The 1,074,127-nt window shown below is 41.5% G+C and overlaps 1 protein-coding gene across 3 annotated transcripts; it reads left to right on the top strand.

Annotated features, from left to right (window-relative positions):
* Positions 1–517: 517 nt before the first annotated feature.
* On the top strand, positions 518–558,612 carry GRM7 (glutamate metabotropic receptor 7). Of its 3 annotated transcripts, XM_019499726.2 has the most exons (11): positions 522–1,222; positions 181,701–181,917; positions 287,703–287,844; positions 289,302–289,456; positions 338,230–338,370; positions 374,535–374,735; positions 383,404–383,543; positions 426,397–427,332; positions 488,459–488,705; positions 495,433–495,528; positions 557,413–558,612. In XM_019499726.2, the coding sequence occupies exons 1-10, from the start codon at positions 524–526 to the stop codon at positions 495,504–495,506; spliced, it is 2,952 nt and encodes a 983-aa protein (XP_019355271.2). In that variant the 5' UTR covers positions 522–523; the 3' UTR covers positions 495,507–495,528; positions 557,413–558,612. The 3 variants fall into 3 exon arrangements, with proteins under 3 accessions (XP_059571983.1, XP_019355271.2, XP_014460024.3); XM_059716000.1 differs by lacking the exon at positions 426,397–427,332 and having other exon boundaries at positions 518–1,222; XM_014604538.3 differs by lacking the exon at positions 495,433–495,528 and having other exon boundaries at positions 523–1,222.
* Positions 558,613–1,074,127: the final 515,515 nt, after the last annotated feature.

The following is a 1,074,127-nucleotide window of genomic DNA, read 5'->3' on the forward strand; positions in this document are numbered from 1 at the left end:
ACCACTTGCAGATGCCACCGGCAATCAGGGACCACCTGCAAACACCACTGGCAGTGTCAGCAAGGATGCGGGGGGCGAGTGGTGACCGCCAGCCGCGTTGGCAGCACTTTTTGCAGGGGTGCACGTCGCCAGTGACGGGATGGTTCGCACAGGAGACGTGGGCAGGGTGGCTACAGTTGAGGACAGTGCAGTCCTCTATTGATACGAAACCAGACGTCTCTACGTCCCCTTTTTTTAAAACAGAGGACAGGCAGGCGTCGGGTTCCTTCAAGAGAGATGCAGAGGGCAGAAAGTTGCCCGGTTTCGTGCCTCTGCAGGACAGAGGAGCAGGACACGGGCGGTCCTGTAAACCGACCGCTCTGCACGTGAGCCCCGAGTCGCGGGGCGGCCGGCGCCGGCTGCGCGCGCTCCTGACTCCGCGGCGGGGCGGGGCGGGGCGCGGCCGTGGAGCGCGGGGCTCGCGCCTCACCTGTCCCCACCGCACCCCACCAACCGCCGCCCAACCGCCGCCCCGCCTGCCGTTATGACGTCAGGACGCGCGGGAGGGGGGGGCGGAGAGGAGCCGCACGACCGTTTAAAGCCATCGCCGGCCCCGCGCGCTGCCCCAGTGCGGAGCAGCCGCCGCCGCGGACGGGACCTCCCTTCGCCGCCCCGCCTCCGCCACCCACCTCCGCCTCCCCCTCGCATGAGGCAGCCCGGGACGCGCGGCCGCAGCATGGTGCCGCCGGGCGGGCTGGTGCCGCTGCTGGCGTGGCTGAAGTGGCCGTGCTGCCTGCTGGAGCTGGTGCTGGCGGCGCGCGGGCAGGAGGCGCACGGGGGCCCGCACTCCATCCGCCTGGAGGGGGACATCACGCTGGGGGGGCTGTTCCCCGTGCACGCCAAGGGCCCGAGCGGCACGCCGTGCGGGGACATCAAGCGCGAGAACGGCGTGCACCGCCTGGAGGCCATGCTCTACGCGCTGGACCAGATCAACGCCGACCCCGAGCTGCTGCCCAACGTGACGCTGGGCGCGCGGGTGCTGGACACCTGCTCGCGGGACACCTACGCGCTGGAGCAGTCGCTCACCTTCGTGCAGGCGCTCATCCAGAAGGACACGTCCGACGTGCGCTGCACCAACGGCGACCCGCCCGTCTTCGTCAAGCCCGAGAAGGTGGTCGGCGTGATCGGGGCGTCGGGCAGCTCCGTCTCCATCATGGTGGCCAACATCCTGCGGCTCTTCCAGGTGCCCCCCCCGGGCCGGGGGGGTGGGTGTTTTTTCGGGTTTTTTTATTTATTTTTTTTATTTTTTAACTCTGATTTGCACCTCGCCGTGCACTTCCCCCGTGCGGGCGGGTGTTTCTCGGCGAGCCGCGGGGTAAAGGGAGCGCCACTCTCCGGGGCAGAGACACTTTTCCCAGCTCCGTGCTCGCTGTTGCACCTGGCTCCCATCTGGAGCAGCCCTCGGGTGCGGGCGGGACCCCTCTGCCCTCCCCCTTCCCCTCACTTTGGGCATTAGATTTCCCCCCCCCTTGGGCACTAGGAGATTTCCCCCCCCCCCACCCCCCCACACTTGGACATTAGGAGAATTTCCCTTTTCCCCCCCACTTGGGGGCTGGACTCGATGATCTCCCAGGTCCCTTCCAGCCCTAATGTCCCTGAAATCTGCGACGCTAGGAGAATTTCCCAGGCAGGATTTCTTTTTTTTATATATATATATTTTTTAATTATTCCATGACCCGTGTCTCCCCTCTGGGCTCTGAAAGGCAGCTCGCAACACTTGTTAAACCTAGCACAGTGCTACAGCTGTGACACTGGGAAGGCGCAACAGCCTTACCATTGAAAACGATACCTGTGTCAAACCCAGCGGTGATGCGCTGCCCACGGGCAGGGCAGCCCTCGGCGTGTGCACGCGCCTGGCATAAACTGCAGGAAATATCTCTGTCTTGATTGAAGAGGGCTCACTGAGCGACGGCTCTCCTGAGTAGAAATGCAGCCCAGCTAGAAGTGGGAGAGGTTTTGTGGGACACGCTGCCCATGGGCAGGGTAGCCCTCGGTGCGTGCACGTGCCTGGCATAAACTGCAGAAAATATATCTGTTTTGCTTGAAGAGGTCTCACTGAGTTACGGCTCTCCGAGTAGAAATGCAGCCCAGCTAGAAATGGGAGAGGTTTCGTGGGAGGGATGTATATAAATGCCGGAGTCTGAGTTGAGCAGCGTTTGCTTTAGACTTTCACAGTCGAGCGGTTCAGAATCAACCAGACCCCATTCAAAAGCAGATCTTGGGGGGGGGGGGGGCTGCGCACTTCCCGTGCAGTGAAACCAGACCTGTAAAGCCTTCGGTTGTGTTGCTGTTCATGTAATGGAGTATAACTGCAGAAAATGAGCCGTTGTTGGTAGTTTGTAAGTGTGAAAATATTCAGATCTCTAAGCTTTTTTTCACATATGACTGGGTAATTCAGATTCACCTTTTTACCAAATCCTGATGCAAACAAGAACTGCTGAATATTACTATGTATTTGATTTAATTGCCTAAATGTTTTTGCAGCTTTGCTCTGCCTACCTTAAGCAGATTCGATGCAATTATAACTATTCTTGCTTTCTGAATGCGTTGCGTTTTAGAATATGCTGGCAGAGAGAGAGAGGGAGAGAGAGGGAGGATAGGAAGATATCTTAAAAAGGCCATAGAATTGGCCCCAATAAACAAGTTAGTGATAATGGGAAGGGAGCATGTAATTAGTGAAAAACTTGTATAAATTAAAGGTGCTCCAGGCAGTTTTAACTTGTGCAGCCAGCACATACTTCGCATATCACCGTAGGTTTTACTGACCTTGGCAGTATTACATGGGGTTATATTTTTTACATGGATGGTTGGTGTTGAACATTTTTTTTCTTTGTTTGTTTGTTTTTTTTGTTAATGCTATAGGCACAAACTGGCTTTCCCTCAGCATCATGCAGATCAACACTCTCTCTTTCCATCTGTTGAGGCTATTGCAAACCCTGCTCGTTAATGTTTACATTTCTCCAGCTGTGTCTTAGGAGAGAGTTGAGAATCTCATACTGCACCCGTATCTTAGGGCCATATAAATGTGCATATATCATTAATGACTCCAGTGAGCTAATGGTTCTTTTCCTCCTGGAAGCAGAATATTGCGATTAGTCATCTTTTTCTATGTATAAAGAGGTAGGATGCACACTCAGTGCAGTTAACAGTGCTGCACACTAGCCTTGGATGTAAAGGTTTGGAGTACCACAAGTGCACCATCAGGTGCATCAATATGGATACACTGTACTTTCTGCTTCTCAGTTTCAAATCATCCATGCAGTAACTATGTGATGTCTCCACTTGAGGTTGTCATGTGGTGAAAAGTGAGGGAAGGATTCGGCACTGACAACTAGACTTGTGCAGTTCCCTCATGTAACTTAAAAGAAGGAAACTTTTTTATTTTCCACCTCCTTGAAAATTCTTGAATTATGCCAACATATAAGCATTTTGAATAATTTTTTTTTTCTGAGAATAGCATGGATTTTCTCTAAGCACAGCTCCCACTGAAGTCAAAGGGAGATCAGCTCCTAAGAAAGAACATGCTGGGTGAATAGGCTCATTGTGATACAGAGAAGCTCTTCTGGGAATAGTGAGATTCATGCAGCAGTCAAAATTGGGTCATTAAACTGACTTTGAGTTGCACATGGAGTTGTTTTTCTGAACTCTGTGGGCATAGGCACAGTGAATGAAGACAGCCTACATCCCATAAGGTCATACCCTTCTATGATTTTGTTGGCCAAATTCCCAGTAAGTTTACCAGAGCTACTCACAGCTACTTATAAGAGCTACTCGCACACAAAGATAGGATTATGAAAGAAAGGATGGAATTTATGGTGAGGGCACTGGACCAGGATAGCTGAGTACAATTCCTTAATTTGCCACCAACTTCCTGTGTGACCTTGGGCAAATCATTGAAGGTGATATTTTCAACCTTGCCTGATTAACTTAGGACATTTAAATCCTTGTGTAAGTGATTTAGACACCAAAGAGCCTCAAGCTTGTTGGAAACAAGAATGACTTAAGTTCTCTGGTGCCTCAGTTATTTTTGACAATGGGACAATAGATTTTGTGTGAGGTAATGTGGATTGTGGATTTAAGGTGGGTGGGTTTTCTCTATGTGAAAGCTCTTTTCAGAGTTTAGCTGTATAGTTTAATCCATTTCCTAAGTGGAGTGAGGAAGGTACATTTAATGGGAAATAAGAGTGTCCACGGGGAACTAGTGCAGAATAGCTATTCTGGGGCTATTGGAAACATGTTGTAAATATGCCCTTAGGTATTCTTGGCAAATATTACCCTATGCATCCCTGTGCCTCCAATTCTCCAGCTGTATAGTGAAGGTAATATTGCTTCCTATCTGTCACTTTTTCTTTCTTAACATATTAAGTTTGTAAACTTTTAGGGTGCAGGGATTGTCTCTTACTGTGTGAGCATACAGTGCCAAGAGCAAAGGGTCTCTCTTCTTTGTTAGGGCAGGTAGCCTTTAATATAACATGTCCAAAATTTACTATAATTTTAATCAATAAATGAGTAGGTATACTGGATATGGCTTTGGTTAACATAAATGGAGAAGTGTTTTAATATGTCAAGTGGATTGGTTTTTAGTTTAAGAAAAAATTTGGTTAAGGAATGTCAATAAATGTGGATATTGTAAATTAAACCTCCCGTTTAAAAATCAGATAGAATCAGCTTAGAAGCTGTTTATAAATGCATCATAGACTTCAAAGCTAGACTGCTACTGTTGCATTACAAAATAATTCTGACAATGTAAGGTAACAATAAAAACAACTTATGTTATTCTAGAGTTTGAATCCATGAAGTTCAATAACTGAATAAAAGAAATTACTAAACATTTCAACCATTTTAAACACCTAGTAAAAGGAACTATGCAATATGGGGAAATCAACATGTGTTTTAATGTATTGTAAAAGTAATTTTGGGACTGCCTTAAAACCATGACTTGTACTTAGAAATATTTAAATGAAAAAGTACATTACTGCCTTAGCTTTTCTGCCTTCAGTGAGTATTATCTTTAGGTAGTCAATAAACAGTTATTCTTTCTTTGTTGTTTAAATGGCCTCTTTCTCTTGTCAATATTAGCTCTTTTGGATAGGGCTGTACAATTCTTGTTATTTAAGGGGCGATATTAAAAACCAGTAAGGGTTTTAGAAACACAATGCAAATGGAAGTCACTGTGATTTTTGTCCCTAAATCCTTTGGATGTCTTTGAAAATATTTCTCTTTTTTGTAAACATACCCATAACCTACTGATGTTAGGAATTCAGTAGACCACGACAGTAATTCAAGGCCAAATTGAATTCTTCAGTCAAAAAAAGTATTAACAGGATTATTGAAGAAGAGAACTGAAACAGGGAGAGGGAAGGTTGCTTTGATTTATTGGATTATTTTCTTTCTTGAAATAAAATTATATTGATGCCCCTTCTGTAATTGGGCAGACAGTATTTGATTCAGAGCCTATTGAAGTCAATGCAAATCATTTTTTCTAACTCCCACAGTTTGGATCAGGCCCATGACAACTTCTAAAATGTGACTGTGTCTGTCTCTCTCTCTGTCTCTCTCTCTCTCTCTTTCCTGGCCTTTCTTCTTCACTTAATTATTGATCCATATCTCACTGGCTTCATGACTAGAATGGTGTTACCTATCCCTTCTGAATGAAAACACTGATGGGGTGATGCATGCAAAGATCTGTCAAAACTGTCTGGTCAGCACGCAGGAAACAGAAACATCTAAGCTATTATATCCTTCTCTAAAAACAGTGGCAGCTACTATGTATGTAATGCTGGAGGTGCTGAAGCTTTTGGCAGGGTGTGACTGGATGATGGGCAACAAGGGAAGGACTCTATTCAGCTCCTGGTTTTTCAGAAATCACGATAGCAGCAGGCTCCTTTTATGTTATTTGTAGGCGCTGCCAGGTGAGGAAAGGAAAGGTGTGCGTGGGGGATGAGTTTTGTAGATCATCTTCTTGAAATGGACTTAGTTCACATGTTATAATTCTATTTATCGTGAATTGTACCTTCTTCTCTTTCCTGGGGGGGGCTTTCTTGCATCTTGGCCTCTCTTATTAAACTTCCTATGGCAAACATAATTTTGGCCTGAAGACATTGGCCCTGAAATCATAACCGCACAGGTGAAGCCCTGCATCTGTTTCTTTGTAGTTACCGCTGTCTAAGCAATTGAGGTGATTAGCATATTTTTCCTGTATTATCATTTGAACGTGGACTCTGTTGTGGTAGTTGTGGAACAAGCCCGTGCTGATGGACAGTGCTTTTCTTGAAGTGTTTGCAGTCTTAGAAACCAAATTACAAGCAGAAGAAGTCTACATATGGGTGAGAGGTTGGGAGTAGTAATATGAATGTGTTTGCCGTAGATTAACTGTATGTTATAATCGGGAGATAAAGATTATTTTGTTGTTATTGAAGTCAAAGAACCGAGCAATTGCTGTAGCCACCTTATGATTACTTTCCACTGTAAGAGCTCTGAAGACTTCCAGTAGAAACAAGCCTGAGGAAAAGATTTGGAGGGAAGATAGCAGCTTTTATTATTCTGTCCTGGTGAGGATGATCAATGCATGGAAAAAAGATGATGGTACTTGTTGGGGAAACAAGAACAAGCAGCTAATCAATGATGGCATCCATAGCTTATGTTAGAACCTTACAGCTACACAGTGAAAATATATATTCAGCAAATAAATTTGCATAATTCCTCATTTATTCTCTGACTTAAAAGAAGGTGACCTGTCTGGAATGGCAAGTAGAAGGGTAATTTTAAGACGTTAATTCTTATGTAAGAAATATTGACCAAGTTTTGAATCTCGTAATGCTAATAATGTAAAACTAACTGCACACTGCATTTTGTGCTTTAGTCAGTTTTGCCCAGAGGCATTAAAACCATTCAACACAATGTGTTGCATCATCATATCAGATGCTATTCGTTCTATTTATAGTAATATGTAAATTAATCCTAATAAGTGACAATGCATGGTGTCCCAGGGATAGAATATGATGAATTTTATCACAATATTGGAAGATATGAAGCATGTAATTAAAGCCATTTGAATAGCACTGTATCCAGAGTAATAGTGTGGAGAATGGGAACCCTGACAAAGTAGAGTTCTGTGAGAAAACCAAGTCGTTTTGGAGTCCATACTTTTCCAGTAATGATGGCTAAAGTGCTCCAAAGCATGGCCTGATTCTGCTCTTGATTACTGTGGTGTAAATCCAGAATAATTACTAAAAGCAATAGAGTTGCACTGGTGAAAATCCCGCGCGAGTTAGAACATAGGGCATGATTATAGCAATGTCTGTAAATTGTGAAAGACTTTCTAAAATGCTTGACTAAGAGCATGTGGATTAGCCTCTTTCCATCCAGTGGGCCTACTCACGACATTAAATAAATGATGAGCATCATGCAGTATTTTGAATACGTTGCATTCAAAACTCCATCTTTGCTTTGGCCCCCTTCCGCCAGGTGAAGGTATTAGAACAGCACAAAGGGGCTTTGGAAGCCCTGGTTCTAGCTGAGTGAAAATTCCCCTAGTGCAGAAACTATGGAAGCCTGCCACAGGCTATCCTGGAGAAGCCCACTGCAAGCAAAGGCCTAGGTGTTTCGGGAGGCATGGGCATATTAAGGATGGGACCACAGATCTGTGGAAATTTTGGGCAGCTTTGCTTTTCTTATGGTGCTCTAATGAAACACAATAGATGCAAGTTGTGTGTAATGTTTTAGGACTTGCTAAATTGTACCTGGGCTACCCTAACCCCAAGAACAGCTTCAAATCTAGGATGTACTTTTGGTTCCCCTGGGCTTCAGCTTGTGCTATACACTTTCAAGATGCAGCATCAAATCTAACTTATAAATCTAAGCTTTGTGAAGCAATGCTTCCTATTGTGGTGCCATAATCTTATTCCATACAGTTGTACTTGTATCTTACAGCTGCTTAGTGGGAAGGTGTTTTGTTGTGAATGAGAGAGGGAGAAAAGGTGACTGCATGGCAGAACTTGTGCTGGATTCAAAATGACAGCAATTTCAAGAATAATAAGCTAGGGTTAGAAGTTCCTCTTCCTTGACCCCGCTGTACTCACCAATAGGCTCAGAATTACTGCTGTAGTTCTGAGTCATCGTGAAATAATGCAGAATCTCTGCACAGATGGCACAGCCAAAGTTCACTGAGGCTGCACTGCCGTGACCTATTTTATTTTGCATCTCAGGGGCTGTTGAGCACATTAGAACTTGTACGAGGGTGTGGTGTCAAGTCACTTGTGTGTTGTGCTTTATAACAATTAGACCTTTTAGATGCCAGTGCACATGTAAATATTTTGTGGCACAAGCTGGAAGATATGCATCTTTAGTGTTTGTGTTTGGCTGGAATGTTTCCTGAAACTTGTTTGATATAGGATGATAAAATTGCTAAATTGGGGGGGCCATGCCTTAGCTCTTCAGAGGTTAGTCCTTCAGAATCATATATTTTACTGAATGCTTAATTCATTCTTTTTTAAATAGACCGTATCTGTGGCAGTGCTTCCAGATTCTTTGACTTGAAATCTTTGACTATCAGTGTACTTGGACCATTGATATGTTTTTGTTGTCATTTTTGGATCGCCAAAAAGAAAGAGTTAGTATTACATTACATATTTGGCAAAGGGAGTTGTTGATGACTTTCTGACTGCAATAGTCTTGTGGCTAAAATCCTTACTTTGGAGAATTTTGAAATGAACTTTGTAAGCGTTTTTAAAAAAAGAGAACCTTGTAGTTTTCACAATTTGACCTTGTCTTTCTCTTGGAGTTTTTTTGTTTGTTTGTTTGTTTTTGAGATCATCTATTGTTCTGTTTTTCATTTTAGTGAAATAAATAGGAGTATATAGTACCATATAAAGTACGGTGGTAAAATGGTACTATAGCACCATGATAAGATAACCTTGGTACCGTGCTAGCATAACATACTGTGTTTAAATGCTATATGTTTTAATGGTCTGTTCAAGGGTAGCACAAACGTAACCAATTTAGAGTTAAATCTGAGGAATGAGTGGGGAATCTCTCTTCCATCTGTATGAATGGAGATTTGGATTCCAGGTTTGCGAGGAAGGGTGTGGACTGTGAGCACTGCACCCCCTGACCTCAATAGCAGGGTTGGAATGGACAAGGAGCACAGTTGTACCTTCATGTCTCCTATCGACAACACGATCTGTAGTGTTTCTTTACTTTGCTGCAATTGCTGCTATGTAGACATATGATCTGATGCACTAGGATAGATTTCAGAATCTATCTAAATGTCTTCACTGTAGTCCATTGAAAATGTTGTGGGGAAGATTTTTTTTGTCAGTATGGTAGCTAAATCCCAAAGTCAGCTGCTGGCTAAGTGACTAATGATTCTGGGAGCTAATGACAAAGAACCTGGACATGTATAGAAAATGTCACAGTTATCATGCTGATATTTATTCTTCTTTAAAAACATTACTGCATTGTATCAACAGAGATTGGGCAAGCACGAAGTGGGAAATAAGCTTCAACTTGTCAAAAGACTTCACAACTTGCTTCTGCCTGGTAATACAGAAGTAAGAGGGGAAAATGTGATCCTAACTTAGAGTTCCTTCTCAATACGTCTCCTGGGACTATGAAGTGTGCCTAATAGATGGAGTCCAAAGGCTACTCCATCTATTAGGCACCCAAGCGCAATTCTATTCTATCTTATTTGAGTCTCTGAAAATCTATTAATGCATCCTTTTTTTCTAACACACTGTCACCTTAGCCTAAAAAGTCCCCCAGGAGTGATGAGGAAGAAGAGGAGTGTTCACTTGCCTTTTGTATTAAAAGGTGTTCAGGTGTTTCATCTTCAGAGATAGAATCCAGTTTTGCATCTGGTCTGCAAGCTGGAATCTGCAGTCGTACTATGCCACCTGCCACCACCCTCTAGCAGTTATTCAGTACTGAACCAGTTGATTAAACTATAAAACTGGCATATAGATACAGTATTGGTTCAGAAGTATGCCACCCATTGCAAAACCATCACTAAGTTTGTAATGTCTGAGTGTTCCTTAATGCTTATGTAGTATATTAGAACTATCTAGATAACTATACAAAGGTACATTTGGTTTCTAGATTTAAAATATTTTCACCTTATTATGTTCAGGTTGGTTTCTTTTAGTTAAGACAAGGAAAACAAATCAATCTTAATGGGACAGAACTGTAACACTTTATTGAAAAAAGTAGTTCCTTTTTCCCCCTCCTAAACTGAGGTTTAGGATTGGTATGGTGTAACGTAGAGATCTATGAACTAGTTTTAAACCAGCTTGGGTACCAATGCTAATCTAGCTAAGGTCGCCTGGAGCTCAGCATGGGCTGCAAAGTTCATTCTAAAAGCAGGGCAAATTACCTTTTTGATGAAGTTGGGTAGATTTTTATAATGTCACTAAAACAGCTCCTTTCTAGTTTATTTAAACAAGTCATGACCATCAGGAAGCCATTCAAGTCAATACAGTATCTACATTTGAAAGTCAACGGCTGGCTAATTGGCTTTCTATTTCCTGAGGTTGTAATCTTTCACAGTAGATATTGTGTCAGGCTTCAGATTCAAAATGCAAGAAGTTCAGGAGGGCTGATACCTAGGGTAAAACTGTGTAGATTGAAAGGGGAGCTAATGGTAAACAGCTTAAACATATAGGTTAGGGACAGAAGTTACACATAAATCTGTTTAAGTGATCAGAAATTGGTTTAAACCTGTAACAGAACAGATGTTCAGTGCACTTAACCCAGTTTCAAAATGGCTGAAACTGGTTTAAGGTAAACCTGGTTGAATGTAGTATCAGACTTAACTGTTTTGGGTCAAACCGGGTTATGAACCTTCTGTCTCAGACCCCTTCTTGGTTCAAAGTAAATCACAGAAGTGGGTAGGGTGGGGTGAGGGGGGGAGGCAGGGACTACTCTCCTAGGCAAACCCTGGTTGGGGTCTGGGGCCAGGTAGGGGGGGATTAAACCCCGCCTTCCCCTGAGTACAGAGGTGTTGTGCCCTGCTAAACTTACTGAAACTTACTGCTGGCTGCAACTGTGGACTACAAATCCCAGAGGCACTTGGAAGCAGGAAGATTAAGTGATGAACATCCCTGCAGAGTCCGCCTGCTGAGATTTTTGGGCTGCAAATCCCAGAGACGTCAGGGGCAGCAGGAAGAGGAACCAAACACACAGCCCATGCCGGCTACATGCCAGAGAGCTGTGCTCTAGCACCTCCCGCGTCAGCTTCTGTCTTGAGTCACTGCAGGCATGTGGCTGCAAAAAGTAAATGTCTGTTCACTTGCTAGTCAGTTTAATCTCCACAGCTTAGACTAACCTGCAAAGACTGAATTGATTTGGCCTTGGGCTTTTTGACTGTCTGTTCTTAGACATACAGAAAATCAGGGTTATATTCATGTTTTCCATTCTATACTACTTATCACTAGGAATCTACCCAAATTGCAGCAAGTGAAAGGGATTTTTGTGGGGTGCTTGCAGCCTGTGAAGCTGATTTTGCAGCTGTTTTGATGCGAGCCCACCCCTCGCTGCTGATTGGCTGAGAGGGCTGTTTGTCATGCAGTCCCACCCCTTGCCAGTGATTGGCTAAGAGGGCTAACGATTGTGTGGCCCCACTCCTTGCTGCTGTTTGGTCAGTCAGTGGTGTGGGGCAGGCTGCCATCTTGGCTTCTCTCTTTCACGCTGGCAGCTGGCATGCAGGGGAGGTTGCAAGACTAGGCTGCTGTGGCTATGAGGACCACTGGCTCTCACTAGGAAGCCAGCATTTTTTTAGTAAGTTGTACCCGCCTCTGCTCTGCCAAGTGTTCTTATGTGACCTTAGCTCAGACTATCGATCTAGCCTGTCCTGGGCTTGCGAGCGAACCCCAAAAGCTACCCCGGATGATGTCTGGGGATCCCCTTAACTCACCTGCCATGACTTTGAATGGTACCTCAGTGGAGGAGTTCCCCTTCGAGGCAGCCTCCAGGGTCATCACACCTCTCAGCGGGCACTCACAGGGCTCCGACCCCCCCTTACACCCTGGCCACTCTCCACCTTGGGTTGCAGGTCTTCTGGCCCTTTGGCGTCCCTGGCTCCATTTGGCTTGTTTCTCAGACTCCCGTGGCCCTCTAGCCACGAGTCTCAGTGTCCCCAGGTTGCGGCTTGAATGTGAAGACTTCGAGGCCCTTGGACCTGGATCCGACTAACCCGCATCCCTAGTGCCCTATCCCGACCACTCTGTGACGTACTGTGCGATCCCTACCACCGTGACTGCCGAAGTGAAGCGGCCAGTGGGCCAGGAGGCCACAAAGGAATAAAGAATGCCCTTAACCTATGGGCTACATGGTTTCCCTGTGCCTAGGTGCCCCAGCCCCAGTTGCTTGCCCCACTTGGGTATGGCATCCTGGCTGATTATCCTTGGGACATAGTGGGGCCCGTCCGCTGCTTAATCTGCCCCTGCTTGGGGTCTTCTGCCACAGCCTGTGACGATCCCCCTTGGGGTTCCAGTTGGCCCCACCCTTGTTACCTCCTCTTCGGGGCTTTCCTGCTGGCTCGCCAGTTGGTGCCACCTCCGGCTTGCCCGTTGATGCCTTCGCCGGTTCTGTAACCAGCTTCGCTGCCTCTGCCTCCATTGGCCTCGCTGCTGCTGGCTCCGCTGCCGGCTTCTTTGCCGCTGCTGCTGCTGGCTCCTCTGCTGGCTTCTCTACCAGCTCTGCTGCCAGCTTTGCTGCTGGCACCTCTGCTGGCTCTGCTGCCGGCTTCTCTGTCAGCGCTGCTGTCGGCTCCTCTGCCGGCTTCTCTACCGGCTCCACTGCTGGTGCCTCCGCTGGCTCCACTGCCGGCTTTGCTGTCAGTGCCTCCCCAGGCTCTGCTGCCGGCGCCTCCACCGGCTTTGCTGTTGGCTTCTCTGCCGGCTTCGCTGTTGGCGCTTCTCTAGGCTCCGCCCCCACTGTCCCGGACTACCCGACGCAGCAGCTGCGCCCCTCGGGGTGTGGGCTTCCCCGCCTAGCCTCCGCTCTCCAGCCTCCCTCCTGTGCCCTAAGGGCAGCCTTTTGTCTCCGTCGGGTGGCGTCTCCAGCTGACGTCACCCGGCCTCGGCTGAATATGAGCATGGCCGATGAACCGCGTGGGTGGTTTCGCCGCGCGCGTTTCCCCATGCCTTTCGGACCCTGCAGGAGGTAAGTGGGGGCTTTCTTTTGCTTTGGCCTGGGGTCCTCCTATAACCCTGGCTCCCCTGGTACATAAGTTTTTGTTTTTTTCTTCTTTTTTGATTTTTGCAGACAGTGCCCGATTTTACAGGCCAATGCCCAATTTGTGATTTCTCAGATTTTATGGAAACTGAAAAAGTAGGTAGGTCTGTACTTATTGCACTGTATTGCTAACATTCCTTTTTTGCCCTGGACAGTGGATGCAGATAGCATTAAAAAAAAGTGGTGGAGGGGGAAGAGGCATTCATTACTGAAAGGCTATTAGGATATTTAAGGTAGCAAAAATTAAACAGGTTTGCACAATACTGGTCTGCAGTATTCTTAATTGTTATTTCAGAGTATCACTAGACAACTGGTGCTAACTGAAATAGATAACAGCATTTTTAAAGTGAGTTGTCTTGTTTATAGCCATGTCTGAAAGGATCACGTCTAAGATCTTTTGTGCTTTTATAGTTTAAAAAATACTGTTGCCTTTTCAGCTGTGGGTCGAACACCATCTAGCAGCTCAAAAAACTTAAGCTGTAGTTGTACAGAAAAATGAGTAAATGACTGTGGTCCAAGTTTTGCTATTGGTAATAGTGGCCTGTATGGATTTATACCAGCAACTTTGTTGGAGGAAGTCCATTGGTGTTTCTAACAGCTGAATTTGGCTCGGTTTAAAAAGCAGCATTTAATCATCTGCCACTTTATGGCCTGTATGCTTGGCTAGTATATGCCCATTGGACTGACCCAACAATTTTTATTCTGCAGTGTTGTCATAGTATAAAAACGTTATTCGGTATCCTATCCTATTCTGCCTTGGAAATGCTAAAGTCTGATTTTGGAATCCTTGTCACTGGGGTGGCATTGTGAGACCTGTGAGGGGTTGAAGAAAGTATGCATAAATCCAAAGCCCCAAACACAGGAATGATGTGGTACACTGTTCTTGTGAAAGTGTCTGCATTCTAGCAAGTGAAATCCACCCATGCGTGAAGGACTGGTGCAAGTCATTCTGTCATTTCAGCTCAGAGGCATAGCTGAGCAGTTTTGCGCCCTGGGTGGCAGTGACTCACAGGGTAGTGGCAATGACCAGGTTGCAACCATTATCACCAGTATAGAGCTGACAGTAGTGACAACTGCTATTTCCACCTGTCCTCTTTTTCCATCCCAGTCAGCACCTGGGATGCGTGCTCTGCTCCTGCCCTTCACTTACATTCTGCATAGAGACTATGATGGGACTTAGCCAGGTGATCTTAGAGACCTGTTTCTCAGTGTGGTTTATATAAGGTCAATGTGGAAGGTAATTCTGTAGTGGGATTTGGAGAGGGAACTTAATCCTTTTTATTTGAAAATCTGCTGGAAACAGAGACCCCAGAAACCTATGCAGATGGGCTATGGCTTCTGTTCCAACCAAGAGATTAGGATAGTATGGCAGCACAGAACGTTGACTCTTGGCTGGTGGGTAATTTTCATCTTCTGAATTTTTAGACTCTGTGTGGTACAGTGAATTTTCCACAGGATTAAACTACAGGCATGATAATGGCAGGTGCTGAGCAACTTCTCCAAAGTGATTCTTGCCCTTACTGATCACTTGAAGCCGTACATAAGTCTGTGATGTCAGAGGCAAGATTTCTATGAGAATCCCATCAAAATCATATTTCTTTGAGTGGCTAATATGAATTATTCTGGATTTGGGGAGGAACTAAAATGACCTTGTCATTGAAAAGTTTAGAAATAACTGCTTGCCACTGAAGATAATGGGATGTTTGCCTGCAGAAGGAGTGCAAAATTGATTGCAAGAGGAGTTATGAGACTTTCTACCTCCCTGTGTCTATTCTATAGAGCAGACAATTGGAGGATGCATTATAATGGAGATTTCACTGTTTCAGCACAATTGCTGATTCAAACATGTTGAGGGCCAGTTCTTTAAGACTACCAGAGCTAGGGCTCAAAGGAGATAGCAAGTCTTCTATTTTATGAAAAATGCTGAGATTTCAACATTTTTTGTTCTGCAATGGAATACAAACCTAGATCTTTTGCACTTTTACTTTTTTGCAAGAGGGCAAGTGGAACCCACCCCAGAATAGCCAATATCCTAGAGGTTAAGTCCTCACCTGGGTCATGGGGACTCGGATTCAACTCTGTATTCTAATTTGGGATTGAGACAAACTATTCGGTGCCCCATGTGAACGCCTTAACCCCTTGGCTGTTAGTTATTCTAAGACATCTCTCACTTTACGAGAAGTATCCATCCTGAACTTGACCCACCTTCCCGAGAAAATTTTGCTTGAAAGGGATTCATTTAATGAAGGTGAGGGGGTGGAGGGGTAGGGGCAGAGGTGGGGAAAGGGGAAGGGAGAGAGAACAAAGCAGCATTTTCAGTTAGACTAGAACTTCTGTCAAAAATACTCTGCTTGAATTAGTGAGAAAAGAAGGGACTCAGTGTGTGAGGCACTTGGGTCCAGGATCTCTTAAAGTGTTTAGATGCCTATTTTCCAGTGAGAATATGCACCCTAGTGCCTTACAGATCTGTGCTCTTAAGACTGCACATCTCATTTGGTTCCAGAAGATATTTTTGAGAGTTAATATGTAAAGTGTTGTCTAATAAAACAATTATTTCATGAATATTTTAATAATGCTAATTATTTATTTATTGGAATGGAGAAGCTTTTTCAGTGTCATTAAGCTCAGCTTCATAATTGCATGCTTGATAGTTTGGCACACAATGAAAACTCTTCTATAATGTCTTTTGAAAATGTATTGCAGCTTATAAGTGGCACAGGAGGAATGTAAATGTTGGTGGGATTGGGCCCTTAGCTATTAGTATTCTAAGTATACCAAAAATACTCAGACAATGGGAGAGTTGCTTGGATAAGAGATGTAGGACGTGAGCCTAAAGCTGTGATGGGTAGGCCAATTGCAAATCAGAAGAAATCGCATCAGACCACTGTTAAAAAGAACCAAATAGCATTACACATATAAGTTCAAGCTCTGCTATTAATAACATTTGAACTGACTGCTGTGACCATACTGGAGCATGAGGGACTTCAAAGGGGATCCTGTGTGGTTTAGATGTCAACTGGGAGCCCACATATGAGTACTAAAATTGACTTAGAAAAGTGTTTGCCGAGCTGCAGCCAGGGAGCAGAGAGGAAGGGCCGGCTCTGCTGTGGAGCAGAGAGCCCTACCCAGCTCAGAGAGCGTGCCGGGATGCAGGGGGAGTCTGGTTTAACTTAAACCAGCAAGGAGTCTGGGACAGAGATTGCATAAATTGGTTTGACCCAAATCAGTTAAATCTGATACTACAGTTAACCAGGTTTTATCTCAAACTGATTTCAGTCATTTTCAAACTGGTTTATGTACACTGAATATCTGTTCTGTTACAGGTTTAAACCTGTTTCTGATCACTTAAACATCTTTATGTGTAATGTCTGTCCCTAACCCCTGAGAATATATGCCATACATATTTAAAGGAACAGAGAGAAAGGTAGGCGTTAGAGGGGGAGGACTTCAGTCTAGCACATCCAATATTTTTTAGTTCAGATCTCAGAAGTATTAAAGTTTAACCTTGGTACAATAAGCCTTTATCAAATGATCAGAAATTTCTGTTCATAAACCTTCCTTTACTCCTTTTAAACTAGAAAAATTGTCAGCCTCTGTTTAAATGCAGAAAATACAAGTGTAAGAAGGGATACCCTCCAACTTAAGAAGGGAAAAAAAAAGATCATGGGTTCTTAGGATGGGCAGAATAACTTGCAGAAGGTTACTAAAATATTCATAGATGTTAGGGTCGGAAGGGACCTCAATAGATCATCGAGTCCGACCCCCTGCATAAGCAGGAAAGAGTGCTGGGTCTAGATGACCCCAGCTAGATACTCATCTAACCTCCTCTTGAAGACCCCCAGGGTAGGGGAGAGCACCACCTCCCTTGGGAGCCCGTTCCAGACCTTGGCCACTCGAACTGTGAAGAAGTTCTTCCTAATGTCCAGTCTAAATCTGCTCTCTGCTAGCTTGTGGCCATTGTTTCTTGTAACCCCCGGGGGCGCCTTGGTGTCACCTGTCCATGTCTTCATTTTCTGAGGGGTGAGAGAGAATGTCTTCAACCCCATGAATATTGTGAAGACTGAAGTAGTTCATGTGGGCAAGGTACTTTGAGCTTGTTGGTAGATTTTTATGTGGCAATCCAACAGTAGCTATCAAAAATAAAGTGTTTTTTTTTATAAGGTACACTCTGAAGGACATTAGGTCCATAAAGCAATGAGTGGCACCATAAATACAGTCATTTAGGTTGTGTTAGGTATAATTTTGTTACAGTATAAAATTGTCTATGTTACATAAAGGAACTATATACCCATTTTCTTAAGAGGAGTCCTTTGATATTTCAAAAGAAAATAGTCACCTCAAAGTATGAATGAAAACAGAGGTGATACCATCTGGTAAAAGTTTCTACTTGGGGTAGTTACCACTTTCTTTTAGAAAATCATGTGAAATAGAAATTGCTTATTAAAGAAGTCTGTTGGGTTGCCATATTCAGTGGCATGACAAATGCTACCTTTGAAATAAGACGTGCCTGCACATGCTTTTGTGAGTGTGGTGTGACATTTAGGTTGAATATTTTTCTTTCTTTACTACTTTTCAGTTACCTTAAACCTGCAGTTGTTCCATGGTCAGAGCTTTCATTGATTCCCAATGTGAGTGCCCAGTATAGTTATAGCAAGATCCTCAGACACAGAACTTCTGTTTGAGCTAATTATTTGTGCTTACATGGCAGTCAGAGTGCATACCTGGCAGCAGTAAAATAATGTTCTGTAGACCAGTGTGAGCCAAACTTTGTGGCAGACATGCCACAAATTAGCCCCGCGTCCTCCCTGAGTGCCACTCTGAACCATTTCCCCTGTGGTATCTACTGTTCTGTTTACTGCTCTATTTCCCTTTCTGCTTCATGTTCTCTTCCCAGTATGCCATGTGCCACACACCAAGGCTGCCCGTTCCACTTGTAGAACACGTGCAGCAGGTTGGCCACCCCTGCTTTATATTATGAAAAGTGTTGTAACAACTTTGAGAATGTCTGAGGGCCAAAAGGGAGGCGTACACCTGGTGGAAGAGAGGGGCCATCACCAAGGAGGAATACTCCTCCTTGGCCCATGAGTGTAGGAGGGCCATTAGGAAAGCCGAGGCGGGGGTGGAGCTCAGGCTAGCAACCAGGATTAAGGACAACAAAAAGTCCTTCAAATACATTGGGAGTAAGAAGAGGGCACCGGGTAATGTAGGGCCCCTGTTAGACTCAAATGGTAATCTTGTGGCTACGCCAGGCGAGAAAGCCGAAATTTTTAACAAGTTCTTTGCCTCTGTTTTTTTGGACAGGGACCAGGACAGCTCTCCTACCACAGGTAGGGGCAATCTTGGGGATAGCACTGCCAGGCCTCGGGTCTGTGCAGAAGTAGTTAGGGATCTTCTGGAAGGGCTGGAAGTTTTTAAATCTGTGACCCCTGATGCCCTCCACCCACGGGTGTTGAGAGAGCTGGCGGGGGTCATTGCTCTGCCCTTGGCCCAGGTGTACGAGCGATCGTGATCCATGGGCCAGGTGCCTAGAGATTGGAAACTAGCTAATGTGGTCCCCATTTATAAGAAAGGGAGAAAGGAGGACCCAGGAAACTATAGGCCCATAAGCCTCACATCGGTCTTGGGGAAAATCCTTGAAAAAATTATCAAGGATCACATCTGTGAGGGGCCAGCAGGGGAGATCATGCCCAGGGGAAATCAACATGGGTTCATCAAAGGCAGGTTCTGCCAGACCAACCTGATGGCCTTTTATGACCAGGTAACTAAATTCCTGGGTGATGGTGTTGCCGTGGATGTAGTCTTTCTGGACTTTAAGAAGGCCTTTGACACTGTCTCTCACCCCCTTCTCATTAATAAACTGAGCAACTGTGGCATTGATGCCTACACAGTTGGATGGGTCAGAAATTGGCTGATGGGGCGCACCCAGAGAGTGGTGGTGGAAGGGTCGTACTTGGCCTGGCGGGATGTGAATAGTGGGGTCCCCCAGGGCTTGGTCCTGGGGCCTGCACTGTTCAACATCTTCATCAGCGACTTGGATGAGGGGGCGGAAAACATGTTGTCCAAGTTTGCTGATGACACCAAGATGTGGTGAGAGGTAGACACGCTCGGAGGAAGAGAGAGGCTGCAATTAGATTTAGACAGACTACAGAAGTGGGCGGATGGTAATAGGATGGGCTTCAATGTGGATAAATGCAGGGTGCTGCACTTGGGGAGGAATCCACAGCATACATACAAGCTGGGGAGCTCCCCCCTTGAGAACACAGAGGCTGAAAGGGATCTTGGAGTCATTATTGACTCCAAGATGAACATAAGCCGCCAATGCCAGACCGCAGCCAGCAAAGCCAACTGCACCTTGTCATGCATCCAAAGATGCATTTCAGGCCGGTCCAGAGAGGTGATACTCCCCCTCTACGTGACATTGGTCCGGCCTCAATTGGAGTACTGTGTCCAGTTCTGGGCACCGCACTTTAAGAAGGATGTGGCCTACCTTGAGAGGGTTCAGAGGGGGGCCACTCCCTTGGTGAGAGGGCAACAGGGCAGGCCGTATGAGGAGAGGCTGAGGGACCTGAACCTGTTCAGCCTCAGCAAGCGGAGGCTGAGGGGAGATTTGGTGGCTGCCTGCAAACTTGTTAGGGGAGATCAGCAGCAAATAGGAAGGGTCCTATTTCCCCCAGCAGCACCTGGGGTGACGAGGAACAATGGCCAGAAGCTGCTGGAGAATAGGTTCAGGTTAGAGATTAGGAGGCACTATTTCACTGTTAGGTTGGCTAGGATCTGGAACCAACTTCCTAGGGAAGTGGTCCTCACTCCTACCTTGGGTAAATTCAAGAAGAGGTTGGATGAACACCTGTCTGGGGTCGTGTGATCCCCGCGTGTGCTCCGGCCAGTGGCGGGGGGTCAGACTAGATGATCTATTTAGGTCCCTTCTGACCCCTAACTACTATGAAACTTACCAACAATATGAAACATTTTACAGTTCTACCACTTAATTTTCAATTAAGGATAGGATTTTGAATAGGATTTTGTTTAGGTTTATTTTCCATCTTTCTTCTTTGTTTCATCCAGCTTCAGCCTTCAGTGCTAACTCTTCTCTTTTTATAACTCTTAAGCAGTCTGAGAAATTGATCTGACAGGTAATCCAGATCTCCAGGGTGAATTTTAGATAGGATCCTATGTAGTTTACAGGGTGGGGTAGGGGAAATCTTATGCCACTACACAGTTATCTTGGACATAGATAAGCTGACAAACTACCCTTTTTTTTTTTTTTTTGTATCTCATACTTCACATATCATGCATGTTAAACTATATCACTCAACATAAAAACTAATAAATAAACAAAACAACACAATGTATGCTCAAGGCGCATGGTTAGGAGAAAATGTGTCTTTTTAAATTTGTGGTGAGCTGTACTCACCTTTGTTGAGTAATATTGTGTTAAACTATATCCCAGAAAGGCAAATAAAAATGCCAGTAGCTAATGTTATTGCAAACTGTTAGGGTTGCGCTGAGAAGTATTCTGTTGGGCTCCTTAGTTCACACCTTGCCATGTATTGAATTTATGAATGCTTCCTGGCAGGGCTACAGAGTTTTAGAAACTGAAATGAAAACTTGGACAATCATCATAAATATGTTTGTGGCATTACTGGCCCAGTAGCAGAAACCTACCTTATGCCATTAACCTAGTAGGCAGTTGTGAGTATAAAATTAATCTCTACTCAATTCTCTTCATTTTCCCCCATCCTCAATGTGAAAACTAAATCATAACATTTAATGTGTACTATAAGGTTATTAGGTCACTTGCCCTTAATCAGTCATAATATTTGGAAAGTGCTCACAATGGTACAAGTTAGAGCTGCAGTGAGCTATTCAAAATACATTCAGGCTTGGTTGTAAATGCCCTCCCAAGCTCCGCATACTTCAGTCCAGTTCCTACAAGCCCATACTTGCACACCACTCTTACCCATGTAGGTGGTCATTTTGAAAGCAATACAACTTATATGAGAAGGATTTTCAGGGGGAGTTCTTTGGCCTGCCTGTGAAAAGGAGAGAATGCATGTGAGAAAAGCTAAAATCTGTTTATTTCTGTATTTCATGTTTTACCTATCATGTCTGATACCAATTAGTGAGTGAGAGATAAAGAAAAGGAAGTACTGGGGAAGCCATTCCAGGAAAAAATAAATCAAATAAGAACTTAATACAAGAGGGCTGCTAGAAGACATTCCTCTGTTAATCAGACTCCATGCAAGATCATTTGGGGTAAAAAAGGCACTACAGGCATGGCCGTGAGGATAAAGACTAGGAAGGGGAAGCATTATGTTAGCCCTGAGCTGTTACTGAACTGGGAGAATTTCCCTTCCACCCATAATATTTCCCTTATGCCACCATAATAGTGTATGGGACTATAATTTGCCCCAGCAACTCTATTTGAAATCTCTAGAATATGACTTAAAGTACTGCCTTCCAGCAGCTGAGTGCATGTTTAGTAAATTGCCTTGGATATATATTGCAGGGAAGGCACATATCCTAGCTAAATGATAGCTAGGTCATTGCACAGAGCCATCATATTCTTAAAAACCACCATGATTTAAAAATAGAAATTGAAAAAGAAAATGGACTGATGGTACATAGCACTCAGACAAACAGGAACAGCCTCTTGTACCTCAGCATCTCTTTTATAGATGGAGGGATTGTGATTTGAGTCAGGTAGGATTATGTGCAGGTGAGACGCATACTCACTCCTCTCATCTCTGCTAATATCTCTCTCCATACAAAATTTTTCATTCCTAATGCTGAGAAAAGAAAAAAATATAAGGGTGGGGGGAGCAGGGGAACCCTTTCATGAGTCTGCTTGGCCTTGATCCATTGAGTTACTGTTGACTGCTTAAGCAACCATGCTCCTGAACAGCTTATCTGCCTTCGGAGCTGAGCACTGTGACCTTCTGTGCTATGCTGGGCCACAGATTTTTGAGACTCTGCAGAGCTTAGAGAAGAAAAACCTCAATATTTTTATAAGTTTAACTCTTTGTAAAAGCATAGGTCATGTAAAATAAGAAGTGAGCGTGTTCAGGCCCAGTTAGTGACTACTTTGCAAGGTCCAAGGCTTAATTATTTGATTCAGCAGATGAACACTTTGTGCAAGTCTACAACAGGGGACCCATACTTGCTTATCCTCCAGTCCCGAGATCTAGTCAAAATCTGTCTGCAAGCAGCCATTATAATAGCTAGGCTTAACCAAACCCAGCAACTCCCCAGCTGTTTCTCCCACACAGTGAGATTTCCTCAGTTGCCAGTTAAATTGGTTTTAGGGATGCTTTGTGCTGAGAAAGAAGAACAAAACAGCTCTGTGGTGTCAGTGAACTGGGTCAATGGCATGCATATGTGAACAGAATCTGACTATATGTTTTCAGGCATAAAGAAGCTGCCCCAAGCCTTATAAGCTTGGCAAGTTTTACTTTTATAAAATAAAAAATAAAAGGAGTGTTCTCCAGGTGTGTGTGTTTCTTCTTCTCAAGCTTTCACAGCTCTCATATGAATTAAGTGAAGCATGCTACATTTAGAATCTGTTTTCTTTAACAGTTGGCAAAGTGTGGCACGTACTAATAAACCTGAATTTTGGCAGATGCACTGAAAAGGGAAAGAAAAACCTGCCTGCATTTACTTAAAGGCATACAGTCCATTTTGTTTTCTGGAATTACAGATTAAAAAACAAAACAAAAAACACATACAAATGAATAATCCATTCTTTATTATTGTTGTTGTTGTTTCTGTTGTTGTTATTTACCGTTGAAATTATATATCTTCAAAGAGAACATGCCATAAACTAATATAATTGTGAACTTTTTGGAGCTGGGGCTGTCTTTTATATGTATGCACAGCGATGCCAATTCAAATGTACGTGTAAGATTTTCCAGTAGGGCCTTGGTATTGATTAAGAGCTCCAGGTCGGTCATAGTTTCATAGTTGTAATACAAATAATCATCATAACTTAATATTCATAAGAATCGGGCATCAGATTGTTGTAAATGTTATTGGAGCCAGAATACTTTGCCCTACTTGAAGATCTGGCCTGTTGTCTATCAGAGGTGATGAGGATGCGGGGGAGAAGCACCATGGTTACATATAGTACAAAATAATTTGATTCCCTACCCTGTTGCCACCTCTTTGGAACAAAATAAATTAGCTCTGACAGGAACTCAACACACTGATAAGGCATCAGGACCGCTAGCTTTTTAGTTGTTCTTTTTCCAGTAGCTCATCACTTGAGGACCTTAGCTGACCTGGCTGCCATAGAGGACCATGGGTAGAAGTTTATTTCTGCTGGCATTAAGCATGAATAAATACCTCTCTGTTGTTTTCAATCATTTTGCACACACTGGTATGTCTGACAGGCAGACCCTGACGTATACAACTCTTCATGCTGAAGTTGTTTTCTGCGCACCTCCTTTTCTTTTCACGTTGTGTAAGGTGATTTTCTAACCTGCATGTAGCGTACCTGAAAAGAACTTTCATGCACTGGTTTTATTAAATTTGAAAAAAAAATAAAAAAATTACCATAGGTAGAGGGTGGAGGAATGGTACCTTTTCATGGCTGTCTTTTTGTTGACTGGGTTTTGCTTGTTCATGTTTTACATTATCTTTATGATTAACTTTGCTTAATTGTATTGTATTCAATGGAGAGATAAAATTAGATAGGAGATAATACAGCTGCAAAAATTCAGCAAAATTGAGTATACATAATCTATTTTGCTGCATGTTAAACTTGTCTCTCTATCTTTGATGCAACTTGCAGCCCTCTGAATACATTTAAAAGGCACGCACCGCATTGGTATTCTGAAGTCTGTAAATATGCTGTCAGATCAGGTTTCATTATTCAGGCTGCAAGAGCTGTGCTAGGATTTGGTATTTGCTTTTCTGACTTTTACTAACTGTGCATTTTTACCCACTTTCTACATAAGCATCTTAAAAATACTGCACTTATCTTTCCAGGGCTGAATTCGTCCCTAGAGGAAAAGGACTGCTGCGTGGCCCTCCACACCACACTCCCACATCATGGTGGGGCTGTCCTGGGAGCGCTGCCTGTGCAGCACACACATAATCATTGTGGTTGCCAATTTGAAGATGGTACAGAAAATCAATCTGGAGATGGGACAAGGGCAGACTGATGATAAACACTAGTCCAGTGTTGAATCAACTCTGGTTAGGAGAGGGGCTTTACCATTAGGGATGGATCTAGAATTTTGAAGAGGGGGGTGCAGATGGTGAGATGTATCATCACATATGAAACAACACATATTTTTTTTCCAGTTAAAAATAAACTAGAAGCTTTACTAGAGGGCCCCTTTGCTAGGGGCTGTATAACTTCATTGGAATAAGTTAAAAAAAATCTGAAGGGCTGTGAAATAGGAGCTTCATTACCAGGAGCAGCCAAGAGACAGCAGAATTGCAGAAGAAAAGATAGCTTGATTGGTGGAACGTCAAGACCATTAAAAAGAAGAGAAGGCCATTAACACCCCTGGAATGAAGAGTTTAGAAGGGATCAGGTAGGTTATGAGGCATGAAGTCAATTGATTCCTTCATCAGTTGCCTCACTAGAAATGCTGCTGCCAGTGCCACTGCCAGGCAGTTGTTTTGAAATTTTGGGTGGACCAGGAATCAAAAGGGGATGCAAGTGTGCTGATGAACTCCCCTGCACCACCCTTATCTGCCCTTGGCTGTAAACATCTGCCTGCAAGAGGATTTTTCACTTAGTATTATAAGTGGGATCAATTCTGTCTTGATCTGAAAGAAGTCTCAATCACAGAGTTCCTCTGGACACTCTCTTTTGTTTGCAGCTCCAAAAAAATAGGTCCCTGTTTTTGGAGTTAAAGGATGAGCTCCACCCAGCTCCCACTGAAATTTGGCAGAGGTCCTGGGCATTTGACACTCTGAAAATTAAGCCACTTTCACATGGACTCTAACTTAAGGCCCACATGTTTTAACTTTTGCAGGTTTTTTTTGTATTTTAATTTTATGTTCTGTATTTTTTCCCCATTAATGCAAGATACATTTAAAAAAATGCCTTTGCATTTTAGCATTATATATTCCAAAATGAGCTCGGAAATGTACACTTCATTGACAAAGTGGGGCTCTAGGGAGCAGTGATCACAAGCTTTATATTGTTTAGCTGGAGACATTTTTCTCCAAGGTCCTTGTAAGAGAGAATGGTAAGCTAGAAAATGGAGTCAACACCCTCAAAATTACATAAGGGGCATAAAAATCATGAGACTTTAAAAATGATAAAACACTTTTTTCCCTCTGCTGCTAAGAAAAGTTGGAAAGGTGACTGTTATAGGCATAAGTTTTGTCTATGCAACTATGAGGACCAAACATGTATTATTATTTGGATCCAAGAATTGGGACTCTAAGGAAGACATCAAATATTGTGAAACACAATATTTATTTATCCAGAGTGGTCAGTGTATGTGTGTGGGGGGGAGTGGGGGGAACTATTCTTGGTAATTTTTAAAGGTGTCTTAACTTAATTACCTGAAATATTCTTCTCCTCCAAGGCACAGAGACAGTAGAGTTTGCTGGCAAAGGACAATGAAAAATAGTACTAATAACAGGAAAAACCTAGTAAAGGATTTTTTTTTCTTACCTTCTTATCAGCACACAGGGCAGGTTATATATCTGCCCCTATCATATGTCTACATGGATAAGTAGGAGTATTTTGTGTGAATAATTAAATGGATGCTAAACATCTGCCATGGTCCAACAAGTTCATATTAGATGAAAATAAAAGGGGGGTGGGGTGGAGGTACTTAACAGTATAAAGTCCCCTGCACCACAGGAATCAAATGGGAATGACTACAGGCTGTAGTTGACCTATCTGTCCGTGAATGAAATGGAAATTGAACTAAACAGCTCTGTGAATCCTTTTCAGTTTACCACTTCTTATTGACTCCTGTAATTGTTCTAATGAGGCACTGCATTTAAGTTGTCTAGTCTTTTCAACCCACTCTTATCTGTGGCTGTTCCAAAAGCCTGTATTTGTATGCACGCTGTTTGTATATAAACACAATTCTTTAGATTAATAATTCTGCAAGGGCAATGTTTCTCTAATGTTGTATTAAGTTTTGTAGAGGAATTTCTTTAAAGAGAGAAATTGTACACTTTATTCTCATAAAGGGGTTTTAAAACTTTTTCAGAATCTTCTGGCTACATTTGTCTTGCAGTTTTTGATTAAGTTGGATAATGGAAGGGAAACGTTCTGAAGTCTTTATGTGAGATCTAATCTAGATCAAGTTGCTTCTGCTTCCAAATGCAGTTCTCTTTTTAGATTAATTGCATTAAGCTACAGTAATTGGTGCATTTTTACTACTGTATTTTTGCTACTTTTAATGTATCAAGATATAAATTATTTATATAATTTCAATAAAAGGTTATCAGTGACCTGAGAATTTACAATAAAGCATGTATTTCTGGCAGTTATTTTTTATATACTGTTCACTTTATATGAACAGTTTAATTCCCCGTAAATTTACAGTGTGTGCTCAGATCAGTCCTAAACAGAATGAAGCCTTTACACAGTTGAAAACAAGGAGCTACTGTATTTGACAATGATTAGGGAAAGAGTTAGGAGAGAGATTTCACTTTATAAGCATTTATTTCTGGAAGGAAGGATGCAGCCATGGAGTGAACAAAAAGTTGTCCTCAGTATTTAGCACCTATGAACCAGAACACCATGGACGGTTTTTAAACATACAAAGATGAACGTAAATCATTGGCAACATGGCTAAAGTAGCGATATAATGGTTAAAGAGGTTGGTTGACTTGGGGAATATTGGTAAATCTCCTTCATTGCTTTAGTACCAGAACACCTGTGGGAATGAAGAAACTTCACCTTCCTGAGATCCTTCCCATCAGCTGAATCTGTGGACCAAGTGGTTCAAAGGCCACCAAAGAGAACTGGATGGGCTCTGAAATCTTCATTGTAGTGGAAGTATTTGGCATGAAGATTAGAGGAAGCTGTCTTATCTCAAATATACATAGATATGCTGACTTAACAGTACTACAGTTCTACATATATTTAAATATGTCTCTTGTTAGCATGAAAAATTGGTTATCATGAAGTTACCAAATTGCCAGTACTCAAGACTGACTGCTGCTGATTATTTTACTTAAACTAGATATTTTTTCATATGGCATCAAATATTAGTTCTTGATTTCTGCCACTGCCTGCTGTATTTGAATCGGTGATATGAAGGCGAAAAGTTTGCTCATCGAGTTGAGGAATTTATTTATTTTTTATGTAGTAATCAATTAATCCAATTCTGTTGGGGGACCTGTTCATAAATTCATGTTGAATACAGGCAATAGTTTGGTTTGAAAAAAATGGGAGGAAATCTTAAAAAATGAAATACTTTGAACATTCATTTCTATCTGGCATTTTTATTTCTAACCATGCTCAGTTTTAAAAAGGATTTAGTAACTGGGAGATTAAACAATGTTTTTTGTGACCCGAGTCCAGGCTTTTTCCCCCCAATTTTGTGTAGTTAGATCACAGAACAAAGCAGTTCATTTTTCCTGCCAGCTCTCTTTCTTTTGAAAATTTGCAAATGTACTTTTGGATAGATGGGATAGTGTATTGCCTTGATGAGTTTTAGGAAGTGCGTATTTCAGGAAAGTCATGAACTGTATATAACTTGAAAAAAATGTCACTGTTTAACTATCATCTTCATTACACTTATAAAATCTTCATTATTTTCAACAAATAGTGAAATGGGTTGACGGTTAGAAATGGAAAGGTCCCGTAAGACTGTTTTGGTTTTTTAACATGAAGAACTTTTCCTTTTAATTACGAACAATAATGCAAATTGCAGTAGGCATTTTAAAATAACATGTTTAAATACTGACCTTTTTCAAAAGCATTGAGAATGTGAACAATTGGAATTCATTAAAATATTTTTAATTTGCTGACATTAAAATAGAAAGGAATTTCTCAATCTGCATCTCCTCAAACAGCCATCATCAAATGTCCTAATTTAACAAAGGTCCCTTGACTCTATGCATACCAAGGAACTTGACTATTGAATTTATAAATCACTACTAATATTTCTCTACAAAAGTAAAGGATTTCTTTCAGTATATACATTGATGTCATACAATTCATTACTGTGGTATAAATGCTTGAATGAGCTTCATCTAAAGGTGCACAAATACATTTAAATGGATTTAAAATTAGGACTTTAAAAATGACTAGACAAATCCCCAAAGAGTATTTCTGGGCAAAATTGAATTCTGGACACAGCTGAAAAACCCAAATATACCTACTTGCAATAATATTGCAGTTTATTTTCAGTCTTTGAAAATCCAGCGTGAAAACTTAGACTCTTAGCAATTTAAACCTCCATAACAAAAGGCAAACAAAAGCATTTGAGTTCTGTTGGGTATTGAAAATAATAAAATTCTGCCTTGATCCCAGCTTGTTTCGTTACTGTTTGTGTAGTATGGGAATTCCTGAAGGCCCCAGCCAAGATCCAGGCCCTATTTTATTAGGCTTAGTACAAGTGCATATTAAGAGACAGTTGTTGCTCTAAAGAATATACAGTCTTAGCAGAAAAAAGGCAAAGGGTGGGAAGAAAGATGTGTCACTGCCGTGCACTGCAGCGGGGGGCGGGGTCCGGGGCCTTAGAAGGCCGTCAGGCGGGTACTTGTGACGCTTGGAGTGGAATTAATTAGGCAGACGCTTATCGGTTGTAAAGCAAGATTATTTACTCACGCCATCAAGGTGGTGAACAACGGAGGTCAGAGGTACTTGGTTAGTTACAGCTTAAGAGTTCGTAGGTCGGTCTGCATAAGTGTTTGGAAATGGTTGGGCAGAAATGGTCGGGCTGGCAGTCGTCGTCGATTTACGTCTGAGATAGGGTCGAAGAGGGGGGAACTGACTGGCAAGTGATCAGATTGCCAGTTTACTCTGACACGTATGTTCAGAGGTCTCTAGGTGTATACGGAGTCACTCTCCCCCTTCGCGGAAGTAAAAAATGGGTTTTATTTGTGTAATAGCCAATTGGTTTTCGCCACGTCATAAATTTAATTAGAATCGCCAATTATATAGCGGTTTTCGCTAGGGTGTTATTTCACAGGGCTACTCCCTGTTTTCTCTGACCAGTTATAATGATTTATGTAAAGCACAGAAGGCTAAGTTTCATTTCTAGTTAGTGTCACAGTTATAAATCTCTTTTTGCTGACAAGCACAGCAAAGAAGCTGTTATTATCATTTTGTTAACCCTTAGTTAACCTAGTGCAAAATAAAACTGCTTTAAATAGTATCTCTTGCTTGTGGCATGGGCACTTACTTAATTGGGTTGTGACAAGATGAATTATTTCCATTTTACCAATGGGAAACTCAGAGGCATAAGAAGAGAATTGCTTTGGATCATATGCAAGGTCTGTGAGAGAGCTGGGAATTGAACTTGGATAGCATGGGTCCTATTCATAGCTTTAGCCACAGAACCACCTGTCCTGTTACACATTGGAAAGAAAGAATTTGGCTCTATCTAGTGAAGCTTAGGTCCATAAATCTTTTCTAGGGCTGATTATCCAGCCCTAGATCCCCCCGCATCCTTGTCTTTCTGGTTCACTATCTTTACACTTTTTTTTTCTCTCTTCTAAAGCAAAACTGTCTTAGAGCAGTAGTGGGACTTGACAACTGTGGTATGCTTTTCCAACATACCCAGATTTCACATTGTCTTCTACACGTGTAGGGACAAGGAAAAAAAATCAAATTAGGAATCTCTGCCATTTAATATGACAGCAGGGCAGGAAACAAAGTGCTTAAGGTTAAAATTATCCTCTTAAGTCCATTGGCCGAAATCAAAATGTCAAGAAAGGTGAACATTTACTAGAACTAATGGAACCAATAACCTGTATCCGAAGAGAAAACAGAAGAACACAGATGGAGAGGTGCAAATGAATAAAGGGCCAGTGACATAGTTGAGTAGAGATCAAGCAGGAAAAGTGAGAAATGGGAGAAGAGGTCATTAGGAGAAGAATAGGTGGGGAAAGAAGATGGCGAAAGTAGATTGTCAAAAGAAAAATGAACACATATATTGATGAAACATGCATTTGTTATCAAATGATCAATAACTAAGACAGGAGCAAGGTAATTGCTGTTGTTACAAAGAGAAGATGAATATTCACAAGCAGCCACAGTAAATCTTGTGTACGTGATATATAAATATCTATATTTCTCAAGGCAAATCAGAAGAGAATAATAAAAAGCGCATTAATTTTTCCAGCCCAGAGTTTGTTTTTCCCCCCTCCACTCCTTCCCAAATGTCCTTGAGTGGGAAAGCTTGATAATTCCCAAAGCAATCCTTCTTTAAGAAGGTGTTTCACTTCTGGATAAATGGTAGTGCTGGTATGAAATGAAGTCATTATGCAAGCTGAACTGATTGAAAAGCTGGCAGAAAAAAGCTTCAGAAAAAAATGTACTCATTGCTATGTAGTGTCTGAAAATCTGAGTTTCTTTTAAGTAATTTCCTTCTGTGATTTCCTTTCTGTCATGCACCCAACCAATCCTGTATGCACAATACACTGAATAAACAGAACTAAGTTTTAATTTGATACAACATTACTCTCTGCTTCCTGCCCTCCTAAACTGTTCAGTAATTTTGTTGAAGCCTCATTCTGTGCCTATTTGAAGTGAATGGGGGAATACTGTCATTGATGAGCTAAAGAATGCTGGATCAATATCTTGATTAGTAACTGAATTTCACTTAGAAGTGAGTGCTCATCAATGATGGATGAAGTGATATAACACTCTTTTTATGCCAAAAGGGAATGGGTGGGAAGGAAAGAGCAGTAATCTTAGCACTTTGAAATGTTTTGCAATGGAAAGCTACAAATGATGGTGATAATGATAATAATAATAATAATATGCCCACCATGACATTCTTAACATATTATATATAGTCCATTCCAAGAAAAAGGTCTGTTTGCTTGTTTGTTTATGCCTCTGCATATCTTTTTCAAGATTTACATCTCTTCTCTGTTAAGGACTTGCTGTATATTTTCTAGAAAAAAATGCTTTAACTGAACTGCTTTTTATTCATAATGGGTAACTTTTTTATTTGTAAAACAACCCAAAAAACCAAAAAACAAAAAAAAGAGTACATAATTAAATGTGTCTTTGTCTGAGTAAGCAAATATGAATTGTTTTACTAGCTCAAGTGCCATGAGGACAATTGTCCATAAATAAGATAAAATGGCTTGAATGTACAATTGATCAAAAAATGATTCATTACAGTTTTTTTCTACAAGGCCATTGAATTCAGTGTTCTATCAAGTCATGAATTTCTCACTCATCTACAAAAAGCCTCTCTCCTTCAAAACTGCATTTCCTAATAATATCTCTGCATTTTCCAAATGATGTAATAATTCAAATACATCTGCACTTATTGAGTAAAATAAAAATGAATTGTGTGTGCAGCATAATAAATATCTAACCTATTCAGGGAGCAGAGGTAAACAGGTCTGATTTCAGGCTTACGATCCGTCTGGCTGATGAATAAAGTGGTCTGTCCAGTGGCCTGTAGAGAGTGCACAAAAAGTTGAGCAATCTTTTGCATTCAGAAAGGAATATAACCGTCTCAGCACCCATAGGATTTTAGAACCATAGGTTTGGAAGGGACCTCAGGGGTCATCTAGTCAACCCCCCTGCACAATTAAAGGATGTGCTATTTCTAAATTATCCCTGTTAAGTGCTTATTCAGCCTTTTCTTGACAGTTGTTTTCCTTCTTGGTAGCAGCCTTTCAAATATTTGAAAACTGCTGTCATGTTCCTCATTAATCTCCTTTTTTTCCAAACTAAACATACCTCTTTTTCTCAACCTTTCCTTGGACAGCTTGCACTCTAACTCCTTCAACATAGTTGTCGCTCATCTCTGGATCCTTTCTGTTTTTTTCTGTACGTTCTTCCTAAAATGTAGAGGCTAGAACTGCACACGGCAGTCTGGCTGAGGCCTTTCCGGTTCTGATTAGCGTTATGATTGCTTTCGATGTCTTGTATATAATGCTTTTGCTGATGTTCTGCAAAATGACATTTGTTTTGTTTCGGTTGGTTCTGTTTTGAGCTTCTCCCCCATCGTACTGACACACCAAAGAAGATGCACACTAATTGATCGCATTCTCAGCCTTTATCTTTTAAAGACTCTGTAGGGTAGGCCTAAGATGTAATGCCAGCTCCATTATGTTTCTCGTCTCGTCTCAAGAGATGTGCATGTGTAAGAGAGGGATTGTAGTTGCCTTGTTCAAACTGTGATATCTCTTTTCTACTCCAAGTAAAGAAGCCACATATGGTCATCTCCTCCAGTAGGTGAGGTTACAAAGTCAGCTGCTGGATGGGGGAGCCATTGGCAGTACAAACGACAGGGAGACAGGAAAGAAAACAGAGAAACTTGATTTCCCTGTGTATGCATGTATCTTAGTAGATTTTGAGGACAGTGTGCAGAATTGAAGCCCTGCTGCTTCAGGGGATGAAAAACAACTTTTCTTTACCTCGTGGTAAGTTTGGTTCAAATTTTGACTGAAAAATGTGTTAGACTTAACTTTTGCCTGAACCATAATTCCAGACTTTATTTATTATTTGTAACAGATGGGTTGTATTTCAGAGGACATTTATAGCAGTTAAGAGGCCATGAGCCCTTTTTTTGTATTGGACACATACTCAACTCTCCTTTGACTTGTATGCAACTAAGGCAAAATTGGGGTGCACAAATCAATGTTAGAATGATAATGTGTGTGTGTGGTGGGGGGGAGGAGGACAGATTTAATTCAACAAATAATAAAAATATGGAATAAATGATGCATCTGCCAGAATTTTTTTTCTTTGTAATGTAAGTTGCTAAAGATAAAGTTTTTTTTTCCTAAGCAAACCACTTGGCACATGTTACATTCTGATCTGAGTTTATCAGCAGAGTAGTTATTGCCTGAAGCGTGAACAGACCCAGCCTAAAGGCAGCGTGTTTGGGTTGGATGTCTACATGAAGTGAAGCATTTTTAGGTGGTGTCATGACAGACAGCAACGTGGTTAGAGATATTGTAAGTTGACAGGCTGGCAGAACAGTGAACACACAAGTGCAACATGAAGCTTTTGTGCAGTACCTCATTGCATTATATATCTACTGAGTCACATTTTTCCTTGTTGTTGTACCAGAAATGAAATTTATCTGCTGTATCTTGCATTTTATTGATGCTTTAGATTCACTTATAAACAGTTGGTCAAATTCATCTCTGCTGTAATTCCCCTGAATTACTTGCTATAACCAAAAAACATTGCACTGCTTCGTTTTTCTCCTGAAGATCTCATGTACCACAAGAAAAAAAAAAAAAACAGTTAAAGGAGGATTTACAAACATGAAGAATCCCCATGTTGGAGAGCGAGAGGTTATTTTTAAGTATAGAATTCTGAAAAATATCTTTCTGGGCAGATTTGCATATATTAGAGTCTATATATTGAGGGTTGGCTTTTTTCTTCTGTTATGTAGTAACATACAAGACATACAAGCTGAGTGAAAACTGCATGTTGGGTCACATTTTATTTAATCTTTAGACTGCTAGTATTATAGCCAGCAGAAATATTTGATATAACCTCCTCCAAATATAGATATTAAAGGTTTTATTTTGAAAATCAAGTCTCACTTTACATTAAAAGTGTTGCAGCAGGGAGTGGTTTGAATCCCACCCAGCTCTCAAAGTGCACTCTGATAGTAAATGAGTTGTATTTTCAAGGCCCTCATCACAAGGTAAATTGCTGGGGAACCACTTTCTACAAATGAAAGCTGAGCTTGTATCTTCTATTTCTAATTCCACCTTCCTGGGCTTAAAATTACTGGATGTAGCTCTAGTTATATTCATGGATTCTAGGGTCGGAAGGGACCTCAGTGGGCCATCTAGTCTGACCCCCTGCCCCTGGCAGGCAAGAAAAGGGTCACCAAACCTGGGGTCATGTGATCCCAGCCAGGTGCCTGTCCAGTCCTTTTGAAAACCCCCAAGGATGGGGCGAGTCCCACCTCCCTTGGAAGCCCATTCCAGATCCTGGCAACCCTGACCATGAAGAACTTTTTTCTAATGTCCGGTCTGAACCTTCTCTCCAGTAGCTTATGGCTATTGTTCCTTGTCATTCCAGGGGGTGCCCTGGTAAACAGATAGTTGCCTACTTCATGTTGCTTTCCCCTTATGAATTTGTATGCCACCACAAGGTCCTCTCTCAGCCTTCTCTTGGGCAGGCTGAAGAGGTTAAGGTCCCTTAGCCTTTCCTCATAGGGCCTTCCCTGCAGGCCTCTAATAGGACAAGTGGCTCTTCTTTGGACCCTCTCCAGTTTGTCTGCATCCTGCTTGAACTGTGGCATCCAGACCTGGACACAGTACTTCAGCTGTGGCCTGACCAGTGCCTCATAGAGAGAGAGAATCACCTCCCTGGACTTATTTTGTGAAGCACCTACGGATGCACAACAAGGTGCGATTGGCTCTGCCAACTGCTTCATCACACTGACGACTCATGTTCATCCTGGAGTCAACAGTGACTCTGAGATCTCTTTCTGCCTTAGTGGTGCTTAGAGGGTCACCCCTCCCCCCCCCCCCCCAGCCTATAGATATGATTGCAGTTCTTCCTAGATGCAGCACCTTGCACTTGTCCTTATTGAATTGCATCCTGTTGCTCTCTGCCCACTTCCCCAGCCTGTCTAGGTCAGCCTGGATCTGGTTCCTCCTCTCCAAGATATTAGCTTTACCCCATATTTTTGTGCCATCCATGAATTTGGACAGGGTGCTTCCCACCCCATCATCCAGATCACTGATAAAGATGTTGAAAGAGCCCTGAGGGACTCCACTGCACACATCTTTCCAGATAGACGCTGACCCATCCACCACCACTCTCTGAGTGTGACCCTTGAGCCAGTTTGCTACCCAGTCTACCATATAATCATCCAAGGCAAATCTCCTTAGTTTATTTATAAGGATGGTATGGGATACCGTGTCAAAGGCCTTCTTGAAGTCCAGATAGATAACATCCACCTTGACTTCTGCATCTAAACATTTGGTGGCCCTGTTGTAAAAAGAAACTAGGTTAGTCAGGCAGGACCTACCTGCTATAAACCCATGTTGGTTACCCCTCTGCATCACATTAGCCAACGGGCTCCCACAGATGTGTTCTTTGATAATTTTTTCTAGGATCTTCCCAGGGATAGAGGTAAGGCTGACTGGTCTATAGTTCCCCGGATCCTCCTTCCTGCCATTCTTATGTATGTAACTAACACTTGAATTAGTTTAACCTGGGAGTATATGGAGTAACATATGGGTCAGCCAGGTCTGAGTCCAGGGGCCCCTGGATGACTAAGTTTTCCCCCCAGGTGCCTGTGTTCAGTGTTGCCAGGTATATGATAATTATTCTTCAAGTTTGACCTAGTTCTCTCATTCGGTCACTAGCCAGTTCTGGTGAGCAGTATAAAGCAAATAAGAAGACAACTTATTTGCATACTTACTTGCATATCATATGCAGGAACTATGCAAATAAGTCCTCTTCTTATTTACTTTATATTGCTTACTGTAACTCACCAGTGAGTGAGTGAGAACTGGGTCACACCACAGCGGCAGCACCAGGAGAGGAAGAGGTTCTTCCCCTTGCTGGAGCCCAGCTCCTGTGGGGGTGAGGAGCCTCCCAAGGGGGCTTCAATTCTCTTCTTGTCCAGGGCACCAACACATCTTAATCTGCCTCTGGCATCTGTAACTTTGGTGTTAGCTTAAACTGAGCTAGTTAGTTTAAAGCCAGCTGAGGTGTGCTGACACAAGCTAAAGTCACTGTGTACTGGGATTTTTTTATATACTTAAGGTACATGTATCTGGATGTTCACTTTTAAGTTCTCTATCATGCAAGCATGGGGAAGAGCTGACTTGACCTGGAGGTGAAAGGTTCCGTATCTCATATCATGCCAGGCTCTGAACCAACCAATGTGCAAAAACCTTCAAAGGAGCATTCTAAATGCATAGCCCTGAGAAAGTTAAAGAATGTAATCATTTATCCTTGCAGTATTTGCAACAAAACCATATGTGTTGTGTCATTGTCATTCTCTGTTCATTTTCTGGTTTCACTGCATTAAATGCAATACCTGATATTTGCTTTCTCTTGCATATTTTTTTCTCCATATTTTGTTAACTGGCCTATTGTGAATAGTTCTACTGCTACCTCACTTATTTTCTGTTTTTAAGTTCAATTGACTGGAATTTACTTGAAAGGTTGCAAGCAAACATAAAATCAAATGAAACTCGCTTGGTTTTGTGATTGCATTACACATTTTAAATTTGCCTGATGTTCACTGACTGTTCCATGATCCTGAGGAGAGAACCTATGCCAGATGATAATTTTGTGTAGAAAGAAAAAGTACTTGAAACTTTTGTGGCATGGATTCTTGCATGTAATCAGAAATGTACAGGGTTTTAGTTAATTTTGCTTTGACTTCTGTTTGAAACAGAGAAGAACCAAGCCGAAGGAAGTGTTTGCAGAGAATTCAACAAAGCAAACTTCAGTTTTACTATACTTGGAAGTATAGTAATACTGAATATATTGAATCCAATTAAAAATTCAGTTTTACTGTACATACTGTTCTTAAATCAGAGGAATGTTAGGCTGGATCTGTGTGTACTCAGCAGTTGCACAGTTAACTGTTGTTTGCAATACATCTTATAAATGGGTTGGTGAATTCTTGATGCTGTAGACATTAATATTATAGAATGTTAATGTCATTTTGATTATTTTTTGTAAATATTTTAATCATTCATGGAACTGATGAGATGTATTTTTGAGTGGAAGGGAAAAACACTGATTGCAGCCATTTAAACTTGTAATTGTAGTTGTCTCATGTATTTAATTTCAGAAATTTCCCATTACATAGAAAGTAATGTGTAACTAAGGGAAGGTTTGTGAATGTTTGTATATCAGCAGTTGTGAATAGGGTCGTTGTTGAACTGACAAATTTAATGGACATTAAATGCTAGCCACACTGTTGAAGTGAGTGCAGAATGCTCTAGCTTCTTGTGTAGATCTGCCAACAAAAATTTCATTAGACTATCTTGAGAGAGCACTCATAGATATATTGCCTTTATTAGCGAATTTATTTAAATATTGCTGCAAATCAATGCCAGTAATGGGAAGATGAACTCTAAATTAGCTTGGAATAGCTGTAGTTGCAGTAATGCCAAACTTACTCATTATCTTTTCTTTTTATTTTTATATGACTCTTATTTTCCCTTTCCCTATTATTAATCTTTGTAGTCTCCATCATTTTAAAATCCATGAGATGCAAAATTTTAAATTAGGAGCAACTAGGGGATTCATACAAATTCCTCAAGTACATGGCTATAAATATACCATAGAACAAGTTGCCATAAAATGGATACTTTAAATCAATGAAATGTATCCCTGTGTTAGTGAGGTCAAACAAGTCCAAATCCCATTTTTCCCACATATTAGTAGATTGTGTGTAGGACCTTTTGTGAGTTCTCAGTATTGGGATGGATTTAATCTATAGTGAATTAAAGAGCCAAGATCCCTTTATGGCTAGGGACAGACATTCAAAAAACTTGAACCTGAATTGATTCTATCTTTGCAGGTTAGTCTAACCTGGCTAGGCTGAACTGGTTTGCAAGTGCACAGGCATTCCTTCTGGACTGAGGAAATGCAGGCACATGCCTGCAGTGGCTCAGGCTAGAAGCAAAGGGGTGCTAGAGCAACCCTCCCTTCCCTTCCGTAGTACTGAGCTGAGGCGGGGTGGCCAGACCCTGGCAGGATGCTCTGATTTAAGGAGGGGTTTAAACCCCCACCCTGCCTGCACCATTCCAGGCTTTTCCCTGCTCGCTGCTCAAGGGGAAGGACTGTTGCCAGACCCCAGCCCCAGGTTAGAACTCTGAGACAAAGGCTGTATGTGCAGTGCATGCATCTGTTGATGATACTGAGCTTTTCAGTCTCCCTGTCTCTGCTTCTTCAGCAAACCTGGCAGGCAAGGGAGCCAGCAAGGAGCCAGTTTAGCAGCCCATCAGGAAAGCAAAAGCCACTTTTGCTAGTGCAAGCTCTTCTTAAACACCTTTTTCCAAGAAAGGAACGGAGGGACCTTACCAGTTGACCTGTTGATTAGCTCCAAAAAGCCCTAAGCAGACACTATCCTGTCTGCTTTTGTCAGGTCCCAGTGAAATTGGAGATACGCACGCACGCACGCACGCCTCAGTATTAGCTAGCACACCACATGCCTAGGGTCCGTGGGGCTGGGGTACATGCTGTGGGAGATGGAAGGGAGTGAGAGATCCCTGCTTGAGCAGCAAGTGCTGGGGGGCAGGGGCACAGAGGGAAGCCAGGCAGACCCTGCTGTGCCTGCAGTCTTCACCGGAGCTCTAGCCAGGGAGCAGAGGGGCAGGGCCAGCCCTATTTTCTGGAGCAGTCAGCACAGCCCAGGGGGCGGCAAAGCATTGGGATGGGATTCTGGGGGAATCTGGTTTAACTTAAACCAGGAAAGAGTCTGATCACATAAACCGATGTATGTGTAAATTCTGTCCCTAGCCTATAGGTGACAAATAAAGTGAGAAGTACATGAGAGGAATGACCTAAAATTAACTGAGTCTGTCATGTTTGGTACAGAAGGTTTTTTCCTGTCGTCTTTATAATGTGCAATCCAAGAAACAGTGAAACATCTATTAGTGACCATCCAAGTTTGAACTCAAAAAAAAATTAGTTACCAGGCAATAAAAACAGAAATGACCTTTATATGCAATAGAAGAAAATAAACACTCCAGTAGCATACTTGTCCTTTTGAAGCAAGTGAGAACAACAGGAGGACTTGAAGTGGCAGTTCTACAGGTTGGACAGTTGCATACTTTGCTTTGGACATTTTAACATTTACCCAAACACAGTTGTGAAGGATGTATTTCCATTAACTTTAAAGCTATTATTTTTAAACCGAGGATGAAAGAAATAATTACCAAGGTGATCCAGTGTTCCTAAGAATAGAAAAAAAAATTGGAAGCCTTTTTAAAGTGCAATTTTGGATGTATTTTGTACTTAACATTAATTCCTTTCAAAGCAGGACTGTATTATTCACAGAAATATTTACCAGAAGAAAAAATCTGAAGTGTTTTAGCTATGTTCTGTCCCGGGGTGGGGTTGGACCTATCTACTTGGTATGTCAGACTTTGCCAGTATAACTACCGTGGAAACATTTCTTAGCTTTATTGAGACAGAAATCCTTCCTGAACAGTGCTCTTGTGTTATAAAATAAATACAGGGGTGTTTACCAAGTTATGGAAGATTTACATCCATGGGTAGCTCTTTGAAAAGATACCATTGATGAAAATGGTTGCTATCTTAACAGTAGGTACTGCTTCACTGAGAAACTGAGGAAAAAGGGAGATGGAGATTAAATTAGGCGTAGGCTACTTGTTTAAGGATGAAAGCTTTCTAATGAACCGAAAATTAAAGTGAGGGAATTTATTCAAAGTTGAAGCCGCCCTTTGAATTCCATTTAGATAGGCTGGGATGTTGATAAAGTAAAATGGAGGTATCTGTTGTTGGATGTGAATGTATATGAAATATAGAAACACAGTTCCATGTTATCCTGCTGCCAAATGTTAGAGAACCAAGGAGAAGAAAAATAATCACAGACTGAACTGTAGCAACTTCTGGTTGAATATATCTCTTTTTAGAATAAAGGCACCTTCATTAAGATAATTGGGGCTGAAGGACATAGTTATTGGAGGTCACTAAAAATGATGGTGGGGGCTTGTTTGCTTTCATTTTCCAGTGCTAAAATGCCAGTGTCAGGAGAAATGGAAAGTGGTTGCTGAAAGGAACCCATTCCAGCATTTCTGAGGATATTATTATGTAAGCAAGCTTCCAGGGAAAACACAGAAAGATTAATGAAGCCTTTCAAAAGTTTTTTATCAACAAAGATCAAAACCATGTTCTGAGGAGCAAGCAGCTGAGCACAGGTTTGAGTAAAGAGAGTATCTTGTGTAGGAGATATGGGTAGGATATTTCTTGACATATAGCTGATGGTGGAAGAAATCTTAGGGACAATTAAGCTAATGAATCTAGGGTGGACCTCTGAGGAAAAGGCAATAGTAAGATTCTCATTAAGTACTACAGGACATGGTGAGAAGAGCCTGTCTTTTAGAAAACATTAATTATTCTGTTTAGTTGAATGGTCTCCTTACTCTGCAATGTAGATGACTTAGTGATTTCCTTTGTGCCAAAAGAAGGAAAGGTCTGGAGTTAATAAGCGAACTTCAGCATTTGTAATTCTGATTCAAGATCCTTGTGAAATGCTTTAAACTATTTCTTTAAGTGATGCAAATTAGCATATCTATTGCTTTCAGGAGTTGCATGACATTACTTTGGCAGAGGGTTTGGTCCTTCATGTCCACACACACACACACACACACACACACACCATTCCAAATAGTTAATGAGAGCTCTCAGTTTTATAATTGCATGAATTTCAGCCATGTCTTGCTAAGGCCTTTGGCCCACCAGTTTAATCAAAACACTTTGTGTGCATAGGTGGGAAGAATATGTTTTCCCAGTGATTTGGCTCTGTTGACTCTTGTAGAATAATTCTTCAAGACTTTGGCCTACAGTTTTATGAGTTTTGATCACTTATTTTCTCTGTTCTCTTGCTGCAGGAACTGAGAATACAAAAAAAGCTTAATGAACATCATTTTATTTTGAAGCCTTAAAACTTCCACTAAAGTAGTCTCTCAGATATTCTGTCTTGCAGAGGGTACAGAAGTCTTTCACAATGCAGTGTCTATGCATTTCTGTGATGGCTTAACACTTGCACTTGATGACATATGTGCAGATAAATGGCAAGACTGAGTTACTGGATACAATCAACAGACACTAAATGTGACATTATACAATTTGCACACAAGCTACATGAAGGCTAAGTACAGACAATTAAAAAGCCTGAGCCTGAATCGATTCAATCTTTGCAGGTTAGTCTAAACTGCGTCAATTGAACCAATGGATTTGCAAGTGCATAGACGTTCACTTTTGATTCCGGAAATGCAGCCACATGTCTGCAGTGGCTTAGGCTAGAAGCTGGGGAGGGGGGTGATAGACTGAGCCCTTCCTTCCCTTTGGCAGCAGCTGCAAGGCTAGAGAGAAGCGGGGAGGGGGGAGGGAGGGTGGCCAGGCCCTAGCAGGCCACTGAGTATGATTGGGGAGGGGTTTTTTAAACCCCCACCATGGCCTGCAGGGACCCCAGCTGGGGTGTGCGTGGAGGGGGAAGGAGGAAGTAACCCTTGCCAGGTTTGTCTCTGAGGTGGGGGTGGGGGGGGAGTGGCTAGACACTGGCCAGGGCAGTGCCTCAAGCGAAAGTGGGGCTGGGAGGGGGATTAAACTCCCCTGTCTCCCCTCTCCCTCATGGGCATGGGGACCCCAGTTTGGTTCTGCCTGGCTTTCCATTTGGCCAGCTGCCTGCATGGTGCGGGGCGTGGCCAGAGCCAACCAGCATGGCCCTGCCATCTTCCTTCCTTGGCTGGGGCTGCAGGGCTGAGCCAGGCCAGCCCATGGGAACTCCTGAGGATGGGCACAAAGGGGCCGGCCTGGACTGAGCCACAGGGGCAGGGCCTTTCCCAGCCAGCTCCAGCTTGAACTGGGGCTACAGGAGCTGTGCACCTGGATTGCTTCCAGTTCCCCATGCCCAAGCCAGGCTGGGCTGTCATGGAGCTGCAGCCAACTGGGAAGGGCCCAGCCTGGCCTAGCCTCTTGGTGCCCGCCTTCAGCAGCACTTGCAGATGGCTCGGCTCAGCCTTGGGCGAGGCGAGCGGATAGTGGGGCCAACCCTGGCCAGGCAGGGTTGGCTCCATGACAGCCTGGTCCTGCACAAATGGGTGGCGTCTGGCTGGGCAGTGGTGTAGAGGTGACACTGCTGCAGGTGCAGGTGGGCACCTTGGCAGCTGGATTGGCCATGTGGGATGAGTCCTTCATGCCCATGGCTGCCTGGGCTGGCTTGGAGGCACTGGCTACACCCCCACCCCTGCCCCTGCTGCATGAGCTTGAGGTGGGGGCAGGGCAGCCGCTCCACCCCAGGCAAGAAAACCCCAGGTGTGGTCCCCTGGGGGGGGAGAGAGAAGGGGGGGGTAATCCACTCCCTGCCCCTTCACCCTAGGGGCCATGACAGGCTGGTGTCTGGCCACGCCTCTGCCCTTGCTCCCGCTAGAGAGCAGGGGGGTGGGGCCAGCCCTGCTCTCTGGAGCAGATGGCACAGCCCAGCCCAGGGCTGAAAAGCATGCTGGGATACTGGGGAGGGGGAATGGGACGGGACTCTGATTTAACTTAAACCAGGAAGGGGTCTGGGACAGAAGTTTCATAAACTGGTTTGACCCAAGTCAGTTAAGTCTGATACTACATTCACACAGGTTGATCTTAAACCAGTTTCAGCCATTTTGGAACTGGTTAATATGCACTGAGCTTCTGTTGTGTTACAGGTTTAAACTAGTTTCTGATCACTTAAACTGGTTTATGTGTAACTTTTGTCGCTAGCCTAAAAGAACATTGCCAAGGTTACAAAGTAAAGCGCTTAAAAGTTATGATACGCTTGAATTAATCTTGCCTTTGGGGAAAAATAATATGTAATTATTATATTAAAGACTGTATTGCTATGTATGTAAGGAGGATTAATTAAGGTTGTACAGGCGGATTTAGTGCTCACATTTCTGAACTTTTGGGTGTTTCAACATTAATGTTGTATTCATTTGTATCTTTCATGTGTAACTTCCTAGACTACTGCCAGGCTCTGTTCTTCGGGATTCTCATCCAAGTCCAAAGTCCTTGGGCAAATGTAGTCTTTCTATCTCTGGTCTGTTGTGGTTCAATGGTAAAATCCTTGTGGAAGACCCAGGTTCAATTGCCAGACATGCATATACCTACAGCCATCGAGGTACCAAACCTCCAGGCTTGGTCTGGCCTTTGGATACTGTCTCTATGGTCTAAAAGCGGGGGGAAGGTCTGGGCAGCCTTCATACTTTTGCTTAGGCATATGCCTCAAAGGTTTTGGTCACTTCTCACACTTATACCGTGATCCAGAAGGATTGACAGTTGCCTACTACTTGTCCAAGTCTCAGAACCAATGCATTTGCTCTTGTATCCCTTTTCCATATACCACACCAAGAAGTCTCCTTGCTTGCACTGTCTCAGTTCTCTCCACCATCACTTTCTCATCCAAATCTCAAAAATGTCTACTCCACCCAATGGAAAGATTAATTCCTGCTGCTTCCCTCAGTGTCTCTGTGGTTTCCTCATGCCCACTTGGCTCCCAATGTCAGCGTCTTATTAATTGTGGGCGCTTACAGATGTGGAAAAATAAAAGGTGCTTTACTTTCAGCTTGGCGTGCTCCTGCACCAAGTACAGCACATGCCCAGAAGAGTCATCACATTAGTTTGACCCAGCTCACCCAGTGTCTGTATAAACTGATTGAATTGGCTTTAGATAAAAGTGCCGAAAAGGGCTGCTGAGGCACCAATTTATAGAGATGCTGGGTGAGCTGGGTCAAACAAACATGCTTCCTTTTCTGGTAAAGTGCCCCCTTTTTGTTAAATCTTTCATGTCTGTCAGCTCCCCATATTCTTGCATTTATGTCTGAGCAGAATCTAAGAAGTTAAACATCAGCCAAAAAATGTAAAGCAAATCACGAAGCAAACTGCCTTTTTAAGCCTTAAAGGCTGAGCTTGAATTTCAGGGCAAATGTTTGGTCTCTGTGTTACACTGATTGCTTTACCCATTTTCAGCAATAAAACAGCAGTATTGGATTTGCATAGTATTTTCAGCCAAAGATCTGTGTGTTTGGTGAAAAAAGGGAAGCATTGTTACATGTCCTCTACTCTAAGGATTTGATTTGCCTCAAATCAGCCATAGACCTGGATCCCTGGTTGCTGAACTTGCTCACTGAGATAACAACTAGAACATGATGTCTTCCCAAAATAATGCAGTTTGTGAGCTGGTATAATATTCAGGTCAGGAAAAAATGACTTTCAGCTTCAGGGAAGTGTGGAATGTGTTACTGTAACTGCAAATATTTTTATTAAAAGCTTATACAAAAGTCTCTACAATAATCCTGCACAGCAGTAGAGTATGGCTTGTCACTTGGACAAAACTGACCGTTGTGGTTCTCTTTGTCTCAATCAGTTACTTGCTGAGTGACACAGGGCAAATAACACCTCCTTTCCCTGAATCAATTTCCCCATATTTAGAATGACAACAATATTTCCTTTGCGGAGTGCTTCGAAATCTGACAGAAAGCACTTTTCAAACAGTGGGTGGTGATTTTTGTCTCAAAATCATGTGTAGAAGACACTCCTCACAACAAGAGGTGATGCTGGTAAAGGGAGTTCTGGGTCACTGTTTGATTCAATGCAGTTTGTTTTTTTTGTTGCAACAAGAGTGTAGTAAAATATTAATGTACCTTTGTACTTGAGTTTGTGGACACTTACTTAGTTTGTAAATGTGTTTGCTTAGATGGGCAACTAAACTTTGACTCACCACGCTTCTGGATTCTGGTTGTACTCAAAGAAGCACAACAGTGAATTAATTGCACACTAATTCATTCAAGGCTTTACTTTTTTCTGCGCCTACAGGATCTTTAAGACTGCAGTTTGACCCGTACCTTCTTCAAGCATATAAGGGACTAAAAAGGGAAGCATAATTGGAGCCAAAGTGTGTCTCAGCTCTTTGGAGTCGATAGAACGGCTCTTAATGACTTAATTGCCTGCACAAACACTGGCATTATCTTCACTGAGAGAGATTTTCCCAGAGGGCAATGGAAATGGTTCAGGGGCTGGGGCACATGACTTCTGAGGAGAGGTTGGGAGTACTGGGCTTATTTAGTCTGAAGAAGAGGAGACTGATGGGGGATTTAATAGCAGCCTTCAACTACCTGAAGCGGGATGCGAAAGAGGATGGAGCTGGACTGTTCTCAGTGGTGGCAGATGACAGAACAAGGAGCAATGGGCTCAAGTTGCAGCAAGGGAGGTTTAGGTCAGATATTAGGAAGAACTTTCTCACTAGGAGGGTAGTAAAGTACTGAACATGTTACCCAGAGAAGTGGAATCTGGAGGTTTTTAAAACCCAGCTAGACAAAGCTTTAGCTGGGATGATCTAGTTGGGGACTGTCCTGCTTTGGGCAGGGGGTTGGACTAGATGACCTCCTGAGGTCCCTTCCAACTCTCATTTTCTATGATTCTAAGTCAGATGGTGAAAAGAGGCGCAGATAGACATATCTCTACCAAGGTAGGGGAACCAGGTACAGAAACCAGGTCCCAGCCCTAAACTCTACTCAGTCCCATACTATCTAGAGATCCTAATGCGAAATTTTACAGTAAGGAAAGGTGTGAGGTCAACAGTGTTTTTGCCTGGCAAATGTTATCTCACTTCTTTCTTTCTCTGTTTATCCAGAAACAATCCAGATGCCAAGTTGTGGAGTCTTTTAGCAACATCTGTCACTTTGGCAGGCATCTCAGACAGTTGTGTTGGTGATTTGTGAACAGATTGGGTTTCACAATGGTTGGTTTAATCTGTTGGGCACTATTTTTCTTTCTGACTTGTCTTTGAATAACTTTGCACCAGTTTAATTTGATTGTAAGCTCTCACCCAATCCATATAAACAGATCTGCATTTGCAATGAAATGGGACATCTTCCCATAAAATATGCATATTTTTCCTGCCCTCCACTATAAATTTGTGTAGCTCCTTTTATTATGTTTGCATCCCCGATTAAAAATAATTTATGGGACAAATGTTTGAGTGATGAAAAAATAAGGTTTCTTTTTATTAGCAATGGGTAATTCAGCAGGACTGTGGCTAGAATGTCTAACGTATTTCTATGCTAAGAAGTAACACAAACTAAAACAGCTGGATGCAGTTTTAGACTGAAATAAATTAGTTCTTAGGGTGAGTTACAAAAGGAGTTGCTTGGCCTTTCCTGGACTCAGCTCAGCTGAATTTGAGTGAACTTAACATTCTTGTTCTTTATTTTGTATGCCCATTTACTTTACAGTAACAATGCCTCTAGGGTAATGCTGGCTTGTAAAGGAAACAAAATAGTGAGACATACAGTTCCCTCAGTTTGGATGTCTTTGGGGTTTCTGAGCTCTGTCTTTGTACCCATTTTTATTCATAAACATGCCGTGTGGGAGTCATTGTCCATGTCTAAGTTTAGATGGGCTTATACGTGTCTGAGACCAGTGAGCTTGTAGTCAAATTTAAGGGTCTGATCCAGTTCCCATTGATACCAATGGAACTAAATCACCCATGTTAATTAGGGCTTTGAATCGAGCCCTAATTTGTGACTGTGTAAACTGTTGATCCTTATGGGCGCTAAAGACTGAGACTTGATTAAAAGGGCTGCATTATACTTTTAATTCATGGACTCTTGAACAGGTGTCCTGATTTTGTTGTTTCAAGTCTGCATGTCTATGGATATGCCTGCAGTATTCTGTACTGTGTGCATACTAGAGGACATTGCTTTTGTATCTTCCTTTAGAGCATTTTTTGCCAACTCTTGTAACAACTCCCATTTTGATAGACAATGGGTACAGGAGAGGGAGTGCAGAAGGATAATAGTTTAAACAAATCGGACACTGGCTTCTGAGCAGGGCAAAACAGGGAAAACTTGTTTGTTTGCCCAATTGTTCTCACCCATGTCAGCCCCATATCAAGAGGGAGATAACAGGTATCAGCTTGAGCTAGCCTGAAATTGAGGATAATATTTTCCTACAGCTGCTAACATTTTTCATCATTTGAAATGACTGCTTCCCGAATGTGGTACTTCAAAAACAAATACCATTTTTCCAAGGTAATCACCATGCCTGGTTCAAGGATATAACTAATACTTTGAGAGGTTTGTTGCTGTTTGCATTTTCCCTTTGTTTATATTTCAGGTTTATTTGTGTAGTCAAGTCTTCACATGAATTAAAATAATCCAACTTGCTGTGAAGTGTAGGATCATGGAAATGTTACTATATAGTCATGTTGTGAGACCTTGTGGATTTTTTTGGTGGATTAGCACAAACAGAGAGAGTCCCTGGGAGGATGAACTTAGTAACAGCAGAACATCTATTGATTAATACAAGAGGGTACAGAAGCAAGATCCCAAAAGAGTTTGCTCTTGCTTTTCCTGAACAGGAAGTATCCCTGGTCTCCTGATCTGCTCCTGTTTATTTCCCTATTCAGAGGGCATTCCCCTCTTGGACAAGCCATACTCTTTAGAGGCTTTCTGAGGAAGATCCATATGTTACAGTAGCTTGCCTACAGGATATTCCTCTTCAAGTTAAAGTTAAAATCAAATGTCATTAATTTACATCATTGCATTGCATTTGAACTGTTTATTCACATGCTATAGGAGATGAATGTCAGAAGCTTAATACGGGAATCTCTGAAATTCTGTGAACTGTTATGCAGAAGGTCATACTGGATAGATATGATAGGGTCTCTTCTGGCCTGATGTTTATACATCTTGTAATTCTTACAGTTTTATTATAGTGGCCTATGACACTTGTAAAATAGTTATTCCTTCTCTGGACATTTAAATGTGCCTGATTATTATGGCAAAGGAGCAGTTCTCTGATAACTCATCAGAACATTGCACTAATACAGTTAAACTCCTCATCCAGCCTGCCTCTTTAAAGGTACAGATGAATAGGAGTTCTAGCCTCAACCAGTGCAGAAACATTATCCTAGAGTGTATTCTTTAAGTTTTTTGAGGGGCAAGCCCTATGATGCTTCTCCTTGAGAGATGTTGACTAATTTGCAGTCTATGCTAAGACAGGAGTGTCAAAGATCCATCCCATTGGCTGGATCTGGCCCATGGACCCCATCATTTGGCCCCCAGTGCTTCCCTGGGTCTCAGGGTTCATCCATGTTACAAGAAGTGCATGTCTGACCGACTCTGCACATAGGGCCAGGGGTGTGGACTCGCACTGCATGCAGCACCTATGCGGAGTCTGTCTGGGATGTGTGCTGTATGCTGCAGCATCTGGGCCCCCTATTGCATGTGGTCCCTGCCCCAGGTCAGGCAGGGTAGGTGCTGCATGCAGTGTGGGTCCCAGACTGACTGGAGCAGGTGCCAAGCGAGCTCAGTCTAGCATGACATGGCATGGGTCTGATTTGGCCAGTGGTCCAGCCCAATGCTACTCACCAGGCCTCAGGGCCAGGTAAGTTTGACACCCCTGCTATAACAGAAGACTTAGGCTGAATATGTATTTTGCCAGCAAATGTGAATCTATATTGATTTTTTTTTTTTTGCCTTTTGCTCCCCTATACTTTACCACATTTGTATAGGTGCCTTAAAAAAAAGGAGTGAGGGTTTGAAACTTTACACCATCGATATTGAGAAATCACAGTACAGAGATACTTTCTTTAAAGAAACTCTCTCTGGGTTGGATCTTGGCTCTGATCATAACCATAAAGCTGCTGTATACTGGTACCTGAGGGTTATTTCAAATGAGAGGTTTTCACTAAGAAGCTGTGGGGACAGCATAAGTATTTTTCCTTCATTTTTTCTGGGGTCCTCATAATCAAAGAAAAGGCAGTATTGCATCCTGGTAGTCTTTAGTGCTGGAACAGTCATTTGATGGCTTTTTGAACAGGGTACAAATTAGAACAGACTGCACAGTGGGGGTGATCCTAGACTCCATTTGGCTCTAGGATCAGGGGAACATAAAGGTATCTTAATTTTTTCACTCCTTTCTTGAGGTGGGTCCTACAGACATCCAGATATCTAACCATTTTGTTTAAGACTAATTTTAGGCTCTGTTAAAATTCTGCTAAAATTTGACTGTTTTTGCCTGATCATTGGTCATAACTGGGGAAAATACAGATTTTTTCCTTTTAGTGGATGGGAATCTGATTTTCTGTGATAAAAAAATGAATATATATATCTATATATCGATTGATTGATATCTGTAGTGTAGCATTTAATTTTAATTGTGGAAAAATCTGATTTAAAAACCCCAAATCCACATAATTCAGGAATTTTTATCAGGGAATTTGCAATTTTTAAACTGAGAAAGCCAGGATCCCTGGTCATTTCCACACAGGAGTATATTGTAGCGGTCACAGGAGATTATGCTCTTCTGCCAAGGCATTTTACAATCATGTGACATTTATTCTGGTATCAAGTATTATCTTCTGAGGAGTTATATAATGAATGTTCTGTAAATATGAGTTACATAATGATTAAGTTAGAGATTCCCTTCCTTTTACACAGTGTTCAGCATTAGCATCTGAAAATAAAACAGCAGTTGCTTATGGCTTATTGTTCTCTTCATCCTCACAACTATTGTTTTAGGTCAGCTCTGGATTTCTTAACATCTGAACAATTAAGAAAGTGCTTGGATACCCTTCCCTATGAAACCAGCATTACAGGATTTAAAAACCCTTGTGCAAGGCTAATGTAAATTGTGGACTTCAGCATGAACAAAGTAACTGATTATTATATTATATTATATTATATTATATTATATTATATTATATTATATTATATTATTATTAGGGATCTTTTACCATAGTATCTGAGAACATCAACCACAATTCAGTTTTACTTCTCTGTGACATAGGAGGCACCTGAAAATCCATGAGACACTAGAGCACGTAACCTCAAAGTCATTTGGGTACCTAACTCCCAGTGATCCCATCGGCAAATATTTTTGCACTGGCTTGTGGCTGATGAGACTTTGGGTGAAGTTGCACATTACACGTAGACCATACTAAATCAATGGGCTATTAAGCAGTGTTCAGGTTAGAACATGCTGCGAGTAGTCACACGTTAAGGATTAATACTGTTTCTTCCCTGTGCAGCCCTGACTTGGCTAGGTGTAATATGTTACTTTTAGACCATACTAAGAGCACTAAATGCAAGTGTCCACATGTTAAACCTCATTAACTCATTCAAAGTGACTGCTGAGTGTCTCAAAGTTATGCCACTTCAGGTGAGGTTAAATTCTAGGGCCATGCCACCCAGCTTGTATTAAGGTAACTTCAGTCTGCTCCATAGAGATAAAAGGAGCAATTTGTAGTCCTCCAGCATCCCAAGAGGCACGGTTGCCATCTCCTTCCTTTCCCCCACAGCAGGGGTAGAGCCTAGGTGTCCTGGCTCCTTTAGTGGCAAATCAGAGCTGTTCAGGCAAGAAATGGTAACCTTTAACGTGCAACTGCTCACAGCATGTTCTAACTTTAATACCACTTAACATGCCACAGAGTTAGTATGGTCTAAGCGTAACATGCAACTTCACCCTTAGGAGCTTGAAGATCTGAACCAAAACCATTTGTCCGAGACCACTATAAGAAGTCTTTTGCAGCAAGCCACAAACCTGGGTCTCCTGAATATCAGGTTAGAATTCTAACTGCTAGACTGTCCTTCCGCACTAAGGTCATCCATTATGAACTCACGTCTGATTCAGAGAAACTATGGCTCAGAATTTTCCTGCCTCCCTTTCTCTTGTTCTTCCCTACAGTACTAGAGGAAAGAACTGTAGTAATGTACTGTATGAATGATGATAACCTCATCTCTGTGCTGGTTCAGCTCTTCTGGCCTTTGTATTTGAGAGAAGACAAAGCCAAAGCTCCACTAGCTCTCTGCCCATCTGCTTGGAACCTGGCAGACAAGTGCCCTGTTTTCTGCCCAAGTCCTAGCACCTATAAGGGTGCTTGCAGATATGTGGATACCTGCTATGATGTGCTGTAATTACAGTTCATCAGAGAAAACTTGATTAATGTATTTTATTGGTGTGCTAAGTCTACTGGAGCATGCTCTGAGCCTCCAGAGTCCGGAATAGACTCCCCTGAGAAGTGGTGCAAGCACCTACTCTGGATGCCTTTAAGAAATGCTTAGATGATTATCTTGCTAGTGTCATCTGACCCTAGATGACTTCCTGCCCCTTGGGCAGGGGGCTGGGCCCAATGATCTTGCAAGATCCCTTCTAGCCCTAATGTCTATGAAATTAGCATGCTTCAGCAGGCTTGGCATCTTGTGCATTCAGTGTCTCCATGCTTCAGAATGACAGTAGGGGCTCTTGAATTAGCTTTAGTTAACATGTCCCTGCCTCCATTTTGGAGCTTGGGGAGTTGAATACACAAGATGCTGTAGGCACTTTAATTAGAGCAGCTTTTGAGAGCTGCTCTAATTGAAGTGCCATCCTCCCCCCCCCCACCAAATGGTTAGATGAGTAGTCTAATCAGCACTCCTGTGCTACAGTCCGGATTTGGATGCTGGGCAAGTCAATTAATTTGTTTGTTTTAATTTATCTGTCTGTAATTTAAATATGAAACCCAGCTGTCTGTCTTGTTGTGAGGCATGTTTGGGGGAAAAAGTATTTTAAAAGATACTGTATTATTAAATATTAAGGAGGTTCTAGCTTTTATTCTGATGTTTGTAATCTGAAGCAACTTTATGCTGTAGCTGATAATGTTACTTATGGAGTGAAGGTGTTAGTGAGACGGGTTTGAAATGTGCCTCGGTATCATCAAGTAGGATGTTTCAAAATTAAATTTGTAGCTGAAATCTATTCACAAGTACCCTCTGAATAAATGTATAATTCTACTATTCCTCTCTATGCTTGCAAACCTTTTGTAACTGTAGTGATAAACAGCATGCAGACAAAGCGCCAAGATGCTCAGGTAGAAAATTTGCAGGTAAATGAAGGATGATATTGAGGCACATTTCAAATAAAACAAGTATATGTAAGGGTAATTTTGAACAGATACCCTTAAATGTTAGTCATGTACTGGTTATACTGTGATTGGAATGTACCTGCTGAACTAAAGCAAGAAGAGTCCAACTGAAATTATATGCTTAAATGTTCCTTGCCTACTGTGTTTCTGCCATTCCTAGCAACGGGGCTTTCATGCATCCTTAAATAGACTTACCAGCTTCAGGCTTGTCCTTGTCCTTTTCCTGTTTCATTTGGACTCTTTCATGGAAAATAAAAGTACAAACACATTTTTTTTTGGTTGTGGTTGAGGTTGTATCAGGACACGCACCATAAGCCCTCAAAGCATGGGGATAAGTCCTATTTCTGACAAACTCTATTGACAGATAGTGAAGGGTAATACATACCCAGCCTCATCACTCTCACACTCTAAGACAAAACCTTAATATCAACCTTATGTTCTTTGGGATAAACAGATTAGCACATTTGGTACGTGTCACACAGTCCATTCATTTGGAAGGGTAATCTAGTTTCATGTTGCTGAGTTCATTATATAAAGTTTAGCATTCGAATGGAGGTTTAAAATAGGGATATGTATTGCTAATCTCGGTAAATTTACTTTTAAAATGGGGAGTCTTGGATCCAGTGACTCATACTTGGCTGCCTTCTAGGTTTTTCTCAGCAGTAAGGGTAGTAAATTACATGGAAATAGTAAAGGTGAGATTTGAATTCAAATGCCTGGACTTCCTAACTCAAGTTTCTGGCCTCTGTGTCATTTCCCCTACCTGGATTATTGCTGGCTCAGATGTTTTTAAATGTAAACTGCTAAAGTATTAGATGAATATTGTTTGTACACAACTGATATTGCACCATTTGGAACTAGAGGAGCATTGGGTGCAGCAAACAGAATGTCCAAAATATTTCAGATTGGGCATATCAACATGTGCATTTAAGCACACCTACATTAAATGTGCATTAGCTTAATGAACATTAAGTGGGTTTAGGCAGGTGTGTACACGTGCATGCATTAAAGGACGTTTAATGTTCTGTGTGGGTTGATTTGGGACTGAAGTTAGTCCCAAGTCAGTCCATACGCGTAGTATTAATGAGCTTTAACTTGTCTGTATGTGAGTTAATGTGCTTTAACTATTTGCACCTAAACTTGATACCTGCTATCAAATTTAGGTGCGATTAGCCCAAAATTGCCATTTCTAAAGCGCATTAAGGGCGCGCACGTATAGACACGTGCCCTAATGCCTCTTAAATGTATAGACATTATAGAAATAAAAGCAATGCATTGGAATGATAGCCTGGATTACAGGTATTGAAAGGTATGAGCAGATAGAAAATAGAAATAAAGATAAAGGTGGTGATCTACTATTCTGTATGACTTGTAATGAAATAAATGTGATGGCATAGACAAAATAGAATCTGGGTAAAAATCACACTATAAAGGGACTGTAATAAGGGCTCAGAGAGATTGTGTTGGGGGAGAGGGCAGGGATTGTTATAGACCCCCTAGGTTCTGAGTAGAATATAGATTGAGATCTCTGTGACTGTGGCAGAAATTTAGTAATAGTAAAAGTCTGATTATGGGAAACTCACTTCCCTGTTCTAGATTGGATAATAGATTATACCAATACCAGAAAGACACAGATATTCTTGAAAGAGATCACTGATAAATTTCTGTTTCAGTCACTGAACAAACAAGAGAAAATGCTGCTTCAGATTTGTTTTTACCAAATAATAAGAGAGCTGGTTGTGGAAAACAACCTTGGATTGAGTGATCATGAATTGATAAAATTAAGTAAATTGTCACTAAAATGTTGATTACAGTTAAGGACTACGTTTTGTCCTGGGTAGTGGGCTGCTCTTGGTCCATGGGCCATAATTTGAGAAGGAAAGCAAAATAATACGCTTTAGCATATTACCATATTTACTTGAATACACGGTGAGGTTTTTTTCCCCCAACCAGCACAGGAGAAAAAGCCCCTCATCTTACATTTGCATACAAAGAAACCTCACTAAATATGTTTTCAATCATTAAATGGCTGCCAAAAGCAGCATGTGCTCAGTAATGGAAATCGACTTTGAAGTGACTAAATGCAGTCTACACTGAGCATCTGCACACATGGCCCACATGAGGCAAATATACTGACGGGACACTACCATGAGGTGTTATTTTTTAAGGAAAATGTTTCATGTTCCAAGCTAAATCAATTCCAAATCCATGAGACATTCAAGAACCATATATAGCCCTACTACTGGCAAACATCCTCCACCCCTACCTGGAGCTTCAGATTCTTCCAGATCATTTGGCAGGCATCCTAGGTACAGGCCCAAGCCGAGAGGCTTGGGGCTTGGATGCCCCCGAGTTTTGCTTGTCCTGAGCTGTATGGCCACAAGAGCAAGCTAGGAAGGAGTCTCCCATTTTCATAAATTGGGTGTAAAGCCAAGACCTCACTGGAAGTGAAAGTGGGAGATAAACTATATATTACCTCTGCCTGGGTACTACCTTTTGCCAAAAAAGTTATCCCCAGTGACTAGGAAAACCACCTAAGTGGTGGGACTCTACCACAAGGTCACGCTAACGTAGCCCACTTAAATAAGGCATATATGGTAATGCCGATTGCACACAGTTCCCCTCAGCACCAACTCTTTTCCAAGTCATGGTGAACCACTACATTACATACATATTACTTCCTCTTCACTCCCATAGCTGAACTGTGCTATTCTTTCTCATTTCTAATGACTCTTGTTTTTTAACCAGCCTTAAACATCTGGCAAACATCACCAAATGGGGCCCCAAACAGCTTCCCTAGAATCCTTCTGTCCACCCCCCACCTGTCACATGTTTAGTGTGCCCCCCATCCTCCATGAGGTGGATCTGAACCAGGTTGCCCTGCTCTTTATCTGCATAGAAGTTTTTGGAGGGTCCCAGGACTCACGGCAAAAACACCTGGTTCCAGTCATGAGTAAGTAGACTAATTAGCACATGGCTCCTTTGTGTAGGGGTATCTCGAGTACACACACATACTGAATAGTGCTAAGGTATGGGGTCACCATGACTTGAAACACTGTTGTCTCTGTTGGGCTCAGCCCAAAGAACTGTATGGTAAATCATGAGCCTTTTGACTTTGGACTAATGTCACGCACAGTTTGTACTCTCTAAGTAGGTAAAAAAGTGCTGCTTAAAATTGTGTTTATGGAGTATCTGTGCTAAAACTTGCAGTAGTTTCAAAGGAGGTAAACTGCATCAATTCTGGATGAACTAGGGCTATAAGTGCATATAATAATTTCTGTATATGAAAGCTACTACAGGTATGTTTACTACCAGGTTAGTGTTTTCAAATTTGTTGTACACTTCCATGTGCTCAGGGAGCAGCAGGGTCTGATAGTAAGGGGCAGGGAAGGGACAGCAGAAGGAAGAAGTTGTGGTGCGGGGGGTGAAGGGCAAGGGGGCTACCTGATCCCTCCCAGATTTATTTTCCCTTCTGTAGCAGTGGGAGAGGGGATACATTCTAGACAAGTCTCCAATAATTAGATTCTGTACCTGGAAAATTATACTATTTATAATTTTTTTTACATGTATAATCTAACTATTGTTGGCTGGTCTTCTTATATTCAGGATCATCTTATATTCAATAAAATATGGCAAAAGTTCACCCAGCTGGAGATAGCACGAGACCAGAGTATGAGCTAATGACTTTACAGAAGTGGTGTAATTTCTGCTTTTACCTGGCAAGGGAAAAATCATGAGGGGAACTGCAAACAAATCTTAAATGTACTCTGCGAGCTATTCCATGCAGACAATCCAGTGTCCATGTGAATCTCATGACAGTAATTGGTATTCTACCATAGCATTTGGGTCTATTTTACAGGATAAGGGTCTTTATGGATGTGTCATTTTAATCCATCTGCCTTCCTTAGAAGTGTTTTGTGAATGAAGAACTCCTAAGGGGTATAAGTAGATCTGAATTGTGGAAAGGAAAACAAAGTTGATAGAGTATACGGGATATAGAATAAGGGGTTAATTTATTCCTTTACTGAGAAATTAATTAGGGCCTAGTAAGCATGACAGGTTATTTCCTTCCAGGAAGATGACATTTAGTAGGCTCTTCTATTTGGTAGCTAGAAAATAGAAAAGTAAATAAATTATTGTTATGATGCCAGAACATGATTCTGTCCCAAATAGCATTGGGGGACATTAACATTTTGGGGGAGGAGAAAAAAATCTTTGTTTTACTTTTTTTTAAAACACTTCTATGAATATTTTTGAAAAGATTTTGAAATGATTTTATGTGCTAGTAAGTGATAAAACATTGATATCAAGCCTGACCCAAACACTTTCTCCCTATTAAAAACCTTTTTCTTACTTTTACAGCTGCCTATGTTATATGTGCTGCCTATAAGAAGTATCAGTGATGATAATTCCAATAAGAAAAGGGCTTATACTATAGTTGGAAACCAAATGCTGCAAAGGAAGTTAACAGAAATCATTCTGCTTTTTAATCTGGAGCTGGCAGAAAACAGAGTGAATGATTCAATCTGCTGTTGTGTGGTTGGTCGAGACCTGGTGAAAGTCACATTATGCTCAGCTGGACAAAGTTGTTCAAAATTAGACTTTAGTCTTCTAAATTAGTCGTCTAATTAGTCTTCTTATAGAAGCAAATGGAGACATGAAACTTGTCGAAGAGGGCAAATGCTTGTATATTCCAATCTCAAGCAGATCATCAGCCACATGTAACTGAGGAGTGTAGAATAGTGTGTTTAAAATTTAGTTGGTCATATGAAAACTTAAAGCAAGTCTTGGCCTCCAGTGGTATCAAGGTTGCCTTCATCTTACCATAACAAATTTCAGGATATGTAGGGTAAGAATGACTCTTCCCCATCTTCTGTAATAGGATTTGTTAAAGCCATGGTGACCGTTAGACAGGCCTTGCATCTCCCTTCATGAGTAGCATTCCTGTTATGAGCAAAATCTGATGTGGCACTCAACATTTACACACCTAAAACAGACTTAATGAAAGTACTGAATCCTGCACACATCTGAACATACAAAATTCTCTCTTGGTATAATTAAATTAGTAATGTGCGCTCTTATTTCACCCTCTGTTGCTGTTCATATTCTAAAACTTGTTGTTCTGTAATGTACCTTGTCATCATTGTATCTTTAAATATTAGATTCTTATGCAGATTTGTGGATTCATAATATGTTGATCATGCCTCAGTCTGTGGTAGATCAGCATGTTGGATTGTGTGGTCCTGTGAACTGCTCAGCTGCACCCGGCTGTTTGGCCCACTCGTCATGACTTGTCGGGATTACTTTCTTACCTGCAGAGGAACACCAGACTGGAACGTTAGTAATGAAGAAGTGATATCATTACTACTTACAAATTAAGTCATCTTCTTTTAAAAAGCTGGAGAGCTCTACTGTGCATGGGATTCTCTCCTGATCATTCTAGGGCCTCTTTAAGATGTGTCTAGTACATTCCATCTTATTATTTAATCCATAAAGCACAATGTGACTTGCAGACATTAACTATTTATCTTTCACAGAATGTGGGTGATGTGAGAAGTATTGTGGTTTTGCAGGAAACAGAGGCACAGAGATTAAGTAACTTGTCCCCTTTTCAAACTACCAGATAATATCAACAGCCTTTTATTTATTCTTTTCTTCCAGTGTACGTGCCAGCAAACCTTCACTTATTTGTGTCATTAAAGGTACCTGACTAGAATTGGGTTGAAATTCCATCAAATCCAAACCAGTCACAAGACTTTTGGCCCTGACAGTGAACTCAAGCCATCGCTTTCAGTCAACTGAGCTGCCCTGCCCACCCTAAGTGAACGGAGAAACACCCAGAACATTTACACTCTCGTTTCACATTATAAATTCTTCCTTGGCTCCTAACTTTGAATCTGACTCCTGGGACCTACAGGAACCAGTTTGTGTGTGTGTCATATCCATAACCAGAATAAGTCTATTTTACATGAGAATTTGACCCATGATTCTTGAGACCTTGTGAGATCTGAGGACCCAACTTATTGGGACCAAAATCTGAAAGATTAGTGTCTCTGATTTTAGCACTGCTACACCTGAATCTCAGCTCTTAACATGCAACTCCAAGTATAATAGGGTCTAGGTAGGAAGAATATCATCTTTCTATGTTACATATTATAATGTTAATTTTGATAGAATTTTATAATGTGAGTAAAAAGAATCCTTTTGATTTTGCAGTGCCAGAGAAGTATAAAGCCTGAAGCCATCATTTAAAAAAAATTAAGTCTAATGTTAGGCTTCTAATGTAAGAGGTTCCTTAGTTGCCAAAGCCCCAGTGAAAGTTAAAGAGTTCTTATGTTTGAGAATAAGACAGATTTCTCACTATAGATCTGAGAGCCTTAGGTTCCTGTTGTTAACATCTTTGGCATTGCGAGAGTCTTCAGTTATTCCTTATATTCATGAAGTAAGCTAGGATTGACTAGGAAGAGACAATTTGTCTCCTCTAGGAATATGTCTAAAGAAAATCCTCACTGTTCTCCTGGCATTTATATATTCTGGTCATTTCAATATGTCCCTCAATAATCATATGTCCCTCAATCAATCTTCCTTGCATCATGAGAAGATAAATGAAGAGTCCTTAGAAATACTGCATTTTTAGCAGTTTCATAGAGCTTTCTGTAATATTCCACCCCAAATCCCTCTCTTTATTAAGCTCCCTTTTGTATCAAATTGCTTTTAATAAGACCAAGTGATGTTGTATAGTGAGGGAAATACGGCTTCCCATATCTAAAACCAGCGTCAAGAGTAAAATATTAACTTTATGCAATATATTTTCCCACATTATCTAATTAGTGTACTGCATAGTAAACTTAAGCAAAGCAGTGCACTGTTCTGAAATGAGCCCCAAATCAATGCTTATTTCAGTAGTAAGCATATTTAATATAAATATATTATGGCTTCTGTTGAAGTTTGATGCATGTGTAACCAACCCTGCTGCGTATTTAGGGTTTGAAGCATAAGGCTATAAATTTCTTTTATTTTTATCTATGTTTTGTCATCCATGCCATGAGATTTAAAGATTGGGAAGATGCTTTTATATAAGTATTTAATTTTTGTGAGGGAAGAACTTTATGTTCCTTCTTGCAGATTTCAGAGACTAATTACTCCAGTGGTTTCAATTAATAACAGGCAGATCTGCTCTGATGTCAGTAGCAGTGCAAATAAATTACTTGCACTAGTCCAGTTCCAGAGTAGAATATTTATTCTGGAGAACCCTGGATAATTTTTGTACAGCTCTGGAAAGTGCAATTGTTATTTTATTCTCTAGGATTCAGATTTCAGAAGTGAAGAGGAAGGGAAATAAAATTTCCTTTCACATTTCTATTTGATTTAAAGATGGAAACCTTTGTTGGGAACTGAAATAGCTGCTTAGTAATGTAGGACAGCTGAGGATCCAGTTCAGCAGATTAGCTTTCAATTCTGGGTGAAAATGCAATTATTGTATCCAGTGGTCACTGCTTAGAAATGTTGGTGCTGTTCTTCCAGACTAACGTGTAAATCTTTGGATTATTCCTTAAACTGCCCAAGCACAGTATGTGGGTTTTGGGGTTTTTTTTGTTTGTTTTCTTAAAAGATGTTTTATCTTCCCATTTATTTCAGTTGGGTTTTAATCAAACTTTAAAATGGGCTTGGCTGAAAGAAAAATGATGCCTTCCCTGCTCTGTGGAGGTTACAGTCTGAGTGGAAGAAGCATTTTAAATATTTGGAAAGTATAAGCAATAATCCCATTTCCGTTTGAAGTAGTTTGATGCCTACAAAATGCTGGACTAGTGAGAAGTTTAAAATCCTGGCTCCAAACAATCAGCAGCTCTGCAGCTGTTGCCAGCAATCCAGCAATTACTGTAAACTGAATAAATATATTGGAGTCCCTTTGGGAAATATGGTAAGGTTTAATTGGCAGTAGACACCTGATTTTCCCTGGAGGTTGGGGAGTATAAGCGACCAATGTGGAGAAAGTGCTTTGGGAGGGTGGAAACATCTCTGTGGTCACAGGTCCATTGTGTGCTGCCCATGGACTTCAAACCTTTTAATTCGAAACATTTTGCTTCTAGGAAGCTCCTGAGCTATTTCTCTGTAACTTACCTGTAGGAAAACATAACATACAGTACTGAATGAATTTAGCTGAAGTGGGGAGGTAAGCCATGTGCTATGCCTTACCCCTTTCCTGTCTCATGTCCTTATAAAAAGTATTTAGCACAATTTGCGGATTCATTGGAATCTGATGTGATGGAATCTGAATGAGCACTTCTGGTATGGCCTTGAACTTGTGACTCTGGCCTGTTAACTGTGCCTTAGCAGCCCCAGCCTTTCCCCTGAATTGCTAAAGAAAAATCAGAAACCTGACACCTCTAACTTGTTATCTTTTCTTTGAGATAAAGCATTTTGTTCCTCCTTAAACCCAACCGTAACTGAAAGCCTCCTTTAGGGATATGCTGGGGTGGGTTACTGTTAGTTGGTTGGTGTTATACTTTGTTCTCTTAACACTGGAAACTTGGACAAAATCTAATAAAGCTTGGACAAAGGCTAACAAAGTTTGGACAAAGTCTAAACAACCCGCAGCTCATTAGTCTTCTCTCCCTTCTTGAGCCCATCATTCTTCCAGTTGCATTGCCTCTCCTTCAAAATGTATGTGCAAGTGAAATTCCAGGTTTCCTTAAGGCTAATTCCTGGAGAATGCTGAGTGCCCTGAATTCCCATTGAACTCATTTGGGCTAGAGCACTCAGCACTTCATAAGAGTCCTGAGTTGAGCTACCTTAAAAATCGGAGAGAGGATTGGATGAGAAATGTACTCTACTGCTAACAAATAATTCAGTACACCTGGCTTCCACATGGTTATTAAAAATACATTCCGTGTTACTCCATGTATCTATAGTATAGTAGACTATTATATTCTTATCTCATTCACAGGCATGTGAAAAATGTAGTTACCACATTCCTAAGCCTTTTCTATATATTCATACAGTATGTAGCACATGTTGATTTCTGTCAATATTGGTGTTTAGAATTGGCATGTATATTCTGGGAAATTTTAAAGCCACAACCAAGGTGCTAGTAAAAACAAAAGCATGTGTTTTGTATATAACCTGCTATATCTGACAATGTCAAGAAGCATTTTAGGTAGTGTTAATTCATTGAATTCAGTAGTCACTGATTTTTATTTTTTTTTTAATTTTTATTTTTTTTTACCTGCCAAATATCTGGGCTGTACTTTTCAAGAACAAGGCTGCATTTGTTTTGCAGGTCTAGTACTTTATCCATTGGTCAGTGTTGGAACAATCTGCACGGACCTTGCAAGACCAAAGAGCTTGGAAGAGGCATCAGAAGGGTAGTCTGTTGGCTGGAATGCTAGCTGCACTTGCAACATCTCCGTGAATAGCTTTCTTAATAGAGAGAGAACTTCGTATTCTACCAAAGGAAGGAGTTCTTACGTTATCTAGCCTATGGTACCTAAAAAAATTGCTTTTGAACATTGCAAAAAATAATGTGACTCCAATAATCACTTACATTTATTTCCCCCATTTTCTATTCATTTAAATGAAACGGGTTTTATTTGCACAAAAATAGTACCAGTTTTTTTGAAGATATATAGTTTAAGTGGAGGGGAGAAAAAAAGAACCCAAGTGAGGTGAACCTAGAAGTGGTTAAAATACATTTTCCTGGAGGAAAATTTCATCACAAAGTCATCAATCTGCACAGAACGTTAGGGTTACAATGAAAATTCCTGCAACCCCTTGGCTTTAAGCAAACTATAGTATTAACATTATAATGAAGGAAAATAATTATTTTAAGCATAATTACTTTATCGATCAGATTTAAATTGCTTCCTTGTCTCTTGTTGTTATCAGTCACAGTTTACTTGCAAGGAAGTAAGTTCTGAAGGCTGAATGCAGAGAAAAAGAAATGATTTCTAGAAGGCTGCCAATGGGCACATGTTAAGACAGGTCTTCTCTGCTGCATAACTGATCTTAATAAATAAGATTATAATGACTCTTGACATTCTAGACTGCCCCTTAAGGGATTTCTTTCTTTCTTTCGGTTTTTTTTTTCTTATGCCATGTTTTGTTTTTGTTTTCGAGCAAGCACCCCCAAATTTGGAGATTATTGACATAATTGATGAAGGGCCTGAATCATGAGTAGATTTCTACTCTTGTACTTTTCTGGTAAAATCTGTAGCATTTTTCTTGAAAGGCGCTTCATTGTTCGATTTAGGTTACTGATTGTGTATATATGTATTTAAAAACTAGTCCAATAGCTTGATTTGAAACCTAACATATATTAGCAGCTCTGAACTAAAATTAGTCAAGCTGGTATAGAACTTTCTATTGTGGATGTGAAAGCTCAAGTAAAACCAAGCTTGCAGAGTAGGAAGTATAATTTAGCTGTTGTAAGAAAGGTTATAAAAGGAGAGGCTACAGAAAATTAAGAACATGCAGCAGCATAGGCCAGATTGTATTCCATTGCAGGGAAGAGTAATTTTAGAGGGGAGACTAAAATTCTGACAATATACCTATAGACTTTAATAGGCTATGATTATAATCCCAGTCCATAGTTTGTCATAAAAAGTAAGCCAACATTTACAGTTTTAGTGAAAGCAAACAAAAATAAACTCTACCCTTTCTCCAAACAGAAGTGAAGTCATGGCTCAGAACAGTTGAATTAATATTATTGGAATGTAAAATAATGAGATGAATATAATGCATACTAATATACAAATGTTAAATAAATATCATAGTTTATAAATTAAATGCCATATTTCATGATATTGGACTTGCAGAGAACCAGATTTGTAGCAATTTATGGAGGATTATTCAATATTATGCAGAGTGAGGAGACCTAATTTCTCCTTTCGCCACCTTCTTGCTGAGGCACTGGTTCAGCAAGGTACTTTAAGCAATGAGACTATATATATGCTTAAATACTTTGTTGAAGCAAGGCCTTAAAGCCTGAAGAAGGTTTTCCATTTACTTTGGTAAGTTCTTTCAAATGTGTGAGAGGATTAACAGGCCCCCTGAATTTTTATGGCTCATAAAACCACAGTTTTTGTCAGTGTTATGAATTTAGCTGCTGGAGCTACCAAGACTTATGCAATGCCTTAGCTTTATGCAAGGGACTAGTCCCATGTCTGCAGAATTACAGCCAGAAAGCCTAAATTGTTGCTAGAAAATTGTTTCACAGACCCTTGTAAAGCTGCCCATCATACAATTATATGTATTCCTACTTCCTCATATAAGGCTTAATTATTCTACAGTGATTAGTGGGGAAAGAATGAGAGTGAAAAAAATGTATGACTGGTAGATGAAGAAAAATGAAAAGAGGTCTAATGTAAATTATCTATGTGATATAAGCAGGGAAAATGTAGTTAAATTATCCTTTTTTAAAAAGATGCTCATGAAAGAGTATTTTATTGGATCTTCTTTGAAGATTCCCCCTCCTATTTTGAATAGCTTCTAAATGCATCATTTCAGTGTGAACTGCTCTAGAAAACCCTCAGACCTTTTGTATGCAATGGAGTAAAGAACAGTGGTTGTGCTGAGAATTTTCTCAGCATTTCTTAAGTCCCTTTTGATGGTCATGGAAGCTGAGGCATGATGTCTTAATGTACTTGCAACAAGATGTAGCACAAGGTACAGCAAGACACTGTGTGAACTTCTTCTCTATATGGCCAAAATTCCTATTCTGGAGGGTACCAACAGAACTGTATAACAGCAGTGGAAATGGCCTCTGAGTTTTCTGCTCCAAAACCAGATTTGTGATCTAAAAGAGTACCTTGGGGTACATACAAGTGTTACAGTTAGATACCCCAGAGTTAGAGTGATCTAAATGCCCCCAGTGTGCAATCTTTTGCGAGCTTAGCCCATCCTAAAAACGATGTGGCCGATCTGAAGAGGTGAGCTAACTAACTTTAGATTGGTAAAGGATTAACCCGGCCTAGTGAAGGTCTGCAAGCCTTCACATTACAGTCCTAGGGCTGGGAAAGCCAACCCACTCATCACAGTCTTGGGGCTATGCTGTTTTAACTCCTCACACCCCCAGCCTGATTGGGCTATTCTCCCCCCACCACAACTACCTCCCCCTGCAAACTTGCCAATCCTTCACCTGTGGACCTGCCAGCCCTTCCTCAATCCTGCAGCTGACCCATCTCTTCCGTCCCTCCACCCCAACTGATTTACCTCTAGCTGCCAGCACCTCCTGGCAAGCTGCAGACACTTGCATGCATGAGATCCTAAGTCAAGTTTAGGCAGCTTATACTAAGCCACATAAACCTGAGGTGGGTCCTGTGAGCACTTGATCGCGATCTACTTGAGAAGTTTGAAGGAAAGGTTGGCCAGTTCAGATTCAGTTCACTATCAGGAACTGGTAAAAATCAGCAGATTCAGCACATTATTTTACTGCGATATAATATAATTATTTTCTATGATAGCATCTTGTAGCATAAAATCTTGTAACAGCAAAGATTAGATGTAGTGTTGAAATTACGTGTTTACATGTCAAGTTTGACTAACAACATAAAGAGGTAGTTCAACTGTTTTAGTATGAAGTCAGGCAGAAGGCAGGTGAGGAATAAAGGTGTTTGTGATGGGCTTCCTGGTTGGATGCAGAGATTTCCTCTTAATAAATGGCTGTAATCAAATGGTTCTGTGTGCTGCTGGTTGGTTCTGAAAGTCTAGTGTTGCTCTGTATTTTTGCTGTATAGAACACTGATCCTCCGTTTCTCAGACAGAATGAAGCACAGCTTGTCAGAATGGGCTGTGTATTGTGTAGAATGGAGTGGATTAGTCTTCGGAGTCCCTTGGGTATAATATCCTCCTGCTTGCATAAAGGACAGAAATTCTCACCATTACAAGATGTAGGAAGGTATGGGTAAAGGATTTGTAGGGAATCACCCATGGAAGACAAGGCAAAAGATGTGGATTTTAAGAAGTTTGGAGGAGGAGTTGAAGGATGTTTGGTGCATAGGAACAATCTCTCTCTTTCAGGAGTAGAAGACAAATACAATAAGAACCCTTTTTTTTCTGAAGTATGAAAAGTTGTACGTAAATTGCACTGACACCAAAAATTATCATCTTCTTCTTGGCTGTGCTGATTCTTGAAATACAAGCTGATGAATCAAAGACTTTTCCATTCTGAATTTCTTGCACTGCACACATTCATACTGATGATAAACTATCACATATTTTTCCCACTTGGCAAGTGCTATAGGCAACACTCACAGATTCAACCCATGTATCATCCTCTATAATCTGCAAAGCCAGGAAGTTATATAGGCTGGTATCCAACATGACGAAGGCAAACTGATGATTTTTGTGTCTGACTCCAGATTTTCAGTCCAGCAGCTGTGAGCAAGTCACGCACAGAAATGTAAATTTTGCACAGGCAGTGAATTTCTTGCACAGAAGTGGGTGTATTAAATGAAGAGACCATCTTATGGCTGACGGTCTGAATCAGCTATAGTCTAACTTTCTAATCCCTCTTTCTCTGCTTTTGGCTTAAAATGCTTTTATGTGGGTGTTGCAAGGAAAATCGAATCTGGTCATGTCAAGTTGACCAAACTCCCAGAAGCCTTTTCAAGATGATTCAGAATTGGCAATGATTGTGGCCTAAAGCTAACCTCAGTAAAATGCTGACTGCACTTTTAAAACAGAACGATAGGTCTATAACGTGGTAACCATTGGGACTCATTAATGTGGGAACAGGAAAATAACAGGGAAATAGTCCCAATGTGTAAGGATGTGCTAGTGTACTCTTAGAATCTATAAGCCAAAGTATTATATAACAAGCTTGGCTAGTATTGATAATGGTGATGTCATTAAAGGATTAAATAGCCTAGGTCAAGTGAAGTCGGTGTTCGCTGTTCGTTGTTTGCTGTCTGAATTGCCTGCATGGATTTCTAAGGAAAGACGAAGCCTTTGAATGGGAGCAGTGCAACCCAGGAAGCTTTCCCAGGACAGCCGGCTGAGTAACAGCTCTAGACAGACTGAAGCGGTGAAGAGTCATGTTAACGCGCTCAGTCTTTGGTAACTGTCTGCTTATATTCTGGCAATCCCAGTAAAGTTGACTACTTGTATTCTGGCAACCCCAGTTGATTAATTGCTTTGTGCTTAGTAGAAGTTTTGTAGTCAATAAAGCTTCTGACCATTTGTCGGATGAGTGCTGGTGGTTAATCACAGAGATCTCCTTGCCCGCAGAGAAGTAGGGCTTGAGTGATTTTTTTTCAGCCCAACAATGGGCATTTGAATTTAATAAAGTGAAATCTTTTATTTTTAAAGAGTTAAAGGTTTGCATCCATCTCTTACAGGACAGTGTTGAATATGCTTTAAAATATTCACATCCAAGTACTTTTAGAGTACAGTTGCTTGGGTGAAGGCGGCTTTGATTCAGACTTGTGTGTGGAGTTGACTATATGGAAGCAATACAAGAACTGACAATTCAGCTAAGCGACGTCAGTTCTGTACTTGGAGGGGATATGACCAAAGTACATTGAGGTGCTGAAGGATATGTTTTTTGTGATTTCACCCTCTGAGGTAGAAACAAGCCAGTTCATCAGATTAGCATTATGGACACCATGCTGTAGTGTTATTTTCTTTCATCTGAAATGTAAAACTAAAGCCTTTATCATTGTTGCCATTGAAGATTCAGTGATACTCATCCAAAGAATAAAAGTTTAAATTGGGATGTTTTATGTGAAATCCCATTCAAATAAGTTAATATTGTCCCCTGTTTTCCTTTATTAATGATATGTTTTTCAATAAGAAATGCAAAACTCTAGAGCTCTTGGTTCAGAGATGATACCTTTTTATTAGACCAACATCTGTTGGAAGGCACCTCCCTAAATCGCGGTGGAAGTTTGCGGTGCTGCGGTGTCTTTAATCTCACTCTTTTCATCTTGTACCCCACCCCCCCGCCCCCGCTCCCGCTGCTGAGTGGCCAAGAGGCAAAAACAGTGGCATTAATCACCTCTTGGCCACTCGGTGGCAGGGTGGGGTGGAGGACACATGGTGAAAAGAACAAGATTAAAGGCATCACTGCACTGCACACTTCCGCCGTGATTTAGGTGGGTCTGTCTGTTGGATTTACCCCAGAGATGACTACTTGTTTTAATATGGGACAGTGTGATTAATAACTATCAGCTAAGTGCATGGGGGCTGGGGGTGGTGTGGGTGCTGAGGTACACAGCTGATGTCCAAGAGATTGCAAGTTTGATGCCACAGCATCAAATACCTCATCACCGGGACACAGAGAAGGAAAGGAAGCTATAACTGCCTTAAAGCTGGTATTACAAGGCCAAGTTATTTGCTCAATTATTTAAGTGTTGTAAAGCAGCCTGAACCTGAAGGGGTGATACAGAAAAAAAAGCATTTTATATATTGGTACAAGTTACAGAAATGTAAAGTACCACTTTAATGTTTGAAAATATTCTTTCTACCAGATTTTTTGGAAAATTGGTTCATACTCTATGACAAAGTAAATTTCTTAAGTGAAGCTAGTAGGTCAAATACCATGTATATTATTATTATTAATTATTATTATTATTACAGGCTGAGGATTTTGACTGGATATTAAATTACATCTGCATTTACTGTGTGCATAAAACAAGCTGTAGCTTCTTTCTTTCCCTCTTTCTTTCAAAATGGCTGCCGACAGGTGTGTTCCCTCTGGGCTGTGGGAGCTTGTGCCTGTTCTGGGAGCCTTTCTCCATCTCATGCTTTGTTTTTTCCTCCCCCAGACATTCTGACTCCATTTTCACCATAGTCCCCCACTTTTAATTACTCTTTCTTGTCTTTTTTCACCTTTTCTAAGCCCTTTTTCCTGCAGAACCCTGCTCCTTCTCCCCTTACTCTGTCCCCCCTTCCCCCACCCCCTCACTGAAGCTGCTTTCTTCTTTTCCCTTCTCTCTCTCCTGATATTGCTCACCTTTCTCCTCTCCTTTGGCATTTTTTTTTCCAGGTTCTTTGTCCCCTACTAGACAGAGGGCTCCCCACCCCTCACCCTCTGGTTCCTATTAGTTAACCCTTTTTTGCTGGGATGGCTGAAGGCAGCTCCCAGTGGTCCACTGCTGGGGCTTCTGCCCCTTTGGACTGGAGTTTTGATCTCCAGCTTCATGCCCCTGCTTCCATTGGACTGGAGGAGTGTGCCTCTTCTGTTGGTGCGCTAGTAGGCTGCAAAAATGTCCTTTATGGTGCCTGGGTGAGTTTGGTCCCCATCATTTTCCTCAGCTCCCCTGTTTTGGTGCATGATGTTGTGGTAGCAGGTGTATCTGTTGGGGGTAGTATTTGCCTCGCAAAGCCTTTAGAGGCTACCACCCGAATGGCTTATGTCTAATGTCCCCCCATTTTTCTTGGACAATGGGCTCACCAACCGCCTATGCCCTTATGGTATGGTAACTGGTACTTTACTGCAAGGTTCCTGGGCTCCGGCATGTCCTGTCCTTTAAAAGACAGATGTTCATGCTTCTTGACAGGAAGGATCAGGGTTTGCCCCACTCCATGTCCTTCATGATTGACGGGCAGCATTACGAGGGTCCCCAGCCTGGAGGTGGAACCTGTTCCTGCTTCTGAGGAGCCTCCCTGTGCTGGTTACTCTGTTGAACACTTTATTGAGTTTCTTGACCAGATCAAGCACCGGCGGAAGGTTGCACAGTGAATTTGTAAATGTTCGTGCTTTCTGCCAAGGCCACAGCAGCGGTTCTGTGCTCCAGATGCAGTGTTACAGTAAATCCTCTTCTATCTTTCACCTGTGAACTTTGATGAAAGGGCTGTCCTTGAATATGTTTAGCATTTAGCAGCTAAACAATGCTAAGCATTGCCATAGCAGCCACATGCTTAGACTCTTTAAATTTTACTACAGATTTGTACCTACAAATTAGGTGCTGGATAAAAATTTAAAGTAGATTTAATGAAATTAAGTTCCATTTTGAAAAGTTACTTTCAATAAAACTTGGCATAATAAGTCAGTTAAGGAGTTTGGGAAATGCTGTCCCATCTTTCTCTTTTCCTACCATTGCATATTTAAGCCAGTAGGAGCACTGTATTCTCATATCTCTTGCATTTCAGAAACATTTTACTTCATAAAAGAATAATAAGGATTTCCAGGAAAATGAGCATTTTTCCCTGTGGAAAATACTAAACTATAGGAATATGTTATTAATTTTAAGTATTATTTGTCACGTGTGAATTTATACAGCATGACTGATTTTAGTAATTAATGAAAATGACTTAACAGTTTTTCTGACTTTCTTCCTCTTGATGAGCTTGCAATAATATGCATCTAATGCACCCAAAGATTGTTGAGTAAAATGAAGGAGACAGGATATCAGCACTGATTCTTGAAGAAAGCCGACAGTAGCTATTGTGTAACATGTTCTGATCTCATATAAGTCAAAACTCCATGTGTCATTTCCACTTACTTTCAGGGCACTTGTTTTCACACAGCATTAATGTGCATATTATGCTTTATATTTCATCCCTTTTTTTTTTTGCTTTTTAAAATGGTGTTTTTAAATGAAAGCATATGCTAAGTCAGTTATTTTGGTTTTGAATTTGGTTTTGAACTTTCTCTTTTGCTCCTTTATATTTAGCATAGGAATAGACTGTCTTGCATTGGCCTCAGAAATGTGCACTGTCTGTTGGAAATGTTTAGCACTGAGGGCTAATTTCTAGCGATGGACACATTTTTAAAAGGTTCAGCTCTGGCAGTTTGTTTGGGTAAGTGGCCTCAATTTCCATTGCTTGTCCAAACTCTCAGTACTTTGTGTCAGCTAAAAATCATGCAAGCCTCTCAGATGATTTCTGGTCCTTATAGGCAGATGGGTTGGGAATTTTGAAAAGAATGGCCTTTCTTATGCTATCTTGGCACTTGTGCAAGAACTCAAAGCACAAGAAAAGTCTTGAAGTGAAAATAATGAGGGAAGAAAAAGTATTTGAACCTCAAAAAAGATTCTCTTTGGTTCAGTCTTCTCTACTGTAACAAAACCAGTTTTCTCAGTGCTGCTCCCATCTCTGAAATTATTTGATTTGAATTGGGTCATGACACAAGATGAGACTGCAGTTGGAAGGATGTGAGAGAAAAGAATTTATCTGCAGCCATCTAAACAATAAACACACCCAGATTTTTTTTTTCTTAGAGGAACACCTATACTTAATAAGTTTATAAAATACCAGATATAGACTGAAGTAAATGGAAAATCCATCAACTGAAAGATATGATTACAAATTATACTAAATATTTGGGGAGGGGGGGGTTGCATTACTCTCCTGCAGTAAGATCCATTTTTACATACTGCTCCAATAGATCCTTATTGACTAGGGGGGTTGATATGCTTTTTTTTTTCTATGTTTATCTTTTTGGAAAGATTTCATACAAGATTTACACTAATGGCAATGATAATATGATCAGCCATGTCTTAAGGTGGGCTGCAAAAAAAAGCAGGGAATGGCTCATCCTTTGCAGTGTTGTTAACAACGCTACCTTATTATATGCCAAGTGTTATATATCAGGCCCTAGAAAGTCTGCTGAGAGAACCTCATTCACCCCTGGAATATGCCTTTCCTAAACCATTTAGTTTTCATTCCCTGCTTCCCTGTACAGCTGTGCAAAGTTAAATGTGGAATCAGTGTGAATATACTACTAAATCAAGAGAGCAGCTTGCTGTGTCCTCTTTGCACAGAATTAATTGATTACCTAAGGTGCAAGACGGGAAAATTCAAGCTTCTTATTGTCCCCTTTGTCTGAACTGCTCTAATGTTAGCCAAACTTATTTTCCTCTTAATTTATTTTATTTGATTTGCTTTTTGCACAAGTATGTTCTAACTACTTCAGTTGAAACTTAGGTGCTGTCTTCTTAGGTGGGTCCACCTCAGCATGCACTGCAGCTAAAAATATAAAACCCAATAGTTAATAGGTTAAAAAGGGGAGAGAGACAAAGGCAGAGACAGAAACCTCACTTTCCTTTGAGCCTTCAGCTTTTATTCTCTTTATCTTCCATTTATTGTTTGGAGCAGGTGAAGGCTCAAGCACATGTATAAAAAGATATGGTCGAGGAAAACAAGGAAAGGAGTTCTTTGCCACACTGGGGGTTAGGCACCCGGGGCCCGATAGTCCATTGCCTTGCATCTGTTGTCATCATTTGTCCCTTCACGGATGCTCCAAAGTCAGAATGGGCCTGGAACATGAGTAAAAAAACCACCTTGAATAAATCCTAAAGGACTGGGTTATGGGGCAGGAAGTCTCCCCTGGCAATCCTTTCATGGAGATTCTTTAGTACTAGCTGAAGTAGCTCCTAGCTCTTTTTTTAAGGAGGACTCTATTTAAAACAAAAGCCGTTAAAACTTGGAGGGTTTTTTTTATTCTGAGTTTCTGTTCTTGGTTGGGGAAGGGCATGATGCCCATGTCTTGTGTCCTGGAAAATGCCTTTCAGAAGATTGGGGGTTTAGGAGGGCAGCTCTGTGGATGAAGGTGAGACCTTTTTTTCTCATGGGGAAATTTTTAAATAGTAGAAGATTCTCTCTGTGCAAAGAAGGCAGATGGATAAAGCCAGCAGTAGCATTTTAATGCTGTCTGTTTTCATTTTGCATAGATTTACCAGTGAATGAGTGCACTCTTTGGTTTGAGATGGTCCCTTTGCACCTGGCTGGTGCTATTATAGGGCTGTAAAGCTGCCCTAAATCAGGTGTAGAAGGATGAGTCAGAATAGGTTTTGTGTTATACCATTCCAGCTTCCATCCCATTCCTGGCCAATTTCCTACTCAACTCCAGCTATTTTTGTCTGCAGCAACAGCTCCTTGGAGCCTTCTACCAGCTGAGAGAATTGCCTGAGGCTATTGTAATTTACTCCAGAGGTAGAACGGGCCCTGGCAGCCCCCAGAAATGCCAGAGCCAGATACAAGCACAGGTTGCAAGGACTACACAAGTTGCAGGGCAGTGGAGAATTATGGCATTTGAAAAACTAGTGTGAAGCTAGAATGATTGCCATCTGAATCACTGTAAAGGACGGATGGAGGAATGAAAAAGTGTTTCTAGAAGATGTATTGAATCCTACAGCTTTTAAAGCTATTAGTGGCTTGAACACCAGGGGCTCCAGTACTTCAGTTGGGTTTGTTTCATATATATTTTATAGGTTTTTTTTTTTATCTCACAATAACCACTTATTTTCATGTACTGTCTACACTTTCTGATTATGATGAGCTTGGTTAGGTACAGACATTGCATGTAAACTGGTATAAGTGATCAGAAGCTGGTTTAAACCTGTAACAGAACAGATATTTGGCAAATGGTGGAACCTGGTCTAAGATAGACCTGAATGGTGGATGTAGTATTAGACTTAATTGGTTTAGGTTAGAGCAATATATTGAACTTCTGTCTCAGATCTTGTAGCAAATCATCTTGGTTAGCTGTCCTCCTCCCAGCACCCTTCACAGATGGCATGCTAGTCTTAGCCAGTGCCCGTCTGCTCCAGGAGAGCACTGGGCCAGGCCCACCCTGGGCTGTCACAGACAGGAGCCAGAAAAGCCTGTGTCTCCTGCCTATGTGGCCAGGTGGAGGAGGGTGGGGGGAACAGAGCACCTGTTTCATGGCCTCAGTCCCAAGCTAGCATGGGAGTGGGAAAGGCCCGCTGACTCTCCTGACAGCTGCAGGCAGGCGCCATGGCTCAAAGCTGCACTGCACTGCCAGGAACTAGGGGGTGGGGAGTAAAGCTCCCTGACATGCAGGCTCCCTTTGGCTTGCTAGCTTGGGCCTGGGGGATGCTGGGCTGGGTCTGTGCAGCGGGGGCTCCATCCCCCCACGCCCCCCAGCTGCCGATTCCCAGTGCTGTGGACAGCATTTGGCTCCAAGCTAAGTGCTCACAGCTGTAGCATGAAGACACCAGACTTTAAATCAGCCCTTGGCTGGCAGTAGCAGGTGCTTCAGGTGAACTGCATCGCACTGCTGTCATTGTGCTCAGCAATTCCAGCACAGGGCTGTGCAAGTTTCCTGGGCTCTCACCACCATGTGCAGCTCTGGGCTGCAGCTCCTAGCTGCAGGTGGTAGGAGGGTCAAGCAGGGGGGAGGAATGGGGGAGTGGAGCGCCCCAGCCCTGGCCCTGAGCCAGCACAGCTGTGGGGACCCATGCAGGAGCTGCGGCTTAGAGCCACTCTGTGGTAAGATCCCAGGAAACTCGCGCAGCCTTGCTTAACATACAGCGTAGTGCCTTGTTGCTGCAGCTGTGGGCACTCAGCTTGGAGCTATGTGCTGTCCATGGCCCCAGGAACTGGGGACATAGGGAGAAGCAGAGCCCCCTACTGTGCAGACCTTCCAAGAGCCATGCTAGCTAAAAGTGCCAAAAGCACCACGTGTATCAACATCCCTGTGCTGAAAAATGGTGGCAGGCACTTTGAACTAAAGCTCATTGAATGAGCTTTGGTTTAAAGCACTCTGCTGCCATTTTTCAGTGCATGGAGGCTGATGCACGTGATGCTGGAGTCTGCTGGATTGCGGTAACTTCCACGCTTCAGCAGACTCGATTAATCAAGTCTGCTGAGACATGCTGGAATTACAGCGCATCAGAGCAGCCTTCCTGCATGTGCGTAAGCACCCTTTATGTCTAAAAACCTGTCTTACCAGCTTTCCCAACTGTACAGTTGACCAACTAATGATATCACAAAAAGTCCTTGCCTCTCAACCCAAACTTCTCACTGAATAAATTTCTTTCTGTTGTCCTAGTACCATTCATATTAAGTTAGAAACTAAAGTATATTAAAAGTAGCAAGATAAACATATTAGTCATATCAATGCATAGGTTTTAAGAGAACAAAAGAGACCAAGAATGACAGACTATGGTTAACGTTAGGCCAGACCTCTGTTAGACCAGCAGTTGGAAACTGAGTTTGAATCCACTTCCCACTGCACCCCTGGCCCTGAGCCAGCAAGCTGGGGGGCAGGGGTGGGCCAGTGAAGTGCTGCCCCTCCCGCCCCCTTCTGTGGCCATGGTTTCTACCACACGGCCCCAACCTCAGCTCTAGAAGACACAGGTCAGCATAGATAGGGGGGCCTGTGCAGTGCAGTGGGGGACTCTGTTCCTCCCCTCCCGCTGGCAGGAGGACAGGGCTGGGGCCGAGTTGTCCCCCTCTGCCCCTTCCGGCGAATGTCCATTCGTCTACCAATCTAAGGTGCTTAGAAAGAGCTATGAAAGTTAGTGCGAATCCACCTTGGGCTTTTTGAACCTCTGTATCTAGCTCTTATTCCTCAAGATGTCAGCACTACGCTTTATGGACTAAGAGCAGGGGCACTGTTGAATAACACACACGTCAGTTATCTTCCTACAAGGCATTGTGCATGCCATTTTATCAGTACTCTTTATCCAATGCCAGCGCAGAGAGCAGGAAGGCAAGATCTGGATTCAAACTCAGTTTCCACCTGCTGGTCTAATGGGGATCTGGTCTAACATTAATCATAGTCTACCATTCTTGGTTCATTTTGTTCTCTTAAAAACCTACACATTGATATGGCCAGTATATTTATATTACTATGTTTAACACGCTTTAGTTTCTGTATTAACATGAATGGCACTAGGAATACAGAAATAAATTTATTCAGTGAGCTGTTTTCTTTGATTTGGTTGGAGAGGCAAGGATTTTTTGTGATATTATTTGGCCCGCTGTGCGGTTAGGAAAGCTGTTAAAACAGGCTTTTAGACATAAAGCACGCTTACATACATGCAGGGAGGCTGCTCTGAGGTGCTGTAATTTCAGCATGTCACAGCAGATTTGGTTAATCGAGTCTGCTGGAGCGTGGTAATTACAATGTTCCAGCAGACTCCAGTGTCATGTGTATCAGTGTCTCTGTGCTGAAAAATGGCACCAAGGCACGTTGAACTGAAGTTCATTCAATGCCACCATTTTTCAATGCAGGGACAAGGGCGCTGATGCATGTGACGTTCTGGCATCTTTTAATTAGCTCGGCTCTCTGAGCCATGCTAATTAAAGTGCCCCTGCCTCCCATCTATAAATGCCCCAAATACCTTTCCTCAGGTCATTTGATTTGTAAGTTATTTACTTGCTATTTATTGTATTTTCTTGGCCCTTTGTGTACTCCCCTGATAGCTCTGCTATCTTAAACAAATGTTTGGTTAAAAATAATCTCTCAGCCAGACACAGGACCACCCCAAAAAGTGTCTGATTATATATCATAAAATAATGCTCTTTACCAGCCTACTTTACAGGCTCAGCCTTTAATATGTCTGCAGCTATGATGTAAAGAAGGGTACTGTAGGGCTTGCTCTCTGAGCAGAGTAACTGGAAGAGACAGGATTGGATGAGGACTTGTCTGGCTGCTTCTAGGCCTACAGGGCTGGATCCGGTGCTGTTGAAGTCAGTAAGAGCTTTATCATTGACTGCAATAAGAGCAGAACCAGGCCTTTTACTGTGCATTTGATTCATAATAGCATCTCCCAAGAAAGAGAAAGGCCCCTGATTTGTAACACAGCAACTATTACAAATTATGTCTTGACCTGTGAGAGGTCCCTGTATTGAAACTGTGCTGAAGCAATGAAATAAAATTATCTTTCATGTTTAATCAGACCCTCTCATAATATTGTGTCCCTGCCATAATGAAACTGGTGCTTCATATATATATATATATATATATATATCTATATATCTTGGTCTGCATGCATTTCTTTATGTCTATAGATATCTCTATATCTCTAGATATAGCTATATCTATATGTATGAAGGCAGACTAAGATGTGGCACATCATTTTCTTGTGGAATCCAGCTATTTGTCATGTTGTTTTAGGCAGGGATCCTAGTTTTCCATTCACCATGGGAAAACCACGGAATCCAGATTTTTCCACAACCTACCAAAACCACGGCAGCATCCCATGGCAAGCAGTACCATTTCTGCTCTCTCATTTTCGCCACGGTTTTTGCCTCTCAGCCAGTCAACAGCGGGAAACGGGCAGGTGCTAAAATATGCACTGCTCATTGTGGGATGCCACTGTGTGTGGAAAAATGTGAATTTTTGTGTTTTTAAATGGACATTTTTAGCACTTTTCCCTGTGGAAAACTAGGTTCCCTGGTTATAGGCTACACACTTGAGAAATAGGAATTTGAGCTCTACAGTCAGAAGAGTAGCCTGATGTAAGTGGCTTAGGTTAGTTTCTTTATTCACAAAGCTGCTAGCATTTGGTGCATTAGAAAATCAAAGCATTCAAGGCCTGGAGGAGTTAGCAGTACTTGTCATTGCTCAGCGTCAGCACTGATGACTGGCTGACTGAAACTGGATTCTGAAAAGAACCCCAAAGGAAAGGTGAGCTCTCAGTCAGAGGGTTGGTAACCAGAGAGGCAAGTTCCATTTGGGGACTCGAACATACAAAAATATTTGAAAATAATAAATAAAACAATATGAATGAAGCCCCTAGCTTCATTCAGTTCAAACATATCAAAGCTAGAATAAGTGTAGTTCTTCCATTTGGATCCAAGACAAAAAAGCATCTCCGTCATCCCCAAGTGTTTTATGCTCATTCTTTTAGGGCTCTTTAAAGCAAGAGCAAGTCCTTTGCACCTGACTGAACTGTCTGGCAGCCAGATAATAAAACTGAAGTTTGCTTTGGAAAGGGTCTTAGGATTCCCCTGAATTTGCAGAAGGATAAGAATCCCACTAGCAGATGTCAGAACAGAATTGGGTCTAAAAAATGCATGAACCGCAAAACAAACTGGAAGCAATGGTTGATATGAGCCCTGCCACTTGACTGCACACACTGTCAGCAATGTTGTACATACAGAAGTGAGTATTGCTGGTTTGGCTATCAAAGCAAGATCTCAAGTGGGGAAAAAAAAAAAATTGGAAGTGCCCAATTAACTTAGAAGCCAATATTCCTTTGAAAGCTAATGATTTTTGAAAATGTCACCCTTTATTTTTTTTTAATTGTGTTCTTAAATTCCCCAGGATTATATATTTTCCATATTAAAATACTAAAATATCTCAATAGAACTTAAGTTTCCTAGTGGTGCCTGGAGCACAATGTCTATATTTAAAGCTTTAATTTATAGCCACACTAGTGGTAGATATGTAGACTATTGATGACAAATGATGTGTACAGAGGTAAAAATGGAGAAGTTGTTTGGGAGCTATTTGGTGACAGTGTCATCTTTTTCTTTGGGAGGTGGGGACTCCCATTTGTTTATTTTTACATTGCTATCCTTAGTTCTCCTTTAGTAATTCCAGGTACTGGTGTTTGTCCGGATTAAAACATTTTTTATATGGCTGTTAAAACTGCCTTGCAGAACTAACCTTTACTGTCATTGTTCTCCCAACTAACGGATGAGAAAATTACCTGTGTTACTGATTCTCCAGAACAATAACCCAAACTGTGAGGGGTGGAGTGTGGGGATTAGTATATTTTCTCATATACAACACACCTTTTTCCCAAACCCAGCCCCCCAAATTTGGGGTGCATGTATTAAGCGGGAAGCTGATTTATTTTCTCTCAGGATACCCTACATGAAGCTAGCCAAACACAGGGGAAGTGGAGGAGGGTTGTTATAGCATATAAGGTGCCCCAATGATCGCAGTGGCCTCGGGACTGGCTTGGCTTGACCCTGTTTGATTCCTGCTTCATAGTACAGCAGCTGTTACGTTACTGTTCTTGTAGCTGGGGAAGTCAATTGGTTTAATGGTGTTAATGACTATCCTTCTTTTTAATGAACTTGATGTTACCCTAATCAAGCTAACTTGTCTTAGGGCAATTTTGCCATCTCCTAGCTGCTTCTGGTCTCTCTCTCCTCCTTTTTCACATTCTTGGAGACTCTTTAACTCTTTCCAAAATCCTAGATCCATCCACGGAGACTAATCTTTGGTAACAGCTAGGGTTTCAGCTTTAAGGTGGAAAGGGAAGGTGAATCAGTGGAAGAGTAGGCTGTATCCCTGCTCTATGCAGGCACAACTTGATAAATATCTCCCCCTACCACCCACATCTTGTCTTTTGAAAACAGTGTGCATTATATTCCAGTTTGCATTGTATGAGAGAAAAAGCGGTAGTACTCTAGGAATTATTCTTAATAAAAATAATCACCGGGACAGAGAACTACTGCAAATATTGGTCATTCATTCCTTTGACTTATCTTCTCTAGCAGTTTTTTAACCTTCAGAATAAGAAACAATTACTTGTAGAATGCATATTGTAGAGACACGTAAGCAGCCTACAAGGCTTTGCTTTGGAAAATAGAAACAAAAGTTAGAATTTAAGAATAATATTGCTGCTGTAGAAGCAGCAAAGAATCACATGACCTTCCATTCACCCTTGGGATGGAGATGAAGCTGAGTTGGCAGTCAGCCTGCTCTGTGAATTTATGGTTGGTTGGGTTTTTGGTGGTGGTGGTGGTGGTGTTAGGAGAGGAATGGCCTACCCCAAAAATGTTTCTCTTTTCTTTGGTTGAAATATGTCATCAGCTGTGAAGGTGACCCACAAATTACAGACAAGCACATTTGTCCACTAACGACTTTCTTAAAACCAACCTTCAGTTCAAGTTCACTATTTTTTCTGCTTTCTTTTCCCCTTTAAAATGGCAAATACTAAGTTCTCATGTCTTTCTTTTTGCTGCTGTCCTAGGAAATGGTTGGGGGTGGAGGGAAGAAAACAGGCATCTTTGTTGGCTTGCATTAATGTACCAGTCCTGCATAGGGCTCCTCTAGCACAGACCCCTATCACCCATACAGCATCTTTGTTTAGTTTGACAGGAATGCCTAGGACCTAATATCGGCCTAATGCTTACATAATAAAAACAAATGTGAAGAATTTGTAATCATAAAATAAGCCCTTTTTTGCTCTTGCTCCACTGTTTTACCTTTAAATGCAATTCAAAGGAGTAGGTGCCACATGATGTACTTTCCCAATCTGTCCCAAGAGAGCACACCTGTGCCCCTATTTAGAGAGAAATGGTAGCGAAAATGTTCAGAAGTGTCAATGTGAAAATAGAGTTCGAGTCTCGCTTTCAAATGTGATTTTAGGACCTTAGAGGCATGTCACAGAGCTGCTTTTGAAAACTACTGTTACCTCATGTGAACTATTAATCAAAACTTCCCTTTAATAGATTGTGTTACTTAAAACAGTGGGTACTTAATAGTATCTGAACATGAAAAAGGTGCTATGTTTTCTCTTTTTCATTGGGAGATTGCCATGAATGGCACATTGTCATTGGGACATTGCCATTTATGATGGTTCCCCCTCACCTCCCTCAGAGCTTCAGTCTTGCATCGCATTTCTGCATAGACTTCAGTAGCTCAATTTCACCTGGTTCCTTCTTTAGAAGGGGAAGTCCCATGACTCCTTCAACTCCAAGAGCAGGCCTCAGGGACAGAGCACTCCTGTTGGTATTGGTGGTCCCACCAGCTAGTCCAGATTAATTTGACTGCTGATGGGGACTGATCCATAAATAGAATGAATGTAGTCAGAATGAATTTCAGCAGTTCAGACATCCTTTCCTAAATAAGTCAGCATATGTTAGTCAAGTGAGTTACATTATGCAGAGTCCTTAGGTTATTATGTCCAAGACAAACATTATGCAGAGTTGGTATCAACAGAGACCAACAAGTCATCCTGCAAGATACGAGTTAATGAGTGCTTGTACTGAGTTGCAGAAAACCTTAAAACAGTGTTCTGATACATGATCTCTTTTGCTGTGTCTAAGCTGATAGTTTGAACTGAACTTAAGGTTGTCCTAAAGCTCATCCCTGCTGATCATCTAAGTCTGACCCCTGACAGGAACGTGCAGTCTGACCATAGAAGCTTTGCTAAATCTCCAGGAATTAAACTGAAACTTTAGGCCTCCAAGCCCACCCCTTTTTTGAAGTATGTTTAGAATTTATCTGCACATTGGAGAACCCAAGCACCTCAAATCCACAATCAACGAAGCCCTAATTTCTTCCTTTCTTCTTGAGGTCCCTAAGAGTGACTTCAAGCTCAACCCCAAGAAGAAGTGTAGACATATCCTTTGTTCCCAGGTCTATAGCTTTTGATCATTAACAATTATTGGGATTTTCATTGTCTTTTAGGAAGCAGCTTCTTCCTTAAATGGGTGGAATACGTGCCTATTAGGGGAAATAGAATCTGGCCCAAAGTACCTATCTTTTCCTCTCCATCTCCTCTGTTCAGTTAAAGTGTCCATTCACCAAGCTAATGTTCTTTGGAAATTACACAATAAAAGTTTTCTGAATGTGACCACAGTACCTGTGATTGAGAAACAAATTATCTTCATCCTAGTTGTAATGAATTTAAACAGAAGCTCTGAAAGCGTCCTTAAGTTCCATTTCTTCATAATTGTTTGCTAGTAGAGTCTGCAGTGTGCCCAGATACAAGCTCCTTAGATTTCATTTGTTAAAATTGCACTGCAATGTAATTACTTAGTATCCTGCTGCTCCCAGTAATGGAGGGGATTGGCTCTCTTGCAGGTACTGCTGAATGCATAGCAGCCTGGTCAGTTTTAAGACTGATCGCTTCCCACTGGGGGGGCAACTTTCATTGATTTTATTTAATGACTTTGATTGGAAATTCACCCCAACACAGAAAGTGACCAGGAGGCTTATTTTGTGCACTTAAGCAGTTCACAAACTGATGCTGGTTTTTGCACTGGAGCGACTTTCACTCTTTCCAAGGCCTTCATATGTAATGGTCAAAAAAGCAAAGGTAAAAGCTAGCTGGAGCCAAAATAGAGGCCCAGATGCAACAAAATGCTTTGGCATGTATTCAGCTTGGGGTACTCTACACAATTTTAAGTATGGACTTAACTGCTATTGCTGGATCACGGCTAATGCAAGATAAACATTAAAATATTTGAGTGTGGTCTCCAATGCCAGTCATTGTAGTATCAATGTATTCCATCCAGTGAAAAGTATTTTTGTCTGTTTCCAATATGTGTTACCTATACCAAGGATCAAATTCATACACCCTCCTCCACTCTCTGCTCCTTAACAAAACTTACTTCTTTAAGAATAGAAATGTCATGCAGAATTACCTAACCCATATTAGATGGGTTTGAAAGCTCTTTTAAACAGCCTATTATCTTTCCAGAATTATATATCTTTGGTAATCATAAAGCCAAGAAAAGCTTAATTATAAAGTAAAAGCTTCAGATTATCTTCATGTAAGTTATTTGCCTTCCCTGAAACAACCAGCTGACCAACAAAATCCTCAAATCCTCAATTTTCTAATGCTGTTTAAGTGGGCTTTGTAGGGTATTAGAAACACTTTTTCTTCTTCCATGGCTAATGAAGAATAGTTTATGAATATCTGTCTGTATTTGTTTCGTAAGTTAGCCTAGATCTGAGCTGCCTGTATCTCTTGAGTTAAAACTGTATTGTGTTTAATTACTTGCTATCATGCTGCTTCCCCTGATGAAGGCAGGTTGTAGGTGTTAATAGCTGTATACTAGCCTTAAATGATTAATAGAGGCCTGGAGTGAGGTTCCTGAAAAGGGAGGCTGTTTTTGGTTTTAACTTCTAACTATTTTTGGTTCCATTATTTGAAAAGATAAAATTTGTGATAAAAATGTAGGCAATACAACATTCATCTTAATTTATCTATTGCAAGAGCAGATCCTACGCCTGTATAAGTATCTTGTAGCTGTTATAGGTTGTTTACTTTGACTTACTGAAACATGAAAATGATGTGCTTTACACGCATTGCTCTGACTGCCCAAGTGAGTAAAGCAGTGATGTTGTAACCTTGGTGGTCCAAAAGATATGCAAGAGCAAGGAATATTTGGAGGGCTTATACCTTTTATTGGACCAACCACATGGATGGGACAGATTTAGACAAGCGTTCAGACATACACACTGTCTTTCTTTTCTCTGGTCTTCCTTGGGACCTGAGGAAGGTTACTTTGTGCCAAAAGGTAGTCTAAAATCTCTCCCAGTTTAAAGAAAAAAAAATTCAATAAAAGAGAAATGGTCTAATAAAAGAGATTGGCCCCCTGCAAATCCTTGACTATCAGGAGTGAATCAAACCATTGAAAGAAAATAAAGATCCTGAAGGACAGCCCTGAAGCCTTTTCTTCCACTTAGTTATCCCAACCAAACAATAGTCATTAAAGCTAGAGTGGAGGTATTTTTGACCTACCGTGCGCATTTACATGTGCGCCCGAATACGCAGTTGTTACTGCGCGGTTGTTTAGTACTTGCCTTAGCCGGTAGCAGCGGCACCACAGTTTGTGCATGCTGACACTACGTTGCCATAGCGATGAGCTACATTGCCCTAGCTCATCACTGTGGCGATATAGTGTCTGAATGTAGACGTGCCTACTGAGTCCTAAAATGTGGCCCATGGGTCACACTTTACCTGTAACTTCAAATTAAGCAAAGTTCAAGGGATGATGTTTAGACCTTTGAAGTCTAGTTGTACTTATTATGTCCTTTGAAGATGAAGAGCGGACAACTAAATGAGTCAGTTACATGTCTGAAAGCTACAATCGCATGAGTTTTTGAACTCTCATTCTTCACTTGTTTTTGTCCTCTGAAAAATAGCAAAAATGTATCGTACCATCCACCTACTAAAAAGGAGTCTGACCTGGGAGTCAGAACTGGGAAGATGCCCTACATGTCTTTGTTTAATACCATTGCACATCAGCAATTGCATGATACTTGCAGGAAGGAAACCTTAATTCAATGGCAAGGAAAACCTAAACAATTAGAGGCTTCTGTTCCACTGAAGCCTTCATCTGCCTTTGCATCCGTTGTGAAGTATTCCTTCTTCATCAGCCTGCTTCACCAGTGAGGACTTTTATTTTTGTTTTGTTTTTGGATCGCTATTAGTCTGGAAACCTCATCCATGACCTTGCCACCATAAGTGATCCTACAAAGGGTACAAAACTCCTGACAGAATTCCTTTCAAGGTTATTGGTAGTACACAAGCCTCCACCACGTGAAGGTTGTGATCATCGATAAATACATGTGTTAGACTCCCCCAAAATAATAGGCCATATCCACCCTAAATATAAACTGACTTTGCTCAATTTATATCAGTTTACCATCCACTCCTACACCAACTTATTATCTGATACTATGATTCATTTGATTTTAATCAGTTTTCACAAGAACACATCGCCTGAATTATAGGATTATAAAAATGAATGAGTAATTTATCTCAATCTATTGTTGGTCTGACTGGTAAAAGGTGAATGATTTATTTTCTGTGGATATTTTAGTCTGCCTATAATAGGTTGGTATCCTTTTTATTTATGACCCTGGATTAGAAGAATAGGCTACAGTGAAGTAGCAAAACCCCAAGTGAATGGCGTGCAGATAATTGTAGGAATGAATATTTACTAGGTACCAGAACTTTATCAAGAGATTTTTCTGGAAGTGTATGTAAAGATACCTTGCTGACTTCTTGTGGAAGCTCAAAAATATTTGTGGATAAGAGAGATGACATAAGATGAATCCATGTTATGTCATACTTATGCAGAGGAAACTGTGACTCTAATGCTGTGTAATTTAAATTTAAGAAGAAAAGACACATTCGATATCTCACTATAATTAATATGATACAACACATAACAGTGAGCATTCTATATTGTAAACTCAAGGAAGACTTCTGTCAGTGTAGAGAATCATAAGGGTAGAAAGGACCTTGAAGATTCACATAGTCCAAATCACTGAACAAATCATATTTTTGCTGTTTCCAGACCTTTCCATATAGATGCCTGATTGGTCTCTTAAATTTCCAGCAAAAGAGATTCCACAACCTCCCTAGGAACATTTTTCTGCTGTCCCACTTTTTCACGTAAGTCTTTTCTCCCTGAGATTTGGATGTGTACAGAAGTGCTCCATGCATGTTTTACAGTGGTGTTATTTAGAGCACTATTTATAGCATTATAAAGTTACAGTGCTCTTAAATATGACAGAAGCGCAGAGCCTCTTTGTACTTTCCAGGCTAGGAGGCAGAGGGTGTTCTGCAGCCTCCTGGGGCAGCAGGAGCCTGCAGACAACAGCAGATCAGTGGAGAAGGTGGAGCTGGGATGACAGGCTGTCACTCAGCCTCTTGTCCTACCCCCCACTTCCCCCCACCCTTCCCTTTCACTGGGAGCAGGCAGTACTGCCACAGCCTGGGTCTCAAGGTGTGTGTGTCCCACGTACAGCATGTCCCCTTGTTACTGGGAGTGGGCACTGTGTCTGCCACAAGGCTGGGCAGCAGCTCTCTTGTCTGGCTCTGCTCCAAGCCTCTAGTCCTCGCACGGTTGGGGCGGAGGGGGCACTGTAGGTTGCTAAACTGCTGTAAAATACAGTGCTTCAAGTTTAATACCTCATCTAACATGGATTAATTTAAAGTGCTATACCCATTTTTTTAAGTGTTGTGAAGCCATACACTTCTGTTAAGTCATGGCAATAAAGCGCTTTAAATGGCAAAAAAGTAACTTCTGTACACACCCTATCTGCTTTGCTGAAGTGTAAACCCTTGGCCACATGTGCTGCAAAGGGAAGCAATATGTATTTCCTTATGGTAACTTTTCAAATCATGTTTGCTCCAAACTAGACACAGCTCATTCTTTCAGTTTTTCCTCATACAGCTTGCTTCCCAAGCCCTCTATCTCTATCAGTTGTATCTGGATCCCCTCTAGTTTTTCCACATTCTCCATATCATGAGAATGAATGGCACTCCAGCTGAGGCCTAAATATGGTCAGGTAGAGAGTTACTATGACCATCCATGTCTTGCATTCATTGCTTCTGTTACTGTAACCCAAAAGAAGATTTACTTATTTTGCAGTAGCTGACTCGCAGTGAGTTTGTGCTTCACCAGAAAACCCAGATCTCAGTAGTGCTATTGCCAAACTGGCTATCCCTTGTTCTATATTTGTGCATTTGCTTTTTTTCCCCCCTAAGTTTATCACTTTACTTTTGCCTTTGCTTAAAATTCATTTGGCTATCTGTACCTCACCTGTACAATTTATCAAGATCTCTTGGAATTTCAATTTTCTCTTCCAAGTATTTTGTAACACCTTCCAGCTTTGTGTTGTCTGCAAATTTGGTTGGTTTACTCTATACCAGTAGAGAGTCAAATCAGAAGATGGAAACTGGTGAAAGTTGTCGGGGCCGAGGGGCTGTGGCCAGCAGCCCGGGCACGTGGGCCGGGGAAAAGGTCGGCACGGCGAACTAGAATTAGGCACTGACGCGTAGAGGTTGATTCAAGATTATTTTGCTTACACCGTAGATGGTCGCGGTGCAGGCAGGAAAACTTTTTTGAGTTGCAGTTACAGACAAACACAAGCAGAGTTTGCTAGGCTCCACCGAAGACACACGAGCGGAGTTTGCTAGTCTTTGCTAAACGAACATGAACAGAGCTCTAGATACCACTCACGGAGTTTGCTAGGCTCCGTGGAACGACTGAAATGAGAGGCCGAAAGGTGACTCTCCATGAGCGTGCAGGGTAGGGTACGTTGAGGGATCGTGCGGTGACGGGGAGAGGCTAGAGGTTGATCAGGCCCCTGTATCCTCCTCTAAGGCACACGCGGAGTTTGTTAGACTCCACAGCACGCTTAGAGTTCTTCACGAGATGGATGTGAAGTCCTCCAACTTGGGCGGAAACTGCTTAAGCCTCTTATACGGCTAGCAAGCCAATCGCTAGCCGCCACGTGGGAATAATTTAGAAACAGCCAATAGTGGGAAACAAATTTACATACGGGTGGCGGGAACTCCTTTGCACCGGGGTTTTCTCTATGCAACTGAGAATTGCACCATGCAAAGAAAGCTCCATGTGGCGGGAAATAATTCTGCAGTGCCGAAGCACACACAAAATCATACCCTTTGGGTCATGACAAAAGTAATTACAGTTATTGGTAAGGGAAGAAGGAAGCCTCCCTTTAAGAATTAGAGATCATTAGTGAAAATGCAGACGTACAATTAAAAGCACAGAAAAAAACCATGGAGCTATGAAAATTCTGAGAAGAAAAATAAAACCTCTAAAACAATAGTTGTGAAAAACAAGGCAGGTTAAAGAAAGAAGAAAAACAAGAACAAATTAATCTTTGTCAAACTGATGATATATCTACTAAATATTTTTAAAACACCAAGTATTAGACTGGATCAGATGAAAGCATATGAATGGTACCATGTAAGTTAATAGTACAATAATGAAATGATAACCAGGAAAGAATTTCAATGAGTGACATTAGATCTAGAATGAGATTAAAGATTTATTCTAGATAAGTGAATACACAGCCATAGAAAAGTTCAGAGCCTTAATTTTTTTAAATACCTGCCATCCATAATGAATAAATGCAATCAAATATAAATAAATAAAATAAAGACTACTCCAGTAAATACGAAGAAGATTGAGGGGAAACAATATTATTTCAAAAAAGGCTTGGAATAAAAAGCCACAGTAGAAGTCTTACAAAACCAGCAATCTGTGGTGAAAGGCAGAGTGAGATGCATAATAAATTATTGATGGAAAAACGCAAACTTTGGATGAAGAAAGCTCCATAAATGGCTCAGTAGCCAATAAGGACATAGTCACCTAACCGATGTAAACAGCCCTCTAATTGCTTTTTCCAGGGTAAAGGAAACAATATGTTGGAAATTTGTGTAATATATTCTGTTCTTGAGATCGCTGTTATCTTGTGCAGATTATTGAAAACATCCAGGTAGGTGGACACCTACATTATCTAGAGAAATATAAAGGCTAGTGATAAACTAATTTTGAAACTTTTGAATGGTTTAGATGCGTGTGTTTCTCTGAAGTGCTTCAGGCACATATTCTCTCCATTCCTGCATTCGATGCAAGGATGAATGTTTAATCCTTAGGCTGCTTTTGTGCACTCCACATTCTAGGACAATGCACAGTTCTGCGCCCCTGTCTTCCTTGATAGGTATAACTCTCAGATAACCAGATTTTTTAGATAACTGGCACCCCTGTTACCCCACTCATGCTGGATAACAAAGCTTTTACTGTAGTAAGACTGCGATCAGAAGGGGCATAAAGCAAGCCTGTGTATGAACTCTACCATTTTAATTCTCTTATGGGTATACCCACACTATTAGGTTCCTTTGTCCTACTGGAACAGGAAAAAAGGGTCTTTTGTTTTAACTGCAAATCAGTACCTGAACTTTCTCTCTCTTTTTGTGCTCCCCTCCACCCCCGCCATCTTAGCATTTTTACTTGCATGCATTAGAAGTGATGATCTGAATTTCATGCATCTTTCTTGTCTGCGTGAATGATTTTAATTGACTACAGTATATGTGGGATAGGGTATGATCCTTATATGAATATGAGGCTCTAAGGCAATTAGGGGATTTGCTAATGTCCTGAACTGGAGAAGCACAATTTTCACACTTCTGTGAGTCTGAGAAGAACCTCCAATTAGATTACAGGCACTAGTATTTAATTTGGGACCTTTTGTGTTTAGTTGCAATGCACTCAGCATAATATTGTGGGCTTTCTGCTGTCTCTGATGTACCAAAGGATGTTGTGTGTATGCAGGGCTGGAGGGAGGAATGTAGATTGAGGCTGAAGGGTGGTGTGATGATGAGTGTGCTCTGAAAAAGTTAAGAATGCAAACCCAGGTCTTCAGCTGATGTAAATTAACATATGCTAGTTTAGTCCACCAGCTATTCATAAGTTTATTTTGCATGGGGTGACTGAGGAAAAATCTTACAGCAGAATAACTACAAGTGTTTGTTCTATGACGATGGTGGAGAGGTTAATCATAGTGTGTCTCTCATTTTAAAATGCAACGTAATGCACCTGTCCAGCTATATTTTGATCACGTCTTTTTCTGAAGACACAGATCTAAGCTTGGTTTCATTTCTACATGTTGTGAATTCTGGGTATGTCCAGTATCTTTTGCTCATCTAAAACGCACTTTACATTAAAGGAATTTATTTGTTATTTGTGAACATCCAATTTACACAAGAATAAACACAAATAAATGGCCAAGACATGGAAAGCTTCATCTTGTTGCAAAGGTAGTACAGGGCAAAGTAGATATTTTAAGTCTTATGCTGCATTATGCGGTAGTGATAACTTACTGTGTGAACCCAGGGCACCTTGATATTAAAAGGAAGTATATATTGAAACTCATTAGGTAAAAACTTCCTGATAGGGCCTGATGCTCTACCTCTTAAATTAATGGTGGCTTTAATGTTGAGTTCCAGGGCGCTGCACTGGAGCTTAAGGCATTTGTTGAAATATGTCTCCATATACAGGATCTATAATAAGTAACTTTTAATTGTACAGTATATACAGTATTTGAAAAATACTGTTGAGCCACTCGAAGGAGATTCTAGGTTTATTTGCATTAACTCTCTTATGGAAATTACTGTTTTTTTTAAGTTCAAGTTAAGCCTTGAAAACAGAGGGAAGGATATTTTTGATAAAGAGAAGTTTCTCCGGAGACGTAGGTATCTGTTTAACTCTTTTGCAAAGTGTATTTACATTTAATTAAAGGGGAAAATGTCCCTCAGTCAAAGTGCCTCCCCTGAAATCTCTGTTGTTTGAAAAGCTGTATCTGTGCACGTTAGAAAAATAAAGTCTTTCTCTAACTAAAGATTTATTTAGAGAAATCAGTATCTGAAAGATGATTGTTGTTAAAAAGTAAAGAGTTTGAATTGAAAAGGCGGCACTCTACAAAAATAGAACATTGACGCAAAATGGATTGAAAGTAGTTGTCACCTATGCATTGTGACACGTGCCTAGGGGTGATAATATCCCTGTGCATAGAATTGGTGAATCCACATAAAACACTGTGATCAAGTCCAGGTACTTTTACTGGAAATGGGAAAAAAATGGTGGTGGAAGGCTTGCGGAACTCAACAGCTCTACTTTCACTATGTCACAATTCAAGGACAGTTCTCTTGTCTAATATACTTTAAATATTTTCAGAATAATGTATGTTGGCTCAACTCTAGCTATCACCTATGAGGCCAGCATAGCATTTATTGAGGATTTTAGAGGGATCAAGGTCAAAATCAGACTAAAACTCAGGTGCCACACTAATTATGCAAGGACTGCCATCGCTCCATAACTCACCCTGTATATTCATATACACATCACCATTAGCCTGAGAGTCCTGCATATATGGGCATAAATCCTGGTTTATGTGGTAAACTTTGAAAAATCAGCTTTCTGGGGGACAATTTACATTCAAATTTCTGTTACTCCTCTTTATGAAAAAATAGATACATAAACCTTGGATGGATGCATTCTCTCAGAGAGCAGCAACTTTAAGATGCAGATAAACTGATAGTCTTTGGCAGGAGAAAAGTTGAATCTTGCAGAATGCAACCTACTTTCAAATGCCTACCAGTTAGGGCCTTATCCTTCAACCTTACGGAAGCAGATTGTGTGCAGATGAATAAATATGTTTAACATGCAAGTAGAAGCTGCAGTGCTTACTAGACTCTGATGTAGGATGTGGAGGGGAGCAACCAAGTTTGGTGCCAGTGTACCCTATACTGACTGCTTCTTGATTCCTGTGACATCTTTATGGTGGGCTTGGATACCAGAAGGAAGAGGTGGAACCCTTAGGCACCACTTTATGGTGATATCTTTTGCCATCACCTATGAGACATTACTGGCTGTCTGTTCACTGAATCTGTTTCACTGGTTGGATGCAGGTGTATTGAACCCTGAAGTCACATCGAGACCCACTAGTGAGCCATGGTAGAGATCTTCCTTGAAGTATGGGATTGCTACCACTGATGACACCTATGGCAACCTTCCATCAGGAATGTTGTGAAGTGGATAGGGACTGGTGCTAACAGAGATGTGTTAGTGTCGGGGAAAGGTGTGCAACATCTGTAGGATGATTTATTGAAGGGGATCCTGTGGCGTGAAGCAAAAGTATCTAGAGAGAGTCATCTAGAGTAATATTTTCATACTGTAGAACCATCTTGCCTCAAGAGATGCACATAACTAATGCCTCTGTCAAGGAAAACACTTCAGCATGAACCTACGTGATTCCTTTCCTTTTATAAGCCATCTCAGCCTATCCCAGTATTGGCAACCCCAAGCTTAAGAGATTGATTTAATCATGAAATCTTTAAAATAATCCATTTAATTCTCTTATACTTTTTCTTTCTGGTTATGGTTCACATTTTCATGTTTTTCACCACAACCATGAGGACTAAAAACTTACATTATGGGATCTCACTGAGATTCCCAGGAGCTAGCACTTTAAGAAAAACAAGCATTGTAAGAATCATGATAAAATCAGAAGAGTTGAAAATACTGCTGTGTTCCTACTTCCCAATCGTTTTTTATGGTGGCTCTTGCTTAGTGCAACATGTCTAGTTTGTAAGCTTCTTTGGACAAGGACTTGGAGATGGATCTTGCAGGACTTGTTCCATGTAACTTTTAGTTGAGCTCTTTAACTTAGCCACAGTACGAGGAAACTTTTAACCCATTTGTATATCCTAAGTTGAGAGTGATTAATTTAACATACTTTTTGATGTTCCTTTAATATCTTTGATATGTTATGGAATGTATTTAAATCCTTTCACGGTGTGATTAAAGAGCCTGGGTTCCATTATCATTGAGAGGCACATGCTGACATACTATATTGCCTTTTATGAAAGATAGACACCAGGTTAAAATATTCTGCATATCTTTTGTATTTTACTATGATCTATTGCGAGAACTAAAGGTAATAAAATATGAAAGGTAATTATTGTGTGTAAATTCCCTCTCCATTTTCTGCATAACAGGCAGTATAAAGCAATAATGATTACCCTGTATTTTCCATTTGCAAATATCTTACTAAAGATAATGCCAATGTTCTTCACATTGCAAATTCTATTATCTCCAAAAAGAAACAGTTAATTAATCCCATAAAGTCCTTAGTAGATTATTCTCAAAATTTAAAGGACATCTGGATTCTAAAAGAGATACCTTTACGTTTGCCAATGGAAATCATCAAGCTTCAAAATATTAATAGAAGGGATGCTTATGTGGACAATTGAGAGAAAGCAATGTATTCATAATCAAGTTTGAAAATACAATATAATTTTAAAAGGTTCAATCTTGCACAGGAGTTTTAAAAAAGTATAATATAGTATAAACTCACGTTGCTTGAATAAAATCATGCAATGAACTCATCGTTCACTGTATATTTAGTATATTGTATTGTAAATTAATTTTTCCTTCAGGATAATATGAATTTTCCTGCAGAATAACGTATTTGAGTCAATATAGGTAATAAGGTTATACATATATACTGTATTTTTTCAGTTATATGGAATGGACTGTAAACCATGTACTACACTTTGTATTCATTCAGCAGAAAGACACCTATTATGCTGAATATAACTTTTCATTTAATTCTTAAACAAATATTTTTATGTTAAGGGTAATGGCCCAAAGAAGGAATGCCATACGTATTTTTGGCATGGAATGGAATCTTCCTGGATAATCTGTATGCTAAGTCAAGGAGAGAAAAATGCTGGGCAAGGATTACTTTACAAGGAAAGAAGGAAGGCTCTCAATTCCATTGAATAGAAGTTGATTGCTACTTAGTATTATGCTCAGGATAAAAAACAAGGGAATTGCCCAGGACATTGCTTGTGTAGGCTGAATGCCTTCAATGCATTAGGAGCTCCTTGTATCCCTCATTTTTTCTCCTGCAGATTTGTTTACCATTCCCACATCACCTTTTTTCATGATCTCACTGTACCTTTTCTGTTCCCTTCATCCTGTGTGCACCCATTTTTCACTCTCCCATGTAGCAAGGCCTCTGTGTAGTCCACTTATCTCCTCCATATTCCTCATTTAGCTAGCCCCTTGCATGCATCCCCATTTCCTCCATTTGTCCCTGCCCCTCCTTTTCTTCTTTTCCTAGGAAGAAAATGTCATTTAGGGTAGCAACATGTTAAACTGGGGTAAGGTTGTAATGGAAGGTCCTATTCACTGCTATTAACAGGTTCTTTCATCTATAGACACTTATGGATGTAGTTGAAAATAATGAGTCTGCCAACCAGATACAAAGGGCATTGTGTATCCTGCATTCTGTAGGGTTCTGCCATGGGTGCTTGTTACATTCTAGAAATGTTGGAACTGATCAGACATGGCATTCAAACCTCATAACATTATACTGAAATTAGTAAATGTCACTGAGTTGGCCATCACAAATTGGATCAATGTGTACCAGCTGATTTGACCAAAGTTTTAGCAATAGAAAATGTACTTTTGCCTAGATTTTTTTAGTTTTTTTACTTTATGACTTTAAATATGTATCTAGAAATATTAACCTCTTATAGAAAATTCTCATAACATTGAACAGAAAGTTCTAAACTTTCTATACAAACCTTCCAATTTAGGTAAAATGTTATATCTCTTTTAATGAATTCTCTAATTTTCATTTCTCTAAATCCTTGAGAATTATCCTTTTTTTTTCCCTCGTTGGGATCCTTTGCATTTAATATTGGGTTTTTTTTCCAATCCAATGAGGTCCAAATGTCTGACAATACACTTCTGTTCTTACTTAACACACACTAGCTGCTAACCCTGCCTATTACTTCTCTCTTCCCTTGGCTTCCAAAATTCTTCAGTCTTTCTGTTTCTACCCTGTACCTTAAAAGCATAGCTCGATTAGGAGCTTATGAACCCCTTTTCTCCCATTCCTTGTTTGCCTCACTCAATGTTTTGTCCTTGTTCCCCTTATTTTCTGTTGCTGAAGTTTATTCCTAGGCAGTTTCATCTGGTCATAATTTCAGCTACCAGCCCTTGGTGGATACTTAAAGATCTGCATCACCAAACTTCATCTCTCCTCTTCTTTTCAGTCTGTCATCTTCAACTGCCTTTCCAGCTTTTCTTCATTTATAATCTGACCACAATTTAAATTTAAGAGGGCCAAAAAGAGAACAGCCAAAAAACCGCCGCAGAAATTCACCCATATTCATCTCCTACTCAAACCTTCAACATAGTTTTTATCTATTTTTCTTTTCTTTTTTTTCTTTCTTTTTTTATCTTTAAGGCATTGCATAATCCCTCCCTAATGCTTATTTTACTCATCTCTTTCACTTCCCCTTCATCCATATATGCATACCTTATGATTCCCTCATTTCTCTTGTTACACTTGGCTTTTTTGCTGGCCATGGCTATGGGCTTTTGTATGCTCATGTTAATAAAGATTTTGAAATCTGGTAAACCAATACCTGAAGAGAAATTAGCTTTCTCTGAAGGTCACAGAGGGTGACTGTCAGAGTGGAGCTAGATCTAATCTACCACATGATACAGGGAAGAATGCAGAGAACAGGAAACAATGCTACTGAAGTTCAAAGAAAAATAACAGGTCAAAGAAAATTAGGGTTGGAAGGAACCTTAGAAGGTCATCTAGTCTAACCCCCTGCCCAAAGCAGAACCATCTCTAACTACATCATCCCAGTCAAGGCTTGGTTTAGCCAGGTCTTAGCCTCCAAGGATAGACAAATAAGGCTTTTATTTAGTTACCTCCAACAGTTGTCTGGACACCTCTGAACAGGCCAAAACTAGTAACAGAGCTCAGATTAGAACAGAGACCCCAGTCCCATGCATCTGCTCCAAGTCAGAAAACATTCCCTCAAAGGAAAATGATCAAAATCAATGACGGCACACCGTGTGTGAAGATTGGGGGTTGGCTTCCTAACTTGTTCTTTATCAAAGACAAGTACAATCGTGGTGGTAAAAATAAAGATGCTTTTCTCTTTATTTGATCACATGAAATACACAGTCTTATTTAACAGTTCTTTTCCATTTTGAAAGCAGGGAATCACTTTAAAAACTGACAAGGAAATGGAAAGGACCCCAAAACTTAAAGGCTTAAATGTAAAACAAAGTTATGCTGCAGTGGGACAAGCATATACTAGAGCCTCCTTTATTATAGTTCAAAGTCAGTGCAGAAAAAGTCTGAAACAAAGTAGTTAGTAGTTGCTAGGAAGATTTCTGTGGGCTTCATTGAATGATTGATCAGACCTCACATGCATATGTTTTTCAGTTTTACTGTAAAAAATGGTAACAGAAGACAACTAAATTAATGTTGAAGTCATTACTTATACATCTGTAGTCGAGTGTTTCCAATGGCCTTCCATATATTGGCTTTCCATATATGGAAGGCCAGGTGGAGACACTATATATTTCAGCTTGTGTAGCGTTTTTCTAAATTACTCTGATACGATGGTGCAAGTGAAATAAAGCCCGGTTACTTCATTTGTTTTGTCTTTTAGGTTAGAAACCCTCTAGGTATCATTTTGTTCATGTTTGTGGAGAACCCCATACAGTCCCAATCAATTGAACCCTTAGTAATACCTTGCTAAATATTTTTTAATCTATATTAATAAAAGGGCCTGTGTGTGTGTCAGCGCCATAGCTCCAAGACCATGATACCTAGAGACCCGATACTTTGCATGCATACTAAGGGGACCCTGGGGAGGTGCATCTTGGTGCAATTTTTCTATTTGGCTCAAAAAAATTTTTGCTGATTTTTTTAAAATCTATACTGCATATACTGTGACAGGTCAGCCCCAGGAAGCAGAATAAATTTGCATGTGCAAAATATTCTTTAGCAAAGCTCAAAGCTCCTGGGTAAGGTCAACTGGTGCAGGTGGAGAAGGCTCCACATTTAGGAGTATTACCCTAAGGGCTGTGGTTGGGACTGGTTAACAGGACCTGGGAGCACCCGCAGGCAGAGTGAGGACTTAAGGAAGGTCCAGGGAGAAAACCGTACTGGGCCTTCTCAGGGACTGATTAGGGGGTTCTGAGAGGCATTCTCTGTAAGGCAATCTGCAAGAAGCAAACTTGGCAAAAATTGACTCTGCAAAAGCTGCAGCCAGAGCAGCTGAGACTCCAGAGCAGCAATTTGCAAGACAACAAACAAACAGAGCAGCAATGGCTGCATCCAGAGCAACTGAAACTCCTGCACAGCAAGTTGCAAACAGAGCAGCAATGGCCCTGGAGGGAAAAAGAAAACTCTGCATTCTTCTACAATCCAGTCTTGGATTACAGTTCTGATCCATTAGTTGCAATTGGCTCAATGGCGACTTCTTCCAGCCACTGCCTTGCAACGAGATGGAAAGGAAAAGCTCCAGGGATATGCTGCAACAGTGGCAAGGTTCAACTGCCCTAAATAAATGATCCTCCTGAGCCCCTTTATACATTGTTGACAGGCAACACTCCAGATGCAAGTCATTTCACATGTCTCCTACCAAAAAAAAAAGGGCAATTGACAAGAAGTAAACTTGCCAAAAATTGCCTTGCAAAAGCTGCAGCCAGAGCAGCTGAGACTCTAGAGCAGCAACTTGCAAGATGACAAACAAACAGATCAGCAACGGCTGCATCCAGAGCAACTGGAACTCAAGGATGATACACACTGGAACAGCACATTGGAAGAGGCAGCTGCAACTCAGTCACCAGGGATGCTGCAAAACCTGTTTGCCATCATGCTGCAGACATGTGCCATGTCAAATTCTCAACAACTGTAGGACAACCACAAGGAGAACCTGGCACAGAATATTTTTCAGCAGGCACGAGTGCAAAATCCAAACCTTGAACTGGACTACAGTGATGCCATCTTCAATCAAGCTCTCATTATCATTGAGGACAAGATCAAGGCTTTGGGTGGCTCTGACCTCAAAACTTGTGGCCTTCCTGTCCCACGCAATGATAATGAGCTGATAAATGAAATTTTGAGAGAGACCAAGTACAACATGTATCTTTTTGGTAATGTGGTCAAAGATAATGAGCCAAGTCTGGTCCCAGACCAAAGAGAAGCCTTCAACAAGATTACTCAAGCAGTTTTCAATGGGAGTGGTGGCATCTTCTTTCTGGATGCTCCAGGTGGACCTTGGAAAACTTTTCTCCTCAATCTTCTTTTGGCCAAAATCTGGCAGACAAGCAGGATTGCCCTTGCAGTGACATCATCAGGCAGTGCTGCCATACTGTTGACAGGAGTAAGAACAGCTCACTCAACCTTCAAGTTGCCCTTAAATCTGGTAAGCACCGAGGCACCAACCTGCAACATTGCCAGGGTTACTGGCAAAGCAAAGGTCCTGCAGGAGCCAGCTCATTGTCTAGGATGAGTGCACAATGTCTCACAAAGCTGCCTTAGTGGCTCTTGATAGCACCCTCCAAGATCTTCAACATAATGACAAAACAATGGGAGGAGTGACTAGTGTTGGCTGGGGATTTTTGACAGACACTGTCAGTCATTCCACATGGAACCAAAGCTGATGAACTGCAGGCCTGCCTCAAAGCTTCATACATTTGGAACAACATTCAGCTACTCAGCTGCATGACCAACATCCGAGTGCACCTAACAGGTGATGAGTTTGCTGCAAGCCTGCTAAAACTGGAAAATAGGGCCATGGTACCTGAGAATCAAGATGAAACTATCTCAATGAACAACATTGGGAAAAGAGTTGCAACACTTCAAGAAATGAAAGACGCAGTTTTTCCAAATGTTGCACATCACTTTCATGACTACAAGTGGCTGTGCCAAAGAGCCATCCTGGCACCAAAAAATGATGCAGTTAGTACCATAAACAAAGACCTTCTTTCTCAACTGCATGACACTGTGCAGAAATACAAGTCAGTGGACACTGTCCCAGACACCAACGAGACAGTCAACTATCCAACAGAATTTCTCAACTCTCTCGACCCACCACGTGTGCCCTCACACAATCTGGAGCGCAAGATTGGTGCACCCATCATTCTTCTCAAGAATCTGAACCCACCAGCACTCTGCAGTGGAACACGATTGGCTGTCAAGAAGCTCATGCCACATGTTATTGAAGCCACCATCATGACTTGCCATGCAGGATGTCTGCATTCCACGCATTCCAATCATTCCCTCTGACCTGTCATTTCAATTTGAACGGCTCCAGTTCCTGATCCACCTCAGTTTTGCCATGAGCATCAACAAGGCACAGGGACAATCACTCAAAATTGTTGGCCTTAACCTGCAAAGCCCATGCTTTTCCCATGGCCAACTCTATGTTGATTGTTCCAGAGTTGGCAATGGCAAAAACCTTTTCATCTTGGCACCGGATGGCAAAACATGCAACATTGTCTATCCTGAAGCTCTACACGGATAAAAAAGTGTCAAACACCGTCATAGACTGGGATAGAAACATGTGATGTGAAATCAGTGCTATGCTAACGTCTTACAAAGTAAATAAATAATTCTACCTCACAATTCAGTTGTTTAATACATTTAAATGTTCACCTTTTTATAGGTTTTTGGTATGACCAAAAAGCTCACAGTGTCAAGCTGTATCACATAAGTAAAATAAGGTACAAAACTAAACACATACACACAGCTTATTAGTAGAGGGAAATAAGATAGAATGAAAATATTTTATTTATAAAACATTAACATTTGATTGCTGCAATCCATGTGAAATTGGGTACTTTAGCTAGTTATTAATAATATCTAAAACAATTTGTGTCAGTGTTTGATGAGTCTTTCTGTGTAGCCAGCCAAGCTAGAAATAAGTTAGACTAGCTTAATATAGGAGTTTTTAAGTTATGTTTATAATGGTGATGAATTTATACCGCTGATTCTCAGATGAAAGATCTCTTAAAAGTTGATATAAAAGTGAATATTCTAAAAATGAATCTATGAAGTTAAAATAAACCATTTGAATCTTACCAGCAAGCTCTGACCATATGGACTCTTCTATTGTGCCACCTGAATACACTTTATATGGCACATTCATTAGAGACTTTGTTTTAAATCCCTGTTCAAGATGATGCTTTGGGATTCCTTTGTTTAAACTAGATGCTTATTTTATTGCATGAGTCTTAGAAATAAACTGCAGCTTTAATGCTTATGCTTTAAATGCTGTAGATCTTGTAAATCTTGGGGGGGGAAAAAAATCCCCATATAGAGAGTAAGAAGTTGCATTCAGCACAATTGTAGTCGATAGGATATCAAAGCATATGGGAAGCTAGAAATGTTATTGTTTTCATTAAAATAAAACAAAAAAAACCCCAATCCTCCCCCCACCACCTCTATGCATATTATTTTCCCCCATGATCATATGGTGAAGAGGGAGAATGGAGTGGCTAAAAGCAATACAGCAGAACAAATGAGAAGGAAAGAACTGAAAGAGTTGAAATAATAATAAAAAAGCCAGGAGCATTAGAACAGCAGAAAGTGGGGAGTAGGTTAAACTGGATGGCACAATGTGATATAAGGGCTCAATCTGCTGTGTCATAAGCACAGCAACTTAAAAAGAAATAAAATTACAGTGATCAGCATAAAGCAATTGGAAATTATAGAGAGGGGCTGAACCCGCCTTGTGGCTGGAACAGACTGAATCCTTACTAGTAGAAAGGAGCAACTTAAGGGGGAAGCAGAGAGAAGAGTCTGGGACAGACATTGCATAAATCGGTTTGACCCAAATCAGTTGAGTCTGATACTACATTCAACCAGGTTTATCTCAAACTGGTTTCAGCTATTTTTAGACTGGTTTATGTGCACTGAACATTTGTTCTGTTACAGATTCATAGATGTTAGGTTCAGAAGGGACTTCAGTAGGTCACTGAGTCCAACCCTCTGCCCTGGGCAGGAAAGAGCACTGGGGTCAGATGACCCCAGCTAGATGCTTGTCCAGTCTCCTCTTTAAGACCCCCAAGGGAGGGGAGAGCATTGCCTCCCTTAGAAGCCCATTCCAGATTCTGGCAACCCTTAGTGTGAAGAAGTTCTTTCTAATGTCCAACCTAAATCTGCTCTCTGTCAATTTGTGGCCATTGTTCCTAGTTACTCCAGGGGGTGCCCTAGTAAATTGAGCATCTCCTATTCCCTGCTGCCCTCCCCTGCTGAAGCAGCCATAATATCACCTCTCAGCCTTCTCTTGCAAAGGCTGAAGAGGTCTAGGTCCCTCAGTCTCTCCTCATAGGGCCTTGCCTGCAGGCCTCTGACCATAGGAGTGGCCTCGTCTAAACCCTCTCAACATTCTCTGCATCCCTCTTGAAGTGTGGTGCCCAAAACTGAATGCAGTACTCCAACTGTAGTGACCAGAGCCGCATAGAGGGGAAGCATCACCTTCCTGGATCTGTTCGTTATGCGTCTGCTAATGCGTGATAAAGCGCAGTTAGCCTTGTTGATCACTTTGTCACATTGACGACACATGTTCATCATGAAGTCACCTATGACTCCAAGATCCCTTTCTGCTGCTGTTCTGCTGAGAAGGTCCCCCCCAGCCTGTAAGTGTGTTGGTAGTTCTTTTTCCCAGGTGCAGCAATTGTCTTTGTTGAGCTGCATGCATCCTATTTCATTCTGTCCATTTTTCCAACCAGTCCAGATCCGCCTGGATCTGTTTCCTCCCGTCTCGTGTATTAACTTTGCCCCATAATTTGGTATTATCTGCAAACTTGGACAGGGTGTGCTCCACACCCAGTCCAAATCACTGATGAAGACACTGAATAGCACCGGTCCAAGGACCGAGCCTTCCAGGACTCCGCTGCCCACATCTTCCCAGGTCGATATCAACCCATCCATCACCACTCTCTGGGTGCAACCCCTAAGCCAATTTGCCACCCACCTGACTGTGTAAGCATCTACATCACAGCCTGTCAGTTTATTTATGAGAACAGAATAAGATACTGTATCAAAGGCCTTCTTAAAGTCTAGGTAGATGACATCTACCTTGACTCTTGTGTCTAAGCTTTTTGTGACCTGGTCATAAAAAGAAACAAGGTTAGTCAGGCAGGATCTACCTCCAGTGAATTCATGCTGATTTCCTTTCAGCATTATTTCCCCTGCTAGGCTCCCACAAATGTGATCCTAAATGATTTTTTCCAGAGTTTTCCTAAGGATAGAGGTGACACTAACTGGCCTATAGTTTCCTGGTTCCTCCCTCCTCCTTCTTGAAAATAGGGACCTCATTGTCCTTTTTCCAGTCCTCTGGGACCTGACCAGAGCACCATGAGTGCTTGAACAGCTGTGCCAGTGGCTCTGCTATGACACTGGCCAGTTCCTTCAGCACCCTTGGATGAAGCTCATTCAGGCCTGCTGATCTGAACACATCCAGCTCCTCCAAGTGCTCCTTCACTAAGTCTGTGCTAACAGTTGGTGGGCTGGTGTCCCTCCTGTGTCTTTCTATGATCCAATTGGAAGATTTGTCTTGGTCTGTGTCTAGGAATACAGATGGAAAGAACTCATTGACGAGCTCAGCTTTGCCCCCACCCTCTCTGTCACCAACTGCCCTAGTTTGTCCTATAGGGTTTAAACTAGATTCTGATCACTTAAACTGGTTAATGTGTAATGTCTGTCCCTAGCCGGGGTTGGTTGTACTGGGGGGCAGAGCTCTGTGCACAGTGGCAAGCACAGGAAGCATAGATGGGAACTGGATATAGTCGGGGGGAGGGGTTGCCATTCTTGGTAGTGGTTTTATACTGTAACTTCAGCATGTAGATTTTTTTAATGTTATAACTAGACTTGCTGCTATTGATTCCTGAGAAGGTTAGATTCTGGTAGATATTACTTCATTCTCCAGTACAGCACCACTGAGTCAAGCTATGAACATGTATCTAAATGCTAACATTTTTATATGTACATTTATAACATTGTATATATAGTACAGTATATACAGTACTTGTATATCATGATCTACCAAGGGATAATGTACTGATATAGCTTATTTGCTCAATTCTGATTGGTATGGATTGCTCTCTCTTTCTCTCATTATTTGCCTACTTGCCAGTCTTTCTCTCCAGCCTGATGTTCAGAGCTGCTGGTAACCCAGAGCTTCTATTAAAACCTCTAAAATCAGGTCTATGCCATTCAGCTCTATCAGTATTTTATGTGTGTGATGGTTTAACTGTCTGCTATTTCTCTGTGTCCAGAAAATGACTTAAGCATCAGCTTTTTATTTCTTTATCATCTGTTTCTACTTTTAACAAAAAGAAGCAACTAGGTCATGTCAGAATATTTCATCACATGATACAAGTTGACATAACCTGATGCATTTAGCTGCGTGAGTCACACTGCATCCAAATATATATGGAAGCATTGCAGGTATGCAACAATGAAGCAGGCACCCTTTGGTCAGTGGAACTAGGATTAGTGGCTGATGGTTCAACAGACCTCTAGTGTTTTTCTGAGGAAATGCAGTCGTCATCATCAGTCTTCATAGTCACAGCTTCATGGTGCCTAGAAACAGGAATAAAAACAAAATGTTCATGTCTCAATCATGTTTTCTTCAAGAATCATAAACACTGAAGTTGAGAATCAAAGCATTTTCCATATCTCCAATGTCAGAATCCATAGTGCTATAATTATTAGAAGGCATAATCATTGTTATGTTAAATTATAATTTAGCAAAAGGGCTAGAGTCAACGTATAATCTAGATGCACAACAATTAAGTTTCATCCTGAAAACACTATCATGTTTTCAAATGTTGATGTCCCTGTCCATAGTGAATGAGAACTAGCTCCAGAAACAACTCGTTGATTCGGGTCACTGTCCCCGATTTGATTTGTCCGAATCCAAATCTGAAGATTCCATGTTGATTCAGAGAATAACCGGTTCGGCCATAGACACAGCTTTAAATGTTTTTTCTACATACCTTGAGGTACCAGGTGCAGCATTGCAATGTTCATGAACCAGGGTGGATGGAGCGTCCCACAGGACCACTGGGACCCCCTTCGTGCTTGGTGGCGAACCTGGAAGTGGACCGGAAGTACTTCTGGTCTACTTCCAGCTCAGTGATCAGCTGTGGGGGGATCCCAGGTGGCTCCTCAGGCCCAAAAGGCACCAGTGGCTAAGCCGGGGGGGTGTGGGTCCGCTTCCGCCCCACGTGCTCCCCAGCAGGCCTGGAAGTGGATTGGAAGCGCTTCTGGTCCACTTCCGGGTCTGCTGCTGAGCACACTGGGGAGCCCCCTGTGCTCCTGTGGGATGCTCCATCTGCCCCACCATCACAGCATTCATGAGCTGTCTGGTACCTTGAGATACGTAGAAAAAACATTTGAAGCTGTGTCTATATCCGAATCGTTGAATATTTCCAAATTGATTCTGAGGGTTGTGTTTCAATTTGAAGAGATTAAAGGGTCTCCTGATTCAATACGGATTCAGAGATTTGGCCACCGAATTGGGCCGAATGTCCATTGAATCGAATCAGAGACTGAAGCTTCACATGGTCCTATCATTTACAATTATCTCATTTGCATTTGGTTCTTCCTACACATTTTGCATTGCTGTGTTTTGCATTGCATTCTATATGATAGGAAAATACCTGCTCCCTGACCTAGAGAATTTAATGTCAGTGAGAAACTGACATCAGTGGATTTGGATCAGGCCCTTACGATGTAAAGCAATCAAAAACAGATTTGTTTTCTTTTTTTAGAAAGGAAAGGTGTGGAGAGCATTTCTGTTTTTTTTAAGCAGAGGGAAAGTGTCGGTTTTCAAGTGTCAGGTTTCTGAAGTGAGATTTAATGCAGGGCTAGAAGTCACAGTTGTCCAAAGACAGCTATCTAAATGAGTTGGCTGCCTGCTTCAGTCAATCATGACGTCCAGTAGAGGTTTTAAACTTGTAAATGTGTAGGAACAGGTGTTGGCAGCTAGGTTGTGTCCCTGTCAGAGGGCCCAGAATACTGATAAGCTGTGAGTTGCTATAGCTCATTTGAAATGGAATCACTTCAAGTAAATGGAAATTAATGGAAATGGATAATGGAAAGCATTGACTTCAACAGAGATATGATGTATTTGGTTTACATGCATCTTAATGGAAATTAATGATAATCATTTTGGATTTAATGGAATTCTTGCAGTCTTATTGGAAAGTAATAGAAAATAATATTCTATAATTGAAAATCAATTCAAATTATTCCTATTAATAATTAACACCCCTACCTTAGAATTGTCTAACATCTATAATTTAGAGTAAGTGGGAAGGAGAAACAGCTAGCAGAGAGCAGAATCTCTCATTGTTCTAACAGTCTCATGTTTGTTCTGCCAAGAAAAATACAGACCTTAACAAATTTTTACTAGATTCACAATGTGTGTTTTCCACTGGCATTAATAGGTGTTGGGACAGAAGAGAATGGACTCCATCTTTGGTTCATCCCCATTTAAAAAATAGTGTTTCCCTTCACCACAGTACTGGAAGTGAGTTTTTTGTTATTTACTGGTTACCAAGAACCATGATATTAAGTAGAACTAGTATCAGCCCCTTTAATGTAACTTGAGCACATGCTTAAAGTTAAGAAGGATTGAACAGGATTAATTTTACAGTGCAGTAAAACCTTAAATGCTATGCTGAATGATGTCTGTGTTGTCTTGGTGAGTGCTATCTCTTTGCACTCCCTTATGAATTGTGATGACTTTGTAGATACCACATTTCTGTTTTTTTTCATTGCTCCTAGAATAATCAGCAGATAGCTGCCAGCATAAAAACATGCTTTATATTTATGAACCTTAAAAATGGTGGAAACTGGTCTAAGATTTATGCCTTACCCCCCCCCCCCCCAACCAAAGGGCGAATGTGTGTTCTTTTTGCTACTTATCTAAACTACGCTGCTTGTGGAAAACCATGCAACTTATATCGATTCTTCCTCAGAATTTTTGAATGTCTGTACCTGGCCCAAGAGTGGAATTGTCTGGGTTCTATTCAACAGACCCGAATTTATCAGTTGGGTAGACCTTGTTTTCTGCTTAAATATTTTGCCCATCTCCAGTGTATTACTTTTATTTTTAATGTTGCTGTTTAGAATTGTGGCATGCTACCCTATGGCCTCTCTGGTCAATATATCATGTTGACCCTTGTGATTACTTCCAATGTACTGCCATCCCTTGGGAATAGATGTACACTACTGCACAAAAAACTACCCTAGTAACTGAAAATGTGAACTGGGGAAGTGAATGATAAATTCTTCTTCACCTAAAAGACAAATCCTCTTACCACTTAAGAAGTTGTAAGTATCAGCTGCTCGGCACTTGTTTGTGACCAGATCCAGAAATTGTATGTATTTTAATATAATGCAGGCCATTTAAGACTCCTGTGCATGATACAGACAACTAGGGCTGTGCAAAGCATTGGTCACTGATTCGATTTGGTGGAGATTTGGCCTGATTCAGCAGCCAAATCTTTGAATCTGAATCGAATCAGGAGACCCATTAATCTCTCCAAATTGAATCAGAACACTTTGAATTGATTTGGAGAGAATCGGCGATTCGGCCGTAGACACAGCTTTATATGTTTTTTCTACATATCTCAAGGTACCAGGTGGCTCGTGAACACTGTGGTGGTGGGGAAGATGGAGCGTACCATGGGAGCGTGGGGTCCCCAGCGCATTTGGCGGTAGACCTGGAAGTGGACCCGAAGCACTTCTGGTTTACTTCCGGGTCCACTACAGAGCGTGCAGGAGACCTGCCCCCTGCACCCTGGCTTAGTGACTAGTGACTCCTGGGTCTGGTGGGGCACCCAGGGTCCCCCCATGGCCAATCGCTGAGCCAGGGAGGGTGCAGGGGGGGTCCCCTGCATGTTCCTGTGGGACACTCTATCTGCCCCACCATCTCAGCATTCATGAGCCACACCTGGTACCTCGAGGTATGTAGAAAAAACGTTTAAAGCTGTATCTATGGCCGAATCACTGATTCTCTGAATCAGCATCGTATCTTCAGATTCGAATTCAGCCAAATCGAATTGGGACAGTGATCCAAATCAACTGATCGAATCACTGTCCCCTGAATGGGGCCGAATCCAAATTGAATACGGCCCGCTTCACAAACCCTTATTGACGACTATTTGGATTCTGTAAATTGGCACAAGCAATTTGCTGTGTACTCACTCACTCAGTCACTCTACTGCTGTATTTCCTCTGAACCACAAAACTTCAGTTGTCTCTGAGATTGCCCTCATGAAGTCTTATCTTCATCATGTCAACCCTCTACATTTCCCACTCTTGGCATACTCTTTCTGATTATTCATTGATTGCTTGAACTTGCAGTGTGAGTTTTGCTTGTAAGTAAATGATAAAGAATGTCGTCACAACCCAAAGTTGTGATTTTTTGTTTGTGTGCGCGCTTCGGCACCGCTAAATTATTTCCCGCCAATTTGTCGCTTTCTTTGCACGGTAGAGTTCTCTGTTGCAAGAGAGAACTCTGGTGCAGCGGGGGATTTCCCGCCAAATTGTAGCTTCTTTGCAGGGTGCATCTCTTTTGCATCGTAGTGATACACACTGTAAAGAAGTTCCCGCCATTTGTATTAGGATTCACGCCACTTTATTGGCCCATTCCTAATGTAGGCACACGTGGCGGCTAGCGATTGGCTTGATAGCCGTACATAAGGCTTGGGTAGCTTCCGCCCAAGTCAGAGGGAGAGAGAGAGAGACTTCGTACTGTGTGAAGATCTCCAAGCACTGCGGACCCTCGCGGACCCAACGTGCCTCTCCTAAGTAGGCAATAGAGGCTTAATAACCGAACCCATGGAGCTTTAACTACTCTGGAGGGAAGAACGAACCGTGCCTCTAGCCTCTCCCCGTCACCGAGCGCAATCCTAGATGTATCCCTTTCCTGTAACCGGACCCGCGGAGCCTAGCAAACTCCCTGGAAAACTTATCAGACCCGCGGAGCCTAGCAAACTGCGGGGAAAACTTATCAGCCCCGCGGAGCCTGAAAAACTCCGGGGAAACTTTTCGAACCCAACTTAACCGGACCCGCGGAGCCTAGCAAACTTTGTGGGAGCAATCGATTTGTCGAAACTTGTCCAGCCTACACCATACCATCTTCGGTGTAAGTAAATAATCTTTTCAATCAACCATTACGCCTCCGTCACTAATTTTAACTTGTGTGTGCTAAACCGCCACCGCAGTTCTCTCCAGCCCCGTGTGCCCGGGCTGCTGACCACAGCCCGTGTGCAACGAAGCCGGGTCTGGTTCGACCCCGGTTCACCCCCGGCTCGTCTATGGCGACGCACATGGGATCGGAATCGCCGCCGCACATGGCGAGGAGGGCGGGATCGGGTCCCGGCCTGCACAAATGTCACTAACATGTTAGCAATATATTATTAAAACATTAAGGAGCTAAACTTATGGAGAATAAAATGTGGCTTTCTTTTCATACCACACCTTTGCAGATAAATCATTTTTGTGACATATTATGTGCTCCTAATTCAATAAGAAAAACATCCAGGAAGAGCACACACCAACTGCTGCAGCTTCCTTAGCCTGACGAAGGGTTTTTGAACCCGAAAGCTTGCTTAATAACTATTCTCCAACCATTTAGGTTGGTCTAATAAAAGATATCAAATTCACCCAAGGAACCTTGACTGCCAATAAGAAAAACATGCATTGAGGGCATTGAGTGAGATATGATATTATACTCCATCCCTGTGTTAAAAATTCTTTCTTGAGGGCTGATCGAAAGGCTACTGAAGTTTTGGTGGCCTGATCCTGGGTTGGGATACAAGACTGCTCGTTGCCACATTGAATCAGATTACTGATTGCGCAATTCAATGAGAAATTGCTTTCCTTAGAAGAACTGCAGTGAAAATACAATTCAGCAGATAAGTAATGGCACTATATTGCAAGTATCTTAATTGAGAAGCTTCCCCTTTCAGAAGAGTTGTACATTAGCATCATTTTAATGGCACAAGCACCCATTTTCAATTTCATTTTCAAACTACCATTTCTAAATAATTCAAAAATAATTCCCCTGAATGCAACTTTTGTCAATTTTTACAATGAGATTATTAACCAAAGTGTCACTTTAACAATAGCTCTCTTCCTAATTATAGATTCAATTCCACACAAAGCCTCCTTTCTTTTTAATTACTCTTTGACATTTGATCTGCACAATTTCACGGCTACCAACAGTTGTTTTTCCCTCCCATTAAACTGATCCACTAAATTGCTTTTCTTTTTTCCCTTTGAAACTTTCCAATTTCTTGACTCAGTGTAGCAGCTCAAACAGTAGGACAGTCTTTCCAGTTTTTCAGGGATGGGTATTTCATAAATAACATGAATAGGTTGTGTTAGGCAGCAGCTCTGTTTTGATTTCATTGTATTTTGAGTATCTGTTGCTCTGAAACCATAGCACTTCTGCAAACTGCTTATGCTTATATAGCCCACGGTCCAGTGGACAGAGTATTATCATGCATGCCTATACACGTGCATTGAGGCTGCTCCAGTGTGCTGTAATTATATGATTATTCGAGTCTGCTGGACCATGGTAATTATTATGCTCCTGCAGACTCTAGCATCATGTGTATCAACATCCCCGTGCTGAAAAATGGCAGCAGGGGTGCTTTAACTGAAGCTTGTTCGACAGGCTTTAGTTAAAGTGCCGCCACTGCCATTTTTCAGCGTGGGGTTGCTGATACTTGTAACGCTCTCGGCACTTTAATGTAAAACGGCTCCAAGAGCATGTGTATAAATGCCCATAAACGTTAGGATACCTATGTTCTATTCCTGTCTTTTTTTGTGTCACCACTTTTCATGTATTTCTAAATGTATAGACAATGAAAAAAGATAAATATTATTGTGGTTTCATTTAATGTGTTACTTCTAACTTCTTTGACAGAAAGGACTTCATCCAAAGCTGACTGAAGTCAGCAAGACTCTTAGCACTGCTTTCAATTGGCTCTAATTAAGGAATGATGCTGTTCATTTTGGCCATGATCCACCAAACCACTTATGCTTTGAATGCTTAACTGAGCTTTGTGGGACAGATCCAATAAAGGACTTGGGCACCTAAGTGGATTCCAGGAGCTCAGTCAGCTAGACTTCCTATGTAATGCAAGTTCCCTCCATTCAGTGGGGAGCCATAATCCTGAACCCATGAAGATAGGTTCTTATGCTTATGCAGGGTTTGCTCTTGTTTTAATAAATGCTTGCTGGGGGAAAAGGAGGAAGGTGTGTGTGTGCATGCCCAGCTTTAATATTGGCCTACTGTTTAGTTTCAACCATGGAATTTTTTCCATTGACATAAAATACAGAAACAGTCCTTGGAACAGGAACTGGAACCCAGAAGCACTCTTCCCTGACAGGTGCCTTAATCATGCTGTCTCTTGTGCTGAGTCTCTGGCCTTGTTTTGAATTCTTTCTAGCACAGTGGCCTAGGTTCATCCAGAAGTCGGGCTGATGCTCTCTCCCCTAATAGCCTTCCAGCAAAGTGGCATTCTAGAAGGTGCAAGATGTAGGTTTGAATCATCTCGAGCAAAGGAAGTAATGGAATAATATGGATCTTGTATATCCTGGATGAGCACTCTCAACAGGAGGGCATTGTATAAAAGGCTGGCACTGTTTCCCTTCTCACCAAATCTAGGTGTCTAGGAACTTTAAATTCAGAAAGTAATGTACCTCTGTAATAAAGTGCCGGTGTCTCCAGGTTTAGGCAGTAGCTGAGCAGGACTTTTTTGGATTGAAGTTTTTGACTTACGTGCTTCGTTTCCACCCAAAACCTTGCAAGGAACAATTTTTCCAGCTATTTAGTTGGTTTAATAAAAGATGTCACACTTACCCAAAAAACCTTGTCTGCACATTTCCACCAAGGTTTTTTTTTCTGCATCTGGTTCTGAGTACTTTGCTTTGATCTTGAGACTGAGTCCAGTTAAGTCACAAGACCATTTCAGAGTGTGAAAAGAAGTACCCTTTTAAATGCTTTGCTGGATTAGGACTTTACTAGTATGAAACGGCCTCAAATTCACAGTGCCGTTACTGAGTTTTGAAATAATGGGCAACCTTTAATTGCACCATGAAACATCATATCCAGTAAGCATTTTTCAGAATTTTCCCTGCCCCTTATTTATTAAAAAAACAAATCACTAACTAGCTAACACCAATGAAGGGAATTATTTGTTTTAATAGCATGGACAAGGATATGATTTGAATTGATGAGATAATATATGGTTTCTCATGCCAGCTGACGTGGATTATTTTGTCAAACTGAAATGTGTGCTTCATTTTGCATTGTTTTTTGCCACTTGTTTAATTCAAAGGGGCTCAAAGATTATAGAGTCTGTGTGGTTCGTACTCATTCTGCTTTAGCAACAACACCATGTGGAGGATCCCTAAAATAGGACAATGTCAAAGACTGGAGGAAATTAATAAGCTTGCTGCAGAGAAGCATCCATATAATATCCCTTTAAATAAATGCTTGTATGAGAATGTAAAATGCATAACTTAGAGTAAAATGCTTTGAAATTCACTGAAATGCTGAAGTGGGGCAGAGGTAGGGGTATGGTGGGGGGTGGAGGAGAATAATTGCATTAAAAGCATAATGTCTGTTTTTCATATATTAAACATAATAAAAAGGAAGAGGAGTCATAGAAACCTCCAAAGGGAAACTGTTCAAAGAAGCTTCAGTATTTCCCATTATTAAATGATAAACAGAGAATTTTTAAACAGGTAACTCAGAGGCACAATTTACGTGGAAGGATAAGAGTCTTTTTCTACACTTTCCATCCTCATAAACATGCCAGTTGCCCTAAGAAAAATAATGTATATCCTTGCACTCGCAAGAAGAGGAATCTGCCTGCATGGGGAGGCTGGTGGAGAGAAATGGAATAGGTAGTTTCCACGTGTCCTTCCCTCCCACTAAGTACAGACCTTCAGAAAACACTCGTTGGAAGCAACCTAAGTTACGCGGGTTTCTGTAAATGGTTTAGGTTACATTGGTAGCAAACAGAATACACGTCCGCCTTTTTGGCAGGGAGCAGGGGGCATACAGGCTGCTTGCACTGGCCGAGGCCAGCAGGTTGGGGGCACTCCTACGTGCCTCCCAGTGTGCCTTGCGGGGTCCCTGGGCTGCTGGAGACTGCCAAGTGCAGCTGAGCACCCAGACTGCCGCCGATTGACTGGCAGGCATTCCTCCCTGCCCCTGCCACATTGTCTGTCAGCCACAGGCATCTGTTAACTCCACGCAGGGGGTGGGGGATGGAGGTGTCTATGACCCTGCATGAACCCTGTCACGAAGCACCCCATGATATTCTATACACAGACCTGACACTGAGTCCAGGAGAGCCCACTCAAGTGAGCACAGCCTCTTGAGCCTGACTAGGCGGCTGGGCATAGGTGAGCATTTCCTCCCTTCCCCCGCCCCGCTCTGCCTGCCTGCGGCTGAGAGATGACATGGTATTGGGAGAGGGAACGGTCACCCATGCCCAGCAGCCTGGTTGAGCTCTGTGGGGCTGCACCTGCTTATGGGGGTTCTCCTGGGCTCAGTGTCGGGTCTGTGTATATCGTGGGGTGTTTTGTGACAAAGTTTATGCAAGGACACTAACACGTCCCTCCCCTGCCATGCTGCCTGCCTGTGGCTGGGTGGAGGCAGGAGGCAGAGCTGCATAAAGAGTCTGTGCCAACATAGCTCTGTGACAGCTCAGGAGTGGAGCCTGCTGGGTGCTTGGCCAGAGCAGCCGAGAGCAGGGTGAGTGCTAGTGCTCTTTCCTGTGAGGGGTGGTTTGCGGGGGACCACAAAGGAGCCTAGGATGGCAGAAGCCAGCGACTTAACTTGAATCTATAGGGGAACTGGCACTGACGTTCAATGCACTGGTCTAACATAAATTAATTAAGTTTGAGTGCACATCAATCCAGGTCTATCTTAAAAGATCACTTTTAGACCAGTCTGTGCATGCCAAACTTCTGTTCTGTTATGGATTTAGACTGGTTTCCAATTATTTTAGACCAGTAAAAGTGTAATGTCTATATCTGGCCTCAGTGGCAGTGATTTAATGTATTGGTGGTATAGGCCAGTCAAAAACTATTAATACTCTCTGGCAAAGGTGAATGCAGGGGCAGTTGCCTCAGGCTTGTTACTGAGGTGTTCTTGGGCCACTTCTGTAATATGCAGAGGTGTGGGTTTTCCGGAAAATTTTGAATTGGACAATTTTCCAGAAAATTTTCCAATGCCCCAAGTAGAGCATGATCTGATATAGCATATTTGACTTATATTTGACTTATATTTAGTAAACAAAATTAAAAAAGTACCCCGTGTTAATTTTATGTCCCAATAGCCACAAGTATTTGAATTGAAATATTTGATTAGGAAAAAAAAATACAGCACACTTAATGTGGTTTAAATGTTATATTCAAACAAATTCAAAGCTTTATGTGGAAAGAAATCATTTTCATTGGAATACTTGTAAAAATGTAAAGACAACACACAGTAGCATGTACTTCCCTAACATTGTTTGTTTAAATTTAAGAAACAAATTTAAGGCACTGAAAACTGTTGACACATTGATTTTAGCACACCCGAAGAACTGTGCATGATGTGGCGTAGTTGTCCACTCATCTACTTCAACAGAGTTGAACTCTCTTCTACTTGAGTCATTGCAGCACCTCCAGTTTCACTGTCACTATCTGTAGAATCACTTGCACGACTGATTAGTTCCATTTCAGGATCTGATTCAGAACTTCTTGAACCACATTCTCTTTTGCTAAAGGATGCTTTTACCAATGAGTCTATGGGCAAGGGCAGCTTATCATCACACTGCATCTTCTTCACTAATTGTGCTTCTGACTGATTCTCCAGAAGGAAGAGATTTTGAGAAATAGAAACAAGCTTAGAGGTGTGTTCATTTGGTTTTGATTTGACCTGCACAGCCAGTTCGGTGAATTCATAACTTGATTTTTGGTTGGATTATTATGAGAGTGTATTTACCCTGTTGTTTACAAATCAATAAAACATATATGTACTCTCTCTCACACTTTGAGGGATAATCACTTGAAAAACATTAATTACAACTTTGAAACTGCCAAGCTTGTCTAATATTGTATGGGCATCCATTTGTTGTTACTAATTAATTCTATGAAACAATGAATTTTTAGAAATGGGAAATTTCCCACAGAAAAATAAAGCACTAGAAAATGTTCTGCCCCCTGTCTCTGGTAATATGTGCCTCTTTAACTTCTGCCATAAATAACTGAGGTTTGGCATTTGCATTACCGAATAGTATCTCCTATAGTAAGTATAAGGAAAATAAACTATTGCTGACCCTCATCTGGCTATCTAATTTGTACTTGACAAGTTTACAAGAATGACCTCTGAGCAAATACATGTTTCGCCAGTACTTTCCATCTTGGGTCATCACTTCCATCTGTGCACAGTGCATGCAGGCAGGAAGCATGAATTTGCACTGGAAGAAATGAAACCAGCCAACTGTAGAATCAAGTCCACATATAAAGGAAGTCAATTGACAAGTACCCTGTAGAGGTGATTATCACCCATTCTTATAATTGCTTTTCATGATAGACTGAAATCATTTGAGCAAACAAACAGAAAGAAATCATGCATATAGCTCTTAGAGCTTTACAAACATTAGCTAAATAATCTTTGTAGCAGTCACGTGAAGTATCAATATTCCCATTGTTCAGATAAGGCAGAGAAATTGACTCAGTGAAGATCACAGAGGAAACAAATATTTGAACTAGGATGACAACTGAGGAGATTCTGGCTTCCTGTCGTGTATTGAGATCACACTTTTAGTCCTCATACCTTCATTTATCCTCATGTAACTGGAGAAGCTGTCATTATTTTTCTCTGTTAGCTGAAACTTTAGAAGCACAGCATGTGCCACAAAGCTTACGTTTTGGGGGTGTTTACAAAATAGGGTCCTGAGAAATAGCTACAATAAATAATTTTAGAGGGTTAGATCAGGGCCATCTCTAAAAGAAATGATAAAGAAAGCCGACTCGGGGACAATGAAAATGTAGACCATTTCAGCTGATGTTTCCCTTTTATCCATGGTAGTGATATCATGCTCTGTCACGTTTAAACAAATCAGGGTGCCAGTAGAAAGCAAATTGTTTTAGTTCTAAGCAGATAGGTTTTTATAGTTTGTGTGTATATGTGTATGTATGTGTGTATGTTTACATATATGTGTGTGTGTGTGTATAATAAATAAAAATGTGGCTGTATTATATCTATAGATATCTTTATCGATAGATGTGTGTGTGTGTTCTGACTGGGCACTTTTTGGATGAAAAGCACTATTTATAAGTGTTATTCTTTTAGCAAAGTGAATTCAAGTAAAGAAAAACCTTCATTATCATTGGAATTAATAATAGCTCTAGCTATGCTGTGCTGAAGTGCATAGTATGTGGCAGAGGCAGTTGTGGATCATGCCTCTGGCCCCCCTGTGCGCCCCCCCCCCCCCCAACACCTTAGAGCCTTCCTTCACTCCATGTCTCATCCTTTAGTTTCAGTTCCTTCCCTAGTATGCTCCTAGAATAGTGAAGTTGGGCAGTCCCTGGCCCCCCCCCTCCTCTGAGGACCCAAATCATTTTGTGATTAAAGAAATAACTAAATATGTGCATATGTATAAAGTGGTACTTGACAAGATCCTTAGTATTACACTGTTGAGACATTATTCACTGCTAGGGCCCTATGACAGAAATTAAAAAAATAAGGGAAGGTCCAGAAATTATTCCTCTTTACCTTGTTAAAATTTGAGCCAAGAAAAGTGGGGCTGGCTGAAGCTGGATTGTGTGGAAACTGGTGGAAGCAGCCCAGAGAATAAGAATGCTCTGAAGGTAACCAAAGTTCATGTTACAAAAAGAAATGTGGACTCTTGATGTGGGGCATGGGATCTGAGAAAATATTTGATGTTCTTTTTGTCGACAACTGCCATTTGACAGGCTGTTTCTCTTGCAACCCATGTGGCTATGAGAAGGGAGGCCACTGGTAGCATGTAGCCACAGAACTGAGAAGTTCTTGCTATGCTCCAGAGAGGAAAAACAAAGGCACTCCAGCTAGGTTTTTCTCCCTTTCCTTGCTGACATTTCCCCCATCTGGAGAAGCTCCTGCTTCCAGTGGTCTGGGAGTTTAATTCTGTACAACGTAACGAAGCTTATTGACTAGATCTCTGTTCTTAAGTATATCTACAAATGTTCTTTTGGTGATTATCAAATTATCAAGAAAGCACAGGTTAAATAGAATGGAATTATAGAGGTTTTGCTATTAAGTAACTTCCTGTGCCCTGAAAGCAATTAAACTGCATTTTTTGATCGCATGATGCATTTATCATTACGGAACTAGCAGATCTCCCAAGTTCAGCTTTTGGAGTATTAAAATACTTCACTATAGTTTGATTTCCTAGATTTTTAATTATCTCTTACTAGGAAGGCATTGTCAGGGACTAGAGCTAAATGAAAGGAGACTGACTACACTGTTCTTTTCTTTTCTTTTTCCCCCACCAGACTATTCCCAGTAGAAATCAGATTGCCTAGAACCCAGTAACACAGATCAGAATGGAATCTTATACTTCAGGATTCTTCTTTGATGTCATCCAGCATTTTTTCCTTTTCCTTGATGGCAGAGAAAAATGTACGAGCCAGAATTGTGAGACTGATTTATGTAAGGATAGATAGCACTATCATGTCTTCAGCTCCTCGCCCCAAAAGTCTGTTGCTGCAGATAGACAATTGGGATGACTTTGCCACTTGCATAAAAGGGAGTTTTGCCACTAACACCTATTATTCCGGCAGTGCACATGCAGACGATCTAAAGATTACTATAGTAGCATTTATTTTCATGCCCGTTTTATTGCATCTGCTAGAGACTACAGGGAATGAAAATGCAGATCCCATCGCCACCTCCTCATTCTGCCTACCAGCAGGAGGGCTAGCACAGCCTGTTGCAATGGAGATAGGATATGCACAAGTAAGCATGCTGGAAGAGGTGATGCGGGGAGGAAAGAACAGGGAGCAGCAAGCATTGGCACAGTTCTCAGCAGCACAAACCTAGTCCCTTTGCTGCTAATTTGCAGAGAACAAGAGCTAGAAATATTTGCTCTGCTTAGATTTTTCAGCTCCACATGCAGTAGTGTCACATTAGCTAAGGACCTGATCCCTTGAATCTAAGGGAAATTAATTTCCAGTCCTGCTCTCTCATTGGTTTACATTTGACAGAACTGCATTAGCTTTGGACTGAATATTTTTAAATGTTCTGTTAAGGGTGTCAGGACACTGAGAAATAAGAGTCTGATGAAACCACATCCTGAGTATCTCTTCGAAGGTGCTGAATATCCTTAATTCTCACTAGTTTTGTTTTTCCAGTAAGAGTTGAAGGTGCTTCATGCCTTGAAGATTTTACTTTCTTTGATTTAAAGTAGCCATTGCTGAGCATTCTCAGTAGCTGCTGAAAGAAATTAAGCTAAAAGTGTGTATTGAAAAACAGATTTTTAATGGTTTTTCATCAATACTTTTTCTGGTAAACTTCACTCCTTTCCAAAACATTGAGTTGTTTTAGAGTTTTCAAATAAAAAAGCTATCAAATGGTTACAAACATTCATTTTCCAAGCCTTAGATTTTTTTTGGTAAATAAAATTGTTCATAGCCATTCAAGAAGTTTGTATTTTAATATATTTGGGCAAGGTTTGCATGTCAGAAGGAGGACAAAAATGTATCAGTATCAAACAGTTTGAAGTGAAAATTTTAATTTTCAAACACATATTTAAATGTATTTTTTAAAAAATTTTTGAGCATCTCCAATTAGTAGTTGTCCTGCTCCAAATATTCATAATATTAAAGAGCTCTGTTCACTTGCCTTCCAGTTAAAGAAATACTCCCTTTTAATAAGGACACTTAAGTGCTCTTTGGACACTATGTCAGGAATAGTTACCATTCCAGTCCAGGGAAGACCCTGGAAACAGCTGCTTCACAATATAAGCAGGTCTTCATGACAGACTTTGCCAGTATGCCTGAACTTAGAGCCCTTCTACACTTTAGTTTGGCTTGGATTTTCTTTCCCTGCCATCCTCAGGCACAGTGACAGCACACAGCAACTCTGAAAAGCCAGCACATCATTTTGTTACACTTGGATGGAACCAAAATGTTTGCTTAACCAGCTTTTTGGTTACGATTAACCCCCTCCCCCTCCCCCCCCCCCCCCGGGCCTTAAAACTCAGATTTGGGAACCTTTTAAATATTTATTTCTTCCTTTTGATATTGATTTTAGACTGGAGGATACTTTTAAAAGGGAGTCAATGGGGATAATAAAAACAGGAAAGAACGTTGATGTGATATATCAACCTATAGTCTGTAAATCAATGAAAAACTTTATTTAATGGTTTGAAAACTAAATGGATTCAATCTAATTAACTCTCTGAGCTGTAAAAGATATTTATGGGAATTAATTTTTAATACTTAGTGCCTAGAGCCAAGATAAAGTCTGTTCTCTGAAGCCGAGATTGGATCTCCTTTCTCTTCATCCCGCTTCAAAAAATGAAGTGTGTTTTTGACAGAGTATTTCTTTAGAAAACTATTATTAGATTCAATCTTTTCACTTCTGAAGTTTTATAGTACTCAGCATGTAAGGTTAAACTGCCTTTTGAGGGAAATATGTATTCCCTCTTAGATACTTGTTTGTCTCTGTTATTATTGTGTCAAAGCATCTGACCCTGGGTAAACATGTCCTCTCCACACCCCTGCTAGGTAGGGAAGCGTTATTTCCTATTTTTATTTAGATGGGCAGCCGAGGCAGACAAGCTATGGACCAGAGTTTGAAAGATGTAGCTGTTGCTTTGCTGATGAGAGCTTCTGGGGCCTGCTGCCTAGTAGCATTCCCACTAGGAATGGAGCCTAGTGTTAGATGGCTCTCTGCTGCTCAGGCTCAGTCGAGTCCACAGGTAGTTAAGTGCCTAAGAAAGGGATTCAAGAGCTGGTCAGCTGAGTTAGGAGCTGCTTAAATTAGTCAGAAGTGAATGCTGAAGTGGACAAAGGGACAAGGAAAATTGAAAGACCTAAAAGCCTGAGGAGTAAACTGACTTAGTATTTTTGGTTGATAAAGTAGAGAGGGATCTTCCTCCTCTTGCCATCCTCAGATACAATCTGTTTCCTGCTCCTCTGTGACTAAATGAGGTCGACTGCTTAGGTGGCACGTGTCCTAGCAGTCAAAACACTTTGCTCTTGCGTACCTGTACTTGATACCTCTCTCGCAGTCTCTCGAGCTTCCCCTGTGTCTCTTGACTCTCTTTTTTGTGAATGCTAGATTTTTCCCTACCTTCTCATCAGTGGCCTGCCACTGTCCCTTCTACCAAAGTGTCCGAGAGGTAACAGATTTTAAGATTAAGAGAGAGAGGGGCATCACCCTGTTTAGTTTGAAAAAATTGCTGCTAAGTCTCTAGTGATCCATCTGAAACTGGCTGCTGAGTATTTCTATTTTTACCAGGTTTGAAAACACCAGTCAGCAGAAACATTGGCATTAAGGAGAATAAAGGCACCTAGTGCCTTTGAAATGGTCTGTAGCAACAATATGGTGGATTTAGATATCCATCTGCCTCTTTAATTGTATATAATTTAGTTCTAACCGACTTGCCCTAGGTCATGCAGGGAGTCTGAGTTGAACCCAGGATGTCCTGAGTCCCAGGATATCATAACTGTCCTTTTTTTCGTGGTAGGATTTCCAGATGAAGTTCTATGACCAGTGTGATACAGAAGGCCACACTAGATCATCCTAACGCTCAGTATCCTTGAATTCTTCCTTCTGTATCATTTATTAAAATATATTTTGTTTGTCTTTTCCTGTCTGCCTCCATTCAAAGCAGGCTTTTTTTTCCTTTCTGGGGAAATAATGTAACTGGTGTCTGAAGTGTTTTGAGATCTTTAGATGAAAGGTATAATATTGGAACATTATTATGTTATTACCTAAAGTCTAAGAGAAAATACTACTTATTTAAATAAAATAACCACAAATTGATGGTAGAGATTGATAATGTTGAAATTTAATGTAAAAAACCCAAACATTTGTCAGGATCATCCTACTATCTCTGATTGAGGTTTTCTTATTAGGTACGCAAATATCAGGATAATACAGACTGGGTAGTTATGGCTGCCTAGAACAGGGACAGAGCCTAATTTTCAGGGGACTCACCCTCCCTTTCCTGCTTAACTAAAGCTGACACCCTAACTGCTGCTGAAGACAGGTCCTCATGGACAGATTTAGGATTATAAAACAAGCTAAAAACAGTGTCCAGTTAAAATAGGAGAGAGGCCAGATGCAGAGAGCAAAATTCCCCTAGATTAGTAGAATGTCAAGACCATTAAAAAGGAGAGAGGATTGTTAACACTTGTGCAGTGAAGAACAATGAGCCATTAAGTCACCTGATGTCCCCAGCTGCTTGAATAATAATAATGCCACAGTGGCTGAACTCTGCAGCAAGAATCAAAGCAGGGTCCTTCTATCCCTGGCAGAAAATCAATTCCCCCACTTAATATAAAACCCTGATTTTGGTGGAGGTGGAGGTTCATGGTAGATGCTGACGAGCATCCTCACTCAAAACACAAACACTTTCAGAGAATCAAATAAATGTTCCATCTAAACCACTGGTTCTCAACCTTTTTAGACTCATGACACCCCTGGATAGACTCAAGGCACCCTTCAGAAAATGTCAGCTCTTAGTTTTCACTCTTTTGGATTGCAGAAAAATAACAGAGCAGTTTCTCTGTTGCAAAAAAAACCCAAAAAACTCAAAGGCCACAACTATGAACTTCTATTTGAAATCTCTGAGTTTATCTTGTGAATCATGTTTGCATACCTAACAGTGGTGACACTGCATGGCATCCCACAGCACCCTTGAAAGAATCTCAAAGCACCTAAGGGTGCTGTAACACCCTGGTTGAGAATCGCTGATCTAAGCTCTCTGCATTCCTAAATCATACTGGTTGCCATGGCATCTGAACATATCATATTTCTGGGACCTCAAGATACACTGGAATTCAAAAAGAGATTTGGAAAATTCTGAGATATGATGTTCTTAAAGATTCCTGGTTTCATTTGATATAATCAAGAAGTTCAAACCGACTGGACTGGACATTCATGGAACTATCCAAAATATGGTTGCCAACTGAAGTGAAACCAGAACTCTGCACTTTTTGGGCTTAACCTTGCTTAACAGAAGCAATACTACTACCATTACTACTGCTACTGCTGCTAAGTTATAGCATAAACGCATCCTGTGCAAGTCTGTTATTAGATAATAGAAGTGTATATGTACATTTATGTAACACGTATGCTTGCACTTTTTTCATCTTGTGTATTCAAGCACCTGACAATTTATTCTCAGCTGTGACAAAATTTAGTCTCTGATGGATATTTGCCTGCCTTCATTTTGAATCAATGAGTGAGTACCCAAAATCTCAGCTCCATTATGTGCTGAAGCCTCTTCAACATTTTACCTTTCAGAAATTCAGCTGTCCTTGTAAAACCTAGAAAATAAGCTCTGCTGTCATGGTGTTAGGCTGTGTTATGTATTGTATTTGCCTTACAACAGCTGCAGTCTTGTCAAGCTGCCTTCATAAATGAAATTACATTTCACGTTTTAAAAGCACAGTGTGCAAGTCTTTTGCTAAATGGTTCCTATTGTTTCATTTTTTTTCTAAATACAAATTGCTTCACAATTAGGAAAGGCATACATACATATACTATAGAATCCCCTTTTATTTCCATTTTGTCACTACAGGGTAGCCACTTACCAGGAGATAGTTCAGTACATTGCTTTTGTTTTGAAAACAGCTGGATCGATTTTCTTAATTAAAAAAAAAAAGTCTTTAGCCTTTTAAGATTTTCATTAATGCATAAATGCACTCAGTAGTTTCATTTCTCTTCGGCAGAACATGCTGTATTCTTACAGGATGTCTCAATGATGGTCACTTTAAAAGGGGCATCACTAGACTTGGTAGTATTTGGAAACATGCCACAACCAGGAATCTTTTCACCACCCAATAAATTGAGAAAAGCCAGAGGGAAATCAAAAGGGTAATGTGAAAAGAAATGTGACTCAATGTGGAGATCAAGATCAGTGTTTTAAAATTGGGAGATCAAGCCTGCAAAGGCATATGGAATAGTCAAATGTGAGGCTTGCTCTTGGGAAGTTGGTCGTAGTTCTAGCCGACATAAGAGGCAGTACAGTTCATAGCTTAAGTCACTAACTTGGGATTTGGGAGATGCATGTTCAATTCCCTGATCAGCTAACAACATTTCCTGTGTGACCTTGGACAAGTCTCTCTGTACTTCAGTTCCCCATTTGTAAAATTGGGATGAATTGTGGGTAAAAGTCTAATACCCCTCCCCCCCCCCTCCTTGCAGAGTGCTCCAATTCATGAAAGACAGATAGTTATTGAACAGAGGAGGCAATTTCTTTGGTTTGATTTTTATTTTACTTTTGATTTTCCAGTACTTGTATAAAGTTACCCCTAGATATGCAGCTAGTTCTTTTAAGTTTTCTAAGCCTATTGACTTAAACGTGTTGAATTTGAGCAGAGGTTGCTTTACAACCACCTTTGTCATAGATGGTAAAAATTCTTGTCCAGCCATATCAACGTGAACTTCATTATAAATATAGAACATTTCTGCCTTTTGTCTCTCATAATTTATGATTTTAATATCTGCATCTACCACTTAAAAAAATCTTTAATGTAGTTAATCCTATTGACCAATGGTTTTTCAGTCACACATTTAGCTTTGTATATTAATCTGCTTTTTAGCTTATAATTTATATTCACTGCTATTAACTTCCTTTTCCCCATTGTCTATATATACAGCTTGTTTTGTTTTATCAGCACTATCATGTCTTCTTTAATTGGAATATTGTTTTAACCCATAGCAACTCTCTTGTGTTTGTGGGATTTTGACTTCTTTGTGCTGTCAGGATACTCCTGAATAGTTCTCTTAACACTTCTATTTAAAATATGTATTCTTAGTTATATTGACAATTTAATCAGCATTAGGCTATTGACCCTTTATTAAAGCTCCAAGGTACACATTACTGGTTGGTGCCATAGTCAGCATTAGTACATAGACAAATAAAAGTATTACAAACATCCTCTGTGTGCTTTGTCATATGCAAGTTGCTTGGGATTGGTTTCCGTATTGAGGTGATTGTACTAGGATTGCCATATTATCATCTTCCTGGCTAGTTTAAACATTGCCTTAGCAACCTTGCTAGCCCCTCTCTCCAGAGGGGTACCCCAGCACTCTATAACCACAAACAGAACCTTCCCCCCATAACATTTGCTTAGCCAGCTGTTCACATCCAGCATCTTTCATCTTTTTGTTTGCACTCCATATGGACATGAGCCATTATTATTTGTATTTCACTAGAGCTGTATTGTGCTAGATTGTATATAAACATAGAACAAAAAGGTGCCCCCCCAAAACACTTAAGTAAGGATAAAGCAAATTGCATGTATGTTAAATTAGACACCATGCATAAGGTATTTGTTGGATTAGAACATTAATCCCTCCATTCTGTTTCCCTGTTTGTTAACTGAAGATAATGGTTACAGTGCTGCCTCATAGGAGTGTCGAGAAGAATTTATTATTTAATGTTTATAAAGCACTGCAGTGATATAAAGCACTATGTAAGTGTTGTTTACTATTGCAGCTGCTTAAGATAACATGTCCCCATGCCTCTCCAAACTCACAAATTTAACTCCAGTTAAATTTAATGTAGGTTGGGATGATGAGTATATTGCTCTGGCCAACTAGGTGTCTTGTATACACCATGGGGGTTTAATTTGGTTTAGTTCTTCCTAAATTGAAAAGGTTGGGTTTTTAAAAACACTGCTTCAATTTAGGGAGAATTAAACTGAACTAAACCCCTGTGTCATGTACACAAGGGTGGGGGCCCGATCCTTACCTGCCTCCTCGGTGGCATGGGGAAGTGGGGGTGAGCTGCCAGCAGGCTGAGCGGTCCCTGAGCTGCGTGGGGGCGCCCCGGGTGGCACCTGCTCACTGGCACCTGGCCTGGGTGGTCCCGGGGCCACAGACATGGAGGGAAGCACCGGCTCCCCTGCAGCCCCAGAGGGAAGCACTGGGCCCAAACACAGCTCAGGGAGGCAGACCCCAGGGAGAAAAGAAAAGATCAGGCTCGTTACTTTTTTTTGGTCAGTGGAGGCTGCCTGCATGGACTGCCACTGGGTCCCACAGCCCCTGTGCTGCATGGAGCCTGCCAAGCCCTGAGCACGTTGGCTTCTTGCACCCTGTGCACTGTTGCAGTTTGTTAGGTAGCAAACTAAAATACTTTGGAGGTATTTTCTCTTGCTATGTACCAAAGTAATTTAAAACAGAATATGCTGCTGAATGTGCAAACAGCAATGCCATTAAAGCATTGCAAAAGGGCATTTAAGCCACTTTAAAGGCCAATTTTGTGGTGTGTACAATGGCCCCTAGAGACTATGATTGGCTACCAGTGATTTTTAAGCCACTTAAAATATGCACAAAGGTTATTCTTCCCTGGGTAACAAAATATTGTTCTGTTGAATCGCAAATAAAGCCAAAGAGCACAGAAAGGCTTTCAGATTAGTTAATTCAGTCTGCTTTGCTCATGTCAGAGTTCTGTTAGATTTGCTGCTTAATCCACTATGGAGCTATGATTACAATTTCTCATAAACTGCTCTTCTGTGCCAGTAGGGGAGGGTGGCACTTCATTCATAGCAGTCATAGAATCAGGCATTGGCAGTCCTGTGTGCTAGGCATCACTCCCCACTCCCAAAGTCATCCACCACTTTCTTCTTCCAGCTTTTTTTCAGTGCAGAACACTGGCAATCTGCTTTCCTGTTCTACATAGTAGTGCTGCTAGTGTTCCAGCTTCTTAGACGGGGCATATTTTCGTCCCCTGGAATGGTTAGAGTAACTAGCAGCTTCTACATGACTTCCTATTTGTTATTTTCAGCAACCTATGCTGCCATGCACAGTATACATACCCTCAATCTTGATGCTTCTGTGCTTCTTTTCCCACTTTTGTTTAAGATTTGGGCTTCCTTGCTACAGCTCCCATTTTTTGGCTATAGCTCCATTGCCCTCCGCACTCTCCTCTTAACAAAGTCTCTGTCATCAGTGCTTTTCCTATTACCTCTTCATTTTTACACTGGTATTTCTACCCTCGCAGCTCTTTTTCACAATTTGTCTATTGCCGCAGTTTATCTATTGCGTCTGTTCAACCCCCTTCCTCCCCCCAGGTCCTCATGATCTTGTAAGACTGTTTGGAGTGGGGGTTTAAAGCTGTACTGTTCAAAGGGGTAATTGTGTTATCAGGTTTCCATGCTAGGTAACAGCTAGCTGTTCGGATGCTTATGTGTATGAATTAGATCATTTTGGCTAGGTACAGACAGTCAAAAAGCCCAAGGCTGAATAGATGCAGTCTTTCCAGGTTAGTCTAAACTGCACAAATTAAATTAAGTGCAAGCGAACAGAAATTTACCTTTGATTCAGGAAACACAGCCACCTGCCTGCAGTGGCTCAGGCCAGAAGCCAGGAGGTGCTACAGCATAGCTCTCTGGCTGTGTGTTCACTTCCTCTTCCTGCTGCCCCTGAGTTATCTGGGATTTGCAGTCTAGAATTACAGCAGCAGGACTCTACAGGGTTGTTCTTCACTTCCTCTTTTCTGCTTCCAGGTGCCTCTGGGGTTTGTAGTCCCCTGGGATTTGCAGCCAGCAGTAAATTTGAGTGGGAGAAGGGGTGGTTAACCCCCCTCCCTGGCCCCAGCTGGGGTTTGCCTGGGGGGCAGGCGGGGGGCAGTCCGTCCCCTGTAGACCGGGCTGCATCCCCAGCTGGGCTTGCCCCCCCCCCCCTTATCAGCCAGCCCTCACTGTTCCAGCTAGGGAGTAGAGGGGTAGGGCCAGCCCTGCCCTCTGGAGCAGACAGCCTAGCCCAGCTGAGAGCTTGAAAGGATGCTGAGAGACTGTGATTCAACTTGAACCAGGAAGGGGTCTGGGACAAAAGTTTCGTAAACCGGTTTGACTCAAATCAGTTAAGTCTGATACTGCAGTCAATCAGGCTGATCTTAAACCAGTTTCAAGCATTCTGAAACTAGTTTATGTGCACTGAGCTTCTGTTCTGTTACATATTTAAACCAGTTTCTGATCACTTAAACTGGTGTATGTGTAACTTCTGTCCCTCACCTTTGATACTAGGATTGGAGCATTGCTGTAGCTGTGGTAGTCTAGGAAATGTCTGGGTAGCGAGGATTTTTTGTGATACCTTTTATTGGACCAATAGTATAGTTGGGCTCTAACCTGAAGAAGGCATCTTGTCCAGAAACTTGTCCAACAACTGTCTCAATTATAGCATTGGTCCACTACCAGATATCACAAAGATCACTTTAACAATCATTTGCATCAATGTTATTTTTTACCTTTAAAGAATTCTTAAATTGCACTTAAACCCAGATATAATCAGTGCATTTAGGCTGAAAATTAGAAGCAAATTTCTAACCATGACTAAGGTGCTGAAACAACTTTTTTGAACTTCAGTGAGTGCAAGAAACTGAATGTGTTTTAAGATGGAACTTGATCAGTTCATGAAATTAATTATCTTGATATGGTTGCCCAGAAGGTCCCTTCCAGCCCTATACTTCCAACAGACTTGGGCTGAGATCTCATCTTGAAATCCTCAACATGGATGTGATCTGCTGGGTATTTCAGTGGGGCATTTTTAGAAAGATCCCAGGTAGCTTTGGAAGGTATCATGCAACACTTTTAACTGTAAAGCAGCAACATGTTGTTATAGCATGGGATCATGGGCTATTTTATATTAGAGGTGTCTGCATTTTTAAGGGGTGGACAGTTTGTGCAGCTGAGTGTGGGTGATATATAGATGCATGTATTAATCAGTATTTTTTATAATAGAAGCCACCCTGAATTTCATAAGTTAGAGAAACTAAACATTCTTCTATGTATTAAAAAACACCAAGCAACCCAGGTTCCTTACCAGAATATATCAAGAGGGTGGAGGACACTCACTTTGTGGTTTTTTTTTTATGGCAGAAGGAAAAAAACATGTAATTGTTACTTACTGTACTCTACCACAGAGTTTCCTTTCTCCAGCAAATAATCTTATACTATATTTGACAGTTTTATAGCATCATATTGTCCTCATTTGTGGATGACTAGATCTATGGAGCACATGAGACTGAATGAGATCAATATTTTTGGCAGTTCATCTTCTGAATACTATCAAAACCTTTAGAATCTTCACTTGACTGTGATTCATGTCCTTGTCTACATTTTTGTTTTTACAAGGAACAAGATTTAAGTTTACACATATTTCTTATTTCTTAGTATGAGGATTTAGGATCAGAGGTAGCCCTGGATCCACAGCTCTGATTGGTATTAATGGAATTTGTACATACAGATTTGGAAGAGAGAAAGGTCTCTTAATTGAAAGCAAAGTGGCTATTTTGCATTGAGTAGTTAATAAAAGTAGTGTATTAGACAGTATAGATTATAACCATGGTTTACTTCTGTGGATAGAAAAAAAATTCCTTCAAACTTTTATATTGAAAACATAAAATTTTATGACCAGCTTACTTTCATTTCCATTTCCTGAACAAAAATGAGATGCTAAGCCGGATATTAAGCCATTCTAGGAAGTCTTAAAATTTCAGTCTGGGTTTAACCTGTGACTGCACTAGTTCAGCAATGATATAACTGTGCAATAAGCCAACTTTGGCATCTATCAGGCAAATTAAATTTTTGGCCAATTAGTTCGATATGAATAAAATCTGTGCCTGAATTGACTTCTTTATTTTTATTACTCAACTCACAAACAGAGCAGATTGAATGGATTTTTTTTTCAAATTTGAGTTGAAATATTCAGTGTTCAGTCTCTCTCAGCATGTGACTGGAATAGTACATGTATTTCCCTCCTAAAACTAGTAAAAACTTGCTTCATTTTAGACTATAACAATTATAGACTGGACCTTCTGAGAGAGGTGTTTTTTTTTCTAAACTTCAACAAGTCAGGCTGAAAATATCTAACCTGAGTTTTGATCATCTTTTCTACAAGCCTGTATTTTAAGTGGCTTTTTGGTGTAACAAAAGAGTTTGGGGATGACTAGGCCTTTTTCATCTTCTCTTGATACCGTATATTTTTTGCATTAAACCTCACCCCTGCCCCCCGCTCCCTCCCCCCAAAAAACTTCCTCGTTGATTCACAATTCATTTTGAAATCAGTTCTGAAAACTTCTTTTTCCTTGTCTTAAAACCTTTTATTTTTTTATTACTTTGTTTTTATTAACTGTGTCATTTAATTGTGTGTAGATTGGTTTGGAAAAAAAAGTTTGTGTGAAAGATGTTTCTCAGAATAGCATTGTATGTAATTGCATTGTACTGCAAATGAAATATAATTTTTTTTTACCTCTTAAGACTTAATTGTGCATTGAAGTACACAATGCCTTATTCGCATATCTTGCACAATTAGCTGCTGTGTAAAGTGTCTTATTTTCTAAGATATGCATCCATTTACCTTGGGGCATATTGATGCTATTCACATAATGGAAATTGTTTTCTATTCTTGGATTTTTTTGTTCTACTATATCCAGAGTAGGTGGGATACAGAATTTTATTTTATGTGACAGATTAGCTATGCCTCACTGCTAATGCTCTGAGATGCCAGTGTATTCCTTTCGACACACTGTATCCTCACATGGTTTTGCAAAGTCAGAGCTCATGAGAGTAAATAGATGGCCCTGGAGAGAATATATAAGGCAAATGCTGTAGCAGAGCAAGCTTCTCTAAACTCATGTTCAGAAGTGAGCTTTCCTTCACAATTTCAAAGGTAAGAAAATAACCAACTTTCTGTGGCCTCGGTCCTGCCAATTCAACTGTTAATTGTAAAAAAGCTTTTGTTTGTTTTGTCATCTGGCCATCTAGGTGTGAGGGGCACTTTTTGCTAGCAGGGGACAAACAACGAGGCTACCTTTTAGAGTTACAGATGTGTCATCAGCATCCCATTAAAAATTATACAAGAAAAAGCAACATCTTTTTATTCATTTCACCTATCACACGCTTTACATCATCTAATAGGATCCCTTAACAGAGTGATTTTAAAAAAATTGTTTAATTAAAATCACGGTGCAATCTGAAGACATTTAATACCCTTAGCATGTCTGCTTGAATCTTCCTGTGGGGACTTATTGCTATAGAAAGTCCATACAGAGGGGCATATTTATGAAGAAAGTACTAGGGGATTGTAATTGTCTGTGAAATCTGTTCCCCCATCAGACCTTTTCATAATCTGCAAATTCTAATTTGCACTAATCATTTTAATTCTAAGCAGCCCCAGTCCTGAAGTTATGCTGTTTGGAAGTATATAATTTCTTGCTTTTTAACATTCAAATTGCATTCTGGAGCTAGTTGCAGATCAACTTCAGCTTTCAGGTGCGTTTAAAGTTGAGGGGAGAAGGAAAGAGAGAGATTAATTTCTATATGCATCACCATAATTAGATTTTTTTTAAAAGAATACTGGGCTTTAGATTTAGATCTACATTTAAAAAGGGGAGGAATATTAGTTTTATTTATATTTATTATAGCCCTAAGAGAAGCTAATCTCAGTGCAGCACTATATCCTAATTATAAACAGGAGCAGGTTTTGGAGCTCTGTTCTGAATTATAGATGTAATGTCTTGCTGTTGCTGTATGATAGGCATAAAATGCAATAATCATAAAGATGGAAAAGAAAGAAAAAGGAAAATGGACTTGGTTAAATAAATACGTGAGATGGATACTGAACAGATAGTTATGGATCTGCAGCTGGAAACGCATGTGATCAATATTAGTAAAAAATATAAACATTCATGAACATCTATCTTACGACCAAGTCACCAAGTCCTTGGGTGTGGGCGTTGAGGTGGATGTTGTCTACCTGGACTTCAAGAAGGCTTTTGACACTGTTTCTCACCCCATTCTCATAAAAAAAACTAGGCGACTGTGACATTGATGTCTACAAAGGTCAGATGGGTGGCAAATTGGCTTGATGGTCGCACCCAGAGAGTGGTGGTGGATGGGTTGTTTTCGACATGAAAGGATGTGGGCAATGGAGTTCCCCAGGGCTCAGTCCTTGGGCCTGTGCTATTCAACATGTTAATCAGTGACTTGGAGGTGGGCGTGGAAAGCACACTGTCCAAATTTGCTGATGACAGAAAGATGTAGGGAGAAGTGGGCACACTGGAAGGGAGGGACAAAATCCAACTAGATCTAGACAGGTTACAGAGGTGGGTGGATGAGAATAGGATGGAATTCAACACAGACCAGTGCAAGGTGCTGCCTCTAGGGAGAAGGAACCTGCAACATACCGATAGGCTGGGGAGCACCCTTCTTGTCAGCAGAGTGGCTGAAAGGGATCTTGGAGTCATTGTTGACTCCAGGATGGACATGAGCCGCCAGTGCGAGGAAGCGGTCAATAAGGCTAACCGCACCTTGTTGTGCATCTACAGATGCATCACAAGCAGGTCCAAGGAGGTGATCCTCCCTCTCTATGCAGTGCTGGTCAGGCCATAGTTGAAGTACTGTGTCCAGTTCTGGGCACTGCACTTCAAGAGGGATGTAGCTAGCATTGAGAAGGTCCAGAGCAGGGCCACTTGCATGATCGGGGGCAGCAGGCCAGGCCCTACGAAGATGGACTAAAGGGCCTGAATCTATTCAGCCTCCACAAGAGAAGACTGAGAGGGGATCTGGTGGCCATCTATAAACTCACCAGGGGAGACCAGCGGAAAACAGGTGAGGCTTTGTTCCCCCAGGCACCGCCTGGGATAAAAAGGAATAATGGCCACAAATTGATTGAGAGTAGGTTCAGGCTTGATAACAGGAGGTATTACTTTATGGTTAGGGCTACAAGGCACTGAAATGGGCTCCCAAGGGAGGTGGTGCTCTCCCCTAACTTGGGAGTCTTCAAGAGGAAGTTGGATAGATATCTGGCTGGGGTATTATGATCCCAGCACTCGTTCCTGCCCAGGGCAGGGGGTTGGACTTGATGAGCTGTTCAGGTCCCTTCTAGCTCTAGTAACTATGAAACTATCTCACCCAGTGGTTTTGGTGCAGGTTTGGGTCCAGAAGTCCTGCAGAAGCCTCTATAGGCATAAATTGGGGTGGGAGGGAGAGTTTGGCTCCTGTTTGATTAGCCCGCGAAGATTGCAGCATGGAGTTCCTGAAGATCAGAAGATCATATACAAGGCCAGGGGAAGGTCTCTCATGTCCACTCTTTCTGCTACTAGGGAAGTAGCTAGCAGCACTTCTGAAGCTGCTTGTTTGGCAGTTGTTATCCTGAGGCCTTGATCCTGGCAGGCTGTGGAGCAGATTGCCATGAAAATAACATATAGAGAGAGGCATTTGACAAGTGGCTGCTCTTGCCATCTGCTAATGTCTGTGGTAAGATGGAAGAAAATGTAGATAAAGACACACTTGGAAACATTGATAAGGGGGACAGAAACAACAGGTAATTAAAGGAGAGGAGAAGAGATAAGACAGGTTTTTTGTCAGGGCAATAATGGATTAGAATGAAGGTTTTGAGTGGAGAAAAGGGGGCAGAGTAAACAAGGACACTCGAATCTATGTGTTGTGGAGCTCATTTGAATTTTCATTAGAATTCATCCAAGTATTATTATACCTTTGGCCTTGAACAGTCCTGCCACATTACATTTCAGAGTATGCACAAGATGAAGTACTGTCAAGTATTCCATTGCAGAACAGAAAACCGGTAAGCCTGACAGTTCCCATCTTTTCCATAGGTACAAAAGGTGGAAAAGATATTGTTTAAAGCATCTGTTTCTGTATTTCTGAAGCTGTCACTGGACTCATTCCAGTTGAGTCTAAATTGGAAGGTGTTGCAAACACCAGACGGCACCAGGATACAATTCAAAGAACAACAAAATGATGTGAAATATAGACAGTAGCATTATAGTTCAACCCGGAGAAATAAAAGCTTAACACATCAGGAGATGGGAGGAAATGATCCAAAATAGTGGTGCTTTGGGAAAGACTTGAAAAATAGCAACACTGAAAAGACATGGAACTGAAAAGTAAATTATTGAGCTCCATCAGAACATAGGCTGTTTCACTGAAGGCAAAACATTGTGGAGCAGTATCCGTACTGAGGAAACTTTCATCAGGAAAGAGAGTAAGTGTTAAGAGGTCATCAGGTGTGTCTACATGAGATGTTTGCCATGGAGTTGCCTCATTAGCTCTGCAGTAAATGTTTCAATGTCTACATGTGCAATTCTGTTAGGATGGAGTAAACTAACTCTGCTGTAGGTTAGTACTTGCCAGCTAGTCCCCTCACTGAATCACCCTCATGCCCTGACCAGTCCCACCACAGCATGTTGAGCCGGGTCAGGACAGCACGGCACTGGCAGGCGGGGCCCCTAGGTCCCCTACTACCTGGGGCTACTTTGACCCGGCTCAAATGCTTCGGTCCTGGGCACACATTCAAAGGCGTACCCAGGACCAATAAACTCCAATGCAATATGCACTGGAGTTTGTTGCTGAGCATTAATTGCACGTGTATATGCGCCCATCTAGTCTGATCCCATGTTTAAGCGGGATCATTCCACTTGCCTAGTGTGTACTTAAGAATTTCACAAGGCTGAATTCCACAATCCTTGCATGTAATTCTGTGTCCTATAGCATCTGAGTGAGGTCTACATATGCTACAGGCAGAGGAGGGGTAGGAGATGGGCTCAACTCCCCTCTGAAATTCCTCATAGAGCTTTTGTCAGGTCATGCATGACTGGCTCCTAGGGTTTAGCTTAGGGGTCTTCAGTATGACTAACTGATGCTAATGGCTTGAGGGTCAACCCTACCCAACGGTGTAGAGATATCTGACTGTAATCTGGTTGTTATGCTACTGTTGTGGAGTATAAGACTCAGGTTCTCTGATTCACTGCAGTTTTTGTTCCTAGGAACCGTGAATGCGACAGAGTGGGGACTTGAATGTAGGACTATTACATCCTAGGCCAGTGCCCTAACTATCAGGGAACAAGCGATCCTCTTCCAAACTGAAAAGCTCAGGTTTTCATTTGAAAACTGACATTTGAAGACAATTCCCCTTTCATGAAAACAGTCAAAAGGTTTTGATTTTATTCTGTATCAGAACATTTTCAAAAGTTAAAATGAAATGGCATTGTTGCCCCTGGTCAGCAACAGTAAATTGGACCTGCAAACACACAATGTGACTTTGAACTGAATTTGCAGAAGTATCATATCAAGGTGAAGCTATAGCCATTTCTGTATAGTGCTGATGGAAGTTTGCTTTAGTATCTTGAGTTCAGTTCAGGGTAACTCAATGCTAGAAAAATGTCCATTAATTATAGCTTATCAGAAGAGATGGAACATGGATTTGGTAGCCAGAGCTTTTAAGAAAAAAAAAAATATAAGTAACATTTTCAAAATTTAAAATTTTAATAAGACTTTAGTTGTTAAGTCACCTCATGCTTTTCAAAATGTTGCCCTATATTTATATCAAAGCTTAGCTCTGTAACTATGGGAAGGATATTTCTGTAGCTCCTTTGCCTCATCTTACAAAAATTTCACTGTTTCCATTTGAAATAAAAAGACATGCTGATTAGATAAATACCCACTCTTTTATATAAATCCTATCTAGTACTCAACTGCTTCCTAGCCAGTTGATGTGCTTCATGAAAGTGTAGGTGACTGGGGACAACAAGTGCTTCTGGAAGAGGTTGCAATGCAGCAGACACCATTTTCTCTCTAGGGTAGTATTTAACTGATGGTTTAATACATGCTGCTACTTTATATCTGAGATTATAATATGCTGGTACTCAATAAAGCAACATTCATCTTTCCCATAACATTTAATTATCAGTTTATATTACCCACTTTTTGGCAATATTTTCTTCCTGGAAATTGTGTGTGTATATTCCATTATAATTCATGTTTCCCTTACTGTTGCAATAAGGAGTGTAAGGGGTTGATCCCAAGAAACCAAAAAAGTACTCTTTGCTTAGGAGATGAAGATGCAGTTTTCGGCCACTTAATCCTGAACTAGCCTCTGTGAGAAGAAGCTGCATGAGATCGGTTCTCCTGATCAGGTTCATTGGCATGTAGGAGGATCTTGTCCCATTTCCTCTTTACGTGTGCTAACAATGGAAATGTGATGGTGAAGCCAGTCTAGGAGCATCCCTTATGGCCTCTCTCAAGCATGCTGGATATGGTAGCTCCTGATATCTCCTGTCACATTTCAAGGTTTTGCACGTAAGAGTGTGAGTGGCTGTGCACAGTGGGCCCTGGAGCATTGCCTGTAGATATACCCAAGGTGGCTGAGATTGTCTCCCCCCAGAATGTAAGACTGTGGGCGCATATGCATGTGTGCCCAATTACGCAATTGTAACCGCACTGTCATTTAGTACTTGCTGTAACACTAGTACTAAATGACTGCCGTTACTGCACAGTCCTAGTGGTGCACAGGTCATTTCTGACCCTAGTCCACAGTAGCAATGAGCTATTGCGTATTAGCTCGTTGTCACTGTGCAGTAGCATCAGCATCATGGTTCGTGCCTGCTGACGCTACACCATTGTAGCTCATTGCTATGGCGACATAGCATCTTGTGTATATGCACCATGTTTTATCTTGATGTGTTATGCATCCTGTATAGAATAGTGTATTTGTAATAATGCTATGGATCTATAGTAGTTACATTATAAAAGATCAGGAAACAAATTAAAATTACCCTCTGGGGAGTGCAATATAGCTCTTTTTTGAAGTGTTCCCTTTTTCTCTTTATGTAACATCATTTTTTTGGTTTTAAAATGACCCTTTTGGCAGGCTCTGCTCCTGTTTTGACTTGCCTACACATCTGAAGTGCCATTATTTAATTAAGTCATTGTATACAGGACAAGGAAGGCATATGTGAATAGCAAAATCACATCACTTATTTGTTTTTATGCTTTCTAACCTTTACAGAAACCCATTTGGCAAAAGACCTGTATAAATAGGTCATAACTCTTAATTAAATCATGCACTTAGAGTCGAGTTGTGTGTTGCGTTTTTTGACAGCTAGTTCAAAGCAGACCGAAGTTAAAAGGCAGAAATTGTTGAAGAGGTACTGAAAAGTTCACCTGTAATATAACTCTTGATTTGGGTTTCCCAACAACACATGGGACAGGTGTTTCCTGACCTGTTACAATTAACAAATAGGCACATCTCCATGGAGTGAAAGGCAGATGGCTATTTTGAAGATGATTTGTCTGACTATCAAGAGCTAGAGAGGATTTTTCCATTTTCTGTTATCTGTGCTTAGAAGCATCAGGACTGTTCTGTCCTCAGGATAGCTCCACACATGTATCAGAAAGGGTAGTGCAGAAAGATAGTGACCGGGCATGAGTTACTAACCGGGAGGATTCGTGTTTTTTAACGAGTTGCCTAATCATGACAGCTAGAGATTACCTTCTCTGTGCCTACTGACATAGTGAGATTTGTAGGTACTCAGCATTGCTCATTACTTGCCCAGTTTCTTTTCATAATTTTACAAGGCTCAAAATAGTCAATCGTCTCACCTTTCACTTGATGTAGCCAATGGAGAATATAAGCCCTAATACTACATATGCATGCAAGTTTCTTGAGCTACCATCAGTATATTTGAGCACATACTATACAAGGATCTTAATTTATATCTTCATAATATTGAATTTCACATTTTTGTATGTTTCCTGCCAGTTTTAATGCAAGCTGAATTCAAATTAATTATGTACACTTAAAAAAAGAGGCTTTCTGGAAAGAATTTGGAGGGAAGTAAAGTTGTTTCATTTTTTTTATCATCACATTATCACTTCCTCATTTGTAGTGTGACAACATATTTCGGGTAGTGTTTATTATCACATTGTTTTTCTTTTGACTTGTCATGGTAAAAGAGGATTACACAGCAATTCAAAAGATGAGAAGCATGGGTCTACTTAGTGACAGATAAAACCTGATTTTCATCAGCTGCATGTGGAAAAATGAGGGACTGAATTCTCCCTTGATTTACAATCAACTGATATGCACTTGGATAGCATCACAGTGGAATTTGGTTCTAGTTGACTGGGCCTTGCTAAAGTTATTAATTCTAACTACTTCTATAACAATACTCAGACTGTTTCACGTTTCAGTGACTATCTTTCTGGAAGCCGCTCCTTTTGAAATATACTTGAAATCTTTTCTTTCAGTCATTAATGTAAAATAAATTCCCTCCCATTTGAACAATGCCAAAATCAGTGGATTTGTATTGGGGATTAATCTGGCTTAAATTTTCATTTTCACTTTCTTTCTATGTTACCTGTAATAACGTGGACATGCCTAAGTAAATATATCCTAATTCGTGGTGTTACCGTAATGGATTGCTAAACTGAAAACAAAATGTGAACAATTGCATTGCATCCCAAAAAACAAAGCCACTTTTGTGTGCAAATTTACGAACTTTGAAGGAAATATAAACTACTGATGTTTTCTATTGTGAATTTCAGGTGAACGTCTTGATCATAGTTTGTCACAAACATGGCATATCAGTAATGTCTAAGCAACTGATTTGAACTCCATCTGCAGTTCCCAGCCCAATCCAAAGTTCAATGTAACCATCTGACCAGCAGGTGGAGGCAGAGAAAAAAGCTCTTGCAGACTCCTATGTGTTTGTGTGCTATTTATAAAGATTGTGTTTCCTTTCTAAATTGGAAAAGATTGAGTGATGATGACACATTGCATAATTCTCTCGTTTCCAAATAGTACAACTTTTTTTTTTTAAGTGGCCATTCTTTTTCACTTTTTGTGTAGCATAGACAAACATGTTTTACATTATTTATTACGTGATATTGCTACCCTCCTGCATTGAGTGTGCAGTGGGTCATTTGATTGGATTGCAGTTTCTTTTCATTATGCTGAAAAGAACATAGGAGCAGTAAAACCAAACCCTTCAGTTCACATTTTGTCATATTGATCTAAAGAGGAATTTTAGGATCTACTTGTCTGCAAATAATAATATCTTTATAAATATCTTCCTTCTACTGGCTCCTGCAGGTGCCAAGAGGCATTTAAAACAATCTATGGATCATCAAATTTGTATTAATCTAAATCCAAATATAGCCCAAATGGGAAATGGTGGTTCCCATACATGAAATATGCAAGCAGTCACATACGTCTCTAGTTTCGTCTTTATTGTGGAGGCTACGTCGGTGCTCCGTTACAATGAGCTAATATGATCAAGTGAGGGGTAGAGTCTGGGAATGGTGGCGCAGGGTGATGGTTTGCCTCAGTTTAGTGTTACCTCTCATGCAAAATTATCTTTAAGATTTTGCTGTTCCAGGCAGCTCTAGTCACTGGGTTTGGATTTAATGAACTCTAGAAACAATTGGATAGCAGCAAAGTCAAGGGTTATCATTTTATGTTTTCCTCGTGCTGTGTCTGTCTTGCTTCTTTAAACTGCAAGCTCATTGGGGCAGGGATTGATTTTTCACTGTGTGCCTAGCGCAATTTCCTCCATTTCCAGGTGGGGTATGTAGGGTCTACTATACTACAAATGCCATCTGTTTAGTAGAGGAGTGCTATGCTGGTTAGTCATTGAGGAAACAGAGGGATTCTCCATAAAATACGAATACAAAGTTCTTTTAGATGTCTCAGTATGGTAAGTGATGGTAAATGCTGACTTCTGAATCAGGGCTATGAGGTCCATTCTGTCAGAGCTAGGAAGACAGAATCTTCTGTATATATTTGCTTGATGTAAACTAAAGGTTAACATTAGATTTCTTCATTCTGAGTTATTTTTTTCTTTCTTTGTGATCTTTGTTTCAACAATTTCATGATGGCTTTGAATCCCATGACATAATGAATATGTATAGGTGCTAGTTATTTAATTAATTGTGGAAAGTTGCAAAACTGTGGTCATCCATTGCAAATCTACGGTCATTCAAAGTCTGTGAATAGAAGCAATAATTTACAGCCTACTCAGAATCAGTATAATTTGTTAGTGTTGGTGTTATGGTATTTTTTTTCCCCATAAAATGGTTTAATTTCTCTATACTTTCATTAGATTCCAGCCTTGTAACATGCATTTATTGACAGTGTTTGGAGGGAGGCAAGATAAAATATTATAAAAGGAAATAATGTATAAACATATTGCAATGCCCACGATAAAAGAGCATTTAAGCTTTAATACATTGTTTAATTGATAAACCATTTCATATCTGAAATATCTTTATAAGATGAAATACTTTAAAAGGAAAGTATCAATGTGAAATCTCAACAAAGAACAAAAGATCCCATATTATGAAGTCCTGTTAAACCAGTTAGTTGATTTTTTTTCAATAAATCTTAATTCACAGGACTACAGTTTGGCAAATGGGGATGACACATTTACCTGAATTCACTTTGCAGTACTGGAAGCTCTGTATGGCCTTGCTAACAGAAAGAACATTCTTCCTAAAAAATATTTTGAGTGAAAAATATTATTGCTGTCAGCTCACCAGATGATCCAAAGGGAAAGGTACTGCTCTGAAACCTAGAATAAAATTACAGGCTTGAGTGAGAGAACTTGGTATTATATTTAAAAAAAAAAAAAAGTCACTGAAGCTAAAGTTGCATGGTGGATTTTGTGCCCCTGATCTGTGTGATAAATATTTGATTAAAAAAAATATACTTTCCTAGTATCTTCTTATTTTCTATATTCTTTTAAAATGCTCCTCATACTCTTTCTTGCTCTCAGAGTTGTAATGGAATTCTGTGCCACTAATTTTCACTCTCGTAGCAAAATTGAAGTTCTTATCAATTCTCAGTTTACAAATTGTAGCAGAGCTACAGTAACAGTAGTAATTGGAAAAATTAGTTTGGATGGTTGCATTAATATTCATACATTCCTGCAATAGCATTGCATTAATTAGTATTTCCCCCCTCCTCTTTTATGGTGAGAATAGAATAAGTCCATGAGGATAGTGTCTAGTTTGACTTATTTGGTCATAAGTCTGAGATATCACTCCCATTGGTGCATGTGTAAGTCACATCATTATTGAAGTAGCACATCGTAGAGGTATTTGGTTAAGAAGAAAAGGGGGAGGCATACAAGTTCCACAGCTTTTTAATATCCAGGAATTTTACTCTTGGGAAAGAGTGCAAGGCCTCTTCTGGGGATCTTTTCTTAATCCTAGCCTTTCTGCTGAGTGTTGCCAAACAACAAAAGAGAATAATGTTCATGCATTCCTCCCTGTCTGCAGCTTGGGATTTTATTATCTTTTTCTCTCCTCTCTAGACCTCCCCCAACGATAGGATTCTCTCATAGAAGACCCTGTCCCTTTTACTCATGTTCTTTCCAGGGATATCACAGGAACTGAACTTCTCTTGCTCACGCCTTGTTCCTACCATGTTTGTCCTTTCAGGAGAGAATCATTTTTATCCCCAAAGTATTTTAACTGCCCTGAATTCCCTGGGTGGGTTTAGAAGAGCATGAACACATGTGGTATATGGCACCTCAGACCCATCTGTGTCGCAACTTGTGCCGGCATGCAGATGTTCCCCGCACTGCTAATTTGCAGTGCTGGAGAGTGGGGGAGAGAGGGAAAAGGGGGTTTGACACAGAGAGATCCTGGTGTGAAAAAAACCCACGCCTGAAAAAAGTGGGGTGGCGCACATGGTGGCAGTGTGTGCTGTCTGAAACTGGAGCCTGGCCAGTTGGAACAGTGGTCCGGTTGCTGGCCAAGGTCCCTGCTTCTGGATTACCACTGTTGGAGCCACGGGAAGCCCCCAGGAACCCAGGTAAGGCTGCTGGGACCAGCCTAGATGCTGGCTCCAGCCTCCCTGACCCCACCTGGGGCAACTTGGCGCATGCCAGAGTGCATGTGCACGGGTGTTCCCCAGGGATGTGTAGCAGCGGCACAATATGTGCCACTACTATTTGTCTCCAAGAAGAAGCATGCGTGAAGTCATCTGGACACTCCCCCTTTGACTTCCTGCTTCAGCTAACTGCACCCCTTCCAGATATATCTGGAGGCTCACTAACTTTTTCAATTTTTATTCCTTACTAACCCAACCCCGGGTCTCTTAAACTGGGGAAGTGACAAGATCCCCTTAAATGGTCAATTCACTTGAGAGGAGAGCATGAGCTTGCCCAGTGCTGTCAATAACATCTTGGTTCTCCTTAGTCCATGACTGTCTAAATTCTTGGTGAAATAAAAGACTGACAGTGAATGGCAGCTTTGCATTCTCATCATGAACTGGACCAATGACACAAACTGTATTTAAGATGAAGCATGTTTGATCCCATATGCAGTTCTATTGATTTCAGTGGCCAGAATGCATCCTCTGAAGTTGACCAACTATCGATGTTTTCTGTGCATTCAGTATTACCTTACAAAGTGCATTTTAGTCACCTTTTTCAACTTCACATTTTATGATCAAAACCCCTTAAAAAAAATTTAGTATTCTTTTAGTAAAATGTTTCGAGGAGAGAAAAGGCAATGGCTTACGAGTGATAGCCAAAAAAAGCAAAGTAATTACTCATTATTTTGAAATGAGTCAGAGCATTTGTGTGGCACCTCAACTTCCATTGTAGTTTCAATTAAAATGCTACCTGCATGCCCAGGATCTGATTGCAAAGCATCATTGCTATATTTGTTCAAACAGAGTCAGGTTTATTGACATGACATCTAGAACTGTCTTTACTAACTTTCATTATGTTCTAATCTGTCACGGACTGAAGACTTGAATCGACAGCAAAAAAACAATGAAACTTGAAATGTTATATAGCAGGTATTCAGAATTTAGGAGTCCTGGTTCCTTTTAAAATATCTCTTATTTTATCTCAGTGAACAGTAGTTACGTGACAGGATTTGTAACTTTTTAAAACTTGGCAGAAAGAGTCTGCTGTTCAACATACTGTTCAATATTCAGGAGGGCAGACATCCTGAATTTTTACTTATGTTTTACTCAAACCTTACTCTGGAAAAATTGCCAGGGATTTCAGTGTGAGTTTTGACTAAGTGTCTTGTATTTAGCATGAAAATTGCAGGTTTACATACAAGAAAGTGAATTAACTTATGGGAAAATGCAGTGCTTTGACAATTTGCAAACTCCAAATCTCTTAAAAGTGAACACTTTTTTCACCCCTCTTTTCAATTTCAAATGGGGCAACCTCATTCAGTGTTTGGCTCAAATTGGCAACTAGTGTTTACCTAGATACCTCAATATTTAATTGCCAGTTTGAGAACCATAAGGTTTCATCTCCACATTTGAAAATTAGAACCAGTACCTTTATGATTTGGGTCTGATTTGTTCTGCTTAGAGTGGAATTTAACTTGAGTGTGATCCTGTTTAAAACTAGGACATATACGTAATTAAAGTTATAGGCAAGGAAAGTTGATCATACTGTAATCTTCAAGACCTGTCACCTCTAGAATCACTTCCATCTGGGCTGGCTTCTTAGACCATTAAGAACAAGAAGACATCAGGATCTCAAAAACTTCACTTTGAAGAATTAATGCTACTGAAGTAGCAGTTGTGGAAACACTGACAGCAAGAAGGCTACTAAATGTGATTCTGACCACTGCTGTCTGGTTAGTGAAAAAGGATAGAAAATACTTGAGACCTTCAGTTCTGCTGTTGAGGGGATAAAACACCCTTTCTAAAGGTGTGCAAGAGACAGTAGATAACAATCTACTTCTTAGTGTCTTGTTTCCTTTTTCTAAACCAGCTAATAAAAAACTATCAAACTTGCATCTCCCATGCCTCCTGTTGTGTCCAGATATTTTGGACCACACTGAATTAGTCCAGGACAGGATTACAAGAGATAGTCTTTGTATCTCAGGTTCAAATTGACACCTGGATCCATATTCCTTTTGCTGTACTTTGATACTGATGCCTATTGGATACACCTTCAAGATGAAGGGGTGATGAACAGTATGCTTGGGAAGAAACAGACACCTCCTAACAAGAGTCAAGTCTTTTAATACAAGGCACAAAATGCAGTGATGCAGTTGCCATGACTATCAGGATGCTTTTATTTGAATACAGTCAATTTGAGATCTGCAGCTGGGTATTCAAAATCCTCCAAGGGATGCTGTGCATCTCTGTCCACAGTTGTGCACTTCCTTGATAGTTGCATTCCACTGAAGCAATAAAAATAAATCATTTGTGAGAGTGCGCAGGAGTCGGGACTCTCACTTGACATGGAATATGGCTATGGAGCTCATTCCAAAAGAGATGAGAATGACCACAGATAATGAGCGCGCTCAGAACCAAATGCAATGTTCATTTGACAAAGTAACTTTTTCATGTAAATTCTCACCCAAATAAATACATAAATAAAGCTATAACTGAACTGGGCATTTCTGCTGCTGCCTGGGAAGAAACAAATAAAGAGAAACTTCTCGGTTTTATTTTTAAATACTTGAGAGAGATTTGGATATCGTGGTGATGTGGGCAATGTAGGTATCTAGATATACAGTTCTTGCCTGACTGAAGGAATTTAAATGGACCCAGGACATGGAATAAGTGCTAACTATTTTCTGCTTACGTAGCTTCCCCATAGCTTTCTGTTATTAAACTTTGTGATCTCCAAGCTGCCATTAGGGGTGTTAAAATTTCATAGCGTTTGAATTATGAATATCTATAAAATAGTCTTCAAGAAACAAAAATGTCATATGAAAAAGCTCCCTACGTACTTCCAAGTACTGTAAGCAGTCAGCAATTGTGTAATGCTACCACCTGGTTGGAAGCATTGCAGGAGTGAAATAGAGGAAAAGCACCCTGAGTAGCCAACTGGATGCAGACAGTGTTAATTGTCTGAGGGAGTTTGCATGTCTTCTGTGGCAGTTAGTCTTTTGTCCTGCCTGGTGGCCAAGGGCATGACAGTGAAAATCTTTAAATTATAAAAATTGTGTAAGCAAGGAGCAGCCAACAGTCATTGTCAATAACTGATGGAAACAAACAGCTACTGAATAAAACAGATAAGACCTTGCAAACCTCTTACTAACTAGTTTCTTGGGAAAATTTATTCTGATAACTAAAACTTCCAACATCCTAAGTTGCAATGACTGGCATCCTCCAGAAGTGTTAAAAATGACAAGTACTTAAAAAATTTGAAACAACTGAACACTGTCTGGGAATCCTCATCTGTCGCAGGGTGGCTATACCGAAACGAATAAGAACTGCTACATACCTAACTCCCTCCAGACTGCCAGCTATCTTTGAGTTATTAATAATAATGTCTCTGCCACTTACGCCTGCCAGTAAACTGTCAACAATCTTACTCTAACAGCAATGCATAGCTATCTAAAGATACTCCCAGAGCAGTGTTATTGGGGAAAAAATGACTTGAGTCACTCAGTTGTGACTATATAATGACTGTGTATACAAATTAGATGGATTCACATAGTGCTTATCTAAATTAGGTTGCCATTTTACAATGCTAATTTTCCTGTTGGTTGCTTGTGATATGAGAACAGAGCATTTCAGAAACTCCTGTGCTTCACAACTTTTCAAAACGTGGCTTGATGCGGTGCCTCAGTAAACTGCAGGGCTAGCGTACCCACTGAGCTTCAGTGAGGAAACTGTAGTCTGATCCTTTTGAACTGCTTGTAAGGTTGATAACTGTGACTGCAGTAATTAGTAGCAAGTCTACAGATCTTGATGAAGTATTCACAAAGGGCTTGTTCTTTTGCACTGTTCCTCTACCCTCCTGAGGAATAAATAATGGTAGAGAAGGGAATTGGGGGAAGAAAGCCTATTTTTAAGGCAGCTGGAAATCTGATTGCTGTTTGCAAGATTTAACTGTAATCTAGCAAAAATGCTGCTGATCTGCTGATTCATAGCAAGAGGAGCAAACAGCCAATGCTTTACATTTGATAAAAATCTCTTCTTTTTTGTTACAAACTTTTTTTTTTTTTTTACTGTACAACATGCATGCAAATAGACATCATCCTGACCCTGGTGAGTTTCCATCATATGCACTTGCCCTAACAGGCCCACACTACTTTTCATCCATAGAGCTCCAAGGACTTCCTAATGGACAATAAGAATAATCCTTTCCAGTTTACAGAGGGGGAAACTATTATAGTAAAAGCCTCAACTGCACAAATTATAGAACATGTGCAGATAAAGCTCCTAAAATTTTGGGATTGGTCTGCTGCTCAGAGTTTGTCAGATTGCCATGTGTACATGATGTATACCTGATTATGTTGACTCTGCTGAAGCCAATGGATATGATTTTGTGGTGTTTTTCTTCCCCTTGAGAGGGATGGAGTTTAACATCGGTTGTATCAGATCTGTTGCCCACTTCCCTCTCTGCTGTCCACTGTCCAGGTCCGTTCACAGTTTGATTCTGTCTTCTTGCTGTTGTTACTCCCTCCGGTTTTGGACTGAACCAGAACATTGATCGGTGAAGCCTCTCTGTCAGTCACTATGTCTCAGCACATATAGCAGGATGCAGAGAACTGCTTGTTCTACGATAGTGCTGGCCTGGGCTCCAGCTTGCAGGAAGTGTCAGTCCTTGAACACTGACAGATGCTTCACTGTGCTGACTGAATCAGCTCTGTTGTGTAATTTGACAACTGCTGACGTAAAGGTGAAAGACCATCAACTCCCTGATCATTCTGTAGGCCAGTGCTCCTGACTCTGGAGGAAATAGTCGAATGATGCAGTGGCCTCAGTGATTAGGGGCATGTATTTTTTAATGCACACATACTGTAATCTAGACCATCATTTGTCCTGTGAAGCTGATGGTGTAGATTTAATATAACCAGAAGCAGGTGATTCCTTCCTTAGGAAATATTTCCTATGTGCACTATTGAGTCCGGATTTTTTTTTGTTTTACTTTTACTATTTGTTACAATATAATTATTTGCTTATGATTCAATTCACTGTCATTCTGATTCCCAGCTGGCACCATCTTCCCACTGGCCCCAATTATCAGCTCATCACTACTGGGAGAACTTGCCATTATTTGCATGGCCTTTGGAGTGGTGAATTAACCAGAATTTACAGAATACCACACTGCCACAACTGTTCTAGCATACAGATGCATTCCTTCCATATATATTTTAGCAGAAAATCTTCATTCTGCAAGGTCTGGCATCTAATTCTGATCCAGCAACACAGTTAAACAAGTTCTATACTTGTCTATACATGTGGAGTCCCATTCGCTTTATTTCTTCTTAAAGTTAAGCATGTGCTTATTGCTTTGCTGGCTAGGAACCTGGGTGCTTATGATCTAGGAGGATAAAGTCTGGAATGAACATGTATGTAGCATAGCAGGCTCTTGCAATTTTTTATTTTTTGCATCCGGGTTTACTTGTAATGTAGATCTTGAAATATCTAACACTTTCCAGAATCAGCTTCATCTCTTGTATTATATCCCACATAGTCAGAATGTGCTCTTTCATCTTGACAAAGCTCTCCTGCCCTTAGTACGGAACAGCTCAAAAATATTATGCAAAACTTCAAACCATAACTGGCAGCAAAATCCCCGCAACTGAAGATGAGTCAAAAAGGAAAAAAAAGGTTACAGAAGTACAAGACAGCCCAGTCAGCCCATTAACAGTTTGATCCCTGAAGAGCTTAGAGGCAACTTGTACACACAGCAGTGAACCAGCCAAAAAGCCAATCCAGAAAGCAAGCGAAAAGCCAATGAGAGTCCCAAATGTCACTCGGCTGAAGAAAAATAAATTCCAGAGTTTGTCATATGGGTTCTGCAGTTGCCAGCCTAATCCATGTTGCCTGACTGCTCTGGTCTTTACTGCTAGAGGAAGAAAATTAAAGACACAGAAGGTGTTACTAAGTTCATTTTGAAATCATTTTGTAGCTGATAATAGGGTTTGCATTCACTGCTTTCTAATCTTTTTTGCTTTCATTTGAAAAATACTTAAAGACCCCAAGCTAAAGTAATGTTAAAAGAAACTACTGATAGATGAACTACATCTCTGGTGAAACACTGATCAGTTCAGTAGTTGTATGGTTGGTTAGAATTCGGCCCTGAATGGATTGTATCCCCTGAATGGATATCCAGGAGTCAAAGAAAACTATGGAAAAAAATACGGAGCCGGCGCATGCTCAGGTAGCGTGCCCTTGCAGTATAGAGAACGCCTGACTGCGCGGTATGTGGCACTGCAGGCATGTTTGCAGCACTACATGCTGCATGGCAATGGGCATCTAGATGTGCGCTATGAATTTATTTATAGAAGCTATTTTATGGTACTGTTGCTTTTGGGAACCTGAAAATAGGTTTAGCGTAAGAAAGTCTCTCATATGCAGTATAATTATGTAGGTACTATAGATCTGTAGCGGTAGCAAAGATTATGTAATGCAGACATTTGTCATTTGTATAGCTCAGTAGGAGCTCCAAAACTTGTGGGAAAGACATTTCTGTCTTTGAACATATAACCGTCACTTCACCCAATAGTATAAACTACAGTTAAAGGAGTTGCATAATTAGCAGCACTGAAAAGAAAATTGGTATTTTTTTTTTTTTTTTAAAACAACCCCCCCTCCCCACAAGAATGTAACTAATCTAATACAGGGCAGAGATAACAGCGAGGAAGACATGGGATCATATGTGGTTTGCTTCACTTACCTATTTTTATATTATGGGTTAAACTAGGAATTCAAGGAGCAGTGGGAGCATGCTAGTTAGCAGCGTCTCTACCAAGCCAAACAACTGAGGCCAGTGAGGATAAGAGGATGGCTTCCTTTATGTCTTTAGGTTGGGGTGGGCAATTGGGAGTTTTGGTGAACTGTCACTTGCCAGGTGAGCCACCCCTTTGCGTCCCCTCCCCCCACTCCTTGCCTGTAACAGCTCATCAACATTCCCTAAGTGGATCTTCCCCTTGGCCGAGTGGATGGGATAGGGTCGCAGGTGGGTGGTGAGCAACCCTTGTGTGCAGGATGGGTGCAGGGAGTTGGGGCTAGGGTTGGGATCTCTGTGGGTCCTAGGCTGGTCTCCAAAGAGACCCCTCCGTCTGCTCCATCTACCACCCCTGGCAGTGGGTGTGTGGCAGATAGGCCAGGGTTCCCTGGAAGCGGGGCTAGGTCTGGCAGCACTGGTGGAGACTGGCAGCAGCAGCTGGAAGAAGCTGCCATTGCAGGAGCTGCCGGGAAGTGAGTTCGGCCACCATGCTGCCCTAGCACTGCTGCATGCCTGGGGATGGCAGGACTGGCCATTCCGGGCTGCCCCTCGCACTGGGCTGGGCAGGGCCAAAGAACCTACCACAGGCCAGATAAAACCCTTTGGCAGGCTGGATCTGGCCCCTGGGCTGTATTTTACCCACCCCTGTTCTAGGTCCTTTAGGCAAAAAAAGAAGATCCGTTAAAGGATACTACTTGGCTTAAAGGACTATATGATTTGGCACACAGAGACTATTTTTTAAAGAATGTTACCTGTTATTCCTGTTTCCTGTTGCACAGATTTCACTGTGGGCTAATATCCTTTTGCTGCTTATTATTTTCTAGTCTGGTCTCTTCCCTTTTCTTTCTGGGCCATCAGACTTTAAATGTGTGTAACGTGAATAGTGGAACTTTCGGCATTCAGTGGTTTGACTTTTGGTAGGTTGTAGAATGATGGAGAATGTAAGTGAGCCTATTTAAAAAAAAATGAAATTATTCTGTAGCAAGTTGCTCCTGCATATATCTAATAGCATGCCCCTTAGAAAGCAATTTGGATTAATTAGAATGTTCGGGCACTTTGCGATAAAGACATGTCTAGTAATTATCCAATGTCCAGAATAATCTATTGAGTCTGTGAAGTTAAGTCTGAAAATTATTCTCCCCTAAGTATTTGTCTTTCTAGTTGCATTTCTGTTATTAAATTTGTTTCCCCATCACTTAGATAAGAAGAAATGTAATTATTTAGCTAGCAAATTTAATGGTGAGGTAAAGAAAGCCAGTGAAAGAAACAGTGAGATTGCCTTGCACTTATTCTGTAACTATGCATAAGACAAATTACATCCCTGTGATGCACTGTTTGGAAGACCTTAGATAAAGTATGAAGAAATTAGAGTCATAGATATTCATTAAAACCATGTGTATGTCCTACTTTCCCATGCTTCTTGCATCTCTAATAAGTGTCAAATGTCCTCTGTGCACCTGTCCTATAATGCTAATCTTCCCCCATCATCGTCTCCTGTTAGATCTGCTCATCTTTCTTCATGTCTGAGGGCATGGTCCAGAATCGCAGAATCATAGAAAGTTAGGGTTTGAAGGTAATGGCTAGAAAATGGCATTTAGAGGTTTATTTTTGGGAACTGGCTTATAAGTAAAGTAGGTGTGCATCAGAACAATGGTCCATTGAGCAAAACCGGCACCAGCACCAACCCCTGGGGCACTGCACTTGATACTGGCTGCCAACTAGACAAGCCATTGATTACTACTGTGGAGCCTGTGTCTAGCTCCGCCCGGCCTATCGGGGTGTTGCCCCTCCCCTCAACTCGCCTGCCACGACTTGGATGTAATCAATTACCTTTAGAGGGGTCTACAGTGGAGATCTTTATCCTGGGTGGGGCCTCCTGATAGACGGTGTTACTCACGGTTGAGTGACATGGTGGTCCACGGGGCTCTGCCTCCCCTACACCCCGTCTACACGCCAACCGCTGGGTGATGCGTTCCAGATGTTTCCAGGCCCTGTATGACGGCCTCAGACCGGGTCCCCGGTTCCCGGTCGTTCTCCCTCCTGCTGGGAGTGATTCCTCCTCCCTTCTTACAGAAAATACTCCTCCAAATCAGGAGGAGTTGGTGGGTGCTCCCCCTGGTTCCAGCTCCTTCCTGGAGCCTCTGCTGTCTCCCCTCTCCTACTGGCAGCAGAGCACTCCCCTGCCTCCTGAGCGTCAGCCGCTTCAGGATACTGAGAGAGTGCCTCGGCTTGCACTCTCTGACTGCCTTTCACTCTGCTGTTAGCAAAAGGCGTACAGCTCCTAGATAAGCTGCCTGCTTGAGACCCGCAGGCTGGGTCCTCTCCGTTCTGTGCGAGAGCCCGCAGCATGGGCTGCCCGCCCGTACTCTCTCTCCCTGGCTCTCCTTCTCTCCCTGTCCTGCCGGCGTTTTTAAACCTTCCCGCCGTGGCCGCTACGACTGCGGGGATTGGCTCAACTGTTCACCATGCCGGGAACAGCTGTTGCCAGAACCGGCGTAATGGCGGTTCGCGCGGCTGCAGCCGCGGATGCGGCTCCTCTTCCCGCTGCTCTTCAGCCGGTACGTATGCCCCTCTGGGGGCTTGCTCTTGGGGTCTGGGGTCTGTGGGTCTTCCCTTCTCTCCCTCACTAGCCTGTGGGGGCACTTCGCCGCCACAACTGCCCTCTGAGCCCGATGCTCCAGCCAGTTTTCTATCCACCTTACAGTCCACTCATCTAGCCCGTACTTCCTTAGCTTGCCCGGGAGGATGTTGCGGGAGACTGTATCAAAAGCCTTGCTAAACTCAAGGTACACCACATCCACTTGTTTCCTGGCATCCACAGCCAGTCATGTCAGAAGGCAGTCAGGTTGGTCAGGCATGATTTGCCCCAGGTGAATCCATTCTGACTGTTCCTAATCACCATTTTTTCCTCCAGGTGCTTAGACATGGATTCTTTGAGGGTCTGCTTCATGATTTTTCCAGGGACTGAAGTGAGGCTGACTGGTCTGTAGCTCCCTGGATCCTCCTTTTTCCTTTATGAAATATGGACACTATGAAGATTTTGCTGTTAGGCTTCTCTGACACAGGCACTTTCACTTTTATTTTAGACTATGAAAAACCACTAATGTAGAAGATACATGACCAAATAGTCTCTCTGGAATCCATCCCTTTGCAAAGGGCCAGCACAAGACCAATGCATTATTTGAGTCCCACTTTAGCTCTTAAAAGAGAGGTTAAGCGGTGCACTTGCTTTCTTAAAACCATTCTTCACAGACATGAATTCAACCCTAATGAGAGAAAAGTAGAGTGCTTCTCAGACTCGCCCATGTTGTAAGATCATCCATGTTGAGTTGCCATCCCTACTCACAGCTGTGTTTCCTAGAAGGCAATCAGGCAGGCATCTCGCATTTAAAGCTCTGTCACAAAGCAGTAAGTAGAAGAGTGGATACCATATCCCACAAAACATTTGTAGAACTGATTAGAGTTTTTTGTTTCAATCAGGAATAATTAAAGGTTTCTGAACTATGACCTGATTTTTTTTTTAACTGTCTTCCTTGGCCATTGTCATCAGCTGTATCGTGACAGACTTAATGGCAGAGTTAGATCTGTCTCTCCCAATACAAAATCAATTGTAGAGCTTAATGACGGGGACTACTATATTTGCTTTACTCCAGAGGTGTTACTGGCCAGGACTATGTGGGGGACGGTTCTCTCTTCTTCCCTTTCACCTGTACCTTCTTGGCAAGACTCTCTGGCTTCAGAGACTCCAGTGCACAGGAACAGGAGGTGTCGCTGAATTTTTGTTGTTGTTGCAGATGCCCTTGTTGAGTGGGCAAAAAAACCTCCTGCTTTTGACATCAAAAAATTGAGGTGACATCTCTGCCCAGCACCAGCAGCAGCAAACTCCAGCTGCTGGCACTTGACAGAACTATGTATTCCAGAGTGGGCTGCAATCACTGACACAGGCTCCTGCCCTGATACTACTTGCTGGAGGGAGGAGTTAGGGGACTAGAGTGCTACCTCCTGTACAAACACAGGTCTTGCCCCACAACATTTTACTATCTGAGTATGTACAAGAGACAACATAGGAACGTAAGGAGTGACATATGTCAAACCAACGATCCGTCTAGCCCAGTATCCTGTCTCTGACAGTTGCAAGTTATAGATGCTTTAGAGGGAGACTATATGAACAGGGAATGTTTAGTATAATCCCTGGCATCACTGGTTTAGGGATGTCAGAGGATACATCCCTTTCGCAACCCAAGGGAAAACCACCTGTAGCTGGCAAAGATTTCCCTGCTACAGGGAGGAGGTCAAGTATAAGGGCAGTGGAACTGAGGCTAAGGTGTTATCCCAGAGTAAACCTTGGTTTGTTCCTTGGGACAAGCAGTGGAACAGTGGGGAGAAACCTGAAGCTCCAGGGGTATTCCACGGACAGGTTAGTGACAAGAATAATGAGGATCTTTTTTTTTTTTAGATATTTCCAAGCTTCAAGGACAACATGGAAGAAATCACACAGGTGGTTATCTGAAAAAAAAACAATGGTTAGGTGATGAAGGTTGCCATCATAGGTACATTGAAGGCAGCAAATATCTCAATAGCTAAATATGATGTCTAGGTAGGAGTAGAAGCATGAAAGTGAAGATGAGTTTGTCTGACACGGCAGGAAAAAGGGAACCAACGGAGGGATTCAAAGTGAGGTGACATGGTCAAAGTGATGAACTAGAAAAATAATTCCTGAAGCCACATTTTTGTATGGATGTGAGTGGGACAAGCTTGAATTTGTCAGTCAGACATGAAAAGAGTCTTGAATAATTGAAATATGAGGTGATGAATGCTGGCACTGGATTTATAACCCAGTTTTGATATTTTGCTCTGGGTGAGCGTAACTTTTAGAGTCTCCACAACTTTTTTGGTTCATAATAGGCAAATATTATTGATACAGTGATAGGAAATAAAAGTAATACAGGCAAAGGAAGCAAGATGATTACAAAATAAATTACCTAAAATTTTCAGTGCCCAGAATATATACAAGGTGAGTAATGCATCCAGCTGGGTATGTTAATGCCACCCTGAGGTTTTTTGCTTGAATTTCCGATGTCAGCAACCTTGGAGGGTGGGGGCTGATGACAATTTGTTGTTTTGAAAACTTCTCCTTTTGTAGTTTTTCTCTTTTGATGACTTTTTATTTCTGGGTACCATTGATTGGTTTTCTTGTGGCTGCCATGCTGTCCACATTTTGTTTTGTTAGCCAAAATTCTACTTTTATAAACCCATTACATGCACACATTAATTTGGTTATTTTATGTCAAACCAGCAATCCCAAGGGTTTTTGTACCTAGGCACTGTAACCCTGGAGCCAGGCCTGTTTTTGTTATGAAAATAAAGTTTGGATACTTAAAATTTTTCCAGGATTAGGCCTTTGGTGCCAGGCCTATTTTTATTATAGTTGTACCTGCTTTTAAGGTGTGTAGATAGATAGAAAAGGACATATCTTACTCAGAAAGAATCTCCATGCCCAGGTTGTTGGCCATCAGGTTGTTGTCTTGTCTGAGGAACAGGCAGGGTGGTGGTGGTAGCTGTCGGTAGTGACTGATAAAGGAGGCAGTGGGAAAGGCATATATGGGGAAAGACTGAGAGCTCTATTTTAGCCACGATGAACTTGCTGATGGGTAAACCTCCTGTGAGGCCGAAGAGGTAGGGCTAGATTTTAGTTCAGCAGAAGGATACTGATCTGGAACAAAGAGGCAGAGCTGCAGTTTGTTGGCCTGCAAGTGGTAATAGAATTTCTGCTTGTTGAGGGAAAAAGAGAAGGGGTCCAAAGACAGAGCCCTGTGCAACCCTTGCAGAAAGTTGTAGTGGCAGTTAGGAGGATTGTCTGAAGGGGAACAATTAGAGAGATAGGAGGAAAACCAGGAAAAGTTGGAGTCACAGAAGCTGAAGGAGGACAAGATTTCAGAAAGAAGAGCATGAACTTTATTGTCTAGCTTGACATCCTGCATAACATAGGCCAGAATTCCACAATAATTGCTGCTAGGAACCAGCTCATCTAGAGCGTATCTTGTAGAAAAATATCCAGCTTTTATTTTAAAGGCTCGGAGTGCTGCGATAATATATTACAACCTTTAGTAATCTGTTCCAGTTCTCAGTAAGTACCCTCCTATACATAACATGCCAAAAAAAGATGTCACTGTATCGTATTTTCTAAATAGATCCCTGTCTCAGGACATACTACAGTTAAATGGGTATCACATTAGGGAATTTTGCTGCACATAAGATCAAGAAGGATCTTGATCTCTAACTTGCATTTTTCAGAATTAAGAGTGCTGAAGTTCCTTTGTCTCACATTTTCATTGTTTTGTCTCCAACATGCCCCACTTCCAGTACTGGGGATTTCAGTGCCAATCAAAAATCAATCCAGTTTTACTAAGAACTAAGCATGAGTCTTTTGATGGATATTGGCCAAGCTCTACACTTTTAATGAAGCCTAAAATTCAGGTGAATGATTGTTGGTCACAACTGTCTATTCTCCCATCACCGCTGATGCATTTCTGTCATTAGTCCTAATGAGAGTTAAGTGTGCATATAAAGGTGAAATTAAATCCTTGGTACTTTCTAATTCTATCAGCTCCTCATTTTTTATGAGTACCACAGTCACTCAACACTAGCGTAAATTAAAATGAAAATCAGAGTAGAACAGATTTGCCTACAGTATCATTGACATCTCAAACCTTTGTAGAAAGCTAAACTGATGCAGTATGCCTGAGTATCCTCTCCTTTCCACCGATACAAATCAATAGGAACTCCACAGATTCCTTCCTGACTGAAATTTACCTCTGCTAAGTCCATATGTGACCATGTGCATCATTTTAAAAATCCATTTATGTGTTACGTTGTATATAAATCTTGTTGTATATAACTCCATGCTCCATGTCCATTTGGGATTGGATTTGCCCAATGAGATTATGAACCACCTGCATGTGTAAAGAATGATGGGATCTAGAAGACCATTGCTTCGGAGGAGGAATCTGGGTGGGTTGCAGGCAGGAATGAGGAGGAAAATTTGCTTAATTTTAAGCGTGTGAATAAATCACATTTAAGGAACTACTCCCTTGTTTAAAAATAGGCATATGGTTGCTGAATTGTACCTTGTACTTTCCATACCTTGCTGAATGGGGACCTTAATTTGTAATCTCTTTGTTTAAAACTAACTTTACTTGCATTTTTGAGGTGTTTTTCTATGCTTGGTGAGACAGAGTTGTAGTATATTAATAGCTTATGCATCTTTCTTTTTAGTTTGTGGTTCAAAATTATTCATGGATACACTTTACATAGATCATTTGTTGAGAGTGAAATAATTTTGCAAAATATTTGTTTGATTTTGATTTAATTGTAAAATGTTTATCCTTGTACAATTTGTAATTTCTGTAGCATGTGAAACCTTTAAGTAGAGTGCCCTATATAATGGATTTTGTACCATTCAGTTAAATTTGAGTATCCCAGATTAATGTTTGGAAAATATGACGGCTTAAAGGTACTGTTCTTGACTAGAGATTTGTAGCTCCAAATGTCTGGTATGTTGGGAATACAGATTTAGCGCAACTTCATCAAAACTGTGCTAATAGGCCTGGAAAACCTTAGATACTGTGTTTAGGGATATCCTATTGATCAAATATTAAGGAGGAAAATAAAGGATAATATAAAAAAGGCAGGTTAGTTTTTCTAAGTAATTTTCCATTTTTTTTTCTTTTGATCCTATGAAGCAAAATCATTTAGCATATATAATATTTCACTAAAATGTACACTGTACCACTTTGGCTTGTGCTTGACCTACATATGTGCCCAATGTCTCTTCTCCCACCCCCTGGGATGCTCCAGGCAAGTAAGTTTACTTATTTCCTATTGTTTGCATATGCTGTCAAGCTGCTGCTGTTGCTTTGGTGACTATGTGGTTACAGTTCATGTTCAGGGAAATGGCAATTTCTGATACTTTCACCTTTGATACATTTGATTGGATTTCAGTGTAGGGGGAAACAGGCACTCCTCCACCCTGGGGGCCTTCTCTCTGCCAAATGCTAATGGCCCACTGCAAGCAAAAGGAAGCCCAGAGTTTCTTTTAAAAGTATGCTTGTATCTGTTATAATGAACCAGTTAGGCTGCTTAAGCTGGAACAGGGAATTGCTCTTAGGTCCGTTATCTGATGCTGGCCAGTGCTAGATGCTTTAAAGAAAAGTATAATAACCCCCAAGTAGGCAGATGTAGGACAATTTTTCTCTTACATTGGTTCTCTTCCTGATCTCAGATACTTAAACATTACCATAAATCCTAACACATGACTTCCAAAAGCCATGGCAAAAATGTTCAATAATCATTGACTTTTTACACAGTCTTGTTTTCCAAGGTCCAGTCCCGCCTAGAATATTGCCTCCTGTGTGTGTACGATGCGCTTTTACCCTGAAGTGAATGTCATCGGCTTGACATCGCTTAGACTAGCTGTAGTTTTCAGGATTACTACTGTGCTGTCTTTGAATAATTTGAGGAGGGATTTGTTTGAATTCAGTCAATATTGTGGCTGTTACAATATAGTGGCTACTGTACACAGATATAAACAGTCAAATAATTTAAGTTTTGCTGTGTCCAGTGGCTCAGAGTAAAATAAACCTTTTGCCAAAAGAATGGAATAAAGAAAGGAAAAGGGCCTTCAGTGAAAAGGCATAAATGGCTAAAGATGAAGTTAAAGTGGCCCAAACATGAACATCCTACACCAAAGATTTGTCTGAAGGGAACTCAGTGCATATGCTTTTGCTAATGGCACAGCCCTGTTATAATGAGCACAAGTCTTTTGCATAGGCCAGAATGTGTAGAATCACAATGAGACTGAGGAACTATGCATTTCTAGGTGCTATATCACATCTGTATCTGACCTGCTGCTGCTTAGTGATTTGGCGTCAATAATGTAGTCCTCTACTTTGTGGCTTTGCAAAAGATTGGACCTCATGTATGGGTACGGGGGCACAACATTGTTCATGTATGAGACCTGTCACCCTCCAACTTTCCTCGTGGAGACTTCTTCCAGAGTATATAAAATGCCCCACTATTGCTAACATCTGTTCAGCAACCCTCACGTTTCCCGTTCTGGGAGACCAAGAGTGAATGAAGCGTTGGCTGCTGCCAGTTGTCTTTACCACCATGCTGATTAGATCTGCTAGGAGCCGAATTACATGACACAATGTTAAAAATGCCTAAAGCAGCCTGTTTGCCATAGTGCTTCCTACTTTATTAAACTGGTGAGAGCAACAGTGGGGATTAGAAAATGTTCTTAGTGTACTTCTTAGGCAGTGACCATGGATATGTAAAATCTTTTCAGTGGGATCTCCATTCATTGGACATTCATCATGTCTACCTACGGGTCACCTTTTGCCACACAAATAAAACTTTTAAAGGTATGACGTACAAAATGACTAATACCTATGGCTTCCTTTGAAGGTATGTAATAGATTCCAAGCAAGGGTGAGCTTTGTGAGAACATGGTTTACAAAGCCAAAAAAAGGAGCTTTTAAATGAAGTTCAACTTTGCACTGATGAAATGTTTAAACTCTCTCAGCTTTAATTTTTCTTGAGCAGAAACAAAACTATAGCTATTTACCATAGGAAAATATTCCTGTGTAGTATTCTGACACATTTTAAGTGGAAAAAACATCTGAAAAATCTGAAGGAGGGAAGTGAGGAAGGAAGAGAACACTAGAAACATTATTTTACTGTTAAAAGCACAGCTGATGCCCTTGGGATTAATTTGTAGATAATTGACTAATGCAGCAGGAGATGGGGAGGAGGAAGGCGGATGTCTCATTCCAGGAGAGTTGGCCTCAGCCTGCTTCCACTGAAATTAATGTGAATTTAGGGACTATTTCTGTGAGTTTGGATCCTTAATGTTGTAACCTGTTACTGCTGAAAATTATTGTTTGCAACTTTGGATTTTACAGTGCTGAAATATAGTTGCTGGAAGAAAATATACTTTTGCTATGACACCTGAAAACAAACTTTAGGAATTTTTTTTGTACTAACAGATTTTAAGAGTAATGTTTTCCTGCTATGCAGCTGGCTAGCGATCAGAAAGATATAGGCTTTATATATCTTAATTGTAAAGCACAGTAGTGCATGTACATATTAAAATCAGTATCTGTACTTACCTATTTTCTATAACATACACATTCACCTTTAAATTAAAAGTGTTTGTCAAGAAGATTTTATACTTATTCAAAAGACTGGATTTCTCAATAGCTTATATAGCATTTTTGTGCAATCTGAACTTCATTCATTCAAGGTTGCACAAGCTTGAGGTTTTCAGATTTTAGAAGGTAAATTTTAGTGCATGAGAACTGTATATGTAGAAGGTTGAGCACAGGCTAATAATGATAAATCTTCAGTACTTATTAGCTATATTATTCAGCAACTTCATGAAGGATACTTACTGAGAGTTCCTCTTTTTCTCTGTTCAGCACCTCTGACTGTTTTAAGTCATCTTCTGAGAATGACTTTGCTCCAGTCCACATACTTTATGCAATATGTTTCCCTCCTCAGTTAGGATATTTTAATAAACATATATTCAGGACGTCAAATTAATGAAGATGCCTGAGTGGGTGATACAAATATTACAAGTTTCAGAACTGTCATATCCTTGTATTTCATTATATAGAGCATGGAGATTTGTATTATAATCCTCCTGGTTGGCAGAATTTTCAAAGAGTTTTCTAATTTTTTTTAGATGAAATATTCATTTTATTCCTAGGCTTTTAAAATTGTTATTATTAACTGAATTGCTTCTTTAACAAACACATACATGTGGACCTCTGGTAATCAGTGACAAGGCCGGGCTTTCTTGGGAAGTCCTTGAGCTGGAGACATCTATGTTTTGTTTTTTGCATAGCCCTATTTAGCTTAGGAATTGATTGAAGCCAGCTCAAAAAAAGATGTGTCCCCTGTCTGCTCCCTGTCAATCTTTCCTTTAAAGTCTTTGTCTAATTACATTTTTGTATATGGCCAAATGAAAGTGAAAGAGGACATCCATATTTTTCCTCTCACATGCTTTAATTTTAATCAAAATGGGAAGAGGGGGAAAGGCATCTTCACTGCAATGTATGATTACAAAAAAGCATGTATTAGAAAGGTTCCAGTACATCTATCACCTTATGTGAGCTCAGCTAAAGATTGATTTGAAACATTAGCGCAAAAGAGTGGAGTACTTCTGATATGTTGTTAATATTTCAAATGAGTTCTAGCAGAGCCCTGTCTATCATTTTAATGTTGTTGTCATGCTTTTTTTCTATCAGGGATGGAGTTAAAATAGGGAGAGCTGTGCATGTTCCCAGTGCAGTGGAGGGACAATCACACGTGGTATTTTAACTGATATATCTGACAAGGACTCTCCTCTTTTAATTTAATAAAACTACCTGTGTGTATATATATACACTGATCACGTCTCATGAATTCTACAAATCATTAAAGCTTTATTGTCCTATGAGTGTATTAGTAGTCCTGCTAAAATTCGATGAAATCTTTAAACATGTATATGTTTAAGAACTCCAAAGCATAACATGCTGAAATATCAAAGGGTACCTGTTCTTTTCAGTATCTGATTTATAGGAAGGGCTTTTTTGTTCACACCTAGGAGTCTGTTTGAGGTTTACGTTGAAACAATATCTTCTCTGCTGCCAAGATTCTGTGCTGTGTTTAAGTGGCTTTACACCACATTTGTCCCTCCACATCTTGGATTAGGGGACCAGAATGACTCCTACATAACTCAGCCTAACAGCATCCCTAAATTACTAGCACCTCCTTAGCTTTCTACTGGTTATAGGAAGCTAAGGAGAGTGCTAAGGAGGCTCTAGTAATTTAGGCATGCCTGTTAGGCTCAGTTACAGGTTTCCCTCGTTTTATGTGGGTTCTGTACGTGCGAATTCGCTTGTATGCAGTGACCCTTTTTATACCAAAAATTCATTATATGCGAGGTAAATTCACTCTTATGTGATCAGTGTGGTGGAAGCCCGCAGTCAGCTGCTTTGTGCAGTGCATTCTAGGAGTGACATGCACCAAAATAATCTCCTGTGTGGATCTGTGCTCTTCGCTCGTTGTCTGTGACACATGTTTCTGTAGTTGCCATCCCCACTAACTAAACATTCACCACCTCCCTGTGCTTGTGTGTACTGTCTGTTGTTGGTAAGTGCCAAAATTGTCTTATAAAAGTGGTAGAAATGGGTCTGGGGGTCAGTACAGTTGAGGTCTTGGAACATATCCCTATTTGTTGCATTGTAAAGTAGGTTCCCTTTATGTGAATTCAAGTTATGTGCCATTTTCCAGGAACACATGTACAGCATAAAGTGAGGGAAACCTGTATGTGAGAGTCACTCTGGTCCTCTAATTCAGGATACGGAGGAACAAACATGGTGTAAAGCCACTTTAACGTGCCCTGATGCTGAGCCATGAGACCTTATTGTGCCTCTTGAGGTATGTCTATATTTCAACAGTAGTGTTAGCTCTTTTCAGTGGGGGAAATTATCTTGTCAAGGTGTATCTACCATGCCACAATGAATGGTGTAGTTGTACCCTTAGAGGCACAGCACAAAAATACAGCTGTATGGGCAGGTCCCAACAAGTGCACATGTGCAGGGACGCATAGTAGCAGTGCAAGTATACTGTTGCCACTGCTATTTGTCCTCAGGCACACCCCTGCGTGTGCACTCTGGTGTGCAGCAAATAGCCTCAGATGGGGTAGGGGAGGCTGGAGCCAGCACCTGTGTTAGCCCCATTAGCCTTACCTGGGGTCGTGGGGGCCTCCCAGGGCAGCAGCGGTAGCAATCCAGCTGCTTGGTTCTTGGCCAGCAGCCAGAGCATAGGCCTGATTGGCCAAACTCCCCTTCTGGCAGTGCATGCTGCTGCTGTGCGCCATGCTGCTTTTTTAGCAGTTTATGGTTTCTTTTTTTTAAACCAGGATCTCCTGGTGTAAAAACCAAGCAAACAACCCACCACACTGCTAATTTGAAAACACTGACTTTGAAATCAACATACTTGTAGTGATTGGCATATAGGTAAATTTGTATAGGTACCCATAGACTAATTCAAGCAGAATTGATGCATTTTACCATTTTTGCTGTAAGTTTTTATCACAGGTACTCTATCAACACACTTTAAAGCAGCACTTTTGAACCTCCTTATGCATAGTATAAGATATGCATGCTATTAGTTCAAAGCCAAAAGGCTCATGATTCATCATGAGCCTACACAGTCAGATGGATTGCAAATTGGCTGAAGGATCGTACCCATAGGGTGGTGGTGGACAGGTTATATTCGACCTGGGGGGAAGTAGGCAGCGGAGTTCCCCAGGGCTCGGTCCTTGGGCCCACACTGTTCAATTTCTTTATCAGCGATTTGGACAACGGGATGAAAAGTAACCTGTTTAAAGTTGCTGGTGATACCAAAATTTGGGGTGAGGTGGGCATGCTAGCAGGGAGGGAAAGACTGCAGCAAGTCTTGGATAGGTTGCAGGGGAGGGCTAACAAAAACAGGATGCATTTCAGGGTGCTGCACTTGGGCAGTAGTAACCAGCAGCACACTTATAAGATGGGAAACTCCCTTCTTGAGAGCACAGAGGCAGAAAGGGATCTTGGAGTCATTATTGACTCCAAGATGATCATGGGCCGACAGTGCGAGGTCACGGTCGGCAGGGCTAACCAGACCTTATTGTGCATCCACAGGTGCATCTCAAGTAGGGCCAAGGAGGTGATCCTTCCCCTGTATGTGACACTGGTCAGGCCACTAAAACAATCTTAAAATCAGCCGTTACGTGTCTGTGCCTAATTCTAACTCGGCGCCCGCCCTCTCCGACCCGGCCTGCCCGGGCTGCTGGCCACAGCCCGCGTGCAGAGCGACGAAAGCGACCTGGCACGCACAATTAGTAGTTGAAAATGTTGGGTCTGACGGGGACTGAGCACAATGGACACTGTCTCATTCAGATGGGCTGTACTACTCTATCCTTACAGTCGGTTTCTGTCAACATCTTGGCCTTACCTGGAAGGGAATGCTGATGGTGTTGGTCCAGTTGGTTTTACTGTGTCTGAAAGGGGAGATCTCCTTCTTCTTGACCTTGAATGACCTGGTGTAGTTATGGGTGGAGGCCTGTCCATTGCACCGTGGGCAGGCACCCTTAGGAGAGTCTACTATAGCCTCCCAATGGGAGGATCTTGGCTATACATTGTATGGAAACGGGGGGATTGCTCTCAGGCTTTCTCTCTAGCTTGCTCCTATGGCCTTCTGGCTAGGGGCAAGTGAGACTAGGAGACATCTGAACCCCAAGGCCTCCAGGCTTGGGCCTTGCACACAGGATTGTGCAAGGCCTCCCAGCCCAGGGCCTTGCCATGGATTTGGGAGTATCTGAAACCCAAGACTGAGTCTAGGAGGTAGGATATTTGCTGGTGGTAGCACCACACAGACCTGAATGACTGACCTCTGCTCAGTTGATGGAATTTGGCCCTGATTTGACTAATTTGGCCTGAGACACTAAATTAAAGAAAGCAAACAAACAGCATCTTGACCTTTTGCTAAGATCAAGCATTTTTTGGCACCAACAGGAGGTTGTCAGGGTTGGCTCTGGCCCTCCTGGTGCCCATCTAGTATTACAGTACCTCCAGGCCTGCCAGTTTTTTTAGTTTTTTTTAAAGGCCAATCCCTGCCCCCCTCCCCCCCGCCAAAAAAAAAGTTCCATCTGCATTTTTGGCACCGGGGGAGGGTGTTGGAGCTTGCTCCAGGCTCTCAAAGTGCTGGCTTGGTATTGCAGTACCTCCAGGCCTGGTGCTCATTCCCTCCTGGTAAAACAACTGCCTATATTTTTTTTAAGGGCCACATGAAAAAAATAAAAACGGTTCTCATCAATTTTGTGGCAATGGGGGACTGCTTTCCCATTTTTCCATTAGCTGCCCCATGGCCTTTTGGCTAGGAGGAAGCAAGACTAGGGGGTATCTGAATTTCAAGGCTTGTGGGCCTGGGGCTTTCACGTAGGGTGCCACCCCTCTCCAAAAAAAAAGGTTCCCATCAGTATAGTTGCCCAATATTGGCCATATGTTTTATAGTCATGCTCAGTGTTGGCTGCATTTAATCAACTTCATAGTTGTTTTACTTTGCTAAGTACATACTCCTTCTGGCAGCAGTTTAATGATAGGTTATATATGTAATGGGATTTTCTTGTGTGCAAATATAAGGTGAGGGACTTCCCCCCCCCCCCCCCCCCAAAAAAAATCCTCACCTTATATTCAAGTAAATATGATAAAATATTATTTGTTATGTTACTGTATCAGTTTCCAAGGGCCTAATTTTCTAAAGGTTTTTCAAGTGTATATACAAAGGGAAATTGTGCAAACTGGGTAATTGTGCATTTAACTAGTGATTTATATAATTAAGTGCCCTTTACAAAGGCAAATACTGATTTTGGTTGTGCATATAATTTTGAGAGTGCAATTTTAGAGGCAGCTTTAAAAAAAATTTTCCCCTGACCTTAACATGTTAATGAATAAGCTTAATTATATATTAAAAGAAATCATAGATTCATAATATTTTGTTTGATTTTTATAGACCACAGAGAATGACCACAATTAGGAGGCATTCATTTTATGTCCACTGCATCTGCAATGATATGGTGTAGTAGCTAAGCTTGGGTTGGTAAACCCAGGAGCATGTTTTTACCTCCTAAAGGATTAGTTTGGAGTATGCATGAGTCTTCCATATCTAAACTACAGTATGGATTGGGCCTGATTTATTTTTAAGCAATTCCCTAAAGGACACAAAATAAAAGAACAGTTGAATTCCATTTGGACATCTGTTTTTGTTCTGAAACGGTATACAATATTTACAACAACGTCAAAACTCTGCAGCAGTTTCCTCAAAGGCATTGTGTTTTTGTACATACAGGCTAGGTACAGACATTCAAAAAGCCCGAGGCGGGATCGATCTAAGTTATGTGGTTATCTGCAAGCTAGTTTAGATCAGTAGTGAACAGAACACTTACTTACCCTTTGATGGGGGATGGGGCGGCGGGTATTTGATTTTGCCGTTTTAAATCAGTCTGTGTGTGCTGAATTTCTGTTCTGTTATGTGTATAGATTGGCTTTGTGTGCCAAACTTCTGTTCCGTTATGGGTATAGACCATTTGCTGATCACTTATACCGGTAAAAGTGTAATGCCTATGCCTGGGCACAGTGGAAACAATTTTAGTTCAGAAGTTTGTGTGAAGCTGTTAAATATTAGATTGGCTTAGTGTCTAGATCCTTGTTAAAAAAAAGGCTGATTTTCAGTGAATCTGTTTTTCCTAAGATTTGCGTAAGAAAAGACAATGAAATTGTTATAGCTGCTTCATTTAAAGAGAATAAAACTAAATGAGATGTGAACAAAATAAGTGGCTGTGGATGTAGGGATGTGTTTGAGATGTATACATGTATAATATGCACATACATTTCTTGTATTTTTTCTGATATATGTAGAGACAGGATACTGGACAAGGTAAGCGATTTGTCCAGCGCTGTAAGGAATTTCTTCTGGTCAAGTCTCCTCATAAAGTCAGAGGAAAGATATATGCGCTATTATTCATGGATTCACATGGGATTTGCTTAGTTTTGCTAGTATAGGAAAAGTACACTTGACTTACCCTATGGATAAATCCAATAAATACAGCTTGAACCAAAAATTCATCAGGAACACTAACTGAAAAACCATGTACACGTCTTGATAAAACATATGCTCCCCTAGAACTTCAGCAGATATTCCTTGTTCAAGAAAATTCACTCATGATGCTAGCTGCTTCATACATTTCCATGACACTGGCTACAGAAATTGATTGCCTAAGTCATGCTAGCCTGATGTATCACCTTTGCTAGGGATGGACCTTTCAGTATTGCTGGTGCAGGAATTCACAGGTTAAACTCAAGCCATGTCAGAGCCAAAATACAAGTTACACCTTTCATATTATATATAGAAAATGCTTTTTAAATGGGGGCAAAATGAATCTGACTTTGCATTTCATATTCCTATATCAGATGTAGCTGTTCTTCTATAGTATTTCTGAATCTTCAAGCACTTTCCTAGTAGGTCAGTATTGATATACCCATTTTATAGGCTGGGGACCAGAGGCATGGGAGAGTAAAAATGGCTCGGGCAAGATCTAGCAAGTCAGTGGCAGAAATAGGAATAGAATTCAGTCCTCCTAAGTCCCAGCCCCTTACTTTATGCATTGGGATAGCCTGCCACTTTTAGTAGCCCTTTATTCAAATAAGTAGACAAATTAATTTTAATGGCAGAAGTTTTACAAGTAAGGATTAACTCTGTGAGTAATGACTTCAGATTCTTTCTATTTCAGGACCCATGGTTGTTTCTAGGCAATTAAACATCAACTTTTGTTTGATCTATTCTGTTACTAACTGCTCTGTATATGTTAGGTCTTTGTGCAGTTCTCTCAAGCTGGGTATTTGGTTGAAAGCTTGTAAAAATGGACTTGAGTTAAGAATATGATTTCTGAATTCAGACCTATAACTCATACCGCTCATTTCAGTGTTGCACCAAATCCTACCTGGATAATATATAGCATGTCCAATGCCATTCATAGTTTCTCCAAAAGGAGTAGTAGTTTATTGCTTCAGTACTTTTACTGTGTTTTATGACAGCATTCAAGAGCCATGACTAGCTAATTGGTCAGAGGGGAATAGGTCATAGTGGCTGTCATCTCAATAAATGGAAGGATATTGCTATGGCAGGAAAGCAGCAGGCTGGAGTGTAATGGAAAGCTGTTGCATGGAATTTGAAAACATCTCCTTTTACTTGAGCAAGAATAGATAAAAGCTGACAAACTTCTTATAATTCTGATTCACATAGGATTTGCTAGGTCTTGGCCATCTTGCTGACATATAATAAATATAAGCATCTAATGCGCTTTCACATACATACATACATACATACATACATACATACATACCTGTAAAACATAAGGGTTAATATCTGAAATATGTCTTAACATATAGCTTGTAAGCTCTTTGGCTTGGCTATGTAAAAAAAGACCAAAAAAGAAACAACCCCTCCTCGCCCTCCCTCATATCTGTGATACTACTCTGTTTATTCTAATATAAGATAACCCTAATTATAAGACCATCTCTCAATAATTAGATTTTATAAATGGAAAAATTATAAATTTGATATAATTTTCTAGGTATAGAATCTATTTATTGGAGGTTTGTCTTGTATTTGACAACTGCCGACTGCTACATGTACAGCAAACCCACCTAAACCGATACTGTTTCTACTGTGGTGGTGATCATGGCATCTCCCAGTTTTTGGTTTTTATTTGAAAATATATCTATTTGTGTGTGTGTGTGTGTCTAATTGCATTACTTTAGCCAAAACTATCCTACGGCCACTATTGCTTACTTGACAGTCCAAAACACATCATTGCCATTACATCATACACATTCCCGTCACAACAACTGTACTGTGCACCCATGTGACCATCACCATCACTCTTGCCTGTCACAGATACTCATCCTTTCCCTACACCCTAAGGTTACGCTGTCCCCCTTCCCAACTTCTCCCTCCCTACCCTCCTTTCTTTCCCAGTTCTTTTAGTCATTGCTGTCATCATTGTCACTTTCTTTTCTCTTGTTATATCTGCCCTCGTCATTGTCACCATCATCATTGTTGCTCTCTTCAGAGGGCCTACTTCTGAAAAGTCTGTGCTAGTCCATCCTCTTCCAGATGTTCTTCACCATTTCTTCCCTGATGTCTTCCCCAGCTTTCTTGTAGTACCTTTGCATCTTGTTCAGTCCCATTTTGCTGCAGGCATACATTGACAGGTCTGTGTACCCATATATGAGCTGGGTCCTGCCCTTCCACAAGGCATTTCTAAAGCTGGAAATGAATTGGTTGAATCAGGCTGCTGGGGTCCCCTTCTGCTTGGACAGATGCCCAAACAACAAGGCATCATGGTATCTCCCTTTGCATGAAGTTAGTCCAAAGCCAAAGGCTTGTGATTTACCACATAGTTCAGTGGGGCCTCACCTGAGTCGACAGCATTTCAAGACTGTGCAATCTAACTATGGGTGGTTGAGCCCAATCCACTCGAGTAGGTCAGGGACAAAAGGGTTCGGGCCTTTCCTCCTTCTTCTGTCTCTCCCTCCGTCGACAGAAACACACCGGGGAGGCAGTGAGATAAGAGAATCGCTTTACTCACTATTTCAGGCAACAAACTCGTACAGCTGTATCAGGAATCTAGTTCGCCGATTCCTTGGGAGCTCTTAAGTATGCTCAGATGGTATACCAAATCGTGATCGGGCCATCCAGGTTTTCGCGGACGCAGGACCTCCGGCGAGGGTGATCAGTCCTCTCTGATATTACGCGGGTCCCCCCCGTTGTTTTGGCATGCTCCCCTTTTTAACCGGGCAGCATCTGCCCGCCCCCTGCCAATCAGCACGGGCGGGAACGCTGCTAACCGTGCCCATCACTCCTCCTCCCCATGCTATGAGCACGGCTTGCTCTCACGTTGGTGTTTGGTCATATCTTTCTCATTTCTTTACCACAAAGACAAGGTGATGCCACAGCTCAGCACTGTGCTTCTGCATCTCTTCCCCTTTATTTCTTTACTAACATACAGTGGCATCTTATTTCTTAGTTGTATTTGAAACTGAAAGGTCTTTGGTGGTCTTGTCTTGTGTGTTTATTAGTGATTTTTCTGCCATATCCATTAAAAAAAAATTCCCTATGATACCAGCCAACTAGTATAGACCTATGGGAAGATGCATCAAAGTAGGGACACAGCAATGAATAGATAAAATATGAAAAACTATTAGAGGCAGTTAACTGTATCTTAATACAGCAATGGATATTTCTCTTGCACTTCTCTGTAAGTGCAAATCAAACATATGTCATATTACCATAGATACAGATGTCCTGTAAGGAGAACACTAGAAGTGGTGATGGGTAAACTTTTTGCTTCCTGCTTTGCTGAAATGTGGGTGTTTTTCATTGGTGAGTAGAGAGAAAGTAATATTATTTAGACACCAAGCCTTGACCTGATATCATTTTCACAGCTAGTTATGTGATGATTTACCAAAATGTAGGATCCAAATACACAAGAAACTTGAGGTGATATGAAAGGAGGTCAGTAACCATATTTGAAGTGTCTTGATATGAGACCCTCCCTTGAGAACTGTACATATTAGGTTTGCATTTTCATTAGGTCTCCTTAACTGCTCTGGCAAAATCTGTGTTGTCTGTCTGCCTGGAATGTTTAAAGCACATATTTGCATGGCAAAAATTACTCTCTATACATATAGACAAGACCTATCTTGTGTGCACAACTAGGATGCAGTCAATATATGAGATACAGGAATAACTTATTATAATAAACTAAAAACAGTTTAAAAAATACAAAAATCTTAAGTTAGCCAATATGGGAGAGAAGGGTAAATGGAGCAGTTGTAGTCAGATTGCAAGAAAAAAGCACATTTGAGGTGGCGGGGTTGGGGAGGGGTGGGGGGGAGGAAGCTAGGACCAGCCTGTCAGAAGTACTCAGTAACCTAGAATTCCTTTTGGGTATGAAAGACTTCTGTAGCTCTGGCCACATCCTGTGTTGGTAGCTAGAAGCCAAGGTCATGGACCAGCATATGCAAGGTTGACACTGAAAAATACATAACAATACGATTGCTCTGATTCAGAAAACCTTTCGTGGGAGCTGGGTTCTTTTGACCATTTGTAGGCACTGAGAGGTTCTGAAAATCTGATCCTTAGGCTGCTTGTAAAATTAGGATTTAGATTGTTTACTGTTTAGGCTCTTAACCTTGTATCTTGATCCCTATGACCAAGGTTAGAGGTACCCTGTCACCTGCCCACTCTCAAGTGAAAGGTGAACAGGTAGGTGTCATTTAGAGGAGTGAGATTTACGTTGTCGAGGTAACTAGTATCTAGAAAACATTCATATGTACAATTCATTTATTTGGTGTGTGTTCTTAATGTTTCCTTTGTTGAGGATATTTATGTTTTATTAAAAGCTGCTTTCCTTCTCCCAGCTTAGCTTTTCATTATGTTTGATCTCGTTTGTATGTGTGTTCCTGTACCTTCTAAACCTTTATATCCATTTCCTATGCAGAGGATAGTGTCAGTCTCTAATTCATCATTATGAATTCAGTGCAGGATAAAATAAAAGATAGGCCATGGTATGAGCAAACAGGACATTGTTTGAACACAAATAGCTTTAGTAATTGGTAAACATGGTGAGGAAAAGTAAGGGATAAAACATAGCAACTGTAAATAGATTAATGCTTTTGAAACTTTTCCATTTTATGAAGGTCCTTCTTTCAATGTGCTAGTTTGCTCAATGCTCCTGCGAATTTTATGTCATAGCCGAACTTTCAAAGCCTAGTTAGGCTTCCACGAACTGAAGTGTATATGGTCTGGTAGAACACTGTAAACTAATGAGTCCTCTCTCTCTGAGTGTAGTTTTTTATGCAGATTTATTTCACATATTAGTTTTGTTTGATCATCATCAGGATTTTGTTGTTTCTCTAATTTCTTGGGCTCAAAATCCACTCCTACCTTGAAATACCAAGCATTTGAAGTTATCCAGCAAAACACCACAGGGTTTGAAGTTATCCAGCAAAACACCACTTAAGTGATTTAGGATTAAAAGCCTGATTTAAGATCATTGTAGGCTTGTGCTCTGAAGTTACTTGGGTGCTTTTGGAAATCCATTCTAGTGTCTTTTCTCATGAAATCTCATAAATACAGAACTTGTTCTGTTTAGTCATTTAGACTTGAAAATCCCAACCCAAACTCCTAACTTCAGCGTTTTTTTGTTTTGGCAGAAAAGATATGAGGGAAGAGAGAAAATCATAGTAAAATATATTTAAATTGTTTATTATATGTATGTGCATCTACTCTGATGCATAGAATAGGCCAAGGAATGGCATGCATTTTATGGAGTCAGGGGAATCACTGCTGGATGCTATGGCCAAAATGTCCTTCATTTGGTGAGAGTACAGTGCCAAACTAAAGCATGGATAACTTCAAGGGAGGAGCAGCTGAATCTCCCCACACTATGACTCTTCTAAAACAGAGAAAGGGACACTATAAGTCTGGAATCTCCGTTAGCTTGAGAACTGATCTAAACCCTTTGAAGTCAATGCATAGTCTTCTATTACCATCATTGGGCTTTAGATTATAACCAAATAACTGATTTTTCAGTGCCTGACAACACTATCAACCCTAATTTTAGTCTATTCTTATCTAGGTGAAACTGTTTCCTTTCATTAAGGATGAATAAAACATAAGGAAGATCTTGAGTATTTGGCCCATAGAAAATAGCTAGTTAGCAACTTCAAATAATTTTAATTCATGGAAATTGTTTGTTGGAGTTGTTTGTTATGTAATTAAACATGTAAATGTTGAACAAAGTATTGTTGTACCAATGAAGATTAAGTCTTGACACGAGAAATTTCTACGTGAGTAAAATATGAGATGTAAACTTATTCAAAAAAGTTAGTCATCCATCAACTCACATCAAACGGTTTTGCAGCCAAGTGAAAATTCTTCACTCACCTTCCTTTGGAATGTGAAATTATTGGCAGGACGGTGCAGTTTGGCTAGACTGGCACTGTGTTTCTAAATAAGATAAATTCAAGAGACTTTATCAAAGTTTTTTTCCCCCCCCTATTGTCAGGAAACTGAATCAATAAAATTTAAGAGGAAGTTGAAAGTGAATTTGCAGCAAACTGTGAACTTAATAATACCCCAGTGGGAGCTGATTAATATCTCAACAGGTACACTCGTGCATTATGTTAATTGCACATAATCCTCAGAAAAACTCCTTTTTTTTAAAGTTTTATGGCAACTGTCCTTTGGCCAGTGGGTTTAGGTGCATGTTTTTCATAAACTTTTTGCTAAGCAACTAAAGAAAGCATGACAACTGTCACATTATAGTAACCTTGTACTAAGAATTATTTTATGGCATCATTAATATGCACGATGCAAGAATCAAAAGGGAAAATGGGAAAGAGTGAGTAAAAGTTGTAGACAGATTAGGATTTAAAAGGTTAGGGTATGAGAGAGCTTCCTAATACATAGCTGGAGAGTCCTTAGCTGATAGTTCTCAAAGAACTTGCTTTCTCAGCTGGCACCAGCTCTCTTCCTTGTTTCCAGCGGAGAGCAGCAGAATAAAAGGAAAAAAATGAAGTCAATATGAAATGAAAAACCAGAGCAATGCAGTTTAAATTTTCCTAGATGTTTTCTGTAATTGGTTTGCTATGTGATTTATGGTTTAGTTGTCACATGGAAGCTATGAGATGACAAATATTCAAAGAGACACCTTCAAGAATTTTGCATTATTAAGATATGGACTGCATTGCAAGACCGCTCCCCTATCAATAAAGTGAAGGAGACTAATATGCAACAAAATACTTGAGGTATGAGTATGGAATAGACATCTCCCCTTGTTCACAATTCAGTGGCTATGAGTACGTTTTGGAATTCAAATGATGAGCCTGTCTCTCACAGAGTAATTGAATATGTTGGCCATTAGAGTACAAACTATGCTTCCTGGCCAGACAGCTATTCCAAATGATAGAGCTGGAGTGCACTGTCTAAGGATCAGGACAGTCTGCCTCTTACAGAGAGGCGCAGGGCCAGGGAAGTATATCCTGCATAAGTTTCCTCCTATGGCATACTCACACAGTGCAAACTATAATGGAGTTCCGAATCTGTACTTTGTTTTCCTTTAAGGAAAGCTACGCGTCCCTGCAAGCCGATATTGGCGACCAGGGTGGACGGCTGGAGACCCTCTGGGTTAAAATCCGTGGGGAACACGGCACAGGGGACACAATGGTGGGAGTCTATTACAGACCTCCCACCCAAAGTCCTGAGCTAGACCAGGAGTTTGCCCAGGAACTGGCTGAGGCAGCTTGCTCCAGGACCATGGTTGTCATGGGTGACTTCAATTACCCAGACATCTCGTGGGAGGATCGCTCAGCAAAATCTGAGCGGTCGCAGAGCTTCCTCTCGTGCGTGGATGACCTCTACCTGACTCAAGAAGTCTATGGGCCAACGAGAGGCAAAGCGCTGCTCGACCTGGTCCTGGCTACTGGGGAGGACCTAGTCGGCGACCTAGTGATCGATGGGAAGCTGGGTGTCAGCGACCACGAGCTGATCACCTTCACCATCCGCCGAAAAGCTGGCAAGTCGGTCAGCAACACACAAGTCCTTGACTTCAGGAAAGCCGACTTTGACAAGCTCAGGAGGCTTGTCAGTGAGGCCCTAAGGGACTGTGACCGCAGGGAGAGGGGAGTTCAAGAAGAGTTGTTGCTCCTCAAGGGAGCGATCCTCAATGCACAAACTAAGTCTATTCCATCTCGGAGGAAAGGCAGCAAGAGGGCACAGCAGCCCCCCTGGCTCTCCAGGGACCTAGCAGACCTCCTGAGGCTAAAAAGAAAGGCCTACAAAGGATGGAGGATGGGAGTCACCTCCAAGGAGGATTATTCTGCACTGGTCCGGTCCTGTAGGGAGCAGACCAGGAAAGCCAAGGCTGCAACTGAACTCCAGCTAGCTTTGAGCATCAAGGACAATAAAAAGTCCTTTTTCAGATATGTGGGGAGCCGGAGGAAAAGCAGGGGCAACATTGGACCCCTGCTGAACCAGATGGGGCAACTGACAGCTGACGCCCAGGAAAAAGCCAACCTATTAAATAGGTACTTTGCATCAGTCTTTCATCAGCCCCATGGGACGCCCATCCCCGCTACAGGGCCGGGAAGTCCGGGTGAGGGTGATCCCCTGCCCTCCATTAATGCTGACTTTGTGAAGGAACATCTTGAGAAGCTGGATACCTTCAAGTCAGCCGGCCCTGACAATCTTCACCCTAGGGTACTCAAGGAGCTGGCGAGCATCATAGCCCAGCCTCTAGCGCGGATCTTTGAAAACTCTTGGCGCTCTGGTGAAGTGCCCGAAGACTGGAAGAAGGCCAATGTGGTGCCTATCTTCAAGAAAGGGAGGAAAGTGGATCCGGCTAACTATAGGCCCATCAGCCTGACTTCTATCCCGGGGAAGATCTTAGAAAAGTTTATTAAGGAGGCCATCCTTAATGGACTGGCCGACGCCAACATCTTAAGGGATAGCCAGCATGGGTTTGTTGCGGGTAGGTCTTGCTTGACCAATCTCATTTCCTTCTATGACCAGGTGACCTATCACCTGGACAAGGGAGATGAGATTGATGTCATATATCTTGATTTCAAAAAAGCCTTCGATCTGGTGTCCCATGATCGTCTCTTGGAGAAACTGGCCAATTGTCGCCTTGGGTCCTCCACAATCCACTGGCTGGAAAATTGGCTCCGGGGTTGGACCCAGAGGGTAGTAATTGATGGAAGTCACTCATCGTGGTGTCCTGTGACCAGTGGGGTCCCCCAGGGCTCTGTCCTTGGACCCATACTGTTCAACATCTTCATTAACGATGTGGACACTGGAGTCAGAAGCGGACTGGCCAAGTTCGCCGATGACACCAAACTTTGGGGCAAAGCATCCACGCCAGAAAACAGGCGGGTGATCCAGGCTGACCTGGACAGGCTCAGCAAGCGGGCGGATGAGAATCTGATGGTGTTCAACGCCGATAAATGCAAGGTTCTCCACCTTGGGAAGAAAAACCCGCAGCATCCTTATAGGCTTGGCAGTGCTATGTTGGTTAGCACTATGGAAGAAAGAGACTTGGGGGTCATCATTGACCACAAGATGAACGTGAGCCTGCAGTGCGATGCTGCGGCTAGTAAAGCGACCAAAACGCTGGCTTGCATCCATAGATGCTTCTCAAGCAAATCCCGGGACGTCATTCTCCCCCTGTACTTGGCCTTAGTGAGGCCGCAGCTGGAGTACTGCGTCCAGTTTTGGGCTCCACAATTCAAAAAGGATGTGGAGAAGCTTGAGAGAGTCCAGAGAAGAGCCACGCGCATGATCAGGGGTCAGGGAAGCAGACCCTACGATGACAGGCTGAGAGCCCTGGGGCTCTTTAGCCTGGAAAAGCGCAGGCTCAGGGGTGATCTGATGGCCACCTACAAGTTTATCAGGGGTGACCACCAGTATCTAGGGGAACGTTTGTTCACCAGAGCGCCCCAAGGGATGACGAGGACGAATGGTCACAAACTACTACAAGATCGTTTCAGGCTGGACATAAGGAAGAATTTCTTTACTGTCCGAGCCCCCAAGGTCTGGAACAGCCTGCCGCCGGAGGTTGTTCAAGTGCCTTCATTGAACACCTTCAAGATGAAACTGGATGCTTATCTTGCTGGGATCCTATGACCCCAGCTGACGTCCTGCCCTTTGGGCGGGGGGCTGGACTCGATGATCTTCCGAGGTCCCTTCCAGCCCTAATGTCTATGAAATCTATGAAATCTTTTATTATGAAATATTTCATGTAGATGTGGGTTTAGGATAGATTTTGATATTGCATGTCATGGATTAACAGGTAATGAAAAACATCTGCAGTGTTATCCCTAAAATATTTTCTTCAAAAGCTTTGGTTGTACCTGTTAAGAAAATGATAAGGAACTCAGGGCTCAATGCTGCCTGCTTCTCAAACAAAATAACAAAAGTTGTAAAGGGATTTAGAGACCGTTCTTCATTAACACTAGAAATGAGCTAGATGAACAATAATGTGCAATGTTAAAAATAAATTACAACTTAATTAATCACTGACTAATGCAGCACAATCAATTTCAATTATACTTTTCTTATTTTAAACAGACTATCATCTGTGGGGAGCAGCATGTGAAATGCTTTTGTGTCATGCCTAGAAAAATACCTCAAACATAACAACTGACTTTATAAAAATGTGAGAGTCCATTATGGGCTTGATTAGCATTCCTTGAACTTTGGAAATGTGAGCTTCCTTCAGAGAGCAAAAAATGGAGCCAGTTGCTCTTCCCCCGAAATCCAGTCTTCTGGTGCTGCTAAATCCATGCACATCTTGTTGTGTACATCTCTTGTGCTTCCCAGCTAATCCTCCTGTTCCTTCCCAGCAGGATATTTCCTGCCCATTGGGAAATGCTTGCATTATATTGTGCCTAGCTCCTGCGTGAGTGTCTGTCGTGGTAGGAAAGTGGTAGACAACACGAAGATTTGCCACCCAATCCAGCATGTTTGCAGACTATGCAAAGGTCAGTGAGAATTGTTGTCTCTATGTGTCTCTCTGTTTTCCAGAGCAGAAATCTGTTACCAAGATGCTAGAGTCCTTCAGAAAATGGAATTTTTACCCCATTAGACATCTTGATGTTTCAAAACTAGTTTCTGTTCTTGTGTGGAAAGGAAAATTGAAAGAGTGGAAAATACAATGGAAAAAATATTCTGAGAAGTTACAAGGCAAAAATGATTGAGTGAAATATGTCTACATTTCTTTAATCAGAATACAACAAAATTTGTCAAGTTGAATGTGTTTTATCATAAATGTTATATTACTTGAAAATATACCTTAAAATATACCACATTTATGCTATAATGAAAAAGAAATTGACTTCTTAACTAAGATTTCTGGTTCAACTTTCTTAATTTAAACTAATATTTAGAATGAGCAGATGTGATTAATTTGATAAACGTGCATCACTTGATCCCTTCTTAGAAGAGTGCTGGGTGAGAGTCTTCAACAGTAGCTGAGCTGACATACCATAGAAATGTAAGCTTGGACTGTCATGCTGGGATGATATTACATATACATTATACAGGTCTTAAAATGGATTTATGATTCATAATTTTATAAGCCATATTTTGAAAATTCTCCAAGATACATATGTGCTTACACAAAGTCTGTCTTCTTCAGTTTCTCTTCTTTTGCTAGCTACTTTAATCCTGCAGTGAATTCATTGTAATGCTGAATTTGTTGACATCCCACTCAGACCCATGGCAGCAGGGTATGGTGTTTCAAACATGAGATAACTGCAGGATAAAACAGAGAATGAATATGGATTAGAAGGCAGAAAATACTCACTTTCTAAAAGATGTTTTTAAAAAAGTAAAATATGGGAAACAGTAATGAAGGCTAGGGACAGAAATTACACACAAATTGGGATAAGTGATCGGAAACTAGTCTAAACCTGTAACACAACAGAAGTTCATAGCATGCAGACTGGTGTCAAAATGGCTGAACCTGGTCCTCAGATAGACCTGGATTGATGTAGTATCAGACATAACTGATTTAGGTTAAACTGGTCTATTGACTAACAGATCCCCTCCTAAATCAATTTAGGTTGTAGTCTCCTTGCATCTCAGGATGCTTTATGGGCCCCCACTAACCCACCCTTGCAGGGCGAGTGGATTAGTCTCTGCTCCTACTCTTCTGCTCCATCTGATATGGGCCTGCCCCTGCCCCTGGGCTGTCACAGAGCAGAGGCAGCAAAGCTTCTGCTCCACAGTCTGGCTGGCAACCGCTAGGGGGTGGGTGAGTAGGAGTACTGAGGCCCGCACCCTGGTCCCAGCCCCTAACAGCTGGGGTCTGCACAGTGGAGCCAGGTCCCCATGGCAGGGGATTTCCCCCTCTCTGCCTGGCTCAACGCCCCCCCCCCCAGCCTCCACCTCTCAGCTGTGGGGGAGGGGAAGGCAGGGGGAATGGAGCCCCTGACCCTTCTAGCTGGGGTCTGCATAGCAGGGGCTGGGCTTGTGCAGAGTTGGCATGTGCTCCCCCCAGCCACTGCTTGGCATCACTGACAGGCTCTTGCCTGCAGCTATAATCAGCTGGGGTCAAGCAGCAACAGCAGCTCCCTCTTCCTCCCCTCCCACTTGTGCTGGCTGGCTCGTGCAAGAGGGAGGGGCTGGGCATGTGTCCACACAACATGACATCTGCTTCCCCATCAGTGCACCATGCCCAGTGAGAAACCTCTGAGCCCCAGGGATTGCAGCAGCTGTGATCCTCAAGAAATGGGGGTTTCAAACACCCCTGAGCCCTAGTGATTGTGGCAGACACAATCGCTAGGGCTCGGGGGTGCATGAAACCCTCCAGACCCTGGGGATTGTGGCTGCCATAATCCCTAGGTCTCAGAGGTTTTTCACTGGGCATGGTGCATTGGTTAGGGGGCAGATGCCTGCGCTGTGCGAGATTGGCTGCCCCAAACGAGCCAGCCAGCAATGGTGGGAGGATTGCTGAAACCTGGCCACTGTGGGTGGGGGGAGGCAGGCCTGGGGAGAGGGTTGGGCTGGCCAATCAGGGCTGACCTGGCTGCTGGGAGGTGTTCTTCAGCACCCTCAGCTTGCTGGCCCAGCCAGTGCAGGAACCTCCCACTATGGAAAGAATGTCTGTTTTGTTCTCTCCCGACCTAACCTAGAGTACTTAGAGTAAAACACGAAACTTAGAACGCTTCTGCCTTGGGCTTTTTGAACCTCTATACTTAGCCTAAGAGATCAAAGGGAAGTAGTAGTTTTTGCTTTTCAGAATATTGCTCTTTAGGCATCTGCATGGGGTGAAAGAAGCTTTTCCCTTTGCTTGTAGTTAGAATACAGAGTATCTTAGCTATTACTAACTTTTGGCTGAAAAAGTGAATAACGTCAGCAATCTCCACATCTCAGTGTCCATATCATAAAACGTAATCAAAACTGACACCAGCCGGTTCAATTGTAGACAGTTGCAGTTGGCAGCTTGAGAGCTGATCAGACTCTCCCTAGAAGTCATTCCCTGCCGAGGATTATTAACATGGCATTGCACTGTAGCCTGTACTGCCGCTGCCCAAGTTAGACTGTATCAGACTTGTGCATAAATTGAAGATGTTAGTTTTTTGGGGCTGTCAGTTCAGCATTTTCCTGAGCACCAAGTTTACAATTTGCACTTTGACCACTCTAAATCTCCTTTAATAAGAAGTAAAATGGTCGTTACTGAAACCTCAAATCTGAATTATCTGGATTTTCCTGGTGTTTGTAGATCCATGAGTGAAATGAAAGCTTAACTGACACACGTGAGGTTATGGTTCTCCCCAATATAATTGGTTCTATACAGATTCCAGGACTATGTATATCTTCCAGCTCTGGTGCATGTAGGGCTAAAATCTCAGAAGATCTTGGGTCCAGAGTGTGGAACTTATTAAGTTCGTAAATCTTCTGCTGCAGATTTATGTAGATCTGAAACGTAGGTTTGCGTGGACTTCCTATTGAAATATGAGGCTCATAATAATCTGAAGCCAAATACTATCCCTCTTAACCTATCTCAAAAAATATTTTGAAGTTGTATTAAAATTTCAAAACAATGTGACATGGTTCTGCAAGACTGATATCCAAGAAATAGGTTAATAAAATCTCTAGGGTTAAGTACAGATGCTCAAAAATCCTGAGGCTGAATCAATGTAATCTTTTCAGGTTAGTCTAAATGCATAGATTGAACTAATAAGCAAGTGAACAGACATTCACTTTCGATTCCAGAAATGCAGTCACATGCGTGAAGTGGCCCAGGCCAGAAGATGGGGTGAGGTGCTAGAGCACACCTCCCTGCTTGGCTGGAGCAGACAGCTTGGGCCAAGGTTAGTCGCCCACCCTGTGAGGAGAGATTTGCAGGTGAGTTGCAAAGTATACTGGAATGCTGGGGGACTGCGAGTTGATCTGAATTTGGAGGGGATCTAAAACAGAATTTCAATAAATTGATTTAACTTAAATAAGTTCAGTCTGATATTACATCCATCCAGGTTTATCTAAAACCTGTTTTGGCCATTTTGAAAGCAGTTTATGTGCACTGAACTTCTGGGCTAGGGACAGACATTAACATAAACTGGTTTAAGTGATCAGAAACTGGTTTAAACCTGTAACAGAACAGATGTTCAGTGCATATAAACTAGTTTGAAAATGGCTGAAATGGGTTTGAGATAAACACGGTTGAATGTAGTATGAGACTTAATTGATTTGGGTCAAACCAGTTTATGCAATGTCTGTCCCAGTCCCCTTCCTGGTTTAAGTTAAATCATACTCCCCCAGAATCCCAGATGCTTTGCTGGGTGGGGCTCTGTTCTCTGCTCCAGTCCAGCAGGTCTGGCCCCTCCCCTCTGCTCCCTGGCTGCAGCTCCGGCAGAAACTGCAGGTACAGGGTGTCTGCCTGGCTTCCTCCTGCTCCCTCCCACCCCCACCGCTCCCTGCTCAAGGAGGGATCCCCGCTCCCCTCTGCCTTACACAGACACCTCTCAGCATTAGCTAGCAGGCCACATGCTGGCTACGTCTGTGCTGTGGGAAATGGGACAATGGCAGCTAGAATAGTGGCTTAGGGCTCTTTGGAACTAATCAACAGGTAGCTGGTAATGTCTCTCCATTTCTTCCTTGGAAAAAGTTGTTTAAGACGAGATTGAACTAATGAGAGATTCTTTTGTTTTGCTAATGGGGTGATAAATGGTGTGTAAATCCCTGCTGGTTCCCGCACTGACCAGTGAGGGGTGGGGGGGACCCCTTCCTTATCAGAGCATCATGTGGGGGCCTGGCCACACCCCCACCCCTCAGGTCAGCACTGTGGAACGGAAGAGAGGACTGCTCTAGTGCCCTCCTCCCCTCCCCCCCCGGCTTCTAGCCTGAGCCACTGCAGGCATGTGCCTGCATTTTTTCAGACCAGAGGGGATGTCTGTACAGTTACAAACTGATTCAGCCTAGCCAGGTTAGACTAACCTGCAAAGATTGAATCAGTTTTGACTTGGGCTTTTTGAATATGTCCTTAGCCCTGTTGTGTTACAGATTTGAACCAGCTTCTGGTCGCTTATACTTGTTTATGTGTAATTTCTATCCCTAGCCAAAGAGAAAAATAAAAACCTCTCAGCCCTTCTCCATCTATGAGTGCTCACACGGCATTCCATTTTTACAGTTAAAATCACCCTCCGCTAACCCAGTAACATAACTACAGCCTCATAATGTGGAAAGGGCATTGTGACCAAGTAGTTGCATATCTCTGCTACAACTCCAGAGACATCAAATCCAGGTCTACTCAGAACTGGCACCAAAAACCACTTCCAGATGACGTAGCTGCAGATGGACTTCTGGTCTTTCAGTCTTGGGAGTCAAACTGGCTACGCATGAAGTTTGCTGTATCACTTCCTTGTGTACCATTAGCTATACCAACTGGCATTCTTTAATCATGTTAGCCCTGTGGTCACTGACCTCAGGAGGACCTATGCCCTTTCACTGCTGACCGTATTGTGTGAGTACAGCATGCAGAGTGTTCTAGTTTAATCCAGTGGGAAATGTGTCCACATCTGAGTGGACTCGATCTGAATATTTAAAAACTAACAGAATAAGAAATTACTTATTGTAGATATTTCAGCTGACTTAAGCAGGTGTTCAGTTTATACATCTGGGAGCATCACTGTGAGCTGGGGAAAGAGCAGATGAATGACAAATAACCTTCAGGGGTATCAGTAATAATGGAATGGGAGCTCTGACACTGTGCAAAGTTGAATATGATATTTGCAGTGAATATTGCACTTTTCATATTTTTTCTTTTTGTACTAAAACCCTTTCTAAAGTTGATCATACAATATTACTAGACACTCTGGTGGAAACACTGCACACACCAAAAATGGTTTTAACATTGCAACTGCTAAATGCTGAGTGAAAGCGACAGATGTGGTTAACCTTTTATAAAGGAGGCAAATGAAAGATTTGGAAAGAAAAACATTTCGTTAAGTAGCAAAAGCATTGTATCCATTGTGAGCTTTGCTTCAGATAAGAGTGCTTGTTGTATTTTAATTTTAGTTAAAAAGCATGTTTAAAAGCATGTTTATTGGCAAGTTGGTATATGTTAGGATTTCTTTGCTCCCCAGGTAATAGGAATATTTAGGACCCTCTTTCTGCAATCTATAAAGGCATAACTCACGCTATTGTACAGTGACTCAATACATAGTATTTCATATTGGACCAAATATTAATTTAATTAAAAGTGAGTAAATAACCCTATATGCTGATTCCATAAGGAACTGAGCTGACGCTCAATCATACAAACTCCAAGAGCTGCATTTTACAAAATGTTGTGGTCACCTTTTCAAAAGCCAGTAGTCGCATTCAACGCAAGGCTATAAGTTAGAAATGTTGCTTATGATGGATAAATTATTCTCTTATAGGAACTGTGGTGCTAAAACAGTTTATACCAACAGAAAACTTGCTTCAAAGTTTATTGTGTATTGGGAATTCTACTGAAACGGATGCAACTGATGTATTTATTGAAGGCAAACTGTGCAATTCTTTCTTGGGTGATCACTGTTTTATACAGAAACCCTGAAGCATCCTAGCTTTCAATATGCTTGGCCTCATATTTTTGACACCAACCTTTTAAAATGTGTGACAAACACGTAGAAAGACAGACACAACTGTTCAGGAAGAGACAATGCTACAAATAATGAGGGATTCATGTCTCTGACACACATAATGATATCTCTAACCCTGGCTGAAAGTTGAAGCATTTATTTTGGTTTAATAATTTATAGCAGCGAAGAGTGAGATTACCCTAGGGATCCTGGTCAGCAGGTTCTCTGCACTTGGAATTCTCTTGGACCTCAGTGGGAATGCTGAGTGAAGGGCAGAATCAGTCCCAGTGTTTCTATGGAAGGAAGTTAAATGACTCTTTAAAAAACAACATTCCTTAACATGAGCTAGACTACAGAAATATTTGGGGTATCCCTACATATTTTAGAAAAGAAACATATTTCAATAATTGTAAGTGGTTTTAACCCTTCTCTATAGTTTCAGTAACTAAATATGTGTTGCTCTTGAGCTATTTTGTTTTTCTTTTGTCCTTCCATATCAATACTATAGCATATGTGAGGTCTGGTTGTGTGAGTCTCTTTGAAAAGGTGTTGAATTACTTTCAGTTCTCATTGATTTCAGTGGGAGTTGAAGGCCCTGAGTTTCTTTCAGGCTTGATCCCTGGTGTGTGTGTGTGTGTGTGTGTGTGTGTGTGTGTGTGTGTGTGTGTGCGCGTGCGCGCACGCACGTGTGTGTGTGTGCACTTGTGTGTGAGAGATCACAAATTAGAGATAACTTGGAACTTGATGCGAGTGTTTAATAAGACATACAAAAAACTAGAACTCTTGGTTCCAAAATGATCCCTATTATTAGACCAACTGGGAACTCACAAGAAATCACAAGAAAGCTTGCAGAAAAGGACAGTTTTCTTGCGAGTTCCCAGTTAGTCCAATAAAAGGTATCATTTTGGAACCAAGAGTTCTAGTTTTTTGTATGTCTTCTTATTTCAGACCAACACGGCTGCCAAGCATTTAATAATGTATATATGAATATACATGTAATGTTCTTATACAGTTTTACACCCAAAACCACAAATATGCAGACACAGACGCTCATACATACACATACACGCGCCCATGCCTGCACATGTGTCCACACATTTACAAATATATAACAGGCCAGGGCCTCCAGCTTCATGGTAAAACTGTTGGTTTCCCTTACACTTTCTTAGCCAAAAATGTCATCTGAAGATCATCCCTGCTTTATACTTGTTACTGACAATTTAATTTTGCTGTTAAGTCATTCGGGATTATGAAGTCAAAAGAAGTTTGTGCTCTTTCTGATGCCAATGGGAGCTTTAACACTATGAGAGCAAAAGAAAGCTGATGACTATTAATCCATTATAACTATTATAAACCTGAAACTTAAATAGTATTTGAAAATATGTTCTTTGAACTTGGTTTCATTTTCATGCATTGTGGTAGATGGTGAGGCTGAAATCATACATCTGTAAACCAGTTACACATACCAATCTGACCAATGGTAATGTGACTCAGTCCAACCTGTGTATGAAGACTGTGTTCTGAAAGGCTGTATGCGTATATGAACTTTCACATACACACAGGTATAATAAACCTATGTAAATTATGTTACCCCTTAAACTTCTACCACAAGGGTACAGTAGCTTAAGCATTGGATGTAAATATTTATTGTCTGATTTTTCAGAATATCAGTTGCAAAACGAATACCATGGCATGAACCGCTTCTGTGTAGTAACATGACTTCATGTATAAATGACATACCTTTATGTATAAATTAACAATTGCTTGCACACATTTCTATTTGTATATGCATACTCTTGATCTGCATAGGTAAAATCAGTAATTAGCCCCACAGCACATTTTTCCCCCCCAAATCAGTCCCTTAATCACATACGTGTAAGAAAAATTTCAGAAAATTGACTAATAACTAGTCTTATAAGAAGTGATTTATTGATTTCTTTTAAAAGTTGGCTTCACTGACTTGCACCTTAGGGCTAAGTGCAGAGGTTCAAAAAGCCCAAGGCAGAATCGGTTCACTCTTCATGGGTTTTTCTAAGCTGGGTAGCTTGAACCAATAACAAACTGAATTGATGTGTAGTGTTTGGGTGGCCAAGACAGGCAGAAGCCTGGCTGGTCCAGGCCTGGAGGCTCGGGCCACTCTTGCACACCACTTCTCATGGCCAGCTGCCTACGGCTGCTAAACCCAGCCCAGTGGCAGCCCAGACCTGTTTTGGATGCTTGATCCATGCCCCCATCCCCCCCACCCCCCCTCGCTATCAGCTACAGAGAGGGGAGAGCCAGCAGAAAATTTCTCCCCAGCCCCCACCTCTGAGACAGGGGTGGGGAAGAGAATATACCACCCGGCCCTGGCTCCCCAACTGGGGTCTGCCTGGTATGAGAAGCCCCCAGGTGGGGGGGTGGTTCTCCTACCACAGCCTGGCTAGCTGGGCTACAATTGGCTCAGCTCCCCACTCCCTCCCCAGCCTCCTGCCTGTCAGAGAGGGTGGGGGGAATGCCTCTCAACATTGCCTCCCCAGCCCAATTCTGCTTGGCATGGGGGAAAGACTCCATGGGGGTTTTTCGCTTTCCTACAGCCCAGCTCATGGGGTTGGGATCAGCTCAGCCCTACCCCCTCCAAGCCCTCTCCTGTCAGAGATGGGGGACTGGAGAGCTAAAGCTTAGGGCCAGCTGGACATGGCACTGAGCCCCCCAGCCAAGGTCTGCCCAGTGCAGTAGCAGGGAAGCCCCCACCTGGGGCTTTTCACTCCCCCACAGCCCAGCTTGTAGGGCTCTGATCAGCTCAGCCCCATCCCCTCCTGGCCGCTCAGCCCCACCCCTCAGCCTGGGTCTGCCCATCATGGGGCAGTGAAACCCCCACCTGGGGCTTTTCATAACTCCACAACCTGGTGAGCCAGGCTAGGATCAGCTCAGCCCCACCTGCTCCCTGGGAGGGGATGGAGCTGATCCCCACCTGGCTCACCAGGCTGCAGGGTTAGGAAAAGCTCTCAGTGGGGGCATTTACCGCCCCCTGCCAGGCAGACCCTGGATAGGGGTGGCCAGTGTCCAGCTGGACTGGTGCGTTTGGACCCCCGCTCCCACCCCACACCTCTCATAGGAGGGGCTGGAGAGGGGGCACAGCTTTGCTGATCCCAGCCCAGTGAGCTGGGGTGTGGAGGAGCGAAAAGCTCCCAAGCGGGGCTTCCTTCCCGTACCCCCTGCATCAGGCAGACCCCTGCCAGGGGGGGAGTGGAGCTGGTGGTGGGCCAGACCAGTGTGTTCCTGCTCCTAACCTACCTCCCCTCTCAGAGGTGGGGGGCTGGCCAAGGGATGAGGCCGAGCCAATGTCAGCCCTATGAACTGGGCTGCAGTGGAGCAAAAGGCCCCCAGTGGGGGCTTTCATCCTGTACCAGGCAGACCCCAGATGGGGGAGGGGAGGGCCAGGCCAGATCCAGGTCTGTAAGGTTCCCTTCTAAGCACACTTTGCATCGCTCCCCCCCACAGGCTGGGGGCTGGGTGTGGGGAGGGGCTGAGCTGATGCCAACCCTGCTTCCTTGGCTACTGTAGGGGAAAAAAGCCCACACTGCTGAGGTTTTCCTTCTCCTTGACCTGTACAGATGGAGCTTGGGAGTCCATTCCTTTTCCCCCCGACCCCATTCTGCTGGGCTGACAGGTGCTGGCAGGGAACAGAGGCTTTAGTGTCTCAGCTCTGTGATAGCTGGGGGAAATTATGCTAAGCCAGCCCTGCTCTGCTGAAGCAGATAATGCAGCCCAGGGCTGCAAAGTATCCTGGGATGCTAGGGGAAAGTGAGTTAACTTGAATTGGGAAGGGATCTGGGACAGAAGTCTTGAACTAAATCAGCTAAATTTGATACTACATCCAACCAGGTTTATCTTAAAGCTGTTTCAGCCATTGTGAAAGCAATTTATGCTCACTGAACTTCTGTTCTGTTAGAGGTTCATATCAGTTTTGGATCACTTAAACCAGTTTGTGTGCAACTTCTGTCCCTAGTCTAGGTAGTCGAGGAGAAATAAAATACAGCAGGTGGTTGTAATGAAAGCTCTAACCCAGGTTCAGCTGAAACTAATTGCAAGAAGTGAGATAAGTGTATGAGTAGATGATTAACCAGTAACTTTCTTTTCTCTACAGATCCCACAGATCAGTTATGCCTCAACTGCGCCAGAGTTAAGTGATGACAGACGTTATGATTTCTTCTCACGAGTGGTCCCTCCAGATTCCTTTCAAGCACAAGCGATGGTGGACATCGTAAAAGCTTTGGGGTGGAATTATGTGTCCACTTTGGCATCTGAAGGAAATTATGGAGAAAAAGGAGTGGAATCTTTCATGCAGATTTCCAGAGAGGCAGGTAGGCAAAGAGAGAACCAAACGCAGTGGAGAGAGATTTTACACATTGTACCATTTTTCTCTGAACAAATATTTGATTCTAAAATTGTTCCATTACTTTACAATTCCTCTGTAATGGCCCCCTGATATTCTCATTCTTGCACTGCTCATGGGGTTTCAGAAACCAAACACTTGAGGGTTTGAAACTTGAATGGTTTTCATGCACTGTTAAGAAAATATGAAACACTGAATTCCATCAGGCTTCTGGTATTTCACAGTACACGACATTATATTATGATGACATGGTGCAAGACATATTTTAAAAATATTGAACTTTTATCTATTCACGGTTAGAAATTCTTTGAAGGCTGCAAATTATTAGACACTGACTCATGTCATGCTATTCCAGTCCACCATTCAAAAAAGTCATGAGAATTTGTAACTTTTCTTTCTCCTGGATCATCTTCCTGGATTTTTCTGGATCATTTCATTTGAGGAAATTCAGTCTCCTCTACTTGAAAGGGAAAAGCCTAGTACCTTGGGTAATGAGTCAATTAGATCTAGTCAGGAAGTACTCCATGGCAAAGGAATATTTGATGTTTCAGGGTTTCTTTTGCTGCTCAGACTGCTTATGACTTCAGTGGATGATGAAATAGAATTCCCCAAAAGTTCTGGAATTTAAATGAAAGGACTGACATCACTAACTATACTTAAAAATGACGATCCCAATGGAACAGGCAAATAGAGGGTTAGAGCCTATTCCCCCAGTTACCTAATTGGATTCTACCCCAAATGAGTTCCTGAAAATGGTTTTTGCAAAAGGTGGATTAGTTCTCTCCTGCTTGCAGCTTTTTGTGATTTATCCTTAAGGCTATGATAATGGCATGTTCCTGAAGTAGGTATGCTAATGGGTTTTTAGAGACTTGGGCAAAGTGTAAAAGGATCACATCTGGACACCTAATAGGTGGAATAGGCCTATAGTGTTTTATGCTGTCTCAGGCCAATATCAATTCTCAGACTTGTACTGAAATAATCTGTGTCAGTCAGGGTGTGGAGTGGCCTGATTCCTGATGACAGAGCTGGGCTGACAGAGCCCTTTAATATTGGTTGGTTATACCAGCATAAGCAGCATAGTTTATCATATTCCTGAGAGTAGCTTGGTCAACATAGGTACGTCCCTAGTGGGATTGCTTAGTGTGCGTAGCCAAGCAGTATTGCTATAGTGATTAAGCGGCCCTTTTGTAGATATAAATATAAATTGACTCAGATAGTCTGGGAAGTGAAGGGGATCCTGGAGGATCTGTGGGCGCATCTACATGAGATGCTATGTCACTGTAGCAACAAGCTATTGCGCCGTAGCTTGTTGCTATAGCAATGTAGCATCACTGGGCATGAACCGTGATGTCGATGCTACTGCATAGTGGCAACGAGCTAGTGCACAGTAGCTCTTTGCTACTGCGCAGTAGAAGCTAAAAATAACCATGCAGCAACAGGACTGCCTAGTCATTTAGTACGTGCTTACGCAAGTACTAAGTGACCTCTCAGTAACAACTGCACAGTTGGCTGCTCATGTAGACGCAGCCTGTGAGGAGTTAACCACTCACAGTTGTTGGTATTTCTAGATTGAAATCATGTATAACAGGTAAGGGTAGAAACTCAAAAAATGCCTCCCATTATCAGGAGTTTATATAAAATCCATCTCCGTGGACATATAATTATAGGTTCTGATAAAGATTCACAGATTAAATAGACCTGAATGTTTCATTATGAACATTTCATTATTGTTATGGCAGGTTTTGCTGTTCACAGAAGAGAACCTTGACCTATCATTGTTCAGTGGGTAAAACTTCACTGGGATAATGACTGCAGGAGCCATAATTTACTCACCACTTTGATAAGGAAATATCAGTCTGCAATGAAAGGATTATAGTAGGGTTTATGTGCTCTCAAACCAACATCTCGGGTTTCCATTCTCCATGCTGTTATAATACTGTTTAAGCAGCGTGCCCCATGCTTTTACAGATTGTCTTTATTATCTGCAAGCTGAAGAGTGTCAGCCTGTTCACTGACTCCTCAAACTGTCATTGAGTAATTCACTGCATCTCATTCATCAGAATAATCCAAGTCAGCATTGCAGAGGGAGGGGGTTTTCGAAAGAAGATTCTAGAATTGTTTTATTATGCTGATATTACCGAGGACAGCTGTATTTGCATAAACTTCTCTGTTCATTTGAATGCATATGTCTGTGGTATTAATGAAAATGGTTTTGGATATAATGCCACAGGAAGTGACAAAATGCCAGTATTTATTATAATTTAAACTTTGCAAGCAACCGCTGTGGCAATATAATAGAGGGAATACATCTTCTACATTCAAGAACAAGTTGTAGCTCTTTTATAACATGCTGTCCTGCAGATACTTTATAGAAATATCTGAAATAGATGTTCATGCACTGAATGTGAAAAACAACCTACATTTAAAAAGAAAAATCAAGTGTTACAGATGCCCTGTTAAAAACAGTGTTGTATGCTTGGTAATATAGGTCACTCCTACAACACTAAGAAGCTGAAAAGCAGAGTACATAAACTTATATAAGTAGCCTGTCTTGTCTGGAAAGTCATATCATATAATCTTCACTGTTATCTTACATGTAGTACAGTATCATTTTCCTCTCTGGACTGCATGGAATTTGTTATATGTTGTACCAGTACAGCTTAAGTGGAATTCTAAGTGGATTTAATACCTGACAGAAATTTCCCCAGATCCTTTAAAATCCTAGGAAATCTAAGAATATCCTATTGCCTTAAATATTTTATGGAGCAACAATTGAACTTTAATGTCAGTATTTATTTCTACTAAATATTGCCTGAATCAGGTACAGTGGAAACAGAATTGTTCCATCTCCCTGGAGATTGATTGTAGCTATGTCCTAAACCCTGTTATGAGGCAGTGCTACTGTATATATCTCATATTACTCTATATCCCTATATAATGTAAAGTGCACATGTTTAATCAGATGGTCAGCTGATTACTATGATATTAGGGTTTGAGATGAGTCCTTCGATGAAATGATTAAGGGGCAGTGATTTTGCTAAGATTTCCGTTTGGTTGACTTGCTGGCTTTTGTACCTGTTTGTCTGAGTGCTTCTTATGTAGTTCAAGTGATCATCAATTCATGTATACGCAAAATAATAAGTAATGAAAAACAATAGCAGGAGCAGTAATATGGAGAGAGAAATCTCTTTCCATCGGGGCCATCGAAAGAGATTTGCCTACTGAAGGGTTAAGTACATTTGAATATGTTCAAGTAATGTGACTGCTCAAAGTAGTCAAAGCTGACTCTTCAACATCCTCTCTTGCTTTCCTCTTGACACACATGGGCTTCACAAAGAGTTTATTTTGGGGGAGAAGACAGTCTGTCCCATAGACACCAACGAGTGTATCATCCTCTGTCTCAAATCTGTGGCTAATCCAGAATGTCTGGGTTGGCAGTTTAGCAAGGTTCATAGGCATTGGAACGGCAACCGGATAGTGCTATCCATCTTGGCGTGTTAAACATACTTTCAAAATATAAAGACTTTGCCTCACCCATTCATTTAATAATTCTTCCCAAAGTGACTTTTATTATGAGTACTTGAAGCTAGTTTGAATATGTCATTTTGACAGGAGGAGAAAATTTGAATCGCCCTCTGCAGTCTGTGGGATTAATAAATTAGGGAAGTGCTCTAATTATGGAAAATCTAAAGGACAATTTCAGGTTATTAATGAAAGTAGAGAATACGCAAAATTCAAAGATTACTTTATCTTTGAATTTTTTTTAATGATGAATCTGCACCACAAGGTTAATTGCTGACTATATTAACATATACATGGAAGTCTTCAGTGATAGACCGTATGGCTGTACTGTACTTTACATTGGCCTTCTGACAGGACCCAGTTTTTTATATTTACTTCTTATCTCATTTCCTCCTAGCTTCAGATCTTCTCAAATTCCATAAACAGGGTGTGATTACCTCCTATACTGGGGACATCCCCTGGGGTTCACTGCATAGGTTGGTGGGAAGGAGGTCATAAAACAAGGGCATTACTGCCTCTCGGGCTCATTGCTGTTGGGTATCTGCGCAGCTCCATGTCCACCATGTCCACTTAGGTTTCAGCATTTGCTCCAAGATGACATGATTTGAGCAGAGATTTATGGTCACTGTTTGCACAAATCACTGGTGCTGTTTTAAATCAAGCATTACCTTTCCAGCGGTGTTGTATCTTCTAAGGAGTAATTAGGAGTAAGATTTGTAAGTGGTGTGTGGAGTAGCAAAATCAAAAACTAAATAATCTTCTCTCAGAATGGACTTAACAGCCTTTGTCCTTAAATAGGATTCCCAGCACCCAGCAGTTTCCTCTCTCTAACTCTTTGGATAGATTTTGCCCAAGTTAACTTTTTCAAGTATTTCTTTAGCACATTCTGTTTTCAGGTACTTTAAGCATAGTATGAACAATTAAGTCTCAGTTACCTTCTGTGCAGTAGGAGGTTGGGTAAAAACATAAGTGACCTTTCAAGTGATAATCAAGAGAACCCACAAATCCAGAATTCCTTTTCTCCCTTTAGTCTATTAAAAGGTTTCAAATGAAAGACATCTTTTTGTTAAAAAAAATATATATCTATCTTTTACCCCCGAAAAAAATTGCATTAGAGTTTTGTTTTCAACGTTGTTCTTATATTTACAATACTTATGTGCAGCGAAGGCTCTTCATGCCTAGTGCTTACCAGATTACATATGGTGGCCCACCCAAATTCAGATGCACCAAACAGTTTAATATTTGCAGGTAGATATTCTACATACATTTGACAGCACACTAAAACTGCGGTGGCTTTTGCTCGTTTCAGTACCTTTTTAAACTGTAGTGTTTAAAATGTAAAATGAGCTTACTCTCTAGAAAAGGTATTTTCTGGGGTTGGCTGTTAGGTGGAGAGGTGGGTATGTTTGTTTAACCCAATGTTTCCCAACCAGTGTGCTGCAGCACAAAAGTGCTATCAGAAATGAACAGGTATGCCGCAGAATTTTGCCATGGCAATGACCTGCAATGAGATACAATAGGTATGAGGACGGGGAATGCCTTAACAGGTGTGCCATGAAAAATTTTTTACTAAAATTTCAGCCTTGGGCTGAAAAAGGTTTGGAAATGCTGGTTTAACCTTTCTAGCTCTCTAAAGATGGCCGATGAGGAATCTTTCCTGAGGCATCTTCTTTTACTGTGAAGTAAGTTGGTTACTTGAATTCACTTATCTGAAAATATCTGTTATATAATGATTACAAGATATGATTTGTATCATTTGATGAAATGTTTTGTAAAAAATGCAAAGAATCATGCTGTTAATAAGATATTCTAATTCAGTACTTGAAGCTTTTTTATCAGCTATGAAAGATTCTGCATTAAAAATCTACTACCAGTAACCACCCAGCAAGAAATTACACATCTTGGTACGTTTCTCTAGGTCTAACTGCCTCACATCTTCCAGAATCTAGATTTACCAATGGAAGTTACTTTTTTGCTGTCTGTTAAGAATCACATTAGCACAAGCTATCACTAGACAACATGAAAAATTATTTAATGTTTAGTATGAGGCAAAGTAAAAGAGGCTTCCACTATATTTTTAGTTCATGAAACACTGACTCCACTGTCAAGAAGCAATTCCTGCTTTCACAATGGATAATATCCTTTTTACAGTAGTAACTTTCTTTAATAGGAACAACTGGAACAATTTAATCTGAGTAACATTTAGTCTCATAATGCTTTTGTTTTACTGTGTAACATGATCCACCTCTTTCAGTTTTTATAGTGGAGCTTGCACATGTGTATTTTGCAGTAAAGATAAGCGCACTGTATCGTGCATTATTAAAATTAATTGGTAATTTAAAAAAAATCTCCAGCAACAGTTGTAGAATGAAGAAATAGGAAGGTGATTTGAGTTGGGAGAATTAAAATTAGAAGCTCCTCATTCAAAAGGACTTTATGATGGGAACAAACTAGGTTATTTTTTGAGAGCATGACAGGCCAAACAAAAAAAGTATCGGTTGCTGCATCAGGCACGGTTTTGGAAGCAGCGGTGGAAAGATCTCACATTTATTGCACTGTGCAATTGGCAGGCAGTGTGGATCATAGACAACTAAGGTCAATACAACATAAAATTGCAGTTTCTTGGAATGAGTGGGAAAACCAAAAGCTTGGAGGTTTTGTTGTCTTTTGTTTTCAGGCCAGATAATGTCAGTTAACAATTTACTATAGCTTTATTTCTATGAACTAGCCATCTTAAACATACGGAAATTATTACTGTTCCCTGGAGGGATTTTTCCCCCTATTGGACAATTAAATTGGATTAAATTAATCACTTTAATTATATTAAATAATATTGCATTAATACTTTATTGATATCACATTAACCTGCAAATGAAGAATTTTGTCTAGGTCCAATGATCACATTGATAGAATTTAAATCCTAGCTCCCTGGAATTTAATGGAACCAGTATTTCTCTCTTGTTGGTAAGCAATATGCCTGGTAGGTAATATTTACAGGACTGGGCCAGTTTTCTGTTAATTACTTAGTTAATATATGCTAGTGGAGCTTTCAGCACAGCAGTGCCAATAGATTATATTTAAACATAGCTTGGTTCTAGACAGTGATCAGACACTGATGATGCTGGAGCTAATTGAAAAAAAGACTAATCAGAACTAATCTGTCTCTTTTGGAGAAGTTAGACTATGTGTCCTGGAAACAGTTGGTTACGTAGTTAAAAAAAAATACTGAAAATTACCTTTAATCCTTTTCTGAGAAGAATCAGAGAAAGGAGCAAAAATCAATAGCAGCAGCACAAAGAACCAAGAGGAATGCCTCTACAAAATTCAGCTGAACTTCTATATTTGGTTGACAGATAGATCATACTGTACAACTAGTATCCTAGTTATCTATGGGATTTCATTATTTATTACACAGCCCATACCCTATCTTTAAGGAACCAAAAAATGTTCAAAATATCTTAAGTATGTTTTATCAAGTGTCTGAACATCCTCCGACATATTTATTCTTTAGTTCATCCTACTCTCTTTCTGTTGCTGTAAATTTCTTTCTCTAGTCCAATCTTTTTTTTCCCCTTCTTGCCACTTCCTAAATCTTCTCCTCCTTCCCATTTGTGCAAAAGCATGTGGAAGTAGAGAAAAGTTACTCTTAAATCTGCACATTGTCACCACGCAATTGCTCAGACATCATTAACTTGGAGAAGAGTAGCTTCAAAAGGGTCGGCAGTCCTGTTATCTTATACATTCATAACTTGAAGATCCAAGAGGAGTCCCTTGGTTAATCCCACAAATTTTAGCCCATTTGTATGGAATGATGGACCCCTATTGACTGGCAGATAGCTCATTTGTGATCCAGCCTCATATTGGTGGCCAGTTTGTAGCAGATAAGTCATGGAATTCAAGATAATGCTGTTTTCATTGGCATCAACATTCAGTGGATTTTGCAGTGGAAGTTCTAATATTTGTAAGAAGTGACACATGACTTCTCAGGTGCAAATAGGGTGGACCTGAGCAGACACCATCAGCGAGCCTTCAGGCCTTTATGTATCCTGGAGACTTTCTGAACTGGGGGACTGGATGAACTGATCAGGTTGGGCCTCTTGTTATAAATTCCCAACAGGTCTGTCAGCGTGCCCGTCCTGGGTACCTGCTTCTCCTGTAGCTCCCACAATTCCCGCCTGCCACAACTTGATCTAAATGCAAATTCTTGGGGAGGAAGAATTGTTACACGCTGGTACCACGGTAAGGAACACGCTGGCCAGATCTTAGTCCAGAGTGCTTTATTATCATTAGCCTGTTATGCTCTCTCGGAACGTCAGGCAAAAAAAAGGAGTTCACCAAGTGAGTCCTCGCCGTCTGTCTCAAATGGTAAGGACTACTTGTTATCTTGATGATCAGCTGCTAATTGCCTCGTTAGCGGCTGATTAACGCCAACACCGGGATTCCCCGGCTGCGGTTTGTGCCGGCATGCGAAGCGCGGCTCAGACAGTTTTCCTTTTTACTTTCACTTTCTGTCTCCACGCCTTCCTTCACTCTCCGGTGAGGGATCGGGGTCCCATGCCTTCAGGGCAGGATCGGGTGCTCCCTCGCCCACTTTCTGTCTCTCTCTCTCTCTCGTCTCTCTCTCTCTTTTTCCTTTTTTCTCCCGATCGGGGAATCCCGCCATGCTGTGCCCCAGAGCTGCGGGGTTTTCCGCGCTGCTGCTCCATTTTTATGACTCACCACAGAGGCTGTTTTTCCAGGTAGGAAGCAACCCGTGGGGCGTATCGATCCCTCAAAATCTCGTCGTCGTCTGAGAGTGAGTCCCTGTCTCCTGGACTCTCTCTGTATTCCTTGTCGCAGGGCTCCTCTCCTGCTTCTCTCAATCTGTAAGTGCCCGAAGGCGACTTTGGGAAATTTCCTCCCTCTCTTTATTTCTCTTTCTGGGTCCTCATTGGCTGCCTGGGGTATTACGTTCCCCATTTCCCAGATGTTCTAATCTCCGGCAGCTGCTACCCCATCTTAGTAACAGAGTCACGGCTGCGACGCTGTTACAAGGTCCATGAGCCTGCTTGGCTTCACAAGTTCTACCACTGATGTAGTCATCACTACCACTTGTCTGAAGAGGCTGTACCACCCTGATTACTCCCCCCACCCTACCCCCTAGCTGAATAAGTAAGTCAAGGCCACTTGGAGCCTGGATTATGAGTGTTCCCACAGAATGCCTTCCCTTATCTCAGACAAGGTTCCTTGGGCGAATCTGATATCTTTTATTAGACCAACCCAAATAGTTGGAAAATAATTATTAAGCAAGCTTTCGGGTTCAAAAACGCTTCGTCAGGCTAAGGAAGTTTCAGCAGTTGGTGTGTGCTCTTCCTGGATGGAATGAAAAGTAAAGAAGCCAGTGGCTGAGCTGGTATGCATACAAGACAGGTAGTCAGTGAAAATGTAGATTGTGGAGTCATTTTCACTGACTGCCTGTCTTGTATGCATACCAGCCCAGCCCCTGGCTGCTTTCCTTTTCATTCCATCCAGGAAGAGCACACACCAACTGCTGAAACTTCCTTAGCCTGACGAAGGGTTTTTGAACCCGAAAGCTTGCTTAATAATTATTTTCCAACTATTTGGGTTGGTCTAATAAAAGATATCAGATTCACCCAAGGAATGTTGTCTGCCTATGTCCTTAGACCAACATGGCTACAACCTACAGCCCTGTTCCCTTATCTCAGGAAGAAAATGGGACAAAGTGCAAAGTTGTACACTCTCAGCTCATCCATTCCTTACTCATTATCTGAACCATTGATATTTTTCTTCAGGATAGATGATGTGGCCTCAGGGGTTCAGCAACCATTGATATTCTTCAGGATAGATGATGTGGCCTCAGGAGTTCAGCAACCATTGATATTCATTTCTGATCAGTAACAGAAAGTAATCCAAGGAGATAACACCTATGGGCCAAAAAGTAACCATTTGATTTAAGAGTTTCAAAGCTGCTGCAAAGGCTGAGGCTGGACTATTAAAAAAGAAGCATAACTCATGCATCTGGTGTTTTTTGTTTTTGTTTTTTGTTTTTACTCTGCTTTATGGATAGTATAGACTACCAGTCATTTCTCATGCAACTCTTGTCTTTCACTCATCAGATAAGATTAAAGAAATACTGTAACAGGGAGCCAGAGGGCTTCTGTTACTTTAAGAGGAACCTGTAGCAGGCTAGGCTGAGTCAGGGAAGGGCTGGCAGCTAGGAAGCAAGCTAGCTGCTAATGAGGTGGCTGGTAGCAAGCAGAGGCTGGTAGCAAGCAGAGGCTGCTAGCCACAGGTAGAGGTTAACCCTGGGAGAGTAACTCACCCAGGAGTGGAGGCAGAGCAGCAAACTGCACTAAGGCAGACAAGCAGGCAGCCCAGATGCAAAGGGCTGCAGACAGATCAGCTACCTAACCTTGGCAGGGAAAGCTGGTGGGTCATCACACACAGAAGGGGAACACCTGTGAGTGGCTGCAGAATCACAGGACTGCGTGGAGCAGGACTTAAGAGGCACATAAAAAATCCGGTGCCTGAGACCAGGCAGTTAGTCTGGTCCTGCATGCAAAGGGGGAAGAGCCTGTGACCAGGAAGGCTGCAGAGGAGTATCTGGCTGACATGTAAACCACCCTTGATCTCCCAGTAAGGTGCTGAGTCCTGATGGGAATACAGCCCAGTGACGGGGGAAGACTTATAGTACAGCCAGCAAGCTGGGGTTTCTGTTTGGACCCAGTGTGGGCTTAGTTTGTGTTACAACCAGTTGGTTTCTTGTTTTTGTTACTGATTACACTGGTGACTTGGGTGTGGCTGTTCGGGGTATGTGAGGAGGCCACAGTGGGGTGCATAGTGGGTAACCCACAGTGGGATGCCAGGGGCACAGCAGTGTTTTGTATCTCAGCCAGGGGCCAGGCTCCAGAGAAAGGCAGACAGGAGACCAGATTATTAAAGGCTGTGCGAAGAAAGCCAAGAGAGATGGCCTGGCAGCAAGAAAGCAAAGGCCAAAGCCCAGGAGCGGCAAAATCAAGTTAAGGTCCCAGAGCCACGAGGAGCAGGGCTGGAGCCCCAGCACAGAGAGTGGGGCTGGCTCCAGCCACGAAGGACAGGGGCCCAGGGCCCAAACCAAGGGAGGCAGGCCAGGGGCCAAGAGCCCAGGCTGGTAGTCCACAGTAAGTAGTGATCAGCAGGCTAAAGTTAAGAGGGCTGAAGCCTGAACAAGCTGGTGGATGAATGACTCTGCAGTGTTATCCGCATGGCATGGGCATGGCTACAGGGAAGGTTGGAGGCTACAGATAGCCCAGAATTCAGCACATGTCCTGGGGCATGGATGGGCCAGGAGGATGTACTTAGCAAGAAGCACTAGATTGGGACCAATGGGGTCTGAGAGGTTTCCATTGCATGCAGAAACAAAGAGGGATCGTGGGGCAGCCTCTCTTTTTGTAATCCAGTAACTCCAACAAAGGTATGGCAGGTGGGAGAAGGGGGTGGGGGGTACCCAGGAAGCCAGAGTGGGGCAGGAGCTGCGTGGCCACCAGGAGATATCACAGCCACCCCCAGGGGGGTCAGTCACATTACGCATCTTAATATGGATATAATAATTTAATGCAATTATTCTCTTACTGTTTGACTTTCATGATCATTTATATTAATGCACTTTTTTCCTGTGTTCTGGTGCTAAATTAAGCATGAAAATGTTGTTATTATCATTCAAACATGTCATATTCTCATTTCAAAACTTTACCCAAAATATTCACTTCTCAAAATTGTACTAATTTACATGTCACCTGATGGGGTCCAACTTTTACAGTTATTGCATCACAACACAAGCAGTTTTCATGCTCTTTGTTCTCCATTGGTGCTAAAACTGTGGAAAAATCTTTTACAGTTTAGCAAAACAGATATTGCTAAAGAACAATGGCAGTAATATTTCCTCGATTATTCAGCATTCCCAAATGAAAACTTGTCACTTTCATGTGAAATACTAATGAGGCTATTTGCTTTTGAAACTGGTGAAAATCTGTTTTTATATGTTCTTGACTGATAATGCAGTTTACGTTATGTAGATTCATTTTACACCTTGTCAAAAGAATTATTAAAGTAGTTTAAAACGTTGGGTTTTTGTGTGTGTGTGTGTGCTTTTTTTTAAGCACTATTCTTCTAGCTGAAGTTACATTAGACTTTATCCTCCAGCAGGCTTTGGATCATATTGCCAATTTAACACCAGTAAGTTATGTCTGATAGGGGAAAAGAATAAACTTTTTATAAAACCAAATTATTGCTCTACTAATAATATGATTAATTATCTCCTTTCCACATTTGCTAATGCCTTGGTCTAAAATGCTGTGGCTTCTTGCATTATTTAAGTAAAACCATTGTAATTATTCCATTTATATGGATTATAACCTTGTGATTAAGATGCTGGTTTCAATTCATTGTTTTGCCATGGACTTTTGTGTAATATTAGGTACATCCTGCTTAGGGTCAGAGGAGAGAGCAACAAGGGTGATGTCGTGCTGGGGGTCTGCTATAAGCCACCAGACCAAGAGGAAGTGGTGGATGAGGCTTTCTTCAAACACCTGGTGGAAGTTCTCTGATCACAAGCCCTGGTTCTCATGGGGGACTTCAATCACCCTGACATCTGCTGGGAGGGCATTACAACAGTGCACAGGCAAGAGTATTATTAAAGAGTAAAATTAAAGAGAGTTGGGGACAACTTCCTGTTGCAAGTGCTGAAGCGGCCAACTAGGAGCCGTGCTCTTTTTGACCTGCCGTTCACAAACAGGGAAGAATTGGTGGGGAGTGTACTAGTAGATGGCAACTTGGGCAGCAGCAATCACGAGATGATTGGGTTTAGGATTCTGAGGAAAGGAAGGATGGAGAGCAGCAGAGTAAGAACCCTGGACTTCAGAAAAGCAGACTTTGACTTGCTCAGGGAACTCATGGGCAGGATCCCCTGGGAAGCCAGTCTGAGGAGGAGAGGAGTCCAGGAGAGCTAGCTTAGTGGAGAACTCTTCAGTAAACTAAATCACAAAAAGGAAGCTTATAAGAAGTGGAAACTTGGACAAACAGCGAGTCAGGAGAACAGGAGTATTGCTTAGGAATGCAGGGATGAAGACAAAGCACAATTGGAGTTGCAGCTAGCAAGGGAGGTGAAGGGTTCCTACAAGTAGGTCAGTAACAAGAGGAGGATCTGGGAAAGTGTGGGTCCCTCACTGAATAGGAGAGGGAACCTAGTGACAGAGGATGCAGAAGAGGCTGAAGTGTTCGGTGTCTCTTTTACCTTAGTCTTCACAGGCAAGGTCAGCTCCCAGACTACTGCACTTGGCAGCACAGTTTGGGGACAAGGTGAGCAGTCACCAGTGGTGAAAGAACAGGTTGGGGACTATTTAGAAAGCTGGATGTGTACAAGTCCATGGAGCTGGATGGGATACACCTGAGGGTGCTGAGGGAGTTGGCTAACTTGATTTGCAGAGCCGCTGGCCATCATTGAAAATTCATGGCAGTTGGGAAGAGGTCCTGGATGATTGGAAAAGGGTAAGCACAGTGCCCATCTTTATGAAAAAGGAAAAAAGAGGATCCAGTGAACTACAGACGAGTCAGCCTCACTTCAGTCTCTGGAAAAATCATGGAGCAGATCCTCAAAGAATCCGTTTCTAAGCACTTGAAGGAGAAGGTGGCGATTAGGAATAGTTGGCATGGATTCACCAAGGGCAACTGTAAGGTAGATAGAAAACTGGCCAGAGCATTGGGCTCAGAGGGTAATAATTAGGGCTGTGCAAAGCGTCAGTCACTGATTGAATTCGGTGGAGGTTCGGCCCAGTTTGGTGGCCGAATCTCCGAATCGGAATCGAATCAGGAGGCCCTTTAATTTCTCCGAATCGAATCGGAATCCTCCGAATTGATTCAGAAATAGTCGATGATTCGGACATAAACACAGCTTTAAATGTGTTTTTTTTTCTGCATGCCTCAAGATACCAGGTGGTTCATGAATGCTGAGATGCTGGGGCAGGTGGAGTGTCCCATGGAAGTGGGGGGTGGGGTCCCGGCTCAGGTGTTCTTCTCAGTATCCCTCTTGAAGTGCGGCGCTCAAAACTGGACACAGTACTCCAACTGCAGTCTGACCAGGGCATAGAGTAACCTTTTTATTTTCTTCAATTATGTATTTCTGGGGTGCTCCTGATCTCAGGAGTATACCCAGCATATTTTTCTGAGGATTGTTGGCCAGCTTTCTTGTGAGCTTTAAGGCCTTTGCTCTATAGCTTCCTCAAGGTGTATAAAATAGATTAGCAGCAAGGAATGAAAAAACATGGCCAGCCCCAGTATGAGTTCCTCAGGTTACAGAATCTCAGGGGCTGTTTCATAAATTTGGAGCAGGAAGATGTACACTGTTTTCTCATTTATCAAGAAAGTTCATCTGAAATATCCAGATTTGTCTGCGCAAGTGTATAGCTACATAGGGAAGCTGCAAGGAGAGATGGGAAAGGGATTGATCAATCTGAAGAGTCTCTGTGTAAATGGTCTTTCTTACAGTATCCGCTATCTGCCACTGCATGAGAGAGAGAGAGAGGGAGACGATTTGGGGCCAGATAGACCTGTGGACCCGGTATGGCATCTCTTACATAATTATTTAAAAAGGTTCTCTGCTTCAATCATGCATCACTCATGGAGAGTACAGTTTGGGTGACTTTTACATATTGCCAGAGCCATGCAGAAAGAGAGCACAGAGGCTGGGGAGTGGTGTTATCTGGTTTATTTCCCTTCTGTTTTGTGTTTTTTGACTGATAAATCTTAAAGCAAAAGAGGTCCAGCATATCACCCAGTGTGACTTGTGTAACACCTAGACAATGGGATTCTTTTAATGCCTTACTTAATAGTGTTTTGAATTTTAAAATTTCTTAATTGCATGAAATAATAGGAACGTTTGCTATCCCAGTTGGTTCTACTGCCCCTGCTGAAGAATTCATCTGAATGAGCAAGCTACGGCTTCTACTGGAAATCAGGAAGGAAAAAGAGAGGGCCAGCCAGGGTGCCTTAAATATCCACTGTTAGCATCAAGATTGGTGTTTTACTCCTCAGCTCTACAAATGAGGAACTGTGTCGGGGAGGGGGGCAGGAAAGTTCAGATAAATACTTAAGCCGTTACAGGAACAGAGAGAGAAGTCCTTTGCCATACTGCTCCTACCACAGTGCAACTGTGAGCTGCCCGTCTTGTGGTAGAGCATCAAATCTTAGTCTAGCTCTTTGTTTTATTATTCAAGCTTAATCATAAACAGAAATGATGGGGGCTTGAATGTACAGGACATGGTAACTTCTCTGTACTTTGCAAATGACTTTATGATAGCGGAGCTGGCATCTGTTCGGGCATTCTGTTTTCATTTCAACACCGTCGCTGTACAGGTATTGGATTGTGTGGCTGTGAGAGGTACAGTTCTTGGAGAGCATGATTTTCCACTTTCAAGATTAGCTTGAGATTGAAAATTTGTTGTGTGTCCTATTCTTAGTGTCAGTGTACTACATAAAGCATCGGAGAGATGATTAGTTTGGGCTGAAGCTAGGGTTACAGAAAAGGGATACAAACACTTTAATGCTGGCTTGAACTCCTGAGTCAGTAATTGAATTTTGTCATTGTATAGGGTGTAGAAGAGATGGGTTTCAATAAATACCTCAGTTTTATCACTTTGCAGTGTACTGCCGTGCTATTGATAAATGAAATATACCTTGCTAGATTGCTGATTGCCTGGAGGTTCTGAACTAGTCATTTGCTTTCAAGGGTTTAAATTAAGATGTTCTGCTTTAGGTATATATATTGTGTGTATATGTAATAATTGTATATGTAGATTGCTGTGGTGGTGTGTTACCTGCATATACCTTTATATGTTGTCTCACTGTCCTTCAACAGGTTCATTTCCTTCTAAGGGCCCTACTTCTCCCTCTGCATGGAGACTCCAGAGACATGTTTTTTAGCATATATGGTTTAGCTTGACACTTAAAAGAGCAGGTATTTAGCAGCTTGATGTTCTTCATTTTATTCTGGAGCCCTTGTAAGGCTCAGCAGCTATTTTTCAAACTGGACTATTTCCCTGTATTTCTTAAATGGCAGTAAAACCCTAGTGATGTTCTGCAGAATGAGATATCATGCTGTTATGGAAATGTAGTTCTCAGCACTGTAAGTAAGAAACAGGAGCTGCTATGTAAGACTCATTGTTAGATATGGGAACTGTCAATAAAAAAGTGAATAGGATCAGGATTTTTTCTGCTCTTTTTCAGAAGGCTGAGCAAGACCTTACTACTTCAGGTCTACTGAAATCTACTGGGATGCTTGTGTTGTGTGTGTGCTTCTTTTAACCAGCTATCTAATTATACATTGCTGACAATAGCACCTCACTCAACACTAGCCTGTATTTTAGAAAGTTTTCAGCCCTGACCCTTATAATGCTACAGGAGCATCTCTGTTAGAATCTAAATCCTAGTCCTTGCAGAAGAGCAAAGCAACTGAAGATAAAAGTCTTTTGAACTATCCAGTGGGCAGTTAGCCTCTCCTGGAGCCTTGTCATGGTATATTTCTGTCCAGATGCAAATGGCTTCATTCTGCTACTTCAGGTTACTACCAAGAAAATGCTATCTATGAAACTATTTTATACTTCCCTCTTGACAGTTAATTCCCTAATGTATTTTATTCCTCTCCTTAATTTCACGACTCAGTATGTCTGATTCTCTTTATAATTAACACTCTTTTTACCATATCTATATTTTTTTATTTCCAGCCTAATGTTTCTGACTTGATTATTTTTCGCTTCCTTTAGCTCCTCCTCTGTCTTTCTGAATGCATGTAGATCTTCCCTTTGGGCCCAGTCCCATTCTGTCTGCTTAGGTGTCTTGGTGGAAGTTTTACCCAAGTGACCTCACTCTTTTTCTCTTCTGTAGTGCTCCCTCTCTCAGAATTGAAGCTTTATCCCCTCACTAACCTAGAAAACAGGTAATTCCTCTGAACTTCTTTTCTAGTTTGAAATTTTTTTTAAAAAAGCAGCTTTTTCCAGCAGCTTAACCATGGTAGGTGATAACGGATGCCACGCATGTAGTTTTTTGGTTAGAGGAGACAACAGTGATTGTATTGTATTAATTAAAAAAGATCATTTTAAAGCTAACCGTACAAGAAAACTCCAGTGCACCTTCTCCCAAAACATAGCTGCTCTTGGGGTTTCTTTCTTCATGATGGGCATCCCTATAGGATGCCCATCTGTCTCATTAGGAGCTGGCTCTCTCACCTCTTCTAGCATGTGAAAGAATTGGGACAGGCTTCTTGTGAGGAGATACACAGTTTTACAAGTAAAATTCAGCACGCTCAGGTGTTGATTATAAACATGCATTTCAGTTTTGGCAAAGGTCTCACAGTCAAAGTCGTATTCTCAGTTCGTCTTTTAAATCACTTTCAGTTATGAGGCTTTAGCTTGAATTTTGAAAGAAGAGTATAAACAACATTTGTGAAACTACTGGAAATTTCTTAACAGACTGAGGAAGATGCACTTTTCATTGCTATTCAGATTTTTTCAAAAGACAGTTTTATGTCAAGGCAACCCAAAGTCTAGACAGATCGTCTAAAAACATTTATTGGCTAATTAGGATTATACTACTGGCATATTTCTGCTGGATAATACAAGGACTGTTAAGAGATGGCCTTCACTTTTGCAACATGCACCTTTCATCATAATGTGCTTTTATTATGGCTCAGGTTTGCTTTCTAAAAGTTTGATTACTTGTGTTTAAAAAAAACAGAGTTGAGTGCCTACATTTGGACACCTATGTCCATATACAGGGTTTGTAGAGGGACTGAGCATCTGCGATTTCCATTGAAATGAATTCTGCCTATACATGCTCAGCACCGATTAAAATCAGGATATGTATTAGGGTATCCGTCTAGTTACCTGTGACAAATAAAGCACTCTAATCACACTGTAGAAAAACAGCTGTGGGGCAAGCTAACACACTGTTCTACTGACGCACTTCAGTTGAGAAAGTGTCCAAGGGGAGACACCCTGATTGTTAAGAGGATTGTTCACACCCATAAATAATTAATCTTTCCTCTGAGGCTGCTGGCTTATGGCAGGAGAGTACCTTATGAGATGTGCAGCATCTTTTCTTTAATTAAAGAACTGATATGGGACCACTGTTCTGTTCTCAGTGGTGACCAGTCATTTCAGAGCAATACCTTCCTGGGCTTGGATTTGAACCTGGAACATTAAAAGTTTCTATACCCTGTTAACAATTTTCCTGAGCCATCTAGCCTCCTTTGTTCTTTGCTTTCAAGAAAGCTCAGAACAGTCATTATGAACAGCACTTCATCAAGTCTCCAATTATTTTAATCAAATAGCTTTTATATATTAATATGAAGGGGGATTCAGCCTTTCAGAGGAGGAAATCATCATGTGAGATGCAGCTGAAGAATATAATACACAGACTGTAAGTGAGGCTCTTCCCTGAAATAACATCTTTGAAAAATCTCCACAGAAGCACTCAAAAATGATGGCTCTTTTTTGGGTTCTTCACACTTAGATGCCCTACCCTACCAGCATTCTGTAAGATGCACTAAAAAAGCAATTATCACTTTTGAGTGCTTTGCAAAATTTTATTAGTTTTATGCCTCTTGAGGCTCTTACAAATAATGCTGTTTCACTTAAGATCTCTTTGATGCAGTATTTTTTTTTTTCTGTCTTCTCCAATAATAATAAAAGAAATGAAGTTACAGTGCAGTAAATCCAGCAGTTTGTTTACTATCCCAGTTCTTGCTATTTCCAAACCCATTAAAATGACAATATCTCTCTAAAGTGGCACCGCACCCTTTTTCCTTTCTTTTCTTGCAATATTGTTGTTACCTAAGAGGATATGGATTAAAGACAGCAGAGGTTTTGCTGTCCAAGAAAGAAAGTTTCTACCTTGCAGAAAGAAATGAGCGTTGTTTGTGTTAACCAGCCTTCCATGACGTGAAAAGGCAGTAGCACTCTATCAAAAATGGGAATCAGAAATTGCTTATGTTGGGGTAGATCATACGCTTACTTACAATCCAGAACTGCACCAAGAACAGTATAAGAATTGTTGATTTCCTTCTCTGCCTCTAGAATCTAGTAGTCTGCCAGTATAAATAGATTACTAAAAGTAGATTGCTAATAAATGGATCAAGGACTTGCTCCTCCGCTGTCTGCCCAGTGCCTGCTCACATGAGTAGAGGAAGGTTACAGTGACAGTCGTACATTCTGTGCATCTTTTGAATCAGAAATCAAAGATCATGCAAATTGTATGTGAATGAAGTTGGGGTTTGGTCTCTGTCACATCCCTGCCCTTACTTGAACAGGCCAAGGTACAAGTTGGCTCATAAATACCAATGAAGCATTGAACAAGGGAAACAGATAATGCTTTGGATACTTTGGGCTATCTGCCTGGCTATTGTGCGGAGATGTAATTAAGTACTTGGGAATATGCTGCTACTGTTTATCATTTATGAAGTGCTGACAGTGTCCTTGGCACATAACAGATGAAAAAGATGACACTTTCCTGTGGAGCTTAAAACCGAAGAGCCATATTTATTCCCATTAGGAAAACCTTTGAAATGATTGGGAGCCAGAACAAAGTACTAGTCAAAGCAAGCCACTTGGGACAGAATCTGGTCCTGAGTAATATAATGACCAAGGATCTGGATTTTCTGTTTGACCCGGTAAAACCCAGATTTTCTCCTTTTCAGGAGAAATGCTGGGTCTCCCCTTGCAGGGTGGCAGAGTTCCAGCCTGCAAAGGGCTGCAGAGAGTGGGAGGAGGGCGATCAGGTGTGGGGTGCCACATGCCCCATATATATACATGGCCCCAGGCAGCTTGGAGAATAGCTCCCACAGGTAAGTCTGGTGCTGGGGGGAGTGGGGAGGAGTTGGGCAGGGCTGGGGCTGGGACACAGACTGCTGCCTCATCTGGGCAGTGCATGGGGCTTGGGGCCTGGAGCCAGAATATGCAGCTGCAGGGCCCGGCTGGGGAGTGGGGTAAAGCTGTGGGCAATTCTCCTGTGGGCGGGGGAAGGGGAGGGCTGGCTCCCCACCGATGCACGTGCTCCTGGGGGGGCATGGGAGACCCATGCCCCCTAGATGTGGGAGCAGGGGTGGGCTGCCCTGCTGCCCTCACTTAGGACCTCTGCAGCCTGGCAGGCACGACCCATTGTGGCAGGGCAGGGTGGGAGCCCTGCACTGCCATGGTGAGGTGTTCCCTGCCTGCCCAGCAGCAGCAGGGGATGGCAGTGCAGAAGGCATCTCGCCCTGGCGGCTTAGGACTTGTGGTGCCAGTGCCCAGCCCCACTCTGCTCTGCTGTCCTGGATCCTGTCTGCTGAGCCACGGACGCCACTGGGGGTGGGCAGCAGGGCAGGGAGCCCCACCTGCAGCCTGCACCTGCCCTTTGCACAAATCTGGGGAGCACATGTCCCCACCTGCCCCACCGTGAGAGTGCATGCAGCAGCAGGGAGCTGCCCCTTCCCCCCCACACCTGAACCTGCAGTGGGCAGCCCATGTCCACACTCAGCCCTGCACAGGCTCTGCTCTGGCCATACTGCCCATGGGGGAGGAGAAGCTGGGCTCTGTGCTTTGCTCTGCTGCATTGCAGCAGCTGCCCCCTCCTCCAGGCAGCGGATGGGGCTTGAGTGCTGCTGTGGGAGACAGGGGGCTGCAGACCTAGGTCCCTGGCCCTGTAGCCCTGGCAGCTGAGGGCCCCCTCTGGCAGAGCTGGGGGTCCAGGGGGCTGTTGGGGGTGGGGAGGGGAAGAGGCACTAGCAGGGCCTGGGGAGCTGTGGGTTGGGAGCAAGGGGCAATGGCATGGGCAGAGCACCAGCATGTTAGGGCTGCTCAGTGCCACAAAGCAGGGGGGGCGGGGAAGGGGGAGGGGCAGCCACAGCTGGATCTGTGTCCTGGCGGGCAAATGGGACAGGGGGAGCTCTGACTTTTTCCATGATTACATTTTGGCATTTGATTTTTGGGGGTTTTTTTGAGGTATTTAAAATTTATTTTATTATAGTGATTGAGACACTGGTAGGCTTCCAAATTGCTTTGCAATTGTAAATATAGCAATAAAGCATTGTGCTCAATTGATACCTATGTATATAGTGGTGTTTCATTTTAATTGTGGAAAAATGCAGGTTTGGGGGGTTTTAATCGGGGAGTTTGCAATTTTTTACCCTTTACATCGGAGAATTTGTGGTTTTTAAACAGGGAAAGTCAGGATCCCTGGTAATGACCATATCTCAAGCTGATAATCTCCTTGGCCCATGGCTGAACGATTTGCTATTTCATATTAATACCTGATCTTTGGTCCCTGTGTATTTTCCAGTCTAGGAAATATTACCTGGTAGAGAAGAAACACCCTGCAGCTTCCATATAGGTATATTCAGTTTCAGCATGTATATCTTTTTTGCATGGCTCTGGCTTGCATTGTATGTAAACAAAACAAAATGTTTTGTAGCAGCTGGTGGGCTTTTTTGGATATTTTTAAGTGATGTACTTTACGTTAAAGCTAAAGAGATTATTTTCTCATTGTTCTGATGTGAACTGGTTCTACAGCAAAATGTGTGTGGTGCTTGTCAGCTGTTGAAAGCTCTCCTTTTAAGTAGGGTTCTCTTGATTAATCTCTAGTGACGTCCTCTTTAAAAGTGTGCTATGCATCATTGACGGTGAAGATAGATGGGGAAGGCATAATTTAGATGTCATTAGTATTAAGCTGCTTTTTTCTTTAAGATGTTATTAGGGCTCTGTCTAGTGACATCTTAGCGGTTGGGCTTGCTTTGGAGACTTTGCCTACCCATCTCTGTATCAAAAGTAGTTGGAAAAGGGTAAAGTATTAAATATTTTCACAGAAGTTCTTCACTCATTTCAACTTTTGGTAGAATTGTTGATCTACATTCAAGATATTCCATTCTTTCTTCTACTCCAATTAAACTATACGTTGAACCTTGTTTTATAATTCTCACACTAAAATTCTTCCCAAACTAAGATACTTATTCTACAATTGGCTGATAATAGGCAGCCTGCTGGATGTTAGTTGCAGGGTCAAAATTGTAGAGGTTAATATCTCAGCCTTTCACTATTATAGACATGCCAACAAACATGGAATTGGAAGCCAACATCCCCCCCCCTCCCCCCCCCCCGGCCACCTACCAGATACAACAAAAAAATGACACCCAGTTGATCCCTTCTGCTGGCCCAATGATACTGGGTAAGGTCAGCAAGAGGATGGGCATGCACCTCAAACCCAACTATTTGTTTTTAAATTAGCAGAATATGATTGTGTAAGATCCTAGCTTCCCTTGCTTGCTCTCCGCAGTGGCTTTTCTTGCAGCTTTAGTAATAGATTTATATTGTGCTATATTTTCAAGGAAGGAAATATGGTATTTGAAATTAGCAGAGATATAACATCATGTCTCTCCTCTGCAGTCTGAGTGCCCCATGACAGTTGACTCCATGGGACATGAGGAATAGCTGTGATTGTCAGATGCACAGGCCATTCCTTTGCATAACAAAACAAAATACAGTATATGGAATAGAGGGACCAATGCCATTTTTCTTCCCTGGCTATTTTTATTATGGCAACAAATATAGTTCCTTATATAAAAGAGAAAAGCTAACAAGGTTTCGTTTCATCTCTAGAGTTGTTTGTTGCTGTATTGAATTTCATTATGTGTCGTATTATAGAAAAGAGCATTAATGGGAAATTAATGTAGCAGAATACTGGTTGACAGCTCAAAGTATGCAAATAAAGCAGTTGGATAGAGGAAACTGGATCCAGAAACTGGATCAAGACAGAGCAGAATCTTAAATATTCAAAGGCAGAATATATGACAATGACATGATCAGACAAAGAGTCACATTATTTTAACTAGGGCCCATATTTAGAACAGCCTGAGAGAACATTTTCGCGGTAGCTAAATTTGCATGAGTGAGAAAAACAAATTATCCCTCCAACTTTCACTTTCTATGGACAAATATGTGGGCTTGGGAAAAGCGGTTTTACAATAAAGATCAGTATCATCCGTACATTACTATGAATTACCCTAAGCATCTGATTAACTCTTGGGCACTACAGCTGGAAAGTAAAAGGTTACCAGGTCAAATTGATGGGGGTAGCATTGGAAGTGATGATAGATGTGGATGTGAGCATTCTGGCATTAGAAAGAAAAAAAAGTTTAGCATTGTCAAAGCATATTTCATACCTAAGAACAGCTGTCTGTTGAACCTTAACAAAGATGATCTTTTGACCAAAGGATATAATTTGGTTTTTGAAAGAACACTTTTGACAAATGACAATGACAAGCACCCAGCAAAGGACAATGACTTGATTTCTTGACAGTCACCAAAACGCAGCAAGTAACTTGCTCTTGGCTGCAGGTTATGATGCCTTTGACATCATTCAGTTACACTACTGTCACTCAGCTATTTAATGTCCAGTGGAGAGTCACCAACCCAAATACAAATTCCTGCCTATCTTTCCTGTCCCCTGGTTATTCCTCAGGTTTACAGGATGCTAAATATCACAAGCTAAGTCCCAAGAACTTAAAGGCCCTGACTGATAGGCACTTTTGAAAATGTTATTGCTTTTATTGATATCCATGAAAGAGCAAATCAGAAAAGCTTCTCATTCTGCAGCGTGCCCAGAAACCAAAGGTAAGGTTTCAATACCAAATACTATCTTTGATTCCTGTACAAGTGAAAGAGTCCTAGGACTTCTTGAAGATTCAGTGCCATCCTCCAGGCTTCCGGTCTAGTGGGCTTGTTAAGGCCATAAAAGTGCCTGAGGACAATAAAAGGGAAAGTCTTGAAAGAAAGAAATGGGAGTTACCTGCAAATTAAAAACAAACAGCCAGTTGAGGAAGAAATGCAGAATAGATTTCCCAGTGAGAGTTCTTCATTGAAAAACAGGTGTTGCATTTATTTTGAAACCTGTTTTGCCCCAGGATTGGCATGTACAAACATCACCCTTCCAATCAGGGCTTAGTGAGAGTCTGACTGCACTGTTGCTTTTCTGCCATTGATTCAATGATACAGTCCTCGGCCAGCCATTCAGATGTACTTCCTGATGCTGAGGGCAGACTGTTTAGCACTTCTTTATCCTCCGCACCTTTTTGGGTTTGTCTGAGGATAACAGACATGGACAGCTGAATGATCACGGGATAAAATGGTTTCTTCAAGGACAAATGCAAGTGTTTTAGCCTATATATGAGAATGGACTGGGGTCTTTTGGATGCTAACTCAATTTGTGGTGTATGTGTCTGTTTATATTCAGAGTGGGTCAAGGACTTTGCCTGTTTAAATTCTGTGATTAGACTTTCTTTACTTCTGATTTTTATGTTGTGTACAAAAACCTAATTTAAAAAGGCAAGTGTTTGAGACCTGTTGGGTTAGCCACTCACTCATGAAGAGGGTACACACTTGCAAGCGCTTCTTCAGGTACTTATAAAGTATGTAATGGTGAGAACAGGCAAGAAGAGGCGCTTTATTGTTGCCAAGAAAGCTAACGGCATACTGGGCTGCATTGGTAGGTGTGTTGTCATCAGGTCAAGGGAAGTGATTATTCCACTCTGTTCAGCACTGGTGAGGCCAAATCTGGAGTCCTGTGTTCAGTTTTGGGCCCCACACTACAGAAAGCATGTGGACAAATTGGAGAGAGCCCAGCAGAGGGTGACAAACATGGTGAGGGGGCTGGGCTTATTTAGTCTAAAGAAGAGAAGACTGAGGGGGATTTAATAGCAGCCTTCACTTACCTGAAAGGGGGTTTGAAAGAGGGTGGAGCTGGACTCTTCTCAGTGGTGGCAGATGAGAGAACAAGGATCAATGATCTCAAGTTGCAGCAAGGGAAGCTTTAGGTTGGATATTAGGAAGAATTTTCTCACTGGGTGGGTAGTAAAGCACTGGAACAGGTTACCCAGAGAGGTTGTGGGATTTCCATCCTTAGTGGTTTTTAAGACCCAGCTAGACAAAGCCTTGGTTGGAATGATCAAGTTGGGGATGGTTTTGCTTTGAGCAGGGGTTGGACCAGATGTGATCTCCTGAAGTCCTTTCCATCCCTAATTTTCTATAATTCTATTTTGGAGCCTTTGTGTTGTACCAATATGACATGATGTGAATCATAGCTTTTCCTAGGCAGAAGTACTGAGTCATGAAAACTCTTGATGTGCAAGATGCAAGGAAAGCTAAAAGACCTTGATGTTACTTTTGCTGACAGAATGCAGAGGCTGCAGGTGTGCTTTCACATGGCATACACATTTTTTACAAGGGAATTCCGGATGTTGATCAGATCTGTTGGTAGGTTAATGCCTCTGGTTTTTGCTGTGCTACTGAAAGGAGAGCCAAAAATGTGTCATTTCTATTTAAGACCAGAACTTCATTCATTATGTTTAACTTCAAGATACCCAGATTGGGCTGTTATTTTTTTTCTGTTGTTGATTGGTTTTGGCAACTGTTGATCCTTCCAAGTCATGGTGTGTGTGTGGGAGGTCACCTAGCCCTTTGAGATATATATATCTCACACCTAGGCAGGAGGTTTTGGAGGAGTGGAGGCTGCCCAGACCTTCCATCCCTCCCTTTAGGCCACTGAGACAGAACCCAAAGGCCAGACAGAGTCCAGACATTTAGTGCCTCCAGGGCTGTAGTTGTATGAGCATTTTGGAATTGAACACGGGTCTCCTGTGTGGCAGACAAGGATTCTGTCACTGAACCACAAGGGTCCCCAGTATTAACTACTAATGCTGTCACTATTCCTGTACACATTTGGTGCCACGTAAGTGTTATTATGCTTGTTAGGCCAAATTCTGCTCCTGTTTATACCAGAATAAATCTGGATTAAGTCAATTAATTTAATGGGAGCTGCTGTGCTCTGAACTGGGGTAACTATGAGCAGAATTTGTTACATGGTCTGTGCACCAAAGAGCTTTATAGTCTAAATTTGTCATGAAAAGACACAACATGAAGGGGAATAAAGAAGATGAAGGAAAGAGATAATAAAAGACACAGAAAAAGCCTGTGGGTATAATGGGAGACTCAGTCTTAGAGTGCTGTATTATGTTGTTTCCTGGTTTCTTGCTGTCATTATTTCCAATTGCATATTCTGAGGAATTGTTTAAAGAGAATCAGGATAATTATATAAGGAACTATGAAAGAAGAAATTTGAGGCAGGGAGCTTAGAGAAATAATTCTGACCCTCTTGTATTGTTTCCAGATCGCTTTTTAATAAACATTTGCCACTGTGTGCTTTTCTCTGGCTTCTTGTCCCTGCCTAAACTACAACCCTACAGCATCCTCATTGACTTTATGGTCCTTTTAATTGGGACTGTTTACTGTCAACTTAATTCATTCCCTTATTGTATTGGCTCTCCTTCAGACACTGAGTATATTTTTTCTTAGTTTATATATACTGTACATATTTGAGCCAACCCAGATAGTTCTTGTTATTGATTCAAATGTATGAATCCACTGAGTTTTTTAGAAGAGTTATTAATGAAGTCCAATGCTAGGAGATTTCCTTTGTGCCTCTTAAAGGGATCCTAACAGTTTAAAAATTATAGTTGTAACTGCCCGCAGTGTTGTTGCTCCTGCCAGTTCATAGATTCGTAGATTGTAGAGTTGGAAGGGACCACAATGCATCATCATGTCTGACCCCTTGCCCCTGGCAGGAAAGAGGACCGAGGGCAGATGACCCCAGCCAGGTGACTATCTAGCCTCCTCTTGAAGACCTCCAAGCTAGGTGATAGCACCACCTCTCTTGGAAGCCCATTCCAGATCCTGGCCACCCTTACTGTGAAAAATTTCTTTCTAATATCTGACCTAAATCCACTCTCAACTAGTTTACACCCGTTATTCCTAGTCACTCCCTGGGGCGCCTTAATAAACAGTGCTTCTCCTATTCCCCGTTTACCTCCCCTAACAAATTTATAGGCGGCCACAAGATCTCCCCTCAGCCGTCTCTTGTGAAGGCTGAAGTGCTTCAGCTCTCTCAACCTCCCCCGTAGGGTCTATCACGAAGGCCACTAATCACGTGAGTGGCCCTCCTCTGGACCCTCTCGAGAGTCCCTGCATCCCTCTTGAAGTGCAGCACTCAAAACTGGACACAGCACTCCAACTGCGGCCTGACCAGAACTTCAATTGCAAGTGTGAGAGAGCAATTTGACCCCACTTTTTAGATATGATCCTTTCAAATATTATTAAAAACACATTTGATTAGTTAAACTAAAATAATGTAAGACAGTACCTTGCATTTCACCAGTTAAAGAATATTGTTTCCTTTTTCCACTACCTTTCTGTATAATGAAAATTGCCTAGTCACTTTTTCATTCTCAAACACTAGTTCAAGGGCTTCACTTCCAATAAGGGAGATTTATATTCAGTAATAAGAACTTCCTAACTGTGAGGGTGATTAAGCACTGGAATAGATTACTGGAAGATATTAACTACAGACTAAACTAGCATTTGTCTGAGATAATGCTGCCTTGTTTGGGGTTTGGACTTCATGACCGCTCTTTGATTCTATAATAACACTGTCTACAAAAGATACTTAAATGTGACATACTTATGTGAACATCTCAAAACCATTAACTTGTTTATCCCTGCAACACCCTGTGATGTTGTTCTGTTTTAATGAACAGGGACCTGATGTGCTTAGGAGGTCAGTTGACTTGTCTAAGGTCACAGAATGTCTGTGGCAGAACAAGGTCTTGAACGAGGTCACCAAAAATCTTAGGCCAGTGTCTTTAGCTGGTGTACCATCTTTCCAGTTGCAATGTTATGGAATGTTTAAAAAAACAAAAACCAAAGAAACAAAATAAAAAACCAACCCCCTCCCCCACCAAAAAAAAAAGAGAAATAAACCCCCACACAAGGAAAATTAAACCCAAACCAAATCCTATATCAGTTGAAACTTTAAAAAAAAAAAAAAAAAAAACTTAAAAAAATACATTTGCAAATACGTTTTTGCAATAGTAAAACTTTAATTATCCATTTAACCCTGATAATAAGCAAAAAAGTTTCCAAAAGCTATATCTATATAGCACAAAGCAGTGCCATGCAGAGCAACTCAGACTTTTGAGAGTGCTAGAAGCAGTGCAGCTGCATTAGGACAGCGCTTCACCAAATCTCCTTCTTGCCTTGGGGATAGCTAGAACAGGCAGACTGCCATGTTGATGCAGTTTATATTCGAGCTAAATCCAGTATCTCTATACATCTCTGTACTGTGCCATATAGATATATCCTTGGTATCCTAGGGGCCTAATCATTATGTCTACACTGAAGGCTTCAGTGCAGTGCTGAACTAGATTTTAACAAGCTGGGTGGGGTACAGGAAACAGGCTAGCCACAGAGTTCATCACTGGCAATTTTACCCTCCTGCTTCAATTAGAAACTTTGTGAGTTGGACTTAGATGCCTAAGCCATTTAGGCATGCTTGAAAATTCAACCCACCCGAGTCTCTTTAGCTTGGTCCATGGAAATGCTAGATATGCAGCTGTCTTCTGCTTAGGGTAGGATTTCAGCTTTCCTAGCCTTCCAAGGGATTTCTATTCCAATTACTGTTGAATGGCTTAAGTTTTCTTTTAGAGTCTCTAAACATCCTGATCAAGGTTATGTGTCTCGTTGCTTTGGCAGCTGATGTCTTTCTTGAAAAATTAACTCTTCTATAGAAGTGACATATCTGCAATGAGATAAGCCATTTAGTCCTGTCAGTTTACTTGCCAGGATTCAACCTATCAAGCCCTTAATCAAACACATTTAAGAGGGACCCACTCAGTCAACAACTAACCTACTATGTGTTTTGCATTGCCATGTAATATAAATGAAAAATTTATCATAGAGCTCTCCTTTGCTCAAGCTCAGTGAAATGCTTTCTTTCACTGCTAAATCTCGCACAGTGTAAGTTGTCAAGGCATACTATAAAGAAACAGAAGATGTATTGGAAAAACAAGGGAGCTTGCTGAAAAGAGGCAATGTTTTTAAAAGAAAAAAATGCAGCTTAAATTTCTTGACTAGCTGTGTTAATTTGTTGCTTTTTCTAGCATACGTCTTAATTTTTTGCATATTTCCCTCCATGATTGGACTCTCCTTATCAATTAATCCAAGCCTTTGTATCTATTACAAAATTATCAGCTTGAGGGAGGGGATAAAACCTGGCCCTGGGAAAACTGGAAAATGCTAAGTAGAAGAAGGTATTTTGTTGACTGTTGTTAAATGGTACTGATTTTCTACTTGCATTAGATGCAGAACAACTCTGAGGCCATTTTTAAGCACCCAGACACTGTAATATGGTATAATAAGCTGAACAGAGTTAGACAGGCTAGATATAATGGCTATTTTAAAATGTACATGGGTGTCAGTAAACTAGAGGTTACACTGAAAGTTGCTGTAGATGACAAGCAGAAAAGGAACCTGTAGAGGAGTACCAGCATTAGAAGCAAGGTGGAGCAGGAACAGCCGCTGTATTAGCCACTGCGTATACACGTTTGACTGTATTATATGAGCTACTGAAAGGAACTTGTTCTTAAAAGATTGGTCTAATAGCCAGTCCAGGCATTCATGAGTTTTTGTGGTTGTAGCCAGTGGAAGGATTTACTAGAAAATACCTGCCTCCCAAAAAGCTCCACCCAAAGTAAAAAACAAACAAACAACAAAGCAAAAGTGAATTAATATTTGAATGCCTCGATCTCTTATATGCTGTCTAGGAACTGTTTTAAAGAGCTAACAATAGATAGCCGGAGTGTGCTGAACTGTGTTCAACTTCCTTTTTACTCCAGCGTTTCCCCAAATGAAAGGGCTGTAGGCCCAGTGGGGAGGCCAAGTTGGTTCCCAGCTCTGTCCAGAAGCAGCAGACCAGAGAAATAGATCTGTTTTATCTGGGGTGAGGACTGCTGTGCTGCAACGTGAACATGCAAGTACATAGGCATAAATATGAGTGATCAGAAATAAACTGGTAAAGAGTAAGGATTTACATTGTATAACTGTCAGATATCAGATAGTTTCTGTGTCTGATTAAATTTCAGCCCACAAGCAAAGGAATTGCAAAGCAAGGTATAGGCAACTCTCTGTCCTTTTTCCATTCCTGCTGGGTATATTCAGCTTTAGACCGTGACTGATGTAGGAACACAACAAATGGCTGAGGAAGTTGGCACTCATGAGAGCACAGTGTAAGCTTTAAAATCAATGTATGATTTATTCTTACAACACATCAGACAGGCCATTATTGAAAAACTGGAACTCCAAACAGTATAAGGGATTGAGGAAAGTGGCTAAGCTCAATAAATTGGAAGTGTAGCCTGGGATTGGTATCTATAGATGCTATTTGAGAAAAGTAGCTTTGTCCAGTCGAATAGAATTCTATGTCATGAAGATAAGACAATAGCAAAAAGAAAAAGCACCTCTTGAATATTCTTGAATGTCAGGAGCCAGCAAATTGTTGGTCAGGTAGCCAGGCCCTGGGGATCTCCATGCAAACTAAGATCATAGAACATTAGGGTTTGAAGGGATCCCAGGGTGTCAACTAGTCCAACCCTGTGCCCAAAGCAGGACCTTCCCCAGCCAAGGCTTTGTCTAGCCAGGTTTAAAAAAAAAAAAATCCTAGGAGAGTGGTTCCACAACCTCTCTGGGTAACCTGTTCCAGTGTTTTATTATCCTCTTAGTGAGAGAGTTTTTCCTAATATCTAACTTAAACTTCCCTTGCTGCAACTTGAGACCCTTGTTCCCTATTCTCTCATCTGGTACCGCTGAGAACAGTCTCGCTTCATCCTCTTTCGAACCACCCTGCAGGGACTTGAAGGCTGCTAAAAAATTCTCCCTCAGTCTTCTGTTCTCCAGATCAAACAAGCCCAGTTCCCTCAGCCTCTCGTCAGAAGTCATGTGCTCCAGCCTCTAAACCATTTTTGTTGCCCTCTGGCCTCTCCAATTTGTCCGTATCCTTTTTGTAGCAGGGGGTCCAAAACTGGATACGGTGCTCCAGATGTGGCCTCACCAGTGCTGAATAGAAGAGAGAAATCACTTCCTGGCAATTCCTGATCTGCTGGCAATGCACCTGCTCATGCAGTCCTGTATGCCATTAACCTTTTTGGTAATGGGGCACACTGTTGGCTCATGTTCAGCCCCCAGGTCCTTTTCTGTAGAGCTGTTGCTTAGCTAGTTGGTCCCAAACCTGTAGTGGTTCATGGGATGGATTTGTCCTATATGCAGGGTTTTGCACTTCTCCTAAGTGAACCTCATGAAGTTTCTTTTGGTCCAATCCTCCAATTTGTTGAGGTCTCTCTGAATCTTAGCCCTACCCTCGTATCTACTACCCCAGCAGAGGAAAATGAAAATGGTTCAGGGACTGGGGTACATGACCTATGAGGGGAGACTGAGAAAACTGGGCTTATTTAGTGTAGAGAAAAGAAGACTGAGAGGGGATTTAATAGACTTCAGCTACCTGGAGGGTGGTTCAAAAGAGGATGGAGGTGAACCGTTTTCAGTGGTGGCAGATGACAGAACAAGGAGCAACGGTCTCAAGTTGCAACAAGGGGAGTTTAGGTTAGATATTAAGAAGAACTTCCTCCCTGGAAGGATAGTAAAACCCTTGAACAGCTTATCCCAAGAGGTGGTGGAATCTCTGTCCTAGGATGTTTTTATGACCTGGCTAGACAAAGCCTGGCTGGGATGATATAGTTGGGGATGGTCCTGCTTTGAGCAGGTGGTTGGACTAGACAACCTCCTGAGGTCCCTTCCAACCCTAATTTTCTATGATTCAGCCCTCCCCACACCCAGCTTGGTGGCATCTCCAAACTTGTTAAGAGTACACTCTAGCCCATCTTCCAGGCTGTTGATGAAAAATATTGAACAAAACTGGCCCCAGGACTGAACCCTGGGGCACTCCACTTGATACTGGTGTATTGATAGAAACCCCCTCACAATAGTGACTGAGCATTTTGCATACAATAATGTTCAAAATGTCCATGTAATGTATGAAAACTATGTCTACTGACTATAAAGAATTGAAATACTTACTCAGCAGCAGACTGAGACAGAACATGGGAGCTGATATCTGTAGTCTGCCAGTCTTCTAGATATTTAGAAACCAGAGAGTTTTTTAGGAAGAGCATGTTGTGAAGTAGGGAAGTCCAGGCAATCTTGACACAGAGAGAAGCATGTCTGGCAGAAGCATTAATCAGGTTTATACACAAATAGGTTTTTATACTACATCACTAAGTTAAAATATTTAAATCAATAAGACATGGGTAAATGGATTTGTAAAATTGTAGAGGGGGGCAGAAGTGCTGTCTGTCTCCCTCTACAATCTATTCACCCATGTCTTATTGATTTAAACATTTTTAATAGGAGAAACGTGCCTTTGACATTCATTAAAAGGGCAAATCAAGTTAAATAATGAAATCAATTCAGCAGCGCGCTTAAACAACCAAAGGCTGAAAAAGCTCCATTCGAGCAAGCGTTTCCAACCGGACAGTTTAGTCTTTCCTGTTTTCAGTTACCAGCTTTCTTCTCAATGTCAAAAGGGAGATAGACTTTGAAGCAAAAGATCAACTTAGAAGATTGACCTGTTTAAATGACCAGGGCCATGGGAGCTGCTCCAGCTTTAAAGATGAATGGTATAACCACGAAAGAGATGCACATATGAGCTAAAAATGTAAGATACAGATGAGGGGTAAAAATTGCCCATATATTGTATGTTGGCAATGTTTTTTCTTTCTTTGTGGGTCTTTGTTGATCTGAGAGTACATGAGAGTTGCATACCTGGCAGATGGAGGTATAAACACGATAGATAGATAGGAGTGCAGTCTATGAATATGAACTCTTTAAACCTCTGAATGCTGACGTTTTGGGGGAAAGGAGCAGGGCGTCTGTGTGTGTATATGTGTTGAAAATTCTGGATATGCTGTTTACCAGTGTCCTTAGCCTCTACTCTGCCACTGTAGGAGACAGGAAACTGGGCAAGATGGACCTAAGGTCTTCCCTAAATAGTAGCTCTTATGTACATAGAGACTGTGAAATGAAAATGTTGTCTTGCCCTTTAGCAGCTGTTTAATAGACAGAACGGCTAGAGGGGTAAAACATGGGCCGTTGTTGGATGCCTGTATTTTATGAGGAAACCAACCCCTTGAGACTGAAGCATGAATCATTCATGAAGCAAAAATGCTGAGTTTTGCCAAGCTTGTTCTCTTTGTCGCGTGCAGGTAGATGGAGGCACAGTCTGCGCAGTGGAGATTTGGTGGAGGAGCTGACAGTGGGATTGAAAGTGTCATGTGTTCACTTTTGAAACAAACACAGTAAGATAGGAAGATCGCTGCAGAGAAAACAAGTGCCCGTGGACACGAAGGGGAGTGAGTCAAGTAGATGCTTGCTTTACTGGGCTGCCTTAACCAATTTGTTTGGTGTTTGAAATCTTCAGAAACAAGCTGCTGAGTCAGGATGTACGTGAGCAATGATAATATGTGATTTTTCCATCAAAATTATATGTCCAGTGGCCTGATGTGCAGACCACCCATTTAGTTCAGTCTGCTCCCTGGCAGGCTTCCCAGAACAGATGTTGCCCTTATGTTTAAAATAATAATAATTAAAGTATAAAAATGGCTGCTCCCACACCCCTCCTCCTTACCAGTTTGAAAATAATTCATTACATGTTGTCCAGAATATCTATGGGTGTGATCCAGTTCAGTGTATGGGAGCAAAAATAGTCCTTTGGTACAAATCCTGATGTGTAATAATGCTTGGGTTTCTGTTTCTAACTCTGCTGTGGATTAAATGTGGCATTGACCAAGTGTTTGTGGTATGTTCCTAAGCCAACTAAGACTAATGGGAGTCTTTCAGTGACCTTTAGAATAAAACCTTTTAACCAGTGTATCTCAGCTCTTCTACCAGTAACAGTCTTGCCAGCTGGCTTTGAGATCCTAATCAAAGGCACTTTAAGAGTGCAAAACTGTTTAATCTTTTCCTGTTAGATGCTGTTCCTGCAAACGTTCTGTGCAAGACCCAGTGATTTTTGCCGCATGGTTGCTCTTGTGTAGAACCACAAATGTTTTCTTCAGTGTCCATCCTCGTGGGGTTTTGACCCCAGTTGTCCTACTGAGTTTTTGGGTTTTAATTAACTTTAATAAATTAATCCGTCTAAACTATATAGTTTCATTTGATTTTTGGTGGGGGTATAATTGGAAAGAGCTGTGAACTTCATGTGAATCGCAACTTGGCCCGTGTTGTCTTGATGAAAAAGCCTCCGGGCTTCCTCAAAGTGTTTGTGGACTTCTTTATAAATCCAAAGGAAAGGTAAATGTTACATTGCATTGCTATCTCCTGTGAATACTTTGTGTGTGCTAGAACCAGCCAGCTAGTCAAATTCCTGCCATCACTATACACGTATGCTAACACTGTTCATGTTCATGTTTCAAAATGACACAAAACTAAATGGATTGGCCATGAGCTTAAGCATCAACTTGCATTCCTTTTACTGTATATTACCAAGCTTTTCTTGATAGCCTGGTGATTGGGGTTTGTCTGGGGGTTTTTAGATCTAACTTTTGGAGGCTTTAGAACAAAAAAGGACAAGGAGGTGTTTCATGGCAAGAGAGTTTCAGGACTGCACTGAAAGACTTAATTGCACTGTGCTTTCTGCAGATTCCTTGGAGGGGAATCCTAAATTCCCTTCTTGCATGGCTGAACCAAATGACAAGCATCTTTTCACTTCCTTGATTTTTGTGTAGTGGTTTATCTCTCATGTTCTCTACAAAAAGAGACTGAGAGACACGAGCAGGAGGGGAAAAAAAGGCTCTGGTGCTTAGCTAAAGGTCTGTACTGGCATGATGGTAGTCCTGTGACCTTATTTAAAAGACCTGAAGCGAGAGAGAGAGAGAGAGAGAGAGAGAGAGAGAGAGAGAGAGAGAGAGAGAGAGAGAGAGAGAGAGAGAGTGTGTGTGGTTCATGCAGTGTGTGCATGTGTGTGAGAAAAAGAGTGCGTGAACTAGTCAGCATGCGATTAGGTAATCAGAAGATATACTTCAGTCTGCCAAAGCTTCTTTAAATACTATTTATAATAGAAAAATTAAGACTATTTAAAATGTATTTTCCCTCATTCCTGGAGGCTGTCAGTATACTTTTTGGAAACCAAAGTCAGAGTAAAAACAACATTAGGTAGAGTATTTAAGGCTTGTTCCAACAAAAAAGCTGGGCATTATAACTTGATGTAGCACAAAAAACCTTCAAGCACATGAATATTCCCAGTGACTTAAATGTTCCAGCTTACCTGCTTAAAGTTATGCGCATAGGCAAGTATCTGGCTAAACTGAGGCCTATGTTGGTACTTTTCTCTCTAGCTTTGGCTCCAAGGATGGGTAAAAGAGGGAAAAATTGACTTGAAATAGCAAAGCTGTAATGTTAGCTTTTCCCACTAACACCCACTGGCTTTGATCGTTTATGGAATATAATGCTGCTGACAGCAATGTTCAGAGTTTTTGATTCATGAGAACACAATAATATATATATTATTTTATAAAAAATTTTCCTAATCTTTTATGTAAGATGCAATCTGCTTACTCCGTCTCTCCAACCGTATTCACTAAGGGCTAGGAATAGAAGTTACACATAAATAAATCAGGAAAGCGAAGGCTGTGATGGAACTCCAGCTAGCTACAAATATCAAGGAAAATAAAAAGTCCTTTTTTAGATGTGGGGAGCCGGAGGAAAAGCAAGGGCAACATTGGACCCCTGCTAAACCAGATGGGGCAACTGACAACTGACACCCAGGAAAAAGCGAACTTGCTAAATGGGTACTTTGTGTCCATTTTTCACCAGTCCCATGGGACGGCCCTGCCCGCTATGGGTCAGGGAGGCCCAGGTGAGGGAGATTCCTTGCCCTCCATTGAAGCTGATCTCGTGAAAGAACACCTTGACAGGCTGGATACCTTCAAGCCAGCCGGCCCTGATGGGTTACACCCAAGGGAACTCAGGGAGCTGGCGAGCATCATAGCTCAGCCTCTGGCATGGAACTTTGAGAGCTCTTGGTGCTCTGGTGAAGTGCCAGATGATTGGAAGAGGGCCAACGTGGTACCTATCTTCAAGAAAGGGAGGAAAGTAGATCTGGCAAACTAAAGGCCCATCAGCTTGACCTCTATCCTGGGGAAGGTCTTGGAAAAGATTATCAAGGAGGCCATCCTTAACAGACTAGCTGAAGGCAATATCCTGAGGGATAGCCAGCATGGGTTTGTTGTGGGTAGGTCTTGCTTGACCAATCTCATTTCCTTTTATGACCAGGTGACTTGTCACCTGGACAAGGGCGAAGAGATCGACGTTGTATACCTCAACTTTAAAAACGCCTTCGATCTGGTATCCCATGATCACCTCTTGGCTAAACTGGCTAATTGCAGCCTTGACATCACCACGATCTGCTGGCTGGGGAACTGGCTCCGTGGTAGGACCCAGAGGGTGGTGGTCGAAGGGAGCCAATCGTCTTGGTGCGCTGTGACCAGTGGAGTCCCTCAAGGCTCTGTCCTAGGGCCTGTACTATTTAACATCTTCATCAATGATGTGGACATTGGTGTCAGAAGTGGATTGGCCAAGTTTGCCGACGACACCAAATTCTGGGGTAAAGCATCCACACCTGAGGATAGGAGGGTGATCCAGGTGGATCTGGACAGACTCGGGAGTCATGGTTGTCGACAAGATGAACATGATCCTTCAGTGTGATACTGCGGCTAGTAAAGTGAGCAAAATGCTGGCTTGCATCCATAGATGCTTCTCAAGCAAATTCTGGGATGTCATTCTCCCACTGTACTCGGCTTTGGTGAGGCAGCAGCTGGAGTACTGCGTCCAGTTTTGGGCTCCACAATTCAAAAAGGATGTGGAGAAGCTTGAGAGAGTGCAGAGGAGTCACGCACATGATCAGAGGTCAGGAAAACAGATCTTACGATGAGAGGCTGAGAGCCATGGGGCTCTTCAGCCTGAAAAAGCGCAGGCTCAGGGGTGATTTGGTGGCCACCTATAAGTTTATCAGGGGTGCTCATCAGGATCTGGGGGAAAGTTTGTTCACCAGAGTGCCCCAAGGGCTGACAAGATCAAACAGTCACAAACTCCACTGTGACCGTTTCAGGCTGCGCATAAGAAAGAACTTCTTCACTGTCCGAGCCCCCAAGGTTTGGAATAGACTGCCACCAGAGGCAGTTCAGGCACCCACTTTGAATGCCTTCAAGACTCATTTGGATGCTTATCTTGCTGGGATCCTATGATCCCTGCTGACTTCCTGCCCCTGGGTCAGGGGGCTGGACTTGATGATCCTCTGGGGTCCCTTCCAGCCCAAATGTCTATGAAATCTTAAAACACTTTTGAAATGGCCAAAACCAGGGTTTTAATTTAAACCTGGTTCGATGTAGTATCAAACTGAACTGATTTAAGTCATACTGGTTTATGAAACTTCTGTCACAGACTCCCTCCTGGTTTAAGTTTAACTCACAGTTCCCCAGCATCCCAGGATGTTTTGGAGCCCTAGGTTGTGCCGTTTGCTCCAGCAGAGCATGGCTGGCTCCACCCCTCTGCTCCCTAGCTGGAGCACTATCACTGCTCCAGCTCACTGAGAAGGGGTTGGGGGAGAAAACCTGGCTCTGGACCCCAGCTGGGGTCTGCCTGACCAGGGGAGGCAACCTCTCCCAGTCCTTTCCCCCCCCATTTGAGCGTAGGGTGGGGAGAACATGGCCAGGCCCTGGCCTGGGGCTAGCACAGTGAGGTGGTGGGGGAAAGGAGACTTAAACTGCTCTCCCTGGCCCACATGGGACCACAGCCGGGGTCTGCCTGGGGTGGGGGGGAAGCAGCCTCTCCTAGGACTTCCTTCCTGCTCTCTGTCCCAAGCAGACCCTGTTTAAACTCTTCTCCTGTCCACTTCCCTCAACCTCAGCATGTCAGTATGGGGCCAGATTCTGGCCATGCCTTCCTGCTTACCACTCAAGTGGGGAGTGGGAAAAGCCTAGGAGGGGTTCCCTTCTTCCAGCCAGGCAGACCCTGGTCAGTGCAGGCCAGGGTTGGGGTTTAAACTCCCCTATCATCATATTCAGCAGGCAGGCTGGGCTTGGCCATGTCCCCTCTCTCCATTCAAGGAGGGAGGAGTGGAAAAGCCTGTGTGGGCTTCTCTCCCAGCTTCCATCTGGCAGTGGCCAGCAGACTGGGAGGCATGTCTCCCTTCTGGCCTTAGCCACTGCAGCCATGTGGCTGCATTTCTGAAATCAAAAGTGAATGTCTGTTCACTTGCTTCTCAGTTCAGTCTATGCAGTTTAGATTAACCTGCAAAGATTGAATCAGTTCAGCATTGGGCTTTTTGACTTTCTTTACTTAGCCCTGCAGGTCAGGTCAGAATTTCAGCCCCATTCTATTATAACCTTCGTGGTTCCCTGAAATCTAGAGGATTTTGTTCTTTTTTTCTTTTTTGAGACTTACCTGAAAAATAAATTAATCAACATCAAATTGATGCAGCATCTTTCTATAGAAGTTTCAGTACTTTTATTTTTCTGAAGTTAGTCAAACTCTCACTCTTCTAGTTGTGAACTCTTCTTGCCTTAACATGGTATTTACTATTGTCCATTCTAATGGAAAAAGTTAGTGACATTTTCCAACTCACAAATGGGAAGGAAAGCAAAAGGGATAGAGTTCATAATTATTTTAGCTCTTGCATTTTTTCATACTAAAAATGTTTTCTTTCATCCATCCATGAGGCAAAAGTTTCTTTTTGTATTATACTCTTTCAGTGCCCCTTGTTGAAATCATATTTATAATGTAATTTGTGAGGCAGTAGGTTTGTATCTACCTCTTTAGTATTGATTAGTGCTGAATTGGGCACAACTCCAACCAATGAGATTGTATATGGAAAAGGCTCATATTCTAATGTGCCACATCTGAGTTTGGCGAAAAAACATTAACCTTTTTATAGGTGGATATACATCTTAATAATTCTGTATCATTGTAGGACCGTAAGTATTGACATGCTCTTATTATAACATGCTTGGTAAGTTTCCCTGGGCATCTTTAGTTATAGTAACTAATTAAAATAGGCCAAGCACAACATTTGGCTGTCCCTTTAAAAAATAGCTTTGTAGCTTTTCCTTGTGTTTTGGAGGTATTTGTTGGGACCGAGGGCGGTCTAAGGCTATGGCCAGTAGCCTGGACTGTCAGGTGGGGTTTTTCCACGATGGAGTAGAGTTAGGCACGGAAGCGTATTGGCTATACAAAGAAAGCTTTACTTACACTGCCAATGGTCACAGTGCAGGAAGGAAACTTGCTTGAGTTACAGTTGCACACAAACAAACAGAAGTGAGATCTCTTCTCACACCAAACTGAGATGAGTCGTCGATGTACGACTCTGCACGCTCAACACGGGGGATACGTCAAATTTTCCACTATGACTGGGAGTGGCTAGAAGCTGATCAGGCCCCTATGTCCTCCTCCAAGACACACGCGGAGTTTGCTAGGCTCCACAGCGTGCTTAGAGTTCCCCATGAGATGGTTGTGGAGTCCTCCCCCAACTTGGGCGGAAACTGCTCTAACCTTTTATACGGCTAGTGAGCCAATTGCTAGCCGCCACGTAGGAATAATTTAGATTGACCAATAGTGGGACACTAATTTGCATGTGTGTGGCGGGAACTCTTTTGCACAGGGGTTTTCTCTCTGCAGCTGAGAAATCCACCATGCAAAGAAAGCTCCATGTGGCGGGAAAATTCCAGTGTGCCAAGGCACTAAAAATCATTGGGTTATGACAGTATTAACTGAATTAGTCATGTAGGGAGAATGCCGCCATGGTCACTTACAGGGAATTCCATTCAGTTCTGAGTCCACGTTTACTTTTTGATATATTTGGGTGGAATCATGACTAACACTCCTCAAGGTTTCTCTTAGCTAAGGATTTTTTATTCATTTATAATACACACAATAACTAAGGAAAATAGTTTTGGCACAGAAGTTAAGAGAAAGTGGAATATACAAAAGGTAAGGACACGTCACAGTTTCCCAATTATTTTTATAAGCCAATTTTTTTCTTTTTGTTTTTATATTTGTTCAGGCCTATTGACTCCTACCTCCTCAGCTATTTAAAAAGTTGAACTATTGTAGGCAGTAGTTTTCTACCGTTTGCTTAATTCCTCAGTTCTATTCAGTCAGATTTTAGTATTGGTTTATAGTTTCTACAACCATGGTGATGACAAATGTGCGGGCCGGGAGCGGTCCGAGGCTTTCAGGGGCACGCGGCGCAGGCTGTGGCCAGCAGCCCTGGCACGTGGGTCGGGGAATGCAGGCCGGTGGACTAGAATTAGGCACAGACGCGTAGCGGTTGATTAAAGTTTATTTTACTTACACCGTAGATGGTCGCGGTGCAGGCAGGATTAGCTTCGCTTAAGTTGCAGTTACAAAAATCGCTCGACCAAGACTCGTAGAAAAACTCGAGCCTCTTGTTACCAAGACCCGCAGAAAACTGGAGCCTCTTGTTAATAACCCGGATAGAGCTCTGGATACACACACACGAAGTTTGCTAGGCTCCGTGGAACGAAAGCGCATAGGGAAGGGTTCGTCGAGGGATTAGGCGGTGACGGGGAGAGGATAGAGGTTGATCAGGCCCCTGTATCCTTCTTAAGGCACACGCTGGGTTTGTTAGGCTCCGCGGCGCTTAGAGTTCTTCACAAGATGTGAAGTCCTCCTTGTCCTCCTCCAGATGGTTGTGGAGTCCTTCCTTGCGGGGTTCTCCTTGGAGTTCTCCAACTTGGGCGGAAACCGCTCAAGCCTCTTATACGGCTAGCAAGCCAGTCGCTAGCCGCCACGTGGGAATAATTTAGAAACAGCCAATAGTGGGGAACAAATTTGCATGCGAATAGTGGGAACTCCTTTGCACCGGGGTTTTCTCTTTGCAACTGAGAATTGCACCGTGCAAAGAAAGCTCCTCGTGGCGGGAAATAATTCTGCAGTGCCGAAGCACATACAAAATCATACCCTTGGGTTATGACATCCCCCCTTGGTGAAGGCACAGCTGAATTATGTCATACACTCGTTACTCCGGTTATCGAGAGCTCTTACCACAGGTCATCGAACTAAACGGGTAAACATAAAATTAGCTAACATAAAAAGTTCGTCCTCCACGAATCGAATCAAATAATAACCAACACAAATACATATACACATAATTAGATTCATAACAAAGAACTGCACGATCAGGGCTTCAGTGGGCGTCATGGCGAAGTTGCGTGTCAAGCCCTCACTTCTTTCGATGATGTTATCCTTCTTGGGGCTTCTCTTCGCCACGCACTCTGAATTCCGGATCTGTGAACAAAACTCTTAGAAGATAAGTTAACGTATATCAAAATATTTACAAAATTTCCATGGAACTACACTATCATTTCTAAAACATATAATACAGGTGTTTGCTACTCCGGACAACCGTCTCTTGCACACTCAACTGGATGAAATTGTCGAAGAGCCGTCGTCTAGTTCTTCTAGATAATGGAAACCTAACTCATAGGCCAGTTGCCATTGGCCTGCATCCCCTAAAATCCGAAGTTGCCGCTTATTGAGTCTGGAACGCTGTAGGAGAAATCCAAACATGTATCGCTCCTCTGGTGTTCTCTGTGGCAATGATGGAAGATCGGATTCGTGGTGTCTTGCGCCTTGAGCCTTGGTCGGGTGTCGACGTTCCTGATCACTAGATAATCTTGGCTCCATCAGGATACGCAGTCGTGACAACCGACGAAGGAGGTTACTCACGGGTTGGTTCACCATTGGGTTAAGCAGAATCCGGAAGACAGCGATGTTCTTTTGCCCATAAACCTCAAGACAACTATCTATGCTGTGAACGGTCACTAGAACTGTTCCAGGATTTCGTAGATGACGGTGAGGCCATGGTCTTATTCGCTGGAGTGATGTCAGTCCCAGCGCACATGCTCTGGGATTCCAGGCACAGTACGAGACTCCGATGATCGCTAGCATGAGTTGCTCTGCGCCGGTATGTTCTGGTCGTCCATCATGCCATTCGTGGGCCTTCTGACCGATCAGTCCTGCAACAAGTGCTGGCAGTGGAATAGGCCAGTGAACGTTAAATGCCACCATGTCGATGTCAGTGACATGTCCTTTACTCCACGATGCTTGTCTGACTGAAAAGCTTGCTTCTTCCTGGTTTAGCAGGTCGAATCCAAGTTCCACGACCAAACATCCAAACCATACAGCTAGAGTTTCTTCAGGTTGGATTCTTGATTCTCTGCACAACTCCTGCAGTTCAGTTCTGGTGTGAGCATAGTAGGCAGTAGCAACTTGGCTGGTTGTTGCTACAGGCTGATCTGTTACTTCGGGAGTCATTGCTGCTATTATTGCTTCAGGCAGGAGGGGCGGATGCACTCCTCCGCTCGATTCTCCCTTCCGTCAACAAGAAGGCGTGGTCGCTGGAAGCGACGCTGCGTCGGTGGGCGGGGTCGCCAGCCGAACTCTTGCGGGTTTCTCTGAAACTCCACCCTTCTCTTCTGGTTCTTCCACGCGGTCTCCCTCTTGCTCGGTGCCATCTTGACATGGTGTCTCAGGATTTTCTTTTGCAGCCGCTTCTTTGACCGCTTGAACGGCCATACGCAGCTGGACTTTCAAACTTAAATTCTTCTGCGTTAGATCGGATACAGTGCGAAAAGTTGCAGTTAACTCTCCCCCCTTGTCGTATTTTGGGGCCACCCTCTCATCCACGGCACGTTCCTCCATCTCCAGATCTTTGCGGAGCTCGGATGGAAGCTCTCGACCCCTTAATCTAGACGCTACTATAAAGGGGGCGAACCGGTCGATTGGCACTGGTTCTTCACTCTCCTGAGCACATCTTAGGCAATGGTCACACTCCCAGGTGAGGGTCGGGTTTACTGCGCCTGCCAGGTTGACTCTGGTGAGGGACACAGTGTCAAGGGGCCTGAACAGGACCCGCTCATCACTCATCACACACCCGAATGCCGCGGGGTGAAAATACACTTCCCTCTCTTTTGGGGCTCCGTCTTCGGAAGCTCCCTCTTCTCCCCTCAGCAAAAGGCTGAGTTGATAAACCTCTCACCCGTTCCACCCACCTGGTGGTAAGCGATATGCGCCTCCAGTTCCATAAAGTTCTCTACTTGGTGTTTTCCACTGCGCCAAGGGCAGTTCTTAACTAATTCTAGCTCCAGCGTGCCTTCCTCTGATCCCATCCTTGTCGCCATGTGCGGGCCGGGAGCGGTCTGAGGCTTTCGGGGGCACGTGGCGCGGGCTGTGGCCAGCAGCCCTGGCACGTGGGTCGGGGAATGCAGGCCGGCAGACTAGAATTAGGCACGGACGCGTAGCAGTTGATTAAAGATTATTTTACTTACACCGTAGATGGTCGCGGTGCAGGCAGGATTAGCTTCGCTTAAGTTGCAGTTACAAAAATCGCTCAACCAAGACCCGTAGAAAAACTCGAGCCTCTTGTTACCAAGACCCGCAGAAAACTGGAGCCTCTTGTTAATAACCCAGATAGAGCTCTGGATACACACACACGAAGTTTGCTAGGCTCCGTGGAACGAAAGCGCGCAGGGAAGGGTTCGTCGAGGGATTAGGCGGCGACGGGGAGAGGATAGAGGTTGATCAGGCCCCTGTATCCTTCTTAAGGCACACGCTGGGTTTGTTAGGCTCCGCAGCGCTTAGAGTTCTTCACAAGATGTGAAGTCCTCCTTCTCCTCCTCCAGATGGTTGTGGAGTCCTTCCTTGCGGGGTTCTCCTTGGAGTTCTCCAACTTGGGTGGAAACCGCTCAAGCCTCTTATACGGCTAGCAAGCCAATCGCTAGCCGCCACGTGGGAATAATTTAGAAACAGCCAATAGCGGGGAACAAATTTGCATGCGAATGGCGGGAACTCCTTTGCACCGGGGTTTTCTCTTTGCAACTGAGAATTGCACCGTGCAAAGAAAGCTCCTCATGGCGGGAAATAATTCTGCAGTGCCGAAGCACATACAAAATCATACCCTTGGGTTATGACAACAAATACCTAGCTAGGAAACCTAAGCATGCTAAACAATAAGTATCTGTTTAACTTCACATGCCAACAGCAGTTTTAAAGCCTCTCCAGAGTACTTTTCATGCATCTTTGCGTAGTCATGATTTTGTAATATGCTAGTTTTCATGACGATTGGGTGGATGCTCCATCATTACGGAAAAAATCGGTCGATTTAATTTTTCTGTAGTCACACACGCTCTTACCCAAAAACATACAATTCATCATGCCCTGAACATCTGTATATGCGCACACCGATGGAGTTCCAGTCAGTTTGGCTTTCTGACCTAATCCATTGTCACTTCATAGCATTATTTACATTTTAGTTTTTTCTGACCCCTATTCTTGATGCTCATAGCCAGCAAGTGTTCAGCAGCGTGCTGTGGACCCCTGTGGGACATGTCACTGGGACTACATGGAGTATCCACTTGGAGATGTGAGATGTTTTTTGTCCCCTCAAACTGAGAAGAGATACTTGAGTAGGAGGTGCTGGACAAGCCCTTTAATCCTGAACTCCCTTCCTCTTCACTGTGCAGAGTAAAGTTGATGTCAGATATTTTCCACATTTAAAAAGAGAATTGTTTTCAGATCATTGGGTAGAGGATAATCCTCTTCATATATGGCAGCTACCTTCCTGATGTTCTTGATCCTGCAAAACAAAGTCTAGGCATGTGTAAATAAACTTGAGTGCTAGTCATGTTCTTCTACACTGAGGGATAATATATCTCAGATCTCACTTGCATTGGCGATTACACAAGGAAAAAAAAAAGGACAAATGTGTGCAGTTTTCAAGCTGAAATTATCTACTCCTTATTGGTTCCCTTGTTGGAGTAACTTAATGACAGCACAGTGCTTTATTAGAGCCCTGCCACATGGGATAGTTAGCATGCATTCTAATTAGATCATAGTAAGCAGTATTAAAAATTCAGCATGTTTGGAGCAGTTGCATCCTCTGGACAAGGCTGGAGCCAGCAGAGCCCTATGCTGCCCAGATGGTGACAGTGACGTAGGTACCACATCTTGCACATCCTCTCAGCAGGATGTGCCACTCCTATGCCAAGAGTGTGCCCCCTCTTCACTTTGTGTCAGGCACTGCTCAGCCCAGCCATGCCTGCACATGACACACTGAGATGAGTCAAAGCTCTGCTGACTGTTTCAGGCAGAGGAAGGCATGGGGCGCCAAGCCTGGGAAGGCATGCTGCTCCTGCTGTGGGACCCACGCCTAATGCTGGATCCATGGGGCAAGGTGGGTCTGTACTGCCGGAAGTTTTGAACCAGTTCTGGAGCCGTGCTGGGACTGAGACCGAAAATCATCTGAATCTTAGTCCCAGCTCCTACACTGGAGTCTTGAATGTGTATTATCTCTGCAGAGCAGTCTAATGATAGCTGAACACGTGTTACTTAACACGATCTGGAGATACTCATCCCATAAAAACTCCTAATTTGCCATGTTACAATAGCTCTTAGTATATATTTTACTGCTTAAACATACAGATGCTCCCATTTTAATTGCAGTTAACATGTCCTAAGTGTAATGTGGAGTATGGACTGTAGTGGAGTTTTAGGTTCCCCAAAGCCCTTTTTTCTGCTCTTCACTATAGATTGTGCTTATGTGTACACTTTACAGGTGTGTAGAATAGGATGAAAGATGTTTCCTTATCCACTTGTCTTTTACCAAAGAGAGATCTTCAGCTTGGATTGTTTATGTAATGTGCACAAAATAATTCTCAGCATGGAAACAAGGTTCTGTAACCATAGTGATATGACATAAAGGTATAGTAATATTTGTTGCAATTATCATCTTTATAAGGCTGCCAGCAGAGCTAGCTCAGTCTTTCTACATGTTAGTGTGCCAGAGTAAATCTACCTGTAAGCAATAGGAATTTCCCATATCCTTTATGGGCAAAGATTAAGAGCATGGAAATGAAAGAAAATTCCCTGCTGGTCCCAATGTGCCAGATAAATGAGGCCATCTCTATATCTGCCAAGGTTTATGGAAAGAGCATAAGAGGGAGTGAAACAAGAACAGAGGGACAAGGATATCTGTCACTGTTCAAAACTGTTTTATGATAGTGAAAAGATAATTGATACGGGTAATAAAGCGATAGAAGAACACTTGACGCTATTCCAGTATTGATTAATGCCTTTGTAGTATCAGCTATTTATCTTCAAAATAGCAAGCTCACGTTGGGCTGTGATCTCATCAGTTCAGTATTTTATTTCTTTTTTCTTTTCACGTGACACTGTAAAAAAGATCCCAGAAATTACAGGATATGAGTGGCAGTGGTGATTCACTGCATGGTACACTCCCCTGTAATCAAAGCTGCAGGTAAATGAAATACACTTTCTGTTAATTCCACTGAGTTTTGAACTAGTCCAGGAAGGCTTCAGCCCAGCATTAGAAGCCCCTCAGTGCAGTCATAGGTGTTGTATTCTAGACTTAACACGAGAATCGAGACCAGATCTGGTCATTGCAGATCCCATGATTCATTCACCTAACGTAAAGTTCTATATGCACATTGTAGCTATTCTAATTCCGGTACCTTTGCTCTTCCTCCTTGAATTGCCCCTGCAGGCTGTCTGAGACAGTATTATGATTCACTCCCTGTGCTAAAATAACTAGTGTTGAGCTGGGCTGGTGAGGAGCTACTGTGTGCTAGGGGTGTGCGAAGCAGTCCCTATTCTATTCAGATTCAGCCTGAATTGTGGACAGTGATTCAATTTGTGGATTCAGATTGCTGTCCCTGATTCGATTCGGCTGAATCCGAATCTGAAGATTTGATGCTGATTTGGAGAATCAGCAATTCGGACATAGACACAGCTTTAAAAAAATTTTCCACATCCCTCGAGGTACCAGCGTAGCTTGTGAACGCTGTGATGCTGAGGTGGGTAGAGCATCCCACAGGAGTCCAGGGGGGCCCTCCATGTGTTCGGCGATGAACCCAGAAGTGGACCGGAAGTACTTCAGTTCCACTTAGAGGTCCACTGGGGAGCGAGCTGCCCACCTCCTGATTGGCCACAGGAGGACCCTGGGCACCTCCCCTCCAGACCCAGGAGGCACCAGTTGCTGAGCTAGGAAGACGTGGGGTCGGGGGGGCCCTGCATGCTTTCCGGCGGACCCGGAAGTGGACCAGAACTGCTTCTGGTCTGCTTCCAGGTCTGCTGCTGAGCACTCTGGGGACCTCCCTGCACTTCTGTGGGACACTCTGTGTCCCCCAGCATCGCAGCATTCATAAGCTGCCTGCTACCTAGAGTATGTAGAAAAAACTTTTAAAGCTGTCTATGTCCAGATCTTTGAATCTTTCCAAATCTCTCTGAAATGATTTGGAGGGTTCCGATTCGATTTGTAGAGATTTAAAAGGTCCTCTGATTTGCTTCGGAGATTCAGCCACCAAATTGAGCTGAATCTCTACCGAATCAAATCAGGGAACAAAGCTTCACACAGCCCTACTGTGTGCCCTCCTGTCCACTGTTCAAAGATGGCTGTTGTAAACTGATTTTGTAAGCAACTTTGGGATCATATGGGTGTAACAGAAGAGGAAATATTAAATCCCAAGGCATTGAAGCGGTAGAATAATGTAACACATTTTCTTTTCTGTGCATGTCTCTTGAGTAAAATAGATACGCATTTTAGGAACTAATTGTTGGCTTTACAAATTGCACCGGTTTGCTTGATTAAAATGGCACATTTAGAGCTTCTCAGAGGCATTTGCAGTGATAACCAAACCACTTATATTTACATTCCTATTCGCCAAAAATAACAAAAAAAAATGTGTGCTCTATAGGCTAGAAATGTGATTAGATAAGTCAACTGGAACCCGGACCTCTTATCACGAGTGACTACTTTTCAAGAATAATCAAATGCAATACTAAAAACAAAAGAATTTCAGAATAAAAATATGCTGATGCTACCTTTGTGTTTAATCTAGAAATTCTTCTTTGGACAGCATATTCCTCCTTCCCTTCATTCGAAGATACTCAGATAGCAAACTAAAATGGTGGTGGAGATAATGGAGGAAAATGAAGTCTCTCTCTCTCTCTCTCTCTCTCTCACTGCTTATTACTTGCATGTATTATATAGCTATATATAAAGAGAAATTGCAACATTTTATATGTTCTTATATACCTTTTTATATATATGTATACAACATGATTTTTTTATATATAGTACACCTAATACTACAGTAGATCTATAGTAATAGTATTAGGTCTGTATATAGTAGTAGGTCTACTATTTGTAATGCTTCAGTAGATATATATGATATTGAAGGGGCTAAATGGCCCAAAGCTGTTGGCCTTGCTTTGAGACACCTAGATATGATTTTTACATCTTTCACTTCACTGAGGGGCAGTTTGAAGTTTGAGAGAAGAATGTTTCTTTTTTGTAACTTCTTAAGGATCAAGAAATTCATTGCAAACTGAGCTGCAAAGGGACCTCTTGACTAGCCTCCTTCTTGGGTGCCTATACATGTGCAAGGCATTTCCATTTTACTTAAAGCGCTTTAGGTATGGTGCCATAAAATTTAATAGACGTTCCACAGCTTGGTGCGATTTTTTTGTGCATTGCTGTAGTTCTGTAGAGTAAGAGGCAGGGGGCACTGGACACTGCACAATGCATGCGGATACTGGACTACAGAGATAGCTACACCTGGTGGTAGCAATTAGTAATTACCACTTTTGAAAAGCACTGGTTAAATGCACCTGCAATAAAGGTGAACTAGGTAGGCTGAGATGCACTACCACAATTTGCCTTACATTTAAAACACATACAACAAGATTTAAATAAGGTGACTGTGGCTATCTTAAAAACGTTCTGAAGTTGTCCAAATATATTAAGTGATGGCTTTAGAACACTTTAAATGGTGAAAATCATGGAGATGTTTATGATATACAGTCCTTAGAACAAGGAGCTAATTTAGAGCACTGAGAATCTGCATTCCTTCCTATCAGAAACGTAGAAAACTCTAGCTAAGAAGGAAACACTAAAGTTCCTTGAAGAGACAGATTGCCATATGACACCTAATAAAATGAGGCATTTAAAGAAAAAGGAAGAAAGCAACTAATAGGCCTAAGGAGATCTGGGGGGACTTAAAGAGACATTGTCAAAACTGCTAGACCTGTCAATTGTATTTTGTTTTGATGCAAGTGAATGCCTGTAGGCCTTACCACTGCTTCAATTTGTGTGCCTAATTTATTCTGATAGCACGCAGGATACTGAGATAAAATTATCTTTATCTTCATGCTGTTTTGTGCTATGGGATTCCTGTTAGTGACATTCCTCAATTTGCATTGTGTGGTATGGTCATATCCAGATTGAGAGAGAGGAACAAAAAACACACATTTCATGAAATTGATTTTAGTCCCAAGCGGAGTTGTACTGGCAAATGACAAACATTTTACTTTCTTAGAAAACAAAAATTGCATTAACCACTCACCTTTTTTATTTCTAACTACAGACAATAGAGCTCACTCTACAACAACAATAGATCTGACTGTTCTGTTTATAAACTAGCCTACATAGATGCCATTCCTTTCTATAGAAATGGTTATGTTTTAAATTAGCTTGCAAGCAGAAAATGTTTTCTAGTACTATTAATAAAATAGAAACATGTTCATAAAGGAAATAGCAATTCAAAGTTATGTATATAGTTTCCATTTCTTTGAACGAAGATCAGTATATCTCTAAAACCATGATATTTGGACATTATTTATTCCTTGTGCTTTATTTGAAGAAAATCTATGAAAAAGAAAAATGCTTATGAGGCCCTTCTAAAAGGTCCATTCTCTTTTACTGCTTCATAAGCTGTGCATTAACTAGGTTGGGGGAGGCATTGCCATAGCAGGGGCTGTGCCCTTTGCCCCCTGCCCACAGGTTCCAGCCTCTCTGTAGGGATCCTGACCCTGTGACCCTTGACCATGCCTAGGGGCCCACCTCTCATGGTCAGACCAGGCCCAGGGGCTGTCCATCTCCCGCAGTGGGACCTGGGCCAGGAGGCAGGTCATGGGGAACTGAAAAGCTCCCCCTCCTCCAGACCCTCTGCCTGGGCCATGAGTCTGCTGGGGCAGGCAGTCTCTGTTGCCAACTGTTGTCCCAGTGATAACCTGGCATTATGGGCTGGTGGGCTGCATTCTTCCGTTGGTTCCAAGTGCTCCTACCCCCGATCAGGACTGTCCTGGAACTGCTTGGGCAACTTACATATGCAGGGCAACTGCCAGGGCTGGGGGGGGGGGCATGGATTGAGTCAGGGAAAAGGGCCATGTTATGGGTGGCCCTGACCTCAGGCCCTAGTCATCCTGGTCCCACTCTCCTCCCTAACGCTGGCCCACCAGGGCCTTTCTGCTTCCCCAGACTGTGTGTCACCAGCTCCCTTCCCACACTCCTCCTATCCTGGACCCACGTCCCATTTCTCTTGTTCCCAGTCAGGCCACAGTGGGGACTATTCCCCTCATCCGGCATCCAGGGATAACTCCTATGGGACCCCCATTCCCGTCACCCCTTGGTTGACTTACCTGAGCAGGGCATGGCATGTCATTGGGACTGGGTGGCATCCTCTCCCCCCAGGTGAGGGGGCTGTGGGCTGTCTGCAGGAGGTGTAGCACTGGTGCCAGTCAGAGTTGTCATAGGTGGCTGCAAAGCAGTCCAGGAGCCTGTCTGTAACCTTTTTCTGGTGCTAGGAATCTGCCAGCTCCCCTAAGGTGTGGATTGTCTCCTCAAAACAGTAGGTGGCCATCTCAAGCCCCCATTCCTGCACCTCAGCAACCAAGGCATAGGCATCCCACAGCCTGAGGATGTCCCCACTCCACATGTGGAGTCAGCTGTATATGGCCAGCACTCAGAGGCAGCAACCAAAGCCTGCAGCATCTCCTTCTGGGTTCTTCAGTGCTGCCTACAGATGTCTCTCATTCACCCTGCAGCAGTGCTTGGGCCAGCATTGCATCCATTGCACATAGTCCTCCTTCATACAGGTAGTGTTTCTGTATTTGACAGGGGACACCCAGGGCATGTCCACATGAGCATGGCTGTGTGTTATGTGGGGCCATAAACACATCTGCAGCACCACATACCGCACAGTCAGGTGTTGTCTGCACTGCAAGGATATCCAGGGGTCAAAAATCCCCATGGGGAAAAAAGCTTGAACCAGAGCAGCACACATATGGACATCATGCACTGCTGAAAAGTAGAGCAGGGTCACCCAGAGCTGCGCTGCAGCTGCCAGCCAGGCTCCGCCAGGCAGGATCACTGATGCTGTTGCCCTGGGAGGCCCTAAGGACCCCAGGTAAGGTTGCTGGGGCTAGCACAGTGCTGGCCCAGCCTTCCCTACCGCCCCGGGGGTAACTTTCCATGTGCCAAAGCGTGTATGGCCTGGGCATTCCCTGGGTACAAGTAGCTGTGGTGCAAGGTGCGCTGCTGCTACTTGTGCCTGGGGAACCAGATGTCCGCACTTGTCCTGGACATGACTACAGAGACTTTGTATGAAGTTGCAAGTTGTGCTGATAAAATGAAGTGTAAGGGCAGGCATTTTGGACCCTTCCAGCACTCTTCTGGACGCTCATGCAGAGATGGCAGGGTAGCTATGGTAAGTACTCTGTCTTGGCCATTCACCCCCCCTCCCATGTGGCACAACAGAGACCAGGGTCCCAGCTGTGCTGCGTGTGGGCAACAGGCCCTCAAGCAATGCTGGGATGGGTTGCCAGAGAGGAAAGGGCTGGGTCCTTCTCCAGGAACTGCAGCAGTCACTTATAACACTCCCTCAGAGGGTATGGGGGGGGGACAGGATCCTGGTGGGACTTGGACCACCCTGGAGCAGGCAGGGACTGACCACTTAAGGGAATGCCAGCAGAGCTTTAACACTGCCCCTCCCCTCCTTCCACCCATTGTTTCCTTATAGGAGAGTTGTTTCAGTGCTGTGTCTGCAGGAGTGGTACTTCGCTCCTGACATTTTCCTGGTGAAAGTCGGCCAGGCCTAGAGGGATAAGCTTTACCACTATTCCCGGAGGAATGCCAGCTGGGGATTTGCTTCTGGGCACCTAGGTGTTTTGTCATTCTGGGGCCTTCCTGCTACACCTACTGCAGTGGGAGTCCCTGCTGGCAACTCCTCCTTCCCCCGTGGTGCCGTAGCAATGACCCTGTCCATGGCAAGGAAGTGGGATAGCTCCTCGTAGAAGGGTATGCCGTGTCTTCTGTCCCCGGACTTTTTATTGTCATAATGCACGCACTTGCACTGGATCTTCATCCATTTTGTCTTGGCCTGGCACTGCACTTGTCCCTGTGGTGGCTCCATGCTTGCATCTGTTGGGCCATACCCTTGAACATGTCCCTGTTGTGGTGCCCTCTGTGAAGCTTGCCCTGGGTCTCCTGCTAGCCCCAGATAGCTACAAGATCCATCATCTCCCCTTGACTCCAGTTCTGTGACGGGTTGGGTACTGGAGGAGGATGGGACGGGGTCTTCCATGATACCTGAGGTCTCAGTGTCCACAGGTGGGTGAGGGTTTGGCTGCAAGGAGATGGATGAATGAATGGAACAGTGGGTGCACTGATGACATGTAGGGGGTGCATGCAGGTGCACGTGCACCCCCTGGAAGTGCCAGCTGCAAAACCGGAAGTGCTGGCGGAAGTGCACTTCTGGTTTTGCTGCTGGCTTGACGAGCGGCCACTGGGGGACCCCTGCCCCCAGTCAGCGATCAGGTGCCCCCCTCAGACTCGGGAGGCACCAGTCACCCATGAGTGGGTGTGTGTAGGTGTGGACTCTGGTATGTGGCTCTCTCTCTCTCACTTCAGCTGGGTGTGGTCCCTGCTCCCAAGTGACTGGGGCTCCACTGGCCAGGCCACCCCCACAACTTTGAATTTTTAGGGGTTTCCAGCAGACGCCTACTTGCCCTGGCTCAGTGCCCCTCCCTCCTCGAGCCCTAGTACTCCAGGACCCTGTAGCTGCGGGCCAAAAACCCTCAGACCACCTCAGTTGCACATGCCCCAGGTACCTGCCAGCAGTAGCTGAGCCACAGAGGTCACAGGGTTGCCTCTCTGCAGGCCCAGTCCCAGTGCCACCCTGACCTACCAGAGGTGAGCTGCCCGCACTGGCTCCTTCTCGGGAGAAGTGGTGTCTCTGCTGGGGTTTGGGTTGCAGGGTGCCTGGCTCTGGCCTCCGAGATGTAGTGTATGGATGCCAGGGTCAGGGTCTGGGGGCCTGTGCCTGAATGTGGGGCTCAGTGTTGGAGTTTGTGTAGACATAATGGGGTAGTGCTTCATGATGGGGTTTTGGGTGTCCAGGGGCATGGCCCAGGACTCTGGTGTCCAGGGACTTGTGCAGTGGATGCATTTGTCTTGCTTTCCCCTGCTGCTTGTCTGTGGCTGAGAGGTGGCTGGAGGCAGGGCTGTGGAGAGGGGCTGTGCTTGCTTGGTGCTGAGGCAGCCTGGGGACAGGGCCTGCTGGGCATTTGGCCAGGGCAGCTAAGCACAGGCCAAGTGCTAGCATGCGTCTCTGCAAAGAAAGGAGGGGAGAAGGCTGCAAAGCCTGCTGGGATGCTGAAGGACAGTGATCTAACTTGAATTGATCGGGGAACAGTATACAAGCTTGATGCATCAGTCTAAACTGAATTGATCTCAAATGAATGTACCTTGCACCAGGTCTATCTTAGCTTGCTTGTGCCATGTTTAGATCTGTCTATGTGCATCAAACTTCTGTATGGTTATGGGTTTAGATCGACCTACATTCACTTAGACTGGTCTAAATGTAATGTCTGTATGTGCCCCTAGACACCAGAGTAGTTGCTCCATATATCTATTATTGTAATGTTTCTCCACCAAAAAAAAATGCACCCCCCCCCCAATTTTTTTCATAGTTACCTTATTCTTTCTACTTCTAGTCAGGAGAATTTCAGAACACTAAAGCTGTGATTAAATTAAACAATTCTTGTCTCATAAAAGACACCAAAATCCTTATTGAGACTAGTTGCCACTCACTTTTGTCCTTCTTTTTTAATGTAGATAACCCCCTTTAACAATTACTGACTAGGCAAAACCTTGGTTCTTTCAAAGTCCATGGCACAATTCCCTTTGATGTTTGTAGTACAGAATATAGTGTTTTGAACATGCCAGGCAGTCAAAGTAAAAGCAGCAGGAGAGTCAAGAGGGTGCTCCCACTGCCCTTTTCTATCCTTAGGGAAGCAACAGAAATGATTTTCTTTTCTTGTTTGTTTTGTGCTTTATCTTCTTCTCTCTTGTCATATGAAAAAGAAACAGTGTTCACGCTACTGGAGCAAATTCTCAATAAACAGCTTTTGCAATTATCAACACACTCAGCCTGGATTTGGATTTTAATCACATTCCAAAGCTGACTATTGCCTTCGTCTTGAGCATTATCTCTCAAATTCCCTTCAGACTTGGGAAGAGAAAAGTCTTAAAGTAGAAAGGAGCTTCCATCAAATAGCCATCTGTGTAGCTTACTCTATTCTGCTTATCCTAAAAGCGTTGTGAGTTGGTATTAATTGTTCATACCAAACAGAATCAGTCTTATCTGAAAGGATATTTAGTTCTTGCAGAATTAAATGCTAGAACACATCTTAAAACAATTCTTACTGAATATTTTGTTACATGTCATAATTGCATAATTAAACTTACAGGGGAGCTTCATATGCATGAAATTACTGTGGGCGATGAAAGTTTGGTAAATCCTTTATTTTCTTCTGATGTGAACATCAGTGCCAAAGTTGTGAAGAAAAAGCAGTTGGCACTTCAGCTGTGGGACTCAATGTTATGTAGTGACATGGTTCTTCAAGTGTCATTACTCTGAAGAATATTCTCATACTTGAATGAAAAGGAAAGGAATTCATGTTTTTAGGATGAAAAATATTTGTAATAACTTTAACAACAGAATAAATGCTTTAGGTTTCTTAAAATGTAATTTCATGAATTTTAATGGCTTAGCAGATAGTAAGGAGTCTTCCTCGTCTAAAAGATCCTCTGCACTGTTCTTTCTTAGTGCTTCATAACTAACCAATAACCTTTGCTGGTGTGCAGATTTTTGAAATTGGTTAACTCCACCTATCACATCTCTAAATACTTAATCGCTGCACAAATGTATTGACCAAAGCCAGATTTCTGTAGTCTCATAAATCTTCATGAAATGACCCCTAAGTAAAGAGAGCTTCTGCCAGGGCTGTTAACTGTGCACAAAAAAGTACTTGAAAGTCATCGGAAAGAATGATCTTGGCCTTGATCTGAAAGTTTCTGCTCCTCTCCATTCCTCAATTAAATCTGAAATAATGGATCAAATCCATTTTTACATTGGTCTCACTAAAAGCAGAATTTTAATGTCTGTAAAAAGTTTTCAAGTATGTAAAAGAAAGAAAAGACAAACTTCAAGGCAAAAGTCTCTGTGAGGTTCTTTTTTCACATAGAGTTTTTATTTTCTACAAAAATATTACGATTTTTAACTTTCAAATATGAAAGCTCATCATACTTTTCATAGATACCAATTCCCATAGAACAGGCAAAAGTGTGTATCACATGCCTGAAGTAGACAAAGGGATAACTTATGGAAACTTTCAGGGAAGAGGAAAGCAGGTTATTTTTTTCTGTTGCTTGCAAAATGTCTGTGAATGAAATGACACAGTTAGTGTGATATTTAATTTTTAAAAATCCCATTCCTTTCATACTGCTCTAATCGCATTCTACACTTGCTACAATATCCAACACTCTTTTTGTTGCTAAAGGCCTAGCGTGTCACATTTGTTGAATAGCTTTTTCTTTTCTTAGTACAAAATTCAAAGGAAACCCAATGTTTGTAGAAGTTAGCAGGACGATAACATTTGAATACCAAATATTCTCTTTTTGACCTGAAACAGATACAGCACAGGAAGGAACAGTACAAAATCCTTAACAAGGTCTCATCAAGATGCCTCATCTTTGTTCTGGGGGGAATATCGCTACAGCGCGATGTCTGTGTCCATTAATTTATCTGCTGAATCAGGGGTTTATCTGAATCAGGGGCTGCCAGTTTATTTCCATTATCTGAAATTTTTTAAGTGTTAAAATCAAACTACATTTAAAAAAATCAAACATAAGTATATGAGGCTCATCTAGAAGCTGAGCAGTACATGGTGTAGGAAGAGGAAATCCTCACAGGAATTAGTGCTGATGGCTACTTAAAATAGGCATCAAGTAATAGTCACCTTAACTAATAAAATTATTCTAAATAGCCTGAGGGATCCCTACAGAGTAATTTCTTGGGATATGCAGGCAGGCAGTAACTTAACATATATCAGCTCCAATTGGCAAACTTAAACAAAAGAAATCAACCAGAGCTCTGTAACATATAATCAATATGTCATTAATCTATTTAAACTATACATTTTATAATCTTATATGCCAATAGGGACAGAGGTTTTTGAAGAGCTAAAGAACTAGGCCACCGACCTGTTTTGCGTTTGACTTAAAAAACCTGTTGGATCGTAACTATTCAGTGGCTTGCTTGGTTTGGTTTGGTTTTTTTTCCATTTGCTTGGGGGGTTTTGTGACAAGTTTTTTAAAGGTCTACCTGAGATGACATAAGTGCTTTTTGGGGGGGTTATTTATTTATTTATTTATTTTATTTTTTGTTCGTTGGTTTTCTGGAGAGTTGTTGGAGAAAGAATGCAGAATTCTGTGGCAATGAATTTGAAAGGAATAATACAAGGATTGCTGTCAGCTTTATCTCAGTTCTGATAATAATTGCAATAAGGGTTTAATGCAGATGCTGACAGTCTTCAAGTAAAATTTTTAAACCTGTTATTTGCTTCTTTTACCGTAGCAGTTTACTGCAGTTGCTTCTTCTAAATACACATAGGTGGTACATCTAGTTGAGTTACAACACAGAGAACAAGGATTGATGACGGGCTGGTTTAATGCAGTTCTTACCAACAATTTGCAGAGATTAGGGGGTTGTTGTATTGGACATATATCATGGAGGCTTGGGGATTGCTTTCTGAAGTCATTCTGAATTGGCAACTAACAGATAGCTTTCCTTGATAGCCCTTTTATGTGCAGGTACAGATGAATGAAAATCAGCCACAAAGGGAAATGACTTTGTTTATCATTGTTTTTGAATTTCTTTAGCGCAGTGTTTCCATACATCACTGCTCCCTGACTAATGCAAAACAGACAACATTATAACAATGTAATAGGAAGAATTGGTTAATCCAGAGAAACCTCTTCATCAATGCTTAAACAAGCTCTACTAAGGGGTTCTTTCAGTTCTTTAAACAAATAAGAAGAAAAGCCAGCTTATATGTACAGTCCTGCACAGAATTGCATTGTGTTTGGCTGCTATAGAAGAACTAGAAAAATTCCCTGGAGACTATCCTTGTCAAAAATAACTCTCATTTAAATGGATGATGAGTTGTGAGATGTGGGGGAGATGTGCTGATGATAAGTATAAGACGCAACAAATGTGCTACCACTGCACATACTAATGAGACACATAATCTGTCTCAAATTTATCATTTTGCATATTTTTTGGCTGGTCAAATTTGTGCTGTAATGGCAAAATAACAGGGTATGGCTATACGCATCACTTTCATGTCTGCATGCCTATCTGTATTTTAATTTAAAAAATGGGATGGGGGGGGAAACCACATTAACCAGTCTATTCTTCTGCAGCAGATGAAATAGCTGCCCCTTGGATATCACTATAAAGCTATAGCTAATAGAAAAAAGATCAGCTCATTTGCTTAACAGAGTGCAGGATGGAGTTCATTATACCTGTTTCTGTTGTTGTTGAATGGATATGAATTGTATACAGAGACTCTCTATGCTAGAGCAATCCATTTGTTTTATTACCCTCCTCTATCTTCCTCTCCATCCCTGGTCTCTTGTTTGATTCACCCTCAGTTATGTCTTGTCTCTTGGAACCTGACCCTCTGGCAGGACTCATGGGCAGAACTAGGATTTTGAAAAGGGAGGGTGAAGATGGCCTGGTGCATCATGCCATAACACAATGTATATTTTTTCTCTATAAAAAGAAAACACTCCTCCCCTAATACACTAGGGGCCAAAGGTTATATTATTTAGTTTAAGATCTGAGCAGAAACAAAAATTGACTCCAAGATGAACACGGGCCGACAGTGCGAGGTCACGGTCAGCAGAGCTAACCGGACCTTATCGTGCATCCACAGGTGTATCTCAAGTAGGGCCAAGGAGGTGATCCTCCCCCTCTACGTGACACTGGTCAGGCCACAGCTGGAGTACTGCGTCCAGTTCTGGGCACCCCACTTCAAGAGGGACGTGGACAACATTGAGAGGGTTCAGAGGAGGGCCACCCTCATGATCCGGGGACAGCAGGGCAGACCCTACAGTGAGAGGCTATGGGACCTGAACCTATTCAGCCTTCACAAGAGAAGGCTGAGGGGGGACCTTGTGACCATTTATAAACTCACTAGGGGGGACCAGAAGGGTTGGGGGGAGACCTTGTTTCCCCTAGCGCCCCCCGGGATAACAAGGAATAATGGCCACAAGTTGTTGGAGAGTAGGTTTAAATTAGACATCCGTAAGAACTACTTCACAGTCAGGGCGGCTAGGATCTGGAAGCGACTTCCAAGGGAAGTGGTGCTGGCTCCTACCCTGGGGGTCTTTAAGAAGTGGCTCGATGCCTACCTGGCTGGGGTCATTTGAGCCCAGTTTTCCTCTTGCCCAGGCAGGGGGTCGGACTTGAAGATCTACACGGTCCCTTCTGACCCTGCTTCTATGATTCTATGAAAAATAACTGAGTTGGGGGGGGCACTGGCTGACACCTCCAGCGTGGGACGGACACCTGGTGCCAAGGGAATATGGCTGTTGCCTCCCAGCCTGGATGTGGACAGAACTGCTACCTGCACCACAACATATTGAGTGATCTCCAGCCATGCTACCATGGCCCTGATTTCCCTGAGTGTCCCTCATTGCCCTTTATTTATTGCTTCTACTGCCACAAATGCTCACTGGTTGCACTCTTTCTCCTGTTATCCCACATCCCCCATGCTCAGTTCCAGGCCCCATCAGGCCCCACCATCTCTCTCATACCTCACTGAGTCCTATACTGCTCCTTCACTGTGCCCTTGAGCACCCTGCCCCAGTTTGTTCCCATTGCACCTCAGTACTCTTGATTCCTCATCATCCCCTTCACTCTGCACTGTGTCCTCTCCTGTCCCTCTGACTACCCAAACCACACTGCAGTCGCTTGCACCCCCAGGCCCCTCCCACTCACAGCCCCACAGTTCCTACTGCCCCTCTCATCCCCAAGCCCCATCTGACCCTTATAGCCCCTCACCTAGAGTTACCATATTTCCAAATCCAAAAAAGAGGACACTGGTTGGGGGGGGGGGGGGGCAGTGACATGCTGGTGCCCTGCCCCTGCCCATTCTGTTGTCGCTCACTGAGAAGCCACACCCCCCAGCCCTGCTGCTGCCCCTCACTCCAGACCCACTGACCCTAGCCCTGCTGGCGCCCCTCACTCCCGACCTGTAGCCCCCTGCCCTGCCTCCCAGCCCTGCTGCCCATGTAGCTCCTGCATTGTGCTCACACCCACACTCGCATTCTCTCTCTCTGTTCTACCTGGATGGTAAAGGCTGCGTGGGGAGCGTGTGACACCACAACACGCAGTCCCATTGCCCACTGCTTCCAGCAGGAATTAGCCAGTCTGGGACAGCAGAAAACCTGGACTTTTGCTCTTATTTTAAAAACCCACCCGGACGCAGCACAGGGGGCTAAAAAAGAGGACATGTCTGGGAAAACCTGGATGTATGGTAACCCTACCCTCACCCCATAATGCTCTATCCCCTCTTCAGCTATACTCTACCCCACAGCCCCACAAAGGTCCTTTGGTGTCCATAACCCCTCAATCCAGCCCATCGCAGTCCTTAGGTGCTTCTTCCCCACAGATAGCCTATCAGACAGTTCCTTTTACCCCTTGTTGTCCCTGACCATGGGACAGGTGAGAGCAGGCATGTAACTGCCCCCCTGCAACCTCCATAGCATGCCCATAGCTGGCCTTCACTGCCTTCCACCCCCAACATACAGAAACGAACAACTGGAGTTGAGGAGGACTCATTTCAGCTGCTTGCAGCACTGCTACTCAGGGAAACAAGCCCTACCCAACAAGCCCTATTCATAGCATCTACCCATGAATCCCCTAGGATCAAGCCACCCAGTACCGGTTCCTAGGTAGGGGCACACCTCTATTAGACCTGCTGGGGGTGAGCAGGGAAACATTACCAGGAGTAGATAATGGTAGAAGATAGGAAAAGGGTGGAAGAAAGGACAGCTTGATTAGTGAAGGATGAAAGGTTTTTAACACTTACGGAGTAACAAGATCAGCAGTAAGTAACTTGAAGTCAGAAACAAAGCTACCATTACCTTAATGCTGCAGTATCAGTGTTTTAAGATTTTTTTTTAACTTCAGCTACCTCAGAGTCAGTTTGGTGGTGGTGATAGTAGCAGTAGTAATACACCTGGCACCATAAATTACACAGCCAGTGCAACACAGAAGTTGTTGGGCTTTCTCTTATGTTTGGGAATATTCATTACCATAGATTAGTCCTCCCACTTTAATCACTTAACAGGGATTGAACCTTAAATATTTTAGCCTAATAGCCTTACCTAAAGTCTAAGACCAAACCTTAATCATGTGAGCCTCTACTATGGGTGTTAAAGGAATTACCTTCTTTGGAGGGTAGTTATCACAGAAATTTCACCCCCTTTGTGGACCAACCACTAGAAGGTTTTTATATACTTTTTCCTGGTGTGAGTTTTATAGATATTAATACCAGAATAGTATAATTGAGTCTATTATCATCATTATTCTTGCACTAAGGGGGTCCAAGAGTAGGACCCTAGACAGAATACCACTGTGATTTCACTATACAAACCCAACAAGAAGATTGTCTCTGCCATGGAACATTATAGTTGTTATTGCTAAGCTGCATTTTTCTTGTTTTGCAGTTATTTCCAAATACAACTGGGACAGATGAATTTATTTAAAGGCAATTAAAATAGATCGGGCGCATCTACATGTGCCAATGATAGTTAGTACTGAGCTGTCATTTAGTACTTTTTTTAGGAAGTACTAAATGACAGCATAGTAACAGCTGTTACTGCGCCGTCCTGGCGGTGCACGGTTATTTTTTATCAGCTATGTTGCCTTAGGAATGCGCTATAGCGAAGCAGCTCATCACTATGGCAATGTAGCATTGGCATCAGAGTTTGTGCCTATAGCGATGGGCCATAGCGATTACCATAGCGAAGAGCTTCGTCACCATAGCATCTCATGTAGACACGCCCACTGTAGATTACAACACATAACATTTGGGTTAATTTTATTCTTTTTCATTACACATTTAATATGCAAGTGCAGCTCTTTGCTCTGTTTTAGGTGTTTAGTGATGCCTTCAACTGTTGCAGGGGAAACAGAACTTTGAACTCCGTTTTTGGTAGGTAATAAGTATTTCAGTTACTCTTTAAACATTGGGTGAAATTCAAATATTAGTATTTAAAAAGAAAAGAACAAAAAGTACCCACATAATTTATAAGAATTTTGCATTCCGTTTGATTTAAGTCTTGTAAGCTGTTTGTTGATATTGATACTTGATGGGGTGATTGGTGATTGTAAAAAAAAAAAAAAATAGTACATGTTTTTGATGAAATTGTATATACAAAAAATATTGCAGACATTTCACAGCCCCCATCTTTTTCTTTTCTTTTTCAGAATTTCATGAATTGAAAATTTTCATTTAAATACAACTGTTAACATTTCACATTTAATAAGGAAATAGATTTTTGGTGGAGAAAATTTTTAAGTTACTGTTTCAGAAATTTACATTTTTTTCTTCTGAAGTAGTATACTTTATGAATAGGAATTGGTCTGGTTTCAAGCATGTAAGTGGGAACCATCAAACTTTTTGATGAAATTATACAATTACAGTTTTCACATGCGATGTGAATGCTGCTACTTCTGTGAGTTTTTTCAATTGCAGATGGACTCAGGACCCTTACCCACTAGTGAAGTTTTATTGCTGTGTCAAAACCTGATCAAAGACCTATGAACCATTTTAGCTCAGGAGGGACTTGTTTCATTCAAATCAAGCCACACTTCAGTAGGAAGCCCTGTTGAAGTATACACTCTCCTAGGATAAGATCATTCTTCCTTTTCAAATGCTGAATAAAACTGTTAAGATGAGCATCATGGCCCTCAGGATACTGTGAAACTTGATTTGGCAATCTGTCTTTCCTCATAAAAGTGTGTGTATGTAAAGGGATAGGAAGAGGACTGGTCAGCAGGTCCTTAAACTCATTGGTTTCACTGATCTTGACCTTTAGGTACAATTCTGTAATACACAGCAGGCGCACCCATGGATATTAATAGCAATGTCTGCTTATCTGCACTAATACTCTAGTTTGTGGGCAAAATTCCATTGCTTCCTAGTCCACCCATATTGCTGTACACCAAACCCTTTGGCTGGCTATAATAATTAGGTATAAATTGGGCAATTTGTTATTTTTTCTCAACAAATATGAATACTATCATAAAAGCTGCTTAAAGTTTAGAATGATACCTTCTTACTAAATAGGGTGGTTGAATCATCATTTAGAAATAGTCCTCCAATTTTAGGCTGCTCTCATTACATTTGATATTGTTGGAGGTTCCCTGGAGCATGCAGTGTTTTCAGTACACCCTATCTTTGCTGACATGCATTGTTAGGGATTTTTTTCTTTGCAGAGCGCTATTGATTAATTTAATTTAATGTTATTGTACATGCTGCTTATCTGCAGGGGAGGAGCTTTAGTACTTGTGAAAGGAAGAGGAATACAGCAGGAAAAGAAAAATGAAGATTAGGAGATGTGCATGTACTTGTACATATACGTACACATCTATGCATATCAGAGCAAAATATATGCAATGAGATTAGTCCGGAATGATTACCTAGATTTTTCTTGGACAAAAAGTAGGATTAAAAATCTTGGGGGAATTTTTTTAAACAGAAGAAAAGAGAGTTGTGAATTTAGACTCATTGTATGATGTTGCTATCTGTTGCTCCACCTGATTTCCAAATCTGTCTTGTATTACTTGTTTGTATTTTTCTGATACGGGCTACTGCTTACACAACGATCAGACTGCATTCTCACGTTGTGTGTGCTGTTTCAGCTTTCTGACAGCTATCATCTGACAAGCTGTACTCTCACACTTTTCACCACCTACTGAGCCTTCCATGTGCCTTGGTACATGATCTTTTGACATGGAAAGTAAGAGACATCTCATCACTATCTCATTTTTAGCAGCAGCTTATGCAGTGACCATTGTAGTAAAGGAAACGAGACTTGGATCCAAGTGAGGCCAGAAAAAGATTCTGGTTTATAAGGCAAACCTTTGAGTGCAGAAATTGCTATCTTAGAACAACTTAAGCCCTTTTCTTATGAGGTACCCAGCATGAGTGGAGGACACCTGGCATGGCACAGACACCCCCATAGCACTCAATATAGTGAGGACTAGGGCTGTGTGAAGCTTTGATCCCTGGTTCAATTTGGACCGATTCGGTGGCTGAATCCCTGAATCAAATCAGAGGACCCTTTAATCTCTCCAAATCAATTTGGAGAGATTTGGAAAGATTCAGAGATTTGGACATAGACACAGCTTTAACTGTTTTTTTTTTTAAATACCTCTCAGTAGGAGGGGCTCATATGTGCTGCAAGGCTGGGGCACATGGAGCGCTGTACATGAGCGTGGGGGGCTCCCCAGTGTGCTCAGCAGCAGACCCGGAAGTGGACCAGAAGCACTTCCAGTCCACTTCCAGGTTCCCCGGGGAGCGTGCTGGGACTCCCCCGCATTCTCTGGGCTCGGTGACTGTTGCCTTTTCGGTCTGGGGGTGCCTTCTGGGTCCGAATCAACTAATTGAATCACTGTCCCTGATTCAGGTCGAATCCAAATCGAATAGGGCCTGCTTCACACACCCCTAGTGAGCACCCTGGGATTTCACATAGGTTCAGGGAATTGCTACCACATTGAGTCGTTTGCAGAAACTAAGTCTGTTTCCTGGAAGAAATGAGCTATAATCAGTTCTCATTTACACCTATGTAAATTTGAATGATTTCTCAGAGTCACTGGGCATGTCTACATGTTCATTAATGCACCGTAGTTCCTGCGCATTTAGTTTAGTATTTCCTTAATTAAATACTAATTGAATGCGCAGTAACTATATTTACTGAGCAGTAGCACCGGCACACAGTATTTTTGAGCTGCTTACAGCACAGTAGCCTAATAACACTGCACAGTTTTTACCGCCTCACTACTGTGCATTAAGCGTTTCATCTAGACATGGCTAGTAAGACCCAGATTTGGCCCAGCATTGGGTATTATGTAATTTAGAGGAAGATGCCATAAATTCTTTCCTTTCATAATTTTCACTGTCCAGTGTCATTTTGTGGGGGAACTTCTAAACTTAGCGAATATCTTGTGCCCCGTAGCAGGAGGATTGATAGCTCTTGTAGATCTTGGCTTAGTTAGTATGAAAATATAGCGCTCCATAAAGTGCAGTTCTGTCAAAGCTTCAGTGGTAGAGTGGTATGTTAATAAAGAGTAAAATACAACATGACTGTAGAGACTTTCCCCTGAAAAGAAATTTCCCCTATGCTTATATCCCTCACAGATCAAAGTCTGATGCTTTTAATTGAACTAGTTTGCTTCATTGGCTAATATACATCCTAATTTTCTTTTATATGAGTATTCCCCTGTGAAAGACAGATGATAATGTATACAGGTGCTGGCTCTACTATTAGTGAGTTATTTCCTTCCATTTTAAAATTATTTGTTTCTGAGAGCTTGCAGAAGGTTTTATTTCATTCTTGGGGAGCGCTTCCCCCCCCCCCATTAATTGCTAGTTTACATTGACTTGAAGCTGAATTCAATAGAGAGGTGCTATGTTTCTGAAGGCATGTGCCAAGTTAAGTCTCAAGTTGCAGTGCAGTCAGGATCCAAAGCCTGTTTAATGCTGCGGTACAGTAAGCTTTGTTGTGTTCTGGCTGAATGAGTGTGATTGAATTGTACACTTCCTGGCACAACATTAAAAACATTTTTCTTTAAATTGCATTCATTGTTCATAGCTTTCCTCCCTTTTACTTTCCAATTATTTTTTAACTTATCTTTTTGTTTTCCTACCAGTTTAAATATCCTTTCTAGCAAACCAGCAGAGGGGATAATCTTCAGAGAGCCAGGGAGGAACAGAAAGGAAGTCATTCAAATGATGTTGATTTTTCAGCTTAAAATTACAACTATTTTCCTTTTATCCCTTAAGAACCACTAAATTTATTCCTACTTCTTTTTTTTTATTGACCTCTTAGGGGACTTCCATGAGAGAAATATTCTTCTGTTGATTTATCTGTACACCATCTCTAAAATCGTTATCCCATTTGGAAATTTGTCTTAAGAGAAAGGTTGAGACTATACTACACTTCACCACCTAGAGAGGTGGTAGAATCTCCATCCTTGGAGGTTTTTAAGGCCTGGTTAGACAAATGAAATGATCTAGTTCAGGGGCGGGTAATTATTTCAGGCGGAGGGCCACTAACTGAGTTTTGGCAAGCCATCAAGGGCCACATGACAGGCAGCCAGGGGTAGATAAATATTAATTTTCAAAAATTTTTAGGAGCCCCGCAGGCTGGATAGAGTGGCCTGGTGGGCTGCATCCAGCCCCCGGGCTGCATTTTGCCCACCCCGATCTAGTTGGAGATGGTCCTGCTTTGAGCAGGGGCTTACTCTAGCTGGCCTCCTGAGGTCCTTCCAACCCTAACTTTCTATGATTCTAATGAAGACTCAGGATGCCAAACTGAAGTTAGGAACTTAGTGGTAGGAAGAGACAAATTCTAGGAAGTCCAATAAGAACACTTCTCTGCAGAAGTACTGCCTGATGAAAATGTACAATGGTAGGTGATAATTTCCCTGATAGAGATAATCCCGCAGGGTGACTTTGCAGGATGGTAGGGGAAACAGGGGGAATTAACTCTTTAAATGGCTTAAAGTGATTAATTTTTCCATTGCTATTTCATCCCTCTGGTTTATATGCAGTAACACTTGGATTGAGAGTTTAGAGGAGGGTCGGATGGTATATCTTGTCATCCTCCTTTTCATTTATTCCCCAGCGTGTCAGGTAGATAAGGGAATTACAACCTGCATGGGAAGCTGTCTGAAATGTAAGCTACAATGTAGCAATTTTACACAGTTTAAATTATAAATTCATTTCTGCTTTTCCAATTGCCTTACATATTTTGCAAATGTTGTTATACTTATAACTAGCTGCTCTTCTCTCCTTCTTTCCACGGAGCATTTGGCAGTAGAAGCATGTGCTGGGCTAAAATTTAGCATAGAAGGTCTCATTCTGAGTAATTTTTTAAAGCAATTTTTTCCCATAAATTCTGTTATGCCATTTTTGACAAAGGCACGTACAGTACCATATACTGCCAGTAGTTTCTGCATGAAACTCCCCTTATATCAACATGGATAGTATGAGCCATTTGAGTTAAGTTTTATAATCATACTGAACATGTCTACACATGCACAGTTACTGCGCATTAACCTAAAATTACTGTGCAGTACAGGCATGCATCTACACATGCATGCCCATACTGCGCAGTAATTATGTTGACTTACACTGACCTGGGCATAAATTTGATTCCTGAAATTCAAGCCTATTAGTTACTGTGCAGTAACACATGTGTAGATGCCTTACTGCACAGTAATACTATGTGTGTGGACTGACTTGGGACTAATTTTAGTCTCAAGCCAGACCACACACATGTTAATGCGCTTTAACGTCTGCACATATAGATGCTGGCCTATTTCCACTTACTGCGCAGTAAATTTTATGCGATGTAAATGCATATGTAGATGCACCCACAGACTATAAGTTTGCTTGTTATATCATTTAGAAATAAAAAACAAAGATTTACTCAATATAATATGAAAGCGTTTGCCATTCTTGCTTGATATGTTTTCAGAAATGTGTGTTCACAACTTTTAATCAAAGTTATTATATTGATGGGTGTAGTGGAGATAAGTTTGGGTGCAAAAGACTAGTTAGGCTCTTTTCTGCTCATGGTTTATAGGTAATTGCTGCATTTGTATGCACAAATTCATGCAGATTGCATGTGCATATTATGTGCACAATTCCTTTTTTTTTTAAGTCCAAAACACATAATATATATACTTGCCTGCATAATCTGCATGCATGAATGCACGTGTGTGTACACACATCTTTGTGTTGATGTATAAATATTTTTCAATTCTCTTTTGCCCTTCAAATTTAAGGGGGAAAAGTCCCTTTGCAATCTTTTAGCACATTTCAGCTGAGATTGAGTTTTAATAGCTGAGATTTAAAGGGTTTTATATTTAAAATGCTGACATATGCTACACATAGCAGTGCAAATGGCATCAGTATTATAGATCGTGTATGAACAAGGATATTGTTTATCTTCTTGAAGTGCATTTCCAGTACTGTGGCTGTATATGTAAGAGAGGGTTTAAGCAGCTTGTGTTTTGAATTTGAATGCTATCATGAACTGAAATGTTCTTTTTAATGAACTTGAACAGAGATATTAAGGACACATTTGAAAACTGAGATGTGATGAGGTTTTCAAATATGTTTTTATCAGACGATATTTAAAAAAATATGAGACTAAACATTGCAATATATTTACTTGCTTCTACTACACTGTTTTATTTGCCTAGAGTCATTCATTTGAAGCATCATTTTAAAAATCCCATTTATTTGTCTTAAGAGAAATAACCATTTGAATCAAGTTCCTTCTGCATATTGGTTCTGCAGGGTGTAAGGAAAGTTGACATTCTATTGGAAGATCTCTGTTGAAAACCAGCATAGGGTGCCTTTGTTTTTTCCACATTTAACAGTACACCACATCAAATTCATGAAAACACCATGTTCTTTACAAAGTGGTCAGGGAGGTAATGATGTTCAGCAGTGGTGTAACAAGCAGAGTTTGTACCCCCAGGCAAATCCTGTGGGCTGGGTGCAGAGGCAATTCCAAGCCTGGGGTCTGAGAGTCGGGGAGGAAGGACAGGATTCTTACCCAAAGCCATCCCTGGTTGCTGCTCTCATTGTGCGCTCTGCCTACCCCAGCTTTTGCTTTTAAAACAGCAGCGCAGTGTATGTTTGCATTTTGGAAATATGTTTTTATTTAAGAAATAAAATAATATTTAAGTATATTGTAAACTGTCCTCGATTCCTGGCTGAGGTACCTTAACAATAATACCTTTCTATTTTGAAAGCCTGTGGGAACATTCATTATGGAATTGAAATGTTTCTACAGTACTCACGTGGTGTCCTGAAATGAAGATTACATTAATATTCACCAAACCTAGTCTGATAAACAGACAAGCTTTTGAACTGCGTGCTTTTATACTACAGAAGTATATAGTATAGCATGTTTCTAAACTATCACTTACAGAAAAAAGAGGTAAAAATAAAGGAAAACTAACATTTTTTTTTAGAAAGATGGGGGCAAAAGAAGAAGAGCTGGGATTTTTATGATTATGGGCACATCCAGATGAGCGCACCCATGCAGTATGTGGCGCCGCAAGCACATGGAAGACAAGCAGCTTGGAGTTTTCTACAAATTCAGTCACCACATATCAGGGTTTGTTCACTCTGCCATACAAAACAGCTGTGGGTTAATTGATTCAATTCTACCAGCCCTTCTCCATCTCTGCAGATTTCAAGTAGTCACAGTGACCAGGGTTTACACATTATCCCTGTTTTCTGTTACCTTTTGGCTCAGAATGAGGCTAGAGGCATAGGTCCAAATCCACAGAGGTGGTTGAGTCCCTGACTGCATACTGTCAGTGAGAGTTTGGGGTTTAAATAATTTTTAGATCATTAAACATCTTGGGGTATGTTGGGCTCTGTCTGTGGAAGGAAAAAGTGCCAAATTAATGACAACAGGGTCACTAAAGACATGGAGTTTTTAAGGAACTTGAGTGCCACTGAGTAGCCTTCATTTGATTGCCATGTCTCCTTCATCTTGAGATCCTCAGGTTGAGGGTAGCTTGGAATTATGTCACAGAATGTCATTTCTATCCAGGCTCTGAATGCTTTTCCTCCCCCTCCACCCATGAAATTGTGTGTGTGCATGTGTCAGAGTTGCCAGCTACTCATAAATTTACGGACTCTAAACATGCCTGTCTGTAAGATCTTTAAATAAATTATATAAATAAAACATGAAGCCAAGGGGGCTGATTGAAGCTCTGTGGTGGGAAAGCAGCTGGAGGCAATGTTGAAACACAGAGTATAGCAGCGCCACCAAGCGGGAGTTATTTCTTGTGGAACTCCCTGTAACCCCAGTCCTTAATTCCCAGCCACGTGGTGCTGCTGGCGCTGGTGCTGCCTTCTATCTCCCTATAACACTACTGGGTGGCAGGTAGGCAAACAGTCCTTCTTTGTGCGGTCTTTTCTGGGATGGGGGTAAGGCTGGAGGATGCCCTGGACAGGGTGACATGGTGTGGTGTACGGTCAGGGTGATGTGTAGAGACCTCTGGAGTGGGGGTAGCAGGCTATAAAACCATTGCTGAAAGCAGGGTTGCCAACCCAGGAATTTTTTTTTACTGATATTCTGTAAACTTTTTACTGCCAACCAAACTTTGTTACTATCATTTGGACCTGACCCTTGTCTAGGTTCTGGCAGAAGGGTTCCTTTTACATTCTATAAAACATATGCCAGTAAAAAAATGTGGTTGTCAGTAAAATTTGTCTTGGGCTAGCAATCATGGTGTGTGTGTGTGTGTGTGTGTGCATGCTCAGGAGGGGACAGTGGTGACAATAACGTTTATAATATTTATCCAAACTGATATTATGCTATGGCATTGTGAAGATGCAAGACCTTATAGCTAAGGCACTAGCTTGGGATTTGAGATTCAACTTCTCTTGTGACCTTGGTAAGTGACTTAGTTTCTTCCTGTCTCATTTCTTATCTGTAAAATGATAGCAATGGCAATGTAGGGACACATGTAGATGTACCCACAGATACCTACACTGACCTTGGAATTAACAGCTAAAATCTTAAAAAACAAACAAGCAAACAAAAACCTATGCCATCTTTAACAAAGAGCAGAATTGTAATTTTTTTTAACATTTTGAAAATAATTTTAGATATTTAGTGATTATGAACCTTACCACTAAAGAAAAAATATAGATTAGAGACCCAAATCAATTAGCAGTTAACAAGTGAAGCTTTGTTGCTTACATCCTTGTCAATAGTATTTTAATAACAACAGTAAAACATATCCTACAAGATTATGATTAAATCTAGGAAATTTAAGACTGGAGACACTCTTCCAAGTCTGTTACCAGGACTTATAAAAGAATTATAGGATTTGGGAAAGCACCAAGTAATCAAAATTTCTTATCAAAATGGTTTTCTTTTTTTACATGAATATTTTACTGGCATAACAAATCAGAGTTGTCTTTACAGGTTTATTAAAATATTCACTTGTTTATAGCTTCAAGAATAGCTATTTCAATGTTCAAGCACAGCAACTCAACAATCAGAGAAAGAGCTTGTTCTTATACCCCTCATGACATCCTTTGAAAAATTTATGAGGATACATTCCTTTTTACTTCCTAGCACGTTTTTAAGTAAATGCAGTCTCTTAATGGGTTCCTGGCTGGCAGCAGAGGAGGGCAGAGGATTTTAGTTGATCACAGAAGTGATATAGCAGGGGCAGAAAGGGGAAGATTCCAAACACCCATCCCTCATTCCTAATCAAGACATATGGGCCGTGTCCACACAAGTGCATATGTGTGCTTTGTGGCACCCTCAATGCCCCAGGTGCTGGCCTAAGCCTTCCCTACCCCATTTGGTGTAACTTCTTGCATGCCAGAGCGCACGTGCAGGGGTGTTCCCTGGGGACAACTAGCAGTGGCACAAATACGTGCCACTAGTTGTCCCCAGGAAAACGCCTGTGCATGCTCGTCTGAACATGCCCACAGAGACCATAGCTAAAGCGGAGTCTCCTTGTTCATGCTGTGCTGAGCCACTTGGGGAAGAACAGACATGTGGAAGGTGGATTCCATTCAAGTTACATTTCAGACTTGTATTTCACTGATCTGTGGCAATGAAAAGGAGGTTTACAGTGAGTCCAGATTACTGTTGCATTCATTTAATCACTTTGACTGTCAAAGGAGCTCCAGTGGGCCTTATCATACCAGTACTGTCCACTCAAAGAGGCTGTGATCACCGGTTCCTGAGATCGCCCCAATGACTGACAAGCTGTCTTTATCAGATGGCAATATCGGTCACTATTCGGGGTGCTCAGGGAACTGCCATGCAAATGAATGTTTATTGAAAACAAACCATCAAAAATGATTCAGTGATAAATGTTTTCTGTTCTTTAAGCAGTTTCAGTCCATACCTTCCTGGGCTGGATTTGAATGAGATAAAAGGTGCTGTGTCCTTTTGCACATCTCTCTTACTCTTGTCATTCTCATGAAGATGAAATGAGTAATTGAATGGCTCTTAAAATTCCTTCATCTTCTGAAAGGCCTGCAAACTTAAGGAGCTGAATTTCTGGGTCATTCATGGATGTTTTTCCTGTGAATTCTGGGAAAACAGCTGAGCAGATGCTTTATACTTTAGAGGGGTAAAATAAAGCTGATTCCAGATCTCCTTGATTTGGGTCATGTAGGTTTCTTTCCTTATTCATCTACAGCTAATGCTGGCAAGTTTCAGCCTGCCTTTAATAACCCTGGTTCCTAGCACTTGTGCTACAAGAGTACGAATAGGAAGTTTTTAAAGGCATGTGTGTTCAATTTAAATCACATCTGTATACTGTAGTCACCTGGCTGAGATTCTCCCAGGTTTCAGCCGCCTTATTAATATTTGAAGGATATGATTTTCACATGCTATCAGTGATATCCTAGGAGACAGCAGGAAAGACTGTGTAGGAGGACATTTTAAAAGCTTATCTTTAAACCATGGTGTTTTGTGATTTAGAAATTAAATATGGATTAACGAATTGAGAACTGACACTATCTCGGGAATTGAAACTGCATGTAGAGGGAAAAAGAGCATGACTCAACAAATTGCTTTACCACGATGAACTAAAGCTATTGGTACAGATACAGCATCCGAATGAAGTGGAACTGTTCAAAATATTTAATAGTCAAATATTCATCTAACCCAAGAAGTATGCAGGCAACTCGCTTTGAAAGTGCTCATCTCTGAAAAAGCACAAGTCTTTAGAAGGATTTAAGCAAAAACCTAAATGACAAAGCAAGAGGCTTCTGAATTTATGTATGTATTCCTCCCTTCAGTACCTGTTTCCTGAAGAGCAGAGGAATTGCCTGTGCAGTACATGCAGCACTGCCCCAGTCCAATAAAAGTATAATAAATGTGTGTTCATTGAAATTCTAAAAGCTGCTCATAGCTGTTAATAGAAAAGAATAGCTCTTCTAGATGGAAAGATCTGTGCAGGGACAGCTGCTGCCCGGCTTCATATTTTATAGTATGCATTCCACTGGAGAGCTCCAAAGCACCAGCAGCTGCCTCTGACAACCTAGAAGCATCTGACACAGTGCTCAGGGGCACATCTGTAATTGCCCCACATATGTGAACCTGTGTAGAGCACTTTAAATCAGTTCTGAAACTCACATTGACTTAAGTGGAGCCTGGATTTCACATGCTAGGTTAAAACATCTGCCTTAAAAATCTGACCTAAACCCACCATTTTCCTGCCATTTTAAAGTGCAGCTACCTTGTAAACAACTATTTTAGCCATGCTAACAAATACAGCTAATAAAAGGCCTTGTAGTTTTGATTTCAGTGGCCCAGATGCTGAGTAGAACCTGGCTTTGGATGCAGTGACTTCAGTGGGATTACGTGTGGAGTCGGGTGGTAACCAGTGAGTGTGTGTACACGTTCATTAATGCACTTTTGCTACTGCGCATTAGTGTGCGTAAAATTGGGTGCCTCTGGTCAAGTGTATATTTTTACAATCACAAAAATTTAAGAGAATGGTATACAGAAGGGACTTTGTGGATATTTCAGTTTCCATTGAAAAAGTTCACCGAAGGAGTTTTTGATTAGATGGCCGGTATACATCTTAATGATTTAGAAAAGGATGACCAGATTGTGTTTGTGAAGAAAGGGTTTCAAAGGTGAAAGCAAAATGTTCACTGTTGATGAAACTTTGGAGGAAGGAACATTTCTAATAAGAGCTGCTGGCAGTATTGTTCCATTGTATACCATTGGCTACAAAAGTAGGTAGCCAGTCACAGTAGACTTCTAAGATGCTGGATTTAGGATGACCCTTGACCTTTTATCTGGGAGCAAAATTAAATTTTATTTCCTCTAAGAGTTGATTTAAAAAAAAATGTTTATTTACTCATGATATTACTTAAAATCATACTCCTGCAATGGACATGGGACTTTGAAGAGAAATGCTGCAGCATATCAGTTTTAAAATCATTATGTCTGTGTAATAAAGTAAAAGTGCCAATGTTTTAACAAGTGCCAGCTGGTCACCAAATATTCAGGCCAAAGTGTAAAAGAAAGGAAACTAGATCAAAAAGGGAGATGTGTCTTGTTCCCTCTAGGTTGCCTGAAATGAAGAACAACTCTGGAGATTATGGCTTAATGTGCAGTTTGTAGGGGCTGTTTCAATTTGCATCACATTTTTGGATAATAAAACATACCCGAAAGAAAAGGCTATATAAGACCACATACTTGGAGCTTTATATTTCTTCCCTAGCTGGCAAAACTTCTCACCAGTTTCAAGGTCTGATTCAAGTACTGCTAAAGTTAATGGAAGAAAAATTCCCATTGACTCCATCAGGTACTCAACCGAACTGCTTATGCAGGGAGTCACTTAGCAACAAAATCGAACCGAAGTGGTGGAAAATGAGTCTTTAGACTGCATTAGTAGAACAAGAAATATAAAAGAAGCTCTCTTCTGGCCAGGGACATTTGTTAGGATGTCTAACTGGAGATATTTGGAACTTGTTCCTGAAGGCCGTTGTTTCTCCCACAGCAGGAAAAAAGCACTGATTTTGCTGAGAATTCTGGCTGCTAAAGAGTGGTCCTAGAGCTAGTTGGTTCTGTGAATGGGGAATATTAAAATGAGGCAAAAGTGAGATGACCTCTTTGTTCTTTTTGCAGACCTTCCTTTAATAGTGATTGGTTGTTTCATATTTTGTATCGTCTGTTTTATTGCTAGGTACATGGCTGCAGCCCAGCCCCATAGCAGCAGCGGCATGGCGCTAGCAAAGCTGCTATGGGGCTGGGCTGCAGCAGTGCTGGTTCCATGCCACCACTGCTGTGGGACTGGGCTGGAGCCAGGCTGCAGCAGGGATGGAGCCTGTGGGTGCAGAGCAAAGGTAAGGAGGAGTGCAGCAGAGGGAGAGAGAGGGAGAAGTGGTGTGGGGGGCGAGGGAAGAGTGGCAGGGCATGTGGTGGCAGCAGGGGGACAGGTAGCAGTTGTGGCTCTGGTTCTAGCTCCAGCCCCAACCCCAGGTTGGGGCCAGAGCCGCAGCAGCTGCCTGCCCCCACCCTCCCCTCCCACTGCGTCATGCTTGATTGTAAGGGGGGAAATATCTCATCTTCTAATAAATGACAGCTCAAATGATAAGCCACCTAATAACAGAGCTGTGGGTGCCTATCATAAATTGTCGGTGGGTGATTGTGAAATTTGATCTGAAAATAACATAATAAAATCTAATGAAATGTGGACCAATATGAAAAACGCCCCAGCAACAAGGCTGGAAGGTATATTCAGGATATTAATGTTAAACTTATATTGTCTTCTGAATTCCAGACTTGCTAGCTTTCCCACTCCATGTAATAACTCATTATGCCATATAGTATTGAAGTCACCATAAAAGTTCAGGAGATGTCAGTTCTGCTAAATTTGTGCATGTCATAGAAGTTTCTAATTTTGTGGATATCCTTGTTTCATGCTGGAAGCGTTGTAAAGCATAGACCCCAAATTCTTTCTAGCTCCCCTCTCCCTTCCCCAAAATGTTTGTCCAGGAAAAAAAAGAAAAAAAAATGCCCTTTCATCTTTCCTAGGTTAGCATAGAATTGTCATGCACTTTAATGGTGGGTATCCTTGTACTAATGTGCCACATACTGTCACAATGTAAGAAGCAGGAACTATTGAATGAAGACTGCAAGGGGGCTTAAAGAAAAAAGAGGGAAAGACGCACTTTCCTCTTGCTTACATAAGGAAACATCCATCTACAGGTACAGAATCCCCCTAATATAACCCAGTGTACAAAAGAAGTAAATAGAGTCTTTTAATATTAATAATGTGCTGACTGCCTCTCCCTAGCCTTGTTCTTTGGGGCATTCAGCATGTTAGTTTAAAGCTAATGGTGTTTTCATGCGTCTATTTGCATATCACCTTTAAAACTGACTGGGCAAAGAATGATTCATGAGAAATGGTTGTCCAATATTTTGTTCCCTCAGTCTTCTTTAAGGAAATATGAGCTTTTCAGTGTTATAGCGTTGTTTAAGGACTGTTCTACTAAACCTAAGAAATCAGATGTTTGCATTTTATTTTTTCTTTTATTTTTTTTGGCTGTAATAGCTATATATGTATATATATAATACATCTTTGTTGTCACTCTGACTCATTTTAGCTCATTGACTTACAAATTCTGAGTTATCAAAGTGAACATTTAGCACTGCAGTCCCTTTTTTGTACCCTCTCTCTCAGTAGTGCTCAATTCAGCTCTATAGTTCAAGCATCTCTGAGGATTCCTTAACCTCAGCCTTAGAGAAGCCTGTTTGATTTCTCTAAGTGCTACCACTTGTTTTTGGCTTCTTATCACATGCACTGACGGGAAAACATAACTCTCCTTCCTTCTTCCTTTTAGGAAGGAAAAGGATGATTTCTCATGCTATAACTCTGTCCACTACCAGGACAATGAAGCCTTTATAGATCCTTTATATTTTCATATGCTTCCTTGAGCCACTTGTGTTTCGCTGGAGGAATCACAAAGACACCTCTTCAGTCATCACTCTTTAGTCTGTTAAAGGCAAGCATTCCAGGTTGTCCAAATATTGACAAATCATCTACCTTTTGAGTTCAGTGTGTGCACAAGGAAAAACAGGATTTCAGATGAAGCAATTCAAATTCTTCTTTTCAGACACTACCTTGAACAGCATCCACAGAGAATGACCAGTGAGGACAGATGTTTATTAATTCCCCGCCCCCCCCCCCGGTTTCTTTTTTGCACATGCGTGTACACACGCCCACACATGTACATGCACACGCACAAACAAATCAAGGACAGACGCCTCTAATTCTTGCCTCAAAGAATTATGACAGATATACAGATATAACAAATAGACAGTTGCAAAGACTAGTCAGATGCTTTGCTGTGTGTGGTGGTAGCTGAGTTGGCCACTCTCTGCCGCACTTTTGTTATTGCAGAGGAAAGGTATAATACCAGACATAGGATTGTTACTGCTCTCTGCTGGAGCTGTGCAGTGCTGAGCACTTGAAAACAAGGCTCTCATGGTCACTACCTCGTTCAACAATTGTGTTCTCCCTCTCTGTGTTTGTATTCTATTCAGATGGAGCTCAGAGGAATGTCAAAGATGACTTCAAAGAAGCTTAACAGGCTTCTTTCTATATAGTGGTAGTGATTTTCTTACTTTCTACCAGCCATAGTCTTTTCTAAACCCCACTAAAATAGTCGATGGTCTTTGGTGTATGCACACATGCCCTACATCATTACACAACAATGACAGCTACTCCTAACAGTAACCACCCTGAAGCCATTGTACTGGCTGTGGAGTCTGTGTTGCTGTTCAATCCATAGTCACACTTTGCTCTACCTTGGAGGGAGCTTTACCAGCATAGACAGTCCAGTGTGATCTGGCTCAGTGTAAGTGAGTTTCCCACTTAGCTTGCAGATTCTTCATGAAAGAACCTATCTCATGCTAAGACTGAAAAACATTAGCACAATTTAGGGCTACCCCACACTAGTAATAGAACATGAGTATAATCATGGTAAGTCATTTAGGCTAAGTATGGATAGTCAAAAAGCCCAAAGCTGAATCGATTCAATTTGTGCAGGTTAGTCTAAGCTGCATAGATTAAACTGATAAGCAAGTGAACAGACATTCAGTTTTGGTTCTGGAAATGCAGCCGCATGCCTGCAGTGGCCCAGGCCAGAAGCTGGGGTCTAGAGTCTGCCTCCATGCTCAGATGGAGCAGACAGCTTGAGCCAAGGATAGTCCATCCACCCTGCAAGGGGGAGGTTGTGGGGGAGGTGCAAAGCATCCTGGGATGCTGTGGGAATGTGAGTTAACTTGAATCTGGAGGGGTTTTGGGACAGAACTTCAATAAACCAATTTAACCTAAATCAATTAAGTCTGATAATGCATCCAACCAGGTTTATCTTAAACTAGTTTCAGTCATTTTGAATGTAATGTGCACTAAATTTCTGGGCTAAGTACAGACATTCCAAAAGCCCAAGCCTGAATTGATTCAATCTTTGGAGGTTAAGCTAACCTACATAGGTTGAACCAATTGTCAAGTGAAAAGACATTCACTTTTGATTTTGGAAATGCAGCTACATGCCTGTAGTGGCTCAGGCTAGAAGCCGGGGTGTGCTAAAGTGAGCTCCCCTTCCCTTCAGCAGCAGCTGCAAGGCTGGAGGGAAGCTGACCTGTGGGTGCGGGAGGCATGGCCAGGCCCTGGCAGGCCACTGAGTATGATTGTGGCAGGGTTTAAACTCCCACCCTGGCCTACAGGGACCCTAGCTGGGCTGTGCCTGGAGGAGGAAGGGGGAAGCAGCCCTTGCCAGGTTTGTCTCTGATGGAGTGGGGGAAACATGGCCAGACATTAGCCAAGGAAGCACCTCAGATGAAGGCATGAAGGGAGGCAGGGAAGGGGGTTAAACTCCTCTGTCTCCCCTCTCTCCCATGCGCACGGAGACCCCAGCTGGGGTCTGCCCAGCTTTCAGCCCTGCTGGCCACTTGCGTGGCAGGGACATGGCCAGAGGTGGTCTGTGTAGCAGCCTGAGGTGCTGCCTGGGCTAACTCTGGCCAGGCCCCTCCTTCCCCCACCACTGGAGCAGTGAGCAAGGGGGAAAGCCGGGAAGATGTGGCTGGGGTCCCGTATGGGTGGAAGAGGGGAGGCAGGGGGATTTAATCCTCCTCTCTCCCCCTGAGCATGCTGGCCCATGACTCCTGCCACCTCAACTCCAGCAGGAAAAGTCTGGCTGGGGCTGCTGCACCCCTGCCAGACAAACCGGGCTGTTTCAGCCGGGTTTCCCTCCCCCACACCCTTGTCAGTCAGCCCTCACTGCTCTGGCTAGGGAACAGAGGGGCAGGGCCAGCCCTGAAGGGGTCTTGGACAGAAGTTCCATAAACCGGTTTGGCCTAAATCAGTTATGTCTGGTCCTATGTTCAACCAATTTTATCTTAAACCAGTATTGGCCATTTTGAAACCAGTTTTTGTGCACTGAGCTTCTGTTCTGTTACAGGTTTAAACCAGTTTCTGATCACTTAAATCAGTTTATGTGTAACTTCTGTCCCTAGCCCTGTTGTGTTCCAGATACTGTTTTCCAATCACTTATACTGGTTTATGTGTAATTTCTGTCCCTTGCCTTAAAGTGAGATAAGCTAGGCTAAACTGCAGATTGTCTTCTAGAGCTTGTTCTTGGTGGTATTGGTGTCTCATTCTTTTTAATTTGTTGCAGTCCATTTCCATTTAACTGGAGGGATTGTTCCCAAAGACTGTTTGTTAGGTCTTTTTTGCAGTGCTGCCATAGTGAGTTTATTGCACTCTGTTGCATTTTAAGTAGTCTTTTGAGAGAGGTTATTAAGAGACCCATGGATCTAAAGCCATTGTTTAGATAACCTCCCCCCCCTTCCCATGAGAACAACATTTGCTATTTAGGTAAAATTCAGTTTATAATGAGTTTATGGATGCTCTAAGTACTAGGGATTGATAATCACTGGAGGTATCTCCACAAACCACCTCTATCCCAAGTAAATTGCTTGGGAGAAAATGTCCTGCTGCTAGAAAGGTAAAATTCATAAAGGACCCTTCATGGAAAATACCATGAAGGTCAATTTCCTTTTAGTTCAAGTCTCATTGAGTACAATTGTATTTCCGACAGTGTATTTGATTTTTGTAGGTGTGTATGAATATTACAGTCTTATTAATAGTCACAAAAAAAGAATATGTTCATTCAAGTCGACCTATAGAGAAATAGATCAGGTTCTTGCCCTGACCATGAACTTCAGTTTAAGAAGTTCAGTATAAACCTTGCCTGGGTTAGTACAGCACCAAGGTATCACTGACTCAGCTCTTAGCTCGTGACATGGTTACCTGCTTGTTTAAGAAGGGTGACAACATTTCTTACTTAGTATAATGGTAGCTAATCCTCTGGTTACATCCTGATGTTGTCATTTGTTGTTAGCTCTATCCCAGGAAATCTGGGTTAGACCCTATGTTTCATGCACAGATAAGGTCCATTGGCTTAAGCAGCTAGCATGCTCTCCCTTGTGCCCATTTCAAAGATCTACATTTGGGAGGAGGTTGAAGTATGCAGAAAAGAGATGCTTGTTCTGCTTGAAGTGTATACAAGAATGATAAATATACCCCAAAAGACTTTGGGAATTTGCTTGGCCAAGACAGACAGTTTACGTGTTTGCTAAAATACTATTTAAGCTACACCATATCTTTCTTCCTATTAGTAGCAGGTGCATTTTTCCCTCCCTCTTTACCCTTGTTCTCCAACTGCCCTAGGCTGCTGTGTTGTGTATTTTGCTACCAAAGCACAAGTGTTGATCTCCCTAGCCCAGCAGCGGAGGGCAGTTATTTCAGGCAGAGGTCTGCCTACCAAGTTTTGGCAAGCTGTCGACGGCTGCATGGGTAGCCCCGCCTCTTGACAGGTGCCCCATCTCTAGTCACCATCCTGGGACTGGAAGTCCTGCTCCTGCCTCTGACCCTTGCCATCGGAAGTCCCTCCCCTTGCACCTGGAAGTACTCCTTTGGGGAAGCGGGTTTGCTATCTTAGAACCAGAAACCCTCCCCACATTATGTACTCAAATACTGTAAATTATTGATTACAGTTCTTCAGGGCCCCAGTTCTTCAGGGCCCCTGGGCTCTAATTCCCTGGTTTTGCATTTATGCAAACATCAGGGAAGTGGTTGTTAATTTACAATATTTGAGTACATTTATAATTATTATCAAATAATCAAATACTCATAATATTATATTTTAATTCAATTTTTAAAAAAATATTTTTGTCCTGATATGTGTGTGTTTGTTCTTTATATGTAGAAGTGATTGCATAATAGCTCAAAATGCAGTCTTACTCTTGTATAGTGTGGGGGGTATATGTGGATGAGTGGATGTGGGGTTTGTGGGGAGCTGTGGGTATGTGTGTGCAGGTATGGTATGTGTGAGAAGTGTGATTGTGTGTGGAGGAGGGTGTGGTTGTGGGGTTTGCAGGAAGGATTTGAAGCTATGTGAGGTGTGCATAGGAGTGACCTGCACACTCACCACTAAGCCAGTCAGCACCCACCCCCGCTCTGTAATAGCCAAGAGCCTGAGCGAGCTGGTGCAGCCACTCAGATCCAACTTTGGGGGAGCCTTCCTTGGCTTTCAGTGCCCTGTGATGGGTCCCCACAGGCTTTTGCTAACCCCAGTGGCCTCAGCTGCACCCCTGCCCTGTCCCCCAGGACAGCCAGGCCCTTCCTGGATGGCCCCCCCAGTTCCTGGCAACCGCAGGAGCCTCCAGAATGCAAAAGCATCTGTGGGCCTAATCCTGGTCCTGGCGGAGCCTCCCCACCTATCCCGGGGACAGGGGGAAAACTGCTGGTCAGCCGCTGGGCCCCTGGTGTGCAGGAGGGCCTGGGCCTTCCCCGTCGATGTGGTGCTGTGCCCTGGGGCCGGCTGTGGGGGGAGCCAGCCAGGCCCTTGCTGCCCCAAGGAGACAGCAAGGGCCCCTTGGGGCAGCACTCTGTTGGCTCCTGCCACTGCCAGGAGGCTGGGGGCTGCTGTGGAAGGGTCTGTTGGGTCTGGGGGCAGCAGGGAGAGCTCTCGGAGCCGTTGGGGCTGGCATGAGCTGGCAGGGACACAGAATGGGGCGCAGGGAGGCGGTGTGTACGTTACATCCCACACCTGAAGCTTGGGGCGGCAGTGGCTCAGCTGCCCTCCCCCCACAGGCAGTCCTGTCAGGTGCCACCACCTTGGGGGGGAAGACCTGCCCCCCCCCGACCCACAAGGGCCCAGCAGCCCACTGGCAGCTTGCTCCCCAGCTCCGGGATGGGTGGGGAGGCTGCGCCAGGAGCTGGAGTGGAGCCGCAGCCGCTTTTCTGCTCTGAAACCTCCTGCAGCTTCCAGGGACCCTAGGGAACCTACTGGCCATCCCAGGGGGTAGCACGTGGGGACGCCCGAGGCTGCTGGGGGTGGCACGACCCAGCAGGAACACAGCCTGGGGTGCAGAAAGCTCAGGGAGTTGGTGTGGAAGTTTCATCCTCTGCCTGAGGCTTGGGATGGCAACGACCCAGCTGCCACCCCTACCCCCCCCGCCACGGGTGGCCCTGGCACATGCCACCACCACACCACAGGGGGGAAGCCTGGCCCCCCTTGTCCTGCAGGGGTCCAGCAGCCTGCTGGCAGCTCACCCCCCTCCGTCCCGGGATGAGCGGGGAGGCTGCGCCAGGAGCCGAATCTGACCCACAACCGCTTTTCTGCTCCGGAAGCTCCTGCAGCCTCCCTAGGCTTCCTGTGCCCTGGGCTGGATCCCTGCCAGGTCGTGTCACCCCTAGTGGCCTCATTAGGCAACTCGTGCTGCTCCCGGGGCTGGCAGGGAGCTTCCTCAGGGCCCCCCGGCTCTGATTCCCTGGTTTTGCATTTATGCAAACATCAAGGAAATGGTTGTTAATTTACACCAGGAAAAACGAAAGCAGAATAAGGTCTTGAGTTGTTCCCTTTGGGGAAATGCAAACCTATATTGTTTTCTTTTTAATCTGGGCCACAATGCAGGAAATCACAACTCTAATTTCTCTTCATTTCAGAAATTCAACAAATGGTTGACAAATGGGATGCTAATACATGCTAATAGCAATGAACTAATTTCACTAGAATTAGACTCCAGTTTTGGTTTATGCTGAGTGCCAAAGTTATTCTTTTGTGATATGGGAGAATGGACTGCCCAGAAGCTTTGGAATATAATACATCACCTTTCAACTGTGTGTGAGTGGTTAAAATTGAAGCCAAATTAATAATACATGAAAATCTGCCATTTTATGACTGATGATGTAGAGGCGTGTTGGTGGCTTCACTCCAGTCCCCAGAGAACTTAAAATCCATCATCTAATAGGAAGGAAGCATCTCTAGGGTTCAGAGATATGACGACTGTTAACAAGTTCAAGTGCTTATCCAAAGTAATCTGAACCTTGTTTGTTTGGGAATAGATTAGCAGTCTCCCAAAATCATTCTGACTTTAAATTTTTTTTAGGGGCCCCACGACTCACATAGAATGGGCTGGCGGGGGCTGTATCTGGCCCACATGCCATATTTTGCCCACTTCTGCCCTAGCCTGTGTCTGGGGAGGGAAGTCCCAAACATCGCTAGATACTTCTCTCCATTTCTTTAGGCTTCCTGAGTCATTCTATCTGTCCTGACCCCATACCAGTTGAGCAGTCCAGCTGTATGTTTTTCCATGTACTATTTCCATTGTGGAGTCCTTATCAAGGCAGGCATTTGTCAGTATTTTTATTTATGCAGTATAGTTCAGGTAATACATGACGGTCTGTGCTGTGGGAGGGATGGGAATAGAGAACAGTTTTGCAGGTTTCCTGCCAGCCGTGCACATAAAAGAATCATAACCCCCTATTTGTCATTATGTCTTTGCTGCTCTGTGCATTTTTCATATTTTGCAAAAATGACAAGTCTTTACTTGCCCTGATGGATTTATAACAACCAAAAAAGTATTGTTTACTGAAAAAAAGGCTAAAATACTATGTACCCATCCAAGGAAGAAAGCTATTAGAAAAACTCCAAACCTTAGTTAAGAAGGCCTCATCGTTAGGGATCATTATGTACTTGCAATTTATAATGATTCACTATCCAGAGGTGGCATCATTATTACTGGGAGTGAGGAGAGAGCACAGGAACAGCACAGTACTGAACAATCTCCTAAATTACAGTGTGGCTTTCCAAGAGGCAGCTCAGACAAATAAAACAGTGTTGTAGAGCATAGGATTCTTTAGTGTATGTGAAGGTTGTGGGAAATTGCTTTTTGCAAGGGAGCCAAATCAACCTCAGAAGGTATTGTTTGTGAGCAATGTTGCACCCAGGCATTTTAGGTAGAAAACAAATAACTGAAGATTAGGAATGGGTGAGCATGGATGCCCATTGCCCACATTTGCATCATGCTGGGAGATGACAAGCACCCAGCCAGAAACTTCTGTGACAAATAACAGGTCTGTTATTTTTCAGGCTCCTTCATGTTTCAGGTTGAGTATTTCCATAAGCCAGAGTTTGGATAAAATGTATTTAATATTTATTTAAAAAGGATAAAGATTTGTGGGGGCAGGGGGAGGTGGGGGACAGGACATATCACCCAATGTATTACACCATTGGGTAACATGAGGTTTTTGTAATTTGATTTCCATGGTGCAGTGCTGTTATTGGAATGAATTTAGATCCTGATCCTGTGTTCAGATCAATGCAGGAAAACACCTATCCCTGTGCGGAGCCCCACTGGAGTCAGTGAGCTACGGCTGGGTTAGAGAATCCAACTTCATGATTGGAGCCTTGGTGTGTGTTTTAATTTAAAGATGGACTCAGTTGCAAAATTTAGGTTGGGACTTCAAATACTTCAAAGTATTTGTTGTGGTTGGGGGAAAGTTTATTTCCTAAAATAGAAGTTTGGGCTTTAATGGCTTCGTTACTGTATTTCTCTTTGGTTATACTGCACATTTCGGCACTGTAAATTGGATGTGTCTGTGCATCTAGGCACAGACAGCTCTAAATTGCTCATCAAGAGTTAAGGGACTTTATTTTTATAAAATGTTCTGACACTATTTTTGAGAATTTCACCTTCGCTATTTTTGTGCACTTGTTTCCATAGCACAGGGGCGCTAGCCTTGGTCTCACTGAATCAGACTGCTGCATAATTTTTTGGATTTGAAATGTATGAGATGGCACCAAATGGACTGTATTTTTCCTTCCAAGGGATCCCAGCATGAACTTAAACACTTTGTGTAAACTGTTTTAATTTTTTTCTTTTCTTTTCTGTACCTTCCTGCCGTATCTGAACTCTGGGGTCTCAGATTTCAAATCAGTGGGCACAAACCAAAACCCCAGGTGTGACCGATCCTAAGCCAGGTGGTAGTTCAAAAATCCAGGCCTGGGGGGTAGATCTTTAAGTGCTTCACGGCAGGTACTGTCTCATTTTCTATGTATGAGCACTGCCTAGCAGAGGTGAGCCCTGATCTTGGTTGGGCCCTCAAGGCCCCACTACAATCAAATAGTAGCAGTAATAGTAGTGCCTTTAATGTTTAAAGTACTTTTGGGGATGTTGCCCTATTTTTTTTATTCTACCTGGACAGTTCTACTATAAGGCATTAACCCTCCCATATGTTTTCTCCATAATGCTGTTCTGGGTAGCCTGGGAACAGCCATGTTATTCTTTAACTCATTGCAATGCAAATATTTAGACTGAGTCTTGTCTCAGATACACTGTTTACTTTTTCAAATGAGCAAAAGTGAATTCATGAGCACTGGTACTTGTTGATTTAGGAAGAAATGAGACAATGTGAGCCCACAATTTTTCTGAGGTCAGAATCAAGCCATCAAACTAAACTGTGCTGTCTTTTCCATCCCATTGATAATTATCATTTTATACCATTCTTAGCATTTAATTTAGTCTTCCAGTGACTGTCTTGATTTTTGTATATTATAGACGCTTGATTTAACTGTCATAATAAAAGAGGCTTTGAGGTGATAAAATGCACTAGGGAATGTACCAAAATATGATGACAGCTTTAATAGAATAAAGTTTTAATGAGCTAATATGTGCCATCAGTTTTAGTTTCTCTAGCAGTTAGGTTTCTGAGCCTTGTGTTTAAGTTTGGTTTTGATTAATTTGGCAAGGAAAAATGAAGATCAATAAATAACTAAAAAGAAACAGTATGAAGAATCTGTGGGGACAACTTGAATCCCAAAGGACACTTTCTGGCTCTCACTGAATTTTGAAATTTCTTATTGGACTTACAGGTTAAAGGAAGGGTTGGCTAGAACCACTTTTTAAATTTTAGTTATAAAAGTGATTCTGATAATACTGGGATTTTTCTCAAGGTTTTTTTCAGGATGCATTTCGATGCAGTTGTCTCTCCTGTGGCATGGATCTCTTGACGGCTTTGCTACTAAAGTATGGCTGTCTCAGCTGAAGGAATGGGGACTTGGTTCCAAGTCCGCTGAAATCAATGGGACTATTTCTATTGACTTTGATGGAGTTTGGATCACATCCTAAGTGTAATTTTCTAAATATCTCCTTTTCGGTTTTTGTTGTAGAAGAAGGTTTTTTTCCCCCCATAGAAGGCCTACAGTTGATAAATACAGATCATGTAACGTACATGATCTTTTAGTGATTTTATTATTTCCTATGCAGAAAGTCTCCAACTCCCTGGTTTTGCATTTATGCAATCATCAGGGAAATGGTTGTTAATTTACACCAGGAAAAATGAAAGCAGAATGAGGTCTTGAGTTGTTCTTTTCAGGGCGATGCAAACCTGTATTGTTTTCTTTTTAATCTGGGCCACAATGCATGAAATCGCAACTCTAATTTCTCTTCATTTCAGAAATTCAACAAATGGTTGACAAATGGGATGCTAATACATGCTAATAGCAATGAACTAATTTCACTAGAATTAGACTCTAGTTTTGGTTTATGCTGAGTGCCAAAGTTATTCTTTTGTGAGATGGGAGAATGGACTGCCCAGAAGCTTTGGAATATAATATATCACCTTTCAACTGTGTGTGAGTGGTTAAAATTGAAGCCAAATTAATAATATATGAAAATCTGCCATTTTATGACTGATGATATAGAGGCATGTTGGTGGCTTCACCCCAGTCCCCAGAGAACTTAAAATCCATCATCAAATGGGAAGGAAGCATCTCTAGGGTTCAGAGATATGACGACTGTTAACAAGTTCAAGCGCCTATCCAAAGTAATCTGAACTTCGTTTGTTTAAGAATAGGATTAGCAGTCTCTCAAAATCATTGTGAGTTTAAAAAAGAATCCCGTGTATCCTAGTTTCAAAGCCAAGGAGCACAGAGGTATACAAAGATTACTTTTTTGCTTTAATATGTAAGAAAGGTAATTGACATTTTTGGTTAGTTTTTTATGCAGGCTAGTCCTAATCTATTCCCTAAACACCATTGTCATATTAGATTAAGGCCTGGTCTTGGGGTATGAGAGTTGGAAGACTGGAATTTTCTTCTCAGGCTTCCCACTGTATTAATTGGTGTGTCCCTTAATTTATACAAAATGTGGTAATGATGCTTATCATCCTTTGTAAAGCGAAGCAAAGATTTTCAGAAATGACTGGGGATTTTGCTCTGTGTTTGCTTGTCCCACCTGAAATCCTATACACCCGATTTTTCATAAAGTGCCTAGCACCACTTGTACTTGAAAATTAGACATGTTTGTGGTATCTGAAGTTGGAGCAAATCACTAAACTCTTGAAAAACTTGGTCTTTGTAGTTGATGGATAGAAATGTGGGGCGAGAGTTGATAATTTCATTATTGTTGGCAGAGGCTAAAGACAGAATAGTTTGAAGGCTGAAAGGAATGCAACCCCTCTACTAGAAATAGTTCCTGACGACCAAGCCTTGGGGCATATTGGGTGGGAAGAATGGAAAAATGTGTGGAGTGAATATCTTTGCTCTTTCTGGGGTCAAAGGGTATTTCATCATCATTCTAGACAAGTCATTTCATGAACTGTTTTTATTTGTTTGTAAAAGTCCAAGTATTGAGACAAATAAATCTGTCCTGGAGACCATATCATGTAAAGGATAAGTGTAGAAAAGCAATGCATACTTGGAGACCAGGGGCTGGAGAGTTGTTTTTTTACTCATTTTTGCATTTTGATAATATTTCATTTATTATGTGTGAGAGTGGAGGGGGGATTGGAGAAGTGTCCCTTTTAGAAAGGATTGGAATGATTGAGACATTGGCTCTCAAGAGGGGTGCCACAGCACGCTGGAGTACGGCAAAATCCTTTTGAGGTGCCATGGGATATGAGGAGATACGCACTCACTCTTCCCCACCCCTTCCTGAGCAAGGACCCGAGTGCAGGCTTATCTCTTCCTGGCTCCAGTGCAAGGAGGTAAGCTCTTGTCCCTTCCCCACTGCTCTGTGAGGAGCTAAGCACTTGCTCCTCCCTTGGTCTCTGAACCTCCATGCCAGGAGTTAAGTGTTGCAATGAATACATTCATTGTTGAGATGGGGTGCCAGTTAATTTGCCAGAATTCTGGAGGGCACCAAGAGCTTGCAAAGGTTGAGATTCACTGGATTAAGGGGCGGGGTCCTAGTGCAGATATGGTTATTGGCTATGGGCTAGCGCAGTAGCAGTGAAGGCCTGCCCAGGTGCTCTACACCCTGTTTCCAGATCGAGGGAGAGATGTTCTTTCTTCCTGGGTTTAAAGCTGTGTGTGTGTGCGTGTGTGTGTGTGTGTGTATGTGTGCGCGCGCGTGCATATGTATATGTTTTAACCCCATGTACCCTAAATAAATCATTCAAAATCATTTCTTCACACACAACCATATGCTTCATAAGGTTTGTTCTTTCTTCCAAAAAGCATTTGAGTTTTGTATTGACTTTTCAATGATTGGTTTGAAGAGATTTTGTGGGTTTTGCGCCAGTTGTTTGAATAACTCTTTTATTGGGCAAGTGGTTTGACTGTGAGCTGCAGGGCTTGGTTATATTTCAAAAATATGAGCTAATCTTTATCATTCTAGCTCTTTTTAACTGTTAACTCAGGTTTCCCATGAGGTCATCCTGAACTGTGGTTTAACAATCTTCGCATCCAGAGAATATCAGTGTCTCTAATCTGAGTCCTCAAGGTTACTAAATGTAGTAGCTACTAAGAATTGTGTTTACTGCCAGTGATTTTTTTTAAATTTTATTCTATTAAATAGTATTTCTTCTGCAGAATGTAAAGAATAATCTTGAAATTAGTTAGGACAGAAAACTGATTATGATTAAGTAACTAGTTTTGTTTAGCCATAGAAATACAGCAGCACAAACATACCAAATATGTGGAAGTGATATGCATATGATAAACTGTAAAAGCAGGATATTTGCCATCCCTCTGCCAAGTAATCCTTTCTCTGCTGGCTTACTTACTGTTCCTTTCTAAAAGCTCTTGAACACTTCTAAACCTGCTGTAGACATTTCTCTTCCTCTTTCTTTTCCCAAACATATGATCTTTCTTTCATTATGTTTCATACACCATCAGTGTAATATGTTTGAGTACTCTCTATGTAAAATAAGTGATAACAGTGAAGTCCCTGCAGGACTTTATGGCATCTCTGGCCATACTTTTACTTTTAACTCTGCTGCACAGATGTTTTTTTGGTTTTGAGTTAAAAAAAACCCGGCTTTGATTAGAATCCTCCCAGATTATTGCAGCAAAGGGCACAAGTTTCAGTCTTACATCAGCAACAGGTTTTTAAATGCATAATAATTTTACTTTTTAAAGATCCGTTGTTTTGTGACCAGTATGAATCAAACTGGGAAGGAGATATAGCTGGGAGGACGTTCACTGGTAGTCAGTACTCACTTCCTCATCCCGAAGAAGCAAGAGACAGACTTGAACATAAAGCTTTTTTATGTAAAGCAATTTTAAGAGTTCTTTGCGGCTTTATACAAGTGCACTCATGGAAGAGACTGTTTTACAGGCAGTGATATAGAAAATAGTCCCTATAAAACTTCTAAACCTCAAAAACATTCCTAGAGTTACTTCTGTGTAACTTGATATATATACAGAACACGTAATGGCATTGCAAAAATGGTTTTATTAGATACTTGGGTGACAGAAACTGTTTCCGCTGAATACTACAGAGAAGAATTGGCATGCTTCTGTATGCCAGGGTGGATTGTGGATGTCCATCTCAAGTGTTAAGGAAGTTTCCACTGAAATGGGGAGGGAAAGGACTTGGAGTGCACATATGGATTTTAGCCTAGTGTTTTAAGATTATTGTAAATAGAAAGCTGATATTTATTCAGTATGTGTAACTGCATCTCAGTGGCAGTTGGACATACAGCAACTTGTGTCCTAATGGTTTTAAGCACTCAGAGGGAAGTCTGTGAGTTTTCACATTCAGCTTAGAGGAATTAGAAATGCTACCCAAATCCACATATTCTGGGCAGGCCTTCCTTAGAGTGCTGAATTGGATGAAAATGAATTGGCTGTGGATGGTTGCTCCTTTTGATGGAGCCTCCAACCTATTTGAATGAAGAAACAGCACAGAAATATCTTATCTCTCTCTCTTTCTCCCCTCCTTCAACCCCCTCTCCCTTGGCAGCAACTCAGCTGGGTGCTACAGCTATAATTCCTTTGAACTATACTGAACTACAAATTCCTACCCTTACTTAGTGAGTCCCTTTAAACTGTTTGCAGGATAGAAAGAAATAGAGAGAGAGAGAGAGAGAGAGAGAGAAAGAGGGCATGGGTAAGTTCAGACTGTGCTTTTCACTGGTATGGAATTTAATAAGTAGCAGACTTAATTTCTCTGGCACCAGTCCCCCCCATACATGGAACAGTCAGTGTCTTCAAAAGCAATCAAGTTTATTTATTTTAAAAGATAGGTGCACTCTCTTAAGATCATCGAATCATAGGAAAAAAAGGAAAAGAAAGGACCTCACAAGGTCATCTAGCCCTGCTTAAGGCAAGATCAAACCATCCCAACCATGTGTCTGTCCAACCTGCTCTTGAAAATGTCCAGGTAAGGAGATTCCACAATTTCTCTAGGTAGCCTGTTCCAATGTTTGACTGCCCTCAGTCAGAAATTTCCTCCTAATCTCCAACCTAAATTTCCCCTGCTGTAACTTGAGTTCATTCCTCCTAGTTCTGTCTCCTGTGGCCACAGAGAAAAGCCCATTTCCTTCCACTCTTTAATTACCTCCAGGTATTTGAAGCTTGTTATCAAATCCTGCCTCAGTCTTCTTTTCTAGGGACTAAATAATCCTAGCCCTTTCTGCCTTTTCTCACAAGTCATGCTTCCCAGGTTTGTACTCGTTTTTGTTGCTCTCTTCTGGATTCTTTCCAGTCTGTCCACATCCTTCTCAAAGTGTGGGACCCAAAACTGGCCTTGTCAGTGCTGAATAGAGCAGAAGAATCACTTCCCCTTGATTTGCAAATGACACTCCTGTTAATACAAGCCAGCCTGCTGGTTGGCTTTGTTTTTCAACAAGAGCACACTGTTGGATCACATTCAGTTTATGGTTTACTATAACCCCTAGGTCCTTCTCTGCAGTACTGCAGTCTAGTTAGTCATCCCCAGTCTGCACATGTTCATGCAGTGATTCCATCCCAGTGCAGAACTTTGCATTTATCCTGGGTGAATTTCATCTGGTTGACTGGAGACCATTTTTCCAATTAATCCAGATCATTCTGGATCCTAGCCCTGCCCTCCAGAGTGTCTACAAGTCCATCCAACTCGTTATCATCTGTAAATCTGGTAAGCATGCATTCAATCCCATCATCCAAATCAAGATTTTGAATGAAGATATTCACAGAATCATAGAAAAGTAGCACTGGAAGGGATCTAATCCAATCCCTTTCCAGAATCATCCTTATAAAAAATATCCTATACAAATCCATTGTCTAACCTATTAGCAAAGCTACACAGTCAACCTTGTCACGGACACAAGACATAACACCCTACCACCTACCACAGGCAAAGCAGGGAGACCATGGTGGCCAATATCCTGCTGCTGCAAAAGTTGTTAAAAGGCACTTGAAAGATCCACGGAAGAGCCATACCTTCTCCTAAAGAAGAAGGCAAAACCCCCAACAGTTCATGCTAGTCTGACCATGGAGTAAAATTCCTTCCTGACCCCAAATACAGCAATTGGTCTAACCCTAAGCAGAGGGGTCAAAAAGCCATGAACGTTCCTATTTAAGTCCTAGCGCACACCCATATTTTTGCACCTCAGTCAAAATGTCCAGTCTTAGCTGCAGCCACTATCTGATGCTTCTAAGGAAGGTGAAATATTAAACAATACTGGACTCAGGGCAGAACCCTGGGGCTCTCTAATTGATACCTCCTCCCAACTAGATGCTGAGCCATTGATGACTGTTCATTGAGCATGATGATCCAACCACGTATAGATCCACCTTACAGTACTTTCATCTAGTCTTTATTTGCCTTCCAGTTTATTTCAAAATTCTGATACGCCCATCCATGAAACATTTTTCAATGGCTCTTATTTTAAAGTAACATATTAATCAAATTAATCCAAAGTGAAGATTCACTTTATTAATTAAAAGCAGATAACAAAACTTTCTGAAGCAACGTTCCAAGTATTACCTAACTTAGCTTTGATAAGAAGAGTATCTTTGTAGGCAAATAATTTAGGCCAGTATCTTTTGCTCTTCATCACAATTAAGTTGTGATAAGAGAGAGAGTTTTTGGAGAACTTTGAGGAATAAGAGCCATATACTTACTTCTACACCAGAATTAAAATAGTACAGAATCACAGTTACCCTGAGATACTGAAGCAATGCTTTATTTGCTATAGATGCCTCCTGGCCCTTAATACTGGAGGTAGATGGGTGATGCCTTGAACAGCTTACAAGTGGCTGAACACGTGCAAAACAATTTTCTGGAAGTCCATCTTACAAAAGTTTTACTGGTAAACCAGCGGGAGGAGAAGTAAGGTAGGATTAATCCACACTCATTCCTTCCCAGTTCAGGACAGCTTCACTGCTGGTATAACACAGGCATCCCTGGGAGTCTGTCTAATTCATGACTATTCCCCTCTGATTTATGAGAAACAATATAATGTGATGTTGTCTTCCCCCAGTCATGCCTTTAAAAACACTACATACTAAAGCTGCTGAGGGGCTCTTAAAATGGCCTTATGGCGTTCACTTGGGGGCACTCTCCCCAGGCTGGGTTTTGACAGTCCCCTTAAACCAGCTGAAGAGAACTGTCAGCCTTCTTATTACTTTTAAGGAAGAAAGGGGAAAGATAAAATACTTCTTTTACAAGAGATTGGGAAATGAGCTTAGGGAGCTGATTCAGGAGAGGGTACAGCAGGGGTATTATCCTGCAGGTTGGATGAGGGGTGTAGAGACAGTTCATGGGCTGGATGAAAGGTGCATGGCCCCACCAGCCCTCCCCCACATGCGGATCCAGTGTGCGTGGTGCTCACTCTAGCCAGTCTAGGACATGTATTGCATGAGGTGCATGCACCTGCAGGTCCAGGACATGACTTGCATTCAGTGCTCACTCCAGAGTGGCCAGAAGGGCACCATGTACAAAGCACATCTTAGACCAGTGGGTGTGCACACTTTGTGCGACACATGTCATGGATCAGCAGGTGCATGTGCTGTGTGTTACATACATCTGGCTTGATTAGGTGCTATGTATGGTACATGTCCAGGGCTGGCCAAAGTAGGCCCCGTGTGCAGTGCGGATCCTGGGCCCTGCACCCAAGGCCAGTCTAGTGATTGCTGTATACGGCCTCTGGTTAAACTGTGGACCCAAGGGCAGCACCAGGGGCCAGATGACAGAGCCTCACAGGCTGGATCCAGCCCATGAACTGTATCTTTGACTCCCATGTGCTATAATGATTGTATGTTCTTGCAGAATGGAATGTAATTAAAGGTAGGAGGTAGAAAAGTGCTCAATGTTGGGCTAATATTGAACCTTTAAAATCAATGGTAAAGCTCCCATTACTTCCAATAAGAACATCTTAGGACAACATTGAGTACTTCAGACCATCCTACAGGTATGTGAACAAATCCTGGCATAAAACACAACACTGTCAAGCAATTCCACGTGACTTTAATTTGTCCTCAAGAATTTGCATTGCAAATTGAAACAGAAATTATCTGTTGTGCAAACACTCTTTTTCTCCCCGTGTTACTGATTTTTTCCTTATTTTTTAGTTCACTTTCTTAAAATCCTTTTCTGTATAGAAAATATTTTTCAGTAGCAGGTATTCACAATTAGTTTGTTTGATGATGCAATAATATTCTTTTTTCAGTATGAAATTAATACATATCTGTTTTTTTATGGAGGAAAGGAAGATTATAGTTATAATTATGGTTGGGGATAGTTATAAAAGAGAATCTGACATACGTACTGTATCAGTACGAAAGGGTAGCTTTAATGCCTGTTCTCAATGGTAATTGAAATACTAGATCCTACCCATAAACAATTTTTCTTAAGGTAAAGCAGAAAACTAAGAAAAAAACATGTTGTAGCCTTGAATTGGTTGCACAAATATTGTTTTTTTCAGTTTAAACTTCTCACTTTGCTCTTATTTAGATTCAAATATAGTACTCTGTGGGTGTGTCTACATGCTATGGCGATGTAGTGATTACACAGGTCTCTATGGCTAGGGACAGACATTCAAAAAGCTGGAGCCTAGTTGAACTGATACAATCTTTTTAGGTTAGTGTAGCCTGCAGAGAGAACCAGTTTGCAGGTGAATAGACCTTTGGCACATGCCTGCAATGGCTCAGGCCAGAAGCCCGGGGGCGCTAGAGCGGCCCTTCCCTTCCAACAGGGAAGCTGAGCTGAGGGGGGAATGGCCAGGCCCTGGCAGGCCTGATTTAGACTGAGGAAGGGTTTAAACCCCCACCTTGGCCCGCAGGGTTTGCAGGGTAGAGGAAGAGGGAGCGTCTGCTGTGAGTTGGGGCATGGGTGACTGGTGTTGCTTGAGTGCCGCCCTGGCATGTGCCCCCCCGGCACCAGTCAGTGACTGGGGGGGGGGGGGGGGGTCCTCCCAGCAGCCGATTTCACTGTTGAGGGCAGTCCCCTGGCAGCTGATAGCACTGATGGGGGGAGGGGGGGGTCCCGTGCAGCCAATCTGAGTCACCAAAAAGTGGCCACGCTGCTTCCGGAAGTTCCATTTCCACTTCCAGAAGCAGCACGACCGCTTTTGCTGGCTGCCCCGGTCCCTGGCTGGCACTCACAGGGGGGCACTGGTGCTCCCCCCTGCCCACCGGCTAAACAGGAAGTGTGGCCTGACAGGGGGTGCACCAGTGCTCTTGGGGTGTGTGTGTGCCTCTGTGCACCCCCTACATGCTGCCACTGGGGTGGGGGGTGGGAGAGGAGGAGGGGGAGAGCTCTGCCTGCCCCAACAGTTCCCTGAGAGCCAGGAGCAATCTCTGCACACAGGGCTGCCCGGCCCTAGATGGGAACTCTTCCCCGTCCTCCCTCTCCTCCCACTGCACGGCACCACTAACTGTGCGCCACGCTCATGGTGCAGTAACCACCCATACTTTGGGAAGTCTTAAAGCACAGTGCCATTGCAACATCACCGTACAGCAATGTGTAGACGTGCCAGCTCTCATTGAACTTTCTTTCGCTTTTTTTATTCCGTTTTAAGTTGTAACCACCGTTAGATCCAGGGGAAAATTCTCCGTGAAAGCATACTTGAATTCAGGTCAAATTCATCAAATAGCCAGGAAAAGAGTATTTGAGGCTAGATGCATGAAGCTGGTAGAGGTGCCAGAATCTTTTATCCAATAGCTGTGTCCTTAGAACCGTCCTGCAGGACGACTCCATTTGTTACTGTGCCAAGAGGAGTTGAATTTGCAACTCCCACCTCCTAGGAAATTGACCTACGGTTATCTACCAGGCTCCAGGGTGACTGTCTTTTCCTCAGTCTCTGCTGTTGGAGCTGTCCCACTTTGTAATAAAAATCATTAGGTATTCATCACAGTATTTTAGCTGCTAGAGACCCCCCAAGCTGCTGCTCTTCCTCCTCTTTGGTGAATCTAGTTTCATTTCCTTTGCTTCTCTTACATGTGAATAAAATGGAACATTTTATTTTGAATCAAATGGCATTTTCAAAATGATGTTTTTCTGGGATGTTTGTGTTTGTTGTAATGATATCAGCTGAAACACAGTAAATTCAGTTTTATCTGATCCTTTTTTGTTTCCAGTTTTTTGGTTCAGCAAAAAGTCAGCTATTCTCACAGCCCTAATTGCCTGTGCTGTAAGTAGTAGTTTAAGATTGAAGTCCCCAGGTTCCCAGCCTTATTTTGTCATATTAAACTCCTTCTGCAGAATGTGAAGATACACAGTGGCTGTTGTATGACTCAAAATCAAGCTGAAGACACTTCTCTTTGTACAGGGATAAACTGATAATTCTTCAGACAGAAAGTCTGCTTAAATAAGTGACATTAACTTCTTCAAGGCTTCAATTGGAAATGAAATTTGGGAGAGGATGTGTGTTTCATGTCTGTACATGTAGACTCTTTTCCAGATATTCTTGAATATTTTGTATTCATTTATTTTGTTTCCTTTATATCACATTCCAATAGAGGCTTTTAGGAAACCAACCATGCATTTGTAGCTTTAGAACTAGTTGGGCTAAATTTATGTAGCCTTTGGACTATAACCTGACAAACTCATAAGCTATGTTGGACAAGGCCTAATAGGAAATTTCCCAGATAGGAAATTTTAAATGCCACAGAAATTCTGGGCTACTTTAACCTGTAATTCAGATTGGAAGCAGCCCAGAGAAATAACATGCTGAGTAACACAGCGGCGCCTGCTAGAACACCACAGATCTGTTTTGCACTATAAAGAAAATAATTTTCTTCTTTAAAATGATTATATACACAGATTTCACTCTAGGTTTGATTTTTTTTTTTTTTTCTCCTAATAACAATATCTGTTTCAGCCATATCTGTGTTCATGTCCTTGTGACTGCTGTTGATGGGAAAGGATGGCACTGAGTGCCATTCAGATCTTTTTCTCCAGGTGTGGCTGTAAGCTGGTGCACTGTCAATGACTGTTTTCAGCAATTGGACACAGCTTACTTTAGTAATCTTTCACTGGATTTAGTTGCGCTTAGAATATGCATATGTGCCTAGCTTGGTGACTTAAATCATTTTTTCTGTTATAAAGTTTTGTCCCCTGGCTCTATCTTGTACAAGGGATTTACATCTTGTTGAGGTAGAATCAAAAGCAATAACTATCAAGAACTGGCACCTGCCATGTGCCTCTATCAGACCTATAAATGATGGCCACGGTTATGACCTCTTGGTTCAGAGAGGTACAGATAATGCAATACTGTTCCATCTGTTGCTGCTTCTAAGAAGGAGCCCTAACAAACAGGAAAGCCAATTTAAGTTGTCCTTGCTTGAGAAGTCCATGGAGCCTTCCATGCCAGTAGATCAGATGAGCCAAGAGTTGGGACACTCTTACCCAACTTCAGCACAAATAAGCGGTGATTCAGCATACAGCAGTCAAACTCTCTCTTTATATATTTACCTCCCAATGTTCCCTGGAACAGGCTTGAAGATCAGATGATAGTATTGATAAGACTTGCAACCACTTTTTAAGGACTTTCAGGCACATGGTAACTGGTTGACTGGAATCTATGGAGAAAATTATTCCAGTATGAAAGAATTATTACTTACCCAGAGATTTCTCAACCCACCCTCCTTTCCTGCTAACTCAGAGTCTTGCATCAGTGGCTGCGGTGGTTGTGAAGGTATGCTGTATATGCACAGCTCCAATGGATGCTGCAGTTCAGAAAGAATCCCAGTTTCCATGCCTGGGGTACATATGCACCTAGTGTGAAATCTATGTGGACAACACATCTCAGAGAACCACTGTTATTTCAGTATAAATAAATTTAGTTCTGACCATTTTGAAATGGAGGGGATTGGGAAGCCTGCGAGCAAGCAAATTATCTGATTGTCCTGTCACTTTGAGTTTTGTGAACATGGAGAAAGGACTTTAAAAATGTTCAGATGAATGAAATATCCAACTGGACAAGTGGATATTTTCAGAACCTGGACAGATCTCTTAACCAGTCCAAAACTCTGTTCAAAATCAGGTCACAAAGGAATATTGGTCTGACAAAATGTTCCAATCCCAATCTTTTCCCATGTGCAGTAACTCATTACCCAAGACTCTTCCCCCTACTTCCCTCTAAACTAAATGTGTGTTTTGGGTAGCTCATAAAAGCCTTCCATATTGTCCACTAATCAAGGAAGAAAACCCTAACTCTGATTTGTGTATTGTTTGCCTGCCAAAACACGATTGAGAGATATTGTTACTTTCAGTCTAAGTGTTGGCGTGTATCTGTTCTACCTCTCCCTACTGCCTGTGGCTTGCAGTGTTGGGAATTCTAATGACTACAACGATTTAAAACAATTGGGTCTGTCTGCCAAAGTGACTCAAACCACTGGGAAAACTAGTAACTGTGTAGGACCAAGCAATTTTCAAGTTATTGTTTAGGGAAATGATTGGTCTTGCTCTCTCTTCTTTTCTTGGAAGACTGTGCTACCTTAATGCCTTACATGCTGAACAAAGGTATGTTTGGAAAATGCTTTTTATATATAGCATGTATATATAGATGTATATACATGTGTGTGCATGTGTGTGTGTACAAATCTATCTATCTATCTATCTATCTATCTATCTATCTATCTATCTATCTATCTATCTATCTATCTATCTATCTATCTATCTATCTATCTATCAGGTTCATTCCTGGTTTCTGTTCATAGATTTTTTTCTGTCACTTAACAGACATTTGCTGGCAACAGTTAAGGAGTTGAAAAGAAGCCTGTTAAAAAGACCTTACGTCCACGTTTTATGAACAGCAATAGAGAAAAAAGAAATAGTTTCAAGAGCAAAATGCAATTGTTTTCCAGACATATCTTTCAAAAGATCTTAGTTATGCAAGTGCATTTGTCTCTTCAAATAACAATTCTTGGAACTGGAGAAATATACCACACGCATCAGACTGGTAGTCTCTGCCTTCCTGTTAATGCACCTGCTTTCATGAGAGCAGCTGCTAGTTCCAGTCAAGCATATAGCTCTCAAAAAATGGATATGCACCAAAAAATTGAGGCTATAATCAGACGCTAGCTTGAATCTTGGATCTCAGCCATTTATCTGGCTACTGATCTTGAAGGGTATGTGAAGACATTACACTCAGCCTGACTTAACTACGCTTAGGTTGATTTAAGTGCCAATCTTTACAGACAGTCGGGAAGATAATATCGGGCAAAAAATGGCTGACCTGAGGAGGTGAACTAACTTAGATCAGGAACTAGTTAGCCGAATCTACTAGATGTCTGCACGTATTCGGAGTGCAGCCCTGAGGCTGGGAATGCCCAGCTGCTCATGCCAGCCCCAGGGCTGTGCTATTCCTGCCCTCTCCCACCCTGACCAGGCTATTTTTAACCCTCTCAACCCCCCATCTCTGGACAGAGAACCCTTCCACCAATGACCCATCAACAGCCCCTTCCCCTGCAGACCCACCAGCTCTCCTGATCCCATCAGCACCCTCTGCAGATCTGCTAGCACCCTCCCTGAACCCACTTGCCCCTGCCCCAATCTTGACTGACTTAAATGAGGTTCCCAGCACACCTCCCAGCACCAGCAAGCATGTGCACAAGTTGCTTCTGGTCTACAATTACATGGCTTAAAGCAAGCTTCATGGTCATAGAGTGAATACAGAGAACATCTTCATATACCTGAAAATGGCAAAATCCTTAAGTGTTATTTATATAATCAATTACTGTTCGCCAGCATCTTCAGGGAAAAAAAAACCCAAATCAAACAATTGTTCTTCTTAATTGCACAGTTATCTTCACATTGACGACAGAGATTCACTACGCATCAAAGAAAGAACGTACTATGCCCCTTAAATGTCTCCGAGAAGTTTCGATTTTTACTTTGCTTTCATACTTGGATGATGTCATTAGTACTAAAAAGAATCAAAATCTAAATGATGCAGCTGCTTGTTTGTACACACTGGAAAAAAGATTATGTTTAAGCGTTCAGACTACTACATCTCTCTTTCTTCTAGCATAATGGAGACATGAATATTAGACATCTGCTGTCAGTCTTAACCATACTATTGCTGTCAGTCTTAACTATACTATATCAGGATCAGCAACATGGGGGAACATGTCTGCCTGCAGTAGTACTTGAGAGCCGGCAAGCCTCTGAAGCACTGCAATTCAAAGCTTTTCAGATGTGGTCCACGTACCATCCCTCACTATAATAGACTTTGCATTAGGTTGAAAATTTTCAATTATTTACCAGCTCTCTTCCCTCACTAGGCAAAAACAAAGCAACAACAAAAACCCTCTTTGTAAGCAATTGGTATAGAGCATTACTTTTAGTGAAACTAATCCACAAGATGACTCAGAGGCTTTTCTGAGTGCTGGTGAGATTAGAGATTGTCAGCTGCTGTGGCTATGCGTGGACGTTGCTTATCAGTGGCAGAATCCAGGATCTGTTTGATTTTGCAAACGCTGAGATTCCCTCTAATTGCTGTGGCAGTTTGTAGCTATTCGAAGCCTTTGCCTGTTTTCTAGTCAGTCAAGGATAATCTATTACTGCAGTAGTCCTGTGACAACATCCTTAATTTGCAACTTTCACAATTTTACTGCTTAGCTCCCTTCGAGGTCTTTACCTCAGGAACACTGTGAATTAATTTGATGGTATAAATAACTGTGCACATGTATTTCCTCTTGCATTAGGAGCATGATGAGTGTAAGAGAGTTGAACGTATTCTTTATATACCATTTGGAGAAAATGTGCCTAAGTAATTGGGCATATAGTATGGTTAAGGAATGAAAACTGGCACGTGACTGTCTATAATGAGTTCCTCCACAGGATTTAAACTCTTTTAAACAAGCTCACAAGTTTGAACAGAAACACAAGCTAATGCCTTTAGTTCAGTGATTGTCACTTTACCTTGTTTTAAAAGGAACTGTACTATAGTGCACTGTGCTGCTCAGTTTGGACTTGGAAACAGAGAAAAGAAAGCGAATACCATTGTTACCCCTTGGGTTGGAAGCATATTTGTGGTTTTTTGTAGTTTGGTTTTGGTTTCTTGTAGGAAGACATAAATTTGGCATAATTCCTAGTTCATTCACATAGCTAAAACTCTCGTCCAGGCTTTCATCTAGTTTACTGTGATATCATTTTCTCTGTCCTTGAAACATAGAAGCATGGTCCCACTTTCGTCCATTCAGAATGCTTTTGCAAGGATGATTTGTTTTCCTAGCCCACCTAGGACCATTTCACTCCTTTTTACCCTTCTGCTATCCCACTTTACTCTGTCTCACAAACATAAGCTACTGATGTTCACATGTTCAAAAAGCCTGAGCCTGAATTGATTCAATCTTTGCAGGTTAGTCTAACCTGGCGAGGCTGAATTGGTTTGAAATAACTCAGACATTTCCCCTGGATTGAGAAAATGCAGGCACATGCCTGCAGGGGCTTAGGCTATAAACTGGGGGGCACTAGAGCAGCCCTCCCATGCCTTCCACAATGCTGAGCTAAGGCCAGGCCCCTGCAGGACACTCTGATTAGGGAGGGGTCCTCCTGCTCGCTGCTCCTGTCCAGCAAGTGAGCCAGCAGGGAGTTGATAATACAACGTTTAGCACCCCATCAAGAAGACAAAAGCCTCTCATAAGTTCAAGCTCTTCTTAACCAAATTTTGCAAGGAAAGACCAGAGGGGCATGTTGATTAGCTCCAAAAAACCCTAAGCCACTGTCCTGTCTGCCTTACACAGACACCTCTCAGTATTAGCTAGCATGCCACATGCTGGCTACTGTCTGTGCTGTGGGAGAGGGGAGGGGGGGAATTCCTGCTTGAGCAGTGAGTGGGAAGGAGATGGGCAGGGGGAAGCAGGGCAAACCCTGCTGTACTTGTGCCAGAGCTCCAGCTAGGGATCAGAGAGGTGGGGCCAGCCCTGCTCTGGAGCAGGGAGCCCAGCCCAGGGCTGCAAAGCATCTGGGATGCTGGGGGAGTATGATTTAACTTAAACCAGCAAGGGGTCTGGAACAGACATTGCATATATCAGTTTGACCCAAATCAGTTAAGTCTTATACTACATTCACCCAGGTTTATCTCATATTGGTTTTGGCCATTTTCAAACCAGTTGATGTGCACTGAACATCTGTTCTGTTACAGGTTTAAACCAGTTCCTGATCACTTAAACCTGCTTATGTGCAATGTCTGTCCCTAGCCTTAAGGCCCTTCACACCCTATCCCTTCCCTAGCTATCATCTCTCGGTCGCTGTTTGGAGGTCAGCTCCTACATCCAGCAAGTCCATAATGGCAGCCAATCTTGCTCTCTGAATACATTTCTAACTAAACATCTTCTGTCTCCTGTTCTGACTGTAATGCTTGGGAGTGGCGCTCCATAAAACTCACAGAGCCTCCACTGTTGTCCTTCAGAGTCCTTCATAAACCTTTCCTTAGCTGTGATCCCTGCAAGAATGAAGCAAATAACCCAGTGGCACACTGAGACTACTGCCTATCATACAGGCCAATATTGTTTCTTTTTCCTCGCCCTCTTATATGTATCTGTTTCCTGCCCTGTTTCATATGTTAATTGCAGGCTGTTTGGGGCAGGCTTCATCTTTGTGTTCTGTGTTTGCACAAGGGCTTCCTTTTCCCTGACTGCAACTAGGTGCTACAATGATATTAGTAATATTCTTCTTTTCTGTTTAGTTTCACAAAATGTACATGAGTCCCATTGACCTGGAGCAGAGGTGGCAAAAATGGCATTAAATTTCACACCAGCTAGTCAAATTTCTAGAGCCTTAGCCAAAATACTAGTCTGAGCTCTGGGCCTGGAGAAGCATCTCCCTCCTTCAGACTGCCCTCACCACTATCGTATCTGACCACTTCACAATATATCATGTATTTATCCATTCTAATGATTTCTAAGGCAAGTGCTGTTTTCTACCCATTTTACACATGAGCATATGAAGCACAACAAGGCTAACTTACCTGTTCACAGTCACATAAGAAAGTCTGAGGCAGAACAGGAAATTAAACCCAGGTTTTTCAAGCCCTAACTTGGGGGTTGTCAACCGGGGTTATGCGTACCCCCAGGGGTACTTGAGAAGGCCCTGGGGGGCACGTGGTGGCGGGGATGCACCACACACCATCCCATGCTGCCTGCCCAGCCCGATGCAGGGGTAGGTTGCACACGGCAGATGCCGCTGCTCCACATTTGGCTATGCACCACCCCCCTGCTCTGCATTCAGCCATGTGTTGCGCTCCCTCCCCACCCTGCATTCAGCCGCTGGGGACACGCACTGCTCTGTGTCCAGTTGCTGGCGGTACGCTGATTGTAAGAGGTTGAAAACCCCTGCCCTAACATATTTACTTCCTCTCTCCTGCTTTCAATACCCTGTGCCATTTTAAAGTCTTGTAATGTTACCTGGGATGACCTTTAATTAGAGCCCATGCATCACAGTTGCAAAGAGCCTGTTGTTCCTCTTACAGACCAAGGCTTGATTAGACTTTGGTTTAATAAGCCCAGATATAGGTTATCTTCTGTCCAGCTGCTTTGCCACACAAAGGGATCTCTCAGACACACAGATCTGTAAACACTAATATCCACAGCAGCTGGATTCTCTGAGTCTTCAGACAAAAGAGGTTGCATGATCTACACAATGCACAATGTCCATCTGGGATTGGACCATTGAAGTATTTAGAGTCCTGAATATTTAACCCTTTTTGCCAATTATTTACATTGTGATATAATCCAGTTGCTCAACCTAAAGCATTGATTTCATTACCCATTTTGCCATAACGATACATTAGCAACAGTCTTTATTGCATCTGGATCCTTAACAAGAGAAATGCCAAAGGTATAGCATTTTATAGGTTATTAAAAAAGCCTTTTGTTTTCATTTCCTTCTGTCTATTCTATCTTCGTATCAACCTGCAGATAAATTGACATGGTTAAGAGACAAGTCACCATATCTGCTTTTCCTCACTGCATTTTCTCAAAAGGTTATTCTTTTTCTCCAGCCTACAGTGATATTACACTTTCCTGTTGGTACAGTACATTAAAATATACTTAGTGCTGTCATCCACCATTTTCTGGCATATCTAGGGATACTTATCCATCTTTACAATTTTTGCAAGGTGTTCACTTCTATCTGAATGAAAGTTAAGGAGAGTTATGCTGGATTACAAAACACCTCATCATTAGCTTCAAATGTATCTAAAGACTGGTTCTACCCAGCATGCTAAGCGATTTACAATGTCTTGACATTGTAAAATATGCCTAGTCCCATTCACTGCTGCATCAAAATAGCAGGAGTGAATATATATTCAAGTGACAAATCTGGCACTTCGCAACAAGCCACGCTTTTTCTTTACTGCTTTTTTTTTTTTTTTTAATCTTTCCCAACAAATTCTCCTGAGTCGCCAACTTCCAAGAGAAACTAGAGTCTTTAATGGGCGATTGAGAGTAGCTTAGCTTGGCTTGATGAAATGCTAGAGAGGGCACTCATACCTTAAAGAACAGCTAATGCCTTCACATTCTCCCTAGGCAGACCAAGGCAGAACAGTTTTTCATTCTGAGACACAGGGAGAAAAAGGTTGATCATCAAACAAAAGGCACTCTGTGGCAAGTGGAGATATATTAATTGATTTCCCTGTCCATTTCAATTCAGTGCCCAGCTATTGGTGTCTTTGCCTTTAGAGACAGTGTGAGCATGTTTATAGAGCATTGGACTGGGACTTAAGAACAAAGCTAGATGGATGAGCGGTTAGGGAGACATTTGTCTGGGTGGTTTTGACGGGGATAATTCTGCTTGGAGAAGGAGACTCAATTGGATCATTTCCTGAGGCCCCTTTCCAGCCCTCTTTTTTTTCTCTGATTCTGTGGAATATTTTTGACAACAGTAAATCCTCCCTCCCTCCCCACCATGCAAAAAAAAAAAGAAGAAAAACCAAGAACTTTAGGAGGAACCAAACCTGTATAAGTTCAAGTCAAATTTGGCAAATATTTTTGGTTGAACACTAACATTTCAGCCAATTTCAAACATGGTCAAACATTGGGAAACCTCTGAGACAATGAAATATTTGAAGAGTTGTTTTTTTGTGTGTGTTTTCTTTTTCTAAAGAGTAATTTAATTTAAAAAATGACGAGCTAAAACACGAAAGCAGGTTACAATGGATTGAATAACCCCAAACAAAACAAAATGTTTCAAAAGAAAGTTCCAGATTGACAGGAATGGTATTTCCCCTTATTTATTAAAAGGGGGTGGGGGGGGAAGAAAAATCAGATAAGTTTCTGTTTTGATTCACCCAAGATAATTTTTCCCCTCATATTTTCAGTTCAGCTGAAAAATTCTGTTATCTGCCCAAATCTGCTCAAGAGTCTGGGGCCTATTCTTGGATTGCGTCCTACGGGTGGGCAAGTTAGTCTATTGGTTTTTGCCTCAGGTTCTCAGTAGGCATGTCTACGTGCTTCTTTTAAGTGAGCTTAGCCTGAAGTCACCATTTTTAAGGCACATTAAGGGCCTGTGTCTACACGTGCATGCCCTTAATGCGCCTTAAAAGTGGCAATTTAAGGCTATGTGAGCCTAAATTTGATACCTGTATAAAGCATAAAGCAGGTATCAAATTTAGGTGCGAATAGCTAAGTCACATTAGTGCTTGTGTAGATGTGCTAATGCATATTAACATGGTGTGCATTAATGGACACACACTGTACTAATATACATTAGGGCATCTGCATGTGCACTAATGCGAATGAGCTATTCGTGCCTAAATTTAATGCATTTTAATGTGCATTAGCACATCCATGTGTAGACATGCGCGTAAATCACCTTTATGTGCCTTAAACAAAGGCACATTAAGTTTAGGCATGCATAAATACACATATAGACATACCCAGTACGTAACAGTAGAGTAATGATACTGACCTCCATGTTGAAGTTCTGAGAGATATAGTGATGAAAAATATCTTATAAAAGTTGCATATTTTTATGTCCATGCATTTTGTGCTTACAGATATGCTTGGCTCTGCAATGGTTTTCCTTTTTGGCACTTGCTTTCTCCATTTTTGTTTGCTTATTTTGTAAGATTGTGGGTTTTATTCTTTTGCAGAAGTGAGACCCTAAATATGGGCAGGTATCTTGCACTTGCCAGCGTGCGAATGTTTTCCTCTGCATTTCCACTACAGCAGGTTTGCCATTTTTCTCATTAACTCTCCATTTATTTTTAAACATAACCAGTAAACATCTTTTTCTCTCCTATGCCTCCATCTTTTAATTACTCATCCCCATTGCTGTTTCTTATTATGCATCTTTGAAAATGTATTAACTATCAATGTAAAGTACTTTGAGGGTAAAAGTGTATGTTAAAAATGCTATAAATGATGAAAGAGTTTTATGTTTGAGAAGTGAAAAAAAGAAGAGCCCATTCCCCTGTGGCAGGAAGGAATGAAGATGTAGAATAATTTTATGTTTCTAAAACAAGAGTAATAAAACTAACATAGTTATATTCAATATGTTCATATCAAGGACCTTGCCAATGATTGCTTTCTATGTTGCTACCATTATGTTGGTTGCAATCATTTTATCTTCCTAAGAATTCTGGATATTAATTAACGGTTAAATGCTGTAAACGCTTGCTTTGTTCCAAGTCCTTGCTTGATTAGTTCAAGGGTGGATATTTGCAAAGGAAAGATGTGCATAATCACACCCTTTATTGATAATAGCTTAATTTCTCTATCGTTCTGTTTCAGCTTATCCAGCGAAAGCAGTTTCTCTGTATTTTCCTTCTATTTATTCAGTTCCAAGGTGCTATGCCAAATAAAGTTGCTGTGTATTTTACTTGTCTATCTCTTGGTCAACATTGCTTGCTTTTCAGTCTCTTCTTTATTTAAACCTGTTTGAGCTTGTACAGTTTCATCACCTTTCTACTTCCCAGGTCTTTTCTGTCCATTTGTGACTTTATTCAGTCCTGAGTACTGTATGCATCCTATCAAGTAGCAAACACTTACTAAATTAAAAATAAACACACAAATGTCATTCCCTCCCCTTAAAGAGCTTTCTAGGCTTACCATGAAGCTTAACTGTTTTATCAAAAGATCAGAATTAAGTAGTAATTCCCTCCTTCTCGTCCCCCCTATACTTAGATCTCCCTTTCCTTGTTCTTCATTTACAAATTTTTGCTTTTTTTCTTCTTCTTGTTTTTAACAGGTGGACTCTGCATTGCTCAGTCACTGAAAATCCCACAGGATCGCAAAGACAAGAACATCGACTTTGATAAAATTATCAAGCAGCTCCTAGAAACTCCCAATGCCAGGGCCATCGTTATTTTTGCCAATGATGAGGACATAAAGTAAGGATGACTGAGGGAATTAATTAATTTGTGCTTGATGGCTTTATGGAGCAGACAAAGCAAGTAAGAATGTACAGTGCAATGAAACAGTGATCTGGTTGAAAGACACTATATGATCAAGGATGATACCTTTTCCACAGAAATATCAGAAAAAATGTATGGTATGTTTCACTAAACGTGTAAGGGTTAAAAGCATTTCCTTGTACGCATTTCTGCTCTTCTGAAAGAAAACTTTATGACGTGAGATGTGATTAGAGTTTCAAATTCAGCTTTGGAAAAGGTGCAGGATCTTAAAGATTAATCTAAGTGGTGCCATTCTGTCCAATAAACATCACAAAATTCAGTGTATTTACATGGCAAGGAAGAATGGGTTGAGTCTAACTTTTACCCCCATCTGTTTCTTATGTTTAATATCATAACCTCATAATGCTGTTATTGTAAGCAAAATAATGTACAGTATTGCTGCTTGTTCATTCATTTGTGCAGACGTAGACTTTTGCTCAGAGGACTCTGCCTGCTAGACATTATGGAGAGAAGTGACTGATTCTTGCAAGTGTCTAGGATGCTATAAGACTGAGGCAAAAACTACCCATTATTTCTCGGGATACTAACTTCTATTCCAAGACTTGGGAACTGCCAGTATGTGCCCATGTACCATACTGAATTACCACAATTTTGACATCTGGCTACTGGTGCTACTGTCCAGAAACAGCCGGTGGCAGACCCCTTTGGAACGCCACAGCCTAGTGCTTTCATAAGTGCCCTGAGATATTATGAGATTTAATTACAGCATGTAAAACACTGGGAGATCCTTGGATGGATATATACGCTGCAGTGATAGCAATCACAGAAATACTGCTCAGGCTAAGTATTAGTAATTAATTAATCATGTGTTTGCTAGACTAATTGCTGTTGTTAGTGTTAAAATAACTTGGCTGTTCAATAGTAACTTTACAGACCAGATTTCATTTGCTTTTCAGGATGATATGAATATAATTTAAAAGCAAGGAAGTTTCCATTTACCCTTCATGAGAAATGCATTTGTTGTTTTTGAAGTCCTCTGTGAAGTAACATCTAAATTACCAGAGAGCTCTAGTGTTGCTGACTGTTGCTAAATGATTTAAGTATGCAAAATAACATTCAGATTTAACAACAGCAACAATAAAAGTTGGGATGAACCTGCCTCTAGTAAAATCAATGTAAAAATTCCCATGGACTTCAGTGAAGCCAGGACTTCACTCCAAGAATACAAACCTAAGAAAAAAGGAGAGATAGTTTCCTCTTAATGCATCAACATTATATAGAAAGTTAAATTCCTAAGCTCAGTTTTTGTTACAGGAATACATTATTTCTGCTCATTCAGCAATCTTGCTCTGTTTGTTGTTATTCCTGGGCAATTAAATCCCGTTCCCTTTCATTTTGCATTCTAATGTGAATTAAAATGTTCCTATCCACAGACAAATCCTTGCAGCGGCTAAAAGGGCTGATCAAGTTGGTCATTTTCTCTGGGTGGGATCAGACACTTGGGGCTCCAAAATGAGTCCATTGGTTCAGCAAGAAGACGTTGCTGAGGGAGCAATCACCATTCTGCCTAAGAGAGCAACCATAGAGGGTAAGAAATCTATTTTGATCATCTTTTGTATTTTGTCATAATGTCTTATCTTTTTCCTCAATCCATGGAATATTATTGATAACTAACCAATATGCAACCATCAATATGCATGTGAACAAGCCGATTTGTTGTGGTTGTAAATAGATATTTATGGCATGATTTAAAATTCAATGCAAATTCAAATGCATCTAAATTCCCTTAGGTTTTCCTGGGATCTGGGATTCAAATTACAGTATCAAAGTATATTCCTCAGTGGCAAAACTATTGGCATTTATTTTCATGCTTATCATAACTGAGTAGCTTGCTGATCATACAGCGTATTATCACCACTAAAAGGAAGCAAAATAATGGAAACAAGAATAAAATGTTACATGTTATATGTTTATGTATAGTTCTGATTATGCAGTTTGTAGGAAGACAAAACTTTTTTTCTGTCAAATTATATTTCAGTTTTGTCATGGTAAGTTAAATACACGAAAAACATTCAGGGAGACTTATATAGATATACAGCATATGAACATACATTCATAAACACTGTTCACACATAAACATATATTAACTGCGTGTGTTTGTGTGTACACACATTTCTAGACGTGATTTTCTTCTCTGCTTCCCTATAATTTTTTCCCCTCTATGTTTTTATTTTCTAATCCATCATTTCTTTGTTACCCCCTTTGTCTATACAGATGTTTAGAAACCTAATTGGCATCCTTCTGGGCTAACAAAACTTGATGATTAGAATTCATGTTCTAATTTAATTTGAAAAGAAAAGTTCTTTTATAAAGGAGACACTAAGCAAAGAAAAAGAACTCCTCTGTTGGTACATGGCTTTGTATTCCTTGTCTGTCAGGCCAGGTCTCCTAAGAATCTGTGGAATGTTTCGCACATTAAAATGAGCTCCCACGTCTTCACTCAAAGGAAGATCAAATATTTGCCTGCCTTTTTACTCTGTCTACACTACTACCTTATTAATTATTCTTCTTAGAACTATAATGCACTTCAGCCTTTCATTTTCATAAATACCTGAAATAGATAGACACTGGGGGTATATTGCATGTGAAAACTAGCTAATTTCAATCACCTTTGTGCTGTCTACATAGTATCCCTGGGATATTTCTAACACACTGCACCAAAGGTATAGAAAAGTAAGTAGAAAACACAATAATAACATGTATGAAAGTTTTCAGTATCTTAAAATAATATCTTTACAGTCCATATATTATATACATTAGATGTAATTGAAAACACTGAATAGTCTATTGGAAACAATGGAGCACTTAACATCTTAAAGCCACATTTTAAAATGTCAGCCCAGTGGATGTATCTGAAAAAAAGTTGTACCTACTTTGCCTTCTATTACCTGCTGTCAGAATTGGAATTAAGCATTTGCCTATGACGTTGGTTTCATAGTTTGATAATTGTTAGGGGCTGGCAGGGACCTTATAGATCATCAGGTCCAGCCCTCCTGCACTTGGGCAGGAAAGACTGCTGGGATCAAATGACCCCAGCAAAATAGGAATCAAGAAGTTTTTTGAAGATCGCCAGGGTGGATGACTGTACCACCTCTGTTCCAAACCCTCAGCACTCAACTTGTAAAGAAGTTTTTCCTATGTCTAGCCTGAAGCGATCCTCAATCAGCTTGTGCATATTATTTCTTGTCTACCCCTGAGGGGCCTTGGTGAACAGATGCTCCCGCAGGACCTGATGTACACCCCTGATATACTTACAGGCTGCCACCAAGTCCCTCCTGAGTCTTCTCTTCAACAAGCTGAACAATCCGAAGTCTCTCACCCTTTCCTCATATGTCTTGGTCTCCAGGCCTGTAATCATGCATGTGGCCATCCTTTGGATTCTCTTGAGCTTCTCCACATCCTTCCTGAAGTGTGGCTCCCAGAACTGGACGCAGTACTCCAGTTCTGGTCTCACCAAGGCCGAGTAGAGTGAGAGGATGACATCCTCAGTCATTCTTGAGATGCCTCGGTTGATGCATGCCAGCGCTTGATTAGCTCTGCCAGCTATGCTATTGCATTGGTGGCTTACGTTCATTTTGTTGTCAGTTATGACACCTAGGTCTCGTTCAGTTATGGTGCGGGCAAGCATAGCACTGCTGAGCCTGTAAGTGTGTTTGTGGGTTATTTCTCCCCAGATAGAGCACTTTACATTTCTCTGTATTAAACGGCATCAGGTTGAGGTCCGCCCACTTCACTAGCCTGTCCAAGTCAGCCTGTATTGCCAGGCTGTCTTCAAGAGTGATCACGCTCCCCCATAGTTTGTTGTTGTTAGTGAACTTTGCCAAATTGCTTATAATACCTGAATCCAAATTGTTGATGAACATGTTGAAGAGCACTGGTCTGAGCACTGAACTCTGAGGGATGCTACTGGTCACCTTCCACCTTGATGACTCAGTTGAGAAATTCACATGACCACTTAAAATAGTAGTCCTCAAGGTCATGTTCCCGATAGCATCAATAAGGTTCATGCAGGCTTATCCTTCATATGTTGTATGTGCTGCAAGTTAGTACTGATACTGAAGAAATGCATATTACATTACAATGAGAAGTAAAATAGTTTTGCTTTTCAATGGGTGCATCTACATGTGTGCTTAACTATGCAGTAGAGTAATTTGCTGTGGTGGTGTAAAGCATCATAGTCTATACATGTGATGCTATTAGACTGCAGCTGATCAATTTTTGCCACCATAACATAGTACTGTCGGGAACAGTGGTATATCATGGCGGTGAAAATAACTGCCTAAACACATGCGTAAGCATTGACCCAAGGCGTACATTGCACCTGGTCACCCCAGGCAGCAGGGGGCCAGACCCCTGCCTGCCTCCTAGCCACAGGGTTCTGCATGCTGGGGTACTCCTGTGCCCCAGCCAGCCCCTCTGCCACTGCCTCCCAGAGCATGGGACTGACTCCCCTAGCCCCAGGCCAACCCCTTGCTGCTCCACCCTGGCTCAAATTGCTGTGATCCCTGTGCTATGTGTAGCATCTGAATGTGCGTCCTGGACCACAGCAGTTTGAGCATCTGCATGTGACATTAAGGTGCCATGATAAATTCCAGCACAGTTTGTGCTGGAGTTTATCACATTGCTTTAATAGCATGTGTAGATGCACCCAATGAGATTACACAATATAAATGGAAATGCAGAGTAAAATGTTCTAGAGTTTCAAATCTAACAGTATTACCACTAGTAGTAGATGAACATCAGTAGAGCTGAAGGCGCAACTCAATACTGTTATAAGAATCATAAACTTTGCAAGGTTTTCAGAACTTCTCTTGCTTTGAAGTTGGTCACTAGAACATAGATTTTCACAGGATTTCTAGTAGGTCCTTCTGCGTAAAAAGAAATAATGAAAATAGCTGAAATTCTCTGCCATGATCATAACGATACTTTTGCTTTGGATAAAGAGCAAGAAGGGCACAGAGATTCTTAAACATTCAGAAGCAAGATCAACATCAGCAATACCAAATGTTTCATGAAAAAACTCTAATCACCTGGAAAGGTACATGTCAATTCTCCCTTTATTCAATCCATTTCATCCATCCCTAATTACCATCTGCATTTGCCATCTGCTTGCTTCTTCTGAGAGGGCAGAGAAAAAATTGGATAAGGAGGAGCAGCAAATCCTGCTTCTCCCTTTCTAAGGCAACTTGAACACTGTCGTTTCAAAACAGCTCTTAAAACTTTCATAGTGAATAATTTTCCTTCTACAAAGCAGTTTTCCAAGGCTGGAATGTCTCCTTTTCGACCCGCTATATGTTCATATTTGATGTACCGGGGTAAACTCTGGGAATTCTGTTAATTATAGGATATCATTCTTTTTTTTACATAGCATTATTTTTTGTTTGGTGAAAGTATTGCTTGTGTGTGTGTTTGTATATGTCTTATCATGAAAGCTCTCCAGATTTATAAATTTGGCTTCTGCATATCTTTTTATGTTGTCATTGTTATCATTTAGTTATGAGACTAAGTGAAATGAGAACAGACATTTTAATGTCATCTTTTTATCATCTAGCAGAGAGCATCTGCTCCCACAAGTTTACCAGCTCATTTCTTCTGACAATAAATAAATAAATAAAATAAGAAGCCTAGATTTTTCCATCTAAATTGATAGAAAGGAAACTAAATTGATAAAATGCAGCTGTATTTGCCCTGAAGGATCTTATCTTGAACAGTATCATAGCCTAGCACAATCTACTTTTTATGGAGTATTATGTAAAAAGTGCTGCACTTAGCTTTAGGGTTCTTATGCACTGATTCAAGAAAACATTAAGCACTTGCTTAACTCTCATTGAGATCAATGAGACTTAAGCCTATGCTTAATAGAGATGGAGTTAAGTATGTGTTAGAACATTTTGATTAATTGGGATATAAAGGACAGGATGCAGTGTAGTTTTATTCCATGACAGGTTAGGAGTGAAGAACCATTGGGCTGGACAATCCTAATGGGGGAGCTGAGGTGCAGTAGTTGCTTTGCTGTAACTCATCCAATAGCAGAAGACCCCATCCTTGACCTACTGTGGTCCTGCCCCAAACCTTTGACTTTAGGCTTTGCTTGGCATTTGCAAGATTTCCTCATTAGCTCCTATAAATGAAATTCTACAGGCCAGTTACATGAAACTCAGACACATGAATTTAATGTTGGAATAGTCTTACCTTTTTACATGGTGTAAAAAAGTGAATCACAAAGAGATGTCTAGCCCTGGCAACTGATGGCATGCTTTATTTTATATCTTCAAAAAAGCCAAAAAAACAAACAAAAAAACAGGGCAGGGAGCACAGTTTGAGTTCCTAGTTGGGCCAATTGTAAGTATTAGCTATCATTGTACATTAGAGTTGCATCAGAGCTGCTCACAATAGCAGGATAATGCTGCTTAAATACACTTTATGGCCAAATTTTCCCACTAATAATTCCTATTTCACAAATCTTTGGAGATACAGGCACTTGAACATGAAAAGGATAGGTAAATGACTTACTATGGAGGATGCCTACACAGTATTCAGTGTTATTCATATTTTATGTCAGATCATAAAGGTAAGGGGATCTTACATTTCAGTCATTTCTCTTCCTTCTGCACCATAACTGTTTTGCTTCCTGAAAAGATCTAGACCTCATGCCTCCGCAAATTTTCATTCTTCTGATCCCCATGGGGAGTTTCCTTTTGAAACCTTAGAGAGCATTTTTTACCAGCTTCAGTAGAAACATGCTTCTCTGCTGCTGTTTCTTCTGATGCTGTTTGTTGCTGATAACATGAGAATATTTTATTCTTCAATATGTGATGCCAGTAGCCTCTTTCTCTCACATGTCAAAGAAAAAATTACGCAAGTAGGCAAACGTTAAACCTTACCTCTATACTAAAATAAATCTGTGCTTCCTGAACTTTCAATATCTTGTAGCATAGACCTATTGGTAAGATATCAATTTTTTAACCATCTCTTCCTCTAAAATCATAACCTCTTAACACAAACTGTGGAATAAAAAAGTTATCAACATGCAAATGTATGTAATTATATCCTGCTTAAAATACCCTCAACTTCATTCACAGTGTGTCGCCAGCATACCCTGGTTATAAGAACATGCCCTGGCCATCAGAGGAAGTTTAGAGCACTTAGCATATGGCAGGATAGGTCCCCAGATAATTAAATATTTGTTTGATTGCTTGACATCACTCATGAGACAAGATTTTCTTTGCCACTGTCCCATGGGGTGATTTAAGAAACCATTACATGAACTGAATACAGTCAGCTTAAGTCAGTCTTAATATAGCCCAGTTGTGTTTGATGTAATTATGCTGAAAGGATAAAGTCACATCTGATTTAAATAATTGCAGTAGACCATGAGCCAGTGGGAGTGCACACTTAAACAGTACACACTTTATAAAAAGGTGAACTTGAAAAATATTTTAATTAGAGGTATTAGATATTGACCCCCAGGTATCCATACCTAACTCTGACCCCCCAAATCTGGTTACTCTGAGCTCTTGGATAACAAGGGAATCTGTCTTTATGCTCTCAGGAAATAATTAACACACACATTTGGTCATGAGCCTGTGTGTTTATATTTACAGGAATGCACACACTACTTTAGATTTTGTATACCATAGGCATAACCACTTGCGTGTGTGTAAGGGAGAATAGTCTCAGGTCTCCTTTTGTGTACTCTTTCACTTCAGTAGTGTCTTGCAAGTGTTACAGTGATATAATGCACTTATGGGCTGTGTCTAGATAAGCACAGCCATGCGGTATGTGGTGCCACAGACACATCTGTGGTGCCACTACTGCATGTTCAGCTGTTCTCTGTGCTACAAGGAAGCAGCGTGGGGGGGACGGGGAACTTGACCCCTGGATATCCAGGGGTCAAAAAAAAAAACCCTGAAAAAAAAGTGGAGCGGCTCATGTGGGGGCCACATGGGCTGCTAAAAACTGGAGCCTGGCCAGCCAGAGCCATACTGTGGTTGTCAGCCGGGCTCTGAATGGCAGGATCACCATTGCTGCAGCCCCAGGAGGCCCCCAGGACACCAGGTAAGGCTGCTGGAACTAGCCCAGTGCTGGCCCCAGCCTTCCTGACCCCACCCAGGGTAACCTATCACATGCCAGAGTTTGCATGGCACAGGCATTCCCAGGGGACAAGTAGTGGCAGTACAAGGTGTGTCACCGCTAGTTGTCCCCAGGAAACCAAATGTGCATGCTCATCTGGACACAGCCATGGTGACTATCAGTGGCAGAAGGTAAAGGAAATGTGTTTTCTAGTGAAATTCAGAACGGTATGAGGCCTGCCCTCTTCACTACTATTTATTTTCTGTTTAGTATAACAACATAAAAACGCCATCCCTCTGCTGACGTGGCTGACTTTGATGTGTATTAAAGTAACCGTGCAACAGAAACCAAATGGCAGTAACACCCGCCCGAAACCCAAATCAGTTGTCTCTTATTTAATCCCCTCTATGTTTGTCCTCCGAAAACAATCTCATTCTTTCCCAGGTTCTTCAGATGCCTAAGAAAAAAGCTAAGTGTTTTGTGCTGAAGAAATGACTTGCTTGGCAAAATTAGTTGAAAGAGCAGAGAGAAAACAATGCTAAGCAATGCTAAAGAATGAAAAAAGAGCAAAGTACTTAGAAATACTAATAATGTGATACTGGTCAGAGTGGAGATAAGACATATCCAGACAAATGTATAAAGCCTGTATAAAGCCTGTTCAAGCGGCATTAGAGAAATGCAGTGTCTGTAGAAAGCCAACACGAAGGTTGAGTGAGAGGAAAACAAGCATTTTGTTTTTGCAACTCAGTTGGGCTACACTTTTCTTTCTGCCTTACAAATTGGTAAATTGGTGTACATGGAAATGTACCTTACAAGCAGGTACAGTCCAGGACAAAATTTTACGTTTGCAACATTTGTTATTTGAATTCCCAGAAGCTCAAGGGCCAAACAAAAAATAAAAATAAACACTGTGTAAGAACTCACATTGGATTCACGTAGGTCAGCGTGTCTCTATAAAATTCCAGATATGGAGTCCGAGTACTCCTGCAAAGGCTAACAACCTCAACAAGTGTGCCTTTATAAATTTAAATGAACTTCCCCAGTATCTTTTTTAATCACACACTGACCTTTAAAAACATGACTGCCACTTTACCTCTTCATTTTTTACTAGATTTAATAAACTTTAAAGCTTTCCATCTTCTTGTTATCAGGATGATACCAAAATCTAATTATACTTTCTAACGGCCGGGAGTAGCTATCTTTATTATACCATATACATATATATGGGAGCTAGCAGGATGACCCTCTGATTAGAGATGATAACACTACTGGTTCAGACATCCATTTAAGTTCTTCCTGTCAGATAATAATTTTTAAATGATGAGTTTTTAAACTCTGAACCTGGAGGCAAAGCATTTCCTTCTTCCAGCAAAATGAAAGCATCCAGCCACAAGGGAAAGAAGGAAAACTGGATTTGATCATGTTAGAATAGCTCTGTATTGACTTATTGTTGAATTAACTATGGCACATTTTAAATACTAGAGGTATGCAAAATATTTGCCTGTCCAGGCCCACCTAAACCTGCTGTGAAGACAGGGTGCTGTGTAGACTGTGGGGAAAAAAGGCATTTGTTGCCCTTTTGTTTTAACCAGAGTCTTTGATTACTGTATTTACTATAAGCTTTAACTTGCCACCTCTGTCAAACCCTGAGTCTTTGATTACTGTATTTACTCGAGTATAAGATGTGTTTCCCCTCTGAATCAACATGAGGAAAAAAAGCCCCTTGTCTTGCATTTGTATACAAGGTCACCTCATTAAATACATTGTCTGTCTTTGAATTACTGCTGAAAGCTGTGTGCGCTCAGTAATAGAAACCAACAATGAAGTTGATTAAATAGAGCCAACACTGAGTATGACTATGAAGTTCATGGCCCATATGGGAAAAACATGCTGATGGGAACCTTTCTTTTCTTTTCTTTTCTTTTCTTTTCTTTTCTTTTCTTTTCTTTTCTTTTCGGAGGGGAGGGGAGCTAAAAACAAGAGGTGTTCCTTTCGCAGGGAGCTAGCATCAGGTCTAGAGGTACTGAAATACCAGGTTGGTACCAAGAGAGACCTGACACTCTCTCCTCTGAATGCTTGCTCTTAGAGAAAAGACAGAGATGCGAGATGGAAGGATAGGTCAGTGCAGCCCATCTAAATAAGATACATGGCCCTGCCCATTACATGTAGTTCACCTCTGCACCTATTCTTTTTCAAGTCATGGTGATCATACGTTGCATATATTTTGACTTCCTCTTCACTCCCAGAGCTGAGCTGCATCTTTCCCATTTCCAAGGAGTCCTGTTTTTTCACCAGCCTTAGATGTCTGGCAGACACTATCAAATGGGGCCCCATGCAGTTTACCCAGGTTACCCCACACAGTTTAGCGTGGCCCTGCCCTCCATGAAGTGAAGCTGTACTAGTTTGCCCTACATCTCATCTACATACATTTTTGCAAGATCCTAGGACTCGTGACAAGAATAACCTGTTCCAGTCTTTTTTTTTTTTTTTTTTTTTGGGGCGGGGGGTACCTAGCACATGGCTCTCTTGTGGGGGTATCTGGTGTACACACACATACTGAGCAGTGCTGAGCTGTGAGATCACCATGGTGTGAAACATTGTTGACTCTGCTGGGGCCCAGCCCTATGAACTGTATGGTAAATCATGAACCTTTTGGCTTTGGACTAATATGCACGTGGACTTGCAGGAGTGTGGGTACACGGTGCAGATATTGTAAGGGGAATGTGTATGATGTAATGGCAACAATGTGTTTTGGACTGTCAGGTGAGCCATAGTGGCCACAGGACAGTTTTGGTAGAAATCTCGCTTGCTCTCTCTCTCTCTCGCTGTCTCTAGGAATATATATATTTACAAAAAACAAAAAGGAAAAAGCTTGTACTCTTTCTAAGTGTGTGCTAAAGTGCCACTTAAAAGTATTTATGGAGTACCTGTGTTAAAACTTACAGCAGTTTCTAAAAAGGTAAAATGCATCATTTGTGGGTGAACACATCATTTCTGAGTGTTTATGTTGAGGTCATTTTTTTTCAAATGTTTTTTTCAGGATCTGGCAGTAATGAGGGAGGAAGGAGCTGCAGGGGGAGGACACCCCCTGCCCCCCAGTATATTTTCTCTGCTCTACTGGTTGGAGGAGGACAAATTCAAGACAAACCTCTGCTAATTAGATTATATAGCTGGAAAATTATGCTATATTTGCATTTCCATTTATGGAATTGAATTATTGGGTGGTCATCTTATAATCAGGGTCATCTTATACTCGAGTAAATTTGGTGTTTTGTGAAACTCCTCTAGGCCCTCTAGAAGACTCCTCTACATTTCATTGTTATCATTAGCAGTACAAGGAAGAATAGACGTATAAGGCGGGTTTTAACTGGGCCTCTCTGGAATTCAGGGGAGGAGAGAATGAAAGTGGAAAGTATATTAGGGGCAGGGTTGGATGGTGGAATTCCAGCATATTTTATTACTATCCTTCCATCCTGCCAGCAGGTGCCATGGCTTATTAAAGTGAAAATTAGCAGAGAAATGGTCAGCCTTAAAAGGCAGCATTTATCTTTTCTCCAAAGTGGCCCCTTTACTCCAGGATCTCTAGGATTTATAAAGTGGGCTTTGGGCAGGTCTTCCAAAATCTCTAGTCACTAGGGTGGGCTTTTCTCCACCCTCTACCCCACCCCCTTTAAGGTTTTTAAAGTACAGGGTATGAACTATTTGATCCTGAATAAGGACTTCAAGATTTGGCCTGTGGATAGTGGCTTAATAATTATCAAACTTTTTGTGGAAATATTGATTTGTTAGCTATGTCCCAAAGTAACTAGTGATTTTAAGTGCCTCCATATTTAGATGGACGTTATGAGACACCTTAAATTTGAATTCTTTTGAGAAAGCGCTGAGCCATGTGCTAACTGAAAATCCTTCAAACTCAACAGCCATGAAAAAAAAATGAAGCATCACGAAATAACCAGATCTTGCCTAATGTTTTTAGGCCATCCATGGCTACTTAACGATTTGCTTGGGCTTTTCTATGCAAATATATATTCTGGAAATGCTTACATTTGTTATTTTTTCCTTTCCTTTCCTTTTCATGTTTAAAGGTTTTATTTTTATTTTTCAGGCAATTACATTTTCTAGACAAATATTCCTCCTCATATTGACTGAAGCTAACTTAATGCTAGCTGTCTTGCTTTACTTATAAATCTGGATAAAGATAAATGGTAAAAAGACTGTACTTAACATTATTCTGCTGGCCTTCTCCTTGTTTCTGGGCTTTTATTTTCAGTATTTGTTTTCTGTCAAAAAATGTTTTATGGATGTTACAGCTCATTTCTTCTTGCCTTCAGTAACTGGGCTACTACTGACTTTACAGTTTGAAATGCCTTGTTCTTATTCTTCATTTTTTAAATAATCCTCCTTGTTGTCCATACTTTCCCATTAACTGTTTTTAATGAATACCCACTTACAACAAAATGAGGACAAGGCATATATGAGAGAGAGAGAGAGAGAGAGAGAGAGAAGGTAGGGAGTTAAAAGAGGAGAAGGGCAGACAGATATATAATACAATATTGATTATTCTGAATCTGGCAAAATACCTTTGTCAATTGTGAAAAGAAAATCATTCATGAGCTAATTTCCAAGCTTTTGATAGAAGTAAACAATGGGATTCAAGCACATTTTGAGATTAATGATCCAATTCCAGCAGGCTAACAGTGTGGATGGGACTTGTATTTGCAGTTCAGTAAAGTTCTCGGAGAGGAGGTTAAAGGTGGCTCAACCTCAACAGAACAAAGCATGCAGGTGTTAACATAGGGAGGCAATTCTTGAGTTGGTGTAAATCAGCCTAACTCCATGAAGGATTGACCTTTACATTTTTATGTTGTCTGTGTATCTATTTGCCTTCTAAACTATTGGTGAATTGAGGCCTTGAGGTTTTGTTTAGTTTTTATTTGCAATTATGGCTGATTTTCATTTTCTGCTTGCATTGAAAAGATAACTACTTAAGCAAAGTTACTAGTGAAGAAGTATTCAATATCCACATCTCTAAACCATCCCAACCCTCACTACTCTTATAGAGAAGAGACACTACAATTACTACATTAAACTATGCACATATGTAAACACTCAGCTCTTGTGCATGTATATGCATTATTGCTTGTCTCAGAGTGAAAATGAAACACCTTCTGAATTTAAGATGAGATAATTATAGTAATTAAAAATGTGAGCTTCTATTCAAGAGCAGAGCAGCAGCAGAGATTTTTTTTTTAATGAATAGTTATCCTAAGCTGCAGATAATCAATCTTCATTAATCAATGAGACCTAGTAGAGGCAAATCTTTATCTTCTCCTAATTTCTACCTACTCCTTATTCAGGTGAGACAAGTATCTGTTTCACTGGACAAAGACTTCAGGTTTTGAGCTTGAGCTGGTTGATTGGGGATCAGTTTTGTTAATTGTAAGGTATATATTTATTTTCTCTTTGAAAATATATCGCCTTAGAATAGCAGGGGTGAGTAAATTGGTATTACATTAATCCAGTGGTCCTGAAACGTTTTAGCCTCACTCCTCCATTCTAGCAAAGGCAAAGACCTTTACTTCTGCTTTTCCTTATGTTTCATAGATTTCATAGACATTGGGGCTGGAAGGGACCTTGGGAGATCATCAAGTCCAGCCCCCTGCCCCAAGGGCAGGAAGTCAGCTGGGGTCAAAGGATCCCAGCAAGATGAGCATCCAAATGAAAATGTTGGAGATGACATTCAACAATGTCCAACATTAATAAAATAGTGAATGTGATTGCATATGCAGCTCTAATAGCCCTTATCCAGTATGTTTCGCTGAGACAGATGTGCCTGGTTTTGTGCACAGTTTGTCCATTTGTGGGATGAAGTTGGATAACAGGCTGGCTTGCAGAGGGACAGTATGGCCAGTGCGAACTGTCTGAAACTCCTGAGTTATTTGTCTGAGACAACATAAAGTTGTCTTATAAATTTCAAGGTCTCTTCTAAAATAAATCAATCAAAACTTGGGAGTTCTTTTGTTTTGTTTTGGGTTTTGGATCTTAGGATGCACATTTTTCAGATTTATAAGCTTTCCTCTGGTTATGTGATGGCTAGAAACTTCTTTTTAACAGCATAAGAAAGCTCAGATTCTCTCTTAGGCTCTTGATGCTAGAAATAAGCAATACGCCAAATATTAGGAGGCTTGTGATAGAGTTGTGACGATCGGTGACACTAGAGGAAATGAAGTGCGGGAGCTCATGGGATGAGTCGGACAATCTGTGTGCAACACTGAGGAGGTGAGTGAGAGCCTGAGCAACAACAAGAATTTAGATCCTTATGGACACAATTTAAGGAAGATCCTGAAACAACTTATCCTATTCTACTCATTCATACTATAACTGCATTAAGCCTCCGTTTCTCCCCAAGCTAATGTTCCTTTATAAATTCATATCTAACCCTTTTCCCTTCTGAAAAGGCCCTGAAACTGCTCAGCATTTTCCTTTATGGCAGGTCCATGCTAACAGTATTAAGTTAGGGAACATTGAGAAAGGAGGAGTAGAAAGACATTGTAATGTCACCATATTGGTCACCAGGGCTAGGGACAGAAGTTACACATAAACCAGTTTAAGTGATCAGAAACTGGTTTAAACCTGTAACAGAACAGAAGCTCAGTGCACCTAACCCAGTTTCAAAATGACTGAAACTGGTTTAAGATAAACCCGGTTGAATGTAATATTAAACTTGACTGATTTAGGTCAAACTGGTTTATGGAACTTCTGCCCCAGACCCCTTCCTGGCTCAAGTTAAATCAGAGTCCCCCAGCATACCAGCATGCTTTGCAGCCCTGGCCTGGGCTGTGCTGTCTGCTCCAGAGAGCAGGGTTAACATCATCCCTCTGCTCTGTAGACAGAGCAGTGAGGGCTGGCTGACAACAGGGTGGGGGTGGGAACCTGGCTAGGGACCGCAGCTAGGTCTGCTTGGGGTGGGGCATCCCCTACCAGACTATTCCCTGTTTGCCACTGGAGCAAAGGGGGTGGGGGTGTGGGGTGGGGCATGGGGTGGGGAGGAAAGCCTGGGAGAGACTGCCCCCCAGACAAACCCCGGCTGAGGTCCAGGGCCAGGGAGGGGGTTTAAATTCCTCCCACTTTCCTGCCTCAGTGTGGTGGCCCTGGGTGGGGGCATGAGTACGCCCCCTGCTCTCCACTAGAGTGGGGAGCAGAGCGCGGGGGGGATGGGCAGCAACACAAACACACAGGCACTCATGCGCGCACACACATTTGCGTACACACTCTCAAGTGCATACACTTACACAAACACTCACGCTCATACACACATTCATGCATACAAGCAGGCACTCACACTCAAGCACACATGCACACTCACATATGCACACACAGTTGCATAAACACGCACACATGCACACACTCACATAAATGCCTACACTCACTCATACTTTCACATGCAGACTGGGCCTTTCGCAGCCCAGAAGCACAAGCTGTGCTGCAGCTGACCGTGCCCAGGGCCTGATCCCATGTAACTTGGAGGAACGGACCTGGGGAAGGAGGGGCTGGGTAAGCAGGATTGCAGCAGCCCAGGGAGCCCAAACCGGCCCAGCACTTCTGCACCCCAAGGGGCTGAGGCTGATCCAGGCACCGGGCTCAACTGTGGGGTGCTGCCCGGGAGAGGTGACCCAGCCCAGGCTCAGCGGGGGACCATGGATCGCACTGAGTGCCCTCTCAGGGAAGGAAATGTCCTCCCAGGCTGGGTGCTGGTGCAGCAGGAGGTGGCCCTAGCCCTGGCTTGGCATGCTTGGTGCTGAACCCCTAGGGAAAGCGCGAGCCAGGCTGGACCAGGGCCACCACCTCGCAGCACACTGGACCCTAGTGCCCTCATGTTACTGGGGCAGTGAACCAGGCCATGCCCCCAGGAGAACCAGCACGCTCCCCATCGCTAGGGCTGGGCCAGGCCAGGAAGTCCCACAGGGAGCCCAGAACCCAGTTGTCAAGGCTGAGCTGAGTCCACTGGCAGCTCCTGGAGCTTGGGAAGTGTCTGCATGGCCTGCCCTGCAGGTGTGGCTCACTCTGCCCAGTCCTGCCTTCCATCGGCACAACCTGGGTGCAAACCCAGGGCTACCAAGATGGGACTCCCTCTGCCTGCATGCCCCATTGACACAGGCTAGGCACAGGCATGCTCATGGGCAACTCCGCCTTGGAAGTGCGCTCAGAGCTGAAACTAATTTGGGCCAGAAACCAAGCGGGGCACACATACGGCTAATCTCTGGCCCCAGCCCTGTACTGCAGCACTCAGGGAGGAGGGACCTGGACTCGGACCCCTGGCCCACACCGCCTGGAGCAGCCACCAGAGCTTTCCCTATGGCAAGGCCCAATCCTAGCCTACAATTTAATCTTCAATGAATTCAGGACAATGTGGGGTCCATGGCCAACTTGTGATCCAGTCACTGCTGCTGCCATTTTGGGCTGAACTGGGCCAGGCCAAAATGAACTGGCTGGGGTCCAGGCCCAGCTCACTTAGTCAGGGAATGGGGTTTAAACCCCCTCCCTGGCCTCAAACCCCATCTGGGTTTAATCTCTGCAGCTTTGACTAATCGGTAAAGACTGAATTGGGTTTTTTGACTATGTATTTAGCCTAGTTGTTAGATAAGGTTAATGCATGGGAGAGTCCTCAGTTGCTACAGCTTTGCTGCATATTTGAGAGAGACTTTTCTATGCACTGATTTAAGGTTTTCAGTTTCTAGGATTCTAAATGTTAAACTTAACATTTAGTTTGTCATCCCTCATTGACAACACTTGGGTTGCACAGATACAAATGCTGATAGACTTTGGCTCTTTTTCTGATATTTATTAATCATACTGCACTTAAAGGCATTTTGTCTACAAACTTGACAGAAATTTATCTTTCCCAGTTCTGGGGAACCTACTACTTTATATTTAATTAGTGTTGCAGTTACCTAGGAATCTGAGACACACTTGCAACAATCGAAAGTATATTGCTTATTGATTCAGACATCTTTAAAAGTTGCTCTGGGAGTTAAGAGCTACTTTTGATTCCTTCTTGCCTCCTGAGGAATCTTGTTCCCCCTGGGTTAGTACTGACTCGATTGTAATTACATTAGTGCATTGTGCAGAGGAAGGACTGTAAAACTGTTTGTCTGTATACGTTTTCCAGAGAGAAGGCAAATTTGAGCATCAGAAGAGAATGCCCTCCTTATGTATCATGAATGATGTTAGTGAGCCAGGCTTCATGTGACACTTGTTTTTCTTTGCATTCTTTCATGGTTTGCCAGTTTCCAGCTTCATCATGAAAAGCACTGTGCAATTAAATATTGGCTTAACTACCACTGCACAGTGATGCACAGTCTCAGGAGATTGATAAATATGGTAATGCTGTTGAGACCCAGCCAAACAGACAGGGCTTATTCCCAAATTGTATATACAAACTGCATACTCAGTATGGTGGTTCTGAAGCAATACAGTGCTTAACTTTAAAAGGTTGCAAAGAAGGCTTTGGGGAGAGTTTGACTAAGTTTGGAGAGCCAGTAGCTTAAGGGGAGTATTACTTTTTAATATGCAGTTATAGGGAGGTTAGGAATGTAATTTTAATGCAGTGGAATTGGTGGGCTTAACTCAGTGTAGTTTCTAACCTCCTTCCAACTTATTCAAGGCATTGCCCCGTTTCATATTTTTCTTTTCTTTTCTTTTTAAGCCCTCATCTGATTTATTCTCACAGTCACTGGGAGGTGTAATGTCAAACTTAATTCTTCTTTTGATGCAAACTGGAAGCCTGAATGTGCCAAAATGAAATACTCTCATGATATTCTACATATGTGTTTGTATTGTAAATATGTTTTCCTTAAAAATAGTCTTGATTCTAGACCAGCTGAAAATGCAACCTTTTAAATAGATGACCAGGGGGCAATTATATTATGGTATAGTACTTAGTTAAATGCTATTAGTTTAATTGGTCAGGGGCATAAATAATTGGGATTTTAGGTTTTCTTAAAAGTATTATAGAATACCTATCTTCCCAATTCTGAGTTGTCTGCCACTCTCAGTGCAAGAGACAGTCAATACCAGGAAAAGTGAGATTAAGACGTGCTTTCCCTCATCCAAAAGAGGGAATTTGAACCTGTCCTATTACAAAGGAAAAGGGAGTTGGTTTTAATAGAGATGCCACCTGACAGTAATTACTTCAGGGAAGGAGAAGAAGACCAAATTGGTATAAACTGGCTATAAATCTAAGCTGGAAATCAGAAGATGGCCATGAAAGCAATCAGATCTGCAGCTGATATTCAGCTGGAACAGCCAGTAGAAGGAAGAAAAACTAACTGTTTTTACGACAGAGCTTGGAAAGTTTATGAAAGGGATTGTATAACGTACCTGGATCCCTTTCCAACTGGAATGAGAAAATATGTTTCTGCTTAGGCATGTGATTCAAATTGGATAAAAAAGGACAGCTTAATGTAAAAGAAGACTGCAGGTACCATTTTAGTCCATAAAAGCTAAATAAAAAAACCCAACTCACCTGTTTTCTAAAGACCCCAAAGAAACTTAAGCCACATCTATGCAGTAAACTTCCCTCCAGTTGTGGTGCAACACCCACAAGCTATTCTGGGCAGGATGCCTCTTAAATTACCAGCAGTTTAGCTGCATCTCTCCAGCTCCACCAGATGGAAAGATAAAGGCACAATGATCTCCGATTCACCACCCATACAATTGCACTTCCTGCCATGCCACATATGCATGACAGGAGGTGTGATTGTGGGATCATTATGGGACCCTATCATACCTTATTGCTTGTGCAGAGGTAGCCCTGGATCATGATCCCTGGCTTCCTCTGTACAGGCAAGCATCAGGCTCCTGCTGCTGGGAGCTCCCTCAAGTGATGGGGCCCCCAGTCATGGGGGAGCACCTGCCCCATGTTCAGTTAATGCTGTGATGGGAACCAGCCACAAAATTATTACACCTTTGTTGGAATAACTTTGTGGCTTATTCCTCGTTCTACCACACCATTAATTGACTAAAAGTGTGGCAGGCTCACAACTTAACGTGATTAATTGGTTGATCACATCTTAAGTATAACATGTGGCAGGGGCCTGTGGTAGGTTAATTAGGTTGAGGGGGACGTTTTGTCATTGTCACTCAGAGTTGCCAGTTAAGCCACCTGAAGCATTGTGTGGAGGGACTTCTGCTGCTTTTGGGTTAGGAAGCATTTTGCTCAAAGCAGTGCAATGTGCTTGCATGCCTATCCCAAGAATGATCTCTGTATAGAGATTTCCCATCTAGACATTTCTCTCATTAGGTTATATCTCTTATTTATAGTATGGTACATCCATCCATTGTGGGATATAGCCTTGGGTCATCCACTGGCATTACCTCTTTGAAGTACGAGATCAGTTGTTGTTGTTGGATACATGTGTGGTGGGGAGGGTGAAAAACGAATAATCTGACTGATACAGCAAGGACAGCTAATTTAAGAGGGTAGAATCCCCATCCAGATTTATCCGTGTCTGGATGCTGCAGTAATCTTCATTCTGAATCACATCTGCTAAACTGTATTTCCTTCTCGAGAGAATTTAATATTATATGGAGCCTGCTGGACATGTTCAGGCAGGCTGTTTTCATCAGCAAATGAGAAACATGATTTCACATTATAACAGCACCTCATGATAGTTCCAAATGTCAAGGTTCTTTGGTAAGAAGACTCACTCTGAAACATCAATATGTACTATATTGTGACATTTCCACCCCATAATGTAGCCTTAACAGAATAGCCCCCAAGAAGGCTTCAGTGGGTATCCTAGGGGGCAGAAGCACTGCACATAGGGAACGGCCCTGTGTTGCTTTCAAACATTCCTTTGGGTAAGTGTGGAGCAAAAGTCCGTGTATGCTGTCGACAGATCTGTCCATCCTTGTGAGGGGTCAGGCAGACAGAATGAGGGTGGATACGCCATGCAAGTTAGCAGAAGGAGAGTTCTGGAATCCACAATCCCCTTGGAGACTGACATGCTCATCTAGGAGGACTGAGCTGCCAATAGTTTTAACCCCTTTCGGAGTCTCTTTTTACATATCTTATAGCAATGAGCAAACCTGAATGCACTAAAATACTCTTTCATGAACTGGTTATATAAAAAGTAGTAGGCAATAATTCTATAATATGCTGCCAAGTGTCCATACATTCAGGAAACTAGGTTAGCTTTTGTATGCATTGCAGCCCTACAGATTTGGCAATGCGCAATGTCCAATTAGACCTTTTTTATTGCGATTTGACTTGCAGGAACAGAAGCTTCCATTGTTGTTTGGCTGAGCCATTCTCAAACACTTCAATCACATCAAAGCACCATGGGACCATTTCACTTTTCCTCAGTCTCCTTTTGAGCTTCAGTTCTGGGAGGGAGTGATATAACTCACTGGATCCATCACTTAACCCTGGACTACTGAAACTTCTGGGCGGCTAAGCCAAAACTTATTCAAGGCAAAGAGTGAATATAATGATTTATTTTTTAATTTGATTTGTTACAACCCTGAATATAAACTTCCCATGTTTATGCTTCAGGAAAAGAAGACAGACAGATTGACTGTGTACTCATTCTCCATTCATATTTACATATCCTTGCTGTCTTGCACCTCAAGTGAGCAAGCTAAGAATAGAAAAATGCCTTCCTTCTTGGTCAGAATTGTGGAGCTGAGCCAAAATAAACTACATTTCTTTCTTTTGTTTTCCTTTTCCTTTTTTCTTTCTTCTTTTTTTTTGGCTAGAAATGTCAGCATCATAGAATCATAGAAACTTAGGGCTAGAAGGGACCTTCAAGGGTTCTCTAATCCAGTGATGCCATTAAAAGATATACTTCTGTAGGTGGGCTGGATTTTGTGGGCTCTGCCTTAAGTGACACAACATTTTTATCACTACCATATGTCGGGGCCAAGGGGCTGTGGCCAGCAGCCCGGGCACGTGGGCCGAGGATGTCGGCATGGCGGACTAGAATTAGGCACTGACGTGTGGAGGTTGATTAAAGATTGTTTTACTTACACCGTAGATGGTCGCGGTGCAGGCAGGAAAACTTGCTTGGTTACAGTTGTAGATAGAAGAAAAGAAGAAAAAAAGAAAACTCAAATGACGAGAGCTCTCTGAACCGATACGAGAGTCTGAGCTGTGACTCTCCACGAGCGCGCAGGGCAGGGATACGTCAGGGATCGTTCAGTGACGGGGAGAGACTCTTGATGGCTGATCAAACCACCAGTCGGTCCGAGATTTACGTAGAAGTCCACGAGGTAATCGTGGACTCCTTGCCGGAATTCTCTCGGATTTCTCCCGGAATTCTTGGAATCGGGGTTCTCAGGATCCTCCTGAGATTCTCGGAGATCTCCGACTTGGGCGGAAACTGCTCAAGCCTCTTATACGGCTAGCAAGCCAATCGCTAGCCGCCACGTGGGAATAATTTAGAAACAGCCAATAGTGGGACACAAATTTGCATGAGAGTGGCAGGAACTCCTTTGCACCGGGGTTTTTCTCTCTGCAGCTGAGAATTGCACCGTGCAAAGAAAGCTCCATGTGGCGGGAAATAATTCTGCAGTGCCGAAGCACGCGCACAATCATTGGGTCATGACACCATATTGCTTTGAATCTGGTTCAAGTCACTAATTGACCTCTGAAACTGTCAGTTCAGGACCTAGTGGAAAACCATCCCCATCGTAAAATTACCAGTAAAAGTTTTTATTCAAGTAGACAAGCTGAAGGTTTCTCTAAGGTAGCAGCTGGCAATCTTTTAAGGCTTTGGGCCTTAAAAGATCAACTGAATTGACCCAGTTTGTGTCAGAGACAGATGGGAGGGCAGGTGCTCAGACATAGCCCCAGCTAATGCTATTCCCCATGGTGCCATGGGAAAGTGAAGCCTTCTCAAAGCCCCCACTGCCAAAGACTGATGAAGCCCCATGTCTGCAGGTTGGATCAGTGATGCCACAGCCTGGATCTGGCCCATGGACTCTAAGTTGCCAACCTCTACTGTAAGGCAAATACCATATTTACTCAAGTCTAAGACAACCCTGAATTTAAGACACCCTCCCCCAATAATTAGATTTGATATATGGAAAATGGATACATGTGTTATAATTTTCCAGGTATAGAATCTAATTATCAGAGGGTTGACTTAAATTCATCCCCCTCAACTGCTACAGCAGGGAAAGCAGTGGCTGGAAGGTCAGGCAGGCTCCATCTCAAGCTGGTCCAGAGAGGTGATACTCCCCCTCTATGTGACTTTGGTCAGGCCGCAGTTGGAGTACTGTGTCCGGTACTGGACACCACACTTCAAAAGGGATGTGGCCAGCCTGGAGAGGGTTCAGAGGAGGGCCATCTGCTTGGTGAGAGGGCAGCAGGACAGGCCCTACGAGTAGAGACTGGAGGACCTGAACCTGTTCAGCCTCAGCAAGAGGAGGCTGAGGGGAGATGTAGTGGCTGCCTACAAGCTCATCAGGGGAGATCAACATCAAATAGGCAGAGCCCTTTTCTCCCCAGCACCACCTGGGGTAACAAGGAACAATGGCATTAAAATGATGGAGAACAGGTTTAGGTTAGAGATCAGAAGGCAATATTTTACAGTTAGGGTGGCCAAAATCTGGAACCAACTTCCCAGGGAAGTGGTCCTCGCCCCTACCTTGGGCAAATTCAAGAGGCGGTTGGATGATCACCTGTCTGGGGTCTTGTGAACCCAGCATTCATTCCTGCCTGTGGCAGGGGGTCAGGCTAGATGATCTGTTCAGGTCCCTCCTGACCCTAGCTACTATGAAACTATGAAACAAATCCTCTCTTCTCCCCCCTGCAGCCTTTTGCATCCCTGCCACCTGCACCCCCACAACCTCTACCCCTTACCCCAACTCCCCAGTCTGTTTCTCCTCTCAAGATCTCCAGTCAGTCTCTTTCCTCCCCAGACTCCTCACCGTCTCTCCCTCCCCCCACCCATATTGTCAGATGCTGCTCAGGCTCTGTTCCTCTGCAGAGCACAGCTTATGGAAGTGCCACCTTTGCTGGGCCACGCAGCAGTGTCAGCACTGCTGGTTGGAGAAGCGGGGGACAGAGTTGCATGTGCTCTGTGCCTAGCTGCATCTAATAGTAAGGGGAGGCAGGAAAGGCAGCAGAGGAGAGCAAAAGCTGTAGAGGGTAAGCAGGGGTATGGCAGGTGTCTGTAGTAGGCCAAAGTCAGGGCCACACAGCAGCTGCCTGCCCCGCTTCTTCTGCTTTGTACATGAATCTAAGATGAAGGCTTCCCCCCAAGCTGATTGGGGGGTGGGAGGGCATCTTAGTTTCGAGTAAATACGATACTCAGATTTGACATTAAGGAGTATCTTGGGCTGAATGAAGAACTCGGAGTAAAGCCATTGAGATTTGCTCTATGGATTAAACCATTATTTTACCTTATCTACAATATTTATATTTTTATTTTACGAGGTCCCTGCTTTGAGGCTGAAGTGCAGTGAAAACACAATGTGAGGATACAATCTGCTTGTACCATAAGGCAGTAGAATGATTACAAAGGAAAGAAATGATGCAGACAGCGAGGGTTTTTTTTCTAGGGGTTACCTTTTTAGAACAAGAAATTAAAATAACTTGGTATAATTAGGAAATAAAATGAATGGAAAAAAATCTCTCGAACCTTGCAATTAAATTGAGCCCTCTGATAGAGCTAGACCTGCCTAAAGATAGCCTCTTCTTTCCATCTGCTAGGCAACCATCATGGTAGCCCATCTGCTAAGCATCTGTGCTTGGGAAGGAAGAAGCCAAGATTGAGAGAACCCTCATTTCTTGAGGACTTTGAGTACCCCATCACATGATTATGCAGTAGCAAACCACGTCAAGTACATTACTCCTTCTAGATGAGGTGTCTAGTCCATTAAATATATGGAACACTTGGCAGGGTGATATATTTTATTAAACCAACTAAATAGTTGCAAAAACTATGTAGTTGGTCTAAGAAAAGATATCACCTCTGCCAAGAATTCTGCATATTTTTTTCCCTGTAGACCAATACGGCTAAAATCTGCATCGTTAGTCCATTAAATACATTTAGCTGGGATCCTAGCTAGTAGCTAGGTGAAATCCTCTTATTTTAACGTATGGCAGCCAAATGTACAGACAGATCTTTGTCATCCAATATCAGGTATCATAATTGACTTATTTCCATCTAATTTTCTATTTGGAAATCCACACTTGCCCTTTATATATTATATTGACATGCTTACCTCTTTTGCTGTTTTAAGATAATGTAAAGAAACCCAAAAAACTAACCTGGCTTGTGGTCAGTATACAACTGATCTGAGGATCAAAGGAAAAGTAGGTCAAATCTGTTAAAATCTTTCAATGAGAGAACATTTATAGCAACAGTAATGCATTTACTTTAACACACATTACCTCACATCTGCTACTATGACTTTTAAAACATCTTTCCTCCTTTCACTATTAAATATTATCTTAGCCTTATAAACAGAAGTAAATATTACAATGAAGATTGGTTTTAGTTCCTTTTTATTGTTTAATGCTTCTCTGGATTTGGTACATATTGGAGGCAAAAGTACTGAAATACCAAATGAAAATATGTTCTTATGATATTTTTGTCCCCTTAGCGCAGACCCTAACAGTGCCTTTCATAACTTATCCCATCTCTAGATAAGCATGTAAATCAGCAGTGCAGCCTTTGGTTACTTCTTTTATCCTTCTCCTTAATTAGCAAGTCTGCAAAGCAGTACTTATTCATATTCAAAGAAAAACAAGTTGAAAGTTTCAGCCTTTTACTACAGTGAAATGTTCATTTATGCTCCTGCAAATGAGAAAAGATGTGGATTGACACAATATCAAAACTGTGATATGTAAAAGTATCATATACTTAATTAGCTTCTACATTTCCATATATGATAAATATGAAGCACTTAAATCTGAAAAGCAGTGTCTAGGTTATACTACTGTGGACCACTCTAATTAAAACCTCCTCGCATATTAATTTGCACATTGATATTATGTAAACACTTGCTTATAATATTTGAGAATCTGTAAGTGTCTTCTTGTCTCAGATGGTTGGTTTCAGCTCTATGCATCTTCGGGGTCAGGGATCTGCCTTCAAGTGTGGAAAACAAGTTTTTCATCTTTGAAAAATGCCAGAATATAGTCTATTACCCTGAGCTACTGAAGCAACAAGCTCGACTGAAGATATTCTTGAGAAGATTGTGGAACTTAAACTCCAGCAGTGTAATTGTCCTCCTATGAAGGTCATCATAATGGAAACATTGCTAAGTAATAGGAGTCCAGCTTGCTGGGGTCACATTTTCAGCCACTCTCAAGCTTCCCCTAACTTTGTTGTAATCCTTATCCCATAAAACTGTGAATAAACTATTGTGTATTTATACCCATGCCTATCCACACACCTACACACATTTTTTCAAGCAAATTATACAATTCCATGCCCAGCTTTGTAGTTCTGTTTATGGCCATTTCCGTGAGATGCACTAAAATGTGGTATGTATTGAAATATCTGCCTATCCAAAGTAGATGCAGTTTCATTTTTGCTATGTAATATTTTCTTTGCACGCAACGAGCTTTAAGGCTAGAAAGTTACCCTGTAACAGCCAGTAGTTTGGGAATGATAAGCATTTTATTTTCAATTCATCACAACCCTTATACCCCACAAAATGCTCAAATACATTATGTGGAGTTCTTATATGAAACATTTCTATGCCGTTTGGGGAGGAATGTCTTCTCCACACCACGTATAAGTTAATTGGAAGGCTAGCTAGTGATATTGGTAAATTCTAAGCTAAGAAACTGATTATAACAAATAGATTATAGCCTTCAAGTGTCAAAAACCTTCAGTGCTTTTTGCCTCCCATACTTACACCCTTAGGTTTTAGTTGCATTTTCCCCAAGGTCCATTGGCATTTCTGTTACATCCTTCAGTCCGTTGCCCTGGGGGGTTGTGAATCATAAGCTCCAGACATTCTTAATGCTAGAAAGATAGTCTGGGAACTGGCGTGTATGCATCCCAGCCCCATGGCAGAAGAGCTTCACAGGTGAGCGCTCCAGCAAAGAGGCACTAGAGGGTTGCTTTGTGGGCCACCCCTGCCCTTAAAGGAGGACATTAATGGACAGCCTTCCTCTGCCCTTTCTGGGAAGGGAGGAGGCTGTCACTTGGCAGCAGGTGCCACAGACAGTTGAGCCCTGGGAAAATGTGCTCCCCCCCCCCCCCCCCCGCCCCAATCTGACCAGTTAGCTGGTAGGACAGGGGAGGCCTTCTTCTGTGGTGGGAATCCTCCTGGTCTCCACAGGAAAACAGGCACCCCCACTCCGTGCACTCCTCCTGGCAGACCCAGAGGAGTGTGGGGGTCATTCTGCTGCGGTGGCAAGGCTCGGGCAGCTTTGTGGCTATAGCACAGCAGCCTGCCTTACCCCGTATGGCCCCAGGCTGAGCTGGAGCAGTGGGAGTGAGGCAGGGGCATTCTGCCAGGGTGGAAACCCTTTCTAGGTAGATAGGAGCTTATTGGTGCTCTCTTCTCCTCCCTTTCCCTGGGAGCAGAGAACAGTGGGATAGCAGGTATCTGCCACACCAGAGAGAAGTGTGCAGCTGGTCAAGATAGACTGGGAGAAGGGAGATCTTTCTCATAGGTATCCAATCTAACTTTTTGTGGAGGAGCTCTTGAACAGCTATATACTCTTTTTCTGCTGGAAAAAGGCTTTTAGCAGAAATGTAACACCTGTCCATCGTCATAATCTGTAACTTTCAGTTCTAAAGGACTGAACATAAAGCCACTTCTTCATCAGCTACAGGAGTCAGTTTTGAATGACATGTCATTCTTTTTTCCCCTGAGAAGTGGAGTATGCTGATACCCTTATAGCTTCCAGCATCCGCTACAGCAAGGAAGAAGAGAAATGGGCTAGAAGAATCAAACTGGCAGGGTATTGGCCTACATTTACACATTTTAATCTGTCTGAGTTGTTTGTTTCTGAAATGGGCTGCACTCAAGCAGAGAAGATGGACTGAGGGAGTAAGAAAAATCAAGTATGAAATGGTATTAATTGCAGAATTGCAGGGAGTTAGCAGAAGGGGGCAGTTTTTGTTTCCTATTTGGCTTGCGTTGTTAACATTGGTATGATTACCGGCTTTGAAATGAGGGGAAAGTATAATATAGCACAGCATTTGTCTAGAATGACCAATAACCATGAATTCAGGTTGTGAAAGAGAGAACTTTCTAGGAAGGTGATTTTGATTTTGAAAACAACAAATTAAATTGTAGGTACATAGGACTTTGTACCTATTTGTACCTATTTCTGTTTCCTTTTAAAAGAGTGAATATCAAAGTGCAGAGTTCCTTGATGGGCTAACAAAACCACTTAAAAGAATATTTTGCCTGTTTTTGACACCCCATGCTCAAAGCACGTTAGTGACCAAGGGGAATGAAATGTAACTTTAAAAAATGTCTGAACAAATCAATGTTTATGAAATCTTTAGGGAAATAAAAAATGAATGACTAAAATGTCAAGGTATCAAGATTGATCTCATGATACAAGTAAATAAATACAATCAATCAGCTTGCTTATTAAAGCTAGAGGGTTTTTTTAGTTTGGATTAAAAATTATATGCTTCTAAGTGAGGATATCACCTTGGGCAATACTAACTCCATAATAGGATATAAATATGTCGCACAGGGACTAATTCTTTCATGTCAGTAGCTGGGTAATATAGAAGGGTTTTTTATGCTTTTAAAAGGGTATTTGTTCACCACTGAAATATGCTGCTCTGTTTATATGTGAAATGAGGTAAGAGAATGTCTAGATGTAGAATGATATGGAACAGTTTATTAATAATTAGAGAGAGAGCCGAAAATGATTGGCACTGGTTTCGATTTCCATCCATCCCTCTTATCTGACTTAAACCTCTCTTAAGTGGCAAAAGAGGTTTTCGAGAGCAGGGTTCGAGAGAGAGAGAGAAGCTGTATGCCCCATTCTCCTGGAGTTGTCCTGCTTAACACAACTCTTCCGCAATCCTGGTAGACATTTATTCAGACTGCAGCAATTCTAACAGTTTCTCTACTGGGCCCTGGTTCCTGGTGGAATAGAATCCTGTTTACTCCCTTGCATTTGGGGGCATATGCCATCTAAAAGATAATACTTTAACTTGGACAACAGTATCCCTACTGTAAATGCTGTGCAATTATTGACTAAATCCTTAGTGAGTGCTGTTACATCAAATTTATGCAAAGAAATATGTTCCTACACTTTAAATTGTTTTCAGTCTCTCCCTTCTGATATAACCTGGACTATGATCCTAGAAAGTTCTCTCTCTCTCTCTCTCCCTCTCTCTCTCTATCCATCCCCTGAATCTGATTAGTAGTTATGGGTCATTTCAGATCAATGCTCTGTTATTGAATTAAACTTGGCTCTTGTGAACGCCAGTTTATGTGCATGGATGTTGGAAACCAGCTCTATTTCTAATTGCAGGGAAGGAGAGAAAGAAGAGATGAACAAGCTTGTCCATGTCCCTATTATATATCCCCAAACCACCTATTATATATCCACCCCCTCTACTAGCTAAGCCAGAATAGCTTCATTGTCTCCTTGAACAGAGAGGCTGTTTTTAGGAACCAGATACCGTGAGTTCTGTTTTGAGCGCCATGCATATGTAGTTAGATGATACTGGCATATGGGTTTATTTGGCCCATTTGCAACCACAGTCCTTTAGTAGCTGAACAAGAGCAGAAGTATAAATGTGGAGTCAATCAAAGGTTTCTGCACCTTAAATATTTCATCCATAGAAACAGAACCAGTGTGTTATTGCTTCATAATGTGGGCCATTTGGGTAAGTTATTGGGTAAGCAGTAGACAAGGACACCAATAGAATTTCTACTAAACCAATGCAAAAATTGCTCTTGTCTCGTATTGATTTTACTACTGATCAGCACTACTAATGTTAACCAGATGATATCTTTTTAGATATGTTCTTAATCCATTGTACTTAGCTAAAACGAGTTATTAGAAAACTTACAAGAGGTAGGTCTTAGAGGTAGAGAGTAGGTGATCTCAAAGAAATAATTCCTTTTGCAAAAAAAAAATGCAATTATCAGTGCTGAATAAAAACAGCCAAACTGATGAAACAGTGGGTTGACTGTGCAATGACACCACCACTGTCAAATGGCAGTTTTAGCAGCTGTTCTTTTTTTAATGTTTACCGTACTTCCACTAGAACTTTGTCCCATTTTTTACACAGCACTAAATTAATTGAAGTTTGCCACACCCAATGTGATCTTAACTGTTTCATATTCAGATTCATGTTGCTGCTTGGTGATCTTTCTACAGCTCCTCTCCATCAGCTCAGGACTTGACTACCTAGAATAATTTGATATCATCTCCAAACACGGAGATTTCACTGTGCCAACTCCCATTTTCACCAAAGCCACTGGTGAACATGTTGAACAAAATTGGGCCTGACACAAATCTCTGTGGGACCCCACTGTTGACCTCCCTCCATCCTGAAAAGTGACCATTTACCCCTACCCTTTGCTTCCCTTTAACCAAATTTCAGTCTAGGAAAGAACCTTCCCTCCAATGCTGTGACAATGCAGTTTTTAAAAGCCTTTTATGAGAGACCTTGTTGATTGCTTTTTGAAAGTCCTAATATATTATGTCAACTGGATCCCCCTTGACCATATGCTTGTTAATACCCATTTTGTATACAAAAAATTCTGAAATGAACACCTAGGTAGCTAAATGAGCTTCTAAAAATATTCTAAATATATATGTGACAAACAAATATAACAGCATTATTTCTAAACAAAGTGGTTTTTAATGTTTTCCAGGACAAATAAGTAGCTACTGAAGACAGAAATTAAATAGGGAAAGGGAGACAAAGTTCCCTAATCAACAAAGTATGTCGTTAAGTTTTCCTGGAAATATAGCAAAAGAAAAGAACAAAGAAACAATAAGTCAAGAGTACTTAAGGCTGTATCTTTGCTTAACTGGTCAGTGTGTGTGTGTGTGTGTGTGAGCGTGAGCGTGTAGCAAAACAGCACACACAATGTAAAACCAAACCCATAATTGGTGTACCATGCAAGTAACGTGGGCTTATCATTGAGAGGCGCCTGTTGTAGTGTTGTTTTACTATAGTTTATTACTTTTCAGATATTTATACGTTAACTAATTTCTCTGCTAATTTCCTGCATCTTATTGTTAATTAAAGCAATTCACCATGACAAGTCCAAATACAAAGTTTAATAATAGACTGAGACAACTCTGATCTGTGAAATTAAACTTGTTGCACTAACAGAAGTCCATAAATCTAAACCACACCTGAACTCTTCCATTAGCGTCTCCTCAGAATTTAAATTATGTTTTTAGCTATGGCAATTATTTAAAATGCTAGTGTGTCAATCCCCAAGGAGAGAGTACTTGTCTTGAGTATTGCCACTTGAAATTTTGGGAAGCCACGCAGATGTTCATCTACTCATTATGGAAATAACGTAGTTAGTTAATGTGTTGGTGTGAGGAGAGGTGAATACAAATTATCCTACAACTTGAGGGCCATTTAAAGTTCCCATACACTGATAGTGCTTTATTCATCAGGAATAAACACATTTCTGATTGGGCCTGTTCCCCTGAATATCTGAGCGCCTTGAATCATTCTCCCCAAGTTTGCTTATGTGCCTAACTTTTGTGAAGGCTAGATCATCCTTGGCTCCCCCAGGCCTTCTTTTGCAGATATCATGCTTTTGCCAGGGATTGCTAAATGAGATTTACTTTGGAAAATTTACACTGACTTTTCACTACCTTGAAGGAATAGTGCTCAACCATTTAGTATTGAGCCCTTCCTGTAGAGAGTCAAAAGCACGGCAGCTTAGAAAACTGGAAGACAAATAAAACAAATTCTGCTCTCTTACAAGTTTTCCGATGTTATTGTTTCAGTTGGTGCTACCAGAGTAACTGCAGAGAAAATTTGAACCAAGAATTGGGAGCAGTACTTATTCAATAGTGCACAGGTCTCTAGCCTACCACACCGAGGCATAACAAGATTGAGAGGCAAGGCATTAAAGATGGAAAGGAAAGCCAAATGGAAATAGAAAACGCAAAATTTCTAACAGCAAGGATGATTAGGAAGTACTTACCAGGGCATGCAGTAGAAATTTTACCTCTTGAAGTCTTTAAATCAAAGTGGGACGTCTTTCTAGTCTTTATATCAAAATTGGATGTCTTTTTAGTCTTTAAATCAAATATGGATGTCTTTTCAAAAGATGCAGTATATTTCAGTTGCAAGTAACTGGGCCCTATGAAGAAGTTAGCAGATGAAATTCTGTGGCATGTATGGTGCAAATCAGTTGAACAGTGCCTTTTGGCATAAAAAAAAAATCTGTCATTTTCTTTAGTTGTTTTTTTGTTTGTTTGGTTGGTTGGTTCCATACCACTTGCCTGATTTCTTGTATTCTACAGCAATTTGTAGTTCAGTATGATTAATGATCAATGTATATAATATGAGTGAAAACTGGCACTCTATAATAGTACCAGCCATGTAAGCTGCTTAGTGACAGAGGAAAAACAGTTCTGTTGTGTTCTTCCTCATTGTGACAGCATGGTTGGATGCAGTTTTCAAAACCCTTATATAATTAAAAAGAAAATCCATTTTTAAAATTCAAGGAGGGATTTATTTTCCCTACAAGTCTATTTTAAAGGAGGTGGTCAAGCAAATCAACCAAGATCTTGTCATTATCTCAGGAGAATTTGAAAGTAAGATTGATAGTGGATTCAGCAGCATCAAAAAGAGTGAGAATTTACTTTCCTGTGTAGCTACATCCAATTGCACAAAATCCAATCACTTCATAAATTGCCTCTGTTGTATCTGCTCATATATTAGCTCTGACTTATTGCAGTTCTCAGTACCCACTGGCTTGTCCACTGAATGGACAAAATCTTTAATTGGTATTTCATGCAAGAAAAGGAGGCACAATATTAAAGACCAGTTTGAAAGAGAATTTTTTACCTAGACGTAAGGATCTAGGGTTAAGCACCACTATGTCAACAGTTTAAAAAATCCTTTCTATCTGTGTGTGTGTTTGTGTACATAATTGTATGCATATTTACATACAAATGTACATAAAATACACAAAAATATTCACACACTCTATAATGGTTACTGTTGACATGGTAACACTTCAGCTACATATTAGAACAAGTGCAAAGGAGAGAGAGAGATCACTACATATTCAAAGCATGCAAATTTAGAAATGTTTTAGAAATAAATTCTAATGAGGCCTAGACTGTGGCCAGAAAATATCTCACCAAGGGGAGGGCAGAAGGTGAAGACAGCTAGCTAGCAAAGATGAAGACTATGAAACTCTGGTGCTGGCTGGCAACTCTAGAAGACATTTGCTTCTCTGACTTGCTCCATTGGGAGGTGTTGCAATGGGATGTGCCTAGCTGACACAACTGCCCACTGAGTTTATTGTTGTAAGTTAGTAATATTTGATTAAATCTATCAAAGCCATGCATCTGTTAGTCTGTATATTTACCTTTATGAAGAGTATTATTTCCCTATGATTTCAAAATCATAGCCTAAGTCTGAGAATTTATCACAGTGCAATAGAAAGGTTTCTCATGTGGCACGAGTCTCAGTTTCTGAACAATCCTTTGTACCCTCATGACTAAATTACAGCGTCTATTGACTGTTAGCACTTACTTTCTTCCCATTACTTTCAACAGAACCCTTTTGTATGCAGGTCATATCTCTTAACCTCAGCTATTCCTTTGCTGCAATGCTGGGACTTGTGACTGCTATATTTCTTCTCTTCGATATACTACTCTAACCAACAAACTCATTTAGGTTGACTTAGTGTATTATTTGATTACCTTAGCTGTTGATCATATTTGAATTTGGGTTACTGCATTTTATTGGATAAAAGGAACTCACCATTTAAACGTTTGCCTAAATTATGTGTAGGGGTATTAGAGTTCAAAGGTGGTTTCCTTTAATTTGGGGGGAGTGCTGTGAACATTTTACCTCTAACAATAACAAAGGAAGGGAAACTTTTACCCACTCCAGGAATTTGGAATCTATTTCTGCCCTTATCGCCCCACACTGTTAATGATTCACAGGCCATGCATGAGAGGTTTGCTTTGATTCCAAGAGAAGGAACTGCCAGAAACAGCACACTACTACATAAAAAGGAGCTGGGTTAAACAAGGAGCTTCAGACAGGAAAGCAGTGCCTGTAGGAAGATGACAACCGACTTCTGTTACTAGAGAAGGAAAGCAACAAGTGAAATATTCCTCATTGCTTTGCTGTGGGGAGCAGTATTGTAACATATTAGATCGTTTCAAAGAGATTCAATAGCGAAATACAGAAAGGAAAGGAAATAGCACACCAGTTACTGACCTAGTATGCCAAAGGCAGATTTTTACTGATGACTAAGTCAAGGCAAAGGAGAGTTCCCTATGGGCAGGGTACCTGGCAAGGAACTGGGGGAGTAGTTGTGGGGAGAGGTTCGTCTCCCACATATGTCACTGAAACTTAGATTTCACCATATTCAGGCAATAAATGCTGTTAGGACAATGCTGGGCACCCATCAGCAAGAAGTGTGTTTCCATGTGTTTATGTTTAAATGGCATGGAGTCTGTGCTGACTTCTGTACCAGTCATTCCTTCCATTGAAGTTTAAGGGGTAACAGCTTACCCGAAGCAGCAGATTTCAGCCTGTAACAACCATCTCTGCGGTTTCAGATGCAAAATTTTCATGGACTGTGAACCGCACAGTTTTCTGGGGAAGAGGGACTTCATCTTACCATTGTTCCTGCTTTGTTGATGCCTTGAAGGCCTGAGTTTTCTCCATAACCTTTCATTTTATAGGGAAAATGTCTTCTTCCTGAACAATATGACCTCCTGGGGGGATTATGTCCAAGTCTGGTATAATTCCAGGAAGAGCAGATTGAATATAGAAGGGGCTGTTAGTGAGACTGTCAGCTCTTTGGAACAAAAACTGACTTTTTACTAGAAATGTGCATCATGTCTTTTACAGTAAAAGCTCAATCTCTGGGATGTCTAGCTGCAGCTATGGTATTAAGTATAGAAGTAGTAATAATACATTCAGATTTACTTGCTAGGCCTTGCATCAAACTGATGGTCAAGACACTCCAGGTGCCACTTATTTGAGGATCATAAAATGGAGAGTAATGAAGAGTAATATAGCAGCAGATTACGTAACCTTTTTACTGCAGGAGTGTCTAGACTCCAACTAGGTCGAGACCTCATTGTGATAGCTGCTGTACAACCATGAAAAAAATGATGATAATGGTACTTCTCCAATTTATAGCTATTCTCAGAATAGAGTGGCCTGATAATTTAATATCTGTGATTTGCCCCAAGCACCAAAATCTTCTGTATATGGTCTCACTGCTCTATATAAAAAACATCTCAAATATGTGACACCAATAAGAATATCTTTCTTTCATTTTCCACTGACATGTCTATATTTTTAATTCTTTATTTTACAGTTTTAAAGCATTTTTATGACACAATGCTAGAAAGTTATTAAAAACACTCCATAGAAGTCTCCTTTTTATTGGGCAAGGAGGTCAAAGAGTCTCTGTAAAGTATCTTAATAGTTCTATAAAAATATGTAGTGTACTGCTTAGACAAGGTAATGCAAATGAGAGATGGGGGGAATTGATCTCTTTAGTCACTCCACATTTAAAATGTTCATCCCAGAGTTAAAGTTATTAAATAAAATCACTTTGACTTGAGCAATCAGAGAACTATTTGAGAGAAGTTGTGTCCAACTCACCTGAAGTCAAGTAGCTGAAGTAATTCATGACTTAGCTGATCCTTAGCTTTGCATGTGTAAATAAAGTTTGTGTTTTGATTGATCTCCATCTCTGTAAAAACATGTAGTTACTTTGAACAGAGCAGAGGTGAAATAAGAGAACAAGAGAAAAAGCAGCATTTGAAATTGGGTCAATATGTTATATTCAGACACAAACGGCATTGCCTGAAGATGAAAACACTTTACTTTAGGCACAAAAGAAATAAAGTAGGTCAACAATTTTGTTTTTAAATTAGACCTGATTATTGCCTGCTTTATATAACAACTGTCTCTAACAGAATGCCCCATAAGTTGTGATTGACTCATAAAAAAAAAAAAAAGATGTGTGGTAGTGTAGATCAACAATATGTTGAGTAATACGTGATGTAGAACTTTTAAATTAAAAAATCTGGCTGGTTTGCCTCAGTGATTTCACTGCAGCATAGATCTCCACAGCCAGCCTGCATTTTAAAACGAGAGCATTACCAGTGGCTAGATAACATGCCAGAATCTCAACTGATGTAAATTCATGGAGCTCCGATTAACTCAATGAAGTCAGCTGAGTATCTGGCCCAGCATTTTATCTCCACATTAGAAAAAAATGTTATGAGATGTATTCACTCCCCCATGCCCCCACCATCTCTTATTAGCCACTCTTTCCATCTGAGAAGAGGCCTGAAGCCAACAGGGATGCTGTTGAGCTGCGGTAGCGGGACAGACAAAGAGCAGCAGTTCAGCAGATCATTCCTGGCTTATATAACGTGTTATCCATTTTTCTTATCTGCAGGCTGTACTTTTCTTACCAGCATGTGCTTGACATGTTCCCCATGATAAATGCCTCATCTGTGAACCTTTCACTTTTCTCCGTAATACAGCTGACCATGGAAATCTATATCCTTAGTCTTGATGCTTAGTTTATCCTTTAAAGCATGTTTAATTCCCTCAGCCTTCTCTGCCAAGGAGGCAGAACATTATGCTCTGAGGCAGAAAATAGGCAAAATATAACATCAGATGGAAGAGAGACATAAGATTAATGTTACAGATAAATCTTTGGAGGTCTTTTTGATGCTAAAAAACACCAGTCATCAGGCCTTATTTTCCTGTGTAGTATTTGGCTATTGTAGAGATTAGCACTCTTGATGCTTTTTTTCAGGATCCCATCACCATCTGTCTTTCCTCCCTAGTGAATCCCATGCTTTAATCCTATGTGAAAATGACAAATAGCCGTGTCCACAGTTGCAAAGGGGTGTTTAACATTGTGTTAATTTTCCAAAAGACAGTTCTTGGAGGGTAGAAGGGCAAGTACTTTCTGGTGTTCTTCATTTTAATATTGTAACCCTTTTTATGAGTGTTAAAAGCTGGAGGGAAAAATGCCTATGGGGGGATATGAAAGAAGGAACAGGAAATGGGAAAGAAAGTCAACCAAAATGCAAATGCATATTAGTCACCATTTTTAGAAAGTGATACAGTTTCTTCATGGTTTCATTCCCAGGCGTTTAGCTGCATGTGGCGTGTGGGAGTACCCGAATGCCAGAATGTGAAAGTATTTTAAAAGCAAATGGGGAGTCAGAAATGCTAGTGATTTACAGCCTTGGAGACTAAAGGATCTTTTTTATCCAGAAGGCAGGCACAGTGTAACATTGAGGTACTGGTGCACACATCTCCACAAAAATACCTCATGCCTGTTCAGATGAATTTGTTCCTTAGACTTATGCTTGCTGCTCTGCTGAAACTGTTGGCCAGGATAGCAGCTAGTTGCATCAAAACAGCACCACAGTGTGATTTGTCTACATGAACCAGAATAAAACTAGATAATGAGCCCATTCCATCCTCTTGTACGTAATATGTCACGTTAGCAGTATCAGGTGTTAATCATGTGCCTCTGTGGTCTTATTGCTCTGATTTTATGATATTCACAGCATAGTCCTCAGTGCAGTTTGAGTTTAAGGATCACAGTCAAATAGACACATAGCTACTGAAAGGGTAAAACATGTTATATAGTTTGTTAAATATTTTAAACAAAAACTCCTACCCCTCTGGCTACAACAACATTCATCCACAGTGTGCTAGCCTAAAGGTGGCTGCTAAAAGTTTTTTCCAATAAATCTGAAGTCTGATATAAAGGCCACTTCAAGTCAGTGGCAAGACTCCCTCAATACCAGTGGTCCCTGGATCAGGCCTGAGTGACTAGAAGAAAACTAATTCAGTCCACTGCTTTTGTTGTTAAGTGGGGTGCTTTGGGATATCAAAGAAAGTAAATAATTAAAATAAAAGTGAAGGGGGGGGGGAGGAGGGTTGGAGGGACTTATTTTTTTCCAAATCATCTAAAGGATTTAAAATAATTGAAAAAGAATCCAGGTGCCATTCACTTTCAATAGACATGTCTACACGTTCATTAATGTACAGTAGTCACTTATGCCCTTAGACCAACACGGCTACAACCTACACCCCAGTAGTCACTGTGCATTTAATTTAGTACTTCTTAATTAAGTACTAACTAAATGCGCAGTAGTTACAGTTACTGAACAGTAGTGCTAGCACACAGATTTTTTGTGATGGTTACTGCACAGTAGCCTAATAACATCATGTAGTAGCTTATTAGCACAGTTTCTGACCGGCACACTACTGTGCAGTGTTATTAGGCTACTGAGCAGTAAGTGTCTCATGTAGACAAGCCCAGTGAGACATAAATTGCTAAGTGCCTAAGCAACTTTGAAAACTGAATGTCCATTAAGAACCTACGTAAGTATTTGCAAGGTTAGATGAAAATGTATTTTGTCTCTCTCTCTGTGGGGCTGGTCTCTCCTTCTACATCTCACCAGTGACCTAGCATCTCATCTTTTTATTCTTTCTTCATCTGCTTTTCTCCATGTACTTGACTACATTAGTAACACTGGTGGAGAATAAATGAGCCTATTAGATAATACCATCTATTTATCTGTAAAAATAACCACTTAAAATCATAAGCATATAAAGTAGATAGGAGATTTATTTTCATTTGTAAAATTCCATAAATTTTGGCATACAGAATAGGTTTTCCTGGAATAATTAATTTTCTTAAGTGTAGTATATGGATCATATTTATGCATTATTATAACATGCCACCTGACTATAATAGAAAGCCACATCAATTGTCAGGAACTCTTTTTAATGCATTACACACTTCAACAGCCTATTTTACACCATCACTTTCATACACCATACATTTCATAAGTTCCTGTTGCTCCGCCATCCTACCCCACACCCTATGCCTGGGACTCTCATTTCAATTTTCACCAGCTGGCCGGGACTGGCCTCCAATCCAGGCCCATCCCAGCTAACCTGGGATGTATTCACCCTACTGATACGGAACCAATAAGGTATATTAGGCTCTCATAGTGTGTCCTCAACATATACTTATCCCAAGCATACCTATGAGTTGCTATGAATGTCCCAAGAGCATTGGGAGAACGTCAAGCGAATAAATTACCCCTAGGGTTCATTGGAAAATTATTTTTGCTCCTTGAGCTGAGCTATAATTTGCTGTCTCATCAAACAGGCTTGGTATCCACATGGAGGTCCAAGTTCTACAGCAGCAAGGCTAGGATTCCTTGCAGTTTTTTAAACATCACAAGATTGCATATCTTTTTCTGTGAGGGTTCAAATTGCTCTATCTCAAGGATTTTGAGTCTTGACTTTGCTAATTTATAGGCTTTGTTTGATCTTTCCCTATCTTCAGGTATTTTAATTATTCTATGAGCCCAAGAGTTGCAAACATTGCTGCTCAGTTATATCATGGTACCACCTAAAGGGCCAACCATTCAGGGAATCACAGTTACTCTACAAGATCAGGGGATATGAAATCTTGCAGGTTATCATACATTCTTAGGGCCTTGTTACACAGTAATTTTGGGCAGCTCCTGGAGCTCTTAACCCCTGGATTGTCTACATGTTAACACCTTAAAGTGGTTTTAAACACTTGTTATGCAGAACAAAGTTACACCAGTCCAGGGCAGGATTATCTCTAATCCATACTACCTAGGTCCTGTTACATTAAAGTGTGGCCACTCCTCACAGATGTAATGCCCAAATTGAAGTTCTCCAGTATCCCAGGATCTCTGACTCCCTGACTAGAGCAGGGATAGAAACCTGTCCTGGTTCACCAGCCCTTTAGGTCTGGGACAGACATTGCATAAACCGGTTTGACCCAAATCAGTTCAACCTGGTTAAACGTAGTATCAGACTCATGTCAAACAAGTCTAGCCATTTTCAAACTGGTTTATGTGCACGGAACATCTATTCTGTTACAAGTTTAAACCAGTTTCTGATCACTTAAGCCGGTTTATGTGTAATGTCTGTCCGTAGCCCTAGTGGCAACTCGCAGCTACAGCTCCTAGCCCTGACCCTAGTCGCAAATCACAGCTGTGCAGGTCAGGGACAGTCAGAAAAGGTTTCTAGACTAAGGGTGTGACTGCTCCAAAATCCAAGCTAGCACTAACGCTGATCAACATTTGTGCTGCATACAGCATAAGGTGCAATAAGGCCTTCAGATGAATCCCTCATAGTAGCATAGTTACATGACTTAGGGTTCAAAATATAATAATACTGAGGAAATGGAAACACTATACTGCTGAAGCAGCTGACTCTATTTGAGGTTAATCATAAGCTTTTCAATACGATTTCTAGTAGTTATATCCTTTTGAGCCTTTCCCATTATACTCCGTGTATATTTAGCAGCTACTTTGGAAAGGAAAGCAAACATTGTTTTTACTCATTAGCCATCCATACAGTATAAAGTTTGGAAATAGTAAAAATAATACACAAACAAGATTGCTAAAGTGTTTGTGTTCCCTGTTAATTGAATTGTATCTTTTGCCCCTAGATGCATACAATTTGCTTTGAAGTACGGTTAGTTCAATTACCCTTCCCAAAATAACTGTGTGAAAGAAAATTAAATAGTACAGTTTGAGGGCTGGCATATTATAGCAAATCTCTAAGGGGGGGAGTGTGGTAAGAACTGCATATTAAAACCTGCCAATGTAATTCAAACAGAACAGTTTATGGGAAAGCAAAATAAACTCCGCAGATTTTAGGAGAAGCTAGTGTTAGTTCTGGGGGAGTGATTCTCCACCACTGTGCTGCGGCACCCTGGGGGTCCTTTTAAAGTTGCTGTGGGGTACTCCCCAGTATTAGCACTATATAAACACCTACACATGCTTTGCAAGATAAACCCAGAGATTTTGAATAGGAATCGATAGCATCAAAAACATTCTGGCTTGTTGGTGTCTTTCTGAGGCTCCTGGCACACATTACACTTAAGATGTGAACAACCAATTAATGCAATTAATGGCATGATAAAACAGGGAATAAGCCTAAATATTATTGCACAAAAAATGTGTAATAACTTTATGGGTGGTTCTTGTCACACCATTAACTGAACATATGGCCAAGCTGGCCCAGTGAGCCCAGTCAGCTGATGGGGGCTCCCAGCCACTGGGGTGCACCATATGTCTCCAAGGCGAGGAGCCATTAGCTGATCCAGGCTCCCAACTTTGGGGGCTGTGAGCCGTGATAGCTTGCTACTTGCTGGTGCAAGGAGAGCCCGGGATCATGATTCTGGTCTCCTCCTGCACTAGCAATAAGGGGTGAGGGGATCTGATGTTAGGTATCATGCATCATATCCCATGGTACCTTTACTTGCATGTCAGACAGAGGCCTAAGTTTCTTGCAACACAAGAGCTGTTCTACTATTTTTCCATAGCCAAGAAATGAGTGAAAGCTAAGAGCTGGCATTTTCTAAGGTGGGCCTTCAGTCTAAAAAGTTTCAGGCGCACAGGTCTAAACAAACCGGTCCAGATCTATATCTAGTATAAATATATTGGAGTAGCTCAACTAAAATTAATAAAACTTTCCTAATTTGTACCAGGTGAGAATACAGTCAATGTATAATTCTGATTTTACTGCATCATGCATCAGGGTAAACTTTTACAAATGTGTCAAAATTTCATTGGAAAATTATTTCAAAACTAACTCTTTTGGTGTAAAATTTTAATTTGATACATTATGCCTGGAAAATGTCTTGGATAACTAATGGTTTGCAGATCATTTGAAAACAGTGGTTGCCTGTATTCTCCCACTGAAATTATACTCATCCTTAGAAAATCTAGTATAACATGTCCTGGAGGACATGTTGACTATACCACAAGCTTTGTAACTATTCCCAGGGAGGCAAGGAGGATGCAAGAATTCATACATGGCAAGGAAAGGGCTGGCCTTACTTCTTTCTCACTTAATGCTCTGCCCGTGGTTAGAGGGGGCAGAGAGGGTCAGCAATGTTTCAGTAACAAGAGTGAAGAGGCTCTCCATCAATCCATTCTTCTGGAAGGAAGATTTTGCAAGTCCAAGCCCCATTCCCTCTTGTCTTTACTGCTGCATCCAACTCCTCTCTTGAATCCTACAAGCGCATGGTCTTACCTTGCAATATATTCATCTTACTCGCTCGTCATTCCGACTGTATCACTCTTTGTGTTTTAATCACTCTTTGTTCCATATTTTCCACTGCATAAAGTCCAGCACTCTGGTTCTGTCCTACAAAAACTTTTGAGCACCTGTTCCTCCCAACGCTTCCCTTCCTGGATTGCATGTACCTTTGACTTTACATTAGTACGTTCTGTCACTTTTCTGCTCCCCTACAAGCATGGGGGAACTTTACACACTGGGCAAATCTATACAAGACACAACTACGCAGTGGTTACTGTGCATTTATTTAGCACTTGTTTATACTAAGTACTAAATAAATGCACAGTAACCACTTAGTGTTAAATATGTAGTACTCATTTATACTTGTACTTCCTTTTGGAAGTACTAAAGCATGGCTCAGTAACTGCCTGTACTGCCCCATGTGCACTGCATGTGGTTAGATTTTACTACTTCACTGTAGCAGCACACTAAAACAGGGGAGCACGCTGCTATGGTGAAGTAGCTGCCAATCATCTGTAGACTCACCTGACCGCTACATTTCCATAACGTACCATATGTTGATGTAGTGTGTCACTACAGCAACGTATGGCGACATGTAGGTGCACCCACAGAGTAGCCATTATACGCTGAAAAATATCACCCTTGTATACTACATTCAACTTCAGATCAAATCAAAAGCTTTTATTGGCAGGGGAGATCTGTACAAGTGTTATCAGTTGGTAAACGTCAGTTATAGTGAATGTCTGTCTAGAGGTGGAACAATACATCAAGCATCCATCCTGGCTATGACTTTCAAAAATAAGTGACTGTGTTTTCATCCCATCATTTATTGCACGGTACTCTCCATATCTTTGTTGTTAGCGGGGTGCAAGATCCTACATGTGTTAGAGAAATACTCTCTCTGTCAACTTTCTTCTATGGTTATACATTTTTCCATTTGCTTTTGAATGGAAAAGTCTATTACTGATAGAACCTGATGCAAACCCATTTTAAATCTTTTTCATTGATCACTATGGCTGTGCGTGCTGGGGTGCCCCCCCATTCCCTGCCCCGGCTTGGCGACTGGTGCCTCCTGGGCCTGAGGGAGGCACCTGGGCTCCCCTCACAGCTGATCACTGATCTGGGGAAGGAGTGCGGGGGGGCCCCCCAGCACGCTGCCCAGCAAACCCAGCAGTGGATCAGAAGTACTTCCAGTCCACTTCCACGTTCACTGCTGTGCAAGCAGAAGGGCCCCCCACACTCCTGTGGGATGTTCCATCCACCCCTTGTGCCTTGTACCTCAAGGTATGTAGAAAAAACATTTAAAACTATGTCTATGGCCAAATTGCTGATTCTCTGAATCAACATTGAATCTTCAGATTTGGATTCAGCCAAATCAAATCGGGGACAGTGATCCAAATCAACTAATCGAATATCTGTTCCCGATTTGGGCCAAATCCGAATCTGTTTCGTACACCCCTACTGATCACTCTAATAAGTTTTGGATCATACCCAAAGAGGGGGAAGGCTTTTTTATCTACTCTTTCCTTTCCTTGTCTGTGGAGAAGAATACACTGTTGTATGTTTTTATATCTCCTATCTCAGTGGGTATATATTCATTCAGTGACCTTTCTGTCTCCTGTTTTTCTTTCTGTGGTTTTTAATCACTGATTCTAACCATTAAATGTATATATGTTTTGTATATTTTCCTGTTTCAAATAGTCTAGGACCATGAAGTATTTATTAACAGATACTGTGATTCTAGATTTGTATTTTTCCAGGGGTATTACATTTGCCTTTCAGATGTCCATCTTAGCAAATGCGTACTGTTTGATTTTTTTTTTTCAGCAGGATTATTTGCTGAACTGTTTTGGAAGTTAAAAATTGTTAAATCTTGAGGAGTTGTTGCTATGTAGGAGTGTTTTATGTTGTGTTGTTTCAGTTTTTATCTCTCCTTTGCTACATGGTGTAGGGAATGTAATATGTGAATGTTACTTGAAATATTCCCTTACACTTTCTCTTTGCTGATAAATGAGAGGAATTGTTTAAGTTCTTTCCAAGTGCCATAGATTGAAGAATTCCTGTGTGAGTGAAGTGTTTGATTGCAAAACAGCAGGTGTAAAATTTCTATTGGTTTCTTGTCTCATTTGTTAGCTGGCAGTTCACAGTTACAGTTCGGTCCCCAATTTCACTATTGTGGCATACAAGGGGTTTGATTATACTGTCAAATAATTATAGGAAGGGCCTAGTTGAAAGGCTGTAGATATCCAGTGGCTTTTTATGGCACAGAACCTTGGTAGTACTTTTTCTTTAGTGTTTTTTGTAGCTATCCTGAAGCATCCCTGATGCATTTATTGTGAGACAGAAGTCTATGCAGTTTATGGTGTGGTCTGATTTTATGCCTGCCAAATGAAACTTGGTTTTTGGGGTTTTTTTTGGCTGGTTCTGGAAGATCACTGTATTGCTTTTTTTCTAAACTGATTCATAGGGGCACATATGCTGCACTGTGTCTAAAGGGTAATATCCCTGGGAGCAGAGTTGTTTAGTGGTAGATCCAGGGTTGAGAAAATGATTAATATTGCTGCTAGGTCAATGATATGCAAATCTAGGATAGGATGGAGAATTCATCTCTCACTCTCAATCCTTTTTACTGTTTGAAAACATCCATTTGTGCATTCTCTAATGTTATCCTAGTGTGGTAACTTAATTCTGCTATGTGTTTTGCCTCTGACTCCATCTTGTAGTGGAGGGTGCCAGGTAAAACCAGTTTTGCATAAGCATTTTATAATTAGAGGGAATGTTGGCTACTACCTCAAGATTGTCTTTATCTCTTTCCCATGGGATACTTATTTACTGCACCTGGCAACTGCAAAACCAAAAGGAAACTTGGTTTCACGTGGTTCATAGGCAAGTTGTAGCACATATAACAACTTGCTACTCCCCTGTATCCACTGGAGTCTTGCAGTGCCAGCACCAGCCGTGAACCCACAGCAAGAGGGAGAACTTGAACTCTCAAATTTGTCTCTCCAGCTCAGCTGCACTAACACTTGTCAGTATGCCTCCCAGAGTATGACACATTTTTCAAGCTACTTCATTAGCAATGCTCTGCTTTTGTTGGGCCACAGATTAGCATAACTGGAATACATGAACAATGTATTTAATAAAAGGATAAAATATCTACTCTAGCCTGAGTCAAAATATTGACTACACTCCTGGCAGGGGAGATTAAAATATTGACTTTCCACTTGATTTTTCATAAACAAAAACTATGATTTTTCTTCATAAAGGTTAAGTGTCTGCAATTACTGGGGCAGGTTAAGAAAGAATACCCCCCCCCCCCCCACACACACACACACCTGTTGTTAAGACATGCTTATTATGAAGAGCCTGGACCTTCTACCTTGCCGTGTGCTATTTTTTACAAAGTAAGACTTACCAATGAGCATGCTAACTATTCACAGTGTTTCTAACATCTTTCATTCCAAAGATTTTTGAGCTATCTCTGTAGATTGAGCACTGCATTAAATGGGGTCTGAATCCCAATGCCAGCTTTGCAGTGGACTTGTGTCATCTTAAGCATTGTTAGAGACAGACATATGGCTGGGTGACCAGCTGTTCCATATTTAACAGGAAAGCTCCAGATCTAGGAGCTATGGCCCAGTGTCCCCAAAGAGTTCCTGAAACTGGACTTTTGTCCAAAATTTAAAACATTGGTCCTGACTTGATCAACTGACTCCAAATATCCCCAGAGCGCCAGTTGTGTGATGTAGCATTATGCTACCCAGCAGCATGTGCACATAGATATACTGCTCCTGTTTGGGGAGAGAGCCTATGTCCGTGAGTTCTTCACCCAGCATTGAAAATCAGCTCGCGGGCAAAAAAGCAACACCATGCAGCAGTTAAGGAGCAACCCAAAATGAAACTGGAGGATTACCTAAGCTGGAGGTGGTCTGGCATATAAGTAGTTAGAAGCCTGGGGTTTGCATATTGTGTAAAAGGCATTATTAGCTCCACTTTCAAGAGTCCTGCCTTGCACACTGCTGCTTGGTACTGGTGTAGAAGGAAGAATGCCACTCACTGAGCCACTATATCCTACTATTCATCTAGCGTAATGTTCTCCCATCCAAGTACTGAGCCTGCGTTACCCTGCTTAATGTGAGTTCTAAATGGATCTATAGCTACAGGTAGTAAAGGAGCAGCACTGAAGCAGTAGAAACAGTGACTGCTTTCTGTGATGATCCCATTGTTCTGATACCATTAGGGTATGTGCATGTGGGTATTTGAAAAAGGGAATTCCCATAAGCAAGTGGGCATTTGCACTACAGCCTATTTTTCATTAATACTAGAAAGGGGATCAGAATATATCGATCTCGTTAAGCTTTTCGCTTTTGGTTAACATCTCTCTAATAGATTATCTGTTCGCTACAGAAAAGGTGATGGGGAGGCTTGTATTATGTGCATGCTGTTTTATTTGCCCCATACAATCTGTTTCCTTACCAAACAAACAAGCAAAAAATGGCCTGGGGGGGGACCAGAGCTAAAATGAAGATATGGACTGAAGCAAGATATCATTCACAGGCCAGCCACTGTGTGCCTGAGGCACACTGCACCACTGCACTTGGCAGGAGAGTTTTAATCCTGTAATGCATGACTTGTCTTGAGAGGTTAGTGATCACAGATAGACCTTGCTCTCTCATGCTATATGAAGTCCCACTAGTATCTGGCATTGTAGTATCACCCAAGATGAGTATTTGCCAAGCTTTTGGCCCAGTTGGCAATCCACTTTTTTTTGTTTTTTGTTAGCTTGTTTTGGTTTTTATCCAGTGACTATCTTGGTTGTGGCTGTTATTGGTGTTACTGTTACTATTATTTTCATACCACTCTCTCTTGTGAGCTTTATTTGTTACGCAAGTAAAGGTCAGATATGTGACATCGGACCAATATTTTGGTTGTACATGTATCAATTTGCAAAAGATTCCTGCTGGCTTTAAAGGTGTTATCTCAAGTCTGGGGAAAAATATTTTTTTGGAACCTTCAATTCAGTTCAGCCTAAGAAAGGGGTCATGCAAAATGATCAAAAAGTCTGGGTTATCCATCTCTCGGTGGTCTGAAAGTTTGTTGGATGCAGAATTGGATGCTACTAGGTTTACAGCGATCTTTTTAGAGGTTAGATGAGTATCTAGCTGGGGTCATCTAGACCCAGCACTCTTTCCTGCTTATGCAGGGGGTCGGACTCGATGATCTATTGAGGTCCCTTCCGACCCTAACATCTATGAATCTATGAATTTTTTCCAGTGCAAAACTGTCCCTTACTCTAGCCTGAGTAAAATCTATTAAAGGGTGTCAATTATATGGACATAATTAAAATTGTTAGAGGGCATTTGCCCTATATTAAGAATAGCATAAATGTGTTCCCAAGTTCATGCTCACAAAATAAACCTTGGCTTTCATTTTGCTTGTAAAATGGAGGGTTTCAATTTAATTAAAACCTACAAGGACGATGCCAGAAACGAAGCAAGCAAAATTAAACAATCAAAATCCTGCGCATTCGTTTTGGCAGTTTAAACCTCAGTGCTAAGTGATTATATCATTCTGATGATCCTTAACAGGAGGAAACAATGATCCGCCTTGGCTTACTTAGCTAGCTCATGAAAACTCCAAGGTATTTTTGTATGGTAATTCGTGCATAGAGTTTCTAACTGTAGGGGGAGCTTAGCAGGGTATGTCAGTACCCCTAATGCTTTTTCTAGCCCACAGGAATTGTATAGTATGAATACTGGCATATAGCTCTGGGCACAAAAAGGATTTCTTGATTTGTTGTTCCATGCTATGAGTTCTTAGTCTGTATGATTTGCAAGAATCAAAAATAGTAAAACCATGGGTAGACTATGTGTGTGATCAGGGAAATGCACAAAGCTAGGAGATGATAGAGGAGAATAAGGATTAAGCAAACTCTACACTCTCCTATGTTAGATCCCTTCACTCATCTTCTTTTATCTCTATCTTTCCAATTAATGGCTTAGTTGTATGCCTAATTGAAATCAATCAAATGACTTCATCAGCTGAAGCAGAAAAATGGCCCTTGCATGGAGTTTTTAAGACAGGGGTCATATATATATATACTCAAAGGCTAGGGACAGAAATTACGCATAAACCACTGTAAGTGATTGGAAACTGCTTCAAATCTGTAACACAACAGAAGTTCAGTGAGCGTAAACCTCTTTCAAAATAGCCAAAACCAGTTTAAGATAAACTTGGATGGATGCAATATCAGACTTAATTGATTCAGGTTAAATGGGTTTATTGAATTTCTGTCCCAGATCCCCTTCAGATTCAAGTTAATTCATAGTCCCCCAGCATCCCAGGATGCTTTGTGCCTCCCCTCACAACCTTCCCCCCTCTCACAGGGTGGGCAGACTAGCCTTGGCCCAAGCGGTTTGCTCCAGCTGAGCAGGAAGGCATGCTCTAGTGTCCCCCAGCTTGTGGCCTGGGCCACTGCAGGCATGTGGGGCATTTCCAGAATCAAAAGCAAATATCTGTTCATTTGTGTATTGGTTCAGTCTACGCAGCTTAGACTAACCTGTGAAGATTGAATCTATTCAGCCTCAGGCTTTTTGGTTGTCTCTACTTAGCTTAAGAGATTTCTGCATGTTTAGTATCCATAACTGGGGTCAGACTTTAAAAGAGCTCTACTGCCACTGAGGAACATCAGTAAAACCAGATTTCCAAAAGCATTTAGCATTTGATCAGGTGGGCTTTTTGGAAAACTGGTGTCAGTTGTTAGAACTGAAACTTTCCAGAAGTTTAGCTCCACAGAACTGAGCAGTCATATACCCCTTTACTATGGCACATGCTGTTCAGGTTCCTACTTTTATTGTCTTCTGCTTTCTCCAGGGTTGCATAGGCAAGGGTTTAATTACAAGACAGCAACCTTAACTCTTTACCATCAGAATATTATACAAGTACCAACCTCAGCAAAAGGCTTCTTATGAATTTTTGCTTACTGCCTCAGTAGTAAAAACAAAGAGCTCATCTACACATGCACTTTAATGCATATTAGCCTATTTTAAAGCTTATTAAAGCATCACTAAAATGTGCTATTTGGCTAATGCACATTAAGCGTAATTTAAAAACCATGCGTTTTAGTTAATGCAAATTAAGACAAGCGAATGCACATTTCTGTAGTACCTCACATTGAAGGTACTAGATTTAATGCACATTAACTAAAGCTCATTAATGCACATGTAGATGCACCTGAAGTAAACGTCATAGGAAAATGTTACTTCAGCATGCACAGCATTACTGATTCAAAACATTGGGAAAAAAATAATCAATTTATCTCTGCAGCACCTGCAGAGTTGCACCATGTGCAGCCAGAGCTGGGAGTCCCTCAGCTGATGATACTTTCTGTCCTGGCAGTGCCCCATAGCTGTGGACCCTGCCCTGGAAGCTGTGGTGTGCTGTCAGGATGGAGAGTCCTTCCAGCTGCAGGACTCTGTCCTGGCAGCCACAGGACACTGCCATGGCTGTGAGCTATGGGACTTACAGCTGTGGGAGCTTGCTACTTGCTGATGCAGGGGGAGCATGAGATGATGATCCCAGGCCCCCCCTGTACCAGCAATAAGGCGTGGTAGGAGTTGATGCTGGATTTCGCAATCACAACTCCTGCCATGCACATGTGCCATGGCAGGAGGCATGATTGTGTGGATAGTGCATCAGATCCTATCATGCCTTTTCCTGAACATCTAGAGGGGTCCTGTGAGTCTTTTTTGTTTGTCCTTCCCACATAATCACATGCCTCCAGAAGCTGGGACTTTACAGAGACGCACAAAAATGATCATAAAAGTTGCAGGAGTCATTACAGACTCATTATAAAGTTGCAGGATCTGTCAATATTACATGAATATTCAGTAACAATTTGCATTTCCTCATGGCCAGAGCAAACAAAAGTTAAAATATCAGGGCTTTTGAAGCCTTTGGCAAGCAGCCACAGAGTTTTTATTTTATTTTATTTTATTTTATTTTGTTGAATCAATTCCTCTGCTAATAAAATAGTGTTGTATGCAGGTTGCCTGAGGAAGGCTGTTTTGCTCTTATAGCCCAGAACATTGTCTGTGGCTAGATTTTTCTCTCAATTCAATAACAAACAGGATCACAAACAGAACCTTTACTTTTTCACATTAGGAGGTATAATGTAAGAGTCAAGTAAGCAGAGGTGATTTACAGCTACCTCTCAAATGTTTTTCTCTTCATGTTGACCAAAATGGGTATCAAGCAGATGAAGAGGAACTATGTAATAAGAAAACATGCTTTCCTCAGGACAGAATAACTTATATAGACAGTGGACAATGGATGAAAAATGAATGAGAGTAAAACCACATCCTTTAGAGGGCTGGCAAGGTTAATTATAAAATCACAGTTCCATTGATTTCACTCTAAAATCACTAAATCAAGGTCAAGTCCGACCCAAACCTAGCACACCGTTGGGCTAGTGTGGTTAAGGCATGCCCACTTCCATAGTCAGTAGAGCATATGAGAATGATGAGGCTAACACCATGTCAGGCTGCTATTGGCTCTCTAGTCTGAACAGTCACAAAAGCATTTACAGCTGGGGAGGGCTTTCAGATGAAGTATATACTCAAGCTCAAATCTATCCCCTAACTGCCCTGCCATTGCAGCACCCTATAAAGTCTTAGTGACCCATCCATTTTCTTGTCTAATATGAACTTCCTATCTTACAGGCATCTTACTTAACAACTTATAGCATGCAGCAGAGTAATTGATTTGTAAAATGTAGGCAACAATAAAAGGCATGTCACTAATGTCCTTTTTCCTTGTTAGTCTGTCTTTGCTAGGTTGTAGACACGTGCTGTGCATTCAAGCAAATGTATGCAACATATTTGTTTTTCGGGTTGTGGTAGTATTGGTAAAAGCAGTGCCAGATTTCACCCTTCTACTTGTCTTCCTCTTTTAGGGTTTGATACGTATTTTACCTCACGTACATTGGAGAACAACAGAAGGAACGTGTGGTTTGCAGAATATTGGGAGGAGAACTTCAATTGCAAGTTAACAATCAGTGGGTCAAAAAAAGAAGACACAGATCGTAAATGCACAGGTAATTGTATTCACTTCACCCTTCTCATGCTACCCTACGTGACTTGCATTGAAATGATTGCATAGCTGACGCAAGGAAGCTTGGTTGGAAACAGATTGAAAAAATAAATTGAATTTTAGTAGTTGTAGAGAAAATGGAACAGGAGCATAAGCCTTGCAGGACAAAAGAAATAGATGGAGAGAGGCAAAAAAGCATTCTTTTCTATCTTTTTTTTTTCTGTCAGTCCATTCAGCCATAATTGGCATTTGCCAGTGATTCCAGGGATACAGAAGAGGTCACCTTGTTTTGAATATTTGGGTAGTGGGTTTTTATTTACGTGTTTCTAGATAAAAAGATGCGTAAGACCAAATATTGATTTCTGTCATGAAATGACAGCTATGAAATATAAAGTAGCTGCTATATTAAAACATTTGGACCATGTACACACTGTATAGCAATGATTCAGAATATTTTGGATAGTGATATTACAGTCAATAGCTCTGTTTGAACTTACCTGTTGATGAAACATATCTGTAGAAAATATAATGCTATAGGACAATGTGTTCTAATCTTAGGACAAGTAAAATATCATCCAGAATGTTATTCTAGTAAATGTAATTTAACAGAAAGATGAGTCATTTTTTCAACCTCAGTACTTCAGTACAGGAAGCCTGACCTACAGCCTTTCTGGCTTAAATTTATGCTGTCTCCATTAGTCCTCTGGATCACCTGTGACTATATCTCTTTTCTTCTTACTATCACCCAGTGTTGGTCCTGATCTATTTAACATATACTCCGAGTCTAATGGTTTCCAGTAGGTTCTCTTCATGCTGAAATTCAGTTTTATGGTATTCTTTCTAGTCAGATGCCAGCATAATACTGGTAATATCATAGGAATATAGGACAGGAAGGAGCTGTCCAGTTCCTTGCATTTGCAGGCAACTATTGACTCAGTGATTCCTAAAGATCACCACTTCAAATGCTCATTTACAACTACAAGGCACAAAACCAGTGGACATCAGGAACACACAACAACATGCCATGCCTCTGAGCAGGGTAAACAAGACCACTGCCAATTCCAAATCCTTGCCAGTCTGGCCTATGGGAAAAAAATCCTTCCTGACATCAGATGGGATTAGACTGAGCAGAACAACCAAAACCTCTAGCCCAGGGGTGCGTATCCCCTGGCCCATGGGTGAGATCCAGGCCACAGAGCCATGTCATCTGGCACATAGCTCCCCAAAGGACTTGAAATTTGGTGGCAGGGAAGCAACGGTAGCATTAGTTGCTACTTCCCTGCTGCCAAATTTACAGAACAGTGGGGAGTCCCATGGACCAGATCACATGATCTTGCTCCCTAGATTGTGCTAGTGTGCAGCTGGTCCAGCCACAATGGGTCAGGCCAGCATGTAGGCTCAGATCTGGCATGCTAGATCGCATCTGTGGACCGACCCCATGCCACCAGCCTAGCACAGAATCACCCCACAGGCCAACCCTGCACCACTCAGCCAGCTCTTGGGAATGGAAGGTTGGGTACCACTGCCCTTGTCAGTTGTCTGAAATGCCACAATCAACTCCAAAGTCTTAACTATAGCCAGTGGCATTACCCATTCTTAATGCCCAAAATGGCGGGGTTTGGAAGAGCCCATGCCCAGTTGCCACCAACTCAGTTAAGTGATTTTGGGCAGCCATTTCCAACTACATCCAAAAACAAGGCATCTTTAAACTTGTGTAGAATCAGCCACATTTTTAAGGTAAAATGGTAAAGGACACCAGAATGTATCTGCTAATGTCTGGCTGCACGTGGTTGACTGTGGACTCATGCTGCAAAAAATTAGCCTTAAAGACAGTTCTTTCAATTTACTCCAACTATAGCCACTTTATTTTTTTAGATGGCCCATAAGCTTAGGGTGACAACTGTCTACCTGATATATAGTGATGCAGTTAATTGGATTATGGAATATTTTTCTTAAAGAAATGCACAAATGAAAATCCATTCTTGGATTCTCTCATCCGACAATAATATTTGTTTGAAAATTAATAAATGATCTTTAAAGCAACATACAGAGCACTCATCAACTGAATTGTAACTTTGACAACCTGATCGTGCTTTTATTGTAATATATGCAACAGGGAAAGTGTGATTTTTGTTTTTCCTTTTCAAACAACACTCTCTGATATAAGGTGGTATGCTGACCCCCACCAGCAAGCAGGAATTCAGAATGAATATTTCCTTTTCATGTATAGGAGGGGTCTCCAACTTCTAACAAGCCACAAGCCATATAGGCTACATCAGGCAAACCATGGGCCACTGGCCCATACAGACACTCTTTTCCCCCACCCTTTCCCAAACTTTTCCATGCACCCACATGGTCATCCACCCCAATTCTGCACCAGTTATCTCCCCACCACGCACACACACCCTATCCCAACACTACACCACAGAGAAGTGATGTACTAGTCAACACTCCCGTGGCCCAGAATCACCCTCAGCTTCCCACACTGTGCTGCACTGCTGCCACCCTCTGAGATGGAGGCAGGAAGTGGCAGCCAGAGAAAGGAGCAGGGGACTCCATCTTCTGTTGCAGCTGGAGAGAACGAGGGAGGGGCAGTCAGGTGAGAATCTGGGTGCTGCAATTTAAGCCCTTGCAGGCTGTAGCTGGTCCGTGGGCTGCCAGTTGCAGAGCCCTGATGTATAGCATGTCCTTTTGAACTGTTACAGTATGGCTAGCTACTGTACTTAATAGCATATGCTGATCTCAGGCACCCTTAAGTGCAGAGCTACAAAGAACATGTAGTGTATGGGAAGCAGCCTTAAATTGTCTTGCTTTTCTTTAGGCTTGTATGTCTCTTGCAGTCACATTGGACTGAATAATAGTCTCGTGAAGTGTTGTGTGGCAGTGAGATGTTAGCCTATAGCCAGTGAGAAAGAAGGGAATCCAGTAGTTAAGGTCCTAGCATGGGATTTGGGAGGCCTAGATTCAGTACCCTGCTCTTCTACATCCTGGATAAATGCCCCAACCCTTGATCTACTTGGTAAAAGTAGGATACCACCATTCTCTCATCTTCTGGTAGTGTATTGTACAGAGTCCGTCCTGTTAGACAGGTAACAAGAATGCTGAATAGATTGAACTCTGCAGTCTGTACAGGTTAGACCAGGTGGAAGAAGGCCCTAAAAGTGCTCAGGCATAAGATAAGCAACAAGCTGCTTAGTATTGTCAAGAGTGAGGTGCTTCAGTGCATACTTCAAGGCAGAACACTCAGTCCCTCAGAAACTGTAGTGTCAGAAGCTGTACAGGTTTAAGGATTAAGCAAGAAGAGGTTTTTAGGTTCTATATTTTGGACTATGGAACCTTAGTTACTCAAGCAACTAAGTCCTGTCTAAGTCCTTTTGCAGAACCCGTAGCATCTCTGTTAGAGGTAGGTACACCAATACAACAATCTGATATCAGATCGGTACTTATATAAAGAAAATTGTCTATATTGGAAATTGGCCTGATGTGGCCAATAATTTGGCTGATAAATGGCCCGTGCATGTGTGTAGTTGTAGCGCAGTATGTAGGCAGTGAGGAGCACAGCTGGCAGTGTGGAGAGCTGCGTGCAGCTGGTAAGTCTGGTGCGATGGAAGGGGAGGGGAGTGAAGGGGCATAGGGGTGCAGATCAAGGCCCCCGCGGTGAGGGAGGGAATGGAGCTAGGACTGGGGAAGACACTGCCTAGCCGGGGCGGTGGGGGCGCATGTGGGACAGGGCCGCGGCTCATCTAGGGGGCGTGGGAAGAGGGGGTGGCTCCCACCCCTGTGTGCTGCTCATCCAGGAGCCACTTATCCAGCGGCTTGTCTGGAGGCTCCCACTGCTGCTCCTGCTGATCATCCGGGAGGTCATGGGGGGAATGTGTGGTCCTGGATCAATGTGGCATGGGATGGGCTAGGCTGTACTCGGGATGCGTGGCGGTAGTGCTGAGAGTGGGGGGGGTTGGAGGGGCTACAGCGACTTTTGGGGTGGCTGAAACCCTCCCCTCCCCCCCCTGTAGCCTGCTTCCAGCACCACCACCACCCATCCTGAGTGCAGCCCAGCCCCAGTCTATCCCGGCCCTCCCCGTGCAGATCCAGGGGCGTACCCCCCCCATGCTCTCTTGGGGTGCACGCAGTGGCAGGAGCTGCCCTCCTCCCTCATGCCCCCTGGACGAGTCATGTCTCTGTCCCGCGCCGTACCACCCCCCCCAGCAGGTCAGTGCCTACCCCAACCCCTGCCCCACTCGCTTCCTTACCGCTGGGGCCTTGATCTTCCCCCCGCCACATGCCTTCCCTCCCCCTTCCCCTTCCACCACTGCAGCCTTACCAGCTGCATGCAGCTGTATTGGAAATTGGATCGGTATCAGCCGATATGCCTCCTTAAAAATCAGCTATCGGTATCAGCCCCCAAAATTTCTATTCGTGCACCCCTAATCTCTGTGCTTCCATTCTCCATTTGGAATTCCCTTCCCCAAAGAGTGCTGAGAGCATAAATCCATTAAGTACTGTGAGGGACTCAGGTACTTTCATGATGAGGTTTACACATGTACCACTAAGAGAATGTTCTAAATCCAACTAATTTTACTGATGGGGGTAATCCTGCCCTTCCAGAAGACAATGTCATGCTGGGTAAAACCTGTTAGCTTCTACAGAATATTGCCTTGAAGTCCTAGAAACTTCTGTTGGAAATGGATGCCTTTTCTGCAGGTTTTTGGGGGTTTTTTTTGCACCATCCTACATAATTCTGTAGCAAGTAATATAATTCTTTATTGATTTCTCTAGGATGGTAAAATACACACTGAGCAGTTACCATTTTCTATTTAACTCTATGAGGCTTTTCAATATGGGCACTGGCTTCAGTGGGACTATACACGTAAGTAATGTGAACAGGATTTAGCCCTATGGTAGAAATGCAGCCTGAGTTTTCTAGAGGTTGCTGTGCTCAGGAAATGATTGTTCTCTATTGCTGATGACCTGTAGCTCTCCACAGGCCTCTTGGGCTTCACTGCTGTGGAAACTAATCACAGTTCTCATTACTCATTCCATGTTGCCTGCTACTTCAGCTCTGGGCCTGTAGCACTAGCTGATGTGATTGCCATATGACAATCACTCGGGCATCTTCTGCCAATGACAGGAGGTTTCCTCAGAATATGTTGAGGAAGTCCATTGGCAATTGTAAAGTAGGCTGACTCAGCAATCAACTTGGGAAAGATTCATATCCAAACGTGCCGCTACCTCACACATGCTTGTCAAGACCAATTCTGCTCAGCATTGAGGGGCTGCAGAAAGGCCTTCCTAACAGCTCCACTTTGTGACGGTGCTAAGAGGCCACTAGCAGAGTAGCTGTGCTGGGGGGCCTCCATGTCAAACCCACGCAGGTCAGTACGCCTGCAAGCAGTGGGCAGGCTGTCAGAGGCAGGTATTAGGCTAGCATAGCAGAAATAAGGAGGCAATCATGAAAGCCCTGCCTTCAAGAGGGAATGAATTTCACCTTGACAGGCATATGGGATTTCACATCTCCAGCATCCAGCAGCTCACCTGCATCAAGCCTAGTTACTCTGACAGTATGCAAGGAAAGTGGATTTCACTCCAACAGAGAAATGAATGATGCATTTAAACATTATTCGCAAATCCTTAGCAATCATCCAAAATAGACCAGACTATCAACCAGCAAGGAGATTCGAGTTTTACGTTCCTCCCCTTTTCTCCACCCCCTACCAACACAGACACTCAGTCAGGCATTAGGTTTTTAGACAGACAGAGACAGCTAGAGCTGCCAGTTGTATATTTAGTTTAATCCCTTCTTTCCACTCTACAAAAAGGGAGGAGTGGGGGAACAAGTTCTTTCAACTTCTAAGCAAAAGGGAAAGGAAGTTTCTTTAAGAACAATTTTTTGTTAACTAATTGACTTTTAATACGGCATTTGGTTTTACATTTTCTACAGCATTTTGTGTCCTAAAATCGTGAAGTATTAGTGTTCAGGCAGAGCCTTAAATTTATATCCTTTATATTTATCTAACTTGAGAAAGTTGCTTTGATTGTGATAGATAATATTAGAACTGGGAAAATGCAGTGTTCACACCTCCTCAACAGCATTTCTAGACAATATGAGATACAATATGTTATTCTTAATATTACTGTCATTAGTGTTTTCAAGCCTTTTCTTTTAAATGGATTTACTTTGGTATAGCTGAAAAAATGATCTAGTGTTTCTAGTGCTCCTGGATGATAGCCCCATTTTTTCCATTATCTACTCTAACCCGTGATCCAGCTCCACATTTAAATACATGCTTCTCTGTATCAGAGTTCTGGTATTTACAACGACTTGCTGTTTTATTATGAAAAGTAACTTAACCTCTTGGAGGCTCAGCTTATTCTGATTAAATATAATCAGTTCTGTCACATTATGCTGTTAAGGCTTAATTCATTAATGGTTATAAGAAGCAATTTGAAGTCCTCAGGTGGAAAGTGTTACATCAAATGATATTAGGATAAAAACCTTTTGCATGATAAAGTATTTGACTATTTAAAAACAATATTTTACAATGTTATAACAGCTTTCATCCTGAAGAATGATGTTGTATTTTATGACCCCTTTTCTGCAAAGAGAACCATATTGGCACAAATCTCTGTCCGTACAGTTCTCTTTGAAGGAATGAAACCTTTATGCATGTGTGAATGGATCACTTCTCCACCGAAATGAAGCCACCTGCAGGGATGAACTATAATGTGGCTCACCCTATCTCTCTCTAGCTGTATCTTTTTTTTTTCCAATACAAGCCTAGCGACTAGCCAGGTGTGGGGGAAGCAAGAGGAAATGATAACCAGAAATAGAGATAAGAACAGCTAAAGCTACATCTGTCTAAAAGTGGGGAAGTATGGTTCAAATTAATATACATAATACTAGTATTTTATTGATGATGACCAAGCTTTAACACATCAAGATTTAATTATGGAATTTCTTACAATTAATATATGATAAAAGTGCAGTTTTACACATCTTCTGCCACAATTTGGTTTCTCTTTCATTTCTAAAGTGATTGAAATAAAAAATGTACTGCATTGATTCAATCATTGCAGGTTAGTGTAACCTGCCTAGGTTGAACTGATCCGTAACAGTACAGACATTCCTTGTGGACTGAAGAAATGCAGGCATGTGCCTACAGTTGCTCAGGCCAGGACCTGGGGGTGCTGGAGCACCCCTCAACTGCAGGGAAGCTGTGCTGGGGGACGTGGCCAACCTGGGCAGTAGCCTTGGCTGAGCTGACCAGAGAGTAGTTTAATTCCCCACTCCCTGTCCCACTGGCAAGGACCCGAGCCAGGACTGCCGGGCGCTCCACCCTCACAGCTCACATGATGGCTCTTGAGGAATGCATGGAGAAAGCTCACTGCATGCTGAAATGACAGACATTTAGCAAGAGGGTATGTTAAAGACTAGGCATCGTATTCAGAAACTAAATCTACAGAGAAGTGATGTGAGAAATAGAACTGTATATATGAACAGTTCCCTGCTCCCTTACTGTTGTGTGACCTTCCTGTCTTCAAAGGATCTGACTCTGATCTTAGTGGGCGCATCCAGACAAGCCCCCACGTGCTTCTTGCTGGGAACAAACAACGTTTCTTGCGCTGCATTTTTGCAGTGTAGGCTCAAAATGTTTTGCCTGGATATCCAGGTACCAAAGAAAAACCTCAGAGAAAAGCAAGGCTGGGCATGGTCCAGGACTGCGTCCTGAGGCAACCAGAGGCTTGGGTCCTCCAAAGAGATGTTCTGGTAGCTGGCCAGAGCACCTCTATGGCTGCCCCTTGCCCCAGTGCTGAAGCATGCTGCCTCCACATATGGGGCAGCCTGGAGTAGTGCAGTCTGCATGGACCCCCAGCTCTGTCCAAGGAAAGTAAGGGACTTGGGGTAGTGGGGACTGAAGCAGGGGGAGAGGGGCTATGAGGGTGCAGGGACTGTGGGTGCAGTGGGGAGCTTCTTGGGAAGGGAGGGTCCCCCACCTGCCCCCTACACAGCCAGCAGCCCCCCACTCCTGCAGCAGCAGCAGCCCATTGGGGCACTCAGGAACCTCCTGGCAAAGTCCCCCTGCTCTGTGGAGCAGTGCATCTCGACCCCAGCTGCCTAGCACCCGGCGCTGCCTATGCCAAATCATGCAGGCCCAACCCAGCTCGGCATGGGGCCATGCACTGTCACCCAGGGCCCCACACCGTTCACAGGGACCGCCTTTCACACCGTGCTGGGTCCTGCGTCCATGGGTCCTATGCACCATTGGGCTGCGCTGGTTCCTTGCATGCAGGACTTGGCCTGGCATGACACGTGGTCTCTGCAAACGGCACAGGGCCCCAAGTGACAGCCTGAGTAGCCAGGAACTGCCTGAAGGTACACAGCCCCATGCCGGGCCCACACAATTTGTCACAGGCAGTGCTAGGCGGCCAGGGCCGAGCAGTGCTGCCCTGTGTGGCTGGGGGGGGCTTTGCCAGGAGGGCCCCAAGTGCCCCAATGGCCACTGCTACTGCGAGGGGTGGGCTGTGGGCCCTGCAGGGGGAGCTGTGGCTCTGTGGGAGGAACTGTGGGGCTGTGAGCCCCGCAGGGTGGGGGGGCAGTCTGTGTGCTGTGGGAGGGGGGAGCTGTGCCCTGTGGCGGGGCAGGGAACCAAACCCTCCTGAGCAGACCCTCCACCCACAGTCCCCCCACACCCACAGTCACCCCACAATCCACCCACACCTACCCACACACACCCAGGCCCCCCCCGTATCTCCTCATACCCATTCCCTCCCCCCTCCTGCAAAGTCCACATCCCCCGCATCACACACCCAGTGTGCCCAGCTGCCAGGCAGATTGAGACCTGCTGGCAGGAGCTGTGGCTGCAGGGGCAACTGTTCCCACGTCCTATTTAGATGTCCTAGTTAGTGAAGGGGTCAGGGGGAGCTCTAATTGTTCTGTGATAAGGAAACCAAAAGCAAACATCAAAACATACAAATATTTAGAATGTACTTTATTATGATGATAGAGACACTGGTAAGCTTCCAGATTGCTTTAAAATTGTAAATATATCAATAAAACATTGCTCAACTGATTTCTCTCTCTCTCTTTCTCTCTCTCTATATAGTGGTCTTTTGTTTTAATTGTGGAAGAACATGGTTTTTAGGGTATTTTAAAAAGTGAATTTAGGCTTTTTTATCATAAATTTTGCAATTTTTAAATAGGGAACACCAGAATTCCTGCTAGTGAGGCAAGTGGCAGGACCTACTTGGGGCCAGGAGAACGTGCTTTGACAGTTCAAAGCAGGCCACAACACTGAAAATATCTTCTGGGTGATAGCTGCCCAGATGGCAGGGCGGTGGCATGCATGCCAGCAGTGTTGCACAAAGGCTAACTGTGCAGCCACAGCCCACTGGCAGCTGGCCCAGAGGTGCAGATGCCTCTGCTGTGGCCATGCAATCCCCATCTGGGTCTGGGGACCACATGCTGTCACAGGTGGCAGCAGGTCATAGCCAGGCAGTAGCCCCCACTGCCAGACTGCTACAGTGGGTACAGGGTGCAGGGAACTCTGTTAGGGCTGCTTAGGTAGTCCAGCTGGCAGAAGGGGTCCACACATACCAATTGGCCGGGCTCCAGAAGTTCCTGAGAGCAAGTAGCCCTGAGCTACTTGCCAGAGCAGCTTTTTCTACTGCTGCAGCCAGCACAGGTGCTGGCTCCAGGCTCTAGCTCCCCCTGGCTGCAGATCTGGGAGCAACCAGGCAGGGTTATTTCTCCCCAGGTGATACAACTTGCCCCACACCAAAGTGCATGTCCGGGCACGTGTGCCAAGGCAAAAATCCCCAGCTCAAATTTGTGCCGCTCCTATTTGAGCTGCTGCAAGCGCGCTTGCCTGCATGTGTGGACATGCCCTTTGTGTACTATTAAGACATATACCACCTCATACAACCTTAGTTTGTTACTCTTGAGTACAGCTATCTGCATATTCTACATGTGTCTTAAAGCGGGATGTGCACTTCCAAACTGGTCTATTGTAGGAGTCGAGAAGGATGGTTTCTCTTTTGCAAGCTAGCAGGACAATTCTAGCTCATAAGAATATGGCTAAGGATAGAAAAGCAGATCTGAGCAGAGAAAGAAGTGAGTGAATTGCAGGAACTAAGATGTAGGGAGATGACTAGACTTTTCAGCAGGACATTAGGTCTTTCAGTCTTACCCCAGTAAGATTCTGCTCAGCAGCTCAAGCAACCGTTTCTATGCCTGCGTATTTTTTCCTGCAGTTCCAAGCACATCATGTGCTGATGTGAAAATCTAAAATCAAAAGGCAGTGAAAGTAAAGAAAGGCCTGGGTAGCCGGGATACTATTTGAGTGTGCAGGTTTATTGTTGGACTTGTGTGGAGCATTCCTTTGGAGCAAAGACCTTGGGTTCTGGGCAATATCTATATAAAATGACTGCAGAAGTACAAAGTGCTAGATTAGTAGCATTACCAGAATCACATGTCTGTCAGTTGGGAAGGGTAGTGACAGGTCAGAATTTTCTTCTTCAATTAGTAAAGAATTCATTGTCACACCTTAATTTAAAGAATAAAACTGCACACAAAACTGTCCCTCCCAAACTGCATATATAGGGGATAGATAAATTATTTATGTTATTTGGGAGGCAAAGCAGGAGAGGAGTACTGTGCATCTGAACAATAAGGGCCTGGGTTTTAAGATGGTTCCTGGCTCCTCTTGAAGTAAAAATTAACACCCTGCCAAATCCCTTTTGGAATTTACTGGGTCTTCCTCCTGAAGATGCTGTTGGGTAAATAACCACAAATCTTCTTTCATTGAGATTTTCAGTGCTACCTAAAATTAGCATGAGCGAGGTGAATTATATATTCTTAACTTACACTATCAATGTGTTGTCCTAGCCTTACATTTTCCCAGGTTTATTTTTATTTTCTAGCTATGCCGTATTTATTATATTGTAAGAAGATAGTCAAATGAATAGCAGTAGAAGGACTAGAACCTTGCTTTTCATCATGTTCAGTATATACTGTGAATGATGCTTGCAAACCTATCTCTCTGTTAGGTTCACCAAATTGGGGGTCTGAAATAAAATAAGATAAAAATAAATGTGCAGCCCTTCTCTTTTTTAGCAGGGAATGCTGCTAAATTAGCAGGTAATGTGCTGATTATCATTTATCACCCATGGTTGACCTGTGGGAGAACTGCATATATGGGGGATAGAGAGATTAAATTATTTGTGTTGTTTAGAAGGCAAAGCAGAAGAGGAGAACTGTGCATCTGAACTATAAGGGACCTGGTTTTAAGATGGTTCCTGGCTCCTTTTAAAGTAAAAATCAACAATCCTGAACCAGCCCCTGAGATTGCCTTGACTGACACACAGACAAGTTTCATCCTTGCAATGCCTCTCAAATTTAGCTCATTTCAAGGAACATCACTCATTTCAGGCCCAAGGCTATCTATATTCCACACAGAGTATAGCTTTCTTACTTCTATGGAGAGAAAAAAAACACTCACAACAACAATCAAGTATATTGTGGCTTCAGTTTTAAAAAGAGTTATTTCATAATTAAGTCGCGCCCCCCCCAGTTTTAGGTCTTTGTCATAGATTGTCATTGTTTTAGCTGAACATAAACTATGCATTTTTGCATTATCTGAATACTGTGTGGGGGAATTGAACCTCTTTTGTATAGTTGGTTTATTTCTAGGTTGCAGGTACAGCTGTTACCATGTTATATGAGTATATTTTTATGTTTTTTTGAAAAACGGCCCAAGCTGCAATGGTAAGGTCTGCTTTTATCTGGATTTTTCTTCATGGCATGGGGGTGTTCTGCTCTGAAGTTTTGGTTCGACCATCCCCTGCACATATGCTAGATATCCAAACCTTCCCCAAACTGCTTAGACCCTGAGTTTTTGTTCATGACCATCTTTACTTTTATGGGATATGGCTAACAAAAAATAACATTATTTCTGGGGAGAAATAATCCATATCATGTTTACAGGCTCAGCAATGCTACATTGGCCAACACCACAAGTAAAAGAGACCTGGGGGTCGTGATAGACCACAGAATGAACATGAGCCACCAACATGATGCTGTAGCTGGCAGAGCAAATATAACACTGGCATGCATTTACCAATGCATGTCAAGCAAGACTAAGGTTGTCATCCTCCCGCTCTACTCGGCCTTGGTGAGACCTCAGCTGGAGCTCTGCATCCAGTTCTGGGAACCACACTTCAGGAAGGATGTGGAGAAGCTTGAGAGAGTCCAAAGGAGGGCCACGCACATGATTAGAGGTCTGGAGAGCAGGTCATATGAGGAGAGGCTGAAAGACATGGAACTGTTCAGCCTGGAGAAGAGAAGACTTAGAGGGGACTTGATGGCAGCCTATAAGTATATAAGGGACATACATCAGGGCCTGGGGGAGCACCTGTTCACTGGGGCACCCCAGGTGAAGACAAGAAACAATGGATGCAAACTGCTTGAAGATCGCTTCAGGTTGGTCATAAGGAGAAATTTCTTTACAATTTGAGGGCCTAGGGTCTGGAACAGACTCCTGCAGAGGTGGTACAAGCACCTACCCTGGAGATCTTTAAAAAAAGACTTGGCACTCACCTTGCTGGGGTTATCTGACCCCAGCAGTCTTTCCTGCCCAAGTGCAGGGGGGGCTGGACCCAATGGTCTTGTGAGGTCCCTTCCAGCCCTAACATCTGTGACTCTGTGAACATCTTTGAAGGGCTAATTAAGGATCTGTGGCTTACTTTGAACCTAGATCACCACCTGGCTTTTTTACTAAGGGAGCTAGTAGCAATACTGAGTCATCAATTCAAGTGTGTTGTGCTCTGCAGCTTAGTGCCAGGGAGAGAGAGATAATAATAAACAAAAGATGTAGCAAATAACACAGCCTGAGGGGATCAAAATATTAGTTATAAATTGAACTACATAAAGTGATCTGTTGCATTAATAGAATGGGGAGATATAATTTACTGTAGAAAGAAAACTTAAATTTGCAAAATATTATTGGAATAGCCCATCTCAGAAAAAAATGAAATTGTCTGAGATGTTTCAAAAGCAACTTTATGACATATGGCCAATATCTGGAACAGCTTTTTACAAATGCCAGGAGCCATAGTATGCTTGATTCACATTTTATGAGTACAGCTTTATGATATTCATTAGGATGAATAGCTATTGGACTTCAGGGTGTCTGACGACCTGAACTATTAACATTGCCAGATAAATCATGTCAGTAACAGGGACTAAATTTCAACTGATTCCTACTCAACTTGTGTGAGGACTGTAAATGCAGAGGGTATCTCTGTCTTGGGAGTTTCTCAAGTTTTGGGGTGATACCTTTCCACAAATGAACATTTCATGTGCCGAGAGCCCAAAGGAAATGCTATATTTTAATCTATAGGGAAGGCATGGTAGTCTTATTGGCTGCCTATACATGTGCTCAGGGGTGGGGGACACATTTTAACTAGAGCGGTTCCCAGAGAGCCCTTCTAATTCAAATGCTCACCTTCATGTGTATTAAGCCCCCACATCTTTAAAAATGGCCATGGAACACTTTGTCTAAACCTCATTTGATAAGTTTTAGATAAAGTGCCCCCACAGCCATTTTTAAACATTCACAGGCATATACACGTGACAGTGAGGCCACGCTGGAGCATTCTAATTAGAACATGGAGCAGAGTCAATTAATCAAGTCTGCACCATCATGTTCTTTTTAGAATGAGAATCACCATGTGCATAGACAGCCATGGATTCTTCAGTGGCATCTAACTTGTCTTTAATCTGTGATGGAATTGAGACTTGGTTGAAGCTGGGGCCTCCATCATACATCTACAGCTCTTTAAAGTTTCTAAAGAAAGTTGCAAATTTAGTTCCATAAACCTTCAAAATCAATAGGCCAACTTGTGATTAACTGATTATGAATACACTAGCTAATTGCCCATCAAGAATGACAGATTTCAAATGAGCGTTTACATGGCCAGCCCTGAAGGGTGAGTGAGGGGTGGCGGAGGACAGGGGTGCAGCCATGTAAATACTCCCTCTGCCATCTCCTCCTCCAGCCTCCAGCATGGGGGCTCTTTCCCCCTGCCTGCCTCTTTCTCCTCTCCTGAGCAGCAGGGCTTCCCCCTGCCTCCATGCCTCCCTTCCTACTTCCCTCACTACCTCCTTCTCTGCTGCCTCCCCCTCCCTGCCAGCTGTTGGTAATAAAAGTTGTGGGGTGCATGTGTGCATTGGGCAACTCGCCCCACCAGGCATGGGGGGGTGTCAGGGCAAGCGGTGGCGGAGGGGGGGGGCACCACCACCATGACCCCTGCCCTGTTCGCCTCCCCCCACCCTGCACCCACCAGGCCCATGCAGCCAGTAGCTGCCCTCTCAGCGGCACAGGTGTAGTTGACTAAGAGCGTTACGGACAGACAGAAACACAGACAGGCAGACAAAGCCCTATGTATATTATATATATAGAGAGAGAGAGAATATTCCAAACGTTCTGCATACCTCTGTGTATGCTGCTTTATAGTTATGCTGTAAAGCATCATAATTCTGAATATCAGTTAACCCTTTAATTTTAAAATGGGTTTATTTTTCACCGTGATTTAGAATCCCAGTGTCAGTAATTAAATAGGTATATTTTACAAAATTGAGGTTGCACAGTAAGCACCTCCAAGTAATAAAATGCCCAGATTGAAGGTGTCTAGCTTGATTCTGACTCTTGATTCACTCTCTCTTATGTACTTGGTATGTGATCACATACAGTTTTTCAAATAATCTAGAATCATGTAATATCCCTCCCCCTTCCCTATATCTTTAGGTGGGGGGAAAAAAGGTTGGAGAGACTAGTCCAAGGTCACACAAAAAATAAGCATCATACTAGTCGGTCAGTTTTCTGTGTGTCAGTTGTGAAGTGAAGCAAATATCTTTGTCTCTATAGCTGTGATTTATAAATGTGGGAAAAATTATTATCGCTGGCCACATCTACACTTGTAGTGGACTACACAGTCGTTATTCCGCAGTCATTTAGTCCTTGCATAACTGTACTGCGCAGTAACTGGTGTCACTGCGCAGTACCATTGCCACACGTTTTTTTCCTGATGCTACTGCACAGTAGCAACAAGCTATTGGTCAGTAGCTCGTTAGTACTATGCAGTAGTGTCATTGCAGTTAGTGCCCGGCAGTCCTACTGTGTGATAGCAATGAGCTACCATGCACTTTCTCGTTGCTCCTGTGCTGTAGTGTCTTGTGTAGACACACCCGCTGCACGTAAAATAAGAATTTGAAGATTTGTCTGAAGCCTTGAAGAGCTAAATTTAGATTGTCTCAATGGCTCATTGAAGGACAGCCAAAGAGCTAAATTTTATTTCATGCTCTCTGCAGTGAAATGTCAAATAACCTAAAGGTTTGGCCAAAATATAGTTGAGATTTTTTTTTTTAATCCAGTTTCAAATTATCCATGTGGCAAGTCATTATGTATTCCTGTACATCAGTTGTTTCCCCCACACCACTGAAAGAGAGGTAATGATAAAGCTCCTGGTTGTGAACCACATGATTCATTAGAAGTCAGTGACAATGATTGTGTTGACTTGCTAGTGAAGCTCAATGTGCATATTCAAGAGCTGTTCCAAAGCCTATTCCAATCAGTGGAAAATCTCCCATTGACTTCAGTAGGCTATAGATTGGAGTAAAGGAAAAAGAACTTTGTGGTGCATTATTTTTAGTTGCATTGGTAGATCATTTCAACACTGATTTTTCTCTGGGACGAGACTATGTCACTAGTTCCATTCCAAATCATAAAGTACCCCACAGAGTGGAGATGGTATAATTTTTTTTTCCCCCCATTAATTTGTCACAGAAAACAACTGAACTCCTTTAGCTCATACTTTTGATATAAAAAATCATCTGAAGCATATAAAAATAAAAAAGGATGTAGAACCGATTCACAAAATAAAAACATTTTAAATGATGGTATTACAATGAAAGCTCTTTTATAAGCTTATCTGATAGGCATATCCACTATCCAGCGTATTCTACTGGAAGGCTTATGATTATATTGTCTTTAAAAACTGCTGCGTAAACAGAATTATACTGATCAGTGGAGATCTTTGCGTCAAGAAACAGTTAATATAGTGCTGAGCTGAGGTTGTTGATTATGGTTCCTGTGTACAATTTGAAGAATTATTCATAATGGGTCAAATTCTCTGCTTGGATGCACTTTCAGAAGTTCCACTGAACACAGCAGGAGTTACATGTGCATATCTCAGGGCAGATTTTGCCCCAGTATGTGTTCTGTGATTGATGATTTTAAAGGGAGCAAGAAAGCTTTTGGCTAGAACTTTCTATAAAGATTGTTGTTTGCTTTTTCTTATCCAGACTCTGAAGTGAAGCTCTGTGTGTCTGCATTTTGGGTTGGTAGAGTGAGAATACAGCACATAATATTTCACTGCACAGAGTGAAAGAATGACATCTGTTTCATTTGGTTTCTCTGCAAGTGTCAAGTGAGGTTAAAGGGCAGACCAGGGTGTGATATTTATTTCTCAATTACATCTTGTATCCTGAAAGAGAGAAATAACTAGTCTACCATAAGTTATTCCTCCCCTGGCTTCCTAGCTTATTCTCCCTGTTGTGTTTTTGTCTTCTAGGGCTAGATTCTGCATTTTGCTTCATGCTAGGGACAACCTGAATCTGATAGTGAGATCAGAGCTTTGATTATAAACTCCTCGGGGCTTGTTTGTTACAGTAGTGAGAGGGATCCCCAGTGATGGACATGGTGTTATTGTATTGGGTGCTGTACATCCATACAAAAGATTACTTCCTCAAAGAGCTTACAGTAATATCAAGTAATATTATTAGTAATCACACACACATATATGCAAACTAAAAGAACATTATTAATTTTACAAGTGAAACGTTCAAAAGTTAGGAAACACCAGAGCTGCTTCAGCAGCTTGAATTCATCTACTTTGTGTCTGCATTATGATACCATCTTTAATTGCATGATTAGATGCAATTTTAATACCACAGGTTTAATGTCGTGTTTGGTGCACGGGATTCATAGTACTAGCAAATAGCCATTTTGATTCATTCTTTGTCATTCAGTGTTGCACCCTGAGCTTTATAGTACATTTTATTTAATCCCTGCTCTGAAAACAGACTTTTCCCCTCTGGGCTTTTCTTTGTAGCTTAGTATCTTTCTATTTCATTTATTCACAAATATTAATGAATTTATCTCCACAAGAACCCTATCTGGTAAGGGGAGAGGAATATCCCTATTTACCAAAGAAGAAGTGAGGTACAGGTAAATTTATTCTTTAAAATCAACTAATCTTAACTACCTTTTTGAGGGCCTGGTTGTTCAGAAAGCCTAAGGCTTCCTCTTACTTGACTTGTAGTATAACTGGGAGCATTTAGCACTTTTGCAAATATAATCCCAAGATAAGAAAATGGGTAAACAGAAAATGAGAACCCATGATGAGTGACCTGTCTCCAAGAAGTTTGATTTAAGTGATTTTAAGTGATGTAGAGTATCACATAAGAAGAGGATCTCAGTCTCTAAAGGCATTCTTACACGTGCTCTGCAGGGGAGGGAGTGGGGAGCACTTTAACGGAGCCACTTTAATTAAAGCACCCACAGCATCTTGTGTATCTGTCCCCACATTTCAAAATGGCGGTGGGAGCACTTTAAAGTCATTGAATGTGCTTTAGTTAAAGTACCCCGACGGCCATTTTGAAGTGCAGGGATTCATAGATGCTAGGGTCGGAAGGGACCTCAATGGATCATCGAGTCCAACCCCTGCCAGTGGCAGGAAAGAGTGCTGGAGTCAGATGACCCCAGCCAGATGCCTATCCAGCCTTCTGTTAAAGACCCCCAAGGTAGGGGAGAGCACCACCTCCCTTGGAAGCCCATTGCAGATTCCAGCAACTATAACCATAAAGAAGTTCTTTCTGATATCCAGCCTAAATCTACTGTCCTTCAGCTTGTGGCCACTGTTTTTGGTTATTGCAAGGGGTGCTCTGGTAAAGAGAGCATCTCCTGTTCCCTGCTGTCCCCCCTGGTGAATTTGTATACTGCCACAAGATCCCCCCTCAGCCTTCTCTTGCAGAGGCTGAAAAGGTCCAGGTCCCTCAGCCTTTCCTCATAAGGACTTCCCTGTAGCCCTGCAGGCCTCTAATCATACGAGTGGCCCTCCTCTGAACCCTCTTAAGGTTGTCCACATCCTTCTTGAATTGTGGCACCCAGAATTGGTTGTAGTACTCCAGCTGTGGCCTGACCAGTGCCGCATAGAAGGGCAGCATCACCTCCCTGGACCTGTTCATGATGCACCTACTAATGCGTGACAAAGTGCAGTTAGCTTTGCTAATTACTTTATCACATTGATGACTCGTATTCATCTTGGAGTCAACAATGACTCCAAGATCTCTTTCTGCTGCTGTGCTGCTGAGAAGGTTATCCCCCAGCCTATAGGTGTGCTGGTGATTCCCTCTCCATAGGTGCAGCACCTTGCACTTGTCCTTGTTGAACTGCATCCTATTGTTCTCTGTCCACTTCTCTAACTTGTCCAGGTGCACCTGGATTTGGTTTCTTCCCAACAGTGTTTGCTTCGGCCCATAGGGATGCTGATGCATGAGACACAGAGGCTGCTGGAGGAGTGCTTATTAGCATGCTGCAGCAGACATGGGTAACTGGTGCCACCTTGCAGGGGCCCACGTGCCCCACCTGAGACCAGTCCTGTCAGCTGTGGGGAGGGGGTCCCCCAGTAGCCGATCTCACTGCCCGATCCCACAACAGCCAATCGCTGTGGCCACTTCTGGGAGTGGCTGCAGCGATCAGCTGGCGCTTGCAGGGGCCAGTCAGGATGCACCGGTGGTCTCAGGGGGTGCACATGCAATTCCTAAACATCACCACTGCCAGCAGACTTGATTGAGTTTGCTCTGACACACTATAATTACAGGAGGTCAGAGCAGCCTCCCTGTATGTCTGTGGGCACCCTAAACAGCATTCAACTGGATTTAGCTAAGGGGCATTATTTCTTTTTCTGGGTTGTTTTTTGTCTTCACTAGTTCCAAGTTCTGCAACAAATGAAGTGGTTTCCTCCAGGTAACTGATTCCTTTACCACATGACCCAGCTCCATCTTCAGAACAGGCTTATGCCATACACCAAATGAGAAAGAAGCCCTTGGGGAAAATTTGAATGTCATCCTCCAAGTAAAGTCAGTATCATGCTGCATAAATGAAATAAGTGATGTAGAGTAAAAGCAAAGAAAAAGGCGATACAGCCTTCAATCTGATATTGCTGACAGTGCAGTGCTTCACTTGGCAAGCCCAATAATATTCTTTAATGTAGGCTTTTGTGTGCATGTAACGTCTAGTTGGTTTTAAAAAAAAAACCCAGAAAGACAAGAACTCCATCCATTACGTCGGATCATATAACAGTCACATAGTTCATCGGTAGGGTTGAAAGCTTTAGATCCATCACTGAAGCTAATGGAGGAACTTACGGCAATAACAGTTTTGTGCCTACTACTGAAAACAGCACTACTGAAGGATGAGACAACTTCCTCAGAGGGGATTGCAGTGATTTCCTTATAACAGGGGAAGTGTGAGACATGGGATTTTTTGCTTCATTCCAGACCCTTTCTAGGAATATAGAACATAAATTCTTCTGTCCACTCTTCCTAACTTTATGCCCTTATGCCCTTCTATCTTATTTCTTCTTTAACCTGATTCCTTGTTCCAGTGCCATTTCCCTTATCTATCCAGGCCTGGTCCCTCCTTTCATGTTGATGTGTCCTACTTTCATTTGCAAGGCATAGGGTCCCTGGAACTTTCCAAAGAAAAAGTCACTAAGGGTGCATTCAGATGTACGTGGACATTTGATTCCCTGCGCCGCCACTTCTTGTACCTGGGGAATTCCCATGCCAGGTGCACTTTGGCACATGGCAAGTTACCCTGTGTGGGGTAGGTGAGGTTGGGGCCAGCACTCTGGTGGCTCCAGTAGCCTTACCTGGGATCCTGGGGACCTCCTGGGGCTGGCAGCCACAGTGATTCTGCCATGCGGAGCCTGGCCATCAGCGGAGCATGGCTCTGGGCGGGCCCACTTGACTTTTCAACAGCATGCGTTGCTCCAGTTTTTTTTCCACTTTTTTTTTTCCCCTGGATATCCAGAGGTTAAAAAAACCTGCAGAAATAAATCTGGCACAGCGCATTCTTGGGCAGTGCACCCTTGCAGCGTGGAGAACACCAGACTGTGCGCTTGACTGCACTCATCTGGACATACCCTAAGAGTTTTAGTAGGAACAAAAACATCTGTTCCCAGTTGCATTCTTGCAAATAGTTGATTTGCTTGGCTGAAATTCTCTAGAAAGTTTTAGCTGGAGGCAGGTACCAAATACAGAATGTTTCAGTCCAAATGGCTAAACTTCCATTAAGTTAAAAGCACCTGAAAACAGGGTTTTACAGTGTGAAGTGTTGCATAACTTTATTAATAGCAACTCTCCCTCTCCCTGCTGTCATTCTAATTATACAGTTGTTGATAGTTGAGGATGCTGTGTAAGGTGTTGCACTTCTTAGTTAGTATATGACTATGTATGTATTTCTGGGTTTTACTTGCAGTCAGCCATTTCAGTTTTTTTGTGTTGTTTTTCTGTTTGAATAATTCTTTTGATCTAGAGTCAATTGTCTGAATAGTCCTTGCTAAAGTATACTATTTTGGGATAAAAACTTAACTAATCAGTAAAAAGGCTACATTATGGCAAGATTTGATCTGCATTAGAACTGTCATAATACTGTGCATTTGTATAAATCTGTAGAGTTCTTAATGTCCAATTTTGAATTTACTTCCAAACTAGTAATCATTAAAATAGGATATCCATTCTACATATAAGACCTCATTAAATTTATTTAGAGTCTCAGGTTCTATCCACTGACTTCTTAAGAAGTGTGCTTTATGACAGCCAGTGCCCAAATTTGTACTGGAACTATTTGTTAATTATAAGAACAGATAAGCAACATGTTATTGTTGCAAAACTCTCTCATAAAAAAGTAACTGAATTGGTAGCTTCAAATAGGAAAAAATAGAAAAATAAACTTTCAAAGAGGTTTTTGAAATAACCAAGTAAGCTAAAAATACAATCATATTTTTAAAAAGAAAAAATGATTCTTTCCATTGATACTACTAATTCCTTCTCTGTGTAAATTTCATTTTCAAATAAGTATACACTAGAAATGTGATATTTCTTAATTTATTTTTCTTCTTTTGTTTACTAATAATAATACTGTTTAACAATGTACAAATCACCATCATTTACACTTTCACCCATTTACTGTGATAGTTCTGTGATATAGGTAAATATAATTATAGCCCTTTATTAGATAAACCACCCCCCGAGGGGTGCAGATGCCACTGACTTGTTTTTAATGCATCTCTGAAATTTTAGATGTCATCCACTTGGCTGTACTACAAGTCAGTGGTAGAACTGAAAGTAGGACCCAAGAACATTGGGCTTTAATTCTGTGGTGTGGAAACAAGATTGCTTTGTACCTTATTTTGTTGCTATCTCACTGAGGTCTAATCTGTCTATATTAATCCGCAGGAAAATGAAAAGTCTTTTTTTTTCTGGAAAAGAATTTGATATGGACTAGTCAAAGGCAAATGGATTACAAACACAGAACACTTTGGTTTGCAAGTTGACTGACTATGTGCAACTGTTTCTAAACAAAATATTCCCTTTATAATATCCACGTACATTAGCCTATATAATAGATTAATGATCTATGACAATTTATTTTAGAAAATAAACCTCTTTTAGACAAAATATTTGTCCAGAATTCCTAAAAGAACACTCTCAAGGTTGATGCACTCAAAATGTAACCAACCTTAAAAATTCCATTTTTAACATAAACTTCCTGTCGTCATCAACTTCATCATCTTTCTAAAATGCAGCTTGTAGCGTTGCTTATATTGCTGAATTCCAGACAAATGTCCTGCTAAAAGCAAAAGCACGCTTCAGTGTATTCTTTTTTTCTGTGTTGTACATGCATGTAATGTAGCTGTGGGTGCATGTACACAAAATGTTTTACTGAGCAGTAACATAGTCTACTGCACAGTAAGCATGCACATCTACATGTGCACACATTTACTGTGCAGTAAACTTCAGTACTCAAGAGTAAATTTGCTAATGCAAATGTAATTAGCAAATTTGCTTGTGAGTAGTTACTGTGCAATAATGCAAGTGTAGGCACCAACTGGTAGCAAATTTGCTTCCAGTCAGCCCTGCCACTAGGGGGCCAGCCTAAACTCACCCCAGGGCCCTGGGGCTGGCAGCCTCTCTTGCCCTAGCCTCAGGCCCCTAAAAGTCTGTAGGCATTTTGAGCCCTGAGGCAAAAAAGCAAGGAGCCTAAGGTGACTGTTGGCCACTGCTCCCCATGCACAGGCTGCAGGCCACCTGTGGCAACATGCCTGCATCCTGGTGCTACTGCCTGGTACTGCAGTGCTGCATAGCTGCTAGGGCCATACTCCCCAGGCCTACAGGTTGCTGCAGGCTGTTGCCAGCCCTGCCAGCACCCAGGCCCAGCTGCAGGCAGCTCCTAGCCAACAGGGCCAACTTGAGCTGCCCACAGCCAACACCCAGCAGCCTGCCTGAACCCTGCAGGCATCACTTCGCAGCATGGCTCCTAGTCCCATGCCATGCTCCTATACTGGACACTGCAGGCAGCTGTCCAGTCCCAGCAGCGCAGGGACAGCCATGAAGAAGCCCAGAGAACCGGTGCGGGAGGCCCAATGGTGTCATCACCCATGCTACACACCACCACCTGGGGCCCCAGCTGGTCCATGGAAGAGATTCGTGACATCATGGTGTTGTGGGGTGAGGCAGAGGTGCAGTGGCAGTTTGCATGGGGCAGGCACACCAATGTGCATGTGTATGAGGGGCCGTCAGGCCACATGTGGAGTGTGGGCACAACCAGTTGGTGAGGCAGTGTCACATAAAGGTCAAGGCCTTGCGGGCACAGCTGGTTACAATCACCAACCACAACCATCTATCAGAGAGTGCCTCTAAGTCCATGCCATGTATGCAGCAGCTAAATGACATCCTCCTGCCTTGCGACCTGAGCCACAGCCATGCTATGTAGTGCAGCACAGGTGGCCTGCCTAAGTCCCCGCTCCAGCCTGGCACCCGCAGTGATGTTTCACCAAGGGAGGGCCCCTCGGGACACCAGCAACCCATTCTACCGAACTCCACACCCTCAGCCTTCCACCAGCTGCTCAGACAGCTTGGGCCAGCATCTGTCCTGACAACTGGTTGACTCCAGCCCCAGCCATGAGCCATGGCTAGCCATGTCACTGCTGGCCACCAGGAGCACCAGCTCCTTCCTGGGGCGGGGGGAGCTGCCTAGGCATCCATACACCATGCCCTACTGCCTGACAAGTCTGCTGGGAGCCACACACCATCACCGCCAACCAGGACGAACTGGAGCCATCAGGCAAATCAGCCCTACCCACATGGTAAGCCCTGCACTGGGGGAGGCAGGAGGGCCCTCCCCACCCTGGCCCCTAACTCCAGGCCCTGGACTTGCCCCCTCTCCCCATCTGGCCTGGCCACAGTCCCCTGGCCCGTGGATTCCTCCTCCACAGCACACAGGGAAGCGGGAGACGGTTCAAAACTTTATTGAGCAGACTGTGTCCCTGCAACTAGGTGGGTATGGACCTTGCATGCCAATTAACACATCGATGCCTGTAGTGATGTCCTCCTTGGCTGCAGAGGGGCAGGGATGTGTAATGCAGCCACAGGTAGCTCCCCAGATGGTGGCAGTGCTTGTGGGGCATCACAGGCTTACCCTCTGCACCATTGAAACTCAAGATCCCATGCCAGATGCAGAGGTGTGGCAAGGGCACAATGGCCATCAGCAGCAGTAGGGTGTAGTGAGTCAGGCAACCCTTAGTCCACAAAAACAGCTGCTAATGCTACACCCAGGACACATGCAGCAAGGGCATGCTCGGCATGCAGAGTGGCTGTGGGGGGGCAGAGGGTGGGTGGCTGGCCCAGGGGCGCCTCCCTGGAGAGGTCCCCTATAAGGAGTGGGGGCACAGGCAGCTCCATGTCCTAGTCATCCAGGAGCCCCATGCCTCCTGAGCCCAAGTGCTGTGGGCTTGGCAACAGTATGGGAGACAGGCTGGCCTGCAGGAGGACAAGGTGGGGGAGTGGGGTCTAGAGCTGTGGCAGTAGGTGCTTCCAGGAGCCTGGCTTGGCTCAGTATGGGAAGCAGGTGGGAGAGGCAGGCTGCCTGTGGCCAGCAGCCCACTGACCCCTGAGGAGTGAGCAGGAATGGGGGGCTTGGCTGGTGGTTTTGTGGACCCAGGCCTGCCTGGCCAACTTACCATGGTCCCTGGGCACCTGTGCACACACAACCCCCGATCTGAGACCGAGAAGTGCATGGGGCCCTGGTACAGAGCATCTTATCTCAGAAATGTTGCAAACTCACAAACATCTTCTTTCTCATAGCTCTGCAGGCCCTGCAGTTGCATTCAGGGAGAGGCTCTAGCTGGCAGCCAGGATGTGGCCTCAGGGTCACCACCACCCATGGCTGGGGCCCTGCAGATGAGCCATCTCTGCAGAAGGTGAACCCAGGACTGGGCCCTCCTCCTGGACCAGCTGGTGATGGCTGCAGAGGACTGGCTTGGAGATGCACAGATGTGGCGGGTGGAGGACATAACGTGCTGGGACACGTTGCACGCAGAGGACATCACCCACCAGGACATGTGGCAGGTGGAAAACATTGCCCATGAGGATGCGCGAGACCAGGTGGAGAGGGAATTTGGGGTGCATTCTTGTCCCTGGAGCGGGACCATGTTGAAGCCTTGTGAGAGCAGGGTATGCTTGTGGCCAGGGCAGTAGAATCTATGAAGGAAGACTGCCAGATGCTGGACCCCATCCTGGTCCTGGTGGTTGCCTTCCTGCTGCCCGTTGCACTGCCCCTGACCATAGACCTACTCATTAAGCAAGTACTAAACTAAATATGCAGTAACTACTGTGCATTAATAAACATGTCAACACATCCATTGAGTCCATTAACAACCAACAATAAAGTTGGTTGTTAGAACTCAATGAGTTCTTTGCCTCAGTGTTCCTAAGTGAGGGGCACGACAAGTCTCTCACTGGGGTTGTAGAGAGGCAGCAGCAAGGCGCCAGACTTCCATGCGTAGACCCTGAAATGGTGCAGAGTCATTTGGAAGAACTGGATGCCTTTAAGTCGGCAGGCCCGGATGAGCTCCATCCGAGGGTGCTGAAGGCACTGGCCGACATCATTGCAGAGCCACTGGTGGGAATATTTGAACGCTCGTGGCGCACGGGCCAAGTCCTGGAGTACTGGAAAAGGGCTAACATGGTCCCCATTTTCAAAAAGGGGAGGAAAGAGGACCCGGGCAACTATAGGCCAGTCAGTCTCACCTCCATCCTTGGCAAAGTCTTTGAAAAAATTATCAAGGCTCACATTTGTGAGAGCCCGGCAGGACAAATTATGCTGAGGGGAAATCAGCATGGGTTCGTGGCACGCAGATCGTGTCTGACCAATCTAGTTTCTTTTTATGACCAGGTTACGAAACGCCTGGACACAGGAGGAGGGGTGGATGTTGTATACTTAGACTTCAGGAAGGCCTTCGATACGGTATCCCACCCCATACTGGTGAACAAGTTAAGAGGCTGTGACTTGGATGACTACACAGTCCGGTGGGTGGCGAATTGGCTGGAGGGTCGCACCCAGAGAGTCAAAGTTGATGGGTCAGTTTCGACCTGGAAGGGTGTGGGCAGTGGGGTCCCGCAGGGCTTGGTCCTTGGACCGATACTCTTTAATGTCTTCATCAGTGACTTGGACGAGGGAGTGAAATGTACTCTGTCCAAGTTTGCAGATGACACAAAGCTATGGGGAGAAGTGGACACGCCGGAGGGCAGGGAACAGCTGCAGGCAGACCTGGATAGGTTGGACAAGTGGGCAGAAAACAACAGGATGCAGTTCAACAAGGAGAAATGCAAAGTGCTGCACCTACGGAGGAAGAAAGTCCAGCACACCTACAGCCTAGGGAATGACCTGCTGGGTGGCATGGAAGTGGAAAGGGATCTTGGAGTCCTAGTGGACTTCAAGATGAACGTGAGTCGGCAGTGTGACGAAGCCATCAAAAAAGCCAATGGCACTTTATCGTGCATCAGCAGATGCATGACAAATAGGTCCAAGGAGGTGATACTTCCCCTCTATTGGCCGCTGGTCAGACCACAGTTGGAGTACTGCGTGGAATTCTGCGCGCCGCAATTCAAGAGGGATGCAGATAACCTGGAGAGGGTCCAGAGAAGGGCCACTCATATGGTTAAGGGCCTGCAGACCAAGCCCTACGAGGAGAGACTAGAGAAACTGGATCTTTTCAGCCTCCTCAAAAGAAGGTTGAGAGGCGACCTTGTGGCTGCCTATAAGTTCATCACGGGGGCACAGAAGAGAATTGGTGAGTATTTATTCACCAAGGCGCCCCCGGGGGTTACAAGAAACAATGGCCACAAGCTAGCAGAGAGCAGATTTAGATTGGACATTAGGAGGAACTTCTTCACAGTTAGAGTGGCCAAGGTCTGGAACGGGCTCCCAAGGGAGGTGGTGCTCTCCCCTACCCTGGGGGTCTTCAAGAGGAGGTTAGATGAGCATCTAGCTGGGGTCATCTAGACCCAGCACTCTTTCCTGCTTATGCAGGGGGTCATACTCGATGATCTATTGAGGTCCCTTCCGACCCTAACATCTGTGAATCTATGAAAGTGGTTATGACACTTTTTGGCTTCTACCAGTGTTTTTACAGGATGCATTGGATATTCCATGGGCTGTCACTGTGAGCAAGTATGTAAGCTGGTTTTCCTATTTATAATTATTATGCATGTGACTATGAGCAGAAGTTGATGCGATGCAGTTTAATCATAACTGAAAAAAATTATGGCCCAAAGAACTGAAGTCAAACCTCCTTCAGAGCTCATGTCAGCATAGCTTTGTGCATGCCACACCAGATCAGAGGCTTGAGCAAAGGCTGGTAACAATCTGTGCTTCATGAAGGAGACTTTGAGTGCCTATAGACGTGCTTCTTCACATTCTAAATCAAACTCCAGAATTGCCTCACTGTCATGTGTATTAAGCCCCTGTGTGTTTTAAAATGGCTGCAGGGGGGTGCTTTATCTAAACCTCATTGAACGAGCTTTAGATAAAACGTCCCGCGGCCATTATGAAGTGCACAGAGGCTTACTACACATGACAGTGAGTTTTTTTTTTAATTAGAGCGGCTGTCTGGGAACCTCTCTAATTAACGCCCCCCGCCCCCCACACCCCTGAGCATGTGTATAGGTGGCCCTTGTGTTTTCACCCACCTCAGATCTACAACCGCTTTGAGGTTTTTTTACCTTTCTGCAGCATTGAGTTTGTGGGGCATACGAGATTCCATTCTCTTGCATTGTTAGTCTGCACACAGAGCCGCGAGGTGTCCACTTTCATTGTCTTATGGTGTAGGGAGGTGAGTTTGACCCAGAGGATGTAAGTTAAAGATGATGATATACAGTGACACTCAGAAGCATCTTTATGACCATATTACAGAATAATGTAGTTCCAAAGAGAATCAGTGCTGCTGATCCCATAATAGTCTTTATATTCTCTTAATTTTGAACCCTATTAGTGATCTGTGAAGGTCTGTTATAGCACAGGTCATTTTTTTGCCATTCTAGTGATGAATATATTCTAAAGCTGAGTTTGAGCTGGGTTCTTTGGGCCTGGTTAGAGATAGTTAATCTGATTAGGCAAAGTTAGAGCCTGTCTGTAACAGTTTTCCATTTATTTCAATAGAATTATTCATGATTTATGCCAATGTTAGAGGAGACTTAGATTCTTGATGTTTATTGTTTCAGATACTGTACGTTTCCTCTGTCTATTAACGAACAAACTCAGCACTCGAAAAGGCATGCATGCAACTAACAATAATTGTGATTCCCAAATTTGTCTCAGAATATGAAGTTCTTTCTACTTATTAGAGTCAGAGTAGCATGGAGATATAGTCTGATGTTGAAGGTTGCCTGCAGAACAAATTAGAGGAGATGCTTATTCAGTTTTTATAATTAAGCCACAAATTTGGGGGAGTAGACTTTGGTAAGCTATTCTTTCTCCATTTCCCTGAGTTATATTACTGCCCCAGCTGAAACTGCTATCCCTATTCCAATTCAGAAAGCAGCACACATTATATTGAAATTGCCTCCTTTGGTGTGAAGACATTTGTTGACTTTCAAGTGTAATTTGAAAGTTTGCCTGTTCACCTCAGCTTTTCCAGGTAGGTGAAATGAGGGCTTTCCATGTCAAGTTTGTAGGCCCTTTTTATTTTAAATTATCTTGGCATGTGAGTTCTATTATGCAGTTTTGTTATGGGATCCTATGTTGTTATGTGGATGATATTGCAAAGAGGCTTGTATTTTGAACTAATTAATCTGCAGTATTTACTCTTCAGTCTCTTCATAGCATTTCAAAAATGAATGTATTCAACTAAAAACACAAAGAAATAAATTATCCAACCTCATTCCTTCACCTTTCTAAAGCGTTTAGATATGATATGTTACCAAAATACCAGTTTGCTGGACTGACAAACCTATGTAGAGAATGCATTTAGCTTCGGTAAACAAGCATTCAGTAGTTTAAGTGCTGTTTCTATCAGCACTTAAACTATTGAATGCTTGTTTACAGAAGCTATGACTATTTAGTATCATAATTGTTCTGCAATTTTTAATTAAGTAACTTTTAATAATCGCTAATACATTTTTCAATAACCTTACTATTATCTGACTATTTTTTAAGTCTTATTGTTGGATGTTCCCTTTAGAAATTAATTAAATCTCCCTCAAGATTGTCCCAAATTAATCTAGTTGAAGCAAAAGCGAAATAAGGTTTTGATATTTATCCAGCAGACAAAAAAGTGTCTACCATAAAAATGGTATCCTGTATTATATTGCTGCATGTTGTGTCCCACCGAAGTGCATGATGATCAGGATTAACCAAAGATTAGATAAGAAAAATTTGAAACTGAGAAAGCAGGCTTGAGAAAGAGAAGGCTTAGAAATCATGTAATCATTTAATCTTTTATGGAAGACATGGTATGTTGCTATTATGAAGACAAAAAAGATCGACAGCCCTTAAACCACTGCTCCATTTCTACAATCTCTGGAGCTGTTCATACAAGAGACCTTCTATCTCTTTGCATTCCCAGTGCACTGTTTTCCTTTCCCCTCTTCTGTTCCAGGTTTATTATACTCGTGCCTTGCATGCTAATCAGCATGAAACTGATAGGAGAATCACATCCTTCCTACTCTTTTCATAGGTAGCATAGTGGTGAGCACCTGAGACCTTAAGGGGAGGTGAGATTAAACATTTTGTCAACGCTTGCAGAAGCAGTTTTAGAAAGTGAGTCATATTCTTGATCCCAAAATTGCTATTGTGTTTCCTGCTTCTCCTGCTTTACTTAGATACTCCATTTAAAATCCCAAAACACAAGACTGCATTCTCTTCCAGCCATGTTTTGTGCGTATGTCTGAACCATCAGCTGTTGCATCAGCAAAGGAAATAATGGTACATGACCACAGAAAGGTCTCTAAATCAGGTCAGGGGGAGGGGAAACAAAACCCAAATCAGGCATGTGATAGAAAAAACAACAGATTCAATATCATGGTGGAAGTTGGACTTCTATTTAATTCTGTCGGTATTTTCATAGTCTGGCAGCTGGAGAGCTGTGTTGCTTTCTTTGAGCTCATCCCTTGGTTCTCAGCTTCATTCTTCTGAGATTCTCCAGGCGCGTCATAATACTTTTTAGTTTTGAATTCAAGAAGACTACTCATCAGAGTATTTACCAACCTGTGGCCACGTCTACAAGAGACGCTGACTGCACACTACCTCCTTACTGCTGCTCAAAAGCTCGTTATTAAGCACAGTAACGTCACATGGCATGAAGCGCAGTAGTAATGAGCTACTGCGCAGTCAGCATCACCAAAAAGACATTCGGGGATGCTACTGCGCGTTAGGGCGCAGTCGTTTAGTACTTGTGCACGCAAGTACTTAATGACTGTGCAGTAACAACTGTGCAGTCGGCATTTCATGTGGGCACGTCCTGTGAGATGTTGAAGTTTCAATAAGGTAATAGGTATTTGTAAATACTCTAATACCTTTTGTTTTTTTCTGAGTGCATTTAACAATAGTATTTGCAAAACATGTATTGCAAATTTACTTTAGGAAGCAGGAGGAAACTTTTGCTTAACTACTTTTGCTTAGCCCTCTTGTATAAGGGGTATAAGAAAGGAGAGAATCTGTAAACTTGATGCTGGACATAGGGCTGAGGGTAAACTAGAAAAACACAGCGTTTAGTCCGGAACAATTTTTATTTGAAGAATACGTGTTAAAGATAATTTCAAAGTAACCCTTTTGCTCCCTCGTTAATAAGCTAATTTACCCAAGAGTTTCCTTGGTAGAATTTTAATAGTTTCCATGTGTGGATCTCTGAACATAGCTTTCAGTTTTTGTGTTGTCTGTGATGGACTTTAATTCTGAAGATTTCAACTCATTTTCTCCACTTTCAACTTTATATAGCATCTTGTTACAGCCAGCAACCTTTAGCTACAGAGGTCTGGTTGAGATCCTATTTCATAATCATCAACAATGCTCTTTAATTCACTGTAGAGTAAAAGTTGTATAAATATCTGTAGGCATTCAATCTCATGGTCTTCAATGTGTCATCTTTTTCCTAAATTCTATTTTTTTTTTTTAAACAATGTTTTTAAAACCAGATCTTCTACATGGCCATATGTAAAAATGTGGCATAAGTGTTTGGTCAGCTTCTGCTTTGATCATTTTGAATTTATCCTTCTAGATACAGAAAAATTCAAATAAATACAAGCTTAGGAATATGTTGGCTGTGTCTTTTTTTTTTTATCAATATCCCTTCTTAATTGTCCTATTTACTTAGCTTTCAATACCTCTTTGCTCTTTTCAGCTCATTAGGTTTTGCCATCACTCTTTTGACTATCACTAAGTATTTGAGCTGGACTTCCACTTACTGGCCTGTGCTATTTTATTTAATTTTAGTTATTTTTGTTTGTTTCACTGCAAAAGTTAAATGACAGCACGCAGCACTGGGGGCAATAAATATTGTCTACTAACAGCAATTAGATGTTAATTTTTTTTCTCTCTGAGAATTTGAAATTTTTCCTTGGAATTGTGCCATGAGACTAAGAGCCTTCAATATGGAAGGAGCACCAGTAACATCTTCCAATAACATTTTTATCTGAGGTAGCAGTCAGCATCATCCAGGGCTTTTTATAAGCAAAAAAGAATGAGCTTTTTTTCATTTCAAAGTGGAAACTATCCTCGAATGAGAAATGAACATGTGAAATTGTATAAATGACTTTAAAATACGAAAAGTATTTCCTCATAATTGTATACACTTTTGATACAAAAATGGAAGATATTTTCTACCTTTGTTTCTGTGCCTCAGTTATTACTGGCAATAAGACAAGACAACAAAACAACAACAAATACAATTTGAAAAAAATTGCAGGGCTGCCCCAAACTTTCTAAGTAGTAACATTATTATAACTTGTAATATTTATGAACATTATCTGGGAAGTGTTGTGAGTATTTGAAGGTAGTTTTCCAGCCACTAATGCAAGCATTCTTGTTTCCTTCAAGTGCTAACCTAGAAGTAGGGGGACTGGCTGTATGAGGGGCAGAGTATTTCAGGCTCCCTGTTCCTTCAGACTTTTTCTTACATGCCTATAGCGCCAAGAATGGCACCAATTGGCACTAATTATATAGGCTCTTTCGTTAAAAAAAGTATGATATATTTTGTTGTGGTTTTAAGCCTAAAGCATTAATAAAACAAAAGCAACCACAGGTGTTTGTACTTTTGCTACTGCATCACTAAAAAATTCTTCATGAACTTGCGAGATTTTTTCCAGTTGGAGCGAAGTTTCCATTTGAACAAGCAGTTTGAACACATAGCGGTATCATTTATGTATAAGTTACCTGTGTTACATTAAGTAACATAACATGTTAGACTACATGATAAGGTCACTGTGGCTTTTGAAAGCTGAACATTTCAAATGGCCATTTAGCCGTATAAAAAATATTCATTGGGTGTGCCTGTACGTCACCCTACATCGTCGTATGGTGCGCTGTGTTGACGCAGCAGTCATGTGTCTGTACACATGAGCGCCAGCAATGTCACCGTAGTGGCGCACTCCCCAGGTATAGCGCACAGCTAGAGTGACGTAGTGGCGAAATTTAACTGTGCGCCACACATACAGCACAGTGACCACCTATACTGCGCCGTGCTTTAGTACTTCCAAAGGTGCCGCAACAACATCTCCATATGGCAACATATAGATGCGCTCATCTTGTACTTCTTTCTGTATTTTTACTGTATTTTTTTTTCAGTCTGTATTTGTTCCTGTAGTACAGACCTTGAATTTTAGGGACTAAATAAAAGTCTTGACCATGCTGTTGTGAACAATGGGGTCTTTTCTAAGTTGTGCTTCGTTACTAACAAAAAAGTGCAAATCTTTTCAAGCTGTGTTTCTCTCTCTCATGCCTAAACCATATATATGTGGATCAAAATGTACAGCAGCTACATTTTAAAGGTCATTTACTATAAAATTTTGTATGCAAAAGCTGCACACGCAGTGATGCACATGCTGTTATGTATCAGTAGCTCTATAAGTTTGGACCATATGGGATACATAAGTATTCAAAAAGTTCCACCAGGTTTTCTGAAACATATTTTATTATTGATTGTATTTTATTATTTTCAGATCTTCACATTGTTAGTGCAGCTTTGTTTCATGGATTTTTGCTCTGTCTTCTTCCACTAATATCTTAGCTGCTAAAGATTTTTTCCCCCCCTCCTCTGTATTGGTCACATATGCTTCTAGCACTCAATATGTTTAATCAGTATTGTTTGTGTTCAGAGTTTCAATTCTAAGATTGCTTCCCTTGGCATCCCTTTCCATTGCATTACTAATTTGGTTATGTAGCTCAGCTAAGGGCACTTAAAAGCATTTTCCTCCTTGGTGTCTGAAAATGTAATATGGTCTGTAATCAATGAAAGGAGAGTGGAGTGATATAAAAGGACAGTAGGTAAATCTTCAAAACCTGGAACCCATTTTACCCTGCTGAATTATTTGCAAGGAATTTGGTGTTGCTAGTTCAGTTCTGAATTGTAACTGAGCTTTTGTGCCAGAGAATTTCTTAAATCGTGCTATCCAGATTGGATGGATTGGAGCTTTGCTGTTTAGCACTTAGTGAAGCAACAAGTAAAACAAATTCCACATAACTGAAAGTGTATGTGGAGGAAATGCATATTTGTTGGTCACAGAAAAAGCTGAGTGAATAGGTCACTGCAAATAATTTGCTAGATATACAAGGGCTCCCTTTGTGATCTTCTTCATTGTGTTTATTCATGATCTTTTCATTCGCAGTCCTCTACCTATTTATTTATTCATTGTTCTTGTCTTTAAACTATGGATTGGCTGTGAACATAATTGATGTTTAAGTAATGTCACATGTTAGCCTTTCAGTGTTTCCCTCACCCCCTGCTGCCTGTACAGAAGTGAGGAAAACAAAAGGATTTTGCCTGGATATATTGATTTCTACAAACCTGTGAATCTGAAATTAATGATAGGTTACTAGTATTGTTGTGGTACTTGTCAGCCAATCAAAAAAGGGGTCCCAGGTGTATCAGATGCTGGGCAAATACAATGTTTGAGAGTTCCTGTCCCAAGAACTTACAGACTTAATAGAAAAGATGAGCACTGAATAGGAGAATGACAAGAACATATCGTTCCTGCTTGATTAGAGCTGCCTCAGTAGCTCGAATTATCTGGAGTCCAAAGCCAAGAAAATGGCTCTATTGTGGTAAAAACTGCTTCACTAACCCTGTATGGTTCCAGTATATAGTTAATGTAACAAGTGAATACGTAAGAATGTGATTTGAGCAGAAACGTACAAATGGGGAACTCATTCTTCTCACCAAAACTTATTACCAGGGTGATTTTTTTTTCCTCTTGGTATCAGTGGATTTAAGCACAATTGCTGAATGGCTTCACCATTAGTGCCTCTTTCAAATTGAAGATGATAGAATTAGTATTTTCTTCTCTTAAGCCCCAATCCTAAATTATTAGTTTTCAGGTTATTGTGAGAATTGTTGCTGGGATCTGGTTTCACTGAGCTCTTTCCATGATCAGGACCATTTAAGGCTGCTGAATGACCTAAGGTTGAAAAAAAGGTTTTGTCTAGTAGATAACTGAATAAGTGGCTTGCGATGTTCCAGCTGTTAAAAATACACTGGACTTCTATAGCTTCCTACGAAGCATCTTGGAACACTTAACAACCAGTAATTATGTTTCACAAAGCCCTGGTGAGATAGGTGAGTATAATCACACATTTTGCAGCTGGACACATTGAATCCTGCAGGTGTTGCTTGCCCAATATTAAACAAAAAGTTAGACTTGAAAGATCTGGAAATAAAACCCAAGAGACTTGGAACATAATACTGTTTTCTTCCCCCACAGACAACACTGTCCCTTATATATCATATTTGTGTGTGTGTGTTTGGGGGGGGGGGGGTGTATGTATGTGTATATGTGTGTGTGTGTGTGTGTGTGTGTGTGTGTACATATACCTACAGACAAGGTTCCTTGGGTGAATTTGTTATCTTTTATTAGACCAACCCATTTGCCAGGCTCTGTGCAGTCAGATTGGTGCCACTGCTGCCCCAGGAGGCTCCCAGTTAAGGCTGCTGGGTCCAGCACAGTTGTTGGTCCCAGCCTCCCCTACCCCACCCAGGACAATTAGGTATGTGCCAGAGTGTGCATGGAAGCGTGTGCCCTAGGGCACAAAGGAGCAACACAAATATGTACTGCTGCTATTTGTGCTACGGAAAATGCATACCCCTGCATATGGGGACATGCCCCCTGAGGGTATCTTCTACCATCATGCTCGATCTCACTTGGAAACAGTGTTCTTGAGAGTGCCAGTTGAAAGTATCCTCAGGGCAGCTTCACTGCCTCATTTCTGTTATTTGTAGAGTGGGAACAAGTGGGTACACATCTACTCTGGGAGGTGAGTTTTGGGTGTCACAGATGCAGTATAAATAGACCTTAAAATGTATCTCTGCCTCAGTTCCCTGTACCTCCCTTGGCTTATTTCTTCCTTGCCCATTTGAAGTGCAAGTTGTCTGGGGCAGAATGTATGCAGCACCTAACATGCTAAAGGGAGGTCTCTGTTTTAATGTTAGTATAATACATATAATAAATAATTAAACATTAGAAGTAATAATTTTTTTTAACATGACTGGTCCCCCGTCCGTCTCTCCTCCTCCCCCCCGCCTTGGTAGTATTTTAGTGAGAGCAATAGACTGCACTGTTTTGGAATCCTTATGCTAAGGCCTTATTTTGCAAAAATATTTTGATGGCATATGAAGGACCCTTTACTCCCTACAAGAGGAGGAAAAGAGGGGTTCATCATTAATGTAAGCATACTTTGCTGCCTCAGAGGACATTAACAGTCGGCATATAAGTGAATTCTCCTGAGCATCCTTTAGGTTGTATCAGCAATGATTCTTCTTCAGTCTGCCTGTGCCTTTCAATTAGAGACTGAGATTTGAAAGGCAGTATGTCACATCCAACTTTATAATACCAGCTGTGCTTTGTTGAAAAAAAAAAAAACTTTCTTCAGTCAGAGACTTATTTGTGGTGCAGACGATACTGTTTGTCTCTTTGGAGATGGTTCCCAGTGGTTATAGTTTATGTGCTTATGAATAAGGTTTGCCTCTGTGGTTTTTGTGCCAAAAATATGAAAGGTTTAAAGTTCAAGGTTACAGTTTCAAGAACTGAGAATATATTTTTTTTCCATTTGATTATAAAATAATTAAAAGAAAGAATACTGCAGCCATGATCTTAACAAAAGAGAAGAAAACAGAACAAAAAAACGCCCCAAACTGCACTGTACCGACTGAATACCTTCATTTCTTTAAGACTGCTCAAAGTGGATAGGCTTGTATTTGGTACCAGGAGAATTCTGTACCTCACCATCCTTCTCTTTGTGTGTGTGTGTTTGTGCATGTGTGTCTGTTTGTTTTCCTGTGCAGGGCAGGAGAGAATTGGAAAGGACTCCCATTATGAGCAAGAGGGGAAAGTTCAGTTTGTGATTGATGCTGTGTATGCCATGGCTCATGCCCTCCATCATATGAACAAGGATCTTTGTCCTGATTACCCAGGAGTTTGTCCGGAGATGGAGCAAGCAGGAGGCAAGAAGCTGCTGAAGTACATACGTAGTGTTAACTTCAACGGTGAGTGCAAAGAGAGACACTGTCCCAGAGCTCCCGGGCCACATAAAAGTTGGGAATTTATTTTGTGTCTAGACTATACATGTAGTTTCCCTAGATTCCTGAATGAGCGGAGTTGCCATTTTTATGTAGTTCCTGTTTAACATCTGCTTGAAGATTTTGTGTTGCTTTGCTTGAAGCAGAGAAAAATGATATAATTTCAGACTTACAGCATTTTGTCTGACTAAGCCTGGGTTTTTTTATTGGGATTGATGTGGTGTAACCGTTTTCAGGTGGGCACATGTGGGAATTAATATGAAGCCACTAAATTGTTTTCATAAGCCCAAGATTTGCTCTTATTGGCAAAAATGGGTGATGGGCTGAAAAATTACTTGACAAATGCCAAATTCAAACTTAATTAGATAGATAAATAGATCTATATATAATTCAGTTTGAATTTGGCATTTATCAAGTAATTTTTCAGCCCATCACCCTTTTTATATATATATATATATAAAATATGTAGATGTGTTATATGTAGGTTTTCAGCATCTTTTAAAATACAACCGTTTATCTATTTAATTTCCCCTAGTTGGAAAAAAAACAAAGCGAGACTCCGTATACGGGATCTAGCCTGCTTGTCACATGCACAAGGATGAGACAGCCAGTCAAAGGGTCAGGCTTATTTGCAGGTTTCAAAGCTAGTGACTTGGGCTTACTAAGCAGAAAGTCCTAGGGTAAAAATTGCTCCAGTCCTCCAGAAGGTCCATAGCGCATAAGCACAAACAGTTTGACAGCTATATCTGAAGATGAGATGATGTTAGTTTACATCTCCACAGCCATTTGGGCTTCAGCCACCAAATAAAAGTGATCTTCATTAGTCCGAAGTCTGGGTGTGACAGCTTTAATATTGCCGCTTGCTGATAGTGTATGGCAAAGGGCTTTCATTTATGCTTCCCCCTTCAAGATTGTGTGAATTTGGCTGAGATGCTATAGCAGGATTTCCTCATCCCTGTGAATTTTATTGAAAGTTTATTTGCTTCATTAACATACATGGGGGAGATTCATGTGGGACCAGCCCCAGAGCCATAACAGCTAAACACTCACAGAAGTTAGCCTTACAAGCAATCTGCTATTATTTCCTCCTCATAAACTCTGTTAATATCTGTAACAGGAGCTTTTTAAATGCTCTGTCTCAGCACTCTGCAAGCCTGAGACCCAGCCTCACATTGTCAAATCTAGGAATCCAAAGTCACACATCTAAATACACATATAGGGCTCACTAGGCAGTGATGTCCGGAAGAGTCAAACAGGAGGCACCACTCTCATTGTTACATAAATGCAGAGTTTCTGCATCTTTGAAAATCAGACTTTATTAACTCCAGTGACATTACACAGATTCTTTATATTTTGCATGCGCCTGAGTGCTTTTGTGACAGTCTTTTATTGGACAACACATGGGATATTGAACCCAGGGCCCTCATATATAAATGCACACGCTGTGAGAACTTGAGAAAAGAGCAAAACCCACATAATTGAGGGCTATAATAGCTCTATGCACAGAGAAGGCATTTGTAATGCATATTAACTCTGGTGTTAACCTTTGCTGGGTTGGGGTCTGGTTTAGTTGTCTAAATATGGATGGAGGTGATTAACATTAGGCATTTTTACATGTGCTCCAGGGGTCATGGGGGTGGAGGGGAAGCTTTAATTAGAGTGGGTCCGAGAGCCCCTCTAATTAAAGCGCCCACAGTATCTTGTGTATTAGCATCCCCATGATGCAAAATGGTGACGGGGGTGCTTTAACTAAAGCTTGTCGAAAGAGTTTTAGTTGAAGTGCCCCCGCCACTGTTATGAAGTGCCAGGATGCTGATACACAAGGCGCGGAGGCTGGCTGGTGCGTGCTAATTAGCACAGTCCAGCAGACTTGATTTGCTGAGTCTGCTCCAACGCACCGTAATTACAGCATGTCAGAGCAGCCTTCCCAAACGTGTACAGGCACCCCTAAGTATTTGAAAATGCTAATTGCCTTCCCTTTCTATAGCAGTTTGCAGACTAATAGATACATGCAGAGGAGACACAAATGGGCTGTAACATTCAGATGAGGAAAAAAATCCTGGACCTCATGATCTGACTTGAACACCTTAGGTAACAGAAAGGGATTTTTTTTCTCTCTCAAGTAAAGCATTGCACAACTAGTAAAGTATATTATAGGAGATACCCCACCTCCTCCCCCTCCTGGCCCCACCTCCTTTGCTAGCTATTGTTAGAGGCAAAATATTGCTGAACTAGTAACCTCGGGAATAAAATTTTATCTTACTGATTTTGGAAAGAGAATAGAAACTTACTAAGATAAAGCACTATAATAATAAAAGAAACACAATATTTATGTGCATTTACTAATCTGGCATTTAGCAGATGATTCATGTTCTTCTCCAAAGGTGACAGGGAGGTTCTTGGAAAGTAGAGAGGTTGAATGCCCATTCAATCATTTTAATAACTAGCAGGAACTAAACTATTTAGTGAATTTTGCCTCATTTCCTGCTCATAGCACGCTCACAACTAGATTACAGTGTCCTCAATTTCCTGTCCAGAATTTACCGGACTGATATTTTGCAAGATTATTTTTCCCTCTTATTACAATTGGTCACATAAACCACATGGTGTTGTTTTCTTCCTTTGTAACGGTCAGCTCATAAGCAGCGTGGGGCCCAAAGAAACTGCTGTTGCTTTGCATTTGACAGAGAGATGTAGAAGATAAAGTGCATTTTGGAATTTTTAGACAAATTTGCATCAGTTATTGCTTAGCTACATATGCTTAGCCCTAGACAATATTGCTGAGGAGGGACGGGCACAGAGAGAGCACAAATAAGTTTCCTTTAAGATGTATTATCCTTATGAGAGTTTACTTTTCCCTTGTTGTATTCGCAAAGAACTATTTAGATGTGTTTTCACACAGAGCTGCAAAGTTTCCTGTTATTGTCACTGTGCCATGGCTCTGGTGAGATTCTGGGGGCTCTGTTCCCTTTCCACATTGAGCCTCTGCCTCATATACAATATTGCAGGTGTGTTAAAAGTGCAGTAATCTAAAACATTCTTTCACCAGAGTCGAAAGCAATCACAGGCACGTCCATAGCAGGGTGGGCCCAGGTTTTGCAGAAGGGATTTTGGGAACTCTGTCTTCCCATAAGTAATGTCCCATTCCTTGTAAAACGTACCCCTTTAAGACCATAAGGGTCTGAGCTGCAAAAGCGATGGATGGCTTGAGCTGTACATTTGTTTTGTCATTCGTGTGACCCAACCTCAGTTGCTCAGCCTCAAGGAGCCACGAGTGGTAGGGTGAGTAGTCAGAATTGCTGTCACCACGTTCAGTCCACGCTGTGATTTAGGAGTGGGGAATGTCGCACACATTATTGCACTTCACCAAATAAGTATGTTGAAGCAAGATTATGACAAGTGCACAGGAATGAGGAAATCAAAGAGAAGGTGTGTGGAACCCATTCACAGGTGGCACGGTGTTTTCCTGTGCTTGGGGAGTGATGCCCAGGCATGCCTCTTGTGGTTTGACATCCCAAAGATGGTAGGAAAGAGGCAGTTGGGCGACCCTATCCAAAGACAGATACAGCCTAGGTTGCTTAGTTTGTCCTGGGGCTTCTTCCTAGAGAAGTTTAGTTCTATACTGCTCCTGTGAGGGTCACTAGCTAAATGCTACCATTTGGCTTATATCTCATTAAGTCTCACACTCTCATTTCTGTAATGAGGTTCATAATGAAAACAGAGAATAGTGTAACATGATTCCTGTTTCTTTATTATAAATGGAAGAAATGCCTTCTCATGCACCTTACATCTATGATCTTCTGATCCTGATTTGTATAGCAGGGGTGCAAATAGATGTACTTTTAACCATGCAGACAAAATCATCTTCCCTTTGCTTGCTTCAGTTTTTTTCTTTCATCCCCTACAAAGATCATGACATTCATGAAGCAAGAGCTCAAGCAATCTTTTAATGAGTAGAGACTGTGAATTTGTAGTAGGAGCTCAGTATGAATTCCAATATTGTCTTACAATCTTGAGAGCAGAAAAAACCCGATGCAGTGAGATTCTGAATATTAATCTCACAGTGCAGTGATGGTATTCTTTCCCGATGACCTGAAAAAATGAGGGATGCTTTTTCCATGAACTCTGCAGGTCCTTGTCAGAACTGCAGTGACTCTGAACTGAGTCATAAAGAAACACCTTAGATAGTCACATTTATCAAGCACCCTACCTTTCTCTTATTAATTCAGTTCCCTTCTTGATGAGTTTCTTGTGGTGATTAAGAGACAGAAATCCTACAAAATCAAATAAATCGTGCCTTTTTTCAAATGAGTTCTTCATGTGAAGAGGCATCATGTACAGCATGTCTAGTGAGAGTATAACTTATTCTTTGGGAACTGAAGATGAATTAATATTTCATAACACCACTGAATGTTCAGGCAGCTACAGTAAGGAGAATATTGCTAGATTTATAAGTTGCTTTTTAGAAATGTGGAGAAACTAACTCTTAGTATGTTTACTGAAAGAGGACAAAATTAAATTTATGTCAGCTTTAAATACCCAGAAAGATCCTGCTAACCTGTTATCATAATTAAAAGAAGAATAAAAATAATACATCACATTGGCTAGGCAAATATTAATAATATGTTTCAGCCTGCAGGTTTTGCAAGTGCCCCTGTTAGATATTTTCATAGTTTGCATTAGGAAATCAGATAGAGAACACAGAATAAAATGCTGTAGCAGTTTAAAAAAACACCCTAGAAGTCACATGATGAACACTGTGTGCCAAAACATGCAGTCACAAAACCCATCAGGATTAAAAACTGACTAAAAACCAGAAGATTTGTATTTATTAGGCCAAACCAGTTACTCCACTTTCAAAAAGCCAGTCAACTCAGGGACCGCATCCACGTGAGCGTGGACGTTTGGTTCCCCAAGGTCAACTGGCGGTGGCACACCTTGTGGCACATGGCAAATTACCCTGGGTGGAGGAGGGGAGGCTGGGGCGAGCACTGGGCTGGCCTCAGCAGCCTTACCTGGAGTCCTGGGGGCTTCCCAGGGCTGCAGCAATGGCAGTTCTGCCTCTTGAAGCCTGGCTGGCAGCCGGAGTGTGGTTCTGGGCAGCCAGGGTCCAGTTTTGAGTGTGCACTGCTCCACTTTCTTTTTCCCTGCAGGTTTTTTGAGCCCTGGATATCCAGGGGTCAACCCCCCCCCTCCAAGCACTACTTGTTTGGACATGGCCAGAGAGAGTTTTTTTATGTGGGATCCAACATGATCATAACTGTCTGCCGTTCGGCAGACATTGAATAGCTTACTCTCACTCCCCCCCAAGAAAGTCACTCACAATTTTGTGTGTGGTGGGGTATAGATTTTCAAATAAATTTAAAAGTAGAAATGAGGATATGCCTGGTTAAAAAAAAAAAAAAAACAACAACAAAAAACAACCCAGATATGTATTTATGCTATTCAAATACATTTTAAGGAAAGTGTAACTTAAAGGTAAACACATATTAATGGGTAATCACATTTAAGTGATGTTATTAGTTATGACATGAAGTATAGTGCATGACACTTCAGGAGATTAAAACAGCACTGTGTAGGTAGGGAAGTGGCAGATATGATGTCTGCAGGAATTATGCATATAGAAATCATGAGCAGTCATGATGCATCCAGCCCCAGATTCAGAAAAAGCACTCTAGTGTCTGCTTAATTAGAAGCACAGTCTCAAGTGCCTTCCTGAATCAGAGACCCAGGGAGTAAGCACCAACAGCAGTTACTACTCCTGTTGAGCAGGAGAGATATTAAAGAGCTACACAAAGGAAGCCATTTGAAGGGCACAACAAAAGGTTTTATTATTCTTGCAAAACCCAGAAACTGCAGACTCCTGAGCACCATCCACTAGCACATTGACTATTTTCACATCTACCAACGTCCCTCTTTTATACGTACTCCCATAACAATAAGCATTCTCCATAGCAAGCGCAGCAAGCTGTGTTTGTTGTACAGGGCTATAGTCCGGAAGGCGTTGAATACTTTCAGTAGAGTTAATGGCTCACTATCACCATTATCATCTGCAGGCACTCAAATTTGCCACTTCTTTGCTACTTACTGCACATAGTGAGGGCTCCTACCTCCCTCCCTCCCCAACGCATTCTCATCGGGGCTGCCATCATTTGATTTCTAGATTCCATTTAAAAACCAGGTATCCTGCTCATCTGGGTATATAACATTTAAAAATCCTTTCCTTTTTTTAAGGCAACTTTTAATCTTACCACTAACATTCCATTTACCAAGTTCACCCCTCATCTACTTAAGCAAAAAATGAGCATATAGATGCCTGCATGTAGATGTCTGTATGCAGTCAGTTAGCTGTCTGCATTACTCCCCGATTTCCAGGGTGTAACCTCAGGTGATACAAGATGTCATGGTTTAATTGACTTCATTGGAGCCAGGATAATTTGCATCGGCTATGAACCTTCCCCTTAGTGTGTAAAAAAACCATCCATTTGTTCATGTACATGTTGTTCCTTTGATTGGGTCCGATGACTATAACTACAAAGGTTGACGATGCCTTCTGGAAGTCCAGATCCATCTGAATTACCATAGTGTATATGGGGGTGGGTGGGGGGAGGCCACACGTAAAGGACTGGATCCAGGAGCCAACTAAGAGTCAGTGCAAGCATGCCACCTGCTGCTGGCCCTTCCACTGCTGCTGCCACTACCCAAGGCAAACAGCTTCCTAGATCCAATCCTTTGTCAGCTGTGACAAGCATAGTTTGCTAATGATACACACTCTTAAAAGTCATGGTGAATCACGTTTACTGTTTGCAGAGAGATAGTAATGTTAGTCTGGTGATTTACTACCTGTGGTGACTTTCAGAAGGAGCCTAGGAATTGTAACCCCTCCTCCTCCACCTAAGAAATGTTTTCCCACTGTAAATGTATTCTGGCTGCATTAATCTGGAATGACAATTAAATATCTACGTAGTACCCAGAGGGGGCAAGAAAAGAGAGATTTCAGTGGAAGATTTTCTGTACCAGCCTTTGAACTTAATCTATGTCTGATCTCAGAGGAACTGTAGAATAGACGAGAAATAATTTACCAGGGTTAGAATTTGGAAACTATGCTAATTCACTCCTTCAAATCTTCTTTCACATACTGGGATTCAATGAAGAATGGGAATTCTGAAGAAAGCCATAACTAAAGCTCAGTGCTACAACAGGATAGATTTTTTCATTGCTTCAAGGGAAAAAAAGTTCTGTAGTAGGAGGAAGTTTTGAATATAGATATACTAGTGCATTGTCATGATCTTCAGTCTTGACACAATATCGCTGTACCCCACTGAATCATATTTTTATGCATCTTGAAATAAATGCTGTCTTTGAGATTTTTCCCCTAGTCCTATATAAAAAAAAATATGTCTCTTTGAATACCCATGTAAGAAGGAGCCTTGCATCTGAATCAGTGCTACAGTGCTACTATCTAGAATGCAGATTTCCTGGCTAGAGTTTTCTTTCCAATAAATCATTTCTAATGTAATAAAAAGGCATCAAAATTCAGTCTGTCATCTCCCTATCATATGAAATGTGTCTAGTTTTCCCCTTTTATGTACTGGCAATGGATGTGCTAAGAGGAGGGGGCTGGTGGTCAACCCCACTGCCCAACAAAGTGCCTATTCAGGAGAAGTAAATTATAAACTCAGAAGTCCAGAGGGAAGCTTATCTAATATTTACTCAGAGCTGACTAAGGGGTGCATGGTCAGACCGTAGGTCATCTAAAATAAATGATGCAACTAGCAAGCAGGCTGTACCAGGCCACCACTCTGGATCTTAACAGCAGTAAACATTGTTGAGCATGCTGCACTTTGGCCCCCCGATGCATCAAGCGAGTTCTGGGCTCTGTAGCTCTGGTGCTATGACTCTCTACCAAGCTCCTCTACCTAATATAAGTCACAGGAGTGGGTCCAGAATCCATCCCAAAGCTGTTCATGACTAGGCTACCTGAGAACAGCAGGTATCAATGTCCTCGAGTCTAAACGAGGGAGAGTACAAGGAGAGATTATGAGCAGTTTCCCTATAGTTTGCTCTGCTCTTTTCCATCCCAACTGCATGCTGATTACTGGAATAAGAACATATTGTGGAGGAGGGAGCTATTTCTGGATGCCCGTCAAGACTCACAAGACCTGGGCTGTCTTCTGACGGCAGTATCTCTCAGAAGCAGATGGAATATTTTTGGAGGGGGTGGAGGGGAATCACTTAGAGATTCCATTCACAGGTCTGGTTTTCACTAACCTACTCCCTTAGCACAGAGAGAGGGGGAAAAAAAGAGAGGGGAAGAGCAAAGCTCTTCTCATCTTTCTTGCTGTGTGCAGGGTGAGAGTGAAGACAGATGTTATTTTATGGGCTTTTTTTTCTTTTAAGCCAGAGGCTATAGGTCTTGATAGTTAATCACAGAAAGAGGGATAGGATTATAACACTGTCCCAAATGGTGTCCTATGATGTCCTAAAGTGCCCGTTTACACTTCTGTAATGATGGATGGCCTCTGCCTGAGCTGTGATGCCAGTCCGAGAGCTTCCAGCCATGACCAAACAAAACGAGTATTGTAAAGCTTTGGCATTTTGTTTGTTTGTTTGTCTGTCTCACTTCCTTCCTCAGGCAGTGCTGGCACTCCAGTGATGTTTAATAAAAACGGGGATGCGCCAGGGCGCTACGACATCTTTCAGTACCACACAACAAACACCACCGCCCCAGGTTATCGTCTGGTTGGCCAGTGGACAGATGACCTACAGCTTAATGTGAGTCCAATTTCCTCTTTGCTTCCTCATTTTCCGCAGAGTGGAGTAACCCAGCAGAAAATAGGGCTGGGACCTCTGTTACCTTTTTTATGTGGACGTAATTTTTTCTGCTCCATTCTCTGTTGCCCTGTATGCAGCATGTTCTCACCTAGTGTCCAATCTGCACTGATTAAAACTGAGTCTGATGACCACGCAGACTGTTTTTTTTTCTTTTGCATATCTGAACTCTAGCTGCTAACCAGGACGGTGGCCTTGTTCCCTATAATGCAGAGTTACTTGAAACTGCTGGGTTTTCAACTTTCGAAATGCAAATTGCTCTGAACATCTCCAACTTGGTGCAAATGAAATGGATTTTTTAGCTGCTCATATATCCCAAAGGTTATTTTTATGCATTTAGGGATGAGGCGTTTCTTACGTATGAGACCAATCCTTACGTAATTGAAAGGTAAGAATAGGCAAGCTGATGTCACTATGTAAAAAAATGACTATGACTCTTATTTGCATCTGCAAAGTCAACTTTTTCATCTGTGGCGCATGAGTCATTTTTTCTTCATTTTTTGTGTCTTTTAAGAAAGGACTACCTACCTATATATATATAATGGATGTGAGCATATGAGCAAGTGTGGCCCAGATGAAAAGGCGGAGTATTGGCTAGTGTACACTATAGAGTATTGGATACAGGAAAAAGAAGCCTCTCTGAGCAGAGAGCATATCTCCCTGAACTGGTCATAGGTAAAAACACCCTCTATTCCATTGTCTCCTACAGGGGAGGGGTAAGCATCATTGGAAAGCTAGCAGTCCCCCTGCAAGCATGAATTGGGTAGAAAAAAATAGTCTAAGAGTAGGGCACTGGATTGGGACTTAGAAGAGCTGAATTCTGCTTTTGCCCCAGTAAGAAACTTCCTGTTTGGTTTTATGCAAGTTATTTTGCCTTCCTCTACATGGGGGACTTTTACCAGGTTCACTTAACTGTCTAATTCAGTGCAAACCCCTGTGTGAACATCTCTATTTCAGTGTAGCAGGCAGTTTTCAGTTTAATGTAAACTTGTTCCCTGTCTATTTGAGGTGAACCAAAGGAGGCCACTCCTGTTGTGAAATAAGTACCCATAAAAAGGTTGTCGTTTTCTACTTGAATTTATACCTTCACTAATAGGAGGGCAACTTTCCCAGGAAGTCAAGGTCTCCTGCTAATTTATATTGGATTTCCTCACTGGTAAAAAGTGGCTGACACTTTCCTTACCTCACAAGGGAGTTGTGAAGATAAATCTATTAATGATGGTGAATATACCACCATGGTGCAAAGCAGTATAGTACTGAAACATACTGCTCCTGCTCCACACAGACTGGCTCCTGAACCAAAAGCAGTGAGTAAGTGTCATTATGAACGGCAGAAAGTATTGGGCTAGGTATAGACATTCAAAAAGCCAGAGGTGAGGTTGATCTAAGTTACGTGGGTTTCTGTAAGCAGCATAGTTTAGATCAGTAGTGAACAGAACACACATTCACCCTTTGATGGGGGAGGGCAAATCTTAGACTGGGTTCCTCCATTTTTAAACCAGTCTGTGTGCTGACCTTCTGTTCTGTTACGGATATAGACTGATTTTGTGTGCCAAACTTCTGTTCTATTATAGGTACAGACCAGTTTCCGATCTCTTATACTGGTAAAAGTGTAATGTCTGTATCCAGCCTTGGTATATATGTAGCACTGAAATAATGCAACCATTCCACTTCCAGTTCCTTTGCTACCATTCATAAGAGTGCCTCAGCATGGTACTGTCCTGAGCCAAAAAGACATCCTTTATGAAGCCCTTGGGTACTGCAGTGATGAGGACTATTAGCCCTCCCTAAAAGCTGGGAATACTGTAATATGGAAATGTAATTTAATCTGAAACATTTTCTCCTTATGTTTAATTTTAATGCATTCTGGAGCTTAAATGGATAATACAAGTAATTAATGGCATAGCCAAGGGTCGCTCTTTGTACCTGACCATTATATTGCTTTTCCTCTTTAATTCCATACTCATTATGGGATGAGACGTGTTTTTAGCATTTTTCAATCTGCTATGTTTTATTTAAAGCAGACTGCCTTATTAACTTTCAGTTTACACTTCTTTTTTTTTCCAAAATATCAATATTTTATTAACTAGGTCCTACTTTGGATAAATTACTCACCCTGACCTATTATAGTTTTAAACAGAAATTAATGGAGCTTGATTTTTTTTTCTTTTTTTTAACTGGTGAAGTTGTGTTGAGCATTTCCATAAAAACAACCCCCTTCACTGGACTTGACTAGACTCTCCTCTATCAGGAGGTTCATTTACTACAGTAACTTCTGTTCTCCTTGCCTGTGTATTGCACTGTCTAAATACATCTAGGAAGCTGGATTAGTCCTGTTCTCATGAGAACAAGAAACCTTGGCAATTTCAAAGTACTGTAGCTAGGAATTCTCTAGAGAAAGAAACTGAAACACTGGTTCTTACTAAATAGGTCCCAAGAGAAACAGACAAATCCTGCAGTTGCCTTGCACGTTTATTTCTGCAGATATCTCTGTGGATGTATTCTTTTAATGAGCATAATGATATCATGAAGGACCGTCCAGTGTCTGGTTGATTGGCTCAGATTTGGAAGACCAAAGTTCACCTCCCTGCTTTAGTTGCAACTTCTTAGGTGGCTTTGGCTAGTCTCTTAGGGCAAGAGCCCAAAAGGCACTTAGGCCCCTAAGTCTCAATTTTGGAAAAATTTGGTGAGAGACAAGAAAAGCAATCCACAAAAACCCTGCCTAGCCACTGGCTTCCTGAGAGGATGTAGGCACCTAGTTTTCACTAATAAAATACATAAGCACCTAAAATTGTGCTACTCTACGTAGTCAGAGGAACTGCCTCCATGGTAAGACTGAGCAGTGTGCTTCCTCCCTGTACCCGTTTTGGATTCATAAGCTAGGGCCTCTTGTGCCTTTGCCTCCTGAGGGACCCATCCAGTAGGCATGCTCAGAGCACACTTCAGCTTCCCTGACAGTATTGACTCTAGCACAGAGGCCAGCATCCAAAGCTCAAACCCAGGTCTGCAGTCTGTGTATTCTGCTTCTGGAGTGGGCATTTGAAAGTTGTGCATTATGATACGCAACATCACCATACCCAAGTCCCTTTGTCAGTCATGGCTTTAGTCAATTAGTGCCTCAGTTCTCCATCAGTAAAAGGGACAAAATAGTTCTTTCCTGCCTCACATGAATGGTGGTAATGCATAGGCATTAGTGATTATGTGGTGCTTAGACACTAAAGGGCTTTTAAGTGCCTAAGATAAGAAGGCTTTTGTTTGGCGGGGATTGCCGCTGTAGGCAAGTAAAATTTGTTTCTTTTCTCTCATTTTTATCTCCCTTGTGTAATTGATGGGCAAGTAGATTTTCCAGTTTAGTTTTCATAACAATATTGCAAGGCTAATTTATATTTACAGATGAGAAAATTTAGTCTTGTATTCAGAATACCTTGGAGTAGGGAGCAGGCAGGAAATAGTTAATCTTCTTTTGAGAAATCTGAGCATATTATATGCCCAGTTCTTAAGTATCTTCTCTGTATAGTAATGGAGGGCACAGTTTTTTCTGAAATCACTTGAGTGAAATATCTATTTGATTAACTGAAAAAAAGCTATAAAGCGAATCATTTGAGAGGCTTCTAGTTATCCCGTCTATGGGTTTTGTTTTGTGTTGGTTCTGATTTGGTTTTTTTTTTTTCTTTTCTTTTTCTGTCATCAACTCATCATCACTGTATAAAACCACTTGTACAAAGTGTCTGGGGCTGTGTCTGTGTATTTTTTTTCAAGTTAGGTTGTTTCTGCACATCTTTGATTTCTCGCTTTGGGCAAAAATACTCACTGAAGGCATGTTACATTATTATGTACATTCATAGGGCTAGATTCTGAGCTCTGTAACAGCTGGATTAAATGAGGAATACCTTCCTTGGCTTGTGTTGAGTTTCTGTGGATTTATGCCACTATCTTCTGTGACCAGACTCTGCCTGACAGCAAGTAAAAAAAAAATCTTGTAACTTCTTACTGTAACAAACTCTGGACATAAATAATGAGTTTTACATGAGGGAGAGAGACAGCAGTATAATCACCAAATCTCCTTATGCTGTGATTAATCTTTAACACCTAAACCAACAATTCCTGGGACTTAAATCACAATTTCGTGAAAATTCTGGCCATGTCTCAGTGAGGATTAAATAAGCAGATGTCTAATTTTAAATGTATTGGCCAGTATTCCACTAAAAAAAAGTTAGAATGCTTTGTTCTCCCTGCAGTCAAGTTCTGATTACAAGAATATCCACCCACCTCCCACTAAGAGGTCTTGAAAGTACATTCTGCCTCCCTCTGTTTCATGAAGATTATTTAAAGCTTTTCCAGCCCCTTCATACCCTGCACACACATTCAATATTTATATTATGCCTCCTTTTTGCTGCTTGAAATGCCTTACTCTGGATCTGAAATCTTGCCAACTGGAATACCCATTCAAATTCAATCTCTTGACCTGCAGTACATGCCAAATTGCTCAGATTAGAGCTAATGCAATTAGACAATAAGCACTGCTAAACACAGTAATATTTTTCTCTAGAACCAGGTCTGTATTTCGAAGCACTGATGTTGAAGGGACACATGTAGAATACAAGGTAATGCACAGAGAATGTCATCATTATAAGGAGGAGAAATGCCTTGAATACCTTTAACAGTAAATCCATCATCATTCAGTTACAGTGAAATAGGATAGTGTCTCAGGCTGTCAGTGCATATGTTGCACTATAAAGAGTACTGCGGATGTGTGTTGCCAATGGCTATATATTTTTTTTTAAATTTACATTCAAGGAAAGAAACTGTGTTTTAAACTCACACATTTCTTCCCAGAATGCTACATGTATTGAGAAATTACTCCTGTCAGCTGTTTGTTTTCCCAAAATAGATAAGAGGATAGAGGAATAGAAAATTCCTTGTAAGGCAACAGTTTATGGAAGCATGGGTGTTGGAGTAATGTCTGCAGAACTATTACAAATTAACTTTATTATTTGCACTACTGATGTTCACTACTGATGTTTCTATTTTTTTTCAGTGCAAAACTATTGTACAGTAAAATATATCAAGAGCAGAAAAGGTTATAATCAGCTTCTTCACCAAGCCCCACATGCCATAACTTCAAATTCACTGCACTAGATTATTTTTTAACTATTGTTCTTAGAGCTGCTGTTGCATCTGTGTTTTAGGCAACATCAGAAGAACACTGAAAGGGCAAATTCCAATGGAGAAAAGACATAGGCACTTTTTAAGTTCTTTTTTGTTGCTTGTTTTGCTATTAAAATACTTTATATACTCAAATCCAACAAGGTGTCCCCCAGTCAACATGGGGGCAAAGCCCCTCAGCTTGGATTCAAGTACAAGCCAGGAGGGCAGGCAGCTATTGTGGCTTTGGCTCCTGCCCTGATCTAGGGTTGGGGTCAGAACTGGAGCTTCAGTGGCCACCTGCCCCCTCCTCCCCTGCAAGCTCTCCCACCTGCCCACTGCTTCTGCCCTCCACTGATGCTGCTTACCATCCATTGCAATTCCAACTCCATTCTGGCCCAGGGCATGGAGTCAGGGTGGCTCTGGTCCCCATCTGGCCATTCAACAGTGGTGGCAGTGACAGTGGCTGCAGTGGCAACAGCAGCAGCAGTGCCCTGTGGCCAGAGCTGCCACCAGAGGAAGCACTACCGCATGGCCAGCCCAGGGTCCAAGCTATCCTATACTCCAAGCCCATGGGAGTGAAGTTACAATGGATGGTAAGCGGCAGGGGACAGAGGCTGCATAGAAGGGCAGAGGCTTTGAGGGCAGGTGGGGGACAGAGGTAACAGGGGCTAGGTAGAGTTGGGGCACATGGCAGTGGGTGCAGGCACCTCAGGGGGAGCAGGCCTTGGGGGCAGGCAGCAGAGGGAGTTGGCAGGGGGCACAGTACTGTGGTGGGGAGGACAGATGCCAGGGGTCACAGACACCAGTGGGGAGGGAGATAAGGGGAAGGACAAGGGACAGGGATCAGGTTGCTTGCCTCTTGGCTGCTTAATAATCTTGGAATTACCATTGGGAAAGCACAAAGCTAAGTAGAACCTAAGGGTGCCTATACATGTGCAGAGAGGCTGCTCCAACACGCTTCAATTACAGCATGTCAGAGCAGACTTAATTAATCGAGTCTGATGGAGCATGGTAACTACTGAGCTCCAATAGACTCAAGTGTCATGTGTATCAGTGTCCCAGTGCTGAAAAATGTTGGCAGGGACCCTTTACCTAAAGCTCATTCGACAGGCTTTAGTTGAAGTGCCCTCACTTCCATTTTTCAGCACGGGGACACTGATACATATGATGTTTCAGGTGCTTCATTAAAGCAGCTCTCGGAGCCACACTAATTAAAGCGCGCCCCCGCCACCCCGTCTCTCCGCACTTCTTGGAGCATATCTATAAACGCCGTAAGAGATCTGCATTCTATTTCCATAGGTAGAAAATAGTATAGCATTTCAAAGGATGACCCCTTAATTTAAATAAAGTAAAAGGCAACTTAGCTAATAAAGCAGGTTTTAATATGACTGGTAGTAATTCGAGTTAAGTATGCTTCTTGGGTTCAACCTTGCTCCAGGTTGAAATCTGGACCCTATTGACTAAGTAGCAAGCTCCCACTGACTTGAGAGGAACAAGGTGTGCCCCTGTGCACCGCTGTCGTTTTTCCATTTTCTGTTGGCTACAAGTTTTTGGAGTTGCTGGTCTTGTTCTATATGTCTGCTACATAATAGGTAGAACCATGCTTGAGTAGAAAAGGGCTGCTGGGACATTTGAACACCAAGCTCCTTGGACTTTTCCTTCTGTGGCTTAGTGAAGAGTATGCATTTTGGACATTTAGAATATTTAGCATCACATCTTTTGATAAAGAAATCCATGTGATTTTGTTTTTTGGTTTGTTACCCAGGGAAAAGCTATGCTTGTAGTCCCATAAGATTAGTTCTGTGGCTTGCAGTGCTATAGAGTATTTGGCGCTTAGTATTGGCAAGCAATGAAATAGTTACAAAGGAATTATTCATGTTGTTAAGGAGTACTGTAATATTTTCCTCTAGTACCTAGCATTTGTTTTAGTTCGATCATCTAATTAATGCTATTCTTCTTGCCTATTAGTGTCTTTGCAGCTTGGCTCATTTTGTTTTAATTGCATAAGCATTTGCAACTTGTCACATTCACTCTTCCAACTCAATGCTATAGGTCATGAAGGTACTGCTGGGCACCAGGGTATTGATCAGACTTCTCAGCATATTCTCAGGATGACTGAAGATGGTGTACACTGATTCAGTAAAGACCAAATGGTGGATAGAATGCCCTTCTATCCATTTTTGCTTTGGTGGAAGATTTCTAAGATATTTCTAACTGTTTCCTAGGCATTATTTCTAATGCTCTAGAAATAGTTAAATGTCTCTCTCTAGATTTGGAATGGGCTTCCAAGGGAGGTGGTGCTCTCCCCTACCTTGGGGATCTTTAAGAAAAGGCTGGATATGACTGGTAGGCATCTGGCTCGGGTCATCTGACCCCATCACTCTTTCCTGCTTAGGCAAGGGGTCGGACTCGATGATCTGTTGAGGTCCCTTCCAACCCTAGCATCTTTTGAATCTAGATAAACTAAAGATCTTTGTCCAGTTAATTTATTTGCAGTTGGATTATTTCTGTATTCAGGAGCCTCAAGTTCACAGTGATAAAAAGTATAAACAAATCAGTTTTATTTAGAAATATGCCCTCCAACTGTCAATTTAGTGACATTTAGATGTGTGTAGCTTGAAACCCGACTGCCACTAAATGGAGCCTTTTACATTCAGAGCTGGGTGCTTAGAATTCTTTCATTGTTCAGAATCTCCTCCAGCAATAATTGATGTATTACTACAATCTTCTACACAAGCACTTGGAAGATTAATAGTATTTATAATTATCAATATGGTTCTATAAACATGTACATTAGATAGACCCAACATCCCCTATAAATCCTAGTTTTGCATTGTATGTAGCCAAGCAAATCGCTTTATGTTTATAAATAGACTCCACATTCTTTGGGGAAATTGTTGTATTGCATTATTTTCTTCACTGTGGGTTCTGGCAGTATTTTAGAGGAAGGGGAAGATGAAGAGAATTCAGTTTTTCAGTAAGCAAGATTCACACACTGCAAGAGTCTCAATGATCTCAGGCCTTTTGCCCCCACATAGAAGAATAGAAAGGAAAGACTAGACAGAGAAACAGGTTCTTCTCCATATCTCTAAAACTAGCATCCTGGAGTGTCATTTCTAAGAAAATGATTGACAAACAAATCTGTGTAACGTGCATATTGCAATTCAGTTACCCCCAAATAGAAATTCAAAATAGCTTTGTAATCATCTGTGCAGTTTATGCAAATCCTGCATACTTCAACACCTATTGAATCTATTCGCGCTCAGACTAATCTGTTTAAGTGCTGTAAACATCTCTCTTACAGAATTTGGAAATAAATGTTATGAATATCAGGCTAATGAATAGAGTAATTAAAAGTCTAACCTTCTGGCAGGAACCTATCTGTACCTGACACTTCTGGAGAAATATTCAGAATAACAATTAGAACTAAGCAAATAATTTCCTTAGTGAAGTTTGATGCTCAGAGACATTCCAGAAACAGATGGTTATTTTCTGAACTAGATGTGTTCAAGTGTATTTCTGCCTATCTTTCTTAAGAGTGGAATATGTTGAGAGCAGAACAGAGTCTTCAGACATTTTTGTGACCATGAAAAATCTGTACTGAGCACATAAATTGAGATAGTTTACTACCTTGTAATTTCACTTCATTTGGGGTGAATTTTCAAGGTGCTAAAGGTACATCTCTGCCCTATTAGCAAAAGGTTGGATATCAAGTTATTTTAAGTAATGGAGGAACAAGAGCTTCTCAACGAAATGGTTGAACATGTTTCTTTGTTGTCAGCTAAACAGTGTGTTTCCTCCTATATGACTGAGTCATTTTAACCGAAGCATTAAAAAATTCAGACACAGCCTGTATGGAAAATTACAGCCAAAACCATTAAAGCTTGGTAAAATGTTATGCAACTGAAAATCATAACTTACAATGGGAAGCATTGGGTAACCTTAACTATGGATACCACCTGTAATAAGCATGCAGTATCTATATATTGGTATGCAAATATATAGAGGTCCTGTACGTGGAGACACTCACATTCATGCACACATGCACACACAATATAGTTATTTTGCACTTTAGTATCAGGTGGCAGCATGCTAGAGAGACTTTAAAATTATAGCTTCAAGATTGCAACAAGATTGATAAGAAATTGGTATCATTTTCTCTTCTCATTTCAGTTATTGTCACATAAATTGGTCCATGTAGTGTATTTCCCACTCATTATAGTGTGTAATGAGTTGCTGAAATGGTACAAAGGTGTTGCAGTCTTAAGGCTGAAATCTCATAAGTAAGATGAAAGATTTACATGAGATATGTATAATTCAGGTGTTAGAATTCTCATTACATAAATTCAGCCAATTAGATTGGAGCATTGTTTAATTTTAAGCTTAAAGTATGTTTTTTTCCTTACTTCATTGCAATATTTAATACCTTCCATTGATTCAGCTCCTCATTAAAAATGAATATAGTTTAAAATCTTTCATGAAGTTAGATAGATTTCTTCACATTTATTCAAATGTAGATTACAGGATAATTACATCTTTGGAGGTTCAGTTATATCCATAGATAACCAGTTTTAGGACTGATAGATTAAAAATGGAAATTTGCTATTTCTACCTTGGCTATATTTTCTGAGACCAGGTACAGACGTTACACTTAAATCACATTTAAGTACACAGAAAATACTTTAAAGCGATAACAGAACAGACATTCACAGCATTTGAAGTGCTTTAAAAGTGGCAGATCCCATGCTAAATTAACCCTCTATGGATGTGGTATTAGATTAAAGCACTTTAGGTTGCAGCATTTTTTGAATGTCTGTACCACATCCTTCACACATCCATGTAGGCTGCATTCTACCACCACCCCAAGGGGGCCTTACTGGGCAGTTTGCTAACCTCAGCCAGTGTTTGTCTGCTCTGGGCCAAGCAAACAAGCCCCCAGTCTGAGCCACCCAGTCCAGCCCCACCACCAGGCTGTCACAGAGAGGAGAAAGAAAAGGCTTTGTTTCCTTCCTGTGCAACCAGGTGGGGTGTTGAGGAATGCATCCTCTCTGCTGCACAGATTCTCCCTCCCCTTCCTACCCCAAAGCTTTCAGGTTCTGGTCTTGGCGGAGGCTGGGCCAGATCCATGCAGCAGAGAGGTGTGGTGAAAAGCTGGCCGGGCAGCCCCATGCTGTAGTTCCTGGCTGCAGCTGCTAAGAGGTTGGGGTGTAGGGGAAGGGAGCCCCCCTGCCACGAGGGCTCCCTCACAGCTTGCTGGCTGGGTTCTTGGCAGGGGGCCAGGCTGAGTCAACATGGCAGAAGGGCTCCCTCCTTCTCTCCCCCTCCCCCAAGCCTCTTAACAATGGCAGCCAGACGTTGCAGCGCAGGGCTTCCAGATCAGCTTTTCACCATGGTAGGGGACTGAGTGGGATGGAGGGAAAGGGAGCCCTGCCCTCCGCTGCTGCAAGAGCCCCCTTCCCTCCCCCCTCCCCCCACTTGCTGGCTAGGGTGTCAGGGTGGGAGCTGGGCTGGGTCCACATGGCAGTGAGGGTGGGAGCTGGGCTGGGTCCAGTAGCCTCCTAGGAGGTGTGTGGGAGTGTCTCCCACTTGCTGGTCTTGGCCAGTGCATGCAAGCACCAACCCCCCCTCCCCCCCCAAGACAAATGTCTGTTTAAATAAAGTGTAGTTAGAGTGCTTCTGCTAAGAGCTTTTTGAACGTCTGTACTTAGCCAGAATGATTTCTCAGTATTCTGTGGTTCAGCCAAGGCATAGCGAAGTTCAGGTCAAATTGTGGCAGACAGTAGTAAAATCAGTCCACAAAATCTACAAGGTCTAACAGAATTGTTATAATTTGTGTTTTGGAAATATACTTTATTTCTATATTTCTCTATTTTTACAGTTCAGTAAACCCTTTTGGAACTTTTCAGCAGGCTGTGCTGTCCAGTATGTTGTTAGCCAAATTGTATATCATTTAGCCATAAATTGAAATTGTACCAAAAATGTTTACTGTGCCACTAAAACACATAATTAGGATTATACATTTTTTCGGCCAAGGGAATTTTTCAAATCATTGCCTGCTGAATGGCCATATGCTTGTTCCTCAGTTTTCCATCATATTAGTACGACATACATTAACAGGCAGCAAGACAGAAATAACAAAAGAATTGTTCACATGTTGTGATTATGGTCTCACTTGTTAAGTGATGTGGATTGTAACCCTGCAGAAGAGAAGAGACATAAATGATTATTTTTTGATAAATACAAACACTCAAATTATGTAATTACTCATGTAATTGCCATATGAAATACAGTAGTTATATTTCAGAGAACTGACCAAAAAGGTGCAAAACCAATTATATATGCATACAAACTAATTATTAGCTGGATGTTTTCAAATAAGCCATTGGGGTTTGGTTTCCTTGCTCTCTTAGACTTACTCTCTGATCATCTCAGAAACCGCTGGGGTTTGGATGCCTTGCTCCTTTAGACTTATACTCTGATAATCTTGACTGGCATGCAATATCATCTAGAAAATGTTTCAACTGTCCTTGAGAGCTGCTTTGAACACACATGTGCAAACAGTCTGTATATAAAGCCAATTAAATCCAGAAACCCTTGGGAGCAATAAGATATTAAGTGTAATAATGAACACACATATGCAAGACAAAGGACAGCTTTGGTCTCTATCATGCTAATAGGCAGCCTAAAAAACATTATGCTATAGATAACACAGTGTATTAGAAAATCCACGTATTAAGAGGAAGCTGTGCCACAGGATAAGCTTACATGCGAAGCACAAGAAATCCTCTTAAGTTGTCTGTTTATTTATATATAAAATCATTGATGAGGGTCTCAGCATTCTACGAGTTTTTGATATAGTTTAAGATACATAAAATATAATATAAAATGATGTAGTCATAATATAGTTATATAAATTTCCCTGCACCTTCCACTCATCTGAGAATGGGAGAATATGAAAGTAACCAGCCAGAGATCTACCCATGCAGGTGAGGACCCATGTTCTCATCCATGAAAACCATATTGCATCTCTCTCTTCCCTAGAAGTTGTCTAGGTAAATATATCTACCTAAAAATCAACTGCTTTAAACTACTTCAGTCTTAGGTGGGTGAGTAAAGTCAGAAAAGCTGAAGACTCTAAATGGAAAATATCTTTACAACAGTCACTCTTTCATTCATCTGGAATGCATACCTTGACATCAGTTATAAAAAGAAGTGTCTGAGCCATTTAAAACTCTACAGATAAAGAAAAGTAGCAGAATCGTGCCTACGAAATTAGTAGGCATCCCATGAACTCGTGGACAGATGAAGTCACGAACATACATCTGCATTCTGCACTAGCTTCAATTTCAAGTAGGTAAAACCTTCAGCTCGCATAAACCACACTGAAGTGGTATATGCTCAAAATGAACAAGACATAGATCATGGTAGCTACAAATTTGTTTGTCACCTACCTTCATTTCGTAGAGGTGTAGGGAGCTATGCAAAGTGCAGAGCAGGTGAATATTAGTCTCCAGGTGGCCCTTATGATATTGCCATAAGAATGCTGGTCAGTGTTACTTACACAGTCCCTGTGGCACATTATGCTTATAGCAATGCATAAGTAGAAGGAAACTCAGCAGGACATTTGTGTTCAACTGTTCGTTATCATTAGCCTTTAGGTTGCACCATGTGTTTTCTTCCACTGAAAGAAATAGACCTTCATTCACCATTCATGAAACTGTGAGTCTTTCAAACTCGGTTAAAAATAACAGACTACAAGTTGTCAGAAGATGAATGAAAATAGAAACAACTGCCATATAATATATTTAAGTATTCTGTGTGTTGAACAAATATTAACAAAGTAATTGCTGTTCCTTTTGTCTCCATGTGTTTGAAGAGCTACTTTTATGAGATAGAGAAGTAACTCCAACAGAGAGCAAAGCACAGAAGCTGCAAAGTATGAAACTGAAGAATAGCTCTCCTGAGAATGTAACAAAAGGTTTTTTGTGCCATTGCTCAGCCATGACAGTGGGCAATTCTCATTAAAAAAACAAAACAAAATACACTTTTCTAAAGTGGGTGTAGTTTCAATTAAATGCACCCATAGATGCAAGTAGGACAAAGTGGCGTTGGCATATTAAGACCGTGTATATCAGTCAAAGATACTGTGTTGCAATAGCCACTTTTTCGTCTCACTGCTTTGTAGGGCCATCCTAGCAAAGACAATGGAGATTGGTTTAAGACTGTAGAATGAGATAATGTTTTGGTTGTGCTCCTCCTGAGTGAAAGTAGATAAAACATATATTCATATTAAGTATCTAAGCCATAGTAAAGCTATTTATGTGTTTTAGTATACACAATCCACTGATGACCATGATTGCAGTGGGAGGAAGATAGCCATGTTATCCATGCGAATGTATTCCAGACCCTAGTAATGGAACTCTGTTTAACTTTCATGTAGCGTGGTTGCTGAGGGCAAAGAAAACGAGGATTGGCTTTTCACCAACATTAGTACTTGTTAGCAGCTGAAGCACTGAGCTCCAGCTCAAATCAAACAAGGTACTGAAGTCTGCAGTATGTTTTCCTTTCCTTTCTAATAATGGGAGCCTTTCAGAGCTTTACCTTGCTACTTCCTACATGCATTTGGAGTCTACAAGTCTTGCGGTTTTAACAATTCTATAAAATTATTGAAATGTGTTCTTTAATATTTGCTTCTGGGAATATTGTTCATGGTAGCTATAATTTAAATATCTTAAAATGCACCTCTCTTGGCATTAACCCATAACTTACCAGATTTATGATTAAGCAGCCATGCATTGGCTGAATAGCTAGGAGCCTATTCTGTTGCAGAATTATAAAGCTGACAAACTGGAGACAGTAATCCTTGTATTACACTTTGCAAAGTCTCCAAGAGCTGGTGTTCCCTCTTCTACACTTTGGACTTTGTTTTGATTTTTGGCACATGGGGAAGTACTTGTGCATGCGTGCGCGGACACACACACACACACACAAAGGTGGGAACATTTGCTTTTTCCATAGCTGGAACATCAAGTAGCCTGTGGTAAAGTGGTGAATAAGTTAATTCATGCTGTACGTGCAACTGCATTTTTGTGTAAATTATTGTAGGTTTACAAAAGCTACATATTGGGACATGTGAAGGGTTTGAACACTTTATTATAGTATAACAACAATGGGCATGTTTCTGTTGAAAATTATAATTCTCACTAAAATACATAGAATATAATCCAGCAGTGGACATTGTTATTTGATTAGAAATTTCACTGCACATTGTTTTGGGGGTTTCTTTGTTCGTACGTGCATTGAAAAATAGTGCATAAAGGCCTGAGCTAATACCTACTTAAGTAAATTCCTGTGTGAAAACAGAAAATGTGCATTTTCCTTAACTGAGAAAAATATTTTTTTGAAAGGAAAGGTTGTTGGGTAGGAGAAACTTGCCAGCTAGAGCTGCACAGGGATGGGAATGCAGTGGTTAAATCTTGCACATCACACTGAAAACTGACTGGAGACGATGTGAAATGTCATTTCTTCATTGTTATCGACCCATTTTGCCCAGGTGGAAATATATACTAGATGAGCTGTATTACCTTAGGCTTAGCAAAGTGAATTAAAGTATATCAGCTTTTGGCAATTCTAAGCATTGATATAATTTTCCTGGGGATCTAAGAATATGAGAAGGAGAAAATGTTTGTATGCACCTAAATGCTAAAGGAAATCAGACTAGGAGAACATGTAAGAAAAAATATTGCATGTATTCAAATACATTAAAAAATAGAAGTTTCAGTTGTAATGTTAAAAAAAAAAACCCAAAAATAGATAAAATATATAGCAAAAGCCTTATGCGAGTTAAGAATTTTTTCTCATCTCCCTTATTATCCTTATAAATGTCCATGGAGCTGTAGGCAAGGAGAATTATGGTCATACAATGAGTAACGTAAGCAATAGAAGGCCAACCAGAAAAGAATCCAAGCTTTTAAAGGAGCTAATATTTTTTTTTCTCCTACTTACCATTTCTTTAGTCCTCTTTGAAGGTCAAATTCTTTTTAGCAGCAGATATATTCACGTGGCAAGTACTTTGCTAGAGATTCCACAGAGAATTAGCAGGTTGGTTTAGCTGGGAAAAAGGAGGCGGATAAGATATTCTTAGTTCCTATAAGCAACTGGAAGAGAAATGACTCTTCAATGACATGAGTTTATATTAGTTGATGAAGTTCATTGAGCCCATTTGCAAAGATATATGTGCAGCACAGCTGTTTTTTCTACTGACTAAGCATCTGCTTACCACCAGTAATCTGGGATATTAGGATACTCACCCAGATTCCTTACAGGTTGAACGTTAAGTAATTCAACAAAAGGATAGTTCTCTAGGGACACCCGTTGTAGTACGCGTCTGTGACAAATCATATCACAGATAGTAAGTAAAAAAAAAAAAAAAAAAAGCAGGAAGAAAGCATTTATTAAGTCTTATTTGCATTTGGTGACTGCATGCTTTAATCTTGGGTAAATACTGAAAATATTCAGTAGATCTATTTCTCCTGCTCTTGTCTCCAACCTTTTAAAAACTATTGGAATTCTATGCATCCTAGTCGCAAAATGATGAGCAGGATATGGGTTCAGGACCTGGACTTGTCCCAGTGAAAGAGTAGGATAAATTAGTGTCATTATTGACAGGGTGGGGTACTCATTGAAGAACGGATGAGGCTATTTCTCTGTACAACAAGATTCCAATAGGTAGTATCAACCCATGTAAGTACTACATATACTGAGATGAATGTAGCATACATGTATGTGCAAATATTTAACTTGCCATGGTATGGTTCTCACATTATGGTGGGCAGGGACAAGTGTGGACAAGCAGAGACATGTATGCGATGCATTTATACTGTTGGTCTGTACAAGGGAATACTGGTAACAACAGGATGATTGATTAGTATACAAGTTCATCAACATCCTTTTCTCTGCCCACTCTAATTTAGTTGTTAAATTGTGGGGGGGGGGTTCCCCCTAGAAAACAGTAACAAGAAGTATTACCAGATGCTAGAAAGTAGCTTTCTTGACAATACTGAATAACAGTAAGGTAGGAGAAAAAATGTATTTGTTAATCTTCTCTGTGGTTTTTCTTGTGAATAATCCCAGCCATGTGCCAGAAGGGAAATGAAGCCCCTTTCACAGCTGCAAGGCACCCTGTATTAGAAGATGGGGCAGGCTTCCTGGAGTTCGTAAACTTCAGGGGATGAACAATTTATGTCTTTTCAGGGTTCTTGAAACAGTTCCAGTGAAATACTTGGAGGTTTAAATACAATTACACTCACTGCATATGATGGATGCATTCACTTTCCTCCCTCTTTAACAAATCCATATGTCGCGTCCAACTTAGGTAATTACCAGATAAATCTCTCTCTCCCCTACCCACATACACAGAGCTGGGAGTGAAATCCTGTTGTTTCAGCTCCGTAAGAGCTACCACTTGAGCTGAAGAGGTTCTGCTACCCAGCACTGCTAGTTAATTCCTTAAACTCCTTAAGGTCTACCAGTTGAGAGTGATAGCTCTATGGGTGTCTCTCTCTCTGTCTCTCGCACGCACACATGCACACAGAACCAGTATGTGATGTCAGCCCCACCGCAGACACCGAATAGTTTTCCAAGTGCCCAAAGTTCTGAACCTTTGAATTGAGCAGCTTTTATAAATATTACTCCTTTCCAACCTGCAGTCCACTGGAGCTGGAGACTTGGCAGTCTGTTTTACCAGCCCCCATAATCTATTTTCAGAGAATGAGGTTGACGTTGGAGAGGTCTCAGACCTAAAAGTACAAGCCTTTGGACCTGAGATATCTTTTACTTTGGTATTGGTAGATGCGTAATAGATCTGGCAGGCACTTGATCCACTTCTAAAGAATTGCATTAAGAATAACTGGAGGAGCAGTCAGTCAGGGTAGAAGTGAATTAAGTGTCTGTGGGCTCTGACATGCATTTTTTTTAATTCCATATTACAAACTATCCTGCCTGGGCCTTCAAGCGGCTCCTCTCCACATCCAGTGCATCCCCACTGCTTATTCAGGGACAAGCAGGAGGTGTGCTAGAGCTCAGTGAAGAGTGATCAAATCCTGTGTGATCACTTGAAGCATGTCACATAAAGACTCCATTGCATTTTAATCTTTCCAGGGCATAGAAGACCTTTTACTCCGTATTTGGAAAGCACCCAGCACTACTGGGTCCTGCTGTTGGTTGCAGCCTTCTGGCAGTCCTATAACGCAAATAATAACAATGCAGCTGGTTACTTACTCACAGGATGCATCTTGCCAACAGGCTGCTCCAGGGGAGCAGGGAAGACTAGGCCACTTCTCTGCCTAGGATCAAGCTCTGCAGGTATGAATATAGATGTTTGCATTTGTAAATGAGTTGCTTCTGATTAGGGAAGCAAACATTTGTTACAGCCCTTGGAAATTTTAAAATGCCCTTTTTTCAAGCCCTGTTTCCTGTTGTGATTTGGATGGTATGATAGAACGGGTCTGTTAAGTATCTTTATCTCTGCGAGTCGTAAGTGGCTGCATTCCACTTCAAAAGCTCTGGCCACGGTTGGAGGGACAAGATGCTTGGCAGAGAGACATTGGGTTCTCTCTTCACAACACTGAACAGAAACAAGCAGCAAATGGTACATGATCTGAACTGTGAGGCATTATTCACTGCTGTTTGTAAAACACCATGAGATTTTTCTAATGAAAGCTTAACAATTGAGAACAAATCGATAATGCGTTACAATGTAGCCTACCTTGGCAATGTTCAAAAGGAGACTGGACAGCACCTGGCTGGGGTTACTTGACCCCAATGCTCTTTCCTGCCCAGAGCAGGGGGTCAGGCTCAATGATCTACTAGGTCCCTTATGACCCTAGTATCTATGAATCTATAACAGTGAAGTTTTATGTTGTACTGTTCTTGTACAAATGGAACGTCCTAAAATAAAAAAATGGTTTTGGATGCGAATTTCAAAGGAGTCCTATGGAAAGGAAGTTCTTCTACTATCCATCCTTGCCTAGGTTTACCTTCCAGTATACCAGGAGACTTTGTACCTCAGAATGGGATACAGCACAGTCAATGTGCTTTGTGGTGAGAAGCATAGAGAGAGTCAATAAGAAATAGGTGTACATTTTAAATCTGTCACACTTAATAAACACAAATAAAAATTCCTGGCTCAGAATTCACTTTTCAAGACTTCAGTTTACAAAGCCGCAGCAGGTAGAAATTACCGTAGCTCCAGTGCCATCAAAGCGACTGATAATTAACGTGGGATGAAGATTTACATCTTTGTTTCCCTTTTCTTTTCTTTTTTTTCCCTTAATGTAGGCATGTAAGCTAAAGTCAGTGCGTTAACATATAGATGAGGCACTGGTTTTGTATTATTATTGCATTCCTAAAACACAAACCAGCTATGTCTTATAAAGTGACATTTGGAAGTCTAACAGATTCAAGTGTCATGGGTAAGCAGCCTAGCTAGCTGAGTTGGTATGGCATGAGATTCTTAATCTCAGACTTGTGGGTTTGAGTCCCATGTTGGGCACATGTGTCTTTTGGCCAGTGGATATTGAGGGCTACAGGCTCTATAGGAAAAAAATGATAGAATAAGGAGCAGCGGTCTCAAGGTGCAGTAGGGGAAGTTTAGGTTGGATATTAGGAAAAACTCTCTCACTAGGAGGGTGGTGAAGCGCTGGAACGGGTTATCTAGCAATGTGGTGGAATCTCCGTTCCTGGAGGTTTTTAAGGCCCAGCTCAACAAAGCCCTGGCTGGGATGATCTAGTTGGGAATGATCCTGCTTTGAGGAGGGGGTTGGACTAGATGTCCCTTCCAGCCCTCATTTTCTATGATTCTATGATAATTTTGGTGGAGTATTAGAGGAATATTTATGAGGTTTGCATAGTACTATTTGGTTTTCCTAAATGGAAAATAATCATCTCCCTTAAAGAATATTTAGCAAATAGGCCCTGCACACATAAGTATCATCTAACAATCCACAGAATCTCCAAGTATTAAGAGGAATACAATAGTCCCCAAAGGAGTCTGTTCAGCTAGTGGGTCAAAAATAATCATTTTTAAGAAGCCCTTAAATACTGACTTGCATAGGCAAACTTAGTCATTTAAAGCAAGGCTATTATATCAGATATATAGAGTGCATTTTAATGAGTCTCTAGTTAAGTGTTCACACACTGGGCAATAACATTCCCTAATAAATGTCTGTAAAGCATCTTGAACCTAGTCTAAAAATGTGTGGGAAAGTCTTTTTTTTTTTTTTTTTATTTGTATGCTCCTCTGTCCATTGGGCGGCAGCTGTACTGTTTATGCAGAAACCCTTCGCTAAATGATGTGTATGAAGCAAACCTATTTACTTATTAATTACACAGCCCATTACCTTTTAATGACATGGAAGTTAAATATTTGACCATAGTTGATTCCATTGGACATGATACTAGAACATCTAGTTCTAACACTAGCTAGAAACTGTGGTTTATTGTTCAGTATTTTAAGAGGATTTGGGGCTATTTCTGATTAAGGACTTTGGTACTGAAAGGCTTAGAGTTTCAGTGCCTGAGCCCCAGGGCACAAACTACAGCCTTGAGTTAATTCTTTGTACAGGTCAGTGAGAAAGTGCAATACAATCAGCATGGTGATCAAGGAGACACCAATGTCAGTAGGATCAACAGAAAGCCTAGAGCTAGCAAAGGAAACCCCAAGCACTAGGGTTTGTCTGGAAAAAGTTTTCTCAAAGAGAGTTAAAAGGAGAGTCCTCTTATATATTATCCACAACCCCAAATCCTGTCCTGAAGATAGGCACCTGTTCTGAAGATAGGCACCTGTACTTTGTCTTTCAAAAAATGGATCTGGGGTCACCATCTTAAAACACAACCAATAGCTGTTGTTCTGCCCCTTTCACCCAATAGCCTAATATATAAAGCATGCACTCAACTTGTGGGAGATGCATTTAGTTCCTATTTTTTCCCAAGGGGATGCAAGCTTCACCTCCCACCTTCTGAGATTTCCTAACTCCCCAACTGATGGTGTTGATAGTGGATATTTTCTAGTCCTTCTGTTAAAGCTGTTGCCCTGGATAGAAAGGACTAAGAACCTACAATGAGCATGACTCCATAGCTAAATGGTGGAAAGGGTGAGTCCTGGGCTCCACTTTCTGTTCCAAAGAATATATATCTTCTATTCATAAGGTCTAATTATACTTTGTACTTACTTAATATGCTATAAAAGTGGTAAAATGTACATTTTTAGCTTTGAGAATTTAATGTACAAGAATAGATGTCCTTGCATCTATGCACTGGAATATTTTAGTGGAATTTCAACAGGCACTGTCATCATCATGCCATCGTCTTTTCAGAAGGCTGATATTGGAAGACCAAACCACTTCTTCATATTTAATCTATTGATAGTTCATTATCACATTATATACTTAGGTCGTTGTACATGCTGTTTTCAGCTGCCTTCTCTCCTGTATGAGCCAGTTCTATCCACCTTTTCAAAGCAAATATCAAAGTGGTATCTCACATTGCTTTCAAAGTAATAGTAGTTCTTGTGATGTTGTTATTTATCCATCCTCCCTTTTAGCATCTGTCTGTCACAAGCCACATTATTTTTTTCTTTCCTCTCAGCCTGTTCACTACATCAGCAAGATACGACTGCAGTGTTGATGGAAGAGTATCCCCAAATGAAACATAATTAAAGTCCAATCAGCCAAACCTAATTTTCTGTGTACCAACCACAGTTGTCTTAGGGACTGATTGATTATGTAGAACTTGAGCAAGATAATTTAATAGTATTAATAACACCACAGCAATCCAATTAGGTTCTAGAATAGTCAGGTCCTGAATTTTCACTCTGAAATTTGTATTATGTTCTTTAATGCCGTTTGTCTGGCTTAAGTGTCAAGACACCATGCGAAACTGGACAAGATAGGAAATTACTACAGTGCTGATGGTAATTTTAAAAAAAGGCAAAACCAGGGCAAAGTAATTTGACTGGTAACCACTGCTTTTGTATCAGACCAGGAATTAGTGGGATGCATAGGCCAAAGTGTTTGGAGTTGGCAGGAACTTCAAGATAAATGCTATCCAAATGACACACATGCCATTTGGTATGTCTCCTCCATGTATTAACCTTTCCATTTCAAAAGAAATATGTCCATTTTAGCCAGCACATTTATCTTTCAGTCATAAATAATAGAGAAATTGGCTGTCGATAAGCAGGGATAAACAAACAGAAAGGGCTGGAATAACTTTTCTCCAAACCTTGCATGTACAAGGAGCATATACTGTTCCACTGCAAACAGTGGTGTGCAAAGGATTTGTATCAAAATTCCTTGATTCTTTTCTCAGTTCCGTAGTACCTTGAGCACATTGCCTGAGGCTCATTGCTGCAACACTGCTGAGTAGTCTGGCTCTGAGCTAGAGGGGTCTTAATCTTAAGGAGGGTGTAAATTAGCATGCCACTTAAGTGTTTTTCCGTATTGGAACCAGAATGCTTATCATGATGCATAGTGAACCTGTTAAGTTCAGATTCATCAAGATAATAAAGCATGTGAGTAATTGTATTAAAGTCAACACTTATGCACCTTGCTGAATTTCCGCATAACTCTCCCCCTGTGCCTCAGTTTCTCTGTGCATATATTGTTTTCCTACTTTCTATTTAACATATTACATGAGTAGATTAATAAATGTGTATGAAATGCTTCAAGGTCCTTAGAAATTTTTAGGGAAGTGCAAAGTACAACAGGCCACAATTTGCCATTTTCGTCAGACTCTTGCAGTACAAGTCTAGCAAAGGCAAGAATGCAGCCTTAGATAATTATTTATCACTCTCCTCATGACATTACAATTTCCCAGCCTAGCTGAGGCACAGAATTGCTTGACATTAAATGCAAACAAATACATTTTATCTAAGTTTTCCCATCCTCTGAGTAAATAAAAGGTCCAAAATCAATTTCACTGTTTTCAGGAGAAATTCATTTTGGCTCTTTTTATCTGAACTGGTTCATCCATCCATATTCAGTAATGGCACAGTTTTCCATGCATACAGTTTGAATTGTAAAACAGCGAGCAATCTCTGAACTTAGCTCTCTGTTTGTAAAGAGAGTAGCTCACTTGGACAGGGAATCTTTCACCTGCCACCTTTATTTTTGGTCTGTATCACACCGAGAATATGAATCGCACTGTGATCGGGCCTCTAATAATGGGTATTTTGGTACTTGACACACAAGGCATGGCTGCAGACACAGCTCAGTCTATTGCTCTCTCTTCGTAACTACAACTGATGTGTGTCGTGTAGATCAAAAAAGGCACATTCTTAAGTTGCAGTGCAATGGTCAGTAAAAGCCAGGCTCTGTGACCTGATGTCATTATGATAGAGTGCGCTCTTCATTACAGAACATGTTCTAATTCATCAAAGATGCCAACTTTCATTTTTTCATCTGTATTTCACCAAAGTTCACCACACTCAGGGGCGTGCTGTCTTATGCCAGAAGAGCATGAAACACTTGGGGAGGGGGGGTGTTATAGATCATTGTTTTCATAGGTCCATTTTTATTGTCTCAATTACTAGCCAGACAAGCTGTAAATCGGTCCTTTAACTAAGCAGAATTTTATCTTATTTATGTGTCCAGGAGTTGGCAAAGGCGCAGATTATGTGCATGACCAAAAGAACGCAAATTTTCTCAAACTAGAATGTGCAGCTTGTGAATTGTGCCACCGATATATACTCTGAACTTTCCCAACGTACTTAACCATTTCATCCACTTCCTCACGTGTTGCTGGAAATGCTTATTTAACTATCACATCTGGGATGTCATACGTAACAGCTAGTGAAAGTTTATGCCTACCAGTGTCCATTCTAATTATTATTGGCAATATCATGAAGCTCTTCCTCAGATTTTGTTCATTCATTCTTCAGGAGAATAACTTGCTGCATGTTTATGTGGGTCTTGACTCAAGGCTTCATGATTTGACATACATACTGTAATCGCCCTGTCTGAGAATTCTCTCACTTTTAAAATAACCGTGATAAAAAAAGTAAATGAAACATTGTTATTTCTGAATTCAAGGGACTGACAGAATTGTCCAAGTACAGATGTTTGGTAAAACAGTTGGAATTTTGCAGCCCACGTGTATGTACCAGTGTATCCTTACAGCAACTGCCTTGTGATAAGTGCGGTTTGGTGTTATAATGTGAATATTCAGCACCAGATAAAATCTGCAAGTGCTGCCTTTGGACATCTCTAAAATCATGTCTTCAATGATTATGACATTAGGACCCAGCAGAACAGACTTTTTGTCTCCCCGACTGTTTTCATTCCTACCCTGTTGTATGGATGTGAAACTTGGATGTCACATCAGAAGCATCTGAAAACTTTGGAACGCTACCATCAGCGATGTCTTTGGAAAATGGAAGAATGAACACAACGTTTTGACTCAAGAAGCGCCACCAGCATTGAAGCCGTGTTTATACAGCACCAGCTCCATTGGACAGGAAATTAGAAAGGCAGGCCAGTTTTTTATCTACCTTACAGTCCATTCATCCAGTCCATACTTCCTTAGCTTGCTTGCAAGCTAGACAAAGCATAATTAGAATAGAATAAAAGTCCATGATGTCATAGTTTAAGGAAGTTAGATAGGCATCTAGCTGGGGTCATCTAAACGCAGCACTCTTTCCTGCCTATGCAGGGGGTCGGACTCGATGATCTATTGAGGTCCCTTCCGACCCTAGCATCTATGAATCTATGAAATTAAGGATGTCTGACAACCAGCTCCCAAAATAGGTACTATATTCCCAACTCACCAATTGTCGCCACTCTATAAGTGGACAAAAGAAGATATTCAAAGACATCTTGAAGGCAAATCTGAAAAAATGCAATATTATGGGTACCTAGAAGACTCGAGCACTGAATCGTCCCCGGTGGCACCATGATATTTGAGAAAGCTCACTTCACTATGGAGTGGAAGAGATGAGACGAAGAAAAGGAAAGAGCTGTGACCCAACATCACTAGGATCTATCCCTTTCTCCTGGAACTATTTGCCACATTGGCAGTTGAACACGTGGATCTTGGATCAACCTCCTCAGTCATCTGCGGACCCACTGATGACTTTCCTGTGTATTGGAAGACTGTCATCCTGGTATTGAGGAACTGCTGCTGTTGCTGTCGCCACTGGTGTTGTAACAAGGCTAAATGCTAATGAGGTTTAATGCAGTGAGGAGTTTAGTAGTCATGAATTACTTAGAGGTTTGCTGGAATGTCTTGGTGTGAAATTCTAGTCAGGAAAATTATGATGACATGCCATCTTCTTCCAAATGTTTTGAATCCATTAGATTTGAGATGAACCTCAGCAAGGTACTACTGTATTTTAGAGTATATTTTTAACATTATTTTTAGTGGTGTTTGCTGTCTCTTTGTAGTTGATTCTTTGGTTTCTGTTTGCATCAAATATAGTGATCACGACAGTAACCACTTGACAACAAGTTGCACACAGAGATAATTTTACGCACTTACCTGCCCTCTCTGGAGCCCACTCTGCCAAGTTGCAAATACTGGATCAGCCCGAAATTAGATTGTCTTGGTCTCCACTGCGGCAGTGGTAGGTTGGGATGATTAGGCATAATTTTCTTAAAAAAACAAGTAGAAAGGGGAACTGCGAGTTCTCCACCTAGATGCATTAGATGAAATGCTTATGAATGTTGGTAAGGCACCTTTCCATACTCTTGACATTGCTATTAACCTTTGGTCTTTGCGAGAAGCCTTTATGGATTAGCACTACAGGGGAATAATAACAACTCAATCTAGTATTTAGCTAAAACCTCAACCCCCAACACTCTGGAATTTTACAGGAAGTTTAGCTTCTCATTCTTATATCCACAAATGGGGTTCATCGCTCTGCCTTTTCTCCCATGGGCTGAATTGAAATCTCGAAACCAAATACTCAAACTTTGGGTAAGGTATAGTTTGAATTCAATAGTCTGATCTAAAATTTACAGCAGTCTAATAAACAGTGTATTGAAGTCTATACTAATCATGTAGCTTTTTTATAATGGGAAATCTATTTTAATACCTCGAACTGGAACTATTTTAGTCCTGGTACAGATGACTATTAACTACTATTAGGAGAATCATATACCATAGAGAATAAATTACTACCATGGTGGAAAAATCCATTACTCTGTCAATACCTTAGAATACCACAAAGCTATTCAATAGATTTCAGACAAAAAAGACTCTATATAGAATAAAAGTCCCCTGCACAGGCAACATGTTGCCATTTACTTGTGAACATGATAAAGGCTCTGATCTTACATCTTGGAGAAGCCAGTAAAGGCAGTGAAACTGCCATACCCAAATACTCACTATTCCTCTGCAGCAAGTAGATATGCAAAACTTACGATCCTAATGTTTATCTCATCCTCCTTCAATGCTAATCGACATAAAAGATCATTATCTAGTATGAACAATTACTCCTTTAGCCCAGGTTACAGAGGTATAGAGAATTACAGAGAGAGAGAGAGAAAAGTTTAAAAAGCACAAGTTTAGATTGCAAAATCAATCAGTGAAAAGTTAGCAAATGCCAGAATTAAGGATTCATCTCCAACCTTAAGTAAGCTCCCTCATCCATGAATGAGGCAGGAGCCCTTTGAATGAAATGACACATAATAATTAAAGATTGTATCACACTATACACATGCAAGAGGCTAAATCAAGGTTACACAGGCAGCTATATATTTTTTTTTCATTTACTAACTTTTAACTGCCTGGTCTTGCAAACTAAGAAATGTTTTGAATATAGCATATGTTGCAGACTATATCATGTGCAGTATTTATTATTATACATGTCATGTAAATACATATCAACTATATCCAACTATGCTGCCACTTACCAGTTTTTAGCTAAGCTTTACCTGTCATGTTGGAATTTATTATACATGGGTAAATATTACTTCTTTTTATTAGGTAAATCAAACCACATTCAGATTCTTGTCCTGTGAGCAAGTAACCAATCAGTAGCAGAGCTGGTAATAAAACCCCTTTTCTTCTCTAGTTACTGGCTCCCATTCTTTAAAAATACTGATTTTGGCCACATACTGGCAAATTGTTGCTGATATCTGCCTCTCACAGGTAACAATACAGCAGTAGTCTAACCTGCTGTTGATTTGAAGGTGATCTATGGTATAATTAAACACAGATCCTTCATTTTTTACTCAGGCAACACTTCAGTTGAAATCAATGGGAGTATTACTTGATTAAAGTGTTCAGTATTGGGCCCATAACATACTGTCATTTTCTCTGTATGATGCTGCAATCCTATGTTTAACTATCTTTCAGATTATATTCAACAGTCTTGCCTCAATTAAACCAGCTAGTGCATTCAGAGCTCTTTAATAAAAAGAAAAGATTTCAGATAATTCAGGTATTAGACAAGTATGTGTTGGGTGAGTTTACAGCAGGAAGCAAAGCAAAGAACTTCTTGAGGGGCCTAGGGGCATACTTCCCTCCAAACATATTTTTCTTTCTTGAGGGGAAAAAATGATTGCATTCTAATGAACAGCTGACAGAAAATGCCAGCTCCTTTTATTAATTTTAAATGAATGCATTGGATATTAAAATTAAGCCCAGCAGGTACAAGTGCTGAGTACAGCTCTTCCACTTGGGAGCTTCATGTTGTTTTCTGCATGTGTCTGTTTCATTGGGAAATCATTACGGAGCATTCAGGTTTTGCCTATGTTTTTCGTGGCGGATGGAGAGAAAGTGGGGTTTATTAGCATGGATTGTGTTTGGATAGACCATCCTGAAATGTGCTGCAAAAGCAATGTTGTCAGTCCAGCAAAGCTATGTAAGCCTGGGAACACTGCTGTTGATTTTACTGAGAGATTTTTGTCCTCTGCATTTAGGTAAATTCTTTCTGCGCTGAGGACCAAAACTTTGATTTGCTACAGAGCAGTGCAGTGGGGACCATGCGCATGCTTCATCCATCACCTTTCAGGGACCTTCTCTTGGGATATGCAAATATTGGATGCCCCATACTTAATTGTTAGCTTCTGTTAAGATTACCACCCAGATTTATCAAATGCAGCCAACTGTGACAGTCTGATTGGACATCTTGTGAATAGTAATTGGGTGTCACTTTTACCCAAAGTTAGCTGACAAAGACCAAATCCCATTACCTTTCTCACGATTTGGAAGCCAAAAGAAAACCTTAGACTTTTCCTCAGACCTCTGTATTCCAATGAAAGTGTCACTGTCAATCACATCATCTCTTTTGGGATTTGTGGCAGAATGATGGATAAAGGAAAAGATATCGAGGAATTTGTCAGTAGTATAGGATGTGCATTCAGTAGAGTTCTTTTTTTTCTTGTATTCTCCCATCAAAATTGTAGCTGGTTTTAGTGAAAGTTATATATTTTTGCATCATATTAACATTTTCAACAGGTTTTTTTTGAAAGGAGAGAAACTCAACAGTTAAGCCATTCAAACAGTCTTAACTGTGTCCTGCTCTTCCCACGGAAAAGAAAAAATATGTTAAAAAAATCCTTCTAATATCTCTGAAAAATGGTTAATATAATCTTTAGCCACACAAACTGAAAATCATAATCATAATGTAATAGTTTTATAACTATCAGTGAAGGGCCGGATTAATGTTGTTTGAATGTCTTAAGCTGGCATCTCTGGACCATGGACAGATATATTATTATTGCTGTTATCATCATCATCGTGTTGATGGGGGGCTAATCACAAAAGTTCTGTAATGTATGTTTTTTGCCCTTAAGAACCTTACATATAGTCTCACACTTAACTCCATTTTAACATAGTTTTTGTTTAGAAAATAGATGTGCTGCATCATTTCAGTTTAAATTTGCATTAAATATCGCTCTGTTTTAGGAATTTGAAAAACTGAAAACATCACAGTAAATTAACCAGGATGTGTAGGAGGGATACTAGAATGCCAAGGCCTGCTTTCCACCCACTTCCATTCTTGAAAATAAGATGCAAACTTATAGTCAGGCTTACTAGCATTTAAGTAATTAATCTACAGTTTTACTGTGTATCAATGCAAATTTATGATAATAAGCATTTTCTCAGAAATTGTAGATGAAGCACTTTTCTGACAGCCGTAGCATGCTAAAAATGTCCTAGTTCAGATGTAGACTGAAAAGTTCTCTCAATTTTATCAAGGGCATTTATAGAAGTGCTCAGTACATTTAACCTGCTTTTGGTGCTGTTACAATAGGTGAGATTGGTGATCAGGTTCACAACTATTCAAGCAGAGAAAGGAAGAAAAAAAACAGTTACTTTAAAAGTTGGCCCATAATTAATTAGTATGAAAGCAACAGCAGAACAGGGAAGGAAGGTGCTGTGGAGGGAAAGATGTTCTTTATAGTTGAAGAGTTGAAGATCTAATCACAACTGAGCATGTTAATGAAAGTAAATGTACCTGCTAATGCAGTCTCTATGAAAATGTTTGTTTCAGGGTCCAGACATAATGCCAACTGTCTTTAAAGCTAGACTGCAAGAATTAGCTACAGATATTTGTTTCTACATTAGACTTTACAACTATATTCATTGAAATACGATGGAAAATTCAAGTGTAGAAGCAAGAGAAAAAATAGGTTTGATGCACTTAAGTGTCTATCAAAGAGATAGCCAGGGTACTGGAGATAAGAATGCAGAAACAGGAATTCACATTGGCCATTCTCAACAACTCTTGAGCAGCTGTTCCCTGGCTTCTGTTCGCTTACATCCTTGCCTTAAGGGTCAATATAAACAAACTAGTTTGTAGAGAGCTATAATAATAAAATGCAACAACTGGATGTCACAGAACTTCTTCCTTCGTGCTTGGATGGCTTTGTAAACTTTATGATGCCATGTCAGAATTTGTCCTTCTGTCCACACAACCACTGCATCTTCTACTTCAGAGAAGCCCAGAAAACTGAGGAAGCAGAAAGATCAGCTGCCCTACATGCCTGATTAAGATCTGACCTCCATCTACTGAGGACCCTGGAAAAATTCCCACTACCTTTATATGCCACCTAGATACCACTGGCCAACAGACTGGAGTCCAAAAATAATTGGAGAAACTCATGACATTTCTATCATTGTGAGGCCTGTGTCCATATTTACCTACAATTTGCAACTAAATGTTTTGAAAACAAATTGCACTTTGAGATAATGATGAGTTAAGAGGGACCTAGAGGAGGTTCAGGAACTGAACATTGGGTCTTTTCTCATAACCTTGTTGTCTTCACTTATGCCTGTGCAAGGTGATTTTGAAATGCCACCATTATGACATGCTGACTCCACACTCCTATCCATGTGTGAGGGGCAACTGAAGATGAAAGTCAGGAGAGAATCGGATGGAAGAATTTTGTTGTATGTTTGCACATAACTGAGCACATTAGGTTCTGGACTTAGTTCTTAATCTTGGAAATCCATTAGAGTATACTTTTCATATGTGGCCCAGAATTAAGAATTCAAAGTATCAGGCCTTTACTAAAAGAAGTTGGGCAGAATGGCTAAGTACAGACAGAAAGCCCAAGGCTGAATTGATTCACTCTTTGCAGGTTAGTCTAAGCTGCAGAGATTGAACAAATAAGCAAAAGAACAGACGTTCACTTTTGATTCAGAAAATGCAGCCACATGTCTGCAGTGGCTCAAGCCAGATGCCAGGGGGTGCTAAAACATGGCGCTCTGGCACATAGCCAACATGGGCTGAGTATTCGCTTCCTTTTCCTGCTGCCTCCGAGGTCTCTGGGATTTGCAGTCCAGAACACAGAAGCAGGACTCTGGAGGGTTACTCATAACTTCCTCGTCCTGCTTCCAGGTGCCTCTGGGATTTGTAGTCCACAGTTGCAGCCAGCACTAAGCAAGCGTGGCAGGGCAGGGCAGCTCCGTACTTGGGGGAAGGTGTTTAACCCCCCTCCCTGGCTCCAGAGCCCAGGAGGGGTTTGCCTGAGCGGGAGCAGTCAGCCAGCCAGTGAGGCCAGTGACCCAGCCCTCTCTGCTCCAGTTAGGAGCAGAGGAGTGGGGCCAGCCCTGCTCTCTGGAGCAGACAGCAGAACCCAGCCCAGGGCAGCAAAATGCTGGGATGTTGGGGGACTTGAACCTGGAAGGCATCTGGGACAGAAGTTTCATAAACCAGTTTGACCTAAATCAGTTAATTCTGATACTACATTCAACCAGGTTTATCTTAAGCCAGCTTGAAACTAATTTATATGCTTGAACTTCTATTCTGTTACAGGTTTAAACCAGTTTCTGATCACTTAAACTGGTTTATGTGTAACTTCTGTCCCTAGTTTATGAGAATTTTGGCAGGTTTTCTCGATGTCTTTTCTTTGCAGGGGCGGGCAATGAGAGAAGTAAGTGTTTTCAGACAGATGGTCCAAGCACTGGTGAGCTTCCTGTTAAACTTCAGTTTGAGAGTTGTGATTTGCTTGTCATACTCCCTCTCTTTTACATACATATCACTATCAAGTTCAGGTGGCAGTCACTGTAACAGGCAGCAAAATTAATACAGACAACAGGAGGAACCACTATGAATACACATAGAGACACATGACATCTATTTAAAAAAGTGGGATGAAGGGAATAGACCATTGCTCATGCAAATGAAGGCACTAAACAGATCTATCTATTGTTCTTCCAAGTTCCTCTGTTTGGAGCTGACTTTTATGCTAGAAAATGCATCATCCCTTGAATCAGTGGAATATAAATCACAAATACAGTGCCAGCCATGTGAGTTTAATAAACATGGAAATTAGAGGCTGTGGCCCATTTGTGCGTATGGGCAGAAATGGGAAGTAGGTCAAGGAAGAAACAAAATCTGGGAGATGGGAAAAGCAAATAAGGATGGTTTTGAAGTAGCAATGTTTTCAGTCAGCAAGGGTAGCCATGTTGGCTGTCAGAGAAATCCTGCTATTACATTAACATTTCTCAAGAAGTCAAGGAAAATAAATGCCCCTTCAGAATCAGATTCAAAATAGAAAAAGGTACAGCGAAAGAATATCTGTAGTAGGCAACTGCAGAATTCATGATCAGATTTCTAATGGTATAATCAATATTCTGTTCAAATAAATAATGGTGCCTGGAGCTCTACTGGTGCCCACTGGAACTCTCTAAACCATTTTATCTTAACACAGAAATGTTTTTACAGGAACCAGTGATCAGTTTATGTACTCTGTCTCATTTCTATTGCATGAGAAGCATTAGCTAATGTGTTGTACTGGCTACTGTGAATAGTATTTTGAAGGCTATTTTGAAAGCAGCTGGATATAGACTTCTGAGTTGAAATTAAAAATAGCAGGAAAATGGACAGGGGCATCTACATCTGTATCTTTCCCTCACTCCATTTTGCCTGGGTTTATAAGCCTGTATGTACATTAAGTAAGATTAGGGATAGGCTCCTGGTTATATCAGTATAAATGCATATTGACTATGTAGCAGGAGTTTAGGTTGTAGCCGTGTTGGTCTAAGGACATAGGCAGACAAGATTCCTTGGGTGAATTTGATACCTTTTATTAGACCAACCCAAATAGTTGGAGAAAAATTATTAAGCAAGCTTTCGGGTTCAAAAACCTTTCGTCAGGCTAAGGAGGTTTCAGCAGTTGGTGCGTGCTCTTCCTGGATGGAATGAAAAGTAAAGAAGCCAGGGGCTGGGCTGGGCTGGGCTGGGGAGTCAGTTGCCAGGCAGATTATAATGTGTCAAAAATCCAATGTCTATGTTTAGTCCATGATCTCTAGCATCCAGCAGGTTGATGAAATGGAGCTCATAGGCTTGACTCTGGGAAGTGTTGTGTAAGTTTCCCTTGAGGATCAGGAATGAGATGGTTAAATCTGGATGAATTCTCCTGTATTTTCAAGCCAATATCAGGGTGGTTTGGGTTGGAGTTAACCCTTGCCATTGGTTTTGGTTCACAGATATGATGGGTGGATATAGCCATATCAAATGCAGGCTCCTCAATAGGAAGGTCTATTTTTCCATTGGCACAACACAATTTTGTTATTTCCCTTCATGGGGGATATATTATGGAATGAATCCAGATTGCTGATAATCCTGACCCAGTCAGAACTCTGGAGGTATCTGTGCTAGTGGGGAGAGAACAGGCTTCATCTTCCATACCTATCCCATTGCCTTGACTGTCAGCTCTGCAAGCTACTGTACAGGGAAGTCCCTATCGGGTGCTGTGGGCCTCAGAGGGGTCATGGGGGAAGCAACCTAGTGTTTCATAGAGCCTAAAGACTGTTTATTCACAGTCCTTCAGTTAGTGTGCAAAGCAAAGAGGAGGCTTCTTGCTTGTTGACAAATTCCAGGACTGTAAAGAGACAGTCAGGTTGAACTCCAAGCATGTCTGTCTGAGGTATGGTCTGGCTGGCAGGTATACCATCATCTGACAGTCTTGACAGTCACCAGTTCCAACCCTGTGGTCTGACCCCTTAAAGGCTGGAGGGCTTGAGGTCATTGAGCCCTGCTGAATTATTACATCCAGCTGCTAAGGTGAGTTAATTGATTGCAAACCAGGGCAGAAAGAGTGGTAGGTTGGAGATGGGCTCTTGCAATAGGCCCTCTAGCAGGGAGTTAGAGGAGGAGTTACTGCAAGTGGTGTCACGCATTCACTTGCAACAGTTGCTAAGTTTTGATGCATAGGGGGTGCATGTGGGAGCACATGATTTGCCGTGCACCCCCTGGAAACGCCAGCCACGAAACCTAAAGTGCTGGCAGATGCGTATTTCTGGTTTTGCCTCTGGTGATTTTGGGCTCAGCGATCAGCCACTGGGGGGACCCCCCCCCTTCCCTCCCCCGCCCCATCAGCAATTGGACACTGTGGGACCCCCCTCCCCCCCGTTGGTGATCTGGTGCCCCTCCCCCCCCCCGAATCTGGAGGCACTAGTCACCCATGTTTTGGAATATACTGACCTCTTAAAGTTAGCATGTGTTGCAGGGGCAGGCAATTATTTTGAGCAGAGGGCCACTTACTGAGTTTCAGCAAGTCATCAAGGGCTGCATGACAGGCAGCGCAGGGCAGATTAATATTAATTTTCTAAAATTTTTAGGGGCCCCACAGGCTGGATAGAATGGCCTGGCAGGCTGCATCCAGCCCCCAGGCCACATTTTGCCCACCCCTGTGTTAGGGGGATAATCCTTGCCTGAAAGGAAACAACAATGCTAGGAGAGCACTTAACAAATGCTAAACTGCTTGAACTTGCGGTCACTGGAGTTTCAAGTGCATTTAATGCATAATAAGTGTAATGTGAGAAACTTTGTTCTCTTCTAAGAAGAAAAATGTGCCTGGAAAAGAAACTGAGTGCAATGGTGTTAAGTCAGGAAAGCTACCCAGAGTGACAAGAAACCAAAGGTATAGCATGAATCCAGAGTAGGTAGGTAGTGCTGCAGCCTCAGCCTCTTCTTTTTATAAACCTCAGCAACCTCCTTGTTCATTAGAATAGAGCAGGCAAGCAGAACAGAATAAGAGCACAGGGAATGACTCTCTATTCATGACTGGAGCACCAAAAAGAACCTGCTTCTATGAATAATTGCTTGAATCATCCACCTGGGTAACTTGCAGCATTATCTGTACTACAGCATACCTGGGAGTCTAAAGTACCTGTAAGATCTTAGAAGAAGTTGCTGTTTGTACTGTACTTTTAACAATAACTGGTGAGAATAATTATGTCTAACTGTTCCTGCTCTGGTGCCAGATTGATGTTAATCAAGAGGATATTCTCAGAAATACAACTTTTTGGAAAAAAAAACCCAAATCTATGTGTGTGTGTGTATGTGTGTGTGTGTGTGTGTGTGTGTGTGTATATATATATATATATATATATATATATATATATATATATATAGGCATATATGTGTATGTGTGTGTATTATATACATAATTAATATATAATGTATTAAAGGAATGCACAATTAGAGAGTACCATGTGTAGTAAAAGACATGCCAATTCATAATCAACTTCACTCAGATTCTGCTGCACTTAGTTATTTCTAGTTAACTCAGATGTTGCACCCACGCACATTTCCTTCATGCACAGCTGAACTCGAATCTCACTTTTGTCCACTCCATTCCACTATAATTGTTGCTGGGAGCAGAATTGAAAACAGTTGGAGATGAGAGCACTTGACCCCTTTTAGAATACAGCTCTTAAATGTTAGGAGATACCAATGTTTCTGATCCTGCAACAAGGATGACACAAACAGATCTTTACAGCCAGAAAAATTCTTGTTGAAGTCAAGGCATCTCTGCAGAGCCCTCTGCCCATCCAGTTCAGCATCAGAATAAAACATAGGCGTTCAGTCATGCCAGAGAAATCAGAAATGGGTGGATACCTTCAACTTAGAATCATGGATTTTTTTAAATACAGTCTGTCTCTTGCCACGGTCAAAATGAAGTACTTTAAAAAGTCATCTGAAGTTATATTCTTACAATTTCTCAGTATTATTCTTCTCTCCTCCCTTAAAAGTTTTTTAAGTTTGAACTGTTACAATCAAGTAATTCATTACCTATAATCAAAATGATCCAAGATTTCTACTTCCATCAACTTCATCAGCCTCCATTTGGTTTTCACGGCATCTCAGTCAATGTCATGCAGACTGTAAAATGAAGATAAAATAATAATACAAAGCAAATCCCTTTCATTGCAATGCATAGGGAAATGTTTGGAGCAGATTTGCATCTTTATCCATAGTTTGATTTATCTTTGTTGTGATCTATTTACCAAAAGGGTTTGTAGTTTATATTTTGCAGTAGGTCGTATTGACTGTGTATTATTGACATATACTTAGCTTAAAACTATTATCATTTTAAAGCCCCGGATTTAGAAACTAATTACAAGACATTAATAGCTAAAGCCCTAGGAGTTAAGTCATGCAAATATTGCTATCTGTGAAGTTGTATATACAAAAACTGTTTGAACTGTTGACTTGGTATCTGGAGTCTGAAAGCAGTCTGGAAGGTGGTAATAAATCTGAGGACAATCCTCAACAATTGTTTATTCTAATGTGTCTGTGAAAATCATGGTATAGTTGTTATTAAAGTCATAACCATGAAGTGTTATTTTTTTTCCAGCAGAGTACATTAATTATTGCTAATGTAATTATTTCTGTACTGATTTTTATTTTAATCAAACATTGCATGAAATCATTTAGTTCAGAGCAAGCAGCATATTATAGAAATGCTCATGTTGGTGAGGGGGGAAAAAAGAAGCAATGTTTAAATTATACACATATATTAAGTTAGTTTATTTGCTTAAATGGACAATTATTCCAGGCCCTGTGAGCAGGAATAAGCATTTCTTGTGCATGTTTATGCTACAGAAAGCAATATTAAGATTTGTATTAGCAGCAGATTAAATAGTTTTGAACTCTGTGCAGCTTGGGGTTGTGCAGAAGTTCAAAGAGAATGGGAGTAAGAATTAGAGATAACTGGGAACTGAAATGGACTCTACTGTGCTGTGGAAAAAAACAGTTCATGAGGAAGTATGGGCTTGTGGACAAAGCACTGAAGAGATCTGAGTTCAATTCCCAGCTCTGAGATTTCCTGTGACCTTGCGCAAACCATTTAATCTCTCTTGCTTCTGTTTTGCACCCCCACCAAAAAACTATATGAGTGCATGCTTGATCACCTTAACTAATCTCTATTGCTGTTGTCCCACTTGAGCAGAGAGGCAATCTCATAAGCAGCAAGGGTCCAAACCAATTTACAGCCTTATTTATTAAAATTAGCATCTTGAATTGGACCCAGAAAATGAAATGACAGCTAATACAGAGTGCAGGTATAATAGGCTTCTTACAAGAAACGCCACTAAGCAGAATTCTGCTGCATTATGTACTAGCTGAGGTTTGCCTGCAAAGAATTTTAGAATGCATCCCTTTACCTGTCATTGCCCCCTTACTAAGACTTTGTTGGGGGACTGAGGCATAAACAGATAGGAAAGTATCTTGACAGATAAGCTTGAAAATCTGAATGGCAGTGTGTATGCAATTGCTCCTTCAGAAACATGCATACAGTGGAATACCAATTTTTGCATGTGCCGTCATCATAATCTTGCATAAAACCTAGGCATGATGTTTTGGAGATCAGGTTTATATATACATATTTCAGTTGAATTAAGAGTAAGGCACTATCTCCTAATCGTAGTGCCCTCTCCAGTAGCTTGTACAAACTGTGACAAGACTCCTACTGGCAGGAGTCTATACATGCAATTAATGCATCTGTATTTTCTGCGCTGAAAATGCATGTGCATTAAATTGCGCCTGGGCACATATCTGAGTGTGTGTCTGTTGGGAGCAAATTTGTTCTCGACAGAAACAGTTCAGTCCAGGGCTGCTCCAGCCAGGACAATTCTCCCTGCCTCATGGGGATTGGGACAAGTTTCCATGTGGCTGGCGGGCAGTGTCCTACCAAGCCCAGACAGCTCGCCCCACTCCCTGTGGCCCCCTGCTGCTTAGGCTGACCAAAAGCAATTTGTTCCCAATCCATGTCTACACACGTGCTTCAATGCATTCGTTTAATACACCGATTTCTAGTCCCTGTATCTATGGGTACTAGAAAATGGCACATTAGACTAATCTACTGTGCAGTAGTTGCTGTGCACATGTAGACAATGACACTTTACTGTGCATTAGATTAGTCTAAGGTGCAGTAAAGCATCTCATGTAAACACACATTCAGATGGATAGTTTTAACTCCATCAAGCATTCTGTCCATCAAGGAAAGAGAACCAGGTGGTTTGTTAGTGTTGCCTTGCTGTTCACTTTTTGGTAGGAAGGAAACCATCTTGAGCTGGAGTCTTCTTAATAATAAAAACAATGACATAAATGACTCCATTTCTAATGCTGACTGATTCAGAAAAGAGCCTGCTTTACTGAACCATGCTTGTCATTGCTCTGAACGCCTCTGGGGCATACATGGGAGGCTAATAGAATTATACTTCTGTGTTCCTTGAGCATTAGTCTTAAGTAGCAAATTAAACTGTGAACCTGCAGTAGTAGACAAACGGTGTAATTGCTGTGCAGCAAGCACAGGGATCCCACCCTCCTAAAAATGGGCATCTTCATATGGACCCCAAAACCCTTTTTTCAGAAAAGCGGTTTAAGCATAAAATGAGTATTACCATAAAATGCCCCAGCAAATGCATGTTGAGCCAAATATCTGGAGATTTACAATACCATGTGTTGTAGAGAGTCATGAGAGGAAGAATCTTCTCAGCAACAGTAGATACTTTCTCATCTCTTTTTCTCTTGCAGTTTCCCTCCCCTGCCCCCTCCCCCCATCTTACCTTGATCACTTTTCCTTTTTCTTTCTAGTATGGCAATGTGGCAGCAAGATGCTGAGATATAAAATGGATTAATCCCCCTGTCTAGTTAATGTGGATGTCCTGTATCTGACCACAGGTTTTTTCTGACACATGGATCCGCTTACCTATATGCTTGACATATAATAGCATCAATACACTAGATATGTGAAATTTGATAGGATTAATAATTAATCTCAGAAAACACAAAGAATAGACTCTACCTACACAATTCAGCTCTAGTCTACATTTCAATTTCTCCACAAATTTTGGGATATGAGGAAACAGGATTTTGGTTTGACCCATGGTAAAGATGAGGGCTAACTGAAAAGTCTAAAACACAAAAATCCGTGGTTTAAATATAGTGGCAGAACTGCATATCAAATCAATACTTTTTATATACAATATATGTCCTAAATATATGTCCTGTGATACATTGTTTCTGTATTCATTTATATGTCTAAAATGGAGGCCATGACATGAGAAAGAAATTAGTCTTTTTTAATCATAGGAATGACATGTTTTTGAGCTTCCTGTTACGTATAGAGAAGATTTGCACCTACAGATATGAAACAAGAAGTATATAATAAAAACAAAATGCATACCTCTTGTACTAAACACCTCATCCATGAATGGAAGTGCTTTATAATGATGGATATCAATATCCTCAATATAAATATAATTATTTCTGGTGTATTGATGGGGAAATTGAGGCATATGTAGAAGTGGCTCAAGGCCAATGGAAGAGCCAAGAGGAGACCCTGGGTCTCTTTAGAGGCTCTGCCTACTTGGCCACATGCCTTCCCTAGTTTATTGTGTGCATGTTTTTAAAGGAGAGTTTTAGTTATTACTGGTGTTGGCAGTGACCCAAATGCCCTTTATAGGGTCTCTCCCTCCAAAATGGTATTTGAGGAACTGGCACCTTTAAGACAATATTGGCTGCTGGGTGGAGTTTCTGGAGTTTATACTTGACATGGAGCAATCTGCTGCTGTTTTCTGCCAGGTTCTGCTAGATGTTGCTCTTTCTTTCCCATTGCTTAGCTTCCCATAAGCTGTAGAGTGGATCAGAAAGACACAGCAGTCACCAGTTAGAAGCAGAGTAGTCATCTCTGTTTCACAAAAACATTGAAATGAGGCAACAGATTCAATCCTGCAGCCCTTATGCCTGCAAAACTCTACTGAATTTCATGGAAATTTGGCCTGTATCAGGAGTTTTGCATTGAGCTCAAAGGGATTGGCAAGTGAATATGAGAGATTGTAGCAGTGAAATGGGAGGCGTTTTTTAACCTGGCTAAGATGCTGGTTCTGTGCTTTTCCAGCAACATATGAGATAACCTCACTACTGTCCAAACTCTGTATTTCTTACACTGCTTTTGGTATTTGCGATACCACTAACTGAAACAGAAGCAGCAGAACCTTGAGCTTCAGGTCAGGTAAGTGAAGAAGAAAGCGATTTGCAGATGATTTGTGATTTTTAAGCTCATTTGTAAGTTAGAAGAGTTTTCAAATACTATTGACGGTTTAAGATGTCAACCAACATAGTTTGATTGTTATTAAATTAGAATTTCAGTTCACCTCTTCTGACAAATGTCAGACGCATGTTTTCAGACGAACTGTTTGAAAAAGGTTGCCGCTTGTCTCTGCTTAATAGCTAACAACTCCTTGGGTTGCTAGGATCAAATTAAATTGTTGTAATCTAAATGTAGTGGTATTGTGTTTTTACTGAAGGATCACATATTGAATTTATGTACTAAAATTATCTTCTGTTGGTTTGTCGGAATATTGTGGGCCCTATATTGCAAATCCTTAACTCAGCAAAACTTTTAGTGGATAGGACTCAATTTGCAATGAATAAAAATAGTAGAAGAAATGTGCCATAAAAACGACCCATTTTACATGCAACATAAATGCAAACAGTAATTGAATATGAGGTGAGAAATGGAAATTACTGTGGCAACAGAATTGTCTTTTAGATGCAGGATTTCAGAAGCTAAATTAGATTCCAGGGAACTACAACAGAGGATTTCCAGGGGAGAAAAGTAAAGCAATGACTATTCTAGGGGAAAATTACCTTTAAAAATACCTTAGATGGCTAGACTGTTGACTAATACTTCATGTTTTTGTTCTGTTTTCTTCAAGAAGTTTAAATAAAAATCACTTATATTAAATACAAAACTGTCTAAGAAATGTTCTTGTCTTTGTAAGGAAAGTGTCTCCAGTTAGAATCAGATCTCTAATCTCTCCGTGCCAGGCTTCTCTGCCAGGTGGCTTATCTGACAGGCAGTTTTTCATTATTAATTTTCTAGCCAGAAGCAACAGAACAGTAGCAAATCTTTATGAGGCCAGTGATATAGAGTTATCATGCTGTATTCCCAGTAGACAAGAAAAAGGGCTTTCCATAATTTTGCCTGATCTTCTGTTTATCTCTTTACACACAGTATCTGCACAAAATGAGATACCTTTAGGCTGTCCCAAATATCAGGCAATGCCATGGAATACTTTTGAGAATATGGAAATTCACTCTTGATAAGCTTATAATGGCAGGGAAGTGTGATAATGCATTAAGGATTCCGTTCTGTGGTTCCTTGAGACATTAGCACACAGAAAATTAGCACAAGTCTCTTCATCACTGCAGCCTGGGTTACAATAGAAATAGTTACTGCATGCTTATCGTTCATTTTCTATGTATAAGTGCTGCAGTAATAAGGTCAAGAAGGTTCTATGTGCAGCAGGTTGAGCAGAGAAGATGGCAGTCAGGACTCTTGAGTAGTATTGAGCTATCTGACTCTTTCATTTGTGCAACCTCATGTAAGTATTCATCAAGCTCTCTCTGCCTCAGCATACCAATTTTTAATAGGTATAATACCAGCAAGAGCATAAGAAGGTGGAAGACAAGGCAAGCCACCTTTCTGTTATTCATCAGCATCCTTTTTATGGATCTCTTAGGTACCAGGTTGTGTGTGAGCGTCTATGAGGCAGGATGACTGCAACTGATTACTAGAGTTAAAATCCTCTCCTCCTTTTTTTTTAGTTTTAAACTTTCCACCTGTTTCCTTTTCCTACTGTAACAATTTGCTTTGGTCCTCTGTGAAACTTGCACTCCTGCTCATTTTCTCTAGCTTGCCTATAAATAGCTTTGAAATTTGGCTCAAAGACTTTGAGATCATTTATCCAGATAGACCAGATAAATCAGTGGCAGTGCTGGGTTTACAGCTCTGGAGTTCCTGGCTCCTAGTACCTTGCTCATTCAAAGACACAGCACTGTCTTCTTCTAATTAGATAGATGTTATATTCAGATTAGTTATTAAAGCCAATATCCTTTGGTTTCTCTCAAATATTTACTTTTAACTCAGTAGATCATAAAAAAAGAGTTCATGGGGTTTTTGTTTTTTTTTCTTTCAGCATAAGTTGAAGGTATTGAAGGTTAATGAAGTTTCTAATAGAATGGCAGACCTTAGAAATATCTGTTATTGTGGGATTATTTTTGTAACATTCTCAGCAGTGTCCCTTGATAGCCTAGCAAGAAGATTAAACATTTGCAGTGGTATGTGGCTTTGGTTCTTTTTTTTTTTTTTTTTTTTAATATAGGAAATGGAGTCGAGTCAGGACCTATTTTGAATTAAATTAGGAAAGTGCAGATGAATCCTTCAGTTTAAGACATTAATAACAGCAAAAGCTGATTCACAAAACTCATTTTTATTTGTATTTGTATAGAAAAAGTGGTGGCACTAAAAAATATTTTGAAATTAACTATAAAATGTTATCCAGAAAGCTATTATCCTTTTTTTTTCTGTGACCTGTACATCCAGCCCAAGAGATCAGTCTTTGCAAACACTGGCTTTCTTTTTTAGCCAATGAAAATTAACAAAACTGATGGGATTGACCTTCATTTATGCCAGGCAACTGAGATTGGAATTTGGCTTTCAGTGCATCCCCATACATGCACACGTGTGGTTTGCAGCGCCACAGACTACATGTGGCACACGTTGCAGGTGTTCGCTGCACTCCTAATGTGTAGTGCAGCATGATTTTTTGACACAGGAAGATCCCAGTCAAAACCCCACCACTGAAAAAAATGTCTTGGCACATGCAGCAGCAGCATGCGCTTCCAGAAAGGGAGTGTGGCTAACCAGAGCCACGCTCTGGCTGCTGGCCAGACTCGGAGCACATGGATTGCCACCACTGCTACCTTGGGAAGCCCCCAGCACCCCAGGTAAGGCTTGAGGTCAGCCTGGGTGCTGGCCCCAGCCTCCCTTACCACATCCAGGGCCATTTGGCCCGTGCTAGAGTGTGTTTGCAGGGGCGTGCCCAAGGAAAAATAGCAGCAGCACAAATATGTGTCACTGTTATTGGTCCTGTGGAGGATGCAGATGCGCGCTCGGGGGAATATGCCCATAGAGTTGTATTAGGAATGTTAGGTCCCTACCAAGCAGTTTTTCTGGTCCAAGTTTGAAATACTTTGAAGGGGTCTCAAACTCTAATCCTTTGTAATGTACTGAGCTAGGTATTTGGGAGAATGCAAAGCTCTAGAGAGACCAAGCAAGAATGACATTCATTTTAAGATAATGTAATAATTGTCCAGAAGTGGACATGGTGCTACATGCATATAAAATAAAATGTGTTCCTTAAACCAGATGTTTGCTTAATTATTATCTAGTATTTTCTCACTGACAAATGCTTCTTATGGATTTCATAAAGTTTGATTCTTCTATGGCTCATACAGTTCAAGGTCTTGCCACTGTCTTACTCGTTTTAGTACTGCATTTGCCTTTGGAATGCATAACTTTTTTCTCATTTAAAAAGTTATCATTGCTGCAAGCAGCTCAGTAAAATGAAAGCCTCAGGTGTTCTTATCTCAGTAGGAAATCTGAGTTCTGGGTGTACGTTAAAAATTCAAAATGCTATTTGTGGCTGCTGCCTTGCCTTTAACATTACCTCATCACCGTGTACCTACTAATCCATGAAAAAAGAGTTCTCCATGAAAAAAAATAAAAAGCATTTTTTCTATTGATATCTCTTTAATGTACCTCTTTTTCTTAGGCTGTGCGTATTGCAGTGAGTCCATTTGGGTTGGAATTTGCTAAAAACAATACAATGGTAATTCAATATCAATATCAGGAGTAATACAATATCAGGAGTAGAGTTTTATGAGAAAATGTTGACATCTGCAATTTCCAGGAAAACAGAGTAACCCACCTGTGTCTGTGTTTTGTTGTTTCTTTTTTTAAATATGTGCACCCATTATTATTCCTTGATTTTTAGCACCACCTTAGAGTAAAAATCCAAATAACCAGCCTCTGTCTGTTTCACATTTTTCATCCTGTAGATTGAGGAAATGCAGTGGGGTAAAGGCATACGTGAGATCCCATCCTCAGTCTGCAGTCAGCCTTGCAAACCAGGATTTAGAAAGAAGATGGTTAAAGGAATGCCATGCTGTTGGCACTGCGAGCTCTGTGATGGGTACCAGTACCAGGCTGATGAGGTGACTTGTCTTCTCTGCTCTTATAATGAGCGGCCTAACGAGAACCGCACTGGATGCCGTCCTATACCCATTGTGAAATTGGAATGGCATTCTCCATGGGCTGTCATACCAGTCTTCTTGGCTATGCTTGGAATTATTGCCACCATTTTTGTAATGGCGACCTTCATTAGATATAATGACACTCCTATCGTCCGAGCTTCTGGAAGGGAACTCAGCTATGTCCTGTTGACGGGAATATTTCTTTGTTATATAATTACTTTCCTGATGATTGCCAAGCCAGACGTTGCGGTATGCTCCTTCCGGCGTATCTTCCTGGGCTTGGGGATGTGCATCAGTTATGCAGCTCTTTTAACTAAAACAAACCGTATCTACCGTATATTTGAGCAGGGCAAAAAGTCAGTGACGGCACCTAGGCTTATAAGCCCAACATCACAATTGGCAATCACTTCAAGTTTAATATCTGTTCAGCTTCTAGGGGTCTTCATTTGGTTTGCAGTTGACCCACCCAACATCATCATAGATTATGATGAGCAGAAGACTATGAACCCTGACCAGGCAAGAGGAGTTCTCAAATGTGACATTACGGATCTACAAATCATTTGCTCCTTGGGGTATAGCATTCTCCTAATGGTTACATGTACTGTGTATGCCATCAAGACTCGGGGTGTCCCAGAGAATTTTAATGAAGCAAAACCCATTGGATTCACTATGTACACTACTTGTATAGTATGGCTTGCCTTCATTCCAATATTTTTTGGCACTGCCCAGTCAGCTGAAAAGGTAGGTGAAAATGAACGATTGTGAGGCTGATATAGCCAAGTCATTGCCATTATGAATTATGACTAAAGTTCACTTTTAAGCAAACTTAAAAATATGCCAGCTGATTAAAATGTATTACTGATAGATGCATTATATATAAGAATACTTTTTCCAGTTAGTTGGTGGGACCATTCATTTGATGATTAATGGAAATCATTGTAATCATTAGTTTCATTGTTGCATCTATTTCAACTGTCCTTTTTTCAGTATGATGAATGGGAGTTAGCTGTCACACTACCCAAAGAGATGGCTCTTAACTAAATCATCCTAATCAAGAAATTAAACTAGGCATCTGTCAAAAAATACAGCCATTCTTATAAATGCCTGCACTTCTGAAGTGTAACACTGGAGGTAGTGATCATTGTCAGCTGAACACGCTATATCAGAGTAGCATCCTAAAGATAAATTAACCCGTTATAAGAAGGCTTGGTTTGTTTAAATCTAGATTGGGTATTTGCACACTGTACTGCAATCACTTCGGTGCAATCTATGCAGTGTAGCCATGCCTTTGGTTCTCTAGAAGCAAATTCCCTGCCCGCATGAGATAGTTACATTTAAGAGATTATTCAGGTACAGATTAGGCAGTATTTGACCCATTCATTTTCTTTTCTGTAGAATAAGTGTAAAAACATTGGAGTTTCATCTCTTTGTAGGGTTATCATAGAAAGCCAGTCAGAAAAGCTTCCTTAACAACTATGAAATCTTTTGACTTTACTAAGCATTAGGTATGAGCTATACTAAATCTGATCCTTTTTTGGGCAACTGACTTGCATTCCACATACATTGTCCCAGACAAGCAAAGAAAAAATAAAGAAAAAAAAATCATCTTAGGAAAAGATAGCACTAAATTAAAAATAAAGATATACATGCAAACAAGCCTTGGCACAAATTAGAGTTAACACACAGTTCTTTGAAAGGCTAGGGCTATCATACACACTCTTGTATGAGAGAGGCAATTGCCAGTTGAATCTCTCACATAACAGAGAAGGCAGTACTCAGAAAATATAGACCTCTACCTCTTGCATCAAAGGAGATCTCCCTTTTTTACCTGGTGGTAATAGGTCAGCCTTGGGTAGCCTTATTGTAACAGGCATTTTGTGTATGGGTATGTTTATGCAGCAAGTGGCTGCAAGGTATGGTATCAGGCTAGCTTAATCTAGCTAGCACAAAGAACAGTAGTGATGATGGGGCAGCATGCTAGTCATGAGAGTACAAACCCTCTAGGGACTTTATATACATATTCCTAGTTATTAGTACATACTGAAGCACTTGCTGTTTTTTGTTCCCTGTAGTACTGGGACCAAGATGGAACATATTTGCTAGCACATATTACAGTTAAACTTTGCCGTTACAATATAGATGCATCCTGCGTGAGACAGCCTATAGAAGGCAGTAAGGTCAGACGGACACACATATTCCCAAAGCCAAAACATGTTTGTTTCTTGTCCTGCCAAAATCCTGTAACCATTCATGGTGATTGGGAGCTAGTCAAAAGATGCGTTGTAGCTTTACTTTCGTCACCTGAGAACTCAAGACCTATACAAAGTGTCTTCTTTACAGTAATTCTTTGTATGATTAGTGGGGACCTACTTAAAGTTTCACGATTTCCCAAGAAATCAACCCCCCAAAAATTAATAAAAATAAAATGCTGGCTCTCCAGTGGGAGCCAGCAGTCCTCACTGCCACTGCGGCCTCGTAGCTCACCCCAGAGGGGAAGGTGCCAAATGTCAAGGCAGAATGAAGGGCAGCAGCCAAGATGGCTGCTGCCTCATTGTGTCTCTGCCAATCAGCAGTTAGGGGCAGGGCTGCACAAAGGGCAGGCAGCAGTCAAGATGGTGCCCCCCTGTCTCTCCACCCCCTGAGGCCTCTGCTGATCAGTGCTGAGGGACAGGGCCTCTCCACCAATCAGCGCCAAGAGGCAGGACCACCATGAAACGACCACAAAATCAGCTCTTCAGACAGCAACCAAGCCGCAGAAATGGCTTTCTCTCACCGTGAGGTAAGTAGGTCCCTAATGATTAGTGGTAATCCCATATCAGCTTGTTTTTTGGGAAATATTGTGTGGGAGATCATCAATTGATGAGAGTTGCACCTATGTACATACCTGGGGTGGAATGGCATGGAGGATGGATCTGTTCTCTTTACTGGAGGACATGGTTCTGGCGTGAGCGGGAACTGGCAAAGGAAGAGGAGAAAGAGGATGTTCGAAGCAATGCTTGAATAAAATGACATTCAGGGAGAAAAATTCTAGCAGCTCCATTTTGAACAGACTGCAGGGAGGTGGCTTGGGTATGAGGGAGGACGTTATACAGAGTTTAAAATGTATTCAGACACTTCCCTACTATGTGCACTGGTACATTAACTTGGATAATTCACATTCTTTCTGCAGCTTGCCACTTAATACAGCAGAACATTTGTTTGCTTGGCATTTAATATCTGATCTGCGAGACATATCTTGTGAATTGCTGTCATTTGTGTCCCTTGTTTGATTATGGGGCATGTTTGTATTTTGGTGGATTCTAGTTGTAACAGATTTGAGGCTACTTTGTTTCTGAAAAAGGTAACTGCATATCCATTATTTTATGCCTATGCTTATGCCTAGCTGAAGGATTTATATTGAATTTTACCTGGCTGCTAGAGCACACATTAAAATATCGTTAGTTTGGGCAGAATTCAATTATGTAGTTCTGCTGTGTATTAATACATTATCTTGGTACAAAAACATCTTTTCTGGAAGATATGTTTGATAGAAAGCCACTTAATGTGGCACCAGCTCATTCCTTCTGAGAATAATAGGTCATTTGCTATTGAACTGTAAGCAGCTTCTAATGATCAAAGCTGTCCTCAACTGAAGTGCTCATGGGTTTTCAGGGTTCAGGCTAGTTGACAGTGTTCATACACCATCTGCTGCCCAGCTAAGTGCCTTGGTGTAGCACAGCTTGTTAACCTGTACCTTTGGAGAGTGACTGTTCAAATGAAACACTGGCTTTAACTCTCCTGGTATAATTGGTTTTGACAACAAAACTATTTTAAATTCTCAGTGGATGTGTGGGTGCCTTGATCAGAAACAAAGCAGCCTCAAAGAACTGTTAAACCAATTATAGAAGTCATAGGTTTATGCTAGAGTCAATACAAAGTGGCACTTGAAAAGAGCACAGATTGCTCTGTAAGGTCAAGTAAAGCACAACTAAATCAATAAGCCAAATTGAGTCAAAATATTAGAGTACAAAAGTAAAGAGATAATGAGAGAACTAATGCAAGTAGTTCTATAACAACTTATTCCTGTGAAAACATCTGTTTTCTAACAGGGGCTTGGTGCTGGACATCAAACCTCATTATTCCCTAGCAATTTACCCTGTATTTGCCAATCAATTTTTAGTTTGAATTATGTCAAGCATAATTTTAAGCAGTATTAAATTCAGGATGAGTCTAAAGTTAAAACCTCATATGCATAAGACAAACAGTACAAGGTCTAAGTATTCGTGTGTTCTAGAGGATAAATGTATCATGGTTTGGAGTCCAAAATTCCCTCCCCCTGATATGGCTGGTATTTTGGATAAGAATTTTAGACCTTCCATTAAGATACCCATTTCCTAGAGACTGCATACTGATCTAGTGAATTCCTTGGAGCAAATCCGTCTGTGGGTTTGGCATAAATAGAGTTATCAGTCAGTATAAATTGATGTGATCTGGCTCCTTATGTCCCATAAAACCCTTCTGATCACCAGCGTTCATATCACTAGTTGTAAATATCACAGAGGGCAGTCCTCCAACATTATTGGAATGAATGTATTTATTGCTTTAGATACAAGTTGATATCCCTAAGGCAGTGCAGTGATGTTTAAACAAAATCTTAAAAGATACATTCCAGATTGGCATTGTGACTCCAGTTTACACATATTCATTTGTCTGCTTTATCTTGAATTATTTTTTTTCCTTTTACAGATACAATTTTACAGAGAAACAGCATGAGAGAACATATGGTGCCATTATTCAAACACAGCTTGGAAATTTGCATCATACCACACGTCACATTAATAGGCTCCTTTCTTTATTAATGTCCCTTAATGTAAATATTTTAAACCTACACCTAAAAAGATACCCAGGGCCACTGGCTTTACTTACATCTGTGGTTTTCAACCTGTGGTCTGTGAATCCCTGAGGGTCCACAGACTATGTCTAAGCGGTCCTTGAAAGATGACTGTGATCAATCAAGAGTATGTGAAATTGGGCTGTGCAATGCTTTGGTCCCTGATTTGATTTGGCAGAGATTCAGCCCAATTTGGTGGCTGAATCTCTGAATCCAAATCAAATCAGGACCCTACATTCTCTCCGAATCAAATCAGAATCCTCCGAATCGATTCGGAAAGATTCTGAGATCCGGACATAGACACAGCTTTAAATGTTTATTCTACATATCTCTAGGTAGCGGGGGCTTGTGATCATTGCAGTGCTGGGGCACATGGAGCGTCTCACAGAAGCACGGGGGCCTCCCCAGTGCGCTTGTCATCAGACCCAGAAGTGGACCAGAAGCACTTCCAGTCCACTTCCGGGTCCACCAGGGAGCATGCAGAGGGCCCCCCCTCCCCTCCACCTCCCTGACTTGGTGACTGGTGCCTCCTAGGTCGGAGGGGGGGGCACCCAGGGTCCCCTTGTGATTCATAGCCGAGCTGGGGGGGGGGGGAGGAGGGGGACGGGGCCTTCACGCTCCTCAGCAGACCTGCAAGTGGACTTGAAGTACTTCCAGTCTGCTTCCGGGTTTGCTGCTGAGCACATGGAGGGCCCTCCCTGCACTCCTGTGGGACGTTCCATGCGCCCCAGCATTGCAACAATCATGAGCCATGCCTGTTATCTCAAGGTATGGAGAAAAAAAATTTTTAAAGCTGTGTCTGTCTGAATCAGCATCAAATCTTAAGATTTGGATTTGGTCAAATTGAATCAGGGACAGTGATCCAAACTGACAAATCACTGTCCCTGATTTGGGCTGAATCCGAATTGAGTAGGGCCTGCTTTGCACACCCCTCATGCGAATACCCACACTTCCAATTCAAAGGGTCCACACCTCCATTTCAAATTTTTTAGGGGTCCACAAAGGAAACAAGGTTGAAAACAACTGACTAGCATCAATTAATAAGCTGAATTATTTATTAATAATTCCCCTACCACATAATGGTGAACTATTAATAATCAAGTAGTTACTCTGGGATAGAAGTGGACAGCAGACATTTACACCCATGTGCTTTACTCTGACGTAGTTCAGCTCTTGATTTTTTTTCTTCAAATCTAATTCCCTTGTTATAATCTATACTGGATTCTAGTAAATTATGATTTACAGTCCTACATCAGTATGCAGCTACTCCCTATTTGCCTCAAAATAAAATTATTGTAGATCCTTAGGAAGTTCATTATTCTTGCTGGGTCACAATAGATAACTTCAAGCTGGTCAGTATTGGGAGAGAAAATGCTCAATGTTCTTCATCTTAAAAATGTGCTTATTTGTCTTTTCTTTGTCCATTTAAGGTAATTAGATTTCTAATTAAAGTAACATAAATGGCAAATACAAAGCAGGCAGATAAATATGAACTTCAAACCCAACTAGGATAACCTTCAATTCACAATAGAAGTCTAATATATTTACATAAATTCATCTTCTTCTACCTCAATACCTGAGTAACCAAATGTAAATTACATGTGATATGTAAGCATATGTTATTTTGTCTGAAAGCCGGGGTGATAATGGTGCATTTGGCTTTCAGGGGCTGGCAAAGACACAGGTGCAGTTTTGGCAAGGGGAAGGTAGTGTTTTCCCTGCATTCCCCAAAGGGTAGGCCTGATCCGAAGCCCATTCAAGTAGTCTGAAAGTTACCAACAATTTTAGTGGATCAAAATTAATTTCCCTTTGAGTTCTCTAAAATAAAAAAAAATACATGGCCATCTCCAAGCATCTTTGTTCCTGTGGAGAATCTAGTTGCTGCCAGATGTCTGGGGGCAAAGTCCAAACAAGCACCACAAACGTATTACTTAAAGACCACATCCCCATTGCCTGCTTCATTTTTCCCAATACCTTTGCACTGAACCCCCCCAAAACATGGTAGCAAAGCTTTTGTAGACTGTGCTCCATAGTCTCTGAAAGTAACATAACCCATATTAAATGTGGTCTTTTGGAAACTGTCTCACAGCTATGTTAATTTGGACAGGAAGGATATAGTGGTAGAATAGTCTTACTGACTTCTGTCAAATTTATGCATAATGTTGGGCATACAAGTAGGTTAACAGGGCATTTTCATTTTAAATAGTATATCTTTCAGCCTACCCCTGACATTTTTTCCTTAACCCTTAATTATGAAGGCAGAGCGAAAGCAAAAGTTGGTTTCTTTTCCTACAGTTATTCTATATTATCATCTATGTTCTGCCACTTAAATTAAATTCCCATAATCTCTAGTAGGTAGTGCTGAAAAATTAGATCCATTAACGATGATGCTGAATAACCATCTACATTATGTAGTGGCTACACCGGGATCCACTTGAGTACCTAGACTGTTTGAAACTTAAATGTTCAGCATTTTGTTCAGAACAATTTCATGGCTTATTAATATGTAAAGAAATGTATCTTCCTCTGACTATGGTCTTAATATGTCTAAAAAGGGGTACAGTTTGGAAATATATCAGACACAGTTGTTAAAATTAAAAGCAATTCCTGCCCCCACAATTGTGCAGGCCCCATAATACACTTGAACCTTATGCAAATGGCATTGTGAATAATAACATACCCATTCACTTCTTATTTTCTCTAAACATATCACTGAAGTAATACACAGGAATCTGCCATTTTTATATTTAGAACTTTATATTTATTGAAATATTATTGGCTAGTAACTGGGATCACTTCCATTTACTTAATTGCTAATATTGAAATCATACATTTCTACATGATCACCAATCCAGTACAGATATAGCACCATACATCCAGATACCGGATTGTTTTATGCTGTTGTAGAGAAGTTTATGGAGTGTAAAAATTAGTAACTGTTACTTTAAATGAGAGATTATCCCATTTCAAATTTTATGTTTTTTGTTTGCCCAGGAACTACAAGGTTTGGGGACAGCCTGTTCAGGGATCTTCCAGACACAACAATTAGTTTTTGTGTCCAAATTACATAAAGCTCTGCCTTTTTCTTCCCTTGTTTTCTGTGGATTATAGGTTGTGTGAAATGTGAAGTCCTTAATCCCGTTTATTGCTGAACCCTCCTAATTACTGCTCTGCTAACTTTTTTTTAATAGTTCATTCCATTCAAATCAATAGATAATCAAGAGATGCCAGTTTATGTAACTTAAAAACCATAATTTTACAGGCACACACAAAATTGATTGTTTTTCAGATTAAACAATGTCACATTAATGTGGCAGTGGTACTGTACATATTGCATTTTTGGTAAAAGTGAATTACCTTCTAATTCTCTCCAGTATAAGTATTGATTTACTGCTTAGGGCAGGAAGGTGTTTCTAACAAATGCTTGATGTGAAAGTTACTGTAGAAACCATACATTTTTAGATGCCAGGGTCAAAATATCAAAACAGCCATTGCTTGGAGGGTTAATAGAGCCAATCTCTGAGGCCCACTCAGGCTGTGACTGTGGATCTCCCAAAATATGGGGCAAATAGAAGTATAAAGGAGAATCTCAAGTTTTATTTTTAAAAGTACTGTACAGTGTAAAGCAATGAGACAATTTACCCAAAGGCCCCTAAATTTTAAAGACAGGTTTTAAAGACAATAGCAAAGTACAACTATCGAACCTCTAAAATGTAACTTTCTCCATTATTATGCAAGTATTAAGCTGGGTTTGCATCTAATTGCTAGGAATCTGCATGTTCAGATGCTTTAGGGTTTTTAATTTTATTCAGACTCGAGACCCTATCTTTCAGAGAGGATTGTGGCATTTAGCAATCTGACACTTGTATTTTGGAACCAGATAAGCCCAAATCAAAAGGCAAAAGCAGATTTTTCCCATTTTCACTGAAAAACCTATTGAGAATTTCAGTGAGGGCCCTTAAATGAACAACTGGAGATCCTCCAAGAAAAGAAGTGTATAATAGCTTCCATTTTGATAGAGTGCTGGACTACTTTTAATGAAAACATTGGGGGGCTTTTTTAAATGAAGAAAAGAGTAAATAGTCATTAAAATCCAGAAATGATGAAAAATATTAATAATTTAATTTCTGTAAATTAAACAGAGCTGATGATTAACAGGTTTTTGATTTCCTATATGTTATTAAGAATAATCTCATTAATGTAAAAGTATTTATACAGTATAAACTTGTGAATACCATTAAATAGCTATAGAAAAGTTTCAAAGATTTAAAATGTGCTCCAACCCACTCAACATCTTCAATCATAGAGCTCCACAGCAACAGCTTGGTAATTACCGTCAAAAGTATTATTATTATTATTATTATTATTATTAGTTAAGTTCTGGCTACATATTTACTTTCCACTCAATAGGAAGTTGCTTTTAAGTCAGGAGTATCACAAAAGGAAAAGGCCCTAGAGTTGGGGACAGGGATAAGATTATGTTTCAATCTAGTTGATGTATGATGTAAATAAAGGAGGATGTGGATAAAATTGGAGGTTTTATTTTTGGAACTTTGAATTTTCTCACTGATCTAATAGAAGCTGGTTCTTTTCTTAATCCAGCAAATGCCCAAAGATGCATCTATAGCTGTCTAGTTATCATTTACTGCCAACCTCTGCCTTTAGCAGCTGCTTCTAAGCCCCCCTCCAGTGGCCTGAGACCACAGTAAAATATTACTGACTAGGTCAACTACACATTTTTAAATGACATCTATAGCACTTTTCCCAATCAAGTGGGCCAGGAGAAGAATGGGTGAGAGCTACGGCTACTCTCTGGCTTCCTTATACACCCTTACACCAGAAGGCCTGTTAAACTGCCCAGTTTAACCCCCCTTGCTTTTTGGGTGACTTCTGACAGAAAAAGTAGGAAAGGAACAAACTGTAACCACAATGATAGAAATATTCTCACAGACCCAACGTATTTTTAGAAATCTATTAAGTGGTGGTTAAGAAGGCAAAAAGATCTTTCCCTCTGGTGTAGAGACAACCAATTCATACCGTGTAGACTTTATCTAGAGAAGAATAATTGCTTTGTTGAACACCTCATTCAGCCTGGTAGTAGAAGGTGTTGTTTTCTGAGCCTGAGGCATTCTCAGTGTTTAGTAAAGAGCCCAAAGTAGGAGCCCTTTTTCAAGAAATGACCCATCTACACACTTTAGGAATGCAAATGATCAGGGCCAGTAATGACTTTGACCTCTGCCCTTGCTGGCTGTTAGAGCAGAGCGCACTGGGAGTGTGCAGACAACAGAGCAGAGGATAGAACAGAAAGGAGAGAGCACCGGCAGTCCCGACTAATTGAAATTGCCCATGCCTGTATGAGACAGTGATCACACGTCTTGCTACATTGAAAGTTAAATAGAAACTTTATCTCTCCATGAGCAAATTCTTCACATAAGAGACTCTGTCACGCAGGGATGAATACTAAACACATATTGGCATTCCTGTTTTTTTAATTATTTGGGGGTACTCCGATAATACAACAATTGGAGCATATACCCAGACAAAAAAATAGATGATGGCCTAGATGATACCAAAAGGGTATCATCAATAGTACTGAAGTTAAAATAAACATGTGACTTGGGTGTGTTGCTTTTTCCCTTGCTGGATTGAGTTCAATGAATAACTGAGCATTCAGTACTTGGTTTTGCAATTCAAACTGTGATGTGATGGATCACATAATAGGTGTGGTATCGTGTCTCTTCCCTGAACATGTAAGCATAGTTCTTGTAATCTGCAGGAGGCTTGGAAGCCATGGCAGCTCTAGGACTAGCAGGGAGGTGGAAGATAAATAGGTTGTATGTATTTATTTATGAAATGTTAAAACATTTTCTTCTTAGCAGTACAATACTCATCGTTCCTAGAAAGAACTAGTCACTAGGATTTATGGGCTAGGATTGAATATCACTTCTTTTTTTTTTTCCCTCCCCTCTTATCACAAGAGAGTTTGGGGTGCTGAATGAATGGCACAAATGGCTCTTGTCTGCCTTGTTTACTTAACTGGGCCAATTATATTCTAACTTATTTCCCAGTCCCTATAAAATATTGCTGGAGAATCACATCTACTCCAGCATCTGTCATCACCACAGTTACAGGCTGTACTACAAGGTGCAGTCCCAGCAGTGAAATCCTTGTCTGGCTCCCCTAGGCCATGTTGATACTGCCTCCTCACTGTGCCTGGGACTGCTGCTTACCAACAAGTCCATACATTCACTCCTCCTCTAGTCCACCTATTTCCAGCAATTAGGGCAGAGGACATGAATTAGAGGGACCCTGAATGTACTTCTTAGCCTTAGCGGACAACTATTGATCTTCTGGATCATGGTATACATGTAAGAAGTCTTGTCAGATGCCAGAGATGAATCTCTTTATGGCTGAGAAGCCCAATTCAAGAGCATTGCTCAGGCTAAATCTTGGAAGGGCCTACGTCTCATGTGCTGAACAAAGCTCAGAGCACTCCTGTGCTTGAGTCTACTTCCTATGATACCCCAGGCATAGCAGAAAAGAGGTAAAACAAGAGAAGGAAAAAATAGAGCTGGAGTCTCTATCAATTCCCTGTGAAGTTTGAATGGGTCCTTTGAATTTTCTGAGCCTGAAGTTCTCCAGCTGTAAAATGGAATAATATCTACCTTACACATGACAAACAAAACACAATCTCAGTTAAATGCAAGTGAAATCTATAGTAACACCATTGACATCAGCACCACTGAGAGCAAAATTTGTCACTTACTATTTGTAGAATGTTTTTGAGTCTCTCAAATGAAAGGCCCAATCAAAGTGGAAAGTGTTACCTGAAGTTGCCTTATATCTCCAAAACTGAGCTGTGAATGGCATAAGAACAGACCTCTCCTGCATTTCTTGAATTTCTTATCCTTTCTTGGTGGGAAACAAAAAAGTGAGGAAAGGATATGTCTGAATATGTAAAATTGTTGAAGTGCTTTTGCTTTTCTTCTACTTCTTCTACTTTTACTTCTATAAGTGGTTATTTTTTCTGAAACTGTTTACCCACCACTAATCAGTATAATGACCAGCTGGTAAAGATCTTTCTTATTGAATCTAATAGTTCCTTGCATGTATGTGAGTTCTAAAATCCTCTACTGATGGACTTATAACCCATAAACACTGTGGCTGCTTGTAGACATTAAAAAAAAAAAAAAGTAGTGCTTTACTTCAGACTGGGTGCGCTCCCACACGGAGCCCAGCACACACCCAAAAGAGGCATTGCATTAGTTGGACCAGGCTTGCCCAATGTCTGTAGAGATCAGGTGCTTTAGTGGGGCTTTTTAATGTGCTTTTGTATAATAGCTGATTGAATAAGCTTTAGATAAAAGCGTCAAAAAGCCCTGCTAAAGCACCCAATCTATACAAATGCTTTGGAGCTGGGTCAAAGTAATATGCTACTTCTGGTAAAGTGCGGGGTTTTTTTGTTGGCTGGTTTGTTTGCTTGTTTTAACGTCTACAAGCCGCCTGTATGGTGACATACAGTGTTTCTAATTTCAGTAATCTGTCACTGAAAGAACAGCAGTTCAACGGAGTTTGGAAACAGCTGGGCTAGGGACAGAAATTACACATAAATGATCAGAAACTGGTTCAAATCTGTAACAGAACAGAAGTTCAGTGCACAGAAACTGCTTTCAAAATGGCCAAAACCAGTTAAAGATAAACCTGGATGTGGTATCAGACTTAACTGATTTAGGTTAAATTGATTTACTGAACTTCTGTCACAGATCCCTTCCAGATTCAAGTTAACTCACAGGCCCACAGCATCTCAAGATGCTTTGCACCTCCCCCGGAAATCCCTCCTTCACAGGATGGGCGGGGTAGCATTGGTCCAAGCTGTCTGCTCCAACTGAGCAGGGAGGTGTGCTATAGCACTCTCCAACTTCTGGCTTGAGCCACTGCAGGCATGTGGCTGTCTTTCCAGAATCAAAAGTGAATGTTGGTTCACTTGCTTATCAGCTCAATAGATTAACCTGGCTTAGACTAACCTGTGAAGATCAAATCGATTCAGCCTCGGGCTTTTTGACTGTCTGTACTTAGCCCTACATTTGTATACAGTTTTACTGTGTTGTATGTAAGTTCTCTGACTCAGTTGTCACTGCAGTACCTGTGAATACTGTCCAGAAGCACATACAGGAATTTACACGGGTTAAAATAAAAACACCCAAGTAGCCATTTGTCCAGGGTACTAGTGTTAATACCCTGTTGCTGCAATGAATACTCTAGAATCTTTAATGACTCAAAGGAATCAAGACTATAGGTGTTTGTTTTAAATCTTATTCAAGAGACCCTTAGTTTAATAATCCCCTCTCCAAGAGAGAAGAATGCTACTTTATTGAATCACCACCTACTTCCTTGGAGATCTTCTGTCCAAGTATTGACTGAGTCTGACCCCATTTAGCTGATAAGATTTGACAAGATCATACCAGAGGGGGTAGAACTGCAGGTCTGTGTTATCAAGCCATGTATTTAAATTCCAACCACAGAACACTGAGATACTCTGAGTGAAGGTAGAGCTGATTAGAGTAATTAGTTCTTCCTTAGACCATAAATTAATGAGCATTATGATTCATGAAACAACAAGAAAAGCGTACATATATTTAAAGTTGATCTCTTCTTTCATGTTTGCTACATTGTAATACTCTTTTAATGTTAATATACCCTTCTATAGCTAAAAAAAAAAATAATCTGATTTTAAATTTTGAACAGCAAGAGCCCAAGGCTCCAATCTTGCTCACTGTAATTACCTAGGGACTGGAGAGCATATTTTGAATGAAGAGATGGCTTCAAAATGATATAGGAAATGTATTCAGTGTGCTCATACAGTAATAAGTTTCTGTGTATCTAATAGGAATATACAGGTGAATACTAAAGGATAATTAACCATCAATTCATTTTGTAAATTTTTCAGTGATTGAGCCAGTATCAACGAAGCAATAATATTGCATTTAAATTTATACATAACTGTCTCATAATGTGGATGTATTCATTTAAGCAGAAATTCGTTTTTTAAGTTAGCAGCTCTGGAGATAGGTCTGCAGTCACTGAGGAATTCTTTGAAGCCTGCAAGCATTGCTTCTTTGATGTTTGATGCAGAGTGAGGGATCTTTCCATTGGGATAATTCTAGCTTATTTTTCCAATTTTCATCTATACTAAGGGAGAGAAAAGTATATGCCCACAAAATAAGGTCTGGGTTAAAACATGGGAAAATAAAGGTAACCAAAGAAGAGCATGTGACACAAGGGAAGAGACTATGCTGTGACTTGAATCCAGGATATAGAATCACAATTGTCCTATCAGTGAATCGGTGAGAGACAACATGGTCCAGTAGACCTGGCATTGGATGGGGGCCTGATTCTCTATAGGATTGCATTGCTCTTGCTCTGTATCACAAAAAATGTCCACTTGGACTGCTGTAGTGCTGTCATAACAATGGTGAGGATGCTAGACTTGTTCATGCTTAGGATGTTCTAGGCCTACTTTGTGTGCAATTCATAGATTCATAGATTCATAGATGTTAGGGTCGGAAGGGACCTCAATAGATCATCGAGTCCGACCCCCTGCATAGGCAGGAAAGAGTGCTGGGTTTAGATGACCCCAGCTAGATGCATATCCAACCTCCTCTTGAAGACCCCCAGGGTAGGGGAGAGCACCACCTCCCTTGGGAGCCTGTTCCAGACCTTGGCTACTCTAAATGTGAAGAAGTTCTTCCTAATGTCCAGTCTAAATCTGCTCTCTGCTAGCTTGTGGCCACTATTTCTTGTAACCCCCCAGGGGCGCCTTGGTGAGTAAAGCCTCACCAATTCCCTTCTGTGCCCCCATGATGAACTTATAGGCAGCCACAAGGTCGCCTCTCAACCTTCTCTTGCGGAGGCTGAAGAGGTCCAGGTGCCCCAGTCTCTCCTCATAGGGCTTGGCCTGCAAGCCCTTAACCATATGAGTGGCCCTTCTCTGGACCCTCTCCAGGTTATCCACAACCCTCTTGAAGTGCGGCACCCAAAATTGCACGCAGTACTCCAACTGCAGTCTGACCAGCGCCCAATAGAGGGGCACATCCTTGGATCTGTTCGTCATGCATCTGCTCAAATTAGGTGATTTGGCAGTAAAAATGCAGGTGGCCAGTCTACACTATTGCTTCTGTGGTTATTTTCAATGTGATAAAATGGAGGCAGACCTGGACTATAAACCTGCTTTGCTAGGAACTGTTGCTTCCCTCCCTGGATCTGTAACCTTGGCTGTGGCAAATTTAGAGTGGCAAATTTAAAGGAGTGTGCTAGTAGAGACATAATTCAGTATTATTAGCAGTAGACTGTGAACCATATCCATTTGGGACCCCAGAAATTCCATGTGTCCTTAAGGGGTTTTTTTGGAAAACAAAAAGCTGGCTATAAAAGATGAAAACTCTGATTTTATTCCCCCCATGTTTTCACAATGAAAATAATTTTGTCTGAAGAAGTGTTTGGTGAAAGCGTGTGGCATCAAACTGAAGACAGTGAGGCAGACTATAAACGGTTCATGAAAACAGAATGAAATACAGGTACTCCTCACTTAACGACCTACCTGTTTAACGACCGCACGGACTTACGACCAGCTCTCCGAGCAGTCGGTATTGTACGAAACGTATTGTGGAAACGGCAGCGTGGCGTCTCAAGCCAAGGCACGCAGTATCAAGGGGCGGCTCCTCGCTTATTGACCAATTCGCTTAACGACCTAGTCGCAGGAACAGAACTCGATCGTTAAGTGAGGAGTGCCTGTACCAGTTTCAGGGAAACACAGAAAATACGTCCCTTGGAAGCATTTCAGATTTTCGTATGAATATTTCATATACCTTGCCTAGTAACTCATTTGAAATCTACTGTGATCTTTGATTTAAGAGTAGATTTTCAAGTGCATAAATGGGAGCTGACTCTGAATGAGAGTTGGATGCCTAATTTCCCATTGGCCACGTCCAGACATGCAGGCGTGTGCAATTTATGGCAGCAAAAACCACATTCAGTGAATGTTAAATCATGTCCCGTGTTGCAAATTCACAGCATGGGGCCTAAATTTGCTACTGGGATTTTTGCTACCTGGTAGCCAAATAAAAAATAAATGAAACAAAAAGCAGTGCAATGCACACATAACAAGCGTGCGCTGGCACACACAGAGGCCAGGCTGTCCAGAGCAACACTGGCTGCCAGCCAGGCCTCTGTTCTCCCTGATGTGTGCCGCTGCTGCTCCAGGCCACCAGGTAAGACTGGTGCTGGGCACCGGCGCTGGCCCCAACCTCCAGCTCTTCCTGGCTGAAGAGCTGGGTGGAGGTGGGTGTGGGCAGTTTGCACACTGAGGGACGGGTTGTCGTGCAGTGAAACATGTATGCAGGGGCGTGCACTGTGGCAATTTGTGCTGCTGCAAGCATGTGCCCCTGCATGTCTGGACGTGGCCATTGTGAACTTAAAAATGCCCCCTCCCCCAAAGACAAGTTCCTGAAGAATAGGAAACCATGCAACAATACAATTCACCCCCCCACCCCAGTTAACTGACCTTTACTGATATCCTTGTGAGCACAGTAGAAAAGCAGTAATACATGGCTTCGAGTTTTAAGAGCACCAGGTGAGTTATTGAAGTGTTGTTATGCACACCCAAAAACTCTTAACTTGAGTGCTGGGCTGGGCTGCATTTGGCTGTCCTGTTGGGACATAAGGTAAACTTGAGCTAATGAAGCACCACTCACCAGCTGTGAATACAACCACTCCAAAGTGTATCTCCAAGCTACCTAAGCTTGAGTGCACTTATCTTCCACTGCCTACCCACAGTTTCCCCTGCGTGCTCTGAAAAGAAAGGCTGTAGTCTTATGGTCCCCAGGGAAAGAATTCACAGTGGGTCAGCTTACTTGTGCAAGGAATTATGAAATATAACCTATGAGGCCACATCGCCATGAGCGGGAACGTGCAGTTTGTGGCACTTCAGAGCTTTTTGAGGTGCTGCAAAATGCAAGTGGTGCTTGTAAATCTGTTTTCTGCGCTGCATGTTTGCAGTGCAGGGGTAAAATTAGATACCAGGAAATCCCGGTATCTAAAAAAAAACACGGCAGAAAAAACCAGGGCAGTGCATGTGGCTGCAGCATGTGCCACCAGAAACCTTAATATTACTATAGCCCTTACTGTATGACTAAATATGGAATTCTAGGCTCTAGTTTTTGCAAATAAAACACAAATCTTGCTTTCATGGTTATGGCAACTGATATCTGCATGCAAAATAAGATGGCATGCACTCAACTCTGACTGCTCAGCCCTCATCAAGAATGTGCATGTCTACCAGTGCTCAAGTACTTCTGAGAATTTTCTGCCTCCTTTTTTTTGTTGTATGTTTGGTGAAAGAAGTGCTAAAATTGTTTTAAGAGAGAGCTGTAGGTGTAGGGGAGGAACATACACGTCCCTGCTTTGCAGTTTTTGGTGCATATTCATAGTTCATAGATGGTAGGGTTGAAAGGGACCTGAGCAGATCATCAAGTCCGACCCCCTGCTATGGCAGGAAAGTGTACTGGGGTCAAACGACCCCGGCAAGGTGTTCATCCAGCCTCCTCTTAAAGACCCCCAGGGTAGGAGCCAGCACCACTTCTCTTGGAAGTTCGTTCCAGGTCCTAGCCACCCTGACTGTGAAGTAGCGCCTTCTGATGTCTAGCCTGAATCTACCCCCTGCCAGCTTGTGACCGTTATTTCTAGTCACTCCTGGTAGTGCTCGGGGGAACAGGGACTCCCCCAGTGCCTGCTGGTCCCCCCTGACTAGTTTATAACAGGCCACTAGATCCCCCCTCAGCCTTCTCTTGTGGAGGCTGAACAGGTTCAGGTCCCTTAACCTCTCCTCGTAGGGCCTGCCCTGCAGACTCCTGATCATGTGGGTGGCCCTCCTTCATTGGCCTCTGATTAAAAAACAACTTAAATTTAAAAGCAAAACATACTGGAGCATTTAATACATAGCTTTGAGATTGGTGCTTTCTGATTTAATTTTTTTATAAAACATAAAACTACCAGGAGAGTTTTACATATGAAAAGCACCCTTTGCGTATAGCAATGTTATATAACTTAAAAAAACAAAACAAAACTGACAACACCCTAACATGAAGTAATTGCAGTTCTGTTGAGTCCAAAAGAAGTAATTACTTTGTTGGTGAAAACTCTCCTCTCTGCTTGTGTTCTGAAATCTTTACAATGTCAAGCACACTTGAATTGACAGTATAATTTATCCAGCAGAGCTATTACAATGGCCATGAAACTGCTGTTGTGGTTTTATATATTTTATTCTATCTTGATGTATATAAGTACTATCAGCATTAAAGTTTCAATTTATGCGAGTAGGTCTTACTTGTACAAATAGTTTCATGTACCACACGTGCCCCTACAGCACCGTTGTTACTGTGCCATCACTTAGTACTTCCAAAAGGATGTTGTTTTGGAAGTACTTAATGACGGCACGGTAACAGCCCATACTGAACAGTGGTGGCAGCACATAGTTACTTTTAGCTGCTGCGTCACTGTAGCAACGTGCCATACCAAGGGAGCGTTGCTGCGGCGATGTAGCTGCAGCATCACCGTTTGTGCCTGCTGGCTCTACGTCGCCATAGCGCATTGCTTCAGTGACATAGCATCACGTGTAGACATGCCCTCAGGGTAGTTATTTCCAGGAGTAAGAGTAACTGCAAGATAAAGACACCACAGAGGGGCAAAAGCAGAATACATCTTTAAAAGTCAGCTTTATGTACTCTGGGGATGCAAATGCTACATGGTTTTTATCGCAGAGCTATTGTGTCATGTCCTAAAAGGAGAGTTAACATTTTTTTGGCTATCTTAAGTTTGTATTTTTTTTTACTGTAACTTTTTGTGTTTTCCCCTATATTATTGATCTGTTCCCTTAACCTTAATTCTATTTTAAGGCATTTTTTGCCTGAGAATTTTATTGCAGTGATATAGATGAGATGGCTTAAAAATGGATGACTGGTTAGCTCTCTCTTCTAAATTCTAATACAACTTTTGCACTACTGCATATTCTACCAGAAATGTACTGTATGTGGTACAGTTTGCTCTTCAACACTGCTATAGGAAACGCTGTTTCCCATTAATGCTTCCTTGTTTGAATAAGAGTTAATCATCTTTTCAGAGAACATGGTTAACATTATGAGCTGAATGCTAGAAACTAAAGTAGCATTTTGTGAGAGCAGATCATAACCAGTTTCTGAACCCCATGGGTATTGTAGGAGCATAATAATGTTATTTTGAGTAAGAAATAATGGCTGCTGATTCTAAGCTCATCCAGGAACACAAAGAAACCCATGAAGGGCTTATTCAATACAAAGTAAGTTATGCAGATGTTTCTCAATTTCCTTGCTGAACTTTTAGCAGGAGTCAGGGCTTCATTTGATAAACCCATTTCAACAAAAAGAATGGGTCCTTAAGCATTTTTGTCATTGCATATGAATAGGATTGTGAAAGCAGCATGTAGGATACTGAATGAAATGGCAGCAGATTTAATGTCTTTCATTGCCCTTACACAGGCCACTTGCACATTGTAGCTAGATTCCCCACTGCTCATTTCACCATAGCAAATAACAAAATGAGAACCACCAAGAAAAACTTTTATACTAGCTACATTGGGTATCCAGTATTACTCACCTTTGCAATCAAATATCAAAAGGAATGGTACCATTGACTTCAGTGGGAGTAGCCATACTGCCTGGGGCTACATCTGTTATGAGTACTGATTTGGGGCTACATCCGTTGAGTAGTAATTTCATTATTGTTACTCCATATAAGTGTATGAATGAGTACTGTTGGGTTAGAAATGTAATTATTTCTGCATTTTCTTTTCACTGAGGAGGAAGTAAAAACAGGATTCTTATCCTGCAAAATCAGTAAAATTTGAGGAATATACTATTTTGCTCTTAAGTAAATGTCATCCTTCTTTCAAAGAAAAGTTTTTCTTGCTAATGTAGATAGTTGTAGTCTGTCCTGGATAAGATCCACAAATGTAAAAATCTCAGGTCCCTTGTGTATGCTAGCAAGCTAAAAATAGGTAGATTTGCAGGGAGGAAGACAACTGCTAGTCTAGATAATACATTCTCCCTGTAGCTAGGGCAGTTTTAAGGTGGAACAAAAATAGGTTTAAATGTAAACAAGAAACAGCTTGTTGTTTTAAACAATTATAACCAATGGCTCAAAAATAACCATAGAAATTACCAACCTGTTTCAGACCATGTGTCCAAGTAACCTAATTTTCCATCTTTGAGAGTTGCTCTCTGCTTTAGAAGAATGCTCAAGAAATCCCATAAAGGCACCAAGATTAAACTGACCATAGAGGCTAGGGACAGACATTACACATAAACCAGTTTAAGTGGTCAGAAACTGGTTTAAACCTGTAACAGAACAGATGTTCAGTGCATATAAACCAGTTTGAAAATGGCTGAAATCGGTTTGAAATAAGCCTGGTTGAATGTAGTATCAGACTTAATCAGTTTGGGTCAAACTAATTTATGCAATGTCTGTCCCATACCCCTTCCAAGATTTCGGGTGAGGCAGGCATGCTAGTAGGGAAGGACAGATTACAGCAGGACCTGGACAGGTTACAGGGGTGGGCTAACGAAAATAGGATGGGTTTCAATTCTGACAAGTGCAGGGTGCTGCACTTGGGCAGTGGAAACCAGCAGCACACTTATAAGCTGGGAAACTCCCCTCTTGAAAGCACAGTGGCAGAAAGAGATCTTGGAGTCATGATTGACTCCGAGATGAACATGGGCTGACAATGTGAAGTCACGGTCAGTAGGGCCAACCGTACCTTGTCGTGCATCCACAGATGCATCTCGAGCAGGGCCAAGGAGGTGATCCTCCCTCTCTATTCGACACTGGTCAGGCCTCAGCTGGAGTACTGTGTTCGGTTGTAGGCACTGCACTTCAAGAGGGATGTGGAGAGCATTGAGAGGGTCCAGAGGATGGTCACCCACATGATCTGGGGACAGCAGGGCAAACCCTACAAAGAGAGGCTATGGAACCTTAACCTGTTCAGTCTTCACAAGAGAAGGCTGAGGGGGGACCTGGTGGCCATCTATAAACTCACCAGTGGGGACTAGCAGGGTTTGGGGGAGACCCTGTTCCTACTAGCACCCCCCCGGGATAACAAGGAATAACGGGCACAAATTGTTAGAGAGTAGGTTTAGACTAGACATCTGAATTCACTACTTCACAGTCAGGGTGGCTAGGATCTGGAACCAACTTCCAAGGGAAGTGGTGATGGCTCCTATTCTGGGGGTCTTTAAGAAAAGGCTTGATCTCTACCTGGCTGGGGTCATTTGAGCCCAGTTTTCTCTCCTGCCCAGGGGAGGGGGTCGGACTTGATGATCTACAAGTTCCCTTCCGACCCGACTTCTATGAATCTACCTCGTTTAACTTAACCCAGGGTCCCCCAGTATACCAGATACTTTGCTCTGCTCTCTGCTTCAGCCTAGGAGGGCTGGCCCCTCCCCTCTGCTCCCTGGCTGGAGCTCTGGCAGAGACTGCAGGTACAGCAGTGTCTGCCTGGCTTCCCCCTGCCCCACCCTCCCCTCACCATTCCCTGCTCAAGCAGGGATTCCCCTCTCCCCTCTGCCTTACACAGACACCTCTCAGCATTAGCTAACATACCACATGCTGGCTACAGTCTGCTATGGGAGATGGGACAAAGGCAAACAGCACAGTGTTGGCTTAGGGCTTTTTGGAACTAATACCCATGGTAGCTGGTAAGGTCTCCCCATTTCTTCCTTGGAAAATTGTTTAAGAAGAGCTTGAACTACTGAGAGAGCCTTTGGTTTGCTTGATGGGCTGATACATTTTAGCACCTCCTTGTGTAACTCCCTGCTCTGTAACTAAATGCTCTGTTATCAACAGTGGCAGAGGAACTCCTCCCTAATCAGAGCTCCCTTCAGCTCAGTACTGTCGAAAGGAAGGGAAGGCTGCTCTAGTGCACCCTGGTTACATCCAGTAATTTTTAAGTCACTAATATCTTGTGTGCGAGTTCCATAAGTCAGCCACTTGCATTAATATTATGCTTTTGTTTTTATGGTATGCCCATCAAATACAGTCAGCAGAGAAATGCACAGCATTTCCCTGCACACCATGAAGTTTAATCCTAGAAAGGAGTGGAGGCCAAGGGCAGGGTAATGGCTGGCTGCATACAGAATCTATTTGTGGGTAGTGGACTTATTAGTACTTGGATACAACTGGCATTGTCCACCAGCAAAACAGCCCTAAAACAGTTTGAAACTGTGAATGTCAGCCAGGTAGTAAATCTACTGCCCAATGACACTTTAAATAGGCACTGAATATCCGCATCTACTTGGTAGCTTTGGAAATACCTTAAATGTTTAGAGTACAGGACGCAACAGCAGAGACATGGTATTTTGTCACAAAAATATTTTGTCATAAAAAATATAATTAGTCTGGGACTGCATATCAGGAAATATTAAGTCGTCTGTGGAGTGAAAATGAAGGGCAAAAAAGAAGAACAAAGGGAAGGTATGAAAGTACACCAGAGAAGATTGGGCTATTTATTGTTTTTCTCTCTTCTTTTAAAGGAAGAATGGCCTTACGTAGTTCTCAGACGAATGTCATAGAGAAATCACTGTCCCTCCCCCACAATGCAATAAGATCTTTATTCTGACATGCACGGTCAAAGACCAGTTGATTGGAGCTGGCAAGACATTTTGAAATGTGTTGTGGACACCCAAATGATGAATGTGTTTTAGTTGAGTGTTCCAGTCATATGGTTATATTCTCCCTTATTCATTTGAAAGATACATAGGAGAAACGGGATCTGAAAACAAAAAACTAGAAGATGAAGGTAAAAAAAACAGTTTGGGAAAAGATCTGGGAAAATAACCCTCCATTTTCAGCATGCCCATTATTGATTTTCTATTTATGACGATCAAGTGAACTTCTAGGTTTCATTTAGAAAAATCAATATTTGAACAACACTGACCTCTCATCAGGCATTTCCTGTCAGCTGGAAGAGGTGAGAGTCCTGGGCCTTAACTCAAGTCAGTCATTATTGCCAAAAAATGTACGACCCAGAGGCCGTCTTTGCCATTATAAAGTGTGGAAGTATACAAATGTAAAGGAAAAAAAAATCTTTTATATATTGAAAAGTTCAAAGCTGGACATCATATTCTTTTAAAAGAACTGATCTGGTCTTTTTTGTCTTTTTTCTCTTTCACTAAAAGACTGATGTAATAGCTATCGAGAAAGCATGCTTTCTGTTAGGGCAGTAATAGCCCATACAGCCACTATGCCTTCCGTTGTGGATATGGAATAGATTAGTTTTGACTACAGCTATGTTTGGGAAATGTGGAAACATTGACTCTTGCCTATACTAGCAGAACCTTTTAATCTCTCAATTTACATACCGATAGTATGTTGTTTTCTTTCTTATTGGAAATTAGTGTCCAATTCTCATATCAGTGCCTAAACAGATGCATCCAATGCACATTTAGGCATGTATGCACCCATTTTGATTGCCTAAGTTCCAGTATTGACACCTATGTTATCATATGACCTGAAGTCACAGTTGATGACCCAGGCTGTTGTTGGTTCTTCGGCTTGTATGGATATGCCAAATTGTCAGAAAGAAGATTCACATGCTTCTAGTTCTGCCTTCAACTTGTTGTTCTTCATAGTTTATGTTTAATAAGAGGCTGGTAGCTCACAGAGCATCATGCAGTGCTGTGTGGGTTAGAAGAGGTAGGCTGGGTTTATAAAATGGTTTACAGTCTGGAAAAATTCTGTGGGATATTACTTTTCAATCTCTGCAGTAGAAGTAAAATAGATTCCCTTTGCCTCCTTCAAACACACAGAATTTCTGCCTGCCTATAATGCTTCTGTGAATTTCTCTCTCCGAGGGTGTATTATCCTCTACCAGTGCCAAAATTTTCTTCCTTCTTTCCCTTGGGTAGTATTTGGCAAGTGATTTATGCCTAGTTTTGTGGCAAGCTATTACTATGTTTTGGAAATTATCAGGGTCCAAAACGTTTTCAAGATGAATCTTTGTGCGCATTTCTGTTTACTTTGCAGCGGAGAAGGTTTGTTTTCACCTGAAGAACAAATGGTGTAAGCAGGCTAAGCAATCAGTTCTTGAATGTCTTTGCCTGCTGTGGGCTGTGTGTGCATGAGCAAGCACGTCTATAAGAAGATTATCCTTGAGACACCTGGGGCATGAAATTTGGATCTTGGGCTTTTGGTTTCAGCAATCCCAGGTTTGCTATTGGATGGTGTCTATGACAGAAGAATGCAGTTCCAAATCTCTGCAGAATAAAGGCAGTGGATTTCAGGGGCAAAAGAGACCTTGCTCCTGAAAGATGCTGGCTTGACATTATCCCTCTATCTTATCTGTTTCTCTTTGTTGTTATTAATATGCCTATCATAATAGTCTCTAAGCACCAATGATACTAAAGCCCCATATGTTCCTCTTCAGTAGCACACACTTCAGGAGCATAGAAGGGGAGGAACATCAACTGAAAATCCGCCTTATTGCCCTGTGATATAAATAGCTGTTCCAGAAGCTAAACCCCCTTACCTGGCAGAAACCTGCCCACCCAAATCTGTATTGGTAGGGTCAGCTGCACCGGAGTATTAGAAGCAGATTGAACACATTTAGTCATCCAGACTTTGTGGGGGGTGGGTTAGACCTTCTGCCCATCAGGAGGCCAGTCAATTTTTGATTAAAATGCATTGCTACGTGAACTGTTCTGATGAATTGTTAAAGTTAACGTTGCACAGGCATTTGTGGAAGCAAATCTCAGTCATTCTGTTGTCTGTGGTCAGGGAATCCAAAATGGAGAGTGAATGCAGCCACTTGTTTGAAACAGATACTTACAAATAACATGTTACTGTTTGCTCTCAGCTCTGACCGTTTCGTACCAAACACTGGTTGTCCAGCTGAGTGTTATCATTTTATTTGTTTACAACACAATAGTTGGGCATCAGGCCAGAAGTGGAAATTTGCCTAAAGAAATACAAACAGTGGAGGAGGAAAAAATATTCAATGAACAATAAGCCATGCTGTTGTCTTTTATTCTCTGTGATTTACGTTTTCCAAATCAGAACAAGCGGTAACATTTAATGAAGGTAATTAAATGTAATTTGAAGACAGGTAGCTTTTTTTAGTAGTGGAACAGATCCTGCTAACCGTCTGAGCTGTAAACAGGCATTCACCAAGTAATGTGAAGAGCAAAATGCTCTTAAAGTTAATGCATTAAAGTGATCCCCAACAAAAATAGCATGACTCGGATAGCACAGTCGAGGTGGTCAGCGCTCGAAATACATAGCTTCACCAAGGAGGATAGGGTTTTAAAATATGTATGAGGGTTGTTATTTAAAAAACATGTCTCTCATATCGGTGCCATCTTTGGGGGCACTCTGAGCAGCTGAACTGAAAAGATGGAGCATTTTGCTACCTGAGTGTTTCTAAATCAATGCAGTTCGTTAGCTTCTTCCACTGAGTGGAAAATGAAATCTGGTAATGACTCAAGATAAGAAATAAAGGACTGGCCCTTTAAAGATTCTTTCTTCCGATCAATGGCATGTACTTCAACACCGTCTCCTTAGGGAGGTAAACTGCATTGTGGAAACAGAGTGGCGCAGAAAGCCCTGGCATTCAGACTGAGTGTTTGGTATAAGAAACAGATTCAATCTAACCTGGAAGTGAGCAAGGATTTGTTTGGAAGAGAATAAACACATCTTTTGGATGTATGCCTAGGTATTCTCTTGTGAACACTGCAGTGGTATCCAATGCCTCATGCGATATTACTGTGACTCAAGAGCAGGGGTGGGCAAAATGAGACCCGGGGGCCAGACATGGCCCGCTAGGCAATTCTATCCGGCCCACAGGGCCCCTAAAAAATGTAGAAAATTATTTATGTGCCCCTGGCTGCCTGTCATGCAGCCCTTGATGGCTTGCCAAAACTCAGTAAGTGGCCCTCCACCTGAAATAATTGCCTGTCCCCACTCAAGAAGGTAACATGGAGAAGATATCCTATATTAAAGTGAACTTCCATGTGGGGAGAAGTGTGCCTGGATTACTGGGTTTGATCAGTGTCACCAAAAAAATTATCCCCTTTTTAAGATGTTCACTGAACTGCTAACGATAGGAGCTTTGATTTATTTTTCCCTAGAGACCTAGAAGTTACCTTTCATGCTTTATGTTTAATTTTTCATGACTACAAGTTATTTAGTTTAGACTTGTTTCCTCATGTACAGCTAACGGGATCCCCATGGTACTTGACAGGCATCTGTATTTAGTACTCAGGGGACAGAAGAGACTGAATGGATATGTTTCAGTCTCCAGTAAGACAGGCAGATGCCGTATTAGTAGATACACAGCAACTAAATTACACTTCATAAATTCATACATGAGGGTTAGTGTGTATTTATTAGCTTTATTCACTTTGTAGAGTGGTAAAGAGTGTGAACTAACTTGACTTAAAATACAGGTCTTTTGACTGCTTAATAATATTCCACATTGCTTTCTGTAAGTGCCCTAAATTAACTGCTGAGAAATCCTTGTAAATAATACTTAGTTCTTTTCTAGTGTTATCTCTGAGTTAGGTACCACTGCTGAGATGCTACACATAGGAGTTAATTTCTGAGCTGCCTGGCAGTCTTGAACAAGAATTCATGACAGGTCATTCTGTAACCCAAGATACTGTGTCACAGCTGGAATACAACAGTGAATAGCTTGGATGTTAGCATAGATATTGCAGTAGTGCAGTTTAGATCAAGACTCCATTTGTTAATCTGTGTAATCAAACAAATGCGATCTTTGAACATCAAGAAGGGGACGGATTGCAAATTAATACTCACGTGTATGGATCAGTGTTAACCATGCACAAATGTGCGCAATCCTCAAGTGTCTGAATCTTGGCTCCAGGTCCTAAAATGATAGGCTGCTTATAATTAAATCTCATTTAAATGAGCACCTAAATCATCTTGTATTCTGAGATTACCAATTCCCAGTTTAGCATGACAATAAATGCCCAGCTGCGTGTCACAGAAACTCAAGTATTCTATAAACTATAAAGCAAGCCTGCTTCAGTTTATGAATTATGATAGATTGAGCAGTTTCCATGGTTACAGTTTGTTCTAATTGTGATACATTAGTAACAACAAGAATTGGATGGCTCAAGTCATTTAGTTAATTAAACACAAGCTTGGACACTGCCAAAAGAATAATAGATGAAATCAGCACCTACTGGAACGCACCTGTAAAATAAAATATGAATGCATCCTTTCTTGGCCAGATTTTTTTATTATTTTGCAGACCATTTGTGTATTCTCTTAGTGTAGCCTTACATGTCCTACTATGGGAATGTCTTATAATTTATTTTAAAGTGCTCACTAAGATGAAGTATGACAGCATTGATCAATGAAACATGTTCCTTGGTTCTAGCCAATAAAATGTGTTAGACTTCAGCTGGAGGAAGTGTGGCTTAAAGCAATTATATCAAATGGTGAATCCACAGCTCCTTAACTAGCACATTTTGCTATTGAAAATAGGTATTTGTAATGGGAAAAGGCTGACACAGGCATAACGGTAGTGTCATAAATATATTCTTAACATCTCAGAAAGCCAAACCTGGCTTTCAAAAAATAAAATGTCAAGGTTTGCTGGCAGAATTTTAATGGTTACACCTGGGGTAAAAGATGTGGCTCCATCAGTCTTACAGTCTATAAATGTTATAACACATGGCAGGGGTTAGTGAGCTGCTGGCATTGATGGCTCAGCGAGGTGAGAAAGCACACTGAGACACTTAGTCTGCTATCCTCATGCAATAAAAAAGTAACCTTTTAAGCCTTGTTGTTTTTATCAATGCCAGCAATGCATTCAATGCCCCTGCAATTTGCATATCTTCAGGTCACCCAGGAAGCTTTGGGTACAAGTGTTTAAAGCATTGTAAGTCAGCTAAAGTATAGTCATGGCCACATTTTTAAAACTTGTCTCATCAGTTTCCTCTGCAGATTAATAGAATATTTGCCACCTCGGATTTACAAAATATTGTATTTGTATGTGCAGAGTACAAAAGCTTAATGCACGTAATGGGCGCATTTACATGTGCGTATTAATGCAACACAATTGGGGCTAACTGGGGCACAAGGGTGCTTCAGTGTGGGGCTAGCCAGCAGGCAGTCCCTGCAATGAAGCACCCTCATGCCCCAGCCAGCCGTGTTAGCATCTACACATGTCCTGCTGTGCACAAAGAAACTCCACGGGAAGATATTACTTGTATTAACAAGTACTAACCTGTTGCAGAGTTTATTAGTTTCCTCCGACCTAGTAGGGCCACAGGTGTAGATGCCAAGCTGTTTACTGTGGAGCCAATCAGGCAACTCCTCAGTAAACGTTTGGTGTAGGTGCGCCCAATATGGGTAAGAGTTAGGTGTTTAAATTTCAGCCAGTCATGAATTAGGGTCTATGTACCCCTGAACTACCTCGCCCTTTCTTCATCCCCGCTTGTCTAAACTCATCTTTTTGGAAGGTGAGGGCAGGGGCGGATCCAGGATTTGGCAAAGGCAGATGTGGGAGCAACCACCCACATTGCAGGGGTGACTACTCCCAGGGGTAGTAGTCACTACCAGGTTGCAGGGGTGACTACTCCCCACTCCCAGTCTCCTCCCTCTCCCCATTGGTTTGAACAGACCATGCCATGGGAGACTCTAGGGACTTCTTTAAAGACCCCAAAGCTTGTAGGCATCCCCCCCCCACTTCCCCTCTGTGCTCAGAGGAAGCTCCTGCTCCTCATCACTGCCTCTGTCCCTGTTCCCAGCTGAGCCCAGGCCCCACTTAGCCCATCTGAAGTAGTCAGGAATGACTTTCTTGGAAGCTTACTGTATTCCTGGGATAGCTGGGAAAACAGCATTCGCACGTGGAGGGAGGGGAAACGGAAGGAGGCACATGTCTTGGAGCACGACGGGAAATGTGGGGGATTCTTATGTGCTTTGGGGACTTTAAAAAGGTCCCCAGAGACTCTCATAGCACAGTCCATGCCACTGCACCCTCTCTGGATTCACCCCTATGGGGGAGGGATGGTGGTACTCACACCTGAGCTTTGGCAACAGCTTAAGCAAGTTTTGAAGAATAATACATTTGCTGCACCCACACTGAAAACTGTTTCCTCTTTCAGTTTTCTCTATTTTATCTCTTCTGTTCTCTAATATTCCACCTCTCTTCTCTCCACCTTGGACCCTTGACCTCTCCTGCATGGCATCTTTGCTTATTAAAGATACTTTTCTCTAATATTTTTCACCTCAAGTACATGGATCTAGAAAGTCTCTCTCAGGTGGTTAACCTGTTCTGACCTTGTTTACTGCCTACTGTCAGCAGAGACTGCAGTGGAGAAAATATATCACATTCCATATTCACTCAAACTGAGCACTGGGGTCATACTTAAAGACATATCTGGAAAAACTCAGAATATACATAGTGGGCGCGCTTCTACATGAGATGCTATGTTGCCATAGTGACGAGCTAAAGTGACATAGCTCATTGCTATGGTGACATAACATCTGTGAGCATGAGCTGTGATGCCGACACTACTGCACAGTAGCAATGAGCTACAGCGCAGCAGGCTTGGAAATGACCCATGCACCACCGGGATTGCGCAGTAACGCAGACCTGTTAGTAAAGTACAAAGTACTTAGTAATTTACCTGTGAGTATTAAGTACTAAGTAGTTTACTACTAAGTACTTTACTAGTACTAGCAAGTACTAAGCGACTGTGCAGTAACAACTGCACAGTCAGGGGCACGTGTAGACGTGCCTGGTGACATTATTTGCATAGTTGAAAATGGAGAAAACTTGCTTCTCCCTCTCTCCCTAGCAAACTACAAACCCTTTCTTACCCAAGCTTTTTTCTGAGGAAGTTCCCAAAACCCAATGCACACAGGCACACAGGCTATGAGATCCCTTAGGAGAACTGGGAGAATGAATCTTTTTCAGCGAGTTTGCTTCCAAATCAGTATTTGGGATTTAGTTCCCAAACTGAGCCTGGAAAGGTTCTGACTAAGCTACTTGATCTCTATCTTCAGTATTATACAGGATATTATAAATGCATGGGTTTTATTGCCAAAATATTTACTAAAATGTAAATATTGTAATGAACTGACAAGGGTGTATGTATGTACCATTTTATGGGATGGAAAGGAATTTGAACTGCTCAATTATGTGAGCTCTAAACAATTAACAGAGGATCCTATCCTTTTTGTTCAAATTGCCCCTGGTACAAATACCTGTCTGGGGAAGAGAAACGGGGTTTTAGAGGCTGTCACAAATCTGTTACATCCATTTGTGGGGCATCATGAATGTTTTTCTTGTGGTTTGTTGTACTGATAATAGCATGTATGGTCTTATAGGAAAGCCAGTGTTACGATATATGCATTTATGATGCTTTTATCACTGTATAGATTATTTTATACCATCTATGTATATCTTTAAAATTTAGGATGTGGTTTAACTAGAGGACTGAGGCATGCATACTTAAGGAAAACTGGCACTCCCAGACATAGGCAGGAGGAGACATAATTAGGTTGGACCCCCAAGGCATTATATGCCTGTAATGGGAAAAACAACTGGACAGTAGCAAAAGCATCTGAGAGAAATGGTCTATTAGCCAGAGGACTTATCCCAGGGCAAACTTTGGTCTGTTCCTTGGGACAAGCAGTGGGACAAACTTTGGGCTCTGCGGGTACCCTGTGGATGGGTTTATGACAGAGGCCTCTTCAAGCTAGCTGTGCAAGACAGACCAAGATGTCTGGAATGGCTGAAAGTCAAAGTGAGATAAAATTTGACTAGAAATAAGGCACAAATTGTTAACAGAGAGAGTCATTAAACTTACTATAATTTATGGTAATAATTCTTTAGCACTGTACGCTTAAAAATAAAGACGGGATGCTTTTTTCTAAAAGGTGTGCTTTAGTTCATGCACAGTTAATTTGGGGAGGTTAGACTGGCTGGTAGCAATGGTTGCTTCTGGATTTATATATTTTTCTGTTTGCTCTGAATCTTTGAGTGGCTGGGCTGTGCAGCAAATGAAGACTTAGTGGTCATGGATGATCTTGGTCACAGGTTTGTTTAAATATGCTGTCCATTGGTAAGAGATTTACATAGTGATTTACATGGATTTAGATTGAAAACATGATTTTAAAGGAATTGTGTCACATTACTTTTAATCAAAAATTGCAAATCATTTCTGTGGAATCCTTCTTTCACTTGGCCAAAAAGAAAAATCACAGACTCCTGAAGTTAATGAGTCTTACATATTTCACTGAGCCTTACATCGGTCTATTCAATTTCAAATGCCACCAGTTTATTTGGAATTACTAGATGTGTTAGGATAATCCCATAGCATTAGAACTACTGAGCACAGGAAGAAATCAGGTCAGGGTGTACAGTCGCACTCACCCTTGTGGAAATGCAGAGTTTCTTTTTTCTGAATTTTAGGACATAAGAGGTCACTGCATCTCACTGTTGTCTTAAGCCAGGAATACCAAACTCACTTAGTGCCCACAGCCAGGTCCAGATCCACTTCTGGCTATGAGACAAGTGTCAGGGTCAGCAGTGTGAGCAGCATTAAAATAGCCCCTGGGGTTAACACAGCCATTGCTCCTCCCTGCTGCTGCCAAAATGTGTCCCTAATCCTCTTTATGTCCTCAGTGCCCCAGATTTCAATGGTAAGCCCTGTCCCACCCCCACAATTCTTGGCCCTCCCAGGAGCTCGGCCAATCAGATATCATGGCCCCATAGGCCAGCTTCCACTCACTGGCTGTATCTTTAATGCTTGTGTTTTAAACTTAAATACATTATACTTACAGCTGACACCATCATTTTGGAGACTGTAACATAAGTGAAGGGAAAAATGTGCGGAAAATGACCTTTGTCACTTTACATATGGCCATATATACATTTTGAAGACGCTTTTAAAAAACAAACCTGATTTGGCTGTTTTAATGAGAAACATGGATTGCAGCAAGGAGCTCTTTACTGCGAGGTTGCTTCATGACCCTTGTAAAGAGAACGACCCAAACTCAGATTTCAGAGGTAACATATTACTCTGCCTGCCATAGCAACCTCCTCCCACAGGGCTCTTTGTCACCTGCAGATGGTATTGAGATAATGATACTGCTCCAAAAGAGTGATATATTCTGACACAGCCAACAAGAGGACAGAGAAAGAAAACCTTTGACCTTTGCTCATATTAAGCACTATATTTTGTAAATACCTTGTCCCTCAAACAACAGAATTTATGATGAGTTATCATGTTATTTTGCTTGGGCTTGAGATCACATTGACTTTTGGTCAGGAGTCAAGCTTATTCTGCCACTACTTCATTTCTGTGTGACTCTAATGTTTCACAGTTCTCAAAAGTATTCCTTTCTTGTTTGCATTGGAAAGGAAAATCATTTTTCATTCTGGTAAACCAAACAGCGGTAACAAATAAAGCTGAACCTAATAAATGTAACTGATTGGATAGAATTACAAATGGTAATCTTGAATATTTAAACATGAACTGCGGATTTCTGAACCTATTTAAACTGTTATGGATGCTGAAGATTTAGCCCTTATACCGCATTATATCAAGGCTAATGGAAGGGCTGCTTCCTATGATAAGAAGGGGGTACAGATTATCAAAAGCAGTATGTAGATTTTCTTTGCATAACAATTATATTATAATAAGTCAATACAAAGCCCAAAAGCTCTGTATTCATGTTTGTATAATCAATGTTTTAATGCAAAGGGTCTTTAATACAGGAAAGGTTAAGCCTCAGCAGATACCCATTTGCACTGTGATTTCCCCTTGAGGGTATAAAGTATTTGAATAAGATCCTAAGTGTTATGGTGAGGTAAAGAACATATTCTTTGTATATGTGCTCTCCTTCAAACCTTATCAACCTCACCAGACCAATTCCCATAGACTTTTTTGGGCTTTGGATCAGGTCCACTAAGAAAAAGGTTAGAGGGCAGTAATAATGGGATAATAATGGCCACAAAGTGACAGCAAGTCAAGTAGTAAGAGGGATTTTTGAAGAGTGATATTATTTCTACACTGCAGCACTTTTTACCCGGTAGAATCCTAACCTCTTTTTGAAATACACAAACTTTAAATGGTGATCAAATCATGCCTTCCTAAGATACGTCATAATAATACTCCATACAGCCATAGTGCAGGGAATGATTTTTTAAAAAGTGAATCGGCAAAAGAAATATGGGGAGAGCTTTGAAAAACTACATTCATCTTAAGTTATGAAACCAAGATTAATGCCCCTATTTGTATGAAAAATGCCATAAACGGTCGCAAGCAGTGATCTGTACAAAGATAGATATGATGTTATTTGTAGAGGAACTATGCAAATTAGATATCATCGATGTTAAGTAGAAGTTTTCAGAAACGTTACCCAAATAAGAGAGGTATATGGAATTTAATAAACATGAAACCAGTAGGGTTCTGTAGGCATTCAGATAAATTCTATAGAAAATGTTATAACAGCTTGGAAAATTGAATGGAGGTGGACATTATTTGCAGATGTTTTAGAGACATCCTATTAAAGTAATTCTGTTTCTCAGTTTGTACCTGTAAAATGAGGATACTAGCATATCTCTAGTTTCATAGTTTCTAGGGTCAGAAGGGACCTGAACAGATCATCAAGTCCAACCCCCTGCCCTGGGCAGGTACAAGTGCTGGGATCATAATACCCCAGTCAGATATCTATCCAACCTCCTCTTGAAGACCCCCAAGGTAGGGGAGAGCACCACCTCGCTTGGGAGCCCGTTCCAGAGTCTGGCAGCCCTAACCATAAAGTAATGCTTCCTGATATCAAGCCTGAAACAGCTCTCAATCAATTTGTGGCCGTTATTCCTTGTTATCCCAGAGAGTGCCCAGGGGAACAGAGCCTTACCTATCTTCTGCTGCCCCCTTCCTCCCCCCCGGTGAGTTTATAGATGGCCACCAAATCCCCTCTCAGTCTTCTCTTGTGGAGGCTGAATAGATTTAGGCCCTTTAGTCTGTCTTCATAGGGCCTGGCCTGCTGCCCCCGACCATGCAAGTGGCCCTCCTCTGGATCCTCTCAAGGTTAGCCACATCCTTCTTGAAGTACAGTGCCCAGAACTGGACACAGTACTCCAACTGTGGCCTGACCAGCGCTGCATAGAGAGGGAGGATCATCTCCTTGGACCTGCTTGTGATGCAACTGTAGATACACAACAAGGTGTGGTTAGCCTTACTGACCGCTTCCTCGCATTGGCGGCTCATGTCCATCCTGAAGTCAACAATGACTCCAAGATCCCTTTCAGCCACTGTGTTGTTGAGAAGGGTGCTCCCCAGCCTATCGGTATGTTGCAGGTTCCTTCTTCCTAGATGCAGCGCTTTGCACTTGTCTGCGTTGAATTCCATTCTCTTTTTATCCACCCACCTCTGTAACCTGTCTAGATCTAGTTGGATTTTGCCCACTTCTCCCCACATCTTTCTATCCTCAGCAAATTTGGACAGTGTGCTTTCCACACCCATCTCCAAGTCACTGATAAAGATGTTGAATAGCACAGGCCCGAGGACCAAGCCCTGGGGAACTCCACTGCCCACATCCCTCCAGGTTGAAAATGACCCATCCACTGCCACTCTCTGGGTGAGACCATCAAGCCAATTTGCCACCCATCTGACTGTGTAGGCATCAATGCCGCAGTCGCCTAGTTTTTTTTTTTTTATGAGAATGGGGTGAGAAACAGTGTTAAAGGCCTTCTTCAAGTCCAGGTAGATGATATCCACCTCAGCGCCTGCATCCAAGGACTTTGTGACTTGATCGTAAAAAGAAACAAGGTTAGCCAGGCAGGATCTGCCAGCAACGAACGTGTGCTGGCTGCTCCTGAGCATTACCTCCCATATTGGGCCACCGCAGATGTGCTCCTTGATAATTTTCTCAAAGATCTTCCCAAGGACCAAGGTGAGATTAATAGGCCTATAGTTACCCAGGTCCTCCTTTCTCCCCTTCTTGTAAATGGGGACCACATTGGATCTTTTCCAGTCCTCTGGTGCTGGCCAGAGCACCATGAGTGCTCATCCAGCCATGCCAGGGGCCCTGCTATGACCTCCACCAATTCCCTCAGTACCCCTGGATGAAGAGCATCCAGACCTGCTGATTTAAACACATCCAGCCCCTCCAGATGTTCTCTAACTAGATTGTCCCTGACCCTGGGCATGGCGCCGTGTCCCCTGAGCCTGTCTGTAATCCTAGTGGGGGAGTTTTCCCAGTCCCTGGTCAGAAATATGGAGACAAAGAACTCACTGAAGAGATCAACTTTTTCCTTTGCTACAATCACCAGATTGCCAAGCCTGTCCTTTAGGGACAGCACATTACCTGGTGCCTTCTTCTTACTTGCTATGAGTTTAAAAAAGGACTTTTTGTTATCCTTAATTATGGCCACCAGCCCTCTACTTCAGAAGACTGTTGTTGAGGATACGTCTGTTAAAGACTGTGAGTCATTCAGATACTAAAGTGATGCAGGGCATGTAAGGACCCAAGATGAGATCAATTCTAGAGTAAAGGACAGAGATAGTGTCTGAGGGATGCCTATACATGTGTGGGGGAGGGGGGAGCAGGGGATTTCTTAATTGGAGTGGTTCCCGGAGACCCTCTCTAATGAAAAAAACAGCATCGCATGTAGTAAGCGTCAACTGACTGAGCCTTTAAAATGGCCGATTAGAATGTGGAGTCAATCAAGTCTGCTCTGATGTGTTCTAATTAGAATGCATCAGAACATGTGTATAGGCACCCTGATTCACTACTGTGCTAACTTCTGTTTTGTTTTGGTGTAACTGCATTGAAACCAGAAACTAGCCCCAACTACATTTTTTGTCATACTTGTTTGTTGAAAGCCTACTCTCTATGCAAAACTAGAGCATGAGTTATGCCTTCTTTGTTTTTCCTTTGAGTTGTAACCTGTTGGTTTTACTGGCCAATATGGTATGTTGCATTTTAAAATGCTAGCTATATAACCATGACATGCTCAGAAAAGTGGTCAATAGGTAGCACACGCAGAGTAGTTTTGTTATAGAGAATACTTTCAATGTAGATGAAAATAGATTAAGAATAATAATAAAAATATGGACAGAAGAAGGAGAGACAAAACAGAAGGCAAAAAGCAAGAGAAAAGGGAATTTGAATTGGCTGTGTGGAAAAATTTGTGCATGAAATTCCTATTCCTCATCATAAGTTAGAGACATCAGGAATATGAGGGATTTGTTTTTCTTTGTTCTTTCTTTTTTCTAGGCTCCTTCCTTTTTCTTTGAAGTTTTTGTGAAAAGATGCCACATTAACAGTCATGGGGATTGTAAGTCATCTTCTCCATACAACAATTATAGTACAGTTAACATTGATGCCAGCTTTCTGCTTCATCCATAACAGTCCAACTATACCTGTAGAACCCTTTCTATCAAGGTGAGGGGATAACTCCTTGTAGCCTTTCTGCAGAGGTTGCTACTGATGAACTGATAGGGTGCCTATACACATGTCTGGTTCACGTTCTAACTAGAGCGCATCAGTTGAGTCTGCTCTGTGTTCTAACCAGAACACTCCAGCATCGCCTCACCGTCACATGTATTAAGCCCCCATGCATTTCAAAATGACTACAAGAGAGCTTTATCTAAACCTCAACAAATGAGCTTTAGCTAAACGGTCTTACAGCTATTTTGAAATGTGGGTACTTAAACATGACGGTGGACCATTTTAATCAGAGCAGCTGTCCCCCACCTCTCCCCTGAGCATGTGTATAGGCAGCCATGGTGGCTTTGTGATGCTAGTGTTCTATGTTGTTGGGTTTTTTATTAGCCCTAGCTCTACTGTTTTGGACTGTAAATTTTGGGGGTTTTTTTAAGAACTGCTAGAATGAGAACACTTTGACCAAACTTTCTTTCAGAACTCAGGCCCAAATGATTTACTAGACAATAAAAATAAAACAAAATTGTGAAGTCCAATATGTTTAAAGTATATAGGTAAAAACCACCAGCATTTTTGTTCTTTGTGTATTCCCAGGCTATGAAATAATTTTACCAGTATTTTTCAGCACTGCCAAGTCAAAGCAGGAGTAAGTATCAGCTTCTTTCCCAAACAGTTCATTTCCATGACAGCATTGCACAGATATATGAGCTGCTGCCAGTTGTCAAGTTAGTTGTCAGTTGTGACCTGCAACTTGACAAAAAAACACCTGCATAATCCATACCATGTAGTAAACTGTTATCTCATTCTCCCATACAGATAAAATAAAATGAGGGTAAAGAGACTACATGTGAGAGTGAGTCCCAGAAGCTTGCCATGTCTCAGAATTTGTTTCAGTTAGGACTTGGAGATTTTACTTTGTATTTATCAAGTTGCTTTTTACCTTGTCTTACCTATTTAGCACTAGATTTTCAATGGGCACATCTACGTGTTGCCATACAACAACATTGCTACCATGCCGTGCTTTAGTACTTCCTTTGGAAATAAAGCACGATGCAGTAACTTCCCCTACTGTACCATGCACATGGTGCACGGTTAGATTTAGCAGCTATGTCGCCGTAGTGGCACGCTACAACAGGGGAGCACGCCGCTATGGCGACATAGCTGCTGATCACGTGTAAACTCACATGATCGCTCCATTGCTGTAGTGCACTGTTTGGTGATGTAGCGCATTACTACATCACCACAGGGAGATGTGTAGATGTGCCCAACCAGCCACAGACTATGTTCAGTAGTTAAAAATGCAGATAATGGTGGCTGAAAATTCTGATCCTTGGGGCAAATGTAGCCCAGCGAATCCTTGACTAGTGTTTACATCAAGTTTTTATAAACAGACAGCTCATAGAAGGGTTCTTACTTCTTTGTGTTTCTCTAGTAATTTTTGAGTACCCAACATCAGACACCATAAGTGCTAAGAATGCGCCCCTGTCTAAAGTTAGTGTCTAGAGAGAGGGAATTCTCTAATCACATTTTTTAAATGTAGGCCTGTAGGAATTAAAGTAGTTACAGAAAAGCCCTAATGGTTTGCTAAGTGAATAAAGACTGAGCTTGCCGATACTTCTCTGAAGCTAGGTCCAACTGCTCAAAGATATATAGACACCTGACTCCCACTGACTTTAAAACCAATGGAAATTACAAGCGTGAATAACTGAGGGTTTTTGGATGCTAGGTTCTACTGGACATGTTCATAGGACTTAACACAGGCATTAGCAAATTATCACAGTCACTGCCATGTTTGACAACATGATACCTATGCCTATTACAAAACTAGCCACTTTTAAGGTCACATAAATGGTTAGCTACACAGTAACACTATTTACACACGTACATAATTATAGATATGAAAATATATTACTGCACTGTTCCCATTTTTTTTTAAAGTGATTTGAAGTATATAGCAATAGTATTTACTGCTTACAGTTTGACAGGTTTTCCCATTTATTTATAGTGGTTATTGCTCAAAAAAAAGAACAGGAAGATTTTATGAGGAGTCAAAACTGCATAACTTTTGAATAATACAAGGAGGAATTAGGCATATTGAGGCCTTCAGATTGCTATAATATTTTATTTTAAATAAAAGAGAGTAGCATCACTGTAAAGTCACTAAGGTGATTTCTAATATTCCAAGTATATCTAGCCAAAAAATACATATTATTCCAAATAACTGTAACAGTATAGATGTGCACTGATATGTTTAACTAACTTTTAATTCAACTCACATTATAAATGTCTTAAGCTGATATTAAAGTTTTACCCATACTAGAAAATAAAAACTCCTGCAAAGAAGTGAAGCCTAGCTATCGAGCTAATAATGATATTTTTATACAGGTTTTTTTTGTTGTGGGGTTTTTTTTTGATATGCAAAACAGTCTGTATCCTATAGAGGCACTGTAGATTCTGTTTATTATAGAGGCATTTCAGCTGTTACTTGAAATAGTTTCTAATTTCAATTGTATGCCCTCCCATGACTCCAGCTATACTACAAGACAACGACTACATTGTAGCTCATGGGTCACATGATCATTACACAGGAAGTTCTGGCCAGTATTAGGGTGGCTGCACTCCTATAACAGCACACTCTGATGCCACAGGCAGCTGATGCTCTGCCTCCCGTGGCCAAGTGCTGTTCCCATGGTCTACATTTGCCTGGCAAGAGTCTTTCTATTTAGTAGTAGCTCATGTCCTCTTGTTCCTGTTAACCTGTTTTAAAAGCAGGAGCAAATGGAAGCAGGTGATTGCAAGCTCACCTGCTAAATTGTAAAGTAGCTTTATTACAGAGGTCTGCTTTGTACTTACAAACATTTGTGCTGCAGTGCTGAATGTTGGCCAAGTCTGCATTGGAAATGCTGGAGGGTCAACACATTGGCCACACTGCGACATCTTCTGCTGAGTCTGAGCAAACTTTGTTTTGTTTGGAACAGAAGAAAAAATTTAGCCAAGTTGAGAAAAAGGATGAAAAAGGAACATTCTTGCAGATCTCCCTTCTGCAAAGAATAAAAGACTACCCTGTTTGCTGGCTTGACAATCTAAATTTTCCACTCTTGTTCCTTCTACTAGATACAGTGATCAAAGAGATTTGCCTTAGCCAGCTAGCAACCTAAGAATCTCCCAGGAGTTCAAAAATAGAAATAAAAGGGAACAACTTCTTATTCATTCTGCCTTCCCAGCCCCTAAAATATATGTCTTCATTAATGCATGGATAAGTTTTGTTTGCTTATTTATGCTTGCGTGTGAAAGGACTTGGACTACGTGGTCCTTTGATATTTGTGGAACTTAAGCTCGTGCATAAGGTAAATGGCTTGTAAACAGGGATGGATATAAGCATGGGCATCAGTGCTATTCTGAATTGGGGCTTTATGAAGGAAAGGCTAGCTGGAAGAAACAACCTAAAAGTTGTCACTTTTATGGTCACTTATGTCTTTCCATGCCATTATATGGATGGAGCTCCAGAAGGAGCTCAGGGCCACAGATCAGTCTAAAAGTCTGAGTGCAGGAACCTTCAGTTCTGAGAGATATTTAGAGAAGGTGAAGCAAATTATTTCAAGTGGTTCCCTGCGTCAACTAGCTTTACCTCTTCCTTCCTTGGATTGAGCATTAGCCAGCTGCTTTTTCTATAGGTGCTGATTTCACATAGGCATTGAAGCATTGAGAAAGCTGAGAGAGGTAAAAGAAATGTAAAACTTGAGTATTGTGCCTCTGATACTTGCAGTTCACTTCTGCTGCCTCAACAGCTCTCTGAACAGCTCCATATGGATATGGGTTAGACGAAAGAGCACTGGGCCTTCTGGGACTCCTAAGAGGAGGACTCCATAGAGAACAGTTGGCTCAGACTAGAAGAAAGGACCAAAACCATACCAGGGTGTCTGTCAATCCCTCACACAAAAATATTTATTATAGTAAAAATGTCCTTTGTGGCAAGGTTAGGAAGCTATTATAAGAGAGATCTCAGAGTCACAGCCCTTTGCCACCTTCATAGAGCCCTAGAGCATTCCTTTATCAACCAGAGACTTGTTCTTGAAAAGTTCCATTGTTTCAAAGTGAGATTCACCCTGGTGTGGAGGATTTGTTCCTTGACCAAGACATAAAGAACAAGCCAGGATGGATCAGCAGTTTGGCTAGAATACTGGCTGTGGGATGATTGTACTCCAACCATCATTAACTTCCTTCCACTCTCAAAAACCTGTTCCCCAGTCCAGTGCTCTATGGGGAAAATTTCACAAATACAGAGAAAGGGGGAAGTTTTTCTTTTATATTTATATCTGCTGTGGATTATAGCTGGACTATTACAATCCTCCCCAGTGCCTGCAGTTTATCCATGTTTTCCTCTCAACCATCCTTTATACTCAACAAGAAGTTCCCTTTAAAATCAGACAAGGAGATTACATTTGACTGAAGTGTTTTTCTTGAGTGGCTTTTGTCCTAGAATAATTCTAATAACAATTTCCCTCTATTTTTCCTGATAAAACCATCTTTATCTGAGGGTTTTTTAGTATTCACTGGAATACCCACAAAAAATATCATACTTTTATATGGCCTTTCATAGCAGCTGATGAAAGCTTGCTCAGGAAATCTTATGCATCTCTGATTCAGTTATACTCAGTTAGTCCATAAGGTGTAGCTCTACTCTGTATAGTACCACTATGCCATCTGACCCAAAGATGAGATGGTAGAGTATTGTAAAGTGTCTCCGGTGCAGTATTTAAAATAGTAACATTTCAATAGCATTTGAAGTAGGAATTGTATTATCTGCAGAGGCTGTCCCTGTCACTTCCTTATATGGCTAAAGGAAGAAAAGGGCTGTATTTAGGAGCTTTTATCTCTAATGAAGTGCTTAGCATCTCTTGAGGGATACAGCAGTGAACACTTTCAGCTACCGTTCTTGTGAGATGCACAGTGCAGTTTGCATCAATGCCACTGACAGAGTCATCAGTTGACTAGACAAAGGGATCTTAAAGTGAAGAATGGGGAGTTAGCAGTATTTGCCCAGCTGGCAGATAGAGTAGATCAGGCGACATTCAGTGAAATGTTGCTAACCAAGTACAGTTTCCATATTTAAAATGAACTCAGATCAATAAAACAATATTTAAAGTCAGTATGCCTGTTAAGGAAAAAATTAAAGGCTATATTTTCTGTCTGCTTTCTGCATATGCTACAATACTGGATGCCTTTGAAGCCATGCAGCTGCAGATTTTGTTTTTATCTGTGATCCATAAATGAAAGAAATGAATGCCCACTATATATTTCATGTCTAATATTATTCTTTTCTTGTGCATTCTGATTACCAGTGTTACTCAGATACATGTCCCCCTACTCTGTTCTGCACCCTCTCCCCTCTTCTCACTCTCCCCTGGCCTCTTCCCTCAGTACTTTTTTACCATTTTGAAAGTGAGAACCTTAGCTACAGTTTTGTACTTTTGTACATCCTTCCTTTTATTTCAAGTGAATTCACTCATGATTACTAAGTCCAAGGATACATTCTAAACCCACCTCTTCTGTTATGTTCTTTTTATTTCTCAAAATAATGTCTGTTTAGCACTGAACTTTGTTGGTTCAGTGACTGTTTGATATAGAAATATGTCACTGATCATAACCAGACATTGTTGGACCTTGACATTATTGAAAAACAAATGTTATGAATGCATCTATTGGAAATGAAAATGTCTGCTAATGATACAATTCCCTATAGTACGTCTCTTGCTCTGTCAATAGCCAGGTCTCACCATTGGTGTCTATACAAGATTTCTAGCAGTGCTGTAGTAGAAACTTTTATTATATTTCCCCCAAATTATTTTGAACCTAACAGATTCTGTTTTATCTATGCTCGCCCTCATTTCTGTATGGTCTTTCACATTAATTAACACACGACCCTATGAACATTGCCTTTCCACCTGTCCTACTTACCACTCCTACTTCAATATATTAATTGTAGTCATGGTTGCTGTCCATCCTCCTATCCTTTGGTACTTAATGCCATTTTCAAATGGATTGGGAAGATCCAAATTATCTTTGATTTCCACTATCTCAGTGGACTTTGAATTTGGCTCTTAAGCTTAGAAGCTCTGACCTAGTGGTTTCTAGATGGGAATATACACGCTCCCTATGTTGAATGTTTTAGCATAAGGCCTTGATGTTGTAGCATGAGCTGAAAATGGTGAGGAGAGTCTGGTAATATATTCTGATGCATCTTGGAAGAACCAGACGTGAATAACGGACCCGTCCAGGTGAAGTCAAAACAGTTCAGTATGTTCTGTGATGTGTCCCATTTAGGACAATGAACCTCTTTGTATAGTGGATAGCTGCTGCTTATTTTTGTGTAGTCCAAGCCTAGTTGTGGTGAACAATGAGCTCCCGTGGTCAGAACATGACCTGAAAAATAAGTCTTCCTGTAAATTGAAGAGGGAACATAGCCCTTTTGGTGACAGGAGCTAAAAGTTGCTTTTATAAATAAGAATCAGTTTGAGTTCATGTTTGCACTGCCTTAACTCACAGAATTTAAGGTGAGAGGCTGAAACTAATGAGTTCCTTGCAGTATTTCAATCCTTCATGTAGCTTCACTTCAGTCCTCCTTGGAGTTTTCTTGAGGTGTCTGGTCTCCATCCACTGTCCACTTTCATACGTGAGATATTGTGTTGAAGAAAAATGCATAGGATTGTGTAGTGCATACACATAAGGGTACAGAGATAAAATTGCTGCAGTCAGACTCTCTTTACCTTCTTGTGCCTAAAATTTCCAACTGAATGTTACATTTTATAAATTGAATTATTCAATAGTTGAAGTTAGTAAAATTAAAGATTTTTAGACTAGCAACTTTTTGAATATAAGAAGGATAGAAAAAAAATCTATTTCATTTGAACTCTAATCTCTGGTCATGTATAAAATGAATAAAATGCAATAAGTGTGGAGAAATATGATTTATAACAGTAGCTGAAGTCTGGCACTGAATACCGTAAAATGCCAAGATTGTGTGTCAGTCAATTTAGCGGTGCACTGGTGAATGCGAAGAATGAAACAAAAGCTAGAAAGCTCTCTCCGAAGATGTAATCCTCTGACAAAATTACATGTGAAGAATTATGTCTTGTTAAAGAAAGTCAAGTGATCAGCAAGTAGCACTGGAAAACACCATTATATTAAATACTAAAAATTGGGGAAACAAATGATTTCTGTTGTATTGTCTGTTTCCCCTAGGAATGTATAACTTCTATTTTAGCCACTGGAACAAACAAGAATGTCAAGCAAGGGATATTAGACAGCTCAGTGGATCGGTAATGGGATTTTTGAGCCATTCATCTCATTGAGTCCTTGAAATCCAGCCAAACTCAGCTCTGACTGAAATTCATTATTATCTGTAGGCCATTTAGTGACCTAAAGTAAAATAATTTGGTGGATCTTGGTACAGTTCCCTAGTGGACAAGCATCCACCTCAGATAAAAGCATGCCAGTGGACAAGCATCCACATCAAATAAAAGCATGTCTCAGTTGAAATCTCTATTGGCAGTCTCATCAGGGAAAGGAGAATTAACCTTTTACACCTAGATGTGACGTCTTTGGGTAAGAATTGTGGCATAATTACATGACCATTGATGCATATTTGGAGTGATGAGGTGGGAAACAATGTAGGAAAACTCTGCTGCTGCTTCCATGCCATATCTACCTTGTAAATAAATAGAAGCTGAACCTGACTACTACCCCATAATGTTACCAAGCCAGCTGTAACTATGGTAACTTGGTACAAGGCACAGATCAACAGCAGGAGTGTGGCAAAATAAGCAATTACCAAATTGTCAGGGTTAGACTGCTTCTGGTATCTGGACCAGTTCATTTATGTCTAGCTGGCTTGGTTTGCCCACTTTGTACCTATGATCTGTAGCTATAACTATGGCTTCAGGCCAAGAGCTAGGAAAAAGAACAAAAGAAACGCAAAGGATCAAAGAGCCTGGTATCGATGATTTGACTCATTCAGAGCCATAGACTTCTGCTGGGCCATGCCAGTTTATACCAGATAAGGATCGAGACCCTTGTTTTCATGCAATCGCCATTTTAATAAAAAAGCATGGGGTAAGAGGAATTTTGCCATATAGGCTATTCTGTGCACTAATTTAGTGTTATATATCAGTGTATTTTATCTTTAAATAGAGCATTTTTCAATAATTTCTATGAGTTTCAATGTTATTTTGAATACTAGTATACTTGCAAAAAGATTAATTAGTTGCTTTCATCTTATTCTTATTTTTAAATGCAGTACAAAAATCAGATATACATATGTATCAGTTCTACATGTCAATCTGAACTATGTATACATCTGTCACAAACAATAAGTAATATAGGGGAAAAGAAAAAAAGGAAGGGGGAAGATAGAAGAAAAGAGAAGTGTGCAAGAAGTAATCATTTGGTTACCAAAATCTTTCAAGAATGTTTTCCAAATTGCACCAAACTTTAAAGTAGTTCAGCCTCCTAAACATGACTCTCCATAGACGCCTACTGAACCATCTCATTGTACCAGATTTTGACTTTTGGAGATGTCCCCTTTTTCTAACGCAGCAATATAAACCTGGATGTGACTAATAAGACCTTCTGTAACAGTACAATCTGGGAGGGTTCTGTTTGAATCCCTTAAGTATATACCCAAGAACACACATTTCCTAAAAGTATCGGTGCTATGTTCAAAAGTATTAACTCTTAATTCACTTCTTTCCAAAAAGAATTGATAATACAGCATAACCAAATTATGATCAAGTGTTCCCACAATGCATCACATCTCCAACTTGTATCTACTGGCAGTATATTTCATTTTTTTTTAAGTTTAGAGGGAGCAAAGTGCAGACAGAAAATGACCTTTTGGTGAACAAGATGAAGTCTAAGACCAGTTGGCAATGTCTGACTATTGTGAATTGCTGATTTCCATTGGGATTCTGCCCTCTAGATAACTGAGTCTTCGTTACACTTCAGTCTTAAATGGTGTGCATTAGGTCTGTTATGTGACATTATGTATTCATAGAGGTTAGGGAAGAGAAGCAGATTTAAAGAGACCAGGACATTTGGAAATTCACGTAATGCTGTTGGACGCAGACTGTTCAAAGAAGACATGAGCTTGCAACAAGTTTAAGTTTTTTGTGACTTAAACTTCAAAACTCCTTAAAAGATAGGGAATTCACTTTTTATTTCGGAGTTGAGTGTTTCTTAAATTGCTCTAAGTAGTTCACAGGAAGCTGACAAACAGTAACACTCTTCATTTTCCTCTAATTGATATAGAGATTATATAGTGCTCACTGTACCAGCAGTTTGCCTTTGGAAGGTAGTAATTTTATATGATATTTCTGAAGTTTCTCTTTTATTTTATGACCTTTGACAGTAGCTGCATACTTCTGCTTCATTGCTTTGTCCAGTTACCTGAATAATTCAATTTCTGTCCACTACAGTTTCCAGGTAGTAAGGGTGGAGAGACCAAATTTTGTATTCTTTTGCACTAGAAACATGTGTTTTTAACAGTTAGTAAATTGGTTTGATTTATCGCAAACTATGGATGCTACCCATAAATATTAATTTTTCTCTTGAGTAGTCAGATTTCTCTCTCTCTCTTTTGCAAAGCACCTCCTATTATAATGGAACAAAGTGCATAATTTTTTTCAGCTCAGAAGAGGCCCATAACTGCCTTAGAAAAATATCTGCCTTATCTTTACTTTACATTTTCTGCTTTGCATATCTTAGGACCGTGAAATGCAAGCTAAAAGAACAGACATGTCAGGTGCTCTCTTGTAAGACACGAAAATTTAAGTTGGCTACAGCAGTGCGGCTCTAGAAGAAACAGTTCTTACGATGCTGGCAGGGGGAATTGAAAATTAGTCCTTGTGGACCTGTTTACTGCTGTACTGTCTGCCTTTGCATTTGGCCTCTGCAGGTGGTAATCTTTCACAATATGACCCCAATTTTCCCTTTGGTATCCAAAGCCTCCTGCTGTTAGCAACATATTGAAACATAATTCATCACATCCATTACCTGCATAAGTATGGTATATAATTTTTTCTCTGCCAAGGAGGTATCTGCCAGAATAAAAACAGGAGACACGAGTGTTGCGCGTTTATAAGTGCATTTAGGAATTTATCAACGTTAACACATTCACCCTTTCTTCCCTCAGCATGATACCTCGGTCTTGTTGTCTGTCATGTGTTATCATAATGTAAGGCAACAATAAGATCTCATCTGAAAGTAAAAGCAGTACTTGTGACAACTGGAACTGCACAGCTATAGCAACATATTGGATGTGCTCTTCTCCCAAACTTCTCTACTTTTATCTGACTTAGTGGCTTTTCAGAGCTTCCCAGTTAGGCAACTTGTGGCCAAAACTGTCAGATTCAATAGCGAAGACCCTGGTAATATTTCTTAAATCTATGGGCAAACAATAATCATGGTTTTTATATTATATATTGGTTTTTATTATGTTATCCATTAGCATTTGTAGTTTGTGTGGAACCATAAGAGTTGTTAAAGTACTGTACCAGTGCACCGGAAAGGTACACAGTTCCTAATGCATTCATAATTGTTCTCATTCCCATGTGTTGGATTCTGGGGTTTTTTCCTCCCTTTGGGGAGGAACAGAGAAAGGCCATTTGAAGGGATGGTGTAGGGTAAAGAATAAGATATCACCTCAGAATAGGTCACAAAGAAGACTTGCATGTTTAGCCCTGAGTCGGAGGGTTGCCTGAAAAAGTTTGGGCAATTAAAGTAAACTTGAGATATATACAGGTTTGTTTAGAACTAATGTGTCTATTGTATTGATGTGTTCCTTGCAGTCAAATAAAACTGGGGCTTTAACTGCGGCCCATGGAATTAACATCCTCAGGTGACTCCAGGCCTGAATTTCAAACTGACTGAGCACCTGCTCTTCTTGTTAACTTCAGTAGAAGTTGAAGGGTCCTCTACAGCTCTGAAAAGCAGGATTCCAAACTGTTAAATGAATTGTTACAATAGCCTCAGCAGACCATAGAACCAGAGAAAGTGAGGGATGGAAGGGACCTCAGGAGATCGTCTAGTCCAACCTCCTGCTCAAAGCAGGACCATCCCCAACTAGGTCATCCCAACCAAGGCTTTGTGTAATTGGGTCTTAAAAACCTCCAAAGATTCCACCACCTATCTGGGTAACTGGTTTAGTGCTTTACTACCCTCCTAGTAATAAAGTTTTTCCTCATATCCAACCTAAATTTCCCTTGCTACAACTTGAGCCCATTGCTCCTTGTTCTGTCATCTACCACCACTGAGAACAGTCCAGTGCCATCCTCCTTGGAACTGCCCTGGAGGGAGTTGAAGCCTGCTATCAAATCCTCCCTCAGTCTTCTCTTCTGCAAACTAAATAAGCCCAGTCTCTCTTCATAAGTCATGAATAAGCTTCAGCCTCTCTTCATAAATTATGTCCGTCAGCCCTCTAACCATTTTCGTTGCCCTCCACTGGACTGTCTCCAATTTGTCAACATCCTTTCTGTAGTGGAGCGCCCAGAACAGGACATGGTACTCCAGATGTGGCCTCAGGTCAGTCAGTTAAGCTCAGAATCATTCCATTCACTCTCATTTTGTTGCAACAGGTATTGACAGTATAACTTCTCCTGAGCCAGTTTATTGCTAACAAGTAAAAGGAAGAAAAGGTGCCACCACTACGTGCCTACTTAGATCATATATCTGTGAAAACCTCAGTGAAAGTATTTAAATTATATTGCTATGCAAAGACTTTCTAAACAGTCAGATGTCTTCCCAATGGTGCTTTAAAATGAGAGCCATTTCCCATAATTTTCACTGCCTTTTAAAGATCTCATAAGTATGTTCTCGTGACAGTGATGGCTCAGTTCTCCTAGGAAGTTACTGGTGGTCTCCACCAGCTGAAGGGTTGGCCTAGGATGTGCCACTAGTTGCTTTGTGTCTTACATAGTAATACGCCAGTATCTTTCTCATTGAAATAAATCACTTGGTAAGAAACCTTATGTGTGACTCTTATATAAGCACAAGCTCTTCCATATATATTCCATTTATGTATTACCTTTCATGTTACCTAGGAAATAGGCTCTTGTGATTCTATAGCTATAAATACATTGGAAAATGGTATGTGGTTATTTGTTGTAATTCAATTTTTAAATAAGTAATATTAGACTGGTTAACTTTCATATTACTTTGTCCAATAGGAATGAATATTACTTTTAAGTGTAGTACTTATTTCTTACAGAAGCTTTGCCTTGGATCAAGAGATAAAACTGTGGAAATTTAACTGATGAACCAATGTTGTGTTCATATATATCATGTAAGGCATGGTTAGTTTCCTGAGGAGATTAATGATGTGCTTTCTATTTTCTGCTTCAGCAATGTTTATTCTTTAAGTCAGAACCCTTTTTTCCCATCTTCTACCTCATTATTTTAGTAGGAATAATAATCTCCCTACAGTAAAATACATAAGAAGCTCATTCAGGCACCAGTTTGGGGTATTTTTTTGATGATATATTTATTACATTGTCAAGCTGGATAAACAGAAATCATTCGTTATTTTTATAGTGTATCTGGAACATTTCATTTCAGGCCACCAACAGGCAGATACAAAATCACTAGCAAAGAACAGAAATGCAAGAATCCATGATACGTATCCATTTTCTTCTTTTGCAAAATGAAGCGTCTTATTCAAAAGCATAAGAATATGTTGGACTAAACTGAATTGTCCTAGACTGTCCTTATGAAAATTTGTTTACTTCAAATCCCTGGGAATATGCCACTGTTGTAGCCAGTTTATGCCAAAACAATTTCAAGGTTTCCAAGAAATAATAATTATTTACAGTCAATATTTTTGGAAGCAAAACTGGGGAAGGGAAGGGAAGGACGAGAACAATCAACTCTTTGTCATTTCAACACACAATCTGAATTACTCATTGTCCTTATAAGCAAACCAGCTTAAATGATAAATGATGACATGTTGCAGTTTGTAGACCAGTGCTTCCTAACCTCTTCCTCAGGATGACCCCATTTAAACTTTGAACATTTTCTGCAACCCCAAAATGATGCATCCCGCTCCCTACAGGTGGCATGGCTAGAGTGGAGCCCATGGGGAGGAAGGATGTGGGCTGCCCACTGTGGGCTCAGGGCTCCCCACCCTACTGCCCTCCCCTGGGGGCTTCTGTGGCCCAGCAGGGCAGAGGGCAGCAGGGTAGGAGAGCCCCAAGCCCACAGTGGGCAGCCCACACCTGCCCCCACACTCAGCAGAAATCTGGGGGGCACATGCCCCTCCATGCCTCCCTCCCCAGGAGTGCGTACAGCCATAGTGAGTCAGCCCCCCCACCTCTCCCAAATGAGCCACCCATGGTTCTCTGCTGCTCCCCCAGCTGGTCCCTGCATTCCTGCCCCGGCCCCAGGCCCCATGCACTCATTCGGCTAGGCAGCATGCCCAGCCTCAGCTCTGTCCCACTCCCTCCCCACTCTCTCCCTCACTGTGGGGGCCTCAATCTGTCCTCCCTCCTGAGACTTACCTGGAGGGAGCTGCGGGAGCTGCTTTCCATGCTGCCTGGCTGCTACATGCGTTTGTGTGCACCTGCTTGTGGCACCCTCTGTCTGACTGCCATCATCTTACTCCCCCCAGCACCAAGCATCCCCTTGCAGACTGGATCTCTGCCAGCCTGCAAGGGGAATCTGCTGTTTCCTGCTTTTTTCTGTGATTTTCATCATAATTGGTTGACACTGTCAAGTGTCTTTGCGATCCCATTTTTATCATTACAACCCCAAATGCAGTGACGACCCCAAGGTTGGGAACTGCTGTTGTAGACCTTAAAGCTATCCCTTTTTCTAATTTAAAGCTAGCATCAGGACAAGTGGAAGTATTTTTTCATCAACCCAAGTAGGAGATTCTTAATTTGCCATTTAAGAAAAGGTAAAGTGTTTTTTCCCCTTGCCTTAATCACAGGTTTTGAGCTGAGCTTCCTTTGATCTCTGTTGACTCTCCAAAACTCTTGGTCAGGGCCGTCCCGGGGGGCAGGGGCCCAAATCGGGGTGACCGCTCCAGGCCCAGCACTTTGGGGGGCCCTGCGGAGCTGGGCAGAGCAGCGCGGCAACTGCGCTGCCACCAGCTTCATTCAGGCCACTCGGCACCCTTCTCCCCTCCCCCCACCAAATCTGCCTCTGGCTTCCTTGCATCCAGGGGCGGGAGCAGGGGCAGGGCCCCGCAGAGGCTGATTTGCCCTGGGCCCTGCATCGTGCTTGGATCATCTCTGCTCTTGGTTGTCAACTTGGTACACTTCAGTTTTGTTTCTCTTCTCATTATTGTTAAGATTTCAGTATAAGTAAATTAGTTATAACATCTGTGGACTGTTTTGAGCAATACACAATAACATTCATGTTCTGGGAGGAACAGAAGACAGATCTCCAAACAGCTTTGAAGAGCTATATATTATCTTTATTATTGGGCAAAGAACCTCTTCACCCTGAGAAAGGGGTCAGAACTATACAGAGCAGAGGGATCTACCATGGGATGCAAGTCTTCCTTGCCATATCTCAGTAAGAATTAAAATTGGCACTATGACTCCTACCTCTTCTGTGAACACTCACCCCAACACCTCTTTCATTTTAAAGGTATATCTAGAAGATGAACCTCATAGAATTAACTGGTTCACCAGACCCCTTTCTCTGGATATCTTCGTGGGCGGGTACTACTTGCTGTTGAGTTGCCAGTTCCAGAAATAATTTAGTAGGCTGTTTAATCATCCAGACTGTTGTCACTGTGCTGTCTGGCGAACATAGAAAACAAGTGTTTATAACCTTTGGAATAGTCCAGGTAGGTAAATTTCAGTTAGATCTTCTAAGAGCTTCTTTTTGAGCATTACAACAGACATTTTATCAGGTTGGAAATCATATGTGTTCACAAGATAGAGGGGTTTTTTTAGCATACAAAGAAGAATACCTGTCAAACTTCATTTCCTTTTAGTCCTGCTTGGGTCCATCTGACAGCTAATTAATTACTTCAGCCATAAATACATTGTGCTTTTGTGCATTACACAAAGAAATGTATCAAATATGATGGTTAATGCATTGCATAGTGTAGCTCTTAATAAATGAAGAAAGAGCTTATATTAGAGGGTGTGCTGACTGCAAAATGGCTTCCCAGTCTCACAGTGTGGTAAGCACTGTAATTCCATAGATTCAGAGGAGGGAGCTACCAATAGCATGATGAGTGGTAGGTACCAATAGCTTAATGACTGGGGCACCAGCCGCAAGCACCCATTTAGAGGGCACACCTGAATAGCAGCCACCACTGCTGCCACCCCAGCTACCGCAGCCAGCCCAACACCTGTTATTGCTGCCCAGGGCACAGATTCTGGTTGAAAAGCCTCTGGAAGCTATTCCTCACTTATCCCTGCTTGAGATCAGAATTAAGTCTCTTTGGTCTGGACAATGTACAATCCACATGCAGGATAAAGAGAGGATTTAAAAACTAATTTCTAAGGGTGTTGGGTATGAAATGCTGGTGTCATTGAAGTCAGCAGGGGGTTTGCCAATGACTTAATGTGGAGATGCGGTTTTACCCAAGAAGTCTACCAATATGTAAATACTAAGGATGTAAATACTGATTAAATAAATATTTGTTTAACCTGTTGTAATTACAAAGCAATTCAGGTGTGCCCTCTAAATGTAATTGTAATGCATTTAATCATTTGGGTGCATGGATGAGGACAGGCACAGCAGCACTGGGCCTCCAGCCCATGGCTCTACGAAGCTAGCGGGGAGGTGTTAAGCCCTGGGCGGGCACCTGCCCTGCCCCACCGTGGAAGAGGGGCTGCACCCACCCACCCCAAACACTGCAGGGAGCTGGGAGCCGTAGCAAGTCCAGGAAGCACCCCCAGCCCAGGGGAGCAACAGCCAGCAAAGGGCTATAGTCACTGGCACGCAGCTTCTTGGGACCAGCTGCAGCAGCACAGGAGGGAGGGGAGAGGCAGGCAGCAGCCAGCCACGGGCTTTACCAACCCACTGCAGCTGCTGGTACACAGTGAGAGAGGGAGCAGGCAACCCCTCCCCTCCTTTCTCCTTCCTTCCCTCCTGCCCTACAGCCTTCCCATTCCTGCTGGAGCACCACAGGGCTGCCTTTCCCCAGCTTCCTGTACCAGCCCCCAGGATAAACAGTAACCGGTAAGCTAAAACTGGTTATCACTGAACTGACTGGTTAAACAATTAATTGTTTAACCGTTCACGTCCCTAGTGAAAAAGAATTAGAAGTTTTTTCCAAGTGTCTGTATTTACTTAGCCTGTATTTGACTAAACTGAACAATAAACTGCTATAAATCTCTGCTCTTGTGAGCGCAAGATGCTTTTTTTGTGGAAAGAAGAATGGCAGCACACCCTCCACCCCTTGAGAGGGATTTTTTGTAGATGTGGACAACCTGCTTATTGGAGCCACCCTGCCTCAATGAAAGAAAATGGAAGGGCAGCCTCCTGCATTTAATCAAGCAATGTAACATCCTAATGCAGTCCCTCCATGATCTTTGCTTACTTTTAATAGCAAATCAGTTTGCCTGTCATCTAGCTAGCAAAATTACCAGCTATTATAAAGCGAATGTGCTGTAAGTAAATTCCTGTCACTTTCTTGTCCCTGAAGGGGGTATCACCTTTTTGTAATTACAAAGCGCCAAATTTATAATCAGATGGTGTGAATGATTCCCTGACATTCCTATAGAAATTTCACAAAAGACCATTTGCATGCCTCGTTATTTCATACAGTAATAGCTGCAGTCATCATAACTACTATCATTTGTTTATCAAATGTCATTTGGGTGGCATCGTTTGTCATGTGTAAAACTTAGTAAGCTTCACACCCTACATAACAATCTGCAGTGTAACCTAGATCACTTTGTAATAGTTGTATATTTTCAAGCCCTCCTAAATATTTGCCTCTCACAAAGAAACTGTTCATTGTGATTCAGGTACCGTTAAATTCTCATGGCAAGATTGTCTGAATCTTACAAATGACTTTATTCAGGGTCCCACCCATCCATTACTCCAGGAAAACACATTACAATCATTCTTTTTCCCATAGATGGCCACCTCCCTTTCCAGTCTCTTCCTTCAATGTTGACACCGTGTCTAGATATCTTTTACTCTTCCTGCAGTAGGCATTTCAGATCCTTATCTGACTTGCCATTCCCTGTCAAATATCTCAAGCAACCTCATCAACTAGATTCTGATATGTAGCTGAAAAATTTGAACATTGGATCTTGGCAAACATTTGATCCTGGTAAACCACTGGGTGTTGTAGAACAGGGTGTCAGCAACTTATGGCCTGTGGGCTGGATCTGGACCAGAAAGAATTTGGATCCAACCTGTGATAACTGGGGGAATCAGTGGCACATGGTGGTGGGGCCAAAGAGAGGGCTTCTGTTGGGTACTTCTGCCTGCCGCATGCTGTTTGTTTCGGCACATTCCTGTAATACACTCCAGCTCTTGCCCATGCAGCCCCTGCTGACACCAGCCCTACCTGATCTCTACCCTTCCTGCTGAATTTGCTCCTCAGTGTGGCTGCTGTTCACAGAAATTTGTGGCACTTCCTGGCAACACTAAATGGAAACCTGGGGAGAGTCATGAAAGAGAACAGGGAGTGCTAGACCAGCAGCAGGAGATTAGCAGTCAGGCTTCAAGTTGCAACCCACTGTTTGCAAAGGTTACTGACCCCAGTTTTAGACTTCTGCCTAGACTACGGGCAACATTAGGGACTACCGCTGGTCTCCTGAAGTAGGGAAGGGATGGCTTTCTGCTAAAACCATCTGATCACTGTTGTAGGGCAGAAGACTCTTAATTTGAACCCACAGCTTTTGTCTGCATCATGGGTTAGAAATACCCACTTTCCCTTGCAATGAATTGTTTAGTGTTTGGTTTCAGTTCTTTGTCTTGTAAATTTTAACCAATTTGTTTCACAAGGAAGGGAAATGACTTCAAGTTGGATGATGGGAGAGGACAGATTGCACGGATAGCTCCCCACTACTAAATCACATAGAGCACTCACAGGGGGACTGTGACTCACTTGTACATCTTGGGAGCAGTACTAGATATCATGCTCAGTTTGGCCATACAAGTGAGGCCATACGAGACGATTATGATTGCACTTAATCTGTCTTCCCCTACTGGTCCCATTCGTCAATAAAGTTGCACTACTCAAATTCAAGCCTGGAAACATGTTTTTTAAAATAGTTTAAAAATATAAAGACCAGAAATGACAGAACTGCCTGACAATTCTAGACATGAAAGGAGCTATGATCGTTATTTGGTCCTATTTAATAATGATATTATTAGATAGGATTAAAGAATGATGAAGAATGTACAGACTAATAAAAACCCCTTATGTCGGATCTTCTCCAGGCTGATTCAATGACACATCCCCTGGGATGCACTGTGCTGAACATATCATATTTCCAGGTTGCCAAACTGGAACAGAACATCAAGATATGATTTTAAGCCTTCCTAGGGTTTTTTTGGCTTTAATATCGCCATGCTAATCACTTGGTACTCCATATTTCTGTAGTGCTAAAAGCACACACTATATAAGTAAAAAATGTTGCTTGCTAAATGATCATACCGCTCCGATTTTAAAGACTACACAAGTTTTTGGTTTTCATATTTTCTTGTAGTTAGCAAGTTTTGACTCAAGATTTGTAAAACATTCACAAAATGAATACATGAAGGTTCAGAGTTTCTCCAGATTTTGGGATGAAGCTGTTTAGATTTGTTTTGTGACTATTCCGCTCAGAAATTATTCTATTCCAGTTTTTCTAATCAAAAATAGAAATATTGCCCCAATGGTGACAGTTGTGGTTTAAAATGTGAAAAGTGTATATGTGTGTGTATGTTCCTTTAATCAAAAACAATGTGGCTGTTTCTTTGTTAGTGTAACTGATCTCCTATAGGGAATAGAAGCTGAAACTTTTTTTTTTAATGTTGTCCCCTTGTTGAAGATGAGAGAAACTTCTTTTGACCCCTACATCTTATTGTGAATGTGCTACATCTAGAGAAAAAAGTTTCTTTTTCAAACTATCCCACCCTGTATGGTCACTGCAGAGCAAATGAACAAATGATACTGAGTTTAAAGGGAAAGAGGTTTACCCCGTGTCAGCTACTCCACTCTCACTCTTCTATGCGTCTGCTTTATTTTGTAGCAAGGAGAAACTAAACTGCAAAAACTTACCATTTTGGTTTCATTTTTGGATAAACTGTCCTGTTTTAGTTTTCATCTCCTGTGGGATAGAGCAGATTCATGAAACAATTACTATTGATTAGCTGAAACATTAGTAATACCTCCACACACACGTCCCATGGGATTGGATCCCTAAAGTCCCGGGAAGTGGCAGGGGCTTGAACCAGTTGGACAGTGGCTCTAGTAATATGTATTTCTGCTGATTGGTCGGATCAGCTGTGCTGGGACAGCTGAAGGTGCAACAGAAAATGACGTCTGTTTGTACCCATGTGGAAGAGAGAAAGAGATCAGGGGAGTCAGCTACAGGCACCTAGGAAATGAGGCATTTGGAAAAGCCCAGTGAACATGGAAAGAGGATTACTGAGCCGGATTTGTGAAGGAAAGCAGGCAGAATTGCTTTGTATGTAATATTTTACATTTCTCAGGGAGAAAAAAAAGGTTTAATCCTTGTGGAAGGTATGGTTGCTTAGATAAAGTTATGGTTGCCTGGTACCTCCATCAATCATCTTGTCCAAAGAAAGAGGAGACATGCTCATTTTTGCAGTGGATATATTTATGAAATGCTGTGAAAATGCTGCCAGAAAGTGGGCATTATTAAGGTTTGGTATTGTTATCCCTAATAATAAGTTATAGCTACTTTCGACTTTGATCTCATCAGATCTGACCAGCCAAGTAGGGCATTGGTAGGGAACATGTAAATGATACCCAGTGGGATGTAGGAAGTTAAAGGTGCCGGAGCAACTGATTGAGCTTTGAATCAATGCAGGTTGCATAGGTGCTATAACTAAAGGGCTTTCTGTTTGCATAAGACATTAACAGAGTTTTTGTGTGATGAGGGATTTTTTTAGCTATGAGTCAGTTGTTCTCTCTTTGAAAGCTTATTGTGCCTCTTTTGTACTACTTTGGACAATGAATGCATTGCTAAATAACTTTGGATGCATGAGGTGGTTGCTCTTTTTAAGAAGTTTGGGCTAAAAATACAATGCAAAAAGGATGCATGTTTTAGGAAAGAGAGTGATGTTTCCCTCCCTTTTTTATTGCCTGTACAAAGAATGCTGTGGCAACTTCAGTGTACTTGGCAGTAGCAGTCACTGAGAGAGAGAAAAGGCAGTATAGCATTTATATTTATATCCCCTTGTTTTTCATCATTTTGCAGTTGCACAGTACAATCACTGTCCCATAGCTCCTGATTCCAGACTTACATTAAAAACTGCTTCTCACCTTTATGTCTGTGTAACATCATGTAAGCAATGAGGCGTTGTCCTCAAACAATCTGGAACAAGAGTTTGAGAGAGCTATAAACTGCCCCATTCATCTGAATGATGTGTAACAACATCTATTTTAATATCAGTTATAAAGCTGAGATAAATCAGGCTAAGCAAATATAAATGCCAAAATATCTTGTATTACCAAAATTTTTTTTTTCCCATAATCATAAGAAAAAATAATCCAGTGCATGATTTGTAACAACTAAATCAGCTAAAAAAAAGTCATTTGATCCTGGAATTCAGACAATCTATGCAAAGTTTTAACTTGCAGGAAATATTTTGACCCTTAAAATCCCAGGCTTTTAGAAGAGAAATACCACTACATACTTGACTATAACAACCGGCTGCTCAATGAGTAAATGGTACAAGAGTTCCTGGTTATGCATTGCTTTATTCATGTGAGTAATAGCTACTCATGGCAATACTCCTATTGATACTATGATGTCTGTGATATAAAAATTGCCCATCAATGTATCTGTTTATTCAAGACTAATTTAATTTCTTCTCGAGATTTTAGGCAATTTTCATCATTTACATGAGTAAAGCAAGAATCCGGAAGAAAATACAGGAGTCTAAAATTCAAATGGAAACCTTTTATGTAAAATAAATGATAAAATCTAGGTGCCTTTGCATCTGAATGATATCCTTAGGGCCTTGCTGTCTCAAACACATACCTTCAAAATTTGATGTATTGCTGATGTCAGTACGGCATACTTGATATACGGAGCTAGAATTTATATATTTTTAGACCTTAAAACTGCAGCACCTCATTTAAGTGATTCATATCTGGTTAGCCACAGAACTGGTAATTTGTGTAGCCCGTACATTTTCTATAAACTCCGTAAGGAAATAGGGGTCTGGACTGAGGCCTAAAACCAAGAGTGTTTCTGCCTTCTGTTCAAGAATAGATTGCAAAATATCGGGCAAGAAGGAAGTCCCTTCTAAGCCTGTGTTCATAAGTATCCAACTCTCCATTTAAATAGACCATCCATAAACGACAAGCTGGAAGTATGTTTCCATTGTAACTTAAATTTTACCTTTTCTATGTAAAACACTGATTTCAATTTATCAGAAATGTGTGTTGAGAGTTAATCAAGTATATGAAGTAAGGAATGGAATCTTTGCTTGCAAACCCCTATTCATATATTTGACTAGTAAAACCAGAAAGCAGAGTCAGAACTCACAAAACTAAGGTTCTGCTTAATAACGGTGTGATAATTTCCCTTTGCTCTGTAAAGCTCCTATTTGTCTTGAGAATTGTTGTGTGTCACTCATCTTGTCTCATTCTACGTAGGCTCTTTTCTAATCCACCCTCCCAAATTCCTGCAATGTGCAAGTTATGGAACTTCACTAGCAGTGTAGAACTGTGTGCTGTAAAACATATTGCCAGCTAAATAATACATTAGCCTCCCCTTCCATGATAATGTTAATGGTTACTTTCAAGGAATCAAAAAGAATAATTTTGTGCGCCTAGATAAAAAGTTATTGACACCATGTCAACATGGATGAAAATGAGTTTATTTTTCATGTCAGCAGATTGTTAAACTTCTGTAGTTACACCAGCATTGGTTTATGCTGAAGACATTGGGCCAGCAGATTTAAGCAGTCCTTCTCTCTTCCTCGATATTAGTTGATCCACAGTGATATACATCAGCTGAGAATCAATGATATACAGCAGCCGCCTTCCAACATTTTGTCCTCCTGTCATCTTTAATTTCAATGGGTTACCACAGTGCTGTAGAATTTTAGTCTTCATTTATCAAGGAAGTTCATTGTCATGGACAACTCTCGCAGTCAGTGAGATGTGCCTTGGAAAGGCAGTAAATAAGTTTGTGTCAATGGTGATGCATATATGGTCACTATTAATGACTTCTTTGCTGATATCTTTTATTGGATCAACTGTGTAGTTGGGAGAGATGTTAGAAAAACATTCAGGTGCAAAGTGATCTCTGGATCTCTACATCTTATATTCATGCTATATGCTCTACAGCCCATTTTTTAAATAGAAATGATTTTACTCACCTTCCTTACCAAAGCAGTACATGGAATTAATAATAGTTAAATATTGCAGAGCACTTTGAAAATTAAAAGGCTTTCTGTCTTCCTACCTTTCTTGAACTCCTCAGTGATTAATGACAAATTATCATGATTATTTATTAATGCATAATATTAATATAAAGAGAGAGAGAGATCAAGGAACCCAATTCTCCTTTTACTTGCACTAGAGTAATGTCACTGACTTCAAAGCTACACCTGTTCAACACTGAGAGGATAACTGGATCCCAAGAAATCAATGCAAAGGTTTTTGTATCTTGCTGGTTAAGTACAGACAGTCAAAAAGCCCAATACTGAATCAATTCAGTCTTTGCAGGTTCGTCTAAGCTGCATAGATTGAACCAAAAATCAAGTGAACAGACATTCACTTTTCATTTTGGAAATGCAGCCACATGCCTGCAGAAGCCCACCAAAAGCCAGTTGGTGCTAGAGCACATCTCCCTGCTCAGTTGGAGCAGAGAGCTTAGGCCAAGGCTATCCCACTCATCCTGCAAAGGGGGGCAGAGGTTTGCAAAGCATCCTGGGATGCTGGAGGACTGTGAGTTAACTTGAATATGGAGGGGATCTGGAACAGAATTTCAATAAGCTGATTTAACCTAATCAGTTAAGTCTGATACTACATCCATCCAGATTTTTCTTAAGCTGGTTTCGGCCATTTTGAAAGTGGTTTATGTGCTTCTGTTGTGTTACAGATTTGAATCAGTTTTCGATCGCTTATAGTGGTTTATGCATAACTTCTGTCTCTAGCCAGTGTTAATGCAATTGCACGTGCATAAGGGAAATAGACATGTGTTTTACATTTAGACAGAGAGAGACATACTGACATATATACAATACAGAAAGACATTTGGATTCACTATATATTTTCACAAGATCCTGATGTATTTACTATTCTTGTTGAAGTCAACATGAGTTTTGTCTATCCAATGAATAGAAGCTGAGTAACACTAGTTGTCGGTCATTCATGTCTACGCAGAGAGATGCTCATATAGGGCAAATGTTTTATGTCTTCACCTGCTGTCCTTAATCAACATAATAGCACCTGCTGTCTAGATAAACCTAGCAAGTTGGAAAGCATTCATGTTCTCCTGAATATAGGCACTTGGACAAATGAACACAGGGTGGGTATTAAACTATACTAATTCATTTTTCTTAGCATCATAAACCCAGATTGGCTTTCACTAAATAGCTTCAGTACTAAAAAGATTGCCTCACAGAAGCAGTTCTTTTCAGCTTCATCCACAGGGTAATCATTGTCCCTGCAAGTGGCCCTGCAGTATGTGTTTTATATTTGATGGGGCATTGTCAAACATTTTCATCCTTTTTAACAGATTCACCGATCTGCTGCCCTATGTGAAAACTTGCACAATCAGAACAATACCTCTTCAGTCTTGAGTCTTGCTCCATTCCATATATTCAGAGTATCCTCAGAATAGGTAACTTAAAAAGAAGACAGACAGCATGCCCTGGTCCACCTATTTGTAGAAAGTGTATTAAGTATCTCACATTGTGTATTCCTCACTGTAGCAATATTTTAAGTATTTTCAATACTTTTGAGTCCTATTCCTAGCATTGTTTCTAATAATTGTATGTCATCAATTTACAAATCATTACAGAGCTATATTTGAATAAAAGTTAGAAATCTGAAAATACTGTAAAAAATTCCCAGAATGTATCTCACAGTGATCACTGACGCCAACTGGTTGTTTAGAGCTCTCCGTAACTTATGGGTTCAGATTTTAGGTGCAGATTCTTTAAAGATGTTTCACAATGCTAGTAAAAGGTAGCTGTAATAAAACTTCCTAGCAAGTTATACTCACTTATAAATTATCAGTGGTGTTTGTCTTTCATAATGGCCAGAGCCTAATTTCATCTGAAGTGGCACTAACCCTAGATTTACACTGGTATTTTTTAAACCTGAGTCTGACCTTCACACACTGAATTAAATACATGCACAATATTCATAAATGAGAACACTAACAGCTTTTGTAAGATCATAGCGCAGTGTGGTTTATGGATACTTGCACTAGCTTTTTAAATGAGCTAGCCAAAGTACTGGAGGCAATATAGCCGTATATAGCACAGAGCTCAGCACAGACAAAGCTACTTATAGTATCTGACCTAACTCTGATATCGCTATCTCAGAGTGTAGTGTACACATAGTCGCTGACTTCCTGGGTGCTCCAGGGCTCAAGCACCCACCTAAAAAAATAGTGGATGCTCAGCACCCATAGAGCTACGCTTACAGACATTAAAAAAAAACACAATGCTTTACTGGAAGAAGCAGTGCATTACCTTAGCCTGGTTCTGCAGTGTCTGTAAAGATTGGATGCTTCAGTGGGGCTTTTTGGTGCTTTTAGCTAAAGTCAACTCAATTAGCTATTAGATAAAAGTACCAGAAAAACCCCACTAAAGCATCTGATCTTTGCAAAGCCAGGCTGAAATAATGTGCTCGCCCTTCTGGGCATGCATGGGGCTTGGCATGGGAACGCACCAAGTTAAAAGTAAAGCACCATTTTTTTTTGGTTGGGGGGGGGGGGGAGGTTATGTCTGCAAGCACCCACCAGAAAAACAAGGTTGGTGCCTATGAGTGTAGACATACTCCCAGGTGTTGTTGAGTCTCAGCTAATATCATTGATGCCAGTTGGTGGTTAAGAGTTTCGTAACTTGTGGGTTCAGATTTTAGGTGCAGATTCTTTAAAGATGTTTCACAATGCTAGTAAATTAACAAAGCCAACTTTAGTAGTATGATAGCTACTTCCCTCATTCTGATGCGTCTCTCGAAGTGCTATGCTTGCCGCTTAGTTTAACCCAACTCAATTAGCATTATAATTTATAGTGACTCTTCTTTAGCTCTTACTGCACATTTCCAAGTCATTTTATTTGTAATAGTGTCTCATGTGTTATGTCTCCTAGCTCTACATACAAACTACCACACTTACAATATCCATGAACTTAAGTGCTTCAGTGGCCCTGGGGATGCTTTACATGCCGAAAGTGTACATCATCATCTTCCATCCTGAACTAAATGTCCAGAAACGGAAACGCAGCTTCAAGGCCGTAGTGACAGCAGCAACTATGTCATCGCGGCTTTCGCACAAAACTAGTGACAGGCCCAATGGGGAAGCAAAAACAGAACTTTGTGAAAATGTAGACCCAAACAGTAAGTACTTCTAATCTTATTACTTGGCTTCTTGTGTATTTTGCGGATGTATTAACCTATATTCTGTTTTTGTAACCTGATCTCTTCCATTAAATATTTTAAATACAAATAATATAGAACATAAAATATTATTTTAGTATCTCTTTTTATGATGATAACTCCTTTTCTCCTCACTGCTTTGAAACAATAACCCATTCTACTATGCTTAAGCATGTTCTCTTCTAAAGATTGGTCTGGCTACACTTAAATTAATGTTAGGCTTTCCACTGATTTCAAAGGAAACTAGCTAGGATAAAACTGCCAATTTTCTTTATGTGCATGGCATGGTATATAGAAGCACAAAATGACATAGTGAAGCCATCAAATTTTATTTCCATTTGCATTTGAATCTGGAAGGAATTCAGGAAGGAAACAGCTGCACAACTTTCTGGCATATTGGAAAAGTTTAGGAACGTCTGCAATTTTAATGAAAACCAGATCCAAATGTGAAGGAATGCCTTTCATTGCCCATGTTCAGTTCATCCATTAGCTTCTGAAATCTCTGCCACTTTTTATCTATTAAAACTACTGTCTGAATAGCTGCCTCAAAACAGAAAGCACATTAGAAATGGCTAGCAAATTACTGACGCAGCACTTTCCCCGCCTTCGTTCACTACTCCCTTTGGGTATCTTTTCTCTGATGATTTTTTTCAGACACATACACAAAATATATTCTAGCTGCTGTGAGAAACTTCTTCGGAAGTTATGGACTCCCTCATTATTGATAAGTGAGACAGTTATGAGGCAGTAAAGAAATATTCCAAAACAATTAAGGAACAATTTCTGCCATATTTACTAATGTTCAATGTTAGTTAAGCAGGAGTGCCAGTGAAATCAACTGAATAGTCTGAATGAGGTTGACAGAAATTCCCCTAAGTTAAATTCATGTTATTCAGTATCATATATCACCAAATTAATTCCTCCCCCCTTCAAGTTTTCCCCTTCCCTGTAAATCCAGTCACTGCTACATTTACCTTGAGTATATGCACAGGTTGTGCTTAGAGTGACCTAGCTAGGGTTAGGTCAGTCTAAGTGTGGACTGTCCAATGTTTGGGGAGTTCAGCTGGGGCAAGAAATGGCTCGCCTGATCTTAGTTCACCTAAGGAGATGCTGTACGTAGATTGTAGATTGGGCTAACCCTAATCTAACTGAAAGTGTGTATGCTTTTGAAGCACAGCCCCAGGGCTCCTGCCCCCACTCCCCGGCTTCTTCCCCCCTCCTCCTTTAGATTTTGCAGTAAAAATTAACAATCTGCATTTTTTCATATAAGCTGAAAATTTTCAGCCCAAACCTTTGGGTTTAAAATTAAAAATTCCAGTTCAGAAATGTTGCTGCAGTGCCTTCTGTTTTCCCCTACGGGTCATGTTGAATTTCATCTTCCAAGATCATCTTGGTCTTCCGAGATATTCCTGAACTGAAACTTTCAGTTTTTGAATGCTCATATTTTTTAAAGACAATATAAACTTTTTCATGGAAAGAAAAGTTTTAGGAATACTGTCATTTTCTGAAAATATCAATTTTTCTTTCAAAAAGGGGAGTTTTTGGCCAGCACTTTGTAACAAGTTTGGTTTTTCATAGGTATCCATTAAGAGTAAGTAGACCCATGCTTTAAATCTGGAGTACAGCCAAGAACACAATGACACCTATAGAGCTTTGCTACTCGCATGTGTGCCACAAAAATCTTTTTCATATTCTTCTTTATTTCCATGACAGACTCCTAGATATCTAACTATATTTGTTTAATTTAACCTACCAGGTGATGTGCTTATAATGTATTGAGCTGTGTGACTTTTTCCAAATATTATTTTGCTTGATTTTATATAATTCTCCAATCACAGTCTTTCTTTAAAATACTTTAATTATAGATACACAATGTTCATGCTAACTGAGGCATCTACTCAGGTTGTCTCATTTGCAGAACAGGTGCATTGATGACAATACTTAGAAAATCAAAGAATCTCAACTGTTTCTGTGCCTAAAATGTTTTCACACGTAAGTTCTGGTGTAAGGACCAGCTTAACAAAATATAAATTAGTGGGTGTTTGCCATTGACTTCAGTGAGTATAGGATCAAACCCATAATTTAGGAGATATTCTTTGTGTGCATATTTATATATGACATAATGCAGTACATTAAAGAAGCAGATTGATGGGTTTTCTATTTTTTGTAAAAATGTTGCAATTTCACATTGAAACAGTGTTAACATTTTTTAGGCTAGTATTCTTGCTGTCATATTTGTAGGCAGCCATAAAGATGGATACAGCTGAAATTTGAGAACAAAATCAAATTTTCCAACCTGTTAATATTGTGATGATATTAAGTATGTGTTTAAATAGCAACATGACTTTGTGAAGCTGATGGAAAACTTGCAGAATTTTGAAACATGAAAAGTAAACAAGAAAAGCTAAATATCTGTGATGCCACAGGTAGAGTGGTGGTGTATTTTTCATTTCTAAATTTTGAATGTCAAAATAATGCAATTTTATTTTTAAAAATGCATTTTTTACCATTTTTTCAAGGTGGTCTCATATGTTGTACACTGATCGTTAATTGTTATCAGTGAAAGAGAGGCAATATGTTCTGCACAGAGAACAAAGTGGATGCCCCTTTTAGTTCTGAACCATTGTGCGGTAACATAAAAATTATAACAGGCTGATTGTCATTTCCTGGTTTCCATCATTACAGATTGTATTATATCTGAAGGTAAAAATTGTTGAATGCAATTGATGAATCGATATATACTTTATTACAGAGGGCTACTTTGAGTACAGATCTAACTTACAAATCAAATGTTTCATTTAATTAAGAAAGCACAATTCGATTTTCAAGTTTGACTTTTCAAAGACATTTCCTAATTATTCTGCTACTAAATTGTTTGTTCAAGTATTAGATGGTGAGGGTTGCCATTTATGTACAGAGGGAGGGAAAAACCTTTAATAAATACTATGTGCAGATATGTGAACCACCTTATGAGATTCATGTACCTCCAAACTTTTGGGTGTCTGACAATTAAACCCAGCTTTGGCTGCCTATGCAGTTTAGCTTCCAAGGCTTAGTGTCAAACACCTGAGTAAATAAATGCATTGAAAGGAAAATGATTTATTAAAACTTGCGTGTTGTTATTAACACAAGTTTACTGATTACTTTTAATCTTAAAGAGCAGCTACCTAACAACCCAGATATGTTTCGTGTAAGCCATGGAAAGAACACAAGGCCTATTGGACTTAGTGACATTCCACAAGGGCTAATTTTGATCATCTCCCGAGGAATGCTGAATGCACCCATTTCCCTAGATAACTGAGGTTATTTAATGCTATGTAAGGAGGGCCACAGGGACCTAAATAAGTGAGGTTATTTAGCGCTATGAAGTTTGGGCCAAAGTGTGAAGGTTTAGAAGCAAGGGCAATAATGGGGGCAAAAAAAAGACAGTCTAAAATGGAATGACCATCATGAGTTGGCCAGAATCTGGAACCAACTTCCTAGGGAAGTGGTCTTCACCCCTACCTTGGGCAAATTCAAAAAGAGGTTAGATGATCACCTGCCTGGGGTCTTGTGAACCCAGGATTCATTCCTGCCTGTGGCAGGGGGTCAGGCTAGATGATCTGATCAAGTCCCTCCTGACCCTAGCTACTTTGAAACTATGAGTTACTGCACTGTTGATTTTAGGTTGGCATTTGATGGAAGCAGGAAATTTCATAAGTTGAGCTCCTTACTGTGAACTAAAAGATGTTTCATGTTGAATGGAATTCATTACAACCAAGCCTTTCAATCTCTTAACAATTTTATTTTTAACAATACTGATAACCATTACAGTTTGCCATCTGGCACATGCATGCTTTTACTCATTCAACAGCTTTGTTCTGCTTTTACATGTTTGCATTAAAAATGTTTTCCAGCAGCTTATGATGAGCAGAAGTTGGTGCACAGCAGCTTGCTTCCTTCCTTTAACAAGTTCATTCTTCTTTCATGTTGTACATTGGTTGAATTTCACAGTATTTGAAAAAACACTCATCTTGTCTTAAGCTTAGTGAATAGAGAGTGCCCTTTCTTCCTAAACCATACTATATTTATGTTTCTGCCATAAGAATAGAGTCAAACTTGGGAAGAAAACAAAAAATCTCCAACCCATACTTAGCTTATAGTGAAGATTTACGTATAATTACTTCTTATACTTAGCCACTTACTTTGATTTATGGTTTTACAAAAAGTAGCATCAGCAAATCAAGATCTCAATTGTTCTGTAATGAAAGGGTTGCCTCTTTAACACGCTAGATGTAACAGGCCTTGCTGGCAGGGCATTTGTTTTACAAACAGCTTACTTTATAAGAATACTTCAGAGGCAAAGTGCTCTGTACTTTTTCATCAGTGTGAATGCAGTACTGCCTCCTTTCTTAGTATCTGTCAGTGTCTCTTTCTCACATTTTCACATTGAAGAGTTGTACCCATGAGATGAGTAACAGAAATACATTGATGGTATTTACTCATAGTAGCACTGCTAACTGCTGAAGTGACAATTCCTAATGGGGTGCAGACTATTCAGGTAATGGGCAATGGGATTGCAGTGTGCAGGAGTTAGGAGACCAGCTGCCTGTCTTATCTTGGCAATTGCCACTTGAAGTTTGCTCGATGTGAGTTTTTGTTGTTCCCAACATTTTTCAAATCTATAGACCATAGCCTCTTAGTGGGCACATCTACACATGATGCTACGCTGATGTAGCAACAGGCTACGGTGACATAGTGTCCACAGGCAAAAACCATGAAGCCTCCACTACATTGCCGTAGCAACACATTCCCTCGGTATGGCGCATTGCTATGGTGATATAGTGGCCAAAAATAACTGTGCGCCTCCAGCATGGTGCAGTATGGGCTATTGCTGCGCCGTCATGCAGTACTTCCTCTTGGAAATACTGCATGACGGCACAGGAAGAGACACCTGTAGACGTGCCCAGTGAGCTGGAACTCCTAAGTCACTGTTTTGGCAAGTCATTTTCATCCTTTGGGGAACTAAGGACTTTGTTGTGACTGATGAAATTGGTAGATTGTCCTTCTAAATAGTAATGTCAGCTGAGACATTGGGACAGAGGAATAGCAGTGGTCATTTTCTTTCCCCCTTTTGATTTTTCCCTCCTTATGCTTTTCTTTGTGATTTCAGAATGACCTCTGTTGTTGAGCACTCTACTGGCCTATAATAATAAAGGGTAGCAGGTATGAAACCTCAGTAAGGTCAGGGCATAAGGACAAGGTAATAAAGCTAAGGCGCAATAAGTAAGCTGAAATCAGTTGATGATCAGGGATCCTGTTTTCTCTGATTAAAAAAAAATCCCCAATTTTCAGATGGAAAAAAAAGTAACCCAAAATTCACTTTTTTCCATGATTAAAAGGAAACACCACCATATAGAGATATATATGGCGACATAGCATCCACAAGCAAAAACCATGATGCCTCTGCTACATTGCCATAGCAACACGTTCCCTCATTATGATGTATTGCTCTGGTGACATAGCGGCCAAAAATAACTGTACGCTTCCAGCACGGTGCAAATGTGGGCTGTTACTGCTCCATCATTTAGTACTTCCAAAAGGCACGTTTAATTTTCATATGAAAAAAAGTTACCCCAATCCACATTTTTCTGTGATTTAAAAAGAAACACCACTATATAGATATATAAATTTTAAATCACGGAAAAATGTGGATTTGATGTAACTATATAGATATATAGTGGTGTTTCATTTTAATCACGGAAAAATGTGGATTTGGGGTAACTTTTTTTCATCTGAAAATTGGGCATTTTTTTAAATCAGAGAAAACGAGGGTCCCTGATGATGATAAAGAATAGCTTGTTGAATTAGATAGGTTTTCCTTATTTATTTATTTTTAGCTGAGGTATTGTGATATGATGGGATGTGGCAAAAAGGTACGATCCTCTACTGCTGGCAGAACTTCTGAAGGGGCCTGATTTTCAGAAGTGATGAGCAAACTGTCACTCCTGTGTAAAGTCAGTAGGGCCTTAAGTGCTCAGCATATCTGGAGATCTGTCCAAGGTGACTTCTTTGCTTTTGCTTTTACGTTAGAAAAATCAAAACCGCTTGACAGTCAATGCAGCTTGGTATTGAAATGTAATGGGTGTCTTTTGTACCCGAACCAAAACTTGATGTGTTGGGTTTTTTCGTTTTTGAAGTGCCTCTTTGCTATGTGTTGTTAAGATACGTAACTGCTGTATAAGCAAAGCAAAAGTGAAAGCCCCATTCTGATGGGCCTCTCTGTCTCACAGTGACAGGATAATAAGACAAAAAAAATCTGTCGATCTTCATTCCTTTTGTGTTAAGAACATACATTGACCCTCTGAATTCCCATCAGCAGGCTATGAATGGTGTATACGAAAGGAGAAATCCTATGTTTGAGAGATGTACAGACACTGCTGTGCAAATGCTACCATGCTGTGCTGTTTTGTTTTTCTTTCTTCATTTGTGTTGATTCCTAACATTACTGACATGATCTTGCCTATTTCATCTTTCTGGTTTATTTCTGATCCACAGCAAATGTCATATACTGCCATATTATGACATAAACTGTACTAATCCCAGCTCATCTGTCAAATAAAAATAGCATGGTCTTGATGAAAGGGCAAAGCAAAAGAATCTGTTGTGAGCATATGTATTGTACATATCAATATATTTACTTTTCCAGTAAACTGCATACCGCCAGTAAGAAAGAGTGTTCAAAAATCTGTTACTTGGTACACTATTCCACCTACAGTATAGCTTTTGCCTGCTTTCCAAAAAGGTAAGAAAAACATCTAGTTTTTTTATTACTTTCTTGTTAAATAATATCAAATAGGGACATGTCTCCGAACAAGGAACTACCCTAAAAATTGTTCACATTTTCATTATCAGCTGTTTTCATTAACAAGAAAAACTATAAAAAGGAAAATATCGGGCCAACATTTCAGGTGTTGTAAACTTGTATTGCTAAGTCTAAGAGCAACATGGTATTTATGTTGTTATCAATAGAGACGCATCAGCTTAAACCTCCTAAAAACCAGGTCCGTTCACTATAAATTTAACATGAACAAAATTCATCAAAAGTTCATTACAGCGATTAGGTTTTGCAGCTGACAAGATGCTTTCTGAATCATTTTTAGCAACCTCACCTAGGTTGGCTGGGAGCATAAAAATAATATAGAACATACATGAGGTTACTTATCTTTACACTAAAATAAGCAGGTGTTCTTAAAAACAGTTTGAATATCTTTTTCGTTGTAGCTGTTCCTAGTGGTTACTTTGGAACGAGTGTCTGTGAACAGTTTTGAGGGTTGGTTTTTCGGAAGCATTACTACTTACTTTGTGAGCATGAGAATTAATCTCACATTGGTGGGGTCCTATCAAACAAGTCTTGCATTTGACTCTCTTTTTTTGGTGAAAAGAAATGCTGTTAATAAACCCTTTCTATTACTGAAATTTTGTGTGGGTGTTTGTGATGTGTTTTTTGTCTTTTGACCACTGCTTTGTGACTTTTTCCAGAATCAAAAATCATTTTCCTTATTATGCAATTACCACATATTTGGATCTGAAGAAAAATACTTTTAGGCTTTTAGTGCAATTTTTAGTGGTAAAAAAGTAATGGTCTTCTGACCCAAAATATATGAGAATTTCTATCATCAGAGCTGAAGATGGTTAACAAGAACATTGCTTGAATTTTGTGTCAGTGTCTTAGGGAAAAATCAGAGATAGGGACCAAGATATTAGTGTAAGCTGGCATAGCTGAATTGAAAATAAGTTTTAATTCCATTTGAATGTTCATTGACTATTCACATCTGTTTTATTCCATCTGAACCCATTCAGATAATGATCTGAAAGAGCTAAAGCAGAAAAGGTCTTATTTTAACTATGAAGCTATATATGAATGTCAGAAAAGCAAAGAGCAGTTAAAAGAACATAGCCCATAAGGTCAGTAGTTGCTAACTTTAGGGGAAGGAGACTGTCTGGAGAGAAGAAGGATCACACGAGATGCTGCTAATTAAATGACAGGGATGTTGACAGGTACAGAGCAACCCTGGGGAGATCTAATTGTCCAGGGAGGAACATTAGAAACGTAGGAGAAGGTGAGTTTGTAGACACTGCAAATCTAGAAAGAAATTGCTTTTTAAAAATCCCCACCTTTACAGTTATTTTGAAAAATAGTCACCAATGAGTTTTCCTCTTAAGCGCATGATAGGCATTAATTGATTCATTCTTCTATGAACACGTAAAGTAGAATTTGCAAAGCCATGTGGACACCTGATTCCCATTTAAAATCAGTGGATGTTCATGTCCCTTCAGCCAATTTGGAAATGTCAGCTGCACAGTTGCTGAGATCCCTTTATAGCTTGCATTTTTGTTTTAGTTAGGCTGATTATCTGTCTGAATGCTGTAACCTTGTGGTCCATTCTTCCAGAAAAAAAAATCTGTATTTCTTCAGATGCCCTATTAAAAGGAAACACAATGCTATAAGTGGGGGGAAATTTCAATATTTCTCTGAATAGATATGCTTTTTACTTAGTAGCAGATCTGTGTTTTTGTGTGAGCCCTGGAGTTAACCTGTTACTTGACTTTACCAATTTCCACTACATAATCTATGGAAACATGTATTTACAAACCTTTTAAATTGTTTCTGGTGAATGACAAATAAGATCTCCTTACTTTTAAAATGGATGAAAATACAATGCTTGAAAAACTCTACATGATATTTAAGGTAGGGAAGTTCAAATTATCCATGACATGAATGAGGTGGAGAAATAATTATTATTATCAGCTATGTAGTACTTTTATTTAAAAAAAGCAGAACCATTTTTGTATTGTAGAAGCATCTCTTTTGTGTCATTTCCCTCTAGACTGTTTTTCAACATGGGTTCAGTTCAAAGTGGGGGGTAACAGCCAGGGCTTGAAAGAACTGGATCCATTTCCCTTCTCTGTTGCAGCTGCCTGTGTGACCGTTGCAGTTGGTTTGTCTTTTCCTTTCTCTTTCCCCAATAGCCCTGTCTTCTGGGCTGGTCCCCTAACGGCTAGAGTTCCCTCTCATCCATTATCTTCAGAGGTGACAAAGGTGGGAAAATAAAATGAAGTGTCTTTCTTCTTCTAGACCCAGGTAGTGATTGTTTGGGGCTGGTATGTCTGACCACCTGTGTGGTTCTTTCTTTCATACTTCATTGATAATCAGGAAAGAAACATTGGGTGCAAACAGTCTTCTGAATTAAGGGGTTGTTCCCTGGTAATAAACTGACGGGTAATGGAGAACTATTAGTTCTTCTCAAAGCAAGAACCTCCTAGGAGTAGAGTTAGTTCCTTATTCTTAACCTATACATAGGATCAGGGTTGGGCGAACTGTGTTTCCTCTTTCCAGTGTCACAGATTTTCTGAATTTTCCGTGGTAAATTGTTACAGGAATGCTAATGCAGCCTATTGTGCATGCACTTTGTAAATTTTGGACAAGTACTTTTATCACAAAGAATTTAGTTTCTATGGTTTTATATAAGCAAGTATTTTACTCCTTATCAGCAATACATTGTGCCCTAGTTTTTAATTAATTTATTTTAGTAGCATAGCTGTACCTGTAGTTCTCCATCATATAAAGTTCCTTTACTGGGGTACTTGTGAAAACAGTGCAAATATTTGTTTTTGATCAGTTGACTCTCTTTCAGTGTATCTTATGATTGTTTTCCAGGAATTAAGACATTTGGAGGGCTAGGTGTTCAACCTCTTCAACCTGCCAGAACAAGGAACAACGGTCTCAAGTAGCAGCAAGGGAAGTTTAGGTTAGATACAAGGAAGAATTTTCCTGCTACAAAGGTAGTAAAACACTGGAACAGGTTACCCAGAGAGGTGGTGGAAACTCCATCCTTGGAGGTTTTCAAAACCCGGCTAGACGAAGCTTTGGCTGGGGTGATCTAGCTGGGGATGGTCCTCCTTTGAGCAGGAGGGTGGACTAGAGGTGACCTGAGGTCCCTTCCAACCCTCATTTTCGATGATTCTATGTAAAGCAGCCTCTCCGTTGTCTTTGATGTTGTTACACCAGCCTGTAGATTTAAATACTAACAGCCTTTTAGCTGAGGTAGGTGTTGCAGCTGTCAGTCAAAAAGGGTTAACAAAAAAGGAACTAAAACCATCTTGTGAACCAGGTACCACAACTGAAACCTTCTAAAAGCTCCCTGCTCTTCATTTAGATGTATTTTGGCTTCCCTCTTTGGTTTCTTTTCTGCTTTGGTTTGGGCCAAAAGTAGGCCTCCAGTACTAACTGAATTAATATGAAAATGCCAGTCATTGCATCTGTCTACAAGGGCTGCTTTGTTTCTCTAGCTTGGCTAATAGCTGGTGGAGTTAGCTATCATGCAAAGCAGGCCAATTATCACCAATGAGGCTGTTAAACAATTATAGTTGTATAAGAGTTACAGTAGCACAGTCTTAATCCAAAGCAAGGTTTCTCATGTTTTATAGGTCGAGTGTGGTGTTCTACTTCAAGCAGATTTTCTCTTGCTTTACAAGTAATTTTTTGCTGAATAATAAATCTGTATTCAGAGAAGTTTCTGGGGTGATTGCTAAGTATTTTAATCATCAGTGGTGTGTGTATGTAACCGTGTGCTTGTAGACATTGTTGTGTATCATGGTCAGAACTTTCTTAGAGTGTATATGTACTTGCACAATTATTTCAAATTATGGAGGCCAAGAACAAAGCAGGCGTAATGTTGGCTACACAACCAAATTAATCCAATACATATCCTATCCTTTAGGAGTCAAATAACAGACGAGATGCCTACTAGATACGAAAACAGTTATCCGCTTTGCCTTTCTTCCTTCTAGGTCTGATACACAGCCTCACTTCCTAGCCAAATTGCCCAACAGGGACATCTTTTGAGGGCACTAAAACACTTCTTAGGAGCAGGCCCCAAACAGTTGTGTGAAAGCAGTCTCTAGGTTCCTTAGCTCATTATGTCTCAAACTGTTTGGTACAGGATAGATAATTTTACCTCATTTTCCCTTGAAAACTATTTAGTTTCAGTTGAAAAGCAGTGCTCAGCTTTTAACCTCCTCTCTTGAAGGATATTCCTTCTAGTGTCAGGTAAGCTGTAAAAGTGGGCAGTCAAAATGGATAAGTAACAGGGTTTGACATGTATCTCCACTCTCTGTGTTCATATTTTAGAACTGATGACTGGGAAACTAAGCCTTTAACATAGATCTATGCCATTATTTTAAGTCTTAGATGGGAGTGAATGTAAGTAAATCGTAGTGACGCGTCAAGTATAGAAACATCAACTTTGCTTTCATGTATGACAGACCTTTTTCTTATGCCGTGTTTTCTCAAGCTGTAAAACAAATGAAGCTATTAGGGATACAGGTTGTAGGCCAAAGGAATCAGAACTCTTGGCAGAAGTGATATGTTTTATTAGACCAACTAGATAGTTGCAAAAAAATTCTTTATTTGCAAGCTTTCAGGCACGCACACCCTTTCTCAGGCATAGGAGAGTGTTAAGATTGTAAAATTTCTCCCAGGTGGAAATGAAAATTCATATTTCACAGGAGAGCTGAGGGGTGATAGAGGATCTCCTAGTTGGAAAAATTCATTTTGTGCAAATTAGGCTCAGATAAAAGTTAGAGCAGTCTATTTATCTCAAAGTTGTCTGATGGCAAGCAGGAAGTTGAATTATGCTTCCTTCTTGTTATGATGTTTCATATTTCACAGGAGGATGGGTGATGAAAGGCTCTCTTGGGCAAGGAATTTCTCTTGTGTTGGGGCTGGTCTGTGAGCATACAAATTTGGCTCAAAACAAAAGTGTGGAGCAGGGATATCAGCTTTCAGGCTTCAACATCCTGAAAGCTGAACCCCACATCCCGCCCCCCCCCCCCCACACAAAGAGTTTGGTCTTTCTATAATTCCTAGATCAACATGGCTACAACATATATCAATAACAAAAGGACAGACACATTTCTGTGTCTAAATCTCAAATTTATTAATTTTGAATATTATTGTCACATAAATACTTTGTAATGAATAAGTATTCAACTGATTGTGGATAGGCTCTATGATCTCAAAGGGTGTGTCCTAACATCCATTTTTTACTTATACAAAATTTCTACAATCAGTTTGAGATTTTTTCAGTAGTATTTGTTATATGGAAATATTTGAAAAATAACGTATAAGCACAATTTGTTGGGAGAGTGATTATTAATAGTGCACTTGAGCATTGTTTATTTAAGGTTCAACTCCTGTAGGTGTATTGATGGGTTTTGACTGATTATGAATCACCTGGTAGTCTCCTTTCTTGACTTGGAGGATGATAATCCTTAACAATAGGGTTCTGCCTTGTTCAAATACTCCTGTTTGCTGATTGACAATTAATCTCTCCTACTGTTTATCTTAAAATTCACTGTATGTGAGCTTGAAAGCAATTGCAAAGGTCTTGAGCATAAAGAATCATATAAAACATGAAAAAATTGAACTTATGAAAAAATTCACTTTCTTATTTGTGCCAATACTAATAGATTTTTTATCAATACCAAAATCTCAGTCTTCCAAAAATGCCGAGTGCCATCCACTTCTATTTTCAGGGAAGCTGAGATCATTCAGCACCTTGTCAGATATAGTATCCAGGTTAGAAACTAATAACATCCATGTGCAGTACTTTGGTTTTAAATCTTGTTTTCAGTGACATTCTATTGCTAAACCTGACATTTTTCTGATGCTCCCTCGCTGATGCTTCAACTGCTATTTGCAGTTGCTTCACACAGTGAAAGAAGGACTAAGAAATAAATGGGAAACCTGTAGGGAGTCTATTTTCACTGCTGATTCTTTCACATCCCACAACCATTACCAAATGGTTTCACTGGACTAACTTATGCAGAACAGGTGGCAAAAAGAAACTCTGTTGAAACATTAAAGAAAAATGTTACGTGCTTCTGGCAGAAGGTAGAAATAGAAATGATCTTGATCTACTACATGTGAATCTGAATCCAGAGCCTCTACAGTCTGGGCTGGTGTATCAATATGATGCCTCCTTATCCTGTGGAAATTATGTGCCTTCATCATCACATGTGTTGTACCATATGCCAGGGGACAAATATATCCAACTCCCCCAGAAAAACAGTGCAAAACATATGGAAATCAGTGGTGTGTTGCTCTCCCTTTATGCCATACTTCAGAGCCAAATGTGCATTTCTGTGACGCAGAGAACATGCAGTCATCCAAAGGACCAAGAGAAATGGGAATCTACTCAGGCAGAATGCTTGAATCTTTTTGCTCTATGTTTAAAAACTACAAAAAGGCCTTAAGTTAAAACTGCCTCTTTTACAGGAGATAAGGACAGGTGACTGCAGTTCCAGGAGACATATGTTGGAAGGGGGCACCTCTGCTCAAGAAAAACAGCTACATACCTTCCTAATCACCTGCTCACCCCCTTTAATGCGACTCAGTAATGATCTTGAGAAAAAAACCCTATTTGTGCTAGACATCGGATTTTCATGGTGATGAGCGTGGGTTACACATATGGTGGGGAGGATTAATCTGCTCTGTTCTTTCTACCTTACAAGAACTTTTGTGAATCTTCAGTACCTCTACCAATTCTATTCCTGCTCCTTTCCATCACTGCTTCATTTCTACCTCTGGACCAAATACTGTATTTATTCACACATCTCACTCTCTGTTTCCCTGAGAATTTGAGTTCAGAAATTGGGGTGCATGTCTTAAAGGAGGAGATTGACTTTGAACAGCTTGGTTAAAAGGAAGAGTCGTTTTCTCTTTGTTCTGCCTTCCAAAAACACAGTGCATGTCTTGTTTGCAGGCATATGGTATGCAGATAAGTACAGTATTGTCATAGCATATGCAGCTTTTTCTGTTATGTGCTGAAATATGTAGCTATTGGTTTCACCCTTGATCCTGCAAATCTCTGCATAGTGAACAGTAGGAAGAAAAGAACTGATGCACTCCAATTCAAGTACAAGCAAAGGCTACGTACAGGATATGTGTTTCTAGGTATGTATATGGAACCAATAATCAAAGTATCTTTCTATTTTTGTGGGAATATTCTCTTTCTTATACTACCCATCTGTGTTCTCAAGCTTGAATCACCTCACAGTATAAATCTTCAGAGATATGGCAAGTTCACTATTGCCTTTTGTTACAATTTTTAATCCATTGAAACCCAAAAGTTTCATGCTTTCAAAGAAAAAATTCTTTTTTACTTCCTAGATTCTACACATCCTTTCATTACCACTTTGTTTTCTGAATAATATCACAGAGTCCTAAATGATGTGGTTCCTAAATCTTGTGGCATCATTTTTTAAGAAAGGAGAATTTGGAAGGATGATTTTTGTTTCCCATTTTAGCACAGTGGCATAAACAACTGAAAAAGAGATCAATAAGTAATTTGATGGAGTAGCTTAAATGTGTTGGTAACAGACAACAATGCCATTTATATTAAGTTTAAAATCTTTTTCAATATTATTTATTTTTCCCAGAAATGCTAACTTTTTTCATATCACTGTATAAGATAATTCAATAAAGATAGCACTCAGCTTTGCAGTTACGTGCCACACCATGGACCTCCATGGATCCATGTTTAATTTTCCATTATTCAGAATTCAAAGGTAATTTTTATCCCTCTTATTATGATCTCCTCATACATTTTTTCTTGAACTTTTTCTCAAGTACAAGCTAATAAGTTTCAAGTTCTCTATATATTTGACCCATTTAAGCATCTCTAACGTGCATAAATTGATCAAGAGGTGTGAACAGGTCCCTTCCTGCATAATTTAGCTGACGGTGCGCCAGTATTTCTGCAGACTTCAGCTGGAAGTTGACATGTATGTTTGTTTAAGTATTTATTCCAAAAATTATTTCTATAATACTGTGTATTCTGAAAGTTACAGCCCAACTCCTTTTGTTGAGGCAGAGATAGGTGATTCATAGTTAATACTGCACAATGCAAGAGAAGGCACTTTAAAATATCTCGCTTAGGGTCTCTTTTACACACAGATTTTGAACTGACACAACTGTGGTTAGAGGGTGTGCTTTTTCCTTTCTTTCTTTTTATTCAAAAGTGTTATGCTGATGCAACCTCTAGGGTACATACAGTAATACCACTTCTAATGGGCTATATAATAGTTAAGCTTATTCCCTTTCTGTCCAGGAGTAAGCCATAATGATCTAACCATTTCTGAACTGATAAAATGCCTCCACACAAGTGGGTCATTTTCAGCTGCATTGTATCACTAAACCTAAACATTTTTCCCATGTTTGGATGTGTTGTGTGCACCTACAGTGAGAGGCACCAAGACAGTGCAATATGCAAGTTTCATGTCTCCCTCAAATATAGGTTTGATCTCTCAGCCAGAGAGAGAGAGAACTAGGTACAGACATTACACATAAACTGATATAAGCAATCAGAAACTGGTTCAAATCTGTAACAGAAGTTCAGTGCATAAACAACAGAAGTTCAGTGCACATAAATTGCTCTCAAAATGGCTGAAACCTGTTCAAGATAAACCTGGATGGATGTAGTAGCAGACTTAACTGATTTAGGTTAAATTGGTTTATTGAACATCTGTCCCAGATGATTCCCTCCAGATTTAAGTTAATTCACAGTCCTCCAGCATGTCAGGGTGCTTTGCACCTCCTCAGCAAACTCCTCCCTTGTATGGTGAGCGTGCTGCCCTTGGCCCAAACTGTCTGCTGCAGCCGAGCAAGGAGGCATGCTCTAGGTAAGTCCCCACCCCCCAGCTTCTGGCCTGAGCCACTGAAGACAGGTGGCTGCATTTACGAAACCAAAAGTGAATGTCTGTTCACTTGCTTATTGGTTTAATCTACACTGCTTAGGTTAACCTACAAATATTGAATAGATTCAGCCTTGGGCTTTTTTACTGTCTGTACTTAGCCAGAGAGAGGGAGAAGAAAGTAGTGTTCTTCTCATTCCTATCCATAATCATCTTATGGTTATGAGAAGCTATTTTTATAGCATCTTTATAGTTAAAATGGTGTAACATTTGTACGTAGACAAGACCCAAAAGAAAGGCCTTCTGGTCTTTCATGCATATAATGCAAGAAGGGCAATATACTGGGGAAAAAAAAGATATCTAAATCAGTTCGCAGTAATACTGGGTGAATTTTACAGAGTTCCTGTGGTATTTTTGACACACATATCTGAATTAGTTAAATTTCTGTGATTTTCAGTTTTTTTACCACCTTCTTCAGACCGATTTGATAAAGATACAGTAGATACTAGGTCAGTTAAAAAATAAATAACTTTCTCCCTAACATCCTGGGGCATGGCACGCAGGCTGATTTAGAGCAAAGTAGTTCCCTGTTATTCCTGTTGTTGATACAGCAGTCCAAACAGAACTAAATTCTCAAGAGATCTAGATAATTGTCGGAGTTAGGGGGTCTTTGGACCACTAAAAGTAGAAGAGACAACCTTCTCTTTCTGTTTTATCCAACAGCAGTCTATAGTTCACTAAAACAATAGAGACATTACTGCTTATGTCACTTGATTAAGCCAGTTTTAAAAGTTTTCTCATTTGAAAAAAGGGATGCGTTTTTGTTCTGAGAGCCTAGTTGTTCTTTCCCCCATTTCAGTTACTTTTGCACATGCACTTTGCAGTTTAATTTTTCTCTGGTTTTTCAAGGTCTTAATACCCAGGTGAACCATTGTTTAACCTCCAGGTTTTATGCATCTATGACAACCTTCTACTGGCTTGTAGTCTAGTTATTGTCAAAGAACGCATCTTTCTCTAATCCTCTAGGTAAGTGCTTTAAAGTGATCTGCAATTATTTCTCTGGGTTCCACAAGCATCTCTAAGTTTGAATGAAAGAACTGAGCAAAATGGCTGTTTTATGTACTTTTATCATACAACCCCAATAATAGTTAATGATTGACAGTAGAATGTATTATTTAAAGCTTTAATTTACAAGCCCTCATAAATAAGTTATAGAGGCATCTGTTACTGCTATGTAAGTATCATAGTAATGCCCGCTCTCATTTGTATTAGCGTAATTTTACTTGATATTTGAGGGAAATTCCTTTCAGGTGGGATTTCCAAACTGACATTTGGGAGGTAGAAACACGTGTCCTGTTGACTTTTAGTTCAAGTTGTGTCCCATACTCTTTTTGGCAGTTTTTGCAATCTCATCTGTAGTTTTTACAGATGGTCCTTCAGTGTGGTGTTCCACCTAGGCAGCTAGAAAGCTTTAGACTTTAACAAAGAATCTTAGAAATACAAGGCAGAAACAGACCTCGGGGCTAGGTACAGAAAGTTAAAAAGCCCAAAGCTGAATCAATTCAGTCTCTGCAGGTTAGTCTAAGCTGCGCAGATTGAACTGATTAGCAAATGGACAAACATTCACTTTTGATTCAGGAAATGCAGCCACATGCCTGCAGTGGCTCAAGCCAGAAGCCAGGGGGTACTAGAGTACTGCCAAAGGAAAGGGAAGACAGAAGCTCTCCCAGGCTCTTACCCCTCTCTGCTGGAGCAAAGGGGATGTAACCAGGCACCAGCGTGGGGCTAGCCTCCTAGAGGATGGGGGTTTAAATCCCCTCCATGGCCCACAAAGGATTCCAGCCCAGGGAGTGAGGACAGCTGCTGCCAGACTGAGAAGACGGGGTAGGGCAAAAGGTAGTGGCATTGAATTCATAAAAGCTTGAACAAGAATAGTTCTTCCTCTGAAGTGAGCATGTATTGAAAATAGCACTTTGCAACCTCAAGCACACAACAAAGAAAAACCCAAACCCTTTGCCTAAGCTAAGATACAGCCCAGTAAAACACAGTGAGAGCACATACAGCTTAGTCTAACTTAATATGGAATCTAATAAACCAAAAAGACACGACAAAGCCTTGCATAAATCTTACGTAATCCTGAGGGCAGAGTGTTTCCTTACAGCCAGGTGTTCAGAAAGTCCTTGCTTAGGTATTCCAGTCTCCCACCTTTTACAGGTTCTGCTTTATAATGTAAATGTAGTTCTTTGCTTTCTTTGGTCACAACAGCCCAAGCAGTCCGGGACACTCTCTTGTTCGCTTAGCTTCATCTCCAGCACATACATGTGATGATTGTGCCAGGTTTGTCAACCTCCCACCTCTCAGTCTGGTCCTGCAGGGCCTGGCCCTGTGCTCACAGGTGGCAGGGAACCAGCTCAGTTCCCCAGCCTTTTCCCCTCCCCCATGGTGAAGCTGAGGGGAATCACGCCCACTACCTTCCCTTCTCAAATGCTTGCAGTTCTCTGCTGTCTTTGGTCAAATCCAGCCAAGCAGTCCCTCTCCTGTTCCCTTAGCTCTATTTCTAGCACATACATGTGATTATTGTGTCAGGTCTTTGCCAACACCTCCCACCTCTCGGTCTGGTCCTGCAGGGCCTAGAGCCAGCACACTGAGCTGGGGAAGGGGGGATTAAAGCCCCTCCCAGACCCCAAACCCCAGCAGGGGTTTGCCTAGGGGTTGCCTCTCTGGAGCAGACAGCACAGCCCAGCCCAGGGCTGAAAAGCATGCTGGGATACTGGGGGACTGTGATTTAACTTAAACCAGAAATGGGTCTGGGACAGAAGTTCCATAAACCAGTATGACCTCAGTTAAGTCTGTTACTACGTTCAGCCAGGTTTATCTTAAATCAGTTTCGGCCATTTCAAAACTGGTTTATACGCACTGAACTTTTGTTCTGTTACAGGTTTAAACCAATCTCTGAACACTTGAACCGGTTTATGTGTAACTTCTGTCCCTAGCCCAGGAGGTCATCTAGGGTAACTCTTTGCTCAAGGCAGTATCATGCTTGTCTAAAACTTCCCAGATGAATGTATGTCTAATCTGCATTTTGAAAGTTCCTGTGACAAAGATTCCACAACCTCTCCAGGCATTCTGTTTCTGTCCTAAACTCCCCTTTAAAATTAAAAAGTCTTTTTTTGGATTTGATGACATACCAAATCCTCCCTCATACTTTTAATAATGATTTCTACTAATAGCAACTTTTCCCACCCTTTCTAAAGCTTTTAGTAAAGACCTGATTTCAATTGTGTATGTGACTCTGGCCCTAAACTAACATCTGTACTTTTCCAGTGTTGCCTGGTGTACACCTTTTCCAGTGTTGCCTGGTCTAAAAAAATTCTGTCTGTGCCAGTAATGAATCAATAAATAAAAGGGGAATTTCTAAAACCATAGGCACAATCCAGTTTCCATTGGAGACTATGGTATTATTTCCTTTGATTTCAACCTTTTGGGATTGGGCCTCTTGATATCTAAAGGCAAATAATTTTGATTGCATGTATTTACATAAATGCTTGCTCCTCTGCTTACTTCCTTCTCATAGTAATGCCCATTCTCATTTGTATTAAAGTAATTTTACTTGATATTTGAGGGAAATTGCTTTCAGGAAGGATTTTCACACTCATTTTATAACTCATTCATTCATGTTTTGTACTATACAATGTTTATTATGTGGAGAAGTAATGCAAATATCTGTATTTTACGATAGTGGGATTCTTTGCTTATTTAAAAGAATCTGAAGGAGCTTCCTATAGGACAAGTTTCAGGCATCATATGAACAAAAATAATTTTAGTCTTGACTATATTTAAATAAAAATAAACTGTAAAAAGCTTTGGCTTTTTAAAGGATATATTGCTACATATATGTGTTTAATTTTCCTTTAAATCCTGTAGCTATATTAATATTACTATCGCACCTTATTACGCTGTTTCTTTTCCTTCCTTTGTTATTGTCTGTGTTTTTCTCTCTTCTAGGAACTTTGAAAGAAGAGCATGCTGTATATCTTGCGTAAATTGTCGGACCCCTGTACTAGTTCTGCTACTGTTCTTTGGCCTAATAAACTCTTGGTAGTTCCAAGTTATCTCTCTGACTAATTTATCAGTCTTACATTCTCTCAGGGAGAATTTGTCAAATTCATAAATTGTAATATCAATGAAGAGACAAAGACTTTTGGCTCTTTTCTTCTATATATTTATAATTAATCTCCTTTTCTCATGCAGAGCAAATGTCACCTTGGTAGAACTAACTCTATACTATTCTCAGGTGGTAAGACTGGAAGATACTCTTACATGTGCTTTTCATTTGTGTTAATAGGACTACTCAGCGGAGTAAAGGTGGCAGGAACAGAAAGTAAGACTGCAGTTCTAAGCTTCATTCCATTGAAGTCACTAGAGTAATCCCAATATAGAAAACTGGGAGCTCTCCTCAGTTTATTTTTTGAAAAAACTGCATTGAGAGGTATTACGATTTAATTTTTGAACTCTCAGGATTAATGGCCTCTTTATTATTACTAGTGGTGTAGTTAGAATAACAATATTGCTTATAGCAGCAGCATTAACCAGATTAAATTCAGGTGCATAGGAAATAGGACAGCATGACAGTTATTAGGAAATCCTAGAGAACCCTGTTGAACCCTTTCTAACTCTGTGGTAGGTGCAGCTCATGGAGCGGTGGAAGAGAAGAGAGGTGAAGTGTCTCTTTAAACAGAGAGAGAGCTGTGAAAGAAGACATCCTGCACAGAAAGTCTAGGGACAATTAAACTGCGGTCTGAACAGACATTTTTGTTGTGTTCTTGGCTTTTGAGCTGCCTTGAATATTAGCTTTGAGTATTTGCATTCTGTTGAGGATATGATGAGAACTCCCACTGCATATGCTCAGAATTCTGTGATTTTGAGGTTTACTATTTACACACACACACACACTCACACACACACACACACACACACACACATCTATCTATCTATCTATCTATCTATCTATCTATAGAAATATATCTATATCTATATATACCAGTGAGGTATATATCTATATTTCTATAGATAGATCTATCTATATCTAGATATACATATTTATATCTTTATATCTGTAGATATCTATATAGATAGATATATCTATATCTATATAGATATAGATATGTATGTATATCTATGTATCTATGTATGTTTATATATATATCTATATATAGATAGATAGATATCGATCTGTGTGTGTGTGTGTGTGTGTGTGTGTGTCTCTATATATCTATATATATAGAGACACACACACACACATACACACACGGCCCAAGGTTTTCAGAGGCTTTTAACTTCTAAAAATCAAGACACTAACCATCTTTTTTCAATCTTGACAGTAAATATGAACAGTAATTTAGTCTGGTGTGTTCTTATTACCTGTACCATAAATATGTGTGTGTGCGTGCGTGGCCAAATTATGTAATAGTTCATTGTTGACTTTGAATATTACTTGATTTGCTTCCAGCCTGAATGTTGGCCATGATGCATTCTTGAGATTGTACGGAATTTACAAATTCTAAGAAGTCCTTTCTTAGATGTACGGTGTCTAAGACAATGTGGTTTCACAACTCTGGTCATAGCTGTTTGTAGTCTTTTTGGTTTTGATACAGGTAGCATTTTGTGGGGCTGCTTATGTCTGATAATTAAACATAACCCTACCTATGCTTTATATGCAATTTAATTTTGATTTTTAATTCAAGTTTTGCTTTATTATAAAGTCTAGCAGTCATGGACCAGCTTTCTAACACTAGCTGTCTTCAGTCACAATTCAGCAACTAACTCCTGTTGGTCTACAGAAGGATATGTTCTTATCCTTCCAACCATTCCACTACTCTGGGACCCACTCCTCCAGCATGGGCCAGTGCTGACAGCAGGTCCCAAGCCTTGTTTATGCCAAAGTGGGAGGGAAGATCAATAAATGGTTGGGTCATTTGTGCCCAGGTCATCACGATGTGTCTTAGATGCGTTTAGCGGTACAGGCAGTCCTCGGCTTACAGTGTTTCAGTTTACGGCAGTTCGCACTTGTAGTGCTCTGCCATTTACACCCATGTTATTACTTACAGCGCTGGATCCTTGCATTTATGGTGCTGGATCCTTGCACTTAGGGCACTACAGGGAAATTTATAATGAGAAAAAGAAGGCAGCAAAACAAACATCCCTGGATCAGTTTCTCAAAAAGCCATCTAGTGGCCCTAAGTCTCCCCAAAAATCTCCCCAAAGAAGCCCTTCTGAATTCCATGACCCTGATGAAGGTGTTCCTTCACCTCCTGATTAAATAACATTTTATTTGATTAGTTACTGTATTGCCCTACTTAATCGATTTATATACAGTACACTTTAGAAAGCTTTGTACTGTACATTGTATATCTATAGTTGATTTAAACATGGTGTTTATGGTCATTTCTATAAAAAGTTGGGCATCAGGCCCTTGGTCAGTAATGTAACCTCCTATTATAACATTGTTTCTATGGGAAAATCAGATTCGACTTACATTGTTTCAAATTACAGTGCCTTTTCCAGGAACGTAACCCGTCATAAGTGTGAGAACTGCCTGTAGTGTTTTTCCATTTTGGAAGTATTCAAAATCTCACATTGGAGCTCCTTTGCACCGGGTGCTGAACAAACAGACTAATGAGAAATAAGTATTCTTTCCATGGTGTATTTTCAAGTTCAAACACATTGGATGAGATTATCACACCCATCCCAAATCCTTTGCATTAGTTAAAGGAGCTAAAGCATTGTAAATGGTCTCTAAATTCCCAGGTTTGGGGATGATGGAAGCAGGGGCCCATTAGGAACTCACAGAGTTTATGACCAACATCGCTAGCTCATAGGGCATGCTGCTTAACTGATAAAGGCTCCAGGATAACTGTGGGAGTCATACCAGATCTTGGAGCAGCTCAAGACTGACAGATGTGACACGGTGCTGCCCTCGTACTCTCCTCTATTCCCTCATCTTCTCGGCAGCACGTTCCAGTAGCTCAGTTTGCTTCAGTGCAGTTACACCAGTGAGGTATTTGGCCTGATCTCTCCTTGATTTTTACATCTGCTGCACATTTAGCTTTTTATTTCTTCCCTAAGAGTAGCCAGTAACAAACAACTAGTCAACGTATGATTTATTTTCATTACAGTACTTCTGAAGCAAGTTGTAATTTTTCTTTTATTTATAATTCATCTCCATACCCTGTTGATTGAGTAAAAAAAAAAAAATCCAGTAAGAAGCATTGCTACTGTACTGCTGAAAGGATATTAAAGGCACCAGAACCATAACATCTGTCACATAATGGAGGAAGGGAAGGACACTGAAATGAACTTGGTTATTTTGAGGACATCTAACAGCTGGCGTAAATATAAGTAGTTTGGATTTGTGATGGAAAAATATAGAAATGATAAGGTTAGGTGCAAAACCTGTATCAAATGAGTGACTTAATTTCCCCCCTCAGATATGAGAGAGGCTCTCCTCATATCCATCACTGAAGCTAGCGGAACTGAACATATGTGGCAGTAAAGTTCAATCAATAAAAATCCCGCAAGCATATCTGAAGTAAGAACATTTCTTTTTTCCCCCTGCAGAGAAAAGCATCCTGCAACTCTTTAAACTGGTACAGAAATGTTGTTAGAGCAGATACGAAGTTTTCAGGCTTGTGGCTGAGATTATGGGGAAGGCGAGGGTGTTTTTTCTCTACTGTATATAGCTGCATCTCACCGACCTATGACTTCTATTCAGCTGCTGCCAGAAAACACAACAACAAAGAAACTGTAGACTTTTCTCCATGGGTTTGGGTGTGGAAAGGGGAGAAATTTGTTCTAAACTTCCTGAATACTCTCTGCTGTTGGGGATTTAACCTGGGATAAAAACTGTGCTAACTTAGTCTTCTTTTATTTCAATTATGCTCGCCTAACAGTAAGAAAGGATTCGTTACGTACGGTGGCATAGAGGTTCTTTATTTTTGCCCAATGGGCAGACAATTATACTAGAGAAGTTGTGCTTATGTAACATTTGCATCTTGCTGCTTATTTCATCATAGATAAGCATGTCAGAGGTGTCGTGTATGGAAAGCTATTCTTTGTGCTTTCCTTAGGATATATGGAGGTCATAATAAATGTATGTAGATTCCTCCACAGGTGTATTATCCGTCTGGTTACTTAGGGTATTATTACTCATCATTACTTATACGGAAAGACTGAGGGAACTGGGCTTATTTAGTTTAGAGAAAAGGAAACTGAGAGGGGATTTAATAGCAGCCTTCAACTACCTGAAGGGGGTTCAAAAGAGGATGGAGCTGGACTGTTCTCAGTGGTGGTAGATGATAGAACAAGGAACAACGGTCTCAAGTTGCAGCAAGGGAAGTTGAGGTTCAGTGATATTAGTAAGAATTGTCTCACTAGGAGGGTAGTAAAACACTGGAACAGGTTATCGAGAGAGGTGGTGGAAGCTCCATCCTTGGAGGTTTTCAAAACTCAGCTAGACAAACCTTTGGCTAGGATGATCTAGTTGAGGGCAGTCCTGCTTTGGGCAGGGGGTTGGACTAGATGATCTCCTGACATCCCTTCCAATCCTCATTTTCTATGATTCTATCAGAATGTTCCAAGATGCATTTTTCTAAGATGCAGGTTTAGTAATCTGAGGAAGGAATATGTACTTCTAGTTTTAAGTCTTTTTATTATTATTATTTATTCCATGTTTTTAAATGAAATTGACAAATTATCTGCATTGTAAGATTTTACTGACTTTCTCACCTCCGCAACTTCACCTTAACTGTATCCTGGAGGGACCACCTCTGACACAGATCAAACCCCGTTCAATCTTTGATGCTACTCGACACTGTAGATGCGGCTTCTATGAGCTACCTATGCCAATGGACCAAGGTTTGATCTGAAGTGTACAGAAATTGACAGAAGGGTTTTTTAATGAATTCACTGGATTTTAGATGAGGATGTTTGGCTAGCAACTACTGAGAAATGGACTTGGACAACAACATTTATTTAATATGAACTATCATATGTCCTTTTTGATGATTTTCATTCTCTGAATTTGAACTGGTAACTTAAAGGAAGATTAACACTTTGAAGATCCAGTTTCTGAACTTCAAAAAAACCTATTTTTACTCTACTGTTAATATCATTTCTAAATTTGAAAAAACTGATTGTTTTGCTAGATTTTTCAAAATGTTATCAACTTTGAAACTATTCTTATTTTTTTTCAAATGGTGATAATATTTTTAAAATGGGAAAAATTAAAAGAAACTTTATTTTCCTCCTCCCTGTCCTAATTTTATTTTTAGAAACTGTAAGGGTCACTATTTGCATTTTTGAACTTCTAAAACTCTCTGTGAAGTTCATTCAAGCCAGTCTGCTGTGATTTGAGTGTGATAAGGGCCTTATTACATGTTGGACTTCGAGCTGCCCAAATGTTGATCGGTGTTAGTGGTAGCTTGAGTTTGGAGCAGTCACAGTTATAAATGCTCAAAACCTTCTCTGACTGTTCTGCCCCCTGCACAGCTGTGACTTACCATTAGACAGCTGGTGAACAGGGCTCTGACTAGGAGCATGAGTTGTCATTACCGAGCTGCTGAGCTAAAACAGGATCCCTGCTTGAGGTGGGGGTATGTGAGATATGGGTGGTAGGGGGTGGGGACATGAAATTTGGAGGCAGAGAAATAGTGGATGGGGTGGGTAATGAAATGGAAGGTAGAAAGGAAATGGCTTGGGGAAGGGTAGCGAAATGATGGAAGTCAGACACTGAATGTAAAATACAAAGAAGTAAAAATAATAATAAGATGACTTTAAAGAAGAATTTAAAAAGAAATAAAGAACTTAATTAAAGAAGGTCTCATGTTTTAATAAATTGGGATTTGGGATTGGGGTCTAGGGGGTACTAGTTGTGCTTCCCAGGGTGGCTGGGAGGTGGGAGCAGTAAAGGAAGGCACTTTTGGGGGAGCTAATGTCCAATACCCAGCAAGGAAGGCCCAGCTCATAGGGACCCAGTCCAGCTCCTTACCTTGCTCCCCACTCACCCCCATAGTCCTCACTCCTGGACTTGTCCCTGGCCTGCAGCCTGGCTAGTTAGCACGTGCTCTGCAGGCTGTTTGCATGAGGCTGTACCCCTGGCAGTGGGAAGGCCACACTCCTAGGGGCAGGAGGGGGAGTTAGACTTGGTGCCCCCCAGGCAGTAGATTTTAGGGCGTGGAAAATGTGTTCACACAGAACAGGAGGGTGGAGGAGGGGACACTGCATTCTGGGATACTGGAGGATTGCAACTTTGGTCGTTTGCCTGTGGGGAGTGACCACACCTTAATGGAACACAAGTTAGGTAACACGGATCAGAGAGAAACCTCCCTTGGAGTGAAATAACTTTAAGCCACCTAAACTGTACTTAAAATTAGTTTCAAGTGTTAATGTGTAGACAATCCAGTCATTAAAATCTCCAGGATTTGCCTACAATTAATGTGTAACAAGGCTCTAACGCTGACAATTCATTCCTAAAGGGGAGGCTGTGAGTGTTTATGCCCTTCATGTACAGGATATCAGTCTTAAGTTTTTTATAGTCCTGTCTTCAATGGAATTACTCACAGGTTTAAAATTAAGCAAGTGTGTAATATTTCTTGGAAAGGGAATAACTGCAGTGCCTTAGCAGAAAATATATTGTTTGCAGAGAAACTGAAAATAGAGCAAACAACAGAGCTCCAAAAGACCAAAACTTAATAGAGTTAAACATCCAGGAAAGCACGTACTAAGTAGTGACATGAGTAACACACACATATATATATATATCCCAAGAGATATATGTGTGTATATACATGTGATGTTCCATGTGCACAGATTTTCAAACTCAATGCATTGCTTTTATCCTGAAATGCTGAATTAGTCATTTTTTCTCTATACATAAAATGGGCATAATTTACTTTCACATGTGCATACCTGTTCCTGCATAAGATACAATGGTTCAGGTTTTTGTGAAAGCCCTTTATATAACCGCTTTTTGAATAAAAGAATGCCAGTCTGAGATGAGGTAGGTTTGAAACCCTGTCAATGCACTCAGCAAAACTTGAATGCACATCAAGAATGCTGACATAAATGTTTACATTTTGATAGATGTCTTTCCATCTTGTGACAGGGATGGACAAAATGCACTTATTCTGGCTTTCAGATTGCTATCTAAAAGCTAGCTGGTCATTCTGCAGTGTTAGTATAAACATTGTTAGAGTAACTGTTGAACATATTAGCTCCTGTAATATAAGGCCCTAGCCAAGACCCTGGAAGTATTCTTCATTTATATTTCTGCAGATGTCATCTACTTCAAGCTTTAAAATAAAAACCTATTTGTGTTGCCAGGGGTAAAAAAAAAAAGCTGAGCTAAAATGTGTTTGGATAAAATAATGTAATGTACTGCCTAGAGATGAACTGCTCGTAATTCAGATCTAATCCGGACATTGAACAACCAAATTCATGATCTGCTTATGTCCAGCACATATTCTTGTCATTTGCAATGACCCATTAGCAAAGCCTGACAGATCTAGTCACCGTAGATCTGTTCGGGAGCAACCTGTGCTGATATATATAACTGCTAGAGTAGCATCCATTCTACTCCCTTGTAGCTACTTACATGGGGAACACAAATGGATCACTTTAGCTATCTTCCATGGCTGTGATTTTTCCTTGGGTTGTTTTTAGCTGAAACTGATAATAGGTGCATACTAGTTGCTCTTACTTGCCTCAGCACAAATCTAGTTGTTTAACAATTTTAGGGAACCTTCCTGCACTTCCTGCTCCACTGCCATAATTAAGGATCTGGTGTCTAGTAATTGTGTAATAAATTCTATCTAATGTAAACGCACAGAATTGGTTTGAAAACAGTTAACGCTGGGCTTTATAAACAGCAAGAAATGAAAAATCTATACTACTAAAACAGTAATGCATTGAACTACAAAGTGGTCAATAGAGGATTGAAGGGAAAAAGAGTGGCTGTCAGAAGAAAAGGATACAATAGCTATGATACATCTCCTGTTCCCAGGCTTTTGCAAGAGCTGTGACAATCTGAGAAAGATAGTTGCATTTGAAGCCAAATTGTGGGGTATTTAAGTGAAAACATCTGAGGTGGGCCTTGTATTAAATGTTGACAACATTTGTTCTGTTATCCCAAGTTTCGTTATTTGTGGTATTTTCGAGGCAAGTGGCAGGGAATGGAGTTTCTCTAAATTTTTTGTCCTGACCAACTAGGGAATATATATATGAAATGGTGTTGAGATACAGATGAGTGTGTGGTGGTTTTTCAGTTTTTCTATTTTTTTCCCCTACATTAAGATAAAATAACACCGTAGGATGAGGAAGCAGCCTATTTTAGCTAGAGATAGATAGATCAGCTGAATAGTGAACATATTTGTGCAGCACTGGCTCGGCTGTTTTGCAGCAAAGAGCAGCAAATCAAAACATGGCTTATAAGAAATTGATCTCCTTCCTCCTCTCTGTTTCTCTCTTATTGCAAAATGTGTGACTGTCTCATACCGGAAAACAACTCGGAAAATACCATTTTCTGTTTCCTTTTTGTCCAAAGTCAAAAAGGTTCAGATCTTTTTTTTCTGAGCAACATTAGGTAAATGAGGGGGAAAAAGAAATATTTTAATCATAAAAGTGTGCTTTTGAGGTTTTTTGAGGGTTTATGCTGAATAAGTGATTCTTATATAAGTCTCATCTTCATAACCAAATATTGTGCTAACATTAGACAATATTGAAAAGTTGGGTAAACTAGCTAAACATTGCAAACCTAGGAACAGCCATTATACATAAAACATAATACAGTGGACACAACACAAAAGTGGTGGGGGGGATCTGTTTTTTGGATCAAATTTTGCTTTCAGGTACCCCTGTAGTAACCCACTGCATAGTGTGAGGTTTTACAGCCTTACCTGCGAGCAGAATTTGGCACTCTGTCTAATATGCTATCTGTTCTTACTGTTCAATAAAGAAAATGAACAGTTGCCATAGTTACTACCACTTGACATGATGCCTATCATGTCTCTGGGATAAAGAGGCTCATATTAAATCAACACTTTCGAATATCAAATGTACACTTTTAAGAGTTTTTTGAAATCAGGACTTTCTGCAGCAGACTAGAAATTTGATAGTAGCAAAATTGTAACATGTAAGTGTGCAGATCGAAATGTAATTTGATTAGGTTCTCCGCATTACAGCTGCTTGAATTATATAGCACGAATAAGTTATCCAATGAATATAGGCAGACAAGGTTCTTTAGGCATCTTTGTATTTTGTGAACCGGCCCTGTTCATGCATTTGTCAAAAAGTGTGAGCAAGCAGTTACCAGTCTGTGGGTTGCTTACTTTGTGCTACACGCTGCAGGATGCGTCCTGTTGGTTTTGCTTACTTTTGAGCTACCAGCTACTGCCAAATCCTTGTCTATGTTCAGAAAAGGTGCTCTCTAAATATTTCTGCAATCACGAATATACTTGTACAGACAGCCAGAGCTAGGCTCATGCCTGGATTGCCCAGTAGCTCCAAATTTAATATGATCCTTATGAGCTTTTTGTTTCAGTATTAGATGAGCTGTATAGGTAAACGTGTTTCTGGTGTGTCCAATCATGAAAAACAAGGCACTAAAACAATGTTTCCCCTATTTGATAAGAGCTTATGATCTGATGTACTAAAATATTCTCTTGAAATATTTTTATACCTTTTTTAGGGACTTTTACCACTAACATGATCAACCTTCTAGCTCTCAAAGGCCTCATGTGGCTTTCATTGAACTCATTGACAAAACTGCTCTTCATTTAAGGAATGGGATTTGTTAACAGAGGGGCCATGCTGTTGTCAGGGCACACAATAGTGGTGCTCCACATTTTGGCCACATGGGCTGGACCCCATACATGGGATCAGCACACAGTTGTCATCCCATGTGCTGCCCTGACCCTGCGCACTGAATCTGGCCTCACACTAGTGATCTAGCACTTAAGGCCATGTCATGTGGGCTATGGGGTTCTCCACCATTCTGGAAATTTGGTAGCAGGAGAGCAGCAACCAGTGTTGCCACTGCTCCCCTGCTGCCAAATTTCAGTTCTCATGGGGAGCTTCACTAGCCAGCAACAGCTCCGCAAGCAGGATCTGGCCTGCAGGTCAGAGGTTGAGTACCACTAGCTTAGAGGAGATGAGATTGGACTGTGGTGCTGCTGTACTGCCCAGATTCCCAGTTCTAGTTTCAGCCACCTGAGGATGCTAGCAGCCAGCATGATTTACAGCAAACAGTAGGCTGATGAATCTACACCTAGTCACTTCAGCATCCCAGGAATATTAGGGTGAGCTTTTCAGGACCCCCGTGAAACCTTCTCCTCTGCTTTGTGCTCAGATCCACCCCCACCCTTCATGTAACCCATTATTTATTTTATTTTGAAAAACCTCTGCCTTTAACTATTCCACTAGACTTGGATAAAAAGCATCTGGATTATGAAAGAAGTATACTACCTAGAACACAGATGATCTGTGAGATATTATTCTTTATTTGTATCACGATGGTATCTAGCAGTGCTAGCCATGGACAGGACACCATAGTGTTTGGTCTTGTATCATCATAGTACCTAGGGTCATTTCACCCCAGCCAAATATCTGTCCAGCTTCCTCTTGAAAACCCCCAAGGTAGGAGAGAGCACCACCTCACTTGGGAGCCCATTCCAGAGCCTGGCAGCCCTAACTGTAAAGTAATATCTCCTGATGTCCAGCTTGAGCCTTCTCTCTAACAATTTGTGGCCGTTATTCCTAGTAACCTCGGGTAGTGCCCGGGGGAACAGAACTTCTCCCAATTCCCGCTGGTGCCCCCTGGTGAGTTTGTAAACAGCCACCATTGTATGAATGCAGAATAAAAATATGGTCACTGTTCTAAAAACTTATCTTCTGAATAAATACTCCCTGCAACCACTAGGTGAAATGCATTTTTGCATCCAGCCTTTCATAAGACTATCCAAGCAGAGACTGTTTAAAGAAGGGATGAACTAGGTAAGAATCAGTTAGTTATAAGACACTATGGTGTATATATTCAATATTGCTTATGTAATCATCTTAACAGCACAGAATTACAATCACATGGAATATGTACTTCCTCACTGTTAAGCACCCGGGATTTGTTTCTCTGCAGTAGGGAGCTTTTGTTCACCTTGTCACTCACATTCTGAATGATAGCTTCAGATTTGCAGTTATGTCTAGCATTTGTCCCCTTTGCCTGGCTTTTTATTGTCATTTGGATTATATGCAATGTTTATTGGTTTACTTAAAGATTTGCGTGATGGAGAGATTGCAGTGTCTTACTGCCATTTATAGTTCATTGGAGGCATGAGTTAATCCAGTCTCCAGATCCCCTGAAATTCTGCAAAAGCTTGTACAGTATAATGGTGGAGTCAGCCCCTGTATCCAAAAATCAATTTGTGTGTTTCCAAACTTTGGGAAAGGCTGAATCCAGTTGTGAATTTGCTCTGTAGTTCTGCAAGAGCCAAGGATTTTTTTTTGGGGGGGGGGGGTGATATCTTTTTTCAGACCAACTGGATAATTGGGATAAATTTCTTGTGTTAGTAGCTCCTTAGTTAGTATCAACCAACTCAATCTGGATCAGATTCTACTTGCATATTAAACTGTGCAAATCCTTTAATAGAAGTCAGTGGGGCTATTCACAAATTGCGGTGTTAGTGGGAGCAAATGGAGCAATGGGAGCAAAACTGGCAGAGACAGATCCTTGCTTACAATTAATAAAAAAAAGGAAAAGATCCATGTACCCTGACATAGCATAAAACTGGTGACTGAACATGATAAATAATATGATCTCAGCTGAACTCTCCCGCACTGTATGAGCTAAGATGTCAAGAAACTCTCAGGCTACTGCAGTTGATGAAAACACCTGCATGGCATTTGCATTTTCTTGGTATTATTAAGCCAGCTGATTAATTAGGAAAAAATAAAACCCACACATTTTCCATCTCTTTAGGTATTCAATAAAACAAAAAAACTAAACTTATATTTATTGAAATTAGGTATTAATAATCAAATGACTGCTATACACAGATATTTTCTAACAGTCCCTTTGCCCATGCTTCTGCTTGGGTCAAAGAACTAGGACAAGGGATTTGCACTTAGCACCAGGTGCAGGGCTATGATAAGGTAAAGGAGTAATTGCAAGAGGATGCTATTTAGGCAGAATGTGGGAAATATCCTGTAAAATTAAAAAATGGAAAAAGTTCCAACAGTATGATACTCTGTAGCCAGACACGAGGGGATAATATGTTAGGGGAAGTCAGAAAAAAATGATGGAGTGATATGACATGAAACTAGAAAGCCCTATTTATGACTGTAGGTAGAACAAGAAAAAGCTTAATAACATATAGGAGAGAAAGCATATCACATGCAACAAAATAAAATAAAAGGCACAATAGCACAATATAATGATGAACATGTTGGGGGCAGACAGGTAGGGAGCAATGTGCAGCAGAAAGAGCACATCTGCATGAAACAGTTACTGCAGTTGACTAATTAGCTCTGCAGTAAAGTCTCAGCATTTACATGTGCAGCCCTAGTAGGGCACAGTAAACTAATAAACTCCAGCATAGGATAATACTTGTAAACACAAGTACTATCCTGCGGCGGAGTTATTTAGTGCACTGCAGCACATGTGTAAATGCTGACAGGGCTGGCTGGGGCACAAGGGTACTTTAGTCTGGGGGCTGCCTGCCAGCTAGTGCCACACTGAAGCACACTCATGCCCCAGCCAGACTCTGCAGCACTTTGAGCTGAGTTGGAGCAGCCCTGGGCTGGCAGGCTGACCTCCGGGGTGCCCTGCCAGCCAGGGCTGCTCTGACCCAGCTCAACATGCTGCGGTCCCAGTCTCATGTGTATACACAGTGCCCAGGAGCAATAAACTGCAGCTCAGACTGCAACAAAGTTTATTGCTTTGTATTAATAGCATGTGTAGATGCACCCAAAGAGTCCAAAAGGAATTATTTTATACTAGTGTTGATTTGAGGTTTCTATTTAGACACCTTGGTCTATCCTTTAGATCATACACAATCACCAGCATGTAAATTGTTTTCATGCTTGGCTTAAAATCAGAAGGTCCCAGCATAGCTTCCCTTCCCGGTAAAATCATAACAGCAATAGCAACAACATCTATGAATGACCGTGTTTTAAAAGCGTGACCATGATTTGCAACTGTTACCTTTCAGGTCAACAGGACTGAAGTCAGAAAAATCTAGAGGCGGTTTAGATTAATAAGATTTTCTGTGATTTATATTTTAATTAAAGGCAGATTTTTTTTTAAAGTGAAATTATGCCAATTGGCTTTGTTTCCTTTTTGAAATAGCAATGCAGAGTTGTGAAAACACACTTTCTAAGATCCTCATTTCTGAAATAGTTCTTTGATTCTTTCCCAGCTCAAGTGGAGCACATTAGGTATAGCTACCTGTGAGGTTTCATACTGTGGCTTTGCTGCTCATCAGGGAACCAAACTCCTTGTGCTCCCTTATTCCTTTATCCATTTGTGCCAGTCAACCAGCACCTGGCCCTGATACTTTAAAACTGTCACACACTGAGACAGTTTCCAAGTAGAGGCACACTAATAAGTACCATGAATTTTCCTCACTCAAAACCCCACTTTCCAATTAGCCTCCAGTTCAGCAATATCTCTTGTGCCTTATCCCCTGAAAGAGTAACTTTATATTTGTTCCAGGTACCACCCAAAGCTATAGACACCTACAAACATGCCAGCTTTCAGCAGAAGCCTATGCTTCCTTAAATCTGCAGGATTAGGCCTTCCATTGTGCTTCACTTCACATCTTTTTTTTTACTCAAGCAACATTAGGATATAATTAGCCAAATTAGCAATCATAGTAATGACAGCAAGCTTTGGCTTTGTATCATAAGAGGCTTATTTTGTAACATCTCTGAGCAGCACTTGGTATAAATTTTTCTTAGAGGACTAGATATCTTTGGAGATGGAACAAAGTGCACACCAGTGATGTACTTTAGAGCTGCATAGAAACAGCGGTATCTCATCAATCAGAACCAGCATTGTAAACAATGCAGAGGCCAGGCAACAAATGATTTTCACTGCTGTTCCTGGTCCAAAATGTTTGTACACAGAAAAATGTTATTTTCCTTCATTTTCATTTCATCAGGAATTACCAGATATTCTCACCATTTGAAAAGCACAGGACAACTTCCTTGTACCCACTTATATCCCAAATAAGTCCTATTGTTATAACAAGTGCATGGTCCTTGTACCTGTACTTCTTACAAGTGTGAGATTTTGCCAAAATCAAGTTTTACTTCTCTGTCTCTGTTTGAAATCCACCGGGCCATATTGTTGGATGTTCCCTCATTCACACCACTTCAGGTAAGAATATTTAATTGGCTGTAGAATGAAAATAAGACAGAGAGGACACTGATTTAACGTAGCAGAATATTTGAAAAGCTGTAGAATAAATGAGGTATGTTTTTTCTCTAATTTCCCATACCCAAATGTTCTTTCAAAATGTAAGATTCTGCAGCAACTGAATGGGGATCTATACAAAGAACTCAAATCCTATAGCAAAAAAATATTTAGGATTGAACTCAGTGAGAGTTTTGCCATTAATTCCAATTAGTTGTACCTAAGACAAAATTTAATAAAGAATTCTATGAGATGGTAAGTTTGATATTTTGTATCAAACGTTATAGGAATGTTTCATGAAGTTTCATGTTTAACTTGCTGATTTCTCATGCAGTGGCCCTTCATTTGCTATCATCAATGAGATGCTATAAAAGTAAAAATGCTACCCAATGTGCTGAGGACGGAACTTTCAAACAGTGTAACATTTTATTTCTTTTCCCTTGCGTTAAGGAGAAGTGATTTTGAAGTCGGTGCTTGAGATAGAAAATTTAATCTGTGCCAAAAATGTACCCAACTTTCAAATAAGCAAAAGAAGATATACTTTTTCTTTCTTCTTTCCCTACTCCTAAGAGGCGTTGAGGCACTGACTGTAGAATAATCCCCACATTGCTTTGTGGATGATGTATGGAATGAAAATAGCCTAAACTGAGAGAGAACTCAGATAATCGTACTGTGCTACATGTTGCTGCATGTTGCAAAGAAAACACAGAAGGCTTGATTCACATTATTTATAAGTTAGGAATAGTTGCACTGAAGCCAGTGGAATTCAGCATTGTCAACACTCATATTTGATGGTTCCTTAAAAGCCTAAAACCTGGAATAAGTGTTTCTGTCAGAATCTTAGCATTTTTTAATGCTAACTTTCTAGCACTTGCATTTGGGGAGAGAAGCTTGAAAATATAAATCTGCAACATCAAAAACAAACACGAGTCAATATTTATTTTAAAATACGTTTAAGCCAATCTCTGCTTGGAGAGATTTTTGAATACATGAAATAAGTACTACTACAGGAAGCTTTTTTTTCCCCACCAATATTTTGAATCCTATCTTGACCTGGCTTCTCTTCTATCTTGTGCTAGTTTAACTACAATTGCATGTCAATGTAATATACAGGACTTTGTTCATTATCCTGCTGGGGGCACTGCATGCTTGTGTACATTCACCCTTCACTCCAGTGATCTAACAGTCTTGAAGACAGATAAGCCCAAACACTGCTCAACAAGGTCTCCAGTTCTACAAGGTTTGAGCGCTATACTCAGAATGTATCCCATTTAAAGGAAGCATATGAGTAATTCTACTGATTTATAGGAACAACTCCAGGAAAGGTGGAATTATAACAAATCTCAGATCCTTTCAGGAGATCTTGGAAACCTTCAATCTTGTGGTTGTTAGCTCTGGATTTAGTATCCAGATACCTTGTTCTGGAGGGGGGAGGGGAGACCCACCCTCAGACCGACCATGACATTTTCATTTGATAATAGACAAATGTATTGATACACAGTAATAACAGAAAAGAAGCAATGCAAACAATCCAGCAATTCTCTAGATCTACCAAATCCTAGAGCTGTCATCAGAGTCAAATATATCTGGCCAGGACACGGTCTTCATTCTGAGGCTCTTTCTTAGGAGTCAGATGTCAGCATATCAGCAGTCTAGAGGTGGGATGCCAAGGCTCACATACCCCCTCCAGTGGGGTGGGTGAGATCAGCTGGTCATATGCCCTCTGTCCATGGTGGCCTCAGGGACTCTTCCCAGAGGACAAGGGCAGGGACCAGGAGGAATGAGGAGGGACCCCGGTGGGACCCATTGTTATTCGCAAGTGTCTGCTATTGTATTCTCCTTCCCTCCTCATGACTCTTGATCTGCGGCAATCTTGGGTTGGTTGTCTCTCTGTGGTCACACGGTCCATATACTATTACTATATTGTCAACACATTCCAATCTCATTATATGCACACCTACTAATTTGGTCTTTCTGGGCCTTCGCCTAATTTGGTTTGTTCCCCCAAAACCAGGACTTGGCCCCCCCACCCTGCTCTGTGGCCTTTTTAGCTGGTGTCAGGTATCTTGTGTTATGGGCAGTGTGGTACATACGCCCTTGATTCTCAGGCTATGTGTTCATCTGTCAGCCTTATTGTGTTAGCCTGTCTGATTCCAGGGCTGTGAGAAACTGTGTGTATGAGACCCAGGCGTCTTAGAAATTAATTAACCCCTGCTACCCATCTTGAACTTTTAAATGAATATATGTATACCTATAAGCCAGTTTCCCCCCCCCCCCAAAACCCCCCAAACCTTTAAATACCATGTCTAAGCCAACCATGGTCTACTCCTGTTACTCTTAAGGAGTTGGAAACAGCAACAGAAAGTAATTTGCACAACCCTTTGATATATGAATAACCAAAGCAACAAGTGATTTTATCACCATTGTAATGTTACCACTCTTAATGTTACATTCATTTCGAGTGTAACATCTTTCCAGGATTGCCATAGTATATAATCTCCAGCAATTTGCCTAGATCACTTATGGTGTGATATGGGTAATAAATGCAAACAATTACGTCAATTTTAAGTAATGCAGTATCTGTAATGTACTTGGATTTCAAAAGACCGTTTAACAGCATTTCAGAGTAGAGTAACAGAGAACACCTTAAAAGCCCTGTGCTTGTTAATGGAAGGAGTGTCATTGAATTAATGAAACTAGTGAGGTGAGCAGGGCCAGATTCTAATAACATAAAGTTACATGGACTGTAGAAAAGGAAGAGAACGTACAGAATCTCATGGGAATTAGCCGTGGAGTCATTCGTTATTTTTATCATACAGTTATTATTGTTTCTGTTTGATCTTGATGAGTGTGTGAGTCGTGTTGCTACAGGAATAAGTGGTTTAAGCAGAAATACAGCTAGAAAAGTGTCTGTGCATGCAGATGCTATTTCTAGAGAAGAGGTCTTCAGTGAATAAGTTATATGAGTGGCATTCAGCAAGCCAAAGTCACTCCAGGATCTGCCAGTGAACTGCTGCCTTGGGCAAGTCACTTCACCAATCTGTATTGGCTTGGCTTTCTTTCCTATTTGTTATCTTTTTGCTTTATTTATACTGTAGGCTTTTCAGTGAAACATCTGTGCCCACCTGTATGCTTGTCTGCTGCCTGACAGCGGGCACTATTCCTATTCTGGAACATCCACAGGCTATAGTTTTATAAATAATGATGATTAATAATTTAACAAAAATGACCAGTGATTAATGTGGAATATTAATATGCAGGAGCACTCACATATGACAGCTCTGGATACTATAGAAACCCCAAGACAAACCAGAGTTTGAACTATCAGCTCAAGGCATTGTTGTGATTAAAATATGTAACCAGGATCCCAGGACATGATATTATGCAAGAATATTACATACAAGTAAAAGTATATTTTTTAGCCAAGTTGATGGAGTTCATGTCAGAGCTGAGTTTCACCCTTTCAAATCTTCCTCCCTGGAGCAAAAGGAGAGCAGAAGAAGGATCATGGTGCCTGATGCTATACATAAGATGCCACAGCTGTATCACTGTGCCTTACACAGGACTGAGCCAAAAGAACAATCTATCCCTTATAAATATTTGGCATGCTTAACTAGGCTTTACATTTTGGCTTCATATATTTGTAGCAATTATTAAGAAAGGTTGATAATTTATGAACTGGCACTGTTTACATAGCTCTGCTTTACTTAAGATTTTTGTATCAAAATGCTCACTGGTTAATATTTGTAGAGTAGTTCCCATTATATTTTGGGGGGAAACTGGTATAAACTGCTAATTGCTGTGCGAAGCTTCGTGTGCTGATTTGATTCAGAGGAGATTTGGCCTGATTTGGTGGCCGAATCTTCGAATCCAGATTGAATCAGGGGACCAATTAAAAGGTCCAAATCAATTCGAAGCTCTCCAAATCGATTCAGAAAAGATTCGGAGAGCTTTGGCAATTCAGGCAGTCCCCGCTTGCTGCAGCAGGGAGCTGGACCCAGACTCTATACTGATAAGTAGGGGGCAGGGGCGGGGGCAGGGGAGGTGGGGCTGGAGGAGGTGACCCTGGGGGTAAAAGGTGCGAGCGGAATAATTTCACGTAACAAGCACACCAGATTACTATTTCTAAGCATCTTTTGTACAGGAGTTTTTGAACCTCCATAAGCATCCTTGTTTGCTGATTGGTTATAAAGGAGTGACACAAGGAGTTCTTTACTGAGCATGTCTCTATACCTGTGTTTTAGCCATGTATCTCATTTACATACATGTATGTTTCATTAGCATACTTTTTCCCCACCTAGGGGCATGACTTTTAGTATTTTAATGAGATCTTTAACCCAGTACCCTGGCTTCTGCTTTTGTTTTCAAGCCCCCTTTATCTAGAACTGTCTCCTCCTTATCATCGCAGATGGGCATTCATCTCATAACATTCTCTTTTGCTTCGTCTCTGAGTAGTGGTTTCTAGGTCACTCCTTACATTCCCTCCTCTGGAGCATTTTTAAGTATTATTATTATTATGATTGCTCCATTCAATTTGGCTTAACACAAATCTAGTATCATCAGCTTTCTTTGTTTGTAAAATCATTTGATTTACCTTAGGCCTGAAGATAGATAAAAAAACAGGTAAACATTGGATATAGCAACAAACCATAATCCCTATAACACAAAACAAGACAACCATACTAAATAACTGTCTCAACCATCTAAAATTGGGAAGCCAGGAATTTAACCAGGAAAAGTCTAAGCCAGATGATTCTTTCAACATCTGTGCCAATTGTTGTAAGGCACCAATTTTGTCTTCAGTTAGCACAGAATTATCAGTGAGGTTGAAACAACACATTCCTTTTAAAGTTTCACACCCAAGATTGTGTCGTAATAAGAGATAATCAATAGCGGCTCTATTCTCTAAGACAGCATCCCTTAATTGTTTTTGTTCAGCATTCAGGGCTGAAAGCGCTCAAGATGTAGCATTTAGTCCTTTTGCTAGAACACAGGCCACTGCATTAAGATCTCTGCTATTACTTACAGCGAGACCCGGAACCCCCACCATAGATGCAGCTAATGCTACGTATTCAGCCTTAGATAATAGTCCAGGGGAATCATTCTCATCACAATTGGAGGTGAGAATAGTGTATGCTCATTTAAACCTCGCACCGAGAGGGGTTTGTTCAGTGTGCATTAGGTCAGATTTCCTTGGAAGAGCTGCAGTTACCTGGGCAATGGTGCATGGTCCCCCAGTAGCATTCGCTAGAAGGTATGAATATATTATTCTCCCGCAGGCTAGAAACCATCCTCGAGGAAGGACGGTATGTGTGTATACATAGGATATTTGACTGGTCTTATTACAGAGGATTTTTTTACCTTGGTTCAATTTAAAGCAATTATTAGTACAATTAACCATTAGGAAACATTTGGAAGCCTTAGCTGTTGCCTGAATCCGTATGGAAAACATGTTTCCACTTTTCTCTTTTACAATAGTCCCCCACTTATATATATCCTGATAAGTACTTTCCTTCTCTACATCTTTCAGCATAGTATAATTTTGTAAAATTTTCTAAGGGGTTGGTACTGCGATTAAGCATGAGGTAAAAACCAGGTGAGCATTGATCCCTCCTGCTAAGCAGAAGTCCGTTCTATTTAAAATTTCCTGGGCCAGATAAATCCAGACATTTTCCTGAGGGTCAAATTTTGGTTGTAAAAGGTTTTCTCCTCCTATGAGAAGGAGTGGACAGATCAGGGCGCCCCACAATAAAACCTTGAACAATTTCATGATAAGGCCTGTAAAACTTGATCAAAGATTGACAAATTATTTAAAGTTCCTTTCTTTTAAATAGGAATTTTAAGTCTCTTATTGGCTCCACCTTCCACTGTTCTCTGCCTCCAGTCCCGGAGCCTGCAGGGATTCCTTCTTGTTCCGGTCCAGCCACCGGCTTTAGGCGACTGGAATGTATCCAAGTCTTGATTCCTTCGAGTTTTGCTGCCGTCGGGGTCATCAAAAGTACCCTATATGGGCCCTTCCATCTGGCTCAAAGTGGTTCCTCGTTCCAGTCTTTCACAAGGGCGTAACTCCCAGGTAATAGTCGATTTTCCGGGGCAGGAGACTGATCCTGTGTCTGCAGCACGTCCCGTACCTGCTGATGGATGGAAGACAAAACAGAAACCAAGGACCATACATATTCTCTAACCATTCCCTCTCCTAAAACATGTAACTGTTGTTCAGTACCCATGGGCAGACTCAGAGGGTAAGGCTTACCATACATTATCTCAAACGGGCTTAATCCCAATTTAGAATGTGGTGCGACCCTTACTCGTAACAAGGCCAAGGGTAGGGCCTCTGGCCATTTGAGTCGAGCTTCTTGGCAAATCTTTGCAAGGTGTCTTTTTAAGGTCTGATTCATACGTTCCGCCTTTCCACTGGACTGGGGTCTCCAAGGGGTGTGTAAATGCCAGCTGATTCCCAGGAACTCAGAAACCTTCTGAGTAATTTGTGCAATGAAATGTGGGCCATTGTCTGACCCTATTTCTTTGGAAGTCCGAAGCGAGGTATGATTTCTCGTAGGAGCGCCTTGACCACCTCTCGGGCTTGGGCAGTCCGACATGGGAAGCACTCAAACCAATTAGAGAAAGTATCCACAAAGACGAGGAGATATCTCATCCCTTGTTGCCGGGGCAACTCAGTAAAATCCACCTGCCATTCTTCTCCTGGCCCATTGCCTATTCTCTGATGTCCTGGAGTTTCTTTTCTCCCTCCTTTTGGGTTATTCCTCTGGCAGACCTCACATGTTTCTGATACCTTCTTGGCAGCCTCTTTTAACCCCACTCCAGTTACATAGTGACTGATCCATCTTACCAGGGCCCTGGGTCCTAGTGGGTGCCATGATGAGCGCTCTTTACTATCGCATGAACCCAGGCAGCTGGGATGATAATGCGGCCATCCTTTGCTACTAACCACCTGTGCTCCCCCTTCTTTGCTTGAAACTCTTTTATCAATTGTTTGTCTCTTTCCCCATACTGTGGTGTCACAGGCTGGTATAAGTCTGGGAGGGGAGGTAACAGATTACTTACTTCGGGCAGCAAGTCTGTCTGAGGTCTTTTAGCTGCTCTCTTTGCTGTAGCGTCAGCAAATAGATTACCTTTTGTGGAGGGGTCGTTCCTTTTCTGATGTGCCTTATAATGCATTACCGCTACCTCCTTCGGTTCCCAGACTGCCTTGAGGAGAGCTTTTATTTGCTTGCTACGCTTAATGCCTGCTCCTTTAGCATCAAGTAGACCCCACTCTTTCCACAGCGCTCCGTGAGCATGTAAAACAAGGAAAACATATTTAGAATCAGTATAAATATTGACAGTTTTGTTGGCCGCCAATTGCAAAGCCCGAGTCATAGCAATGAGTTCAGCCTTTTGAGCTGAAACTGATGGGTTTAAAGGTCCTACTTCTATCACATTCTGTGTAGTCACGATAGCGTATCCGGATTTTCGAATTCCATTCTCCATACTCGAGCTGCCATCCGTGTAGAATTCCAGTTCAGCATTTTCAAGAGGTCGGTCTCTCAGGTTTGGTCTTGAGGAGTAAACAGCTTCCAATGTTTGCAGGCAATCATGTACAAGATCTGGTGTGTCAGCCATAGGTGGCAACAGTGTTGCTGGATTTACAGTGCGAGAAATGGCCAATTTTATTTCAGGCTTATCTAGGAGGATGGCCTGATATCGAGCCATTCGTCCCGGAGTTAACCAGTTCCCTCCTTTCTGCTCCAGGACTGTAAGCACTGCGTGAGGCACATGTACAGTCATTTCATGGCCTACGGTTAACTTTTCAGCTTCTTGTATTAGCAGACAGGTGGCAGCAACAGCCCGGAGACAAGCAGGCCATCCGGATAACACAAGGTCTAATTGTTTAGAAAAATATGCCACTGGTCGTTGCCAGCTACCCAATTTCTGTGTTAAAACCCCAATGGCCACCCCCTTCTGGTCATGCACAAAAAGGGAAAAAAGCTTACTCATGTCCGGTAGTCCTAAGGCAGGTGCTTCAATAAGAGCCTGCTTTAACTGGCAGAATGCTTGCTCACACTCTTCAGTCCATTCGAGCACCTTTTCATCACCTTGTGTAGCTCCATACAGAGGTTTTGCAATAACCCCAAAATTTGGAATCCAAATCCTGCAAAAACCTACTGTACTTAAGAAGCCCCGTAGTTGTTTCTTCGTTTTTGGGGGTGCTAGCCGGCATATAGCTTCTTTTCTTTCAGGCAACAGGGCTCTCTGACCAGGCTGTAGTTCAAATCCCAAATATGTTACCTTCTGGGATATTGGCTGCATCTTACTTCTAGACACTCGGTATTCTTCTTGTCCCAGAAAATTAAGGAGGCAAATTGTTCCCTCCAGGCAGCTTGCTTCTGTGGTGGCTGCTAAAAGCAAGTCATCCACATATTGCAAAAGAGCACAGGACAGTGGCAGTTTTAGCCTACGTAAATCCTTGCTTAATGCAGTGCCGAATAGGGTTGGGCTGTTTTTAAACCCTTGGGGTAAGACAGTCCAGCAAAACTGAGTCTTAATGCTAGTATCTGGGTCTTCCCATTCAAATGCAAATATTTCCTGAGATTGCCTCTCTACCGGTATACAGAAGAAAGCATCTTTTAAATCAATAACCGTAAACCAGTTATGAGCTGGGTTCAAGGCAGACAGCAGGGTGTATGGGTTGGGGACAACCGGGTGTATACTCACGACCACTTTATTTACAGCTCTCAGGTCTTGGACAAAACAATATTCGTCACTCTTAGGCTTCTTCACAGGCAAGATGGGTGTGTTAAAAGCTGATGTGCATTCAATGAGAAGGCCATACTCCAGGAACCGTTCAACTAATGGCTTCAGTCCTTTCCTGGCTTCCATCCGCATTGGATATTGTTTCACACATGGAGGCTGGGCCCCTGGCAAAAGTTGAATCTTTACAGGGTCAGCATTTTTAGCCTTCCTGGGTCGGTGACCTGCCCATACCCATGGAACAACAGCATCGAGCAGAGTTTGAGGAATATCCGGTGTACTTTCCTCTCAGAGAAGGCCGAGAATTCAAGCCTGCAAATGCCACCCCTTTTCAGGAGGCACTGTTAAGAACATTTGCCCATCCTGAAATGACAACGTAGCTTGCAGTTTACAGAGGAGGTCTCTCCCTAAAAGGGGAACGGGGCAGTCTGGCATGTACAAGAATTGATGGGTGACTTTGACCTGCCCAAGATTACAGGTCATTGGCTGTAGGAAGGGTCGTGTTACTGCCTTCCCTGTGACCCCTACCACCGGCACAGTCTTTTTACTTAAAGGTTTCAGTTTTTGAGTTAAGACAGAATGAGTAGCACCTGTATCGACGAGAAATTCTACCAATTCATCTTTGTCCCCTAGTTGCATTTTAACCAGAGGCTCATCAGGGGACACTGGGATCTGGGTTATCTTTCCCTCCTGGGCCTCCAGTCCCCTTCAATCTGAATCCCTTCCAAAAGCAAACAGTCCACTGCTCTCCTCTCTTTTCTTTTCACCTTCACCTACTTTCCGATAGGGGCATTCCCGCTTCCAGTATCCCTTTTGTTTGCAATAGGCACACTGATCTTTCTCTAATGGACCCCGCCTCTGAGGCTGTCTCCGGGATCCCTCATTTCTGGGTTTTCCCGTGATTGCAGCTGCCACTAGGGCTGCCTGCATTTTCATCTTTCTCTCCTCTTTCTTGTCCTGTTTCTTTTCCTGAACACTTTCTCGGTTAGTAAATACTTGGTAAGCAATGTCTACTAGTTGGGAAATAGGCATACCTGTTGTTCCGTCTGTCTTCTGCAATTTCTTTCTAATGTCCGGTGCACTCTGACCTATGAAGATCATATTTACCATGCGAGCGTTCGATGCATCCTCCGGGTCCTCGCGGGTGTATTGTCTGAAAGTAGTGTAAATTCTTTCCAAGAAAGCACTCGGGGTCTCATTCGTCTCCTGTCGAACCTCATACACCTTACTGAGATTCTGAGGTTTTTTCACAGCATCTCTCAATCCTCGGAGGATATAGTCTCGATAGGCGCGGATGGAGGTCATATCTTGGTCTGGTTTCCAATCTGGCTCCTGGGTGGGAACATGATTGGCCTTATTTCCTTGCAGGCGCCCTGCAGTAATTTCCTTTTCCACGTACTCCTGGGCTTTGTTTACTACCATCCTCCTTTCCTCTGGTGTTAACAGGACATCTAAAAGAGACTGAACATCTGCCCAGGTTGGGTTATGTTTGAAACAATGAAAATCGTTTCAAACAGGTTTCGTACCTTTTCAGGATTCTCTCTCAAGCTGGGAGTATTGTTCCGCCAGTTATACAAATCTGAGGTAGTGAAAGGAATGTTCACAAAGGTTCGACTGTAGGTTGGCTCACCGTCATCTTTGAGAGGCCCGGGTACCACTTGTTCTCTTAGGGGAAATACCCCATTTCCCTTCCCATGGCCAGGATCAGATTCCCTGCGATGTTTTCCCTTAACCCCGGAGTCTGCTCCTAACTGTACTCTCCACCCACCTCCCGGGGTTATATCAGGAGAAGTCGGGGATTCTGGAGATTGCCAAGCACCTGACGGCCATGGTTGGTGCTTTTCCAGATCCCTGGGTTGGGGAGTGTTCTCAACCTCCGCCTAGGGGTGGGGGGGGGGGAGGAAGCTGGAAGAGCAGATGCCAACAAGGTATCAGATGAATGAGGAGGGGGGGGGGAGGAGGAGGATAAGGTGGAAGTGGCAAAGGGAGGGGAGCCTCTGGCTCCAGACATTCCAGGACAGGATTTGCAGTTGGTCGAGCCACTGCCATCTCACAGATCCCAACCCCCTCCCCCAATCCACATTCCTCCAAAACATTTCTATCTCTACAGAGAGACATAAACGCTTGCGCATACATCAATTCCTCCCATTTACCATTCTGCTGGCAGAACAAAATCAATTGTAAGATGGTATTATAATTAACACTTCCCTCCGGAGGTCAATGTTCTTGATCATCTAGCTTATAGCGTGGCCACGCAGTTTCACAGAAGAATTTAGCTTTCTTCTTAGTCATAGGATCCCCACCGAACTCTGCCCAATGTCCCAATACACAAGAGAGGGGGGTACATTTAATAGTACCCATCTCAGGGCTGCCTTCCCGGTTCTGACCGTCTGACTTACCTGGGATCCAGGGATCTGTTCTTAGTCCTCGTCCTCACAGGGGAAAAATCACTGGTCTTGGACTCGGGCCAGACAGAATACTTACAGAGATAATCCCAGGCAGGCGTACTGACGGTAGGCCTTATGCCCTTTCTACCCTCTCACCCAGGTGCCTGTTACTGGTACTTTCACTCTATGGCGTTGCACCGTTAGGCTACTGCCGCCTTAGCGATCCAGCTCCCCCTGAAGCAAAAGTGTCACTGGGAAAAGAGATCCCGGGGCGCGCCTGACATTTGTCCTGGAAGAGCGGCTCTGGTCGTCAGTTAGTCCGGGCAAAGCCTTATCTAAGGCAGTCCCATCTGGGGTGCCAAAAACTGTTGAGCCCCAGCTCAAGTCTGGGATCGTGCCCGGTATGCAAAGGCCAATAAAGATACCAGGGGTGAAAGTACAAAGAAGGTTTATTGCTAGCAATAAAAGGTGCGAGCGGAATAATTTCACGTAACAAGCACACCAGATTACTATTTCTAAGCATCTTTTATACAGGAGTTTTTGAACCTCCATAAGCATCCTTGTTTGCTGATTGGTTATAAAGGAGTGACGCAAGGAGTTCTTTACTGAGCATGTCTCCATACCTGTGTTTTAGCCATGTATCTCATTTACATACATGTATGTTTCATTAGCATACTTTTTCCCCACCTAGAGGCGTGACTTTTAGTATTTTAATGAGCTCTTTAACCCAGTACCCTGGCTTCTGCTTTTGTTTTCAAGCCCCCTTTATCTAGAACTGTCTCCTCCTTATCATCGCAGATGGGCATTCGTCTCATAACATTCTCTTTTGCTTCGTCTCTGAGTAGTGGTTTCTAGGTCACTCCTTACAGGGGGACCCCTGTCAGGCCCCATCCCTTGCCTGCTCCTCCAGCCCCCTTGAGTGCCCCTGACCCACGCTCACTCTCCCAGCCCCCCCATGACTACCCCGCCCACCCCAGCTCCTGGCTCCTTACAAAACTGGTATAAACTGGCTGCTACCAGACAGGAGGGCAATCACCACTGCTTCCCACTGCCCCACGCTGCATGGGGGCTCTATCATGAGCCCCCCGACCCCGCCTGCTCTCCCAGCCCCGCTCATGGCTATCCCGCCCACCCCAGCTCCTGGCCCTTTAAAAAAAAAAAAAAGCCCTGCGCTCACCAGCTGGTGCAATGGCCTTGGGGCTTCTGGGGGCTCATGGCAGAGCCCCCCATGCAGCACGGGGCAGTGGGGATCAGCAGGGATCGCCCCCCACCTGGCAGCAGCTGGTGAGTGGGGATTTTTTTTTTTTTTTTAAAGAGCCAGGAGCTGGATGAGTGGGCAGGGTAGCCATTGAAAGTGGGTGGGGAATGGGGCTGATTCAGAAATTTGGCTGATTCGGCGGTGGCCGAATCGCTGAATCAGATTCAGCCAGATCAATTCAGGACAGTGATTTGAATCACCGAATCGCATCACTGTCCCCCAAATCTGAATCAGAAGTGAATACTAGCCACTTCACACAGGCCTACTAATTGCCTCTGCGAGGTGTAGTGATCATGCTTCTAGTCATTCTGCAGAACCACTTTTACTACTGTGCTAAGGGTTAAGAGTGTCATCAGAAATGATTTATTAAATATTTCTAGCTGGTTCATCCCTATACTTTGCTTATAGCAAGCCATTTCCTTGGTAGTTTGACAGCCACTATGCATGGTTACTTTAATGGATCTCCATTTAATTATGAAAAAGCATTCTGGACCTATTTGAGCCATTTTAATGAAAAGTTTGGACCTGACAAAGTAGCCCCTTCCTAGTATAGTGGTTGATGTCTTTTCTGCACTGTAAAAGGATTGTAAATTATTTTCAGAGATTGTATACATTAATGGATGCCATCTGGAGCTTGCTCAAATCCAACAAAGTCTTTATAACTCATTGATTAGTTGTCTATAGAGTCAGAAAGAGTCAATCAGACATTAGCGTGCTCCAGATGGCACGTAATAATGTATACATTCCCTACAAATGGTTCACAATCTGCTTACAGTATGGAAGAGACATCAACAAGCACTTCAAAGTGATTAGAAAGTGTTATGCCAAAAAAGACACTCAGTATCTGCGAGTGTTTTGCTTATTGTTTTGTGTCAAAATATTAAGAGCACCTCCCCATCACATCTACTTATTTTCGTAGAAATACAGTAGTGGCTCCGTTTCTCACTTTTAAAACTGATTCCATCAATACTTGTTGCCATAACAACCTGCCACAAGTCTTTTTTTTTTCTCCCCTTTTGCTTCTTCCAGCTCAGACTACTGTAGGTTTATGGTGATCATGATGGGCGACAGCCTATTCCTTTTTGTTGGGCTCACTGAGTGAAAACCTGGATTCTGAATCAATGGGAATTTTACTATTGACTTATAACAGTCAGACTTTCACAGGGTTTATACTGCAGCAATAATTCCTCTCCTAGACAATCACTACCCCTGCTTTATCTAATGTTAAGACTTCTCCTTAACCCCATCTCATTTGTTCTCTTAGTTCCAAATGTTTTTCTGTTGAATGCTTTGTAGAGTGCTCTTGTACCTTCACCGTTAATCCAGGTTAGCAGCATTGGCCTCAACAGGGATTCTTACGATGCAGTTGCCACAACAGCATATGTAAGCTATGTTATAGGGTATTTTTTTATCTAGAGTGAACAAGCATGGGTAGATTCTCATGCTATTTCCATTTAAATTAATCATTGATTTGAGGTCAGTGAATCACATTTTGGCCCAAAGGAATATGTTTGTTAGTAGGCAATTAACAGGATGTTGGGTTTTGTGTGGTAACTCTGACAGCCTGTAGGTAGAACAGTTGTGCTTTTTTGACCTATCACCAAGTGCACGCATCATTTCTGTTATAAAGTCTTGGTACCAATTTGCTGATCTTGTGACATTTTATCCCTTTATCTTGCATGTCTTGTCTTTCAAAATCCTGCTTCCCAGCTGGTCGCAATGCTAACCAAAAAATCTAGTCTCTCAGGTTTTTAATGTCGCTTAACTATTTTCCTCGTACCTTTTAAGGGTACATCAGCTTTTGTATTTTTCAAGGAATTGAAAGATAAGAATTATACAGGAGTATAGTATTCACCTAATAATAGCTGTTCCTTTACAATGTGTTCTTATATGTAAAAAAAGATGAACTTTTATTTAAAGAAAAGTCTACTTCAAATCCTAAATGCTCCAGGGAACAACAAGGTCATAATTTTCTTATTATTACATCCTTTTGGGAACTTCAAAGCAGTCCCAGCTCTAAGAAGCTGTTATTTTGGATATTTGTAATTTGTTACTTATGGCCCTAACTCTGTTCCATATTGTATTTTACTAGTCTCCTGTGCAATAAGGGTCACTTCATGAGCCGTTAATTTACTTCCCTAGTTATGCTGTCTGATTTTTGCTTTAAGGTTGTACAACCACGATGTGATAAATATCCATTTCTAAAAGATGTCATAACAAGAAAGCCTTAAAGGTAAAATTTGACTGAGGTTAAGACCAGAAATGCTTGAAAGTAATATACTTATTCATGTGGAATAACTGATATGAATATTCCGTATATGCACACAGAGTTCATAAAACCCATGGGAGTATATGATACTTTTACATTTAAATATTGAAAAAAAAAATTAAATGCATTTGTCATGATTTCTATTCTGACTATTTTTTGACTATCTTAAGAAAACTGCAAGGAATACATCTAGGTATCTGTGTTAGATAATGGGCGCATCTGCTCTTTTTGTGAATTTTACTAACTTTGGAGTCTAGTCCTATCATTGGTTTTGAATTCTTGTGAAGAATTTAACCTTTTCATATCAATTTAATTAATCTGCAAGGAAACCTAGTTGATTCGTTGTTGTTGTTTTACCACTTCTGAAATTCCTAATTATACAAGCAGTTTATGTGAAGAAATTTCATACCATGAATGCTGAGAGCTGTTTTCTCTGTCTGTCTGTACTATTTATTGGAGAAGTTTGGTCCGCTAAGTTAGCATTGTTTCTTTTTTGCATTTAGATGATTTTTCATACCCCCTTTTTTTAAAAAAAAAGTGTCTTTTAAAAGCATGAACACCCTCATCTGCAGACAAAGGTAGTTATGCATTTTCTCAGTGACCACTACCTCTCAAACAATAATGCAGATGAAATGTTCCTCGCTGAACATTCTGTACTAGGCCAGGTACAGACATTATACGTTGGTCTATACCTATAACAAAAGTTCAGCAAACAAAACCAGTTCATACCCGTAACAGAAGTTTGGCACACACAGACTGGTTTAAAAATGGCAGAACCTGGTCTACAATTTGCCCCTCCCCCTTGACCACTACCAAAGGACAAATATTCATTTTGTTCACTACCAAGCAAAACTACATTGCTTACAGAAAACATATAATGTAGATCAATTCCGCCTTGGGCTTCTTGAATGCCTGTACCTAGCCCTAGAGTATTGAAAAGCATACAAACTTGGTTAAAGTAAAGAGCTCTTCAAACAAATGTTTGTAAAGACTGTTTTTGCTTTTTCACTCAGGCCATCCAAGGGCGCCTGTATACGTGCTGCAAGGCTGTAGACATGCTGCAATTTAAACACGCCTGCTGGAGCATGGTAATTACTGTGCTGTAGCCAGCGTCCACATCTCATGTATCAGCATCCCCGCACTTCAAAATGGTGACAGGGGTGTTTTAACTCAAGCTCATCAACGAGCTTTAGTTCACCACCATTTTGATGCACAAGAGTGCTGATACATGAGAGGCTCTTGGAGCTGATCTAATTAAAGCACCCTGTCCTGTCCCGTCCTGTCTCCCCCACCACCCCGGAGCACCTGTAAAAGTGCCCTGAGCTTTTAGCCAATGAGTTGTCAAGGGCCCAACAAAGGTAAATCAGGATCATAATGACCCTTTCATTATCTTTTGGATGCAAAATTCACCTCTCAGATAACACAGGAGGGGACTGTTCAAATTGCATTTGGTAGATGTACAAATACATAATAGCTGTATTTTATTTTGGGGGGTAGTCACCTGCAGTATTCTAGCTTAAATAAACACAGCACAAGAAAAAGAATTTAGCGCTAAGAGCAAGGGGAAGAAATCTGCATGAAGTCAAGAACCAGGTGCAGCTCCTTTGGGGGCTACATTTCAATGCTGAATGAAAGGAGAAAATCATAATCTCCAGTGCAGCACTGAAGTTTGCTACAGCCGACTCAAGCTGAGAAGGCAAATATCAGTTTAGCATGTAAGTAGATTTTAATGTTCCCCACCAAAGGCTCTTAGATGAATGTCTCCAAAATTGCAGGAATCCCAACAGTGAATCAAAATGACGGCCTAATATGTAGTCATTTGGGAGCTACAAGCCTCATAGAAGCCCAGTTGATTCCTTTTATTTCAAGAAGCCTACTCCGCAAATTAGACTAGCAAATTGGTAATAGTATGCTATAATGGAGTATATAAATACACTAGCATAATGTGAAGTATAATGTCACTGGTCAACCACATTACCATTCACTTAAACACTTTAATGTTGCCGCTTCCACTGAACAAATCCTGGCAGCATGAGCCAAGTAAGGAGAGAACCAGAGTCAGTCAAGGAACAAGTTAGAGGAAGGGAAAGCTGAGCTGGAGCTAGACGGATGCCCTGGTAGTTCTGCAATGTGCAAAGCCTTGTATGTGCAGTTGAAATGGGGACGAGTTAGTGAGCCCGTCATAATTAAACTTGAATGATCATCTTCTGGTTTGCGTTACAGCAGAAAATTGAGAGCCTGCTTCTCTTTCAATACAATCAGCTCTAGAAAATTGATAGGATTCTGCCTGATCACATCTGGTGATGACTTAAACTTACAGAGAGCTTCAGACATCTGTGGTGGGAAAAGAGCTGAAAACTAGCCTGAGGAGGAGCTTGAAGTCTTGTCCAGACACTGAGGGAGAAGGTGGCTTTACTTGGCCCCTTCCGTTCCATCTAGGAAGCTGCCTATTCGTTAGGGAAATAAAACGAAGAAGTGTACCGATCGGGGGGGGGCAGTGCCCCTCTAGATCGAACTCCTGTAACCACAGATGACGACAGGAATCCTGCAAACCTAAATCGAGTTGCTTTGGTAGGTAGCCTTGTACATTGGTATGGAAAAGTTCCCCTATATTGCAAGAAACAAATATCAACAATTCAAAAGTATCCAGACTCCATTAGTAGAATACACAGAAAAGGTGTCCGTTGCTAGGCAACCTGAAACACTTTCTTCCTTTATGCCATTTTAGTCCTCTCAGCTTTATGCTCCATGTCTGTAGCTGCGTAATTTGATCCTATTTGCACTGACAATCTCGGGTCTGACGCGGCAGCTACCTAGTCACATGAAATGCCCAAAGCAGTGCTCTGCTAACAAGCTGCATTTGGGCTTGTACCTCGTGAAATAGAAATAAAAAGGGTGGGTATGTTCTTTAAATCTGTGCAGAATTTCAACTCTCCTGCTCTAACATCATAACCGCTTTATCTCCCTCATGCTTTTTTGCCTTCATCCCAGTGCAGGACTCTCTGACAGCGTTTAATGAATGACAGTGGTTGCAATTTCTTAGACTTATGGAGCATTAACTAAACCTCATGCCTTCCTCATCACACACTTTTCCATTCTGGTAGTACCCAGAATACCCCAATACCCACCTGCATTTCTTTGCAGTTCTCAACTAATTGGAGATTACCAGGATGGGAGTTAAGCGTATGGCAAAATCACCATAGTTTCAGTCCAGGTGAAGGTACTGGATAAGGTATGAATTGGAATAGCATGATACTAATAAAAGGTATTTAAATAGGTGGCAATGGAACGTTATTCAATCCGTTGGGTTTAGTTATTTCAAGTTAGATTTTTTTTTCTTCTAATAATTTCACACAAGTTAAATTCACTGCCATACTTCTAGGGGAGTTGTTCTATGTATTTGTTTATGTATTATCATTTTAAAGAAGGTTGTGCTAGCTTTATAGTAACATTTTTTTTTAGTATCTGAGCTGTGTACAGTGCTCAGGCACACAGAGTAGATTCAGTTCCCGTATTTTGTTGTATACAACGTGCTCTGGGATAAGATATGCACCTTGTTTTTGAAAAGCAGAATGAGTAAAAATAAGATCTTTCCCTGTAGTAACTGAGTAGCAGCAGCTAGGGAGCCAAGCCTGCTTATTGTTCTGCACACTGTGGATCACATGCAAGCTTTACTTTTCCTTTTGCCCAGTGAGTGGAAGACACTGTTCTTACTATGTTTTCTTGCATGTAATGCACACTCCAATTTCTAAAAGCTGGCTTTTGGAAAAAGGCATGTGTTGTATGCAGGAAAATATGGTATATTTTGTGTTATACCCACATGAGTGCATGCATGCATACACCCACACACAATTTCAGTGCATACATATCAAAACGAGGCAAGGCACGGGTAACGCTATGTGACCCTTGCATTATCATGCCTGACAACACAGCCTTCAGCTGAGGTACATTAAGGCACGTGATGCCACAGTAAGAAGTAATAGAAAGCTGTCATCTCATTTGAATTTGTCACCAGGTTGCTTTCAGGGCATTTATGTACTAGATTAATTAGTAAGCAGGAAAAATAAACCATCTTTTAGCAACTTCTGATTCCTGGCTGTAATGTGTGATCTGTTGATAAAGCTCCAAGGTAAGTAGAACAGCAGAGCTATTTATGGCTGCTTTTAGTGCTGAACTTCTAATTGTTTCTGTGTTACCAAGAGTGACAAGGAGCCATGACGGCTAAGCAGATAAAATTTATGACGAGAGAAGGATATACAGCAGTTTTTGATGGAACATCTTTTTTTTTTGGTAATATTATACATGTCACTTAATATATTCCCATCTCATTATTAAAACATGAGGTTCTGTGCACTGATATAAATAAAACCCATTGCTCATTTTAAATTCCAGTTACAGAAACAACTGGTCAAAGCACCAACTATCTTTGCAATTTATCCTATTTCAAGGATTTATGTACTGGACAAGGCATAGGTTTACTCTGATGGAGAGATAAGATTGCAGATTTAAAAATAGGATAGTAGAATAGTTGGATCTACAAAAATGTTCCACTTAAAAATTAAGACTTAAAATGTTCACGTTTGGCCTTCATAGGATTATAACAAAGCATGTCTGGGCCTTACCTCTTTTCCATATGCATGCACCCATGCCAATGCAAAATCATGAAGTGGGGCACAAAAGGAAGAGTTGCGACCAGAACTATTTATGCGAGTAACTCTGTTTTCCTTGCACTGAGCCCTGGCAATACCCATGAGAAACCACTGTCCTTTTAGATGCAAAGGAGACAGTATTTGAGAACAGGCTGTGGCTTCTCTTGCCCTGAAATGAATACAGGATTTTTTTTTTAAATGCCCAAAAAGTCAGATGTAAATAATTTGCTATATCAAATGCAAGGGGATAAGAGCCAAGTTCCAAAGTCATTGCCACGGCCATGGCAGGTCTTGCTCAACACTGGAAATACTAAGAAGATCATGTTTCATACATTTAATAGCTGGAGATGCCTGTAAGCTGTAACAAAATTCATCTTTTGCACTCTAAAACTTTTCTCTTTAGGATTGGAACAGGTAACAAATGTGCATAAAATTGTCGGGAAAGTGATTAAATCTCACTCGAAGTGAGCAAGTATTGACAGCTTTGCTTTGCTTTTGGACTCTGCAGGAGCTTCTTTGTTTGTGGCCCATGCTCTAGATAATGAAAACCAGTCAAGTGATGAAACATATATATCCAAAGAGGATTTGGGTCTGTGTGACTTTGCTTTTAATACGCTTTTAGAACAAGAGATGCAGTTATTTCAAAAGCCTGTTAAACCAATTCTGCCAGTGGGTTGGCATGAAATACCACTGCCACCCACAGGTTGACCTAGACATAATTTAACAAAAAAGGAAAAGTTTGAATTGAATGTTGAGTTTAAAATAAATGTCTGTGGGTTTTTTTCATGCACTGAGATATGAGCCAGCTTTATTTCAGTTTCCTTTAATTATCTGGAGAAGATCATTTCTACTAGGTTTCTCTGAGCAGCTGAGTGGGTAGGATATCTTAAAATGGACCCTGTTGCTGGAACAGCTGGTAATTCTCTTGCTACTGTATGGTGATAGAAGGCTAGTGAGAAATCCCCATGAACAATGGAGAAAAGCTCTTGGTGAGAAACAATGGAAATGGCATCCAGCTTAAGAGGACAGCTGATGGTTAAAATGTGGAGTATTGACTGCTGACCTCCTGACCAGGTTCTTAAAAAGAATGCCGTACAAATAAAGGATTCTTTGAAAATCAAGAGGCCCATACTGTTAACAGTCAAATTCTCAATAGTCCAAGCCCCATTTCAGCCTATTCTCCCAACTCATTTCTGTTTGCTTATGAAAACAAAACAAAACTGAAGCTTTCCATGTATTTTTTTAAATCGAAGATAAATTTCATGTTTGCAAAGCTGACAGTTTAATAGCAACAATGCAAAGCATGGTGGAGATGTTCTATATCCCTGTTGCACCTTGCTGCCATGCCAGTACTGTATGTCTCAATAATATCCTGTGACATTTTCTATTATTCTCCGTATTCATTTCTGAAACAGATATATCTAACCGTGTTGACATGTGATGTCTTAGCCCACTCTCGACTGCAAAGTGAGCAAACCAATTTCCATTTAAGACCTGAGTTAGCATATTAAGCCTGCCTTCCAGAACAATAAATGCAAAGCCCATGCGAGTGAGTAAAAAATAAATAAAAGAATCGCATGCCGTACTGATCTTGATAAATTTATTAAAGAGATTATGTGACATATTTGCCTGTGATAGCAAGGCAACTCCTGACTCAATGAGCCAGGAAGCCATTTCCAGTCCTGTGTTCCCATGTGTATATTTTGCCTTCGGGCAAAATTGTATTCTTCAGCTGTATTCATCAAATGAATCAAATTCTGCTCTCATTGGAGTGGGATGAGAGTATCTGAGAGAAAATGGAGCCTTCTTTTTTAAACCCAGAGGTTTGGTTTCAAAGTAATTATTACACTAATGATGCTTGCTTCACTGCTTACTGCAACCCCTCCACTTCTAGGCAGTATTCTATATTTAGAAATCATCGGGCCAGCAATGGTTCAGTTTAGGTTGTAGCTTATTTTTTATTCTTTTTTTTTCTTATTTCAATTCACAGAATGATTATGGGCCTTTGGGTGTTTTGTGTATTTTAGTACAGAATGAATTGGAGCAGATTTTCCAGATGCAGATAGTTAAAGTCCCCATTCTACTCCATGTATAAGAGCCCTAAGTATGTCACCCGATCTTAAAAAAAATCTCTTAAACTACTCCAGTAATAGCAGAAGCAGAGGGTGTTCCAAAACTATGAAAATTAGATTTCTTGGGAGCTAAAATGTGGAGTTGGTAAGCAATTACCTTTAAGCATTACACTTGGAAAATACTGTTTGTATTCTGTAAATTCACATTAGTTTAATATTACCAAATTTAAATAAAATATTCATATGGGTTACCATCATTTTTGGATACAACAGACTTTTGGAAACTTAAATAAGCCTATATTTCATTATATCTTATTTAACACTGGAAATATGAATTCATCTAATAATCTCCAGTCAGAAAGTACTGTTTCCCAAATTTATACTTGCCATGTTTTTCACAGGATGTGGAAATAAATCCTGTCCATCTTGACTCACTCTTGGAGGTAACAACTTTGTGAGCAAATATGACTCCAGTGGATTGTGCAAGAAGTGTGTAGTACTTGTAGATGTGTGGCAGTGGGGATTTTTGGTTGGTTGGTTAGGTTGCTTTATAATGATGATGAGCATGCACGCAGGTAAAAAGAGCGTGTTATTTTTCTAGATGACCCATCAAAGATTCATTTGGAAAATGAAGGAAAATAGGAAAGACTAGAAATAAACAAGAGGCAAGGATTTGGGGGGCCGGGGGCAATATCTTTTATTGGACCAACTGTATGGTTGGGATAAAGTTAGACAAGCTTTTTAATGCATTGCGCTGTAACAATATAAGTAGCAAGGAGCTATAAATACATGGGTTTTGAGCCAGTACTTCCCGACGCTTCGGTGTTGTTGGTATAATGCAAATGCTGCGTTAGGTAACTGCTTCTATACAAAGATGTGACTAGACTACAAGCTTATTATGTCTCTCTCATTTTTAACTCTGAGTTTGACACCTCTTTATCCCCTTCAGAAGAAGAAAATACTGGCAAGATTAAGAAAATAATACCAATACAAAATCAAATTGCTGAGGTCTATTCATTCAGGTCCTATTCCGAGCACATTACCCTTTGCAGTTGGAAAGATTAGGGCACAACACTGATTTTGTATTGTTAGAATGGTACAGGTTCTTCCTCTACAAAGTGTAGCAAACTGAGCTATTCATTCCCTTAGATGGAATGGGAGAGGCAGAACAGAAAATGTATGTGGCAGTAAGCATGCAGTAAGCTAAAAGCAGGGAATCGTTGAACCCACATCAAATAGATATGGGCCTGAGCCACTGAATAGAGAGCCAGACTTCTCTAGAGTTCAGACCAAGAAGTTTTTGTTCACCCAATTATCAAGGCACCAGCAGCCACTTCACAGTTAAGGTCACATCATACTCTCCATTTAAACCAGGACTACATTTCTAGGCCTGTTTGCAGTGTGCCAGTTGAACTTGAACTCCAGATTTGGAATACAGTCTCCTCATTGGAAAATTGAGTTTTCCAGATGGGAAAGCAAAATTAGGATAGTGGCACAATATAAATTTAGATTTCCACGTAGAATGGCAACACGATCTTAGCTGCTTAGACATAAAGTCCCTATCCTTAAATGGAATTTGGGGCTATGTCTCGCTGATATTGTAGAGTTGCCCATGTGAGCTGCCAGTCGTATACATCATGACTTTTACAAAGATCACAGCTACCGCCATTGTCTTCTTTGCCTCTACTGCTAGGCTTATTTTACTGTTGGGCCATAGAAAGAGAAAAGGAAGAGAGAAGGGCAGGAAGCCAGGGACAGGGAATTATGGGATGGCTGCAGTCCCTGCACTTGAGACCTGCACTCCTGAATACATTTCATAGTTTCATAGTAGGTAGGGTCGGAAGGGACCTGAGCAGATCATTAAGTCCGACCCCCTGCCATGGCAGGAAAAAGTACTGGGGTCAAACGACCCCAGCAAGGTGTTCATCTAACCTCCTCTTAAAGACCCCCAGGGTAGGAGCCAGCACCACTTCTCTTGGAAGTTGGTTCCAGATCCTAGCCGCCCTGACTGTGAAGTAGCACCTCCTGATGTCTAGTCTGAATCTACCCTCTGCCAGCTTGTGACCGTTATTTCTAGTCACTCTTGGTAGTGCTCGGGGGAACAGGGATTCCCCCAATGCCTGCAGTCCCCTCTGACTAGTTTGTAACAGTGCAGCACCTTGCACTTGTCAGTGTTGAAACCCATCCTGTTCTCATCTCCCCACCCCTGTAACCTGTCTAGGTCCAATTGCAGCCTATTCCTCCCTTCTAGCATGCATGCTTTCAAACATTGTACAGCAAGGCTCAGAGTAGGAGGTATGGAGTAGCAAGGTCAATCTCATACCAAATTTAGCAGATCCCCACAGGTCAATGTAAGGGGCTTACTGTGGCCTGGAGGGTCACCTTACAGTCAACCTGAGCTATCAGGAGTAGGCATAACCTACATGCCTAACTAACAATAATTTAAATGGGAGTGAGATACATAGCTACCTTTGAAGCATCTGGGCCACATCTGTTTGGTTTCAGGCAACCATCAGCACATACATTGCAAGGAGAATTTGAATTTAATGGAGCCTTCATCTTATAAGGTTTTTAATTTCAGAGATTACACAATGAAGGAACATAATTCCATAGTTCTCCCTCACATTCAAGTGGGGCATACCATCTAAGAGAGACAAAAATATTTTGTCGTCAGATGCTTGCTCAGAGATCAACACTAAGCGCATTTGCTTCTAGTTAGAATCTGGTGGGGTGGGGTGGGTGCTAAAGCACATACTTAGCATCCCGGTGGTCACAAGTTTAAAGCTATACAGCAGAAACGTGTGTGGTGGCCTGTCAGATCCAAATGAGTCTGTGAATTTTGTTAAATATTTTGTCCCAGGGACTCAAGAAAGGAAGTAAGTTGAAACCCACTAACTATAGCGTTTTCGCTACATTAAGAATGAGGATTGGCTGTTGTTAAATGAATAGTAACAACTAGAGAAATGTTGAGTTTTTAATGTCATCTGCTGCTGATCATTTTGTTTTCTCTTTAGCACCACACAGCATATTCTTGTGAAGCTATTAACATATCATTTCCATTGTCCTCTGTATGCATTGGGGAGCACCTTTGTAAAGAGCACTGTCTCTAGGGTATTGGCTTTGCTGTATCTTGTATGTGTTTAAATCCTAAATAGCACAATTTCATTTACAAAATTCCATCTCTACTCTCATTTGCTTAATGTGAGATGTTAGTAATCCTGTTACTATGAATGTTTGGTATGGCTGATATACTCTAGAGTAGCTTACAAATGTCTGAATTTAAAATACAGAACTGTACTTTAAAATAAAATGATTAGAGATGGAGTTCCACAACTGCCTTGGCAAAATGAATAAATGCTGTAGTGTTAGGAACCTTTGATGGTGTAATATAGTGGCATTTTTGTGTGTGCAAGTGGTAGAAAAACCAAATAAACAAATGCAGCAGCAATCAAATTACCCAGGAGTTAACTGCAAATCTCGTGGTTTGGTTTAGTGTTGTTCCATAACAGACCCTCTCTATTTACTTCAATTCCAGACAAGTTGTAAATGAATCTTTTAAGAATCATGTCAACCACTATTTGAAGTGTTACATCTTGTAACACAAATTAGGTTTTCTTTGAAATGTTGGAGACATTCATTTGGACTTTCCTCAGTAGAAATAAAAATAGATTTCCCAATTTCACTCTAGATTGTTTTCTTGGTTCAAGTTAGGAGGAGTGATAAAGTGTTAAAGGCTACAGTTGAAATCTGATGAGTTGATAACAGTGGCTTAGCATTGTATAATAGGTGCCAATTTCCCACTTGAAAAAATACTGTAAAGTAAAATAAATTCAGCTGCCTTCTTCTGTCCATTGCAAGCATATAACAAATGATTTGGTCAGAGTGAAGACAAGATACTCCAAATAGAAAAAGATGATTACATTTTTGCTTTTTTTTTTTTTTTTTTTTTGCTCTAATGTATCTCATATGATATAATCCCTTGATGGAATATCAATTTTGGGATTGTAAAAATACCATGAGATGATCTGTCTCATGAATTCTCCTGTGAAGTTAAGACACCATGAAATATGTATACAAATACTAAAGTGATTCAACCTCAACAAAAACGCTGAGAAGAATCATTTATGGTGGCATAAAATGGCTTAAATCAGTAAAATAACGCAATGAATCCAAGCACTGACAGAGAAGTATGGAAATCTCCCAATATATTTTTTGCCTTGAAATCTGCTTCTCTTTCCCATTCCATGTCATCACTCTATGAATATATAATGTCCCATAACAGAGCCGATACAGACTCTTTAAGACTGAAGTGGAATGGAGACCTATCCAGATAACAGGATCCCAATCGAAATCGGCAATCCATAATATTCAAATGTCAACAGTGGATCTTAGGCTTCATCCTAGAAGATCATTTTAGAAGATCATTTTTCATCTGCACTGGGCTCCCTCCAAACTTAAATAATAAAATATACTACCAATAGATACACATTGGGGCTGTAATGCATTGCAGAAAATGCTTGGTCACATAGTTCAGTCATGACTTATTATAAATTATTTTTGGAATGAAATTATAACTAGAGATGACATGGCTTTGAACACAGCACTGATACCTTTGACCATCATGTGCGTTCTTGGACGTATCCCCAAGGAGTTCAAACCAAATCCTCCCAAATGGCATTCTTACAAAAGGCCTTACTGGTAACATTCAGGATTATATTACTGCATTGGACAAGTAGGACATCTCCTAAGGTTGAAATCTGGTACAATGAGATGGTGTAGCTGGCAACTATGGAGACAGTTATGTTCAGCAGGCTTAGCTACTTAGAAAACTTTAGTGCAATTTGGAAGGATTTCTTGGGTTATTTTGGAAGCTAGATTTTGGTAGCTCATTGCACATTTTTCTTCCTCTATTCCTCCCTCTTCCCTCCTTCCATTTTCCTTATATTGCTTATTATTTGTATAGTTCAGTTTTACATATTGTTGATGTTTGTATTGTATTTTTAGAATCAATACAAAAACAAAAAAAGAAGAGAATTATGGAAATAGTGAAGATTAAGTTAGTAAAGAGGGTGAGCAAGGAAAAAATATTTCTAGTCAAATACACAGAATCCTATTTTCACCACCTCTTGATTTCTTTTCAAATTATGTTGCTCCCTTAAGAATGGCTGGCTGCACTGTGCAGTGATTCCAGTCTAATTTTTCTTTGAGTCTCATTTGGTGTCATAGTACACAAAGTTCCTTTGAAACAAAGCGGTATTGACACAAATAAAATTAACAACAGAAATGGGTAGACAGTGACTTTTAGAGCTCAGGGAACCAGTCAGATGGGACTGTGGTTTGCATTCAGGTTTGCTATTTAACATGACATGTGCAAAAGGAAAGCAGCACATTGTCAAGAATTTTTACATCGAAAGAAAGATTTCAAATCTGTGAATTCACCTGGAACAAGGTGTATAATGACTGAATAATTTAATGTATGTGTCATCTTGTGGGGAGGGTAAAAATGTATATTCTTCTGGACCGGGCTTTAAAAAAGCTGCTGGACTGTTAAGATTGTCTAGCACTTCCGTTTAGAAAGCCTATTTTCAGTTGTTTACAGCTTTGCCAAACTTTAAGTCTTCAGGCTATAACATTCCCTGGTCTGCCTCAGGCAGATCTTTCTTTTTCCATTTTTTGTTTTGTTTTGTTTTTTTAAAGCCTCAGCAAAAATGGCTCAGCTCTTTTGGAAAGTCATAGAATCATAGACTATTAGGGCTGGAAGGGACCTCAGGAGGTCATCGAGTCCAACCTCCTACTCAAAGCAGGACCAACCCCAACTAGATTATCCCAGCCAAGGTTTTGTCTAGCTGGGGTCTTAAAAACCTCCAAGGATAGGGAGACCATCACCTGTTCCAGTGCTTTACTACCATCCTGGTGAGAGAGTCTTTCCTAATATCTAGCCTAAACTTCCCTTGCTGCAACTTGAATTCATTGTTCTGTATTCGTTCATCTGTCACCACTGAGAACAGTCCAGCTCACTGTTCTCTTGCTTATTTAGCCAAAAATCCCATGAGCAGCTTCTTCGAAACAAAGGATGATTTACTTTTACTTTCATAAATCATGTGCCCCAGCCCCCTAACCATTTTTGTTGCCCTCTGTCGGACTCTCTCCAATTTGTCCACATCCTTTCTGTAGTCAGGGCGGGGGGTGAGATGGGGGGGGGGGAGGGCGACATACAAAACTGGACACACTACTTCTGATGTGGCCTCACTAGTTCTGAATAGAGGGGAATAATCACTTCCCTTGATCTGCTGGCAACACTCCTACTAATACAGCCCAGGATGCCTTTAGCCTTCTTGACAACCAGGGCGCACTGTTGGCTCATCTTAAGCTTATTGTCTACTGTAACCCCCAAGTCCTTTTCTGTAAAGCTTCTGCTTAGCAATTCTGTCTCCAGGCTGTGCATTGGATTGGTCCTGCACTGGTTGAGTGCAGGACTTTACACTTGTCCTTAATGAACCTCATGAGATTTCTTTTGGTCTAATCCTCCAATTCGTTTAGGACTCTGAATCCTAGCCCTACCCTCCAGTGTATTTGCTATTCCCCCCCCCCCCCCCCTTGGTATCATCTGCATACTTGCTAAGGGTTCAGCCCATCTCATCTTCCAGGTTGTTAGTGAAGATATTGAACGAAACCAACCCCAGAACCGACCCCTGGGGCACTCCACTTGATACCAGTTGCCAACTAGACATTGAGTCATTGATAACTACTCTTTGAGCCTGACGATTGAGCTATTTTTCTATTCACCTTTCATCCAAAGTTAGTTTTATTAGCTTGCAAGAATATTGTGGGAAACAGTATCAAAAGCCTTGCCAAAGTCAAAGTAAATCACATCCACGGCTCTCCCCTCATCCACAGAGCCAGTTTATCTCATCAAAAAGGCAATCAAGTTGATCAAGCATGATTTGCCCTTGGTTCCTAATCACTTTTATCACCTCCAAGTGCTTATAAATGAATTCCTTGAGGACCTGATCCATGATTTTTTCAGGGACTGAGGTGAGGCTGACAAGTCTGTAGTTCCCTGGATCCTTTTCTTCCCTTTCTTAGATATGGGCATTATATTTAGCCTTTTCCTCCAAGGAGGTTTACCTCCTCTTATCAGCACAATTTTTCAAAGGTAATGGCCAGCAGCTCTGCAGTCACATCAACCAACTCCCTCCTGTTGAGTGCATTGCATCTGGCCCCGTGGACTTGTACACACCCAGCATTTCTATGTAGTCCCTAACCTGGGCTTTCACTACTGTTGGCTGCTTCCCCAAACTCTGTTGCCTGGTGCATTAGTCTGGGAGCTGACCTCACCTGTGGAGACAGATAAAAATGGCACTGAGTACTTCAGCCTCTTCATCATCTGTCACTAAGTTGCCTCCCCCATTCATTAGGGGACCAACACTTTCCTTGATCTTTGTCTTGTTGCTGACATATTTGTAGAAACCCTTCTTGTTACCCTTCATGTCTCTTGCAGCAACTTCAATGATAAAATAAGAAAAATGTTAATTTATCCATATGAAAAAAAATCTTAAAACAACTTCACTTGGAATTTCTAGCACCTTCATGGCTTAGAGTAAGGGTTTGAGGTTTGGGATGTGTCTTTACTGTTGCTTTCAAACAAACAAGCAAACTTCCAAGAATTGTCCTAGTTCTGAGCCTTTGAAAAATCCAGATTCACACATACTTAATAGAGACTTGTTAGAATTTGGCAGCTAAATTACCAATGATTCTGTCGGTAGTGAGCATGTTCCACATGCATGCTCTTACAGGCACTGAGCGGGACTTTCATTGTAGGTCCTGCTTCCAGTGCCTATGAGTAGTTTTAAGCTAGAAATTAGAATTGACAGAAAGAGAAATAGAATGAGCAGGAATCCTTTGCGGGGGGAAGGGTAGATCCAGAAACCCAAACTGTATGTATAATACTTTTCTATATTCCCTCTTTATATAATACTAGTCTACTTTAAATATAAATTGTTTTTCAGTTAAAAGATACATGGAAATGCAAAGAATATTTTCAAGTAAAAGTATGGAAATCTCATACAGTTTGTAACTAGCAATACACCAAATCATTTTAGGTTATGTTTAGGATAAAGGAAATCTTTCATTTATGAGATAGGTCAAGAATCTGGTTGGTTCCGTAGACCACGTGCCTCATCCAGGGCATGGTATGGATGAAAGGACAGTGCCCACTATCTACATATTCTTATCTTTTCCACTGATGCTCTTGCTAAGTGTACCAGTTCAGGTCAGATTTTATGACATGGAAGTACGTTGGTTGGGAAATGAATTAAGAACTACCTGCTCACTTAAAAGACTGTTAACATTGTTTTGACATTTGTAAACTGAAACCAGAACAATATTGATATGTGTAGACACGCACAAAATTGTCACTACCCAGGTAAGTGTGCATGCATAAGGTTAATTGATATTTGTTAAGCAATTGAGCTTGTTGAATAAAAGATGCTATAGAGCTGCAAATTATTTCTGTCTAGGTACAGAAATTCAAAAAGCTTAAAGCAGATCTAAGTTATGTGGTTTTTTATAAGTGGAGTAGTTTAGATTGGTAGTGAACAGAACACACATTTGCCATTGCGGGGAAGGGAGGTGGTGACGCCCCTGGTCTTAGATCCCCTGAGACTCCCTGAGATCGCTGGTGCACCTCCTGACAGGCTGTGCTCCCCACTTAGGCAACGGGCAGGGGGGGCCAGCGGGAGCACTGGCGCCCTGCCTGGAAGTGCCGGCCAGGGAGTGGGAGTGCCGTGGCCACTTCCACAAGCTGGTGAGTGAAATTGGCTGTGGGGGATCCCCTTCCCGCCCGGTCAGCAAGATCAGCCATGGAGGATCTCCCCTCTCCCCCCCCCCCCCCCCGATTGCTGGGGATGGGGAGAGGGCACATAGACTGGTATAAAAATGGCAAAATTCAGTCTTAGACAGTCTTGACATGTTTATATCAGTCTGTGTGCGCCAAACTTCTGTTCTGTTACAGTTAAAGACTGGTTTTGTGTGCTGAACTTCTGTTCTGTTACAGGTCTAGATCAGTTTCCAATCACTTTTACTGGTAAAAGTGTAATGTCTGCTCCTGGCCTCTGTTAGCACATGCTCCTATCTTTTAATATATTAACACTAAACACAAAAAACTTTAGCAGGAATTCTCTCCTTTTAGCCAGTCTGTGTTCTTTATGTGGATCCTGTAGTTTATCTTTTTCACTGTTTTATTTCTCTCTCCATATTGCAAAAATGGATGTGTTAAAGATTTGATACACTGTGAGTAAATTTTATTTACTGACAAAACTGGAAGCACAAAGCCAAAGGCATGATCCATTACTTGCAACTCTGCCTATAGCCATTGTCATCTAAACATTCTATTATTACTTTCTGGACCTTGCTTACCAGTTGTTCCTGTCTGATTGGATTTAAGGTATTTTACCAAAGCAGATGTCTTTAAATTCACAGATGTTCTCTTTTTCTAGACAATGATTTATATTGGTTCTTATTTTGATGACACAGTTCTAGCTCAGTATATCCCTGAGCAAAGGCTAACATAGCTACGGTCATACTATATTTCTTTATATATCCGTGTGTGTACTTGTGTAAGTTTAGTTTTGTTATGCCATAAGGTGAATGGTAATGAACACTGTAATCCATAATAGTTGCACATATTTTTATTGTGTGTCCATATCACAGTCATAGCCAGGGGCTTAAAACAGAATTAGCTGAGCCAAGTAATAACTTAGGGGAGGACCTTTGAGGACGTTAACCCTGCCTCTCAGAACTTATTTAAAATACTAGAAATATAACAGTATAAACAAACGGAATGGGAGATTTACAAGTCCCCAGGGTTTCTGCTATGGATTGCCAATACGTCTTGATGGAGCTCAGGTTCTGTTAAGTTAGCATTTTACACAGGAAGTTATTATCTTTAGTTTTGTTTTTTCCTTTTCAAATAGCTGCTCAATGAATGGGCATTATCCATCCTATGCGCTGAGAAAGGAAAGGAACTATGGGGGAAAAATCGTATGTGATTATGTAATTAAAGATGTTGTGCTTATGCACCATGGGAAGTGCATAGAAGAGATGGGAACAACTGTAAATCTGACATTTCCTAACTTATGAGAGTTCTTGTCTACTAATGAAATAATAGCCTTTAAGTTACAGTTATCTTAAATGTCACATGTAATATGCATGTATATTAATTTACCCACCGAAACTTGTACTTTTCTGTAGAGGATGGTTATCAATCATTAACAAACAGTCCTCCACTTAAGATAACCACAGTTGTGCCTACTTTTCAGACTAAGTATTAGAGGATCAGATCACAAGGATAGGCCTAGTTCTAGCTTGGTGTCCTTCATGCTGTATGGCCAATGACGTATATAAGCAAGCATCACTATTTCTCTCTCAGATGCTCTTCTTTCTGTCATATAAAGGAAGGGTCACGATGGGTAAATTTTGACTGGCCATTGGAAAACTCTGTGCTCATAGAAATTACTTCCTTTGAAAATTGGATCCCCACCACCTTCCTTAAGCTAATTCTCTGATGACAGGGAAAAGTAAAGAGAGCATCATCTTTACCAGTAGGGACAGCCTGTGACTTGAAGTCTTTTAAATGGAAACCGCATGGTTTTCTGGATGATATACTGTAGCTGAAGACAAGTCATTAGATTCAGTAGGAGTTGTGGCATTCTGTGTGCAGCAGAGAATTAGTAGTCTCCAGGCCTTCCATGGCCCATTGTAGGGTGCTTTTGCTTCTTTCATAAGACGTGTCATGACTACATTACATGAGGATTTGGAGTCGACGGCTTGTTTCGGATTCCTTAGATAAATGGTTTCCTGCGCAAGCCGAGGACTGGACTTTATGGCCCATTTGGTCCTATGTCTCTGTGCAATACTAGATTCACCGATTCACAAGTTTAGGGCTGGAAGGGACCTCGTGAGATCATGGGGTCCAGCCCCCTGCTCTGGGCAGGAAAGACTGCTGGGGTCAAATAACCCCAGCAAGGTGTGCATCCAGTCTCCTTTTGAAGATCTCCAGGGTAGGTAGATTGCCTAATGATCCTAGCTAGTTTTTCAGTCTATGAAACAAGGAAAAGTTCCTTTCCTTCTTGGAAACAAGAGATGCATAGTATTTCTTAATTTGTTATTTTAGCTGTATAAATTATGCTATGTTTGCCAGCTGCCAAAAAGGTGATTCTGTTTAAATGTAAATGGTGCCAAAGACTACCTCATAGTCTATGGTTGTGTTGTTTGTGTGTCTCATCTTCTCTGTATCATCATCTTCTCCACTGGTAAATTCAACCAATGTAACAAAAAATGGAACAGTTAGAGAACTCATCAAAGCCAAGCTGCAACAGCAGAGAAAATGATTATTTCACTGGGGCCTGGGGAAAAAAATAAAACACTGGAAGTGGACGGCAATGTATAGATCAAGATTTGAGGATTATTTAAATTGCCTAATTTTTATTAGTTTAATGCAATTGTTCTCCACTGCTCTTTGAAGTCCTGAAAACATTTTGGCACCAAGCAAAGATGTGCATCACAACATCTGTTGCCTGAATACCCCATTTCAACCCAATACATTTTATTACTTTTTCACTTTCAAAAGACCTTAATAATCAATAAAATATTTACAGACCGAGCTTGAGAGAACTTGGAGGTTCGGAGCATCCTCCACTCACAGAGGAGTTAGTGGGAGTTAGAGAGACTCAGTATTTTGTAGGATGGGATCCCAAACAAATAGACAGTTTTGCTTTTGAGAGGATATGTTGAAGCAGCTAAATATGGTTTCATAATAATTATACAAAATGGTGAAGTGACATTTAAGATTCTTAAATAGCGATTTGTAAAACACTTACATGTTAAATTGGGTCTTTCCTTGTCTTGATCTGAATGAATTAATTCCACAAATTTAATTCCTATTGGATAGATAGGCTCAGCATGCATGTGTTACTCTCAGTGCTTGCCTATTTTAATATACCTTCTCCTGCATTATATACAAGTTGCTCAAAGAACATGATTACCCTAGAATATGTAGGATGAACAATTACTAAAAAATGAATTTCAAACTCATATGCCAAAGGATACAGAAAAACATTCAACCTAATGTTTAGGGTAGGTATCTGTATGCATTATTGCAAAGTTGTTTTTTAATGTTTTCTATATAGAAACACGTTCCCTAAAACTGTTCCTACTTCTCTGTTATGCGCAAGGATAGTATGTACCATCTAAAACAGCCATTTGTATAGTCACTTGTAAATAATTCAATATATAACATTAGACTAATATGTAAAGTATGTGTTACTTGTAGACTGTTCACATATAATTGACAAATAATTTTTTGTTGCAACTGGAGCCTGAATATAAAGAATGTTCTTTGAAATGAAATGTTATTGTCCTGAGTATGGTTGTTATTGCACAATACATTCCTGGAAACTGAATGTTAAATGTTCACAATTTTAATTGACACAAGCATGAAGTAGGATTCAAGAAGTACTTGTCTGCAGATGTGTTTTTGCAACCTGCGATATAAATCAGCAATCATAATTAAGAGGGCCGATCACCAGCAATAAAAATTCCAAGAAGTCATTACTCTTGGTTTGGAAATATATGTTTTTCTTATCCATGGGGCAAACCAAATGTATCCCCTCAGGCTTAAGAAGTAGGAGAAAGTGTCACTGTTTGAAAGAGAGAAAAAAAAACTTGGTTGAATCCAGTCATAACATCTCAATACTGAAGACATACAGACTGCAAAACGATGAAAAAAAAATCAATCAATGGTAATTTTGTTTACATTATAGTCAGAACTGGAGACACCGCTTAGGTTGATCTAATCAGTAGTCTGCTCATATTAATACCAATAAACAGATGTCTTCCAGGAGGAAGGAGTTGACTGGTAAAGATATCTATGCAAAGGAGTCACCATGTGCTCGTCCTGTTATTTAATGTACTGTAGCTTCTCTTGGCATTGTGTTAACTAATTAGGAAATATTACCAGCCTTTTAAAGGAGCATTTCAGGTGACTAGTTTACTGACTCTTTCTACCTTCCTGGTTCTTTTTCAGGCCCTGCTGCAAAAAAGAAGTATGTCAGTTATAATAACCTGGTTATTTAGTCCGTTTCATCAGACGGAGACAAGGAGGGATGAAGGTTTTCATCCATTCAGTCACCCGAACTGGCTTAGGCCTCTTCCTGACCTGTATCCACAACTGGAGGAGTTGAAGGCCGGGCAGTTATTATGGAGACCAATGTTAGAGGATCCAAGTGTTCTGAACAGCTTCTATATGAAATATCTTTAATTAAACTTGGCTTAATAAGTCACTGGCACTGCCACTTAGGCTGTGACCTTGGACCTTCTCAATGTATGGGAGGTATGATACCTGAATTCCCAGCTCTGATACATGAGTACCCAGCTCTTTATGGGTGAACTGCATTTAGCAACAGTGACTTTACAGGGGCTAAGTCTGTCTTTATATGTACTTCCAGACTGCAAGTTTTTGAACTTTCTGTACAGTTTGTGAGGAATTTTGCATATTACCATCCATGTTGTTTCAACAGTTCACTGTTTGTTTTGAATGCACAGTTCCATTGAAGCCCTATTCTCTGAAACGTTAGCACATTAAAAGAGATCTCTCTGAAGATTGAAACAAACTATGTACATGACTTGTATGATTATTACTGTATCACTGCAATCCATGTATGTTATTTTTTTAATTAAACAAAAAAAAAAGATATTTAAAAGACCAAAAACTGTGCTGGCGAAGTGAGCCCCATTCCCACCCCAACCTTTCCCGCCTTTCATAACAATGATGGGCTGCAGAGGAAGCAGAAAGGATTTTGCTGAGTTTTAATAGAGGTCTTGATATTTGGAATGCATGCCAGTAATGTATTTTATGGTATATGTTAATCATTTATGTTTGATATTTGTATTTGTGTTCTATTTTGTTATTTCAGTTAAGGTATATGACTATTTTGCAATAATTTCAATAATTCTTATGGTATTTGGAAGAAAGAATATGGCTTTTACATGTCTTGAGGTTTTTCTTTGTTGATGCCCCATCATGATTGACCAGTGTGATAAGGACTTTAAAAAAAAAGCATGTATGTTTTATACTGTTTGTAATAAGTAATTTCGTTAATCTTGCTGCTTATGTGCCAATTTAGTGAAAACAATCTTTGCCGCAAACCTCCTCCCACCCTTTCCATTCCCTCAATCCTGTGATATTATCCAAGAATGTATCAATAAAAGATTTTGGTTAACTTTTTTTATTTACTGCAATAAATATTTTTGTTGTTTTCCTTCTTTTAATTAAAAGTTTCTTTCATGAGGTTCTCCCAGATGGAGCTGAAACAAGACATAAAGAGCTCAAGTTTGACAAAGCTCTGGCCTCAGTTTTGAAAAGTGAAGTAGAAAAGGGACCTGGATTACAAAAGGAACTGCGTACTTGCATTCTGCAAATCAGGCTCCTCTAACACGTGAGTACAAAACGGGGGTTCCTCAAATTTCTGCTCCCTTGCAAATGTAGGGCACAAACTATAATTTGCCATTGGGCCACTCAAGTGGTTCATCAGAGTAAACCCGCTGATTTCAGTGGAGTTAAGGCCATGAAAACCTGAAGCAATCCAGTGAATCAGCTCTCCACATCCTAAGTGTAAAGCAAGGATAAAAACTGAGGCACAGGCAGAAAATGGCAGAAATGTGTTTGAGGATCTATGTTTGTTGAAAGATTGAAAAAAAAATGAAGGACACAGTCTGCTTTCTTCTACCCTCCAAGGCTCAGCAAGGAATTCCTCATCCAGACTGGCTGTAAGATTAGCCCATATAGCTGCAGCAGACCAATGGAAACATCAAACATTAGGTGAAATCACGCCGAGCATTAGCTAAGCCTATTTTGCATGCTCCTTAGACATTCTTTGCTGCCAAAACCCTTTTTTTTTTTTAATCTCTTAATCCTTGTTTATAAAAACTTTAGCATTATTTGGTTGGTTGATTGCTTGCCCCGAAGCCATGTTGATGTTTAGGACTAAATGGTTGGGCAGTAAGGACTAGAAGGCACTAGATCATATTTTAAACCTAACTGCAGGATTTCTTTTGCGCCTCTTTCACTACAACAGTCTCCAGGACTCTGTGACAGAAGCCGAAAAAAATAAATGCAAATAAAACCAAAATGAGAGTGGGAGAGAGAGAGAGCAATTAATACCATTGAGTTGGCCAGAGACATAGGCATGTTATAATTATAATATTAGTGCACGTCTCTTCAGCAGTACGCAGATCTTAGCAGACTGTACCCAGGTAATCTTCTGGCTGGAATCAATGGAAGTCTTGCCAAAGTAGGGATTGTTAAATTAGTCTCAGCAGCTGTGACTCTATACAGATAGATAGATAAATAGATATAGATATATCTATCTAGCTAGCTAGCTATATCTATGTATATAAACATATATATATACTTCCTGGCTTCCATGACCTGGAGGAAGGTAATAAATTTGATTTTATGTTTCAGATCTTCACAGATTACAGTTACTATTCATCTTTTAGAACAATAACTACAGGCTTGACTCTTGTGGTTGATCAATGCAAGAATGCCATTCTAGATAGGAAAACAAATAAGCAAAGCTACTTCCTGGAAGAAATCTTTTATCTGCTTCTGTGATCTGGGAGGTGGGGGGGAGGGAGCTAAATTAATGGTTCCAGCACAGAACTTTAGTTGTCCTGTCTGCTTACAAACCAGCTTGGACTGATGGTGTCCATTCTGTGATTTGAAACCCCCCCAAATGTCGACAAATAGTCTACAGAGTAAGTACCATAAATTCCTTATCTTCAGTAAAAAGAGGCCAAATTTCAGAGCATTTATAGACTGAGAGAGAGAGACATGAAGAGGTGGGAAAGTGAGACACTTATTTAAATTGCCATTGCAATACAAGAGAAAAATATGGCACACCTGTGTGCAGCCTTTGCATAGCAGCAATATTTTGGGTGCAATTTGAAGATTACTTTCTCAAGGATTAGCCTCCCATTTTATCTAGACAACTTGATCAATTACACTGATGAAAGTAATCAGCATCAAAAGAAAATTTGACAGCTGCAACGCACTTGGCCCACAGCAGATATGTACGTAGGAAATCTGTGTGTGCCAATTCAACTGACTCTTTATGCGTGTATCATAAGGGAGTGATGGGCATTTTGATGCTTTTCAAAACAGATAGACTGACTGGCAGAAGTAAAATCAGAGCGAGCCCAATCAAGGTATTTACTACAGGGACCAGAATAGCAGGACAGTAATTAATAGAGAGAAGCCTTTGTTCATTATTTTTTAAAGTCCGTAACATCCATAAGGGGATTTTTTTTAAGTCCACAGTCTATAAACAAAACAAGTCAGATCTTCTTTTGGTTTAAACAAATACCAGGGGCTCAATAAATGCTTAGATCATGTTTCTGAATGCTTGTAATCTCCCCAACTGTAACGATTTCCCCTGCTCTGAGTGAAACAATTTCACCTAGGAAAAAGCTTGGGCCCAGATCTAGATGCTGACAGAAAGCAGTGCTGTTGGGGACCTTTAAGTGAAAGGATACTTAGTTTGTTTGTAAACTTCAAATGTCCCCAGCATGTGAAAAGCACAGAAAAGCTTGGCTCAGCCAAGATAGTACCACCCTGGGCATGCACAGCTGTACAACTTTAGGCCATGTAAGTTCTCAATTACAGCACCGGGCAACACCATACCAAGACATGCTACATTTGCTCGGTGGGTGCAGTCTTCTGAACTGGAGATCGTGTAGCTGCCTCAGTGTGGTGCTGGCTGTTACATGCCTCTCTGCAGACGGCTGCATGAAGGCAGCTGCACGGCTTCCCTTTCAGGCTATCATAGCATGTGCGGAACAAGTCTGGTGTGTCAGAACACTGCTTGGCCCTGAAATCAAATGCATGGGTCAGTTAGACCGGATAGTTTTTACACGTCACTGAGAGCAGACTTTGATCTCCATCCCACTTGCACCTGTATAACCCTGGAGTCACACCAGTGAAGTAAGAGATCCAGTGGTTTGAAACTGGTGCAAAGTGAGGCAAGACTATAGAGCCAGATCCTAATTTGGGGTTTAATTTGGTACCCGTATACATTTTGGTACCCTTATACTCTCAAGCACCTAAGCAGTTAGGATTTTTCTGGAGCACACTCTTGGCTTTCCACACCTAGGTTCAATTTTGCTCACTAAAGTCTGTCCGTGGATCTGTCCTTTGCTGCTCCACATTCAGTTCAAACTAACTTGTAAAATTCCCCTAATAAATACTAACTAGTGACTCCCAATAATATTATATGATTTTCCAGCTATGAGCTAATCCCTGAAGGTGGAGTAAATTAGGAAGGTGGAGTAGCTGGAGACTTGTTGAAAGAAGCTAACCTTTGCGCATGGCAAACTCAAATCTCCTGTTAAATATATAGGCTTTGCTTAGCATCCATTCCCTGCCAGTCTAACCAAGGAACTCAGTTTGCAAGCTCCTCTGTGATTCAGTCTTGTTGACTTGTATATAGCATCAGTCTTAATAAGGTTTTATACAGCCATCACTAGCTCATGCTTTACAAGTCTAAACAGGGCTCTGGAAATTGTTTCACCCTTGCTTTGCATTTTTTAAAGCTGCTGTTAATGTCAAGCTGTTGCTCTCATGCAGACGGAGCCAGAAAGTAGCAAACAAACACATCACAGAACAATCCTGTTCATATTTAATAAACGCCTTGTAATCTTCTGTTCAATTAGGTGCACTAATATATGGGCTCTGCCTTCTCCCCAAGAAAATAAACACTTCTTAAAAGACCAGTAGCTGATGTAAATGCATGAAAACCTTAGTCAGAAATGGTCATTAAAACCTAGCAGAGCAAGGTAGTGCTGGTCAGTTCCATGCACCCATTTTAATCAGGCCCAAACCTTAAATAACGGTTAAACAAGGACAGGCAAGAACGTTTCATTGGGTCCACAGATTTATATGCTAAGGAGGGGAGGTTTCTAAAACACATTTAGAGCTACCTGTCACTACGCGTAGGCCAACAAATCACTGACGATTAATAACAGGGGATTAGAGAACACCATTCCCTGCCAATTTTAAACAGGCCCCAACCCCACAGGTTAGAAAAGTCTACTAAAGCTTGAACCTAAGACAGTTCACATCCCCGGCTGCAGTGAAGGTGGGGAAAATGAACAGCAAGGTAGAGAAATAAATCTTCAACAGAAAATTGTGAGCCTTATCCTTAGCTGAGATAAATCAGCGAGTGTTTTCTAACACTAGATTAGAAGCTGATTTTATAGACAGCCATGCTTCACTTTGTACCAGCTTTAAAATGCTGGCTGTCCTTCTTCAGTGGAGTGATGCCACTGGTGGGAATCAAACTTTGCTATCTACTACAGAGGTATAAGCTGTCCAGTCTAGTATGCCTGCTTTCACCAGACCCTAGGGGCTGTTCTTGTGCAAAATTTCCTTTTCAATTATAAGCCACAGGCCCAGTCCTTAGAGAGGCAGATGGACATCCATCACTCATATTGGAAGTTGAAGGTTCTCAACTTTCTGGGTTTAGCAGTGCTGAGCAGAGGATGACTGGGCTTTGAGGTTTGCAAATTGGTTTTTCATTCCATTTTGGAATAAATACAAAGCCTTACTAATGGTGCAGTGAAAAATGGAATTGGGTCAGAAACAGCTGGGTTCAGCTCAAACCTTCAGCTTTGTTTTTGTATGTATGTGTGTTCGCAACCCCATTCTTTCTGACTCAGATTTTATTTTCTTCCCAGCTCATGCTGAGCCAAGCAGATAAGCTACTAGAGCCCAAATTTCTTATATCTGAGGCTAGGCAGCCAATTAGTCTTGCTTGTTTGCTGTATAATAAGATGCATCTCAGTTTTCCCTTTCCACCTTACGTACCCAGGGCTTTCAATGTGTCACTTCCATTAAAGTCAATGACACAGTTTAGAAGAATAAGACTTTGACACTGCAAATACTGCTCTCTCTGTAGAAATTCCCCTACTGACCTTGGGGGTATAAGTGTTTGCACTAGAGGGACCTAGGTGAGTTCCCTAAGCCAAGCTGAATGCAGCATAACGTAAGACTATTTGGGACAAATGCTCATTAGAAAAATTAATTATATCTGCCTTGAATATCTTATGAGGGCAAAATAAAGTAATTTAAAAAGCACTGTTACAGGGTCACCGTCTCCTGCTGTGAAAACATCTTGGTGTATACTTAGCAGCCCAAAAACCATTATCCTGTAATAATGTTGCCTTTCATAGATATTAATTGAAATTATACAGAAACGCATCTTGAGCCAATCATGGATCAGCAATCCTAATTATCCTCTAACAACCTTAAAGATTTTTTTTCACTTCCTGATTGTCAGGCACAGCCAGCAGCTGTTAGCAGGTCTCAAACCCGATCTACGCTACATCCTTGGTATACAATTTTGGCACCTCCACACCGCCTGAAATTCAATCTATACGCATACGTTGAATGAAATCTCTGGACTACCATCAGCTTGCACCAGTTCTGCATTTGGCCCTTTCAGGCTAACAGTGACACCCATTGAAAGCACTGCCTGTCTCTGACCCACTCCATCTTTTTCTCCGTTATTCTTTCCAACTATACCTTGTAGCCTCATAGACGAGGCCAAGAACGATTCCAGGTGAGCAACATGAGGCTCAACTACAGGTCCTGTGAGTGCTCCAGGTATACACTAATGCATCAGAAGAGGGCTGTAAAGCCAAAGGCATTCCAGGTTCTGTGATGGATGATGAGGAGGAGTCATTCATAGAGAATTTGGCCCCACTCTGCTCCGTCCTCAGTCCCAGTATCCCATCTCCATGTCCCAGCCCCACGCTATCCACTCAGTTCCATGTCCCCTCTTCCCTCTCCTACCCCAGCTCTGGCCTCCACCACTTCCTGGTTGCTTGTTCCAGTTTCTACTCCTAGCTTCCTCATCCTAGTTCTCTCTGCTCCTGGCCCCTTTGTGCCAGTCTCCCCTCATACCGCACCAACAGATGTTCTCCCTGCTACCTGTATGGCAACAACAGAATAAACATTGAGAGACTGAAGCGTCATGGCAATTCCCACACTCAGCAATCTGTGCCCCATGCCAGCAACCAAGAAAACAGTTGTGAAAAAATTGTTAATTCCTTGCAAATGTGGGCTGGTGCAGATAGCTTCTTCAAAAGAATTTAGCTTCCAAGCTCTGAAAAGCCAGAAAAAGCAGAAGGCGCTTTCCTGACACGAGGGTGACTTCATCCCTTGTGGCAAATTTTAATCCAAGTTTTTAGATGCAAGAAACTTCTCAATGGAATGGTTTAAAAAGGCTGGGGGAGGGGAGGGGAGAGGAGGGGGGCAGCAGGGCAGTGGTCTTTTTAATGGAACAATACTTTCTTCTTTCGTTTACCTTGTCCCCAGGAAAAAAAATTGCATTTTTTTCTTTTATTGATACTGTACAAAATACTCAGGCAGAGGCAGAGCTCCAGCATGGAAAATGTCAGTCCAGATGGTTCAAGTTTGGCAACATAACTGAGAACCACATGCAGAGGGAGCTGGACCCAGTGATCTGTAAGGTCCCTTCCAGCCCCTAACAACTTTGAAACTATTAAGTGACCTTTAGTATAGAAGGTGCTCCCTGGGCTGTTTGCAATACATATTTTTTCTTAAATCTACTAATCAGTTTATTTCCCCTTTAGTAACAATAATGTCTATTGGATGAACAGCAGAGTCTGCTCTGCTCCAAATAAATAAACAGCTCTGATTTAGGGTTTCGCTCACTTGGAGTGTTATTATTTATCCCTTATTATAATGCAGCAGTAGCACCACAATAAAGTACAGTGTGCAAATTCCTTCACTAAGGGTCATGTCTGACTTCAGACCTTAGGGCTAAAGTTTTGCAATAATCCAAATCCTCTCCACTGTTTTGGTGTCATAAAAGTATTGGAAAGCTATCATACATTTTCAGCTGGGAGTCTGCTCATATTGAAAGAACCAGTATAATCACTTCCTAGCATAGGAAATGACTTACACTAGGGGATACATTCAGTATCACCCTGTAGTCTAATGTGCGGCTTCCAGCTAAGTCCTGAGTAACACAGATGGAGTCAGGGAGGTAGAACGCCTGTGTAGATGCAAAGGGCTACATCTTATTTCACCTTCTAGCTGTCAACACGTGGCCACATTGATGTCCCAACTTACATAACCAGGGAAGGAACTCATTTCACTTCTAGGCAGCTGTATAGTACCCGCACTGTATCAACAGGGCAGGATTTATGCACTTCAGGGAGGCAGCCAATTTTGCACAAGCTTTGCCCATTAAGATAAATGTGTATATCCAGTGGTGATGCAGCATCCTTCAGCTAGAGCATGCTGTAAGGAGGCTGGCAGCACCCTGAGGCTCACTTCCCATGGTGGGGTGGGGGGAGAGAGGTGGGGGAACAGCCAAGTGTGTGGGGCAAGGGGAGGCAGAAATGGTCCTTCCATGAGAAGAGAATGAGGGCTGTCCTGGCCTCCCACATAGGCCTCAAGGCTTACTTCTGGACTGCTACCTCAGCCTGTGAGTGGGAGAGCAGGTGATGGTCATATTAGTTATCATCAAAAGTCCTCTCACCAAGCACAGTCGACCCATGAGGAAGAGCTCCCCAGTACCTTCACCAACTATACCTCTTCTTTGCCCGTTTCCTAGTGCCTCTTCCCATCTCTACCATCTGGGCTGTGCAAAGCACCTCCTTACAAGTCGCCTGTACAGACCTCTTCTTCCCCTCCACCCCTCCCCTCTCCCCCCCCAAAAAATCACCCAGGCAGGGTGATGCAGCAGGACACGGGAGAATCAGGTAACTATGTTGCCTCACAGAGACACCCTCATCTCACTCCACCACTGAGCCCCTGCCCTGGCCCTCACAACTCAGGCACTCCACAGGAGAGATGCAGGGGAGTGGGAGATGGACACAAGTGCATAAGCGTACACAGGAACAGAGCCATGCCTCACCAGTCAACCTGCACAGTGGCCACATATTGAGCAGTAAGGCAGTCTGACAATGGGCAGGCTGGCTGCTGATTATAATACAGAGATGGGAGGGCCATTGCAGGTGAGGGAGAGGTCTCTGAGGAAATGTCATCTCAGGCCTAAAGGATCCTGTATAAAGGCTGGCTTAGCCGTAGTGAGGAGAGGACTCAGAAGATATACTTTGCATCAGTGGTCCTGCAAAGAAATGGTTGTTGCCCGCCTGATCAGCCACTAGACATTGACTGGAGTCATTGCAGGGCCACTAGCAAAGATATCGGAAGACACATGCACATGGTGCTTGCAAGAGGTCCTGGAAGACTGGAAAAGGGTCACTGTGGTGCCAGGCTTTAAGAAGGGGAGGAGGGATGATCTAGTAAAACTATAGGCTGTTCAGTTTGACCTTGATATCAGGTCAAATTTGGGGAAAAAATTATCAAGAAGTCCATTTGTGAGAGACTGGCAGAAGGCATGATGCTATGGGATAGCTAACCTGGTTTCATTGCAGGCAGGTCATGTCTGACCAGCCTCATCTTCTTCTATGATCGAGTAATGAACTACTTAGATGTGGGAAATGCAGTTGATGTCATATACTTGGATTTTAAAAAGGCCTTCGATATGGTTGCCCATGATGCTCTTATTAAAAAAAAAATGTGGAATTGTGGGCTGGCAGAGTTCACAGTTAGGTGGGTTGGGAACTGGCTAAGGCAGTGGTCTCCAAACTTTTATGGTGAAGATCACTTTTTGCAAGTAATGAGCACCCCAGGATCTACCCCACGCTAACCCCTACCCCACATGCCCCTGGACTGTGGAGTGTCCCAGACAAGGCCAGGCTGGGCCAGGGCCCAATCCCATTTCTGCCATGGCTGCACTGAGCTTTGGCTGCCTGGTGGCCAGATGAATGTGGTGTTGGGCCCTGGCCAGGCCAGGTCTGGAAGTTTCCATAGGCTAGGGAGTGGGGTGCTCCTGCCATGATGCAGCCCAGGAGAGGCCCTGGGGGCCTGCGCCTCCCCCCCACAATGCCTGTGCTCTGGGAGGAGGCTGCTGCTGCTGCTGGCTACCTGCTGCACCCAGAGCACAAGGTGGGTGAGGGCCACGGGCTCCTGAGGCCTCCGCCAGGCTGTTCCCAGTGGCAGCAGCCCCCCCTGCACACACACACACACGCATTCCTGGACTGTAGAGACTTCCAGACCCGGCTGGGCCAGGGTCAGACACCACACTCATCTGGCTGCTGGGTGGGCATAGCTCAGTGCAGCCTCGGCACAGAAGTGGGATCGGGCCTCTCTGTGGTCCGGGGGGGGGCAGGGGAGGGCCTGCCATTGGGCACAGCCCAGCAGAGGTCCTGGGGATTCATTCCCTGGCTCCCCCCCACCTGTGCTCCAGGCACAGCAGGCAGCCCACAGCAGTAGCTGCCTCATCCCGAGCACAGGTAGGGGGGCATGGGCCACTGAAGCCTCTGCCAGGCTGTGCCCCAGTGGCAGGAGCCCTCCCCCACATGTCCCCTAGACCATGGAGAGTCCTAGGCCAGCCGGGGCTTGATACCACCTTCATCTGGCCACCAGGTGGGTGAGGCTTATTGTAGCTGCAGCACAGAAGTGGGATCAGCTCCAACCTGGCCAGGTCTGGGAAGATCTAGTCATCCAGGGGCACTTGGGGGGGCTCCCGCCACTGGACACAGCCCAGCAAAGGTCCTGGGAGCCCATGCCCTCCAACCTGTTCTTGGGATGAGGTTTCTACTGCTGCAGAGAGCCTCTGCTTCCCCAGCACAGGTGGGGGGGGGCATGTGCCCCCAGGGCCTCCACCAGGGTGCATCCAGCAGTGGAAGCCCCACCCCCATGCGCCCATGGATGACCAGATCTTCCCAGACCCAGCTGAGCCAGGCCAGCCCCCATGTGAGTCCCCACTGCTGAGCTGAGCCGAGCCATATCCACACATGGCCAGCTTGCAGTGGGGCTCAAGGTGCATTCTCTGCTGCCTCCACCCCTAGAGAGATGGGCAGGCCCACGGCTCTAGAGGAGCTCCTGGGCTCCAATCTTCCCACCAACCAACAGGGCTGAGCCCTACTTACCTTTTCCTGCTCCTGGCTGGCCTGCACAGTCAGTTGCTCACTATGGGGGCCTCAATCTGGCCCCCACCCCTTCTCTCCCCCACAGATTGATCTGCTGGGACTGGGAGTGGGGGAGGGTGTGCATGCACACATGCCCAGCTCCCCCACATAAGAGGCTCTGGGATCTACCTTTCAATCAGGATTGATGGGTTGGTGACCACTGGGCTAAGAGGCCAAACCCAGAGCGTGTTAGTGGACAGGTCTGTATTGTCTTGGCAGGAGGTGGCCAGTGGTGTCCTGTGGGGTTCAGTTCTTGTCCCTTTATCAGTGATTTAGATGAGGATGTGGACAGCATGCTGTCATCGTGTTTGTGGAGTATTGTCCACGTTTGCAGACAATAGTAAGTTGTGAGGAAAAGCGGTCCCACTAGGGGATTAGGATCCAAGCAGACCTGGACAAGCTGGAAAGGTGGGTGGAGTGGAACCGGATGCAGAGAGCTTCATCTGGGTGAGATGTAACCAGTGACATAAATATAGGTGTAAATGTGTAGTCAACCAAAAGCTGTGATTGGTTGATGATGAACTGGGAGTACAACATCTTAACACACAACATTTATGTAACCCCAGTGAAGCTGAATTGAAAGGGGGCACAGATAGTTTTAACTACTTCTTGGGCAGCAATGAATCACTCCTGAGCAGGCAGAGAAAGGAGTAAACTTATTCAAGTAGGGTGAAATGGTAGCCACAGACGGCATTTAGACATATTTGACTTAGGGATGTCAAACATGGCCCATGGAGTTAGCTGTCTTGTCTGGCCAATAAGGCTTGTAGTGGGGCCAGGAATTTGGGGGCAGGGCAAGAAAGAGCTGGGCTTCCTGCCAAAATCTGAGGCACGGAGAGTTGTTGGGGACTGTGCAGAGGGATGGTTTCATTAACCCCCTGCACTGCCACTGCTGCATGCCCTACACTAGGCCTGTGCAAAGCAGCTAGCAATTACTTCGGATTCGGCCAATTCAGGGGGACAGTGATTCGATTTGATGATTCAAATCACTGTCCTGAATTGGTTTGGCCAAATTTGATTTGGAGATTCGGCAGCAGCCAGGCCCATCCCCCCCCGCTTGCAATGGCTGCCGTGCCCGCCCCAGCTCCCAGCTCTGGGGAAAAAAAGCATGGGCTCGCCAGGTGCTGCCAAAAAGGGGCGCAATCCCTGCTGCCCCTCCACTGCCCCATGCTGTGTGGGGAGCTCTGCACAAGCCCCCTGGCCCCACCTTGTTCCTCCAGCCCCAGCACGGGTGCCCTGCCCGGGCCAGCTCCAGACCTTTAAGAAAAAAAAAAAATGAGAAAAGCCCTGCATTTGCCATTCTTGCGGGGGGGGGGGGGTAATCCCTGAAGACCCCCCCATTGCCTCACACCACATGGGGGGCTCTGCATGAGCCCCCCAAAGCCCTGAAGTCACTGCAGAAGCAGTGTGTCTCAGGGCTTTTCTCCATTTTTTTTTCCTTAAAAGGCAAGAGCTGGCTGGGGTGGGGCACCTGTGAAGGGCTGGGGGAGTGAGGGAGGGGCTGGGGGCTCATGGAAGAGCCCCCCCCATGCAGCATGGGGCAGTGAGGGACAGCAGGGATCACCCCTCCCCACCCAGAAGCATCCAATGAGTACCGGGGCTCTTGTTTAAAGCACCAGGAGCTGGGGCGGTTGTGGCAGCCCTAGGTGGGGCTAGGGGAGTGGGTGGGGATCAGGAGCTCTGAATCTTTTCTAAAGAGCTTTGAATCAATTCAGACCTTTAAATTGGTCCCCTGATTTGATTCGGATTTGGAGAATTGGCCAGCGAATTGGGCCAAATCTCCTCCAGATCACCACCCGAAGCTTCATACACCCCTACCTTACACTGCTGCTGGATCAGCCCATGAGAAGTCCAGTAGTCTGAATCTGTCATGGGAAGGGAGTTTGCCACCCTTGATTTTGACCATCACTTGTAGTAGATAGCTGAATGATTTTAGACATCTAAAAGCTGAATCTCAACAGTGAAATAGCCGCAGCATTCTTGCTATGCTTGGCTGCAATAATGACTGCAAGTGTTGGGCTAAATTAATTAATTAGTTACCCCATTTAGAAAAAGGGGTGGGCAAGACAGATTAACTGATTAGTGAAGCTATTCTAGCTTCAAAATTAGGTTTATTAGGAGTAGCTAATGCTAAAGCACAACTAGAACAGAAGAGCACGTTGTTACTTAGGCCTTTTGCACAGCTGCAGAATTCCTCTTGCCAGGCTTCCTCCAGGCACTGGACTGCGTGTGGGGGGAGGGAGAGGGAGGCAGTAGCAGGGAAGGGTCCTCCAACTGTCTTCTCTCTCTACAAGATGTCTCACTTACGTGAAGATTCCCCACACAAACCTTCCACACAGCCAATTACTTTTGCAACTTTTTATACTGCTTTGGATGATTGATGACATGCATATCATGTGTTTATGGACTATTCACCAATCACCTTTGATTGGTAACAGCTAACCAATCATTCTCCCTCAGCAGCCACTCCTGTCACTCTTTTTCTTCCAACTTCTTTACCACTCATCCCTCATGTAGCCAATCACTTCTTCTACTGCAGCTCACACTTTGATACTTTTTGTTGTCAATCACTGTGTAAGTCAGCTAAGGGTGAGATGAGCCATTGCACTTCTTTAACTAGGCCAATAGGTCAACCATGGCTCACCCCAAAGGGCAAGCACAGGCTTTTAAGACTCCAGACCTTTATGGGTTTTTCAGAAAAGAAGGAAAACAAGTCAGGGTCTCAGACCGGCTCTGATATAGATGAGGTTCCTGGACCAGGGAGTGACAAGTGACTTCTGTAAATAGGCCTCTGCAATGTGACAGGACAAAATCCAGGTAAGTGTTCAAAACAGAAACTCCTGTCAACCTGCCCTCAAGGTCTATATTGTCATAGAAACATGGCTCTCAGCTTTTCAGAAATTCTAATATAATAAAAACCATAGTCTGTCTGTCCATCTGTCTGTAATGCTTTTGTCCAACTGCATATGTGCCACCCTGAACCACCCTCCCCTGGGAGGAGCTGGAGCCCTGGGATGGGCTGAGCAGTGTGAGCCCCACCTGGGGCTGGGGCAGGGCTTGGCACCACCTGAAGCAACCCCTTGGGATGCAGCTGCTCCCACAAGCACTGGCAGAGCTGTGTGGGGAGGCAGCTGTGGCACCAGGGCTGGGGCTTTCCCAGAGCATCTCTATGGAGGACTTCTTCCCTCCCTTCCATGGTGCTCAGAGCCTGTCCTGACTCCTGAGGTCGGTGCAGCAAAAGGAGCCCCTTGCTTCCCACTCCCCACTCAGAGCTCCCTGCATGCTCCACGGGGCCGGAGCCCAGGGCAGCTCTTCTTGGCTGAGCAGTCATTGGCCACCTGCTCCCCACCCCAGGAGTCCCACCCCACTGTCAGGCAGAGCTGGACAGAGTGAGCAGTCTGCACAGCCTCAGAGGAACCCTGCATGTGGGGCCAGGACCGGCCATCCGAAGCTGGCCAGGCGGGAGAGCAGACTTGGCTCTGTCCAGCTCTTGCCATCAGGACATGGGGGCTATGGAGGATCTGGGTCTTGAGTGCCACCGGCCCCAGCCCCAGGGCAAGAGGCTGCTTCCCCATTCCCTCTCCCACCAGCCCTCATGGGCCTCGGCCCCCCACCCATCCAGTCTCCTCCAGCCCAGTCCTGCACTTGTCCTGAGCCAGAGCCATCAAGTGCCCTGTGGAGCCTGTGGCTGTTGATCCTGTGGGGACACAAGTGCCAGCACCTCCCTGCCCCAGTGGTGCCAGCCCTTCCCTGGGTAGGACAGGTGGTGGCAACAGGCAGAGCCCCCGGCACAAGGGGCGAGAGGCTCATTTGGCTGCATCAACCCTGGTGGAGAGAAGGCAGGAAGGCAGCCACGGGGGGGTTGGTGGGAAGGGGGTGGGAAGAGGCAAAAACAGCACCGCCCTATGGGGGAACTGAACCCAAACCCTCTGGAGGCCCGGTACCAGGAACTTCACCTGCACGTTCCTGCGCCGTGTTAAAACACGGCCCGTACTGCAGACATGCATTAGCTGGCGGATCAGCTCCAGGTACCCATGCTGGGAGGGACCTTGAAATCATCTACTTCCACCTCCAGCCTGCAGCAGGGCCAGAGAAAGCAGTGAGAAAACAAGTCCGTCCCACTCTGCATGTGTGTAAATGCTACCCCACATTTGGAGCTGCACACACATATTGAAGCGTTTACATGTGTGCCAGCAGGATGAGGGCCACATGCTGTCTGTGTGCCCACGTTAATCCTGGGGTGTATGTCTGCACTCACTCGTGGCCTTGTCTTTAATGGCCATGCAGGCAGTTCCACAAACCCCTCACCCAGCTATGCAGCACCAACTGGAATGCCTCCTTTTGAATCCCCTAACCATTCTAATATAATAAAAGGCTTAGTCAGCGTCTGTGTGTCTGTCTACAGCGTTTTTGGCCAACCGCACACGTGCTGCCGAGAGGGTGGGCAGCGAATGGCTGCTGGGGAAGTGTGTGGTGGCAGTAAAAATTCCCCAGCTGCCTGAGCAGTGGGGCTTCCCCCCCCCCCGCCTCCCTGCCTGAGGGTGAAGGAGGGGATCACAGCAGTGCTGCCCCCCTCCCACCCAGCCCCAATGTCCCCCAGAACAGCCAGCATGGAGGGGGAGGTGACAGGCAGACAGTGAGGGAGGAGAGTGGGAAGGGGATGCAGGCAGATGTGCCATGGAGGTGGGGGTGTAGAGTAAGGCCACACCTGGAGCGGTGGGGTGGAGGGGGAGGGGTAGAGTGAGGCCGGCCCCGGGGTGGTAGGGGGAGAGGAGTTGGACTGGGGCTGAATGAGGAGCAGCAGTGGGGGTGTGGAACGGGGCTGGATGCTGAGCGGTGGAGAGAGGGTGTGGAGCAGAGCTGGGGAGGGGAGGGAAGGGAGGCAGTGGAGTGGGATCAGACCCGGAGCAGCAGCAGGGAGGAGAGGTGGAGCAGGGTCGGGCATGGAGTGGCAGGGGGTGAAGTGGGGGCCGCATGTGGAGCGGCAGAGAGGAGGGTGGAGTGGGGCTGGACGCAGGGCAGGGGCTGGTGGGGCTGGGCCAGATGCGGGGCTCCGTCCCTGCCCCCCCTCCCCATCATTGTTGATGGGTAATTTGCTACTGTATAATATATATTTAATGCAGTTATAGCTGCAAGGTCAGCAATCATCAGGTAGTTTTGTAGACTTAAAACAGCAACTCAGTAGTGACTATACCCTGGTAGACTTTGGCCTCGGAGTTTATGTAACCTAAAAATATACTCATTACATCATGAAGAGGAAGAAACCTTGAGTTATCACCTAATTATCTATTAAAATGAATGATACTATGGAGACATTTAGTGGTTGTGCTACTTCAGTTAAATATAACCCAAATCTATTATTCCTATATAGAGGATAATAAAGTCATATTAAAGTGTCAGCATGAAAAATCTGTTTCAACTCCCTCTAGAAACAGAGTCTCCACGTGATCTATTTGTTCACTTAAAAAAATGGTACTTTAACTGGAATTGCATTGAATCCACTTTGGTATGAGCTCATATTAAGTGGTTTTTCAATCATGTAAGGTATCAATATTACAGAAGTGCTGATTTCAACTGGATGTAGAAAAGAGAAATGGCAAGCTATGAACACACTAGTAAAAACTCTTGGAAAGAAGATCTAGTCCAAATGCTGAATAGGACCTTAAAAGTGATCCCATTCAGATTGAAGTCAATTAATGGGCTATATATAAGAGTAACCGCACTATGGCCTAAATGGCAAGGGTAAATAAAGTGGATGAAATTCTGGCCTCACTGAAAGGCACTGTTGCAAATACTCCTTTTGAGTATAATCAAGGAAATGTCCAGCCAGAAGTTAACCACAAAATTACTCTAAATTGGGAAAACACTTACATTTATGCCAGCATATAAACAGTGAGGTGAACTGATGTCACTGGAACGTTAGCCCACGCCAGCCTGAATTGAGAACAATGAAAGAAAAAACTTTTGTGACAGTTTCTGGTAAAAACAAGGGCAACGATCTGTCGGAATCTGCATGAAAGCACTAATGACTCCCCATGACTGATGGAGGCCTAAGATTAGGTTAACTAAAGATTTTCACGGTAGCTAATGGGTTCAGAAAAATAGCTGAAGCTACTCAAAATACATTTTCCACAGATCATTAGGCTGCCAAGAAACCCCATGTACTTTCTGAATAGCACCAACTGCCCACATTACTTGCATTGTTGGTAAGTACTTTCAAGACAAATTATTTATATAATCAATGCCACGACTGTGTGAAACAGAACCCAAACATTATATTACTTCAGTTTGTTAGTGCTCTTTTAATCCTTTTTTAAAACTGAAACACAACCATGCACATGCATCCATCAGCATTTTGTAATTAGAGCTCATCAATTTAATAGTGAGATTTGGTCAAATGAGGAAAATGTCATTTGTTTCAACAACATTTCTATAAAGCGCGATTGTGATTTTTAGCACGATATATTATTTAGGCATGTGTTGCCTAAACACAATGTCCCCTTCAAGCACACAGTGCTGCTAAACAGGGAACAGTTGTTTGCCTGTATCCAGTCAATACGTTCCTATTTTTAATCTATTATTAAAAAAAATAGGCTTCCTCAAGATCCACCTCTTTCATAAACAGAACAGAACTTAGTCCTTAGTCATCTCTCTATGGGAGAAATAAGATGTGGCTATGCTTTCTCCGTATGCGATCCCTATGCATAAATTCATACTTCACTAAGCACTACCCACACGTACCCTGAAGGGTTCCCCTTTTCTTTTTCCTTTTTGACTAACACATGTTCTACAACTTGACTCAGTCTGTAAACTATTGACAGACAACTGCAACCTTAAAAGTATTTTTCTTTACAGTGAAGAGGCCCCTGAATTTGGGGCGAATGCAATTTCTCCATTTCTGCTGTACATAACATCGGATTGAGAAGTCCATGATCTTCTAGAGCTTGTCAGACCCGTTCCTCAGTGGATGGGTTCTTCATCTGCACCTACAACCAGGACAAAGGGGATCAGATCAGTCCCAGCTAGAATTGTGATACCATGGTTTCTTTGTGCAAGTATTTAGTATTGATGGGGGAGAGAGAGGAGGGCAAGACAGGCTTTTTAGCTTCTGAGGGTTTTTCTGAGTTTGATCAACACTCTTTTCTCAAATGGCATACACATAGATGGACAAGGTTCTTTGGGTAGATGTGATATGTTTTATTAGGCCAACTAAATAGTTGGACAAATTGGTTTTTGCAAGCTTTTGGGTGCAAACAACCCTGCTTCAGGCATAGAGAGACCACCCTAAGGCATACACATAATTTTTATATAAGGCCATCAGAGCAAAAGTGAAAGGAGAAAATTCTTAAGCTATAGGTGGGAACTGAACATTAGACTTACTGAGGGAGCCCAAAGCTGGAAACATCTATTGCTTGATGGAAAAGGATGATTTCTGGTAACAGTTTCCATTCAAGAGGGAGACAAAATGCCATACTGAATGGGTGATGTTAAACCTGCATGAAAGAGCACAATATATACATTTCCTTTTATCGTCTGAAGAGAGTCCTGGAAATAAAAATGGCTACTGAACTCTGTTTTCAGAGAAAGTACTTAGAGATATAAAGGTCCACTTCAAAGTAAAAAAAGGACCACAGGTTTACAGCTGCATCGACCTTAATAATTCCCTTCTGGATAAAGCCAAACCAACTGAGTTTTAAGGCTTCCTCTGAGTTTATTCTGGCAGAGGGAACCTGGAACCTAAATATGAATACGTAACGTGGCAGATCAGTGCAAAATAGAGCAGCACAGTGATGCTCGTTGTCATTTTATGTGATCAAAGTGGGATATCATTATTACTCAATGGACATGTGAGACTTTCAACAGCCCTCTTTCATCATTTCTCCCTGATTTCCTTTATGATGTTCCCTTAAGTGAAGAAACAAGTGATCCACATTTTTCAAGAAAAATTCCAGCTGACCAAAAATAAACAAGTATTACTTTAGCTTTAAATAACATGCACATAAAATCCCAATTATGTATGTGCACTGTATGATTTTTTTTTTACTGCCACCTGGAAAATGAGTAAGATGAATATATTAATTTAGAAAGGCAGAGCACAATAGGACATGGATCATCTCTCTGGCATGTTCTGTAGAGCTTTGCATCCACACCTGTTTAACAAACACAGCACCATTAACACCATTTATGTTAAACACTAAATGATATATAAAATAGGTTCAGGAGTAAAGCACCCGTTCTGGCAGAGAGAGAGATATGAAGGAACTTGCTAAACTGCAGCACCATTTCCCTTTTCTTCTTATAGGGAAAGTGAAGCTTTTCCCAACTGATGATGGTTCATGTTCTCTCATGCCCTTCACACACTGATTTCTCTCTCACAAGGTCAGCAAATGCCCACCATGACATACACCTGCTGCTCTCCCTTTTGACCTTTACTCAGAAGTTTTCACCAGGCCTACCATCCACTTCATACCAGGCCTCTGAACATGTGTATGTCATCTTTATAAGTAGGGCAGCACCTCCTTTTTCCTCCTGCCTGTCTTTCCTGAACAAGGTTATACCTATCTCTGATTATACTCCAGTCATGTTAACTATTTTACCATGCTCCATAAACCCATAATCCCAATTACATGCCCCATAAGCTCCATAATCCCAGTTACATCACAATTCAGTGATTGTACTCCAATTCTTCCTGTTTATACACGAATGGGGACCAAACATCTCAAGTAGCTGACTGTCCTATCCTCTCCCTGGGAACATTCCTAAAGTTTCCAGTATTGCTCCCCTTACAAAGTTTTTATCCGCTTCTCCAGCCTCTTTACTTACTCTGGGCTTTTGTCTCCATCCCCTGGTGAGCCTATTTCAATGCCCTCCTCACTAGGTTAGCAAGCCTGCGTGCAAAGACACTCTTTCTTCTTTCCATCAAGTCGACTCTATCTCTTCCCACCAATCCATCTTCTTGGACCACCGCCCCATGGTCAAAGAAACCAAAGCCCTGCTGGTGCCACCAATCTCTGCAGCCATGCGTTGATCTCCAGGATGCATCTGCTCCTTTCTGGGCCCTTACCCTTGACTGGAAGAATCAACAAGAACACCACCTGGGCCCCTGTTTCCTTCACCCTTGCACCCAGAGTCATGTAGTCATTTTGGATCTGCTCAAGGTCACCCCTGGCAGTATCATTAGTGCCCACATGGATGAGCAGCATGGGGTAGTATTCAGAGAGCTGGATGAGTCTGGGAATCCTTTCTGTGACATCTCGGATGTGATCTCCTAGCAGGTAGCAGACCTCCTGAGCCAACGGGTCAGGCCAGCAGATGGATGGCTCCATGCTATGCAGGAGGGAATTGCCAACTACCACCGCCCATCACTTACTCTTGGTAGACATGGTCTTGATCTTCTTTCCTGTAGGGGTGTATGACTTGGCCTCCCCTGCTGCTGGGGTTGGCTGCTTCTCATCTAATGTGAGGGGCTTCATGCCTGCTCTCCAGCTGGACAGTTGCAGGCCCAGAAGAGGTGTGCTGTCTGTTGCTGCCCTCTTCTACCTCCCAGTGGACGTGCCAGTACTTTCTCTGGCTGTCCTTACATGATGCTGAGGTCTCCTTGTGCATTGAGTTTTTGAAGGCCTCAGGCTTGCTGATGGATCTGAACCTATCCCCCTCCTCCTGCAGCTCCCTTACCTGATTCCTGAGAGACTCCACCAGTCTCTCACACTAAACACACACCTTCCCCTGGGGTCACCACCAAGCCAGGCCTGAACCTGGGTGGAAGTCTTGGTGGTCAGAGGCACAGATACAAGCAGAGGAGGGGCTGGCAGTGGCAGGGGCTTTGGCACTGCCATCTTCTTCCAGCCATCCTGTTTGTTGATTTTCTTGCTAGCTCCTTCTTCCTCTTCTGCAAGCTTTATCCTGGAAAATAATCTCTCTTCCTCCTTCACTTGCTTCCACTCAGCCAGCTTGGAGAGAAAGACGGTGGCCGGGCACACTGCCCACTCAAACTCCCCAGTACCACTGGCTCTTGTTACTCTGATCTGGCAATCCTAGGTTATCTGCTTCGGTAGGCCTCACATCCTTGCTCACGCTGCATTGAGCCCCAGTCAACCAGTCACCCCCAATCAGCTCTGTCCTCCAAACAACCCTGCAAACTGTCTCCCCATCTACAGCTGCAGCACCAAACCTGAGCCAGGCAGGCCTGCTACTCACCAGCACTCAGTGGCTGCCTGCGGAGAGGGCTTCTGTTTTCTCTCCCAAGCAGAGCTCCCACTCAAACTCCCCGGTTTGCCAACCCTATACTGGTCCTGTGTCGCTGTGATCTGGCAAGCCTACGCTTTCAGCTTAGACTTGCCCCACCTCCTTGCTCACACTGTAATAAGCCCCAATCAACCATTTGTCACCCACCATCAGGAACAATTAATGTCTATACTATACTGCTAGAAACCAGTTACTTGGAAGGACTTCAGTGCCTGGCTCACTATTCATATGCACCTAAATGGAAACCCTCCAAATGCCATAAATCCTTATCAGCAGTGAAGAAAAGAGGAAATCTGCAGGCCTGGGGCCAAGATCTAATGTTGTTATGCCAGAGAAGGAAGGGGCAAAAAATCGTATCCTCGTCTCCTCAAGCTAGAACAAGTTTTTAGAGGCATTTCTGCAATGGGAGTTTTGCCTACCTGGTCCTCGTCATTGCATTTTGCCACAGAAGTGTACTATCTGACCTATAGTTGCTAAAAGGTACAAGGCACGTACCTAGTTCACTTATTCACCTGCAGTTTTAAAGATTCCTGACAGTGCCTAACAAGTAAGCGCTCAAGTGCACCTTATAGTGGGTGCGCTAGTTTTTTTTTCCCCTTTTTATCTGTACGTGTGGTGTATGCCTGGGGCAATGCCCTTAGTCAAAGTACAAAGGAAGCCCAGGGTCAATGCTACTTTGTAAAGCTGCTATTTGATAATATACTAAGGGCATGATAGCAAATGTGACCCATGTCTAGCAAGCAAACTGGGAATTCTTTCGTAACAGAAATGACGCTGGCTGCTGGTAGTTAGTTCGATTTGGGTGGAAGAGGCCTGTGCTTTTTCTTTTACTATTGCATTTATGGCTTTATAAATAGAGCTGTGAATGAAATGACTTATCTCTTCTCATGAAACTGAAATTTCAAAAAGATTTCAATCCTCCATCAAGATGAGATTGAGACCATGACCATACAAAGATTCACTTCCAGCATGGGCATCCCGCAAGTTAACGCTGCTCCCCATTGTATAACCAGTTGCATTTTACTTAGTGAAGGAACTTGAACTTAAACTCCCCTCTTTGCATGTCCTGATTACCAAGTTTCTCTGTCTTCTGGAGCAGATTTACCCAGTTTTGAACACAAATTCCACCCTGAATGTGAGAAGTTTTCTGCAGCACATTTAATCAAAATAAAAGTTTTGACAGGAACATCCCTGATTTCATTTTTCTATCTGTTCATATGTAGGGGGAAAAAACTAATTACCAAATAACCAACTCAGTTTATAACCTCCCTGCAGTTTCAAAAGTCTTTGCATATATGTATGGAAAACAAACGCTTGAGGGTAGTTAATTGTCTTTTTAGTTTCTAAAGGCTGTATGAGAATCCAGTTTCTCCTAAATACTTTAGGATCTTTAGTTCTGTGATGATGAAAAAAGGAACATTCCAGGGGTCTGAGCTTTACAATTTTTGTATAAATATTTCATTTTCCTATTTTTAAGCCAAGTTTTGATCTTGAAAAGAAGCAGCCCATGAAAAAGAATGCCGAAAGTCCATGGAGCACAGGAGTTCACTGTCTCTACTGATTTTATGTGGAAGGTGTTCAGAAACAATAATGATGGGGATAAATATTTAAAGGTAAGGTAGACATTTTTGTGTAAAAAAAAAAAAAATATATATATATATATATATATATATATATATATATATATATATACACACACACACACACACATATATATATATATATATAGTATCTAGGCTAAAAAATGTAATTACATGTAGTACTGGGCACAATATAAGAACTAACAATTACATAAAAATAAAATACCCAATTAAATGAGTATGATTTAGCAAAGACTGGTTTTACTCTGAAATTTATTTAGGGGACTGCATTTGCAAATGGTACCAAGCTGATTTCAATACTGGAGCCGTCAGATGCCCATGCAAAAAATATCCTTTAATTTATAGGGAATATAGTGTACACAACATTTTTTCACCTTCTGGTGCTTGTGGCAAGTTTTCACAATTCAAGTGGAAGAACAAAAAAAAAAAGATCGAGCATTTAATTTCTGCGTAACATGTTGCTCGTGTTTTAAAAAATAAATTCAGGACACCTGCTGCAAATGGAGAAGCCAGATGTATTTATCACCAAATCATCTTTTTTCCAGTCAGAACATACCAAAATTTGCTAATTCAGATCTGCTTTATTTCACAGGTTAAGAAATTAGCAAATTACAGAATATTCCAATATATGTTTGAGTCGTTCCAGGCACTTAGTCCCAAGCCTTCCTCAAAGTAGCTTAGTGGCTAATGCTAACTCTGCTGTCTTACTTCATAATATTTTACTGTGCATTATACACCCCAATCTATGGGCTATAATCTCCGTAATCTTTTCAAATGGCAGAAGAATGAAACCTGGCACATATAAGACAAGAAGTCCCAAATATCTTTCCCAATCATGCACCTAATGCAACTCACAAGCCCAGTTCTCTCATTCTCATTTTGTCTCATCACAGTCATATTTTCAAAGTCAATGTAAAACCTGAATCAATTGAGCAGCTTTCTTACACTCACTTTGAATGGCAGGAAATGATGAGACAAGATAAGGGAATCGGAGTTTTGTGTATGTAGGTACATAGGGGAAAGACTATAGCCTTTCATTTCAAAATAAATGAATGTACTTAAGTTCTTTTCACAAAAATAAAATTCATTTTTGTTGGGGCAGTGAGATTAGAGGTAATAGTTTGAAAACATTATTAAAATTCAAACATGACACTAGTGCCATGAGTAGCATGGCCTGACTTCTGCACTGCTCTCTCCAGACCCCCAAAGTTACATTGCACACATTTCACAGCCATTGTTTCCCTTCTGCAATCTTGCTCAACTTCACATTAGCCTAGATTTCCTGCCAGTGTAGATCATAACCAGCTACCACTATTTTTAAGCAGAACTTGCTCTATTTGTATGTCAACAGCTAAGTAACATGCTTTAAAACATGACCTGTTTTCCTAGACCAGACAGAGTTGGGATGACAATGGGGAGAGACAACCCATATTCCACGTGTCCTCCCTTTTGCGAGGTGGCAGTTAACACTTACTTTCTTTGGTGTTAGATAAATCTTAGCTCTTTTAGCTTAGCTCCAGCAGTAATCAAAAAAGAAAGCTGATACCACTTTTTCTAATGTAATCCCTTCAAGTCAGAAACTATTTTTACTTCTGTGCATTATGCACAGCCAAGGACATTGTCAGCACTAAACAAATAATGAAGGGAAAAAAATTAAGCTGAGATAATTCTTAAATTAAAAAAGAAAGCAAGTGGAATTTTCTTTCAACATGTTGTAGGATTATATTTTACTGCAAAAACTGACAAGCAGTTACTGCTTGATGCTAAGAAAAAAATCAATGGTTGTTTCAACCAAACACAGCAAATGGAAATATTACAATATAAATGAGCACTGATATCTTGGTAATCAGTAATAATTACTTAATTCATAAGACCACACCCTTTTCTGGAGCTTTTTGGTTAACTGACCATGACCTTGGTAAAATAACTTGTTCTATTATTGTTACCATGTATTTGTACTTTAGCAGCACTTAGGGATGCTACATGGGACATCATTGTTCCAGCCATTGCACAGACACACAGTAAAAAGGCAGTGTCTTCCTCTACAAGTCTACAAACCAGGTTCTCTCAAAAAAAGATACAACCACATGTTCCAGGTAAGGATGGAAAGCAGAGAACAAGCATTTATATGCATATGTGCTAAGCAGAGATCACTTGGTACCTATGGTCCTGCAAAGATATTGGGGCACATCTGCACAATAAAGTTACTGTGCTGCTTGATATGAGCTTTTTCCCCAACTGGAAACAGTGGTCACATCTTTAAAGTATTTCAGCTGATGGGATGACAGTGCCCAATTAATTGGCCCATGCGTTAATTAGCTGACTCATAGTCCCATGCACACTACACTGCTTCTGATTTAGGAGACAGACTGACAAAGGTCTCAGTGGGTGCATCTACACAAGACACTATCTATGCATTAGCCTAATGTAATACTGTGTAGTAGTGTGCTGGCCAAAACCATGATAATACACTACTGCTCAGTAGTATTAGGCTACTCTGCAGTAAGCATCACTAAAAACCCATGCACTGGCGGTATTGCACAGTAGTGCGAGTTACTGCACATTGATTTAGTACTTGGTTAACCCAGTACTAAACATAATGCTCAGTAACTATTGTGCATTAATGAACATGTAAGCGCGCCCAGTGGAGTCAATGGGACTACTTCTGTGCATAAAGTAAAACACATATCAGCTTTGCAGACCAAGGTCTTTACTTTGCCCTTTTATGTACATAAATGGCATTGAAGTAATGAGAATGCCACCATTTTGACCTACAGTTCAGGCTAAATTTCCTAGCTTTTATCTATTCAGGAAAGACTGGGACTGAATTTTTTATCTCTACTGAAGTTATAGATTTCATAGACATTAGGACTGGAAGGGACCTTGGAAGATCATCGAGTCCAGCTCCCTGCCCCAGGGGCAGAAAGTCAGCAGGGGTCATAGGATCCCAGCAAGATAAACATCCAGATGTCTCTTAAAGGCGTTCAAAGTAGGTGCTTGAACCACGTCTGGCGACAGTCTATTCCAAACCTCGTGGGCTCAGACAGTAAAGTCAATGGCAAAATCCCCATTGTTTTCATAGGAACCAGGATTTCAGTTTCAATCTTTTATTAAAGTGGTGTAGGTAATTTTAACTGAATGCACAGCACAAATAGCCATTATCAAAATAATTTTTAAATGGCTCATCAAAAAAGACCTTTATATGGAAAAAATAGCATTATAGGTCTTAACCCCCCCCCTCCCAGAAATTAATAAACACAATTGATTAGCACTTTGATGGATGCACAAATTCTGTAGCTGGAAGCCTTATTGCACTGTTCTTTATATAGTAAAGGCAATTAGTGTCACAAATGAACAGCAAGCCCTGACTCAGCCTAAATAACTGTCATCATATGTTGCATACAGCTTCCAGAGAGCTTGACTCTGCAATGATATTTATGAACAAAAACCTAGTATTAAAATACAAAACCCATTTAAGTAGCATTCAGACAAATTAACAAAGACCAAAAAAATATATATATATCCACTGAATGCTTCTCATACTCTAGCTTTTCTGTCTTATGGCATTGCATCTAGCCATCCATATTACTTACAGTGTACTTATCGACATGAGATCCAAGCATTCAACAGCCTCCTAAATGATCTACTTCTTGCCCTGCCAGACCTCATTCCAGGTGTTCTCTCTCCTCCCACATGTTTCAGGTTTTTTTCTTAAAGCTGCATTAGCTTGCATTTCTCTGTCAGCTCAAAACAGAGATGCCTCAAAACAAGATTGAGGGGTGGGTTAACAAAATATTTTTATGAATGCAGAATCCTAGCAACTGTAGTGTTAGCATGAGCAACAAGTAGGGCTGGGCAAAGCTTCAGTCACTGATTTGATTCAGAGGAGATTCGACCCGATTTGGCAGCTGAATCTCTATATCCGAATCGAATCAGGAGACCCATTAATTTCTCCGAATCCAATCGGAAGGCTCCGAATCGATTTGGAGAGATTCGATGATTCGGACATAGACATGGCTTTATCTGTTTTTTCTCTATACCTCAAGGTACCAGGCAGCTCATGAATGCTGAAATGGTGGAGCAGATGAAGCATACCACAAGAGCGTGGGGGGCTCCCCAGCATGCTCGGTAGCAGACCCAGAAGTGGACCAGAAGCACTTCGGTCCACTTTCAGGTCCACTGTGGAATGCTGCGATACTGGGGTGGATGGAGTATCTCACAGGAGTGTTCGGGACCCCCCATGTGCTTGGTGGTGAACCTGGAAGTGGACCAGAAGTACTGGTGCTTACTGGGTCTGGGGTGCACCCAGGGTTCCCCATGGCCGATTGACAGGTCTGGGGGAGTAAGGGGGGGGTCTGCCACTGCCACCCAGCATGCAGGGGGGCCCCCACACTCCTGTGGGACACTTCCTCTGCCCCACCATCGCAGCGTTCTTGAACCGCACCTGGTACCTTGAGGTATGTAGAAAAAACATATAAAACTGTGTCTATGGCTGAATTGCTGATTCTCTGAATCAGAATCAAATTTTAAGATTCAGATTCAACCGAATCAAATCAGGACAGTGATCCAAATCACTGCATCGAATCACTATCCCCTGAATCAGGCCGAATCCAAATCCGAATTGAATATGGCCCGCTTTGCACACCCCTAGCAACCAGCCATAACAACAAAAGTATTCATGGTGAGTCTACCTATATGACTCCCCCCAAATCCACCCCCACTGTAAAAAATTTCCCTGATGTCTGAAGTGCTTGGGTGTTAGGTACCTAAATAATGTTTAGGTCGTAGGCCAGAAAGTGACCCCCGCAGCCTCCTCTCAGCACTCCAGGGACCAAGGTCTTGAAAGTCAATGTGGGCAACCTCTCCAGACTGGCTTTCTTGAAGTATTTCTGGGTCTGGTGCATGACAGCAGGAGTGAGTGGCTGGTTGGGTATAAGCATGCCCCTGAAGGGGCATGCTCAGGGTCCATTAGATGCTTTAGATGTGAATAGGCACCTGGTAGGATTTTTCATAACTATTTAATGACTAACTCCAATTGATTCCTATGTTCTTTAAAACTGGGCTATGTGGCCTGTTCTTGCTGTCTTCTGCTGTATACAACTGTGAGGTCAAGCCACTTTTAGTTTGGAAGGTCTTGAGAGGAACTAGCTTTATTTGGACATGTTTACACAGTGCTTATCATAACAATTGCAATTGGAGACTGTGGCTATTACTGTAATATAAATAATTAACAATAATAGTAAGAATGCAGAACTCTCCCCAAATAACAGGAGTTCTACATTTTAAAAAAATAGATGCTAAATGTGCCCATAAAACATATGCTCTTCTGAAAACAATAGGTCATCCATAGCTGTGTTCTTCAGGCTAAAACGACAATAATTTACTGACAGTGAATACAATAGTATTATACTATTCATGCATAATGAATTCATAATAAGATGAAGTTGTCATGAAAGCAATGCTAGCATTAAAATGATCCATAGTATATTAGGCAGTAAAATAAAAAGCTCTAAATGAGGCTACCATTACTAGCAGTTCTACTTCTAAAATAGGCTGTGTGGGTGTAACACTTCCAAAGAAGGTGGATGAATCAAAAATATCAACACTCTAAAAGTTAGTGTCTTCAAAATGTACAAGTTCATAACAAGCCAATGCCATCCAGATGAGTGAGTCACTTAGGAATGTGAATATGCATCAATTAAAAATATATATATTACTTTAATGTCACATAGCTCAGGAACGCACATGGATTACACCTTCTGTTCACACCATCAGGGAATTGTAGCTGTACAAATGCTGAACTCGTTTTTCTCCAAAATGCAGGATCAGTGGGATTTTAGTGAATGAGACAAACAGTTCAAACAAAAGGAAGCATCTTCCACGCTGTTTTTCAGAAAAGAAGAAATATTTTCAAGTGTTTCATTCCCCTTTGACTTCTTCTTTATTTTTGCAGGCAGTGATCAGAAATAAGAATTCATTCAGCAATGATAAATAATTAAGGACCTGCGTCAGTGTCAACCTAAAGTAAGCTCTCAGGGAAGCTTGACGGTGATAAAGAACATTTTCAGAGGAATTTCTGACGACAACACAGTCAGTGGTATGAAATACCAACCACCTAAGCTTTAATGAACAATGTATTTCATGAATTGAAATGATCTTATATTTATTAATGTTGAGCACCTGTTCTATTCTTCAGCATCTGTGCATGTTTTCCCATGTCTACCAATGCTGGATATATATTTAAATTGTTCTGAGACATTCAATGCAGAGGTACATAGTTGCCATGCTAGTCTGAAGTCAAGTAGAAGGCTGGGTAGATTTGCACCTTCTAAAGTAACCAAAATATCTGTATACACACACACACACACACACACACACACGTACATGCACACACATGTGGCGGACTTACCAATATAGCCCAGCATGCCCAGGCTCTGAAAAGCTTCATTGTGATTGATGGAATATGTCCACCAATCAGGTAATGCTGGGAAGGGACTTGCTCCACCTATGCTGGGGGGGAAGGGGGACGGGAGACAGGAGAACACCCGGACCTGGTTGTAGTCTGCTCTTTGCAGATCCGACGACACTTCAGGGCGGAGCCTCCGGGGTGAATAAAAGGAGCTGTGTGCCCAGCATGTGGCAGACACATTGAGGGATGAAGAAGAGACAGGCAAAGATGAGCTGGTATGAGCTGGACAGTGCTCTAAAGAACCTAAAGACACCTCTTCACTAGAGGGAGCGGTGAGTGGCTGCATCCCCGGCTCCAGTGTGGAGAACACGGTATCAGTACATGGCTCAGTGCACAGAGCACAGACCCTGGGAGCCATTTGAGGTGGCTCGGGTCTGCAGCCTCTGGTGTGAAGCCAAGGACCCAGTGCATGGGCCAGTGCACGGAGCCCGGACTCTGGGAGCTGCACAAGGCAGCTCAGGTCTGCAACCCTTCAGCGTGCGGCCAGGATCCTGGTACACACAGGGGTGCATGGAGCTCCAGACCCTGGGAGCTGCATGAGCAGCTCAGGTCTGCAACCTCTGGTGTGAGGCCAGAAACCCAGAGCTGGCAGCTCAGCACAGCATGGTCTGGTGGGACCCCAACCCTGGGAGTCACTTGAGGCGGCTTGGGTCCACCCTTTCCTGGCACGCTGCCAGGACTCCCATGCATCCTCAGAGCACAGCTAGTCCCAGACAGGAACCCAGGCCTCAGAGCCGCAGAAGGCAGCCTGAGTGCCCAACTGCGAGCACAAGGCAGAGCCCTCTGTGCACATGACGGTGCACTGGGCCATTTATGGGCATTGGCCCAAGGAGAGCCTGTGGCCTGGGAGGCCCCACATGTGAGGAGCCCTTTGGTCAAGGGGACAAGGATCACCCATTCATGCCCACGGAGTCGTGACTTGTTGGGGAAGGGATTCCCACAGGGGAGGGGAGCTACTTCAACTGTGAAGCAGGTTATCCTCGGGGAAGTTTGAGCTGAAAGGAGCTCCCGGGATCTGGAATCACCTTAGGGAGATATCCCTGGGGCCCGCCGCAGGCCTGGGGAGCATCAAGGGTTTCTCCTTCCCCTGAAGGCCAGAGTGCAGCCCATGCCCCCAGGGTCAGTCTGGGCTGTGGGGTAATTATAGAATTGAGTTTCTATTATTGAAGTGCCTTATATTTTGTAACAGATCACCTTATATGTTGTGAACATTTCTATATATTTCTATATATGTATATTCATAGTTCAGTATAAACTTGCAAAGGGACTCTGCTGGGACTCCTTCCCTGATGGTTATATGTACTTACCTATATTTACCTGTGTATATTTGTGTTTTGACTGCTGTTTAATTGTATTTATACCTGCTCACCTATACTTATCTCTTGTTTGCCCTTTTTAAATCAACTGATTATCAACACATTGCTTGGGGCTACCTAAAGGGGTCTACTCTTTCAGCATTTATCATGACCATAGTATTATATATATACAAATGTACAATTATCATATGTTCAATTCCTTTTAATTTTTGTATATATTAATAAATCTGTATATAGTTAAGTATCTCTTGTCCTGGCCTGACTCTACAGGGAGTAGAGGGCTCTGGTCTGCATATTGCAGATCCCTCTCACAGCACACCTGCCTGCCATCCATCCCTTCTATCTGGAGAGGGGAGCACATTACTTGGGTGCACCCAAAAACATATATATTACAACAGCTCACAATAGCTCAAGCCATTGTAAGCACTTCATCAGATGCTGTGAAAGGACATGCACAAAGGAGTGTATAAGAAGAGAGAAATTTGACTATGAAAAGCAGAAAGCAGGCAGATGACAGAGGGGGCGAGCAGGGGCTGGGGTTGGGGGTACTAATAAGAGAGACAAACAATACACCAGCAGGAACAAAGGAGTCACAAAGAACTAATCCAGGTAATTGGATAAGAATGTATAGTCCCTGTTCAAACCATGCCTAACAATCCAGTTTGTGAATGATTTCATTCCACAGGTTCCATTCAAATCAGTTTTTAAAGGAATTCTACCCTTAAAAGAAGAGTCTAAGAAGAGCCACCCTTTTCTGCTTTTCTGCCTAAGAGCCGCCCTCAGGCCAGCAATGGAGTTGTCCAGGGAGGTTAAAGTGTTCTGCCAGAGGCCTGTATGTCTCCCTGCAGCTGCTGTCAGATTAGTGTTCATACATCCTTTCACATAGGGATCACCCCACCTGTCCAATATAGACAACAGAGCTAGGTACAGATAGTCAAAAAGCCCGAAGCTGAATCAATTCAGTCTTTGCAGGTCAGTCTAAGCTGCACAGATTAAATTGAAACAGAAGTGAACAGACATTTCCCTTTGATTTGGGAAATGCAGCCACACGCCTGCAGTGGCTCAGACCAGAAGCCAGGGAAGAGCACTAGAGCATGACTCTCTGGCTGTGTGTTTGCTTCCTCTTCCTGCTGCCCCCAAGGTCTCTGGGATTTGCAGTCCAGATTTATAGTAGCAGGATTCTGCAGGCTTGCTCATCACTTTCTCTTCCTGGTGCCTCTGGGGTTTGTAGCCCACAGTTGCAGCCAGCAGTAAGCTTGAGTGGGGGAAGAGGAATTTAACTCCCATCCCTGGATCCAGCCCCCAGCCGGGGTTTTCTGGTGGGGCAGTCCCCCCCTGTAAACTGGGCTGCAACCCCAGTTGGGTTTCATCGCTTCAGCTATGGAAGCAGAGGGGCAGGGCCAGCCCTGCTCTTTGAAGCAGACACCATAGGCCAGACCAGAGCTGGAAAGCATGCTGGGATGCTGAGGGTCTGTGATTTAACTTGAACCAGGAAGGGGTCTGGGGGCAGAAGTTCCATAAATTGGTTTGACCCAAATCAGTTAAGTCTGTTACTACATTCAACCAAGTTTATCTTAAACCAGTTTCAGCCATTTTGAAATTGGTTTATGTGCACTGAACTTATGTTCTGTTACAAATTTAAACCAGCTTCTGATCACTTAAACTGGTTTATGTGTAACTTCTGTCCCTAGCCCAGAAAGGCATTGGGATCAGACGATGGTCTATATAACCTTGTTAGAATAAATGAATGTCTGCTGTTATACTCTGTGTTATTGGTCCAGCAAGGATGTGGTCTGCATCAGTGATGGAGTGCAGACAGCATCTGGATCCATTGCAAGGCCTGGTGCCTGAGTGAGACTCAGTGTTAGGTAGCCCGTTACTTGACAGACTTCATTTGAAGCTTGGAGGGGGGAGGGGGCTGCCTGCAAGTCCCACCATAACTACCCTGAAATAGTAATGTTTTTCCAGGAAGGCTTGGAGGTCATTAATGTGTCTAAAGTGTTCAAACAGAGTGTCCATATGCCCCAGCCTCCTGCAGAAGATGCTTTGTATGGACTTGCAGAAAGAAGGGATTCTAAGTAGACTGGAATTTAAATACAAAGTTTAGGGGAAGTGAGCACTGCTGAGAGAGCCAAAGGTTAGTAGAGATAAAGCAGTTAGCTCACCTGTTGTATTCAAATATGCTGTTCTATGTTGTCCTTTCACAGCATCTGATGAAGTGAGCCTGAGTTCATGAAGGCTTATGCCCTATAAATATCATATTTCATTAGTCCATAAGGTGCATATTTACAAGGGCTGTGCAAAGCTTCGATCACTGATTCAATTCGGTGGAGATTTGGCCCAATTCAGTGGCCAAATCTCTGAATCTGCATCAAATCAGGAGACCCATTAATCTATCCAAATCAAATTGGAAGCCTCTGATTCAATTCAGAGAGATTCAGTGATTTGGACATAGACACATTTTATATGTTTTTTTTTCTACACACCTCAAGGTACCAGGTGGCTCATGAATGCTGAGATGGTGGGGTGGATGGATCATCCAACGGGAGTGTGGGAGGGTCCCCAGTGTGCTCAGTGACAGACCCAGAAGTGGACCAGAAGCACTTCCAGTCCACTTCTGGGTCCACCGCGGAGCATGCGGGGTACTCCTCCCCTGCCCCCTGGCTCGACAACTGGTACCTCCTGGGTCTGGGGGGCACCTTGGGGCCCCCCTGTGGCTGATCACAAGCCAGGGGAGGGTGCAGGGGGATCCTTTGCATGCTCAGCAGCAGACCGCCCCTCCGTGCTCCTGCGGGATGCTCCATCCGCCCCACCATCTCAGCATTCACGAGTGTGCCTGGTACCGTAAGGTATGTCGAAAAAACATATAAACCTGCATCTATGGCCGAATCGCCAAATCAGAATCAAATCTTCAGATTTGGATTTGGCTGAATTGAATCAGGACAGTGATCCAAATCAATTAATAGAATCACTGTCCCCTGAATCGGGCTGAATCCTAATCCAAATTAAATACAGCCCACTTTGCATACCCCAAATATTTATTCTACTTCTCCTTTAGAGGAGACACTGGTGAAGGGGAATCAGATATCTGATTAAACCCTATTTATTTTCATGGCATGTATAATGTTCAGGGAAATAGGACCCAGGAGGAAATCAAAGAGCAGGAATAAGCGCTTCACTCACAGCTCCAGTACCCTACCAGTTAGACTTCAATTTAAATCACTTAATTTTTTTTTCTTTTTCTTAGGAATCCTTTCCCTGTACTTCTGTGACAGGTGCTACCTGGCTGCCTTGTCTTGCAGATGCTTTGATGCTTTCTGTTGTTTCTATCAGACACAAAGCTTACAAAAAATTAGCCAATGAACATCACCTGCCCACACGTGCCTTGCGTGTGTCTTTGTTTTGGTCACGTGGTGACATCTGCCCATAGCCAACGTGGTGACCCCTACAATTTTAGCTACCTGGCTACATAACATTACATTATATTAGGACATAGCAGTGAGTTCTGCAAAAATCAATAAAAAACAAAATCTTGATTCTTCTGTGCTGGAACACTAGCACCATTTGGTCAAGACTTTATATATACTGTCTTATTCATTTCTGGTATGGATTTGTCCTGAGTTAAATCTCACTGGAATGGCTTGTTGACAGAGTAGTAAGGGAGAAAGTACATTTCCTTTCTAAATAGATTATGTTCCTTCTTGGATGTCTGTAAACCAAGTTGTTTTGGGAATTGAATAGTCTCTTGTACTGGGCACCACACTTCAAGAGGGATGTGAATAACCTTGAAAGGGTCCAGAGAGCTATTCATATGGTTAAGGGCCTACTAGGTAAGATCCTACTAGGAGAAATTGAGGGACCTGAATCTCTTCAGCCTCAGCAAAAGGAGGCTGAGAGGGGATCTTGTGATAGTCTACAAATTCGTCGGGGGCAAGGGGGGAGGCAGCAAGGAATAGGGGACACTCTGTTTACCTGGGGGCCTCTCGGGGTTACTAGGAACAATGGCCATAAACTGACGGAGAGCAGATTTAGATTGGACATTAGGAAAAATGTCTTTACAGTGAGGGTTGCCAAAATCTGAAATAGGCTTCCAAGGGAGGTGGTGCTCTCCCCTACCTTGGAGGTCTTTAAGAGATGACTAGATAAGCACCTAGCTGAAATCATCTGACCCCAGCATTCTTTCCTTCCCAGGGCGGGGGGTTGGACTCAATCTACTCATGTCCCTTCTGACCCTAAAAATCTATGAAATCTATGACATCTATGGGAAAAAAATCTTGGATTAAAAATATTTCTCAGTACCTTCTTGTTTGACACAAGCATGGGACTGTTCTCTCATGAAATGAGCACTCAAATAAGGGTGCACACAGAAGCAAGCATGCCTTCAAAGTTCAGTGATAAATGAAGGGTTATGATAGATCTCCACATGGAAACAGGAGATCAATTGAGCTAAAAGGAAGGGCATATGCAGGAGGCATATGGGCTTGGTAAAAATTCTGGCCACATGACTGAAAAACTTGAGCATACTCCCCCACTCAGGCAGGCAGTCACCCACGCATGCACCCATGCCAACTGTTTTGAATGCATCTCCCGTCAGGAGTACACATTGGAAATTGCTGAACCAGAATCCAGAAATTGCTTAGGCTAAAGTGCATAGTTGGAAGGAAGAGAGCATAGGACAGCGATCCAAACATTGTGTGTAATAGGCCATGCAAATACATCTCAGTTAAATAATTTGAACCTCAAACAGCTAACACATAGCAGCTTTTTCCTAAACCAGGGCAGTGATACTATCCAAGGCTACAAAGAGCATAGGCAGCAGCACTCTGGTGCCTTAACCATAAGAGCTAGAACAATCCTGTTGCTGCCGGCAGAACTTCCTGAACTACTAGAGCTATGGGAAAATACTGTATTAGGATCACTGCCTCATAGCATCTGTCACACAACAGATTTAAGTGGTTGCTTTGAAATATCTTTGTAAAAATAAGGGTAGGGGGAGGAGAAGGGATAGAAACATCCAAGAAAACAAATACACTGAAATATTTCAGGGTAGTAAGGTGAAATGAAAGAAAAATCATACAATGCTATCACAGCAAGTGAGAGTCCTGGCCTGCAATACAGGTACAACTAAGGCCACTGTCACACATTAAGTATATTATGCAATTAACTGGTTAATCACACAATAAATTTAGACTGGCCAAATATGCAAAATAATTGTCATGCAATTAACCAGTTAATGCTTCAGTATGTTTAGACCAGCCACACATGCAAAGCAATTATCACACCATAAAACATCCATCCAGTTATCAAACAAGCCAAACAGCTACAAAGTTAGTGCTTGAAAATGTGTAACAACTCTATGGCTGTTTTTGTCCAGCTTTAATTGCAATGTGTAGCAGGGCTCTAAAAAATGCTGCAGACCTGGGTCCTAGAATTGCATTTTGTCCTGTCTCTCTCTTTATTTTACACTTGGAATGAAACAGAAGAGCATCCCAGGTCTGCCAAGTTCTCTTGCTCCTGATTTAAGCAGTGGCATCTGTTTCCATGGCTTCTTTCTCAGTCTAGATATGACTCTTGTTTCTTTGACCAGCTGGAGGTTACAAGGGCCCTCAGAGGCTTGGCTCTAATCCTGCAGGAGTAAGGGTGAGCTGAGTCTGGAAGGGGAGAGCTGCAGCAAGCACAATGGAAAAAACTCATGTCCCCTTTGTGATGGAAACAAAGGCAAGGCATGGACAGGTTTTCAAACATTGTAAATAATTATGTACAGAATAATGTGTGAATAGATTTAACCATTACAGACTAAATACTACCACAACTCTTGCAGAGTGCAAAGGATTGAATACAGATCCCTATGTGAGGAAAAAGAGGGAAAGGGGCCAGGAGGCTTCCTTGGCTGACCAGAGAAATCCAGGGCAGCCTGCGGACTAAAAGGGGAGCATATAAAAAGTGGAAACGGGGAGAGATTACCAAAGAGGAGTATACCTCCTCTGCTCACACTTGTAGGGAGGCAGTTAGACGGGCCAAAGCTACCATGGAGCTGAGGATGGCATCCCAAGTAAAGGATAACAAAACATTGTTTTTTAGATATATACGGAGTAAAAGGAAGGCCCAGGGAGGAACAGGACCCCTGCTAAATGGGCAGAAACAATTGGTGATGGACAGAGGGGACAAGGCTGAACTCCTCAACGAGTTCTTTGCCTCAGTGTTCCTAAGTGAGGGGCAGAACAAGGCTCTCACTGGGGTTGTAGAGAGGCAGCAGCAAGGTGCCAGACTGCCATGCGTAGACCCTGAGATGGTGCAGAGTCACTTGGAGGAACTGGATGCCTTTAAGTCGGCAGCCCCGGATGATCTCCATCCAAGGGTACTGAAGGCACTGGCCGACGTCATTGCACAGCCACTGGCGGGAATATTTGAACACTCATAGTGCACAGGCCAAGTCCCGGAGGACTGGAAAAGGGCCAATGTGGTCCCCATTTTCAAGAAGGGGAGGAAAGAGGACCCAGGCAGCTATAGGCTAGTCAGTCTCACCTCCGTCCTTGGCAAAGTCTTTGAAAAAATTATCAAGGTTCACATTTGCGAGAGCCCGGCAGGACAAATTATGCTGAGGGGAAACCAGCACAGGTTCATAGCAGGTAGATCATGCCTAACTAATCTAGTCTCTTTTTATGACCAGGTTACAAAATGCCTGGACGCAGGAGTAGGGGTTGACGTCGTTTACTTAGACTTCCGGAAGGCCTTCGATACGGTATCCCACCCCATACTGGTAAACAACTTAAGAGGCTGTGACTTGGATGACTACACTGTCCAGTGGGTGGCAAATTAGCTAGAGGGTTGTACCCAGAGAGTCGTAGTGGATGGGTCGGTATCAACCTGGAAGGGCGTGTGCAGTGGGGTCCCGCAGGGTTCGGTCCTTGGACCGATACTCTTCAATATCTTCATCAGTGACTTGGACGACAGAGTGAAGTGTACTCTATCCAAGTTTGCGGCTGACACAAAACTGTGGGGAGAAGTGAACACGCTGGAGGGCAGGGAACAACTACAAGGAGACCTGGACAGGTTGGACATATGGGCAGAAAACAACAGAATGCAGTTCAACAAGGAGAAATGCAAAGTGCTGCACCTAGGGAGGAAAAATGTCCAGCATACCTACTGCCTAGGAAATGACCTGCTTGGTGGAACGGAAGCGGAAAGGGATCTTGGAGTCCTAGTGGACTCCAAGATGAACATGAGCTGGCAGTGTGACGAAGCCATCAGAAAAGCTAATGGCACTTTATCGTGCATCAGCAGATGCATGACGAACAGATCCAAGGAGGTGATACTTCCCCTCTATCGGGTGCTGGCCAGACTGCAGTTGGAGTACTGCGTCCAGTTTTGAGCGCCACACTTCAAGAGGGATGTGGATAACCTGGAGAGGGTCCAGAGAAGGGCCACTCGTATGGTTAAGGGCTTGCAGGCCAAGCCCTATGAGGAGATACTGGGGCACCTGGACCTCTTCAGCCTCCGCAAGAGAAGGTTGAGAGGTGACCTTGTGGCTGCCTATAAGTTCATCACGGGGGCACAGAAGGGAATTGGTGAGGTTTTATTCACCAAGGCACCTCCGGGGGTTATAAGAAATAATGGCTGTAAGCTAGCAGAGAGCAGATTTAGATTGGACATTAGGAAGAACTTCTTCACAATTAGAGTGGCCAAGGTCTGGAATGGGCTCCCAAGGGAGGTGGTGCTCTCCCCTACCCTGGGGGTCTTCAAGAGGAGGTTAGATAGGCATCTATCTGGGGTCATCTGAACCCAGAACTCTTTCCTGCCTATGCAGGGGGTCAGACTCGATGATCTATTGAGGTCCCTTCCGACCCTAGCATTTATGAATCTATGAATCTATAGGTGTAGTAGCATTTAGATCCTTTGTACCCTCCTATGAGGGCACAGGCTGAGAAACCACATGGTAATGAAGCTTTAGCCATTCACACAGGCTATCTTACCATGCACATCAGCTCTTTCCATGTCATGTAGACCTATATGCAGCTGGGCTCAAAGAAAAGTTGCAAGAGAAGAGTTCTCCAGGAAGTGGCTTTCCCTTTGTTCCAACCTTTTCCCCAGCATAAATTCAGTGATTTTTGCTCCATCTAGGCCCTTCCACAGCTGTGGACCATGAGTAGCATATGGGCCTTCAATAATAAACAGATTTCTTTTACTCACATCATTAAAGAAAAAGTGCCTGTGACTCCAACTCTCCTAGCCAAACCTAGCATGACACATCTGCCATCATAATTTATTTTAAACCTGATGTGAAAGTGCAGTGGCCATTGTGGAGCAAAGGAAGCAGTTAACAGTTATATGCAGAATTAAAAATCATTGTATTGTTGTCTATGGTACTAGCTTTGGTTTTATATGCAGTGTGCCCATACACTTTGATAATCATCATTCATTCATAATCTCTATTAGTGCTGAATCATTGGGATTATTTTTAGTTCAAGACTTCTATAATATATTTCACTATAAATTGTTGTAGCAGTTGAACAACATGACTGATGAAGTGAAACTACACTGTTCCAAGCACTTCCCAGTTCCTATTTAATGGGAAGGAGTGCCATGGCAGTGGGTTGGACTTGATGATCTGCTTAGGTCCCTTCCGACCCTTCCAACTATGAAACTATGAGTGTTCAATAGATGACAGATCACTAACTCGCTTGTTCACATCTATCATTTTAGGCAATTGTAAGCTGTTGGGACTTGCTATTGTGCCCATTTTTTTCATTAATCAATGCTCTAAATTATTTAGATTGCTTATACGGCAAACAACTGCTTAACAGTACACCTCTTTTTCATGAATAGTCCATCTTCTTGATTTACTCCTAGAACTCCCAGTTCTCTTTCCTCCCCATCATTCACTCCCTACCTCTTCCATGCAGAGGATGACATTGAATTGACATGGGTGAGGTATCAAGGGGCACCTTTACACATGTTCTGGGGGGGGGCACAACATTTTGTGTATCAGCTGACCTGCACTTCAAAATGGCAGTAGGGGGAATTGAATTTGAAGGGCCCCCACAGCCATTTTGAAACTCAGGGATGCTGATACACGAGACATGGAGGCTGGCTGGAGCACAGTAATTACCATGCTCCAGCAGACTCAATTAATCGAGTCTGCTCCAACATACTGTGATTATAGCATCTTGTGGCAGCCTGTCATCATGCCTACAAAGGATGGAGGACAGGATCCACCTCCAAGGACGAATACTCCACACTGGTCTGGACCTGCAGGGAGTGAACCAGGAAAGCCAAGGCTGCGACAGAACTCCAACTAGCTACAAGTATCAAGGACAATAAAAAGTCATTTTTTAGATATGTGGGGAGCCAAAGGAAAAGCAAGGGCAACATTGGACTGCTGCTAAACCAGATGGGACAACTGACAACTGACGCCCAGGAAAAAGCCAACCTATTAAATGGGTACTTTGCGTCGGTCTTTCATCAGTCCCATGGGACGCCCCTGCCCATTACGGGACAGGGAGGCCCAGGTGAGGGAGATTCCCTGCCCTCCATCAATGCTGACCTTGTGAAGGAACACCTTGAGAGGCTGGATACCTTCAAGTCAGCTGGCCCTGACAGTTTACACCCCAGGGTACTCAAGGAGCTGGCGAGCATCATAGCCCAGCCCCTGGCACGGATCTTCTAGAACTCCTGGCATTCTGGTGAAGTGCCCAAAGACTGGAAGAAGGCCAATATGGTGCCTATATTCAAGAAAGGGAGGAAAGTGGATCCGGCAAACTACAGGCCCATCAGCCTGACCTCTATCCTGGGGAAGGTCTTAGAAAAGATTTTCAAAGAGGCCATCCTTAATGGACTGGCCGACACCAACATCCTGAGGGATAGCCAGCACGGGTTTGTTGTGGGTAGGTCTTGCTTGACCAATCTTATTTCCTTTTACAACCAGGTGACCTATCACCTGGACAAGGGAGAAGAGATTGATGTCATATACCTTGACTTAAAAAAAAGCCTCTGATCTGGTATCCTATGATCACCTCTTGGCAAAACTGGCCAACTGTGGCCTCGGGTCCACCACGATCTGCTGGCTAGGGAATTGGCTCTGTGGTCGGACCCAGAGGGTGGTGGTTGATGAAAGTCAATTGTCATGGTGCCCTGTAACCAGTGCAGTCCCCCAAGGCTCTGTCCTTGGACCTATATTATTCAACCTCTTCATTAATGATGTGGACATTGGAGTCAGAAGTGGACTGGCCAAGTTCACCAATGATACCAAATTTTGGGGTAAAGCATCCACACCTGAGGACAGGAGGGCAATCCAGACTGACCTTGACAGGCTCAGGAAATGGGCGGACAAGAACCTGATGGTGTTTAACACTGAGAAATGCAAGGTTCTCCAACTCAGAATGAAAAACCTGCAGCATGCTTCTAGGCTCCACAGTGCTACTCTGGCTAGCACTACAGATGAAAGGGACTTGGGGGGTCATGATTGACCACAAAATGAATATGAGCCTTCAATGTGATGCTGCAGCTAGTAAAGTGACCAAAACGCCGGCTTATAACCATAGATGCTTCTCAAGCAAGTCCCATGATGTCATTCTCCCATGTACTCGGTCTTGGTGAGGCCACAGTTGGAGTACTGCATCCAGTTTTGGGCTCCACAATTCAAAAAGGATGTGGAGAAGCTTGAGAGAGTCCAGAGAAAAGCCACGTGCATGATCAGAGGTCAGGAAAACAGACCTTACAATGACAGGCTGAAATCTATGGGACTCTTCAGCCTGGAAAAGTGCAGGCTCGAGGGTGATCTGATGGCCACCTATAAGTTTATCAGGGGTGTTCACCAGGATCTGGGGGAACGATTGCTCACCAGAGCACCCCAAGGGATGACAAGGTTGAACGGTTATAAACTACTGCAAGCCTGTTTCAGGCTGGACATAAGGAAGAATTTCTTCACTGTCCAAGCCCCCAAGGTCTGGAACAGCCTGCCATCAGAGGTGGTTCAGGCACCTACAATGAATGCCTTCAAGATAAATTTGGATGCTTATCTTTCTGGGATCCTATGACCCCAGCTGACTTCCTGCCCCTCGGGCAGGGGGATAGACTTGATGATCTTCTGAGGTCCCTTCCAGCCCTAATGTCTATGAAATCTATGAAATCTATAGCCGCCAAAGAAAAAAAAGGGATTTTTTCCTCTGTATGTCCAGGCTCCTTCCAATAAGTCCCTTTGTTGGACTATCTCTGAGTTATCTAGCTATGGATTGGATTGGGCAGTAACAATAGCTTCTCTTTGTAGCAGCACCCTTACATTTCTTGTTATTTTCCATATAGATTATTTAAATATCCAAGAAGTTCCCATTAAGGACCAACAAAGAGCCACCTATAGGATGAAAGCTTGTCTCCACTGAAGTCAATATCATAATCCCCATTGACTTAAGTATAGACAGGATTTCTTTCTAGTTGAGTAGGATCTTGACATAATATTTTATTAGAGTTAAGTTCACTACTGTATGTAGCTATACAACCTTCTGCTCTCTGGGTGATTTAGGAGGTAGCTGTTTCTGAGTCTATAGCAAACTAATTCCTACAGTTAGAATTAGGGGACACTGCTTTTGCCTATGGCATCATGTGACGTTAAACTAATAAGGCCCTGACCATTCAGGGTCTATACATTAAGGATTCATTGGTGTTTCTCCTAGCAAGAGTGCCCTGGAAAACAGTGAATATTATTACATTCTTGGTTTACTTAAAACCTCAGATATAGTTTCAGCTGAATACAAAATTTCTTATCCTTCATGGTAAATGCACGTAACATGTCCCATGTACTGATGAAGTACTGCTTCCTTGTGCTCCGGAGTGGTTTCCTGTTCACCTGTGGGTGAAGGTGATATGTCTTAAGGATGCTGACAATCTCAGTTGGTAAGAGCAAAATCCAATTTGCCCTGTGGGCCCCAGGCTGGAGGAAAGCATGTTGCAACTTTTTTCATCCAAACACACAGCACCTACTTGGAAGGGACCAAGCAGAAGTCCATTATTACCTGATTTGGAGGCTGGCTACCAGGCTGAGAGGGCCCTGTCCACGGTGAAATAGGACCTGCCAGCCTGAGATTTTGGGTCACAAACCTCTGCAGAACTGCTAGAATCTAGCAATAGATGCTGTGAAGTGCACACCACTGTTTTCAGCTCTGGGTGTAAGAAGTGCTATGTCTGAACAGGCAGACAAAGTTCTTTGGGTAAATCTGTTATCTTTTATTAGACCAACTAAAAAAGTTGAAAAATTCTTCTTTGCAAGCTTTTGGGTTCAAACACCTTTCTTTAGGCTGAGGAAGCAACTTTGTACCCGAAAGCGTGCAAAGAAGAATTTCTCCAACTATTTCAGTTGGTCTAATAAAAGATACCGGATTTACCCAAAGAACCTTGCTTGCTTATGTCCTTAGACCAACACGGCTACAACCAATACCCCTGATAGCTGAAGAGCACTTTCCTCCATGTTCTCCCTGAGGCATTCTGTCTTTGCTGATCTGATGCAGACATAATGTTTCAGGACTCTTCATCTTAGTGTCTGTAGATCCATGGCAGCTAGGATGTAAGTCATCCTATAATGGATGCTTATTAAAAAAGGAGCTCAATAGGGATACACAAAACTTTTTTTTTCACACTATATTTTTTGAGTGGTATCTGTCTTCAGTTGGATCCCCTTTCTTCATTCATTACACATTATATAACGCACAATGTGCCTTACACACGCTCGCACACATATAATATACAATATAATACATTATATTATAAAAGCACTGGAGACTTTTCAAAACACCTGCAACTTTTTGGTGTATGGCCTTGCGGCAAGAAACTAGAATGAAAATGAAAAGAGCTTCAAGTAAACCTAAAAATATACATGAAAGCAGGGGAAACCAGAAGTGCTTTGGTAATGAAAACTTCAGATTTGTCAAATGATTTAACAGTCCAGAAGACACCAGTACAAAGATGTACTCCAGTTAAAAAGTATGCCCCATTTTAACCTATAGACTCTAGTGTACAACTCTTTTGTGAGGGACTGTGTTTGAAAAGACCTGGCTTTCTACCCTGCAGGGGACTATAGCTGTCAGAAGCTTTATGCAGACCTTAAATGAACACACTGAGCAAGAAAGGCATTCTCCCTCTTCCCAGAAATATACTAGTGTTGATATCATAACAGCAACACTACCGCTTATGATGACTGAGGTACAAAACTACATTTAGGATCAAGATTTAGGGCCTAATGTGGGAAGAAGTCACATTCACTGCTTCCCAGCATCTTCACTGGGTATGTAAGGCCTGTAGGGAAGGAACTGCAGTTTCAGACTACACTTTTTTTAGGAGGGTTTTTATTTTCCTTGGTGCCATTTGCTGATGGGATGGACACTATCAGGCGTACATGAGGTATTCATACTTCCTGTATTCACTTATGTGTACGGGCTCATGCTGCTTGTGCAGAGTCTAAGGTTAAGTTACGAGTTTCTCAAGAAGCAGTTACGTCAGAATTTGCAGCAGAATTAAGAATGAAGCAGCATTCAAGAGCACCCCAAATGAATGGAAGGTTATCATTCTTAAATGTTTCCAAATTTTTTGCAAACATAGTAAAGTAAACAGTTTGTGTTCCTAACTCCCTGCCTTGTAGGTCTTTGAATATGCATACAAACCATAAAATTAGGACAGTTGATGTCTCTCTCTGGGTGAAATATTGGATGCTATGCTTATGATAAGAAAAGCTGACTTACAAAATGCAGACACTAGAGGGCAAGTCAGTATATGAATTGCTAGAAAGGAGCTTAAATAACCAGGTACAGCACCTGGTATTCAGACAAACATGGTTATTATAAAGCAAATTTTGCAATCTTTGCTCAAGTGAGTTATGAGAGCTGTAGTTAGCCGTGTTAGTCTGAAGTCAAGCAGAAGGCAAGGTAGATTTGCAATTTACAGACTGACCAAAATATATATCTATAAAAAGTGCAAACCTACCTTGCCTTCAAGAGAGTTTTACCTACCTACTTATGCAATAGACCTCTGGTAAGGATGCTACCATCTCATCACTGCCAGGATGAATTGCCTTTATGCCAAATAATTTGTATGTATACATTAACAGTAAACCATAGTTATTTACATGCAGAATGGTAATAAAAGGCTGCAAAGTCAAGATTACCTGTGCAACCTTGACTCAGTTTACTTGTGTATGTGATTATAATACAACCTGCAATTACTTGATTATAGATATTTTCTGCAGGATCCTAGGATGGACAGCACTCACTGAGTAGTCATTCAATATTCCATTTTATGAACAGTATTTAGGCCAAGACCCAAAATATCATTTCCTACACACTAGTCAAAGTCTGCTCTGAATTTCAATGACACTCAGCACTATGGCATCTATTAGGGCTGTGCGAAGCTTTGGTCCCTGATTCGATACAGCGGTGATTCGGCCTGATTTGGCAGCCAAATCTCCGAATCTGAATCGAAGCAGGAGACCCTTTAATCTCTCTGAATAGAATCGGAACCCTCTGAATTGATTCGGAAAGATTTGGAGATTCGGACACAGATACAGCTTTAAATGTTTTTTCTACATACCTCAAGGTACCAGGCAGCTTGTCAATGCTGAGATGGTGGGGCAGATGGAGCATCCCACAGGAGTTCGGGGGGGGGGGTCCCCATCCCCAGTGCTATAAGCAGCAGACCCAGAAGTGGACCAGGAGCACTTCCAGTCCACTTCCGGGTTCGCTGCGGAACGTGGGGGACCTTTCCCCTGTCCCCCCACTCAGTGACTGGTGCCTCCTGGGTTTGGAGGGGCACCCAGGGTCCCCCTGTGGCTGATCACTGAGCTGGGGGGGAGTGGGGGGGGGGATGCTCAACAGTGGACCTAGATGTGGACCAGAAGTGGTCCACCGCTGAGCATGCTCCATCCACCGCACCATCGCAGCACTCACAAGCCGTACCTGGTACCTCGAGGTATATAGAAAAAAACATTTATAGCTGGGTCTATGGCCAAATCACTGATTCTCTGAATCAGCATCGAATCTTCAGATTCAGATTCAGCAAAATCAAATCGGGACTGTGATCTGAATCAAAGAATCGAATCACTGTCCCTGATTCAGGCTGAATCTGAATTGAATACAGCCCATTTTGCACACCCCTAGTATCTGTGTACTTGCCAAACATTAATTAATGTATTTCCAAAACGTTTTTTATGAAGTTGGTTAGTATCATCCTTTATAGCCTAGAAAAAGTGGTGCAAAGATAAAGAAAAAGAATATACTCATACAGTTTGGAAACTCAATTTGAGATGTCTAGGGAATGATGTTTCAGAATATGTGGTGTTATAGGACACTCTGTCTAGTCAAAGTACAGGTGTCATCCACTCTGGTTGCATCTGTGAGTGCTCTGCAAATCTAACTCTGCAGTAGCGTCATCTAAAAGATGTTCACCAGTAGTACTGTGCGCTAACTCTGGTTGCTGTGCTTTCATTTAGTACTTGCTAACACAAGTACTTGCTAACTCAAGCACTAAATAAATGAGCAGTAACGACTGTGCAGTAATGTCTCATGTAGACACACCCAGTGGCATAGACAAGGATACAGTACAATTCACCAGGGCAAGAATTCAATTGTCTTGTCCACGCAGCTCCCCGTTATCTTCATGCAATGCCCTGTTTCATTTACTACACATACCCAAACTTCTACAGCAAATGAAAGAGATCCTACGTCTAACAGCTGCCCTCAGTACCCATTACTGATTCAACCTCAGAGAAGATCTACCCTGTACACCAAATGAGACAAGGTACCTGTGACAAACTAGCATAGGATAGTACATAATAAATTCTATGCATCATAATGCTCACTCATGCAGAAGCAGAATTCAAGTTGCACAAGCTTCTCTGCCATTTCCTAGTTTGGAAAACTTCTTTTTGCCAATATTTTAATACTTTAAGGGGTTTGTGTGTGTGCATGCAGGTGTAATGTCCTAAGTTTATAAACATGACCACTGAAAACAAGCACTAGGAATTCCATTATATTCTGTTGATACGTAGGGTCCTCAGCAAGGTAGAAGCCTTTAAATGTACTTATGGACCTCGGCCAACATAACTAAGGGAGTTCACCTAGGAGTTTTGATTCATTGCGTTTCCCCAACCAGTCCCCATTGCCTCCTCAGACCACAACTCCCTGTCACATCTGTCTTCCCTCTCCATTTATCTCCTTCCTCCATGCCAGAGGTTCTGAGTACAAGTCTCCTGCCCCCTCAGTGAGCTTTGCCTTTGTCCTGTATATTTGAATTTTGCTGTCTGGGCCCAGCAAAATGTCATTGAGAACAGAGGAGCTGGGTGAGAGACTCCCTTGGCTCAGGGCACATCCTACAAAGCTCCCTGCTCTCTCCCTTCCCCTGCCCAAGCTGCAATGGCAAGAAAAAAACTTGCTTAACCTCAGCCTGGAACACATTTATTGTTAGTGAAATATTTAGGAAATGTATTAGATAAAATCTGAGAAGGAAATCATAGCTCAAAGACTTAGGTTGTATTATCCATCTCATTACACATAAATAAAACCCTTCTGTCACATGCCAGAACATCAACAAGGACTTGTTTGAATCTAAGGGCATTTTTAAAAAAACCCAAATAAATCTATTCCCATTCAGAATAGTACTCTTATTTCGAGCTAAATAAAATCTGACCAATCACCTTTGTAGTTACAATTGTTTTATTTCTAGGTCACAAGAACTCGCATTCCTCTGGAAATATGGGGCAAATGTGTCTATTTCTTTGGCATAAAAGGAGTAATTGGTCAAGAGAAACATGAAAATCTAGTATACATATGCCTAACAGAAGAAATGAAGCAAGTCCAAGAAATGCACCAAGAGTCTGGCAGTCCTCTATTCTCAGATAACAAACATTCACCTTGTGGATATGCAAAACTCAGTCTCAATCCAAAACACAAACGCTGAAACCTAGCTCATAGCTTCAGTTAATATCTGAAGTAGTCGAGCAGTTTTTGGAAAGAGGACCTGTTATGCTGGTCTACTCCTGTTGTGGGAGAGCTCCTCTATCAGGTCCAGCACTGATGGGCAACTACCTTGACCAGTTCTGCTGTGTCAATGCTGCTTCAGTTAGCTGGCCAGAGTCTCATGAAGGTGGCTTATCCACTGGTCCAGTCAAGTTTTGCTGTGGAAGCAATGATGCAGAGTCCTTGAAACACTATCCTTGCTATTTTTTCTGAACTAGGCCAGAGTTTCATCACCCAACTCCTTTTCTTTTTCATTATACAGTGGTTCAGTGGTGAAATCCTTGTCTGACCCATAGGTAGACCTGGGTTCAGTTCCCAGACACTTATACAAATACAGCCATGGAGGCACCAAATGTGTGGACTCAGTCTGGCCTTTGGATTTTCTCTCAGTGGCCTAAAGGGGAGTGGAAGGTCTGGACAACCTCCACATCCTCCAAGGAAAACCCAGAAAACTCCTGCCTAGGCATATGCATCGAAGGTCTGGGTGACCTCTCATGCATACACCATGATCTGGAAGGATCAATGGTTGCCAATCTAATACAGGAATGATAACATCTCATTTTCAGGTCAAAACATAAGGCAATTTCAACAAAATACAGTAACTGGAATTATGGGTAAACAATATTATTATAAAAGTAAACAAAACTGAATAGAAAGCTTTCTTTCTTTCACCCATATAGAGTAGGCAGAGAAGTCTCTCTGGTTTTCTAATCCTGGGCTCACAAACATCTACTGACCTTTACTCCTGTCTGACCTTTGCAGTAAAAACTTCATGGAAATACTGTTTTTCAATTGTGTTTAGTTAGATTGTAAAGTACTAGTCTAGCCCTACACAAACAGGAGCTGAGTTGGTCCAAAAGACAATCTCTTTCTTTAGATGCGGTCACAGTAGGAAAAATTTTGATAACTTCTGTTTTATAAAATTTCACACTTTTCCAACACGCTATTTCTTTTCATTAAACTTACAGTTTATCCATCAGAATCCAGGGTCTCTCTCCCCTGTGTAACCTCTAATAAAGGACTATGCAATTGAAAAGAAAAGTGCAGGAAAGTTCAAAGAGTTGCCCTGTGCTGATGGCTGCTTATAGAAGGAGCGGGCTTTATAATTTGGACATGCAATCTTTGTGCTCTAGGAAGATTGCAATGAAAATAAAAGTTGCGAAAAGATCTCTTCTACTGATAAGTTTAAGAAGGAGATTCTCTTGAATACAATGTTCAGGTTCATTCTAACAAGAACCCGACAAAAATACATCTTTTCTGGAGCAAGTGCTGTCCTGGATGTAGTTAAAAAAAAAGAAAGTGGCACTGCACAAGAAGACAAGTTGCTTTGTGAAATGTGTAAGACAAAAGTATGGATTCAGAAAATGAAAGCCTGTTCATTAAAGTGACATATTGGTATGTATATATGTGGAACTACAGCAACGAAAGCTTATTGAAAGAATTCTGGTGGAAGAGATGTGTGGGCCTAATGTTAAAATATTAGTCCTGATCAGAATCAGGTGCTAGGTATTCTTTTTGTCATGCCTTTCCCACACTGTACAAATTCTTTTGAGATAAGTATAAGAAGGTATAGCTAGTGGGGGTGGTGATTGTCTTTAATAGTCTTGTCGCTGTCTACTAGATTATCGACCTAAATATGTGGTACATTAACACCCACCTAATGTATCAGTGTGTAAAATTGATATCTTACATTGGTGCCCAAAGCATGCAGATGGCCAGCTTCCCCAGGGTAGCTGCCACGTTGACAGCTACTACACTGTTTTGCCAATACATAGCAGGAGAGCCAGTAATTGCATGTTTGCATTGAGAAAATGGCTATCCGAGAATGAAAGCCAGCACATAGCACTTAAAGTGAAATAGTTTTACCTTTGAGTTTTCCTGGGATAACTCTATATTGGATTCTAGTTAGTCACAATGGTACATGGCTGTATGCTTTATCTGCACTCCTTCTTTACAATATGGTAGGGGCAGGTTACTCTGCAGTAAATATGTCATGTATTCAACTCTTGTTATAAAAAATTTGTGACACACAAGGGGGATTGCAATTGTCGTTACCTTCAGAGCTGCCCTCCACTATGCTCCATCTGTACTTACATTAGTGGGCTTTAACTAATGTCTGTGGACAATCCTAAAACGATTGTTTCAAGCCATGAAGATGAGTCAAATATGTCACTATGATCGTAGTTAGAATGGTTTCCTGTAAAGGCAGGTAAAGGAATATGTAAAGGAAGAGGAACAAATACAGAAGAGAAGTCAAATGCTGTGGCATCGGTATTGCAAATGGGAGACACGGTCCTCAACACGATCTCTGTTTCAGTTCCTTTACATTATTGCCACAAACCAGAGACTGGAACAAACAGCGATGTTACTAATGATGTAACAAACAGTGAATGTTAGCAATATACAAGATTGTGATTTTTTTTATTATCTGGATTGTCTGATTATTCATAAGGATGAAGCTCTGTCCAGCTTCTATAACTGTTCTGTATATCTGAGACAAGCCCATAATAAGCTTTGCAAGGAGAGAATTTAATTATCATATAGCTTGAAACTTTAATAGCAAAGTAGAGGTTGCTTAAGTTGTAGATTCCTTTTCAATAGTATAAATCGATTCCCCTTGTTAAATTAAAAAACAAAACAAAACACAACACCTCATGCCAATTCTTTTCAACCTGGAAGATCTGCAAGACCAGGCTTTAATACGCATGTCAAAGGTCCCACTGAAAACAACAGTAAACAGCAAAGGGAAGAAAATCTTAAAAATGGAAATAACGAGAAGTGTTATGATTTATCATTTCCAGTGTTGATGATTAGTAGTCATTTGCTGAACCTTGGATCACAAACAAATTTTCCATTTCAAATAATGTCACAATCTTTCATAACATTCAGTTCTGGATTTATAAATCTCTTGTAAAAACCATTGCTTCAGTCCTATACGATGCCATCTAAAGATCCCCATTTCGAAGACCTCCTGTGGGTTCGGAGTTATCCTTTGTACACTGAGCCAAATTCTGCATACAGAGATAACCTATATTATTCTGGGAGCCAGCCAAAGCTTTCCTTTGGAGAGCTATTTTGTCCTACTGGTTAAGACAAAATTGAAGGTTAGGCAATTTAGTAGCTCAAACTGTTGCCACAGAGGGAAAGAGATCAAAAACTGTTACCTGAAACTGGTACTTACTTAGCTCTTGTAGAAAGAGCCAGCATTTGATCATGCCTTATGAAATAAAGAACATATGAAGGGGATGAATTAAGCTACTAAGCCCTTAGGTAAATTAATTATAAGCTATTGAGGTTCTAAAGCACTACTGGCGGATAATGAAACAACAGGATTAGGGCATACAAATGTTCCTCCAGGCAACAGATGTGTTACAGAAACACCTGTATCTCTTGAAGCCTTTGGGTCTGAGAAATGTTTTGACACCAGTGTATACTGATTTCATATACGTGAGTGATTGCATAAGTCTCATTCTTACAGGAAGATAAAGGCAAGATCCTCAGTGGATCCTCAGTTTATAAACAGGAATGGCGTCAGTAAAGCCAACGGGGAAATACTGATTTGCAATAGCTGAGGAACTGGCCAAATACCTATTGGATAATCTAAGTTTTCTCATGCCCTTTAGCAGATGGACTTGGTCTTGAATAACATGGATAACTGGATAAAAGCAGCAATTTTGTCCAAGTTGGCACCCAATATCTAGTGTAGGAAACAACTCATAAGACTTTAAGATATTTGACAGTTTAATCAAATGAAGAACCATCCTTCTCCCTCCAGAAAAAAAAAAAAACGAAAGAGAACAAAACAAAAAACAATTAAACCATGGATATTTAGATCCTTGATATTATACATGTCAGTCAAAAGTTTAGCAAAGTAGACAAGACCCAAGCAAAATGCATGGCAGAAACCACTGAAGGAATGGAAAGAGTTCTATTTATTTCAAATGGCTGTACATCTGGTGCAAGACCGGAGATGTTCCTCACATAAGTATTCTCCTCGGTATCATTTAGTCTAGAGAAGAGGAGACTGAGAGGAGACTTAATAGCAGCCTTCAACTACCTGAAGGGGGTTCAAAAGAGGATGGAGCTGGACTGTTCTCAGTGGTGGCAGATGACAGAACAAGGAGCAATGAGCTCAAGTAGCAGCAAGGGAAGTTTTAGGTTAGATATTAGGAATAATTTTTCACTAGGAGGGTAGTAAAACACTGAAACAGGTTATCCAGAGAGTTTGTGGAAGCTCCATCCTTGGAGGTTTTCAAAAGCTGACTAGAGAAAGCTTCGGCTTGGATGATCCAGTTGGGGCTGGCCCTGCTTTGAGCAGGGGGTTGGACTAGATGTGACCTCTTGAGGTCCCTTCCGACCCTCATTTTCTGTAATTCTATGACAATCCAATAGGAGTTCAAACCCTGCATTCAAACACCCACCTTAAACCACACAAGTCACCCACAGGTCGCTCTCCAGGCACTGGCTCACACAGGACATAAAGACAGCACAGCACACAGATTTCTAGATACACTCCAGCATGTACCTGGCACCCCCACACACATACCCATGTACACTGAGGTGCTTACTCAAACAGGTTTTATACCACTCAAAATCACACCACATGTCAATCAGGTCCTTAGTCAACTATCAATTGGATCTCTGTGCACTTGCACATACTATCTTATAATGTAATTCACAGTAAAGGCCAGAGTCTGGGGTCTACACAATCAAGAGGCTGCCCCAGATGAATAGCTGAGATGTCTGTATACTCTTATGCAATCCCAGGAAGAAGGCAGCACAGGAAAAGATGACTTTGGATCTGTTCTTCCAAGACTTTATCCATCCTTTCAAGCATGAAACTCTGGAGGAGCAAGGTTTGCCCTCTCTCCAACCTTCTCCCATTATGGGCAGCTGACAAGAGCAAGGCAAAGCTAGTAAAGGGGAACATGGGCTGCCAAATTTGCTTTATGATTTATGTAGAAATATGGAGAACCGCACCACGCATGTACATGTCACATCCGTAGAAACACAAGTCCACAATCTTCATTTCATCTGGGAAACAAACAAACACTACATTATTTTATGGATCATCTTGATGAGTTTACTACACACTGTTCCTCTGAAAAAAAGTCCCAAACCCGTCACAGCTAGAGTTGTCACATAGATTCATAGATGTTAGGGTCGGAAGGGACCTCAACAGATCATCGAGTCCGACCCCCTGCATAGGCAGGAAAGAGTGCTGGGTCTAGATGACCCCAGCCAGATGCCTATCTAACCTCCTCTTGAAGACCCCTAGGGTAGGGGAGAGCACCACCTCCCTTGGGAGCCCGTTCCAGACTTTGGCCACTCGAACTGTGAAGAAGTTCTTCCTAATGTCCAATCTAAATCTGCTCTCTGCTAGCTTGTGGCCATTATTTCTTGTAACTCCCAGGGGCGCCTTGGTGAGTAAAGCCTCACCAATTCCCTTCTTTGCCCCCATGATGAACTTATAGGCAGCCACAAGGTCGCCTCTCAATCTTCTCTTGCGGAGGCTGAAGAGGTCCAGGTGCCCTAGTCTCCCCTCATAGGGCTTGGCCTGCAAGCCCTTAGCCATACGAGTGACCCCTCTCTGGCCCCTCTCCAGGTTATCCACATCTCTCTTGAAGTGCAGCGCCGAAAATTGCACGCAGTACTCCAACTGCGGTCTGACCAGCGCCCGATAGAGGGGAAGTATCACCTCCTTGGTTCTGTAGGAGAGGTACAAGAGTCCAGAAAGGCTGAGTTGCCCTGTTTGGCAGATTCATTTAGTAGGCAAAGCCATATAGAGGAAAGAAAACTTGAGAATGCCTGAAAATTTGTATAAATAATGTCCTTCAAAACACGTGCTTAAGGATAATATTTGGAAGCAAGAACTTTATAGAAAAACAGAAGAAGGGATATTGTTTGTGAAAACTGGCTGTACTTAAAAAAAATTAAACCCCAAAGAAATTAAAAAGCATATTAGAAAGCATATTAAATGAAGATGTACAGAGACATCCGGCCTTGCACATTGGAGACATCAAGAGCTACATAGCACTGCTGCCAACAGATTTAAAAGCAGCAATTTTCAAGACTGTTGCTTCCACATACCTGCCCTGGAGAAGAAAATCAGATCAAAGAGGTTCGTATACTCACAAGCTGATCAGATGAGAGCGGGAATGTAAATACGGTGAAAAAAAGAAAGCTTTCAATGGAAGGACAAGGAAACTAAAACTGATAAATTATTGCTATCTGGAAAAAAAAAGAGATAAATACTGCACAGAGAAGAAAAAAAACTCTAAGGAATTATTGCAAGACTCATCTTGGAACTGAAGAACAGAGTTGAAGACCATTGATATAATAGTTTGGTCTAGCAGGATAAAACAAACCGCTGACATTGTGCAACTGTGTTCTATTTTTACTGGTGGGGGGAAAAAGAGGTGTAACAAGATCATAATGAACTCATTTGCCTAAATAAGAGGTGATGCAAACATGCTATGGATACTCTGGTTGCAAAATCAAATGTTAAGAAATGACAAATTTGAGGCTGTCCTTGCAATTTAAATTCATTTCATAGTGATAGACTCAAAGTATCTAATCACATCTTACTTTCTGCAGTATCTCTCATTGTCATTCAGTATCTAGTCAAGGCCATTTATCATATATTATTCAATCTGAACCCAAGATATAAAATTATTATTTTTCTCCAGCCTACTTCTATGATTCTCTTATTATATTGTCTCACCACTTTACAAACATTATTGAATTTATCTTCACTATGTATGTGGAGCTACATAATTACTCAAAGGAATGCTTACTTAGTATTTCCTTCTGTTTACCAAAACAATAGTACCAGACAATTCAAACGCTATCTTTCCTTGCAAGTTAATATATCTTTAATGGTTAACAAACAATGAAAGTCAACCTTTCTTTAGGAAAATAATTAAAAGTACAAATGTTAACAAAGATTAAAACTGACTATTTAAATCAGGGTTTCTTGCTTGCTAATTTATATCATTATTAAAGTCAGTGATTTAAGGCACTTAAATTTAAGTCAATGTGCCCTGCTCAACAGAGTACTTGTAGGAGACATAGATCCCATGTTGTAGACATGTATCATGGAAATGTACCCTTGCTCACCATTCCATTATATTAAATAGGTCGAGAAGCCTAACTATGAGCTAGGAGAGGAATTCCAGAATGGGACTTTTAAAATCAAAAAAGCATGGAAAATGTTTGGAGCCCCTGGATTAAGGAAAATAATCATGTTAGCTGAGTAGCGTGTGGGGTACTTAAAAAAACCTTCCGCACAGCATGTCTATCCATAATGTCTGCATCCTGCTATGTGTTGGAAAACTGCACATTAGTGCATGATAGCAGACACTGGGCTACTGCGCTAATGAACTTTACAATTAGTCTCCTGTTCATTAGCATCACTAAAATTCATGCGCTGGTTCTACTGTGCAGTAGTGCTGGTTACTGCATATTTCGTTAGTATCTGTTATTACAGGTACCAAATTTAATCTGTAATAACCATAGTGCATTAATACATGTGTAGATGTGTCCACTGACCTTTAAAATATTTTTGCTTATCTTGTATTAATGACATGTTAAGTAGTATAATATTAATCCTAGCAAATAAAAAAGCTTTGCATTTTACACTCAAATGCTTGAGTAAAATATATCCAATGAGAATGAAATGAAAATGCCTTTTAAGATGTGAAAGTGAATAGCGCACATGCAAAAGCATCTACAGACTGGTCTACTCTAGCCATTACTGAGGTGAAAGGCTTGCAAAACCAGAGAACAATGACTGGAAAAGTAAAAGGATCACAATATCATTCTATGTATTACCATGTAACATTTTGGAAATAGGCTGCTAAGTGATTTCAAGTGATATTATATTAGGGCTGAACAGCAATAATCCTTTTTGCTAAATTACACTGGCATGCTGTTTATAACGCTTTTTCCTCTATTTGAGTAGAATGGCATTATGGGGAATGGAGTATATTTTTCAATTTCCCTAGCTGATTCTTCAGACTTTTTTAAAAGTATATCTTCAGTTGTAGACATGGATATCTAACTGAGTGTAGACAATATTGTGATGATAATTGGACAAAGCCCTTCTGCCAGTTTATTGTACTTAATGTAATTATAATTTCAAATGTAGCAGCACTTGGAAATTCAGCAAAAGGTGTTTGTATTTATTTTGTGTTCAACAAACCTTCCATTCATTTAAATGCATTAACTATCTTTAAGAGATCTCAATTTTAACAAAACCTTATTTTGATGTGCAAATATCTATGGCGTTCACTGATCCAAGACTTCAAACTGTGTTAAGAACCTAGAGTCATGTATCAAGGAGAAATAAAGGTGGCAAGAGTGGATGCAATTTTTAAATGAGTACTTCACATTGAAGTTTTCAATGTTTACAGCAGTGATTATCAGGGTGCTCTAGCACCCTGGGGTGCCTTGAGCTCTTTCTGAGGGTGCCTTAGGCTTCCAGACATTATTAAGTGTACACATTCGGTTCACAAGATAAACTCCAGAGGCTGTGTCCAGATGAGTGTGGCAGTGTGGTATGTAGCGACACAGACCTGCCTGCAGTGCCACACATCACACATTCAGATGTTCTTTGCACTGCAGGGTAGCAGTGCAGGGGTTATTTTGACCTCAGAAGATCTCAGGGTAAAAAAACCCAGCACAAAATAAAATAAAAGCAGGGCAGTGCATATGGGGGCAGTGTGCTCCACCCAAAACCAGAGCCTGGCTTGCCAGAGCCACACTGGCTGTCAGCCAGGCTACAAGCAGTAGGATCGCCATGCCTGCAGCTCTCCAAGGGCCCCAGGACCGCAGGTAAGACTGCTGGGGACAGCACAGTTGCTGGCCCCAGCCTCCCCTACCCAACCTGGGGTAACCTGCCATGTGCCAGAGGGCATGTGGCACAGGCGTTCCCATGGGATAAAGTATGCTTCTGCTTCTTGTCCCCAGGGAAACAAACATCCACACTCATGTGGATGCAGGCAGAGGGTGCATCTACACATGCACTTTACTGCAGAGTTGACTAATTAGCTCTGCATTAAAATGTCACAGTCGGGACAATGTGTCGTATTAGGGTGCAGTAAATCAATTAACTGCTGTAGAATAGTACTTCCCAGGACAAGTACTGTCCTGTGGCAGAGTACTCACATGTGCTCAAGTGCCTGTATAGACTGAGCAGGGCTGACTGGGACACAGGGGTGGTACAGTGCAGGGGCTGGCTGCCAGCTAGCTCCACATTATAACAGCCTTGTGTCACAGCCACCCCCTCTGCCATTGAAGGCTGCCACCTGGAGCCTTGGGCTGACCCCCTGGACCTCCTGCACTGGGTCAGCTGCTCCCAGGTGCAGCATCTTCATGTGTGCCCAGGACCACCCTGGCTCAAATTGCTGCAGTCCTGGGCACACATGAAAATACTGCAGCTGGGAGTAGCTGACTATGGTGAGAACCATGCTGGCATTTATTGCTACTTGCTAATAGCACACGTAGATGCACCTACAGTTTTCAAATAGGAACCTATCATATTAAAAATATTCTGACCTATTGTGGTTTTTCTGAGTTCTTTGCAGCAGAAGAATCACTCTGTTATGTTTATGTAGCTAAAAGAGAGACAGACTGAGAGAGAGAAGAAACTAAGAAGTGGCATTTTCTAAGGAGTGCTTTGATTCTAACAAGGGGTTCCTTGAGTCTAAAAAGGTTGAGAAGCCCTGTTTTAGACCTTTCCCTCATTATTCTGCCCAACAAAACAAAGAAGTACTTATTGTCAGCAATGCAACTATGTTGCCAAGAATGAAATGCCCTCTGCTGAATGAAGGCTACTGGTTACAGCCAGGAAGAAAAGAACTTTCAAGTCTTCAAATTACTGCATGTCTTTTTGAATTACATGCTATGTTGTGACAATACTGATCTTATTAAAAGCGTTCAAAAGTGTCCATGCTTTAACTGCTAATCACATATCATGGTGTCTGCTGCAACCTGTCATTCCTACTAGGGTGGTGCGAAGCTTCAGTCGCTGGTTCCATTCGGCAGAGATTCGGCCCAATTCAGTGGTTGAATCTCTGAATTGAATCAGGAGACCCTTTAAACCCTCCAAATTGAATCAGAACCCTCTGAATCGATTTGGAGAGATTTGGAAAGATTCAATGATTCAAACATAACATAACTTTAATGTTTTTTCTACATACCTCTAGGTAGCCTGTGGCCCATGAATGCTGAGATGGTGGGGAAGATGGAGCATCCCACAGGAGCGCAGGGGGGTCCCCAGAGCACTCGGCAGCAGACCCAGAAGTGGATCAGAAGCACTTCTGGTTCACTTCCGGGCCTGCTGCTGAGCACGTGGGGGGCCCCCCCTGTGCTCCTGTGGGATGCTCTATCCACCCCATTGCAGTGTCCGTGAGCTGCGCCTGGTATCTCGAGGTATGTAGAAAAACATTTGAAGTTGTGTCTATGGCCGAATTGCTGATTCTCCAAATCAGCATTGAATCTTCAGATTTGGCCACATTGAATCAGAGACAGTGATCCGAATCAACGAATTGAATCAACGAATTCAACAAATCAACTAATTCAGTTTGTTGATTCGGATCACTGTCCCCGATTCGGGCTGAATCTGAATCTGAATCGAATACTGCCCATTTCACACACCCCTAATACCTCCCATGTTAGATCTGACAGAAAAAACAACTGCTACTGACATAAAGAAACTTGGAACAGATACAACTTGTTCTGCCTCAGCTGAATGTTATCTAAAGTATGGGGAGGTCTTGGATTTGCAAGTATATATTGCAGATTCTCTTAAAAAAACATGCATTTCTGAACCTCCTCCTCTAATATAAGGGAGGATATTGGTGGAAAAATGCTGATAAATAGGTGGGGTTTCCATGGTAAAAGAGTAGAGGATTCTAACAAAGTCTTACTTAATTAGACTTGGCTGAAGAGTTCAAAATATTTTGTATATTTTCTGATTTTTAAACCAATGCTCACACCCATTTTGTTTACTCTTTCCACAAATACTCTTACCAAATATTTTGAATATTTTCTGATTTTTAAACCAATGCTCACATCCATTTTGTTTTCTCTTTCCACAGATACTCCTACCATTGGGTTTCCTGCCACGGACATCTATTGTGTTACCTCCTCAAATCACATTTAACACAATAGGCTCTGACATTGAAGGCTGAAAAAGTTCCTGCTCCAAATCTCTCAGTTGCTACTGGATTCTCCAACAAAGATGTGGAGAACAAGGTCTGATACTGCTGATGTTTGCTGGCTGAAAAAATGTAAAAAGGAGAAATGAATTAAACTTTCCTCATACACCTAAATAAGAGAAAAATAGGTACAAAATACTATGGTTCCTTTGCAGATCTCCATAAATTGGAAGACAGGAGTGTTTAATTCTTAGAAATAAATAATAGTATATTCTTTCCAATTTTTACCCTTTGAAAATTTGCCCTCATCCTGCTTTATCCTGGCTGTGTAAAAATATATGTTAATTGAATGAAAGATGCTTTCTTGTTTTTCCTCCTCTCCTTTCCCATTCATCTTCATATTTTGCATGAATGCCTTCTAATCTGCTGTGCCAAAGGTAGTAATTTGCACTGATAAAACAACTTGCTGTACCACATTCACTATGGGCTCAGGAAACTCACAGAAGAAGCAGCATTTCCTTGCTAGGTTACAACCTGCTGCCTTCATCCAACCTCCAGGAAAACAACTCCAATTAATAATGTATAATCTTAAAAATAAGCCATATACTTCAGTGAGCTTCCATTTGAGCAATATCTTTTTCAGTCTTCATGCTTTCTTAGATAGCTCATACTCTTTAATCCCAGGATTACTTTTACAGCTTTTAGAGCTAACTGAGCACTACAATTTTTAATTTGTAAGGCATGCGAGACTGAAGAAAATCTGATGCTCAAGACTGTAAACACAACTTTGTCTCATTTATGTACTACAATTGCCCCTGTAGTTAATAATACTATTAAATTCACCACATCTGTAATCCTTGTTTGCATTTAGTCATCTTCATCATAAACTTCAGTTGTTTTGTCTTAACCTCTGTTCTGGTTGCTATCTTGGCCACTTGCTTATCAATGACCCATCACCAAATGATAGATAACTTGTGAGATTAGCAGCCCAGACAAAGGGAATAGAGAAATGGATTTAACTATTTTTGGCCCCCTCTCACCCTGAGCTACTCAGACAAGCCCTGTGTAATTTGAATAGCCTTGAGTACCCTCTAAGTTATAGCACCTTACTTGGACTGTCTTATGAAACAGCTTTGCTTGGAACTTCTGTTTGCAATAATCCTATTCCTAAAATTTCCCTCCTGGCCCAAATCTCACCTTCAAAATGGGTTTGCTAGAATCCTCATGTGTCAGCCTTACAGCTGACATCCACAGTGCTTGTATCAGGACTTCCCTGAGCAAAGACAGGGGCTTTGTGTGTCACTGCAGCACTTCTAAATAGTATAAAGGGGTCAATATAGGGGTGAGGATTTCAGTCTCCTTAAAAAGATTTAACAACTACTACTGAATTACCTTCACAGTGGGGGCATCTACATGTGTGCTTTACTGCAGAGTTAGCACCACACATGTAGATGCTGATGATGGAACTATTAGGCTGCAGTAAATTAATTAACTTCATTGTAGGAAAGTACTGCCTGACACAAGTACTATTCTATGGTGGAGTTATTTACTGCACCACAACACATGTGTAAGATGGTGACGGGGGGCTGGCTGGGGCAAGAGGGTGCTACAGTGGAGGGGGTGCCTGCTGGCTCACCCCACACTAGCACCCTCATGCCACAGTCTGTCACTTCACAACACTTTGAACCAGGGTGGAGCAGCTCCAGGCTGGCAGGCTGACCCCCTGGGTCCCCTACCAGCTGGGGCTGTACTGCCTCACCTCAAAGTGCTGTGGTCCTGGGTACATGTGCAAACTCTGCATCCAGGAGCAATAAACTCAGGCACAGACTGTGCCAGATCTTATTCAGACACATTAATTGCATGTGTAGATGCACCCAGTGCTGTTAATACTCACCATTTTACAAGGAGTCTTACAATGTTTGGTATTTTTCCTAATGTCTCTGCTAGTGGAATCAAGATACTCCATGAGAATATTAGTTTTCGGTTCTCTTTAAGAGAAAGAAAAATATTCAAACTCTTGTGGTTGTACAGAAATATTTGAAAACTTAAACACAGGAACCAGAATAAGGCACATAAAGAAGTCTCTATTTCTAGATTTAAAAAAAAATAAAATCCCAAACAAACAAGAAAATGAAACCTCATGATTTTGAACACTAGGGGCTAGCAATACTTCCTGGTGGTGACACTACCAAGAAAACAATTATAGAACCACCAGTGTTTAAACCTGTTATTTTGGCATTTGTTAGCTTAAAACTGTTGGCGCGGGATTTATCGCCCAGATACCTTATTCCAGGTGGACCCAAACCCTCAGACCGACCATGACCATGACCTTTTCATTCAATAATAGGCAAATTTTATTGATACACAGTGATAGTAGATAAGAATAATGCAAACAATTCTATATCTACCAGTTGTAGAGCTGGTAGACAGTGGGGTGGGTGAGATGGTCTGGTGGTGTGCCCCCTGTCCATGGGGGCCTCAGGTTCCCCTCTTGTAGACCCTTTGTTGCACTGAAATCCCTTCTTTTATATTCTTTTCCCCTTCTGATGGCCTTTTATCCATAAGCATCGCTGATTGGTCTTTCTGTGGTCACCACACTGTCCATATTCTGTCCTGTTAGCACATTCCTTTGTTTCACAATCCCATTACATGCACACATCCTAATATGGACTTTACCAATCTTCTCCTAATTAGTCTCTTTCCCCAAAACCAGAAAACTCAAGGGCCCTGCAGTTGGGCACTGTGACCAGGTGCCACCTTATCTAATGTTATGGAATAGTGTAGTACATGTCTTTAATTTCCCAACCTGTGTGTCTGTTCGCTGCTTGCCCACAGCAGACACAGTGGGCCTTGGAGAAACTGTCACAGACAGGCTTTTCAAAATCAATTAACCCTTGCTGTTGCCTTGGACCTTTATTCTAATGCATATCTACTTTACCTATAAGCCAATTCCCCAAACCAAATGTCAAAATACCATTTTCTAGCCATCGAAAACCACCTTAATTTATTTTTTAACCCTGGGTGAATCAGGATCCTCTCCCAAATCTATCACTGCTTACTAAATTTCTCACTTAGCTAGAATCTTCTTGGGGTCTCTGCTAGCTCTTGCTAGCCAGATTCAAATTGGATTTTTTTTTTCTCTTTCTGAATGCTGATTGTTGTTCTAGATAACTAGAGCCTTAAAGTAGTATAAATTCCCTTCAGACAGAACAAGAATTTAACAGGGACTCTGAAATTTTCACCATTTCCACCAGTGTCTAACCTTAACACATTTGTCTTTCCTTTTACCTCGCTAGAGGCTAAACAGACCTAGCTTGTCATTGGTTCAATGGGCTATTCATTAAAATGTATATAGTAGCCTGCATAATTGGTTACAGCAAAGTTTTCTAGTTTCTTCTGTCCTCAATCCTGAATCTAGGTATGGAGACAATGGGCTCAGAGGCTTCAGGACAAGAATGACTAATCAATCTTTCTTTGGTGGAGCCAAATCAGACTAAGACCACAGTTCCAGAAGCAAGGAAAGCACAAGGTGAGATATTATACAATTGCTATTGTTATTGTCTGGCTTGTAGCTAGACAGAAAGTATTAGTTCTAGTCAGAAATATGTGTATATCAACTGGAAAGGGGACAATAGTTCCTGATAGCCCCAGTTGCCAGTTATGTAACGACTGTGCATATACCAATGTGTTTAAAGTTTATCTCCAATCACTGATATATGGTCTATGAAGGGTCCCAACAAATAAAAAATCTAAGCTTTTCAGTTCAGGAAGTGCTCAAGTATAAAACTGAAACAGAGAACTTATGCGTGATTAAAACCGTGAGACTCAGGAAAGAGAGGAAAAGTCGAGAGAAAGAGGCAGAGATTGCAGGGGCAAAGGTCATTCCCAATGAGACCAGAGGTTTCAGTACCAGGAACAGGTTTATGTAGAATGCTCTAATAAAAACCCTTTACTTGTTATGTTTTCTTAGTTCTGTTAAGATTAAACAATGCTTTGATGTGACAAAGTATATTTGCCACACTGTATTCACCTGCTGAACACAATTCTGGGATCCTGTCAGACTTGATGAGCAATCACAATTGGTACAGTAGGGAATGGAGCTTGAGACCCAGTGTGAAAATCACAGTACTCTACCCCAGAAGGGATAAGGGAGGGTGGAGACAAGAAGTCTTTCAAGTGAGGACCCTGCAACAGACCGGGGGGGGTGTCAGAATTAGTGACCAATAGGTTATATGCTGCCCTAGCTCACTGCTTGCACATTGGCACCAAGACAACACCATGTAGGATACTTAAGCTAGATAAGGAGATACTGATCTAAAGGTTTAGAGTTTTAAATGCTACAAAATGACTTTTTAAAGTTACTTCTACATCCTCATCATCATTCTAAAATAATGTTGACACCCTTTTGGGTTATAATTCTGACATGTTTTATGGTAGGAGGTCTAATTGCATCCTGTTTCCTACCAGTTTTCTACCTATAATAGGGTTCTGGTTGGTACTTACTCATACTGTGATGTATATGCCATCCTGTGTATATTTAGATGAGTAAGAAGTAACATTTTCATTCTTGACATCCATCACATAGCATAAGTACTATAATTATTTCCTTGCTAACATCAGGTGTTGCACACATTATATGCAATTTTGTGGGCATAGTTATCACTGTAGTCTGTGGTATATACGTGCAATTGAAACATCAACATGAAATAAAAATATACCTCGTCGTATTTCTCTGTCGAATTGCAGATGAATTAGAATGGAAATTATATACATCTCATATACCTTATGTATATTTTCTTCAAAGAAATGGCTAAAATAATTTACATATCAATAAGTAAGCAAGCATTCCCAGCCAAACACAGAGGAAGTTATAGTTCCTATGTCCTACCCCTAATATCTCATGAAAAACAGGAGTCATGTTATTTGCTTCTTGGATATTAATTCACATGAAGCAAAATCACCCCTTTGTGAGCCATGCTTCTCAGGGCAAACTCTCCGGGGAGTGAGTTAACCCTAGAATCATAAAATCATAGAAAATAAGGGTTGAAAGGGACCTCAGGATGTCATCTAGTCCAACCCTCTGCTCAAAGCAAGACCACTGTTCCCAGGTTATTTTTCTCCTGGAATGGTCATTTTTACTCTGGGAGAAATAGCCTAAAGATCTGTTCATTCATGGTTTCTCCTGAGAGAGCTGCAACTCTCCCAGGAGAAAGTAAATATCTGTAAAAGGCCTAAGCGTAGTCTCTCTTACAACCCTCCTCCCATACACATACCTGGCAGACAGCCCTGGGAATGTGGCAAGAGGGAAAGTAACAGGGACACCTCTAATAAGTGCTGATCCTCTACTATCGTTTTATCCAGCTGGGACCATGAGCAGGCAGCACAAATTGGTGTAACCACTTCAGGACCAGTCCTAAACCTGCAAATCATATTACATACACAACTATGGAAGATAAGGAAATCAGGAGGTAAAGAAAAAAAGACAACTCATGGGAAGAAGGAAAACCAACAGGGTCAGTTCCAATCAAATTTCTGGGCTACATTTCATCTCATTTCTCACTTTTTTTTTCCTTTTCAAATCTCCTGTTTTTTCCTTTACTGTGGATACATCTACATGTGTTGCTATGGTGATGTTGTTACTGTGCCATCATTTAGTACTTCCTTTACTAATCCCATTGTGGGAATCTGAAAAATGTTACAGCTTTGAAAGTCTCTGACTTTAGGAAGTACTAAAAGAAGTGCAGTAACAGCCTGTGCCGAGCCATGCCACCCGTGCAGCAGCATCACGGTTTTTCCCAACAAACGCTAAGTTGCTGTAGCATCTTGTGTAGACCCTATATGTCTTATTACCTTTCCCGGTTTATTTCACCTCAGAATCATGCTTCTGAAGTATAATCGCTCTCTTTATTTCTGTTTCCCTCCATCTTTTCCCATGTGCTAGCCTCTTCCTCCATTCCCTTAGCTCGTCTCTTGCTACTCTTCTTTCATTATCATTGTCCTATCTACTGAACATGCCTGCTCCTCAATCACACTGCCTCTCACATTTCAGTGCAACCTACCTTTCTGTCATATCATGCAAACTTCATATTGTTCAAAAGAGATGTAATTGTTCAAAAGGGTATTAATAGTTAAAGTAGAGGTTCTACAATGCTTTCTACCAATTCAAGCTACTTCTACAGACTCATGTTGACATCTATTTGCATTTTTTTCCTTTAGCAGAAACGGTTAACATCACCAGTTTCCATTTGTGTTGTAATTAAATGATATAGGCTAAAATCCTTTCTCCACTAAATGTAATGGATTAACATTAGGAATAAAGTGGGCCTGAAATTTTTTTTGGTTGTTTTTATTGGCAGACTTTTTTTCCCCTAGTATTAGCATCTGTTTGGCTTTTTTTTTTCTTTGAATTAGAATATAGCTAACAAACATTGTAAGTGAATTATATTATTTCTGAATATATGAAAAGATTGTAACAACAATCAGATATCTCTCATTGCTTCAAAAGTTTAAACTTTCAGCAATTCCTTGAACAACCTCATAAGAGATAATTTTGTGTGCTAATTTGCCTTTGTCAACATTTGGTGGTATTGAAGAAGTCATCTTGCAGCTACACTATACAGAGGATAAAGTGAAGCCAGGTAGACTAGTTCCAAGTAATCGTCTTTATTATATTCAAGCCTTAGCTGCTTTTTTAGGTTTTGGTGGTTTCTACAAAGAAAACAGGGAGGCTCAAATTCTTTAAAATCGATATTATCCAATTCTTATATGCAACAAGTTGTGTAGAAAATAACATTGTATACACCTGACATTTGTTACCATAAACACAATTGTTTGACACCAACTGGTTTTAAGCTATCATAAACTGGCTTGGCTATACTGCAGAGCTTACAACAATGAAATGCAGCACGGTAGGTAAAAGCCAAAATTTGAAGTGCACAAAGTATCCTAAAATCTTCATTGTGGGAATCTGAAAAATGTTACAGCTTTGAAAGGCTCTGACTACAGTACCTCATGAAGACTTCCATAGCAGAATTTTTTTAGCTTGCATGACAGCATAAAGAATTCTGGGACTATAGGGGTGTAGGTTGTAGCCGTGTTGGTCTAAGGACACAGGCAGACAAGGTTCTTTGGGTAAATCTGATATCTTTTATTAGCCAACTTGCAATTGGTACAGACAACTTAGTTGGGCTAATAAAAGATATCAGATTTATCCAAAGAACCTTATCTGTCTGCGACTAGAGTACACTGAAGAATGGTAGAAAATGAAAGTTAATAGACAGGAGAGGAAGAAACATCAAAGCTATTAAACAACAAGAGCCAGATTGAGGACAATATAAATTGGTTTGGAGCCCATAGAATTATATCAGTTTACATAAACTGAGAATCTATCCCAAAGAGCTCAACACAGTACTTCATTAGTAAGAAAGCAGGTAGAGCAAGCACAATTTCTTATTAGTCTCCACAATGCCACTTGGATGCATTTTGCCCATCTAGACCCAAAGTTGCATGATTTAACCAAATAGTTAAACAAGTGCAATTTCCACTGGCTTTGGTAGCGTTTCTGTAGATTCAGACCATCACTTGGCTCTAAGAAGTCTACATGCACACATACATATTAATAATCAATTATGTAGTGTCTAAAGAGATCAAAAGATAATGGATATGTAATAAACCGGTGTTCACATTTTTAGCTTTAATAGGACACCAAAAGTGAGTCGACGTTTATGAAAATAACTAGCAGTTATTTCATAGGCACAATCTAAGGTACAGTGTCACTAGGAAAAAGTTGTGTTTTTAATTTTATGAGTAAAGACATGGTGATTTGTAGTTTTCACAGAATTTAGCAGGATGATTTATCAACTGTAAGAGAACATAGGGGTCACCATTCACTCTTCTGAAAACTACAAAATAATGTTTCCTTTTTGCTAGGCTTTTACCTTACACAGGTTATTTCAAACTATGAAATTCAAGGCATGAATACTCCATTTTTAACTACTGGGAGACAGGGCCTTATAAAACCATTAGATAGCCAGCCGTATATGACTGGAAATTATTAATGGATTCTTTTTTAGTTTGCAATAAGGTATGTTATAAGCAGCATGATTTTTCATGTTTGTATCAACTTAATATTATTTCCGGCATCTTTCACCAAGCCTCACATTTACAAGATGTGAGGAATTTTTTTATTGAGCAATAATATGCTCTTGCAGTTTCCAATGCATAATCAGTATATATGGCCCCACTGTTTCTAGATCCAAAAACTTACTAACATTTTTTGGGCTTCAAGTTCCATTATTAAACCAGAACGCAGTTTGTAGGAAATATACTTTTCCCTTTCCTTTTGCCACCATGCTAGATTTGCACACTAGAGATAAACCTTGCATTATAGAGACAAATATTGACAAAAGAGATCAGCCAAGCTGCTATGATAGTAGACATAATTAAATGTTGTTTATAAAGACCTAGTTGGGAATGAATATCTTTTTTCCTGCTGTGGAATATCAGTCCCCTCGGGAAAAGACAACGAGCTTTCTTCAATCCATTACATTTACACTTACAATAGAAATATCTCACCCTTAAGAACACAGGCAGGGCTCTCAAAACTTGTTGCTTGTTCATATTTTACAAACTGAACACAACCCATCAATGACTGGATAGCCGAAGTGCAGCTATTCAGAAACAAAAAGAAAACCCTGTCCACTTTGCTCAGTGGAGTAACTTCACTGGCTTACAGAGTATAGTAACTCTTTCCCAAGAGCTCTGATCCCTGCAGGCATAAAGCCTCTGCCTGAACATCTTAGTAAATTATTACTTTCATGTACTTTAAATGTGCCTAACACAGGGAATTTGCCCATGTTACATATGAAAACCATCTTCTGACTGACCTGAACCCCTCTCACTGAAGTAGTTCTATTTAATATGACGAGATGGAGTTGCACTCAGCCTGTGTGAGGAATGGAGCTACATTTCCATAGAACAGTGGCAGGTAAAACATGACCTGTGGCCTGGATCAAGCCCACCAAGGGATTTTATCTGACCCACAGAGAGTCCCTCAGCTCCACCTGGCCCAGGCATGGTGGACAGCCCAGGCCACGGCATGTGCAGCCTGGGTATACAGTGGGGTTGGGGCAGTGCGGCAGCTGGACTTTGCTTCCCAGCAACCCTGGTGGTGGTGACTCCTTTCAGATGCCACCACTAGTGTCACCACCACCTCTGGACCTGGTCCCAGTGCTCAGGCACCCTCATCCATCTGTCTGCACCCACTACTGGTGGGCAGGTAGGCAGGGTTGCCATGAAGAATGGCCTGGAACCTATGCAGACAGGGCATGCTCAGCCAGGCAGATGGGATGGGGCCATGGGTGGACAGGGAGCAGCATCCAGGAGTCGGACAGATGGGTGAGTGGAGAGCTGCCCCCCCCCCGCGCATCTGTTCCACTCCTGGATGCTGCTGCCTGTCCACCCATGGCCCTATCTCATTTGCCTGGCTGAGAATGTCCTGGAGTCTGAGCTGTCACTGCCCCAAGATCCTGGCCCAACCCATCCCACTCATGAACACCACTCCCTGCCTGTCCGCAGTCCCATTGCATCTATCTGGCCAAGCATACCCTGCCCAGTCTCCACTGAGACCCTAGGGCCAGGGGTGGGATCACTGGGAGGCAACAGTGCAGAGCTGGGCCCTAGAATAGAGCTCTGGTGAGCTGTTGCAAGAGGAGCGTGGGCCAGGGGGAGCTGGGCTACAGAATACCAGTGATGGTGCTCTCTAAGAAAGCAAGGAGAGTTGGAGTTTTCTTTTCTTGGGTAAGGTTAAATGGGAGAGGCAGTCACAGCATTTCAGCTGGAGGAAGCAATCAGCAGCTGCTTAGAACATCAGCTGCATAAAATCTCTGAACTGTATTGCATTCACTCATGCACACACACACACATATATAAATAAAATGTGTGTGTGTGTGCATTTGCAACTAACCAAGATATCGCTCAAGTTTTGAATTCTGTTCATTAGAAGAGAATCATGTAGACAAATATAACACCCAGCTTCCAAAAAGCTATTTTGAAATTTAAAATGCTTAATTAGTTATTTACCCCAGCTTGGAGACAATTTTATTTTAAACTCTTGACAGAGAAATTTCAGACAGCAGCTACAGTTTTTTTTTTTAATATTCATATTTTCACAGTGCAATGCCTCCTATTTGAATTCAGCCAGGCTGCATCGATAATTATGTATTTAAAAGCTATAGGTATGACTTGGAAGCCATATTTAGGTCATGATTATGAATTTGTATTATTTCACTTACTGGAGCTAAGGAAGGTTTGATTACCACTTCCATTCATGACTGCACCCCTCTCTCCCTTGAAGATAAAAGTGCTACTTTTAGGACCCAAAATACTTCTGGTCCTTGAATGCAAAAACAACAAATATCGGGATTATACTTGGACCTTTCCAAAAATACAAGAGAGGTGGCTAAATGGGTATCCATTTAGGGCTAGGTAAAATATAGTCACTATTGAAAGTCAATTAAGTGAAAATGACTATTCAAACTCTAAAAAATGTATAAAGTAAATAAGAAATAACCATAAATAAATATCTAGTGGAAATATTAGGGAAGAATTGGATATATGTGGCCATTGGTGATCTCTCTCAAAGAACAAGAGGGTACATACAAGTGTTTACTGTACCTGGTTTAGGTTGAAGTGGGTTTCTTTAAGCTGCCTAAACCTAACCTAGGAGAGGTATGGGTAATGCAAGGTAAGTAATTTTGGGCAAGGAGAGGGGCTGGCAGGATTGTGGGGAGACTAGAGGACTAGCAGGTCTTTGAAAGGGGGTGCCCAGCCCAGAGAGGGGGGTCAGAGGGCTAAAAATAGCCTGCTCAGGATCAAGTGTGGGGGGAGGGTTGGAACAGCACCACCCCAACAGCCCCAGAGCTGGGGTGAGTGGCTGGCCTTTCCCAGACCTGGGGGTATGCTGCGAACACAAGAAGGTGTTTGCTAGATCAGGTTAACACTTTCTCGATTTAAGTTAGTTTACCTCCTGAAGTGAACTAACTTAGAGCAGGTGCACTATTTTTGCCTGATTTAAGCCCTGTGAACACATGCAGAGGTGGGCATTTAGATCAGTCTGGTTAGGTTGCACACACTGGCTTCATCTACACAAGATACTTAATGCACAGTGGCCTAACAACACTGTGCAATAGTGCGCCACAGCATGGACAGTGCTAATATGCTACTGCACTGTATTATTAGGCTACTGTGCAGTAGCATCACTAAAAAGATGTTCACCGGCACTACTGCTCAGTAACTGTAGTTACTGCATATTTATTTAGTACTTCATTAAGCAAGTACTAAATTTAATGCTCAGTAACTACTGCACATTAATGAATGTGTAGATGGCCACTGAGTTGTCTGTATAATCCCAGTTATTGCACAATATTCTACCATGAATCTAACAATGACCCTACAGCAATGCTTATACCCACCTAAGAAAAACTAGATGATGTCTCATAGTACCTGTCCTAATTATCTTTCGAAAATATTCTGCATAACACCAGTGTTTGCTAAACACAAAATATAACTTGAATGACTTTATAATGCCACTAAAATGGTCTCAGACTCCATGCCAGACAAAGCCCAGTGAACTCAAATTTCCTCTGAGTTTACTTCTGTAAACCATCATTGCAATGAAAGTATATCAGTTACTATAGAAACATCCTGACCAATAGTCTGAAAAAAATATTTATGGGAAATAAAATATAGTTTCATTCAAGCAAAAATCCACAACTCCTCCTGTGTTCTGTTTTGAATAAGTCAGTATTCTGTTTTCTTACCCAGACACTCAGCAAAACCTATCCTTTTGAATGTTGCTTTAATATGTGGTTAGTGAAACTTATTTTTTTCCACTGTTGTATTTTTTTTTTATGAATAAGTTGCTCAGTACCACAAAGCCATAAAGAGAAATGTAATAAATGCCACTTTATTCAAGTCACATACTAATGTGTTTGTTTAGCATTCCCCATTTTTATTCAAGAAATATATCTTTGATATTGGTATTCTATTCACGTTGCATCTTGAAAGAAAATGTGGATGCTCTGCAAAGATAAATATATATGTATATATGACTTACAAAAGCAAAATTAACCCAGGGACTCAAAGTGAAATGTTGACATAGGCTGGAATCATGTAAGGAGCCTGACGGAATTAATCACCAACCTCAACAGATAGAATGTGGGTGCCTAATATCTTATCTTTACTAGGCTCTCTGAAATCACAGTGATGCATGCAATGTTAAAACCTAAATAGAACAGAACAGAATGAATTAGGATCACTGTCTTGTTCTTGACTAGCTAATCAGAGTCGGATATAGGATTTTGTTGGCATCTTGTGGCTTCAATTGTCTGCTTTCATGTTGTAAGCTTCAGAGAAGAGAGATTGAAAGTATAATTTTCTTTCAAATTTTTTTGAGTTGCCCATCCTCTATGTTCCCTGGGGTAGGTGCATCTTTTAGTCTCTTTAGAGACTGTATTTTCTTCATTCCTGCATAGGAGTTACTGCACTAGAGACAAATGTCACTAAACAGACTTGTGTGTACTACTGGCTGAAACATTAATGAATATGATCATTAGTGTCTGCAGAAATTTGTGATAAAATTTCTTATCCCAGATGAGATGAGACTGCATTTCTCTGTGATAACTGCTGGTGGATCAAGAAATAGTATGTTACATATCCTTAACTACTGTTGATTCAGCCATACATTCTTATGCACAAATACCAGAGCTTTTATACATTATTTTTGCTTTTGTTTAAATGAAGAGCATCATTGCACAAACAAAACATTCCTGGCTATACTACACTCAAGATATTTCCTTATCTTTTTAATAACTGATGGTGATTTTGGACATCCACATGGTTTGCTTTAGTTTGTTTTGTTTTGCTTTTTTAATTTCTGAGACCTCCAAAGTTTGGATTTTCTACCCAAATGAAACCTGATATCAACTAATTGTGTTAATGTAATCTATACTTTGACACTACCGTAAATGAAACATACAGAAGGGAATTATAATAGATCTGTGTAACAAGTCAAGTAGGAGTCCTGGGGCTGGTCTAAATGTAGGCCCAACCACTTGTCTTAGAGTCAGCCATCCACCTCCTGTTCTGCCACGCCTTGATGTTATCAGTTACCCGATGTTAATCAGGCATGAGGCTGTTCAGTTATCTGCCCTGATGACAGGGGCCTATGTATACCTTCCCTTATTGTATCCCATGCCTCACAGATGTTTCCTCCAGGTAGCTAGCACTGGGTTCTCTATGCACACACACACACACACACACACACACACACTGAACTCCAAGCCTGCACACACTCTCGGGGCTCCAACCCCACACCTCAGGGCTCTGAGCCCTGTTCCCAAGCCCTCCCTGGGCTATCCCCTTATCCCTGGCCCCAGAAGCTTCCTTAATAGCTGCCCAAGGCTCAGGGCCCCACCCCCCTGGAGCTTCATGCCGGCTCCTATATACACGTTCAGACTTCCACCGAGAGTCTGGGCGCTGCCACAGATCCTTCTACTGGCCTGGGCCCTCAGTATTCTCAGTGAATTTGAGCTCCCCCTGCTTGATCTCACCCACCAGGGATATGGGGTTGGAGTTAGGAGGTGCCCCATACTTGCCTTTCACCAGGGAGGTGAATGGCCTGGCATTTCTGGGGGCCTGTCCTGCCACAGACAGTTCCACCAGACCACCCATCCCTGGTAGGGTGTAGCTTTCTGTCATGCCCAGGACCATAGGGCCTTCTCCTACCCCATAGCCCAGCCCTTACCTCCAAGCTGTTGCTCTGAGTGGCAACCCAGCCAAGTGGTGTTCTCCCCAGCTGCTGGCAGCAAACTGCTGCCTCTTTGCAGTTCAGGGTTCAGCTTATGCAGCACAGCTGGGCCTTGCTCCCAATCAGGCCACTCTGCCACTCAGGCTCCTGCTAGTAACAGAGGAGCCTGTGCTCTGTTACAGTCTGCTCTACTATTGATGCAAATTGTATGTTTACAAACATATAATAAATAGAAAGCTTTTTGATTCCTATTATTGTCCTCAGTGGCTGACTTTGCTTCTGGGTACGCTAATCTTCCTATCCCATAAATGAAAGTACGGCAAAATTTGGTAATGAACATGGATTACTATTCATATAAATCAGAAGAGGGATAATTAAATGATGAAGTGGTTCAAGGTATTACATCATCATGCATATTATTGGCAATTTCAGTTGGTGATATTAATATTGATATAAGATAGTCATTTAAACGCCATTATGAAAAGAATATCCATTGGGTTGTTTCAGTTGCAGATACAATGCAAGCCATTTAAATAAGGTAGTTTTCTCTACGTGTGATATATGGTAGATTAAATAATGTATAATAATTGACTAAATTCTCTCTCTCTCCTACATTAATGTAATTTAATAGCAGAATATATTTACAGGTGCCAAATTCTGCTCTTAGTTACATCAATATTATCCCAGTTATTCTGAAGAACAGTGAGGGGTAAACAAAAGCAGGTTTGGTTCATTAACATTAATGATATTTTGACTTGGCGAAGACTGACTGAAGACCTTGGGATTGGGCCCAACATAATTCAGTTTCTATGTGATTTATGGGACTTTCACTTTTAAGGAAAGATACATCATAGGCATCTCTTGAAAAAGAAATGATCAATAAACATACTTGTCAGCAGAATATTAAAACTTGTCCCTTATCTCAAACCCTTTGAAGTACAGCAATGGACTGCATAATTATAGTTATTCATACAACTACATACAATATAATTAGTCCAATATAGCCATAACTTTATATAACTCCCTGAACTGCAATCTGCATGATTCAGCATCTGTGATTCAGCATTTGAAGTGTTAGCAAATCAGCTCAAGAAGGAGCTCTCCATTCAATGTTAGTTGTGTCTGAGCCAAAATGAAAATGTTCAGCTTACAGATAAAAGATATATTGCACTCTGTTGGTTACTTGATACATTCAAAAAAGGAATAGGTATTTTAAATTAACCTGGAATTGAAAAATGAAAACGTAGCAGCCATATAGATAAAATGAACAAGTAAAGTGCATCAGGAGATTAGAACAGGGATTTGAAATGGTAAATGTTATCAGGATAATCCACTGTGTTCAAAATGAACTATGGGTGACAAGTGTCAACTGTCTATTACTAAACTCCTTTGAAAGATACATTAACCTTAGTGCTTTACCTTCCCCAGTCCCAAAATGTTTTTTTCAAACCAAATGATGATCACAAAGAACTTGCGGGGGGGGGGGGGGGTAGGTGCATATGCAGGAAATTTTATTGGTACTAATAATTTCAAATTTATGTAAGTGGCATATTTTTAGTTTTATTACTAGGCGTTAATCTTTATGGCATAGTTTGTGACCATCTTACTCTCTCTAAAAACCTCAGAGAAATTTCAAACAGGTATAGCTACACATGTTTATATACATATACAGACAAAAGTTTAGTTCATTATCCATTATAAGATTATAGTGCAGTTTTAATCCCAGCACCACCTATAATAAATCCAATGAACTTGAGTCAAGGTTAAACTTCACAGAAAGCCAAATGCATTCAGATACAGAACTCAACTAGCCTCTTAGATTCATAATAGAAAACAATTGTCATTTGGAAGCTGGTAGTATGGACAATGAGCTTCAATTATAGCATTTCAAATTATGTTTTCACTAATCCATTCCTCTTGTTCATGGTGGCAAAGATAAGAACTAATCTGTTTTAGGGACAATTGTTCTTTGCCGTTGAAGAATATTAATGTGTTATTCTTTCAGTTTAACCAGGTATATGGGCCTGAACCCATAAAATCTGCTGAAATAAATGGGTGCTTTTCTGTTTCATTCAATACTGTTTGTGTGACAGTGCCCAGTCATGTTGATTTGCAGTATCCTAGTCTAACCATTAGATATACTCTCTCCATTTGTTTGAAGCTTTTTGAAGTGTATGTATAGTATTTGGCTTATCTCTCTTGTTTCATTTCAGAAACCAGCCTTAAGTCAATATTATTCCTTCTTCTGTAAAAGTTGACATTAAATGGTTTTATAAAAAATATTTTTGTAAATTCATGGATTGAGGCCATAGCCTAATTTGTGTATGGAGTCATGTTAACAGTCTAGAAGTCACTCAAGAAAATCATGATCACAAAGGTTTGTATCATGTTAGCAGCTCTCCACCAACTGTTCAAGCTGTATTGTCTCTGATCCGTAAGGCTAGGATTTTTCATTTCATGAATGATGCCCAGCTTTGAGTCTTCATTATTCCAAGTCTATTGATATTGGAGATACTAAAATATGAAGAGAGTGAAACATCCTTTTGTTATCACTTTGACACTTTAAATATGCTGGTCATACATTTCATTTTCACTAACAGTGAGAACTCAATTCAGAGTGAAGCAAAGAACATAAGAAAAGAAATGGTTTTGTTGCTTGAAATTAATGTGTAAAGACCTTGACTCAGGTGTGCTTAGAAACTGGACCAAGGTGACATCCTAGAAAAAGCAAGTAGATATGAAATTATGACAACTTTACAGGCAGTTATGATTACTAGCACAACACATTTTCCATACAAGAGAGATCATTATTGTTGGAAAGGAAGATAGAAAATAAATACTGTATGAAATAATAGCAATAGCAGTAATATAAAGATTTTAACCACACAGGAAAAAAGGAGATGGAATGGAGCAATATGACATGGATTCGTTTGTGTTTTGCAGCAATAACAATGAGCAAGAATCCAAGGCCTGAGAGCAGAAATACTGGCTCTTTTCAAGTTAGGGGAAAACTCCCATTAACCTCAGTCAGGCCAGGATTTCACCCAAAGCCTTAAACAAGAGTGTATAAGGATATACAAAATAAGCAAGTTTCCTCTAAAGAACGTCAGGAATAAATTTGAACATACGATCCATGTGTGGAGTTTATGACAGTGTAGAGAAGCTTTGCACAAGCACCTTAACTTTTGGCATGTATTTAACCAGAACTTGGAACCACTAAGAGTTGCCGCTCCCAGATCTGAAGGTAATATTGCTAAGGAGATGTATGTATGCATTGCAGACGGAAATGTAGAGATACGTGAGCTAGCTCAAAACCAGCTAATGCAGATAACCAGAAATGGCCCAACCCTTATAGCATAGATTAATTAACCCTGTGTGTGTGTACATTTGAAGCTAGCTCCAGTACTTCTATACCACGTTTTAGTTTTCAGTTTCACTTGCCCCAAATCACCCACATATAAAAGAGAAAACCAACAAAATCCAAACCCTTAGTCAGACCCTTCAAAGTCTAAAGAACATCCTTTTAAATTGTTTTTAGACACTGCTGTTATCGCTACAAGGCCAGTGACACCAATCCATAATGTCCTGCACTGCGCCTGGATTAGAACATTAATCCTGCAAAGATATGCTAAATAATTTCCTGCACATAAGTCAGTGAAGGAAAGGGAGACAGATACAAGACATGTGGGGGGCAATAATGCAGACATGCCAGCAAAAGCAAGAATAACAGGTGAAGGAGGATAAAGCCACAATAACTCAGCTCCTGGGGTATGCCCACACCATCCCAGAACCACCTGAGAGCACCATCCTGAGAAGCGCTGCGTCTGATCCATGAAAACTACCTCATGAATCAAAATCATATCGCCATTTCAGAGCAGCCCTGTGCAAGTTCCAGCAAGCTCTGCTGAGAGGCAGTATCTGTTAGTGAACAAGTTGAATTATGGTAGCTACATTACCTCCACTTGGGAGGTAGTGATCACAATGTGGGCACAACACTTCTCAGTACACCATTCCCTGGTGCAGCACTGGGACAAAGTTCTGGCTAAAAGCGGAGGCAACAGATGCTCATTAAGAAAAATGATCAAGTGGAAGTTCAGGGTCCACCATGAGAATTGGACTTTTTGACGTAGTTGTCCCATATTTTCACAGCATGAATTTTTATGCATCAAAAAGAGGAGGGCAGATTCCCAGCTGCTATTAATTGTGGACGTGGTAGCTTTGTTGAAGGAGGCAGACCACATTACACCAGCTGAGGTTCTGGCTCAGAGATTTTTGAGATTTTACCAAAGGATGCAATATCATATATTTGGTGAGTGAACTAGAGTGTGGAAACAAATGCCGTGAAAGTTATTGTCTATATATATGCTACAGTGCCACCCAGGACTTATGCCTGCAAAGAAAATGCATGGACTAGATTCTCAGATGGTTTAAATTGGCAGGGTTTAATTGATAACAATGTGACTGTGCTGTGCTAATTTATACCAACTGAGAAGCTGACCCATATACATATATTTTTAATTAGTGGAAGTAGATGAGAAAACAAAGTCATCTTTAAATATATTTTCAGGGCCACCCTGACATTGCCCACAATGACATTCTTGCTACACCGTACCAGACAACATTTTTTTTAGGACTATGGCAGCCTCACTACTTGTTGAGTAATATCAAAGAAAACTCCAGGGGTTTGCTGTATCTGGTGAGAATGGTAGAAAGATTGGGTAATAATTCCAGAAGAAAATACATCCCAGGAGAGCAAAGTAAACTCATTCCCCATTCTTCATTCAGGACTGAGTCAATGTTTTCATACTGTTCTTCACCATAACAGGCCCAGGACAACTTAGATTGTATGTCAAAGAAGAAAATAATTCAAACAAATGTTTCACGTGAGATCTCAGCAGTGGTGTGGAGGCTTCCTCTCCTTTAGTATTACTAAGGCCCTGAAACATGAAAAAAATTTGAGAAAGCAAACTCATAGGTCTCAGTGAAACATGGGCAGATTCTTTCAATGTAGCTGTCTCAGAGATACTCGAATGCTTCAGAATTGTGCTACTTCCCATATATAGTACATACTTTAGTGTACCTCGCCAGCAAACTGCTCTCACAACTGTGGATATTTGTTGTCTAGACGGTTTACTTTCATATTGATTGGTTTACTCACCATAAAAAAATCCAATTAAGTGTACTTGGATGTAGTCAAAAAATAAAATGAAGGTGAAATCGTATTATCAATAGACTGTACAGTAAACTGGATACACAGACACACTCACACAGTCCAATTCATTTCTTTCGGCCACATAATTTTCAGTTATACTCAGTATAGTAATAACAGAAGTAATAGATTTAACAAAATGGGCTTTACTCTGAGTGTGCTCTATTCATCAAAATGTATTGCTAATACAATGAATACTATACAATAGCTTTGCCTTTGTGGGCAGGTGCTTTATTCCTACCTAGCTAATTCTGTAGCATTATATAAGAGAACAGCTAGAATTGGTCTCAGAGCAGAAGAGTTCATTTTTAAAATGTGTACGTGTTAATAGGATGACCATAGCACCCTTTAGGCATGCAAAATGACATTCAGCTAATGCTAGATATTTGGACACTTACTTAAGTACTCAAACAATGTCCATCTGGATGCATAATTTAACTGAATGTGCTCCAATGACTTCCTGCTTTAAATAATATCAAGCCAATCAGTTGGAGTTGCAAAGACTGTGTCTCTCTCATCCTTTGTTTTAAGTGAGGCACCAATGAGTCCGTGATTATCACTCTTCTGACTACTTCCCCAGTGCACCTTTTATACTTTATGGGAGAAGGCTTTATTGCTGTGCCGATGGTTTTGTGCTTTACAGTGCTCTTAGATTTAGGCATCTGACCTATAGCAAGATTATGCAATTGGAAACAAAGCTCATCAAGTCTTAATGTGACTTTCATTTTTCTCATACATGACATCAGCTGTGGTGATGTGGTGTAAGACTACAGTACGGTTGCTTGGAATTTAAAAGTCTAATATTAGTAAAAAATAAAATAAAATACTACTAAAGTTTGAAGAACCTGCTTTAAGTCCAGATTTTCATTCAATATATTACTCCTCTAATACTCTAAAAGAGAATCAGACCCCTGAAGATTAAGGTATTGTTAAACTTGGTGGGGATAGCAGAATCTTCAATATTTGCAGAATAAATTTATTGGGTAAAATACTATAAATGTAGATAGTAAGTGAAATTGAGATATTCCTCTTGGTGCACATTTATTGTGATTGCTTACCAATCAGATTTGCAACATTATCACCAATGCTCATCCAACATCATGTTACTGATTATTGTACACAGACACTTTGCCAGAGCTGCTCCCATGAAGCCTTTTACCCATCTCTGCAATTTCCCACCCTCCACCACGCTTCTGCTCGTTCTCTTCCCTGCTTCTTCCCTTCTAATTCCTCTTCCTGTGGTCTTTCTTCTTTCCATCTGGTTTGTTAATACCTAAAGCTAGGATTTAGATATTACATAATATCTAAATTTAGGATAGGCTTGCTTGATGAAACAACAATGTCTCCTATAAAGCACCTACCACACTTCAGGTAAAGTTTGAAAAAGCATTTAAGAGATTTAGGAGCTTGAATCCTACTGGTTTTAATAGCACTGGAGTTTCTAAATAACCACCATGGACGTTACCAGCCTATACACCAACATCCCACACCAGGATGGCATCCAAGCCTGCCTTACATATCTACAGGAACAAGATTACAACCCAGAATACAGACCCAAAGATATCACTGAGCTTATACACTTCATCCTCACACACAACAATTTCACTTTTAATAATCAACACTTCCTCCAGATGATGGGAACAGCTATGGGCACTAAAATGGCCCCACAGTATGCCAACCTTTTTATGAGCAACCTGGAAGAAGACTTCCTCAAGAACTGCACCATCAAACCCTTGCTATACTTAAGATACATCGATGACATCCTCATCATTTGGACCGAGAACCTGCAAGCTCTGATTGAGTTCCACCAGAAATTCAACAATCACCATCCCTCCATCCAACTTTCTTTAGAATACTCCAACACCAACATCCCCTTTTTAGACACAAGGATCAGTATCCAGAAGGGTAAAATACAGAACACGTTATACAAGAAACCCACAGACCAACATACATATCTGCACAGAACCAGCAATCACCCGAAACACACCAAAAAAGCTGTGATATACAGCCAAGCCCTCAGATACCGCCGCATTTGTACTGAAGAGATCACCCAGGATTGCCACCTCACCAATCTTAAAAAGGCTTTCACCCAGCAAAGACACTCCTCCAGAGAGGTAGATCGCACGTTTGAAAGAGCCACCTCGATACCACGTGAAGAACTGCTGCAGTACAGAAGAAAAACACCCACAAATCTCACACTGCTGGTTATGACCTGTCACCCCTCCCTTGAACCTGTATGGAAAATCCTCAAAAAATTGCAACCCATATTAGAAAAAGACCCTATTCTTAAAAAGATCTTCCCAGAGCCACCCATCCTAGCCTTCAGACAAGCACCAAACCTCGCCAACCTCATCACCAGAAGCAAACTTCCTCAAGCCCAGAACACACCAAAAAGATCCAGACCGTGCCATGACAAGAGATGCAAAACCTGCCCACACATCTCCACCACCCCCACAATTACTACACCCCACAACAGAGCCATCAGCATCCCAGGATCTTACAGCTGCACCTCCAGAAATGTGATATACCTCATCCAATGCACCAAATGCCCTGATGGAAGATATATAGGAGAGACCAAACAACAACTGCGCACCAGAATGAACGCACACCGGAAATCCATCAAAGACAGAAACACCCAATTACCGGTGGGGGCACATTTCTCACAGGAGGGCCACTCTCTCTCCAATCTCTCAGTCCTGATCCTCAAGGGAAACTTGCACAACACTTCCCAGAGACGAGCCTATGAGCTCCATTTCATCAACCTGCTGGATACTAGAGATCAGGGACTAAACATAGACATTGGATTTTTGATACATTATAATCTACCTGGCAACTGACTCCCCAGCCCAGCCCCTGGCTTCTTCACTTGTCATCCCATCCAGGAAGAGCACGCACCAACTGCCGCAGCGTCCTTAGCCTGACGAAAGGTTTTTGAACCCGAAAGCTTGCTTAATAACTATTCTCCCACCATTTGGGTTAGTCTAATAAAAGATATCAAATTCACCCAAGGAACCTTGTCTGCCTAAATAACACTGTTGCTTTTGATCCACTGATCCATTGGTAAAGCAGAAGCAGTTGTGCTACATTTGTATCATTCCTGGCTTGTCCACATGTAACAACTAGGAGGTAACAGCTGCTGCCCTTTTGAAATGTTCCCCTTTTGAAACAGCTCCAAATGTACATGTGTCCCTACCGTAATAGGGAGAAGTAATTCATGTCCAGCAGGTATATTCTTTTCTCATTATTCTCTAAATGTGGACACCAAGAGGAGAATGGCAAAATAATAGGACTGCAGTTGTGTCCATTATAGCCAGCCTGTTTAAACATGCAGCAGGTGTAAATACTGTCTCTCCAAACCTGTCAGACTTATACATATTTTTCTTCTATTACCATCTGTGCGATTTCCACTTACAATGCATACAACATTTAGCCATCCAACTTTTTTTTAAAAAGTTCTTCATTTGGGTTAGAAATCTCTTTTTGCTACAGTTCATACCCACCCAGACACCATGTCTAGCAAAACCAAAATCAAGTGCAGCAAAAATGTCCCTAGAATGGAACATTTTAGCTATTTGAAGGCGACTGGGATACATATCAGCGTATTCTCCAGTGATGGCAATACAGATTCTGAATCAAGGCAATGAACAGTTCTATGGCATGTAGCTGACTTTGAAAAAAGAAAGAAAATGGTTTTGCTTCTGTTGGGAATACAAAGCAGATGGTAATTATGTTTGTTCCTGCCATGCAGCAGCAAAGAACTCCTTTGACTGAACCACTGTTGTCAGCTACCTAAAATAAGTAGACCCACAAATACTTAAAAGGACAGAGTTAATACCCTGTAGACCTAAATAGGCTTCTTTTTTATGAACATTAGTGCTGTTTACTGCTCAACCTGTGTCCTTTGCAGAATTCATATAATACATTATTTTAATTTCTGAAGGGCTGTTTACTTGTCCATTAAGAGAGATGTTATGGATCACTTCTGGGACTGCTCCTGAATCAAAAATTCACTTCTACCAAGCTGTATAAACCTAATCTCCCAAATAACCCATGTACCATATGTTCCAGATCCTGGGCACATTGCCACAGCTTCTTCAGTAATATGTAGAAATGGGATTCAGTACCTTCCTACAGGTGCATTTATTTTAAAATAAACAATAAATGAATGCAAAGAAACCTCCAGACCCCCAAGTAAGCCATTCAGTGAGAAAGTATCTTGACTGCAGATGTAGCAAGGGTTGTCTTATTTTCATAAAACATCTATTAGATGGCAAAACATTAACATGGAAGAAAGGAAGTAGTGAATAGCTTTTGTGAGTGGGACATTCAACAGTCAGATATGTAGTTCTCTATTACACATAAGCTCAAGGTGCTTATCTTACCTGGCTGCCAAGACTGGCAGTTGTCTGACTGAGGTCTCTAGAACAGTAGACATCTGCAGAGCTTTTGCTGGTAGCGCACAAAGAGCTGGCAATCATACTATGCTCACCTGCTCTCTTCCTTGTTGTAAACTGATAGATCTGATTAAAAGAACTTAAAATTACCTTAAATACTTCCCTAATAAAGCTTTCCTGTATTCAGAAGTGCTGTAGTAGTCACAAAGATGTTATTCAGTCACCAATCAGAGAAGACACGTCCAGAAGATAATCATTCTATAGAAGCATGAGCTGTGCAATCATAAAGGGTGACAGTCATTGGCTCAACCACTGAACAAAATGTATACAGTGTGAGATTAGTAGTCATTTCTATTGTTGGTATCTGCTCTGGCCCTCGATCTCCTCTCACTTAAGACCTGATCCAAGACACATACATATAGTCTTTCCATTGCTTTCAATGGAACCTGGATCAGGCCTTTACTCAACTTTTACACTGATGTAATTCCATTGGTTGCATTTGTTCCTGCATAATTTTTGCTCTATTAAAAGCTTTCAATAATACTGGGACAATAAAACTGAGCCACTTATCTGGATGCAGAACTAAACTGACCTGGTTGATTGTCTCCATTATAAGCTCACAAGATAGGATACTATTTCCTATATCACACTTAGGAGTCCATTAACAGAATGCACACTCTGTACTTGACCTTCTCTTCTCTTGGAAGGGCATGAGTCAGGAACAGCTCCATGGTGCTATGGAGAATAGATTCTGTTTCCCGTTTCCCTGCCCCAGTGCACAATAGACTAACTCTTCAAACTTCTACAGCTAGCATTTATCTTATCGTGGTCAATGGCAGCCTGACCTCTTAAGCAGTTTAATAACTATTTTTGGATTGCTTTCACTGGCATTTGAGCAATAATTGGAAGAACAACAGGTTCCTACTGAGAAGCAGCAATCCTCCCAATAGTTACAGTAAGGGCAATGGCAGAAAAGTGCAGTATTTTGCCTTGTTGATGTAATTTTGAATTTTGAGCATAGATTTGATTTCAAAAGTGGCAAAACAACTTGGTCGAATAAGCTACTATTGGCACCTTATACATGTAAAAAGATGTGTGTATTAATTACCTATACAGGTTATCTTTTGTTCTAACTGGGGATATACTTTTTTTTACTTTTAAGGTTTCAGCAAACGTATAGCATGCCCACCAGACTTTTATAATATCAGATACATGGTCCATTTGTCTCTGATTTACCAGCATTGTAAACCAGTTTTGATTGGATTTGTTTTTTGCTCTGTTCTTTGAAGTTCACACATTTCTGAGATTCCAATTCTGTATTCCCTAGTTTATAATCATTACATTCAAAGATTGGATAAAAGGTTCAATTTTCAAAAGATTCTAAGTAATTTAGGAGCATTAGTGCCATTTTCAAAAGTGATTTAGGCACTTGTACTGTCTATACATGTGCTTGGGGGTAGGAGGGGCATTTTAATTAGAGCAGTTTCTAGACAGCTGCTCTAATAAAAATGGCTCACCGTCATGTGTATTAAGCCCCCATACATTTACAAATGGCTGCGGGATGCTTGATCTAAACCTCATTCAATGATTAATCAAGTCTGCTCTGATGCGTTTTAATGAGAATGCAAATGAGCATGTGGATAGGCAGCCTTCAGCTACCCAAGTCCTACTGATTATCAATGAGCCTAGAGTATATCTGTACTGCATCTGTGAGGAAGTGTTATCTCAAAGTATTCTTGGGAATACTGCTGTGTCTTTTCCTTTACCAGTGCACCTGTCCAGGCCAAATATAAAACTTTGATACCCTTTCTGTGCATGAAATCACTGAAAGCATTTAACAACAGCAACAACGACACCTTAACAATATGAACACAATGAAGTCGGTGTTTTCTTTTCTTGCTATGAGCATATATTACTGGAAATGCTTTACAGTATGGAAATAAGCAATAACAAAAAGAAATCTATTATGTTCAGCTAATTTATTGTACTTCTTCTGATGATAGGCCAAATAGGTTTTCTTTTACAGCTTAATACCAGTTCCCATCTTTGTGTTTGATATGCAAAAATGTTACATATTACTTACGCTATCTGGCTAAGTGTAAGCATTAATAGTAGGCATTCTTTAGCATTTTCCCCCTTATTACAAATAAATACAACACAAAGACTTCAAGACATAGGACATATTCCCAAAGGATCTCATGTTAGCAGTCTGGGTGCATGAGCTTGCTCAGCATCATTTAGGAACATATAAATTATGTTTAATCAGAAATCTTTCTATTGGAGTAACTAGCAGCTCCACTTCAAAGAGAGCTGTATTTATGCTGATTGATTGAATCCACGCCCCTTTACTCCTAGGCAAGTTTGCTGTAGTACATCTATACACATCTTTATACAACATTTTCAGTTTGCATGTAAGTCTCTTTTGTACCTTCACACACATTTGCATCCCTTGTGAGTCCAGATTCAATTGCTACACCCACACATATGATTTCTAAGCACTTCTCTGTGTCAAGGATTTTGGCAAGAGGCACACATTAGATGTTTATTTTTAAAGCAGAGCCCCTTTAGTTTGCACAGGCTGAAGTGCTGCCTTTCATTTATTTCACATATTTTCATCCTTTTTTGGCATGCATGATGCGGAACATCTAGATTAATGCTTGTTTTGCTTAAGTTTTGTGGGTTTTCATCCTTCCAATCTCAGTAAAATCCCTGTCTAAGAAACTAGGTGGGCAGGAAGGGGGCTGGCAAATTGTTAGCCTGTGTAAATCAGTCTAGCTCCAATTATTGTTAATACAGCCCTTTTTCTCTGCCAAATTCCAATGAAAATCATGGGGTTTCAGTAAATAAAATGCCTCCTTTTTCAGGAGCGAAGGAACTGTAAGGAGAGATTCTTTCCTAACAATTCATTCTCAAAGAGGGTGTAGCATTCACACTACTTGCATTTTGCCTGAGTATTAATGAACCCACTCCTATGTTGCGTTTCCAGTGGAAATCTGGATTAACTCCATTATATCTGAGAGAATTATTCTTGATTTCTAACTGTACAGCTGAAAGCCCAAATTGGATCCCTGTTCAGAAAATGTTTGTTATTTAAAGGAGGAATGTAGTCAACCTAAAAGTTATATTTCAGCCTGAATATTACTTTACTACTATTGTTATGGGTGACATATAAGTTGACAAAAAAGGAGGGGAGAGAGAGAGAGAGAGAGAGAGAGATTTTGCAGATTGTTTACTTTGTTCATTGCATTATGATGTAAATTTCCCATTTTCCCTTACATCACGGTTAGGCAGGGCCGGACACAGGCATGAGCGAACCAGGCAGATGCCCGGGGCCCAGACAGAAAGGGCGCCCAAAATTTTCGGTGAGATGCTGTGGATCCCATTAAAAGACAAATCTAAATATTAGGTTTAGGATTAAACATCATGAGACCTTTACTGGGCTATGTTCTGTTTCCTACTTTTACTGGTTTAGCATTTCAATACCATAGCCATCCAAATAGAAATTCAGACAGACAGAGAGAGAGAGAGAGAGACAGACAGACAGACAGACAGACAGAGGCAGAGGCAGAGCATAGATTTTCCTCTGCCCTTGGAAGCACTTGGAAAGTTTCACAGGTGTCAGGGAGACCATTTCCATGTCCACCCTCACAGAACATTATATTACATTTCTTGACAGCCGAATATCAGGTTTACATAGTTATAAAGGTTTGTAATTCAAGGTGCCAGAAGAAAGCAATAACCTTAGGTAGTAGTATCCAGGGTTATTTGAAGATGGCTTTGTCACAAGATTTAAACCTTTCACTCAGTTCAAATCAAACTCTCTCTCTAAGCACAAATGCCTTATAAGATTCTACATACTTCTGAGAAAGAGACCATTAACACCTGGAGACCACAACTTACCTTTGTGGCTCCATGGACCTGGTTCTCAGAATTGGAGAGGTCTACATGTGTGTGTGAGGGAAATGGGATAGGATGGGCCATACTCCCCACCCGCACAATACACTGACTTAGCACATGTAAGATTATTTCTACCCACTGAGAAATCCAGGAGATGGGGGAGGAAGAGAGGAAAAAGGACTTTCAGATTTGCAGTCTTTTCCTTGACTTGCCTAGGGTGGTGGGGGAGGCAACTGTCCATAACTCCAGGCCGATTGCTTCATGACAATTTAGCCCTTTTTCTTATGTGTGTACTTGTACAAGAATTGCTGGTAAACCAATCTTATGATTTCAGCTCCCAGGCTCATCCTTGTTGAACCTTGGGATGTCAATGCAGTAATTTTAGATATATATTTTCTTTAAAAAGCCATAGTACTTAAAACAATATGTTCTGGGTTCTTTTCTTGTACCTTTTTGGGCACTTAGGTCACATTTTAAACCTTTTCTCGGCAGACATAAATGTCAGAAACATGCTTGTTTTTCAATGAACGCTGTGATTCACTTGTAACCCCAGCACTAAAAGAGCTAAGGCTGCAAGAAAATTTTTAAATGTTGTGTGACTCATGATAAAAATCACAAGAGTTAGGAATATTATAATTATCTGTGTATCAATTTTTTGCCAGCAAAAAAAAAATGCAGGAACAAGATCAAAGGCTGCTTCAGCTGAAACAACAAAGGAATCGGGTGCTGATTGTTAAATGCTGAATTAAAGCAACAACAGAGCAGAGGTGGGCAGGATATAATTACCTATCTTGAAATTTGTTCCCTTCTGACATCTCTCTAGCTATTGTTCTGGTGTTTCACTTTTGCTAAGAAACGTTTTGGGACTGGCCTAGCTTTACATGATTTTTACGGTCATGGTCAGCAATGGGTAAATTTCTTAATATTACAAAACAAGGCTACATAGCATAGACTTCCAATCCATGTCAAGAGAAAAGACAGATAGAGAGAGGTACATCTAAACTGCAAGAACTTCTGCTGGGACATGCTATAAGAGAAAATTACACTGAACCAGAAAACACTGCATATATTTCCATGGCATATGGCCTACCAGAGAACCACTATGCCCTGACAGCAGAACTGGAGAAGAAACAGAGGAACCTGGGATTCTACAGACCTACAAACCCATTGTTCTTCTCTAAGTACCTGTGGAACACTGAGCTAACACCTTTTCCCCAGGACAGCTGGGGCTAATTCAAGGCAATTGCCATTCAAACTGGGTGGAAACAATTGTCTCCATGCTGTTTGGATGCTAGTCACAACCCAGAACAATCAGCCCCAGCATAAACAGGTCACCTCTTTTTAGATAGATATCTCAAAGTTTACAAAAGGCATTTTCTGAAATATGCTCTTATGAAAGAAGAATGAAGGAAGAGGGGGAATGTGCAAAGGAAATTGCAAGTCAGAGTGAAAATGCTGAGACACAGCACAATCAAGACTTCAAGTTTTGTGCAGTCTGGAAAAAAGTGCTTTAAAAAGAACTCAAGGGCTGCATCCATGCGTGGTGTGGATGTTTAATTCCCCAGGGACAACGGGCGATGGCTAGTTGTTCCCAGGGAATGCCTCTGCCGCACGTGCTCTGACGTGTGGCAAGTTACTCCAGGTGGGGTAGGGGAGGCTGGGACCAACATTTCTCTAATATGCATAAAGTGAACTGTTGCAAACAGGATATTTTACCACATCTTCAATTCTCCTATGAAATATCAACTTTTATTTCTACCTAGGAGAACTTTTACAACATTTTTCCTATGCCCAAAGTAGAGGGCCTATGCCTGAAAGCTTGCAAATAAAGAATTTTTTTTTTGCAAACATATAGTTGGTCTAATAAAAGATATTAAGCCTGTGTGAAGTGGCTAGTATTCACTTCAGATTTGAATTTGGCCAATTTGGGGGACAGTGATTCAATTTGGTGACTTGAATCATTGCCCTGAATCAATTCAGTTGAATCTGATTAGGAGATTCGACCGCTGCTGAATCGGCCGAATCTTAGAATCAAACAGACCCCATCTCCCACCTGCTCTCCCAGGCCTGTCAATGGCTGCCCTGCCTGGCCCCAGCCCCCCAGCTCTTTAAAAAAAAAAAAGCCCGGCACTCACTGGCTGCTGCCAGGCCGGGGGCGGGGGGGTGATCCCCACTGCCCCCTACTGCCCTGCACTGCATGGACAGCTCTGTCATGAGCCCTCATCCCCCACCTGCTCTCCCAGCCCCAGCATCCTGGTTCTTTAAAAAAAAAAAAAAATCCCCCAATCACCAGCTGCTGCCAGGCAGGGGGGGCGATCCCCACTGCACCCTGCTGCCCTGTGCTGTAGGTGGGGGACTCTCCCATGAGCCCCCATCCCCTGCCCACTCTCCCAGCCCTACCCCCACCCATGAATGCTCCACCCAGCCCCAGCTCCCAATTCTTAAAAAAAAAAGAAGCCCAGACTCACCGGCTGCTGCCAGGTTGGGGGGTGCGATCCCTGCTGCCCCACACTGCCCTGCACTGTGTGGGGGGCTCTGTTACAAGCGCCCAGAGGCTCTGATGACCACTGCAGCAGCTGGTGAGTGTGGGAATATATTTTTTTTAAATAGCTGGGATGCTGGGGCCAGGCAGACCAGCCATAGGGGGTGGGGCTGGGAGAGCGAATGGGGGCTCATGGCAGAGCCCCCCATGCAGCGTGGGGCAGCAGGGTGCAGCAGGCATCACCCCCCACACCTGGCAGCAGCCAGGTTCCCACAGGAAGGGCCAGGCTATCTGCCAGTGCTCACTGTTTTCAGAATGGGAAAGGCAACAGAAGGAGCTGATTTTGGGGGTTCCCCAGTTGGTGCTGAAGGGTGGGGTGAGTGAATTGTAGCCCGCCTCCACCACAGGGGGGGTTGTAATGCACCTGCTCCACCCTCCAGGAGGCCCTGAAAAACTTCATACTGAACTTCCTCTGCTCCCTTTCCCCCTTCCCATTCTGAAAACAGGGACAGGCTGGGAGATCCTCGGACACAATTTATAAAAGATGATACATTTTGTAACATCTTTTTCTGATACCTCATGCAATGAGTGGTCAGATTTTCACCCAATTGGCTATTTTGGAAGCTGTTTGCAGCTGTGAACTTGTGTTTAGTCACAACTGCAAGCTATTTTATAGTTTCATAGTTTCATAGTAGGTAGGGTCAGAAGGGACCTGAGCAGATCATCAAGTCTGACCCCCTGCCATGGCAGGAAAGAGTACTGGGGGCAAACGACCCAGGTGAGGTGTTCATCCAGCCTCCTCTTAAAGACCCCCAGGGTAGGAGCCAGCACCACTTCTCTTGGAAGTTGGTTCCAGATCCTAGCTGCCCTGACAGTGAAGTAGCACCTCCTGATAGCCATCCTAAATCTACCCTCTGCCAGCTTGTGACCATTATTTCTTGTCACTTCTGGTACTGCTAGGGGGAACAGGGACTCCCCCAATGCCTGCTGGTCCCCCCTGACCAGTTTGTAAATGGCCACTAGATCCCTCCTCAGTGTTCTCTTGTGGAGGATGAACAGGTTCAGGTCCCTTAACCTTTCCTCATAGGGCCTGGCCTGCTGACTCCTGATCATGCGGGTGGCCCTTGTCTGGACCCTCTCCATGTTGTCCACATCCCTCCTGAAGTGTGGTGCCCAGAACCGGGCGCAGTACTCCAACTGCAGCCTGACCAGTGTTGCATAGAGGGGGAGGATCACCTCCGTAGACCTGCTCGAGATACATCTGTGGATGCATGACAAGGTACTTTCTGACTGCTTCCCCTCACTGTCGGCTCATGTTCATTTTGGCATCAATAATGACTCCAAGATCCTTTTCTGCCTCTGCACTGATGAGAAGGGAGTTCCCCAGCCTGTAGATATGTTGCTGGTTCTTCCTCCCCAGGTGCAGCACCTTGCACTTGTCCATATTGAAACCCATCCTGTTCTCATTTGCCCACCCCTGTAACCTGTCTAGGTTCAATTGCAGGCTATTCCTCCCTTCTAGCGTGCCCACATCCCCCCACATCTTAGTGTCGTCAGCAAATTTGAACAGGGTGCTTTTTACCTCCTCATCCAAGTCCCTGACGAAGATGTTGAACGGTGCAGGCCTGAGGACTGTGCCCTGGGGGACCCCACTGCCCACGTCCCTCCAGGTTGAAAATGACCCATCCACCACTGCTCTCTGGGTTCAGCCCTCCAGCCAACTAGTGACCCATTTAACTGTGTAGGTGTCAACACCACCGTCCTCTAGTTTTTTAATGAGAATGGGGTAAGAGACAGTGTCGAAGGCCTTCCTAAAGTCCAGAAAGACTATGTCCACTGCTACACCTGCATCTAAGGATTTTGTGACCTGGTCACAGAAGGCCACCAGGTTGGTCTGACAGGACCTGCCTCGAATGAACCCATGTTGGTTGCCCCTAAGCATAATCTCCCCTGCTGGCCCCTCGCGGACATGCGCCAGGATAACTCACTCAAAAAGCTTACCCAGGATCGAGGTAAGACTAATGGGCCTATAGTTTCCCCTGTCCTCCTTCCTCCCTTTTTTGAAAATGGGAACCACACTGGCTCTTTTCCAGTACTCTGGCACCATGCCAGAGCACCATGAGTGCTTGTAAAGTCGTGCCAGGGGTCCTACTGTGACCTCTGCTAATTTCCTCAACACTCTGGGGTGGAGATCGTCAGGACCTGCTGATTTGAACACGTCCAGTCCCTCCAGAAGTTCCCTGACTAGGTCCTTACTGACCCTAGGCCTGGGTGCACCTCCCCTGGGACCTATGGGGGTCCTGATGGGGGGGATGACCTGGTCCTTGCTCAGAAAAATGGAGGCAAAGAAATTGTTAAATAGGTTAGCTTTGCTGTCTGGTGCGATGACCAGATTTCCTAGTGTGTCCTGAAGAGGCCTCACATTACCCGGTACCTTCTTTTTACCTACTATGTATTTAAAAAAGGACTTCTTGTTGTCCTTGATCTGGGTAGCTAGTCCCAGTTCCATCTCTGCCTTGGCCTTCCTGACCACCCCCCTACAGTCCTGAGCAACTGAGGTATAGTCCTCCCTGGTGATGGCCCCTCCCTTCCATTGGGTGTATGGCTCCTTTTTAGCTAGATGTTCCCATATGCTTTTGATGAGCCATGGGGGCTTTTGTGCCCTCTTGCCCCCTTTGATCCACGTTAGGATTACCTCCCTTTGTTTGTTGTGGCCAAATCAGGCAAACATTGTTACTTCTGTCTGCACCCTAAGTTACACAGTAACTGTAAGCAGTGTAATTTAGATCAGTAGCAGAGAGAACACACATTCACCCTTTGCTGGAGTGAGGGGGTAGGGGGAGCAAATCTGAGACTGGGTTCTGATATTTTTACACTAGTCTGTGTGTGCTGAGCTTCTTTTCTGTTATGGGTATAGACCAGTTTTGTCAACCTGACAAGAAATATGCTAAGCAGATAACGAAAGAAGTTAAACAGCTCTGCAAGACTCATAGTCCCAATGCTTACCTGTCTGGAGAATTCAGTACTGAGGAAATGAAGCCAGCCTTTAATCTTTTAGAGTCCAACAAATCAACAGGGCCTGATGCCATACATGCTGAATTTCTTCATAACTGGGGTGATGATGATCATTTAACTTCATGAGTTCATCTCCAACTGCATCAAATGCAACAAGATCCCTCTCATTTGGCAAAAGGCCAAATTGTTGTGGTCCTAAAGCCTAAGAAGCCCAAGGATGATGCAAAGAGCTATAGACCTATCTCCCTCCTGTGCATTCCATTCAAGCTACTGGAACACCTAATTTATGCCCAGGTCTACCTCATAACCTGGCTCTCACCAAGTCAAGCAAGCAATGAGAAGCCACTGAATCCATTTTGACATCAGACATGAACACCTTTGCCAACTACTTCCATAAATGGCATCTCCAGCTCAGCCTCACTAGCCTTCCACCTAAATAACAATCAAGTGAAGAAAGAAATAAAAGTCAAGATTGGCAACCAGACACTTGAAGATTGTTACACCATTACTTTTTTAGGAATCAAGCTGGACCAGTTCCTTACCTATCACCAGCATCTGAAAGGGGTCCAGGGTAAAGTTAACAGCAGAGGAGCTCTTATCAGTTGCCTTGCTGGCATCACCTGGGGTGCAAGTTTCCAAACACTTCACACCTCCACTCTGGCACTTGTGTATGCTCCTGCTGAGTGTTGTGCACCAGTATGGGGTGAAAGCACACACACTAAACTAGTGGATTCCAGCCTTAACAGCATCATGAGGACTATTATTGGATGCCTTATGCCAATCTCAGTTGAGTGCTTACCAGTCCTTTTAGACATTCACTTTCCCCTCCCCCTCCCCCCCCCCCCCCCGCATCCAGAGACAAGCTGCTACCCTGGCCCTAGGCCTCAAATCTCAAGATCCAGACCATTCTTTGCACTTCAGGCTAGTAGCTGCAAGCCAGAAAACCAGTTACCACCTGAAGTCTCAGAACCTGTTCTCCACTCAGGCCAATAAGCTCATCAAATCTGCAGATAGCATATCACCTACAACATGGACCTTCCATCTGTGGAACAGGAAATATGCTGCACAAGAACTGCAGCTAAAGAACTTAATTTCCAAAACCAAGGTTAGCCCCTCAGGATAGCAACTACCCTGCAGGGCCTGGACTGCTCTTAAACACTCAGAATGGGCATTGGACGGTTTAAGGCAAGCATGCACTCTTGAGACCTTTCCAATGATGCTAACTGCAGCCGGCTGACCACGTCATCTACAAATGCCCTTACAGCTCTTTTTTGGGCACTCAAGGTCTTATTGACATTGACCATTACACCTGTTGCTGGCTTTCTGGCCCTCCTGTTTCCAACATATGAATGTGGTGACACTCGCTTCATCATCGTTATCATCATCATCACCGGTTTTGTTTGCCGAACTTCTGTTCTGTTACAGCGATAGACTGGTTTCCAATCACTTGTACCTGTAAAATTGTAATGTCTGTATATGGACTTTGTGGAGCAACTCTTGAGGCTTGGCTGATATTTACATATTGATATTTGGGCATTTCAGTTGTCTCCTTGGCTTTGCAAATCTCCATTGTTTCTGTTTATTACATTTCAGTGGGGTTGTGAAACATTGAGTGATTTAATGATTTTTGTCTTTGCTATAATTTGAGAACTCCTATCCTGCTGGAAGTTAGCTTGGTACACAAATCATTAGACTGTGCAACAAATCCCTGCAGCTCTGCTAATGAGAGAGCTTTAAATGGTGTACTTCCATGAGGCATTATGCACTTTACATCACTTTGAAAATGGATACAACATGCAAAGGGAGTGTAATTATCAATGATTTCCACTCAAACAATTACAGGTTAGCTGAACTAGGCATAAGGCTTTTCCCCCGTCTGTTGGCACCACCCACCCTCACCTACAAAGTGCTGATGAAGGAAGAAGAAGAAACTTGGTCTCTGTGGTGACTGGAAACAGGAGACAGTCAGTGCATCTATGCATGCTATTAACACATAGCAATAAACTGGCACAGATTGTATTGGAGTTTATTGCTTCTGGGCATAGCGTTTACACCTGCCCCAGGACCACAGCATGTTGAACCAGGGTGGGGCAGCCCAGGGCTGGAAGTGGGCCCATAGGGTCAGCCTGCCAGTGCAGGGCTGCTCTGGCCTGGCTCAGCATGCTGTGGAGGGGCACAAGAGTGCCATAGTGAGGGGCTAGGTGACAGGCAGCTCCCACATTGTAGCATCCTTGTGCCCCAGCCAGCTCCGGTCACCTAGATGTATTTCAGTACATTTAATGATTCCATCATAGGATAGTACTTGTCCTGGAAAGTACTATATTACAAAGAAATTAATTAATTCACTGTGCCTTAATACCAGTGCATAGGTAGATGATGACGCTTTCTTGTGGAGCTAATTAGTCGACTCCATAGTAAAGCACACGTGTAGATGCACTCTGTGTGTCCTTCCACTTGTTGGACCTTTGCTGCCACATTTCTTTCACAATGCAGCCCAAAGGAAGATAGGAAAGAATACTCCATTTGCATTTCCTTCTTGCCTCCATGAGTCACAGTATTTTCTCTCAGCTTTGTAGTCATGCTGACTGTATTAACTGCTGTCATGTTTCAGTGCACAGTTAAGTGTTCTCTTTGTTCCAGACATGGAAAGACAAACAAGGTGCAAGGGATGTGGCTTAATTATGCTACACTTCATTAACACAACATTCCAGGAGAGATCTAGTGATAGCTTGTACAGGGGAAGCCTCAATTCCTTCCCTAATTGTTTGCATGTGATGGAGGGCTGCCATTGCGGGGACTTCCCCATACTCACCTTGTCAGATGGCTAAAGAATATTAACATTATGACCCACAATGCTCTGATCCAGTTTTTGCATTGGATGCTTTCACATTAGTTCATTTCCAATTTTGGTTATCAGGGAATTCCTATCCGCAGTGAATACTTGCCAGAAGGAGACATTAGCAATTAGCTTGGCTACTTTCTCCCCATAATTAACAATCTCCTATCTAAAACCAGCCAAAAAATGTGTCTGCGCCATTGATGGAAAAGTGTACTCTACCTTCTCTGAATAACTCATTAATCAGTATGATATTTGCAAGGTAGTTATTTATCCTCTTCATTCCAATGATTCATACATTTGACCTTGGAGGTCTGGTGGTTCTGTATCATACCTTCTTGGCTGCAGGTTTTCAGAAGCTGGAAAATGTCCTGGATATGCCCTGCATTTCTCTTGTCTCTTACCATTAAGTCAACCTCTTTGTTAAATCCCAAATCATTTTTGTCTAGCTGTATAGTAATCATTTCAGGGTGCTGCTTTCTAGCTACTGAAGAATCTACTATGTCCCAAAGGGGTTTGCTATTGGTCAGAGGTCCCAATACACTGTAAATCCCAGAGTGGCAGTAAAGCTTTCTGTGAAAGCCACAATTTCTAATGTAAATTAGATTAATAAAATCTACTTTATAAATTACGTATAATCCATGCTACCTCAGAAGCCAGAATACAGGAACAGGAGGACCTATACTCAATGTTTACAGACTACTGCTTTGTGGTCTGAGTAGTGAGCTGGGGGAAAGGTAAGAAGCAGGGTATAATAACCTAAATGGAGTGCCACTAGTGTGACCACAATGCTTCTGTTATCTGAGCTACTCTTTCTGAGCTAGCTTGAACATCTCTACCTGGTATTGCATTCTCCTGGATAGATAAATCTAAAGAGCCATGACTTGTGGATCATTATTGTGTTTAGTCACTATGAACCTAAGTAATTTGGGCTCTTAAGTAGAAGGATTCCAGATGATGCAGGGTTTTCCAGTAAAAAATGGCCATTTGGGAATCAGAAACTTTTACACATATCACCTTTTGTTGTTGTTGTTTTTACTGAGCTAATAGGGGATTTAACGGCATGTTTCCTTTACTGTACTTTTACAGTTCTTTAAAAGTGATTGGGGTGCCCAAGGTAAACATAAACCAAAGTAAGCTTTAAGAAAACTTCAGCTCAGTTTATTAAATGGAAGGTTAGTGCAGCTGCCAAATTAGGATGGGTATTTAGCAGCTAATCTATCCATCAAAGCTATTGAGCTGGCAGTTCTGAACTCTAGAGAGCTTTCCTAAATGCACTCAAAGCCTGTAAATGCTACAGGTTTGGGTGGAGTAGCTGGTTCTCACAGAATCATCCATGTTTCATACCATTTTTTCCTTCATTTAGAAGGCAGACAAGCAAACCTCACAGATGAAGATTAGTTTTTGCCAAACTTGAAGAAAATATGGTGCCTCCAAACTCACACTGCTTTGGCAATAATTCATTCAGGTCTTGAAATCCCTCCGGTTCCTTCATAGGCAATTTCTTTTAAGGTTCAAAGAAGACAAGATAACTGACGATGCACATTCAGCCCTGTTTCTAAGATGGTGATGATCAAAATAAAAAAATAGTACTTTCAATCAACCGATCAGGCAGATTTTCCTTGCCACAGAAGTCAAAAGACTCGTGGCTGTATCCTACCAATACCAACATGTATTGGTCTGGTGTATTTCTTAAGGATGTATTTATAGAAGGGAATTATTTGCAACTGAAATTCCCAGGCATAAAATGAACAAACAGAGAAAAAGTTTCTTTTCAGGATTATTCTGTTTTAGTTTATTTTTCGTTTGTTTTCTTTTTGGACTGCATTATGAGCCCTGTGACAGCTGAGTTGTAATTTCCTTTCTGTCGCACAAGTAACAGATTAGTTTCATACTGTTTGCTTGGAGGTTTTGCTTTCAACAAGTACATTTAGATGTTTACTGGAGTTCAAATAAATCGTTCAGTTTTGTTCATAAAGATCAAAAAGCTAAATGTCTTTTTGGCACATGAAGACAGTAGTTAAAGTCCTGAATATGGCATAAAACTACAAATGCAGAGGTAAACATTATTACATTTGTGAAATAAATCACAAAATAATATAGCCTAGACCTTTTCTTTACTAAAAGACACAGCATAGCCGTGGGCATTGAAAAACATTGTAATCTACTCTTCAAGTTGAACGAATGTAAGAGTAAATTAACAGCATAAATCAGGGAAGCAACATTCTTTGTTTTAAATTGGAGGGCGTAACTCCTAGGAAAACAGATTTTAAAATCCTTGCTTTTTATTTGACAGCATCCTTTCAAGTCATTTTTCCACATATCTAAAATATTTGTTATTAATGATTTTGAAATGCAAAAAATATTGAGCATACTTTTCCCCCTTCTTTTTTCTTCCTATAAATCCCTTTAAGGTAATACCTTCCTCCCATTACTTAAACTGTATCTTTATACATTTCCATTATATATCTCCTAAAGTCTTCTAAATAATGTAGCTTAAATGTTTGTTATTTTCTTTAGCTTGTTCAGCAGGCTTTGTAAGGCTTTGCATTCTTTTTATGGCTTTGATGTTTTCTTATGTCTCATTTTGCACTGATCTTGCACTTATAAAGCATCTTTCTTAATAATATCTGTTGCCAGAGGTTTTTCTGGACCACAGCCAACCAGCTAATAGTGTTCCATGCTAATCTAAAATGTCTATCCCAGCCTGGCATACTGATATCCACTGAATTTGTAAACATCAGTTAAAGCCAGCTCAAATGTAATTAAACCAACTTCCAAGTAACAAGTTAGGAAGAAGTCCTCATAAAGAATTTTCATTTCTTAAAAAAATATGGTTTAAACATGGTCCTGAAAATATATTGCTTTAATATTAGGTCAAACAGATGATGAGTTGTTTCAGAGTGGTTTATGTAAACATTAAAAATGCAATGGCATTGTACGGTGTACATCAAAGAAATAAATGTATCATTTACTTATTTATTGTTAAAAGGCTTCTGACTGTGATAACACAGAAGCAGGCAGATAGAAAGAAACTCTGGAAGTAATAGAATTGCTTAAGAGAAAAGTCAAAAGAATTTTCACGTGAGGATGACTGCATGGAAAAGGAAAGGATCTGGCTACAATGGGTGTGTCTACACATTCATTAATGTACTGGAGTTACTGTGCATTAAGTTTACTAAGTACTAAATCAGTTACTGTGCATCAAATACTAAATCAATGTCCAGTAGCTGGTGTTACTGCACAGTAGCGCCAGCACATGGGTTTTTACAGATGCGAACAGCACAGTAGCATAATACTACTGCACAGTAGTGTTTTAGCACAGGTTTTGCCCGGCACAGTACCATGCAGTGTTGTTAAGCTACTGCGCAGTCAATGTCTTATGTAGATGCACCCTGTGTTCAGTTAAATGAAAACTGTTAGGTTAAGAAAACAGTTTCTGCCAAGATCTCTAAGAAGCTTTTCTAAAACGTTGCTTAGATGTGCAGATGGTTTTGTCACAACTAGTAATCAGAGAACTTATACAACTTCTGGATTCATTGGCTCTTGGAAGACCTGTCACTTTCACAGTCAAAATATGTTCAGAGAGGAGAGACTGAAGGTGTCTCGGATACCACGCTTCATGCATTGAATGGGGTAGGTTTGTAGAAGCAAGACTCTGTTGAGCAAGGTAATAGATATCTGGTGGTTTGTTGGACCATTGAAGGGCATGTTGTGTGTACCAGTTGTCTTCTACACTGCTTTAGCAGGTTTGTTAAATTTGCAAGCTTCTATCAATTTGAGTGGCTTATTCAAGCTCACTCATACCAATGCATTTCTACATTTAATACTACTTAGTGAGACAGCCATGATTCATTAAGATAAAAGATTTTCAGCTATAGTTGGTCTGAGGGAGAAGTGTAATATAGCTTCCCATTGCCTTCAGTGGGATGAGCCCTAAACTAATAAGTCCTAAACTGGAGTGACTGTAAGCTTGAATACAGCACTACCACTGAAATTAAGTAAAGAGTTAACAGTAAGACCAATTAGAGATTACAGGCAGTAATGAGCACAACTACAAACCCATCATAATTCAAATATTGGTGCTATGTTTTAGATATACACCCATCCTCCATGTGACTCGCCAAAGTTTGCAGTGCCTTTTTATGATACTTTGTCATTTTATTGAAATCTTTTTGGCAATTTGTGCCTGATGTATATAAAAGTGTTGAAGACCATTTCACGTAACAAAATTTTACCGTTGGCCTTGTTATATGAGCAAGTAATGTAACTCTCTTCTCTTATGGAGTGTGATATGATACAAACACACACACACACAATTTGGAATTGAAAAACCATGAGTGGGAATTGACCAGTTTTTCAACTAGACTGAAGGGAACATCCACATGCTATGTTTTCCTTTGCCTCAAGTATTGGTGACCTGTTAACTAATAATCCCTTGAGGATGCTGTTTTACAATAATATATCAGAAGAGATAAGAAACATAAGCTCATGTGCTGGGTGGTCTATTTCATTATTATTATTTTATGAGGAAATAAATGTTGAAATTAGGATGCTTTAGCTAAAAGTTCTTCATTTGAGTGACTCAAAGTGCACTATAATAATGTACACTGTAATAATGAAAAAGCATTTGAAGGATCATAACTGTAAACCTATAGCATTTTTTTCCTCCTTCTTTGGACAGAAGCTATACATGTAAAGCTGGAGCATCACCTGTTGAACATACAACACCTCTGGGAAATTTTTGGAGACATGCTAATTGACTGAGCTGTATAAAGGATCACATTTCCTGAAGTTTCAACGATACATAGATTTTAAGCCCAGACGGGATCATTAGAGCATCTTGTCATCTTGTAGCTAGTTTGATCTCTTGTATAATACAGAACACAGAATTTCACCCTATTACTTCAATTTTGAGCCCTTATTCCCCAAACAGTATTAGAGAATTGCATCTGTGATGATGACTCAGAAGGAAGACATCAGCAGTGGGATACAGGCTTCTAACACCTGCTAACAGACTGGTGCAAGAGAAGCTCACAAGCCATTTATAATTAGAAACAGTCAAATAAATTAATAAAAGATTTTTAAAATATTTGGGTTTGCCTAATGTTGATATATTTTTATGGCAATGTATGTGGTAGGGACAAGAATTACAAATCCCTTTTTCTTTATATTTCTTCAATGAGAATATATAGTTGTACAGAACATTTTCAGTTTCATATGTTGTGTGAAGATCCTTGTTGCTGGACATCCATTTACCCATTCTACAAGTTGAAAAAACAGTGGCAAAGAAACCACTGGATATAAACTGGCCTTGCATAAATTGAGACTGGGAATTAGAAGGTTCAGGAACAAAAAAGCCTACCCAGTTTGAAGAAGGTATTTGTTAAATATATGCTATTGTTTGCAATAGCAGGGGAATGTATTTAATTCCCCATGAGGGGCGTTTCAATCCTTTGCCCTAATGTTCTTAATAGGACTGTGGTGGAGCACCTGTGGTGCCCACCACTTTAAGGGGCTTGAGCAGGTTGTGGAGCAGCCAGCAGGTGCAGTTAGGCCCAATTAGGCAGTCACATGACCGCAAGTAGACCACTGGATTGGAGGAGAGCTGGGCAGTCTCAGTATAAGACCAGGCCCTGTGAGCAGAGCTGGCAGTGGCTGTAGGAAAGTTGCTGAAGTAGCATCAACCAGCTGGAGAACTCCTGCTCCTGGAACACCTGGAGGTCAGGGTAGGAACTATGGGGTGGAGGAGGTTCCTGGTCCTGGGAAATGATATGAAACTACACCCTGCTAGGGTTGGATGGTGTGGTGGGGCTCCTTTTGGTGGGGCAGTCTCCAGGAAATGTCACACCTGTGCCTCCCCAGTGAAAGGTGAGGATGGGGTGCCAGAAAGACTCAGCCCCTACTACCTTGTGGGTACCCCACGGAGGGGAAAGGCTAGGGGAGCATGCCCTGACAGAAAAGCACAGGGCTCAATGGGCATGAGTTGGGGTTCAGGCACATTCACAGACATTGTAGTATGAATTTTTGCATATTAGTTATTATGCTTAAATGATAATAGTATTGAATTGATCAACCTTTATGATTGTATGAACAACTATAACTCCATTTTGTGCTTGTTTCCCTGCTTGATATGAGTAGATGAACTTCGTATGCCTTGTAACTATTTGCATGAAAACAGAAGAAGATTTAATTGATTGTGTAAGCAACAAGGTGCCAATATATAAGTTACCAGACGGTAAACTAATTGATGGATGGTTGAAGAACTCGTCTGTGATCAGGTGCAAAGAAGAAGGAATTTTACATATCCTGCCATTTGAACTACACAGTGCTTCAAGAACACAATGCTTCAAGGCAAAGGTCAAGATTAAGATACCAACAGAGATACTAGCTTTACTGGAATAACCTCAAATTGAGATAACCAGAAGAAACAACCTCTAATTAAAGACTGAGCATAGAAAAACCCAATGCTGAACAAAGATTTGAAATCCCTATAGAAGTGAGATGCAGACAACCCAAGATGGAGAGTCCATTCTCTGCCACCTCATGGAGCAGAGGCATGCATGCTTGTATACCCCCACTCCTATCATCCTCAATAAGCCTGGACCCAGCCATCCAGTGCTAATATTGCGTAACATCTGCTGGTAACTATAACTTCTTACTGGAGTGGTATTGTCTGTTTGTATGACTGGTGTGTCCAAGCTTATGTATCTGCTTCATGTAACCAATAAACACGGCATTTTGCCTTATCCCGCTTTTAAGGTCTCGCTCTTAATTTAAGCTATTGGCAATTTTAAGTAACAACTTAAGACCTGAGTGGTCCATAAGCTGAGTTAGGTATCCAGGCACGTCAACAGACACCTGAGGCCCAAGGGGCATAAGGACCGGGAGCTAAGTGAGAGGTGGAGTAGAGGTCCATAGATTCATAGATCATTAGGGGCTGGAAGGGACCTTGCAGATCATCGGATCCAGCCACCCCGTTCTAGGCAGGAGGACAACTGGGGACAAGTGACCCCAGCGAGGTGACTGTCCAGTCTCCTCTTGAAAACCTCCAGGCTAGGTGACCGCATCCTCTCTGGAGGGAATTTATTCCACAGTCTGGTCACCCTGACTGTGAAGGAGTTTTTCCCTGGTATTAAGCCTGAAGTGGCCTTCCAGGAGTTTATATCCATTGGTCCTGGTCTTCCCGGGGTGCCCTAGTGAACAGTTGTTCACTGAGCTCTTGATGCACTCCTTTGATATAGCAGTAAGCCACTATCAAGTCTCTTCTTAACCTTCTCTTCTTTAGGCTAAAGTGGTCCAGGTCCCTCAGCCTTTCCTCATATGGCTTGCCTTGCAAGTCCCTGATCATATGGGTGTCTCTTCTTTGGACCTTCTCAAGTTTTTCCACATCCTTATTGAAGTGTGGTGCCCAGAACTGGACACAGTACTCCAGTTGCAGTCTCACCAGCACTGAGTACAGTGGGAGTATCACTTCCTTAGTTTTACATGAGATGCATCAGTTGATGCTTGCCAGCACATTGTTTGTCCTGCTGGCCACTGCATCACACTGATGGCTTATGTTCATGTGGTAGTCAATCATTACCCCTAGGTTCCTTTCAGCTGTGGTGCAGATCAGGCTGTCACCTCTGAGCCTGTATGTATGTTGAGCATTATTTGCCCCCCAGATGGAACACCTTACATTTAGAAGTGTTAAATGTCATTTGGTTCAGGTCTGCCCAACTCTCTAGCCTGTCCAGGTCCACCTGTATCAGCAACCTATCTTCTGGCATGGCCACACTGCCCCATAACTTGGTGTCATCCATGAATTTGGCCAGTGAACTTTTCACTCCCCCATCCAAATCATTGATAAAGATGTTGAAAAGCACCAGTCCAAGCATGGACCCCTGAGGGACACCCTGGCCACCTCACACCAGGATGACATGGTTCAGTGGGTGGGAAACTGGCTACAGGGTAGGACCCAGAGAGTTCTCACGAATGGATCCATTGAGCAGCTGAGCCTACAATCTTCCAATTTTCCCACAAGGATATTGTGGGATACTAGCTCAAAAGCTTTTTGGAAGTCTAGGTATATAATGTCTGCCTTGTCTCCCATGTCCAGGTGGTGAGAGACCTGGTTGTAGAAAGAGATGATATTGGTAAGACAAGACCTACCCATGACAAAGCCATGCTGGCTGTTGTTCAGAAACTTGCCTTCCACGAGCATATCACACATAGATTCTTCAATAAGCTTTTCCAGGATTGTCTTGGGTTAGAGGTTAGGCTGATTGGCCTATAGTTGCCCAGATCCTCCCTCTTCCCCTTCTTAAAGATGAGCACAATGTTGGCCCTCTTCCAATCCTCAGGGATCTCCCCTGTGTGCCACAAATCCTGAAAGAGCTTTGCCAGGGGTTTCACAATGACCTCAGTCAGCTCCTTCAGCACTCTTGGATGGAGTCCATCTGGTACTGCTGACTTATAAATGTCTAGCTTTTCTAGTTGATATTGCACCCACTCAGCATCCACAGTGGGGACATGCAGAGAGGGGCCAAAGGCCGAGTTTGGCCCAGTGTGGGACAGAGAGCTAGAGGCTATGAAGATTAGGGTCTGTGGGGGCCTAAAGTACTGCACATAGGCTGACCAGAAGTAGAGGTAGCTGGAGGCCATGTAGAGTAGGGTCCATGAGGGCTAAAAGGACTGCACATAGGCTGGCTGGAAGTAGAGGCCCCAGTGGGGGGCATGTGGCCAAGGTATGTCTGAAGACATTTGAGGCCAAGTTTGGTTCAGAGGCTGATTCATAGATTCATAGATTATAGAGTTGGAAGGGACTCAATGGATCATTGTGTCCAACCCCCTGCCCCTGGCAGGAAAGAGAACCAAGGTGAGATGACCCCAGCCAGGTGATTGTCAAGACTCCTCTTGAAGACCTCCAAGTTAGGCGACAGCACCACCTCTCTTGGAAGCCCATTCCAGACTCTGGCCACCCTTATTGTAAAACACTTCTTCCTAATGTCTAACCTAAATCTACTCTTCACTAGTTTGCACCCATTATTCCTAGTTACTCCCTGGGGCGCTCTGGTAAACAGTGCATCCCCAATACCCTGCTGTCCTCCCCTGGTAAATTTATAGGTGGCTACAAGGTCACCCCTCAGCCATCTTTTGTATAGGTTAAAGAGATTCAGATCTCTCAACCTCTCCTTGTAGGGTCTTTCACGGAGACCACTAATCATGCAAGTGGCCCTCCTCTGAACCCTCTCCAGATCCTTCGTGTCCATCTTGAAGCGCAGCACCCAGAACTGGACACAGTACTCCAACTGTGTCCTGACTAATGCTGCATAGAGAGGGAGCATCACCTCCCACGATCTGTTGGTCATGCATCTGCTAATACATGACAAGGTGCAATTGGATTTGTTGATGGCCTTGTTACACTGCCAGATCATGTTCATCTTGGAGTCACCTATGACTCCAAGATCTCTCTCAGCCTCTGAGCTGCTGAGGAGGACATTCCCCAACCTGTATGTGTGCTGGGGATTCCTCCTTCCTAAGTGGAGTACCTTACATTTATCTTTGTTGAAATGCATCCTATTACATTCCGCCCATTGATCTAACCTGTCCAGATCAACCTGTAACTGCTCCCTGCCCTCTGGTGTATTAACTTTGCCCCATAATTTGGTATCATCCATGACCTTGGAGAGGGTGCTCACCACACCCTCATCAAAATCGCTGATGAAGATATTAAATAACACCGGCCCAAGGACCAAACCCTACGGGACCCCACTTCCCATCTCCTTCCAGGCCAAGAATGACCCATCAACCACCACTCTCTGGGTGTGGTCCCTAAGCCAGTTTGCAACCCACCTAACTGTGTAGGTGTCCACTCCACAGCCTGTTAGCTTCCCTATGAGAATAGGATGTGAAACTGTGTCGAACACCTTCCTAAAATCCAGGTAGATGACATCGGCCTCTGCTCCTGTGTCAAGGCAGTGTGTGACCTGGTCATAAAAGATTATAAGGTTTGTCAGGCAGGATCTACTTGTGACAAACCCATGCTGGTTTCCTTTCAGCATCGTTTCCCCTGCTGGGCTTTCAGAAATACACTCTTTGATTTTTTTCTAGTATTTTCCCAGGGATAGAGGTAAGACTGACTGGTCTAAAGTTACTCAGCTCCTCCCTTCTTAAAAATGGGCACAATAGCGTGACCCAGCTAAGGGGCCGGGGAAGTAATAGTGGAAGTGATTTTTGGATGCTACCTGCAAGGCATGGGACATGGTAAAGGGGATGTCGGAGCCATGGGATTAAAGCCTTAGTGTCGGGGCATTAAATGGGCAGTCTCCCACCTAGGAACCACTATTCAATTACAACAAAGGCATGGCAGGAGAGTCAGGTAGGTGGACTGGCCTAGACAGGTGGGTAGGCCAACAATGGGACTCACCTCAAGACCTGTCACAGGGACCAACAAAACCTACCCACAATTCCACTGAATTATCTATCATGTTTCTCCTTATTAAGAATACAAACACTATTCAATCTGAATTGCAGTATTTAGGGAAATGCATTAAGTAGGAGTGAGTATGCTTTACCAAAGAAATGTGCTAAGTGGCACCACAAACCCCTCCTCCCTGCCCAAAAACAGAAATCTCTGAGTATGTAGTGCCCTTTGAAGCAAAATCCAAACAGGAGGCAATGATTAAAGTGCCTTTGTAGATGCTTTGTGGATAAAATAAAAATGCCATTTTTGTGATTCAAGTTCAGTCAGGCATTAGGCAGTAACTCACAGAGCTTAAGCTAAAGATACTGATATGCATTTGTATGAGTCTTATATGATCCACTCCAATGCATCTCTGGAACTACATTTACTTCCATAAATGCCTGTGCTTCTTCAGAAAAAGACATTCCCTTCCAAAATGCCAGTGATAAATGCATTACTGCAGTTCATCAAATAAATGCATCTATCAGTAGAACAAGAAAGACACCCTACTTCAAGGGACTGCTCAGCCATTTGTTCTAAGCCTTGTGTAGCAACAGTGCTAATAGCAGTGAGCTTACCCAACTTGGTTTTGAAAAATCTGTCTTTCATTGAGGGATACGTTGTGTAAGATGTTTATTAAAAGTAATTTAACTGGTTGTTAGCTTTCCTGAATGTGTTGAAATATACAGCAAAAACCTCGCTAACTTCTGCTCTGTTACTATAGCAACATTAAGAAGTCGCAGCTCATTAGAATTTTTTCTCAGGATGCTCACAGAGGTTGTAAACCTCAGTTGCTTCTTTAGGGATGACACTAAACAAATGGTATAGACCCATTTTCTCTGCAAAACACTAGACCTCCCTTGTTGACCCCAAATTTTTGACATTTTGGGGGATCTATTGGATAATATTTTTTTCTTCTCCTGCACTTTGGTCTTTTGTATGTAGGCCCTGACTGGCAAAGATGTGTCTTTTTCTCTGCATGACTAGTAATGTGTGCTTAAGTAGTATGTGCAACACTGGGTGCATCTACATGTGTGCTTTACTGTGTAATAGACTAATTTGCTGCAATGTAAATCATCACAGTTTACACATGCAACACTAGTAGACCTCGGCAAACTAATTTTTGCCACTGTAAGATAGTACTGTTGGGGACCGTAACAACAGGCCACATTATACCAGAGATACGTGAGCACTGTAGCCGCTAGACTGCTAGAGCTGCTGAATGACAGTGCCAATCAACACAAACTAGTTAGCTTCCCCTGTAGCCACAAGGACAGCTACACTGTTTTTAGTTTAGGAGGCAGGCCATATTGTGCCCAAGAGCTCTGGTGCCCAGCAGGGCAGCAAGTGCCTAAGTCGCTTTTCATCCCCATGTCACTTAGATCCTTTTGAAAATTCTAGCTTTGTCTTGAAAACTATTTGTTTTTAAACTGGAACAAGGTAGCAGTAATTACGTCAGTGTTTCGCATGAAACACTGGGAGTTTCTTCATAAAGTGAAGCATTCTGTTACATTGAGCAATTAAGATTAAGAAAATTGATTCATCTTTAGACAGAACCTTTAATATCTTCTGAGATACAGATCGCCAAGTTTTGATCAATGGGCATGTTGTAATTGCAAATATGTTTTTACAGTTGACTATGTTGTGTTCCTAATTCCCAAGATGCTTTGGTGGGTTTGATTGATATGGAATAAAAGTGAAGCAAATGAACTACCATCTGTATTTAGCTGTTTGATGTATGAGGTTATTTATTAAATCCCAAAGTACCTCTTGAAAATTTAGGTTTTTTTCTTTAAAACAGGAGGATGTTTTAAAAACCTTTTAATTTATATCAGAGAAAATATTCACAATTAATACCAGATTTTAAAAGAAACTTTTTTTTGTGATTTATTTTACAAGTAGGCAAAATAAGAAATGAAAGATGGACCATGTGTTCCCCTTTTCCATATCTTAACAAATAAATAGTTAAAGTGGGTTTTGTTGTTATGAAAAAAAAAATGTTGTCATATAAAGGCAATGGCCATGATGACACAATTTGATCTAAAGCTCATTGAAGTCAATGGAGGTACAGGTTTCTCTCGATTTATGCTGTACACGTGTTCCCGGAGAACAGTGCATAAAGCGAACCCACTTTACAATGTAACAAATAGGGAGAGATTCCCATGGTGGTGAGGGAGTGAGTCTGGGACTAGAGAAGGGGTGGTGGGAGGAGTGCTGCTCCTGGGGCTGCACAAGGCAGCAAAGCAGAGGGAACACAGCAATACTCACCCCAGCCCTGGCTGCAGCAGCTCTGGGAGTGGCCGATGCCAGCTGCATGCAACCACTGGGCTGCACTGTGCTCCACCTGTCCCCACTCACCTCTGCTCCTGGGCTGTGCTGTGCCCTGGTGGAGGCAGCTGGTGTTGGCTGCTCCTGGGACCCCTGCAGCTGGGGCTAGGGTGAACGCTGCACCCTGCTCCGCTTGTCCGCACTCACCCCAGCCCATGCTGGAGTGGCCCTGGGAGCAGCTGACACCAGCTGCCCGCACCATGGCACAGCACAGCCCAGGAACTGGGGTGAGTCCAGGCATGGGGGGACAGGTGGAGCACGGTGCAGCCCAGAGGCTGCAGGCAGCTGGTGCCAGCTGCTCCTGGGGCCGCTGCAGCCAGGGCTGGGGTGAGTGGGGCCACGGCCCTTTCCCTTCCCCCCCAAAGACTTACCTGCTTAGGCCGGGGGGTGGGGGGTGGGGGGCATCTATGCTGATTGCATAAGAGAAAATTTACCTTGCATATAACGAATTATGGGTCTAAATATGCTCATTGCATAACAGCAAATTCGCATATAAAGAACCTGCATAAATCAAGGGAAACCTGTATTTCCATTTGTCTCAATGGATATAGAATTAGTCCCTAATAAAGAGGTAGGGCATCCAAATACTTTAGCACTTGGGAGCACAATGTGAAACTGGGGCCATATGCTGTTGCAGCAAGTAGTGGTCTTGGTTAATGGCCTCATCTTACAACATGCTGACTACCTCCTGGGATAGCATAATTTGTAATCTCCTGCTAAAGTTAATTGCAGTTGAAGAGCTGGGCCATTTTCAAAGGAACTCAGCATCTTCCAGGATAAAGCACTAAGTGTGCATACATCACAATAATATTATTACTTTGGATGGAATTAAGTGAGAAGTTGCTGCATTACAATAGGAGGCAATTTGTATAGAATTTGATGCCATCAGTTGTGTAGTTGGTTAGGATGATTATAAAAAAACCCCATGAATTTGATTTTCTCTACTGAATCTGCCCTGAACTGAATTGAAGAATGATGAAAGAAGCATATGGGATGACTTAGCCTTCAGTGGGAGCCTCTTCATTAACTTTAATGGCCCATGTACTGTCATATTGAATGAAATAGTTTTAAATGTTTGTAAAGGTTGCCCATTAGCCAGTTTCAGGAAGAAGATAAGATTTATCTCCTTATCTAGCTCATTGTTTTTGGGACTACGTGCAAAAGGTCCTGACTTTGCTTAAAGTCTTAATTTGAATCTTTTAGAAGTCTTTTACAAAGAGAGCAAATATCCTGAATTCCGAGAGATCAAACCCTAAGGCCTTTTGACCAGATTGGTAAGAAAAGGGCATTTGAAGTGATATGGAAGTTTCCCAAAGGTAATTTAAAATGCTCAACAAAGGCAAAAGAATCTGTTGAGTAAGATCCGAGCCCAAATTTGGGGGTAATGACAGGTTGAGTAGGAGGAGCCCACTGACGGCAGCTCACTCAATAAAAACTGTAACTTACTGTCCCAATTTGGAGGTGACTATACTTGTAGAACAACGAAGGAAGAATCGCAAGTATAGCCCGGGTCAGACTGATCACCTGAACTACCCTCTCCGTGAACACGAATCTCTTAGTTCATGCTGAAGCTGCAGAGCGCCCGAAAAGGACTGAAGGAAGGGGACTTAGTCCTAGCACTGCTGAGGCCAGCCTATTGAATTGTATTGCTGAGGCAAGCCCATTTCATTGAACCATACTACTGAGGCCAACCCATTAAATCGTACTACTGAGGAATGAAACCATTTTTTGGTGTTTGGCTTCTCAGAATTCTAGGATTGTAAGTATATTATGAAAATAATAGTATTGATTCAAATTTAACTTTTAGTTGTAATTGTAGTTGTTTTTGTAACACTAATTCTTATAGTATTGTTTGAGAAGGAAGTGCATTCGGAGCATTGTTTCTGATATACGTAATTATTGTGTTTTAATGTTTGTGGTGTTTCTTAAAGCTAAGCAGTGTTATATACGTAGCAAAGAGTTTTAAAATAAAATTGTGTTGTATAAATTAAGTGTGTAATCATTGTGAAATCATGCAATCAGTTAACTACTCCCCCAGCCAGTGCATCAAAACGAATCAGTAAATTGTGTGGGATTTTCTCTATTCCATAACCCACTAGAGACATGTACCAGACCAAAATTCATTTCTGCTTATCAGATTGTTTCACCATAGCTAATTTCTACTCCATAAGAGCTTCACTTTTCTCTGTAGTTCAGTCAGCCAAACACAAGTTTCACCCAGAGTAAAAATTCACCTGGAGTTTCTTTTTTGCAGCAGCAGTAAAGCAACAGACAGAAATTTTTTTTTTTACCTAGAAAACCCTGAGTTTCTTGTCATCCTGATCATTTAACACCCAAGACTTTGTTCATTCCAAATATGTATTTTATAAAAGACATAAAAAATTACTGCCATCCAAAAGTACCACTCAGGGTCCCATTACATTAAGCCCTATACAAAAATAGAGGACACAGAATTTCTACCCATTAGGAGATTAGAATCTAAAATGACTGAGACCAAAGCACAGAAGAAAAGCAAAATAACTAGCACAACGTAGACATTTAATTAACTAGTTGTTTGGTGCATTGTCACGCTTATAAGTATGCCTGTATGTCTGCCTATCTAGTTATATTTATTTGTTTGATTTTAATGTTATTAATTTGGTGGTGAGACATTATAGGCAGAGATGGGTCATAGCACCTAGTGGCCAGTGTATGTTCCACTAAAGCCTGCAGGAACGTTCCAGGGCCACAAATTTGCCCTTGAAGCTGTCCTAGAGAAGCCCCTACAGGCAAAACCCATGGAGAGTTTGAAATGTAGGAAGGGGGCAGCAAGATAAAGTCCAGAGGAAACTTGAAGTATGAATACAGAATGGAGAAGAAAGGAATGAAGCAGGTCTGGTATGACAGTGAGAAACATAACAGGTGAGGAAAGAGAAGATTTCTAGCTGAGGGACTACAGCAGGAAGAGACAGATGGGTTACATGGGGACCAACTGCCAATTGTTCAGAGTAAATCAAAGAGAAAAACAACCAAGAGCTGAGTAGTTTTAGAGCTGTTCCTGTTTCAGGGAGTCAAGGACACTGGAACAGGTTCCTCGTGGTATTGCGTGTATAATGATGACAGCGGGAACACAGTCTGGGGAGTGAGGACCTACCCATGTGCCCTCAGGGGATGGACTACTGACATTTCCAGAGCCCCTTTTTGAAAGCAGCTAGGGATACATCTGAGAGCTTCTCCCCATGCTACTGCTCCCTGCATTTGAAAACAAAGATGGGAAGCCACTGGTCTCAGAGTCTTGCTAGGTTCATCTGAGTCTTACAGGAAAGGGGATAAGAAGGCCCAGATTCACTTCTTCATGCTCTCGGCTATAATTGGTGCTGGTGACTGAGGAAGCACCCCAAAGTAGGGAACTAGTACTTACATAGGAACAGAAATGGCTTCACAGACCACAAAGTTGGTGTCCCATTCATTCAAAGGTTTCTAAAAACTGCTCACTTCAAACCCTCATACACAACTCCAAAGCACAAAACCAACTACACCTGCAACAGGCCACAGGTAAAAAAACAAGGGAGACAAGAGCGCTGCCACTGTGAGAGCAGAGAAACAACTGATTGATAGATGCTAGGAAGAGAACTACGTGCCCCAAGCTACAGAAGAAGGTACAAGGGTTTTCCACAGCTGATCTCAGCAGCCGCAGCTGTTCTGTTTGTGGGAAGAGGAAGTAGGCCAGCAGACTTAATGGATGAAGAAGTAACCTGAACAAAGCCAAAGAGATTTGCAGGCAGAATAAAATAGAGACTCGCTCTCCTTTTCATTCTCCCCCCTCCCCCTTAAAACAGACTATTACAGTGTTGACCCACATTCTAAGAAAGCTTCTACAGCAGTAATTTCCGAGCCATGCTAGGGTATTATCACAGAGAACTCCTATTATTTCTCCTCTTAATGATAGTCACCACTGATCAAATCGCAACAAATTGCAGATACCCCCAAAATATATGTGACAGAAGTCACATGTAAGACAGGAAGCTGTCCTGGAATGGCTGTTATCAGTAATAGCAATATACTGAAATAAAGACAAAACGAGTATAATCTTACAGTGCTTAGTGCTTTCATTACAGAACATTAGCAGCTGCTGTTAAGAAGAGTCAGCTCTTGTGCTTCCCATGAAAGTCATTTAAAAAAATATGCTTACCATTGAGTGGCTGAAAGAGTTATATGTGTAATATTAAAGAACATTTTTTGACTGATTAAGGACAAGATCAACTCATACATTATTGATCTCTCTCTCTCTTTTTATATATGTGGAATGTAGCAAAATCTATGCTCAGGCAGGATGAAGATGCAGGTCCATGATGTAGATCTCTATCTTTAGTGGATGGAGGTAAATACTGCTACAGTAACACTGTGCTAGTGACATTTATATTGAAAGTCAAAAGTCCCATGTAAATATAGAGTCCTCTACTGGCTGAAGTGGGGGTTGGACAGGTGATTTTTCAGGGCCTTTAGAGGGCTGGTAACTCCTGCTTCCACCATTTTCCTACTTAGTTCCTACAATGGGGCTAGGTGGTAAGTGGAACATTTCATGGACTATTCATACTACAGGTGAATTTTGTTGTAAAGGTGATAACTGTTGTTCCAGTGTTGTGCTAGAGTTATTCTGCATGATACATTTAACACCAAAAATTACATAAGGAATTAAAAAGTTTGGAAAAACAGGGAGTCTCTTGGAAGGATGTTAAGATCAACAAAAATCCTATTTTCTCTAATGCGGTACCATTTTAATTACTGAGAGCAAGTAAACTTGGCAAACATCAAGAAACTTGAAGATAAGTTTTTAGGGCGTTCATCCACATGCTTGCGTTGCAGCACTGGACACTTTTAAAAGCGCCCGGCGCTGCGGTGCATGCATTTGTATAAATGGTGAAATGTGTGTCAGCCCTGAGAAAATGGCGGCAGCGCACTTTTGAACTACAGCGAAGGTGTTTTAGTTCAAAAGCACACCACTACCATTTTGTCAGTGCTGATGCCCATTGCACCATTTATACAAATGCATGCGACGCAGCACTGGGTGCGTCAGCTCGCATGTGAAGCAGACTCAATTAATCGAATTTGCTCCCATGTGCCAGATCTCTGGTGTGGTGAAGCAGACAAATGAATGTGTATAAATGCCCTTAGTTCCATGAAAAATTACATTTGTGCAAAAAGTCAGGTTGCCAGTCTATTGGTTTTGCTAATTCATATTAATTTCTCTGGATCTTCTATGTTCTCTAGTTGCTTCAGGAAAACAAAGCTAAGCAAAGAGAAACAATTGCTTGCTAAGTCACATCCCCACAAGAAACAAACAAACAAACAAACCAACCTCTTTGTCAAATTTAGGCTCCTGTACCTATTTGCAGTGGCTGAAAGCCAAGTTTTACTTGGCTTTCAGTTTTACTTGGAAGAAAATATGGTTCTGTTTTGCATCTATTTTGAACATGGCACTGTGTGATTCCATATTAGCTATCTTTTAAAGTTTCTAAATATAAGTGCCAGTCTGCTTGATTTAGGCTCTGAAAGTCAGGTTGGTTTCATTTCTGATGAATAAACACCAGTAATAAAGATCCATTGACAGGGTGTCAGTGCTGGTATAACAAGAGATGGACTGAGGGGGGGTAGGGCATGATGCTTCCTAGGTCCATCCTAATCCTGCCTGCACTCCCAGTCCTCTAAATAACACTCCCCATGCTTCTTTATCTCATCTGCCATGCCTTTATGTTCTTTGTTATAAATTGGGAGGCTGCCCCCGAGTCCTGGAGTGCTCTTACTCTCCTCTACCGATCTAACTGCCCCCTCAGGATCTCTGGGTCCTTTGCTCTCCATGTTACTCCATTCTCTGTGGGCATCTCTCTGTACCTCAGCAGACATACTGGTGCCAGTTGGCACTGTGAGCCAGTGGTTCCCACCCATGGCCCAAATGGCCCTTTTTAAGCCTTAGGGATTTTAATCATGGCCTTCTGCTACCCCCATGCCATACAGATGCCATACCCATGCCTCACAGATGTCACTTGGTCACCATTTGCCTTCCTGTTTAGCTTTGACATTTTTAGCCTGAGCCTATGGGTTACTCTGGCTGTTGACTGGTGGCCTAGGCCCACTGTCTCTGGCCTCTTTCCAGCCTCAGCCTCTTGTCTACTGCTAGCCATCTCTGCTGCCCCCCTGGGCTCAGGCCCTGGCTGTCTTGACCTCAGCCTGTCTGTGCCTTGTACCCCTACCCTGATAGGGCTCAACAGTGTGCCCCTCAGGTATCTTTCCTCCCCTATCAGCCACACCCAATCCACTAGTATGAACTAGAACAAAAACATTCAACCAGCTGTGCTTTAAAGTGAAAATCCCGCCCCTGGGTCATTATACCATGGCCAGGCCACCTCCCCACTCTCTGGCTCCCTCTGCCCTGGGAGTACCTGCCATGACCTGTAATGGGCAGCTCACTGCCTAAGGTGCAGTTATACCTGTGCTGCCATCCCTTCTACAACTAACCCTATTCAACTGCCTGGGGCTCCTTCTGCTGCAATCTCTCCCTTAAAGTAACAGGGAGGCTCCCTGTTACAGTTGGAAAGCACGATACTCAAAGGAAAAAGCATTTCTTAGATTGAAATGAAAACAGGAGCAGAAAGAAGCTCATCACATTTAAATGAAATGTTTTAACTCTAGAGGATGAGGGATCAAGTTCTTCTTGGCACATTTACCTGAACTGATTTAGCATTATTTTAATAATGTAAAATTAGCAGTGCTCAGGCACACAATGACAAGTTTTAAGTGTGCATCTGAACATATAATGTAAAAATAGGAGGTCTTCTTTTTCATTGTACAGAGATTTTATGTATAGACATTTTTATGTTTATCAGATACCAAATGGTTGGCTCAGCTTCCTTAATAGTTTGCGTATCACATTTAGTTTGTGTTTCTTACCCAAATACTCAGTGAGACAAGCAGAGCTCTACTAATATTGGATACATAATTCATTGTGAATAAATATTTAATTTAACAAGCTGCTCTAATGTCCCAGTAACTGTCCACTCTGAAAAAACATTTTCAAAGTCTTTGTAGAGAAACAGAAGGCCTGGTTCTCGGTAATTGTGTCACCATTCACACCAGGGAAAAGCGTAAATCACCATCATTCTGATTTAGTAATGTTTAATTCCCATTTTGCATAAAAATGCAGTGAAATGACAATGATAGTGGCAGGGGAACAGAATGTCAGATCTGCCCTCTTTCTTTTTAATCCAACATGTTTGCTCCATATCACCGCACTGGATGCTTTCTAAACTAGCCAGAATGGGATGCCTATTCCAGACCATTTCAGGCATAAATATAAAGATGTATTGTATATTTGCATGGGTCTCAACTGTTACTTACTCTATTCATAACTTAACTTGTTATTTACCCTCTCTTCACAGGGCTACCAGAGCCAAGTTAAAATAAATGGGTAAAACTGTCCCTCTATTGTCAATATTATCTTATCTCTCATTTAATGAAGTGTAAGAGCAGAATGTGTAAAGTGAGTGCTGTACAGGTTTTTTATGATCCTACAAATCTGCACTATATCTTGTTTTCCTGAAATTTTCTACCTGGAAACACCTCCCCAGAATCAACACCATAGTATCTTTCACCACTTAACATATCATGTAAGTCTCTATTTTCTCCCCATTGTACAACCCTCCACCAGTACATGGGATAAGGATGTTGACCTTCTTTCTTAGAAGCATTTAAAAACCCCACTTCAAAACAAAACTGCGTTGAAAGTTATAAAATATTTTCAGCCCTCAAAGCTAAAATGTAATCCTAATACATTTGTGTTTCTTTGGGAAGTCGCTTATATCTTAGAGGCAGCAAATGTAACATGTGATATATAAGTTGCTATAGCAACTTGACAAGTGCTCTTTTAAACTCTACAATGAAGAGCCACACAAAATCCAAATGTATAAGTCCCTTAGCAGGTCTAAATTAAGTACTGGCCTTAATGAGTTTTCTGTTCTCTTTGGAAATCTTTCCTTAATGGCCTTTTATTCTGCTGCTGCTTATTTTCAGTCTACAAGCGCATCTCTTTTCTCATCACTTGATTTCCTAACATGGCAAAGGAGGTGTGAGCTTCATTCATGACACTGTGGTCCTCAAAGGATCTCCATAAAAGGAAACACATTGACCTAGGAAATAGATTTAGAGTAGACATTTTATAAGTGATTAAATGACATAGAACTCATTTTCAAAAGTGACTTAAGCAAATAAGCTCAAATTTTTAAGGCGTTTAGGCTCCTAGTAGAGGTCAGGTGCTAAACTTCTTAAACAATCCTGGCATTAGGAACCTAAATCATTGAAAGTCAGTAGGATTTGAACTCCAAAGAGCCAGAAGAAGTAACCCAAGCAAAATCAAATACATTTGCAGTCAGAATAAAGTACAGAATCACTCCTCTCTCCTCCCTCCAGACACAGACTATTACAGCATTGACCCACGTTCTATAAAAGCCTCTACAGCAGTATTTTGCTAGCCACGACTCACAATGCTAGCAGGCATTTTTTTTAGTTTACAGGTGAATATCTTTTCTTATCACGTTGACTTTCTACATGTCAAAAGAGTTGTGTTACCCATGATGTTCTCTTCCGAGTCACCATAAATGGAAATACCTTGACCTAAGAAATGGTGTTATAGTAATGGGATTTGGAGAAGTACTTAAAGGCATGTTGTAATGCATCCGCAGCACCCTTGGCAAAGGCCAGTCATAAGCATGTCCTGCCTTGCACATCACAAGCCTGAATAAGTCACTGGATAAGCTATTGTGAAGGCTCCCTTGTGGAAGCTCCCTGTTTTGGAAATGCTTAAATACACCCAGCCTATGGCAGCTCCATCACTGCATGTCTGCCTAGACCTGACACATGGGAGTGGGAGTATTAGGCTGGAGATGCTACAGGGTCTTCCTCTTCCTAGGATCTCTTGACATTCCTCACTAGAAGAGCTATCTGTGATATGGAGCTCATCTGCACCCTGCTGAAAGAGGTTGTAGGAGCATTTTTGCACTCTTGAGGCTCACTGCCATGGGGATGAGTGGGGCGGCTATACAGCACATACCTTCACTGCAAGTAAGTACTTTAATGGCATAATCCATCCCCATCCAGACTTAACCTTAGTTAGGTCAATCTAAATATAACTCCTGTATGTATCCCTGGAGATGTTCACTTGCTTGAATATTCAACATGATTCTAGGAAGTGTTGGGTTTTCATTTAGTTGACATTTCTTTTTTAATGCTTTCAGATCAGACGTTGGATTGTAGGCCTTTAAAAAAGTCACGTTCTGAGGGGATTAGATTCCTCCTTAACTTGGGTTAAAGGGCTCTGGCATACTTTCTTTTCCAAAGAAACTGAGAGAAATGGCTTTGTTGTCCCCTCTGGGACAGGTGGAATTATTCAGCCAGTTCAAAACATGGAAAAAAGAGAACATGCCATTTTCCAGCAAATGTAATTTCAATTTGAAAAAAAAAAAATACTAGTGCAGAGCAGTCACCAACTAGCTGCAGTCTTCAGGAAAGAGCAAGAATCTGCCAGTCTCACAGATAGGGAAGCAATGGCTTCTTGAGGCAGACGGCTGCAGTGGATGACCTGTAAAGGCTTTGTTAAAACCTACCCGTTATGCTACTATTAAACATTGTGACTAATTGTTCTCTTGAGCTAAAATATAAAAATCTCCTTTGGCTAAAAGCCCTCTTACCAAGAGGTAGCGTAGGGCCCTGCATGTATCTCTGTGTGAAAGAATTTAGATTCTGTGACACATCTATGGGAGATATAAAGTACAAGGATAATGACAAATATTAGTTACCTAATCAGAAGGTAAAGAAAAAAAAAGCTCAGGTGATTAGCTAACTTTCACTATTATTTCAGTATCACTGAAATACAAGCCACAGGCAAAAAAGGAAGGCAACCTGGTGGTTATAGCTTTCTACTTCTCTAGCAACTATGTATGAAGTTAGGCTGTTTAAACTAAACAATTACATAATAACTCTGCTAACTTGGTATTCAGAGAGATTATTATAAGTAGTAATTACTGTATAAAGTGAAAGTAGGTGATGCCCTGTTTTGTTAATGATGGATACACTGGGAATTATTCAGCCAGTCAAATTCAGAGATAATGTATAATTTACAGCCACTGCACTAACATAGGCTCAGGCTCAGTTGAACAATCACTTATATTCACTCTAAAAAGTGAATCTAATCTAGAGAGTGTAATCTAAAATGTTATAACTCCTTACATGTTAAGGGCCATAATCTATTTCAGGCATATATCATTCCCATCACCATAGTATCCGAGTTCCTCACAACCTTTGATGTATCTGCACTCCACCCCATTTTACTGAGGCACAGAAGCTATGGGCTAGATTCATTAAAAAGGTTTGTGTGTCTAGGTGCTTAAATCACAAACTCCTATGCAGAAAAACCTTGCTCATCTGCTGCTTAAACCTTCAGTTACAGAACCAGTAAAGATGATGGTTGTTTGTTTGTTTTTTAACTTAAAGTTCCCCAGGCACCTGAAAACCCTACTTCTGCACAAGTCCAGAGGTGCTGTAGTTTTGACAGGGCTGAGCAGCTCTGTGTCTAGCTCATGCAGGATCCCAATCTGGAAACTAGGTATTGTTGGCTGCCTGTTGTCCCTTTTAAGGCAGCCTCAAGGGACCCAACAGACCAAGCTCAATTAATTTATTGATTAAGGCTATAAAAGACTATCTTTAATCAGCCAGACATAACATTAGACATTATCCATCCCAAAGGAGCGGCCTTTTGCAGTGACTGTAGCAGTTTGATGGAGCATGCTCATTGCAGTTTTAACACCTTTATTTATATCCCGTTTGTTTACAATGGATAAACCCTTTCTTTGTTTTATCTCAGGCTTTGTGCATTTTTCTCCTATCTAGCCCTGTACACATGTCCCAAACTTAGCCAACTCACAAGACATTTTCACAGCTTCCCCTTATCTTATTCTGCACAGGCTCCACGAACAAGGTCATAAATTCTGCCTTCTTGGTATGTCCTGCAATTAGCACAGGGGTCCAATTGTTCCACTACCAATATATTTTCAGACCACTTTTTGCTAGTTTCTTATCAAAACACACCAGAAATACAGCAAAACTCAGAAACATCTTGTCTGTTCTGACCCTGATACAGAATACATGTTTGCTGCCCATTAATCGAATTACTCATTTTATCGTTTCTGTTTTTGATATGCTTCTACACCTGGCACTAAGGATTTTGGTGCCTACGTAGCATAAATAGAAGACATTCTGGGAATATGGTTCATAGTTACACAATTTAACTCTGGTACAAAGCATTCTAGAAACACAAGCTATGAACTAATAATTCAAGGCTTTGGGGTGCCCATACACGTGCAGCGAGGCTGTTCCAACATGCTGTAACTGCAGTGTGTCGGAGCAGACTCAATTAATCGTGTCGGCTGGAGTCTGGTAATTACAGTAATCCAGCGTCATGTGTGTCAGCATCCCTGTGCAGAAAAATGGCGGTGGGGGTGCTTTAACTAAAGCTCATTGAACACAGGGATGCTGATACACGTGATGCTCTGGGCACTTTAATTAGAGTGGAAGTCCCTATCACTTGACTGGAGTTCTAGCTGTGGGATTTCCAACAACAATTAGGAAGAGAGACTGAGAAGCAAGAGGAGGAACATTGGGCTAGAATCTTTCCCTCTTCTGGTCTGAGTCTTCAGCAGACCATCACACGTCCATAGGAAAGAGCCTGTTCTCAAGTGTCATACAGCTTTATTCGGTTTAGAAGCAGCTGCTTTCATAAAGGTCAATGGGATCAGAAGAGGGATCCCATAATCCTGCCTCCTGCCATGCACATATGGCCCAACAGGAAGTACAGTTGATGGGATCTCATATCAGATCCTATTGTGCCTTTACTTTAATGTCTGTCGGAGGCCCTACACACAGGATTGAGCTCTTCTCAAAATGTAGTTTTAGACATCAGTTTCTTTTAAAACCTGGGCAAAGAGAAGGTACCTCTTATTATATAATAGATCAGTAATACGTTAGAGTACTTGGCTGGAAAGTGAAAGATCTCTTTCTCCTGCATCTAAGGCCATTCAAACCTATATCTCATATCTGCCAGGAAAATGCCCTAACAGCTAAGGGCATTTTTGCATGTGATTTGAGTGTGGGGGAGGGGCACTTTAATTACAGTGGCTCCAATAGTTGCTCTAATTAAAGTGCCCACAGCGTCAAATGTATCAGCATCCCCATGTTTCAAAATGGTGGCAGGGGTGCTTCAACTAAAGCTTTTCAACTGAACTTTACTTAAAGCACCCCACCACCATTTTGGAGTGCACTGACACTATTGCACAAGATGCAGACACTAATTAGCATGCTCCAGCAGACTCAATTAATTCAGTTTTACCCAATGCGCTGTAATTACAGCACATCAGAGCAGCCTTCTGGCATGTCTACAGGCATCTTAAGGCAATAGAGTTTTCGCAGGGTATACATACTATTTGATACTCCTTTCGAAGCTATTTCACTGATCAGAAAACAGTTCAAGATTCATTTTTCCAGCTAGAAAGCTCCATCAGGGAAGGGAGAGATCTGGGTTTTTGGTCTCCTTTTCCCAGGCTGTGTCTGTATTTTATTAAAGGCTGTTTAATGTAAATTATATAAGCAGTACTTGGAATGGGAGCTAGAACACAAATCTACATGAGTGCCTTAACCTCCAAGTTACAGGGCCATGTTTCCTCTCTCTGGTCTGTGGAGTCAGATTCCACTTTTCCTGGGCAGAGGATTCTTTTATTGCAGCTGGCCATGATGGGTTTATGGTCACATGAGAATTTGTGGTAAATCTGAGACTTGAACTCAGATCACCCAAATCCCACATGAGAAGACATGTAGACCCATGGGCAACTGATGCTGCCTTAGTCAGGGAGGGCACATGCCCCCCCTACAACCAGTCCCGCCAACTGGGAGGGGGCATCCCCGTGCAGCTGATCTCGCTGCCTCGGGGGCAGGGGTGTTACCTGTGGCTGATCCCACTGCAGCCACTTATGGGAGTGGCTGTGGCCGCTTCTGGGAGTAGCTGCAGTGATCGGCCAGCACTTGCAGGGGGTGCACCAGCGCTCCTACCTGCCCCCACCTGCCCATCATCTAAGTGGTGAGTGCAGCCAGTCAGGGGGTGCACCGGCACTCTCAGAGGGTGCACATGCACCTTGGTGCACCCCCTACACGTTGCCACTATGTAGACCCAGAAGGAGAGAAGGCCAAAGATAGCCTGACACTGTAGCTCAGTGGTTTGGGCACTGTCGCAGAAGGGAGGATGACCATGCATCTGTCTCTGCCTCTGCCCTTAGTGCTCTCTGTCCATTCTACCCAACAGCTATTAAATGTGAAATGCAGAACACCGGGGGGGGGCAGGCAAAATAGTTGGAAAAATTGTTTCAAGCTTTCAGGTACAAACGCCCTTCTTCAGGCAGAGCAAGAGTCTACAGTTGTATTGTGCTCTTCTGGATGCGATAGAAGTCACTATGCAGGAATGCAGGTCAGTGAATATGCAAATACATGGCCTTACTGCCTAAAATAGGATTTCGGCCATAGGCCTACTTTGCTCTGCATTTTGTTTTAAATAATATAAGTTCCCTGTGCTATGCTGGCAGTTAGGTATAGCTTAAATCACAGTCCTTTCACTTAATCTATCTCTAGGAGTAAGCATTACAGCGTCACTGTCCATAACAAAATTACGATAGGAACAGAAAGTTACTCAACATCACAGTGAGTACTATGCCTGATGAAGAAATAGCCCTGGCTACATACATATCAGTTATCTACCACATTGCTGTCACTACAGAAATGTAGCAAATCTGTTGGCTAGATAAAGTGTCAGGGGTCTTTAATATCATATGAGTTTTGCTTTCATTTTCAATTGTGACTAATAGCATCCCAGGGTGGAGTTTAGGGAAAACACTCACAATGGAGTGCTACTAGATTCAATTACTGCAAAAAAAGTATGCTACCAACAGGATCTGCTATGCAGAGGAAGGGGTAGAACTCAGTCACAGAACAGATTGCATATCAAAGTTCAATGATCAGGCATCATTCAGGCACATAGTGTTCTCTTACAAGAAGGAAGTCTGAAGTATAATAATTTGCTTTGAAACTAACAGACAGCTATTACTGCACCTCCTCAGTGTGAAAGAATCACATTAAGAATGCATTAGAACGCTAGCCCTTCCATTCACATCTGAACCGTTACCATGCTGCTGTGTGATTGTAGGTGACGGACAGCGAGTGAAAGACCCTTGAAAAAACCTCCCATTGAGATCCCGCAAATGGACCCACTAATTTCAGTGGGAGAAAGAGACCCATTAAAATGACAATCCACAACTTCATCTGCAGACTTTGCTCTGTCGTATTATAACTTGAACAGCAGTTATGTCAACCCCAATCACAGCTCAGGGCTCATTGTATGAGGTGCTGTATAGTTGCATAACTACCAGTAAATTACATCCCAAGGAGTTTCCAATTGGAATGAAAGGGAAAAGGTGGCTACAAAAACAGGGCTCACAAGGCAATTATGAGAAAATCCCTTAATCATATAACTGCAGTTTTGACATGGTAGAATAATTCACATAAAGGGAGATGTACCAGTTTGCATCCCCAAAGGGACTTGGTCAACTGAGTTTCTGGAGCAGATATGGTACAACACCTTCATTAAGAATATTCAAGATGACAGTAAAGCTGTCAGTGACATAGGCCATAGCATAAAATTAGTTCAGCAAGAGCCCTACCATCCACTGAGATGGCCAGTGAGGACAAAGCAGTCAAGTCTGTCCTGTTCAGACACCTCAGCTGACACTGGCCCAGTTACGTAACCTGTCATGCATGCACACATCTTTCGTCAGGTTTGTCATGGCTTATCACTTAGCACCATTTTACAGTATGGATATAGAACAATTGCTGCAACTAGTCTAAGCAGTAACCAGGCAGGCCTGCCCAGCATGCTTGTCATTTTACATTCATTACTTTCTGAGGGCACCTCACCCATGTATCCTAGGCAGTCCGCTCAGGGCCAGACTCTTCACTTGTACTCACACAAAGTAATATAAAACATCGCCAAATTCGGATCTTCCCTCTTTCCTAGTCAATATAATTAATTTCACAAGTTTTGTTGCATTGCACTGTGGATCCTACTTAATCACATACCTACAAAAGCAATAACATTATCATTAAAAATTAAAGTTGGAGAATACCTATTATTGTCCTCAGTCCATATCCCCTGGCAATTTGTAGCTGGGGCAGTTCTATGCAGTGTAGAAGAAGAAAATAAATTTTCTGTGCAGCAATCTAAATTAAGCCATCCTTCAGGATGAGTGACACTATGTTAATATAAGAGATTTGTCTATACATGAAGGGTCATTAGAAGAATCATCATTTCTCTTAGCATAATTGCTCTTTGTATTTTGCTCTGACGTATTGCTGATGGGTATTGTCTTCAATGACTCCTTATCTCCTCATCTAACCCCCTCCAAAACCCCAAAACCTCCAAAATGGGTACATCATGACATTGTCAAATGTAAAAGTGCCCTTAAGCTGCGTTCAATAAATAAGTAAATACAAAAATAACATTTCCTCCATTTCTGCAGTATACTCTAACTAAGCTATATCATTGAACAGGTACTGAATACTGAAGACAGCCAAGTAACTTTTTCCAAGGCAAAACCGGAAAGAGTTTAAAGGTGACTATGGCATCTATTTGGCACATTGAAGACATTGCGTGGAGCAGTAGACACTTGTTAGGCATATTCAAATTACACTGAAAGCACAAACAGGAAATGTCTTCTTCCATAATGACATACATCAGTTAGCTTGAAAAATGATTCTCCTTAAAAAGTCATGTTTAGAGCCAGATTATGAAACAATGAACTCATTCTGCACACCACCATACATTTCAGCAGCTTCATTGGGTCTGAGTGAGCTTGTCTTGTCTGTCTCTTTTCAGACTGTTAAGAAACCAATGGGTCACCATTGCAGTGAGGAATCAACACAGGGAAAAATATAATTGTGTTAGTTCTGAAGGGGCACTTGAACAGAACTGGGAAGTGTTGCACCATGCACAGGAAAAAACTCTTCTTTACATCAGTATCAACAGGGAATGGTTATTTCCTAATTACAGTTCTTACAATGCTTTAAAAGGGTCTTACATAATCAAATACAGGGGCTGCCTTTCAATGTTCACTTAAGTCTCAAATGACTTCTAATGTTTAGAAGATGTCAGGATGGCATCTTTGAGACTAACTGGTTCAGAGAGGAATGTGCTTTCTGAAGTGAGCTACAACCTACTTGGTTAGATGCTAGGAGTGATCGGTCAGAAGGAAAATATTTAATACAGAAGGGAAAGATCAGTTTAGATGAATAAGGCAGTTACTACTTTGGGAGACAGTGGAGTGAACAACTCATCCAGGCAATGGGATAAGAACCCATAGTTCCTCTTGAGACCAAGGTTAATACAATTCAATCTATGGATGATTTCTGGTTGATCTAGTATTTTCACAATCATGGAATGAACTTACTCTTTCACTTATCCCTCCCATCTTCTGAAATCAGGGGAAAGAAAGATCCTCATCTCATCCATAAAACCTCTTGGATCCACGAAGGAGCAGAGGGAAAGCAACTGTTCCCTTGTTCGACGCGTCACCGACAATGGCTTAGATTCAGATGGATTACTTTGAATGGGTTCAAATGTCAATCCAATGGTGTATAATAGACATATCTATAACTACAAAGATTACCTTTCAATTATGAAAGATCACCCTTTGATTCTTATATTTATCTAGAAATCTGTGTATCTAGTTGTCTTTCACCATAGTAACTGAATGCATCATGAGGATTAATGAATCTATCCTCACAATAATACTGTAAAGGATTGTTATGATCAGTGCAGACAGTACTTCCTCACCAATTAGTTGTGCCGTATTGTTATTATCTTATTGCTCTCTCTGAGCAGAGAATGAGGCTAGAAGAAATTTAAATCCTGCCTGTGTGCCCTAGAGTTGTTACTTGCAGCGTTTCAATAAATCACTTTATTAATATAAGTGAACATTACAACTGGTGACAACAGCTTTAAGATGGAAAAAACATTTTGCCTGACAAGAAATGTAGTGGTCATGCAGACAAGACCAGAGTATGTGAGTGTTTGATAGACTGTATTTTTGCTCCCTGTGCGAAGTCACAGATCAGGAAACAACAGAGTACTACCAGTGTTTTTACATGGTCGTGCCAAACAGATTCGCCATATAGCTTTTCAGTCTCACAACCAGTTAATGCAAATGCTTATGGGAAAGGAGATCATTCCTTTGGCAAGTACTACCTCCTGGCTTACCAGTACTAGAAGAACTGGTAAGCCAGGAGATGGCAGGAAGAGGGAACACCTGCCATGCTGAATCTGGCAAGGCAGAGCGGGACCAATGCCTGGTGGCAAACCATGAGAGGGTCCTGTGTGAAAAGTCAGTTTATAAGCAATTTAAGAGGGGCACATAATAACCTTATGGTGATGGAAAGTAATATAGTAGATACCCCAATGGATCCAGGTGTGCACACAGTTACAATGTAGAGCAGACTCTGGGTTTCATTAAAAGTACCAACAATTCTTTTCCCAGCCTCAGAGTGACTCCTTTGTAGCAGCTGCAATGGTTCAAGAAATGATTGCCAGTGACCTGGCTGGAAGTGGCAGGAAGCCCAGCTGCAAGCTATTCTCAGGTGTCTCCTGTGTCAGAGGAGAGGGAGTGTTTCCTTAGTGGGTCCCAGGTCACATGGCAGTTAGGGGCAATTAGGAGGCAAAGATCATTTAGCTGCTCACACTTTTGTGTTGCAAGTCGTTCCACAGAGACGTCTCTTCAGTGATTAAAACACTGTTATTTCATAACGTTAGTTCAACAGGCCATAAGAAAATTGTGGACCAGTGTTGCCTGCCTTGCAAAGTAACGGGAGTGACGTGCATACGCTGCTTGGAGTTTCAAGCAAGGAGGACAAAAGCGACTGAGAAGCGTCTTTTGTTGCCTTTGCATATGCCGCAGTCACTCAACTATCCATTACTTTCCCTGCATGGTTATTCTGGAATTCACAAGCCCATGCTTCCCTGTGACTAGATGTTCAAACAGCTTGAACTGGAAAATGGCCCCACTCATACGAACGTGGGGGATGCAGTGCAATCTTATATCTATGAACTGAGGATAGCAGTCTTCAGTAGATTGTTATAGATTATACACGCTTGAGTCTCCATTCTTACACTGGTGCATCTCCATTGGGTTTAGTGAAAGTGAGCAGCCATAAGGGCCAAATAACTAAGTGGACAACTGGATTCTATGTCAGTATTACTGATACCTATATATTCAATACCAACACCAAATTGTAATTGTATCTATAATCCTCTCCCTTTGAGAAAAGATATGGTATAATTAAATAATTTGTGGCACTTCTTAAGAACTGCTTCTAAAAAACCTGGTCATATAATTTGACCAGGACCAGGTCATAATCTTATCCACATAGGTAAGTTCCTTGCAGGTATAGCAGTGCCACAGTCTATCAATTGCATGACTAGTGCCTTAGGTCTATACCACTTCATTATAGTACCTAGCAATGCTCTACTGAGATGACTTCTCACACCTGAAGTAATATAGGCATCTTAGTGCCCCTACCTCCTAGCACAATGTGTTGGTGCATATTTCTGGTTCAGGAAGTAGTGTATTAAGACCTAGCATGACATATTTCAGTACAGATCTGCTATAACTTAACTCTATGGATATATCTTAGTTTCCCTTTTGTGGCCAACTTTCACTCTGCTTTTGAGTACTCTACTTTGTAATCTCTATATTCTTACAATGTAACTTTTCTTCTATGTAATGTACATAAAAATCATGTTGACAAGAGTATTTTTCAAACTCATTCCAAAATCATATTTTCAAGAGTAGTTTGTCTCTGTGTTGGATTTTCCAGAAAAAAAAAAAAATTCTTCTGTACAACCAACATTTGATCTAGCATATGCTACGGGTTTTAATAAAATCATTTTAAAATTACAAAGACAAACAAAAACTCTGAATCTAAACCAGGAAATAATTATTAGAAAATGAAATCACTAGCAAAATGGGGATTCCCCATCTTCTACCTGAATAATTCCTTAGTGATCACTAGATAAAAATTATCAAAATTTGCGAATTACATTTCATTGCAATTGTTCTTTCCCATATAAAAGTCAATTTTATCTTTTAATTGATCTACAGGCCATTTACATATAAATCTGTAATTTGCTTTGAAAAGCTTGCCTTAAAGGAGTGATGCAAACCTGTAACATAGAGTAAAGACATTTTTCTCAAGGAGGTAAATTCTTTAAAATGATTTTAAAATATAATTAAAAACAGGTTGAAGCTGAAGTGGTAGACTGAACTATGCTACTTCTGAGTGCAAGATTGTTATTTAAGACTTGTTCCCATTTATTCTTTTGCATGGACTATCTCAGTTACGTTGCACTGGAGGTAAGCATGGAGCCTCTACTTCTCCTTCTGTATGGGTATCTGGGCTCAGGCAGTAAATAGAAGGAATCTTGTCTCTGTGACTACCTGGGTGCACCTACACATGCATAAATGTGCTTTAGTTAATGCACATTAAATCTAGTACCTCTGGGCACTTGTATACATGCTTCAGGGGTGGAGGGGGGTGGCACATTAATTAGAGAGGCTCCAAGAACCACTTTAACTAAACCACATCAACATCTTGTATATCAGCATGGTATATATGGTGCTTGAACCAAAGCTTGTTCGATGAGCTTTAGTTCAAGTGCCCCTGATGCCATTCTGCAGTGTGAGGATGCTGATACATGAGACGTGGGAGGCTACTGGAGCACGGTAACTGCCACACTCCAAAAGACTCAGTTAATTATATCTGTTCTGATGTCTGTTATATCTGTTCTGATGTGCTGTAATTACAGCACATTGGAGCAGCCTCTAAACCCGTGTACAGGCACCCTCCATTGTGGGGTACTAGGAAAATGTGCAGTATCCTGTCTTAATGCCCATTAACTAAGGAGCACAGCTTTTTATTGATGCTTTAATGTGCATTAAAATAGGGTAATGTGCATTAAAGTGTGCATATAGATGCATTCCCTGAAATGTAGTATGGTACCTCATTTGTTTCTAATTCAGGGCACACACACAACTCCTTTTTTAGGGCTTGTGGCAAAGACCAAGTTTATTCTTAAATGAAAGCATGGATTTTTTTGTTTCTCTTACAATTTTTGGAGGAGTAGAAAACTTACATGATATTGGCAAGAAATATTTGCAGATTAGTGATAATGTAATATTAACCTATTTTTTCTAGGCAATGTGCATTCTAAGTTGATTAAAATTTTGATTTGGATTTGTTGGGGTGGGTACAAACTAGTTGCTAAAAGCTTAGTTAAAGGAATGCACTATGACAGAACAAAAAATAAAACAGAAATACATCCCACCAACATTTTTTAAGCCTTTGGTGAAGAGGCTAGGGAGAAAAATTCAGAAGTGATGTGTAAGAAGGTGTAAATTATGTGCTGAGAAGTAGGTGTAGTTGGATTAAGGGAACAGAGCTGAGACAAAGAGACTTCAAATTGCTGCAAATTACATGCTAAGGAGGTGGGAAAAGGTGGGAATCAAAGCAGGGAGTGGCATTGTTAGAATGGGCTAATGGCTTCTCTTTTGTCCTGTAAGCATGAGTTATATCAGTGTAGACAACAGAGGCCAAATTCGTAGGTGGTATGCAAAGAGGGTGAGTTACAGATAAGAATTCAAGATTTCTACCCAGGAGAGCTCACAGTTCACCAGCAGACTGTCTGCATACCCAAAGAAGGGTGTTTGTGCACGAAAGCTCGCAAAGAACAATTTTTCCAACTATTCACTTGTATAATAAAAGATATCACATTTACCCAGTGAACCTTGTCTGCCTAGATAAGAACTCCAGGCATTATTTACTGGTCAAATCAACAGGAGTTTTGTCTGATAAAATACTAAAAACACTGAGTGCAACACAAAGAAAGCACTCCTGATTTGTCTTTTTATTTTTCTTTGTCAAGTTCTGTCAAGGGCTAGATGCCAAGTGACAACCAGGGAAAAAGATGAAACCCTTTGCATTTCTTCTAGTTTCCATTCTGCATTTAACAGGTTTTTCCTTAGGGAGGTAGTGATTTGAGCAATATGGGAAATATATTTAATAATCAAGGACATTTTTTCTCTTTCCCTCTCTTTTTTTTTTCACCCAATACAATTCACAGAAGTTTAGTGCTTGAAGGGATCTCATGAGATCATGGGGTCCAGCCTCCCTGCTCTGGGCAGGAAAGACTCCTAGGGTCAAATAACCTCAGCAAAATGTGCGCCCAGTCTCCTTTTGAAGATCTCCAGGGTAGGTGCCTGCACCATCCTCGCTGGAAGTCTATTCTATAATATATAATAGCAAGAGCTGCTATTAAAACAGTCAACTGCACTCATAAAATGTGAGGGCTCCGTGTTTCTAAAGTTTAGCACTGACCTCAATGCTCATTTGTCATTAAGTCATATTCGAATGACACAGTGAAAAACTTGTGGTGCTACCATTTTATTTAGCAGAGGTCATTTTTTTCATTATTTTCATGTCAAAGATGCTTAATTCCATGTACTTCCACACACACTCATTTCACACAAATAAATGTTTATAATAATATTTAAATATTTTAACTGCTTGAAAACTGCTTGTTTGAAAACCACAGGATCTTTCTTCATTATAACATTGATTTTTTTTGGTCATACTGTATCCTTCTTGAAATTATTGGCCTGGTGTTTTAGAGCATTGACCTACTGTATTTCTCTTATTGGCATTTATTTGCCTCATGTTGCATAAAATACCTCAGAAAGCATCCCGTAAATTGGCCGTATGCAGTTTACAAGGCCATTCAATATGCTACAATCTAAATGTCATGGTATTGTCCAGAATGTCTCTCTGGATTTTAGGCCTAGAAAGCAATCTGATTCAGAAATGGAGGTTTTTACCAGGACAGTTTTATCTCATTCCTCTTTTGTGTAACCCTTCAGATATATCTAAAATACAGACTCTTGCCCCCCTACATGAACCTACAGAAGGGAGCAATCTGCATTCATGTAAAAGAATCACTATTTATTCTTATCAATATGACTACATCTACTCCAACCTAAATTGATGAGGAACAGCACTGATGAATTAGTTGTTCTTGGTACTCCTGAGGGATCCCTGTCAAGCAGGGTGTATACTGTATATACACTCAATTAATGCAAAGCAATAAACTCCAGAGTTTATTGCTCCTGGGTACACCGTTTGAACATATGCCCGGGAGCAATAAACTCTGGAGTAAAAAACACCAGAGTTTATTTCCATTTGAACATGTGCTCAGAAGCTCAGCACACTGAGATGGATAAGAGCAGCTTGGGGCTGTAACCCCAGCTCAATGCCTACCTCTCCCTCACAGGGTACTGGTGTGACCAGTCAGGCCGTCGGTGGGCTCTCCTTCAAGCCAAGGTGCTGGGTGAGTCCCACATAGCAACAGAGATCATGGGGGCCATGAACTGGTTGGTGCAGGGGTGGCTCATTTGGTAGGCCGAGCTCACCCACAGGTTCATGGTCACTGACAACGAGGCCAATATGGTCAAGGCAGTTTGTGATGCCAACTTTGTTGGCATCCGATGTGTGGCAGACAAGTTCCACCTCATTGTCAGGACACCTTGGAGGGGGGCAGGGCTGCCAATGATGGTGCCAGCACCACCAGCAAGCTCATTTCCAAATGCAGGAAGGTGGTGGGCTACTTCCACCACAGCATCAAGGGGGACAAGACGCTGCGGGACAAGCAAGCAGACACAAAATCATGCAGGATATGGAGACTCAGTGGAATGCCACATACCTGATGCTCGAGAGACTGGTGGAGCAACAGAAGGCCATCCATGAGATGGCCTTGCTGAGGAAGATTGGGATCAGTGGTTCCCTTATCAGAGGTGAGTGGGATACCATCTCCCAGATCTTGGTGGCCCTCAAGCCCTTCCTTGAAGCTACCAAGACCCTGCAGAAGAGGAAAGAAAGGCTGTCACAGTTTGGCTGCCTGAAATGCTGCTGATGCTACTGTGCTGCTCACTAAGTTATTATTTTACCTGTTGTTATTTAAAGTAGTGGACTGGGATGAGGCTGTAGGGGAGGAGGATGCCTCATTGGGGCACACTACCACGTCATGTAGAGGCCCCAGCGCCAGTGAGGGCACGCCGTAACAACACACACAGTCACACGTGTCACGAGTTTTCCTGTCAGCAGCTTGAGGTGCAGTTTTCCAGAAACCCTGCACCTATTTCCTTGAAACGTGGCAGGTTTTGTGGCCTCATCAGGTGCTACCACGTCTGCTGTTTTCACTCCTCTGAGCCTTTACACATACAAGTGACATGAGTTTTACTTTCAAGACTTTGGGGTGCAGTTTCCCAGAAACCCCTGCATCTATCTCCTTGAATATTGGCAGGCTTCATGCCCTCAGAAGTGGCTACCATCCCTGATGCTTTCATCCAAATCTTTCAAAAAAATGACAACATTATAGGTAGTTTTGTGCTTCCCCAATATAGCCTATGGGCAAAACGTCAAAACAGTGTAGAAACAGTGAAACAGTTTTGACGAAACAAAATGGAACAGTGCTTTCTAAATTAAACGAAACTCAAAATGAAACACTGTCCCGTCGAAATGGCAAAACGGAAGTCGAAACAACACAGTGCTGTTCGGCACTGCCCTAATTTCTACCTACCTGGGATGTGGGAGTTGCCCAGTCTGTTTTCACAGGAGTAAAATGCTGCCTGTTTTGTTGAAAAGTCTCTGGAGAAGGGTTGGTTAACTCTAAAAACTATCAGATGAAATACTGTTACAGCCAATCGCATAAAATAATAATACCAACCAACAGAAAATTCAAGTGGTGCCTTAATTTCCAGAAGATGCAACTTATTCAAACCAAATCTTGGTGACCCAGATGGGTCTCAACTGACAAACAGGATATGTTTGACATTAGGGGTATTGCAAATGAATGGGACAAAAGACATTATGGTTCTAATGCAATATCAAAAGTCATAATAACAAGGTCACCCAAACTTAGTTCGCTGATGATGTCTTGAATCCTTCAGAGAAAACAGAACAACACCAATGCTCTGTAGAAAATTGGTTTTACCACATAGAAAGAAAAAACTCCAACTGCCAACAGTGTAACAGTGTTTTCTGATGTGTGTAGAGATACTAGTAGCAAGACAAAAAGAGACTCTCTAAATGCACATAAATTGAGGGTGTTTCCCAGGACTTACCTGAACACAAGGATGATTCATATAGAATAATTCATGGGTATTTCTACTATAGTCTGGGAGCTGATAGAGGTATCCGATTGCTCGCTTAGTACCTTATATTTAGTGTAGGATTCCCTGGAGTTATCTTTACAGTTTGCTCTTTTTCCTGGATTCATATTAGCTATGTATGTGTATATTGTCAATATTGTTTTGTTCTGTATCAATCTTTTCATTTTTCATTTTATGTAGTGTCTTGAACGATGCACCCACATTACCTACAAACTGGGATTCACCTGGCATATCAAGAGCAAATCCTCTCACCTCTTTAATAGGCCTATATGCTGTTTCCTGCATAATAGAATAGAACTAAGGGTATCCATGCATGTTCTTGTGTGCTATGAAGCTTAACACAATGAGATTTCTTTGCACTGCCTTGCACAGAGGATTTGCAAATGTACAAATCCATCCTATATTGTCTTTGTTGATGTAAGGATGCTGGGATAAAGACACTTCTGGATTCAGAAATGCTACCATATCTGAGTAGTTCCTACACTATTGTTAGATGAGAAACTATCTACACTATTGTTAGATGTTAGAAATGTGTATTATAATTTTAATATATTTTATACCACAGTGCAAGCCTTTTATTTGGCAGTCTCATATGAAATTAATTTAAAACTGCTCATTTTTAATGACTTTACAATTCTTCTACAATTTGATTTCTTCCAGTGTTTGCTGGTGCTATTTTGGTTAGATTAAAAAAAAAATGAAATGTGAAAAGCAAACACCATCACCACAACTGAGGCATTAATGATAACAGGAGAAATGGATACAGAGAACATTCTACATACTATAAGAAAGACTCACATTTCCCTGCCTTTTAAAATGCTGATAAATGGTCTATATCTACTATTAACATAATGGTGGAAATGCAGGTGAAGCAAATTTTGTTGAACTTTCTGCTCTCCAAGGCCATGTCCTCATGCATGGCAACGTGTGCTTTGCAGCACCTCAAAGTCTGAAGCGCCACAAAATCCTCATGGCACATGTGAATAGGTTTTCCATGCTGCGTATTAGCTGGGAAATACTGGAAAATCCTAAAAAAATGCGGAGAAAAAAACAGCGTGGTGCACATGGCAGCAGCGTCCGCTACTTGAAACCGGAGGCCTGGCTGGCCAGAGCCACACACCATCTGCTGTTGGGGCTCTGCACGCCCAGATCACTGCCACTGAAGCCTAGAAGGCCCCCAGGACTCCAGGTAAGGCTGCTGGGGCCAGCCCAGGTACTGGCCACAGCCTCCCCTACTCCTCCCAGGGCAATTTGCTGCATGCCAGAGCACACATGTGGGGGCATTCCCTGGGGATAACTAGCAGCAACACATATTTGTGCATCCCCAGTGCTCATTTCTGTTAATCCCCTCATTTAGTGCTTGCTCTTTTTTTGGGCATTCTTTCACATTTCAAATCTGGGAAACATGATGTGACATGACAGGTTTTGTGGTTTGTGTTAGGATGACTTATCTGAAATGTTTTTTTTAGCTTAAGTAAAACCAAGACAGACTTTGGAGCTCAAGATAATGCAATATATGTGAATGTTGTGGAAAAAAGGGATAGCATGTTGAGAAGAAATTTATCTGAACTACATAACAAAGCACTCACTGATTCCAATCCCAGTTGTGCAGTGAACTTACTCAGAAACATGCAGATAATCATCATTTTGTTATCACTATAGTTCCTAGCCCTTTTAAAACAATGACAGAGCCCAAAAATGCATGGCAACACAGCACACAGGGAATGTAAGTGTAAAAATAATATGCTCCCTGTGACAAGACCCCATCTCCAAAGGGGACTATGAGGCCCCTGGAGGCCAAGAAAATTTCTTGCACCCTGTTCTCGGAGCAGTCCACCCTTCTGTCACCTGCCACGCTTTGAAGTAAAGTGTTGTTATTAAAGTACAGAAGGCTGCCTTGGTCTTATTAATATTAATAATTTTAATCAATTTTAATTAAGTATAAATAATTATTATAACTATGAATACTTATTATTTTAATCAATATTAATACATTTAATTAATTTTAATTAATTGTTAATTCATGATCCCCAAGTGTCTGAGGTGAATGCCTTAGAGGCTAGCTGTGTGCCTCCATTTTGGCCTTGCACCACACCCTGTGCCTCAGGTGTTTTGAGTTACCAATCAGGTGGGACACTTGTCCCCACATCTCCAGGCCACCTCAGGTCTTCCTTCCCTTGTTGGGGTTTTAGTCTTTCCAGCTGCTGCCCCACTACTCTAGCTGCTCTCATAGCCAAGGTCCACTGTTCTAGACCTGACTTCTGGGCCCCAGCGCCTGTCTGCCATGCTGTTTGGGCGCCGGGCTCTCCAGCCCCAAACACTGCCCTGCTCCAGGCTTTGGGCTCTGGCCGTGCTCCCAGGCCTCTGGTTACACCTTACTCCTGCCCCCAGCAGGGCTCAAGGCAATAAGGTGCCCCCAGGGGACTAATGGGACCTTCAAACCACCCCTTCATCCCAAACCCAAGCCACCGGTATAACTTAAATCAAAACACTCTGGTAGGCACCCAAGCCCTTGCCGGGTTTAACATAAAATAACAGTCACTTGCTGCATAATGCGTCTTTCTGTCTCTCTGTCTCTGCCCCACGTAACCCTTTCTTGTTCCCAGGCTTGCAGAGATGCTTCCTTCCAGTCCCACTGTAGATTCAGGTGCCCCGCTGTGCTGCTGTCAGGAGCTCCTCACTCCACGACTCTCAGGGCTGGCCTCCTTGACCAGCTCAAGCCCCGGGCTTATATAGCTTGAGCTGGAACCCTCTTTCAGCATGTGACACCCCTGTGAGCTGACCTGACCACAGGGCTGTCCCTTAACCCCTGCTCAGCTGACGGCCTGTGCTACAAAGACACAGCCTTAAAGGGGCTGCCCTGCTCTTCACTAACAGAGGGAGGGCTTCCTGTTACACTCCCGTAAAACCGATTACTTCCTCCTCGAGGACAGCGTGTCACCATGTAGGGAATCATGACCCTCTATATTCCCTCTTACTCAGCACAGAGGGTAAATTAACAAATTAGCTTATAATGAGGCTAATAGAAATTACTGTAACAACTGGGGCCGGTAGAGACTTTTCTATCAGGAATTTTAAAATAAATGATTTTTCTGCCAGAAAATCAAAATTAAATAGTTCATTTGAGGGTGGTTCAACCTGTTAAGAGGATGCCATGTTGTCAGTAGGAAGTATTTATTTTTGAATCCCATTAATAATACATTAAGCTACATTGTCCTGTCAGGATATTTCTGTACATGAGTTGGAGGTTGGGTGTCTGATCACGTGCTCTGGGGTGGGATGTTCTAATTAAAATGTTCACAGCATCTCATGCATTCAACATCCTGCATTTCAAAATGATGGTGGGGGCGCTTTAACTAAAGCTTGTTGAACAAGCTTTAGTTAAAGCGCCCCCACCACCATTTTGAAACACAGGGACATTGAATATATGAGACCCTGCAGCCCATTGGAGTGTCCTGATTAGAATACTCCAGCTAACTTGATTAATCGAGTTTGCTCCAATGAGCTGTAATCAGAGCACGTTAGAGCATGTGTAAAATGGCCTTGCAATTCTCTTGTAGACACCCAGGAAGACCTCCTAGCTCCCAGCAGGACTTCATCTTCCATGCTACAATGTAGATTTCTTGCTGACCAAATTCTCCATGGTACTTCATGGAGGTCATATGTACCTGGGTGTATTGTGGAGTATGCTCTGGATGGAGTCTTGGCCCATATCATACCACTGAATGGAGATACTGAGTTCCTAAGCTACAACTCTCAGGAGAATGTGGTGAATGGAAAAGTGAAATTTAATGTTGAACTCATGTGAAACAATGCATTTCAGGTCCATTCAGGAAACTACAAAAAATAGTTAGATAATAGGAATATTCAAATACATACTTTTGACAGAAAATGTTGAAATTATTTTATATTTTTAAACTGAAAATTTGGGGAATTTCTGTTCTGCAAAAAACCTAACTTTTCATCCTCAGACAAAAACACATGTTGAAGTGTCAGAACTGTCTATGGGATGAATTTTGCACAGCTTTTCTGGAAACTTGTATATCTGAATAGAGAATTCAATCCTTGAGACAGCATGTTTAGGCCCCTTATAGCATTTAATAAAGAATGATATTGCCAATATAAAATTATGTGGAATATTCTAAAATGTATTGAGAAGTGATAAATCTCTATTAAATTGCATATGACTTCTTCATAAGGGTTGCTATTTATCTGCATATAAAATACATATTATGAGGCAGCAATAATTATAAACTTCTGATTTCAACTGTGAATTTTAATTGGAATAGGTGTTAGTACATTTAATTTGTTGTGAATGAAAATATTGTTTCTTTTGAGTTTGGTTATCTATAAATGGCCAGACCAATTTTCACTCTTTGCAAAAATCAGTAAACATTTCACATCTGTGCTTTGAAAATATTTTACACGCTTCAGGCTATTTATGCTGGGGTAGGGAGCTTTTCAGCCTATATACTTGTGCAAAAACAATTAACTTCTTCCTGGAGCAAGGCTATTTGCCTAGTAATAATCACAAATTTTGCTATGAAGTCAGGTTAATTGTCACTGCAAAATCTATGTTGATACTATTGAGAAATTCTCTGACTCAAATTTTTAAATGTACTTTCCTTGTGGCAAAATATTTATGATGACGTTATAGGACATATCATCAGATGTCCTTTTAATGTTTTTCTTTGTGTGAGAGCAAAGGTTAAGTCTTGTGCAGACATTTTACTTATGCAGAGTTCTGTATAGAGGCAGAGTTGAGACAGGGGGCCGTGAAAGCAGCAGGAGAATTTGCTTTCTACCCTGGTTTCTGATTAGAGTTAATTACTGAGGCAGAACTGCTTCCTGGGAACTACACATTGGTTTGGGCTAAGATTCCTCAGAGTGGTACTTATTTTCCATATTATTTGATTACTTTTGTGACAAGTTAGAGAATATACTGAGAATATACTCATGTTCTGTTACTTAATTCTCATGCATTTAGAAGCCAACCTACTGAGACTGGACAGAAGAGAAATGACATTGATATCAGAAAATGAGGCAGCAGAACAAAATAGGAAGTAGGAAAAGGATAGGTTAGGATTCTTGCCCAAATTTGCACTGTTCACAGACTTTTTTTTTCTTTCATTGGGCTTAGAGAACTAATTAAAATTAGGAAGAATTTACACATTAAACTTAGACCATACTAAGAGCACCTAAAATGTGAGTGTTTGCACACTAAAGCTCATTAACTCATGCTAAGTGCCTTCTGAGTCTCTCGAAATTATACCACTTCAAGCAAGGGTTAACTCTGGGTAGTGCTACCCAGCTCGTTATCTTGAATCTTCTCTATGAAGGTAAAATGAGCAATTTGCAGTCCTCCAGCATCCCAGGATACACTGCTCCTAACCCCCTGAACCCTCTATACCCCCAATTAGGGAAAGAGCCTAGGTGTCCTGGCTCCTAGCTATGCCCCAGCTTGCTGGACCTCTAGGTTAGAGACAGACATTCAAAAAGCCCGAGCCTTAATTGATTCAATCTTTGCAGGTTAGTCTAACCTGGAGAGATTGAACTGATTTGCAAGTGGATAGATATTCACTTTTGATTTAGGAAATGCAAGTACATGCCTGCAGTGGCTCAGGCAAGAAGATTGAGGGTGCTACAGTGAGTCTTCCCTTTCCTTCCTCAGTGCTGAGCTGAGGGGTGGGGGGGTAGCCAGGCCCTGGCAGGACACTATGATTAGGAAGGGGTTAACCCTCACCTTGACCTGCACAGTCCCCAGCTAGGGTGTGCCTGGAGGGGGAAGCAGCCCTTGCCAGGGTTTTCCCTCCACTTGCTGTTCAAGGGGCAGGGAGTGTTGCCAGCCCCCCACCCCTGCCTAACACTCTGAGGCAAAGGGCAGGGAGGAGGTGGAAGGAGAACTGCTTGTGTGGACTGCATGCATCCGTTGATGATACTGAGCTTTTGAATCTCCCTGTCCCTACTTCTTCATACTGCCTGCAGCAAACTGACAGGCACTGCATTAATTGCAAACCAGGTCATTTCTTACACCTCTTTTTGTCCCCCGTTAAACACTGACAGCAAGCCAGCAGCCAGCAGGGAGCTTATCAGAACACAAAGTTATAGATAGTTCATTGATTCCCCATTATACCCTATGGCTGGATCTCCAAAGCGGCTCTGAAGCTTTTCCAAAGTGCTTTGGAAACTCCGAACTGCTTCAGAAAGCCTAATGAAGCCACCACTTTGATCCAGACATGCTGCTTTGGACACCAAAGCGTCCAAAACTTCTCTGGATCCAAAGCACGGTCCGAAGCCTCGCACAGCCCTACTTAAGTGGATGCTGTTCTGTTTGCCTTTGTTCCAGTGAAATTGGAGACACACGCATATAGACACTTCTCAGCATTAGCATGGGGGCCACATGACTGTGACCAAATGCTGGCTGGGGTATGTGCGGTGGGAGGGGGGGATCCCTGCTTTAGCAGTGAGTGTGGGGGTGGGGGGGAGGCAAGGGCAAACCAGGCAGACACTGCTGTCTTCACCTCCTTCTCAGAGCTCCAGCTAGGGAGGAAAGGGGGAGGTCCAGCCTGCTCTCTGGAGCAGACAGCATGGCAGAGCCCAGCCGAGGGCTGAAAAGCATGCTGGGATGCTGGGGATCTCTGATTTAATTTAAACCAGGAAGGGGTATGGGGACAGAAGTTTCATAAACTGGCTTGACCCAAATCAGTTAAGCCTGATGCTACATTCAACCAGTTTTACCTTAAATCATTTGGGGCATTCTGAAACTTCTTTATGTGCCTGAACTTCTGTTCTGTTACAGGTTTAATCTAGTTTCTGATCACTTAAACTGGTTTATGTATAACTTCTGTCTCTAGCCCAAGTGGTGAGTTAGAACTGTGAAGGTAAGAAATGGTATTAAACCTTAGCCTGCAACTACTTATGGCAGGGTCTAACTTTAACACTGCTTAACATTCAGATTTAACACCACTTAACATACAGATTTAGTACAGCCTATGTATAACATCTAATGCAACCCTTACTTGTTATCTTCCATGGACTGTGTGAAATTCATTTTGTGTTTTCTATTGAATTCAGTTGATTTCATTGATATGAAAAGCTTTATAAATGTTATCTAAGTATAAATGTAAATATTGCCCGATAAATCTCCCCTCAGGAACAGGCTTCTCACCAAATGCAGGGTTTTCTCTCATGCACATTTCTCATTTGTTTCCAAACAGCAATACTTCAGAGCATTTACTGTATCACAAAAGTCACCCTTAAAATCAGTTTGTATTAATGCTGAAGTCTAAGGAATGAATAGGCACAAAGACTGACCTAGACTATCACCCCAACAAATTTCATAGCTTTTTAAGACCATGTGAAACCAGTAGATCATCCAAGCAACTGTTCTATAACTGAGGCTATCAAATTTTACTCACTTCCTCCTTCATTGGATCCACTAATTTGAATTTGGCCGAAGCATATTGCCCAGGAAGGCATCCAGTCTTGATTAGAAGTGATTGAGAACCCATTTTTTTTCTTAGTCCTTCCTTCCTTCTCATGTTCTTGTGACAATGTATTTAGCAAAATTTGCAGATTCATTGGAATCTGACAGGACTGTACCATGAGCACTTCTGCTATGGCCTCAAACTTGTGACCTCTGGGCTGTCAACTATGTGGCTTAGTGCCATCACTATAATGTTTGCTCTCTGCCATTGGGTTCCAGGGATGGGGTACTCACTCAGTCCTCCATGCCTTGGAGTTCTGTCCTCGAGTCAGCGTTCATCAGAGACCGGTGGGGTGGTAAACAGCTTTATCTGTACTAGGAACAGGATTCAGCAACTCACTTGCTCACAGCTTGCAGGAGGAACTACAACTACCCACCACCACAAACCACAGCCACAGGACATCAGGGGGAGAGACTGGGTCATCCCACTGCTGGCCCCTTAAAGGTATATTTCATATACCACAGTCATGACCCCAGCCCCCTTTTTCCTTAGTGATTAACTATTAGAATACATCATCCACAGTTAAAAATGTGCATTTTATTTATAATCTGAATTTGTCTAGCTTCATCTTCCAATTGTTGGGTTTTGTTATGCCTCTCTACATTAAAGAGTTGTTTGATATCAAACATGTACTATCAGGAAGGAACTTAAAATGAGATGGCTTGCCACATGAAACAGTATACAAGGGCAGAAACTTTATGTTTTCATTGTTTATGTGTTAAGTATTTTTCAGCCTCTCAATTTTCAGTTACATAAGTCTAACACCTTTCATGAATGCTAACACCATCCCACAAATCCAATCCTGTCCAAACATTTATTTTCAGATGAAATTTTCCACCCCCGGTATCAGGTCACTCCTTCCTCCACTTCATATTTTGAGAACAGCTAAGGATGTACATAGCCTATTAACATAGCTGAACTTAGATTTTGTGTGGTTTGAACAAAGATTTAGATTATGCAATTCTTTAACTCCAAGGGTTTTCAACCAAGAGACACGCATAAAATGAATGGTGACAGAGCCTTCAGATTTTAAAAATCTCTTCCCTGTGGGCCACAACAGACACCACTAATATGAACTTTCACATGAACATCTCTAAAATATTCATTATAGATGGTCTTTACTAATGGATGGGACTGGATGAGGTTTGCAGGTGGTTTGCATAGAGTTACTTATGATGCTTTAACTTCTTGGGAGGCAATATAGGTCAATCTATACTGTCAGGTTTTAAAAATCAATATTTACTGGGCAAAATACTGAATATTTCCCTCACTACCTATGTATCATTCTAGAAAAACTTACTCTTGCCAGTGTGTTAGTTTTAAAGTTAATCTGTTGTTGCTATTATAATATTGGTTATGCAAATGCTGTGAGTTATCTCCTAAATCTTCTCTGAAAGGTAAATTAAAATGAGATAGGCTGTTAGGTTAGTGACTGCTTTACTGAGACGTATGTTTCTATGTTAAAGGATGAAAACAACTTGTTTAAGCTTTTCCTTCACAGATAATAGCATTTCCCTGCTTTCATTTTAATGTGCTTCTGTGGTTCTGTTTGTTGTTCCATAAAAAATATTACAGAGCAAAGACAAGAGTGACAATATTAAAAATGAAAGAAAATTCTTACCCATGATTGTTGGGTTTTATTACTTCAAAAGAGACCCAATTAAGTTTGCTAGTATACTTATCCAATAAGTAAAGGAAGGGGTGAATTTGTTATCTTCTAATAAAATCTGGGAAGCTGCAACACCTTGAAAACAAAATAAAAAGCAATGTTTTTTGCACTATTGTGTCATTTCAGTGAAGAGGAAGAAGAAAGAGAAGGGTGAAAGGTAAACTCCTGTCAGTGGGGCTTTTGGTTCTGGAATTTTCTCGGAGTGAGATGGTAGCTGAGTAATGTTAAATAAATGCTCTGTTACGTTAAGAGCTGCTAATTGAACAGAGTGGCTGTCTTGAAGCAAATATTCAAGCAGGGGCAGCTCATCCTTCACTCTAGATCACATTACAAATGTGTACATATTTTGGTAAAAGGAATCAGAAGTCATGGCAGAGGTGATTTTTTTTTATTAGACCAACTAGATTTTTGCCAAAACAAAATCATTAATTGACAAAAATCTAGTTGGTCTAATAAAAAATATCACCTCTACCACAAGTTCTGATTCCTTTTTGACCCTAGACCAATATGGCCACAACCTGGATACCTGCATATTTTGGTAGGCATGTTGCAATGCAGCAGCACCAACACCAAGATGTCATTAAATATGGGGCTGTCTCTTGTGGGGGGGGGTGAATCGGGGTGACCGCCCCGGGCCCTGCGCTTTGGGCAGAGCAGTGGCTGGCACAGAGCTGGGTGGAGTGGTGGCTCTGTATTCAGTTGCTTGCCACCCCCCCTCCCGCTGCCGATGCCGTCACTGCTGATGGTGGTGGCAGCTTCTTCGGGTCCAGGGTCATGGGATCGGAGTGGGAGAGGGGCCCCACATGGACTGATTTGCCTGGGCCCTGCACCCTGCTCAGGTCACCTCTGCTGGCAGGTACAGGAATGGCTGAGGTGCACTTTCATATGTTACCTTGACTAATGTGCTTTTGTGCATTGTGGGAGAATTACAGAGCCTCACCTGAATATAGCCCTGAAACCTGAATCTAGGCCTGTTTTCTGGCTGATTTGTATATATGAATCATTTAAAAGTTTAACTGGATCCTTCATGATGTGCCCCCCATCCCCCTCACCCTCGTTCCCCCACTCTGAGACCCACGTATCCACAAAGGCAGAAATTTCAGAACCAATTAATTCTGCATCTCGGATCTTCTAAACAGTTTTGTCAGACAGTCCTATCTTTATTCTTACTAGGAACTGAAACTATGGTCTTCTTGGATGTTATAGAAGGCTGTTCTTACCCATCTTGAGAATAGATGCATCTGTCCTTATTCAACAGGAGTGGATATATTTTCTTTTGTAATTCTCCCCACATTATTATGGATACTAATGCTAAAGTAGCAATAATCCTTACCCTTTATTATACTATGCATTATGAAAAATAGTACATATACAATATTTAGTTTAAATCTTCATTGCTGTAATTTTTTGTAATAGTTTCTATAATATTATCTTAATAGTATCGTAAGTATAAACATACTGATTTTTATAAAGATCACCCCTCTGGCTTGGGGGGGGGGGGGGTTGTATTTGGCTCTAACCTGATTTGGATGCTGTCTACCAACTGTGTTTGTCCTACTATCTATCAGTGTTCTTTACTCAGTTCTTGTCTAGATCATTTTTAAGGCTCAGCCATGCTTTTGCTGTTGCATACTAGTACTATCTTTGACCATGCATGCTCAGCAAAACAGCCATCTCTTGTTTTGTGCCTCTCTGAGATGGCAGACAGCAGTGCTTGTACAGTAATAGAATCAGATGACCACAAAGGCAGGTAATAATGTGAAAATAAGCTCTCTCATGCTATTTGCAGTTTCAGTTGAGTGTGAAAACAATAAGAGGATAACACCTGTCCTACCAGCAGATATTAGCTGAGCCAGCCAGTACAGATGCACGGAAATTTAAGGAAGAAAAAAAAAGGAGCAAAGTGATTTGAAAAGAGACTATATAAAATGGCACCTTGGAGTTACATCCTTCTTCGTGGCTTTCAGATAAGATATATGCAACTGGAGGAAGAAGGGTGGATTGTATATAACTGTACAGACATACCCTGGGATTTGAAAGGCAAACTGTGTTTTCTTTTTGCTATTTCATGCAATGTAACCTGTAATAAAAGGCTTATCTTGGGCATGTAGAGAGCAATTCTACTGATAAGAGAGCCAGAAAAGACTCTAGTTCACTAAAACTATTTTTGTCAGTAAAGGAAGTAGAAAAGACCAGAAGTACATGTAAGATGCAAATCCGCTGTATAAAAGGTGCCATTTTCACACAATCATATTTTAAAATCATTACTGCCCATTAGAGTTTGAAACAATCAATTTATTCAGTTCTAATAACCTTGTCTCATTTCCACAAGTGCTCTTGTCATTACCTCTTTTCACAGAATTCATGAAACCAAGATCAGATTAGAGTCTGCCTCTTTCATAACAACCGCTATGTATCCAAACATAGCTTTGGTCTCATCGGAGAAATGGCACATATTCCTTTGAAATGTGTGGTGAAGTTATCACAGTTAACAGTGCAATCAAAGGCAGATGCCATAGGTGATTTAAGTGATATTCAGGAGGTTCACTTAAGATATTCATGAACATCAAGAAGGCTTAAAATAGAGATGGCCTTTACTTACAGAAGTTTAAAAAAATATTCATTGACATAATTTGCGTATCATGGAAGGAATTTACAAATTTAAACCAATTACATTCAGACAGTTGTCAAAAAGAATGCAAATTCTCCTAATGGAACTACAAGGTAGTAATCAGCAACTTATTAATGCTGGACAAATGACCTTGTTTTAAAATGGGACCTCTTTGACATTGACTGAAAATGTAACCAATCTATACTGTGCTCTGAATCTGTGCATTGATAAATCTTGGGCTATTTTCAACTTAACTTATTGGGAACAAATTGTCCTCACAAAATGTCCAGAGAGATTCAGAGGATGATGAAAGTTCCAGACAAAAGTTAACCATGGCATAGAACAGAGGCTTTAAATATTCTGTTTTCTTTTACATCCCTTCACTTATACTTCTCCCTCACTAGAATGATGATGGTTACTACCAGTGGGCAATTTCATGATGGTAATAAAGAAAAAATATAATGGGGTCTTTAGGGTTCTGGAAAGGATGTGAATGAATGTCTTTGGAAAAAAGAGTTAATATGATCAATATCTAATATCTGAATATCTACATAGTGTGTCCTTACAATGTCTCTAGAGAGAACATTCATTAAACTCTATAATTAATTACATTATAATAGAAGTAGGGCAGAGACTCTTAATTCTGTCAGCCAACAAAACTTTAAACCCCTAAAGAACTTTCATTTAAATAATGGTCTGAAGCATGAGTGAATTACATTTCAAAAAGAAGTGGAAGGAAGTATAAGCTTTGGTTTATTCACAAGAATATTCACTGCAAACATTCATGGTATGAAAGTAGTTGTCTACATCAAAAGTCCAAGTAAATATTTGAGGCTAAACTAATCTTTTGGGTAAAACATGCAGTACCTTTGAAGTAAATGAAGATATTCAAGTTCCCCATTCTTGAACCTTGATATCAGGCTCGAGATTTACAAGGAGATCAGCAAAATTAGCTACCATACGTGGGACTGGTTCAAACCCTAGTCATCCCAGGCTGCATTTTCACAAATACCTGAATGATACATGCCTGTGCAATGATACATGCACATTTTCAGTGAAATGTTGGCCATATCCACTTCAGTAGAGCCAAGTTGTACAGATTATCTATGTACAGATTAGAATTAGTGGGCTCAATTTCTAATAACAGGAGCGGCACACAATGGTCATTTGCTACTCTGGATTCTGAAAGATGGTGGGGAGAAATGGCACTGCCAGCAACCCTGGGATGGAATTTTATTTTGGATACCAAGGCAAAAACAAAAACAAAAACAAAAACATTTCATTTACTCATAAAGATAGTAACTTAAGTTCATACCTGCTAGGAAAAGCCTTTGATAATAAGTGATGTGGAGGTCTACTGTCTCAGGGGTATGAAGAAAAACAAACATTCTTAGCAATATCCCTGATGGTTTCCAGGATGAGAGTGAGGATTCATATATTGTAAGGCAAGAAGGGACCTTGGGAGATCATCAGGGCCAGCCCCCTGCACCAAGCAGGAAAGATAACTGGGGGTCAGGTGACCCCATCAAGGTGACTGTCTAGTCTCCTCTCGAAGATTTCTAGGATAGGTGACTGCACCACCTCTGGAGGGAGCGTATTCCACAGTCTGGACACCCTGACCATGAAGAAGTTTTTCCTAACGTTAAGACAATCAATTTTCCAGGAGTTTGTGGCTATTACTCCTGGTTTTCCCCTTGGGTGCCCTGCTGAATAGTTGCTCACCAAGCCCTTGATGTACTCCCCTAGTGTAGCGGTAAGCTGCTACCAGGTCCCCTCTCAGCCTTCTTTTCCTCAGGCTGAAGAGTCCCAGATCCCTCAGCCTTTCCTCGTATGGCTTGCCTTTTAAGACTCTGATCATACGGGTGGCTTTTCTTTGGACTCTCTCAAGTTTGTCCACATCCTTGTTCAAGTGTGGTGCCCAGAACTGGATGTAGTACTCCAGCTGTGGTCTCACCAGTGCTGAGTAGAGTGGAAGAATCACCTCCTTGGTTTTGCTGGAGATGCATCAATTGATGCATGCCAGAGTATTATTTGCCTTACCGGCTACAGCATCGCACTGCCAGCTCATATTCATACTGTGGTTTATTATTACCCCCAGGTCTGTTTCATTCGTGGTGCTAGTCAGTTTGCCAAGTCTGTAGGTATGTTGGGGGTTGCTCGTCCCGAGGTGGAGCACTTTACATTTCTCAGCATTGAACTTTGTCAGGTTTGGATCTGCCCAATTTGCTACCCTGTCTAGGTCTAGGCCTGGTAAGGTAAGACCTGCCCATGATGAAGCCATGCTGGGTGTCATTCAGAATCTTACCTTCTGCAAGCTTATCACAGCTAGACTCCGTGATGAACATTTATAGGATTTTTCCCTAGGATAGAAGTTAGGCTGATTGGCCTATAGTTACCTGGATTCTCCCTCCTGCCCTTCTTGTGGATGGGCACAACATTGGCCCTCTTCCAGTCCTCAGGAACTTCTGCAGAGCACCACAAGTTGTGGAAGACTTTCACCAGGGGTTGTGCAATAACTTCAGGCAACTCCTTCAGCACTCTTGGATGAAGATCATTCGGTCCCGCTGACTTGTATATGTCTAATTTTATTAATTGGTCATACAACAATTCTACGCCAATAGTAGGAAGATGATTTATTCCTACTATGTTTATCCTCTACTCTACCTGGCTTGGTTTTCCCCTTAGTCTGGTGAAAGACCCAAGCGAAGTAGTCATTCAGAAGTTCAGCTTTCTCCTGGGTGCCAGTAACCAGCTCTCCTGAGTTGTTGAGCAATGGCCCTACACTCCCATTGGTTTTCCTCTTATTCCCTACTATACCTAAAGAAGGACTTCTTCTTGTCCTTGATTCCTGTTGCTAATCTAAGTTCAGTCATCGCTTTAGCCTGTTTTATCTGTTCCCTGCAAATGCAGGCCATCGTGGAATAGTCCTTAGGGCCCACCTCAAGTTTCCATTGTTTATAAACCTCTTTCTTCTTTCTTTAGAGGACAGTGATTTTCCTGTTTAGCCAAGAGGGCTTCCCAGCCCTTCTGTTACCTTTTCTCTATGTGGGAATGGACCTCCTTTTCTCCACATGGGAATGAACCTCCTTTGCTGTAGAATTGATGTATGACCACGCTTCAAGGATCGTGTCCTTAAGGAACAACAATTCTTTGTGTATAACTTTCAACTTTGGTCCCTGATACCACAGCTCTTGCTCTACTAGTGACTTAAGCTTGTTGAAATTTGTATTTTTGAAGTCCAAGACTTCAATCCTGCTATCCAATTTGTCTGCCTTACATCAGACAGTGACCATGATGGTTTCATGGTCACTGTCTCCCAGACTTCCCTCTATATTTAAGTTGGTCACCAGGTTGTCTCCTTTGGTGAGGATGAAGCCATTAGAAATATTCCTTTGTCTGTGGCACATCTTTCACTGGCAAAAGGAGGTGAACTAGTGGGTCCATGTGCTCCTTGCCCAAATTTTGTATAGCTGCTTCTTGGCTGGAGAGTAACTACGTATCAAGAAAGTGTACTTCTGTTGGCAAAAGAAAAGACAGATTTCAGCCTTAAAGGCTGGCATATTTGAAATGAAGTTGCCCAAGAACCCCGGGAGATTCTATCATGAGTATACACTAAGAGATACTCTTGAAAACTTCAGGTTGGCAGTGGTTTAGGAAATGCACAAGGGGATGGCATTTGGACGATATGTGATTGACCACTAATCTTGAACACACACAAGATATTTTATAACACTTCAGCAAGGAACAACACTTTGTGGCAGGTTTATGAAGGAAGAGAAAATGTTTTTGCTTCTGAGAAACACCACCAATCCATCAGCTTTTCACTGAACCCCAAACTCCAGTTTGACAAAGTATCTATGTCACCTATGTTCACTGTCAATGGCTGAAAGAAAAAGGAAGAAACCTCTAAGATGTCATTGAAATGAGAAATGCCACTTTGAGTTCAGTGTCACTAAGCCATTCCCTGCTTGAAGAAAGGCATTTGCAAGAAATATGAAAGCTGGGCAAGACACAATCATCCATTATTAATATTTGATTTTTCATCTTCTTGTATCGATTGCACAGAGGTGGCTGTCACTAAGCAGAGGCATACAACTGCCATGACATGCAATTTCCTTACAGAATCACATTTTCGAGAAAGGCTGAAAGTTAGACTAGGTTTGTCAGACAATACACACATATCATAGGCAGTTGATGGTGATGTACTTGATAATTTAATGCACAGACAATGCATTCTGTATTTCTGTCATTCAAATATAATAACAAAAGTAATGTTAAAAACTATTCAATAACACTAAGTGAGCCTGATAGTGGTTACAGGCTTCAAATAAGGTAGGAGTCTCATTGGGCTAGGCATTTTAAAATAAAGTAACTTTCTGAGAGTAGACATTCCCATTCCTTTCTAAAGTGCCTGAAACACTGAAAACACAGTTTATTATTGCTTTATTTTGTACAGATATACAAAGAAAGCTAACTGCAGTGAGAGAAGAAATCACATTAACCTGAAAAGGTAAACAGCAGTAAAATAACATCTGAAAAAATTTAAGGGGAGAATATAAGAGAAATATTTGTAATTTTGCCCAGAATGATAAAAAATATGTAAAATTCTGTGCTGCATCTTAAATGAAAAGATATATCTCTAAAATCAATACAGAAAAATTAAATTCAAAGAGCTGTATTAAATATATCAACACCTTCTGTATTAAGCAATAGATGGTACCCTGGAAAAGGAAACGAGCCTTTAAATTTGAATGATTTTTTAATCATTAAGGAAAATAAAAAGTTGCTTATTCAGGAAGAAGTATATTAGCGCCTGAGAAAAATGTGGAGCATAAACTTACAATGTAGAACAAATGGAAGCATGTTCAGATATTGTGCAGAATTACCGTCTGTTGGTTAAACTCCACAGAATGATTCTGCATTTCTTCTTTTTCCACTACAGTTCTTGTTCCCCCTGCTAGATTATATCTAACAAGATACAAATAACATTCTTGCTCTCTCTTTTTAACTCTAACTTTTCCTCTTGATCCAGAATACAAATGTCAAAATAGTAATTGAAATTCTATTTTTCATTCAGAGTAGAAGAGTAAGGCTTCTATAATGATTAAAAGCCAACTTTTGGTAGGGAACAGTAGGCGTATACAACAATTTCAAAGAAAATTTCCAAACTTTGGGAGAAGTCTAACAACATGATTTGCTGGTGCAATAATGAAGTTAGGGATGAATTGTGAGTGGAAATGTATTATACATTGTAAAAAGAACTTTGTGCACATAAGTGACAGCACGTACTTGGGGTTCAAAGGAAGGCCTGCAAAGCAGGAGGTTGGACCAAAGCTCTCTAATGTATTTTTAAAGGAAACATCATTAGGGTAAATATTATCAACAATGCTAAAGAACCAAAATATCCTCATGATTGCTCTATTGGGGTGTGTAAAATGGGCCATATTAGATTTGGATTTGGCTTGAATCGGGGAGAGTGATTCAATTAGTTGATTTGCTGGCTGAATCCGAATCTGAAGGTTTGCTGCTGATTGGGAGAATCAGTAATTTGACCATAGACACAGCTTCAAAAGTTTTTCTACATACCTTGAGGTACCAGGTGCAGCTTGTGAACGCTGCAATGCTGGGGCGGATGGAGCACCCCACAGGAGCGTGGGAGGCCCCCCCACATGCTTGGCGGTGAACCTGGAAGTGGATTGAAAGTACTGGCTCAGTGATCAGCCACAGGGGGACCCCAGGTGCCCCCCCAGACCCAGGAGGCACCGGTCACCAAGCCAGGGAGGTGTGTGTGTGTGTGTGGGGCGGGGGGAGGGGTAGCACACTCTCTGGCAGTCCCGGAAGCGTACTGGAAGTGCCTCTGGTTCACTTACGGGTCTGCTGCTGAGTGTGCTGGGGACCCCTTCCCCCCCCATGCTCCAGTGGGATGCTCCATCCACCCCACCATCTCAGCGTTCACGAGCCTCCTGGTACCTTGAGGTATAAAGAAAAACTTTTAAAGCTATGTCTATGTCTGAATCGTCGAATCTTCCCGAATCTGTCCAAATCAATTTGTAGGGTTCCGATTTGATTCAGAGAGATTAAAGGGTCTCCTGATTCAATTTGGATTCATAGATTCGGCCACCAAATTGAGCCGAATCTATGCTGAATCAAATCAGCGACCAAAGTTCATACAGCTCTGATGTCTATTGGCAAAAAGGATAGTACATTTACTTTCTACTCACCCTGATTCTTAGTATAAATATTTCATTTTATTAGGTATTGTAACAGGGGGCTTCCCTGGGCCACTTTGATATTGGCCCACCCACCTGTCTCTGGGCTAACCGCCTGTCTCTCTCCTGTCACTCCTTGATGATAAATGGTTAAGATGTTACTCAGGTGGGAGGCTGCCTATTCAAGATCCTGACCACTAGGGGTGATATCCCCGGCTCCAAACCTTCACCTACTCTAGGGCCCATGCCTCACAGATAGCATCCCAGGCAGCTAAGCTCACCTGTACCCTTTCACCCTCTATGATTGTGGTCCCCTCTCTGGTACCTTTGGCCTCTTTAGGCCCTGGCCCCACCTTTCAGGCCAATCAGAATCCCAAGCCTCTTGCTTTGGGCATCTCTCACTTGTGGGCCTCTGGCCCTTTTGACCCGCCTCAGGTCCTGTCCCTAGCATAGGCTAGTTTGGGTGCCTCAAGTAAGGCCCAAGCCACTTACCTTCTCTCCCTCACAACTCCAATAGATCAATGTAGCCTCAGACCCCTCACAGATCTTACAGGCCTGGGCTTTCCGTGGCCAGGACTGTGCAGGGGCTGGAGGTTATCAGGTGCCCCCTACCTGCCTTCCAGCAGGGAGGCTCATGGTCCTGGCATTTCCTGGGGCTGCTGCACCACCAGCAGTCCCACCAGGCCTCCCAACCCTAGTAGGGTGCAGTTTTAAGTCATGTCCAGAACCTGGGGCCTCATCTATCCCCATAGCCCAAGCTCATATACCTCCAAGTTGTTCCTAGCCCAAGATGCTCAGCAGAGAGATATTTGTCCACTGCTGGCTGGTCAGAGAGCTGGGCATTAAATGGCCGCCCTCATCAGACACCTGCCATCTCCCTGGCCTAGCCCTTAAAGTGGCAGGCACTAACAGTGCCCTGCCACAGGCATAAAACTCAGAAGACCCAGCTCCTATAGATAGACCTAAGACAGGAAAAAAAAAATTGATTAAAATTTATTAAACTAAAACCTGCTATAAGAGCTCCAAAGCAATGAAATAAATTTGAAGTACTAAAAAGAAGAATTGCTTTGGGGAATAAAAATATAAATGGGTAAAAATAATAATAAAATGGAAACTATATGAATTAAGTACTGCTTTTTTACATTTGCAAATTGTGCGCCTAAAATAAGATATTTAATGGAGTGGCTGAAATGCACTGAGTGAAATCTAATCACTGAACATACTAGAGGATAATCATAATATTTTAACAGATGGACTGTAATGCTTTTTCAACTATCTGACATTTTCACTCACTTCATGGATGCCCAACAAATGGTTCAACTACAAAAAAGGATTGTGCTTTTCCTCATAAACTGCAGACTTCCCACAGAAGCTACATGCTAGATACATGAGATGGTATAGAAATGATCTGAATGTCATTTAAAGTCTGTTCATTATTTCTATGAGTTTACAATATAAGACAAACATGTGGATGCTAATTTGAAAAAACCCTCTGAAGTTGAACAGTCTTTTGGCCATTTGCTGGCTATCCAGAATTTAGGGGTAATTGGCATTTACATTAACTTAGTGACTATAGAAATTCAATGATCAGCAAAGAATAATAAATCATTCTTTGCAGTTTTATTGTATTTTTCATCTGGCCTGGTTCTAGACCAGGGTGGATAAAATGATGGATCTGCCAGTGCCGGACTCCATTTCCCAGCAGTCCCTGCCCATGTTGCTGTGGCCGGTTTTCATGGAGACCCCAACAGTGATGACTCTGTCACAGATCATGACCAGGGTTTCCATGGAGACTAGCCCCATCAGCATTGGCAGGACATGTGACTGGGCAGGGAGCATGGCTGGGATCTTGCAGTGGTGATAGCATAGTCCAGAGCTGGGGCAAAGCTGTGATCCACTGCCTGCACACTCCTACCTGGGGTGTGTGGGTAGTAGATCACAGCTCTACTTCAGCTCCAGACCATGCTGTCACTGTTACAAGATCCTGGCCCCAGAGCAGCCCTTGTTCTAGGCTTTCCATTTCAGGATTTGAAGATGATTTACATGTATTTGATTGTAGCATTCTGATCATCTCACTTGATCATCTGCATAACACAGGCCATGTAATTTTACCAGCATAGTATTTCTTGTATCACACCAGATAACTTGTGCCTCAACTATACTATGACTTTTAAAGAGATCCTGGCTTAATTTAAAATAACACAAGTAATTAACAATCAGTAAGTATCACTAAATTAATTTTCTTATGTTGTCACACTTTGGCCTTGCCTGGACATAATCAAGATCGCACATAGCCTTAAGGCCTTGTTACACATTAACTTTAGGCAGCGTCTGGAGGTCTTAACCCCTGGACTGGCTGCACATTAACACCTTTTAAGTAGTGTAAAGCATTCTTTATTTGGCTTAACGTCACACCAGTCTAGGTCAGGATTATGTCTAATATGCCTAATTTTGCTCCATTCCATTAATTTGTGACCATTCTCCACAGCCTTTCCACCCAAGCTGAAGTTCTCCAGCATCCCAAGAGGTCATGGTGCCTTGCAGTTGCTTCTGGAAGGAGAGCGGCAGCTGGGAGGTGGTGCCCCCCAATGGCACTTGCATGGATTTACTTTGCTCTTGCAAGGAGCAAGGTACCACAAGGAAACCCCCAGAAAGACCATATAAATGTGGCCACCCTTTCAACCACAGCCTCCCAGGGTGCATTGCACAAATGCTGTAGTGGGGCTGCCAGAAGTCACACAGCTGGGAGACATGGTCTGTAGGTCTCTGCCGACAGAACTGCTTCCAACAGCATGCTTCTAATGTAGACAAGCCCCAAATCCCCAAAATTTTGGTGGGAATAGAAAACAAAAGTGAACAAACATTTAACCTTTGATTCAGGAAATGTAGTCACATGCCTGCAGTGGCTCAGGCCAGAAGCTGGGAGGTACTAGAGCACAGCTCTCTGGCTGTGTGTTCACCTCCTCTTCCTGCTGCCCCTGAGGTCTCTGGGGTTTGCAGTCCAGTCACAGCAAGAGGACTCTGCAGGGTTGTTTATCACTTCTTCTTCCTGCTTTCAGGTGCCTCTAGGATTTGTAGTCCACAGTTGCAGCCAGCAGTAAGTTTGAGTGGAGGAAGGAGTGTTTAACCCCCCTCCCTGGCCCCAAGCCCCAGCCAGGGTTTGGTGGGAGGGGCAAACCCCTAACTGGGCTGTATCCCCAGCCAGGCTTGCCCTCCCCACTTGCACCCCATTGTCAGCCAGCCCTCACTGCTCCAGCTAGGAAGCAAAGGGGCAGGGCCAGCCCTGCTCTCTGGAGCAGACAGCACAGCACAGCACAGGGCTGGAAAGCATGCTGAGATGCTGGGGGACTATGATTTAACTTGAACCAGGAAGGGGTGTGTGACAGAAGTTTCATAAACTGGTTTGACCCAAATCAGTTAAGTCTGATACTACATTCAGCCAGATTTATCTTAAACCAGTCTCAGACATTTTGAAACTAGTTTATGGGCACTAAACATCTGTTCTGTTACAGGCTTAAACCAGTTTCTGATCACTTAAACAGGTTTATGTCTAAAGAACAGACACCCACTTGAGTCACTGAGGAGGTTGAAGCAGCACCGTGCAGATCAAACAGACTATGCTGAGCACCACAAAGACTTATTAAACAATGTTAATGTTAGTGTTCTAATGTAGTTTCTTTATTTAAAAAATAAAGTTAGAAAGCTAGATGTTTAAAAAAGGGAGATGTGGGAATCGTACACTGTCTTTTTAAGAGAACAGTTACTGGAAACTGAAACATTAACGCACGTGTTGTTTTGTCATTCAAAACTGGCCGAGACCAGTTGAGAGTAGAGAGAGCTGCTGGTTGTTGTGAAGAGATGTCTGCAAAACATGGCTAGCATCTTTCATGAGGATAACAAACAAAATTTGCTTTTATCAAGAAGGTGTACTTCTTTAACAGCACACATCATTACAGCTTCCAAACCTGGGTCCACACAGGTGCAGCGAGCTTGTCCTTCCCCTCGTTCCTAGTCCCACCGCTTCTCACAAAGCCTCTACTGGCAAGTCACAGCTGTGCAGGTCAGGGACAGTCAGAGAAGGCTCTTTCAGCCTTACACGTGCCTGCTCCACTAAGCCAAACAACACTAAACCGATTAACATTTGTTCAGATCATAGAGTAAGGTCTGACAAGGCCCTTATATATGAAGACAAGGGATCACTTAATCCTAATCACCCATTAGACCAGCATGGTTAAGACAGACCAGTTTCTATAGTTAACGGCATGCAAAGCAGTGATATGGCTGGCATCTCATTCTGTTACCTTTGATTACTCAGCCTGAATGACCAGGCAGGTACCCATTCACAGCTGGATAAATTGAGAGCAGCCTTTAGCATGAGCCCAGACCAAGACATGAGTTCATGTTACTGAAGCCATAAAATGCTTTAACATTGCTACCACCACAGCCAAGCTTTGTGTTATGTTTTCTATGACAGTTTTCTGATACGCCAGTAGAGCTGAATCAAGAAAATGTGAAATATACATCTGAACTTCCTGTTTTCAAAAGGAGGAAATCTAAACCTTCATTCTTGACATTGTCCATCATGGGAACCTGTCAAAATCCAGACTTTGCTAAGGTTTTTGAAGCAGCCAACTCACATCTGAACTGGAACTGAGGGCTTAATTCAGGCCTTTTTATCTGTATACTTCATTAGTATGTAGAACACACAGTAGTTCACCTGACAAAGAACAAGTAAAGTGTTAAAACAGGAGGGGAGTGCAAAGATGGCAGAAATCCACTTCACATATAATCCATCTTTCTGCAATTAAATCCAACACTAGTTAATGTGCAGGTGGCCAGGCCAAAATTAACATAAAAGAAAATAATTTCTTCTGTTTATATAATCTGTATGCATTTGTAATCAGTAAAATGACAGAACACAGAATAGGCCTACCTGCTGAGATGCAGTCTTTAATCTTTGTCACAGATTAATCACCTACCTATAAAATAAGTGATGCTTCTATTATGATGAAATGGACTATAAAAGGCTGCAATCAGGGGTGATTCTTAGCCAACTTGGCCAAAAATGTGGCTGACATCTACAGAATTTACAATAGTAAAATTAGTGCGTGTTCCTGAATTTGGCCATTAGAAATGGTATTGTATGTTACTCTAGGATTTTCCTATTTTTCTATTTTCAGCTTTGGGAGAGGCTAAAGACTACATGATGACTGACACAAAACATCTGTCTGATTGGTGGGTTTTCAGAATCTTTGCAGTTTTATATTAAATATGAGTTTTACAAAAGCTGTTGCTTTGCTATGTGTGGTTTGGAAATGAAATAGCCATGCGTAGGCATTGTTATATTTTGGGCTATTAGAGCAAGGATTTGTCCCAAATTAAGAAATAAATAAAAAATTTTAAAAAACAACCCAAACCCTTGATAAAATTACAGAAAGTTGCAGGAAATTAGTGCATCTCTATGGTACTTGGGGAAGTATTCATTGGAAAAGAGAAAAAAAAAATACTAGCAAAATGTAAGAGATTTTAATGTTTTTATCAATGATAACTGCAGGTTTAGTAGAAAGCTATACTCTATTCATTTATAATTTGTGTTAAAAAGCTTTTCTTAACATTTATATTTACTGTGTCTGACTCACTTCTACTAGTTTATTTCCATTGACTTAATTACATTGCATGGGTAAATTAATTACAGCAGTCTTAGTGAAACAGACTGTAGTTAATGCTCAATACGTTGTACACAGGCAGAGCCCGCTACTGCTGTATCCCAAAGAGCTGGGGCATCTCGTATTCACCCCATGACTTGTATGTATAATACTTCTTCTAAGGAATCATCACAAATGGAAGAATCCCATTGCATAAGGGTCTCTTTGTTACATCCAGGAGACTAGAAATCAAGGACGCAAAGTCAGTATTGCCAATTGATGAATCTTGTAATAGCTGGTATTTTTAAGGCCCAGGCTCATAGAGGCATGTGTTTCAATGAAAATCTCAGCTTCTTCTCTAAAATGGAGTAAGTTTCTAGCCCTTAGGAAAAAGCTCATCACCATGAATCAAGTGAACCATGAAGAATCAGAAAACAGAAGGCAAATTAAAAGAATACAAACTTAAGAAAAAAAAAAATCATTATTTTAAACCATTTCTTAAGTCACTGGTACCAGATTTTTTAATTGAAAATATCACAAAACATTTTCACAATTTTCCATTATGTGATATAGTTCTTAGAACACTAAGTGACTTTAAAAATGTAGTGAATTTATATAGCCACTTAAAGTAGAAGCCATTGAATCATAGAAACGTAGGGCTGGAAGGGATGCCAAATGATCATCTAGTCCATTTCCCTGCTCTAGCAGAATCAAGTATACCTAAGCCAGCTCTGACTGATGTCTGTCTGTGTAACCTGTCCTTGCAAATTTGCATTGGTAAGGGTTTGTAACCTATTCCAGTGCTTAACTAAACTTTATATTTAAAAAAAAAAAATCTCCCCTTCATATGTAATCCCACTTTGTCTGGATGCAGATTGAGCCTATTTCCTATTTGTCTTGCCCTTGATAGCTATAAAGAATATTTTATCTCATTCCTTTTTGGACCAGTCTATTATGCACTGAAAGACTGTTAGTTCCCCTGTCTTCTCTTTTCTATCTAAGTAAACCTAGTTCTATCAATCTCTATGTAAAGATTATATTTCCTAGACCTCTTATTTTCCTTGAGGTTTTGGGACTTGTTCCAATTTATCTACATCTTTCCTAAAATGTGATGCTCTAAACTGGATACAGTGTTTAGGTGAGGCCTCATCAGTGCCAAGTAGAGCAGAGTAATTGCATTTTGTGGCTTAGGTTAAAATTGACACCAAGGGGCTCCCTTTCTAGCCATGAACAGGTGAAGGGGGCGGCAGTACAGGGGCAGAACATACATTTCTGGGCATAGCCCCCTGAACTGATGGACTGGATTATTTCCCCCCCAAGTCCATCCATGGAGGTTTTTAGCTAATGGCCCTGTAAACAGCTCTGGGCCATTCAATTTATCCCATTAAGAAAAAAATGTTTTGTTGATCACTAGTGTTTTCTGTCTGAGGATCTGTATATAGTTAACATTAATTAACTAGGCTTCAAAACATCTCATGTAGTTGGCAAGTACCTCAAGGGGAAAAAAATAACAATACAGGGTTCGAAACATCCCTAAGAAAAGCATTAGAATGGAGAATTTCTAAAGGGTTTTTCACCCATCACTGAAATGCAGCTGCTCCAGAAGTTGAACATAGCACATCACCACAAATGGCAAAAATACGCAACAATTTGGGAAAGGTTAGGAGAAAGAATCTCTTTCTTTTTTCCCTCCCCAAGACTGTGCAGGGAAAAAAGGAAGCTGGCAGAACATAATTAGGCAGTTGGAATATGGCCAGGACATGAGAATTAGCATCTTACGAAAAGTGCTGTGTGATTTTTAATTATAAGACGTGGTCAGGACCTCCTTTTTACATTTCTCCCAAAAGACTAAACTTACAGCAGCTGCTGGTGTCTACATTAGTATTAACTGAAAGGGAAGAGGTTGAAACACACTAAATTGTAATAGCCCCAAAGATAGATTCAGCATTGTCATTAATGGAGTCTGACTCCACCTGTCTTTCTTCGCAGTGAAGCCAGAGCAGCAGGCAAGAGTTTTAGGTATATTTACAAAAAAGAAAGAAGGAAGAAAGAAGGAGGGAAACGGTACAGCCTACAATGAATATGTGGCCCATACCTCCCTTATTTGTGCAGATGGCTGGAATTGTGGCCCGTGCTATGATGCCATGCATCATGAGATTCAAATGGACTCTGACTGATAATTATGGGGAAGGTAGTAGCAAACAAACATCTAGAAAAGAAATAACATCACATTGCTAATTTGTGTGTGAAAATACCTTTATCGTTGAAATATAGTGTGGCTTCCAACCATCTTATACTCCCCCTTTTTTCATAATCAGTAATATTTACAGAGCTATAAACATTAGACTGAGGTTGCATGCTCTTCAAGTCAGTGCCCTTGTTTAAAGACTTGCCTGCAAAGTCTCTAGAATACTGTTGATGATGTATAAATTATAAATAATAATAATGCTATTGGCAGATGTGTCTGCTTCAGCTGCATTATTTCCAGAGGACATGTTTATCAGTATTATAACCACTGCTGTCATTAAACAGAGTGAGAAACACATACACCTGAGATGTGAGAGGCATTAATATAATGAGCAAAATTGTTGCTTCAAACCCTTGCAAAAATGCAGGAAGGCATAGAATTACTTACTACTCAGGATACTAATGGAGAAGCATGGCATATGAAATAGCTAACGGAAGAAAATAATGTATCAAATCATACAAAGCCCTATTAACTGGTCTTGTATGTCATAAACAGCAAATGCCACTGATGGAAAAACTGTTCAATCTTTTCTGAGAATTTGGCTTACTCATAAAAGAGTAATAACAATTGCTTTTGTTCCTACTATGCCACAGAGAGACAGAGAGGGTGAGGAAGAGCTAAAACTAATAACTTACAGGCAGAGCACAAATAGCTGCTAAGCCATTGAAAAGGAGCAAATATTTACTGTGTATCCATTTCTTCTCCACATAATGTTTTTCATTGCAATGTATTACTTTGCTTTCCTAGGTTTGCTGGGAGGATACAACTATTCCTCTCTTATTTGTATTTAGACTATGCCACTTACAATTTTTTAGTATTTTGAATATTTTCCTTGTATATGTTCCTTCCTTTTGTTTAGGTCTTAAAAATTGAGGACAAAGAATACACACAGATAATAGCCTCCTTTCACTTTTTCTTTGTGTATTCTGTCTGTTCACCCCAACTGGCTTACAATCCAGTTCTTCAACCTTTTCTTAAGTAACCAATGCTCAGACAAATAATCCTGTTTAAGTTAACTAAACCCCTTCAATAAGCCATGTGTTCATTGAGCAGTGTAATTCATTAAGACAATGTGCTGGAATACTTGTTGCCTGAGATTTTCAAAGTCATTTGGGCACCTCATCTTGGTACATTTTAGGAGAATTAGACATCTGGACCCCTCAGGCATCTCTTAAAAGCTCAACCGGAACTTTTTTGTTTTTGCTGATATTTTAGGATTGACCTAAATTGCTGCTAGATGTTGTAGGATTGTAAATAGTAATTAGCTTGATCTGTCTGTGGGACTTTGATACGTTTCCTAGAGTTATCAGAAACTCAACAGTTTCATATCTCAAGTGTTCATGGGATGTCTCACACACTCCAGCCTTTCAGCAAGGATCAGACCTTTGGCACGAAAGGCTTGATCCAAACAAACTGACATCAGGAGAAGGACTCCTGTGGATGTCAACAGACTTTGAATCAAGTCACACAAACACAAATGCCTCACCCTGAGAACCCCTATCCACACATGCAACAGAAGGCTATCAGCAGTTTGCTAGTTGTTAGAGAGAAAAAAGATGCAGAGCAAACACTACAGTGTTACATAAAACTTTTGGGCCCAATTCTGCAACAAAGCAGCCCCATGGGCTTCAACAGCATGGCTCCTTTTCATAGAGAAAGGTGCTACTCACACTGAAGAAGGTAGTAGAATTTGACTTTTTTGGATCAGCTGGGTCCAAATGAATTCAAAATCTTAAAGCCAAACCCATTCAAGCACACTAAATTGCCCCTGTTATACAATGAAATCAGAAAACCATGCCTGAAATTCTTATAAAATCATAGCTCATCATTGAGTCACTAGCAAGTCAGCAAGTCTTTTGACTCAGTCTGGCATTTATTTTATTTTATGCTGTCATCATACTTGTTTAACTTGAAATAACTTCAACCAGAATCACAAGGCAAGAGATGGGCAAATGAAAACAAACACAAGAAATTTATTTTTTTAGCTGACCAAAGGAACTATTTTAGATAAGTACAGGAAAGAGATATAAGAATTAGAATTCCTCTATAAACTTAGAGTGCACCTCGGTGCAGATGTTGAAGGATAAAACTACCAATGACTTTAGCAAGCCCAGGATTTCATTCACTATCTGAATAAAATCAAAGCTGCTCTGTATGAGAGCATAGGTTCGCTCAACCACAACAGCCTGAAGGATCTGAGCTTTTTGTGTTGTAGTTAAAGACCTGGATCTTGTGACGTTCACTTTTGCACTGTCCCACAATCATGGGTAAAATGTATCTCTACTTTTATTCCTGTTACTCTGTGAAGTGTTACTCTATTGCTCTGTGAAGTGAATAGGCTGATTATGCAGCTTTGATGCCAGCATCTGACCCTAATTTAAATTTACACAGTGTAAATCAAGAGCAACTGTATCACTACTGGTGGAGTTATACTGGTATATAGCCAGGGTAAGTAAAATGAGAATAAAGCCCTGTAAGTGTGATGTACTGTGGTTTTTCACTAAGTGAGGAGATGAAAAGACTTTAAAAAAACTGTTTCAGACTTTGCGAATGAGCATGGTTTCTATTTCCAACTTCAATGTAAAGAATCTGCAGAAGCTTCTTGGACACCAAAGGGAATATTTTACATCATGAATGGTATTAACCAAAGAAATGTAAAGCATCTATATTTGTGTGCATTACTCAGTATGCAAAGCCTCCAATGCCATTGGAAGTTCTGCTCTTTGCAGAACTAAACCTGAAGATTGGGGGCTCAATCATTTTGCTCCTTATTTAACATGTACATTAGTAAACATACTATGTAAAATATTAGCATAATGCATCTTTATAGATCTAAGCTACAAAGTCCATTGTTACTTTAGACATGACTGAAGAGATGGAGGAAGTGCCATTAATTACAGATAAGTGGAGTTTAATTAAAGATCTAAATCATGGTGCCCCTCCAATAATATTATATATATATATATATATATATATATATTCTTTACTTGTAAATTCATTACATACTTAGGTGGAGACAAAGGATACTAATGAACACCAACATGAAAAGCAAAGAAAAAATGAAATGAACTTTCATGCTACTGACATAGAAAGCTCATTAATAAAAGGACAGCTCTAAAGCTCTACTTTATATATATAGAGAGAGAGAGAGAGATCTTTCAGATCTTCACCTTGTCTAAATCAACATAGCTCCAGTGAAGTCACTAGAGGTATATTGATTTACATCAGTGAAGGATATGATCTATAATTTTTCCTTGCATAAAGGCTCTTTGCTGGTTAAACTGTATCAGTCAGAAAAAAATGTCATATCAAAGGAAGTAATCGGTTTAAATAGCTTTCTGGTTGCAAGATACTGATTACAGTGGATACAGTTGAGAATTACAAGCTCTCCAAAATCAGATTTTTCTATAGGGATTTTTTTTAAAAAGCAGGGAAAACGAGGAGCTATTTTCTAGTCCATCCAATTTGTACTCTTGAATCTAGAGACAAATAAGAACAGAAATGATAATCTCTCTAATTATAATGTTCCCCCCAACCCAACCCAAAGGAGAACAACATTACTAGACAATGGTGCATTGTGAGATCAATTATATAACAGATAATTTTCTGGGCAATTATGCCTATTGTTTTAATAGTCCAGCTTTTATATTGCCTGCAAGCATTTTTATGCCTGCCCTTGGCAGGTGCAAGCAGTGTTGGCTACTAAAGAAAGACTAACCACCTGTGTCCATGCATTGATTAGTCTGATACCTGTGGACATCCAGTGAGGAGAATATGTACCCACTGATTTTTGCAAGTTCAAATTCAAACCTTTGCATGCTTTCTGTTTAAAGTGAAACTACAGGTGACAGGCATTTTTATAGCAGGCTTGAATTATTTTTGCATTTAAGTAAATGCATGCAGAAATTTTTGTGCATGGTGCTTCAAACTAAACAAAAGCCTAGCTGAAAATGTGCGTTTTAATAACAAGATGGTTATGTATTGAAATTGAACCAGATGTGTGCAGAACTGGAGACAGAGTTTCTTGCAGAAAATCTGCCTTTTAGCACCAGCTGCTTTATGCAAAGGACTGGATTTATGCAAACAACTGGAATGAATTTTCCAGCTTTTTGCTAGGTAGCATCATCACAAGTAGACATGGACCCAGGTTGAATAGCTTGTATCAAGGTCTAGAGAGCATCCAGGTTCCCACTCCAGTTCATGTGAATGTTTTTATTGGTTTCACAATAGGGTCGTGAACTTATACAAAAAGTGATTCAGTTTTATTATACACCCATGGGACAGCTATACAGGAAAATGCAGAACTAAACTTTTCATTGAAAAGCTTGGAACTGTTTTGGGTTCAGTGCTTCCTCTCCTGCTCTCCCCCTTCCATCTAAATCCAAAATGCAATCTTGAGAAAAACAAGAGAATTACTTTACCGAATTCTTTTTCAAACTGCAAAATCACAAGTAGGTTATTAAAGGATTATGCAACAGTCAAAACAAGTCTCTGCCACAATGATTCATTAGCATTGTTTTTTCTGTATTTGAATTGTAACCTACTTTGAAGTACATAGAATTAGCCATGGCAATGCTTCAGTGTGGGGTGGGGGCAAAGTAAAAATATCATCTTCAGCGGGTGTAAACAGACACGACTCCTCTTATCTTAATGGAGTTAAAGCAGGTCAAGATACAGCCCTAAGTTTCCATACTAACCCTTTATTCTGTACAATCTTTTAAACTGATCAAGGGTATATTTTACTTCATATTGCCAGACATTTCTCCTATATATATTTCTCTTTTTTCACTACATGTATTTGTCTTTTTTCACTGTATATAAATATAGTGATGTTTCCATCTCAATCCCAGAGTTTTACTATAAAAGCAAGCTATTTAGCTGCTCATTCTAATTCAAAATGAAAAGAATGATTTAAAATGTACCCCTGATTAATCAAACAAAATGTCTCAAGAACTGGAAATGCGTCACAAGCAACACATAAAGACGCTACTTCACGGCAGCATTACAGATTTTCTTCATAAACTTCAAAGTCTTCTTTTCTGATCTTTAAATCCCAAGCTGCATTATTCATATAGGGAGTCATTAAAAATGAATTGAAAGAAACACTCATCCCCACATTCTCCATACAGATGTCTCTTATCATAGAACAGATACTAGATATTGTCATTTTTAACAAAGGGGAAGGAAATTACAACCAGAAACTCTGGTTACCATGGGAAGCAGTGTTAAGTATACATCTGTAGTTAAACATGTATATTTAACTCAGTTATATTTCCCTTTGGGTCAGTAAGTCAGAACTAAAGGGCTTGAAGAATGCAGCTACCAAAATGCAACACATTATTGACTCCATTCACAAAATGCTGGGGTCTCCTCTCTATTTTCAAGTCTACACTTAAGTTTGATGGGAAAGTGGTATTCACCAAAACCTCTCTCTCCATTGTCTCTTCAGGTTGGTGATGAGAAAGAACAAGTAAAGGAAGATCAAAAAGATACCGATCAAACAAAGCAAGTTAATCCAAAGTGTAGATGGATGGCATGTCAGGATAATAAGGAAGCAGTGTAAGATTTTTCAGAGCAAAAGGAATTCTGTATTTTGTCCAAAAATGCAGTCAGTTGTGCTTTGGTCAGGTTGGCCATTTTTGAAGTGACAGGTCTGCATCTGGAATGGACAAAACACTGCAGTCCAAATCCTCCAGTAGTATAAATTGGGAAAAACATCAGTACGGTAATGCAGCTGTGCCAATTTCTACCAAAAGAGGCCTTCATAGCATCTTTTTTAGCTAAGTTACAGTGCTGCTTCCTGTAGTCTAATATTAACTGAGGAATTTTGTTCTACTGATGTAGACCCATATCCCCCCCTGTCTTGGAAATGCTGTTATAATCTATTCAATATAGGGTCTTGCACTACCACCAACAGGTTAACTGAACCTCTTTCACAGATAGCGATGTCGTCACACCTAGTTCATTCTCTCCTTTTCTTTCATAGGGAAGATTGAATGTGCATGGCAGTGTTTCATTTTGGTAAGCATGAGGATTTTAGTTTGTGTTTTCCTTGCTTAGTTTGAAGACCTCAATAGAGGATGAAAGTCAGATTTCCACCTTTAGATCAGTTATCTGTTTGCATGCATCTTCAATGATACTCTGTGGTCACTAAAATCTCATAATACTCTGGGATGATTCAGCAAGAGAGAAGACCACAGTGCACCCCAGGAGATATGGTCCACCCATGAACAGCTGCCAAAGGTCACCTCAGCTATAATGAAAGCAACATAGCTGCCTACAATAGTTCCGAATTTGGAGCACACAAACGTGCATTTGAGCTATCTAGTCTCCCTCTTTTTGGGCTGTAATTTTTGTAGCAGCACAAATGCAGTGGCCAGAATAAAATCTTACCCCAGTTTTTTCAGCTGAGTATCCACAGCATATTACCTAAATGTATACTGAGGTAGTTAATAATTTAACAGTTAATAATGTAGCAGTCATCTAACTTTGGGTAACCTAAGTTTGAAATGGCTGGCCTAAGACTTCTCCAGTTACGTGGGCCTCAATTATTTGTTCACAAAGGTTAGTAGGTTTCTTACAAGCTCATGGGCTAGGGACATAAGTTACACATACACTGGTTTAAGTGACCAGAAACTGGTTTAAACCTGGAACAGAACAGAAGTTTAGTGCCCATAAGCCAGTTTCAAAATGGCTAAAACTGTTTTAAGATAAACCTGGTTGAATGTAGTATCAGACTTAACTGATTTAGGTCCAACCAGTTAATGACACTTCTATTGCACACCTCTTCTGGTTCAAGTTAAATCAGAGTCCCCCAGCATCTCAGCATTTTCCAGCCCTGGGCTAGGCTGAACTGTTTGCTCCAGAGAGCAGGGCTGGACCCACTGCTCTGCTCTCTAGCTGGACCAGTGAGGGCTGGCTCACCACCCCCACTCAGGCAAACCCCTGCTGGAGTCTGGGGCTGGGGAGGGGGCACTGAACTTTCCTTCCCTTGAGTATGGAGCCGTCCTGCCCTGCTTACCTAGTGCTGGCTGTGACTGTAGACTACAAATTGTAGAAGCACATGGAAGCAGGAAGAGGAAGTGATGAAAAACCCTGCAGAGTCCTGCAAAGAATCAATTTCTAAGCACATGGAGGAGAAAAAGGTGATTAGGAACAGTCAGCCTGGATTCACCAGGAGCAAGTCATGCCTGGCCAACCAGATTGCCTTCTATGACAAGGTGACTGGCTCTGTGGATGCAGGGAGACCAGTGGATGTGGTGTACCCTGATTTTAGCAAGGCTTTTGATACTGTCTCCCACAGCATTCTCACAGGGAAACTAAGGAAGTATGGGCTGGATGAATGGACTGTAAGATGGATAGAAAACTGGGTGGAGCATCGGGCTCAGAGAGTAGTAATCAATGGCTCGATGTCTAGTTGGCAGCATGTATCAAGTGGAGTGCCCAAGGGGTTGGTTCTGGGACTGGTTTTGTTCAATGTCTTCATCAACAACCTGGAAGATGGGATGGAGTATACCCTCAGCAAGTTTGCAGATGACACCAAGCTGCGGGGAGCAGTAGATATATTGGAGGGTAGGGCTAGGATTCAGAGTGGCCTGGGCAAACTGGAGGATTGGACCAAAAGAAATCTCACGAGGTTCAACAAGGACAAGGGCAAAGTCCTGCACTTAGGATGGAACAATCCCATGCATCAGTACAAGATGGGGACCTGAAAGAAAAGGACCTGGGGGTTACAGTAGACAATAAGCTTTATATGAGCCAACAGTGCCCTTGTTGCCAAGAAAGCTAATGGCATATTGAGCTGCATTGGTAGGTATGTTGCCAGTATGTCAAGGGAAGTGATTATTGACCTCTATTCAGCACTTGGTGGGGCCACATCTGGAGTACTGTGTGCAGTTTTGGGCCCCCCACTACAGAAAGGATGTGGGCAAATTGGAGAAAGTCCAACAGAGGGCACCACAAATGGTATGGGGGCTGAGGAACATGACTCATAAGGAAAGACTGAGGGAACTGGACTTATTTTAGTCTAGAGAAGAGAAGACTGAGAGGGGATTTAATAGCAGCCTGCAACTACCTCAAGGGGAGTTTGAAAGAGAATGAGAGCTAGACCTTCTGAGGTCCCTTCCAAACCTAACTTTCTATGATTCTATGATTCTGACCTGCAAATCAGAGCCATCAGAGGCAGCAGAAAGAGGAAATAGGAGTGCACCAATAAAGATATTGGGGGCTGATACTGATAGCCAGGGAACACACTGGGATCTTCCGGGGTGGGGGGGGCTGGGCCATGCTATGCTCAGGGTGTGTGGCAATGACAGTGGGAGGGGGGCTACAGCAAAAATTAGTGTGGCTACATCCCCCCCGTACCCTCTCCCAGTACCACTGCCACCCATTCCAAGCACAGTGCAGCTCTGCCTCGCCCCACTGGAAAGAGCCTGGTGTAGCCCCCAACACCAGCCTGCAGCTGCAGGCCACCCCACCCCATGCAGATCTGGTGGCACTTGCCCCCCCACGTCCTGCCCCACCCCACCCCGCACATGCAGGTGTGGGAGCCCCTCCCCCTCCCCATGCCCTGCCCCACCCCAGCTGGGCAGTGCCTACCCCAGCCCCAGCCCCACTCCCTCCCTCACCATGGGGTGTTGATTTGCTCCCCCACTCCTCTTCCCTCCCAATTCCCCATCCGCCATAACAGACTTACCAGCTGTGCACAGCTCTCCATGCTGCCAGGCTATGCTCCTCACTGCCTGCATGCTGCACTGTGGTTGTGCATAGGCACGAGCATTTATCGATCAAATTATTGGCCACATCAGACTGATTTCCGATATAGTCAATTTTTGTTTATATTGGTGCCAATCCAATATCAAAGCAATGTATTGGTGCACCTCTAAGAGGAAGCAAACACACAGCCCATGCTAGCTACATGCCAGACAGCCGTGCTCTAGCACCCCCTGGCTTTTGGCTTGAGCCACTGCAGGCATATGGCTGCATTTTCTGAATCAAAAGTGAATGTCTGTTCATTTGCTTATTGATTCAATCTTTGTAGCTTACACTAACCTGCAATGACTGAATCAATTCAGCATTGGGCTTTTTGACTGCCTGTACTTAGCCATAAAGTATCGATTACAATTCCTTCCTTTTCCTCCCCCAGAGTTCATTACTTACTGCAATTCAACAGCCCTCATCAGAAAAAGCCTGGATGATGTCCAAGGAATTTATGCAGAATTTAAAACAGACAAATCTTCAATCTGATTTTCTTAGCAAGCTGATGAGAAGCAATCATTCACTGTCATTGGCTGTTTTGTATTTCTTCCTGCAATATTTGTTCCCATTTAAATTTAAGTTTGACAAGAATTGTACTTGGGCAAAAATGGTTTAATAATTGGGCTTATATATGGAAGGAACTAAATGCACTGTTACTCTCATATCTCTGAGCACCTAAATAACAGAAGATTACTGATGATCAGATGTGCCCATAGATTTTAAGTATACTATGTGTCATTATAATCAAGCATACACCATTATTTGATAATGAAATGACCCAATTTCTCCACTGCACTGAGCTTTATCATGGCATACAAGAGAAAAGGGCTGTTGAAAAGACAGTTATAACTCTCTGTTTCTCAAGTTGGATCTATACTTCCCTGAGCTCTTGTGTTTGTTACAGAAGCTTATGGAGAGACCTAACTTATAATAGTGGTCTAGGGGAATAATTGAAGCACAACACTCCCTAGCCACTCTGTCCTGTCCTGACAAAACTTTTCACTAGGGATGAGAAGGTGAAGAAGAGGAGGTGCAGAGACCTAGTTTCATAGTTTCATAGTTGGTTGGGTCAGAAGGGACCTGAGCAGATCATCAAGTCCGACCCCCTGCCATGGCAGGAAAGAATGCTGGGGTCAAATGACCCCGGCAAGGTGTCTATCTAGCCTCCTTTTAAAGACCCTCAGGCTAGGAGTGAGCACCACTTCCCTTGGAAGTTGGTTCCAGATCCTAGCCGCCATGACTGTGAAGTAGCGCCTCCTGATGTCTAGCCTGAATCTACTCTCCATCAACTTATGGCCATTATTCCTTGTTACTCCCAGTAGTGCTCGGGGGAACAGGGACTTTCCCATTGCCTTCTGATCTCCCTTGGCCAGTTGATAGATGGCCACCAGATCCCCTCTCAGCCTTCTCTTGTGGAGGCTGAACAGGTTCAGGTCTCGTAGCCTCTCCTAGTAGGGCCTGCCCTGCTGCCCCCTGATCATGTGGGTGGCCCTCCTCTGGACCCTCTCGATGTTGTCCACATCCCTCCTGAAGTGCGGCGCCCAGAACTGGACGCAGTACTCCAACTGCGGCCTGACCAGTGTCGCATAGAGGGGGAGGATCACCTTCTTGGACCTGCTTGTGATGCATCTGTGGATGCATGACAAGGTGCAGTTAGCCTTCCTGACTGTGTCCCCACATTGGCGGCCCATGTTCATCTTGAAGTCTATAATGACTACAAGATCCTTCTCTGCCTCTGCACTGATGAGAAGGGAGTTCCCCAGCCTGCAGGTATGCTGCTGGTTCTTACTCCCGAGGTGCAGTACCCTGCACTTGTCACTATTGAATCCCATCTTATTCTCATCCACCAACCTGTATCATTAGAATAAGTAAGATGAAATCATGCCATTATTGAACTAAATATCAAAACTCCAGTTGACTTCAAATGGGGCTAGGATTTCCCGCACAGAAATTACTTGACATCTGCTGCATTCTCTGAATCTTTGAATAATCAACACAGATGGGGAACAAAAACACTCAAGCAAGACAGGTATAAAATAGATTTTTTTTTTTTTTTTTTTTTACATTATAGACACAGTTCCGGATGGTTAAGAAACCTCCAAAAACAAAATGAAATTGCAATGGTATTTTACCTCATAGTTCTCTTTTATAGTTTAAGAAAAGGTTGTATCTGAAAGTTAACAAAATGCACTGCTCTCTGCTAGAGAGCTGAACCTGTTCGTTTCAGTGAAATGCCATGTAATGAAGTGGAAGCAAAATGACCCCTAGAGTTTACATGCCTGTAGACTCTGTTGATTACAGGATCGTGACAGAAGGACCTTTATGTTCATATCCCAGCAAAACAAAGCTTGTAAGAAGCCAGGCTGCCCATCATATCTTTCTCTAACAGAAAATAAGAGGCAAGAGGTCAGGAAAAGAAACTGTCTTTTAAAAAAGATGGAAAATGATTAAATGACAGCAAGAGAGCAAAAGTGAGAGGAGGGTCAATTCATGGGTTTGACTAAACATTCGAATGTTTGTACACTACACAGACGGGATGAAATCCAGAGAGTTTAAACAGATTAAAAGTCCAATTACATGTGTCAAACCGTCATCATTACCGAGATGAAACAATAACATTGGGATAGTGTGCTTTTGAAGTCACATAGGAAAAAAATACTGGTTTTAGGCTCTAGCAATAATACTATTTTCTCATTGTGCAATTCTTTAGGGTTAATATTCCCAAGAAATAAGCATCACAGTTCAGCCCAGGGAATGTGGAACATGCCATTTTCATATCAGACAACCAAAAGCAGAAAGAGTGACATAAACATTGATGCTTGTCATATACCTGATCCTGAATTTGAAGTAAAACCTTAATTTAGAATATGGAATGCCACAAATAGTATGGTGAGTTGTAATTTTCCAGTTTTAATGGAAAGATTGATTGTCAGAAATGGAAAGTTTCTACTGCTTGATGTAGGCAAAGGCCTGATTTTGATCTAATACTAGTTTTAATTTGGTGTAGCAATTGACATTGGGGAATGATTTCTAATTTACAATGGTGCAATATGATAAAATATAAATAAACAGAAAGCTGCAGAGCCATCTCTTAGGGCCGGGTGAGCAACAGTTAGCAGAGGCCTGAGGGAGGATATACCTTAATGTGATATTTACAGCTCTCAGATTTGGGGATTGACAGTAGGGACAGTCTGGTCTACAGATAGTAGACCAGCCTAACATGCCTAGTTGCCTATGGCACCATGAGGACAGGCCATCATAGAGGTGAAGACACTGGAGACACTGTATTTCCACCAGCCATGATACCTATACCAGAAATCCCAAGAAACGATAGGCACAGAGTGGCAAGGACAGCTCTGTGCCATCTGGGGAGTCTCAGAGGGAAATCCAGTTGGCTAGAGCTATTGTAGCACTTTTGTGCCAATAGAATTATGCTGGGCTGCCCATCCCCTTATCTATCCACAATCCTCCTCCCTGCTTATGAAGCCTTCTTAGACACATCATGCTGCAGCCATAAAACTTTCCTTGGCCATCTCTGTACATGTTTTATCTCTCAGATGGGACTGAAAAATGGCCCTCTTCAGCATTATTCACCTCCCAGTGGGTACATTTTGTGTCTAATCCAAATAGCTGCTTGTCAGACAGAGAACTCCACTAATTCTCCATGCAGCTACACTTTGCCATTAATTAATTAGTGCCAGCATAGGATATTTATTTCTTCCTGAGGCAGTCTGTACTAGTATATCTCATTAACAAACACTAAGGAACAGAGAATAAGATGGAAAGTATGGAAAATAGTTTACACTGAACACATTGAACAACTTATGGAAAGTGCTTAGTTTATCTGAGACACTACAGTTCGTTTGACAAGAGGAATCACAGATGTATCACAAAGTGCTCAGGTCTACACTGGCTTATATAAGAATTAAAGTCAAGGCAAGGTGGACTTGTCTGACAATCAGAAATATACCCGACAGGCAGGGTGAAGGTGGTAATCCTAGCCCATCTCGAATACTATCAGTCCTGTGCTATTAGCATCCCTGAAAGCGGTGAAGTCCTGTTGGTGCATGTCTCTGAGCAGACTTTCACTGGGTGGTTTAGATACATTCAAGGGACAGTGGGCACTAGCCAGTCTTCTCTGTTTGGTGCCCTCCTTTGACACTCTAGTCATTAACCTATAACCTGCATTCCTGTTTCTGTCTTCTCTTGATTTGTCCCACAAAATTAATTGTTGTACAGTTAGTGGCCTCCCTCTTCCACTGCAGGGGTCTTGTAGTGCTCGGTGGGCCTAAGTCCAGAGTTATTATACAATGAAAAGGTCTGTCAATCTCAGGTAGAGGCAAAGTGCTCTGATTTAGAAAGGAACAAAGCTTAATGAGATTCAAACAGCTGCAAACCAACTCATCCCAAGAATTAGCTGGCACTCTCACATTTGCTTAATTGGTGGCTTTAATATTTAAACCAGGGGGATTTGGCAAATAGCTAGTGGCATCTGTACAATTCAAAGGGATGGCCACCTTACTTAGAGACTTCTTAAGTGGCTTATGCTGTTTTCAGCTGTACTTTCTTGATCTCCACCACATTTTGTATATGAGAAAAATGCAAAATCATAAGGCCGAATCACTCTCTCATATCTTGTTCATACAGGCTATACACAATACCATAAAAGTACATGGCTTTAGGAGCAGATGGTCTTGTAAGAAAGTCCATTTAAGTCTATGGAAGTCTCTCTGTTGAGTCTAACAGGTCACAATGCTGTGACTGGCCCCATGTAGGTAGATCCAAATGCCTAATATAGAGCCCTATCTGGAGCTACCATCCACTTGCACAAATCTGATTGAAGGATCAGAGCCTGAGATAGAGAAGAAAAAAAAAGAAGTCATAAAATAACAATTAATGGAAGCAAGAGTGTAGATCAGGTGAAGATTCTTTGAAGAAATTGTCCTGAAGAAGAGATTTTAAGCATATGATGGAAGGGTGAATGCAAAATGTGAAATTTTCCTTGCCAAGGATAAAACACAGTAGAAAGCATACCATGAAGCCTGAAAAAGAGATGAAAGACTGGGAGAAAGCATGAAGAAATTCACATTAAAATCAATACAAGCCATAAATCCACCTGGAGCATCTGGAGTTCGAATCTGATCCCTAGAAAATGTTAGGTCTGAAACCACTGGGTCCATTAATGCCAATGATGAAACTCTCATTGAATTCAATAAGGCCAGGATTCAAGCCTTGAGCAAAAATTCTGTGCAAATGAATAACTGCTATGGTCCTATTAAGGTAACCTGCCTATATGTCCATTATCTCACTAATAGGGCTCCTCAGAGTGATGTGTGTGACAGGTGACTTTGACTGGTCATGATGCATGGACTTAACAGAAGTTCATTGGTGATCAGTGTGATCAGTCAAGTCATAGTAATGCTGATACTAGCAGACGAGTTCTAAATCTCTGGTACCTGCTCTGCAAGAATTAACTTTAATAGAGTTAAAGGAAAGAAAAAATTAAAAGAAATGTAGAATACAGCTGAAAATGCTTATTTTTCCCTTGTGGTGTAACTAATATATTTAATAAATTGCAGGCTGTATATACCTTCAAGGAGAAAGTAAACTCCCATTACCCTAGATAGCCACATTTGATTCCTTTTTGATACTACATCGTTTAAAATAGAATGTTGACAAACTACCAACATTTGCAAGGAATAATTTGCCACACGAATAATATTTCAATTCACTAATAAGATATACGAGAATATGAAATATTGGCCAATTACTCAAGCAAATGAGTTTTATTAGTCATAACACCCAAGCATGAGTTATTGCACAATAATCTAAGTCCTAAAGGCTCTTATTACAATTATAACTTCATTTGTATGTTGGGTAGGTTTCTGAAGTGATTTCAGATTTTGTCCTGCTTGAGGATGAAAAAACAAGAAAAGGTGAAAATATCCATTCCTGCTGTGAGAACTACAACACTTCTGTTTTTAACTACAAACCTCCTTTTTTAAAAGGAGTTGGAGGTTTTAGAGATGCTTTCAGAGTGAGGAGTATAAAGATAGTGAAAAAGAAGTTTATTTAAGCGTGACTTTCATCCATACAACTAACTCCTATGGGCTGCTAAAATTATGTCTAACTTTAAGTAACTTTAGACATAACGATAGATCTAACGTAAATAAACCGGATGAGTTATCCACAGACTGAGGTATCTTACTGAACTGAAGCAAAAGTCCTTCTAAAGGTTTGTACCTAGGTATTCCTTCCACTAAAGTAAAGAATGGAGTAAGGACTGGAAGATTTGACCTACATTACATTAAAGTTACCTACTGAATTCTAGAAATGAGGGACTGGCTAGTCAAATGGGTTGGTCACCTACACTGTGTAAGTCAGCTTCAAAACTGGAATTAAACGTGTTCTTGGTTCCCAAACTATGTTTACTCCATTGAATAATTCACTACCCACCCACACCCAGTCCCACCTTGTGATGAACTTTGGGCAAGAATAGAGTTGGAAAGTTTAATCATGAGTAGATTTTTTGGGGATGAAATTTAAAAACAGGTTGTGTTTTTAGGGCAAAAGATATTGCAGCAGGTCATTCATTTACCAATGCTACTTTCCCAATTCTTTGTTAGTTAAAAGTCCAGAATAATTTTTAAAAGTGCTGAGAACATTGAAGTATTGCTGTAAGGAAAAAGGATGCACGGACAGAATATGTTGATTAGAATTTTTTTTACATAAAGATTAGTTTTGCTGATTGCAGCTCTCATGTCCATTACCTCAGCTGGAAGGTTGACATGAAAATCCTTTTTTGCATGAACCCCACATATCCTGTTCCTTATAAAATTGGAGAAACATTTGATCTGTAGTCAGCCTAGCATGACCTGGTAAAGGCAAAGGTCATTTGGTAGTGCGCTCTGTCATGATTTAAAATTACCTCGCATAAGAGGATTAGACCCTTGGATTCACTTAATTGTCCCAATGTCACCAAGGTGCTCCCTACAGAGCAGAGCAAAAGATAAGTAAACCCTAAATCTGAAGAAAGATTCTCTAACATTGTGGCTGGGAGCAGAATGGAGAGAGCAGCATAAAAACCCCTGCTCCAGCTTCTCAGACTGGGGACCCCAACTTGGGGAGCCGATAGGGGCACTTGCCCCCTGTTCCACCCCACCCCACCCTGGTCTGGGGAGGGGGAGGTGTTCAGTAGCAGGGCAATACCCTCTGACCATTCCTCTGACCAGACAGTCCCTGGTCTGGGGAAGTGCAAGGGAGTATTACCCCACTTCTACGCTCCTCTTCAGAATTGGCATTCAGTCTCACAAGAGAATTTCTCACAGGGGATATGTTCGAGGCTGACATCTGAAAGATCTTTCTCCTGGAAGAGTATGTTTACCCTGGGAGAAGTTGAATGAATGCTTATACCCTCATAGTTTCTACTGGGAGAGCAGCAATTCTCCTGATAGACACATAATGACCGCTTATAGCCAATATGTTTAATTAAGTGTACATTTGACTATTATCCTTTTCAGTAAATTCTACAAATCATACAGAGAACTGGCCTATTCCATCAAAGTGCCACAAGTATTATGAAACCTAAGGGCACACATTATGCAAGGTAGGATGTCTTCCAGCGACATTACTCTGCTTCCAAATTACTATCTAATTCTCTCACACCTCACTCAGAGATGTTTCTGAAATAAATTTCCTGAACTTTATATTCAAAAGATTTAAAATTTCCTCCAGAGGTCTGCCTGAAAACTTTGCAATTATTTGGGGAAACACTGGGAATGCACTATAATGTCTTATTTCTTTATAAAAAATTCAACTGTAGCTATAATATGGCAATCCAGTTAATCATGATGGAGATGATATACCTTCAAGAAGCATGCTTATCATTAACCTGGTAAGGCTTTTGTCACAAACATGGAACCATCCATTCTGCCAAAGAAATATCACATTGTATAGTATCACTTAGACTATTTCCTTTCTTTCTGAATGCTGCAATAGACTTATTTTATTTATTCAGGTAAAAGCATACCATTTCTGCATAGAATCTGGAAAATTATATTTTTGCTCCACCTAGAATTAAATAACTTCTGACTGCACAAACCTGTCCTTGTTGACAGATGCGAGAAAGAGATGGTCTTGTCCCATCTTACACAAAGTTTTGTAAATGACACTTTAGACTTTACAAGGATCTTTCATATTTTGTCTTTTCACAAGACAGATTTCTAGTTGCTACAGTGGATTAGATGGAGCCTGTAAGAGATATTACAAGTGTTTTATTTTGAATAATTTACACTGAATATTTTTCTCCGCACTTTACCAGAGGACAAAATGTTATAGCAACAGGCACCTTCTCTCACATCCATTGTTTGATGCAACATCTATGGATAAACATTGCATGGATAAAGTGATCTAAGAAGTAACATCTTTCTATGTGGTAGTAGACTAAAATGGACAAAATAATCAGGGAATACTTTAATCTCCTCAGAATCCTGCCACTCTTATTTTCAGAGTTCAGAGAAGCAGTTAATTGGTATGTTTTAAAATGAGCTAGCTGTAACAATTTAGTTTTTCCAAGTTTCTCAGATTAAAAGAGGGATTCTGATTTAGGTGCGGGAAGATGGATTTTGAAGAAAAAAATCTTCTCTTCTTAAAATGGTGTGCTGTTAGTCAGAAAACCTATTTTGCTATAATTACTACAGTACTCAAATGGCTCATGTCATTAGTATGATTCAGGCACACCAGTTTCTGTAGCCAACAGCACACAAAGGAATAATGTGGCTGGTATCCTTTGATGCACCAGCCCGAACGACCAGGTACTCACTTAGAGCTGGGTCAACTAGAGTCAGCTTTGATATAAGTCCAGAGCAAAGTTGAACTTTCACATTCAGAATCATAGTGAGACACCTTAACTATTCCTTCATCACTCCCTATTACAATGCTATTTGCAATTTATAACCACACAAAAGTGTAAGTCCTTATTATAACCTCCCATGCAGAGTGAGTGGCTAGGTACCTATCCTTTGTCTGTTCAAAATAAAAATGTTTTGCAGTCTCTAAACTTGGTCCTCTCAATGTTGGCCACTGCAAGTTCCTCAGTCAACAGTGAGCTTGACATGATGTGTATGTTTTGTCTCAGACAACATGAGTCACAAAGCTGTTCTCATCATCTTAGCTAACTTGATTGTTGACAAATCTGTTGGCTTCCAAAACCCTTCTGAATGCAAACAAATACATTAAATTTCTTTAGCAACCCTACAAAAATATACCTGATGAGGCAACACACCTGTAAGCGGGGCTTCTGGTATCAAAATGTACTGATAATAGGGCAACAAAGTTTTGTCAATGCTTTGTTCACTCCACAGTGAGTGGAGTTTGTAGATAGTGAATCCGTTAAATCATGAACAGCAGAAGGACAATGTAACAGGATACCGTAACCCTATTACTCAGCTGAGGGGGGAAGAGAAAGGGAGGGACAGGGGAAGGACCTGGGAATGTGTTCCTTACATTTATATGGCTAGGAAACATTAGTCCACAGAGAGCTGCTTATCTTCTCTCTCTATGTATAGACTACTGTCCCCTTCACTACTCAAGAAGACATTACCCAGCTGGTGTTGTGGGAAGTAATAGTGCCAGAAACAACCCCATCTCACATTAAGATGAGTCACCATTTGCCCCACACCCAAAAACCCCTAACCCTACTGAGTGACTCTCCAGGAGAAGCTTCCTCTGCTCTGTATTCCCTTCCCTGTATTCACTACTTAGCTACTGCATTCTTGTGTCTACTGTGCTGAAGGTAAGCATTAGGCTCTTCATTGTTAATGCCTATACGCATAATTTAATAGTAATTCCAGTCCAGGAAACATACATTTCATATTTATTTAACAGTAAGTGTAATTTGAAAATGGGCTGGAAGGAATGCAATGAACAGATTGACCGCTTGGCATGTACTGAACATTTAAATCAATGCAATGTAATTTACTGGTTGGAACTCATTAGTGAAATCATTTTTTGTCATCTCAGTACCTCTGAGTAACAACTGGAGAAACAGCAGGAAAAAAAAAGAGGACTCAGAAAATGTTCTATATTTATTTGCCTTTAATGAATTTAAACCTCTTTCATCTTTGTAGCTTTGCAGTATGCAGCAAATGGTGCTTCTGCACAGTAATACTAAGGAGAATGTGCTGTGACTTTCAAAGGTCACTTTATTGCCACAGTCCCATACAACTAAGTTCCTTTTCTTTAAGTCAGTTCATTTGCATAGAAATTACTGACTACATACAGATTCAATCACAGGATTGGTGCCTAGACTTACTGCCAGATAAGACCACAAGGGGCTTGAATTTCCTGCCCCCAGCCCCACCCCTCCATGCCTTTAGCTGGAGAGAAGTACCCTCTGCCCACTGTAGAGACAGCAGTCATTTTATATTCAGATGCAATCTGCCATGAAGGAGACACAAAGGTGGTCTCACTCACACACTGCTTTCTCTGAGAGGTTCCACCTTCCTTATTCATTGATTGGATGTTTCCTCTGACTATACAATCAAAGTAGTGCAAGACTGAAGTTGTAGCTGTGATGGTCCAGAAATTATGCAAAAGGCAGGGATTTCTTAGGGTGAGAGCTTTTCTTTGTCCAACTGTATAATTCAGATAGAGTTAGACAAGCTTTCAAATACCAGCCACTGGCCTGAAGAATGTCTTCCATTGGAAAGACAACAGCAAATAGGCAAGCCCTTTTCTCCCCAGCACCACCTGGGGTGACGAGGAACAATGGTCATAAGCTGATGGAAAATAGGTTTAGGTTAGAGATGAGAAGGCAATATTTTACAGTTAGGGTGGCCACAATCTGGAACCAACTTCCCAGGGAAGTGGTCCTCGCCCCTACCTTGGGCAAATTCAAGAGGTTGGACGATCACCTGTCTGGGGTCTTGTGAACCCAGCATTCATTCCTGCCTGTGGCAGGGGGTCAGGCTAGATGATCTGTTCAGGTCCCTCCTGACCCTAGCTACTAGGAAACTACTATGAAACTATGGAAACCTGGCCCAAATCCATCCCAACTATACAGCTGGTCCAAGAAAAGATATTACCCTAAGAAATTCTTGCCTATAAAATAAAGGGAATTCTGAATACAAACAAATGATATTTATTTAGCAAACCTGCAAAAATATACCTGATGGGGCAACACACCTGTAAGCAGGGTTTCTGGTATCAAAATGTCTTGCTAATAAGGCAACATCAAGCTTTGTCTATGTGTAGTTCACGTCACAGTGGAATTTGCTCACTGCACAGTAAGTGGAGCTTGTAGATAGGGAATCCATTAAATCATAAACAGTAGAAGGACAGTGTAACAGGATTCCCTAACCCTATTACTCAGCTGAGGTGGGAAGAGAGAGAGAAGGACAGAGGTAGGAGCCAGGAATATAGAGGAAGAGGACCTGCAGCAGTGAGCCAGGACCCTGTCCCTTTAAAGAAAGCACAGCCACTGGCAGGAAGACTATCAGTTAATTAAAAGATGAGACTTGTCTGTGAAAAGGAGAGAGAGGCAGGCAACTGGCTGGCCAAGAGTGCCCCCAGACACTTAAAAAGCCTGAATGGAAGCCAGGTAGGAGGAAAGGGAGGAAATGAGAGGTCTGTCTGGCTGGGGAACAGGGACTCTTGGGGCATGCGAGTACACAGGAGCTTCTGTCTTGCAGACTGCCAGGAAATTAAGCATCTCTGATGCTGATAGCCTGAGAGGAGATGTTGGCAGCAGTGGCACAGCCCAGCCTGTGACACTGATGCTATGAGTGAGAAGAGAGCCCTTAAAGGGTAGTGTTCTTTATTTTGTTTTGTTTTACTCTTTTTGTGTGCATTGACTGATTAACTGAATCCTTGGAAAGGGAGAGGTTTATATAAGCAGCAGCCTACATTTATGTTGGACTTCGCCAGGTGGACTGGAAGTGTGACTATAGGGGGAGTGTGGAGGTCACGGTGAGGCACCAGTGAGGTGCAATGCAGGGTAGTACCTGAAGACAGAGAAAGGCTGGAGACTGGTAGGGCTGGAGCTCCTAAGCCAGGTCCACGAAGAGTGGCCTTTTGGCAGAAAGAGCCCAGCTAGAGAAAGGGGGCAGAGGCCAGGGAATGGCTGAAACCCCAACAAGGGTGGCGCGGGCTTGACTATGGGGAGAGCAGGGAATCACAATTAATGCCCTTAAGGCTTAAATTGAATAAGTAGTCCTAAAAGGCATGACTTCTCCTGTGGAGAGCAGCATATAAATCTGGGAGAGTATATACTGCACTGGGCACCTGGAAATGGCCAGCCCTTGTCCTGTTGGCAGCCTCCAAAATGTTTTTAAACTCCACATTAAGTTCAAGTCCTGGCAGATGGGATTAGAAGTAGAGAAGAAACTGGGGAAGCCTGCAGGCAGGCTGGCCCTATCACTAATGGACCTTGCACATGCTGATTGGACAGTATGGGGTACAGACACCCCAAAATATATTGCTTAAGTAGGATCATTAAAAGGTTACGACCAGAAGCAACTTTGGTGTCTAAGTGGTATCCCTCCCAGAAAAAGGCAGTGGCTCATGATGCTGCCCTAAAATGCATTAACTTAGTCATCCTTAGACACATGGGGCTAGATCCAACAAAGGACTCAGATTTAAAGAGTAGGTGCTGCTAAATCTCGTCCCCCATGGAACTTAAGAGAAGGAATGATTAGCTTTGGCATGGTCATTGGGCTTCAGTGTGAGTGAGGTGCTGAGCTGCTGAGCCTGTCAAGACTGAAACAATTCTGCAACCAGTGTTTGAATTACACTTTGACTCCTGGGAGGGTGGGGGGGGGCGGGTCTGCAAAAAAAATTGAACCCATTCACTGGAAGGAGCAATCCATTTGGAGACCACTCCCCCCACAGGTTATAATTTTCAAATCTTACAAGGGGGTTCTTGTCTCTTATGTGGGGGTACAGCCCCCCCCCCATGAGCTCCCCCATAATTTGCACCCTATCTGCAACTCTAGATACATGGGGAACTGAAACCTGAAGTGCTTATAGAGATTCAGTCTGTCCAGATTTAGGCAGAAGTTGAGAAGAGTCTTTTGGGAACAGAATTTTAGACTTCAGCATCTATGTTCCTGCTAAGTTTCATGTCAGATATCTACATTCTTTATGGGACCAGATGCATCCTCCAAATTGGCCAACACCTCTAACCTTCAGGTTGCACTTGCCAGTTCTAAGCCTCCTGAAGTGAGTGAAGAAACCCCTCTCTGTCCCTCCCTTGGGTCATTCTAGCTGGTTGCCTCTTTCTTGCTTTCTGTTTGGCTCAGGCTGGTCAACCAGGTAACCTGGCCAGATACATTTCTGAGAGGAGTGGGGAGCTCTCTCTTCCACCAGCAGGCATTTAAAGAAGCCACAAGCAAAGTGCCCTCCAGGCTGCAGCCTGGATGAATTCCTGTAGGTAAAAACTTGGAAACTAGCCAGGAGTTAGGATTTATGTCTAGGCAGATGTGTGTTAAAGGGATTATTATGTCCAAGATCATATAAGACTCTGATTATTTATGTTTGCTCAAAGTGTATTCTGATTTCCTTGTTCTACCTCTCCCCCTCTCTCCCCCTGATCAATTAAGTGTATCAGGTTACAGTATGCCTTGCTGTATTGCTATAGATGGGGGAGAGGCAAGCCTTTTTGGCTGAAAGAGGCACCCAAAAGTATTACCAGTGGGCAAAGCACCCCCAAGTCTTGCAGGATCTATGTGCCCTAGGATGCACCGGGCCCTAAGAGAGACCAGTGCCCAGGTGGTGGCAGCATTACTCCAGACTTGTGGGTGTTCTCCAGGAAGTGGGACAGCCAGCTGTAGGCACCCCGTGGGAGACTCCTGAAATGAGGTTTTTTGGCCTGGCATAGTGAGGTGTGTGGCTCAGCATAGTAGCACCCCCTACTGTGCTGCCACAAAGTGAACCATAATTCCTTCCCAAGTGAACTTTCCATCACTAGATGCCCAATATTCTGTACTGCCCTGACTGCATAACTCACAGAGGAATCTACATGAGTGGCAGACTGTGCAGTTGACACTAGTTTTAGTTGTTACTGTGCAGTCATTAAGTACTTGCATAACTGCATTACTGCACAGTACTGCTGCGGCACGTTTTTTTTTTTCCAGTGCTACTGAGCAGTAGCAATGAGCTATGTGTGGTAGCAATGAGCTACTGTGCAGCAGCATCTCATGTAGATGTGCCCAGGTTGAATCAAACCTTTTATATGCATCATTCTAGCCAGAAAACCCCCAGATGGAATTCTAAATGTTTGCCACTTTCTACTATGAACAGAGTTTGTGTGTCGATAGAACCTATAAAAATAAACAATAACACGTTAGACCCATTGCTTACTTATTGAGCTCTAATACTTAAGGAAAAAAATGTATTCTTCTCAAACTTCAGGCAAGATGATATCGTACTAGACAACAGCTATCAGAAACATGTGAAGGCAATTGAGTTATGCTTTAGCTCAGTAGGGAACCTTTGGACAACCTTCACAGATAATGTACTGTTGATCTGCTGTTTGATATTTGACCGTATCTCTTTCCTGTATATGAGCTTGGTAACATATTGCTATGGTTTCTGCATAAAGCTCAGGTTTTTAAAAAAAAATTAACATATTGCTTTTGTTGCCATAGTAATTTATAATAACATTAGATTTGAAGTATTCCTTTATAAAAACCCTTTCATTTTTCCCTCTGTGAGGCTGTACATGTGAAAAAATATAGATATGCTGAAAACATCTACTTAAACATTTAGCTTCTTAAAACTTATTTTGTGAGATAAAAACACTCAGATTAATTCACATAGACAATTAGGGTTTAGTTGTAGGCGAAGATTATTATATTAAACATACCTTATGAATAACCATTGCAAGAGAGGTGTTCCAGAAAGCAGTCACAAAATTCTATGAGGCTAAACTAGATTCTATAATTCTGTCATGAACTTTTCTAAGAGGTGTTGAGTGATTTCAACTCCAATTAATAGCTATGGATTTTGAATGCACCTACAACTTTTCTGCATTAACTCTAGCTTTACAATATTAGTGGAGGCGTGTATCCATCACTGAATACCTAGGTCTGCCTAGAAAAGTGGATGGCACTTCTTTTGAAATCTTTTCAATTTCTGTTTATATCCTTGAACAACAGATTAAAGCTGGAAATACAAACAGGCACTAAAATCAACAAGTGGGAGTTAAAACAGACCCATCTCTGCAGCAAACAATAGTTTATGAGTTTACTGTGCAGCTCCAGTGAGCCCACAAATGCATTTGTGGCAGATCTCCCTGCCAAGAGGGTGGACTTGAAGTGTCAGTCAATATGATTCCAGGTCATTCTCCTAGTGTCAATAGAGTATTTAAGCACGTATTTAACTTTAAGCACATGAGTCATCCCATAGAGGCTTGATGGTATTTAAGCCAGTTGATGACTTCAGTCCAGTGTTTTATTCCATATAGACAAAAGCCTGAATGCTCAGAGGGGTTCCACACATACAAAATGGCCCATCTGTACTGAGCAAGAAAACTAGACAAATGTTTCAGACTTTATCATTATATAAATACGGGGTTTTCAATCTTTTTTGGTTGGTGTACCCCCAGCAGCCAGTCGAGAAGTAGGGTGTCCCCTGGCCAGTCACCGAGCGCAAGCAGGATGGGGGTTGCGGTGTACGCAGCAGCAAAACCAGAAGTGCCGGAAGCAAAGTCAGAAGTGCCCCCATTTCTCCACACCGCTGCCGTGTACCCACTGGGGCCTTCCCAAATACCCCCAGCAGTACATGTACCCCTGGTTAACAACCCCTGATATAATATTAGCAGGAGTGCTTTAAAAGCAATATTAGTTATTGTTATTACTTGTTCCTTTTATTCATGTACCGGGCTGGTGGTTTATTTTAAATAACAGTTGCAATCCTTTCATACTGTGTACCATGGAAATACTTTTCATTTGATCAGGCATATGGCACTTACCCTCTTCTAAGTCCAAATCAATCCCTCCCATTTTAGTCCCACAGCATCTCCTGAACTGGAATCTGGTATTTCCCACTTGGATGTTGAGCTTTAATAATTGTGCATATGTTCTCCCCTAGATGTCATTTAATTGTTCCTTGTAATGCTACACATATGTGTCTCTGTATAGCACTCATACTTCCACTTCAGGGACTGTAAGGAGAAGGCCATTCAGGTGTTGCTCATCACTTAGAGAGAGACTTCAGTCTCCATCCTGGCTTTCATTTTTATTGCTCACACCCAACATCTCCCACTTCACAGCCTTTATCAAGCAACACAGGTTCTCAGGGTCTTTCCCTAAGGGTCCATTCAGAGTCATCCAAGTGTGCAGAAGTGTGAAGACACTACCCAGGGATTTTATCTAAGGTGGGCTGCAAAGATGAAGAAGTCCTTTTTGGGGGAAAGCATAATAGAAGAACATGGAAAGTGTTCACAGAATGGACATCTTCACACAGGCAGCTCCCAAAGGGTAGCGCTGCCTGTGTAGAAGGCAGGACTAAGCTCTGAAAGGACAGAGAGCCCTAAAAATTGCCAGTTTCCTTAGAAGTGGGCTAAGATGCCCTTCTGTAGGGCACATCAGGTCCCTTCCATGCTGCTTTATATAGGGGGGGAGACTTGAAGAGGACTTTAGAAACTGATAAATTGTGGTTTATTTATTGATTAATGCTTTCCTGTGCTTTTCTATAGTTGCATTTTACAATATTCTGGTTTCTTGTTTGTCTCAATTTTCTGTCCAGCACACTGTACTGCAGTGCTGCTAGGAAAACCCCAGATCCTGAATCCTGGAGATTCCTTTGATGATCCAATTAATTTTACTTTGATACTGTTTCAGAAATGTACAGGCTATTAGAGTAGGCTAATGGTATAAGGACTATGTCAGTGGGTCTACTACATCATTGCACACAAGTGACACTCATTTGTATAATGTACATCTGTCCATTACCAAGTAAGCATTCAGGATCCATTAAATTTGCAAAGCCGTTTCATGAATGTTCCAGGTCCAAAACTGCTTCATTCCGGAGAGAAAAGAAAATGTTCTTGCCTAAAACGATTGCTACCTAAGAGGTGATGTGTGGTCCACTGAACAATGTTCTACAAATATATCAGCCAAAGCAACTGAGAAGTCTTTTGTCATATAGGTTTGTAATATTGTGTTAAGTATAACATGTAATAACTGCTTTGACCATTAAATTAAGTTTTCCTATTTACGGCTGGTTTGTTAGAGGTATTCAACTTTAATAACACTATTATAGAACTGACAAAATCCAGCTTGGCACGCATTACTTCTCTGCAATTTACCAAAAGAAATACAGTTTGGCAAACAGAAATTAAGTCACATCCAGGTGACACATTTCTCATAGGGTGATTTTTTTTTTGTCACTTACTGCTCCATGATTTACATTGATTTTATTGGTTATATCAAACAGTGCAGAATAGTAGAACTTTGAACATGAATAGTAGATGTACCATTTCCAGGATGGGAATACTACTTGAACCACTAAAATATTCTGGAAATGTGCAATGCTGGAAATCCACAAACAAAATATTTTCAGCTGCTTCTGAAGTTCATCTCATAAAACACAATAATGAAATCACTAACTGTGGAAACCTTTCTGATGTGGAATCGAACTGTGAAGAAATCCATCCTCTGACAGGTGGCAACAACACCAATTAGACTGGACATTAGGAAGAACTTCTTCACAGTTCGAGTGGCCAAGGTCTGGAACGGGCTCCCAAGGGAGGTGGTGCTCTCCCCTACCCTGGGGGTCTTCAAGAGGAGGTTAGACGAGTATCTAGCTGGGGTCATTTAGACCCAGCACTCTTTCCTGCTTATGCAGGGGGTCGGACTTGATGATCTATTGAGGTCCCTTCCGACCCTAACATCTATGAATCTATGAATCTATGAAACAATGGAAAGTGAAACCACCATTGACATTTAGGCTTGGAACAGAAGTTACACATAAGCTGGTGTAACGGATTGGAAACTGGTCTAAACCTGTGACAGAACTGAAGCTCTAGCACCTAGATAAACCAGTTTCAAAATAGCTGAACCCAGTTTAAGATAGAACTGGATGGATGCAGTATCAGACTTAACTGATTTGGGTTAAATCACTCTATTGAACTTCTGTACCATAACCCCTCCCAACTCAAGTTACCTCACAGTTCCCCAGGATGCTCTACACCTCCCCAGCTACCCCCCATCATGGGGCAGGTGGGCTAGCCATGGCCTGCACTGTGATGCATTTGCCCTGCCCCTGGGCTGTCACAGAGTAAGGCAGCAAAACCTCACTCCCCAGCCCTGTGTCCTGCCTGCATCTGTCAGCTGGGCAGTACAGGGTGGGGGGAATGGAGGTCCCCCCCACCCTGCCCTCTCATCCAGCCAGAACCATGGGGGGAGGGGGGGGAGTGTGCAGTGGAGCTTTCTCTGCTGCCCTGCTGACTGGCCCGGCAGGGCTGCATTCTGCATCTCCACCCTCTGCTCATTGTTAGAGGCAGGGGGATAGGGATGGGGTGGGGGGGAAGCAGGGGCCCCCACTCCTGTCCCGGCCCAAATTGCTGGGAGATGTGCAGTGGGGGCTTTCTCCAGGGAGCAGAGAAAGCCCTGGCTGCACACCTGCACACCCCCATCCAGTGGTTCTGGCTGGGTGGCAGAAGGGCTGGGGCAGGAGCAGGGACCTCTGCTTTCCACCCCTCCTGCTGCCACAGGCAGCTGTGGGGTGGGGGATAAGGCTGGGGAGAGATTATCTGCTGTCTCTCCCCCTCCCTACAGCTGGCAGCTGGGGATGGAGCGTGTGCCCAGCAGCCAATCAAGCATGGCCTGCCAAGTGTCCGGCATGCCAGGAGGCATGCATCAGTGTCCCCAGCCTGCTGCCATGGGCCAGGGCAGGCATCCTTGTGCCCCCGTGCCAACAGATGGCAAAAAATGTGTTCTGTTCCTTCTTGATCTATTCACAGCGGAGAGAAACCAGCAAAGGTCTGATTGATTCCACCTTTGGGTTTTTGATTGTCTATTCTTAGTCTTAATGACAATATCAGGAGTTGGAACATATCTTAGACCCTTAAGGATCACAACCTGATACAGGTAAAAATCAAGACAATTCAATATTGACAGCTTATGGATCTCTTGAATCCTTCATAATTTGAAGAGGTTTTAGTAGCATATGTTTCTGGACATATTAGTGAACTACTGTGCCCCTTGAGAGCTGCAGATACGTGCTCGAAGCTCCTCTTGTTCCTTGTTCATCTAAATTCCCATTGAGACATCTGATCATTGGTTGGCCTTATCCATATAAAACAAATGGGAAATATGCGCCTACAGACTGTGAAAAGAAACACTAGGTAGGAGAGTAATTAAGTCCGTACTGTTTCCTTAATAGTGCAGCTGGAAGCCAGCAAGATATAGAGGCTGGAGGACAAATTTCAGCTAGAACCTCAGCAGAACTGTAAGCAGAGGTAGAGGAGCATTAGCTTACTTCAAGTGTCAGAAAAAGTCAGGTCTTTCTGCACTTGATTAGCATTATTATATTACAAAAGTGATAGGTCTTTTCTCCTTGCCCCTGCTCAGGAATCAGCCACACTTAACTGCAGACAACTGGACCAGCAGCTGGCAAGTATACCTGAAGTTGCAGCATGCCTGTTCCACACACAGAGATCTAACCCAGTGCAGGAGAACATCTGGTACCTTCTCAATGGATGGGGCAGTTTCCATTACCATAGGCCAGAACTTACACTGCCAAGTCTCCATAAGATCACTGGTGACTTAAAGCCAAAATTTGGCCCTGCCTTATTTAGAATGTGACTGTGCAAGCTGGTTTGAAATAGAAACCAACATCCACAGTCAGACAAGGAAACATCCAAGGAAACCCAATTTATGCTTAATAGACCCAAATGATTAAATTAATCCCCTTGGTACCATGCCTTAAAAATGAACAACAAAAAGGCATTTTGTTTTTCTTCTGCCCAATGAATGGCATGTGTATGCAGGCAGGACATGCATATACATGATCTCACGCTTTTTTTTGTAAATCATCTTTCATTTTAGAATTGCTATACATACAAACATTATAGGTGTGCATGCACCTGTGCTGTGTGCAGGCATACTATAAATATACATACATGCACCACACAATTACTTCAGCTACCATGTATCTCACATGTTCTTATCTCTGGAATCAGAATAGCAATTTGCATTTTAAAAGACCTGTAAGTTTCCTGCTGCATAATAAAAATGATTCTGTAGTACATTTGTCAATGAAATATGTCTCCAGCTCCCACTGCTTATTGCTTACCTCATATTTTATTTTTGTAAGTAAAGCCTGCAATTTCCCATATTAGATTCACAGAACTGAGTATCACTGCTACCTTATTATAATCCTTTACCCAATTATTTTTAACAGAAATTTGTTAAATCATAGGCAGGATTACAAATGTCATGCATAATACCTTCACGATGAATTGAAATCTCACTGCTCTGTTCTGCAATTGAAGTATAAAGACATGGTCCACATCCTAAGCTGGTTAACACCACTGAATTCATTTTGGTCAAACCAAATTACACCAGTTGAGACATGGTGTAAATAATGGGAACAATTATCTATTCTTTAAATAGGGTCAAATAGTTAGAATACAAGAGGAGGAGGTATCGGCTCCACCATTCCAATCCAACCTCCGCAGATTCAAATCACTTAAAACCTCTGCCATTATATTACAGTTAGAGAACTTGACTGAGAAGGGATATTTTTGACTTGTAACCAAAGCACATGCATTTATTGAATACTACTAATGCCTGCTGAACTATATAACATGGGCGATTTGAGGAGTTTGTTTACTTAATGTATGTGGAATGATTTGAAGATGACAAGACCTGCATGATGCTAAGTGGTAATATTCATATTTTTGAAGTATTAATTGACAACCAGTGGATTAAAAAAAGAACCTCCCCCCCGCCACTTTTTAACTGACATCTAAACAATGATGTGTCACTTCATGGTTTCTAGCTTTCATAAAGATTGGCACTCGATTAAGTTCAGGATAAGACATGTCAATCACAACTACTCATACAAAAAAAGGCACTATTTCCTTTCATGGAAAAAAATTCCCACCATATTTGTCTCTTTATTTTAATAAGCATAGTGGGAAAAATTCACTTGAGATTATTGAAACCTCTTTCATGGGATAGGAATAGATACTCACCTAATGAATTAGCTTTGGTGCCCAATAATCTAAAGTTTGTTTTGTATTTGTATTTAGTTATCATCATTTGAATTAAAATAATTCCTAAAGGTCCCACATGGTAAGCACTGTACACAAAGATTGTAAGAGAAAGTAACTTATAGAAGTGACCCAGAACCCAGTGTGCCCCCTCTTGTGGCTGGATGTGCTATATAGCTACTACACCACTGTAGTGGTCCACCTCTTCTAATGAACCTGTTTCCAGCCAGCTTAGTTAGTCTCAGTTTTGTTGGGTAACCAAAAAAGTTCCAGTTACCCCAAATGACCTCTCATAATGTCCATGAGTTTCCTACAACTTTCCTTAATGGCAGTACGGGAGTCTGGGCCCTCCTTCTACTCTGGGTTCCAGTATAAAGACCCTGCCACAAGCAGCTAATGGATACATTCTCAGTCTTCTTTTTGACTGGCTAGACTACTTCTAATCAATTCACTATCTTTGTTCTTTGCCCAGAATGCCAATCCACAGAGGTCCATCCCATCCCCACTCCCCATTCTCCAGTGCCCAGAGTTAGCTTCACTATGTGCCTTTCCCAAAGTGTCTCCAGGTCTTTATTTTGAATCCTCTCCTTAGGAGAAGATTCAGGGGCTTCTTCCTTCATTATTTGTATCCACTCACAGCTGCAACTTGTCTTGAATTACTCACAGTCCACATTTTAGGGAGAACTAGCTGCCATAATTCCTTGATGTGACTTTCAAGGGTTAGTGTGTGACTTATACACCCCATCACATGCCTGAAAACAAGACCATTTTTCTGTTTAGTACCAACTGGAAGAGTATAGGTGTGCTATGATGATACTATATCATCTCACTGTGGTTATAAGAGCTAATGGACAGGAGACAGGAACCTAACATTCCTGCCTTCCTTCACAAGATATGAAGACACCCTCAGATGCTATTCAATGATATAAAGAAACTCATTCTGCAGGAATCAACATCCTTTAACAGATTTATTCACATTTCTAGACTCCAGTTCTTTTTTCTTTGTGGTGAAATATCTTTTGTGAGAAGCTTTTCAAATCCCACTGGCACTTGCGATTATAAATTAAAGTGTTTTATATGCACATATGGACACTGGAAGTTTTATAGAGCAAAATTATAACCCTTAATTGATGAAAAGAAGCAAATATATACCATGGCCTTAAGATTTTATTGACTACTACAAGAAAGAAGCTCTAGATTATTCTGTTAGAAATGCTTATGTTTTATGATGAAGGTTCATTTCTAACTACATTCTCACTCCCTGTTAAATATAAAACCTTTTTTCTTTTATGCTTAGATTGAAATGTTTCTTTATAACTGAACATAGACATGAATTTAGTAACAAGAACTAGGAAACTAAAATATGCTCATCTAAATAAACAGTTACAAAACACTGAACTCTTCTAGTGTCTGTCATTCATGGACTTCAAAGCACTTTATAGATGCTTATCAATTAAGCTTCATCAGATCTCTATAAAGGCAGGTAGGTATAACTTGAGGGTAGAAAGATGCAAATAAGTGAAAGACCTGAGCCTTTTGGGAGGAACTGCTTAGAACACCAGAGCTGGCCCGAAATTTTCCACTGAAATATTTTTAAACAAAATGTCTTTTGGATGAAAAGGAAGCTTTTGCAGAAAAAAAATCATAAAAATGTGTTTTTATAGGGAAGAAACATCTACCAAAAACATTTGGACTAAAATGTGTGACAAAAAAGTTTATGTTTACATAGATATTTTTCAAGGGGAGAAATCATTTCTATAATTCAGAAGATGATCTCCTGGGAGGCATATTCTGCTGCCAATACACATGTTGAATACTCAGGAGCGAATTTCACCACGTGCAAATAGTCATAGTCCCAATGAGTTCAGGTCGATGCACCTATGATAAATTACACAGTGGAGGCTATGGCTATAATGTACAACTAGTCCACTTTATATTAAGGATGCTACTCAAGGAGTTAGGTAGTTGCCAGTGTTAGTAAAATAGTTGCCTAGAGTTGTCTAGAGCAAACTAGTTTTCCCAAGTTTATACATTAAGGCTGTATCAGTTGGCATAGAACCCAGTATGCCTTGATTCCCTCCAGTACTGAACCCACTGTATTGATTTTAAATGGTTGGTCTTGTCCATCTCATGAGTACCTTCCAGGATGCAGACCCGATTCTACTGTCTTAATATAAAGTGCCTTGAGGAACCTAGTTGAGGAAGGATGCCTCCTGAAATTAAAGGGAAGAAGATCAATATCTTGGCATTATTAGTAACAGCTGTTCACTATTCATCAAAAAGAGTCTGACTGTGAATTAGTAGCATGTGTAATACAGCTCTAATTAGAGACGTGCCTTCTCTGTAAAATCCTTGTAATTAGTGACACAAGGGCTGCTAATTTCATTGGTGGAAATGAATTTATCAGATTAAAGTCTGGCAGGATCTTACATGAGGGATCCAGGTATATGTGAAACCCCGATATGGCACAGTCGAAGAAAACACTACTTATGCTGATGGCTTGTACTGTATTGTATATTGAGATACTATTTTGCCACTGAGATTATGCAAATATAAGAGGCATAATGTATAGAGTAAGTGCGCTTTCCTACAAGCAAGTTGTTTCATTCATATTTATAAGTCTGCTCTTTAGCACAGTACTCCCCTGAGAGCCATTCAATAGCTGGAGATGGTGTTACAATGCAGCTGAGGCATAGGCAATATCCCAGTAACCTTATGCAAAGGGACGTTAAAAGGAAATGGTAAATTAGGTTGGACAGAATAATCCCTTCATTCCCCTTTTACTCACACATAGAATAAGCTCAGCACAGGATCCTCGAATCCAGTCAGCGCTGAACAACCTGGTGCCGCCATTCTGTGAAAAAGAACCTTGTGGGAATTAATTTGTTAATTTGGGTGAATTTGATATAGCCACAGAGCTCAGAGAAACTGAGGCAAACTGCTGCATACACACCAACGCCCCAACACACCCACTCTACATAAAAAAATTAGATCTTACAGGTCCAAGGACTCATCTACATGAGCAATTTTCAGGATCAGATAAGGTCTCTCAGGACATTTTGCTGGAGCAGGTTCTATAGTTTCTGGATCCTAGTGAGGATGCTCAAATCCAGGCAGTTCTGGAAGTTCACAGAAGGCAGAAGAACAGGTGCCTAGAGAACTTTTAGGTCAAAAAAGTGGCTAGTGAATTTATTGCCCTCAGGTTTTTCAGTTGGTCACCAAGCAGGTTTGTTTGGATGGCAATTTTGGACTCAGTCCTGTTTTAAGTGCATTAGTCCTTATTTGGATGCACCCTCTTACTTTCACTCTCAAGGTCCTTAACAGCCTATCAGCTCTCATTCAAAATTTAGAAGTTAATTCCTACCTCCATCCAGTCCATGATACCAACTATCATCACCCATTTGATAGATATCAAACAAATGGGCCTCTTCCCATGCTATCCTTTACTCCTTCCTATAAACATCCACATATCCACGTTATTGTTCTCCTTCAGACTGATAAGGAAAATTCTTCTTTACCAGGATGCCTGTAGAACAGGGGTTGTCAGCCAGGTGTACGCATACCTCTGGAGGTACTTGGGAAGCTCCCAGGGGGCACGCGGCAGTGGCAAGGAGAAGTAGGGGGCACTCCCGGTTCCACCGCCAGCACTTCTGGTTTTGCCTCCGGCACTTTTGGTTTCAGTGCTGTGCATGGGGAACCACCCCCCCAGCTTGTTGATCGGCCACTGGGGGCCCCTTCCCCCAGCTTGTAGATAGGCCACCAGGGACTCCCTGCTTCTCAGCCGGCCCCTGGGGGTGCACCAACCAAAAAAGGTTGAAAACCCGTGCTATAGATAGTCTTAACAACAATCAGGATGCTGGTATGCTGAAACCATCAACCTGCTTTATTAACTAATATTGTTTGGTTGTTTTCTTATAGTCCTCTCTTTGTCTGTAACAACCTGATGTTGCCCATTTTATACTTACGTTGACTTTTTCAGGGAGAGATCATCTTCTGTGTACTGTATATGTTCAGTGTATACTGGCCCTAGTATACATTCAAGGTTTCAGAGTATAAAGCATCTCTTACTGAAGGCATTGTGAATACAAGAATGAAATTGTATATGAATATGGTATATGCACCAGCAATGCTCTTTCAACACTTTTGCAAAGATGTTTTTGCAATCTACATATTATATTTCTTGAAGGTTTACGTGATATCTGTAAGAAGTTTGTGAACAGAAAAAGCTCCTTGCCAGGATTAAGTTATCCAGTTAGAGAAAAAAAATAGAAACACGTGACTAAGCAGGCTAGTCATCAAGTACAAAAAGTGACAAACAACTCTCAGTTTTAAGTGGGGTTTCCAGAGGTCTGTTCTGGGTATAGTACTGTTAAACATCTTCATTAATTATTTGGACAATGGATAGGTGCCTGATAAAGACAATGAAGCTGAGCTAGCAAATCTGTGGTTGACACCAGGTTGGAATTGCAGGCACCCTGGAGGGTAGGGCTAGGATCCAGAATGACCTGGATAAACTGGGAAAATGGTACACAATCAACCAGATGTAATTCAGCAAAGGTGAGTGCAAAGTTCTGCACTTGGGATGAAATAATTGCATGCACAGATACAGACTGGGGAAAGACTGGGTAGGCTGCAATATTGCAGAGAAGGACCTGGGGATTACCATAAAATGACCATGAGCCAACAGTGTGCTCATGTTGCAAAAGAAAGTCAACAGCTTCCTGGACTGTAGTAACAGGAGTGTCTCTTGCAAACCAAGGGTAGATATTCCACTCTATTCAACACTGGTGAGGGCCACCTGGACTGTGCCCAGTTTTGGGCCCCACTTCAAGAAGGATGGGGACAGATTGGAAAGAATCCCGCAGAGAATGACAAAATGATTAGAGGCTTGGGAAGCATGACTTACAAGGACTGGCTGAAAAAAACTAGAGTTATTTAGTCTGGAGAAGGGAAGACAGGTGGGAGGGGATTTGATAACAGTCCTGAAATATCTGAATAGTGATTACAGAGAAGATGGAGATAGACTATTTTCTATGGTCATAAGGGCCAGGAATAGGAGCAATGGTGTCAAGCTGCAGCAGGGAAAATTTAGTTGGCAGATTAGGAGGAACTTTCTAATTACAGAAGTGGTCAAGCCATGGAACAGGCTATCTAAAGAAACTGAGGAATCTTCATCCCTGGAGATTTTCAAGAGCAGGTTAGATAGGCGCTTGGCTGGGATGGTTCAGTCAGGGATGATCCTACCCTGAGCAGGGAGCTAGACTGGATGACCTCTCAAGGTCCCTTCCATCCCTACTTGCCTTTGATCCTATTCCCACCAGTTTGTACACAAATCCAAAGTTAATATTGATTTCATGTTGAAGTTTTAGAGGACGAGAATATGAACAAGTCAATTACTGCATGTCCTGCTCCTCATCTTCCCACAGTAATTGAAGATTCAGTATAATTTCTGTTGAGTTATTTTTAATTGGTCTCATTTGCTGAAGCAAATTAGGTGTAGCATTGTTCTCAGTATGATATATGCATCTGTGCAAATAGGAAAGAAAACGTGCAAAAATTTAAAAACCCTGCCATGGAAAACCAGCCAAAAACAGATACGTGCAATTAATTTGAGAGCTTAGATTTGAAAGATTATGATACTAATCTATTTATTTGATTGTTAGTGATGGTTTTCATCAAGGTCAGAAGAAATTGCTCAATTAATAAATGTCTGTCTGCATCTGACAAAAATAAAACTTTCCCTTGAGTGTAATGAGGTAAAATAATTTGATCTTAGTCAGAAATAGGGGAAATTTTTCTTCCGAAACTGTCAATAAATATATTTCTTTGGGACAAGGCCTTTAGAAGAGCTTAAGATCCTGGAGCTCCCATTGTGTGAACACAACTGTGGATATTGAGCACTTTTAAAAATCTCATTGCAAGAATCTTTCACTATTGGTAGGAAATAAAATAAAATTACTTAACATTGGCCTCTGTTTGCTCCTATTGATTTAGAAGAAAGCAATTATGCCAATGCTTAAAGCCTGCCTTAATAAATAAATTGTAAATACTAACCTAGATTTATCTGTTCACTGACTTCTATAGACAAAACCTCAGCTGCAGGCCCCTGTTATTTGTAAGAAGTATTGGTTGTATGTTGCTGCCACAGGCAGAAGTTTAATGATAAGTGAGAGACTGAGTTCATACCAAAGAAAAGAGCTGCTGGTTCTCGCACAGATATTTCATTCACATAATTTGCAGCGTGTTATCTAGATTAACTTTGTTATCTTGAGGGAGCTAAGAAAAGGAGCACATTCAATGTATTTGCACAAATTATTAATGTTTTAAAGCAGGGGTGGCCAACCTGTAGCATGCATGCCACAAGTGACATGGGCAGCCTCTGGTGGGTACACAGCAGATTGGGAAGAGGATGCAGTGCAGCAGCAGATTGGGTAGGGAGCAGAGGGCAGAGCAAAAGTTCCCAGAGTTCATAGATTTCATAGACATTAGGGCTGGAAGGGACCTTGGAAGATCATCGAGTCCAGCCCCCTGCCCCAGGGGCAGGAAGTCAGCTGGGGTCAAAGGATCTCAGCAAGATAAACATCCAAATGTCTCTTAAAGGAGTCCAGAGTAGGTGCTGGCACCACCTCTGGCGGCAGTTTGTTCCAGGCCTTGGGGGCTTGGACAGGAAAGAAGTTCTTCCTTATGTCCAGCCTGAAACCATCCTGGAGGAGTTTGTGACCGTTTGATCTTGTCATCCCTTGGGGTGCTCTGGTGGATAGGTATTCCCCCAGATCCTAATGTACACCCCTTATATACTTGCAGGCAGCCACCAGGTCCCCCCTGAGCCTGCGCTTTACCAGAATGCAGATCCCCATGTCTTTCAGCCTCTCATCATAAGGCCTGTTCTCTTGCCCTCTGATCATGTGCATGGCTTTCCTCTGGACTCTCTCAAGCTTCTCCATATCCTTTTAAAATCGTGGAGCCCAGACTTGGATGCAGTACTCCAGCTGCGGCCTCACCAAGATTGAGTACAGTGGGAGGATGACATCCTGGGATTTGCTTGAGAAGCATCTATGGATGCAAGCCAGAGTTTTCCTCGCTTTACCAGCTGCAACATTGCATTGGTGGCTCATATTCATCTTGTGGTCCATCATGACCCCCAAGTCCCTTTTGGCCATGGTGCTAGCAAGTGTAGCACTGCTGAGCCTAAAGTGTGCTGCGGGGTTTTTTCCCCAAGGTGGAGAACCTTGCATTTTTTGGTGTTGAATGCCATCAGGTTTTCATCCGCCCATTTTCTGAACCTGTCTAGGTTAACCTGGATTACCATCCTGTCCTCGGTTGTGGATACTTTACCCCAAAGTTTGGTGTCATCGGTGAACTTGGCCAGTCCGCTTCTGACATCAATGCCCACATCATTAATAAAGATGTTAAAGAGTATAGGCCCAAGGATGGAGCCTTGGGAGATCCCACTGGTCACGATGCAACACAGTGATTTAGTTCCATCTATTATCACTCTCTGGGTCCAACTTCAGAGCCAATTCCCCAGCCATCAAACTGATGTAGCCAAGGCCACAGTTGGCCAATTTTTCCATGAGATGATCATGGGGCACCGGGTTGAAGCCTTTTTTTAAGTCAAGATATATGACATCAATCTCTTCTCCCTTGTCCAGGGATATGTCACCTGGTCATAGAAGGAGATGAGATTGGTCAGGCAAGACATACCCGCAACAAACCTGTGCTGGCCATCCCTCAGGATGTTGCCATCAGCCAGTTTGTCAAGAATGGTGTCCCTGATAATTTTTTCCAAGATCTTCCCTGGGATAGAGGTCAGGCTGATAGGCCTGTAGTTCCCTGGATCTACTTTCCTCCCGTTCTTGAAGGTAGGCACCACATTGGCCTTCTTCCAATCTTCAGGCACTTCTGAGCGCCATGAATTCTTCAAGATCTGTGCTAGTGGCTGAGCTACGATGCTTGCCAGCTCCTTAAGTACCCTGGGGTGTAAACTGCCTGGGCCAGCTGACTTGAAGGTGTCCAGCCTCTCAAGGTGGTGCTTCACAAAGTCTATGTTGATGAAAGTAACAATTCTCCCTCACCCTGGCCGTCCCTTGGCGCTGGTCAAAAACAGACACAAAATACCTATTAAGCAGGTTGGTTTTTTTCCTGGGTGTGGGTTATTAGATATCCTATATGGTTTAGCAGGGGTCCAATGTGACCCTTGCTTTTCCTCTGGCTCCCTACATATCTAAAAAAGGACTTTTTATTGTCTTTGATACATGTCACCAGTTGGAGTTCAGTCGCAGCCTTGGGTTTCCTGGTTCACTCTCTACAGGTCTGGACCAGTGCAGAGTACTCCTCTTTTCTGGTGGATCCAGTCTTCCATCCTTTATAGGTCTTTCTTTTTAGATGCAGAGGTCCACAAGTTCCCTGCAGAGCCAAGGGGGATGCTGTGCCCTTTTGCTGCCTTTCTTCTGAGATGGGATAGACATTGCTTGTGCTTCCAGGATCGCTCCCTTGAGGAGCAACCACTCATCCTTAACTCCCCTCCCCTTCAGGTTGTGGTCCTTTAGGGCCTCGCCAACAAGTCTCCGGAGCTTGTCAAAGTCAGCTTTCCTGAAGTTGAGGACTTCTGCATTGCTGACATTGCTAAAGAAATTAAGCATTTAAACATTGTTAAAAAGAAAGCTAGCACCTTCTGCTTAATTCCAGGAGGTGTCCCTTAGAGAGAAGTGGACTGAAGATGATATATTCTACTTTATCCAGGTTTTTATTCTGAGACCAGCACCACAGTATCTATGTATTTGAGTGGTTGACAGAGGCATAGCATGAGCCTAAACAGAGATTCCAACTATCACTTCATATTTGTGAATCTCTTTAGAGCTTGACCTCAAGTTTACAAAGGCATCAACAAGAGCCTGTCTGAGTTTCAAGGTAAATATTTTGCAGAGTTCTGACTCAGACCATGAAATCTGATGACACCCAATCATATAGCACACAGATCTTTTCAGAATAGCAGAGGATGATCCATTATTCTTTTCTATGCCCCAGACTCATCCTCCTGTAATGTCTAGAGAGCAGGGGGGAGAATCCCAAAGCACTGCTGCTGTTTGCACTATGGGACATTAAAGGTGTATTGTACTGCCTGCCACATAGCAGGAAATGATGTATGCCCAACATCCAGAATGAAAAGGAACCACAATCCCCCACCTCTTTCAGATCTACCTATGATAAATAATTAAGACCCATCAAGCAAATAACCAGATTAGTAAGCATCAACTCTACTTGTGCTATATCTGTTTACACTCACCCTGTGCTATGCAAAGCTTGCTTCCATGAGAGACACGCAGGACCAAAAGGGGGGTGGGCTGTTGAAGTGGTGCAGTTGCACCCTCCTTTGATTCCTGCTCAACCCAAACTTTAAAACCAATGATGGAGGGGGGTGGAGGGGCTACATTTTTATTTAGGCGGCAGTGAGGTGTCTTATTATCATCTCCTTGATTCCTGCTCATTTCTTTCTACTCTCCAGCTGTTAACAACTCCCTATATTCTTTAATGGTCTTGATGTTCCACTATTCAAACTATCCTTTTACTGCAATTTTGCTCTCTGTTAGCCATTCCTGGTAAATGTCTCTCATTTATTTCACAGCTCAGAAGATTGCTTTTATTTCTAGCTTATTTTAGGTGGTAGCAATGACTGTCAGTGAATATTAACTCAGAAGTAGCAATGACTGACAGTGAACTATTGGAGGCACTGTCAGGACATGCAGGAAGACTAGACAGTGTTTTGTGAAGCTGAATAAGAGATGAATATTTAACTATAATGACTACAGGACTAATGACACAACGGGTGCAGTCACACATTGCCATATAGCATTGTAGCTACGATGCTGTGCTTTTAATGGCAAGAAAACCATCTCGTACCATCTACACTTTTCCCAGAGCCTGACGAAGAGACTTTGATCCCAAAAGCTTGCAGAAAAGGACACTTTTCTTGCCATTTTCCAGTTAGTCTAATAAAAGTTTTTTGTATATCTTTTTGTCTTAGACCAACATGGCTACCAAGTACACCCCTGAAACATGGAAGATGCCCAATTTTAGCCGATTTTGGATTTTAAACTTCATTGCAGAACAACAAAGAAGTTTTTTTGCCTCCCTGCCTGCCATCTGACACCTCCGGGGAAGGAATTCTACCTGATCAACACATCAAAGAGCTACTCAACACAGGTCACAAAGACACTCTCACGGACCCAGAGGGACAGACTTCCATCGTCAGCTCCCTCGGTGCAAAAATGAAGTTTATTTCTTACCTATGGGGACTTTTTACCATCTTGTACCATCTACACTTTTCCCAGAGCCTGACGAAGGGACTTTGATCCTGAAAGCTTGCAGAAAAGGACAATTTTCTTGCCATTTTCCAGTTGGTCTAATAAAAGGTATCATTTTGGAACCAAGAGTTTTAGTTTTTTGTATGTCTTTTTGTCTCAGACCAACACAGCTACCAAGTACACCCCTGATAGAAATGTTTTCCACTTTCATTTCAAGAACTCAGTAGAATGTAGTGATAGTCTCTTTGCAGGGCAAGATCACCCTGAAAAGTGCCCCGCCACAACATCTCTCAAAACATCTAAATTTACTTTTAATGCAATTCACAAAAATAAATTCTGTTCAAACATGGTCTTTGATATAAGGTAAAAGCAGCCTTCTTTGGTGGTGCCCTATACCATTCTGAAAGAAGAGATCAATGCTGCTAGTTGAATGGTACAGTAATGTTCTCCATGAATAAAGCTATCAGAATCTTTCCTGTATATCTGAAAGAACTGAGCAAATCAAATTGGTGAAAGACTTTTTATATGGCTTTGATGATCTGGAAGAATTATGGGTATTCAAAAATAACAGATAGATTATGCTTAATTCAGATGGATAAAATAAGAACCTTTGAAAGTCTGGCCTAAATTTAAATCACACTAACAGTTGTCTCTGCTGGAACTGAACCTTTACATGTCTTGCAGTTTGCTTATCACTACCATTTTGAATACACTTATGACTTGGCAATAGCAGATTTATTCCTGAAAGTTCAACATCTATAGACTGCATAAGCAAGTTCCAATTTCTGTTTTCTTTTGGGAAGTTAAAAAAAAACCCCATACCTTTGCGGAGTGCAACAATCAGTTTTAAAGTAAGCACCTTCCAAGTTAGAAATTAATGAAGTAATCTATTAGTGTTACAGCATCTCCCTGCCTCTGGCAGGAGCCAGAAAACAAATTCATAATACACATTGCAGCAACAGGAATGACTTTATATCTGTATCATAAAAAGTTAATAAACATACCAAGTATCTGATTTGTGTAGTTAAACCCAAACCTTATAGTTCAGAGAGCATCTTGAAATGAATTAGGTGTAGTGCTTTCTAATTATTTCCACAGCATGCTCTGAATGTATCTAAATTATTTATGAAATGGGCATGTCTTGTCTGCTGTTATGCAGATAGACAAGCAAACCTGGTCCTCAGACATCTTCAAGTGTTAATGTCCATCATTCCTCCCTCTATATGTTGTCTTTAATTAATTAGGAACATGTAAGCTGTGCCAATTTCAATTTTTATTCAAGGTTTTACTCAAGCTTTATTGTGATCCTTAGAACTAGCTTAGAAGAAGAAATAAATATTTAAGTGCCATTTTAATCAAAGGTCCTAAACATGCCAATAACAAATCAGGCCAAACAGGTCTTCTATGGCTGAAGCCACTGATTATTTATGAAATGGTTAAAACAGAAAGTCAGTCTTGTCATTTCTCTAAATATTGATACTAAAATTGGTCCTCGCAAGTTTATGAATCCACATTTAGAATTGCTTACCAAAGATACATGACTGTGAGAGACCATGCTATTGCTTGTATTTTTCCACATTTTTACCTATACCTACCTGGTAGTGGATGATGTTATCCATGTGATTAGCTGCTGAATCATACAAGTATTTGTGGAAACATTGTGGAAATAGTTCCACTCTGAAATATATATGGCAGCAGCGTACACTAGGCAGTAAGCACTGATGATATGGTATAAAAGTTTTACTACCACTCATTTAGGCATACCTGAATAACTGATTTATACTGCTGTCATAACAGGATTGTATATTGTACACACTTGAGCAGAGTCTAAAGCTTTCCAAGCCTTGACATAAAGGCTAAAAGGTGCGTGTAGGTCATTTCCTGTAAGTGCTGCATCTGACAAAGGAAACTTTGAAGAGAGTCATTAAAATGGAAAAACTAAAACCAAAAACAAAACCTAAGTGTGGAACACTGCATAGATATGATTCAAGAAAAAAAACGATAAGATATAACAAATTATAATTGGGTCCTGGGTTATCTACAGAAAAGTATAGAATAGCAGTGGCTCAATGAATGCGTTCTTGAAACATGTATAACAATGGTACTTCATATTCTTTGACAAGTGAAAATTAGATTTTATGCTACAGGATAAGTTGTTATCAGAACTTACAAATGAGAGATATTCTTAACAGCAGGGTACAAAAAAGAGCATAAATAAAAGTTCCGACTGAATTGACATGATTACGTGTAACAATAAGTCATATCCATAAAGCTCATTCAAAAAGAACAATTTCATGCATGATACCAATGAGTGCATTTACTCAAGCAATTAAGGCAACTCAATAAACTCTGGTGCAGTTTGTATTGGAGTCAGCTGCTCCTGGGTGCAGCGTGTGCTCCAGGATGGCAGCAGGTTTGGGTGGAGGGTGGAGGAGGAAAACAGCCCTAGGCCCTAGGTGGTGGCATCAGGCAGTGGAGGGGCTGCCTAATGCATGAGAGTGCTAAAAACTGTGAAGCAGTGAGGCAGGCGGCCCCTGTGCTTTAGCACCCTCATGTCCCAGCCAGCCCCTGTCACCTTGTACACGTGCGTTTTGTCACACTTAATTATTCCACCATAAGATAGTACTATTTTGTGGCAGAGTTAATTAATTTACTGAAGCCTAATACCGGCACGTGGGTAGATAGTGACCCATTACTGCAGAGCTAATTAGTCAACTGCAGTAAAGCACACGTAGATGCACCCAATGTGACTTTGTCGAGTTCTGGGCCTGCTGTAAAAATATTGTATGAATTGGAAGAGAGTTCAGAGGAAGCTGACAAACATGATGTAGGAAAAGAAAGCTGCTGAAGAATGACTGAAAGACCTAAATATATACAATTTAGCTAAGTAACAAAAGGGTACATGCTTAGAGTGGATAGATATTTGGCCCACTTCACAGATTGTTTATGAATGCAGATCAATATAAGGGATTAATAGATCATTATTAGATACTTTAGTAAATGGTTTATAGTCTTGTTACAAACTCTTATGATCAATGTGTATGTATAGTCCTTTACACATCTACTGATGCACCCACAGTACAGACTACTCATACCAGCAGTATTTGTATAACATTGATTAAATCGCTTAATAATCCTTTCTAAACAGCACTTTAATTTTAAATATGAGCAATATTTCAAAGGTGTTAATGAGAGAGCGAGAGAGAGAGAGGAATTACTTAGTGTGAATGTAAACAGGAGAAATGTGAGGATAAAAAATGGGTTGAAAATCAGAAGAAAGTTCCTAACAGCGAGATGTAGCAGCCTGTGGAATAGTGTCCCAAAAAAGGTATTTGAGTGTTCAGTCCCAAAAGAAAAAACCTACACCAAGGCAGCATTTTGATGAGTATGGAATGCAATTCTAGGTTTGGAAGAAGAATCAGACGGCATAGATGAAGCCACCAAGAGTAAAAACCAGGTAAACAATTCACACCAAGGCAAAACATAAAGCTGTTGGGGAGCAAGACTTAAACAGTGATAAACCTTAAACAGAAGGAGTTGCCTTTTTCCCCTCCTTTGCCTCTTGTTTATTAAGTTAATTAATTTTTTAAGGGGACATGCACTGTTCTTTGCTCTTAGCAGCTCGCTCTGTCTCTGTGGAGAGTATGGTCTTGCTGCATTCATCAGTCATTAGAGGTTCTAGACAGGAATCAATGAGAGCTGCTGCGGTTGTTATAGCTGGGCAGGTGAGGAATGGGAGAGTGGAAACAAGTAATGCATATCACTAGTCACTTGGTGGGTTTAAGCTGACAAAGCCGTTGCTTTTTTCTTTCTTTCTTTCTTTTTTTGTTTTATTAAACCTCCTAGAAATGCTTCTGAAGCTTCCAGAGAGCCACTATTAATGTTTAACCCTCCACCTCTGGGCTACATAATGATATGTGCACAGCAATCACTCTTTGTTACCCAGTGACACTGCTGAATTAACGAACAACAAATAGCTATCATCCATTTCATGGCTGGCATTCAAAAACCTGTATGTTTTGTAATGATTTCCATTTATCAGCCATCAGCTATCAATTGCAGCTGCCCCTGTTTTACAGCACCTGAACTGAGTTAAACCTGAGAACAGCTGAGCTTCATTTAGACTTGGCTCAAGTCCGCTTGGGATCTGACTTTCACCCAGTGCATGCTTCAGCTGCAAAGTGAGGCTGACAATAAACAAAATTAATAGCCCCAATTTGAATGTATATTAACTTTTAACTAGCAGAGATTAAATAAGCTTGGGGCCTTGCATATCAAAAACCGATTGAAGGACTTATCTATATTATTTAAACACACTTCTGCACATGTTCTGCAATAAGCTGGCATTCTGCTTTACAAACCACTCACCCTTGACACAACTGTAATGGGTGCTTAAATAAATATTTCACGTGGCTACCTAGAGTTCTGTGTCTCTTCTGTCGGAGTTGTAGATCCCTGGCACTATGACCGAGGACAGAGATATATGTAAAATTAAGATACCTAAATAATTAACCCCAGCATTGAGTCTTAGAAGACAATTTAATGAAGTACTATCTGGGACCCAGTTGACAATGAGTAATATCCATTGTCACTGTATCTACACAGACTACAGAAACAATTTTATGTTGCCATTATGCTACTGGGCTTAACTGTTTGTGTTCTTGTAGGACTGACATTGCTTTGATAACCAAGGCATAAGAAACATTTTTTTCACATGGGAAATGAAAGAAATAACTTTCTGGCAACTGATTCAGAAGATAAATGAATGTTATTCCTTCATCCTAAAGTGCAACAATGCACAAAATAGAAGCATATTAAACCCATAACTTGTTGCTTTAAAAATACACTTGTATTAGCTGGAATTACTTCAGTAGAGAGGCATTATTTTAAAAAAAGATATGGCTCAGCTTTCCCAAAAGCCCACAAAAGACCACTCATGTAGCTGATAGGCATCTGCATTTGTGTGCACCAAGGGGCCCTGGCAAATATAAAGATAGCAGCACATATAAATAGGAAGATAGATGTGTACAGCCATGGGACTGGTGTTTCAATACACCCTGGCACATGCAAACAGATGTACCCATACATTTGGTGGATGCATTATTAGTGATTTGTTTAAAAAAGTTGGCTCTGATCTAACTCTACCCGTGTTGAGGGAGACATTTGCAAAACTATTGGCTCTTAGTTGCTCTGTGCATTTTATGTATATGTGATTAATTATTTATCGACTTTTTATTGCAGATCCTCTGTAGGAAAAAAAAAAAAGAAGGACCAGCATGGCAAAACCAGGTCAGTTAAAATAAGATCTCCATCCCAAGGCCTAAATATTCCCCCAACGTACTTTTTAAATGCATTTTTATTTAAGTTCTGAAAAACGGAGGGTTGGGAATAATTGTTTCACATGCAAAGGCTATGCAATTCCAACCTGGGCTAGCTAGCAAATTCCTCAAGGAAGCTAATAGCTGGAGATCTTGAAAGTCCCATCAGGCTAGTTTGTAACAGGAAACCCACCAAAGCAACGATCTCTCTTTTGAGGTCTAGCCATCCCTTGGGCATGCAGAAGTAAGCAGATACTAAACTGTGCTCTGGGAATGGATGGGTGAGGAGTGGCTGTAGGCTTAAATATGTAAAATGTTGCTGCAAAGAGAAAAGCTATGAACAGTTCTTCAAGTCCACTGGGACAGTAACAATCTTAAATTGCAGCAAGAGCGATTGAGCTCAGACACTTTTGTAAAGAAGTAGTTAAGCACTGCAGTAGATTTCCTAGGCAGGTTGTGGTATCTCCATTACTGGACAGTTTAAGAAGCAGCTGTACAAACATTGTCAGAAATGATTTTAGTTTAGATGATCTCTTTTGCAGCAGGTGGAAGGACTAGATTCCTTTTCAAGATACCTTCCAGCCTTAGTTGTCCCCAATCTCTAACACGCCAAACACTGATGACTACCTACACAGAACTTTCAAAAGCAAATTAAATAGACACTTGATTGGGATGGTTTTATCAACAATGATCCTATTCTGAGTAGGGAGGGTGAACTAGATGACCTCATGAGGTCCCTTCCAGCCTTACTTTTCTTTGATCTTGTGATCTTCATTGCACCCTATACCTCAGGCAGATGCTGGTATTACAGGTGCCAAGACAAAACTAGAAAAGTAAAAAGCTTTTCCCATAAAAAGGGAAATCTGAGGACGGGTTATGGGTTTGTTTGTTTGGTTTTTTTTAAATTAGGGACTCCAAGTTGGTTTAGGATCCTCAAACTTGAAGAGGCAAAACTTGTTTGGAGTTGTTTGACCTCAGTTGCTATCCTGCCTCCATTTTTAAACCAGATGGAAATTATATCTATTCACAGCCTGTAAGAATCCATTCTAAACTAAAAAGGGGGAATACATGATAAAGTGATATTTAAACAAGTGGGAAATTCAAGGGTCAGTATCTTATCATTGTAGATGTAGGCCAAATGGGAAAGTTACATGGGAAAAGATAGTAGCTACTGTCCTCTGCTGGTGTAAAATACTGGAGTTTCATTTGTTTTCAGTTTACATTAGCAGAAGATGGGTTTCTTTAATTCCATCAATTCAAATCCAATGTAAAAGGAAGATCCTATGTTCCTAGAACTATGTCTTTAATCCTTCATAGGCTCCCAACTTCCTGAACTCTCTTCTCCCACAGAACAGTTCTGCTATGTCTAAAACTCTCCACATCAAGTAGGCTGAGTGAGGCTACCCAGATTCTCCCCCAAATAGTCCTCAGCCCTCATTAAAATTCCAGCAATAAGACAAAATGTCAGTGACAAAGCTATTCCCTGCCTCCTTTTGTTAACCTGATTTCATGGTGGCCTGTGCTAAACAACAAATACAAACGAGAGGCAATTCTGAACTTTATATAGGTATGGCCATCCACTCTAAATTGTCAGCTGGATGTATAAAATATGAGTTTTGACCTCAGTCCAAGCATTAGAGTTAGTTTTTGCACCTTTGTAGTATACAAATATACAAAAACCCAACCAAACAAAAAAACAACTCCCAAACCCTCATGCTCTAACTCCTGAAGTGTGTATTGGGATTTGAAGAAATTGTGGAATTATACATACATATTTGGGTTGTAGTTAATGATCTCTGTGACTTGCCTCGCTTGAAGAGTTTATTCACTCAAGCAAAAACTTGCCATCTGTATAACAACATAATTCTATACAGTTCTGTGGCAGGCAACACTTTTTGCAAAATAAATAATGCAGATTACATAGAGCATTGTGGGTAGAGCAGGTACTTCCTGGCCCTTTCTGTTAATGATTTATAGATTTACAATCAAATTTGTGCAGATTAGACCCCCTGAAGTTCCTGTAAGGAGAATAGTTAGAAAGCCAATGAGCAGATACTGAAGATCTACAGTGGATGGTTAGAACTTGGTGGCCAAAAGATCAAGAAAGAAGAGTTCAGATACATTAGTCTAAAAGACCTGAACCTTCTCCTGTCCTGATACAGCTGAAGTGAGGAGTACAGCTACAAGGTTCATAAGTACAGTTCCTTAACCCTTCAAGTTGTTTTATGAAAATGACCTCTGTTCTAGTAAAGCCAGATCAATGCTAACACTACTTCTAAATTTCTTTGTAAGGAACCTAAAGCTGACTTGACATTTTGCGTTTTCTATTTAGGCTTCAGTTTTGATCACTAGACTAAGTGACTGACTACAAATGACATGTTCTGTACTTGACACTGGTGTTAACTCTGAATAGCTTAATGTGCATCTTATTGTACATCTTAATGTACAGTACTTTGAGTAAATAACTGTTCTAATCCATTGTGTAAGAAGCTGTAAAATACATGTAAAGATCATCCAATGCAATATTTTAATATAGGCACCCCATATGGCATGTTTCTATTAGTCACAGACTAGGCATTTGCAGAATGAAACATAAGCAGCACCGTGTGTCACTTTCAATGACACTGCATGGAAACATTAAAAAAAGAAAACTATTAAAAACCAGTATATTCCTGAGTTAGAAAGTTTGGGGAAATTCACTTTCCATCACGTGTGTGTTGTTCTCATTAAAGGCCCAATTCTGCCTGCATTAAAGGGAAGGGCAAAAATCCAGCTGATTTAGGGCCAGGGTCTGAATAGAGTCCATTAGCACCATTAAACATCATGCAGCAATTTACACCTGCATACTGCTTCGCACACATCATCAGAAAACTACTGAATGTTGTGCATTTATCCATTACTTAGTATTGACCCTCAGCACACCAATTGCTGGTTGCTGTGGAAATAGAGGCAAAATTAAATGAAGAATAGGTAGAAAACCCATTTTTCAGTAGTATCTCAAATGCATTACAGGACAAAGCCATCAATATATTTAGAATGTTTCCCTACTTTTCTTTTCAACGCAAAATGTCTGGCTCCAATAATAATCAATAGCATTTGCTGAGAATGTCTGCATTTGTGAAAGCATTATGAATGGCTGCAACTAAAGTGGATTTTGGCCATTGAGTAAGCACTTGAGAAAAGGTGTGTGTGTGTGTAAAACTGACAACAGAAGTCACAAAAGTAATGAGCTGAACTAAAGAAAAGTCTTACAAATCTTGCTCTTCTGTAAGCAACTGAACAGGAGATTCAGGATGATCAGTTCTGTTCTCAGCTCTGTGACCTTGGACAAAGGACTTCAAGTGCTTTGTATTCATGTTGTGTCCTGGGAGGGGTCTCATCTTTCCTGACACTAGTATTGTAAGGCTCATTTAAATAATACTTGTAAAATGTTATAAAACTCTTCTGAGGAAAGACACAACGCAGGGTGGGCCAGATTCTCAGATCATTGACTTGAATACAGTTATGCTGATATTCCTCTGCTTACAAATCTGGCCCAATGTGTGCAAAATGTATCTCTTCTTTGGCTTAAACACTATTCTTTTTCTGGGCTCACTCTTCCTCCAAGATTATGCAGGATTTAGATAGACATCTGCTGACTATGGCCATTGGCCAAGGCTGTACTAATTGCATAAGTATTTTGGCTTGCAACTGTAACACATTTGGCCCTCCAGGTTAGTGTATGCCACATAACATTCCTTTAAGTTACTGACGTTAAGAGTCTGAATCCCACACAGATGCACATAAATAGTTACTTATTAGGTAGGAGATGTTTCTTTACTTAACTAGGCATGGGGAAACAAAGACAGTTAATGCCTAGAAGGCTGATCCTATTACAGGTAGGAAGCTCTGAAACTTGCTTTCAACCCTGCAAGACAGTACCTGCAAGTGTCAAAACAAAAGGAAGCACAGCCATTGGAAGGGAGAAAAGACGGTAAAGGGAAACATTTCCATAGTATGTTTTGATGACAAAAGTGCATATACCTCCTAGGGCTCTAAACGAACCATTTGCCAGGGTTTCAAACCCTTGCAAGCAAGTCCCTGTAGAGACCTTGGATGTAAAACACGTGATTTGCCCTTCAGGCTCACACCTGGCTCATTCTGTGTTGCTATAACAAACAGGGTTATTCTGGCTAAACAGCTACATTTACTGCCCTCTCCTGTGTCTCCTTCAAACCCTGAGAGTAAGGATTGGGACAGCAGGTAATTTATTGAAACGTATCCTTTATATGGATATTCCCATTACGTACCCCCTCCTCCGTTTATTACCACTGTGGTTCTTTCTTAATGTTGTGGTACTATTCAGTACGCTACCATCAAGGCCGCATTGTTCCAGGCATGTTTCAGGCAAGTGCCTTCCCCACAGAGCTCGTGCTTATGCTTGTGTTCTACCCCCTCCGTTTTTGTAGCTAGAAAACTAAGGCAGGCTGCGGAAGAAATTAAATCAGTATTTCCTGCATTTTGATGTTTGAATCACTATGCCATCCTTCCTCACAAGGATGGTCTTTCTGCATTATTTCTAATAGGCCTCTTTGATATCTTTTGTGAAGAAAGATTGTGTCATCGTGGGTGGATAGCTCTTAATCGGACTATAATTAAGGAATCTAATAATCTTATGAGGATTAGGGGGTAGCATTTGCCTGATGATGGAATAGGAGGCTGGATTTGAGTATCTGGGTTATAGTCCTATCTCTGTGTGACTTAACACAAGCAACAGCGTTATCTGAAGCAGCTTCGGATTTTAAATGCCCATCTTGACTAGCGTTGGGCTTGCTTTCCAGACTCATTGAATACTTCAGAAAACAATTAGGGGTCTTATGAACCAAAGAGATTTACAGCCCTTCTGTTTCTAGGAGCAAGGAAAGGGTGGATCTATAATGATGGGTCTAAGACCACTCTGACAGCTAGACTAGTTTATACCTTTTAAATGAAGAATATGTCCCAGCTCTCCGTAGTGATGGAATAATCTGGTAATGACCCCAGTTCTGTAGCAACTGACATAAATGGGACTACTACACTGTACAGTTAAGGATGTGAATTATACTTTGCTATCCTGGGCTAGAATGCTCAGCATCTTTGTAAGTAGAAGCCCTAGGTTGTGGACTTCCTGACTTCTAACTTGTGCCAAGAGCCACTTTAATTTAATTTAATTTAATTTAATTTAATTTAATAGGAAGATAAAACAGGACTGCTTGATTTCTTATTTAGATACCAATGGCTAAAAATTTCCATACCATATAATGCTTTTCCATGAGGCACTAAGAGTCTGACCTAAATACTTGTCCTGGGAACAAAAGTAACCATAAAGAATGCAGTACTTAATCTGCCTACATTCCACTCACACAGGGAAAAAAAAAGGATATACTCTACCTTAAATGTTATCCCTTGTGTTGTCTATTAATCCCAAAGGAAATAGTGATTAAATATTTTTCTAACCCTCCAGTTCCCTTGTGTGCCTGGGACTCAGAGAACATTATAATCAGCACTAGTATGTTGTACATCTGGTGACAGTAGGGACCACTGTTCTGTTATTACACTAAGCTTCCACCACTGCTTGCTCAGTTGCTAAAGCGAGATTGTATATAACAAATGTGTCTTGCCTATCACCTAAGTAAGTTGTTTTAACAATATTGCATGGTTAAATGGGGGAGGGCGTGAAGGAAACCTCTAACTGCATTCCTAATGGCAAAAACTGAAGCATTTGTGTGAGTATCAGACTAAAGGAATAAAGCAAATTGTATGTACCCTTTAGTGTGAGGATATAACTGTTATTGATATGAGGGCATTAATTCACTTGTAAGCTTGCTTGCTTTGTATGTGCTTGCTTCACTAAGGCCTTGTCTGCAATAGATGTTTTACCTCTAGCTACCCCTGCCCAGTTAGTGCAGCACAGACCTTCTGTCATAGATGCAGAGATTATGTCAGCCTAAGAATATCAGTAACATAATGATACTTTTGACAGAGTTATCTGGCTATGAGACACCTCTGTGGGAAAGACTCCTGTAATTAATTTCTTCTGGTGCTCTTTGTAATATGTTTTTCTGTTCATGAAAAATCAGGAAAAAAATCCAATGTTTTCATGTCAACGCTGTAGCTTTTGTGATTTATTATATTGGAGCACATTTTTTTCTATTGTCAACAATTAGATAGGAGGCAGAACAAAAAACAGTCTTAAAATGTATATCAATGCCACAGAGATTTACTTAAAATTTTAAATTATGCCTAATGGATGTATCAGAGTATTGTGTAAAGATTGTATTCATCTGAGTGCCAGGTAGTAATTGTAGCATAAATGTCTTAAATATATAATCTGAGTGCAGAGCAAGGTTATTATAGCCATACTCAAAAGTTTAAGGTTTTTTGCTTACACAGAGGGGCAGCATGTTAAGAGCAGTAATGGACTTTTTATGATATTCACACAGAAGATGGCACAAAGGACTAATTTTCAGGGTAGAGACCACTGCTGTCATATTAGTGCTATTCCCTGGCCCTAAAAATCTGCTTCCCTAAACCAAGATACATCCCTTTGTTGCTCTTGGGATGTAAAGGGGATATTACATCAATAATATAGTTTAGAGCTCTCAAACAATGACTCTAAATACCACAAGAGTTTGCTCTCAGAAAGGGGAAGCGGCAATCAGCTCTCAACTCCATCTCCTGAGATTGTTTCTTTTGGAAACAAATGTCATCACTTACCTGGGTAAACGTTTCCAAAAATCAGGCTCTGCAAGTTTTTCTGTATCAGCCAAGGCCCTGATTGGAATGCCTGCACTTTCTTCCTTTTAAGATAAATCTTGGGGCCCTCCCCTGAGGCTGCAAGTAACTTTATCAAAGGCTTCTGGCTGCCATGAGGTCCTGAGATGGAAGCAACATTAAAAATCAGACCAACTAGCCCAGCCAATCTTCATTTGTGATGTAGTACCTTCTTTTTTTCTGAACAGCTTCACTGAAGTGATGATGCAAGGGTGGCAAGCTGGCACCAGACAAGTTATTTACAAGAAAGTGTAAGGTCTAACTTTAAAAGATTTTATATTTAACCAGTTGTGGGGGTTTTAAAAGCCTATCAAATTAATTTTAATTAAAATGAAAAGAAAGAAAAGCCACTTTAACATTTCTAATCAACAGGAGTCTAATGAGGCATGTTGGCTCCTGTAGTTTGAACACAGTAGGAAATTTTCTGAGATAATTTACTTCATTAATATTCACTGAAAGCAGAGCATCCAATATCTTCCACAATAGCAAAGAGCTAAAATATGTCTAAGAGTTAGTTTTAGTTTTGATGTTGATGCTAAGCTTTGGAAAGATTCACAGCATCTCATGCAAAATACTGGCAATTAAAATAAGAGTATTATAGTTCAGCCCTATCATAGCTGTTAGCATGTATGTAATAGGTAGGAGATGCATGCATGCTCATTTAATGGCAATTCAAGTACAGCTAACTTCAGTTCTTGTGCACTACATCTCCCTATACAAAAGTAAGATAATATACTGTACCTTGTGACAGATTCATCCTGCATGGTTCACAAACCTTCCAATAATGCAGAATCAGTGCCATGACTACAAAGGATTTTGCGGTGGTGGTTGCCTGTGGAAAGCTCAGTGCATTTAACAAGTGAAAGACGTGAAGTCCTGGCCTTACTTACCCATCTGTTCTTTTGCTGTCCTTTGCAAAGAGTTTACAATTCTTCCTGGAAGGAAATGTATCTTCCCATAGTTCTGTAAAGTATGGATTAGCTGTATATATTTGATAAGATGCATCATAATAGAAGGTCTGGTCAGAAAAATAAAAAAGGTAAATAAAATTGATGAGCTTAGCGTATGACTGACCTTTTTGAAATATAAAATTGTATCAACATGTGAAAGATTGTGATCACCTCTAGGAACAGTTGATACTTCCTTAGTATAGGGGATCAAGTAGATGATTTCTTGAGTTTCATTCTCGCCCTACATTTCTTTGATTATATAGCATTAAAGAATTCAACAGCATTATATGATTCAGCATTTCAGTTTTCATCTCTCCCACCAAAAGGTGGTTTATATTGTGTAAATATAATAGTAGAAATAGAAATAAAAGCTACAGTCAAATGAACCAACCAATTTATTAAAGAAATATCCCTGGAATCTACCTAGTTAAGTTCATGCACATCATTTGGAAACTGTGTTAACATCACTACAGCCTTTAATATGCAATTTAAATTTAATTTGCTGAAAAAAGCCAATACTCTCAGTTTTTTCAATGAAACTGACTAAAAATAATACTTTCTTCCCCCCCGTATCTGTTACAATTGAGTTTTCTTCTTCATTGTATTCTAAGGTTAAACTTACCTTTGTGTCAGTTTATTACTGCTCCTACTGTATTTAGGATTTTACTAGGAAGGGCCCTTGTGTCTACAAAAACTGATTGATAGATGGAAACTAATTGCAATACAGGGCCCAAGTCAATAGCAATTTGAAAGCTGTTACTATCCTGTGGTTGTTTGTATGTTGTATGTGAACTGAATTAGTGGTCTCAGTCTAGTTCCTGGTGAGCGGGTTTTTCATGTGATAAAATCAGTACCACATTCGACATCAACTGCTATTCTTTATATCAGTCTTAATGGAGAGAACAAGGACTAAATTAATATGCTGATTTATTTCTCACTTCTCTGCTAGAGTGGGGCACTTTAAAACAGACTAAGTATGTTGAGAGGACACTGTTCAGAAGCTTGCATTACCATTGCCTATTCCATGCTTGTTTGAAGGCTACATGGGAGACTAAAATGAGAGTCTGGCACCTTTCCTGAGAACAATATCAACTTCAAAATGAAACATGAAAAAATCCCATACTATTTCTTTTGATTTTTTTTGTCATGAAAGGACAGAAGAGGTTATTGTAAGGTATATAACATACTGTTTGGAAAACACCTTATTATCTCAGGCATCTTATCACATTCTTTAATAAAAGAACATTTTTGAGATCTGAGAAGCAGTGACTTTTCTGATAACTTAAATGCTTGAAATTGTGCTGTATATATGTAACACTGCAAATATTTAGGCCTATGCTCAATTTTGTGCCACATCTTACTTAACATAAGGGAAAGGCAGAAAGTTGGTTAGTCATTTGATTCTTAAATGCCACTGATTCAGACTCAGTCCTTACAATGTTCTAACTTCAACTTCACTTTTATCACCAAAGGGCCATAGGCTGATTAGGAATTGGCATGCATGGATGCCCAATAGATTTCCAACACCAGAACAAAACTAGGTATTTGGTGTTGAAGCCACCTCTACTCTTTGATGCCAGCTGATGGTTCCACTAACCTGGGGAATTTTTTAGTTGGCCATTAGTCAAGCTTCATATCCAAGCAGTGCATGGGACAAAATAAAAACAGAGTCTCTCCTCTTGTTTTTTTGGTTTGCTTTTTTTGTTTGTTTGTCAGAGAGATGGGAAAAATTAATTTAGCAATTTTTTAGCTGCAGATTACAAAACCATTTTTGTGGCTTTCTTCATTCATAAACATGACATTAATAATAATTAATTGAGAAAATGACTACATCTAAAGCAGTCTGATACATATCTCCCAACAGGCCTTGCCTACCTTATTTTTTTAGGTTCATGTCTTTAAAATCTTAATTTGGTGCACGTCCCAGAACAAAGCAGAACAGACCCAGAAGTTTGCCAGGAAGGTCATTCAATGTCTATTCAAGTTCCGGGGCCATATTCACATTTTAAATAATTGAGAACAAGGAGATTGATACTCGCATAATTAGAAAAAATATAAAATATTTTGGTCATTTAAACAATCTGGCATGATAGGTAAAGAAAGACACCTAGCAGACAGAAAGACAGACTTGTAATGATTCATCTCTTTCAGGACCATGGTCAGCAGCACTGCTTTTTCTTTCTTCTCCCACTGTCTTCTCCCAAATCTTAAAAAGCTATTGTCTTACAAAGAATTGCCCCAAAAATAGCATTACAACACAGGATTGAGGAGGCCAGTACACTAAACTCTGATAAGAGTGTATGGGGAGAGCTGGGTTGCTGAAAGTATCAATAGCTAAGAAATATTTAGATTCTTGCTCATCTCTATCAAGTCTGTCAAATCAAATGCATTTCAAGGTTTCTGCTGCAGTGTTGAAATAAAATAGCAAATGAAATGATATATTTAGCCCAATTCTGAAAGGCCTTCAGGAATACTGTACATTGAATTTCCAAATAGTTCCAAATCTGCCATATGTAGACAAAAGCCCAACTAAAATCTGTAACACTCCTGAGAGAGAGTGCAATGACATGAGTTTAATTTTACCCACCAGAAACAGTGCTTAGTGACTGTGAAGGGGAGCAGGGACTGGCAACAATGCCCTCCATGGCATTTTCAAAAGACCACATAATTATGGAAACAAAAATATTTGGGTCAAAACTGGTCCTCATAGCATTCTGCCTGTGTTGGTAAGTTAGGCACAAGGCAACACTCATTCATTCTGCCATACTTGTTAGTATCTTTTATTCCCATGTTGTGGGCAATGATTCTCTGTCAAATCAATCTTGATTTCTTTTAATGTAATCAAAATTTATATGCATTAGCCTCATATTCCATGGTGATGCTGTAACTTGCATTGGTGAAAAGGACTGGTGTGGAGAATCTCCAGGTGTAAAGTTGGAGAGAATGCACTCCAGCAGATATCTAAGTACAGCAGCACTGAATGCTCCTCTATATTTATAGCTCTTCAGTTGTCCATATCAGTAACCAGGAGAGACAAAACTGACTAAAAGAGTGAAAAAACTGGATTAAAAGATGAAAAGGAGAAAAGGAGCTAATTTAATATACTGTGTTTTGATGATGAAAGATAAATTCTTTTGCTATGATATGCTAAAAATTTCCTCATGCTATCCTTTCTATACAAATGCTTTAAATCAACGTGTAGCTATGCTTTAATCAGCCACAGTTGAATTTATGTGGAAGTGCAATAAATTGAGCTTTTTATGCCACCATGATAAAATATTTTGTGTGTATATGCACATGTGCATGTGTGTGTGCACCTACACACATATTTTCATGCACATGCTTTAATTTTTAACTTCCCCTGTTTCCAGCCCTATTCTGAATTTTACAAGACTGGTCAAGACTGAATTTTCAGCCCATAAGAATTTTGTTAATGCCTGTTTCAAAGCAATTCAAAGGCATCAAAGTCTGATTTTAACCACATTTCCTCCTAATCAGTAAAATCCAGACCATCTGATAAATACAAACTTCTAAACAGGCTCAAGCCAGTGTTGTAATTTGCTCTGACTGAAGTAGGAAGGTCTTGATCCTGAAAGAGAGCCTGTGCACTTGGAGCTCATTAAAGATTTGGGACCATAGATGCCTTCCAAAAGCTTAGTTTTGCAGTTGAAATATCTCATAAATTGTGATATTGACTTTCTCTACCAAGATAATAAAATGCAAGTTGGTAGCATCACGAGGGAGGTGGGGGAGAGACAGGCAGTTGATTCTGTGGGCTAGAACTTGGCATCAGAAACTTTTCTGTTTCATAAAATAATGGGAACAATTCCACTGAGATCTTGTTGATACAGGAAGATAGGTAGAGTAATAGAATTGTCAGAGGTAATCATATCATTTACCTCTGGGTAATCTGAATGGGGAAAATGTATTAAGTGATGTTCTACAATATCTGTGATTCAGCACATTCAAGATTTGGAGCACAAAACAAGTTCTGACAAAACTGCTTTGTCAATATTTCTGGTATCATTTCCCTCTCCGCCCAACCTATTTGAGTTATTTTTTATAAAAGCTGCTGCTAGAGTCAAGGAGGGTGGAATGAATATGTATTTTTATCCCATTTTTTAAATCCCTCTTGGAGATGGGTAGAGAACATTTCTTTAATTAAAACTCTAATTGGAGAGAAAACGCATACATCAAGGTTTTGTAGTGGTAGCAGCCCAAAGCAGAGGCAGTAGAACACATCCACATTCACACAAACCCCTTAGGAGAGGTAACCATGGGAAATCAATTCAATAGATGTAGCCATGAGGAGCGATGGCACTTTTGCTAAATATAGCCTGGAAACAAAAAGCCAGATCCTCAGTGCTCTGAGCTGATTTGTGCTCCTCAGGCAATGCACAGGTTTCCCTAAAGAGACAGCTGGGGATGTCTCTGATGTAGAGAAACTCCAGGCGGTATAAAGCTTATGCAGCTAAGCTCTGCAGCATTTGCGCCTTCTCCCAAACTAGCACAGGTCATGTGAGGACATGGGGCATAATCACATTGCATTCGGACCAACTCTAGATGACAAAAGAATCCAAAGGGAACTATTCCAGCTGTCAAAACCTGGAGCAGCCCCTCTCATTCAGTGCCACCCTCCATCCCTCAGGTCCTGTGCCACTTACAGTATTGCAAGACCTTGCACAAAAAGAAGGCGGCATATCTACATACACTTATTGTTTCAATTATGTTACTGAAGAGAAAAACAAACTCTTCCATTGGCTTCAGTCTCAATTGTCTGTCTCAAATAGTGCATTATTTATTTAAAATGTAAATATAAACTGCCTATCATTTCTATATCTGTTCAAGCAGCTGGATCTCAGCTGTGGTAGTATCATGAGAAAAGGGGCAAGTTCTCCTGTAAATATCTCCCAAACCATTTAGGTTGTCTGAGGTTAAAACCAATAGCTTGTATTCCACCCAGTAGCTTCCTGGGAGCCAGTGGGGAGGACAGAGTAGGTGTCAAATAGACTCCAGGGCTGCATCCACATGAGCATGCATGTGTGTTTTGCAGTGTCTCAAAGGTGTTTGAGACACAGCAGAATCTCACACATGAGATATTGTTCCCCATGCTGCATATTTGCAGCGCAGATCCTAAATTTGATACCAGGGAATCCTGGTATCAAAAAAAAAAAAAATGCACTGGAAAAACATGGTGCAGCACGCACTCTTGGAGGCAGCAAATGGAGGCTGGGTCCTCCAAGGAGATACTCTGGCAACTGGCCAGACCATTTCTGTGGCCGCTGCATCTCCCTACTGCTCCAGCATGCTCTCTCAGCATGCTGGAGAAAATAAAAATGAAGCAGGGCTCACAGCAGCAGCTCCAAAGCCAGCTGGGAGCCAGGCTTTGTCCTGGGATGCTCCAGAGCCTGCCTGGCACTTAGGGTCTGCCCTGGAACCAGCCAGGCTGCCTTGCAGCTGTGCACAGAGGCCAGCCATGCCTGTGCCACTGAGACTAAGGCACTCAGGCCTCAGCTACAGGTGAGCAGCAGCATCAGGAGGACCCAGAGGCTGTGGCAGGGACCACGGGTAATCCTGGTGAGTCACGTAGTGAGACCCAGGCAGAGGATCCTGCCCAGGGCTAACACCAGGGATCCAGATGGAGGCAGACAGGTTGACTGACCTCCTGGCCATTTAGGGCCAGGAGGACACACTGTGACAATTTAATACAGGCCACCACAATGAATACATCTTCTGGCGATAGCTGCCCAGATGGCAGAGTGGGGATGCCAGAAGACATGGCAGCATTGCCGCATGAAGTGTTGTGGCACCAATTTACTGCTGTCTGTGATGCAAACTGCTGCTCAGGGGTGGGGGGCACCTCCATGCCCCAGTATGAGGAGCTGGCCCCCATTCTGGGGCCCACAGCCACCGAGCCCCCCACTTTGCCACTTGAGGAGGGACAGAGGCAGGAACAACCAGCCCGGAGATCCAGCCAGAGTCCCCAGACACAGGGCCCTCCTCCAGGCTGCTGCCTCATCACTGTCCAGCCATGACAGCAGCAAGGGGAGGACACTGCATGCCACAGGCAGTACCAGTGCCACTGCAGCACTAGAGGGGAGCCCCGAGTGAGAGGTCCCCCGCCTCCTGCAGGACAGAAGTGGGAGTAGGGAGGAGTGGCCAGGGTGTCACCCAGGTGGGTGGTGGGCACACCCCGCCAGAGGCCTGGTTTGGCTCCATCTCCCCCCCAGCAGGGCTAGGACAATCTCCCCACCTTGCCAGCACTGCCGGCTGGATGGAACTGGCCCTGGCCAGGGGGCATGGGAGAGGTGTAAGTGTTGCCAGAGCCATGAGCTCACTGGAGCCACTGCCTGAGGGCCTGGGGGTCTTGGGATGCTGCATCTTACCTACTAGGGGAAAAGCTGGGCACCACAGGCAGGTGGTTCTCTGGAGGATCCCTCTTGGCAGGGCCCTGTGGAGGCCATGAGCAGCAGGCCACCTAGACACACAGTGAGAAGGGACAGTCAGACCCCAGAATGGCTGTGGCCCTTGTCAGGGTGCCAGGCCCACATGGCTGTGGCTTGGAGGTCATCGACCTGGCTTTGTGCTGAAGAGTGTGGCTACTCCCTAGAGGCCCTCGCTGGGGCCTGTTCTTGTCCATGCCATGTTGCTGTAGCTGAAGATGGACCTCTCTCTCCAGACAGACCATCTGCCAGAGGAGAGGCTGCTGCCCTGTGCCCAGATACCACCCAATGAGTTTCAAAGAAACCAGGGGCCACCTGGATGTGCCACCTGCAGTGGGAGTGATGTGCCTGGCAGGAGAGCTGGCAGGAGGAGGCATTTTGAATGGTGTGGGTATGCTGCCAGGAGGCTCAGGACTTTCACAACCAGGTCTTGCAGGAGCTCTTTCACTTTTGCCATGACCATGGAGGAGGTGCAGGCCGGGAGGGCTGCCCTGGAGTGCCTCTTCACCTAGATTGAGGAGTAGCAGAAGCTGGTCCAGGAGGTCTTGGAACAGATGAGCCAACTCCAGGCCTCCATTAATGTGGCCATAGCACATGAGCACTGGGTCACCGAGCAGCTTGTGGCCACCATCCCCACCTGGGCAGCTCCTTCTGCTGCTGCACCACAGGCTGTACAAACCCACAATAGCTGCCTGGCCCCCCTAGCCAACCTGCACCTCTGGCACCAGGGGCAGGGCTCAGCTGGGAGAAAGTTAGCTGGATGGCACTGGGGAAAGGTTACAGCTGGCACCCTGCAGGCCCCACAGGCCTGCCATGGCTGTCAAGGTCTTCCCAGGTCTGGGCCAACCTGAGGTGGCTGCCCATGAGGTGGAGCACCCACCCTTTTCCCCAGAGCAGTGGGGCCCTGGATCACATCACTGTGGCCCCTGCTCATGGGGTGGTTGGGCCCAAGGCCAAGGCCTGGGTCTGGGCAACAGGGCTGCCAACCCCAGGATGGGTTTGTGCATGAGGGGCCTTGGTAAGTGGTGTTGGGGTACTGGAAAGTATTGCACAGGGTACTGTGGGCATGATGTTTTGCTAGTGTTGGGGAAGTTTTGGGGAGAGGGAGCAGGAATAAAATTGATTTTATTTTCCAGACAGCCACACTGCCTGTGCTAGCAGTGGGCAGGGATGGAGGCCCCTGGACAGGTGGCCTGGGACTGGTGGTGAGAGGGTTGGTGTCCTGCTCTGGGGGTAAGGGAGAGGGGAAGGGGGGTCTATAGGTAGACAGTTATGGCATCATGAACTCTGGCTTCCACATGCCACTGCTGGAGGGGATAGTTCTTGTCCGCAACACTGTTCCTGGCTGGTGGGCTCTGCTGCAGGTCCCAGGTGTGGAGGCGGATACAGGGGATGATAACAGGATCTTCATTGTAGTCCTCTCTCTTAGGCGGATCTGGGCTGGCAGCAGTGGGGCAAAGGGCAGCAGCAGGGGCCAGTGGGATGGGCATGGTCCTCCCCAGCAGGGCCAGCTGGTACTTGAAGGCCTGAGCCAGGTGGCAGACTGTGGCCCTGGACTGAGCTGCCTGAACACAGCAGTACTGCTGTGCAGCCACAGCCCTCTGGCAGCTGGCACAGAGCTGCAGGCAGCTCTGTTGGAGCACCCATGCCACAGCCCAGGCAGCTGTGCAGTCCCTACTTGTGTCTGGCAGGTGCACAGCCATAGGGACACAGGTCTGAGGGCCCGGGTGCTGTTGCAGGTGGCAGCAGGTCACAGCCAGGCAGCAGTCTTCGCTGCCAGACTGAGCAGTGGGTAGAGGGTGCAGGGCCTCTCTAGGTCAGGGCTGCTGCGGTAGTATAGCTGGCACAGGAGGCTAGTGTTCCCAGACACCAAATGGCCAGGCCTGAGATGCTCCTAAGCAAAGTAGCCCTGAGCTGGTCACCAGGGCAGCTTTTTACATTGCTCAGGCTCCTCCTGGCTAAAGATCTGGGAGATGCTGAGCAAGATCAGTTTGCCCATAGCAGCACCATTTGCCCTGCTTCAAAGGCATAAATCTCTGGCACAGATTTGTGCTGCTGCAAATGCTGTGCCTACATGTGTGGATGCAGCCCAGCAGTCTAAAACAGCATCACCTTTTGACTGATCATAAGACTGAAATCTTAACATCACTCTAGTCCTGAGGGGACAAAGGTATAAGTGATTGCAGCAATGTCTGCACTGAAGAGAAAAGTTGGACTACAGTCACCAGTATAGATGAAACAAAGTGCCTTTGGCCACAAGTGTGAACAGCCCAGGTTCACTACATCCAATCTATGCTTCCAATTTACAAACTGCAGCTGCTTGTTTTCAAGGTAAGACGCAACATAAATTCTAACAACTCAACTGAGGAATATTTTATGAAACAGTAGGTAATTCCACTACTTACACATTTTCCCCACAGTGTGAAAGAAGAAGATAGAGGGTAAACTGCAGAATATTGGTGTTCGTACAGCTAGAGCCCGTCTTTGGTTTTGTAAAATTATTAGTATATTATAAAATAAGGGGGGAGAGGGTTGTCCTGTGTTGATTTTAAAATCTAATGTGTATTATTTATGCTGAAGGTATTATATACCACTGTAATAATTTGGAGGATTGACAAGAGGAAAAACAACATTATTTTGCTAGGACACACACTTCCTTTTTTTACAACCTGTCCATCCTCATGGTAGACAACATGGACCAACACATGATTTGTTACATCAAACCTGAATCTAGCAAGTATTCACTATGTGTGTAGTTTATTCCTCTAGTATTTCTTCACTGTATTTGGGGGAAAAAAGCCAAAAATCCAATATCAAAGCAAACTGAAGATAACAAATACTGTCTTACCTTTGACTGATTAGTCTTCAATAGTAACATTACCTAACAGTAACTACACATTGTATTGCTACCTTTTCAGACAGCATGATAGGAAGCTGCTTCAAAGTTACATATTGTTAATGGATTCATTTAAATTACATTATCATCCTGTAAAAGACACTTAGGTTAATTTAAACACACACACACATTATATATATATATATATATATATATATATATATATATATATATATATATTGCCAACACCTCACTTAACAACCATCTAATTTCTCTCTATTTCCTTTCCCATTATTTCTGATTAACAAGATACTTGGGAATAAATAGAAGAGCTCTCTATTATAATTAGCCTGGCTGTCCTTCCTGATTAATTCATTCCACTTGCATACTACTGGATTTTGAAATCCTAAACATTTTATTGTGGTACCTCTGAGTTACTCTTAGAAAAGAAGAAAATAGCTTAGCAAATAGATCTTTTATTGAACACAAAATCCCTAAATCAGCAAAGTTGGAAAAATGGGATATAAAGTATGCTTTAAAGGAATGTTTTGAAAATAATACAAGATCCATTCAACCATCACTGAAGTCACTGCAAAGGTCTTGCTGACTTTAAAGGTCTTTGTGTCCCTGGGAGAACCTTATTTAGTGTGGATTATCATATATAGATTTACAGAATCTATCAATAGAACCGGACAATTTATACTTGCTAAGGACTTACACCAAATATTTCAAGTATGCCCCTTAATAGCATTTGAACTCATTATACAATAGAAGTTATAGGTAAATTCTGAGTAGCTCAGATGTAGCAAGGAAATGGTATGTTCTTAGTAAATGAAGCCTACCAGGTAAATAACCCTAAAAGAAAAGAAATAACGCATAACTCCTTGCCACTCAAACTTAAAACACTATCAGAAAACCAATATGACATTGAATACATAATTAAACTCTCCCTACACTATAGGCTTGTCTACACATGCATTTACTTCACAGTAAGCGTTTTTTCGACCGGCTTCTACATGTGTAGGTGTTACAGGACAGTAACACTGTGTGTGCACCAACTTGGAAGTAAAGTTACTCCCAAGTCAGTGCACACAAACAGGGTTACTGCGCAGTAAGGCATCTATATGTGCCTTACTGCGCAGTAACTATTTAGGAGTAAATATGCTACCCATATCAGCAACACATCACATGCCCACAATCCCCTATCAGTTTTCCTTGGAAAAAATTAGCCTTCTCTTTTTGCCCTCAATTGGAATATAGATGTAATGAGCTGTTTGAATATTTTACATGTTTCCCCTGTAGGTTGTGGTTTCTCTGATGGTGGGGGTGATGGGGAGGGGTGCAGTATATGTAGACTTTTCTTTAAAAAATTGGAGTTTTTAAAGGTGAAAGTCACTTTAACAATTAAGACACACTGTTGATTATTATTATTACAGTGCCATGAAATCAAGTGTTAAAATATCTAAATGTATTCCTTGCTCTATATATCCAAACAAATGATCTATTGAAACATAAAACATACAGAGATGAGATTGCAATTAACAAACATTTAATGAGTAAATTGCATTGAAATCTGTTTTCATTATGTTAAAACTGTACATATTACTGTGGGTTTTTTACATGACTAGTCAATCTACTTCCTAAATTAATGCATTTTCTAATGATATACAGTTACTAAGAGATGAGACACTACTGGGGAATTAAAACAAGAAAGTCTCCTAAATAAAGATACTTCAGAGGAAATTTTTACAATGCTCTAGTTTAGTGATGAAGTAATTGGGAATGTTTCTGGATAAAGTCTCATCTAGAAATCCTAGGGCCTATTATGTTGAGATGCTTATGATTTCCTCATGGGTGTTTTCTTCCTCCTTATGGCTTGAAAGAAGGCATACTTTATTACAGGCTTGATTTTCAGAGGTGTTTCATACTACCTACTGATACAGAAATCAACAGTTCATTTGCTCTGAAAATCTAGCTCTGTAGTAATCCAAGAACTAGCAGCTTTAGATGATATCATTCCCCCCTGCTGATTCCCACCCCCTTCATACCAATATTTTGGCACACTTGGAGCTTCTTTTGCAAAACTTTGGTAACATATTCATGGGATATTGAAATGCAGCTTTTAAACAAAGCTCTTTTTTATTTTCATTTTCATTTCTGCATTGCATTTCATTTCTGCATAAATTTTGGTGCTGGGTAAAAGCCATTACCCTCATCCAGAAGGTAATAAAAATGGTACATTTTGCCCAAAATCACTAATAAAAGAGGATATGGTACAATGTACTTCAGGATATTCTTGTAGACAACAGAAACAGGAGCAGAGTGGGTTGATCCTGAACTGCAAGGCAAAGTTTTCTCCTTGGATGGCGATTAGTTCCAGACACCTTTCCCTATGAAGAATAATGTTAGAACAAAAGGTGCTTTGAAAACAACAGTGTTTGGCAGCTTTCTTGGATCAGGGTGGGGGTGTTGGGGGTGTTAAATGTGCTTGACAACTTTTCTGCAGCAGTGAAGTCACATACTAGACAGACAGTCTATAAAAAAAAAGACATCTGGCAGCCTTACTGAATAAATATTAGTTGGTCTTAATTTGTTTTTTATAATGCCCTACTGTAGGTACAGGGTTATGAAGACTGAAAGACAGAGAGAGATTACTACTACTTAGCCAGCTGATCATATATGGCATTTCAGAGGATTAGAGACCAAAGGAGAACCCCCCCTCCCCATACTTAGCAGCAAACAAAAACAATGCCATTTGTGTGCATTAGTGTTACATTGCAAAGACACGCTGTGTTATTAATAGAAAGGCTGGAAAGTACATAACCTAGCATGGAACTTGGAGAGTTCCCGAAAAGCAGGCAGGGACAATTCTACAGAAGGTAGCTCCTGAGTAAATCTATTTGAAAATGCTAGGGGAAGGAAAAAAAGAATAGGGACAAAGGAGAGAGTCAAGGTTACAGTGTTTGAGCTCAGATACTAAAGCTGAGGAGTTTGCTGTGTCAAAAGCTTTTTGATTAGATTAAAAAAAAGAAAGAAAAACTCCATACTTCCCGTGAAATGACCTTTGTCCAGAACTGAGTGGATTAGATCAGGAAATTTATGAAAAACTGAGCTACAGACTGAAAAGAATGAAAACATGAATGTTTGCCTGGGATTTATTTGGTCATTTAAGTGTTTGTAGACTCTGTAGGAGATTGGGTATTTATATATATTATAGATATAGATATAGATCCCTTCTGCTGAGCACCTGTCAGCAGCAACAAGGGCCGGGTTCAATTTCAGGGATACTAAATATATTTTACCTTGGCTCAAGCCCCCACCCAGTCTACCTGGGAAACACTAGATAAAACACTAGGGTGTCCAATAAAACCAACCACCCTTCTCTTGCAAACAGTGTAAACATGAAAACCAAATTTATTACAAAGCATAAAGAAAAAACAAAGTAAACACTAACTGTAATTTTAAAACACGCAAACTACAAAACAAAGTCTATAGGTGGCACCCTCTTTGGGGAGGTCTTTACCCATACCTAGGTAGTCTGGGACTGAGGACTCCCCCAAAGGGTAGTTCTGGGGGCCTGCACCCCTATACCTGCCCTTCAGCAATGGGCTGGAAAGGGGGGCCCACACTAGAGAGTCCAGGGAGCTGCTAGAAATCGTAGGTCCTTCTGCTTTGCAAAGGGCCCATCGTTGTTCCCTGTAAAAGTGTAGCACTGATCCTCACTTTTGCATAGTGGATTTGAGGGGTGTACTGCAGTTTTCATCAGCATATTGCACCCCAAAGTTTTTAGTCCTAATCCCAGTTCTGCTGGGGCAGGAAACTACAAGAGGACTGAGAAAAGCCAGCCAAACAGCGAAAGAGTCTGACCAGCAACCAGCACCAATCGTGCTGCATTCGTCGGGACATAGCACCACAAAAGCAACATGTGCCAGGCCCAAAACATGCCAGACCCAGGCATTAACATATAACAAAAAAAGTGCCAGGCGTACCTGTTTGTGGCCTGGACATATAACCTCAGCCACACTGCTAGGCTGAGACCTAATAGCTAGGAAACAACAAGACAGGGGGCAAAGCCTAATTTGCTTTGGGCCTGAACTAGAACTAGTGCCCAAACACAGCACTTAGTTGGGGCATAAACTGCAAAAGGGACAAAAGAAGGCCCAGACCTTTTTGACTGGCCCTGGACTGGGCAGCAAAAAGCCAAGCAGGCCTATACACCACTGCAGCCTGAATAAGCAGCAAGAAGTGCCAGGGCTTCACCCTGGCCCAACATCGGCCAGCTAATATATGGCTGGTGTTCAGCCCCACACGAGTGGGCTGAAATGCAGCAGCTGTAAAACAGCAAATAGGGCCCTGGCTTATGGCTGCAGCCTGGATGTGTAGTCTCAGCTCTACCACCCCACTGAGAAACTACAATCCCCAACACAGTAGGTGCCAGGACCCCATTCCTGGGCAGTCTGCACCAGGGAAGGATACACTCATCCTCCCACTCAAAGCCTGTGTAGCCAAAGCAGCCAGCAAGACACATAGCTGGGGTTCAGTAACACAACTATGCTGAACCCAAAAGAAGCTACAACGGCAACGAAATCATGCCAGGCTCTCAGCCCTGGCTCAGAGCTTGCCAGCAAAACTGCCAGGCATCAACCTTGGCCAGTTTGCTTCAGAGATTGATGCCCTCCCGCATGGTATCATCCCACTCAAAACCCAGAAAACGAAAGAGGAAAGGAGAGGGAGAGAACAAGGGTCTCAAGCCCTGATACAGACTTTCTCTCTCTCTACCTGAGGCTTTCCCTTCACATGGCTTCAGTTTGCCCCATCAGTCAAGAGTTGGGGAGGGGGGGGTGACCCCTCCCCTGGGAAGCAGGCTTTTCTGGCTCCCAAATCAGCGTTCAGGCTTCAGCAGCCCCAGGAGGAAGAAGAAGGCCAGACCAGTTGGCCTCAACCTTAAATAACTTTTCTGACCTCATCCGGGGCCCCAGCCAAAAAGCAGCCTCATTGGAACGCTGTTAATGCAGAGCAATCAATGCAAAGGGGGTCGGCCCTCCAGGACTGGGCCAGTCACTCAACTGGTGTTACAGGTTCTGCTGAGGAATCTTAAGGTAATGGTTAGAGAGGGGTGGGAGATGGGTCTCTAGTCTTAGAGGAAACAAAATATACAGCACAAAAAAGATACACAGCAAACTAAAACTAAAACACACTTGACCACACATAGACCCAAGTGTGTGTGGTTGTTACATCATATATACATACTTATACACACACACACACACACTAATCTGCTTTGAAAGCATGAATTTTAACAGTTGTCACCAGGATGGGAAGTGCTGTGTGACTACTTTTGAAGACATTTATAAACACTGCCATCCTATGCTTACAGGATGGTGTGACCCAAATGTATTAACATAATACAGAACAATGTACAGAATGCATGGTCTCTTCTCTCCCAAAATCCTAAATAACAAATTGAGGTCAAAAGTTTGGATTGCCCTTAAGATCCAATCCAAAGGCCATGGAAATATGTGGATAGATTCAAATTGACTTAATTGGCTGAGGCTTTTGGTGATTTCATTGCTGAAAAAGCCAGGTAAATGAATTTAATGGAAATGATTTGGAAGCACTTTCAGTGAAGGTAGCAAATTGCGTTGATCAGCATAGATGCTGAGAGATGCAGCTGTCATGGAGACAAAGCATAGAAATAGTGTTTATGTACCCATGCTTTAAAATTGGTTTCTTATTCAACAGCCATACAGTGAAGCCTGCTTTAGCAATGACTTGAGACTGGTTAAAACAACTGCTTAAAAGATGTGGTCTCTTAGTAAAGAAAACTGTATGCCTGGGGTGGCCTCTTGACAGAACTGGTAAAGGTGATCTCCAGTACAGGTTTTAGTAAAAAGATGTTTCCCTGAAGTAACCTGTATCAAAATGAAACCTTTCTTTGCATTAAGCAGACATGCTTTATAAGAATTTGTAGTTTTGCACAGAGTCAGGGCAATATAATATTGAAAGATCATTGAAATTGTGCTTTCAGTCTGTGAAAAAAAACAAAAACCCATTCTTTTTAAAACTCCTCCACAGTAAATGAGCACCCTACACAGTGAAAATACTTCTCCAGATGCACAGTTATGTTAGTGATTCCCTTTATACTACAATAGTTAGGAAGACTTTTTTTTTTTTTATTTAACCTATAATTTGGAGAATGCTGTCATTGGGCATTTGTCTACAAGTGAAATTTGGTGATAACTAGATGGGCTGCAGAAAAAAATAGCAAATAGCAAGGCCAAAACTTAGTTCAAGCTGTGAAGAAATGAATACTTTTCTGAAGTATTAAACACATACAAGCTCCTTTCATTTTGTGCCACAAACACAAGACAAACAGCAGATGCAAAAAGAAGAATAAGGCATGGAAAAGTGACTGCAGTAGAAAGCAGTTCTGTGGAGTGTCTTGTAAGTAGGCAAGATGGTCATGTCTCTAGTGTGATGGAAATAAAAGGCTCTCTTAAAACGAAACAAAGCCGTTTTCTCACGGGAGTAATTGTCTGTTATGTCGCATGTATTATCTACCCTCTCATCACTACCACTTGCTGGAAGCCATTCATTTTGACAAATTGGAGAAAATCCCGAGACAAGCAACACAGTGTTTAAGTGATGAGGGATATTGACTTGAGAGAAGATTAAAAGGAGTGAATTTCTGTGGCTTGGATGAACTGTGATTTTAAAGGAGGTCAGGGAAAGAATATGATGGTTGCCTGTATCTATAAGAAAGAGTCAGATGCCAGTGCGAGAGGTTTATTCATGGGACGTGAAATGAGATTCAGTACACAGAGATTTATTCTGAATAAATTCCTGACAGCGAGACGTAATGCCCCTATGGACACGACGCCTTTTCAGTGGCTCATTTACACACTACCTTAACTTCTGAAAATAGCAAATTACCTCAGAAGAATAATCCTACCCTTGCAGTTGGGGGTAGGCCAGATTGTTTTTAAAAGTTTTTTCCATCCCTAGTTTACATTATAGCTCCCTGAGGTGGTACTTTTACTAGGAGGAATTTAGCCACAAAGTGGCAAAATGGCTAGATAAGGTGCGTAATATGAGAGATCTCAACTAATGAACAAAACAATCACCCCTGCATATACAGCTTAGGAAGGAGAAGGCATAACTTTGAGCATGAGTAATTGAGGCCAAGGGATAAAGCTCTGCATGAGCCCCCTGAAGCCCTGAGGCCGCTGCAGGAGCGGAGGGTCCTGGGGCTTTTCTCCATTTTTTTTTCCTAAAGGGATGGAGCTGGCCCGGGCAGGGCACCCGTGGGGGGGCTGGGGGAGTGTTTTTTACCCCCTTGTTCAAGTCTCTGATGAAGATATCGAACAGTGCGGGCCCGAGGACCGAGGCCTGGGGGACCCCACTGCCCGCATCCCTCCAGGTTGAAAATGACCTGTCCACCACCACTCTCTGAGTACAGCCCTCCAGCCAATTTGTGACCCATCTGACTGTGTAGGCATTGACGCCACAAAGTCACCTAATTTTTTAATGAGGATGGGGTGAGAGACAGTGTTCAAGGCCTTCCTAAAGTCCAGAAAGACTATGTCCAGCACGACACCTGTGTCCAGGACTTTTGTGACCTGGTCGTAGAAGGCAACCAGGTTGGTCTGGCAGGACCTACCTCGAATGAACCTGTGTTGTTTGCCTCTAGGCATAATCTCCCCTGCTGGTCCCTTGCAGATGTGCTCCTGGATAATTTTCTCAAAGAACTGCCCCAGGACTGAGGTAAGACTAACAGGCTTATAGTTTCCTAGGTCCTCTTTCCTCCCTTTTTTGAAAATGGGGACCACATTGGCCCTTTTCCAGTCCTCTGGCACCTCACCAGAGCACCATGAGTGCTTGTAAAGCTGTGCCAGGGTCCCACAATGACCTCTGCCAATTCTCTCAGCCCTCTGGGGTGGAGATCATTGGGACCTGCTGATTTGAACATGTCTAGTCCCTCCAGAAGTTCCCTGACTAGGTCCTCACTGACCCTGGGCCCGTCCAGATTTCCAGTGTGGGGTGGGGAATATCCCTGTCCCTGCTCAGAAAAATGGAAGAAAAGAAACTGTTAAAGAGATTAGTGTTGTCACATGGTGCTACCACCAGTTTACCAAGCATGTCCTGCAGAGGCCCCACGTTACTTGGTACCTTCTTTTTACCCCCTATGTATTTAAAAAAGGACTTCTTGTTACCCTCGATCCGAGTTGCTAGTCCCAGTTCCATCTCTGCCTTGGCCTTCCTAACAGCCCCCCTACAATCTTGAGCAATGGAGGTATACTCCTCCTTGGTGAGGGCCCCTCCCTTCCATTGAGTGTATGCCTCCTTTTTGGCTTTGAGACTTTCCTGGATGCTTTTGGTGAGCCATGGGGGCATTTGAGCACTCTTGCCCCCTTTGATCCATAAGGAATGACCACTCCTCTTGGACTCCCAATTCCCCTCCCCTCTGGGATCTCAGTGCCTCTCTGACTAGTTTCCTTACCTCATTGAAATCCGCCCTCCTGAAGTCCAGGGCTGCTGTCTTGCTGCAGGCCTTTAACACCCTGTGCTGGATGGTGAATTCCAGCAGGCAATGATCGCTATTGCCCAGGTGGTCGAGCACCCGCAGTTCCCTCACCAGGTCGTCACCCATGGCCAGGACCAGGTCCAACATGGCATTTCCCCTGGTGCGACTGTGCACCTCCTGGGTTCAATGGAGGTCCTGTAATTTGGTTAGGAACCTACATGAGTGGTGAGACCTGGCTGACTGCTCTTCCCAGCAGATGTCTGGATAGTTTAGATCACCCATGGTGACCACGCCCCTTGACTTGACTGCCTTTGTGAGCTGACCAGAGAATTCCCAGTCCAGCTCTTCCCCCTGGTTAGGTGGCCTATAGTAGACCCCCACCGTTAGGTCCCTTTCCCCCTAACCTCTTGTATTCTGACCCAGAGCACCTCAGTCTTCCCTACCTCAAACCCAGTGCTGTTTGCTGAGGATGTGTATTGCTCTTTGATGTAGAGCACCACACCCCCACCTTTTCTCCCCACTCTATCCCACCTATACAGCTTATAGCCCTTGATGTTTACCACCCAGTCATGTGTTGGATCCCACCAAGTTTCAGTGATCCCCACTATGTCTGGGTTTGTGTTAGCTAGCAGGAGGGCAACTTCCTCCTGCTTGTTCCCCATACTATGAGCATTAGTGTAGAGGCATTTAAGGCCTCCTGAGGGTGTATGTGCCTTCCCCCCAATCCCAGGACTATCCGGGCTCCTGTCTCTTACCTGGGTATTTCTTGTGGTCGTTGCCTGTCTTGGCTGGGCTGTTCTTGAGGATGTCTTCTGGTTCGGTGTTCTGTGGTTCCCTTGGTCCTCTTCCTCCCCCAACCCTGATAAGCGAGGGCAGGTGGGGGCAGCCATAGGGGGGCTGGGGGAGTGGGGGGAGTTGGGGTGCTAGTAGGGGTCCCCCCATGGTCCCCGACCCCAGCCCCCGCTCATCTGTCCCTAGTACTTACCAGCTCAGAGTAGGCTGTAGCTCTCTGCTGCAGCCACCTGGGACTCCCTGAATCATCAAAGCTCTCCAGATCTTTTCTGAAGATTCAGAGAGCTTTGAATTGATTCAGATCTTTTAATTGGTCCCCTGATTCACTTCAGATTTGGAGATTTGGCCACCAAATCAGGCCGAATCTCCTCCAAATCAAATCACCACCCAAAGGTTTGCATAGCCCTACTTTCCATGTCAAAAAGTTTAAATTTTGAACTTTAAAAAAGTTTAAATCAGCTCCCAGGTAAAACTTCGCGTTTCTAAAGAAGTGTCAGGAGCCATGTGGAGGCCCAGTCCATTGTGGAAACTGGGACAATATAAAATATTGAAATCTATGATCTAGTCAACATTTTCCAACTTCAGAGTTGTTCTGACCTGGGGTTTGGACTTTGGAATCACAAGGAAGTTCCAGAGCAATGGATTTTGGCTATTTTGTATGGATCTTTTCTAAGTAGGAATCTTTTTACAATGTTTCTTTGTATCATTACATTCAGAAATGGTACTTAGCTCTTTGGTACAGTAATAGGAACACAAAGTAGAGTTAATCTGTGAAGACCCTTATATACAAGGCACTGTACATTGAACAACAGGATAATATAAAGAAGTCATAGATATTGTATTTGTTTGCTAGTCATTGGATAAGGGAGGAGGATTCACTTCAAATACACTGAATTAGAACCAAGCACGAACCTCTGACAAATGACAGTAGGATCTTCCTTGGAATTCTACTTATTTTATCAATCTATTTCATTTCAACATGGCAGACCTTAAGCAATTCACTCCAACATAAATGGGTGGAGACTATCTATGTAGCTACCTATCTAGAGTTTAGCTGATATATTCTAGTAAAAAGTCTTGTAAAACTGAGGAGGAAAATTTTATGAGGACTTTATAAATTTCTCGTTTTCTCATTGCAAGTGGGATGCAAACATAATGAAAAAAAGACATATTTTAGCCAAAAAACAAAAAGGGAAAGAGGTCTGTCAAAGATTAAAAGAAATCCAAGGCAAAACACCCCAAAGCTTTCAGACACTGATAGAAGTTTGGGTATTAGACAAGATATGGCTTGGGTTTTGTTTTTAACTTAACCAGTTAACTCATGTCTAACATGGCTGCAATGCCTTAAGTTTAAAATTGACTTATGGCAGAACTATATTAAATAATTTTCCATCCTGACTTCATTAGACTTCACACCAGTTAGCGGGTTATAAAATGTATATTAGTTGATTCATATTTGATAGCTAAAGAGAACATTTCATTCAAACATGCGATAAGAATTGTGAGCGAATCTTACAAAGCAAGTGTGACGGCTCCCAGACATAGGCAATGCGTAGGGGGTGCACGTGGGCGCATGTGCACCCCCCGAGATCAGCCATGCACCCCCTGGAAGTGCCATCCGCAAAACCAGAACTGATCGCTGGCTCAGCAAGTGGCCGCTGGGGGACCCTTCCCCACCTTGGCGATCTGGTGCCCTCCAGACATGAGAGGCACAAGTTGCCCATGCTCCCACATTTGATGTTTTCTATGTTTAGTTGCTGCAATATGCTTTGCCTGGAATGATCTCGCTCACTCTTATCAGTTGGATTTAATTCCCTGAACTCCGTAGAGATACTTTAGTAAAGCTGGTATAGCAAAGATTGAAAGATGGCAGACACATGCATTTCATTATTTACCCATTGCAACCAGGTACCTGAAACATAAAATGGGAGAAAGGATTCAATACTGCATCACAAGCACTAATTCTGGAAGTACTACTGCATGTTCATGGATATTACAAAAAAATTAAAATTAAGCTGGAGCAGGTACAGAGAAAAGCAAACACTATGGGCTGGGGAATGGATAAGTTATCTTAGAAGAGGAAATTTTAGAAGCTGCTTAGTTTAACAAACAATGGTTGAGAGAGCATATGAATAGTCCTAATTTACACAGTGAATAGCAGGGAGGAAGAACAAACTATGTAAACTAAGGAGCAATATGGACAAGAATAGTTTTTCTTCACAGTAGGTACAACCCTGTGCCCATGTAGCATATTGCGGGGAGGATGGGGAAGGGAGTGAATGGGGTCCCAGGGATGGATCTTAGGGAGCCTGTACCACAGGACTGCTGCCAGACTTTCTCTTTCTCTCTCTCTTTCTCTCTTTCCTCCAATACCGCGTGGGCTTCCTGCACAGGGAAGGCAGCTGCTACTGCTGTTCAGAAAATGCAGACAGGTAATCTTTCCCTCCCGCTTCCCTGCCCCCCACATCCCTGTCCTCTACCCCGGGCACTGAATGAACTTGCTATGCCTCTGCTGGTGTCCAGATCGGTATGGGGCAGCTCCTAGATAAGGTGAGGCCAGAAGTGAGTTGGCTGACATTGAGAATAAATATCAATAGAGGAGGGTACTTTGGCTTCAATTAAAAAAGTTATAGGCACACACAGGTTTCTTAAAACGAATAAAAATATACCATTGATTCAAATTCCATAACCAAATGACCCCAGGTGTCACATTGACAGAACCAGCAAATACACGCCATCACCAGACCTACAGATCCAATTTCTACCTGTTGTCACCTTCCCCCAGTGCCTCAGAAAAACAGAATCGTTGCAGTATGCCCTGAAGGTCAACAGACTCAGGCATCAGAAAATGTCAGAAGTAGCTTGAAATACATTGGCTGCAATCTGCTTTAAAAAAAGGAGAAGGACACAAAGCAATTTTCTCCAATGGAGTGGTAGCTGGATTTTTGTTCTGATCAGATGGCAAACATATGCAGATGTAGAGAATTAAATAAGAATTTTGCCTGGGATCTCTGTGTCAACAAATTAGATAACTATGTTGGCAACTTGTCTTGTTTACATTTGTAAATTATGTTTTTAGTACTTGCAGTTCCAGAGATGATTTTTACCTTGCTTTTCACTTTACTCTTTGAAGCAGACTGTACAGTATTGCAAGGAAGTTCATCAGTTTAAAAGATACAGTACAAAATATCTTGTGTCTGTAGAAAGAGCTTGTCCAACAAAAATGAGAACATTGCCACAGGAATAAGTAATTTATTCTTTTGTAGGATTTCTGTAGTTCTTTAGTTAATGTCCAAACTTTTAATCTGATTATGAAAGTGAATGATGTTGAGGACAAGCAAAAAGAATACTTTCTTCCCCCCATCTGAAAATGGGTCTCAATTTCTGTGATTTATTTTAAAAGCCAAGAAGAGCAATCCTTATCGTCTTTCCAGAGACCAGTATTCTCAGTATAAAGGCCTGGTTCTCCTTTCACTAACACCTTTGACCTAAGTGTCCTTCCAATTTATACTAGGAAGAAGAGGAATAGGCCCAAAGGTTTTGATCCAGTGATTTTAATGGAAGCTGAGTCAGGACCTAAATCTTTGGCTTCTCGGTTTGGAAATTATCAAAACTCACCCCGGTGGATGATAAAAATAATCCTTCCTGAGTTTAAAAAAGAAACCATATCTACTCTTCCTTCAGAACAGCATCTGTAAGAGGATTTGCATGAATGATGCAAGCTTCCACATGACTACCCTCGCCTTAAAACCTGGGGCATGCCGCTGGCTAGTTGAGACCACTATTTCATATGCTGACCAAACCCCATGAGTCACTCTTTCTTCATTCTTCTTCTGTTTGAATCTATCTGCTTTCTCTTGACTATACTTAGACTGGAATCAGGGATTGTCCTTTGGTTCTGTGTTTGTACAGCACCTGACACCTGTTGTGCTCTAAAACAAGGGTTCCAAGGCATTTGATATTAAAGAATAACGGAAGCTGGATGAATAAAAAAAAGTATTGAGGTGCCTGAGAGCTCTGCATGAGATGCAAGGGGTCCTCAAAAATGGAATAACTGATATACGATACAAGGTAAATGCATTCCAGCATAGCACCACCGTCTCTTCTCCCTTACCAGTGTTTTCTGTTTGAGCAGCACCTCAGCACAGTAGATGTTCAGAAGGCAATGCTTTGTTTGTGGCATGCAGCATATGACCTAGAGCCCATTGAACTTTCATTATAGAAAACTGCTACATTCAACAAGGTAATTTCCTTATTTGTATCTGAATATTTCTTTGGAAGATGGATACTGCCAATAAAAATAGATCTGAATGTGCTCAACCTTTCAGCATATCTTGTGTCTATCAAATTCTTGGAAATGGGCAAGTCGCCTCTTTTCATCAAGAAAAGACATCTCAAGAATCTAGCCTCACAAATCTGCATCAATACTTCTGATGAGTTTGCATTTATTCTCAAAGAATAATGACTACTATGATTGGGAATACACGTATGTGTTTATATTTGTGTCAACTTCCATTTCACCTTTTTTGTTCCAAGGCCTTAATAAAGACTTCTTTTTTCTCTCTTCTAACCATAACAGATGCAGTTGTGTGGGTGGTACCCACCCACACCCACACCCAAACCCCAGCCTTCATCAGCACTATGTTGCAAGCATTGGTATCATGTCAATAGTGGGTCTGTCCTCTATTTCTTTCTGAAGGGCCAGTACAAGAGTCATTAACACAGGGATAAAACAACCAATAATCATCTATTGTTGCTAAATCTCAAGAATATTAAGGAACTCAGAAGTCATTTATTTTATCACCTCTATGCTTAAAAAAGCAATATTTACTCTTAAGGCATGTTACAACATATGCTATTACCCTCCCTTGTTCTTGCTGAAAGTCTCCCATCCCAACCTCAGAAGCTGAGGTTGACTAGTAAATAAAGTTTAGGGTAAGAAACTTGCTACTGGCCATGGATGACTGGTGGAGATCTGCCAGTTATTTTTTATAATAGCTTTTGAAAGAGCTGTTGGGAGCATTTGGGACCAAGCTGTGACAATGCCCGCCCCTCCTGGAAGAGTGGTCAGTAAATCTACTGATATAGCAACCTTTCTAACAATTTATAGCTGTATTATTTTGATGAGGTGGAAACTTAAGGTGTACATGAATTATGACCGCATTTTAAATGAAAGATTGGAACTTCTGACTTGATCAACTTGCCAGTGCCCCCACAAGACCTGCCCTAACTTTATTTTTCAGATAAAACACAGCCCTTGATTTCCCTCTACACAGTTACAGACAACCTCCATGAAGTGAATTGCTTAGATAATTAACAGAAACCTAGAACAAAGACTTATCCTCTCTCAAAGACTCTGATGATAAAACTTTATGATGCCTGTTTCCCTAGAGGAATCCTGTATAAACCTAACGAGTGGTTTTTGAAGGAAAACAACTGCAACAACAACAGAAACCCATAAAGACTCTCATTTCATATTATTTCCTTTCAGTTCTATCAGGTTTTTTGTATGTAGAAATTAATAATATTCCTATAACACTTTGACCAGATGCTCTCTACTATGTTATTATAAATCCAGATGAAGTCCTTTGGCTTTTATTGCTTAAATTTAGTTCCTACCCTCCCCCACTTTTTTTGAGTACCTGGCTTTCAATCAACTTTTTTGGAAGGGGATGGGGAATGGAGAGGGTGGGGGGAAATGGGATACATCGTATTACCAGTAGAACATCTAATCAACTTTTGACGAACGTGACCCTCTTGAAAGCGGGATTCTGGAACAATAAATTAGTACATGCCAGGCTATATATTGGTCACACTTTATTTTCAGGAATGGCTGGTGTGCTCTTGCTAAGATTTTGCTCAGATATGAAATTCCTTATGGAATCTAATAAAATTGCCAGTCACAAAATACAAGTATGAATAGGCCATTAGGTGAATGATTGATAATTAAGGCTGGGATATTGTTCAATGCCTTGCAGGAATTAGCTCCCACCCTTGGATTAGATCCAAGTCTGAGACCAAAAAGATGTGAGCATGTCCATCACATGTCGGTATTGCATCATGTTGTTCACGGTGAGGCTTGCACCATGGAATTACCTCATTTGGCTTCTTTCTTAACACATCTAAGGAATCCTTATGGCTTCACACACTTGAAATGGAATTATTGGCGATTTAAAGCACAATCCAGCACATGGCAATGAAGCATTGAAATTGGAAATATTAGTATCTTCATTCTTCTCCTGGACAACCATTGAGTCATGAGCATGGTGAATATCAGAGAAGGCAACCATATCCTTCCCCATGAGCATGCCCCAACCTACCTAGGAGTCACCTTATACCATTCCCCCACCTATAAACATCACATTCAGAAGGTTAGCAGTAAAATCTCTACATGGGTAAGATGTTTTGGCAGCATGACATGGGGTGCCAACTTCAAAGTGCTCAGAACCACCGCACTTGCAATGCCCCAGCAGAATAGTGTGCTCCTGTCTGGTCCAAAACCTGTCACACTAAAAAGCTTGACACTGTTCTTAACAGTGCGCTGAGACTCTTAACAGGCTGCACAACTTACACACAGTTGTACTCCCTGTATTCTCAGGCATTATACCAAGTGATACAAGATGACAGATCCTAACACCATTACTGGCAATAGAGGCAAGAGATGACCAAAATCACCTGCTCCATCTACTGTTAACTGAAAACCCAAATAGATCATAGAATCATAGAAAATTAGGGTTGGAAGTTTCCTCAGGAGGTCACATCTAGTCCAACCCGCTGCTCAAAGCAGGACCATCCCCAACTAGATCATTCCAACCAGGGCTTTGTCAAGCCAGGCTATAAAAACCTCCAATGATGGAGACTCCAACACCTCCCTAGGTAACATGTTCCAGTGCTTCACCACCCTCCTAGTGAGAAAGTGCAGCCCAATATGCTGTTAGCCTTCGTGATAACAACAACATACTGCTGACTCATATCCATCTTATTGTAACCTCCAGGTCCTTTTCTGAAGAGCTGCTACTTAGCCATACAACCCCCAGCCTGTACTGGTACATGGGATTGTTCTGTCCTAAGTGTAGGACTTTGTATTTGTCCTCACTGACCCTCATGAGGCCCAATACTTCAATTTGTCTAGGTCACTCTGAATCCCAGCCCTACCCTCCAGCATATCTCCTACATCCCCCAGCTTAGTGTCATGTGCAGACTTGCTGAGGGTGCAATCCATCCCATCTTCCAAATCATTAATGAAGATATTGAACAAAACTGGCCTCAGGACCAACCCCTGGGGCGCTCCACTTGATACTAGCTGTCAAATAGACATTGAGCCATTGATTACTATCTATTCTGCCTGACAATCCAGCCAGCTTTCTATTCACCTTACAATCCATTCTTCCAACCCATACTTCCTCAGTTTGCTTGCAAGAATGCTGTGGGACATGTTATCAAAAGCCTTGGTAAAATCAAGGTATATTACGTCCACTGCTTTCCCTGCATCCTCAGAGCCAGTTATCTCATCATAGAAGGCTATCGTGTTGCTCAGGCATGACTTGGAGATGGAGGCTTTAGCAGCTTAAAAGACAAACTGTTTGCACATGACACCCACAAACTCCTGGAAGAGACTGGGGATCCTGAAACAAACTAAGGGCATCAATGGAGTGGGCTAAACACCGGGAAAAGTCTCACCGATTCCTACAGCATTTTACACCAACACCAAATGAGTCCCCCATTGGATACAACCTTGACAGAGAAACGTGAGGCTGCACAGAATAGAGATCTGGATGTGGACTCTTCAAAACAACCCTTCACAGGATGAACATCTAGGACATAGCCCTGTGTGAATGCTGTATCCAACAAACAGCAGAGCATGCAATCAAAAGCTGCAAACTTTACAAATGCCCAGATGGGGTAGATAGAATCCACACATTGAGCGATAATAGCAGACAGTAGCTCAGATGTGGAAGTTGATACCTGACACCATACAAAAGAAGCAGCAATGAAGCAAATACCAGCCCAATCCTATTGTTAACTGGGGACACTTTGGCAAGCACATACAAAATGAGTAAAATATCTACTAAATTTCACTTACAACTATTTAACTAGGATAGCACAAAACATGTTGAGCATGGGATGGCAAGAATGAAAGGCAGCAGACATTTTCAGTCTCAGATATCTGAGATAGCAAACCAAATCTCACTTGGAAAGCAAGTGGTTTAATTATTTGAAAAAAATCTTAGCGAAATCATTAGAAAAGCATCCGATTCTTCACAATGGGTGTAACGGCAGGAGACAAGCTACTCATTTCATAACATCAAACATTTTTTCATTATTGCTGCCATCTTAATCCATAACACAACTTGGATCTCCCAGGGGAAAGCTGGGAGATGAACTAGGCATTGCGTTGATAAATGATTAAAAAGGAAAATATAGGCAGATTTTCAGGTTTGCTTTGCTCGTCATGTGCTGGTCAGGTATCAGAAAGAAAATAAAGAATAGCCACAGCCCTCTATCTATGGTTCTTCAACATGAAGAAATTCTTAGTGGCCAGAGACACACTCTATGAAGTATGTTGGGGGTATGAAGCAGTGGGGAGCAGGTGTTGCTGACTGCTGTAGTTTAAAAATAGCTTGGGCTCTGGACTCATTTGGCACAAAACTAATCTCACCAAGAGGAAGCACTCCACATTTCCCTGGGGAAGTCCTTTACCCCTGCTCTCACTGAAATAACAGTGAATCTAAACACAATTTTTTAAACCAAAAACGCTGCCAAGGAAGTGAAATGATAAATGATGAAGTTTCTTTTTATAATTAGACCCTGCTGGATTTGTGTCTGTGATGCAAATTCAACACTCAAGCAGGGTAGGGTAAATTCTTTGAAGTGGTACCAAGGTATTTCAGCCATCATTGTGCTTTGCATTATACCAACACATAGGCAGAGACAGCACCTGCCTGGGAGACGTTAAAAACAGAGTAAACAAAATAGACAAAGAGAGGGGAAAAGAAGCATTTCTTACCTCCTAATTTCCATTTTTTCCACATTTGATAAATCAAGCTTTATCATAAACCAAGATTTGTTTTATCTGGGATGTGCACTGATGCCATAATGAGTAGCGCACTATACATTATTGAAATAAATAAATGCCTGAATACATTTAAGGGATTATTTATGGGCATTACATCCCCTTAACAATGATGTGTGTCTTATATACTAAAAAGGTAGCTATAATTTAAACATGGCCCATGGGCCAGAGATTAGATATCACAATTCTCTGTGATGTTGCTTACCATCATAGGCTATTTATTATATTGTGTTTGCAAACTGCCCAATAAAATAAAATAAAAATTTTTATGTAAATAGGCACTGGGATAATATTTACCTATGTTTCATGTGTTAAGACAGTAAAAGCATCATAAGCCATTTATCAATACCAAGACTGCGATATATGTATATTCTTGCTGACTATCTGATGGACTTAAAACAGACAAGCACAACTGCCAAAAGAAATCAGATGCCTTTTTAGTCAAGATGATCAACAAGCCGTCTCAACCTGCCCAACTAATCCAATTTAAATTGTAACACTGGATACAAGTTTTCTTCTCATGGAAGGAATAGTTGCACCGTCCAGATCAAAACAAGAATAATATTAACTCCTTCTTTTTCACCATTATTCTGTATTTTTTCTTGTGGTAAATACAGTCATGGAACAGCATTCCAGGGTGCTGAATGGTGTATAAGTTCAGAATAAAGAGACCCAAGGGTTCATAAAATAAAGGTTTAAGATATTAAATTAAATTTCAATAAAGTTAAAGATTTGTTTTAAAAAGTGACAAACCTCTAAGACATATAATTGGGTCCAATATAAATAAATTAATGCTCTTTGTTTTTTGTGATTAAAACAGCCAAAGAAGAAATCCAAGCAAAATAAGATGGATTCTTGGTCTTATTATTATCAATCTAATAATTCTTTGAAAGGAACCCATGGAAGAGAGAAATAAAGACAGCTTAGATGCTTATAAGGGAACGAATGATTTATTTCAAATGCTCTTGTATTTCACACAGATCTGTGCTGAACTTCTTATATCTTAATGTATCTGATAAAGCTGTAATAAATTCCTGAATAAGACGCAGGTAGGGTGCTCAAAAGGTTCAGTAAGATGTTCTTATCTTTGCATAATTCATGCTAAATATACAAACACATGTAAATTGCTTCATTCCTCCCCCTTCTTTAAATGAAGTAGAGCAATCTACATTCTAAATAAGATTAAAGCACTATAAATCCTGCTAATTCGATTGTTGTATCAATACAAAGTAGGTTCCTGTTTTCTGGGCCCACAACGCCCTCCAGTGGTAAAATTACTATTCCACATTCTGCAGACAGTCTGATTCTGCTGCATTATAAACTATAAAAGCTCTCAGTTGGGCATCTTTTATCCCACGAGTAGGCACTGGGTAATCACTCTGCAATCTATTTAGTAATTACACTGCAATTGTAATAGTGCAATATTGATAGTTTGGGGGATGGTTCTCTAATCAAGGCATTTATTTAGGTATTTGCTTTTTAAAGCCTGCAGCAAGTGAATCCATTAGTAATATTGTCAGCTGATTGTGTTTGCTGAATTTTGGAGAAATAGCAAATCCAATAATTCATTTTCCAAACAGCATATATATAGGTCAGGGTTGGATCTACAAATGGGGACCAATATGGTTGGTTTTTTTTTACCGTCTTTGGACTACTTGAGTATTTGTTTGTCCGTTCTCTTCCCTTGCCTGTTGTTAGCTAGACATAGAAGATACAGGAATAATTCTGATGAGTGCACCTCACTGTGCCTTGCCTTTCCTGGCCAACAGGAGCCCCCAGCTTACCAGGGGGGCATACTTTCCCTGTCATTCCAGTAGGGCTGCTTTAGTTAAGGGGGAAAGGAGGAGATATCCCTGGCGTCTCCAAAAGGAAGGGGAAAAATAGGTTTCTTCTCTTCAAAACAACAAGAACTCCCCCAAATTCCTTGTCAGATGCCAAGAGATGACAAGGTTTCCTTGTCAGTCTTCCTTGGAAGGGAGAAGGAAGAGTCCTGAAACAGCCTTCATCACAAAACCTTTCCTCCAAACAAGGCCCTACTTCACCCTTTTTTCCCTTGAGTCATCTTCTGGAAGGAAAGCTCTTATGTCTTCCCACAATGTCATCAATCACTTGATCCTTTCTGAGGCTGCTGCCCTTTGAAGAGGGGCCAGTTACAGAGATGGGATCAGGTTTGGATTACTTCATCCTGAGGAGTGTTGATATTATTAAACCCTACCCCAGTATATTGCTTCCCTTGCTGGAGGAAAGAGCACACGATCTGAAACCGATTGTCATGGGAATTGCAATATAGTGCTAGTAGGCAGTGACAGAGTTTGGGAAAACTGTTCCCCAACAATTCAAGGGGTCTCTCTTTTCTTGGTTTCTTAAAAAGCAGACATGATAAAATACTTATGAGAACATTTCACTTTCCTGCTTTTACCTTAGCAGCTCATTGCTTGCAGTGATCTGCTGGCTCCGATAGACAGATTTTTTTGTTCTTTACAAAAGAGGCAATCAGAACCAGGTATGGATATAACCCATTAGATTTCAAAACTACAAGGCCTTTGGGAAAGATGTGCACAACACTTGTAGCTCCCACTGAAAAGGACAGGAACAGCAGTCATTCGGCACCTGGCACAGGTGCAGGCCCACAATGTGTTGGAGTCCTTATATAAGCCATCTTCTTCAATCTGCTTCACTGTGCAGCAGGCTAATTAGAACCTATCATTCCAAAAATACCCTCAGAAACCTGTTCTTTTTAGATAGCAGTGAATTCCAGCTCTTTTACTCTTTGGAGCTTCTTCTAATATAACTTTACAGAAAACCTCTCTCAATGGCCTAATTTTTGACAGCCATTATTATTTGTTTTCAACTGTCTAAAGTTTTGCTATGGTCTTTCTGGATTTCAGTAAAGACCTGGGCTCAAATTATCTGGGACAGAAGTGCATGCATGGTGCAAATTCAGGATAACAAAGAAATGTGACTTCCTTTCCACCTTTTGCTCTGATCCAGAGGTTGTAAGAGGCTAAGTACAGACAGTCAAAAAACCCTGAGGCTGAACCAATTCAATCTTCACAGTTTAGTCAATAAGTGAGTGAACAGACATTCATTTTTGATTCTGGAAATGCAGCCTCATACCTGCAGTGGGCCAGGCCACAAGCTCGGGGGGCGGTGGGGGGGGGGGGGGGATACTAAAGCACACCACCTTGCTCAGCTGGAGCAGATAGCTTGGACCAAGGCTAGCCCACCCCACCTGCAAGGGGGAAGGGGGGAAGAAAGTGTTGTGGAGGAGGTGCAAAGCATCCTGGAAGGCTGGAGGACTGAGTTAACTTGAATCTGGAGGGGATTTTGGACAGAAGTTCAATAAACTGATTTAACTTAAATTAGTTAAGTCTGATACTACATCCATCCAGGTTTATCTTAAACCAGTTTTGGCCATTTTGAAAGCAGTTTATGTGCACTGAACTTCTGTTATCTTAGAGATTTGAACCAGTTTCTGATAATTTTTACTGGTTTATGTGCAATTTCTGTCCCTAGCCAGAGTGTTCATCCAGTGACTTCTGCAAACTAGAACCATTGAAAAACCTCTCTAATCTATGCCCATTGATAGAGGTCCTCACTCCTCACATACCATTATATAAATCACATACAAAGCTGCTCTGGCCATACTCACTTCCAATCCCATGCTGCATTTGTTACACATAGGATGTGCCTACACATTGCACAACAGTAACATTATTACTGTGCCGTGCTTTAATACTTCCTTTCAGAAATAGTAAAGCATGGCGCAGTAACTGCCTGTACTGCACCGTATGCATGTCACATGGTTATTTTTAGCAGCTACTTCACTATAGTGGCATGCTATAACAGGGGAGCACACCACTATGGCAAAGTAGCTGCTGGTCACGTGTAGGCACCCGTGGACACTACATTGCCATAGTGCATCACTACACGGACATAGTGTCATACATAGATCCATGGTGGTGAGAGTTCTCCTCATCACATGGAGAATACTCCAGTGGTCCATTAAGCTGTGTTTGGGTCTGCTAAGTGCTGTAGATGGCACTATAACAGGCCAATAAGTGGGACTTTTCCCTGGAAAAAAAGAGCTTGTCAAAATTCAACCAGGATGCTAAAAGGCTGTGCAGCAGAAGATGGAGCATGGGAAAGTGTTCTTCTACGAGCCTGAATGGACTGTCCATATCCTGCCTTCCAGCCTGGTGGACTCGAATGTTTTTACTTCCATCTTTTCTGGAAGTGAGCAGTGTGTATGTGTGTGCTTGGGAGGGGAGGGGGAATCTCTGCAGGAAGGGTTCTGCTTCCAGACCTGCTGTTAATTTACACTTGTGCACAAAAGTGCCCCAAGGCCTTAAGTGTGATGAGGACTCAGAACCTGTGGGCAAAAGGTGCTTTTGCATGGAAAATGGAGACAAAGAGACCCTTGCTTGCTTTACAGGGATGTCGCAATGCTCAGTTCAAAATTATGTGAAAAATGCACAGAAGTTCCCAGACACCAGTGGCTGTCTATACTATTAATACTACTAATGCACTTAAAAAAAAAGCAGGAATGTTATGGACCTGGCTAGAAGCTGTGTGTAGCTCTGCACACTACTTCAAAATCAGAAGCGTTAATCTGGAATCATTATAATATCGTCTGAAAAGGCATAACAGTCACATCATCACCACTTTTAATAGAGCAAACGTCATTTGAATGTTGTAAATTATTGCTCTTGTTAAGGAGATTCAAATAAGGCAGAGAGATTTGGTTTTTAAGCTTAATCAGCTGAGAACCTGTAGACAGTCATTTCCCCCCTGATGGTCTATTTTACAACACAAAAGAGAATAGTAGATCACTTGCAGATCAGCTATTGTTCCAAGATTCCCAGGACACTTAGGCATAAGCAGGGAGATAAACAACAGTGTGATGGGTTCAAGCTGATGTTTCCGGTCTTCTATGGGCATTACTCCTTCCCATGCCTCTATTTTGACTTAAATTCTGTCTATGAACCTGCAAGATGGTGGCTATCCCAGGGGTAATGCATCTTTTCTGTGGAGTCATCCAAGTGAAAAGGATCGAAGAGTTGCTAGAGAATAAAGGCTGACATTTATCCTACAGGGGGTGGATCAAGCAATGCAGGAACTACATAAGAAATTTTCTTCTCAGTAAGAGAGCAAAAACAAGTTCCTACAGTATGCATCCAGCCAGCGGACACAATTTTAAATTTAAATGTGCACAGAGCAAATATTTCAAGTAGCTTTTATTTGGAAGACAGACTATTTCAAATAAGAAATCCAGCCAGTTGTTCCATGCTTAGCATTTCAACTACTCTGAAATGAGAAAGCTAATTTGATTTAGTTATTCTTTTCAATAGGAGACAGACAGAGGTTCACTTAACCATGAATGAGCATTATCAATACCGATAGGTTTCCCCATGCCGTTTGTCATTCTTACAACTACTATGGGGACTAAAGTTAATAGCCCCATGACAATTTGTACCAGCTGAGGATCTGACCCCGCATACATTTTCCTTTTGAATGTATGTCCAAACTCAATTAAAAATGTTCTTTGTGAGGCTTATTATTACTAAGATGTTCTGTGACAGGGGAATGAGTACTGCACTAATGGCTTTTGCTTTCATCGGTGTGCAGAGAGATTTCTAGGGCTTAAGCAGTAAGGATAAAAAAAAAAAATCATCCGTATGCCCTTAGAGCAGCTAGTGCATTATCTTGTGCAATATATAAAAGATTCAAGGAAAAAAAAGGAAGAGTGAAAGACTCTTTCATAGTGTTTAAGACTCGAAGGGACCTCAGATTACCTGGTATATTACCCGGTTACCCCTATGCTGAGCCCAATAACCAGGGTTTTCCTTAAACCTTTGTTCTTGAAAGGCATTCACACAATCTTGATTTTAAGACATTAAGCAGCCACAAGAAGTGGTGGATTTCTTAATCACTTTTTAATCACAATTTAATCAGATTAATCACCTTCCCTGCTAAAGATCTTTAACAAAGAAGTATAGCTATCAGCATACAATTATATAACCAGATTCTTCTTGTCCTTAATTATTTATAGCACAATAATGGCTAAAAGCCCAGACAGAAGACAGGGCCTCATTGTACTGAGTAAACCTGCTCCAGAAAGTTTGCAACTAGGCAGATGAGAGGGAAAATGGTAGGAGAAAGTCAGAATGATCATTCCTATTTTACAGAGGGAGAACTGAGTTCCAGAGCTTTTAAGTGACTTTCCCAAGTCTACTCAGTATAAAATGCTACTCATCTTTCATGTTCTTCTGAGTCTAATTATTTGGATGCTTCCTTTAATTAAGAATGGTCTAAAGTCCAACAGGCCTGCTTTACTCTGTACCTCTCCTAGTAACAACCCCTGGTAGCCTCCTATGTAGTAAAAGGCAATCTATGGGGGGGAAAAAAAACCCATGCTCTCTGATCTGACTGGGAAACAGGAATGTGGTCAAGAGGAAGAGAAATGTCAATATAAAAATTCTTACAATCATGAATTTTTATTGTGCTTTGTTTATTTTTCCTGTTGTTTTGAGAAAGCAATAATTTTCTCTGGGTCAGGCACCCCAGAAAATCCAGTAAATATATTCAGATAGTTCTAAGTTAGTCCCTTTAAGATCTTTGCTTAGGGGGTTTTAAGTGCTAGAAAATTGCACTTAAGTATTAGTTTTGAATTTTTTCAGGCAATTCTCTTCCCCTTGCAAAGTATTGACATACAACACATGACAGTCTTGACTTTGTGGTACAAATTTAGTCACGGATTTGGTTGATGGTTATTTTTTTTACGCTGTTCTGTTGATTGTTTGCAAACAGCTCATTATAAATATTTTACATTCAAGTCATTCAAATATAAGCTGTGTTTGACTAAGTTTTGATTAGACACTAACGATGTCACCCACTATTGTGCTGGTAACAGAGCATAATTTGTATCTTTGGTTTTCTGGCATGCGTACATGTTTACTTTTCTGGAGAAGTGCCGTCAATGCTGCCTGGAGAAGATCCATTGAATCCAATGGGACACCAACATTAGCATCCTCTCGCAAGCAAACGCCACGAGAATCAAGCCAATGATCACCCCACATCAACATCACTGGGCAGGTCACGACATCCAGATGTCTGATTCCAGACTCCTGAAGCAAGTTTTATTCTCCCAGGAAGGCATACACTCAAAAGGAGGACCGAGAAAGCCCTTCAAGGACATCCTCAAGGCCAATTTGAAAAAAAATTAACATTGACATCAAAGGCATGGGAGACGAATCTCCCAGGACCATCCCAAATGGAGGAAGAGTCTGCTGCAGGGATCTCAGTACTTTGAAACCTTGCAGTGACAAGAGGAGATGGAAAACCGGGAGCGGCAGAAAAAGTGTGTTGTGGAGAATCAAGAATCCAGAGCCACCCACCCCACATGGAAACACAGGGTGCAACGGAGTCTGTTGATTGCAGATGGGCCTTGTCAGCCATCCTCAGACCCACAGATAAAGCAATCATGGAAGACAATCATCTTCGATTACAAGAGACTGCGGATATATATACCATTTAGGCTTACAAGTTGAACAATTCTTTACCGCATAATTATACTCCAATGTACACTTCAGAATTTGTCATTTCTGTAAACATTCTTACCAGTAACCCATAGCCAAAGTAAAGCAGGGATTTTTTATTCTTTTCTAGTTTAAATATAAGATTGGGAATGATCTTCTCAACTTCCTAAATACTATCTTATTCTGTGGAGGTTCTTGTGCTAATGGGATGTGATCCCATATTACTGGTACCTGCTGGTAGTTCATTCTCTCAGCTGCTCTCAATGGGAGAAGGCATGTACAGTGCTATGTTTCATTTGGCTAGGGCTCTAGTTTAAATGTATTCTGATGCTCTGTGTTTGGATTGGATAGGGCAGGTTGCAGAAGAATATCTTGCGGTTGGCATGCAAGCGGGAAAGGTTTGTGATGAATATCCTTTGGGAGTTCATTATGGTCTCAGGCTGGGCCTTCAATTCCAACACAGATTAACTTTACCTATAGGGAAATAAGAACGTCTTTTCTCTGGAGATGAATTATTGAAAGCTCTTACTGCTGCAGTTTCCAAATCTCCCTGGGAGAGAAAAGGCCATATGATCTTTGGGAACAGCAACAACAACAAAACAAAAAGTCCTACACTGTTTTAAAAGCTTTCTAGGTATGGACTAATGGAAATGTATATGCCATCTGAGCTTCTGATTCAATTTGCAAGGCTCTCCAAAGCCATTATCCTCTTGAATATTAATGCTTTGCAAATAATGGTTCTTTACAGGTATAGCTATAAGTTATTTAAAGTAGGAACTTGTTTTCACAGGGAAAAATGAGTCTCTGGAAAGATACTCTGCACAGCAAAATACGTTCAGTCACACTGTGCAGTATGTCTGAGGGAGTTATGTGGCTCTGTATGAAGTTCAACAAATCTCAGAGAAAACAATGCAGGAAGATTTGGAACGCTTATGAGCAGTAAATACCTATTTGCGAGGAAAGTCATAATTCTTAACTTCTGACAAGTGATATTTCTGTTACGTATTGCTTTCAGCTTTCTTCAGCAGCACGTATGGGATATAAGTATACACCTGGAAGCAGAGCCAAGTGGTGTGCAGATTCTTTATGTGAGGTTACCTGTGCCTGAGAGTGCTGACCCATGTTGCAATTTGGGGCAATTCATGCACTGTTTATAGATTTTATTAAGAAGGATGGCCAAGAAAATCCACAATTTAAGCATGCATATTACTCAACTAATTTACTGCAGTTTTGCTAAACTAATTGAAGATGGAAGGATACAAAATAAAAGATGGAGGGATGGAGATAGAAAATAAAATTTGCAAGATGAAGGGATGCAAAATAAAATTAGAATCATAATGAAGATTGAATCAATGGGTTCAAATTTTGAAATGAATGCAGATTGATGCCAAAAAGGATTGTGGTGTTCATTTTGTGTTGGGAATCAGATTCCTTTTATTTTAAGAGTCCAGTCAGTGTTTAAGGCAATGTACCGTGGTTCTCAACTTTTTTAGACTCAAGGCAGTCCTCCATAGCTTTTGTGAAACGAGCGGTGCCCTTTTTAAAAAACTGAATTATTTATTACACCACAGACCTCCTTGCAGAAGGGCTGGGCAATGAGGGTAGCAAAGTGGCCAGGCAGGGAGAGCCTGAGCCTGCCATTACCTGCCCCAGCACCTGGCTGAGAATCACTGCAACAGACTGTTAACCTGACATGATAGTGTTTTATGAACAGCATTGTTTTAACTCAGAAGCAACTAAGTGATTAATTCAAGGAGAGTATCTCGTTTACAAAAAAACATTTGCACCAGCATGCTAATGAAAATTAAAAAAAAAATAAAAGTTGGCGATTCCTCTTCAAAAAGAAAAGATTTTTGCTCTGTTTCAGGAGGCTCTCTCTCTCTCATCTTCTTGCTGGTATTTATTATTTGGAACCAAGCTATAGAGCTGTGACTTGTGATATGGGGTTTCTCATCAGATTTACCCACACTTCCATCTCTTCTTCCTATCCAGGGAAGAGAGGGGGTACACATGTATGAACTTTACCTTTATAGAGACCCTTTTCCATTTGCCCTACTTCAGAGACCCCCTTTATGTTCAAAACCATTCTAAGTAGTCTGGACAATCAGCATAGTACCACCCGCTTACAGTGGACAGTTATCAACATCTTTAAACCTTAGATGTGGTGGAAAGTTAATAGCCAAATGACCCCTCCTTTTGCAGAATCAACAAAATGAAACACAGTTAAATGATTTTCCAGAACACAAAAAACAGAATGCACAAGAGGTCTTTGATGGCAACCCAACCTTAAAGTTGATGGACATAAGAACCAGTAAAAAAAAAAAAGTCTCTAAACTATGTAATGACTTAAAAGATATCAAATTCACCCAAGGAACCTTGTCTGCCTATGTCCTTAGACCAACACGGCTACAACCTAAACCCCTGCATATATATAATGCATTGTTTATTAGTCCAACTCAAATAGTTGGAGAATATTTATTAAGCAAGCTTTCAGGTTCAAAAAGGGTTTTTGATCCTTGTCTGCTTATATATATGCATGCATTTTTCCAGTGTGCTAAGCATTTCTTAATATATCCTTGAGTTTTGACTGACAGTAAATTGGGGAACTAAATTCATAACTTGCTCTAAGCTGTCCTTAAAAACAAAGCTGCTTTTATATCTTACCAGAATCAATTCTACTCAAAATAAAAACTGAAGTTTCCCCAAGCCAGAGTCAAAACTGGATCTGTGTTGCTTGTCAGCAAGATATATGTAATAAATCTTACTGCTCATGTGTCTTCACAACAAAGGTCCTAAATCCTAAAGAGAGACACAAGGGCATGATCATGCTTAGCTCACATATCAAAGGATAAATGCCCTATTTGATAAATATTCCACATAAGCAAAAACAGACATGGTTCTTTAGTCCTTATGTTGGCAAAGGAAATAAAGAATGCTTCCTCTCACCACCATTGCATGAAAGCCGTAATACATCCAATAAGTAGAAGAATAAATGGCAAAAGGTTTAAAGACAAATAGCTGAAATAAATATGAGCAGTGTGCTATACATAGGAACCGTGACTGCCATAAGAGACAGGTACAGATGTTCAGAGCCAACCTGAGCTGGGTGCGGGGCCCAGAGCAAATCAGCCCATGCAGGGCCCACCTCCGCTCTGATCCCATGGGCCCCAGACCTGAAGAAGCTGTTCCTGCCATTGGCAGCAGGGAGGGGGAGGGAGAAGGGTAGCGAGTGGCTGGACACGGCGCTCCCGCTCCACCCAGCTTTGCACTGCCAATGCTTCACCCAGCTTCGTGGGGCACCCCGAAGCGTGGGGCCTGGGGCAGTCACCCCAATTCGCACCCCCCCAGGGATGACCCTGCAGATGTTACACTTTTACCACTATATGTGATTGGAAACTGATGTATACCCATAATATAACAGAAGTTCGACACACACAGACTGGCTGAAACAGTGGAGGAACCCAGTGTATAATTTAGCCTGCCTCCCCCCACCAACGGGCGAATGCGTGTTCTGTTCACTACCAATGTAAACTACGCCGCTTACAGAAACCCACGTAACTTAGCTCGATTCTGCCTCAGACTGTTTGAATACCTGTATCCAGCCATAATCAATTAGTAGTGAAGAATACACTGTTTAAATCCATCAATCTTTGTATTTGTGTATGCATCTCTCAGCAGCCATGCCTGCAAAGTGTAACTAGGAACAGAAAAGATTTGCTGCTATGTCATTCCAATCCTATGACCAGATCCTTTCCCAGCATAAATAAGCATAATTGCATTGGCTTTACCAGCAAGACTGCCCCTTATGTTTTATCAAATGTGCATAAGTGGAAACAGCACTCTGGTCACTGATACAGTATGCTAGTTATATAATTATCATCCTCTGTTTACTCTCACCTTCTCTTTCCAGAAAATTGTATGTGAATGGGAGGGGTGTGGCTATCTGTTTGGGTAAGTATCTCTCTTCTAGTAAGTGGTTCTTTTCTATGATCTGTCTGTCTCATCATTTTTTCATCCACATCCCTAAAGTACATTAATAATGATGTTACATTTGTACAAAAATAAACATGCCTGAATATACTGAGTGTAAGGCATTGAGTTCTGTTTATACTTTTCTTAAAACACATAGTGAGGTAAATTCAGATAGGATTATATTAATACCTAGTCACCAAAACTGGGGTTAAAAAGGGGGGCTGGGGTAATGCATTCTCCTCCAAGGAGAGAAATCATAGTAGAAGAGCTGGCCTTAGGGAAAATGGCACCCTGAGCGAACTTGTATTTTGGCCCACTCCTAAAGTTGGCTCTGCATAGGAGACTAGCACAATTAACTCTGTTCCCCCAAAATGGTACAGCAAATCCTTCTCTTAATACCATCATATTAAAGGATCCTTAAATATTCTACTATAATATATCCTAATCCCAGAAAGACTCTAATGGTTATAACAGGTTTCTCATCACTTTGCTTTCTCCCAGTTAAAGAACCAGTGCTTAACTAAGTCACAGGGGTAATATGTAATTTAAATAATATTACAAGCACTTTAAGACTCTGCGATGAAGCAAAAGAACTACATTGTACCATCATGTTATCTTAGCAACTGATTTCTGCCGCTATCTATTTCTATATTTATCACTAACCTGTGCCTCCAGCAAATTAAAAAGTACTGTCTAATGCATCTGATTTCTGTTTCACTTTCCTGAACTGAGACATTACATTTGCTCCAATATCAGCATCAATTATCCTGAACTGAACTTTTCCTTGCATCCTTCTCTGTACCTTTCTATCAATATCTCCAGATTTTTCCAAACTGAGGCCTTACTTTCACCCTTTGCTGAAATTAAATCTTTACTGAATTAGGTCCTAGAGTCATCAGACATCATCATTAATCGCATCATAGGATGATTTCACGCCTGGCTAAATGTTGCTTTCTACTGCAACAGGCCAAGGTCCAGAGGTCCAGTGCATCAAGAAAGGCTTGCTCTGGCAGAATAGATTAGCAATAGCTTGATCCAGAACAAGATAGATTAAATCCCAGAGTGGATGGCATTTCTAACAAATGGGAAAGGCTGGGGTGATGGTGAGTTGGGGGACCCTTCTGGTGCAAATTTGTGAAACCAGCCCTGGTTAATGATTCCCATAACCAAAGTCTCCCTCACGCATGGCCTAAATACATTTTTATATTTAATTCTAAATCTAACTTCCATTCATCAGTTTTCTCTCTCATTCATTTACTCCTCATTCCAGTGAGGAGAAAAGGGCCTAGAAAACACATGTTCTGGGAGGTCTATCTAAACAAGTAGACAAAACAATGTTTAATAAAAACTAAGATTTATTCTCGCCTGACCTACCAGTAAAATCTGATTAAACTGGCTCTGTTGAATGCCTATCACATTCATAGAGCAGATTGCAGACATACTGTGAAGCTGAACAATGAACAATCAGTATAACTTTACTCTGCAAGTCTGAGAAAACAAATCTCCTCTTCTATACTCTGCAGGATATTTTGATTTGAACCTTTGACTTCCAAATTTTGCACAGATAAGAAATGCTAGCTTAAATAAATAGGAATTATTTTTTTCTCCAAATGACTGCAGATGTTCTGGTGGTGAAGCAATATATGGACTTCCTACCAAAGACCGGTTTTTGGATTCCTGGGCCTTAAGTATGGGATTGAATAGACCACTTTTAATCAAAATGTTACTTCCTGGACACCTCCACACCTAGACAGATCTCTCCTCATATGTATACAAATCACACAGCACATTTGCATTTGCAATCACACAACACCTCTCTGTCAACTACAGCAATTACTCAGATGGAAAAATAATACTACTAATGAGCAATCATGTATTTGCAGTGGTCTCTTAATGAGATTTGGTAGTTGGAAAAACAAAGAAGAACCATCTTATGTGCCAGCCAGCTCCCTATATCCAATGATCCACTGACAAAAGTTGGAGAATTTCTTTCTTTACAGGATAGTTTGTTCTCCATTTTGGGCACAAGGGAGGGAATGCTTGATCTGATACAGTCAATTGTTACACTGATGTGGGTCTTAAAGAAACACCATAATTATTGCTTGCTGGGTGACAGAAAGTTCCTAAGATGGCAGTCTCTGTTGTAGCCCATTAAATGTTATTAACAAGTTTCTCCCTGGAAAGTTTGTTCTAAAAGCAAAAAAAGAGAGATTTAGCATGATGTTTAATGCAGGAGGGAAATAGTACATAATTTCCAGTGTGTGTGGAAGAAGCCTCAGCTACTATTAAATGTAAAGATTTGAAAGGGCTGTCTCCATTTTCTTTCCTTTTCTTCTAAAATGTAGGAACAGTAAGAAACCACTTTGGTTAAATATATTATTAGTAAAAACATCTTATATCGCACACTCTGGCTAAAGTTACTTCTAGTATCTGGGTTGCTTATGTTTGATTGGGTAGGCTATGTAGGTGCAACATTTAAGGGACTGATCAGAAATCAGTGCTATACACATACCATTTCAGATTCTCAGATTTCAGTGTTTTGAATTAGTTTTAATTGGGAAATTAAAGTCAATTGAATGGATGCATGCTAAAAAGATACGCAGGCTTCCAGTTGTCAGTGGAGTCAAGGGAACGTGAAAAAAGAGAGGGTAAGGATATACTGTATCAGGTTACCTGTTCAAGAGCAGTTTATTTCTTAAAAGCAGACAACAAATTGTAATTCTGAAGTGTCACATTGAATTTATGACCTTGTATGGCATTTAATCATTTAGAAAGTGTCATATTGTGTTATGTCTCATCACATTTGGATACAGCATAACACAGTGAGATGCAATGTTACATAGGACAAGTCAAGGTTTAAAGCAATTCACCTTGTCAGGTGAAAACATTCACTGACAAATGGGATGGAGACCTTTACCTTAGGAGGTATGCTTGGAAAAGCCTTTTTATTTGGTCAACATCTTCAGAATAAGTGGTGCCACATCATTCATAGATTCATAGATGTTAGGGTCAGAAGGAACCTCAATAGATCACCGAGTCCGACCCCCTGCATAGGCAGGAAAGAGTGCTGGGTCTAGATGACCTCAGCTAGATACTCATCTAACCTCCTCTTGAAGACCCCCAGGGTAGGGGAGAGCACCACCTCCCTTGGGAGCCCGTTCCAGACCTTGGCCACTCGAACTGTGAAGAAGTTCTTCCTAATGTCCACTCTAAATCTGCTCTCTGCTAGCTTATGGCCATTATTTCTTGTAACCCCCAGGGGCGCCTTGGTGAATAAAACCTCACCAATTCCCTTCTGTGCCCCCAAACAAACGAACAAAATGCCAAGGCAGGTTACACTCTTAACAGCTCCACCTAAGATAGAGGTCAAGTGAAACAGAGGTCCTGGAGGAGCCTGTAGAGTAGCCAGCGTGCTGTATTGACTAGCCAGTGCAATTTGCTTTGCACATTGGTTAAATGCTGCTATGAATTTGGTCTGTGTGCACTAAAAAGTTAATTATTAGAGCCCCCAAACTAAACTCTTTCAGGAACTATCACTGCAAAGTCAGAAAAGGGAAGGAATGAGAGAACCTGATTTTCTGATTCAAGAACTAACCCCCCTACATAAATTCAGTAGACATGGATTGATTCTGTGAGTCTTAAAGCCAGGGTGGAACAATATTATCATCTAATCCCCTAATCTCAAAATAAAGAATTTCATCCTATAATTCCTGCATCAAGTCCATAACCTAAAAGTTTCTATCTTAGTCAGAATTTCAAGTTAGCTTGTTATAGCTCATTCTTTCTTTCATCTCAAGATGAACCCCCTTCCCAGCTCAAGAAACCCCAGAAGGGAAGAAATTCAGAATTGACTCCTTTTATAGCCTCCAGGGCAAGCTAATTCCTTCCAGCTGCCCCCACCCACCTATAGCTGTGTCCTGTGGCCATTCACGAAATGAGGCAGGACAGGTGAGGTAGTTCCTTGGCTGAATGAAAAGATATTAACACTCTCCCTGCCAGCAATCATCCAGTGCCAAGCAGAGGAGAAAAATCCAGAAACATAATGGAAGATACCACTTAATATATTGCCTCGCTATTATCACTAATTAATTCTCCCCTTCAAGGAAAACTACCAGTAAGAAGATCACTGAGAATGTCGAGAAAGTGCTTACCTTCAAGAACCCTTGGAGTGCAATAGTGTAGAAGGCAGCTTAGGCTTGCTCTTAGTAAGGTGATGGGAAACTAAGAAAAGGTTGGTGGAGATTTTTTCTCATGTTTTCCTCTCATAATACTACTTGCCAAACATCAATAAACAAACAACAAAATTGAGAAGACATGTTAACTGCTAAGATGAAAGGCCACTTAATACTGCTTTTGTTGCCAGCTTTAGCACTACTTGAGGTTGCTGGCATAGAAGAGCAGAATGCAGTTACAGTGAAAAGAAGTGCTAACATTTTGAGATAATTTCTGCTCGACAAGCAGCAAGATTCAGGAGGCTAAGAAGATTGCAAAGGCTATAATTCCCTAGAAAGGGGAGAGAGGAGGGGCAGGCAGAAGGAAAGGAGAAAGCTCCTATTGTTCCTTAACATGCTGACTCCAATCATTTATGGGAAAACCTTCAAGTCAACGTGGAGAAGGAAGATGAAGAGATGACGGCTGCTTATTTGGAAAGCAAATGCCCTTGGGTAGCACAAAGGGAAAAGGAACCAACTCAAAACTATCTCTGAAGTATCAGTGACAGATGTTTCTGCCTCCTCCACTCGATTAGATGGAAGAACAGAACCCATTCCTTGTGGCATTGGAGCGATTTCTCAGGGGGATGAAGATTGAATAATAAGGGTAGCTCTGTACATCTGGCAATAAAACTCCAATTCAACTAATTGAATACAGCTTTTCTTCCTACATGGGCTTCAAACTACCAAGGATCTCATGATGTCTATACAAACATCAGGAGATTAATGTGTTATTCCTGAGACGTCTGTATTACTTTTGTCTAGACTGAGGTTGTGCCACCATACCTACAGCACATTAAGCCAAAAGGAAAGGGGAACAATTCTAAACCTTTGTGCTAGTTTTTATTTGTAACTCATAAAAAATAACTTTCAAAGGTTAAATAAAGCATGGAAGTGATATGATTTTTCATTTTATGCCCTTTAGAAGGACCTCAATTTCAAACTAATTTTCCTGAAGTGCTATTCATCACATAGGGTAAAGTAAGGCATGGAAAGAGCTGTTTAATGAGGTGTGGGTAGACGGTGATCAAAGATCTCCATGCTTGTCAATCATCTGTCTGAACTGCATCAGCTGGGGTGTTTTACTTTATATCCTGCTCCAGTAAAGCCCTGAATGTTACCCCCATAGTTAGCATAAAACAAGCAATTTTTTTTTCATATGACTTGCTTTTTTTACCTAGGCATCATCAGGATGGCCAACACATTAGCCTAACCATGACTCTCAAAATGAATTTGTGCTTGACCTGGAAGTACAGACAGATGAAAGGAAGGGACTGTGACTAAATGTTGACAAGGCTCCTAGCAGCCCCAGGCCAAGGGTGTGCACTATTTGTTTTCTCTTCTGGTCTTCAGTACTGGCTCAGGGAGAACTGGGAATGACTGAATTCTTTTCAGTGAAACAGTTTTCTGTAGAAAAATTCAGGAAATACATTTATCAGAAAAGTATAAGTGAATCATTTTGACTTCTTCCTTTCTTTTCTATAATACTGAAATATTTTGAATAAAGTTGAAAATGTTTCATTTCTATATTTATCATGAACTTTTGCTTAGATGCTTATATACAAAATATTGACATCAATGCTATAATGAGATAATGATATTGTTACATATTTAATGTAATGTATAATACTCTTGTAAATGTCAATCACATTAGGTAGCATTATGTAATATCTGTAAATAATAATACATTTAATACCATGTACATTATAGACTATAATCATATTTTAACAGGTTATAAGAGGCTTGATAAAATGAATTGAAATAATAAAATGAAAAATGATCATTTTGACCTCATCGAAATGCATCAATTTCCCATTCTTGAAATTTGATAGCTCAGTGTCCTGAAACCAATTTTTCAAAATTTCTGTTGTGTGAAAGATTTAAATGTTCATGTTGTTCATTCTGATTGGGAAAGAAAATTTGAAAATAGTTGAATCACTCCTGGAATAGACATCGGGTTTATAGCCAACTCTAAGAATAATTACAGGCCTTCATCTCTCCATGGTATGTAGAAAGGAAGCAGAAACAACTGCTGATTTTGCCAGGACAAAACAGAGAAATGAAGAAATAAAGCAAATCCTGTGCCTGGAACATGTAGCAGATTTCATGTTGCAATGTCAGAAAATTTTGTGTCCTGGCAAAACTGAGCAGGGGTGGAAGTCCAACTGAATTTAGCACAGAACAAAATCATTGCAAATGAAAGACTGACAAAAGAGCTGCTGGAGAAAGAGCTGCCTAAATAAAGCACTATGTTCGATCTAACACTCCAGTAAGCTACAGCCACCCACACTGTCCATTGGCCAAAAGCTGTAGTTCAGGAAACTTTCCTTTGAGGCTCACAGATTGGGTGTGAAGTCCCAGAAATAGCACTACAGTTCTCATGGCCTTTCAGAGCAATTAAATTTGAAGCAAACAAACTGAATATCCCTCTCCTACATAAATATGCAGAGCAGACAAGCCTCCAAACATTTGGCATGAAATCCATGGCATTTGCTGTCTTAAAGTAAATGTCATACCATAGCCAGTACATCTCATCTGTCTTGGTTGCTGCAGCCTAGTCCATATAGAGACAAAAATCACCTGCTCCATCCACTGTTAACTGAAGACCCAAATAGATGGAGGCTTAAGAGGCTTAAAAATTGTAAACTGTTTATTAGGGCTGTGCAAAATGACTATGTCTCATTTCAATTTCGGATTCAGCCATTTCGGAGGACAGTGATGCATTTCAGCGTTTCAGATCACTGCTCCGTTTTAATTCAGCTGAATCTGTTTTGGAGTTTTGGTGCTGCTTCAAAGATTCGGATCGGCGGGGGAGAGGCAGGCACAGCTGGGCACCTGCAGGTTCTCGCACAGCTCCTCTGGCTGGGCCCGTCTCTCCCTGGGTGGGGGGAGCCGTGGGAGAAGCCGCCATGGCTGCCCTGCTGGGCCCCGCCTAGTCCCAGCACTTTTAAAAAAAAAGCCCTGCACTCACCAGCTCTGGCGGTGGCTATCAGGGCCTCTGAGGGCTTGTGGAAGAGCCCCACCCCGCTATGCAGCGCGGGGCAGTGGGGGGTCACCACCCCACCTAGCACCCATGTGGCAGCTGCTCCATGGCATGGATGCAGTGTGGCTCAGCAGGGTGCCATGCACTGTCTGTGAGCTGGGACAGCTTCACGTGTCAGCCAGAGCCCAGCACCGCTCAGCCCTTGCTCCCAGACAGCGCACATTCCAAGTGAGTGGTGGGGGGGGGCATCAGGGGCAGGGATGGGTGGATAGGAGCTGTGGGGGGGGTCTCTGCCATGTTGCCCCAGAGCCCCCAGAGCCCCTGCTACAGCTGATGATTGTGGGGCTTTTTTTTTTTTTTTTTAAGTGATGGGAGGCAGGGCAAGGCAGGGAATGGGGCTGGGCAGGGCAGCCATGAGGGCTTCTCCCATGGCTTTCCCAGCTGTGCTCGGTGCGGGCTGTGCCAAGAAGACTTGGGTGCTGGTGCTGGTCCGGGGACCCCACACACGCAGATCCAGGGGCCCGTGCCCCCTAGGAGGGCTGCAGGGCTGTGCTGGACTCCTCCCAGAAGGCACGGACCCCAGGATCTATGCATGGGATGACAGCAGGCCACCGTCCCTCCCCCAGAGCACTGGGATTGCAAGGGACCTTAGCAACAGACACTGGCCAGTTACAGATGTCAATATCAAAGAAGTCTTTCAACCCCTCTTTCCCCTTTCTCCTCTTAGTTTCTGTTTCCCTGCAAGCCTGTCTCTAAAACATCCGAAACATTTCTGAAATGTTTTGGATAGTTTGGTTTTCAGAGATATTTTGGAGCCTTTCATTTCATTTTTGATTCAGTGTTTTGGGCACCGAAACACCTCTGAAACAAAATGGCTGCTGAAATATCGCACACCCCTACTGTTTATACATGAAGCCCACAAGCTCCTAGAAGAGATTAGGAATGCTGAACCAAACCTATGGGCAGCAACAAAGTGGGCTGACCGCTGGGAAAGGCCTGACCTGTTTCTACAGCATTTTATACCAACACCAAATGAGTCCCACATTGGGCACAAGCTTAACAGAGAAGTGTGGGTGAAGCTGAACAGGCTGAGATCTGGATACAAGCGCTTCACAACACTTAACAAGATGAACATCTTGGACAGCCCCTTGTGTGAATGGGGTATCCAATGAACAGCATACCACTTAATTGAGAGCTGCAATCTTTACAAATGCCCAGATGGGGCTGCTGGAATCTACAGACTGTGGCTCATCAATACCAGACAGTGGCTCATGGATTCTGAAGCTGATATCTGATGCCATGCGAAAAAAAGCGAGTGACAACAATGCACCCATGCATTCCCCCCAGAGGAATTCCTACCTGACCATTTTGCAGATGGCCTGAATGTTTCTTGAATGTTCTTAAGCAGAAAAGGCAATGCAAGCATATGAGGCAGCATCTCCACATTTCACTTATCCTTTTGGATAGTTGTTTCCATGACTTCAAGAAACAACACCCCAAAAAATTGACTTTGTATTGTTAATGGATTTTGTTTTGTCCCATGGGGTGCTTAGCATATTATATCAACTGCATTTAACTTGGATGTATCTGAATCTTGACAGAGTACCCATGTACCAATTATAGACTATAGTAGATGTATCACAAGGATGATTTCTTCAGGTAAATGTAAAGGAAACCAATATGAAATCAAAAAAGCCCCAACAACCTGACCATTCATTGTGAGTAAAGTTACTGAGCACTCAAACCCCTGCTTTCTCACACAGTTAGGAGGAGTAATAACCCCAGTGTTTTAACCAAATTAATTTAAAATTCCCTTCCACCTTGCTTCACACTGAGTTAGATGCCTCCTTGAAAAATCCCATTAAACTAATGGAATTCAAAGAATTAAATATCATGCAATATGAGTATGAATCTGGATCTCAGCAGGTCACTGTCTAATTTCAGTAAGATACTTCTTTTTTTTCATTTTCTTACCCTAAGTTACAGTGTAGTCTGACCCTTTAAGCTAAAAGGGTACAGTTTTGTAGGACAGTTCAGAGACACCTGACTCTATTTAGTTTCAGTGGGGGCGTCCACACGTTCAATAATGTTCAATAGTTACTGCACATTTAATTTAGTACTTGCTTAATAAAGTATTAACTAAATGCACAATGACTCTAGTAAGCATCACTAAATAGCCGTGTGTAGTAGCACCGGTGCACGGCTATTTAGTGATGCTTACCATGCAGTAGCCTAATACTACTGTGCAGTAGCATATTAGCATGGTTTTTGCCCAGCATGCTACTGTGCAGTGTTATTAAGTTACTGCACATTAAGTGTCTCGTGTAGATGTGCTCACTGGAAGTTAAGTACTTGAACTACCTTTGAGGATCTGGGCCTTAGTTCCATATTTTGGTAGCATGGTCAAGTAGTCAGCACTGAAATAAATAGATGTCTATATGCTAACTTATGTAAGCCCACAACTATTGGCAGGTACAATATTGTGAAGAGTGGAGGCCAGCTCTGAAATTAAAATAGCATACAGTATATCCAAGGATATTGTTCAATGTTAAGTCTGTAGAAATCCTAGGATAAGCTCCTTCATAGAAGTATGTTCAGTATTAATATAGTTATTATAAGAAGAGTTTCTCGTAAGACACAGTAAGCATTGGTTTGAGTTAAAACTCTAGAAAAATCCTTGTTATGAATATGCTAGAACATTCTCAAGTGGATTTATTTTATTTTTCAGTCAGATAGAAGAAACATAGTAAAAATGGTTTATGGCCTTCACAAAGTTAACTAATTTGGATTCACAGTTTTACTGTTTCCCCAATATTCTATTGGATTGCAAATACATATAAAATTTTGCTTCTGCTGCACAGTAACTGTTATTAACATGCCAGCTGTCTGTTATTAATCTTCGTTTTCTAATGTAAACCTGTCTTTTCATTTGGTATGTACCGTATATCACACCCAGAAAACACATTTAAACAGTGTTAGGGTTGTGATGCCAACCATAAAAAGTAAAGAAATATAGATTAATAGCAGGAAAGGAAAGAACGTATTTGGCATTATGCATCACAATAGGAAAATTGTTAAGGTAGCAATCCAGCATGGCTAGGTATTAGAGTATATTATCTTTCCGTTTCAACTTTGTACTGCTTGCTGTGTCTGCTTACTTTCTCAGAAGTGAATTCACATGCAAAATATCAGATTTAAGACAAGTTCATTTTCTATCTCTATCCAGACTTTGGCTCCTCCACTGGGACCACCAGCTATCATGATGATTTTGATGGGGTTGTGGGGGATTCATTATATCTTAGCCAAACTGGGTATGCTAGGCGATTTGTATTAGAGATACACAGACCAAGATTTTCTGATCCCATCATACGTATCTGTGAGGACAGCATCAAACAGTGAATGATGTTATTTTGACTTGTGCTTGGCCAAACAATATATTTTTTGATGAAATAATCTCCCTTTTCATCAAAGAAATAAGCCCGTTTGGGTGTTAGGCAGCAGTTAAGTGAGGATTTTGAGGGTTTCTGTTTTTAATTTATTTACCTAAAGTGGGGGTTAGGTAGCTAAATTCATCTGTGGATCTAACAGGAAGTGACTCACCAAGATCACACAGGAAGTTTGTGGCAGAGCAGGAAATTCAACCTAAGTGCTATGTCATTACTCTAACCTCTACCTCATGTTGTTCACTAGGTACCTCACTTAGGCACCCATCTTTAAAAAGATTTGGCTAAATTACATCGGGTTCAGGAAGAGGAATGTGAAAGAACTTCAGACTCCACCACCTCTTGCACATGTTTCAGAGGACAATGAGAATGACCTCTCTTTAAGGATTAATAGAATTAACCCCTAAATGGGTTTTCATGTATGGACACACCTCTTTAAAATTTTCCCCCTTTTTACCATACTCCACTGGATGCATAGTTCACCATGTTCACATCTGTTTTATGCAAATGGACCAAAGTACTGACCCACATTTAATGGCATTTATTATGAGGTCTAATAAACGCACTTAGGGTTGTCACTTTGATCCTTGACTTTAACATTGTGGTTTTTTTCCCCTGTGGCTTGATGCCATTTATAAGAGCACAAGTATTAGAACTGTCAAAGTGAGTGATTGGCATTAAACATGAGTAGCTTTTTTGTTACGGTTTTGATGGGTCATTTGTTATCCATTGTGAAAAACATCACCTGCCAAATTCATTACTAGGATCTTGCTTGGCCGAATGACAATTATATGCTTATGTTCTTGAATAAGGCAGCCCAGCACTTCTGTACTTGAGAGTTCTGCAGAAATTCAACAACAAAAACAAAAAACAGTGTATGTCTTCAATTAATTGTACATCTATGTTGCCTTTTAATATTACATGGATGTAAATGGGTACGTATATAGCTCCCCCCACACACACAGAGAACAGTATATTCACATGTTTTGTCCTAAAGCTTTAGCATTCAGGTTTTTAAAATTAACTTGAATTAATTTCACATCTTGACTCCTCTCTAAAATTTCTCAACAAAAATGACTCCCGATGGCAATTCTTTTCTAATGACCCAGGATTTAACTGCAGTTTTATTCATTATAACAAGGCTCATTGGAGTTATTTTCTTAGTTTTGTTATTTTAGAGAGCAAGCATCAGTATTTTATTATTATTATTATTCAGTGAAAACTACCCGATGCATGCAATCATATAACTTTATTCCATGAGAAACTAATTCATCTAGAGAAAAGCTCTTCCCTACTCTGCTGACTTTGTACAGTATGTGACTTAATCCCTGATTAGGATATGAATTTTTGTCTTGTCTAATTCTTTCAGCATTTGCTCCATGTTTGAAATACAATATTTATTACTGTTGAATTAAGAGAAGACAAGTGACAGGTAACTGAATTCACTAAATGGTTTCCCAACAGTTTTTTTGCCTTCATGGACTTAAATGAGTCATTAAACATTGTTTAAAAATGTTTCTTTTATATTGTTTTTTTTGCTAAAACATCATGAATGGAGGAGCATATGCTTAAATCTCAGATCTTCTTGCTCTCTAAAGAAAGAAGAAGGAAAACCTTGAAAGAATACCAGTTTTTGTTTGGCTTGGAATAGTGATCAGACACAAATAATTTTCCTATTAGGCTAGAAATACTACAAGCAGCTATTCAAACAATCTTTTACCTGGCTTCCATGGCTGAAATATTTGCTCACCTGCCATGTTAATTATTTCATTTGGACCAGGATTTTAACCTATCTGTGCAAAGCCCTTGCCCTTTCTAGATGTTAATGTACATATCCCTGCCCATACTTGTGAACACTCATTGTGCAACCCTTCTTCAGGTTGATGAAGACATATTAACATGTGAAGTTCTACTGAAATAAATGGAATCATATCTTCATTAATCAAGGCTGTCAATCAATGATTCTCAACCAGGGTGACATGGGGTGCCACACAATGTTAGCACCCTTAGGTGAGCAAACATGATTCATAAGATAAACTCAGATTGCAAAATGGGAATCAATGGTGTTAAAACCATTCTGACCTGCTGTGGTCTTTCTGAGTTCTTTGTAACAGAAGAATTACTCTATTATATTTCTGTAGTTAAAAAGCGAGTGAAAACTAAAGTTTGAATTTTCTGAAGGCTTTCTTGAGTCTAACAAGGTTGAGAACCACTGCTGTAGATTCTTTTCACCTCTGAGCATGCAACCATTAGCACTTCTATTTTTGAAACATATTGTAACATGTATGCTTGAAGAAAACTGATTATTTGTAAGCAGTATGAAAGTAAATGTGTTTGCAAACATTTATACATGCACAATGCAGGTGAAAAATGATAAGAAGGAAATTAACCGCTATTTTGAGCATCCAAAGATTGGGTTTAAATACAATATAACCTCATAAATCTGGATATCAAAAATCCGGAATTCTGGCACTTTAAAAAAATACATTATCTCAAGGAGTAGCAGCAGCTGGTCCCGGAGCAGCAGAAGGGAAAGCTTGCACACGGCAGCTGCTGCCAACATCCACCACCCCATGTCACTGCTCCACATGTGGCCGCTGCTCCAAGATTGGCCACCGCTCCCCCCCACCCTCCCCCCATGGCCAACCACCGCTCCGGTTTCAAAAATCCGGACTTTTTGAAAAAACTGAGTCCCGTGCATGCTGGATTTATACTGTATAAACAGGGATATGAACAGTGCAAGTGTGTCCCCACAAGCGGGAATGTGCGTTTCCCCAAGGGACAAACAGCGGCAACACAATGTGTGCCGCTGCTACTTGTCTCCGGAGATTGTCCATGCCATGCGTGCTTTGGCACATGGCATGTTGCCCTGAGTGAGGTAGGGGAGGCTGGTGCCAGCAACCATGCTGGCGAAAGCAGCCTTACCTGGGGTCCTGAGGGCCTCTGGGAGCAGTGATCATGCAGCAGGGAGCCTGGCCAGCAGTTGGAGTGTGGCTCCAGCTGGACAGGCACCAGTTTTGGATGGCATGTGCTGCTACCACATGCACCACCCTACTTTTTTAGGCATGGGATTTTTGACCCTGGGAGATGGCACGTGCCACCGCCACATGCACCACCCCACATATTAGCAGCATGGAGAATGCCTGCACGTGTGACCTGTGTGGTGCCACAGGCAGGTCTGCAGCTCTTGAAAGCGCACATCTGCGCTTGTCTGGATGCTCCTCATAGGATGTTTCTGCTTGTTCTACCCAGTTCAATACAAATCTGCTTAGCCATGTGAATTTTTATTAGTTAGCAGTCACTTAGCTAGATAAGTGAAATAAGTAACTATATTATTATTTTATATATGAATATAATTCTGTGTAATAATAGGATGATTTACCTACCTAATAGGTAATACCCTCTAATTCCCCCTTTAATGGGAATCAGATATTGCAATGAACATTTATCCCTATGGAATGCAGGATTTTTTGCATATCATCTGAGCCACTCAGTAGCTTTTTTGACACATGCTTCCATACTTAGAGGCAGGAGTTTCATAAACAGTGAGGTCTGAATCTGAGAATGAATTAGCAGTGTAATGAGACAGCTTAAGAATAGATGCTCTGCTTGGGCAAGCTAATTTTAAATACATCTGGGAGGTTTAAAAAATTATTTGTGTGATTCAGTGGTATATTAATGAGCATAATGGGAGCAATCCAGTCATTTTAAGTGCTAGTAATCTAGATCAGTATAAAGCCAGGTCAACTGAATGAACAGAAAAGCAGCTTGAATGCTAGGAAGTGAAGCCAAGATGTGGTTGAGAGAGGGGGAAAAAAGCAGTTTCAGACTCCTGATACTTGATATTTTTCTTGTAAGCAGGAAAGGAATAATGCAAAGTGACATTTTTAACAACTTGTGGCTTTTTTCCATTTTATTTACTCATGTAAAGTTAGTGTTGGGGAAAGGTGCGGCTGGATTGACAGGCCGGGAGAGTGGAGTTGATCGTCTATCCAAAGAACACATAGAGCACGCACATCTCTAGAAGTGATGATCCTCCCCACATGGGATCCTATGTCATTCTATCCTGCAGTCCAACCTCTAGGAAGAGCCACTCTCCATGATCATTCAGGACAGGAGCTGGCCTGTCCAAGACTGTCAACAACATTTTCAATTGGGTTGTATATTCCCACTGTCAAGCCTAGCTGACAAGAAACTCCAGGGAACATAAAATGAGATAAACTTCTTAGATCTCCTAGATGATGTTTAATTCAGATTTGGTACAACTGTGAGCAAGGGATGGACATCCCTAAAAATAGCAAAGTTAGAGAGTGTACGTGTTAATTGTAGACCCTGGACAAAGTATGACAGGTCATTAATATTTTGTATTGATTTTTATTGGCATGCAGATACCAAAAATGTCAATATGCATTTTAAAAATCACTGCATAAAAGAAAATAGGATTTGCCATACCAGGTTGGATCATCAGCCCATATAATTCAGTATTCCACCCTTGTTTTATATCCAATAACTGTTTCTTTAGAAGAAAGTAAAGATGTGGTGTGCACTCGCACAACACACACTACAAATACACATAGGCATTTTTGTGTCAAGCATATATATGGGATAAGGCCTAGTTTTTTTTAAACAGTACAGCACTGTTATATCTTTATTAATAAGCAGTAAAGTCTCTGATAATGTAGAATTAGAGCAAGGAGTCTGAGCAGGCCATAGTAAAAGGACAATACACATAAATATTTTTGTTGGATCTTTCTTGGGTATCCAGGGTAAGGAGGTAGCTGTCACAAGAAGGGCACCTAGTTGTTTTTTAACACTCAAATGTTAAAGAAGTGCAAATGAGGTGCCGTCACCTTCTTGTTGGACTATGAATACTGTCAGGTCTTCAGCCCACTTTGCATCCATGTTTGATATCCCAACTCTGTGGAAGCCAATGGCAAAATTCCCATTGACCAAGGAGAAATTGTTTCTTCTTCTTCAGTGAATCCACCTGACAAGAAGCTGGTGAGGAAAGAACATTCTAGTTACTTTAGCCATTAGATGGAGGATAAATAAGCACTAGACAAGGAAAAAGGGGAATCTGAAAGTTACTATCTGAGCATTTGGGAACTTGAACCCTTATGCAACCTGCACATCAGGACTATGAGAGCACAGCATGGCAGGAATGGGGGAAGCGTGCACTGGTCCTACTTGCCAGGTCTCTGGTATTAGACTGAGAACATCAGTCTTCAGGGCTGTCAATCTGATACATTTCATAAAGTCAGCGGGATCAACAAAAAAAGAGGTACCGATTGTGAAATGGAAATAAATTGTCATGGGATTGTGAGAGAAGGAGCATGACCTTGTAACATGCTGGAGTGTCATGAAGAGAAATCATATACTACTTGTAGCACAGAAGAAGGTTTTTGCTTTTTTTCCTATTCAAATATATATGTGTAAATCCATACAAGTTTCATGTTTGGAACTTGGGTCCCTGTCATTTCTGTCTCTTAAAGTTTCTCTGAAATACCTATACTTGTCTCCTTGCAGGACGTGCAGTTTATGAGCCTGATCTTTTCCCTATTGAAGCCAGTAATATTTTTTGCCATTGTTTATATAAAAGTCAGAGAGGGGTGAAGCTCATTCATTTTCAGGGTTGTCAGTGATTTCGCACACACAAGACTTTTAAAGTTATCGATTCCTTAATTGCTTGTTTCATGAGCACTGAGTTCCATCTAATGGAAAGGCAGGTAAGGCACATCAGTTTAGTGACAGATACATTTATGCAGACTGTTCCACATATTATCTGTGTATTCTTGCCACAGTTTGGGCTTCATTTAGTCTTAAGAATAACCTCCTCCAGCAATTCAGCTACCATCTATTAAAAATGTATGACACGTTTTCTAATGGAATTCTACTGAAAAATATACCTGTCTTCCAGCCTTCTGGAATGAAACCTCTGCTCAACTTTATACTTTCTTGGGAGTGCAAAATTGATTTTCTTCACTTCAGTTTCCCTACCAGGATGTTCAAGCAGCTCCTGAGTAATGTAAGCAATAGGCTGAGTAAATAGGCAATGGTTTATATAACTAGAGGTGAGTTGGTATTCAAAGACTTTAACAGCTTTTCTTGGTCTTTGAAGTGTTCACTTAGTGATGTGGGACAAAAGGAAAAGCTCCAACTACTATTGTTAGTGTCCATCAAAAATGGTTTGATAGATTTCTTAGCTAACAAGCTAGTCCTTAGGTGTGTTCACCTTGGGGAATGCATAATATAAGCCATGGAAGCAGGTGAGGTATCAATGATGTAATAATGTTAAAATAATGAATAATAATAGCCTTATTTTTAACATTAGATCTGTACCTACAAGTGTAGTACCATTCCTCCAAAAGAATATCAGTATTACATAGAGTGCACTAGTGATCGTGAAGTCTAGTGGCAGACTGATTAAGTTGTCTTGTAATGACTCCAGAGACATGAGTTTGAACCTTGTTTTGGACTTGTGCTGTAGGCTCCCACAAAACTGATACCAAATGCCTGTTTTTTGGGGCAATTGGCACACATTCCCTTCTGTGCTGTTGTGTACAGAAGCTGGCATGCCCTGATCACACTAACCTTGTGAGCCGTCCTGGCTCCAGTGGATTACTAAGCCAAATGCAGAGGGACCTCACTAGCATACCATTCTAGTTCCTCTTTGGTGCACTAATCTCAATTATTTATCATTCTTTATATTCCTGCCGCACCAATATGGTGGCATCCATCTGAACAGTGTTGAACATAAGCATAACTACAATATAAAATTGTTTTGTTCATCGAAAAAGGTGCGTTGATATACAGGGTCATGAGGATGTAACCACATTATTATGTCCCATGGTCCAAAATGCATTTTATATACTTCTCACATTGGGTGCTGGACTATCAAATAGGATTAGACAATTCCAATATGCTCACCCAGGTTAGAAGAACCACCATCAAGTCAATAATTGCCAGCCATTGAGACTGAATGGTTAGATACAGACATGGAAAAAACCTGAGGTGGAATCAAAGTTACATAGTTGTCTGTAAGCTGCATAGTTTAGATCGATAGTGAAGAGGAAGTGCATTTACACTTTGGTAGGGGGGAGGCAAATCTTAAATTGGGTTCCATTTTTAAAACAGTCTGTGTGTGCCAAACTTCTGTTCTCTTACAAGTATGGACCTGTTTTATGTGCTGAACTTCTGTTACGGAGTATAGACCAGTTTCTGATCATTTATACTGGTAAAGCTGTAATATCTGTCCCTGGCCAATGAATCTAACTACCCATAGCAACCAGCAGAGGAACATGCTTTTGAACAGAACCCAGTGGATGTTCTCATTGTCCGAGGGGAAAAAAATGGAGTCTGAAGTACTGAGATACTTGCTGAAACAAAGAATGCCATCAAGCAACATAGAAATTAGGCCTAGAAACCTATGGGGAAGATAGGTATTTTTTGTTTGTTTTTTTTTAAATAAGCTAAGTTTTCTTGAAAAAGACAGACAAAAGATACAGTGTTCCATAGACACAGAAGAGGACTAAGAAGGAGGACTAAGAAAATGAGACTTGCATCTGTTCTGTTCCTATAATTAACTTGGCCTGTAGTAAAGCATTACATTGGATCCTGCTGAGGTGGAATTAACTCCACACCCATGACCAGAGGGTAGGCAGATGTTAGCTCTTGGGAAAAAGACCATTTCTCAGGTGAATGCAACTTGGTGACTCAGAGGCCATATCTACACATGCCCCTGATTGTGCAGTTGCTACTCGCACTCATTTAGTATTTGCTAAAGCAAGTACTAAATGACTGTGCAGTACCCACCAGTACTGTTCAGTCCCAGAGGTGCATAGGCCATTTTCAACCCTACTGCGCAGTAACAATGAACTACTGCACAGTAGCAGCAGTGTCACAATTGGTGCCCATTGACACTACATCACCATAGCGATGAACTACATTGCTGTAGCTCATCACTATGGTGATGTAGAGTCTTGTGTAGATGTGCCCAAAGGGTTCTTATTACCATGACTCCTGACTGCTCTAGCTTCCTTCCCGCCTCAGCTTCATGTTGGTTATACTGTTAAGTTTAAGGAGGGTACAGGGAGAGAGCACATAGGAGAAGAGATCAGAGGCTCCTCCAAGGATTGCAGGCCAATAAATATGATTTGCAGGTAGCATCTTTTGTGATTTTTTGTTTGTCACTCATTTTTTAAACTGAGTTTAGTTCCCCAGGAGGCTAATTCTCCTCTGAATGCTAGCATAGTTAGCATTTATAGGCATGATTACAGTTAAAATGTCAACAATGTTACCTCTTGGCCAAATTGCATAACTGAAAATGATTAATACCAAATTCCATAATTCCAATCAAGAAAATTACTTAGAGTTATTCTTCTTCTTTCTGTCTTTATTATACCATTTAAAGCACAGGCACTTATCTTGAGGAGTTTAGATTGCTCTGCTATTTCCCTAAAATATGTCTCAGCCACTGTATGCCCTAAAATGACCCCTGCAAACTCTTTACATTGCAAGAGGTGATCTCTGGGAAGTTATGTTATAGAGCTGTCTATGCTAGTTGAGTGCCACATTAATCACACCACAATTTGGGAATCTCCAGATGCCTGTTCACCCATTTATTCTCTTGCTTTGCCCTTCCAGAGCAGCTACAAGGAAGAAACTAGGGGCCAAGATCTGGAGCAATATTTGTGTCCAGTTCTAGATTTCAAGTACCCCAAATCTGGCAGCATTTAAGGTAGGGTATTGAGTATGGACCATCTCAAAGAGATGAAGGTAAAGGTAGTCTTATTTGAAAGTGAAGTTAGAAATTTAGGGTCATCAGATCTAGACCTACTGTGTTAAGTTTCCAGCAAATGCAGAGTTGTATCATCAAAAGAAATAAAACTAATCCTCAAAACATTTTCTATTTTGTATTTGTTTATTTTGGCATTGCCATGAGAATGAAAATCAGTCCCTATGTGTCTAGCCTAACAGTTAGGAAAAATGCTATGAAGAAAGAATATGTTGCTTTCCCATCTGTGTTGAATAGAAAACTTTGCTTTTAGTACATCCTAAGAAGCTGTAATGAAATAAAATCCCTGTCTGGACATTAGATTCAAGAGGGGAAAAAATGAAATTCAATATATAGTTCTCTTTCTTTTCTTTTTCATATTAAGCATTGGTGTAAGTTTGTAGGCTCCAGCAAGGAAGCTCTAATTGAAACAAAAAGTCCCTGATCACTCAGCTTTCTAATTTTATTCCTCCCAGAAAAATACTGTCAGATTTTGCTGGACAAGATGAACCCTTTATTAAACCACACAGACTCCATGTATTAATTTGGGTTTCCTGAGATAGCCTCTCTCCACAATATTTCCAGGTACTTATTTGACACCAAATTTACACCTCTTGGCCGTGTCCAGATGAGCATGGCTATGCTGTACGTGGCAACGCAGACACTTCTGCAGCGTCACATACTGCACATTCAGTGGTTCTCTCTGCTGCAAGGGAGCAGCACAGAGGGTTTTTCTTGACCCCTTGGGTCAAAAAAACCCACAGAAAAAAAAAGGAGTGGCACACACGGTGGCAGTGTGCGCTGCCCAAACTGGCTGCCCGGTGCTGCACTCCACTGCCAGCCAGGCTCTGTGTGGCAGGACTGCTGCTGCTGCAGCCCTGGGAGGCCTCCAGGCCCCCAGGTAAGGCTGCTGGGGCCAGCCCAGTGCTGGCCCCAGCCTCCCCTAACCTACCTGAGGTAACTTGGCATACGCCAGAGCACGTGTGGCACAGGCATTCCCTGGGGACAACTAATGGAGTCACAAGGTGCTCAGTCTCTATTTGTCTCAGGGGAACCAAGTTTCCACGCATATCTGGACATGGCACTTGGGTGCATCTACACATGTGCTTTACTATGGAATAGACCCATTAGCTCCACAGTAAAGAGTCACTGTCTACTCATGCACTGGTATTAAGGCGCAGTAAACTAATTAGCTCTGCTGTAAGATAGTATTGTCAGGGACAGTACTATCTTATGGTGGATTAATTTACTGTACTGAAATGCATGTGTAGACACTGACCATGGACATAAATTGCACCTGGGGGCCTGCTCTGCCCCAGCTCAAATTGCTGCTGTTTTGGGAGCATGTGTAGACATTGCACCCGGGAGCAGCTTATTCCAGCTCAAACTGCTCCAGGGTTTATTGCTTTGCATTAATTGCACATGTAGATGCACCCCTGTATCCTACTTTTTCCTCCAGACAGACTGGGGTTAATTCCCATTGATTCCAATGGTGTATATTGGTATAAACTCTATCAGAGGCCTTCTCAGAGAAAAAAATCCAGTAGGGGGAAGAAAACAAAGCACTGCCACTGCAGGCTCTGGAAGAAGTACCCAGCTCAAATAAAACTTGATTGGGTTCTAGGCCTGAGCTGCTTCCATGAGGGGTTTCTTTCCTGCTAGCTGTGTTGGGATCCCTATCGACTATTTTTACTTTGGGCAGCCCCTTTGGGCATCCCCTAGCACCAACACTTGAAGACAGTCCCCATGCTGAAGAAGTTAGTTACTCACACTGCAGGGGGGGGAGAGAGCTGGGAGTGCAGCCCAGACACACTGAAGTCAGAGAGAGGGATAATTAAGTCTTTACTTTTCAATATGCCTCCAACTTTTCTGTATTTTATTAATACTTCAAACATAGCATCCATTCTTATTAATACACTAATTGAATTGGTCAAATCAGATTGATGGACTTTATCCACATTGGCTCACACAAACATGATTAAAATCCCTGGGTACACATCCAGCAGACCCATACTACTATTACTGGGCACTAAAAGGCTCTTCAGTCTGACAGAACAGGCATAACAAAACCTGACGGCTGGAAGCTGAGACTAAATTCACATTAAAAATAATGTGCACATTCTTACCAGTGAGGGTAATCAATCATAGGAACAAGTGGTGTATTCTCCATCTCTTGACATCTTCAGATCATGCATTTTTGGAAGGTATGTTTTAGTCGAGCACAAGTTATTGGGCTCAGTACAGGGACACCTGGGGCATTTTAATGGTCTACAATATACAGGAAATAGTGGATGATCTACTAGTCCCTTCTGGCCTTAAACTCTGTGAATAAATGAAATACTTTCCAAATACTTTCCTAGGAACTAGTTTTTAGTAGGCCTGTGTGAAATGCCTAGTTTTAGCTTTGGATTTGGCCAATCCAGTGGACAGTGATTTGATTCTGTGATTCAAATCACGGTCCCAAATTGATTTGGCTGTATCTGATTTGGAGATTTGGAAAAGATTCAGAGAGCTTTAGACATTCAGGCAGTTCCTACTCACCGCCATTGGGAGCTAGACCCAGACAACGTGCTGGCAAGTAGGGGGCAGCAGGGGAGGGCTGGAGGAGTGGGGAGGGGACCATGGGGGCACCCCTGCCAGGCCCCATTCCCTGCCTGCTCCCCCAGCATCCCTGAGTGCCCCCTGATCTCTGCCCGCTCTCTCACCCCACCCCCCTCCCCATGGCTGCCCACCCAGCCCCAGCTCCAGGTTCTTTAAAAAAAAAAAAAAAAGCCCCCATTCTCTGGCTCCTGCCAGGTGGGGGCAGGGGCGATTCCCGCTGCCCCCCGCTGCACCACACTGCATGGGGGGCTCTGCCATGAGCCTCCAGAAACTCCGATGGCTGCTGCAGCAGCCAGTGAGTAGGGCATTCTTGTTTGTTTTAAAGAGCTGGGGCCGGGTGGGGCAGCCATGGGAGGGGGGCTGGGGTCAGGGGGTGCTCAGGGGGCTGGGGGAACAGGCAGCGGATGGGGCCTAGTGGGAGTCCACCCATGGTCCCCTCCCCTCTCCTCCAGCCCCCCACTCCCTGCCCCCTACTTACCAGCATGGAGTCCAGGTCCAGTTCCCTGTGGCAGTAAATGGGGACTGCCCAAATCTCCGAAACTCTTCAAATCGATTAGGAGAGCTTCAAATCGATTCTGACCTTTTATTGGTCTGCTGATTCAATTCAGATTTGGAGATTTGGCTGCTGAATTGGGTCGAATCTCCTCCAAATTGAATCAGCACCCAAATCTTCGCACAGGCCTAGTTTTTAGATTTTAAAATATATAATTTGACTCAGCCAATCAGCATAATCCTTCCAAAAACCTCCCATGGTCCCCCAACCTAAAATATTGCACTCCATCTCTCAAAACCAGTTCCTGGCCCCTTAAGAGACTTCAAGGAATGATGGACCAAAAGCTGCATCTTCTTCTTCCTTAGAAATAATGGAGGAACATTACTACTCATCCAATTGTCCCAACTTTCTCAATATGCAACATTTAAAAAGAACACATTCATTTAAAATGATTTGGTATGAGATTCTGCACCTGCTAAAGCACAATGGAATTATTTGTATTTATTTCTGTATATGTTGTATCCTTTGCCTGCCTACCTATGAGCTCTTAAGAGATGGCAATATACCTTCTTTTATATTTGGAAAGTACTTACGTGTCTGAGGTTTGACTTCCACAGAATTTAGATACAAAAGTCCATAACTACAATTCTGAAAACCACTCCATAACGATCCAATCCTTTGATTTTGAAATTCCTCAAAAACCTAAAGTTTTGCCTCTGTGAATATACAGGGAAAAAATCAGCCTTGACTGAGCAAAGCGTCTCAGCACCTCACTTGCATCTAAACACAACTCAAATTCACAACCTGGGTTTTCCTCCACTCATTATATACCACCTGGGATAACCTCACAAGTGAATATAGTACTGGATGGAGCTTTTTTTTTAACATAGGAGAAGGAGATTTTTTTAAATCAGCAACTCAAGAGAATGTGGGAGACCCAAACTTAGTTTCCTATTTGACTCTAAATCTCCTTCATCCCAGAAGAGCACGCTATCTATAGGCTACTACAGGCTAGCCAGTTGTTGTCCTACTGTACATAGGATGATCAACAAAAATATTTTATTACTTTTCTAAAAGCAGAGGAGAAAAGAATAAAAGAATAGATCAGAACATGGCACCCTGAGACAGCACAAGTCAAATTCAACGACTGAAGGCCCCGATCTCACAAAGTACTAAGTTGCTAGCTATTAGGATGTGCATAATAAGTACAGTCCTATTCAGCAAACCACTTACGTACAGTGGTCACTCTGTAAGATTTGGTAACTTCAATTCATTATGTGATTGAACTATATATTAACTTTAACCTCCTGCTTTAGTACTTTGCCAAATCAAGAACTACCATTCTGTCTAACTACTCAGGACTAAAACTCAAGACCTTAATGAATGACATTCTTCTTATTTCAAGCAGGGCCATATATTTACAATTCAAGGCCTGGAATCAAAAGCATTCCATATTTCTAACAGGTCCCAGGGATTAACTTTCTTTATGCATTTAACAGTTATTATCCTTTATTATCTCTCGTACAAACAAATATTATTAAGAACAACTGAATTAAACAGAAAGACATTCTTTATGCATTTATTTACGTATCCCAAGAAAGAATTTATTCATGTTGTATAATTCCGATTGCATGCTCCATCAAGCATTAAAAAGGCTTACTACTGCATGACTTTCACCATTTGACAGTTTTGATAGCTTAACTCTGAATATGTGCATGAACAAACAAGTAAATCTGTAAAGACATGAGGTGTGCTGAAAAGTGTGGAATGCTTTCAAATGACTCCCCTGTCACCATAATCATTTTCAGTAGGTGTTATTCCACAGTGACATCTTTATTTCTGAGAAATTCACTTATTAACAAGATACTCATTTGTACTGTATCTATTTTCAGGTACAAACTCTCATTTCTCCAGCGTGTCATCCAAAGATGGCTTGTAAAATTGCCATTTAAATAGCAGTCTTTTTGATGGTTGAAGCTGTCTTTTTAAAAATGATCTGATTTGAAATCCATATGCAAACACACAGTAAAAGAGAGAGAGAGACAGAGAGAGGCAGTGTTGCCTGGTTAGTGGACTCATCATAGGATGGGAGCCAGAAATTCACATTCTCACTTCAGCTTTGGTACAGAGAAAATGTGTTATCCTGGCAACATCACAGTCTCGCTACTTCTATAATCTCATCTGTATAATGGGTACAATAATACAGTATCTAATTAGTCATCTATCTCACATTATATTATTTATAATACAGTAGCTGTTAAAAGCCTTAAGTCAGATTTCCTAGACACTTATACCATGTATTCATCATGCATTATTTTAATTTGTCAAATTTATCTTAATTCTGATTATCTTAAAGGACAAAGGAAATACTGCTGTGCAGCTGAGCCACTGAAGTCCTGGAACATAAACTGACCTTTCCCAAAGCTGACTTCTGGTCCACTTCTGGGTTTGCCGCCAAGCACACGGCCCTCCCTCCCCCCTCACTCCTGTGAGACGCTTCATCCACCCCACCATCGCAGCATTCATGAGCTGTGCCTGGTACCTCGAGGTATGTAGAAAAAACATTTAAAGCTGTGTCTATGTCAAAATGGAACTGAAATGTCCAAATCAGCATCAAATCTTCAGATTCAGATTTGGCTGAGTCAAATCGGGGACAGGGATCTGAATCAACTAATCGAATCACTGCCCCCAATTTTGGCTGAATCCAAATCTAAAGCAAATATGGCCCATTTAGCACACCCCTGCTAGTTAACTATTAGGGGTGGGCGAAATGGGCCCAATTCGATTCAGATTCAGCCTGAATCTGAATCTATTCAATTTGTTGATTTGGATCCCTGTCCCCGATTTGATTCAGCCAAATCCAAATCTGAAAACTCAATGCTGATTTGGAGAATCAGCGATTCAGACATAGACACAGCTTTAGAAGTTTTTTCTACATACCTTGCGGTAGCAGGCACGGGTCATGATTGCTGTGATGCTGGGGCATGTGGAGCATCCCACAGGAGTGCAGGGGGGCCCTCCATGTGCTCAGCAGCAAACTGAGAAGTGGACCAGAAGTATTTCCGGTCCACTTCTGGGTCTGCCATGGAGCACACTGGGGGGCCCCTCTGCACCTCCCTGGCTCGGCAATTGGCCACAGGGGGACCCCGGGTGCCCTCCCCCAGACCCAGGAGGCACCAGTCACTGAGCCAGGGGGGCTCAGGGGGGCCCCCAGTATGCTCCCTGGTGGACCTGGAAGTGGACTGGAAGTGCTTCTGGTCCACTTCCGGGTCTGCTGCTGAGTGCACTGGGGAATGCTTCTGTGGAATGCTCCATCCACCCCACCATCGCAGCAGTCACAAGTCCCTGCTACCTAGAGGCAGAGCTGACCTGAGCAGGGTGGGGGGCCAAGGGCAAATCAGCCCATGTGGGCCCCGCCTCCACACTGATCCCATGGGCCCTGGACCTGAAGAAGCTGCTGCCGCCATCAGCGGTGGTGGTGGCAAGGGGGTAGCGAGCAGCTGGATGTGGAGCTGCCACTCCGCCCAGCTCCATGCCGCCACTGCTCACCCAGCTCCACAGGGCCCCCAAAGTTGCCCCGATTCACCCCAACTAGGGATGGCCCTGCCTAGAGGTATGTAGAAAAAACATTTTAAGCTGTCTCTATGTCTGAATCTCTGAATTTTTCGAAATCTCTCCAAATAGATTCAGAGGCTTCTGATTTGATTTGGAGAAATTAAAGGGTCCTCTGATTTGATTTGGATTCAGAAATTTGGCCACTGAATCGGGCCGAATATCCACTGAATTGACCAAAGCTTTGCACAGCCCTATTAACTATCTAGTTAATATGTGAAATTAACTAGATAATATCTCAGAAATATTCATATCAGTATAGAATATCATCTACTAAATAACACTTGTCTTAAACAGGAATTGGGATCTTAAATATTTGAGAGCCTAAATACCCTGACATTGATTGTATGTATGAAACAAAGGGATGCCCAATATCATATAAAGTAAATAATGAACCCTTTAAAAGAATATTGTACTGTTTAATCAAGAACAATCTGCAACCCCATGCTTTCTTTACCTAAATCTCCTTGGAAAATTGCTAATGACTTGCTGTTTAATTCCGTTCATATTTTTCATTTAATGCTGTTAACAAAGATGAAATCTCATAAAGAAAAGATTTATTTTGCAGCTGTGATTTTTTTCCTAAAAGTTTTTAGGTTTTTTAGGTTAAATTGTATCAATTGATTCTATTTTAGGATGAGCAGGAATACAGTGTCATAATTGTATTAATGAATTAGTAGGAAATTATGGAGCCACAATGCGCATGCCACTAACTTGGGAAATATTGACAACCACTGATTTAGTAAAAGGTCAGAGCTTCATTAAAGAACAGGATGTGATAATTATAACCATAATACTAGAGCAGGATTTTTGTGGTAGACAGAAATGCTTTACAAGTTCCCAGGGCAAAGGAACTTCCATTCAATACCGGCCTTACAGAACAACTTTTTGGCATCTGGAGAGTGCATGCACACTTTCCAGGCCAATAATAACATAGAAAATTACCTTCTTGCAATAAAAATGCTTTAGTACATGAATGGCTCTATAGCTGCTTAATTAAATCCAGAAAGTTCACTCCATACAAGGGTGATTTTCAGGTGGCAGAAATCCAGTGAACATGTGCCATGTTCTATCCCCTGCTGTCATTTAGACAAAGGCAACACGATTCTTTGCTGCAATTTCTGACACACCCATCCATGCCAGGATTGACATAATTTGGACTGTGTCTATACTGTAAACTTACAGTGCTTGAAACAGTGCCTCCAAACATGGCTACCTCTAGCCACAGTTCCCTGCAAATGGAAGTTGTGTCTACATAGCATAGCTTGGAATGACAGCTTGGAAGAGAAACATAATCTGCAGACCACTTCCTAAAACAGCTGTGCTTTTCACTCTCAAGGAATATACAACACAATGTAGACAGCTTTGATAACTACTAGATGTGATATTAATAGGGATAGGGTGGTTCACAAGACTGAGGTATCTGAGGACAACCTCAAACATAACCCTATCTATCTATCTATCTATCTATCTATCTATCTATCTATCTATCTATCTATCTATCTATCACTGTACATTTACCCAGCTTGACCATAGTTATTGCAGTTTTAGCCTTCTTTGTCACTTGCAAGTCATTCATAACACAATCTGCATTTTTACTTATGTATTCACTCTTCACAACTACTTGTCGAATAGATTATGCCCATGTATTTCATCCCAGTGGCTTTTTATGATTTTTTCTCTTTTAAATATGTTACTTATTTTTCACGGTGAGTTACTGGTCACCTCAATCACAGATTATGTGTTTTGTTTTGTTTTTAATTTCCAGATTGGAAAACTGAAGCTTACACAACAGGAAGACGATAACAAATAACAGCATTCGGGTGAATAATCAATCATTTAGCTTCACATTTGTAAAGGTGTTCTGGATTTGCAATACCCTGTACTTGTCTAGATAGCTGCGAAAGATCGATTACTTTAGCAGGATACCGAAGTAACATTTCCATGTATAACAATATTTGTGAACGCTTTTCAATTATTTATTTATAAAACAGTTGTAAAGAAGGTTCTGGAAATCACAGGCCAAATCTCCATAATTTTTTTCAAGACTTCCATATTAAAGCTGTATTCAGTTGCCAAGACCCTATATAAATAATAGGGTTATCTGTTCACCACATACACACAACTGCCACTAAGCCCTTGACAATCTTCCATTTGTTTCTACTGCTGAGGTAGAATATGAAAACATCATGAATAGTGGAGACTTTCCAGTAACAGGCTTGGATATTCCTATTACTGGGCAAATCATTGTAATCATTTTCCCTCTGGAATTTTGGAATCAAAACCTCCTTGCATCTTCATGGCTTTAAATCATATGCAAAACCCTACAGGATTTGGCATTTGCAAATGTGGCTTTTTCTTTGGGCTATTACCCAAGCGGAAGAATCCAGCAAGATTCATCCCTAGCTTGGTTCTGCAGTGGCAGTAGCAGTATTTTTCGCACAAAAATGATAGAACGCTGCTGAGGTCCTAATGTCTGATTTATTCCCTGTGTGTATATATATATATAATGGTAAATGCATGAGTTTATATGAAAAACTCTCTGCTAGATCAAGCCCATATGCCATTTCCAGCAGTAAGTCAGAAGCACACTACACTGGTAGTTATAGCAACCATATGCTTTAAATAGAGTAGCACATTCTCAGTGTTAGAGATACAGAGAGGCTCAAATATTATTATAAAATACTTCAAGTCTTTTGTGAGAAAAACCAAAGGATCTTTAAAAGGTTCCTTCTTCCCTCTTAGGAAATGCACAGATTTCAGAGCCAAGCATGAGAGGTAAATAGGCAAAGCTGGATAAACAGTAGTCAATATAAAACAGTGTCCATCTGTAAATACTGCTGGTATATGAGGTATTGAAAATGTATCTTTTCCTATTTCATTACCCAGAGAATGGTGATTGAATGTTTCTTGCCCACGCTGAACCAAAGCCTTGACTAAAGGGTAGCTGAATTTTGCTTTTGGCACATTATACAACTTCCTTTTTACGCACATGCTTTTCACAGCCCCAAAGATGTAATCGAACAGGAAAAAAAAACCTTTGGATTTATATGTTAACGGGTGTTGAATATATTTCACAGATTTAAAATCATTAGGGGAAGACTCTAATTAAAGATTCGGTAATTTCTCTATGTGTCATTGGAGTGCTCACTGAATTCCTTTTCTTAGGAGACGGTATCCCTCCAGTGTACAGGGGATATATGGATTCACGTGGAGCCATTATGGGAGGAACTGAATCTTCTCCTGCCTACACATCTAGTGACTACTTTGGACTGAGTACCATGGCCTGACTTCTGATCTAATGGTAAGAAAATGTCCTTACCTCTGAATTTCCTACCATATGGTCATTGCAGTCATTTTCTCAATCACATCTGAATGCCGTTATTGCATATAATTTTTTTTTTTACTTATTGTTTTGTTCCTGGCTTTTTTAAATTACAGTTTTCATTTAGGATCACAGCATATTTGTCCCCCAAACTGAAACAGCTTCAAGATCTAGCTGAGCCTCCTTTTGCGTGAGTAAATATTTTACTATGATTGTATTTGTGTATTGAATAGATTTGTATTAAAGGTAATCTTCCCGACACCAAGTATTCTGTGATTTTGAAATACACCCCCCTCCCCCAATAAGGACCTTGTACTTTTTAAAATAAACAAAAGGGTGATAAAGTGCTTTGATCATATTTGGTAATCTTGACCTCTAAATGTTTAAGATCGTGGTTACTAGCTGATGGGTAACCTTAAGTATGTGTGCAGTGATGCCATTGAAGTCAATGGACTTCTTATGGGCTAAATATACCATTTTAGCACAGAGGGGGGCACTCAGTTGCAGTCAACTCTCCTCCTCCAACAAGATCCCTTTGCGTAACAAAATGCCTTCTCTAGATGGACGCCCCTTATCTCACACTGCTCCCAGAGCAGGGTTCTGAATCAATGCACCAACTTAGCTCTTAAAGAGCAAATAGTTTAGTGTATTTCATGGCCTGAGGACATGCATAATTTCCAACTGGAAAATAAAGCTGGTTTCGGAGTTACAGCAGCACGGGAAAGCATCCCAACCCAATAAACTGCTCATTTGTTTTCTTCACTCCTATAATTTAAAATGCGCCTTTTATTTTTCTAACAATGTGAAGAAATTAATACCTGGGCTGACTGCAGACTGAATTTCAATGTAGGGCAAGTTTCTACGTCTGATTTATAATCCTTTGAGACAGCAGTTTGTGGAGTAAGCGCTTGTCCATAATTAACAACAGTACCAAGACCTGAGCAACTGTAATAAGGATTTTTATTACATTATTTATCATGGTAAGGTAGTGCATAGTTTAAACTTTATACCATCTAGCTATACAAACTGTTAGTCTAGGGTAACGTATTTCCTTGCAGCCATTTTTCTTCTCCTTCTCACACTCATTCCTACTGAGCCATCCCTATTATTTGGGTCTGTCTTTTTTCCTTGTAAAGGCAATTGTGGGGACAGAGGGATTTTTCAGTGGTGCCACAAAACTGATAAGGACAATTGCATGGTTAAGACTGGATGGGAATTCAGGAGACCTAGGTTCTGTTAGAGTCTCTATTAGAAGCATCACATGAGACTAGTCAATATATTGTAAGCAAATGAATAGCCATAGTGACTCAAATTTAGCAATTGCTTAAGCATTTGAGTGACGGATGGCATTAATCCTTGAGGCTTCCTGACCTGATGCAGCCACTCAGGTGCCCATGCCAGCTAATTTTGCTGCTATTCTTCATCTGGCAGAAGTGAGTCTGGATCTGGTCAACAAGGCTCCTGGTGGTCTGGACCCAGCCTGCAAAGGACCCCGCGGTCCAGATCCAGCCCAAGCAAATTTGGCACTCCTGTTCTCATAAAACAGACCCATTGGCTTCTTCAGTGACCCCTTTATAATTTCCTCCCTGCTGCATGCTATGCTGGGAATATTCTGCCAAATCTGCTTTCCAGTTTACAACACATCTTTTGTATGGTTATATTGAATTCCAAATAATTGAGTATTTAAAGGGTACTGCCAATCACCCTTTTCTGTGTTGTTAAATTACAGGATAAACAAGCAATATATTAGACAACACCATGAGACTTGTTATTAATTGAGAGAAGAATAGAAGAGGGCCAGGACTGCCAAAAAGGGATGCTATTAGTTCATTCGTTATTCTGTTGCCTAGAAATCATTTGTTTCATAGAGACAGCAAGCTGCAGACAGTTTGCATGGCTCATACTGCATAAATCAGGAGATGAAAAATGGAAAAAGCAACATGGCTTCGTTACCTCATAGATGTATTTTTAAGAAACAATATTGGATTCCCTTTTTTTTTTTATCCATCAAAGGATATTCAGGTCACTAGGTGACTATATTCCCAAAATTACTTGCCCAAGAGAAGGCCATGAAATACAGCTCACTGAAACACCAAAACCAACCTTCTGACAAGATTTGGATTTCCGTATTTGAAAAATCATAGGAACATTTTCAAACACATTGTCCCCCAGCTCTCTGCTCACTTGGCTGTATCTTGTTAAATTGAAAAATTGAAAGGAAATGACATTTTTAACAAAATATCATAGATTTCATTTTCAACCAGTTGGACTCAGACAGATTTTCCAGTCTCATTAGCTGGTAGCTGATCCAGATTTTGGGTTAATAGTTTTCATTTTTTTTTTTTTAATTTTGGTAGAGAGATATTGCATTTATGCTTCTGTGGCGGAAATGAGCCAACAATATTTTGAACTGGCATATTATTTTCACTGCCTTCAACTAAAACTGATTGCAATTAAAAGGGTTTCTTCTTCCATTTCACAAGGGAAAATGTCTGTACCTTCTTTCTTTCCTGTGCAATACTAGAACTTACATGGCAAAAAAGCAAGAAGAGTTGTAACAGTCCACAAATGGGCCTTCATGGAAGAATTCAGGGAATACTCCTAATAAATAGGTAGTTTTCAGACTGATAAACACCAATATGGTGGTATGAAGCTTTGGCAAGGTACAAGAGTACAGAAGTTGTCTTTTCCTATGACTGCACTCTCAAGAGACAAGATTTTTTTTTTCACACTAGTTCTACTGAGTCAAACAGAGTTACTTGTGGAGTCAGGTACTACTAAGGCCACAGGCATATGTTACACCTGTAATGTTATATAAGCTGGTGTGTGTACATTCATGCTGTCTGTACCTCCACAAAAAAGGCAGATCAGCTACAAAAACGAGCCTGCTTCAAACAGGAACTTCTCCTTAGCACTAAGTTTTCCAGTGCCACATCTAATGTGTGGACTGCTATATAGTACTATGGAGGGTCTCCCAGCATCCCACAGTAGTCTGTTCTCCCTCCCCACTTTCAAGGAAGGAAAGAGGGAGAGTGGCTGGGGAACATAGCTGCAAACTTTGAGGCTAGGGACAGAAGTTATACATAAACCAGGTTAAGTGATCAGAAACTGGTTTAAGCCTATAACAGAACAGAAGCTCAGTGTACATAAATCAGTTTCAAAATGGTTGAAACTGGTTTGAGATAAACCTGGCTGAATGTAGTATCAGACTTAACTGATCTGGGTCAAACCTGTTTAAGAAACTTCTGTCTCAGGCCCCTTCCTGGTTCAAGTTAAATCAGAGTCCCCCAGTATCCCAGCATGCTTTCCAGACCTGCGCTGGGCTGGGCTGTCTGCTTCAGCAGGCAAGGTTTTGGGCTGGGGGACAGGCAAACCCTAGCTGGGGTCTGGGGCCAGGGAAGGGGGTTAAATCCCTGTCCCCTGAGTACAGAGCTGCCCTGCCCTGCCCTGCCCTGCCCTGCCCTGATAAACTTACTGCTGGCTGCAACTGTGGACTACAAATCCCAGATGCACCTGGATGCAGGAAAAGGAAGTGATGAGGAACCCTGCAGAGTCCTGCTGCCGTGACGTTGGACTGCAAATCCCAGAGACTTTGAGGGCAACAGGAAGAGGAAGTGCCAGAGACCCATGCTCTAGTGCCTCCCATCTTCTGGCCTGAGTCACTGAATCAAAGGTGTGTCCCTGTGTTTCTCAGTTTAATCTTTGCATCTGAGACTAAACTGCAAAGACTGAATCAATTCAGCCTCAGGCTTTTTGACTGTCTGTACTTAGCCCAAGTGTTGAGGCACTCTGGCATTACAAGTGAATGTATTTCCAAGGCCTTAACATATATAGGACAGAGAAGAACCTGGTCTTACAAAATTTTTGCTGAAGTCACTAAGGAAATGTTTAAAGGGAAAAGAACAGAATAAATCAATGTAAAATATGAACTCTCCAGTTATCCTAAATTCTAAATCTATGCAAATGAACTTCTAAGGAGACACACATCATCAAATCCTGTATTATTTATCATATTTACCATATAAACAGCACCCTTATACACTTCAGACATTTCTCATTTATCTTCATCCAAGCTGTGAATTGCTGAAGTGGCACATCTGCAGAAAACTAGTCTAATGAATTTCCTCCCATGCAAAATCCTGCTGTCATTATAGCGTGAGTTCTTTGCTCATTTCAGATACTTCCTCCCATTTGTACCTCTAGGATTTAAGTGTTCATCTGACTGAGTGAAAAGTATTTACATCATGTGTGAGGCTTCGGAAGGGTTGATGTGGCATGAGTGACTACTCAGTGGGTGCATCTACATGAGATACTACGTTGCCACAGTGATGAGCTACATCACTGTAGCTCATTGCTATGGCGATGTAGTATCGATGGGCGCTGACGCTACTGTGCAATAGCATGGGAAAAAACCTTTGAAGCATCAGGACAGCTCTGTAATGCTGGTTAATGCACAGTCCGGCACATGTATAGATTCACCTACTGTTAACAAAGGACTTAGCTTAATACTTTAATAAAGTGCCAAGTTACGAATATGCTGACCAAAGGTCTTTGGCAAAAAAGTTGGTAGATGTGAAAATCCCCTACCTTGTCTACTGTACCAGCAGTTATTTCCCTCCTCCTGAGTATGAGCTTGGTTAAAGTTATATTTCCATCAAATATATGTCAAATAGGGTGTAAAGGTATCAGTTGAAACCAAGTTCCATTCTCTGAGGTATTAGCACCAACCAATCACAAAGGGTAGTACCTGCGACGGAGAGCGTAGGATCAAAGCAGAGGAAAAGAGACCGTGTATGAAGAATGGAAATATTGACTTCCTTTTGGAAAGGAAAAAAGGAGGCACATGGGTATTAAATCACTTTCCCAAAACATTACATAGACAGATCTTCTAAGTTTCAAACTTAATCACAAAAGCATCTAATCTTTTCTATGCAATACATTTGCTGGATCGACTCAAGCATGGAAAACTGTATCAGGATCAGTTAACCATTTCATTCAATGAATTACCTCCCCTACAGACAGGGCTCATTTCCAGAACATTTGGAGTACCCAGTTCTCTCAGAATTTACTGGAAATTTCAAATGCTAAGCACTGGTTATGTCCCAATCCTTAGCTATGAAGAGATTTAGCATGCAAGTGCTATTTCAGAATCAGAGTAGACATCAAGGTAATATATTGCTTGGCAGGACTTATTGTACATAACACTGATTTGTTTATTTAGATATGCAAATCATACGCCTGCTTATGTTGGCAGCAAACTAGAATGGCCTCTTCTTTATTTAAATTTAAAGTGCAAATGTCAACAGAACTTGTTCATCATGATTGCAAAAGATAGCTTAGGAGAGAAATGGACATAATAGTAATAACTAGACAGTATATGGAAACATAACAGCTATATTGTTTTATAAATGCTCAATAGTATTAGTCAACACAAGGTTCTGTAAAGATTTGAATGTTAGTAATTTGTTATTACAGAGAACAGAAGTGAAAGCTGGACTGACATTTTCAAAAGCATCAGGAAGGGCTGTCTTTTCTGAATGATCCCTTGAAAATCTGTTTTGGAATATATGCGAGCCAAATGTTGGTATATGCAATAAAACTTAAATTGTAAATATAATGCTGGTTCTCTAGATATCTGCTAGTGTATGCAGTAGATTTCATTAAGTCTGGGTGTATATTTTCTGGATCTGCGCAAAGATGGGAAGGACATATGGATCTGAGCCCAGATCTTGGCTTATCTGAACATGGTATAATTGACTTATGGAACAGTATCAATTTTTGTTGACAGAAAATCTGCTTCTTCATGTGTGCTGTAATGAATGTATGCTTACATTTGCATGTCCTTTGACATTTTGTTTTCAAGTTCACAACTTACCTTAGACTATATTCTATCCATATATTAGAGAACTAAATAAACCATATACTTTCTAAAGCTATGTTCGCCGAGGAAGAACTCTACGGTACTGTGATAATCAGTAACAATGTTATCTACACACAGAGTCAAACAAAGACAATGGTTCACTGTGCCCTCAAATTAAATTTGAGCAGCCTGAAACTTCCATAATTTGTATTACTTCTCTGTCATTGCTCTTAGGTGATGACATCTCTCCACAGTAAGCAGCTGGTGGATGCATCTGTTCAGAAGTTAAAGAGCTACCCTTATCCAACACATGATGCCAGAACTTTGGTTGAGGAACAGGGCTGATAAAATGTTAATTGCAATTACATTGTTCTTTGCACTCAGCTTGTCATTCATTGCTTTACTTGCTTGGACTTCACAAAGCCAACCTTTGATGACTGAATTAGAAATCCTATTATGTATTTTTGCCAGCCACCTGTGACACTTATTCAAGCAAAATAAATTAGATAATAAGTGACGATTACAGGGTGCTGCAAGGTACTGTTCTAAATGCAGTGTTCAACTCAGAAGCACGTTTGTTGAGTTGGTAACTTTATGCAGCCTGCCAGTATAGCTGGAAGTGCAGAATCAGCCTCAGGTTATGAAAAGCATAGACATTGCAAAAACATATGGTTCTCTTGAAAACTATTTGAAGTTGTCCCTGGCAGTAAAACTGTTCTTAAATCATTCCTACTAAAACCATTTTTTTTTAAATACTACCCATCAGTATTTCAAATTGTGGGTTGTATAATCTAGACCTCTGGCATTACTATTCTGTAGATGTGTTGAATGATCTGCTATTCCTTTGTACATCAGTGAGATAGGGAAGACAGTTGTTTGTCAGTTCAGTCAACACAAACATTTTAACTGTGTTCACAATCGGGCTGAATTTTCATTGAAAACTTTGACAAGTCAGGCTGACCTGAGGGGCACGAAGCATGAAATAACATCGGTTAGGTATATCATAAAATGTAATTGACGTGTCACATGGTGTGGATCAACCGAACTCGCCATGTTAAGGTTAGTGATTTGGAATGGCTGCAATTCTCTATAAAATGTGGACCCAATAGGTGCACTGTTCTAGTGCACTAGTTCCTATCTTTAAAACTACGTGTTTGAGGGGCCTTCCTCCTGCCCTCTTTTCACACAACCATGAAAACGATTCAGGCTGGGGTTAATCTCCCAGGCCGTTTCCATACCTTAAGTTCAGTTGTTCTCTGTGCTGCAAGAGGATATCCAGGGGTCAAAAAAACCCACAGAGAAAAAAAGCAGAGCTGGGCACGTAGCGGCAGCGCGTGCCACCCAAAACTGGAGCCTGGCCAGCTGAAGCTGTGCAACAGGATCACCACTGCTGCAGCCCCCGGAGGCCCCTAGGACTCCCGGTAAGGCTGCTTCTGGCCCCATCCTCCCCTACCCCACCTGGGGTAACTTGCCATGCATGGGTGGCACAGGCATTCCCCAGAGATTACTAGTGGCAGCACAAAGTGCACCACCGTTAGTTGCCCTGGGGAACCAAATGTCCATGCACATCTGGACGCGGCCCCAGAGGCCAAGGCTAGCATATTATATATAAGAAGGAACATGAATGGCACATAATCAGTCTTGCCGTTTTTATATTGCAATAAAAGAATAAAATTGCAAAAAATTAAATTTCTTTGTGTACAGGTCCCCTTGAATAAGAACAGTTGAGAAACAGGAAATAGAATTAAAGTAGATGACCAGAGGTCTTCTTTACTGAGATGCCAAAAACCACTTTTAGGGCACTTCTATGTGGAGTCCACTGCTTATCAGGCTTATCAGTCATCAAACTGTTTCCTTATACTCCCCACCACCATCATTCTTTATCCGTCTAGTGTCTCTTGTTAAGTTGCTCAATTGTAAGCTCCGCGGGGCAGAGATTGTCTTTTTGTTCTTTGCTTGTACAATGTCTGCCACAACAGCACCTTGACTCATGAATAGGGTTTCTAGATGCTACAAAGATTGAGAATGAATTGTGAGATGAAGACTAAGGACAAACAATTACCTGAGGGGAAACAGAGTAATGAGGGAGGGATGAAGTGGTCTCTCCTCTTGAATGAAAGTTAAAATACCTAGTTCTTCATCTAAAACTAAAAGACATTTCTTGGTTGCAGCATTTTTTGGAAGTCTAGCCTGACTTCTAACCTATATCACCAAATTGTTAGATTCAGTAATTCTTCTTCAAGTGAAGACAAATAATTATGAGGTTCTCTCATCCTTCATTCTCCGGGGTGAGTAAATTAACTTAACCTGACAAAATGTTAGCCTATCACTCAAACTGAAATCACACACAGCCTTGACATGTTAATATTCTTTTAAGAATACAAGTTCCCTATAAGTTTATTTTCGGAAAGGTTCAGGAGTGCAAATATCAAAACACCACAAGAAAGGCTGTTCCTGAACTACTTCCTGATTTAGAAAGACTATTAGAAAAGTCAGTTAAAAGATCTTAATTGTGCTAAATTATCTACTTTGCAATTCAGGCATTTTCAGGTAAGTAAGTCTTTGAATGCACCTGATTAGAACTGCTGCTCCATCCTTTTTTCCCCCTGCGTTACTCTGTGGTTCTACTTGATGCTGAATGACAATGTAGATTAACTAAGTGAAAAGTGATTTTACTGGTAAGCTGGAAAGAAAGATCCTTCTGACCCATGCTCAGCCAGAGATAGACTAGAAAACTTCTCAAATCTCTCTTTGATTCTTGATTTAGCTGAAACTTGGACTATGTTCATCAGCCCAGGCTTGTATCTTAAACTGCCCACACTGTGCCATATTTCTACCAGGCCAGAACATGGCCCTCTAGGCTTAAAAACAGTGTTAACTTTTGGTTAAGACTAGCACTGTGCAAGTTTCTGCTTCAGAAATAATATGATTTATTTGTATCCTCCTCAGGATGGAGACACAGAGAGATGCTGTGCAAAAATCCTCCTATTAGTCAGTCATGGGTAAAAGCAATGTAATGAAGCACTAGCACAGGGATTAAGCCTACTAGATTTCAAAGCAATGAAATCTAGTAGGCTTAATTTTTTCACCAGTCTCATGGGACACCCCTGCCCACTGCGGGACAGGGAGGCCCAGGTGAGGGAGAAGGAAGGATTACTAGTCCTTCTTACTAGAAGGAGACATTTTTACTTTGCTGAAGTAAAATGACCTACAAATAGGAACAAAACATGGGAAGCAGCAGTAAAAATAATACAAAGCTGGGAAGATATTCAAGGTTGCTGAGCTAATCAGGACCCCCAAAATATTGGAAATCTTGGTGATCTCATGTGCTGAGAGAAACAGAAATACAATCAGATTTCAAAGCGATACAAATAGCCCGTGGAGACATAAGCAAAAGCACCGTGACTATGAGGGAGGTGCAGGGAACAACATGTAGACACCAAAGTGGAGGCAGGGAAAGGGATCTTGTCTTTGCAACCACAGGCAACAGGGTGAGCTCCTTGCAACATCACCTGAATCCATCAACCTGAATAGAGATGACACAGAGCCAGTGTTTTATTTCCCCAGTCAAAGGTGTAGCCAGAGGCTCTTGTCTGACAGTCAGAGATTGGATAGTGGAGAAAGAGCCACACACGTTTCCATTACAAAGTTCAGTGCCAAAAAATAAATATGAGCCATTCTAAAGCTTTAGAGAAATGCTTTGCTTTTTTTGGTCTGCTTTTGGTCAGTGGTACGATGTCTGTTTGATAGCTCTTCATTAAAAATAAACAAACAAAAACATTCCTGGAGACCTTTTTTTCCCATTTCAGCATTCATAAATGAGCCCCACGGGAAAACAAAATACTTTATGCTTAGGATTTTCCCCTCTATTATTCCTCGTCTTATCACTACACAGGTGACCCGGGAGCAAGATTTTTTTACATCTTGATCCTGGACCTTCACTCTTGGAGAATGCATTGAGATCTGGCTAAAACTCAAAGCCCTGGAGCCTGGGTTTTCCTGTCCTTGAAACTGAGGAGAGAAAGCTGCACATCAGAGCTGTAAGGAGAGTTTATTCACGTATGTTAACTTTCTTTTAGCACTCTGTGTGCCTTTATTAAAAGATTTTGGTCCCTTCAAGTATGTAAATAAGCTGTTAACTTTCAGGGCTATTCATCAGAATTGGATGGGGAAAAAAGAGTTAATGAAAATGTATCTCACTTTCTGGTGAAACCTTTAAAATAAAGCAGGTTTTTTTCCCATTTTAGGGACATGTGGAATACACACACACACACACACACACACACACACACAGCCTGTGTGAAGTGGCTAGTATTTGCTTCAGATTTGGCCCATTTGGGGGACAGTGATTCGATTTGGTAATTTGAATCACTGTCCCAATTCGATTCTACCGAATCTCCGAATCAGCCAGGCTCATCCCCCGCCCGCTCTCCGAGCCCGGCAATGGCTGGCCCACCTGCCCCAGCTCCCAGCATTTTGGGGAAATAAAGCCCCGACTCACCAGGTATGCTAGGCAGGAGGGCGGTCCCCCCCCCCCCCACTGTCCCACGCTGCATGGGGGGTTCTGCATGAGCCCCCTGGCCCCCCCTCGCTCCCTCAGCCCCTGCCACGGGTGCCCCACCCAGGCCACCTCCAGCCTTTTAACAAAAAAAAAACCCAAGAAAACCCTCGACTCACTGCTCCTGCCGGTGAGGGGGGCAATCCCCACTGCTCTGTGCTACGTGGGGGGCTCTGCATGAGCCCTCTGAAGCCCTGAGGCTGCTGCAGGAGCGGTGAGCCTGGGGCTTTTCTTGGTGGGTTTTTTTTCTTAAAGGGCTGGAGCTGGCCTAGGTGGGGACCCGTGGGGGGGCTGGGGGAGCGAGGGGGGGGTTGAGGGCTCATGGCAGAACCCCCCAGGCAGCGTGGGGCAGCAGGGATTGCCTCCCCTGCCCGGCAGCACCTGGTGAGCACTGGGGCTTTCCATTAAAGCACCAGATGTGGGGCAGGTGGGACAGCTGTGGGGAGGGGCTGGGGAAGCTGGCAGGGGTTGGGGGGCTGGGGGAGCTGGCAAAAGTGCATTCCTGCTGAGAAAAGCTGAAATCTGTAAATTTTCTACCAATTTGTGGTCTGAATGTCAAGCTTCTGAATAAGTATACGTAAGAGAAAGGCCTTAAGACTGATTCAACAATATGAAATGGAATACACTTCCCTCTTCTATATATGTAAAACTCAAAGTTACTTCTGTGTGCCTGGCTCTTGTGATTTAATATGGGGGAAAAAACTTTACGAATTAGCCAAATAAAATGGAAATTGTGTTTTTAATCAGTGTTTATTATCAATAAGCATTTTTTGATACTGTATTATACCACAGATATAGGTAGAGGGACACTTTCTACCTTGAATTGTATATTTTATTACTATTAAAAAAACATATAGGCAAAGATCTCTAGCTTTTTTTACTGGTCAGATAAAACATTTTTGCATACCACCTGCTGATAGGTTTGTTGTATAGCTCACAGAATCAGGGAGGTAGAATAGACAGATTATGGGAGATCTTTTTGAGGAAAAAAAATGGGAGGGAACAGCAGATCCCCCTGGAGTTTATTGCACCCAGCTGTTAGAATTCCTTGCTTGTCACATAGGCAGGAATAGGAACTGAATTACAGGAAGCAGGTGTTGTGTTTTTCTTAATTAGTAACTGAAAGAATAATCTTTACCTCCCAATGTGTATTTTTGGTATTTTTGCTTTCTTCCAAACAGCTAAAAGTAAGTTTGATCTTTCTCCATTATAATGCATGAACTATGATTTCTACCATTTTTAGGGGGAAGATGACAAGGCTTTTGAAAGCTGTGGTGTTTTCCTGTCTGTTAAGTAGGGGTGTGCAAAGTGGGGCCGTATTCGATTCAGGTTCGGCCCAATTCAGGGGACAGTGATTCAATTCACTGATTCAGACCACTGTCCTGATTCAATTTGACCAAATTCAAATCTGAAGATTCGATTCTGATTCAGAGAATCAGCGATTTGGCCATAGACACAACTTTAAATGTTGTTTCTACATACCTCAAGGTACTAGATGCAGCTCGTGAATGCTGCGAAGGTGGGGCACATGGAGCATCCTACAGGAGCTTGGTGGGGAGGAGCCCTGCATGCTCCAAGGTGAACAAAGAAGTGGACCAGAAGTACTTCCAGTCCACTTCTGGGTCTGCTGCCGAGCACGCTGGGGACCCCCTCTTGCTCCTGTGGGATGCTCCATCTGCCCCACCATCTTGGCTTTCACAAGCTGCCTGGTACCTTGAGGTATATAGAAAAATCATTTAAAGCTGTGCCTATGTCCGAATCATTGAATATTTCCAAATCTCTCTGAATTGACTTGGAAGGTTCCAATTAGATTCAGAGAGATTAAAGGGTCTCCTGATTCAATTCAGATTCTGAGATTTGGCCACTGAATTGGGCCGAATCTCCACTGAATCAAATCAGCAAACGAAGTTTTGCACGCCCCTAATAAAGCTGCGTCTATGTTCAAATCGTTAAATCTCTCCAAATCAAATTGGAGGCTTCCGATTCTATTCAGAGAGATTAATGGACCTCCTGATTTGATAGGGATTCAGAGGTTCGGCCACTGAATCAGGCTGAATCTCCTCCAAATTGAATCAGCAACTGAAGCTTCGCACAGCCCTACTGATAAGTTCAATTATCTGTTAAATTGGGGGGAACAATCTGCATACCAGATTAACTAAAAGGATACATTTATTTTGCATGACTTATGTGACATTCCCAGTGCACCATTTTGGATTTTGAATAGATCACATTGTGTTGCAGTGTCACATTGCCTCATGATTTGGTGTGGTGCTACGGAAATATAGGGCTACATGATTAAGATGACAATCCATCAGGCAAAAATACAGTATACTAAACATTAAGGGCCAAATTCGTCCATGGTATCAGCTTCCTGAATGCAATGAGGTCATGACAGGACTGAATTTAACTTTAATTAGAGTATGGAGGACAATAGCCAGTCATGTTGACTTGGGTACAAAAAGCCTGAAATTTTAAGTGCCCACTGAAAGTTAATCCCAGCAGGTCAGTTTCTGTTAAATTTGATATAAATGACATATTCTGTCACTCAGACAGCCATCTGCTGATTATGAAGAGCATTTATGCCTTATTGGAAAGAGAACATTGGAAGCCACCCTCACTTGGAAGTAAGCAACTAGCAGCCAGAAAAGGCAAAAAACAACGAGTAGGAAAGTCTGCGGAGACTAAAATCCTTAACCATAATGCTACTTTTTTCCCCATCCCTCAGCTAAATTCATGTATCAATAGTTAATAGCACCAAAGGTTATCACTCTTTTGGCATGGGCCCATATTTGTGAACTGACAGGAGAGATGAAAGAAAACCAATTATGAGTTTAGATAACAAATATTTTAATCTGAAATTAAGTTGATAGTAGTAGAACAGATGGAAATGCATTGGCTGCATGCTAAGCCAGCCTGGTGGCATGAGATTTGTTGTGCTGAGCAAATGTCTGGATATGCTCATATGTAAAGCTCTGTTTAGCCCCTGAGCAGACTTTTTGCTGTCCAGTGGTGTTCAATACTGCAACTGTGTTTGGGCTTGGACCCGTGATGAAGCCTCCTTCCTTAGGAGGGAGCTGGAAAAGATTTCTCTCGTGTTTGTCATGCCAGTTAAAGCTTATGTGAAATACAGCTGACATGCTCCATTGGGCAGATCAGGGAGTGAAAAAAAACCCACAGAACACCCTGCAAGGATGGAAAGACTCGCAATGTAATAGCCAAACCAAGCACACGCTGCCAATGCAAAGAATATCAGAAGGCCAATAACAACATATGGATGAGAGAGAGTGAATCTCTTCCTTACCCTTCCCAAAAATAGGACCAGGATATAGACTGAATCAAAGGCCATTTGAGTTAATTTGTTCCAAAAACAGGTTCAACCATTCATGGTGAACAATTTATTCATTAGACTTTTTTTCTGTCTGTATCACCAGCTGCTTGTAATGAATATTCCTTCTACTAACCATGCTGTGCTACAAATGAAATGTCTCTGGTCACTGATGATTTCACCTTTATGGACAGAAGGTGAGAATGAGCAAGATGCTGAAGCACTGAATTTGAAGGGAAGTCTGCTAATCCCTGGTGGAAAAGAGATGCAGCAAAGGATAAAGATGTTCAAGGAATTTTAGTGTATTTTAAATCATTTTTTTCTGATTTCTTTTACATAAGAGTATTGTATAGCTGAGAAAGTGCATAGACTTGCATATAAACATTTCTCTGTTATTTATTGGAATAAAAACCGGTGGCTCCATCTGGCCCCCATGGAAAAAGCATGCCCATTTCTTCAGCCAACAACATACAAGGAAGCAATGTAGCTAGCATTATGTCTGACCACCTTTGATTCCCTAACCTGAACAGTGAGATGCCAATTTATGATGAGTCTTTAGTGAGGTCAAACTCGCTTCTGGAGCTGTAGTGAGTTGTTAACTACAGTGCTTCTGAACTTCTCATTGAGATAAATAGAAATATTTAAGCCAGATTGACTGATTGTTAACAACCTTTACTTTAATCTTTTCCAAATAATCATTGTGACTTTGCTATTCCCTTAGCTGGAACTGCTTCACCCACATATGGCATTTCATCTACGCATCTACTTCTATATCATCTGTTCTGGGGAAGGCAGCAGGAGTGATGGCCCTCTGCCTTCTTAGAAACCTTGCAATGCCTCATTGACTGGTTTGCATGGGGACATATTCTGCATTGTAAGTAGAAGGCCACAGCATGTCTTTCCCCAGACACAGCCCCACACTCTCACCTCAGCAAAGCAAATTTATCACAGAATCATAGAAAATTAGGGTTGAAAGGGACTTCAGAAGGTCATCTAGTCCAACCCCCTACTCAAAGCAGGACCATCCCCAACTAGATCATCCCAGCCAAGGCTTTGTTTATCCAGGTGTTAAAAACCACCATGGATGGAGGATATCACAACCTCTCTGGGTAACCTATCCCAGTGCTTTATGACCCTCCTAGCGTGACATTTTTCTTAGTATGTAACCTAAGCTTCCCTTGCTGTAGCCCTGGAACGTATTCAAAGAATGTCTAGGTAAGAGACCTGTCTGTTGCACAAAGTAATTAAAAATCAGAAATGAAAGCCCTGTAAACATGGAATCATCATTCTATGGGAAGCTTCTGGCAGCCTCTCTTAGGTGCCTTTTTTGGCCTAATGCTATTTGGTATCTTTGTAGGCAAAATATAAAACCTTTGCTGAAAAAGGTCATTTCAGGTGACATAAATGTCTGTGTGACTGTAAATAACAAATAAAAAAACAGTCCATTTTAAAAACCAATCACTTCCTAAGTAACATGGCTATGAATAAGATACTTGAATATAGCCAGAGGCCTAGTCATACATCTAGGATCAAAAAAAAGGAAACACTATCTTAGAGTGTGGTAACACCAGGTAGGACTTGAAGGTAACATAACAGTAAATGGCCAGCTTAACAGAACAGCCCAGCCTGATAGGGCAGCTAACAAGGGCTAACATGATTGTTGCACACAAAGCAAGAGAATATCAAATTGGAGTAAAGACGGGTATTGCCTCTATACAAGGCATTAGTGAGATTGCTTTTCAGAGATCCATAGACTTTAAAGGCAGGAGGTTCCCTCAGAGTATTTAATGTGACCTCTTGTATATTAGGACATAAACTAAAACCGATTATTCTAGTTCAGAAAACAGTAATATGTTATTCAACGTATTCAATACAATATACAATTATTGTATTAAATACAATAGTTTCAACTTATCTTGTCTGTATATATCTTCAGCATATCTTCTAGATAGGAAAATCCACCATTTTCCTTTGTCCTTTAGAAAATGGAGTTGCCAAAATTATATAGGGTGTAAAAAACATCCTATGACTGCATGATACTTCCCAGAGAGAATAAACACACAGATTGCTCTGAAGAGGTTGCAATCAAGGCATTATTTATTTTACATAAATAAAATAGGGTTGTGTGCATTACATTTAAGGCAGTGAATTCTTAATGAGTTGGCTGTTTCCCTATTCATTTATTATTCATGGAATAAACAACAGTTAAGTGGGAGTTATTCGGCTGTAATTCTACTGAGCGGTTCTGTGAGTACAAACCATTCAATTTTGTGGGTTGTATAATCACTAGAAAACCTGAGTCGAACTGAACCCAAGTATCTCAACACTTCCTGGCATTTAAAAAAAAAACACAAAACAAACTTTGTATTTAGAAAATAACCCAATTCCCCATATCTAATCATCTCAGAATGTCAAGCTGTCATGTATCTGCACCCTGAACCTACTTATTTAATGTCCCCATTGCATGATCACTGGGACTAGGACCACCTCGGGTGCTATACACAGCACAGTGGGATTCGAATCCTCATCTGGGATCTCTGTGCTGCCACTATAAAAATCCAAATATACGGGTGTTGTTACATCTGCCACACATGCCATTGGGGCAGATGGAAATAAGAAAGTGCAGGAGAAAATGTACAATAAGAAGCTGACCAAAAGAATTCTTCTGTCGCTTGCTATTCTGGGAGGGAAAACTCATGACATGGAATTAATACAAACACAGAATTCATAAAGTGGGTGGCCCAGGATAAACCAGGATGGCAAAGGCTTGTTTAAGCTCTAAGGTAGGTCTGATAGTGTGGAAAGGATTCCGATGAATAATAATCTGTGTTTTTAACAAGTTGAAGTAGAAACAATTTCTGATGAATTCAGATGTGGGTTTGAGTCCCTTTTTACCTGTAACCCGTAGTTTGAGCTTTCCAGTCCATAACTTGCACTGGTCAGTTCCTTGTTCCTTTCTTTCTCCCAGGCTCACCCAGCCATTTTTGCCCTCACCCTCCTCTCATCTTCATGGGAACTCATATCTTCAAAGAGCTCCTAGCCTTCACCAGAGCAACCCACACCTCCAGTTTCCATAGATTCTGCCAGCTTTTGCTTTAGTGCTCTGGAGGATTTATATTTAATATCAGAAGAGTAAAAAGCCTTCTCATGGGGCTAGACTGTAATACAGAATAGTCTGTTCTAGTTAAGGAACAGCTCACAGTTGCATTCCTCCTCCCCCCCCCTCCAAAAAAACCAACAAAACCCCAAATCAAAGCATGAATTTTGACCCTAAAAGTTAGTTTGCCCTTGGGCATCCCACCTTACTCCAGTCAGGAAGCAAACAGACTGAAAGCAAAGTGCCTTCCTCTTTGTACTGGCTCAATTCTGCTGACTCCTGATGGAGCCAAGACTGTACTTTCCCCACCCTCACCTATTTCACACCTATCTATGTGGAAAAGGAGTAGTAGCCCTTCCTTGCTCTGATCCACAAATGCAAATCTGAGAGGTAGTACTAAGAAAGGTATTACCTCTACCTTCCAAGAGAGGTGGTACTATCACCTAGCTTGGAGGTCTTCAAGAGGAGGCTTGATAGTCACGTGGCTGGGGTCATCTGACCTCGGTCCTCTTTCCTGCCAGGGGCAGGGGGTCGGACTCGATGATCCATTGTGATCCCTTCCGACTCTATGGTCTATGAATCTATGAATATATGAATACCCATACAGGAGAGTGAAGGGGTGGCTCTCATACTCTAACGCTTCTTAGTAGATGTATTTAAATGCAACATTCTGGCCCATTATTTACTATTTAGGGCCTTATTACACAGTAATTTTGGGTGGCTCCTGGAGCTCTTAATCCCTGGATTGTCCACACATTAACACCTAAACCTGGTTTTAATTCCTTGTTATATGGCTCAAAATTCTGCTACTTCAGGGCAGAATTATCTACGATCTGTCACCCAGCTTGTGTTACACTAAGGTGTGGCCATTGTAGGCTCACCCACCCTTCCCTGTTAGCCTGGACCAGGTCTACTGCCCGCCCCCAGCAGTGAGATCCCTGCTCACTGCTTCCCCGCATCCGTTTTACTTGTGGCTGCTCATGATATCTGTCCTGCAGGAGCAGGTGGGTTAACCCTTCCCCGCCTGCTGCCCTGGGACAGACAGTGCGGGCAACCCTGAGTATGTGGGAGGGGATGGCAGGGGGCAGGGAAGAAGCCCAGAATGAGAGAGGGGAGATTTCTACCTTTCAGTCCTCTGGGCCCCTGCTGATCTGAACGTGCGACTGCTCCAAACTCAAACTAGCACTAACACCCATCAACATTTGTGTGGCTCACAGTGCAATGTGTAACACGGCCCTTAATTGATTTCCTGATTGGTGAAACCCTGGCTCCAATGAAGTCAAGGGCAACTTTCATATATCTTACTTCAGAACAAGTTGGGAAAGAGCATTAACTTGCATAAAGCAGTATATACTTCCTTAGCAACTCTGTTATCTCCAAAATCTCATTAAATCAGTATAGCTGACTATTGATAATACCTTGCTTTGCCTTGGTCTTAAGTTCCTAAGAGTTTATGGTAATCTTTCTTTAGAAACTGCTCTCCTGGCAATGAAGACCGGCCTTTTTAAAATGTATTTTGTGTGTAGATTCAAATAATCTAAATTATCATAAAAATGTGTTTTTCATCCAAGATGATGGGCTGATAAGCAGTAATGTAATCTGTTATAATGACATTTTCATCAGCATTAAATGTCTTCAATATAAATTACAACATGAATTGAGCTAATATATTTTGGGGGCTGTGCTTATGACAGTTACAATTTGTAACTGGAGAAAATTCTATGTAGAATTAATTCTTCAATGTCCTATTCATGAGCTCATATACTTCCCTTTGCATGCATTCATATATTCTTCAGTATTAGAATAATAATAAAAAATCTAACAGGAAACTTTTTTCTTCTTCTAATATTGGAGCACAATAACTCCTTTGAGTGTAACTCAGACCTTGCCTGAGTAAAGATTATGACAATGTGAAAAAAAAAATTAAAGTAAAAAATACCAGAAATGCTAGGCCATTTTTTCCCCAATTTTGAAACCTCCAGGTGTGTCCTAACAATGCGGATATTTGAATATCCAGGGTAAGGCTCAAATACCACAGAGATGGGTCTGTATACACAAACTGCAACAGATAGCTACATAGTTAATGTGGGATAAAAATGCCTGAGTTTTCATTTCAGATTAGTGCTCGAGTGTAAAAAATTGTCCAATGAATCTACCAGTCTGGGAGCTCTCTCCATAGATAAGAATGTCTCATCTAATCACAGCTGACTATCAAGGCTTGCTTAAAAGGAAATATCTTGTAAGTAAAAGTAAGTTCAACTCAACATAGGCCAACTTAGATTGATTTTTCCTTCCTCAGAAAGTACCCTCCAAAAGAAAAAAAATATTGATTCTTATTGTGAAATAAGCAACATAAAACAGCTGTAAGTAATTTGAATTTGCTTTTCCTTCTGCAGACAAAACCATTACACAATATTTACAATGATTCTGCACACTTTTTTTTTATATATATATTCATATCAAGTTGTTAGTTGGTGTAAATTTCTATAGTCACTAAATAGAACTATGTATGGTAATCTGCAGTAGCTGGGAAGACGGGTTATCCAAAAACCCTTTTATAGCCAGCGGCCTGAAATTTGACACTTCACATGCCTGGAGCCCCTCTGAAGTCAGAGCTACATGACATAACTGAGGTCAGAATAACATCCTGTGATATGGGCTCATTTGCAGGAAGGTAAATCTAGAGAATGAATGAGATGCATCTTGCCAATGGTGTTTGGAGTTCTCAGGTCCTAGCTGTAATGAAAAGTGCTGGGAAATCTGATTTCCAAGAAGGAGATACTGAGCTGAACTACTATGACTCTCCCATTAGCTAAATGACCTATTTTTCTAAAACCAAGAAAATCTATTCCTCTTCCCTGCAGTGACTCCTTTTGTGTACGGCCCACAAACACCATAGGCCAAGTCACTGAGTATCTCTCTATTGATTTAATTCAGGAACAGAGGAAAGGTTTTGTTATAAAACCAGTAAAAACCCTTCCAAATGAAACCAAAACAGTACACACAAATATATTACACACGCAAAAACTGCAAGGCCCTTACTCTGCATTCAAGGATTTGACATTCATTTGTATTACTATGAATGAAACCAATAATCATCACTTGTCAAGTCCTAAGTTCTTTACTTCACTTAAAAAAAACCCTTAATAATGCTGAAGCAACCTGCCTGGACTTTGAGGAGAACAGCAGAAGTTGCAGGAAGGAAGAGTGTGGAGGAGACACCAGGAAGTCAGTCCATGTGCACAAGGATAAAATGCTAATTGCAGCTGCAATATCTCCATTTACTGATCTCTTTATGAAAAGACCATTTCATTTTGCAAGCATGAAATTCTTTCATGTTATTACCTATCATGTAGTACAGGAAGCCTATCCAAACCTTTCCTTGTTTAAGTTCTACTTTGCCTGACTAAGGAACAAGTAGAAATTGAATAAACAGTGCAGAATATGGCCAATTAATAAGACAACTTTCTACTTTTACAGTGCAGTGAATTCCATTTAACCATTATAAATGGCCTTACAAATATGAATCCCTATGTAGTAGATTTGTGTTATTATTACCTCCATTTGAAGATGGGAAAACTGATTTATAAAAATACGAGAATGATCCTATCTGATCCGATCCTAAATGACCGGCTTGGGACCAAATATAAATCTGGACTAGCTAAAAAGAACATTTTCTCTGTCTTTGACCTTAAAATATATGTATTTGTAAGTGTGGGGTTAAAGATTTCAACTGCACCTATTCAACTTGTAAATACATTGCCATTTATACCTATGCAAAGTCTCCTGTTTGGAATGCCTCAGTGAACTCGCACAGACTGAAAGGAACTTAGAGAAATTAATTTGTGTTCTTGGTATTTTCCCTTTAACCATCATCTAGAGAGTTGATGCATATTTCGTTCTTTTCTAATCTTTGTGAGATATTCCCTCCAGACATTTAATTGTTCTGCCACTCTTCTCTAAAATCTTTCCAAGCCATCTACATCTTACTGGCACAATGAAGTGTTCAGAAGGGATTAGATTGTTTTAGGCGTGGTCCCTCCGAAGCTGTAAAGGGATAAGCTACCAGTTCGCTGCCATACAATGCAGTGCCCCTGGAAAAAGGGCTGTGCCTTGAAATGTTTTGATCACACTGGCCCCAAAACATCAAAGCACTTGGGCACAGTTGTAACTTAAAGCTTTGTGTTACACAAGTGCTTAAATGCTTTTCTGGGTCAGGGCCAGGCGGCTTGACGCCTTGTAGGCTCAGATGCATGCCACTGAAAAGCACATTGGCTCACACGCTTCCCTGCTTCTGCACAGAAACAGAGAAAGAATCAAATTAGAGGAAAATCTCTGGGGCTGCAATGGACTCTAGCCATTAATCCCCATGCCATCCACATCAGCACAGCCAGAAGAGGCAGGAGCATCTCTGGAGACCGATCCTAAATTTTGTGGATCCTGCCCAGAAGGGAGGAGATGCCTTTCTGATCCCTCTCCCACAAACCCTGGCAGTGTAAGGGTCCAACAGCTAGGCTGCCATCGAGCCCTAGATGCTTTGTGATTGTGCACTTGAATCTCATGCTTTGTAGCACTTGCTACAGGTGGGAAAAAGCACACTGCTAAAGTGACTCTACCTCCACACATTGCTTTCTCCTCCTGTTTTTTTCTCTGTGGTTTGCTAAGGAGGCAGATGATGTGTAAGGCAAGTGGTTAGATGAAGCACGGGGGACATTGTCCTAAAGAACTATTTTCTTCCCTTATCACAACTTTTTCACTCTCCATACTGTGCAGTTTGCCTCTTTTTCACCCCGCCAATCAAGTCAACAGTCAATGGCGTTTTGCTAATGTGCACAAGCTGAGGATTTGTTGTCCCCCTTCCTGCCCCCTATCTCTCCTAGGTCTTTTTTCAGTGTAGCAGATTTCCAAATGTCACTTTTTGTTAGACTATCTATGTCTTGGATCATTTTTTAGATGAACGAGGTTTCATTTTTTCCAGTTTAATTCGCTTGGTACAGCTCATCAAATGTGAGGAGATAAAGAAGCTGTAATTATTGCTATCACTATCAAAGAAACATGGGGTATTGAATATTAAGGAGAGAACATTGATGTCAAATGTTACTTTCTCTGGGTCCAATAGCATGTCCATCAACATTAAGCAATCTATTAAAGTTTAAGTATGGCTTGCAACCAGCAGATTACAATTCAAGCAAGGTACCCAGCTCACCCTAACGAGTAGGTAAAAACCGGATAGCTTAACTTCTTTTCTGCTTTAATAGTCAAGCCCTTGCCTCTTTTCTCTAAGATATATGGGTTTTATAAGTCTGAAATGGAATCTCTTCTTTAAGTGCTGCAAGATAACATTCAAAGACCCAGAAATTTCAAAGTAATTTTCACTTTAGTTGTCACTTTCTATGGAGGGCAGGAAAACTTTTATGTTAATCCTAAATTGGATTTTTGAAACTGAGTAAACTGAAATTCGGGAGAATCGTTAGTGCCAAATAATCAAGCCAGTGGGTTTGAAGGGGTTTGTGTGTAGGTAATGAATTTAAATGTATTCATTTCAGATTCCAAGACTTGCATAATGTAATATTCTCTACAGTCAAAAATTAATAGGTCTAAGGATTTTGCAATATATTTATTGCTAAGGAAGGTAAATATTATGGTGCCTCTTTTAGCAACTGCATGACCTCGTTATTTTTTTTAATATAGGATAATTAAGGAATAAATGTAACCTAAAAGCATACAGATAATTGGAGAATGCTAAGAAATTAGCAGACAAGGGTGAGGATTTGACATCACTAAAAATATTCAGTGCTAGACTTGAGAATCAGCTGTATTAGGCATGCTTTAGAAAGCCTGGAAATGATCCTGCTGTGATTCAGAGGGACAGAATGGCTGACACAGGAGGTCGCTTCAACCCTATTATCTATGCAGTAGTGTGGATATGCCACAATTTTTTGATGAGATGTGTCTATGGGTGCATTTGATGTGATGAAAATTGCTCCATTACTAGCTTGTATAGTCATAATTGGCTGGAGTGAAAAATAGGTCTTTTCAATCATAAAAATATGTGCACATTCCTGAAGAAATGGACCAAGTTCTGGTCTTACTCATGTGATTATAAAAGCTCCCAATGAGACCAGGATTTGGCCCCGTGAATTAACTTCAAAGGAAGAACAAATGTAGTACTCTTAGCTATAACTTTGTAATGCATTTTCCACAGTCCAGTCAAAGTATCTATCATTTCATTGCATGGAAACTGAGAACTGGGGTTTTTTTCATTCTCCCTCTGACCGCTGTAATTTAGCTAAATGAGTTTTAACTTTTTACTGCCTTCAGTAACAGTACCTTTTTATTTATTGGGTGTTTTGCACCGATAGTGCTCAAATCCAAATGAAAACTAAATATAGCAAAAGCTACTGATAGAGACATTAAGAATCAGCTTTCTTCATGCAGTAAATATAAGTAAAGTTCCATAGATAATGACACTTCAAAAGCAATTGGTGCATTTTGGGAATTAGCATTACTTAACAAAAATAAAACAACCCCAAAAACATGAATAGAATAGGAAATCATAGCTTTTGGGGACTGAAAATACAGTACATACAGGACCTTTTGCTTGTTTTTATAAATTCAGGACCATCTAATATCTTCATAATTTTACCTGTGCCAGTAGATTATGTTACCACATTGTTTGTGGCATTCCTTATGTGGAGGGCACATGAACAGTGCTGTGACTTGCTTGTATGAGACTAGTTTTAACCACTGGTGGTAAAACATGAAGTTGCTACCAGAAACACTAATTTAGACATGGCCCTTTATTTTATGTCCTAGTATCTCACAAAATGATGATAGGGTGGAATTATTTTCAACTGGAAATCCATCATTTCATTTCAGAAGCCTAGCGACTGAGTTACTTCTAGTGGAGGTGATGGGATTTAGTCTATCCTGCAACAGAAGTGGAAACCTGAGCTAGATTTTCCAGTAATGTCAATTGTAATGGAAACAAAGTCAACAGCATTATAACATTTTACATCAGATGAGATTCTAATAATTCAAAGATCCTGCCATCAATCCATGAGTCAGACACAAAAACATACAATGTTCTAACCAGCACAGGGATACTTTTAACGCTTGGCACTTACATAGCATCTTTTCAACCATAGATCTCAAAGCATGCTACAAAGGAGGTTAGACCCATTTAAAAGATGGGAAAGAACAGGAAGGAAAAATGATTTGCTCCTTATTGCCTGGTAGGTCCATTGCTGAGGCAGGACTACATGAGGGATCCTGAGTGTTAATCCAGTGCTTTAGCACCTTCTCCCTTTTGACTCCTTCTGAATACTCTAACCAAATTTGGGGAGAATTTCTACTGTTGTTCTAGCAACATTGCTATTCATTTGTCAAGACTGAAAGATAAGGTATTATCTACCATGCATTCAGACATTTTTGTGAGAAGGGACAGAGATTTAAAGAAAAAGACAAGCTGGGAAGCTTATTCATTAAATTCACTGGAAAAAAATATCAGGGGGTGCAGCTAGAAAAGAATGAACAGAGAAAAAATGACATGTCTTCATTTTGGGGCGTCCTGGACACAAGACTACCCTGCAGATGATATACTTCATCCATTACCCAGTTATGAATAGTTGGATGTAAGTCTTGAATCCATGGCCTCCTTTTTTCAGTCACATTTTAAACTTCACTGACAACTCATTCCTAACATTTAAAATGAAGATATCATGACAAAGATGTTATGTGCAATTGAGATGTTGATCTGACATTTTGTAAAGGAGAGTGGAAATGAGAACTTTATCTGACAATTTCCTGCATGTTTGCTTCTTTAGCAATGCAACCACGGCGAGATGATTTCCCTGGAGTAGGGCGTGGTGAATACTGTAGCTCTTTAAAATGAACTGTAGGGGTAACTTTGGTATCTGATAAAGCCTCTTGCTCCCTCTGACCTTCAGTCTTAGAGGATATGGGGGCCAAATTGTCCCCATTCAAAGGCAAAATGATAACTTACCTATTTCCAGATGCACTTAGTAAGGCAGTAGAAGGAAAAAAACTCAAGGTCATTTCCCCCCCATTTTAACCTTTAGATAGATTATGCACAGTGATAAATTCCTGAGAAGAAATCTTGGCTCCACTGAAATCAGTATCAAACTCGCATTGTGTTCCAGTGGGTCAAGACAGATTTCAGCCGCTCTAAGTCCAATGAAGACAACAAGTGTCATCACTTTAATGTCAATGAGAGCTGTATCAAGTCTCTGATGTTCAAGGACCAGGAACTCTAGCATCAGACATGGTGACAGAAACCTCACATAGGATGAGCTATTGACATTTTGTTTCCCCCCTCTGAACAAGGGACAGACATCAAGTCCTGAGCCCTTCAAGGGATGTATCACTAGCAATGCCTTTTCCTCTAAAGCAGGGGTATGCAACCCCTGGCACAGGTGCCACAGCATGTTGCATGAAAGCATTTTACTTGGTATGTGTGTTGTGGGGCAGGCTGCACTCCCACAGCAAGGATTGGGCCCCTTGTGGCTCCCTTGCTGTCCACCCCGGCACACCAACATCTTACAAGTCGGGGTTGCAGGTGTTCTTGGCACTGTGCCCCAAAAAGTTGCTGGCCCCTGCTCTAGAGTTACTAAGAAGTTTGTTTCATGTAGAGTGTGGAGAACTCCTCATGAATTGTACGTCCTCAACGGCTGCAGTTTAAATACAATTCATTCAGCCCAACTTTTAGTTCTGCAGCTTTGGATCTCTGGAATCATCTAGGCCATGGAAGATCTCAGGAATGGCTATTGTGGAAGTGTCTTTACAGCCCCATTTACTATTGATTTCTTCATAGCAGAAAGTTTTCAGGAAAAGAACTAAAAATGTGTCCAACAAAAATGCCACAAACGGACCACACTGACGTAAGGTCAATACTTTGAAAGATGTCCACCACACAGATTACTTGTATGCAAGGGTAATAATAGCAACAATTAGTATTTACAATATCAAAGCTTTGTTCATCCAGGAGGCATATTAAGCAACTAATCCTCTCAATGCGATTGTTTGGTAGGGAAGCGTTATTAACTTCAAATAGAGAAGATTAAAATGGAGAGATTAATCAAATATGATTTTCAGGAGTGCTGTGCACCCACAGCACCATCTGAAGTCCATGGGAGCACGCCTTGAGTTACGTAAGTGAATAAATTATTAGAATGGGGCCACTGCTCATGATTACAAGGCCATTGCAGTTCAATGCACTATGAATACTGGAATAGATTATAACTTGCCATATATCCTGTGTATACTGGGGAACAGATTCAGGGCTCACCACCCACTCTTCCTGCCCAAAGGTCACGATGGAAAAGCTAAGAACTGAACACAGGACTCATAAATTCCAGTCCATTTTCTTCATCAGAAGATAGTCCTTCCTCTTCTATCGTGGCATTGTGTGAAATAAAGCAACTTGTAAGTACTGACCTGTCCTATAGGGTAAGTTGGGAAAAAATGGTGAAGCAAGTGTATACTTGCTTGTATACTTAGATACCCCGCTTTTCTACTATCAACATTATTTTCATCTCAGAATTGCGAATTTTGGAGATTAGGCTAGCCTTATAATAAATACTATGAATACTGAATTTATGGTGTTTGTCTTTCTAAGCCAGGGGTGGGCAATTATTTGGTCGGAGGACCGCTTACTGAGTTTTGGCAAGCCGTCAAGGGCTGCATGACAGGCAGCTAGGGGCAGATAAGTATTAATTTTCTAAATTTTGGGGAGGCCCCGCAGGCTGGATAGAATGGCCTGGCGGGCTGCATCCAGCCTGCGGGTCACATTTTTCCCACCCCTGTTCTAAGCAGAGATAGAGGTTTTAATCAAACTCTACTTTTAAAACACTTTTGGTTTGTGTACTGGCAGGTTTCCGATATGATCCACATAAGTGTTTAGAGTTGACCTGTTAACCAAGTGAAGATATGCTGTACTAGTTAGAATTAATATGCCCTGCTTTATTTTAATGCTTGATAAAAAAACTGATAATAGGTGATCAAGATAAGATTCCGGAAGGAGACGAAATATTAGGCCTGTGCAAATAGGAAAATATTTGATTCAGATTCAGATTTGGCTGATTTGGAGATTCAGATCAGTGTCCTGAATCAATTTGGCTGAATCGGCTTCAGAAGATTTGGTGCTGATTCAGGGAGATTCAGTAATTTGGATCAGCCGGGGAGAGACAGGCACAGCCAGGCGGCTGCAGGTTCTTCTGTGGCTCCTCTGGCTGCACCGGCCTCTCCCTGGACAGGGGGAGACACAAGAGAAGTCCCAATGGTTGTCCTGCCTGGCCCCACCCCCCGCCCGGCCCCAGCCTAGTCCCAACACTTTAAAAAAATAATAAAGTCCCACACTCAATGGCTGCAGCAGCAGCAATTGGGGCCTCTGGGTGCTTGTGGCAGAGTCCCCCTGCACATCTCGGGGCAGTGGGGGGCAGCGGGGACTGCCCCCCACCTAGCACCCGCACAGCAGCTGTCACATCACATGGGTGCAGTACGGTTTGGTGGGGCACTGCATACTGCCTGGGAGCTGGGACCTCTGGGGCTGAGCAGGGCCGGGCTCTGGCTGACAGGTGGAGCTGCCCCAGCTCCCAAAGAGCATGCAGCATCCTGCCAAGCCACACTGCTCCCATACCATGCAGCAGCAGCCCACGCGGGTGCCAAGCAGGGCTAAGGGCTATCCCCACTGCCCCATGAGGGGGCTCTGCTATGAGCTCTCAGAGGCCCTGATCCCCGCTGCCAGAGCCGGTGAGTGCAGGGCTTTTTTTTTTTTTAAAGTACTGGGAGGCTAGACTAGGTGGGGGATGGGGCCAGGCAGGGAAGCCATACAGCTTCTGCTGCGGTTCCTCTGGTTGTGCCTGCCCCTGCCCCACGGGGGGCCACTTGCCCAGCCAGTGCAGGGGGTACACAATGTAGGTGCAGCTCACTCCGAGTGGCAGCAGGGCATAGCCCCCACTCCCAGTGCTGCTGCGCCCACATCAGCACTGGGAGTGGAGACTCTACTCTGCCACTGCTTGCCAGCCAGTGCGGGGGACATGGGATGTGGGCGTGGCAGTGCTGGGAGTGGGGGTTATGCCCTGCTGCCACTTGCTGGCATACACCCCCACCCCCTCTTCAAGTAACACACCGCCCCACCCCAGCTGGGCAGCTTGCCCCAGCTCCAGCCCCAATCCCTCCCTCCCCCATGCCTCTCCTCCCAACCCCAACAGATTTACCAGCTGGAGGTAGCTGTTAGCTGCCTGTTTAGTCTATGGCCAAATCTCTGATTCAGCTGCATCTTTTCCAAATCAATCCAGATGCTTCAAATCAATTTGGAGCTTTTACTTGATCTCCCAGTTCAATTTGGATTTGGAGGTTCAGTCCCCAAATCAAGCTGAATCTCCTCTGAATTGAATCAGCTACTGAAGTTTTGCCCAACCCTACAAAATATTCTCTTGCCGTATAATACATGGCATACTAAATTCTGGAGCTGTGTTCTGGGTTTTTCTATTGCAAAGGGAAATTCTTTAGTAAGGGAAATTCCTAAGGTAGCTTTTCCAGGCCCAAAAAAGGAAAGGAAACACATAGTAGAACATGCCAAGAAAATGAGAAGGGCTGCAATCATAGTCAGCCATGTGTTTTCAGAATGCAGGGGTTCAATTATTTTGCTTAAAAAGGACTTAGACAAAATAATTTTTTATGTATGAAATATTTAAAGCTAAAATGGGTTAAAAATTGATCTTTTTTTTCCATTTTACTGAAATAAAATTCTGGAAAAAATGTTTTGTTGCTACATTTCATTTCAGGGGGTATTTCAAATATTTTATTTTCATTCTTGTTCAAGACAACTCCCCATCATTAACACTGGATCACTCTCTATCAACAAAGTCCCTGATCAGTCAGGTTACTACTCTTGCGTCCCGATGGAGTCGCCAATTGTTGACAGTAGATTTTAGGAACCCAGTCCTCATACCAGGGGGCTGTCCTGAACAAGGTGTCAGCCGTCTGGAGGGGGGATGCCAAAGCCCACAGCCCCCCTCCAGTGGGGTGCATGAGATGGGATGCTAGTATGCCCTCAGTCCATGGTGGCCTCGGGGACCCTTCCTGGGGAGTGGGGATGGAGTCAGGGACCCCTCTCAGGGAGGAGAAGGAGGAGAAATGGGGAGGGACGAGACAAAGGAAGAGCAGGTGGGACAGCAAGGAGGGACACGGAGGGATGGGAGGGACCCTTTGTTAATCTCAAGTCTCTGCTTTTGTATTCTTCTTCTACCTTGATGACACCTGATGACTTCATCCATGGCTATCTCTGGTTGGCTTTCTCTGTGTCACACATCCATGTAGTCTTCCAGGCCTTCTCCTAAGTTGGTCTGTTTCCAAAACCAGGACTCAGCCCCACAAACCCTCACCCCGTTCTGAGGCCTTGTAGCTGGTATCACTTATCTTGTGTTATGGGACAGTATGGTACATCTTTTGGTTCCCAGGCCGTTTTCTAAACTGTGTGTCCTTGTTGGCCTTGTTGTGTTAGACAACCTGTCTGTCTTAAAGGCTGTGATCTCACGTTATGGCATGCGCCCCCCCCCCCCCCCCCGCTTCTCTTGCTGTGTCCATCCATTGACCTTGTTGTGCTAGACAGCCAGTCTGCTTCCAAGGCTGGAATAAACTTTGTGCATCAGACCCACGCTCTTTAGAAATCCATTTAACCCCTGCTGCCCATTTTGACCCCTTATAATGCATATATCTATAATACCTATAAGCCAATTCCCAAAAAACAGGCCTTTAAATGCCATTTCTAAGCCAACACTCCCTCACCTCAAAATACTGACATTACAAAGCATAAAATATGCTCTAGGAAATAACTGAATAATAATTTATTCCAGTGATACTATATCCTGCTCGAGTTTGGTGACTGCAGCTATCCTATGAAGGCTCTTTCAGGACAGAAGATGGTTTTTTTAGTCTTTCTGCTCAAACTGTGAATTAAATCTTGTAATTAATCAACTGTTATTTTTCTAACTTACCTTTAGACTCCTAACACTTGTGACTGCAGACACAATAATGTGGTTAAATGGCTTTCTTTCAGAAAAAAAAAGACATTGTTTCTGTATACAATAATGCATCATAAGAAAATAGGGCTGGAAGAGTCATTGAAACTGAACCATATGAGCCATTTCATAAATGTTTTGGGCTCTAGATCATCCAGACCAGTAAAGAAACTAATATCATTACAGCAGCAGAACAGAGTACAAGCAAGATAAACCAGAGGAATGGTAAAGAACATGAACTGAACATTAAAATAAGTATCTTATACCATGACTTATAGCGCACACATTTTTCTCATACACTTATATGCATATCTAATTTGCTAATACATGGCTACAGGATGATTGCCACGTGCTTCTACCTTGGTACATCACAATAAGTAACACCAGGTGCTGTTTTATTGATTTCAATATGGCTTGATGTCAGAGGCACTTCCACAATCTAGTCAGCTATTCATATCCTGCAGTGCTCCATTCCCAAGGGTACCATCTTTAAAAGAAACTATTGATCTTTGTCAACATACAGTGACATGTACAAATGAGGAGCAAACTACCCATTATTCCTTCAGTTGTTTCTCACTTTGCATTCTGTTTAGGAAATTTCTAATTTTTTGACAACTCAATGTGGTGCATGTGCCAATGGAAGTTAATCTGCATAGCTTGAGACAGCAATGCTGGAGAAAATTGGAAAGAGGGGGATATTAAATTATAGGTAAAATATATGGAACTAGATTGCCTTTTACAAGGGAAATCTCATCATACACGAACTCTCTAAGCACAGCTCTCTTTTACGCTGCCACATTTATAGCTCTGTTTTATGTTTAATCAACATCCACTTGCCACATACCTGAGAAACTCAATTCCATTTTCAGTAGGAAAAATGGAGCCTTACTGATTTTCATTATATTTGAACATTTTTATCCTACATGTGGACATCTTCACACTGGCTTCACAGTGACACTCCCTGATGGATGTGAGACAAGAACAGAGCCAGAGATCAACACTGCGGGGCATTGCTTATCTTCTCCACTTCTTCTCTCTGAAGATACAACAGTTTTCATACCAATTTCATGATCTGCAGCTTTTGATTAGGAGTATACTTCTCTTCCTGAGAAAGAAATGCCCCTATGAAGGCTGATCTTGGGAACAAGGTAATACTACCTAAATGATGATACCATCTAAAATTCATGGGTTAGCAACCCAGAGTTGATGACTATGCAAGGAAGTCACTAATAGGATTTAAAAAGTCGGAATCAGTCCCCGTTTCTGTATGGATACAAGGAATCTCAATTTACTTCATAATCAGCTGTTTTACAGGAAAAATGATGACAGTAAATCTAATTTTATATTACTTTAAGGATTGCTTGACTTGTTTTAAAAGGTCTTATTCAGCTCTAAAAATCCAAAAAGCTAGAACTCATGGGTGCAAAATGATACCTTTTATTAGACCAGCTAGGAAATTGCAAACCCCCCCCACAAGTTCTAGCTTTTTGGATTTCTTTTTGTCTCAGACCAACACAGCTATCAAATACATCCCTTATTCAGCTCTATGCCTTTGAGATGAGTTATCCAAAATTATTCCAGAATTCAAGAAAGCTTTTTGTTCAGGACAACGATTGAGGCTGTTTGCGATTGTTGCTAGTCTACATTGTTTTAAGCAGATGTTCAGCCCATGCCTTTGCTGGAACAATGTGAATTGGTTCCATTTCTTCAGGCATTTGTAATGTGCACAGCACATCAGTAAGTGAGAAAGAGAAAGAACACACCAAACCAGATATTTCCAGTCCTTCTAACATGTTTGCTAATGTAATCTGCCTAAAATAAGTCAAGTGACCCCTTAATGTTATTTCAGCTAAGCACAAGACTGGATCTAATGTCTAATGTTAAGGTTAATCAGCAAAAACCTCACTGGGGCTTCTGTGGGAATTGGGAGCAAAGAGATTACCTCATTAGTTTTAGCTTCTGAGACAAGCATGGCCGTTGACTTGAATGTGTTAAATAGAGGAGGTTAAGTGATACTTCTCTTTTTGTAGTAAGGGAAACTAGGCAAGCTCATGAAACCCAGATGGCACCCCACATTATAGCCCCCACCTTTGTTCAATTTTGAGACTTGGAATAAAATCCATAGGGAAGAACATGCTTACAAATCTGGTTTGGTTAAACCCCAAATAGTGCCTACTTTGTCCATCTCTAGTTCTTATAGACCAGATTGATGAAGGTATTCAGGTTCCTTATATGTAGTGATTGGTACCTTAAAGGGATTATAAAAGTATTTCCATTTTGTAAGATATTGCTATCATGAACCTTATTGTAATTTGGGGTTTTGCAGCATGACAAATATTTTCTTGTGTTTTATTATACTGGTATGGACTGTGTGGCTTGATGGGAAAACCCATGTTACATTGTATCCATTTATTCTATTGTTATCACTGGCTATGCATGCTGGCTAGTAGGCCTGTGTGAAACAGGCCCTATTCAATTCAGATTCAGCCCAAACTGGGGACAGTGATTTGATCCGTTGATTTGGATCACTGTCCCCGATTCAATTTGGCTAAATCCAAGTCTGAAGATTCAATGCTGATTCAGTGCATCAGTGATTCAGACACAGGCACAGCTTTAAAAGTTTTTTTCTACATACCTTGAGGTAGCAGCACAGCTCATGATTGCTGCAGTACTGGGGTGAATGGAGCGTCTCACAGGAGCACGGAGGGCTCTGCTGCATGCTCAGCAGTGAACCCGGAAGTGGACCAGAAGTAGTTCTGGTCCACTTCCAGGTCTTCTAGGAAGTGCACTGGGACTCCCCCCCACAACCCCCCAGCTCAGCAATTGGCCATAGGGGGACCCTGGGTGCCCCCCCCAGACCAAGGAGGCACCAGTCGCTGAGCCAAGGGAGGTGCAAGCAGGCTCCCCCGTGCGCTCTCTGGTGGACAAGGATGTGGACTGGAAGTGCTTCTGGTCCACTTCCGGGTTTGCAGCCGAGTGTGCTGGGGAGCCCCCCGCACGTCTGTGGGATGCTCCATGTGCCCCACCATTGCGGCATTTAGAGCCCCTGCTACCTAGAGGTATGTACAAAAAACATTTAAAGGTGTGTCTATGTCCAAATCTCTCTGAATCGATTCAGAGAGATTAAAGGGTCCTCCGATTCAATTCAAATTCAGAGATTTGGCCACCGAATCAGGCCGAATCTCCACCAAATCGAATCAGGGACCAAAGCTTCACACAGCTCTCCTGGCTAGGTATATCTCTACAGTTTGGGATATGGCTTAGCCAGGAAACTCAAGGATTAGCTGGAAATTATCCCTTGACATTGTGTGTTAGGGCCAAGACAATTGCTACTCATAACAGGAGAGGGAAGGGACTCTGGTAGGATTGGCACTCTTGGGTACTGTCTGCCCTTAGCTGGGCAATCAACTCTACAATAGTAAAGGCATATGGGAGAAATGGCCCATTCAGCCACTGTGACTCCAGGTGCCCCAGGTACACGAGAACTTTTTGGAGGAAACTGGTGGTTCATGAACATTAGAATAATGCTAATTGGGGAGCTAGCTTGCAGGCTTTTAGGGTCCAGCTAGGGTAAAACTTGAATCTCAGCAATCTTTTAAATCACAGGCTTTGGGGGTACACTGGGGGGCACCCAGTTAACAGGACTGGTAGAATCAACAAGAAGGCTGATTTTCAGAACTCTAGCAAGGACTCTTATGAAATGATGTGGGCAGCCAGATGAGAAGGTAATAATCTGTATTTGTTTTATATTCTGGCTGCAAATGTATGGTGTGTTCAGTTTGCATGATTCTTTCACCCTATATACTGGTATACTGATTACCTGTGGAAGGAATTACTTTTGGGAGAGTGATTTTCTAGGCTACCCTTTCTATGGAAAGGGGGACCTATAATTTCTTTCATAACCCTAAAGTGGGGGCCACTCAGGGGCATCAGAGATCCCTCTCTGCAGCTGCAGTCTGACACAAGGGCAGAAGAACTGAGGTGTGGGAATAGGGAGCTGTCTTGGGGCAATTTCATTCTGTTCCTTGGAGATAATGGCAATGCAGTGGGGAGAAACTTAGGCTCTATGGGTCCCTCACAGACAGGTTTGTGATAATTTATGGATCATTTTTCATCCCCAAAATACTGCCTCACTATGCTTCAGAAATCAATCTATATATAAGGTAAATTGTTAGCTCTATTAAATTTCCTGCCCTGTTCCCCAATCCATAAATGTTTAATACAAGGTCATCGAGTGTATGTTTTTTCATACAATGTGTCCTACATACCAAACCTAAGGGCTAGACCAATGATATCAATTATCAAGATCACCAAATATTAATAAACATTTTACTGGAACCCAAGTTGCAAAATCAGGCTGCTGCTGCTTTCACAATTAATCATCCATTCCCATAGCCTGGTTCTTTCACTGCATATAACAATATATGATAACACAGAAGTCAATACCTGTTTAAAACGGCTCACTGATCTGCTAAGAATTACATTGGCTCCCAGTTACTGTTTGTTCTTAGTTCTCAATCAGAGATAAATTTGTCTGGGCAAGATGTAATTATAGGAAAATGAAATGTATGAATGCTTGTCACTCAGGCCTGAATTCTAGAGATAGAGGATAAGCAGTACAAGACCTTTAAAATCTGCCCCCCTGCTCCCTCCTTCAGGAAGGGAAACATATCATGTACAGAAATTCAACAAAATGCACTCTGCTGGGACCCAAAATCCCGTGAAAGGCAGGAGGAAATGTAAAGGACCACATACCCTAAATTACTATCGATAAGTGTATCTCCTTTTGTTGTATGAATCTGAACATTACTGCATATTAATATATTATCCATGTAATGGTAGTGCCCAATATAAACTGTGGGGCTTTACACACACCCTGAATTGGCAAAATAAGGGAAATATTTTCAAATATCACCTCCAGTTCACCTTCCTAATGGGCACATGAAATTGGATTAGTTACATTATCTAACAAAGGGACTGAGAAGTGGTTCAACAAACTCTTGAGGGAGGGAGGCAATATTTTTTCTTTGTGATAGAAGGACTCTTCCCCCCCCCCCCCTTTTTTGAACTCCCCTTTGTCTTTTTATCCCTTTTATTTGCAGATTCTATTCTGTTTCATGAACTGTGCTTGGTTTGGAAGCTAGAAGAGAAAAATACAGAGAAGAATAACAATAATGTGGTCTATAGCATCCCTTCCATAAGAGACACTGGGCATGTCTATGCATTCATTAATGCACCATAATTACAGCACATTAAATTTAGTACCTGTAATGATAGGTAGTAACTGTATGCACTGTAATCAGCACTACTGTGCATTAGCATAGATGAACTCTTTTTTTGTGATGTTAATGCGCATTAGACTGAGTCTACTGTGCATTAGCATGGTTTTTGCAAACCATACTAATGCGCAGTAGAATTAGTCCAATGTACATTACGCGTCTCATGTAGATGTGCCCACTAACACTTAGTCAAGCAATACTAGGTCCAGATATTCCTTCTCCTACTGTACAAATCTGCCATTTAAGTTTGGTTTTCACAGTGACTTCAGAAGCAGTTCCATTGCCTTCTGATCCATTTTCCATATATTTTTTCTACTTGCCTTTTATTGGGGTAAGATAAAGCACTAGATCTCTATCATCAGCTTTAACCTCTGGAAGTCCTAAGTGAAAATGGGCAGTTGATTTTAAGCAAATTTATTTTAATAGGAGAGAAGCACCACTTTCTATTGTGCTAAAACCCTTATCAAGACATCCAGTCCTCTTGCCTTGATTGTTCCATCTTATTCCAGTGTGGCCCATCCACCAAACCTCAGCTTTCTGGACTCTGGGGCTAAGTACAGAAAGTCAAAAAGCCTAAGGCAGAGCTGATTCAATTTATGCAGCTTTCTCTAAGCTGTATAGATTGGATCATTAACTAATGGAATACACATTCACTCATCAGTTGGCCAAGGCAGACAGATGCCTGCACTGGCCAAGGCCAGAAGGCCAGGGGTGCTCACGCACACATCCCAGCTTGCCAAGATGCAACTTCCCCAGCTCCCACACTTGCCAGTCCCCACCTCAGCTGTAGGGGGATGGGTTGGGGGGGGGAGATGGATCCCCCCACCTTGGTCTCCCCCAGCCAGGGTCGGCATAGTGACTGAGGAGGAAAAACCACCTGAAGCAGGTACTTCCCCCCTGCAAAGAGCTCGACCAGGCTATGAATGCCCCAACCCTGCCCCCTCATCAGCCTCCTACCTGCCATGGGGGTGGGGTGGGGGAGGGATGGACTCCTGCTCTGCCCCCCCCCCCCCGCCACTGGGGTCTGCACAGAGGAAAGCTCCCAAGGCCAACAGGCAGAGAGCTGGCGAGAGGCTGGAGCTGGGGTGTTCACAGCCCAGCACAGATATACTGTGCGGAGGAAAGCCCCCACATCAGGGGCCTTCCCCCACCTACTGTGAAGACCCTGGTTGGGGGGAGCTGGACCTAGAGTTGGAGGCTGTTCCCCCCCTTGCCTGCCCCCATGCTACCACTGGTGGGGTTGGGGAGGCTGCATCAGCTCTGTGACAGCTGGGGGTGGGGCCACCCAGCTTGGCTAGAGCAGACAAGCTGGGACAGAGGCTAGCCCACAGGACCTATGATGCGGGGTCAGCAGGGGGCTGCAATACATCCTGGGATACCGAGGAACTGAGACCTAACTTTTATCAGGAGGAGATCTGGGACAGAAGTTCGACAGACTGGTGTAACCTAAATCAGTTAAGTTGGCTACCACATCCATCCAGGTCTATCTTAAACCAGTTTAAGCCATTTTGAAACTGGTCTATGTGCACTGAGCTCCTGTTCTGTTACAGGCTTAAACCACTTTCTGATCACTTATACTGGTTTATGTGTAATGTCCATCCCTAGCCCAGAAGAAAACTCAGTTGCATTAAAAAAGCCACCACAATTTTGTCTGTTTTAAATGTATGCCAACTTCACCGGTGTGAATTCTGCACATGAACTATCTAAAACAGGCTACCTGATTAGGGATCAAAATCCCAGAAGGGGGTTGCAGGAGCAAGTGAATACCAGGGATTATGAATTATGAGTCCCAGGGAAATATAATGCTAGTACTCAGGCTTACCCTGGAATTGGGGCTGCCAGCCAATTGGAAATGGGATTACACACCTGAAACTGGGGTTTTCCATGTGGCAGGCTTGCAAACTGCTGATCTGAGACTGATTCTACCACAATTGCTCTCCTTAGGCCTTGTGCAAATCCTACTAACATCAACAGACAACCTTGAAGGCCTGCTTCTTACTCCACCAGGTACTAAGATACTACTCAACCTAAGTGTGACAGAATCAAGTGTGGATGTATAGAAGACTAAAGGATATTGGCTTATTTAGCTTAGCAAAAAAAGATTGGAGAGTGGATATGGATGCTGCTGATGAATACATAAAGAGGTGAACAGCAAGGAAGAGCTATTTAGGGCAACAAGAAGAAATGGATTTTAATTAGTCACAAATATATTAGGCTTGAAATTAGAAGGAGGTTTCTAACCTTCAGAAAAATGGGGTTCTGGGGCAACCTTCCAGGGGGAGTACTGGAATGAAATAACAAACTTAGTTTTAAGTTGAAGCTTGATAAGTTTATATATGGATTGCACAACATATTTGCCTCCAACTGTCTCTTCCAGGACTCTTCCAGCCACATGTTCTGTTCATCTAAATCCAAGTTACCGATATCAAAAGATACAGTTACTTCTGAATCTGAAGTTGCCATCTTTGGTCATATCTATTATCTAAAATTCCACTCTGCTTTTTGAAATTCCATAGACATGAATTCTAAAAACTGTCTCAATATCACACAAAGGGCCAGACTTTCATAAATGCCTATTCAACACACACACGCTCTTTACACAGTTGCAACATTTGCTTACCCATTAGATTTACATGTACAATATGCATATGCTTATTCTTAGTTGTAAGCGAGCCACTTAGCAGAGTTTATGGGAAAAGTCATGCAGAAGCCTGGTTTTCTTTGTAATGGTTCTTAGCCAGCTATGTGAAAAAGGGAAACGCACTGTTTTTCTAGTCATGATACTATTGTTTTGTGATGTGAAATAATGATGCTATGTCTTGCAAAGAGAATCCACGCTATAGGAAATACTGAAGTTGCACCTTTACCCATTACAAAAAAAAAAAATGTTTCCCTAGTTAAGTAATGCTAAAACTTGGATAAGGAAGACTGACAAGAGCAGCACAAAATATCTGAAACACATTTCTGGCTACGTTGCCTCATCTCTCTTATGAAGAGTCCCAGCCTGTTGGCCAGCAAGGCAGTTTGTTTATTTGGCTGTAGTTTTACCTCCAAATTGCATTGCAATACTAATGTCCCCAGGATTTAGTTGTCCTTTTCTTGACTGATACTTGTGCAGCAGATGGTGCAAATGATGCACCTTTTATTTTCTAAATAAACTCATAAAGCCCTGCCAGGCTGCTAACATCTTTCTTCCCAAAGGCTAGTTTAGAGACTCTACCTTAGAATATTTCATACGGAATATCATCAAAGTAACACCAAGATAGTATTTATCACCTTTCCCCCACCCTCTGCATTACTTCCTGGAGTGTTGACTGTCCCACATGATATACAAATCTCAAAATGGTCCAGCTTCATGATGAAATTGCCAATGGCTCTCATTTTGAAATACCAGTCTCTTCCCTCAGTCTCCAAAAATAAAATGAAATGCAAAAATGAAGACGGGGAAATTCACCATCTGCTTCTAGCTGAGAGAAGGGAGCTGAACCCACACTCGTATACTCACTATAAAACCTGAAAATAGACGGGTCCCACTGACTGCTAAGGACTAAACACAGAATGTAGGGCTGGAAGAGACCTCAAAAGATCATTAGGAAAAAGATCATCCCCCAGGATTGAGTCGAGATCTAAACCAACCCCAAAAGACGTCCATCTAACCTGTTCTTAAAAACCACTCCAGAACACCTGTAAAAGAGCTGGCATTTGAATCAACTCTCTCCAGATCCTAAGTTTGTACTCTAACTAGAACAACATCCTACTTGAATGCCTAAAATCAATCATTTTACATGTTATATCCAAGTAAGAACCATAGAATCTTAGAAAAGGAAGGCTGGAAGGGACCTCAAGATCATCTAGTTCAGCCCCCTACCTAAGGCAGGATCATCGCTACCCGAACTATTGCATACAAATCCTTGTCTATTGTTTAACCTATTACTACAACTTGATGGTCAACCCTGCCCCACAGCCATAAAAGCAGGGGGCAAAGGCAGCCGGTGTTCTGCTCCTGTAAAGGGTGTTAAAATATGCTGGAGCAATCCAAAGAGCAGGACCTACCTCCCCCTTCCCACCCACTAGAGGAAGGCCAACCCCACGCAGACAGTTCAGTGGGTTCAGGAATCTGCCCACAGGATTATGCTGTGTGGGTGAGAGGGCAATATAAACATTCATGTAAGAAGAAATATTTGAAGGCACAAAGAACAGTTAAACTCTTGGCTCACACTGGAAAAAAAAAAATCAATGAATGACGGGTGTTTAGCCACCCTTTCCCCCTGAAAATCTTTTTCACTTTACATCAGTAGTAATGATTCCTCCCTTCCTCCATGCTGCTGGGTTGCTGTCCTTTGGAAACAACAACAGCAATCAATAGGCAAGCTGAAGTTTCCAAGTATTAATTTTAAACTTCAGGCAGTACAACTTCTTTTCTAAGCCCTACAAATCCTCTAACAAACAAAACCAACCTGCTGAATCTCCAAAATGCAAGATTTTAAATCCTTTTACTAGTGCTGCTATTTACCCTTTTGTACCATTTGATTGTCTCCCTTTCCTGGATGGGCTGTCAAAGTTACAAGCACAGCATATTCTAAGATGAAGAACAATATGTTCGAGAAGGATGAAGAAAGAAAAGAAAAAAAAGCACCTTGCAATTAAATATTTTAATAGACATTTTTGAAAGTGTTTTTGATAGGATATAAAATTAATGTTCGCATTAGTGCTCATCAAATGGCTCAGACTGAACAATACCTATCACTTTTTCTGCTTCAGAATAAAGTATAAAAATAATACCCTGGGATGTTTTATACCAACATCTCTTTTTACTCTTATAGTATTGGTAACCACCTCTGGTGCAATGCACAGGGATTCTAAGTTCATCTCTTCTCCCCCACAGCTTAGCTTATTCATGCCATGAATCATCTAGGACAGTGCTTTGATTTTAAAATGTATAGCTCCCCATTGATTTTAATGGGAGTTTTTTCTGCATAGAGGCAGTAAATTTAGGCCTCTCATAGTTACAACTGTAAACAGACAGGGCCAAACTTTAGGTATTCCTTCCAATGAACTGTGCCTTAGTCCAGGAGTAGCCACAGTGTTTCAATGGCAAAATGTTCTGCTCAGCAGAAGAAACTGCCCCTTGTACAGGGAATCAGTACAAAGTCAATGCACAAGTTAAGTCCCTGCCTTGAACCTTTTTCAGACAGCTATTTTACACCTATGACCTTGACCTCATGCTTCGTATACTTTCAGACTGTGTTATTAAGGTTGGGGAAAACAGGCCCATTGGCTAGGGGTACAGATATTACATTTAATACACTTTAAGTGTGCAGAAAGTGCTTTACAGCCATAACAGAATGGATATTTGTGGCATATAAAGCACTTTAAAAGTGGGGAATTCCACTCTAAATTAACCTGGATGGATTTGTATTAACCTAAAGTGCCTTCTGTTAGAGTGCTTTGTCAAACTTCTGTGCCAGATCCCATCAAAAGTTAACATTAGAGTGCGATCGCTGCCATCCCAGGTGGCATTGGAGGGCTGCACTCTAGTCTCAGGCACAGCTCATTTGCTCTGCCTGAGACCTGCCCTCCTGCCCCCCCCACTCCCCCTAAATGAGATGACAGCTTTTGATCCCAGCCCCACATGTAGCTGGGGGGGGGGGGGGGAGGGTGTGCGGATGGGGAGGGGTTTCTATCCCTGCAGCCACTCCAGCCCAGTGGTGCACCGCAGTCTGGCCGAGTGGACAGCGGTGGGAGAAGGAGTGTGGGGTCTCTCGCCCGGCAGCTGCCCTGGCTGGGCTGCAGAGCACCATTGTTTAAATGATGACAGTACAAGGGATATGAAATAACATCTAGGGAGTAAGCTGTTTAAAAAACATGCTGTGCAAGAGGAACCCCACTGAAGCCCAACAAATGTTGACTGATTTAACTATTGCATACACATATATATGCAAATTGAACTGAGCGTGATAGTCCCTGGAACCGGGAATAAGTTCCCTGCTGCTTAAGCTTTATATAAGTGCAGTCTTGTTTTTCTTTTGAGTGAATGATAAACTTTGATATACCACCTAATAAAAGTGTCCTTCTTTTAGCCTAGGTCTGAAAAGATTGTTTATGTATTACATTACTTTCAGGTAGGTCTTGTTTTACCCTGGAAGATCCCTAAGCACTTTACAAACGATGTGGAATATTATTATTTGCTGTGTGTGCTACTCAAGGGAGTTACTCTCAAGCTGTAGTTCTTAACTACATTAAACTTAATGGAGTGCAAGGCACTGACTATGTTAACACAGAAGGCTGTGTCCATTCAGTTAATGGGAGTCTGTGGGATGCATGGGTCTGCATGACCTAAGGCTGCTTCTTTACGGGGCCCTAAGAGTGCTCGACATCAACCTCAGCAGCCCTCATGCCTCTCTAGTACTCTATAAAGCCAAAGAAAATATTACACTTTTTCTACTGCATCTGGGTCATTAGCAGTAAATATTGATTGAAAAAATTTTTTTACTGAATAAAAGTATGAAGTGTGATGAGTTTTAGGGGTTCAGTTATTTACTTGCAAACATTCATTCTACTACCTGGCAACTGTAAATATGTTTGCCTATCTCAATTTTCTGGTTGTTCTTCATTAGTCTCCCAAATCCGCTAACCAATCAGGAAGCACATAAAGCACCACCAAGCATAGCTGAGTAACCCCATGGCATATAGGATTACAAATAATCCAAGTGAAGTGATCAGAGAAACTCTATTATCTGAATTTATTTCAATGTATTTGCAAAAATTAATATATTAGAAGACAAACAAGATTGTTTGCTAAATGATCTGCTCATTAGAACATGGCTAACTGCGTAGCAAAATATTATCTGCGATAAATAGTTCAACTAGATGCATTTTCTATCAGTAGTAACAGAAGCTTCAGGTCAGCATTGGCAATGTGATACCCTATTCAGTACATATAGATTTAATTGTTACAAAGCACATCAACAACTTCCCATGATAAACTTTCCAGGAATCTGAATTGTTCTTCTTGGGTGGCCAACTGTACCTTTATTCTTGATTAAATGCCTAAAAAGCGCAGGGCAATTATGCCAAGCAATTCTTTTGTGGGCAGATGAGAACAGTGGTGCTTGAAAAAAATATCACTGCTAAGGCAGCTCATGATCTCAAATGCCTTCAACTCCTTGCAAACAGATCTAACCTTATTAGGTTCTTCATGACTGGATATTACCTTATTTGATTTTGAATTATGCCATAACATGATATCACAGCGAAGTTAATCAGCCCTCAATACTTGGATTTTAACAAAACAATTCCCATCCTGCTGAAACAGCAAAGTATTATTTGTAAAGGTAAGTTAAAGTGGTTGTATCAAAGTCCAGTATCAGGGAAGACTGTCACAGGTACAATAACATTGGAGGTTAATATAAAATTTAACTGCACACCAGAACCTGCATGTAAACAGGAATTTTACATTGGTCCTTGAGAGCTATTGTACTTTGTTACTGTCACAGGCATACTTTGTAGATATGAAATATAGGAATTTGATAGCCATCTTCAAGTACAAAAAAAGAAGAGAATTGTTTTAAAAAGGATGGTGATCACTTGCCCTCTAGGCCCACTGGAGAGAGGACAAATTAAAGTTCAGCAAGGGAGATTTATATTAAACATTAGGAAATATTTCTAACTATGAGAGTGATTAAGTGCTGGAACAGATTAAAAGGAGTCCTGGAGTCTCCAACACTGGAAGTCTTTCAGTATTGATTAGACAAACTTTGGCCCAGAATGATTTAGACAGAAAGCCATTCTGTCTTGAGCAAAGTGTTGGACTAGATGATTTCTTGAGATCCCTTTGATCGTACTTTGCTGTTATTCTATGAGAATTTTATAGTGAGAAGAAATAAGGCATTTTTTTTTTTAATTGCACCCAATACAGACATCTACAAGGATCCATGATCACTGTCTGGCAAAGGAATATGTGGAATGGCATGTTCAAAAATCAGATCCAGGTCAAGAAGACAAAATATTATGAAATCACAGCAGAGACAACTCGATGTGCAATCAAAGTAGACAAATCCAGAGGGTCAGTTTTTCTGTCAGTTCAACAATATTCCCCAGTTCAGTGTAAGACATGCTTGAGCAATGGTTGGGTTGACAGAGAAATGGAATTCAAGAAGTACTATTCAGTTTGTTTTGCACATTTACCTACTAGGAGAAATCAGTCTCTCCCAACATGCATATAAAGATTTTGCCCATTGAACTGTTTTCAGGGTGCCAGGTAGGGAATATTATTGCTTTTGAAAATGTTGGTTCCTGGATGCAGGCCAGTAAGTATCACATAGATATCATGACTTAATATTTCAAATTACTTTCCCTTTTTTACAATACCTTTTGCTATCTATATTCCATAAAGGGATAGCTACAGATACTACACATATGGGTTCACATACAGTACTTCCTACTACTTGCCTTAGGTGCTGCTGAAATAAACATCACTTAACTGCCAAGATGATAGCTAATAGATACATATGTTTTTCTATCAATTTTAGGTCTAATAAAATCTGCAAAATTAATCACCTGCAGCATCCAGCATGATATTTACTACACTAATGATGCTGCGTAGTAAATTAAGCATGTTGCATACTTAATAGTAAATAGTGTACTTATCTTCTTTTTAATCATTCACTGAAAAGAAGCACAACCATTTTCACTGTTTCAGCTTTTTGAGAAAGCCACAGGCAGTGGCAAAGGTGCAAACTGAATCATTTCATACCACTGCACATAAACAAGAACATTTTACTCTTGTAGCCGGGGGTAAGAATATTCATGTCCAAACTCCTACACATTGGCCACATCTACATGAGATGCTGACAGCGTGGTTGCTTGTTACTACTGCACAATAGCGTTGCATGGCACAAAGCATGATGCAACGAGCTACTGCACAGTCAGCATCACCAAAAAGCCATTTGGGGACACTTCTGTGCAGTAACTCTGCGTAGAAACTTGTGTACACAAGCACTAAATGACTGCTCAGTAACAACTACACAGTCAGTGTCTCATGTAGATGTGGCTATGGAGAAGAACATTTTATAGCTGTCACTTTACTTTGCCAGAAGGATGATGCTATATTTCCCGTATCACTTTATTATGTGTGTTGCCATGGCACCCATTATGCTGGGCACTTTACAAACTTATAAGAAAAAAAAATGTACCTTGCTCTAAAGGCTTTACAACTGAAGTATAATGTGGGAGACAACAAGCACATAGGGATGACTAGGAAATAATGAGAAGACACCAGGCAGAATGATTATTATATTGCCAGCATGACACACCAGCCATCTAAGTATTGTTGAGTTACTTTCAGCAGGAATGCTCTGGCTAGGGACAGAAGTTACAAATACACTGGCTTAAGTGATCAGAAACTGGGGCGGGGGGCGGGGGGGGAGCAGGAACTGCCTGCCCATGCAAACCCCAGCTGTGGTCTGAGGCCAGGGAAGGAGATTAAAAATACCTTCCCTCACTCAAACTTACTGCTGGTTGCAACTGTGGACTACAAATCCCAGAGGCATCTGGAAGCAGCCCCTGCCTGTCTGGAAGCAGGAAGAGTCCTGCTGCTATGAATCTGGACTGCAAATCCCAGAGAGCTTGGGGGTACCAGGAAGAGAAAGTGAACACACAGCCCATTCAGGCTAGGTGCCAGAGAGTTGTGCTCTAGCACCCCCCCCCCCCACCCGGCTTCTGGCCTCAGACCCCAGAACACACCAAAACGATCCAGACCATGCCATGACAAGAAATGCAAAACCTGCCCACACATCTCCACCACCCCCACAATTACTACACCCCACAACAGAGCCATCAGCATCCCAGGATCTTACAGCTGCACCTCCAGAAATGTGATATACCTCATCCAGTGCACCAAATGCCCTGATGGAAGATACGTAGGAGAGACCAAACAACAACTGCGCACCAGAATGAACGCACACCGGAAATCTATCAAAGACAGAAACACTCAATTACCGGTGGGGGCACATTTCTCACAGGAGGGCCACTCTCTCTCCAATCTCTCAGTCCTGATCCTCAAGGGAAATTTACACAACACTTCCCAGAGACGAGCCTACGAGCTCCATTTCATCAACCTCCTGGATACTAGAGATCAGGGACTAAACATACACATTGGATTTTTGATACATTATAATCTGCCTGGCAACTGACTCCCCAGCCCAGCCCCTGGCTTCTTTACTTTTCATTCCATCCAGGAAGAGCATACACCAACTGCTGCAGCTTCCTTAGCCTGACGAAGGGTTTTTGAACCCGAAAGCTTGCTTAATAACTATTCTCCAACCATTTGGGTTGGTCTAATAAAAGATATCAAATTCACCCAAGGAACCTTGTCGGCCTCAGACACTGCAGGCATGTAGCTGCATTTCCTGAGTCAAAGGTAAATGTTTGTTCACTTCTGTTTCAATGTAATCTGTGCAGCTTAGACTAACTTGCAAAGATTGAATCAATTCAGCCTTGGGCATTTTGACTGTTTGTACTTAGCTTCTGAGTCTCTTTGTATGCTAATCTGCAAAGCCTATTTTAGAAGGGTGGCATTGTGGAAATGGAGCTGATGTTACGTGCACCACTAGATCCTCACCTAGTTTAAATCAGTCTACCTAAAAACTGGGATATCCCAGAGTTTACATTGCTAGTTGCAAGAATACTTCCAAAGATTTTAAAAACAAAAGACCAGTGGTAGGAAATGCTTTGTATACTGATAATAAATGTAATTAGTAGTGTGTGAAGTGGAGATAAGCAAACAACCCTTTGGTGTTGTCTTCACCCCATTTAAATGCATTTAGCAGTAGAAGATGGTGTTGTGCAAATGACAAGGTAAACGCTTAGTCTCCCTTGTGCACTCGCTCCTTGAAGACTGAGTGGACACCAATTGTACCTCAGTTCCAGAAAGCACAAAAGCCTGTAACCAAACATGGTAACCTCCCTGTATGTCCCATCACTGATCACAGACCAGCTGTTCTTAAACAACATAACTTTGAATACCAACTTGAACATGAACTTGGGAAACAAGGAACTGTCCACATACTGGACTGTGTTAAGTGTGGTCTCATTAGAGACTCTGTATTTGTAACCTGTTACTTGGACAAGCTTTTATAATCTTTATATCCTCGAGAGGCATGGGCAACTGGTGCCTCCTGGCTCTGAGGAGGTACCAGTGGCCGATCACCAACATGGGCGGGGGATCCCCCAGTGGACTATTGCTAACCTTGGAAGCACCGGCAGGAAACCAGAGGTGCCACCAGCAAAACAGAAGTGTTGCCAGCACTTCTCGGGGGGGAGGGGGCCACCAGCCAGAGCTCCACACTCCCTGGTCAGTGAGAGCCAATTTCAGGGGGGGCATGTGCCCCCCCACACATTGCCTACACACAGAGAATTAACTGCTTTGTATTTCTTTTCTACTTCAACCCTCCTTCACCTCTCAGCAATGCCTCCTCCCCCCATTCTCTCCTCCTTCTTTATCTGTCCCTATTTCAATGATTTTATTCCTTTCTATTTAGCACCTCTGCCCTCTGCAAGGCCATTCATAGCATCTGATGAAGTAAGCTATTGTCTACGAAAGTATATACTTTTATGAACAAATTAGCTTCTAACGTATCACCTGTCCTGCCTTCTGCCTGACATTGGGTGAAATGGATAACTTCTCTGTCTGCCGTGCCTTAGCAAGAGGAACGGGGATGAGCAGGGTGATTGCCCCAGGTGCTGAAGTGAAGCGGTGCCAAGAAGCATTAACCAGCCAGGATGGGGCATGGGACAGAGCTGCAAGCAGTTTGTTTGGGGGGTGGTGCAGGGAGGGGGAAGGACAGCTCCTGCCACTGCATGCACTCCTGGGCAAGTATGGAGGGGGAGCGTGTACCCCTGGATCTGTGCACGGGGAGAGGGTGGGCTACCGCTGAGTGCTTTTCCCCAGGCATCAAACTTCATTGCTATGACACTGTCTGTCTCTGTGAAGTGACCTGAGCACTGAAGTAATCGTGACTTAATTCTGTAAATCCTCAATTTAGCTTCAAAGTAAGTGAGTAAACAGCAAGCCTATTGCTTAAAAATAGTATTGGTAAAAACAGTGACTTCATTTACAAGGCTTTTACTAGCTTTACTGTTAAAGAAACAACATTTCACCACCTGAAATAAAGCAGAGATAAAAACAGTTGCATAATGAACAACACCTCTCCTGACCCACCTTGTGGTGTCATCCCTAATATAGGCTGAAATCCTTTACACTTATTTAATAAGAATGAATAGTAGGACCAAACTTCTTGAATTCAGTGGGGATGCCTTTTGTGAGGAAAGACAGGCTGGCCCAAAGAAATTTGTCTTGCATAAAAGAAATTGATTTAGTTCCACTAAATCAAGTATCAGCATTGCTTGTGCATCTCTGACTCTAGTGCGATTATAGATTTGCAGAACAGTTAATCAAATGAACACAGTAGAATCTTTCACGCTCTGCATTTTGATCTGCAGACAAGCTGTAGCTCCTGATTTTATTCTGTCATTTCCCTTGCTGGAATAGATCCATCAAAGAGTAAGTGGTAAGTGTTTGTTGTTTTCTTTCCCCCTACCCTGAACTGTAAATCTCTTTTGTGACTGCTATGAAACTTCACATTTAAAAGCATCAATTAGGCAATATAGATGTTTAAGGTGCATTTTGGACCATTTACTTAAAATTGATTAAAAAGATTAGAACAAATGGTTCCTTAGTCATATGTCCCAAGGGTGCAAATATAAACATTGGTACCCGTTTGTTTTCATGTTTACCTGTAGATTAAATAACACTGCTTATAAACAGCACTTTAGGGAATATAGCCTCAGTTGCAAGGCCTGAATCTTCTGTGATAGACACACATTATTTAAACTTTATTTTTATTGAGTTTTAAAATATGATATTATAAAAAATATATTAGTTGTAAAACTTCCATTAAGAGCGTCATAGATGCAGCTGCTGTAACGTGTGATTGTAAAATTATGCAGTTATAATGCATGCTGTTTTTTATGCTGTAGCATGGTATTCAAAGGAAAAAGAAATGAAGTAAAATTCAAGGTGACAAAAGTAATATAATTTACCATGAGTTATAATCCTGTCATCCTTTATTACGACACCTTTTAGGAACTTCTGGTTTTCTTGATTCATGAATTTCAATTACTTTTTTGATCACACCCTCATCATTCTGGTCTAGCTTCTGCCCTCAGTTACCCCAATGGTAACCCAGGAGATCCAGAATTACTTCAGTGAAATACCGATTTTATACCTGGTGAAACTCTAATCAGAATCTGGGCATGAATCTCTTTTCCTTTTTTTTTAAACTCTTCTAGTCTTGTCCTATTTGTGAGCTACAAACCCATTCTTTACCATATACCACTGCTATTTGCTCTCATTAATACCATCACTAATATTCTGCTACTGTTGTCCTATTCTTGGTTTACACTTCCTATCAGTAAGAAATGGATCACAGATTGGTTTTTTCAGAACAGTTTCTCTGATTTCTTGTTCAGAAAGCTCGATATAACCCTGTATAACATAAGGATAATTCCTATGATGCTTAGGTTTCAAGTAGATCTGATTAAGTGACAGATGTTTGATTCATTGGTAATTTCAAGTTTTAAAAGATCATTTAAATTCAAGCCAAAAATAATTTTTTTCTGCGTTTTGATGAATATTGGATAAAATAAAATGTTTTCTCTTGGAAAAAAAGGTAGAGCCTAAAACATTTGGATGCTAATCATTTTTAAAATTTTTGAATCGTCTTAACGTAACTTATGAAACTGAGATGTAATTACAAACCAAAAAAAAAAAAATCAAAATATTTAATTCTGAAGATATTTCTATTTGTGTTTGTCTTTTATTTCCTTTCTCTGAATGACCAGTTCTATCAAATCAATATGAATTTGGGAATTTGCATCAGCAGTATAAATTTTGCATTTTTGATGAAAAAATGTGCAAAAATGCCACCCGGTACCAGATTTTGGTACCAGGAGCACTGATGTAGGACAAGAATTTCTCCTCCAGTTCAGTGTAGCAGATCTTTCTTTAATTTTTCTTTAGTTTTTCATCTCTTATATTTTTATTTAAGCAAATCTTGCATTTAATGTCCGAGTAGTAAATACTTTAAAAATGGATTCTTCCTATATATGCAGAGTCATACCACCATTTCCTTGGACTGCTTGAAAAAATTTCAGCTAACCTATTTTTCAAGAGAAAACTGAACCTCTAATTAAATGAAATCCCTAATAAGAAGCATCTGCTTGAGGAACATTTAGGTTTTCCTTAAAAAAACAGAACACCCCCCAAATAAAGCAACATGTTTTGTGACACTTTAGAATCAAAATATTTTGCTCAACAGCCAATGTGTTTCGGAAATTAAAGTTTTCCCTGAAATCTCAACATTATCAAAATCCCATCACCACCTTCAGTTTCTTTTGTTATTTGGCACTAGGAACATGCATGGGTATGGAGGCAATATTAGCAGGACCCTTGTGGACAGCTGGAAAGAAGTGAAATGATATGGAGACTGCATGTGAATTGTTCATACCTAATTCTCTTTGGATGACATGAGTTTTCTTTGTTATCGTACATAAGTCACCCATGCAATAAATATAGGTCACTGAAGTGCAATAAGAATTATGAAAAGAAAGAGACGTTGAGGGTACCAAGTACAACAGGTTCTGAATTTGTGCTCTACCAAAGTCACACAAGGGCTAAATCAGCTAGGCCATGAAAAGATCAAAGGAGATGTTTACAGATGCTGCTATGCACTTACAAAAGGAAACAAAGTCCATCCTTATTGCTACAACAACTGCAAATCATTAGTTATCATAAACACTCATAGAGAAGCTATTACGAGTATACCCAGAGTAGACAGATCATGCTATTAGTGCACTAGTGTTTAAACTGTTAAATAGCTTAAACATCATATTAAAAATCAGCCTTCTTTCATGGAGTAAAATATAACTACAGTTGGGCCTCGATTTACACAGTGGCTATGTTTCTAAAGAAACACCATTCAAATAGAAATTGCGTGCCCTCCCAGGGTGCGTGCAGCAGTGGGAGCCGCCCCCACCCCCATGCCCCCTGCAAGACCTGGACAAGCTGCGGCTCTGTCCCACACCCACCCTGCCCCGACTGGGCAGTGCCTGACCAGCCCCTGTCTCACTCCCTCCCTCACCATGGGGGGCACTGATCTGCCTCCGCCCCATGCCCCTTCCCTCCCCCCTCCCCTTCTACCACAACACAACACACTTACACTAAAAGCAGCGGAGGGGACAGGAAGCAACCAACTGATTCTAGACACATCTGCGCATCTTGGCAATGGTGCTGCACTGTGTAAAAGTGAATCTATACCGTGTACAAAAAATAAAGGGTCACAATTAATTGACTGTGCATAATTGAAACTGTGCAAAAAATATTGTTTAAGTCGAGGCCCAACTGTATGCCATTTTATATCATTTGAGGATCTAGCCTTTAGTTCTGAACAAAATTGTAGACACTCAGAAGCCAGGATCTAAAAACCAAAAGTTACTCAGGATTTACACAGCTTTGACCAAGTCAAGAATCTCACAAAAGCTTCGAACTGAAGCTTCGAAGAATTACTCTACTGATGCATTGGTACTGAAGTATCAGCATTAAAGCCAGCCAGCTTGAAAACAAATTTAGGTAGGTCAGAAAGGACCACGGATATGTATCTTACATCAACTACCAAGTTAATATTGAGTTTCAAAGTACCATTTAAGCTGTCCGAGAGAAATAATTGACTGGAAATCTGTTTTAAGTACTCACTTTGATTTTATCTAAGAATACAGATAATCAATCTCAGGACTGAGAACTGTGGATTACAAAATGTGCCAGAGCAATTGAGAATTTTATTGGTTCAGAAATAAACATTAAAGGTTGAAGTGCAGATGACCTTGTAAGAGAATCTGTGTAGACAAGCAAAAGAGCGCGGTTAGCTATTACCTCCCTAGGAGGGGGGAGACCCAGTTTCAGGAATGAGAAGCAGCTCCCCCTACTGTCAGTGCTTACCAACCCAAAGACGATAGGTGAGAAAAAGAAAGTTTTGGCCCACTTCCTGAAAACCTAGGAGTACCATGAGGAGAAGGCCCTGAAAGGCATATGTGGGACTGAATACAGATTTTGCATTTTTACAAGTCCAGCTAGATGAGCTGCCCCTGTAAATTCCTGAAGGGAGCCTACAATTACAAGGCCTCTCCAGCAGTGCTGGCTGTACACTATCCTCCCTTTTGCAACACACAAAGCTGTAATTTATTCCTTAATTAAGACTAAGGTGATTCTCTAATTTTTGCATTAAACCTTCTTAAAGGAATCAGACCAGCTTTATTCCCTACAAAGTCACACATGGTGCATCTACATGAGATGTTTTATAGCAGACTATAGCTGTCTAATTAGCTCCACTGTAAATGGTTACTGTCTACACATGTGGGGTTTTAGGCTGCAGTAAACTAATTAACTCTGGGGTAAGATAGTACTGCCTGACACAAGTACTATCCTACAGCAGAGTAGTTACATGCAGTGAAACACATGTGTAGACAGTGACAGGGCTGGCTGGAGCACGACGGTACTACAGTGTGGGGACTGCCTGCCACCTAGCCCCACACTATAGCACCCTCATGCCCCAGCAAGTCCCTTCACAGTTGAACTGGGGTAGAGTGGCTCTGGGCTGACAGGCTGACCCCCCGGACACCCTGCCAGTCAAGTCTGTGCTGCCCCAGCTCAATGCGCTGTGGCCCTGGGCACATGTGTAAGCACAGCACCAGGAGCAATAAACTCCAGTGCAAAGTACACCAGAGTTTATTGCTTCACATTACTATCGTGTGTAGACACGACCACAAGGGCTGAATCTGGACCAACGTAGAGATCAATCATCCCAATGCTCTGAAAAGAAAAAAGAAAAAATAACAGTTAACTGTTAACTTCCTCCCCACAGTCCCAGTGTGCTAAGAGAGTGGTTCTCCATAAAGGAAAAGACGTATCAATGGATCCTCAAACACATTCTGACTTGGATTGGTCTCCTAGCTCATATATACCGAGGTTCACAAAAAGAAGGCCTCTATCAGATCAAGACAGACTATATAGCAGGATTGTTTCACCAGAGCAAGTCTGAAGTGGAGTAAGACTACAAATATTTAGCAGATTTATTTAGGGGAAGTCTTGATTCCGACTTGGAGTTGCTTAGCTGGCTTGAATTTCTCTCTATTAAGACTGAATCATAACTGCAGATGGTCTTTACGGAAATCTGGATTAGGATCTTTACTTCAAGAACAATCTGAAAAAGACAAATGCTGGCCCACTATTGAAAGTGTTTCATTATTATTCTAGGAATGAACAAACAAGATCAAAGCAAATTAAAAAAATATAGCTTCAACTCCTTTAACTGAAAGTTTAAAAGAAATCAGAACTTTTCCAGAAATTCTAAATACACAAGCCTATTTCAAATCTGAATTTAATACTGGCATTTGCCTGATTGACAGCCCTGAAGGTGGAATGCTCTATTTATCAATGGACAAATACCCTGAATAAATGCTATGCAAGAATCCTCCTACTGTGCTCCCTGAATTATTTAGCCACCTCAGTATACCCTTTTGAAATATATACACTTTCTTTTATAGGTATACATGACATTGCCCTTTCCTTTCCCATTTTGTGCCAGAACTAGAGGCATAAATAGAGCAAAAAATAGTCATTCATACCACCAAGAATTAAGAAGCTCTCTAGAGTTCTGTCCTAGAATATTCCAACCTTATTTCCAGGCCAGAGAGTTTCATATAGAATTCACATTTATTTTTGTTCTGTAGACATTCTTATCCTGTTCTCATCGCTATAGTACCACAGCTGCTTTCACTAATGCATGACACTTCAGAAAAGCATCCTGCACTTGAAACCTTGCACAAACTAAATCAAATCTTGTAAAATATGCCCTTGCACTCATAGATTCATAGATGTTAGGGTCGGAAGGGACCTCAATAGATCATCGAGTCTGACCCCCTGCATAAGCAGGAAAGAGTGCTGGGTCTAGATGACCCCAGCTAGATACTCATCTAACCTCCTCTTGAAGACCCCCAGGGTAGGGGAGAGTACCACCTTCCTTGGGAGCCCGTTCCAGACCTTGGCCACTCGAACTGTGAAGAAGTTCTTCCTGATGTCCAATCTAAATCTGCTCTCTGCTAGCTTGTGGCCATTGTTTCTTGCACTATGCAATGAAGAACCTCATATCTAACACCTCATTTTGATTCTAAAAATGCCACTTCATATTTTTGTAGTCACACTCCCATCTGGCCTTTGCCACCTTCCTGCCATTAGAGACAGTCACTGTACATTCATTTTCACTGAATTTTTAAAACAGCAACTACCGCAAAACCAAGTCTGCTACAAATATTTCCAGTTCTAGTCTTCGAAGTTGCCTCATACCATGTTACCCTGGTCATTATGGAAGGACAATACTGGGCACTTAGCATACAATAGAGCTTTGAAAATTTATGCTGTCTAAGGATTTGACCAGTGATGCTTAATTACTCCTTATTAGATAGAAACATTCACATGAGAAAGACCTACATGCGGAGAGAGATAGAACATACCATCTAAGTAGAGGTTGGAAGTAGGCATACTGCACTGGGGACTTCTTTGGGGAACACATTCATTACCATCCCTTACATTCATTACTATCCTGTACACAGTATTTTAAATAAGAGGATATGCCCACTTTCAGCACAGACTACCAGTGCTTCCTTTGTTATCTACCTTCTTCTTCCATCCACAGAAGCTGAAATGGGCAAGTTACGATCATCTCCCATTCTGGGTTGTGACGGTGGAAAAGGGTTTATATATTCTGATCTACCCTTCAAACCACATGACAGTTGGTTAGACTTAATTGGACCAGGACACTTTAATGTCTCCAATAAACAAAAAGATGTCCAAGCACTTAAACAAAATATGTACTAATAATCACTTTGTTCTTTACTTCTTGATCTTGTTCCCATTGAAGTCAAGCCACTGGCTTAAATGAGTCCAAGTTATATATCCAATAATTTGTTAAGTATTGAGTTGCAGGTTCAGGCTCTCCCAGAGTAGATGATGCACCATGAAGGATGAACTCCCTACTCTTATGTGCTTTTCTACAGGAATGCATTACAGTTTGCAAAGGAAACAATTCTTAACTCAGAGAGTGGCATACAACTGGAGCAATATAAATGCATGTGTACTTTTTCCTCTTCGTATGCATTTGGGTTATTTGATGAATTATTTGTGGTATTAAATATTGAAATATTTTAAATATATATTTTTTTAAATCAGTTTCCTTTTCAAATTATTTTCTTCCCACAAAAAACAGCAAAACCATACATTTTTTTCTTCCCCTTATATGATACAGATACAGCCTTTTTCTTCCTTTTCAATGTAATACAATATATTATTCAAGAGCCAATGAAATGTCGGGGGCGGGTTGTAAAGATAATCTTCTTGAGCATCCAATTTTATGCTGCTTTTCCTCTTCTTGCTGTCACTCACATTCTAGCCTGTCACAGAAGAAAGTGTCTGAATACATTAATTACAACTTGTTAGCCCTCCATATAGTTAATGCTATTGAGGAAATCAAATCACTTGGAAAATTACTAGAGAGGAGCAGCAGTGGTAATGCAGAATTTTTGTGCACTGCACATCAAAGCTGTAGCTTTGTGTAAGACAACAAAAAAGATTATTATAAAGCAGAGGCATAACAAGCAGGGTTTGTGCCCTGGGCAAAAACTGCAGTAAAGCAAAGTGGGGTGAGGTGCAATGGGGTGCTGTTCTGATAGAGGTGAGGGGCATGATTTTAAGATGGGATGGGGGGTAGGAGTCTTACCCAGAACTATCCCTAGACTCCATAGGGGTGAGGGATGATTTTGCCACCCCAACTAAGTCAGTACCCAAGGCTGGTGTACTGCTCACCCATCCTTAGTTACACTAATTATAGAATGAGACAATGTAATACAAGCTGAGCCTTTAGCCTTTGAATGTGAATTGAATGCATTACAACACTTGTTTTATTTTATGCTGAAAAGAGCTGTTAAACTCTTTGTATGTTACTATGTTCTGTGGTATAATTACAAATTATAGTGTACAGGCTTTCTGAGACTAGGTAAAGACCCAACTCTGAGTTACTATCCATGCAAGTATTCCAGTTGACTTCAATGTGGTGTTAATTAGGAACTCAAGGATATATTTTAAAGGATATATTTTAAAGGACCAACTGTACACTTGATTTTGATACAAAAAGTTTGTCTATATCACTCTCAACTATATCGATCCAAGAAAATATATACCCCAGTCAATATATAGCCCATATAATCCATGCCTCTCACAAGACCATCACAGCTACATCACCCTGTAACAGGGGGCCTTCTCAGGGCCGATTTGCCAACGCACCGCCCACCTGTTTCTGGGCCAACCACCCGCCTTCTCGCCTGCCATGCCTTCTTATTAATTAATTAACAATCTTAATTAGTCGGGGGGATGCCCATTTTCTTGCCCTGATGTCAGGGGATGCTATCTGTGGCTCCATACCTCCCTTACACTGCAGCCCATGTCTCAGAGATGGCATCCAGCTGTTACTTTCACCGGCCCCATGCTGGACCCCAGAATCTTCCTGTCAGGACCCCTCCAAGATCCCTCCATTCTGGTGGCCTACCCCACCTTCATTCAGGCTATCTAGCTCCCTGAAATGATTTTCTCCTCTCAGGTGTGGTCTCCTAGGACCTTTGGCCATACAGGCCCTGGCCTTACCTCCAAGGCCAGTCAGAAATCCCAGGCCCTCCTAGCTCTGAGCATCCCTCGCAGTGGGCCCCTGGCCCTTTTGACCATCCTGGTCCTGGCCCCAGCATTGACCAGTCGAGGGTATTCTCTCAATCAGATCTGAGTCTCTAGCCCCACTCTATCTCTTGGGTCTGCCTTCTGGCCCTATTAGCAGGTGACCCACCCGGTTGTGGGAGCTAGGGTTTAAGGTGCCTCAACCCGCCTTTCACCAGAGTGGTAACTGGCCTGGCATTTCCTGGGGGCTCCTGCACCACTGAGAGCCCCACCAGGCCACCCACTCCCAGCAGGGTACAGTTTTAGGTCATGCCCAGGACCAGGAGCCTCCTTATCATCCCCTACAGCTCCTGCCCTTACCTCCAGGATGATACCAACAGCCTTGCAACCAGGCAATGTTACTGCCCACCCTGCCAGCAGCAAAACTAGTTTCAACTAACTTAATCATATATTTAAGGCTAAGCACATGTGGTAAGTATCCTCCTGGAGAAGGACCTTCATATATCTGAAAAAAGCAGCCAGAAAAAATTGAGTTTTGGATGATCTATCAACATACAATACTCATAAAATACTAACTGCCCATCAAGTTGTGCTAGTGAAAAATGGCTAGATATTTTGATACCTGCTTCACTTGAAAAATAGCAGTTATGCATAAAATCCAAGAAGAATGCATGTGAAAACTATGCCATTAATGAAGTATTATTCACTGAACAAACATAATGTTGGTAGGATTATGTAGAATACTTAAACACAGCAGTAAGAAAATGCTTCTTGAATCCAAGCTGTATTCTGATTCTCCATCTACCTTAAGGTCATTTTCTACATTCTGAAATGTGAATGAATTGTAACTCTTCACATTACAAAAGACAGAAAAGGGACAAGAGAAAGAAATCTTTTTAGGCATGAGAGAATGGTCTAAACATAGAACCGAGGTGTATACCTACAATCTCAATTTCTTCATACACTTAAGTCTGGCTTAAAACAAGTCTTTGACAATCCACACCAGTGGAAAATGCAGCAGCAGAATCGAGAAACATAAATAGACATTGTTTCTTTTGCACACTAGAGAAGACTAAGCTTTCTTTTACTGGTATTCTGAAATCCATAGCAAATACAAGGCTGTAGTAAAATGCAAGAATAAGGTTAAATATGTCTGGCTTTATCTACATTACCACAAAAAAAAAAAAAATCAAATCAGATGTGTTACCATCTGGTGGCTCTCTAAGCATGGTGATTTCCAAAGTGTAGGTGCACCCTTGTGTTAGTTGTATGATCAAGAGAGGGAGTTGAGACTTTAGGATTAGAATTATTCTAAATGTAGCAGTTTGGTTCAGATAGATTTGACAAAGCTTTCACATGCAGAATTGCCTCGCTTGGCTGTATTCTGACTTCCAGAATGGAGTAAAAGTCAAAGGGAATCTCTGTGAAAATGTGGCTTCTATTCAATGGTTGCCTGAAATTTGATCCTAGCTTTTCCAAAGTTTTGAGAAGCTGGCAAACTTGAGCCTATTTTTGTGTTTGCTTTAAAACTTCCACACCTTCATTTGGGAGCAGCTAACATCTACAAGACAAATCAAACATTTTTCTTATGTTTCAAGTTGATTTTGAAATCCTCTGTAAGAGTGTCCTAAGGGGAAGAAACAAGTAAGTCCATAAAAGTGCCCAAGTTTAATTCACTCTTTGCAGCAAAGTATTTGAAAACTCTGACAAAAAAAATCAATAAAAGCTCCTTGTCCTTAAAAGATAACAACTGGGAAGGTAACATGGTGTCTTTCATTGCCACAACAAATAAAAAGAGGAGTCCCCAGAGCCAATTATAAATAAAGACAAAAGGAGACAGATAATTTCTTTTCAAAGGTGAAAAATGAATCGAGTTGGAGGGGATCCATCTAGGTACCTGAGCAGGCATTACTACATGCAATCTTGGAAACCTATACCAAAGTAAGTAGTGATTTAGTTGCCTCCATTTTTGCATGCCCAGTCTGACTCCCCTTAAAGTACCTGATTTTACAAAGGATTGACCACCCATCTTCTCAGGCTTGATATTTGGAGATATTGGATTCCCTTTGATTTCAAAGGAGCTCTGAAAATCAGATTCAGTGCATCTTTCCAATGAAGTGCCCTTCAGCTACGGGGATCCTCCAACTATAGCAGTAATAATCAGGGAGTTGAACTTCCACCTGCTCTTTCCTACTATAGTCTAATAAAGCTGGGGCATTGCTAATTCTGGATGATGAAGAAATAAAACCAAAGTAAAAAATTAAAAAAGATTTTCATTATTATTCTATTTCAACACACACACTGAATCATTGTTCCATATCTTGAAGGCTTCATTCTGAATTTCCCAATCTTCTGAGAATCTCATAAAAAAACATTGCATATAGGTCATGTGGGTATGACATACCTGTAGTTAGTGTACACTGGCCCATCTGAGAATAGCAGGTATGTCTCTGGCAAGAATAGAAGTACTTAAAAAATTGTCTCTTACCTTAATATTAAAAGAGTTAATTATACCCATGATCCATCAAATTAAATATGCTGGAAGCAGCTTGGGTTAACACAGAAGAGCAGATTCCATTATTGCTATCCAGTCTATGCTTTACTGTGACCAGAAGTACCAGTACTTGTGAACTGGGGAAAAAAAGATACTTGGCAAACTGGCACCAGAATGGATTGCTCAATTTAATTGAACAGATGTCAAATAGCCATTAGCATTACAATGATTAGTAAACTGAAATTACGTGTTACAGGGTTTAGTGCCTTAGATTAAGTGTTAACCTGTCTTAATTAAATTGCATCTCAGTAATTGATTCTACGGCACTGAACTGTAAATAACAAATCACAGATGATCTGTTTTTTATTGAACGCAATAATGTAAGTGAAGTCCTGTCATGACTTCCATATTACAATATGGCCTGACCCATTTTCCCTTGGATGGTTCAGCTTGATCTATGCTAATAAAATTAAACCTCTTTACTTTCTTTCCTTCTAAATATCCGTATTTACTCTTGCTGTCTTTCATTTTATGATTTGGGAAAGACATTGGCCTGGTTGGTTAGTTGCAGAGGCTGGAGTGGCTAAGCCTGGCCTTTATACTTGGTGTTTTATACCTGTCATCCCATAAGCCACTGTTCCTGCCAAAAAATTGTGTTTATCGTTAGCCATAAAAATAATCTTTATAGGCATTTTATACACATGCTCCGTCAGAGGGGAGGGAGAGGGGGTGCTTTAATTAGAGTGGATCCAAGAGCCGCTCTAATTAAGCACCCAGAGCATCTTGTGTATCAGCATCCCAGCACTTAAAAATGGCGGCAGGTTGCTTTAACTAAAGCTTGTTTAACAAGCTTTAGTTAAAGTGCTCCCACCGCCATTTTTAAGTGCAGGGGCACTGATTTACAAGATGCTGGAGTCTGCCAGAGCACAGTAATTACCACACTCCATCAGACTCAATTAAATTGAGCCTGCTCTGCCACACTGTAATTACAGCATGTTGGAGCAGCCTTGCTGCTCGTATATAGGCACCCTATACATATAAGTCCCATTGACTTTAATGTAAACCACAATCTAGAGATGGTGTTTAAGAAAAACCTAGATTTTGACCCATGATCACAGAGTTTCTCATAGGCACGTAGAAGAAAATAATATGAGACATTCAGGAATCTCATAGTACTGATGATCAACCACTGCTCTCCCTGGATTTAAATAAATAGAATCATAGGAAATTAGGGTTGGAAGGGAGCTCAGGAGGTCACATTTAGTCTAATCTCCTGCTCAAAGCAGGACCATCCCCAACTACATCATCCCAGCCAGGACTCTGTCTAGCCGGGTCTTCAAAACCCCAAGAATGGAGATTCCACCACATTGCTAGGTAACCTCTTCCAGTGCTTCATCACCCTCTCAGTAAGAAAGATTTTCCTAATATCCAACCTAAACTTCCCTTGCTGCCACTTAAGACCATTGCTCCTTGTTCTGTCATTTGCCACCGATAACAGACTAACTCCATCCCCTTTGGATCCACCCTTCAGGTAGTTGAATGCTGCTATCAAATCCTCCCTCAGTCTTCTTCTCTTCTACAGGCTATATAAGCCCAGTTCCCTCAGCCTCTCCTCAGAAGTCATGTGCCCACTAACCATTTTTGTTGCTCTCCCCTAGGTTCTTTCCAACTTGTCCACATAAATGGAGAGTGTTTTAAAAAATGAGATTATGAGATTGCCTTGTGAAAGGTTAGGAATATCATTGTATGAATCACCAGGGCTTAGCTATAGAAGTTTAATTCACTGAGAATGAAAAATTAGCTGGGCTGCAAGTCTGAACTTCTATCTAGGGAAGCAACTTCACATGGAAAAACCTTGCAGAGTAACAACAGTAAACTCAACTGCATGAGGGCCACAACTGGCATGAACAAAGCACAACTTAACTTAGCTGCGTATGCTCACTGATTTAAAGATTCGTCCTATAAGTTATTTGCAGACTTTGGCCAAATTGCAGTAAATTATCCTTTCTAAAGTGTTACATATGCACAAGACATGAATTATGCTCAAGCATAAAATCAATGTAAGGATGGACATTGTTCTAGGTTTGGGGAAATTATGTACTAGGATAGCACTTGTTTTGGGGGGTTAACATACATCTGTTAAGTAATTATGTACCCAGGTTTGTGAACCAGTCTGCAAGGAGAACTCAGGCTACTCAACACCGCTTTAGGCTTATTAAGCAGCCTGTAGAATTGGAACCCTTTTCGTTTATAAAATAATAATTATCGGGTATAAGGAACCTATAAAAAGAGAAGTTTTGGATGGGAAAAAAGTATTAGTAACCTCCTAAAAAAGGCTACTAATTTTTAAAGTCCCTTTTTTCTGGGCTGAAATCTTTAAAGGACCCCAAAAGGCACCAACTCCTTCAAATTTCAAAGGGACAGGTGCCTAAGAGCATGCCTACAGCACTCCTATGCCGTGCCTGGAAGTGCCACTAAGCCTAAAGACAGCTTCCTCCCACTCTCCATATGCTACCTTTCAACAATAAGGCAATGTAGCCATTTTAAAGGGGCTTTGAATGCATACAAAGCACTGCTTGGTTAGAAGGCCTTCCTTAAAGGCCTTTATGCTTGTTAAGGTGATGGCTAATCCTCTCTCAATTCCAGTATAACCTGTACTGATTCACTGGCCTCTCTTCACCTGAAAAGTTTGCTTTGATATCATCAAATCAAACACTGTTTTGCTATTAGATGGAAAACTGACAACCATCAAGGTACTGTTTATTTTGTGAATAAAATTTGCACTGTGAATACCTCCCGAGCACAGAATTATGCTTAAATCTTTGTATACACTATAAAAGATCACTCTGTTCTTGGTATCTAACAAGTAAGACAATCAGTTCCTGTAGAAGGAAGGCAGATGCCAGACAGTGTGCATTATCTGTAATAGTTTTTGCTTTGCTTCTTCAAAAGCAGCAAATAAAACAGGTTGCATTTACCTTGGGCCACATCAAAAGATGTTTACTTTGATTGTTTTCTGCAACAAACAAAGGCCATCTTTTACACAAAAAAGCATGTCTCTATAAAGCTGCCATTGCAGATGGGTCCTAGATACTTTATGGCAAGCTGCATGTCATTAGGTTTTTGGGAAAGGTATATAGTATGTCACTTCTCAGCCTCTATTTCAGAGTGCAAGTCAACTGAGTAGATATTTGTATTCCTTTAGTGGTTTTATAAACTAGCTCTATATTATTATTGGTGATTTGTATTGAAATATTATGTAGTGGCTTAAATCATACTCTGCTGATTGCTGTACAAACTCATAGCAAGGAGGTGGTTCCTGCATCGGAAAACCTTACAATTGAAATAAGAGGCAATTGCTACCGAATCTCATACTATTTGAACAATGAAAAATACACAAGAGTCACTGGCCTAATTTGGCCTTCCAGGAGGACCTTTAACCTGTGCACATACCTCTCTGCCCCAATTTGATTTTTGCTGCATTGGGTATGTGGTACAACTCAGAGGATGCATCTACATGAGCAATTAATGCGACAAAATAAATCCTGGTGCAGTTCACACAGGAATCAGCTGCTCCTGGGTGCAGCCAATGCACATGTACCTGGGACAACAGCAGCTTGAGCCGGGGCGGAGGAGCCCTGGGTTGGCAGGGAGCCTGAGGGGTCAGCCCCAAGCTCTGGGTGGTGGCATCAGGCAGTGGAGGGGCTGGCTGGGGTACGAGGGTGCTAAAGTGTGGGGCTAGGTGGCAGACAGCCCCCTTACTTTAGCACCCTCAAGCCCCAGCCTGTCCCTGTCACCATCTACACATGCATTTTGACAGAGTAAATTACTCTGCCATAGGACAGTACTGTCCCAGGCAGTACTATCCTATGGCGGAGTTGCTTTCCTAGCCCGAGGGCTGCACTGCAAATGCATGCAAAAAATTGGGAGATTGGTTTAACCCCCTTAGATCTCAGTCTAAGTTCACTTCTTCAAGTGAACTAATTCAGATCAGGCGTACCATTTTGGGGCAATTTAAGCCCTCTGCATGCCTGAACAATTGGGCATTTAAATTGACCTAACTCAGGTTGGACCTGAGTTGCATACCCAAGAAGAGTTGGGGTGACACAGGAACCAACAGATGGCTTTATAAAGCCCAAAGATTACAGTCTGAGGGATCTCCTATTACTGACTATGTCACTTCACAAGATACAGTTTAATACATTCAAGAAGACAGCATAAATAAAGAAAAGTCTTGTGACTGAGCTCTTCACTGGGCTGTGTGTGTGTATCATTATTATTTCATGAAAAATAAACGTATTGTTCATAAACGACTAATTTGCTCTTGTTCCTTTTCCCTGTAACGTATTAGCATTGCCTGTGACTGTTGTGTAAGGCTTTGGTTTAAAGCAAGCCTCCAACTCACATTCTTGTGAATAATAGAAACATAATCTAGTCAATTGTCCTAAAAGTACGTCAGCAGAAGAAAAAGTGCAAGCAAAAATCCATTTGGGGCCTTTGAGCTCAATATTTTTCCTGTACTACTGACAGAAAAAAAATTACCATCCTGATACCTCTTATGGAAAGTTTTTAGCAAAGCAGGGCAGCATATTATTTTTCACTCTTTCTTTTTCTCACTCTTTCTTTTTTAAATGACTTACAGCTGCATTAACTCCCAGTCATATCATGGTTTGCTATCTCAGCTTGGTACTTAGTCTTGTCAAGTTTTACATTTCAGCTCAGTGTAACACCAAGTGAAACTATCACCCCACCCCACAATGATTCACAGTGAGAGACAGAAAATATTAACTCGAAGAAGTTGAGCCAGAACATTACATAGTGTTATTGCAATGGGTCTATCGGTATTTTGTACTGCAGTTATACTAAGTGTACTGATCATGTTGTCATGGCGTGCCTGTAGTATATAACATATGCATGATATGTCATATTATTAGACATAAGCAACTTATATTAAGTATGAAATTTTGAGGAAAACCAGAAACAAGCTACAAGCAGGTTTTCTTCCCTCTAGTCTAATGATTACAGAGGACACAATGATTGCTGGGTGTTTTGAGTTTGTTTTTATCTCGAGTATTTTTCCTCCCCTCTGCCTGAGCAGACTGAATCCTGGAAAATACTCATCATCCTGTAGATCAACAGCGGCCAACCTACAGCACCGGGCCACAAGTGGCAGGGGCAGCCTCTGTGTGTGGCAAGTGGCAGATTGGCAAAGGGACAGGCAACACAATGGCAGATAGGGCAGAGAGCTGAAAGGAGAGCAACAGATCAGGTAGGGAGCACAGGACAGGAAGCAGAAAGCAGAGCAGCAAATTAGGTAAGGGAAAAGGATTGGAGTAGCCCTTGGGGAGGGTACAGGACTAAGTGGTGCACCTGCCAGAAAGACTGGCCCCCACTGCTGTAGATGTAAAACAATGAATGTAGTATACTACATTTGCTACTGTTATTTTATTATGACTGTCTATATATGTGCTTAGGGGTAGGGAGTGGCTGTTTTAATTAGAGTGGCTCCCTGACAGCTACTCTAATTAAAACAGCTCACATCACATGTATTAAGCCCCCCACCTTTTAAAATGCCCTTGGGGTGCTTTAACTTAAGCTCTTTCAATGAGTTTTGGCTAAAATGCCCCTGTGGCTATTTTAAAACACGCGGATGTTCAGTGTGACACGTGATGTTGGAGCGTTCTAATTAGGACACGAGCCAGTACATCACTAGGCAGCCTATCACTATTAGCTATCCAGGAGCCAAGGACAGTGAGTGTGCACACACGTGTCTGTCACCATTTTATTCTGTGTGATTGTGACTGCACTATCTTTTGAAATATTCCAAAATCCCTTGATGTCAATGGATTTTTTTTCCCCATTGGCTTCCATTGGATTTGGATTGGGTCTGAATGTGATGAAATGCTTCTGGTCAGGCTGCAGCTGGAGTACTGAGTCCAGTTCTGGGCACTGCACTTCAGGAGGGACGTGGACAACATGGAGAGGGTTCAGAGGAGGGCCACCCGCATGGTCAGGGGTCAGCAGGGCAGGCCCTACAAGGAGAGGCTGAGGGACCTGAACCTGTTCAGCCTCCACAAGAGAAGGCTGAGGGGGGATCTGGTGGCCTGTTACAAACTAGTCAGGGGGGACCAGCAGGCATTGGGGGAGTCCCTGTTCCCCCTGACCACTACCAGCAGTGACAAGAAATAGCGGTCACAAGCTGGCAGAGGGTAGATTCAGGCTAGACATCAGGAGAGGCTACTTCACCGTCAGGGCGGCTAAGATCTGGAACCAACTTCCAAGAGAAGTGGTGCTGGCTCCTACCCTGGGGGTCTTTAAGAGGAGGCTGGATGAACACCTTGCCGGGGTTGTTTGACCCCAGTGCTCTTTCCTGCCATGGCAGGGGGTCAGACTTGATGATCTCCTCAGGTCCCTTCCAACCCTAACATCTATGAAACTATGAAATACTATGTTCCCAGTAGAGATTTAGCAGACATCATGCTCTAGAAAGCTACAGCTAATGCCATAAATTATCCCTTCACTGTTGCTTGCAAATCTAACTCAGTTTTGGACATAGCAAGAATCACACAGGCACATTTCTGTCGTGTTCTACCCAATGCCTCTTCAGTAACATGAGTTAATGTGGGAAATTGTTTTATGGATCATGTGATTATGTTACAGTATCACATGCCTGCTTAATTACCTTAGTCAAACAAATAAATCAAAAATTTGTGTGCAAGGAAGTTGCTGTTCCTATGTATATATATAAATGGAAAGGAATCATAATGACTATCGTAGCCAACTGACTTGATAATACAGGCCACAAAACCTCTGCCAGTAGTTCCTGCATCCAGCCCATACTTTGTTATGAGTTATAGCATATCTTTTAGAAAAAGATCCAGTCTTAACTAAAATATTGGAAGCACTAAAACTTTCGACCCTGTCCCTAGGTAAATTGTTCCAATGCTTAACCCTGACTGTTAAAAATAATATTGAGTGACAGCCTTTTTCCAGAGGAATTCACATTAGCTTTGATGCATGCCATAGACACAGTCTCTTTTTCCCTTTCTACAGAAATGTCTTCAATTATCTAATGATCTTGGACATTAAGGCAGTTCCAATATTTCAGATTACCTAATGAGTGGTAGAAAAGAAGAATGAGGACTGCTGTCACAAAACTACTTTCCTCTCTTCTCTTCTTCCCTATACAAAGAAGCTCTCTCCCCAATAAGAGTGCATGCATATTATCCTTTTAGTTTTTACTTCTCTAGTATTGGTTCATCCTGTAATAATATGTACAAACTATATTCAAAACCATGTTTGACTAATGTTTGACTAATGATATAAACAATGGATGTTCACAGAACAACACTAAAAATATGCTGCGTAACTAAGAAATAACATCAGCTTTTGTTTTTACCTCAAGGCATGTCAGTGAAGAGACAAAAATAAAAAATAGTCAGTGATAAAAACAGAAGCATATAATTTAATAAACACTGAAGGCCACATCATCAGATGCTGTAAAAATTGGTGCAGCTCCATGGAAATCAATAGAGGTGTGCTGATTTTCACCAGAGGAGGACCTCAAGCCTTAGAAAAACCAAATTTAAATCAATACAATTCAAGCAGGACAGGAATTAAACATAAGTAGGCCTGATTCTTATTTGATTTATTTTGCTTATGCCTTGCAACACACAGAACTGCAGCCGTGTAGACTGGAAAGGTGTATTTTTCTGTTTGGGATGCTGAGTTTCAGACCACACAGGCAAGTCTTTTGCAGAACTCCAAAAACATTTTTTAACTTTTTTCTTCCCCTACAGAGAATTTATAGCAGACCCGTGACCTTTTAAAGTCTCACTCTGGATCAGAGAAAGCTTCCAAGAAGGTAGATATTCTAGCAATGATGTGGAAAGCCCGCAACATAAAAGCAAAGCTCGGATTTAAGAAATAAACACTTGTAGCCACGGAGAGTTTCTCTAGCACAGGAAACTACAGGAGGTAGGAAAAACTGCATACTACTTTAAAGTCAGCAGACCTGGTGCCCAGATCCTAAGCAGACCTTCACCAGTCCGAGAGAAGGAGATTTTCCCTCCCTCCACCCTGCCCCCCCCCAACATACAAAAGCCAAATTTAGTGGGAAAACTTAAAACAGAAGCTTTGAAACATTACAACACAAAAGCAATTCTTTTTATGCTGTATTCTTACAAACACAAAAGCAACTGCCTAAGACAAGACAAACCTTATTAAATTATGTATGAGAAGCAATTGCCATAGGGTATCTATACCATTCCTATTACTGCACCAAAGTGTGATTAATGTAGTCAATATTTAGGCTGAATCCAGTACAGCAACTCCAGCAAGCAGTTCAAGCTGGGCCAGATGGGCACTGATCCTGTAATCAGGGTACCTTCCTACAATGCCTGTTGTTTCAGCCCTTCCTTTGTACTAGCAAACACCCTTCCACCTTCACAATTCCTCTAGCTTTCCATACAGCTAATATGTTCTTAACACAACCTTTTTGGAAGGATTTAAACAGAAAATCCAAACCAAACACATCTGTAAAATTAATATGACATTAGCCCCACCATATTTATCATTCAGACTTTTATTCTTTTCCTTTTCTGTCTGCACATCTATTTAGATTGTAACCTCTGAGGGGCAGAGCCTGGCTTCTGCATGTACAGTGCTCTTCTTGGCTGACCCCTGGAAACAGCCTGTTAATGATTAATGGCAGGTAATAAGAGCAGTTGGTAAATAGCTAGTAATTTATTTATATAGAAGTTATATGTAAATTATTGCTAGAGAATGATGGTTGCTTATTAGATTTTACCTTTTGGAAGCCCAGGATGAGTTGTATATATCATATGCAAAAGCAGCCACAGATTTTTCTTTTTCCTTCCTTATTTTTTCTAATAAGTCAAAAGTTTTCTTAAAAGCAGAGCCAAGCCTACACTGTTTAATAAGGTTAAGCTATGTACTTCAAACTATAGCTTGTTATCATATAGTAGTTTAAACTCCCCACAGACTGAAAAATATAACAGAAAATGTATTTGTATACTTTGCCCTGTCATAAGACATGGACTAACAAGGGTGATTTGCATCAGACAATAATTTGACATACAAAATGATGCAATTTTCTGGTGTAAAAGACTTTAGTTGTTTCACTCCCATGTTCATAAAATATTTAAATGCCACTTATGCAATCCTTGCAGCACAGGAAAATAAGAAATGTGTATCCCAAAGAGATTTCATATGACCACATCCCATTATTGCTAATTTTAAAAAGCCCAAACTTACTGTTTTTAATTCACCTTAGATCACTAAGTGACCATAACAATTTCTTAGCTAATATCAGGGAACAGGGTATGCTTGTTCCCGAAGGCAAAAACTGGAAAGTTATTGAACAAAGAGTATGATACTTCACAAAGACTACCTAAGTATGTGGATAAAGATTTTATTAACTCTGAAACAGCAAGGGCTGGTTATTTATATACTATACTCAACTCATCTTTGGCCATTAGAATTCTTTTCTAGCATCACTGCTTTTATCTTTTGCATTTCCCAACTGAGCACCTGTTATTCATGCAACTCTGCACAATCCTGTGTTGTTTATTCTACTCTGCACTTTTGTACCATTATATTTTTGTCATGCAATGTACGTTTCTCATCGCCTTTGCTGAGTGAACATGGAATACAGTCATTTGGAGAGAAAGTGGGTGTGAATCACAACAGCTCCATCGGCTACACCCATTCGTACTAGCTGAGTATCTAATGCATAACTCTATAATATCTTATTCACCTTGGGTGTGATTCACATCTCATCAAAGACTCCCTTGAGTGTTTTAAGCATGACTATCTGCTATCTGTAATTTCAATGAGAGACTCCCGAGACTAGAAAAGTAATTGGGTAACTGGTTTACTGCAGTGCAAAATTTGATAGTATATTCATTTTAGCCAATGCAACATCCATGGGAGTGGTTAATTTATAGTAACGTTGGCAGGTAAAGTACAATGTGTTAAGAGATGCAGACTTAAATCCCTCTATCCAGGTCCACTATGATATGATCTGCTAAATAAGGGTCGATTATCAAACAAGAGCTTTGTGGACTGGTAACATTGTTAAGTCAGGTTTGGATACCCACAGGGATGACAATGTAGCATTTATTTTTTCACAAGAAAAGTCATGCACTTGCTAGGTCCACAGCTATCGATCAGGATTGTTAATGAGCCACAGAGACAGCATCCTCTTCATTGTCTGGGAGGCAAAGGACGTATGTAAGGGTAAGGGTATGTCATGGCAGTGATAGAGGGAGATAAATAAAACAGTGGCTCTCAGCTGTTTTAGACTTAAGCCCCCCTCCATGACTTCTTGGATTTTAATAGAAATGGGCACTTCATTTAAAGACTATTTTATGTCTTATAGCACTTCCCTCCTGATGGCAGCCTTAAAAAGATCTCTTACGGTGGCAAGGCACCCCTGAGAGCACAGCTGGAGGGCACACGGTACTCGAAGCTGGCAAAGGGAGGTTGCTCAGCATGGCAGATTGGAGAGTTTAGGAGTGGGTCATTAGACCTCACATGGTTGACTTTTGTCCATTTTCAATGCTACCTGGTGGCCTTCAGGCTCTTCACACTAATGATGACATCACCTTAAAATGGCTGAAACAATATGCCAAAACTGCATATACTAAATAAATTAGACCCCTCAAGCCAGGCAGCCGTCCCTGCCAGAGGCAGAAGGGAATGACAGAACCCTGCTGTGCCCCGCTTCCCCTCATCTGCCCTCCTTGTCCCAGTCTCTACCTGGGGGAATGAGCATAGCCCCTGCCACTACAGCTGCTCCTCTGAGAGCCTGAATACTGGTGACCGTGCCTTCCAACACCAATTGCAAGAGCATGGGAGGGGCAGGGGAAGGAGCCTGGCTTAAAAAGTGCAGCCCTGCATTCACCTGCCTGTCTATGGCAGATGGCAGAGCATGGTCAGCACAAGGGCTGCTGGAGGATAGGGGCTGCACTTTTCAGCTCATGTCATTCCCCTGCTTCTGGAAAATCCTCCCATGCTCTTGGAAAATCACTAGAATGGAGGGATACAAAGATGTACAGGCTATACAATGTATATGGCAGCTCATCAGATGGTATAAATTGTCACTAAGGCAGTGAAACCCTTGCAGTTTTCAGCAGCTGAGGATCTACTTCATAACACCCAATATTTGTATGTTCCATGAATATAATGCAGGCCACAGGCTTTGCAACCAAGCACAGCGTTCCAGCATCACCCTCAGTAACCCAACGCTATACGGTCAGATGTTCAGAGAAGCATATCACAAAATGTTTAAAAGGGGTCCTCGAAACAGACACCCAAATTGTCTAACAATTTATACAGATGCATGACCACCATCTCTTACTGAAGGATTGAATGAAGATAGCTTGATGAATTGGTACAGAGAGAGTACATTTACATGTGCCAATTTAAGATGCTTTAGACCAATTTAGGGTGCGTTAAGGGTGCCCGTCTATATGTGTGTGCCCTTAATGTGCCTTAAAATGGTGGTTTTAGGCTTTTTGAACCTAAATTTAACAGCTATGAATAGCTAAAGCACATTAATGCACACATACATATGTAAAAGCACATTAACGTTGTGTATGGACCAATTTGGGACTAACTTTAGTCCCACATCAATCTGTATGCACAGCATTAATGCGCTTGAACATGTGCAGGTGTAGACACGAGCCTATATCACTTTAGTGTGCATTAAACTAATGCACATTAAATCTAGGTAAGCCTAAATGCATGTGTAAATGCACCCATGAAGTATCATTAAAGGAAAAGCAGCCACTGGAGGTTTCCTGGTTCTAAGAGACTATTCCAAAAACAGCTTTTTCTATCCCAGACAAAAAACGATAAACCAAAAAATGTTGAGGTTTTTGGTTTTTTTTTAAATAAAGAATTCTCTCCCTCTCCCCACTTCCCATCCCCCCGTAAGAAAGCATATCTTGTCTGAGGAGAAAAAAAAAATATATTGGGGGAAAAAAACTATTTATGGATTATTACTGCAAGGAAGAGATCTTCATTAGGTATGCTGAGTGGTAAATACTAAATGCTGAAATTTTTGTGCAAGCAACTGAGACCTCATTTCCATTCATCAGTTTTTTATAACTCAATCCTGAAACCAGAGCTGCTGTCTTTAGTTCCACTTATCATGCTTCACCCATCAGTGGCATATAAACCTCTTGCTTTTCAAACATCTCCTGAATAGAAAGTTGTTCATGTTGCTTTGGGGGAAAAAGGCACTTATTCAAAAAAGGAACCTACCCACAATTCACTAGGCTGTTGTATATTTAGGGCAAGCTCTTCAGTTGGTTTAACTCCAATGCCTGAATACATAAAAAGGGTAGCTCCCTTGACTTCTTTGGAGCCAAACCAATTCGTGCCAGCAGAACATCTGGTCTTGAGTACCTTTATTCATTTTCCCTTCTCAATTTTTCACTCTTACTTTTTTCTTCCTTGGAAAATCTCTCCCTTAAATAGATCATCCCCACAATAATTAAGAAAACCAATACTATTCTACACCATAGAAAGAACCAAGTGCCTTTATCTAACCTGACATATCATAAATATTATATTTGAAAGCATTTTATCCTCCCCACATGCTTCACTAAGTGACAGTTGATGTAGTAATAGAGATAAATTACTCACACAGCATTGAATTACCAGACACGGCTGCTAAGGGTATACCTTCAACTGCCAAAAGCTATGTGACCCTTCACAGTTGACTCTTATAGAACAAACCATTCTGACTCCACTTGATCTTCATCCTAATCGATGGCCTGAACTCCTTCAAACTAAACAAAACGTAGATGCAGCTGTATAATCAGGGAAGCTAAAGGTTCAGTTGAGGACTACTACTTCATTTTTGTTTTTATAATGTTCTCAACCCAGGGGAAAATTGCCTAAATATTCTAACAAATGTTACCTAGAACAGATCAGCTACAATTCCCAGTGAAGTAAAGCAATTACAGACCACTTCAGAACATGTCAATATAAAAATATTTAATTATTGGAAAAAACAGGAACAAGAGAATATTAAGTTTAGTCTATAACATTGCAACCACAATACCTTTGTCATTCTTTGAAACCATTATTAATAACAACAACAGTAATAACGTATTTTTGGAGGATCATATTAAAATAAATGATGCAAACTCTAGAAAAGACAGCGCTAATATTTCATTGTAGCAGACTTATTTCTAAAGAAAAATGTGAGTAATGGTTGCTCCTGAAAGCAAACAAGACTTTTTTCCCCTCTAATTTTTGGCCAGATTCTGACACACACTTCTGGACCATGCATCACTCACATCTTATTATGCAAGTTTTACTTAAAACTTGGATTCCTAACTCCTACTCCTATTTAAACTCCAGATTCCTACTTGGAATTAAAATACATATATGCCATGAGATGTAGCAGTAAATATTTACAACATGGCAGCATCCAGTGCTCTGAATAAAGACCCAAGACCTATTGTGCTAGGCATTATACAATCTTAGGAAAGATGCAATCCCAGTAATGACGTACTGCTGTGATTCTGCACAGGCTTAGTATGATGGTGTGAGGGAATACACTGTTTTTCCTTGAAAGAGACTTAATATTCAGTGGCCATGAAGATGGTATAAAAAAAATACACTGCTTTCCTTTGAAAGGGATTACTCCAGCAGACATGAGCAAAGGGATCAAATACCTGTGCATTGGCCACTCTTGTCATATTAAAACTAGATGTTCTTCCTGTTCCTTCCAATCATTTGGGAAAGCTCTTTATTATCCCGCCACAGTGAATAGCTTTTCAAAGGTTAAAGAACAAAAACTTTTTGAATTTGCAAAGTAACATCAGTCACATTGGCCCATTATTGAATGGGTTCCAGTTTATAACATGAATTCAATCTTCATGTACTAAAACTAAAGCATCAGCATGAGTGCAACTTTTCAATACAATGTTGTTGTACTATTTATCTCTGTAATGTGCTCATCATATTCCTAGTAAACAGCAGCAGGAAATGACAAGGAAGTTTTACATTCTACAATGGCACCTCTGTAATGAAAGAAAGTAATTGGATTTGTTTTTTAAAGTCATTCTAAAATGCATTTTAACTCACACATATAAGTTGTTTTCTTTTATATTTTTTAATCATTCATTTACAAGGGGATATTCACCTGGCATTGTACATGCAAGATGCTGTAGATTAAAACCATCACTATCTGAAAAAGACAAAACAAATTAAGCCTTTGTACATTAAACACTAGTTTATCTGTATAAGTTTGCATAGTTTGCTTGTTGGTTAATTAGAAATCCTACACTGCAAGTGCATAATATCCTGTTAGTGTCTCCCTGCTGTAGAATATTAATTACAGCATTATTGCTCTGTCTATCTAAGTTATATTGGGTATTAGAACTTGCTATCTGAATGTGTTAAACCAAATCCTCAGGTTCTTACACAGCTTGTCACTTAGATACCATGTTGATGAATATGGTTTTAATTTATTTCACACTCATCCCTTATTCATGCAAACTCCCACTGAAATCAGCAAATTATTCTATACAAAAGCCTAGAGAAAAAGCAGTGCTAACAGTGATAATGTACATTCATGTAGCATCTTTCATCCCAAAGGCTCTCACTGAATTTCACACTCACTGTTGCTCTGCTGAGCCAAATGTACTATGCATGGAGCACAAAGTGGAATGCAAAATGCAAGTCAAAATGCAAATGTTTAACATTCAATTTTGCATTAGTGCAAATGACCTTAAGAGGTACAGAATGATTGGAATAGTTTGCTAATCTTTGAATGGTTTTCAGAGAGAATTTGAACTAGTAAAGTGTAATTACCTCTAAAATGGCATGTGGTAGCACTCAGTCAGCCAAATCAATATTTCATAATGGTTCAGAGCTGAAAGTCAGCATTACCAGTATCACATTTACCTGAAATTGCTTCTGAAATAAAAGGAGAAAAAAATATTTTTTACTTTCACACCTATATGTTCAACAAGCACTATGACATCTCATTATCATCAGGCTCTTAGTGTTTCATCACAACCAAAAGATGGTGTCTGTGAGAGGAGACAAAACTGATATCCTGCATTACAGGAACTTTGGTCACAAATTTTCTATGAGACTCATTACCAGGGAACAACTGGATTTTTGCCAAAAATAAATTTTCTGCACAAAGTATCTATTTCCTGCAGAAGATTTGGAAAAAAAAATATCAAAAATATTCCCTTGGAAAAATAAAACCTTTATTCAGTCTAGCTTTCTCTAATTGCTATAATCTGGTATCATTTTTTTCCTTTCCCTTCCTTTAATATCCAATGTCCTTTTTCTTGTAATGATAGTAGATGCATGTCCTTAATAGCTACTGTAATGAGAAATGAGTATAAGAACTTCTGACACAATTTCATTTTTTGTACATTATGCCAACATTTCATTTTTTCCAAGACAAAAAATATGTATTTCCTTACATGCCAAGTCCTCACCCTCTGAAGTCTGTCTGCCAACATTAAAAAAAAAAGCAAAAACAGCCTTTCAATTTGACTTCCTCATTCCATTTTGGGGTTCTTTTGATGACCTGAGTGTTCAAAGAAGTCTTACACCAATAGTGCTGTCCAAGCTTGAGTCCAGGGAAGACAAATTCTGCCCCAAATTCGCTCTGCAGCTTTGTCAAATGATATTAAAATTAACCTATATTAACTAAATATTTAATGTTAACTACTTAAATATTAAGTTCTCTCCAATTCCATCATTGACCTTCTCCTGAGAAGAGATAATGGATTACTGCCATATCTGTCAGTTTGTTTGGAATGAAGAACTTGAGGGTCACTGTTGTGGCGAGTGCTTTCCTGAGAGGTTGCGGGAGGACTTGATCAAAAAGAATTCAGAGAACACGTATGGTACAACACCTTTACTGAGAATATGCCACATGATACTATGTTAATCTCTATCACGGGCCACAGCACACAGTGACTTTCTGCCTGTTGGGAGGTCCAAGCATTAGGTCTACCCTGCTAGTTATTGTCCAAATACTGGCTTCACCACAACATGGGTTCCATTATGTAGCTCACACTGTCCCATCATGCACACATCTCATCATGTTCATTGTGGTTTTTGGTCTAGCAACATTTTAACACTGTATAGAAATAGCCTGCCACTAATGTAAGCAGTCACCAAACAAGTTTTCCCATCAGAAACAACAAAAAGTCATTCTTCAAATACATTGGGAGTAAGAAGAGGGCACTGGGTAATGTAGGGCCCCTGTTAGACTCAAATGGTAATCTTGTGGCTACGCCAGGCGAGAAAGCTGAAATCTTTAACAAGTTCTTTTCCCCTGTTTTCTTGGACAGGGACCAGGAAAGCTCTCCCACCACAGGTAGGGGCAATCTTGGGGATAGCACTGCCAGGCCTCGGGTTTCGCAGAAGTAGTTAGGGATCTTCTGGAAGGCCTGGATGTTTTTAAATCTGTGGGCCCTGATGCCCTCCACCCACGGGTGTTGAGGGAGCTGGCGGGGGTCATTGCTGTGCACCTGGCTCAGCTGTATAAGTGATTGTGATCCATGTGCCAGGTGCCCAGAGATTGGAAATTAGCTAATGTGGTCCCCATCTATAAGAAAGGGAGAAAGGAGGACGTGGGAAACTATAGGCCCAGAAGCCTCACATCGGTCTTGGGGAAATTATCAAGGATCACATCTGTGAGGGACCAGCAGGGGAGATCATGCCCAGGGTAAATCAGTACAGGTTCATCACCTAACGGCCTTTTATGACCAGGTAACTAAATCCCTGGATGATGGTGTCACCGTGTATGTAGTCTTTCTGGACTTTAAGAAGGCCTTTGACACTGTCTCTCACCCCATTCACATTAATAAACTGAGTGATTGTGGCATTGATACCTATTCAGCTGGATGGGTCAAAAATTGGCTGATGGGGCGCACCCAGAGAGTGCTGGTGGAAGGGTCGTACTCGACCTGGCGGGATGTGAATAGTGGGGTCCCCCAGGGCTTGGTCCTGGGGCCTACACTGTTCAACATCTTCATCTGCGACTTGGACAAGGGGGTGGAAAACATGTTGTCCAAGTTTGCCGATGACACCAAGATATGGGGAGAGGTAGGCACGCTCGAAGGGAGAGAGAGGCTGCAATTAAACTTAGACAGACTACAGAAGTGGGTGGCGGCAATATGATGGGCTTCAATGTAGATAAATGCAGGGTGCCGCACCTGGGGAGGAATCCACAGCATGCATACAAGCTGGGGAGCTCCCCCATTGGCGGAAAGGGATCTTGGAGCCAGTATTGACTCCAAGATGAACATGAGCCGCCAATGCCAGACTGCAGCCAGCAAAGCCAACCGCACCTTGTCATGCATCCAAAGATGCATTTCAAGCCGGTCCATAGAGGTGATACTCCCCCTCCACATGACATTGGTCCAGCCTCAATTGGAGTACTGTGTCCAGTTCTGGGCACCGCACTTTAAGAAGGATGTGGCCTGCCTTGAGAGGGTTCAGAGGGGGGCCACCCACTTGGTGAGAGGGCAACAGGGCAGGCCGTATGAGGAGAGGCTGAAGGACCTGAACCTGTTCAGCCTCAGCAAGAGGAGGCTGAGGGGAGATTTGGTGGCTGCCTACAAACTTGTTAGGGGAGATCAGCAGCAAATAGGAAGGCTCCTTTTCCCCCCAGCAGCACCTGGGGTGACAAGGAACAATGGCCAGAAGCTGCTGGAGAATAGGTTAAGGTTAGAGATTAGGAGGCACTATTTCACTGTTACGGTGGCTAGGATCTGGAACCAACTTCCCAGGGAAGTGGTCCTCACTCCTACCTTGGGTAAATTCAAGAAGAGGTTGGATGAACACCTGTCTGGGGTCGTGTGATCCCCGCGTGTGCTCCGGCCAGTGGCGGGGGGTCAGACTAGATGATCTATTCAGGTCCCTTCTGACCCCTAACTACTATGAAACTATGAAACCAAGCACTTTTGTCGAGAAAAAAGAAATAACCTGATCTATTGCAAACCCCTTTGCTTCCCAGTTATCAGCACTGAACTATAGGCAACTTTTCCAGACACACCAATTTTAAAATTTCTTTTTGTTCTATTATTTAGGATGTAGAGAAATGCTTTCACTTTTCAGCAGGAAAAAAATATATGTATAAACTAAAGATTTAGAAACGACAACTGTGGTAGTTATACACTTTGCAATTTTGACTAGAATACTTTAAAAAATATGAGATAGATGATTTTCACAAAGGACTTGTATTGTTTAATTGACTTCTGATAGTCAACCAAATAAAGTTTAATGTTATAAGGTAGCTTTCTTTAAAGCTCTGTTCTCTTTTCAAATTCATAGATTCATAGCAAGTTAGGATTGGAAGGCACCTCAGGAGGTCATCTAGTCCAGACCTCTGCTCAAGGCAAGACCATCCCCAATTAGATCATCCGAGCCAAAGCTTTGTCTAGCTGGGTCTTAAAAACCTCCAGGTATTGAGATTCAACAACCTCTCTGTTCTAGTGCTTTACTACCCTCCTCATGAGAAAGTTTTTCCTGATATCTAACCTTGCTGCAACTTGAGACCATTGCTTTTTGTTCTGTGAGACAAAATTCCTTTGTTTCCTTTATAACAAAAGTAAATTCTGATTCAGTGAAGCCAAAGAAAGCTGTTATTGATCTTTCTGGACCCATTTCGTGCCAGAAAATCTACTATAGGGGCCTGCTTCTCTCCTGTTTCACAGTTCTGCTTAGTGTATCAGTGGAATAAGAATTCTTAAGACCAGCCCAGCTTTGATGGAAGATGGTACTTTTTCCTAGAAACTCCTGACATACACCATTGAGGCAAGGTCCTTAATACAGCTGCGCCACTATAGTAAAGTCATCATACAATGGAGTTATGCCATACCCACTCATCAGCCCTGGCCAATCCCCAGCTTGAGTCCTTTGAGTCCTTTGCTAATTGGGGTAAATACTGGGGAATGCACACAGAAGTCCAGTCCCTTTCCAAAAGGGAGTTCCACTCCAACCCTTTAGTCTTTCACTGATTAAAAGGAGCCAATTCTCCGTTAGACACTTGCCTTCACCCTTCAAGTGATTTTTTTTGGTGGGAGTTGGAGGAAGGGGAGGGAGAGGGAAAGGGGAAAGATTTTAGGGCAGTTTGTAGGCACTGCCACCGCTGTGTGTAAAGTTAAAATCTAGCTCCCATAGGAAATGACAAATTAGATAAAACAAGCAGTTCATGTAGGATAGTTTACTCATGCAAGATGTTGGTAAGAAAAGGTACAAGAATCCCAGTAGAAAAGAGTAACTTGCTAATGAGGGAGATTTCTTTCCAATCAGAGGTAGCCAGTGGTTTATTTTTACCCTACGTCATGAATAACAGGCTAGTCAGAAGCTTTGTCTGGTGCAGAGGTGGAAAGGTAAATGGTACATAAAATTAAGAAACAGTACATGCCAAGTATCCTTCTGTGGGGTTGGCTGTTTTATGTCAAGACGCAATGTCTTCTAAATTACTATTACGGGAAGTAGAAACCTCTACTTCTAGAGCTGCTATTGGCACCTATAAACTGCTCATTCCCTCATAAGCTTTCATCTTTGAAAATACTAGACATTTTTAATTAGCTCTCGCCTCTTTCTAAGAAGAAATTTCTACTACCAGTAAAAAACAACCTTTTTCAATAATTGGTAAATTAAAGAAAAAAGGTTAAAAAAAAAACCTTGACAACTTTCCAAGCAGTTGAGTCACTACATGATAGAAAGCATACAAGAGTGAAGAACCGGACGGATTAAACAGTCTTCCTGAGAAGGCGTGTCAGCTTCAATGATTTTAAAGCATTAGAACTGTCAAGCTTTCAAAATAGGAAAGATTATATCTTTGGAAAACAAGGATCTATTAATTGGTATGCCTGAAAATCTAAGCTGAGGCTAAAATGCAAGTGATTAAAGGCTTTTTTCTGATGATAAAGATTTGAAAGCAACCCTGTGGTTTAATGCCAATCTCCCATTCCATTGTAAGGTCAATTTTGACTAGTCCTCCAACTTCGTAAAAACACAACCAGCCTTTCTGAGAGCTGGAATATAGAGTAACCTTTGTTTCCCTAGAAAAAGCAGGGCTATTTTTTTCTATCCCATGAAGTCAGAAGCTTTCCTACATGCACATCAACGTTGCACATAAATCTAATATTTATAAAAATAAAAAACGTGTGCAACAAACACTGGCTTGTACTTGTAATTAGATCCCTTGGTAGGTAACCAGTCTTGTATCCAGTGTAGTTTAGGGCAAAGCTCTCACTGACTTCAGTGAAAGATTCAGGGATTAGATATTAAAAACTGCTCCTGGGAACTAAAGTGGTTCATTTGTCGGTTCTCTCCATCACTTTTATATGTGGTGATGATATTTAGGAAATGCATTTTGGGACTTCTCAAGCTGCACTTTATCCTCAGATAATCCCCCCCTATTGCTGTTACAACTATAGGCCCAATTTTTGAAAGGCACTGAGCAGTTAAGGAACGTCAGTAGCATTCATGTCATTAATCCCTAAATGCACTTGACAATAATCAGCAAAAATGCCCCCTTGGTTTGAAGAAAGTAGTAAATATATGAATGTTTCTGAATGTGTTGTTTTAAGTGTCTACTTGCAAAATTAATGACCGTTAAGTGTCTACAGAATCCAGCGACCAGATAGAACAGCATGCACAAGGATGGTGCTTTCTGCAACTTGAGGATGCAGACATAATAGGTACGTACTTGTGACAGAAGTTTATTTGGGGGGCACTCTGCCGCCCTCATTTACACACATGAAAATCAGAAGTCATTCCACTTCTTTCAATCAACTGGTTCCTAGTTTACACCAATGTAACAGACAACAAAGCAAGTCAGAGTCACTGGAAGTCTTTCTATTACCCGCTGGTTTAGCAGGGCTTGGATCAGAACCTGATCCCATGATTTAGCCTGTAATCTCTAAAACAGAGTTTGGTTTATTGGGTCTGACTCACCACTCCATCACACAAACTATATTCCTGTGTAACTCTATTAAAATAAAGCTCATGATCTTCAAAGAATCCTAGATCTGCATGCTGCATAGAGCAAGTTAAACATAGAAAGCGACTCAGGCAGCCGCAAAAGATGAAGTCAGAGCTGAGTAATAAAGTGGCAAACTGGATTTCTTGGGGATGCTTTATCCCAGGGTTACACTACTAGGTCAGCTGAGTGCAAACAGAATAATTTCATTTGCCACTTCCACAGTTACCAAACCTGTCTTTCATGGAGAAGCACATTTTACAATGCGTGTCAGGTTTTATTAATCCGATTTTCCTATTCCACTCCAAAGATATTTAATGCTTTAGTAATGATCAATATACTTGCTCTGATGATAAACAAAGACAAATGAGGCTGTGCAGTCTGGATGGTATTTGTAATTACCACCTCTGTAGGCATTCAATTACAGCTGATGAAAGGGTGACAGAGTTGCCTACTGTCTCTGACAGAGATGCATTTATACTGGATACTTGGCATGCAGCTGTCAGCGTGCTAATTTCCTCCACCAGATTCAGTTCACTATTGCCAGAACAGTCTACTGAGCGTATATTAAATATAAATGCCATGACATCTCTCCTAATGGAATTTTAGAGTAAAGAGTGCAAGTGGCAGCATCACACTGCCATGTTGTCTAGCCGCTAACTAAAGCTTCATTTACCCATCCTGTGTTCACCCAAGACAGCGTCAGATTGATTCACTGGCATTCTGAAACTTAGGTGGGGTTTCGCAAAAACAGATGATTTGAGATTAGCAGCACGGGTTGCCGCTTTGACTCTGAAAGCTTTTCCTTTGGACTAGATATAGATTTGAGATGATAACACACAAACATTTTTAAGGCAGGCTGTCCTTTTGGCTGCAAATGGAGGGCACCTGGGTTTAATCTGGGGCACGTGACAAAGTATGAGGAGGACATCTCTAAATTGTTATGCCCGGCCCTACTGGAGCTCCTCCACTTGCCTTCCCTTAGGATCAAGTAAAAGACAGGACTGAGGCATGAGAAGGGGAGCAGAAGGATGCTTTTGTACATCTAAGGAATGGAGAGAGAGCCATGCTTCAACACTATTTGTGATATTTGAATGGTAGTGAAATTGGCCATGAGAGAAATGACACAATCCATCACCGCATCCTTGAGACATCTTCCTTTCCATGGTTGATCAATTGCTTGGTAGAGTAAGTCACTCCCCAACTTAAATCAACTGGATTTCTGCAATTAATTTCAAGTAGATCAGGATAAAGTACCATTTCATTTCTGTAAAACCACAGCGGTCACAAAGTATTTATGCATTCAAATATGTCAGCCTCGTAGTAAACACCCCCTCCCCCCCCAAATATCATCAGACTTAAATTATTCACTTCTCTTGCAAGCGTGTTGTACCCACTTTGTTATTCAATGTTTGTCATCAGTTCGGGGGATAAATACAAAGAATGGCTCCTTACCAGAAAAATTAAGGCACAAAATAACATTGCTGGGATCCAGAATTCAAATCTCCTGGAAGAATTCCTTCATCTCTCACAAATGAGCTCTGAAGATGCATCAAAAAAAATGGAGAATCCCACTGAACCAAAAGTAATATCTAAAGGGTTGTCATGTTGCTAAAACCCTCTCAAACTGTGCTCTCATGATTATTTTATTTTATAATTAATTATTAACCACATAATAATAAGTATAATTTTGGCGCTAGGTTTGTATTTTTTAACTCTGAATGGTTCCAGTCACTGTTCATGATAAAAGTTTAAGCAGCAAGGGGGCTAAGCAGAAATCAGACTAAGTGAAAACTACTGCTTCACTTCTGACTGAATAGCCTCATAATATGGAAAAATAATACATTAATCACAGGAAAAACTAAGGAGCTGCCTTTAGTTATTAGCGTGCCATTCAAGTTCCTACTTGAATGGCACCATAAAACTTCTGCTCAAGTCTTTTGGGTATCTAAAAAAATCATGAGCAACTCATTAACATGTAGTTTAAAATGAGCCCAGCTTAAGAAATGCACTCCTACAAGTATACATGAAAATCCTATGGACTTAATGGCTCTCCAAAGACCTTTTTAAAAAAAATCATCTTGTGTATTTGATTTTTATGCTCCAGCATTTTTTACGTTTACATTTTCCGTTCTTTATCCATTATTTGGGTAAAATGTGAATGTCTGTGATGCAAGCTGGGACTGCAAAAGGCCTTTCCTACATAGGGCACAGCTGCAAAGGGAAACCATTGACACTTACGAGCTCTCCCCTGTGACAACACATGAGATGTTACAAGGCGGTGCAGTCCACTGCACTAAATGAAATCTCAAAATGAAGGGTTGTTTTGCCTTGATTTTTTTTCTTCCCCACACTCCCTGCACAAACATGTGCATGCTACAGAATTCTGCTGAGTCCTTCTGGTTTTATTTCCACCTGTAAAACATGGTTGGCTCCTAGACTTCAGGTCTGCAAATCAGCATGGACAAGCAACACACACCTCATACTTCTTTGCAGCCAATCCTGAAAAATGCCGACATTTTTTTAGTCCTTGCTCTGTTCCCACTGTGATCAAGTATAGTCAATGGTAAGTGAAGGGGGCTCCTGGTTACTGGACTGCTGAAGTATTAACAACTCTTCCTGTCTTCAGTTCGAGTTAGAAGAGCTCAGTAGTTTGAAGATCATGATTTGCTGTAAGATAATAAAGCAGTAATCCATTTTCAGAATGGCTTTCCCCAAAACTTCAACTCATTTACTCAAAATTCACAGGGATATAAATAAGAGCAAAAATTGTTTTTCTGACTTTTTTTCTTAAGTCCAGACAGACAGAAAGTGCTGTCTAAAAGTAAAAATCAATCCACTAAATAGTCAGCTCGATATCTTTTGCCCTTTTCTTCCCCAATTTCTTCCCTTTGGTGTTGCTGTAAAGCAAATTCTGTTCTTATAAAAGGATCAGTTCAATAGCACTGAAAACTGAAATTAGTTTTTTTTCACAGACCAGGAACAACCCAAGCATCATTATTGAAAATGTCTGCAGAATAACTCAGGAAGACTACTCGGCTTTCATTCTATCTGCTCAGTTCACCAACAAAAATCACAATCACAGCAATGACCTTTGTTTTACAGTATAGATACTGTTCCATTTGGCACTAGGATGAAGCCACCAACGGGGCTACGGAGAAGGTATCAGCTGGCAATAGTTTTCACTTTGCTCCTATGTTTTTAAGTATAGCGCTACCTTCCCCTGTTGTCATTTCTCATGCAAAAGTAGTTTGCAAGCCCTTTCAAAGATCTGCATCAGATTCAGCAAAGGGACTTAGCCTGTCCTTCGTTTTTCCTTAGTGTAGCTTTCTACCTGAGCTTTCTACCTAGAACAAACTGCAGGTACAGGACTATGGTCACAGTTTCAGCTGCAAGTGCTCACATTTCTAGCTGAAATACAGGCTGCTGAAGGCAATTGGAAATGCTCTGTTCATGAATTCCTATGAAATTCTTTCCACTGACTTCACTATACAATGGCTATGGCATTCTGTGGTACTTCTTTCCCATATTAAAGCACAGGTACAATGATTTGCAGGTGTAAAAGTTCACCCACCCAGCATTTTAAATATCAGATCTTAAGAACAGTTGAATTACTAGATAATTTAAATAAAAGGAAGTGCTTAGTCCCCGTGAGGTACTGCGCCTTTTGTTTCATTGCTCACAAACCTTGCAAGTGTAATCAAAAAAGGAAAGTTAGGGCCCTCAGAAGAAACATTATTTTTTTTTAAAGGCAATTGCTTACTATGTACACAGAGTAGCAATATACATATAATCTTGAAAGGACTCATTCAAAACCAAAATGCATTTTGGTCAGATCCCTCAAGGTATTTGCATAATGACAGTTTTCTATATTCTTTCGCTATAAAGGAAATTATGTGTTCCATAAAAAATAATAGCCATATGACGTTAGTTAAAACACTATTTACAGTCTGCTTTCCAGTTCAATATTCTAGTTGATTGGGGCCCTTTGGGAACAACTTCCATCCTGTGTTACTCAGGCTCGTTAAATAAAACCTATGAATTGTATAAAACTGTTACAATCTTGGTTTGCGAGTTTCTTAAATATAACATACCTTTTGCTGCTGCCAGATGTCCTTAAAATGTCATTCACAAATTAAAATGGCAAATGCTATTTTCTGGAGTTTGTTTTGATTGCAGAAGAATTATTACAAAATGGCAGAAAAAACCAAAAAGAACGTTAACAAGTTTTGCTTCCCTTGTCTACACAAGGAAGACAGACATGTCCACAGAGAATCCCTCCTGGCCATCGAGTGAATGCTATTCACTTCCTTCCTGTGGGACAGGATAAGTACCAAAGGACCAACCTGTTTGTCATTCCATGGGTTGGGTAGTGGCGTTCATTCTGTGCTATGATTTCCAGTTAGGAACCGGCAGACATCAAATGCATCTGAAACTAGTTCTGAGCTCATTAGACAAATTTTATCTTACCTTACAGCAAACCATAAGCAAATTGAATCAAAAGCTTGAGCTGACTGATTCTAGGATGCACTCCTGAACTTTTACATTTTACAGTAGGTTGACTTCTAGGCAATTTAGCTGCTTATGTACTTTTTCACAAAATGTGTGCAGCAGTGTAGTGTAGTAAACATGGCAGATGCTGAATTTTAGCCATTTTGGGATTTTCAACTTAATTGCTGAACAACTAGGAAGATTTCTACACTCCCTGCTTGCCTTCTGATACCACCAGGGAAGGAATCCTGCCTGATCTGCACAACAAAGAGCAACTCACAAAGACACTTTCATGAACCCAGAGGGACAGACTTTCCATTTTCAGCCTCCTCTGTGCAAAAATGAAGTTTATTTCCTACCTATGGGGACTTTTTCCCCATCTTTAATTTTCCCTAAGCCTGATGAATGAAGGGTGAGTGAGCCTGAAACCTTGCAGAAAAAAGATTTTGTGTGTGTGTGTGATTTCTTAGTTGGTCTAATGAAAAGTACCCTCTCTGAACCAAGAGTTCTAGATTTTTGCATTTCTTTTTGTCTCAGACCAACATGGCTACCAAATACATCCCTGAAACAGTGTAGTCTGGCACTTTAAGAAGGAACAGTCAGCCCAGCTGAAGCAGCCCAGCTGTGGTACCTTTGGATAAGGATGGAGTGTCCCACTGAAAGCTTAAAGCCCTGAGGGAGAGAGCAAAAAGGTATCAAACTGTGCGGGAATAGTTTGAAAGCCAGAAGCGAGTTGTAAACAGAAGAAACTTGCTACAGGGAGGGGCCAGGATGCTACACTAGTGCCAGAGCCAAAGGGCTCCCCTCCTACTGCCCACAACAGGGCAGCAGGGTTTGGTTTTACTTATTTATTTGCTCATTTGGTTGCTGCTTAAAAACTATAAGTCTATAAGAGTGACTGAGGAGCTCCTCAGGGAGCAAAACCTGCCTGCAGAAACAAGCATGCTAGGGAACCTGCTTACAATATGGTAATCACTCAGGGTGCGTGAAATGGGCCATATTCGATTTGGATTCAGCCCAAATTGGGGACAGTGATTTGATTCACCAATTTGGATCACTGTCCCCGATTTGATTCGACCGAATCCAAATCTGAAGATTCGATGCTGATTTAAAGAATCATCAATTCAGACATAGACACCGCTTTAAATGTTTTTTCTACATACCTTGAGGTACCAGGCACAGCTCGTGAATGCTGGGGCAGGTGGAGTGTCCCACAGGAGCGTGGGGGCCCCCCCACATGCTTGGTGGTGAACCCGGAAGTAGACCAGAACTACTTCTGGTCTTCTTCCAGGTCTGCCAGTGAGTGCACAGGGGTCTCCCTATACTCCCCCAGCTCAGTGAGAGGCCATGGGGGGACCCCAGGTGCCCCCCAGACCCAGGAGGCACCAGTCATCAAGCCAGGGGACAATGGGGGGTGTCCCCTCTGCGTGCTTCCTGGCGGACGTGGAAGTGGACTGGAAGTGCTCCTGGTCCACTTCTGGGTCTGCTGCCAAACATGCTGGGGAGCCCCTTGTACTCCAGTGGGATTCTCCATCTGCCCCAACATCGCAGCATTCATGAAACTCCTGGTACCTTGAGGTATGTCGAAAAACATTTAAAGCTGTGTCTATATCCAAATCGCCAAATCTTTCCAGATCTCTCTGAATTGATTTAGAGGGTTCTAATTAGGTTCAGAGAGATTAAAGGGTCTCCTGATTTGATTTGGATTCAGAGATTCGGCCACCGAATCAGGCCAAATCTCCACTGAACTGAATCAGGGACTGAAGCTTTGCATAGCCCTAGTAATCACTAAAGCCGTGAGAAGTATAAACTGAGCCAGGACACTAATACTTGTAGGCTCTGATCTCTATCAAAGAGAAGAGCTCATGGAAGGGGGAAGAGTACATATGCAATTCCTGCAGGTTCGTCTATTAGGGTTGTTTCTGCAAATTGTTTTGGCTAGCTAAACTGTTACTGCTCTCTCCAGTTGAGACTCAGAGTGGATGTCAGTGCTCCTCTGAGCAGCATTCACTCGCACAACACTTACTACTAAATAATGGCAATGTGAAAAAAGCATGTTCTTCTTCCTGTTGCCCTGTTTCCCCTCCTCAAATGCTTTTAGAGTGATGGATGTGCAGTGATGAATGGGGTAGACAGGACTCTGTTTCTCTCACCCCTATGAGCTGTCATGAAGTAGGGACATGAGTTCATTCTCACTTCTTGTGGTCATGTAGATACATAAAGGCCTGGTACGTCCATCAAAGGATTACTTCTGTATGCTCTCCTACCTGTTAAAGCATGGCATGTTCTTCTCATTTGCCATTTCTAGATGATTTAAAGTTAAAGGCAAAATTGTGTGCTGTTTACTTTGTCTTGCTGTAAGCCAATGCATGTTGACGATCTGAATCTTTGCAGAAACATTACTGAGCTTAATTGTGTACACCAGTGACTACTTTGCCCTTTAGCAATTCACATACAACAAAGAAGATTTAGGTTGTTAAAGTCTGATTCTAGGTTGTAATTCAGACAGGTTGTTTTTTTTACTAAGGTGCCGTGTTCTTAACTGTGTGAAGTTTTTCTTTATTTTATTAATTATTAGAATGCATTTATGTTCCGTTTCTACTTTAAAAACTCCAAAAACAGATGCTGATTTCTTTTGATCTTATTGCTGAGTGATTGGTATCAATTACTGTGGCTGCAAAGGAGCAAAAATCAATTGATATTAGGTGATTTTCAATAGATTATCAGCTAGATTTGTTTGGGTGTTTTTTACACATGCCCTGGGGGAGGGGGAGGGATGCTTTAATTAGAGAAGCTCTGACATGCTTTAATTAAAGCACCCATGGCAAAATCCTATATTGAAGCGCAGGGATGCTGATACACGAGATGCGGAGGCTGCTGGAGCACATGCTCCAGTAGACTCAATTAATCGAGTATTTCCCTTTGATTCCAAATGGTGTAGATCAAAGTTCAGGGGAGAGATGCCAGTTTGTACCAGCTATGGATTTTGTCCCATATTTTTCTTTACATTTACCAATCCTAGCAAGCTTAGTGATTTGTTATTTCTCTTTTATTGACAGAGATCCAATCTAGCACCTGGGCCCATTGTGCCAGGCACATTATAGTCACGGGGCATAATGTAAATCCTGCTGAAGTTGATAAGAGTCTTTTCACTGATTTCACTTGGAGTTTAAGAGTCATTTTATATATATTTAGCCTGGCAAACCTTTGTATCCATCCTAGCAAACAGAATAAGAGATCATGACACTGCTTTCAAAATATCGCTATACAGATATTGACTTGCATTTAAAAGGCCACAACTCCCTTATGCATGTAAAACTATTCTATTGTTTTAGCCTTTCTGAGACCTCAGCCCAGCTATAAACTTTGGAATATGTCTGCATTACTGATGGCATGCTATACTGAACCCTAAGCTGCTTTAAAACATGCTTGAAAATTCAATGCTTCCAAATAAATTTAATGCGTTTCCCAAGGAAAAAAAATTAAGAGATGAAATGTAGGTAATTATTCAATTAACAGTTGTTATGTATACAAGAGAATCAGATTTATGGAAAGCTGTTTACACAGGTGACCATTTTAATTTGACATTATGTTCCTGGCTTCTCCCCAGCCTCTGTTGTTTAATTAAAGTTGAACAATTCAATACCCATTTACTCTACCAGCATACAAAGAATTAAATACAGAAGAGAAGATGAACCCTCTACATGTTTAAATGCACAGTATCATGTAGGAGGTCGGTGAATGGCAAAACTTCTGGCTGAGCTAGAAAGAGCCCTAATATTGCAGCTGTGATCTGGAGAAAGCAATGTTACTCCCCCCAAACAGTCAAAAACAGACGAATGCAGCCCTCCAAAATTCCTAAGATTGGGTTTAATACATAAGTTACTTTGAAAGTAATAAAAGTTGGACTTTGTTTTTATTTGCCTTCTGGCTTTTTCAGCCTTGAGGGTACACTTTTTATATTTCAAGGCTTCTCTCTGCAGCCACTAGGACTGGCTTTATAAGTGAAAGCTAGGATTCACATTCAATATCACGATTTCAGCAGGTGGGGTTTTAAAAGAAAGACAGTAACATTTAGAGTCTAGTGACAAATTGTGTACCTGGCAGCAAAACAGGACTATATCTTGCCTCTAGGTGAAGACTGGGGCTATACTGTAATAACAGCAGCAACAATTATTATTCTTATTATTGCTATTGGCATTATTATTGGTGATGTTAGTTCAGAGGTTCAAAGAGGTCTCAGTTTTGATTAGGGGCCACTGTACTAGTTGCTGTACAACAGATGTGCAGACAGCCTTTTTCCGCAGGCAGGGCAAAGAAAGGAGAAGGAGAGAGGGCACGTTACTCTTTACAGCTATGGAACTGAGACCCAGCTGAAAGTCAGTTAGGCTTCTTACTTAACTAGAAATAGGTACGTGCTTGTCTACCTTGCTGAATCAAGATCCAAAGTAGCTTGTTCAGGAATCTACAGGTAGTTTGTGGCAGATTCAGAAATGTAGTGCTAGCATATAAAGCAATTATGAATAAATTAACAGAAAGGTAGTGGACTAAACCTTGCTGTTCCAACCCAAGCCCAGGTCAATCTCCTAGGGAGTAATGCCTATACAGAGGGAAGGAAACTCCAGTTTCCACAGTTTCTTCTGCATTTTCCCTTCTGATGAGACAGGCTGCACTCTGTGAACAAGAAAAGTGGGGCTGCAGACCACAAACTGAAGAGGAACCTGGAGGCCACATGGTCCCACATCACCTCTAGGATCTCCTGGAGCTTTACTTACACTAGTCAACAACATGATCTAGCAGAGTCACACCACCCTAGTCTCTGTTTTCTGCAACTATCCCTGCTATTCCTACAAAGAAGGGCTCCTCCTCATAGCTGGGAAATGAATTCAACTCACTTTCCCCGAGAATTGTTGCTGAAGGGGGAACACTTTGTGTGTGGAGGGCAGGGCTCGGTTACAAAAGACCAGACCAGGTCCACACTGAAGCAAAATTTCCATTGCTGACAGCCTCTGGTTAGTTCTACATATCAGACATTTGCTTTACAGTAAAGTGTATGGATGATGGGATCATTTATTCTAGATTAAATGGTTCTCAGTGGGAGGAAGTTAAGGATTATAACAGCCATTCAGTCAGTAGTCCCTAAATAGGAAAGTCATTCTGCCTAACTACTAATAAACAATTACATCGTGACTGTCCAGCCGACTGCTATGTCAATAAAAGAATCCCAGCATCTCAAAATGATGCTTGGAAGATGATGGCCCTGGTGCAACCGAGTGCTGGGAAGAACTGACAACGTATAATGGAAATACTTAACAAGTGGAGGCAATTTCAGCTGGAATTGAAAGCTATTAAATATTGTGTAAACAGTCATTTTGAATTTAATTATTTTTACTGAGCCAAGTTGAAAAGAAAAAAAAAAACAAAAAGAAAAATAAAATGCTGGCACTCAGAAAAATAAAAGGCTGATGGGGGGCTGGACGGGTGCCAGAGCTGGTGTCAGCAGGCTTTTGGTATAAATCCGCAAACTGCTCTGCCCTGCACCTCCAGGCAGCCTGTCTTAGACAGCACATCCTCATGCAGCTCTACACCTCGGCATGGATACATGGGGGTCCAGTTTGAAACAGTGATTTTGTGAGGAGGGCAAAAATTCATTACATATGGAGCTGAGGAATATAGGTTTTTCCGGGCCAAAACAGAGTGGCCGTCCGTCTAGTTGGATAACCCATCTCTGTGCCCCCTCTGCCTCTTCTCCCTTCAACATTTGGTGTTTTTCTTCAAACTTCAGCACCTCGAGGCAAAATTCTTCATGGAAAAGGTCAACTTTTATAAGCACAGAGCCCCTAGGATGGTAAAGAAAAGCCTCATAATATTTCCCCAAGTGAACCCTAAAGATTAGAAGTGGTCACAAATCCTCCCCCCACACAACTACCACCACCAAAATGCATTACGAAAGTCTTAGCCTAAATAGAATTCAGATACTTTATACCCAACATACCTATGGCTAGACTGTAATGCAAAAGAGTGAATGGGTAGGTCCAACATCTCGAAGAATCTAATTTTTAGACCTTGACCCCTGGATAGGATATGGGACATTATTTTGGGCACCTAGACTACCCAGACATACATGGGGAAGAATGAGGTACCTCAGCATGTGGTCTAAAATAACTAATATGCTTAGTGGGGACCATCCTAGAAATAGCCAAAGCAATGACACAGTCATAAGTTATAATTCAAATTTCCTCCCCCCCCCCCCCCTTAGGTGGACCTCAAGGATGCTGGAAGGTGCCTTTCTGCACTCAGGATCTAGTCCAACAATCCCAATTATCATAAGTCTCACTCAACTTTCACAGCATTATTTGAGAAGCTTATATACGTTGTGTACAACTAGAGCAGCTGACTAATCCCAAAAAAGCTATCTTGATTTGAGCTCTCTTTGCCTTTGCTATGGCATCAGTTTAGATTATTTCTGCATTGCGTATGTCATATTTTACTGCACTTTTGAGTCCTCTGGGAAAGATAAAGCCCATTTCTTTAGCTTTCCCTCTAAAGCAACATGACATTTGCATGGCATCAAATTAACTTAAAGCACATCAAACAATGTTGAATAACCTGCACCACAATTCTTTGCCTAGTTATTGTTATTTGTTTTTATTGTAATAGACTTTTTTTCCTCTTCTGGATAGAAGCACTGAAGATATTTGAGAGAGGCAAATGATGGTAGGAATCCTGGCATTTGATGCCCACAGCTTCTAAACAGGATTTACTGTTATTCAGCTGCCTAGTCCAATTTAACATCACACCTGTATTCATTTGGTAACTGTCACCTTCGTACCTAAAGCCTTCATTACTCTGACCAACTTAAGTCCTAATGTAACTAGATTGATGCACTGTTTTTGCAAAGGAATACTATAAGGTGTGCAACTGCGATTTGCACTTGTGAATGTTTACCCTGTTTTAAACGAGAAAATAGCCAGATAGAATCCCACTGGATCATCAGAAGGACCCCAAAGACTGCTCGAACGTTCATTTTAGGTCTGGCACAAGCCCAGGATCTGGGTGGTGCAAAGTGGCTAAAGCCATCTTTCTTTACCACTCCCATTGAGCTATGCCTTCTTGATGGCCTTCTTGCATGGTAAAACACAGCACCTTCTCCATTATGTTCTGCTTCGGAAGCAAATCAAGCAAAACTTAAGTCAAACTAATTTTCCATGCAACGCTTATATGGAGATTAAAAAAGAGCTTCATAGTGAAAGTTGATTTTGACTATGGCTGCATACAAGCCTGTTTTTACCAGCAGTTTTCCCAGTAGGACGCTCAAGTGTAGAAACATTCACACAGGTCCCAAATCAAAAATGGCAGTTCTAGGAGAAGATTAACCCACCTACAACCAGGTAGAAGAAACTCCTGGGAGAATGAACACATGTATACTTACCCTTCTAGTAAAACCCACAGACTCCCAATGCACATTGCTCTGCCCCATACCCTGGCTTCAGGGAGCCAGTCTGTGACAAGCATGGAGCAAAGCCTCTCTGACTGCCCCAGGGCCAGGGAAGCCCAGACCCTTTCACTAGCCCTGTGCTGCATTCCAGGGCTACAAGGAGACATAAGGTGCAAAGGCAGATTTTTTCCCCCTGCATGTGACCCAGACCCCCAGGCCCCCTCCCACAACCGAGGTAAGTAGGGAGAGGAGTAGGGATCCCTATTCAGGCTTCTGGAATAGAAACTGACTTGTCTACAATCGACAAAAGAGGAAACATTCTGAGTCTGCTTTTTCAAGGCTTCGTGCAGCAGGGAAGGAAGAAGGGGATATTGGGAGCAGAAATACCCCAGGTGAGTGTGGTCCCCTGGGGGAACCAGCCAATCACCACTACCCTGTGCACTCAGTTGCTTTCAGCACTCTGGCAGCCATAGGAACATGCTGGGATGTGTGCACAGGGGCTGTGGCCTGTTCACACTGCAGACTGTTTGTGCAGCATCTGCCCAGCCCCTATAACATTTTACATGTTACAGTGCAAACATTTTACAGTGCCATCCCTGCAATTTTTCCTACCAGGGGAACAAAACTGCAAGATTTCTCACAGTTTGTACCCTGTGGGGACTGCCGTCCTGTAAGAGTGCAAAGAGGCAGTGAACAAGCAGTGCAGTCAGTGCTACTGAAGAGAAGGAACAGCAAATCTTACTCCGAATCTCAAGTCAATCATTCACAATATTATCATCATCAAAGGCTAAAGGCACATAAGTGGAAGAAATTAAAGACTAAACAATCCAAGCTGCTATTGTGCGCTAATGAGAGTGACTCACATATTGAACTAGCGAAGAGATAAATGTATATTGCCGTTTCCCAAGATACGTCTACCTAGCCCACACAGTCAGTATTCAATAAATAATTTATAGAAATAATAATAGTGCAATAAAATGTCATTAATGTTCCATGAAAATAATGCTGCTGGAATATGCATAGGTTCTGGCTGCGAATATAGGGAAAAGGCAGCTGGAAGTGATAAAGTTGGTGGTTTTTCATGTTTCTAATTGCCAATTATGATGAAGATTTCTACGATACCTGAAATCTAGGAACTTAAATAGAAGAAATAAGATAATTGACTCTTTCAACGTGACAATATAGAGGTTCTGTCTGGATTAATTATGAGGAACTGCTGGATCACCTTGATGCAGAAATGGGTTTTGAATTGGGAAATCTCAGTTTAATTTAGTTTAATGTCACTTCTTTTCTAGCTGGGAGGAATTTGGGGCCAGAACTCTCTCAGCTCTGGTCCCTCTGTGACACAAAGGCAGACATGTGTTGTTTAGCTTACAATTACCCAAAGGAAGCAATGTTCTCAGCTGGTATAAAGCAAGAATAGCCAGCTCCTATGCCAACTGCCTCTCCTTTTCCAAAACAGGAAGCATTACAAGGATGGGGTGTCATTTTAATCTAAAATTTGACAGGGGCACAAATCTCATATCTGGCTAGGTTTTCCCAAGTTATCCCTTATTCTGCATCTGTCAGTGTCTGCAAGTCATCATTACTGTCAGAGCTGACATCTGACCCCTCAGCAGCAGCATTTTTCTCATTCTCACTGTATAACTTTATTTAACAAAGTGACAGATTTTGACATCAGTCCATTTCTACAAGGGAAGAAAAAAGGATTACCCGCTAACATGCAGGTGGGAGGCATGTTTTCTTTAGAACACTAAACACCTACAGAACATACTTGACAAGCAAACACCCCTTGCATCTTTCACAGGGTGGTTAAAAATAATAAAATCTTTGATTTTTAAAGCAAATCAAAAAGAAAATTTCTGTGACTGACTTCTCCTTCCCATTTCATGTGCCACATCCAATTGCATTATTCATGTGGCATGACCGATATAGAATCAGTAAGACTGAACAACACATTTCTGCAGGGAACTTAGAACATTTTTGTGGTTCTTGACAAATGCTAGTAAAGAATCTGATCATTTTTTCCAAAGTCCCCTCCTAAAGTAGTAGCCATAGTATTTCCTGGCTAAGTTGACACAGCCAAAATTCCTGGGTGCAAACAGGACTTACCCAAATTAGTTAGCTGGGGAAACTCACTACATAAAAGGATACTTCCCACACTCAAATCTATCTTCCTGAAGCTACATGAATTGAGGTGCATGGACTAACTTCTGCAATTAGCCCAGTCTAAATATATCACCCACTCATTTTTTTTATTTACCAGTTACATGCTGTTGCTAGTATCTTCAGACCAGTACAGCGGTCTTTGTTTTCCATCACCACCATATACCAGATTGTAAAGAAAGAGTGAGTTTGCTAAGCAGAAGGGGGGAAATGTGAAGAACCTTTTCTTTCTCCCCTCTGCATTCCTCTCTGACATATCCCCAACACCCCTTTATCCCTATTCAGGATTAGAGCCTCACTGTTTTTAGTGCTTTATTTGCATAGAGTAATAGGCAGTTCCATTCGGAAGTCCTTGTGTCCTACAGAGACAAAGAGAGGCAAAGGTAGTATTATCGCCCCATTTTACAAATAGACAACCAACGTATAAAGAGATCAAGTGACTTGCTTAAAACCACACAGGAAGTCTTCAGTAGAGCCAAAATTTATGAGTTTCAATCCGAGAGATTAAATGAAAAACCAACTTCTTCCATTTTCTCTGCCCTTTGGTATTTGATAGATCAAGAATGGAGTTATACTTCAGAGAGTGTAAGAATAATAATGTCTTACATTCAAAGCAGGATAAGCATCAATATCACTGTATTACACATTAGAAGACTGACGCATGGAGTACAAAGAACTTGCCAAATGTCACATGTCAGGGTCCACAACAATCTCCTCTTGCAATCTAGTGTTCCTATCCATTACACTACCTTTGAACCTGCATTTTGTTTAGAAACAGAAAGCTAATCAAGCAGGGTAGCTTGTCTGACCTGATAATAAAAGTTTTGAAGTTGTTTACTTTTGAAGCAAAAAAGACTCCTGCAGCCAGTAAATACTTAATGTGAAATTAATTTGCTAAATGAATTTGATTTTAACAAATACTCTTAGTAAATTCAAATTAAATGTGATGAGTATGCAATTAGACTTAGACTTTTGAGAATTTTTTCATTATTCTTTAATTTCAGGAAACAAACTAAACTCTCTTAGAGCTCTGTTCATAAATGATTTATGTTCAGTATATAACTTTCATGGGATTTAGTCACCTTAAATGATGTGTAATAAGTATTTATTATTAATAAGAGTTTCTTTGCTATGGAGCAGGCGACTCCCTGGGTACACTGTTGAGATGTCTAAGTTAAAAAGTGAACACTAAGGCCATATAAAAATAAAGAACTGAATAAAGAATATAAGAATATTAGCAAATATTAGCATAACTACACAGTTTGCCAGTTCAAAACATGAATGTGCAGATTGCCAAATGAGAACAAAAAAGAATTAAAATAAAGAGGTACTTGTGCTTATAGCACTGTGCTTGGATTCTTAGCTCTGACATGTATCCTTTTTGATTATGGGCATTCATTTAATTCTCCTTTACAGCCTGCGAAGGTAAAATGGAATTTATGATATGTTCTGTTTTCCCTCTGATTAAATTATAACCTCTAAAAATTTGAAACTGACTCTCAGTGAGATGAGCATATGCCCATGGTTGGCACTATTCGGCCCCGATCTCAGCTGGGTTATGTTGGTACTAATCCAATAGCAATAAAAAGTCCCAGGTGAGGACTGCAAAGTAGCATATTTGAAACAAACTCTTCTAAATATTGTTTCAAATGGATAGAAGCACAGCAACAACAGAATAATAACCGAGAGTGATATCTTCCTAGGTGTTTGCACAAAGGGCTCAAGCCTGACTAGCTTTTGAGCATTTTCACAATCTGATGAGAACAATAACAACGGTCTTTGGAAAATGGAGAGCCAAATTAATAGCTGCTGCATGTCAAGGTCTTGCCATGGAGGTCAGTGCAGCCACAACAGTTTATACCAGTTTAGAATCTGTACTGAAGACTTTAGACAAAATTACAGTTGTGCTTATTGTCGCGGATATGTATGGAAGTCGACGTGTGCTGAACGTAAGCCAACTTTCTTGACTGGTGTCAAGTGCAGCAGCACAAACACAAAGTAAATCTACTGACACATCCTTGTCGTTATTTATTTGTTCAAGTACTGAAAGAACATTCATCTCCAGCTGTGTAGTTCAAAAGGGCAAACATGACAAAGCCGAGCATTAATGTAGTGCAAAGAAATCATCAAAGATTTGTTCTTCCAATATATGAACAAGTCAGCCATTAGAAGTCTTCCAGACCAGCTCTTTCATGTGCAGCCACGTATTAAGAGCAGAAAATTGGATCACAGAGGAAAGAGGTGGTATAAGATCTATCTTCCTCTCCTGAACACCTTTTTAAAAACATGCATACAGGTGTGCATAGAATCTTGCCCTTGCCTGAACTATGACACCTCTGCTAGGGCACTGGATCTTGCATTCTGCTTATATTTTTGCCATTCAGAGTTCACTCTACAGACTACATCATCTCCTATCCATCTACTTCTCCTTTATCAGTTTATGTCGACTAAATTTATTCTTACTTCCTTGTGAACCTGTGGTTGTTTAAAAAAATTGAGACAATGGGCAAGCTAGCTACTCTATTTTTGCCTCATAAATGTATAGTAGTGGGGAGACAAGGTTCCTTGGGTGAATTTGATATCTTTTATTAGACCAACCCAAATAGTTGGAGAATAGTTATTAAGCAAGCTTTCAGGTTCAAAAACCCTTCGTCAGGCTAAGGAAGTTTCAGCAGTTGGTGTGTGCTCTTCCTGGATGGAATGAAAAGTAAAGAAGCCAGGGGCTGGGCTGGGGAGTCAGTTGCCAGGCAGATTATAATGCATCAAAAATCCAATGTCTATGTTTAGTCCATGATCTCTAGTATCCAGGAGGTTGATGAAGTGGAGTTCATAGGCTCGTCTCTGGGAAGTGTTGTGTAAGTTTCCCTTGAGGATCAGGACTGAGAGATTGGAGAGAGAGTGGCCCTCCTGTGAGAAATGTGCCCCCACCGGTAATTGGGTGTTTCTGTCTTTCATAGATTTCCGGTGTGCGTTCATTCTGGTGCGCAGTTGTTGTTTGATCTCTCCTACATATTTTCTATCAGGGCATTTGGTGCATTGTAGTGGGGAGTACCCCAACGACTCTTATTGGGGTGATGAATCCCCCAGGAATGCCCCCACTAGCCCCTGAGGTTGGGACATGGAGGCAAATGCTCCCTCCGGGAGCAGAAACTTACTAGGGAAGATGCAGGCAGCATTGTCTAGGGAGTTCCTGGTGTTGCAGCTGCCCCGCTTTAGAAGGTCTTGCTGGATCCAGGTCAGCTGGCCCATAGCAGAGGACATCAAAGATGCACTCCACGTGGGCTGAAAGCAGGTTGGATGCCCTGGAGCATGGCTACTGGAGAGCTGACATGGACCAAAGAGGGCTCCAGCAGGGGCTCAAGGAGAAGAGCGGAGCTTGCTCTTCTGACTTGAGGCTCGGAGGAGCCTCAGCACTGTGGGACAAGCTTCACACCACAGAGGAGCTGCAGGCATGGAGCAGAGGTGATGGGAGATGTCAGATTCTTTGCTGGACTGACAGGAGTGACAAACCATGAGTCTGTTATGGAGGGGTGAAGGCCCCTAGAGTCGCATTAAGAGGGAAGTGACGCCAGACAAGTTAAAATTAAGAACTTGATACACTAGCTCTGGTGGGCGTAGCTGTCAAAGCCCATAGAACTGTGATAGGTAGGCAGTTAAATATTGAGAGAAAAATTGGACCAATTGCAAGGACGCTGCCATTTCACCATCCAATGACACTCAACCTAACTGGACCATAAGACTGGGTTGGTGCAAGGACGAGATGTAAGGGGAGGTGGAGCCCCAAGAAACAGCAAGGCGCTCATGAAGGCAGGTGTAAAACATCAAGGATCCTCCCTGCTTGTTTAAAAGGTCATGACATGGCGGGAGAGACAGAGGGTGTGTCCTGCTTATACAAGCCAGCAAGGTCAAGCTGTCAGGCCGCAAGAACTGATGCTCGACAGATCAGAGCCCTAGACCTCAGCGGCAAACCCAAACAGGGCATGGCCACTTACAAAATGGTCCATTAAAAGGAAAAGACAAACTAATGACCAGACTTTAATTTGTATAAATTAGCATAGCTACACTGAACCTGGCCACTTATTTTCTCTAGTTTTTCTGAAATAAGCACTAGAAATTTAAATATGCCTAATTTGTAGTACAGAACAAAGACCAGGCTGGGTAGGCATTTTCAAAATGTAATATTTACCAGAAAAAAAGGGATGATTTGCTGTTTGAAAGCTATGGTGAGTTTGGGATAAAGGGGGAAAGAAAGTTTTGAAATGGTTGAAATTTGGAATTTTTTGAAGGAAAGATTCTGGTTTTTGGTTGAAAGTGACTTTTTGTTTAGAAACTTTTGGGTACCTGTACAAGTATAGAGGCTACTGTAATCACAACGCATCAGAGCAGACTGAATTAATCGAGTCTGCTGGAGTGTGGTAATTACCGCACTTCAGCAGCCTCCTGCATCTTGCATATCAGTGTCCCTGTGTTTAAAAATGGCATCAGGGCACTTGAACTAAAGCTTGTTCAACATTATTAAACATTTTTAAGTGCAGGGACATTGATACATGAGGCACTGTTCTCGGAGCCACTTTAATGAAAGTGCCCTCCCCCACCTCTGTGAAGCACATGTAAAAATGCCGTTAGTTAATTTATACTGAAAAAGACCTTCCCTAAATGATTAGGGGAAAAAAGTTTTAATTACTAAGATTTCTCCTTGTGAAAATGGCTGAGATGCTGATTTAGGATGGGGCAGTGGGGAATTAAAAGTTCTTATGAGATAAGAAAAGCATTTTCCTACCAGTTTTAAACATGGTGCATAAATGCTGATTTGTAGAGGTGCAGAGTACTTAGGAGTATCACTGGTTTCAAATGGATTTACGAGTGCCCTGAGCCTCTGAAAATCATATTTTTATGGTTGGATCTTACACCACTATAGTCAGTGGGAACTTTACTATACATTTTATGGACATCAGGATTAGGGTCTCGTAGACTTTATTGGGACCATCAAGTTTTCATGACTTTAAAGACAGAGGCAAAAGTTTGTTAATTGTGTTTTACCATCTTGTCTGTTCCCTAATCTTTTTCCCTATCTTTACAAGCTTTGGATTTGACCCTACAAGATCTTAAGTATTCTCAGTTCCCTTTGACTTCAATGGCCGCTGGGCATACAAGTTACTAAGGTAAAGGCAGAAGGTACTCACAACCTGTTGGTTGTTTCTTGGAACTATAGTGCAGCAGGATTTTTCAGGTACATGTTGTATAAAGAAACTACAGCCATTTCACTACATCCATCCCATAAATATCTGAATTTTTAGTACTTTACACCTTATGATACAAAGAGAATCAACTTTGCTATTTCTATGAACACTACGACATACGCTGTAATCTTTCCTCAACTGTTAAGATTCAATTTGTACCTTGAGTTATTCTGAAGCAAAATTATAATGGCAAATTTGACATTTAATTCCACTAACCTTTGTCTTTCCTCCACATTGTTAGAAAGCTAGCTATTGTAAAACAAGGACATGCGGCAGCAATATATGGAACGTAAATGGCAATAACACATCTAGGATGTGTTCAGTTGATGAAAATCATTATCCTCATAGGCTGAATAATAGCATAATCCACAACTCATTTAAAGATGCACACGATAATTGATCTCAAACATGCATTCACCCAGTTTTATCCAAAATGCAGCCTTTTGGAAACAATGTCGATGAACCTAAATGGAATGCGACTTCAAATGTCAAGAAATAACTCATTCTGCCACTTTAATGTGTCTAAAACAAATCAGCCTAAATTTGGCATTTCTGAGGCAATAAAAAAAACTATTTATACGATACTTTTATTTTACTTTTAATATCATTACTAAATACACGTATTACTTTAATTTGAATTGCCATCACTTCATTAATTTTATTATTATTTATAATTATTTATTGCTTTCATCATACCGTTATTATATTAATAACCATATAATTAGGTTTCATCAGTTCCACTATGCTAGTATGGTGATTAAACATTTATTTATTATTTATTATTAATTAATCAATTATGATTATTATTAGTTTATTTGTTGGTTTTATCAATTACCTTTATTAATATAATAAAGATGATGATTTGGCGATAGGCTAAGTATTTATTTTTCTGTGAAACCTGTGAAGGTGTCGTGTACAAAACTGGGTAATTTTTTTTTCAGCAAAAACTAAATTCACCAAAAATTCAGTTTTGGTTGTGTCAAAAGTATTTAGGATTCTGAGAAGAAATCACTGAATTATTTCAGATGGATTATTTGTTTCCATGGCTAGATTTACAAAACTGGAGGAGGAAGAAAAAGAAAGTGCTTTTCTTCCTTTATTTATTAGCCTATGGGTTGGTCCCCTTCCCTAGAATTCGGGAATTTGTTCAGTTCTCACCCTGACCTGTGGGGGCTTGAACTCCAAGCCAATATTTGGAAGGTCTTAATTCCTCCTTTCAGTGCTCTTTTATATTGCCTAAATAATAAAATATTTCCAAGTGTTCTGCATGGAACTCGCATGGTTTTGGATGACCTTCCACATGAGTGTCCTGACCATCAAAATCAAGAGTCATTCTCTCAATGGCTCTCTCTCACTGAATGGGAAATGGCTTCCAATTATCCAGTGACTATGGGGAACATTTTATACCAAGTGGAGCTACTTTAACATGAGGATTTGAAGAAGACATAGGTCAAAATACCTTATCACTTGCGGGTTAGGAGACTCAGTTGAAAGCTACAGCCCTACTTATGGATTTTGTGTTAACATCTGCATAGGGCTCTGAGAATTGAAAACCTATCAATCCAACAACTAGGAATTGAAACCCCCTCCTCCCCCCCCCCAACCTATTTTTTATTGACCCCTACCTAGCAACACACCTTAATCTGCTCCTGAGAAAGAAAACTTTCTGGGACTGAGAAGAAATTTCTTTAAGGAAGAGATTTCTTTTTAATAATTTGCTAATAAGGCCAATTTCCCCCCTCCATATGCATTTAATTATTTAATATATTCACATTCAAACTATATGCAAGCTACTGCTTTAGCTTTGTCTTTAAACTTTCTCCTTTCTCTAACTGGCAAGAGAGATTGGACTGCAGGACCTATCTGGAACTCCTATCCTATTTTACAACCATATACCAAGTTGGTCAGTAATGGGATGGGTAGGCTTAAGCAGAAGTGAGCTTTGGGTCTGTCTTATACCAGGCCAGTCATAACGGCTGACCTGATGGCAGGTGGAGAAGTAATTTGATGCTGATGCAAGCCAATAACCAATGTTGAATTCCTACAACACCCTCAAGGAGGGAACAGTACTTCAGAGGACAATCTGAGCCATAATGCCTAATAGGTCTCTTAGATGGTGCTTTATCAGCACCTTAGCTCATACACATTCTTATCAGCAAAACCTAGACCTATATCTTTGATATGCTATTGACAATAGTGAAGTTTTTCCTTGCCCTGTACACTGTGGGCATGCCTACATGTTCATTAATGCATTACTGTGCATTTAATTTAGTACTTGTGTAACCAGGGTTACTGCACAGTAGCACTGGCAAACACCTTTTTAGTGACACTACTGTGCAGTATCATATTAGCACTGCCAGTGCTGTGATGCACTACTCTGCAGTGTTATTAGGCTACCATGCAATTAGCATCTCATGTAGATGCACCCTGTATCAATTACTTTGATTTACTCCTATTGATCTTTATTCAGGTCTGAGCAACAGAGATGGATGGTCGCTTGAATATTATCAGTTCATATCCATTGGACCTGATGATCTGTAAGGTCCCTTCCAGCCCCTAACAACTATGAAATTTTAAATTAATTTATCAGATGACTTCTTTCTTCCAGATACTGTGCATGTCTGGACCAGTTTCACTCATTCCATCAATATGCAATTACGGTATCATTAACTTATGTCTTACACACTAGGAATTTTCCTTCTTTTTCCATGAAACAGAAGCATGCTATAATACATGTATATGAACCTGTCAATGGCTATAAATGGCATCATTTATGACAATGCAGAAACCCCTTCTGAGACAGAATGCCCTGTGAACTCTTTTGATTTGACTCTCACTTTTTTACATTATTTAGGTTCTCGTTTTAAAAGCCTCCAAAGATTTTAATTATTTTGTCATTTCCTCCACATAAAATATTCTTAATGTGCTCTTAACAGCCAGCTAGTGGATATGAAATGCCTTGTCAAAGCCAATAAATGTTATTATAGTTCTCATGTGCATGGCAGTCCCCTGGAGGATACCTACATATGATTAGCACACAAGAAGCATTTCCCAAACCTGACCAGCCTTTACTCATTTTTTTCCATTGCATTTCATCTTCTTGATAATGGTACAGTTTGTGAATGAAGTCTAGTCCGCACTGTAAAATTTTCTCGATGATAGTCAACTTTTGTTGCTATAAGTTTGCATGCATCCACTTACAAACAGAACATCTTTTTCTGGAAAAAAGGCCATCCTTTCTGTAACACCACTTCTCTGAGCAACCCAAGACTCAGCTGATACACAGATGATGACTTACTTTTGTTGGTCCCAACAATTCTCCAGCTACAATCCCATAATGTCCCCTGCTTCCACAACAGTGCAATTCACAATCCAAACTCCAGTTCCCAGAGGTCATAGTAATTAGCAGCCTGCCTCTACCCTTCTAAGATCCACGGTGACTACATCAAAATAATGAAAGCTCCCTTTTCCTAAAATCTGCCGTGTATGTGGACAAGGCAGGAGTAAGAGACATTATGTATGACCTGATCTGTTGGGGGAAGAAAGCCATTCTACACAGGTATGAAATAATGTGTTTCTCCCCAAAAGAAGTCAGGATCAGAGGAGGGAGGATGTCTGTCATTCTCTGAGTTGGGATGATGAGCCCAACCATAGCCCATGGAATGGGGTAGGCCACCTGAGCCATGGCGCGACCAACTTTTAGCACGTTAAATTAACTAGGTATGCAGTTAAAAAAAATAGCTATACAGTTTCAGCCGGAATGACAATTGCGCACTAGTGGGTTATATAAATTAACATGCTAAAAGCTGGTTGGGCCATGGCCCACCCCGTTCTGCGGCCTATGAACCTAACTCCCATTTGGTTGCCCTTAATAGCCAGACTGCTTGCACAGGGACCAGAGAAGGCAGAGGGAGGACTGTAGGCAGTCTGTAAAGTCCCTGCATTTTAGTATCAGGACTGAGTGCTTTCCTGGCCTCGGCCCCCTTTTCATCAAATTTGCACTGAATCTTCAATTAGTGAGGGCATGATTATGTTTTACTGACTTGAAGGGAATTACTCATGTGAGTAATTGCCCACCAGTGGGAACAATGCATTTGCATGGTAGACTGGTATAGATATAAGGAAAATGCATCCGTGCAAGGGCAAGAAGGTGCACTTTGCCCTTAGAAGCTATTTTGTGTGGAACCCACTTTAAAATGTACCTTTTAATGTTTGAAATGAAACATGAAAAGACAAATATTTGTCTCAGAGGGATACTTCATCTCCATATAAAATCAAAATATTAAAATCAAAATATAAAATAATGTGACAACATTGCTTACAACAGTTTTTTACCCAATCATGAAAAAAACAAAAATAGAACAACAAATCCAGCGAAATCTCATACAGTACCTTTCAGAGCATTATTAATAATTGAAAATACTGTGCCCTTTTCTTTATAGCTAAAGACCTTGAAATGCTTGTGTCTGTAACTACCAGCTTTTACATCTGTAAGACATCATGAATATTTTAACAAAAGTAGAAGCAGATATTCAAACAATTACATATGTATTTCAGCAGAGATAAATATTAAATGGTAGATACAAGGAAGGGCATTTTTATTAGCCATTATTAACTTAACGGCTTTTTAAATACAACTCCAGTCCATGTTTACATCCATTTTCCTGGATGAGAAAAAGGGGTGGGGGGAAATGTTTGCTTTTTAGTTTTGAAATACTTCAACAGTTACTGGAATTGTCAGTAGAATAAAAATGTAGCTGAATGAAAACTACCTCAAATTAATGCTCCCTTTAATGTCAAAAAGATTTTGCACCAACTTCATTTCACAAAATTTAAGCATGTTAAGGCCACAAACGAGGAAGCCACTCCTAATGGAAAGGGTTGTGCGTGCTTCCAGCTATTGGTAAGATTAAATCTTACGTTTTGGAACAAAAACCATATAAACGAGTGCAATTATCTCTGCTGAGACTCATCTTCAACTGAGACTCATCTTCATCTCATCATCATGGTACACAAACACTAGGTAAATGAGGTCAGAATGGAGAAGCCACTGGAGAGAAAGGTCATGGGCAGTATCCTATGATGATAGTATAAGAATATGTTGACTTGGTTTGTCAATCTATTAAAACTGCTTGACAAATAGTTTTCCCATCATGAACAAGTCTGAGATTCCAAAAATATTACCAATTTAAATCAAAAAGAAATCGAGATCTTTTGACATGAAAAGTGGCGACCTGGCTTAGAATATGAGAAACGAGGCATCAGGTCCCTGCTTGATTCAGACCAGAGAGCACAAAGCTCTGCCTTGTCCTTGCTCTTTGGGTGTCCCAGCTGAGGGTTTCTTGGCTCCCACTATTAGAACTGTTCCATTTCATGCAATACTTAAACATTTATTGGAACAGGGACCCTCTTACATTGTAGATCAATGCCATGCTCGCCTACCTGTACTCACACCCTCACTCTCCCTGCCCCTCATTAACCCCAGCCCAACAAAAAATTAATTATTTATATAAAATGTTTCATCTCTAACAGGAGCAACTGAGAGAGAGCAAACTGACTTTGATTTTGACAAACTGACATTTTTCTAGCAATATATCGGTTTTGTGTGAAAATTCCCACTGACTTCTCCTATTCTGTTGATTATCCCAGTTGCCCCAACAACAATGGAATTAGTGTTGTGCTTAATTCTTACTAAATGGTATTTAACACTACAATCATAAAAGGCACAAAACAACATTCATCTCCCCTGCTGTGCTTTTAAATGAAGTTTTTATGCCTTAGCAATGGTACACAGCAATAGTAGCACATATTATTTATTCTAAAAACAAAAGGGCTGGAATTTTTAAAGAAGCCATAGGATATTAGATACCAAACTGTTACTGAAAAAACAGTAGGATTTGCACATTTTACTAATTTAAGTTTCTTTGAAAATCCCTTTCTAAATATATTCAACTATTGCTTCTTTCTCTGGAATGCTAACAGATTGGTAAACTACTGATGCTCAGTTTCTAGGGAAGATTTCTTTTTTAAGAATTGACTTTAAATCAGACACCACAAAGGGTAAAATTGCTTCTTTTGCTATTCCTTTCCTTTCCAGAATCTTCCATAATTCAGCAGAGCAGCAGCCTTACTTCAGAAACTAAAAACTTGCCCACACTTCTAGAAAAAGACAGTGTAGAGCAGTACATGACTTGGTGATTCTAGCCATGACTGTAAGAAGCAGTGTGCTGTATCAACATTAACACATTTTTATTAGCTATTATGATTGCAAGACTGATTAAAGTGGGAATTTATTTTCATTAGCACAAGTTTATTGAAAAAAGAAAATGGCACTTTAATATGGGGCTGAGGGGAACCACTATATACATTCTGCAGACTATGGATGCAAGCATATAGTCCTAACACAGACAGCTCACCCATTGATCCTAGTTGGAATCTGACTGGAGTAAGGAAGGACATTAGAACCTGACCCTAAAGAAGAGAAAAAAAGAGGTCAACATTTGTGCTTTGAAACTTGATAGTGTTAAGAAAAAGAACTCATGCATCACAATTAGCATTCAAAGACTAATTTCTAAAATCCTATTTTGCATATAGTTCAGAGTAATACCAGGGGTAAAGAACTTCTTTTGCTTGAGAAATAAAAGAACCTTGTAGAACTGAAATGGATATCCCTTGGTATTACACTTGACCAGCCATAGTTTTATTTGTCAAAAATTTGCAGGAGTCCTGGATCCGAATTCTAAAACCACTAAAACTTAAAAATAAAAAATATATATTTTAGCAGCTGTCAATTCTGATGCCTTAGATCATCGCATTGTTTTGACTGCTTAGTATCATAGAATCATAGAAAATGAGGGCTGAAAGGGACCTCAGGAGGCCATTCAATCCAATCCCCTGCTCAAAGCAGGACCATCCCCAACTACATCATCCCTGTCAAGGCTCTGTCTAGCCAGGTCTTAAAACCCCCGAGGATGAAGTCTCCACAACCTGTCTGGGTAACCTGTTCCAGTGTTTTACTACCCTCTGAGTAGGAAAGTTTTCCCTATTATCTAAGGAAAATGCTATTGTCAGCCTGTAAACCACAATATAAATTTGTTTTGTAGCATTAATAAATCATCACTTTCTTATGTCACCTTTTCCAGTACATACATGTGCTGCATATGAGAACCATAAAAAGCAGTCACATGGACAGTGAAAGCCATTTTGACCTCTTTGATGACTTCAAATGAGGCTTAGTGGGAAGCTTAGCACAAATGGGACAAATAAGATACTACTCAAACTACGAAACCCCCAGGATGTCTGGATGTCAGCAGCTGCACAAACTAACGATGATGGTGGTGATGGTGGTGCAGAGGCTTGTCATTTCCAACCTACAAGCTCATACAATGTAAATACTCCCTTGGAAAAAATGAAATTGTGAAATTGTGAGATAAAAAAAAAAAGTTGATTATATTTCAGGTGAGGTACAGGATATGAATGGTGCTAAGCAAAAGAAATATCTTTAAAACTTTTTACTGACTTCCAGGACTGCGACCCAGGAGAATGGATACACATTTTAATGATGCACAGGGATTTTGCTTGTTGCAGAGACAGGTTGTCACAGATGAAAAGAGAAAGTAGTGAAGCATGCCCAGAAGCCACTGACAAAATGTATGTGCACAAGTAATAACAATAAAAAAAAAGTTAACTTGTGATGGAAAGATTTTTAATAACAATTATGCAAGAACCGTACCCTTCATCCTTCAGGTATCACTTGCTTCTTAATCTGAGGAGGCATCCTGTTTGTTTTTGTATTTTTCAGAGCTTGTTAGCTGCCCTCAAGTGTTTGGACTTCCAGCTATTGTCACTTGAAAGAGTTATAGTAATTTCTTCCATCTACAGAATGGACACCAGGGATGAAGTTAGTCAAAATGTATAAAGTATTTTGAGTAGCTTAAAATTAATTGCATGCTGAGCCTTTGTTTAAGAGGACCTTTCAAAAAGCTCATATAGCGTGTTTTATTTAACTGGATGCCAAAAACAACACATAGCTATTTAATGAAAATCTCCCTTTCAATTCAGATGTCTTACTACCTACAGAATATTCAAGGTTCTTGATTTGCTCACAAAAAATCTGTAGACACTTATGGCTAAACCTACACAGCTTCACTGCTGTCAATACCTGAGCAGCTAGCCCAATATCCCTAACTTATCCCATTCTTTAAATCTGTTTTTTATAAATGTTGTTAATTAAGCTGATTCTTCTCTTTTTTCAGATTTACACTGTGCAGTTCACCACCAGTTCTTTCTAGGCACTGAGTATCCCAGCTGCAGCTGTTCCAGTGTACTGGATAGAGAGCAGGACTAGGGCACCCACAGAGAGAACCTGACTTGTTTTATATGCTATAGTACTCAGCTTTATGGAGGATGCCACTCCTACATATTCCTATGCAGTATGGTTTAGAAATGGGCAGCCAAAAGCAGGTGTTGGGGAGAACAACAGTCTGAAATTTAAGAGAATTTCTGCCTAAACGAAAGTTAAAAGGCATTCTGCCATTGCCTTAGAAGGGACCAGGATATTACCCCAATTCTCCCTGCATATACACCATTCTCAGTCAGCTGGAACAAACAACCCAGGGGAAAGGGGACCCCACAGACATGAAGATCTATTCTACAGACCCCTAGGAAAAGGGGGAAAGAGGCTTGCCTATAGAAACCCCAGAAATGATGAACACTGCAGTAACCTGTGGGGGCTCACCTACACAACCTCCATGTAGAATCCAGGACCACTGCCAAGATGCGTGCCCTGCCCCCTAACTCAGTCTGCAAGTGCAAATTCCAGAAGTATAGCAACGTGCATCACTGTCACAGCGCAGGATCTCCAGGGATGGCTGTGATGACGCTAGGGCTCTGTGACCGTGCCTGTTCCGCCTTGCGGGTGCCTTCTAATCTCACCTGCCACGTCTTGTTGGTTGAAATAATAAGTTGGGAGGCTGCCCATGAGTTTGTGTGGTCACAGTCCTGCTGAACCCCACTAGACCCTACTGATCTTGAACCCCTTGGTGGGTCTCACTCCAAGTCAGTGCCTCTTGAGACACCCTAGCCTTATGGGTTAGATGCACGGCTGCAAAACCGCCCTTTTAACATACCCCATGCCTCAAAGATTGTACTTAAATGTTGCTCCTTTTGGATGAGGCGGCAGTCTACCTCGGCCTCCTGTCATCCCTGGGCCCTTGGCCGCAGTAGCGGCACCCTCTGGCACTGGGCTCCCTGCTGCTTTGTTGCTGTGCCCTTGCTGGCTCTGGGCTCCCTGCAGCCCTAATAATGCCTCCTCCTCCCCAAAAAGCCTCATCCTGATCCACCGGACTCAAATAACAACATAAATATAGCCCCCTGGGCTATAACATAACAACAATAACTTTGGAGGTCACTCTTTGCCCCTTTAAGAAGGCAAGTTTCTCTCTCAGCAATGTGTGCCTTCTAGCCCCAGGTACTTTAGGAGCTCCTAGAGCCCATTAGTCCCACCAGCAGCAGAATAGGCAACCAAGCATCTCTGAGTAGCATTTCTGCAAGGGCTCCTTCCCCCTGGCTGCTGACAGAGAACTAACCCCCTGCCAGCCCCAGCCCTGGGGCTTCTGTGTGCCCAGGGCCCTGTTTCCTTCCGCTCAGCTGACCAGGTGCAGGTGCCAGCTAATACACTGATTAGCCTGCTGCCAAGGCTACCTGCAGTTGTGGAGCCCTGCCTAGCTCTCAGGGCTGCCCAGCTCAGCTGCCTCTGTTCTTGAAGGAGCAGGCACACCTTAGTGTCCTGCGACAGTCACCAAATGCACATACAAAAGCATTTCAGGCTCAGGTTTCCTTATGGCTGCTTTGTGGTGGCTACATTGCCTAATGCCAGTTATGGCCCTGAGGGTGGGATATGTTTTTCAGCAGGTCCCTTGACATCGGCATGAAAGCACATTGATGTGCCTCATGACTCGGAGCACCATACATTATTCCTGTTACTAAAGAACCAGTTTAGAAACAGACCTTCTTCTCTCACGTTCCTCCCCTAAAGTCGTAAGTCCTGCTGGTACAGGGAAATGAAAGCAGGATGCATCATTACTCAGACAGGGAGGAAGACCCTTTGGGGGAAGCAGGGAGTTTAGTTCTTCCACAAGCCAACCTGATCCACAGATGGTGGTGGAAACAGTTCCTTTAGCACTTTTGCTCATAGGAGACTATTTAGTCTGGATCAGGCTGGGATCCTGGAATCTATTCTGACCTAGCACTGCTGTTGAGGAAGATGATATTTGCTTCTGCTATATGTTCTGAACATATTCAGGATTACCAAGCATAGGCAGCATTTTCCTTTAGTTATCACAACTGTGTTATAATTGTAAGAATGCGCTTTTCCTCTTTTAAAATATACTTGTTGGTATAATTATGAAATATGCTTTTATCCCTGATTATTGGATTTAGCACTTTAAAGGAAAAATATATGGCATTTTTTAAAATTTAAAGTAATTAATGTAAACTTTACAACCTGGTCAGTAATATAACATCATAGTTATTCACTGTACATGTACACATTGTGTATAAAGCCTGTACACGCACACATTATGCTCCACTGTACTGCTTGGATTTCAACTGAGTTTCAGGTCCACCTTGAGAAACTGTAGTACTCCACTATCCACCCTATGCAGCACCCATTTCCTTATTTCAGCCACTGAACTTCTACCAACCATGGCTTCACCTTCAACAAATCTTCATTTCAAAAACAAGAAAACTATTTCAACATTTTTTACTGTAGCTGCATTATTTTGGAACGCTTTTGACAATCCCAGATCAAATGCTACAGTTAATGCATTAGAAATAATGACAGGGTGTTATATTTACCGAAAAACATATCAATTATTTTTCAAATGGTCCCAATTAGTACTAAGTTCTTAAGTGTTCCCCAAAGTTCAGCCTATTAAAGGAATAAGTTCAAAAATATATTTTTTTCTCCACCTGAAATATTTGCTTTCATAACAAAGTTGCCTTACAATTTGTGAAGCTCTGTATGGCATGATTCTTTTATCTCATGTTACAATTTTTCTTACCATGACAACATAAAAATAGAGGAGCTTTTAAGGTTTCTAAGGGTTTTTTTTTTTTTTCTCTCGCTCTCTCATCTTTGTATTCCTTCTGATAAAGTTATTAATTTTCCTGGTATTCCAGAAGATTTGAGCCTCATTTATGAGGATATAGAATTCAAGGTAGAATGCCACCAGTAGATTCAAGATGGAAGGCCACCAGTGGATACTGGTGAGGAGAGAAAAAACTTTGAAAGAGTCAGTAATATTAGAACACTTCAGGAAAATTCCCAGTGTGGAAAATTCACAGTGTAGATGTGCTACATACACATCTGGCTGAAGTAGTTGCTGTTAATATAAGGTCTTATTTTATGTAATGTCAAAAATCAAAGGTTTCAGTATGACAAAAGCTTCTCGCTAGAGAAAAATGCATTGATGAAAAAGTGGAGTATCATTAAAAGAGTATGGAAGTCAATAAAATAAAGCAAATGTGGCTGTCCAATATCACTGAAATGAAAGTATTTCTCTCTCTCTCTGATTTCTATTTCTCTTGCCCTTTCCTTTCCTTATTAACAGTACAAAGAATCTGTTGCAAGCCTCCATTCATCTTTCATATATTCTGGTTTTCATGCAAATGATAACAACATCTATACCATTACACAGCTACAAACTCTGATATGGAAACACTGAAGGTCAGGATGACCCTATACAGGGGTCACTGAAAAACCGACTATGAATTCTACTGTGCAGCAGAGGTCCTCATCCATCACAGTGTGACTTTCCTCTAGTGGATTATAAACATGACACTCTTGCTGCTAATTTCAAATCCTTCTTTGAAGGAAATTCACAGACCAGTATCTAGGGGAGACATGGCAGGGGGGCAGGGGGAGGGGAGAAAGGACAGACTAAACCATGTCTATAGGAGAAATACAAGAGGGAAAGTCATTTTAAATTCAGGCCAATACCACACCTTGAAAATCTTAAAATGGATTTTCAGCAGGTCTCTTGACATCAGCATGAAAGCACACTGATGTGCCTCACAACTCGGAGCACCATCCATTATTCCTGTTACTAAAGATGAGATCAGGTGCACTCAGTCCGGTCTGGCCGTAGGCAGGCGTGGATGCCTATGTTAAAAAAAAATAAGCCTGTTATTAAAACAGTTAGGAAATTTAGACACCGAGGGGCTGTGATATGGTACCAATCTGTCATCATTCCAATGAAAGCAGTGGGGCTATGACATTTTACACAGGCTAAAGATGTGTCCTTCAGTTCCCATTAAAATCAAAACATTCAAATCTGTCAAAAGCTCTGAGCATTTCTGCCAAAAATTACTTCTATTTGCCGGGACGGCATCAATTACAAAAACTGAATTAAAGTCTTTAACACTCTTAATTTGCCAAATGGGTTCGTGTTTTTGCTGTATTATGGCAACTATTCTTAAATTTTCCATTCAAGTACGTAAACTTGTTCCAATGAATAACTACTTTCTATCTTAGTTTCCTTTGGTACTGCGGTCTTACTTCTTCTCATACCATTTTTGTTTGCATTTGTCAATAGTTCCATACAAGGTCAGGTTTTTTTTAAAGAGTTATGCATTGTTTTATAAGGTATGCCAGGGTAAGTTTCATGTAAAAGAAATTACAGGGTAGAAAACTATCCTATAAAACTAAATACAAGCTTGTTTTATAGCAACTCATTCCAGAATTCCATTGCATCTGACAGGACCAAGATCAATATTCCATCAGCGAAGATTGTTTGGACACTTTGTGAATGTGTTGGCATTGTTATAACAATACACTACTATTGACCTGATGCCATTGTCTCAGATATTGCTATGTTCCTCTCCAATAATCTGGCCTAGACTGATAAAAGACACCCTTGCTGTCAAAAGGATCGTCAATCAGTTCATTATCACACTAAGTGTAGCACGCTATGATAACACTTTAGTACTTCATGTGGACAAAGTAATAGAAAACAAATTATTTGACAAAAATTCTTAGCGGATTCACTGTCTATGGAGTGTATATTTCAATTTGCAGCTGTATGAGTAAGAAACTGCATATTTTGCGCCTTGACTTAACAAGGTTCATCTCAAGGAGCTGACATTTTCTATTTTAATATTGTGTAAAGCTTCCAACAGAGCTGTGCACCTCATCATAGTGGCCTTTGCATAGACACAGAAAGACCCAGACCCTATTTCAAAAAACTTAAAGTGTAAAAAGATGAGAAGTAGCTAAATGGGAAGGTTAATGTCCTTATTTGGAAGAACTGTTGCACAGAAAAACAAGTCTATTGCCTCTCCCTTCCCCTCTCCCTCCCCTCCCATTTCCTAACATACATATACACCTTTGGCATGCAAGACTTGTATCTATGGCATACAACATTGTCAAAAGTTTGCATGACTGCAAATGAAACTTGAAAACAAAATGAAACCAAAATGAAACAAAACCAGTTTAAAAAAAATAGTGAATTCATCTTCAGTGTAAGATACTATACAGTGAAGTCCTCTGTATCCATTAAACTTTATCTACAGTGCAGTACACAACAAGTAGAAGATTTTCAACCTCAGGTGTATTTTAAACTAGAAAATGCTGGCTGGTACATCTGAAGAGAAAATGTTTTGAAACACAGAGATATTCAGTAGAAAAGGGAATGCCAGAAACAACCATTCTAAAAGAGATGGCTGATTTTTCACTGCAAGCTAGACATTAATTTGCAACAATCCACCTTCAAATACCTAAAGAGGAATTATAGAAAGGATGAAAATGGGCTCTGCTCTGTGGCTATAAGAGACAACAGCTTCAAGTAGCACCAAAAGAAATTTAGATTGGAGATTTGGAGAAACTGCCTGACTATGAGGGAGGCTACACATTGGAACAGGCTACTGAGAGAAGTGGAATCTACAGCCTTTAAAATTTTCAAAGGCAGGTTACACATACACTGGGTTGGGATGCTGTAGTTAGGAGTGATCTGGCCTTGAGCTGGGGATGGAATAGATGACCTCATGAAGTCAATTCTATCCCTACTTTCTTATGATCCTTTGTATGCATATTTGCAGATTGTGCATAGAAAGATTGAGATGAGTGTTCCATGTTGTAGAATGATGCAAAGAACCATAAATTAGGATGGAATTAGAGGAATGTTTAAGGTAAAATCCAGGAATATGGCCTGACAGGGAGAACAGAACTATTCCTTGGGGCTCTTAAAACTCAGACATACCACTAGAAAGTGTGAAGCAGGAAAGAATCTGTGTTGAAAGGGAGGTTGATTGAATTATCTATTAGGTCTTTTTCAGGTGCAGACAGACATACAGGCCCCTACTCTAACTCAAGGCACTTTGCATAAAGCACCATAAGTTACACTGCCCTCCCGACCCAACAGACAGGGGAAATCAAGCCTGCCTTTAGGACCTCGAAGAGCCTGCCTACAGCTGAGAAGCTGCCACTCTCCCAGCTCCCGGGCTATCTGCAGGAAGGGGGGAGTGAGCTGCCAGCTGGGGTTTGCCCAGCCTGACATAGGAGGTTCAGAGAGGGAGCCATGAGGTGGTGGGACTCTAATCTACCTACCTCCCCGCTTCCAACTCAGGCTGGGCAAACCCCAACCAGCAACTTGCTCCTCATTTCTCCGTCCCCACACTCTTCCTACAGACAGCTTCAGAGCCAGTGCTCAGCTAATGCAACCCAGCCCTGATTACACTACAAATTTATCCTAGGGAACACATGTTCCCTAATGCCTTCATCTGATCCCTCATTTGATGAGGGTTAATGTGTCACACAATCAGCCAGCTTAAAAGAGCTCTGCAGCCATGCATATGTGTTATGACATGGATGCAGAGCACTTTCAGGGGGCCAAATGCATGATAAACATAACTTCTGTCTGTGCCTGTGAGAGGGAGAGGGAGAAGAACCACCTGTGAAAGGGAGAGGAGAGCAAACACCTCTCCCTGCACTTACCTCAGAAGACCAGAGGATCATGGCAAGTGAGAATGGCTGGAAAACCCATTTCTGGAGTGAGTGTCAGCTCCAGATTGGCCCATGATGCTCTGCACTGCCTATTTCCAGCCACAGAGAGGGGCAGCCTGGAGGAGAGCCTGACATGGAGAGACTTAGCACAGCAGGAAACTCCCCACTAAGAACCATCCACCTAAAAGTGAGGCTGGGAGCCGATCTGAGTGAGAGGGTGAATGGGGATCGGAGGAACCCCAAAGCAGATGAGGCAACGAGACATCAGAAGAGTGAGCTCCCAGCACAAGCAAAGGGCACAACTTTAGCAAGCCAGGAAACTTGACAGCTAAGCTGTGGAGACTGAAAACCACAGCAAGAAGTGTACAAACTCTAGGTAACTCAGCTCAGAGTTCAGCTAGAGCTGCAAGAGTGGCAAGGAACTATTTACTTTTGGGCTGCTTTTTTTTTCCCCTCCTTTTCCTTTGATTCTTTTTTGTACCCTGTAGGGAGTCTCAAGGTTTGAGGTGGTATAAGGGTGGGGTGCAGGGAATGGTGGAGCCCCATATTTCTGTTTGTTTCTGTTGTTGTGCTGCGTGTTCTGGGGTTTGGAGGGGCTTTGGGGGGAGGGTTGTAACATCCTCCTATTGAAATAAATAAATATTAAACAAAGTCATGGAAAGTGAAATTTTACCAAGTGGGAGGGGTTTAGGGGTAATATAGGCCCCCTTACCCTGTAAAGCAGAAGTGAAGACATCCACTGACCCTATAGCAGCTATATTCAACAGGGCTGTTCATATATAAGTTCTATGATTCAACAGACCAAATTCATTCTGGATGTTTGTTTGTTTTTTTGATGGCATTATGCCAAAAATTATTTTTTTCCTCTATGACCCTATAAGGAATTGGAGATAATATCTTATTTTCCTACAAATGCATAAGCAAACATCTGAGAAATAAGAAAAACAGCATTATACTTGAGGCACAGATGTTCATCATGGTAAGTGTTAGACCCTGACTCCATGCGGTGCCCAACGACTAGGGAGACAATGGTCCAACTGCTCATGTGTCCTGTTACCCATTAGCCAGAGCAAGCAGGGAGCAACAGCACACATTGCTTGCAACAGCTTTATTAAGAATGGAGAGAGCTTTGGGCTAGCTTCCAAAAACCCAACAAATTGGGGAGCCACCGTGAACAATAGTTTTTTTCCCACATTTATACACTTTGATTTACACTCATTAACATTTATTCCACCCTGTCCCTCCTTTTGTTCCACCCATTTCTCCTTCCATCTCAAGCGCCGCCTCTGTTTACTGTTTGCTTCATTAGCATGGAATTGCCTATGCATTTCATTCATTTACATGTCTTTTTGCTATGAGCTCATGTCTAAGACCTTGACTCCTTTTCATTGGTCAATGGGAGGACTTTGACCAAAACATGGAAGCTTCTGGAGGCTTCTTCACCAATCACCATTCACCTTTTCGCATATGTTCATCTTGGATTCTGTTACCAATTACGTTTTTCACATTCCAGTCTGTTTTTCTGTTTCAGGTTGTACCATCTTCCACATTCCTAAAACTGCACCTCATTCACAGCACGCAGACTCACACAGATTCACTTGCTGCTTTTTCCTCAGAAAATGATTGACACAATTAAAATGGTTACTTACCATAAGCAAATGGCTGGCTTAGATATCATTCTGCCTTGTGGTCAGCAGCTCTGCTAGGCCACCGGTCATGCCTTTTTTATTCAGCTGCAAATCCAGTGCTCCTCAACATGCAAATATTGTCACCTTAACAGTAAGTACTGGAGATGACAGATCAATTCACTGATATACTAGGATGTCCTTTAAAGGGAAGGAAATATTAAAGGCTGGCCTTCATTTTTGGGAGCCAATTTTAAAACTGTAAGTCCTGAGATGCAGAAATTACTCTCTGTAAAGATTCTAAGAAACCCATCTATTTACCTACACAGACAGAATCAGACTAATTTCTTGTGTGCAACATGCTTATTGAAAAAGGCAATATGACGCCACACCAGTAATGTACACACTTGTCACATTGTTCAACCAAATAAATGATTTTTTGGAATTGTCTCATAATGAAGTCTTAACCTCCAGGAATACAAAGACAGCTATAATTGCCAACCCAATGGTCATGAGGTTGAAGGCTGAACTCCAGACATTTTGCCTTGAAGTAACTAGATGAAGAGTAGCTAGGCAAGGCCAGTAAGTGGCCAGTGATACTGTCAACCATCTATCCAGCCATTGTGGGAAGAGCCAGTGTGTTTCTCTTCCTATGGAATTACAAATTACTTCCCTGAGGTGGAGACCTGTAATACAGTGAAACTCTGTGAAGCATGATGCCCAGTAGGGCTGTGCGAAACAGCACCATTCTGTTTCGACCAGTGTTTCGACATTTCGATGGAATGGTGCTCCATTTTGAATTTGGTTTCAATTCAAAACAGTTGTTCCGTTCCGTTGAAACAGCAAACAGCAAAAATGTTTTGACGTTTTGCCCATAGGATAAAATGAGGAAGGACTAAACAGCCTATAACTTTGTCATTTCTGGCATGATTTGGATGAAACATGCAGGGATGGTAGCCCCCTCTGAGCGCATGAAGCCTGCCATGTTTCAAGGAGATAGGTGCAGGGGGTTTGGGGAAACTTCACCCCAATGTTTTGAAAGCAAAACTTGTGTCATGTGTTAAACCACAGTGGGGTCAAAATGGCAGGCATGCTAGCCCTTATGTCAACATAAATAGTCTATAGAGTTCCTTGGCCACATCTTTTAACATTCTTGCATCCATACTATCCAAAAACACAGAAGTAAAAATGTTACTAACTGCTTTGTAGGGCCATTCTTGGCTACTGAAGGAATGGAAAGTATTTCGCCATCATCTCATATGAATAACCCTCCTATTTGGTTATTTCCCCAGATATAAAACAAGAAATATTTAGAAAACATGTCTGTACTATTGTTTATAGCTCAACTATTTCCACCTAGTAGATCAATACCATTATTAAGACTCCTTTTATTCCTTCTGCAGTTACAATAGCTCATGTTCCTGTTATTAACATTACCAACCCCAGATTTCTACTTGTGTCTTTTTGCTTTCCTTTTAAAATGTCCACATTTCCTATTTCTTATCATATTCATTGCTCTCAACTCTATTACTTTCCATTTAATATATTTTTGTTTTTAATTTTTTTGTTACATCCACTTCCCCTCTCAGGGAGCATAGCCTTCTTTCTTGTGGCTTCTGGGGCAGCTATTAAAAATGTTCTTAACCAGTTCCCATTTATAAATCACATTTTTCTATTAAATTACTCTTCCCAGCTGGTTTGGCTCACATTGTTTTGCAAAAGGGGTCCTCTCATGGGCCCTGGGATTTATATTACTGCTTTGATCTTTATTCCACTTCCACTGAATTAATATAATAGCCATGATGTAGCTACATCTAAGTAGCTACTGATTTTTAATTCTGTGACGACTTCCTTAAATTGTTAAATGTCTTATACAGAATTAATGATTAATGTAGAAGATCAAACCCTCTGCAAATGTTCCTGTTCAGTTCAATAATGTTATTCTTGGGGGAAGTTATTGCTCAATATGAGTAAGGTAACAAACAATCACGTCATATTTACTGGTATTTTTACTACTATCCTAGATATTTCCACAGCATCTGTTACTGTAGTCTAAGTTGCCATTTTTCATTCTTAGCATGAAGTCAGCTTTTGTGCTTTTTAATTTCATGCACCACCACAAAGAAAGTATAAAACTATGTTCATCATGGATTTTTGTTTTTGTTTCCTTTTTCCACTTTTTTTCTGCAAGAAATTTTGCCAGACCAAGATTTCAGCCTTTGTATAGATGCAGTATGGAGTTAAGCTAAGAGAGATGTCAAAAGCAACTAATCATACTAGAGGAGAGAACAAATATGAAGTCATGCATAAATATTTAGAAGACTGTCTTGGTTTATTATCTATGCCAGGATGTGTCACTTAGTAAGACCATTGCAGTTATCCTGAGACACATGGGGCCAAATTCTGCTATTTCACAGACAATCAACAGTAATTTATAATGAAGTCACCAGAAACATATTTTTGGCTGCCTGTATTTTAAGCTTTGATCTTTATGGAATTTTCTAATGGCTAAATCATCATTCCAACATAATATAATTTGGTTTTCAATTTTCTGCATTTACCTATAACTTTCTCGACAGTGCTGGGGAGGATAGAATCACAGACACTTAGATAGATCACCCCTCCAGGACTTTCCGGTCCCAAAATGTGTCCAGTTAAAAGGTAGGAAAATGAATAGCAGTATTGCCAAATGAACAATAAAAAAAAATCATTAGGTAAGCCCCTAAAATCATGACCTTACGTGTATTTATTTGATTTCTGAGCCTCTAGAGTACATTTGGATCATGTAATCAAGCTTTTTCTAAACCTCATGTTGGAGAGAAAAGCAGAGATGCATAGCAGAGCACAGAGTTAGAGTTCAAAGTAAAGCCCGGGAACCTCTTATTGTATTCCTAGGCGAGACAGAAGGACTCTTCCCCTCTCAACAGCTTCAGCCATTTCTAAGCAGTTTCAAATCCTTATAATACTTGAATTGAAGTCTAACTCCCAAACTCACAGTATCTGGATTAGCATTCAGGCAAAAATCAGCTATTCGTCTTTAACCAGAGATTAAGAAAACAGAAGTCTGAGTTCAGGAATTGGCTATGAAGTCAAACAGTAAGCTCTCCCTTTGGACCGAGGACTGGGAACAACATCCAGAATGCATATCTCTTCTAAACGCTTGAGAGATAATGGCCAATGTATGATGTATGTCTATAGGGGTGGGCAAAATGTGGCCCGCGGGCCAGATGCGGCCCGCCAGGCCATTCTATCCGGCCCACGGGGCCCCTAAAAAATTTAGAAAATGAATATTCATCTGCCCCTGGCTGCTTGTCATGCGGCCCTTGATGGCTTGCCAAAACTCAGTATGTGGCCCTCCGCCTGAAATAATTGCCCGCCCTGATGTATGAAGTTGGTAGCTCCGATTTACATCCTGGACACAGGATCCATTTCCTCAGATATCTAAGAGTCACTGTGACTGGATGTGGCACAACCAGTTCTAGTACAGAAACTGCCTCCTGCACTTTTAATTCTCTGAGCACAAAGAACGTTATCGTTCCTGGTCTCCAGTTAAGAGTAAAAAGAAACGATGACATTTTGCATTCTCCTCTTGTACCAAACAGGTGCCTTTTCCAGTGCTACAAACATTATGGGAGTTGGGAAACTATCAAATCCTTCTACAGAGAGATCTCCAGTCATTTCAAACTGGGCTGTTGGGGTGGAAGTTCTAAGGTTGAGATTTCTGGTTTCAAAACTCGTATTTCACCTCTCTCTCTCCTCCTAAACAAACCTCAAAGGTTACCGAAGCATAAACATTCCTTTTCTCTCTCATCCAGAAGCCAGCACTATTCTACAAGATGTTACAAGGCCTAGATGAGCCAAAGCAAATTCATGACGATCGTATTTGCATTAACAGGCTTAAAAATCCAGCCAATTTTCAATCTCTTTTCCCTGTTTTCTCTGAACCAGCAATTTTCTAGCTCGCGACTGGCAGCAGAAGGCTTAGAAATGCTAATTTGGAATAAAACCCCTCTCTGATATTTTGAAACACAATTTGCAAATTTACATATGTGAACAGCTCCTCACGATACCACCTTTCCATATGCTACATCAGCCGCTTGCCCTTTAAAAGAGGGGTTGCCTGAATGCTACACTTTTAAAATTCTTCAGTCATACTGGTGATTGAGAGAACCATCTATTCTGTTTTATTCCAGTTCTTATATGACTCACATCACCGTGGCACATGAGAGGTTTTCAGTAAGGCATTAAGCAATATGACTCATAAGCCTCCCCTGTTTGTTATCTTGTCTTCTGCCCATGGAGAGAAGCATGCACTGGAGTGCTTTCTTGTGAATTATTATATGTGTACACCACATATTGCTCTCCATTTGGGGTAAAAAAAAGATAAAGCCAAAGAATTAGGCCTTGCTCTGGAAGGAGAAGGTGGTTCCTGGGGAATTCATCCCTCAGTCTTGGGCCAGGTGGATGAGAAAGATCTGTCTCAGAGGTTCAGTAATTCTATTAATTACTCCGCAGTCCAAGTAGTTATTATCTGAACCTCTTGGTTTGAAAGTCTTGTAAGCGTGGGTTTTCCCAGGAGAGCTTCCACTGCTTCCTCACTCATTTTTGGCTGAGACAACTGTGGGGAGATGCACAAAAAATTGAAACTAAAAAAGGAAACCAGTGAACTAAATTTCTGATTTTAAATTCATCTCATTATATTTGCCTTTCCCTTGTGTTAGGAAAGGTGAGATGTAATGCATCTCCTCATTTATATTTCATACATGCATTAGTACAGGATTCTTTGCCAAAGAAATGGGTCCTAGAAAACCCTTCTAGTGTGAACAGCAGGAGGTAAAGCCTACTTGTAAGATGGAGCCAGAAACAGGTTTATGAAAGGGGGCTATATGATGTGATGCCTGGGTGCTAGCAAGGATTATAATGACCTAGGAATTCTTTTCCAGTCCTTAGGTTTATGCATTTATGTATGCATGTATGTGCCACACACACACGTATATACGTATGTTATGTGTACACATACAATACCATTATATACATACATACATGCATAAACATTAACATATATATGTGCTTCTATGAATTCAGTGATGGGTGCACCTTAAATTGAGCTGGCCTGTTTCCACAGGTAAGATAGAGAGAGAAACTGTCCCTAAACTGTTGCAGTTACACTGCACCTGTCACCCTGGAAAGATTACTGTAAGTTAAAGATATGATGCATACAAAATCTATAGCATAAAAAAAAAAACAGGAAATGCCTGAGATACATGCATATACACACAGCAAGCTGCAATATAGTCAGAAAGAAAAAAAGGAACTTTGTTTTGCATTTCCTTGAATCACCCTCTCCTGCTCTAAGGATCTATGACAGGGTTTTCAGTCCAAACAACTACAGCACTCAAACATTCCTCAACCCCTTCTAACTGCCAAAATCATCTTGCTTTTGTAATACAGCGGTAAATGCAATGTTTGCAGCATCAATTAATCTCTAGACAGCTGACAGAGTTAATAAAGTCTAGTCTGGGATAAAGGGAGGAGTGGCAGAAAAAGATGAATGCTGGACACAGTTGCTTTTGTCATCATTGTGTGTTGCAAAGTGTATGAGATGGTGCAAGAGCAATTTCTTACTTTGATGACCATTTTGTCATACTGAGTAAGCAGGAATGAACCCAGACAGCTGAAACAGCAGCATTGTTCAGATACATTCTCCACTTCCTTAAATTCAGAGTGCGTCATCAGCGCTGGAAATGCCAGGCGTAATATTTTCTTGAAGGTGACTTATGTTCAAGCTTTCTATAAGAAAAATTAATCACTGTACCTGGTACTTTTATGGCATTACTTTGGACAAATTCAGTCCCTCTTCTGTACTGCGTATGGTCCCGATGACACGAATGGGTCAGTTTTAAAGCTGGAGGAAACAAGCCTTCTGATATATGCATAGGATCTCAATGCCTTAAGCTTTCTGGGGTACCCAGAAAGTAATCTTTGGATGAGAGAAGGAAAGGAAAGCTCCATATTTTGGTGGTGCTATAGGTGCCTCAATTGGGGTGATGGGATTTAAGTGGAAAATAAGTGTTGCTACTTATTGCTATAGTAACCAGGAAAAAATAGGGTGAAGGGATTCTCGTTAAACACAACAAGAAATGTTCCTTCCCGGGATGCTGGAAAAGGTTATTCTTTGGGAGTTAGACAAAGAAGAGGTCAGACCCTCTGCTGGTATATGCTGGCATAGTTTTGTTGAAGTCAAAGGAGATATTGTTGCAATTCTGCCAAGACTTCTGCTCAGAGACCCACTGCATAATGGTGCAGGGGTAAGAAAACCGAATCCTAGTGCAAAGGGTCAAAGTCTTTAAAATGGCTCAACCTGAATCTGGTACAAATACTCAGGAGAACTTCCCACATCCATGCTACCTGTTACATACAGCTTCTACCTATACTGTAATAACAGTGTTTGAAATATATTTGAAAAAAAACCCAACCATTTCAGCGGGCTAATTTCTAGCCAGCTCCAGTTTTTCCTCTACCTTCGTTTTTCACAAACCCTTACATGGGCAAAATGGGTGTGGATTGGTTCTGCCTGCAATTTTCATGTGCAAATCAGGCAACTACATGCCTTATGATGGTCCCAATTTGCATGTGTATATAGCTTTTCTAAAATGCAAGTCAGCTGTGTGTCTACTTTTGCAGGTGAACACGAGAATACTAGATCAGAGGCTAGTACTGTATATATTCTGGGCCAGGTTCAACTCTAAACACAAGTGGACAGGAGCCCACTAAAATTGAAGGTGAACCAGCTAGTCTGCTAGATATTAACTGTCTACCTGGATTTTTTCCACAGTGAAAGCCAACTTGCAATGCAATGCACCATATTATTAGCAACAGTAAATTATTGCAGGTTTTACAGTAACTTAACCATCATTGAGCTCTGAAATAAATGTGTGTAACAGTCCTTCAGAGAATAAAATATTTAACTTTGTTCAAAATATAATGTATGGAAGACCACTTATCCAGGATGACAGAGGTTAATCTCATTTACATATATGTTAAAACAAAAGCAGCTGACAGTGCAAGATCATCTACTGTAGCTTCAAGTCTGCCTAAGTCCTCAGAGCTCAAACACTGATCAAATGCAAAAGTGTACATTCTTTCTTTAAACTATTGATTTTTTTTCTTTTCATCTCCAAAAAGTGGCTGTCCCAGGCACAGCCTACAGCACAAGAAAAGTAAATACTACCATCCTCAAAAGAGGTCACTGAAATTACTAATGAACCCAGCTTCAGGTTATGTAATCAACCCTGATCCAAATTTTAAGTTTTGGAATCTCTGAAGATTAACCACATTGATGTAAAAATGCATCTTGATGAAGAAGCATTTTATCTTTACCATCAGAGAATTTCAGCCTACGCTTCTTGAACCTTGCTCTCTTCCACAGGGAAAAAAAACTCGCCTGCTGTTTTCAAATGGAAGTTATTCAAATAACTTGTGGCAGAAGAACTGCCCTGGTGCTGAATTAAAAAAAAAAAGAGACAGATTTGATAGCAGATAAAATTCTGTTGAATGGGAGCTTTGCCATTGACTTTGTTGGAATCAGGTTGTGTTCTGATGAATGAAATCAGACTGTATTCTGCACAGATTTCTGCTAAAGCCGCAGCCACTAGTTTGACAAAACATAACGATCATGAGAACAACATTCCTCTTCTGACTGTCAGAGGGATTACGTATTGCAAAATGAGTGCAGACAACTAAAAAGAAAAACAGGGTAGGTCTCAGCACCAGGAAAACGATATGCAGGTGAAGTGAGCTAGCTATAAAAACCCTACTGGTGCCTGCCATAGAGACAGCACAGCCGTTACCATCCTACCATGGTGTTCGTTTAGCTCACATGCTACGGGCCCACGCATCAACTGCTGCATGTCCCAAGATCAGTCCAGACCAATGATCCATCTATGGGATTTATTGTGCAGATACGGCAAAAACCATTTGCACTCGACACTTAACATATAACACAGTATTAGTCTCTATTCCAGGCGCAATGGAGTGATTTCTTGGACTTCATTAAGCATGAAATCGATGTAAATTTGAGGAGCGAGAGGGGGAGATGTCAATGTGAGTAGCTGACATTTACTTGGCACAAATTCCCTTTTCTGTTATGATCCTCCCTTTTTTTTTATTCGGGCAGTTGGAACTCTTCAAATATCCACTTGCAATTAAATCTGTATCAGACGTACTGGTCCAACTCAATTCCGCTATCTGCTCAATCTGAGCCTGAAGCTGCCCATAGGCTTGTGAGGCTAACATTTCACATGATGGGTATAAAATGAACAGAAAGGTTTTACAGAGGATTAGAAGGTGGCTGTGAGCACAGCTAGGAGACCCCAGGTACAAGGGCAGTATAGGAGGAGTATAGAAGGCAAACGGTCCTCAGCCTTAGAGCAAGACCTCATGAGGATCCTGAAGAACAGCTAAGTTAGGAGGCTAAATTATGTGACATTGTGTCCTTCCAACACAATATTTTCTTCCTCGTTAGCCCCTCCCTCTCCTCCCCACCTTTGTGGTCTACACTATCACACTGTGCTCCACGCATATTTTGTCTTCCCATAAGGGTTAGCTCACTGTATGAGTTTTGCCCCAACCAGACTCCTGTCAACATGCAAACTCTCCATCTTGAGATAAGTGGCACAATAAAATTGAGACTGTTGACCTTTCAGGGGGTGTGGATTGATCCTCAAGTGCTGATGGCCAGTAACATAATGGAAATACCCAGTACCATCCCATGTTAGCCCAACTCATCAGCTATTAAGCCAGTCCATCCACTAATCCAGTATCTCTATAGTACTTCAAACATTGGTTCACAGTGTAGCTGCTCTCACTCGGGCTAAGCTAGCTCAAGTGAAGTAACTTGAATTTGCTGTTCACAAAACAAGCCGGAATATGTGATGCTTGTTTGTACACGTGCGTGCAATGGATACCTGTACTCTTAAAGCTGGAAGTCAAGGTTGTCATCTGAATTCTGCACATATTTGCATGTAGTACTTATTCTCTAATTGTATCTGCTTCCTGCAGCACATGGATTCATTCTACTAAAACAGAACAGGTGGAAAATGCAATGAAGCACGGTCATAAAACTTGTTGGGAGTTTTCCCTCTTTTTTATTTTTCTGTCTTTCTTTTCCCTAAAACTGGAAATTTCAGTGAAACATTTTTGTCAAAATTTCAACTTGTTATTTGTCAACTAGTTCAATAGTCGTATTGGACCACACCACATGACCAATCAAGAAACTGCTTGTTTGGCTATTCTGGACAAGAGAACAGCAGTTGATTCCAGTAATTTTCCATTTTCCCATCAATATATCTGCCCAGTCTTGCACAAATGCTTCTCACAGTCTGACACTTCGTAACCTTACTGATTCTGAGACAAGCAGCATAATGAATCTTAGGTCTGAAATAATTTATCAGCACAAGATACTTTAATCCTCTTCCAGTCATCTCTTAAATTATTAACATTTCCAAAAAAGGGTTTGAAGGGGATCTTCTGCTGCTTTCCTTTCCCCAACTAGACGTAGGTGTGGTGCAGAGTGTCTAAGTCATCTGGAAAAAGGGAACAAATATTCTAGATGAATTTGTGACAGTCCTGAGACACCTGTCTAAATACTGATAAAGGGCTATTTGATGCAATGTTTATTCTCCTTGTAATAGAAATACTAGCTGGAAATACATTTAAAATATCAAACAAACCAGCAACAATAGAAAAAAAAGGATAAATCACCATAGGAAGCAGCAAAATCATTTTCTCCTATATACTGCCCCTACATTTTTGACAGCAGTAAATGATAGACAGGTTCTTTCTGCTTTCATTTAATCCTCATCAGATTTACTGTTTATAATTGACAGAAAAAAAATAATGCTGCATACACAGATGGGGTTTTGTAACTTCTTCTCCAGCCTAAAAAAAAATTAAATGTAGAATTGTGTTCCAGATCAATTAGAGATTATCTCCAATTAAGGCAGCATTCTATTAAAGCAAAGATCAGTTTAGCACACTCTTGGTCTGTCTCAGTCTCTAAACTTTAAGCTGGATGTGCCATTGTCCAAATTAATTGTGCTTACTGGAAGCAAAATAAATGCATTAAAACATTCTGCCACACTACGTTAAGTGACTTGGAATCCTATAGTGTCATTTCATTGCACTGCATCTTAAGGTGATTTGATACTGTGTAACACAACATGGGGAATTAATAAAAAAGCATAAAATCCTTGTCTACCTGATGTCAGGTTAGATTGCCAACAAACAAGCAAACAACATTTTACATCAAATGAAAAATCTTCACCGTTTTTCTGGTTGTTCACGTGTGCTCCCATGTATATTTAGGTGCTTAAGCACTCTTGTATAGAACTGCTTAATTTTCCTGTAAGGTAAATATTACAATGTCATTTTATAAAATGGGAAAATGAGAAGCTAACAGATAGGGCTATGTGAAGCTTTGGGTGCTGTTTCGATTCGGAGGAGATTCAGCCCAATTCGGTGGCCAAATCTCCAAATCCAAATTGAATCAAGGGACCAATTAAAAGGTCTGAATCAATTCGAAGCTCTCCGAATTGATTCAGAAAAGATTTGGAGAGCTTTGGCAATTTGGGCAGTCCCCGCTGGCCGCAGCAGGGTGCTTGACCTGGACTCCATGCTGGTAAGTAGGGGGAGGGGAAGCTGGAGGAGGGGAGGGGACCATGGGGGGGATCCCTGCCAGGCCCCATGACCTGCCCACTCTCCCATTCCCCCCCCCCATGGCTGCCCTGACTGCCTCAGCTCCTGGCCCTTTAAAAAACAAAAAAACAAAAAAAAACCCAGACTCATCACCTGCTGCAGTGGCCTGGGGGCTTCTGGGGTCTCATGGAAGAGCCCCCCCCCCATGCAGTGCAGGGCAGTGGGGATTGCCCCCACCTGGCAGGACCCAGTGAGTGGGAGCTTTTTTGTTTTGTTTTTCTTAAAGGGCCAGGAGCTGGGGCAGGTGGGGCAGCCGGGGGGGGGGCAGGGAGAGTGGGTGGGAGTCAGGGGGCCCCCCCACCTGGTATGGGGTAGTGGGGGGGGCAGCAGGGATCTCCCCCTACAGAGCAGGAGCTGGTTACTGGGGGCTTTTCTTTTTCAAAGAGCCAGGAGGTGGGGCAGTCATTGAGAGCGGGCAGGGGGTGGGGCCTGTGTGATTCGGAAATTTGGCTGCAGCTGAATGGTCAATCAGATTCAGCCGAATCGATTTGGGACAGTGATTCGAATCATCGAAAATCAGCCAAATCTGAATCCAAACCAAATACTAGCTGCTTTACACAGGCCTACTAACAGATACATCTCAAGTCATACAGGAAATCTGAGGCAGAGCAGACAGCCACTAAGCTACCTTTCCTGGTTTGGATTACAAAAATGACATCCTAAAGACAGGGCATTTCGAAAAACCCAGAGATTAAAACTTTCAAGTCTTTGTGAGAAGTACATGAGAAGAAGATATAGCCAGATCTCACAGACAGATTTGTACTGCATCCCTCATGTGCCTGGGGAATGAATACTCCTGGGCACTCCTTGACTACCTTATACAACTCACTAAGGCCAAGCTGAGAAAATGCAGCAGAGAAGAGGTAGGGTTGTCCTCTGAGGCCTCTCTCAAGGAAACCAGAGCCAAATATCTTGAGAGCCACTGTAGAAGATTGAATCAAGAGTTGGATCAGAGCCATATCTGAGTGGGCAGACATTCAAGAACATCCACCCCTAAATACGCTGCAGATATGGTATACTCCTACCCTAGAGAAGTTTATGAGTCAGCTAACAAAGAAACAGGGGACTGGAAAGGGAGCATACAATCTCAGGCAACCCTGTCATAGATGATGAGTCCAAAAGGCTCCACTGCAGCTCCCACCCCGGCGTACCACAAGCCATAAACTACCACCTAATAACTTACAATAAATTAAGATCACTCATTAAAAAAAAAAAAAGGAAATATGTAAAGGCTTCAAAGACTACAAGGTGTCACAGGAAGAGAGTAGGAGAAACCAAATAAACTGTTGATACCTTGGACCTAGGAGGGCCTTTTAGCTGAGGCAGTAGAAGCTCATGAGATGCAGAGGTACCACCTTCAATCCTACCATATATCACTTCCTGAAGGGATGTTGAACAGACACACAGGCTACATTCTCATCTTTGTAACACTAGCATTATAGTAGAGGCAGTCTGAAATCACGAGGGAGAAACAGAACACAAACTGGCCCTTTGTTGAGGTGGGATCTTGAATTTAACTTGGAAAGTTCTCATCTGCACCGTGCAATATTATAAAATGCCCTCAGACCTAGGAGATCAATGCTACCCCACTCACTTAGCTGAACTCTTTCTGGAATCACCTGCAAATTACCCAAGGTTTGGAGGTGTAGAAGCTCGGGGGACTTGGTTCACCCATAGAGAACATAGTTGCCATTAATTCAACTCTAGATTAAAATTCAGTTCGATTTCAAAGCAAATTTTCTACCCTGCCTCCCCCCCCCATGGCTATGAAGCAACTGCAGGAGCAGGTGAAGGCAGCTCTTATAAAGAAAGTGAAAATGCTCACTCTAACTACCAGTGCTGATCGAATGTCTGTGCAAAGTAGTTTATGCAACCTAGATAAAATGCTCAGTGGCTCCTCTCTCTGGGTCCAAACATCCTGAGACCTTCCATGCACACGGAGTTGATGAGTAGAGAATCATCAGTTAGAAAGGACACCACAAGCCAAAGGAAAATAGAAATTAATTCCCCTTGTTTTATTTTAATCTGCTCTGGAGCTTCTGTCTGGCTTCTTTTAATGAGTCATGATCAGCATCTTTAAAATTCAATTAGAAACTGAGATAACAGTGCAAGATAAGTGCAGGCACACTCAAGGCTGCAGTCTTTTATTTACTTTCTTTTTAGCTAATATTATTTGGTGGTGATGCAGTCAGATTATTTAAACAGGTTTTAAATCTTGCAGGACTTTGAAGACTTCAGGTCAAATGGAGATAAAATTGCACTCAATATTTTCTAGCTTGAAAGTCTTGGCTTGTTACAATTATCTGGGGTGGTGGGAGTGGAGGGAGGGTGGAGAGTTGTTACATACCATTATGTGAGCTTCTCTTTTGCATTAAAGTTAATTAATACACATTTTCTCAATCCATTAATGTCACAGACATTATGGGTTCAATCTTGCAAGATACCAAGCATCCTCAACTGACAGTGGCAAGGCAACTGGAGCTGAAAACATTATTTCTCTCACAAGATATACCTGCTAGATGCCATAGACATCTGCTGCTTTCATAGCTGTTTTCTCTGGTGCTCTGGCTCCAGTCCAGCAAAGCACTTAAACACATGCTTTGCTTAAGTACATGAACACTCCCTTTCCAGTTATCGGTACCTAGTCACATGCCTGAAGGTAAATCCCACAGTTGTTTTCTGCTTTATTGTTGTAAATTTGATAGTTGGACAGTGTACACCAGCTGACAAACATATTCTTCCGATTTCTACAATTCAGTTTGAATGGAAGGTAGAAAAAAGGAGGCCAGCATATGAGAAGAAAGGGAGGCATAAGAAAGGAAGCAGCGAGTGGAAAGAGCAACCAACCAACACGGAGCAAAGAGAAAAAGCAGAGAGCTTGCTGAAATTCCCAGACCTGAGGGCCTCTTCTCCTACCCCGCTGCTCACTATTACCATTGATCCAGCTTCTTGCCAGAGGAGGTATCTTTATTCACAGAAGTCAGCTCTTTCCCTTTAGACACCAGAGTTGTTCTCTTTCTAGTTGCTTTGTGACAAATGTAGGGATCCTTCATATCTGGCCAACCTTGAGGTCTTCCTCTCTCCGTTCAATCTGAGAAAAGAAGCAAGCAGAGGGCCTTACTCAGCCATCATCTCCAGCTGCTACTGGCTGTCACACCCAGGTTCTGCAGGTTTCTTTGATTCTGGGGTTGGCTGATTAGTGCAGGGTTGCTCCTAATCATATGAGCCAGCAGAGTTCAATTTCTGGCAATGCACTGATGTTAGACATACATGCAAAATACCCTTTGATTTTAATGTGCCTGAGTCTTTCATCCTCTTGGCAAATTCTGACCATCTTGTTTGTCCCAAAACACATTCTATCTTGCCATGAGGTTTTGCCTTAAAAATAGTACACAGCGGTCCATCAGCTGGTGGGAGATGTGGATCTTGCTCAGGTGTGTCAAAAGGTTCCCTAAAAATACCTACTGTGACCTTGATGCAGATTTAATCTGTCATGGTACACTCAGTTTATTTCTAGTCTTGTCTTTTTTCAGTCCTGTCCTATAAAAAGTCAGCCAGATATCTTTTCATTCACTCACAACATACTGAGTGACCTTGGCAATCGTCTAATCTATCTTGGCAGATTCAAGATAGAGAAAACAAGCAATAGAGACAGACCTGCTGGTTTCTGCTATTGATCAGTGGCTTGAGTGAAAGCTCATTATGAACAGAAGGAACATGTCAGGAACAAGTTCTTCTACAGGGCAGTAGAAAGTGAGACCAAAAAACTCAAAATAGGAGCAAGACCTTATGGGGGAAACAACCCACTCTTTTTCCACCAAGGCTGCATAATGGCAATTACTTCTCATCTAAAGTGTGGGCTCATTTTGTTACAAAGACAAATTCAAACAAGAAAATCTCTTCAGAGAGACAAAGGTGGAAAGCATGCATTTTTTAAAATAAGTAAGAAATAAGTCTAAAATAACATAAAAACCAGAATTTTTTTTTACCATTCTATTAATAGGATCTCAACAAGACAAGGCAGCAAATGGGTATTATTGTCTTGGTTTCTAATTAGTTTATTAATGGCTTTCATGGGAGAGGTAAAATGAAGGATGACTAGTGCTGCTTACAGCCAAGGCTCCACCACACAAGAGACAGCTTCATAGTTTCATAGTAGCTAGGGTCAGGAGGGACCTGATCAGATCATCTAGCCTGACCCCCTGCCACAGGCAGGAATGAATGTTGGGTTCACAAGACCCCAGACAGGTGATCATCCAGCCTCCTCTTGCCCAAGGTAGGGGCGAGGACCACTTTCCTGGGAAGTTGGTTCCAGATTTTGGCCACCCTAACTGTAAAATATTGCCTTCTGATCTCTAACCTAAACCTGTTCTCCATCAGCTTAATGCCATTGTTCCTCATCATCCCAGGTGGTGCTGGGGAGAAAAGGGCTTTGCCTATTTGCTGTTGATCTCCCCTGATGAGCTTGTGGGCAGCCACCAGGTGCCCCCTCAGCCTCCTCTTGCTGAGGCTGAACAGGTTCAGGTCCTTCAGTCTCTCCTCGTAGGGCCTGTCCTGCTGTCCTCTCACCAAGCGGGTGGCCCTCCTCTGAACCCTCTCCAGGCTGGCCACATCCCTTTTGAAGTGCGGCGCCCAGTACTGGACGCAGTACTCCAACTGCGGCCTGACCAAAGTCGCATAGAGGGGGAGTATCACCTCTCTGGACCGGCTTGAGATGCACCTTTGGATGCATGACAAGGTATGGCTGGCCTTGCTGGCTGCGGTCTGGCATTGGCGGCTCACGTTCATCTTGGATTCAATGACTCCAAGATCCCTTTCCACCTCTGTGCTTTCAAGGGAATTCCCCGGCCTGTATGTATGCTGTGGATTCCTTCTCCCAAGGTGCAGCACCCTGCATTTGTCTACATTGAACCCCATCCTATTCTCGCCTGCCCACTTTTGTAGTCTGTCTAAATCTAGTTGCAGCCTCTCTCTCCCTTCAAGTGTGTCCACCTTGCCCCACATCTTAGTGTCATCAGCAAATTTGGACAGCGTGCTTTCCACCCCTCGTCCAAGTCGCTGATGAAGATGTTAAACAGTGCGGGCCCAAGGACTGAACCCTGGGGTACCCCACTGCTCACATCTCACCAGGTTGAGTACAACCTGCCCACCACTACTCTCTGGGTGCGCCCCATCAGCCAATTTTTTACCCATCCAACTGTGCAGGCATCAATGCCACAGTTGCTTAATTTATTGATGAAGATGAGGTGAGAGAGAATGTCAAAGGCCTTCTTAAAGTCTAGAAAGACTACGTCCACGGCAACACCATCATCCAAGGATTTAGTTGTTTGGTCATAAAAGGCAATCAGGTTGGTCTTCACAAGCATCTGCCAAAGGACATCAGTGCTGACCTGGAACATCTCTGCCAGGTCTCTGTTGAGCTGAGGGTGGCAAATGTGTCAATTCATGTAGCACTTTTTGCTTTCACTGTGCTCTGCTCTTATCCGTCTCTAGGATTCATACAGATGTGGTGGAGAGTCTCCTTATTTTATAATTTACTCAAAACCCCAGAAGCAGCAGAGAGATAACATTTGCCTTAGTAGCATGCCCCAAACAGTGTACGTGAAATCTGTGACAGGCTGACTAGCAGCTCTGGAAAGGTCTGGCTCTCAGGCTTTCTTCAGGCACTCCAGGGTATAACCTCTCCTGTGATTGTATGTCTTCACTGTAGCATTAACTCAGTGGATCAGCACCAACAACTGTGTCTCCAAGTTGGCCTGTCCTGGCCTGGGTGCGTGCAACCACAAGCACTCTACAAAGCCACTCTACACTTGAGTTACAGGACCTCACTCATGCTGCGGTCTCCATTGTGTGCAACGTGGACTTCTGGGCAAGCCCCCCGCAGTTTCTTGTGCTGCAACAGACCGAGCCACTCTACGGCTCTACTCAAGCTCCTGTAACACGATGTCAGGTCCTTCAAGTTCCACCTATTTAAAATTCATTTTTGCTAGGATGTCAAACTTCACTAGCTCAGAAGAGGGAAGCCTTCCACCCAGGTCACAATTAATATATGAGAGGGAAGGATATGTACGCTGATGCATTTATACTCGTCTAGAGAGAAAATACAACTCATGAATTCATTTAAAACTAAATAGGAAAAAAATAAAGAACAGATTAGGCAGAAATTGAAAACTGTCATGAACCGAGCCTCACACAGATCAGACAGCTTCAACGTAGGAGGCCATCTTAAACATCAATCCTGTTTCATATCCCTCTGGTTTAAAGTCTAACCCTAGCTCATTCCGCTGTGTTCTCAAGTTGTGCTTTCAAGGGGCTATGCAATCTTAGAGAAGGGTTGAGGCATCGACTTCCTCCTTTCAGTCGTCATGCAAAAGGAAAAAGAAAATAACCTAGATAAAAATTAGGCAAAGGTAGACATCAAAGGGAGAGAAATCATGTAGTAGGACTCTGGGGAGAGATATCAAGCAACAGAGTGAGCAGTCATGTACTGTATGTGCGATCTATCCCGTTAAATGTCAGTTTCATTAAAGGTCACTGGCTGTATTGATTCCTGGAATTTTTAATGTAGCTGATTGTGTAGAGCAATTCCTTTCATGATGGATCAGACAGTTGAACAATTTAACAGAGTTGGTGGGGAGGGAGGGAAAAAGGCTGTGTGGTACTACTTAATATGCTGCTAATAGCATGCAAATTAAAATGAACTCAAACTACCAAACATTCATTATACACTAGGAGAAATAGCATTATACACAGAGGAAACAAATCTGAACGTATTTACAAAACTGAACACATCCGAAATATTTATTTTGCTTAAATTATATATCAATAATGTCATGGGTGTCAACACAGTCATTAGAAACATAGGTTGCACAGCTATTTAAAGTGTACTGATATAAAAGCTGGAAGCAACAAATCGGAGGCCTACACTAAATCCTGTCTGAGACACTTTAGAGATGCAAAGGGGACTTAAATGTGTTTTAGGTTTGATTATCTAGCTTCTAAACACCCTCCTATCACCAAGAGCATGGGGGGGATCCAACAAAAAGTAAGGGGCATATTAGAGGCTGGAGATTGTAGGGACAGTAGTTTACTTTGGCAAACTTGTAGGAATTCTCAGCACACATTACAGCAGCCCTGAGACTGCTCTGGCTTGGGCTGCAGGCTGATGCAGGCTCCAGTTGAAGGGAGGTTGCAGATGTAATAGAAAGCTCCCCAAGCCGGTCATCCTTGAGTGTGCTGCTTGCTGCTCCGACACACTGGGGATCTGGACCAGCATGTCCCCTTCAGCCATCTTGAGCTCCTTTTTTTCCCAGCTATTGCTTTTTTTTTTTTTTTTCCATCAATGGTTTTTAATTCTAAAGCAAAATCTAGAAAGTACAAGGTTGAGCAGGGCATGAAAGAGCCCTTAATGGATTCATTCATTTATTTCCCTCTGCTCCTGTTGCTTTTCATAAACATAGGACTCTGCTCCCATGTTCTTTGCCAACATTTCTGTTCCCTGGTCTCCTGTGCTGTTATTATCATCCTAAATCATAGCCATATGACTATCTTCCAGTGTATTATAGCTGTGTGGAGGGTTATTTTGGCTGACCACACATATGTATGGAAGATAAGAGTCAACAACTTATTCACAGCTTTGGAGATGTTCTTTTAGCTCAAATGAAAGGGCTAAATGCAATAGTTTTTGGTCCTTGCTGATGAGGACTGGGTCTGTGATAAGTAACAAGGGACTCCTAATACAAGCTCAATGCTGTTCTCTACCTTCATTCCTAAACACTTGGAAAGTGAAGGCTTGTTCTCAGTGCTAGGAAACACAGCTCATGACAACCGAATAAAAGGCTTCAGTTTATACAGTTTACTGACGAGAAGATACATTGAATGATGATCCATAAGTGCTAATACGGTATACCAATAACTTGAAGTCAAACTTAGTATAAGTCAACCTAAAAACAGGATGCATTTTTTCTAAACCAAAAACATGATTAAGAATTGCAAGACAAATTCTCTTCAAGTTCATCTTTATAGCAAAGCTGGAGATATTCATCTAAAAGATTTGGACTCATTCAAGAACAGCTTGTTGGGATAGCATTTCACCTGTCTACGGTGTATTGAACACCTGTGGACAAAACAGATGACCAAAACAATCAATGAATTTTAAACTTTGATGATCTTGAATAGTGACATTGTCCCATTAAATTCTTCAGAATGTGACAATGCAGCTCTGAAGTGAGGTTTATTTGCCGTTCACCCTGGTTTCTTTTACATTATTATTATTTTATTAATCTTAAAATGGGAATGAAGTCTTCAAGCTCCTTTCTTGTTCTTTTGTAGCTTCTAGGTTTGTTCCTGAGGTTAACCAGTACAACCATTTTTGCTAGCCATATACCCTGTACCTCCCCATCAATAACCAGTGCTACAATTTCTCCCTAGAAGTACATTAAAGCAAAGCAGTAAAGAGAGATCATGAAGGACTTTGCTAGACCAGCTAATCTCCCCAGAGGTCAACATTGTAATAGCTATTATCTGTGACCATTAATACTTACACAGGCAGTAGAGTTTTTAAGCTCTATAAATGGGAGGAAAAAAAAAGCCACCGAGTCATTTTCTCCTTGTGGATGAAATCCATAGAATTCAGCTTGTCTGGAAAAAGAGCTACTAGCAAATCTAATTACTGAGCTGCAGCCCCTGAGAAAAAGTATTTAAGTGACTATCCTTTTAATTTTAGGTGTCAACCTCAGATCTTAAAGGTTGAGTCACATACAGCCATATTGGGATTTGGTAATATATTCATTATGAAATTCATTCTTGATATTCTGTATTTATGGGAGCATGACAATGTGTGCTGAGGTGATGATTTGGTTTTGGGTGTGTTTCATCAGTGTTTCACTGGTGAAATTTCACTGCATTAGATGCGAAATGTAAGCATAAAAATACATTGATTGCATATTTTCTAACAGCACGTTTCAACCCACACACTGATTGCAAAATGTCTGCCAGTAGGAGAAGAGATTTGTAATGTGTTATTTAAGCTGCTTGATTAGACTCACAGGCTCGGATTTTCAAACGTACAGAATTAAATGCATCTGCACCTTTGCGTACCGCCACCTCAGGCGCCAGTTCTTCCATTCGACTGGGTGTTCAATTTTGGTTGTGTGCAAAAACATTTGCCTCCAACAAAGTCTATATACATGAAAGAGGGACAACACAGAGGCAATTTCAGACTATTAAACTTAAACATTTTCTTTTAAATATGAACACTGTGAATCTTCCTGAAGAGGCCTTTAAGATTTCCTCTTTAAATCTCATGCTCTCAAAATATTAAGGCAGAGCCAGTGAATTGAAAATATGTTTAGATCTGAAATTTAGATCTTCTCACTGGCACCTGCTGCTGGGTAAGAAATAAGCATGACAAGGCAAAGTAGGTGTAACAAGATAGCAGGTAGGATTTGATTGTAATCCATTCATAATTAATTGCTGACGAGTGAATGAGAATGGAGCTTAACACCATTTCAGCAATTAGTGGCAATATAAGAGAATTAGGAAGTAAACATGTTATTGGTATATTTGTGTTGATACTGAATTAGCAATTACACTGCTTAATAAATGCAACTTGCTCAAGTAAAGATCCTTATCCAAAGGGAAAAATAAGCAGATGTGGGGAACGAGGCACTAGGAGGTTCCACATTTACATCATCCAGTATTCAGATGAAGCATTACAAATGAGTTTGAGTTGATAGTTTCTTTAGCAAAATATTAGATTCATTTGAGGACATGGGATAGTGTCATTACCACACAGCAGGCAGTGCCATTCATTCTGCGCTTCTTTGTTGACTTATAACATCTCTCATTTTGATGCATTTTTACCAGCTCTGAGCAGTGGACTGTTATGATGGGGAGAGTCATTCCTATCTCTAAAACTGTCTGGACATAAACACCTTGTTTAATAAAACTTTAGATGCCTTTGTGGCAGAAAACAGCCTAAAGGTTTGTTTGTGTCTTTCTAGAGTCTCGTGTCTTTCTACGCTTCCCAGCTTTCTGCAGTATCATTTTCTACATAACCAGCAAAGAAAAACCATTCCCAGATTTGTGAGTGTATATATATAACCATGCAGTATATTCAGGGATATTTGGCTGTGAAACATTGTCCCAAGAGACCCATAGATTCAGGTAACACACACAATTAGGTTTGAGAAACCAGAAGTATTGAATTTTCAGTAAAGAGCTCATACCAACGCTTGGCCTGTCATTATGTAGACTAAAGGTCATCAAACACTACAGAGCTGGTACTATAAAGACATGAGTCTAGTGCACTTAGGACAAGCTGACCAAAACAGAATAAAGAACAGAATAACTTTGTGAATAGGCAACAAGGCTGATGACGAGGCTGTGCAAGAATGGGTTACTCTCTAAAAGACAGAAATCTCTACCACCCAACTATTTCTTCTACAAACTGTGCTGAAAATAAGTAAAGGGCCTGGCCCATAATTCCAAGCTTCCTTTATTTTAAAACTAAAGTCATGGAGAAGCAGCCTAGACTAGAAGACTGCATATTCTATCTCTGTGAGCTTGGGCAAGCCACTTGCTTTTTCCTCTATGGCTTGCTTCCCTGTCTTCATATTGGGGATCCTTAATACAAACCTCCATCCTGTGTCTGACTACTCTATTTACCTTGAGGTCTCTTATAGAACATTTTGTATTCTTTCTAGTGTAGTTCTTGTTTCATCCAAAACTAAATGGATCATTTATCCTAAAAGTACCTTCAGCTTTCATAAAAAAAAGAGCAACCATTTCCAATCCCTCTATCAAAGACTCAAGAGTCTCTTACGTACATTTTAAGTCGCTTGTGTTTTGTAGGGTTTTTTTTCCCTTCACACAGCAAAAAGCTTAAGTGCGTGCCTGAACTTCACTTCTATGACATGACTCAACTGCTTAATGTTGGAGGCTTGCCTAAGTAGCTTGTTGAATACACATAACTTAATCATTTTTTGAAAAAGGCTTTTCCATTATGGGAAATTCCTGTAGGATTCAGCAGGAACAAAACAAACAGGATTGTACAGAAATTTAAGTCGTGTCTAAAGAAACTGCTTGAAAAACCTGTAGAGTGAATTTTCAAATCAAGCTAAATATGTGGTATTTTTCCAAATGCCTTGGAATATGGGTAAAATCTCAAATCACAGATTTTTGGTCTTTAGAACCATTCTGTAGAATCCTGTAACAACAGTATTTTTTCAATTCAATTTGAGAATATGGTTTGAAAGTTATTCTGAATACTTAGCATATTACATTAGTTTTATACATTTTTTTTCCCCCACAAAAGAAGATAAAGGCACATTTATTCTTATGAACCTATTGGGAAAAAAATGATGATGATAAGAATATGATATGGAATAAAGCTTCATCAGGACAATTTAAGATCTTTGGTTATTGCTTACGACCTCGATTTGATCAAATCCCAGAGACCTTATTGAACAAAGATGCAGCAAATAAAGAAATCTATGTTTCTGCCATGCAGCTTGATTGCTCAATGTACCTTTTTACATTTTAAGTTCAAATAATCAATTGTAATAACAAAAGCTCATTGTGTGCATTTCTACAATACCCTGCTGATGCCCAGCGTCTATATAGGCAAGTCACCTTGCTGCACATGCACAACACACTGCTTTAACATGCATTCTGGCTTTTCAGGATACTTAACCAAGAAGCCTTAACCCTTGTGATGATTCCTTATATAAATGCCACTAGCAATCCTTTTCACAATGCAGTTGTTTAACTACTAACACTCATTGTCCATTAAACTGCTGCTGAGTTTGGATAACAATTCACAAGGCCAAAGCTCATCCAGTAGCAAAGGTTCTGCAGAAGAACTATTGCAGCTCTCATGCATGAGTGTTTTGCTCAAAAACGTGATTAGAGCAGGGCATTGCACCATACCACCATACCCGCTGTGGGTTTTGGAGCTGCCTTCTTCACAACCAGTATGAGCAACACTTATTCCATTATTCCTCCTTTCCACTATCCATCATCACTTTCACAGTGTAGTAGCCAGTTACTGTGGAAGGGCCCAAAATCCTGATGTTCTGAGGCTCAAAAAATTCTATGGAAAAGTCTGTCTGAGACGTCAGTCCAAAGCAGCAGGGTTTTGAACTCTATGCAAGTCAGGGGCAATATGTATCCAGTCTCCAGAACCCTTCCCTCCACTAAGGTATCATGTAGGACACAACTATGGTTGCAGCCCAAGGGGAGTGAAGAGAGACACTAGGATTGCTGTACAGCTACCACACACCTTCCCATACACCTTTCACGTTGCATTTTGCTATTGCACATGCCTTTCCCAGTTACTTAAACTTAAGGAAAGGGAAATACATTTTCACTGCCAAGGGATCAGACCATTTTCCATTTCATATTGATGACAGGAACACCTAAACATTGATCTTTCCCACAGTTGCACGACACTATTCAAATACATGGACAATGTGTTTCTGATTAAAAGACCTGGAATAGAAATAGTCAGGTGTTTCAGGGAACATTCTATATGAGGTTTTCCTGACATGGTGATAAATCTATTAGGAATGTTATTTCTATTATTGAATTATCGCACTGAAAGGGTCAGAGGACCCAAATCATCCATTCCTGTTGATCCAATGAACTCCCCGACAAATAATCTTTTAAATTTAGAATCAAGAGAATTTCTACTAATTTACAGTAAAGGTCAGCCTTAAAATTAAAGCCATAATTTTATTGGGTTTTTCCTGTCCAGTGGACATAACCATGTTTCTTTATTGCATTAGTATTATTGGATTTCTAAATCACACATCAGTGGTTTGAGGGGAAAAAATACACAACAAAGAATCAAATACAAGCAATTGTAACCCTTCTACCAGGAACCAGTTGGCAGCAACAAGGGCCGGGTTCACTTTTGAGGTACTAAATATTTTTCCTTGGCTCGAGCCCCCACCCAGAAATCTGGGAACACTAAATAAATTACTAGTGTCGCACATGAACAAACCCCCCTCCTCGCAAGCAGTTTAAACTCAAAAGACATATTTATTACAGAACACAGAGAAAAATACTAAATGCAATTTAAAACACTACTAGCTATAGAGCAAAGTCTGTAGGTGGCACCCTCTTGGAGTGGCTTCACCCATACCTAGACAGTCTGGGACTTGGAGCTCCCCAACAGGTAGTTCCTGTGTCTGCACCCCTAGATCTGCCCTTCAACAATGGGCGGCAGTGGGGGCCCACAACGGAGAGTCTTATGAGCTGCTTCTTGACTTCACTGCACCACAGGGAGCTGCTTGAGAGTGTGGGTCCTTCTGTATTACAAGGGGCTCCGTTGCTCCCAGAGAAGTGGTAGAGCATTGACCCCCACTTCTGCATGGTGGCTTTGAGGAGTTAGCTGCAGTTTTCATCAGCATACCCCAAAATTCCTAGTCTCAATCCCAGCTCTGCTGGGCAGAAAACTGCAAAAGAGCTTGAAGGAAAAGTCAGGCCTATTTTGGCTTTGGGCTGAACTACAACTAGCACCCAATCACACTGCTTGGTTGAGATATAAACTATAAAAAGGAACAAAAGGAGGCTCAGGCCAATCTCGCTGGGCTTGTACTGAGCAGCAAAAAGCCAGCCAGGCCTATACTGCACTGAGGCCTGGATAAACAACAAGAAGTGCCAGGTGTCACCCTGGCTCAAACCATGCCAGCCTTCACCCTGGCCCAAATCTGCCAGTCAAACATATGGCTGAGGTTCAGCTGCACAGTTCGGCTGAAATGCAATAGCTGTGAAACAGCAAAAAGGGCCCAGGCCTATGGCTGCAGCCTGGACATCCAGTCTCAGCTCCACCACTGTGCTGAAACTATACAGTTCCCTAACACAGGGGCCACTAACTGCCCAGGACCCATTCCTGAGCAGTTTGCCAGGGATTAATACCCCCATGGCATTAACCCACTTAAGAAAAAAGTGAAAGAGGGAGGAAAAAGGAGGCTCAAACTATAAGACTGACTTTCTTTCCATATACCTGAAGTTTTCCCATCCCATAGCTTTCATTTGCCTCTCTAGTGAAGAGGGGGGGAGACCCCTTCACTGGGAGCAAGTTTTCTGGTTCCCAATCCAGCTATGCAGCATTAAGCAGCCCCAGGAGAAAAAGCTTGAAGTCTTAGTTGAGTTGTTCTTATACATGTGGTGTGACATCACCCAAGCCTTGTCAAATTAGGGAGTACCACAATCCAGCCTCTCTCTTATTCATCTGGATAGAGGGTCTTCTGCTTCAGGCCAGAGGGTTTTAAATAGCACATGGCAAGCTGAGGTCTATCTGTGCAAACTGAGTGCATGGCCAGAAAAACAAGAGCCATCTTGCCCACAGAACCACAATGCAGAACCCAGTGCATGTGTGAGTGTTACACAATAAAACATATCCACTTAAAATGTGTTGACATCAAAGATGCAAAGTACTGTATTTAAGAGGCATCACATTCATTAGCACTATGGCCGAAAGAGACTTGGGGGTCATGATTGACCACAAGATGAACATGAGCCACCAATGATACACCGCAGCCGGCAAAGCAAACAAAACTCTGGCTTGCATCTTCCAATGCTTCTCAAGCATGACCCAGGATGTCATCTTCCCACTGTACTCAGCCTTGGTGAGACTGCAGAGGGAGTACTGCATCCAATTCTGGCTCCACAATTCAGGAGGGACATGGAGAAGCTTGAGAGAGTCCAGAAGAGAGCCATGCACATGATCAGAGGGCAGGAGAACAGACCTTATGATGAGAGGCTGAGAGCCATGGGACTCTTTGGTCTGGAGAAGTGCAGGCTCAGGGGTGATCTGGTGGCAGCCTATAAGTACATCAGCGGTGTGCATCAGGATCTGGGGGAACATCTGTTCACCAGAGCGCCCCAGGGGATGACATGGTCCAACAGTCACAAACTCCTGCAAGAGTATTTTACACTACACGCAAGGAAAAACTTCTTTACTGTCCAAGCACCCAAGGCCTGGAATAGACTCCCCCAGAGGTGGTACAAACATCTACTCTGGACACTTAAGAAACAATTGGATGCTTATCTTGCTGGGATCCTTTGACTCCAGCTGACTTCCTGCCCCTGGGGCAGGGGGCTGGACCTGATGATCTTACAAGGTCTCTTCCAGCCTGTAACAGAGGGGACTCTTCGGGGTCTGTCAACTGGTGGCCGCACCCACCTGTTATGGGCCAACCACCTGCCTTCTTGTCTGCCATGCCTTGTTGTTAATTAAGCGGGAGGCTGCCCATTGTATGTCTCGATGCCAGGGGGTGCTATCTGCAGCTCCGTTCCTCCCCTACACCGCAGCCCAAGCCTTGCAGATGGTATTTGTAAATTCCTCTTATGTTGGGGTCTAGGCTGCTGTGGGCCTACCCCTTTTCTCTCTAGCTAGGCCTGTCAGTCATAAAACCCCCACTAATCAGGGTTTGACACCCAGGCTCTAGCTCTCAAAAAAAAAAAAAAAAAACCCTCACTCAGGCTCCTGCTCCTCTGTGGTGCTGGGGTCAGCTCACTCCTGAATACTATGCCCTCTCTGGCGCTGGGGTCAGCTCACCCCTAAATACTGTGCCCTCTCTGGCACTGGGGTCCCCACACTGCAGTGGGCCCCCATTGAGACCTCCTCCTTCCCCAAAGGGCTTGAGCCTTAACCCCTACTTGACTAGCCGGCCGTGACTGGCAGGTTCTGGACTTAAAGAGGCCACCCTGTCTCTTAGTAACAGGGTTAGGGTTCACTGTTACACAGCCGTAATGTCTATGAAATCTATTAAACCTATCAGAGGTGCTAGTAGACAGATGGATTTACCAATAATCCTGTATTTACGCTAACTCTCAGCACCTAACTTTATTTCTGTAAGTATTTTATTGAGTACAAGGCAGGTGCATAAGCTGCTTCATAATAAACCATAAGGGAAGATTCAAGTGCATTTGATACATGCACACCTACAAGCAAAATATATATGTCCACAACTATTCAAAGAACCAATTAACAGGTAAATCATAGCTAGATTCAGACTTTAATAGAGCTTGAAGCAAAGAGGAGCCATAGGTGACCCTGTGATAATTCTACCGCTACTTTGCTTTTGTCCCCCTGTGATCCTTCTTACAGTCATCATGTGCTCAAACTCCAGGTTTTGCAAGCCCACACATAGGAAAGAAAAGGGATTTCTTAAATCTTTCACATCTTTGCCTTTTACATCTTTTCACATCTCAACCCAACCCTGTAGGAGTGAGTTCATTGGCAATGAAAGTCTACAACTAGTCAGTTTTTCACACAGCTTGCAGTTAGAGTGAAAGGACAGCAGTGGATCCGTGTTCAAACTGCTTTAAGTCCTTTTGAATTTTAAAAAGTTGTCTACATAGGGGTGTCAAAGATCTGGCCCACAGAGCCACATCATCCAGCCTACAGTGCTGGCCCTGGATCTTCAACTGACCCACAGACAGCATGCGGTACATGCCAGATTGGCCAGAGTGGGCACTGGATCCAACATGCAGGGGACCCAGGGCCCCTCTTCACCCTCACATAATGGATTCAACACCCACTCTGGCCAGTCTGGGACTGGACCCACACAGGGCAACAGGTCCATTCAGTCTAGAGTGGACACAGTGTACACCTCAGATCCTGGAGCAGACCCATGTGGCACCGTCTAGACTGGTCAGATAGGGCACTGGATCTGGCACATATTGAGGGAAGGGGCTATGGGTCCCTTGAATACCAGTTCTAGCGCCTGCTCTAGCTGGTCCAGGACCTGTGCTACATGAGATGTTCACCCCAGACCAGCTGGAGTGAGTGCCACATACAGCTTTTGTACCAAACTGGCCAGAGAAAGTGCAATGTGCAACATAGTCCTGGACCAGCCAGAGTGGTCACCACTGACACCGGATCCAGGATTGTGCGATTGTGTATATGGGTGTGTGTGTGTGGGGGGGGGTGCTGTGGGTCCCCCGCAGGCCAGATCCAGCACCTTCTCTGGCTGCTTTGGTGCATGCACATGCTGCCTATAGGTCAACTCAAGACTCATGTGGCCACAGGAGTTTGACACATCTGCTGTACATAAAGATCACATTGATTTCCATGGGATTTGAGTGCACTTAGAACTATTCAGGAAGCATTTAATGACTAAAAAGATTAGGATTACTTCTTACAGATTGAGAAGAGTAGAGTGGCCAAAGACACATTATTAATTCTATATTATTGTGCTAACATGCAATTGAAAAACACAATTGATTCACCACATTAAGTAATATTCTGACAACTTCACAAGTGTTCCTCGAGACATGTAGTATTTTTAATGATGTATTCTGTACCATTGTTTTATCTATTAGAACAGTTCTAACCAATAAAATGTTAGTTCCAAAACAAAACTTCAGATGCATAATATGCTTACCACAAAGAAAAAGAGTTTTCTGGTGGGGGGGGGGAAATAAACTAAAACAAAGGAGAGAAAAAAGCAAGAGGCAGAATACCTAGGAAAAGGCCAGGAACAAAGGGGAAAACAAAAATGAGAAGAGAAATGCAGAGACATGGAAATAGAGAAGCAGAAATGGGGAATGAAAAGAATAAAGTGGACAGAGAATGCAGAGATATGCAGGGCAAGAGACAAACAGGCATAACAACTCATGGCTGACTACATGTTATATGCCCCTCTACAGAAGATGCGTGTGCAGTACAGCTCTTAAATGAAAGATTTAACCTTTAAGCTAAAGCCCCAGAGGTTCATGCACTTAAATCCGAAAAACCACAGTTCAATCACTGTTGATGGCTGAAATGATAATTGTTATACAGGCACTGTCTATGAAGAGCTTACATAGGCAAGATCAGATACCCCTTCCCTTTAGTGACAGTTATGTCACTCTTTCCATTTCTTTCCTGTTTAAGTGTGGTCATCATACAGTTTTAAGGTTCATATCTGACCTTAGGATAGTTTGCACAGTTGTGATGCACAGTGGCATAAAAACTCAAAGCAGATGGGAAAAAAATACAAAAATGTAGAAGAAATCTAACCAGCTTTTTATTTTAAAAAAATGGTGGAGGAGAATGCCTGGAGGTAACAAGCAACTCCAAATATGAATGGTGTTAAAGAGTGTGGTTTTGCGGTCACTGGAGTAAAATGGACAAAACAACACATGTAATTGCACAGACTTGAGTATCTACCTTTTGCAAGCACTTCTCCAAGAAAATCTTTATTCTCATTTTAAGACCATAAGATGGTAGAAAGAAAGAAAGGAAGAAAAAAATATCACAAAGCAAAAGCACTATCATCTTTAAAGGTTTGTTGTCACATCCTAAGAGATCTCTGGCTAGCAGAGAATTGCTGTGCTGTTCTGACAAGCATACTAAAAGCTGCTGAAATATCATCAAATTGTAACAAAACATTGCATTTAAGTAATAAACACATTTTCCTCTTGTACCCTGGCAAACCACAATGTGTAGCAAACGGTAAGTAGAGAAGAATGAAAAAGTCATGCTTTAAAGCTAATGGCAGGCTTCAAAAGGTGACATTGGTAAAATGATGAGACTTTCTTGAGGAAAGGATCCAAGTTCCCCATTGGAATGGAATCTACCACATTAATATCACAGAAATACCATTTGACTCTCCTATTCAGCTTTGTAAAATAAAGGTTAATGATTATAGACTGGGAGAAAGGAACCAAATAGCTAAGGGAAATGGCTATTTTCAATTTCAGACAGCGCCAACTCTTTTCTGCAATAAGTTTGAATAATTTATCCAAGCTCACTTTCAACAACAGGATTATCAGACAAAATTGGAGGGAGGAGAATTTCCATATGTTCTAATGAATATCTATGTTCTCATTTTAATTGCCCAGGCAAAGTGTGGGAATATTACATCTACAATTATTATGTGTCTTAAGGTAGGGTAAGAGGTCCCAGCTTAGACTAAGCCATGATGCTACTTTCTGTACATACAAAATAAGAGGAGTCCCTTGCTTCAAAGGATTTAAAATCTGAATAGGCTAAACAGACAAGGCTGGGGGTTGGTGCAGTAAGCTATATCATTATGAAGGCCTGTCTACTGGATATACAATTTACAATGTACCTAAATTAAATTATACTGCTAAATTAAACAAATATTTCTGCATAACAGGTTACTGTTTCTGAAAAGAACATTTTTTTTTCCATTTCAATGTATTAGGTTTCCTTTCTGCACCTAATGAAAAATATTGGGCCAAAATTTCTGTTGTGCAAAGCAATAACTCAATACCACTTTCTATCAGCTGAGGGTCTAATGATGTACAAAAGGGATTCTATTTTAATCAAATATTGTTTTCTACTAGTACAACAGCACTATGTGTACCTTTATAATAAATGCTCCTATTTATCAGGGTGCTTTTTTTTGCTGTTGCAACTTGAATCTTCCACAGATAGACGAATTTTTAAATACAATATAGTCATTTTGAATTTAGATGAGAGTTGCATATTTTCATTTTTATTTTGGGGTATTTTTGAGGAAGGGAATTGGGTGGTTTTTATTTAATTAGCTTTTGGCATTTGTTTTGGTTGGCTGGTTTAGCTATTCCCATAATTCAATTTAAGAGAGCAAATGTGACAGCGGGGTTGCTCTCAGGGCCAAATCTCCTGCCGGCCCGCCCACCTGTCTCTATGGGGCAGACCACCCAATCTCTCCTGCCACAACTTTGTTGTTTCCAGAAACTGATGGTGTAATGTGAGAGACTGCCCATTACTGCCCCGATGCTATCTGCAGCTGCAAACTTCTCCTACAACACAGCCCATGCCTCACAGATGGCATCCAGATTAGTATAGCTTCCTGGTCTGAGACCAAAGCAAACCCAGTCCAAAGTTGGGCTCCACTCATCCACGCGTTCATAACACCTCCCCTTTCACAGGAGGACTCTTACACTCCACCCCCGCTCTGGCATACCACCCATTACTGGGCCACACTCCCCTGCCCTTGCTCTTCCTTGAGTGGCCCCTCTTGGGCCATCAGGCTTTGCTACTCACATACTGGTCTCACCATGCAGTCCTTTGGTTCCTGCGAGTTCCCCTACTCTGTGCGATCTGGCCTTGTGCCAAGCCATGGGCTAATTCTGCCCCGAGCCCCTCACTGGACAACTCTACACTACGCTCCATGCTGGGGTCAAGCTTGCAACCAGCTTCTCATGGGGCTGGCCCTTGCACTGGCCTTCAGGCTTACTCCCATTTGGCCCTACTCAGCGCACCCCTGGGACTGTCCTTCAGGCCTACTTGCATTTCAGCCCTACTCAGCCCCCTCACACACACAGCCCTTCAAGCCTATTTCAACTTCAGCCCTACTCTGTGCGGGGCCTCCCAATGCTCTACCCACTCTCCAAGATCTGCATCGCTGCTGGGCTCAGTCACCTATACGTGGGCATACCTGGCCCCCACTACTCCCCTAGCTCTCAGAATTACCCACTGACGGATGAAGGCTGGGATTAAGGCACCCCTACCCGCCTTTCCCCGGGGAGGTAACTGGCCTGGCATTTCCTGGAGGCTCCTACACCACTAGAAGCCCCACCAGGCCACCCTTCCCCAGCAGGGTGCAGTTTTAGGTCCTGCCTAGGACCAAGAGCCTCTTGCTCTCACCTCTAGATGTTCCATGCCATTCAGCCTGGCGTTGTTTCTGGCTGGGCTGGCAGCAGCAAACTGCAGCCTTTATATACTTAGGTTTCCCAAAATGATTGCCATCATCAGGCACCTGGTAGCTACCTGCCTCTGCCCTTAAAGAGGCAGGCACCCAATGGTAACAGCAAATCACCAGCTGTACCCCAAAGTGCAATCTTATATTAAAAAAATAATAATTAAAACAAACAATTAGGATCTTACCTATCTGAATTTGCCTTGATTTGGAATTCCACATCTCTTTTCGGCCTATGTTTTCTTTGCAATAGTTTAAAGTACCAAGTGATAAAGAATGGTTTAAGACAGCAAAAATATAACAGAGGCTTTTCAGCTACTCTAATGTATTTTCTGTTACTCGGCATGCCATTATGGCTTGTCATTGACCAAGCTGTTGTTTGAAGATGTACTATAAAAGACTGGAATCCAAACATCTAACTAGCAAAAAAAAAGTAATAGGCACAAACATCATTACGATGCAATAAGTATTGGCAAATGCTGACCTGTTAAAGGTGACCACACTGCTTCCAAAAACACCTTTAAATACACACTGATGATTCTTCACTCTGTTACTTCAATGGCATACTGATGTCTTCAAAGAGATTGCCTGGTTCTGAAACAGTTGTTACAGTATGGAAAAAAATGAGCCCTCAAAATGTTTGATCATTAAGGCTTCAGTGAGGTGGCAGCAAAAATACAGTAGGTCTGAATTTGTTCCAGAGCGATTGTTGTATTTTTGGTTATTCCATTTAGTTTTCATTTTGAAAATGTTCCTATCGGAAGCTCCAGAATTAGACATTAATAATTGTAGTAAAAACATATTTTATAACTTCCTCACAATATCTAATCAGTGGCTCAAAACAGGTCACAAAGAAATTAAAGTCACCCCAAACATCACTAGAAACTTGAACTTCCTTGAATAATTTCTGTCAGCATGAATGGAGAATTTGGCACTCAGGCATCAATTAAGTAAATGCTTTTACTTAACTTTAAGCATACATACTTAACTTTAAGCATGTTGTCAAGTCCTGTTGTATTCCAGTACTTACAAAAAAAAAAAAAAAAACTTACAAAAAAACCCCAGTGGAAGTAACATGACATATTTCTGTCATCACACTGTTCACCCTACTCATGTTTTATATCCATCTCTCCATCTCATGTTTCGCTCTGCTATTTAAATAGTAAACTTTTGGGGCCTGGGACTACTAACTACTGTGCATTTGTATTTGAACAATGGAATTCAATTCTTTAAGTACTACCATAGTGAACAGGATTAAATTATAGTGAAAAACAGAGTTTAAGTTTATAAAAAAAAAATAGGAAAAAATTCAGTTTGAAGATAAACCTTTGGCCTTGCCAAACCAACTGAGAGAGCTTGACAGATAAGAGCCCTGCACTGAGTTTAAGAGACAAGATGGCCTGTCTCCATCTTATCAATGTTCCAACAGAGGAAATGGAAGATCTTCCATTGCAAAGAGTGGGCAGGGCTGAATCCATGCCATCTACAGTTTGATATATCTAAATCTTCCCTTTGAATTGTATCTAGAAACTACATCAAAGCTAAAGCAATCACTGCAGCACCATTGTGCAAGGAATATTTCTAACTAGTAGCCTTCTGGGGGAGCAGAAACTTCAAGTCATATGCAACTGCAGACCTATATAGAGTGCACATTGCTCAAGACTTTGCTCTAGGGCCACAAGCAAGACTAAGTGGTTGTATGGAAAATTCCTTTTTAGCAGCCTCAGAGGAGGGGGAAAAAACAAACACAAAAAAATGATGCGAGGACGAGTCAGACTGGACTTCATCTAGCCTTGATTTGTCATCTGAGGAACTGGCTGCATCCGCAGCGGCTACCAGGCTGCCCCTTTCTTCAGCACACAATGTGGGTTCTCCTCCTACATGGCAGGCAGATACAGGAGGGACTAGGTGGTACCACAGCATCTCCAGAATGACTCTCTCCCCCTTATTTAGACTAAATTCAGTGAACAATGATTTATGAGTATGAAAATCATAAACAAGCCACAGACTGCCACGTCTCTATCCTGGTGGACTCAGAAGTTCTTCTAGCACCAGAACTCCTCTTGCTAATTAACGTGTCCCCAAAGGCTTCAACGCAGTCATCATATTGTTCTAATTTAAGTGTATTGGGAAATAACTATAATTCAGTTCAGATTCATTTGGGAACATTTTTGGAAAGCAATAGATATGTGAATCTCTCGCTCTCAAAAACAAAAGAGATTTTTCTTGCTGGATCTAACAACTTCATAAAATATTTAAATATTAACAGGCACATCTACATGTGCAATTAATTTGACTGATAAACTCTGGTGCAGTTTGCATAGGAGTTTATTGCTCCTGGGTGCTGTGTTTACAAGTGTGCCTGGGACCGCTAGCTGGGGTATGACAGCGCTCCAGTGTGGAGCTAGCCAGGCAGGCCCTACACTGAAGCACCCTCTTGCCCCAGCCAGCCCTGTCAGTGTCTACGTGTCCATTGCAGTGCACGAAATGCCAATGCAAGATATACTTGTGTTTACAGGTACTAACTTACAGTGGTGTTTATTAATTTACTACGGACTAATAGGGTCACTCGTGTAGATGCTGACACTTTACTGCAGAACTAATTAGGCAACTCTGCAGTAAACATCTTGTGTAGATGCTCCCAGTACATACTAAACAATGCTCCATAGGCATGAAAAGTGTTAACATACATTCTTCATCTAAGGAATGTACTCCTCAGGTCTGCTATGGACTTCTCTAGGCATGTTTTAGCAGTGATCCATCTGGAAACAGTAGTGGAAACAAGCATCAAGGTATACTGGGAGTCAGTGCTGTAGCAACGAAGTTGAGCGCCCAGGGCAAAGCCCACAGTGGCAGCCTGCCCTCACCCTGCACACAGATCCAGTGGGCACACTGCCCCCCCCACAAGCTTGCCCAGGAGTGTATGTAGTGACAGGAGCTAACCTTCCCCCATCCCTGTGCCCCTCCAAACAAGCCGCTCGCAGCTCTGTCCAGAGCCCTGCCCCAGCTGAGCAGCTCCTGTTGGCACCCCTTTGCTTTAGTGCCTGGGGTGGTCACCCCACTCACCCCACCTTGCTATGGCACTGCTTGCAGTAACAATACTCCCTTCCTTCCTGCCATTGTCTTTCTTCTTTATTGAGAAGCTCAGTTCCATAGGGCAAGGACTCCATTATTATGTGTATGTACAGTGCCTAATAAAAAGGGCTCAATTAGAATAACTCTTGATTAATATCAGCATCTGTAAGATCAGAGTAAGGCCTCTGGCTGCACTTTGAAGGCCTGATTACTACAAAATTATTATCTGTTGAATACACTACTACATCCGCTCACTTTCCAGCGGCTTCTTATGCTGGAAAGATGTTACTGCATAATGCAATAATAACAAGAATGCAAAGAATTCTCTTCTGCAGAGCTTATTATAGTGGAGCCTCTCAGCACATGGATCTAGAAATTAGTTTCACAAACCTTATCAGAATTAAAATGCATCAGGAAAAAAGCCTCACAACAGGCATTGTTTTCTCCCCTGTAAGCACATTTAAGCTGTTATGACTTTTTAAGGTATCAGAAGGATGAAACCAAAATTCACGTTTGAGATGCATTACTGAAATCCATTGTTTGTTTATTTGTTTGTTTGAATTCAGTTTGCAGGCACCCGGTAGTACAAACTTGGAGCTTTTCTTAGTATTGTGGAAGCCATCAGCTGTCGTGTGGAAGCTTCAAACTGTCTGCTGAGTATGTGTCTCTCATTTTATTCATTAGGTTTAATAAGTAAATTTATATTACATCATTAAATAGTGAAATTAACAGTCCTAATGACATGATTACACATTTACCCTAATTACATGAAGTGCATGATAATTGGCTACGAATTAATTTTAATTAATCAAGAAAATTATATATAAAATATAGAATATTATTATGGAGAAATAATGGTGCAGATCAAAATCAAGCTCATACATGCAGGACGATTCAAATATTGACAAAGAACCGACTCCAGAATCAATTGATATTCATTGGCTTCAATGAACCTTCAAGCAGCCCTATTCATTCAGTAACTAGAAGCTATGTCCTGAAGCAACTGGGAACAAAGTGGTACCCAATAGCTCTAGCACTGTGCTGAAAACAAACTAATAGTTAAGTAAAAGTTATTATTTTAAAGTTTCATCAAGATTCCCTCCAACATAGCTAAATTCTTACCTGTCTTGCCTTGGGCAGGAAGAGCTGAAGGAGAAAGGTAAGGGAGTATCTTTCAACATAGTGAACCCAAGTCTGACAAAACATTGGCCAAGAACCTCTCTGTAGCTAACAGATTAAACAGCTCAACTGCAAGGGATTAATGTCGCCCAGACATGGATGTAGCCACAGTCTGATCCACTCTGCAACAATGTAATTATCACAAAAAAAGCAGTTTCCTGTCACATCAATAAGCGTTCTTTCAGGCATTCCAAGTTGGGTTGTGTTTTTTTTTCATTGGATTAGTTTTGTTCATATAAAATCAGAAGCAGCAATCCCTTGCAGTCAAGTATAATTGTCTTCCATGAGTGTCTTAACTGGGGGTCTAAAGATGGCTGATGAGGCCTATCTGGGATTGTCAGGCACATGATTCTTTCCAAGGTGGGTGGATCTGGAGTCTTGGTTCAGCCTGCTAGATGTTGTTCCTGCCATTTCTGTTTTTCTATCTTCAGTTGTCATCATAAAGTTTCAAAGTACTGAGATCCTTGCAGCAGACTCCTCCTCCATTTGGTGAAGTCCTGGGCAATAGTCTCCCATGAGTTGATATCGATGATTTTATTCATGTTGACCTTGAGGACACCCTTTAAGTGCTTTCTCTGCCTTCCTCTTGAGTGCATGCCTTAACTGAGGTGGGGGAATAAAACTCACTTTGGGAGTCAGACATCTGGATGACGTGGCCAACCCAGCGAAGTTGACGTCAGATGATCATTGCCTCAGTGCTCATGGTGTTTGCTTCAAGAGGATGCTAATGTTGGTGCATTTGTCTACCCACTGGATCCAAAGGATCTTCTGCAGGCAGTATTGATAGTACTTACCAATGACAACCCTATATGTTGTCCATGTCTCAGCTCCATTCAGTAAGGTAGGGATCATGACTGCTGGATACACCATGAGCTTGGTTTCAGATCTGATATCACAATCTTCATACACCCATTTCCTCAGGCATCTGAAGACAGCACTTGCACATTTGAGATGATGTTGAATTTATCGATATTAGCCTTCTGAAAGAGATGGCTTCCAAGATACAGGAAATACTCAGTGTTCTCCAGAGTCTCACTGTGAGTATGATTGGAGTCTGCTCATTCAGAGTTTGTTGATACATTATATTTACATTTATTTTTAACCATAGCATTGGGGTGATCATATTTTCTTCTGGGTGATGGAAAGAAAAGGAATGTTTGCCATTAATCTTTGGATTGTGTAGTTTAAGTGTTAAAACGATTAGCCTTTGATCTAATTTTTTTAAACAGAAAAAAAATTCCTATGTATATAATAATTTAATTGCCTTATTTTCCCCCTTCGCTTAAGGACAAAGACCTCCTGAAGGGTAAAAGAAAGCTGCATAAAATGAAATTATATGGAAATAAACAATCACAATAAAAACTCCATAGTTATTGGGCAGTAAAATACAATTCTTCATTGTTGTGAATGATTCACTCCAAGAGATCCCTGAAAAATCCTCTTCCTCTTGTACATCAAACCAAAATTCCCAAAGACAGCAAGGGACAGCAGCATTGTTAGAAGTCAGTGGAATCCTCAGAAAAATAAATAACACATTCTGAAAATCAATACCACTATATAGAGTGGATGCCGTTTACTTAGTGTCTTTTTCTTAAAGGAAAGTGAAATGCAACTGTCTTTGCTTTTGACATTTTACAAATGTTACACAAGAGAAGTGGCCTTTTATCACTACATGAACATGTAATTTTCCCCTAGTGGTTATTGTTATTCATGAGTTGTTTCATTCAAGCAAATGGGAATTCTCCTAAAAATTTACAAAATATTTCTGAGAACATTGTTAACCAGGCAGGAGTCAAAACCTGTTACAAAACTGAGAGGAAAAGAAAGAGAAATAGGGGTCAGAATAGAGAGGGTAGGTCTACATCAGGGAGTCAGAGACACTTTTCTTTAAGGGTATGCGGCAACCAGCACAGAGGCCTCTTGCTAATCGGGTGATGAGTCACTCCTAGGGACAGTGAGGGGAGACAGGCAACTGGCCAGTCAAAAGGGGTCCTCAGACATTTAAACCACACTGGAAGCCAAGTAAAGAGAGGGAAGAAGAGAGAGACCTGGTAGGCTAAATGAGTAAGCTCTCCTGGGGCAATGTGGAGGCTTGGGAGTCCTTATGTCTCAGGCATTCGAAATCTCAGCAGTTCAGGTGCTGCAAGCCCAGGAGGAATTGCTAGCAGCAGTGACTCCATGCCCTCCCCCATGCCCCAATGAAGGAGTTGTGACTCAGTGAAAAGATTGCTATTAAAGCAGTAATGTTCTTTTTCTTTAATTTTGATTTCATTTACCATGTTAACCTTGGACAGGGGAGGAAAATTTAAGGAAGCCAGCTGCCTATATTCTGTTTGTTTTGTGGAAATTGAGCAGATGATCTGGAATTTATAAGCCAGGCCCAAGGGTGGTGAGCCTGAGCAGAGAAGAGCCAGCTAGAGAAAGAGGGCAGAGGCCAAGAAGGCCAAAACCCTGACAGGTATTCAAAGGCCAGGGTAGGCCTAGTGGAGTATTAAGATGAGGTACCCAGAGAGGCGATGTCTGATAATAATTCAGAGGCATGGGTGTTACTATGGGGGAGACAGGGGGTAGGTCATGATTATTGCCCCTAAAGCATGAAGTGGGGAGGTTGTTCCAGAAAGGTAACCCCTTACATGGAAACTAAGCAAGTAAGACCCGGGGAATTAAGCACCATGCTGTGGAATAAGCAATCCTGTGTCTCGTGGCAGCCTCTGAACTCAAGAACTCTAAAATACCATCAAGTCTTGGCAGGAGTGAGTTTGGAGATGGCACAGAGGCAGAAGGAGCATTGGTTTGACTTGCCCAGTCACCCTGTGTCCTGGACTCCTATGGGTGGTGAGCCAGACTGATTGTAATGTCTTTCTTTGTTTTCTCCAGTTCTTGATCTACTGTATACTTTTTCTAAGATTAGGAGGAAAATGTAACATTCATACCTCTATTTTAACTACAAGTAGCATAGTATTATGACTCCCTTAAAAGTTATCATAGCCCAATGTCTAAGTGTTACTAGATTAACAATATTTAGTACAATTAAAAATGGATTTTGATTTTTGGTATCATATTAAAGGTGGATATAAAATAAGCAAAAAGATCTTTTGGAAAAAGTTAATTAAAGACAGAGGAAATTATGCAAAAGGAAAAAAATGTACAATATTGCAGCAGCAGGGTAATAAGTAAAGTAAAGATAAACACAAAAGGAAATACAGAAGGAAAAGAGCAATTTGTATCTTGATAACAGTCTTCAAATACCTGAAGGGCGATTACAGAGATTATGGAGATAGGTTTTAGGAGACCAACGGAGACATGACTAGGAGCAATGGTTTAAACTGCAGCAGGTGAAATTTAGGTTGGAGATTAGGAAGAATTTTCTGACTTTAAGGGTGGTCAAGCATTGGAACAGGTTACCGAGAGAAACTGTGGAATCTCCATCCTTGGACGTTTCCAAGAGCAGGTTTGAAGGAATGGCTTAGTCAGAGATAATCCTGCCTTGAGCAAGGGGCTGGACTAGATGGACTTGTGAGGTCCATTCCAGTCCTATTTTTCTATGATCTTAGCCTCAGTTAACATGCTTATTATAAACTGTTCATGTAACACTTTTTTTTTTTTCAATTTCCACATCCACCACAAATGACTTTGCTTTCTCTGTGCCAGGCAAATAGTCTGCCAACAGTCAAAGCCTCAGTGTTTGGGGCACTCACCTCCCCACTCAACTGCCATGACTTTGATGGGTTGAGAAGAAAATGGGAAGTTCCTCCAAAGATCGGGAGACGTTCCCTAACTCAGGCCGGCTAGGTGCAATAGCGAGTGACTTAGGACTCCACCTCCCCTACACCCCATCCACTCGCCAACTAAAATACAGCCACAGCACCAACCCATGTATAGCTGTACCCAAAACTGACCTGGTTTTCCAACATCCCTTCTTTGGTTAGTTTGGCGCTCTCCCCGAACTGGGGTAATGTCCAGCACCACCAGCCCAGCTATGTTGCTGTGGCAATATCCCTCTAGTGGGAACAATCCGTTACCACTGTCTCCCCTCATCTGGCCTCTCTGGTTCCCGCCAGGGTACTCCCTCCTGAGCCAACCCTATCTCAATGTACTTTGGGCTCCTCAAAGGAAAATAAAATGAGAACTCAAAGATACCCTGGTGTCCTGCATCCTGACATTCAGGGCATAGGACTCACATGTCCATCGTTGTGGGGTATAGGCTTACTCCGAAGGTGGGTCCCAACAGTTGCCTCTGGGTGCCTCACTGCCAGTGTTCCCACAAGAACCTGCTCCTGGTTCATGCTGGCTTGTGCAGGCTCCCACAATATTTCTGGTTGCTTCTGCTGTGTCTGCAAAGGCTTTTCCTGCAGCCTGTTTTGCCTCATCTCCAGTGCTGGTTTCCAGGGCTTGCCGGTGCCCCGGATGCCTTCCTATGACATCAAGGACGGTGCTCTCTCCCACATGCTGGGAGAGTATACTTCTAAAATATGCTGGAGATGCCATACATGTTCCAGCATCTCCAGATCGGGCTGCTGCCAGGGAGGTAAGCAGCCCTTTAACCTGTGCTGAGCCAACTCCCCCTTCGCTCAAGGTTTGTCGGGGGTGAACTCACCTTGCTCCCTGTATCACTGGGAGCCAAGTCACCCATGCAGCGACAGTCTCTACAACTTGTTGAAAGATCCTTTCATGGAACTCCAGGAATGGTACTTCATAGCCAAACACAATGCAACCACAATCCCTGTATAACCTAAGTCTTAGGACCTTTAAATGCCCAAATTAAGTCTGATTTCATTAGACTGCAGATACTTTGAAGAGTAAGTACTACAGCTCAGTGAGTAAAGGTGCACTTTGATCTTCTGGTCCTCTTCTGGTCCACTTCTATACAACAGAACTCATACCACTTCCTTTCTCTAACCTGTGGTCTTTTTTGCCAACTTTAGTTGTAGACTTTTAAGACTATTCTATCTCTCACTTTGTCTAGCACCTATGTTAATGGAGTCTAGAGCTTGATTAGGCCTTGAAGTAAGTATCAACAAGCACCAACTAATGACCTTACAAGTAATTTATATATCATACAACTTCAGAGTTTCTTGGAGAGTTCCCATAAAAAAATGCTCTAAATGTTAAAAAAATAAATAGAAAGTAAAAATACCTTTGTATTATAGCTGGCATCAAACGTAGAATCCTGAAGTAGATAAATTAAGAGAAAAATGGGTCTTAAAATACCAGCACTTTATGAAAGATTAATCCATTATTTCAAAAATAAATAAATAAGGAAAGAAATCATTGTGTTCATCTCACATATGTACAAATCGAGGTGCTATTAAAGCAAAATAATTGGCTTTTGAGGTGGCATTTGTCAACTAAATGAAGAAGTATCTTGACATTTATAGAAACTCTAAAGCTGATAAGGCTACACACTAATGTTTACTGTGCTTTTTTTCTTCATAAAACAGAGTCATAATTTGAGCATAAACCCATTTTATTAGATGGAGAATGTCAAGTCTATTGCTAATTTTACTGCTGCAATTAGGCATTGAAAACAAGCATTGCCCTCTTTGCTCCCAACATCACCTGATAAGGTTCTCACTGACAAATTTTAGTTCCATTATTATACAGATCAAGAAACAGAGTAACTGTGCCTGCACACTTTTTATTTCAACCTAGGATTAGAGTGTCAACATGCCATGAGAAGGGTGACACTCTAGTCCAACATATTTTGATAATATGACAACAGGATATCCAAATTTCCCATGGATATTCTTCCATTAGTGTAAACCCACATAGCTTGACTGAAGTTAATGGATGTACTGCAGTTGAAAAATCAGTACTGTGCACTTAGGTTAACGTAACTGCAAGCGTGAAGTCCTGGCCTACTGGAAATCAATGCAGGTTTTTCCATTGATCTTAGTGGGGCCAAGGTCAACTACGGCTGTAAATCCTAACTCAGTGGTTCTCAGCCAGGGTGCTGGATCACCCTGAGGTGCCACAAGATCTTTTCAAATGAGCCAGAAGGTGTGAAGAGATAAGCAGATGTGAGGAGATAAGTGCAGGTTCAGACTCCTCCCTACGTGGCCACTGTCTTGGCCCCAACAACCTGACCCCTCTGCTAGGAGGTAAGCATTATAATAAATAAATTGGTTTTTGCAATATAATGCTGCTCAATTCACAAAAGCTATGGAGGGGAGCCCTGAGTAGAATTAGGGGCACCTCAAGTCTAAAAAAGGTTGAGAGCCGCTGCCCTCACTAACCAGTCCACAGCCAAAGTACAATAAAATGAAGATAAATGGATTTCTCATACAACTACCTACAGTTCATTTCTGGCAGCGAGTGCAAAAAGCTCTTTAAACTGCATCACCCAGAATGTCTGACCTACATGTTAAAACAACCTTAGAGCACATGTGCAAAGTCATGTCCATTTAGAAATAAAATCAAAATAACACTTTTTTCAGATGCTATACTGGATTGCTCAAGCCAGAATGGGTCCCCTTATAAGAAACTATAACAAAAAAAAAAAAAAAGAAAGAAAGAAAATGACTACCCAAGAGGACACAAACATAGCAAACCATCTATTAATACTGTTTATCCAAGGAAGAATGACTGACTAAAAAGCCTGAAAGGACATCTGACAAGCATCTTTCTATGTTATTGTTAACTGTAACCATACATAAAACAGATGTGATTACTTGCTAAATCTAATAAGTTTTGTTTCTCCCTTTGATGGTTGTTTGCTCCTTAATATGCCTTAGAAGCATAATAAAAATATAATGAAAAACATACATTTATTCTATGTGACAGCTACTGCATATTCCATAAAAAGTAATCTTATATAAAGTTTAATTTTACATTGTTTCTTAAGCCTCTTCCTTCTTATTTGCTGTAGGCACAGGGTATCTACGAAAGAATTTAACAATGCCTTTCTGTATCCAGATTAATGCCATTTTTGTAGTCATTGTCCTTCCCCAACAACAATAAAATGGAAAAATCAAATGGATTTCAGGTTTCCAAAGTGTCTCATTACAATATAAAATCCAAATATTTTCATCATTTTTCAGTGATTGTTTTAGGACTGCTGTAAGAGTCCTCCTGCACAGGCCCTTGCTTTCCAGACCATTTTAAGCCCCATTCAAAAGTCTCAACTCTTTGCCATTAGTGATACTACTGCTTTCAGAAATTTTAAATGCATCAATACATTCAAGGGCATCCAAATCAGAGTACAAATGAATTTAAACTTTAAGTTCCTTCAAAGAGCAGGCTGTCAAACTGAAAACAGCAAAGAGAGACTTGTTGATAAGAGAGCTTGAACAAGGTCTCCTGAAAAACACTCTCCAGGAATATCCCACAGGACCCTTCCAGGGTTTTGGCTAATGTATTATAGCCTTTAGAGAGATTGATGTGAACACTACATTTAATGCATGCAATCATGGGCTAACAATCTCTGTTCAGGCTGTGTACAGAGACTTCTTATGATTATAACCTGCTATTTGGCTTCATCACAGCAGAAAGCTTTCTGAAGTCCCTTACAAAAACACCCTAAAAGGAGTATCATCACAACTTGCAAGGTACACGGCAGTTTGGAATGGCTATTAAAAGTGTCTGGTACTGTATTTGCTTTTCCTTAACAATAGTAGAAATAGGGAATCCATCTCTAACACCTGATCATTTCATTCCTGGCAAGGCTGGCCTATTGGAAGTGCTATAGTAATCTAGCCAATGACACCACTGATTTATCACCCAATGTAATTTTCCCTACAGCAAAGCTCACTTTTGTTCTCCCTTAAAATGATTTAATATTTTAAAAGTCAATACATGGTGAATACAAGTACCTTTGACAGCATTAACTAATCAATGCAATCAAAAGGGTCACCAACTTGGCAGCCCTAAATGACAGAATGGTCTCTACAGGACCCTATATTTTCATATAAAGACTATCAAGCAACACCCTGGCTCGATTTCATAGTTATTGACAGAACTGTTCTCAGCAGAGGAAATGGTCATCTGTAATGGCTCAGATAGGTCTATGCTGCCCTATGTCAAAATATAAATATATATTTTTAAATAACACATAGATACCAAATTCACAGATTAGGGGGTCAACTGTGAATGAAAACCCATGGTGAATTTGCTGAGGTACAGTGAATTCTGGAGGCTTATTCATAAAATTAAAGATCTTCAGCTAACATACATTTCCATTGACTTCAGTGGAGCTATGCTAGTTTACATTTGGACTTAATAAATATCTGTTGACCACATGGCTGCTGTCTTCAAAAGGGCAAAGCATTCACTGCCCTCACCCGCAAACTACTAGCAATCTGACCTAAGCTAAAATAATGACAATTTAACCCTAAGGGAGCATGTGTTTTTTTTTCAAAAGGAAAGATGTGTAGGCCAAGATAAACATCTTAATTAGCATATGATCAGGATAGTCACATTGCTTATGAATGACAAAGCTTTGTCATTACACCACCATCTTTCAAATCCACAGCCTGCAGTCTGTACGTGCTACAAGTGCTATATGAAATCCTCCTTCAGAAGGGTTTGAGAGAGGTGTCAGAAATGCTACTGGGACTGTTTTATATCCTACCATCTCCAAAGCTAGGTACTTTCTTCACCATGATACTAATTGTACAGGATGTAGTGGAAGAAAAGTTTCTAAGTGCTGCTTGAAAAAAATATACTTTACACATTTATTAAAATAACTTCTTAGTACAAAAGGTCATGATTTCTACAAACAGATGCTAGAAGCCAAGATCCCAATAGCATGAAGCTCTCATTTCAAAGCAAAGTCATAGTATATTGGACTTATATACTGCCTCAGGTGAGTAGCGTACTTTTAGTGGGGGAAATTCAAATGTGGGAGAGAGAAGGAAGCATTTCCGCAAAAAAGTGGATGGAGGGGGGGTCATAAGCAGTGCCAGTTTGAAACCGCTTAAGTGGAATTGGTGGACAGGTTAGTGAGAGAATACAAAAGAGATGATAAAAGGGCCAGATTCTTTTACAACGAATAGAAAGGCATCAGCCTAGTGCCTATCTATGCAACTCCTGTGAATAGGTGCAATAAGCATCCTTTGCATGGCAGCAGCAACAACATTTTTAGGAAGACAACTATGAGGGACCAAATGATTTTCTACCTGCATGAGGAGTGATTGGTAACAAACTGCCAAGAACATAGGTGTAGAAGGATGTCCATTCAAGCTGAAGCAAGGCTTGCACAAGCTCCTTCATTTCAAGTGAAGAGGCAGAAATTGGCATTTGAAGAACTCCAGGCTGCAGGTGTTTAAATTAATACTGCTAAACACTTTGGCATGTTAAAAGAAAGTTGAGGCGAGAGTAGAAGAGTGTAATAAAAATGATTACATCCTCCCCAGCCTGACCCCCTCTGGTCCTGGGGACATCTTGAAGAATGAAGGCCCACTGGGCTTAGTTGTACTTGATGGTACAGATACCACTCCTGAGTGCAGCCCTGAGGACTAAGCTGCACTACTGTAAAAGGAACCACTAGGAGCTTCCCTGAACATGGAGAAATGGCCCCTGCATTACACCTTGAACATGTACAGGTTGCACTTTCCTGCTCCTGGTAGAAAATAGTTGCTATGACCACAGGAGGCAGAGATCTTGTTGCAGTAGGGATTGTACAATACCTAAATGTGTTTGGCTATTTTGAAGAAGGGAGGAGAAGTCTTCTCACACTATTCATTTTAAGTTAACCTCCAACTCCCTCAAACTCAATGGCAAAACTCCTATTGAAATAAATGATGGCACAATGTTACTCTCCAGATATGAGGTTTTATTTCTCTCAGCATGGAGCCACTACATTTCCTGTTGTTTTCCTTAGTATCTCATCTTGTGCAGCACTTAGAAGTCTGGGCTTCAGAAACATCTCTCTCTAACTGTGGAAATGTATTATTTTACCAGTACAGCTGTATATAACACTCTCCAGGTATCTTAAAGTCCATAATACCTTCCAGTGCCATAAAAATGGCACATTATAATACACTTGAGCAGTATTCTAATGTTTTACAACAGATGGTGGATCTAAATGCTTTTTAAAAATGGTTTAATGGGGAAAAGATTCTTCCCTTCTCTTCCTGTCAAACAGTTCATCGTTCCTGGTGACTGTGCAGCAAGGGCACAGCAAGCAGCTACAAATGGGTCTCAGTTTGATATTACCATTCGTTAAGGTTGTCATAAACAGTAGGCCCACATCTTGTCATGGTTGAAGTCAATGGAAGTATCTGGATGGGGTTCCACTGGCAGTAGCATAACTGGGGTGGGGTGAGCAGAGCACCAGATCCAGATGCTAACTATTGAGGCAGTGCCAGAGTTGCCCCCAGAACCTGGGGACCCTTGCCATGGCATTCACCCTGTTGTGCCTCTTGCCTGCTATCACAGCAAGACAGGGCAGGATTGCACCCAACACTATATTTGGGGGTGGGGAGGGAGCAGAATGGTGTTCTACATACCCGCAGGGGGTTTTTGCCACAGCAGGTGCAGTCCTGAACCCAGTGACATATTTGGGGAGGCAGAGAGGACTAAACAAGGCACTAGGGTTGGCTCTTAGGGATCTCAGTCACAGGGCTGCTGCCACCCAAGACAACAGTGCCATAGCAGCAGCCTTCACTCTGTAGAGAGCAGCAGCAGGTAAGACTTCACTCCCCCTACCCTCCTCTCAGTTCCTGCTCTCCAGTGGTCAGCATACCCCATTCCCCCAGGTCCTGAGCTCATGACATTTCTGCTCATTAGTAAGAGAAAAACAAGTTGCTATAGAGCATTCTCCGTTAGGGGTCTGTATCTTTGGAACCTGCTTCCTATTTTCATCCATAATAATACTACAAGTTTACTGTTTTTCGGGGGCACTGCATGATCTAGCTTGTTTCCCTTGGCTTATGAGGATATAGGTGATGGTCCAGATGGGGTAGCAATGTTTATGGAATTCTGTGACCAGGATTAAATTAACATTTGATTCTATCCATAATGTTGCTAGACATGGTGGTTAAAAGACAATCCTATTTAATAGTATATTTTTTAATGGTTGCAAAGGGCACCCAGAGCTCTGGATAAGATGCACTCGTGACTGACTCAAAATAAATATACAACTACTAGTACAATTAGGAGACAATTTACCATCATTGATAGGTTTTGTAACTGCTGAAAGACTAGCAAACTGATTTATTTCAAAAATAATATTCTCAGGAAGATAAGTGGACCAGTGAAAGACCTAGCAGGGGCGGAACAAAAGCAAAATAGCAACGAAGAACTATGAAACATCACAGAATATCACAGCCCTTCATTATAAGTGTGGTGCATGCACAGTAGTTAGCGTGGATTGGCCATGTGGTAAGTGTGAAGGAAACATCAACATTATCTTTAAGTATCAACAGATAAGGTGCTCTCAGGGTAGACTTTGTTAGTGATTATTGAGCAATCTAAGAAGAGACCTGAAAGTCCTTCATGCAGGACAGGATTGGGAGGAGATTAGTTTATGACAGACAAGAATTAAGGGGCATCATCAAGGAGGCCAAAGCATGACAAGCATTAGTCAGCCATTTGAAGAAGTAAGTAGTAGTACTGTAGTAGCAGTACAATTAAGAGATTATTAAATATAGAGCAGGCCAGAGACACTCTTCAAGCTCACAATGTAATTAAGCCTTGATTCAGCAAAGTATATGCTTCACTTCAAGCATGTGAGATTTTGGACTAAATCAGCTGCTTAAATTTAGGTAGAAGTATGAAAATGAATTTAGGCAGAAGTATGAAAATGAATCAAAGTCTCAATTCACTTTGCTGCACTTGTTCAGTTGCCAGTGAATGAGTTGATAATTATGCAGTGCTGTTTTGATGCGACCCTTGTTTATTATTCCCATTATCATCCTTAAATATCAAACAAAAGAGCTATTTGATCCACTTGGCAACAGGAAATTTACTAGAAACCACCTGTCTTTATGAAAGAGCAATAACTTAAGGAATCCAGCAGACCACCCAGGACATGAAAAAATATAATAAAGATCAAGGTGACAGCAAGTTTTAATTATGTGAGAGGAAAAAAAAATATTGTGTAAGGTCTTTGCAATTTGAGACTATAATCAAAATGTCATGAGATTGCCTCTTGTATTTTCAATCTCGTAGGAAAATGACTAAAACTGGAGTAACATTTTCAGATTAATTTTGATGCTTCCATCTGAAAGTCTGACATTTGGTTAATGTCAGGTATCACCTGCATTGTCATTTGATTTCCTCCTCCTTCAAGAGTGTCACTTCACTAATGACCTAGAGCTGTTATTGAAACATAATGCACAGATTTGTTTAAAAAAAAGGTTCATGTTAAAATGTTTATGATTAAAGGAAGTGACAATAACTTGTCCCCCATACGAATATTTAGATGTGCATTTTGGTTGTCAAACTGTACAGAACTATAGATTTTATTTTAAAACACATTAATTAAATATTCATTAGCCAATGTTCATCTACCTAATCAACAGCTCATATCCATTTTGTGTCATGGAAGTGATATTAATGCAGAAGATACATGCAGGAAAATAACAGATTTTGGAGTATATGAAGCCCTCAGATCTAAACCACTGAAAGAAAAAGATAGTTATGGCACTGAATTACACAAGCAGTTATAGATTCTACCTTCTTTTGACAATAGACAAATATCTCAGTGCCTTGAAGTGGGTTAATCAGTACCTCCATTGTGGAAAATAAATGGGACAGCTAAATACTCACATTTACTCGCATGAAATTTATGATGAATAGAAAAGGGTTAAAAAGACCAACCTGTTTAACCATGCAAATTGCAACGTGGAAATCAATGGAACTAATGCATATAAAAGCAAGGCCCTTCGGAAAGTCTGCATCTACACCTCCCTTCCACAATTGCTTGCCATGTTCCGACACATTTGGGACTTTCTATGGCCCAAGTAGAATGGATTATAGACAGCTTCCCGCGGCAAACAAGATTATTGGCAAACATCGCCTTTATTTTTCTAGCAGACAAAGTCTTTTTAATTAAGATCTTGAACCAACTCTATGTTTTAAAATGGATATCAGCCATACTTCATAAGATTTTGATTGATGAAGCCATTTTTTGTTCTCCGCTTGTTTCATAATTAAAGTGAACATCCCAATGACAATATAGATTGTTATTTCCCCCCTGTGATTCTACCAGTCATAAACTTCTTTAACAAGCCCTGATTATGAATTTCTAGGCTGGCCCATGCATCTACTTTCATGCTGAAAGTCTCATACGACCCCAAGAAAATAATAACTAAGAAGCAGAAAATTTCTCTCTGGGGTTCAGAAACAAACTTAAAAATCTTACAAGCATCGACTCCCTTTTGATATTTACAGCACTTTCAGGTTTAGGTTAAGCAGGAAATACAATTCAGCAATTCTGAAACCTTTGCCCAGGCTAAAAATCAGTAAAATTAAATGAAGTTTGTCTGAATAAATTTAAGTTAAAGCTTTACGCTATGGTTTATTGGCAATATCTCAGTGTTTCTACATATGTCCTTGGGTTTGGCCAAGAAAGAAAGAACATCAATAGTATATGCTTTTTAAAAGAAAAAACAAGTTATTTTCAGCGTGGCTAAGGAACAACACTACATAGTTGTGTAATGTATCTTGTTCCTGTATTTTCAAGATATTCTTAAGACTACACTAGGGAATTTTGAGTCAGAATGCTGTATATTTCCCTGCATTATACCTCTGAATGAGCACAATGTGAACCTGAAGAACCATGAGCATCTCAGCAGGAGCAGGAATCAACAACCTTATCTGGCATAAGACTGGCAAAATCTCTCTAAATAAGCCCCTTTTCTCTACCCTAAGCTCAGTGCAGAGAGTGTGTTTAGAGGAGAACAGGAATTGCTGGGGTGGTAGAAAGGCCAGGCTGCAGCCTAATGATCCTTACCAATAATGCCATGCCCCAGTAGACAAATGCAAGACTCATCAAGAGGAATAGTTGAAAATAGCTTGTGCTAGGGACTGAAGCCCCTAAATAAAGGAAGTGGAAAGGAAAGTGGTTGGGCCCACTTTTGCTCATAAAATGCCCTTTGCCATGATGCGACTGAAAATTAAACTCTTCCCTACTCATTTAAGCAAAGCCAATGCTTTTTTTTAAGTGCATGTTATTCAATTTTCTCAGCCTGAACAATGTCATTTTTACACCACTTTAGCTCAATTTAGTTACCTCTGCTTCATATGGCAGCTCGCTCCTGGTTCCATCTCCTAAGTGAACAACCTACTTGTTGTTTTGATGAATTAGGAACTCTCCTTGGTAATGACGTGAATATTTTGATAGTTAACATTAAAGCCCTTTTTTTCAATGGAAAACATGTTCTTTAATGTTCATTGTCATGCTACAGAGCCACAGCAACAGTATTCTGGAACATTTATAATATAATACCTTATGAAACTAAAAATGGTTATTTAACTGAGGCAATTCCTAGCTCCCCTTTATTAGTGTTATTTCTTTTAAATTTACCAAGTGTCTTCTGATCACTAATGCAGATTATTGCACTATAATTTAATACAAAACACGTGCAACCACCTCATAACAATGAGTAACAATAACAAGATCTTAAGTATTTTGCTATTACTTCTGTTTTAGAGGCTCCTTGAGCACTTGAAAGGAGAAATCCAATGTCTCTAATAATTATTCTATGTCCTGTCTTTTTCCCTCTCCTCCTTTCCCCAGGCCTGACCTTAAGGATACTTAAGGTCAATGGAAAAATGCCTGCCAACTTCCCCTTCAGTTGAAATTCTGTACAATCATGTGCAGAAATCCTATTTTTCATCGTATCACAAATGTCCTACCTTGTAGCCCTAGACCAACTTTGGCATTTTAGGAAGGTAATAGATAAATAATCAGGTATAGGAGAAAATGAAATTCTTTGATCATATACAATATTTATTTGTTCACTTGCGTTACAGTTTTACTACTCTGAATGATATCATACCTTGCAGACAGAGTAAAGTCCACATCAGTGAGGTAGGTAATAGAAACCTGTACTAAGATCTCCCATGAGTGGTTTAACTGGGGGAGAGGGGAAAATTTCATCAACTATCTACATAGCAGTCAATGTTGGCACTGAATTTATGACCCAGGTACCTTCTTCCAGGCAGACCCAAACCCTCAGACAAACCACAACCTCTCGATTCAATAATAGGTAAATTTTATTGATACACAGTGATAGTACATAAGAATAATGCAAACAATACTATATCTACCAGTCCCAGGGTTTACAGAGTCAAGGTATGTCTGGCCAATATGCAAGCTTCACTCTGAGGTTCTCTCTTAACTGTCAGATGTCAGCAGCCTGGAGGTCAGAGGCTGAGGCCCAACCCCGCTAGTGGGGTGGGCAAGAACAGCTGGTGGTATGCCCTCTGTCCATAGTGGCCTCAGGTTCCCCTCTTGGGACCCTTTGTTGCTCTGAAATCCCTCCTTTTGCATTTTTTTCTTCCCCTCTGAAGACTCTACATCTCCGGGCATTGTTGATTGGTTTCACTGTGGTCATCACATTGTCCACATTCTGTCCTGTTAGCATATTTCTTTTTTTCACAAACACATCACATATCCTTATTTGGCTTTTTACCAGGCCTCCTAATTTGGTCTGTTCCCCAAAACTGGAAATCCTAAGGGTTCAGCCACTGAGCACCGAGACCTGGCCAACCCAGAGTCCCTTATCTCATGTTATGGAATGGTGTGGTACAGGTCTCCAATTTCCCAGCCTGTATGTCTGCTTGTCTGTGTCAAATACAGTGGGCCTTGAAGGAAACAGTCACAAACAGGCTTTTAGAAACCAGTTAACCCTTGCCTTTGCCCTGGAGCATTGTTCTAATGCATATCTACTTCACCTATAAGCCAGTTTCCAAAAGCAAACCTCTAAATACCATTTTCTAGCCATCAGTCAACATCACTCATAGTACATTGAACAGATAAAAGTTTTTCCACACATGCAGCAAACATTTCTGAGCCACTCCTTGGACCAAATTCAGTAGAGTAGTACCATTTATGTCTATTTCTGCTGATGCTAACTCTCTGGCTTTGATTTCAGTTACCACCTTATAGTATCTTAGCAGTGGTAATGTGTATATTGAATAGAAAAGTCAGAATAAGGTGTTGTGACTTCTACCTATCGTCATCTACAACTCTGCCAGAAGAATGATGGATTAGAACATTAAAGTCCACATTGTGCCATCTTCTCCATAGATAGAAAACATTCTGAAAACTGTAACTGAAATTACCTACACTGTACCATGAAATTGGCATACTTGAAAAAACTGGAATGGATACAAATCTTGGATCCTTGCTATTCTGAATTACTGAATATTGTTAGAAGTGGATGAAATGGCTTCTGTGATGACTGCAAACATTTAAGTTAAATTAGATACCTTTCTACCCATTTATCAAAGGCCTCAAAATCCTTATTTCAATGCATATTAAACAGTAATAAATTGAGCCAGCAAAGTTTATCTGTAAATTCACAGAACATCTCAGCATTCACAAGCCATGCCTGGTACCTCAAGGTATGTAGAAAAAACATATAAATCTGTGTCTATGGCCGAATCACTGATTCTCCAAATCAGAATCGAATCTTCAGATTCAGATTCAGCCAAACCGAATTTGGACAATGATTTGAATCAGCAAATCAAATCACTGTTCCCTGAATCAGGCTGAATCTGAATCCAAATCGAATATGGTGCATTTCATACCCCCTAGTATCTAGATCCTGCCATCTTGTTTAACCCACGGCCCATTGCCACAATTCTCAGAACTAAAATGTGAGCTACCAGAAATACTGTAGTGTGAGCCCCTACAGAACACTACCAACTACAGCAAACAAGAGCTACTACTTCATACTGGGTGCATCTACACACCCACTTTACTGTGGAATAGACTAATTAGCTCCATAGTAAAGCATCACTAGTTACATGTATACAGGTATTAGGGCACAGTAAACTAATTAACTCTGCAATAAAACAGTACTGTTGGGGACAATGCTATCTTATAGTGGGGTCCATAGGCAGGGGAAGAAAAATTATCTGTGGGGGTGCTGAGTAGGTAAGTCTGTGGGGGAGGGGGCAGAAGGTGGGGAAGGGCCATGACAGGGGCAGATCGAGGCCCCTGCAGTGAGGGAGGGAGTGGGGCACAGGCAGGGACTGGGGCAAATGGGACCCATACCAGGCAGAGTGGTGGGACAATCGGAGCCCAGGCGGCTCATCCAGGGTCTGGGGGGGCTCCCACCCCTCTGCACACCCTGGTGGAGGCCCAGGGAGCATGTACCCCCCCCCAGTCTATGCATGCAATGGAGGCAGCTGCCGTTGCATGCTGGGCTCTGTGCCCCACTGCCACTGCCTTCTGAGCTGTGCAACACCATATGCATCCAACCACTGGGCAGGCAGGAGGCATGGTGCAACCCAGCACTGGCAGGCACATGGCATCACACCACTCCTGGGGCAGTGGCAGTGGGGTGCAGAGCCCAGTGCACAGTGGCAGCTGCTTCTGCTCCGTGCATAGATCAGGGGAGCAAATTCCCCCTGGGTCTCCGCCAGGGTGCACACAGTGGTGGAAGACCCCCCCCCCCCACCATGCCCCTGGACAAGCCATCTATGCTCTGATTGTCCCATGACCCAGCCTAGCCTTGGGGCCCATTCACCCCAGCCCCTGCCCCACTGTGGGGGCCTCAATCTGCCCCTCCCAAGCCCCTTCCCATTCACAGAATCAACCAATACTTGGCTGCTGTGCTGGGCAGCCAGTAATCCACACACTGTGCTGTGATCCTGGCTGTGTGTGCACCCCTCCCCATCCCTACTTCAGCCGCCCAGAGCCCACAGCCAGGCTGCCTTGTGGCCCTACCAACTGCTCTGCATTTGGGGGGGCTGAGCCCCATTAACCATGGCATTCCACCACCTATGGGGGTGTCATTAACTGAGCTGAACCACAGGTACATGGTGACCATTGGTGTAAATTGTGTACAGTCAGCCCAGCCAGCTGAGGGCCTGCTCTGCTCCAATTCAGATTGCTGTTATCCCACGTGCACATGTAGATGCTGTGCCTGGGAGCAGTTTACACTGGCTCAAACAGCTCCAGAGTTTATTGATTTGCCTTAATTTCAGGTGTAGATGCACCCACTGCATGCAACCTTTCTCTTCCCTAGCCACTAGGATTCTGTCAAGTGGAAAGTGTTCAGGATTAGTAAAATATAACATGGGCCAGATAAATTTAGTGCTAAGCCTAAAGGGAACACTAGAACATTGTTCCTTTAACTCAACCCCTTAAAGTACAGCTCTAGCCACAGGTCTTGTCAGCTTGTTAATTGTAACAAGCCTTTTGAGTAATTTGCACAATAAATTTTGGATTTACATAAATCTGAAACCCAAAACAAAGTTAGCATGTGAAGTAATAGGACCTGACCCTGACAGAATGGTAACATGAGTCTCTACTGAATGCCAGATTTCACAAAGTCTCAAATGAATTTTATTTTCTGTTTCTTTTTGTGTCACTCTATTCATCTCCAAGGAAATCACTCTCCCTCAAAAAAGGGGGAAAAAAAGCCAGAGACTCCAAGGAATTCAGTAGGTACTAGGCCATTGTTACCGATTTTCAATGAAAGAAAGCCAGATACTACAGTATTTTGATTGAAAAAAAAGGGGGGGTGGGAGGGGTAAATCAATGTGATATGGCCAATGTATAAACTGTATGAAGCCATCAGTTACAAATACAGCCCTAGGGAATGCACTAGACATGCAGCAGGCTGCAGTCCTTAAAATACTGCTCATGCTTCAATAGCAGCCACAAAAATCAAGAGCACAGGTGCTCTGTATTCTGGTTCCAGACTTTAAGGGAAGGATTTTGTTTGCATTTCCTCTCATACACATTATAAGACACCTTACACAGACAATATACATTTCCCTCTTAACCCTTATGTCTCTGGACCTGTCATGTCCTATAGCATTTAAAAGTGCTACTTCATAAAGATAACTAATGCTTCTCTCTAATGAGGCACTTGCTATAGAAGTACTTGGCAAAGGTGGGTAAGTATTATAATCTCTGTTCTACAGATGGAGACAATGAGGAACTAATTGAATAAGGGAATCTCCTTTTGTGAATCATCAATAGAATCAGGAATAGCACTCCCACTGTCGAGAGCTCCAACCACCATACCACATCACCTCCGTCCATAACAATAAGCACCAGCATGGCATAATAATGGGTTTGGGGCTGTATAAAAGACCTGCAACATTCCCAAAACAGATTACATATTTTGGAACACAGCAACTATTACATAATGGATTTTTTTAATGCCTTTGCTCAGAAGCCTTGGCCTAGAAACACCATGTTTGCTAGCAGTATATTATAAGTACCCATTTTTTCCAGCCTTAAAATAAGGCTGTCAAAATAACTCTCCTGCAGTAAAATAGCAAGTGGTCACTTCATCTGAATTATATTTTAGGATCTCCTTGCCATCTTTTTCACTGTAGCCAGGTCTAATTGAGTAGAGCTGCTGGGGAAAGAACCCAGCAATGTATAGACACATTTGTGCTCAGATAACCTTGATCCTCCCCCATTCCCTTGTAAAACTGTATTATGTATTGCCCAGTGCTGGTCTAATGGTTTTTAGAATACCTTTCTTCACCCCAGAGAAGGAGATGATGGCCTGGGTGGACAGAGAGCAGTTGGCTAGAAACACAAGCTTTGTTCGACTTTTGTCTACAAGGAAGCGAAGTAGCCAAAATAGCTTTGGTAGCTACAGGAATGGGACAGTAAGAGATACCCGACATCTTACGCCCAGCCTGGTTGAGCTTCCAAACGGCTCCTCCAAAACCCCCAGTCCTTGTAACACTTGGAAAAAAGGAAATTGGTACCTCACTGGTTTCCCCTCCCCAGTCAGAAACCCCAGCTCCATCTTATCTTTATTTTTTCAGTGACCATGTAGTTATTTCATAACTGCCTGCAAAACGTATAAGAGGAGGCTCCTACACTCCCCACTGCATGCCAAAAAAGCTAGTATTGAAACTCGCCTTCATAAACCACTGCTGTACTTCATGGGATTTGTTCCTCTTCTTGTCCGGGCTGGATTCCCTGGCTAGACTGCAGCACCTACAATGCAGCTAGAGCACAGGTATCCCATAATGCAACCCTTCAACCACAAAGAAGACTGTGATGCATCATGGGAGATGTAGGTGCTCCAGGGAACCCTGCCCATTGGTTAAGGATTGAATAAGGAGGGGCCTGAACTACACGTTCCATCATGCATCTGAACAGCTCAAGGTAGAACTGACCAGCAGCCACGCAAGGACCTCTCCATCTCTCCCACTGTTAGCCAGGGACCATCAGAGTCACAGGAAGGGGCTCCAGGGAAGAAGGAGCCTAAGGAGTCCAGCAGCCCAGGGCAGCCCTGCTCCCCCCCACTCCCCACCCTCCCATTTCCACTAAGGGTAGAGCTCCTTTCTCCTTACTGAAAATGCCAGTCTGGACGGAGGAGAAATTTAAACCCATTTCCCTGGGGAAAGGCTGCAGGACAGAGCTCATGGGCAACAAGAACAGAAATGGGGGTAGGTAACTACAGTGGTAGGCTGAACCACTGTACTCACTCATTCGCTTGACTACTCAAGGGAGAAGATTGATGTGGAGGTGGTGTGAGAAGGGGAAGAATTAACTGCCAGGCAGGAAACCAACAGGTTTGGCAGGGTGAAGACTCCTGCAAAACTCCTGTGTCTCAGTAACTTTTGGAGAAAGTGGGTAACTATAACGCTCTCTCAAGAGTTGGGAAGGGGGATTTCCAAATTTAAGAGACAAACTCAAGTGCACAGTTTTCTCATTAATTACAAAAATCTTCTGACTTAGCCAAATTGTTTTGTGGGGTCTGCCACCTGAATCTCCATCTCCTGAGAAGAGTAATGTTGCCTTTCTGTCTTTCAATGCCTGTCTCCCTCCTCCCCAACCTGGAGGCTTAGAAAAGGAATGCAGACATGGTGTCAAGGGCAGTCCTGATATCTGTAGGAGGCCTCCATCCCTACTCTCCGTGCACAAATTATATTATGTGCAAACCAAACAAGTCCTGCAGGTGGTCACTTCTTAGGTCAAACACACAGAGAATTATATTCAGAATTCTCATTAATCTTAATGGAAATCACTTACCCTATGTACATTTCCTATATGTCAGAGGGGAAATATAGCATTTGATATAGTCCACAAAATGAATTACTGGTGCATTCATGAAAAAGGTTAAAGCATTGTCCATAAGGAAGGCTGATGCACCAAGGTAGCATATATCATCAGAAACCACATCACCTAAAATAGCATACATAATATATTGCATTGGCAAAGTGCTGTATGTTGAAGAAAGCAATCCAGACAGGCACAGATGTGCCTAGTGAATACTTGAAATGTATTTTTAATAATCTCTATGTAATGACCCTTAACAGAATAGGCACATTTTGCTATATAGCACAATAGCTTACATTTGAACTGTTTTTCTGAGGCACAGTTAGCGTCTTCCCTTCTCTTTTACATTTAAGAACTCCTATTTTATGCTCTTCTACAATTTGATTTTACCTTCAAACATCTCATAAAAGCACTTCTGATTCTTTAGAAACACGAGAGACACTGACAGATAAGAGAAAAATAAGCATGTGTGTCTCTAGAAAAAAGAAGAAACAGTTAAATCATCAGTTGCTTATTATTATATTTGAAAACTTAATGCTGTCTCAAAAAAAGGGAATAAACAGTGCTTTTTGTGCATGTCTTGTATCTGAAGATTATTTGGAGCTGGGGGGAAGGAGGCAGAGGGGGGCAAAATGAAGCAACACTAATTGATGCAGATATTGTGAGCCACAGGGAAAAAAAATGAAACACTAAAGCACCAACCATTTTGAAAGCAGCTATTCCTGCCATAAATATGTGCAAAGATGTGTCAAAAATATGACTTGCTAATGCAAAAGATTAATTCCTCTAAAATGCCCTGTACATACCAATTTGAGAGTGTATCATGCACAAATAGTCATTAAAAATTGTATCTACTTTTTCCATTTCATTGTGTCTGGCTATCAACTCTAATGGTCATTAATCTTTAGCAAAAGCCTTTTACCTGTTTATGTGAAATTTCAGAGAGCAAAGAGTAATAAAGGAGCAGGGCAAGAATGGCAGAGATTCACTACTAAAAGCTCCCTTGCTTCTCTTTCTAACACAAAAACAAGTTTCCTTTAGTTAGTGCTTGTATGAACTGGGTGATTTGTCCCCATGAACTTGAATAGGCTCATTAAGCCTGAGGTAAGGAGTGATCCTTTTAAAAAAAAAAAATACCAACATATAAAATAATCTTCCAGACTGTGCCAGTGAGCCAGAAGAAAATTAAAACTCTGGCATGCAAGCAACCTAATAGTGCTGATACACGGTAGTCTTCAGAGGGAGGATTGTTGCCTAATGATCTCTTTCCAAACATGTTTTTCTTTTGAGTGAGTGTGTGTGTTTCTTTCAGGCAAATCCGTGTTTATGTGAAAAGAACAGGTTGAGAGGTTTTAAAGGTATCTTTGTAAAAGTACACCTCTTATTTAGTGTGAGCACAAATCGTGCTTGCAAAACACGTGTTTTGTCATTGCTTGCCTTCATGCCAATAGATAAGCTCTGCCCATGCAAATCCCTGAGTTATCCATAGAAACATTTTGCACTTGCATTTGAGTAAACTGGAGGAGCAAGTCCATGGATATGCAAACAATAACCATACTCAATTGGCAGTTTAAAAAGGAAAACAACCCCTCTAAAAATGTTTTTCAAATGTGGATGTGGGCTAAAGACAGACAAGAAAGGAAAAGAGGGCTGAAAGTAGTTTAAGTGCTCAGTTATTCTTTTTGGTAATAATTGAATTAGTAGCTTTTTTCATTCAGATGCATCTGCTAACAATTATACTGAGGCCGCTTATTCATTGTTTCACATAGACTACTCAATAGAAGACAGATGATAATGGCTTCTTTTTGAGATTTATTAAGTGATCTCTAGGAGAAGTCAGATTAAAATTAAAAGAACAAACCAGAAAAGCTTTTTTCTTTTTTTTTTTTTTTTTTTGGGGGGGGGGGGGGTGCTTTTCAGATCTCAGCTTTGTGTCCACACTAATAAAAGTTCTTAAGGAAGCTACACAAGTTTTTGAGATTTTTCTAAAGTTTACTTTTGTTTCCTGTACTATGATCATTTTGATACTGCAACTATCTATCAGGTCTGAATTTGTGATATTCAGTATCAGGCACACAAGCCCTTGCCTCCTTGAATTGAGCAAGCAATCCCACTACATATCACTGAAAATCAGGATCTTACTAAGACCTTACAAAAGCAGATCCTTACTGCAGGTTTACACTTGTTCCTGAGCCCCTTCACCTCTTTCAAGGCAGTGGACAGGACTGAAATAACAACAACAACAGAAAAAAGGCTGAATTACAATTTTTAAAAAGCCCCAAACTTCCAGTTCTCTGTTCTACAGCCAACCGGAGTGACATTTCTATATCTCTATACTGGTTTTGCCTGCATCAGTAGGGCACTGTCCAACGAAATATCTCCTGAATAACAACACAACAACAACAACAACGAAGACCTGAGCTATACTGTAGTACATCATCTGGGCCCCTCACACCTGGCAATAAATTGTCCAGAAAGACATCTGTTCTGCAGGATTTCTCCAACATTTTCACAGCAGGGAGGCCCAAGGCTAAATGCCGGTTGTACAATGGAACAGTAATCACACGGCAGCAAATCCTGAAATTGCATTGACAGAGCGTCATGATCTACTAGCCATTACCAGCCTAGCGAAAACAGAGCAGCATCAAAGCACCAGTAGACCTTTCTTCTTCTTTTTTAAACAAAAACAGTTGCTCTTGCACCAGCAAATCCCCATGTTAATCGGGATGCTGGACAAAATATCATGTTTCCGAGAGCTCCTTTTTCTGAGAATTTCAGAAACCTGGAGCCAAAAAATGCTAAGTGTTTAATTAAAGTGAGCGTAATATAGTGCTCCTAATTATGCCAGGTCATGAGAAATGAGACGTTTATGTTCGAATCCCAACACAATCAATGCGACTTAGCCCTTACCCAAAGGACCTGAACCCTAATGATGAAGGGGCAATTCATTTTCTATCCCAAACCAATTCCTGTCTCCTATGTTGAAGCTGCCAATTGGAGTTAATTGGTGCCAATTGTGATAGTGACTTTTGGAGCACAGTGACTCTCCTCTAGGAACTGTATTGACACCACCCATTCATTATTTTACAACAGCTGCCCAACAGAAGACAGATTATAATGATTTCAGTCAGTACTGACCTGGACCAGATTCAAGATAATAACCTGGAGGTGAAGAGCTGTATACGGTATCACCAACAGGCTGGAATACAGAATGTTTTGGAGCAAGAATATTGCTGTAATTGGTTCCTATGGTTATTTAAAACAAACAAAATATGCCTGTCTCCCTTTAGAAAAGACTGGATGATCTTCCCAAGTACTCCATCTGCAAAGCAAAAAAAAAAAAAAAACACCAACCCAACATAGATTATTATTTCATGGTGTTTTATAGACAATACACTCAAGCAACTGTACAGAATGCATCACCAGAGGGACACCATTTGGGCTGAACAACTGCACAGTTAAAAAAACTCTAGAGTTTTGCTAAACACATAACAGATTAAGGTGAATGCATTCGTTTTTTTCTTTTCTTTTTTTAAATACAAGAAATCTGTTTCCCTGAGAAGCAAGTTCTACCCTTGAAATATATCTGTCATCAGTTCTAATAAGTGCCAAAATCAATGCAAGATGGATATTTCCCTCCTGGTTCAAACTTGCAAAGACAAGAAAATATGAATGAGGAAGAAAATGACTGGGGAATCTTAAGAGAAGATTAGAGTGAAATTAATTTAATAAGTTAAGTTTATTTTTCTTTCACATATGGTCCTGCTCACATAAAATACCATATGCAGCACTAAGAGGAGAACATTCAAACTGCTTTCTAAATGAAAAAAATTGACAATCAGGAGAATTTAAGATGCTTTTAGTTCAGGATTTTTCCAGATGGCTGTGATGCCATGTGGGACATATTTATTTTCATGTCTTCCCTGTAAAAGTGAAACAAATGTAAACCGTTATTATTGAGATCTGTATAGACCATCAGAGTTTCTTTTACTAAAATTAAGAACCATCAGTGGTTCTTAATGATAGGAAAACAAAATCAAAACAATGATAGGAGAAAGTTGTATTGAATAAAACAAGTTACATGATGGTTTACAATATACCCAATAATGTATTCATTTACGAGGGTTAAAATCCATTAAAGAATAAATGGATGATTTCTTTAAAGTTGCCAATAGTCATTCCTAAGGTGAGATGTATGGCTGTTTACTGCATGTATTCCTGGCAAATGGAGGCAAAACAGTTAAGGCATCTTGCTACAGTTCCAGAGGCATGAATTTGAGCCAAATCCATGCCCTGATACACCCGGCGACAAATGGGTTCCTGGTCACTCAACATGGAGAACCAAATAGAGCTACGAGCACAGCTAGCCACAGCTGCGTGGGCTGCCAGGCACATCGCTTCCTTGCCTTAACCATGCTACCTTGATAGTGTGGTAGTCTCACTACACCTTTGATTTTCTCTACCATAGAAAAATGGGGATTTCTCTCCTGGGATCTGCTGAATTTCTAGATTTTCTATAGAGTGAATGTATATTCCTGTATATTCTTTTCAAAATCCAGTAATTGCTTGAGAAACTCAAATTGCTAAAGCATATCAATGATGTGGGTTGATCTACTAAGGTAGTGTTCTGTGCATCGGGTAAGAAAACATGCTTAAAAGGATGAGGCAGAAGAGATTTTCAGTAGAAGAGGTGTTCTAAAAGAGCTAGTTTAACTGAATTCGTTTACCCTGTCCTGTTTTTATAGCACATGTGATACATCTTTTGATCAGGTCAGGGATAACTGATAGACCCTAAGGCTATGCTAGGCTCTATTGAGCCCATTTAATAAAATCTGACTATTAAAATCAGTGAGAACATTGCAGTTGACTCCAGATATGTCACAATATGGTGTACCTAATATGAATAGATGCGTGTCCTCTTATGGTAGGTGTCACGGCGGGGTCCTTCAGGAGGGCCGTGATCTCCTTACGGCTCCCTCACCGTGCTAAGTCGGCCCAAGGGCACCCTCAAATTCTCACCCACCACGTCTTTGATGGTTAGATAAAGTTAGGAGGCTGCCTTATGACTCCCTGGGCAAGGTTAGCTGGGACCTCTGTCCCCGTGTGTTCCCGGACCCCCTGGGGGTCTCCCGGTATGATGGGTGCTCCCCTGGCACCCTAGCCTTATGGGCTACGCGTGGCTCCTACCAACCCCTAATACCATGCCCCAAGCCTCGCAGATGTACCAGACGTTGGTCCGTCAAAATACACGCCCGCTCTCCCAGGCCTCCTCTACGATCTAGCCCCCTCCGGGCTCTCTCTTCGGGCTCACCGCACTGCTATCCCCTCTCCTCAGGGACAACCGCAGCACCACGCCCTCTTCACTCTCTCCCCGGGTCTAAATTCCCCGGGCCTTCTCTAAAACAACCTGGCCCGCTACGGGACTTCCGGCCGAGCTTCCGGTCTCTTAGGCCCACCGCACAGCTACCCTCTCTGACCCAGGCTCACCGCACTGATATCCCCTCTCCTCAGGGACAACTGCAGCACCTTGCCTTTCTCCTGGGGTGTTGTACCACTAACCCCTTCTGTCAGGGTCCACCGCAGCACCCTACCCCTGTCTGAGGTCTACTGCCATACTAGCCTATGACTGGGCTTGCTACGCCCGTCCCGGGCTTCTCAATAAGGCGCTCCCTCTCTTCGGGGCTCGCCGTGCCCACCTTGGGCTTCTCAATAGTCCCCCCCTTTCTCTGGGACTTGTTGGGCCCACGCTGGGCTCCTCTAAAGTGCACTCCCCCTTTCTGGGGCTCGCCACGCCCACGCTAGGGCTTCCTAGCAGTGCCCCTTTCTGGGGCTCGTGCCCGCGCTGGGGCTTTTCCAAAACGCCCCACTCTGGGGCTGGGGTCTATGTACCCCGCAAGTTGCGCCCTTCTCAGGCACTGGGGCCCCCACCCCTCTGGGGGTCCCTATGAGGCCTCCTCCATCCCCTTATAGCCTCACCCTAGCCCCCGGTGTAATATCAAAGCCAAACAAACTCGAGCCTCCTGGCTATAACTCAAACCTAAGGCACTGGGCCATAACAACATAAGCCTCCTGGCTGCAATTCAACATCACCGCTCCAGCCTCTGGAGCTCTCGCGAGCTATACTTGCTGTTAGGCTTCACCTCGCATCCTAACTGCCAGAGCTTCTGCCCCTCTGGCTGCTGGCAGGGAACTGCCAGCCTGGCCTTGGCTCTAGGCTTTATGAGGGCCAGGCCCTGCCCCTTTCTGGCCCCCTGACTCACATTAGTTGACCTGGCAGCCCACAGCTGTGCTCGTTAAGTTCTGCCAGGGCTCTCTCTCCCTGGCAGTTTCTACTCCCTAGGAGCAGGCACCGAGGTGCCCTGTGACAGTAGGGTTGATTCTTTCCCCTGAGATACTTTTTATGGGAAACCTAGAAACATTATTGGATGAGCAACAGTACTAAAAAGCAAGGCCCACACTATGCTGTGGCCAGAGATTGAAGCCAAGAGGGAGCCTGGTCTAGTGAAGAGCACAATGACCTGAGGATTAGCTATAGGTTCTATTCCAGATTTGGCTGCTGACCCGTCAAATGGCCACAAGCAAATTACTTCTGCTCTCTTTGCTTTCCAGTTCCCCTTCCACCCACTGTCTTGTTTACTTGGAGTATGAATCCTTCAGTCAAGGATCCTCTTTTCCTATTTTTTTGTACAACATTTAGCCCAATGATGCCCTGGTCTTGGTTGAAGATGTTTGATGCTACTCTATTACAAACAACAACTGTATTGGGAGAACAATGTATTACTTGTCATCACATCATGTGTTTTACAAAGGAACTCTGCCTACTTCTAAGTAAAAGCCATTTGAAACCAGCTTTAAAACTGAAGGACAAAGAAGATGAATAGGATTCAGTTAAATTCTTCACTTTTTTGGAAAAGTTAAAAGGAAGTCTCCTTAATGAACTCTAACTAGTACATTAGTGATATCACAACCCAGGCTGCCATTGCAACCACGTTAACACAACTAAATGGATGGAATAATTCCTGCCTATATCAGATTAAACCTATGTGAATATGAGGAAGCAATTCTCTAAGGATAACAGGAACTCAGGTTTCTTGTAAAGGGAGAGCCTGGTGGTAAAACTAGACAGGCCTTTTCTTTCTAACAGGATCCTCTACCATATTCCCATTGTAGTTGCAATGGAATTTCTACAGCAAGGTAGAAAGTACTTTAGATTTTTAAATTAAGTCAAAAAGTCAATGTTGTACTTGAAACAAACAGTCTTTAAGGGAAAAAATGATGGTCCCATGCCTCTATGCAAAATGGTTGCATGCATGATGTATAAAGGCCATCAGTTACTAAAATCTCTCACAGAATCATTTTTCCCAGCATAATTTTTTCAGATTTTCTTCCCTCGAGGGATGTAACCTTTCAGACTGGCAGGGGCACTATCTCTAGTTTCAAAGTCTTTCATAGAAAAAGTAGTAAGTATTTCAAAAGAGGAGAGTTACATAAGTGCACTATAATTAAACTGAGCTGCAATGCTGATAATCATACTGTACAAAACAAGGACTAAAATTATAAACTTGGCTGGGAATGCATTGCTATGGGACAGACAATAGAATACAGAACATTTGCTTGTTCATATATATCCAAGCTGTAGCTCAATGTTCTTTCCATAGAAGTGCTGTTGGATGGCCTATTGGAAATAAGAGCCTTGTCACTCTTACTGGCAATATAAAACCTAGGATACTGAAAATTCACCCCTCAAAGTTGTCCAGCTCAGAATTGAGGTATATTTAGCTGATACAGCAGGGATGTTTTTCCTCCTTTTGTCCGTATTATGGAGTATTCAGACCCCTTGTTTGAACAGAACACATCAGGTTCCAGTCATTTTCCATAACGGATTTCTGAAAAGTAAATTACAAAGAAGTACAAAGTTACAACACAATGCTAGATACCTGTCCTAGTATTCATCAGCTTGCAGGACTGGGCCCTAAACTAGTCGGTCCCTTGGTATTAAGAAAATGAATTCTAATATATGAAAGTGCATGGATCACAAGTGGGTCTCACTAGCTATAAAGATGATTTCATTCCAGTTATAAATCAGCATTACAAATTACCTGTGGAAGTCTGAGCTGACTTCATGAAAAATAATAGTCATGAAATAGGGATGAGAAGAGGACAGAACAATGGTAGTAGAGCAGATGGCAAAATGTAAAATGGGACTACTGACAAGATAGAGAGAGAAATGTGAAGACCTTGAATATATATATAAAGAAGCTCAAGTAGAGGCGATTCAGCCAGCCAGATGGGACTTTCTAGTTTGTGGGGAGTTTGACAGCAAACCAAACTTTTAGTTGCATCCACAGAAGTCTACAATGTCCCAAATCCCTAGTTTAAATATTAAAATAAATTACTGTTGCCGATTAATTGTTTGTGTTATGGTAACTATAAAATGTTCTCCTGCCTTCTTAGCATTATCTGCTGCCATTTGTTTTTGTACTAGAATACTTAGCTGCAGAAGAGAAAGTCATGTCCTGAGAATATCTTTCTTTTTAAAATGTTGGTTTCAAGTTGGGGAGAAATCATTATACATTCAGTCATTTAAAATACTCAATTTTTCAGAATCTAAGAACATATACCCAATGAAGATTTGAGTAACACTAGAATATGCAAACTAGAAGACTTTTCACAGTCCTATTTTGAATATTTATATTGTGTTACCAAAATATATTAAAATATATTTCAGTCAGTACTTAGATCATCTGTGCTATAGCTGATTAGTAGCTATTAGTCATCTACTGTAATTATTGTTATGACTAATATGATGAATACTATGACCAATGGTATTGTTCATAACCCTTTTTCTTCTCTCAGGAAGAGGAGCAATGAGCCATGCTTGTACTGCAGAATGGAAACATGTTCAATTACATTTTGAACACAGTTACCCTTTGTGGGTTCAATATTTCTTTTCTTTTCTTTTTTTGTGTGTGTAACCTAAAGTTTGGAAAGGGATAATAATCCACAAACACAACACCTTTAGCTTAAGTCTAGTCAAAAACTTCTCACTTTAACATTCCCAGTGTCCTGATATGACCACATACTTCCTTCAGTTTCAGAGGACCTGGAATATTAGCTGGAATAATTTGCCCTTATCTTTCATCTTAAATGATTTATATACCACCAACCTGCTTGCTGGCCGGATACAATTCCCTCCAGCAACTGAGGTCTGTTAACAATAATTGCAAAGTGAAGTCTAGTCTATTGTGTCCCAAGGACCTCCTTGCGTATTCAGCAAAGTTACGAGAGGGTTGAGTTCTGATAGTATCATGTCTAAAAGAGACTCAGCTTTATAGGCCAGAAAGGCATTGTGGTTGTTAAGAAAACCCTATGACAAACAAATAAATGGCTTCAGCCACAAGTATAGGAAAGTGCTGCCAGAGTGGCAAGCACAAAATATTTTGTAGACAAAGTAAACTACACATTCATTGCCGTTAGCAGATTCACTGGAAAGTAACTTTAGAGTCACATGTGCAGATTAAACAGTCATTGCCATCTCTCTTTTCTTGCATCACATAGGCCAGAGAATTTCATTTTGTGACTTTTGCAGCATACGCATGGCTATTTAGAACAGCGAGAGCATATCTTTTACACAGGTATCCTATCTAAATGTATAAAAGATGTGTGCTGCCAAGAGATTAAGACCCCAATCCATAAGTATTTATTAAAGACAACAGAGAACAACTGATGCCATTACCAGAACTGCCATTTTGTTAACTGCTGCCTTTCCAAGTAAGTTCAAACACACCTGTCCCATCACCTGGGCCTCATTCTAACAACATTTGAGATATTTTAGCATGGCTTCAGTGTTGATGGGTTCATGCCATCACCTTTTAATTTGCCACCAGATTATAATGGCTCATACTCAACCCAGTGAGCACAGAGGGGTCAAAATAAAGGGTTAGTGACACCAGAATAGTTAAAATAAATCACACAAGCTTGTGCATCACCAACCATTTATTTCAGTTCCTTGTTAACATGTGATTTCTTAAAATGAAACTTGAATGGAAATATAGGCCCATGAATCTCTATTCTCATCAGTATTTGTTAGCATAAATGATTTTTTAATCCTTGCCCCAACACTGATTACCATTATACACAGGGCTGCCATAACTTTTACAAGTTGGCAGTGTGCCTCACGGTGGTGATAGTCAGTGCATATTGTGCTCTTGCCCCTTTTTTCCCCCTTATCCAATATACCTTTTCCTAGAAGTTGTGGGAGGCATTGTAGGTACTGGCAATATTGCTAAATCTACTAGGAAATCCTCCTCCTCATAACTCATGTATCTACAAAATGGTCTCCTGAGCTACCTGTTCTGTTCAGTTCTCTTAACCCACACTGCATAGTAGAAGCCTATTTATTACTCTATTTCCAGGAGATAATACATGTAGTGGTTACAGATATAGAATGAAGAGATTTCTCTTTAGTGAGGGATTTCATCTCTCTAGCTTTGTATTTGATATATATATGGCTGACCAAATCATACATGTAGCGTATTTGATATTATGAATATCCACACAGTTTGTACCAGTGCCCCAAGCAAGTACAAAATATTATTTGTAGTTATTTTTTATTCTTTCCCCTGGCCCTGTTGCCCAAGAAAAATTGAGGGAAATGGATAGGAGTTGAAGAGTGAACTATAATTCACCAAAATCTAAGCATTAGCACATCAAGCTGGAAAAGATGTTCTAGAGTTAAGGATTCTTTGTCCAGAGTGACCTACACATCAACCTTTGTCCAATTAAAAGAATCGGTTAGTTGAAGCAGCTCAGAGGATCACAGCCACTGCAGTATGTCACAGGAAAAAAGGGGGTCTCTAGGGCAGGAACACTTTAAATTATCTAAGACTTTTTTAGGTCAAGACCAAAATTTTAAAATATGTCCTGAAATCAATTGGCACCCAGCACAGATTGCAGAGAACAGGAATAATGTAGATTCCACATGAAACACTACTTAATAATCAAATAACTGAATTCTGCCCAGGCTATAATTTTCAAAATATAATCCCCTACCATGCATCTTAAAATAATCCAGCCTTCCTATAATTTGGGGCATTTTAACAGTACATAAACAAAACAGACTGATATTAAACCTACTGTAAATTCTCTCAAAAAGCCAGCTCAAGTGTGAGATCCAGAGGCAGCCCTGCATCAAAACCCAGGAGCCAACTAATTCTAGGCTCTGGGAGGGGACTTAAATCTGAACTAGACTGCAGATCCAAAATTTGCAATAGTCCCCCTCTTTGTAATTGTGAGAAATTAAAGTCTGAAGTCAAAGTTAAGATCCCAGGAGTCTGAGGTGTGGAAATGAGGGTGCAGAGGGTGTCTTGAGTACATGGAACTGGGCAGAATGGCTCAGCAGGGCAAGGTCTTTCCCTCAAGAAATAGCAAAATGTCCTGACATAGAACAGAAAGCAATTTTCCAGTCTGGATTCAAACCCAAATCCTTAGTTTGGCAGTCTCCCTCCATGGAAAACATTCCAAAGCAACTACTGGATAGTTATTTTCCAGAGCATCCGTGTAAGCAGATGGGGAAAAGTTCAACAGAGTAACTTCAGGGACCAGCTAGCAATATTGCACCATCTTGCAGTATTATCCTCCAGTCTACTTGAGTATACCCTTCCCCATTTATCACAGAAGAGGTTCCCCCCCCTCCTTCCATTTTTAGTTGTGCATAATTAGTTGACTGGAAATTTTGCTTGGTAGGTTTTTGAGGTTAGATGCATCAAAGGGAGAAAAAGGGAAATTTAATCTGCTTAAAAAATATCAGCACAGTTCAAGTCTCTAAACTATTGTCTATTTTCTTTTGCTTCAAAACATTTTTTAAGCCTCTCTGTAACTCTACTGACGGCATGCGGACAATGTACCAATTAGTAGGAACCATTGCTGAACTCCTAGCCTTAGAGCAAGAACTCACAAAAACTATCCAACTCCACAATTAGCGGAGAAAGAACTAAGCCAACCAGCGTGTTTTTGACAAGGTTAGATTTTAACTGTCACAGTCAGAGCACAACCCCAATGGCAAAACATTTTCTCAAGGGGACCAATTAGAAAGTAAAATACTTGCTAAGTGATTGTAATGTGTTTACTTATTCTTTTTCTTTTCTTTTCCATTTCATTAAGCCAAAGAACGTTGTCCTTGCTTTCCAACTTTCCTTTGCCTTCACACTGTTGCGAAACTTCATTATAAGAGTAATTAATACCTGCTGACCAGCTGAAGATCTCTAGGACACCCCATTAATAGACTGCAATAGAGCAGCAGCCAGCTGACCTGAACTCTGCTTCATAGCCAGATAGCTTTGCGTTTCCCACCTTGTCTTTGGTCCCAGTCATACTGCCTTCCAGCTGAAACCGTGGAATCCACCCATGGGGCACCATACAGTACGTTGCTGGCACTCCCCAGCAGTGAATACAAGACTGATTTTCTTTCTTATCTAGAAAAAATGGGCCTCTGTGAAACAGACATCTGGATTGGAGAAACAAAGGGTTAAATCCAGTTTCATTTTTACATGCCCAAGCGGCACTTACAGAGCCTTATGACTGCAGATGTTGGCACGGACCCACACTTCGGACTCTATTTCCACTTGTGGTGGAACAGGACCACCTGCATGTGTGCCTTGTGGAAGTAAAATGGATGAGGGCCCTCACAACTTTTACCCAAAAAGCTCAATAGCTAGGGGACTTACCCAGGGAGCAGGAGACCTAAGTTCTAGCTCCTCACTCGAAGAGGGTTTGAACCTGTGCTTTGTGGTTCCCAGCAAAATGCTTTTACCCCCAGGTAACAAGAGAGGCACTGCCAAAAGCACCTTTCATCCCTTCTCTTGAAATAGGCCCATTGCATCTTGCACTTAATGTTCGTTACATCAAGAACAGGCGGATAAATTGTGCCTCGTTGGGAGCAGGGTCAAAGATCAACTCCCCACTTCCCCAAAGGCAACATCCGTCTTACTGAGCCATCTTCCCCCTCCCCACTCCCACCTTCTTTCCTCCTTTTGTTTCCATATATCTTCCTGGCAACCCACAGTGACACTTTGAAGATGTACGAAGATCACTCTAGAAAATACGTAGCTTGTGGCCTGTTTGTTAGAGCCGTTTTCTGAACCACAGGAAATATAGGTTCAAGCTCCCTCTGGATGAGGGGCTGTGGGATGGTCTCCTGCTCCTCAGATAAGTTGGGTATTTGGCTAAACAATGGAGAAGTGGCCGTCTACCTCAAGTGCGGTTTTTCCATTAATGAAGTTCCTGGATCAGGGTCTGTGTATGTACATTGGCTTTCCTGAAGGGTACCAATGGTGCCATATGTTGTGCATGATAATTATAAATAAGAGCCAGACTTTATCACAGAGATACTCTTCTGTCAAATGTAGGATACAGACTGGAATGCTTCATTCATTCTGTTTTTATAATGTTCGTTCCTTCAGTTGTGAATTATTATCCCATTACTGTTTTCTGTTTATGATGCTATTCATTAGGTGACTGAGCAAGAGCCCACTGAAAGCAAGTTTTTCTGTGGACTTCAGTATCCCTTAGACCAACATGTGGTATCTGGCTTGTCTTACTGATAACTTATTTGGAAAATAAGGTTGTTTATACACATGGTCGGGGGCACTTTAATTAGACTGGCTCCTAGAGCTGCTTTAATTAAAATGCCTGGAGCATCATGTATATCAGCATTCCTGTGCTGAAAAATGGTGGTGGGGGCACTTTAACTAAAACTCAAACAAGCTTTAGTTCAAGCACCCCCAATACTATTTTTCAACATGGGATCGCTGATACATGTGATGCTGGAGTCTGCTGCTGCCGGAGTGCCGTAATTACCATGTTTCAGCAGACTCGATTAATCAGGCCTGCTCCAACACGTTGTAATTAAAATGTGTCGGAGCAGCCTTGCTGCACGTGTATAGGTGCCCTAAATGTAGCCTTAGAAAGTTTGGACATCTTTTATTAACAGACCAAACCAGATATATCATTCATACTCCCTAATTTGGCCTGCTTCATGGTGAACCACTGCCATTTAATGCTATGAAGATTTTAAAAAAAAGGAAGAGTTCGTATCTGATCCTTCTACATTGTGTCATTTTTCAGGAGCCAGTTTTGCATAATGCCATTAGACAGGACATTCAGCCAGTGGTGAATTAAAAGGGTCCAGTATCAATTTGATTTACACAACTTTTTCTCTGCAGCCACTGTTAGTTTTGGATGAAAGCGCTAATGAACTAAATTTCTTCTGGATGACAGAATAAACCAACTCATTTCTGGGTCCAGAAACCCCTCCTCAAAGGTCAGGCTGTTAAAATCCACCCTGCACCCCAGGATCCAGAGCTTGGGCAGTTAATTGCTTCCAAGCAGCTGATGAAAATTTCCTCTGTCTTTGCCATACTCGGCTGTAGAAAATTGCTGCTCATCCAGCTGCAAATATCTGACAGGCAGTCAGCACCTCAGGGACAGAAGGTTTTGAAGCAAAGTATAGCTATGTATCATTGGCATGTACATGTGAAAATTCACAATGTGCTGACAATTCAGATCCCATAGCAGCATCATGTCGTCCAGATAAAGCAAAGGTCCAAAATAAAAGATATCCCTAGGGAATGATACAAGTCATGTTGGGGCAGGTAAAAAATAATCCTGGATACAACCCTGGCAGAGTCCAGTAGACAAGACCAGAGAGAGCGATAACAGATGGAATGCTAAAAATTCTCATTGACCCAAGACAGTTCCTTCATCCAATGGGTCAAATGTAGAAGATACATTTTAAATAAGCAGACAAAAGATAAAGGGAAATTCATAACGCATTTGAATTTTTAACTTCCAGATTCCACAACAGCTGCTGAATTTCAATGGGATTTATGTTACTAACACCTATGGACTTCTTTGAACTTGTCATCAGGAATTCAGATACCCAGATCAGTGTCAAAGCATCCCATAGAATACTGGCCAGGTAAATAGAAAAAGACAAATCCTGCACTGTATTGATGCCCCATTCATCTCCATGCAGCAGTACCCCTTCCAACATCCAACAAAACTTTCAGATGCTATCAAGAGGGAAATACCACAGAAATCCTTCCTTTGGAACTAGTATAACCCAGGGCTATGAGATTTTTATACAATTCTCCCTGTGGTTTCTTTTAAGGGTATACCTGTCCATTATATGAGAAGTACTACTGGTCAGGCCGCAGTTGGAGTACTGCGTCCAGTTCTGGGCGCTGCACTTCAAGAGGGATGTGGCAAAACTTGAGGGGGTCCAGAGCAGGTCAGGGGGCAGTAGGCCAGGCCCTACAAAGATAGACTAAAGGACCTGAATCTATACAGCCTCCACAAGAGAAAACTGAGAGGGGATCTAGTGTCTATCTATAAATTCACCAGGGGGGACCAGCGGAAAACAGGTGAGGCTCTGTTCCCCTGGGCACCACCTGGGATAACAAGGAATAATGGCCACAGATTGACTAAGAGCAGATTCAGGCTTGATATCAGGAGGCATTACTTTATGGTTAGGGCTGCCAGGCTCTGGAATGGGCTCCCAAGGGAGGGAGGTGGTGCTCTCCCCTGCCTTGGGGGTCTTCAAGAGGAGGTTGGATAGATATTTGGCTGGGGTATTATGATCCCAGCACTCGTTCCTTCCCAGGGCAGGGGGTCGGGCTTGATGATCTGTTCAGGTCCCTTCCGACCCTAGAAACTACGAAACTATGAAAGACCTAATGAGATAAGGACAAGATCTCAGAATCCTTGGGTTTAAGAAGAAGAAATTACTACTGCATTTAAAGAAGGAGATATTAACCAAAAAAAAAAAAAAAAAAGGGAAAGAAAAAGAAACCAGACACTGGAACAATTAAACACACAAACACTTCTTTCCATGGTTCTTCATCCTCCCAGCTTAAAAGTACCATTGTAAGCAGCTTTTAGCAGACAGCCTCCTTGGGAAAACACTTTTCCCTCTAGCATTCTGACTGGCTGGTATCTATATCTATGTATTAAATATTGTTTCTCTCTCACTGATGCACTGTTGGGCACCCATCCATGGGCTGTCAAACACAGATGTGACTCCTTTCCAAATGAGTTTTGCAGCAGAGCACCACTAAAATCACTGTACATTTCTCAGCAACTAGCACATCCTCCAGCTTTATCTGGTGAACTCTACACTGGCACAGAATTTGACCCTGTGGAGAAGCTAACATTGAGAACCATGTAGTTCTTTCTCTATGTGTATTTGTGATAGTCAAAGAAGCATGTTTCTGGAACTAGTTTCTTTAGCATTTGCCTCCTTGGAGAGGCACCCTGATCTCCATACATAAGATATTCTGCTGCACTGCTTGCTCTGTTCTAGGAGGCATAGTTTTACTCTGCTCTGCACATTGCTTCTTATTTCCCCTCTTTCCTTTTCTGCTCAAAGTTTCTTTGTTCTATAGAAGCTTTGGATAAAAGAGTTTCCACATCAAAACACAGAAGCGCACAGGTTTTGTTTCAAATATATTCTCCATCTTCTTCTTCGTTTCTATATTCACTTTCTATTCTTAACCTCTGTATCTTATTGCCTTTTTCCTCCCTTTATTCAAGCTGGAAAAGTGTCAAGCATATAACCCATGCCTGACAAGTTGTCACTTATCAAGGAGAGATGGACTCCATTTCTTTTGCTGCCCCTATCAGCCTTAAGGTTTGTCATTACTCTGTTAAACTTGACAGCGGTTTTCATTTCTCCTGTGCACTAAGAGAGATGTCCGAGTACAGATATTTCATTGGGGCCCCACAGAATCAGTGACTTCGTATGTTAGTCGATTCCAATATTTCTTAATCTCTCCATCTCTCTCATCTGTTTCCTCTCTCTGAGTGGCAGCAACATCTGCTACAGAAAAAAGGGGATAACTATGCAATAGTTTGCTTGTTTCACTTATCATTTGAATGATCATCGACGCTGAGCTTAAAACTCAGATGCCGAGAAGAGCCATTTAGAATGGGGGAACTAACAAGGTTGTGGGAGCACCTTGGTGATTTAAGAGCTCAACTCATTCCTAGGAGGAACTTACCTGGGGTAAGTTCTATGGCTGTGAGAAGCTTCAGTCCCTGATTTGATTCGGTGGAGATTCAGCACAATTCGGTGGCCAAATCTCCGAATCCAAATCAAATCAGAGGACCCTTTGATCTCTCCAAATTGAATCAGAACCCCTCAAATCAATTCAGAGAGATTTGAACATAGACACAGCTTTAAATATTTTTTCTACATACCTCTACGTAGCAGGCAGCTTGTGAATGCTGTGATGGTGGGGCACATGGAGTGTCCCACAGAAGTGCAGGGGGCTCCCCAGCACGCTCGGCAGCAGACCCAGAAGTGGACCAGAAGCATTTCCAGTGCACCTCTGAGTCCACTGCCCCCTCCCACACCCCCCAAGCTCAGCTACTGGTGCCTCCTGGGTCTGGGGAGTACCCAGGGTCCCCCTGTGGCCAATCGCTGAGCCAGGGAAGAGCAGAGGGTCCCCCCGTGTGCTCCCCATAGACCTGAAATTGAGCCAGAAGTATTTCCAGTCCACTTCTGAGTTCACTGCTGAGCACATGGAGGGCCCCCCCACACTCCTGTGGTTTGCTCCATCCACTCCAGCATTGCAGCATTTATGATGCCTTGAGGTATGTAGAAAAAACATTTAAAGTTGTGTCTATGTCCAAATCGCTGATTCTCTGAATCAGCATCGAATCTTCAGATTTGGATTCAGCCGAATCGAATCAGGGACAGTGATGCAAATCAACAAATCAAATCACTATCCCCAATTAGGGCTGAATCTGAATCCGAATCAAATAGGGCCTGCTCCGCGCACCCCTCGTAAGTTCTTGAGATTAATACAGTCAGTGGCAAAACTCTATGCATGCTTATGTATGTCTAGCTCTATCTAGAAATAAATTCTTCTTTCTTTCATCCTTTAAATAGTTGAAAAGGACCTTTAAAAAGTTCTCATTTAAACTTTCACAAGAAAATCACCTCCAGGTTGAGTTGCATCTGAGAAAGTCTCGGTCCTAAAAGAATATTTTTCAGGAGTGGAAAACTAGAGATTATTATTGAATTCTTGAGTAATAACCGCAATATAATACTTTTGAGTTACAGGAAGCTATATAGGTTCTGGGAGACATATACGGGTAAGGGGGGAGGGGAGGGGAGGGAAGGTGAGAATCCTGACCCATCAGTCAGTCTTTGCAGTTTTATAACTAACACACAATTAACATTAGAACAGAAGAACTTGCCTAATAAACAATGGCCCTACCTCTGTTGACTGCAGTGGGTCTTCATCAATTCCTATCCAAAAAGAACGTAACCCCAAGATTTCTCTTTTCCCCCCTTCCCAGCACCACAAAAATCTTCCAAGAAATAAATTCAAATCTGATCTGTGACTCAGGTTTTGTGGTGATGATGAGTCAAGTTATTTTTCACTTAGCACGTACTTAAAGAATTGTCTTTGACTAAAGTCATTTGATAACTGGCAAGGTTTTAGCAGAAGCTCCGTCCTCTAAGTGACATCACCGGGAATACGGAGAACTAGGTATCTGGCCAAGGCAGCGACTTGCTTTTGATTTAAAAGGTTTCAGGCTACTAATGAAGCAGTTGTCCTACGCAAGAATGGTAGTATCTCCTCAAAACTGGAATGAGGTGTCTCATCACTCACAGACACAAAGACAAAGAACAGACAGCTCTCCTTGCCCAAGCTTCAAATGAATGCACCCTGGAGGTTCATAATTTCTAGGATGCGAAAGGGCACGAGGAAGATGTTGCTGTCTTAAATTCAAAGCAACAAAGGCAGAGTAACTGAGGAAGCATTTACCTTTGGAGAATCCTGCAAAGGTCACTAACATTTTCAAACCAGAAACAGAGGGAGAATACTTGCAAAAAGCTAAATTCATTCAAAGCATAATGTGTTGTAGATGTAACTGTACAGCTGTGGTACAGAGATATGGCGATGTTGCCAAATGAGCTATGGTTAGAATATAGAAGTGGCTCAATTGTATCTGCTCCAGTTTTGTCTCCTTAGAGTTAATGATCAAAAGCAAAGATACTGGGCAGGGCTGAAGAGGTCACATTAGATACAATGACCAGATTCACAGCCATAGTCATCCCAGCGGCTTTGTGTATTTCTTACAGACTGTCACAAAGGAAGGACTGCCTGGCTGCCTAGGCACTTTCAAGTTTAATTCTGCAATTCACCCAAGTCAAAATGGATTTAAACCCATGTATTCTTGAGTTTTGAAGAAGTCTGGTGACGTATGTTGTAGGTGCTACTATTTATTACTTTTCATTTTCTGACATCCTTGAATTGTATGCGCCTCCTGCATTTCCTATCCCCGTAGGGCTAGTCAAGCTTCCTTTCATCTTTCCAGTCTCCCACCCCACCATCACAACCTTTGTGATCTCTCTTTTTCTCTCTCTGGCTCCTTTTCTCATAGAACTTGCCTTTCCTGGCAGACAGCACTTGGCAAGTTGTCCAACCCAGTGCTCCGAGAGGCTTGCCAAAGCCTTGCGTAGCTCTGCCAACGACAAGTCTCTACCTCATCCAGTACATTCCACCTGCCTTAAAAGGGCACCTCTGTTACAGACTCAGAAAAGGAACAAAAAAAGAAACAAACAAAAAAAGACCCACACAAGATGGAAAGGCATGACTAGTTACCCAACATCATGCCCCCATTGTATTATCACCATTATCCGCTCCATATTTCACACTGTAGCTGTGCTGTAGAAGAAGCCCTGATCATTAGGAGTGTGGAGGGCGCCATAGAGTGTACAGGACAGTTTCTTGCCTGAAGTCTGGAAGTTATTTGTCCTCTGCATACTGTATTCTCCATCAAAGGGTCACAGTGCAAAACTATGGTGTAGTGATTAATATTAACATTAACCCTTTGCAGCAGAATTTGGAAGATGGCTAGGAAAATGTGTAGGAAGAGTAGAAAGAAGCCGTTTGGCCATGTCCAAACAAGCAGGGGCATGTGCTTGCAGCAGCACAAATTTGTGCCACTACTTTGTGCCTAAGCACACGCTCCTACTCATGCACTTTGTTGCGGGACAGATTGTCCCACTTTGGGCAAACTACACTTGCCCAACTCCTCCCAGCTCCTGGCGTGCTGGAGAAGCTAGGGCACAAATGGAGCAGTTGAGACACTCAGGCTGGCCACCAAGGCATCTCACTGGATGACCAAGCCTCTGTCTGTACCAGCATACACTATTTTCATGTGTTTTTTTTTTTCCCCCCCAGTGCTTTTTTTAACTACTGGGAAATCCTGGTCACAGATATTGCCCCTGAGCTGCAAATTTGCAGTGCAGGGCATGTTTTAACATTTTGCACCTGCAATTTGTGGTGCCATGAACCACATGTTCCTATGTGGGGGACATGGCCATGGAGTTTTGCCTGTTCACTTTACTCTCTTTTCCTCTTAGTGTCCTTACACTCCTGCACTTTGCTACCAGTCTCACCTATCCAAAAAATCAGACCGCTACAGAAGAGATCTGTAGTTTTAGAGGTAACTCTTCTTCTGTGATGATCTCATTAAGAAGGTGACCTAGAGGACTTTCACACAGGACAAAGGGGACAGAGAAGAATAGCTTTGATGTCTTTCAAACATGAATTTAGGTGATGAATTTACTAAAAAAAAAAAGAACTGCGCCTGGCATCTCTGATTCAAGGAAGAAATAAAAAAATGAATTGTCCTTGAACCTGACAAGGAAATACCAAAATGCTGTTAAATGAAGTGCAACCAAATAAGCTTTCAGCATCCTGCAGCAACGAAAGAGAATTGGTTTACAAAGATATTCCTGATTCAGGACACCACATGATTTACTGACATCTTGAATGCTGCTCTCTCCATCTCAGAGAACAACCTGCCTAAGACTGAGATATGTGGGCAGAGTACACATCATCATACTAAACAGGAGGGCAAAGATGGGAATAGCCCGAGAGCAGCTATGCAGCCATCATATTGCCTGTCAAAAGCTTCTCGGTGAGTGTCCGAAGGGGGAGCAGCAGAAAAGATGAAGACAAGGGAAGAAAGAAACCCTATATCAGCAGGTCTTTAGCCACTCAGTATTTTTGGCTTTGAGCAATTGCACCTAAGCTACTATCACAACATTTCCATTTCGATTTTTCATGCTCCCTTGTGTAAATTTTATATCTTGACAAAGTCTCATCTCCCCAGCCCAGCTATATACAGGCTATGGAACAAAGTGTTTGCAAAGCCTTGTCAAGCTCAGACAAAACGAGGAGTGGTGCAAACACGAAGCAGATGGGCACCAGTCACAAACACTGCACCTCTCCAACCCTGCTCTCACAGGGTATGCTGCCATTTCTTCTTCAGCCAAGTAGTACTCTGTCAGCTCTACTGGTACTGAAGCCATCCTAGCCAGGTCTGGTGGAATAGCGTTTGTTGTAGAGGATTAGGACTGCTACTGCAGATCTGACAAACCTACTGATAAGCTTAACAGCATCAAGAGAATCCAGGGCTTTCCTCCTCCTTGTGCTCTCCCAAGCTCTCAAAATGCCAAGAGAAAACACATAGGAAATAGGGGTGTGCGAAACAGGCCATATTCAATTCAGATTCGGATTCAGCCCAAATCGGAGACAGTGATTTGATTCATTGATTCGGATCAATGTCCCGATTCAATTCGTCTGAATCCGAATCTGAACATTCAACACTGATTGAGAGAATCATAAACCATAGGGCATAGACATAACTTTAAATGTTTTATCCACATACCTCAAGGTGCCAGCATGGCTCATGAATGCTGCGATGCTGGGGTAGATGGAGTGTCCCACAGGAGGGCAGGGGGCCATCCACATGCTCAGGAGGCACCAGTTGCCGTGCCGGGGGGGCACAGGGAAGCCCCCTGCATGCTCCCCAACAAACCCAGAAATGGACCAGATTTGGAGGGTTCTGCTTTGATTCGGAGAGATTAAAGGGTCCCTTGATTCGATTCAGATTCGGTCACCAAATCAGGCTGAATCTCCGCCAAATCAAATCAGCAACTGAAGCTTTGCGCAGCCCGAAAAGACAAGAAGAACTAAAGGATTAGGTTATATGACCTAATATCAGTCACAATCTCAACCCTAGCTCCAGTGGGTTACCTTGCATCCTTAGCATAATCATGGCTCTCTAAATACTCATCCTTCTCTGACTGCAGACAAACTGGACAGGAAAAAAATAAATAATTAGAAATTCTCTCTCCCTCTTTTTACCTCATAGTTAATTGACCAAATAAAACTCCATACCATAGCCTTCTCTTAACTGTAGTGATGCAAATATGAGTCTCTTGACTTCATGGTTAAGCCAATGAAATGGCAGTGGATTTTTTTTTCCCCTGGTGCCTCTCATTCACTTAAATGGGTATTCAATATGTAAACTATATTCTATGGCATTTAAGAGACAAGTTGCAAATGTTTTCAAATGCAGCAACTCCCAGTCAGTACCTATAAGACTCTTGCGATCTTGTTAGAAAATCTGGCGCCAGTTGGGAGCGCTGAGCAAAAGTGGTCCCTAGATTTCTTTGGGACCTTGGACAAGAGGTTAATTCTACCCTCAACATCAATAGCAAAACTGATTACGCTGGGAACAGGACTGGACCTAAACTTGTGATCCTTGTGTTGGACCAATTCTACTAGCTTAAAACTCAGAGGGGAAATTTCCAAGTTAGCAACCCACAGAAACCATGCTTTCAATGCCAAATACATATCCTACTGCCTTGCAACCACAAGGTTTGCAGCTATAGTTATACTGCCCAGAGTTATACGTTTCTAAATGAAATATTGGCCCAAACCTAACTATGTGTTGGTAACGCTTTAATAATAAGTATTATATTCACCTCAATTATGTTCTTCATTAGCTCTTATAGTTTAGATACTCCAAAATAGATGGTATAATTAGCAGTGCTTGTCAGAGAAGGACAAATAGGCAAAGACTCTAAAATATCATTTACAACTGACTCAGTTCCATTCGTGATCAATACTCTCCCATAAATCCAGACCATTTTCCAAACTCTCAAGATCCCTTAAATTTGGCATTTGCACTTGTGTGGCCACTTCTTTAATAGTTAAACAGTCACTTGAAATGAAACGTTTTACCACAGTGCCACCTGGTGGGGGACCAGGAATGGTGCACAATGCCTCATTTGGACAGAGGATTGGACGCTAACACACAACATGAAGAAAAGAGTAGCTCCATTCTTTGAGTTCTGCGTGTTTATATCCAGAGGAAAAAGAAAGAGATTTTGCTATTTTTTACTGGCAACCCTGTTTGCAGTCTAACAATCAGGGGGATAAAAACACCCTATACATCACGCAAATTGCACCGTGCAATATAATCATAGGGAATGGGCATGGGAAAGAAAAGGGGAAGGAGAATACAGCCAAGGAAGAAAGTCTTCTAGTGCGATTGAAAAGATCATCCAGTGGCGCAGATGCCAGAGATCATAAGTATGTTTTTGTTCCGAGTTCAGACTCTGAGTTTAGATCCATGACTGGGGCTCCTTAAGCATCACTGCAGCACACACAATAACAATAGTAAGATGATTAAGATCTCATTTATATTTCAGCATTAAAATCAGGAGCAAAATCTTCAATTTATATGAATTATTTTCAGTCACTCAGTAGTTCCTCCCCTTTCCTGCACGCTGTATAATGATTCCTACTTCTTTTCATTTTCAGAAGTATAATATGTTAACAAGATATCGCTGTCACTTGCTTTTTTTCTTATGCATCCTTAAAATTAAACAACAATACCTCTCACCCTACCTTGTTTATCCTCTGAAGCTGCATTTTTCTTGGGAGTTGAGGAAAAATCTGTTTTGTCACATATTCAGTAAGGGAAACTCTTTGTAGCTGGCCCATCTGGTATACAGAACAACATCCATCATAAAAGAAACATGCATCCGGGCCTTTTATACAGCATGTGTCACATGACAAAAATAGAGTCCAAGGAGCGTTTTTCTATTCACAAAAGTTATGGACATAACAGTTATACCTGTATACAATTAATATAAGATGTTTCAACATTGTTATGTCTGTCCATTCCTACATCCTGATTTTAAAGGGGATGAAGGATGTGCTGTTTCAGTTACTCTGGCTTAATTACAATGTCTTTCTGCTCCTTTAAGGCTAGGACCAGATGTTGCATTTCTCCCAGGACAAGTTATTCTGTCCTGGGACAAGTTTGCCCCAGAACAGAAATATCCAGAGATTGGTGTGCAATAGGGTTTTAGTGAGGGGCTGGGGCAGCCGAATCAATGAATCAACCCTGCCAATAGGGTTTTAGTGAGGGGCTGAATGCACTGCCACTTTTTGCCATTAAGTCAATGATGCAATCCCAGGATAATGATTCAGATGCACTTTGAACTGTCCCAGGGTGAGCTGTTACTATTTCTATTCTTATCCCATTAACCTTTTTAGATTTTATCCCAAGATGACCAAAAGGGCTGTCAGAACAAGCGTTATTGCCTTTTTTGACCAGATATAAAGGTACAGTGGTTTAATTCACTTAAAAGCAGACATCGTGTTTGTCCTGGGAGAAAGCATTTTATCTCAGGACAAAGTGCAGTTGTTCAGACAACCCTTTCTGTTGTCCTGGGATAAATCCTAAAAAGGTTCATGGTTCATGCTTGTCATCTTTAGATGAAAGAAAGGACACATTCAATCATAGTTACTAAACCTTGAGTAAGTCCACTGACCTCACTGAAGACAGCATCATTTCCACTGATGGAACCAAAATCTGAGCCTAACTATTAATTAGGTTTTAATGGTTTAACACATCTTTTACAATTATCAAAAGTGTCATCAACAAATCCAGAACAGAAAATTTACTGTGCTTCTTGCTAATACTGAGTGATCTGTAATAAGTCCATTCTGGTCAATGGTGTTTAAACACACAGTTTACTGTAAGTGTGAAATTGGACATAAAGATAAGCATTATTTGTAATGGAATATGCCAAGGATGTGAATAGTGACTTCATATAACTCTTTCATCATCTATAACAAGAACTCTGCGCAAGTAATAAGATAATGGTTCTAAGTATTAATTCCCATGGATGCAACCTCTCACTCTTTAGGCCATGGCTGAGCCTTTAAGCCAGGGGCGGGCAATTATTTTGGGTGGAGGGCTGCTTACTGAGTTTTGGCAAGCCAAGCCTGAGTTTTGGCAGATAACTATTAATTTTCTAAAAATTTTAGGGGCCCCGTGGGACAGATAAAATGACCTGGCAGGCCGCATCCAGCCCGCGGTCTGCATTTTGCCTACCCCTGCTTTAAGAGATGAAGGTTGAAGGGAAAGATCCCACAGTGGGTCAGTTCTTCCACTGAGCTTATTTATATATCATTCAAGCCTATGGGGGCTTTCCATTCATTTAAACTAATGTAAGACCAAACCGTCTTTGCCACCGGATTCCTTATTTCTGCTTATAAAGTGTCTAAGATTGGCCACTGTTGGAGACAGGATAATGAACTAGTTCAGGGAGCACCATAGGAGAAGGCTTGGAAGTGAGGGAACAGAAATCAGTGGGGCATTTATGCAGGCTCACTGGAGCAATAATTTAAGTGTACCATGTCCTTACACCGTTCATTACCCATTATCATTAGTTAACATTTGGTGAGAATCAACAACATGCTCAGCTTGACTGGAGCCCTGCCTTGGAGGGGTTACAGTCCAATTAAGCGAACAACAGGTGCTAAAGAAAACACAGATGGTAGGGCCAGGTCATCTCAATGAAACCAGCATCAAAATCTGGAATAAATCTATTGAAGCTAATGGATATAAAAACATCCGTTTCTCCACTGTAAAGGATAGAAGAGCCCAGCCTCTTGAGGGTTTTTCACATTGCAGCTTTGCGGGGTGGACTCTGACAGAGAGACTCCATGTCAGAAGTGAGTTTCAAGGAGGGATTCAAAGGAACAGAACGTGGGAGCTCACCAAATGAAAGCTCATCTTAGAGCCACCCTTGAGATAAAACCTTAGATTCCTGGTGCCCTGAAGGTAAAACATTAGCTTAGCAACCGGACAAAGCTCGGTTTGAGCATTCATCCTCAGCAGCTAGTAGTTCTTTGTGGGATTCTGTTTGTTTGATTTCTCTGGTTTAAAGTTGCATTGCATTTCTGCACAGAAGGGCTATGTATGTACACATATCAACACATATCAGCAAGATGTGCCTGTGTTACAGATAGATATACAAATCCACTCGCAATACAATTTCCACACATGAGAGTTCCCAGATTTAGGTTTTGCAGGAGGTCAAGAGCTTATTGGTGTCAAGGGAGCACTGAGTCCCTGCCTGGCACCTAGCCACGCGTCCTGGTCAGGATATTCATCCTGCATCCAGATCAGTTCTTCCAGGTACAGCAACTGACCATGTCAAGCACTGCCAATGTCTTCCACGCTACAAGATCAAGCTTCAATTAATTATTATTTCCAGTGGTACCAATGGGCCATACTTATGGACTGAGACCTCACTGTGCTAAGCATCCTACATACATAAAACAGATAGAGTGAAATAATCTTTAGGACAGAGGCAGCATAAGTAGGGGGCTGCCCTGAAATTGTAAATTTTGTGCTCAGCCACTTTGGCGGATAATGCCAGACATCTTTCATTTGTGATACTCCCACTTAACTACAGCTTGTATCTATAACAGCTTTGCACAAACAAATCAGGGGGGTAGGGGTGGGTTCAAAGCAAAACATCAAAAAAAGGGATAAGCAATTTTACAGTCACGGCTCTTTTGTAGCTGCTGTCTTTGCAGCATGTAACGCTAGCATTTTGGTTGCTGTAGAGAAAAGCTAATTCTGTTTCCTGGTTGTTTAATTGGTTGATTCTGTTCATGACCTGCAGAAAAAAAACAGAAGAAGAAGAAACAACATACTTCTCAAGAAAGTAAAAAAATAAATACCAATAACAACAATAAAAAAGTTGGAAGAAACTGACACAATGGAGCAAACAATCAACTAATTAATTTGCAATGAAATGCCAAAGAAACTACAAAGCCTACAAAGGGCTGGTGCAAGTGGCAGCTTTTTGCTTTTATGGATGATACAAAAAGTCTAAAAGAAAGTTGTTTGCATTTCAAAAGGCTAGAACAAAACTGTTTCCGACCCAGTATCATACCAGAGGTTTTCTTTTCATGTTTTGGACTCTCAAGTTGTTCCTCCACCAGGAAAGCAACTACTTGTAAAGAGCATTTAATATTTACAGATGCTAAGTGGCAGGAATAGCCACTTCCTCTTAAATGTATGTCCCAGCTGATGCTTCACGCTTCACATTGCATTGAATCCTTTCCACTGTGTTATGCCACTCTGGGATGGACCATTTGGGAAGCTGCAGAACCTCCTCTCCCTCAGTTTCTCCATTCCAATGAAAGCACCGTACTTAAATACAAGATAAGGTTATTTCACCCCAACTTGCATGGTGAAAAAATCCCCTCATCTTATAATCACACACAACAAAATCTCACTAAATACATTGTCTATCATTAAACTGCTGCCAAAAGCTGATTTTTTTTTTTTTTTTAATTTTGTGTCTCAGGCTAAATCATAGAAATCAGTTCTGATTTGTATCGCCTGGGCAGAGCTCAGTCATTCAAGTCTGTGTGGTGCTACCACCAGCAAATATCCTACCATCCAGACTCTTCAGGCTGGGGCTTCAGATACTCCCAAATCCATGGCAGACATCCTACGTGCAAGCCCAGAGGCCTTGGGGCTCAGATGCTCCCTAGTTTCACTTGTCCCCAGCCAAAAAGCTGAAGAAGCAAACTAGAGGGAAAGTCCAAGAGCAGTCCAGCATCACCATAAATCATGTAGCCAAAATCATTACATTTGGAAGTATTTGTAGACTCCCACAGACATCAGCCTTCCTGAAGTACAAGGGACAGGCCTTCACCCTCTAACTACACCAAAACATTCAGAGAAGAAAGGTGTCTCCCATGCCTAGTAAATAATACTACCTAGGCTGAAAACCATCATCCTGGCCTTTTCCCTGCCAGGTAATTAAGAGAACCTACCACAAAGATAGGCCAGTGCAGCCCATCTGAACAAGACATACAGTAGTACCCATTAAGCGCAGTCCCCCTCACCACTAACTCTTTGCCAAGTCATGGTAAGCCACAACACTGCATACAGTGCGCCCAGAATCCCTCTGCCAGCCCTTCTCCTGCCTGGCACATATGATTAATGGGGCCCCACCTTCCATCAATGTGTGGATGGGGCACCCAGCTTAGCTGTTCATCCAACATCATGCAGCCCATAGCAGACTTTGGAATCGACCCCAGATATTTTGCATAGAAGACATTAGCCATGTCCATAAGACTATCCTTACCTCTTGGCTTTCATTGCTTCCTAAATTTTAAGGAATATGTTAAAATCAATAAATACTCATAAGCCTCTGTCCCTTTTATTTCCTCACTTGAACTTAGTAGTAAATACTGAGTTCTACCTACATTTTAGTCTAACAGGAAAACTTTTGATATTCTTTGGACTTAAAAGTTTTACAAAACTATTTCTTACACTTTAGTAAATTATTTTTGCAGCAGCATCTAATCTGACAATCAGGGATCCAGGTTTCCTGTTTACCATGGAAAAATGCAGTAAAACCCGGATTTTCTCATTTTAAGAATACAAACCTGGCTTTCCTCCTTGAAAGGAGAAAAACATGGGAAGTGGTAGGTTTCTCCTGCAGGCAGGCAGAGTTCCAGCCTGCAAGGGGCTGGGGGGAGCAGGAGGAGGGCGGTCAGGCAGGAGGCACCATGTGCATATACACATGGCTACCAGGCAGCCTGGAGAGCAGCTCCCTGCAGAAAGCTCTGGTGGCAGTGGGTGGGATTGAAGCCCTTATAGGGAGGGAGAAAGGGAGGGAGTCAGGCAGGGCTGGGGCTGGACTCAGCTGGGGTGGTGCATGGGGCTTGAAGCCCAGAACTGCCATGAGTAGCCACAGGGCCCAGAAGGGGAGTAGGATGGGGTCACAGGTGGCTTATCCAGGGGGCAGCAGGTTAGGGGCTGGCTGTCTGCTGCTGTGTGCACTCCCAGGGATGGGAGGGCAGCAGGGTGGAGAGCCCTGAGTCTGCAACTACCAGCCTGCATCCACAACCACTCCCATGGGCTCTGCTCTGGCCATGCCACCCATTGGGGAGGGAAAGCCGAGCTCCGCACTCTGCTCTGCCACAGCAACTGCCGCCTCCCAAGGGTGGCAGCCAGGGCTCTGGCATTGCTGCGGAGGGAAGGGGCCTGCAAACTTGGCAGCTCTGGCCCCATAGCTCTGGCAGCTAGAGGCCCCCTCCAGCAGGTCTGGGGGGCAGGGGGCTGTGAGTGGGGAATGAGGGGCACCAGCAAGTCTGGGGGGGCAGGGTCTGGGTTAGGAGTGAGGAGCACCAGAAGGGCCTGGGGGCTGTGGGTGGGGAGTGAGATGCAACAGAAGGGCCAGAGGGCTGTGGGTGGAGAATGAGAGGCACCAGCAAGTCTGGGGGGGCTGTGGGTCAGGAGTGAGGGGCAATGGCATGGGCAGGGCACCGACATATCAGGGCTGTTCACCACCACAAAGTAGTTGGGTTGGGGGGGGACAGCCGCAGCTGGATCCGCGACCTGGTAAACAAGGGGGGCAGGGTGAGTTCTGATTTTCCATGATAAAAAAAACCCAAAATCAAATGCCAAAATGTATAGGTATTTATCATTTATTTTATTATAGTGATTAAGGCACTGGTAGGCTTCCAAATTGCTTTAAAATTGTAAATATATCAATAAAACACTGTGTTCAACTGATCCCTATCTATATCTACACCTATATCTATATCAATCTATCTATCTATCCATACACACACACACACACACCTATATAGAGAGTGATCTTTCATTTTAATAATGGATTTGGGGGTTTTAAACAGAGAATTTACGATTTTTATCAGAGAATTTGCGATTTTAAACAACAAAAACCAAGATCCATGCAGCTGATGCAATCTCAGATACAGTCATGGTGCAGATGAGAAGGAAGGATTAAGCAATTAACCCATGATGCTATGTAATTACACATTGGCCTTTTTGAATTTTATCTGGTAGTGCCATGGGACCATTTGAATTGAAATAAGAACAAACTCTGTCTGAGAGATACAGCAAAGCAGAAACATCTTTTGTAGCTCAAGCCCATTTCTGCAATCCACAATGCTTTCTTTTTCTTTTGTTCCTATGCCTGACATGTGTCCCAGTGCTCTGACAGGTCACGTAGGGACAGTATATTATTTATACTGGCTCACTGTGTCTTCACACCAGTGTGCATTCTCTGCGTCATTGCTAAGCTGAGTTTGCAGTTTGAACAAAAAGATTTTATGTCTCTCCTGGGTCATTTTTTTTTTTCTTCAGAGGAGGAGAGAACAACAGGGGGAAAAAAAATCATCTGTACTGAGAGCACTAGCTTATGAGAGCTTGCTAATGATCAGACCCTGTGTCTTGCTCCAATTCTCTCATCCCCAAAATATGACAATTGTCATTTCCTCATGAAATCTTGTCTGACAACCACCCCTCTCTAACCATTGTTTGTAACTGTCCTTACCCCAGAATTTCAAAAATTCCACAAAATGGCCACATTAATTTGGGTAATTTTTTCTCCTATTATGGAAAAAGAATGATCTTGTAGCACAGATGCTAGGGAACCCAGAGTCACAAATTTTCATAGTCCACAGTCAGAGTAATAGATCCATCCATAGTCACAGATCTGTCACAGATCCCCATTTTACCCTGGGCAGGTCACTTATTGTTTCTGTGCCCTATTTTCCTTATCTGTAGCAGAAAGCACAGAGTTACACAGCAATCATTTGGTGAGGGCATGCCTGCCAATGCATTCCATTCAAGGCATGGTTTCCATAAAACCTAGTCTCATTCACATTGCACATATATATCTTACACATGGCTATGGATGTATAGCACTAAAGGTAAATACCGAAGAATGCATGTGGCAACTGATATACAAGCATCCAAATGATGTGAAAGCAGTAACTTGGAACTTCCTGGCTTTAGCATATTGGTAAGAACTGAAACATAGTTCTGTATCCAGGTAGTTCCTTGCATGCAATAAGAATAGCATTTCCAAGCAACCATAGGATAGCCTCTGCAATTCTCGCCAGTCTTAATTCGGATTTATAAAATATAAATCAGAGCAGAAGTAGCAATCTGCACTTCCAGCTGGAACCTTACAATAAAGAACATTCCTCCCTCCATCTTTTATTTTTTAAGGAACAGGGATTGTTCTCCAAGGAGTGAAGCAGAAATATGCAAATAACCATCCAGGCTTGTTTAGGGGATATTTCATTCATTACTATCTAAGGACAATTCTCTGTATTTGCCAAACATTGCTCAGATTTTTCCATCTTCTGAGCCAAATCCTTCAGTCCTCACTCAGTCAAAATTCCCACTGATGTCCCAACAACCATTTAGATTGAAGAAGGATGGTAAGGTTTCACTTGAGTTTTAAAACCTGTGTTGGATGGGCCGGGGGGAGGGGGAGATCTTCTCTTTGATGAATGGACTGTTGTGTCAAAGACATTACTGCTTGACCTGAGAAACATTCTCCTTAGGTCTTTGGGACATCTTGATTTTGCTTTCAGGGTTTTGGAGATTTTAGCACCTGACAAACATCCTGCCTGGGTTTGCTGCTTTGGCGCACATGGCTCTGTGATCTTTCCAAAATTCTCATGGAGAGTTTGCAGGGCTTTTTGGGATAATAGCTCTCGCTTAACATCTTAAACTTTTCTTTTGGCTGACATTGAGGTGCCTTTCTGGAGGTTTTATGCCCTTATAAAATCTCTCTGTATTCTTTGATAGCTTTAGGAGAAAAAAAATATAAAACTTTACTATATACAGGAGTTAATATCTCAGCAACTTCAAAAAGCCACAGCCATGTCTACATGGTTAACTTACCACTGCCAGCACCATATTGCCTAGCTCTGTGCATGCTGCCTCCTAAACCAGAAGCATTATAGCCATGTCTGTGTGGGCTCACAGATGTGCTAAATAGAAAAGGGCTATCAGAAATAGAAAACTGCTTATCAGTACTAATTAGCTCAGAGTGCTGTACAGACCCAACTACATTTCTTCCAGTTTAGGAAGCAACCTGCATGAAGGAGATGAGCACCTTAAGGGTCCTGCTGCTAGGCTTACTAAGTTCCTGCATAGGCATGGTTTATGCATAATTCAAAAGCAGAAGAATGAAACAGCTTCACAGATCGTCAACCTATGCATTAGCATTTCCATTACCAGTTTCAGATGTGTGATATTTGTCAAAAGAGCTATCCTGAGTGTGATGCAAGGGGCAGCTGGATCTGACAAGAAATTCTCCAGTACATATTTCCTAGCAAAAATGATGATGCCTTTCTTACCCACCCCTTTAATCTCTCCACTTCTTTGTGCAACTTAAAGATGTACAAAGAGTAGCCTTGGCATGAATGTTAATCACATGTATTTCAGCCACTGCCACATGCTGCAAATCTTTTTCACCTGTTGCTGTTTCAAAGCATGAGAGAGGATTAGAAAGAGACTTGTTCAGCTGATTTTATTTTTATTTGAACAATGTCCTTCCCTACTGCCTGCTAGTAGCTAAAAGAAGCTAACATTGTGTCACAAACCCCCTTATAATTTGAAGGGTGTTCAGGGTGTCATGTGTTTGGTTTACTGATATGGCATGTGTGATCTTGCTGGAAAGCCAATGTTATGGTGTATCCATGTATGCATGTATCTTTATGATGCTGGACACGTTTTAGCCAAAGGAAATGAGACTTGCATATTTAAGTAAAAGCAGCAGGTGAAACTGCTAAGTATCTCTCTTGCCATTGTGCTCTAGGGCAAGGACAATTGCCACTCCCAATTGCAGACAGAAGGAGCCATTATAGGGATGGACACTCACAGCATTGTCTACCCGTAGTGGGAAAACCAACACCTCAATAGCAAGGCATCTGAGAGAAATGGCCCATCAGCCAGAGGAATGCCAGAAATCCCAGGAAGAGAAATTTCTGGATTATTCTGAGGAATTGGAACAACGTTGACTGGGGCTCTGGTCCGGGTTGGAGGAATTTTAAGAGAAGTCTTTGGATTTTCCCAGGCAGGAGGCTCTAAGCCCTCAGCGATCAGGGCTGGTGGGATCAGCAGAAAGGCTGATCTCTGAAAATAGTGGCAGGTCTAAGGAGGACCAGGTGGTGGTCCTATGAGAGAGTATGAAATTGTACTTGTCTTTTTGTTCTGCCTTCAAACTTATGGTTGGTTTTGCTTGTATTATTGGTTTTAATCTATATAATAAATCCACTTGTTGTTTTGTCTCCTTAGTGATTGCCTGTGGTAAAAAAGTGATCTCAGGACAAAAAATATTCCAGGCACGCCCATTATATGGGAAGAGAGACCTAAAAATTATTTCATAACTCAAGGGGAAGCCAACTGGAGCTGGCAAAGATTCCCCTGCTGCAGCTGTGAGGTCCAGGCAAGGGAGCGAGGCCTATGGGGATAAGGACTTATTCCAGGGTAGGTAAACCTCAGTGTGTTCCTTAGGACAAGCAGCATGACAGCGGGGAGAAACTCGGAGCTCCAGGGTTACCCCGCAGATGGGTCTGTGACACATTGCATTTACATATGTACTCTCCTGTGGGGGTGATATTACAAAATTGAAGCACAGCATCTTAATGAGCCAAACGGCATTTATTCATTGTTCCAAAGTGAATACAGAGCTCCAAATACCAATACTGTATTTCAGTATCACATCTGTATGTTAAGGTCAATAACAGCATATTGATGTTTCTAGGGCCAGATCCCAGGCTTGTTAAAAGTCAGTGAGAAGTTTCAATTTGACTTCAAATGAATTTGGATCAGGCCCATCATACCTATTTTGCTATCAACTTTATTCCATACTAAAGGATTTATTTTTTATGCATCAAAATGTTTTCTTCCAATTACTCTGTCCTCAAAGAAGAACAGCTCTTCAGAATCAATGTGCTTTCTGCATGGATAAAGTTTATGTACCTGTGGACTGTGTTACTAGTAAGGTGAAAGCAATGGCTCCATGGTATTCAATATAAAGCATACGGTTTCCACACAAAGCATAAGATGTATGGCAAAGATTGGACCAGTAACCTACAAAGATTGGACTAATGTAGAGAAAACCCACTATCAAAGGGCACATCTACACGTGCACTTTAATGCCCATTACCCTATTTTAATGAGCATTAAAACATCACAAAAACCCCATGTTCTTTAGCTAGTGTGAATTAAAAAAGGCTAATGCACTTTTTTTCTAGTATCTCACAACGAAGGTACTAGATTTAATGTGCATTAGCTAAAGCACATTAATGAACTTGTAGATGCACCCCAAGATCTCCAACCTCAGAATAGCAAAGATCTGCTGAAGAGAAGATGATCGAGTCACATATGTTTAAGTCACTCTCATGAAGTTCAATGTTTAAGGTCTAGAGGCAGCACCCCAAGGAGAAGGTAGCATAAGCAACTTAAGCTACTGGTGTTTGATTTCCATTCTGCCTGTATTGTGGATCGCTGTGGAGCCTCCACTCTTAATTTCAGCAGCCTAACCTGGGCCCTCTGTGGTTCCTTTCAGCTGAGATTTGCTATAGCACAAATCTTTATGGCAATTTACAGCAGACCTGGATCTCCTGAGGCAACTTCTTGCAATCCTTTGCAGACACTTGACAACATACAGAGTGAAATCCTGCTCCCATGGAAATTAATAAGAACTTTGCCCTTGTGCTCCCTTTGATCCGAGTGAGGGCCAGAATTCCCTCTTCTATGAGGACTTACATTTTGCAGTGTGCACACACGGGGAATACAGAGGAAGCTGACAAAAATAAATAGTCTGCCATTGGTTTTTAGAGGGATCATGTGTGTTCTCAAGGTATTATCATCTAACCTCATCCTGTGCTCAGTCAAAAGATTATCAATTCAGATTTTGAGCTAAAAATCACAAGTGGAAGCACTCATTAATTCATTTTTCATGTAGTATAGAAAAGTCACTATCTCCAATGGAACAGCTTAAGAAGTCAATGTGGGAAGGTAGTGTGTAACACCAGAAATTGTTGATAAAATATTAAAAGGTGTTTAAAAAAAAAAAAAGGAGTCTTTTAAGAGACAACATGTAACCTATAACATTATGGAGAAGAAAACAGCAAATGCATTAGTAAGATGAATGTTAGAAAATGGAACTTGAAAGACTAATGAGGAATGTACCTGTTGCTAGGTTCTCAGATGATATAAATTAGCATAGACCCCTTGAATTTGACATCAGTTCATATTAAGCTGAGGATCTCACCCATGAATTTACAATCTATACAATGTTATGGTTCATATTAAAAGAAAGGTTCACAATGGTAGACTGAATTGTTATGCACTATTTCAATTAACCTTGACGGGAACTATGAACAGTGGTCAATATGAAAATCTTTACAGTTTAGCTTTGGAAAGTAAACTAGATTACTAATGAATATACACCATTCCTATCTGAGATACCTGAAACATGACACAAATACCATAGTAATATTACTGTGTACGAGTCCTATCAAAATCTATCTAGAGCCTACACTTTATGCCAGTAAGTGCTTTGACTGTAATTAAATACTAATGCACAAAGCAATTTTCAGACCTTCATAAGTATATTTAGTCTTTCAAGTCTGCAGTTAGCCACCTAAAGGGGAATGGTCTGATTTTAAAAGCTGATGTGCAAACCCATCTCTCAGTATGGCCAGTTAAAGATTGAAGAGGTCAGATAATTGCCTCTGATTTGCAGGAATGTCCAAAATGGAAAGGCAGGGGAAGGGGGTGATCTACCCTTTATTCCATACAGAGAAGGATGTACAGAGAATATATGGATGTAGAGAAGTGACTGCCAGGAAAAGACATATATCCACATTTGATTATCTGTCACTACATGAGCAGGTGCCAGTGAACCAAAAAACACATTCCGATTTGCAAGGGGCTGTTCAAACAAAACTACTGTATTGGGCTTCTCAGCTCTGAGGTCATGGGTTCACCATGCAGTTGTTCCCCAAAAACCATGTGCTACCTCCCCTAAAATCCTGCACCATACCAGCCTAGACAAGCATATCCAGAAGTGGTGAGGAGAAAATAAAAGAAACAAGGTCAACTTGTGGGGAGAAGGAAAATGTCAAGGGATGTGGTAAAGGAGGTGACATCAGCTCTCAGGCTACAAGCAGCGTTACACAAGGTAGTTCAACATTTTACATTTTGATTTTCAAAAATGAAACAAAAAGAAGTTTAAAAAAAATCCCTGAAGATAAACATATAAATATTTTCCCATGGAGGAAAAAAATCATTTTTGACAAAACCTCATTGCTGATGAGAACAGTTTGATTGAAAAAAATTCTATTAGCCGTATTGCCTATACTATTATATTTTACAAATGTGTACTCTATAAATGCAGCAGTGCAGGTAGTTCTTTGCACAAATCTCACGGTAAAGAGAAGGTTAAGAGATAAAATGCCAGCTTTTTGCTGCTGTGCATGGGTATTCCTAGGCCCATACTATTTGCAGGTTTGCTGAATCAAGCCTGCGCTAAATTGAAAGGTGATACATCTGGGTTCAAGCACTTTTCTATCAGGCATAAACTGAAGACACAATACTTAAGAGTTGACACCTTTCAGAGGTTCATGTCTGGGGTTCTGTCCTGTTCTGTTCCCCACGCAAATGTGAATTCCTTGACATACGTTCACATTATTTTCACCATATCATTCAAAGATTCAGAAACTATGCATCTCATTCCTAATCAATAGGAATGACTATATCGATCCACAGTGTTTGATTATAATATGAGATCCATGGCACAGCAATATCCAGGTGTTTCACATTAATCAGAGCTCTGAGGAGTCCCTGAAAACTCTGTTTCTACAATGTGTTATCAGTTAGCAGAAGTAAAATGAGTCCTCTGCTATTGGCTGGGGCTTCTGATAAAAATTAAATAATGATGACTGCACGTTATCACTTAATGACACTCCTGTTTAATATTCCATTCCTAGAAGAAATGAAAGAGAATGGATGTGTCCATATGTGCTTTCTGTTTGTGATTTACTTCCCCTTATTCACATCGCACATTGAAAGAGAAGCTTGGAGTTTATTTTTCCTATCATTTCTTCACAGTAAAGGTCTGTACTTGCTATCTTCTCAAGGAAGCCAGAGCATAGTCTTCCAACATCCCAGGATGCTTTGCTCCTGCCTCCCCTCTCCAGGGAGATAGTATGATTCTACTGCTCCAGATGAGCAGGGCAAGAGCACGACCCCTTCACTATCCTACAATGTACAGCAGACAGGCACAGGCTGGCCCTAAGCAGCCTGAATCAACCAATCAGGGCTGCCATGTACAATGCTGTCATCTGTCTCCAAGCAGACTGACACAAGGAGGTAAGGGGGCAAAAAAAGCCCCCTTGACTGAGCAGGGAACTCCAGGAAAGTCTGGGGGCAAAGAAAGAGATGTATAGGCAATGGAAGCAGGGAGCAGCCACCAAGGAGGAATACATCTCCCTGACGCGCTATAGCAGGGAGTCAGACAGGCCAAGGTGGGGCTTGAGCTCAGGCTGGCTTCAACAAATCAAGGACAACAAAAAGTCATTTTTCAGGTATATAGCGGGCAAAAGGAAAGCTCAGAGCAACATAGGGCCCCTGCAGGACAGTTGGTGGTTGACGCAGGGAAAAAAAGCAGAGCTCTTCAATAAGTTCTTTGCTTCAGTATTTCTATGTGCTGACCAAGCCAATTCCCCCACCTCGATCATTGATGGATGTCCACATGGCACCAGTCCGCCTACGGTTAGTTCTGAAATAGTTAAGGAGCTCCTGGAGGAGCTGGATGGGTACAAGTCAGCAGGCCCGGATGACCTCCATCCAAGGCTGCTGAAAGAATTGGCCAGTGTCATAGCTGAGCCACTGGCACAGCTGTTCGAGCACTCGTGGTGCTCCGGCCAGGTCCCTGAGGACTGGAGAAGGGCCAATGTGGTGCCCATTTTCAAGAAAGGGAGAAGGGATGAACCAGGTAACTTTAGACCAGTCGGTCTTACCTCTATTCCTGGGAAAATGCTAGAGAATATAATCAAAGAACACATTTGTGCAGGCCCAGCAGGTGAAACGATGCTGAGGGGAAACCAGCATGGGTTTGTCACAGGTAGATACTGCCTGACAAACCTTGTAGCCTTCTATGACTAGGTCACACACTGCCTAGACGTGGAAGCCGAGGCTGATGTCATCTTCCTGGACTTTAGGAAGACCTTCGACACAGTTTCGCACCCTATCCTCATTGGGAAGCTAGCAGACTGTGGAGTAGATGCCTACACGGTCAGGTGGGTGGCCAACTGGCTTAGGGACCGCACCCAGAGAGTGGTGGTGGATGGTTCCTTCTCGGCCTGGAGGGAGGTGGGCAGTGGGGTCCCGCAGGGTTCGGTCCTTGGACCAATATTTAATATCTTCATCAGCGATTTGGATGGAGGGCGTGGAGAGCACCCTCTCCAAGTTCGCTGATGATACCAAGTTATGGGGCATAGTTAGTACACCGGAGGGCAGGGAGCAGATTCAGGCTGACCTGGACACGTTGGATTAGTGGGCAGAGAGAAATAGGATGCAATTTAATAAAGATAAATGTAAGGTACTCCACCTGGGAAGGAGGAACCCCCAGCACACCTATAGGTTGGGGAGTGTCCTTCTCAGCAGCTCGGAGGCAGAGAGGGATCTTGGAGTCATAATTGACTCCAAGATGAACATGAGCCGGCAGTGTAACGAGGCCAATCACACCTTGTCAAGCACCTGCTAATACATGACTAATAGATCAAAGGAGGTGATGCTCCCCCTCTATGCGGCACTGGTCAGGCCGCAGTTGGAGTACTGTGTCCAGTTTTGGGCGCCGCACTTCAAGAGGAACGTGAGGAATCTCGAGAGGGTCCAGAGGAGGGCCACTTGCATGATTACTGGCCTTCATGATAGACCCTACGGAGGGAGGTTAAGAGAGCTGAATCTCTTCAGCCTTCACAAGAGACGGCTGAGGGGAGATCTTGTGGCCGCCTATAAATTTATTAGGGGAGGTCAACAGGGAATAGGGGAAGCGCTGTTTACTAAGGCGCCCCAGGGAGTAACTAGGAATAACGGGTGTAAACTAGTTGAGAGTGGATTTAGGTTAGCTATTAGGAAGAAATTTTTCACAGTAAGGGTGGCCAGGATCTGGAATGGGCTTCCAAGAGAGGTGGTGCTATCACCTAGCTTGGAGGTCTTCAAGAAGAGGCTAGATAGTCACCTAGTTGGGGTCATCTGACCTCGGTCCTGCCAGGGGCAGGAATTGCTACCACAGTTGAAGACACTGAGCGGGTACTCACACTCAGTCTCAGTTAAATAACCTAGTTATATCATTAATATAGTTTCTATTCTCAATTGTAAGGGGTGGTCTAACAATGCTGGAAAATGCTTAATGGAAAAAGTGTAGCAATCTCTCTCTATGGCAGGATCACCAGCACTCACAGGTTACCCAGGCTTTTACTACCTGTCCATCAGAATCCTACAGACAATATAGACAGTCATATATTTCAATATCTTCCTAAAGTCTCTTTAAACTTAAGAGAAAATCCACAAACCAGAGTGCCAACCATGCCAATTAAGCACACTTAATTACAATTAATGAAATCTGACAGATTGGAATGACCTCAGTTGTAAAGATATGCCTTCCTCCATTTGGAAAGGCAGCAATTGGGATGATATTAATAAGGGCTGGTCTTTACGTCTGAAGTGAAATGAAATTCAAGGATAATTAGTACAATTTGTTAAGAAGTGACAATTTAATTATTGGCAGGCTTACTCAGCCTGGACAGAGACAAACAGAGGAAAGATATTGGATTGCATAAATATTTAGGTGTGCCAAATAGGTCACAGCCTTCTTCTGAAAGGAAGGAAAGAGATTGGCTTTCTGGACCTGGTTCAGTATCATTTGGAACTGGTTTATTACAAGATTAAGCACTGGTTCCTTCCAGAGTGGAATCTATAGAATTGGATCAACTCAACTGGCTAGAAACCAAAATAAGACATTAGATTTCTAAAATAAAAATAACTGTGGTGGATCGATTATACTGTGTTCTGTTCTACTTAAAAAGACACAAAGACTGGGTCCAGACGTAGTCACATGCATTTCCCCAGGGACAAACAGCAGTGGCACAATATGTGCCCCTGCTACTTGTCCCCTGGGAACATGTATGCATGTGCACTCTGATGCACTGCAAGTTAACCTGGGTGGGGTAACAAAGGCTGGGGTCAGCACCTCGGCTGTCTCCAGCAGCCTTACCTGCCCCTCTATATCTGTAGAAAAGTTTCTAGATATTTGACTGCAATTTACTTCACATATCTTCATTATCTACTTTGGATTAATTTGTTCTAGCAAACATACTTCCAAGATTTTTAAATCAATTGTTAAGCAAATGAAGGAAGATACCCTCAAGAAGTACATTTTGAACTTGCAAATGCTAGGTAACCGATTATAAGACCTACCAGTCTTAAGTCTATAAGTCCATCTATAAGTCCACCCATAAGAACATCAGTATATTACTACGTCATTTATGCATCCTATTAAAACTATCAGAACTGAATCCTAAACTGCCTTTGAAATATCTATGAATTAAAAATTCTTTGAAGAAATTTTTTCTGTGACTAACTGGACAGTGACCAGTTTCTAAAGCATGTGTCTAAAAATAGAGTGGATACAATTGTGAACTGCATATCAACAATTGATAGACTGGAAACAAAGTTAAATTCACTGCATGAATTAGTTGTCGCATTGTGGACTTTGTCCTGGTTAAGATCTGTCAGGCTGACCACATCACACTGATCTCTTTCTCCTGTGGCACTTTTGGAGGTGACTAATTTGATTTCCAGGACAGCAGCAAAGAAAAAAAGATGTCTCAATGCACCACAAGAGTGACATCAAATTAAATGAATCAGTGAAACAAAGTCTAGCAACAGAAGGCAAAGCTTAATACTGTACTGTCCCCAAACCATAGACATAAGGCTAGAAGGGATCATTAAGATCACTTTGCACAACAAAATCTTCTATAATAATTCCTTTGTTGATTCTATATCTTATGGCTGAGCTGAAGGGTATGTTCTAGTCATTCAATTTTGCTTCAAGTGATGAAGAATCAAAAATATCCATTGGTAAATTGTTCTAATGATCATTTATTAAGGCTGGTAGAAAAAAAACAAACAAAAAACAACCCACTGAAAACAGCTTCTAGATAGAACATTGGGATTTTGACCCAACATTTCAAGTCAAGGTTTCACTTAGAGGACTTAGAAAAACTGTTCACTTTTTTGTAAGCACCTCATCCCTCCTTTGCTTGATCCAGATCCAGAGGTAGCATCCCAATCACAATCCTATTCACACAGCAAAGAGCAGCTGTGCCCAAAAGGAAAGAGTAATGAGGGGATAACCTGCATGACTTCTCTAGCAATAAAGGTAAAACTCTGTTGAAAACCCAAGGCAGCATTTGGAAGTGCTGTCAGAGAATGAGCACACTTCACATGGCTGGTTTTTCTGGGAGGAAGAGTGAATCAATTATGCCAAGACTGAAATGAATCTCATGGGCACATCTCAATGGACAGAAAGAGCATTTCCTACTTCAATCACATAACACCGTACCATAGCTCTGTCACTTTGTTTTATATAGTACTGCTGACACTAGCTAACATAGAAATTAATGGCGCTAATGTGTTCTCAAGTGAGTTGGTATCATGTCCAGAGGTTAAGGCCACGGCATTATTGATAGGGCTGAATGGAGAAGTTGATTGAAAAACTGCAATGGCCTTTGGAAGAAGAGAACTAGTTGTAAATAAATTTGTAGTAGGCTCCTAATCAGAGTACCAATAAAATTTCAGTCTTGTGTCCTTAAACCTTCATGCTTTCCCTTCACACACATTATTTTCCAGTAGATAAAAGTTTTCTAGTATAAGTTTAGTGGTCCTTTGGGGAGGACTCAGCTGTGTGCATGGATATACAGGTACAAACACAATGGATATGCTTACTGTAGTTTCAAAAATTAGGTAATGTAAAGTATGCAACTGTGAATGTGCATATTGAAGTTTCCATAGATATAACCTCAGGACTACAAATGCAAGAACACAGTCCTAAAGTTAAATGGATATATTGTTATATCAAAGCTCAGAGAAGGGAAGGGAAGAGGCAGAAATGAAAGGACACAGATGACAAAACCCTAGCACATAGTAGGAAAAGACAGTTGGATCAAATCAAACATAGTACATTTTTTTTTTTTTAATTAAGCCTAACTGTCTCTAATCAAATACATTCCTTTGGTAGAGAATTATAGTATTTGAAAGCAAACAATGCACACTTTACAAATTATACCTGCATTAGTGGAAATGAATTCTACTTTTCAACATAGCTCCTTCCTTCAGAGAATTGGAACTAATAACAAAAAGAGTCCCCTTTGGTTAATTACGAAGTGATGCTGGCTGCATACCTTGTTTTCTTCCTTGGACATCAAAGCCTACTGTTCTTCAGTGTGTATTTAATAGAGCAGAGACTACATATTACAAAGGAAACTGTGCCACTCCAACTCTGCATGGTGGATCTCATCACGGCCCCTGCTGGACCATTCTGCACAATGTGCCACTGAACATCAGTGGGAGGTACAGGTAGGCAGGGAAAGTCCGAGTGGACCATGCGAAAACTGTGATTAAGATTGCTTTGGGCCATGCTTTATGTTCCCCTGCACTTCTGAAGTGACTCTCTAGGTGGCGGATGATACCTTAGCTAATGCATATTTTGTTAAGTCCATGATATTATCTTAGTAGCTGTCTGTGTGTTTTTTGATCCAACTTTATACTCCAAGGCTGAATAATCACACCGGTCAAATTTCACTCAAGAGGAGAATACATATTAGTTCCCAAGCAATCCCATAGACCTCACTGGCGGTATTCAGAGAATAAGGAATTCCACAAAAGTAGAATAAGGATGGCAAAATCAGACCCAAGACTTTGTAAGACATTCTTTTTGTAGGTTTATTTTCATGTTCAATCCCTAACCTAACCTTGTTGTCAAAGCCACCTGTGTCAGTTCAGGCTGCTTTCCACAGATACTACTGGGATTGAACCTTATGGGCTCATTGAACATCACTGCAGTTTTTACTGTTCAGTATCTGCCAGAACTCTATTAACCACTTATTAGTAGACGTGTGACAGTATTGCAAGTGACATCATCGCAATGTGTACTGATTGGTCTGGTCATTGGTGTCTTAGTAGCTAGGACAAGAAATACATGAGTCATGTTGGTCTTTCTCCAACTTAGAGGTGACTCCTTCAATGGAGGAATATAAATGAGGCAGTATGGAAAAATCTGCTCATTGCTAGCACCATACTAGATCTATCTAGGTTTTTCCTGTAACACTTAGGCACTAGGTCTGTAGTCTCTAGGTATGTGATTTCATCAATTTTCTAAAAAGTACTAATGTTATTTTGAGAAAGTTAATACATTCATAGCTAGTATAAATCACCATCGTTCCACTAAGGTTAGTGTGGACAATCATAAATAGTGTCACTGCATTGGGTTACTAGTACAATGTCCATCTTGCGATGATGATTCAAAAAGCACTTTCTTTCAAAGTGGACAAATGTATGCACATGTTTGCATATGTGATTGTTCATGCCAAACTGGGAAAAAGTGAACTCCTAATAATCTCAAGGTACAGCTTCTCATAGTAAAGAGATGTCCCACTGTCCTGGACCAGAGTACCTCAGCTTCACTATATATAATTCCTCCTCAGGGATAGCCATTGCCTTTCAGTGGACTGGTACAAAAAGGATAGGTAAATCTTTGGAATCGTTCCTAATAAAATATGCCTCTCCGAATTTAAACTTTTCACAATAGCATCAGCTGTATTACGTGCACAAACAAGGCTCTAACATCCCTTTCCTATTATTCTGTTTGCCAACATTTCTACAACCTTTTTTCATGTGAGGACTGGCTGTGGGTCTATTATTCAACTACTACTCTGGAGTTCAGAGGACTGTTTTTCCTCTGTTAGCTTCCTTTTAACCTAGCCAGCTTTGGCAAGTCCTACCAGAAATAAAAATCCCCACCAGAATATTGATCAGAGTCACTGGAACACACAAGCCTTACGAGCATCTCAAAGCAGAGTCCCCATAGGCTCCATAACAGCAAAATATTTATTACAAATCACCCGTATGATCCCATACACATGCAAAAATGTCAAAATGTGCACCCAAACACTATAACAAAAACAAAATGCCTGTTCTGCTCCATGTGCTCTTAATTACCCTAATATTTGATAATATACTGAGTTTATTGTTAGTTCTACATCACGTCGTATGCCCTTGATTTGGTGCTGTACAAAAGCCCTTCAGGGTTCAGTTTGAGAAAGGCATTTGGAAACCAATCCCTGCAAGCTGGTTCATAGCACCTGGGAGCACGCCCACCCATACAGGGTAGTTTGGAGAGCGGAGACCAGCTCCTCCTCTGGTTTTAGTCAATGTTGCTCTATTGACTTCAGTGGAAGTACATTAAGTACACTAAGGCAAAAAGAGGGGTTTTTTTTGTTTTTTTAACTTTCTGCTTTGGCTTCCTGGATGTCCAATCAGAGCCCATTCAGAATAAACTATTGCAGAGGATAGGGCAGGTTTGCACCTTCTAGAACGATTAAATCAGAGATGCACAGCACAAGTTATAAGCCCAAGCTTAGGTCATCAGATGTTGTAAAAGGCCATGCACAGAGCAGTGTACCAAATAGAGAGAGTGATTTGAATATGAAACATATGGAAGGGAGGGAGAGAGGGAGCCAAGTTTGGCAAGTTCACAGGAGTTTGAACTTTGGTGTAAACATTTCACGGTTTCACTTGCAACTTATCCTGCTGCTTTTTAGAAGAGGTACAATTCTTGTGTGGCTGCTGCTTCTCAGCCTAACCTTTGAAACCCTTAAAGAATAATTTTTCAAGTTGCACCTGCATATTATGGACTAGCTTCATATTTGGCTTCTGGGAGTTTGCTTAAGCATTAAGTCTACTTAAATAAAATAATTAATTGTGCTAGATGTTTGTTTTGCTTTCTCTTCTAATCCCTATGAACTGCCAAAGCCATGGTAAATTATCTAAGCCAATGGGATGTGAAAGTTTGTACAACATCATTGGGGGACTGTCCATTGCAAGTGCAGCAAATAAGCCCTTATAAAGGCAGGACCTACTCAAATCATGATTTCACAGAAATCACAAAATCAGGCGATCTCTGCAAAATCCATGGGGGAACGAAGAAAAAAAAAAAAACTTTAATAAAAATCAATCTTGGCTCCCTAGTGGAAGGCAGCAGTCCTCCCAGGGGGATGGAGAGAGTGGGACTGCCTCACTGCCGAGTCACTGAGAAAGCTGTCTATTTTATGGTCCTGCCCCTCTCTACCAATCAACAGCAAGGGGTAGGGGCTGCATGACAGGCAGCGCTCTTAGCCAATCAGCAGCAAGGGCCAGGGCCATATGAAACGGCCCTCTCCACCAGTCAGTGGGGGCAGGGAGCACTGGGCACCCCAGCCAATCAGAGGCATGGGAGGGCATGATAAGCCCACAAAAATGGCTGCTGGCCCTGTGATCTGCCCACAAAATTGGCCAACTACCTCCTCGAGTTGAGTAGGCGTCTATTTATAGGTGCTGAACCATTTCCCCATTTTCAGCTTTTGTAATAAGAGAGATAGGAGCGCGATGGCTCCTTGAAAAGAATAGAAAGTATTTGTAGCCCAAGAGTCGCTTCTCCAGCAACTCTGCTGATATTCTGGAATACGATAGCCCTCTTGCTCTGAAGATGTACACAGTGAAGAAAAAAAAAAAAAAATCATGATTGGTGCATGTTTCCGCTGCATGCGAAATACCTCTGTACTCTGTGAAAGAATAAAACAATTCCCACATCATGAATGGGACAAGGATGTTTACTTACTAAAATGCGCCCCCAACAAAACAATCCTTCAAATACCTGTTCTTGAAAGACATCTCAGCCAAATTTTGTGGCATGCATTTGACATTTTAGTCTACTAAATCCCCCACCAAATGCAGTAGAAACATCAGGTGTATTATGTAATTGCTCTGAAAAAGCATTGGAAAGCCTTATAAAATCTATTTACTGACATTGCTATAGTGTGCATCATTGCCAGGAAACAGGGGATTTAAACATAATGGATAGTGAAATTCATGTCAGCTTGCAGAGGAGATTATGGTGAGAGAATCAGAATGCTGCAACTAAATTAGTACAAGACTTACTTCATTCTCATTCTTATACTTGTTCTTCCAGGTGGCATGGGTGTTGATGTCAGGGGAATATTGACCAGCGAGCAAGTGGCAGAATCAAGACTCCTGAGTTCTTCCAGCTTTTTATATTGACTTGTTTTGTCACCCCAGGCAAATGATCTACATTCTATTCAAACCTCTGTGAATATATACAATATTTAGAGCTCAAATGGGGTTCATTATAAGGCTTTTGCAAGTACACTCATCTGAAAAAGGTTCCATGCATGTAAAATATTACAATCATTACACATTGACTTTTAAGATTGCCTTTGGATAGATTACAGTTAGTTCAAACCACAGTTCTGCATCTAAAACATCCTAAATCTGGAGAAACTGGACCTGGATGTAAAACAGATTTTGTATTTGGTCTCACACTTTTTATGGAACCAAAACAAAACCCATGACAGACCACATTTATCTTTGAGGTGAATCTGGTCTTTACAGCTCTGTTCCATATCTACATTCACATGAGAATGTATAGGGGTGTGTGTGTGTGTGTGTGTGTGTGTGTGTGTGTGTGTGTGTGTGTGCGCGTGTGCATGCAAACATGCACATATTTCATTGCTTTTTTCCCCAAACTGGACCCCCTCAAATACGACTAATATCTATGCACGATTACATAATTAACTTTCCAGAGCAAGACTGAGGCTATACAATTAAAACTATTAAGTGAGATTATTCAGCAGTTAATGTTTACCATATAAATTCTCATCTGAGATTTTTCCTCTTTGCTTCTATGTCCCTCCAGTTTTTAATAGTTTGTAAAATACACATCGGAGCACTAAAAGACAAGAGACAAATGAAAAGAAACGAAATAGGTAAGATCCCTTGTATTCTTTTGTCCAAAGCCTTCTCAGGTGGAACCTTTTTTACATTTGTGCACCTCTAACATAGACACACACTCTGTGGTTCACTGAGCCGCTGCTTCAGCCTTGTTGTGTTAGTTGCCAGCAAACAACCACATTAATATTCCAATGATTTATCTGCAGGATGAATTAAGCTCTCACTGGATTGCTGAATACATCTGGACTAGCCTAATGAGCACATTCTTCACCATCAGAGAGGCTGTAGAGGGCTTACAAATATTTTAGGCATGAATCACAAAGCCAAGAGGTCTTGTTTACTGATATGCTATTTATACCTAGCTCAATTAAGCCCCTTTCGGAAAAAAAAACCCAAACACACCAACCATCAAGGATGCCAACACTGGCACGGCTGTTGGAAGTGAGTATCTCCTCATTAAAAAGGTTAGAAAAACACCATTAATAATTTTGATGGTTTCTCTTAGGCATTTTTATGTCCCAGTCTTTGTCTGACTGCATAAAGCATCATATATTATGTGCTTCTGACAGCAGAAGAAATCAATTAGAGTTTAACCATTCTCTCATAGTGAACAATTTTTAATGCTCTGTCTTTTCAGATTTGAACCTTTTCCTCCCAGCCTTTTTCTGACAATCACCCGCACTGTCAGTGGAGTTAATAATCATCAAATCTCTCTTACCAGGTCAAGGTTAGTCCAAGGAGCTATGAAAGGTGCATCTCTGATGGGAATAGATTGTGGTTGGTCCCTTCACAGAAGTTCAGGATTCAGTACACTCAGTTGTTTGACTGGACACAAGCGTAGTCTTTTAATGTTACATGGGATGGGGATAAAAAAGCACTGACAGTAAAAAGGACATCAGACTACATCGTCTTCTTAGTTATGTGGCAGCATTTATCTTGGAATTTGTGGAATACTGGGGACACAAAGTAGACCTGTACTTTAAAGCCATAGTTAGGCCCCAATGTTTTGGAAATCCATCCAAAAATTGAAAGAAGAACTTCATGGAAATGGGGAAAATAATCACTGAGATTCTCATGAAAGCAATGCTTTTACCCCTAGCTTTTTGGTATTTCCTGCTTCACAGAAAATGAGAACTAAGAAATGGAAAAAGCCTATTTAATCATCAGATCAAACTCTGCCAATGAAGAGTGCTTCCTGGCAGTACAAGCTTCTACCTCAGCTGCTTTTAGCACCTCGTTCCTACCAATATCAGGCAAAGAGGAGAAAAAAACCTCATGAAGTATTTATCTGGGGAAAGACCAGATTGAGTCTTATTTTGTCAAAATGCAGCCTTGGCCTTTAGTCTCCCAAGCTAATACACAGCAAGGATTCTGGAAGACTGAACTTATGCTGAGAAATAAACATCTCTTCATTTGGGTGAGGACTGACGAGAGAGACAAACCAATTTTACTGTCAAACGTCCGTAAGATTCACGGCCCAATTTTGAAGGCCTTACACTGACAAATGCATATATAAACAGTCCAATAGCAGTTATAATTCTCCCAGGAGTAGCCTAAGTTCAACTTTGCATGGGTAAGTGTTGTGGAAATGGGCCAAAGGTAATTAAGGTCTGTTTTTCTCTGTATGTTGGAAAGTAGCTAACAGTTGTCTCTTGTCTACTACCTACTGGAAATTGATTTTGTGTTCCCCTACCTTGTTTTTAAAATGCCTCTCATTCCCTTGCTGCTAGCTGTCAGCTACTACTGACTGGTATTTGGTGTTTCTGAACTGCTACATCAACCAGCTTGCCCTGGTTTCTTATGAGTCCCTGACAGAGAAGAACTCAATACATTCTCAATGCTCAGTAGTTTTCTGAGTATATAGTACAGAGGCAGAAAGATAGGCAGTTATATAAATTGGTAGATGCACCAAAAAAAATGAGAGATAAAAGAAGAGATATACAATTATTAACAGAAAACAGTGGATGCCAAAGACCAGATCAATACCGATAAACCCAGACTTCATAAGTAACCAGAAAATGCCAAGCTACATAGTAGTATCTTCAGATAATCACTGGTATATCTTAGAAGAGCAAGCCAAAGATCTCCATGACAATACCAACACTTTTAAGATCTACTATATTCTTATTCCACCAATTTTCAACATCAGTGCTATTCATTGTGCATCAGGTGTTTTTAAGAGTGAGCCCCTTTTACCAATTAGTGAGACAAACATCAGAAGATAGTCAATGAATAGACATTGGGATAATGCAGACATTACCACATAAAGTAGAACAACATAAGGAAAGGGTCTCAACATTTCCTCTGAATACTCTATATAGTAGGGCTGGAGTGTTTTTGTAATCATGATGGTCCAGTCCATGGAATGTATAAAAGGGTTGGTTTTTTGTAATCTCTTTTATTAGAGTAACTATAGTTGGAAGAGAGAATTATACAGTTAGTCCAATAAAAGATATTATTAAAAACCTTCCACCTCTCCTTCATTTTATAAGATACATTTCACATTATAACTGACAAGAGAGATGATTCCTTTGGATGGGGTTGAACTTTCTACCCTTCTATGTTTGTGTAATGTTACCTAAAAGACATGAGACTACCACTTTGTATAGGTCACTTTTACACAGCAAAACCTAATGAAAAGCCAGCACTAATGTGTTTAGCATATTCCACCCCTTTCTGATGGAAGGATCCTAAAACACTTCAAGAACTACAAAGTATCACCAACTCAGAAAGACAGCTAATGACAAAATGAGTGCAGCAGCCAACTGGCTCATGGCAAGGAGTGAGACAGTTTCGTCAGACAGTCCCCAACTTTCAATTAAGCATCATAACATCCAGCATGCCTAAGTTTTCCAGACAGATGGGACCAAATGGGTCCTAGATGGGTATACACATTAGGAGTGTGTGAAGCGGGCCCTATTTGTTTCGGCCCAAATCAGGGATAGCGATTCAATTGGTTGATTTGGATCACTGTTCCCGATTTGAATCGGCCGAATCCAAACTGAAGCTTTGATGCCGATTCAGAGAATGAGCTATTCGGACATAGACATAGACACAGCTTTAAAATGTTTCATCTATATACCTTGAGGTATAAGCCTGACTTGTGAACGCTGCAATGCTGGGGTGCATGGAGTGTCCCACAGGGGTGCACGGGGGGAGGGGGGGCCCCTCCACATTCTCGGCAGTGAACCCAGAAGTGGAACAGAAATACTTCCAGTTCATTTCCAGGCCCACTGGAGAGCGTGCAGGGGAACACCCTTGTGCCCCCCCCCCAGCCTGGCGATCGGCTGTGGGGAGACCCCAGGTGCATCACCCAGACCCAGGAGGCACCAGTTGCTGAGCTGGGAAGGGCGCTGGGGGGCCTCCCAGCTGGTCCACTGGGTTTGCCAAGGAGTGTGAAGTGCTTCTGATCCACTTCTGGGTTTTCATAGACATTAGGGCTGGAAGGGACCTCGGAAGATCGTCGAGTCCAGCCTTCTGCCCAAAGGGCAGGAAGTCAGCTGGGGTCATAGGATCCCAGCAAGATAAGCATCCAGTTTGCTCTTGAAGGTGTTCAATGAAGGCACTTGAACCACCTCTGGTGGAAGGCTGTTCCAGACCTTGGGGGCTCGGACAGTAAAGAAATTCTTCCTTAAGTCCAGCCTGAAACGGTCTTGTAGTAGTTTATGACCGTTTGACCTAGTCGTCATCCCTTGGGGTGCTCTGGTGAACAAACGTTCCCCCAGATACTGGTGGTCACACCTGATAAACTTATAGGTGGCCATCAGATCACCCCTGAGCCTGCGCTTTTCCAGGCTCTCAGCCTGTCATCGTAGGGTCTGCTTCCCTGACCTCTGATCATGCGCGTGGCTCTTCTCTGCACTCTCTCAAGCTTCTCCACATCCTTTTTGAATTGTGGAGCCCAAAACTGGACGCAGTACTCGGCTTTGGTGAGGCCGCAGCTGGAGTACAAGGGGAGAATGACATCCCGGGATTTGCTTGAGAAGCATCTATGGATGCAAGCCAGCGTTTTGGTCACTTGACATCGCATTGCAGGCTCATGTTCATCTCGTGGTCAATGATGACCCCCAAGTCTCTTTCTTCCATAGTGCTAGCCAGCGTAGCACTGCCGAGCCTATAAGGATGCTGCGGGTTTTTCTTCCCAAGGTGGAGAACCTTGCATTTATCGGTGTTGAACACCATCAGATTCTCATCCGCCCACTTGCTGAGCCTGTCCAGGTCAGCCTGGATCACCCGCCTGTCTTCTCGTGTGGATGCTTTACCCCAAAGTTTGGTGTCATCGGCAAACTTGGCCAGTCCGCTTCTTACTCCAGTGTCCACATCATTAATGAAGACGTTGAACAATATGGGTCCAAGGACAGAGCCTTGGGGGACCCCACTGGTCACAGGGCACCACAATGAGTGACTTCCATCAATTACTACCCTCTGGGTCCGACCACGGAGCCAATTTTCCAGCCAGTGGATCGTGGAGGACCCAAGGCGACAATTGGCCAGTTTCACCAAGAGGTGATCATGGGATACCAGATCGAAGGCTTTTTTGAAGTCAAGATATATGTTTGTTGCCAAGTGCGTTGGGGAGCCCCCCCCCACACTCCTGAGACTCTCCATGCACCCCAGCATCACAGCATTCACTAGCCTCTGCTACCTAGAGGTATGTAGAAAAAAAAATATTTAAAGCTGTGTCTATGTCTGAATCGATTGGGAGGGTTCCTATTTGATTTGGAGAGATTCAAGGGTCCTCCGATTTGATTCAGATTTGGAGATTCGGCCACTGAATTGGGCTGAATCTCCATCAAATCGAATCAGGGACTGAAGCTTCACACAGACCTATTACACTTCTAGGATGCTAGGATCATACAGTGGGTGCTCAAATTTGCATTTATCAAAACTGTTGGTAAATTTTGTATTTACCATAAGTTATTTGCTTACAGAAATCATTCTTAGATAACCAGCTAGCTCCTAGATGTACATATGCAAATACTATTGGCATGCATAACTGAATTTTAGAATGTTTAAAATGTGTCTAATTGCAGATGCTGTTATTTAATGTTTGGTTCTTAATGTCCATAAATAGGAGATGGGGATTTGCTTTTAAGACATTTCCTGGATAACCTCCACAGAGTAATACCTGGATCTCTATTTGCTTCTGACAAAATAAAGGACCGGGTCATTCCTGCTGCAGTCTGAACCCATTGTTCAGAGAAATCTAGGTATTCTAAACTAGATGCTTACTCCAGTAGGTCTTCTCCTCCACTAAGGCCAGCACCAAGAGACAAACCACAGCACTCATCATGTGGTAGCAGTAGAAGTATTAACATTGTGGAATGGGGGGAGAGGGGGGAGGAGAAGCAATATCCTTTGTATAGTGCTTTAAATGATGTACATTTTCAATGAAGAAGGGTTGTAGTGTTAATACACTATTAATACTTTTCTAAACATTGTCTCTTTTCCTAACAAATGTATTTTAATCGAATGGAATGCAGACTAATGTGGATTTAGAAAGAGGGTGAGAGGAGTGCAGCAAATTATAAGTGCCTTCTACTTTATCAGCTTTACATAGTACTATTAATTTTAAAAATAGCTTTCTAAAAACATGCATGGCATACCATAATAGAGATGGCTGCATTTCAATACATCATCCTGATGACTCCCTCTGCAGCAATGAGTTACGCAGACATGCTGAGCTCCGTAGAGCAGATACAGTATGTTCCATGTCACAACTGAGGAAAGGAAGCATTCTTGTCTTTTGATTCAGGATTATGCTCCGTCGGGACTTCCGGACATGAGTGATTATTGATCGTATCTGAGTGTACGTCAGAGTCCAAGAAGTTGCCACCTAGATGATATAATCCCAGGAAGGACCATCTCTGAAGAAGTGTCCAGCATCCATTGTACTCAAGGAGGATTGGAAGGATCAGACCTTTACTATACATTTTCAAGTAATGAAAGAGAAGAGTGTTGAAGGAAAACATAGATAATTTTAACAGAGCAACCCATTTTAAATACTGCATCTGTAAATGTTCGTAGAACTAATTGGCATGAGTGTCCTTAGAATAGTGCATTATGCCTATCCAAGTGATGAAGGGGGTAGTTGCCATAGCAAGCACTGTTTTTATTGACTGCTTACAGGAAATAGTCACATAAAACTGTAGACCAGGCCAGAAAATGAGTTAGAAAAATCCCCAGGCAGCAGTAAGTTACACATTTTTTCCTCTAGCCTGCTTAGTTTTCTAGCCCTCATAAAACAGCAATTACAAATATGATGCATCTCAATGACCCATTATGGCAGTGCTCAGGAGGTATGGGGAAAAGCTCCACCTTTCTATTTACTGCAGATATTCTTCTTTTCAGAGAAGTCCTGAGATCCCCATGCATCCTGCTTCATCTCTAATTCTGTGGGGAGCTTTCCCCACAGAACTTCGAATATGAAGAAGCACCTCAGGATGTAGTTCAATGAGAACAAGCAATCTGGCTGTTTTAGGACATCGGGATGAAACTATCATGTTGACAGAGTACTAAACAAGGGACCAGGAGACCTAAATATTCTTCCCAGATCTCCCACTGACCATGCTATTGCTATGGACAAGTTGCTTCACCTTTTCTGTATCTCAGGTCCTCCATCTGTAAAATACTAAGATCTTTGGCTACAGAAAGCACCATGTAAAAATGTGCGTGTTATTACTATCAGAAAATGGTGCAAAACTGCATAGGATTAGTTTGTAGAGGCTCCTACAAACATTTATTTCAATTTTAGATAGACTAAGTCTCCACCGCCTGGAAGCGCCTATTCGTTTCTTGTTCCTTTTGAACCACTAACAACTATTTTGCTGATACATCACAGTCCCTTACTGTGCCTGCCCTGAAATTGCAAAGTTAATATGAAAGAGTGAAGGGGGAGGCCCCACGGACTTTGAGGTTGAGCAAAGCTCACATATGGCTCCTCGGTTTCACAAATGTTAAGACATTGATTTGTGTGCGCAAATTTTTTACTCCAGCAATTTCAGCCTATTTTTTTCAAAAACTGGTATTTCTAATCCACGCATATTTTTCTTTGCAGTTTATCAACTATAGAGCAATGTGATTTAGCATCCTAGAGATTGCTGCATGCCAGTAACCTACATTTTAATCTCCTTTCTACAGTAATCTCTATCATGCTAATCATCTGACCTCATGTTACATTACATTTTATTTATCAGTATTAATCCCAAGCCTGACAGCTTCACTTTTCCTTTGCCCAATCTTGATTTCTGTATGTCACTACGGACCTGAAAACTATCCATCTAGTTTGTTTGCAATTTATATCAGTTGCTGCAATCCAAAACCATGCTCCTAATATGTATGCAAATCAAGTCAGGACGACTGGAGCACATCAAACCATGTACAAAAGCCTCCTTATTAGTGTATTCACTTTCTCTCTTTCCCACATATTCCCAGTTCTTTATATGTCAGTCCAAAAACCAATGGGTATTCTCTACATCACAAAACAAATGCCTAGATGAAAATTGTTTCCTCAGGATCTTGATTTGCTGCAACCTATACTATAATCTTTTCATTTTCATTTTTTGCTGTGATAAATCTGATATTACCCACTGTAGGCTACTTCAGCACCATTCTTGAATATATAGATAAAAAATACTGACACGGTCAGTTTGGAAGAAGCCATACAAGTTAATTTAAATGCTGTCATTGGTCTTGCAGGCAAGTAACAAATATTCTAGTCTTCATCCATGTGATGAGGGTCATGTGCATTTCACTGAATAATTTTTAAAAATATCAATATAGTGGCATAATTAGGTTGGAGTGATTGGGGCAGTTGCCCCAGGCACTAACTCAAGGGGGTAGGGGCAGGGGAAAAACAAACAAACAAACAAACCAGATGCACTTGCAGTTATATGACCAGGATCACAGTCAACCAGCGTGAAAGCAACTGGAAGCCACCCGGCGCATTTCCTATTTATGAGATATTGGCCATTTCCTGGAAGAAGTAGATTCCAAAGCCCCCATCAAAAAACAAGTTAACTTAAGTTTGTTATTACAAATCATCATCTCCATTCTCAGTTTATTGGCAACTGTGACACGAATGACGTCAGGGTTGCCGTGCTCTACCCTGCTGCCTCCTTTACCATGCCAAGTCGTCTTCTTGCACCCTCCGATTCTTGCCCGCCACGTCTTGGATGTTATGAATTTTTATAGGGAGGCTATCTTCAGTCCTCTTGGTCACGGTCCTCCTGTCTACGGTTGTCCCATGCGCCTAAGCCTTAAGGGCTATGCGTGGCTCCTACCACCCCAATACCACGCCCCAAGCCTCGCAGATGTAAAAGGGACGTTGTTCTGTCCCTCTCTCTAGCTTCGTGCCCTCTTTAGCGCTCGGGCTTTCCACAGCCCCGTTTCTCGGTCTCTCTCTCACTCTCAGGCCTTCTCCGTACGCTGCCCTCCTCACCGGGCTCTTCTCTCTGCAGTGCAGCCCTCTCACTGGGCTCCTCTCTCTGGAGCTGGGGTCTGTACACCTCGAACTCTATGCCCTCACTGGGGCTAGGGTCCTCACTCTACTGTGAGTCCCCTACGAGGCCTCCTCCATCCCCTTATAGCCTCACCCAAACCACCGGTGTAAGCAAACAAAGCAAACACCAGCTCCTAGGCCATAACTGAACTTAACACCGCCTGCCTGTAATTATGTTACTAAAACGTCCCAGAGCTGCCCTCCTTAACCCTGCTTTAAGCAGTACCTGCAGTTCTTGCTCAGGGAGCTCTTTCTGCCTTGGCTGCGGGTAGAGAACTGTCACCTGGCCTCCTGCCTGTGCTTTATATAGAAGCCAGGCCCCGCCCCTACTTGTCAGCTGGCTAGGCAGGTGTGGATCATTAGCTCCCTCTAGTTGCCTCATCAACCAGCACCTGAGGAGTCTTCCTGGCTCTCTCAGTAGCAGGCACCTTAGTGTCCTGCTACAGCAACCATAAGTTTTAATGCTATCGACTACTTTGCTCCAAACACCAACAAGAGGTCTTCACTTCCTAACCCTTATGCTATCTTGCCTCTAATGCTAATTTTGTCACTATCTCCTACCTGCGTGTCGTGATTTCTTATTCTGCACAATGCTCCACCCACAGATCAGGCATTATCCAATCCTCCTTTCAAAAGGTGAACCACTGCACCTTGCATTTAGTATTCAGCAGACAGAATGGATGTAGATCAGTGGGGAAATTCTGCCCCATAGAGAGAAGTGGTCCAGGCTACAACCCCGAATCCCCTCCCTTCCAGTTGGGGGATTAGTTGGTTCACTTTCTTCCTGGTCCTATATAACTCCTTTGCTTGACCTTCTAGGGGGCCAGCTTCAAGAAGAAGCTGAGTGGGGAGCGTAAAACCCAGGTCTCCCGATTCCTGGGTGAGTGTCACTAGGCTAGAGAGCTATAACACGGTACGCACCTCCTCCCTCACCCACCGGCCATGGGTTTTTACAAGGTCAAATTTTGTGGCTTACATTCAACTAAGCTATAGGCACAAGGACCTGCAGAGTTAAGCCATGTGAACACATGCGCGTGCATACTGCATACAGCGTAGGATTACAAACCACTGAGTAACTGCCATACCAACACAAAGTGAAATAGGAGCCTACCCTATATGGCTACTGAGAAATAATTATACAAACAATTCACCATAGGATAGTTAATATGCGGAAAACAGCTGAGTGTCTAAGGGAGTAATGCTTTTATAAGATCCTTGTACTTTTCCTGAGACTGTTCCATTTCAGTATACATTTCAAGCATACTCTAATTAAGCCTTCAAGCAAGAGTCTCACCTCTTCTGAGTACACGTATCAGACTAAGGAGAAAAAAAAACAATTCAGAACCTGCTGTAGTATGGCAATGAGTGAACATGATTTAAAAAGAACAAAAGAAAAACAGAGCATTAAGGCTTTTGCTTAAAAGTGTCATTTTTAAATATGCCTTCCTCCCCTTCTGACTCTTTTGACAGGGATGTACTTTAATAATCCATCTGTCTTGATGCTGATTTAAACTAGGAGCTTCTCAAAAGCAGCCCTTAGCCAAGAGAGGGCATATTTTTCAAGTGACGAAGCTAAAGAGTTACAGCGCCCTAAATCAAATTAGTAGGCAACATCTGAGTGGGAGCCTCTGTTAGATGAATGAGCTGGCATTTTTAAAAGAGTAATAAGGAGCTAATACACAAGATTAACTAAATGGATGAATAGAGATAAATACACAGAATGTCTATGCAGTGCTTGGGGGGGGGGGGGGGTTGTATGCCAGAATTTTGGCAGAATTTGGTACAGGACTAGATCTTTCGTACTTACTAAATCACTAACAAAAATCTGATGCTATATTAAAAGAATATAAATAATCTCCCTTGCACTAACAAAAGCAGGGAAATTCAGCATCACAGATTAACATGTAGGCTTTTAAAGGTATCTAACAAAACTGGCCCTTACTAAAGAGAGTAAGTTCAGTGCTAAAGATTCAGAGGCAGTAAATGGGATGCAGAAGGGCCTATAATATATATCACACACACATTTTATATTATATAAAACTTTGAACAACGCTGTAAAAGATGCCCCTTTCAAATGATCTCCACAGAGAATCATAAAAGCCACTTTCATACTTGGTCTTCACAAAGGGAGGAGGAGAAGAATGTGCACTTTGCCCACAAATTAGCCCACAAGCTACTAACGACTATTTGTGGTGAGTGGGTTCCAGTTCACGTGGACTATAAAGATTCACCTCACCAAAATACGCAAAAACAGTACTGATTTCTATTCCTCAGCCACACACATTGGGACTCAGTATTCTCCATTTCGCTGCTGACCTATGTCTACAAGCATGCAACACTGTGATTCTGTTCACAGGTCTCAGAATTGGGCCCCTGTGTAAAAACCATTTAGATTACCCATAAACCCCCAAGTTCATGTTTGGTACCGTGTTAAAGAAAAGTGGGCAATAGTTTATTGTGAGGGGCAAGGATTTTTTTGGGGGGGGTGATATCTTTTATTAGACTAGGTGCATGGCTGGGATAAAGTTAGACATAGAAAATAGTTTATTCTATTTCCTGGGATCACCAGCTATATATTTTGCTTGCTTAAATTTCTGATTTTGATTGCATCTGTTTGGGAAAAGTATGAAACAAAAAAGGAAATGCATACACACCCACCACCCACACCAGGTTTTATTTATTAGTTACTAAGTAGAGCTTGCAATATTAGGAATTACAAAAATCTTCCAAGAAGGGAATATGATCATCTGGCTACGGCACTTGTCTGGAAGTGGAGACATCTGTGCTCTACTCTCATTGTTGACATGAAGTCCCTTAACCTCTCTGTTCCTTGAATTCTCCATAAGCAAGATGGAGAAAATGATAATTAGATATCTCAGAAGGGTGTTGTAAGGTTGAATATTATCACAGTTTGTAAGCTGCACTGGCAATAAACTGCTAAGTATTATTGATTAATAACATTTCATTGTACATTTGATTCATAAAATTAATTGGAAAGACATTATTGGGAAATAAATATGAAATGCTAAAACACTATGGCTTTGCAACTGTTTTGCCTGTGGCTACGGTCAGAAAATGAGCAAAAAGGATATATAATTAATTACTTTCTGTGTAAAGTGCCTACTCTTTACTTGTTCCTTTTGAACCACTAACAACTATTTTGCTGATACATCATCACAGTCCCTTACTTTTCAGTTGCACAAGAGATTTAGGGTAATTTTGCCTCCCCACCTACAGGAAGGACACTGAAAGGAGAAGTGTTAATGAGGGTTCAAAGGGGCTATGAAGTGGAACAAAAAGTATGATCAGATATGCAGAGCTCTCTAGGACACTACTCATTAACCAAGCTTTTCGGAGCCTGCACCTCTGAAATGAACACAATCATTAGCTGCACGAGAGCCGAAATCAATGTAAAGATGATTATAGTAGTGCCATTTCAATGCAGTCCCTCAATATGAGGATGATAGTCTTCCCGTAAAGAGGGAAGTAATCGGTGACTCCACAGAATACAGGACTGAGGAGGCTGATCTGAGATCCACACGTTCAACTGTGGACGTGGCAAGTAGTTCCAGAGGAAAGGAGCAGATCCTGATGATAGTGGGTCACACCTCTTTCCTCTGTCTCTCTTGTCTATCTGCCTCCACAATGAGGCAAGTTTGGCTGAAAAGGTGCATGCCTTGTCATACATCATAGTTCCACTGGAGACGATTCTGTGCTTCATTCTCCCCAGTGTTGGTATTAACATCACATTTCTTCAGATTGGCTTCATGATATTCTTATTATAAACATTACTTTGCCAAGGTTTGTCATTTTGATTCAAACGCATACTTGGCACATAGCATCTCCGACATAAATACCCACCCTTCTAAATTGGACGGCTGCTCCCATTTCCATGTCAACAAACAAGGGAAGCTGTTACATCTGTGATTTTATCTGACATTGGAGAAAATCCTTTCCTGTAGCCTTGAGATGCTTTCCATTTTTTAAAGTGGTGCATGGTTTAAACTTGCCAAAATATTTCATAAACTGTTGCTAAATCGAAGGATGCAAATACTTTCTTCTGAATCCACAGTTGCTTTCTTGAGCTTGTGAGCAAACAGTTAAGCTAGGGAGATTTAGTGCAGCCTTACAGTGTTTTTTTTCCCCCTCCTGAAATACCACAAAACCAAATGGTAAATACCATTTTTCTCTTGTCCCCGCAGAAGCAAGACAGCCTATGGTAACACACATTTTCTTATAGCGCAAACAATGGCACATTTCTTCTTTTAGAAAGTGATTAATATTTACTGCTGCAGTAACTGGCAGTTTAAATAAATGCTAGCACTTATGCAGTGTATCATTAATAAAAGAAAAAAAAAGAAAGAAATATGACACCCACTGTCAAGTAACAATGGGCCCTTCCACATGAATAAGTGGGGTGATAGGACAACCTTTTAAAAGGAATCACTGGGGCATTGTAACAACAGTTTAAATAGAACCACTTTATCATCCAGAAGGGAAGAATGCTAGAGATATGTACGATTACATATGTAATCAATAAATGAGGCATCTTAAGTTATCATCTCTAAGTGACAAGAAAAATCACTGGGAGGAAAAAAAAAAAATCACGTGTACATTAAACTTAGAATTGAGTGATGGTGAGAAATTCATTTCACACTATGCCGTTTTTAAGAAGTGGCTTAATTCATTCCTGTTTTACTGACAGCCCCTAGGCTATAGTAAATGAAGTTTCTTGTGGGTTTTTTTGGCGAGTCCTTCATTTCAGTTAAACATACACTCTTCAGGAGAGAAATCTTTAGGTCAAATATCTATATCTTTGCAGTTCTAACAGGCTCATCTCACCCTGCCCCATATGTAATGAATGCTAGTGAAGTTTCAGTCTAAGAAAAGCCAACTAGGATGCTTCATTACTTTCTCATATCATGCTGCTTTCCAAGCAAGGTAGGCTATTTTACCAGGTCCACTCTCTGTTGAAAGACCATAGAAGAAGACTCTTTCACTGCACTCATAAGGTGGCACTTGGACTCATTTTGTTCTTACGGGATAGGGAGTTTTACAGAGGAACATCCTTAATAATGAACATCCAGTCCCACTTATTAAGGTTGCACAGCAGGAGGAGGAACAACTAGTATCTGGTACAGTAGCAGAGAGAGAGAGAAGGTATATTACCTAATTCTTGCCTGCTGGGGGCTTCTCTCAACCCTGGAAGCAGATACAGAACTGAATAGGTAGCCAGTAGAGAGAAGACAAGACCAGCACAGTGTGTTCTCAGCAGTTTCTCTTACCCAAAAGTAAGATGCTTTGTGCAGGAATCAGCTAATCCTTGTGGCCCAGGTGACTGCCCTGCAGCCTGGAGGTATCATGAGCAGCACAGCTGGATCTCCATCCAAAGAGAAAGTGTATAACTTGCCAGCTCTATGAATATTTTTAGCACAAACAGCACTTTCAGAGGATCCTCAGGCCAAGAAATATGCAATATTCTGAAATCCTTATTTGTAGGAATAGTCTTCTGATGATGCAATTGACTTGCATGAGGCTTGGGAAGAAAGATCCCCACATATAAAAACAGCCAAATTAGGAAACCCTGCAACACAATGGCTATGTCCGTAACCCCATGTATTACTGCTTTTGTCTTTTTATCCAAATTATGGGATTTATTTTTTGCCCATAAATTGTATGGCTCACTAGACTGTGGGCAATTAAAAAAAAGCAGGATACACTCTCTCTGTCTCTGAATGGCAATTGCTGTGTCTCCAGCCTCTCCTCCCTCCCTCCCTCCTTTGCACTGCAGTAACATTTCCATTCACAAGTAGGCACAGGTAAAATTGACAAGTACCATGGTTTGCTTCATCTCATTGGCAAGCAATATAAGAAGAGCTGCCTGGTTTTAACTGTGTTTTCTTCTTTCACATCCGTTGCTTCCACCCAGCTTTCAACCTCATTTTCATCTGGTTGCTTTGCTCCGATTCAGAGGCAGCAAGACGAGACATTTCTTAAAAAGTAATTCAACCAAAATCTATATTGTCACTACCGTGTTCAGGGAGGAAAGGGGAAAAAAAACCTAAACAAAAGCATCTGTGCAGAGGTATTTTCTACTCCGGTAAGCCCTTTATGTTCATACAAAGCAGGAAAAAAAGTTGAAAACTGTCCAAGACTGTAGTAAGGCACAGTTCTTTTACTGAAAACATAAGCAATAATCCCCTTAACCACAGTGTCATCTCTATGATTTGCAGCTCATAAATGTGTTTTTTTCATGGAACAAAGGATTATACAAGTTATGAACAGAACTGGATACCACTGAAAATGTAACGATCTGCACCTATGTGTTATAATAGACCTTGAGTTCCAACCTACCCTTATAAATACAGCCATTGTGCTTCTGTTGTCTCTGGCCAAATTCTCATTTTTGTGTGACAAAGAATGAAAAGGAAACACCGCATAGACAGACATAAAAGACCTAGATAAGCACAAACACACACTTGGAAGGACAGCAGCCCATCAACTGCTCAGCAAAGACCAAAGTGTTTCTTACCTTGCCAGCTGACACCAGTAAGCACGTAGTGTGTGGAAACCCAGGATCTTACTCCCTTCTCATCACAGTAAAAGAGTTCTTCATACACGTCTGGTCTTTTCCCTTAACTGAGGATCCTCCCTGCCTGAAAGTTAAGTAAGGAGAGCCTTTATGCCCCTTCCCTCCACCATCAAGTTGGCAATTGGCCACTTCCTTCTAGCCCATTGCCCTGCACTCCGGGACTTCTTTACATCCCAGCAGGCCTTTCTCATGAGCTCGGGCTTAGTCCTTTCAGTTGTAAAGGTAGAGGGAGTGCAGCAGAGCTCCAAACTGTTATGGACCAGCTTCTTTATCACCAAGTTCTCCCTGCTCTTTAAAGCACCCTCCTACATTGTTTGTAATAGCCAGAAAATCCAGACTAGCGACTGCCCTTACATACTGTCAGATTATAACCCTGGACTCTTGTAGCTGTTACAACCGCCAGCAAGGATAGTGATTTAGGGGTGGGATTCTGATGGAGTGAACAAGAGGAAAGTCAGTAGAATGGCCTACTAGGAACCTTAGCGAAAAATCCTAGGCATTATTCTAGGCAAAGCTGGCAAAGATAATGATTGTTAAGCTTGACCCATGCATTAAACTAATAGGATCATTACCAGAAACATAAGATAGATAAGGGTGATGACTCTGTTGTGATTGCCATCTAAAACCATTGTTTAACAGAAGCAGCTAGTGCTAGTGCATATTTACCTCTGTGCTGTGAGTGTTAACACTTGGAATCCGTCCATGTTGTGCAAGGTGGGACCAAGTTAAAGAGCATCTGTTTCTTGTCAGTGTTTCTATGACCCAGACCCTTAGTCCAACTTGGATCCCAAATCTATCGCTCATGGCCAAGAAATGTGAAAACCTGTGTTCAGAGCTAAATAATTGTTTCATGTACAGTAGGCAGGATAAGCCAGGTGAAATGCCAATCTACTGGACAACAGACGTCTGCATCCTAATCAAGAGACATGACTTCCCTTTACTTCCTTCCCTGTCTCAAGTCTTGTCTTCTTTTCTTTCTTTTCTATCTGTATCTTTACTTTAGATCTTGAGGTAAACACAAAGGGAGGACAACACTGTAGTGTTTTCCTGATTATAAATAAGCTGACGTAACTGGGATCTTTTAGGGTTGAGCAAGACTGCAATGAAGTGATAGCTTTAATTCTTCAGGGTCAGAGGTGAGAACACTAAAGCAGTAACCAGGGGTTTTGGTTGTAGCCATGTTGGTCTAAGGACATAGGTAGGCAAGGTTCTTTGAGTAGCTGTGATATCTTTTATTAGACCAACTGAGTAGCTGGAAAATAAAGTTCTTAGCAAGCTTTTAGGTGCAATCACTCTTCGTCATACATAGGGAGTCTGGTCTGAGACTCCAAGGAATGAGAGAAGCTAAAAATGAGACAGGATATCAGTGAGAATGTAAATAGGTAGAAATTAGAAAGGCAAAGGGTAAAGCAGAGAAGGGAGGGGTAAGTAAGCAGGGAAAGAAAAGGGAGATATTACAGTGATAGAATACAAGGTAGAAAAGAGACTGTCTGTGAAAAAGGAAATAGTTGGAGATCAGGAAAACAGGAATGAGATAAGCTGGAAGTGTAACAAGATGTCAGTGAAAATATAAATAGGTAGAAATTAGGGAGAGAAAAAGAAAAGGTAAAGCAGGGAAGGGAGGGAGAAGAAAGCAGGGGAGGGGAAAGAGGAGAATAATACTTGTGATTGCCATCTCACAAATCTCAAAAGGACCTTCACCCAACAAGGACACTCCTCCAGAGAGATAGATCCCACTTTTGAAAGAGCCACCCGGATACCATGTGAAGATTTGCAACAGTATAAAAGGAAAATCTCCACAAAACCTCACCAACCTCATCATCAGAAGCAAACTCCCTATGACCCAAACTACACCCAATGTATCCAGAACGTGCCAGGACAAGAAATGCAAAACCTGCCAATACATCTCCACCACATGCACAATAACTACATCCCACAACAGAACCATCACCCTTCGTGGATCTTACACCTGCACCTCCAGAAATGTAATGCATCTCATCCAATGCACCAAATGCCCTGATGGAAAACACATAGGAGAAACCAAACCACAACTGCACGGCAGAATGAATGCACACTGGAAATCTATCAAAGACAGAAATACCCAATTACCGGTGGGTACGCACTTCTCACAGGACTATCGCTCCCTCTCCGATCTCTCTGTTCTAATCCTCAAAGGGAATTTACAAAACACCTTTCGCAGATGAGGCTACGAACTCCACTTCATAAATCTACTGTATACAAAAAATCATGGACTCAATATAGACATTGACTTTATGACACAGTACAACCTACCTGACATCTGATTCACCAGGTACCTGCCTGACCTGACATCTTATATTCTTCTTTTCCCCCACCTATTGTCCCCTCCTTTCCCCCACTTTTCTGCCTTTTGTCTTCATGATTTCCATATATTTCCTCTCTTATTGATGCCTCTTTTTTACCTTGTATTATTGCCTCTGTATGTCTCCCTTTGGCTTTTTCCCCCTGCTTTCTACCCCCTCCCTTCCCTGCTTTACCTTTTGTTTTTTCTAATTTTTACCTATTTATATTTTCGCTGCCATCTTGTCACCCTTTTAGCTTCTCTCATTCCTGTTTTCCTGATCTCCAACTATTTCCTTTTTCACAGACAGACTTTTCTACCTTGAATTCTGTCTCTGTAATGTCTCCCTTTTCTTTCCCTGCTTTACTTTTTGTCTTTCTAATTTCTACCTATTTACACTCTCACTGACATCCTGCCTCACTTTCAGCTTCTCTCATTCCTTGGAGTATCAGACC

Source organism: Alligator mississippiensis, chromosome 12, assembly GCF_030867095.1.
Source record: "Alligator mississippiensis isolate rAllMis1 chromosome 12, rAllMis1, whole genome shotgun sequence".
Lineage (NCBI taxonomy): Eukaryota > Metazoa > Chordata > Crocodylia > Alligatoridae > Alligator > Alligator mississippiensis.

What these genes read in the sequence shown, in the direction of transcription:
- GRM7 (XM_019499726.2), top strand. Translation starts at nt 524, where the DNA reads ATGACGTCAGGACGCGCGGGAGGGGGGGGCGGAGAGGAGCCGCACGAC. An exon ending in GCAGATTTCCAGAGAGGCAG is followed by an intron (nt 181,918 to 287,702) that starts GTAGGCAAAGAG and finishes TGTTTTTAACAG; the next exon opens with GTGGACTCTGCATTGCTCAG. An exon ending in CTGCCCAGTCAGCTGAAAAG is followed by an intron (nt 427,333 to 488,458) that starts GTAGGTGAAAAT and finishes TATGTCTCCTAG; the next exon opens with CTCTACATACAAACTACCAC.